This window comes from Nomascus leucogenys, chromosome 3, assembly GCF_006542625.1.
Source record: "Nomascus leucogenys isolate Asia chromosome 3, Asia_NLE_v1, whole genome shotgun sequence".
NCBI lineage: Eukaryota > Metazoa > Chordata > Mammalia > Primates > Hylobatidae > Nomascus > Nomascus leucogenys.
Genome location: NC_044383.1, coordinates 113,796,389 through 114,749,608, shown reverse-complemented (window position 1 = coordinate 114,749,608; position 953,220 = coordinate 113,796,389). Strand labels below are relative to the sequence as shown.

The 953,220-nt window shown below is 35.7% G+C and overlaps 3 protein-coding genes and 1 pseudogene across 15 annotated transcripts; 3 read left to right on the top strand and 1 right to left on the bottom strand.

Moving 5' to 3' along the window:
- Nucleotides 1-2,289: 2,289 nt before the first annotated feature.
- On the top strand, nucleotides 2,290-556,377 carry PTPRK (protein tyrosine phosphatase receptor type K). 10 transcript variants are annotated; one of them, XM_030809654.1, is made up of 35 exons: nucleotides 2,290-2,750; nucleotides 123,630-123,752; nucleotides 200,626-200,897; nucleotides 278,523-278,604; nucleotides 280,966-281,081; nucleotides 305,671-305,845; nucleotides 340,747-341,040; nucleotides 431,893-432,195; nucleotides 438,077-438,186; nucleotides 439,275-439,476; nucleotides 442,996-443,101; nucleotides 454,948-455,221; nucleotides 457,193-457,229; nucleotides 511,694-511,829; nucleotides 512,869-512,910; nucleotides 514,918-514,947; nucleotides 519,866-520,026; nucleotides 521,886-521,921; nucleotides 523,912-523,923; nucleotides 526,220-526,404; nucleotides 528,133-528,220; nucleotides 529,639-529,715; nucleotides 529,911-529,928; nucleotides 532,488-532,524; nucleotides 533,797-533,894; nucleotides 534,305-534,421; nucleotides 539,317-539,471; nucleotides 541,809-541,944; nucleotides 542,198-542,347; nucleotides 543,885-544,058; nucleotides 548,105-548,236; nucleotides 548,376-548,501; nucleotides 551,340-551,503; nucleotides 552,010-552,145; nucleotides 554,878-556,377. In XM_030809654.1, exons 1-35 carry the CDS (start codon nucleotides 2,651-2,653, stop codon nucleotides 554,929-554,931), a joined length of 4,458 nt encoding a protein of 1,485 aa, XP_030665514.1. In that variant the 5' UTR covers nucleotides 2,290-2,650; the 3' UTR covers nucleotides 554,932-556,377. The 10 variants fall into 10 exon arrangements, with proteins under 10 accessions (XP_030665514.1, XP_030665513.1, XP_030665515.1 ...); XM_030809653.1 differs by having other exon boundaries at nucleotides 511,691-511,829; XM_030809655.1 differs by lacking the exon at nucleotides 512,869-512,910 and having other exon boundaries at nucleotides 511,691-511,829.
- Nucleotides 81,641-82,435, top strand: LOC100595889 (annotated as a pseudogene).
- A 55,090-nt stretch (nucleotides 556,378-611,467) lies between the features above and the next one.
- Nucleotides 611,468-823,036, top strand: THEMIS (thymocyte selection associated). 4 transcript variants are annotated; one of them, XM_030803433.1, is made up of 7 exons: nucleotides 629,170-629,409; nucleotides 674,917-675,075; nucleotides 695,565-696,023; nucleotides 711,915-712,963; nucleotides 718,451-718,567; nucleotides 811,451-811,586; nucleotides 821,202-823,036. In XM_030803433.1, exons 1-7 carry the CDS (start codon nucleotides 629,319-629,321, stop codon nucleotides 821,231-821,233), a joined length of 2,043 nt encoding a protein of 680 aa, XP_030659293.1. In that variant the 5' UTR covers nucleotides 629,170-629,318; the 3' UTR covers nucleotides 821,234-823,036. The 4 variants fall into 4 exon arrangements, with proteins under 4 accessions (XP_003255740.2, XP_030659293.1, XP_003255738.2 ...); XM_012505917.2 differs by lacking the exons at nucleotides 629,170-629,409; nucleotides 718,451-718,567 and adding exons at nucleotides 678,081-678,205; nucleotides 682,837-683,017 and having other exon boundaries at nucleotides 821,202-823,030; XM_003255692.3 differs by lacking the exons at nucleotides 629,170-629,409; nucleotides 718,451-718,567 and adding an exon at nucleotides 611,468-611,667 and having other exon boundaries at nucleotides 821,202-823,030.
- A 70,524-nt stretch (nucleotides 823,037-893,560) lies between these two features.
- Nucleotides 893,561-910,543, bottom strand: C3H6orf58 (chromosome 3 C6orf58 homolog). Its single transcript, XM_003255689.3, has 6 exons — nucleotides 910,210-910,543; nucleotides 908,929-909,015; nucleotides 907,243-907,427; nucleotides 906,414-906,514; nucleotides 895,076-895,314; nucleotides 893,561-893,830 (listed from the first exon to the last, which is right to left on the bottom strand). The coding sequence occupies exons 1-6, from the start codon at nucleotides 910,508-910,510 to the stop codon at nucleotides 893,751-893,753; spliced, it is 993 nt and encodes a 330-aa protein (XP_003255737.1). The 5' UTR covers nucleotides 910,511-910,543; the 3' UTR covers nucleotides 893,561-893,750.
- Between the last annotated feature and the right edge of the window lie 42,677 nt (nucleotides 910,544-953,220).

Here is a 953,220-nt window from a genome sequence, read left to right as displayed (position 1 = left end):
TGAAGATTTTAGTGACTTTTAATGCAGGTTGGCAATTTTCTTTCCTAAAAGTTTAACCAAATTTACACTTCTATTGATTCATGTATTCATTTATTCTTTCAAACAAACAAAAATCTACTAATTCCTAATATTTGCCACACATTTAGCTATGTAGAAGATCCACCAGGTTTCTACTCAAGTGATTTCAATCCATACTGGTCAGCACTAGTTATGCACAAAAGGAATAAAGTACTCACCTAAAAGTATTATTGCATTCTTTTGATTTTTAGTGAGAAACTGTCTGTGATGTTTTGCTGATTTATTTTGAGAATTTCATTTTTTCTCTTTGCATTGCCTCCCCCACTTCTCACTTAAGTATGTGTCTTTGGGTAAGTTACTTAACCTATAACTTTGTTTCCTTATTTGTCAAATGGGAATGATTGTACCAAAGTCTTCACGGAATTGTTGTCTGAACTCAATGAAACACTGAAAATCTTGATGTCTCAATGTGACATTGTATACTCTAAGACAGTGCCTAGAACATTTGAAGAACTTTCTAAACATTACCTGCTATTATTATTACTTCCATGATAGAGAAAGTAATAAAGTTTCGTGAAATGAATCTTCTATCAGCTGTCCCCCAAAATGGGCAAGGTAAGAATTGTGTGCACTTTGTCCTGGCACTGTGTGAAAGTCTTTAAAGAAGTTTTTTGTTTGTGTATTTAAACAAACAAATTACCACGTCATGAACTTCTTTTACATTTCTTACAAGAGTAGAGCAGATGAATTAGTATGTAGACAGTAGGGTTTTGTTTGTTTTTACTGGGACAAATTGCTGCTAAATTTTAGGAAGTTCTGCTGTCCTCAAAAAGAAAAATACGTCCCTCAGTTTTTTGTTACCTGGGATCTAGGAATGTTCTCTAAGTAAAGAAATGGAATGGTGATGGTGTGTTGAAAGCTATAGGTTAATGAGTTAAAAAAAAAATCTACATTGTACCCTAAGGAAGGATGAACTTAACTACGCTGAACTGAATTGACAAGTGTTGGGCTAGTCAGTGTGCTAATGAGCAGGCTACTATTCTCACAGAATTTTTAAGTCTTTTCTGCCTGATATGTATGTATGTATAATATGTATTTATATCTGTATATATTTGTGTGTATATTTATTACATTTTTATTTCCACAGGCTCTGTCATAAGTCTGGTCATTAATAACATATATTTGATTAAAGGAATATGTGGCTTGGTAAATTATGTGAATGTTATATTAAAATGAATTTCACATTGTCTTGATTTACAAAGGCTAAGATGTCTGAGAAACTGAGAGATGTCAATCAACAGACTATTGTTTTAGCAGTCGTACATAACACATAAAAATTCTGAATCAAAGTTATTATGTTATTCAATTGTGATCATACCTATTTTTTGTGATATTTTACAAGAATGAATAAAGTATGCACAATACAGTCTTACCACAGAAGTAAGGCAGGGTGGCATATGGCGAAACCACTTCAAGCTGCTGAAGTAGTTAACAGTGAAATATTTTACTGTCATAATATAGCATTATTTTCTGCTAGACGAATCATTCCAAAGAAGCTGTTTTCATGGTCAGTGTAGAAGTCTTTTGTTAAATACTTACGTCTTAACTAGCTACTAGATACTAAAAAAAATAAAACCACACACACACCAGACCTAGGTGCAAAGAAGGGATAATAAGCCCTGATGCAGTTCTTAGGTGAGAAGTGGAAAGGGGCCGGAAGGTTCCAGAACAACAAGCAAAGTCAGTGAAGCAGAGTAAATCCAAATACTTGGCAAATGACAAATAAACCAGAAAGGAGACACGCCAGCTGTTCACGCTGGAAAGTTACCAATCGTTAATTCTGGTTCAAGTTTTATTTATTCTATGAATAAGGGACAAGTTTTCGATGGGGGTGGGGTGTCTTATTCCTTATTACAAGAATAAGGAACGGGGAGTTTTGAAGGCGGGCGGGTGTTTCCTCAGGGCGCTTCCACACTCCCCTTTCTATCAGCAACCGCTCGGGGGAACCTCCACCTTGGGGAGGGAACCCCAGGACGCCTCTCCTCGGACGGCGGGGGTTTCTCTGCGCGCGTCCTCGGTCGTCCGGTCGCACGGCTTACCGAACTCTCGCCTCTCAAACTCTGATTTCTGGAACAGGGCAGCGAGCTGCGCCGGGTCCCCTTTCCCGCTCGTTCCCCTGGAGCAGCGGCTGGCGGCGGGGCCCAGGCTGCGAACAAAGGCGGCGCGGGGCGCTGGGCGCGGGGCGCGCGGCCGGGGCTGGCGCGCGTCTCTCCGGCAGGAGGCGGCGGCGGCGCCGCGCCCGAGCCCGCATTCCTCAGAAGCGCCCGGAGCCCGCGGGGCGACGTCACTCCCGGCTCCGCCCCCGTCCCTCCTCGAGCAAAGTAACTCTTGACTAACAGGAGCAGCCTCCGCCGAGCATGGAGAGCTGCCGCCGCGGCCGGCCGGCGACGCTGGCGACGCTTTCGCCCGCGAGGTAGTTTGGCGACTGCGAAGAAGGAAAAAGTGCGGGCGGGCGGCTGTCCTCTCACCGTCCTCACCCCGTGAGGCCCAGCCCGCGCCTCCGTCGTGGATTTCGCGGCGTTCCCCCCGGCAGCTCTTTGCAAAGCTGCTTGAAACTTCTCCCAAACTCGGCATGGATACGGCGGCGGCGGCGGCGCTGCCTGCTTTTGTGGCGCTCTTGCTCCTCTCTCCTTGGCCTCTCCTGGGATCGGCCCAAGGCCAGTTCTCCGCAGGTGAGTGGCCGGGGGGCGTCCGCGACGAACGCCCGGAGTCCTGGGCTCACGAGGGGTGAGCCAGGTCCCCGCCAGGGCTGGGGACAAGGATCGTGGGGAGCTCTCGCGGTCCGGGGATGTGGGACACAGGGTAGAGGGAGGGCTGTCCCCAGAGTTCGTGCCAGGTGGGACGCGGGGCACCCATTGTTCCTCTCCTAAGCTTGCTCGGGGCGCAGGCTGGCACGGTCGAGCCGGAGAGTGTGGGGACCTGCTGGCTTCGGCGTCTCTCGTGGCCTGCGCCGGGCTAGTGGGGAAGAGAGAAAGAAAAAGTAGTTACGACTCCGGTGACGGCACTCTGTTGCTTGTGGTGCGGGCTCGTGGCTCTCTGCCACTTGGGTGTTTAAACAAATTCCCCCGGAAGCCATTGTCAGAAATGTGGAGATTCGAAGGGACTGACCTCGGCGCGCTTTGCCAGGTGCTTTTTGTCCCGGGAATAACCTCCCCTGACTATTGTCTAACTACTTCCCCGTCCCTCCCGGAGTCCCCTTTCTCCTCCCCCAGCGCTGGGTTGCTCCCGGGCTTGCCCTGTGCTCACGGGCACTGCTTGGAGCATGTTGTGTGTGTGTGTTGGCGGAGCCCTGTAAGATGCGTTGAAATGCGGTTCTAAGGACCCACTCTGAGCGTTCATGGGCATCGAGGTCTGGGCGCCTGGTGGAGGAAGGCTGACTCGCGCGTGGGAGCCCGCTCCTCGGGCAAAACCACCGCCAGGCTGGCCCCGCGCCCCCCGGATCCGGCCTGGGGCTGGAAGCGGACTGTAAATGACTGACTTCTGCCGGGGGAACCCAAAAGGAGACAAGTGGAGCGTCTCGCTGTAGCCCTGGGGGTTCTCGGTCAAGCCGCTCAGAGGAGTCCGTGAACCCCGGCTCTCCCGGTCCCGCCCTCTGTTCCCCTCCAGTTTTGTTATCCTTCGTGTAGGTTGGTTGCTTCTTTCGTTCTCTCCTCTGGGGACTCTGAAGTTTCACCAGGTGGACGCTGGGGAGCGGGCTCCCGAGCACTTGTCTACCTCCCGCCAGTCCTGACAACTTTTCTGGCCAACCTACCCAGCTTCGCTTGGCTGGCGAGCGCATCTGCTGCTGGGGTTCGCGGTGCAGATGGAGACGCAGAGGTGGCCAGAGGGTGATGGAGAAGACAGGAAAAGCGACAGCCACGCTCCTGGCTGAAGCCGCAGGACGCAAATAACTTATTTGTACCTGACAGTTTCTCACGTTGTTTTGGAGGCCCTGTTTCCTGAAAATAAACTCAAATTGTTGTTTTCTGGAATAATCGTTTATTTCCTTTCTATTGCCCTCCTACCCCCGCCCCCTTTAGAACTCTATAAAGGGAGTTAAACAACAGATTCAGGTGGCAGCATGTGTCGTACATTCAGAGAGAGATTATGAAATGGCAGCACGCAGAGGAAAAGCCCTGTATATAATTGATGTACGCAGAGGGTAACAGCTCTATGCAAAAAATGATCCGATGGTTTAATTGAATTCTTTCTGGAGTAAGCATTACTGCATGCATTTCTGACATATAATGCCCGTTAGCATTGAAACCGTGCTTGATGTAACTCATTATATGCAGGCAAGTTGGAGTGAGTATTGATATCTGCACAGCGTTTGTCACTGCACGGAAAGCCTACGCTTGAAAAGGCTTGTAGTTTGTTAATTGAAAGTTTGAACTCTACCAGTTGCATGATTAAACTTACATGTATTCAAGAGTTGCAACTATTAATGTCTCAACAGCTGATGGATATATTTTCAGCAGTAGAGAAACTTTTTTTTCTTCTCTTTTTAAATGTTATTTACCCTTTAATTAACAAGTAAATATTACATTTCCTCCAGCTGAATGTGAAAATGAGCTTTTCTGATACCTGGAGTTTAGATATGTACAATAAACAATTGTGTTCTTAGATATCTAGTTCTAAGTACTTTAACTAAATATGCCTGGCTTTTCTTTAGTGACAAAGCATAACATTTGACATGATGTTGTATATTTAATTAATATAATGTGCATTCCTAAAAAGTACAGTAATCACAGGATTGCATCTCAAGATTTTGCCCTTTAGGAATGTATGCCCAGAAATGCATGTCTTTTATTCTCAGAGTTTAAAGTCAGATTGCGGATTTGCCTTTCTCCACAAATTATAAGTTTGTTTTGTAAATACTTCCTTTTTTTCTGGCTACCATAAATCATTTGATATTTTATTGTCATAAAATTCTATGGCAGTCAGATTTGTTGCAGACAGATTAGAGATGTATTGAAGATTGGAGGTGTATTCTATATTGCTGGTTTTTCTTATATTTTACTTTAAATAGTGAACTTTTATTCCTTTTGAGAAATTTAAATAAACCCACTTTAAAAGTCCAAGACAAATTCATGTTGAGAATTTAAAAATATCTTAAGTATGTCTTTCAAATCATACTCATTAAGATCAGTTTACTTTCTGATATCATGTGGTTCCTAATGTAGTAAGCTTCAAAAGCAAATTTTGAAAGGCTGAGCATTGTTGGGACTTTGATGTGTCATATACTTATTCAGTTTTCTTTGTTTAAACTAAAAATGTAAGAGTGTTTTCATTATTGTGACTTTTTTTCTTAGCTTTTGCAGTTAAAGTGTAAAACTGCTGTACTGCGAGCATCTTTAAAACCAGAACTTTCTGTAAATCTCAACTCATATATTCTTTCAGTTTCACCTCTCACTTAAAATGACACCCATGTCATATCTGAGGAAACCGAGGCATAGAAGAATAAAGAAGTATTAAAGTTTATTCACTGGGTTGTATAGCTGTGATCTCTTGATATAATGTAAGAAAGTTTTCTGTAGAAGGACTTAGATGACTGATGAAACCAGATGCAGGTAAGGTGACTTGGAAACAGCTTTCTCATCTGTAAAATGGGGATAATAATACCCAACTTGACCTTTCCACATGGTTTTTATGATTAAATGAAGTAATTTATGGGAACTAGCACTGTAAATCGTAAAGCACTCTGCAGCTATCTGGGGTGTAATCATCATTAAGTGCCTTAGTTTCGGCTTTTTACTGCTTCCAAATTCTCTCTCCAGTAAGTGCAGGCTGTTCAGGATTTGTGTGTGAGTGTGTCTGTGCGCGCGCGTGTGTGTATACGTGTGTGTGTTTTCACTCAGCCAGTCTTTCATTTTAATTATTGTTAAACATAAACATACTAGATTGGCCAGACCATAATTTTGTCAGCACAATGATCGATTATCCTTAATTTTTTTAACTTAACTCGTATAAATCCTTACTTGAGTTAGACCCATGGAAGAGTCACTATTAACACTCCAGGTATTTCTAACTACAGAAAAAAATATTTTTAGCCAGTTTCTTTAGCTGTTTGTTTAACTGTTGGTTCAGCTTTTCAACTCTGTGTTGAGAATAATATGTAGCTTTTTAGATGCAGTCTTATCAATGACCTAGAGAGGGACTATTGTCTCTCTTGTATGATAGGAGCCTGGAAATACAGCTCGAGATCCTGCTTTGTCTATAGTTCCTGACGTGTTACCCTGTTGGTGTGCACTCACTTGATCCTTAGGGTCCTGTAACTCATCTAAGCAGCACCTGAGCAGTATCTGACTCCTTGTTGTCTCTTTATGTGAGATTAATTTCTCTTATACTTATTACCTGCTAGGAAGATATATTGGAGCCAGCTTGCTTTAAGGTTTGCCTGTTAGTTTTTTTGGTTTTGATTGGCTAAATATCCCTCGGCCCCTCAATTCATTAAAACTCCACGTTCTAATCACTAGCAATCATATGTAGCTGGACATTTCCAGGACTGTTTTTTCTCTCTCTAGTCCCCTTACATCTGACTCTTGATTTTCCTAGATCGTGAGATGTAGTTTTGTGTCTGGCCTACCCAGACGGAAAGAGAAGAGTCTGGCTGCTGTTTGGACATTGGCATGTGTGCTGCTGACAGCTCTTCTCTTTGTGCTCATAAAAGTGAATTTCAAAAATAAATCAACCCCTCTGCCACTCTGCCCCCCCACACTCCCTCCTCCTCTTCTCTAGCAAAAACAGAGCCCCACATAAATACACACAAGATCACAGCCCTTTTGTTTTTGCCAAATATATTTTAGTGCTGTACATGTCCTTAAGAACTGGAAATATGCCTCATCCACTAACCAAAGCTAATGCCAACATTCCCACCAAATCTCATATTTCTAGCAATGATGGTTTGTTACAGGTTTTTCTGGCCTTTAAGGTAATATTTAATTCATGTGATAAGATTCCATATAGAAAAAGTGTGTTGGCTACTAATATTTTTAAAGTGCAGTATACCAGGTCTACTTAAACTGGTATTAAAGACAGTGAACATCATGCTAAATAGGGATCTATGCTGCTCCCATTTCCCCTACTTGCTTTTCATGGAGTGCAGGAAGAGAGATGCTGGAAGATTGAGAGCAGGAAGCATCAAGAGAGTTTACAAATTGTTCTTAAAGACAAAACAAAGAACACAGGGATTCTGTGTGTGTGCACGTGAGTGTGTGCGTGTGTGTGTGTATGTGTCTTTGATCTTCTACTTAATTTTTAGAAGAGGAAAAAAGTCCTATTTTTGACTTGTTTATTGAAATCAGCCTTTGCCTTTGCCCAGACACATTTATTTCTAGTTCTGTCAATGTAAAAATTTCCCTGTCTATATTCCTCTCAGTCTTTACACTTTGATCATATGTATCTGGTCTGAGTTCCTTCTTCAAATGGTGTTTCTTTTTGCCTAAAAAGGTTGTAATTGCTTTTGAACATGACTTGCTTTTTTAATCAAAACTCATGCTGTTTGTCATAGTACTGAAAAAAAAAGTACAAGACACCAATTCATGATAGGTCTTAAAACAGTATTTGATAACAAAGGAAGTGAATAATACATTAATCAGGCTATTTTTTATTTCAATTGAAGCAAAAAGCAAACTTGCATATCCATGAACTAATCTTTTAATGTCACAGAACATTTATTTGTTGCTGTCTCTGAAGTCTTTAACTTCCCTTTTATAAATGCGGATAGACAATTTCAGAACCACATTGCTTGATATTTTGAGATAAGTTACATACAGCTATGCTTTGGAAAACTTAAAAAATGTTACGATGTTTGATATCAGTGTGAACTCTGAATAGTTTATAAACTTCACACTCCACATTAGTGCAAATGTATTTTGTGAAAATACTCCTGAAGAAACGTAGTTTCACATAAAATGTTTTTAAAGTTTCATGAAGATTCTGTTGTGGGAAATATGTTTATTTTCCTTTTGTATTCTTGTGGGAATTCTATTGATCTGTATTTAATATTTTAATAATGAAAACTAAGTGTATGTAATTTTAAAACTTAGTTTTGTGAGGTTTTTTTAGATTGTTGAGGTTCTGGGAAAACACTGGGCCTGGGATCTAAGGATCACATTGATCCTGTCGTGGAACATTGCCATTTCCCCACTTAACTCTGGTTGAATTTTTTGGCATTCTCGTTTGTGTGTTGATAATCCATAAAAATTACAAGTGGCTTATTTTGTCACTTACAGTTGTTTTAGGATCAGATTAAGTTGTCCTAAATGGAATAATCTGTGTTTCCACTTGATATGATTATTGAGCTCTGATAATGAAAATGATGAACAGGGCAGTGCCAGCTGAATCCTCCAACAGGCGTCATTCTAGGAATTGTTTTAATAAGGGGAATTCAGAAACAAGGCGAAATAAAATAGTGTATAGTGGAGTTATTGTTTGTATTTATTTTGTTGGGAAATGTGAAAGATGTAAGTACGTAGTCCTCTGTGTGAATACACAGACACACACACACACACACACATACACACACATCTTAACAATGCTAGGATTTAGTTGAAGAAACATTTAGGTTAGAAAGAAGGTAAGGGCATCTAGAGATGGTATCAAAACTCCATGCTTACATTTTTGGAAAGAGTAGTCAAAATAGATCATTATTTCATAGATGTAAAAACAAGCGGAAAATAAGCTGTATATAATCTATACTGTATACTATACTATACTGTTATACTTTTAAGAATAAAATAATAAATCCTTCTCCAGATTGGTATCTATTAATATAAACCCTTCCCAGTGCAGCCTGTTCGTTAACCAGCTGCTCACAGGCCAATTCTCCAAGCGCTGTTCAAGGCAGCAGCTGACCAGCCACAGAAATTCCCCTAATCCTTGTTGGATAGTGGAGGTGACCTAGCAGCTGTTTAAGTGGCAGACTGGCAACAGTTCTTTGATGTGATTTTTCTTAGGTCATTCAGTAAATTCAAGAGTAGAGAGGAAGGCTTTCTAGGGTCCTCACTACCCACCCAGGGATTGATGACTGATTGCTTCATGGTCATTGGATTCCTCACTGCAAGGTGTCCTGGGATTTTGTGGTTCATGGACCAATATAATTAGCATCATCTGGAAATTTGTGATGATCTGTGATCATCAGAGCCACCCCAGATCTACTGAATCAGAATCTGCATTTTGTTGAAATCCCCAGGTGATTTGATAGAACATTTAATTCTGAGAAACACTGCTCTAGGACAAAGAAAGCTCAGTTTAAAAAGATTGTCACATGAACTTTACCATAGAATTTCAAGAGTATTGCAAAAGGATTAATTATAACCTGAAATAATTTCCTTGGATTTATATTTCTTTTTCCTTCTTTCTTTTTTTTTTTTTTTTTTTTTTTTTTTTGTGGAGATGGAGTCTCGCCCTGTTACTCAAGCTGGAGTGCAGTGGCACGATGTCGTCTCACTGCAACTTCTGCCTCCTTGGTTCAAGAGATTCTCCTGCTTCAGACTTCCAAGTAGCTGGGATTATAGATGTGCCACCATGCCCAGCTAATTTTTGTATTTTTAGTAGAGATGGGGTTTTACCATGTTGCCCAGGCTGGTCACGAACTCCTGAGCTGAAGTGATATTCCTGTTTCAGCCTTCCAAAATGCTGGGATTACAGGTGTGAGCCATCTTGCCCGGCCCCTGGAGTTATATTTCTGATCAATATTTACTTGATTATTATTTAGTATTCCAGACACATCAAAACAACAGTACTATACAAGCTTTTTAAAAGAATGCTCAGACGATTTTGAAAAACAAATTTTCATAAGAGACTAAAAATAAGACTAGTTTTGGTTATGAATATTTTGTATAAGAATATTTAAAGATAAACATACTCTTTAAGGAACCAAACATGCTATATGCAAATCATTTTTAGCATAATGTTATGTTGATACAGGAAATACTATTCCCTCTGATATTACTAGTAGCAGTCTCTTTATAATTCTCTTTTTCATCTAAGTGTAATTTAAGATCTTTGTAATAAGGAGCTCATTTATAGGACAGTCAAATTTAATGAATGGGAGTTGGTAGGTAGAATGCTTTAAATATAACTGGTGTTCTTTTTATTATCTTTTGTGCTCATATTTAAGAACAGAGATTCTTGTCAGTTTTCTCAAGAGAAAAATTATGATGTAATAGACAGTGTACACTACTCATGTCAAAACACAATTTTACTTGCATTTTATAGCTTGCTTTAGCATTCTTTTAGAAAATGAATTTTCCCAGAAGACCTAATTGCCTTCTTATTAATGAGCCTGTAAGTGTTTTTTGTTATCCATTTACTATTCTAAATGTGTCTACTTGTGCTAGCTGTTTCAGCAGTGTTGTCTCTGATTAAATCATAACTGCTATATTTGTTTTTGCCATTCACTAGTGATTCAGAAAATACTGGCATAATGACATGGTTATGGCAGAGACTAATAAAAAACAAGAAGCAAAAATTAATGTTCACCCATTACAGTTGGCTGTATCATGAAATCAGAAGCTGGAGTTTGGGATAATAGCAACGTTCTCTATATTTTTGATACTGTAAATAAAAGTTTGCCTAACCTATATTGGCTTAAATATAAAATATATAATTTATTGAATTGATGAAATGTAAATCAGTATATTTCCATATGTACTTAATTTAGACACTAATGTTTAAAGAAAGATTTAATAGGAGACCAATCACTGTTAGAGGAGAAGTAGTGATGGAGAGACTCTGAGAGGGCACTTTCATATATCTTCAAGAACTTTACAGTTACTTTTTCTAATTTTACTGCAAATTCTGGAACTTGTCTTTTTTACTAGTCCTGCTTTTATTCTTATGAGCAATAATTAGGTTCATTTATTTTCTTATATGTTGGAGAAGAGAGCTTTTCCCAAAGCAATTGCAAAAATAACAATATGAGCTGCCATTTACTGAGAGCCCATGACCTGCTAGGGCCTGTGATCAGTGTTTTACATAATTTTAAATCCTCACAATATTCTTTAAGATGAGGATCATCTCCATTTTACAAACTAAGGCCTAGAGGGGTTAAGTAATAACTTGTCCCAAGTGGCTATATGAGTCACTGGTAGAGTCAAGATTCGTTAATGAATGTACACAAATGTTTAAAGATTAGACATTTCTTTGGTTGCATCTTGGCAGAAAATGTAACCCAGACTGGTTGCAACAAAAGGTGAATTTATTTCTCTCCTAACTACAATTCAGGTGGAGCTTGATTTAGAAGTTGACATAATTCCACTGAGACATGATGTTTCTCTGCCTGCTCAGTTTAGTTCTAGGGTATTCCAGGAGCTACTTAGGCTCCATATAGAGGCATGATGGCTGTGGCAGCTCCCACCGAACAAGATCCCAGGTTCAAGTCCCTTAAGGAAATGTGAATTATCTGCTGGTTGCACTTGATAAGGCTCCAAGGTTTACAGTTCTTGAATCCATTGATCTTGTTTCCAACCATTGAATCTAAGGCTCTGACTGAGGGGAAGTTAGTGTGCTGATTGGCTTAGCCCAGGGTTTATAATCTTTCTGATGGGGAAGAAAGAAGATGGGAGATGATGGGGAAGAGACAGTGGGATCAGATGGTTCTCTGTTGTGGACCACTAGGTGATCTCTAAGTGGGAAAGGGTGGAAGAGAAAGAGAGGAAAGAGGCAATTTGTGTCTGGCAGGCTTGTATACATTTACAGATCACCTGTTTTTAATCTGAGAGTGTTTATTTATTGGCTTTCCCTTTAAGGACTACTTTAAAGCATGAATTTATATTATTTCCATTATTTTATTTTCCTTGCCTCAGTTTTGAATTAGTCTAACATTAAAAATTTGTAGAATTTGGTGTTAAAAAAGACCTTAGAAATTAATGATCCCTTCATTTGAGATAACTTGCCCAAAGTCACACAGGTAGGAAGAACTTGAGCTCAAATTAAAGATTTTAATGTATAGGTTAGTGTTCTTACAATATATATATATCATATATTAATGTACACTATATATATATAATTTTCCTTGACAGTAATCTATATAATTATTATTTAAGATTAAAAAAATTTTGGTTTGTATTCCAAATTTCTGAAACAATATTTCCAAATATAAACCTGACTTAGTGATTGGATTTGATTAGAATAGCAATCTGAATATAAGGTGATAATATGTCTGTGAATGCAAGAGACCATCTTAGGTAACTGCTTGGTTTTCAGATATCATGACAGAATTTATACATGTATGCATGTATAGGTGTTTGCATGTATGCATTTATTTATTTTTAATAGAAAGCAAAGGGTAAAGTAAGCTATGGTAAATGATATTGACACAGACAAAACCTACTAACTACTATTTTTGAAAACCTCAAGAGATGATGGTGATTTTATTTTTAATTTTGATCCTCTAACCTCTGCTGCCTAACTTTATTATGTATATCTGAGCAACATGGGATATTAGGAAGAGTTGTTATAAGAAATATCTTGGGGTACTGAATAATGAATAAAATGTAGAGAAGTAGCAGCTGTTTGCCTAGCTACCTCTTCTCCTAATGAGAGATTTACCCAGGCTGTCTTAATCACATGTTAGTGCTAGTGGATTTGACTGAGGACCATGGCTGTGCCAGTTGAGGCCAGGGGATAGTCCCCAGGCACTTTAATGGTCCATAATGGACCTTCAATGGCCAGGGCAGTTAGCCTGGCACATAGGAGTGTAGACAGTGGTTGAGGAAGCATGAGTTCATCATGCTTCCCTCTGTCACTGGAGGCTTGTTTTCATACACTTTTGTCTATTGTCATAAATAACTTATGATAATAACTTATGACTTTTTTTCTGTCTTATTTATATCCTTATGTGATGGCTGTCAGTCCTAAATGATGAAGTTTGTAATAATTTGCCCTAACCACCTGGTCGGTTGGAGCAGATTGCTATCTGGTGTTGACTCATTATGCCCCTTTATCTAAACTAACACTTAAATGCTCAGGAAATCTATGAATAAGGTGAAGGGGCTGGCAGCAACCTACCTCAGAGCCAATGCCTTTGGAGATCTATGCAGGAGGCTGTTTAATGCACAGAGCACTGGCCTTGCTACAGGAGGACTTGTGTTCCAGTCTTAAGCTCTGTCACTTTCTGAGATTTGGGAGCAGTCCTTTCTGCTTGATCTCTCATTTCTTTATCACCAAAATGAGAATATTACAATGAAGAATGATTTTAATGTCTTGTCTAGTCTACTGAACCAGACACTTTTAAGGTGAAAATGAATAATATATGTGAAAGTAGTTTTATATTTGTAAACTACCATAAAAATGTAAATTTTGTTAGGAATAGAAACTTTGACGATAAGGAAAGTATTGCTGAAGGCACAAAAAGTGTATATGCTGAAGAAGGGAAGTGAAAACAATAAATGCTTCATATATTTGCATGTTTAAGTGATACATTGCCTCTCAATGTTGGGGAAAGTGGTATAATAAAGAAGAATGAGCATGGTTCTTGTGAATAATCGGTGATTCTGCATTCATGTATCATAAAGAGCAGTCCCCTCCAACTTTTTTCACATATATGTGTTTCCTATGTATGTATAAATAAACTTTAATGCTACCAGGTAGTTCAGTAGCCCTCCCATATCTCTGGGGGATACATTCCAAGGTGCCCGGTAGATGTCTGAAACTCGTATGGAACCCACCCTTAAATATACTGTACCATGTTGTTTCAATCTGATAATGGAAATGGCTACTGAGTGACTAACAGGCAAGTGGGCTGTACAATATGGACACACTAGACAAAGGGATGATTCATGTCCCGGGTAGGACGGAGTGAGACAGCATGTGATTTCATCACGCCACTCAGAAGGGTGTATAATTTAAAAGTTGTTTATTTATGAAATTTTTTCATTTTCTTTTCTTTTCTTTTTTCTCTTTTTTTTTTTTTTTTTTTTTTTTTGAGATGGAGTTTAGCTCTTATTGCTCAGGCTGGAGTGCAGTGGCAGGATCTTGGCTCACCGCAACCTCCGCCTCCTGGGTTCAAGCGATTCTCCTGCCTCAGCCTCCCAAGTAGCTGGGATTAAAGGCACCTGCCTCCGCCATGCCTGGCTAATTTTTGTGTTTTTAGTAGTGACGGGGTTTTGCCATGTTGGCCAGGCTGGTCTTGAACTCCTGACCTCAGGTGACCCGCCGCCTCAGCCTCCCAAAGTGAGGGATTACAGGTGTGAGCCACACAGCCCTGCTTGAAATTTTTCATTTAATATTTTTGGACCACAGTTGGCCAAGGGCAACTGAAACCACAGAAAGTGAAACTGTGGGTAAGGGAGTCCTACTGTATTTGTATTTCCTCCAGATACTCAATGTAGATTATGTGATTATAAAATAAGTTATTAAAGAAATGTTAATGTGTTTTAAATACTTACATATATCACATATAGAAAGTTATGTGTATACTTTTTTCCTTTTAAAAATTTTCATGATGAGCTAGAACATGCTCTTACCATCTGAGCTGTTCTGCCTGGTTTTTAAGAGCATGATTCTGATGAGGTTTATATCCTTTCATTTATTCTTTCACTTCACGTATCTTTGAGCACCTTACTATGTGCCCATGCTGTGCCAGGTTTTGGGTATGCTGGCAAGTAAGCCAGCAGTAACTTGTCCCAGTGCCTGTGCAGCATTTATAATGTTAATGACTATTAAGGCATGGTAATATTTGCATCTCTGCCCACATCTAGTGATTCACAAGTAAAGCTTGGGGCTTTTTTGGTCACTGACCATATATTTTGTAACTGACCATACTCCTGAGATGTGGCAAGTGTCAAAGTTCTGTCTGTCTCACAGTTTGCTGATTCACTTCAGAACTTGCCTAGGATAATTCCAGTCCATCAGTCGTCTTTCCACAGTCTTGAAACTACCCAAACAAAATCCTACCAAAAAAGAATTACAAAAACATTGCCACAATGATAGTAAAATTCCGCCAAGTGGAATTTCCCAAAAGTTGAGTAATCCAAAATGTAAACAAAGTCAGGCAGAGGAGAGAGCACATTTGTTTTCTGGAGGTTGGCTGTCACTAACTCTCCCTCTGGAAGCAGGATCAGGAAGATTGGTGGACAGCCTCTTAGACTACAGTGTATGTCAATGTGCATTTACAACCTGAACATTCACGTGCAGAATCCTTGGTTGTTTGGCTGCAGAATCCTATTTGCTCTGACCTGCAGCTGCTTATGAACTGCCTCTGTTGCCTGGACTTTGATCAGCCCTCTCTCTGCTATTGCTTCTGTAGCCCATTGCCCTGTGTAGTGGGCAGCCACAAGAGAGGGAGACCAGTGGCTGGCAGAGTCCTATCAGTCAGGAATGAGGGTGGGCTGTAACCATCACCTAATTGCCCTGGCACCTGCATCCCATAAGGCACTTTTTGGTCATTCATCATGAAGGGGACAACAGTAGTTATTTAAATACACTCACGGTCTTACCAGGAAATGGGGATTTTGAACTTCTGTCTTAAAGGAGGCCCACATGGCCTCTAGTGCATGAATTAAGGAGAGAAAAGCAATTTTGGAGAAGTGTAAATTTTTCCTAAGCCAAATTAAAATTACCAAATTACATATACCCAAGGTTCAAAAATAGAAGTTTAAGAAACTATTTTGTGTTAGTTGAGTCACTGATATTTTATGCCCGTTTTATGTTAAAGCAAAAGAATACTTATCAACTGCTGATCTCCACACATAGTATATAGCATAGTGTTTAAGAGTGCGGACACTGGAACTTGACTGCTTGAGTGAGAATATACATTCCAACATGTCATTACTACATGATCTGACCACTTTCCTTCAGTTTCCACATATTCAAAATGGGAAAGTACCCATTCCAGATGTAAGTTTTGAGAAATATTGAGTTACAGTGCTTAAATGAGTGCCTGGCACACTAATAAAATTTGTCCATTTTAGTTATTATTGTTAATGAAATTGCCAATGTTTGCAGAATATCTAATCTCATGCCATTATCTCTTAAAATCTCTAACTACATTATCTTTTACTTTAAAATAAAACCACCAGAGAATAAATAATAGGATGCCTGAAGTAAATCAACTCAATATGCTGATTAGCAAAGACCACAAGCATCACTTTATAGAATATAATCCAGTGTTTATGAAAACAAGAGACAAATTTATTCTTTTTTTATGTTAGAGGTTACAGTGACTTATAATAATCTTTTTTTTTTTTTTGGAGACAGAGTTTTACTCTGTCATTCAGGCTGGAATACAGTGGTGTGAACATAGCCCTCTGCGGCCTCAACCTCCTGGGCTCAAGCAAAACTCCTGCCTCAGCTTTCAGAGTTGCTGGGACCACAGGTGTGCGCCACCATACCTGGCTAATTTTTAAAAATTTTTTTTGTAGAGATCAGGGTCTTGCCATGTATCAAAACCTACCCAACATCTTTGGAAAATGTATTTAAAATTCTCTAGGTAGGTTGAGGGAGGTGGGAAGTTTTTGGCCTACAAAGAATTGCTTACCTTCTAGAACAATTTAATTTCAGATGATAAAATATGAAAATTCTAAATTGAGAATAAGGTTAAAATACGAATTGACCAGAAAGTGGAGGAATGAAATCTCTGCTACTCCAAGCAGTGTCCATCCTAGTAAGTATTATGTCCTATCTGGGAGTAGCACTCAGATTTAGAATGAGAGAATTAGAATTAATCAATGATAAGGGATCTCTTTAATGCCTAAGAATGTTGGTATATTGTTTCCCCAATGGTTATAGAATGAGAAAGGAATATCACTATTGTTTCTGTTTGCATTTGACACATATGCTAAACAAATGCACTGGCTTTTAGAACATGTGTTTATGAATTCTATATAACGTTTTTCTTTTTCTTTTTGAAGGTTGCCTAGCTATTTAATTTTCCTTAGTTCACAAAGCAATGAGGTAGTTTCAAATCTATTTGAACCCCAAGACTTTTTCAAGCTGCTGTCCTCTGGGTAAAGCCACTTAGTCCTGGCACATGGTGGAAAGGTCTGGCTAAAGTTTTGACAATTATTAGCTCATTTGCAGAGTTGCTCTTTGACCTGTCAACACAGAGGAAAGCTTTTCTAAACTTTGAGAAGGATTTTATGTTTGACTCGAGCTTTAGATTTCTTTTATTTTTCCAACTTTTTAACACTATCTTTTCTAGCTTTAATTGACACAAACTTCTCTTTTCCTTGTGTAACACTTGTGTGCTCCAGATATTAGAAATCCCTGTTAACTTTCTTACTGGAGAAGCTCTTTGCACTGCAGGCTTGAATCTCACTGAGATAATGTCCTTATAATATTTGCAACTTTGTGTTCTGACTGGATGCTCGTACTAATCTAGGTCTTCTTTGTGATTGTGGTGGCAGCAGCTGTCTTCATAAACTCATCTTCATTTATTTTTTATTTTATGTATGTATTTATTTATTTTTTGAGACAGAGTTTCGCTCTTGTTGCCTAGGCTGGAGTGCAATGGCACGATCTCGGCTCACTGCAACCTCCACCTCCCAGGTTCAAGTGATTCTCCTGTCTCAGCCTCCTGAGTAACTGGGATCGCAGGCATTTGCTACCATGCATGGCTAATTTTCTATTTTTAGTAGAGATGGGGTTTCTTCCTGTTGGTCAAGCCTGTAGTCCCAGCTACTCAAGAGGCTGAGGCAGGAGAATCGCATGAACCCGGGAGGCAGAAGTTGCAGTGAGCCGAGATTGCGCCACTGCACTCCAGCCTGGTGACACAGCGAGACTCTGTCTCAAAAAAAAAAAAAAAAAAAGTTAATTTCTTAAGTTATCATTTTGGTATACTGTTTGACCAGATTCAGTCTTAGTAAAAGGAGCATTAACAAAACTTCAAAACTTCTATGGCACATCTAAATTTAAATATGAAACAGTTCTAAAAGCAGGGATGTATACTTGCTTGTCCTGGACCCCAGAATTGTGACTCGCTTATTATTTGGAAGGCAGACTGCTACATATGTTTGTCACAATAATACCTAAAGGATACTGAATCAGAAAATGAGTAACTGAGAATGGGAGATCTCTATAATGAAAACACTAGATAGTAGTATACTTAAATATGATAATGTACATGAGAAACCATAAATTTTAACCAGTGTGATTCAGGCTCTGGCTTTCAATCTATTTGCACTAGGGTATCGGACAAACCCACAACCAGGAAAGGTGAGCGCAGATATTGCCAGAAGGACCCAGGTGCTCGGATTGCTTACTCCTTAGGCAACGTTTCAGATTTTGCAAGGTACATTGTGCCCTTTCCTGGCTAATTCTTATCAGGAATACAGATCCCAGATGAAGCCTGCTAATTGCTTTGAGGGCTGTTGTTTTTACCTTTAATTTAGGTTCAGGAGTCTGTAGGTCAATCCTTTGAATTTCTCAGTTACCTACTGTTCACTGAAGTACCCACTTGAGATCTTTCCTGGACTGTCTCTACAGTTTGTTCACAATTTGGCACACCATTGGCTGAAAGTACTCTATCCTTGCTCCTTGCTCATTGACAGTTATACTACAGGCTGCTTCCAGTTGCCAACACATTTTAGAAAAGCATATAATTTTGTTAAGAGTTTTTCCTGTTGCTTTCACATGTAGTCAAGTAAAGGGCAGGGGACAGAGAAGGGGCAGGATGTCATATCAGCATTTACCTTTCCAGAGGCTAATGCTTTGAAAGAATAAGAGGGGTCCTTTTAGGTCAAGACTCTTATTGTTCTTGTCACCTGATTTGTTGGCATTACAGTTACATCACATGTTGTCTTTTATGTGAGCAATGACAAAAAGGATATATCTATTCTGTACATTTTTGTCAAATATAATATCCTTCAAAGCTTGTTAAAACAGGTAATATCAGTCTGAGTTCTTAATATGGTCTTGTTGGCAACACCTTATTGGGGCGGGAACCATTGATTTGTGCATTTATAGGATTGATTACTATCCCTAATAAAGTTAGTCTGATAGGCAAAATAGCAATACCTTATCTCTACACACACACACACAAAATAATAACCAGGCATAGTGGTGCATGCTTTTAGTCCCAGCTGTTTTGGAGGCTGAGGCCAGAGGATTGCTTGAGCTCGGTAGTTAAAGGCTGCAGTGAGTGATGATTGGGCACTGCACTCTAGCCTGGGCAACGGAGCAAGACCTTGTCTCTAAAACAAAATACATAAAGTTAGGCTGGTGAGCTAGTGGTCGCTTCATTTAACAAGATATGTATGACAGAGTTTGTCTGATTTCTTTCATGTTAGTTTGGTTAAGTTAATCAAATAGTAAATGCATGTTCATTCTGTGCCAGGCAGTGTATATAGCACAGAAGGCAAAATGATTTAGTTGACTAAGTCCCTGCACTTAATGACCTTACAGACTATTTAGAAGATCTAGAAATAAGTAAGATATAATTAAGAGTGGGAGGTACAAAAAGTGCCATCAGGACCTGAAGAAAGTACAGTCACTCACTCCTGGGTGATTAGTTAGGTTTCTCGGATCAGGCCATCAACTGGCAAAATCCTTATGAATGGGCACAAAATGTACTTGGGAAAATGAGTGATGGTGGCAAATGTTTAATAATCAGTTCTCAAGCCAAAAAGTTCAGGTTTTATTTGTTTGTTTGTTTTGAGACGGAGTCTTGCTCTGTTGCCCAGGCTGAAGTGCAGTGTCGTGATCTCAGCTCACTGTAACCTCTGCTTCCTGGCTTCAAGTGAGTCTCCTGCCTCAGCCTCCTGAGTAGCTGAGATTACAGACATATGCCATTACGCCCAGCTAATTTTTGTATTTTTAGTAGAGACGGGGTTTCACCATGTTGGCCAGGCTGGTCTTGAACTCCTGACCTCGTGATCTGCCTGCCTCGGCCTCCCAAAGTGCTGAGGTTACAGACGTGAGCCACCATGCCCGGCCAAAGTTCAGGTTTTAGCACTTGCCAGTTTCCATGGTATAAATACTGCCACTGTGGCTGAATTCAAAGGACCAATGTGACATCACTGAACACAAAATTAGGAAGAGATGCATAGTAACACACCCTTATTTAGTACTTCCACCATACAGATACAAGAGAAGTAAATATACTGCAAATATAATTAATAATAAAATAATTAGAAAGTGATGTTTTGATTTATTACCTCTGTTTTTAATAAAACTCATTTAGCTGTGAGTTTATATAATTTAATTTTAAACAATGGTTGTGACTAATAACTGGCCCACAAAATTCCTGGACATTTTAGCAACTGACTTTCAGGAGCTGGTATAGGCTGTTTTCAGCCCACTACTCCATGGCTTATAATTTGGGACATGGATGTGACGAATCTAGTGAGATAATCCTCTTTAATTATGGGATCTTTCTATAACACTTTCCTAATTGAACAGTTTAGTGTAAGAAAACCCGGTCCATTTTGAAACTCCCTGGCGGGGGTTTAGTTATCAAGAAACTTTAGGTTCACTGATACAAAATGTTGATGTTAGAAGGCTTTGGTGCCTCCACTGCCTCAGGAATAAATTCCCATGAAGAAGACTGTTTTTCTGTTTAACTCAAGTTTCCCCACTGTACAGGATTGACGATCTTTGGTCTCAGGTGCTGATATGACTATTCAAGCTCTCTTTAAGGCCTGTTAACTTAGAGCACTGCTAGGACTATGTAAAAGATAAACTTTTCAATGTCTTTGGATTATGGACATGTTTCATGCTAAACACCATCTTTCCCAAATACTACACAGTAAGTAGTGGGTTTTCAGCAAATGTAGCTTCTAAATTACTACATAATCTTCGTACTAACAAACCTCCTGTGGCTCACAAGAGCACTCAATATTTAAGTTATTCAGAAATATTGGAAGGATCAACATGTCCGTAAAAGTAGGTAGATTTTCATCCAATTCTGCTATACACTGCCACTTTGATGGATTTTAATTTGGGGTATATGTATGTGAAATTGTTAACATCTACAAAATATACATTATTAAATATAAGGCATGTTTTTTCATCTTAGTACTGCATTTGGGCTTTTGATTTAATGGTCTTTTATCATGATTTTCTACTGAATTATCAGTTACTTTTAAGCAGTTATTACTATTTGTTAGCTAAAGTTACTTTTGATTATTTCACTTGAGTGTTAAAATTCTTTCATTATTTAATCTCTATCAGTGTTAGAAAAGTGGAATGTTGTTTTAACATATGCTTTTGTAATATTTGTTTATGTAGGACAAAAATATTTCATGTTCCAAAAAATGTCATGTAAGATTAATGTAGTGCTAAGTGGAAATTCCTATGCTCCACATGCGTTTGTTAGGCTCCGCCCACAAAAAACCTGGTGTCTAAAACTAAGATATTCACAATTTAAGGTATATTGTAAGAAAGTTCTTGAAATTGGCAGATTGCAAATATGTTGTATATGTATTTTTTTCCCTTTTAATAGGAGGGGTGTGTGTGTGTATGTTTGTGTCTGTGTGTGTGTGTGTGTGTGTGTGATTTCAGTTTAGTAACATATGACAAAGTGCTGACAGTCCCCAAGTGACTTATGACTTATTTTGGGAAAATGGATTTTCTCTGTATGATTTCTCTTTGTATATCTTATATAAAATCTTTTATCTTGTAGCTGGAAAAAAAATTTACTTTCCCTTGTATATGAACGATTTCAAGAATTTGGAAGCATTCCAAACTTTACAGTCTAAACATAGATTTCAGGCTGGGCATGGTGGCTCATGCCTGTAATCCCAGCACTTTGGGAGGCTGAGGCAGGTGGATCATTTGAGGTCAGGAGTTTGAGACCAGCCTGGCCAACGTGGTGAAACCCTGTCTCTATTAATAAATACAAAAATTAGCTGGGTGTGGTTGCACGCACCTGTAGTCCCAGCCTACCTGGGAGGCTGAGGCAGGAGGATTGCTTGAGCCCCAGAGGCAGAGGTTGCAGTGAGCTGAGATTATGCCACTGCACTTAGCCCGGGCTAGTCCCAGCCTACCTGGGAGGCTGAGGCAGGGGGATCGCTTGAGCCCAGAAGGTGGAGGTTGCAGTGAGCCGAGATTATGCCATTGCACTTAGCCCGGGCAACAGAGTATAGATTTCATAACAAAGATTCCTCAGACTGTGCAAAACAAAATGTAGATTTTTAACTCTTCTCAGTTAGTACTCTCTCTCCTTGAGGAAACCTAGTGGGAGAAGACATAGAGACAAATAATATTCAGAATTAATAAAGGGGTAGCACTAAGTTGATTGTTTCCTGTACTTAAATGGTTATATAATAGGAAAAAGACATATGTTCATATAAACTCTCAGGGATTTATTTTTAAAAAGCAAGCTCTTCTGTATGACCTGTGATCAGTAGACATTAAACTCAATCTCTTACCTTTATGCCTATAACACTTTAACAATTAATTGATATTCAGAGTGATGGCTGAATTAGCTAAGCATAATCAAAGATGTAATTATGCTAGGTAAATTGTAATTCATAAGGCTGGAAAGCTTACCAGTAGTGGCCACAGTGATTGAAATGAGACTCCCCTTTCTACATCCCCCCCAAATTTTCAGTTAATCACATGATTGTATTAACTAGGATGACCCATTTTAGAGCATCTGTTTTTGACAGACAACTTCTAATTTGTATTACTCTGTATTTCAACATTCTGTTTATTCAGCAGGAACTGATAAATATTTTTAGTTCATTTCTCACTATATTTAGCCACTCCTTCACTGCAGCCTGATGACATAATGACAACAGTACATGAGCATCAGGATTTTACCTGCCTCTGCATCAGAAACTGAAGCCATTGGTATATGTTTCTCTGGGCCGTTTACATGTCTTGCCTGAGTATTTCAGAGGTAAACATTATATCCCTTTGGAATGTTTTGAGTCCACCAACCTATAGGGACATAACTTTAAAAATTATTTTCAATAACTAACATTTTAGTGTTTACTGGTTCTAGCATTGAGCTAAGTATCAGCTCATTATTTTCAAATTGTATGTAACCACCCATTTGGTGGGTACTGAATTCAATTCAGTAGGTAGCAACCAGCTTAAAGCAAAAAACCAGACCAACCATGAAATAGAATATAACAAAAGCAATAACAAAGGTAATCATACATTTCGTAGAGGAAGAGAGAAGTATTGTTTCATGAAACTTTGGTTTTAATGGAATAGATTTATGTATCTTTATGTGTCTGTGTACTGAGTCACAATGCAAAAGAATTTCTAACCGTGGGTCTGGCCAAAAATATGGGAAAGCTACTATACTTCTTTCATACAATGTTCGCTATAAATCCTATTCACACAGCTTTATAAGCTCCAAGTTTATTCTCTTAACTATTATGTCGTGGCACTTCCTGGTACAGTGCAAAGAGCATACAGTTTGCGTAATTTGGTAAATGAGTAATTTAACTTATATAGTCTGTTTCCTTATCCTCAATTCATGTATAATTTCTAGATATTTACAGGGTTGTGAAAATCAAACTGGGTAACTTATGTTGGATATTGTTTTCTAAATTGAGCTACACATATGTAAGTTACTATGATTGTAATGCCTTTCCCTTTGGCTCTTAAAGTACTAATTGACTACTGGGTTTGACTTGGGAAGACTGGATTGTCTTTTAAAATATTTTTCAAATCTGAAGATTTACAATTCAATGTTTTCACTTGTAGAGATCAGTCCTGTTGAGTACTTTTTACACAGTCTTTTGTTTCTTCTTTATGACAGGATGTTGTGAATAAAGCTAAGGTTTTTTTTTTTTAATTTACTTTTCCTATTTTGGTATTACTCTTGACAAAAGCAACGGAAGGCAAATGTACTTTGGACATACCTGTATGAACTCATTGTTCACATTTGTCTTCAAATAAAGCTGCATTTTGATTTTAAAACAAAATAACACTATGTAAATAAAACTCGATTAAAATTTATGTTGAAATACCTATTGTGATACTCAATGGGACATTGAAATAATTTTGACCAATAAAAATATATCCAAGACTTAAAAACAGCAACAACAAAGAAACAAAAAAGATACACAAAACCTCCAATCAACTGTAAAACTTGTTTTGAAATAACTGAAAATATTGAAATATTTTCAATTATCTCAGTAATTGAAAATAGCTAGCAGAGTAGCTGTCCACTGCCTGTCTTCTCTCTCTCTGCCATTCATTCTATTTGTCTATATGTGGGTATCCAGCTGAATTTTTTTGTCAAGATATATGTTTTTATTCCATATTTATTCCGTGGCCTAATCCAGAATATAATCATAAAAATAAATATTTTACATTTTATGTATCAGTGTGGCATAACCTTATAATTCAGTATATATTCTGAAGACTTTGAGTTATGCACATTGTCATACTTAGACATATTTCTCAACCTTTAGAGGATCAGACAGTTATCTGGACAGAGGAGCATTGATGCCACTGTTCTCCAGCATTCCCTTAGCCTCATCTTGCTAAAAGCAGAGGAGGATATTGGGATGCAAATAAAGTAGAGGAAGGGCTCTTTGCCAAGTGCTGTTTATTGAACTGAGTAAATGTCTCCCCCATGGGTTGGAGGAAGCTGGTTCGTTTAAGTGGGCAAGAAAAGCCAGTATTCTTCCAAGTAATGAGGTTTCTTAAATAAATATTCCAAATGTAGATTCTCTGGGCTGCATCAATGAGGGGCAAGCCTGAAAAGTCCCCTCAGTAACCAGGAGCCCAGGTTGGGAAGGGTTCTGTTTTGAAACTGGAAACTGTCCTTAGTTTGGATGGGAGAATGCTTGGAATGGAAGCTAGGCTGTGATTTGTCTTTTTAACATTCTTGACAGAAAAAAGTGTTAAGGAAGCAGGATGACTACAGTTTCAGGGGATTTATTTATAGCTCCTAAGAAAATTGATTGTTGTTTTTTTGTTTTTGTTTTTGTTTTTTTGTTTTTTTACAACTCAGACATATTATGCTAATAGCAAAGTATCTAAATACACTCATGAGAAAAATTCGGTGGCTCACGCTTGTAATCCCAGCACTTTGGGAGGCCGAGGCGGGCGGATCACGAGGTCAGGAGATCGAGACCACGGTGAAACCCCGTCTCTACTAAAAATACAAAAAAATTACCCGGGCGTGGTGGCGGGCGCCTGTAGTCCCAGCTACTCGGAGAGGCTGAGGCAGGAGAATGGCGTGAACCCGGGAGGCGGAGCTTGCAGTGAGCCGAGATTGCGCCACTGCACTCCAGCCTGGACGACAGAGCGAGACTCCGTCTCAAAAAAAAAAAAAAAAGGATGCATATTAGTCAACCTGTTGTTAAAACTACTTATTGTTAAAAATACTTCATGATATACACAACATATTCTTTTAAAATGTTCTCTAATTCAGATTTTAAAGTGATTCGTAGTCATCTCACCCCACCTCCAGTTAATGAGATTTTACTGTTTATTTGTTAGCTACATCTAATAGAAAGGAAAAAAAAAACCAACATTTTTGATAGGTGATAATTACTTAAAAATTTGGATCCAAATTAAGAGAACAGAGCTCATCAAAATACGGATGTATTAACACTGGGATGTGTAATAATGGGAGAGAAGGTATAAGAATGACAGAGTGAGAAATTTTAAAAGAGGGGAAATAGGATGAATTCAATCGAAACAAGGAAGCCAAGGTGTTTAAATGGGTGACCCTCTCACTTTGATGTTTATCTGACTGAAATTTGACATTTTCTATTTACTCATTTCAAACCAAGATAAAAATCTCAAGTATTTACAGCAACCTATTTTCAGTCTAGTTTGTGTTCACATTATTATTATTATTAAAGACAGGGTCTCCCTATGTTGCCCAGGCTGGTCTCAAACTCCTGGGCTCAAGGGATCACCCTGCCTCAGCCTCCAGAGTAGCTGGTATTACAGGTGTGAACCATCGAGCTCAGCATAAAATGGTTATTTTTTAAGTATATATAGCCAGGCATAATTAAATTAAATATAGTTTAAAAGTGAGTTTAATGTTATTTTTTTCCTCCTCTTCCTGGGATCATAAAATGATTAATGTTAAAATTAGTGTTCTGCTACTGACTGGAACATACATTTTTATTATTTCCCTCTAATGTGAACACTTGCTGGTAGTATAGAATATAGTCATCTTCAATTCTGACAGTTGACATAAGGCAATTTTATAAGTGATTAATCACATACTATTGTGCATGTAGGAGGGTTTTGGCTTAGAGTTATTTTGGTGTACTTTTTGGATGTTACCATTTTTATTTTATAAGTAACCTTATGTTTGTTACCTGTAATGTTTTACTGTTTCCAGAACCACTTGGCCTTCTTTGGTTTATTGTAATGCCACACACAATTATATTTTGAGTAAGATTTTGTGAGAAAAATTATAGTCTTCTTGGTTTATAAATAATTGTGTTATGAGAGTAATTCTAAAAGCCACACCTGAAAATGTCACATTACAACATCGTTAGTTTATTATTACCTTGTGTAACACTTTTGCTTTTCATAAACCAAGAAGCAGTTAGAGTTGGCTTATACAATATTTGTTTGGAAGATAATAAATCTTACAGGATGCTAATAATATAAAAAGCTGCATATGTTTTTACTAATGATCAAACTGAAAGAAATTATATTATTTCAAACATGACTGTGTTTCTGATCATTCAGGACAGGACCATGTAAGGATAACATCTGGACCTGATCTCACATCTCAAGGTCTTAAAGTTGTCACTTCACTTTGGTTTAATATTTTATCTTAAAAATTGTTATTCATCAAATATTCATTAAATGCTAACCATATTTACAACATTCTGCGAGGAACCATAGGGTTACAAAGTATATGACAAATTCCTTAGATATAATATATAATAATCAGAGGTGGAATTTTACAATTAATATTCTCTATTCTCTACTACTGGACTGGGTTTTAGGACTAGCCCCTATCCCGGCTCTACTTTTCTGCCTTAAGATTTAGGGGAATGTTTTTTCTGATAATCACATTGCTGGAATCTAAGATGGACTTCCTCATCAAGTTTGCTTTTTTTCTCAAGATTTTGAAAGACACTCTCAGTCTTCAGCTGTATATTGAGCACCTTCACTGTGGCATGCTTTAGGGACTGAGGTCATAGTCCTTTTATTGTGGACTTTTCATCCTGGACTTTTACAGTCTGGGGTAGATGGATGTGAAACGTATACTTGTCAATATGTAATCCTAAGTTTGGAAAGTCCAGAAAAAAATATCGGGGGTTTAGAAGAATGTGTCTTACCCAAGGAGTGCATAGGAATTTTGACATTAGGAAAGCCAGGCAGGAGATACAAACAAAGAGTCCCACCTGTGTGAAGACACGGAGACTGGAGAGAATGCGGTGCACTGGAGAGAATGCGGTGCACTGGAGAGAATGCGGTGCATTGCAGCAACTGAGAGAAGCCCACCCACCATGGTTGGGGAAGAGGCTGTGAAGGAGAGTCTGGTGAGAGTGGCCAAAGCTTCAGGTAAAAGCCAGAGCATGCAGGACCTTATAAGTAATGGTGACGACGTTAAGGAAAAGACATGATCAAATTTTCATAAGTATCACCCTCAGCATAGTGTGATAAAGGGTTTGGAGGGGCCACGTGCATTTTGGTGAGACCAGTTAGGAGGACATTGTTGCAGTCTAAGTGATTGTAGGGTGAGAGAAGTGTACAGGTAAAGATATTTTGAAGGTGGGAGTGATGGAGCTTGCTAGTAGATTTGTGGGGACTTAGGGAGAGGGAAGGATGAGAGATGCTGCCTGAGTATTTGGTTTGAACTGTAACATTTAAGGAACATTTTTTTTTAGGCCCTTGCCTCCACGAGGATTTTAAAACAAATTTGCGTGTTACCTTTTCCTTACAGTTCACATAATTCCTTTTTTAGGCAACATGGCTATATATTCTTTTATTTTTTCCCTAAAATTACTTCTCTTTATATTACGATTTGAACTATGTGTCTATGTACATATGCATTTGTTTAAAATGTAGTCATTTAAAATTCAGTTCTAAACACCTGGGTCCTTACCCCAGGCACCTTTCTGTATTGAATCTCCTGTAACTTCCTTGAGTGATAAGCTTTGCTATTTTGGAAGTTCTTTGCCTATTCACTTTCTCTTCTTTAGACTGTGTATGAATAGATAGATACACACACTCACCCACACAGTTTGTTTTAAATTGCACAGAGTTGATGTATAATAACATATGAAGAAAGGAAGAAATATTTTTAAAATTCTTATATTTTCTTTAATGGTTTGTCTTAGAAAATGAACACATACCGGAGAGTTGAGAACTGAGATTTTTATTTATTTTTTTTATTTTTTTTTTTGTGAGAATAGCAAAGGCTTTACAATGCGACTGCTTACTAATGTCAGAAAAATAGCAATTCAGCTCTTACTTTCTCCCCTGTACTTTCAGGGCGTTATGACAGTTTTAATGTGAGTTGTAAAATGTAGGGAGGTATACTCTAATTCTCTTTCACACACATAAATCAAGTTTCAGGCTCTTTTGGAAATGTTTACTAGAAAAAACATCATGGGCAGATTTTAAAATGCTTTTGGATTGCATGACGGCGTGGTGCCACTTCCATTGAAGTCTTGTAATATTTTATTTTCCTTCCCAAAGAGTCAAGATAAATCCTGTAAACATTTTTTCTCCTTTTGTTGTTTTGGTTGTACTATTGTGTTTGGCTCTAGCCTTTTGCCCCCAGGGAAACAAAAGTGTTTTTTTTTAACTTCAGTGCTCCTGCTGAGTACTCCAGCTGTTGGGCAGCAGTTTCAAAGTTGTTCCCTATTTACGCACTGCAAGTCTGGCTGATCACAAAGCTTCCTACGTCTTATCTGAAACACAATATACTAATTTCAGGGATATATTTAGAAGGAAAATTCTTGTCAAAATTTACTATAATGTAGCTTATTTTATCTTTTAAATTTAAAATCTAATTTAGCTAAATCATTATATCCTTAAAAAATGGTGATGGTGAATGTCAGTATAACGTGTAATCTTATAGAAACTAAAGCAAATTTATCAATTAGCAGGTTCAAGTAACTACACCTTTTTTTTTTTTTTTTTTAAAGATACAGGGTCTTGCTACATTGCCCAGGCTGGAGTGCAGTGGCTATTCACAGTTGAGGTCATTGGCTCATTGCAGCCTCAAACTCCTGGGCTCAAGCGATCCTCCTGCCTCAGCCTCCCAAGTAGTTGGACCACAGACACCTGTTCTAGTAACTACTCTTTATATTTAACATTAACAAATGTGGTAAACCACTAGTGTGTACCAGGCACTATGTTAGGCTTTGTTTAGGTTTTGCCCTCTAGGAGCTTCAGTCTGTTTGGAGAAATGGACATGTAGATAAATGTTATAACTCACGTAGGAATGAAGTGCTTAGGGAAGACAGATGACAGAGTTACTGGCTGTATCTGGAGAAGCTGGATAAAGCATCATAGGTGAGGGGACAGTTACCTTTGGAGTTTCCAGATGAAGAGATGGAGGAAAAGTGCCTTGATGACACCAAGTCACCCATTGTGCTTGTTTACCACGTGGTTAAAATAAAGCATTTGCATTTGGTGATTTCTAAACTCTCTTCTAGTTCTATGAATTGACCACAGTATAAGTATAGTTGTGTGTGTGTGTGTGTGTGTGTAGGGGGCAGGGGGTACTTTTAACTAGGCTTGAGACGTTCGTATGTATTAAATTTTAAAAAATTGCAGTTTTAATTTCCAGTTTTTAGTGAAGTTTGGTCAATAGAATTTGCTTTTGGGAAAAAGTAAAGGAGGTGAATGCTGGCTTTCTTTTGCAATAGAAACAGCCAACTCACTCATTCATTTAACATATATTGTTGAGTGCCTACCATGTGCCAGATACTGTTAGAGAGCAATAAAAATATATATTCTGGCTTTTAAAATACTTACATTTGGCGGCACATGGGACACCACACTCTGAATTGGGGGAAAATTTGGGGTAAGGGTTGCCACAAAAATTAGCAAACATCAGTCTCTCCTGCCCTCTCCAAAAAGCACAAGGGGGCTATCCAAGAGAAGGGAGAAAGCAGGTCTAGGCTTGGAAAGGCTAGGTGGAAAGTGCGGCACTAGCAAGGGGTTTTTGGAAGGCAAGGGTTTCCATATGCAAAGATTGGGAAATGGGGCATTTCAGCTGAAGAGAAAACTTAAGACTATTTTTAGGCCAAACAGTCCAACTTGAAGAGTGGGTTATATTCAATAGATTAGTAGGAGATGAATTAGATACTGAGCATGAAAATAACAGCTATGAACTTGTCCTCATGCCAGGTGCTGCGGCAAGTGTATTTACTTATTAAATGCTTCAAAAATCCCGTAAAATAAATATTATTGTGTCTCCATGTTACAGCTTCTCTTGGGGCCACATGAGTAATAAAAGATGAGTAAGTTTCAAATTCAGGTCTGTCTAATACAGAAATACTTGATCTCAACCACCATAATATATTGGAATTTTCGTTTTTGGATAGTTAGGCTACAGGATTCTCTTGAAAATTTTGAGTAGGCAGTTGCTTAAATATGTACAATGTAACAGTATGATAAATCCCATAATAGTGTTAGATTTGGGATATTCTGGGAACATGCTGAAGAGGCAAACTACTCAGTTGGGGGTGGATGGATGGAATTTGCCAAGGAGGGGATATCAGCATTGAGACCAAAGACATACAGCAGTTATCAGAGCCAATGAGGAGGGTTTTCTTGGTAGAGAGGGCAGCATGTGAAGGGCCCAGACGTGCAGCACTAGGAACTGCTACTGGTGTCTTTGAAGATTCTGTAATAGAGATGAATGTGGCAATTTGTTGGGGCTAGGTCATGAAACCCTTGGGTGTTATGCAAGGGAATGATGACTATCTTGGAGGCAAACTGATGATATGGAAGAGTTTTAGGCAGATAGGCAGGGGAGTGATAGGATCAGACTTCCACAATTAGAAGATTATGTTAAATTCATTTAAACAAATGTGAACAGTAGTGAATCAATTCCCAGGGGAAGTTTCATTGCCAAGTATTCTTCCTGCCATGAAGATTAGCCTGTTAGTTACCAAGCCGCTTTCGTTTTTAGTGTCTGTGCTTGTGGTCGGTAACTTTTGCTGCTGTTGTTCTGCTGCTGTCTGCCATTCCATTCTCCATCTCTCATGCACACAGAACCCTGGCCAGGATCATGAAGGGCAATTGAAAAGGTAACAAGAGAAAAAAAATGATAGATTAATGTAAGCCTGATGTTTGTTTTAGTGGCGTATTTTGGTGTTCACATAAGTGCCTGAGCCTGTCTAAATTAATCTCATATTCTCACCACAGTCTTCTAGCTTGAGAATTGACCCCAGGTAAAAATAATTGGAAATTATTGGTGTAGCCGAAACTGCATTACAGCTGCCAAGTGTGGATACACGGGAGCCAGGCTGCTTTTGTCTGCTTCCTCATAAACATTCTTTCCGCATTCTTTATCAGCACATAATCCTGAGACACAAAAAGCCTTTGTGTCCCACTGGGAATGTGAGAAAATCAAAGCTATCTATTGGTTTTGCTCCTGGTTAGGAACCACTAACATTTCTATATATTAACTACCCACGTTTTGAATTGAGATAGATGTTATCAGCAAGATGTGTCCTCCATTTATCCCCAAAGATATCACTGTCCCAATACAAGAAATCTTAAAGACAGACTGCAAATGTCTGTTTTCATCCACTTGATGCTGTGATTTGTGGATACTTGTTAGACATGTAAATTTAATGGGGCTTTGCCTAATAGTAAGCATTTATACAGAACTTCCCATGTGCCTGGCACTTGATGTATATTAATACATCTAATCATCACCACAGTCATGTGAGGTAGCTATTATTGTTTTATACTGTGTGTTATACACTGAATTGTATTCCCCAAAATTCATATGTTGAAGCCCTAACCCCCAATGTGATTGTATTTGGAGATAGGGCCTTTAAAGAAGTCATTAAGGTTAAATGATGTGATAAGAGTGGGCCCTAATCTACTATAACTGATGTCCTTATAAAAAGAGGAAGAGACTCCAAGAATGTGTGTTCACAGAAATAAAGACAGAAGACCAGAAGGTGGCTATCCAGAAATCAAGGAGAGTTCTCAGGAGAACCAGCCTTATTGGTATCTTGATCTTGGACTTCCAGCCTCTGGAACTATGAGAAAATTAATTAGTTATTTAAGCCTTCAAGTCTGTGGTATTTTGCTATGTTGGCCCTACTATACTAATACATACACATTTTACTATGTGGGAAAATGAAGGCACAGAGAGGTTAAGTGACTGGCCCAAGGTCACACGGCTAGAAAATGACAGAATTAGGATTTACACGTGGGGAGTGTTATTGTCAAATCAATGCTATTAATCACCATGCTGTACTGCTTCTCATGAAAACAGAACTTCCCAGTATTGGGGCCTGGGCGGTATGACCATATACTGCCTCTGGCATTTTTCCTCCCCTTATTTTCTGTACCCAGCCCTCTGCGTTCTAGTGTATAATACTCATGGATTGTTCACCTTGGGCTATACTATGTAGGAATGATGCATCTGCAGAGTCCTTTACTCTCGTCGTGGTTGGCAGTTTGCTCTGGTTTGAGCAATTTCATGGCTCAGAATGAGTAGGGTTAGCAAGCACTGTTAACATTTTTCTTGTCACGAATTAACTTTTCAAATAACAGCAAAACTCAGCTTCGTTTTTTCCCCCAGCTTTAGTCTCATTGATTCAGTTAAAGAATGCTTTTGTAGTCTATTCTTGACTGTCATCTTTTGGAAAAGGTTTTTTTTGTGAAAGGACAGGAAGAAGAAAAGAGGAGAGAAGAGCAGTTGTTTGAATTAAAGTGACCATGTTAACACCTATGATTGGTCTGATGAATTGAGTACTTTTTAATTACTGAAATATGTTTAGTATGTTACATGTTTTAAAATAGTCCTTAAAATGTAGTAGCATTTTTTGGTAGACACTTAAGCTTCAGCATACCTGAAGAAATGATACATTTGTATAAATGCAGTACAATGACCATCGAGGGTGAGTAAGTATGGGAAGCTTCCTGAAAATGCAGATGCAGAATGTATTATACTGTATACATATCTACATTGGGGTTGATCTGGGAAATTATAATAAGTTTATTTCTGAGCTCATTAAACATTTCCTACAAATTTAAAATTGAGTTAGTTGTATAGGAAAACAAAACTTATAATGAATACATGGACTCTTTTCCTGATCCTCCTTTTAATAGGGTAATTAAATGAAGAGCAGACAATGTGTACATGGCCATGTGCCTTTCATATAGTGTAATTTAATACAGATACATGGCCACATATGAAAAGAATAAAATTAGATTTTATTGATTTTATATTTTCCTTAATTTTATATGACTAAGAGAGTTATATGACAAGTATTGTTTAATTTCTGAAACCATGTTACTATCACTTTAGTTATTATGATTCAGGCCTGAGCATATGCATCATTTCCAAGTGAAGTTTGTTCCAGCTCATGGATCAACCCATTATCTGCTCTGTGTGCAGGACTCTTACCAGGATAAGAAGAAACAGGAGAATGCATTGAGCTTTACTCTAAACTGTGAAAATAAACATAAACTGCCTTTGGAACAATTTATGCAGTTTTTTTCCATCTTGGAACCAATTTGTTATCTTTTTCTGCATATCAGTAAAAATATGTTCCATATTCAAAATAAAATATTTCTCTTTATATATTACTTTATTTAATACCTGAAGGTGCACTCCTCAACTTATGGCACTAATATTCATTGCTGTGGAAATATTTTCAGAACTCAAGTTTATGATTATGATTTGTGGAAAGTATACTAGAGAATCACATGAATTATTAATTATTTTTTAAAGTATGCTTTTTTCTCCTATTCATGGTAAAAATAAAGAAATGTAAATTATCAGAAAAAGAGATTATTTTAATATATGGTAGAGTTGTTTTCTTTCCATTAGAGATCAGTGGCTTTATAGCCTAGTGTAGTTTTTTTTTTTTTTTTTTTGTGAGTAAACTTATCCTACTTTTAAAACACTATTTGTTGGTACAAGCTGAAAAAATATTTATTGCGTTTTCTTCATAGTTGAAATTTATTTTAAGAATTCCCTTTAGATTTCAAAGAATTAAATGACATTTAAATTTATTTATTGCAAAACTTCAGTACCATTATGCCAACTTATATATGATGCTTTTCTTCTTGAACCATACGCCTTTTCTACCTACTGGCAAAAATGCTATGGAGGTTTTGCTCTGAGCACTCCAGTGAGCAATTTTAGTATATAATTATGCAGCATATTCAACAAGAAAAGTGAGGTGGAACTCTTATTTCAAAGAAAATTATCTGCATTTGTTTATGTTAGAAATCGCATATTCTATTGGTTCCTAGGGAGTAGGCATCTGGCTTGTGGATGCCCGGTATCTATTCTCCATTCTGATAACAGCATCCAGATTTTGCTTTGGGAATTTTGATGGTTAATATCTAGTGACAACTTGATCGGATTGAAGGATATGAAGTATTGTTCCTGGGTGTGTCTTTGAGGGTGTTGCCAAAGCATATTAACATTTGAGTCAGTGGACTGGGAGAGGCAGACCCTATATCTGGGTGGACACCATCTAATCAGCTGCCAGAGCAGCTAGAATAAAGCAGGCAGAAGAAAGTGGAATTAACAGAGTTGCTGAATTTTCTGGCCTTCATCTTTCTCCTGTGCTGAATGCTTCCTGCCCTTGAACATCAGACTCCAAGTTCTTCAGCTTTTGGACTCTTGGACCTACACCAGTGATTTGCCGGGGGCTCTCAGATCTGTGGCCACAGACTGAAGGCTGCATTGTCAGCTTCCCTACTCTTGAGGTTTTGGGACTTGGACTGGCTTCCTTACTTCTCAGCTTGTAGACGGCCTATTGTGGAACTTCACATTGTGACTGTGTGAGTCAATACTCCTTAGTAAATTCCTCTTCACGTATACAACTATCCTATTAGTTCTGTCCCTCTAGAGAACCCTGACTAATACAGGAATCTACACCTCATTGAATGCAGTTTTGGGGGCAGAAAGGTTTGATACCTTTTCTTACTGGTGATAAGGCTATCATCTGACCACTCCTATTACAAAAGACAGGTTAACAAGAGAAAAGCTTAGCAAATTTATTTAATCAAGTTTTAAATGACCTGAGAGTCTTCTGAAATGAAGACCCAAAGACCCAGGGAAAACTCTATTTTTATTCTTAGGATTGATGAAGAATGGACACTCCCCCATCACTCTGTTACTATTAGATCATTCCCTTTTGTGAACACCTGTCTGTTCATTCTTCTTGGCCTTTCTGTAGTATTGCTTTCTCTTGGGTATGCTGCTGGACCCGCCCTGGAATGAGGCTCTTTAGGGAAGGATGGAGAAGGGAGAGGGTGACCTTTCTGGGTTTTATGGCCTGTTTTGGAGGAGAGGAGTTGCCTTGGGGAAAACAAATTTTGTTTTCTATGACTTGCTTCAGAGGAGATAGAGGGATAGGAGACAGAAGGGTGGGAGATAGTCAGAACAAGGCTTTGCTTCTGAGGCTGTTTTTGAGGCCTTCCCAGTTTCCCAGCATGCCACAGTGCCATACTTCTGTGTCATTTTCCAAAGCCCAACACAGTCCTGGAGGGACTTAAAGTCAAGGTGTCCTGCCTTCCTTTATCCAGGAGGTGGGTTCCTGAGCTACACCAGGAAAAGATGAGTCCTGCTTCAGAAAGCCATCCTCTCACAGGTAGTGAACACTGTAAAATTTAAAATGTCAGTGCTCACAACATGCAGCTTTCCTGCCATGTGAAGCAAGCAGTAGAAGAGAATTAGGGAGAGGAACTGGAGGTACTTTGCCATGTTAAAATTACCTGGTTCAGTTGTTGAGAGCTAGCTTCTTTCTTGTGTATCCTGTGGTTTAACTATTCAACATTTCCTTTGATTCCACCAGTCAATACATTTTTTCTTTTTTCTGAGCTAGTTTGAGTTGAATTTCTGTCACAACCAAAGAGATATCTATGTCAATTAAATATTTTTTCTGTGTTCATTTTCATAAATCCTCCCTTCTTTCCTTCCTTCCTTCCTTCCTTTTTTCTTCCTTTTTCTTTCTTTCTTTCTTTCTTTCTTTCTTTCTTTCTTTCTTTCTTTCTTTCTCTCTCTCTCTCTCTCTCTCTCTCTCTCTCTCTCTTCCTTCCTTCCTTCCTTCCTTCCTGTCTTTCTTTCTTTCAACAGGATCTGGCTCTGTCACCCAGGCTGAAGTGCAGTGGCACGATCTCAGCTCACTGGCACCTCCACTTCGGCCTCCGCAGTAGCTGGATGCTACAGGCATATGCCTCCATGCCTGGCTAATTTTTGTATTTTTTTGTAGACAGGCTGGTCTTGAACTCTGAGCTCAAGCTCAGGACATGTTGAACATGTTGAACATGTTGCCCAGGCTGGACTTGAACTCCTGAGCTCAAGCAATCCTTCAGTCTTGGCCTCCCAAAGTCCTGGGATTACAGGCATGAACCACCTTGCCTGGCCATATTCATAAGTTATTTCAATAATTATAATCAGAGTATAGATATAATTTTGTTTTCTGCCCTTTTGAAGTAACATGATTTTTTTCCCTAAACTTTTTATGTTTGTCATAAAAACTATATAATATATTAATTGGTGTCATAGTTAGTTTACCACTTTACCCATGTTACTAATAAACACTTGGGATTTTGAAGCAGAAGAGGGATGTTGACAAGGTCCAAGAATAAACAGAATGGTGCTTCTGCTGGAACTATGTTATTAAGTAAGACATTAATAATAATCAGACAAGCATGCCCTTTTTATTAGTTTTTTAAGCTAGACTATCTAAAAAACTGTCACCCCTTTTTATTAGTTTTTTTTAAAAAAACAATTAAAAATAACAGAATTTTGTGCATTTTTAGTAGTATTCTTTGGGTTAATTTTTAACAGCTGGATTATTGAGAAAAGACGAAACTATTTAATGAACATATATTTTAGAATTCAACTAAAATTGAACATAAATGTAAACTCTGCCAGTCACTACTTAAGTGGCATTAATTAAACAATTGTTCGCTTCTTGATCAAAATGAGGATAGTTTGTCTTCTGACTTTCTTATAAAAATGAAAAGATGATATGTAGATTTTAAAAAGTGTATTTATCACTCAAGAAAGACGGCGATTATTCTGTTTCTACAATTATTTTTCGTAGAATAAGACATTGCTTGTCTGATTATTATTAATTTATTACTTAATAACGTATTTCCAGCAGAAGCACCATTCTGTTTATTCTTGGAACTTGTCACCATCCCTCTTCTGCTTTGAAATCCTTTCTTTGGTGATGATTACTTTCAATCTTGGTCCCCTTAGAAGAGCTACTTCTTCGTTCTTCCACAGGCTCTTCCTTCATTCACTAGCATTCCTCATGGGGACAGCAAATGTGCAAAATTGTCTTCTTTTATTTACTTCATTTTATTTATCATAGCAACACACATGAGACACATTATCTCTGTGTCTCTTCATGACTGGGAACTTGCCTTTGTAATAACAATGATTGTTATATATTAGGCATTATCTGTGTGTGTGTGTGCATGCATTTTCAATGAATGACTTTCTAGGTAAAACATTTTAATGATATAGATCTATGTAAGGTTACATTTGTGTGGGATGCCAGGAAATTTTTCCATTCACTCTGTTTTCTTCCCAGTGAAAGAAATGGTTGAAAATCTGATGGCAGCAGAACTACATGAAGACTAAATAGCACAATAGCTGGTTACTTACTTAGAACCTGATGATAAATTTGTGATGTGTACTAATAAAACCAATTGTTCTAAATTTAGAATGTCATTACTTAAGTGATTTTAAAAGTGATTATGGGTTGATTGCCACAAAGTCATAGGTTAACATTTTTATAGACAACTAGGTATTTCTGATAATTTTCCTAATCATACAGTTGAATTGTAATTATATAGCTTGTATTTATTTGTGGGTAGCATTAAAACTTCATATAATTTACATTTGGTATATGGACCTCATTCTTCCTTTTCATTGTGGGTTCAGAGACCTCAGTCTAATGCATTTGATCCCATGTGCCTCCTGTTGAGCCTGTCTGCTTGTTAAAATGGAAATTTAATTTTTATGATGTTTGTATGTGTTTTGAAGCAAATTAAAATGATAGTAGTTAGAGTTGTGGATTTGATTTGCATTTTCTGAAAGGAAAGGAAACTATTGAGCTTAAAAATGTGATTTGATTTGAACAAACTATGCTAATTAAATTTATTTTCGAGGACACTATTAGCAGAAAAAATATAAATTGGTGCAATTTTCCATTGCCTCATTTTGTATTTCAGAAGTATAATTCAACATTTTCTCAACACTTTGTTTTTAAAATAAAGCATTAACAAAATTTACAAGTGACTTATTTGTGTTTTAAAAGTTTACTTTATAAAAGATTAGTCAGGAAATAGTTTCTTCCCTAGTTTACTTGTAACCATGGGAACAAATATATGTAAGTATTATCACTTGATAACTGGCTCAACAACAATGAAATTAGCATCACAAACTCAGACTTATTCAAATTTGTTGAAGCTAGTTTAAAGCCTCTAGGTAGAAATTTGTTGAAGGTTAATAATTTACTTTAAAATTTAAGATTATAAACAGGATTGAAATTAACCTGTAGCAAGCATTATGTTTTCAAAATAGTTATAATTTTACTGTTAGGGGTTTAAAATCTTGCTAAGCATTTATCATTAAGGCTTCTAGAGAAGGAAGTAAAAAGAAGAGTTAGTGGTACTGAAACCTATATTTTTGAGAAAACATAGGTTTGCTAAAAGATCACTGTACTTTAGTCTGTCTTCAGCATAATTTAGGACCAAGGGTGACAAATAAGTCCATTAATACCAAATGAGAAAAAAATGCGGGATTTCTGTTTGTTTTATTTGATACACATGGTAACCATAAGGTGTCTATCTAGGATTTATCAGTTAATTATATTTGAAGGGCACTTTGGTAGGTAGGATATGTTTCTGAGGAATTAAGGGAAACCAGGGATGCATAACAGAACCACGAAGAGGGGAAAATACATGGGAAAGGAAATGACTGACCCTGGAAATTATTAGGACATCCTGCCCAGGATGTCATTACTAAATCTGTGCTCCATTATTTTTATAAAAAGATATCATCTATACACACCAGAGGACAATGGCAAGCAGACATAATTGGGCTGTGAACATTTCATATCACGTTAGCCTCGTACTTTTAATTAGAGTTTCAGTTTAATTATAGTATAATTCTAAACTAGTTGCAGGCACTGACTATCTGATGAGGGAGTGCAGAGATTTTATTTGGGACAGGTTGGTTCATCATATCAAGGGATAGCCGTGACTGGGTGCAAAATGACATTGAATGCATTGTGTAATGTCTGTGACCTGAGATTAGGGAAACGTGTGAGTTCCTTTAGTCACAGAGTTCCATTACTATGTTTTGTACCTTCCCTTGTTCACCTTAATTGATACATAGTTACTCAGAAAGAGAGTCAGGTTCAATATTACTACACTTAACCTATGCAGATTTATAATATCAGAGGGAGAAGAAGATGAAAAGGAAATGATTATTTTTGAATTAAATTATTTTATAAGAAACATGCTGCTTTTTGCTTTTAAACACACAAAGTAGCAGATGTAAATGAATTAATAGGATAAAACAAGTTGCTAGAAAAAAATACCTCTCATAGGAAGTAAAATCAGAATTATATTATTGAAGTATTTTAATGAAAGATATGCTGCTTTTTTGCTTTTAAACATTTGGAGTGGTAGAAACAAGATGTAAATGAATTTGTTGGATTACAAAAAGTAGAAAAAACACGACTTTTTAAGGCCTTGATAATGTAATAAGGTACTACTTTGCTCAAACTTTTGAAAATAAATAGATAAACTGCTGGGCCCAGTATTGGTGGCATTACTACACTGTTGAGCGCTTATGTCTAAATATTTAAGAGACATTCATATTAGTATAATTTTATTTTATTAAGAATCATGCAGCTAAGGAAGTTAGCCATTAGTTGGCCCAGCTAAGAAAAAAGGACAATGTTGGTGCATCAAGTGGTTTTATGAGAGGATACCACCTGGTTCCGTGCTCTGACTTCATTTGTTGTTGTCTGGAATAATGAGAACTCTTCATTGGCTTAATGCCTTTGCTTGTAAGAGACAGATGCTATCTGATCCCTCCTGTCAGAAGAATTCCCAGAATAAGCCATTCAACCAAGAACAATTGGTGTCTTGTTGATTGCAAACAGTAGAAGAGGGAATTCTCTGTATTTCCTAGCACCTTGCTATTTGGTTGGTGTGTGTTCATCCGTAGTAGAAACTGGTCACTGACCGACGAACTGAAGTGGTACATGGGTGGCTTTTGAGGCACTTTTCTGTGATTTGGCTGTTACTACTTTGAGTTAACTGCTCACTATCTAAGATGTCCACATTGCTAGTTTAATTTTAGCCTTTCCATTGAGTCTGTTTCCTAAAGTGTGTTTCTAGTCACCTCTTCTGGTGTATAAATTTTATTTTAAACAGGTCTCTGTTTCTAGTCCTTCTTTTCTGTCTCCACCCCTTTTCCTCCCATGTCTCATGACCACATTTCATTCACAGGCAGGGTTTTCTTTAAGGCTGCTCCCATTTCAGAGTAGCTTAAGCAATACATTGTAGCTAAGAACAAATATATTACAGTGCAATATGAACTATGAGAAAATGTAAACAGAGATGCAACTCTGAAATGTATTTCCAAATTCAGTGTAGGCTTGGGTGGATATTACAGCCCTGACTGTTTCACTTATACTTCACGTCTTAAAAGATCTGGGGAATGTTTTCCAACATCATTCAGCACAGTTCTAGGCCTCATTAGGGCCGGCAGAGTCAATTTTCTTGTTTGAACTGCTAGGGGCAAGTCCTAAAAACAAACAACAGCAAAGAAACAGTGTAAATTGCTAATTCGTGTTACTGCCTGAAATCCATGCAAGCAGGTTTCATTCATTAGTTCTTATTTATTTATTTTTGGGATAGCATATTTGGTTAGAACAAAATTCAGTTCTGAGAAGAAAATGTACAGTAGCCAAACAGTTCATTTTAGAACCCTCCTTCATTTAGTTAGCAAGCCTTTATAGTGTGCTTGTTTTCTGCAAAATGTTATCTATATAGTCCTGGAAAAGATAAAAGACCTATAAGACCCAATTCTTTGAAGTATGTAAGTCTTGTTGGATACTCTTAAAATGCATATTCACGAAAATTCTCGGTAGAGGATGAAGAATACCTATCAACGAGTCAACAATATTATAATTATAATTATAATATTTTCAATCAGAATATCTCCAAGGCAATTGAGGAATGATACTGAATCAGGTCAAGAAAGAGGGAGGTAGATTTACAACTAGAGGAGAAAAAGATGTGGAAGGGATTCTTAATAAAGGAGGTCTTGATACCGCAGTCTCTGCAATACAGTGTTACAGTATCACATGGGGAAACAGACATCATTGTGGTAGGAAAATAATGAATTAGCTGGTCACTTAAAGAGTGAGTTTCCATTCATTTATCTAATCTTTGTTCATCATCTTGAAATCTGCATTGGTTAGTCTATTGGGGAGTTTTGCAAGTTGTAAACATCCATCAATGTAAAGTAACTAAAATGCAGAGCATTTGGTATGCAAAATTGCAAATATGAAAAAAGATATAGAATTTCATATTCTACATCTTGGCAATGAGGTAAGGGAAGTGGCCAGTTAACAGTTGAACCTAAATAATTGGCTACGTATTTCATGTTAACAGCTGAATAAAATTAAAGACTATGTATGAATGAAGAAAATACATTTTCAAAATTACTTCAGAAGATAAGGTGTAATTTGAGCTTTTAGTTTTTTTTTTTTTCTCTCTGAATTTAGAATTGAAAATGCAAACCTATTTGACTCTTTATGGGTCTTACAGTTGTTCTCAGGGCTGTAATGTGTATAAAAGTAAAGGACTGTCCAGGGTATGGTATGTGTACCAATCTAGTAGTGGAGTTAAGTTATGTTGGTAAGAGTGTGACAAAGAGAATGACTTAGGGAAGCGGGATTATAGCACTGAGTAATGAGAAGTGAATTTGCAGAAGCAGTAAAGTATTTTTAATGGCTTGAATAGTACAGTGTAAGATTTTAGGTTTTGTTCCCTGTGATGTATGAAGACTCAGAGTGGGCCTTGGCCATGGGTGGCTGATGTGGTATTGGAAGCATTCTGATAAAGTGGGCAGAACACTGGACTGGAAGTCATGAACCCTGGGTTTTGTAGCCTTGGCTTCACATCCAACTATGTATGTGAACTTGTGGAAGTTAATTCACCTTTTTGAGCCTTAGCTTTTCATCAGGAAAATGAGGGTGTTAAACTGCTCTGTAAGATGCCTTACCTGTTCTGTGAGGTTATTCTGTCAATTCAGTACTGAGAAGAAACTGAAGGTGTGTGGATGAGCTAGGGATTAACTAATTCATATGTGAGGAATAAGGACATGAGCTGGAACCACATCTAAAATTGAAGAGAAATGGATAGAGCAGGGAGATATGGTGGAGGTGGAAATGGTAGTTTGTTAGACAGGGTGAATGTTGATAAAGAAGAGAAAGAGTCACAAATAACTTTAAATTTATGAGCCTAGGGGTTTGGGAGGACAAAAAGTAACACTGAAGGTTACAGGGAATTTAGGAACACTTGCTTATTGTTGGGGGAAGAAGAGCTCAGGTTTTCACATATCCAATTTTAGTTGACATGTGAGTGAGATGTCTTGCAGGCATCTGGAAGAACAAGCGTGAAAGGGGAATGAGAGAGGTCAAGCCTGGTAATGGCTCCTGGGTTTCAACCACAGTCAGGCTGTCATTAGAACAGAAAGCGAATGAGATCAATGAGCTTATTGAGGAAGAAATCAGAAAAAAGAACATTGGCCTAAGGTGTGATATTGGAGTGGGAGTGGGGGCAGCACTTTCGTGTAATTCAGAGCCAACACATATGGAAGTTGGAAGTCAAGGGCAAACAGAGAAATGGGAAAGGCAAAGGGCATCTGAGATGTTCAGAAAGCCACTGAGTTTGGTTATGGGATATAGTAAGTGGATTCTGGGCAACTGTCTTGAGCCTTGAGCTATTTCTTGAATAATGAAGTGAAAGAAATAATTTTGTGGAGGAAATGAAGATTATAAGAATAGAGTGCTCATTTTAGCCAAAAACCAGAATTTAGACATTCTAGCAAGTAGGAAAATAGTGTTAAGTAAAATTCAAGACACTTAATTTGTTTGCTGTGAGAAAAGAAAAGCTTTTTTCACCTTTTTAATTCTGCTTTCAATGAGCAATTGACTATCCCCTCTAATCATTTCTCTTTCAAATTCTGCCTGTACTGCTTTACCATCTATCCAAGTGAAGCATCTCTCTCTCCTAGGAAGGCAGAGAGTGAAAACCTATGTGTGAAACCTCCTCCTTAATACTCCTATTACAATTAGAAATGTACCCCCTCCCAACCTGTTTACTACAAAGAGGCCCTATGCCAGCTTGGTGTCATTACCACCATCTGTAAACACTATGTGTGAATTAAGATGGATTTTGTTACAGTGAAATTTGGACATTGACTGGGATTGAGCCAACACAGAATTTTATAACTCCGTTTAGTTCATATGGGCTTAAAGCAAGCTCGCAGTGATCTACATGAGGATGGCCAAAATTACTGGGTTCCCCTCCCCCTAATTTTTAGTGTCATAATCATTTCAGAAATAAAATGCAGATTTTTTTTCCACCTGAGACATTGAATTAGTTGCAATAACTTTGGACCAGAATCATACAGTTTCATTGATGCTGGGGAAGTAAAGCCCTGGGCCATTGAACTTACCATAAACTTTGTGGCAGGACAAGAAGTTTTCTGGGCTAGTCATTAAGCACCCTTTTTTCAACTGGAACAATACCAGCTACACTCTAGTAGAGTCAGTGTTTGCTGAGGCTTTATTCCAGCTTCAAATCTATCCCCCTGCCCACTGAGAACATTTGGCTTGCTTTATAGCTCTCTAGGGAGGAGTGGGAGCCCGGGTACACTGGCTGAGGAAGAGTCAGCCAGCTGGATGGCTAAGGTGAAGTTGGTATGGAGCTGTTGCTCAACTCACCTGTGAGTCCAGGAAGAGGAAGTACTATAAGGAATTTTGTATCTTAGGAATTTTATTTCCTAGCAATATATCTTAACCTATAACTGGAGACGCTTCTTTATTTGCCTGTAAATTAGCAAAACTTTAATATTGTCGTACCAATTTTATTTTTGTATCCATAATACTGCTTTTCTCTGATATGGGCAAGTGAAAAGGAAAGTAACTGAAAATGTTCTGCTGAGTAGCAAACACCCAAGGCATGGTCATCTTTACTTTTGCTAAAAAACAAACAGAAAACCTCCAAAACTCACATGTATTTGAAATCATCTCTTTCTGAGAGTGGCAGGTATCATAAAAATCCAAAATGGCCTGTGCCCATGGTCTTGTTTTGTAACATTATTTTGTTTGCATTTGTCAGCATGAAGGTCATGTTAGGGCTACCTGAATATCTGTATTGCGCTCTCCAGTGTGGAGAGAAGACCAAAGGTTAGAGCTGTTCCAGAACTAGCACATCAAATAAAAGTACCAAGCAGTACTTGAGGTGTGGTCAGCTGCAAACCTTTGCAGCCACCAATACTTAGGCACAGTGGTGGGTCCAGAATGGATCCAGTGAGAAGGCGAAAAAGGAAGGTCTCGTGTATTTGCTGGTATTCTATCAGAAAACAAGAGTTAGGAAGGAGAGTGTAAGTAATGCATGAAGGAGTCCGTGAGCCATAAGCAAAATCACATCAATTTTTAAACTCTTTGATCTTTGTTCTGCTTTTTTTCCCACTGAATGGTAGATATCAGAACACTATCTCCAAAGATTGTCTGAATTAATTAATTCCCAAGTAGGCAGGAATACCACACCCTGTCTTTCAATGAGTTTAAATGATGTTCCACACATTTGCCCTAAGTAAGGTGATACTTAAATTGTATCTTTACACATATTGTGCAGTTCCTATCCTAGGCCTCTTCATTTTGGTGGCAGTGGCAATGGCATATGGAGAGTGATGGCTGGAGGAGCTGTTAAATTATCCCCAAATGCCTCAGAATTGAACATTGTTTCTTATTTCTATCCTATGAAAAAAGATGGATTTTAATTATGATCTTTTTAAAATCAGGTTGGTTTTTTACTAGTGAAAAAAAAGTCAGTGTTTAAATTGTATATTTGAATGTTTTCTCTCTACATTTTTTTTTATCATAAATATCAGCTAACATGTTACACAGTTTTTCATTTCTTAGTCTTTTTGAATGAAATAAGTAGTCTTTTCTTTGGTGCTTTTAAATAGTATTAGTTGAAACATGGCGGTTATTCTTGAAGTTTAGCTTTTAGAATTTAATTTATTCTAAGGTGTACAGAAAAGAGATTGCAACTTTGTGGTAAATGTTGAACGCAACTATGAAAACAATGTTACCTTTTTTCAAGATCTCCTGCCTAGCTATAATACATCTGCTAGTTACTAAGTGTAACTGTTTATAGGGTACAGAAAAGAGATTGCAACTTTGTGGTAAATGTTGAATGCAACCATGAAAATAATGTTACCTTTTTTCAAGATCTCTTGCCTAGCTATAGTACATCTGCTAGTTACTAAGTGTAACTGTGTATATTTTCTTTAATAGAATTTGTTAGGTTCCTGAAATAAAATCAGCTTGCTTTATTTGCCACAAGTTTGTTACTTTTTCTAAAATTTAGTTCAGGGCAATTTCACACCAAAATGGGTAAACATTTTTATCCTTGGCTTTCATGATTGCTCTGACTTCCTCATAAAATTTGGAAATCACATTTTAACTTTTTATTGCCTCTGTATTAAGTGCTTGGAAAACACATGGAAGCCTTTTTATTTTACATACTGTGGTAACATCCTAGTAAGATTTTATTCTTTTTCACTCTCAAGATTGATTTTTCTTTTTAGAAAAGCAGTTTAGAAAGTACCCATACTTGTTGAAATTTGTCATCATCTAGACCTTAATATCACATATCCTAAGTTCCCCACTAATTATTTGCAGATTTCCTGGACTTAAATATGTGCTAAACCTGAAAACTATGAATGCATTTGCTGCATCAAACCAAAATGAAATTATTTTCTTAACTATGAATGAGACTAAATAATTTTAAAACACTACTCGGCCACAGTAAAAAGAGTGTTGAAATAAAACTAAATATATATATGGTATACACTTATTGAACTAAGCCTGCTTTATTAAAATGACTTTATGATTCTCCAGTGTATTGTTTATACACATTCTTTCTAAAGATTCATGCTTAGCTGATAATTCATACTGCTTACGTATTTTTGGATTGGTTGACCTCAGACAACAAGGATGGTTTCTAGCACCCAAGACATTCTGAACATATCATGAGCAAGATGCTACCCAAGATGTTTTGTTTGTTTTCTTAAATATTTAACCAACAAATAAAAGAATATATATTCAAGGTACTAATATGATGATTTGATATACATATACCTGTCTAATGATCTCCACAATCAAATCAATTAACATATCTATCTTCATCCAGAGTTACCATTTGTGTGTGTGTGTGTGTCCCAACATATTGTTGAGGGTCTGATTTTATGACCCCAGTAAAAATGATGGATATAGGCTCTTGATGTGAGGGGAAAAGTGCTGTAAACACAAAGACTGCCTCATGGGGTGAGGGTGTAGTTCTTGGGTGGCAGAAGTAAATCTGTACAGTGAATGTCCTCTTTGGAGAATTACAGAATGACATGATGGCTGAACTGTAATGGGAAACTTGTTTTGGTAAGATATCCTTTCTAAATTTTTTTTAAGAAAAAGAATTCTAAGTGCTGAGTTCAAAGACTTAGTAGAATGCTATTGATAGGAAGATTTTAGTGTCAGTATTAAATACCGCACAAATACTTGACACTGAACATCGTGTATAATGGATATGGCCATATACTGTCTTTTTAAAGGAAGTGCTTTGTGTTTTTTCTCCAAAATAAACAACATATTTTTCTCATTAGTGAAATGATGGCTCTCAAATAAATATCCCAGCCCAGTCCTCTGTGCTTCAGCCCAGCCTGTGCTTCAGATTTACCTAAGACCATAACCCACAGTGATGCCCAGGAGTACCTCAATCTCAGCATACTTAAAAGCAATTGTATTATTTGTGCCCAAGCTTGTTTGTTATGAATTTTGCAGAGTTTTAATTACCTAAACCTGAAACTTGCCAGTTGGCCTTGGTTCTTCCTACCTTCCTTACATCAAATCTTGCACTGTCTCCTTAAAATCTCTCATACCTATGCCTTCTGCATATTCCAATACTGCTGTAGTTAAGACCTTCAGAGTATCATTCCTAGACCGTGGCAGTAGTCTCCTGTCTTCCACTTTAGTTGCACAGATAACATCCCCTAACCAATCTATCTTTCGCTGTTCTCTCAAAGTCATCTATCTGAAATAAAAATCTAATCATGGGTGTCCTGTCTTAAATGTTCACTGCCTCCCTATTGCCAACAGAAAGTAGCTTTACCTCTTAAATGTTTTCTATGCACAAGGCACTCTTGAAAAATATATTGTATAATCCAAACAGCAACTAAATGATGTACTTACCTTTATTATCACCATTTTATAAATGAGGAAACAAATACAGAGAAAATAAGTACCTGGCCCAAGGTCACATAGCTGATAATAACAGGGCCAGGATTTGGCCCAAGCAGTCTGATGATAGATGCCCTGTGTGTAAATACTATGCAATGATACCTCTAATTTCTTAGCTTCCCACAAAGGCAGGGTTTGAATTTCAAAGTGAACCAAGAGAGGATGGGCCCATTTTATATCATCCTATACCAATGAATGCGGCCTGCCTTGCCACATTGTGTAAAGGAGATTGTTTCACATTTTATGGTATAAACTTCATGCTGAAAGGCTGTAGTTCTTATCCCCTGAGTTGGTACAAGTACTAATGGTTCTTAAGCTATTTATTACATTGTATGGCATCAGTTTTAGTTGAGACATTGGGTGTTTGTAAATGCATTCGCAACACTCATACATGATCTTTTCCTTTTAGCAGCATCTTTTCCTGCCCTTGTGTTGTTGACAGTTTGGGGCATACATTTTGCTGCAGAGAAAAAGATAATGACAGTGAGCATTGGTATGAAGTTATTTCCCTTCTTGCTTCTGCCTGAGGCAGTTGTGAGTTTTCAGTTGTTGCAGAAGTTCTGAAAACTTTTATATTTTGATGGACAGAGCCATTGAAAACTTTCTTTCTTAAAGTCAAGTTTGATTTGAGAAAAGGAGTTTACAGATATTTATATAGCCTTATGTTGCCAACTCCTTGCCATTTATTCAGTCCACAGCTTGTTCTAAGCGTTTATTTTATTTTCTGAGGTCATTGGTTTTTCTCCTAGGATCAGGTGAGTTAGGAAGATCATTTTTTTTTTCCATTGAAGAATGTAGTGTTTTCTAGGACACAGTTCAAACTTTTGTGAATGTCTTAAGTCAGTTTCTAATGTTTCTTTCATATGAGAACCCTTCATCTATTTGATGACAGCCCTCATGTCCTGTGATGTCACCTCTGCTTTAAATAAACATTCATGTTTCTCTTACAACATGACTTTCAGGGTTGGTTTATTTGTTTGTTTGTTTTTTTCCCCCACCATTCTGCTCTCCCTTTGAATTAGGAGACTCAAGGGTATAATTGAATATGGTTTAGTGTTACCTAGCAAAACACTGGCGGTGATCTTACAAAGAATTTAGTTATCAGTCCCTACACTTTGTTTTATTATTTCTCTAGCCTAAGACAGTGGTTATTGCATGATGATCTGTGGCCCTCTTGGGTTAAATGGAAAGGTGTGATTCATGAACAGACTAAAAATTCAGATTATACAAAATATGTCAGGTTTTGTTTTTGTTTGTCTTTAATGTTTGTTTTCTACTTTGTATTATAGAAATGGATGCTCATTCTAGAATGAAAATAATGGAGTTTCAAAAATGTAGCTTTTTAACCCAGTAGTAGCTTTACAAGATAGGTTTTGTATGCTGATCAGCAGGAGATTCTGGTTATCTGAGTCTTGAGAACATTCGTTCAGGCATTCTGTACTCTGAGAGACTTTAAGATCATGGAAACTAAGAGTTTTTAAAGTTCTCAAATTCTCTAAAGGCTCCTTGAAAAATAACTAGGAGGTGAGTCATTTAATATTTCTGAACATCTGATTTCTGATCGTAAAAATGAATTAGGAAAATTACCACTTTGCAGCCATAATAGTAAATATTGATTTGGGAAAGAATAATCATTGGATACTAAATTGGAATTAGTAGAAATTTGACAGAGGGCAGGATATTTGCATGGTCTTAAAGCACTTACCTACAGACATTTTGTTAATTGCAAGGCAAAAAAAAAAAATAGTGACCATATAGTGGAATGTCAAAATTAATATCACTGAGGGGAGGCAGATAGATATCATGTGCTTTCAGGTATGATACCATAAGAGCACGAAACCACTTTTGTAGCATTCTGACGAAGAATGCATTACCTGAATCTCATCATGAGGAAATATCAGACAAATGCAAATAGAGAAATTGTCTAAAAATATATCTGGCCTATATTCTTCAAGATGGCAGTGTCATGAAAGACAAAAAAGGCTGAAGAACTGTTTTGCATTAAAGGAGATTTAGAGATGTGAATTGAAACTAAATGCCATTCAAGATCCTGGGTTGAATCCTAGACTGGAAATTATACTTAAAAAGGACATTATGGAGAAAATTGGCAATTGAATATGGACTGTGAATTATATCAGGTGTATGAAAAATTTTAAAATAAAAGAACACATATTTTACAATTTGCAGGCAATACTGTTGTCTCATGCAACAACTACTCAATTCTGCTGTTGTTCACACTGTTGCCACAAATAATGCAGAAAAGAAGGGGCATGATTTTGTCCCAGTAAAACTGAATAGATGAAATCAGGTGGCAGACTAGATTTGGTTCACAGGTTTGCCAAACTCTGGATTATATAACTGTAGTGTATCAATGTTAAGTTTTCTTAACTTGGCATCAATATTGTGATTATATGAGAATATTGTTACGGTTTGGAAATATATATTATTGAGATATTGGAGTTAAAGAGCAAGTTGTATGCAACCACTCTCAAGTTGTTTTAAAAATACTAATATGTAGAATTATATATAATAAATGGTAAATAGATGTAAAGATGGGAAATACATAGTAGAAGATGTTGAATATTGGTGAACTTGGGTAAGGGATATTCAGGAGTTCTTTGTATTAGTCTTGCAACTTTTCTGTAAGTTTGAAATTATTTCAAAATAAAAACATAAAAACAAATTCAGGGAGTTCCCTAAGCTAAATGGGGGGGGGTATCAAAAATTCAGGGAGTTCCCTAAACTAAATTGGGGAGGGTGTCAAAAAACAAAACAAGCAACACACATGTGCACACACCCACTTGCTGCATGTAGCTCGGGTGCACCACCTGTGACATAAGGAACCATGTGAATAAACGGAAGCATCACAACCGGGCTTCTGAGGCACTATTCAAATAAAACACAGAATTCATGAGGAGAAAACCTCAGAGAAACAAAGAACAGAATTAGAAGCAAAAGCTCAGCAGAATCACCTGATTTCACTTGGCTTTATCCTCTCTGGAGGGAAGAAACAGCCTTGGAGAGACGGCAAGGTGTGGCTGTGTTGCTGTCAACTTCTACTTTGCCCTCTTGAACTGTCTCTTTCAAGCTCCCCATTCTCCACCTTCTCCTTCTCCCCCTCTCTTTCCCTCTCTCTCTCTCTCTTTTGTTTCTGCAACTGCCTCTTTTCAGTCTTCTTATTTTGTTCGGCTACATTTTATTGCCCGCTCATAAGCTGGTACACAGACTTATTTGCTTCTGCTATGTTCTTATTATACATTAGCTCAGTTAAAATAATTGAAGAGAAACCATAATCAGCATGACGATATTCAACTCATTTGAAACCCAGCCCAAAATACAGCGTGAAAATACCCATTGTTAACCTCATACACACCCTACGTACACCTGTTGGGCCACTAGTTTGTAGTTAAAAAGGAATGCATTTTATCAGTGAGTCCATTTGCCTGGTCCATTTCACAGCCAGGCCACATTCTCCTTATTGATTGACCTGCTTTTGTTGTGGGTTTTTTTTTTTTTTTTAGGTTGTTTTGTATCTAGTGAATGCATTTCTGATTTAAATTTTTCAGTAATTTATAATTGCTTTCCTTTAAGGCTTCTCTTTTCTCCTCTGTAATATTATCCCTCTCCATCTCTATTGCCCCAAACTCTTCTTGGGAAGTTTCTATCATTATTGATTTTTTTCTGGAACAGGATTGTCTCAGCCTTTTCTTCTTGTCTTCCCTAATAGCTAGAATCTTCTGCCCATTCACTTTCCCCCCATTCATTTCCTGCCTCAGTTTCTACTTCCAAATGTCTTGAAAAGTAAAATTTTATTTTGTTGAGTAAAATGTAAAAAGAATCTCACAGTACTTATATCAGAAAACTGGATGCCCTGTAAAATACCTTGACATGTGGCATATTTATAACAGTGGTTGGGAAAATGTTGAATATATGTATTCTCTGATCGTTTTCAACTATTGGCCATGACTATCATTTACTCCCAGGAACATTAAATTCATTTAAAGCCCAGAGAACATTGTTGCATAAAATTTGCTTTTAAATGATATCCTTCAGTGATATTTATTGAAGGCATTATCATATATTCTAAGAATATTTTGATTCTCTAACTTATAGAAGGCAACCTAACTCTTAATGTAATGTGATTTTAACTTTCCTTGTCTTGTTTATTTTCAGTTTGGTGACTTACTCTCTTCTTTAAAAAAAAAAAGAAAGAAATTCACTACATGGTTAAATGCAGTGAAAACGTGTACTATAGTTTCTCTTTTTTCCCTTTCTTTTTAACTGTAGTTGTTAAGCTGTGTAGCCCAGACTTGTAATAGTTTACAGGAAAGGCTTCTTAGCCATTAAAAAAAAAAATATATATATATATATATAGTTTCTTCTAGATAATGCCTCATTGAATCTGTAAAGTCTGTATGTTAAGAATTATTTAAAAGAAAAATTCTGCACAATATTGATTTCCTTTTTTGTCTTGCCTCTTCTGACATAGAAAAAAGCTGCAGGCAAGTATTAACTGAAACGTTCTCTAAGTTTCAACACCAAGTTCTCTTACTTGAACTTAGCGTTTTTGAAAGACGACAGTAGTGCTATAGTAAAGCAGAGACTTTGTTAGAGACCTAAAGTGAAAGGCACTAGGCTATTATGAATAATTTTGTGAACTTACATTGGATTGATTTTAACATGACTACTTTTGTTTAAAAAAAAAAAAACCATTAGAGGTTAAGAAAACGATTTCATAGAAAAAGTCAAAGCTCAAACAGCACTTCATAATTAGCATTCAGGACACAAAAACACTTGAGAACTCTAAAAAACCTTAGAACATTCCAATAAACTTGTATATATGTATATGAAAACTGAGACCCAAGGATGAATAACTAATTGTTTTAATGGGGTCTGAAATAGACCATGAGTTCCCCAAACTACAAGTTATATAAGATGGTTAGTTTATTATTCTGCTTAGGAATAACAGGATGTATAATGTTTTCATTGTTGTTAGTTTGTTGTTTTGTTAGTTGTTGAAGTATGTATTATACTAGTTTTCTATGGCTGCTGCAACAAATTGCAACAGAGTGGCGTAAAACAACACAAATTTATTCTCTTACATTTCTGGAGTTCAGAAGTCAGGAGTCTCACTGGGCCCATAAAATGGTCTGCAGGGCTAGGTTCCTTCTGGAGTCTCTAGGCGAAGATCCATTTCCTTGCCTTTTCTAGTTTCTAGAAGTCGCCAGTCTTCCTTGGCTCATGGCCCTTTTTCTCTCTCTTTAAAGCCCACACTGTCATCTCTTTTCTTTGCTGCCTCCCTCTTCCACATTTAAAGACACTTGTGATTGTATTGGGTACACCTTGGTAATCCAGGACACTCTCCCCATCTCAATGTCAGCTGATTATCAACCTTAATTCCTCTTTGCCAGATAACCTAACATATTCACAGTCTCAGTGATTACGATATAGACACTTGCGTGTGCTGGGGGGGCATTATTCAGCCTACCACAAGTCTAATCTAAATATTCACATTAAAATAAAAACATGACTTGGAGCAGCCAAAGTCTTATTTGTTTGGAAGCATAGATATCGAGTTAACTTGATTGTTTTACTCTTCTGTTTCTTCTCCTATCCTCAACCCTTGTGCTAGAATATCTCTTTAAAGCTACTCCAGGGTGTTAGTAAATAACAATAATATAAAAAATGGCCAGCATTTTGTTTCATTGGATTTGAAATGGATTTCTGTGTTGGAATATACATTATTTTGGAGGTATTTTTAGGTTATTGGAAGCTGAGTGCATCAAGCACTCTTTGTGTGCATTCTTACTTTATTAATTTGTAACAGCAGCTTCCCTTGGCATACATCTACAGCTAAGTACACAAGATAACCTTTTGTTTCTTGATAGATGGCTTATTATATGCTTTCTAGCTAGATAAAATAAATGGAGGAAAGCACTTCCTTATAGTAGTCATTTCTGTTTCTTCAAGGTTAGATACTTGTTTGCTTTGGCTCATCTCGCCATGGATATAGTGATCTTTTTTTCCTACAAATGTGAAAATTACATTTATCATTGCTATCACCTATATAATTTGTTTCAAAAAGTTGTGAGATTTCTTTATCAATGGGAACTTCTGTGGAAAAGAAACTTACCCCATGTTGGTGAAATTGAATACATTAAGATTTTTTTTTTTTTTTTGAAAAGGTGTTTAATGTGTATATTGAATTTCCCTGGCTTGGGGCAGTGTTTTCATTTGGTACAGAGATTTTAGGAAATTATTTCTGATTGAAACAGAAACATTGGAATTTGTCAAAGAGTTAGAGAAATCTCTGACTAAAGGAAAGTGCCAAATACTAGTTAGGTTAGAGATAATTTAGGAGAAAATAAAACAGAACCAGTAGAAATTTGCTTCTTGGGTGGGTGGACATGTCTAAATATGAATTACCAACACGGAGGTTTGGGTGTTGTCCACAGAAATCATGGAATTGCTGGAGGTTTTGGTGGGAAATTCTTTTCTGCAAATCTATTTTAGAAAAAGTTTTCTACTCATGAAAATTTATATCAAAGATAATATTTAACAGTAATATAAACTTGAGAACAGAAAAAGTCCAAACAGAGGCAAATTCCTTGAAAGTAAACATTACTGATAAGAAATGTTATTGTATTGTATTGTATTGTATTGTCAGGCTCTTAAATGAAGGCCCTAATAAACTTCCATTGAAGAGTTTAGTTAACTAAAAACTTGAAATTCAGGATTTGTGTGATGCTGCCAGACTGAAATTTGGTCTAAGATTGTGTGTGTTTATATGCATACATGTTTAGTAACATATGCATATCAGCCTGTTAATATTCCTACAAAATGTGAGCCTCAAATTCGTTTGTACTGGTGGCTCAATCAGCAGTTAAAGTGTTGCCCTCTCCATCATCAACTAAGATTTCTCTAATAAGAATAGTCTTTATTTATTTATTTGATAAGAATTTGTGTGTCCACTAATTGCCACACATATGCTAGATGTTAGATGCAGGATACTGAATATAAGCAAATGTGGTCCTTGACCTCATGGAGTTTATAGTGACACACAAGTCAAGAAATCAATTAGGTAGTTGGATATATAGGTGTAGAGGGCAAAGGATTATGTCTAGATTATGGAATTTTAATAATTTTAATGGGACAGTTACATTTGCTTGTAATTGAAGCTATTGATACTAAGGAAAAATTCCAACATTTAATGGTCAATGAGAGGACTGTGAATTTGCAAAGGAGACCTACGAGTGGCCAGAAAGATTGGAAGAAACTAGTAGGTTTACATAATAGAAGCCAAGAACATGAAGAGAAGTAAGTGATCACCGGTATTGAATTTTGCTGAAATATCAAGAAGAGTGAGGGCTGCAAACATGCATCGCGTTGGTGATATGAAAGTCATCAGTGACCTTAGACAAAGTGGTTTCAATGACACAGATCTGTAAGTTTTCTTATGGTTAGGATGTAGTTCTTCTGGGAGTGGATATCTAAACTCACTGGAAGTGAACATTTGCTATTTTGTAGGATTCTCATCTATGTGCAGGGTTTACTTTCTTCTTTTTGTATGTGATATTTATCTTACCCTCTCAACATCAAACTGACTGACATTAGCAAAATAGGATTTGCCATTGTTAACACTGCACTGGGCCAGTTCAATGGCTCCTGCTTATAATTTTAGCACTTTGGGTGGCTGAGGCAAGAAGTTTGAGACCAGCCTGGGCAATGTGGCAAAATACCGTCTATACAAAAAATACAAAAAAATTAGCCGGGTGTGGTGGTGCTCAGCTGTAGTCACAGCTACTTGGGAGACTGAGGTGGGAGGATCACCCTGGGATGTCAAGGCTCTGCAGTGATCTGTGACTGCGCCACTGCAGAGCCTGGAAGACAGAGTGAGACTCTGCCTCAAACAAACAAAATGCAGTTCACTGTCTGCCCTGATATGAGCATAATTTTCTTTAATCCTCATGTCCAAAATATAATAGTAAAAGCTTCTTTTGTTATTTTTAGTATCATTCAGTTTTAGTTGATTCTCAACTTGTCTCTCTGATATTTTTTAAGGATTTATTCATTTGTATATTATTCTTCTCTTACATTTCATTTGTAATTTATGTATATTAAATGCCTTAGCTGAAAAATATTGTGTGCTTTGCTTTGAAGTGTACTCTGCCTTTTCTGTTGATTCATTTTCATTGTATATTCAATTAAAATGAGCCATATTGTATATTGTGTGCAATATTGTATATTGTAAAATGAGTACTCACAAAATTAGTTTTTTTCATCCCAAATTAAAATAATTTATTTTTAAATGTCTAAATATCCGGCCATGCCTACTATCCCCCTTGCTAGTTATTAGGAACCTAATTGTCTTGAGTTTCTAGATTCTGACATTTCAAAGACCTGAAATGCATCTACTCACAGTTGTTACCCTGTGCCTGTAGGATGCTCTTGTACATTATGCATAGAAAGTGCCTCAACTATAATTGCTTTATTTTCTAGATTAAGAAAATCTATTTGTTAGAATATTCATCTTTGACATTCTTGCCTATGCTATTGTCTTATTTAAGCTTCAGAACTAATTTGCTTTGCACTTAGTATGGATTGTCTGACACTTGAATTAACAGATAAAATATTGTATATCCAGCGTGTTTTTTCTTCTATTAGATTTCTTTACCTGTAATTGTGACACTGACAAAGACTTGGCAGTAGATACTATGAAGACTGATTCAGCCAAGTAAACTGACAGTAGTTGTTGCAAGAAAACATTCAGGAAAAAAAATTTAATAATTTTTTCCCTTAGTCTGAGTAATAACTGTCAGGACTTGCTTCATAGGCAGGCAACCAGTGCAGGATCCCAAATTCAAAAGAGGGTCCACGGATGGGGTTTAATATCCTGTTATTGCTGTCTTGAAATTTTTATTAATTTCATCTTTGATTTTGGTTTTATAAATGAAGCCCCATGAGACAATGGGCCAAGAGCATGAGGTTTGGACCCTCTTGCTTACATATGGTCTGCCTCCCATGCCTCTTGCCTCCCATGCCTCTTGCCTTCCTGGGGTGGGTTCTTGGCTACCTACTCTCCTGCCCCCACCCAGCCCAGGGACTGTCTACCCTCTGCCCCTAGTGGGAGCTTGGGCACATATGTGGCGATGGTTGAGTTTGGTAAGTGTTTACTGAGTTATGATACAGGGCCCCAGGTACCTGTGAGGGTCTAAAATCACCTCATGGATAGTCCCATGCCCAAAAGAGCTTGTCATCCAATAGCAAATAAAAAATAATGTGACAAGTTGAGAGAGACACCTGGGAAGAAAGATAAAGAAATTCTTTTTCCTGATGTTTGAATAAAAGGCCTGCATTTTCATTTTGTTCTGGACAAGTGATAAAGTGGGCCCTGACAATTGTTAATAGTGAACTAGTGCCTGGAAACAAACTTCACCTTTGGAACGTATTGATTGGTTTCCATAATTTTTACATTTTTTTTTAACATGGTATATGAATAGATTTGGTTGTACTTAGAACCCTAAGGAATTCCCAAATATTTTATAATAAGAATTGTCTTTCCACAGATTAAATTGTTTCAAATTGAGCTATTTATAGCCTTATAGTAGTAACAAAAGGAATTTGAATTTAAAATATGGATTTGCAAAATTAATATCAAAGTTCTACAATTATTTTTACCCTGAAATTGTTGAAACAAAAGCAACTTGTTTAATTAAAATTCTTCATGATCTTTTAAAATTTTCATTTTATTTCATAATTTAGTATGTGAAGACTTTTTTTGCATAAAGCTTTTCTATATTTTCACTACCTTTCCCTGGGCCCCATGTTCATTTCAGCCTTGCCTTTACCCTCAATTGGTTTAACTTACCAAACTGCTCTTGTTGGAAATTATAAATTTTATTTGACTGCTTTATTTTAGGACATATTTGCTTTGCATGAGGACTTTTAATACATCAGAGTAGTGTAGGGAGGGTTGTCCTTGGCAAAATCCCAAACCTTTTTACAGAGCAAAAAACAAAGCCGAGAGAGAGAACAAATTGTCTTTAATCTTTCCATCCATAGCCTTTGTGACCTCTGTTACTCCCACTCCTGTAGACCTGCAGTGTTTTTGTTGTGTGTTATTGTCTTTTTTTTTAAATCTCAGTGATCTTATTTTCTTCAAAAAATAACATTGGTGTTATGGCTCGAATTTTCTCCTTTGTCACAAGTTGGAAGAGTTGGCTATGCTGGTGTTACAGGTACTCACTGGGGAGTGTGCTGGAGCTGTTGTGTGACCATCTGTTGCGTATATATTTTTTAAACTAAAATAAAGGCTTTAAAGGGCTCCTGGTGAAATATATAATAACATGTTAAAAATTCTTAATTTATTACTTTTGATGTAGGGTTCTATCCGCACAGCAGATTTCAGAGATCTGCTCTGTTGATTTTTTCCAAATTAACTATTTCCTTCCTTTTATATCTCCTAAGGCAGATCACACAAATGGATATTTTGGGTTGTTAATGCACTCTTTTCTTACTCAAAAGTCCTAGGGACCTTAAGTAATTTACTTTGCCTTCTGTGCCAGCTTTCATCTAGTTTATGTCTTCATATTTTCTTTCCATCTAGAGACTAGACTGCCTGTTTGACTTAATAGTTGAATTTATGACTTTTTACTTGACTTCAGTTGAAGCAACGGTTTAGCTATATAAAGAGATTTTTTTCTGTGTATTTTTAATAATTTGGCTCATTGCCTAAAATATTATGCAATAGTGAGTAGGTGCTTTGCATTCCAGGCATAATTTAGTTTTAGTATCTAAAAGTTTGTCATGTAATTCATGGAGGAATCATTTATTTAAAAGTAAAGTTTGGCTGGGTGTGGTGGCTCATGCCTGTAATCCTAGTATTTTGGGACGCTGAGGCAGGCGGATCACCTGAAGTCAGGAGTTCGAGACCAGCCTGGCCAACATGGTGAAACCCCGTCTCTACTAAAAAAATAAAAAAATTAGCCGAGTGTGGTGGCAGGCACCTGTAATCCCAGCTACTCAGGAGGCTGAGGCAGGAGAATTGCTTGAACCCTGGAGGCGGAGGTTGCAGAGAGCCAAGATTGTGTGACTGCACTCCAGCCTGGGTGACAAGAGCGAAACTCCATCTCAAAAAAAAAAAAAAAAAAGTAAAGATTGACTTTTATAGAGAAGGCTGAATTATTTTGCAGAAACTAAATAAAATTTGAATAAAATACTTCAATTTCTCACTTCCTAATAGCTATATTAATTTTATGTTGTTATCTGGAAAGGTGCATATGTTTAAAGTATAAACTTGTTTTATATAAAACTATTTAAGATAAAATACCAATGTTATAGAGCTAAATGCTGATGGGGGCCTTGAATGGTTGGTAAACGTTGGATAGATGTGGCATCAAGGTGCATTTCACAGGTAAATTGAAGCCTTTGTAGTTTGAAGAAATGAATGTACATCACAGGCATTCAACATGTGTAAGCAGAGACCCTCCAGTTCTAAACTGGTTATTAACACTGGGAATAGCACCTTGGAGGCTGCCAGGTGATCCAAACACTAGCATCAAACAGACTTAATTGTAACTGTTGTCAGAGAGACAATGGATTGTATAAACAAGCAGAGAGAATATAGGACAAACTTGGAAGGGCAGTGCTTGACTTTTCTAGTTGTGGATAAGTTCTGAACCTTTTCTTCCACAGTTTATCTGCATTTGTCATATAGGGGGCATCGCTTTCTAATGTACAGTTTTTTAAGTGTTTTACCTTTTGTGATGATATGTTTATTGAGGACAGGCATATATTGTTCCTTTCTTATAGTCCCCTTGATAACCCAATTAATTAATTTTCCAAGTGTCAAGCACGGTGTGATAGGTGTTCTAGGTGCAGCTAGATGTGGGACTAAAAAATATTTAATGTAGAAATTAACATTTACCTATTTTTGACTGGGCACAGTGGCTCCCACGTCTGTAATCCCAGCACTTTGGGAGGCCAAGGTGGGTGGATCACCCAAGGTCAGGAGTTCGACACCAGCCTGGCTGATAGGGTGAAACCCTGTCTGTACTAAAAATACAAAAATTAGCTGGGTGTGGTGGCAGGCGCCTGTAATCCCAGCTACTTGGGAGGCTGAGGCAGGAGAATCGCTTGAACCCTGGAGGTGGAGGTTGCAGTGAGCCAAGATCGTGCCATTGCATTCCAGCCTGGGCAACAAGAGCAAAACTCCATCTCAAATAAATAAATAAATAAATAAAATGTACCTATTTTTTTCCTGATAGCCTTCCATTTTCCACTCTTTTCACTTCATGTTCCTCATCCTTTCTAGCCATTCTTACCTTTCTCTGATGTCCCCCCACTCTCTAGATCTATTTTGAGCCATTAAAATGTGGGTAGTCTGAATTGAGATCTGTAATAAATGCTAAGTTACATCACGGGTATGATAAGAACAAAAGAGTGTTACTATCTCATTAATTTTTATATTATTTACATTTTGAAGATAATATTTTGGCTATACTGGATTACATAAGTATTAAAATAAACTACATGTGATTTTTCCTTTCTAAAATACAATTTACTAGCAAATTTAAAATTATGTATGTAGATTTAATTATATTTTTATTGGAGAATGCTGCTCTAGAGTCTTTTATTGATTTTTTTCTACTGACTCTCTTAAGACACCTTTTTGCCTAATCTCTTCTGCTCAAAAAATATTTTCATGGGGGCCTGAAATTAGAAGACTGACAAATCTAGCCAAGCACAGTGGCCCACACCTATAGCCTTGGCTACTTGGGAGGCTGAGGCAGGAGCATTGCTTGAGCACAGGAATTGGAGTATAGCCTGGGCAACATCGCAAGACCCTGTCTCTTAAAAAACAAAGAAAAGAAAAAAATACCAACAAGTCTTCTGAAACTTGTCTTTAAAAATGTTAGATGTAATATGAAAACGTTAGATGTAATATTATTCATCAATGATGCACTGATAAATGCAATCACTAACATTATGCCAAAATAAACAAGTCAAACTAGACCTTGTTCTATATAATTCCAGTGACATATGAAATGTGTAGAACAGGTAAATCTGTAGAAATGGGAAGTGGTTGCCTAGGAGAGCAGGGAGGAGGAAGTGAGGAATGACTGCTAGTAAGCACTAGGTTTCTTTTAGGAGAGAGAAAGGTAAAATCAGAGAGTGGTGATTGTTGCACAGCTCTGACTATGTTAAAAGCCTCTGAATTGTACGTTTTAAAAGGATGAATTTTGTGGTATGTGAATTATATCTTAACAGCAGTTAAAACAAATTTGCCTTATCCTTTATTAAAATCAACTTAACTTTCCTAGAATTTAAGTGTGTGTTTTTGTTAATGTCAATAGTGGCCAGGTGCTTTCATTTTAAAAAGTGAAAAAAAAAAACAGGTCAATGTGTGCTGGAACTTTTGTAAGCAGTTAATTCCTTTTTAAAATTGGTGTGTGTGCAAAATTTATTTTAATGCAGTTTTTCCCCCAGTGGGACTTAGGCAAATGTATTTAAGTGTCCTTTTCATGCATTTTATAGCTTCAGTTTATTCCTTTATACCACAGTGATGTTCCCACATCTGATGAATTGTGGCTTTTCTTTTTTTTTTTTTTTTTTTTTTTTGAGACGGAGTCTCGCTCCATCGCCCAGGCTGGAGTGCAGTGGCGCAATCTCGGCTCACTGCAAGCTCTGCCTCCCGGGTTCACGCCATTCTCCTGCCTCAGCCTCTCCGAGTAGCTGGGACTACAGGCGCCCGCCACCACGCCCGGCTAATTTTTTGTATTTTTTAGTAGAGACGGGGTTTCACCATGGTCTCGATCTCCTGACCTCGTGATCCGCCCGCCTCGGCCTCCCAAAGTGCTGGGATTACAAGCGTGAGCCACCGCGCCCGGCCGAATTGTGGCTTTTCATTAGGACATCTGGATTTCACACACACACACATACACACACACACAGACACACACACACACACACGAATAACAAAACATTTTTCACAAGGTGGTTATACGTATCTATACTACAAATGTATAAATATGTTTTTTTTTTCTAACATATCTTGACAATACAGAGTTTGGTGTGCTGAAGAGAAACACTTTGATTAAATTGGTCCATTATAAGAAATGAAAAAAGATGAATGTAAAGGAATATTTTAAAAAATAATTTCTTTCCAGCTTCATTTTTTTCTTTTACTGTTCTTCCTTAAAGATGGCTGTAAACTGGAATATCTTGTTAATATTATTTCTATATTTACACCTCTAAGTGTTCATTATTTTATATCTGTCCTTCATTTTGAGATGGCTAATTTTAACCTTCAAAATAAATATTTAAATAAACCAATGTAAAACTAATATAAACTTTGATCAGCTTGACCTTAACTAAGCAAATAGTGGAGAAATGAAAGTTTCTTACAGAAGTTTAACGTCTTAAAATGGGGAGAAGCTTTTTGCTTTCATCTGCTCCATCAGCTACACTGGGACAGCAGTTGTGTCTCCATTAAATTAGGTGTGCTTTGATTCTCCAAAGTAAAGAATTTTCTAGACACTTGACTTGTGTTAGTGACTTAATAGGGAAGGATCACCCCCAAATTGGCAACTCTATTTGTCTTTAATGATTACTTCTTTTGGAAGGAAAAGGGCATTCTTTTTTTTTTTAAAGACAGGTCTCACTTTGTTGCCTAGGCTGGAGTGTAGTGGTATGATTACAGCTGCTCACTGCAGCCTCAATCTCCTGGGCTCAAGCGATCCTCCCACCTCAGCCTCTTGAATAGCCGGGACTTCAGGCATGCACCACCATGCCCTGCTACTTTTGTATTTTTATTTTTAGTAGAGACGAGATCTCACTGTGTTGCTAGGCTGGTCTCCACTTCCTGAGCTCAAGCAATCCTCCCACCTTGACCTTCCAAAGTGCTGGGATTACAGGTGTGAGTCCCCATGCCCAGCTGGAAAAGGGCATTCTTGATGATTTTCAAACCACAGCTGGGACATGCAATGAATTTATAATCAATAATGTATTATTACTCTTCATTGTTGATATGGTTTTGATCAGTGTCCCCACCCAAATCTCATGTTCAAATGTAATCCCCAGTGCTGGAGGTGGGGCCTGGTGGGCAATGATTGGATCATGGGGGAGTTTTCTCATGAATGGTTTAGCACCATCCCCCTAGTGCTGTTCTGGTAGAGTTCTCATGAGATCTGATTGTTAAAATTGTGTGGTACCTCCCCACTTCTTTCTCTTGGTGCTGCTCCTGCCATGTGAGACGCTGTGCTCCCCCTTTGCCTTCTGCGTGATTGAAAACTCCCTGAGCCCTCTCCAGAAGCAGATGCTACCATGCTGCCTGTACAACTTGTGGAATCCTTAGCCAATTAAACCTCTTTTCTTTATAAATTACCCAGTTTCAAGTATTTCTTTATAGCAATGCAAGAGCAGACTAATATAACCTTTTTGAATCTTTTTCAATTAATTATAGACAACTGTTATCTTCAGTGTAATGTTATTATTCTGATAGATAAGTACTATGATTGCCTTGTTTATTAGAAATGGCAGCCCATGAAGGTTTCTTGCTTGGAGGAACTTAAAGAATGATAGCAACAGACTATGAGCATCTTGTTGCAGTCTATAGAGGACAGGGCCAGACTTCTGGCCTGTGCTATTTCACTGGTTCAAATGACTCCATTTGTGGTTGCTGTGGGTGTCTGTGTTTTATTAGCAGCTTTGGGTATAAAGCTGTCAAAGCCATCACTTCAGAATTCATAGGTGATCCACAGAGATCCAGGTGGTGGGAGAATTGCTTTCAAGGTGAAACTTGGTGAGGTGGAACAAGATTTCCTGGTGGTTGTGGGTTTCTTGCCTGTCTTCCTTTTTTCTTTTATCCCATTGTAAGTAGTGGGCATAAAAGCTATGGGCTATAATGAACTTTGCCAAGTTTTGGTGCCATGCCCTGACCATTATAGGAGCCTGGTAAATTAATTTAGTTTGATCATGTAACTATAAGAAGATGTTTTTGATTTATTGGATATTAAAACTTGAAGTAACATAGGGATAATGAAATTTATCCTACTCATTTTCCAAATGAGGAGCCTGCCAAAGATTCCCAACACACTTACCATTAATCTTTTTCTTCCTTTGCAATAGATTCCCGATACTTTTAACCTGTACTGCTCATATTTAAACATTCCAATTTTCAAGCCATGAGGATGGCTTTTTAAGTGTATATATAATTTTAATGTCAATGCATGTATTTCCAAACTTCTGTGAGCTTTAATAATAGAAGGAATATTTAAATGACCGTGAGAAATGTTAATCGTTTTGTGTGTGTGCCTTTTCATTGGTGACAGAGATGAGTGTAAGGAGAAGAGCATAATGGATTTCTTTCACATATGTAAGTAAACAAATACACTGAAAAATGCTCTGTGGTTCTTTCAAATGGTACGGTTTCTTTCTTATTCCTCTAGTTTTATTGAATTTTAATTGACCAATACAAATTGCATATAGTCAAGATGTACAACATCATGATTTAATGCATATATACATTGTGTAGTGATTTCTACAATCAAATTAATACACCGTTCACCACACAGTGTGTGTGTGTGCGAGTGTGTGCGAGTGTGTGCGTGTGCACATGCGCACATAAAAAGGACCCTTAAAATCTGCTTCAGATGGCATGGTTTCTTATTATAAGCAATTAAATGTGGCAAACATTTATTTCAAGTCATAGTATACAAATGTGTAGTTTATACTCATTCTGAGATTATATTTTAAATTTTTTAGTGTAGAGTTATCTTCCATATATTCTGGATTTACGGCTGCATACTCATATCTGTAAAGAGAGTGTCATCTTTTTATTAACTTATTTTATAATAAAGTGAATAAAACAGCTGGCTTAATCTTAAGAATAAGCAATCCCTGTCAGATGATTGACTCTTCATCTGCTCTCTGTGTCCTGGCCCTGTTTCCTTTTTTTGCCCAGAACATTTACATATTTCCTGATTTTTAGTTTGGATGGAGGTGGGGAGATCGATTTTCTTATTGCTATTCATCTTGACAGTTTGTACCACTAAAGTAAGAGATGGAGAGAAATTTTCTGAGTGCTCAAGTCCCTATGGAGACCATAGTGTTGACCCAGTAGAGACAGTTGAGAATACAAATTGGGAGACTGATTTTCTTGCCTTCTCTACTATTTGTATATTTGACAGTGTAAGGTGTTTGAGGGCAGTACATGTGGAAATGTTAAGGAGTTAACATTAATAGTACTGTGGTTAAACAGATGGTGTAATTAGCCCGCAATGGGGAAGAACAATGTTTTCGTGTTTGGATAAAAAGGGCACACTGTAGGTGGTAGAATAAGAGGTTCCAAATGACAGTACCTTATGAAGATCAGGCGAGTGACAGTTTTCATGATTTAGGCACATATCTGTGCATACGTGCACATATGTATAATCTCTAGACCTATTTTTATCTAAGTAAACAAACTTGTCATTTTTAGGAAAAAATTATCTGTATGTGAATTCATAAATGGCTATTAATTCAGCTTAGTCTGGGAGACGTGGCTAAGTATTGTGGAGGATGTGGAAAAGAATTTGGTTTTTGTATTCAAGTAGTCAGTTTTCTGGGACAAATTCATAAGCACAATGGCAAATATAGGACCTGGCAAAAATTTGTTGCATTAGCTATATGATTACTTAGCCAAGTCCAGTATTCTTCACAAGGGAAATATTTTTAGTAAGACAGAGAAAGGAGTTCATGGACTAAGTCTGTCTGTCTCTTCAACTTACTCAATACTGTTACCTACTTTTCTATGTGGAATGAGGTTTGCTTTTGTCAAATCTGATTTATACAGAACTTGATCATAGATGCAGCACAAAAAGTGATGCAACAAGCAAGAAAACATAATCAAGTGAATAAAAGAATATGGTAAACCTTCCTGTTTGTATACTTTGAAAGTATTTTCCATAGTAAATTTGGAAGTTGAAATTGGTTGTATTCTGTGCTATTTAGATAGATATGACTCAGATTTTTATAATAATGTAAGTTTTGAATATTACCTCATATTTTGGCTAATTATTAGAGAGATATTTGCAGATTTTCCCCCTTGTCAACCCATCTGCTCCTATGGTACAGTCATAATGCGGAAACATTGACATCTCAATTATTTCCATGGCAACAAATTGATGTCAGGATCCTACATTTGACTTCACTGCAGGACCAAATAGGATTTGGATTACAGGGGTGGGTTGGGAGTTGTTATTGAAACACAAGTCTTTAAGAAAGGGACATAGAAACATTTTGGGAAATGTATTTTTCAAATTTAGACTTACCTTTAAAGAGGAAATTATAAAACCACACATGAAGTGAATAAATGAATGCTCTTCTCTCTTTCTATATGTAAAAAGACAATGAAGGACATTTTCTTTCTCTGTGACAGTTGCAAGTAGAACTTTGAATCTCATCTAATGTTTGCTTAAAAACTGAAAAGACCCAGGCAGTTGTCTGTAGTCCAAGTTCAGAACTATCATACTTTTAGTTTAGTAATATATATAAATAAAAGTATATGGTACTTCAACCTTAAATTATGTAATCTCTGTGTCTTTTGTTTAGAATATGGTAATTATAGTTATCTTATCTTCCATACTTGAGGGACTGCATAACTTCAGAGTGTTTTGGTACTTTGCCTTCCTTTTTTTATGTCATTTTTGTGCTGCATTAAAGAGTATCTAGTATTTTATTAGTTACTCCTGATATGGTTTTACTCATTTTCTTTTTTTACTCAGGGTAAATAATTACATTTGATTCCTACTAACAAATTTTGTTGAATCTATAAATATTTCTGATACCTTTTTGTTCTGTAACCCTTGGTTTGTAACTTGTCATAATGCCGGTTTCATATTCAAGTGCATTTGGGCTTCTGCCTCCCTGGCTGGAATGTGAAGGCAGGAATTGTGTCTTTATTATACTCATAGTGCCTGGCACATGGTGGGTACTTTAAGTCTGTTTGTTGAAAAATAGTTATGATCTCATAACAAGAGTTTGTCAGGGCAGATTTTCAGAGTATCAATGATGTCACCCCATTCTACTGCTGGATCTTGAATTTTGCAGGGTTAACATTTTGATTTATCTGTTTAAGGAGCCTGATTCATGATAAAACAAACTGAAAAGAGACCGACTTATCATGAATAATTGTGATAATTCCCTGATTCTGTCTATTAACTTCTTTTGATGGCTGATTTCACGCTGGGGGATCACATTATAGATTATATGGGTCTTAGATGAACCAGCCCTGGATTAGGTGTTCCTAAATTAGGTGTTCAAAAGTATTGTGGTTGCTGTATAAATTGTCTCTGGACATATTTTCTATCCAGGTACCTGATAGCCATCTCTAGGAGGAAAGTGTTTTCTAACTCTTAACTGTGCTGGACAAATACCACCAAAAATTATGTTTCTCTCTCTTCTAAAATGACTTGTATATCTTCACCCTCCCATTAATTATTACTTAAGACATTAGAGTGTGAATATTACAAATGTATTTACGACTGTTGGTCTCCCTATTAAAACAAGAGGGAAGGAGAGGTAGAGAAATGTGCACTAACTTTCTTCAAATCACACTCTGAAATAAGTGGAGGAGCTGGGATTTGAATCTGATTCTGGAGTCAGGTCACTTGCTTCTGAGCTCATATATAGATTGATAGATCATTTTTGAAGTAGGATATGCTGCTTATGCTTTAATTTTAACTGTTTTCAGTATTAAAAGGGGAGCTTCTTTCCAAATTCAGAGAATATCTTACTGTAGCCCCTAAGTGGGAATGGTAGTTTTCTACCTGCAGTATACCTGCTTTCAAGGTCCAGAAAGCAGAGAATTAACATGAACTAAGAAGAAAATGAGTGTATTTAATGATAAGAATTTATAATGAGATTTCAAATCAGCAAATATACCCATTTTGGATCTATTTAATTTTTTTTCTGTGCAACTTAATAGCATTGCAGTAAAAACTTGCTAATTTAGATGACTTATGGGCAACACCTGTTTGAATTAACGGAAAGTCTGAATCACGTAATAATTTTATATAAAATAAGTTTTATTATTTTTCTGATATATAATTAACATCATTTAGGAGCTAGAAAAACTAAGCTTCTGAGTTACTTAGAATAGTTTGTTTTATATGCTATTAATTGCCTTTTAAAATATTTAATATTTTCTACTTAGAGACTGACTCTTTGCAAAAGGCTTTTATATACAGCCCTACATTTAATCCCCACAGGAATCCTTATTTTTCAGAGTAGTCAATTTGGAGTAAAAGGAGAACCGTAAAATAATTTCTTCAGTTACAGATGGCTGGTTATATAATTCTGTATGAAGTTAATATAGCTTTCAAAAAGTAAAGCAAAATAGCTGAGTAAACTTATCATGAGCAGACCCACATTACAAGAAATATTCAAGGATTTCCTTCAGGCAGAAGGTAAATGATACCAGGTGAAAGTATGAATCTACACAAAAGAATAGTGCTGAGATACCTCTATTAGTAAATATAACATTTTTTATTAGGTATATCTCTTTAAAGGATAATTAGTGACTCCTGACAGGTATGGGGTTCCTTCCAGAAAATGCTCTGGAGTTAGACAATAATGATGGTTGTAAATCCACTAAAGTCCACTGCATTGTACATTTGAAAATGATGAATTTTATGGTATGTAAATCATATTGCAATACAAATAAATAACAAATGTTTTTAAATAAGGTATTGATAAAGCAAAAAGATGGCTGGTTAGCATTATCCTGGCCTAAAGCCTGTGTATTTGAGATGTTTCATTATTACATCACAAATCTTTGCTATTTAGATAACTCTTTTTAAATCATCATCAAAGTTTGCCTAGCAGCATCTGAACTGTCTTGGTCTGCTCAGGTTGCTATAACAGAATACCAGAGGCTGGGTAGCTGATCAACAAAAGAAATGTATTTCTCACAGTTTTGGAGGCTGGGAGATCCAAAGTCAAGGTGCCAGTAGATTTGGCGTCTGGTGAGGGCCCTTTTTGTGGTTCATAGAAGCTGTCTTCTGGCTATGTCCTCACTTGGCTGAAGGGGCAAGGGACAGAGGTCTCTTAAAACTAAAGGTTTTGCCCTTCATTGAAGACCATTGCTGTTGCTTTATTCCATTAAGGGCTGCAAAATGAGGATTTTCTTATTATATATCCATATATTATTGTGTTTTGTGTCTTGTTTTTCCTTATCCTAGAGGATCTGGAATTATGTTCTATGGAAGAACTTTGCTTTACCTGCCAGGGCTATTTGATTACCTGGAACCACAGTTTATAATGGCAAGGTGGAACAATTTTCTTCCTTATGTATCAGTTTTCAGCATACTAAGTTGGTGCCCTGCATGCATCATAGTTTTCAGTTTCTCCATGTGATTCTTACATGCAGCTTGGGTAGAGTAGCACCAATATAGAGCTTGGATACATCCCAAATTCCAAAGTTTTATTACTTATTATAAAAGCACATTTACAAGGTGGCTATTTTGTTTTTGCCACATTATATATCCTCTTGCCAAACTTTATCAGAGTATATGGATTTCTTTCGAAGCATTTCTATAGGAGTGTTTTTGGAGGTGCTTCCTTAAATTTGTTCATCTACAAACTAAGGTAAATGAATTGTAGAAGAAACACTCCAAAGGCAACCAAAAATAATGTTAACATTTCTTCAGGATTTATTTTGTGCCAAGCTTTGAGCTTGGCCCTTTACAATCGTTAGCTTATTTACCCTCGTAACACCTCATGAGGTAGGTAATCTAATTCCTAAGGCAACACAAGCTAAAATTTATCTACTTGTCCAAAGTTATGGGTCCAGCAAAGGGTTGGGCTGGAGCTAAGGGGTGCAGATGTTGGGAGATCCAGAGCCTATGCAGTTGAGTCCCAATTCTCTGCTCTTCTCAGAGTAGGATATTTCACATGTCTCATCCCATCCCCCCTGTATATTTGTCTATTTCCATTCAGAAATGGAATGACTGTTTGTAATATTCAGATTCTGCCATAGGAAAATGGAAATATATACAGTTGTCTACAGTAGTGGTATTTTGATTAGACCAATATAGCTAGCATTTTCAAAGTGGTTATAAGGTGATTGACACAATGTTATTTACGTACCTTCATGATAGCATTTAATCACTAAATCTGCAGGTCAGCTGTTATTAACTCTGAGGAAATAGGCTTAAGGAAATTGAGTGCTCAATGTGACACAGTGAAGTTGGAACCAAAGTTCCTCTGACTATGTAGATCTTTATTCTTAATCACATTATGCTGACTAGGCAGAGGAAGAGTTAATAGGAATTAAGAGTGGTTGGAGAGTAGCCATTTCCGGAAGCCAATTTAAGGTTGTTTTCCATCCAAAACAGGAGACCTATATAGCAATAACAACACAAATTTTATAGAATATGGCCCAATTAATTACCTCAATATGAAAATATGGTCATATATCTATAGTGTGCTTGTTTTCATTTTTCAGTTCCTCCCTGGTGTTGGACAGTGAAGGAATAAGGTATTGACTAATCATGATCAGTTTGGAATTTTGCTGTGATTTTTCAGTAGGTGTTGCTCATTATTTGGAAATGAGCACTCAATTAAAGAGCTTGTTGTGTCTTGCATGGTTTGCCTCATTATACTTGTGGGATGTGAATTTAAGAAAAGTAAGCTTGGATTATTTTCCCCAGCGATTGAAGCTTAGGTTGTATAGGTATATAATTTTACCGTATCAAAATATTTGATTATTGAAAGCTTATAAAGAGAATGTAATGCATCCCTAAAAGCCTGTTTGGAAGTGAAGACACAGTCAACAACCAGCAACTTATTAACTGGGGAAAAAGTACCAAATGCTCTTGTGTATATTTTAAGTGAAAAGAAGAGAGGACTCGGATGACCATGTTTAGTTAAGGGGAAGGATGACCTGTTATATGCGAGTTGGGAAATACAGAGAAAGTGAAAGGGGACCAAAATGAAAACACATGAAATAAGATAAGCAGAGATGAAAGGTGGCACTAGAACTGTAAGAAGCATTTGAACAAGTAGAACAGTGCTGGAGACTGTAGGAGAGGGCCCAAGCTGCCACGTGGCCTGTCCTCAAATAGTTCTAGAATGACTAGCATATCTTTTTACAAAACTATAAGCAACTTGAGGGCAAAAATAAAGTATATTTATCTTGCATCCTGAAGAATAAACATGGTGCTTGGCATTTGGTAGGTTTTCTTTATGTGTATATATGAAAAGCATAGTTTCATCTTATTAGAGGATTGTGGTAAAAATTCTATTGAAAACCATGCTATAATGTAGATAGCTAGACCTAGTTCGGTGGTTTCCAAACTTTTTAGTCCAAGTACCCATTTATGCTCCTAAAATTATTACTGACAGTCTAAAATAACGTATGTTTATGTGGATTATGTCTATCAATATTTACCGTATAAGAAATTAAAACCGAGAGATTAGAAAACCAATAATTAAAAACCCATTACATGTTAGCATAAAATGTGTTTTTGCAGGAAATAAAACCCCTACATTTCCAAAATAAACAACAAACAAAAAAAAGTTACCGAGGCTTTTTTTAAACATATTTTGCAAATCTTCAGTTTCTAGCTTATTAGAAGACTAAATTTTTGTACCTCCTCTGCATTCAATCTCATAATATTTTGTTTTGTTTGAATGTATTAAAAAAACTCACCCCACACAGATATGTGGTTGGAAACAGGAGGTGTGTTTTATAGACTTTTCAAATAATTGTGTATATCCTTCTTTGATACTATACCAAAAGTCTGCAGATTATAGTTTCTTAAGAGTTTGAATCAGAATCTAAAACTTTATCAGTGAGCAATTTGTACTCTGTTTTGTTAAAATACATTGGTGTGTTTTGTAGTTTGGGTGGATCTTTTACCTATGCATGATTTAGTAACATCATGTATTGGTCAATTGGAAAATATCAAGTCGCTAAGTTATTTAGATGTTCCCCACGTTGGCATATTTCATTATGTATCAAACAATCAGATTTTTAATATCAAAGTATTTTAAGAGTTGGAAAGCTGTCAAGCTCAGGATGGTGGATTAAATTTTTTAGTATACCGTTTTGGCTTAAGAGCTCAAATTTTGTCATTGGCAACAGACATTGTCAGTTATTTTTCTTGAGGTGACAGGCTTACTCCTTTTCTCATTTTAAATGTTGGTCATGACCACTTGGGAAGAGTTTGTCTTCAGTGAATCAGTCAAGTAAAAATGGCGTTTCATGAAAAGAGTGGCTAGTTCAGCTCGTGTCTCAGTCTCATAAGTGCTTTCCTTGAGATAACCAACCCATCTTATTTTGATATGCAACAGAAATGCTTTATGTATATTTTCCTTCAACATACAGAATATTAAAATGACATGCTCAACAATTGTGATTTTAAAAATTAATTTTACATGTTTATCGAAGATATTGTCAAGTGAAACTGCATTCTATTTACTATGATTGCATGTCAGTGAAGAGTAAAATGACTGCCAGTAAAATTTGTTGCCCCTGCCTTGGTTCTTGCTAAAGGAATCAACAGTTTTACCAACCAAGAGTTTCATTGCACCATCAGTGGAAAAGGTAAGTAATGCCTTAATATGACATGGAAATAGTTTTGACCTCACAGACCCCAGGAGGGCCCTGAAAAACCCTCACTTTGAGTATCGTTGGTTTGGGGCAGGGAAGGTTATTGTGTACGATAAAGCAATTATACTTATATGTAAAAGTTCTTTTGGTATATATTTCTAAGAGGAGAATTTCTTTCATGCATTAGAACAAGCGGTTTTGTTTAATTGGTTCATTAACAGCTTGGATAAATTAAATTGCTATTACAGAGAAGAAGATAATTTGTTTTTAATTTTCAAATAAATTGAGTACAATAATGCTTCACAGCGAATTTCTTAATAGTGATCTTGCTCATTGTCATAACTGTGTGCACATCCTTAGACACAAATATGGTTTAAGCAGGTGGCATACTTTTCTCCACTGTCAAAGTATTAATATCATTTCTCTGCTTATACAGTTCTTTTTCTTTTGTTTTTTTTTTTTTTTTTTTTTTTTTTTGTTGAGATGCAGTCTTGCTTTGTCACCCAGGCTGGAGTGAAATGGCGTGATCTCAGCTCACTGCAACCTCCGCCCCCGCCCCCAACCTGGGTTCAAGTGATTCTGGTGCCTCAGCCTCCCGAATAGCTGAAATAACAGGCGTGTGCCATTATGCCTGGCAATTTTTTTTTTTTGCATTTTTATTAAAGATGGGGCTTCACCATGTTGGCCAGGCTGGTCTCAAACTCCTGGCCTCAAGTAATTCTTCTGCCTCGGCCTCCCAAAGTGCTGGAATTACAGGCATGAGCCACCACACCCAACCAGCTTGTAGAGTTCTCTGTCTGATTTTTGTACTACTATAGTTTTATCTCACAAAGTAAGCATATGGGCAAAAATAGCCTAAGTGTGAATGTGTTAGACTTTTCAGTTACTAAGTTAACATAGCACCTAATTCACATGCAAGTATTATATATTTATTCCTACCCTTGGTTAATAGTCAATTAAAAAAATTGCACCTTAGGAAAAAAAATCATTGTTTTTACCTAGAGAGCAGAGATGAGATTATTTTATTAGAATTTCTTCTAGGATTTTCTACTGTTTTTTCTCCTTCATTTTTTTATCCAGGTTTCCCTTCTGGAGAAAAAAGCAGCATTTAAGAATGAGGTAGAGCCCTGAAAAAAAGTGTCCTTCTAGATGTGTTAAGAATGGTTATAGAGGTTGATATCAGATACCATGAGTGAGCAAAATAGTAAATTCTCATAAAATAATACATGAGTATAGGTATTGAGCTCTTTTAAATAATATCAGGTGATACAGATGAAGGAAGAAAATGTTAAAAGGGTTTTAAATAAGTCTGTTTTTCAATGGTGTACAGTATGAGATTTGTGAAGCCCTTTCCAGATGCATGTGTGTTTGCTATGTTTAAAAAATCATTTGAGTGCAAACATTTAAACACATTTTATAGAACTGGCGGGTCGGGCACGGTGGCTCATGCCTGTAATCCCAGCACTTCGGGAGGCTGAGGTGGGTGGATCACAAGGTCAGGAGTTTGAGACCAGCCCGACCAACATGGTGAAACCCCCGTCTCTACTTGGAGGGGGGGAAAATTAGCCAGGCGTGGTGGTGGGTGCCTGTAGTCCCAGCTACTCAGGAGGCTGAGGCAGGAGAATTGCTTGAACCCAAGAGGCGGAGGTTGCAATGAGCCGAGATCACGCCATTGCACTCCAGCCTGGGTGACAAAGCGAGACTCCATCTCAAAAAAACAAAAACAAAAACAGACAAACAAACAAAACTGGCATGGCATTGGACAGTAACACATAAGAAGCTGATGTCATCTTTGCCACTTAGAGAAGGCAAAATATCTTGTTAGATAACCCCTCTTAAATGCTCTGCTTGGCTAGTACTTTTTGTGCTTGGTCAGTGTTTAGAGCTTAAGTTGTAAATGGTATTCATAATTTCTTGTCTGTGTCTCATCCCAAACAGATTAGAAAATCTTTGATACCCGTTGGTAAGGAGCTAGCATCTTATTAATACAAAGCCTTGTGCATAAATTATTTCCAGTAATTATTTAGTGCCTAATGTGGCATGCTTTGTGCTGAGTGCTGAGGATAAAAGAGGAATAAGGTAAGATCTTTATAGTTTAGCAGAGGAGGATGTGAGTGGGCAGAAAAATGTTATGAGTTCTATAATAGGAATATGTATAGGGGAACTTGGTTACAGCTCAGCTTAATTGAGAGAGGGTGTGAAATGGAAAGACCAAACATTCTTTGCAGAACAGCTAAACAGTTGGAATTATATACTCAGATGAGTTAATAATTATAAATAGCCATCATTTATTATCTCTCCAGAACTCCAGAACCAAGGTTATAAAAAATGAATAGTTCTTTATTTGGATCAGAAGCATTCGTGAAGTATCTATAGCATCTGTAACATGGCAGGCCCTAAGGACGCTGGCATGAATAGTGGGCCATCATCTACTGGGATAGTCAGTATAGCGTGTACATGCGTTAGAGGTGAAATGCATAAAGGGGCATCCAACATGGCTGGTGGCTGGCCATGTGAACAAGACATTTGTGTTTGCCACAGCATAAAGAAGGATATTTCTGAGTCATGGAGTATTTTATTATGTTTATTTGGCCCCAATGTTTCCAAATAAAAAGAGGCCTTTGCTTTTGTGCTACAGGCATTTCTTATCTTTAGGAGGCATGGGCCGGGCGTGGTGGCTCACACCTGTAATCCCAGCACTTTGGGAGGTCAAGGCAGGCGGATCACAAGGTGATGAGTTCGAGACCAGCCTGACCAATATGGTGAAACCCCATCCCTACTAAAAATACAAAAATTAGCTGGGCTTGGTGGTACACGCGTGTAGTCCCAGCTACTCAGGAGGCTGAGGCAGGAGAATTGCTTGAACCCAGTAGGCGGAGGTTACAGTGAGCCAAGATCACGCCATTGCACTCCAGCCTGGGTGACAGAGTGAGACTCCATCTAAAAAAAACAAAAAAGGCATGGTTTTGAATCTGCACACTCAAAAATGGCCACAGCTTTCCCGCTACTTTAAGCACTCATAATAGATTAAGCATGGGTCAGATCTCACCACTCATTAGTTATTGGGTCTGACCACTAATTATTTAGTGGATCTCTAGATCAGTTATGTAACATCTCTAAATCTTACTTTCTTCTACTGTAGGTTAGAGATAAAAAAAGGAGCCAACTCCTAGTGGTTTTGTGAGCATTTAATGAGATGATCTATGTAAAGTGCTCAGCATGGTGCCTGACATATGGTGGAGACTTGTTATATGTTAGCTATTATTATTTTCTCTTAAAGTACTTTAATAAACTGCATATAATTTAATCCTCAAAATAACTCCAAAATAGGATTTTTGTTATTTCACAGGTCAGGTAGAAATCTTGGCATTCTGGCAGGGCTCTTCACTACCAACCAAGATAACAGCTTGCTTATTCAAACCAGTAGCTGCTTTTAGTGTTGGTAATGATTTCATAGAGAGTGATGCTATCTTTTTTTTCATTAAAGTGGGATGATAAACATTTTCTTACCCCCTCACCATGTGCAAAGCACTGTGCTAAGTATTTTAGAAATAGGAAACTTGAAACTGGGATCATCCTTGTCCTTAAGAAGCTTACACTTTATTATGATAAATAAGATAAAAATTTAAGTAACTATGCAGTAGAATATACTGTATAGTTTTGAAAAGAAAAAGTATTACTTAACTTTGTCTTGTTTAAGCTTTAGATATTCTGAGGGGTAAAAATACAAGATTGCAGTTGTTAGAAAAGCTGTTTTGAGCATTTTTCCCCTACTGTTTTCCTTAGTTTTATTTGCAAGCTGGAGCAGGTATTAAAGATGAAGTGTTCGGTGGGAGCGGTAGCCCAGAGCGCTTGAAGCATTGCTAATTTCAAACCTTGTAATTTAGTTAAATTGAAACATAACTGCATTTAGATGAATGGGCTGCTAGTTTTCCTTCCCAAAGCAAACATGCCAACCTCTCATTACTTCTTGTCTGTGCTACGGCTTCTGTGCTATTCAGATCTGCTCGTTTACACATAATTGACATGTAACAGTGTCACAGACTTTTTATTTTGCAGAAAGAATTTTTAAAAAATTAGGAATGCTTTCCATAGCATGCCGTATCAATTATTCTACATTTTGAAGTGAGAATGAGAGAGTGATCCAGAAACTTGGTGTTTCTGTGGAAAGTGGTTTGTACAGTACTTGGCTCATGCTTTTACAGACCTGGGAGTAAGTGACACAGTAGGTCTGATTACAAATACAGTTTATCTTCATTTGGAATCCATGACTTCTATTAAATTTAATTACTTCCCCCATGGCTTCTATTAAATTTAATTAATTCCCCCTGCAGCTGGCATGGTAGAGGTGCTGCTGCTAAATGAAGGTGATTGCTAATTGAGGGAGTTTTCTGAAAGAGGTTTTACCCCTTCTCTTGTTTATCTGGAAATCGCTTATCCAGCCAGACATCTCAGAACATTAGTGAGAAGTGCAGGTTGCAAAGTCATAGGTGAGTTCATCACCATTACTTAGAGAATGGTAGATTTTTTTTTTCTTTTTCTCTTGGATCTGATTCTGCAGTTAACGTTCCTTTTGGTGGGAGGCCAGTGTAGGATTCTAAGTGAAAAAACCTGGCCCAGTCTTAACCTATACAAGATGGAACATGTTAGGCCTATACACATGGAATTTTCTAGCAACCCTATCGAGGTTAATTGTTGCTCAGTTTCAAAAACAAAAGAAAACAGGCGAAAGAATTCAGCATCGTGAGCAGTTTGTTACCCATCCAATAGTCATTATTTGGTGGACTCCACCAATGACAGTAAGCAGTCTTATTGTTAATATGGTTTATCTTGTCATACAGCTATAATGATAATGTAAATATCACTATACATTCCTAAGGCAAAAGAAGAAAACTCAAAACATTTTAAAAAATCAAATATATAATTGCCATTGCTTTGCTTCTAAAAGTTGGTCAAATATTAGGAAGAAAAATGTATACTGTAATTAGAACTACATGCATTTAATTCATTTTTATTCTCATCCTTTCATATATATGTGTAAGTATATATACACACACATATAAAGTATATGTGTGTGTATATATATATACTTTATATAAATTACCCAGTCTCAGGAAAGTTCTTTAGAGCAGTGTGAAAAGGGACTAATACAGTAGATGATGCCCGAAGCTGAAAAGTCACGAAGCAGCTATATAAGCATATTATACAAATATACTTCATATGTAAGTGTATATATACCTTCATATATATAAAAGAAAGGGTGAGAATAAATACTATTATATAGTATTTATATAATATACTATTATATATGTTATATATATAAATTATATATATATATATATATATAAATAAAATAGTAGAGATGGGGTCTTGCTATTTTGCCCAGCTGGTCTCCAACTCCTGGGCTCAAGCTTTCCTCCCACCAAAGTGCTGGGATTACGGGCATGAGCTACCGCACCTGGCCCTTTTATTCTATAATAGAAAGGAGCTCTCATTTTTTTGAGCATCAGTGTGTGCCAGAAATTATATATATACTCTACACACATACTTTATATGTAAGTATATTTATGGTATTGTATATAAATGTGGAATATATGTACATTAATTTTCCTAGCAGTCCAATGAATTATTTTATACATAAAGAGTTGAGACTCGAATTCTTATCTTTTCCCTCAATAATTTCACCTGCTCATGTAAATGGCGTGTGAAAATCCTGGCTTTGGAGGAAGATCTATTGTTCTTTGAATGGACAGTAAATACTCTTTTGGCAACAAGCTCCTTAGGAAACTACTTCCCTTTTCTTCATAATTTCATTTCTGTTTTTTCTTCTACTTTTCTGGACATTCTGCTTGGCTCAACCTGGGAAATCATTATCTCTTACTTACCGTCTATAAACTCATTCATTACTCTAAATTCGTTACTCCAGTCCTGACCTCTCTTTGAGCCTGTTAAAGAAAACCAGAGCTGGACAGTAGTTAAAGCAACAAAAAACAGATTTTATTCAGGAACTATTGTAATAGAGGGAAAGAGGGCTCAGCATATAACTGGGCTTACTTCTGAATACAGCATGGACAAGTGGGGATTTATAGCCACAGAAGCAGGGTTGGGGGTCAGTGAATGGAAAATTACTAAGAGGAAATCTCAGAGGAAAAAGGGGATTCTGGTTAGACAGACCCAACAGGATTCTTGCTAAAGGCAAGCCAGGGTGATGAGATATATCACCTGGGGATGGGAATCGAGGGAATGAGGAATTAGATCAGATATATAATAGGTTGGAGGATTCTCACTAAACTGATAGATAAGCAGGATTTTGCTAACATTGGGCTATTCAGATCTGGCATACTTGGGGCCTATTTGAGAAATGGGCTTAGAAGAGCCTGAATAAATTCTGGTCTAGGAAGGCCAGGAGTGCTGGCTCACGCCTGTAATCCCAGCACTTTGGGAGGCCGAGGCAGGTGGATCACAAGGTCAGGAGTTCAAGAACAGCCTGGCCAACATGGTGAAACCCTGTCTCTACAAAAAGTACTAAAATCAGCCGGGTGTGGTGGCATGTGCCTGTAGTCCCAGCTACTCGTGAGTCTGAGGCAGGAGAATTGCTTGAACCTGGGAGGCGGAGGTTGCAGTGAGCCAAGACTGTGCCATTGCACTCCAGCTTGGGCAACAGAGTGAGACTCCATCTCAAAAACCAAAGAAAAAAAAAATCTGGTCTAGGAGAGTGTCTCTGTCAAGCCCTAGAATCTTTCACTCTTTCCATATCTCTATTTGCTTATTTCCCAGGCATAGCAAACTGAAATCATTACATTCCTGTACAAATCTGTATTTTCTTCCTCCAGCCTTCCCTACTAGCTTTGACTCAGTTAGTGATTAATATCAGAAACCTGGGAGTCATAATTCCTTCCCTCTCTCTGCCTCACCTTCAAGTATTAAGGTCTATTTAGTTTAATAACAGATCTTTCTACTTTATTGCATTTCACCCCAACCTCACCGTTTTGGTCTATGCCACTTGGATGACTATACTTGCTCCCTAATCTAGTGTTCCCTCAAATCCAGGCTCCAGACAACTTGTACCTTTGGATTATAATTATGATAATTTTACTTTTCTTTTCCCAGTTCGTTTCTCCTCCTCTTTCCCCTTTCCTCTCTTCTTTCCTCCTCTATTTTTAGTCTCCGCATCCCTTATTCCCTCCTTCTTTTCTTCTTCTCAATTCACTTCCTCACCCCTCTTCCCTCATCTCCTTCTTACCTCTCCCTCCTCCAGGTACCTTGCAGACAGAATCATAAAGATGTGTGTTTCAGTAATCTGTGGTGTGGTGCTTATTACTGATTTAGACTGAGCATATTTAAAGATGGTGTACTGATAACCATGTGAAATTCCAAGAAAATTCTGTTTTTCAGAATGACCTCAATGTTCCTGTCTGCTACCATTTTAAATAATTAATCTTATTGTTTTTGGTATTTTTTTGTTGTGAAGTGTACTATGTTATCTTGTTATTTTAACTTGATTTGTCAGCTTTATTTTAAGATGGTAACCAGTTACTAAAGTTCTGAACTTTACAGTTCTGATAAAAGTACACATATGTTTGCGCTTCACCAGTGCTATACAAATTCAGATTCCTTTTACAATAAATCTTAGTTTTTCTTCTCAATTAGTCATTAAGTTTCCTGATTATTCTTTAACTGATACTATATTAATGTACTGGCTGTGTTAATTAGAGCCATGAAGATGCAGGGGTCCATCGACTGAATGAATTAGACTTTTTCCCTTAACCCTTTATATGCCTCTGACTATCCTCAGTTGTTCTGCTCAGGATATAGTAGAGGCTGAATAGTACAGATTGTACTACCATTTTTGCACAAGTTTAGTTTGAAGATACTTTTCATTATGTATGAGGACGCACTTTTATTCTTTGGAAGCTCACCACTGTGTGGGAGAAACGAGATAGGTGTTTGGTAGAGTACAAGTATACAGGGCCAGAAATAATTAGGTATATTTTATGGGCACTGGTGTCCAGTTTCCTATGTAGTAGGGCTTATGGGTGGCCATATAGTTGTAGATGGGAGGGCTGTGGACTTGTTTAGAAGCTGCATTTGATAACATGCAAATGTTTACCTATTTGAAAAATAGTTTACTTGAGGTGAGTATGGGGTCTAGGAGGAGGTTAGATGTTGGACTACAGATCCCTAGTCAATGCTGATCCCACCACCATTGAAGGAAAAGAAGGTGGACGGAGATAAAATGATGAAAGAGGGAGCTGCAAAAGGAGGTAGGCAATGTATTGAAAAATGAGGTGACTGTGGTCCCAAGGCTAGAAGGATTTAACCTGACAGAGTGGAGGGAATTCAGGGAGGAAAGTCTACCTGCTTTACTTCATTCCAGAACTATCTTTTGCATATTTAAACTTTAAATTTTGTAAAGAACATTGTGAAGTATTTTGAAGACATGTCTAGCAGTATTCATCTTCACTTGTCTTTTCTGATATTTATTCAAATATGGAGTTAACACTTGAGATCTGACTTTTGATGACTCCTAGATCGGTCTGAGTTTGGAAGTCAGAGATCTCTGGAGATTTAGTTTTTCTTGTTATTTACATGTTGGGCTTATAGCTACTGAGTGTTGGTGTCCACTGTGGTCTCTTCTGAACCATTTTTCTAAGCTTTCTTTTCTGATGGCTTCTCTTTAGAATGATAGTACAGACCATTTGTGCTTTGGTAATCTTTTGTTATTACTGCAGTAGTGACCAAAACCAGCTGTCTAGCTCTCTTTCATGTGTAAACCATTCTGTATATATCGTCTTAAATTACTAATCTTGTAGTTGACTCTTAGAAGTGAATCCCTCTTGTGAATCCTTGTTTGTGGACTGTGTTATACTTTTGTTAGTTTCATGGAAGAGAGATCTGACTCCCAAGCTTATGTATATTAGCCTTTTTCTACACTATCTAGAGGAGCGAGTAGCTGGGCAAGAATGAAAGGCCTTAATGTAAGGCCTAGGGGAGAGGGGACTTGAGGGCGGGCTCTGGTCCTTGACACGAAAACCAATGCTGTTTGCCAATTGTTTTAATTTTCTAATCTTTTTTTTTTTTTTGATTAATAAAAGAGCACTTCAAAGACATTTAGACAAGGCTAAACTATCTCTTTGTTGCTTACTTTTGCCCAGTAGAATGTTCTCCCCACAACTGCCTGAAGTTTCCATTTCACTTCATGTTTTTTCAAATAGCACCGTTTACAGACTAATTTGGGTGATTAAGTCTCCTTAGAAAACATGGAATGCTTTTCAGAGGTTTAAGTGGCTACCCAAAATTCATAGTGTTGGTAAGATATGAACCATTTACAGAAAAGGAAATATAAACCTTTAAGCACATTTTTAAAATGAGGCTCAATAATCCTTATAACAGAGAAATGCAAATTAAAATTATAAGAAATGTCATTTTTTTCACCTCTAAGATTGTCAAATATCCAGAAATTTGATGTGGCCCTATATTAGCATAGGTTTTGGAAACAGCAATTCTTATATGCTGTTGTTTGGTGTGTAAGTTGGAACACACAACGTAGGGGGTAATTTAGCAGCATCCATCAAATACAGATGGGTGTATCTAACAACACCTTCCCTGAGCATTTATTCAAAATATCTACGTACGCCTTTCGGCCGGAACCGCCATCTTCCAGTAATTCACCAAAATGACAAACACAAAGGGAAAGAGGAGAAGCACCCGATATATGTTCTCTAGGCCTTTTAGAAAACATGGAGTTGTTCCTTTGGCCACGTATATGCGAATCTATAAGAAAGGTGATATTGTAGACATCAAGGGAATGGGTACTGTTCAAAAAGGAATGCCCCACAAGTGTTACCATGGCAAAACTGGAAGAGTCTACAATGTTACCCAGCATGCTGTTGGCACTGTTGTAAACAAACAAGTTAAGGGCAAGATTCTTGCCAAGAGAATTAATGTGCATATTGAGCACATTAAGCACTCTAAGAGCCGAGATAGCTTCCTGAAACGCATGAAGGAAAATGATCAGAAAAAGAAAGAAGCCAAAGAGAAAGGTACCTGGGTTCAACTAAAGCGCCAGCCTGCTCCACCCAGAGAAGCACACTTTGTGAGAACCAACGGGAAGGAGCCTGAGCTGCTGGAACCTATTCCCTATGAATTCATGGCATAATACGTGTTAAAAAAAAAAAATAATGAAGGACCTCTGGGCTGTAAAAAACAAACAAACAACAACAACAAAAAAAACAAAATGTCTATGTACAAGATGTTCATTGTGGTATTTTTTTTTAATAGCAAAAGTTGAAAAGCCACCAAATGTCCATCAGCATGGAACTACTTAAATCAATTGTAGTCCATTTATACAGTTGAATACTCTCCAGCTGTTAAAAAAATTAAAATAATGAGGCAGTTCTTTCTTTATATACTGATATGGAAAGGTCAAGGCATTTTATTAAAGATAAAAAATAAAAGTGTCTGACAGCACATATAGTGTACTACCTTCTATTAAGAAGGAGAGAAATGATATATATTTCTTCTTGCTTGTATACATACATACATGCATACAGATATACATAGAAATTAAGGATGGATTCACAAGATACTAATGGCAGCAGTTACTTGCAGAATGGGAAAGTTTCACAATATTGCATTTAGTATGTTAAAACAATTTTTTGAAACATACAAATATATTTTTAAAATTAAATTTAAAAATCATACTTTAGCATGAGTTAATTACATTGTTTCCTTTCTAACACTCATCTGAAATCGGGGGAAAGAGTTTTGATTGAGAAAGAAAGAGGATCTAAGCAATTGCGTAGCATTGAATCCTTAGCTGAGGCAAGCTCTCATCCATAAGCTACCATGAAGACAATTTGGAACCCTTGAGAGATAAGAAATTAAGTAGCAGGAGCTTTGCAAGAAAATGGAGGTGAAAGGATGCCAAAGGCTAATTTATACCACAGTTGTCTCTGGGTAAATATGGGGATTTCTTCCAGAACCCCCTTGCCTATACCAAAATCCATGTATACTCAAGTCCTACAGTCGGCCCCATGAAATTCACATGTATGAACAGTTGGCCCTCTGGATATGCAGGTTTTGAGTCTCACAAATACTGTATTTTCTCTCTGGTTTGGTTGAAAAAACATCTACATATTTGGACCTGTGGAGTTCCAGCTCTGTTGTTCAAGGCTCAGTGGTACTTTGAATATTTTCTACAGGCAGCTAACTCAAAGAAAAGGAAAAGATAGGGTGGGATATTCTTCTTTCTTGTCTATTCTTCTGCTTCTAGTATGAGTCAGAATGTAAATCACAATCAGAATGTGAATGTAAAGTAGTAGCTTGGAATTAGCACATGGTTGAGGTCCATTACAGACCAAATATATTTAATTGTCTACTCTGGGAACCATTCAGATGTTTAGAAGTCTATCTATCTATTTGCAACTGCATTTTCACTTTCAGCAGATGAATTCTCAAACTTTCGGAAGACTAATTAGGGACAGCATATAATTATCCTCAAGGTCACAGATTGTCATTCATTGTAATCAGTAGGCTTTACTCCTTGGTGTTTGGACTGTTTTCGTGATACTTTCTCTTTACCCCAAAGCACAGGTTTTTGAATTCTTAAACCATAGCAGAAATCATGAATAAGGCATTTTGAAGGAGATTCTGTTATCTGAAACCTACTGTAATTTTTTCATGCTTGAATTAGTTCTATGTATTAAGGATTATTGTTTCAAATTACATTAAGGGAATAGTTTTCCATTTTTCTTAATGAATTATTTTATTAAAAAATATATTGGCCAGACTCTGTTTTTGTTGTTGTTTTTTTTTTTTTTTTTTTTTTTTTGAGACGGAGTCTCGCTCTGTCGCCCAGGCTGGAGTGCAGTGGCGCAATCTCGGCTCACTGCAAGCTCCGCCTCCCGGGTTCACGCCATTCTCCTGCCTCAGCCTCTCTGAGTAGCTGGGACTACAGGCGCCCGCCACCACGCCCGGCTAATTTTTTTGTATTTTTAGTAGAGACGGGGTTTCACCGTGGTCTCGATCTCCTGACCTCGTAATCCGCCCGCCTCGGCCTCCCAAAGTGCTGGGATTACAAGCGTGAGCCACCACGCCCGGCCAGACTCTGTTCTTGACTGGGGATTCAATGGTGAATCAAAGTTTCTGCACTCATTGTGTTATTTGTAGTCTTTTTGGATGCAGGTGTTATCTACTGTGCTCATTCATATCCCCCCACCCCACCAGTTTAGTAATTTCATTGTAAAATATGTGAAGCAGGAAGGGGAAGGGAAAATGCATAACTGTTCAATCAATTTTGCTCCTAAATGTTTAATTCCCATCTAAAAAAGAACTTACGACCATTTAGTGGAATCCTGATCTTCTAAGAAATTTTTCTGTTTTTTTAAAAACAATTCTTTGATCAATCCAAAGTACTTTCTAAGCAAATCTCAGTGTTTCCCTGGTATTATTCCACTGTTTAACGGAGAGAACGTAAGTTTGGAGTGCTGATTGGAATACTGATCCATCACTGAATAATTATATGGTCTTTTTTTTTTTTCTCTAAACTTCTGTTTCAATGGGAAAGCAAAACTACTTCCCAGAGTTGATGCAACTATTGGAAGTATCTTTTGTGTACCAGGAATCCTAGGAGCTCTCTGTAAATGCTGACCATTATTTGGTGATTAATTCAGAAGCAGCTGATCAGTAAGAGCTTAAGTAGTGGTACTGTATTCGGCAGTGTGTTCAGGTTTCAGTCTTGCAGCCTGAACTCCCTTGTCTTTAGGCTTTTCTCAGCCTAACTTGGCACCTGAGGCAGCCCTAGTTCACTGTTTGTATCTTTTTGTAAGTTGATACTCCATTGCATCTGAGGTGCATAACAGCTCTTTGATTCGATCCCCAAATCAAAAGAGGTAAGATGAAGGCAGATGAAGAGAGCTAGAAGTAGTTAGTTGGACAGAAGTAGAGAGATGAATGCTGACTGGCTCCTCTCTTCTCCATTTCCTGCCTGTGGCAAGCAGCCAGCTGTTTCCTTAATTCAAAATTCTGTGTGCCCTGGCAGTGATAGAGTAGATTCTTCTTACAGAATTCCCTGCTGGCGATTGCCATTTCAAAGAAGAAACTTACAGTAGAATTATTATGGTTTAGAGTGTTACTGCTGTTGTGACCAAGAGTGCCGAACCCCAGGGAAAGTAACCCAGCAGATTTGACTTTTTCCCACCTTTATTCAAGATGGAGTCACTCTGGTTAGGACGCCTCTGATGGTAGGAATACTTAACCATCATAAATTAAAAACACAAGATTTCCCTCTTAAAAAATTTCTAAGTGCACCATACAGTATCGTTAACTATAGGCACAACATTGTACAGCAGATCTCTGGGCCTTATTCATCCTGCGTAACTGAGGCTTTATACCCATTGAACAGCAACTCTTGTTTCCCCTTCTCTTCAGACCCTGGCAGTCACCATTCTATTTTCTGTTGCTATGAGTTTGACTAATTTAGATAACTCAAAGCAAAATCATATCAGTCACAGAAGGACAAATACTGCCTGGGTTTTAATCCCTTTCCTATCTGGTGATCTTGGCAAGTTACCTGGTACTCTGTGCCTTTGTTTCCTAAAAAATGGGAGGCTAAAATAAAATAATGCATGTGAAGTTCTCAGCATATCATTTTATATAAAAAAATCACTCAACAGTGATTGTTAGCTCTTATTATTTAGCTGCCACTGCACCTTTTTATTTAAGTCCCATAAATAATCTCAATTGATGAAATTAGTGTCAGTATATACTCAAAGCATGGAAAAGAAAAGTCGTTTTAGAGAAAGTAGCTTTACACCAATTTCTAAAGTAAGCAACAATGTCAAAAGTTGTCTTTAGAAACTGTATGTGTCTGAATATTCCTCCTCCACAAAACTTTCAAATCTGATTTTCTTTAAGCTCCAGTAGGTGAAATATATTGTAAAAGTTTCCTTCAGTTGGATTATTTTACTTGTTAGTATAGTTTTAATTGCTAATATGGTTAATTTATTATTTTCCAATCTTAATACAAATATTTAAAACTGTAATTTAAAATGAAATTTAAACTATCTACCAGTCTTTTGGGGACTATCTTGAGATTTTAAAACAGTGCTTTGGAAAAATGTTGGTTGAGACCCAAAGAGCAACAAATTATCTTTTTGGATTGAAAAAAGGGATTGATTTTTTTCATATCTTTTGTTGCTTTACCTGGGACTCTCACAAACTTTTAAGAGGTAAAATTGTTGCTATATATATATATATATTTTTTTTTTTTTTTTCCTCTTTCTCATTTTGGCCAGTTGACTGAATAATTTGGTCAATTAGTTGACTTATTTAATTAAACTACATCCTGTTTTAATGCCAAAATGTTTATTTCTAGTATGGTTTATTTGAGAACTCATTTTTTATTAGAACACTTTTGATGACTAGAAGGCACACAACAACTTACTTTCATTGTAATTTTTGAGTTGGGGCTTTTCTGAAATTTTTTGTCCAGCTTCACCCAGGGGCCAAGCTGTTACAGTCATGCCTTGCTCTCCCGCCCTTTATTCATCATCTCTTTGTGACTGGTCCCTTAAGAGAAGTCTCTAACAGTTCTTTGGGTTAGCATTTCTCTTTCAAGTAACAGATAAGGAACTGCTTTAAAACCATACACCAGAAGGTAGAAAACTATCACTTTCTTCTCCTTTCTTCAGCTGACCCACATTGTTCTGTGTGACTCTTGGTCTTTGCCCAGCCTCTTCCTCAGTGCTGTAGTAAATTCAAATGTAAATCACTGGCTAGTTATGTTGAGATGAATTCCATATCAATAAAAAAGTTTCTTTTTTAAATTAAAAAATTAATTCCACATTATATATGTCATCCTCAAAAGACCGACTAGTTTAGGGGAAGCCGTTTAATTACACATTCATTTGACTTACAATTTTAGACCTTGTCAGGATGTCCATTGCAAACTAAGATTTTGAAAATTATAAAGTTTGAAATTGTTTTAAAAAATTGTAGAACCTATTTGGGAGCATATCCAACATAGCATTTTCTTGATTTTTGTTATAAAGAGAGTACACTGGGGAGGCTCACATATGAGGAATATTTAAGCCAGCCTGCCTGCCTGCCTGCCTGCCTGCCTGCCTGCCTGCCTGCCTGCCTGCCTTCCTTCCTTCCTTCCTTCCTTCCTTCCTTCCTTCCTTCCTTCCTTCCTTCCTTCCATCCTGCCTTCCTTTTCTGCCTGCCTACCTGCCTGCCTGCAACCTTGACCTCCCGGGCTCAAGTGATCCTCCTCCCTCAGCCTCCTGAGTAGTGGGGACTACACGTATGTACTACCATGCTCAACTTTTTTTTTTTTTTTCTTATTTTTTTGTAGAGACAGGTTCTTGCAATTTTGCCAAAGCTGGTGTTGAACTCCTGGCCTCAAGTGATCCTCCCACCTTGCCCTTTCAAAGTGCTGGCATAAGCCACTGTACCCAGCTAAATTCCTTTCCTGAAGTGAAATAACTCTATTTATTCAAGTTTATTCTGGAATGGACCAGCATAAAAAAGATTCCAGTACTTTAATTTGGATGCTTAGTTTTTTTTAACTAATTATATTTATTGAGTTATTTGAGTGCCAGACACACTCCACATTTGTGGTCTCATTTAACACTTCAACAATAATATATGAGGTGAATTCTGTGACTGAGTCGTATAGTGAGTAAGTAAACTGAAATTTCAGGAGGGTAAGCGGTTTGTTCCAAGTCATATGGCTATTTAGTGTTGGGACCTGCTCTGCTATTGTTCACAGCTATATTCAGTTGTCCCAGGTGTTGTGTATCTTTCCAAAAACATTGAAAGGGAGGTTCAGAATTATTCAGTTATTTGTATTATGAGTCATTTTGAAACTGAATAGAAAGACTCATTTAGGAAAGTTCCATATGCCTTTTTGTCTGTCTATGGCTGGTTTGCTCAGGAGAAAAGTCCACAATTATACAATTGTACTCAGAGGTCATGTTATTTGTATATCTACCTGCCTCATCAGAGAGGTTGTGAATTGTCCCAGAGACAAGATAATCTTTTTGTTTCCATTCACCTGGGCTATTTTGGAGGCTAGTTTGTCATCTTCCTGCAGGAGTAATTTTATCCATGTAGTTTCTAGACTGTTGTCTAAATGGAATCAAGATGGGTTTGTCAGCCACCATTGCCTATTGATGGTTAAAGCCTAAAGGATAAGGTATCTTATCTCGTATTAGCCTAAGAAATCTCTGACTTGGGATTTGGGGTAATTTAATACAAAATCATTCAAAGATTTCTTTCTGTCTTTTCTTTATGGCTTTTGGACTGTGTACCTATGACTTTCTCTGCTGTGCTGAAGTATCTTCTTAGTATCTATAAGTAAAAGTTACTTATAAATGTCTGTTAAAAAAAAAAAAAAAAAACTCTTAGAGGCTGGGCATGGTAGCTCACCCCTGTAATCCCAGTACCTTGGGAGGCCGAGGCAGGAGGATTGTTTGAGCTCAGGGGTTCAAGACCAGCCTGGGCAACATGGCAAAACCCCGTCTCTATCAAAAATACAAAAAATTAACCGGGTGTGATGGTGTGCACCTGTGATCCCAGCTACTCGGGTGGCTGAGGTGGGAGGATCACTTGAGCCTGGGAGGCAGAGGTTGCCATGAGCTGAAATCTGAGATTGAGCCACTGCAGTCTAGCCTGGGTGACAGAGCAAAACCCTGCCTCAAAAACAAACAAACAAACAAAACACAAAAAACCTATTAGAAATGCCCTGGAATAAAAAGAATGAAATCCTGTCATTTGCAACAGCAGGGATGGACGTGGAGTTCACTATGGTAAGTGAAATATGCCAGGCACAGAAAGACAATATCACATGTTCTCATTCACATGGAGGAGTTTCAAAAGTTGATCTCATGGAATTAGAGAGTAGAATGATAATTACCAGAGGCTGGGAAGGATGTGTGTGGGTTGGGGGGTGGAGAGCGGGGATGAAGAGAGGTTGGTTGATGGGTACAAACATACAGTTAGATAGAAGGAATACGTTCTTCTGTTTGATAGCACAGTAGGGTGACTATAGTTAACAACAATATATTGTATATTTCAAAATAGGTAGAAGATTTGAAATCTTCCTAGCACAAATAAATGATAAATATTTGAGTACATATCCTAAATACTTTGATTTGATCAATACATATTGTATACATGTATCTAAATATCACATGTACCACATAAATATGTACAAACCTTATGTATTGATACAAATAGTTAAAGGAAATACGATGGAAATTGAATAATAAAGAATAAAGGATAAAATATTTAAAATAATATTAAAATCAGGGTAAAATAAACTATAGCTGCAAAATCATAAGACAGTTAAATGAATATACCTGGATTAAGGAAATAAAATTTAAAATAACAAAAATACTGAATAAAAATTAATAATAAAAATGTAAAAATAAAGTTGAATAAACTACATTGAGTTAGGGTGTGTGTGTGTGTATTTGTGAACACAGCATACCTATATGGTAGGGGTAACATTGGTTTACATTCATTTTGTACTTCATACCTGTATTCAAAAGACTCAGCTGAGCCCTTTGTGAGGATATTTTGACTTTGAAAATCTGGAATTGATGACTCACTTAAAATAGTTTTATCTTGGGACTGAAACAGAGACATAGGCATATTTTTGTATGATTCACATCAGAGCTGATAATCTTAATGGTTTGTAAAGGGCCTAAATGATTCTAGAGTTTTATATAAAGCATGTTAAATTATCAAGGCTCATTACTACATAACTATAAATGGACAGAGTTTTATAAAGAAAAATGTACATTTGTTTAGCCATTGTCTCCTAGGAAGTTCTCTCTATTATTACATTATTGCATTTGCAAAGGCACCAAAGGTGCAGTTTGGTTTATATACTGCAGTAGTAATTCCTAAAAGATTTAATTTATATCAGGTTTTTTAACTTAAAAATGGAATCTTATTTAAAATATATCCAAGTATTTGTACAATAAGAAGTTATCACAGTCTGCCTATTTTGTAAATGAGGAGCAGTGTTTATTTTTCATTGGGGTTTTTGATTTTCTGTTTTGAGCATTTAAAACAAAATCCTTTGAAAATAGTAGTTGGTGATCACAATGGTTTATGACAATTTTAACAAATTGTTTTAGAAAACTCTAAGGAGCTGTGTTTTCAACCGTGCTTTTTCTCTTCCTTCCTTCCTTTCTCTACCCTCCCTTTTTTTCTTCCTCTTCCATCCTTCCTTTCTTCCTTTTTGCACTGGGGTAAGAACATAAATAACATTACATCTTTCCACTATGTCTAAAAGAGTTGGAGGTGGAGAACAGTACATTTTCCATGAAAATGTCAGCCTGCCACATAGCTCTGCTTAGTAGGCAAACCGTTATTCATTTGGATTCTCTCTTGGCTTTACATCTGGAAACAGTTTTAGTATTAGGTACTTATGATTGAAAAGGAGATCTCATGTTGAGCTTTTATTGCGTTGGATGCGCTTAAAGGAGGTTTTGTAAAAGACCATTGCTTCATTAAGAAAGGAAGAAAGAAAAACAAACAATTAGATCCAGCGAAATGCTAGGATTTTTGAGTTTAACATGACCATGTCTTGAGCATTTTCAGTTCATAATGAGACTTGCCCTAACTAAAATGGCATTTCATTTCGGTTGATATACTCTTGACATTATTGGTGACATCTGCTAAATTCTAAACCATATATTTTTTTTAAATTGATTTCATTCCTACATCATCAGCTATGACCACCAGTTGAGCTGGGGAGATTGGAATCTGGTGTTTTATTTATTAAAAAAGACATTTTCAGACTGCTTAGCTCACAAAGGTATTTTGTATTCTTTTTCAAAATACACTTTATTTATCATGGATGCTTGTGTTTTTAAGGCTGCATATTTATTTAAAATTTATGGAGAACCCTGGAAAACATTCCCAACACAATACAAAGTCTGCACATTTGCACAATAATTAAGAATATTTGGCCTAGCACGATGGCTCGCTTATGCTTGTAATTCTAGCACTTTAGGAGGCCGAGGCGCGCGGATCACTTGAGGTCTGGAGTTAGAGACCAGACTGGCCAACATGGTGAAACCTCGTCTCTACTAAAAATACAAAAATTAGCCAGGCATGGTGGTGGGTGCCTGTAATCCCAGCTACTCGGGAGGCCGAGGCAAGACAATTGCTTGAACCTGAGAGGTAGAGGTTGCAATGAGCCGAGATCACATCATTGCACTCCAGCCTGGGTGACACAGCAAGACTCCATCTCAAAAAAAAAAAAAAAAAAAAAAAAGAAAAAAATTAAAAATCACACATTGACTAATAAAGATTTCTTTAAATGTTTGTGTGTGGGATGCGCTTGTTCTTTTTGGAAGACACTAGGTATGTTCACGTCTCCAGGTTTCTCCCCAGGGGTGCTTGGTGCCAGTTCAGAATCTAGCACGCAGTAGGCTTCCTAATCCAAATTTTCCTGAATTAATGTCTCATTTTTCCTTATGTGGCTTGTTTTTTGCTATGACAAATTCTTGCTTATGTTTCAACGTCAAATCTTAAAGTCACCCTTTTGTGACTTTTCTTGTTTATTATAGAATTAAATTTTTGTGTGTGTGTTTTATACACTCTCATGCAAGTGCATAAGCTGCTTCATTAGTTATCATGTCCTCTCTTTTCTGCTATTATTAAAGGTAGGTAATATATTTTAGTCTCATCATATCATTAGTACTTAATATACTCTCTGATATAGAATGAACACTTGATAAATGCTTGTTCAATCAAGTAAAGTCAAAGACTTCAAAAGATGACTTGGGAGGACCACTAGCATATATCGATTTTGTAAAATATGTTAATATCTTCATTAGTTACTTTAGAATTCAATGCCCATATAATCTTTTAAACAATCTTGGGAGAAAGAAGACACTATTTCTATTTACAGTCGAGGAAACTAAGGAGTTAAAAGTACAGAATTAAACTTTCTCCCTAGCTGTCTCCTGTCAAAGCTGTATTAAGCTGCTTCCTGAGAGTTTGAATTTCCATGGTTTTAGAGCCATTTCTTTCTTAACTCATTGCTAAGTGACTTGGTGGAGTGTACAATTTTCAAAACTAAGTTTCTTCCCTTACATTCCTCATATTATATAAACATACTCATTCAATACTCATCCATCAAGGTGATTCTATTATTCCCACAGGGAGCCTTTTCATCATCACAATTCCATGTAAAATCTCTTACAAACTACTGAAATTTTCATTCTGATCTTTTATAAATAAAATTTCATACCTAATAAGTGAATTCAAAAATGATAAAATGCCTATAGTTTAAAATTAACTTTATATTTTAGTTGTATATTTACATTTTAGTTATATATTTAGTTTTTAGTTGTAAGATTTTACTTTGCTATAACTTTGGAAGTGGAACTATTACCTTTGTTTTATTGTAGTCTAATTAGTAGGACGGGACGAGGAAGTATGAATCTTTATTTTTATCAAAAAACCAAGAAGGTTTTTATATTGGCCATTAGCTCAGTTGCTTGGAATAATGTATTAGTCACCTGGAGGTCATAGGCTTATCACCTGGTGGACCACAGCTTTAGTCCTTTCTGGAGCACATCTTTGACATAGCCCCTGTCAGCTCTTTCACCAGGAAGGTAGGGCAAGGCTATACTGGTGGAAGTACACATTAATTATCTACTTTGAAAAAGCAACTTGAAGTTTAGACTTCATGACCATAGAATTCTAAGAATTTCCAGTTGGAAGGTACCTTAGGGTCATGTGTTCCTGTCCCTCCTTTTAAGGATGATGAAATTGACATGCACAAAAGCTAAGTGACTTACCCTAGTTTACTAGTAGCATCGCTTGGATTTAAGGCCTTACATTTTCTTAGCAAATGTGCAGATACTTCTTGATTTACAAAGGGATTACATCCCGATAAACCTATCATAAATGAAAAATATTGTAGGTTGAAATACATTTAATACACCTAACCTAATGAAAATTACAACCTAGCTTAGTCCACCTTAAATATGTTCAGAACGTTTACATTAGCCTACAGTTGGGCAAAGTCATCTGACACAAAGCCTATTTATAATAAAGTGTTGAATATCTCATGCAGTGTATTGAATACTGTATTGAAAGTGAAAAACAGGATGGCTGTATGGGTACTCTAAGGACAGTTTATACTGAATGTATATGACCTTTGCACCATTGTTAAGCAGAAAAATTGCAAGTCAATCCATCATAGGTTGGGGACCCCCTCTGTACTTTAGTCAGCATAGGTAATTGAAATTCATTCTGAGTATTCAGTTGTTTGTAGGTTAGTTAACTTGTTGATGTAATTTGTACTTGCTGTTAGTTTGTCTGGAATGACTATTTACCACAGATCTTCACATTGACATCTTCCTTTCAGTCATCCTAGTTCCTCCTCAGGGAGGTATCCCCTCTAGCACTCTGTATGACGTTCCTAGATCTAACTGCCATTGCTTGTGGAACGTCGACTCCATGAACATCTCGTTGTCTTTGCTGATCTCAGTATGCTTAGAACAGTGTCTACATTTAATATATATTTACTGAACAAGTTGAAAGAATAGATAACGATAGGTTTTAGACCTTAGTAGTCTACTAATGATGTGCATCTTTAGATTGCTATAATTGCTTTCTCCTAAGCTGGAGTACAATGCTTAGCGATGGAAATCCTGCTATAATTCTGAGCAGCTAATTCTTCAGTTGAAGAATGGACTCGGTCTTATCGCTGAGTGAGTAACTCCATTGAATTCTTAGGAAGCAGATTTGTCATTTCACAGTGTCCACAGATTCTCATATGATTTCTCATTTCACTGTACATGGAAAGGATGATGCCAAACTTTTTTTTTTCTTTTTTTTTTGAGACAGAGTCTCTGTCACCAGGCTGGAGTGCAGTGGCATCATCTTGGCTCACTGCAATCTCTGCCTCCTGGGTTCAAGTGATTATCCTGCCTCAGCCTCCCAAGTAGCTGGGACTACAGGCACCCACCACCATGCCCGGCTAATTTTTTGTATTTTTTAGTAGAGACGAGGTTTCACCATGTTGGCCAGGATGGTCTCGATCTCCTGACCTCGTGATCTGCCTGCCTCGGCCTCCCATAGTGCTGGGATTACAGGCGTGAGCCACTGCGCCTGGCCCAAACATTTTGTTTTTTATTGTCTTGCTAGCTGATGGTTGTGGTTGGTCCTGGCTGTGTGGCGGCTATGTGGAGGGAGGGCTTAAGGAGAAGGGACTACTTCTGGTGTGGCAATCATCCAGGAATTGAAGACGATATCTAGCTTTACTTTGGGGAATACAGAAGTAATAAATTCATTAAATGTATTTAATGAATGGATTAATTGAATCATAAAAAAGTAAAAATCATGTTCATATGTTACATTGTCTTTCTCCAGGAGGACATACTTCATTTGTCTGGGAAGGAGCACAGACATTATTGCTTTCTGATATTGTGACATATCTTCTGATTGTCAGCAATGACACAAAGAAGTGTGCTTATTGATAGGGTTGATAGGAGTGGCTCTTCAGCCATGAATGTAACTGCACAGTAGTTCCTGTGTACCTAAATAGAAGGCAGGCAAGGGAGTGGTGTGGCTTAGCGTTTGGGCTCTGGAGTCAGACTGCCTGGATTAAAATCTTGGAACTATCATTACTGGCTGTGTGAACTTGGCTAAATTACATAACACCTCTTAAAGTATTCTTATTTGTGGAGGTAATAATAGTACTTTCTTTAAAGAATTGTGAGGGTTAAGAGATAATGCACACAAAGCACATAAGCACTCTCTGGTGCATAGAGTGGCACTGAGTGTTAGCTATTACTGTTATTAACAAATCAATGCTAGCTCTACACCTTTAACATGTGCCTATTCAGTACTAATGCACGTTAGAACACATGATGGAGAACTACATTAAAGGAAGATCATAATCTTTAAACTTATTCGTGTGTTATGTTTTGAAAAGATAACTTATGTCTCACCAGTTGCAGTGTTGGCTGTGTGGAAGATTCCATTATCAAAAGACTGAAATTGAGGAGTACCAGGAAAAGTCAAGGCCCTGAAATCTTAAGTCTTATCAGTTTATTTAACAAGTGTTCCTTGATAGTTTTTACTTGCAGTAGGGACATTATATATTTACTTTCAGGCAAATCAAGAAAAAAAACTTTATAAGTCGACCTTATGCAGAAACAAATGTTTTTGTTTCACTTTTCCCGCCAAAACATGGGTTTTAGAAAAGCCATTTTAATTACAAATGACAAGATAAGTGACCAGATGTTCAGTAAAATGTTAGAACTACAATGTTTTTCTTTGAAAATGTTACGTCTTGTTCCTATATGATTTTAAAGATTTTAAATGTTTCATTCATTGTTTTCAAAGCAAAGAGCAGTTGAAGGAGCTTGGTCCTGAGAGAGTTAAAAGAAGTTATAAGGATTAAGCTATATTTGAATTTTTCTGTTGGGTGCTGAGAAGAATACAATGATAAGGTCCAGATGATGCTTTCAAAGGGATTATAAGGATTGAATAAAACACTGTAAAAATAGCTTTAATAGAAAAGTAGAAAGTGTTAGATAATGAAAGAAAAAATAGAAACAGTGTTCTCTGGGAGATGTTAGTTGCAGCTAGAGACCTCAAGGGGAGCTTTAAAAGTGAACTGATATTTGAACTAGGCCTAGAAAAAAAGTGAAGTTGGTAAATACTGATACGCATTGGAGGCACATAAGGGAAAGGCATCCTCAACAAAGTGACTTGAATGTGCAAGGACTAGAAATCAGAGGAATAATTATGGGAAGAAATCAGAAGAATAATTATGGGAAGCAGAAAGTCTTAGTTTATTTCACCAAGAATACTAGTCCCAAGAGATAGCATGCACACAGAGGTTTCTATGGTGAAATTAGTTTTGAAAACATTGGGTACTATATCTGCCTCCTGGAAATTTTTCAAACATTACATATTAAAGATTCTGAGCAGTCTTCTTGTAAAAAAAGTATTTAATGTTATTTATGCTAGTTTATTTAATTATGAAACACTTTTTTAAGCAAAATACATAAAAATGCTATGAAACAATTTTTTGCCAATGTAAAAGTAGATGGAGTCAAGGTGGTAGAGTGCCTGAACGTCAGAGTGAAGAGTCAGTGGGTGGATCTATGGAAGCTTTCTCATGAAAGCTTCCCAGATACGTGGATGAGCCATGATCTGGAGACTGTATGTGAGATGGGATGGATCAGAGAACTGGAGGAGATTTGTAGGGATGCATCCAATAGTAAGGCTTTACTTCAGACTAAGCCTGAAGTAATGTTGGTCTAACCTGGGATAGTTGTGGTAGTAGTAGAAGAAAAGTTATGAAAGGAAAGGAGTAGATGGAATTGGGGACTATTGTTCTAAGTGAAGTAACTCAGGAATGGAAAACCAAACATCATATGTTCTGATTCATATGTGGGAGCTAAACTATTAGGATGCAAAGGCATAAGAATGATACATTAACCTTTGGGGACTCGGGGAAAAGGGTGAGGGTTTGTGAGGGATAAAAGACTACACACTGGGTCCAGGCACGCTGGCTCACCCCTGTAATCCCAGCACTTTGGGAGGCTGAGGCAGGCGGATCACCAGGTCAGGAGATCAAGACCATCCTGGCTAACATGGTGAAACCCCGCTCTACTAAAAATACAAATAATTAGCTGGGTGTGGTGACGCATGCCTATAGTCCCAGTTACTGAGGAGGCAGAGACAGGAGAATCGCTTGAACCCGGGAGGCGGAGGTTGCAGTGAGCCGAGATCACGCCACTGCACTCCAGTCTGGTGACAGAGCGAGACCCCCTCTCAAAAAAAAAAAAAAAAAAAAAAGACTACACATTGGGTACAGTATACACTGCTTAGGTGATGACTGCACCAGTCTCAGAAATCACCACTAAAGAACTTATTCATGTAATCAAACACCACCTATTCCCCAAAAACCTATTGAAATAAAAAAAAAAAGAAAAAAGGAAAGGAGTATAGCTGGCAGTTCTTTGATGTTAGTTGGACGTGGCTGATACATGGTTTTTAGATTCTTAAATGCATTTTTTTCACATTTTAACATATCTAAACTCAGGAAGGTTCTTAGCATTACTGACTGTCAGCGTCCTTCATTCTTAATGGTGCATAAAGTCAGATTTACTGAAATACTGTTGTTAAGGATGTTTTTGAGGTAAAGCAATACAGTAGCCTGAGAGTGACTTGGGGTTTAGCAGTTTCTAACAGTAAGCTCTCCCTTTTTCTGGAAGAGAAGTGACACTAGAAGAGTATCCTCCAGCCTTTGGGCCAAAGGAGATTCTGATTTGGATCAGAGAAAAAGGGTGAATGAACATAGAGCCAGAATTCCCTCATGACTTCTGCTGTTCTTCATAGGCTTTTTGACCTGTCAGTAAAGGAGAAGGAATCCTTCTGAACTTCCACATTGCACTTATTTACTTACTAGCCTGATTTTATATGGCTGTGAATAGTGTAATTTTAAGCAAAATCTTACTTTCTTGAGAGATGTGGGCTTCAGCCTTCATCTTCCAGATATTAACTTGACCAGATGAGCAAGCCTGAACTTCCTGTCTCAAAATGACTTTTCTGCAGCCACTATTCTTTCTCTGCACTATATCTTTGTCTGTAGCTGTAAAAATTAACCTTTAAAACTTTTATTTATTTATTAATGTTTTAAGAGAGAGGGTCTCACTCTGTCACCCAGTCTGGAGCATAGTGTTGTGATCATAGCTCACTGCAGCCTTGAACTCCAGGGCTCAAGTGATCCACCCACCTCAGCCTCCCAAGTAACTGGGACTACAGGCACCTGCCAGCATGCCTGGCTAATTTTTTTTTTTTTTTTTTTTTTTTACTTTTTGTAGGGACTAGATGTCTCTCTGTGTTGACCAGGCTGATCTTGAACTCCTGGCCTCAAGCAGTCTCCCTGCCTTGGTCTCCCAAAGTGCTGGGATTACAGGTGTAAGCCACCGCACCCAGCCATAATAAACCTTTTTTTGCACCACATATTATTTGCTATAGTTCTCTTAAGAGTCAATTAATCCATGTTATTTTTTATTTTTTACATATTGTATTTTATTTATTTCTTTTTTGAGACAGACTCTTGCTCTGTCACCCAGGCTGGAGTGCAGTGGCATGATCTTGGCTCACTGCAGCCTCCGCCTCCTGGGTTCAAGTGATTCTCCTGCCTCAGCCTCCCGAGTAGCTGGGATTACAGGCATGTGCCACCCCTCCTGGCTAAGTATTGTATTTTTAGTAGAGATGGGGTTTCACTATCTTGGTCAGGTTGGTCTCGAATTCCTGACCTTGTGATCCACCCACCTCTGCCTCCCAAAGTGCTGGGACTACAGGCATCAGCCACTGCACCTGGCCAATCTATGTTTGTTTTCAAAAAAGATTCAAATAAATTGAAATATGTGTTTACTATTATACGTTATGTTCTTATGGTCTAAAGAACCCAAGAAATAGTTTTAAAATCGAGAACACACACACACACTCACACTCACACATAGAACCTAAAACAAAACTCCCCAAAGCAAATATAGATTCAACAAAATACTATAAAAAGCCATAAAGCGTATTCAGTATATAATTCTTAAATTGTTCTGACATATATGTTGTTTGTATACCCGCACGAATGTTACTGTCATTAAACTAATGATCCTATTTTCTTCTTCTCAAAAAAAAGAAATCTGTTTGTGATGGCTTGATGAAGTTTAGTCACTTTATAAAAGGTTAAGCTTTTAAAAACTTTTCGTTTTTTATTTTTAGATTGCTAATGTGGCTAGGTCATGAGAAGACTCTGAAAATAGTTTTTATTTGTTGTTAATCGCAGCTGTTGCATTACTAACCAATGGTCAGGTCCTGCATTAAGAACAAGAGACTAAAATTACAAATAGTTCCTTCTTTTTAAATCAGAGATGCTGGACTTTCCAAATTTTTGTCAGGCAGATATATTCATGTGATTTTAGGTGCTTAGAAAAAGTTTATTCATGGCAAGAATTTATAATTGCTAGAGATAGCTGAACCTATTTTAAGATGACTGTATGCCCATTTTGAGTTTGAACCACATAGATTAGGGAATGAAGAGGAGTCATTTTGAAAATTTTAGTGTTAGCTCAGTATGTACCAGTAACTGACCAGGTTATTATGTTAGACATTTCAACCTCTTCTATTTTTTAATATTTCTAGACATCGGAAATGCTCAGGTTTTTTTTTTTATATCTGTGAAATGTTAAAAACTATTTTGAGTTCTTTGGGAAAAAAGCATTCTCCCATGCTGTAACAAATGGAACCAATAATGTGAACCTTTTGATTACAAACAAAGATCAGACTATTCGGAAGGGAAAAAGGAATATATTGGAAAGTACATGGGAATCTAATGAAGTCCAAAGATGAAGTGAATAATAAACAAGAAGCTATGGAGAGCTCAGGAATGCAGTCTGACCTCTGGAACAACTAGAAATGTGACACAGACCCCAATGATATCTTCATCTCACTTACCTATTTCTCTTTGTGTGTTGGCTTCATTTTTTTTCTTCTTTTTCTCCATGCAGTAGTATGACCATTGAGTTTCCCAGTGATTCAGCTTTCACAGTAGAGTTATATTTGTTGGGAGAAGGTGGGGGAGAGTGAGTTTTTACCGATTAAAGATAACGAAATCAATTTACATATACCCATGCATGTGCACACATGCAGAGACTAAAATATTAAATTCATTCCTGAAATAACAACAAAAATAACATACTAAAAATGTGTGCATGAGGAAAAATAATGCATCATGAAAAATTAAACATAACCTTTCAACAACACACTTTGAAAATACACAACACAAAAATACAGTTGTAGGCAGAGGGATCTCCCTGAAGAAATACAAAGCAGCTCTGTTGGGTCCTGGTTGCTGGCCAGGCCTCTTAGGTGGATGAGCCTTTGTATGTTGTTTAGCAATGTGTGTTTCTTACTTGAATGGGCCTAGCCTCATGAATCATGAATTGTTAGTTTATAAGAGTAAGGTGTTCTTATAAGCTGAACCAAAACATTAACGAAACCCAAACGCTTTTTACACCAGAAGGATTTTAAGAACACAATTTTAGCTTCTTTTAGATTGATTGCGGAGCTTGAAGAAATATTATTTCATGATAATTTCATCATTTATAATCAACTCCTCTCTGCTGTTTGTACGCTGATCCTTGTAATTCTGGGTAAAAGAGAACAGCAGTACATTTTGGGTGTATCATGTAAGGTGGGAAGTGGAGAGGTGCTCTCTTGTGTAGTTATTGAGTCCTTCCTTCCTGAAATGAATTGTAATTCTGGAAAAGTGAATACTCATGAAGAGTCGTCTTGAATGATTTGTAAAAAAACCTATTCTTATATTCAATGAGTTTCGAATCTTTGTTAGAGGAGTATTACCATTAGATTTAAAAAAAGGAAAATAGACAAATAATAAACACTTAAAAAAAATCTCCCCATTCTCTTATTCTCACTTTTAGGAAAAGAGACTGACAAATATCTTCTGCCACAAACACCAGTGTTCTTAAAAATATTTATGGGACTGCTTTTGGCAACCAGCCCTATTTTGTTTTCATATCCCTTTTTGCTCCCATCTTTCCAAACTCATAAACTCCCAAATTATATTTTCCAGTTTTATTCCACATGGTAAGATTTATTTTCCTCCAAAACTTTATTGCTTTATAATTTTAAGATAAAATATTCTAATACATTTCTTTACCAGTTGATGTAAATACAGTGAATTTTTACTTGTTTATAAATGACATTAGGAAAAATATATCTGTCAGATTGATCAATGTTGATTTTAAACAACAATATGGAAAAGAATGATTGTGTTTTTTATAAGCAGCTAGAAGCTAATGTAGGAAAGATGATATTGATATTTAAGACATGCTGGCAAACAATAACATATAAATATCAAGTAGGCTATTTTACCTGGGCACAGAAGGTCTCTTTCAAATACCAAAATTGAATTTCGTCATTTTATCCAGAGTTGAAATTTATTATACTGAGAATAACCACTTAATTTATGTCTTTATCTCTGCCACTGTTTTTTCGTTCAAATCTAAGCTACATGTTACACTGTTCTCCAGATACACTGTGTGGCTTTTTGTCTATATTGTCCCCACCACTAGAATGTCCTTCTTCAGCTTTAGTTGACAAAATCTTTCATGATTTATTCTTAGTGCTGTCATTTTCATAAGTTCTTCCTGACTGTAAATGGCAAATGTAAAATTCCTGCTGCTCTCTAAATGCTCACATCACTTTGCTGGTACTTTCTGTTGTATTAATAATTACCACGAGTTGCTTGGGTTGTCATTATTTGTTTCTATGCCCGGGCTTCTCCAGGGAGCTCTAAGCATTCTGAGGGCAATGGCAAAGTCTCATTCATCAAAGCATGTTCCATATACCTAAAGTAAGGTCTGGGATTTAGTGGGTAGTAATTAAACACTTGTTGATTAAAAAACAACAGTTGATTCACAGATAAAAGAAGGAAAAATAGATATTTTAGTTTTCTGCTTGCAAGAATTTCAGGCAAAATTGTGCAAATAATTCAGTTTAGAGCCTTGTGTTTATTTTATTGATTAATTTCCCTATGCATAGAAAAAAGGATCATTCCAAGAATTTTAACCTCATTGAGACAATTTATATTTTTTCTTTCAATTTGATTCCGTTATTTGGGATGACTATTTTTCTCAACACACTATCGACAAAGACAATGTTCCCATTCCTTTTTGGGGGAGAACAGGTAGCTACATTTTAAGCAAAGTGCAAGGTAGGCTGAATACACTCGAAAAAAATTTGGAAATGTAATGGTATAAACTCACAACATAGTAGATCTTATACACATTGAGTATTACTCATGATTATTCATTTGCTAGGTGCTAATTGGGCTTTAGTACTAGAGAGCTATTATGAAGGATTTCCTACCTAACTAAACCAACCCCATGATCTTCCCCAAGAAGAAAGAGTTGATCTTGGGAAGTTTGGAAGCACAGCTTTTGGATCCTTTGTTACCTTACTTTTTGGAGGGAAGACTTTAGAGGAACAGATACTCTTCTCACTATTATTGCTTAACAGTTTTTTTTGTTGGGAACATAAAGAGCATATGATCCTCTTCAACCCCAGAATCAGTCTTGCCCTGGCTCCACGACACTGGCAATGAGAGGTTCCCAGAACAGCAAGATTATTGGAAATTTAAGTTTTAAACACGTTCTCAGATTGGTTTCCTATTGAATTTCCAATCTCTGTCTTTTCTTTTATTTATTTATTTATTTATTTATTTATTTATTTATTTATTTATTTTTTGAGACGGAGTCTTGCTCTGTCACCCAGGCTGGAGTGCAGTGGCGCAATCTCTGTTCACTGCAAGCTCCGCCTCGCAGGTTAACGCCATTCTCCTGCCTCAGCCTCAGCTGGGACTACAGGTGCCCGCCACCATGCCCGGCTAATTTTTTGTATTTTTAGTAGAGATGGGGTTTCACCGTGTTAGCCAGGATGGTCTCGATCTCCTGACCTCGTGATCCGCCTGCCTTGGCCTCCCAAAGTGTTGGGATTACAGGCGTGAGCCACCGCGCCCGACCCCATTCTCTGTCTTTTCACTTTCTAATATTGAAAAGAGGCAGCTCAAGGCCACACTTACCCCTTTTAGTCTCCATTTTAATCTTTCCTTGGTCTGTAGTGCACAGATTTAGTAGACTCCAATATTTCAAATAATGGCCCCATGCCCCAAGTGTTTTCCTTACAGCTCTGTAGACATCATGTAGTAAAACAAAAACATTAAAAACATTCAGAAACCAAACAAAACAGAATAGCTTTGGTATTACCATTTATACTTCATTTGAATTACTGGATACTAGTTCTTTGTAGACATTTGGAGGTTTCTCCATAAAGTCCTGATAAGAATTTTCAGAAAAGGAAGGCATAGCTCTTAGGTGACTGAGTATATTGGGGAGTAGTGTGGATTGGTGACATAATAGAGTGCTTTACAGAGCTAGAGGGGATCATTACAGTGAAGTATTTCTGAGCAGGGATAGGCATCAAAAATAGGGATGGAACAAAAGAATGATATAGACAAGAAGGTGGTTGAGATAAAGTCAGAGACACCCTAAGCAACACTTAAAATTTGGCAGAGGTGTGATTTGTTCCTCAGTTTCCCCCTTGCTGCTTTTAGTAGCGTTCTGGTGCTGAGGAGGAGGCTCAGGATCTGGATACAGTGGACATATGCTTATGGTAGATGCTTTAGGACAGTGGTCCACAACCTTTCTGGCACCAGGAACTGGTTTCATGAAAGACAATTTTTTCCCCGGATGAGGGTGAGGGATTGGGGGGCTGGTATAGGGAGGACACCCTTCCACCTCAGGTCATCAGGCATTAGTTAGATTCTCATAAGGAGCTCGCAGTCTAGATCCCTCACATGTGCACTTCATAATAGGGTTCACACTTCTATCAGAATCTAATGCCTCAGCTGATCTGACACACGAGGCAGAGCTCAGGCAGTAATGCTCATTTGGCCAGTGCTCACCTCCTGCTGTGCAGCCCGGTTCCTAACAAGCCACAGACATGTATTGGTCCATGACCTTGGGGTTGGGGACCCCTGATTTAGGACATGCAGAACAAGTTTGTAATGAGAACTGGGACCTCTAGGTCAAACCACATTTTTCCTAAAGGTAACATTTTATTTGGAGTATTTGGAATTTTGAGGAGTGCGAGGGTGGGGGTGGTTTGAAGGAACTGTGATTATGTTAAAAATTAACACCTAATGGATTTTAGATGGTTAGACCTTTGTAATAAATGGAATTCATAAAGCCTAGCACTGGTAAAAATACATATCAATTTTTTTTGATGCGATACAGTGTCTAATAGAATGTTAGCGTCCATCTTTGCATCTAAAAATAATTTAAAAACAAATAAATTCACTTGCACCTAGACATTTTTACTTTTCTCTTTCATCTCTCTGTATATGGGTGGGAATTAATGTGATACATTGCCCAGAATGTCAAGAGTGTGAGAGGAACACACACAAAGTGGTTGCCAAGAATGTGTCTGGGAATTAGACACGAAAAGGACCACGTTCCTTTTTCTTCTCATACCATGTAAGTAAGATTCCCTGTGGAATTCTGCTTGTTCCTCAGGGAGGAAAAGCAAACCATGAGTTCCTGGCAATATTATTAGCTACGAGAAAATTAAGGAAGAGATACTGAGTGACAAAAATACCATGATGATCGAACAAATTTTCTTGTTATTAAGCAAATCAAAATGGAAGGCCCAGCTTTATTGCCTAATTATTACATGTTAGTGAAGTCAGAATGATTTATAATAGCGATAGACCCAGAAAGAACCTTTAATGATAAGCCAACACATTAGTTTTCTTGTATTAAAGTGATCTGTACCTGTTGACATTATTAAATGACTCCCATGCTTTCCATTCTAACATGATTGCTTTTGAATTTGCATTATTAACCATTATATTTTTTCTATATACAAATAGTGTATAAACTTCTCTTTGGAGGTGCTGATATTTAATGGCCTATTCTTGGGAAAGGTTGCAGGGAGAATATTATGATCCATAGAGCAATTTTGAAATTACAATTAGTACTCTATTGTCTTCCTAGGCATGACTTTCAGTGGCTTATCTTGTCCTGGTATTTTAACTTCTTGGCTGTCTTATTCCTCACACATACCGTGTATCTTTAATACTTGACCACTTGTTAAAACTAATGAGATTGTTTTGAAAATGTAAATGTTAGCTCAACAAAAAAAAGGAATTACTTTCCAAGGCATGTCAGAGTCCTATACAAAAAAAGGGGAAAACACAGATTTTAGATAAAATGTCCTACTTTACAGTATATATATATATATATATACATAAAATTATAATAATTATCTGAGATAACTATAATTATATGGTGATATTGCCTATATAATTATAATTATATAATTATTATATCTATGTAATTTTATTATATATAATTATTACATCCATAATTATGTGTATAGCACAACACCAACAGTAGATCTGGTTTTAAACCTGAGTTAGTTTAGATCTTCACCAACTCTTACCCAGACTATTGCTATCACATCTTCAAATTTTGTTTTTGTCTCTGTGGATGGGCTTGTACAATCTATCCTGTATACTATTGTTAATGTGTTAAAACACAGATCTCACTGATGTACCTCATTGCAAGGCAATACAGCATACTCAGCATGGAATAAAAGCCAGTTGTTATTGAGTATTGTTTACCTCTCCAGTTCTTTTTTCCAGCTCTTTCGCCCAGGCTGTACTGCAGTGGCACGATCTCTGCTCACTGCAAGCTCTGCCTCCCGGGTTCACACCATTCTCCTGCCTCAGCCTCCCGAGTAGTTGGGACTACAGGCACCAGCCACCACGCCCGGCTGATTTTTTTTTTTTTTTGTATTTTTAGTAGAGACCGGGTTTCACCGTGTTAGCCAGGATGGTCTCAATCTCCTGACCTCGTGATCCGCCCACCTCCGCCTCCCAAAGTGCTGGGATTACAGGCGTGAGCCACCGCGCCCGGCCACCTCTCCAGTTCTTATCTTAGTATTCCATCTTCAACTTGATCCCGCCCATCAACAAAGTTAATGCTGCATTAATCGTTAATCATGCTGCTTTTGTACTATTTTTTTTTTTTTTTTTGGTGGTCATCATTCTTCTTGCAAAAATTAGTTAATATGTCAGATCTTCTGTGAAGTATTTTTTGACCATCCACCCAAGTATAAGTACTTATTAACCATGTATCCAATTGCTGCCTGTATACATGGCACATATTTCTCATACTGTAATTATTTACTTATATTTCTGTAGTCCTGTTTTGGACAGGCACTTTTCATCTCTGTATTCCCCAAATTGAGTGTAGTACTGATACTTCACTACATGTTTATTGAATTAAATTCTTTACCGTTAACTAGATTTAGTGAGCTCTGATGTCACCTACAAATATATTATCAGCCCCAAACATTTAATCTCAACCATCAAAAATTTAGCAGAACCACCATTTTTATCATATATATAGGAATGGATTTTTTTTTTTTAATTTTCAGTTATTTTGAATAGTAATTTATTTAAGCCTTCCTATGTGTCATGGACCCTGCTGGTTTCAAACAGATTACTGTGATTGAGTGAATAAACATCAAGAATCTTTTATAGAGGGATTTAATATTATTGTAATCTTAACGCTGGTTGGATTAAGGTTTGTTTATCATGCCATTATCTTCAACAGGCTCATCTACTGCCTCTTGGGTTCAGGTGCTGCTCAGTGGCTCCAGCCTGTTCTCTCTGAAAAGAGGAGAACTTAACAAATGGACATTATCCTCAAGAGTCATCTCTGCCAGAGGGCTTTGTGGAAGTGATTTGTGACAATAATTTTTTTTTTCTTACTGCATATCTCAAATGGCATGTTTTACACCACTGAAAATAAGAAGACAGTTCTTTTGTGTTTATTAAAAATAATAGCTAACTTATTCATTAAAAGAAAAAGCATTCTTAATTGTGGCAACAGTTTTGTGGCCTTGGATATTAAGAACAAGTTAAATTTTTATATGATTCCTCATCCAGATTTCTCTCAAGATTAAAAACTAAGATTCCTAGAGAAAAACATTTTTTTCTTTCAATTTTCACATGGAATTCTTGCCGTTGGAGAATTCTGAGATCGTTGGGAGGAGCTTTGTACAGTGATCTGTAGACAATAGCTCTTGACTGTCTGTTTTCTGCCAGGTTGTGCCAAACCTTGAATCATATGAGCAAGTGAGTGCAAATTAAAGAAATTTTATCAAAGAAAAAACAAAATTACCTGATTTTGTAATATTTCCTTAGTCTAGACTGTATGCTTCTGAACAGTCCCTGCCATTTCTTCATTCCGCGATGTCATCAAGACGCCTGTTGCTTTTATTTGAAAAGTATACAAGCTTTGGAATCGGATAACACATTTCAGTTCACCAATTAATAGCTATCTGACCTTGGCCAAATCAATGAACTGTTCTTTAAAGCAGTTTTCTGAGGTGTAAAATGAGAACTTTTTCATTGACCTTGTTTGTAAATATTACATGAAATTGAATGTTTATAGTAAATAAAATGTCAACATTTTATATCAAGTGAAAAAATGGAAATTAATATTCATAAATATTAAATAATATAAAACTTAAATGAAACATTTGTAAATATTAAGTGAAAGTATCACCTACAGTCTGAACACATAATATGTGACTTAATAAAACCGTTTAGGTTACTTTATGAAGTAAGTGTTTGGTTTCACATATTCTGTGTATGACACTTAGTAAAGCTTAGAAATGGCATTGTTACATTAGATCAACTGGACAGAACAATAAAAGAACAAATCTCCTCCAGAAGATAAGGTTTTACAAATAAGTAGTGGCAAGGCAATCCAACTTCTCACCTATTTGATTTATTTTTTAAAAAATTAGGTGAATGTTATACAATAGCTTCTCTCTTTAAATTTTTTTCACTCTGAGGTTATTTCATTTGTGCATACTACCAAAAAATATTAAAAAAATCAAATCGGCTGACAGAGGCAACTTGAATAATTAAACATTGCAGGGTGGTGTGCAACAGGGAAAGAACTGCTGCACTAGGAAGAAGGGGTCCTGCGATGGAGACACTCATCATTTACTGTGAGTCTGAGAAACTTAGTTAACCTTAGAGAATCTGGGATGTGAAAGGAGGCTATGATACCTTTCCTACCTGGAGATAGGGAGCTGATTCAGGTAAAATCTTGACATTCCTTCTGGTTCTGAAACTCTAATACTAGGAGTTGGAGAAAATGTGGACTTTTTCTGTGAGTATCTATTTATTTACTATAATAATTATATTTAGGATGAATAGGATTGTGCCTTAGAGTTTGGGGAGCATCACAGGGAATTTGTTACTCTACTCAGTCCTTCTTAAGGGCTGAATGAATCTACTTTTATTTTTCTCCCAATTGTGACCCATGAGCTATCAGAATCCCAGTACTATAGTTTCTCTTTTCTTTTAGTGATTTATTAACTATGGTTAGTCTTTTGTTAATAGGGTTATTAAGGTCAACTAAATAGTAAAGAAAGAGAAAACTTAAGTAGACATTGGTTTGAGTAAGAAAAAGGCAACAGAAATAAAACCATGTTTTGAAAAGTTGGGTCAGTATAGGAAGGTAATCCTTACAAAGTGATCGTTCTAGGTAGGCATCACATATATACTCCCGTGGACTTCTTACTAAACTGACCTAGATTGTGGTGACCTGTGCTTAAATGATTCTTAAAGTCATTCTCAATTCCGATTTCCAGTGGTTATGTTACATTCAATAGGGTGTAGCCTTTGGAAAGATCTAATTTCTCAAATGTGCTGTGCCATTCCATCTGAATAGTCCAGTGATTTCAAAGACACCGCGGAGGAATACCATTGATATCACAGAAGTCCTGCCCTTTCTTAAGATGAAGAGTATGAAAAATATCCAAGCAGATGCAGAGAGGCCATCTGTCTTGAGACTGTAGAGGACATTCCTATACTGGGTGGAGAACTGTACTAAGTGGGCTTGGGAATCTTTCACAACTCCTCACATTTGATTTTTTTTTTTTCATTTTAAATAAATGATCATTTAGAATAAGTAGAGCTCTGCGTTTTCCTTGAAAACTAGGATGGAATTCATGAAAGGGACCAGCGAATATTTTCTTATGCCCTGGTCTGTGCAGTACTCTACGCAGACAGACACTTGACAGATACCCTTGATATTTCCTTTCTCTTCCTTTATGGGATTGCTTTGAACTCTGTAGGAGACAGTTTAGAATATCATTGCCTTGTCCTGCTTTAGGGATATGTAGGCGGGCTTAAATACAGATATCATTCTCAAATAGCTGGTTCTAGTAAACTAAATGCCCTTCCTGAGGAAATATATGGGTTGTAGATGCTGAAATAAACTAGGTTAAAAATATTTATTATACAAAAGAGATGCTAACTGAAAGAGGCACACATCCTTGTTCTCCCAACAGTTTCTCACTTGTAAATGGCATCTCTAAAGGGTTGTCCAAATTCCTAGTGTGGGCATGTAGAGTAGACAGCTGAGTCACAGCTGCTGAAATGAGACCATGCCTCCCTCCCGCTCATGAAGGGAAGAAATAGGGAGAAAGGAGTGAAAGAGAATTAGTGCCAACAGCTTACTTAAAATTCACTGGCTTGAGAAGTCTATGAGATTCCTGGGCCAACAGGAAGCCATTATTCTACCATGTGGAGTGTCTGAAGCATGAAATCTGCCTTTCCTTAGAGAACTCTTATCATTGGCCATAGTTTGTACAAAAATATATCTTCTTTCTCCAGAGATCTTTCCTGTATTGCAGGAATGCTAGTGTTCTCTGGCCTATCATATGAGGCTGCTGGCCTACCATTCTAGTTTGCATTTTTGACTTGGTGATACCTGGCTGGCTTGTTGGCTTTCTCCTGAAGTTTGATGTTTCTCTTCCCCTCATAGTACGTATTTGAAAAGAAGTTTGGAATTGCCAGCTTTGCTTGGATTTGAACTATGGCTTGGTGCCTTACTAGCAATGAGACCTTGAACAAATTACTCAAGCTCTCTCTACCTTAGTTTCCCCATCAATAAAATGGGAATGATAGTAATGCCCAACTTTTAGGTTGTTGTGGGGATTAAATAAATTGTTTCATACTAATGTACCCCTCACCAAGGTGTGGGGATTAAATGAATTGTTCAGATTGCTTAGAACATTGCCTGGCTTATCGCCACTCTGCCATAAATGGCTGCTGAATATCCTGTATTGGAAGTAGCATTGAAGATGATTGGAAAGAGGTATTAATTTACCAACAAATTAACACTCTGTCTCATAGGAAGAGCACTGATAAATTAAGATCTGCTCCATATCACCATTACTAGTATTGTTTTAGACATTTTTATGGATTTAAGTAATTTTACACACATACAGAGGAAAACAAAGAGTATTATTTAGACATTATGAATTTATACTTAGAAGGCCCAGTAGCATCAATTGTAAAATTACTAGATTTAGATCATTAGCAAAATGATTCGAGACTGCAAATTTTCAAAAAGAGGTGACTTTTCCAAATATCATCAATAAATTATAAGAAAGTATAATGTGGGAAAGGCTAGAAATAAATATAACCAAAATATTAGCACTTACTACTTCTGGTTTTTGGGAATATATGTGATCTTTTAAATAAATTTAAAAAGCCCTATTGTTTACTTAGTACTTACTGTGTGCTGTGAACTGTGTTAAATAATTTTTGTATTTTAAAAATAACTATTGGCTTTACACTTCATTTGTGTTCTGACCAAATATTTTCATTAATCCCCTTTGAGATCCATAAAGCCTTTCTGAGTTTTGTGAATGTAATGCAGCTAAAGATTATAATTGTAAAACTGCATTCCAAATGGCATGTATTGTAATTTGCTGCTACTTATGTCTGCTCGAAGCTGTCAATATGTAGAGAATAGATTTGATCATAGAACTGAAGTAAAACTGCTCTCAATTTAGGAGTGAAAAATTTTAAGGCCCCACCTACTTTCTCTGTGGGAAAAGATGTTTCTATTTTCTGTGTGTGTTTATATTTTCTGTATTTAATGTAGATAGTAATGTTGACTAGTTTACATCTAACTTTTCTTCCAGGTAACATTGAGATTTAGAAAAAGTACAATATGGCTGGCATCCTGAGTTTTTGGAGAGCTTAACTTTGTGTCCGAAATGCTTAAGAAGAGGAATGTGTTCATTTGCTGTGGTTGTGATTATGATTATAAACTTAAGGCTGGTAGGCTGGGTGTGGTGGTTCATGCCTGTAATTCCAGTACTTTGAGAGGCTGAGGTGAGTGGATCGCATGAGCTCAGAAGTTCGAGACTAGCCTGGGCAGCATGGCAGCACCCTGTCTCTACAAAAAAATACAAAAATTAGCCAGGCGTCATGGCATGCACCTATAGTCCCAGGTACTCAGGAGTCTGAGGCAGGAGGATCACTTGAGCTCCAGAGGTTGAGGCTGCAGTGAGCCAAGATCGTGCCACTGCACTTCAGTCTGGGCGACAGAACCAAGACCTCATCTCAAAAAGAAAATAAACAAACTTAAGGCTGGTAAGGAAGTTTTGCCACTGAAGGCCCAGCCTCAGCCAAGTTAGTGACTGGGCAGGAAGTCAGCTCTCACCCTCACTTACCCTGCAGTTCCCCTCCCCTGTGACTTCTACACCAGTATTTTATAGTACTATAAAGTTTTCTTTGACTCGCACAGTTCTCACTTCACCCTTGGAGATGCAGTTGATGCCGTTGAGTCAGATTCAGTAGACTTTCACTCACTGTGCTGTTAAGGTCTTTAAAGAAATCACAGATACTCCAATTTAGGACTGCCTGTTGTGGAGGTTACCACAGCCCGACGCAAGGCCACATGACAAATCATTCATAGTGATTTTTAATGTTTTGGTAGAAATAATATTTCTTGAAAACATGACTATGTTATTGCCAATATCTGCCCAGCAAAAAGTAGTTTTTGTCTCTTTTACAATATGCTCAGAATATATGAAAAACAAATCTTCATATGAAACATAGTCAATCCTTTTTATAGATTGTTAAAGGGGACTGAGGGTGAACTGCAGAATCCTATCAATTGGATGATTCTCGTTTTGCGGGTATATTTACTTGTTGACCTGATCGCAGCAGGGAGAGGGTGCACATATTTCCTTCTAGATACAGCAGTCCTTCACTGGTTGGAGGTTAAAAGCTGTTGAAGAATAACCTGAATGCATTTCATGAAAGAATCTTAGACAAATACAATTACTTGGAATATCAGCTAATTGCTTGCTCTATACCATAATTTTCATTTCTTACTTCCTCCAGCCTGACTTCCTCTATGTACCTTCTTGGTCTGAGTAAAATTTATGGTAATAACCAAATCGTAGACTAAAATTAATCATAATGGTGGGAGCTAAAAGGGGGGTTAAGAAAGGACTTGACCCTGGGTGGTATTTTCTTATTTTTCTTAGTACATTTAACATGTGTATTAGTCCATTTTCATGCTGCTGATAAAGACATACCTGAGACTGGGCAATTTACAAAAGAAAGAGGTTTAATGGACTTACAGTTGCACATGGCTGGGGAGGCCTCATAATCATGGCGTAAGGCAAGGAGGAGCAAGTCACATCTTACGTGGAATGGCAGCGGGCAAAAAGAGCTTGTGCAGGAAAATGCTCCCTTTTAATAATGACCAGATCACATGAGACTTACTCACTATCACTACAACAGCATGGGAAAATCCTGCCTCCATGATTCAATTACCTCCCATCGGCTCCCTCCCACAACACCTGGGAATTCAAGATGAGATTTGGTTGGGGACACAGCCAAACCATATCAACATGTAACTTTACAAGTTGATTGTATTGTAGACCACTAATTGAAAATGCTATTTCTAGGAACAGATTTTATTTTACTAATGCCAGGCTAAGAGTAAAAATGTTAAATTAAATAATGTTATGAGTAATAGTAGCTGGGTAGGTAGTCACCGTCATAGTTCAAGCATTTCATAATGAAAATATATATATTTACGTCTTCTGGCAAAGTTATAAACCCATCCCTTCCAGATAAAGCAGCATCAGAAATACTTATGAAGTGTCTACCTCTATTATACCTAATCTATTTTGCATTCTGATTTTATCTTCAGAAAAGGCCTGCAGTTACTGAAATGATAAGTGAAAAGGAGGTAAGTTATGTAATTAGATGTCAGGAGAATACTAGGAAGTTAAAGCCATTTTTTAGATAAGTTTATTGTTGGCTGACTTAAAATGCTATTGGTGTAATCAATCTTTTCTTGGATAGCTTATCATAAAATGTTGCTTCTCATAAGTAGTTTCCCTGTGTTTATTTTCTTAATCCACTAAATTGCTAGCTGAAACAGTTCGTGGCTAGGAAGGGATACTTTTGTGTCACAGATCTCCTATGACACTTTCTTCTTTCCATTTTTGTAATTGATTCAACATCTCTTTGCCTCTCTTACATATTTAGATCTTTTTATTCTGTCAGCATTTGGCCAAATAACTGCTAGATCCTATGTTGTTTCTTAAAATATGCTTTGTCTTAATCAATTGTTAATGTTGAATATTTAGATTCTCGACATGAATTGACTATCATGATATCTTTCTATTATTCATTAGTCCAAAGTTTGAGGGTATATTTATTTGCAAGCCATTTTGCTCTCAGTGCCTTTCAAGTCTGTTCTTTAAATTTTTCCCTCCAGCCATTGAGTTCATCTAAAAAGACCCATAGACATTTTGCTTTTGCTTCTTGCAGTATTGGTAGCCTTAGCTTGTATTTGTAGGACTCAGGACTAAACATATGCCAATATTTATGTAGGGTAGAAATGAAAATGCTGGATTATAGGCAAGTATATTAACAACTTTGGTAAATGAAACCAAGTTGCCCTCAAACAAAGTACCAGTTGTCCTTCTGTTGTTATCTCCTCTATGATCAATACTACATATTATCAATCCTTTGCTTTTTTTGCAAATGATACAGACAAACTCTTCATTTTTGTTGCAATTTGCCCTTACTCGAGTGGTGAAGTTGAGAGATTTTTCCTACATTTATTGGAACATTTATTAGGGGTAGTTTTTTTTGTTTGTTTAAGAGAGTCTTGCTCTGTCGCTCAGGCTGGAGTGCAATGGCACGATCTCGGCTCACTGCAACCTCCACCTCCTGGGTTCAAACTATTCTCCTGCCTCAGCCTCCTGAGTAGCTGGGATTACAGGTGCCCGCCACCATGCCCAGCTAATTCTTGTATTTTTAGTAGAGATGGGGTTTCACCATGTTGGCCAGGCTGGTCTTGAACTCCTGACCCCAGGTGATCCATCTGCCTCGGCCTCTCAAAGTGCTGGGATTACAGGCGTGAGCCACTGCGCCTGGCTGGGGCAGTTTTATTTTTAATAATTACTTGCCAGGATTTCCTTGTAAGAAGCACATTGTAATAATTTATTTTATCTGTTTTTAGTGACTTGAATATTTCAAAGTATAAGGTATGGCTTGAGATGAGAAGTAAGTCATGAAAGCTATAATACTACAGAGAAGATACCAGACTTCAAATGCTATCTTCATACTGCTAGTGCTTTAATCTATTATGCAAATCTTATTTGCGAGCTTTCCTCCCCCATACTCGAAATTTAAAAACTTCTTGGTTTTTATATTTTATTCTGAAGAACTGTGTTCACCTTTTTCAATAAACCTTATAATTTGATAGATTTAAACTTGGTCATTATGTTTTAGAGCAAGGGCTGGAGGGAAAATTGAAAGAATGTTGAATAAATGAGTTTTATAATACTTTAGTGAATCATTTTTTCTTTCTTCTTTTTTTTTTTTGGACAGGGTCTTGCTCTGTCAATTAGGCTGGAGTACAGTGGCACAATAGCTCACTGCAGTCTCAAATTCCTGGGCTCAAGAGATCTTCCTGCCTCAGCCTCCCAAGTAGCTGGGACTACAGGTGTATGCCACTTCTCCTGGCTAATTTTAAAAAATTTTTGTAGGCATAGAGATCTCACTTTGTTGCCCAGGCTGGTCTTGAACTCTTAGGCTCAAGAAATCTAACCCCTCTGTCTTCCCAAAATGCTGGGATTACTGGTGTGAGCCACTGTGCCTGGCCCCAATCATCTAACTCTGATGAGATCAGGATATTTCAAGTTTGGAGATGTTGTCATACGTACTGTTCTTAGGAACCATGAACTTCTGATATACTAGAGTTTGAAGCAAAAGAAGGTTAACTTCTTATCTCCATTAAATTATTGCCTGTGGGTTGGACAAGCTTGATCTAGATGTTTTCCTAACTAAAATACTAACTAATGATGACGTAAATGTACACAGCACTTAGCTTCTAATATCATAGGATATTGTGGAGAAATTTTCAAATTAATTGGCACACGTTTCTAAGTAGTAGTTGGAAGTAGAAATTGGAGGGTGAGTCCAAATAGTTTCTTTGTTGGTATAGAAATGAAAACACACACAAACCCGAATCTTGGTGAGACCCAGTGTAAAATTTTATTCACTATTCCCTCCTTTAACGCTGTCTTTGTTAGGTTAGAATGGCCATTGACTTACATGTCACTTAATGTCTGTGCAAAGCAGTGCTTTTTGCTGCTTGGGAAATCTTTATGTGGTGATTCCACAAAATGGTAACCATATGCACTCAACTGAGGGAGGAAATTTGAGGAGAAAGTTACTGTGATTCAGGTTTCAGCATTGATTTGGTCAGAAGTTGACACTTTTAAAGATTATCTTAAAAGTTTCACTAAAACTTCCCTTAAAGCCCAGAGTGCTGTCTTTATGAGAAAGGGAGCAAAGGCCCCCGACATCCAGGGTTCTGACGTCAGTCAACATTAACAAAACAATTTGCTTGTGTTTCTGTGAGTGGCTTGTTTGCTCTGGACCAGACAGAAGGCTAAACTGACATTAAATTATGCTTAGAATGAGAAGAACTGGTTAATGTATCCAATAGCAATAGTTAATATACTGGTAGTAATGAGGATGATATCCAATTATCTATTCTAACCGAAGAAAATGACAGAAAAAAAACATCATTCTTAAGAACTGTGTTTTAAGAAGTTTGAAAAACCCAAACATTGGCCCATATACCTTTTATGTTAACCTAGTCTAGAAACATTTTGATACACAAGGGTTTTAATATTAATGAAAAATATAGGAAGATAAAGTTATATATATGTATATATATAATTATTATTATTATTTTTGAGATGGGGTCTCACTCTGCCACCCAGGCTGGAGTGCAGTGGTGCGATCATGGCTTACTGCAGCCTTGACCTCCGAGGCTCAAGTAATCAGCCTCTTGGGTAGCTGAGACTAAAGTCTATAGCTAGACTTTTATAGCTTTTTCTAATAAAGACCCTTTCCTGTCAGTGATATCAGGGATGCCTGAGAGACTGTGACATATTATATGGTTCAAAGTTTACCACATGTTTATTCTCATAGGATGCAGCATCACCATGCTACCAAATGGGTGGAATGGGGAATACCTTCTCTTGAGGTCGTGCCCATTGGAGGCAGCTGTACTGGATAATTCTGAAAATGGCTAATCCTGCCTCACTTTCAGGAGACACTTAATGTAGTGTTTAAGGGTAAAGAACCCATAGTGCCTAGGTTCAGCCCCTGGCTCTGGTACTTTCTTGCTCTGTGACTTTTGACAAGTTTTATTTTTTTCTTCTTTGGGGTACTTTTCACTAACATGTTCCTTTTACATTTTCAAAACCTCTTTTCATCTGTGAAATCATTTCTATGGGTATTTGGCATGTAATTACTTACCCATTAGCTCCATAATGAGGTTGGATGAAGTCACATACTTATTGGCAGAGCTACCCAGGTCTCAGAGGCTTATTTTTGAATTCCAACTTGTACCTGAGACCTAAAAATTAGGTAAGATTTGGATTGATCACACTTCGGGATCCCCTGCTACAATGGACATGCGGTTACTTGTATTTAAAACAAAGGACTGCTGACCTTTTTCCTTTTAATAGCTGCTTCCTTGATTTACCTATTCTTCATTTTATTTCATTTATGGAAAGAGCACTGAACTAGTGAAGCATAGTAGGAGATAACTTGCACGCATGTATGCATGTATATGCTAGGGCATGAGGTATTTCCCATTGTGGTCTTACAAGCTTGAGGCATTTGGACTGGAGGCCCTTGAAAGTGTCTCTAGTTCTCACCTTTTCTAGTCTCACTTTATTACTCATACTGCTTGCCAGCCAGACAACTGATTTGGTTTCAGATGTAGCACTATCATTCTCCATTTCTGGTTCAGTTGCTTGGCTGTGGCTCACCACTACTCCTCTGAGAAAGAAAATATGGAGGTGATGCAGAAGCTAAAGGTTCTTGGTTTTAAGCTTTTAACCAGACTATGTTCTGCCTATGGTTTAAGATCAGAGTGATCTAAACCAGGGGTTGGTGAACTTTGGGCTAAATTCAGACTGTGGCCTGTTTTGTGAATAGAATTTTATTCAAGTACAGCCATAGCTATGCCCATTTGTTAGGTATTCTTTGTGGCTTCTTGATACTATGACAAGAGTTTTGTAGTTATGACAAAAATGGCATGGCCCACAAAACTGGAAACATTTACTAACTTGCTTTTTGTACATGAAGTTTGCTGACTCCTACGCTAAAGGAAAGTATTTCCTGACTGTTTGAAAGTATATATGATGAGTGTTCAGGTAAAACTGGTTTTGGCAATATGGTAATATTGCCTTTATATAAACTATCTTTAGTCTTTCTATGTATATTAGATGGAAACCATATTTCTCTTTTTGTTAAGGGCTTAGCTGTTAAATATGTGCATCTGTATAGCATATACAGAATAAACTGTGAAGAATAAAACATGATAAAATAAGGATGCTTTTTTAACCAAAAAAAAAACTGTTGGGTGTTAGGAGCTTGACATGCATTATGACTAATCCTAACACCACTGTGCTATAACTGTTATTATTTTGATCGTACTGGGGAGGAAACTGAAGCTAAAAGAGGTAAAATATGAAAGCTATGTGTGTATTTAGCCGTTACTCCAGGCTGTGTCTAGATATATTGTCTCTCTTCTATTACCTGCGTGGATGATGTATGGCCCATACTTAAAATTCTTAAGCTTTATTCATAGATGTATAAGGGATTTTAATGTTGTTTCTCTGTAAAGATGAAAGGGGTGGAACTGAACTTGTTATTCCATTCTGGTTAATTCAGTCTTATTGCAGATTGTTTATTTAGTTGGAGTGGAGCATCTGCTTTGAATAATGTACAATTTGAATAGAAGTCTTACTAGCTAAATAATCTTGGATTATATGAACATATATTCTTGGCTAGAGATGGAACTCTAGGGATGAACAATTAGATAAGTAACAATCGTGTCTGAAGTGAGTTCTTCTGTCATCATTAAGAGTTATTTCTACCTATCAATAAATGGGTTTGGATTTCCTGAAATGTGTCTCTAGTTCTTTTTCCTTAATGAAGGAGTTAGACCTAAATAATATTTTCACACCCTGATTAACTACAAGCAGGGCAAAGGATACTTTCAGGATCTCAAGTGATTATTATTTAAAGAACTCCTATTCATAAATTTTCTGTTTTCTTCTAGTAGATCCTCTTTGGTAATGAACCAGAGCAATATATTATGACCAGTGACTCATAAATATGCCCTTAAAACCATTTGTTATTTGTATCTACTTGGAATTTTTCCTATTTTAATATCAGTGCTTAAATTGGAAAACAAAAGTGTTGCTTATCATTAGAGCAGATATAAAGTACCTAAATATTTATTACAGTATGCCAGTTTTTATTTTGTACCTTCAGTATTCCCAGAAGTGTAGCGTTAAAAGGAAAAAAAATGATTCAGCTATCCCAGTATATTTCAGAGGAAATAGGAACTTTATTTAAAAGCATTAATTTCTGGCTGGGCACAGTGGCTCACGCCTGTAATCCCAGCACACTGGGAGGCCAAGAAGGGTGGATCACGAGGTCAAGAGATTGAGACCATCCTGGCCCCACATGGTGAAACCCCGTCTCTACTAAAAATACAAAAATTAGATGGGCATGGTGGCATGAGTCCCAGCTACTCAGGGGAGGCTGAGGCAGGAGGATTGCTTAAACCTGGAAGGCAGAGGTTCCCGTGAGCCGAGATCGCGCCACTGCACTCCAGCCTAGGTGACAGAGTGAGACTCCGTCTCAAAACAAAAACAAAAACAAACAAACAAATAAAACCATTAATTTCTATACTTCTGTAAGGTTTTTTTGGTAATAAACTGTATTACTCAGATTATCAATAGGACTGCATTTAAGATATTTAAGATATTTAGTAATTTTTGTTCTTTTTAATATTTCTGTGAAATATATTGGCTTTTTTGTAATGAATTTTGGAGATCATACCAACAAATTTATATGATGGTTTCTGATTAGCATAGATAGATGACAAAGTTAGTTTAACTCAGTATTGCATGTGTCCTAATGTGACATGTATTAATCTTTCTCTGTGTCCTAAAGGGAAGAAAGATCATTCCAAGTTGATAATCACTTACATGAGCAAAGTTATGTATCACAGCTTAATTCACAATTGGAGAAGGTTAATTTGTCCATTTTTGAGGATCATCAAGCAACTTTACTAAGGATACTGTATTTTCCAACATATTTTGTCTTGGACTTTCTTTTTACTTGAAAAAACTATATATATTCAAAAAATTTAAGAAAATGCTTCATATCTTCAGCTAAATAAACCTTATTCTTTACAAAGAGTAAAGAACCATGAAAGATAATTCTATTTTGTTTCTTGCTACTGTACTCAGTCAGAAAATTAAGAATTTAGAGGTGCCGTGGAGGGGAGAGTGTGGAAGATCCTTGGACAATAATCTTTTAAAAGAATGTCCTTCACAGCTCTCCAGTGATCTACTGACTTTTCATTTTTCTTCAGTTCAACTTGTTTAAATTAATGTGACCCCAGATTTTATTGAAAAGTTTGACTTTGGAAAGGACTTAAATTTAGTATTCTTTTTTTTCCTGATTCTACAGAAAATGTCTGTGGTTCCATGTTCTCTCATAGAGCTTTTACCCTCTGTTTAAATAAGCACTCAAGAATCTAAATGCTAGATATTTAGGCAATATAGTTTTGGGGTCAGGAGTACTTACTTTTCTTTCCTTTTTACGTTTAATCTTTTTGGTGTCTAATACTACTTAGTTCCACATTTTTCACCGAGCAGTTTAGGAATAAAGAGATATTCTGGCAAGTTCATATCAGCTTGATTTTTATTTTCAGATGAACAGGTTGCCAACCCCTTAAGTGGCTTGCTATCATAGAAGCAGACCATTTTGGTGATAGATCTGTCCCTTAGTTGATTGATTGGCGTAGAGGAATTAGCAATCTGTGAAATGCTCTTCAGAAGTAATTTTCCATCAGAGGTCAAGGAACTGTGGTCACCATTTCTCTGGCATGATTTGCAGCTACTCATTGTAGCCTTATCACCAGTAGCACATGCAGCAGCTGAAATGGAATGTTTCCTTGCTCATTTTTATTTCCCTCTGCCTAACTAAATTTTGAACACCAGTTTGGTATTACCTCTTTCTGTTCTGCCATCTGCCATCCAGCTCAGTGAAACTTTAAATTCATAAGGTATGTTTTAATTTATGAATTAGGACCTTGTTATGACATTTCTCTTTTTAAATAGATTTATGTAATAAATTATGTAATACTATACATAAAGCTGTCTTGAACTCAAGAACGTGTATCGAGGGCTGTGTATAATAGAGGACTTGGTGTTTAGGCCTTTCTAGTGAGTCCTAAATGGTCAATAGGAACTGTACATGATGGAATTAATTCAGGATATATTATGCGCTGTCTGTTACAAGGTTGAAACAAATTATTTTCCTCTGTTTCCCTCTATTCTTCTTTTAACTCTACATGGGTTATTACCATTTTTTTTAATGTGGCTTGAATTGCCTCATACTCTTGGATAAAATCTTTTAAAGATTTTAATACAGCTGTAGAACAAACTCTAAACTCCTTTTTCTGACATCTAAAACTTTTCGTATTTACTTTCATTTCTTCCTAGTTTCCTATGTATTCTGGATGCTCATTATACAGAATTATTTGAAATTTCACAACATATGATGTTCCCTTAGACTTATATGCCTTTGCTCTTGCTTTTCCTCTACTTTTATTCCCATTTCCATTCTGGCTTTGCTCTGTTTGGTATATCCTTCCTCATATTCACTACGAGTAACTCATTGAAACCTTCCCTAACCAACCCTGGTGTGGGTAGCCAATTCTTTTATGTTCTTTGGAGTTTTCATCATATTATTATCCCACATAACACATTGTATTTATTTTAATATATATGTCTCCCATAGTTTGTCTCATTTATCAGCCCAGTATTATTATTTTTGCATTTCCTATCATTACTCCAGTATACTGTATTTGCCCTTAACCTTGAAATACAAAATTCTTTACAAAAAGATTTGTAAAAGATTTATTAGTATGCTATATTTTATACCTCTTGGATTAGACCTTGTTGTAAATTAGAAATTAAAAATTATTTAAAAAGCTTTCTTATTACTCAAGTCAAGTAGACCAGTAACGATTTTCAAGACTCCTTTGACAAATTTCAGATAGGGAAAGGATGCGCAACAAATAGCAAGGGTTGACCCACTTATTTTGTACAGCTACTCCTAGTTGTTATTGCTAATCAGAATCCTGTAGTCTAAAATTAACAGTGGCTATGAAGGAGAGCAATTAAGGCCATTTGTCTTTCAAATGAGTCAATGTGGGTCCCACTGGTAGTTTAAATTTATATACAGAGGGCACTCACAGTATTATAAAGGGTAATGGGGGCCCTGAAGGCCTGTGTTACAAAGCAGTAAATTATTTTAGAGTTTGATAGCAAATTATATTTTGAGAAAAACATTCCTCTTCCTATGTGAAGATACATTTCCTAGCAACCTATTTTCATTGATTAATTTTGAATTAAAAAGTACATCTTTTTTAATGAGAGCATTTATAAAAGGTCTATTTTAAGCATATTTAAAAGACAGTATTAAGGTTTCGAGTCCTCGAGTTTGGTTGTTTTATAGGATTGCTGTAGTCATAAGAGTGATTCAAGAATACGCTCAACATATTCTCCTTTTGGAAAAGATTTTAGAGCTTATAGTGCTGCCATGACATCTCTGATGTCTCGTGCTTTGCCTGTGACACTGACCCCTCCCTGTCATTGGTAAGCAGTGTAACTTTCACTTATACTCCGATTGCCAAACTTTTCATGAGGAAAGTAAATTCCTTTTTTTACAGAGAAGAATTTATAGCACTGGAGTTTACTACTCCTTAGTCTGTTGCTTGGTTAGAGAATTCACTGAGATTCTTCACAGAGATCCCTATGGAAACTGAACAAATAAGCTATTTGAAAGGAGACAGGTTATTGGTTTTTCTCATTAAACCCACTGCTGGATTTTCATTAGTTCTAATGCATTTTCTTTCAAGATGAGACATATAGGCCAGTTCTTATTTTCATGATTTGAATAAACTAAATATGTTGAGTCGTGTGTGCCTGTACACATCAGCTAAGAAGCAAAAATAATCCTTCTACTTTTGCAATACGATTACCCCTGAAAATTATGCCAGAAAAACCATGACTGATGCGAAGGGGGAATGCTACCCCCATTTAAAAAGACGAAGTTATTAAATAAAGTAGGAGCGGTGAAAGTGATTATAGGCTAATCTGATTGGTTTTATGCTTGAGTCACCCCCAACCTTTTAAATCATAATTGTGTACGAAAGTAATCTAAATAAAGCATGAAAGATATCACAGACCTCAAACACTTTAGACCCTAAAAAGCTTTATGTTTCATTGGCTATTATGAGATTTCAAAGAGTTCTTTTAAAGCAAAGATGTTGGTAAAACTTAAATTATTTCACCTTCTTGAACTTGCATTGTAGAGGAAGACAACTTTCACTCTTATTCTTCCTCTACTTCTCACCACTGAAGTTACTAAAAACGATTTAGACTCTAGGTGGTTTGTGAGGCAGCAGAATAGGGTCTGGAGGCAGGGAACCTAAGGCTGATTCACCTGACGTCCTAGAACTAAATAGAAAGGAAAACCCCAACTTTCCAGGCCTTAGTAACAAAAGGACCACAGGCTACTCCCTTTGCAAACTTCCTCGTTTTCTGAGTGGTGATGGAAAATTGAAAGTACCTCTGATTGGTTGCAGAAAGTACTGTAAAGTGTTTATTGCAGGCCACCACTTCATTTACATGAGGTGAACACCAAGTGGCCAATCGGAAACCTCTAGGAAGGTATTTGGACCCCAGAAGATTCCGTATTGGGCCCTTGACCCGCTGCTCGCGCACTCCCACAGTGTGGAGTGTACTTTCCTTTTCAGTAAATCTCTGCTTTCGTTACTTCATTCTTTCCTCGTGTTGGTGTGGGTTTTGTCCAATTCTTCGTTCAAGACGCCAAGAACCTGGACAACTTGCAGTCAAGATCCTCTACCAGTAACACTTTGTATATTTCAAGAAAGCCTGACTTATGCATGTATCTTCTATTATTTTTAATAGTTCAAAATCCGTGCCTCAGTCTTCCTTCTGGGGCTCAAATGGGCTTCTTTTTCAAACAGAAAGTACTGATAGAAATTTATTTTTCTGTGAAAATTTAAAAAGAATAGTGATAAACAGGAGTACCATTTATTATTAAGATTGTGAGTAACATTATATATATATCAATATAACATTTCCTTCCCCAGAACTTTCGTTATGTTTGGAAAATCTGTTTAGAATGTAACAGTAGTCTTCTTTTCTCCTAGGTGGCTGTACTTTCGATGATGGTCCAGGGGCCTGTGATTACCACCAGGATCTGTATGATGACTTTGAATGGGTGCATGTTAGTGCTCAAGAGCCTCATTATCTACCACCCGAGATGCCCCAAGGTGAGAGTCACTCTGTTTAGTCAGTGTTGGGGGAATAGTTTTGCAGTAGCTCATGATTTTCTTATGTAAGGTGTAACAACAATAATTTAGTGGTTATAATAAACTAAATTATTGTGCTACTGGATCACATCTAAGAGCCTTAAAGTATTCTTTGCCTTTGCCTTAATAACTTTCTGTAATTCTGTATTCCTTGTTATTTGTCTTTGAAAAAAAAAAAAGATAAGTATTAGTATTTTTTTCTATTTAATAAAAACCCAAGTGACAAACCAAAAATCAAAAAATAAAAAAAAAACAGAATAAACAAAAAAAAATCCTTTCCAAAAAAAACTTAAATGTGGGATCCGCTCTTTTTGTAATTATTCAATTAAATTATATAGGATGGATCCAATCAGAATGAAGGGAAGGAATTTTATTACATTGTAGGGAGAGAGGTTGTGTCTTTCTCTCAGTGGTCATGAGCATGCCAGTGACTCTGAGTGGAGGCAGCGTGGAGACAAAAGTGTCAAATGGAGATCTTTTATGTGAGAATTGTAGAGAAATAGGGCCAAATCTGTTCTTTTGTTGTTGTTGTTGTTTTTTGATATGGAGTCTCACTCTGTCGCCCAGGCTAGAGTGCAGTGGCCTGATCTCAGTTCACTGCAATCTCTGCCTCCCAGGTTCAAGTGATTCCCTTGCCTCAGCCTCCTGAGTAGCTGGGACTACAGGTGTGCACCACCATGCCCAGCCATTTTTTGTATTTTTAGTAGAAGTGGGGTTTCACCATGTTGGTCAGGCTGGTCTCGAACTCCTGACCTCGTGGTCCGCCTGCCTCGGCCTCCCAAACTGCTGGGATTACAAGCGTGAGCCACCATGCCCAGCATCTTTTCGTTTTTTACCTTACTTTGTTATATCCTTTGATTTTGGGTTTTGTGAGATAATATAATTTATAATTGTTTAAACCAGTGTGCATTGTGTTTCATCTTACTTAGGAAAACACATTAACATAGGATGTCAATATTTACATACCATTCATACAATATTGGACTAATAGTTGTGCTTTCAATTCTGCATATTAATCTGGAGCAAATTCCAAGTTCTGTGCATATATGCTTAGCAAGAACATTAAATTGTAACATTGAAAATGTAAACAGGAATTTAAAAATACAACATGAAAGAGAACAAACTCTTTCCTTTCCAATATTTAGAAAGAAACAAAAATAGTACATAATTATATATAATATATAGCCATATACATATAATATATATCATTATGCTATTATAATATATAATATAATTAATGTACTGATTGCTTAGTACTAATAATTTAGGTTTCAAAGTATATTTTAGTATTTTTATTATGATTAAAAATGGTTTAGAATTAATTTTTCTACAAAATGAGTAAGTCCTTCTTGAGTGTGAATTTTAGATATGATAATTTTAGACATAGCCATTAGAAGTGAAAATGTCAATTCTGCTTATTGAAGTGAGAAAATTCTATCAGCAGCATCCCTGAACTTGCTGATTAATATGATTTAAAAAAACAAAAAGTGAAAACGTCAACAATAAACAATTTATCACAAGCACGCAAAGTAAATAAAACCTAAAAGTTACATTTCTAAATGTAATTTTCAGTTTGTAAATGAATATGGTAAATATTTCCTTGAAAAAATTTTATTGGTTCCCCGGTGATGTGTACTTTTATAATAGAATGAATTAAATTTGCTTTTTACTCTGAATTGTCACTTTCCGTGATTGAGTAGGCAAATGGTTATTTTTGAGGCTGAACTGAGCCATAATTTCCTTTGCAGAGGGAAAATTGGAACTGTGTGGTTGACACTTCTTGCTTCTTATATTTGACCCCTACTTTGTCAGCAGACTCATTTAATTTTGTGCATAGATTTGTATTTTTTCTTTCAAAGGTATGTAACCTTATTTTCCTGGTGCATTTTAATTAAACTACTGTAATTTTTCACCTGAATTTTCTCTGTGGTATATTTAGACTAAACTTTTCATATAAAATTAAAGGGGGTGGGTGGGCTGGGATGCACACATTTTGTATGTTTATCATCATAGAATAATAAGAAAGATGTTGATTTATGGAAATGTTACCATTGCTAATTACCATTGATGGTGGGTAATGAAGAGTTGAAGAATTACTGCTCAGATGACCTTGTTGGCTCACCTTTGATGAACAGCTTAATCGGTGGTTACAGTACAGGATGATATGCACAGAAAATGAAAGCATTTGAAATTCAGCCATATCTTCCAATTAATAGGACATTAAGTAATTAATCATGCAGAGGAGGGAAAAAGGTCACGGCCACTTTGCCGAGTGAAACTGTGTTTAGTCTTCAGAGAGGTGAGAGAAAGCACTCAGGTATATTATTCTTTTAGTCATCTCTTTTTATAATAGATACTATTGTTTTTCATTTTCCTTCTGATATTCCTTTAAGGTGCTGACTGAATATTCCTTGCTCATAAATTGGCGTAAAGGAGACATTTAGATTTTTCATACTAAAATGTTATGATCTTTTTATTGTCACATAAATTAGCAAGCATGCCTATTTTCTTTATGTACTTTAAAAACACACACAAATGAAAACAAAACAAAACAAACAAAAAACCCCAAATGTTTGGGAACTCTATAAAAGCTGGCTCTCCAAACCTAACTTGTTACTGAACTGTGTGATACTTGGTGCTGTTAACTGGCTTCTGTTTATTAACCTTTTTGGACTGAAAGCCAAGAGTGAGAGAAAAAAGGATGAATAAATAGATTAGAATGAAAGAAGACTGAAGATGGATAGTAGAGAATAATAGAAAAAAAGAAAATTGTTTCTATTCATGCAGAGATACAGTACCATCAATCATTGCTTAAAATGTTCTGCAGCAGTTCCTACTTACTACTTACTACACAGTTCCACATACTTACAATGATGATGACTGAAAGGTCTGCCAAATAGAATAAAAAACAGCATGCAAAAGAATGAGTACTTCATAAGACAGTTCTAATGTCCCCAAATCATATGAAATTATGAACACCTACTTAACTCAGTCATCAACGAAATGCATATTTAAAACACAGTGAGAAATTACTGTACAATCAGTGGAAAAATGAAAATTTTAATTCCAAGTGTTGGTAAAAATGTAGAGCAAGTAAAACCCTCTAATACTACTGTTGGAGCATAAATCTGTACAACCTTATGACCAGCAAATCCATTCGTGGGTATAAGCCCAGCAGGAGTGAGTATACATGTTTACCAAAAGACATGTGCAAGAATGTTGATAGCATCAGCATTCATAATAGTTCCAAGCTGAAAACAACCCAAATGTCTGTCAGCAGTGCAATGTATAAATAAATGGTGGCATATTCATAAAGTGGAATATTGTACTGCAAATAAATGAAAGAACCATTGCTTTATACAATAACATGAATGAATTTCACAAACACAATCTTAAGGGAAAGAAACCAGATGCAAGAGGGTATATATTATATACATTTATATAAATTATGTAAGTTTCAGAAACAGGCAAAACTAATCAATGATATTAGAAATCAGCATATTATTTACTTGAAGGAGGATGGGTAATGATGGTTAGTGCTTGTCAGGTGGCATGAAGGAGTCTTCCAGATGCTGGTGATAGTCTGTTTCTTAATCTGGATGGCGTTTTACAGTTTGAGGTATGCTGAAATCTGTAAAAAGTCATTGAGCTGTGCAATGATGAGTTGTGTACTTTACGTATCTGATATGTCAATGTAAATTGACAAAAAATAAATAAAACCAATGCACACAAGGCTGGGAAACTAAAATAATAAATAAAATGTCATGGATTAGAACAAAAGATATAAAATAGATATCCTCAAATGGGTCCAAACTTCTAGTTTTCTTACCATACTGGATTCTCTCCTCCCTACTAAAAAATACTGTGTTCGCTGATATCTTTGTATGGGCCTTGTATTGTTCTTTTCCCTCTGCTGAAATATTTCTTTGTCTACTTATCCATTCATCAATCTCTTACCCATTTTTACTGTGTCTTCTCACGTTCTACCTGCTTTGAGAAGATTTTCCTTACTGGCTTGAAACTCTATTTCTTCTATCCTCATATCAGAAGATGCGGCCCACTGTACTATGTACTACTTAAATTGTAGCTATTTTTATAGTATATTTCTTATCTGTCCTTCTGTCCATTAGACTATAATATGGTCCTTATGAACGGCCGGGCGTGGTGGCTCACGCCTGTAATCCCAGCACTTTGGGAGACCGAGGCGGGTGGATCACGAGGTTAGGAGTTCGAGACCAGCCGAAGCAACATGGTGAAACCCCGTCTCTACTAAAAATAGAAAAATTAGTCGGGCATGGTGGCAGGCGCCTGTAATCCCAGCTACTCAGGAGCCTGAGGCAGGAGAATTGCTTGAACCGGGAGGCGGAGGTTTCAGTGAGCCGAGATCAGGCCACTGCACTCCAGCCTGGGTGACAGAGCGAGACTCTGTCTTAAAAAAAAAAAAAAAAAGAAAGTCCTTTTGAACATAGACCATATTTTTTTGTCTTTTATTTCTCAAAAATAATGAGAAATGTTTTTCTTTTGTCTATTTTCTTAGACAAAAATGCCAACTTCTGTAATGTAAGTTTTAAAATATTTTTGTCAAGAATTAAACAAGAGGTTTTTCCTCTTGTTAGAAAATTAATTGAATTCAAAAACACCCCATTTACCAAACATTATATTGAGTTGAGATTTTTATGTGATTAGACCTTTACATAATTATTAAGATTTGACCTTTGTCTTTATAAATATTACCTATCTATATTGGATACACTTAAATGTTGTTAATTTTACCAAAAAAGTGTACTCTTTTCAGATTTCTTTCTCTCTTTTTCTTTTTGACTTTTGCTTGTCAAATTCCGATCTTCTGTTCCTCAAAAATCTATTGTATATATATTTTCAGAACCTATAGAGAATGAGAGCTGTTGCATGGAACTAGAAATCATTCTTTGATCTCAAAGACATGTGTGTTTTTGACATTCTTTGTCAATTTTTTTATGTTTATGACCTTATGAAACAAATTTATTGACCATTTTACTATATGTTCTGTCCTAGATCTGAGAGTAGGGATTGTGATTGACAACTCAATACATTTGTCTTTGACTGTAATTATAACTGCTTTTTAGTTTTAACAGGTTTTTGTAAAATGGCTAATTGAATTTTAGTTTAGAGTCTCTAGAGAACTTATTTGATAGTATTTAAAATTATGACTTAATTGTATCCCACCTTCAGTCTAGTGTTTTCACTGATAATAATGAAAATAACTGTACAGAGTTCTTTCACTGATAATAATGAAAATAATAATTTTCACTGATAATAATGAAAATAACTGTACAGAGTTCTTTATTTAAAATGCACACACTGTATATATAGTAAAAAACGAAAGCCCTTTGTCGTTAAGTAACTCTGAAGATTGAAGTAAGGAACCATTCCTCCTCCCTTATAAAACTTAGTGAGGTCTGATTCAGTAGTTTAAGGCCATATGTCTCCAAGTGTTTTTCAGAGAAGCCACCTTGATGGAGCCAGGTGGTATAGAGAAAGGGGTAGGGGTGAGAATGTAGGGGATTATAAAACAGATAATTCCAGGACCATTCTTCAATTATTCATTTGGAGAGATTTGGTGTGCTTTTTTATTCAGTGGGGAGCATGCATGGGTCACATGATTTTGTACCTGGCTTTCTTCTGATGGTGTGATGAAGTGAAAAATTAAATAAGACATTGGTGTCCATAATTTGATGCATACAATAAAAGATATAGGTAACATGATTTCAGCTAAGTTTCCTAAGTAATGATATGAGTCTCTTAGTTTTATAAGAGAAGATCTAGTAATAATTTAATTTAGTAATAATTTATTAAAATAATGTTATATATGCCATGGAACACATTTTAATACATCTGAGAAAAAATTTCAAGGAAGTTCTTATGTTAACTTATGCTTTCTTTCTCTCTGGGAACAGTGATCAGTTACTAAAAGTAGTCGATCACTTTGACTAATATTTTCATCCCCCTATTATAGATGATTAATAAAAAAGCATATTTTTTTACAAAATCGTAACTGCTAAAAATCGCACACAGTTGAATTAACAGAATTATTTGACAGTGTATCTTCCAGAGACAAAACATGGCAGAGAGTGGTAGAATACAGTTTTGTGCATATAGTATTGGCAATGAATATTGGCTTGCAATATTATGGCTAGTTTTGTATTAGAAGATGGAGAAAATCAGGCCAAAATGTTGGTTTGCTTTCTTTTTGTCATCTACTTAGCATTGTCTGTTAACACAACCAAAGAGAGTGTGTGTGTGAACATGTGCAGTTGTCCTAAGGGGAACTGAGAGATTTGGTGGTAGTGAGGAGAGGAAGGGCTTAACATGAGACCATTAACATAGATGGGAAAACCTCAAAAAGTACTGGATATAGGTGTTAGATTCTAAGGAGCGTGAAAACTTCAGAGGTTTAAAGCTGGAAGGTTATGCGTCATTCAATGATTTTCAGATTTTTTTTAAGTAATAGAATTCTTTTTTAAAAAAATAATATTTTCTATCACTTTAATATTTAAAATCAATGACAAGGAATGAATGGTCCTGGAACTTAATCTGTTTTATAATCCCCTACATTCTCACCATCTACCCCTTTGTCTCTACCACCCTGGCTCCATCAAGATGGCTTCTCTGAAAAACACCTAGAGACATATGGCTCCAAAGGGCAGTTTGAAAACAATGATGTTGCAAACTCAAGCACTTTTAGATAAGCATCTCTGAGATGAAAGTGCTTACTACTATTAGCTACCACTTACTGGTCACTTACTGAGTTTTACTACACTAGGGACGTGACATGTATCTTATAATCTTCACAAGAGCCTTATAAAATTGGTGATATTTCAGAGATAAGTGGAGTGAATATCTTAATAGCATATCTACCAGAGACAAAACATGGCAGAGAGTGATAGAATAATTGTCACCCAGGGACAGAATTGGAACTTAGATCTGCCTGTCTAATATAAAAGTTAACGCTTGTTCCAGTACCACCGTGCTTCATCATTGTAGTTGAGTTGACAAATTTCCTTGACTTGGGCATGGGCATTTATTTAAATCCACTATGTAATGAGCTATATAATTTATTTGATTTAATCCAGAATGATCTTCTACCACTTCATTTAAAATACTTCTTTCCACAATTTGAAAGCTCTAAATGACTGTTTCTTACCCTTTGTGGGAAATGGAATCTGAGACTCACTGTTGTTTGGAGTTGCTGCCAAACTTGCAGGATTTTCTCTATGATATTCTCATCTCTTGGGGAGACGCTTTGCCCTTCCTTTGATTTTCCTGTATGTTATTTTTAGTTATTTGATAAACACTTGCTGCAAGTCTGTTTAAGCAAACCTTTAGAAACATATATATTATCTGCTGTCTCATTAGAGCATGTATGGTAAAAGAAAAAATCGTGGATGAAAGGAATCAGACTAAAGTCTAGGGTTTGAAAATAATTTTAAGTCTTTGTTTGCAGTGAAGTATTTTAGGATGAGAATTATGGGCTTATTTCAATGTGCTCTTCCAAACCATGTTATCATCTGTCTATTGATGCTTTTGCCCTCTGCACAGAGAAGATAGTTTGCCACATTTGAGTTGCTTATTAAAAACAGTGGGAGTTGGAAGCAGTGCAAGGTGAGAGAGTGAAAGGCTGTAATGGACTACTTGAAGGGTGAGCCACTTAATGAAGGCTGGTTTTTAATGTAAGGACTATTACCCTTGGGGACATAAATGCAACATGAAAAATGTCTAAATTACAGTGGACAGAAATGGCATGCTGAGACTGGAATTTTTTCCTGATATTTCAGGTACATAATGCATCTAAGTTAGATATATCCTAATATATTTCAGGGGAAAAGAATAGCCTAGTATTAAAAAAAAAGGAAAAAGAATGAATATAGGTGTCAGTGCTAGAGAACTTCCAACCTCCTAGATGAATTAAGATAAGAATACACAGCAATTTCAAAGACTATATAGTCACCTTTAACATATACCTTAAAGTCAATACATAGTCCAAAGACTCAAAATTACTTTTCCTTTGTAGGAGTGTGACCGAAAATACAGTTATGACCTTATACTTCTCCTCTCCAAAAATAAACTTGACTCAAGATAGGTTAGGTACTATCTCAGTTTAAAAGCTTATTATCTTTCAAACACAAGAAGAATGCCAGGGAAATACATACGCGCGCACACACACACAGAAAAGAGCACACAAGAAAAGGTAAGTAACTAGGAATTATTAAAAATATATATGATATTAATTATCTCATATGGTTAATGTGAAAAATATGGAGTTATGATTATGTATTAGATTATCATTACATATAAAAAATGCTTTCAAATCTTGGAAGAATGTTAGTTTTCCAACCTAGTTTCTGCCAAGAGTACTATGGTATGTTGTAAAGACCTCTACTCCCTCCCCAAAGAGGAAATTATTGGCTGAGATATATTTTTCAATGAAAAGTGAACATTTTCTGAATTTAGAGCATATGACAACTTAGAAATGCTCACAGCATCATGAAATCTCCACCTAGCAATGCTGATTAAAAAGATGCTGGCTTACTTTTTCTAGGTTTATGAGAATAAAATTAAATAGGACAGTTTTACAAACTTCATCAAGCTGGTTATGTATTTCTGTATGTTCCTCCCACCTCAGTTATTTAAGAGTTGGAGATTAAATAGGAAAGTAGGGTGCCAATTTTGACTTTTCAAAAGTTATGTTTTGGGTGTGTGATTTTTATCCATGTTAGGTCAGACTTACTGGATACTTAAAAAATAATTCTCTGACTCCTTCTGGCTAATCCCAAGCATTTAAAATATGTCATTTCACTTAATTCTCCCAAAATGCCTTTGGAATATGTATTTACATCATTCTGTATATGAAGGAACTGAAGTCAGGCGAGCCTAAGTAAATTATCAAAGGTTTTATGTCTTGGGAAAGGCAAGGCTAGGAATCCAGGTATGTAGAGATATAGGATAAGGATTTAACCTTTGAACTTTATAAAACAAGTATATGTAGAAATCTTGCTTTAGAGACTGCAGCAAAAAGCTTCAGGGCTGACTTGGAGGTGTGGCAGAAGTTGTATCTCTTATGCTTTTTCCAGTGCAAGTAATGGGAAGCACAACTAGAAATGTGTTTAAACCATAAAGAAGGCTACTTTCACATAACGAAAAGTCCGGGGTTGGCTGATTCAGTGGCTCAGTGATTTCATCAAGAATTCAGATTTTTTCTTATCTCTTTGCTTCTCCATTCCAGTAGGTCATCTTTTTACCTCAGGCTATCTCTCTTTAAAGGTCTAAAATCTATGGCTATTCCAGGTACAAAATTCAGATACAATAGTATCCTGAAGAAAAAGAGGTTCTTAGTTGTCTCCTCCTTATGTCTTATATGTATCAATAAATAAACACAAAAAACTTTTCTAGGATACTCTTTGATACAGACATGGTAGTATAGATCTGTAGGTAGAATTTCAAAGCTATGGGATTTAGAAGAATGCACAAATAAAGCATTTATTAGAACAGCATTGTATTCTCTAATGCAAGCTTGTCTAACCTGTGGACCACATGCTGCCCAGGATGGCTTTGCATATGGCCCAACACAAATTTGTAAACTTTCTTCAAACATTATGAGATTTTTTTTTCTTTTTGTTAGCTCATCAGCTGTCGTTAGTGTTAGGGTATTCTTCTTCTTCCAGGGTGGCCCAGGCAAGCCAAAAGATTGGATGCCCCTGCTCTAATGCGTTGTTCAGCCTAGCATCAGGTTTCCCTTAATTTCATGCATATATTACATATGCAGTATCTTCCTACCCCTAGTAAGCTTACCTTACCTTTCTAACCTACCATTGTTACTCACAAGAATTTTTCTTTCTCTCTTATTTTCCTTATGATTTTTATGATGTGGAATAAATAAGGGAACATACTTTATTTAAAAAAAAACCCTCCAAAATGAAGAGTCAAGTGTTACACAGTGTGTATGTGAGTATATGCTAAAGATAGATTAATATATTATTGGGGGAACCAGCAGGATAGTAAGACTGGTTCAAAAGATTATAGGAATAAGGGAAACATTTATAATCAATGAAAGAAAGAATGGTGGAATACGATTCCTAAATTTTATACTAAATGTCCAATAAGACAATCAAAGTGAAACCATGAGGCTATCTTTACTAACAGACAAATCATTTTCCTCTGTACTAGGCAAAATTTGTTTGCATTATTATAATATGAGTATAATTTGCTATAAATGTTCTACAAGCTAAGTCTTTTCTCACAGAGTTGTAAAATATCTTAATCAGTAGTAATTAGTGACTCAGATGAAGCGACATACTTTTAAATAATTAGCTAATCCTTTGGTGAAGGATATACAGTCGTTCTTGTGCTGGGTCCCAAGTTTGAACATTTTTTCTTAAAACTTCCCCCTTAGGATCATAAATATTATCCAAGGATGATTCTTGTTAAAAACAACAAAAAGGTGGTCTCCTTTTGTTTTTGTCTGATTTATTTATTTATTTATTTATTTATTTATTTATTTATTTATTTAGAGTCTCGCTGTGTCACCCAGGCTGGAGTGCAGTGGTGCGATCTCGGCTCACTGCAACCTTCGCCTCCTGGGTTCAAGCAATTCTCCTGCCTCAGCCACCTGAGTAGCTAGGATTACAGGCATGCACCACCATGCCCAGCTAATTTTTGTATTTTTAGTAGAGATGGAGTTTAACCATGTTGGCCAGGCTGGTCTCAAACTCCTGATCTTATGTGATCTGCCTGCCTTGGCCTCCCAAAATGCTGGGATTACAGGCGTGAGCCACTGCACCCAGCCTGTTTCCTTTAGGTAGGTGCAGCAAGAAGTGTTTATTGACATGAGCCTTGTAGTAGGATTGAAAAATTCAGTGCCACACAATATTAAACAATTAGTAAGAGCGGAAAATTAACATTAATTGGAAGATTTCATTAGAAATCTAGAATTGTGTTTTCAGTAGCCTTTATTACTTCAGAGTATTTTAAAAAACAAATCTTGGTTTCTTCTTCTTTTCAAAAGCTTAGGAACCAACTCAAAATAACCATCTCCATTAGGAGTATTTCACTTGAAGTACTTATAAATATGGGTGAATTCCTTCCTCTTTTATGTCTCCCAAATGAGCTGAGCTTCCTTGCTTGCCAGGGATTAACTATTTCCTCTCAGGCCGGAACCCTATACACTCAGACTAGGTAACAGACCCTGTTACTGGGAGGGCTCTATAGGTATTCATTGCTTCCACATATGAAATATACAGCCTTTGTCTCTTTGGTGAGCTTACTGTATGTGTTTTAGTAAAAAAGTTCTTCTTAATCAAACAATTTGTACAGTTGATTTGTCAAACTATATTCTGGTTAAAAAAAAGGCCGATTCTTAGTTATTTATCCAGTTAACTGCCATTGGAAGTAAAGTAGAAAAAATGTATTACTGAATATCTTAGATGTCAGTTAGAAGCAGATATCAATTAAAGAACCTTTATTAAGTCAAGGATTAAAATTAAATCAAGATAAATAAAAAGCTTTATTATTATATATACCAATCAAAAAAACAGAACATTAAAAATATATTGAAAATCTCCCAAATTGATTCACCGCATGAGTTAAGTTATATTTAATTATTTATCTCTTGAATTAGGGGATTATAGTTTATTTCATGAAGTCATCAATCCCAGAAACTCTGGCTTAGTAACCTGGTATAGTCTGGCTGATGTGTAGGTGATATCAGCTCTGAAGCTTGTACCCTTGAGGCTGGTCCTTGAAGACATAACAGTTAGATGTACCTGATCTTTGACTTTCTATTGAGGCCAGTATTTGAGGACTTAATTTGTGGAGCCTATAGTTAATAGCAGAGCCTTCAGGCAAGTATGGGAGGAATGCAGAAACCACCTGCTGAATGACTGAATGCTTGTGATTAATTTATTATAGTAATCAACTGTATCACACTAGAAAAGAGAAAAATTCTCCATCAGGGTATAAGACTTACTATTTAATAAGTATTTGTTAACAGCTCCTCTGAAAGTAAGAATATATGGACAGTGACTGTATTAACAGCTTGCCATGTTCTTCCCGTAAATTGAATTATTTTGGACACATTTTTTATTACCTGAAAAAAAATAATGCACAGAAAGTTGAACTTCTCTGATTTGAAGCTCTTTTTTATGCAAGCCTTATAATGGTGTTGAACTAATTAAAAAATATGGAACATACCAAACAAATTTAATTATTTTTATTGTTCCTAATCTTACAAGGCAAGGAAGTGAATTCCTGCGGTTGTCCAAAGACCTATAGGAAATCACAAAGGCAGATCAGAAGAAAAGACCTCTTGAAATTTTTATTTTTTCTGAATTTATTGTTTTATCATGCAAGGAAGAATCAAAAGTGTTATCACAGGAGATTGGTCACTTGATTAAGACAGGTGCCTAAAAATAAGGAATAATACCAGTATTTTAAAATTATTAATATTAATATTTATGATAATATTAATTATATTAATATAGTAATTTTGATATTAAAAATAAAATAGAAGGTAACACAATGATAAGGAAACTCAGCTCTTCCAAGAAATAAGGTTGTAGTTTTTAATCATCAAAACCATAATAAAATAAGCTTAATGTGTATAATATTATCCTGGAGAGATACCCAATCTTTCCTCAGATTAAACAGAAATTAGGAATAATTTTTGTAACCTCTTTTTACGAGGAGACTGAAAATACTAAGATCAATTTGTTATTTTAACAGAGATAAAACCTAATTCCAGTCTGGCATTAATATAATACTTGACAGTGAAAGCTTTAAAAAAAATTAAAAATTTTTTCTGATCACCAAATAATTTATTTCACGATTGCCTTGTATTCAATGTATTTCTTTAAATTCATTATGTTCTGCACACATTCCATTTGTAGTCACTCTAAACTTTTCATTAATATCTATACTATTCTGATGTTTTACTAACTGTTGTATTTGAATGTAACTCACAACAAACTCTTTCCACTGGTAGTTTTATTTACATCAAGCTTGTCCCACCCATGGCCCACCAGCCACACGTGGCCCAGGATAGCTTTGAATGCGGCCTAACACCAGTGTGGCCTAGGGAAGCCAAAAGATTGGACACCCCTGATTTACATATTATATTGAGTTTTTGAGTCATAAGTAAAAATACTTTCTCAGGAAAAAAAAATAGAAGTATTGTCCAAAAATCTTTGTATTGAGAGATATCTCTATTAAGTTATATATTGAGAAATATCTCCATTAAATTTGGTTTTGAAACCAAGAAAAGGTTTCTATTGATAAAAATATGGACAAAGGCAACATTTTGTGGGCTATCGTGTGTGTGGAACATATCAACTAGAAGTCCACCTTCAACCAGTTGTCAAAGTGAGTCTTGAATGAGAAAGAATATTTATTAGGAAGGGAAAAGTTAATTTGAAATTGTATTTTTGATGTAATTGTTGGTAATGAGCAAGCCTAAAAGGGTAGGAATTTATTTCCTAAACTAGCAGCTAAAGCAACAAAAAGATTATCCTTCTCTGAAAAGTTAAAGAAATAAATTCAATAATAGCCGTATAAAGCATTTGGGTATTTAATTTTTCTCATGTTTCTAGTATATTGCTTTACTTTCTATGGGACTAAGAAATAATTTAACTTAATGTTTTATAGAAAATAAAAATGTGTTTAAACTGTCAAAATATTTTTTCTGAATGTAATCTACTAATGATTTTGACTTATTACTTTTGTGGCTACAGTGATAACTTAAAACAATGTTAAAGATATGCTATTGTTCATAAAACCACACTGTTCTTGACAATAGAATTAAGAAATTGATACTTAAAATGAAGAATAAGGTGAAACAATACCACCGTTCAGTGTTGTGCAGTTTAGCACTGTGTTTGGCACACAGACCTGTGATAAATAACTGTTTTATGAATAGCTCAAAAGCTTAAAAATATAAACATGCTTTTCTCAACTTTCTTCTGGAAAACATATCTTAACTATGTTGGAACTCAAGTTATTTTTGAATGAATACATAAATGGAATGATAAATTTACACAAAGGAAAAAGGGGACTATTTTAGAAAATGATTTGAATTTAACTGTTGTTAATGCACTATACTATTGCAAAATGGCCTTTTGAAGCTTTTTAATGTAGATGAATGAATGGGATGGATCTGGTCAAGAGGATTGTCTGAGTGGGTTTAATTCCAGCCCTGTACAACGCTATAATAATATTCTACTGATGGTGTTTATGTTTTTTTCTGCATGTTATATGAAATCTTTGGAAGTTTAGATCTTTGCCCCAGTATTGGAAGATTATATTTTTCATGTTATGTCTTATAGTTAAACTTTGCTATTAAGGATGTTATTGTGACAAGAACGTCTTGCTTTATGTAATAGGCACTGATTTTGATTTTTTAAACTGGATTATTCAGGTATATTCATTGCCATTGGAACCAAGAAACAGACTCTTCTTAGCTTAGTAGTGGTGACTATTTCTTCTGTTCTCTTTGACTCAAAATTGAAGTCAATGAAGAAAAGCCAGTGGGAAGAGCTGATTGTTGCCATATGTCACATTCCTTATGATAAAGTCTAAGTTTCTCCCTAGTAATACAATTTATATAAATCCTTTAAAAAATAGGATGACATTTATGTTACTTTCTTATTTTCGCAAGCTGAGCAGTTCTTTTACTGAACCAGTAGCAGTGGTACAGAAGTTGTTTTGAAATTTCAAATGCTCTACATCTATGTTTAGGAAGTGGATACCTATAGGTCCCAAGAAATCATTAGAGTGGAAGAAATAAAGAGAAATGGATGGTCAATAAATACAATTTATAATTTTTAGCTGGGTGTGGTGGCTAACACCTGTAATTCCAGCACTTTGGGAGGCTGAGGCGGGAGGATCACTTGAGGCTAGGAGTTCGAGACCAGCCTGGCCAACATAGTAAAACCCCATCTCTACTAAAAATACAAACAAAAACAACAAACAAACAAACAAAAAATTAGCCGGGCATGGTGGTGCGTGCCTGTAATCCCAGTTACTTGGGAGGCTGAGGCAGGAGAATCTCTTGAACCTGGGAGGCAGAGGTTGCAGTTAGCTGAGATCACACCACTGCACTCCAGCCTGGGTGACAGAGTGAGACTCCATTAAAAAAAAAAAAAAAAAGAATTTTCATATAGGTTTTCTTTATGCTGCTTTTAAATATTTATTGTCCATTTTTAAATGGACACATGATTACATATAGTTGAAAAGATAGTATTCTATAATAGAAGTCATAGTTCTTTGTGCTCAATTTTCCTAGTATTTTTACACACAAAATCTACAAACTCAGCATATCATATAAACCATTTTGGTACTAGCACCATTATAATACTTTCAACATTATTGAAACTGATTTTTTTTTCTTTTTTTTTTTTTGAGATAGAGTATTGCTCTGTTGCTCAGGCTTGAGTGCAGTGTCACAGTCATGGCAGTCCTCCCACCTCAGCCTTCCTAGCAGGTGGGACTACAGGTGTGTGCCACCACACCTGGCTAATTCTTGTATTTTTTTGTAGAGATGAGATTTTGCCATGTTGCCCAAGCTGGTCTCAAACTCCTGGGCTCAAGTGATCCACCTCAGCCTCCCAAGGTTCTGGGATTACAGGCATGAGCCACCATGCCTAGCCTGAAATTAATTTCTGTTAAATCTGAAAGAGACCCTAGAGATTATCTCTAGTCTAAACTTTGGTTTTACAGATAAAGAATTGTGTAGAAATAGGCAAACTGACACAGGAAGCTGAGTAACCTGAATTTAAATCTAGGTTTTATTGCTTGAGATTTGGTCATGACATATAACCTTTCTGAGCTTCCATTTTCCCATCAGTAATTTAGGAATAATAACATTTCTCTCTCTCTCTCTCTGTAAATGTTGTTGTACCAGTGAAATGAAATACAGTGTGCAGCATCTGGTAGTATCTGGGATGTAGCTGATGGTGAATGAATACCATTTGCCTCCTTCCCTCTGGCCCAAGGTGACATGGCCAGTTAGTAATCTCATTAATCTATAAGAAATTGGTTTGAATTTCTTTCACTTACTTTTTTTTTTAAAGCAAGGAATAAATTGCATTTTCTCATCACAATTTTTCAGTAGCTCATTAGGAATTATTTTATATCCAATTCTGAAAATTACCTTTGTTATATAATTGCCCACTGAATACAGTTGCTTTGCACTCTGACACATAATGGTATCTAGAAATGATTTTTATAACAAAGATAGAATAATGAGGTATGGAAATAGTTTGGGAAAAGGTTTATTATTTCTCAAGTCTTAAGACTGTTTTTATGTAGTTATTCCATGTGGGTTATTGAATTGCTTTGTGATCATTCTAATTAAAAAATTTTCTAGTGAAATACACCCTTTTACTTTGAATTTTGCTTAATGTTGACAGCAGCTGCAGTCTATAATGTCATAAGGCCGAGGAAGAAGTTATGCAACAACATTTAAAGCTGAGACACTGGAAAAATTGTTAAAAGTATCTCACACTGCAAAAACACAAGCAAGCACCAGCAAATATCTAGATTTGAAAAAAAAATGGGTTTAAAACTGTCTGATCGAGTTTATTGTCATATGTTTAAAAATCTGGATATTCTATTGCACAGATTTTGGTTTTATGGCTTACAGTAGAACTTGTAAGGATACTTACTTGGATTCTACATATTTGATTGATTTTTTAACCTGTTTTCAGATGTTTGGGCTGTGCCCAGATTGTTAGCTATGAAATCTTGTTCTAAAATGAGAAATCTGATAGGATGGCTGTCTTACCTATGCCTTGGTTACGTCTCTTGAAGAATGAGAGAAGGAAAAATTCTCTCTGCTCTTTGTAGGTCTCTTTTACATGATATGATAATTAATGCATTTTCAGTTACTTTTTATGTCAAATGCAGATTCCTTTAAACCTGCAGCTCCATAGATGTGTTTAGGGGGTTTATAAACCCTTTAAAATTGTAATATTGTATATATATATATATACACACACACACACACACATTTACACACACACATATATACACACACACACACATATGTGTGTGTATATGTCTGTGTGTAGGAAGGTATGTGATTTTCCAAGAATATATTAGACACAGAATATCAGAATAATCACACAGAATAGTAGCAGAATTCTATAGAGTACAACACTGAACAGGTCTTTAAGGCACAGCCCTTGGGGAAGATTGCATTTATAATGGGAAACAAAACTCCCACTTTGCTCATCTCCAAGTCTGGTATCTTGTGCTGATGCAATCAAAGTTGATACTTTTTTCTACAGAGTCTCCTTTGCACCCTTTTAATTTTATTTTCATCCTTTCAAGGAGAGTTAGCTATATCTAGAATTTAAAGGATGTAAAATTCTTTATTCTCAAAGAATTATTGTGTGAATTTTTTTTCCTTTCCTGAGACTAATATCTGTAGGTTTTTTCTGTTATTGATGAACACATCTTTTTTATGTCCCTTTTGCTATACTATTGGGATGAAAGCCCGTTTGCTAGGGTTTACATCCAGACTGAACAGGATTTGGAAAATCCCCTTCATCCTTTTTCTTCCATATACTTAACCTATTGTCCATGGGAATGCTTAGATAAATTACTCTGAGCATTGTGTTTTTCATTTCCTGCAATTTAATGTTGATTATTACAAGTAAAGCCATAAGTAAAAACAAACCAACGAGCACACAAATATTATTAAACAACAAAATATTAGATAGCAAATATTATGAAATAACAAAATAAACAGAGAGTTTGCCATGCATTCCTAAAGTGAATGCCCTGGAAGGTCAAGGCTTTTTCCCTCTGTCTAGCCAACTAGTGTTAGAAAGGAACATGTGACTTACCAAATGTTTCGTAAGAGTATGAGAATTTCTACAGCTGTAAAGGATTTGATATTTTCAGGAATATAAAAAATTGTTCCTTTTCTTCAATACCTTATGAAGTAAAAGAAAGCAAAAAAAAAAAAAAAAAAAAAAGAAAGCAACTGAGGCATTTCTGCCGAAGAACTTCTCATCTTGGAAGGCTGAGGCTAGACTCTAGCACTTACACCACATGACATGGACAGATGGTCCTCTCTTTCTTAAAGGTAAAATCAAGACTTTCCTATTTGTCCTTCTTTTCCCAGAAAGTAGTTGTAAGAACCAAAATAATACATGATTGTGAACATACTTTGAAAACAATTAAAGTATATTTTTATAATCTCACAAAGTAACAAGTGTATTGTGTTGGTAATGTAAATGGATTGATATTGGATCTTTAATTATTCCGTGTCATTTTACTAGTCAATACCTCAAAGAATGAGACTCAATCACATGGTTCATGGCAGTGCATCATATAGCATTTATTTGATTCATGGTATTTTATCCCATGACTATAGGTAGTAATGGCAGAGTATAGAGACAGAGAGAGTAGAAAGGAAGAACCGGTAAACTGGAGTATGTTCAAATAAAGTAGCTGAAATTGGAGTCACCAGTTTCCAAAAAGAACAGGGAGTAGAACAATTAGTCAGAAACTAGACAGACTAGTAGAAAGATATCAGGAAGATGAGGCAAGTGGCAAATAATCAGGTACTATATTATATTCTTTCTTTCTTCATAGTGCCTTGAATAGTACTTTACTGTGATAGACATAAAGTAATTAAAATAGCTTCTTAAAGTTTAATCTCTAAGGTCATTTTAACTATAGCAGGTAACTCATTACTCTGTTATTTTCAATCTTACTTGAACTTTGCACAGGGTAACAATTATATTGGAGTGGAGATAAAACTAGAAGATATTTATGCATAGGTGAAAAGAGCATTTATAAAAAGAAAATAGATGAAAGCAGGAAGTGACAAAATTCTGCTCTGTAAAATTTCTCCAAAAGTGAGATATGTATATATTTTCAGTTATATGGTGTATTTCACATGGTATTCTTTGGACTTCTTTGAACGATTATGCATATACATTAGCAGTAATTATTTTAGAATCTAATTTTTGTAGTCAGATTCCTGAAAGGTATTTTTCTCAAGACTATTTGTATTTTCAGTGGAAAATTTTTTCATGCTTATTTTCTTATTTTAACATTTGTACATGTATATGAATGAAATGAAAATGATTAGAAAACATGGAAATTACACATAAGTCTCATAACCAAGAGAAAATCACCATCAATCTTTTGATGTCATTTTTTGTTACCTCTAAGTCTATGTTTGTGTGCATTGTTGTTTGTTTGTACATCTCTGTGTGTGTCTGTGTATATTTACATACAAAATCATGACCAGATAGCATGTACATTTTTTGTTTTGCTTTCAAAATTAATGCTGCAACAAATATCCAAAAATTCTGTTATTTGTAATTGTTATCTTTGGGAAGATTGGTTCAATAGGAACTACTCAGTTTTGTCCAGAAGCAAGGCCTAACTTATGTTTTACTTAATTATATTTGTTTTCTAATTCATAAATGTAATAATTTCTTAATTACATATAGAGATGAAAGTAACTTATGGTTTATATTTACTGAAATATAACTTTCACCTTAATATTTGTGGTTAAATTCATTCTATTTTTGTAAAGATTTGTGAAACACAGCCTAAAAAGCAAACCATGATCACAGATTACTTCTGAAATATAATTCTTGACTATATTGGAGTTAAGCAGAGCAAAGAAACATGTGCTCTTTTTCAACATTAAGAAAGAAAGAATTTTAATGTGTTTAAAATCCAACCTAATTTATATGCTTGTAACAGTTTGGAAGTTGATTAAAGTCTGTAGAGTAAGTGAAAATTACATGTAGTTCTCATTTTAGTTGACCTTCCATGTTAATTAGGACATTTTATTTTTCATTTATTTTGTAGTTAAGAACATTTTCTTTATCTAGTAAACTTTGATTCTGGGTTTTTTTTTCTTTTTTTTTTTTGGTTGCTTCTTGCTTTAATGAAGTTGATCACTTTCATATCCCTTTTAACTTTTCTCAAGATGCTGAATATGATTTTGAAATACAAATCAAAGTACTATGATGAAGAAAATTTAGGCAGTTCCAATTGTCTAGTACTTACAAGTCAGTCATATATTCATTTAACAAATATATATTTAATGGTACATGATATGGTTTGGCTCTGTGTCCCCACCCAACTCTCATCTTGTAGCTCCCATAATTTTCATGTGTTGTGAGAGGGACCTGGTGGGAGATTATTGAATCAAGGGAGTAGGTCTTTCCCATGCTATTCTCGTGATAGTGAATGGGTCTTACAAGATCTGATGGTTTTAAAAAAGAGAGAGTTTCTCTGCATAAGTTCTCTTTGCCTGCTGCCATCCATGTAAGATGTGACTTGCTCCTCCTTGCCTTCCACCATGATTGTGAGGCCTCCCCAGCTACGTGGAACCGTAAGTCCATTAAACCCTTTTTCCTGCATAAATTACCCAACGTTGGGTATGTTACATCTTTATCAGCAGTGTGAAAATGGACTAATACAGTAAATTGGTACCAGGAGAGAGGTGCTGTGAAAAGATACCCAAAAATGTGGAAACGATTTGGAACTGGGTAACAGGCAGAGGTTGGAACAGTTTAGAGGGATCAGAAGAAGACAGGAAAATGTGGGAAAGTGTGGAACTCCCTAGAGACATGTTGACTTTGGCTTTGACATGTGGCTTTGACCAAAATGCTGATAATGATATCAACAATGAAATCCAGACTGAAGTGGTCTCAGATGGAGATGAGGAACTTGTTGGGAACTGGAGCAAAGGTGACTCTTGTTATGCATGAGCAAAAGATTGGTGGCATTATGCCCCTGCCCTAGAGATTTGTGGAAGTTTGAACTTGAGAGAGGTGATTTAGGTTATCTGGTGAAAGAAATTTCTGAGCAGCAAAGCATTCAAGAGTGACTTGGGTGCTGTTAAAGGTGTTCAGTTTAAAAAGGGAAACAGAGCATAAAAGTTTGGAAAATTTGCAGCCTGACAATGTGATAGAAAAGAAAATCCCATATTCTGAGTAGAAATTCAAGCCTGCTGCAGAAATTTGCATAAGTAATGAGGAGCCAAATGTTAGTCACCAAGACAATGGGGAAAATGTCTGAGGATATGTTAGATGTCTTCATGACAGCCCCTCCCATCACAGGCTCAGAGGGCTAGGAGAAAAAGATGGTTTTATGAGTTGGACCCAAGGCTTCCCTGCTCTGTGCAGCCTAGGGACCTGGTACCCTGTGTTTCAGTCATGCCAGCCATGGCTGAAAGGTAGCTCTGGCTGTTGCCTTAGAGGGTGGAAACCCCAAACGTTGGCATCTTCCACATGGTGTTGAGCCTGCAGGTACATGAAAGTCAAGAGTTAAAGTTTGGGAATCTCCGGTTAGATTTCAGAGGCTGTGTGGAAATGCCTGGTTACCCAAGAAGAAGTTTGCTGCCGGGGTGGGGCCCTCATGGAGAACCTCTGCTAGGGAAGTGTGGAAGGGAAATGTGGGGTTGGTGCCCCCACAATGAGTACCTTACTGGGGCACCACCTAGTGGAGCAGTGAGAAGAGGGCCACTGTCCTTCAGACACCAGAATGGTAGATCCACTGACAGCTTGCATTGTGTGCCTGGAAAAGCCACAGACACTCAATGCCAACCCATGAAAGCAGACAGGAGAGGGGCTATAGCATGTAAAGCCACAGAGGTGGAACTGCCCAAGACCATGGGAACCCATCTCTTGCATCAACATGACCTGGATGTGAGACATGAAGTCAAAAGAGCTCATTTTGGAATTTTAAGATTTGACTGCCCTGCTGGATTTTGGACTTTTATAGGTCCTGTAGTCCCTTTGTTTTGGCCAATTTCTCCTATTTGGAAGGGCTGTATTTACCAATGCCTGTACTCCCATTGTATCTAGGAAGTAACTAACTTGCTTTTGATTTTACAGGCTCATAGGTGGAAGGAACTTTCCTTGTCTCAGATGAGACTTTGGACTGTGGACTTTTGAGTTAATGCTGAAATGAGCTGAGACTTTGGGGGACTATTTGGGAGGCATGGTTGGCTTGGAATATGAAGTTATGAGATTTGGGAGGGGCCGGGGATGGAATGTTATGATCTGGCTGTGTCCCCACCAAAATCTCATCTTGTAGCTCCCATAGTTCCCACATGTTGTGGGAGGGACACAGTGGGAGATGATTGAAGCAGGGGGCAGGTCTTTCCCATGCTATTCTCATGATAGTGAATGGGTCTCACGAGATCTGATGATTTTTTTTTAAAAGGTTGTTTCCCTGCACAAGCTCTCTTTGCCTGCTGCCATCCATGTAAGACATGATTTGCTCCTCCTTGCCTTCTGCCATTATTATGAGGCCTCCCTAGCCACGTGGAACTGTATGTCCATTGAACCCCTTTTCCTGCATAATTTACCCAGCCTCAGGTATGTCTTTATCAGCAGCATGAAAACAAACTAATACAGTATGTGTGCCAGGTATTCTTCCAGGCACTTGGGCTAAATCCATGAACAAAATAGACAAAATTCTTTGCCCTGAAGAAGCTTATACCTTGATGGGGAAGAAGATGATAATAGTAATAAGAATGCAGTGTTTCTAAGTACCATGGAGAAAATTAAAGACCTAAAAGATGTGGAGGAATATCCATGCAGTTATCTAGGGGAAAAGCATTCCAGGCGTAGGGATCAGCAAGTGGAAAGTCCCTGAACTAGGAGCGTGCCTGACATTTGAGGAAGAATAAGATGACCAATTTGGTTTAAAGAAAGAGTGGAAGGCGTTGTTATGGGAGATAAAGTCAGAGTAGTAATAGGGGACTGATTGTATGTGACTATTATCAGTACTTCACAAAGTTCTAAATGGAGTGACATGATTTTATCTTGACAGGGTTATACCGAGTGCGGGATGTGGAGAGTAGACATTGGGATGGGGCAAGGGTGGAATCAGGGATACTAGCTATTAGGCAGTTGTGATAATCCAAGTCAGAGAAGATTATAACTTGGGGCCCAGGATATAATCAGAGATGATTATTAAATATTAGGGTAAATTGAATTTGCTGACGGATTGGATTTCTGGTGTGAGAGAAAGATAGGAGTCATGGATGAGTAAATATTGTTTTAGCCTGAGCACTTGGAAGGACACAATAGTCATGAACTGAGATGAGGATGAATGTGAGAGGGGCAGATGTTTGGGAAGAACAGGAGTTAGGTTTTAGAGATGTTAAGTTTGAAATACTTAATTGATATGCATGTCTGATTATCAGGGGAGAGGACTATGCTGGGTATACACACTTGGGAGTTTTTATCGTATAGATGGTCTTTGAAACCGTGAAACTGGGTGAAATCACAATGGTATAGGTACAAATAGAGAGCAGAAGAGTTGCAAGGACCGACACATGCATTACTCCAGTGTTTAGAGTTCAAAGATTTAGAGAAATATACAAAGGAAACTAAGCAGTAGTGGACTGTGCCATCAGAGGAATATGCACTATATTGACAAATACATCAATAAATTCTGAGAATGATTCTGGTGAACTTAGAGTAGAATGATTAAACATCTGTTTACCTTTCTATCTTTATCCATGAAAGAAGGAAAATAAATAACAAACAAGGTGTGAGATTAATGTTAAAATGTATACTGGAAAGGTACTGGAAAATCCGAGGATGGGGGCTACATCTGTATTTCTGAAGCCTTTTTACCCTTTCTTGTTTTATGGAGTAAGAAATGGAATACAATTAATTGCAATGTAAGATAAAATATAATCAAATATTAATAGAAACAATTTTGTTACTCAAGAGAATGATAACTACTGCTAGTACTGAGACTAAAGGGTATTCATGGGCAGGCAAAGATTTGTGTCATAAACAGAAATTTGGAGTGATCACTACCACAAGGGTGAATGAATGATGGAGAAGTCTGCATTCTAGACCACTGTGCATAGGTGCATATTGATCGTATAGTTACCTTTAGCACTTTGTAATGTTATCTGTTAGTATTAGCAGAGTGAAAAATCAGGATACTAGGCCTAGAAGAAAAGATAATTTCAAGCAACATCGAGGCAGTGTTGTAAAACAGTTATGAAACACTGGTTCTCGAAGCTGGCTGCATTTTAGAAAAACCAGACTTTCTTTATAAAGGATTAATGCCACACCCCCAGAAACTTCTGTATATTTGGTTTGAGTTAGGACTAGTATTTAAAGTCCCCTAGGTGATTTTAATGTACAACAAATGATAAACATCAATGTAATGGAAGCCAAGGCATTTTGTGTGAGGATGTGTGTGTTTTGTGTCTACCATTTGTAGCACTTTGTGTTGCAATAGGTTATCCTGATTTTGTTTGTAGATTATTCCATATGCATCTGTGCCTAATTGATATCTGTGTGCTGCACATCAAAATGTGAACTAACGCAGCTTTGCAAAGAGTCAAGTCCAAAGACTAAGCCTTGCTATTGTATTTAAATAGTATATAGAAAAATTCTAAAAAGAATATGTGACCACTAGGAATAATTCTAATTGGTTGGTTAGCAGTTTTAGCACAATATCTTTGATAGGCCTTTACATTTGCCACATAGACTTTGTGCTTTTACTGGGAAATGCTAACTAAAAAAATATATTGGAATGTTTCCAGTCTTAGGTCACCATTTTTTTTTTTAAATTACCTCCCTCATTAGTTCCCAACATTACAGTGTATGGTGCATTCACATATACACACACATACTCATGTATACCAGAGTAGTCTGTTCTGTTCATTTCCTCATTCCATTTTTCTCTTCAAAATTTGGCAGGCTATAGTGAAAAAACTCAGGACACTGACTTACCAGAAATGTGTTTGTGATGTGCCGAAAAGTTAGACACTTTTCTGAGAGCCAGGTAGGGGTCTTCTCCATGTATTATGGAGTAGCCATTCATGACTGTCAGAGTATCATGTGTGGGCACTTAAAATACAACATAATGAAAATCAGCTCTCCTTATTATCATTATCTGTCCTTAGTAACCTAAAATCAAGTATTAATAGGAAAGACCAACTACAGGTATAGACCTTATTTACCCTTAGGTTTCTGGCCTGCTTTTCAACTCTTTGGAAATTCTCTTTGAGGATTAAATGAACAGTGTATACAATGTGCCTAATGTACCTCTGTCACTTTATCTTTGGTTTCCTGTTACATTGAATGTTGGAATAAACTGAATCCTAATTTTTGACTTGATTCTTTTGTTCCTGAGTGTTCTTGTGGATGGACATGATTTTAATTACCACACCCAAAGCGTTAAAAAAACATTTCCTTTCTACAGATTCTCCCTGAATTCTGCTTCTTCACTTCTAATTTATTTTTATCACCATTTCCTGGTATTCTTGTGCCATGCTTTTGAAGTCCATTCCTTTGTTATGCTATAGGCAACTGCTAGCAGACCTATTTCTGAAAAACTCTATTTGACAATTTAAAATAAAAGTCTTATAGTTAGAACTTGGAAACAGAATGAGAATTTGGGGCTACAGCTAGGGGAATCACTAAGTTGATGTGAGAGAAAAAGCACTAACTGGAAAGGACCAAAATAATGGACAAATACAGGTCAACTAGGCAAATGTCATGTCATGCAGTTGTGTGCCTCAGAGGTCCTAATCTCTAATCAGCTTTTCTTGTAGTAAAATGCCATTGAGTTTATAGCTTAAGCAGAGTAATTAAAAAGCTGAGAAATTGGTGATGAAGAATGAAATCTGGAATGGCTTCTCTCTGTCTCTCTTTTTTTTTTTTTTTTTTTTGAGACAGGGTCTTACTCTGTCACCAGGGCTGGAGTGCAGTGGCATGATCTCGGATCACTGCAGCCTCGACCTCCTAGGTTTAAGCAATCCTCCTGCCTCTCCTTCCCCCAGTAGCTGGAACTACAGGTGTGCATCATGGTGCCTGGCTGCGTTTGGCCTTTCTTTCTTGAGATTATTGCACTTATTTCTTTTTCAGGAAAGATAAAGATGGTGATTGGTTGGGTGAGTTAGTAGTTAGGGTTCTTTCAGTATCTTAGAGTTGACTCCACAACCACAGTTGGAAGGAAGGAGGCTCTTTAACCAAGATATGAACTACAGTTGAAATATGCTGATGAAGTATGAGAATGACAGCAGCAGATTGTAATGGATTTTGAAGTGTTCCAGGTTTTAATAGTAACTAATAGTAGAACTATAGTTCAAATCTGTAATGACAACATTGGAACTGTAGTCAAAATACTAAATCTAGATTGCATTAAACCTTTTTATGAGAATACATAAAATTAACATATGCTGCTAACAAGCTATCAATTTGAGTTAGAAATGCTTGTCAATGAAAGTGTTGTTTCATTTGATTGATATTGAAGTAGCCGTTTGTTTTATACTAACTTCACATTATGGTACAGATAGAGTCCAAACTGATGAAACAGATGTAACTAATAAAATAAATCGACAGTATAATAATTGTAAGGGGAAAGAATCGAAGACAAAGAAAGTGTTTTTTGAGTTTTTTTGCGGATTGGGTGGTGAGAGTGGAAGAGCGTGGGAAAGCGTGGTATAATTCATAGACAAATCCTAGTATTTCTGTGTATTCAGTTTCATTTCACTGAGTTGTCTGATTGTAATTGAGTTGTTCATATTGTTCTCTTGAAATGTTTTGAGGCAAATGAAATCTTCTAAGAATTCAATTATAGTGAAACAATAGCCACAAGACATGGTAAACTTATTGCTGATGTTAACAAAGGACAAAAAGGGAAAACATGATTTGTATTTAGTAGTGTTGGTGCTATTGCTTGGAACCAAATATTTAAAATTATTTGCAAGGCAAACAGATTTCACTTTAATGATGAATTTTGGTAATAAATCATGAAGGGAATCTTTTAATCTTTGAAGTAATAAGCTAAGCGTGCTTTTTTGTGAGGTGAATTGACTTTAAAAAATGGTAATAACAAAAGTCTAAAACATATTTACAAATGATGATTTTTGATAGGACTTTTATATAAAAATTTGAATTATTGTGTGATAATCCTGAATTTAAAACCTAACAGTTTTACTGGTAGAAATTTTTTATGAGAAAAGTAATGCCCATTTAAGTAGATTTTAAAGTAAAAAAATGCTAAGATGATATGATGAATTATCTTGATGTTAAAAAGGCACTGCTTCATGAATAATATTACTATGAAAAAATATTTGAGACCCTAAAGGCCTATAAAGGAGAAATATTTTATTTAGGAAATGAAAAAATATGTATCAGGGGCAATAGCTTAGGGAACCCTGAGTTCTATTCCCTATTTTACTGTTTATTCTGTAGCTGTGAGCAACTAATTTAACCTTCCAAAATCTTTTCCTCATTTGAGTAAGGAATGACTCATACTTTCCAGCTACATCAATAACAGGGATGCCCTGGTGGATGATGATGTTTATAATTTAGTACATTAAGCTCTGTGGGTGGAAGGCAAGTACTACAATATGAACACAAGCTGTTATCATCAAACCACTTTTTGTTTTAATACTTATTTTAAAAATATTTATTTTGATTCTGTTTTGTGCAAGGGAACAAATGATATGTCCTTTCTGTAAACTCTAAGCCTCTGAAATGCAGCTTTCATTTCCTGCTCATTATTGTATCCTGTCCGTTCAAGCTTTGCTTTTAATCTTCTACATGGTAAAAAATTAACAAATGTTTATTTAGACCATAAATATTTTGAATGGTTTCAAGTTTTGAATGGTTTCAAAGTTTGAATGGTTTTTTTCTCTTACAAGACTATCCGCTTTAGGAGAAAGGAACTTCTGTTTGCTACTATCCTCTTACCTCCCATCATTGGAACAGTGCTCAGTTCTGGAATAGATTTCCTCACTAGCATAGCTACAAAATATTCTTCAGAAACATGGCATCCACATCTTTGTGGCATATGCCATAAGAGCATTTACTAAAATATGAGAGAAAGATTACAAATTAAATAAATTTCTAAAGCTTTTTAAAAAATTGCTAAACTTTCATAATCTATCCGGCTTCTCAATACATGTGAGTTTGGAAGACAGTAATTTCTATAAATTTATTAACATTTAACCTACTAAATATAATTCTTTGAACATGGAATACAGTTAAATTTCTTTAAATATTCTTTTGTATGTCAAGAATTTAAGAATAAAGAATAGTCATTTTTCACATGCAGTATTTTGTTTTACCAAATAAAAGCCTAACTTAAACTCCTATTTATCAGACCAGGATCTGATATATTTTGAATGTCTTGTAAAATATCTATATTGTTCTTGTAAAATGTCTATCTGTATTGTTCTTATATCTGAGGTTTTACCTAGGGTTTCCTGCCTTTAGAAATTATTTACATATGGAATATTTTCATTTTTCTCTTCAAAGCTCTTCAAAGTTAAACTGTACTTTGGAAAAGAGCTCACTCTCTATAATCATTACTGCACTTCTCAAAACTGCTGCCTTTTCTTCAGGAAGATAGAAGTGGGAAATGATTCAGTAAAACTTCAAGGAAAGAGTGATGGGACAGTAAGGGGGAAATATCAGTATATAAATGTACTTTCAGGATAACTTCTTTCCCTTGGTAAAATGTGTAGTATATCTTTTAAAGGCAGGAAACTTGACTTGTGAAGTGATGGTAGAATTTAAATTGCATTCAAAGCCAAGGCTCTTTAAAAGAACGTGAATTAAGTCAACTATGTAGTTTAGCTCTTGGGTGATTTTTTTGTTGTTATTGCTTTGTTTTTTTTTTTTTTTTTTTTTAAATAGAGTGAAGAATTTTATTCTTGTATAGCCTCTGAATAATGGAAAGACTTCCTGGTGCCTGAATTTTAAAGACCATTGTTGTAGTCTATAATTGTATTGTACTTTGGAACTAGAGAGTACTGTAGAAACCTAGTCCAAATGCCTTACTTTACAGACATGGAAACTTAGTTGCAGAGAAGTAGCAGTACTTGCTTGGTGAAGAGCACGTAGCTACTTGGAGTTAAGGTGACAATTGTCATGGCTCACCCCTCACTCTAGGTTTTGTGGTCCTAAAGAATTAAAGGAAAATAATTTCTGACTCAGATACTTCTCATTCCAGTTAGTAGCAATCTTGAGTTAGTAGCATTTATGTTTTGTTAAAAATAAATTGGAAGTGAGTTGACAGGAATGTTAAGCTTCATTGGGGGAAAATTAGGATTACTCAAAGGAAGCTCCAACTAGTCAGAGGAAGCAACCGGTAAAAGCAGGATCTTGGTCATTGGCCTTGTCACGGATTTGTCTGCACTTTGATGTTTTTTTCTTTTTCAACAGAATAGTTTATTGTTAAGACATCTCTCCTTTTATTAGAATTCCTCTTACATAAATTGATTTTGTTTTGTTTGTTTAAATAGAGTGAGTGCTGATCATGGCTCTATCCCTTTCTTTTCATCTTAGTTCCTCCTTCAGTTTATATTCTCTGCTCTCTGTCACCCTAAATTTATTCATTAAATTTAGTCTCTGCTTTCTGTTGTCCCTGTGTGTGAGCCTTTGCTTTTCATGTCTATATTTCAGTGAAATTGGGACCTGTTAATTTTCTGACACCTGTAGATTTAAATCCAGTGACTTACAAAATAAACTCAGCAATTTTGGAATGAGAGGACATCTGTGCATTTTGCATTATTTTTTATTGTGAACACGGGAAGGTTATGTATGCACATTAGAGAGTCAAATTTCAAAAATTAAGTACTGGATTTGCTTCATTTAATTGCTTTATAAAATTGAACTAACATTGTAAATCATTAAAGTCAGAATATTTTTTCCCGAAGGCTCTCTCAAACTCTCAAGAAGGATATTACTTTGTAATTTTTATAGTAGTTAATGGTTTCCATTTCAGTACTGCTATTATGTGCTAAGAAACCTGTGTTTGATGTGGGGACCTAGTATTAATGATGCCCAAGTTAGTGGTTTGATTCATATATGAAACAATTTAGAAGGAGAAATGCTATCACCATACTTAATATTATCTTTTATTGTAGTATTGACCTTGTGCCAACACTTGACTTGGAGATTAGTCAAAGGTCAGAGGTGATCATACTTGACGGTTTAGATTCTTTTGGAGGCTAAGAAAGCAAACTGTGCCATGCCTGCCGTGAGACCACTTAAATTTAAATGAGAGCCAGGGTATTGGTGTTTTTAAAAGTGCTGCAAGTTATGTCAGGTTGGATAATATTGGATACATTAGGTTAAGTCACTGAATTTGTCATTAATTGGTTTTGAGGCTTTTACTACTTTGGGCTCAAGTATTCTAATGGCTGGTTTTACATATTCCTTGGATTCTAGAATCCTGTGATATTGGAAATCTCTCTTTAAGTAAATGCTGACAAACTGGTTAGAATTAAATGGGGAGGGTTTGGGGTGGAGTCCTGGATAATTCAGGATCGCCAGTTGTCAGTGTTGGAAAACCAGCATGCAGAATATAGTAGAACTGCATTTAAATATAACCATACATCAACAGATATTTATTAAGGGCCTACCATATACCAGGCATGGGGTTAGAAAAGTCAACAGAGTAGTAGAATATTCTTCCCTTATGGAGTTTACATCCTTAAAGAAGGTGGCACATAGAGACCAAGGTACTATAATATAGTAGGTCCAACCCAGCTAGCTTCCCCGCGGCGCTGGGGCTGCTGAGCATGAAATGAGAAGTTTGCTTGGTGTTGGGAGCCTATTTCTATGAAGACATCTATCTTCTAACACTGGAGTAATCCTCTGAATCCAAAGAAGCTAATACTGTGAGAGGTAGGAGGGAAGTAACGTGATGAAGGGAATAGCAGATCTGTGTTTGCAATCTGACTTGCATGCTCATTAAGTCTAAAAGCAGGCAAAGTGTCACCATGATTTTAATTCACTCTCTTTTCTGTTTCATGAACCCACACAGTTGGTTTTCTATATGTTCAATGCACACTTGACATGCCTCCACATCCTCATTATGTGTTGTTAATACTGTAAATATGTAAGGCATTGTTGTCACAGTCTCTGGGCTCATAGACTTGATTCATTTCTCAACTCTGTATCCCGAGGTGGATAAATTACCTTAAACTTAAACGTTTATTTACTCAGCCATAAAATGGATACTGTGATATCCACTTTGTAGTAGTCTTTTGCATGTTTGAGATGTGTAACCCCTTTAGTCCAGTACTTGGTACAAATAGATGCTTAGTAAATGGAGATGTTTTTGTTAGTATAGGAAGAGCCACAATTTTTATTTAATACTTAAAATTGAGAAATAGGGAAATTATTAAAACTTTAACATACTACAATAGAAGAGATGTGAAACATATTTATGTACATTCTTTCATTTAGAGTTTAAAGGTTTTAATTACATCTGTTGTATTACTTGAAACTTTCTTGGATAACTACAGTGTTTTTCCATAAGTGATCCAAGTTTTCTGTTTTGCTCTTTTCCAAAAGTATCATCTAACACCTACAGTTTAGTACCTAAAGAGCTAGTTAGAGTGGCATAGTACTCCCAAAAGTATCTAAGGCTCGCTTCATTTTTGTGCTTACCTTGGGCTTCGTGTGACCCTTTACTGACAAGTTTTCCTAATGGTAAAGACTAGTTCATCAGGAATATTCTATGGAAAGGCTTATCTGTCTTCTACTAAAATAGTTCATTCCCTGTGACTGATGTGAATTTAGAGGAAATCTGGCTCAGTTGTCACCTAATGTTTGCAGAAAGATTCAGAGATTAGTAAAACATGAGTCTGTGTTGCTTGAGACTGTGTCACAAGTATTACATCCATAGCACTTCTGGGAGCATTTAATGAGAATAGTCAAGAATACCTTAGCATTTGGATATCAAACTTGATTAGGTTTTAAACCAATCTTATCAGGTTTTCCTTGTTACTGATTTAACTTCAACATTGCATAAGATCATTGGCTTGGAAACCATTCAACTCTCCAGCCAGGAGAGGTACCTGTTCTCTGTGTTCTAAAAGTACAAAGACAAGGCTAATATTGATAACAAATTACGTAACAAACTCATAAATACAGCTCAAAATGCTATCATTAGCTGAAGCTATGCACACCATGGCTGGTGGGCATTTAAGATTGAGGAACTTATGGCATGTTAGTATGAATGGTCACTTGACTAGAAAAAAAAATCCCACCTCCACTTCATATCAATTATAAAAGACTTTGGAAGGCCTTTTATAATCTAAGTTTTTATTCTCTGGAAATATTTTTATTTTACCACTTCATTTCTTTTCAGTTAAATATTACCTCAGCCTTTCTTTCTCTTATCTCTATTCAAATGATATCAAATCTCAAATGACATTTCAGGCACTTAAACTTTAAACTCAGAAATTACTTTTAAACTGACCAAATGACTTTGATTGTTTGTGACTATAAAGATATGCATAAGATTGCTAGGAAAATTGAATATACAGACAGTACCCCTAACAAGTCTGAATTTGGCCTATGATGTTTACAAGTTTACAAGTGTTTATTCACATCTACTTTGTGTTGTATATTGTGCTAGATTCTGTAGGACACTTCCAAGAAATCAGAAGAGGTTGAATCACAGTGCTCATTAGACATTCTTTGCCATTTTCAAAATATATCTATGCAGATATATGCAGATACAGTCTACTTTACAAACCTATTCTTAAATTTACCATGAATAATACAGAAATATAGCTTATCAAACTCATACCATAACTGGGAAAAAGATGAAGTCATTGATTCTATTACAGCACTGTTTATAGCAGCACTGTTTAATAAGCTCAGATTTAGATAGACAAGATGACAGGAAAAGGAAAGTGTTAAAAACATGATTCACAATATTAAAGACTTCATGGGCCTTTGGGTTACCCTAATAGGAAAACCAGTGTGCAGGACAAAGGTTGTGACTATTCATTACTATATTTTTCTTAAAAATGTACAAGTTTAGGCTGTGTTTATATTAGGCTGTGTGAGATTAATAAGTATCCATATACTTTAAAATACCCAATCATTGCTGCTTAGGAGGAGGTTATTTATTTATTAATTTGTCTGTTTAATTTGTTTGGAAGAAGTCAATCATCATTACTGATAATGAAGCTTACTTAACAATGCCTTATTAAGGCCTCTGCTTTCCTTTGTGAATGTTACCAAAAGCTTAGCAAGACTTGGGAGATATTCATGACAATAAACTGAAATGTTTGCATTCAGGTTTCAAATCAATTATATGTTTCTAAGTATGTTTTTATATGTAAAAAGTATTCAGTAAATGTAATGCAAACTTCTGTAACTAACTGGCAAGTTTAGGTAGGGATAATATGTCCCCCATAATAGGACAAGATAAAAAAATTGTTTGAATGCTGTTTGCTTTTAAGAAATATATTAAAATTTGAAACTTAAAGTTGAGAATGTATAAGAAAAATTATGCCTTGAAGAAACTCATCATGACTCAGAATCACAATTTTGTTAGAATTTTGTTATATATCACAGGGTTAAAAAAAGTTTTCATGTTGGGTAATTTTATAAAAATTGAATGATAAAATTTGAGTATGATCTATTTTTTTTTTGGATAAACAGCTATGTAATATAGAGTTTTAATAATAACACCCAAAAGTTCAGGTTCAGGTTTTGGCTCTGCTAATTACTAACTCTTGTAGTTTTGGTTCTCTCATCTATAAAAAAATGAGACAGTTAAATATCTATTCCTTCTACTTTTGAAATGTAGCATCGACTGATATGGTAACTAACTGTGAATGTACATATAGAAATGCCATTTGGAAGGCCGTCTTCTGTCAAAAGCAACAAGTAAAAAGAGAGTGCTGTAAATCTAAAGTCTGGGCCTGAAAGTAAAGACAGAAAATTCTCCACATAGATTTACAAAGGAGGACCTTCCTTTTTGATGGGTTTTAAAAAACTGTTTGAGTTGTTTTGATAATATTTTTACTTTGCTATGATTTGGTTAGTCATTAGTGGTAAACCTAGTAGATAGAAATGAGTGTTCAGCAAACTGATTCCCAGATGAAAGAGAAATGATGTTTATGTCTGTTTCCAGTGAGAATGCAGTTTATGAGCCAAGACAGGGGTATGAAGGAGGTTTCTAGACATGCAATAGGAATGGAAGCAGGTACTGTTTTATCAAGTAGTTTAGAACAGACCATTGATATGACCAACTCCTTGATTTTGAAAGGTATTCAAGTCAACTTAGATTATATTGTAGTTCCTAATTAGCCATGGCATTCAGGGACAATGGCAATTTATTTATTATTTATGTTATGTGCATAGCAAGTCATTGGGGGATTTGTACTGTGTACTCACCCACAACCTTATGCTGACGGAGGCTCTACATTTTGTGGTTGCACCATTTGGGACACAGAACTTTATTTTAGTGGCAAGAAAAGACAGTGACTGGAGAACCTTCATAGGTGTACTGAAGCCTTATTCAGGAAGTAACACATGTCACAGCCCATTGGTCACAAGTGACATTATACCATCTAACTGCAAGCAGGATGAGAAATGTGGGCAGCAGACGAGTGCTTGATGTGCATCATCATGTGTAACACAAAACAAATGTTGCAGAAGAGGGTTTCCTACCTCATTCTACCATTTTAAGTTTATAGAGTTAAGGTAATTAAAGCAAATATGACTTACATTACTGTATTCCCAGTGATTCTTTTTCTTCCTACCTTGGCTTCTCTGTTTTGGTAGAACTTCAGTTCATGAGGACCTATTTCATAATAGTCAAAAATACATCAAATTCTAATTTATACTGTGTCGTTGGCACATAGACATCTCTCTTTTGGGGAAAGTATTTGTACCGGGCTCTCTTTGTTGAGAAAATTTACACATATTTATATTTATATTCTGTAATTTTTTCTCTTTGGAATTTTGTTATTAAAGGTGATTTATGCCTCCATTCACCAATGCTATTTTATTTTATATGAGCCCTTTTCAAATTTTAATCTAACAATTAAATTTCATTTCAGCAAACTGGAAATTCAGGGGTCCCCATCTGTCTTTTTAAAGGTGAAAACTAGGATTTCTTTTGTCCTTTAGCAAAAAGCTGGACAGCCAATAATTCTCTTATTTGTTGGTAAATGAGGAATCAAGGGTTACATTTATAAATCACTTTAAGAGCATAATATAGATCCTTGTTTTGAAATCCTCTATAGAATAGTATATATGTAAAATGATCTTACTATGTCTGTGTGCCCATCATAGATTTAAAGACAAGTTGAGTACACAAATTGATATAATTTGGATATATATCCCTGCTAAACCTGTTGAATTGTAATCCCCAGTCTTGGTGATGGGAGCTGGGTGGGAGGTGATTGTTCATGGAGACAGATCTCTCATGAAGGGTTTAATACAATTCCCTTGGTGCTGTCCTCACAATTGTAAGAGAGTTTAAAAATATGTAGCTCCTTCCTCCCTTGCTCCCACTTTCATCATGTAAAATGCCCGCTCCCCCTTTACTTTCTGCCATGAGTAAAAGCTCTCTGAGGCCTCCCCAGAAGCCCAGCAGACATGCTCAGCACCATGCTTCCGGTATTGCTTGCAGTACTGTGAACCAGTTAAACCCCTTTTCTTTAAAAATTACCCAGATTCAGGTATTTCTTTATAGTAATGCAAGAATGGCCTAACACATAAAGTGTTCCTTTTTGTGCTCTAAGATATGAAAGACAAATTTATATCAGCGCAAATCTGGTTTGTATCATAACTCTGTTAACTTGTTGAGATAGTATATAATTGGGTGAGAATGAGCTGGAAACTATGGAATGTGCTATTTGCACAACATTTGATTGACAAAAATGCCTTTATTTAGATGAACTAAAGAACTTTTTATTGTTTAAATGTAGTCATTTGACACATAATGATGTTTCAGTCAATGATAGACTGCATATATACAATCCCGTAAGATTATACTACTATATTTTTATAGTACCTTTTCTATTTTTAGATATATTTAGATATAAAAATACCATTATAATGCAGCTGCCTAAAGTATTCAGTACAGCACCATGCTGTACAGGTTTATATTGTAGGAGCAATAGACTATATCATATGTAATAGACTATATCTATTGTATAGGTTTGTGTGAGTAACACTCTATGATGTTTATGTAATTAACACCCTATGATGTTTGCACAACTACAGGGACATTCTTAGAAGCTATCCTCATCATTAGGCAACTCAGGACATATATGCATTTATTTGTATTAACTGAAATTTATACATTTTATAATTTAAAGGATCATCCAGTGTGCTTGCATAGAGTCACACCTGTGCTATGAAAAATTATAAACAAAATAACAAAAAGTAACTGAATACTGTTTGTTTTTTAAATATAGAAAGGGAAGTTTAGTTACACTGAAGAAAACAGGTAACTATTCATGGGCACAAACTGAAAATGAGAACAGATTCTCTCATAGGTGAATATTTTTCTTTCCTGAGATAGTAGTTTTATATGTATGGTTTTGCCCAGGGACTACCCAAGTATAGAGTTTGTAAATGGAATGGTTGCAGTAATTTCTGGAATCCCCATAAACTATGCTAAATATGAAACATTCTAAATGGCTGGAAAGCTAGTCCTTATAAATTTAGATACTCAATACTTAGACAGATTTATTTCAAGTAGTTAATGATTCTTAATTTGCTCTGAATTCTTAAATGTAAGAAAGCTATAATGGGGCAGTGGGAGACCTATATCCCATTTTCAGTATTTCAAAAAATATATATAATTGAAATTATATTATTTCTGAATTATGACAGGTTATTTCATGTTACTCAGGAGCTCTGTTTGGTAGTATTTACAGAAGTGAAGCTAAAAGGAATTTTAATGCTAGCGGTGCAGTGTTGAAAACAAACTAAGGCTAGTTTTGGTTGTATAGGGCGTGGAATAACATTGCCACCCCACCCTTTTTAGTTTCCTAACTATTAATTTCATCAATGTTTATTTAAAAGCATATAAAAGTTTAATTGATGCTCATATCAACATGAAGGGAGTCACACATTGGGTCCTGGATTATGAACATTTTGCAGAATTAGTCTAGGAATTCTGCTATGGAAAGTAGAAGACATAGAAGAATGGGTTTGGAGGTGAATTACTGGCTTCATATTCACCATACTTATTAGGTTAATACTCTTTATATGTTTCTCAAATGCTAATTAGTGATTTACCTTGACATTATATAATAGCGGCTGTCATCACATCTCAATGTTTTGTGACGACTTTTTGGCTCCAGTTGATGAAATTTCAAAGAGATGGCATTGAGTAGGGAAAAGTGTTGGAAATCTGTGCCCCTTACTGGCCCATGATTTTAAAAACGTTAGTGTCTCCTCTGAAATACGAGATTAAATGAGGATTAAGCGAAATGATAGTGTGTCAAGGTTTTAGTACTCTGGCCTTATAAATATTAGGTCAGTTGTTACTTGTTTTTCTCACTTAAAGCGAACAGGTCCCGGGAAATAGGAGGAGTTAAAATTTCTTAAACTTTGATAAATTTTTGTTAGAATGTTGTGATTTTATGAAATGATCTCTTAAGCGCTATCATTCTCAGAAGATCATGAGTTGTGCTTTCTTCTGTTATAAAAGCTTGGTAAAATTCAACTCTGAGCAACAACAAATACAAAATTGCCTATAGAGATAACTAGTTTTTATTTTGAAATGGATGTTTATTGATGAAGAAGACCTTCTAAGTTGCACCACTCAAGAAGCAGTGAATTGAACTAATACAGTGGAAAATGCCTGTGAAAAAGACAAGAATTCCTTTGACTGTAGACTAAAGGATAATACTACCTGAGCAAGCTCCTGAATTACTGCCATGCAGTATATGGCTAATTCTTCACTTATTAATTGAGCTAGTAGGCAAACGCTCTTTCACAGATGTGTTATGGATTATTTTTATTTTATTTTATTGTTTTTTTTTTTTTTATTTTTGAGACTGAGTTTTGCTCTTGTTTCCCAGGCTGGAGTGCAACGGTGCGATCTCAGCTCACTGCAACCTCTGCCTCCCAGGTTCAAGTGATTCTCCTGTCTCAGCCTCCCAAGTAGCTGGGATTATAGGCGCTTGCCACCACACCTGGCTACTTTTTGTATTTTTAGTAGAGGCGGGGTTTCATCATATTGGTTAGGCTGGTCCCGAACTCCTGACCTTAGGTGATCCACCTGCCTCGGCCTCCCAAAGTGCTGAGATTACAGGCGTGAGCCACTGCGTCTGTCCCTGGACCTTTTTATTGAACTACAAAAACAAAAAGATGATTTTCATTTTTGGATTACTATTAAATGTTGTCAAACTTTATTCTTTAGGGAAAATGGAAGTATACCACTATACAGAGAATAACTTTATGTTATACTCAAAGACAGAAAATACTGCCTTGGCTGGATGTGGTGGCTCACGCCTGTAATCCCACATGGGGTTCTGCCATGTTGGCCAGGCTTGTCTTGAACTCCTGACCTCAGGTGATCCACCCACCTTGGCCTCCCAAAGTGCTGGGATTACAGGCGTGGGCCACCATGCCCGGTGGAAGTAATCCTTTGTAACAGTCAACCATTGGGTTGTATGGTTGCCCTCCAGTGAGATCCTATGCTACATTTGAGTGCCAGTATCCTGGAGGAGTCTGTATCTTAGTGAAAGCAAGGGCAAATAGAGTATTGTCTACAGTATGCATTCTATATAACTGGCTGTCATGATAGAAACCGGGAGCAATAAGTATCACATAAGTAAAAGCTGTTATCTCCATGTATATCATTCTCCCCACTTTTCTCCTTCTGCCTTCAAATCTGAGCAGTCTATTATAATTTTAGGAGCTGCTCTTCCTAACTGAAATATATTGCTGCTTTCCAGCTGCTGCCTGCAGATACTTAAAAATTGAAACAAGCCTTTCATTTCATATTATCTTTCTACCAATCCGTGTGCTGAGATAATGCACTGGATATTTTTGTCATTCAGCCGAGCAAGGGTTCTATTTGCATGATTTATCAAGATAATTATTTGCTTTGAGACAGCAGACTTAGAAAGACATCTCACTTCTAGGTATTCTGCTACTGAAGATGGCACTGCATTATTGAGTTATTGAACTGTACTGTCCAGTGAAAATTTCTGTTAGACAAAACCTCCCAGTATTTGGAAAATACCCAGAGCTCTGCTCAAGATTCTTCTTTTCATGTTTTTCTTCTTATTGTACCGTGTCTGAAACTTTGGGATGCATGACCCCATCTATTAAAATTTCACTGTGGTTGGAGCAGTGTTTTCATTCAGCTGCACACTGTTGAGTTACTCTGAATAGGTAGCAGGTATTGAACTCTTCAACTGCCACAAACCCCATGACCCATGGTGAACTGAAAGCAAGGGTCTTTATGCAGAAGGGAGTGCAGGAGCACTGCCACCCCTCACCACTGATGGTGTCTGAATGGGATTATAGAGCCTGGCCTGAATATGCCCTCTCCTTCAGGGCCAAGGACCATTATAGTAAATTGTGGTTATTATAAGTCAAATGGAATTGGGTCTCTAGTTTATCATAATTGTTTTGAATTTCATTTGGCTGTTCTGACCACTCTAACTTGTGAAGGAGGTAGCCAATTTTGATGTATTTTAGTATTAAAGTTATAATACTATATTGAATTTAACTCTGGGATAAGCTCACAGATCTGAAGTAAAATTGTCATTGATATGGCTTCGCTGAGTGGGCCTATCCTGGGTAGATGCTAACGTTTTTCATGGAAATTTGCTGTGTGAGTAGGGATGGCAAAATGGGTGATTGAATGATGTAATGTCTGTATAACATCACTACCACTTACTGTTAAAATACAGCAGCACATTATCTATTTACAAAGGTTGCACTGATAAAAGTAATGGTTACAGTTAATTTGGACAGAGATTTTATAAATAAATAGTTACAATATCAGCATAATCAGCAATAAGGTAATTGTAAGGTGCTAGGAATGGAAACACTGTAGCTTTCATATTTCTATCATTTTGAAAAACAAAGACAGTTGCTCTTGACTATGAATATTTATAATTATTTTGGTGGTGTTGATGTCTTCTGGCTACAAAGAGCTAACTAGTCTATAAATATAAATAGACTGAGGCTGGGAACAGCGTGTACAGTGACAGTGGCCAGAAATGCTGAATCCTTAAGACTTACAGTGGAGCTAGATGTCTAGGATCTGGGGTCCCCACCTAGGCCTGAAATGTAAGTCTCCTCCCCGTATCTCTCTCCTGCTCCTGCCTTTCTTACCCTCTCAGGGAAGTGACTATTTCCTACATCATGTTATAATCAGAGGTCTGTGATCTCTGTCTTTGTTTCTTTTCTGTGCTTAATATTGTGATATCATATGAAACTATTAAAATCTGAACTCTGATCCATAGCTGATTAAACAGTTACTGAGATATACCTACCGAGTGAGCTGACTTGAAACCTAGATTTAATATAAGCATAATAGTAGCTAAATTTCATTGCTTCATTAGGTAATTGAAAGTACAGGCAAAAGAAAATGTGAAAGAGAAAAATTTTATCTGTTTCTTGGTTTAGGAAGGATGGATCCCTGTGCCCTGTCTCATCTTAATGGACTTCCAGCCTCCATCCTCCTTCTTAAATTGTGTCTAGAAATTATCTTTTCTACCTCTCTTAAGCTTCTCCAGTATTCAAGCCCCAGCTCCACCATGGAGTTCTGCCTTTGTGTAAAGTTTTGGAATTTGTATTTCTTCTGCTACTTCTTTGAAACAGCATTGATACAATTGTAGAACTAGAGAAGCTATATGCTATGTTAGAAAAAGCATAGGACTAAAATTGGACTCAGGGGCATGGCTTACAATTTCAACTCTGATCCTGGTTGTCTGAGTGACATAGAATGAATAAAATAGTTCCAGACCCCTATTGTTCATACTAATTTGGAAAGCGATCTGAAGTAGAAATGTAAATTTATGCATCATCAGGATGAATTGATGGTGAAGCCATGGGGTGTGAAAAATTGTCCATGAAATATTGCAATTTATGATGTGAGAAAGAAAAGAAACCTAAATGAAAGCCATTACTTGAAGGATGGACAGAGAAAGAGACGTTAATAAGAAAATTGAAGAGGATCATCAGAGAAGTAGCAGGAAAAAGAACAATAGCTGTTTTGTGAAGGGCATGGGGGAAGGTTTCAAGAAGGCAGAAGAATTGCCAATAGATCTCTTTGCTTTGGAAAGATACAGTAGGATGAGAAATGAAAAATGCCTAATAGATTCATTAATTAAGGGCTCATTGGTGACTTTGGCGAAACTAGTTTCAGCTGCCAAAAGGGGCAAGAATAAAGTTGCAATGAAGTGAGCTCGCCATGCAAATGAGGAAGTCCGCTGATTATACCGTCAATAAGCTCGATTAAAGAAAGGAGACAGAGTAGATCTGGACTTGAATTGTTGTTGTTGCTGTTGTTGTTAAGATGGAGGAGATTCTATGCAGGGACCAGATTAGTCAAGGGGGTAGACTAAAGAAACAGGAGAAACGGGATAATTGATGTGGGGAGAGGGACTGGAAGAAGATAAAAGGAAATGAGACCTTGCAAATAGAAGGGTTAGCCCTGAACAGGACAAGCAACACCTGGGACCTAGACATTTCTCTGTTTAGCTAAGTTAAATATATTGTGTATAGACTGATTATCCATTTACTTACTTTTCCCAGAGCTATTTGCCTTTAGTTGTCTCACTGATTTTTAACAATTTCAGAGAAGGATGGGTTGAAAATGACAAAGGGAAAACTGCACTCAGCAGCATTCTTAAATTGTGAAATTCTAGTAGAAAATATGTTTATGTGTAGAAAAATTGGGAACTTTGGTAAAGAATATTTTAAAAAAATTTACTTGAATCTTCTTCGTTCCCCAGTTTTTAGAATTTTACAATGTCTATGATACGTGCACATATACCCACATGCATGTGTGTGTATATTATTATTCGGTAGAGAGGCTATTTTACACACAATAGGCCCTCTACAAATATGTATTGAATGTGTGTTAAAGGCACAAAAAATATTTTTTTCTCTGGGTAAGGAAGGAAAGGGAAATTAAAGGACTGACTTAATGTCAAATCTTAAGTATTTTTATTCTACTATTTTAAATTTCAAATAATTTAGATAGCATGGATAGAAATTTATTTTTTGGTAATCTTTGATAAAATGGTTTGCTAGGCAGCTTTACCCTTTATTCTCACTTTTGGACATTGCATAATTACTGAACTCAGTTGTTCTGCATATAGGTGTAAGAAAACTTTCATCTTCACATCAGAATATTTGGATTGTAAACAACATTTAAAGAATGTTTAAGTGCTGTAAAACAATGAAGTCAATATACCCTTAAGAATTTTAGAGTTAGCTGTTACCATAAGGGAAACCAGCTTTTTTGTTTCTGTGAACATAATTGTAACTCTCCAGTAAAGTGTTAACATTCATTAAAACTTTTACTAGTTGAGTTCTGATTTCTGTAAAATATTTGCTGATGGAATAATTTCCTTTAAAAACATGCTATAATTTGCATGTAATTAGTTCAGCCTGACCTTGAACAGATAAGGGCTGACCGTTGGAGGCTGAAAGCATGTGTGATTAAAAGTTAGTCTAGATGAAAGTGGCCTAGGCTTGAATGTGAGCTTCATCATGTGTTAGCTGTGTAATCTTAAGCAAGTTAGTTTAAATTCTAGGCTTCATAGTCCATGTAAAGCAGGAATACTAGTGCCCTCATACTGTCATAAGAATTGGATGAGTTAATACTTATAAAATGCTCAGCATATTGCTTTACTCTTTCTAATCATGTTAACCATTCTTATTGCCAGTTATGCTTATGTTAGGTGGTAAAAGAGACATGAATAAAAATACAACAATTTTAGAATGTGTTTTGTAAAGAAATGCAAGAATGAGTATTATAGGAATACAATTTTGTTTGTGGGGAAAAGAGTGTTTCCATATATAGAAAAAATAAATATGTTAAAATATAAACATTTTATCTCTGGGTGATGTGATTATGAGTGCTTTTAATTTTCTTATGGTATTTTTGCGTTTTTTGTATTTTCTATAAGGAATGCATATTACCCTTGTTAAACATATGTATCAAATGTTATAAAATGATACAGATCTTCCCACATATGAAATGTCTGGACACTAAAAGCAAAGTTAGAAGTATAGGACTTTTTACATTTCACATGCAATTCCCTTCTAAGAAACTGAAACAGTTTCTGGATTTAATCAATGAGCATAGTAATTAAATGGGCACTCTTAGCAGATTTTACATCCTGAGATACCATTCTTTTGCTATAACGTTTTTTGCCACCCTGCAATACAATTTTGAGATGGCTCATCCTGATATCTGTAGGTATCTGTTCAAGGAATGAAAGCCAGAATTTTGGCATGGAAATTGCTGAGTAAAGAAGAATAAAATAAAAAACATAAAAAAAACCACAGCATGTATAAATGAAATTATTTCAGGAGGGTTTTTTTTTTTCTTTGCTGTTCTTTTGTTATTAACCATAGATAGTCATGGAATGATTTTAAACTCCAGGATTTATTTGTATAGTGTTTTTTCACTATAGTTCAGTATTAACATGATTATTAATACCAGTGTGATTATGTTATTTTCAGGCTTATTTTTATATTTATTTATTTGTTTGTTTATTTATTTATTTATTTTGAGATGGAGTCTTGCTCTGTTGCCCAGGCTGGGGTGCAGTGGCGCGATTTCCGCTCTCTGCAAGCTCTGCCTCCCAGGTTCATGCCATTCTGACTCAGCCTCCCAAGTAGCTGGGACTACAGGTGCCCACCACCATACCCCACTAATTTTTTGTATTTTTAGTAGAGACAGGGTTTCACCGTGTTAGACAGGATGATCTGGATCTCCTGACCTCGTGATCTGCCCAGCTCGGCCTCCCAAAGTGCTAGGATTACAGGTGTGAGCCACCGTGCCTGGTTATGGGAGTGCAAATATATCACAAACACTCATCAAAGTCTCTCTAGATATTTACATAGGAGGAAATAGGTAGGGTGGGAAGAAGAACTTTTTCCTATGAATGTTGATATGTACTAATGTGTGATACCCCAGAAAATCAAGAGATCATACACTAGTCAGTATATGAAATAAGGACACACACGTGTTCTTCACTTGTACTGTTTCATTGAGTCATACCAGTCCCCTAACAACACAGTCCAAATTTTAGTTACCATGATATGTTAACTGTGAGTAATTGCATGAAGGACTACCTTATTGTTAGGTCTTCAGCCCAGAAATCACTACATAAATAATAGATGTACATCATGATCAGTGACTAATCATATAACTTCCTGAAGTCTGTTAGTGAGTGGTCACTGCTCATTTGTTGTTCGGGTCAGGCACAGACAGCAAACATTTACTTGTGTTGCCTCTATGTCTCTCAGTGTTAAGCTTACATGAAATTTTGTAAATATGGGTAATTTATAAAGGAATTGGTTGACAAAGATGAAAGTGAAGCAAAAAAACACAAGTGATAACTTTGGAGGTAAAATTTGAATCCAACATAAATGGAGTTACAGAATAATATGCTGACTGTGGAAATGTTGACTATCCTGCCGTTCAAGAGACTGTATGTATGTGGCCAGAGAAACTTAGTGAAGGTGAACTTAGTCACATAAAGAAGGAAAGTGGTTGTGACAAAAAAGGAAAAAAGATGTCCCAGAAGAAGCAGCACTAGTAAAATATTCAAATTAACCTGTGGAGATATTTCCTAACATTAAACATGTAATGGAGGCTGGGTGCAGTGGCTCTTGCCTGTAATCCCAGCACTTTGGGAGGCCGAGGTGGGCAGATCACCTCGTGGTCAGGAGATTGAGACCATCCTGGCTAACATGGTGAAACCCCATCTCTACTAAAAATATAAAAAATTAGCCGGGCGTGGTGGCAGACACCTGTAGTTCCAGCTACTTGGGAGGCTGAGGCAGGAGAATGGCATGAACCCGGGAGGCGGAGCTTGCAGTGAGCCAAGATGGTGGCACTGCACTCCAGCCTGGGTGACAGGGTGAGACTCCATCTCAAAAAAAAAAAAAAAATGTAAAGGATTAAATGCTAGAGGCTTATTCCAACTTAGTAAGGAATATGACAATTTTCTGAGGCATAAAATATATGCTGGCTTCCTTACGGTATATTTAACCAAGAAAACAAGGGTAGCATTATTCAAATTACTCTTAATTTTTAAATTCAATTTTTATTTCTGAGATAATTATAAATTCACATGCAGTTATAAGAAAGAATACAGGGAGTTTTTGTGTGCCTTTATCCATTTTCCCTCAAATATATTATTTTACATTTTGCATCAACTGTAGTACATTATCACAACTTGGAAATTGATATTGATAAAACCTGACCTTATTCAGAATTTACCAGTTTTATACGCAGTCATATGTGTATGTGTATGAGGTTATTTACAGTTTTATCATGTGTAGATTTATAGTAACTACCACCACGATCAAGATATATAATAGAATTTTTTTTGTCACCTAAAGGATCTCTTGGGCTACCTTTTCGTAGAGCCCCCTCCCCTTGTTCCTTCAGAACCATCATCATTACTTCTCTGTAATGTCACAATTTAAGATTTTTGTATAAATGGAATATGTGTGTATATGTACGTATGTACACCATATGTATGTACTATGTACCTTTTGGGTTCAGTTTTTTCAATCTAGATATTCCCTTAGGATCCATGCAAGTTGTTATGCATATTAATAGTTCCTTTATTCTGCTGAATAGTATTCCACTGTGTGCCATTATTTGTTTAATTGTTTTCTCATTGAGGGACATTTTTGTTGTTTTCTTTTTGGCTATTACAAATAAAGCTATGAACACTCATCTGCGTGTTTTTGTCTGAACATAAATTTTTATTTCTTTGCAATAAATGCACAAGAGTACAATTGCTATCTAGCATGGTAAATACATGTTTAGTTTCATAAAATACTGTCAAGCTATTTTTCATAGTGGCTGTACTATTTTACATTCCCATCAGCAATGTATGAGTAATCCATATTCTCGGCATCTTCACCAGCATTTGGTGCTAGCACTGTGTTTTATTTTAGCTGTTCCAATAGTTGTTTAGTGATCTCATTGAAATTTCAGTTTGCATTTCTCTAATGGCTAATAATATCAAATATGTTTTCATGTGCTTGCTAACCAACTGCAAAATGTCTTTAGTGAATTGTCTGCATTTGCTAAATAAATAGTTTTTTTTAACTGTTGAGTGTTCTTTTATTGATGGTTTTCAAGATTTTTAATGTTCTGTATTTAGTATGGTAAATAACTGTGAGTTTGACTATTTACCTCATTTCTGTATACATTTGTAAAAAGTGACAGTTTTTAGTGTTGTGACAAAAATTTTCAAAGGACATTGAACAATATTTCATTACTTATTACAAAGATTTATTTGCGCAGTTTCAACTAGCATATCATTTTCATATTCCTACACTACTGAACAAAGTGAAGACTGTTTGCAGTCATTATAAGATGTTATATGTGTTTTGTTAGGGGATACTACTGTGGAAACTCATAGCCTTTGAGAATTTTATGTCTCAGTTGGGATCTGTCTATGAATAAGAGTTCTCCAGGCAGAGACAGAGGGGAGAGTGGTCCTCCATGCAGAGGGAACTGCATATGCAAAGACCTGGAGGAATGAGAGTACGTGGCACTTTAGAGGAAATAAAAAAATTCAGTATGGCTGCAGCATAGACAAAGAAGGGCAGTAGATAAGCTTTGAAGATAGGAGGGGCAGGTCATAAAGACATAATCTATGTTAAATACCTTATCTTTATACTAGGGCCAAGGAAGAGGCAATCAAATCTGGACCGTACAGTGATCCCTCTAGCTGCAGAATGGAAAATAAATTATAGGATAGTGCAACTAAAGCACTTAATATTTTATAGTAGTGTTTTACATTTAAAGTTGTTTTAGTGTTTATGTTCGTTTTAGAGTTTCTGTGTTTTTTACTAATGGAATATTTCTTTTTTTTTTTTTTTTTTTTTTTTTTTTTTGAGATGGAGTCTCGCACTGTCACCCACGCTGGAGTGCAGTGGTGCAATCTCTGCTCACTGCAGCCTTCCCCTCCTGGGTTCAAGCAATTCTCCTGCCCAGCCTCCTTAGTAGCTGGGATTACAGGTGTGCGCCACCATGCCTGGCTAATTTTTGTATTTTTAGTAGAGACAGGTTTCACCATGTTGGCCAGGCTGGTCTCAAACTCCTGACCTCATGATCCACCTGCCTCTGCCTCCCAAAGTGCTGGGATTACAGAATTGAGCCACCACGCCAGGCCTACTAATGGAATATTTCAAATGATTATATACTAATCAGAAGGCCCAATACCAAAATGTAAAACTGACTGAAGTTGAGCTACATTGAAGAAAATTGAGATGGATGATCTGGACCCCAGAAATCTGATTCCCTCTTTCAACATCCAACCAGACCTTGACCCCATCTCTCTAAACCCCTACTACAGTGTTCCCGGCAGGCTGGAGTGGACTGCAAGGAGACCCTTTGTCATTTTGACTGTGACATTTAGCTTTTATTCGTTTCATGTAAGTTTCATTGCACGATTCATTTTTGAAAAGATTCTCCATGAACAAAATGTTTGAAAGTTTTTGCCCTTAGGGTTTTGGGAGTTCAGACTGGTAAATTCTAATTACAAGAAGGGGAATTTTAAACTCTGGGGTACATTTTTAGTAAGAACTAGGTGAAAAAATGAACTACCAGGAACATTCATTTAATCAATTTACTTGTGAAAATTATGTGAGAAGCTGATCTATACTTTATGATATTTTTTCTTTATTTTTGAAGTTGAAGTTCTTTAACCTTTTCAGTTATCTATCAAATGTTCCTTCAGATATTTAAGGAATTATAGTGATGATTTTCTCTCTCCTTTTTGTCTGAACATGTCCTGTTTAAATTCGCAGTTCATTTTGTACCACATAATACGTACTAACCTCTCTGCCTCTATAAAATAAGAATACTGTTGATGTGGATTTGCAGATGTCCTTTTCTTGTATTTATATCACCACCACTTATTTTGGCACAGTAATGCCACCTTTTATTTACTTAAAGTGCTAAGATTAGGTTTAAAAATCTCATTCATCAAGCCCTTGCACTTCAAAGAGTAGATGGTAGAAGTTATAACTCCAAGATTTAATGAGTCATGTTTCACCTGAGTCTTTGGGGCTGTCTTCTTTTAGATTCCTGGCTAATTTCAGGCTTTGCCTCACTGTTATGATTCATCCTCACCTAGCAAAGTATCAGACATACTTGTTTGTAGAGGTACTTAGAAACTGAAGAAGAGTTGAAGTAAACTTTTGTCACTCTTTTTTTTTTTTTTGCTTAGCTTCTTTTAGGTTAGAGGGCTAAGAGTATGACATTAAACTGGAGATAAAAGACTCATTTACTGGCTCTAAAGGAGTTAATATGGTTTGCACATTTAAAGATCTATTAGCTAACAGGTAATATAAGCTTGCTTGGTGATAACTTTTCATTTTAAGAGTAAATATTAAAGTGTGTTCAAATCCCACGTACTTTGGCCTCATGGAAGTATAGGCCCAGTGTTTGCATTACTTTAAGTTATTCTAGAGTAACTAGAAATGCCAATTGTTATGTTGAATTTTTCTTTAAAAACATTGGCTTAAATATTTACAAAGCACTGTGTATGTCAAACAAAACATTTCTGGGGACAGATTGCACCTTTCATCTATCTAGCATACTCATTACTGGATTCTATCAGTGGTTGTTGGATTGATGAATACCTTTCTGTGTACTGCCTCTACCTTCTGTTTTCTTTTCCCTTTTCCTTTAAGGGCATTTGTTGCTGTTGGTAAGTCTCTTGTTCTTGAATTTTAACAAAATTACCTTCCTCTACTTCTACTTTTGCACTCCAACATGTATAATACCTGCTGATTGCTTCTTACAAAACACTGAAGGCTTTAAAATTAAGAACACTTTTATATCTGACCCTGATTGCTACTTTAATACCTTCTACCTTGCTGTGAGCTAGCCCATGGGTGCCCTGTAAAAATCTAGTGTCTTTGATCCTCCAACTCCTTTTTCTGGCCTGTTATTTCCGGCTCCCATACTGTTATTTGGAGTTTTTGTTTCTCCCCTTCTGCCATCCCCGTCAAGTGAATGCAAGTATCAGTCCATAGACATGGACTTAGTACATAGTTTTGTTAGTACATGATTGCCTCTCAGTGCTGCTCCACATTCTAAAACTAGTGGGAGGATTGCCCATATGTGCTAATCTTCCTGGGACAGTAATGATTCATACCTGTAGCCTGGGAATATTTATTAATAGTACCCTATTTCTCTGTGCAAAAATCTGTGTTTTGCTTTGGAGGAAGACTTATGTGGTCACCTGACCCATGAGTCTTCTATAATCATTAAAGAGTTTCCACAGTCGGCAACCTTGCCCAAATCCCAATGCTTAAATAGACTTTAAATGCTTAAAATTTCCTTATTACCCAAGTAAATCAGAACAAATAGACTATAACGCCTATTCCCTTTCAACAGCACTTCTTTTCATCAAAATTTTTCATGTATTTTACAAATAAAGCCTATGACACAATGATTTTTTTATTCTTTTTTTTTTTTTTTTTTTTTTGAACAGTGTGAATATATTTCTGTCTTTCTCTCCCTTATAACAGAATCAGCTTCTGAGGATATGCTGGCTTGTTTTTTAACTAAAACAGCAGCAGCTCTTTACCTAAAATGTTGCAGTGGGCACCTGTCACCTCACATTTCATTTGTTCAATTATTTATATTTGGTACAATAAAAGAGAAGATAAGGCAGAGATCATGAAAGCATTAAACTACAATGAATTTCTGTATTTTCCTGTTGATATAATCTCTCATTCATCTGCAATTGTGTGTTCAATTATAAACCACTATCCAGGGAGATTTAGTTCTTGAAAAAAATCTACTAGGGAATATTTATGGGCAAATATATTTCAGTGTTTTATTTCCTGCTTACACTTGATTAAATGAATATGCAGAAGAGATGTGAGGAATAGTAACACTCCATGATTTTAGGTTTGCTATAGTTTATTTTCCATTGCTCTAGGTTGACAATGAAGTGTTGTTCATGTTTCTGGACTTCAGATTTGAGTTCTTTAGGTTTCTCTTGGGTATTTTGTCTTATGCCTTATTCATACTTCTTTTCATGATTTTACCTTCATTTCTTTTCTGGTAATTGCCTTCTTATGTGGAATAAGGGAGGGCAAGTATAGTATGGAAATCTCTGTTTGCAAAAGCCCTTAGCAATTACTAACATTCTTAGATAGGTGGATTTTTATTTGCTTTCTTATTTAACAAGGACACAGTCATTTCTATGCTGTGGTGCCTACATATTTTTATTCATCGGTAGCCAAATTAGTGATTATTTTTCTTATCAGTGTTCAACAGGAAGTTTGATTTACTCCACCTCCAATTTAGAAGTTAAACAAATTGTTATAGAGCTTTCAGGTTTTCATACATGTAATAGCTAAAAATACTTAATAAGTAACTGAAAAGTAATTCTCTTCAATTTGACCATTATATTGGATTATATTTCCAGTAAAACTTCTCAGAGAATGGAAATAGGGAAAAATGAAAATCGATCATACGTTTGTTAACAAATTAAAATATTTCAATTTACAAAAGGAAACTTGGATTGTCATTCTTACAGAATTTTTTTGTAAACTTATGGAGTTAATATTCACTATGAATAAAAAACAATAAACGTAGTTTTTAAGTACAAATATATTTTAAAGATTTGGGGAAGGGTTTTTGTTATGTTAATATAATGAAAAGAAATTATTTTAATATATCTAACAACCATTTTATTTGCAAGTGAAAGACACTTTTTATTGGACTAGAGATGGTAGATATTGAATTCAAAACTTCATCTAGTAGTCTCCATCTGGATTTGACTAAAATAGCTTATTTTTGGCAGAATTTTACATTTGGGGGCTTTGCTTAATCAGATTTGTTCCTTAATATTGCATTCTTTCATATACTGAATTGATTAATTGGAAAATTTACTTGTGTTTTATATAAATAAGTACATACTTGGAAATAATGTAGCCTCATTTCGTGTTTCTATAATAATAATGCTATAATGACTCTTGAATATTTTTATTCTTCACAGCTTTTTATAAAAGTATATGTGTTGTATCAAAGCTACAATAGATGATCTACACTTGAAAGCCATATCTTAACTTTTTTTGTCATATCCTTGGGGTATTTGACATAATCTAATTCCCATAGGTATTGTATTTCTGATAAAGCAAGATTTCAAGAACTTAGAATAAACTTTATGAACAAAAATAAAATCAACATCTTAATGTTGCTATTTTATGGAATATTATTATGGTTGTACTTTTAAATTTTAATTACAATGTAGACATTGGAGTGTTATAAACAAATAAAATGTGGGAAATTTTTAGATTTCTTAAAAAGTTTATTTCCTGATAATGTAACTTAGTAGCTCAGTTTGTAATGGGTCGGATATTAGTGTATTTCTCTCTTTTAAAACCATATTTTACATGAGGAAAAGAACAGTAAGTGAGCTTAAAAACGATCTGAGAGATGAGATTGCTTTACCTTGTATGTATCTACTGTCCCCTTCCCCTCATACACATACTCACACGGGGACTTTTACAGTTTAAATGAAAACCATAAAGGTCCCTGGTATAGGTTTGACTTTCCTGCTTCTTAAAAACATATAAACAAACAAATGAAAAAAAATCAACATATCACATTGACCCTTCTTCACGGTAAATTCATCTCCAGTTTCTGCAAGTTTAAGGACCCTAAGGTCCTGCAATTAATTTAGTCAGTTCTTTCATTTGCCTGAATTAGCAGGATTTTTGTGATGCCATATGATAAGAGAGAAGGTATAAATAGTCCTATGATGAAATCATTCTCATGGTCACAAAGGGATAGAAGTTTCCTGAGTCAGCATGTTTACATGCATGTTTACAGTATATTTACAGGCCCCTCTTCTCACCTCTCTTCCCCTTGTTCCCTCTGATCCCATCAAGCTTGCTGGTGAATCATACAGATTTCTTTTGCAGTCAGAGATCAAGGTTAAAATATAAATTTGTATTGTTGTTTCTAGTGAGATAACATTATATTATTCATTTATTGGGAGCTTTATTTACTGGTGTAGGATCTCAATCCAAAAACATTTTATACGCTATATGAAATAGAATGGTTTTCCTTTTCTTTTGCTGACAATACAATGCAGATTCCATGTATCTCAGTAAACAGGCAAATCTTAGTGTTTTTAGCATTTTAATCAGTTAAAGTATTGTCACTTAAGATGAGACTTTTGTTGCATGTAAATTAATGTTTTCATTTCTTTCCTATTTTTATAGGGATAGCAAGCATGAGATTGTCATTTGTTGTAGACTTCCTATGTGTCAAGCCTTATGTTTAGTGCTTTGCTGATGTTTTCCAATATATTCCTCATGGTAATCCTATGAGGCAGGCTGTATTATCTCTGTTTGACAGATGAAGGGGCTTTCTTTCAGAAAGGGGAAACAATTTGTTCAAGAGTGCACATTTGACAAGGAAGGTTCCAGTAATTAAACTGGTTTGGTCTTACTCCATTTGTATTGAAGGGAACATTTACAGGCTATATAAATGTTTTATCTTTCTTTAAGATCTGTCTGTTTACTGAGAGAAATAGAATTTTCACTGGATTGTTAGGCAACTAAAAAATAAAGCAATTCTATTTCATGTAATGTATAAAATATTTTTAGATTCGGACTTTATATCAGACTATTAGTAAAGTTTTATTATACTATAGAAAATTGGCTATATATTATACTATAGAAAAATTTTATCATACTATAGAAAAGTTCAACTTTTAAAAATGACAGGATTACTTAAGATCACACAAAAAAGACTGCTTCTCTGTTTTCATCTTTATCTGTTTCCTTCTTTAAATTTACCTTCTTTGAATATTAATATTTTTTCTACATGTCACTTAAATTCTATGATTTTCAGATTTTTAATCTATAAAATATATGGCACAATCAAATGATCTCCCAGGTCCCTAAAAATCATAGAATTCTATGAGATTGTGGCCACTCAGAGCATGGCAGGGAAGACATCAGTAATATAATATCCTTGTATCCTTCTTTTGTTTCCTGCTTCTGATTGTTATTCATTGGAAATTTTTTCAGAAAGCAACTGTATACCAAGGTGAGAGGAGTTTCTTTCTTGCAAGATAAATAAGACATTTACAGCCTGAAATATATACCTTTTAAAATATAACTTAAGAAATTGATTTAAGAGGTATTAAGAAAAAATACCTACCAGTTTCCTTCGTAGTTAAAGAAGATTGAGTGCTTCTATTTTGAGGATTAGACATATTTAATTTTAATGGAAATAAGGCTTATACATTTAGATTCATTATCTCACAGCCTTTGGTATAACAGGCAAGGTTTCATTAAACACCTTAATGGGAAACCAGATGTATCAGTGAGAAGGGATACAAATGCATGTAGTGTATATTCTCCTTGTGTGGTGATTAGCACGTATATTCTCTCTCCAGCCTGAGTTATTGTACTGAAGAGGAATTCTGGACTGCATTGGAGGAGAAATAAATTGAAAAACATTCTTGCTTCTCCTGAAGCTAAGCTTCGCATCATAACCTAATTATTTGTGTCTCAGATGTTGGGATTTTCTCAAATGTCAGTGATTCAATTAGCCGATACTTATTGATCCCTGACCCCATCTTTAGTACAATGCTAGATGCTGTGGTTTGAAGTGGTACAGGGTATTGCCATCAGCAAGATGACTTGTCTTCTTGAGGAGATCGTGAACATACTCAGAATAATTAAACAGATGACAGGATGAGAGCAGCTACTGTTTATTTGATACTTAGATTATGCCACTCTCAGAGATTTTGTTTAATATATGTAGTGGGAACAAAAGTGCATATTTTTGCCTGTATCTAAATGTGTAATTCTCTTTGGTGTCAAACCAAAAAAAGGATATATATTCCATATTAAAAAGTGCTTAAAATAGCATTCACTGAAGACTCCCTCAGATGTATGTGTATGAATTTATGTTTGAATGTATGTATGATATATAAGTGGAAAAACTTGCTTAAAAAAACTCTCTGACTTCTTAAAGTTTTACGCCACATAGTAGTTACTCTGATTTTTGTGCATCTCCTCCAAAAAAAAAAAAAAAACACCTGGCTTATATTGAGACCTACTTTTTCCCCCCATTCTCCTACATTCAGGATAATTTTCTTCTGTTCCTCAAGTAACTTTTTACCCTTTGTCATATAATCAAATTGTTTTCTCTAGATTAATTTAAAAAATTCCCACCATTTTTTCTTCTGTCTACAGAGGTACCAACAAAAGCTGAGCAGTGCAGACAAAAGTCCTCTTTAGAAGTGAGGGGTGGGCCAGGCACAGTGGCTTATGCCTGTAATCTCAGCACTTTGGGAGGCTGAGGCAGGCAGATGACTTTAGCCTAGGAGTTCCAAACCAGCCTGGGCAAATGACAAAACCCCATCTTTTCCAAAAATTCAAAAAAAAATTGTCAGTTTGATGGTGTGTGCCTGTAGTCCCAGCTACTTGGGAGACTGAGTTGGGACGATCACCTGAACCTGGGAGGTCAGGGCTGCAGTGAGCCATGATCACCATGATCTGCCAGGACAACAGAGGGAGACCTTTAAAAAAAAAATCATGAGGAGTGATTAGAGGGGGTGGATAGAAGACTGAATAATCATAGTCTAATTTTGTTGAATCAGGCTGCATACAGCCTACATTGTAGGGTATCATCTTATGTTTTACATTATTTTGATAAACACAGATCTCCAGTTGTTAGCGAATTCAGCATAAGAATCCTGATGTAATTTGAGTTGACCTTTGAAAGATGAGTGTGATTTCACTGACTAAATGGTGATGCGAGGGTTTCCGAGAGTGAGAGCAGTATTAGGTGGATGGTGAGAGGATGGCATAAGAAACATATTCACCTTGGTGCTGTTGATCAGGATATAGTCATTTACCCATTTAGAATAGAGAATCCGTGTGAGGAAGTTTAGCTTCATTTTGGGTGAGAAGACCAAGGCAGTATTGCTGAGATATTAGAAGCCAAAGCACATTCTATCAGATGTTTGGAACATCTGATAGAATAAACATGTTCTATGTATGGCCCCAACATTCCTATAAGGCAGATAGTATTATCTCTCTTTTACAAATAAAGAGCCCAAGTCTATAAAGAGGGAAGTGTTATGAAAATCACTTAACTTATAAGTTATGATGCCAGGATTTGAACCAAGGTTGATCTGACCCCAGAGTTCACTCTCTTAGCTATAGGCTTAGAAAAACATACAAAATTGCAGATGTTTCTTAGCTTAAGATCTGTCGTGTTTATTTCAGCTGGACTTGGGAGATATAAGGACTTTGGCTTTGTATATTTTGTCAAGCAGCTAAAAATGCAAACAACTCTGTTTCACGTAATTTATGAAATGTTTTTGGATAAAGCATTTAACAGCTGACTTTTTATTTAAATTCCTCATTCGAATGGAGTTAATAGAACTTTAACGGTGCTATAGAGTTAACCTTTATGAATTTTTTTTATTTAAATGCATTCATCTTCTAGTTCTTTATTTTATTTTTTGTCTTTAAATGCTAGAAAGCCTTGTGATACTCTTATTAATGGTAACAAACTATCTATTGATTCTTTTTTCTTTTCTTTTCTTTTCTTTCTTTTTTTTTTTTTTTTTTTTTTTTGAGATGGAGTTTCACTCTTGTTACCCAGGCTGGAGTGCAATGACGCGATCTTGGCTCACCGCAACCTCCACCTTCCGGGTTCAAGCGATTCTCCTGCCTCAGCCTCCAGAGTAGCTGGGATTACAGGCACCCACTGCCACGCCCGGCTAATTTTTGTATTTTTAGTAGAAACAGTGTCTCACCATGTTGGCCAGGCTGGTCTTGAACTCCTGACCTCGGGTGATCCACCTGCCTTGGCCTCCCAAAGTGCTGGGACAGGCGTGAGCCACCATGCCTGGCCGAATCTTTTTTATTCTCATATAGACGTATATATATCATCTGTCTTACTGTATTATGATATCCAGAACAACATTAAATAAAAAGATAGTAGACATCTTTTGTATGTTCTTGATTCTAAAAGAAATACTTGTGAATTTTCACCAATGAAAATGTTGACTAATACAGATTTTGGTAGCTGTACTTTTTCAGAATAAGAAGGATTTAATTCAGGCAGTCTCTACCCACCCCACCCAAAAAAGTTTCTTCTTTGAAAATTTTCTGTAATAAACCTGTTCTTTAATTTTTAAATTGTTTTTTTAAGAAATGAGGCCTTGCTATGTTGCCCAGGCTGGATTCAAACTCCTGGGCTCAAGTGATCCTCCTACCTCAGGCTCTTAAGTAGCTGAGACTACAGGTGTGTGCTACTATGCATGGCTTAAATCTGTTCTTTAAAAAAAAAATTGTAGATATTTCTTTTGAATTTATAATACTTTTTCCCTTGGCTCTACCATTTTAATTTTGTTCACAATTTAGATTTCTATTTTGTTTTAAAAGTGAGAATCAATTTACAATACACTTTTATATAATTTATGAAAACGTATTAGAGATCCAGCACACTGCTATTCAGGGTGGTGATGGGACAGAGGTATAACTACATAATGAGCCTTTTTTTTTTTTTTTTTTGTCATAACTGTGTTTAGTTTAAATACTTCAATACTGAGATAAATAACCAGTAGCTGGCTTTAATCCTCCTTGGATCTGGCTTAGTAGGCAATTACAGTTGACTGTCTCTATTCACAATTTTTTATAGAATTGGCTTTTGGGGCTTTGGTGAGGTAGAGTAGGCACTTATAGAAACCTTGGTCTTTGTAACAAGTAGAAGCTGCCTTCATGTTACTAATTATTATTTAATTTCTATAACTTAAAAAAATTTTTTTGGTGCTGAAACCTGGGATCTATTTTCTCTTCTCTTCTCTTTTTTGAGATGGGGTCTCACTCTGTCGCCCAGGCTTGAGTGCAGTGGTGAGATCTTGGCTCACTGCAACCTCTGCCTCCCGGGCTCAGACAATTCTTCTGCCTCAGCCTCCTAAGTAGCTGGGATTACCAGCGTGTGCCGCTACGCCCAGCTAATTTTTGTATTTTTAGTAGAGATGGGGTTTCACCATGTTGTCCAGGCTGGTCTCGAACTCCTGACCTCAGGTGATCCGCCAGCCTTGGCCTCTTAAAGTGCTGGGATTACAGGCGTGAGCTACTGCGCCTGGCCGTATATAGCTTCTTATGCCTTCCATTGTTATGCAAATAATTTGAAGTTACTTATCACTAAGATAATTGGCCACATAGCAAAGAGAAATAAGGAAAAATGACTGTTGAGCTGTAGGAATGCAAACAAAATTAAAAAATCAAGTCCATGACAAATAAACCTGTATTCTCCAGGCAGTAAGGCCTACGTTGCTGTTCTAGTTGAACCTTAAATGAGATACTAAGCTTCCTGGTAATCAACTTGAAAAGGAATCATATAATTAATTATTTAATTTTCACTTTACTTTTTTAAGGGCAGGAAAGCCTTTCCTAGCATCAAGTTCTAAAGCTGCAGGCAAAGACAAAGGCATAGAAAATAAAGTGATGGTTCTTTACATGTTTTAAGGGGGTGAATATCTTGAAGCATCTTTTTGAAAAAATGTTTTTCTTCAGAAAAATTAAAGAAAATTATGGATTTTCTTTCACAAAAATTAATCTAGGCCTGTGTAGACATGATTTTATTCCAATGTACCTTTTGGACTTAGTCTTTTCTTAATCTACAGTTATTGGTATTGTGTGTGACAAATTCTCTTTGAGTCTGAGTTTATTACTAAGTGAGTGAAGGAAATGCTTTTCAAACTACAGTGTGAATGCAGAATTATCTGAGTTATATGAGGCTTTTTGAAAAAATTACATATTTTTATCTTTCTGAGTCTAAAATTAATATACATATACTTAAGATAATTATTTCTTAATCATTGAGAAATAATTCAGAAGCATTATTTGCATTTGTGTTTATGTTACATCTGCTAAGTGAAAGGACGAATTGTATCACATTTTAGAGTACATATAGAAAAAAAAAACAAACGTGGCAAATAACACATACCATAAGCATGCAAAATTTATAATAAGCTGTGAAATACTAGTTGACATCATATTGATGTTTTTAAAGCACAGATATTGTGCAGTTCCTGATTTCGTACATATTAAATTGGAAAAGTTTACTAACAATAAATATAGTAAATATACAGAGAACTGTTTTTATTAAGCAGATTTAAACTTTTCCTGTTATTTTGGAATGTACTATTAAATTTATTCTATCAAAAGCATGGATCAGTGGCTAAAAGTTAATATTAAAGAAAAATAACAAAAATTATGATGACATTAACTCAAGTGATGTTTCATTATGATCAAAACCAAAAGAATCAAACCTAAAAGTGAAATGTAAAATATAAAACAAAGAGGTACCTATTTGCCACTCTTAAATCTATTTGCATTTTTGGTTCCACAAAACACCATTTTATATTAAATAACAAATGATGTTAATTTAAACTGTATTGATTTTATACATTTGTTTTATGAGTAAACTTATGGTATGTTAATACTCAGATATTTATCTGTGCAGAGTTCAACTTAACACTGAGGTCTGTGAGAAAGTTTTCTTTTTCAAAGCTTGGGATTTTACTCATGTTTGAGAAACATTGAATTAGGAGTTTACCCTTAAACTCTAAACTCTTTCATGCCCATAGGGAATTAACAGAGCGTGCTTTCTTGTACATTTAGAGGTTGTTAAAGCTTACCCAGTTGCTGGGTCTGCTAGAATGGGGGGATTCCATAAGGAAATCAGTTTACTGAGACTGGTGTCTGAAAGAAATCTTCCTCAACAGAGAAAGTCTTGAAGCCCTGTCTGGTTGCCATGTTTATGCTGTGGGCCATATGGTTATATTCTGAGAGTTTGAACCAGTGAACTCTTAGCTATTTTAAAAAATTTGATAGAGATCCAAGAAATGGTTTACACTTAGACAAAATGACTTATTTTAGGAGGCTGTTTTAGCCACTGGAGAACTCCAATGCTTCTTGAAGTTCTCAGTGAATCTTTTTAGTTTGTCTAAGAATCAGATTCCTTAGATTTCTGCATCTTCTTTTTGCTTAGCTCCTTAACAGCTTGACCCTCTTTCACCACCACTCTCTTTTACTGGTTTTATTTTGGATAGGGGTGGGGTGATGGTAGTAATTTTGACCTTTGGATTTTAGTCCAAATATTGATTCTGGGCAACTAGAACAGTGGCCAAAACTACCTCTCTTACTCACCCTAAGAAACTTGGTTGTGGGACTACTGCTACTTATAAAAGAAGAATCAGATGTCCTGTGGTATTATTGATGTCCCTTGTGGGACCTTTTCTAAGTCTAAATAAGTCCTTAGGGTCAAGCTGTTTCTGGAAGCCTGGCAGAAAGTTTATCTGCAGCAATTTGTCACCATGAACTTACTTGTTAGACACTCATTTATTTACTTATGTTCATTTTCTTAGGTACAGAAGGATATTTTTTTTCTGTGTTCCAGGAAGCAATTTTTGCCAAAGCTACTGTGGAGAGGAAAATTGTGATTGTGTTTCAATCACAATTAGTTCCAATTTTGCCTCTCCAGATACATATGTGTGTTGTAGCAGCTTGTCAGTTTTTTCTTCCCCAAAACACATTGTCTTTTAAGTTGAATGCTGATCAGGATAAATATACAACACACTCAAAGGGGAATTTTGGTCTTATATTTGGGAAAAATACATTAGTAGATGGCTACTCAGATTCAAGATGTGTTTAGTGAGGGTCAAGAGGTGAATATGCTTCAGATACCTGAATTAGTTACATGGGCTTGTTAGTGCAAGATTAAATGGCTTGAATTTAACTGCCAATAGAGTCTGTTGTGGGTTCCTGGAAGTCACCCAAATTGTTAATCACTATTGAAATAACATATTGGTAAAAAATAAGAAAATTTATAATTGTAAAAGTTAGCTGTGTAAGTTAGAAGTTTAGAATGAATTTCATTTCCCTTGTCCTCTGTAGTATTTTAGTGAAAAAAGGTTTGTAATCAGATTGCTACATTCCATGCTCCATAATAAAATACAGAGCAGCACTATTTTGATAAAGTAAGTTTACTCGGTTATATTTTATTTATAAAATATTTAAGATTTTTTTGAAAACTTTTCAAAAGCAAAAAACATAGTAGCATTATGGGATTTATATGTGTAAATGCATATGTAGATGATTTACAAGTATGTTTGTAGCATCTTTGCTGGGATGTCTCAACAAAATTAATGCCTTCCCTTCATTAGATAGTATTTGTTATTTTTGTTTATGGCAGTTTTTCCTATATTTGGTGAATCTCTTGCCTTATGAGTTTTTATGGCCCCAGAAAGAAGTAAAACACTCACCTTTTCAGCCATCCTTAACTAGGACATCAACAGGTGACCAAATCACAATTCAGAATACCTGTAAGAACATTGATTAGGAAGCTGTTGAGTAGGAGGAGGCATCATAAAGATTTCCTTCTGCAGAGAGGGGAAGCATAGACTTCTAGGGGCAGGAAAGCACAGGACCCAGCCTGAGTGTTGGGAGAATGTTGTCTGCACCCAGCAGTAGGTCTCCACTGGTGGATATACTTGTGTTATTATTCGGGCTTCCTAATGTTCTTTAATACTTTTTTCTGGTTGTTTTTGTTGAAAGTGATACTGTGGATTCTGCTCTTTACATTGAAGAAGTTGAACTGATCTTTCTCCCAGTCTTGATCTTCATCCAGTGTACCATGGCTCAGGGAATGGCACTGCTATATATTTGGGTATAGTAACAAGAAATATAGTTGTATATTCTGGATACCTGTCTCTTGTATATGCTATGCATCACCAATTTTGCTGTTTTTACCTCCTGTATAGGTCTTGATTGGCTGCTTCACATCACCTCCATCATCTATTACTATAATTAAAAACATTTTTCCTCTATTGACTGCCGCAGCTACTATCTTCCTGGTCTCCCATACCTATTTTGCTTACCACCCTATCACTCATATGTTTTATACATTGTGGCCAGAGTTATTTGCCAAAAAGAAAATCTGACATATGATAGCAACCTTCTTCTCATTCAGCTTAAATCTTTTCTGTGTTTAACTATAACATTTAAGATAAAGACAAAACTGTTTATCTTTGCCTGCAAGTCTTGCTTGGTCTGTTTACCTCTTTCATCTCCATTGTCATCTTCCCCATTTTCTCCTCTGCAGCCAAACTTTCAGTCTCTTTTATTTATTATACTTGGCCCTCTTCTAGGTCCTTTGCACAAGTGGTTTATTTTGCTTGAAATGATCTTCCTAATAACTCTCTTTCATTCTTCAGGTCACAGCTCAGACATCACTTTTTCAGAGAGACTTTCTCACCTTCCTGATGAGGTCATATCTCCCCATTACATGATTTCATAGCCAGACTGTCTTGTGTAGAGGTCATCACAGTTTCATTTGACACACATTTCGTTGATGCTTTGATTACTCGTGTGATGCTGCATCCATGCAGAAGAAGCCCCATGAAGGAAAAGTACTGAAATGGTATCTGTTAGAGTACTTCAGATTCATCCTCATGGGTTTTCAGTGCAATTTAAACAATATTTACATCACATGATCCTTTTGCCAATAAACTTCTTGTTCATTTTGATAGGTGGCATAATATAGGAGCTAAGGAAGATAAGTTTAATGTTAGATTCAAATTGAGATCTGAGCAGGTTACTTAACCCTTCTCCACTTCACGTTTTCCTGTACAATATTTAGCACTTTACATATTCAGTAACTTTCTCACTGGAGGATTGGGTGAATTAAATATTTTTACTGTCTTAAGCTATTCTTTTAATTATTTATATGCCAGTAAGTCACCACCAACACTTCCATTGATGGAGTATCAGCTTTCTGTAGATCACTACGCAGAAAGGCCTAATGAAAGGTAATAGCCCTTAAGAAGTTTACTGCCGAGCTTGGAAAATTCTACACATTCTAACAAATACAAAGTGGGCAATGTAAATTTGTTTATTAACTAAAAAGTTGTATAATCAGACAAAAGAGCTTATGAAGAAGGTAGGAATAAAGGTTCTTAGGGGAGAAAAGAGAATACAAGCTTTGCAAGAAGAAGGGGCACACCAGGCAAAAATGCTTATTTTATTATTATTATGAACCATGAACTGTTAATGAGCTATGAGTTCATGCTGGTGGTTCATGGCAAGTTAGCATGGCAAGGTTTTTATGGACCAAGTTTGGGAGGATTTTTGAGCGCCAGATGGAACGTATGATTCTTGCTTGTGCTTGAGCATGCAGTTAATTGCTTCAGCCAAGAGAATTGTGTTGTTACTGGTGAATGTGTGTCACCATCACTGAAGCAATCACTACTAGTTGATGGTGTTTGCAGAGTTTAATCGCTGCTTGTAGGATCATTGTAAAGGAAAAGAAGTTTTTGTTTATTTGTTTGTTTAGTTACAGAAACAGTTCTTAGGGAGATACTTGATAATATTGTAGTTAGAAGAAGAAAATGTTTGAGATATATTCTTGCGTATGGTTATTCTCAAGGGAGAGAAATTTGATCCTGTCTGTATGCTTGAGTTGCATCCATTTAGCTTATGAATGTTAATGAAAACCTGAAAGTATATCACAGCAGTAGATTGAACGATGTGGCAGTGAAATTTTTGAAACTATTGAGTTTCTTCTCTCCTGTAAGAGAAAAATTACCTCCCATTTTCCCAGTGCCTTGGGGTGGGGGAAGGACACCTGTGCTTGATTTTTGGTCTGAAATCTAACTGTTACTTGTTTTGGCTGAAGTTATTTTTTATTTTAGTTTCTACAGTACACCCCAGAGGGAAGCTTTAAAAAATTAGTGTGGGAACTAAAACTCTACAATTTCTCAATGTTTGTGTTTACCCATTGAGCCTTAAGTTAGCATTTATGAAAACATTAAAGTACAATTCTCAGCTGCTCTCAGGGCAAAAAAACACAAAAAACAAAAAACACACTGTTGGAATGGAGGTCACTTGCATCATGCAGCTTTTCTGGTTATGTTTAAAAGGAATGTTTTGTTGAAGGAATATCTTTGGGTGATTGTATTTGCTAAGACAAAGTTGAATTAATTATATGCTACAATCAGAGAAGTATTTGCTTGCTCTTCCTTTCCTCACCGTTGGTCAATGTGGCATTTCATAATTGACCACATGTGTTTTGGCTATTTTTTAAATTTTGTTTTTCAAAATAACTGCATTGCTAGCACTGGAAGTAGAATAGACTATCCCAGAGACCTGGGATATGATTTAATATTATACTTTGCTCAATTATTGGGGACCACTAATTCCATTAAAGCTGCCTTAAGTTAATATCGACTCTGGGGACTATACAAGGGTTTCAAGTTTTTTTTTTCCTTTAAGTATATATTTTATACCAAAACCTTGAGCTATAGTTGATGATCTTGTGACCAAAAGCAACAGTCTCAGAATTTGAGGAGATGACACCATTGGCTTTTACTTTTTTATATCCTAGGATCTCAGTTTCTTTTATTATATTTGTATGGTTTATGAAGCTACTGGTGAGATGAAAAATAAAATAACCCTATTTTCTCTACCACCCTGTTTTCCTCTCTTTTCTCTCATCTCCCCAGAACTTAACATTTTAAAGTGTAAGAACTTATTTCATCTTTTTTTCCTTCTACTACTTGAGCTCTTTTCTTCATTTTGCTATGCCCAGTCTCTCATTTTTTTTGTTGTTGTTATCATTCCCTTTTGCTTTTATTTTCCTTTTCTTGTCTTAGAACCTCTAAGGGAGAACTGTTTCAAACAAGCAGACCGATTTTTGGTTTAGGTGATAGTACTTTGTAAATAAAAAAAATGAAAAGATGTTTTTCCTTTGACAGTTCCCACTTCTGTAATCCTCTCAACAATCCTCTCAAACAGTGCTTTTATTATATCTAAGACATTTATCTGTTCCAGGCCTCAGATTTTCATCAGTAAAATAGTAGAGAGGAGACATGGTGGAAAGTGACAGAACGTGGCTGTTAATTTAGGCCTCTGACTTCAGAGCCTGAATTCTTAACCATTTCTTTTGTTTGTTTGTTTTCTGTTTTTGAGACAGTGTCTCACTCTGTCGCCCAGGCTGAAGTACAGTGGCATGGCTTTGGCTCACTGCAACCTCTGCCTCCCAGGTTCAAGCAATTCTCCTGCCTCAGCCTCCCGAGTAGCTGGGATTACAGGTGCCCGCCACCACGCCTGGCTAATTTTTGTATTTTTAGTAGAGACAGGGTTTCACCATGTTGGCCAGGCTGGTCTTGAACTCCTGACCTCGTGAACAGTCCTCCTCTGCCCCCAAAGTCCGGGAATTACAGGCGTGAGCCACCGCGCCCGGCCTTAACCATTTCATAAACAGGAATATGCTTTTATTTGGGTGATGGGAGATACTATATTTTTCCTTCCTTTTGAATATTTCATGAAGTGTCTTTTATTGTATTAAGAACTTTAGTGGACTTAAAGTTTAATAAAGGAAGAAACTTCTTTGGTGGCCAGTTGAATTGCCCCTGTGACCTGATTATCCTTGTTCCTGAGAACTGAGTTGAAAAACTTTGTTCAATCTGAATTCTTCTCTAATTGATCATTACTTGCCATTTACTTACTCAGGAGCAGTGACCATTGTTACAGTTATAAAACTGAATCCTTATAATTGTTATTAGTTTTGAGTCACAGTAAGGTCTAGTTGTTCTTCATGTACTTCTTGTACTAAAAGTACTTTAGTTTTTCTAGGTTATAGCTGTCTGAAAGGTGGGAACTTTCAGAATAATAGACTAGTTGAGTTGGAAGGAAACTTACATCATTCAGTACAGCTACAGGCATACCTTGTTTTATTGTGCTTTGCCTCATTGTACTTTGCAGATATTGCATGTTTTACAAATTGAACATTTTGGAAATTCTCACAGTATTTCATTTTGTGTAACAAAATATAACATTTTGGTAACTCTCACAGTATTTCATTTTGTGTAACAAAATGTAACATTTTGGTAATTCTCACAATATTTCATACTTTATTATTATTAATTATATCTGTTATGGTGATCTGTGATCAGTGATCTTTGATGTTACTGTTGTAATTTTTTCACGCACCACGAACAGCTCCCGTATAAGATGGTGAGCTTAATTGATAACTGTTGTATGTATTCTGACTGTTCCACCTACCGGCTGTTCCCATCTTTCTTCCTCTCCTCAGCCCTCCCTGTTCTCTGAGACACAACAGTATTGAAATTAAGCCAATTAATAACCCTACGGTGGCCCTTTAATGATCAACTTAAAGGAATAACTGCAGGTCTCTCACTTTAAATCAAAAGCTAAAAATGATTAAGCTTAGTGAGGAAGGCATATCAAAGCTGAGATAGGACAATATCTGGGCCTCTTGTGCCTGTTAGCCAGGTTTCGAATGCAGAGGAAAAGCTCTTGAAGGAAATTGGAAGTGCTACTCCAGTGAACACCCAAATGGTAAGAAAGTGAAACAGCCTTATTGCTGACATGGAGAAAGTTTTAGTAGTCTAGATAGGAGATTAAACCAGCCACAGCATTCCCTTAAGCCAAAGCCTAATCCAGAACAAGGCCCTCAACATTGAGGCAAGACCCTCTACTAGCAAAAAGATAACAACTTGCCGAAGGCTCAGATGATTGTTAGCATTTTTTTTTTTTAGCAATAAACGATTCTAAAATTAAGGTATATATTTTATATACCTTATATACCTTTTTTAGACATGATGCTATTGCACACTTAATAGACTACAGTATTGTATAAACACAACTTTAATATACAGTGGGAAACAAAAAATAAAAATTTGGTACCTTCAGATATAATGTGACTACCGAGTAGAATGTTTTGACTTTGAGAATATTCATTTACATGGAAATCATAGACGTGTTGTGCACTCATTCTCTTTAGACCTTCAGTTCTGGTCTTTAATGTTTAACAGTGTTGAAGTATATCCAGACAACAGGTGGGATGTTAGCATGATTTTTAGTCTTCAGGCAATTTCCAGGGAATACAGGCCACACTACCTTCTCTTACCTTTAATTGTTCATTTCAATCTTGGATCATTTGAAAGGGTGAGTGATGATTACAAAATTGACCACAAGACAAAAACTTTATTGCCTTTTGGGTCATGTAACTGATTATTTTCTCTTAAGTTGCTTTTCTTTTTAGCATCTACTTCTCAAAACTTTTCACTACTATGTAACATAAAAGCTATGCAGGTTGGATAGCTGTAGGAGAGTGCCATGATTTCAGAAATTGGAAAAATCTTAAAACAAGAGTTCTTAAACTTAGATCTATGAGTCCTTTGAAATTGTTGGTGAAGTAAGTGTGTGTGTTTCTTGGAGTGGGCGCTGAGGCAACAATACCTTAAATTTACTTCAGATTTCAAAGAAAGAGTGAGAGGGAGGGTTAAAGAGGAATAGGAAGGATAGGACTGAGAAAGAGGCCTGACTCACATTGGGATGAAAGGGAAAGGTAGAGTTGTGAAGGGAAGGGTTAAGAAAGGTTATGAAGGTTAAGTGCCATTAAGTTGGAAGTTTTTAAGTGTACCCCCCTTTAACATTGTCATCTCATTTTTAAACTTCGAAAGTATTCTCTTCATACATTTTCTAGTTTTATTTTCTTTACTGTTTGGTGGAAGAAGGAATGAGTATGTCCAAAGGAACAAGTATTGGGGACCCATCTATTCCTCTCGTCAGTGTGCCTTCGCACATCATGGAGGTAGTCTCATTTAGTCCGCACACCGGACCTCAGTGGGGTGGGCACTTCAAGATGAGGAAACAAGACAGAGAGGGGTTAAATTATTTGCCCAGGATAGACAAGTAAATAGATGTGTAGGAAGTAGGGAAAATTGGAGTCCTGGAAGGTACTGGAAAGGAAATCAAAACCTATTATAAAATTAGCCACTTTTAAATAGGAAACAGATGGTACTAATCCTTTTAACAATTTATGACATAGGTTTCCTATGTCATAAAGATGAAACTGGAAATTTTGTTCATCAAAGTAATGGCCAAGTACTTGCTTTTTGTCTCCTTAAGATGTAGTAGGGGAGGGGGATTGAACTATAGAACAATTCTTGGCCAGGTTTCTAAATCTTAATGTGTAGCATAGCAGGTAAATTCCATGAGGACACCCACTTCCTAAGAAGGAGAAATGTGCTACTTTCTACTGAAACTTTCATTTTAGTTTTTTTATGTTGCCTGAAGGTTTTTAGAAGCTATTATCTGAAATCCATACATTTTTCTATTTTCAAATGTAAACTGGCTACCTAGAACAAATACAAAGCACTTCCTCAGAGATCAAGAGAAATTTTATCCTTCGGACTGTGAAGGAAAAAGGTTTATATTTTTACAAGGCAATGGGAGGGACATGTTAGGGAGACTAAAGTTGTTGGAAGTAGACTCCTGCAAAGATGCAAATTCAGTTCATTTGTTTTGGAGTTTGGGGGACAAGTTTACTTTTTCTAACTTTTTCTGACATTTTGTAATATTTGCCTCATACTGTCTTAGAAACAAACTTTGTGATGTAGGGGATAGACTTCATTAGAAGAGAAACATCCATCTTAAGAAATAACAGAATGTAAAAGCTCGAGGAATTAAAAATAGATTGTACAAAAAGTGATGGCACTGATGTCCGTCTAACCAAATTAATGGAATATTTTAGGATTATTCTCAAGATTGAAAATTTTGCTTATTATTATTTCAAATTTTACTCTTTTTTTTCTCTTTGACTATCTTTGAAAAAAAAAATACTTAAAAAAATATTTTTGCTTACCTTCAGTGGAGCTTGCCAAGTTTACAGGTTACACAGTCCCTCTGTTAGGGGCTGGCGAGGCCAAAGAGGTTTCTAATCTTAAAAAGCTTGCAATAGGTTTTTGGGGATGCACAGACAGATATGGTATATTTTGTGCATAAAAGAGCATTATGTAAGTGCTATGGGAATGCAGGGCAGGAAGCACAAATAGATAGTTGTCCGACTTTTTTATAAAATATCCAACTTCAAACTGAATACTCCAGACCTTGTTCTACATTTTTGGATGAACAACATACATGAAATCCCAACATTTCATGGAGTTTTTCAATTAAGTAAACAAATAAATTCAGTAAGTGGAAAATGCTATAAAGGAAATAATAAAAAGTGATATGTTAGAAAGAACCCTGGAAGGAACTACTTTATTTAACAGACCTAGGAATGCTTCACCAATAGATGAATGATGAAAATCAGCCAGCTGAGGACAGAGCATTTCAAACAGAGGAAGGTCCAGTGCATGGAGACTGAGACAAGCATAAGCTTAGTTTTTTTTTTTTTTTTTTTCTTCAGAAAAAAGCCCATTGTATCTGAAATATCTTACGTAAGGGAAGAGAGGTGTAAGAAATAATGTTGGAGAGGAAGGCAGGCACCAGATCATATTGAAGCTGAGGGGTGGGGCTAAAGAGTTTGGATTTTATTCTCAATGCAATGTGAGTATGAGACAGATTTAAAAAAATTAACCTGGCTGCATATCAGAAACGATTGTAGGGCTGCTAGTGTGGAAATCATAAAACTTGCTAGGATTCCATTCTATTTGGACAAATTACCTGCAAGGTAATAGGAGTTTGGTAAAACTAGTGAATATGAAGAGACATGAATGGATTGAGGAGAGAACTTGAAAGTAGGAACAATGAGAATTGCTAGTTAATTAAAAGAGGGAAGTGAAGGAAGGGGAAAAATCAAACTGATTCCTAGTTTGATTACTGAGTCCTTAGTTTTAATAATTGGTTATATTTGTTGCCACTTAATCAGATGAAAAAATATGGTGGTGGGAGAAGAGGCTTGAAAAAAGGAAATGAAAAGATGAAAGATATGAAAAGGAGGGTAATGGCATTGCCTTCAGCACAAAGGTAATAGCAACAGAAATACTTAGAGAGATTAATTTTATAACAAAGAAAAAAAATACCCCAGATGGGCTGAGACCCAAATCATGATTTCACTTGTCACTCTTCTTTCTACTTAGAGATCCTGATTATTGCTTCTTAAGCTGTCTGGGCATGAAGCAATATTATTGTATAGTGTCTTTAGTTTTTTTACACCAACAGTTTCTGGCATGTTCTTTGTTACTACTGGGAAAATCTCACTCAGTGCCAAGAGCTAGCTGTTTGGCACAGTGCATTGGTGCTTTGGTAGCTATTCAAGATGGTCTTCAGAACACATAAAAATACTTTTCTTATGAGGATAGAATATTACTTAGTCCTCCGTACTCTTCTGCTCATACATAACAATCTGATTCTCTGATGGTGGGAGACTAGAGTGGAAGAAAACCCTTTGTGACGGTTAATTTTATGTGTCAATTAGACTCAGCGATAGGGTGCCCGGATATTAGGTTAAACATTATTTCTAGGTGTGTGTGTGTGTGTGTGTTTCTGGATGTGATTAACATTTGAAATGGTACACTGAATAAAGCAGATAGCCCTCCCCAATGTGGGTGGGCCTCATCCAATCGCTTGAAGTACTGAGTTGAATAAGGAGTAAGAATTCCCCCTGTGTCTGTTTACAAGCTGGGACATCAGTCTCCTGCCTTTGGACTTGGACTCAGATTGGAACTTACACCAATGGCTCTCCTGGTTATTGGACTCAGACTTGGACTTGAACTGGAATTTATACCATTGACTCTCCTGTTTCTCAGGCCTTTGGGCTCAGATTGGAATTATACCATCAGCTCTCCTGTCCTGAGTCTGGACTTCTCAGCTTCCACAATCATATGAGCCTATTCCTTATAATATTTTGTGTGTGTGTGTGTGTGTGTGTGTGTGTGTGTGTGTGTGTGTGTTTATCTATATATTCCTTTTTTCTGGAGAACCCTGACTAATATATCCTTTGTACTAGGGTAGAAAATTTCAACTTTTTTCATCTTCATTCTTCAGACATCCAACACTCTGGGTGAAGGATTTTGTTTTCTAACTGATTTTATAGAGTACATCTTTATACCCTGCAGAGACTGAATGAGTGAAGTAGACTCGACATAAATAAAAGCACTAATAATGTTCTCATTAGAGCAGAGCGATAAAAAGATTTATGTATATTAAAATATAGGGTTCTCTACATGTGATCCAAAGATCTCTGTAGACCCTCATACTCTTTCAGGTGATCCGTGAGGTCAAAATTGTTTATCAATAACACTGAGATATAGTTTTCCTTTTTTCTCTTTCATTTTCTCATGAATAAATAGAAGAATTTCTCAGAGGTTACATGATGTATGATAATACAACAGATTGAAAGATGAAGTAAAAATGAGAATCTAATTGTCTTCTATTGAGACAGGTACTAAAGAGATTTGTAAAAAGTAAAACAATGCTTATTACTTCTTACTGTCTTTTTGTTTATTTTGGGAAATGGTTATTTTTCATGAAAATATGATAGTAAATTATGAGATCATTGCCAATCTTAAATTATTATTTTTGAAATTTTTCCATTTTAATTTCTAATATGGCCAATATTGACATAATTCAGAAACAAAAGCTGCTTGATATCCTTAATATCACAAGTATAAAGGGGTCCTGAGACTAAAACATTTGAGAACCTTTGTTCTAATAGAAGGTTTCTTATCTATACCAGCGTGACTCTGACAAATACATTAAATATGTACTTCCAAACATTACACTCTTTCATTAAATCCTTATGTTTGGAAGCAGCATAAACTAGTTTCATTTGTTTTTCTTTTTGTTGTTGTTTTGACATTTTCTGGTAATTTATCTCACATATAGTTAGAGCTAGTGCTGCCTCAATTGTTCATGTTATTAACTAGTGTCTTTGTCTCCTCATTCAATTGGTAATCTAACTAATAAAGTAACAAGTATTTATTAGACTTCTACTGTATGCAAAGCCTTTGTTAGATAGGGTGCTAGTTATCAATTTATTGCCCCGGAGCTTAAAATTTGTCCTTCATTACCTGCTCTGTGATAGTAGCACTTGACCCTTTAAGCGGTTCTGCTTTACAGCTGGCACAGTGTTAAGCTTTGTCAGTAGAGGGCACTGGAGAGACACTTAAGAAAGAAGGATCATCTATTCTTGGTTGAATTGTGATCCTAAGTTTGTTTTTTCTTGGTGGTACTGCACAGTGGACAGAGATGTGTGCATGTAGCAGACGTAGTCCCTCAGTGAGCTTGTAGCACCAAACCTGGACTGGTGACTGCCTTGCTGTGGCACACACATACCCCAGGCCTCATGCCACTCTCCTGCAGGGAGAATGTGTCCTGTTTCCCTTGCTTCCCTAGAGCAGGACCGGCTCTGGCCTGAGTGATCCAGCAGACGACCATCCTGTGAGCAGCAACTGTACCTTCCTTAAGGAAATCTGATTCTCAGCAACCTCCCCTGTCTATGTTGGTTTCTTTCTTGGGTACTTTGATTATTCTTTAAGGTTTTCTTCACAGCTTTAAAGTTTCTACCTTCTTATAGGTAGTAATTCTTTATATTACATTTTCACTGTTAAATTTACTGTGTGGCTTCTCTCTTCTGGTTGGACTCTGAATAAGTCAGGTGCTTTCTAAGAGAACATAATTACCCTTCTGAGGTTGACAAATGATATCCCAGTAAATTAAAATTGGCACAAAAGCAGTGTATAACTGGGGGCCGGAATCAGACATTTAGAAACTGTGAGACAGTTTGAGGAAAGAAAACTGGCATGATGTGTTGAGAAAATAGTGAGGGGTCTGTCAGACTGGAGAAGGTGGTTTGTGAAGAGAAGTGGGAGGTAAAATGACCAGTTACTTTGGGATAAGATCATGGAAAGTTGTGAATGCTAAGCAAAGAAATTGAAATTTTGCTTTTAGTTTATAGGGCACATTCAACAGATTTTGAATAAGAACTGACAATACAAATATTATGTTAGTGTACTAAAGTATACCAACACATACATATATAAAGGAGTTTTAGAAGAAAGTATGGAAATCTATTTATCATTAATTATTTTCTTTGCTATTAATCCAGTTTCCCATGTAAATATCTTATTCATAGAAGTGTAGCTTAAAGATAAAAAATAATTAATGCATAAAATCCATAGGGCATTACATATTCATCTATACAGTAGATTATGTTATTTTCCTTGGCTATTCTTTTTAGTAAAAACCGTCATTTGTTTTAAGTCTTCTCTGCCTTTCTCTTTTTTAATGAATTGGAATAAGAAGTACTCAATTTTTGTATTGTGTTTTTTGAAATATTTAATTATTTATAGGATCCTATAAATACAAATAGGATTTATTTTTAAAAGATTAAAAAATCCCACTTTTGTTTATTTACTAAGTATTTATCATTATTCATTTGATTTTCCTCTAGTAAGATAGTATTCATGTAGTCTCTGTTTTAATAAAAAAGTGCAAATCTAGTGCCTATTCATTATAGAACTCTCAGAAACTGTACATATGCAAAAACTTTTTTGAAAACCTAGAAGACAATTATAGCCCACCAGATAATATACTGTTAAGATTTTGCTACATATTTTTCCAGTCATATGTACAAGTAAGTGTATGTGTGTGCATATGTGAATATACGCACATTTACAGAGATATAATTATTTAACACAAATGTGTATTTTTCATAAGTGGGTTTAATATTTTATAACCTGCATATTTTACTTAACATATTGTAAATATCTTCCATAAAATGTTTTAAAATAATATTATTCTTAATGACTGCATTATTGTTCATTAAATTGATTTGCCATAATTTTGCAAATTACTGATTATTGAATATTGAGAATACTTAATTTTTCTCCGTTTTAAATAGTGTAATGAGTTAGGCATCTTTTAAAGCTGTATCTTTTATACATACCTGATGGTTTATCTAGTATACATTTGTAGACATGGAATTCCCAGATCAGAAGGTATGTATCTCTTTTTTTTAAATATACTTTAAGTTCTGAGATACATATGCAGAATGTGCAGGTTTGTTACATAAGTATACATGTGTCATGGTGGTTTCCTGCACTCATCAACCCGTCATCTACATTAGGTATTTGTCCTTATGCTCTCCCTCCCCTTGCCTCCCAATAGGCCCTGGTGTGTGATGTTCCCGTCTCTGTGTCCATGTGTTCTCATTGTTCAATTCCCACTTATGAGTGAGAAAATGTGGTGTTTGGTTTTCTGTTCTTGTGATAGTTTGCTGAGAATTATGGTTTTCAACTTCATCCATGTCCCTGCAAAGGACATGAACTCATCCTTTTTTATGGCTGCACAGTATTCCATGGTGTATGTGCCACATTTTCTTTATCAGTCTACCATTGATGGGCATTTGGGTTGGTTCCAAGTCTTTGCTATTGTGAATAGTGCTGCAATAAACATACGTGTGCCTGTGTCTTTGTAGCAGAATGATTTATAATCTTTGGGTATATACGTAGTAATGGGATTGCCAGGTCAAATGGTATTTCCAGTTCTAGATCGTTTAGGAATCGCCACACTGTCTTCCACAATGGTTGAACTAATTTACACTCCCACCAACAGTGTAAAAACATTCCTATTTCTCCACATCCTCTCCAGCATCTGTTTTTTCTGGACTTTTTAATGATCATCATTCTAACTGGCGTGAGATGGTATCTCATTGTGGTTTTGATTTGCATTTCTCTAATGACCAGTGATGATGACCTTTTTTTCATGTTTGTTGGCTGCATAAATGTCTTCTTTTGAAAAGTGTCTGTTCATATCTTTCACCCACTGTTTAATGGGTTTGTTTTTTTCTTGTAAATTTGTTTAAGTTCCTTGTAGATTCTGAATATTAGTCCCTTGTCAAATGGATAGATTGTAAAAATTTTTTCCCATTCTGTAGGTTGCCTGTTCACTCTGATGGTAGTTTCTTTTGCTGTGCAGAGCTCTTTAGTTTAATTAGATCCCATTTGTCAATTTTGGGTTTTGTTGCAATTGCTTTTGGTGTTTTATTCATGAATATCTCTTAAAGGTCTTTGATGTCAAATTGCTGTCTACAAAGGTTGCACTTAAAACAAACAAACAAAAAGCTTATATAGTTTTCTCTGTCTTGATGATGTATTTGAGAACTCTATTGATCAAGAGACTGTAAGGAATATTTGTAAGGCCACTTTAAAGAAGTTTTAATTAAAAGCTATTACATTGTATGTGTGGGAACGTAGATGTTTTATTAAGCCTTGAGATAACTAAACTCTTGTTAGAAATCTGAGGAATTAGTTAGCTGGTAACAGAACAATCGTAAATAAGCTTAACTTATAAAGTATGAGAGGAGAGTACATATTTTATAATTTCCCAAGTGTAAGGATTGGGAGCCAGTTATCCTGGGAGACTACAGTAGTAATTTTTAGATGTTGATAAGAATAGCACAGTATCTTCCGTGTTTGGGATAATGGAAGGAATCTTGCTTCAGACAGGCAGCTCCCTCCCTAGTGCCTACTGGGTAAATTGCCATTATATCAAGTCAGTAGGCAGAAGGATTTAGATGGCTTTTTGGTGCTAGTGCTTGCTTCTTCCTTTCTGGAACTGTGCAATAAATGCATTATTATTCCAGAGCACTTGGAGAATGTGGCAGTAATCAGGCATTATTGAAAGAGGGCCATTTAGCAGAAACATTCTATAGAGACAAATTATCAACACTATTTTTCTTTATTATTTAACTTGCTTGAAATGCTGAAATAGTGTAGAAAAGCTTTTATTTTGTGACTTTTGTTTTCCTAGTGATCAAATTGATAATGCCTACAAATGAATATACTTTACCCATTCTGTTTCCTTAGTAAGAAAAATAATTATTGTAGCTTAAGAGTACAACTGACTGAAAATTCTTAAATGGTCTTTATAGTAAATATTATGCTATATAATTAAAATGTGACACAAAGCATATTTTTACTCCAAAGCTTATTTTATAATAGGAGAAAATGACTATTAGAAAGCCAATAAATCACTTAGAGATTACTACTTTAAAGTTGACATTCAGAAGCCATAATTGATACAGACCTCTAAAAATAATTTAAATGCACTACTGCCATAATATTCCACTGGGGGCGGGGGGTGGAACTGTTATAGTAGTGGAGAAATAGGCTACAGGTTTGTGAAGGTGCTGAGGCCCAGTAACAAACACTAAGTAACTTATCCAAGATCTCAGGGCTGGTCCTCGTTGAAAGGAATAATCGGTCTGCTATGCAGTGGCGAATCTGAAAGACACCTTGCCAAATCAACCATTGACTTCAGAATGTGAATATAATAAAGAATAGAAACATCCTGCTTCTATAAATTGGATATCCTGTTTAACAATAAAGACATAATTTCTCCAAAATACACACGGACAGTTTATTCTATTAATGTGCCATCTGTGAGACTCAGAAAGAAAGAAAGAGGAAAAAAAAAAAGAATCCTAGCTTATCAGAGAAGATGATAACTAGGAAAAAGAAGTGAACAATAATATCAGCCACTATCACTATGATCTGTTTATTCTGTACTTCGATTATACTGAAGTATTACAGAAATCTTCCCAAAATCTCTCAACCAGAGGGCACCTACCACTCAGTGGCAATTGGTTACATTTGAAATTTGGCTTCTCAAATAGTTGACACCATCCCCTCTGCCATGATTTGCATCTGTTGTTGAGGGTTAACTGAACAAGTTAGACTAGTAGTTATTGAGTGTTTAATGTGTCATGGGCACAAATTTTGGGGAGGGAATGCAGAAGATTGATTACTTTTACATGTTGTCAGGAAGAAAGGGTCAAGTGCAACTCTTATAACACTGAGTTCTGTAACACTACATCTGATATATTTTGGTTAAAATTGCATGCCAGCAAAGAAAAAAGATATTTTACAATAAAATTTGTGTTCCATCTTCTGTGTAATGAATAGGCATATTTGCATTTTTGTGATATGTGTCTTTGTTAAAATCCACAATGACATGAGAACAATTGGTTGTTTTACTGGAGAGTTTTCTGGGACTAAAAGCAGCAGCCCGTTGTTCAAGTCTCATTTTTGTACTTAGTCTCTGTGTGGCCTTTGTCTGCAATGGAGTCTATATGTGAGCTATGAGAGTGGGACTCTTGATGTCTTGTGCCTCTGCATGATAGATAACCACTGACACTTACTAAGTCAAAGGGAATGGAGTAGATTGGTGATTTTAAACTGGGTTTCTTGTAGCTCTATAAGAGTTTAGGGACTTTTACAGAACTGGGGCCAGTAGCAGTGGTGATTAGCTGACACCTTAGTGGGTGAGAGACTCCAACTGGGGAAATCTGCTGTGTCCTGATCCTCAGCTCTAGGCATTTTTAACTTTAGCCCTCATACTGACACTACAAAGTGTCCTCATTCCCTGAACTGAGGTTCAAAGTTAGTATGTTACAAATGATCACATAACTTGTATAAATGATGATCTTCCAATATGAAATTAGAAATGGTTCCATTGTTTGCACTCTAAGCACATCTCCCTGCAATAATATTCTGGATAGTGAAAAATAAAGGTGTACCCTTTATGTAAACCAGGCCAATGATGTATCGCTTTTGTGTGTGTGTGTGTGTGTGTGTGTGTATATATATATATAATAAGACTTGTGTCCAGTAATACTAGAGATTTAGAGTGAGATCTGGATTTGAACCCAGCTTTGAGTGTTACTAATTGTGCCTCAATTTCCTAATTTGTAAAATAGGATAATAACAGGTTGTTGTGGAGACTAAATGAATTAATACATAATGTGTACTTTGAACACTGTCTGTTACCTAGTAAAAATTCAGTTCATCTACGTATTTGATTGATGTATTTCTATGGCTGTGTTCTGGAAAACAGTCTTTTTAACTTAAATTTAATGTTCAGAATGGATTGGCATATTTTTCATTGTTGTATGTTCCCTTTGCTTATATATCTCTTTAGCGTTATTATTTGTAATGTCATTTCAGGTTCCTATATGATAGTGGACTCTTCAGATCACGACCCTGGAGAGAAAGCCAGACTTCAGCTGCCTACAATGAAGGAGAACGACACTCACTGCATTGATTTCAGTTACCTATTATATAGCCAGAAAGGACTGAATCCTGGCACTTTGAACATATTAGTTAGGGTGAATAAAGGACCTCTTGCCAATCCAATTTGGAATGTGACTGGATTCACGGGTAGAGATTGGCTTCGGGCTGAGCTAGCAGTGAGCACCTTTTGGCCCAATGAATATCAGGTAATCACCTGTGCTTTTCTGGTGTATGTTTTGATGTCATCAGATCTCACTATATGTGTAATACATAGATGTCAATATGCATCTCATGGTAATGAGAGATTGCCCTCTTGCCTCCCCCACCCCCATTGTTGGGGAAGTGTCATACATAGATATAAATATGCATCCCATGGTAATGAGAGATTGCCCCTCTTTCTTCCCCACCCTGTTGATGAGGAAGTGTTTGGAGACATTGGCACAAAACCTTCAAACTAGAGAAAATATTTCTACATGTTAAAAAAAATCAAGTTTAGGTCCGCAATTTGTTGGTGATTTGACAAAGAGCTACTTATGGACAGATTCTTTTCTACAGCTTTGTTCAGGAAGAAATAGCCTTTTTGAGTTTATTGTAATCTTCAGACTGGACTGATTTACCGACTTTTTGAAAGTAACATTTGGGAAATAAACGTGATATAGAGTTTCATGAACTATGTTAAGGGGGAGGCATTTTCATTAATTATTTTAATTTTGATTAATTAATTGAATAATTAAATTTTGTCAATTAAATGACATATAAAAATAAGCCAAAAAGGATAAGTTATTCACAAAGCTTTGGATGTTTATTTTAGAAAGATTCATTGAATTATGATTAAATCAGACAATCAATAGTGTCAGTACCTACTTTATGTTTCTATGACTGAGTTTATATGCTCTTAACAAAAAAAAGGTTCATTTACTAGTTTGGAGAGTTTGTTCAGTAACCCTCACTATGAGGTTCAGTCCCTGGATATTGTTATTTCTTTAAAAGGTCAATTTTGTGTTAGACCTTGAGATTTAAACTTTTAAAGGACTTGCTTATTTGTAGTTTATTATAAAGCCTAATGAGAATACATTTATGTAAAATTATATTTTATGATGGTCAGCAAGCAGTATATAAACTAATAGTTTTATTTCTGCCTTTTAAAAATGAATTATTTCTTTAAGTTAGGTTTTTCTTTATTCTTGAAAGGGAAAAAAGAAATGCTTTGCTTTAATTGCTTTGTCTTGAGTTGAGTTTTCTGTTTCATTAAAGCCTCCTACATTGTAGGCATGGTTCCACAGGTAAGATTTTCAGTTCAAGGTTATATGTTTATTGAGTTTTCAATGGATTTTCATTAGGTACTAGTTGATTCTATTATTCCAGAGCATAAGGATGTTTCTCTTCAGTCGGGGAGAGCCATCTGCTTTTTCAGGGTCCACAGCCCCAGGAGGGCTGCATCTATGATATGATAGGTAGGCGGATGGGAGTGTGTGAAACTAATGCTAGAGCACTTGTTGCAAGATCAGTGGGCTCAACTCTGACAAAAGTGGGTTGACGGCTGTCATCTGCCAGGTCACTCTCACAATGCATTATCGTTGTACTGATTTCATGCGAATCTGTCATAGGAGCTTAACGTAGCATTGGAAAGAAGTTCTGATTCAACAGTCAGCCTCCACAAAAAAATTAAAACCCCCAATAAAAATCAATCTAGCACACTCCTTAAAAATATGGGTTTTGAAGTCAGATTGCCTGTATTCAACCCTGTTCACAACTTGTTTCCTGTGTAGATAGTTCTTTAAGGAATCATCAGTTGTGCTTTAAAACAACAACAATAACAACATAGAAGTAACTGTTGATAAATCCAGCAAGTAATATATCTATGACATATTTCTTTTTCCTCGTAACTAAGAAATAACATACATGTAGTTATTTTTTCTAAGTTGTTAAAGATCTATCTTTGAATCATTGATGTTAATAACATTTTCTCATGGCACAGATTACTGTGATGTTAATTCTACTGTTAAGTTACAGTAATTTGAACTGGATTAGTAATTCTTTGTTCAGTCTCATTTTGTATGACAAAACTCCCTTCGTTATATGTGCTTGTGGTGTATTTAAGCAAGAAGTACAAAAAGTGCCTGGGTGAGTTTCAGCCTGGCCAGTGACATCATTTTGGAGATGTTTTGTCAGAGAAAATGATGACTAAATAAATATATGGAACCTATGGGTAAATGTCTCATTGTTGTAGATTAAAATTTGAGCCATAGATAATTTCTTAAGTGATTATTTTGCTCTCACATCTTTTTCCTTAACCTACAAAATTTAATCAATGACAGCAAACAACAGAGTACTTTTTATTCATGTGCTTAGTGCTCAGTAAATTACTTGATGTTTTCATCAATTTAATCATTTAGATTATTAGTTGTACCTGTACATTCGTTATTAGAAACAACCAACATAACATAAACTATATTTGTATGCTTTCTTTCTCTTGGAAAGTAACATGAAAAACATTAAATCTCCCATACATTTTGGTAGCTTTCGAAGTCGAATAAATACCTGTCAAGTGTTTGGTAAGTGCTGTTTTGCTGGCAAAACATGGTGGAATTTTTTGATGGATGTTTTAGGTGCTGATGTGTCTATATTTAAAGAGAAACTCAACTGCTTTAAATACCAGATATTGGAGGCCAGCTTTGAGATTCCATCAGGTTCTTAAAGAATATCCCCATTTTCTTTTATTTTGAAAGCGTGACATTCTTTTCAAGTTTTTTGTTTATTGTAACATCTACTATTAGACACATACTGTGAGGTCACATCATGCTAACTCCTGGGGATACACAGGCAAAGTCCCTTTTCTCATGAAGTTCGCAGTCTAGCTTTGCACTGTAGAAGATAAAAATGTGAATCAGATGTTTTCTCTGCTCTTAAGGAGGCTAGTCCAGATGGGAAATGTGAGATATACATAGATATAACTTGAAATACCATAGTGATGGTTAAATGACATAAGAGAGGTAAATATAAAATGCAGTGAGGAAAGCAAAAACAAAAGATGGTTTGGTTTCTAAAGTAATTTGAAGTAGAAATGAGACCAGAATTCTTTTCTGTCGATTCCTCTATTCCTAGATGCTTTCCACTGTACTGTGTATTTTTCTTAAATCACACTTACTTACAGCCAGCAAATGTAAATTTTGCTTTTTGACATAATCATTGCAGTGATCCACTAACATATAAGGAACAAACTGTTTTTCACCTATGTGTTCAGAACAATCAATGCCTTTTCAGCTTAGTATACTAATTATAGAAATTATCATATTAAATTTGTTTTATTTGCTATGGTTGAAAGATGCTATTCTATGTATTTTATAGGCCACAAATAAGTACTGTAGATTCTTAAATTGATTGCTAAATAGAAGTAAATAGGGAAAACCCTGCAAATCCTCAGGTGTCATCTCCATGCTAAATTTCAGCTGAAGATCAGCATCCCTCTAAAAGCGTAATTTTCTCCACTTGGAAATCTGACCTGTCTTGTATTCATAAAACTAAGTTCTGCTTTGGGATTAAATCCATTACTTTCTTACTGAACAGTGAGGTTGTTACTAAATGAGGCAGGCAGACGTATGTAACTTGCAAAACTATTAGTGGAAACCTAATCTGCTGTTTTCCATTAACTGGGTGCACATCATTAATCACAAAAATGATGCGTGATGAAAACTACAGGGGTTTGGCCAGAAATTGGAATGTGATAATATAGCAGAAAGTGCCTTTTTCTCCCCCAATACATGGAGAAACAAACACAATTTTTGCAATGCATTTTCTTCTTAACATTTTCCATTGGTTTGAAAAAAAATGTAAGAATTGACAGGCATGAGACTTTCTGTTTTTGTCTCCTTTTAAAAGGGTTATATTAATGTATATTATATTGATATTTTGGCAGTAGAAAGATTGTTATACTCCAGAGATTCCACTGGCTTTGGATCTGAAAAGATTGGGGCTTAAACCAAGTGACCGTCTTTACTTGAATAAAAAGCCTCTAAAAGATTGATCTTCAGGCACAGTGGACTGTGTAAGAAGAACATACTCATGAACCATCCAGGCAAAGAGTAAAAAGAGGAGATGTCCCTCCTCTGTCATAGCTCTCAGAACTCTTCCAATTTTTTTGCTGATCTGCATTCATCCATATAGAGACCCACTTTAGAAAGGCAAGCAGCAGGATTTTTTTTCTCTAGATATATCATATAGAGGTAACTTCCTGCATAAGCATTGTAAGTGACTCTGCTCATGATCTTGTATAGCAGTGTTGTGGATATTGTTTGTTGTCTATTTATTAGTTATTCTCCTAGCTGTCTTCCATAGTGGCAGGAGTTCCAACCAGCTTACTTGCTTTCCCAGCTTCTTTGTAGGTAAGGATGGCTATATGTGACACAGTTCTGGTCAATTAGTTAGGAAGGAGAGTCTGCCAGGAAACTTCTGGGAAAGATGTTCCTCCCTGATAATAAAGAGTGTTGCTGTATGAGAACATGGCTCTTGGTGCCATTGTGGTCATTTTGTAATTGCGAGGAAGGAAATAGCTGACAAACTGAGGGTGACAGAAGAAGGCATTCAAGGAGCCTGGGTCCTATTCTCAAAATAATAATAATAAAACTATTGTTTAAAGAATTTTTAGATGACTATTCTCCTGTGCAGCCAAAAGCATTGTTATACATCATGTTGTGTCTTAAGCTTTCAAGCAATACTACCTATGAGCACATACTATTTGTGGATAGCACATATAAGACATATGGCAGAATTTAAAAAATATATATCTACCAATGAATGAAGCAGTTTTTATTTTTCAATCTAGTTGGAGAGAGAAGACATAAACCGGGCTGTAAGACAGTGGATCACTGACTAAAGCGGCTAGACAGGAAGGAAGGAAAGATGATCTATTGGTTCTACTGTGTGTGGGATACTAGGCTGGATACTTTCATGTTTGTCATCTTTTATTTGTATTAATATTTGCACGTGTGCTAAGTAAATGTTTCTTACCTTCATGCAGAGTTGAAGTTGTTCTTATTTAGTGGTGGAGCAATATTATCTCCCATTTTTTGTCTTTAGTAAAATAGTATGATTTTTATGAGTTTGGTCTTTAGCTGTATCAGTGACTTCTGAAGTTAGCCACAACTAGATAGACTTATTTTAGTTACGGCAACAGGATTTACCTAACATGGTCATTGTGGCTTATTTTTACACTGGCAAAATACCTTTTATTTGATAGGCTATTAACAAAGCATCTTTGCTGCTGCTTTTTAATCTTCACGATTCTCTTTGTTGCAAACAGAGTACCCCAAATGTGTTGGAAAGGCCCTCATATTATTATAGTCAATTATTATTGTTTTCTTAAAGCTTAGAACCCTTGAAGGTGACTTCTCTCTGGTTCCTGATGGTGATTTGCTTTTAGTACAAAATGTCTGCTCTACTTTGACTTTAAATAGTTGTTGTTGATTCATTGATGAAACTTATGGTTGTGTAAATAAATTTTAACCGATGAACAAAAGAGTGCTGCTAGTTAACAGAACAATTAATGTAAACATGTGACAAGCCTCTTTTTATTCTGCTCAGTCATACCTGCTTTTATGTAGGGTGGTGGGAGCTGCCACAGTACCCTTCATTGTTTCTTTTGAGAAATACTTCCATAAATTAGTTCAATTTCCTTTCAGTAACTGATTGAAAAATAATGAGCGGTCAGGAGGAATAAGCATTGTTTGTTCAATGCATGATTTTTTCTTACTTCGGACTTTGTTTTATCTAAGGGGAATGAGGAAGACAGATGCTAAAAGGAGCAGTGGAAGAGATGCCAGTTCTTTGCTTATGTACTCAACTAGCACTCACTTTGGTTTGCTGAATCTGAAAAAATACATTTCTGATTTCTTGTTTTGCATACTTCTTTATTAATTATTTAGCGTACATTGAACAGACAGATAAATGTGAGAACCCTTTCCTTCTAATCAGTTTCATGATGTTTCTGACAAGGCTATACTGTTTCATATAATACATGACAAATAGATAACAATTTAAAATTATTTTTTTCTTCAATTATGTTGTCTGCAGACTTTGATAGTTAATTGGAATTGGTCTAGTTTTTAGGGCTTTCCAGTTTTTGAACAACTAGAATTTCTGTGTGAACTCTGTCCATTTTAATTTCAAAGACTGATTTTTCTTTACTTCAGTCGGTATATAATATGTGAACAAAATATTGGTGTTATAAGGGACAAACAAAAACGAATATGTTTTTTATCTAAAATTTAACTTTTGTGCTGTGGTGATTTCAATTTCAATTCCTAGAAAACAAATACGTTTTTCATTTGAGAGAATGTGGGAAGAAGGAAATATACAGCAAATGTCAGACATTTGTAGTCTTTTCAATTTTATTTATTCTTTACATAATATTACATAGAATCTAATTATTCTGTTGTTAGTGGGGTTGGAATATAGAGGAAAACAAACTTTGGACACTAAATTTTACTCATATGATCTAGTGGACAATTTATAGTTAATTTCAGCTGTCTTGATTTTCAAAAGGTTTTCTTAAAACTGTCATTATAAAACTAGCTACTACATGTTATTTCTGCATTTAGTTATAAATAATCATTGTACACACCACTGGAATTACCTTATGAGAATTAGATTCTTAATCTTTGAATGATCTGTTAAAAAATGATTCTTCTCAGCCCTCTAGAAGCAGCAAATCAATTCTCATTATATGTTTAAAAATAAGGTCTATAGTCAAATTTATACCAAGTAATAATTCAATGAAATAATAGAGTGAAAATTGTCTAGTACCTAGAGACAAAGTTTGGTTCAAGCTTAAATATCTTTTGATCCTGGCATTTTGCAACAACATTACAAATATAATAATTAGAAACAGATACCATGGTTCTCTGAGCTTATATTTATTAAAAGACACTTTTGGTTTGGTTGTAAACTTTGTCAAGATGAGATGGGTAGATTTCAGTTATATGAGCTTTGCAGTCTGAGGAAAGAATCCTAATGCTTTCAGATAATTTTTATCAAGGGACCCTATTTACTTATTCTTAGTCTCATCTTCTACGTGCTTCCCATTTATATTTTTCTTTAGTCTTTTTTACTGTTTACTCACAGCTCTGATTGTGTCTGGTCTTGATAATGGTAATTTCCTATTTTCTCTCACCTTGAAATCTATTATAAGTCAATTACTTGTTGGGGGATGCTAATTTGCTTATATTGAGCTCCTCAGATTTTGCCAGTGTTTCCTTTAAAGTCAAAACACTCAGCCTTTATTTGAGGTCCTTCATTATTTAGCCTGAGGCAACTACTCCAATCTTTCTATCATTCTTTTTTTTTAGGATGTAATATATGTATGTCCTGAAATGGCTTTGTTTCTTCCTTTTCCTTGTCCAAGTTCTGTTTGTCCTTTAAGACCCAACTTTATGTCCACTTCTATCATGTAGCCTTTGCTTAATACCTCCGCACTCAGTGGACACTCCCTTCTCCTTGGATGTGTGTTGCCTGCATTGCTCATTAGACATTTTGCTTGTTATATGTATTTCAGATATTTTTCCTCCAATAGTATTATAGGCCCTCTTTTAAAAAGGTCAGGGTGTCCCATAAAGGCAATATAACATTTAGGTGCTTTGTATTTCAGAAAGCAATTGTACAAATTTTAAAAAATCATTCTCACAATAGCATTATGGGGTCACTGGGAAAAGTACAACTATTTTTATTTTAGAGATAAGGGCTGAGAGAGGATAAGTGACTTGTTTTAGGTCTTGTTTCTAGTGAGAATAGAGCTAGCTCTCCTCTCTCCCGTGAAATTCTAGTCCCTCTCTCCTGTGCCAGGCTGTATATTGGAGATGATTTTCCAGTCTTGGTGTCAAAAGAAAATTGGCTTGCTGATTAAGTATTCAATGATGGTACAAGAGTAAAGTTAGAATTATTTTATACCCATACACTTTCTCAGGGGACTTATTCTTTAATATCATTTATTAATGTTTCTTTAAAAACACTGAAAAGTTTCATGGGTTGTGTATCCAAGAATTGATTGGTTGAAGCTGAATACTTCATGGAATGCTCAGAACTTTGGTGAACTGAAGTTCAATTCATTTCCACAACCAAGTGCTGAGTTTTTAGTACATGCTTAGCACTAGTCTGTGTTTAGGGACAAAACCAGCAAAAAAATTTGAAAACAATTTTATACTTTTCCTTAGAGAATGTAAAGTCCACTAAGACAATTGCGCATACATCCGTAATTTTTAATGGAAAATGATGGTTAAATGAGACTTGGTTATACTATTATCACTAACTCTATATATGTTTGAAAATGCCATAATTAAACAACGAGGGGAAGAAAGTCTTCTGAGAGAAATAAAACATCCACATTGGCAGCCTTGTATTTTGTTTCATTAAATGTCCAAAGAGTTGTTAGGGCTCAGAAAACCATCTCCAAAATGAAGGCCTCCGAAGCAGTTTCAGAAATAAAAGTTTCTCTCTGACCTTCTTCCCTCCTGTCTCTCACTTCTCCTACTCCCCCAAGGCTAGCCACTGAAACTACAGTTGGCTTCTACAGGAACCTCTTCCCCATGGCCGGGCATAGGTACTAGAACCTCTCTTTTTCTTCAAAGCCAGCCATAACACCTAAAAACAATTGCTCTAACTTTCCCCTGCGTTTCTGTGAAATAACTGGCCACGAATAAATTATCTTACCTATCTTGCTTGCATGTAGGTCAAAAGACCTAAATACTAGAAAGGGTCCTGCCCGGTACCCAGGAGGAAGAAATGCTGCACAAAGTGGCCAAGAAGAATTTGAACAGACAGGCCTTGCTGGGTTTCCCCACTTCAGTCTACTAACATTAATTAGATCATACTCTTTATGTGAAATCGTATTTCTACATAGGTGTCCATACATCATTCAACCTAAGCATAAAAATGGATTTTTTTTGCCATATCTTTGAGTCTTCCTTCTGAAGGCTCTTGTGTCGTGTAAACTATAATCAAATAAATTTGTTGTTTTTCTCCTGTTAACCTGTTTTTTGTGATAGGAGTGTTGGTCATGGCCCTTAAATGGGAAGGAAAAGGACCAAAATATTAGTGTTGTGAAGAAAACAGTACTAATAAAGGAGCTTCAAGAAGGAAGAAACACATAGGCTCTGGGGTCCGATAAAAATTGATCTGGTACTTGAGAGGCTTAGGCAGGAGGATCGCTTGAACCCAGGAGTTCTAATCCAGCCTGAGCAACAAACATAGCAAGACCCTGTCTCTTAAAAAATTGAGCTACTATGGTGGGCATAAATATGGTGGGTGTGTAAAGGCAGGAGTAAAAGGCACTTGAGTTTTCCCAATTATAAGGCATAGATAGCAGTCTCAGGTGGTCAGAAATGAGAATGATCATACTGTGTAAGGGGACAGCCTTACTGTTCTCTCTGGCCCACATGGAGGGTCTTGAAATGAGGAGGGAAGGAGTATGTTGAAAAAGTTGTACCTTATTGAGAAGTTTCCAAATCCAGGGTGGGAGATTTGTCTGTTTGACCCCTCGGTGCTTGGACCACTCGGAAGAGGCTAATCAGCATAACAATGTGATGACAGTGATGATTTTTACAAGTCAATCTTATGACTGAATTCAGCAGATCAAAGGGGCCCCATAACACAGCACTTACTGGACATCCACAGACTGTACAGTTCAAGCCGCATCTGTCCAAACTAGACTCATGAAGTTGCATTGTTCACATTTTTAGATGATGACCTGTGGAGGGCAAGGCATATTTTTGTTACTTAGTTCTCTTTCTCTTGGGTAGAGATTTATTTATTTGTTAGGAAAGGTAATCAGGTTTTTGGCTTACAAACTCATATTTTTTAAAAGTCTATTCAAATACTCTTTTGTCAACAGAATTGCTAAATTTTGTTCATTTAAGTTTGTTCTTTCTGCTGGGATCCCAGGGGAAATTTCCCTTATAATAAAGGCTGAAGGATGACCAGATTATGCTCTTCTCCTCCATCTGCCTGTTAAGTCCTTAATCTCCTACACCTGGATGTTCTAATCCTTTATTTGCTTTAAGTACCAAGTGGTTCCAAGTCAGACAAGTTCTGTGTCCAATATGACCAGTAAGATTCATTGTGCCGTAGAAGGGCATGCTACTCCCAAGATCTCCTGGAAAATAAAGTGGGTTGCTGTTCACAAATGGACCTGCTGGTTTTAATGCAGCCCAGTTAATAAGTGGCATTCACTCAGCATACAGCCAAGAGTACCCATTGATTGGCAGCAGGAAGCTCCTTGTTCATGTTGAGAGTTCCTTTTGCGGTGCCACTTGCCTCTGGGAATTGTCAGTGGGCTGCCTTCACAGTGCAGCAAAAGGTCCTTCTGCTTTTCATTGCCATTTGCTTCCCAGTTTGGAGCCAGTTGAGTTATTTAGTTATGGGCCTGAGTTGTGTAAGGTACAGCATTTTTAAACGAGTTTGTTTTTGTATCTTTCTGTTCAGAGTTTTTTTCTGGAAAGACATCAAGCAAAGGATACAGAAGGCAACGTTATCCTCTGCTTCTTAGTTATCACTGTGTTAACTGAAATTCAGTGGACTACCCTTGTCAAGAGGTTATGTCCTGTATTGAGTTTCAGCCTTGGGTCTCACTCTAGCTCAGAGAGAGCTCGTGTTCCAGACACAATCCTCTCACCTCAGCCAATAAATCCTTTTAACAAATCATCTCTACACCCAGTGAGACCATGTATCAGCTATCTTATGGAGTGACCAGAGATCAGAGAGAAAGAAGGCACAATCTACTTCCCCTGTTATCCAAGTAAAAGCTTGGTCATCTATAACTAACTTACTAAAGCATGTGCTTGTTGGGTGAAGACAGAGTAGCTCACTAAGCTTACAAAAGAAAGATAAGAGAAAGGCTGTTCATTGTCCAGTACCTTTGAATTTCTGATTAGCCTACATATAAGTGGATGACATTTTTTTTTTTAGGCACTGAGACTGGAACTTTCCATATTAGTTTTCAATCTTATTACCTCTACTAGAAAGACAGTGGATAAGGGAGATAACTTAAACCATTATTTGTGATCATATTGTTGGGGGGGAGTGAACTGGTACCAGTGAGAATTGGAAATTTTCTATAAAAATGGTGTTAATTTATTAACCATGAGAAGAAGGAGAAATAAAAAAATCAGAATATCTTAACTCAGAGGGAATGGTTTGGAAAATATGAATTAGAGTGACATTTGTACTTATTACAAGCTGGCCACACAACATTATTTAATTCTTAAGTGTTTGTAAGGTTCTCTCCTTCTATAATATAAAACAAAGAGGCTGATGAGAAGTTATTTCAGCTGCTGATGTAACAGACTTTGGCGGCAGTAACTCCAGTGTGGGGAGGTCAGCAAGCTGCTTTATGTAGCAGCTACTACACTTCAGCATGGCCATTGCGTTGTGTAGGGTCCGAACCTCGGTTGCAGACCAGGACTCCTGCGTCTGGTCTCTAATGATTCCCTACTGTCTAGATGATCTGAATTGATTTCTGATTACTCCTGGACTGTAGGCTCTCCCACCCCTCTCTGCCTTCAGCTTTGTTCCAGGAAGCCCCATTTACACCCTAACTTTCACTTCCCCCTCCTCTTCCAAGAGGAACCATGTCCTTATTAGGAAAAGATTTTGTCCTTGCACCAGGGATTAAGAGAATTGGAGAGTAGGAGAGGGGATGCCTGTATCATGTCCTTTAGTTGGTCTCAATTTTTAAAAAGGTCTAGTGAATGTTCAGTTGGATTAGACTGTGTGGTAAGTGAAAACAGAATGAGAAATATTAAATCTTTGAATTAAGAAGTTGTTCTCTAGCAGGGTTGTAATTGATAACCTATTGACTTGACTGTTGAGTGGTGAGACATTTAATATAGAGAATAGCAACCCTATCATTTTTTAGTGCCCAAGATTATAATATTATTTACTTAAAAGTGGCATGTAACCTTAACAATGATCTGCCTTCTCCTGAATCTTTGATTCTTTTCTCCAGGCCTACTCCGGTGTACACCACGTGCCCACTGATGCCTACCTGTCTCTCTGCAAATATGTAAAAGCTTCATTCAGCTGCAAAGCTTGGTGAAAGTTTATGAAACTTATGAAGAATTGATGTCCAGAAGGACAGTGAAAAACTTTGCCCTGTCTTTCTGGACATGTGTTCTTCATAGCTGGACTTCATAGGGTGGTTTTTACTTAATGCCTCTAGTTCCTTTCAAATTATTGTCTCATAACTTGTAACTTGGTTGCTATTCCTTTCATGCATCTGAAAATTACTGTCTTCTGATGAGATATCTCTGACTTTTCCCAAGTCCTTATTCCCCTTGACTTCCATGTAATATTTGAGATTATTGGACTCTCCTTCCTTCCTTAGATATAAAAGCCTATACTATCCTTTATTTTTTGGTAAACTTTTTTTGATCATTTTTTCTTTTTTCTCCTTTTCTTAAAAAAATTCCTCTAAATGCAAGCAGTTCATGTATTTAATTTTCTTTTATTAATATTTACTTTTGGTGAAATATTTTATACATGACTAATCAGGAAATATAAATAATAATAATATATTTATGTTGTATGAAAATCAACTTAATCTCACCAGAACTTCCTAAAAGTTTCTCTCCATTAAAACTTTCCTTCTATTCCAAGGAATGTAGTATTTTGAATTGTTTGTTCATCATTTTGTTTCTTTTTTCTTTAATTTACTTTAAACAAATATTTTGTTTTATACAGTTAACAAATGTTTTATAAATGGTATCATGATTTGTATATTTTTTGGCTACTCGATTTTTTTTCCCAGTCAATATCCAGGTTTATGTAGTGGTAATCATTTTTTTCAGTGTTGTATAGCATTCTATTTTTGAATAAGCTGAAATGGATTATTCAGTCACTTGTCTATGGATAGTTGGGTTGTTTTCTGGTTTTCTAGTAGTAATATTTTTATAAATGTTGTTATGAGCATTCATGTACATGTGTATGCTATTGCTAAGTAGTGATATTGCTAAGTCATGTGTTTTATGTATTCAACTTGATAAATTGACTCTAAGCTGTTCACCAAAATGATTGAACAATTGGCATTCCAGTTGGCACTATGCATTTCTATTGATGCATATGCTGAGCAACCCTTGGTATTTACTTGCACATTTTCAGATTATTTTTCCTATTAGGTAAAGATAATATTGTGGTCCAAATTTGAATTTTTCTGACTACCATTGAGGTTGAGCATGTTTTCAAATATTTGTTATTTTGTGTTTCTGTTCCTTTCATGTTTTCATTTGTGTCTTTTGCTCAGTTATCTGTTGGTTTATCTGTTTCTTATCAATTGGGAAGCCTTCTTTTCTAGTCTAGATAGTAATCATTTGACAGTAATACATGCTTGTCTTGGCATGGGTTTATTTTTTTCACTTATAGTTCTTTGGACAAAAAGCCTTAATTTTAATGTTGATTATTTTAATTGTTTTTTTTTCACTTTACAAATAAAAAAAGAATGACTTTGTTAAGAAGCTCTTCCTAGCACTGAGGTTATTTTATTCTATATTTCTTCTAAACATTTTGTGATTTGCCTTTCCAATTTAAATATTTGATGTCTTTGGGTTTGATTTTATATATAGCATAAAGTAGGATATTTATGATACTCTTCCTTAGTGCTGGATTCATGCACATACATTTTTTTCTGTGTCTTTTTCTTTGTTTCTCTGTGTTTGTCTTGTATGTGTGTCTATGTGTGCGTGTGTGTGTGTATGCATATATCCATATATATATATATTTTTTTTTCTTCTGAGCTCTGAGCCCTCTATCTGCCTGCTAGAAATTTCCATGTTGATGTACACCACCTTAAACTCATCATATCTAAAATGGAACCAGTTTCTCACACTTTCTTACTCCGCCTACGTCTAACTGGCATCTAGATCCTTTAAACATGTCCTTTGAAATGAGTTTTTATCTGACAGTTTTTATTCCTACTACCACCCTATTTCATGCCATGTGACCTGAACCTAAGACCTCTGAAACGTTTCAAGTATACCTCTTGAATCTCTGTTTTCCTCACACAGATCATGTGCAGCTGACACCATATTAGTATTAATTTTTGTATAAGGTGTAAGGAAGGGATCCAGTTTCAGCTTTCTACATATGGCTAGCCAGTTTTCCCAGCACCATTTATTAAATAGGGAATCCTTTCCCCGTTTCTTGTTTTTTTCAGGTTTGTCAAAGATCAGATAGTTGTAGATATGCGGCATTATTTCTGAGGGCTCTGTTCTGTTCCATTGATCTATGTCTCTGTTTTGGTACAAGTACCATGCTGTTTTGGTTACTGTAGCCTTGTAGTATAGTTTGAAGTCAGGTAGTGTGATGCCTCCAGCTTTGTTCTTTTGGTTTAGGATTGACTTGGCGATGCAGGCTCTTTTTTGGTGCCATATGAACTTTAAAGTAGTTTTTTCCAATTCTGTGAAGAAAGTCATTGGTAGCTTGATGGGGATGGCATTGAATCTATAAATTACCTTGGGCAGTATGGCCATTTTCACAATATTGATTCTTCCAACCCATGAGCATGGAATGTTCTTCCATTTGTTTGTATCCTGTTTTATTTCATTGAGCAGTGGTTTGTAGTTCTCCTTGAAGAGGTCCTTCACATCCCTTGTAAGTTGGATTCCTAGGTATTTTATTCTCTTTGAAGCAATTGTGCATGGGAATTCACTCATGATTTGGCTCTCTGTTTGTCTGTGATTGCTGTACAAGAATGCTTGTGATTTTTGTACATTGATTTTGTATCCTGAGACTTTGGCGATTCCTCAGGGATCTAGAACTAGAAATACCATTTGACTCAGCCATCCCATTACTGGGTATATACCCAAAGGACTATAAGTCATGCTGCTATAAAGACACATGCACATGTATGTTTATTGCGGCACTATTCACAATAGCAAAGAGTTGGAACCAACCTAAATGTCCAACAACGATAGACTGGATTAAGAAAATGTGGCACATATACACCATGGAATACTATGCAGCCATAAAAAATGATGAGTTCATGTCCTTTGTAGGGACATGGATGAAGCTGGAAACCATCATTCTCAGTAAACTATCGCAAGGACAAAATACCAAACACCACATGTTCTCACTCATAGGTGGGAACTGAACAATGAGAACTCATGGACACAGGAAGGGGAGCATCACACTCCGGGGACTGTTGTGGGGTGGGTGGAGGGGGGAGGGACAGCATTAGGAGATATACCTAATGCTAAATGATGAGTTAATGGGTGCAGCAAAACAACATGGCACATGGATACATATGTAACAAACCTGCACATTGTGCACATGTACCCTAAAACCTAAAGTATATTAATAAAAAAAAATAAAATAAAATAACTGTATACCAAAAAAAAATTTTTTTTCTAAAGTAAAATTTTGATTCTCTTAATTTTTTTCTTTTGAGACAAAGTATCACTCTGTTGCCCAGGCTGGAATGCAGTGCTGCAGTCATAGCTCACTTCAGTCTCTAACTCCTGAGCTCAAGTGATCCTCCCTGCCTCAGCCTCCCGAGTGGCTGGGACTACAGGCACATGCCACCACACCCGGCTAATTAAGAAAATTTTTTTGCAGAGATGGTGTCTGCCTATGTGGACCAGGCTAGCCTTGAACTCCTGGCCTCAAGCTATACTCTGGCTTCAGCCTCCCGAAGTGTTGGGGTTAAATGCATGAGCCACCACACCTGGCCGATTCTCTCGAATGAAAGTAACATTAACTCCTCTTTGTCGTAGTAAAGTGGCTGGTCCCTAAGGCTCTCTCTATTTCTTGTCTAGCCCCAGTTCTGTTTTATAACATCTGTCTTCTAACTTAGTTTCTCTTTAAATTATCTTGCGTTTTTGTTTTCACTTATTAGCTCATTCCATTGTATCCATTGCCCTACTTCGTGGCAAATAGAAATCCAATCCATTCTATCATTCTTTTGGCATTCATGATTCACTGAGTTGTAACCTTCTTGAATGTTTTTGTTGAAATAAAGGTACAGATTCTTGTATTTTCCTTTATTCCCTGATATAGTTAGGCTCTGTGTCACCACCCAATTCTCATCTTGAATTGTAATCCCCATAATCTCCACGTGCCCAGGGCAGAACAGGTGAAGATAACTGAATCATGGGGATGGTTTCCCCCACGCTGTTCTTGTGATAGTGAGTTCTCAGGAGATCTGATGGTTTTATAAGAGGCTTCCCCCTTCACTCTCTCCTGCCGCCCTGTGAAGAAGATATCTGCTTCGCCTTTGCCTTCTGCCATGATTGTAAATTACCCAGTCTCACGTATTTCTTCATAGCAGTGTGAGAACAAACTAATGCATTCGCTATAGTATCCATCATAATAGCTAGCATATAACAGATAATTAATAAATACTGAGGGATTGATTAGTAGAAGGATACTGGTCTTATTCTATGAAATTGTGTTTGGGTTCTTCTGGGTGAATTATTTTAATAACAATTCATTTGTGTAGTTAGAGTTTAAGAGATGCTATTAATTTTATTATGGCAAAAATGAAACATTTGAGTTTTACTTAGAATAATTGACAGATTCTATATTTTTCTGAAAGACCCAATTTTCAACCTGCATGGAGAGCCTTTCTTTCCTAAATTACTTGTTTTTTAAGTGTTAACTATAAATGTTTCATTTCTATTTGTTTTCTTGATTTCTTTTCTTTTTGTGTGTTTCTTGACTTTCTCAGCCAGAGAAAAGTATTGCTACCATAGCAATAATACATTTAGATTCTAGTAGACTTGTTTTCTTACATTTCTATTTTGTATAAACAAGGCGAGTCATAGTAAAAGTACCCAGACTAACTATTCAAGCCTGATATGTTTATGGGCTCTTTGTGGAAAAAAGGAAACTTTAAATCCTCTAAGCTACTAATGATGTAGAAGGATAATCCATTATTATTTGGTGATTCACGTAAAGAAGAAAAATAAAGGAAGGAGAAAAATCTGGTTGAAGCCACCTCTATTAGTCAACTTTATTTCAGATATTAATTAGTCTGCACTAAAATGACAGTGATAAACCAATGAAATGATGACTTTGAAAAGGGAATTCTTCAAAAATCTAGTAAAAAGCATATCAACTCTTTCTTGTCTTCTTTTTCAAACTTACTGTTTAGGTAATCTTTATAGCATTCAAGAAAAGAATACTTGAGTGGAATAAAGAGCTATTTTTATCTTCAGAAAAAAATTAAGAAATATGGAAGTAACAAAATAGGCATGGCAGAGAACTGCCATTTGCCACTGCTTTTTGAGCAGCACAGTGGTATATAATCCATTTCTTAAACTGCCATGGTGAGTTAGAGTGCCTTGTTTCTCACAAGTTTTATTAAAAAAATAGTTTCTTGTCTTCTTCTCTCTTCTAGGTTTTATCAGTCTGTTACTGTCTTCCTAGCAGGACTAGGGAGCATGTGCTGATTGTATGTGAAAATGAACTCTTTGGGAATTTAGCGTTCTACTGAATTCTCTTGAACAAATAAATCTGGAGATGCTTTTCTTTGTGCACAGTTGCATTTCTTTAAAGAGGTAATCATGGTTATTAAACTTAGCAATTGGTAGAGTTATATATGTTTTAATCTCAAGGGCTTTAGTGATTATTTTCTCCAACGACCGGATTTTAGAGACTCATAAGAAGCCACTTGATTTGCACATGTCACACACAGAAAGGGTTCTTAGTGAGCCTTTCCATTCAACTACTTTAAAAAAACTTAAATGTTGTATGCATTTTACAAATAACTTTTTCTCTTAAAGTCCAACCAAAGGGGTGTTTTGTATATTTTTATCATTTACATCCATCGAAATTACCTGTTCTGTATGATATAATGAAACATGGGTACTTATTTAAGCTAAAATATAGTTGGTAAAGTTGGGCCTCCCTGATGTTAATTGCTACCACCTTCAGTAGTGACATTAATTAAAGAAAACTTGTTAATTTGTGAGTTATTCTAAAATACTTTCTCTCATAAAGAAGTTGTGTTTCTCCTTCTAACTAGCATACTGAGGTTTTGCTTGGCAAGACTATGTGGAAAGAGGTCTTATGTCACCCCAGCTTAGCAGTGAAGAGCAGAAGGCACTGATGTGGCTCTCTTGGTCTTTTTAGGTAAACCACAGGCAAAATATGGTGCACATTTCAGAATAATGTTAATGCTCCAAAATTGCATAAGTCCTGGGCTCCAAAATTGCATAAGTCGTGGGGCTGTGACACAACCATCTTCTATGATTGTGTTTCAGTCTGACTGACTGCAGTGTTGCTTTTTCCTTTGTAGGGTAAACTCTGTTGTTTCAACAGGTATCTAGACTTAAATAATTGTTAAACGAGTGTTGTAATTGAAATAATCAGTGCTTGGAACTGCAATCATTGTGAAAATTGCATGCTCTTTAAATTCTATGTAAAAATAGATTAAGTGTTTTAAAGAAAAAAATTTCATTTTAAAAACAGAAATGTGCTTGAACAACTTATTTTAATGGAATAAAATTAAGCAACGAATCTTCATTCCACAGCTTTAACAAGTCTTCCAGCTTAAGATAATCAACTATAGCAGATACTATTTTAAGATATTGAGGTAGCAAAGAGTCCTATCTACCTAGAGAATGTATGATTTATAACAGAATACCATGCACTAATTGAACAGCATCAACCCATATGAAATCATTTTATTACAAATATAACCTAGGCAGTAGCATGGAAGAGAACTGATGAGAAATATAGTAGGACTAATACACTAACGGATATGATCTCCAAGTGTTTATTCTCTGTCTTGCTTCTCACCTATAGGGCCGCTTTCACTCGCTAAGGGCTTCTCATAGACCGACAGAGACCTCAACTCCTTAAAGCAATGCCAGTAATATGGATTCATAGGAAAACTTCCCAGCGAATCTAGGGGGTAGAGTTTAGTGGAACAAAAAGGGTGACCAGCTTTGGAAGCTGTAGTTAGGTATGGGGAGACAATAGGCAGAACTGGAGTTAACCTGCTGATTTAGCGACTATAGGTCAGAGATGGGGATGGAAGACCTGAAATACTGGTGATGTAGATTGAGTGAAGTCAATTGATTTCAGAAATGGCTTGGAGATGGAACTGATAGGAGTAGAAGGTTATTGGCATGTGAGTTTAGGGAAGGAAGGCAGAGATGTTGACTGGTTTTCTAATTGTACAAGTGTAGTGACTCATGATGCCATTTATTGATACATGAGTTATTTGAGAGGAGGCAGATTATGAGTGTGTATGTTTTGTGTGTGTGTTTGTGTGTGTGTATGTGTACACTGTGAGTTGTGGGGTTGAAGATGCTGGTTTAGGTGACTGTGGGCCAGCCATGTGCCATTGACTCAAAGTTTGAATATTTAAGGGTTAGGAGAAAGATCCTAACTAAGGAGCCATTAGCATAAAGATACTGATAGAAGTGAGAAGGAGCTAATATTGCCCAGGAAGAATAAACAGAGTATGAAAAGGGCTCATGAATACCAACATTTATGATAGTCTGTAGAAGAGCCAGAAAATTGGGCCTGTAAAAGGGGCCAGAGAAGCAAGATATAATGAGTTAAATACAAACCACAGTATTGAGTGACAGGAAATTTAAAAGAAGAGAATGTTTCAAGAAAGGAACAGGTAAGACTGACAAATCCTACAGAAATCTCAGAGAAGTTAAAATTAAAAAGATTTATTGACTTTAGCCTAGAAGACTGGTTTTAACTTCTTCCAAATGCATGTTTTGAGTAAATAAACAAAGCAATGGAAGTATGGATAGTTCTGACGCACATGATATTCTGTTTCTTTCCTGGCTTTTTTTTTTCTTTTGGAATTGGCATCTTCCTCTGTCGCCCAGCCTGGAGTACAGTGGTGCGATCTTGGCTCACTGCAAGCTCCACCTCCTGGGTTCACACCTTTCTTATGCCACAGCCTCCTGAGTAGCTGGGACTACAGGCGCCCGCCACCACACCCAGCTAATTTTGTTTCTGTATTTTTAGTAGAGACGAGGTTTCACCATCTTAGCCAGGATGGTCTCGATCTCCTGACCTCGTGATCCGCCCACCCCAGCCTCCCAAAGTGTTGAGATTACAGGCGTGAGCCACCTCACCGGGCCCCTTTCCTGGCTTTTTATGAAAATGATGTGTTCTTCTGGTTTGTCTTTGGTTAGCGTTTTTGCTTCTTTATTTGTAATTTACTCTCGGGAACTTACGATAAAGTTATCTGTATTATCTGCTATTCTTAACAGAAGGCTAGTTTTTGAATGTGCTACAAAATAATCTACCTAAAGCAGGCAAGACAATATAAATCATTTTGTTTTTGCTTATATAGATCCAGAACATAAATCACTGAGATAATATCCTCATCCTAAAAGGAAGAGTAAAGTAATATAGACTTCCAGCTTGGAAGAAAGGCAGTCTAGTTATCAAATAATATATCAGCAATGATGATCTCCAACTCTAAAGTAAACTCAAACAGTGTGTATATTCAGATGAATTAAAACCCTATATTCATTTAGTATATGTGATAATTAGATGTGCATTTATAGAATTACTTTCTTCTGAAAAGGCAAAAAGACTTTTTTTATAATGTAAATAAATTAATGTTATTTTAAAAATGAAGATACTATGTGCCTGAAGTTTTAATGTACTTTTAAAAATTGATTGGATCATAGTGTGAAATCAAATGTTAGTGATTAATATTATTATTATTATTGTAACTAATAATATCAATGCATATACTTAACAGTTCTCTCAGCTTCTTACATGTTATCTTATATTTTAAAGCAATTAACAAGTACAATTCAAAATTTACCAACACTCCAATGTGATACATACTTTTACCTATTATTTGTTTTAAAAATTAAGAGAGTATTGAAAAATTATCATTTTGGTTTAAGCATTTGAGCAAACAAAATAAAATTTCTGATTTTAAGATTTAAAATAGATAATGTATGAGTAAAAATGTTATTTGGGGAAAAATGAATTATATTAAAAGAAATGCTGAAATTTTTTACAGTTGGACAAATTGCTGTATTTTTGTGGCTTTATTAAAAATAGAAATAGTGATATCCACCCTCCATTAAGGGAAACATTCACTTATTTATTCAAGAAATATTTTTGAAGTGTCTTCTTCATGCCAGGCACTATTTTCAGTACTTAAAATATAACAATGGATCAAAGAAACAAGTCTTGACTCTGAAAAAGCTCTTCTGTTGGGGAAGGTGGTTACAAACAAAGAGCAGCTAACATTATAAGTAAGACTAGATGGTAGTATAGCTATGGGAAAGAAGATAGAGCAGTGTGGTGGGGGTGGGGTGTGTATGTTGAAATCTGGGAGGTAAGGACAGATTGTAATTTTAAACTGAGTAGTCTGAGTGGGCTTCATTGAGTTGATTCTTCAGCAAAGATGTGAAGAAGACAAGCGTATATTCTGAATAGATATCTACTAGAAGAGCCAGGGCAAAGGCCCTGTAGTGGAAGCATGCCTGTCGATGGGTTGCAAGGAATCACTGTGGCTAGATGGCAGTGAGCAAGAAGGGGAGAGGAGAAAGAGAAGAAGGAGGTTAAGTCAGGGAGGGAATTGAGCCAGGTCACTTTAGAAACTTGTTTTGCTTCGAAGGACTTGTCCTTGACTCAGAGGCCATGGAGAGTCATTAGAAGCTTTTGAGTAGAGAAACTTGCTAGGAACTTGATTTCAGTGATGTTAATCGTTTTTTATGTTCTTTAGAGCACACTCTGTAAGGATGTAAATCTAAACTTTTCTTTCTTAGCCTTTACAATGGTAAGCTATACATAACAGTTACAGTGTAGCCTACTGGCCATGAATAGAATTGCTATGTGACTTTATAGTGTCCTGAAGTTTAAGGTATATTAGCTCTGCATATGTCCTGTTTCCAGAATCTTAAAAATTTAATTTTGGAGAATCAAGGTTATTTAAAATAATCACCTTAATATGTAGATGTGGAAAACTAACTTGCCTAAGGTTATTGAACCGGATTTACCAGAGCTAGAATTAGGGTTTAGGTCTCCTGACTATAAATGAAAATGAGAAGCAAGAACCAAAAAGTATCAACCGTGATCAGATTTGTATTCGGTGCTTTACTTATTTTGTACCAATCTAGGCTCAGTTTCCCCCACTTAAATGACATTGCTGCATCTTTTACACATTTCTTTGGCCAGGTGTGAGTAGATCATTGCTTTTACTACTTAGTGTTACTTTTTAATTACTATGTAAAAAAGTCCATCCTCCTTTTCCTTCTTAGTACCAATTAAAAGAAAAAATCTTGCTTTGTACTCACCTGAGAAATACTCGTAATCCATTACCAGCCTACGCTTTTTCCGTATCCTGTAACAGAGTTTGGCAAATTACCACCAGCAGGCCAAATCTGTCTTGTGGCTTTTTTGTGTCCATCTCATGATCAAATAATGGTTTTTATACTTTTAAGTGGTTGGAAGGGTGGAAAAGAGAAGAATCATACTTCCTGACCCATTAAAATTATATAAAATCTAATTTTGGTGTTCATAAATAAGGTTTTATTGGCACATAGCCATGCTCATTCCTTTACCTATTGTTTGTGTTGTTTGTGGTGCTGTCGGGCTACAATGGCAGAACTTGGTATTTGTGACAGAGAGCATATGGCCTGAAAAGCCTTAACGATTTTCTATTAGGCTTCTTAGGAAAACGTTTGTCAACCACAATTGTCCTAGAGCAATGCTTCTCAAACTTTACTATGCATAGAATTGCCCAGGAGACGTGTTAAAACTCACATTCCTAGGCATCACTTCCAGATATTCTGATTTCATCAATATAGGATGGGGCCTGAGACACTGCATGCTACCAAACGTCGATTCACAGATGATGCAGATCCTACCTGATGCACACTGAGCACTGCCCTAACGTGGGCTTTCTGAAACTTCTTGTCTATCTTAGCTTATCGTGCCCCAACCTATTGTAATTCATTGATTTTGAAGGAAGAAGGTCAAAGGGGTTGTTGCTGAATGAACCTTACAGAAGTCTAGTCCAAGTAGTGAATCTAGTCCCAGCATATTGAATCTTAGAAATTTATTCTGATTATATATTATACTCAACATATATCTGAATGTATTTGAATATAAAAATATCCATTCTCCGTTTTCCAATCTTTCCTTCCTACATAAAATCTACTTTACGCTCTTGTTTATCCTGTGACTTAGGCGTCTTTGAAGAAACCTTCCTGTTTTATACAAACGATGGTTAGTCACATTAATAACATTTTACATTTTAATTTTCTGAGTGATCTCTTCCTTAGTCTAGGGAAGCTTTTTTTTTCCTTTTTAACAGAACAGCCCAGTACTATCAAGTTGTTTAAAAATTATTTTAAATTTGAAGGACAACAGTTTGAAAGTATTCATAGGTTGACACATAGTTTATTGCATAGCTTGTATTTCAAATGTAAATTAATCATATAGTTAAATTTTGAAAGAGAATCACATATTACTGACTTAAGGATTTCCAAACTGTATAATAGAATCACATGTACAATTATGTATCTGTTTATGTGGAAACAGATATGTTTATCTGTTTCCTGTTTCATAGTGTAATTCTAACCGTATGTCTTTCTTAATTACTCTGTCTTTGTTCCCAAAAGTCTATGGTTTCTTTTTGAGTTGGTCCGCCCTGTGTTCTTTACTCATATTTACAAATGTATCATTATGTCTACATTCATAAGCTATTTAATAAAACTTATTTGAATTTATGATAAAGCAGAAGTAGAATGTATATTATACACATATTATGGAAACTTTGCACTTAGCATGTCTTAAGCCATTATAGTGGATAAAAAAGCAAAAATTGGCTTCTTAGCCAATGTGAAATTTAGGTAAATCTTTAACTTTTGTTGGTTATTGCAGATACATTTTTAGTTACTATCAGATATACCCTCTACCAAAATGATAGAGATGAAATGCAATAAACTTTGTATCTTGTCCCAAAACTGTAATGTGGTAAATTAACTTAATAAAAATTTAGTATGCAAAATGCAAGTAAACATTTCCAGACTTCACTAATTATAAATGGAAACAAGATGCTAGAGTCTGTGAAACCCAAGAGGACTCTAAAGAAGACCAGCTTGGTAATTCAAGTGACAGAAGAGAAATAGACATTAAACAGCATTTCTACTTCAGGGTACACTGGAGAAAGAAAAAAGAAGGACTTCTTTATGCATCATTCCAAGAGAAATAGGGAGAAGAAAACTGTGTTTGGAGGAAAGGCTGTGATTTAATCAATAATGGATACCTTAGAAAGACTGATTCTTAGCAGGGTTAGGAATAACAAAATAATCTGCTCATAGAAGGCACAGCAAACATTGATTTCTTCTTTTTAAGAATATTTGTTTATATGATCAAATTTACTAAAATAAACCATAATTACAGTGTACATTTAAATAATGTACTTAGTTTACCAATGTATCAAACATAAACATTTTTAATTGTCCTTGTGGAAAAATATGTAATATGATGGAGATGGATGGGGAAGTATATAAAAAGCAAAGATTAAAAGAAAAAAGAATCATTTACAGCTATAAGCACAAAGGCTCCATCACAGGGATATCAAGCAGGTTTCCCTTAGATTCTGTCATATGCATTATTGTCTGCTTGAGTCCATCTGATCACAATGTATGTGCAAGGAAACAAGTCTATGATATGATTGTGTGTCTCGTTTGTGCTTTTTGCACCTGAGTCGTCTGTACTAGAGAGTTGCAAAACAAGTTTGGAATGAATTGTACCCCTTTTCCTCAGATAGTTTTATTGTTATTGTTATTTAAACCTAAGAACCTGTAATTCAGATAATTCCTGGAAAAGTATTTTGATTGGGCATATTGGTTTGGAATAAGTCTGAGCTTTGCATTCTCTAAAATTTTATTACATGCTTTACTTCTTTCATGAGATACCAGTAAGTGATGTTTGGTATTTCTGATAAGGTCTTAGAAATCCCGGTCCAATTAAACAATAAGGGAGTAAAGGTTTATGGAGGTCTGCAGTAGAGGATCACTAGTGCTATGGTTTGAATGTATCCTGTCCAAAATTTTAGTGTTGCCAATGTGATAGTATTAAGAGGGAGGACCTTTAAGAGATGATTAAGTCATGAGGGCACCTGCCTACACAAATGGGTTTAAAGCCCTTACAAAAGGTGTTAGCTTGTGGGGTTTTGTTTTGTTTTGCCATTCACCATGTGAAAACACAGCATTTCTCCTCTCTGAGGATGCAGCAACAAGTCACCATCTTGGAAGCAGAGAGCAGCCTTCACCAGACAACCAAATCTGCTAGTGCCTTGATTTTGGACTTTCCCAGCTTCTAGAACTGTGAGAAATAAATTTGTTTTAAATTACCCAGTCTCAGGTATTTTGTTGTAGCAGCATAAAATGAACTATGACAAAGCAATGGCTACCTCCACTTATTCTATACTGATATATTTATTGCATTATATATTTTGACTTTCATAACAATTGTATGAAGTGAAATATGTTCATTTTATAAAGAAAAAAACTAAAAGCCTTGGTGAAACTTTCTTAACCGGGGTCACAAAGCTAATAAACACCAGTTGGCTGTTGAACCCCACACCATTTCACTATTTGGCTATTCTTTGACCACAAAGACACTTTTTTTTCTTTAACAAAGGTTATGGAAGGTCTGTTTGCAAGATAGGCATTCATTTAGGTGTTGGAATAAAAATATAAATTACCCACAGCTGTTGCCCTTGTCTAGCTTCTGTCTTGTAGGGGGTGAAAATAATTATAAATAATTAGTCAATAAATAATTACATTAAAATTCAAATGCTATAATGGATATATGTCAATGTACTAGTTAACACAGAGTAGGATTATCTATTACCTGAGACTGGCAAAGAAAGAATTCATAGGACAGATGCCTTATGAACTGCATCCTGTTTTTAGGAAAAGAGGAAGAAGGTCACGACAGAGAAAATAACACATATAAATCCACCGAGTTGTGAAAGAAATGTTCTGGGAGTTATATTTCTTTGTGTCTGGTGCCTGGGGAAAATAAATGTAAAATAATATCTGAAATAGAAACCAGTATTTCCAAAGGGAAAATACGTTAAGTTCTAATTTATTCACATATTAATTTTTAGTTTTGATAAAATTGCAATTAGAATAGCAATGGGATTGTTATTTAATATATTTTAAAAATGTTCATCTAGGTCAGTATTCTTCAAAGTCTTTTTAAAAATGCATTTGGACTTTTCTAAATAAATACTGTGAGAAGATTTATGTTTACAATATATGGCATAATTTCCATGAGAAATGTGTGGAATACAATCAGGAAGTCAGCAATACAGAATTATCTAAAACTTATTCGTGTAAGTTTTACTGATATTTGTTTTATTTTTCTATGAGCAAAATAATTTTTCTTTGGGTATCATCAATTGCTTTTTACAAGTCCATGTGATATATAGTAATCTAACTTATTGAAACCTATGGATTTATTTAATTAAAATAGTTTTTTTAAGTTTTTTATTGGTTGCTGATGATACCTTCTGCAAAGAATGCCATATTTATCTTTTTATTTCTAACAGTGGCATATTTTATTTCTCTTTCATGATATATTGCATTAGCGTGAACTTCTAAAACTGTAGGTTTTTCTTCAAGTGGTTGAAGGAGTTAAAAGTTATGGTGAGAGAACTTTGCCCTTTTTCTGCAACAAGAGTAGTTAAAAACAAATGCCTACCAGGGCCACACTGTAGCATAAATATGTGAACAGGGATGACTGTAAGAACACAGAAAATGGCAGAGCAAGAGAAATTGAGAATGTATTGTGTCAAAACACCATGCCAAACAAACACAACATAAGCTTGCATCTGCAAGCTTGATGCAGGTAAAGGACTGATGGAGGCGATCCCAGTTGAGAAAGGGTATAGTACTCCGAAGAGATTGCTCATTATAACCACAGCAGTGGGAGAAATATCACTGTGCTGTAAGAGCTGCTAAATTATTTGGTATCAATGGGTATTGATAGCAAAACAACATGGACCAATGAAAGTACATGGATTTTGAATCTGAGTTCAAATTATAACTCAGTTCCTTACTAGTATTGTGATCTTGGACACGTAACTTATAGTATTAGTTTTCTAATTTATCCCATAACAAATTGCCAAAAACTTAGTGGCTTAAAATTACCACGTTTATAATCTTACAGTTCTAGGTCAGTAGCCTGACATGGGTCTCATTGGTCTAAAATCAAGGTGTTGGCAGGAATGTGTTCCCTTTTAGAGGCTCCAGGAAAGAATCTTGGCTTTTGTAGCCTCAGAAGGCCAACTACCCACCTTCCTTAGCTTATGGCCCCTTCCCCTTCTTTCTTCAAGACCAGCAACAGCAGGGTTCAGCCCTTCTCCCATTGAATCCCTCTGACCTCTTCTGTAGCTACATTGCTTCTGAGTCTCATTTTTCTCTTTTATTTTTAAAGACTCTTATGATTACATTGGACCCACCTGGGTAATCCAAGGTTATTGTCACATTTCAAGGTCACCTGATTGGTAACCTTAATTCCTCTTTGCCATGTAACAGCATTCCCACATTCTGGAGATTCATATGTAGGCATTTTTCAAGAAGCCATTTTGTCTACTACATTATCTTTTAATTTGTTTCCTTATTTATAAAATGAGACTGTTCTGAAGATTAACAGCAAAAAAAGGTAAAGTATATTAAATGCCTTGTTTAATACCTGGTATATAGTCAGAATTCAATAAGTATTATCTGATGTTGTTTCCTGCATTGCTTTTCCTATTACACCCTTAGTTTTTGGCTTATAGTTATCCTCTATTTTTAAAATCAATCTTCAGATATTTTTCAATAATTAAGAGTTTCATTCAGTATGTTGCTTTTACACTAATAAACATACAGGGTATAAGTTTAAGTAAGCTTAAAAAATTAAATTGCTAACATGTAGAATCCTTTAAAGCAGCTCCAGTTCTCTATCCTAGAGAACTGGCCCCTGTTCCCCTAATCTCTACACCAGGGTTTCCCAAGCCTGAGGAAGTATTCTGATGAATACCTGGAGTACTTGGTAAAGTGAAATCTCTGTGCCCCATACCAAGGATTTCTGACTTGGTAGGACTGGAGAAAGACCTGAGAATTTGCATTTTTAACAAGTCATCAGTGTATGTCATCAGTGGATACTGATGGCTTTGGTCTGTGACCACAGTTTGAGAACCAGTGCTATAGAAATAATGGGGTTAATTTGGCTTTCTTCACATGTGCAGTTAAGCGTATCTTTGTGTTTCTTTTTTTGGATGCTAACTCTCCAAATACAAAGTCTGCTTAGTGGTAGAAAATGTCAGTTTTAAGTGGTAATGCGTAAACATTTTTCTTTATCCCAGAATGCAAATCTACCCTCAAAAGCACTGTTATTTGAAGTGAAGCAAATTATAACCATAGAGCAGAAATCAAAACTTGTGTGCCTTTCTAGCCAAAGAAGCACATCTGAACAAGATTCATAGGGAGATTTTGGTTGTTTCCTATCGTTGTTCAGTCAGTTTAGCTGGCTATTTTTCAATTTTGAAAATTGTAAAAATGGAATGGTTTTCCATCTGATTGTGTTACTGCTTCACAAATCAAATGTCTTTTAATAATACTGTCTTGAAGTTACTAAACGTAGTGCCATTTTTTGCCACATGACGTTTATGCAGTGCAAAGATACTTATTGTTATATAAGGCATGAAAAATAAAGTGTTAAATTAATAATGTTGTTTGACACATCCTTGAAATTGTCCTTGAATTATGGTAGTATGAAATACCTAACAATTTGTGTCATGTTTAAACTCAGATTGCTTTGATATAGGAACCTAGAATAAGTTTCTGAAACTTATTTCATCTCCATAAACTATATTACGGTGGCAAAGGTCAAATTTTTCTGTATTTATCTATGCGTTAAGAGGCTAAGACTTTAAAAGGAGGAAAAAGAGCCCAGAGATGTTTCACTAAAACCTTCACGTATGTTATTTAAAAGGTATCCCACAGGATCAATTGCTCTTTATTAAAAATATGATTTTTTAAAGAGGTTTAATGTCATTGTATTGATTGAACAACAATAGAGAATCAAATACATTGTTAAAGAAATTTGACATTTAGGTCATTTAAACTGTAAGTCAGACATTCTATTTCAATACTTTGAACTAAGACTGTACTTAGATTTTATAAATTTGATTTGTGGCTCATTTTCTGGAAGAATAGCACATATAACAAATTGTATTTGGTGTAGTGTTAATAATGATTGAAATCTTAGTAAGACAATATAATTGGACATTTCTGAACCCTGAAATAGACACTGGTTCTAAAGCTTTGCTGTGAACAAGAATTTCAAGTCCATTCTAGTGGTTTATAATGTCAGAGTCTTTAAGAATCACCTGGTGTGCTTTTCAAACATGCAAGTCCGAGGGCCCTACCATTCAGAAATGATGACTTTCCATATCTTTAGTAGAACTAAGAAGTGTTAATTTATAATATATAATTTAGATGGGTCTAATGCAAGTAGTTCAGAGACTCCACTTCAAGAAGCACTGGTGCACACTATAGCCACAGTGACCATAGATTTGGTGGAAGTAAGAATGGATTGCTGAACGTGGGATTCAGATGGAAAATGGAAGAAAGCCAACACAGTAATAAGAAAGAAGAAAGGTCAAGAGCTTAAGGAAATGATTATACCAAGAGAAGGTATTTCATACTTTTAAATTTAAAAGTGCTAAAGTGGTATCTGCTAATTTTTAAGGGATTCTCAGTTTTCAAAGCTAGGTTCCACTAAATTATATAACATATACTTAACTGACTATAGAGTGTGAAGGGGGAGAGTATTTCAAGAATATGAAGATGAATAAACAGTTTTTTCCTAAAAGTATTTGTAATGGAATATAGTAGGTTTCAAATGTTCTGGTTTCATCATCTTTATTTGAGGAATATCTTACTTGTAATTCTAACATCAAAAGCAGAACCAGATGTCTAAAATCTTTGGTTTGATTTCTAATGGAGCTGAATCCCATGCCCTTTTATCCTGTTTCATGTATTCCACACTCTTCTAAAGTAGAGCATTCTTAAAGCATCACTATGGAAATTCTAGGATTCTTCAGCACACAAATTGAAAATAATTATTTTAGAAAGTTCTCAATACAAAATTGAATATGCAGATAGAGACATTTTCACATGAAATGGGGAAATAATCTAGATTAACTTTTGTATTATTATATCCAAGGCATATAGATGTAGACTTCAAAAATAAATCTGTCAATTAACTGATACAAAATTTAGTATTTAATGTGCTGAAAGGCATGTGTGTATGACAAGAAATGAATCTTGGATAGCATCCATATTTATGAAAGAAATACAAAGAACCCCCAAAATGAGAACAGCCAATGAGTATACAACGAAATAACTTTCAGTTTTGTGAAAGTTAGTGTAGTCAAGTGTCAAGAAGCAAGCTATCACAGAGCCAGAAATCTGAAGAATAATCTTTGTATTCAATTATACAGTCTGCTTCAATGAGAAAGCCTCCAGTAGAGATTTGAGTGAAGAAGCCGTATCTCAGTGGGAAGACAAGTCAGTTGGAGATGATAAAAAATAGAAACTAGGAAGGGAGTAGAAATTTGGATAAGAAGAGAATGTTTGGACAGTAGCTGCAGGATAATCATGATCAGAACGTTTTTTAAAAAATGAAGAGAAACTACTTGAGCATATTTATAAAAGGCTAATGGAAAGGAGTAAATAGAAAGGGGATGTTAAAGATACAGAAGAAATTGATGACAGATGGAATGAAATCCAGGAAAAGCAAATAGTCAAATGCATAGAGTTGGCCATGAACAACTAATGTCAGCTCATCTTCCAAGAATGACGGAAAGGAGGTAACAATAGAGAGGATGCACAGAAGTTTTTAGCTTGGTGACAAGAAGCTAAGGGCAGTGGTGTCTACTTTTGATGATTTGTCTTGATAAAGTTTGAAACAAGAAAGTGGCTATACTGTGGTTTGTGATGTTGAGTTTACAGGTAAGAGGAATTTAGATGATCAACTGTGGGGTTGAAGGTAGATAAAAGTTTGGAAGTCCCTCTGAGGTGAAAGAGCAGACAGTGAAAGGAGGTTTTGGATTATCACGCTTGGGAGAAACTCTGCTTTTGCTCATGAAAGATTAACTGCTGCAGTTGTCTTTCTGAGCAAGAGTTTTCGGATATGGTCTTCAGGAAAGACAGTACTGCTATTCCTGAGAGATGAGAAACAAATGAGGTGCCCCCTATGTTTATCCCAATTTACAGCCTTTTGGTAGTATCTGGGCCTGGCAGAGAGAGAGGAACCTAAATAGGATCTAACGCTTTCACTTGATGGGAGGAGACTGAGATCAGAGCTGGGGAAGCTGAGGCAGTGAGACATTGTAGGGCAAGGAACTGGAGAGAAGGAAGATGCACAGAAAGAAAGACCTCCAGAAATTAACAGAGGGGTCATTTCAAATTGGAATATATGTCAGGTAAAACTTTAAGGGGCAGGATAGAAATCCACTGAAAAGCAGTAGGACAAACAATTCTCAAAATTCACCCAGATCTGGAAACTAGTTGGCACTCCCATCAGCCAGGCTAGAAAACCTTCATAATACACAAAGTATTGGATAGAGTGTTCAAAAAGATATTGCCTTATATCTGCAATGACACTGCACTGTTGCCTGGGCAACAGAGCAGTATGCTGTCTCAAAAAAAAGTCTCCAGAAAAAAAAGAAGAAAGAAATGTCATAGGAAAGTTAGAAAGTTAGAAATACTGAGGTCATTCTTTATGACCTCAATCCTTAATCCTAGGCACCAGAAAGTTCTACTTAATCTTATGACTCCTTTCCCTGCCTTGTTCAAACCCTGATCCACATGCCCTCTGGAATTGGGACTAAATTGGCTTTACTCTGAAGGCCACACTAACAAAGCTTTAAATTAATCTTTGTGAGAATTACATTAATTTACACATAACAGTGTGCACCCTTCAAAAGCTTGATATTCTTTAAAGGAATACAACAATATCCAGCATCAAACAATATAAAATCTGCATGCGAAGAAGCAGAATAACATGAACTGTAACTAGTAGTGGGCAACAATCAATGGAAACATACCTGCGAAAGGTGGAGATGACCGGATTAGCAAAGGTGTTAAACAGCTATTAAAAATATGTGCCCTGTGCTCAAGAGAGAGGAAAATATGAACATAATAAGGAGAGAAATGGAAGGTACACAAATGAACAGAATGGAACTTCTAGAGATAGTTCCTATACAAGTCATAGCAATTGAAATTATTGAAAATGAAACACAAACAGAAAAAAAGGTGAAAAAAGATTAATATAATCTCAGTGCACTGTGGGGCAGTATCAAGTAATCTGACGTGTAATTAGGTTTCACAGCAAAACAGAAGGAGAACAAAAATATTTGGAAAAGTAATTGCCAAATATTTTCTAAATTTGATGAAAACTATAAACGCACAGATCGAAGAGCACAATGAACACCAGGCAGAGTAAATGTAAAGAAAACAACACCATGACATCACCTAGTAAAGTGGCTGAATACTGGTGTTAGGAGAAAATTTTAAAAGCAGTTAGAGAAAAAAGACAAGGGTCACCACTCACTGCTGTGGGGAGGGAAGGTGCATAATAGAGGCAGGGCAGGAGCCCAGTCTTTACCCTGCGTTTGGTTTACAGAGATAACAGCTTTTAAAAGTAGGTGACTCTGAGTCCCATATGGAAAAGGATGTAACAACAGTAGGATCTTCCAGAGGGCATGTGGATCAGGGTTTGAACAAGGCAGGGAAAGGAGTCATAAGATTAAGTAGAACTTTCTGGTGCCTAGGATTAAGGATTGAGGTCATAAAGAATGACCTCAGTATTTCTAACTTTCTAACTTTCCTATGACATTTCTTTCTTCTTTTTTTTCTGGAGACTTTTTTTTGAGACAGCATACTGCTCTGTTGCCCAGGCAACAGTGCAGTGTCACGATCTAGGCTCACTGTAAGCCTCCCGGGTTCAACAACTCTCCTATCTTAGCCTCCCAAGCAGCTGGGACGACAGGCACATGCCACCATGCTCAGCTAATTTTTGTATTTTTAGTAAAGATGGGGTTTCACCAAGCCAGGCTTGTCTCCACCTCCTGACCTTGTGATCCACCTGCCTTGGCCTCCCAAAGTGCTGGGATTGCAGGCATGAGCCACTGCGCCCAGCCTTTTTTTTTTTTTTTTTAGACAAAGTCTTGCTCTGTCACCCAGACTGGAGTGCAGTGGTGCAATCTCAGCTCACTGCAAACTCCACCTCCCAGGTTCAAGCGATTCTCCTGTTTCAGCCTCCCAAGTAGCTGGGATTACAAGCGCCCGTGACCATGCCTGGCTAATTTTTGTATTTTTAGTAGAGACAGGGTTTCACCATGTTGGCCAGGCTGGTCTCAAACTCCTGACCTCAGGTGATCCGCCCGCCTTGGCCTCCCAAAATGCTGGAATTACAGGCGCAGGCCACCACGCCTGGCCTCCTATGACATTTCAATATAACTGGCTCAGATTCTCAGATCATGACCAGCGTGGCCTGAGAACATTAGTATTTGCTACAACATTTGCACAGGGATGGCAAAAGTCAGTTTTTATCTGTTCTTGTGTAATTTGGGTAAGAAGACAACACTATTCCTCTTAGTATATTGTGTATGTATAGGAGACTATTGGAATGTAAACCAAGAAATAATAAGGTCTCCATTTGTTTCATTCAGCTTTATATTCTTTTTGTGTAACATAATGCCTAGCCCATAACTTGAGACTTAGGTATTTAATGAACTTCTGTATACTCAGTTTTAATTGGTAGCAGTTCTTTAATACCAGAAACAAATTGAAGTTTTTAAAGTTGACAACAGACCCCACATACTTCCCAGTCAAGCATAGTAAGAATGGCATGACGTTTTATTAAATAATTGTATAGTAGAGCCCTACAGAAATTTGCAGTCTAGTTTCCTTAGCTTTACAGGGAAGGTGATGCTTCTGACCTACTTCGTATGCATTATGAACATTAATTATAAAACATCATGTACTTTAAAAAATGTCCTATAAATGCATTTTTTCTGTAAATATCATGCAGATTTTAAAAAGGAGGTCATCTTGTTTTTGTCTTTCCAAACTCTAGTGAAATAGAGAATAACCTTTAGGAGTTTTGATGCAAAGTAGAAACATTCATTCTTGCACTGGACACTTTTCATTGAGTGAACATTTGAAGCAGGGTACCACATGAGATCGAGTTGTAGAAGAGAGAATTTCTGTCCTCTCAGAACAAACACACTGGGTCAGTATCTATAAACAAATCAGTATGTGAAAAGTATCATGTGATTAGTCCAGGATATGTGCCCTGATTGTGAAGGGTGGGTGGGGCCAGGGTGCTGAGCATGGAGGTGGAAATCAAATCTACATAATGTGGAAAAGATGGCCAGGATGAAAGGCATTTGAATTGTTAGTACTTACCCTGGTGACAGCAGGAGAGAGACATCATAGTCACAGGCATTGGCATTTAAAAGGTGCTTTGGGAATTGAGAGATGGGCATTTTCTGTGAATTACAGAAGTCCAAATTAAGTAGGAGTTGGGCTTTGTTTTGGAACAGAAATTGAGAACATAAGAGGCTGAATGGAGCCAGATTGTGAAGAGCTGTGAATGCCAGCCTAATAAGTTTGAGCTGTATCCAGTTTTTGAAAAAGAGAGAGAGAAACAGAGAGAACCTCAAATTTTAACCTGCAATAAATACCTTCAGAGTCTTGCTTCAGGGAAATTTAATTTTTTGCCATATGTAGGCCACATGGAGTCAGGCGGACTTATTAGTGGGTCATTGTGGTAGTCTAGGTATAGTGAACTAATGGCCTAAAAGTGAAATACAATGCCAAAGAAAAATGAAGAATAGATACCAGAAATAGTCTTAGGAACTGGTGATACCATACTACAAATTGAGTGGATATTTGGCTAAATTGCTGCTTTGTGGCTTCTTTCAAGGGCAGTTTATTTCTAACTACTAAACCTATTTTCTTAATATAATAAATGCTCTTGATTTTGATTTTAGTGTGAATGTGTGCATTGCTTCTATTTATATTATTTTTCAGTCTATATACTTGTATCTGAAAATGATAGTTTAGGAATGGTCATATTTTATAGATTGGGCCATTGAAAATTATTTAATTTACCAGACAATGTTTAGGAATTTATAGTGGTAATGACTTACCCATAAAAGTGCATGCTTTCTAAAAAGCCCTCTCTTTCCCCCAGCATTATTACTTCTGAGATATGAGATGGAAGAATTACTTTATATGTGGCTTTATAACTGAGAAATTCTTCTCATAAATAAAAAATGTACTAATTGTATTTTGAGCTCTCCTAAATCACTTTTGCTCCTTGGTTAATATATATTTCTGAGTCTTGTTTGTTGACTAGAATGGACTCTATTTCAGAGCTTCTGTTTTTTGTTTCTGTGTCACCTTGTCATTTTCTAAATTGATTGGGGCACCCTTGGAGGAAATGGTCTGTGAAGGACAAGTGTGCACCAAGGACTCTGTAGGCAGGGCAGGTAAGGAGTGAGCCTTGGGGGTGAGCACAAGTCAAACGCAAGCTGGGTTCTTCCTGTCCTCACCTTCTTGGAGAAATCAGGACACTTTGCTGCGGGAAAGCATGACCTGTTTTAACCCTTTGTGGTGGGGGTGTTTTGTTGCAATACTGCTGTGGGAAGGCACCACCCTTTCTTGTTTTCCACATAGGACTCATATATTCATACTTTTTATGCTTATTCTGCCCTCTAGTCTCTTTCCGCAGCCGTCTCATTCATTTTCATCCCAACTACCATTCAGTTTTTTACACTTACAGCTATATTATTGCCTCTTTCTTTATCTCACAAGTTGTGGTATGATAAATAAGTGATGTTTGTACACTGTTTTTGCAAAAAAGCTCACAGTGCTTTCTGGGGGTATCTACTAATTAATCTTTACAGAATCCCTATGAGATAGGTAGGGCTGGACAGGGTATTCAGCACACAATTCACTAGACCATGCTGTCTCTCTATTACGATAAAGGATTATTATTATGTTAAAATGTTTATACACTGAATACATAAATTTGTAGAGATTGATGTAAACCGAATCCCTTGGCAAAAATATGAACATGCCTGTAGCATAAAATTGGAATTGTAAAGCAGGTTTTATCAACTTCTGGTGTTTAAAGAATTATTCCAGATCTGCACATTAAACCTCTGTTGAATAGCTTGTTTTCGTTATCTTGCCTCTTGGGGAGTGACAGGGAGCAGTGAGCTACTGAACTTCTGGGATTTCAGCAAGTGACAAACTCAGATTCTTGATAGCATTATTTAAAAAGTATAGCAAGCTCCTCTGGCTTGTCTGTGACTCATCTACATGTATATAATAGCTTGATTGACTTATATAATTAGTATTTTTATGTTTATATACTGATAATATTTGTGGAAACCTAGTCAGGTATTTTATGCTTTTGCAGAGTTTGATGTGGATTAGCTGCATTACCTTTTCTACAAAAGCAAACACCCTGAAGAGTCGTCTCCTTTAGGGAGGGAGCTTCACTCTGTTCAGTCAGTCGACAGCCATGTATAGTCCTAAGATGCTTTAGTAGTGTTTCCCCCACTGTAGCATATGAACTCACTGGGGAAAAACACAAATAAACCAGGCAGCAGAAAAGAAAAGCTAGAGAATCAGTTCTTTGCTAATTTTATGCTATCACTTCCTTCTTTTTTTTTTTTTCTCTCAATGAGTCCATGTTGCTTTTCTCTCTTTACCTTCCCTTTAATTTCTTTTAGCTATTGAACATGTCGAAAACTGCAGCTGCTCATGGACTCCTATTTCAGCTAAATACTCAAAGATAGATTAATTCTGATAGGGATTCTTGGAAGTTGAAAGAAACTTGAGTTTGTGTATAAGTATATGGCCACTGGCCTGCACCTCTCTGCCTTCTATTAGGATTCCGAGAGGGGGATGTAGAGTGGGTTTGGAATTGGTGGGATGGTAAGTGCAGAGATAGGGGGTTTTCATTTCTAGGCATAGGGGCTCCAGGAAGATAGGAAGTTCTCTAATCACCCAAGTACAGTGCTGCTTCCAGGGAAGGACTTCTGGAAAGTAACAAAATATATATACAGTCCCTGATTCTAGACTACTGAAGTGCCAGGCATAGAGGTGTTCCTGGAGGTTTCCAAGACGGAGAATAGGGTGATAAAAGTGAAACAAAGGGAAAACTAACCTAACTTAAACTCCCTGGTTGGCTCCTGAACTCTCTTCCTTCAGCCTTTGCCCCTTTCACGTTCATTTGGAGGAATATTTGAGGAGAGAAAAAGGAGTGGGGGAAGAATAATTATATTCTTCATAAAATATGCCTAAGATACAGATCATTTTTGGATAAGGAAACCTAAAGATTGTTTTCTTTACCATTAGACCCTAAAGCTCAATCAGCACCTCCTGCCTTCGCTTTATTTGGAGAAGTCCACATCTGGCTGGCCCTGTTCTGAGATACTGGCCTTGCCTGCTTGGTCTTGGCCTGCCCTTTGATTCCTGACCAGCTCTGCAGGGTTCAGCAGAGTGGATCATGTTACGGGGGTCAGCAGGATATCAAACTGCCTTTCTGTACGGATGTAGAGAAATAGTTACTGTTTTGTGCTATAATATGACCCAATGTTTGCAAATACAGATTTCTTTTTCCTTCTATAATCTTCTTAAAGGGTCAAAATAAGAAATCACTATCACCTAGATTTTTTTTTCCTAAAAAGTTTGATTCAATTAACTGGGAAAGTATTTTTTAAAAATAATTACTCAAAGAATATGCTACAAAAAGTATAAAAATAGACTTTAAAAATATTTGAAGTCCCAAACATCTAATATAACTACAATTAATTTATTAGCATTTTCCAGACTTTTCTAAATATATGTTTCACATACTGTGTGTGCTCTAACGTATTCTGTTTGAAAATTTAAATGTTTTAATTGGATAATGTTTTCCTGCCTTATTTTGATATTGTTTTTGTGATCATAATTTTCAAAGCCTGGAACATATGCTTGAGAAATTATTATAGTTGACCAAGTTATTCTCCTAATGATTCCATATTTTTTCTCTTAAATTTTACATATATCTTTAAAAACACATTTTATATTATTTCCATAAACTTAATTTCCCAAAGGTGCATTTTGAACACAGAAAGTATGGCCAATGGGCTGTATTGTTAAGTTGCCTTCTGAAAGCATCATGCCACTACAAGTTATCTTTTAAGCTCCCGTGTTATTAGATAATAGTATTTTCTTTGATAAAATTTCCTGACATGATAGTCACAAGGAGGAGAAGGATGGTGATAATTTTCTTGCTACTGAAATCATATAGGAACAGTATTTTAAAATTTATTCACTGACCTTGAGAAGCTACTAGGAGCTCATTATTGTGTTAAGTGCCAGCCTCCCAGGGATGAGTATGCAGAACTCTGTCCCTAACTTTACAGGTCCTGAGGAGACTCTGGCATAGGATACCTGGTTACCAAGAAGCTTGCTAAGTGCTGTCCTGGAGTTTTGAGTTGAGAGCTGGAGGAGGAGATATTAAATTTGATAAGGAAATAGAGTAGTTTAACTCAAGCTGTGTTTTCAGGTTTAGGAGATGGGGAAGAGGTTAATTTTGTTTCTGTTGATATTATTCGTACATGCATGAATTTAAAAAATTGATGCTAATAAAGGAAAACATCAAAGACCCTTAACACAATTCATATACACATATGCATGTCCAATGGGTCTGTTCTAGTAAGTCAGTGATTAACAAAGACTTTACTGCCTGATGATGGGCTTTTCCAGGCTGATGGTAACTATTATTTATAAATATGCTGTCATTGAGATGGGAAATGGCTTGGGATGGAATGTGAGGAGTTGCTAATAATAAAGGCATTAGCTATGATCCACGAATACTTTCTTCCACTCCGTACATTAAAATTTTGGAGGTAAACATGTAGCAAAAATTGTATGGCCATTTTTGTCAAAATTAAAATAGATAATATTTTAATCTTCATTTTGGGGATGCATTTTTTGCATTCCCCATTATGCCTAGCTTTCTGAAATAATGCTTCAAAAGACACTTGGTAAGTATTTTCTTCCAGTGGCTTCAAGTTTAAAAAGGGAAAAAAGAATGGTTCTTTGGTTAACGTCTGGAGTATATGTCTACTTGGCTTCCAACTTCATTGATCCCTGTTGAAGTGGCTGTTGCCATAACAGATTTACCTGATAAGCAATTCTGCAGTTAGCTGAGGAAAGCCATTCATTGGGGAATGAGTCCAGTTTGTGTTTTTAATTAAAGGTATCTAAAGCTGGAGTGTCTGTTGTTTTTACATTTTCTTAAACATCACAAATCAATATTTTTTTAAACTTCTCTTAATCTAGGGGCTGACTTATGTTAATTTTTTGTTGTTAATTAGAATCAAGCTGTAACACATTCACAGAACAGGTATACATGCTAAACAATTTTTCCAGGCATCTTTTTTTTTTTTTCTAATTTACCCTCAGTAGAAATTTGGGGGACTTGTTCCCCCAGGGATTTGTATGATTTCCAGCTCTGTTATAGTCAACTTCTAATGGCTCACAGTCTGAGCCTCTACATAAGTGCTTAGGCTATATCTCAGAGTGATTAATGACTGAGTAGGAAAGCTAAACACACAGCACTTTGTGAACTAAAGACCAGATCAAACCAGTCTGGATTCTACCCCCATCCCTGGCCTCTTTGCTCAGGACCCCATCCTGGACTGTTTTTACTGATTAAAAGTCATCTCTCTTTTGATGTCTGAATATGCTGGAGTGTAACAAGAGCACTGACCTGAAATGAGGAGGTTGGTATTTGAACCGAACTTGAACATTGTCTCTCATACATTTTATCTTATTGGATATATCTCATTATCATAACCTGTTAAGAATTTTTTATACTAAGTTTTTCAGCCAGTGCATTCGATGTCTTTTATAGTCTTGTGTGTTTGAGAAGTATTAGTTAGTTTGTTCTCTTTCAAGTGTTTGATAATAATATTAAATAATAAGTAGACTAAATCTAAAGACCAAGCCCAGTGGCCTTGTGCAGGATGGCATCTTTCTGGTTGATAACAATGCATTAGTCAATTTTTTTCCAGTATAGAGGTTAGACTAGTCATAAAGTGACATTACTTTGTTATTATCCAGCTCTCATTTCTGCACCTTGCCCATAAGTGGAGGGTGAGCGATTCTTTCAAATGCTTTATTGAAATGTAGACATATTAAGACCTGGCCAGGTGCAGTAGCTCACTCCTGTAATCCCAGCACTTTGGGAGGCCAAGGCAGGCAGATCATGAAGTCAGGAGTTCAAGACCAGTCTGGCCAACATAGTGAAACCCTGTCTCTACTAAAAATACAAAAAATTAGCTGGGCGTGGTGGTGTGCACCTGTAATCCCAGCTACTTGGGAGGCTGAGGCAGGAGAATCACATGAACCCAGAAAGCAGAGGTTGCGGGAAGCTAAGATCATGCCATTGCACACCAGCCCAGGGTACAGTGCGAGACTTCGTCTCAAAAACAAAACAAAACAAAAAACCACAGAAACACCTGCATTGTTTCCTTTACCTATTATTATGGTACTACTAGCTTTTTTGGGAAAAGAGCCAGAAAGTATTCATTTAAAATGTCAATAGAATTTCACCGATAATTTGGAAACACTGATTTGTAGATTTTTTCTTTTAAAACCAATTCAATTTATTCCATTTAAAAAATATTGGGATTGTATTTGTTCTCATGTTCTCGTATCATGCCCATTTTTGTCAGTATTAGCAAATAGCAAATTAGGTTATTCAGCCCCTCATTCAACAAACAGTTTTAAGTACCTCAGATGGGCCAGGTACTTCTGCAAATTTTCTCCATACCTTAGGATATTCTTTGTTTGAACTAGAAGACTAGAATTAATTCAAGACAGCTACTAATTCAAACTTAAGCCATTCACTTAGGTCGATTCATAAATCATGTTAAAATGTTAGTCTAACCTCACATAAATTAATATGCGTCCTTTCCCCAACCTTCACTTCTTTGGCCAAGAGACCAAAGCTCAACATGGACTTCCCACCCCAGGTATTGATCTCCTTTCAGAATCTGCCTCTGTATTACTATTTCGAGAGTCAAGGTCAGCAGGAATATTGTTTTGAGAGAACAGGTCACATATTGCATTAGAGTAACATATGATTATTTTCTGACCTCTCTTCTCTTTAACTTAATTCTCGGTGTTTTGACAGAGCTCTTGCATGCCTGTTCCCTAATAGAGGACAAAAGACAATCATTTTCTTATGTCAGTTTCATATTTTATCTCAATCTAACAGCCGCATGAATTGACAACTACTTGTACAAGTAATGTTATTTTATTTGGTTCAATGTACTATGACAGACTTTTATTTAAAAGACCCGTTCTGCAAATTACCTTGGTTTTTACTTTATAGGTGGTTTTTATAAGCTTAGCTCCAAGTTAAACGTTCAATGTTTGTTTTATTGAATTACTTTCTATACGAACTTGAGTAGATAGCTGTTTTCACGTTAGTGAGACTTTTTTTTTTTTTCTTTCAGACTGACACTGTTGTGCCAAGCTATAAGGAGTAGACTCTTCAGGCAGAGGTCACTCATTGTCTTTCAGTTAGAGATTTAGAAAAACTTTTCTAAGCTAGTGCCCCTGTGGTATTGCATGCTACAAAGTGGGGAGGCCCTTTGGGACATGGTCAAGTCTTTTTAAAGATCAAATCCTCAATTTTTTAAAGAGTATATGTATCTCATGTTCACAGTTACTTAAAATTTAGGGTTTGTTGAGACACATGGAAAAAATTTAAATGCCACTGTTGAGTAATTTTATGCTGTATACTTTTTCAGGGAATAGTCTTGAACTCATCGATGCCCACAACTTACAGAAATAATATTTGGGGAAGATTATTTGAAAGATATGCAACTCCTTCTATGTTTCTTCATTATCTAAAAATCTATCCCCAAATCAAGCCAGATCTGCAGAGACTGGCACAAGGAAGACATCAGTTTACCTCCCAATGGAATTGTTTTGCTGAATCACATTACACTGGGAGCTGCTTGCTGCATTTATTGCCAGAAAGCTTAAAGCCAGTTTATGGCTCTCTAATAAGAAGTATATAAATGTTTATGGTAAACATGTTTGAGCTTTATTTCTGGCTCTAATTGATGACTTTATTCCCATTTTTCTTTCTTCTTTCTGTCCAGTTTTACACTTCTGGAATTTTCTTGTGGTTAATATATCCTTTCAGCTTCCTTTAGTCTTTTCTAGAATGGAGGCAGAATTTAAATAAACAAATACAAAACATCTGTAGTAGAAAAGGATAATGAGAAAAAAATGATTTTTTCTTTGAACTTTTGTTCTGTGGTCAAAGACAATATGTCTGCTTTCTTAAATAAAATGGCCTGGTAAATGCTATTAGTAGACAAATAAAGAAATTTGTATTTAAATTACTTACAGATACCATAAAACTTTATATATGTTGCCTCAAGTAGAATCTTATGCTCTTGTTGTTGAATAATTTAGTATATTGGCATTTATAGTTAAGACATCCTATTTTAACATGATTTTAATAGTGAATCACTTAATATTTAATTAAATAGTTAATGTTACCTTATGTGCATACTTAAATTTTTTTTAAAGTTTACATATATCATCATACTGATGGGAAAATTCTATAAAGTAGGCAAGGTTTATATATTACACCCATTTAAAAGGCGTGGTTGGGTTATGACTTGCCAAAAAACAAAAGGCAAAAAATATATCATGTGGCAAAGAAAAATAAGACATTAAATTTTGAAAGAACATTACGAGGCAGACATAATTCATCAAGTACAGTTTGCCCTTTAGTTTTATGAAATATTAATACTGAAAGGGACCTTAGAAAGTATTTTGTCCAGCCTTCTGATTTTATGAGTGAAAACAACCAATTTTAGGACATTCAAACAAATATTAGAATCCCTACTCAATGAAACCATATTTATCCCCTGTATAACTTCAAATAGAGATGAGTAGTCTAATGTATATTCCCAAATACTACCATTAAGAACTTTAACACCTGCTTCAGTGTTTTGACCCTTTTAACCTCTCATTACTGTAACCATTATTAAAACTAAACTGTACTGTCTTCAGTTAGCAATTGATTAGCTCTTTTTTCTTTGCAGCCAAATAGACACCAAATGAAAATCTTGGCACAGGCCCTTGAACTCTTTCTTTTACTCTTTTCATGTAACATTATGGAGTTTGCCCGTTGGTTATAAATAGATAAATAAATAAATACAGAACCAAACAAATAAATGTAAATAGATTAACATATCAGGGCTCTGAACACTCAGCTTCACATAGAAAAAGGTAAACAAACATAGATAAGTAATATTTGCAGCATTGTGTATAACATAAGAGCTTGAGTCAGAATCCTTTGAGTTCAAATCCTCATTCTCTGTCATTTCCTGTAAGCTTGGTCAAGTGAGTCAGTAACTGTAGCTTTGTGTCTTTATCTGTAAAATAGGGATGATACCTATATCATAAGTGTTTTGTTATGATTAAAATGAAAGTGTGTGTTGTACGGTGCTAGTGAAGTATAAGGAAATATGCATGATAAGTGTTCATTCTAGCATTTGGTGTATTGCAATCGCACAGATTTATTTTCTTCTCTTTGGAAACAGGAACATAACTTGCTTATCCTATAATTGAATTATATTATTATAAGGTGTTTTCAAACAGGATTCTATCGAATGATTTTAGTTATCAGACCTCACCAGCACCAAAAAGGCCATTTTAATTTATATTGTTTTTTTTGGTTAGCTGAGGCCAGAAATTTGTCTTCTGAATTTTTTCTTGATAATCTAAAATGGTTCAAACAGACATTAATTTTAGCCAGATTTTCGCCATTTCAGTTTATACTCTCCTGTAATCTGGCCTACAAATTTAATATTGAGACAACATACTTGTCACTTTTTGGAGGCATTTCTAAACCATTTGTTTGGATACAGAGTAAAAATACTTTTTTTTTTTTTTTTTTTTTTTTTTTTTTTGAGATGGAGTCTCGCTCTGTCGCCCAGGCTGGAGTGCAGTGGCGCAATCTTGGCTCACTGTAAGCTCCGCCTCCCGGGGTTCACGCCATTCTCCTGCCTCAGCCTCTCCGAGTAGCAAAAATACTTTTAAGTTTATTTATATACTGATCAATGGAACAACCTCAGTTTTTAAATCTAGGTGTGAATGCTGATGATTACTTCCGTAGATCATTTGCTCAAGGAGCTGTGATATAATTTTAAATTTAATTCATGAAATTGTAGATCCCAGGAAGTAGTTTATTATGAGATGCATAGTAAATTTTAAAATGCCCTCAATAGTATTTTCACAGTATGTTTTTAATAATTACTAAGTTGTCTTCATAGGCCCATAATAGACTTAGCAAAACACTGGTTTATAGTCGTAGTTTTCTGAATTTTAGAGAATGTGAGGGTTTTTAAGTACTGGAAAATGGAATTTAGTTTGTCAGGGAAAAATTCTAGGCAGAGCAAGTAAACCCTGTATTCTGTGTTGTAGGAATGCAGTTCTTCCAGGAAAATTTAAGGCAGTAACAACAAAACAACAGCAATTTAGTGTTATAATTTTAAAACCTATTGTTTATTTGAAGTGGTGGTTCATTATTTAGACTTGCTATTCTATTGGCGAATATTCATTTTAATCATATTGTAAAGGTATAATTTAAATATTTTGAAGAGGAAAAATCTGTACCTTGCATAACAGAGTCTTGATCCGTTAGGACTGTTAGTCTAGTAGATTCTGTTGTTTTCACCCTTACCATATTAGTAAATTCAATGAAATATGTTCATTAATAATAAAAAGGCACATCGCTTATCTCTATATGTATGTATTTGGTGAAAAGGGGGAGTATAACTTTATGAGAGTTTTTATTTTGCTTGCTGAACAACTGTTTGATTTTGATAGTGAGGAGAAAGCATGTAAAATTCATACTATTCAGGTGCTTTTGAGACATTATAATGATAAATTGCGACTTATGCATTGACTAATTTTCCGTGTGTCCTTTACTGGAATGTTTCTTATTAGGAAGTCCATGAGTGTACTCAATGGAGATAACCCTAGACATTTCATTCCTGAATCTCAAATGGAAGGACTCTTGGCCCAGTACACTTAGACATGTTTTGGTCTGGAGTTCAATCTTGAGGTGATTGTAGCAGAAGATGTTGCATCTTAGACTGTATGTCTGATGGAATTTTAGAGATTCGGGTTCATAATGTGGGGACAATGGATCTCAGTAGTTTGTTTAGTTTTGAGCTTCAAAGGCTTGTAAACTCAATTTTACATAGGAAGGAGGATAGATGCTTTTCACAGAATGGGTATAGGACTTTGCAAAGATTAAGTGTCACTGCTTTCTGTAAACAGTTGATAGTTATACAAAATAAAGTCCATCTTTTTTTTTCTTTTTTTACTATACTTTAAGTTCTAGGGTACATGTGCACAAAGTGCAGATTTGTTACATATATATACATGTGCCATATTGGTGTGCTGCACCCATTAACTCGTCATTTACATTAGGTATTTCTCCTAATGCTATCCCTCCCCACTCCCCCCACCCCACGACAGGACAGACCCTGGTGTGTGCTGTTCCCCACCCTGTGTCTAAGTGTTCTCATTGTTCAATTCCCACCTATGAGTGAGAACATGCAGTGTTTGGTTTTCTTTCCTTGTGATAGTCAGAATGATGGTTTCTAGCTTCATCCATGTCCCTGCAAAGGACATGAACTCATCCTTTTTTATGGCTGCATAGTATTCCATGGTGTATATGTGCCACATTTTCTTAATCCAGTCTATCACTGATAGATATTTGGGTTGGTTCCAAGTCTTTGCTATTGTGAATAGTGCCACAATAAACATACGTGTCCGTATGTCTTTATAGCAGCATGATTTATAATCCTTTGGGTATATGCTCAGTAATGGGATAGCTGGGTCAAATGGTATTTCTAGTTCTAGATCCTTGAGGATCGCCACACTGTTTCCACAATGGTTGAACTAGTTTACACTCCCACCAACAGTGTAAAAGCATTCCTATTTCTCTACATCCTCTCCAGCACCTGTTGTTTCCTGACTTTTTAATGATTGCCATTCTAACTGGTGTGAGATGGTATCTCACTGAGGTTTTGATTTGCATTTCTCTGATGGCCGGTGATGATGAGCATTTTTTCATATGTCTGTTGGCTGCATAAATGTCTTCTTTTGAGAAGTGTCTGTTCATATCCTTTGCCCACTTTTTGATGAGATTGTTTGATTTTTTTTCTTGTAAATTTGTTTAAGTTCTTTGTGGATTCTGGATATTAGCCCTTTGTCAGATGGGTAGATTGTAAAAATTTTTCCCATTCTGTAGGTTGCCTGTTCACGTTGATGGTAGTTTCTTTTGCTGTGCAGAAGCTCTTTAGTTTAATTAGATCCCATTTGTCTATTTTGGCTTTTGTTGCCATTGCTTTTGGTGTTTTAGTCATGAGGTCCTTGCCCATGCCTATGTCCTGAATGGTATTGCCTAGGTTTTCTTCTAGGGTTTTTATGGTTTTAGGTCTAACATGTAAGTCTTTAATCCATCTTGAATTAATTTTTGTATAAGGTGTAAGGAAGGGATCCAGTTTCAGCTTTCTCCATATGGCTAGCCAGTTTTCCCAGCACCATTTATTAAATAGGGAATCCTTTCCCCATGTCTTGTTTTTGTCAGGTTTGTCAAAGATCAGGTGGTTGTATTGATTTTAACCTATATTTTAATGACTAATGCATATGTGGATAAATCCATTACAATCACTCGTGCAAAACTTCATTATAGTTAACACTAAGATCTTTGCTTTAGGAAATTGAATTATTACTATATTAATGAGTACTATTAATATGATAATTCTTTTGATTTTCTTGATAAACTACACATTAAACATTTCAGTTCAATGTTAATTTTAAATCTACTTGTTCCAACTCTTCGAAGTAAAGTAAATAAACCAGTCAAATGTGCTAAAGGCACAAGCAGAAGCATTGGCCAGAGATTATGCATCTATAGTCTTGGAGGACAACCAAAGATACTATAATCACAATTTGCCAAGTCTGACTAATGACTCCTTCAAAGTTGAGAACACCAGTTTGCTGCTAGGGTTTTGTGAATGCTTTAAACTTTGATTGAGAAGGGGGTCTTCTGAGCTTAGGCCAGGCTGCCAGTAGGGATTTGCACCTGATCCCACCTTTCTTTTTTTTGAGTACTTAATAGCTGCTTCTGCCAGAAAACCAGATCAAAGAATAGCGGGGGAGATTAGTACGTTGGTTTTATCAGCCGTTTTCCAGCTTCAGCTCTTATAAAGCTGATAACAGGATAGGGGTGAATCAAATCATCTGCTTCAACCTCCCTGCAGTGCTTTCATCTTGATTTAAGAACCAAGGAGGACCATGTCTACAGTGGACACCTGGTCGCTCCCCTCTCCATCCCTGTCAGAGTTTAAAGCACTTAACTAGTAATCACTGCTCTGACTCTGGAGTAGTCAGCTACCATGTTTCCTTTGCTTTTGACTTGGCAACTTCTGTGGCTCCTTCAGCACCTGGTCCTCTGCCAACCATCTCAGTTACCTTGGATTGACTACAGAAGATTTTTTTGAGGTTTGTATTTCTCCCACTGTTATGAAGGCAAACGGTTGCAGCCTCTATCCCCTCCCTAGGTAGATGACAGAACACATATAGCCTTTTGTCTATCCTTCTTTTTTTAATACCTTCAAGGCTACTCTTGATGTTAAGGACCTAAATAAAACAAATCTTACTTGCCCAAAGTGGACAGTTGAAGTAGTCAGAGTCATAGCTTTTTTTTTTAAGACCTTAGCTATCCAGTACTGCCCTCTCCTTTTATACAGCATATGTGCAGCTAAAAAACAAAGCACTGGTCTCTTAATGCCTGATTGGTACACTGATTTCTCCATAACCAAATGGTATGCTTGGTATATTTAAACAGAATGATTCCTGGGATGGTTTTGGCTGAGAAATAAATTAAAATTTTCTGAATAGCATTTTGAAGAAATGTGTACTATCTGAAACATTTGCAAAAATACATTCTAAAAGTTAAGACTACTGTGTGCTGCGTATTGTACATTCTCTAAAGATGCATATATAATTGATGTTTCTGACATTGCTAGTATCTGTATTGTATATGGAAAATGCTTGGAATTGAATATGGTGGAATTGCAGTTTTAATGGAATATGCTTACTTTGTAATACATTGACTCTCCTTTTATATTCAATGTGTACTAACTATTTATGGTCACTGTATGTGTCTTTGTAATGTTAGGGGTTGAAGTATAATAGATTGTAAAATACCTTGACCTTTGAACCAGTAGAACTCAGTTAAATTTTTATTTGTCTCTAATTTAATGAAGCATTCGGAATTCTATTTAAGCTACATGTGTCACTTTTCTCATCCCAGAAAATATGTTGATCCATTTTAGATACTTTCTAAGGTTTCCTCAGTAGGAAAATCCTAGGAGAGGACTTAGAATATAATCTTACTGCTCAAAATGATTATATTTATGCTGATTACCTATTTACATTTTTCTTTTATTTTAATAATACATGGTTGATATTGTTGTAATTTATTGATGTCAAAAACTCTACCAAAATTATAATATAACTATGAGAAAGTATAATCTCCTTTACAGCTGTCTTGTTTTATGAAGTGGTTTCCAGGAAACGATCTTAGCCCAAAAGCCAGAACTGCCTATTATGGGATAAGGATAATCGACTAACAGGTACAATCAGCAGAAAGGAAAGTGAATTTACTTGGTTTAAAGACTTTCTCGCAGTCACAGAAAATGCTAAATTGATTTTGTTTTTCTCTATAGAAAAACTGCAGCACGTTATATAAGAGGAGTTGCTTTGGGAGACTATAATACCTTTTACAGACTAACCAGTGATTTTAGGAAACGTTGTTGTTGGAATTAGCTGGAAACTTTGTAATTGGAATTGACTCAACTTTCGTCACAATCTCTCTCTCCTCCTTTTTTTCATGTTAAAATCAGTTGATGAATTACATTGTCTTTGTAATGTGTTTCATATCCAGTAACCTTCTCTATTTCCACCAGCATATGGATTTCTATATGGCATTCTCACCATTAAGTGCCCTCCCCTGTCATCGACATCCAAATGTAGGGCACCCTGCAAGCTGACATTAAATGCATTTTCTTTATACACTTTAACTGACTTTGGAGAATCAAAATCTTTTGCCTGATTTTAAAGCCTCTCTAATTATACCTTTTTTTTTTTAAATTTATTGTTTTAACCATCCTGTTAGTTAAGATACCACCCTCTTTTGGGCCTCTCCAGCTTCACCTGACAGTCTCCCCTCTGTGTTTCAGCAGATTTATGTAGGTATCTCTGTCATAGATCATATGATGTCCTCTTGTAACTACCTTTATTTTCTCTAGTCTCTGGCTTTTTGGCTGCTGGAATTGTCTTTATTTTAGCTTTGTAACCCATTGCCCTGCAGCAGTGCCTGACATATTACAGATGCTTTCTAAGAGAATTTATCTTCTCTTGATGACAGGATCCATGTATTCTACTCTATCCTGCCTTCTACACACTGCCTTGCACAGTATTGGGCATAAAATTTGGTGCTAAAGTTAAGAATTGCCCCTTAAACCCTTATCATAATTTAAGTACTTAGGTATTCTTGATTTATGCTATGTGTTGTTTTTTGTTTCATGAATATTTACCTGTTTAATTATCAGTATTATTGCTTAAAATATCCTATAACCATTTCTTGTAAATGTAATTGCGAAAACTTAGTATTTCTTCATGTTTTTCACTGACAGATTTACAGCATTTACTTGTAGTTTTTGGTGTACAATTAGGCAATTTAATCCCTATTCTAATAATAGAAGCATTAATAAATATAATGATTGAAATAGTTATATTTTTTGCAGGACATATAGATAGTAACTTTTTTCATATAAGATTGATAAACTCTGGAGTTTTAGAGATTAATTTTAGAAACCATTTCATTAAACTGTCTTTATTTTATTGAAGAGAATAAATTCCTGCTCTCTGGGACTTTGCTAGAACTAATTAGCCCTAAGCATGTGAGATATGAGACACTTATTACCAGGTTGTTCTCTCCTGATTTTTACTTGACAAGGATATTACTGATTGATGTGATTTCCCTTTCTGTATGTGACATCAGGGTGATAGCTTATTGCACATTATTTCACCTGGATCGTTTCTTTTGACGGGAGTAATAGTACAGGAAATGATTGAATAAAATCACATAATAGATGAACAGTCACAAGTCATCTTCATTAAGAGTTCATATTTACAATATTGGTGGAAAGACAATGATAAGACTAATAATTATTCCCTTCAGGAATGTTAACCATACAGTTTCTGATTTCCTACCAAGGTAAGAAAAAAGCTTGAAAAGTATCTCTCAATTGAATATTTAAATCCTATGTGTTTGTTGCTAAACTCATCAAGAAACATTTTAGTTATCTCAGTTTATCTTAAGAGAATATATAGCTAGCAAAGAGTAAAATCGTAAGAATGGATTCAATATATTGAAAGTATTTTACTTTAGATGGCTATATTTAAAGGGGACTTAGTACTCCAGATAAAGGACTGATTTAAAGGTAGGTGATCAGGTGACTGTACAGTAATTTTACTAGAGCCATTCTGTTTTAGAGATTGTAAAACAAATGAATTGTTAAAAATAATTTTACTGCTCACTGGGGCACAATGATTATTACAGAATAATGACTTTTTGTTGGCAAGGCAGTTGGGCAAATATAAGTAAACCGTTTTACATTTTTCGTCTGTCTTTGATGCTTTGTCTTTCTGAATATGGACCCCATTCCCAAGAAAGGCTGAAATCATAAGCCTTTCTAATAGCTCTGTCTTCTTTCATATAAAGTTTAATTAATGGTTCTCTCACTTTTTCTGCATTTTATGTTTCATCTCACATAGAAAATATGTCTTTCTGTGTTCAATAATTGATGACCCTTGGAGTTTAGTGACAAATGTGGGTTAATTTAAGTCATCACCATCAATTTAACAAGCACCTCTGGTAATACGTTTTTCACTTTTAAAAAATTGTATCATGAAGCAAAATGTGTTTCTCTGGAAAACAGCAATGATTATAAGATAATCACACACCTCTAGGGCATGAGAATGGCAAAAGTTCAGGTAAATGTATCTATTCATTTGACATAATGATTATTTCATAATAACTGAATGCTTCCATTTCAGCCTTCCCCACCACCACTATCCCATTCCTCCCTATTCTGTTAGTCTGGGAGAGGAATAATATAATTTTTCTTGTGTGCTGAAATATGATGCTGGTAGTTTTATGATGGTTCCGTATATATTTTAGCTGAACTGTACCTTTTCTTATAATCACTAGAAAATAAGAATGATCTCTTAGCCCCAGTAGTTGATGTAATAGTGAAAAGAGATATATCTTGAAGTCTTTTGCTCATGCCTTTCCCAATAAAACTTATCAGATCTCCTTTTTCCAGAAGTCTCCAATTTAAACTCATATTCTGCTGCTACTTACAATTTTGATGTACATTCATGTGTTTGTAGGTTTTTACTATTTTTGAATATTTAAGCTAATAGTTAACATTGTACTCAATATTTCAAGTACTGTTACATAGCCACAGTTCCAAGATTGGAGACAAGGGATTGTATATGTTGTTATAGTGAACTGTGGTGTCTTGTGGCTTGTTTAGTCAATTACTCAATATAAACTTTTTTGAGGAAGGTTTTTGGGAATTATTGGTAATAGCCAACTATTGGAGAAGGAGTTACACAGTTTTAAAGAGCATTGGCTTTAGGATCAAATCCAGTTAAAATAAAATCCCAGTGGAATCACTTGCCATCTCTTTCCTTGTACAGCTTATTTATTGTTTCTGGGACTCAACTTTGTTCAAAAGTGCCTAAGGTCATGTCTGGCAGATAAGTGCTCAATAAATAGTAGTAGTTTGTTTTTTCATTCTCATGTTTGCCATTGTGTTCTTAAATTTTGTTGGAGTATGTGTGTTGGGTGGATGGGTGAAGTAGAGGCGGTTATTAATATCTTTCTATAAGAAATAGGAATAAGGACACCCAGGCTTTGCTTCTAAATTCTCGGAATAATAGGAGCGACTAAAATTTCCTTAGCTAGGTCAGTATAAGTGTTTCTTTTCAATAGACTGAAAGTCTTTGAGAGCTGTCATGTGTAGGAACCCTTACTAAAGATATGACCTTCGTAACAGGGACTTCGTAGATAAGAATTTATTGTATGACTACTCCATGATAGAACAGATCACTTGTTACCACATGACCTCCTCTGAATAGCCCTGTGTTTCAGAGAATGAAGACGGGCTGTAGGAGGCCTAAGCAGTGTTCTTAGAGTCATACATTAAGTGAAGACCCCGGGTCTCAGCCCAAGTGGGTCAAGGATGAATGATAAACTAAGTAAGAAACCCAGTCTTCCTTTACAAAGTCAACTTTAATCATGTTAGAAGATAATATCATGTTTACCAAGTTATATAATTGGGGCTATTTTTGGTTAGTATATTTTACATATATGTGTCCACATGTTTTTATTCTCTATTTTTATTATGGCTATAAGGTACAAAAATAAAAGAGAGATATTTCCCCCCATGGAATACGTAGGTTTTAAATGATACAGCAGTCAATAGGTTTTGGTGAAATAATAAATAAGACAGAAGAAATAAGAGAAGACATAAAATAATTCATATTTTGTTGACTCATCTAGTGATTTCTCTTCTTGGTAAATTGGTTGAAAAAATGAGTTACATTTTCGCCTGTTCAAAGATGCACTTATGGCAGGTAGATAAATCACAGACTTTATCCTTTTTTCCATTTACGTTATACTGACTCATCCCTGATGCACACCCAGAAAAATAACAAATCAGCATTAATATGTGAGCCTTTTTGTTTCTGCTTATTTGCGAAAAACTTAAATATCGAATTAGCATTGAATTAGCTATGTGATTTCATAAGATTTTTATGAGATTAATAACAATGTTCAGTATAATAAATGTTTCCTTACAGTTGGTGATTTCTAGAATAAAGTGAGATATAATTTTCACTCAGATTGTTTAGAATTTTTGTTTTTCAGAAATTACTCTTTGCTATATTCCTCCTTCACATCCCACTTCAGTTTTGGTCTTCACTTCCATGCCCAAGCCCCGCTGGTTAGGCTAGCTTGAAAACATTGTTTTCAGGAAGCACACAAAAGCTTCTGAGTTGAAAGCTGGTTCAGCACAAGTTTGTTTTATTTCTGACTCCCTGTGAGCTTTGCTTGGATTCTTCCCTTTGGCATTGTGTGTGCTTAGATGTGTATTCAGTATCCTGCACTTTTGGACATGTTGCTTTCCATGTTGGTGTTATAGTCTCGTGATTCTATTCTAGGAAAGACCTTAGATTTTGTGGTCCAAGGATAAAAATTCATAGAAGAAGGAATTGTGGTCTGGAGAGAGTAAGTAGCATAATCAAGATTCAAACTCAGGCTTGACCTCTAAATTCAGTGTTCCTTAGCAAATTGCATGTAACCTTACTCTTTTAAAACTGCGTAATCCAGTGGTTTTCAGACTTTTTCCACATTGGTATACTGAGCCTCATTAACCCATCTCTCTGGGTCCCCAATTACTGCCAGACCACTGGAAAGTGAAGGGAAACATACATTTGGTAGACATTTGCTATGTGCCACTGTGCAACGTTTAGTGATATTGTCAAAAATTCAAACAATAGCACTTACTTCTGTGTCCTTTCCCAGCCTCAAGACCGTTTGCTCTTCTAGTAGCTTTAGCCTTGTTTGATTCTTGCTCTGTATCCACAACCTACTGCTGTCCTTTCTGCAAGAAAATGTGTGTGCTAGCTTAGTCACTTCAGTCTGCTATAACAAAATGCCATAAACTGGATGGCTTATAAACTATAGAAATTGATTTCTCACTGTCCTGGAGGATGGGGAGTCCAAAATCAAGGCACCAACAGACTTGGTGTCTAATGAGGGTCCATTTTCTCCTTCATAGACAGTGCCTTCTCACTGTGTTCTCACAGTGCAGAAGAGGCAAGGGTCTCTCATGAATAAGGGCACTAATCCCATTCACGAAGGTGGAGCCCTCATGACCCGATCACCTCCCAGAAACCTCATTTCCTAATACCATCGTTTTGGGGATTCGAATTTCAATGTAAGAATTTTGGAGTGACACAGATATTGGACGATGACATGTATGAATTTTTAAATTTTTAATGTCTCTAAAATACACAAAAAATTAATTAATTAAATGTTGTACCACCTTAGAGATTCAAGTACTTTCAAATTTAAATTTGTAGTTCAGGGCAAAATTTTGAAAGGTAATTCCATTTGATGAGTTCACTTATGTATCACACTGCATAGTAAGCAAAGTGCAAGAACTGTGGCACCAGACTATCTGGGTTAGAATCTGGTGCTGCCACTGAATAGCTGTGTGACCTTGGGAGAGATACTTACCTTTCTTTGCTTCTGTGTCTTCATCAGTAATATTGGCCCCTACCTCACAGGGTTGTTATGAGAACCAAATGAATTAATATTTAAAGCACTTGGAAGAGCTTCTAGTACATGAGCAGTATTATCTATGTGTTTGTTAGTAAATGACTAATTAAAAAGTTATTTATATTTATAGTAAATTTTCTTTACATTGAAAGATGAGTCTAAGTTTCAAAAATTAATTGTTTATCTTAGCAGAATATATGTATATTTGCCACCTCATTTAATAACAATCAAATCAGTCCTAAATCATGTAGTTTTTGTGGTGATATGATGATATACAGAGTAGGACAAAGTATATCGGGTAATTGTGTAGATCTTTGAGTGTATTCAAAGTTTGGCTTTTAAGTGAACTTGTCACTTCGTTTCTTTCAGCTCCATTTTTAGTGTCTATAAGATGTGACTATTAAAAGTTGTTCTACACACATGTATTAGTCTGTTTTCACACTGCTGACAAAGACACACCTGAGACTGGGCAATTTACAAAAGAAAATGCTTTAATGGACTTACAGTTCCAATTGGCTGGAGAAATCTCACAATCATGGCAGAAGGCAAGGAGGAACAAGTCACATCTTACATGGACAGCAGCAGGCAAAGAGAGAGCTTGTGCAGGGAAATTTCCGTTTTTAAAATCATCAGATCTCATGCGACTTATTCACTATCACAAGAACAGCACCAGTAATACCTGCCCCCATGATTCAATTATCTCCCATCAGGTTCCTCCCAGGACACATGGGAATTGTGGGAGTTACAACTCAAGATGAGATTTGGGTGAGGACACAACCAAACCATATTAACACCTAGCAAGTGTTTTATGGGGATCAAATGAAGTAATGTTCACGAATATACTCTGTGAGCCAGGTATGGTGGTGCATGCCTGTAGTCCCAGTTATTCACTGAAGTGGGAGGATTACTTGAGCCTAGGAGTTTAAGTTTGTAGTGCACTATGATCATGCCTGTGAACAGCCACTGCACTCCAGCCTGGACAACATAGCAAGACCCTGTCTCTAAAAAACTAGGAAAAATAAAAATACTTTATAAACTATAAAGACCTATCCAAAGTAAATATATTCTTAATAATGATGATTTATGTATTTAAAGCACTGTACATACAGTTCTTTGCATTTGCTGTAAATCTATGATGGGAAAATGCTTACATAGATGTAACAGAACTACATGTATCACTCTTTAGCTGATATCAATATTTAAAAGAGCGGACTGTTTTTCTTTAAAGAAAAACTTATCTTTGCTTATTTTTAATTTCCTCGTCAGCAGTGGGTGCTTAGTACAATACTCCAAATAATATCACTCCTGAGTTTGGAACAGACATAAAGGAGGCAGGTATCTTCTTCCTTAAGTGGACATACATTAGATGTGGGGAGGACCCCCGGTCTCCCTTTGGCTTTTCTTCTTTTGTGATGTTTTAGCTTTGCTGCAAATCTCCATGATGGGTATGGTTTTTTTCTTATTGTTGGCAGGATAGTTTGCTTGATGTAGTAGTCTGCTTCATACCAACCTCCTCTATCCTCAAGGACCTCCTTGGAAAGAAACAGCTGTGCTTCTTCCAGAGCAAAGTGATTCACTCCTCTGGCCTTTCCAGCGGTGGTGGTCTCTCACTTAGATGCTGCCTGGGAAGCCGTTAGGGTCCCAGTGCCACCTCCACAATGTGCTCCTTCATGTGAAGACAGGAGAACCTCTTCTGTGTCCTCATGAGAGCAGAAAAACTCCCATCCACTTATCAGCCACACCAGTGGTGTGCAAGAGCAGCTTGTATGGACTCTCAAATGCTAACTGTTAAGTTTTTAGGAAGTTGTGATCTTGTTGTTAACACAATCATTACTAATTATATTATGTAAGTGATTAAACAAATAGATTATTTCAGAAACTGTACTAAATATTTAAAAATCACTTTATTATTTTGTTGCATTTTGTAATTACCTGTGCTCTTGATATTGCTTTATATCTGCTGTATTTTTATGGTAGATAATACTGTACAATGGTGTGCTACTACACATCTCTCCCCACTCCACATTCTTTAACTTCACACTAGTAGCTTGAAACTGGCCACGGTGAGAGCATTTCTACCTCTGAAATCAACAAGTGCCACAAACCATGATCTATCCTTCCCTGCCATTTGTTAAACATTTACCAGCAGACCACTGGGCTCGCTGTATTCTGGTCTCTTTTGGTTCTACTGCTACAGGCTACAACAGCAAGTGTTCCCTCATTAATAGTCTCTATAATGAGAAAGAAATTGCTTCTTCCTTCTTAGGACTTTTTACCAAGTTCTCCCAAGAACTCTGTCATGAAGCATTTATCCAAGTCAGTTGGCAGCCTCCTCTTCTCATAGGCACCCTAGTCTTGACTGATTCCTCTAGAGTTTTCGTTGTGTTTGGCCCAGGGAACGTTCCTGTGGGGTGAGCACTCGCTTCTCTTACTTCATGGAGGCAAGGAAGCTCATCACTATCAATACTGGACTTCTCTGCCTGGTTCTCAGGGCTCAGTTCAGATCAGCTGCGTGTTTGAAGGTGAAAGACTATGGTAGGCCTGGGTCTGCCACCTCCCAGCAAACACTCAAGGAAGATTGGCCCTGTTTTTTTATGAATTATCTAGAATGTAAAGCACTTAGACTTGTGTGTGTGTCTGTGTGTGTCTGTGTGTGTGTGTGTGTGTGTCATTGGTTTTGGACCCACCTAAAAATTCTTGGGGGTAAAAAAAAGAAGTACCATTTAACTTTGTATTTTTTTTTTTTTTTGAGACGGAGTCTTGCTCTGTCACCCAGGCTGGAGTGCAGTGGCGCTATCTCGGCTCACTGCAAGCTCTGCCTCCCGGGTTCACGCCATTCTCCTGCCTCAGCCTCTCCGAGTAGCTGGGGCTACAGGCGCCCGCCACCACGCCCGGCTAATTTTTTGTATTTTTAGTAGAAACGGGGTTTCACTGTGGTCTCGATCTCCTGACCTCGTGATCTGCCCGCCTCGGCCTCCCAAAATGCTGGGATTACAAGCGTGAGCCACCGCACCCGGCCTTTAACTTTGTATTATAAAAAAGACTGAAAGGGTATTTCATTTACAAAATTTATTTCACAAAACAGACTTTTCGTATAAATGCATCATATTAAACAGAAAGGTAGGAATTCCTGATGTCTAAGTCTCTAGTACTAAACTGATTTTCCAAAGCAACTGAGAGTTTAGTTAGTTTTGGAGACAGTGTCTGTCATTCTCTCCCTCTCCCTCCTTCTTTGCCTTGCCCCCTCCATAGGTCTGTAGTTGGGTCTAGTTTACAGTTTACCTATATGAAATATAAATTAAGTAAACACTCTGTTCTTTTCTTTGGGAAGTTAGTGTTGTTTTAGAATGTGGGGAGTCTAACACTCTTTAAAATAACTCATTTCTAGAAAGCAAAAAGGCCAAAAATGTAGGATAACAGATATTGATGATCAATGATTACATATTAAGTCTCTCAGTGTAATTCTCTTGAGATAGAAAATCCTTTTTTAAGAGAGTTCATAATATATTTTCACTTCCATGAACTTATTTGGTTTCAATAATTTAATGTTGAGGCTGTCTCACATTTTAAACCTAGGGAGAAAACAGGTTGGAAACTACATAAAATTGGTGTATCAACAGTTTTGAGTTGCAGTTTAACTTTCACTATGCTGCTTAATTTGTCATCCATAAAATTGGGATGAATCCAAACCTGGAAAGTAATATTTGACTGTAATACCAAGCCATACAGCATTGCCTGATCCACATAAAGCACACTTAATCAGTTTTGTCATTTGCACATGTGGAGAGAGTTTTCTCAGGCTGAGTAACTCCTGGTATTGGATTCTAGGCATAATCATGTCATTCTTGCTTGTTGGTGCCATGAAATAATTAGCCCACCATGTAAGGGCCCAACTTGACGCTGTGCTTTAGAGTAGAGCCTATATTCTTGATTCTTGTGGAATTTATGTCTTATATGAAAGTTTGCTTGACCCACCAGTTGCTTCTTTTTGCTTTTGATTTAACTGTTAATATATCTCCAAAAGCTATTGCCCAAATTTGTCAAAATTCATATTTAAAATTTCTGCTGTTCAATGAGCTAGTCACTAGCCAGATGCAATTATTTAAATTTAAATTTAAAATGTATTTATTCATTTGCACTATCCACATTTCAAGTGCTTGATGCCTGCAGGTAGCTGGTTAGTGGCTACCATATAGACAGATACAGAACATTTTTCTTGTGGCAGACAGTTTTTCTCTAGACAGAAGCTCTGCACACAGTACTTCCCCTGTAATAACTATAGACAGCTGGCTAGTTTTTACTGTGTTACAAACATTTTGCTAATTCAAATTTAGAGACAATGGAGTTCATAAAGAGATTATAATAAAATATACCTGTCAATGTACAATGTAGTGTTTCGCCCTATTATGTAATAAAATATCTTAAGTGCTAGCTTGGGAAATGTGCTGTTTTTTGTTACAGTGTTTTTAACATCTTTTGCCCTCTAGAACATTATTCTCAAATTTTAAATCCATATAACTATTGAAAAATCTGTACGAGTATTGATTTCTGCTTTTACGTCTTTAATCATATGAGCCAAAAGAAATACAACAATGAATCATCTAATATGTTTGAACAAAAATTGAAGGGTTTTTCTTTTTTGAAAGTTTTATTTGGAGCACTGAGCTTGGAATATAAAATAAATAAAGACAACATGGAATTTAAATTTGGATGGGTAAAATAGAAAATGAAGTTTAGAGGCTTGACAGATTGACAGATCAAGAGGGCTTAAAAAAGAAACTATTGCTATATAAGCTCAGGATGAAATACTAAGTAGAGACCTCAGCCTATACCTAAAAAGAGATGGAAAAACTAAGAAAATGCAAATTAGTTTTGCAATTTAAATTTTTATTTTCAGATCTTAGAGGACAACTATATCACTAAATGTTAAGCTTACTAAAGCAGTATATTTTAGCTGTCTTTAAAGTAACTTACTACAACTTCATATATTTTTGCAGCATCTTCTAATGTACGTGAAAGTTCAGTGAATGTACATGAAAGTTCAGTGACCACATGCTTTGATACTGGAGTTGAACTGAGAACTAAGTTTGTTTTGAAATAATTTTTGTTGTCCCTGCTTCCAAATTTCTTGTGGTAGTGGTTATATGAGTCTTTAATTTATTAGGAGATTAGGGAACTGCTTTTATAAATGGACATTATACAAGCATCTTCAAGAAAAATGTTTCGCTTTCCAGCTCCAATTAGAAAAGCAGTAATCTCCATCCCAGCCTTCTGGATGGCTGGCCTCTCTTCCTAACTTTCTTACTCGAATACCTCTTTATAGGAGGCTTACTACATGCCATTTGCTATGCTAGATTTTGTGGGTAGCAATGATAAAGCCCATTTTCTCCATTTTATTTTTGGGCATCCCCATGGTTAATGCCATCATCATTTCCTTCAACAACTGCAGTGGTCTCCTTAACATTGTCTCTGCTTCTGGATCTTGCTCTCCCACAAACCACTTCTCACAGTCATCAAAACAAACTTCTTCAGATCATAATTCAGATTATGTCACTCCTCTGCCATAAGCCTGTTCTATTACATTTAGAATGAAATCCAATCTTTTAAAAAATAGAATTAAAAAATATATATTTTAGGAAGCCATGTCATCAGAAGTGTAATCCAGAGAATAATATACTCTCTAGGTCTAAAAAAAAGATTTTTTAAATTATGCAACTATATTTTGATAAATACTTATAAATATTCAAATACAGACATCAGTAAAATGAAAAGTGAAACTTATTTCACCCATTTCATTCAATTTCTCCCCCAGGATGACTACTGTTAATTGGTTCTATATAGTTTAAGGCCTTTCCTATGAAATTACATCCATGTTGTACGTTTGCTTTACATATGTTACGGACTGGAAAATGAAAGCAATTGTGTGGAGGGGTTCTTATCTTACAGAAGGAAGTCACTTTTTTAAGTTTCCTTTTAACTTTCTTTAAATGAAAAGGAAAGAATGTTTTAAGTTATATTTCAACTGCTAGAAAAGTAGTATACTTAGAATTTTTATGGCCCTTTCCTAGGGATTTATGATTTTCACATAAAAGAATGAAACTTGAACACACACTGAATTATACTTCTAAAACATACTTGAAATTTTTTGCCTTTCTCTATTCATGTTACTAAACCAGTGCAAACTTACTATAAGTAATGAAATCATTGAAGAAATACACAGAAAATGAAAATAATCCATAATCTCACCCTCTGCTTTTTAGAGATGACTCCTAATATTTTGACAGGTGGAACATACATATGCATGTATGTATGTGCATATATGTACATGCATGTATGTGTGTGTGCATGTGCATATTAAACTTGATATTCAATGGAATCATAATACATAACGTTTTGGTTTCTTTAATTAGCTTATTGTGAAGAGCTTTCCTCTTCATATTCTATTTTTAAGCAACCTGTCCCAATCTGACCACTTCTCACTCTTAGTTTAGTGGTTTTGAGCAGCTGTGGCATACTGGTGTTCCCTGACGGTGGTATTGCAGGTGTTGAAAAATTTGTAGTGTGATAACCTAGCTTATAGGGTGGAGTCTGGAACTATGAACAGTTGTCTGCCTACTTCAAGGTGCCACACAGATGTGGTCATTTCCTGTTTGTTTTTCATAATATAAAAGCATGTGGGAAGCACTGCTAAAAATCCATGCTTTCCCAGTCTCCCTCCTCAAACATGGACTTCCCCACACTTTTCCCAGCTTCCCTTACTACCTCTCTGAGGCTCTTTTCCTCACAGCAGACTAATCTTTTAAAAACACATGTCAGATATCAGGCACTTAGGAATTCTACCCCATATCCTCCACTGGCTTCTCAATGGAGTCAATAAAATCCAAATCCAATTATTGGCTAGCTCCATGTTAAATTGTCTTCTGCTCTCTGCCTCCCTCATTCAGCTTTCTGATTGTGGAATGCTCCAAGATCGTTCGTGTCTCAAAGTCTTTGTGCCTGTCATTCCCTCCGCCTGGAATGGCATTACCTCCATCTTCCCATTCTGGCCTCTACTCATATTTTACCTTCTCAGAGGCTGACCTAATTACCCCATCTCTACCCGTCTGTTTGTTAACTCCTTTGCCTCCTTGCCTTAGCACTTTGGTCACTGTTCCATATGCTTGTTTAGTGTTTTTCTTCCATACTAGCCTGTTCTCCATTAAGGCATCAACTTTGTTTTATGTTGTTCATCTCTTGTACATATCAGGTGCTCGAGAAATAGTTATCTAAGGAAAAAGTACATATACAATGAAAAAAGTATGTAGTGAAACTAACATTTTTATTCCGTATTTGTTTCCTTTATTTCATTTTCCCAGTGCCTTGGATTTTTCTGGTCAATTATCTCTAGTGTTAGCATGAGCACTTCAGGAAGAGGTAAGGGAGAGATATTAGCCAGTTAAACCATGCATGATTACTCTGTCATATCAGGGAGTATGTAACATATTTTGATCTTTTTAACATAGTCAAGTGGATTTGTAATACTTGCTTGATTTAACATTATATTATGGTCTTTATTATAGAAATTTTAGGGAATTTCACATAACCACTATTTTCTTATAGAAGAATATAGGGACATGCAGAATGGTGATTTTCTTAAAGGCCTTATTTCATAAAAAGAATAAAATTTAGTTTATGTATAAAGAAAATGATTTTATTCTCACTTTCCTCCCCATGTGCGTCCCCTCAAATTATCACATTTAAATAATTATCAGTGGTCCTAATTGATTTCTGAATAAAATATATTCTGGCCATTTTTCTTCCTCCCAGGCTTTATTATGAGCCATGACAATAAAGTTTAGGTCTATTTACAAATCAGAGAACCTTCATATTTTTGAGAACTGGAACTTTGAACTAGATTAGTTGAATATGTCATGTTGGTTTTTTTGGTGACACGCAGTATAGAGAAAATTAAAAATGAATTTCCATCACTACTATCTGTGAAAACTGAATTTAGCTTAAATTGAAAGGGGTGAAAAGTTAGCATTTTATTACATCATTTCGCTTATAAATCTTAGAGTGAAGACAATGTTTATGACATTATTTTAAGTCTGAAATTAAATTTAAGTGAAGCCTGAGACTTTTATTTATTTTAAACACTTGTTTTGTTATTGCATTTTGGATTAAAAAATTACATACACACATTTGTTTTCCTGAATATATAATGTGTTTGATCTCTCCATAAATATGTATGTTAATATAGCACTAAAATCTAAATCTTTCCACATTATTGTACAAGTAGGTATGCAATAAATATTTCTTGATTGGTTGACTAATATCCAAGCATATTTAGGCATACTATTACATGTTTAGGTCTTTCTGATGAGATTCCAATTCTTGGATCTGGTTGTTGCAACCACACTGAACTTTTTAAGGCGCAAATCACATTATCCCTCATGTAGAACCCTTTAAAGGCATTACAACACCTTCAAAAAATAAAAAAGAAAAAGAAAAAGGCAGACTCTTTTTTGTGGCATAGAAGTCCATGCAAGATAAGGTCCCAGCTTCCTATCTCCCAGGTGTCTTTTTTTTTATTTTTTATTTTTTTGGATGGAGTTTCTCTCTGTCTCCCAGGCTGGAGCGCAATGGTGTGATCTGGGCTCACCACAACCTCCACCTCCCAGGTTCAAGCAATTCTCCTGCCTCAGCCTCCCGACTAGCTGGGATTACAGGCATGTGCCACCACGCCTGGCTAATTTTGTATTTTTAGTAGAGACAGGGTTTCTCCTTGTTGGTCAGTCTGGTCTCGAACTCCTGACCTCATGTGATCCTCCCGCCTCGGCCTCCCAAAGTGCTGGGATTACAGACATGAGCCACTCCATCTCCCAGGTTTTATCTCTTCTGTTCTGTTCTTCCTAACTAGATGTTCTACAAAATTGCTTGTGCCAATAGCTCATTATGTTTTCTCTTGTCAATCTTTTGCAAATACACCTTATTTGGTCTGTAATGCCCTCTTTTTTTGCAGTGTTTTAAAACTGCTTGGAATAATTTTTTTTTTTGAATCATTGTCTGCTTTCCCAGATAGAAAATAGTTTGCCTACAGCCGGGCACAGTTGCTCATGCCTGTAATCCCAGCACTTTGGGAGGCCGAGGCGGGCGGATCATGAGGTCAGGAGATCGAGACCATCCTGGCCAACACGGTGAAACCCCGTCTCTACTAAAAATACAAAAGTTAGCCGGGTGTGGTGGCATGCACCTGTAATTCCAGCTACTCGGAAGGCTGAGGCAGAAGTGCTTGAACCCGGGATTCGGAGGTTGCAGTGAGCCAAGATCGCCACTGCACTCCAACCTGGCAATAGAACGAGACTCCATCTCAAAAAAAAAAAAAAAAAAAAAAAACATAGTTTGCCTACTCTTTCTCTTGTTCTTCATTATTGCTCTACATATATCATAGAGGTTTACCTTCTAAAAGGTGTGGCTCTGCCTTTTGTCCATCTTCGTATCCCTAGCGGCTAGAATATTTAGCGTGTGCTCACTAAGTGCTGGGTGAATGAAGGATGTTTCAAAGGTCGCTTTCTCTGAAGTCTTGCTGTTTTCCCAGGTGGAGTAATTTTCTCTCTCCCCTGAACTCTCTTAGCGTTCTAACTCTGCTTTATCACAAATAACTGTGCTATAGTTATTTCCTACCATGTTTATCTCTTCTGCCACATTGTGACTCTCTTGAGGACAGGGACCAAAAATTAGGTATTTCTTCTGTCAGATATTAGTCCAGGAAATATTAGACACTCAATAAATTTCTTTTTGTTGAATAAACACATGGCTAAATATTCAAATTTTTAAAAATTGGTATTTTATACAGGCTTATATTTTTGTTTTAGCTGCCTATCTGATAGAGAAAACCTCTGAATCTACTTACAGAGTTTTTTTCTTGAAAAGGAAAAAGTTCTGAAGTAAGAAAACCTATAGGATGGAAACCGTCATGTAACTTTTAGCTCAGCTTGGAGATCAGCCTAGATGAGTGGTTCTCACATTTTAGCCTGCATCAGTATCTGCTACAGGAGCTGTGAAACCATGGATCGGTGGGCCCCATCCACAGAGTTTCTAAGAAGTTTCCAGGTGTTGTTGATGCTTTTGGTGCCAGGACCATGTTTTGATAACTTTGGACCTGATCTGTCTTACCAGTATTTTTCAGCCTTCAGCATCTTGATAATTTGTTCATACTTTAATGCCAATATGTGGAGTCAGTGCAAAGGTTTAAACAGGTTAAATATCTCCTGATGTCTTTGGCAAAGGCCTTCTGTTTTCATAGACAACATCTAAAATCATTTGAGTGGCTCTTTCAGGCCTCCTAAATCACTTTATGTTAGTTTCTATTCTATACACTCTTTATTAAAGGAGGCACTTGGTCATTATAATGTCTAGTGCTTTCCCTCACTTATGACTAAATGCAGCCAATAAAATTAATGCTTTCCCTCGTCTTTTTCACCATCTCCCATATTGTGTTCTCAATGAAGATGAGTTCATCTCTCTCCATCTATCCTTAAAACCTGATTTAGGGCCCGGCGTGGTGGCTCACGCCTGTAATCCCAGCACTTTGGGAGGCTGAGGCAGGTGGATCATGAGGTCAGGAGATCGAGCCCATCCTGGCCAACATGGTGAAACCCCGTCTCTACTAAAAGTACAAAAATTGGCTGGGCATGGTGGCAGGCACCTGTAGTCCCAGCTACTCAGGAGGCTGAGGCAGGAGAATCACTTGAACCTGGGAGGTGGAGGTTGTGGTGAGCTGAGATCGCGTCACTGCACTCCAGCCTGGGCTATAGAGCAAGACACCAGCTCAAGAAAAACAAAACAAAACCCTGATTTTATTCCACTTATTTTGTTTTATATGGGTAACAACATTGGTCTATGAATCAGGCCCATTTTAAAAGTAGAGTTTCAAGCCTTTATAATTGTACAAAAAGTTCCAAGGATTTATTTCTCCCTAGTATTTAATTTCTCTGCTTCAACCCATTTTTATTGATTGTCGGACACCCAGAGAGGTCATAGGTATTCTTCAAAAATTTTGTGATATGAAAAGGATGTCATTTCTTTTTTTTTTGACTAACTTCTGAATAATCTGAGTATTCTAGATAAAAATATTTTGCCTTAAAATTTTTAGCAACATTCTTAAAGTCTTATGACTTCATCTTTTGCTGATTTATGACACATGAATATTTTCTTAAGCATGTCGTCAAAAATTTGAGTTCATCTTCTGCAAAGAATCAAGTGAACCATATAGTTTTAATGTCTTCATTTTAAATATATGTTTTAAGAAAAAAGTCAAGACAAATATAGATATGCATATTTTTGTGTTTGCACCCATTATTTTTAGTCATTCTGGGATATCTTCTAAAGTTCCCTATTATTTTCTCCTGTTGAACCTGACCGTCAAATGTATTGTTACATCTCTTCGTAAATATTTTTCAATTTCAGCTGGGCTTTTACTAGCTAAAAGCACTAACATCATAAATTATATAATAATATGTAATTATATTTGTGCTATTTAAACGTTATATAGCTAACGATATCACTGTTCTTGACTATTTGTCTTATAAAATAAAACAGAAAATAAAAGTTCACAGGCTTTCTATCCCTAAATTCAACTAACAGTACACAAACTAGTTACTCTTACAAACTTTATGTCAAAACCTTTCCCCTCTCCCCTCCAACCATAACTATTTTTTTTCAATAGGGAAAGTTCACTGTACTTTTGAAATTACTTAATTCTTAAATCAATATTATGTAAGTAGAGAATTCTTTTTACAAGAGGTTTAAACAAAACAATTACTTATTAATATATCTGAATTTGTGATGTGAAAACTCAAGTTTAGCATCTGGCTGAACTTTGCCTGTATGTAGGCTCATCCATTTATCTCTTCACTCAAAATTAATCATCTGGTTTACTTAAAGGTTGCTTTTCTTTGTAAGTGCATACTGTCATCAGATTTCCTCTGTTAATAGATATTTAGTATGATGGTACATGTAGGCTGAACTACTGATTTTAATTTTCTTGAGTTTCATAAGTATAAATTAAAGCTATTGAGAGTTGTTTAAATTTGTTAAGAACAGACTTACTGTGTTAGTTTGAAAGCATTATTTTTCAAATATAGTTGTGCAGGTGAAGTGATCTGCTTCTGCTATGTGTAAGATTGGACTGTTGGTGCTGAAATTTAAAAGGTTCTGCTTGTGGATTGTAGGAAGACAAATGGCACATCTCTAGAAGCGAGGAGAAATAGTACTGTAATTCAGTGTCATGTTGATAGAAATAGAAACCTTAACCAGTCATCTTTTATTTTTGTACCAGACAACTAACTATAAAATATAACCCAGATGGTGGAGCTATGATAGTAAAGATACAGAAATGACATTTTGCTGATGAATTTTCTGCTACTCTTTGCTTCCCCACTTTCAGTTTTATACCAGATCTTTTATGGTGTAGGTTGCTTGCTTATGTATCTAAGGACAGATCCATAGGATGAAAAATGTGTTTAAGGGCATTTTTAGATCTTGGATTATTTCAGTAAACTTTTATTTTCCTCTTTTAATTGCCTTTTTGGTTTTTCCTCTCTTTTTGCTAAACTCATATTTTCATATAAATTAGACTAAGCCATGAATAGTGGGTCCTATTTCAATTTTATTTCTGAGTTTCATGTTTAAGGCATTTGGGATGTATTATTATGCTCTGCCTGTCTGTCTGCCTATATTGGAATTGGGAAGCCTCGGAAGAGAGCAAGGGGTTGGCATACTTTATACTGTGGTCTCTAGTCTCAGGCAGCTTCACCACACTTAGGCCCTGAACTGAACTGTAAAAGGAATCACGGAAAGGGGCTTTAGTGATAGGGGTGTCAGACATTAGGAATGAGCAAGGTAGTGAGTTTGTGGTGCTGTTTTTGTAGCACAGAAGAGCTAAAAGGTGTACCTACGATGGCAAAGGTCAGGAAAGGGGCTAACGTTTATGAGAAACCTCCTAATTTGTGTATAATATCTTTTAATCTTTACAATGGCCTCATGTGGTCGGAACTTGGACCTGAGTTGAGATCTGGGGCTCAGAGTTGGGGCTCTGCTGGGAACTCTGGTGTGCACTATGTTGAGTGGGTGTGCTTGTGTGTGTCTCTGTCTTACCTTGAGGGTCTATGTCAAAACCTTTTTGAGAAAGCAAGTATATAATCCCTTCTACCCCCAGAGCCATTTTAATGATACAGAGAATATCTAGAGAACACAAGAACTTTTTGTGGGTTTATTTTGTTAAAGTTGTTCATTCTCAGTTCAGGTTTTGGGTTTGTTTTCAGAAATGAGAAGTCTGTCTTAGTCACTTTAAGACTAAGAAGTCATGTGTTTTTGATACATATAAACCTGCATCAACATCTATTCTAATTAAAAACACTACTGATAATCATTTACAAGTGCAAGATTTCAGGAATGCAGAATTAATTTAAATAACTAGTGGACTATTATTATAACTTCAACATACTAGCATATGCTCTGAAATGATTATTGTTCATTCATTTATTTAGATTTTCTAGATACTTTTAGTGATTGCATTAGGGATAGCCAACTCCCTGGGCTAATTTGAAACATAGGAATGTAGTATGCTTGCATATTCATTTCAGTATGGAACCTTGTGAAAATCTCCTTCTTTGGGCTTTTCTTTTACACAGCCTACTTTGGTATGAAGTCTGTTAGGTTTTATTTTCTCCTTCTGATCTGTGGTCCTGACTTTTTACAGTTACCTGGACAGTGCCATGTGCTTTGACTGATGTTCTGTTGTTTTTTAGGCAAAACACAGTATCGTTCTTGAAAGGGTTGCAGTTGGTGGATGCTCTAGCTGCTTTTCATGCAACTGCACTCTAGTTATACCTGATGTCATCCCTGTTAGATAATGTGGTAGTCCTTCTCATCATGTAGGCAATTGGTAATGCTAAACCTCAGGATATTTTTGTAATCAAAGCCCTTGTAATTGGATACATTGATGTTTTATTAAAGAATACCTGGTAACATTATAAATAGTATTAACTTTCTAAAATTAACTTGTCACTGCAATATTAATTACATTGATATATGGATACATAGAATTATGTGGGCACGTGTACATATATATATGTGCGTATATATATGAAAGTGAAAGAACATTTAAACCTATACTGTAGCTTCTGCTAAGTGGCAGATGCTGTAACTATGCAAAAGTCCTGTGTGTATTCAGGTAAGAGAATGTTGGTTATTAGACTCTCTGGAGCCCTAATTACTCCCTGTAGACAGTAAAATCCTGATGTGAAGTCTTGATAGTACTAGTCTTTCTAAGGAACCAGCCATTTTTAATCTCAGGACATCTTAAGGAAAATTATGCATCTATGAGTCGTGGAAGTGCTAAGGATAGCTAAAATCTGAAATTTCTTAGGGGTTAGATGAAGAATCGATTTGGGCTTGATTATGTGTCTTAATTGCCTTCCATATTTAGTTGGCATATAATTAGAACCCCCTCATTACTTTCTCAAGCAACTCGAAAATCAAAGAGTTTACAAATAGTCAAATAGTTGACTGTAGCAACTCTAAAGCAAAGATTATACAAATATTTCCCTTGTTTACATATTTTATCTATGTATCTTTTTGTGATTGCAGGTATATATCTCCTTCAGGAACTAAATAAACAAGTAAACAACCAATAGGAAATGGTTGATAAGAATTCATCAGTTTCAGATTCTCAAGGCCTTGACTAAAGGCCTTTTCACACTTTAGACTCTTAGAAGTGGACTGTTACATGAGTCCATAGGCAAACCAGCCTGTCTTGCAGGGATCTGACGAAGAGAAGCTCCTTTTCTCCAATATTTGCTGCTGATTCTTAGTTGAGAAACCACAATTCCAAATTGACAGTGTCTATGAGAGGAGCTACAGTGAGTGACAGTAACTGCTAGTTGTACATTGCACTTTTGGTATCACCTGTCAGTTATGTGTATCTTCATCTTTATGTATGGATGAAAATAGAATATTCACATTTGATTCTAGAATTTTAAGTTTTCATGTAGATACTGGACTTACTCTGTAGAAAATCTTCTGGGGCCTATCAGCAGAAATTTATGCCTTATAGCATTATTTAGCTGTTCAGGGGAGGTTTATGTTTTCATGATTTCTAATGTAGCTTGGGAAAATTATCTAGAACTTTCTCAAATGAGTGTCGTTGTATTATTTCAACACAATTTTGTAAGTTCAGTAAAAATGAGCTAAATGTCTATTCCCGTATTTCCCTCTTAGGCAAAACAGTTAATCCACTGATACTGCATTGTTGTTTTCTGTGACATATTGGGACTCTTTGAGCCCTGACTGTCAACAGGATTCATGTGGTTCAATGATGTTGTAAGGAACATGACAAGCCATTGCCCTCAATGAGTTTATATTTTAGTAGAGGAGATAAACATCAAATGTTTACTTAGAGTTAGAGTTAATTATGTAATTATAATAATCATCTGTTCATGGCTATAGCCTACAGACACTTTTTCCCAAATATTCTCTAAGAGAGAAGACATTAATTCCCAAGTAACTTAGGTCAATGGGTGGTGTATTAGTTCATTTTCACACTGCTGATAAAGACATACCTGAGACTGGGAAGAAAAATAGGTTTGATAGATTCACAGTTACATGTAGCTAAAGGCCTCATAATCATGGTGGAAGGTGAAAGGCACTTCTTATGTGCCTTGGCAAGACAGAATGAGAATCAAGCGAGAATGGAAACCTCAAATCTCCTGAAAACCATCAGATCTCCTGAGACTTATTCACTGCCATGAGAGCAGGATGGGGGAAACTGCCTTCATGATTCAGTTACCTTTCACTGCGTCCCTCCCACAACATGTGGGAATTACGGGAGCTACAATGCAAGATGAGATTTGGGTGGGGGCGCAGCCAAACCATATCATGTGGGAAACGTCTTTGCACCTTTGAGTTTTTTTTTTCTTTCAACCATGTCATCATCCTTATTATTACCTTCCACTGGACCTGAAATCATTTTGTTCTACTCATCATGAACTTGGGTACCAGCATAATTTAGAGTTGCTCTCTCCACTTTCAAGGCTCATCGTCTTCCTGAGGACATTGGTATATGTGTGGAAAGTGCCTGGATAGTTTTTTCACCTCAACACTTCCAAAGATCACCCCTCTGTTTACTACTCTGGTTACATGGATGTTGTAATATCTCACAACTGTTCTAACTTTATGTATATGTATCATACTTCCCAAGCATAAACCTATCTTCTTCTACTATACTCATTTTGCTTAGATCATCCAGTAACTTCATGGAGAGCTCCAATCCATCAAACCATTTGTCTTTAGCTAGTTCATCAACTTGCTTATCATCAAATCAAAATTTGATTTCATTGTGATAACTTTTATTATACAATTGCTGTTTCCATAAACTCTTTACTGACTTTCATTCTATCCACTTTTTCTGGGCTTAAATTAGAAAAAACAAAAAAAAAAACTTTTTTTTTTTTTTTAAATCACACCACATGATAGATTTTGATCACTAGAAATTCAGGGTTATCAGTTTCAGCTGGGTCCAAATATAACTGGAAATTCTACTACTATATTTTTCTGTTCAGTTCTCTTTGTTCTTCTACTCTGTATTTCAGCTCCTTTCAATTTTCTCCAGACTTCAACCACTCCTTCTTTTCACCAGCCTATTACTTATAGCTAAGAAAATTGTAGCCGTATAATGGAAACTTCTTTGGCTATCAGTCCTAGAAATTACATTTTTATGCATCTTCTCATTTCCTCTTACTATAAAAAAGGCAGAGAGAGCCTGTCTTACAGCCCGTGATTTGGATTTTATCCTGTTTCACACTAACAGTTATCACTTCTTTCATGTGTATACGCAAATATTCACTACCAAATTGAATTATCCTCATCAATATTTAAGCAAGTTTAAGTGTTTCTTCTTACCTTAAAAGTAATAAGAAAAATTTTTTAAAAATTGAACCTTTCCTTGATCCCATCTCTTCTTCTATCGTTAGTCAAATTTTTCTTCATCCATTCTGACAAACTTCCTGTAAGCATTCTTAACCTTGGTGTCTCTGTGCCTTCACTGTGTTCTTCATTGCCCAGTATGGTTTCCACTTCCATTCTTCATACAGACCGCTCTTTCTTTGGGCACTTCTGATCTCAATGGCACAAATAAGGGGCATTTCCAATAACCATTTTATGTAGCATTTGGCCAGTATTGGGTTCCTGACATCTCTTCCCCTTTAGATACTCTTTTATTAGCTTTTGTGATGCCATGTACTTCTATTTTTCTTTTGTAGTTCTATATACTTAAATGCATTTTTTTCGTTTCCCTCTGTCCTCATTGTAGCCTCATCTTCCTCAATCTTATCAGAGTTGAAAATATAAGGCAAAGAAAGTGAAAGACTGAGGACACATCTTGTGGAACTATAGTGTTTAAGGTTCACGTGGTAGAATTCAATTTTATGTCATGATGTTTTATATATATGCACATCTATGTAATGTGTATACACACACACACATATATACACACACACGTATATAGTCTTGTTATCATTTGTTGAATGTCTGCTTTGTGATAGACAGTATTTGAGCTTTGAGGACACAAAGTTAACTACAGTTCCTAAGTTGGAGGTCACACTTTGTCATGAGAGATGAAGATACATGTGCTTTACTGGTACTCATAGAGTTGGATCTGCAGTGTTATTCTATCTTTGTGTGTGTTACAGATGCCTATTTTATTCGTTACTGAAATTTGGGCATAAATATTTAGAAATAGGTTTTGATTTGGGCACATTTGTTCTTTGAAGGCAGATGTGTGATTTATTCCGAATGTTAGCAAAATTTAATGTTTACATATTAAAATAAAAAACATGAATTTGAGGAGGTTTATAGGAACCAAATACTAGTTTATTCATGTTTTTCCAAACTGGGATTGGGGGGTTAGGTTTTTAGTGGAGGGAGAAGGGAATGGAAGAAATACAATTTTAGTACGTGTGTCTTTTATAGCTATTTTCTGCTCATAAGAGTGGTGCCACTTAACATAGCATGGTTACTGTGTGGCAGGAGATGTGCTAAATGTTTTATGTGCATTATCTCATTTAATCTTCCCTATAAACTTTCCTTTATAGAAGAAGAAATTGAAGTTTTCATTTTACATAAGTTAAAGTTACAGTTAAAGGGTATGAACTAGGCCAGGTGTGGTAGCTCATGCCTGTAATCCCAGCACTTTGGGAGGCTGAGGCAGGCAGATCACTTGAGGCTAGGAGTTCGAGACCAGCCTAGCCAACATGTTGAAACCCCGTCTCTACAAAAATACAAAAATTAGCCAGGCATGGTGGCATGTGCCTATAATTCCAACTACTGGGGAGGCTGAAGCACAAGAATTGTTTGAACCTGGGAGGCAGAGGTTAGGGTGAGCCCAGATCATGCCACTGCACTCCAGCCTGTGTGACAGACCAAGAATCTGTCTCATTAAAAAAAAGAAAAAGGATATGAGTTAAATATATATCTGACTTTGGAGCCTGGGCTCTTAACACTATGATATATTGAAAGAATATTAAGGGGAAATTTTTTTCAGATTTTTCTAGTATCTGTAATATCTTGTATTACATATTTCATATATTATTTAATCATTTCACATATACCATTCAGTCTTCACAAGAAACCCGTGATATAGGGAAAGGCAGTATTGTCAAGATGAGACTACAAAGACCCGAGTTAAATATTAATAACTTGCTTGGGTTACACGTGATAGTAGACCAACAACCAGATCCCAGGCTTCCAGACACCCAGTTCAGCTTTCCATTATAGGAGACACTTCCTGTGGATTCATTCAGTTTGCTAGAGGAAAAAGTTGTCCTTGTTCTTTAGGGTTTCCCATCCTCCCCAAGTTTAATTCAACTTTATTTCACTTATTTAGTTAATAATCCAGGACTGTTGCTGGAGTAGCAAAAATTTGATTAGAATCATCATCATCAGTGTTTCAGGTAATGGAATGGAGTAAAAATGGCTTAGAAAGCAGAGCCTGTTCATTCTCCTCCCAGGCTGGCCTCCTGGAAGGTTTAAAGTTGACATCTGGTATGGCTTTCATTGCTCTCTTCTTCTGGGAAGCCTGGTTGACTACTTGACATCAAGCATTAGATCTGACCTGAGCATTAGCCCAAGCACGCTTTGCGTAATTAAGCTACTGAGATTTGTTTCCCCTGACTGGACAGAAGAGTCCTACAAGGTGAGGGCTCTGTTGAAGTGATAAAGCTGATTAGATCTTTAACAGTAAAGGAATCTGATCTTAGAAATTTCTTCTAGCTCTCGTTAATGAGGCAAAGACAACATTTAGCAGGGAAAATGAGGTCACTAAAAAGAGGAACTTTTTTTTTAAATAAAGAACCAATTATTTTGCCTCCTTTTAAATCAAGGCCTCAATTTATTGTCCTGAGTAAAGCTCAGTTTAAATGAACACATATGAAACTTTTCTCAGGGGTGTAGTAATCTTGTTTAAAGTACAAGAAGTTAAACAATTCAAGAAAGTGAAGCTAAGATAGACCTAGAAGTTAAAATAATTTAATAAATACTGACAACAAAACTGAAATAAACAATGATGTGTATTTATTCATTAGAATGTAACTATTTCCAAAAAATAATTTTTAAAAACTTTTTTTTCTGTAACTTCTCTTTCCTTAAACCACAATCAAGCAAATAAAACTTATTTTCCTAGGATACATTTGTACAGACTTCAGGTATTAACACTGTTGACAATCACACCTTTTAGTTTAGATAGCACCTTTCTATATGCTACTATTTAATCCTTTGAAAACTTTTTTTGAAAGCTGTATTATATTCATATTATGGGGTTAAGACTTAGCTCTAAAAGTTTCAAATCTCAAATTTATGTGAATCCTCAAGAATTTGTAAACAGGAGGGCTTGGAGTATAATACAGGTTTTTTTTCACCCCTGAGAACGTGGTCTGTACCAGAGTTGTCTCAAGTTATACATTATTTAAAGTTTTTTATCCTATTTTCTATTTCTTGCTAAGCCCTTGTTCTAGTATTTAGAAAATGACATGAGAATTATAGTCCCACCAAATACATTTATGTGAAATGTAAATCATATGCACGCACCTATTGCGCACCCTCCTGTGTTCATAGATGGCCACCCTTCCATCATGAAGCATTCTGCTTACCACAAAGACCCCATCCTCCATCTCACTTTCAGCTTATTCCAGTAAAATCAATTGTCACAAAGGGCAAACTTGGAGTAGAAAAGAAGTAATGCAGGTGGTTTATGACTGGGACAGATGGAAGGCAGATGAGCCATCCATTCCAGCGGCTTACCTTATCTCATTGTTATTGACTTTGGGGTGGTTGTAGTGTGAGAATGGAAAGGGTTTAATGGAACCATACTGCTATCTTGTCAATATAATGTCTAGTCAGTGTGCTAGTTAAAATGTAATTCATTTTTTAAATTTAAAATTTACTTAACATTTTACACTTTTAAAGGAAATTTAAACTCTAAAGTCTACTTAAATTAAATACTCTGTGTCTTCTTCTTTTTCTTGAGAGGCAATGTAGTAAAGTTTTCAAAAGCAACCTAGAGGCGGGATGGCTCAGGCCATTCCCAGCTTCACCACTTGTTAGCTTTTATGCCTTGGTTCAATTACTTTTCTTTCAGATGAGCATGAAAAGAATACCTACCTTGTATGATTGTAATGAGGATTAAATCAATTTATGTGTGTGTATGTGTGTGATTGTGTATAGCTTGGGATAGTCTACTTTATATAGTAAGTGCTTGACAAATGTTACTTATTATCAGCCCAGTCAATCAAGCTTTTCCTCCTCCACCAGAGTAAAAATGTCCTGGCAGAGTTTACCAAATACCTAAGAGCTAACCCCAAGTGATGCTTATTAGTTTCAGTTTCTCTTGACCTCTTTCTTATGTTAGATATTATTTGCCTTTACCTATGTCTTTTTGGAAAAGTCAGCCTCCCAGATTTTCAAGTTGTTGTTCTATTTCTGCACAACTGCACCAAGCTTTCATCACAGTTTTCACCTCCTCCTAATAGAGGTTTTCACCTCCTCCTACTAGAGGTTTTCAGTGTGTACTAAGCTAGAACCATAGCCTGATCTCAGAATTGGCAGATACTCCCACAGGAAAGAATAAAATGGCTGGAGATTATTAGATAACATCAGAGAGGCTCTCACCTCCTAAAATGTGTGTGCATCTAGATGCCACTGTTTACACACATATCTGAAATCTTTAAATTATTGTTATTGTAATATGCCTGGCCTTTTCTAATCTTTTTATTAGGAGTGTTGACCTGCTTGAAACCTCCTGGTACCACCCTTCTTTCTTAACCATTCGATGTTGGCTTTATATCTGCTGGTGGCCTTTTCAGTCTTGACCTTTCATTTCCAGTAGTTTTCTTCTCTTATTTATCTTCTTATGCCATCTTACTCACCAATCACTTTAACTTTCAAATTAGTCGCTTATTCCCTTCCATGGAGTTATCTGATATCCTTCGTCAGATAACTTTGAAATTTATACCTTTATTTTACCCTGATAATCTTCTCTTCCAAATCTATCTATCTAGTTATTACTTAAGCATTTTCCCCTATGTGTATCATAGGCAAATCAAATTTGAAATGTTCAAAACATACTTCATTATTTTCTCCCTCAATTTGTTTCCTTTTCTGTATCACTAGTCCTGACAAGGAATCCTGACAACATCATTCACCTAGTAGTCTAAGCCAGAAATCATTGAGTTGTCCTATATTTCACAACTGAGTCAGTAAGTTCTACCTTCTCTGCTTCCTTAGTATTATTTTTATCTTTCCTTTTTCTTTTCATCTCACCATTCCCACTACTTCTAGCATATTGACTTATTTTTTCTCTCCAGATCATCCTTCACTTTATAGCCAAATATGTTTCTATTAGACCCATTTGATTATATTCTATTCTTACTTTAAACATCAATTTTCATTACATTTTTAAAAATGCTTTGCAAATACTCCAAAATAATGTATGTATGCCCATGAATAAAGGAATCAAATACAACATTGAAGTGCTGAATGCTAAATCTGTTTTCTCTTGAAAGTCACAGCACACATTATTATTGTTATGTTTTTTTTAGAGTCAGGGTCTTACTCTGTTGCTCAGGCTGGAGTGCAGTGGTGTCATCCTAGCTCACTGTAGCCTTGAACTCCTGGGTTCAAGCAATTCTCCCACCTTAGTCTCTTAGTTTCTGAAGTAACTGATACTATAGGCATGTGCCACCACACCCAGCTAATCTTTTTTTTTTTTTTTTTTTTTTTTTTTTTTTAAAGAGACGGTCTCTCACTGTGTTCCCCAGGCTGGTCTTGAACTTCTGGGCTCAAGTGCTCCTCCTGCCTCAGCCTCCCAAAGTGTTAGGATTATAGGTGTGAGTTGCTGCACCCAGCCACAGCACACATTAAAAGAAAGGCCATATGAAGCTTTGCTATTGACTATAACTGCAAAACTGTAAAATGAGCTTATATTTAAATATAGAAACTTTTTTTTTCTTAACATTCTTGGATATAAAACTATTGAGTGCTGTACTCCTGACCTCACCCTCATGGTATTTAAGGCCTTCCATGCCTATGTCTCTAATCTCATCTCTTCCCTTTTGAGCCTTTGTAGTCATAGTCATTATATTTATTTAGTTTTCCAAACATGCCATCCCAATCTTTTTCATTGTATTTGTTCCTTTGGCCTGGAACACCAATAATCTATCGGTTGACACCCATCCTTGAAAATTCAGCTGTTTAAAACTCAGATTATCTTATTAATGTGTTCAGTGGTTCACATACTGCTTGGCACATAGTAGGTGCTCCACGTATGTTAAGTAAACAACAAAATCGGAAAAAATCAATAGGCGAAAGTTTACCTTTAAAGAGATTTTCTATGTCTGCCTATATATTGCCTATTCGGGATATATAACAATACTTGGTAATAACTGCTTAAAAAATTTAGGCTGCTTAACCTCTGTAACTTAAAAAATGTAAGCTGCTTAACCTCTGTAATTGTTCTTCAAATTTTGTTTTTTGATTTGTTTACTGGTACAAGAGTTAGGAAATTACTTACATTATAAGGTTAAATTTTTAATTCTTACTGAACAAAAATTAGACTTACTTTTGCATATATTTAGCTATTCCCCTCTACTGTAGACATTCCTTGAAAATGATTGTTGTAAATATTTTCTGTTTCTTTTTGACAGGTAATATTTGAAGCTGAAGTCTCAGGAGGGAGAACTGGTTATATTGCCATTGATGACATCCAAGTACTGAGTTATCCTTGTGGTAGGTTGTGATTAAGAATTGTATTTTTCTATGTCCTTTCAACACTTGCCTTATATTGGCAGTGACTATTGATTGTTTATCACTTGGTTATTGCTGTCTCTCTTGTTATTGTTAGTCCTAGCCTTCTACTGAGTTTTAAAAGAGAACTGATATATTTCTAGAGTTTTTGAATCAAATATTTTTCAACTTGTAACTAATTGTATACCTATCAGGAGATTCTTTTAAATTATTTCATTACTGAGAACAAAATATACATGCAAAGGCAGCTGTCAGTGGCACTTGTTCATTTTTTTGGCATTATTAAATTGTCTAGAAAAACAGAAGAACAGCAAATCAGAGTTCAACAGAAAGGAAAATATAAAGAAGCCTCATGCAGTTATTTATCTGCTGAGTTGAGGGCTGGGGTGAAATGAAGAGAAATAATTAGTTCACCTTATTCCAAATTTAGGACTCCTTTTTTTTTTTCCTCTGTCATAATAAATATCTGGCTAACTCATGAGGTCAGGAGTTTGAGACCAGTCTGGCCAAAATGGTGAAACCCCATCTCTACTAAAAAAAAAAAAAAAAAAAAAATTAGCCAGGCGTGGTGGTGCACACCTGTAATCCCAGCTACTCAGGAGGCTGAGGCAGGAAAATCACTTGAACCTGGGAGGTGGAGGTTGCTGTGAGCTGAGACTGCACCACTGCACTCTAGCCTGGGCAACCAGAGCAAGACTCCATCTCAAAAAAAAAAAAAAAAAAAGCAAACAAGAAACTCAGTTTATTAATACACAGTTTTGTTATGCCCTTAGATGCACATTGATTGGTTTTCAGATCGTGTACCTAAATTTGTGTATACATCACAGTCCATGAAAAACAATTACTGCATGCATTCAGTAGAGCCAGGCAAAAAACAGTTGGCATAAATTCAGACTTTGCCTATATTTCCCAAAAGCAGCATTTTATAGGGCCCGTGAATTCTGGGTTATCTGTTCAGCAATCCTCCCTGAGAAGCATCTCTAACACATTGTAAGCAGCAGGCTGGGGCCTCTTGTGAGGGCCAAGACCTGTGCTCCTGCTGAGTGGTTGTCAAACTCGAGTGTGCTTCAGAATTACCTACAGCTGTGGTAAATCACAGATTGCTTGGCTCTTCCCCTGGTTCTGATTGAATAGGTCTGGGGTGGGGCCTGACAATTTGCATCTCTGATTCCAGTGCAGCTGATCTTGCTGGTCTAGAGTTCCTAAATTGAGAACTGCTGCTTTAGCTCATGTTCTAACTCAAGAATTCCTTATTTTAAATCTCTTCCTGAGAGGTAAGGCACTAGAGAAAGATGTAGCCAGTAAGGGTCAGATTATGGGATATACACCATGTGGTGGTTGGTAAATTCTAAGAAAAGAGAGAACAAAATCATCTCATTTAAAATTCAAGCTGGCTTACTAAGTTCTTTCAATCTGTAGTTTAAGAGAACTGTGTTTTTATCTACTGTTTATTTTTCACTTCTTGAATGATAGGTGTTAAGGAAAGGCTTTCGTAAGTACATAGAAAATGGTGGATTGAGCACAACAGCAGTTTTAGGGTGATATGGCCCTCCATGAACTTTTCTTTTTACTCATGAGCCTTAGCTTTTGCTGTTTATATAAATTTCCTTTCAATGGGGAAACATGGATGAGGCTTCAGTTTTAAAAGGTAGTTTCAGAGAATACTTGTCAGTCATAAATCTTATATTTTGACTGCAGTCATTATTTTTGTTAGTCTAATATGAGTATTTATTTTGGATTACTATACTATGGTTATAATGGAATAGGAAAGAAGTTTACCAGTTTAGTTGGTGTTCTTTTTGTGAGAAGCAAAAATATTCCCTTGTTCTTTGAAGTGCTATAGAGGATTATAACTATTGATGTTTTTTTAAAAAAGATCTAACTGCTTAAAATGTGGCCTAATAAGTTCAATGGCTGTGTCACTGTCAGTAGTTTAGAAATCATTATATGTTTTCATTATATCTTTATATTAGGCTCTGATTTCGTGTCAATTTCATCTCTTTTGGTTGCTTTGACTTTGTAAGTTTGTAACTGTTTTATTATCATCCATATGCAACATGCTATGGCAGCAGTTCAGCAGCAATTGTTGAGTGCTCACTCTGTAGAGAACAATACTCCAGCAATTATGGAACAGTAAGTAATAGAGCTATTGAGAAAAAGAGAACTATGAGAGTCACAGGGGAAATGGTGTCTTCCCGCACAAAAAAGCCCCTCAGTTTTCTTCTTTCTGATGTTAGTCTTGCCCGAAGGTAAAAACACTAACGATAATATTCAGCTGGAGAAAAGTAACGTGGCATATTTTCTTCATGTGAAAACAAATACATTTTTTTTCTCCCTTCACAGATAAATCTCCTCATTTCCTCCGTCTAGGGGATGTAGAGGTGAATGCAGGGCAAAATGCTACATTTCAGTGCATTGCCACAGGGAGAGATGCTGTGCATAACAAGTTATGGCTCCAGGTAAGGCCAAGTTGGCAGCTGAGCTAAAGAGTATACTTTATGTTTTAAAAAAATTGCAACAGGACTGTTTGTTGTCTCATCCTTTTGAGTGTGTGTCTGTGTGTGTGGGTGTGTGCACGCGCATGTAGTGGGACAGGCTGTCTGCGTGAGTTTAATTGCAGATTCATGTTAGAGATTTCCTTTTCTGAAATAAAATACATGGGCAAATAATAAGTATTTTTGTTAGGATCTAGTGAAACACAATAATTCTCTCTGTTATATTCAAACTGCAAAAAATTCTGTAGATCCATTTGAAATATGAATGAGATTTTTTCTTATTTAATAATATTTTTAAAACTGAATTTATAAGAGTTAAGTAGGAGCTGTCATACTCTGATAAATTTTTTAAAGTATTTTAAGAAACCCTTCGGAATATTTCAGGAAATATGAATTGGAAGAGAGCCAATTAAATTTTTGAGTTTGAAGTTTAATCACAGATCTGAGGTGAAGACATTTGCCTTGCACATATTAATTCCTTAATACATTTGTATTTAATTATGATTTAACGTACATGTTGGGGAACTGTAAATGGCGCATATAAACAGATTTAAAAGAATCTGAGAGAAAACTATAGACTAAGAAATATGCCTTGCCTTCAGAGAATTTATAGAAAGTCTATCTGTCAGTGCTAGGGTGCTGGGGGCTGGGAGGAGCTGAAAGAAGCTCTAAAGCCAGGAAGCTGGACCTAAAACAGATGGCTATTGAGCGAAATATTTGAAGCTAGATGATGTGTAAGTAATAATATTTTCTGAGCACCTCTATTATTATTTTTTAGGTTCTCTGCATCAGAATGAGGAAAGAGATTTAACAAGTTGTGAATTTTAAATTCATGAGAATGCCAATAGAGACCAAAAAAAAAAAAAAAAAAAAAAAAAAACGAAACAAGATGAGTTTAGTTTCTTCAACATAGGCATCATGATTTTTTTTTACTACATCCTTTATATAGGTGAGGGTAGTGTTGGGGATAACTATTAGTTTGCAGGTGGTTGTAATAAAGGTTATAATAAATGAATATTGAAATAACACCTTGTATAATGACTGATATGCTGGGTGTTATATTTGTGTTATTTCATCAAGTTCTTCCAGCATTCCAATTGGAGGTTACAACAGGTGTACTTCATATTAATCTAATTATTACTACTTTTATAGCTTATTTGATTTTCAAGTGTCAGGATACCATATTTTGTGTCCAAATATGAAAAGGAAATGAGGGTCATTTTTTTCTATGATTATGGTAATTTCTCCTACAAAGATTAAAAAATAGGATAATTTTTCCTGGAAAGCATGTTGTGTAATGTGCAACCTGTTTTATCAAATAAATGTCAAGTCGGTTTTCTTATTTCTCTTCCTATGCCTAAATAATAGTTTAAAAATAATTTTAGATATATGTTCTAATTGTTTTGCTAGTGGCTTTTTCATTTCGATGGGAACGTTAGCTGGCATTTGGCTTTAGTTGTGAGCTATATAGTCTTTTCTTGGAGCTCTAGAGGCTCTGTAGGTCTGCCCTTGGTTTTATGCCTCAGGATTTAATGTGACATTGAAATAAAAAGGGTTTTGTATCCTCAGTCACCAGCTGCCTTGTGGCAACAAAGACTTTCTGGACCCTGCTGGTCTGAGTGGGTGGTAGTCCAAATACTGCTCATTTTTTTTGTTGTTGTTTGCTTTCTATTTTGTAGATAGTCCATTTCATGATGGTTTTAAAAAATTTTCCTCCTGCCATTTTTGTAACAAAGATGAGAGGTAAAATATTCTAGGAAACTTCTATGTTGCTTTCTCCTCTACCTCACCTCTCTCCTTCTTTTTTTTTTTCTTTTGGCGTTTGCTACAGAATGGTGAATTTGTGTATTTCTCTTCCACTTTGACATGGACATTGCCTCTTTCTTCAGTAGTGTACATATTCACCTTAATTTATTCAAAAGCTATTTTACCTTTTTCAGTAACACCACATCGATTAACTTATTCGCTTACATCACTCTTCTCCATGTACAAGAAGTATTGAAATCTATTAATTACTTAAGGTGTTTTCAAATTAAAGTGAAAACGTTTTATTATGAAATTGTGTAAAAATGCACCAGATAAGATTGATCATTATCTATATATCAGTCATTTAGAAGGTGGCAGTGACTTAAAAAACTTGCCCACCTTTTGCCGAAAGTAGAAAAACATAATAAAGCAGGAAGAATTCTGGTTCCAAAGTGAATCTACCAGCTAACTCATGCAAAGAGATGTCAGATTATTTTCATTTCATGTAGAATAACAGCCTAGAGTTCAGGAAGCCCAGTTCTGAATTCTAACTTTTACTCTAACCCTCCTAAACCTTTTAACCCAGTTAATTGCAGTGGCCTTAGAGATTTCATTTATGTGTTCTGGGCCTCAATTTGCTTATTTATAAAAGGAGATTCTGAATAGACACTAAAATCCCTTCCAGCTGTAAGATGCTAAACTAGGTCTTTATGTTATTTTTGGTGGCTTGAAACATGGCCTTGATAACCTTTTTGTGTGGAAGAATGAAAAAGTCTTGTTATTCGTTTTGCATGGGGAAAAAATGGTACCTTAAATTAAGTATCATTGTGAGAACAAATGCTCAAAATATCTGCTGCTAGTACTGAGAATGAACGTACTTGAAGCACTCAATGAAAGGTCACTGCAGTCTATCATAGAGGTAATGGAATAATACAACAGTTGTTATACCTGCCATGGTCAGGTAAAATACCAAATGGCAATCAACTTTGTATGTCCTCCAAATAACTTACATTATGTAGTATTGAGCTTCAACTGGCAAAATGTTGTCTAAATATGGGCTAAAGTAACAAAGACTAGAAAAACAGCCAATTTTCTATTTCAAAGGAAAAATGATACAGTATAACTCTGTGAAAGGTACACAGAACATAATGCTTGATCATATTTGATATTTTAAATAATTTGTTATGGAAAAACTGAATAATTTCTCTCATTTCTGTATTCTTTCTAGGTTATAATTAATATATCAGTCGTTTTTATTGTCTAAAATGATATACAAATTGAGTAAATTGAAAAATGCAGGGAAAAACGCAAACAATGAGTTGCCTGAGTTAATCTAGGATAATTTCATAATTCATATCATGGTAGTTCTGAAAGTATCTACAGGGAATGATCTTTCTTGTAAGAATTGGATTATATAATTACAGAGTATTCGAAGTAGATCAACCTTCTTGTACATGCTAAATGAACTAATGATACATAAAACAACATTGAATGTTTTTATAAGTCTGAGTGTCAGTAGACTAAAAACATGGTGAAATCATGAGGTTTTCTGGAAAGTAGTTTTTAAAAATATGTCATGTAGTACATTTATGCACTAAAAGAAATTTAGGGTCTGGCGCAGTGGCTCACGCCTGTAATCCCAGCACTTTGGGAGGCCAAGGTAGGTGGACCATGAGGTCAGGAGTTGGAGACCAGCCTGGCCAATATAGTGAAACCCTGTCTCTACTAAAAATACAAAAATTAGCCGGGTGTGGTGGTGCACGCATCTAGTCCCAGCTACTGGGCAGGCTGAGGCAGAAGAATCGCTTGAACCTGGGAGGCGGAGGTTGCAGTGAGCCGAGATCACACCATTGCACTCCAGCCTAGGTAACAGAGCGAGAATGTGTCTCAAAAAAAAAAAAAAAAAAAAAAAAAAAAGGAAAAAAAAAGAAATTTAGAATAAAGTCTTTAGTCACACTGAGAGAACTTCCAGATTATTTTTCAATTGAGAGCTCAGTGAAGTAGCATGTATTCTGGATATAAACACATTATTTGGTTAATGATTTGTGAATTTTTTCCACATGAACAGACATTTTTTAAATCTTCTAAGTTTTAGAACTAAGCCATTTTCATTTTGTAATAGTGTTCTCCTATCCTTGGGGGATACATTCCAAAAAGCCCAGTGGATGCCTGAAACCACACAGTACCAAACCCCACATATACTGTTTTTTTTCCTACATATACATACCTATGATCAAGTTTAATTAATAAATTAGACACAGTAAGAGATTAACAACAATAACTAATAAAATAGAGCAATTATAACAATATACTGTAATAAAAGTTATATGAATGTGATCTCTCATAGCGTATCTTTGTACTTTACTCACCCTTCTTAGGATGACGTGAAATGATAAAATAACTCACATAATGAGAATAAGGTGAATGACATAGGCAGTGTGATGTAGCATTAGGCTACTACTGACCTTCTGACAATATGTCAGAAGGAGGTTCAACTGCTTGGGGCTATCCTAGATCATTGAGCCATGACGATTTTGATGGTTGGGATGTCAGAAACACACAATGTCGATGACTAACAAGTGAGGGATGGCACAAGATTTCATTACGCCACTCAGAGTGGAGTGCAACTTAAAACCTATGAATGGTTTATTTCTGAAATTTTTCATTTAAGATTTTCAGACTGTGATTGACAGAAGGTAACTGCAACTGCCCAAAGTGCGACCTTGGATAAGGAAGGATTTCTGTATTCCTGAGGAACTTTCAATGACACAGAATTTGTGATTCATAACCTGAAGCTATGATAAAGCTCTACTTATGGGAAATAAGATCAAAAGTGAAATTGTAACATATAATTTATACTGAAATGAAATAACTAAAGCATTTGGTTATATTCTTGAGAAGTGCCAAATAATTTTCTTACAGGAAAAATAAAAATTAGATTGTACACTTTTATAGGTTAGAAATGTTGGTTATTTATTTTTAAATTTTGAATTTTTTGAATTATTTATTTTCAATATTGAAAATATTTAAAATTCAAAACTTTAAAAAATATTCAAATATTTCAGTATTTGAATATTCTTAATATTCTTGAATTTTATTTTTAATATCAAATTATTATCAATACATACTAGTTGTACATATTTATGGGGTACATGTGATATTTTTGGAACAAGCATATAATGTGTAATGATCCAATTAGGGTAACTGAGATATCCGTGACCTTGAGTATTTATGATTTCTTTGTGTTAAGGACATTCCAATTCCACTTTTTAAGTTATTTTGAAATATACAGTAAAATGTTAACTATAGTCACCCTATGGTGCTACTGAACACTAGATTGTAACTCTTACTATTATGAACACTGGATAAAGTGATTGCAGGAAAAAGTGAATATATAAGCAACAAATGAACAGATGGTGTAGCAGTTCCATTCCTAAGTATTTACCCAAGAGAAATTAAGACATGTGCCCACAAAAAGACTTGTACAAGGATGCCTATAACAGCTTTATTCATAATAAGTGATAATTAGAAAAAACCTAAATGTCCATGAACAGGATAATAAACAATTTGTGGCTCATTCAAACAATGGAATACTGCTTAGCAATAAAAGAATGAACTGCTGATAATGCAATAGCATGAATGGATCTCAGCAACATTAGATTTTGGAAAGAGGACAAACACAAAAAGCTTATATCCTTTATGATTTCATTTACATTAAGTTTCATAAGAAACAAAACTAACCTATGGTGATAGAAATCAGAACACTTGTTGCCTGTGGGGAATAAGGATTAATTGGATGTGGGCAGGGGGAAATTCTCTAGGGTAATGTTAATGTCATATATATTGACTGTGGTCTTGATCAATGAGTGTACATACATTTGTCAAAGATTAAGATCTGTCCAATTTAATATATATATATATATATATATATATATATATATATAGTTTTTACCTGAATAAGACACGAATGAGGAAAAAGTGAATAAGTGACACATTTTATCAAATAACGAACTTACTGGCAGTGCTAATCAAGCCATAGATGATAATAGCCTACAGGCATTACTTGCGTTTTTGTCCATCTTGTCCATTTCAAGTGATTTGATTACATTCAAAGGTAATTTGTAATCATTAGTCTAACTTGAAATAAACATGTTCTGAGTTTCTGCTTTAAGAACACCTTATAACTTGAGGATATGAAAGGGTTGTAACTGGGGTTGGACTGAAAGTTATGCATTAGTATTCTGTTATGAAGGTCCAGTATAAGTAGACACCTACATGGTAAATCAAATAGAGCCTCTTGCTGCAACATCTGTCAGACCATATGCTTTGGCTTCAGGTTCAGTGTAGAAACTAAAATACTAATGACTCCATCCATCATTACAGTGCTTGGCAGGCATGCATCACTGAATTGGGCAGAGAAATTCAACAGTGGAGTTATTGAAAGTAGGGAATTGTGTGGGTAGATTTGGTGGCACCATTTGTTTTGGTGAATTGAAATGAGGCTGTTTAATGTGTGACTGGTAATCCTATGCAGATTGCCATCAAAGCTGTGGCAATTGGGCCAAACTGTCATTAATCGCCGCAGGTGCTGGCACTGTGCCTCCTCCGTGGGCCTGCCAAAACAGGAGAGTCAGCCGCTGCTTCGCCCTTGGTGAGGCTCATCATTGCTAGAATAGTGTGATACAGCTAGTTGCTCAGCCAAAGGAAATGTCATTCCTTATGGAGCAACACATAATTTAAGCAATGGCTTGAGAGTACTAATTGGAGAGTGAAATCAGTAAAATGAGATGCAAATTGCTCTCAAAAACAACCAGAGAGAGGCTGACCCCCTACTGTACCAACCATTGTCAGTGAAAGTGGTTGGTCTAAAACTTCTGACCACATAGTGCGTTACCTGTCTGGGCAAATTCCAAAGCCTTGTTCCTGTACTGCATGCAAACATCACCACATAGTAGTGGGAACCTAAAGCATGATTTCTAAACAATTGAGTTAATTGGGAAGCACAAAAATTTTAGCTGATGAAAACATAGCACTACACCATTTCAGAGGCCTAGTAGTTATGGCTCACAGTGCTCTTTCTGATGCCTCCAGGCTATAGCAGTTTTCTGTGCTTATTTATATTGCCATTTGGCAAGCCCAGATGTTTGTAGCATATTTAATTTCTGCAAGAGACTTTACTATCCTGACACTATTTATTTTAAGAAAAAAATGATAATTTTCCACTTATTATAATGAAGGTAAGCTTCCTGAAGAAATTATTGCATGCTTAGGAACTGCAGTTTACAGTGGGCAATTCTTCGGAAACTAATTTGAGAGGAGGTTTTTAAAGTCAACTTGATTGAATACATAATATATGATCAGCTCACGCTAGGTAACTTGCATAAAGAAAAAACAATGCAATGCAATATAGTAAAAGTTGCTCTAATGTCTGGACGTAGTCAAAGTTCTGACATTTTCTAGGTAAAAGACTTTAAGAATGGCTGACACACTTCTGAAATATTAAAATAACAAAGGGTAGCATATAATTACCAAGACAGTGAGTAAACTTGAAGAATGATGTCAGAATTGCTAAAGGCACATGGCACAAATATATCTTGAGATTTGTAGAAGACTAGGTAAGTGACTTATTTACTACCTTGTAATGTAAGGAATATACAAATGGATTTAATTTCCTCCTTATAGATCCTAAAGTATAATAATGACATGATTTGAAGCTTATGGTGAGAGCTATAAGCTGATTATAAGGGAGAACTTTGTAATTGTAGGGCTGTTGAAAACTACAATGAGCTGCTCCAGGAGGTAGTAAAATTACAATTAGTCCAAGTATCCAAGCATAATCTGGATAAGCACATGCTAGAGATGTAGAAGACATTCAAGCCTGAGGTTAACTACTTTTTAAGATACTTTTTGCCCTGACACGTGATTCTATAACTGTGTATGGGAAGTCTGTATAGAATCTAAGGACTGTACTACTTCAGAGATGAGCGTGAGCAATGCAGACTGGAGTGTTTGGTGAAATCATTAGAGAAGACTTGATTGAAACCTTGAAGTGTACATAGTATTTGAATAAGCAAAAGTGGGCATGGTTACTACTGCAGATTCAGAAGGCACAAAGCATGTCATGTGTATGTGTGGGGACGTGGGATAGGAACCGAAGGAGAAGGAACTTACTGAAGTGGAAGGTTCACCATGAGGAGTGGAGGTAAATAGAATTTATGGAAAAGTTGGTACCAGACCACGGTGGAGACTGCTGGAAGAGGAAGAGGCTTCTGTTCTCACTACAGTCGTCAGGGAACGAGGGCCTGATTCTGGACAGTGCCACTGGCATTGGAAAATCCATGAGTAGCAAAGGAGAGGACAAATTAAGAAACAAAACGGTTTTGGGCCTGGTTTGCACCATTTTATAAAATTTGGGAAGATGTGAAAGTGAAATAATATAGACAGCTTTGTACGTTTTCTCAGAGTTTATTTTTAAAAGATAGTCAATGAGTTTGTTTTTTCAATTTCTAGTTTTGGAGCTCATTTCTCTATTAGAACCATTGTTTTACTTTATACCTCTTTCTACCTTCATAATTTCATGTAAGTGTTCCTCAGTAGGAGTGAAAAATGAGGAGACATTTCAATTCCTTTTGACTCTTTCTAACTTTAATAAAAGTTTACCAAGACAATTTGAAGCTTGTGGCTAACTTAAACCTCTGAGTGGCCCAGGTGTCACTGAGGAGAATTAATCTATGGGAAAACTGTTGGTGCCTTCAGCCTTGGCTGCTTCCGTAACTTCTGGTTCGCAAGACAGGAGTGTGAGGAGTGCAAACCACGTCCCTTGTGCTTTCCTAGTTTCTTGTCACCTGCTGTAAACTGTAGCTGACAGATGAATACTAGCTTGCTATTTAATTCTAATTTTCTCTGCTTTTGTCTAAGCAGTAGTGATTTTGCCATGTATATACTGGTTTACAGTTAATTCTGATCCACTTAAGAGACCATGTTCTCTTTCGTAGCTAAGAGCCAACACTCTTGGCAGTCCTACTTTTCATTGGGCCATTGGTATATTCTAATTCACAGCATTATCTTCTTTCTGCATAGCTTTATATAAATAATTCTGCTTATAGGTCTTGAGATAAAGTCACTGATCTCATATCATGGATTATGAGGTTTTTCTTCCGCTTTCTGGCATTTTGGATATGTAACGATGAGCATCAGAAAGTTTAATCATATTTAATTTTTAGGATTGTTAAATATTCCTGAGGTCATTTTGGTTGATTTTATGTGCCTTCCTACCATAAAGAGATCAATGCCTTGCAGATATAAAGCTTTCTTTTCCTTCTTTAATAATTTATAAACTCTGAATTTAACGTTTACAGATTACATAATTGATCATAAATGCATAATGTGTATAATATTCTTTACCTTCCTTATCTATTCTTGGAACAGGACTATACAAGCCTGACAGTCATAGAAGTTCAAGGATTGCTTTTTATCGGTATCTAGAAATAATTTATTTCTCTTTCTGTGCAAGAACAATATGCTCTCCTACTGTATGCAGAGCTGCCCCTTCAGTGTGTTTCTAGGTATGTCACGTCAAGCACTTTGCAACTTTCCCATTGAGCTCCTGGGATCAGTATTACAACATGGAGCATTGGCAGGCCTGGTTTCTTCTTTATGAAAAGTAGTCTGCTAGAAAGATCTAAAATTTACAAAATTATTTTATTGTAAAATAAAATGTAGGTATAGAAAACCACACAAAAATAAAGACTATTATGACTCAATATCGGGTAAACATCACACAGGACAAGAAAGAGAGCTTGCCAGCCATCCCAGAGGCGCCTTCCATGTGCTCTGTGCCAGGCATAACAGAGCTGTCTCCCTGCCTCTACAAATAACCACTCTCATGGATTTTAAACCCTTGTAGTTTTTTTGCAGTTATGTATGCATCCCTAGACACCATAGTCTTACCAATTTTTAAAATTAGACATCTTTTTAAGTCACTTTTAATCTGTAGGTTTGTCCTTTATTGCTTTCCTCACAATTTATCTGTTGAGCCTAGAATGTTTGACTTCTAGCTTCCGCTGTCCACATTTTGCTGATTGCATACTAATGCCCTCTTCAGTTCCACATGTCCCTCTTTCCTCTCTATTTCCTGCAAATTGGCAGCCAGATCCAGGGTCAAGTTTGATCCTTTGGCAACGCCATAGGTGGTGTTTGGTATAATAACAGGAGGAACAAAATGTGTCATCTTTCTTTTTGTGATCTTGGCAGTCTCTGAAGATTAATGCCTATATTTATTCCTGGGGGTAGAAAACTGTGATATTCTATCATTTTTTTTTGTTTCTTATTTCTTTTGTATTTGTTTAGTTGATGAAAAGATACATACTCCCCATAATCTACTGTTTGGTTACCCAATAACACAATTCATTAAGGAAAGGGAAAATACATGTTCCAATCTGTGCTATATTTACTAGTTTAAAATGAGTTGGTTCCCTATCATCCTGCAAAGATGACTTATTCTTTTTTCTTTTAATATCATTATAAACTCATGGATTTAAACATATTTAATGGAGTTTAATTTGTTGCAATTATTATTTCTATTAAATCTTAAATTGCCCTGTTTAGTTTTAGTAAGAAATCATATTTCCAGATAATGATGCGGGTTCTGAGAGATACTTATTTCTAGATCATTTCAGTGAATAGAGCTAAAAAATACATACACATATATTTAATGATAAAATACCTAATGAGTTCATAGGGATATTTCAAGTTGAAGCCTAAAGGTTTTTACTCAACGTTTATCCTATTACAACTTTTTAGTTACATTTTATTTCCACACCGATATTCTTGGTTGTCAGTGACACAAGGAAGATGGATTTAGAATATATCATAATTATACATTGGTTTTATCTCATTTTATTTTGAAACTTGTACTAAAGCTCCATTGTCAGCATATAGCTATTGCATGGATAATATACTGTCTTCTACTTAGCTCTTATTTAGTCTTACTTCTAAATGTAACTATGTTTATAATATTCAATATTAGCCCACCTATCATATCTACCAATTTCGTATGTCAGAAACACCTTTTTTGCATTTCAAATTCCTTAGGAACTGCTCATGGGAATAGTATTCCCTGAGTTCTTAGATGTTGATAATAGTTTTTTTGTGCCCTTGATTCTTAAGTCAGTTTTACAGTATATGAAATCTTTCATTCACATTTTCTTTTATTAACTTAAATAATGTTACTTCATTTTCTTTCACAGACAGAATAGGTACAGTCAGTCACTCTAAAGCCTTGGTGACTGTCTGTACCTATTTTTTCTAGATACGCAAATAATTTTTGTTTCTAATTAATCTTACCAGAATATGTATCACAGTAGGTCACTCTGAGATATTATCATCAGGTATGTGGTATTTTCTTTCATTATGTAGTTTATAAACTTTTTCTTTTATTTTAGAAGTTGTTTTTGTTGTTGTTGTTGTTGTTTTTGGTTTTTTCGCTTTTTTTTTTTTTTTTTTTTTTTTGAGACGGAGTCTCACTCTGTCACCCAGGCTGGAGTGTAGTGGCGCGATCTCTGCTCACTGCAAGCTCCACCTCCTGGGTTCACGCCATTCTCCTGCCTCAGCCTCCTGAGTAGCTGGGACTACAGGCGCCCGCCATCATGCCCGGCTAATTTTTGTGTGTGTGTGTATTTTTAGTAGAGACGGGGTTTCACCGTGTTCGCCAGGATGGTCTCGATCTCCTGACCTCGTGATCCACCCGCCTCGGCCTCCCAAAGTGCTGGGATTACAGGCGTGAACCACTGAACCCAGAAATTTTTTTAAAAATTATAATTTGTAGTACTTTATCTGTACCCTTGATCCTGTAGAGACTTCTGTTTTCTCTGTGTTTGATCTTTGCCTGTCATCATTGATCACTTTCAAATATTTTTATTCTCCTTATTGTAAGCATTAAAAATTACCCCTTTTTCACTCATTATTCAGGAATCATCTGTTGACTTTATTGTAGTTACTTATAATTTCTTTTTTTCCCTCTCTATTTCTTTTTTTTTTTTTAATTATACTTTAAGTTCAGGGGTACATGTGCAGAACATGCAGGTTTGTTACATAGATATACATGTGCCATGGTGGTTTGCTGCACTCATCAACCCATCACCTACATTAGGTATTTCTCCTAATGTTCTCTCTTTCTCTCTCCCCTAGCCCCCTACCCCCTGACAGGCCCCAGTGTGTGATGTTCCCTTCCCTATGTCCACCTGTTCTCATTGTTCATCTCCCACTTATGAGTGAGAACTCATAATTTCTAATAATTAATAATGATATTTCTTTAATTTCTAATTTTCATGAATTGTCATTTCATTTCTGAGTTTTATTGTTTAAGTTTATATCGTTTCATCTCATGAATCATTTCCTTAATATGTTTTAGCTTATCTTGAAATATTATGTTGTGGTTTTGATCTATTTTACGGACATATTTTTCTGACTGACTTTCATTGACACTAAGGATTATACTATTTTCCTTATTTTCTTTTAATCTTACAAAATCTGTATGTGGGGTTTGATCTTGATACTTTTAAGTTATTCATTTTTATGTGAAATAAGTTCTCCTGAAGTTTTAAAATGAGGTGGGGTTCAGGAAACTTTACCTGATTTTACAGATTTCCGTCTTCTGTTGCTTTGAGTTATGTTTTAAAATACGTCAGCTTGCCTTTTGGGATTTCTGGGATTTCCCCACTTTTGTCTAGTCCTTCTATTTCTGTACTCTCTTATTAGTCTGTCTGTTTTTATGTGGCAGGTTCAGAAAGATTAAAAAACCATGCTACTGCCATCAGCTTCCCAGAATCCCTCAGATCTGATGGTTTCATTGCATTCGTCTTCTGACTTCACCCATCTTCCCTCTCACTCTAAATTGCATGGTTTTATAGTTGTGGACTCATACGCATCACATTTCTGCTTTCTACAGTGCAGTTTGAAGCAACCAGCCAATCTCATTATGTTTCTTTGTTTGTTGTTTGTTTGACTAAAATGTTCTAAGGTAGCAAATACATGGTTACCAAAACTTTGCCTTCCATAGATACTTGATTTGGAGTATATCTAATAGTGACATTTTACATGCCTCTACTGCTGCATCATGTCATGGACTAGTAGTGTCTTCTTTGCCACTGAGAGGTTATAGGTACCTTTAAATCTAATCAGATTGAAAAATAAATTTCAGTAAACCCAGAATCAGAACCAAATCAGAAAGTTCATCCATAACAATCTGATTCTCTAGAAGCTTCTGGTCCTAAAATCATCTCTATCCCTCAGGCTTTAAGAAAGTAAAGCAGAACCAGTAGGAGATAGATATGATTTTATTGAAATATATATATATATATATATGTCTATATAATTATAAGATTACATATAGCAGGATTTTATTTACAAAATTGAAGAGGTTTACTGCAAGGAATTGGTTTATGTGCTTGTGCAGATTGGCCAGGCAAGTCTGAAGTCTGTAGGGCAAGCCCTTGGGGAGGGCAGGCTAAAACATGCATGCACAGACTGAAGCTGTTGTTCACTAGTGGAATTTCTTCTACTTCGGAGAAGCCTCACCCCTGGTCTTAAAGCCTTTCAACTGATTCAATCCAGTCCACTCAGATTATCTAGGGTAATCTTATTTACTAGATTATGGATTTTAAGTCCATTCACAAAATGCCTTCACAGGGTCACCTAGTTTAGTGTTTAATGAAATAACTGCAGATTGTAGCATAGGCAAGATCACACATCAAAAGACTGACGCAGTTATCAAACAGATTATTTGCTTAGATATTGTTTGGATTATCATCTTCGTAATATTGTGATGATCAGAATTTGCTATGAATACTTTTGCACAGTAATCTCACAGAGTATTCTCATCATCTCTGTTGAATAAGCAGGTACAAATACATATATCTGATGTTAGATGAAAAGGTAGAGATTTGAGAAGTGATGAGAAATTGTTCAGCTCACAAATAGTTGCTTCAGGGCTAGAAGCTGGGTATCATCCCCAGCAGACATGGTTCTGTCACTTTGACCTGCTCTGTCTGTGTGGCTCCTCTTATTGGTCACCTTTTCTCTCCATTGCAAAGATACTCATGCTTCCTAGGGTGAAACTCCTTTTCTTGTTGAATAGCTGACTTTATATTTTGTTACACTTGATTAATCTGATTCTAGTATTTGCTATCTCCAGCACATCTTTACCCTGCTTTATTTCAGAATTATAATATTCACCACCTCTTTCTCTGTCAAATACCATTTACCTTCTTCTATCCTTCCATTGCCAGATAGTCAATACTTTGAATTTATTGTCATTTCAGCATATTTTTTTCTAGGAGAACACTATTTACTTACTCTAATGAAATAAGTATATTAAGTTCTATGGCCGTAAATGAGAAAAAGTGCTTCTCTCAAAATAATAACATAGTATTTTTTAATTTTAGAAATTTCTAAATTTAAGTTTTCTGTGAAATCCTTTCATGTCTTTAAAATTGTCTTTAAAATGATTTCATGTTTTTAGAATTATAGAATTATTTTGTTCTTCAAATAATAGTGATTGTGATGATGATAATATCTTTATCATCCTGTGAGACTGAAAAAATTTCATACAAATCTTATAGAGCAGACAAGCTCTAGTAAGGAACTCTCAGTTCCTTGGGATTAATTTGGCTGGAATGTTGTAAATTTCACATCAGCCTCACTTGGTCGTAGTTGTGCAAATTCACTTTGGAATTCATTTTGACAACTCATATGCAGTCTTCTTGATGCTGTTCACAGGGACCTAAATATCAAACATAAGAAAATAGGCTCTTTCTAAGTCCTACAATTTTAAGAAGATGAGAGAATCATATATATGTTCTGAGGAAAGTCAATGAAGAAATAAATATATAAATAAATGTAATTTGATTATTTTCAAGTCAGTAGGCTTGAAATAATCTCGACACGTATTGTCAGTGTGGCTCTTTTTAGTCTGAAATGAAACTGGATTGATTTCATTCCTCAAACTTTGAAAAGAGACTCTGAAGTAAAGTGTAATATATTTTAATTATACTGTATTTCTTTTAGGATACTTTCAAGCTGAAAGTAATAGAAAACCAAATGTATTATTTCATTTAACAAAAAGTCCAAAGAGAAGTGGGCTCTAGTAATTGCTGGTGTCATTTCAGAGATTTGGTCAGTAATTTCCTCTGTCTCTCTAGCTGATATGCCATCCTGAGTGCATCAGCATTTCCCTTAGATTGGACTGCCTTATGGTGATGAATCAGCTCTTCCAGGTTTAGGCATGACAGTAAGAAAAAGCAAAGGGAACCCATTTTCTTATGTCTCCTTAGAAGTGAGGAAATCTTTTTAGAAATAACTTGACCAATTCCTATGATATCTCCTTGGCCAGAATATGGACCCACACCCCATTTTTAAAACATGTCACTGTTAATGGAAAGAAGACTCACGTTAACCTAGTGTTAATGGCCTAGTGTGTCTCCACATGTAATATCTTGATGCATAACCTAGGGATCTTGTTAAAGTGCAGATGTTGATACAGTATATCTAAAGTGATCTCTTGACTCTGCATTTGTAACAGTCTGCCAGTTGATGCTGATACTACTGGTCTGTAGACCACATGGCAAGGTGTTTGGTTAATAGCCTGGCTGGTTGAAATCGATGTTGGAGAATCAACCATTATTACCACTGTATTCCACTAGGAATGGAACTTCTCAAATGAACACTGCATGCACTGTGCATGATGAAGCTTACTTAGTATAGTAGAGGAGAGGAGTGATAACACTGAGGATTACAGTGACTTGCCCAGGGTTACTTAGTAAGTGACAAGTTTTATCCAGCAACTTGTATTGGAGACAAAATAAATACAAAAGCCTGAGATGGATTGGGGGGTGGGGTGGGAAGCAGGGAAAAAAAGTAGTGCTAGGTTATAATCCCTCGGATCACATATTTGTGTGATTCATTTTTTCAGTACTTCTCAGAGGTGGGTATACATTTGCAATGGAGAAATCATACGTAAAAACTCAAAGCAGAATAAAGAGCCTATAACTGAAAAACATAACAAAGGCAGAGAACTATATGCAAACGTTGCTTCATAAGAGAGAAATTACCATTACTTCTTACATCATCCTTCACTGGCATTGCCTAGTCTGATAAATTGATGGTGTGTAATCAGGTAAAGACCTATTATTTTTGATTTTAAAAAGAAAATTTATTATTTTTGACTTCTAGAATTTACATGTTTTAAATTGTTACCTTTAGCTCTGATGAATCATTGGAAGCCAAGTAAAGAAAGCAATGTCTCAATTTCAGAACCTGTTATTGGTCTATTCAGAGATTCAACTTCTTCCTGGTTTAGTCTTGGGAGGGTGTATTTGTCGAGGAATTTATCCATTTCTTCTAGATTTTCTAGTTTATTTGCATAGAGGTGTTTGTAGTATTCTCTGATGGTAGATTGTATTTCTGTGGGATCGGTGGTGATATCCCCTTTTTCGTTTTTTATTGCATCTATTTGATTCTTCTCTCTTTTCTTCTTTATTAGTCTTGCTAGCGGTCCATCAATTTTGTTGATCTTTTCAAAAAACCAGCTCCTGGATTCATTAATTTTTTGAAGGGTTTTTTGTGTCTCTATTTCCTTCAGTTCTGCTCTGATTTTAGTTATTTCTAGCCTTCTGCTAGCTTTTGAATGTGTTTGCTCTTGCTTTTCTAGTTCTTTTAATTGTGATGTTAGGGTGTCAATTTTGGATCTTTCCTGCTTTCTCTTGTGGGCATTTAGTGCTATAAATTTCCCTCTACACACTGCTTTGAATGTGTCCCAGAGATTCTGGTATGTTGTGTCTTTGTTCTCGTTGGTTTCAAAGAACATCTTTATTTCTGCCTTCATTTCATTATGTACCCAATAGTCATTCAGGAGCAGGTTGTTCAGTTTCCATGTAGTAGAGCGGTTTTGAGTGAGTTTGTACAAGGAGGAACTGGTACCATTCCTTCTGAAACTATTCCAATCGATAGAAAAAGAGGGAATCCTCCCTAACACATTTTATGAAGCCAGCATCGTCCTGATACCAAAACCTGGCAGAGACATAACCAAAAAAGAGAATTTCAGACCAATATCCTTGATGAACATTGATGCAAAAATCCTCAATAAAATACTGGCAAACCGAATCCAGCAACACATCAAAAAGCTTATCCACCATGATCAAGTGGGCTTCATCCCTGGGATGCAAGGCTGGTTCAACATACGCAAATCAATAAATGTAATCCAGCATATAAACAGAACCAAAGACAAAAACCACATGATTATCTCAATAGATGCAGAAAAGGCCTTTGACAAAATTCAACAACCCTTCATGCTAAAAACTCTCAATAAATTAGGTATTGATGGGACGTATCTCAAAATAATAAGAGCTATCTACGACAAACCCACAGCCAATATCATACTGAATGGGCAAAAACTGGAAGCATTCCCTCTGAAAACTGGCACAAGACAGGGATGCCCTCTCTCACCGCTCCTATTCAACATAGTGCTGGAAGTTCTGGCCAGAGCAATCAGGCAGGAGAAGGAAATAAAAGGTATTCAATTAGGAAAAGAGGAAGTCAAATTGTCCCTGTTTGCAGATGACATGATTGTATATCTAGAAAACCCCATTGTCTCAGCCCAAAACCTCCTTAAGCTGATTAGCAACTTCAGCGAAGTCTCAGGATACAAAATTAACGTACAAAAATCACAAGCATTCTTGTACACCAATAACAGACAAACAGAGAGCCAAATCATGAGTGAACTCCCATTCACAATTGCTTCAAAGAGAATAAAATACCTAGGAATCCAACTTACAAGGGATGTGAAGGACCTCTTCAAGGAGAACTACAAACCACTGCTCAATGAAATAAAAGAGGATACAAACAAATGGAAGAACATTCCATGCTCATGGGTTGGAAGAATCAATATTGTGAAAATGGCCATACTGCCCAAGGTAATTTATAGATTCAATGCCATCCCCATCAAGCTACCAATGACTTTCTTCACAGAATTGGAAAAAACTACTTTAAAGTTCATATGGAACCAAAAAAGAGCCCGCATCGCCAAGTCAATCCTAAGCCAAAAGAACAAAGCTGGAGGCATCACGCTACCTGACTTTAAACTATACTACAAGGCTACAGTAACCAAAACAGCATGGTACTGGTACCACAACAGAGACATAGATCAATGGAACAGAACAGAGCCCTCAGAAATGATGCCGCATAGCTACAACTATCTGATCTTTGACAAACCTGACAAAAACAAGAAATGGGGAAAGGATTCCCTATTTAATAAATGGTGCTGGGAAAACTGGCTAGCCATATGTAGAAAGCTGCAACTGGATCCCTTCCTTACACCTTATACAAAAATTAATTCAAGATGGATTAAAGACTTATATGTTAGACCTAAAACCATTAAAATCCTACAAGAAAACCTAGGCGATACCATTCAGGACATAGGCGTGGGCAAGGACTTCATGTCTAAAACACCAAAAGCAATGGCAACAAAAGCCAAAATCGACAAATGGGATCTCATTAAACTAAAGAGCTTCTGCACAGCAAAAGAAACTATCATCAGAATGAACAGGCAACCTACAGAATGGGAGAAAATTTTTGCAACCTACTCATCTGACAAAGGGCTAATATCCAGAATCTACAATGAACTCAAACAAATTTACAAGAAAAAAACAAACAACCCCATCAAAAAGTGGGCAGAGGACATGAACGACACTTCTCAAAAGAAGACATTTATGCAGCCAGAAAACACATGAAGAAATGCTCATCATCACTGGCCATCAGAGAAATGCAAATCAAAACCACAGTGAGATACCATCTCACACCAGTTAGAATGGCCATCATTAAAAAATCGGGAAACAACAGGTGCTGGAGAGGATGTGGAGAAATAGGAACACTTTTACACTGTTGGTGGGACTGTAAACTAGTTCAACCATTGTGGAAGTCAGTGTGGCGATTCCTCAGGGATCTCGAACTAGAAATACCATTTGACCCAGCCATCCCATTACTGGGTATATACCCAAAGGACTATAAATCATGCTGCTATAAAGACACATGCACACGTATGTTTATTGCGGCACTATTCACAATAGCAAAGAGTTGGAACCAACCCAAATGTCCAACAACGATAGACTGGATTAAGAAAATGTGGCATATATACACCATGGAATACTATGCAGCCATAAAAAATGATGAATTCGTGTCCTTTGTAGGGACATGGATGAAACTGGAGAACATCATTCTCAGTAAACTATCGCAAGGACAAAAAACCAAACACCGCATGTTCTCTCTCATAGGTGGGAATTGAACAATGAGAACTCATGGACACAGGAAGGGGAACATCACAATCCGGGGACTGTTGTGGGGTGGGGGGAGGGGGGAGGGACAGCAATGGGAGATACACCTATTGCTAAATGACGAGTTAATGGGTGCAGGAAATCAACATGGCACATGGATACATATGTAACAAACCTGCACATTGTGCACATGTACCCTAAAACCCTAAAGTATAATAATAAAAAAAAAATAAATAAATAAATAAAATAAATAAATAAATAAATAAATTAAAAAAAAGAAAGCAATGTCTAATATAGATTGTATTAGCCCATTGGAACGATGCCTTGATTAAACCTCAATACCAAATAATCAATTTGTTGGATAGGAACTGTAACCAAAATGAACATAACAGCTTTGGTTTAGTTTAATGGAAAGTCTGCTGGATTTTAGGTCATCAAACCTAGTTTTGAATTTTAGTCCTGCTAACAGGCTGTGCATCACATTTCTAATCTTTCTGAACTTTAATTGGATATGACTGTATCACAAAAGTTCATAAGAGAGAGAAGCCACAGAACCAGTAACAGCTAACATAATATAAGGTTCATGGAGGTGCTTATTAAATGATTATTGAAGATAAACCTGAATATTATGACTGTTAATTTTGTTTTTTTATTTTGAGAAATAAATATCACATGTCTTTTGTACTCATTAATTATATAATATACATTCTATCTAATCATATGTATTTATAGTTATATTAGTATATTAATACACACACATAAGCATCATGTAATATATCAGCTTGGTGATATCTTGACTGGATGAGCTTAAGTATACCCCTCAGCCTCTCTGAGTTGTGGTATAATTACTTCTGAAATAGCTTGGTGTCAGTGATCTCTTGGTGTCTTTGAAATTCAATATTTTTGTAACCTCCCTTTATTATTAATTTGGATTGATGATTAATATGTATTTTATTATAACTTATAAAAGCCTAAGGAGGATTTATGTGACTCTTGTCTCTAAAATGTTCAGTGAATTTAATTCATTTTAACAAAGTACTTGAGCCACCCACTAAAGATAATATATATTAAATATTATGGAGGAAAAAATATATATAAATGAGACATGAAACCCTACCTTCAGAGTGATTTCAGTATACAAACAGATGAAAAGACATTTATGAATATATCATAGTAGAAAAGATTTAAGATAGAAAAGCCAGTTAATAAGTTTTTATAATCTTTTATAGAGTTTTTGAGGCAGTATCCATGACCCTGTCAGCAGGAGTAGAAAGGAAAGAGTATATATGAGCTGATGGAATGTGAACTTGAGGCAGAGGGGAAGGAGCTAGATACCATAGATCAGGTCACTGTGGAAATCAGGTAGGAATGTCTGCAAGTTTTTAATCTCCATTTTTGGATAACACAGACATTTTTCATAAGAACAAATGACCGATTTCTGCAAATGTCAGTAGTTTTAGAATAGTTGATAAGATAGTGCAAATTCAATATTGGCAATGCATAAACAATAGAAAGTTGAAAGAATATGGAGCCCTTTCAGGCTAGGGAATGTCTCTTTGAAATGGCTCCTGTAAAGATAAGGGTCACAAAATGAGGTCTCACTGCCAATGTAGAGGATTGAAGGAGTGAGAGACTGAATTGCACGGGCCGTTGTGATTCAAGAGGAAACTATCACAGCACAGGAACTTGGATGTTGTAAGGTGGTAAAGGAGGCTGTTGGGTATCACTGAGGCCAAAGTGAGTTTGAGGATCAATGGCAATATTCACAGGACTGGGTTAGGGAGGATAATTTGGTCTGTGAATATTCCCAGTAATGGGAATGATATGTGGGCACGCTGGGAATTCCAAAAGTTGAGAGGTGATTGAGTGGGAAAGTGGAAGAGTTGTCTTCAAGTTAGGAACCAGGAAAATGGTAGCTGTCCCTGAAAGAGGGTGTAAGGTACCATAAAATGTACCCTCCTTTGAGATAGTAGTGTTGTGAGAGGAATGCCAATTAAGGTGAAAAGATGGAATAATGATTATTGAGAAGGAAATATTAAGGATACTCAGAATCTCTTCACAAGAGAAGGATTTTGAAAGGCATAGTGTGAAAAGACTTGAGTGGGTGTGGACATGTGCAAGAGAATTTAGAAGTCAGTACAGGCAGTGGGAATTGGCTAGTCGTGCAGAAGAACTGAGAAATACACATGGCAGGGAGCAAGGAGACAGTTTGAGAATACACCTGGAAAGATAAGCTAGAGGAAGCCCAGATGAGGTTGTATAACAAAAGTAAGGAGCAGGGAGTCATGGTGGGCTCCAACAAGAAACATAAAACGCCATCTTGTAGTATTTGTCCATTTTTGCGGTGTAAATACTCCACTATAGCAACTTCAGTTTATCAGTGTGATATCATTCAAAGTTCCTGAAAACTTAACAAATTTCTGGCACTCATTGGTTCCAGCATTCCACTGATTAGTACTACATGTATGCATGTTTAAATGTTAATTTAAAAATTCCTTGAGAATAAGATGACATGAGACAATAATATAAACTGTTAACTTCTATTAAATTAGGGTGATGGTACATTAATGGCTATTTTATTGTTTTCTATGATTTTTTGTACATTTGCAATTATTTATTGTATGTAAATGATGTGCTAATTAAAAAAAAACGCAGTCTGAGGTTTGCATGTATAATGATTTTTTTTTGGTTTGTGTGGTTTGTAGGGAAAGAGTTTTGGCTGATTTTATGGATGTATATTTTTGGATATAAGCTGCTTTTTCAGTTCCTTATTATCCAAGGGAATGAGTGGGGGATCTTGCTGCAAAAATCATGAAATAGGTTGGTAAACAGAGAAAAATTAACAAAAGCAATGAATAAAAAATAGCAAAATCCTGATTTGGATTTGATGTCCTCAGGTATTTTTGTATGCATATGCAGAAACATATATGTATTTACTACATAATATGCATATACATGATTTAAGATATGGAGAAAGGTATTTAAAGATACAATGTATTTAGGATTTAGAAAATAATTATAATTATTATTATTATTATTATTTTGAGATGGAGTCTTGCTCTATTGCCCAGGCTGGAGTGCAGTGGCGTGATCTCGGCTCACTGCAAACTCCGCCTCCTGCATTCACGCCATTCTCCTGCTTCAGCCTCCCAAGTAGCTGGGACTACAGGCACCTGCCACTGCGCCCAGCTAATTTTTTGTATTTTTAGTAGAGACAGGGTTTCACCATGTTAGCCAGGATGGTCTTGATCTCCTGACCTCGTGACCCACCTGCCTTGCCCTCCCAAAGTGCTGGGATTACAGGTGTGAGCCACCGGCCTGGCCAGGATTTAGAAAATTATTAAAGCAATAGAGTATCCTCTTTATTATTTACTCTAAAAATATAAATAATTGCAAATGTACAAAAAATCATAGAAAACAATAAAATAGCCATTAATGTACCATCACCCTAATTTAATAGAAGTTAACAGTTTATATTATTGTCTCATGTCGTCTTATTCTTAAGGAATTTTTAAATTAACATTTAAACATGCATACATGTAGTACTAATCAGTGGAATGCTGGAACCAATGAGTGCCAGAAATTTGTTAAGTTTTCAGGAACTTTGAATGATATCACACTGATAAACTGAAGTTGCTATAGCGGAGTATTTACACCGCAAAAATGGACAAATACTACAAGATGGCGTTTTATGTTTCTTGTTGGAGAACTAACAGTTCCAAATTTTACGAATACATTGCTGGTTTTTCTTTGCCTAGTTTAACTGTCCCATCGTATTTTACTGAATGAATAAAATTCAGTTTATTTATTTGCTACTCAGGAATATTTGGATATTTTCCATATTTCACAATAACAGATAATTTAGAGTTCAACATCTTGTGCATATCTCCTTGATCTCATATACACCAGTGGTTCAAATGTGGAAACTTAGAAGTAGAATTGCCGGGTCCTGAGGTTTATGCATCCTCAACTTTACTAGATAGTAACAAATCATTTTCTAAAGTCACTCTAGCAGTTTACACTTCCAACAGGAATGTTATCATTTTTGTTTCCCATATATAGCCCTATGAAATGATATTTCAAGTAGTATGAAAGATACCAGGGGTAGTTAGAATTTCACCAACAAGAAGTGAGGTTGTGGATCATGACCAATTCTTTCTCAGGGTTATGGGTTTTCTTTGTCCTTTTTGCTGTCTTTGACATATAGAAGTTTTAAAATTTAGATGGGCAATCTCATTTCCTGGTTGTTAGATGTATACATTTTCTCTTTTTGATACCCTGTTCACTTTTGATTATCTTTTTTCTAATTGCATATAGAAGATCTTTACGTATTCTGGCTATTTATTCCTTGATGGGTATTTCCTTGACAAATAACTTATCACTATTTGTGACTTTTTTTTCCCCTTTATATGTGATATATCTGAACATACAGAAGTTATAAATTTTTTATAGTTGAATTTTTTCAGTCATTTCCTATTAGTTTATGCTTATTACTCTTGTCTGGGAAATGCTGATATCATAAATGTGGCTTCCAATATTCCATTTTGAAATTTGACAGGTATGCTTTTAAAGTTTAGGCTCTTTTGACTAATTCTCTAAAATGTATAAATTGGCTGTCATTAATGCCAAAGAGAGAGTTGTTTGCAAAGAGTACAGATTTTGGTTTGACTCTAAATTATTCATCATTAGTTTATTATCATTCTGTGGCCAGCACATGCTACACATTTGGAATACAGAGATGCACAGGCAATGCTCTTACTCTTCTGGTGGGGACAAACATACCACAGCACAGGCAGTACAGCATAAGGGCTAAAAGAAGCTTGTATATATTACTCTGAGAGCATGGGGGCAATGAATCATTTGCCTTGGACCCATTAACTGTCCTGTTAATTCATTTACTCTGGCGTAGTAGCAATTTATGGAGAACTGAGATTACTACCATAGTGTCTCAGCCCTACACCTTTTAGAGCAGGGGTCCCCAACCCCTGGGCTGCAAACTGGTACTGGTCTGTGGCCTGTCAGGAATAGGGCCACACAGCAGGAGGTGAGCAGTGGGTGAGCAAGCATTGCCACCTGAGTTCTGCCTCCTATCAGATCAGCTGTGGCATTAGATTCTCATAGGAGCGTGAACTCTACTGTGAACTGTGAATGCAAGGGATCTAGGCTGTGGGCGCCTTGTGAGAATCTAATGCCTGATGATTTGAGGTGGAACAGTTTCATCCCGAAATAATCCCCTCACTGTTCCGTAGAAAAATTGTCTTCCAGGAAACTGGTCCTTTGTGCCAAAAAGGTTGAGGACCACTGCTTTTGAGGATACTTTTGATGTATTTACTTACATCCTTTTCCTGATTGAATGACAATGGAAAAAATTTGTGGATCTTTTGCAACAAGAATAATTTATCACAGATATTGCTTGCTAAGATGTTTTATAGATTTATGAAAAGGGTAAGAACCTGTTTTTAAAGATTGGTTTCTGTTTGCAGAGACGAAATGGAGAAGATATACCAGTAGCCCAGACTAAGAACATCAATCATAGAAGGTTTGCCGCTTCCTTCAGATTGCAAGAAGTGACAAAAACTGACCAGGATTTGTATCGCTGTGTAACTCAGTCAGAACGAGGTTCTGGTGTGTCCAATTTTGCTCAACTTATTGTGAGAGGTAAGGTAAAATTGTTTTCACTTCACAAAATTGCATGACTTTATTAGAACAAAAGCAACTCCGTAGATATTTTGATTGATTTTTAAACTATGGTGTTTCTGATGTCAAGTCACTATAAAAATATATCATTATACAATTTCCCAGAATGTGTGAAGGTGAAATTAAGACTGTAGTTTGTAAAGTTTTTGAAGTTTCTAGTAAGTGTTTGCCATTGAAAGAAATCTATTTTATAATGCTCTAAGTGGACTAAATATATCAAATACCTTACTCCACATTGTCATCACCTCGTTTGTATTTTAACTTTAGATCTAGTTCTTCCCGTTTAAAACAGTTCTGCGGATACTACTTTTCTTTGAAGCATTGTGGCAATGAAGTCAAGGTCCAAGTTTCTATTTCCATGTAGTCCTACAAATTTTACTGATATCAAAACCCAATAGTGAATCTTCACTGATGCATATCTCTTATAGAATCTTAGAAAGTTAGAACTACCAAACAGTCCTCACTAATATTCTTGGATACTAAAGTTACTAGAAGAATGTCAGGGATTATGACATATCAGTACATATTTGTAGTGAATACTGGAAAAATACAAGTGCAAAACACATATTCATTTAAGATGTATAGAGTCCCTCTTATATTGTAAGCACTGTCTAGGTTGTAGATATTAGAGATACAATTGTAAATGTAATACAATGTCCCTACCCACATGGAGCATCATATTGAGTTATGTTAGGCAGACTATATAGACAGGTGTTAAAAACGTAGTATCAAGTCATGGTATGTGCTATGAAGGAAAAATAGACACAAAACGGTGGAAATTGATATTTTAGTTAAGATGTTCTGGATAGCCACTCTGAGAAGGTAACAATTGAGCTGAAAGCTTAAAAATAAAAATAGAGACTTCAGCCATATGAAAATATAGAGGTAAAGCAGCTCCGTTGAGTAGGATATCAAGCATCAATCAATATTGACACAAATGAAAATAATCGTAACCTGTTTAAGTCTCTTCAAGGAGAAGTGTGAGAGACTTTAGCAAAATTATCTAAACTGGGGCTGAGACTGTAAACGTATAATGGAAGGCATTTGCAAGTGAGTTTTCTTTGAGTGAGGATCTGAAGGTTGAGAGAAAGTTGCCCAAGTAGGCGTATGGATGTAGGGTCAGGGGCAAGAGAAAGAAACACCAGCAAGCAGAGAACACAGCACATGCCGAGGCCTATGGGCTGGAAGGAGAATATGAGATATGTCCATATTTTATAATGCTTGGCATCAAATATCTTTACATATATTATTCAATATTGTCTTGTTTTTAATACTTTAACCTTTGATATTTTTAACAAAAAGAAATTTGAAATTCAGACTTTATGATAATTTACCCAGAGCAAATTAAATCTAATGATTGACAGCCAGAATAGAACCCATTGTTTCTTGATTCTTAATGGTGAGCTCATTCTTTTCCACTACAGTTTTCCCTCGCATTACCATTATTGGATGGTGCTATCAACCTCTTGTAAACTTTAGTCTTGGAAGACTCTATGGCTCATTTTTTAAAAAAACTTCATAGATTAAATATGACTATTTTCAGTGTAACTTCTCTGATGTCTCTATAGTCAGCTCATATCACCTGCACAAGTTCATGAGATCACGGTTTCAATTAAGAAAATATGATAGTATTTGACTTCCGTATTTAGGCAGAGAAACGGTTTATCACATGTTCATGCATGCATCTTTGTTAAGTCCCATTCCAGCATCTCTCTCACCTGAGCCTAATTTTGAAAGCCTGAAGGTGTCCTTGGGTAATATTCAGGGTGATTAATATGCTATGGATACAGGAATGTAGGTGTGCTATTGAATTATCACGCTCACTGGATCTTCTTTACCATATATGCATTCACAATTTGCAACCAGTGAAGGAGATGGTATCTTAATAGTGTACCTAGAATGCTTTTGAATAACAGTGATGTATAGTACATAGTTATGTATGTTCTATATGGTTATCTATACATTTTTTCCCAGAAAAGTCACTCTTGATGTATTTCTCAAAAGACTGTAGAAGACCTGTTGATGCTTTTATCCAGGTGCTCCCTTTACATGTGTAGTTCCTTCTTTCGTGCGAACATTTTCTGCCTGTTTATTTTAAAAGAGAATCATTTTGTCATTACTAGATCTCTTTTGTTTCTCTTAATTGATAAGTAGATTTTATTATTTTATCAAAGCCTAGTTTTCTTTACCTGGAGACAACTACATTACAAGCTGTTCCAGCAGTATTACTTGTTACGTTAATAATTATTTCAATAAAATTTATAAGAAAGAGGATCCTTAAATTTCATTGAAAAATTTGACCTTTTTTTTTGAGACAATCTCGCTCTGTCACCCAGGCTGCAATGCGGTGGCACGATCTCGGCTTACTGCCCCCTCTGCCTCCCGGGTTCAAGAGATTCTCGTGCCTCAACCTCCCAAGTAGCTGAGACTGCAGGTGCGTGCCACCACACCCAGCTAATTTTTGTATTTTTAGTAGAGAGGGGGTTTCTCCATGTTGGCCAGACTGGTCTTGAACTCCTGACTTGGTGATCCATCCATCTCAGCCTCCCAAAGTGCTGGGATTACAGGCATGAGCCACCACTCCTGGCCTTATTTTTCCTTTTTTTAAAGAAAGTCCTGCCATAAGTTTTGTGATTTTTATGTTGGAAAGGTTGAGTTGAAAGATGATGGCATTTTGAATTTGTTATCCAGAGTCTGCTATCATTTTAGAAATATATTTTGATAGTTTTGGCAATTTTATTTTTCTTTCAACACATTTTAGGTTGTTCTATATTTAATACTTACAGGTGATACTTTGCTTGCAGTTTTATTTGAAAACCAATACAGAGGAATAAGTTTTCTTGTTTGTAGAGATAACCACCAAATAAATATTACTAACCAAAAACATACCCTCGGGGGTCAGCTGTCCTGGTGTTGAAACAGTGCTGAGAATTAACTGTGCTGACAGGTCCTATCTCTCATTGGCACTTTTAAAGCTGACATCCTGTTACATGGATACAAAAGATGGTAATTTTAAAGGAAATTTTTGGGGCAGTGATATGAATAGTCTTTAATAAGAGCTGGCATGGTATTGCCTGTTGTCAAAGATGACCCAAGGGTAAGAGTTTATTAGTGCATTTTCTCCTAAACTGAAAGTGACAGGGCATGCTTAAGGCTTTTTTGTTGCTGTTTGTTACAAATGAAAATTTCACTGCAAAATTTTCATGCTGAAGAGTATTGATCTATGTTTTCCCACAGCCAGACGAATAAAAAAAAGTACAGAGAAACAGAATTTACTTTGCTATGACTTTAGAATTGCTTCCTGATCATTTTGAATAATGATAATGTATTCAGCTTATGGAGACCAATCTTTATTGACTAAGAAGTTTTTATAGAGATGAGATGAAGAGCAGATACTTTTGCTCAGTGTTTTACAAAATTGAAGTGTAAAAAATTTGAAATGCAAGTTGAAGTAGCGTTTATAAGCTTCAGACTGAAAGCACCAAGCTTCAAACTGAAAAGCACCAACTTTGTAATCTAATTATGCTACAGATTATTTTGCCATTCCTCACCTCAGCTGTGATCTCCTCAGTCTGTTTCCGTCTGTCTAAACCGGAGACCCACTTACATCTTGAACCAGCTGACGAGAGTAAACTTCTATAAAATTCTCTGATTCCTACACCTCACACTCAATTTCTATTCCAAATTGTTATATTTTTATATCTATCATTTTTACCTGTGAAATTACAATTACATTTTAAGTACTTCAGTTTGAAAGCACAGTTTTTGGTTTGTCATTGTTAATGGCTTGAGTTTTAAATTTTAGTGTCAATTACTAGTCATTATCAAAATGCTCCGGACACAAAAGTATTTAGTTAATATTTTAGTCTGTTCCTAATGAATAATAGTGACCTCTAGCTATAAATGGGGGTTAGTATCAATCACTTTACCTAACCTTACTCAGGGTAGTTACCCAACCTTATTCAGAGTTGTTGTTTAACATCATAAGAAATTCAGACAGTTGTCATTACTTTCTGTTGTAAGACAATATAAACTAGCTTATACATAAGAACATTTACTAACTTTTGTGACTGGGTAGTACAGGATAGGCTTCAGGATTTGTTGATCAAGTCATTAAAGATCCGCGTTCTTTCCAATTCTTCACTTTGTAGTCTATGATTTTTGCTTCTATCCTAAGCCAGGCCCACCTCCTAGTCTTAGGAGAGAAATTTGACTACATGCTTCCTTGGTCTTATCCAGTTAGGGATAAAGAGGGCAGTACCTACCACAACTATCAAAATAATAATAATAATAATGCATCACTGGTTATTGGATAAACAACTAGTATGTCCAGCAGAGAGCTTTTGTACAGAGGACTCCAGAGCATAAACAGTGTTACTCAGGGTTAGTTCTTTATTTTATTCAGATAAGATAGTAACTGAGGAAATAATGTCAAGAGAAGGTACAACTTAATCTTGAGGGACATACAGAGTTTGGAATATGGTACTATTGGAGAAGGGTGTTACCATACTAAGTCAAGTAACAGTATGAGTCATAGGTAATCAGTAGGATCATAGCTTATTTGGTCAATGGTGAACTGTTCATGGAATCACTTGCTTTATGTCAGTTATTTACTATGCATATGAAGAAGAAAAGCATTCAAAACCTATTAGAGCTTTTCAGATTTTGCTTTTACTATAATTGTAGTTTATGTCCTATCAGAGCCTGTCTTGTTCATCTTTGTTTGCTTCAGCACCTAGCACAATATTTACATGAAGAAATTCAGTACTTTTCTCAAAATCAACAAATAAAATTGTTTAGTTGAAATCAGAGGAGTGGGACTGACCCTGGCATATGTAGGGGATGAGCGATGAACCACATATTTCTTCTCAGCTACAGATGGAGTCAAGTTTGCTGGCATAAAGGAAGTGATGATGACAATTGTAGTGTCTAAACCATACTCTTTCCTTTCTCAAGTGGACTATTAAGGGTGACTTTTCAGTTTAGTGTAAATATTTTTCACTTGAAAAATAATATTGATTTGACCAGTATTCTATTCCAGTACTCTAATCTTTTTGTACATAAAATTAAATCTGAATTTTTTTGGTGTTTTTATATAGGAAGCAAGGTCATTTGGGAAATGGAAAATATTTTATGAGTACTTTTGCTAGTTGGTGACTAAAGGCCATGGAATTTCTAGCTTGAGACCTTTAGCAAGCTGTTTAATACCATGCAGTATTGATTTTTAACTAGTTTTCCTAGCACAGCTTTCAGGCTCATGAATTCATATAAAGATCCTTTTTCTTAATGGTGACTTGAGATCCCTTTTCTTCTCTTGTGAAAACTGGTCATCTTGACAGGAAGTTTGGAATTATCTTGGAGAATGTAATTTAAACAACTATGTTTTCTAAAAACTGAAATATAATGAACATTTCAGAACACACTGAATCACATACTAATTTTAGCCCCCAAAACCCCTAAATATTTAAAAAAGCCCGTGCAGCCAGTGGATACCAAATGTGTCAAATTTGGAGGAGTCTCCAAATCTCTCATATTTAAAAATTTTACTTTGATCCCCTTGAGTATGATAAAAGAAACATTTGGAGTCTCCTCTCATTCATATTACCTACTTGTAATTCAGGTGATTTCGTGTTCAAGATGTCTGGTACATATTTAAATTCTAAATGAGCAAAAGAGTGCTAGATGTTCTTATTTCAGATAGTATATTGTGGTACAACCAGAAACTGGATACTCATTTGAATTGTTCATATAGTCCATTAAACATACATTTTCAAAGCTGAAAAGCATAAAAAAAAGATAGTATCTATGTTTATTTAAGAGTAGTAGAAAAGTTATGGCTTTTAAATCTAATATGAATATTGACTGGGACTTCATATAATTACTGAAACTCTACTTGATCCACTTCTGTACACCATTATGCCAAATACTTTTTTCTATTAATTTTCTCCTTTTCTGAGTTTCCTTATAGCTACTCCATAAGGATGGTAAAGTGCAGCAGTTGTTCTTGTCAGAGTGATTTTTTTCATTTTATTTATTTTCTTTCAGTTTGTTTTTAAAATAAAAATGCGATGAGAGTTCTTTCCCTAAAGGTTTCTCAGTTTATTTTCCTAGGCAATTCATGGGTTGAGTGGGTAGGGTACTGGTCACTGCTCTTTGGAGTAAATATTGGGGGTTTGCTTTTGATGAAGCTTTCATCTTAAGAATTTGAAAAGGATCAAAGAGGAAGCAGAATCATTTGCATAGTTAATAATTATTTCTGCTGAACTCAAGGGAATTTTATTTCAGATTGTTGACGGTAGGCCTGTACATGTTTTCTAAGTTTCAATTCTCTTCTCTGGGAGTTTGTGATAAATGTAATTTGGACCCATTTCTGTCTACCAAGGGACTCCTATCTACTACATGGCCTGAGTGTCTTCGTAGTTTATATTCCCCTATCTGTTAATCATTTTTCTTTCTCTTACCCCAAACCAAAAATAAAGCAACAGTGTCCATTTGAACTAAGATTTTTTTAGTCTTTCTGGGTTTATCTGCAACTTCATTGAAAAATCAGCTAGCAGCCTTTATTGAGTTCTTAATGAGGTAATAGGCAAGTGCTTATTATGATGTTAAGTATTCAGTAAAGACAAATGCCAAAGAAATCGCATACATAGTCTCAGTGCTTAAGAATCTCATAATTTAATTCTATAGGAAATGTAGAATTATTGAGTGTCATGGCACAGAATTTTGACTTAGGTTTTGATTTTAAACTCTGTAAGAATAAAAAATGTTTCCTAACAAATAAAAAATAGTCTACCTGTTTTCTAACTGCAGTGAAATAGCAACTATTTCACTGAAACCCCTTATTAAGCACTAATTTGGCTTTAAAAAGTTACACTGGGGGAGTCTTATAGAATGTTAATTGAACAGAAGCTCTATAGTTGACAAATTGAAATCAATCAGTGAGGGCAGGGAGATAAATCAGAGTGTTTAGTGGTATAATGAGTAAGGATGGCAATAGAAGTGTTGTAGTGTGAGATTACTTCATTAGTTTAAGTTCTTGAGTCTCTCCCACTCTCCCCTCCACTTCATCTTCAAGAGAGTCATTAATAGCAGGGTTCTCTACCAGTATATGACTTACAGGTGAGTTTTTGTGTTTAGCTTTGCAGTTAGCATAAATTATTTGCCACTTAAGCAGTGCATCTTTTAAAAAGCTAGCTAATATACATTCTGCTGACCAGTAAAGCATGATCAGGAACGTGACTGTTACTAAGAATACAAACATGGAAATATATAGAAAACAAAAAAAATGCATAAAATGTTATGTGGAAGCCTTGCAAATAAAACAAATAATAATATGTAATTATTTATTAATGTGTCGATCAAAACCGGCTTGTTCAAAGTTTATGATAGTACCACAGAAATTGCTTGCCCTCCCATTTGGGTTAAGATAAATGATGTTTTCCCTCTTTCTAGGAAATAATCTGACAAGAATTAAAACCAAGTATAAGGTCAACACAAATGAATACAGATAAATAATACTTTGTCACTCCTCAGCATGGATTGTGTTTAGTTCATGATTATTAATTTTTAGAAAAAAAAGGAAATATTGTAACATTTCAGTATTAAAAGTGAGAATTTGGGGACAGAGAGCTGGACAGAAATTAAATAATATGGCAGAAAATATGGCGGCTTTCCTTAAATATAAATATACAACCGTCTCTTCTTGTACAGGCTTTACTTTAGCTCTGATATTTGTTTTTTGAGAAATTATGGCCTATAGATGTGTTCTCATCTCTTACAAGCTATATAAATACAGTGACTTTTACAATTTAGGATATAATTTATCCTAGTTATAGGCATATAACTTTCTTTTGCTCCCCAGTTTCTGTTTTCTGAGCCCTAAATTGAGAAAATATTTTGTTGTTTTTCTTTGTTGTTGCTTGATTTGGAGTCATAGATTTAGCTATGATGACACAGAATTTGTCCTTGTATTAAACAACAAAACAACAAATGGGTAATTACTTGTACCTTTGTTAGGAAGAAATTTTACCCATTGGTTATTTACATATTGCTGATTGCCCCTGGATTTTCATTAGTCTTTTTTATACATATGGAGGTACCATGGCTACTCTCATGTTGCCATGCTACCTCCTCCAGCAGCTTCCCTTCACATTGGGGGGGGGTGGTGAATCACAGTCCTTTCCTGTTCTAAGTGGCCTTAAATGAAATATCCCCTGGCTGCCACTCCAAATTTGTTCTTTATCACTCACCTCCTTCCTTGATCCACAGCAGGCAAAGCCAGCTCTTCCGAGTATACTTCTGTCTCTGGGCTTTACACTTCCTCCTCTTTCCACCTTCGTGTGTTTTTTCTTGAATAGATGCATGCTTTTACATTCTTATTCCTTTCAGCTTTCTTCTCATTCCCCACCCCGCCCCCTCCCCAAAAAGAGCTAAAGGCCAAATGGCAATTATTTTCTAGTACAGAAGAGAATTCATTGATTTTGTTTTACCGTTTTTTTTTTCCTCCAGAGTTATTTAAGTCAAAGTTTTTGAAAGATCTTTATGTAATGACTACTATCGTTAAGTATATGCAGAACAAGACAACGGTCTCAAAGATTTTTGTGCTGTTGGAAATGCAGTGAATAGAAATCTGTATGCCTGAAATTTGTTGGTAATATTTATATAGAAAGATTCCTTTATTCATATTTTATTGCACAGCCTTTGAGTGCCCAGCACTTTTCTTTATTCTCACTGCCATCACTTGTCTCTGTCACCATCTTCTGTTTCATGTACTTCTATAAAAAACCTCCTTATTGATCTCCCTCCATGAGCCCTTACCTTCTCCAAGGCGGTCTTCACACAGAAGCCAGAGTGACTGTATGACACAGTAAGTCAGAATATGCTCCCCCTGGCACCAGCAGCTTCCTGTTCATGCGCTATAAATTCCAGCTGCCTCATCACAGCTCCAAGGCCCTGCTTGCTCCTAGGCTTTTAGCTGTGCTCACCCCCTTCAGTCCTTCATAAGACTCTCCTTTGCTCACCAAACTCTAGCAACACTGGTTTTCTTTCACTTGCTTGAGCATACCATGATCTCTCGTGCCTTAGGGTCTTGGCTTTTTCTAATTGCCCTGCTCCTTCAAAATATAACTGCATTCATAACATCTGTCTCCTCCATGAGACTGATGTACTTAGGGACCCTTTCCTTTTGCTCGCTCATGACTGGATCTCTGTAGCCAATACCATGATCAAAGTCTAGCAGATCTCATCAAATATTGTCAAAAAAACAAAAATAGATATAAAGTGCCATATGAATGACATGAATTTAATGTGTAGAATGAGGAGGGCAGCCTCATGGCTGCCTTTTAATGGTCAGGGGATGTGCTGAGAAGGATGAGAAGTTCCATCGGATTCTTGTTGGGTGGGTAGCATTTGGATAGTAGAAGATAAGTAAAGGGCATTCTGGGCAGAGGGACTGGCACTGGAAAGCATGTTCTTGTGGACTATCGGTAAATATTGACTGTAACACAGTGTTTTCCACTGAAAACATCTGAGATGATCCTGAAATTGTACTTTGAGTTCTTACTGTGGAACAATTTGAGTGCCAGACTAAGAAATATAAAGGCATTGTGTTATTTAATTTGGGAACATTTAGGAGTTTTGAAGTAGGTTACTTACATGTTATCTGTCTCAGAAAACCAGGATAGCAGATGATGTGGAAAATGGTGCGTTTTTAGGGATTAAGTTAAGGGGTCTCTTACAATTTTAAAAACTTGAGATGATAAGTGGTAAGTGTTCCTGGGGGGGTGGTGGTTATGGTAGAAAGAATGAGTCAAGGATGACAGATTAGGCAGCAATGTTGTTAAAGCATTGTGGAATGACAGGAGGAGGAGGAGTCAAAGGAGACTTCTAGATTTTTGTTTGGGATATTGGATAAAATGTGGTATTATGGTCAGAGATTTGGAAGCCTTATAGAGGAACTCATTTGAGAGCATAGATGATAAGTTTAATTGTAAACTTTCGAATTGGGGTGCTAGGAACATATCCAGTTTTAAAATCTTTAGGAATGTGAGTAAGCCTTAAACTAATCATAGGGCATTAAGTAAAGACTCAATACATGATGAATTGAACAATAGGTGCTTAGTGCATAGAAATTGTTTATATTTCCTAGGCTTCTATTTCATATCCTTTAGCCTATATTATTGGAATTTTTCATGTTGTTAAACTTTGGATGAAAGCAGAGGTTTTTAACTAAATGGAAAATTTAGAAAGAGAAACCGGACAGTTAAATATGATGTCATTTTTATTGCTGATATTATCTGCATGTAAAAACACATGTAAGATATATCATGTGTAAATATTTCCCCCACTGCTTCATGTAGATTCCTGACTGTATTTGTGGTTGTCGGTTAAGTGGAAATCTTTTTCCTCTTCTTTGTAAAACTTTTTACTTCATAGAAATAAAGCAAACTCTCTACAGGCTTCTCTACTTTCTCTTCAGAATTTTATTGCTCCTGATAATAATGCTCCTAGACCTTTTTCCTACAACAATGTTTTAAAGAGTTGGGGAGAGGGAATTTTTTTTTTTTTTTTAGGGGGTAGGACTTTTGGCTAACAGCATTTCTCATTCTCAAAGAATGTCATTCACTGTAGTGGGTGGTTTGAAAATATTTACTTAAGGGTAGATGAAGAGTTCCCACCTGACATAATCTTCCTGTGTTAAAATCCCCACTCAGTTTGGCATTTCTGTGTACTGTGCAGGATTGCTAAAAAGCAGTTACCATGACCAGACTGGTTGATGCATGGTAATGATGTAAAGCAGGGTGTTTGGAATTCAACATGGATGGTAGAAATGCGAGATGTCAGAGAAGCCATATATTAAAGAAAATTTGAATTGGAAACTGAATCCCAATCTGCCACCGAGAACATTTTGATCATTTTGATTTATTAAACTTTTACAACAGCATTCAGATGGAGCTGAATTAAAACCTTTAGTATTGGATAGTTTATGGGACACCAACCACTGTGTTACTGGTATCATTTTGAAGGTTCTCTTAGCATCAGTGAAAAGAGGAAAAAATGAGTGGGTAAGATACTTATTTTAAAAGGAAGTTTTCACTTATATTCTTGCATTTAACTTTAAATCCCTCTTTTGTTTGCATTGTGTCACTGTTAAACATATTTTATAATTTTAACATATTAGATACCTTAAAGTTTTGAATTTTACTCTGAAACATTTTTGAAATTCTGATTAATAATTTTCAGATTGAAACACTGCTTTTGTATATATGGTACAGGCTATCTTTTCTTTTTGTGTATATCTGTACACTCAGAGGCATCTGTATCTGTCTTTGTCTATGTTTGTGCTGCTGAGGTTTATAGATAAATATTCAAATAGAAATACTAATGCAATTTTGAAGCCTAACTTGCATGTAAAAGAGTGCATTTTCCTACAACTATTGAAATTCTGTACATCTGGTTTTTTAAAAATCAACCATCAGCAATCATGGATAGTCTTTTCTGACTAGTAAGTCAATCACTATCAGAGAAGCACTGTAGGTGAAAGGCACTATAGTTCACACTTGGTTTTGTAGCAGGGAGAGGGTACTTAGCTGTGAATCAGGAATGATGCAAAAGATGGATGAGACAGAGTTCAAGGAGCAGTAATGTGAGAGTCCAGGGCAATCATTTCAAGCTGTCTCAGCAGTAATGATGGATGGCTTGGTGGCAAGAAGTAAGAATACCAGATAATGAAAGATGCATCTCAGCACCTTGAGCCCGAGCACACCGTCTACCTTTTGGGGTTCTGGGGCGTAATGATTCCTGGTTTGCAACCAAAGGGTTTTGCTGCACTTAGCAACCCAGATTTTTGGCAGCTGTGAAGGAAGCAAGTGGCATATCAAACCCTCCTGCACATTGTAAATTTAATTACCTCATATTTATGCATAGTAGTTGTTGACAGGAACTTGTAAGCTATGCTAATATGGAAGGTAATTTGTTACCTCCAGAAATCACTTTCCATGTGTCTTCTGATCATTATCATGAAACATGATAAATGATCTAGCCCATGAGGTATAAATGAAAATGAAATGGATAATTGGATTCTATGTCTACATTGTGGCTGGAATAGTCACAGCAATTATAATTGAATTTATCTCATAAAAATGAGTTGGCAATACATCAGTGACCTTTCATCATTTTGAGCCTATGGTATTATATGAAGCTACTTTTGAGATGATCACAGAAAATGTATCATAATTCTTTTTAAAGAGTAATCTCTAACACTTAAATTTTCTATTTTCTTGCCTTATCTGCCTATATATTTTGAAGTATCTAGTTTATCTACAACAAGTTTTAACAATTAATACTGATAATCCTTTTTTTATACTGAGAATAAAGTGTTTTGTTGTTACCAATGCCTTGACTGAATGGCTTAGGAACAGTGTAAGACACTTTGAATTTTTTATTTTATTTTATTTTATGAACACCATTTATTATTAGCAGCATATATCTTTCTGCTGGGTGATGGCAGTGTGCCTTCTTCCTGAATGTGTGTGTTCTCTTTGATTCTTATGTTTCTGATATACCAAAATGAAAGAGTTTGTTTTAAATATCACCAGACTTTTTTCTCTTTACCTTCTCTTTAAGTCACTTTAAATAATATTATTTTATTATAAGCATAAAAACCCTATATATTCATTGATTTGATTAACATATTTGAGGATCACCATGCATTAATTATTGGGTTTGTTGCTAATAAAATGACTAAGATACACACTCTTTAGGGGGTTATAGTGCCATATGTAACTATGGTAATATCTAGTTTTAAAATTATAACATAATTTCTTTTTTCTCCACCAGGCTCTTTTCATGAGGGTCCAAGTAGCAAATAAAGCTTCTGTTCATGTTTTTGTATTTCTAACTAAGAAAGTCTATTCCAGATTCAGTTACTAACAACTATATGGAAAATAAGAAGTTATCTGGAAATGTGACTTCTCTTTTGAATGAAATATGTCAATAAGTAGGACATGTCATGTCCCTAGGGACATTTTTCCCCCTCTTATTTTTTAACTTGAAATTTCTTTCTTTTTTTTTTTTTTTTTTCTGTGACACAGAGTCTCACTCTGTTGCCCAGGCTAGAGTGCAGTGGCACAATCTCGACTCACTGCAATGTCTGCCTCCCAGGTTCAAGCAATTCTCCTGCCTCCACCTCTCAAGTAGCTGGGATTACAGGTGCCCCCCCACCACTCCTGGCTAATTTTTGTATATTTTTAATAGAGATGGGGTTTTGCCATGTTGGCCATGGCTGGTCTCAAACTCCTGACCTCAGGTGATCGACCTGTCTTGGCCTCCCAAAATGCTGGGATTACAGGTGTAAGCCACCACGCCTGGCCTTTGCTTGAAATTTCTTCACTTTCTTTCCTTTTGTTTTTCTTCAACTTTTAAGTTCAAGGGTACATGTGCAGGATGTGCAGGTTTGTTACATACATAAATGTGTACCATGGTGGTTTGCTGCACAGACTGTCCCATCAACCTAGGTATAAAGCCCAGAATCCATTAGCTATTCTTCCTGATGCTCTCCCTCCCCCACATACCTCCGTCCAACAGGCCCCAGTGTGTGTTGTTCCCCTCCATGTATCCATGTGTTCTCATTATTCAGCTCTCACTTTTAAGTGAGGAATGTGGTGTTTGGTTTTCTGTTCTTGCATTAGTTTGCTGAGGATAATCGCTTCCAAGTCTCTCCATGTCCCTGCAAAGGACATGATCCAATTCCTTCGTATGGTTGCATAGTATTCCATGGTACATATGTATCACGTTTTCTTTATCCAGTGGGTCATTTGTGGGCATCTAGGTTGATTGCATGTCTTTGCTATTGTGAATAGTGCTGCAATGAATACACACATGCATGTATCTTTATAAAAGAATGATTCCATTCTTTTGGGTATATACCCAGTAGAGGGATTTCTGGGTCAGATGGTATTTCTGCCTCTAGGTCTCTGAGGAATTGCCACACTGTCTTCCACAAGGGTTGAGCTAATTTACATTCCAACAGTTTATAAGCATTCCTTTTTCTCCACAACCTTGCCAGCATCTGTTGTTTTTGACTTTTCGATAATCACCATTCTGACTGATGTGAGATGGTATCTCTTTGTGGTTTTGATTTGCATTACTCTAATGATCAGTGATGTTGATCTTTTTTTTTTTTTTCATGTTTGCTGGCTGCATATATGTCTTCTTTTGAGAAATGTCTGTTCATGTCCTTTGCCTACTTTTTAATGGGGTTGTTTTCTTCTTGTAAATTCGCTCAAGTTCCTTATAAACTCTGGATATTAGACTTTTGTCAGATGGATAGATTGCAAACATTTTCTCCCATTTTGTAGGTTGTTTGTTCACTCTGATAATTTCTTTTGCTGTGCAGAAGTTCTTTCATTAGATCCCATTTGTCAATTTTTGCTTTTGTTGAGATTTCTTTTGGTGTCTTCATCATGAAATCTTTGTCCATGCCTATGTCCTGAATGGTATTGCCTAGATTTCCTTCCAGGCTTTTTATAGTTTTGAGTTTTACATTTTAAGTCTTTAATCATCTTGAGTTAATTTTTGTATATGTTGTAAGGAAGGGGTCCAGTTTCAATTTTCTGCATTTGGCTAGCCAGTTCCCCCAGCACCATTTATTAAATAGGGAATCCTCTCCCTATTGCTTGTTTTTTCAGGTTTATCAAAGATCAGATGGTTATAGGTGGATAGTCTTATTTTTGAATTCTCTATTCTGTTCCACTGGTCTATGTGTTTGTTCTTGTATCAATACTATGCTGTTTTGGTTACTGTAGCCTTATACCATAGTTAGAAATTGGGTAGTATGATGCCTCCAGCTTTGTTCATTTTGCTTTGGATTGTCTTGACTATTTAGGATCTTTTTTGGTTCCATATGAATTTTAAAATAGTTTTTTTTTCTAATTTTGTGAGGAACATCAATAGTAGTCTAATGGTAATACTATTGAATCTATAAATTACTTTAGGCAGGGTGGCCATTTTCATGACATTGATTCTTCCTGTCCGTGAGCATGGAATGTTTCCCATTTGTTTGTGTCCTCTGTGATTTCTTGGAGGAGTGGTTTATAGTTTTCCTTGAAGAGGTCTTTCACTTCCCTTGTTAGCTGTATTTCTAGGCATTTTATTCTCTTTGTAGCAATTGTGAATAGGAGTTTAATCAGAATTTGGCTCTGTGTTTACCTGTTGTTGGGGTATAGGAATGCTAGCAGTTTTTTCACATTGATTATCCTGAGACATTGCTGAAGTTGCTTGTCAGCTTATGAAGCTTTTAGGCTGAGATGATGGGGTTTTCTAGGTACAGGATCATGTCATCTGCAAATAGAGATAATTTGACTTCTTCTCTTCATATTCAAATACTCTTTATTTCTTTGTCTTGCCTGATTGCCCTGGCCAGAACTTTCAATATTATGTTGAATAGGAGTGGTGAGAGATGGCGTCCTTGTCTTGTACTGGTTTTCAACGGGAATGCTTCCAGCTTTTGCCCAATCAGCATGATATTGCCGATTTTGCCTGTGGGTTTGTCATATATGGCTCTTACTATTTTGAAGTCTTTTCCATTAGTTTATTGAGAGTTTTTAACCTGAAGAGATATTGAATTCCATTGAAGTCCTTTTCTGCATCTATTGCAATAATTATGTGTTTTTGTTTTTGTTTTTGTTTTCTTTAGTTCTGTTTATGTGATGAATCACATTTATTTATTTGTGTATGTTGAACCAACCTTGCATCCCAGGGAAGAAGCCAACTTGATCATGGTGGATAAGCTTTTCGATATGCTGCTGGATTCGGTTTAACAGCATTTTGTTGAGGATTTTTGCATTGATGTTCATTAAGGATGTTGGCCTGAAGTTTTCTTTTGTCTGTTGTATCTCTGTCAAGTTTTGGTATTTAGGATGATGCTGGCTTTATAGAAAGAGGTAGGGAAGAATCTCTCCTTTTCAATTTTTTGGATTATTTTCCGTAGAAATGGTACCAGCTCTTCTTTGTACCTCTGGTAGAATTCAGCTGTCAATCCGTCTGATCCTGGGCTTTATTTTGGTTGGTAGGCTATTTATTACTGCCTCAATTTCAGAATTTGTTATTGGTCTATCCAGGGATTCTATTTCAAATTCAAATTGAGTTGACTGAACCACAGAGATGGCAACCACCCCTTCCCTGGGGAACTCCGTCCATCTTAGGTGGACTCCAGCCTGTCAGCACTGTCTGGCTGGAATTTCAAGCCAGTTGGTCTTAACTTGTGAAGTGCCCTGGAAGTGGGGCCTGCAGAACAACACTGCATGGCTCCCTGTATTCAGCCCCGCTCCTAGGAGTATGTAGTGAACCTCCCTGGGAATCCTGGATCCAGAGTATACAAAACTCCTGAGTCTCTTTGTGTACTTAAGTGGCTGCTCTGCTGGGACATCAGACAGCTCTGTGTATTGGACCCAAGGCCCTAGTGGCCTGAACTTACAAGGGAATCTCCTGATCTGGGGGTTGCAAATATTTACGGGAGAAGCGTGGTTTCCCGGGCAGGGTTACATAATTCCTCACCACTTCCCCTGGCTGGGAGTGGGGCTTCCTTTGGCTTCATGTCTCCCCCAAGTGGGTCATCGCCCCACCCTGCTTTTCTTCATTCTCCGTGGGTTGAGCTGTTTGCCTAGTCAGTCCCAGTGTGAGAACCTGGATATTTCAGTGGAAGGTGCTGAATTCGCTCTCTGCCTTCGTTCCTCTCCTTAAGTGCCACAGATGGCATCTGCTTTCATTCGTCCATTTTCCAGGGCCTATATATCAATTTCTTCACTTTCCATACTCATTGGTAGTGATACTCCAACTAATAAGATTATTATTAATTTTATTAATACTAGTCTTGCTACTTGAAGCAAGTTTTATATAAATATGAATAAGAAACAGGTTTGTGAGATTTACCCCTTAAATTTCAATGATTCTTACTACTGTGTTACTGGGATCATTATCTTGTCTCTTTAGAAACAGTGCATTTACTTTAAGTTGCTTGGCTGCTATTTTTAACTGATTCTGGCCCCGACAAGTTGCATGATAGTTATTACCTACCATTTTATTTAATATTTTTAATTTTTAAAATTTAATTTAGTAAAATATATATATATATTTTTAATAGAGACAAGTCTCGCTATGTTTCCCAAGCTATTCTTGAAATCCTGGCTTCAAGCAATCCTCCCATCTCAGCCTCCCAAAGTGCTGAGATTACAGGCATGAGCAGTCATGCCTGGCCAAACCTATAATTTTATAGCAGATTCTCAATACAGGAACAGGAGACGTGTGTTCCTTTCTAAATCAAATGTAGTTTATATTTGAAACTATTTAGGACTACCACACATGTCCTTTTTTTAGATTCTGATGTACTACTATAAACATGTGCACACACTCATGCACACCTACGTGTGCATGGATGTGCACTCAACCTTGATTTCAGCATGGCTTTGTTAGAATCTAGGCAGAGCCTGGCATAAGTGTAGTTTATGAAAAGTTAAGAAATTATTCTGCTATTCCTCTTGCATTTTTCTTCTCCTCTTCCCTGAACATTTTTCTTAGATTTTATGTCAAGAATTATGAATTGCGTTTGTAGCTCTAAGAAAATTTTGGAAGTATTTTCAATGTCTTTAATAATATCATGAGATTCTTTGAGTTTCAGCACTTCCCTGTTTGTAGAAATTTAATAGCCTAGAACATAGAATTTAATAGCCTATCCTCTTTTAAAGTCAGTGTTTAGTAATCAAAGAAAGTCCATAAGCACCTATTTTTAATTTAATATGAAAATTAAAAGCACCTTCCAGGGTAGGCTCAGTAAGGTAGGATCTTTTAATGTCCCAATCATCTCTGATTAAGTCCAGTGAAAATTTTGGACTCTCTGTCCCTTCCCTTCCCCTCCCTCCCTCTCTTCCTTCCTCCCTTCCTCCTCCTCCCCCCCCTCCTCCTCCTTTCTTCTTCTTCTTCTTCTTCTTCTTCTTCTTCTTCATCTTCGTCTTCGTCTTCGTCTTCGTCTTCGTCTTCTTTGTCTTCTTCGTCTCTTCTTCTTCGTCTTCGTCTTCTTCTTCTTCTTTCTTCTTCTTTCTCCTTCTTCTTCTTCTTTCTCTCTCTTTCTTTCTTTTTTCTTTTTCAGACCACTCTATTGACTTCTCATTTTCAGCTTGATAAAATAGCATTAGAAAACTTTTATTAATTAATTAATTTATTTATTTATTTTTGACAGGGTCTCTGTCACCTAGACTAGTTCACTACAGCCTCAGCCTCCCAGATACAAGCAATCTCACCTTAGCCTCCCAAGTAGCTAAGACTATAGCTGAGCACCACCACACTGGCTATTTTTAATTTTATCTTTATATTTCGTAGAGTCAGGAGTCTTGCTGTGTTCCCAAGGCTGGTCTTGATGGCCTTAAGTGATCCTCCTGCCTCAGACTCTCAAATTGCTATGTTTATAGGCATGAGCCCTCTGCCTGGCCTAGAAACCTTTAAATGTATGCTGTAGAGGAAGTTTACTCTATTTTTGTATCTTAAGTAGGGATGTAATCTAAATATCTCTTCATGATAAAAGTCAAATCATGAGTTAAATCCCCTTTTCAAATGACTCATTTGCAGAGTAGCTCCATTTCTACATTTGCTTACCTTACCTAGAGAGATGTTATTAGATGAGTTCAGAATTTTTCTCTGAACTAACAGTGGCAATGCAATCAGAGTACAAATAATACCAAGACATTAAAGACCTAACTTGGCATGATTTCAGTATAATGTTACATAAAGGAAATATATTCTCATAATAGATGCTCTGGGAAATATATGAACTATCATATATAGACGAATTCAAATAAGTAATTCTAGAGAACTTGTAGTTAGAAAGCAGAAAAAAGTTTACTTGATGCCTTTATGTAGTATAATCACATCACAATATATGTAACATACAAAGGTGGCTGTAGAACTCCACTGCTCCTTCTAACCTATACTTGATCCATCTTATAGGCAGAAACATTTGAATGCCTAAACTTTTGCCGATGGCTATTCTTCATGTTTCTTTTGATTTTGGGGATTCTCTTGCTTTAGAAGTCAAAAGATCTGGTGCATTGAAGCATTTAAGGAAAAACATAGATGCCCATGTTTGTGATTGATTTAGGAATTTTCAAGAGAAATTTTGAAGGAATTAGATTTTTCCATACATACTGAGTTTAAATGTTAAATCTCAGGATGAGATTCCACTTGTACTTAGTGGCCCTTGTGGGGGTTGGCCCTTGTGGGGGTTGGTGGAGTTTCTGGTTAAGAGTTTAGTTTGTTTCCTCCCTTTCCCTACCCTTTCCCTCCCTCCCTCCCTCCCTCCCTCCCTCCCTCCCTCCCTCCCTCCCTTCCCTTCCTTCCTTCCTTCCTTCCTTCCTTCCTTCCTTCCTTCCTTCCTTCCTTCCTTGGTATATTGTAGGCATATGGAAAAGTGTATATTAAACATACAGTTTGATAAATATATAGCTTGTTGAATATTACCAGCACCCCAGAAGTGCTACCTCATTCCATTCTAGTTAATAACCTCTTCCCCCAGAGTAACCACTGTTCTTGGCTTATAACATTAATAAGTAACAGGTATATGGCATCTTACATATGAATAGTTTATACTTTTATCTGGTTTCTCTCATTCAGCATTAAGTTTGTGAAATCCGTATTGCTGCATGTAGCTATGCATCATAGAACTTCATTGTTATGAAATCTGTTATGTGACTATGCCACAATTTATTCATTTTTCTGATGATAGACATTTGGTTCTTTTTCACCTTGAGCTATTTACAATAGCAGTATTTGAATATGCTAGTATATGACTTTTCAGGAACAGATGGGCTCATTTTGGGGTAGCATGTACCTGAAAGCAGAATTGCTAGGTCATAGGGTATGCTGATTTTCAGCTCAAGGAGGTACTGGCAAAAAATTTTCTCAATTTCTCATACAATTTATACTCCACCTTGCAAGCATAAAGTTTTACATCTTCACCAACAGTTGACATTATCCTACTTTCATTTCTAATTATCTCCTTATGTTACTTCTTTTATTTATTCATAAGTGCATTCATTCAACAAATGTTGATTGCACTGAAGACATAAATGTAATTCAAAGGCAAACAATATACAGTCCTTGCCTTCAAGAAAGTCAGTAAGTGAAAAGAGAGGCAAAAAATATAGGTAAATCTCTCACCAGAAAAAGTGCATTTATTTCAGGCTGAAGAGAGTGTGGTGAGAAAGGTTTTCAGAGGCAGTAATAACTGAACTGAGATTTGAAGATAGATAATTTTGCTAAGTGTATATATGGAAAAAAAGACACTCTAGGAAGTATAGGGTAAAGGTGGGATGATTTTTTTACGATTATTATACTTTAAGATCTGGGGTACTTGTGCAGAATGTGCAGTTTTGTTACATAGGTATACACGTGCCATGGTGGTTTGCTGCACCCATCAACCCATCACCTACATTAGGTATTTTTCCTAATGCTATCCCTCTCCTATCCCCCTACCCCCACAACAGGCCCCAGTGTGTGATGTTCCCCTCCCTGTGTCCATGTGTTCTCATTGTTCAACTCAAGGTGGGATGATTTTAAGAGAGGAATTTCCCATGAAAAACACAAGTTGTTAAATATAAACATATAATTGGACTTGAAGAGTGCTAACACATGAGGCTGGACAGATGAGCAGGGGACAGATCATGAAAGGGCAGTGCATTTTATTTTAGGAAGTTTGCATTTTTCTTGGAAGTTTACCTTCAGCTGTCTTAATAAGACATAGAGTTCCATTTATCACCTGCTGCATGATAAAACACCATAAAACGTAGTGGCATAAAACAATAACCATTTTATAATGCTCACAGCTTCTGTGGGCTATAAATTTGGGTGATATGTGTATATCACTCCAGTAAGATATTTGGGTCCCGAGCTGAGAAGTCTCAAATCGAACAGCTAAAGGTGATTTAAACTCCTGGAGGCTAGAATCGTCTGGCACAAGTCTGGCACTTGAATTGGGATAATGCCACTGGCTAATTGAAAATTGGAAATGGTGGCACCTAGAACAAGTGTTCTAAGTTCCAGTGAACAAAGGGAAAGTTACATGTTTTTTTTGACTAGCCTCAGAGGTCTCATTACATCACTTCCTCTGCACTCTACTTGTTGAGGCAGGCGTGAGGTCTCTCTGGATTGAAGGGGATCCAGCCTCTCAATGCGAGTGCTATCAGAGAATTTGTAGCAAATTTTCAGTGTATTGCAGTGACTAATCTTATTTTGTGCCTTTATTTCATGTTCTTTTTATTATTTATTGTAATAGTCACAAAAATCTTTCTAATATAGTTTGATTGTCCCCCCTCCTCAGCCATTCTGACTGTAATTTGAATATCACCTAGGGGACACCTTGGTTTAGAGAGCACAGTCTTAACCATTGATCTATTTTTCGTCACATAATTGACATTGGTTTTATAAAGAAGAAAATATACAACGAGTATATTTATATCTCTCTTTAACATAGTTTGCATTTATATATTAAAATAAAATAACTTTTGAAAGTAGATTTTAAAATATCCAGGTACAAATTAGTGCCTTTATAGTTTAAGCAAATTATTATGCCATATAGTAATGATGCATCTGGTAAACTTCTCTGATTAATTTCCAAGTTTAGTGTCTTGACATTTGTTCAATGTCAGACTTTTAATTTAAAACCTGGACATAGACATTTAATGATAGTTAATGCATGAAGGGCTTAAAACCCAGATGACAGGTTGATAGGTGCAGCAAACCACCATGGCACATGTATACCTTTGTAACAAACCTGCACGTTCTGCACATGTATCCTGAACTTAAAGTAAATTTTTTTAAGCAAAAAAAAAAAAAAAAAAAGATTTAAAAATGTAATTGTATGGCGCTGGAGCAGGAATTGATACCCTTCAATTACAATATGGAGATCTCTCAGCTATCAACTTACATTAGTGCATCATTTTACAAAATTTCATACCAAAGAAACATGGTACCTTCTTCTTTTTTCTACAATATTTACAATAGTAGCCTTCCTTTCTCAATTCTTTGTTCATCTTACATCCAGTGATTGAGGTAATATTTTCAAGAATCTTCAATATCTATGAAAATATTGGTGCCATTTTATGTCTTATGGTTCTTTTTTCCAGCAAATTTTCAGCTGATCTGGCTGAGTGTGGAGAAGGATAGGGAATTTGAAATTCACAGAAAAGAATATATGAATAGTCTGGATTGGTAGCCATTTTGTGTCCTTATTTTTTAAAGGCATGGTATTCATCAAAGTAGACTAGGAAGCTCTCTTGTTACTTAGGAACAGGAGCTGTGAAGGAAGATCCCAACTCCTTAGCTGTGTAATTGCATTACTCATGCTCTAGAAACTATTTTACTAGTCTAGAAACTTTCTCTTGCTGTGCAAGATGGATTATAGAACTAGGACTGCCTTCCAGTATTTCATATCTTGGATGATATGACTTATTTTGATATTATGAATGTCGGATGCCCCATTAAGGTGTGAAAGTGAGTGTGTTCAAGGGGAGCTGAAATAAAAGGTCTTTTGCTGGCTCAGCTGTCACACTGGTGTAAAATTAATTTACATGGTTAAGCATCTTAAAAATATTATTAACTTGTTATTTCATCAGATGAGTCTATAATTATTGCCTACCTTCAGCTTCTATCTATTTATAAAACTAGGTGTGGTGATTTTGATAGCACTGTGACTATTGAGGACAGGTATTTTGGCCCCTAAAGAAAAGCTAATGGAATTAGATGATTAAAATATTTTTTCAGAAGTCTTTATAGTAACCATATTGATAGATCTGCTTTTACTGCATTCTCTTTTTTTCCCCATCATTAAGCCTATATAATCTCCAATTGCCCATGAAAACCTGCCTTTCTTAGTTGAAAGACTTATTAGAAGTACATAATAACCTGTCCTCGGGTTCCCAGGTCAAGTCTACTTGACTTTTTTATATCATTGACATCAGGATAGCTTACCTAAAGTCAGTGACTCCATGTAGTGAACTCATTTTTCCTTAAAAGTTCTCTATCTGTTATTCCAATAAGACGTATGATTGTTTTTTGCTTAATTCCAAAATTGAGGCTATTTTCGACAATTGCTAATTTATATCATTTGTTGTCCCTGAATAAATATATATTGGGAATTTTTAGGTTATAAAACTTAGTTGGATATATATAACCTAATGACAAATTTTCTTTGCTATGAAGATCTTTAAATAAGTCTCTGAAGATTTATATTTTTTTGCTCCAAAGAGAGGCTTCTAATTATGACTGCTCTGAAGTTAGTAGTACATACATCAATCCTGTTATCTAGTGGAATTGTATATGTGACTGAGGTCTTGTTCCATTAGTTTTACTATGTCATCACAATTCCTTTTTCATAAAAAAGTAAATATATTAGTAGTACATACAGGGATATGCTTGGACAAATCATCATGTCTCTGTACCCTACATAGAAATGTATAAATAATAGGTAAATAATAATTCCCCTGATTAACTTAGGGTAAATAAAGTCTTGCATTTTACCTGACTGGAAACCAGGGTCATTGAGTGGAGGATGCAAGTAATGTCTCCTGATTTATTGCAGGTCTGAGTAATTACATTTTAAAATGGTCATCAGTTGTTGGTTTCATGTACTTAATATTGACTTTGTTATTTGGTATTGACTTGAAATGATTACAAAGTATGTATTTATAATGAACATATGCTTGTACGTTGTATGTTACAAAGACTCATCACAATGGAGTGTTTAGACCTGGGGAGTAAGTTGACAAACTTAGATTATGTTTCGTTACAACTCAGTGTCACAAAAATCTTCTAATTACATAGTTTTAAAATTTCTTAAAATTTGGAATTTAGGCTGGTGACATTTTACAAATGTATTTATATTCTAGATGTGGAAGATTCAGGATATTTTAAATAATAATTTTTAAATTATATATACATATCACATATATTTATATATGTGTCTGTATATATGTATACTACACACACACATCTATAAATAGAGATTATATTCTCATTATAGAGATTTTGCAGTAGATTTTTTAAAAATTATATCTCCTTGTTTACTGGATTCAGCCATTGTGTCTTAATATGTATTAACATAAAATGAATGTGAATAGTGTTATTGTACTCCAAGTCCTTTTGCCTATAATCTAGAATGTAGTAATAGCCAGTACTATATAATGTAGGCATATTCAACAAGTAACTGGGACATATATTGCCATTGACAAACACAGTTCCCTTCCTTTCTCCAACCGTATATTTTTTAAAAAGTCTCCTAGCTCTTAAAGGTGACTGATGATATGGTGAGGTGATCACCTGTTTATGGCCCTAGACTTCAGTGAACTGAACAGAGTTAAAGGCTTTCCTAGGTTTATTGCTGACTTGATTGTTATTCCTGCAATCAACTGAATGTTGTTTTCTTGAAATACTATGAACAGTTTGAGCTCTGACAAAGCTGAAATGAGGTATTAAATGACCATGAGAAAAATCTTCTGTATTTATTAGCTTATGAGTCATTCATAGGAATTCATAGCTTTCATCATAACATGGTTTGCCACCATGTTGACTGTAGTACTGAGAGAGGCTTTTGTAAAGTTGTTAAAATTATTGTGGTAATTGGCCGGGTGCGGTGGCTCACGCCTGTAATCCCAGCAATTTGGGAGGCTGAGGTGGGTGGATCACGAGGTCAGGAGATCAAGACCATCCTGGCTAACACAGTGAAACCCCGTCTCTACTAAAAATACAGAAAAATTAGCCGGGCGTGGTGGCACACGCCTATAATCCCAGCTACTCGGGAGGCTGAGGCAGGAGAATGGCATGAACCCGGGAGGTGGAGCTTGCAGTGAGCCGAGATTGCGCCACTGCACGCTAGCCTGGGCGACAGAGCAAAACTCAGTTTCCAAAAAATAATTATATATATATATATATATATATATATATATATATATATATATATATAATTGCGATAATTTATCATTCTAAACCAATTCACTGCATGGATATTAATGAAGAGAGTAGTTTTGGACAAAATGAGACACTATTTTTTAGTTTCCCTATAGTTTGATTATGAGCTAAAGGACACATAAACTTCACTTTTTAAAATTCTATCACCTTTTCATCCACCCTAAATATGAACCTAACCTTGTTTTAGTTTCTGCTGACATCTAAAACAGTATGCTGCAGTTGTGCCTTATTTCAAGCAGGTAATAAAGTTATTGCAGCAATGTTTTTAAATCAAGGTGAATAAAATGCCATGGTAATGCATAGGATATAAAATTCAGTATGCAAAATTTGCAGTTTCATTGCTGAAATGATTCTTCTTATTTCGGCACTTTAGGCAGCAGGAAAGAGCCATGTCATAGACATTAAATACTGTAATTCTAAAGATCTTGCACTTCAAAAACTGAATACATATCACACAGTGACTTGAGAGACAAAATCATTGTTGAATATGAAGAGCAGCATATTTAGCATCAGAATTTTCTCCCACCCTGAATTAAATTTTTGTTCAAGGGACACACACACACACACACACGCACACACAAGTATTAGTACAATTATATACAATTTCTTATTGATCTTGTATATTCAAATTAGTTTTAAAATATATAAATCGGAGTGTTTTCTTCACATGGAAAATACTTAAAACATTTTAATTGGTGTGATTTGTCAAAAAGGCAAAAAAAAATTAATGCTAGAATTGTAGCTGTGCCTTTTTTTTTTTACAAGCTGGATAAATCATTTGATTCCACTAGGTCACTAAGCAGTTGCTTAGAATGTGTTCTTTTGTTCTGGTCAACTAACTCTTTTAATTAAAGAGTAACAATTTGTAGGTGCTATGTATCAGTGTCAGGGCATTTGGCTTGCTACATTGTTCAGAGCGTGAGATGTTAAATCTTACTTTTTAAGGGCTTAATGTTAACACCTGAAAATTAAATAAGTAAATAAATAAAGTTTGGGTATTGTGTTCTCCAAGTGTCGATTCTTACATTGAAGTGTACATTTTAAAATATGGAATAGGTAGAATTTACGTAGTTTTTTTCCTTCCTTCCTTCCCTCCTTCCCCCTCTCCCTTCTTCCCTTCCTCCCTTCTTCCCTTCCTCTCTTCCTCCCTTCTTCCCTTCTTCCCTTCCTCCCTTCCTCCCTTCTTCCCTTCCTCTCTTCCTCCCTTCTTCCCTTCCTCCCTTCCTCCCTTCCTCCCTTCCTGCCTTCTTCCCTTCCTCCCTTCCTCCCTCCCCTCCCCTCCCCTCCCCGCTTCCTCCCTGCCCTCCCCTCCCCTTCACTCCCCTTCCCTTCCCTTCCCTTTTTCTGATATAGGGTCTCATTCTGTTGCCCACGCTGGAGTGCAGTAGCATGATCCTGGTTCACTGCAGCCTCAACTTTCCCAGGCTCAGGTGATCTTCCCATCTCAGCCTCCCGAGTAGCTGGGACCACAGCTGCCACCACACCTGGCTAATTTCTCTATTTTTTGTGGAGATGGGATTTCACCATGTTGCGCAGCCTGGTCTCAAACTCCTGGGCTCAAGCGATTTGCCCTCCTCAGCCTCCTAAAATGCTAGGATTACAGGCATGAGCCACTACTCCCAGCTGATAAGTTTTTCTTACGGTGGCATGGGTAACTTTTTTTCTTTGGGGCATTGTTAAGGCAATCATTCATTCTATAATAATAGTATTGAACTTTGTCAGGTGCTGAAAGCAACACTGGGAATGTAATGATGAGAATGTTTTGTGAGCACATAACAAATTGTATTGAAAAACAAGGATAAAAGAAAAAGCTAAGTCACTCATGGTCCTGGAGTTCCCTGGTCACTGCTATTAACTTTTTGGTATATTTTCTTCTGTTTTTGGTGGTTGCTGATTTTGTTTTTTCAGGGATATGCTTTTTACTTTTGAAAGTGAAAACTAATAATCTTTATAACTTGTGTTCTGTTGAGAAGTTACACCATGATTTACCTCCCATTTTCCCATCATTGATTATTTTGATCAAATTTTTACTTTACTTTTAAGCAAAGACTGAAAGTATCTCCTTGTGATAAATTTCCCAAAGTGTTGTTACTTTACACATATTTATTTCTTGATGCATAAATTATTTTCCAAAAGTATTGTTATCAGTTCACTTGCCTATGAGCAATTCGTGTACTCACGTGCCCATTTCCCTGTGTTTCCCTGGCCACAGTCAAGCCGGTGTGAATAAATGATCACTGCCACAGCCACAGAGCTTGCACTCTCCTCCTCAAAATTCTGCTCCATTGCCCTTTTGAAAAATGGAAATATAAGGGATACAGTTTTAGGTAGGGATAAGTGGTGAATTTATTGTTTTCAGCATTGTTAAAATTATTTTCTACATTGTTGAGCTGTTCCAGAGGAACCTATTATTGTTTTGGACTAGAGATTTTTTTTCCTTTTCAGACTTATTAAGTTATAATTAACAAATAAAATTGAATATATTTAAGTTGTACAATGTGGTCTTTTGGTATATGTATACAATTTGAAATAATTATCAAGCTAATTAACATATATTTATCATCTCACCATTTATTTGTGGTGAGAATATTTAATATCTACTCTCGTAGAAATGTTGAAGTATATAATACATTATTATTAATTATACTTATCTATATTATAGTTATAGTAGATCTCCAAAACTAATTTGAAATAATTATCAAGCTAATTAACATATATTTATCATCTCACCATTTATTTGTGGTGAGAATATTTAATATCTACTCTCGTAGAAATGTTGAAGTATATAATACATTATTATTAATTATACTTATCTATATTATAGTTATAGTAGATCTCCAAAACTTATTTGTCTGAACAAACTCCATACACTTTGAATGTCTCTCCATTTCCCTACAAACTCCCCGCCCTGCCCTGCCCTGCCCTGGTGCCCCTGGTAACCACCATTCTACTCTCTGCTTCTATGAGTTCAAGTTTTTTAGATTTCACATATAAGTGAGATCATGTAGTATTTGTCTTTCTATGCCTGGCTTTTGAATAATTGCCCCCAGTAGGGAGCCACTGGGAGAGAGTGAAGAAACTCTGTTTAGCTGAATATAATTAACAGTAATAAAAATATAGTATAAACAAACATATAATATCCCATTAAATAGACACTTTATTATTTGTAATTCTTTTTTCCCCTTTTATCTAAAGTTTTCTACCTACTTACCACTGTGAAATCATGTGTGCTTATTTCATGGTTCTCAGAAGTTACTCGTGTGTGAAATATTGTAAGCATAGGCAGTGGGGCACAGTACATACTCTTTCTTTAGTTCATCATAGCTATAGGCAGACACCTATTGAATTTTCATAGAGATGATAATAGATAGTGGTAGCTCCTTCTGATTGTTACCTACATAGGTACTGACATAGGGGCTTCAGGTCAGCCAACACCCAAACTTTGTGGTGTCTTAGCATTAACTTTATTTAACCAGTAAAGCTCATGAGCCACCTGAGTAATATGATTTGAAAAAGGTCTCCAGGCCAGGCCTGGTGGCTCACAACTGTAATCCCAGCACTCTGGGAGGCCGAGGTGGGCAGATCACCTGCGGTCAGGAGTTTCAGACCAGCCTGGCCCATCTCTACTAAAAATACAAAAATTAGCCAGGCATGGTGGCATGTATCTGTAATCCCAGCTACTTGGGAGGCTGAGGCAGGAGAATTGCTTGACTCTGGGAGGCCAAGGTTGTGGTGAGCCAAGATCACACCACTGCACTCCAGCCTGGATAACAGAGCGAGACTCTGTGGAAAAAAAAAAAAAAAAGATATCTGTCACTTGAATTGATGGGCTTAATAATATATTTTAACATAATAAAAACAAATTTAACTCAATTCTATCAGTGTACAAAGTAAATAAAACTTAATAGTAATTTAGATTAAAAAATTTATAGAATTTGCTGACTACATTGTGAGCTAAAATATGAGCTAAATTTATGATGAGTTGTTTGGCTGCCTAAGGAACTTGTGAGAACTGAAAATTTGAAGTATCAGAAAAATAACAGTGTGAAATCATGAAAGAATTCTCATAAATATATCTGGGTTGCAGTTTTTAAACTGGCAGTGTAGGAGAAACCTTATTAAATCTAAAATTTTCAAATGTACACTTCTTATTTTAACATCTAAGGAAAAGTTAAATTGTGTTATACATATGATATTAAATATCCAAATAAATTGCTTCTAAATATGAATAACCTGCTTTCCGTTTGTTATGGGAGCAAAGGTCATCTTTTTATTCATCAGTAATATTAAGTTTCTTGAAATGCTCAAGAATTTATTAAATTATGTTACCAACTTGTTGACATAATTTAAAATCATTTAAAAATTACTGTAGAGTAGCTGATAAAGGCCTGAATTAGATGGTCCAATGATGTCGTTCTTCTTCCCCTTAGCCTCCTTCATGTCCATTTACTTGCACTTCTAGTAGGTGATGGGGAAGAAAATTAAACAATGAGAAGCATTGTGAATTTGTTGTCTAACAGGAACCAGAACTGGATAAAAATTTTAGTGAGGGAGGCCGGGCGCGGTGGCTCACGCTTGTAATCCCAGCACTTTGGGAGATCGAGACCATGGTGAAACCCCATCTCTACTAAAAAATACAAAAAAGTAGCCGGGCGTGGTGGCGGATGCCTGTAGTCCCAGCTACTCGGAGAGGCTGAGGCAGGAGAATGGCGTGAACCCGGGAGGCGGAGCTTGCAGTGAGCCGAGATTGTGCCACTGCACTCCAGCCTGGGCGACAGAGCGAGACTCCATCTCAAAAAAAAAAAAAAAAAAAAAAAAAAAAAATTTAGTGAGAGAAATTATAAAGAAACAGAGTAAAACTGACTTCAAAGTGATTCTTTCATTTAAGTAAACAAATGGTAACAAATAAAAAAATTCCGTCTGCAAGGCAGACATTCTAATGTTGAATGTGTTAATAGAGCAGTGGACTCCTGTAAAACATAATTTTCATCATCTCTGTTTATCCCTTTTACAATAAATAGTAAAAAGAAAAATATGGGCCGGGTATGGTGGCTCACACCTGTAATCCCAGCACTTTGGGAGGCCGAGGTGGGCGGGTCACGAGGTCAGGAGTTTGAGACCTGCCTGGCCAATATAGTGAAACCCCGTCTCTACTAAAAAATACAAAAATTAGCCGGGTGTGGTGGCATGCACCTGTAGTCCCAGCTATTTGGGAGGCTGAGGCAGGAGAATAGCTTTAACCCAGGAGGCGGAGGTTGCAGTGAGCCGAGACCGCTCCATTGCACTCCAGCCTGGGTAACAGATGAGACCCTGTCTCAAAAAAAAAAAAAAAAAAAAAAGAGAAAAATATGATATATATAAATTCTTAACTTTTAAATACTCTGCTACTCTGGATCCAGCTCAGAAACTTTTGTAGGTGAAGTGTTTTCTGCTCACAAGCTTCCTACCAACTGGAGAAAAAGTGGAGTTGAAATATCTGGCAGGAGGAAGGATGAGATCATAGTCCATGTCTGTGGTAGGCTGAAAAATGCCCCCGAAATAGATTCTAATCCTTGGAACCTGTAATGTTCCTTATATGGAAAAATGATGTTTGCAGGTGTGATTAAGTTAAGGATGTTGAAATGGTGAGAAGATCCTGGATTATACATATGGGCCCTAACTGCAATCACAAGCATCCATATCCATATGGAAGGCAGAGGGAGACTTGACTACAGACAGGAGGGAGAAGGCAATGTGAACAAATGAAAGGAATTTGGAGGGATGTGGCCACAAGAGAGGAATACCAGCGCCACCAGAAGTTAGAAGACTCAATCAACTGATTTTTTCCTAGAGGCTTTATAGGAAGTACGGCCTTCTGACAGCTAGATTTTGACCGAGTGGTACTGATTTCAGATTTGTGGCTTCCAGGACTTGGAGAGAATTTCTGTTGTTTTAAGCCACCAAGTCTGTAGTAATTTGTTGCAGCAGCCATAGGAGAATAATGTAGTATCATTGCCTCCTTCTATAGTGGTAGGACTAATCCTAGGATACTTTATGTCAAGGCCCCATTGACAAATAAAACCCTTAGAAAGGAGGTAGGATTGAGAGGTATTTAATTTATCTAATTGGGAAATTAAATATAGAAGTATTTTTTGCCTTGACATTTACTTTGTTGCTGACTTTTCCTGGATTTGTGGCTTCTATTTCTTATTCTGCATTTTATTAGTTAACTGAATTTTGCTAAGTGACACATGTGTTTGTAAAATAGCATTATAATAGGAATAACTGAATGGGAGTATTTTTTCCATAATGATTTGCTTGATTTCAAGACACTTTTAAAAATTATTTGAAATAAAAACAAAACAATTTGAATATATAATTGGGGTTTTATCATAGGTGCAGTTCTAGAATAATGAATGTAAGTCATTAATTGAAAGTTAATTGGTAGCATCGGCAAAGTTTATCTTATATTTTGGGGATTGCATGCTTCAGTTGATACCTCCTGTACAACTGGGGTTTATTCACACCTCACTTCTGGGTCTGGTTGTGTACTGTTATGAAGAATATTAATATTGCTGCAGAACAATTATTTGTTCATTTGTGAACTGATTAAAATTCATGCATAATTTCTTGAAATGAATAGAGATTTTCTAAATAAGCCCCATCGTTCTCAAGGGCCTGAAAACAAAATACATATGCGAATATAAAGCTACTTTTTACCTCCAAAATAAAAATTTAATATGTAGTGGTATATTAGCCTCAATGCTAGATTTTACATCTTAAAATCTTGCTGTTAATCAATATATATGCTTTTAAGCCTCTTTTAACATTGCCACATTTCCAAATTTGAGCAATTGCTTTGATGCTGGACTGCCCCCATTTTTGGCCTGACCATGGCAAGTGAGATGTAAAACTGGCCAGGGTGAACTACTACCCTTCTGACCAAGTCTTGACTGATTACATCAAACTCATTTCTTCATATACAAACAACACCAGTGTTGAATATTAATTTTCAGTGTTAAAATGTATATGCTATATGGCAAAACAGAACAAAGCAACCTAGCATCACACAGGGCTTGTTGGTGTGTTTAGGAGTTGAGTCTTCAAAACTTCTTCAAATAATGCCTAGTGCACGAATGAAGAAATTAAAATATGAAAAAGTTGAATAACATATTTAAGATTACACAGCTATTAACGTGTAAGCATTTTTTTCATATTAGGTTTCCAGACTACAAATTTTTGTTTTCTTTTATATGTCACTTCCTTCAAGATAGAAATGTTGGAATTAATGTTATCCTGTACTTTTTCACTTATTTCTCTTCTTTCTTTCACTTGTTTCTTATGTTGTGGTATGGCTATTTTTTTCTTTCCTTCCTCTCTCATCTTCTGCTCTCCTCTTAGGTTTTCTCCTTATTTTCCATAGCAAGAGTGTGCAGAGATTTGATTGGTGAGATTTAACATTTGATATACACACATAAGTTCAGGTTTCAGAATATCTATAAATTTATGATTAACCAAGGTTTGTTATATATAATTCACTTGGCATATTTTTCCTGTTTATTCTATCCCTACACTGGGGTAGAACCCCAGTGAGCTGTGAATTTAACATTCTTTCCTACTTAAATTAGTTAGTATATGAGCCATCTGGAATGAAAACAAACATTGCACATATGAGGCAACTCAGTTTATTCACAAAATACAGACTGCTTCTTAAAATATGTGCAGCATTTAGGTAATCTCGGAAGACATTTACATTTTTTCTATTATGTTCATTTCTCGATTCAGTTTTATTTTAGTTTAGGGTTTGAGAATATATCAACTTTCTCCCTGTCTACAAAAACTTTTTAAAACTCTGAGTATAAAAGTTGTTAGAGCAGTTGGTAAAATTTCATGTTATGAAATGCCTAGCTCTATCTTTCGTAGTTGATAAATGAAAATTCTAAACTGTGTTTATTTTATTCAAACTTTTTTCTTCTGTGAATAACTTCTCCGTTGAATTCAGTCATGAAATTGGGAAGAGTTCACCTACTGTGCAATTTTGACTACATATTGTTGAAACAATTTGCAAATTGTCAGGAATGGACGTTGTAGTTAAAGTTTATAAATCGTGTGTTAACCACTTTTGTATAGAAATTATAAATGTTTACACTTCATACAGCATATGTTATCATCTTTGATCTTAGTTTTGTTTTTGTTTTAAACATGAGCCCAGTGAATCCCAAGGTCATGTGGTTCTACCAATAATTAGTTTAAAAGTTATTGCCATAATGAGCCATGAATACGTGCGAAGAGTTACTTATGTCCTTCAAGTGATTTTGGACAGAAAAATATTGATATTACATTCATTATTTATCAGAGTCTTCTTTTCGTTTCCCATATAAATTTCAGTTTAAAATAATGAATTCATTGATTTCTTTTTATTATGTCTCCCCTACAATGTTATATGGATACCCAATGTGTAGGACAGCCTAACAATTAATAGCTACTCAATTAATATTTATCATATGAATTTTGAAAGAATCTTCTTGAAAATTACTTTAGCATGTGTAGCTGTACAGACCAGGTAATCTTATTCCTAATTTTAAGGTTGTTTGTAATTCAGAGGCTTTTAAGCTAGAAACTATACTTTTATACAGTTAGGGTTAAAAAGAAAATTCTGGTCTGCACCTGAACATTCTTGTTTCATTTAAACCTGCATAAGAAAGTAAAACCTATCTACAGGCCTTGTTTGCATTGTATTTTTTTCATGCAATGCATTGCTATTGAAATAAAAAAAAAAACTAGAAATATATTGATTATGTGCTCATGACTTCCTTCTATTTGTGCCTTCTTCAGTCCACCCCATACCTGTAGTGGGTTGGGGTGAGGGAGCATTTTGTGGTTGTGTTTAATAGTTTATGTGATTCGCTCCAACTCTTAAAAAAAACTTTTAAATCAATTTTTGAGCAATTACTACTTTATTAAGATTAACACTTTCTTTAGGTCTTTTGACTTTCCTGAGAAAAGTGAGAAGTGTTCCAGGAATTCAAAGAACTTCATGAGTTATCCCTTGTGGAAAGACCATATGAACAGAGCTATAGCTGTTGAGTCCTTCATGAAGTTCGGTGTCTCATTTCAGTGACATTGTTCTAATGAAAGAAAAAAAAAGTGCCTTAATATATCATTCATCATTTCTGTAAATCCAAACATTGAAATAATGTTTTCCAAAGTTTCAAGCAAAATATCTTAAGATATCCAAGATTAAATTATAGTGCACCTTTGACATTTGAGTTTAATAGTTGGTGAATTGCCTTACCTTATGCTGCTCCCAAAGAGCAGTGATGTTTAGTGATTTGTGACTGTGCCTAGGTGTAAATTTAAATTTGTCACACTGTGAGGCAGGTTTATAGAAGCAAGTTAGCACCTGGCATCAGTTTCTGAGTTCAGTTATGTTATTCTTTCTTCCTTTACTCATCTGTAGAAACTGTGAAGAAGTAACAAGGAAAGCAAAAAGAAAAATACCTCTTGGGCATAGTTTGTGAATGAAATAAATTGTCAAAGATCAACTCTACTCTCTTAGTAGCTCATTAGAGCTATCCATATCTAAATATTTTCTTTTTTATTTCCTTTGTATACTGTGACTTTTCAAGGTGATCTCCTGAAAAAATGTGTTTTCAATACAGGAAAAATTATATTAAAATGGTCATATGCACCTGCAAAATGATATATTCTTTAAAAGTACAGTTGTCAGATCATGCATCTTCTAGTTTTCTTTAAAGTATTTATTATGCATATCTAATAAATGATCCATTAAGCACTTAGGCCTTATTAGACACTAATACACCTATGTATTATTTTAAATCTTACTAATTGAAGTGCACACTCATCTCTCCTAGAACCGCCAAGACCCATTGCTCCTCCTCAGCTGCTTGGTGTTGGTCCTACATATTTGCTGATCCAACTAAATGCCAACTCAATCATTGGCGATGGTCCTATCATCCTAAAAGAAGTAGAGTACCGAATGACATCAGGATCCTGGACAGAAACCCACGCAGTCAATGCTCCAACTTACAAATTATGGCATTTAGATCCAGATACCGAATATGAGATCCGAGTTCTACTTACAAGACCTGGTGAAGGTGGAACAGGGCTCCCAGGACCTCCACTAATCACCAGAACAAAATGCGCAGGTAAGACTGGGTAGCAGGCCATTCTACTTTGTGAAGGAATCTAGCATAAGACACATTAATACATGCAGTGTTGAAGGTTCTTATTATTTGATATATGATATAGTCGCACTATTAAGAGTTCCAATGAATTAGGTAAATCATCACCTAATGTCATAATTTGACTGATTTGAGGACATGGGAGTGCTTCTCTATTCTCAATCCATTATTATTATGAATCTAGAGTCCTTTTTTGGCATGGTAATTTTGGTGAGCCTGCTACATATTCAGTCCAAAGATTTCTGATAGCTGTAATTGAAAGTAGTATTGAGAGAAAAGATCATTTTAGTTCAAGCAAATACCGAATAATTTTTTACCACGTGGAAATTCTCTCCCTCAGTAATTTTGTTACAGTCAGTGTAAAGGCCACATCTTACAATATGGATAAGAAAAGTTACTCTGGACAATGCCTCGGTGAGATAACTATTTTCTTCAGAATGTGCTGTTGTTGAGGATTACCTCAGGAGCTTGACACCCAGCTGCAGAACACAGAGAGATTTTCCTTACATTTTAAGCCTTTCTATTGCCTTCCTCATGACTAAAACTGAGTAGTGAAAATAATAGCATATGGAGAAAACACAAAAAATAAAAAGTCAAAAATTATATATAACCAGACATCCTGGTTCTTGACCATGTTATAATGGGAGGAATTGTTAGCTATTAATTAAAAGCCAATGAAAAGTTTAAATATCTAAGTTACTTGAGTACATTTTTAGTGTAGTGTTTATTTTGTCTTTTGTTTCATGAGCATCTGTTTATCATTGACAGTATTGTTGGGCTACCCACCAGGAGTACTGAGCTACAATCCAAGCAAAACCCATTCAGTTACCTGATGTATTGCAACACATATTTTTAAATCCAGCATAATATTTATATATCAAAAGTTCCTGCTGAAAGATGTTCACTAATAGGACATTTAACTTCTCAACTATTAGCCTGAGACTTAGATGATAGAGAGTCCAATAATTTGCTGATTGCCGTGGACATTTATCTGGTGGTTGAAAAGGAGCTTAAGCTAGAAGATGTTGGGTAAATTTCCATGGCCCAGCCTAAATCATACAATTTGCTTTTCAAATATTCTCTATGTCTATGAAAGGGTCACGTGACAAATTGTTTCTGTGATAGAAGATAAACTTTCTGAGGGAGAGGCAAGTTGACCCCATAATCTCAACTAGTCAGAGAAATCATTTAAAGAGGAAGCAATTTGGAAACTAAAAGTTAGTTCACTCTCTATTCCAAAATTAATATCCCATGCTAATGTGAAAAATAACTATGGAGTCCATTTTACTAAGAATATTGCATACATATGTTTTCTAATAAAATTACACTTTTCTACATGTACATACATTTATAATGTATATATAAATTGTAACAATTTTGACAATTGGATATTCCAGTGATTTCCCTCTTGACTTCCTGCGCCCAAACTACTTTAAGTATCTCACCTGCTTTATTTGTTTATTTTCGTCAAAATAGGTCTTTAAAAAATTAGCATTACCACATTAGGAATTATTTGAAATTGGTTCCAGATGTGAAAGCCATGGAGCTTGCATGTAAATACTATTGTGTTTTAAAGCCAGTTATACTGTGTTAAGTGGATAAAAACATGTTAATGAATAGTGATTTATCCCCATGCTTATGTTCTGAGTGGACTTTGGACTGTTTAAGTAAAAATATTACTATAAAGTGCTTTGAAGTGTTTTATTCTGAGAATAGCCTTATCTATGTGAGAGGGGATAAGGACAGTTAACTTACACTCGTAGCTGCTTTCTGGTCTTGCTCTATTGTCCAGGCTAGAGTGCAGTGGCGCGATCTTGGCTCACTGCAACCTCTGCCTCCTGCGTTCAAGCATTTCTCCTGTCTCAACTTCCCTAGTAACTGGGATTACAGGCATGCGTTACCATGGCCAGCTAATTTTTGTATTTTTGTAGAGATGGGTTTCACCATGTTGGCCGAGCTGGTCTCGAACTCCTGACCTCAAGTGATCTGCCCGCCTCGGCCTACCAAAGTGCTTGAATTACAGCCATGAGCTACCGTGCCTGGCCCATAGCTGCTTTCTAACTTAAAAATGTCTTGATATTTTGGAATTATACTATCTTTTTATCTGACTCTTTTTCTGAGAAACATTTAATTTGTGTATTCTTTGTAGCATAAAATGCTTTCAGGCTCAATCCCTTGTACTTTTACTCCCAACAGTATTAAGTTTATTTGTTTTTAAAACTATCTTTCACATGTAATGAATCTTTATCACACATGTTTATTATAGCTAATTAATGTCCTCATAAGGTATGTCTGCAAGATTTTTGGGGAGGGAAGTACCTATAGACTAGATTTTCAGGTAGACTGCAAATTTGAGAGAAACCATGGTTACTATTTCATCAGGAATGTCTACTAATCTTGCTCTGTTATTAGAAAAGAAAGCTTATGGAAGCATATATTGTATTAATTTTTAAACAGTCTATAAAAAGAAATGGAACATAATTGATATATAGTATAATTAAATACAGAGTCAGTGTTAGTTAGAATTATGATGTATGTCCATCCACTTCCCTTCTTTAAGATCCATTTACCTTTCCCCAAATTTCAGGTCCCCCAGACTTGAAATTACCAATACCACTACTGGCCTCAGCCCAGAAGTTCATATCAACAAAATAGAACACAGTTTATGTTAACTATGATATTAACTGAATTTTAGTACAGAGTGCAATAACTTATAAATGCTTCATAATCTTGGGAAATACCTTTGAGACTCCAAGAATAACCTTTGGAGGAAGTTACCATCTAATTCTGTTAAATTCTGCATGCCTAAATACTGGTTCTATAAGAGGAACTGAATACTAGATTTATAAACCATTCTTTTTTAATTAGGACTGGGACTATTCCATGTTACAGTTGTAGAATTTGCCATTAATATGATCTGATTGGATAAATGTTGATAATTTTGAAGTAGCTATTTTAATAGTCCCTGCATATTAGACTAGGTGGCTTTAAAAATAAGTACCAATCAAAAAGTAAGTTACTTACAATTTACTGTTTTTAAAATTCCGTTTTAAGGTATTTGAGGCATTGACCTTTTATTTCTGATAATAGTAAATGTTGTTTATTTGATGGAAATCTGTCAAATTATTATTTAAATCTGTCAAATTATTATTTAATTTGAAAAATTATTTAATTTTCCAGCAAGTCAATACAAAGGTTTTTCCCTATTTATATTAATAAATAAATTTTACATTTCCAAATGAAAATGTAGGTTTTTTTGTGGCCAAGTATGGATTAATGCTACTGTAGAATCAACATATGAAGTGAATGTATCATGGTATTTTATTTTCACACCAATCCTGTGAGATATATTGTTTTCTCACTTATTAGTTGGTGAATTTAAGACTCAAGAAACAAAAACAAAACAGTGACTTGTCCAATATCAGACAGATGGACCTCAACTCCTTTTCTCAGACTTTAACGGCCTTAATACTTATTCCTCTTATTCCTATCATAGGTGATTTTTCTTCCTCTTATAATAGTATAGCATGAGTAAATAAAAGCACAAGTAAAATCTGGAAGAGATGTACATTTTAAAAAATAGAGTCTGCGTGGCTAACTTATTCTCTGAGAAAACATAGGTTAATATTTGCAACTTCACATTTATTGAAAGCCCAATTGATTAGTGCTTAACTCTCCAATATATGCTGTGTTTTAAATACTTTAAACAGTTGAAGTGTAAAAGTATTTTATTTTATCCTTTTCTGAAAATGTCCTGTCTGGTTGCCAAAACTTTTTCTTTGTTTGTTTGTTTTCCTTCCAAAGTGCATTATAATCATTTGGTAACTGCAATTAGTTGCTTCAGGTCTCTGACTTAGGAGAGGTGGTAATTACAGCCTACGGTGGCTGAAGCCACTGAGGCCTACCTCATGCTTCTCTAGGAACCTGAGGGGTATGATTATTTCACTGTTACTTTATACTCTGACCTATGCTATTGTTTACATAATGTTTCTTCAGGTACTTCATAAATTTTTAATTTGTCTTAAAAGGAAAGTAATTCAGAAACTCCAGTGAACAATCAGAGAAAGTATGCTTGCTTTTTTTTTTCTGTGTGTCTATTTCCTCTGGGTATACCATCTGGTATAGAAGCTAGGCAAATACAGTTTCTCTTTCTCTTATTAAATGGAAATAAAATATGCCATCATCAGAAATTGTCTGTGTTGCATGCTTTGGCAATTGCATGTTAAAATTGCTCTTTTAAATTGCCTTCTGCTTCTGGGTAACCCATTGTGGAACTGCTTTATGATTAACTGACATTTTAGCAGCATCTCTCTCATAGGGAAGGTCAATAGTTCAGAGTGTCCAGAACATAATACATTTATGCAGTTGGGAAAACTACTCTCTACTCTTATATTGAAGTTCAATGCTCTTGGCAATTTTCAGTGAAACAGTTAGATCTGTGAAGCAGTGAAAAGGAGATTGTCTTATTTTAAAAGTAAGCATTTACTAAAAATGGATTTTTTTCTTGTCCCAAATCCAAAATGGAAGGAAAAACAAAACAAAATAATACTCAGGCATATACCAGAAACCACAAAGTGAAAAGTTAAATTTTAGCCTTTAGTCTGTAGCATCATCAGCAAAATGGTACCATATATTGATTTTTACTATGGTTTCAGATAGTTATCAGTCACAAAGACTAGTAACCGTTAACACTCAGCCTAGAGGTTAAAACAAAATAAACAACTCTTCTAAGAATTGGTTCGGTTTCACAATATAAGGATGACTTACTATTTGATTTAAATTGTTGGCTTATATCAATGCTTGCTTTAAATTTTTTTGAAATGTATGAGCTTCTTATATATGATTTTTACATGGCTTTGTATTGTTTTTGAGCAAGAAATTTAAAAGGCAATGCTATTATTATCATTGAAATAAAAAAAAACTAAAGGTAAAAAGCCATAAGAAAAGTAATAGAAGCAGTTCTTCAATTTTCTTGGGAATCTAAGAATAAAATTTCATTTTAGATTTCCTTTTTGTGAGTAATAACCTAATTTTTGGTTTTTAGATTCTATAGAGAATACTTCTGTTTGAAAAATATTTATTCAGAAAAAAACTTCTGTTGGCTTCTTTCTTTGTTAACAGTGCTGTGTTAATTAATAGGTCTTCAAAGTTATACAACCAATGTCTCACACTTCAGCTCCTAGAAGTCACTAGGGACCAGACCTATAAAAAGAATAAATGCAAAATGAAATGAATAAAATGAGAGCAAACTGCATGTTTTTACCTCCTTGTAAACATTGATGATATTTTTGGGTTTCTGAAAATAGATGGGTTCAGGTGGATCACTGACTAACTCTGGGCTTTCGGTAGAACTGAGGCTGGCAGGTGAGCTGCAGCTAAGTCTAACATGATCCACCTCTAATGGATAATGTATAGGTGATCAACACCTATACATTCTGCTAATTTTCAGGTAGACTGCAAATTTGAGAGAAACCGTGGTTACTATTTCATCAGGAATGTCTACTAATCTTGCTCTGTTATTAGAAAAGAAAGAGAATATATTATGGATAATAACATAATCTAACATGATTACCTAGTTGTTTGTATGATACAGACTGACATTACTAGATTTGTTTGTAAAAGGATCATCCCATCTCTGGAAGCTAAGGAAGGACTAGAAGCAGAGACATCATGAAAACATGCAGATAGATAGATAGATAGATAGATAGATAGATAGATAGATAGATAGATAGATAGATAGATAATTGATGTCTTCTCTACAGCTAGCTAACTAGCTAGCTAGCTAGATAGATAGTTGTCTTCTCTACAGCATCTTTCTCATTTCAAATCGGCAATAGGAAATCCATAAATTCCTGGAAAATATCATCATTCATAATAATCAGGAAGGTCGCTTTTATAAGGGGATTTTAAAGATATGTTATAAGTGAATAACTTTATTGTTTGAATTACTTTTCTTTTTCAAATATGTGCATTGTCCAATATTAATACACACGAAAAAAATGGTATAATACATTGTATTAGAGGGGAAAATCATGAGAGATTGGAGACAAATTCAAGAGCTACTGTGTATTTGATGAGATGTTTAATTATTTCACAAATTTTACTGAGCGCCCAAGTTGTACTCATTGCCACACGCAGGACTGCAGAAGATAAAACATTGAGAAGACAACATTCCTACTCTTAAGGAATTGACAGGCTAGTGTTATAACCATAATAAAAATATAACAAACGATATAATAAAAATATAACCTACTTCAGTAATCCAAAGAAGAGAGGGATAATATCTGACCAAAAATAATTTTTCCCAAACACTATTAATTTTTCTAAACAGAGTTGGTTTAATGCTTCCATTGAACAAAGCCATGGCCTTATCCATAATTCCTTACTTGTGAAATAATGCATAAAACAATGTCTAGCCAGTAGTCACCATAAAGGTGGTTTGCCTTCCCTCTTTCCTTTCTACTCAGATATAGGAAATCTATATGGACAGATGGAGGTATTAAAATGAAAGATATAGTTCATATTTTAATATATATCATCAAAGTTGTTTGTGGTTTTTTAAACCTCTGGGGTTCATGGGAATATAGAAATGTTATTCTAAATTTCTATGGAAATGGAGAGACAGAGACAGACTGACTTATAAGGTAATCAACATCTATACATTCTGCTAATGGTTTATTATGTTAGGAGTTCCCAGCATAAGAGTCATGAAAGTTGAACAAATATGAAATAGCCTTGCCCAGTACCTTTTGGGTTTTACCTCAGGAGCAGGTTGTACAGTTAATCATACATCCCAATTCATGGCACATTTCCTTATAGGTGGTATCATCAGTAGCAATGTAATTAACTTTTCTAATAGAGTTGGGTTGTTTCCAGCTTAAAATTGTGTCATCTGACTGACTTGTTGGTGAAAGGCATTTTATTTATTTATTCATAGTACTTTACCACATGTTGAGTCTGTTAACTGTATCATTAAGTACTCTTTTTATTGGCTTCATTTGTTTTTATTGAATTTTGCATAACTACAATAAATCTTCAGGTAGAAATGATTTGAATAACAGCATCAGTCTCATGAAATGTTCTTTCCCCTCAAGTCCTAGGTTTTTTATTTGATATCAGGAAGTAGAAATGGCTTTAAAAGTAAAATGGTGTATTTATAATGTCTTAAATGATGATAACATCAGGAGGATATGATGAAGAAAATGACCTAGATAGAATTTTAAAGATATAGATCCAGGCATCAAACTCTAAGGGATGTGTTAGTCACAAAGACAGGTTCAAGAGATCTAGCATGTGAGTTTGAGACTTTTCTTTGATGGTGCTATTGGGGTCACTATGAGGTATAGACTTGCTCTTGATTATCTTTCTCTTTACCTAGAGAATTTACTTCTGTCTTCAATTCTCACTCCCTATTCATATCTTTTGTTGAATTGTGATTTCTTTTCTTTGTTTTGAAATATGAAAGAAATCTCTACATCAGGTTCTGACAGAAATAAAATGCAGTCACATTTTCTTGGTAGAGGTTGTTGGGGGAGGAGGACAGCTTCTTAATTACTTTTTGGTCTTACTTATCCATACCCATCCTAGGTATAATTAGCATTTTGAGGGAGTGTTGGTCATTCTGTTCAATTTCTTGATGGAAAAAAATGACATATGGATGAATGTCATTATTTTCATCATTTAATTTGACTCATTACTACATGGACTCATCAGCTTAGGATCTCACTTTCTGGTCTTCATTGTCTTCCTGCAAGGTATGGCCTTATCATAGCTAATAATTGCTGGAGGATAACTCTTCAATTCTCTTTCCTTTCCACCAACCTGAATGTAAACTGCAGAGGGAAAAAAAACATATTCAAAGGAAAAAGCAAATGAGTGAATTCTAATCTCAAGTCTTCTAATTTATAGTAAACTTTGTGAACCCGGTAAAAAATGAACTTCAAAGTGCAGAAATTAATGTCTTTTATGTCACCCTAAGCAAGATCTGTGCAAATTCAGCTGTCACTACATATGATATGGCCTAGAAATCATTGAGTGATGTCCATTTTAATTGTCTCAGCAAAATCATCTCAGTGAAGTTAAGTTTAAAGAACTCATCTTTCATTCTTTGGCTATGTTATTATTTCCCACTTCTACATAGTCCCTCACTACAACAAAATAATAATAAGCAATCATGAAACCGTTTATTATTACCTGTTAATTAAATTATTTTAAGCAGTTGCTATATTCTGTCTTGTTATTCAACCTACCCAAAATTTACTAAAAATCATATTTTTGTTACATATGAACCTATAATATATTTTGCTAATACAAGGAATATACACACACATATGCATATATATATATATATATATATGTACACACTCTCCTTTTAAGAGTAATTAATTTTAAAAATTTAGATACCACCTTAAAAATTATATTAGTGAAGAATATTAAAGCAGAGTCATTGTTCCCAGAGTCCTCTTTCTTGCTTCTCCATCTCTCTCCTCCAGCTAATTTTGCATTTCATGCATGTGTGTGCATTGTGCGTGTTTGGATGTTGTGCTTTTATTTGGGGTGGGGGGCAGATACTGATTTAGAGTTTTCTTTCTACAACAGCCAACTCCTTTCTGTTTAGGTGGAGAAAATGTGACATGGGTGAACTAGCTATCCTTAAGCTTGATCTCTTTGGAGGGCCCTTGCTGGAAGTCCCATATTCTGTAAAGACTGCATAGAGCTTATGTACCCAAATTATTTTTTTAAATTATGTATATATTAAAACAACACATCAAATGTTGCAACTAGAATTTAGAAAACAACTCATTATTTTAGAATGTTTACAAAACTACTGTCATTTTTGTCAATGCACTATTATTTTTATCTGTGCCTGGGAGTATTTTAGTTGTAAAGTACAAAGTATATACAGTTCTATATTCTGCTTATTGTAATTGCCATCATTCCAACCCATTTCCTTTGTTTCTACAGAACATTATCACGATCACTTTAAATGACTGCTTAATATTCTGTTGGATATATATATAAAGAATGTATGTAACCATTCTTATGTTACTGAAAGTTTGGACTAACTCCCATGATTGGCCATTGTAAACACCGCAGTGAAGATCATGAATGTACCTTTTTTCCACATAACTGAAAAGTTCTTGACAAATACTATTGAACTACTTTTTGAAAGTATTGTATCAATGTGCTTTACTGACACCATCAAGGCCAATCACATGGTTTTAGTGCAACAAAGTGCTTTATAATTAATCAAGTCCAACTCCTTTATTAATCACCACTCTGGGCATTTAGTCTCAACAGGGAAGTGATTTGATCAATATCAAACAGCTATTGTAGGAGAAAAACCAAGACTTTTTAAGCTTTTCTTTTACATGAGTATCTCCTGCATTCCAGACTCTGTCTAAATTACTGGATATTCTAAGATAAAAACTCTGTTCTCTAGCTACTCAAAGTCTAGAGAATTATGATTACAGTAGCTCACAAGTACTGAGTACTTGCTATGTGTCAGGCACTAGTGTAAACTCATAAATGCAAACTGAGGCTGCCTGAATGCATTTCTGTGTTGAGCTGCCCAGAATGGTTAGAAGGTAGACATGCAGGTTAATAATTAAACCAATAAGCTGTATAATAGATGTGCTTTTAGGCTCTGCGAGTGCACAAAACATCTCTAAAATGTGAGTATAATTTCATCAAGCAGCCAATCAGTAAAATAGGTGGTTATCTTAAGGTTTGAGAGCCAGTAAAGTCTAGGTTCAAATCTTGCTGTAATCCTTACTAATGTGCAAGTAATTTAATGTAATGTTTCACTTCTTCATCTATAAAATAAAAATCAATAACTGAACCTGCCCAATTTGATATTTTTGAGCTATTTGGGCATGTACTAAAGCTAACAATCAATTTATTAAATTTGCAGGAATTTTGCCAGCTGGTTGTGAAATGATTATTTTGAAATAAATTTATATATATTTACAAGTATATTTTAAACAAAGGAACATGCACTTAAACCTCCTAGTTATTTTAATATATTATACTATTATTTCTATTCTTGAGGTTATTTATGTTTATTTTATCTGTATGTTGGAAATACTATATAATGATCCTCTAATGCTCACCTCTTCCTAGTTTTTACCATAGTGGCAACATTACAGCACTGAAATTTTGAGTGCTACAAATGAGGGTTTATTTTTCCCTCCCCACTCCCTCTTCTTTCTGGATAGCCACATACATGTTTACAATATTAAACATTTTTCCTTCACATCAATGGAGATGACTCCTGCAGAGTGCTTACTTATGACACATAAGAAGTCCCTAGTAAATATTAGCCATTACTACATTAAAAGTCATTTCATTAAAGATATTTTTCCTCTAATATTTTAAAAACTACAAACATGCAGAAACCTGAAGGAATTATACAGTGAACACTCATATGCCCACCACTATAATTTACCTTTGCTGTATTTGCTATATCACATGTTGATCTACCTTTACATCTTTTTATTCATCCATCAGTTCATCTTAATTCTTAATTAATACATTAAAATATTTTATGTAAGGGAATACATTTTTTAGAGAATAAATTGTTTGAATGTTTATTAAAATGCTTAGAATAATTTGTGTTTTCTAAGGATTTCTCTAATGATAGTTTAAGAAAAGGACTGAAAGGAGATTTCAGAGAGATTAGAAGGCTGCCACTTCAGTCTAAGCAAAAATTGATCAGTGCTTGAACTGAAGCAGAGGAGATAAGAATTCCAATGAGGAGACAGGTGTTGAAAGAGATTTGATAGGTAGAATCAGTAGAACTTGGTGACACATTGGAAGGGAATTCTGGCTTGGAACATTAAGGTATAGTGACAGGTTTTAACTTGAAGGGCTCAAACATTGGGGAAAGTTTTAGAAGGCAAATCTGTGCTTATTTTTAGAAATGAGGCATTGGGTTAGGCAGTTATTTTTCTGGGTTTATGGTTCATAGAGAGGGCAGAGAGCAGGATATACAGATTTAAGTGTCATCACCATTTAATTCCTCTTCTGAAAGTCATGAGTATACTATAATTTCCTTGAGTTGGAAATTGAAGTAAGTTTCTTTCAGCCACATTTTTAGAAATTATACTCTTGTAGGAAAAATTACACTGTATATGTTAGTATCTTATTGCATGAACTATTCTGATTACTCAAGCCTCCCTGCTCAAGGGCAGAAACTGGTAATTATTTTACATGGAGATAACTTAAAAATATGTGGCAGATTGTTTTGTGTTCACAAGTATTTAAATTTGTTCAATATGTGATTTACGAAGTGTGATCAGTTTGTTGAATTGTGATTTCTGTAGCTGCATTTTAATTGTTCCCCAGAATGGGTAGCTCAGAGCATTATGCTAAGGGCAGAATCAAATGTAGTTTACTGTTGGTTTTCATCAGTAAATCCCAGGCATACTTGAAAGTAAGCTAATGTGTGTTGAGCATATTTCTATATTCTTCCCTTTATTGCTCTCTTACTTCTCATTGTCCCTCACCCCAGTGGTTCCTGGTGCTCATATGCTGTATATGCACCCTTCAGATGCCTCCACAGGATGACAGGAGAAGGACCTGAGCATATGGCCCAATGATTAGCAGTGCTGGTGTGCCCATTCTTTGGAATATATTGATATACCTATAGTGTGTGTGTGTGTGTGTGAATATATATATATGTATATATGCTAGATATAGAATATATGTCATATACACACATATGTACCCACATATAGGTACATGTCACATACATGTACATATGTGCATATGTATGTGCATATCATATACATACATATATATCTAGTATACATTGATATGCATATATCTATAGTGTGTATATATATACACACACTATATATATATATTTACATATCAGTATTACCTTGATATCTTACTACAACATCCAATTAGAACAACTTATTTTTAAACTTTTTTTAACAAGTTCTACACTTGAGTGTTTTGGCAATGAGCAAAAATAATTACCCTGATTTTTTAAACCCTCGAGTCAGATGCCTTTGTAGGACAAACTTAAATATTTAGACTTTCAAGGATTTTCAGTAGCACAGGGGAGATAAAGCACCTATCTCTCTTTCAGTGAAGAGAAGAAAATAAATGTTTCTACCCTTTCAGATTTTACTGGAATGTTATTATAAACTAAAAAGTAGGTCAGCAAGACTGAGTTGTTTTATTAAGAACAGCAGTACAAATATCATCTGAAGAAGATGACTGTACAATTGCCTATTATTAAAACAAAGGTAGGGAGAATTGTTAGTGATTCATTCCCTAAGCTGTTCCAGTCCTTAAGTATGATGCTAATTATCCTGGGTAGTTAATTTGATTTCTACTCTTTTAGCTGATCTCCTTTTATCTCAGTGATAACATTTTTATAATTATAATTTTGTAAATAACCAGTAAGCCCATTTTTAAAGCTCTGCTTAGTCAAATCAGTTATTAGTTGTGTAGTGAAAAGATTTTCAAAACATACTCCAGAGTTGGTTGATCAATCCCTTATTTTTTAAGAAGATGAGTTAGAAGTGCCTCAATTATGAAAATGGCTCTAAGAGAGTCAAATTTGGAAATCTAAGCTTTTAGAAGCATATTTTTGACAGAAACGTGTATACATATAATAAAGTTAAATAATAAAGTAATAATAAAGTTAAAATGGGGTAAATGTTACCTTTATCTTAAATTTAACATCAAGAATTGATCTAATGAAGAAATTCATCCAGAATTAAAAATGTTCTTCTATAAAACAATAGGGCATTCTTACAGCCCTTTAATACACAAATCATCAGAAGTCTCTAGATAATAGAGAAATCAATGTCTACTTCATGCAGCACAACAGCAAAACAGAGCTGCTCCCTTATTACAAACAGTACATGATAGTTTAATTTTCATGGGACTAGTAACGCATTTGTTATATTGTGGTTTTTAGTGAGGAATATTGTATATGTCTTCAGTTAAAAATATATGCTCAGCTAAGAATTTGGAGTGAGAAATGGTTTGGCAGGATAACAAGGCATATTACAAGTGCCTGCCTTGAAAGGGAAGAAAGAGAGTTAGACATTTTCCATTACTACCTACTGTTAAGGTGCTCACATTATCCCCTAAACAACCTCATGCTTGTGGCAATAATCATGCACTGTCGGTTTTTTGTACTAACATGAAAGTGCAGTTCAATCTTTTTGACAAATACTGCATCATTTCTGGCTTGGCCAATTTTTGTCACTCAAACCTAGTTGATGTGTAAGTAGGTGGTGACATGCTGGCTGAAATGACTTTGGATCCACTGTATTGAAGAAAGTAAAATTTTACTTGAAGTGTTTCTTCTTTCCATTTCTCACTCTTCTCTCTACTCCACCTAGACCTCGCTCCTTCCCTGAGTTTAGATTCATCCTACTTCCTTTGTAAGGTACATCATTATACATTATATGGGAGAAATGTCTTATAGTGAAACTGAAGGAAGCTTTTCATGGAAATGTGTAATTCTTTTATTATTTTCTCAACTGTGTATTTGCATGTGTATCCATATGCATCACTGCACAATCTAAGTGTTAACAGTTTTTTTTTTTGCTTTCTTACTAGGGCTTATGTCTAAAAATGCTAGTTTGCAATATCTATAACCCTAGCATTTTAAAGTCATTCATAATCTGTCGATTGATGTGAAACATAAACAGTCTGCCTTTTTACTTTCATTATTTTAGTGATAAATTTTGTGCTGCTTAAATGTTCTCTGCAATTCTGTGTGGTTTGGAAGGAATTGTCGTTTTCATTTCTTCTTCTTCAGTGACAACGTATGCATCTATTATGGAAAAAAATGAAAGGTAACAACAATTGTTAATTTAAGAGATGACCATGAATTCTCAGTGCTAGCTCCCAAGGTGGCACTCTTAAGAAAGAGGTCATTTCTCAAGTAAATAATATGCCAGGTGAGATCTGTTTGCATTTTAAATAAAGTGATTGATTTAGGAAATATTACCTTTAGAAAGTGCAGGTTCAAATCAATAGTTTTTTTTAACCCCCCAAATAAGATTATAAAGGAATTACCCATGTCATGAGTTTTTCGTTATTCTTGTTGTTTTAATCATTCTCTCCTAGTAAAGCAGGCTTTGCTGAGTAAAAACAAAGAAATAGACTTATCTATTGATGGATAAGTATAATGGATAGGTATAAATTAAGCGCAGATGTAGAGACAAAGATGTAGCTATCATCCCAGTCACTTATTTGTGGCCTGCAGGGGAGTTTTAACTCATCCCCAACACTCAGGCTCCTACAGGCAGTATTCAGGATCTGCCTTGGTCTGTTTTGTGGTGTTTGTTGCATGAAGTTTCTTATTAGGCTTTGTGTTATACAAAATTAAAATTTTACATGTGATAGTCCAACTAATAATTTAGGAAATCATATTGCCATTATTAAAACTTGCTCACAGTCTAAATAAAATTTGAGTAAAAGCAAAAAGGAAGATGCCTACTATAATTTGAAGATATTCATTCACTAACATTTCAACATTTATTTTGTCACCATTAATTCATTTTGTTTTTCAAATAAAAAGTAAAATGTATTATCCCATGTTGTTCCGGAAAGTGCCTGGTGTTTATCATAAAATTATATATATTATTTGTCTCCATTGTAATAGTGGCCTTAAAATAATACACACACACACACACGCACACACACACACACACACATTTTTAAAAATAACATATTTAAGTGGGAATTGGAAAGAAATGCTTAACAATAATGAGATGGTTTTATAAATTATGTTATGTCTATGTATTAAGCATTTTTTAGCCATTAAAGTTATTTGTGTAACGTCTTAATCCAATAATGAACATAATACAATGTTAAATAAGAGAATCAAGGTATGATGAAATAACAATAAAAAATACCCTATGTGATACTTGTGGAGATCAGGAAATAATTGTATGGATAATTTTCTCACCTATTAACTTTATTTCAAGTCATTTCATTGGTAAAAATAAATACTTTTAAAGGAGAAAATTTACCAGAAAGAAAATAAAGAGATTGATCTATAGCAATAAGCATGAATTTAACTAACACATGGCTTACTTAAGCTTTCTTTGTTTTTTTCTTTTAAAGATAGGTTTTTCTAACTTAGGCTTGGGGCTGTTTATTTTTTATTGTATATGTTAAAATATACAATGTGTTTTGACATACGTGTAGATGCTGAAATAATTACTATAGTTAAGCAAATTTACATATAGATCACCTTCCATAGTTATCCTTTTGTAGGGTGTCAGAGCACCTGAAATCTACTCTTTTTGCAGTGCTTTCAGTTTACAATAGGATATTATTAGCTATAGTCTTCATGCTATACATTTTTGTCTCTCCACTTAATGTTCCTACCTAACTGCAAATGTATAGCCTGTAACCGATTTCTCCAGATTCTCTCCCCCTCCCTACTCTCTGTTTCTGTTTTTTTGACTTCAAGAAAAAAATATTCCACATTTAAGTGAGGTCACAGTGTTTTCTGCCTGTGTCTAGCTTATTTCACTTAGCATAGTGTCCTCCAGGTTTACCCACGATGTCACAAATGGCAGGATTGCCTTTTTTAGGGAAGAATTATATAGATATATGTCACAATTTCTTTATCCATTTGCCCACTGATGGACATTTAGCTTGTTTTCGTATCTTGGCTACTGTGAATAATGCTGTAGTGCAGCGGTCCCCAACCTTATTGGCACCAGGGACCAGTTTCATGGAAGAAAGTATTTCCATGGACTGAGGAGGTGGTGTGGGATGGTTTCAGGGTGCGACGCTTCTACCTCAGATCATCAGGCATTAGTTAGATTCTCATAAGGAGCACACAGCCTGTTTGAAACATTATGCACAGTTCACAATAGGGTTTACGCTCCTATGAGAATCTAATGCCGCCGCTTATCTGGCAGGAGCTGGTGCTCAAGTGGTGATTCTCCCTTGCCTTCCGCTCACCTCCTGCTGTGCAACCCAGTTTCTAACAGGCTGTGGTCCAGTACCAGTCTGTCACTAGGGGTTTGGGGACCTCTGCTGTAGTGAACGTGGGAGTACAGATATCTCCACAAGGTGCCAATTGCTGAGTCATATGATAGTTATACTTTTCATTTTTTGTAGCACATCCATGCTGTTTTTATAATGGTTGTATCAATTTACATTTCCACCTCCAAAAGAGAACAAGGGTTCCTTTTCTCTCCCACCTCACCAACACTTAGGGCTGTTTATATTTTGAGCAAAATCCTTTTTCACTTTCATTTCAATCAAAATGCGTGAAATAATTAAGTTGAGCTGCTGCTTATTTGGGAGATGTCACAAGATTTACTTCCTAAGAGTTTGTGAGAAGAACACATTTTCTGGCATTTGCTGTTGATCCAGAAGCATTTTCATTCCAGTGACTTCATTTGGAGATTTTAACTTTTGAGTAGTACTCTTATTTTGCTCTGCTTTTAGGATAATGTTTTAAATAAGATTTTTAAAGTTTCTCAAAACTGAAAACATTTTACCTCAGACTAGAACTCAGTTAAATTTTTATTTAAAAGTAGGTTTTTAGTAATAGTAAATGTTTTGACAAGTTTTTACTTAATGGTTAATAAAATGCTACTAGGTCAGGTGCAGGAGGTAAAATTGGTCCTAAATTGAATTTGAGGAAGGCATATAAGTAAAAGTAATATTAAGAAGGTGAATCATCAGTTATATGATAGAACTATTACTAGTAAATACAACATGTGGTAATTGCAAGAATTGAGTTCATGAAATGTCTATTCAACTTTACAATCTTGCCCTACTAGAGTACTTAGTTGTAGGGAACCTTACTGTGGTTGGACTCTGCCTGGTAATGCAGTTTAACTTAAAATTATCTAGGAATTATTTTTATAGGAAATTTTGCTATAATCCACCTAGTTATATGAACTATATTATTTGTGAGTGGCAACCAAGTAATTCAAACTGTAATTTAACCCTGTTAATGGAGGGAAGTAGTATGGAAATACTAAAATTGACATTTCACAAAGTTTATCCCAATATATCTCAGATGAAAAAAACTAGAATAATGTATAAGAAAACAATTTTATACATTCTTTATGTTCAATTTAGAAATAAGTCATTACACATATCTTGCATGGCAAATGTTAATGCAATTAACCTTTTTAACTTCTGAGATTATTTTTAATTTAAACTTGTATGTTTAAGATTTATTTTGTTTGTTTAGAGTGCTTGCCAGCAAACGCTGTGTTAATGTAATCTTAACTATTAAAATTGGATTTTTTTTTTCTGGCTGTGTACATATTTCTGTCATTTTGCTTTCTCATCAACTAGTTAAAATATTTTTTTCTGTTCATGTCAGTTTTTCATTTATATTTATGTATAAGTCATAGCACAGACTGTGTTTCAAGTAAAACATTGGACTGATTTTAAGGAGGTTTATTTTTATTTCTATCATTTTTAATCTTTTTGAGGGAAGTTGAATATTTTTCCAGAAGTGCTATACTTTATTACTAATACTTTCCAGATGATATTGATAACTCCAGGAACCCTAGGTAACAGAAAACAAAGTATCAATGTTAATTTTATAGAATATAAAATGTTATTCAACTAGCCTTTATTTTATTTACATATTTGCATAGGGATATATGTGTAATTTATATCCTTCCTAATTTCAAGAATAATTCTAAGTTATTTACTACAACACAAAAAGATTTAACAGAAGAATACTAAGTTGATAAGTAATTTTGGGAAAAAAGTGATCTTAAAGGTAAAATAAATGAACTTGGGGGATAATGAGAGTAAACAAAAATTTATGTTTTTAGAGTTTTGTTACTAGAGGAGAGTCTTATGTTATTAGAAGACACCAGAGATTTGATGCTAAATTTACTAGTAATAAAAGCAAAATCTGTATCAGTTACTACAGTATTTATTATTTATAATATAACAGCTAATGCTTACCAGCCACTCATAACATTTTAAAAATTTTGCCCAGCATTTGATATGATTATCTTATTTAATTATTGCAAAGACGCTGAGAAGTCCTGATGTTGTTATATTTTACATTTGCAGAAACAGAATCTCAAAGAAGTTAAGTGCCTTTCCTGAGATCACACAGCTATTAGCTGGTTGAGCTAGGAAGTCTGAGTCCAAAATCTATGCTCTTATTCACAGAATAAAAAATTTTAAGGGGATAAAATATTAATAAATCAGAAAAGCATACCTTGTCTTAATTCTAAGGATAAGAAAAAAAAAATTTCTGTGGGGATTATGCTTGGTTCAAGGATAAAATGGAGCCTATCTAGGGGAATGTCCGTAATGCATAACCTTCAGACAATCCTTGTGAATATCTCTTTGCTCTTTGTCGTTACCAAATTATTTGTCTTAAGGCTATGAGCAAATTGACTTTCTAAAAGCTGTGTCTCCGATGAACAGTTAATACTAAAGCCAAGGGGAAGACTTACTGTTCAGAATTATAGTAACTTTATCCTTACATATATCTAGAAGAAATACTCTTGTAACTGAGATCTAAATCTAGAAATTCTTCTGTCATGCAGAATTTTTATAAAGTCCAATGCTATTTTTAGTTTTAAATGTTTTTTACGTATATGTTTTACTTTTGTATCATCTTTCACTGAACTATTGAACTACAATTGTTCTGTGATATAAACTCTTACAAACAATATAGATTTGGCTTTAGTTTCGTTAATTTTTCATAAATGCTTGAGTATTCATACTACCTTATGAATTTATGATAAATTTATTACAGATTTATTCAGGAAGAGACATATTTGAAAATTTGTAATGAGGAAAAAAATCATCTTATGAACAGCTCCGTAATTTTACTTTCCTAATTGTGTGTACCTTTGGGTCTACTTTATATTTATTTATGTTTATATTGGTATTTATATATTCATATGAATACCTATTATATATTTGTATAGGAATAATGCGAAGCCATGGTTAACTTCATAATCCAGGGACACAGGCTTACCAAAAGACTGAGATCTCATCATAGGATAGAATGATTTTCCTCCTCCCCATATAAAAAGTAAAGGAAAATAAATTAACCAAAATCTCTCTCATGCAAAAAAAAAAAAATTATTAACTTTTGGTGAAATTCATATATCTCTTCCTGTGTGCGTACTGTATGTAAAGAGGAAAAAGGGGAAGAATTAATGGTTGGATAAAATAAATGTACACAATATACTTTATATGTACTACTTCCTGATAAAAATTACTTCTTTTTTATATTACAAAATTGGAAACTAAGGTAAAACTGAAATAATTACTGTTGATTAGGTAAAACTTTCCCATCACATGTGTTTCTGTCATTTCTTTTGTTTCTCCCTTGATTTACGTTTTTTTTTAATGCTGTAGGCCAAAGTCTTGGGTGATTTGGTAGTAGTTTTAGCATAATTTGCACACATAGAATTCACAGGAGATATAATTTCATGCAAACATATAAACTTTGAACTGTAAAATTTGTATGAAGGACTGTTCAATATTTGCTATAATATGGGGAGACCACTTTAGTCAATGAGGTCTTTGTACTTCCATTGTGATAATTTAGATAGCTTTTATTTTCTGAAATGTGTTTGAAAATGTGGAAAATATTTGACTATTTCCCTGTTTTCTTTTAAGCTAATTTCATGACATTCTAATGTGTATTACATTCCATATAATGTATATTTTCTGCAATTTTTCAAATGTTCTTTTCCTCTGGCCTTTCTTCTACCCTCCAATAATTAATTAAATGTTTTTAATCTCCCCCCCGACCTGTAATTTAATTTTGTGCATTTTAAAGCAGTATTGGTTATATGCACTTCAGCAAACCAGTTTATGCCAGCTAAAGATTGAAAAGGAGAAATTAATTTAAGATTTGGTTCTGTATTTTTTAAAACCTTTTTAAAGATGAAGATATTAATCTTGTATTACTAGTATTGAAGCAAACTCATATTGTTTGTTCCTTATCTTAAGTTAGAGGCGTTGGAGGGTTAAAGTTTTACCAAAGTAAATCATAATAGAACCGGACAATTTAATAATAATGTCATATACAATAGGTCAATTAATAATCCTATACAACCAGTAGGTAAAGATTTTATTTTTTTTAATAAAGCATCTGAAAATGAGCATAGGGTCATAAATTTTAAGAACTAGGATTATAGGGTAATGCTTTATTCATGAATAGTAGACATGCTTTCTCTGTAGTGAGCTAAGCTATACTTCTGAACTTGAATGATATGAATTACCTTTATCACAGATTCATCATTCATATTCCTTTTGAAATATCTTTATCTTTGTATAGATATTTATGTGTAAACACAATAGTTGCTATGTAATAGTTTCCATTTAGCCATTAATTGGAGATATGTAATTAGAGTTGGTGATGGGGTATCTTCTAGAAGAAAATGAGGAGTGAGGGATTTGGGTGTGTCAAAGGAAGATAATGGAGAGGGCTTGAAAGAATTCTTCTAAAATGAGAATTCTTAACATGCATGTCCATGAATTGTATTTAGGCCATAGGAGAACTTGTACAAGAAAATAAAATATATCCCATTTCACTACTCTGTAATTTAGCATTTCCTTTAATTGCAAAGAGTCCACAAACTACAATAGTGTTAGTAGCAACAATGACTTCATCTCCAACAAACATTGCAGATATTCTTATATCACATTACAGATGTTTCAGATAGCTTGGAATTTGATTTATTGTTCACTACTTTGAAATTACAATATTTATTAGACTTTCCTCTAATGCATTGGTAAAGTAATACAGTTATGTATTATAGTTTCTGTTGGAATTCTCTGCATTTTATTTTAAGCATTTTTTAACCTTATTCTCACAAAGGGACTAAGCTTCAGTAGACTGCCAAAGGGATCCATGGCATAAAAAATATAAAACCCTAGCTGTAAGAAGTAAGCTAATTCAGCTTTTTATTAACCTTTATTCTATTCCAAATGTGACATTTCTCCATTTTATCTGCCGTCATGCATTAAGTTATAAGGGAAGTTGCAAAATATTTTTCTACCAAGCTGTTTAATCATGCATTTGTATTTTTATAGAATAAATCTACCCAACAGAATGGGAAAAATGAAAAATTGTTAACTAATTTAAGCCCATCCCAGTCCAAAACCAGTTGAAACATCTCAATGAAGTAAAGGTAGAATGATAACTGCATTTACAAGTATTTCTTGGTAGGAAAAAAAGTATTTTATTCTAATAAATAGAAACATGTTAATGTTATTATAATAATAATGTTATTCATTTTAATAATGAATATTAAACATATTAACATTAAGTATTATATATAAAACATTAACATATTAAACATAATAAATAAGTAGAAAGTTAGGTTTCATTTTGATCTTAATAATTTGAGAGTAACAACTGGCACAGTGTTCAAATAATAAGTAGCACCTAGAATTGTGCTAATCACATAGAAAAACGGAAAACCAGAAGGCACAAAAGCCTGTCAGTGTTGATGTCCACATTGCTGTTTTCCAAGGATTTGACTAGCATCTCTGAGCAATATTCTGTACAGATCTTATCAATATTTGTAGCTTCCTGCAATTTGTTTTACTACTCAAAGTTCACAATTAATGGACCTCTCCCTAATAGATTTAACTAAATATGTCTGCTCTTTGTTTCATTAATTGATCACATGAAGTATGTGACTCATTCTTAAGTTGAAATACTGCCTTCAGCAAGGATTTGATAATCAATTCAATCAATTTTTTCTAAATATATTTGGATTTATTGCTTTCACCTCAGGCTCTTTCTGTATATATGAAAAGTATTAAGACAGTTTTAAGGAGTGCACGAGCTATACCCACATTCTGGCTTTCCCAACACATAGATATGGGAAGGCCCAAAAAGAGGTCAGGGTCCTCTCATTTTCTCTTTCATGCACAAATGTATAAACACATGCAAAGACACAGAGGACAAAACAAGATAAAATGGAGTAAATTTAGATTTTAAAAAATGTAAGATTCAGTTCACTGGTAGCTGTATTATATATCATACATTTTTAGCCACACATGTAAGATTTATGTCTTGAATAATATTAAAAAAAGTTCATCTGCTTGTAAAACATAAGTCTTACAGTTCAACATAATAGATAAATATCAAAATTAGTATCCTCATTAGGTTCTATAATGGTATATTGGCACTTACTGTTATTTAAATGTCATCCCCATTTCCTTTTTGTAGTGCTGATGTTAACCTTGTAAGCTCTAAATTGTCTGGAAGTTAATGGTCTGTTATATGAGTTTAATAGTTCTTAGTGAAAGAATATTAGATTATATTATGCAGTTTGAAATGTAACTTGATCTCCACCTCATAATCATAAGTAATGACATAGTCTTGATTGAAATTAGGGACTTTTGGTTTTTTTCTGCTGATGCTGTCCATAGTATAAATGATAATTTTTATTTTTTTGTTTTAAATTGACAAATATGTTTATTTGCCCACTCATTACACCCAAGTTTATGAGGGTTAGAAAAGAGAACAAATATAAGAATATAAGCGTACAGTGTACTTCTTGAAAATCAAACTTTGAAATTTATCTTTTTAAAGTTGGTAAATTCAGAAGCATTATATTCTGTCAGGACCCACATATACTCTTGTCTGGCTTTGAGAGAGTTTTATTTTTTTAATTTTATAAGAGTTAAATTTGAGTTGGAGCTAATGTAACTGACAAGAGGGAAATAGAAGCAATTGGCTTGCACTAAACAAGTTTGAATGGTTGTTAATGTGAATGACTTTCAGGCAGTGAATGTCAGAGAACAGTAGATTACTTTCTTTACCTCAGGCATTTTAAACCATTTCCTGTGGTAGGATTGACATAATTTCTCTCTCTCTGTTTCTTGAATCTAGGAAGCAAAGTAATTGGAGTCTGGTAATTTTGGCCTGTGGGTGATGAAGATAAATCATAACGAGCTATGGAATACACACTGACAATTCACATAGGGCTACTAAAACATGAACTTTCAGTAATGCATTAATCAAATATTGTTTCTTTCTGATTTATATTCAAGAAAGCCACAGAACTGTTAATTATGAATGCAGTTCTCATTTGTTATTTTTGACTAAATGCACATGCAAAACAAATTGTTTCAAAGTATAAGCTATTGTTTTCTTAAACATGGGCTAAGAAGTTTTATCTTTTCTGTTATATGATTTTGAGTGAGCATATTTGTTTAACCGAAATTATCTGAGGTTTTAAAATAACAGAGGTGGAAGAGAATACAAGACCATCTGGTCTAGCCCCTCTCCTTAAGGCTTATAAATGTATAAATCATCTTGAGCAGATGGAGGTGTACTCACCTAAAATTTTATAAAAATGTAGGTTCTACAGCTTCATTCAATATCTTATTCTTGAATTTGGTCATTAAAGCATTAAAAGATCCTATTTTATATTCAGATTATTTTAGTATTAAGTTCATCTTGTAACATGTTTTAGGCTTTGGAAGATTAGCCTTAATGTGTTTGTCGAGATAAATTTATATTAAAATACATATTAATACTTATTTCTAACATATTATTTATTATTTTCAGTGCACTATGCTAAGGATTCACCTCCATTATTGCATTCAATTCAACAACCTCATGGGCTTAGGTTTTGTTGTCTCCATTACAGATTTAGGAAAGCAAGAGTAAGGAAAGTTAAGTAATGTGGCCAAGCACATGGCTAATGAAAAGAGTTGCTATAACTTAAATTTCTGGACTAAACTTTTTCCTACTGATCTACCTCCTCAGTGTTAGAGTACAAACTCCTTCTCTCTTAGGGCAAAATTTCCGTCGCTTTGTTGTTCATCCACTTTGTATCATCTTATAGTCCTCTTTCTCAGCTAATGGGAGTATATCTCATGTTTTTGAAACTTTTGTTCATTATCATCCATACCAACCATTTTAGAATTTGTTTCCTAATCTCTTCTGATGAAATTTTTAATACCACATATATGCTGTGTATCTGTTTATGTATGTGTGTAAAAACAGTAATATTTTTTGTCCCCTCTAAGAATCAGTTACCCCATTGGTACTGATATTGCTCCCTTTTAGAATGAATGTAGTGTATCACTATTACTGTACCTTTTTGATTGCATAAGTACACAGTTAGTTTTACTTAATATGAAATGTTAATTTGTTAGTGTATGAAAATATTAAAATATCAACAGTAATTGTCCTCTTTTTAAGTTACGTGAGCTTTCCAATGCCCTGAAATGAGAATAATTTTGGAGAAGTTTATAGATATCAAGATATAAATGAAGTTTAATTCTTTTATAACAATATATAATTTGTGCTACTAAAAAAACCTCAGGATGTAAGTAAATATAATCCTGCCCATTTTACCTGTTTTTAGACCATTTGCTAATTTTTTTGTTTATCCAAAGATATCCCATCTTACTATAAATCTGTATTCCTCTCTGTTTTGACATCACAATCTATTGCCATGGAAGTGATTGATAGCTTACATTTATCTTCATGTCTTCAGAGCAGGTTCATAAAGAGACTGTCTGGAAGAAACAGACTTTATTGGTACCAGCACCAGCAGACTTTTAAAGACCCTGTACAAGTTTACATCCATCTTTATTTTTTTTAAATACAAGAGTTGCAAATTTGTACTTTAGAAAGTGTGAAGACTTGCTTCTCATTCTGTAATTTCCATTCAAAAACCATATTTGATTATGATTCTTTCTAAAATATTCAAATAATGGGTTTTCCACAACTTTCATACTTTAAATATAAAATAAGTTTACAACCCGTGAGTAGGAACTGTGGTAATGGAACATATTCAGCTTTGTCATGTTATGCAAAAATACAGCAGTTAGAAATGAAACCTCATTGATAGGTTCTTCTACTGGGAAAGAAACCAGAAGATGATGAAAATCACTTGGCACTTTTATATGTAGTTTGTAGAAAGTTCCTAGTCTGGGGCTTTGATCTACTTCGTTGGATCAAAAACATGATAAATTGAATCTTGAAACTTGCTATATCCTTTTGGAATTACACCTAATATTGAATTATTCACGTAGATGAAACTGATCATTTAGGTTTCAGAATTTCTTTTTTTCTGTAATGGTTCCAGTTCTTTTTTTCATGAAGTTTTGTGTTGTTGTTTTATACTGAATTTTACAACCCTTCAGATATAAAAGAGGCATTTCTGTACTAATATTCAGGTTTCTTTAATCACTAAAGTGCTGTATGAGAATGGGAGAGGAGAGAAAGGACTTACAGAGTAAGGAGACTTAAAAGGCTTGTCAACCAAAACACAATGTATGGACATTATTCAGATGCAAATTTGAACAAATCAACTAATACAGTTAATGAATATAGGTACGTGTGGGTTTGTTACATTCTTCTATCTACTTTTCTGTATGTTTAACATTTTCCAAAATAAACATAAAAATGGAATATAGCTTTGTACCTCTACCTGTGTTTTCATCTTTCATCACTATGTAAGTAACAAATTATGAGAATTTATAACAGCTGGAAATTGGGTTATCATTTTCATTATTTTTGAAATTGTCTGTAATTGCATTTTATTTCCTCCTTGATGAAGTAATTCCTTAGGTGAGCCGTTAAGAAAAATCTCCCATTGGTTTTGATTGTTGTATTACATGTGATCAGAAAATGAGGTAGTGTAATTTGTGCGTTTTTGAAAATTTTTAATCCTCACTAACCAGGTTAATGTTGATTTTGTTGTTGTTGTTTACAAAGATATATAGACCATTAAAGAAGAAATTTTTATCTAAAATATGGTTGTTTATCATCATTAAACCTTCTTTGTCATTATATTGCTAAAGTCAGCGAGATCATTTTAGGTTGCACTGATTTTTTTAGAGATACTAATGGCTGACATCAATAAAACTGAATTTTGCTCAATTTTTTTCCTAATATTTTTTGCTATTGACATTCTGATGCTATATGCTTCAGTAGAGATTTATATTTGTTATGCCTTCATTATGAATTGGATTTTCTCTCTTGTCAATATACAAATTCTCAATTTTAATTATTTATATATCAATTATTTATTAACAAATAGATAAGATGTGACATGCAACTGAGATCACTACATTATTCATAGCAATTATGACTCTTAATGTAAAGTCTTAGGAAATAAACTTGTCTTAGCTTTTTCTATCCTTCTTTAATTTTTCTGTCGCAATCATGGCCTGCTCTACTCATAAATCAATTCTTAGCTAAAGAATACATGCTTCTGAATTCCTAAGCTTCCATCATTATTATTGACAGTATTTGTGGACTTTTACTTTTTTCTTGGGACCATGGAGAGCGAAGCACATTTTGATAAATGGAGGTCCGAACTATACTTTTATATACTGGATAATATAAAAGCCTTTTTAGCTATTTTAATATTTCAGGGGAAAAGACCATTTTGTCTTGGGAAAATTGAATGAATAAATTTCCATAAAATGAAATGATTAACAAAATCTTGCCGAATTTCATGTTTTTTATTTAGCAGGTATTGTATCTAAAACGTTGTCATTGTCTGTCAGAACAGTGTTATAATGCCTTTATCTTAAATTCTTTATAAACTAGCTGATTCTTGAAGGGGACAGTATATTTGCTTACATTCATTGTTAATTTGAAAGATGGATTTCAAACTGTAGAGCTGCCATGATAAATATAATGCTAATTGTACTTTGAAAAGCCCAGACACCTTCTGATAGTACAGTTTTACACCCAAGTAATTTAAATCAAATTCTGGAAAACACTTTTTTTTTCTTTTGATAGCATATATGTAATATGCCTTAATAGGAAAATCCACATGCTGGAGAATGATGAACATGATCAAATAGATTAAATTACTTTTCTTATACTATGCATTAATAGCTTTCTCAACCATGTCCCAGCGGCTGCAGCACATTGTGCTATACCTTACTGAGGAAATTGCCTGTTTTTTTGTTGTTTTGTTTTGTTTTTAATCAGTCTTCACTATCTTGCCATTTTTTACCATTATCATTCTAACTTAGTGAAATCCTGGTTTTCTCATGTGTCTAGTCTTTCTTTGATTTTGATTTCACATATCATACACATCAGTTATTTATATTTTATCTTGTTAATAAACTAATTTCTTCACATATTTTATTTTTCTTCCCAAACATATTTTTGTTCAACTTGAAGGCAAAAAGTGTCCTAGGTTCTGGATCATTTTCCTCATGGTTCTCAGTTGTAGAGAGATGGAAGACACGTGACAAATTCCAGTTTAACTGAATTCTGTAATTTAAAAAAAGAGGTGTTACAGAGTCAGTCCTACAGATGTTTTGCGTTCCAGACCCTTCCAGGCAGGTCACCAGGTACTGCCTCTAGACTTAGATGATGTCCCCTGATAATTCTGTCACTCTTCTTCCACAAATTGCTCCCCCTTTGTGAGTCACGTCATATAAATGATATTATTTTAATACTTTCTCTGTCACGATCTGTCCACTCTAAGCAGACCTTTTTTATTTTTAATCACCCTTTTGCCACGTGGGTCTGCTTTTTCTCATTACTTTTCACTTTATCACCGTCTTAGCAGACTTAAGTAGCCAAATGGATAACCCATTTCCTTGTTTTTCTGTTTCCATGAGCACCCACACACTGCTCAGACCCTTTGATTTCTAGCATTAAACTTAACAATTCAACCTCTTCCTCCTCACTACATTGATTTTTTTTTTTTTTTCCCTACCCGGCCTCATTGCAAAACCCAATTCCTTAGTCTCTCTAAGTTTTTCTCCTTTCCCCCCCCTGTCAGGATCTGTTCTTGGACTATTTCACCAGTGTACTCACTCCAGCTAGGGTGCCTCTCCCATGATATCCCTCCTTTTGTCAGACTTCATTGAATAAATCCCACAATCAATGTGATCTGAAGTCCTGTCACTGTGCTGATTGGTTCTAGTAGACATCTAGTTTACCATCAGTGCTTTGATTCGTCTCTTTCCACTTCTTATTTCTGAGAGCAGCTGGTGGCTCTGACAATGTCCCATTCTTTAAAACATCTAACCATTCTCTTAACTCTCAGCTACAAATCTTCCCTTTGATTTTAATGAGAAAAACAAAGGCATTTAATGTCAACTCCACAATAACTGTTTCTTTCCTCAACAAAACATTTTTTAGAATGTCCTCCCTTCTGCCTTCTTCCTGACCTTGTGGCACTTACATCCTATGCCTTTTCAGAGATAATAGCCCCTTCCTAGGTCTCCTTAATCTTTGGTACTGTGGTCTCTGCAGGGACCTTTTCCATCAAACAATTCATCTTAGATATTTCTCTTCATTAAAGCAGCCACAAATATTCATATTCTTAAATCTCATCAAGGGAAAAAAAAAAACCTTTAATTTGACCCCAGTTTTCCCTGATTATACTCTATTTTATTTTTTCTTCATTAATGCAAGTTTCAAAGAATTGCCTTTTTATCATTCTTGCCTCTATAGTATTTACTCATTAATCATCTGTTATTCTGTTTCCTTGATCGCTTCATTCAAACTTCTTTTTTAGAAGTTTGTAATAACCTTCTAGTAGTCAAATCTAATTTTTCTAAGATATCACCTTCTCTACAGTGGAAACCTTTGTGTAACGTAAAAGAAACATAGATTTATAGAATCTAATTTATTTGAATGTTGCTTATATTTATGCTACCTTCTGACAAATAGGCGTGTTTATGTGTGTGCGCGTGCCTTTTTTTTAAAAGAACTATCTGATCTGCAGTTTTCATCTATGAAGAATTTATGGTCTTTCCTACTACGTCTTACAGTTGTATGTTTAACTATGTATGGGATCTCTTACCATTTATATTGCCTCATATTTAGTAATAATCTACTAAAGAGATTTAAAGCTATATAGATAAAGATTAAGGACTGTCTTTAAGAATGCCTTAATTTTTCTCCCCCTTTCTCTCCTACCCATGACTTAATTTCTTGTGGCTATATGCATTCATAAAGTAAAATCTGATAGAACAATCATATAGGATTTTAAAATATAGTTCCAAGTACATTACTAATGGACTAAAGGAAGGCTGAAATCCATAAAATGGGGTAAAAAAAACTCCTCCTCCCTTTTTTGAATTTTTAAATTTTTTATTTATCTTGAAATTCTGGTTTAATTTGCAATAGATCTAGAAATTCAAGTCAATTTAACAAACATTGGTTGAATTCAGTAAGGCTTCACAGCCTGACATCTCAATCAAAATTACTTTTTTACCTTATATTCCTTTAATATTTTGTTTTTGTCCTACAATCCCCTTGTAACATGATATGCTATATTTGAGTTATTGTCAATAATAACAACTGTCATTTTAAACCATAATTGTCTTTGCCAAATACTATGCATGCAAATCACCTTACATACTTTGACTAATCTTTTATAAAAGCATAAAACCCAAAAAAGAACATTTTCATCCTCCTATAATGATGAGTAAACACAGAAAGTGTAAATAAATTTCCCCAGGTCTGTAGATAGAGCCAGGATTTGACATTAAATCTGTCTTTTTCATAGCGTTGCCCTTCCCTTCTTCAGTAGTTTTATACTTAGACACTTGGGACTCCTCAACGAAAATGCGATATCTGGGAGGAAAAGGATAAACAGATGTTTATATAATATTATAACAGGGCACATTTTCAAAGCATGAATAGCAGTCAGCTGTTTGAAAGTGTCAAGGAACCAGAGAAGTCTTGACAGAAGGCGTAACATTTGGAATGCCTCTAGAAAGATGAGCAGGGAAGGCCGGGGAGGGAAAAGGTGGCATATTCCCGAGTGAGGGAACAGTGATTTCAAAGTGTGGGCCCTTCAGGGTCTGCTGAGGCTAGAATGTAGGACATATACCAATTTATTAGGTTTTACTTGTTTGCTTCGTAAACAATGGTAGAGTTATATAGCTCCTCTCTTGAATCCAGTTTTGTTGGAACTGTTCATTTATTTAGCCTATTGCCTACTATGTATTTGTGTAAGTCAAAAGGAATAAAATCAGAAATGATTTTATGTGATATTAAAAGCTTTAAAAAGCAACACTAAGCCCAATGCAGTAATTATAGATCTGTGACCCCACCCCCACTCTTACCCCTGGAGTTTTGACTCTTTGGCTTACTGCTGTATTGATTGTAGCTAAAATCACAGCCAAATCCACTAAACTTCTTGGCATTCCTTTTAACCCAAATTGATACTAATGAATGTCTTAAGACTACATTGTGCTTCCAGCTCATGAGCAAACGTTATGTCTGTTTCATCATCCAGTAGAATAAGATTTACTTAGGGTTATTGAGGAAGATTCCATAATTGTAATGAAATCCTGGCATGTTATAACTCCCAGAATGCTATTCCCCATAGTGAACATCTACAATTAGTTGGAAGTAATCTCAGTTCTAAAGGCCTTCAGCAACGACTGCCTCTTTTCTTACCTATCATTTACATGCACATAAATCCAATGCTGATTTAGTTTGGCAGGAACAAGGAGGAAGAGAGGAGTGATGAGAGCAATATGAATGGGCTTCCATATATCAAAATAGAAAGTTATATTACAAACATTATATACAGCTTCCATTTATTGAGACCTTACCAAGTGCTAGCCTCTTTACCAAGTACTCTGCATGCAGACCTTATCTATTTTAATTCTCACAACTACCCTGTGATGTATGTATTATTAAGCCCATTGAAAATAAATGAAGAAATAACCTTAGCAAGATTAGGTGTCACACAGTGACTACTAGATTAGAACTGGACTATATGCCTATCTAATTCCAAAGCTGTCTACTGCATGTTAGCAACATTACATTGTGACTGCAGTATAACAACTATTCAAAAGTTAAAATATTTTTATGTCAGACAAATCTAAAACACCATTTTAGTATATTTCAGGTTTAATATATTTATTCTGCTTTAGAATTATTATCAATATTATTATTATTTCATTAACCATGATATGCCATAAAGATTTTCATTTTTATTATTATTATTATACTTTAAGTTCTAGGGTACATGTGCACAATGTGCAGATTTGTTACATATGTATACATGTGCCATGTTGGTGTGCTGCACCTGTTAACTGGTCATTTACATTAGGGCTCTCCCTTCCCCCTCCCCCCACCCCATGACAGGCCCTGGTGTGTGATGTTCACCACCCTGTGTCCAAGTGTTCTCATAAAGATTTTCTTACTCAGTGACAGTCCACACCATTATATCAAGCAGACTGATTTTGTTCATGGTTCTCTTTGATTAAAATGTATCAGTCATTTATGTAAGATATGGTCGATGGAGTCCCCTTGAAATCATGGAAGCAGGTAATTAAATTCTATCATTTTCCCAAACTTTGGCTTTGTTCTTTTCCTGGAAAGGCATAATATTATCCTAGCGTAAACCAAGTCTCATTCCTCCAAAGCTAATTAACATGCAAATAAATTTTCTATACACTAGTGATTGTTTTTACTAAGTAAATCATTGTAGCTGGACATATCATTTTTAAGCAGAACTTTTTTTTTATTTTTGTATTTTGATAACTCTAAAATGTTTTAAAAGTTTGCAAAGGTAAGAAACGAAAGGCTAATGTATTCTTTTTGTGCAATCAGCCAATCCTTGGTTTCTGCTCTGATTGGTATATTGAAGAAATGCTAATAGTATATCTGTAACCTGTTAAGGAATGTCAAATCTCTTCAGGAAAGGAATAATAAAATGCTAATGATAAGCATTAACCATTTGAATTGGAAAGGATTATAGAGGAACATTTCTGTCCTTTCCCTGTCAAAAGAGGATCACTTTCTACAGTAATCCCAACACAGCCATTAATTATACCTTCCAAATTCATGCCGTAGTAGACATTCTTTGAAGGAAGAAGTATGTATTATTATTATTACTACTGGAATTTCATAACGCTTTGCATAGCATTTTACATAATCTATGCTAAAGACATTTTTCAATCACTATTTTAAAATTCCAATAATCAGGAATTCTCTACCTCACAAAGCAACCCTTTTTATTTTTAGGCAGCATCTACCTACTTATGTAAAATGTATTCTCCTCATCCTTCTGGTACCAAATAGCAAAACTCTGATTCTTCTACCATGATGGCCCAGCACATACTCATCATTCAAATAAGTTCATCAGTGCCCCTCTTAATATATGACATGGACAAGTGAACTTCACATTCTGTGGTTTTCACCTCCCTTTATCTGGTCACTAAGATTATATTCTTGGCAGCCTTATCTTAGCTCAAGTTTAGCAGTCAACTCAAATTCTTCTGTTTTTTTTTTTTTTTATTCATCACATTACTATCATACAAATTTACCTTTTAACCTTCTCCACAATAAGAAAGAATCTGTACATTTTAAGATTACTGAAACGGGAGAAAATAGAGCAGGCAGAAAAGCCTTTGCTTTATTGGTTGGAGAGAAGGAAAAGAGACACTTGTAAACTTATATTAATCATTTTTGGTCCATCAGATATTTTATTTTGCAGAGCACTTCCTCACTTCTCAGTTTTTATTGTTTTGTTTTATCCTGTGTTGTTTTCGTATGATCTATTGTTGAGCCAGGGTATCCTCATATGTACTTGTATGATAGAGTTTTGAAAACATTTGCAGCAATCCGTGGCCAACCCTCACATCAAGGACATGCTGCTGATAGGAAGAAGGCTCTGTATGAGTATTGAAAACATTGAGATTTACTTATTGAATTCATTTTATTTACATGATTTGATTCTTATTTTTAATGTTTTTTTCTGTTTTACAATTTTAAGGGTAAAAAATATATAAATATTTGGAAATAGCTACATCCATGGAAGAGAGACACTGATGAATGAGTTTGAATATGAATATCTGATGGTCTATCCTGAAAGAAGAATTAAAGTTTTGCTATTTAGTACCAAAGGATGATGAATAGTTTTTCTGAAACCATAAAATGCTCCTGGTTTCTTCTAATTCCAAGTAAAAAATACTCTGTAAAATGTTATTGTAGCTATTTAGCTTTAAGCAGATTATTATTTTACCAGAATATTTAAGCATTTCTAAATATTGTCATCTTTATTCATAAATGTTTCCAATATCTGTTCATATAATCTCTGTATAAATTTCACATACTATACAGCATGTATTTATATATGGTAACTAATAATATTTACTACTTAGAACACAGTTAGAAATGAATGCAATATTCATTTTATACAAAGACAATATCTCAGAAGATAACAGGAGAGCAAACTGAGGTAGAAGAATGAGCTAATTAGATTGGAATAAGAGAAATGTTCTCACTTTAGTTCTCCAGTGCCTGTTTTACAGGCTATTCATTTGTATTAAAATATGTTTCTAAGTGAAGCAATTATATGATACTTATAGATTTTGCAAACAAGATGTGAAATTGTTGAGTATTATACGCTGCTCCACAGAATGATTTTAAAGTATTAATTTTGTACCTTGGCATGGTGTCTTATGTGATATTTGCAGATTAGAATGCAAACAATACAGTTTTGCCAAATTGGTATGTATATATATATAAAAGTTTTAAAACAGTATCATAGGCTGGTCACAGTGGCTCACGCCTGTAATCCCAGCACTTTGGGAGGTTGATGTGGGCGGATCACGAGGTCAGGAGATCAAGACCATCCTGGCCAACATGGTGAAACCCCATCTCTACTAAAACTACAAAAATTAGCTGGGCGTGGTAGTGTGTGCCTGTAATCCCAGCTACTCGGGAGGCTGAGGCAGGAGAATCGCTTGAACCCAGGAGGCAGAGGTTGCAGTGAGCCAAGATCATGCCACAGCACTCCAGCCTGGCGACAGAGCGAGACTCCATCACAAAACACACACACACACAAACACACACACAAACAGTGTGGTAAAATACAATACCAACAAGCAACAAATTAGGTAAAGAAGTACATTGGAGTTTTGAATTTTAAAATCAGGTTTATTGAAATATATTGAGTAAAATTGATCATGTTAGTGTATAAATGAGTTTTCATAAATACAGAACATTTTCATTACCCCAAAAAATATTCCTTCATGTCCCTTTGTAGTCAAATATCAATGTCACTAGCCTTTTTCTCTCCCATTCTGCAGTGCCACTGCCAGAAAGGGATTGAAGCACTAACCCTGGATCTGCTGGAAGGCCCTGATTTGGCTGATCTAAGGAAAGGGCTGCTTCTAGACCCTTCAACCTCACTTAGCTGGCTAGGGTACCACACCTGACCCAGCTGCAAGTGAGATTGCATTTGTACAGAGAAAGATGGAGCTGCCATCAAACCAAATGGAGGAAGAAGCATTTTCCAGAATATAGCTGCTATTCCCTAAGCAGAGACTTGGAGTGCTGGGAAAATGAAGTAATGGGTGCCCACATTATAGTAATTTGATAAAAATCAGTTAATAACTTTCAGTGAGATAGTTAAAAATCATTTTTTAAGATAGAAACGACTTCTTAATATGCTAACTGTAAGATACGTATGTTGTAAGATAATAGAATACACATTATACCTAATGTAATAGAAAATATTCAAGGCATAAATATAATCTTAAAAAGCTTACAGTTAATTTTTTTAATAAGGGTAATCTTTTTTGATCATTTTTAACTCCTCAAAACAATACACTTTGCACTCTGGTTTTTTTTAAATCTCAGGAATAAGAACTCAATTATTTCTTCAATTTGTTTTCTTCATATTCTGAATTTCACCTATATATATTTATTTTTTAATGGGGGAGTACACAATAATTCAGTTTTAAACTAAATTAAAATAAACTCAGATCCCTTTGTAAATGAAGGAGCATTAACGTTTTTATTAAACCACATTATTGAGGCAAGATTGACATGTAAAAGCTGTACATTTTTAATATACACAACTTTATGATTTTGGACATAAGAATATACTCATGTACTCATCACCACAGTCTATACCATAAATCTCTCCATCAGCTCCACAAGTTTTCTCTTACCATCCACATTATTATTATTATTATTATTATTATTATTATTACGTGTGTGTGTGTGTGTGTGTGTGTGTGTGATAGGAACGTAAGAACTACCCTGTTTTTTTTTTTTTTTTTTTTTTTTTTTTTTGAGATGGAGTTTTGCTCTTGTTGCCCAGGCTGGAGTGCAATGGCACAATCTCGGCTCACCACAACCTCCACCTCCCGGGTTCAAGTGATTCTCCTGCCTCAGCCCCCTGAGAAGCTGGGATTACAGGCACGCACCACCACGCCCAGCTAATTTTGTATTTTTAGTAGAGATGAGGTTTCTCCATGTTAGTCAGGCTGGTCTCGAACTCCCAACCTCAGGTGATCCGCCCACCTTGGCCTCCCAAAGTGCTGGGATTACAGCTGTGAGCCACTGCGCCCGGCCTCATAAGAACTACCCTCTTAACAAATTTTTAAGGAACAGTAATATTACAAATTCACCTCTAGCTTTCTTGAAAGGCAGTGCCTTTTAATTGTTTATGCCTTCAGTTCATTAGGAGTTTCTTCTGTCTAAAAGCTTATTCTGATTGATTTTCCCCTAAGCAGCCTAAAACAATTGAAAAATCTTGTTATTGTGTAGCTGTTGGGAAGTCAACTTTATTTTAAACAGCACATCTGGCAGTTAAAATTTAGCCCCTACCACCACAGTATTGCCCTTCCTGAGAGAGATTTGTTGTTGATTTCCCCCCTAATTTTGGGACACATGCTAGAGAAGCATTGAACATATGTTATTGTGACAAAATCCACACATGGATATTTATGAAACTATAGAAACCTTTTGCAGTTCTCCAGAAACCTGTGATAATAACATTCTAGTTATCTTTGGTTATGTTTTTGGTGCAATATATGCATTTATTCAGTACTATTAAATACCTACTTTGTGGCAAGTATAATTTAAATACTGAGAACTCAATAGTAAACAAAGTCCTTGTCTTCATAGAATTGTATATTGGAGAACAAGCACTACACAATAATTATATAAGAATGCCATGTGAATTTTAAGTGCTATTGAGAAAAATAGTGCTAGGTGAGGGAATGGAAAATGATGGCAAGATCTTGTTTTGAGAAAGAAGATAAAGTGGTCCGAAAAATCAGTCCTCTCTGAGGTGATTACTGAAGTGAAAAAGATAAGAAAGAAGCCATGTGACTCTCTGGGGGAGGAATGTTCCAGCAGAGTAAACGACATGCATTAGATCTGCCATGGGCAATATTTGATGCAGTAAGGCAAGGCTACTCGAAGTGTGCTCACCATGTTGATCATTTATTACAAATATACAACAAGATTTAAAGCAATGTAATGTAATATTTGAATACATTGAACTGGCAATTGATATGAGTTGCATGTCTTACTTTTTTATTTCATTATTTGGTAAGTTATTTTTATTGTATTTTACAAAAGTTTAGGCTCACACTCAATTCAGGGAGGGGGCTTGTCCTTCACTATAGATAATCTGAGAAGCATCATGTTTGAGGAAGAGAAGAGGGCCACCTGGGTGAGTTAGGAAAGAGAAGACCTTGGTTCACTTAGCTGTGGTGGGACAATGAGGATATTCTCTTCTGAATGCAAAAAGAATCAAGCTGGGCTGCTAAGAGTGAGAATGGGATGAAAAATAATTAAGAGAGGAGATATAGAGTAAATAGTTCAAGGAAGTAGAGTTTCCTGACTGTGGGGAGCACCCACCTCAGGTTTGTAGTCAAAAATTGAATGTGAACTAGTCATTATAGTTACACGTTTGTCATTGTTGTTAAATCCAGCCACTTTCAGCTGTTTTACTACAAGTGCAGAGTAGGCAGAGGATAAAATTTAACTCAGATTCGGGATTCTCTAGCAAAATATTAAGAGGGAAAAAATAGCTGAGAGTTTATAAAAGGATGTGATTAGAATGATTCGCTTGGAATCTAAGCTGGGTAAAGAGTGAAGTGAGGACAGGGGATGACCAATGAAAGGCCAGCAGACTAGAAGTGCCAGGGAGACCAGTGAATCCCTGAATGGGAGCACTAGAGCCCATGAACTGAAAGGTAAGGGCAATAACTCTGTGAAAGGGATGCCCAAATTGGTGTTTGGAAATGGTACAATTATTGATAATGACTGGGATGGAAAAGAAGTCATCTCGTGGTAATATTCTAAAACACTAATAGAAAGCCTCATTTTCAGACTCATGCAGGTCAGAGTAGTAGTATTATAGTACCACGTTTTAGATGAAATCAGTTACCACCAGAAATAAAACATTCATGTATTATGATATTTAGCATTTCAAATCAGTTAATACAAAGGTTTTCAAGTGTTTTTCTTAAGTGAATGTATAGTTCCCTTCCTTGTCTGTATATGGTGAGAGGTGAACTTATTTGGAGAGGAATATATGGAGATGAGTCAAAGTACTGGGAGAATGGAAAGGGTGGCAAGTTGCTGAGTTATTATATTAGTGTCTGCTGTCTTATAGTTCAATGTCAATTTCTTGCTGTTGCCCTTAGCCTCTCTTCTGCCTGGCAGGTGAAAAGAAGGCATTTATGGAGAGATCTACATTATAGAAGAGAAAGGGGAGAAGTGTAATAAGTTTCAGGACCAATCAACTTTAGACAAACTGTTGAATATTTCAATTCCTTTAACGTGGATGAATTTTTAAAAGTATTTGAGAAATAAGTCAATATTTTCGATCAAAGACCATAAATATCTTAGTTATATTACCATAATTTGAAATTATGTGAAGAAACAATGTACCAAATTGTCTCTACTTGGTTTTGGTTTAAAATATAGCATGCCCTATATATGATAGTACCAAAGCTTTCTTTTGTGTTTAGAAATGCATTTTATATGCATGACACCAGGATACTTAGATGATAGGACATTGCATGAATAGAAGGACAGTCACTCCTTATTAAAATTAATCTTTATTTTTGTTGAATGTAAGACTTGTATTTTTTTCTTTACACAGTCTAATTTTCTTGAGTCCACTACTTTATTTAAAAAACTTCAAATTTTTGCTTTAAATTTTTATCTGTAAGAAATATGTTTGCATTTGGAGGAGACACGTGTGTGTGTATATATATATATTATATATATTTTATATATACACATATATTTTATACACACACACACACATACACACACACATGGGAGTATTTGTTTTCTTAACTTCCAATGGAATGCTATAGGGTACTTCCAGTGTTTGACTTGTCTAGCTGAAAGCTATGATGGATTTCTTCATCCTAGATGATATGTATTCCCTTTACTTCATTACACTTAATCTATCTGTGCAAGATCTTATGGCCTGTGGTAGACTTTGTACTCTACCAGACAGCTTGTCAGTTTCTTTGCAGGCCTCTCAATTTGAATTTTAAGTAAAAATGAATAAATTTGTGTTGCTTGTTGAGACTTTGTTCTGAAAGACTTCTGTTCTCTGATTCTAGGGTGATAACTAGAGAAAGCAAGGTCATAGATTGTCATTTACAATAGCTGTATTGTGTCTATGTGGTCTATGCATATATACACATATATATGCATATACTTTACATATACATATGCATATATGTATATATATGCACATAGTGAATATATAACTAAATGCACATATACATTAATGTATAATATGTGTTTAAGGAGTAAGAGAGGAAAGCTGGTTGTTGATTATCAGAAATAATTTGATGTTTGGAAGGAAGAAAGATTTATCTTAATTTAGATGGGGCAATATTTGTACCATCTGCTATAAAATGAACAGTCTTATAAAATTGAAAGCAAAACCAGAAAATAATTTAAATATTCTTCTGGCTTCTATATGATGTGAGGATTGAACACATTGCTGAATTCATCCCAATGGGTCAAAAAGGGCAGTTTGAGAAACCCAAGCCCAAGAGGAAATGGAACAATTTTATAAACAAAGGAAATAAATATAAAATGCTCTTGCTATCAAAATTGAGTTAATACATCTCTAGCTGCTCAAAACAGTTGCTTTAACACATAGTGAAGCTGTTTAAAAGATAGTCAAAATGCTATACCTCAGGTTTGCACTCAGACCATTTTTTTTTAATATTGCTTTTGCTGTTGGAGGACTCCATACTCCAAATCTCAACAAGATTTTAGGTGAGGAGTTTTGTTTTGTTTATGCTTTTATTTTTCTTTCCGTTATATGTGAATGACTAAAGTATTCTAAAATCTCCTCACATATTTATGTCTTTTAGAAGAGCTTATTTCACAATGTTCTTTGTAACTTTTATGAAGGTAAAGATATAATGATTCATTCCGTGTCAATCTATATTTTTTCTAGTGTTTGTTAAAATATATTTGTCAATAATTTGTACTGAAATTTTATGTTTATTGGTCAAGACTGTTCCCCTGACCTTTAAGGAAATTTGTATTACTATAACAGAATACATTTTTAGTTATACATTTTCAAGGTTTCATTTACAGTACAATAATTTTGAACACTATTTAATAAAATATAAAGCAAAATAAAATAATCTAGATCTTCCTCTGTACTTTAGTTCCATCAAGAATCAACTCTTCCTGTGCATAAATTTTTCTCACCAATCAAGAAATCAAGTTGTGTTTAATAGGTAGTCAAAATTCATTATGTATAAAGGTGCAAGTTATTAGGTTTGCTAGAAGAAAAGAGAGACACAGAGATAGTCTTGAAGCCATAGAAATAATTCTGCCTTATACGTGGTACTGAACAAAGTCTTCCGCTTTTGCATAAAAGCAAAATACTGTAGTCCTCCTTCATCTTTGGATAACGAATCCTCCACATTTAAGGGATATTAGATCATTCCTGCCAACAAAAAACTATTTATTTAAAATGAAAACTAAGCCTTTGTGTGAATTTAAAAGTATTGTCTAGTGTGAAAACTGAGGAAAAATTAAGTCTGAAAAGTCAACTGCTTCTATCTACCTTATTTATTTTGATCTGGCCTTTTCTTCTGAAAATGTTTATCTGTAAAATGGGCATCCTGATGACAACAATGATAATGATGATAATTCTGAGCATAAATCCAGTAGCTCAAATAATTCACTCTTTCTTGAAAAAAAATATTTTTCTATAAATTTTTAGGAAATTACCTACGTATAAATCGGTGGTCAACGTATTCAAATCAATTTTGTTGCAAGAATCAGGAAACTAAAGACACTATAACAGTTCAAGCTAAGGATGGACCTGGTAAAGTAGAGGTGTTGTAGACAAGCTCCTGACATTTATTATGAGATATTTGACTACTAAAAAGCATACTTTGAGGTATTTATTTGAAAGGTAATGCTTCAGATTAAAGGGAAAAATTATTGTTTATGTATTTTTTAATGTTCAAAGGCCACTTGTACAAATTCTCTTTTACCCCTATAGGATTTTAAATATATTCTCCTCAATTTGTTGATCTGACTGTAAATAATGCCTTATGCTTAGGGTTATTCTTCAGAGTAACGTAAAATAACATGTTTAGCTGTCATAAATGTTATTCATGTAGGTTGCCAGGTATAGAATGAATTCTAAACAATGAGTGCTAAGGAGTCTGGAAGCAATGTTGCAACTTGTGTATCTGGATGCAAGATAGGGGTGCAATAGCATTTTATACAGGAGGTGGGAAAACATCTTTCTCCATTGCAGAGGAGGAGATGGAATGACAGTGTCTGAGTAGTCCAAGAGTGTTCCCAGCATTTGTTGGCGCCCTGCTTTCTGGTGTCTCAATTTGCTTTTTAATTAATCAGTGCCAGTGATTTGGATTTAAAAAAATGTTGCTAGCGAAATAAAAACAAAACCTTGGCACTGTTAAGTATAGAATTGAAACCAAGTTATTAGTATCTGACACCATTTAGATTTGGAGAAGTAGAACAGAGTCTATTCTCATGGACTCTTCAGTACTGCATGGTTTACTCAGAGCTCCTGGATGTTGATTCTGAAGTCCAGATGACTCATCAGAAACTGGCAATGAAGGGCAACCTGGATTTAGATATGTTTGTACATTCAGATTAGTGTTAGAAAGAGAGAGGCAGAGATTGATGGAGAGAAAAGGGGAAAGGAGAGAAGAGATTTATTGACTTCATTGACTGTAATTAAAAGGAACTCTGATCATTCAAAAGACCTTCCTCAAAGTTTCACACTTCTTTGTTCGTGTTAAAACCTGTTTTTGTATGTAGGTTCTCAGTGGGGTACCTTTAAGCAAAAAGAAGAGAGGAGCCCTTTAAACTATAGTTTCATGAAATTTCACTCATTTTATATTAGTGACTTTGTGTGTGTGATATTTTATTCTTAAAATGTCTGAGATAGCTTTTAGCTATTGGGCTCTCATCACTTCACAGATGGACTATTGCAGCTACGTTTTTAATACTGTTTTTAACATTCTTGATTCCTGTACTCAGAACCTGCAAAGGTTTACCACTGCTTGCAGGAAGTTCAAATTCTTCACCCAATGTTTAAGATTCTCCATAATGTTGTTGTTCTCTGTCCATCTAATTTTGCCTCCCATTGTTTTCTGACCAGATCATAAACTCCTGCTAGACATATTCTCTTTGATTCCTCACTGTCCTCTGACTTCATGCTACTTTTCTCTAGGCTGCTTTAGTTCACATTATTCCCACCTTCTCTGAACTTTGACTGATAGATTCCACTGTGTGTATTCCTTTATTGCCTATACACCATACCTCATTTTATTCACCCCTCTTGGGGGGTGCATAGGCCTTGTCATTTTCCTTTGTATGTCCCATGTGACTTGTATGATGAGGAGTGCTGTCTGCAGAGAGAGCACTCAAGTGATTATAGAACATGTCCATTAAGTTTCCCAAACAGAAGACTCTTTATCTCCTATTCTGCCACTCTGAAAACTAAACAGAGGCTGTGAAAGGCTCAGTATTGCTGATGCTATAAAGACAGGACACCTAGTTGCTTGAAGTCCCAGATAATTGATAGAAATAGTTTTTGTATAAAAAAGTGAAATTGATTAGCAAATTAAATAGAAATAAAGACAAGTGAGGGTGATTTAACTTAATTGAAGAAGAGATTAGAAAAATCAGACCTGTTTTTTAAAAATAAGAATAAAAAATCGATGTGGTGAACAGACCAAGGAGACTTTCAGAGGAAGGTTTAGATAAGTCCACAGGACAATAATCTTTAAGGTGTAGCAGAAACATTGAACCTTCTTGAATAAGGAATGAAATTATGGAATTGTCACACACATAAATCAGAGTTCATGAGGATTACCCCATCCTTGTTGATCAATGCTCAGTAAGCCAGGTTGCACATCTATTTTTTCCCATTGTGAGACAGGAAATAATTAATAATTAAAAAGAGAAATAATCAGATTTGTAACTTAATAATATGGTTTGTAAAACTATTTTATATTCATCTGGGGCTGGCCAGAAAGCCATCTCTACTAGGCATGATGAAATTATTCTGACCATTGTCCAGTATTTATAGTGAAAATACATGTTCAGTATCTCTTTTGTTTCATAATATCTAAACAAGAACACGTGGATTAGTTCCATCTTTAATTTGGGGACCAGGTATATATTAGCTTTTTTAAGGAAATGTCATTTGGCACAGGTCCAAATACACATCCTTCCTTGATAATAATGTCTTTATTTTTATAAAGCTGTATATTTTGTAAGTCAAATATCTGTGTCTTTCTAAATATGTGTCTGGTGTTTACATTTCAAATGGCAAAGAAAAATACCTGTTGTGGGATATACCAGTTTTGTGGGGTGATCTTCATTTATTCATTTGTATTATTACTTGCCATTATTTGAAATAATTCATAAGAGCTATATAAGCTCTACCTTTACTGCTTGGAGTGTTTCATATGACCTACTAAATTTTGCATTACTATATTATTTTAGCTAGTGGGAACATTTAGTATAATTACTTTGGCTATTCTTTATTAGATTATGAGCCTCCCATTACTTCTAAAAGACTATCTTGGATGCTGTTTGGGTTCAGTAAATAACTATGTATTACTGCGAAGGTATACTGAGATTTCTATTTTAAGTGGTGTCTGGCTAGCAGCCCTGGACACAGCCTTCCAAAAATTTCCAGTAAATTGACTATGAAGACACACAAAGAGATATCTGTTCATAGTATGGAAAATATAGACTGATTGTCGCTTACTGCTAGAATTTGGGAGGAATTCTGGAATTGTTTTCCTATATTTAGTTACATAAAATTTCAAAACTATAGCAATTAAGATCATCTTGTAGTGGACACTTGTGTACCCACCTCCTGTATGTTACTATTACCATTTTATTCTACATGCTTATCCCCCACTCCATTGATGGAACTAGATTTTCAAGTGCAATTGGTGGCTTACCTATGTACACTTTTGGAAACAGAACTAAGTTTGCCCTAAGGCAATAAGTAAAAAGCTGCATGGCTCAAAATAAAAGGTTTCTTTAAACTGGGAACTGGAAGCTACTCATATATTGTATAAATTTTGCCTTTCAAAGCAAACCCCTTCTGCAAGTACATATCTGTTTTAGTATGTATTCAGAAAGTAATTAAATGAGAAATAGGGAGGAGGGGATATGGTTATATTTTGTCCCCTGCAGAGTATAGCTCTCACAAGTGGAACCCTACAAGCAAAACAGATAGGAAGAGGCTAGGTAGTGGTTTATGCAGCAGTGTCTAGTTTTGTACACATTCCAGCAGTTCTGAACATTAGTGCACTGGGCTATTGGAGAACAATAAGGTCCACTTCAGAACTGTGGAAGATCCCTAGAGGATAGATTCTGGGGTTTGGATAGAAACCATGTACGTGGACTAGCCATTCAGCTCTGAGCAGTGGATTCGGCCATTACAGATGGGCATATGAAGTGGGCCAAAGAGCGAAGAATGCATTTTCTTTGTTGGCTATCACCCAAGTTAAGTATAGCTCCACCCTTTTCCAGAAATACATAAACAGAAAGAAATAAGATAGGCGTTTTAAAAAAATGAAAATACTTCAGAATTACGCTACAACAGTAAAATCCTAATGAAAATATAACTGCATCTACAGTGTTTTGCAGACAGGTACCTAGCCAAGAATTTTATACCAGATTAAATAAGTCTTCACATGAGAAGGCAACAAAAAGGCATTTTTTAAAAAGCTAAAGTTGAGGAAATATACCCTTATACAACTTCATAAAAAAATACTTGAATCAAAAGTAAGAGCCTAAGGATGCCATTTTATTAAACGAATTATGCATCTTCCCTTACACATTCCAATCCTAGATCACAAAAACTTAGATGGGATGTGTGTTTGATCAGTAAATAGTGCAGCTCAGGGAAGCACCTTAATCCCTATATGTAATGCTTTTCTCAGATGTTTTATTTCTTCATTTTTTGATGCTATATGTATTTGTCTGCCTAGGATGCCATAACAAAATAGTACAAACTGGGTGGCTTGAACACCATGGTTCTGGAGGCTGGAAGTCTGAAATCAAAGTGTCAGCAGGTTTGGTTCCTCTTAGGCCTCTCTCCTTGGCTTACAGATGGCCACTTTATCACTGTGTCCTCACAGTGTTCTTTCCTAAGCGTATTCACATCCCAGATATCTCTTTCTCTTCTTATGGGACACCAGAGATACTGGAATAGGACCCCACCCTAAAAACCTCATTTAACTTTAATATCTCCAAATGAAGTCACATCCGGAGGTACTAGGAGTTAGGTTACAGCTTCAACTTATGAATTTTTGGGAGACAGTTCAACTCATAACATCATATTCATTGGTATATCTGATGACTTCTTAAAACTCTACCAGATGCTATTTTTTTTTTTTTTCTTGGAGTACTTGATCACAGTGGCCAGCCTCTAAATGTAAACGTGATTGTGGCACTCAAGGTAAACCCAGTGCATATCTCATAGACTTAGTTTCACTGTTATAAATCAACAGCATTTGGAATTAGCAGCATTTTGAGGCTCAGAGGACATAGGGATATCCTAGTGCAGGATTTAGCTAAGACGGCCTTGTTTCTAAAACAGAGTGAATGGAGCAAAGTGCATGAGAATGCAGTGGAGCAGGCTGGCTATACACTTTTCAGGCTCACTCCCTAGGCTGAATCTCCACCACATTGAAAAACAGTTCTGGGAATCCCCAAGTTTCATATACCTGTGATAACAAGCCAAAAGTGAACAGACATTTCTGTTGTACAGGCAGCATAAAGTTGCTTAGACACAGCAACTCCTTATATCTAAGGGAGCCAAAGTGAAAGGTGGACCATGGCACAGTGGCTTTACCAAACCACGAGGGAAGAGCACCACTGCTCTTGGGTCCAGCCCTCTCCTTCAACCAGTCCCCCAGCTGGTCAAGAAACAGAGTTCAACAGTAGTTCAAGGAACAGTGAGAGTGGAAAAAAGGAAACCCACATATTTTTTGTGAACACACATCAATCATGGTTAGACCTTGCCTTATCTGAGACTAAATAGAGAAGAAAACAAAATGTGGTGATATATTAGGGTCCTCCAGAGAAATAGAACTAAATTATTAGGAGTGTGTGTGTGTGTGTGTGTGTGTGATTGAATGATTAATTTTAAATTGGTTCACAAGATTGTGAAAGCTGGTAAGTCTGAAATCTGCAGGGCGTGCCGGAAATTCTTGGCAATAGTGGATGTTGCCATCTTGAGTCTGAAGGCAGTCTAGAGGCAGATTTCTTCCTCTACTGGGGGCGTTCATCTTTTCTCTTAAGGCCTTCAACTTATTGGATGAGGTTCACCCACATTATGGAGGGAAATCTGTTAACTCAAATCTACTGACTAAGTGATTGATTTGTTTATTTGTTGGTTGGTTTTAAGATAGGGTCTTACTCTGTCACCCAGGCTGGAGTGCAGTGGTACAATCACGGCTCACTGTGGCCTTGACCTCTTGGGCTCAAGCACTCCACCCACTTCAGCCTCTCGAATAGCTGGGACTAGAGGTGTGTACCACCATGCCTGGCTAATGTTGGTATTTTTTGTAGAGATGGGATTTTGTCACATTGCCCAGGCTGGTCTTGAACCCCTGAGCTCAAGTGGTCAGCCTGCCTCGGCCTCCGTAAGTACTGGGATTACAGACATGATGAGCCACTGTGCCTGTCCCTGCTTAAGTGTTAATCACATCTGCGAAATACTTTCACTGCACACCCAGTCTAATGTTTGACCAAACCCTGGGCACCATAGCCTAGCCAAGTTGACACATAAAACCATCACAGGTGACTATAAAATGTTCTGAAATTTAAGTTTTGAAAAATATAGTTATCACAAGGCAGAGTAGAACAAGATGTTTAACAAATCTCTCTAGAAAAGATCATTTTTATATCATCAGTAGAATTCAAAAAATATAGGCTCTGAGACAAGAGATAAGACAGACCAAGGAGCAGTTCAAACTCAGGAATAATTTTTAAATATACGCATGTCCTAAGAAAAGCTATAAATATACAAGTATGTTTGTTTTGTATTATATAGTTGCATTTGACTATGGAAATGGAAATATATCCTTCCTCACAAATATAGTTTATTGGTGATTATTGGTAAATATATTTATTTGATATTGCAATAATAGTATTATTAGACTCACTTAGGGCCAATAAAAAAAAGCTCATAGGTTGTCAAAACTGTTTTGTCACTTTGGTTGCAAGGGGCAGAATTTGAATCTTAAAATTTTGGAATTTTATATTGTTCTTATTATAAATTTGGTGGGAATAAAAGATAAGGCGTTACCATAAATATGTGAGGGCCCACAACATCAATGTATTTCTTGTCGTTTAAAATCTTTCTTTAGGTAGGTGTGGTGGCTGATGCCTATAATCCTAGCACTTTGGAAAGCAAGACGAGATCACTTGAGCCCAAGAGTTCGAGACCAGCCTGAGCAACAAAGCCTCTCTTTAGTTATTATTTCATTCAGATAGTTATGAAAGTATTTTTGGTTTTTGCTTGCTTGTAGCTTTTCTGTTTTCTACCACACAAAAAATCCAATTTTAATTTTGGCTTTGTGAAATGTGTTTAATCAAAATATAAGTCTCGTGTTTCTCATCTCCCAAAAAATTTAAAAATATTAGCTCAGATGTAATTTTGATCGTAAATGATTAACACATAAACTTAAGTTGAATGTAACCACTTCATATGTATATTTCAAGGTAAAAAATGAAATCTAAAATATCTGCACACTACTTTTAAAATTTTGTCCATAAAAATGAGAAATACCAAGATTCCTTATATTCTCAAATTTATTTCATCATTTATGTATGTCATATATGAAAATGTGTTCTTTTTGATATTTACTTTAGATATCAAAATAATACAAATTTTAAACTTGAAATAAACCTTAGAGATACGTTGTCAGGATTATATCTTATAAGTCACATCATTCTATTCATCTTGTCTAAACTAATATTGTTATATAGCATCGCCCAAGGAAAAATATCAAACTATAAATTAAATGTCAAAGTTCTGTTTTTCAACATACAATTTTAAATAGATGTTATTAATCTCTTTCTGTATAAATACCCTGAGCAGAAATTGTCAGCATGCACGCATCTTTTTTATGGTGGAATTTTTGACTAATGAGTTTTTGTTAGAAATGTATCAGTTCTACTTCATTTTGTAGTTGAGGTGTTCATGTGAGTCAGTCTCAGTAATTTTTGAGTGTCTTTCTGTAGAAAGTTGTTCTCTTACTAGAATGGAAGATGCTGACACCTAGATGTTCAAATGGGGCTGATGGAAAAAAATCAGGACAATTTTGTATTTTATATGGGCAATAAGGCATTATAAAAGGACATGAAGGATGGCTTGTCATATCCATTAGTTTTTGCCATTTTATCTGTTGGACTTGCAGTAGCATATGTAGAACACAGGTTGTGTATGGTGGGAATAATTTTGTGGAGGATATTATGAGTATGATAGTCACATGCTGAATGAAAGTCAAGTATGCCATAAATTTAACTAATGTCACTTATGTTTTGTTCACATAGTAGTGGTGTCATCAGTGTAATACAGGAAAGATTTACAGTACAGCCCAACATGACTATTGTTCTCTAGTGTGGGCCCCGGTTGGGGAAAGGGAGAATCAGAGGAAGAGACTATTACTGATGGCACTAGTTTTCATTTTTAAAACACACAGCCTGGGCTGGGCGCACTGGCTCACGCCTGTAATTCCAGCACTTTGGGAGGCTGAGGCGGGTGGATCACGAGGTCAGGAGATCAAGGCCATCCTGGCTAATGGTGAAACCCCATCTGTACTAAAAATACAAAAAAATTAGCCAGGCGAGGTGGCGGGTGCCTGTAGTCCCAGCTACTCGGGAGGCTGAGGCAGGAGAATGGCATGAACCCGCAGGCGCAGTTTGCAGTGAGCCAAGATCGTGCCACTGCACTCCAGCCTGGGTGACAGAGTGAGACTCCGTCTCAAAAAATAAAAATTAAACTTAAAATTAAAAAATAAAACACACAGCCTGCAACTATTTGACCTTTTGTCTTATATAGTATTTTAGTGTGCTTTTATTTCCTTTTATTTCATTTTACTGAGCATTTTATTTCGTAGCTTTAGGTACAAATGTGGAAATTTTAGGAGCAAAGCGGTTTGTAATTATTTGTCTGAAAAAATTGATTTGACCTTTAAAGACATAGTTTTTGTGCATCAATGGGACTAATTTTTTAAATAGTTTATAAACAAACTATTAGCCAGTATGACATTTTTCTTTAAGAGATCAGAGCCAAGAACTATAACAAAAAAGTGATGACGCATTTTTCAACTTTCAATTTATGTTTCAAAACACTATCACAGCATTCATTGGCTCTAATTTGACATTAAATAAACACAGTGAAAAAACAATCTTTGAAAAGTTATTCATGCTTTCTTATTAACAGAGAGATGGTGGTTTGGAGATACCCCTTTTAAAACTGAGCCTCGTTAATTTAAAACAAGCACCATGATACAACTGTACTTGACTCGAAGGAGGGCATATTGTTCTGCAGGCATCCTAATTTTACTTCTGGTCAGAGGGACACTGGAAGATTTTCAGCCAGAACTGCAGTGAGAGATGAATTTTTATTATATGCTGAGATGCTCAGATGCCTGGAAACAGAAAAGAGCTAATTTTACTGTTGAAAAGTAGTTAATAGGCTACCTATTTCCAAATATGCATGTGCCATCCCCCACCACTACCACCCCAAGTAGATGCAGACTAGAGCATTCATAGTGGTCGCTCATCCGATGTGGCTCTGCATAGATTTTTATTAAGTCAGGCATGGTTTGTGTAGCCCTCCCCACCCCTGGAACTGATCACCCACGTTTAGCTACCAGAGAAGTAGTTTTTCAAGCAACACACAGCTTGTATTTGGAAGATTTCCAAAGTCACAATTGCTTCTTTATCTTCCAGTGACTTTGAAAGAAAGCCATGGCATGAATAGAATGCTCAAAGCTCTGTCTCTGCACAATCTGTAGTCCTTTATTTCAGCTATACTTTTTACTGCTTCTTGGGAATTGATTTTTCTTTTCAATGTACCACACCCCTTTCAATTCTCTCTCCTTAAAATGGAAAAGAGAAAGAATATGGTGCGCAAGGTGTCTGAAAAGCACAGCAAAAAGTAGACATGTAAATCCATAAGGATATGAAATGGATGGAAGATATAAGACACAAGACAAACATTACTCATTCATGCAACAATAAATTATGTAATTCTGTAGTGGAGGAGCTAGCCCAGAACTTTGCAGAATTCAGACCAAATTCCTTAGACTATAATTCACTTATTCAATTTTTTTTTAATATCGGTACTTCCTTATTCCTTAATGTGTCTTGTTTTCAGAGTCTTGGGTATCTAAATCAGAGGTGAAATCTCTCCATTTCTATGCCAACACTATTCCATTTTCTGGTCAAATAATCCCTGAGTGTTTAATGTAATTGCCAAATGAATTTTCAAAATGTAACTTGGAGAGTTACAATAAAACTTGTTCAAGTCTCCCAAGTCTTACGGTGATCAGGATTAAATTGTTTAACCAGCGTTTCCTAAATAAAACCCTTTTATTCCATGATACCTATTTTTATCTCACTACCTTGGATTAATGTGTAGATAGAGGATTGTACAGATTCAAAAGGTAAAGGAAAAAAATTGTAGGACTTGGTAAGAGAGGCATATAGGGTTAGGTGAACAAGGCTTCTAGATTTCTAGGTCGTAACTCAGTGGGACCATTCACTGAAATGAGACACTGGAGTATTTTTTTAGGACTTTCATATATGCCCTGGCAACAAAGTATGTCTCGTATTCTTGATTTGAAGAAAGGCAGGCTTTCTGTTCATTGCAAGATTTATTATTGAGAGCCTGCCCTTTGAGAAAATATGTTTGCAGAAATAGATTTGATATTCTAGCTATGTAAAGAAATGAAACTTTAAAATGTGAGATAGAAAAATTATAACCAGAATAATTAGAACAAATTACATTCCATATCAAGACACCTTACTGTTTAGACTTAAGCAATTATTTAATGTCTGCAATATTGTCATCTGAAAACATTCTATGACTTAGAGAAAATATACCATATCATAACTCTAACTGTATTCTTATATCTTTTTGCCAAGCAATACAAGCAGAGTAGTACATTCAGAACTGGCAAGATGATTGTCTGAATGTGACATTATCTGATGACACTCAGAAAGCCTTTAAACATAAAAGATATAGAGAAATGCTTCATTGCTTTCCTTGGATGGTATTTTTTCCTTTCAGCCTAAGCAAGATTAATGTTCTCAACTGACATGATGACACATCTAGCCGTGAAATGTCAATAAAGTATATACAAAATGGGAGTAGGGGCATGCCTAATAAAATGCAATACCTTAATTTTTTTCTAAATACTATTAGTCTGAGATTGTTATGAAGGTAATGATGTTCAACTTGTAAATGTGTTGCATATGCCATTATGTTTATACATTCGTCTGTATACACTGTTTTTATTAGGAGTGATATATCACCTCACTTTTGCTTGACTCTTGTATCTCAGAAAAGTGATGGCATTTCTTATTCTCTTCAGTTCTATTTAGCAGACGTTTACTGAGTATTTTGTTGTTGTTGAAGGTAGTGTGCAATATGTTTCTAATATGAATATAACAAAAAGAACCAGAGAACATCAATGAAATTTAAGTGAATACATAATTCCTGGTGATCAAGGCTAATTGGTGATCTAATGAAAAAAAGTCTAGCACTATCATGGAATAACAGTAGAATCTGGTGCAGTAAGGTAAGACATAATTTTATTTTTCAGACAAGCCACATTATTAATGAAAACATGCACCATACATGAATAACATTGGACTATTACCTCTTTCTTGAATAGCAGTGATGAGATGGCTTACTCTGAGAGGTACAGAAAAATCAGTTGAGAAGATTATTGAACTTAAGTGTGTAATAATCAGAATGAAAAGAAATAAATACATGTAGTCAGAATTACAAGCCAACTTAAACAGATAATTGATAAGTCGAGGCAAATTGTATAATATTCAAAGCAAGAAAGAAGTCCTAGAATACATCAAGATCTCTATCTGTACAAATCGTGGTTCACATAAGCAGTATGTGCAATTAGTGGATATATGTCCTGATGAAATCAATAGGCCCGTTTTGGCCTTACTTTTCAAAATGGGCACTAGTAACATCTTTGATAGAAAGAATTCTTGTTGCAGTACATTGAAGTATTGGTTCATGTCATTTCTGTGCAGCACTCATTTATCATCTGTTTCAAATGCATCTTTTTGGTACTTCATATTAGCTTGTGAACGTACAAAAGTCTCCTCATCAAGTAACTCTAGCATTAGAAAAGAATGACTGCCTCTGGAGAGTTGTGTATATAGCTTGATTTCTTCATCTGCAACAGAAAAATTCCTTCAAAAGTTTTTACTCTATCTTAAAATTTTGTTCGAATTCTGTATTCTTTCTTCTGGCATCTCATTGTGATTTCTACCTTAACTCTTTAGAATCCAGAAGAGGTTCACCAAAGTTTTCTTGTGGTTTCTCCTTTCTCCTGTGAATACACAAGTGCTCTCTTTTGAGAAGCACAGTATTGTGCAGATTTTGCTCTCAATGAATTTGCCATGATGTGCCAAAATGATGTTCACTCAAAGTGTTCTGGGAATCAAGGGAAGAGAATTGATAGCTGTACCTGTGTCCATTTAAAGGGCAATTTGGATAGGAGTGGTTTTGGTAAACCAAGGAGGAAAAAGAGGAGGGTCTTCCAAGCTCAAGCACAGTACCTATGCTTGTATAAGCAGTGAGGCTGGAGGGTGGGATGAGATTCTAAAGAAGAAGATGGAAAGATGACTCAAGATCACCTTGTCTGACTTGCTATGCAAACTACAGATTTTGATCCTCATGTATTACATTACTGATTCTTTAACATTGAAAGCTACTTTAAAAAATGAAATTAGTGTGAAAGTTCAATAAATACTTTATAAAGATATAATTATCTTAAAACGTTATAAAATTTCCTTATAAGCCAGTGAGTGAAAGAGTATTTTGATAAAAGCAAAAACTAAACTTCATTGGTTTTAGATGACAGCAGCCATCATATATTGGCCTCAACTTCTCATTAATTTCTACATTTTGTTTTGGTTTCATGGTGTCTGGAAAATCCTTATTAGTATAAATAATACACATCATTTTAAAAGGGTATATTAATAGTTTATTTTGAAATCACAGGACAGTCTCTTAGTAAGCTGATCCACAGGCTTGAAAGAGGAATAATTGGAAATTATTTTAATGCTGAGTCATTAAGAAAGTTTAACTGCTGCTTACTGTGCTTACCAGGCAAAGAGTTTAATTTAGATGGAGTACACCAATCATTATTGAAAGATAATATATTGAAGTAATCTCAGATATGTCAATATTCTGCTCAGTCAGACATTCAGAGTTTGTAAATAGCCATTTCTCCTTTAGTTTGCATACTGAGTCTAAAATGCAAGTTCTAGTTTCATCAAAGACACTCTCCCTACAGGTAACATTGTGACCTTACATCAAGAAAGTGAGCTTGTTCAGCTACATAAAATCCTAGGTCATAAGCAGGCCAAGACATTGCATCCGTGTTGTAGTTGTGTAGGTATAAAGCTAATACAGTGCATATAGGGTCTGTATTGGGAAAACTATAAAACACTGATGAAAGAAATAAAAACACAAATAAATGAAGAAGAGATATTCTATGTTCATGGAATAGAAGATTCAATATTGTTAAGATGTCAGTTCTTCCTAACTTGATCTTAAGATTCAACAAAATCTCAATCTAAGTCCCAGTGTCTATTTTGTAGATAATCAATAAATTGATTCTAAAGTTTATGTAGAAAGGCAAAAGACCTATAATAGCCAACATAGTAGGACTGAAGAAGGAAAACAAAAAGTTGGAGTACTACAGTTAGCCAATTTCAGGAATAACTGTTAAGCTACAGTAGTCAAGATAATGTGGTATTGGAGAAATACTAGACATATAGATCAATGAAATGTATCAGAAAACCCAGAATAGACATATACAAATATAGTTTACTGCTCTGTAACAAAGACACAAAGATGATCCAATGAAGAAAGTAGTGTCTTTTCAACATTGCAAATTAGCAAAACATCATACCACTCTAAACCTATTAGAATGACTAATATCCACCAAAAAAAAATGAAAGTACCAGTTGCTAACATGGGTGTGACACAAACAGGAATTTTCATTTATTGCTAGTGGCAACACAAGTTGGTACAGTTACTTTGACATTTCTTACAAAATTAAACATAGTCTTCAGATACTATCCAGCAATCACATTCTTACCTAATTGATTCAAAATCTTATTTCTGGGCTGAGTGCCATAGGTCACCCCTATAACCTCAGCACTTTGGGAGGCCAAGATGGGAGCATTGCTTGAGCCCAGAAGTTTGAGACCAGCTTGGGCAATATAATGAGACACTGACTCTCCAGATTTTTTTATTTAATTAGCCAAGTGTGGAGCTGCACACATGTGGTTCCAGCTACTTGGGAGGCTGAGGTGGGAGGATTGCTTGAACCCGGGCAGTTGAGGCTGCAGTGAGCCATGATCATGCCATTGCACTCTAGCCTAGGCCACAGAGGGAGACTCCATATCAAGAAAAATAAAAACAAAAACACTTATTTCTGCAGAAAAACCTGCATACAAATATGTATAAGCAGCTTTATATAAAATCACCAAAAACTGGAAGCAACCCAAATGCCCTTTGGTAGGCAAATGAATAAAGAAATGGTATATGCACACAGTGGAATACTATTCAATAATAAAAAGGAATAAAAAGAAATGAGCTGTCGCTTGTCTCACTCATAAATGAACAATGAAAACATATGGACACAGGGCGGGGAACATCATACGCTGGGGCCTGTCAGAGAGTGGGGGGCAAAGAGAGGGAGAGCATTAGGACAAATACCTCATGCGTGCAGGGCTTAAAACCTAGATGACAGGTTGATAGGTGCAGCCAACCACCATGGCACATGTATACCTATGTAACAAACCTACATGTTCTGCACATGTATCCCAGAACTTAAAGTAAAAAAAAAAAGCCTTAAAATAGGAAAAAAAGAAATGACTATCACGCTATACATAAACATGCTTGAGTCTTAAATATATATTGTTCGGTGAAAGGAGTCAGTCAGAAAATGCTAAATATTGTATGATTCAAATTATATAACTATTTTTTAAAACCCCAAAGGCGGCTGGGCACAGTGGCTCAGGCCTGTAATCCCAGCACTTTGGGAGGCCTAAGTGGGTGGATCACGAGGTCAGGAGTTGGAGACCAGCCTGGCCAGCATGGTGAAACCCTGTCTCTACTAAAAATACAAAAATTAGCCAGGCATGGTGGTGCATCCCTGTAATCACAGCTACTGAGGAGGCTGAGGCAGAAGAATCGCTTGAAGCTGGGAGGCGGAGATTGCAGTGAGCCAAGATTGAGCCACTGCACTCCAGCCTAAGGGACACAGCAAGACTTCATCAAAAAAAATAAAAATAAAAAAAAAAGCCCAAAGGCAAATGTATTAGTCTATTAGTCTGTTCTGGCACTGCTATAAAGAAATACTCGAGACTGGGTAATTTATAACAGAAAAAAAAGGTTTAATTGGCTCACAGTTCCACAGGCTGTACTGGAAGTATAGTGGCTTCTGCTTTTGGGGAGGCCTCAGGAAGTTTCCAATCATGGCAGAAGGCAGAGGGGAGGCAGGCGTCTTACATGGCAGGAGCAGGAGCAGGTTGGGGGAAGGTGCTATACACTTTTAAACAACCAGATCTCATGAGAACTCACTATCATGAGGACAGTATCACAGGGTATGGTGCTAAACTATTCCTGAGAAACCACCACCATGATCCAGTCCCCTCCCACCAAGTCCCACCTCCAACATAGGGGATTACCATTTAACATGAAATTTGGGTAGGGACACAGATTCAAGCTATATCACCAAGTCTGAAGAATTATGTGACATTTTTTAAAAGGCAAAACTATAGGGACAATGTATGAGTTAGAATTGTACAGAAAATTTGAAACAATAGAATGTGTCTATTTGTGGAAAGGGATTAATTATAGAAAGCAGCTCATGAAATTATGTCTGCTGGTAAATCCAAAATCTGCAGTTTAGCAGGTTTGAGAACCAGGAGAGTCAATGGTGGTTCTAGTTAGAAGGCTGGCAGCCTGGAGACCCAGGAGAGCTGATGGTGCAGTTTCAGTTCAAAGGCCAGCAGGCTCATGACTCATGGAGGAGCCAGTGTTGCAAATGAATTTTTAAGGGCAAATGTTGCAGATAAAATCTGAAGGCAGTCTGCTGGAGAATTTCTTTTTTGCTCCCGGAGGCTGGTCTTTTTGTTCTATTCAGGTCTCCAGCGGATTGGATAAGGCCTACCCACATTATGGAGGGCAAAATGATTACTTAAGCATATTTCAAATGTTAATATCATCCACAAACAACTTTTAAGTTGACAGAAAAAAAAATAATAACCATCCCAGAAGATAAACGGATCAGTGGTTGCCTGAGGTTTGTGGGGGAGAAGAGGTTTGAATAGGTGAGGCACTGAGAGTTTTTTAAGGGCCATGAAACAATGATACTGTAATTGTGGTGTAGTGGATTGACTGATGACCCCCCAAAAGAATGTGTCCACATCCTAATTCCTAGATAATGTGATTACGTTACATGGCAGAAATGTGAATATCACCTTATGTAATATCTAATGTGTTAAACAGATATGTTTATATGATTAAGGACTAAGGACAGATGTGATTAAGAATTAATGAATAGGGCCTGGCATGGTGGCTCACACCTGTAATCCCAGCACTTTGGGAGGCCATGGTGGGTGGATCATCTGAGGTAGATCAGGTGTTTGAGACCAGCCTGGTCAACATGGCAAAACCCTGTCTCTACTAAAAATACAAAAATTAGCTTGGTGTGGTGGTGCATGCCTGTAATCCCAGCTACTGAGGAAGCTGAGACAGGAGAATTGCTGAACCTGGGAGGCGGAGGTTGCAGTGAGCTGTGATGGTGCCACTGAACTTCAGCCTGGGCAACAGAGTGAGATTCTGTCTCAAGGAAAAAAAAAAGTTTTAATGAAGGGATTATTTGGAACTATCTAGGTGGGCTCTAAAAGACTACTTCAGCCAGGTAATGAAGGTCAGCATCCACAGTGATAAGTCATGTTGTTAGTATATGCTCTTCCTATGGTATGATGAAAATGGCACTTTACCTCTCTGGTTTCCTTCCCCAAAACTCATAGACTCAGTTTATAATCATGAAAAAAAATTCAGACAAATTCCAATAGAGGGACATTCTGCAGAATACCTAATGACTATTTCTTATCAAAACTGTTAAGGTCCTATAAACACGGAAAGTCTGGTAAACTCACAGAACTGAGAAGATGGGGGAGATATGATGTAATTAATTTTCTTGGTTGGGAACCTGGAACAGAAAAAGGACATTAAGTAAAAACTAAGTAAATCTAAATAAGTCTGAGCAAAATGAGGAGTTTAGTTAGTAATAATGTACCAATATTGGTTCATTGATTTTGACAAAGATACCATGTTAATGTAAAATGCTAGTAAGAGGAAATGCTATATGGATATATGGGACCTTTGTACTATCTTTGGAAATTTCCTGTAAATGCTAAAAATTTATTTTTACAAGAGCAATGTTATTGTTATGTACGTGCAGGCCTGACCTTTAAAAGAAAAAAAAAGTACAAATTTCCTGCTATGTTGTGTATTAGTTTCCTACAACTGTTCATCAAAGTACCACAAACTGGGTGAATTGAAACAACCTAAGCTTGTTCTCTCACAGTTCTAGAGACCAGAAGCTCAAAAATCAATGTGTCTGCAGTGCCATGCTCTCTCTGAAGGTTCTAGGGACAATGCTTCCTTGCCTTTTTCAGCCTCTGATGACTCCTGGCTTTCCTTGGCATTTTTGGGCTTCCAGATGCAGCTCTCCAATCTCTGCTTTCATCTTCTCATGTTCATCTTTCCTGTGTTCCTGTTTTCTCCTTTTCAGATTCTTAAAAGGATATTCATCATTGAATTTAGGGCCCACCCAAATCTAGTATGATCTTAAAATCCTTAATTACCTCTGCAAAGAGGCTTATTCCAAATAAAGTCCCATTTTGAAGTTCCAGGTGTTGACATCTGTTTCGGGACCCATTCTTCCACCCACTTACACCATGCCATATCCATAAAGTGTTCAACCATCTGCATGAACTGGGCAAAAGAAGCCTGCAGAAAAATAATCTACAGTACAATTGAGTATATTATTAGTCTGCCAAGTGTTAGAATTTTCTTAATGATTATAATAATAGGTAATAATTATTGAACTCTTACTATATGGTATACACTGATAAGCATGCTCTACATATATTCTCTTTTAATTTTCATGCTGCAGTTATCCTTCATTTGTAGGTGATAAAACCAAAGCACTGAGTAGTGAAGAAACTTGCCTAAGGTCATATAGCTGGTAAATTTCCTCCCAGTGTTAACAGCATTTATTGCCATTAAAACTGCAAATAAAATGTATATCAAACATTTGCAGAAATTCTGAATCCTTCTATGGAACCTGAGGGTTCTACTTTAAGGTTTAAAGTCATGAGAGAGAGGTTTACATTGAAAGATTTTTCAGCTTCTTGGTATGAAGTTTTATCAGTCTCTTTTGCTGAAGGGTTCTTGTGATAGAACTCAATAGTGCTTTTTCAATTTATAGGATTTCAGGTAAGATTCCACCTCCGTTATCCAGCTATCTTCTAATATACTCTTATCTTCTCTATTAAATGTTTCTCTCTGAAAATGATTTACCTTCTTATTCAGGCTTCCTCCTCAGTAAAATAACCCCAAACTCTACCCCACCCCTATACATGCACACACGTGCTATTTTATCCGTTTAACTTGTGTCTTCCCCCAAAGACTTAAAAATTCCTTCTTAAAAATGTAAAAACTTATGAACTCTGCTACAAGCAGATGTAACATTTCTCGAGGCTATTAAAAATATGTAGATGTCAGGTAAATGTATATGATGAAGTAAGTGATTCAAATAGAACAATTAACAGATGGCAGCAACAATTATATATTCATATTCCTGGCCAACAGCATTTGGTATATAATTACCTTACAGGTGTTAACTGCCCTTTATGGAATGAGACATCTCTGAACACTAGAGAAACATGGTTAAATGACTGATGGTCACAAATTAGTAAAAATTCTATATTAACTCATTTTTTAGACAAGAATCAGAAAGCTAAATTCAGTTTTTGGAGTATAGTGCTAAGTTCAGAAAAAGTGAAACTTAAACAGGAGAGCAGGTGTGGTGTAATCTTCAAGTTGATTGCTGGGATGGGGAAAAAAAAAACAAACCGCACATTAAAAGACGTTTAAAATTCACTCAACATTTGGAAGGTACAAAGTCCAAAAAGGCAATCATTTAGAGAGAAGGAAGCAGCTGTTATGACTTATTCCTTTGAGTTTCTTTAAATTACCTTAGTTTCATATGCAAAATAGTATTAACATGCTTTTTTCAAAAAAAAGTTTTCTGTGCAGATAAGTTTGTACTTATGTTTCTTTATAGCCTTTAGATTATTATACTAGAATGAGGATAAAATATAATTTTAATGTTACTGTTTCTAATGTTTCAATCATTTGATCAGAAATATTTGAAAACCTGGGTAGCCTCCCACACACACACACACACACACACAAACATTATGTCATTCAAGTGTTGTCATTTTACTTTTATTTTCTCCTGTGAACAGTAAATATTTGTCACTTCCATTTAACATTTCTATCACTTGCAGCTATCTGTCTAGGGAAATATTAAATGATTATCAGTCCCTACTGGGAGTGATATTGTCTGATTAAAACTGTAAATTTCCTCCCTTCTGTTCTACATTGGAGTCATCTCTAAATCTCTGAATTTGAGCTATACTCAGCACTACAATTTAAGGCTAATTTATGTTACCTTTATTTTTTAAGTTATGTTTTCGAAGTTTTTGATTTTATTGTTTTACATAGTAATGGTTTTACAACTATTTTGTAAAGTTCTTGAAGATAAGCATGCCTCTTCTCAAATATCTTATTTATTGCTGAATAATAGTTATTACTCAATAAATATTTTGATTAATAAAAACCTATTTCAAATAACTATTTTCTAAATTTTTTTCTCTTCCAATTCTGAAGGAAAAAAAGATAATATACAGAAGCAGATTGTTATGGGGAAACATGTTTATTGTGCTATAGTCCTCTTTTCCCCTGTAATGAAAAGTTAGGTTTTTAGTAGTAGAAATGTCATTTTAGTGAAATATGCCATAATTTTCCTTTAGCATTATATTCCCTATAACAATTGAAATTAAGTACATGTTGAAATACTTTCTTAAAAAAATTTAAACTGGAGTTTAAGTTTTGACTTCTTTGTCTAAGATATTCTCCAACAAACCCGATGTTTCATTTTCTTCTTTTTCTTGTGCAGTTAAGAATATTATACCTTTCTGCCTTTATCATGATTAATATTCAATAAGTAAAGAAATTTTTCCATAAGCAATACATACATAAAATACAACCATCAGGAAACACTTTTAATCTTCCCTGGTTTCTGGCTTATGAGTTTGGTAATTCCTTAGCATTTAACGTTTGTCACAAATTGCCATGTGGCAGTGTGTATGCTGTCTTTTTGATAGATTTCCAGTAGTGGGATTACTATATTCAAAATAAAGAGCCTCAAATAGAGATAAACATTTATGTTTCATGATACTCTCATTTTAGATTGGAAACATTCGGAAGTTTCTGAGGTGGGAATTGGTAAAAGAAGAAAGTTGTCCTACATAGAATACCTTTAAGAATACAATTTTTATGTATTATTTGAAACACCAAAATTATTATTAGTAATATAGTATCAATTCTAACCATGTCTATAAGAATAGATTTGCATAGGAAAAACTAGAATTGACATGCAAAAAATTAATATTAGTCATGCTTGAAAGTAGGATTAAGTGTAAAATTATATAATGATAACAAAATATTATCAAATTGAAAAGTTACAGGGAAATTAGTTAACAGCATCTCTTTCAGTTAACTTTTTTTCAGATTTCATTGGATTACAATGGAATACTGAAGAATCGGACTTCTTCCTGAAACACTGAGACTGGAAAAAACATTTAACCTTATTTTTAATACAAAGAGAAGGATAGGAACTATTTTTGTGTGGTTGTTGTAGGAACCAAAGAAAATGACACATAAAGCACCTAAATAATTGCTGGTATATAGCTGTTGCTGAATACATCCAAATTTTCCTTAATTTTTAAAATATGTCCATTGGTTCATTTGAAAAAAGAGAATATCTAGCATAAATATTCTTGAAGCTGTTCTCATAAGCATTGCAGTTACTGGTTTTCCATTATACTTAACCTTGTCATGATATCCTGGAGTTAATGTGAAAGGAGAAGTAACCATGACTGGGAAACCTATATACAGCAGAAGTCTTCCTCTTTTGGGACAAAGTCAATTTGGTCCTTGAGTAAATTTATTTTTTTAGTTATTATTTTATCAGAGACAACTTTAGCTTATTCCTGGAAATAACTGCCAAGGTCAGCAGCACTATTAGAAATAAATCCTTTGAGAAAATATTTTCAAGCTTCTATTATATAATTTTGAATTTTTCATTACACCTAAAGAAGTTTGTGAAATATATTTTAGCAAGAATGTTAATATTCAAAACCTTTTATATTTTAGGAGATGTTTGCATTCTTCATTGGAGAGTAAAATTGGAACTTAAGTAACAATATCTAAAAATTCATTTTGATCTTTGAAATTTAATGTAAAGAAACAGGAATCAAAGGAATGTAAGTTTAAAAAAAAAAAACACATCCATGGCTTGTGTTGTTTGTTACTTGTTTAGTTATGTTTAAGTTTTTTTTTTTACTTATGTTTTTAAGTATGTTTTTATTACTGGAGAGAATCAAGACCCTGTAAATATACTTTACTAGCTTAGATTCCATTTAATTACTAGATGATATGTTATTTAGCCGATAGGTGAAATTTAAATTTACGCATGTCACTTACTATCTTCACCTGGCTTTTCAGAACCAGCTAATTTATGCTATGAGAGTATTTAAATACTGTTTCTGACTGTTCTTTTCATGACTAAATGGAACCTCAGCTGAGAGAAATGCAGTAAATGAAGTCAATTGGCAGATGTTCTATGGGAAAGAAAATGCTATTGCAGTTTAGACTTCCAGTGTTCAGAACTTCCGAAAAAGTTTTTTACAAGATAAAGCTAAGAAAAGCCAATGACCAAGGATTAAGAGGAAAATTTTCTTCTCAGATTAAAACCATAGAATAAATAGGAAGCAGCTGAGAAATGTGTGGCAGATTTCTCAAGTGGAAAAAGGTTAATGTTGGGGTTGCCCTCAGGATCAATTTTAATACTGGTAGCATGAAATCTATTAATGAGTCAGAAGGCAAGCTGGAGATATTTTGCTGATGTCATCATTTTGTCTCGCATACCAATAACAAGGATAGATTAAGAACATGGCTAAAAGAAAAACCACATTTTTTTTTAAATTCAGAGGTCATTATAAACATCAAACTCAAAACAGTCCTTTCCAAACAGGTGGCTTTCCTGTGTTCATGGTTCAAAGGAAATTGATAAGGGAAAACTTCTTTAGTTTTATTGTTAATATAAAAAGTGGTGTGTAAAATTCAGCATTCTTCCTGCTTTTCTGAATTCTATGTCCTGTATTTGTCAGCAGAAGTGACCATATTAGAGAAAAAAATATGTGCATGCATAGTTTCTTCCAAAATTGGGATTGGATGGCTAGGGCAGGTGCCAGGGTATTTGTGCAATACAGACAGGCCACCATGTAAGTCCACGGTGACCTAGCTTTGTTCCCATTAGGTGCAAATCAGGCTATAGATCCCTTTACCAAAAACTCTGATGGATAGAAGAGCAAATGAAGTTATTTGAATCATAGTCACTATGACTATTATGTATTGATATTACTGTTGTTTGCCTATGAGCATTTCATAATCAAAGAATCTTTGCATGATGAGTGGGTTTCTTGTGTTTTCCATAATAAGGATGACTTCTTGTCGAGTTTGTGCATTTATTGGTTCTTGGATCATGTTTACCCCGTCACAAATGAATAAATTATAAAATACAAGAATTTTTAACACAATATGGTCCAGGCACAGTGGCTCAAGCCTGTAATCCCAATACTTTGGCCGACATGGGTGGATCGCCTGAGGTCGGGAGTTCGAGACCAGCCTGGCCAACATGGTAAAACCCCATCTCTACTAAAAATTCAAAACTTAGCTGGGCATGGTGGCGGGCGCCTGTAATCCTAGCTACTTGGGAGGCTGAGGCAGGAGAATCACTTGAACCCAGAAGGCAGAGGTTGCAGTGAGCCAAGATCATGCCACTGCACTCCAGTCTGGGTGGTGACAGAGTAAGACTCCATCTCATAAATACATAAATAATATGAATATTTATATCCTGAAAACTAGATTGCATAAAACAAAAGCTGTGCAAATCTTAATTGATAAAAATTAGTTAAGCTGGAGACTAAAAAATACAGAAAACTGCATCATTTAAATATAGCAGATTATAAAATGCTATATTAGGGGAACAACTATTTCTGTTGCCAATGGATTCAAACTTACTAATTTCAGATTCTTCTAAAGTTTATGTCGTGCGATTATAAATGTTATACTCCTTGTGGAATCATTACCTAATCAATTTGATTTGCCCCATTGTTATTGAAGATATATTGGTTAGCATTCCAAATTACAATCTCTCTAACACTAACATAGGAAAATGCTTTTCAGACTGGGTTTTACAGAACTTGTTTCCTCCTAGAGGAGCTTTAGGGGATATTGAATGCTGTAATCCATAAATCTGGAATTGACATATCCTTGTTCATCAACATAGCTTTGCTATTCCCATTAATTAGTTTTTTTAAAATTATTTATTTATTTATTTATTTATTTATTTATTTTTGACGATGTCTTGCTCTGTCTCCCAGGCTGGAGTGCAGTGGCATGATCTCAGCTCACTGCAACCTCCACCTCCTGGGTTCATGCCATTCTCCTGCCTCAGCCTTCCGAGCAGCTAGGACTACAGGCGCCCGCCACCATGCCCTGCTAATTTTTTGTATTTTTAATAGAGACAGGGTTTCACCATATTAGCCAGGATGGTCTTGATCTCCTGACCTCGTGATCCGCCTGCCTCAGCCTCCCAAAGTGCTGGGATTACAGGCATAAGCCACCGTGCCCAGCCTATTAGTTTATATATTAATGGGAATATTTTGAAATTAGGTTTCAGTAATGACAATTTAGTCTCTTCATAAATGATTGCTCAACACAAGATCTTTTCTCTACCTGCATTTTACAGATAAATGAATTGAGGCTTAGAAAGATTACATATCTTGCCAGTGTTCACCTGGTTATTCGTGGATACAGATTGGAATCTAACAAATTCCACAACTCTCCTCTTATCCATTGCACCATATTGTTGATTGCTGGTATAGGTATAGAGATGTGGATTTCCTTAGAAAGAATAAATTATTTTTACCCAAGCTTTGGATTCTTGCCTCTTTGGTTGCACCATATCTTATCTGCCAAATCTTATCTGTCCCTCTTTGGTTGTGACACGTCTTATCTGTTTAAAAGATTTTGTGAAGACATCTGATTTTTCCAGAAATACATAGCTATCAATATAATCACATGTATCTGTAGCACGACGTTTTCATAATCCAAGAATAAATCAAATGGCCTGATATTTCAAATAAGGGTCAGATTATATCTGTACTACATTTCAAAGATTAAGTATAGTTAAAACTAATTAATTCTAAATTAAATAAAGATAAAAAGCATAGAAAATTCGTTTCTAAGAGGTTGTAGGTCCTAAATCTAAATTTAGATAATACTGTGTCCCTGTTAACCTTAATCCACCCCTGACCAGAACTGATATTGTAAATAAAAGACAGATTAGACCATCAAGTATAGAAGATATAATTAGGAGTATCAAGTGTAACAGAAGTAGAAGAAATCTTGTAAAATGTAACAAATGATTGAGACAAGCTGTGATTTTCACATATATTAGCAATAGTCTGTGATTAGTTTTGGGGAGGAATGTTAAGGAGGGCTTTAGTGAGGATTCAGGGTGAAGTGGAGAGGGTGTTTACTTGTGAATGTATACTGCTCTGTGTGTTGATTTTGCAGATAAAAAACACATTTTCAAGTTAGTGACTAGTATGCATTAAATATGGGAGAGTAAAAGAAGGATGTATTTAATAGGAAATTCACTTATTTTCCATCTGTATCTGACTATCTTGAAATAAGACTTGTTCACTGTAATACCATGTGAACATTAACATTCAGATTTTAATTATAAGTTATAAACTAATAATAAAATGTATATCATATATTACTTTTTGAAATCCCTTTTATATCTGTTATTCTAAGTCATTTTAACCTTGAAAGCTTGTAATATAGGGATTAGCATTCCCATTTTAATGATGGAAAAAAGTATCTATAAAACTTTTGTGTGAAATTTATCTCTTCACTCCCTTAATTATTCTTATATGGCTTTTATTATATACCAGGTGCTTCCTAATTTTATTTTTATGATCAGCTTTTTAAAATAAAATCATTACTCTTGTGGCTGTATTCCTGTCTATATGTTTTTGGCATTCTGTACATTTTTACGTAAGTGTCTGTTTCGGTTGTGCCAAGGAGACGTGTGGGAAAGTGGAGAAAGGGTGAGCACTTCCAATTTTATATGTGACTATAGAAGGTACATTTCCTAGAACACTTGCTACAAGAAGTGGGACATTGGTTCTGAATGTCCTACATGTATGAGCCAGAGGATCCTAGGGGACAGGTGTGTTTGACTTAGAAACCAAGAGTAAATGACTGTGTCCAATCTGGGACGCTGAGCTGTTCAGGCTGGCTGGAGACCTGTGTGATTGTGGGGTATGGTGCTGGGTGCAGTCCAGTAGCTGGAAGTTGGCCAGAATGCCAAGTGCTTGATATATGTCCTGGGATGATTGACATTATCTTGAATGTGACAGAGAGTAGAGGAGTGACATAATGGGATTGCATTTTAGGAATATCTCTCTGGGGGACTGTGTTTTGGTTTAATTTTTTTTTAATCACAAAATAAAACACATGTATAAACAGAGGAATGACTGAAGAAAAACAAAGTCTGTGATACTTACATATATAGCACAAGTTGACATAAATGCCACTTATACCTGCCTTTCTTTTTGCTCCTGGCATGCCTTTATTTCAGTGGCCCCTCTGGGTCTGCTCTGCCTCTGGGTCTTTACTCTGAGCTGTATACCTGTAATATGTTTTGCTCTGTGTCCCCACCCAAATCTCATCTTGAATCGTAATCTGAATATGTTGAGGGAGGGACCTGGTGGGAGGTGATTAGTTCATGGGGGTGGTTTCCTCCAGGCTGTTCTTGTGATAGTGAGTGAGTTCTTGCTAGAGCTTTTTTTTTTTTTTGAGACTGAGTCTTACTCTGTCACCCAGGCTGGAGTGCAGTGGCGCGACCTTGGCTCATTGCAACCTCCACCTCTTCCCTGGTTCAAGCAATTCTCTTGCCTCATTCTTCCAAGTAGCTGGGATTACAAGTGCACGCCAACATGTCTGGCTAATTGTTTTGTATTTTTACTAGAGACAGGATTTCACCATGTTGGTTAGGCTGGTTTTGAACTCCTGACCTTAGGTGATCCACCCACCTCGGCCTCCGAAAGTGCTGAGATTACAGGCATGAGCCACCACGCCTGGCCAAGCTGATGGTTTTAAAGTGTGGCACTTCTCCCATCACTTGCTCTCTCTCTCCTGCTGCCATGTAATACACGCCTTGCCTCCCCTTTACCTTCTGCCATAATTGTAAGTTTCCTGAGGCCTTCCCACCCATGCAGCACTGTGAGTCAGTTAAACCTTTTTTCTTCATAAACTACCTAGTCTAAGGTAGTTCTTTATAGCTGTGTGAAAAAGTACTAATACAACCTGGAACACACCCCACAAACCTCTAAGTAATCAACTCCTGCCTCTTAGCCTTCAAAATGCAACTCAAATGGTCTTTCTTCAAGGAAGCCTTACTTGATGCCTTATTATAAATCAAGGCTTTCTTGTTATATGTTGTCATAGTTCCTTACAGTTTTCTTTTATAACATTAATCACAGTTTTACTCAAACACTGTCGGATACCATAAAGGTACATTCTGTTATTAAGGATAGTATATATATGTGTGTGCACTTATGTATACATGTGTCCGTGTGTGTATACTTTGTATGTATTTAGGGGACTGTGACTTCTTCCCTGTGAGGTATTTTTTAAGTACACAGAAGCATTTGTTTACTGGGATTTGAAAATGATCTTGCCAAGGCAGGAGAATTAGTATTTATATTTACAACTGTCTTTCAATACACACAAGGAATTAGTTCTAGGACCCCCATGGATAACAAAATCTGCAGATGCTCAAGTCTCTTACACAAAATGGTGTAATATTTTCATATAACCTGAGCATATCTTCCTATATACTTTAAATTTTCTCTACATTATTTATAATACTTATAAAATGTAAATGCTATGTAAATAGTTGTTATACTGTATTTTTATTTGTATTTTTTAATTTTGTTCCAAATATTTTCAACCCATGGTTGGTTGAATCTGTAGATGCAGAACCTGCAGATATTAAGAGCTGACTATATATATGTTATTTTATATATATAATTTCTTATATATATATTTATGTAATTTATAATACATGCTTATATTAGAAATTATGTATGTGCACAAAGCAACAACTAACATTGTTAACACTGGTGTAATTCTTTCAAGATTTTTCTTCTGTCTGTGTACATATGTGTATTCTATCTGTATATAGTTACTTGGCTTAATACCATAGATACATTTTGTGTCCATCTTTGTATAACTAATATACTGAGAGTTTTCTGGTGTAATTAGAAACAAAGGGAAGGCTGATAGAACTGGAGGCGAAGAGATTAGTTAGGAGGCTATGTCATTCCTCTTGATGAGGTCTCAGAATCGTGAGGATGGATGATTTTGGAGTAACAAATGGCAAGATTTGGAGTTTCATTTGATATAAGTGTATGGAATAGGGGAACAACTAGCGTATGCAGGATGACTCTCAGGTTTGAGTAAGTGAGTAGATGACTGTAGAAGGAAGAATCCTTTGGAAAAAGAGATGGGAAAGATGAATTCAGTTACCGACATGAGTTTGAGTTGCCTGTAAGAAATCAAACTGCATTTACCCAGTTACCCAGGCTATTCTAATTCACCAACGAAGTGAAAGCAAAAGAATATGGCCTCTGAACTCTATGTGCTAAACTATATTTAGCTTCCATGTTCGGAAGGCTTAGTGAATTATTAAGGGGGATTATGACTCCTCTTCCCCTGGAGATATTTTGTAAGTACACACAAGCATTTGTCTGCTGTGTTTTGAAAATGAACTTGCCAAGGCAGGGCAATTGCCAGCCCAGATAACCTGTCAAGAGCTCTTCCAGAGCTCTGAACCTGTGATCCACTTAGATTTATGTTTCCTCTGTCACATGCTTTTATTGTACCACAGTTTTCATAAGTGTTTTCCCTTTGCTGAGCAAATAAGAATTCATTGTAATTTACTAAATTGTGTTCTCTCCATCTTAAAATCAAATGCTGAGATCTGATATTAACATAAAAAGTACTAATGATTCAATACCTCATTTTTATTTTTAATGTCTTTCCATCCAAGAAAGTTATAATATACACTTAAAGAAACTATATCATATGTACTAGCCATGCATGCAGTTTTTACATATTTTTACCTGTATTTCCATTGTCTTTACTAAATTTCTCTTCAGTGTGAGTCAAACTAATTGCTGAAGTAAATACTTAGTGTCATTAAAATAAAATACACATTAAGAATACTATAGTAAAAAGTTTGGATACTAAGTAAAAGTCAATTTCTAAAATTAACATATTTGTTGAGCAAATCTGTACCTAGCCCTCACAACCAGCTCTCTGTCTTATCAAGATTTACTTCGCTGTTCATGCTCAGACATGGATAGTAAGAGTGGTAATAACATTAGAAGAATAAATTCATGAAAGCTGTAAAACCTTTTTCAGCACCCTCTCCTCCATCTTCACAGGTAAAATTGAGCATTCGTTCAATCATAAGTCATTCACAGATACACCTGTTATGTGTTAGATATCATGCTAGGTACTGGAAATATAAAAATAGAAAAGAAATGAGAAGTGCCCTCACTCCAGTAGTAGAGACAAGCATATAAACTGATCATCTAAAACTGCAAGATCCATACCCATATCACAAAGCATTATAAAGGCATCTAACTGAGCATGGAGAAGATATGGAATCAAATAAAGAATCCTGGAGAGCACCTGAGCTGAGTGATATTAAAGGATAATTAAGAAGAGTTAGCCAGATGGGGTAGTTGGGTGAGAGAGAGAGACTCTCATGGAGGGAGGTGTGTTCCTATAACTTAGAAAACCTAGTTATAGGGACATTTTAAGTAAACATAAAACTATATTTCAACATAAAAATGATATTTGTTTCATATCAGAAAAATGATGTAAAATAGCAACTTTTACTGTCATCTGTATGCAGATTTAAGAGGAATATTCTGAGATACACTTTAAGTTCTACAGCTAGTCTGTTTTTTCTCGTATTCTTTATTTCCTCTAACTTAGTAAATACTTCCATAATTACAGGTCAATAAGAATGATCTCTAGCAGCTATTTAGTTACTGGCAGTTCTGGATGTTTGGATCTAGGGTTAAACCAGAAATAGTGAGGAGATGTTTTACTGGAAAGTATTTTTGGCAAACTGTCAGCGTCTAAGTTGGCAAGCATGTCTGACTCAAAAGCTAGAGGGTTAAATGTATTAACTTAGGATATAACAATAAATAGATTTTTACATGGTCTTTGGTTGCATTCAGGAGTTGAAATTTTTTTCATATTTGGTTATAGCAGTGGATGCATTTTTAAATATGCCTAGCAATAGGACATCACTTGCTTTCTCAAAAATATAGAAAACTATTGTGATGTTCTTGTAGATTAGAGTTAAACTTGCAACAATTGTGTCATTTGAACTGCCGATCCTCACATCAAATGTGGTGATATATAGGTCCTGACATTCAGTAAATTGAAAAGATTGCTGAATTGGACTATTTGGGCACACCACCTGAAATAATTCAAATGGTCTTAAATAGCATTTGTGTCAGCAAGAAATGTGTTAATCTCAACCTTCATTTTGAAAACCCATGTGAGCTTGTTTCCCCTTGAGAGTCAACATACTTCAGTTTGGCAAGGCAGTCTTGCATTCATTGCTCATTTTTTCATTCAATACACTGAAAATATATGGTTATATTCACTGTCTTTGATCATTTCCTTCAACACTGAATCAAGATCAGATAGTACTCTGCTTGACTCTTGGCTCTTCTCAAATGAATGAAATATCTGTATTGACATTTTTTTTTTTACTTAATTCTATCTTCAAAGTGCCAACTTTCCCTTCTGCATAAGTATCTGTGCTCCTCTGGTGTTGAATCCACCTGCATATGTAGTCCTAGTTCTATGGGATGACTGGTACCAAAAAATATGGAGCCTTTTGCCCTGATGCTGATTCTGCACATCTATCAAGAGCATATTCTCTGCATATCAGTGGCTTGTTCAACTGTTAAATGAAATGTCGACTACTACTTCCAAAAGACAGGGATTGATTACTTTTCCACATTGTATGGCTCCTCCACCTTGACATTAGACAATGTCTAGCATTGTTCATTGATGTAGACATTTTGTCAATAACATGTCCTGATTCTTTGAGTGCATAACATTTATCATTAATTTTATCAGGGGCCAACTCAAAAGTAGTGTTGATAGGTTGGGCATGGTGGCTCACACCTGTAATCCTAGCATTTTTGGAAGCCAAGGTGGGAGGATTGCTCGAGGCCAGAAGTTTAAGACCAGTCTGGACAAGATAGTGAGACCCTGTTTCCACAAAAATAAAAATAAGTAGCCCAAAAAAATAAAACAAATTGGCATGGTGGTGCATACCTGTAGTATTAGACACTCCCGAGGCTGAGGCAGGAGGATTGCTTAAGCCCAGTAGTTCTAGATTAAGGTGAGCTATGATTGAGCCACTGATTTCCAGCTAGGGCAACAGAGCAAGAACCTGTCTCTCAAAAAAAAAAAAAAAAAAAAAAAAAAAGAGTGTGTATACACTTGCTTTACTTATGAGAGAATCAATTGAAGTCTCTGTTTTTCATCCTTTCTCCTTTTGGGGGAATAAAATTATCAATTATATCATGGAAAATATTTTGTTCTTGTTCTATAAACAGTTGTTTGCTTTACTACAGAGGTTACTGGGCTTGTTTTGAAAATGGTGAAAAAGTCAATAGATTTAACCCACTATTTCAAAATATTTTATTACAAACAGTTCACTGAGCTCTAGGTATGAATGGATCACCAGTATAAGAAAATCCAAGTTTTCAAGTGTTTAAGTTGTGCTTCCTTCCTTGTGTTTCTATCACTGCTTGTTCTAGCACAAAGAAATTCACATTATATTTTGACACTGGACTCTGTCGTTGTGGTAAGGAGCTAGCTTATGTTCATTACCATTGTTAGTCTCAATGAACCAATTCTGAGACATTGATACCTTTTTAAATTCTCGTCATATAGCAAGAAAAGAGTATTAAGTTTAAAAACACGTTTAACATATGTAAATAATAAATACAACTTAAAAATAAGGTAGATAAGACAACTGGACCAGAACAACCCTTGTGCAGGTGTGAGCCATTAATAATGTATGTGGGTTACATTGAAAATCATAATTAATCTTACATTTCAAACTTTTGAATTTGTAAAAGAGCAAGTATGACAAGCATGGGACTCATTTAGAAGGCTGATGAGGCTGTTCATTGCATTTTGTTACTCTAATATTGTTTTAAAAGCTATTGTTTTAACAATATAAATTAAATATAATCATTGACACATAGTAGTTGTTTTTTTTAAATGTTCTTGGAAATTATCATTCTGTTCTGTGTATTATGAGCTAAATGTTTGTGTTCCCCCAAAATCCATATGTTGAAGCCCTCTACTCCATTGAGATGGCATTAGGTCAGAGTTTGGGGAAGCAATTAGGTTTAAATGTAGTATAAGGATGCAGCACCTGTGATATTAGTGTCCTTATCAGAGAAAGAGATGTGAACTAGCTCATTCTCTGTCGTGTAAGGACAAAAATAGAAGGCAGCTGTCTGTAACCTGGAAGAGGTACCTCATCAGAACCTGCCCTTGCTATCACCCCAATCTCAGATTCCCAGCCTCCAGAACTGTGAGAAATACATTTCTGCTCTGGAAACCACCCAGACTATGATAGTTTATGGAAGCCCAGGCAGACTAAGACACTGGAAAATTCTTTATATATCATTACTTACATTTTCCAGGTTTTTAAATGTAAACTCTGTACAATATTAAAGAGAATATTGTTTTTGCATCTGTCAAAACTGCATTTGAATTCTGGCCAGGTGAAGACAGGTTATGGCAAGGTACCTCACCAGAGGTACTATCAAGATATTATTCAATCCCCTATCAGTAAGTTATTCAACTTCCTCTTTTGTAAAATTTAGCAAGGGAAATCTGCCATTTAGAGTTCTTATGGGCATTAAATGAAATAATATATATATATATGGCTTTTTCCATGGCACATAGTACATACCTTGTTGCCTTTACTCTTTTTCTGCACTAGGTGCAATCAAAAGTCAAATTTTTTCTTCTTTTGTTATTTTATTGCATTTTCATTGACAGTGTCTTAGCTATTTTTTATTCACTAAAATGACTGTATTAGCTTGTTATTTTAGCTTCATATGAGGGAAACCCTAAACAGTACAATTTTTAAAAAGTCAACACAGACAGTAAAACAATGTTGGCACTTAAAGAATGTGCTTTAGGAATAACTAATTCTGAGTGAAATTTGTGTGTGTGTGTGTGTGTGTGTGTGTGTGTGTGTGTGTGTGTTTGCTATTTAGGGATTTGGTTTGTTTTTTGGCATGGCCTGGGACATAATCAAATGGTTGAGAGATCACTTTCTGATCCATGTAAAATTAAAAGCAAATTGCAATGATGAGATGGTTGACAAATGAAAAGAAATATGATTATGTCAAGGAGAAAATCGAGGCCTCTCGTGACACAGTCCTTGGCATGTGCCCATGTAGGGGACTGCTGTCTTGCTCATCAGGAGGTGCCATCTCAATTATGCCTCTCCATGTGAATCCTTGTCCAATGATGCAGATCCACACTGAGAGAGTCAGGTTTTCTATTAGAGACACTTGAAAATCCTCATCTCTCAAATTGTCACAAGTATTATGATTTAATACAGATATTTTTGTTACATTTTTAAAAGAAGTTTGATGACATAGTATGTAAGTATTAAGGCAAATTGATATACGAACACTTTTTCTTTATTTTAACTTTGATGAAATAACTGATCATTCTTTTACCTAAAATTATATATTTTTTACTCGAGTACAAATAATTTTAAAGACCTTGAAGAAATACAATTTATTTCTCCATCACTTTTTACATTATACAGCTTTGGGCTAGAGGAATTAATACATTATTCTGCTTTAGGGGAAGTATTTCAAAATATTTTTAATATATATATTTCTGGTATACATTATTCCTTGGTGAATCAGAGAATTGAATTATAGTTTTCCTTAGAAAATGTATACAAAAAATGTATTATCAAAGCATGTAAAAGAAGAAAAGGAAAAGAGATGAAACTGTCATACTGTAATTGCTGAGTACTACATTTTCATGATTTTCTTAAGGCCCTCCATTTATGCTATAAATTTTTTCTAAAAACAGACTATTTATATACTTATATATTATATAATACTATATGAGATAAACATATACTAGCAAGTTATGAGTAGTCTCAATTGTTGAAGTATAATTACATGGATTGCTTAATTTTGGTTATTTATCAGAATGTATTAGTAAATGTCTAGTTATGTTGTCCCGTATTTAAGACAAATCATTATAATTTCAGAACAATCCAAAAATTAGCCATGTGGCTACTTCTTTAAACCCAGTTTTGAAGAATTTATAGTAAAGTACCTCTGTTAGGCCCTCAGATCATTTATACTTACCAAATTCTTTTTTATTTACCTTTACAAAAAATACTAAAATATTCCAAGAAAGAATTAAAGTATATTGGAATGTTATGAACAGCTACAGTTTGATCATGACATTTGGGTGCTAGAAATGTGCTTGAGCTCTCATTTATATTGAAGATAAATAAACAGCTAAACTTTTTAAGCAATTCTCCCCATAGTTTTACATTCAAAAGAATTATTGAAATATTCAGTACTAATGTTTAATGATATATTGAGAATTTCACTTGTAGATAAAAAGACAGTTTGCATTCATGTATAATAATGAGTGGGTAGGCCCAAGGGATTTGGTTTAGAGGAAAAGCTTTGTGTTTAGCAGCATTGTCTGTTCTTTTGTATAGTTTTCTATATGTCAGACTTCTATTAGATTTTAGTGCTGTTTTTTTTTCAAGTTAGATGTTTTTCCTAGCACCTTACACACACATTTTTCAAGCACCTGAAAATGGACAAAGTAATCCAGAAATCATGCTTTTTTCCCAAAATTATTCAGCTTGACATTTTGAAAATTAAAGCTCAATGCTTTTATTTCCTACAGAGGGAGTAGAAGATGGGTAAGTAGCCAGACACTTAACTGGGTTTGGGGAAAGAAAAAGAAACAACAACAAAACTAAACAATTCTTTCCAAAACTCTCAAGGGTTTTATTTTTATAAGTGATAATGCTAGTGGACCACTAATATACAGCTACAACAAAGTTAATAAGCACATTTTATTCATAAAGTTTGCCAGGTAATTTTCTATGTACTCTATATTGTAGCATCTTATTTTATCCTTAATTCAACTCTATAAGGTAGATACTAGTTTTTTGTTTTTCTCATTTCATAGATTTGGGAAGGACGTCTGTGGATGTTAAGTAACTTGCACTAAGTTACCTGTAGTCTGATTCCACAGCCTATTCACGAAGGCATTTCATATACATGTATGACCTTTTCAGCAATGGAGGAAAACACATAGAAGCCAGGAAATACTCTTGTGAAACTTATTCTAGGCTATTATCATAATCAGGTTGGTAAAATTAAAAACAGTGTACAATGGGACTTGATCTCCAGAATCATAGAACATAAGTGGCATTAAACTTAAGGTAAATGGTAATGATGCAGGCTCTAAAGAACTAACTCCTTAGGTCTCCATGTGAATGAAAAAGATGTTTAATATACATTTAATGGCAGTATCTGTTCTACAGTGTAACCTGAAACAAAATCAGTTGTTTATGAATTAAACTTAATTTGTGCAGGACATCTAATTTTTAAATGGGAATATCAAGTAATCTAAGACACCAAAGATCTGTTCTTCCTATGCTATGAAAGTAACATCCATTGATTTCAATAATTTTCTTTCTCTGTCTTCATGAGTTTTATTTTGATATTTTACGCTCAAAGCCCTTAGATTTCATAACACCTCCTTTAGGGTAAAATTGTTTAAAGTTAATATAGTCATCGCTTTCTTACTCTACACTTAGCACTGAATAAGAAACAAGTGAGGTAAGGCCGGGCGCGGTGGCTCACGCCTGTAATGCCAGCACTTTGGGAGGCTGAGGTGGGCGGATCACGAGGTCAGGAAATCAAGACCATCCTGGCTAACATGGTGAAACCCGGTCTCTACTAAAAATACAAAAAATTAGCAGGGCATGGTGGCGGGCACCTGTAGTCCCAGCTACTCCGGAGGCTGAGGCAGGAGAATGGCGTGAACCCAGGAGGCGGAGCTTGCAGTGAGCCGAGATTGCACCACTGCACTCCAGCCTGGGCGACAGAGCGAGACTCCGTCTCAAAAAAAAAAAAGAAATAAGTGAGGTAATATGTTTCTTGCCCTAGAGAAACTTGCTCTCTAGTTGAGAAAAGAAGAAACGTATTTGAAAGATCAAGAAACAATAAAAGGCAATTAAAAATGAATATCATTAAACTAGTTTGATATTCATGATAGATAAAATGTTTTAAGTACTCTTCAAATTTTCATCTTTATGGTTTTTTTTTGTTTTTTTTTTTGTTTTTTTTTTTTTTTTTTTTTGAGACGGAGTCTTGCCCTGTCTCCCAGGCTGGAGTGCAGTGGCACGATCTAGGCTCACTGCAAGCTCCACCCCCGGGTTCACGCCTTTCTCCTGTCTCAGCCTCCCGAGTAGCTGGGACTACAGGGCCCACACCATGCCCGGCTAATTTTTTGTATTTTTAGTAGAGACGGGGTTTCACCATGTTAGCCAGGATGGTCTCGATCTCCTGACCTTGTGATCCGTCCGCCTCAGCCTTCCAAAGTGCTGGGATTACAGGCGTGAACCACCGCACCCGGCCATCTTTATGTTTATACTTTCTTCTGTCCAAGATTTTTCACCTTTGGAACATTTCAGTTTCACAGTGACCTTTTCCTCTCCTCTCAGTTGATTTCACCAAGTAATTTGACATTTTTGTTATTCTAATTAATATTTTTACTTTGCTTCTTTAGCATTAAACCATGTTAAGGCTTTTTCTAGAGTATTACCCTGATCAGTTGTTTAAATCTCATTTTATAACGACATTCAGACATAAGCTTTTATTGATGGCTTTTCTGTTACCGAAGAGTAACCTTCAATCAGTAAAAATGTGTAGGTCACTTATGTGCCAGGAACTTACTGACTGAAGAATACACAATGATCCATTCTATTTATTCAGTCAGTTATTTATCAGCCCAAATATATGTTGAGCAATGATTATGTACCAAGTATTTTAGTATGGAAAGACAGAATATAGGCCAGGCGTGGTGGCTTACGCCTGTAATCCCAGCACTTTGGGAGGCCGAGGCAGGCGGATCACGAGGTTAGGAGTTCGAGACCATCCTGGCTAACACGGTGAAACCCCTTCTCTACTTAAAATACAAAAAGCCAGGCGCAGTGGCCGGCGCCTGTAGTCCCAGCTTACTCGGGAGGCTGAGGCAGGAGAATGGCGTGAACCTGGGAGGCGGAGCTTGCAGTGAGCCGAGATCGCGCCACTGCACTCCAGCCTGGGTGACAGAGTGAGACTCCGTCTTAAAAAAAGAAAAGGAAAGACAGAATATAATGAAGTTAAATAAAATATAAATGATTTTAGATGGCAATAATTGCTTGGGAGAAAAATGGAGAAGTAAATGGATATCAAGGAAAGCTTCATTAAGAAGGTGACATTTGAATAAAGCCTTACAGGAGGCGAGGAAAGGAGACACATGAATATCTGGTAGAATAACATTCTAGGCAGAGAGAAAAGCAGGTACAAAGGCCCTGCTTGGGGCAGGAAGTATAGCTGGCATGTTTGAATGGAGCAAGCAAGGCTGAGTAGTAGGTGCTGAGGTCAGTGAAGGTGAGATGGGGTGGGGAGACACAATCTGCAGGACCTGGCCTTCCACTCCTACTGTGATTCAGATGGGAAGTCACTGGGGGCTTTTTCAGGATCCCTGTAACAAACTGTGGTAAGACAGGTCAAAGAGGAAGCAGGGTTCATTTGATATGGTGTGGAGAGTTTCACTGATTGCAGTCCCAGATGATAATGGCTAAGATGAAATAAATAGCATTGGTGAAAGTCATGATCAAGTGGACAGATTCTAATCTAAACATCATGCAGGGGGAAAAAAAGAACTGACTGATGAAAAGGATATGATGTGTCAGATTGAAATGGGAGAGTTCTCTGACACCTATCTCAGGATGTTCAATAGGGGTGCGGCTCAGCTGTTCAGCTGAAACCCCTTACTGGAGGGGGAACATGCAGATGGGCAGGTGCAGGAACCAGGGCGAGCACTTTTGGGCTCCAGCCCCACAGTAGCAACTAGGGGTGGGTGACTGTGACTCCTGAAGCCCCAGTGGGTATGTTACAGTGCTCCTTTAGCTCTGCCATCTGCAGACGGCTTAAGTGTTAATCAGCTCAGTGCCTTCTTGGTACCCGGGTCTTTGTCTGGTGTCCAGGAAGAATCAGGTCACACAAGGACTTGAAGGATGGTGAATGAGGGGGTTTTATTGAGTGGTAGTGGCTCTCAGCGTGATGTATGGGGAGCTGGAAAGGGGGTGGAGTGGGAGGATTATCTTCCCCTGGAGTTTGGCTGTTTCACGGCTGATCTCCTCTCCAGCCTTCCCCAGCCAAACTCCTCAACATTTAGACACTCCTTGTCTTCTCTCCTTCTCTGCCGCTCCACTCTTCTGTTCCTCTGTTCTTCTGCTCATCTGTTCATCTGCTCATCTGCTCAAGGAACCTGGGGTTTGGTGTTAATATGGGAACAGGATAGGGCGGCATGGCAGGCCAAAAGGCAACATTTGGGTGCAAAAACAGGAATATGTGTTTCCATTTAGGGCCACGTGTTTCCAGGCTTGAGCGTGAGGTCTTTGCTGGGGAACTGCCCTCTTCTACCCAGTATTTCCCTGCCTCTTGTCTATATCAAGATGAAGGAAGGCCTTTGGATGATTCTCAGGTTTTTGAACTGAACTGGAGTGATTTTACTGAGATAGGAAAGCCTGGCCAGGGAACATGCTATGGAATCACATTAGCTCGGATTTGGAGATTTTGTTTGAGATACCATTAGAAAATTAAGTTGAAATATTTGGTAGGTAATTGAATACATGAGTCTGGAGTTCAAGAAGAGGTTTAGCTGGAGATAAACCTTCAAAAGTATTTTCCTTCCCCATGCACACTTTCTTCCACTTGGGATGAATGAATATAGTAGTAAATAAATACGGCAATTTGAATAGAAGTTCTTTCCTGTCTAAAATGGCAAGGAGGATTTCCTGCAACCCTATTATTTCTGAAGGTCCTTCATACCCCCTCACTTTACAATGAAAGCATGTAGTCATGTTTTGGAAAAGAGCACATTTGTAACTCCTGTGGGGAAATGCCCTATTTTTCCTGTCTTAAGACTTTTAAAATTTTATTTACCTCTTTTTTCCAACAGTGCTTTGACTTTATTACATTAAAATACAATTTACCTGCCTGTGGGCCTTCACTTTTATCACATAGTGAGTTATATAAGAAAAGGAGTCATGTCTTATTCATCTTTGAATTCTAAGCAAGTGATCTGGCCTCTGTAATTTCTGCTAATTATTCGATAAAGATACTTGTTCTTGACATTTAAATGGCTACTAGGCAACTGATCTTGGAGTTTATTCTCTATTTTTAAAATCTATATGTTGCAAACATATTAGTTGCTTGTTTTAACATTTACTGAGCTCTATTTCTTCAAGACTCAGTTTACATCAACGATTTATCTCTAGAGAGGGCATACATGTTAATATAGGAAGCCCAAACACCCAAATGAATGGCAGACATGATGCATTAAATGCTTTAATAGATGTACAGATTAAAACATTGTTTATCACATTGTTACTTTGTCAGACTTCCTGACCAAGCTTTCACTGAAAGAACTGTATATTCCAACTGTACATTGAAGTGTTTCAATAGGGAGATCAATAGTGGGGAATGTATTCTGATTAGATGGAATGAAATAGATAATGGTACGTATGTTGGACAGTGCTACATTAGTTTTGGTAGCAGATGAATACATTGGCAGGAGTATAGGGCATTGGGAGAACACATGAGATAAAGTGGCACTGTGTGTTAGAAGATCTTTGGGCTCTAGGGCAAAGGCATTCTACTGTATTTTGTTCATCCTAGGAAGTCTCTAACAATTATTTGGATGTGAACAGGTTATGTAATTAGAACTGTACTTTCAAAGGTCTAGATGAAAAATACACTACAAATATCGGTGGTAGCAAGATTTCCTAATAGTTCAGGTGAGAGAAAGTTAGGACCTGAATTAACGAAAAAGACATAGAATTGCTAGCTATTATATTAAATGATGTATTAAGTAGATTTGGTAACAGATGAGGGACTATGTGGGAAACAGAAGAGCCAATGATGTCTTTAAGGTTTTAATCTGGAAACTAACATCCTTAATAGAAGCAGGAAGGTTAGAATGAGGTGCTTGTGAAACATGATGATGAATCTTGTTTTAAACATTATATTGGCATCCAGATGGAAATCCAAAGGCAATTTGAAATTCATAGCCAGAATTCAAGAGCTAGGTTGGAACTGGTAATTTAGATTTGGATGTAGAAAAAAATGTGAATACTAAGTTAGTATATTCACAGAACAAACATTGAAATAATCCCCCAGTTCTTTTACACTTTTACACACTTCTTTGTTTACTATTCTTCTGTGAATATTTATACAGATTAGAACCTTCTACATAATACTTCAAAATGTAGCCCTACCAGGACATAGTTAAGGAAACAAAGGAAACCAGTCTTCTAGGTTGTCATTTCTATATGTTGTTAACATTTTATGATTTCCTGTGGAATGGAACCCTTTGAAGATAGTAGTAGATTTTAATAGAAAATATCTTCATTAAATACCTTGCATAAAGTATTTGACACATAAATTACTTTTTTACTTATACAATTTAAGGAGATTTTATTTTCTTTTAAGGCCTATATAAAACACACTGGAACATTTAACTGACCGTATAGACTGGCTCAAGCCAGTTCATGCTCTAACACTTATTTTTGAATACATTTTCAAAAGTCAATAAATGAATTATCTAGGTATATATCAAGAGGAATTTCCTTTAATTTATTTATATTTTGTATGTCTTCATATATAGGAGTTATTCAGCTCAGAGATATAATTAATTAGAATAATGAAAGATTTCATAAGGAACAAAGGTCAACTAATGTTCAAAAAATTACAAACATGAAAAGGGAAAGGTGAGATTTTGACACTGGAAAATATTAGGCTCCCCTAATGTTTCAGTGTACGGATGTTTATTAAAATTTTTCTGGACAACCTCAGACCTTAAAATTATTAGACATAAAATATATAGCAGTACTGTAAAAGCTTTTAAAGTGAGAATATTCATAAGGCTGAGTTTGCTATGATTTTAATAGTCCCTAAGTTATTTGCTAACTTTCAAATGACCATATTTATTCTAGTAATTTAAAAAATTCGTCTTCATTCCATTATCTCAAAAGAGATCATGAATCTTCCATTTTAATATGTGCCCAGATTTTCCAGGTAGAAGTTAAGGAGTTCATTATTCTTATCTCTGTCAATTTCCTAATTTACAAATGAGCTGAAGCAATTAATCCTTGCAAGTCACCTGTATTAATTATAGTCTAAGGCAGGTTTATTTGCAGTTTTGTAATTCTTTTTGTCACATTTTCACTGTGTTTACTATCTCAGCTTGATGCTTGTTGACATGCTGATTCATGTTTTAGTGCACTAGATAGGTTTTATTCATCTAGAGGAATGAGTATAAAGAGGTCACACCTTATAATCACACTAGCATTTCTAGTATGTGCAGGCCATATATCTCCTTTTAATTTAATCTCTGAAAAATGTACAGGGATTTCTGCAGCTAAGCTGTACAAATCAATAAAATTTATAATCAAGGCTGTCTAATCTCTAAACCTAATATAAGACTTCACAACTATTGATTATATGTGAATGATCTGCAAGCTGTTAATCATGCATGAAGGCATAAAATAAATGGTGGCTTCAGAAAAGGAAATGGACAAATAATCATCAACCCTGCAGTCCTTATCTGTCTCTGTATTCCCTGAAGCAAGCATGTTACCAGACACTTACATTTTATAAAATCAAATGAGGTGTCAAAGTGTGTATCAATAGTCATGCTGACTTTTGTATACTATATCCTGTTTCTATTATAATTTAGAATTGTTCTCTTTATCTTCCAGATGTGTGATCAAAAGCAAATTAGTCTCTTTAATAAGTTTGTAGAAGGAAAGAAGGACCTAAGTTGATGTATTAAAATCATAATCTTTCTAAGGAACAAAATGAGAAGTACATACTTGGAATATCATTATAATGTAATTGTAATGGTTTATTTGGGGGCGGGGAGAGGAGCTCCATGTCATGAGATAGTCTCACTTAAAACTGGGCCCCTTAGGCGACAGAGCGAGACTCCGTCTCAAAAAAAAAAAAAAAAAAAAAAAAACAAAAAACTGGGCCCCTTAGCATTTTATTAACTAGTATATTTCATGATGTTATTCCTGGACTGAATTGACTGACCAATTCAAGGGGAGATATAAAATATTTGCAAGGGAGTTATGTAGTTGAGAAAAACATGTACTATTTATGCACCTAAGCAGTATTAGAGGGATTTGGGTAAAAAAAAAAAATATATATATATATATATATATATAAATGTGTTATTTTCTGTCAGTCCTATTCATTCAAGAGTAAAGAAATTCCAACTAACAGATTCTCTTATACATACCTACAAAATCATATTGACATAAAAAATTAAATTTAATCAATGTTATGTTGCAGTGCTGGAGGGGTAAGTTACTGGTAACCTACTACAGTTTGTAATAAAGTATTGATATGTCTGATTATTTATAGAATTATTATTATTCCAATATTTGGTTTATTATTCTCTGTGGGAGCATAGTGAAGAAATTAACCCCTCCTCAAACAGCATACAGCAAGCGAAGACAAAAATATATCCATTAAAAGTTGTTTTAAGGCATATACCATACTACCATGGTATCTGGGACATTTAAGCACTTAATAAGTATTTTCTATTATTAAAAACAGGATACTATTTAAGTTCAGCACAACCCATTAGTAGAGAAATGCAATTCTTAAGTTACTGTACAATTTTATTGTTGATATCACTGATAGAATCTTCACATAAATATTAAGGTAACTTACCAAATGAAGATATTAGAAATAATGCCTGTTTCAAAATGCTGAATAACAATTAACCACAAACTCTCGTCAGTGGCACAGAGCAGACACGTATTAATTATACTTATGGGATGATTGACTAGTAGTCTCTTATGATCTTGGCTGGCTTACATATCCACTGATGGACTGGCTGTTGGCTGATATAGGTTGGCTTCTGCTGGTATGACTCGGGTAACTTGGCTCTGTTCCACATGTATCTCATATTCTAGAAGAGGTATGAGCAAGCAGGAGAACAGAGGACTTTTTGAGATGTAGGCTGACAACTAGCACACCCACACTTTTGCCTTATTCTGCTGATCAAAACAAGTCACACAGCAAGGCCAAAATCAAAGCATGGGGAAGCAGACCCCATTTGGTGTGAGCAATTGCAAAGTCACATGGCAAACAGTGTGACAAGAAGAAGAAATGAATAATTGGAGTTATTTCAACTGCCACTGAGAACTGGGTTTTTAGGTTTCATTTTCATTAGCTTTTAAGCTTGAAACATATTGAAACTACCTGCTTTATGGTTCAAAAAATAAAAATTTCCAACTATATACTATGGATCAACCACTGTATTTGGCATGCAAAATATTACCTCATTTTTCAGAACAACCTAAGAGGTAGGTAATTTATCTTCTTTTAGGGATAAAGGAGGCATTGAAAATCCCCCTTAGAATTTTGTCATTGCTATGTACAGCTCCTCTAAAGTCACCTTACTTTTTACACTGTATATTATGAAGCAGTGTTTTCAATATTACACTTTTTTAGGGTTGTACACAAATCACTCTACCTTCTTGTGTCTATGATTTATACTATTGCTAAAAAATTTTATGAAAAATAAAGCTTGATCCTACAGAAGTAGACTATTCTCTTATTTTCTTCTATAAATTAAGAAAACATAGTTTTTCCAAGTACAGTTACCTATTTTTAAGTTTTATTTAAATAACATATGAATATGTGATGTGCAATATCAGAGATGAATCAAACTGGATTCATTGATTGTAGTTACATATTTTTCAACAGTCTAATAACATTACCAAAAAATGTTAAGTGAAAAACATTAAAGGGTCTCCAAATTTTCAGTCACCCTCATTTTGGGAATTAGGTCTGATGATAAGACATTTAGTGGGCTTTATCTATCTATTGGTAAAATAGTTATCTTTGCCTTTTTTTCCATGTCACTTGGGTAGTGCTGTCCTTTAAAATCAAACAATTTCCTTGGCATTAATGCAGAGAGGATCCAAGTGTTAATTTTATTAGAATTATCTGATAAACTTCAGTAAGAATGTTGAGAGCAGTGGTGACAACTTGTTTTGTTTTAAACTGATGATGTGCTTAGTGTGGTTCTGATGGCATTGGGTAAATATTGCTGTGATTCTGCAGGAGAGCTGAGTGAGCCATCCACCCTCTGTCACTTTATATCCCTCGAGTCCAAGCATGTCATTTCAGCAACACAGCCAGAAAGCCTAAAGAGCTGACAGTTGGCTTGTGATTATTCCTGGACCTGAGGCTCCCTCATGTTACAGTACTAATCAAGTCATCTCACCGACTTATCATTAACTCAATTTGACCCATGGGAGCAGAGATGAAATCTTTTTGGCAAGACTAATGATGCTGTAACATTGAAAAGATGTGAAATGTAAAACCTTGATTATCCTCAACCCTTACCGTGAGGAAAAGAATAAAGATTACAAAGCACCTAAAGGTAAGAGTAAAAGACAATGTCTTTCAAAGACCTTAAGTTTTCCTTCCCCAAGGTGCAGCACTGTTTTCTTTGCTTTTATTTTTATTTTTGTATTTCACCTTTGTCCAGAAATTTCATCTCAATTCTTTTTTATTTACACTAACAAATATTTTCTCTGGCAGTCAGAAAATTCACTTTTCTTGTATTTGTTTTGATAAATGGAATGAAAGTTCTGTTTTGCAGTCAGCTTCTAAGATTTCTAATGAAAAGGCAGCCAGGAGCACGAAGCTCCTGTCATGCTTCAGCGTTCTTAGTTTGTGTACATCTTTGACAAGAACTTTCTTTTTTTTTTTTTTTCCTTGGCATGAGCTTTGGGACATCTTCTATTTTTCTCTGACTGACAGCTGCATAATAAGTTTTATCATTAAAAACTGATTCTAGGGAAATATGATCCCTGCCTTCCATTCTCTTATAGATGCTAAAGCTTTTGTTTTCACAACCCTTTCAGGATAACTAGAAATTATCGCTACAAAAAGACAGGGATATTGACATGTCATGTCCTGAGTTGTTTAGCAAGTGCCAAAAACAAAATTAAATTCCCTTTTATCTGTTATCTAGATCCATGTGTTAAATCATCTTGCTCTTGAGAGGTGACTCAAAGTCAACAGGTTCTGTTTGTTCATGTTGTCTTTACTTTTGTTAACCTTTAGAGAATTATTAAGTAGTTCTTCATTTTAGCCTATGAAGTTGGGTTAAACATGTAACATATAAATTATTACAGGCATAAATACCATACTTGATCTATTTAGAATTTAAGTGGGGGCAGTGATATGTTACTTCTTTATTTACCTACTAAGTATGTAATACTGAAGATTTAATATATAAATTTTCTGCCATTTCTTTATATTTCATCCTGATTTCATGTAGGCTTTCTCACTGTAACAATTAAGAATTAGGTGCACAATAAAAGGCAAAAAAAGAAGTGGGAAAAGTTAGTAAACCTTGCTGATCAACGTTTGGCAGGGAAGATAAAGAAAACCAGGTAATGTTGACAGTTCCTATTGAATATATGTATTTTTAATTTAATAGTTAACTGTTTTCCTTGGACTTACTGGAAATGAAATAATGGAAGAGAGCTTTATGCCTTTGTTTATAGGTAAGAGCGTATAATAAAATAAGTCAAGATTCATCGGCTAAAGAGTAGAATGGGAAGAGCACTGGATTTTACTTCTAGTTCCAGTCCTTTTACCAGCTTCTTAATGTTCTATCTGCGCTTCCCATAGCCCCTGACTTTGTTCTTCAAGTATATGAAAACACACAGGACCTTCAGCCTTCTTAATTCCTCTGCTCAGTCCTGTGTCATAGCTTTTTCCTAGCCTGAACTCCCTGATTGATGGGGTGTCCAAGGGAAATAAACAGTCATGTCATAGGTTCTTAGTTTCTGTTTCTGGTTGGGCCAATGAACCCCTTCCTCTTCCCTCTTTTCCACTTATCACTAGAAACAGAAACTAAGAAACTATGGCTTCAGGCTGCCAAAAGCCTAAAGCAAAACAATAGAACAACAACAAAATGGGGTAGGTTGGACAAGCTTGAGTACACTGAACACAAATTTCAAAAAAGAAAAGTAGAATGACCTGAGAAAGTGACATCATGGTGTTTCTAAAGTTATAAGTTGATAATTTATAAATGTATAAATGTATGGGATACAAAGTGTGTTATAATTTGTGAATACAACAGGGAATAGTGAAGTGAAGCTACTTATCCATCACCTCAAACACTTAATATTTTGTGTGGTGAGATCTGGTTTCTCTACTTTTGACTTAGTGGGTCTTTTTAGAAAAGTCAGCTTTCTTTCATTCCAATTCTTTTTTTTATATCTGAAAAATGGGGCAGACACTAGATTTTATGCAATTCTCTTTGGCCTCTCTTATGAATGAATTTGTAAATATGTGCTTAACACCACCTTCCCTTCAAGCTCACCTGCCCCCTGTCATGCTCACTAACACATGCTCATCTCTGTTTCTGTTCTGTTTCCCTCTTTCTCCCTCTCAGAGCATCCTCTTCTCTCCATTTCTCCTTTGCCCTCTCCTTTTTCTTCTCTCTTTTCTCTCACCCTATCCTTATCTATTACCTTCTCTCTTGTTCTTTCTCTTATCTCTGAAAGGATGGGAGTACCCCAACTCCTGACTTAGGTAGACTGATGCCTCCACTTAGACCTCTTTCTCTTCTTAATGCTCTCCAATTATCTAAAACACAGAAATCAGTTCAAATATTGCTTGTATGCCTTGCTTCCCAGCTAGGGATATTGTCAAATTGATCTTTGCCTCCTTAGTTTCTAATATACTTTTTGGCCAACAGAAAGCAATAAATAAGCAGTAAGAAATTATTGGATCATTTTACCCCCCCAATCTGTCTCTTCTTGAACTTTCTCTGTTCATTTAAGAGCACCTTAATTTTCTTTGTCATTTGGTATGAACACATTAGCTATATTGTATCCATTCACATAACTCAAATCCAAGTAACCACCAAGTTTTTCAGTTGTCCTTCCACATCAGTAGCCCCTATCCTGCGTGTTCTTGCTGTCTCCCTCCTTACTTAGCCCCAATCTCTCTGCTAACACATCACATTCTTTTGATTTCTCTACATTCAGTGTCTCCACAATTGACACAGCCTCCAAATTAATCTTATTAATGTTATTTTACTATGTTAACTTCCTGCTCAGAAACCCTCAGTGACTTCTCATGGCCTGTTAGGTAAGTTCAGCCTCTTACCATGACATCTAAAGTTTGCTCCATCTTTTCCCAACCAACCTTTCCTGCATTATCTCCTATATGATACTTGTACAGCAACCAAGTGGGATTACAAATTTTCTCCAACTGTGTTCTACGTTTTTATTCATCTCGTTTCTTCCATTTTTTGTATTATTTAGCTAAATGAGGTCTAAAGATCTTGCTTCTATCCATTAAGACCTAACACAAATGTCTACTCCATTTGAAAGGTGGAAGTTATTTCTCCCTCTTGAATTCCTATAGCATTTTATTGTATTTATATGCCACTTATAAATATATTGTTTATCTTTTTTCTTAGCTTATCATCTTTAATAAACAAATGGAAGCTCCTTGAGGTCTAATATTATGCTTTATTCACTTTAGTACCTTCTAGAATACTTAGGGTAGTACACTGTACTTATCCATAAAGAAAATAAAATTTCTTTATGTTTCATTATAGATGGATGACTTGATCTAAACATTTAAATATAACCACTCATTGCATGAAGATCACTCGATTGCTGTGTTTCTTTTTTCCTTTTTTTTTTTTTTTTTTTTTTTTTTTGAGAGAGAGAGTCTCTTGCTCTGTCACCCAGGCTGGAGTGCAGTGGTGCAATCTTGGCTCACTGCAAACTCTGCCTCCAGGGTTCAAGTGATTCTTCTGCCCCAGCCTCCCAAGTAACCAGGACTACAGGCATCCACCACTACACCTGGCTAATTTTTTGTATTTTTGGTAGAGATGGGGTTTCACCATGTTGCTCAGGCTGGTCTCAAACTCCTGAGCTCAGGCCATCTGCCCACCTTGGCCTCCCAAACTGCTAGGATTACGGGGGTGAGCCACCACGCCCAGCATTACTTTGTTTCCTTCCAAGTTTCTGATAAAATTTTTGACTACAGCATTTTCCAATTCTTTCTTTTTACTAGAAATGCAAAAAAAAAAAAACAGAAATGTTATATAAAATTACAATATATGGAATACTCAATAAAGATTTGAAAAAAAGAAAGTCAAAAAATTGAGGAGGAGAAAGAACATATAGCATATTCCAAAACGATTGACAGATAATGAATTCACGAATGTGCTCTCCATTGTTTCACCACCATTATGGTTTTTTATTTGTTATAACTACGATTTACTATCGTACCTCTATGAGTGACTGACCCTGTAGGTCATATCTTGAAGTTATTTAATACTTATAGTAGCTCTTATGGCCAGCTCATAAATATCAATGGTTTCCAAACAATATCATTTTGCTTTCAGTTATTCTATGGCAATTCAAGTAATTATTTTGATTTTAAATGTTAAATTTTTATTGATGTAGTTATACCTCAGAAATACAATTCAGTTAGTTGTTGGTTAGGTATCAGAAATAATGGATTAAGGTCAATAATTTAGGCTACTTTATTGTTGGATTCTTTGAGAAAAATTTCTTTGAATGGATTTTATAGTAGTAGAACCATCTCAAATCACTGCTGTTTATAAATATTCTAATATAAAAATGCATGTGCATATAGATATCAGCCCATGTCTAAGTGAATAGTATTCAGAGAAGTTTGTATGCTATAGCACCTTTCACATGTATGTGTATATACACACATATAGATGTACATGTATGTACTGAATATGTGTATATATATATATGTGTGTATCCATACACACAACCCTGAGAAAGTTCCCACCTCAATAAAAACTGAAAAAATTTAAGGTGCATGCCAATTAAGAAAAAAATACAGTTATACAGTAACTCCCTCTGAGTTATTAATTCCACGCAGCTCAAAACAATCAAGTTTTGATTTTTAGTCTCTCTGTGTGTGTGTGTGTATGTGTGTTTACTTTGATTGTTTATATGTTTCTGAGTACTATCCTAAAGTGAGTGCAAAATTATGTCTAAGTCACTATTTTATCAACACCAGGGCCCTTTAAAGCATACATTGAAACTGTGGGAAAAAATGTCAATTTCAAATAACATTGACTTTGTCAATTCTTAGAAAGCTATTTCTTTCCACAACTCTTTGTTTTTCCATATCAGTTAATAAAGTATTGGTCACTGAAATTATGATTGCTCTTTATATACATTGTGTAGGGCTAATAAAGCTACTCTATCCCAATTTTAAATGAATTTTTAATACAATGAGTGCCAAAGTAAGCAGCATTTAAAGACGCCAAAATAAAATTCTCACTTAAACCCTATCCATTTTCTGCGTAACAGATAAAAAATAAATCATTTGCCCACTCTTAGATATGTAAGAATTGAGGATGCAGAGCTACTCTGTCTTCTTTGCAGTATGTAAGATGTCTAGGTATGCTTTCAAAATGGTATTAAAATGCAGAGTAAGTGCAGACTAAATAGACAAAATAAAAAGAACTGGCGTGAGAGAGTGATGACTTAGAAATAGAGAAATTTATACAAGGGGAAAATGTCAGATTTAAAATGAGGGGTGTGTTAAAAGAAGTGTATAAATGCTAGACCTAAAAAAAATAAAAAATTAAAGAATTAGCGGGTTAAATATTTGTGGTGTTTCTCTCATTGCTGTATAGGCATTGTTTGTTCATATACTTTAGGTATTTTCATGGGAAACCTTACTTTCTCATTCTGTATAATTTTAGAACAAGATATGGCTGAATCTTGCCATGGCTACGAAATAGTATCTAGTTGCTACCTAGGGGGCAGCAAAATCACAGTTTATCTGGGAATTTTTAGGGTGATCCTAGTTCTCATTGCTTGGTTAGCTGGTGGGCAGTCATAGCAAAGACTGTGTTTTCAGTCTAACTAGACTAAATTGAAAGTATCATCACTTTACTCTTGTGTCTGGTGGGGAAAATCTTAGCATAGAACTAAACATATAAAACGATTTTTAAAATAATTAGAAAGCAGTGTCTTTCTTCCAGCCTGTGGACTTCAGGTAACGTCTGAAATGAAAGTGGTAAAGTTGGGAGGCTGGATACTGTGAATAGTCATAACACTGGCAAATAACATTTAAAACCTAAGCATTAGATTCTACGGAAGATTAATTTGCATATATGTAGATTTTTGTAATCTAAGATTTTAAATTAAATGGCCACCAGAGTTCATTTCAGATTGCACATTAAATATATTGAACTAGAATCCCAGTTTGGGCTTGCCATCTGTTTAGCATGCTGATTGTTTTTACAGAACTGTGATTTCAATCTCAAAAACAAAAATTTATGAAAGCCCCCAAGTCAGACTTTTTGTATTATTTTCCCTACTGATTTCCATTTAGCAAGAATTTGACTATCTTTAATGAGTTAAGAGAGGCATCGGAAATGCCTTCACTTTTTTCTTTTTATCAAATCAGTGAATTAAAGTTTTTGTTGTATATTAGTTTCTTTACTGTGTAGATGTTGCCATGGCCATGAGTTTCATAGAGTAATTATGTTGATTAAGTTAGATGATTCAGGTTAGTCTTGAATGAGGAAAGAATACACTTGGGAAGCAGTGAAGAATGGATTCTAGTCTTTGGAGTGTTTAGTTCTGCCAGTATTTTCCAGCTGAATGGAAAATTCATCTCCCAGTTTGGTTTGGGTGATGGATTGTTAGACCTGAATGTTTTCTAGAAAAAGACAGAAAGAGATCAGCAAGGAAAGAAGACAGTGTGAATATCTACATATGTTCTTGTAATTTTTCTCCATTGTTTTTTGCTTTGATGAACAACATCATTATGGACACAATTAATGTTAATTAATATCTGTGTCATTTCTTGTAAATGGTAGTATATTATTGTTACTATTAGAATAATTAGTATACAGCATAGCTTAGTGACATGATAAATCACAGAGTAGAATATGTTGACTCTTATCCATTTTGATATATTAGCTAATTCACTTGCTCAATAAAGACAAAAGAAAGGCAGAGAGTTGGGCAGTAACAACAGCAACAACTATAAATGCATGGTGGCTACATTTTCAGGTTTTTATTTTTCTGCCAAGTTCCTGAGTACTGTGGGTTGTTGACATTTTATATTTCTTTTCTTTTCCTGTTGTTTAATCTTAGTCCCTGATTGAAACCTTCAAGAATAGGATCATGAATAAATAAAGCAAATGAAAATAAAACATGACTTCCACATTTTCTAGATTTGCATATGCTATAGTATACTTGGTGTTTTTTTTTTCCAAGATTATTCATGATATAACTGACAGCTGTCTACAACTCTGATTTATTTTTCAGAACCTATGCGAACCCCAAAGACATTAAAGATTGCTGAAATACAGGCAAGACGGATAGCTGTGGACTGGGAATCCTTGGGTTACAACATTACACGTTGCCACACTTTTAATGTCACTATCTGCTACCATTACTTCCGTGGTCACAACGAGAGCAAGGCAGACTGTTTGGACATGGACCCCAAAGCCCCTCAGCATGTTGTGAACCATCTGCCACCTTATACAAATGTCAGCCTCAAGATGATCCTAACCAATCCAGAGGGAAGGAAGGAGAGTGAAGAGACAATTATTCAAACTGATGAAGATGGTATGCTCATACATTGCTGTTTAAAAGGGGGGAATTCTCTAACAAGAAAAATGTGATTGCTTTACACTTTTCCTAAGATTGTCCAATGCTGAATTGGATTCTGAAATCATCTAAATGTTATTAATGAGGTTAACTTTGGAAAAAAAATGCCTTTTACAAAACCTAATATTCTTCAGACAAGCATCCAAATACTAAATGAAATGTGCTTCTGTTGTCCTCTCTTCTTATACAGAAATGGCAACTACACTAAAAACGTAAATGAAGGGGTTTTTAAATCAAATGTTCAAAAATAATTTTTACTATCCATGGCACTATATCAATTGCCTATTGGTAAAATGCACTTAATAAAAAACTTAGGGTTTTTGTATTTTATAAAACAATAATAGCTGTTTTTATTTTTCTCACATTTGAAAACAACACTGTTGGGCTGGGTGTAGTAGCTCATGCCTGTAATCCCAGCACTTTGGGAGGCCGAGGCAGGTGGATCACCTGAGGTCAAGAGTTCAAGACCAGCCTGGCCAACATGATCAAACCCCGTTTCTATTAAAAATACAAACAAATTACCTGGGTGTGGTGGTGGGTACCTGCCAATCCCAGCTACTCAGGAGGTCAAGGCAGGAGAATCACCTGAACCCGGGGGCAGAGGTTACAGAGAGCTGAGATCCCACCATTGCACTGCAGCCTGGGCAACAAGAGCAAAACTCCATCTCAAAGAAAAAAAGAAAACAACACTGTTCATACTGTTTACTCTTTCTATTCATTTTAGATGGTTTTATGTGAGTCTAAATATAAAAGAAAGCAACAGTTCATATCTGTAAGTCTACTATAATGGCCTTTATTAGACATTAGCAAACTGTTCTTTATATATCTTGTTGCCATCCAAGTAACTAAACTGTACTTTGTCTAATTTCTGTGTGTTACTTCTTAATAAATATGAACAGATATTTATATTAGTATTTTAATGTTCACATACCTGTTATAGCACTATAGTATAATTTGAATGAGAATATATTTCCTAATTTAGCAAAAACATATAAAAATGTCTGCAAATGATAATGTAATAACAATAAGTCACTCTTTGGATGTAAGATATTTCCTTTCACAATTTCCTTTTATGAATTAAGGTGTGTAGAAAAAAAAGTGTGCCATATGGTGAACTGACGCAAAGCTAAATTAGGAGTCAGTTCTCATTTTTAAATGAAGGGCTTAAATTAAGTGATCTCTGAGGTTCCACCCCCTTCTAAACTTCTCCTTAAGTAGCTTGACAGTAGGGCTACATTTTTTTCTTTTATTTATTTATTTATTTTTTGAGACAGTCTTACTCTGTCATCCAGGCTGGAGTGCAGTGGCTCGACTCAGCTCACTGCAACCTCCACCTCCCAGGTTCAAGCAATTCTCCTGCTTCAGCCTTCCAAGTAGCTGGGATTACAGGCACCCGCCACCATGCCCTGCTAACTTTTGTATTTTTAGTAGAGATGGGGTTTCGCCATCTTGGACAGGCTGGTCTTAAACTCCTGACCTCAAGTGATCCACCCGCCTCGGCCTCCCAAAGTGCTGGGATTACAGGCATGAGCCACCATGCCCAGCTGGGCTACATTTTTATTTGAGTTTCATAAAATAGGATGTATTTTATAACCACATATTCCCAAGTTCCCTCAAGTTCTGAATTTTAGATCAGGTGTGTCTTTTGGTGCCTACCTACTATTAGCTTGCCATAAAATAGGTTATTATGCCATAGTTTTTACAAATACTTATAATTTCAAACTCTCCCACTCTGAAAGTGGAAATGACCATCATTTCATTTGCCTTGAAGTTTTTGTTGTAATCAGAGAAGTGAGAGCCCTTTAACCACATTTAGCTCAAAATTTGAAGGAAACAATATAGTTCGGAAACCATACATGGAGTTACTCATGTTCCTAAAATTTCTGAGAATAAACCTAAGACTTATTTATGATGAATGTACTTTTGTCATGTTTGAGGTAACCAAAATGATTACTTTAGCTATCATGTTTGAACTGGCACCTAATTGAAGCAGCAACAACATTTAAACAACACCCCCTTTCCTAATTAATAAACACACAAACATCCTTATATCTTACCCCTGCCACACGCACACAACTCAATGCATATTTCTGCAAGAAAGAATGATTAGGGGTAATTGTTTCATAGGCACATGATAAAAATGAGAAGTCTACATACAGAATCAAAAAGCTCCAAAAAATCTCTATCTTTTCTTTTAAAATGGGATAAATGTTACAAGGTCTGTGTCACACTAGGCACTTTGTAGCCCATGTTTTCACTTGTTAAAGTATATTCACATGTTTTATTGCCTACCCTTAAAAAAAAATCATGTCCTAATTGGTAATGGTAGACTCAGTTACATAGTTTTGTGCTGCTTTAGCCAGTCACTCTGTAGTAATACAATTCATTTTGATGGTATTTTTGGATATGGTTTGTTAGTTTGCCCTTCTTTCCCACAAACAAAAGAATGCAGCCAGGCTTATATAATCTTTTTCATATTGCATTAAATTTTTAAATGTATTTTTCAGTATACGTATGACTAGACTAATAATCAAGGAATGAGTTGCTTTGGAATTTTAAATTATGCCCTACATTGATCAAACTCATGACTGTACTGTTTATTTTATCTAAAATAGTTTTGTAAAAATACAATGACATTAACTATTTTTCAAAAAATTTTAAATTCTAATTTTAATATCATTTTCAATCCTAGTTTTATTTTAATCTCTTCTTAAATAATTTTTATCAATTTTAATGATATTAAGTTTCATATTATTTCATAGTATTGTCACAAACTAATTCCTTCTACTATAAGCGTAATTTTTTCTTTTTGTTTTATATATAATATTTAATGACTGATATGTAAACTCTTCCATGAAGTATTTGCAAGTAACTCTGTCTTCAAATCAGCATGTGAGCTTCACTTTCTACATAGAATACTTGATGTGTCTTAATGTTCCTGAACAGGGAAAGAATACCTAAATCATAGTCTGTTTTTGCAAAGATCGATGAATTATGATGATCTGATTAAGTCAGTGTTACTAAATTATTGCTGCCCTATATACATATAAATAGAATAAATTATCAACCACCTAATAAAAGGACATAATTTTATAAAAAGAATTCTGGGGACATCCATAAATCATGAGAACAAAGGTAGAACCATTTCCCACCAGAACCCTAAGGTAGAATTTATATTTAATTTATTGCATACATTTTTTTAATGCATGAACAGAATTTTCTGTATGAGGTTTTGTTTTCATTTTTTATTCCAGCATTCATAAAAATCAATATTATGAAGTTAGCTCAGCAGAAAAGCCTTGTTTGGGGACATTTTTTTGAGACTACAAAGCTATTTTTAAAAGTACATTTACTACATTTTAAAGGCTATAATGCTTTTCCAATATAATGTTGCCCCACCCATATTTTATTTCCACTCTCTTTTCCATTTTGAGAGTTACATTATAAAGGACTTTCAAAGAAAGTAGCTGAAATAGCTGTCATATAAATCTCAGGCAGGGGAACAAAAGTCAGCATTCTGTTTCCATTAAAAGTTGTTGATGTGGAAATGTGAAGTGACATTCCCTGCAATCAGTAGACTGCCGTGATAATGATTTTAGTAACTTCATATAGTATTTACACAAATCATAGGTACAGAGAGACATTTTCTGTCTATAATTGTACACATGATCTTCCTTCAAATGTAGAAAGTTATCGAATCTAATTTGTTTGTGCTTCCACCTCACCTCTCCTGTTTATGTGTGTCTTTTAGTTCATCTAAGTGTAATTCCTTCTCTCATCCACTGTAATCATCCAAGTACATGACAAGTAGTATGACACTCTCTTGTCCACAACTTTCCCACAAACTTTTCTCTTTACAAATGCAACCTATAGGTTTTCTCTTTACAAATGCAACCTATAGGTACTTGTAGTGAATTCTATTGTCAAAACAGAAAAAGTGTAAGAGCATAGAAATACAAAACTTTTAGGGAAGGTACTTTCCAATTCTACCCCTTTTTCAATGTAGAATTATACAAATATTTTAAACCATCCCTATTATTGAATGATGTTCGATAAAATAAATCCATGCCATTTTATAGTATTTGTAGGCTAAATTGTATTAGGTAAACATAGGCAGTTATTATCATTACAATGCCATCAAATCAACATTTACTCATTAATTGGATATTTTGCTCCCTTCCCCCCCCACCATTAGCCACCTTCTATGAGAGATATGTAAGGATGAAGAAATATCTTTTCCTTCAATATAATCATAAGTATATGTCATTTGCATACAATGGAAACAACAGGTACTCTTGCAAGACAAACCAATGCCCATGGCAGCCTTAGCAGTAGCCACAGATGTGCAGAGAGGCTCTCACTGGCCCTCTGTCTGGATCGGCTGCACAGACTTGCTGATACTGTGGAGCAGGGAGGGAGCGGGTGCCTTCAGTTAACTTCTCTCTGAGTCTTCAGCTGACAATAGCTTGAACATATCTTCTGAAGTTTAGTGCTGGCATCTTTTCTGTTTACTGTGGGTTTCTTTCTTCAATGTATCAAATTATGTTGCCTGTCTCAGAGGTCATAATATCATTCATAGTCTCCTTGTAGATGGAAATAAATCCTGCTCTCGTGACATATCATTCAGAATTTCTTGATGCTCCTAGCCACAATGCAATGTATTTCCCTTGATCCAGTGATTTTTAATTTATTTCAATCCTCACAAAATTGCTATATACTTTGGAACTACATTTCTAGATAATGTCATGTGTGAAGTTCACTGAAACGTTAGATTAAGGGAAAATATTAATTAAAAACTATGCTTGCCCAATATTCAGTTGATATTTTCGAAAAGAAACACATTTTTGAGCCAAGTAGGATAGATAGTATATATTTTAAAATATTATCAGAACTAGAAATTGGATATTCATGTGAATAAGTAGCAGCTAAGTATTTAAAGAAAATATATAAAAGGAAAATACACAATAACGAAAGAGTTTTTTATCTGGTATTTCGTCAATAGAAGCTGGTGCGTCATTCCGTGTTGCCATTGTGTATGACCAGTTATATGACGTTTGCAAATAAGGACTGAAGCAAAGGCTCTTCAAATATGGTCATAGCTGAGGACACTTCCAAAGTAGTTGTGCAGATCGCTGAGTTCTAAACAAGTCTGACATTATAAACTAGTTTGATTCTTAGCTTTGAAAAAGTGAATTTCCTTTAAAAGGCTGAAGCAGTGACATTTGAACCTATCCATCTGTAATAACCCTTTAAATATGGTAATAATCAACACTGCCTTTTTAAAATTACAGAACATTTAATAAGTATAGCTATAAAAGTAAGGTTGGCTATTAATGGACATTTCAATTCATTGCTATGTGATTCGGCTTTCCAGACCAAAGAGTGTTAATTATTATCGTAATTTATTATTTTATCAACTTTGTTTATGGAGACTCTTTGGGGGATTTGCATAATCTTCAAAAAAATCTTTCGGGGAAATACAGCTCTGTTCTTGAAACAAATTACAAATAAGATCCTCATGTTATTAGCGGTATACAACAGAGAAAACTAGACTACATAATTTATGCATCTCTCTAAGGTGACAGAATATTCTTTTGAATAAAAATAACTTTGCATTTCTACATTTTCTGCATCAGAACCTTATAGACTTGCTTTAAATTCCCATATATCAAAGTAAAATCAGAGAACTAGTCATATAGTTTATTTTGTTTTTAAGGACACATTTTTTATTTATTTTTCTTTATATTTATTTTTAATCCTGTTTATCTAGCTTATCTGATTTACTTTTTCTGTTTCTAATGTAAGCATTTTCATAACAAAAAATTCATGTGTTTTGTAGTGCCTGGTCCCGTACCAGTAAAATCTCTTCAAGGAACATCCTTTGAAAATAAGATCTTCTTGAACTGGAAAGAACCTTTGGATCCAAATGGAATCATCACTCAATATGAGGTACTGGGAGAACAAGGAATTTAATTGAAATGTGGATTGAAGGAATAAAAGGGAGAAGAAAGGAAAAGTTAGAGGGAAATATGGAAAAGACATAAATGAGGATTAGGGGATTAAAATCATTATTCTCCTTTGTTTTAATTTACAGATTCTTTGATTCCAAAATTAAGCATCAAAATAAATATTTTGTATGGCATCTAGAATTTTCAAATTCTTAAAAAATGCATGTTTTTTGTTGCTGTTTTGTTGATTTAGGGAAGCAGGATAGTCATTATCAGACTTACGATGGTTATAGTAATAAATAATCACCTGTTAAAAAACCCTCATTTTCCTTTTTATAAAATTAAGAAACTCCTATCATACTGTGATTTAGGAGAAGCCATTGAATTTCAGTTGTTTCAGAGTAAGGAATAATACTCGAAAAGCAAAACAGATTATAAAGCTGACTTTTCCAGAGCTTCATTTCAACTTTGAATATAAATCATTATCTTTTCAAATATGAGAAACTAAAAAAGAAGAAATAAAAGAATCATTTAAATTACACAAATGTGTAGTTCTCTTCCTACATAGCGTTGATTAGATCATAAATGCTTAAATTTCTAATGGCTACAGAGTGAATTATGGAAATGAAAATCACTAGTACAATGTTATATTTTGAAACTGTGTTCGCGTATTTGAATACTATTTACATGAAATTTGTTATATAACTTGAACAAAGTATAGAATATGTTAATAATAATAATAATTTGTTGAAACACTTTCTGTGTTTCATATGCATTAAAGTATATAGCTATAAGATTTTTTATATATGCATAATTTATTGTGGTTTTCTTTTGATGGAAGAAAATAGATGTATATTGGTTTGGTCAGATATAACTCCAGGTGTATCTGTAGAGGTAGATGATTGATTGACATATAGATAGAACTTCAGAATGACAAAAATAACAATATCAACATGAGAAAGAAAAGAAGAAAAAAATTACCATTGACTCCACATAGATGCCCTTGCATACTACCTTATTTATAAAGAGTTTATTTAAAATTTCTTATGACGGATACCAGATATGTAATAAATGTATTTCTTAAAACAGATCAGCTATAGCAGTATAAGATCGTTTGATCCTGCAGTTCCAGTGGCTGGACCTCCCCAGACTGTATCAAATTTATGGAACAGTACACACCATGTCTTTATGCATCTCCACCCTGGAACCACGTACCAGTTTTTCATAAGAGCCAGCACAGTCAAAGGCTTTGGTCCAGCCACAGCCATCAATGTCACCACCAATATCTCAGGTATGCAAATGAATGAATTACAAATAGGATTGATTATGCCATTGGTTTGTAATGGCATATCCTGGAGAATCACATATAAACCAAGTGTAGTTCATCTTGCTTGTTGAACCTTTAGTATAGTTATGCATAAATGAAAACACTTTAAAGAATTATTTGAATATGAATTATATGTCCAAACCAAAACACATCTGAAATAGTCACTTTTGATTGACAGTGGTCTTTAAAAAAGTATACTAAATCTTTATTAAAAATCTTTCAAAATTTATTATAAATCCTAATAGATCTATGATACTTTTGAAGAGTCGATAATTATTATGGTGTCAGACCTTTACTCTAAATGAATGTTATCATAAAAATGGTAGAAGATCCTTTCTCTAGTATTATAGTACTACATAGCTTGTTTCTGTTTCATTTTCCCTGACATTATGATAATTTTAAACAAATATGGGCTTTTCTTTCACACTTAAAAATCTTACATAAATACATATAAGTTTTAGAATGGGAACATACAGGAGAATTTTAGGGTGATAAAGAAATTAAACTTTACATTCTATTGCATTCACAGTTGCATAGTTTGTATTTGACTAGATTGTTTACAGAGCTTATTTCTCCTTCAGTCAGATCATCAGTTAAACCTGATTAAATTCTTGCAAGAAGTTAGCTTTGTAGTATGCCCTAAATCTACTAAAGTTTATATAATGTTTTTTCTTATTTAAGGTTACTAAAATAAATACATATTGTATATGTAAATGAAGAGTTAAATTTGAAAAATAAATTATTTAAAGGTCAACCACACAATGTAGTAAAACACAGATTTTGACTTTGTAAATTCTTTTTGTTCATTTGTGTTCATTTTTATTATAGTTCTACATGGCAAATATTAGTGATACATCATTAATACCCATAAAATATGTCCTTCTTTTTTTAAACTATACCATTTGCATTAAAAGGAAGACATGTACTTTCCAAATTATTTTGAGTGTAAAATGTTACTTGCAAACGTGTTAAATATAATACAAACTTTAAAAATTTGTATCATGAATAAAATTAGCTATTCCATTATGAGCTATAATTCCTTGGAAGAGCATTTGATTTATCTTAATATTCCAATAAAAAATTAAAATATCATCCATTATATTATAAAATAATAACGTTTTAAAATTGCAGTTTTCTTTCCTGAGAACAATTACAAATCATGAATTTAAAATATGTATTGAATCACTTTACCAGAAAATAAGACTTGGTGATGTTACGATGCACTGAGATAGGTTTTCTACCCTCTGGAATTAGCAGTAGTGCTATAATTGAGTAAGATCTATCAAGAGAGACAGCTACAAAATTTATATAAACTTACAAAACTGAGAACATTGAACAAATGTAAATTTTTGAGAGCCATAAATGTGTTTGTGTGTGTGCGTGTGTATGTCTCTCAAGGCTCAGATACTGTGTTTGTGTTGAACATAAAGTTTATAAAAAGGACCAGAACATCCATCTGGTTTTTTCTTTTAATTATTCAACTTCACTTTTACTTGTATTAACCTAAGTGCAATGAGTACTTGATTGTACTTTAAAAACTTGGTTGCAATCACTTTATGTTGAGAACAATTATTAATCACATCTAAGATTAATAAATTTATGGTTAGTGTGGTTCTCAGCATTACTTGAACTTTTCAGATAATTTATTGTCAAATTTATTCCCTGAGTCCAGTAATTACATTTCTTAGCATTTAAAAAAAATAATTTAAATAACAGTGAAATCAAGTTATTGGAGGCATAACCATTGGGGGAATTATTTATACACACACATGCATTCACATACACGTATATACACACATACATACTACATATTGTGCATGTATTAAATTAATATTTGTTGTTTCTGCTTCCTAAAAAACTCTCAGATAACAATTAGTCTCCTAATGTCACTGCTCCTTTTCTTCCATCTAGACAGTATTTTAAACAGATTATTGAAATATCTTTCTAAGTGGTATCCCTACCTTCAGACTTACCCAGCTTCACTGTATTTCTCTATCTATCTTTAATCCATAAATATTTCCTTCTTAAATATTTTCACAGTCTTGTGTCTTGTAATCAGCAGGATGAAGTCTAAAGATCCACTTGTTGTTGGCATTCAGGGTCCTTCTTTGCGTGACTCCTCCCATCCTCCACTTCTCTCCGTGAACCCAAAGTTCCTGGCACAGCCAACGGCTTATAGCTGTGAAAATGTACCATGCCCTTTCATATTTTGTTATCTTCAGATATTCTGTTTCCTTTCTCAGAATTTTAGTTCATCCTTTCTCTTCCTGATGAGTTTTTACTCTTTTTTTAATATTTGGCTTAAACATCATTAGACACCCTGAGCCTTCTGGTTTCATCATCCCACTGCCAATGCTAATGAAAAAAGTGTGATCCCCACCCCCAGATCATCATCATCAACATCACCTGGGAACTGTCTAGAAATAAACATTGTCAGGTCCCTCCCCAGAAATACTGAATCAGAAACTCTAGGGTAGAGGGGCTATAATCTGTGTGTTAGGAAGCCCTCCAGGTGATTCTGATCTTACAAGTTTGAGAACCACTGTTTTGGCAAATGGTCTTCCACTTTTGGCCACTAACATTTTAATATAATTTTTTGTTTATAAGACTCTTACTTTTCATAAAATGTGAATTCCTACTTTTAATTCTATAAATATCAGAGACCACGCTTTGTCTTTATATTCATAGCATTTCTCATAAAACTTGGCACATAGTATATATTCAGTAAATGTTCAATGAATGGATAGAGATAATGCACACATTTCATTGAGTATATACTCCTTAAACAGCTTTCTACATGGAAGTCACCCAAAGCTATTTGAGGTAACTCTTTCTCCCCCTCAAGATCCTAGTCCCCAATTAAGCATTATCAAATATTTAAAAAATTTATAAATTTATTCTTTTTAAGAATCTGGCAACTAATGTCCCTGATGAACAAAATCTAAGATTTCCATTATCATTCACCACACTTCTTGATATGTTTCTCTTGTGACCAGAGTTGTGAAAAACATTAGGATAAGAATATTGTGTCTTTCTACACTATAAGATCAGAAACTACACTGTTTCACCAGGCAGCCCTTGACCTCAGCTCTTCCTATTCATAGCTCCTCATCTCCATATGTGACTCCATAAGCACTACTGCCCGGTCTTCTCAATTACTACCTTCCCTTCCTCCCATCATTACTCACTTGAAGGTCTCAGGAAACTAAAAGGAAAGCATGTTCACAAAATATTTGAAATGTGTGTCATAAATTGCCAGATGATTATTTAAATTTCCACAGAAAATCTTGGTTTTCTAGCTTTTGATATTTTAAGTTCCCAGTGTTGAAATTCATTTGGAGATGTTACGCTATAAAACAAAATACGTTGTAGATAATTAGGTGAATTCTTTTTCCTAACTTAAGATCATCTATTCATTCTGACCTATGATATATTACTGTAAATTAATTGAACCTTTTTTTTATCTCATCAATCACTCATCAGCTCCAACTTTACCTGACTATGAAGGAGTTGATGCCTCTCTCAATGAAACTGCCACCACAATAACTGTATTGTTGAGACCAGCACAAGCCAAAGGTGCTCCTATCAGGTAAGAGGAGAAAACTACAATAGTTCTGCCTTATCCACAGGTATGTACATCCCAAGATGCCCAAGTATGCCTAAAACCAGAGAAACTAACAAACCCTATACAGACTGTACTATGTTTTTTTCTATATATGCAAACCTATGATAAAGTTTAACTTATAAGTTAGGCACAGTAAGAGATTCACAACAATCAATAACTAATAATAAAATAGAACAACTGTATATTTTAATAAAAGGTGATTATGTTCTCTCTCAAAATACCTTATTATACTGTGCTTACCTATTTTTGGATGAGTTTGACGGTGGGTAATTGAAACATGGGTAACTGAAACTGAGATATAAGAAACTAGGTAGGCAGGGTTGGGGGGTACTTTTTCTTTTACTGTAGGAGTTAAAGAAAAAGGAGCCAGAAGGTTGCTTAGCAGCTAATAAAGTGGTTCATTTCAAAGAGACATTCATTGGAGAATTTCTGTCAGGAAAGTTTTATTTTTGTTTAGTTTAGTTTGGTTTTCTTTGGTTTGTTAGTTTTTCATTTGGACAAAGCCTGCAGACAGACTTGTAGTTAGGAGCAAAATTCTAAGGGCATTTTTGAGATATTCATGCACTGAACCATTCACCTCTCTGTGCGGTTTGACTTAAGAGCATTGGCCTTTTTCCCCCGCCAGTCCCATTTCATTTCACTTCCTCTCTTGGTATCTATGTTATAAAAGCTTTGAAGATATTTGTCAGAAATAGGATGAGAAAATAACTCCTGTCCAATACAGTAAATCAGTTATGAATAATTTCATATGAATGATTGAAAAATAAGAAGCTTTGAGGAAATAAAAGCAGAATAGTTATAACACATGAAGCCTATTTGACCTTTTAATTCCCGAATTGTTCCTTATCAAGTATTCCATAGTAAATTGAATATTCAGTTTGCCATTTTCTTTATCTTTTTAACAGTGAAGTCTCATATTATCTAACATCCCCATCTTTCAGAAAATTGTGAGCTGTGTGATTGTTAGGAACTGAGTCAAATTGTTACAACCATTTTAATTTCCGCACATTTGTAATTAGATGAATATCCAAAACTTAAACAAGTTTCCATTTGAAACGTGATTTTGTGGACATTTTGTTATCAAACTTCTAATGAGAAATAAATGAAGGCACAGAAATCCATGTAGGCACTTCATAGTTGGTTTATATCAAGTCATTTACATATTCAGCTAAAAATAAAACTAATGTTTGTTGTTTGTGTAAAAGGAATACATTTGACTTCATGAGCACATATTAGCCATCCAAATAACCAAAAATAATCCTATATCACTGGAAATGAAGAAATATTTTTTCTTAATTTAAAAAATGTATTGATAAAAGAATACAAATCGTAAAGGAAACTCTTGAGTCTTGTCTGGCTAAAAATCATGAGAACACTATACCAGAGAAAAAGAGATGGCTGAGGGTGTACTTGTAATATAAACACTTATGAAACACTGGCTACTTGAAAATTCAAAGTAAGTATATAGTGCTGTTCATGAATCAATGATCTGTGAGTGAATCTGATTGCTGATCCAAAGTAGAAAGAGAAAATGCCTGCACTCAACATCTTTTCCTATTGACAAGTAATCAAGGTCATTCACATGTTCCTACCTGTGATAAAATTTACTTTTTAGGTGTTCATTTCTGTTACTGGTGCTTAAATCAGCTACCAGCTACTTGCATTTGTCTTTTAAGAGTTAGATATTTGGGTGAAATCAACTTTATTTTACGTAAGTTGCAAACACAGCATATTTTTATTATTTTTGCATAACTGTACTATATAATGCAACTTACATTAACTCTTTATTCACTTAATCAATTTTTTCCACAAACATTGATTGATCATTTATTATGCCAGTCACTGTGCAAGGTGTTGTAAATCAAAGATAAAATGACCACAACAAAACATAGAATCTTTGCCCAGGTTTGTCATAGACCATCAGAGGTGCCTGCAGCCTTGTAAATCCTTTGCTCATAGCTGGTGTTCAGGAATTTTGTTAACTCAGTATGTTATTTATATACATTTTTAAATTTAAAGTCTTTTACTTTATTACCTTTATATAATTTCTAATGACCAATTAGAAATACTCATCTTTGTATTTGTTGGCAAGATTTTTGACCTTTTCTAGAATTGAGCCAGAGGCTGAGAACTTCAAATTATACATTGTTGGAGATTAGTGCTCAGAAAAATAAATTTAAATCCTGGACTATTACAAGAAGAAGTAATTTAATAATTAATATAAACAACAGATTTTTTTGAAGTGAATGTTACTACCAGGAAAATAAAATCTGCTTTCTAACTGATATGCTAATCCCACCAAGTCCATCTTTAGTTTTTGTAATGACTTACCCAGTTCACCTACAGGTAGGTGCCAGGTGGTGGGACCAGACTGGTCTAGTCAAGTAATCTGGCTTCAGATGAGCCCTGCCTCCTTTACCCTCTGAATCCTTTGTGCTGTCTTTCTTTCCTCTGACCACATTCCTACTTTCAGTCTCCCTATCAGCAACTGTAGGCTTATCGTGAGGCTTATCTGATCCAGTGCCTTAATTTTTTGAAAATGAAGATTCAATTTAATGTAATCATTTTTCCTTACCATTGAGTTTATGGTCTGGTATCTCAAATCTTTAATTGGATTCCCATCACTCACTTCAAAGGTACTTGAAGAAATTTTACTTTCCACTCAATTTTTTCTTTGTTTATGTCAGTCTATCAAAATCTCTTCTCTGCTAATGCTTGATGCTATTCTACTCTGTGACCCTTCCCCCTGCCACCCCTGTCACCTTCCCAAATAAACCAGAACTACATATTACCCAACTAAATCTTCTGAGAGCATCCAGGAGTTAGCTTGCTGGCTGTCATAGACCCTAAATACTGGGTTCTGTCCTTCCCTAATTATGGCATTACTAGCCTTTGCCATTTTGCATTTCAACATCTGTTCATCCCACCTCCAGTGGAAATATGTATTCTTTCTGCCTGGTCTTCCTAATATCAAACAAACTCCAGTTCTACAATCCTCTGTCGTAACAACTAGGAAATCTTGTTATATAGAGTTTTCGTGTTTAGTTTTATTAAGAAAGCTAAAATCGCCAATGGATTCTATAAATTTGTTGACTCAATAACATTCTATATGTGCCAAGAGCTGAGCTGCATACTTGAAATAGAAATCTACTTAAGGCGATTAGTATGTGCACCCATGTGAGTGGTAGACTCCTAAATTAATGACTGGTAACAATGCCGTGTGATAAGTGCAATAATAACAGCTAGAAAATGTGGTGCTAGAGCTGAATTTGTGAGGAGAGGTAGAAATGAGCATGAACAAAGGTCACGATGCATTTACGAATTGCAAACAGCCTAGGTCATTGAGAGTGAAGGGTCTGTGGGAGAAGTAACAGCAGCTGAAGCTGGAGAGAAAACAGGGAGCAAAGGGAGAGGCTGTTTAGTGCCAGCCCCAAAACTGAAGGTGGGCACAAAAGAACTGTAAGCAGAAGTTACCATGGGCAGTTTTACATTTTTAGAAAGATCACTCTGATAGAAACATAGAGAATGGACTGGGGAAAATCCAGAAGGCTGGAGTAGTCTGTGTGAGAAGTGCTAATGGGCTGTATTAAGAAAGTAGCAATAGAAATGCAGGCAAGGCTGTGTCTCCTACATAAGGTTTTAGATCAGTAGGATGTGTAAAGCTTCGTGGGAAGGGAGTTTGAGTGGAGACTTTAGGTGAGAGAAGATGGTAGCTTTTATATTTGAAGTGGTAGCAGAGCAAAAAGACATCTCAGAATTCAAGGTTTTGTTTTTTGAGGTTATTAAGTGATAAATATTTTTAGTATTGCTACCCCAAATCAAAAAACTAATGCTCTCTCTATGAAAAGAGGAGTTATTTTGTATATTTTGCCTACCTTACAAATATTTTCACCGAGTTTTAATCTCTAAGACATCATGGTGTTGTGTTTACATAAGAAGTAATGACCACGGTGAAAAATCCCATTCTGCATAATGCAGCACTAAGTTTCACCAACCACATTGTCCTTCTGTTACCCATTACTGCTTCCCTATGCTAATGTAGAACATGTGCGATGCAGTGCTGGCAAGTGTGGCTCTTTGACGAAATTAATTTTTGATTTTACAATCATTCTAAAAACTGAACATTGTTGCCTGACTTAAGTAGAACTTTGAATCTCCTTACCAACTTTTTAAGATCTATCCTTACAACTGTCATCACTTGACAATCATTACTGTATTCAAAATGAATATTGTCTACATTTAGAATCAATTCCTTAGAATACATAATTCCTTTTCTTTTCTTTCTAAAAGGTTTCTTCATAAATGAATTAAAACTCTAACCTGGGAATATATGATTACAAATTATAATGCATAGAATGTCCCATTTATTAAAAGGTTGACCCAATGTAGCTGTGTTTTCAAAGAATGAAAATAACAGCAGCATGTTGTAAAAACACAAAATAGTTTCTCTGTGGTGAGACTGTTTATTGTAAAGTTAATAAATGAATATGTATTTTATTTCAACATTTTCCAAATAGAAACTCTACCCATTTTGTGCTGCAGGAAGCTACCCATTCTAAGGTTACTTTGTTTTGTGGAGAACATCTAATTTGCATTTCATAACATTAAGCACCACCTATTTAGTTTGATAATAAAAATATAGTCATGAAATAAAGTCGAAACCACCATTTCTTCCACAGTTAAATTAGGAAAAGAAATTGTCTGATGTTCTAAGTTCACTGATAGCTTAACAGACAAATGTACGTTAGGGTTATATGTCTTTCTTGGGTCACATAGCTTTAAAATTTGGGGCTATCCTCATGCACCTGCAGAATAGTCTGTTTCATTACATAAATTTAAAGATATCAAATAGTTCTAATTTTCCTAACCACTATCCTGACCTAGAGCTTACTTGAATTCCAAATAAAACCATCTTGAAATTTAACTAGAGATGGAAATAATCTTTTTGCCCTATTTTATGGGCATAAAGGTCATGTGGTCCAATTAGATCAAATAGATGTTATTTTAATTTTATGCTTATTCTCTAGAATCATAGTAGGTAGAATCGTTATAATTTTTCTAACCAAAAATAGGAGGAAGTATGCCCTTCTTGTTAAATCTTCCTTCCGGCCTCTAGAATACCATAGTCCCAGCCCACAGCTTGCTTATGACCTTATGAGAAGCCCTGAGCCAGACCCGTCTTAGCTTAGCAACTCTCGAATTCCTGACCCACTGAAGCTGTGAGATAATGTTTGTTGCTTTGAGCTACAGAATTTTAGGGTAATATGTTATGCAGGAAGAGATTATACATGTACCCAAGTAGTATAAGTCTTCTCTTTCTTCAGATTTCTGCCCAACGGATACTTTTATCACATAGGGATTTCTTGACCAACCCATATAAAATAGCACTCTGTATTCCCATCATTCCCTCTTTCCCTTAGCCTGCTTTATCTTTCTCTAGAGCACTTATCCCTTCTTAATATGTATTGGTTTTCTGAATTAATTTTTTTTTTGTATCTCCCCACTAGAATGTAAACTGCATGAGAACAGACTTTTGCTACTATCTTCATTATTTTAACCTCAGTACTTAAAATAATGCATGACATGTAACAGATACTCAATAAATATTGGTGAACAAATGAGCTGGAGCTAAAAATATAACAGCCACATTCTGTAGTAAGCTTATCATCTGCTAAAGAAAAGACATATACCTAAAAAACTATTTTTAACAGTATAATATCAAATCATATTTGTAATGTATCATGTTGGTGCATGTAATGTGCCATGGCCACATGCTGATGTATCATATAAGCAATAAATATTATAAGACAGCAATGCTAGGTCTTTTGTTTTATCCACCCTAGAGTTTTTGAGAATACCATTTACGGTTCTGATCAATGAATCTTTGGCATTATAATTGTTGTCAGTGGGTTAGGAACTAGATTAAACATGCATCCATGTGATTATGACTTCTACCCCCATGTCATCCTTCAATCATCCTCACCTTAAAAATTACTCCATTGCCTTTAGAAGACAGAGTACTGAGGAACGAAGATAGTTCAAGAAGGCTTCATGGCAGAAGTAGAAAAACTAGACAAGAAGGCAGAAATTCTTGACTGTATGTTTAGTATATTTGGGTAACAATGGTCTTACCAGCTTCAAATGGAAAATAAATATCAGGAGATAAAACAAGAATGGAGATATAAGGTAAGGAATGTGGTAATTTATCAACCCCAGTGTAAAAAGTACAGAGTTTGACTTATGAAGGAGTGGAAGAAATGAGGATAGAGTGAAACAGTATTTTAAAAGACATTATTAAGAAAAATTACAGGGAGATAGAACTTGGTTAAAGATAGGAATTATTAAAGTTAATGCCAGGATTTTGAGCTGTGTTTATTTGGTAACTGTTAGTTTCTTTTATAGGGAGATTAGTCAGGAGAGAAGTAGCTTATGTGTTTCAGGTGTGTAAAGGTAAAGAACAGGGATTGGAGAGATAACCAGGGATGATAGTTAAATCTTTACCCCCTGGAGCACTAAAATATTGGCAGTATGAGCAACCACAGCTTTGGGACATTGGGAAGACTGTTTATAAGAGAAATAGTAAAATATTGGAGTGAGATAATTTCTCCTAAAGCCTTAAGCAGACATTTTAAATTAAATTTGAGGTTGTTTATATACCACTGTATAACTTGTTATTTTGCTATCACCAAGAGGTTGTGCAAGCTAAAAGTATAACCATGTTCAGAGTATTTACTTAGTAATGGGCTTTTAAAGGAATCTATGGCAGGCCATTATAGGTAATTTTGGGTTCAGCCCCAAACTTTGTAAGCATTAAATTAACAATACTATCTACCATATGTATCACATAGTCTCTTTTTAAGTAAATGGCAAAATCCCCTTATGCATTTTCTTTCTTAGTCTTACAAGGGGAAATTATATGATGAGAAGTCATTATTTGGCTTCTCTAAAACCAAAAAAATGACTACATACCAATGTTTAATCAAATTAGATTACAAATGCTCCTCAACTTTTGATGGTTCAATCTATTATTTATCTTTAAAATGATGGTGCAAAACCATTGAAATTTGAATGTGCTTCAAATTTTAATGTTGCTATTATCCTGGACTAGCGATATGTAATACATGAGATATTAAACAGTTTATTATAAAACAGGTTTTGTATTAGCTGATTTTGCCAACTATAAGCTAATGTAAATGTTCTGAGCACATTTAAGATAGGCTAGGCTAAGCTAGATGTTCAATAGGTTAGGTGTATTATATTCATTTCAATTTATGGTATTTTCAACTTGTAATGGGTTTATTGGGACATAACCCCATCATAAGTTGAGAAACATCCATATAATGTAGTAAAATATGTCATTTTAATTTTTTAAAAAATAAGGAAGTCACATTTTGTGTATTGAATGAAGATTAATGATACCAGTATATTGATTTAACCTAATTACAGAAATATTTTTGGAAGTTTATTAAAAGGAATGGGGAATATATGAACTATGGGTAGAGTGATTAAAAATATTATGAAGACTTTGGAATATTTTTAATTGCTAAAATACTGAGCTCACATAATATTTAGGTCTAGCTAGAGTTTAGTACCATTAGGTAATTAGACAACCAGAAGAATGAAGAAGCACAAGCCCATTTCGTGTAATTAGTCAACTCACTTCTAATGCGATTTCTCATTTCTTATTTCGTCTTTTAATTAATTTGTATTGATAAATAAGAAAATACCAAGGGCAGAAACAGATTTAAAAATTGGAAATGTGGCTAGAGAACAGCCTCTCAGATTGAACAATGAAGGAAAGATAATTTCTTTTAAACATGGACTATTGTGACTTTTTGTTATTTTTATAGCTGTTTTTCACTAAATGGAAATACTTCTTAAAGACTCACCATGATTACAATTGACCTCTGTGTGAGTTATAAAAATGCCTCTTCAATGGGGATGAAAAAGGTAGAAATAGATGTACAAAGTGATGCATCCAGAAAGACACTGACTAAAGACTGAGCCCAACTAAGGAGAGTAAAATGCCACTAGAGGATTTTGAAGGATACTGGTACAAGGAAAGATACTTTTCATATTTTCAGTATCTTCAAAATGTAGCATGCTGAGGAGGTCCAGAACAGAAAGATAGCAGTACAGCAGACAGGTGTATATCAAGATTTTAAACTGAAAGGGGTATTTCTGGGTGATGTTATAGAAAAGTAGTACAATTTCAGTTTCGTTTGGGTGTAAAAGCAAAAGGGAGTATGAGAGATGACTTTAAAAGACTCTGAAGATCTACTTCTGGGTAGCTGTCTCAGTCATTTTAAATGCTTACCATGGACAGTCACACATTCCTAAGTGGATAGAGTTTAAAAGAAAGTATATGTTTTAGTTTTGTTGTTGTTTTAAACTGTATCAAACTTGAGAGGGGCAGAAAGCATTCTAAAGATGGTAGAACACTAGAAATTTCAATAAATAAAAGTGAATATAAGGTCCGTGAAAGCCAGGGTTTTTTTTTAACCTCTCTATCCTCAGAGCCTGCGTGATAGCTGTTAAATATATAACTGTCGAATGAAAATGAATTAATGGATACAATGTCACAGGAAGAAAGGTAAATGAGAAAATTCTTACTCTTCAAATAATGTTCAGGATTTTTCAGATGAAAAATGTACTTTCATGGAGAAAGAAAAAGAGTATCTTGGATATGTCCTAAGCAAAAATATCAACAGAAAAGGCAAAAGCAATGTATTCATTTCACAAATACTTAAACATCCGTTATCCTATTTGAAACCACATATTCCAGTGTGGTTTCAAATAGGATAATGGGCGTTTAAGTAAGTATAATATGTGAAAATGTAATGGCTATTGTATCAGCTTTTGGAGTTAAACATATTTGGGGTTAAAAAATATCTAGAAACTGAGGTGAATGTTGTATCATGAAGACGTTTCTCCTGGTATGAGTGGTGGTAGAGTGGGAGGGTTATAGAGTGTGGTGACCAGGTTATCTCCAACTAGCTTTCCATCTAATGTCACTCATTGCACAAAGAATGTTTTAGAAAATATGCTTGGAAGCCAGTTCTCAGGAGTCTTTTTGTATGTATGTGTCTTAGTCTGCTCAGGCTGCTATTACAAAATACTAGGTGGCTTAAACAAGAAATATTTCTCACAGTTCTGGAGGCTGGGAAGTCCAGGATCCAGGTGCTCTCGGATTTGATTCTTGGTGAGGGCCCCTCTTCTAAACCTAATTAGTTTCCAAAGGCCCCATCACCAAACACTATCACTTTGAGAATTAGGGTTTTAACATGAATTTTGGGGGCGGGGCACAAATATTCAGTTGGTAACACTATAGTATAAAGTAGAGAATGAACAAAGTGAGGCTTCTGGTTTAAGTTTTAAGGGGAGCTCAATTTTTCTGCCTCTGTTTCAGTAGTAACAAAAATATACTTCATTTCTGTAATGACCATTCAAAGAATAAATGAATAATATTGGTAGAGAAAAGATATATAAGATTAAAGTGCATGGCATTGTAATTTATATTTGTATATAAATTATGTGGAAATCATTTTCTTAATTCTTTATGAAACAAGCATGTCACTTGTATTTTAGAACTTATAAAATTGAAATAATTTATCTTTCACTTAATTGAGAGTAGGGCCAACTCTGAAAGTTCAACCCAAGGCGTTGATTTTTATTTTCTATGGGACCATACTGAAGGCTCTTTCCAAAGGAGCCTATTGCACCTTTTCTTCCTTTACTCTTCTCCAACACTGGCAATTTACTTTGCTCCTCATAGATCTAGATAGACAAGCTGTCTTGCATGAAGTATGCTTAATTTGTAATGTAGAATCTCTGTCAATGTAATAGAATTAGTTAAGATTGAATGTTCACTAGATTTTCTGTTTTTTTTTTTTCTAGAGGTGTGGGATAATTAATGAGGAATCTGTTTTTAAGGATTAGATTAATGATTAACAAGGATAGGTAATTATTATTATTCTTTAGGGCAAGAATATAAGGTTACATTTGTTTGGAGAGCATGTATGAGGGAGTTTATATGCATATGTGGATGTATCCACAGAACATGCAAATGTATAATATACAAATATGAATTATAAATTTAAAATAAAACATAGCATATGTCAGCTGTGATCATTCTCGTCTTTCTCCAGGGCTATACGTATGTATTTTCTATATCTTAAAATTGACAAGTGCCTGCTCCATGGATGCCTCAGAGACCATGCATCTTGTCAGTAGCATTCTTAGAAGCTTAGCAACCCAACTTGGCAGAGGTATAGGGAATGATGCAGCACATATAATTTGAAATAACATAGACTTCTGCCTTGCTTGCTCAAATCACAATTTCTGACATTAATACAAGTTCTGTTATCTTTTAAGAGGAAATGAGATGGATACCAACCTACTGATTTATTAGCAATATTTTAATGGAAAATGGGAGCTTGAATAATTAGGAAGAAAAGAAAATCTGTAATTTATCAATTAAATTATGATTTAACTCTCTCTTCTGATGTCCTTTTGTTTAATCTATGAAGATCTTTTATTTGTAGGTATAAGAGTTTATATTAAATTAGAATTTTATACCAGAGTCTAAACTGTTTTAATTTTCATAGATGCATGTTCAGTGTATCTCTCTCTCTCTCTCTCCTTCTCTCTCTCTCTTTCTCCCTCCCCCTCTCCTCCACTCTCCCCTCTACTTACCCACCTCTTTCTTTTTCATGGAAGTCTTTTAAAGAATGTATTCTATTCCTCCTGGAGATCCATTGAATATCAATATGCAGCCCTACATACAATTTATGTTCAACTTACATAAGATACCACATATATTTTTCCAGAATTTTTAGGAATTTTAAAACATTTTAAAATATATTATAATAATAATGTCAACTTTCATGGTAATATTTTACCTGAAAAAATTTTAACGTAAAGAATTTTCTACTAAAAAAGAATATTGTTAATATACCAGTTTCAGAGTTGTTAAAAAATATTGTTAGCCATCAGGGGGATCTTTATTTAAATTTGCCTTGTTTTTTTGTTTTTTTTTTTTTCTCTCCTTTGTAAAGTAATTGCAATTATAGAAAAGTTTTAAGACTTAAAGATATCAGAAGGTTTAGGTTAGACCTTTAATAGGCCAAATGCCATCTGTTTCTACAATTTGTAACATTTTATTATTAACAACTCCAGAAGAAGGAGGCGGTCTATTTCGGTTGTGAGGACAGATTTCTGTCCATCTGTGCCCGTGTTGCCGCATGTCACTTGTATTTTAGATCTACATAGCTCTGAGCCAATGTAGATGCTGTGGCAAGGTCAAGAGGTGGAGAAGCCTGTCAGTACATTCTGTCTCTGAGGCTGTGACAACTACAAATGGGTGCTTCTAGCACCGCCCTGAGGCAGTCATTCTGTTAGACCTTGGAGCTGGACTTTCTGTAATAACATTTCAAGGGAAAATGTTAACTTTAAACATTTAAAAATATCAGACAAAGAACTGAATCTATGATGTGTCTCTGGTTAATGTCAGAATCCTTATTAGGATGGTTCATTCCTCAACATTTAAAAATGTTGAAAGTCCTAAGGTGATTGTTCTTCTTATCAGTTTCTTTGTAACTATGGTGATGTTAGGGACAGCAGCATCTATGTGGATTTTTCATTTTATTGCGAAATAGCTGAAAAGAGTGTACCAGGTTAAGACTAACTTTAAATACTTTGAAATGTGGTGTGTTAATAGTCAACCCCTTAAAAAAAAATCTTAGTATCTCAAATCTCTAAATATGTCTTATATATATGTGTGTGTGTTTTTTTTTTTCTTTTCCCCAAAGTGCTTATCAGATTGTTGTGGAAGAACTGCACCCACACCGAACCAAGAGAGAAGCCGGAGCCATGGAATGCTACCAGGTTCCTGTCACATACCAAAATGCCATGAGTGGGGGTGCACCCTATTACTTTGCTGCAGAACTCCCCCCGGGAAACCTACCTGAGCCTGCCCCATTCACTGTGGGTGACAATCGGACCTACCAAGGCTTTTGGAACCCTCCTTTGGCTCCGCGCAAAGGATACAACATCTATTTCCAGGCGATGAGCAGTGTGGAGAAGGTGAGCTTCCTCCAGGATTTGCTTTTTCCCTGCTTTGAAGAAAAGCTGAAGTCAAATTTTATAAATACTCAGTAGCATCTGTCAAGGAAAAAAAGAAAAAGAAAAAGAAAATTTGCATGTAGGGGGTTCTGTTCTCAACAGTGTGCGCAGTTTTGGGGCTACAGTAGGGCTGAGGCCGCACGCCAGTTCCCTTTCACAGGGTTCCTGTTTCCTAGTAACTGCTTCTACTCGAGCCTTCCTCAGGAAAGCCCACAATAGCAATTGAGAGTAAAATGATTTGAAAAGGTGGGTGTGCTGCTGCCGGGACTCCACCCTCAGTAACGATCAGGCATTGTTCTGTCTTCCTTGCTCAGTGGTGGCACACTTCGAGAGATTAAATTTACTGCAGGATAAACAGAATGTGTGTTCCACAGCAGGCTAATAAAACCTTATAAACTTTTCAGGGTTTTCAAGCCAAATAGTAAATAACATGTAACAATCCTCTGATGACAATGTAATAGGGCGCCTGTGGTATATCTGACTGAACCTAGACAAAAGGCAGCCTGGCGATGACTGGCTGCTGAGCCATTACAGAAGGCTGCTCTCTGTTTCCCTGGTTGCCCCTCCTTTTCCCATTTTGGACACAGTAGTTTTTGAACACTGCCGCTGATCCCAAATGAATATTGAAGAGGAAAACACAACAGGACATTAGAAACGACTGGCAGTTCCATATGTGAGAAAACAACCTGGCCTTTCATGCCTCATGCTGTTCTCTTTGGAAGATTTTCTTTCCTAAAACTTATTTTTATTTATTTATTTATTTATTTATTGGCAGACAGAGATAGGAGGGAAGACAAATGTTGAGGATAGAAATTTTCACAATTTGAAATCCAATAGAATGATGACATTTTAATGGACTCAAAGCCGTATAGGAAATTGCTGGGTTTATGCAATTGAGTCCCTAAGGTGAGCACCTGGGAGTGATACGTGATATACAATTGCATCAGTCATATTATATCTTAGAAGAGTTTAATTGGAAGACATAACAATCCTTTTGCATTTCTGCAGGGGCCGTGAGAGCTTTGGGCATTGATTAGCTGCTTTTGAATCAAAGCTTTGTTGTTTGCTTGCCTATATGGTTGGCTTGTAGGTAGCAAATAAAAAGGCCACAGCATCTTCTAAGATGTACTCCAAAGTCAGAGGCTGCCCATGGTTGAAGATGCTCTTCTCGTTTACCTTTAAAGATTGTGTATTCAGGGATGTACACTGACTCAATTAAGTCTTAGAGGAGGAAGAGTGGGGCCAAAAGTAGCTGGCCAGGGACATGTGTCTCCTACTGCCACCTGACAGCATTAAAAATAACCATATTTTTTTCTTGTCCTTTCCTACTGCTTCTACTTTGTATACCCGCTCTGTCTAGCAAGAGGAGGAAAATTATCTATGCTGAGAAACATTTAACTCCTAATAGCTAAATTAAAAGAAAGAAAGAACAGATAAATTACACCGCAACTATGATGTAATGTTTTGATGATCTTTCTAACTGCTATCATTTAGCCTTTTAGTCATGCTAGGATCCAAATGAAAGTATGTAATGTTCAGCTTTGGTCTGAGTCTGCAGTTCTCAGATGAAAATTAAATTTATATTTGGACCTGATTTTTATTAGCTTTGCAAATACATTTTTCTGATAGTTTACAAAGTACTGTGCATGAAAATAGAATGCTATGCTACTTGTCACAAACTAACCTGTTTCATTGCAAGGTAAAAACAAATATTTACATCTCTATAAAAACTAAAATATTTTTCAAAGTTCTTATTTTAGATTTTTAAGTATCCCTAGGGAGGCATATTTTTTAAAGTTCTCTTAATATTAAAATTCTGTTGTTTATAATCCCTTTTTATGACCCCAGATGGATCTTCATAATAATTATAGTTTATGAAACAGGAAAGATTATCTGTACATTGACTCTTTTTTTTCATTTTTACTCTATCAGGAAACTAAAACCCAGTGTGTACGCATCGCTACAAAAGGTAAGAGGTTTGCTTTTTTTGCTTGTTTTAAGTACACTCAACCCCTTTCTAAAATGGAAGGACTTTGTTCCCTGCTTCAGGGCTAAATATGACATTTCTGTTATAGTTAGTTCTGTGACTCACTTGGGTGTCTTTAACAAGTAATGGGGTGCTACTTCCCATCCTCTAGTACTTGACTGAAGGAATCTTGTAATGATAATAGGAAAGATCTAGAAAACCCTAGAAGGACTTATTTCTGACATTTAGTGTCTGAAAGGTCTTGTGCTGCTGATCAACCAATATCTTAGGAAAAGGTCAGCAATAGCAGATGAAAATAGCAAGTTGCTTGTTTAAAAACCTCTATTACTTTCCATCGTAGACAATCAAACATAAAAAGAACCAAGCTAATTCATGTTTATGTAAGTTTATAGGGATAGAGATTGGTCCATATCTTCATCAGTAGTGCAGTTAGATTGAAGATCATTTACTTTTTTAAAAACTTATTCTGAGAAATCAGATCTGTGATGACTAGCTAAGAGCCAGGGCAATTCCTGCTGACCTGGCATATTATGGCTTAGGTGCCTAGTTTCTTTGACAAGAGAAAACATTTGCATCTTTGAATGAATATTTAGAGTTCCAAGTGGGGGAAAGTCTCCTACATTCTCTGTGTTTTTAATTCGTTATTTAAGAGTTACTTGACTGTGCCAACAAAGGAGAAATTGCTACTTGGTGTATTCTAGCAAGAGAAACATGAAAAAGCTGTCTGCATGCAGACGTGGGCCTCCTTAAAGGGTTGGTTCTTTGGGTGGTTTGCTGCCGGAATTAGTAGCAGACCTACATTTGTGTCCAGTAGTTGATTCATTTGGGGTAAAAATGAATGGCCATATTCTGTTTGTACTGGCATCTTTCCTTACATCAGTTTTCTCCATCTAATAATCAGTCTGCCCAATCAGCATTTGTGCTTTACTCCTGATTTGTAAGGCAATAAAGAAAGACTTTCTCCTTGACTCTTGTGAATAATAAAGAAGCTTTATGCAAGAGAAAAAAATATACTTTTTCAATTCACATATGAAGATTCCCTTTGATAGTTTTTATTTAAAAAAGCAATTGTTAAAGAGAAAATATGCACAGATACATATGATGTATAAGGATTTTATTTTAAAAATTTAGCTTATGGATCAGGAATGAGAGTTGAAATTTTTAAAAGATAATAGAAGAAGGCATTTAGGTCTATATCACCTGTGTTTTTCCAGATTTAAAGTAGAACCAAAATTGTAAAAGGGTCCCACATTGACCTCTGAAGTTCTTTAGACATGTCATGCTATGCTTCTGTAACTGAGAAATGATAGCTATATATTATCCTAACTTTTTTTATTCAGTTATTTCATTATTTGCTCTTGCCTGAGATGTTTGTGTCCTTTTATCTCTCTCTCGAAACAAATTTTAAAAATGACAAATATCACACGATATTTAAACTATAGGAGGATTGAGATCCTGGAAACAGTCTTACCATGTGGCATAGAATAATTGACAGAAACTTTGAAGTGGTAAAAAATAGTCCATTATTTGTCTAATAATCTAGCTCTGCTACACTTCTGGATCTCAGGAATGCAGTGTAGTGTGGTGTAGTGAGTAAGAGAAAGGACTCTGGCCTTATACTATCTGAGTTCAAATATTGACTGTGTCCCTTAGGAATTTTTTAGAATTGAGAAAATTATGTAAACCCTCATTCCAAAAATTAAATAATAGAGTACTTACACCTTCTTATTGTTGTGAGGATTAAAATATATATAGGCCAGACACGGTGGCTCCTGGCACTTTGCAATGCCAAAGTGGGAGGATGGCTTGAGGCCAAGAGTTTGATATCAGCTTGGGTAAAATAGCAAGACCCTGTTTCTACTGAAAATTTAAAAAAAAAAAAAAAAAAAAAAAAAAAAAAAAAAAAAAAAAAATTAGCCACGCTTGATGCAGCTCGCCTGTGGTCCCAGGTACTTGGGAGGCTGAACCGAGAGCATCGCTTAAGCCCAGAAGTTCCAGTTTACGGTGAGCTATGATCGTGCCACTGTACTCCAACCTGGGTGACAGAGTGAGACCCTGTCTCTAAAATAATAAAATAAAATATATATGAAGTGCTTAAATAGTGCTTAACATATTATAAACAGTACATGTGTTAACTATCTTATCATTATACTAATAATTTTGTACTTAAGAGGGACATAATTTATGTCACACAGTTATGAATGAAATATATATAAAAACAAAACTAAATTTTCGGGATCAAGATTGCTAGGACAGGGGAGAAACTAAGGGTTTTTTGTTTGCTTGTTTTTTAATGTTTCTGCCCAGGTCTAATATATTTTCTTCTCTGAACATTTAGCATTTTTTCCACATAGGAAAAGCTAGCCCTGTTTCTACAAAAACTAAAAAAAAATTAGCCAGGCGTGGTGACATGTGCCTGTAGCTCCAGCTACTTGGAAGACGGGAAGATTGCTTCAGCCTAGGAATTTGAGGCTGCAGTGAGCTATGATTGTACCACTGCACTCCAGCCTGGGTGACAGAGTGAGACTCTGTCTCAAAAAAAAAAAAAAGAAAAGAAATGAAATGAAAAAGAAAAACTACCACATTTATTAAAGTAACATCAACTTATTGCCTGACTACATTTTAAACTAACATGCAAGTATGGTCAGCTTTGGTGTGAAATTTTTCAATATGAAAATAAAAAGTTTTCTGACAGGGCATTTTGAAGAAACATTTAATAGTCAAAATGGCATAATCATATGACTGGGAAGAGGCATGAAGGAACCTTCTGGTGAAGGAGTGGTTCAGTATTTCACAGGTGCATATGTAGGTAAAAATCTGTCGAACTGTACATTTAAAATGTGTGTACTTTACTCTTATAAATTTCTGTGTGGATATGTAGGTAGATAGGTAAAGTATTTCCCAATATAAAAAAATGAATTATACATTAAAAATTGCATGACCAGAGGTAGAAATAGCACTGAGTATATTATAGAGGAGTCTCTGGAGTTCGAAAGGCTCCCCTTGCTATCTTCAGTAAAGGTTTCCTTCTATCGGACGAGGTGCATTTTCAGTACATAAGCCACTTTCAGTGAGAAGGACAACCCTGACCAGGAATCCCTGGGCTGAATGAAAAGGGTCTAGAAGGACTTTTCTTAGTCCTGGATGACTCCTATGGGCAAGTCTTGTGTTCCACCTGTCCCACAGCCAGACCCTCCACTGTCCCCCTACCCCCATCCCCTTTCCAGTGTCAGTTGTGAGTACTGAAGAGCTAGAACCTTGCTTTCCTAATATCCTTTGTATTTAGATCAATTTTGCTGAAAAGAACTTAGTTCTCTGGAAAACCTGGTGTCCCTCCATAAGACATTCCAGTTTGTAGTGTGACCTTTTACCACACAAATTTTCTGTTCAGGCCATATGCAAGAGTCTGTTGTTTTTTTTCTCATTTTTTTGAAAACTTTAAACATTCCAAATGTAGTCTTGGACAAAGTACCTTGAACAAAGTGTGTGTTTCTCTCACTCACTCTCTCTCTGGAAATTGTTTTTCCATCCCCTTTATTTTAGAAAAAGTTGTATTTTGTATGGAGAAGCCAGAGTTCATTGTTACATGTTAGTATCATATTTAAATAGAAAATAAAACATTTTACTAAAACAAAAAAAAAACGTATTTAGCCAAGTTTGAAACTCTGATTTAATAGTCTTATACATCACTGTATGCCAGGGACAAGTACAGAGTGAGAGTCATATTAGATACAATAAATATTTGTTGAGTTGGTAATTGAATTTGAACAAAACGTAAGGTAGATGCTTCAGCTTTCATGTTTAATCAAACAAGTTACAGTACTGCCTGCAATCTTGAAAACTATCAGAGCAATATGTGAGTTAAGACAAATTTATTAAATAACTAGAGTTGTTTTTATTTCTTTAACCGTGCATTTATATTGTAATATATACTTCATATTCTAATATAGAATACTTTTGCCAAAGCTAAGACTTTATTTTAGTAACAAAGCAGTCAGTTAAAAATATAATCTATAAACTAATGTGAATTAAATTAAATTTAATCCTAGTCTGTGTCTATATCAGTTTTATTCAAATTAGTTTGCTTCAGCTGAATTCTGTGATAGGAAGACAGTTTAGCTCAAATTGTCTTTTCATTGTAATCACTGCTATTCTTATGACCATATTCTATAGCTTCTTTGCTTTCCTGGTACTCACATTTCAATGTGAAGGACCTATTCAAGTGAATTAACCAGAATGAATGAGTTGATATATTAGAGCACAGAGTCCAAAGAGAATCTAGCTATTATTACCTCTTATTACTTAAATTCGGGATGCAGGACATTATGATGAGAGATTAAAATTCTATCAAGTGTCATAAGGATGGACATAACTAAGTGGCATAAGAATGTACCATGTTTTGCTAATGAGAAACTCTGACTTCATTGGTGGATGTCTGTAAATTTTACAGTCAAAGTAGAAATAATAGTTCTGAATATTTTTATAGTTCTCAAGCATAAGATCAGAACTAGAAATTAAAAAGGAGTAACACATACAATTTTCAACATTCGTCTTTTCCCAATATCTTGAATTATTCTTAAAGTTGATGACAGTTCACCCATTACTGCTGTATATCTGGAATACCCTGTGTCTAACTGTTTTCATCTTAATTCGCTTCAAATTGGATCCCGGAACCCCTCTTTCTGCTCTCGTTGCTAATATAAGTAGACTCTTCTCCACCATGTTCCTAGAGAAATAGCCAAGTCACCGAAACAGAAAAGATATGAGTTGAGGACCTTCGAAGTTGCATGATCACTGTTTTCATCCCAACCCCGAGTTAGATGGAAGTTAAATATTTCTTTGCTTTAAAAGTAACAAACTATTATTGTTTGCATATGGAGTATTACTAGTCTAATAATTTTTGACAGAATGATAACTGGGATGCTAGGATATAGAGAGAAATGGAAAAAAACAGAACCAACCTGAAGATGATTCAAGCATTTTGCTTTTATGGAAATTAAACTGTTTTATGAGAAGATTTCTGACCTATTACCCTCTCTTTCCTGAGAAGCCTGTTGCAGGTACCTTACATTTATGGCCACGTCTACAGGAGAGAAGTGATAACATTCATTCATAAACTGATCAAACTGTCACTGTTAACTGTGGAAAGGATAGAGTTTCTAACCTAATTTATAATGCTGTAATCACATACTTAAAAGAGATTGGAAAAACATAAATTGGTACAACCTAAGGGAACTAACTTATAATCCATTTCAGAAAAAAATTCATGAAGCTAGGTGGTTATATCATCAATATTCAAAAATCAATAGCGTAGCAGCAACAAAACAGTATTTTAAGATGATGTCATTTATAATGTATCTTTAAAAATTAGAGTAGGAATATATCTGGCGAAAGATAGATTACACCTCTACACTGAACACTACAAAATCTTATTGAGAGAAATTAAACAATACCTAAATTAATGGGAAGACACACCATGTTCATGGATTAGAAGATTCAATATTGGTAAAATGTCAGTGCTCCTACATTAATGTGTAGATTTAAAGCAATCAAAATCCCAATTTTGTTTAAAAAATTAACAATCTGATTCTAAAGACAAAATGGAAATGCAAAAGAATAAGAATATGCAAGGCTACTCTTAAAATACAGTTCCTGGATGTTATCGAGGCCAATATAAAGTTATAGTGATGAAGACAGTGTGGTAATAGCACAAGAATAAAAATTCTGACCAGTGAAAGAGAAACTCCAGTAATAGATGCACACACACACATTCACCATTTTTTATGACAAAGGTAAAACTGTAGGGAAGAGGGGAAAGGATACTGTTTTCAATAAATGATAGTTTTTCCATATCTATACATTATATCTTGACCCCAACTCACACTATATAAAAAATATACAGCTACATATAAGAGTTATAACAATATAGTTTTTAGTTATATAGAACATATTTTATGATGTTACAATAGTCAAAGATTGACCCCACCATCCTCCACCAGAAAAAAAAAATAAAAATTTAAACAATTTTTTCAAAAAATAATAGGCAAGGATTTCTTAGACAGGAGATAGAAATATGCTAAACAAAAAGGAATAAATGATAAATTCTACTTAAAACCTCTTTCCTGTCAAAAGATGCTATTATGATAGTAAAATAGAATTTACAGAGGAGAAAAGATACTTGTAATACATATATCTGAAATAGGGCATATCAGAAACATATTTAAAAACTATTAAAACTAGTAAGGAGACAAGAGACAATCCACTAGAAAATGGAGAAAACACTTGAGCAGACACTTAAGAGAAAAGGAAATACAAAATGATCAATTAACCTGTGAAATGGTGCTCAACAGGAAAATACAAATTGAAACCACAATGTGATTCCACTACACCTATACTAAAATTAGTAAAATGAAAAAGTGTAGAAAATACAAGTCTTAAGAAGGGTGTAAAATAACTGGAAATCTACCATCCTGCTGGTGGGGGCATAAATTTGCGCAACCACTTTGGAAAACTGTCTAGCAACACGGACTGAAAGTAAACCTACGTCCCAACAATTCCATTCCTGGGATACTCACCAAAGAAATATGTATGTTAATACACCCAAAAACATGTATTACAAAATTTATAGCAGCACTATTTATAAAAGCAACAAACTGGAAATAACCCAGCAACAACCAGGAGTAGATTGGATAAGTAAGTTGGGTATATTCACATAATGCCATGCTCTAAAGCAAAGAATGCAAACTATGACTACACAAAGTAATATACATAAGTGTAACAAACATTATTTGAGTGAAAGCCAGACAACAAAGAATATACACTGTATTGTTTAATTTGTAAAAAAGAGATAAAATAACTAATAAAAGTTAAAAGGTATATGCAGTACCTATATAGATGTATTATGATTTAGATATTATATTATCTGGATATGTATCTGTCTGAGGGGTTCCCGAGACTACCCTCAGATTTGGTGATTCACAAGGAGGACTCAGTCATCCTGTGAGTTGTCCTATTCTCATGGCTGTGACTTATTACAGTGAAAGGATACAAAGCAGAATAAGGACAGGGAGAAGTCACATGGACAAAATTCAGAGGAAGCCAGGTGCAAGCTTCCAAGAGCCTCTTCCTATGGAATCACACAGGACATGCTTAATTTCTCCAGGACAGAATTGGGACAGCACATGTGAAATGTTGTGTATCAAGGAAGCTTATTAGAGACTCAGTTCCTAAGGTTTTTAGTGGGAACTGGTCACATGGACCCCTTCTTGCTAGCATCTGCCAAGATTCCCTACTCCCAGAAGGAAACTAGACTTTTAGCATAAAGCACATTATTTGTACAATTGAGGCACAATGAACCACTCTTCTCAGGGTGGATGGGAACCCTCCCAAATCCGAGTTCCCGGACATCAGTCCAAGGTCAACTTTGCAAGCAGCCCATTCCAATAATTTCAGTCTTAGTCCTGCTACGTTAACTCTTTTCTGTACAATAACTATATCAAGTGTCTAAAGGGCTAGTTACAAGAATATTTGAAGAAATTAGAGAAAATCCCAAAAATTATACATAACAATTAAGAAGGTAGAAAATTGGATGTATGAAAAATAATTAGAAAATTAATCATTATTGACACTAAGAGAGAAATCTGAGGAATGATTTAAGGACCTCCTTTAGATAAAGAGTTATGACATAGGATAAAGTCACCCATAGCATGTATCTCCCCCAAATCCTTCTCTAAGTAGAGAATATGGGCTTACTTTATTTGAAACACTTCTGAAAAGTATTTCTTGAAAACACTCTTTAGAACCTTCTAAGAAATGACAGCTCATTTAGTCATTTGCCATTCAGATTGTATACCAGCTTATATAATACCTTGATTCATTAATTATTTGCTGAACAATCCTAAAAATTATGTTTATCCATTACCCATTCATACTTTTACTATCTTTCTACACCCAGTATGTATGCAGTTCAGATTTTCAAACTCTTACTTGAGTAAATAAGAACAGGTATTTAAAAGCATATTTCTGGCTAGGTGCCGTGGCTCACACCTGTAATCCCAGCACTTTGGGAGGCCGAGGCAGGCGGCTCACAAGTTCAGGAGTTCGAGACCAGCCTGGCCAACATAGTGAAACCCTGTCTCTAATAAAAATACAAAAAATTAGCCGGGTGTGGTGGTGGGCACCTGTAATCCCAGCTACTTGGGAGGCTGAGACAGGAGAAGAGCTTGAACCTGGGAGGCGGAAGTTGCAGTGAGCCAAGATCATGCCACTGCACTCCAGCCCGGGCGATAGTGTGAGACTCCATCTAAAAAAAAAAAAAAAAAAAAAAAAGCATATTTCAGGTATGTTCAGGTATGGATAAAGAAAACAACAGAAAGATTAAGGAATAAAAATACATGATGACATAAAGTCTGTGAATTGTGGTGATAAGTAGATATAGCATTGAACAGAAGTTTAAGAAAGTACAGAAATCTGACCTTGGGCTCCTTAAAAACCTGACCTTAGGCCCCTCTCATTGACTACTCCTTAACCATTAGCTATGTGCTGAATAAAAGCTGGGAAACCAGAGAAATTAAAGAGGAAAGAGGGAGGGGAAAACAAAGTGGAAGCTTCACAGAGGTATCCACAGGTCATTCCAAAACCATAGTATTATGCTCACTATTAGCAACAATCTAAATGAAGAAAAGGAGAAGAAAGGAAAAGAAAGGCCACATTGCCGGTGCTTACACAAGTCTAATTCCAAGATTAAAAAAAAAAAGGTGGGGGGGTTTATTTCCTGAATAATGGACACTTCTGGTAAAGGAGCCAGAAAAAATTTAAAGACACTTTAAGCATGGCCAGACATGGTGGCTCATGCCTGTAATCCCAGTGCTTTGGGAAGCCGAGGCAAGAGATCCCTTCAGGCCAGGAGTTTGAGATCAATCTGTGCAACACAGTGAGACCCAGTCTCTACAAAATAACTTTTAAAATTAGCTGGGCATGGTGGCACACATCTATGGTAACAACTACTTGGGAGGCTGAAGCAGGATGATCATTTGAGCCCGGGAGTTCGAGGCAGCAGTGAGCCATGATCACTCCACTGCACTCCAGCTTGGGCAACAGAGCAAGACCCTGTCTGTAAAACAAAACAAAACAAAACAAAACAAAAAACAATAATCAATGCAGGAAATGTTTAGGCAACAATCATGGCAAATACAAAGACGTTAAGAAAATGAAGAGGAGATAGGAAAAAAAATGTATAAATGGAAAAGGACACTGCTAAGGAATTTAGTAACCCCAAATTCATGAATGGTTATAATCCAATAGAAAAAATATATCCAACTCTACACCATTACTTAGGTCTTAAGCCATATTTAAATTATAAATATGAAACCAAGTATCACAGGGCCAGTTCATTTATATATATTGGTTGTAGATCATTTTCAGTTTAAACTACCCCTTTTTAATTTTTGCTATTATTTTAGTATGTTTTTCTTATTCTTTGAGTCCTTTAGAAAGTGCTTTGAGGGCTGTTTACTGGAAAAAGTGAATTCAAATTGCTCTTTGCCAAAATAAACTTTGTAACTTTTCAGTTCTCTAAAGATAATGATCAAATTTGACGTTTTAATGAAATAGTTTCTTAAAATTGAAAGTGCCAAAAAACTTTCGAATGTATGGAAAGAGAAAGATGGATGTGATAGGACATTTTTTTACTCTCATGTTTAAAGTTATTTATTTCTTTGTTAAATCAAACAACTCAGGGGTTTAATTTGGATAGAAATAAAAGTCATACAGTCTCACCACCACAGCCTTTTAGAAACATGGAATCCTAGGATCAGGGAAGTTAAGTGTCTGTTTAAAGTATCATTTCATATCCTCATGACCTGTGGCAAAGCAGGATTATAAGCTGGTCCTCCTGACCCCTAGTCCATGATTCATTCTTCTCTGTGCTAAATGTTCTCCATGGTCAAGGCTCTCTGATGGTAGGGATATGAAATTGAACACAAATGAATCTGTCTTCAAAGAGTTTTTATTATTTTAAGTAATATGTGAAACTTAAGTAAAGTATGATACAAATGTGCTATGTTCAAAAGAAAAAAGACAAAGTGGCTGGAAAAGTGTAGGGAGCAATTCTTGTGTCCCACTGCAAATGGCATTAGCCGTGGATTCAGACTAGATTCTAGATTCAAATCCCCCCTCTGCTATTTATTGGCTATTAGGATTTGAACAAGTCATCTGAACTCTCTGTGCTGATGTTTTCTTATTGTATATAAAATGGAATTGGAGTTGAAAATTATTAATTTTCAGAACTAACAGAAGAGCAGAGATAATAGATGTGAAATTTCTAGTAAAGTACATGTGAGACATTTTTAATACATACTTATAATTCATTGCTATTATTACTATTATTCATAATTGCTTATGGTGGAGAAGCTAAGAGAAGAATTTTATGGAGGAAGTAACATTAAATCTTACTTTTCAAGATGGACATTATTTTGACAGTTGGAAATGAAAGGGAAGATGATCCAATTAGAAGTAATTAGGTAGAACAAAAGCTATAGGACTGGAAAACATGCTTTACATCTAAAGAATAAAAGTTTTCTGTCTCATTCATATCAATGCAGGGAAATAAAAGCTGGAAAGTTTATGTTCATATTGGACAGCTCCTTGAATTCAAACTGCATTGCAAAGGCAACAGCAAATCACTGAAAGTTTTTGAAGTGAAAGCAACTTAATCCAAGCTATATGTAACATTTTGGGTTAAACAAAATCTCAATAGCATATATGTTAGATTGATGCAGTAAAATAGTGGAGGTGAAGAAACAAGCTGAAAGCCTGGTGTAGCTCTTTGTTCTCAGCCTTTTCTCTTTTCTTCCCTTTTTTCCTTAACAATTCATCTCACAACAATTGGGGTGGGGCAGAGCATGGTAGGACCCACACCAGTGGGAGAGGAAAGAAGCAGCAGTGGCCCCCACAGACCTTGTCATAGCCTGAGCCGGATGGAAGAGGCAGTCTCACAGAGTATCAGCCTAGTGTGGCATTTCAGAAGTCAGTCAGATTCAGAAGCTTGTCTTCATGGGGACGGTGGGTGGCACAACCCCGTGTGGGAAGTCAGAGCTTGAGCAGGGAGGAGAGTGTCCACATGTGGAGGTGAACTGCTGGGGTTTTGGAGCCCAACTAGGGTGAGTACAATGTCAACACAGTAGGCAATCCACCTTGGGAAATGAGAGCCCAAGTGTGGTGAAAAGGGGACCTGTCAGGGACGCATAGCATGGTGTGAGGTGTCAGAGTCCAAACCAGATGAAAAGCTTGAGGGTGGGGAGTCAGACTCTGAGGGAGGTTAAGAGGGTGTCCATGCAAGAGGGTGGCCCATGCAGTGTGTCAGAGCCTTATCAGGTGCGTGAACTTCCAGGCAGAGGTTGGTCATGTGCAGGGTGCCTGAGTCTGCATGGAGTGAGGAGCACAGCCACACAGGGAAGGAGGTGACAGCAGAGATGGCAGAGATTACATGTGTGGCGGGGTGGGGGTGGGGGGAGAAAGTTAAAGAAAAAACACAGGTGAAACTGTGTGTATAGGTGTCTGTGTGTGTTCCATACACATAGTCCACTGAGAGGGCCTGGGAGCAACAACATACTGATGGAAAATATGCCTAATATCCAGATGTTGGTGTCTAAATACCATTATCCAATAAAAGTACCTGGGGCTCTTTGGATAAATGGCTTATTCCAGGGCTAGAACAAGGAAAGTACAACATGAAGCTAGATTATTATTAGTATTATTGTTATTATTATTATTATTTGCCAGAAAGCACTAAAAAAATAATGAGGGCATAGCAAGAGGACACAATTGCCAACCTCAAGGGGGCCCCTCATTGGCTGAACTAGAGGCCTATTACTTGAGAATGAAAATAAAGATGGTGATTGATTATAACACTGAATAAAATAGGAAAGCACAAGTCCTTACTGATATAAATAAATATAGAGAGAAAGATGGATGAGAAACCAGGTATTTACATAGTTTCAAAGTAGCTCCCAAAAACTTAATAATTATAAAAGGGTACAGATTAACCTCACATTGGAAGAGCCTAGCAGATGCTTTGACCAAATGATGAAGGTGAACAGTATCCATGTTGGGAAAGACATTGTGGTTTCCCACTAGGATGCAAGAAAAGCACAGCATCACTTTTGTGATATTCCAACCAAAGATGTATATCCTTAATCTAAACATTTAAAAAATGAGACAAATCCAAATTCAGGACATTCTACAACATAACTGAGCTATAATTTTCAAAACTTTAAGGCCTTGAAAGTGAAGGGAAGGCTGAACTGTGCAGGCTGAAGGGGACCAAAGAGATATAGCAACTAAATATAGTACATGATTCTGATTAGATCATTTAGATACGAAGAACATCATTAGGACAATTGCAAATTTTGAATGGGATCCGAAGTTTAGACAGTAGTTAATTTTCTTAAGTTTGAACTTCATTTTGTGATCTGTAGGAAAATGTCCTTGCTTATGGGAAATACTAAAGTATTCTGGATAATGGAGGCATTAGGGCAGTAACGTACTCTTCATGCTTAGTAAAGCGAAAACAAGGGAGTAGTGTATTTGCAAATTTTTTGTAAGTTTGTGTGTTTTTCCAACATACAAGTGAATTTTAAAGCTGTTGTACTAAAATATGGGGAGCAGATGAGTGATTACATTAAAGAATAAGAAATAAGGATATGGAGGATATGATGGTGGAGTACAAGTTAACATGTCTTGGTGTGTATCAGCTGGGAACAAGGAAGCTGAAGACTTAAATATGATGCTGAACTTCTGTCCTGAGCCAACCACACTAGGAAGATGTGATGTCAGTCACAGAGACAGAAAAGTCTGGAAACAAAGGCTGAGATTAAAAAAAAATGATTTATTCCATTTTGGAAAAGCCAGGTGTAGGGTACCAAAAAATACCTAACATAAATGTAATTGGAAAAACTATAAATAAAAGTGTGGAGAATGTCTGGAACTAGAGAACTTAGAACTTGGGAGTGGTAAAAACATATGAACAAGATAATATAGAAAGACGAGGAGAGCTCCTTGCAGGATACCCATGTTGAGACAGTAGGAGGAAGAAAGTGAGGTAGGAGAGAAGCTAGAATAGAAGCAACTGGATTGAAAGGTGCATAACCAGTGGAGTTCCTTGTCACAACACTGAGGAAAGGAAGATATACCAAGAAGGGGCTTATAAACAGTAGTTAGTATTTTAAGCAGCATAGAAAGCTCAAATAAAACAGGAGGAGAAGAGGCAACTGGGTTTGCAAACCGGGATGTCTATGGTTGAGTTTAGAAAAGGGAGCACTCAATTGGAGTGACTGGGCAAAAAGATAGCGAATAGAAGCAAGACTTTAGCATGAACAGGAGCTGAGAAAATAAAGTGGTTGGGGAGACTTTCTTTTCCAGAAATGCATTACTGATAAAAAGGAGATTACTAGGACTTTAATTTAGGAAAGAATTATTAAGCATGGTAGAGACTTGAGCATATTTTATTTATCAGAGGAAATCTACCAATGGAGCAAAAAATATTGAATATATATAAGAAAGAATACATTTCTAGAGGAAGTAGGCAGTGATATAATTGAACAAATGCAGAAACATATCTTTTAAAACAATAGGGAATAATTGAACCTGTGAGGGCAAATGGACAAGTGACACCAACAGAAAAAATTGAGAAGTGTATTAGATTATCCATTTAAACAAATTAAATGAAGTCCTGTGCAGAGAGTACAAGTATCAGATGTGGAACAAGAGACCAGGAAATTTTTAAAAGTTTGAAAATTCTTGAAGGACAACGTGAAAGAATTTAAATCTAAGAACAATTAGCATACATACTGAAATAACATCATTTTGAAAATTTTTCAGCGTGTGAGAATCATTCTAAAAAATTCCCAGTATAGGCTGTATGCCATGACTCGGGCCTGTAATCCCAACACTTTGGGAGGCAGAGGAAGGAGGGTTGCTTGAGCCCAGGAGTTCAAGACCAGCCTGGGCAATATAACACGACCTATTTCTATAAAAACTTAAATTAAAAATGCTTCGTTTAATAGTTTGTTTCCTGCCTTATATCTCTGGTGGCAGCCAGCACATAAAGAGAATAAAGACATTGGCTTGACTATTAAACATATGAATTAAATAATCAGCATCATAGTGTTTAAAATAAACAGTCATGGGGTTCCATATTATGATGCAAGAGAAGAGATATCCTGGGAGTTATATTCATTGCAGTTGAGGCAAATGGTTCTCCTATTGACTCCTTGAGGCAAGAAGTCACTGAGAAGTTATGCTTCATGAATGGAGTGGAAGAGTTTATCTAAACTGTACTAGAAATCGAGAAAGCCTTTCCATTTATAAAATAGCCTATTCAAAACCACAATTGTTCTAACATATGAAAGGGAATTTGGTTAGCTGTATATTTGAAAGCAAAAAGGAGAATACGTCTCAAGAAAGGTGTTTGTGATACATTAAGAACATGGAGCAACACTAGAGAGTCACTTGTACAATGAGACAGGATCATTGTGCAACTTGCATGCTCTTTGTCTTTAGGTTCAGTTCTCTCTACTGAAAAAATACTGTTTGAGATTGTTTGATATTGATTTGCTCTATTTTTTTTTTCTTGAGACGGAATTTCACTGTTGTTGCCCAGGCTGGAGTACAATGGCATGATCTTGGCTCACCACAACCTCCACCTCCTGGGTTCAAGCAATTCTCCTGCCTCAGCCTCTGAAGTAGCTGGGAATTACAGGCATGTGCCACCACGCCCGACTAATTTTGTATTTTTAGTAGAGATGGGGTTTCTCCAGGTTGGTCAGGCTGGTCTTGAACTCACGACCTCAGGTGATCCACCCGCTTTGGCCTCCCAAAGTGCTGGGATTACAGGCATGAGCCACCACACCTGGCCTATCTTTGTATATGTAATTTATAAAGTGCCCTAATTCATTATACACTCATGCACACACACAAGTATTTGTAAATTAGCAGCTAAGAATTTTGTGTCATGATGCCATCAAGAATTTATACTGTGATTATTTTTTTCTTAAGGAAACTATCTTAACAAGTAACATTTTTATGGTTAGATTTAAATGTGCTGAATCATGCAAATATATAAATTATATTAAAATTTACTTAAAGGATCTTTAAAAGTATTTCACTAGAAATATGCTTTATCCATATCAAACTAACAAAAGAGGCATTTCAATTGAATTTTTATTTTATGTTATTTAATAATATTTAGCATATTATGTCATTTAAAATTTTCTCAATATATAAATAGTTACTTGTAGAACCATGTACTTATTTACATAAAATTATTCTTAAAGTAAAGCAAGCGAGCATTGATAAGAAATCAAGATGCTGAATAATCCTTAAACTAAAACTAAGAAAGAAAACCAATGGCATGGGAAATTGCAAGTATTGTAATCTGTTTATGTAAGTAGTTTATATTTTGAAACTACTTTGGTTGTATCTAACTTTCCCATCCTGTGAATTTCTGGATTTTTTAGAACAAACCTTGTTACTTGGCATTTATTTTGGCAGAAGTTTGTATGTTAGTCAAATCTATTTCTTAAAAAACCTGACATTTCCATAGATAAAAGCTATGAAATCTGATAGAATGGAAAAATTTCTAATACAGATAAATTTATTTGAACATAGTATTTATGGTGGAAAGAGGTTTTTTTTTTTAATTCAATAATGTTGCTTGTCTATTCATGAACCATTTTTTGATTTCTAATTTCATTTGGATATCAATATTTCTATAGCAAATATTTATGTCCATAGTATACCAGACAATGTTGTAGGCCCTGGGGATAGAAAAGTGAATAAATAGAGTAAAGCCTTTGCTTTTATGGAACTTAAATTCTAGTTGAAAGAAATAGACCAAACACAAACAAATAAGTACAGTCATTCCTTAGTATGCAAGGAGGACTGGTTCTGGGACCCTGAGGATACCAAAATCAGGGATGCTCAAGTCCCTGATATGAAAAGGCATAGTGTTTGCCTATAACCTATGTACATCCTTCTGTAGACTTAATCTCTAGATTACTTATAATACCAAATACAATGTGAGTCTGTGGTTGTTTGACTCTTTGGATGCAGAACCCATGAATGCAGAGGGCTGACTGTATGTGGCATGGCAAATGGTGATAAATCCTTTGAAGAAAAATAAAGGGTCAGGGGATAGGAAATACTGGAAGAATGTGTCTAGGGCATGACTACTTTATATACAGTTATCAGAGAAAGTCTCGTTGGTGAGGTAATGTTTGAGCAGAAACCTGAAGGGAATGAGGGCATCACCCATGTAGGGGAGGAGCATTGGAGGCAGAGGGAACATATGCGGAACCTTGAGGAGAATTTTTCCTTATCTGCTCAGAGAAGGTGGGTCAAATCCAGGGGACGAGCTAGAATGTTCTAAATCAGCTCTTCTTAAAGTTAAGCTTAAGTCAGAATCACTTGGGGGCTTGTTAAGCAAATTGCTGGGCCTCAACTCCACAGTTTCTAAACCACTGGGCCTGGGAAGAGGCCCAAGAATTTGCATTTCTAACAAGTTTACCCCTGACACTGCTGGTCAGGTCAACAACTGGCCTAAGCAAGTCCCATTCACCCTCCGCCAGTGATTGGTTTAGCGTTGTAGATGTAATCCTGCCTTGGCATGAGAGATCTAAGGCTACATCTTCTTAGAATGTAGGCCTTCAAAAAATGTTTTCCTTCCTGATTTATAAACAGAGAGGTGGTAAGAACAGCCCCCAACTCGTCCCTTTTACCTAGGGGCATTGTTTTATCAGGATATGGTGTTCAGAAAGTTGAGCCATATTGTCTAAACAAATTAGCCAACTCAGAGCCCTAACAACCATGAGGTTCTGAGATATCCATTGCTGGACTTCCTTAATTTTAGATATCTGTATTTGAAAAAAAAAAGTCATTATGGAAATCACTACTAGTATGTAATCTGTTATTTGCACCATATAATGTCTGAACTGATATTAGGTTTTTATTTTCCCTTAGGAATTTTAATAAAAATAGTGGCTAGTTTCCGATATGAAGTGTAAAGTTTCAGGTATTTCACAAATGATTGCAAGAAAGCACTTAAAGTTCATGTAACCTAATCATTACCATGATATTTTTTAAATAGTGAATCTCCTTCTTGGTGTCAGTCTAGAATACCAGAAACACTTTGGCTGCCTTGCCATAGGTACTTTGGTGGAACTTATCTTCACTGGCACCAGATATAGCTGGAAATCAGTAACACAGACAGTACCCCGAGAAGCCATGGAAAGAAAAAAATTCCAAAAGCTAAGGCATACATATGTGCATTCATTTTTCATTTGTTTGAGAAACCTAAAGTGGATGTATAATTACTAAAGATTCATATACTCTGGAGTTTACCTCTTCATTTTGTATATTTATATCCGGGGAATGTCTAAGTCAGATTATTATTTACTCAGAATATTACTTATGGTAAGCAATGATGATATAAGTCCTTCCTCACTCCCTCTAAAAATCTTTGACTTCAGTGCTAGCTTGCACTTTAAACATGTATTCCAATATTAAGAAACAATCACTTGTTACAAAAGAGTAGAAGTACATGCAAGATTTTATCCAAAATCCAAATACATAAGACATACCAGCACTGATCATGTTTTGTCTAATTTCTTCATTCTTCTTTCTTTTGTGGTCTATTCACTAATTACTTGATGAAGAATTTGTTTTTTTAAAAGCATTTTCTTCATAATCTTAATTTTGTCTGATGCTGCCTTTGTCAAATCTTTCATTGGTGCCCTTTTCTCTGTGCAGATGGATGAAATGCTTTTATAAGTGACAGACATTCAAAAATAACAAACATGAGAAGAAAAAGAACAGTTTATCTGTCAAGAAGTTACAGTAAAACTGTGGAAGCTGCATTTGGTTGTACTCCATGTGTTTAGAAACTGTTTGACTGAATTCATTTCCATCAAAGTCACCACTGGTGAACTTGAACAACTCCACAGTCTCCACTCTTAAATTGCACTCTTGTGTTTCATCCCTCACAGAATTTACAAAAGTGGAGGGTGGTTTAAATTAAGAGTTAAAAAAAATCTATATTTAAATGGGCTTCAGGGCCTGAAATCCTAGTCTTAATTTCTTAAATTGTACTAAGATGCTTTATTTTTAGTCTGCTGGACGTTGAAGGAAATAGGAAAGCATTAGCAATAAATTTTCAGATACTTTTTTTACCACTTTTTTTTAAAGGGAAGGAAGTTAGGATCAGCTGTGGTAGATTTCGCCTAGCCATTCAGAAACTTTGGGCAGGGATGTGGCTTTTCTTGGTCCCTAGGATGGAATTAGCCTGGGGAAAGCTGCTAGCCCTTCTGAAAACTTGTAATCAGTGAGCAGAATTTTGTAGTTTTTCCTCTGAGTGCCTAAGCACTCTTGCTGATAATCACACTCTTTTCTCCTGCAAGGGAACAAGTGTGTATCATTCTTCCTGCCTGTTGGATCTATGCGCAAGTTGTCAAAAACTAATCTGATTTAAGGTTTTTCTTTTCCTAAACTCAGAAGGGAGGAAATTACAGAAAAGTATATTAGTAATAGAGTAATAGACTACAGCCTGGGGGAAATGAAAGCATATCTAAGTGAAGCCAAGCCACGAACAAGTACAATTTTAATGAAATTTAAATCAATGGTTCATGACTTAGAACTGACTTTTGTTAGGCACTAATATTTCTTGCTTTTCTGTCAACATCCTTATCATTATAAATTCTTTTTCGTTTAAATATAAAGGTACTAAAAAATTAACAGCTAATAGATTATTTTCAACCTGTTTGCAAGGCTGAAGTCTCTCTTTGCCTTTGAAAAACTCAAGTAGAATATAAATGTTATATTACCACAGTGGATTTAAAGGCTAACGAGTGGTCAAATTGTTAATTATTCAGAAATTTCTTATTGAAATGAAGAACTGTCTGGATGGACTGTAAAGTTCATGAGGGTATGGGTATCAGCCTCCTTATAATTGTCGGTGCCTGATATTTAAAAGATATGTATTAATCTCTTTGGAATTAATGGCTGAATTAATTAATATTGTTATTCAGAATATTATTTAGTACAATAATTCATAATTATTCTTTTCAATGCCCTGAAGATGTATCAGTGTTTTTTTTCTGCTATATTTTAATTTTATTGACATAATTTAGAAACAATGTGGAGTGGTCATTTTTCTTTTAATCTAATACAGAATAAGAGAAGTGTTTATAAATAGAAGTTCTGCCTTTGCTTTTGCTTCTGTCCCCACATACACTCTTAGAATGGACAAAATACAGGAAGAAAACTTTTACCTGAGTTCTTAATTTTATTACATCTTATATTAATTTTCACCTTTTTGTGAGAAAAATAGGTTTAAAAAGTAGTTCATTTTTTACCTTGCCTCCACCTACTAGATGGAGAGTATTGTCATTACTGTAAATAGAGGAAAGAAATGACATAGAAGCCCATGACTTCAAGAAATTTGTGGTCCAACTCATGACACATAAACAGATCTGAAAAAAAGTAAAGTCTAGATAAAACACCTCAAAAATGTGTGTGTGTAATATAAGTATATATACTATATGTAAGTATTCTACTAAAGAGATAGGAAGTTTTCAAGAACAGCAATGATGACCTGTGGAAAATTTCTGAGAAGTCATTAATTCTCATCTGCATCTTAAGAAGTCAGTTGAACTTTCAACTGGGACTGGGTATAAGCAGAAGCAGAAAAGTTGTGACAGACAAGCTATATGAGGATTTTCCCCAACAAATTTATTCATTTATTCAACAAAAAATATTTAAACACTCCCTGTGTACCAGGCATGATTCTAGATGACAGCATTAAAATGGTAAACAAGACATATCACTTCAAGGAGCTTATTTTTCAGATGGGGAAACCAACTATATGTATACTATATATATATATATACACACACACATATATACAAATTAAGTAATCAAGATAGTTTTGAAGTTTTGATACATAATTCAGTGAAGAAAAAAAGAGCAGTATAATGTGATTTTGAGTGAGTTTCCTGAGTAAAACTAATTTTGAAAGGATTTCGGATAAATCCTCACTAAGTTGATGTTTCAGCTGAGACTTAAATGAAAAAAAAAAAATTAGCCTGTCTTACAAGTTGCCAGAAGAGCTTACCAAGGAGAAGGAACAGCAGATGCAAAGGCCTTGATGTAGGAACAAACTTTGGATATTCAAGGAATAGAAAGGATCATGAAGGCCTGGTAAACCATGGTAGAGAATTTGTGTTTTAAGTGTGAAGGAGAGCGCTGGAGCATATACACAGGGAATCATGATTTGTTTTGTGCTTTTAAGGATCACTCTGGATACTCCATGGAGAAGAGACTGTAAGCTGATCAGAGTGTGTTTAGAGCACATACTGCTACAATGGTAGCTAGGACTAAGGGAGTGGCAGTGGCATGAGAGAGAAATGGGCGTATTTAATACTTTTAGATACAGATACATAGTACTTGTTGGTAGATTAAATGTAATATAGGAAGGAAAATAAAATGAAGAACGATAGGTTTTTGGCATGTGCGACTAAGTGGATGAGTTTGCTGTTTTATTTGGGTTTGTGACATTGTGCAAAAAATAAGCTCTTTGAAATCTAAGTAAGTTGAAATCTATTCTTTCTCAGATAGGATGAGGATTGGAAATGTTGGATTTGATATAGTAGAAAAATCTATTGTCATTGGAAAATAGAATTATCGAATTTTCCAATTTGAGTTACTTAGCATTATATATTCCAAATATTTTCCTAGTTTCTTTTGTAGGCATTTTAGGGATTTCAAGAGCATTTGCCCTACTTTTGTAATAAACTATTTTTAAAATTGAAAAACAGTTCTTAAATACACAAATCTGTCATATACAGAATACTAAAAAATATGGTCCCTTAAATTTTGCCATAAAGTTTCTTTATGCCTGAACACATGTAAAAAAAAAAGTTTTCTTCTAACTCTTTTATATGTATAACTTGAAATTGCAATGTTAGTTACTGAGATGATAGTATGTAATAACATTCAGATTCCATATATTGATAACATGCAAACAAATAGAATATTAAATAGTTTCTATAATATGACATCTATCTTTCTCTTTTTTTTTGCCCCTTCAAGAAACAAAATGTGTTATTTTTAACCCTATGCAACCATCTTTCTTAACCCTTGGTTTCAAATTTAGAACACTTCTTTTCACTGATTGGCTTTATAGTAGGAAATGCAAATGATATTGGTCATAAGTGAATTTAAACTTACAAACTTATTAATAAAATAGTTATACTCCATGTCATATTTCTTTTTCAAAATGATTTCATACTAAAAAGTTTGGAATCCTTGACCTAAGTCAATGCCCTCTTCCTATGGATGAGAAGACTGATGTTCATTGATGATTTGATTTTCTGAGGCAGGACAGACAGTTGAAAGTGTGGGAACAGAAATCAATTCCCTCTACTTTTTTCAATGCACCACATTTATTTCACACTGTCCATGTAGAATCATCAGTTAAAATGATCATATATGTTCAATCCCTATTTTCATGTCAACAAGAATAATATGAGTATATAATTACCAGAGGTCTATCATAATAATTTCTCTAATGTGATTAAAGAACAAGCCAGAGATTTTTATCTGATAGAGTATACTGATAGCATCAAACTGAGGATGCCATTTGTTTATTAGGGAGAATTTTATAATTTAGAGTTTTTTTCAAATAATATCAACAGTAAAGTCTAAATTACTTATTGCCTTTAATTCTAGGAATGTCGCATTAAGTGACTAATGAAACGGAAATAACTATTGCCCATGTAACACCTTCATAGACATTTATGTCACAGCAAAGATGGCAAAATACGTGATAATGAGATTATCCCCCCCACACAACCTTTATTTTAATGCTGTTGATCAAAACTGGGCCAGTTACCATTTCTGGAGAATCATATTTTATCAAATAGATAAGTTATTTGTAATCATGATAATTCTTGGTTGGGGCCTCTGCAATAGGCTGAATAATGTCCCCCCACAAAGATGTCTACATCTAATCCCCAGATGCTGTAAAGATGTTAATTTCCATGGAAAAAGAGAATTTGTTATTGTCCTTAAGTTAAGGATCTTGAGATGGAAAAGTTATTCTGCAGTTTCCAGGTAGATCGAGTGTAATCACAAGAGTGCTGGTACATGTGAGGTAGCAGAATCAAAGGCAGAGAAGAGATGTGATGACAGAAGCAAAAGTGGGAATGACCTGCTTTGAAGAAGACTGGGGCCATGAGCCAAGGAATGCAGGCAGCCTCTAGAAACTGGAAAAATCAAGAAAACAGATTCTCTCCCTTCAGTCTGTAGAAAAAGAAAGCCTTGCCAACACTTTGATTTTAGTCCCATAAGACTCATTTATGACTTCTGATCTCTCAGATATATAAAATATAAATTTGTGTTGTTTTAACTCACAAATTTGCTGTAACTTGTTATAGCACTTATGCCTAATGAATACAAATTCTGGCACCTGCAAGTGTGGTCTTTCTGTAATTGATATCTAAAAACATGAAAATGACTTTGGAATCAGACAGTAGGCAGAAGCTTGGAAGAATTTTGAGGCATATGATACATGGCCTAGGTTGCCTTCAACAGACTGTTAGAAATACGAATGTTAAAGTCTGTGTGGCAAAGGTGCAGAAGAAAATAAAGAACATATTGGAAACTGGAGGAGAGGGGATTCTTCTTAGGTGGCAGAAATTTAGCTGAATTGTGCAGTTCTGGGGAAAGCCAAATTATAAATTATGAATTTGGATATGAGGTAAGGCGATTTCCAAGCAATGTTGAAGGTGTAGCCTTTCCAGACACACATACAAATGTATATTATATATACACACTTTTGTAAAACTATATATATAGCTGTGTATACACAGACATTAACACACAAATGTGTATTACATATATATACACCTTTGTAAAACTATAGATATGTAAAACTGTATATATACACATACATATTCACACATATACACACATATACACATATATATAATACATAGTTTGTTGATATTATCATCTTTATGTAGTGGCAGTTCAACCTTCACTTTGATTATGGAGTAGCAAATGCTACAGAAAAGTCTGAAGTATTTTTATACTTAGCAATTAAAAACAGGCCTTTATATTGAATCTCTACATGAAAAGGATTACATTAGTTTCATTGCAGTATTATGGTAACATGATTTCTGCCTCTCTTTTTTCTGTATTTATCCAATTGCAGGGAAAAAGTATTAAAATCCAGTTTGGCCACATTGAAGCACATTTGCAGACTGTTATAGAGCATTGATTTATGATTATTGCCCTATTATAGACAAACAAAGTATTCTTTATCCTTTATCAGTGTAGTGACGGAAATTATGAATTCCATTCAGTTTTTAATGAAATGTGGATTACTTCAAAGATTATCTATCTGATTTAATAAATGCATTAGAGTAGAAAGTTAATTGGATCTTTCTTGAATGAATGGTGACCACTATGTGTGATTGATAGGAGGGAAAGATAGAATATGATATTCTTTGAGTTTGTTTTATGTATTTAAAACTTCTAGGTTAGAAAATTAATTTTTGTGTGATCAGTTTTCTCAAATAAATTATGTAACCCCTATTGAACTTACAAAAATCATGGAGAAATTTTAATTCATTTTAAAATAAAAATATCTTAAATTTTGTAAAAATGGGTTATAAAAAATGCCACATACTGGAACACATGTGTAGTTTATTGCGTTTTTAGTTTGCAGGCAGAGAAAATGAATTTTACCCCAAACATCTGCATAGTTCTAGATTTGCCACCTTCTGTTTTTGACACAGATCTCAACTAAGCTTCTAATTTTGGAATCTTGTTCCAGTTCTTATATTTCCTATTCTGTATTCAAGAGCTCATTCTATATTAACTGGTAAAGAGGTTATCATTTCTGCTTGGTTTATGTAGACACTCTATATTCTTCATTGTTTAACAAAATGTAGAAATCCAGGTGCTTGCAAATATGATGGTAGAGGTGACAAAGTGATCCTCATCACATTTTGTATATCGTTAGTAGTGGCAGGAAGAGGTTTATAGTATGAGTATTACTAAACCTTATGTACAAATACAGATTATCTTTTAGTTAACAATGTTACTCTTCCTGAGAGATGTTCATGTGTGCAGGTGTGCCTTCCATATTTTCAATTCAAGCAAGCTTGTAATTGCTTGAATATAGCTTTGTTAGTTGCTTAATTTGCTACACATAACTCTTCCACCAGGTGCTAAATATTGGGACTATTGGCCATCCATTCAGAAAGTATTATGTGCTTCCTGTCTGTAATGCACTAAATCAGATATTGTGCTCCAAAGAAGAGGGTTGTAGGAGGGAAGGCATCACACCTGTGTGCAGTTACTATGCAGAGCAGGCTTGGGATAAAAATAGACATTGGCCACATCTGTGTTCAATCATGAGCTGTGACCCTTCTCATGACAGTTCCCCAGCTCTGCCAAGATACGTTCTTTGGAAGAAGTTGCTTCACTTTTCATTTGGGTAGAATATTTACAGTCCAAGTAATAGATATCCTATAATTTAGAATTTACTAACACTTCCTTTAAACAAGTATATGATTATCCAAAATGTATATAGGCTTTTTTGATTCCAGTTTTTTAAAACAAATCGCTAATCCAATGTTGTGTTTTAAATAGAAACTTTTCTGTATGTAATTTCAGTTGGCATTCATTATATATTTACTTAATGTGGGCATCTCTTTTCAGACTTATTTATGGTCGTAGACCCTATCTATATTTCTACATCTACCTGAATATAGAAAAATACACTGTTTTTTAAATTGTTATCCTAAAATAGTGGTCTGAAGCTTGCATTTTTGAACTTAAAATAGTGTCTTGGACTTATTTTCAAGTAAGAAAATATAAGTATTCCATAGCATGAGTGTATGTTTAATCCTTCCTATATTGATGAACGTTTAGTTTATTCAAATTTCTTGGGATTACATGCAATGATGCAATAAACATCCTTGGCTAAGATCTTTAAATTCTCTGTTACAGGATAAATTCCTAGAAGCAATATTGTCAGGTCATATAATATGTATATATTTTAAATAATTACAGCCAAATCACCCTCAGAATAATTATACAAATTTACATTCCAAACAATATGTTAGAATACTTATTTCTCCATATCCTTATCACTACTAATTAGTGCCAGTCTTTAAAAGTTTTGCTTATGTGATGGGCAGATATGGGTAACATTTTGTGATGTTTCATCATAACATGATTCAGTTAATGATAACACTGCTTGTTGTAAAATTGTTGCCTGAAGAATGAAGAGATCGTTGTAAAATTGTTGCATGAAGAATGAAGAGACAAATGCAGTTAACTATTCAACTTGTGTGGTGCATTTTGTTGCACTTTGAAAAATGAAAAAAGTCAAACATTTAAAGTTTTTTTATTGATGGCTGCTCCTTAAGAAAAGCCTGGAAATATTTTAGTTTGCTTTGGAATGTCTTTAAGTGCATAGTGGTCCTGTCGCATTTCCTGAGCTGCAGTAGATTTTAAATCATCTTGATTTAAGATAGGCTTTTTTGTAATCACTGACAGTCTCTGATTTCAGAATTCTGCAGACATTGTCATTAAGTGGAGCAGTATCTCTAGAAGTTATAAGAATTGTACTTTTTGCTCTTAATAAAAAGTAAAGTGTGTCAAAATAATCAAAGTGGAAGAAAGCATAAGTAGCCATACAAAATAAATTGAGATTCATTAGATAAGCTAGTTGGTAGAGGCAAATGTGAAGAATATTTTTAAATTCACTACTTAGATAATTTTTTTAAAAAATGTTAACTTAAAGTTGCTATTTTTAAAATTTGCATAATGCTTTGAAGAATGACACTAAGACAAATGTCATCACAATCATAAAAAATGTATATAAAGTACATTAGTATTTTAAATTTCTCCTAGAAAAAAAATTGCTACATCTCTTCCAAGATATATAACCAAGTTAGAAAAAAAAAGTTAGATAAATATGCATATTACCAGTTGAGTTCAGTTTGACTTCTGCTTACCAGATGTTTTGATAGAAGTCTTTTTCAGTGTTCACTGTGATGCCTGTTTCTCACACTGCTGTGAAACATCAGCTATATATCCTGTTTTTTGATAAATAACATATGGTTTTGAAAATCAGTGTTAAAACCACATGAAAATTTTTAAAGCAAAAAATTCAGTTTTACTCTCAATATAATAATTGTTTTTAAAATCTTTAAAAAATAATGTTAAATTTCACGATGATATGTACAGCTAAGGAGTTTATTACAGAGACAAATAAAAGAATGTTATACATTGCTCAACTCAGGATTACTTCCTTTTTTTAGTTGTAGAAGAATTCAGTTTTAGATTTAACCAAATAACCAGTAATGTATACATCTCTCTGATCTGTTGTCATGAGCACGAAATTTATTTACTGACATGATGCTAAGAGGTTTTCTACAGATACTCCAAATCTGACTGGGTTTCGCTCCATTTTTCTTTTGCTAATCAAGACTTCAGTGAAATAAATACATAGTAAAATTCTAATAATGCTAGACTTATTTCCCAAATGTCTTATGTTAAGTGAATAATAAACTCCAAATCTGATTTTGTAAATATTATTTTAAGATATGAATTCTTAAATCTTAATAGGCAGATGTTCTAGGAGGCTCCAAGAGAGCTCACTTGGGTAATTCTCTCAGAGGACTGACCTGCTCCATATTTGCATATATTTGCATCATGCTTTTGTTTGGTTTCATTCACAGGCACAGTTGCCCATCATGCAGGGTAATATTAAATGACCTAAATTAACTTTTCTGCAGGAAGTAGAGGAATCTCAGGATAGGAGAATCCAGTTTTAAATTCCCCCTGAGACTTAAATTGATTCAGTCTTAATCTGGGATGACTTAAATGACTTAGTATATAATGTCTCTTGTTTCTCTAAAAGAGAGTCTCTCAGTGACAGAGGCCTAAGTCCAGAGATCAAGTATATAGTCCTGTTGACTGAGAAGAGGCAGAAAAATCTGATTAATCCAAAGGAGAAAGGCGAGGGAGGTGGCAGCACAGTGAACAGATTTGCACCCAAGCACAACTAAAAGGATGAGTTAGGGAGGGCTGGGTGCAGCGGCTCATGGCTGTAATCCCAGTACTTTGGGAGGCCAAGGCAGGCAGATCACCTGAGGTCAGGAGTTGAAGAGCATTCTGGCCAATGTGGTGAAACCCCGTCTGTACTAAAGATACAAAAATTAGCCGGGCATGGTGGTGCGTGCTAGTAATCCCAGCTACTCGAGAGACTGAGGCAGGAAAATCGATTCAACCCGGGAGGTGGAGGTTGCAGCCGAGACTGCGCCATTGCACTCCAGCCTGGGCGACAAGAGTGAAACTCCATCTTAAAAAAAATAAATAAAAAAAAAAAATAAAAAAATAAAAAAATAAAAAAAGGAGGGAGGAGACAGAAAGAAATCAGTTCATTTATTTCCAAAATGCTCAAGGATGAGTGGTAGGTTCCTTTACGATTTTTGATGTATCTATTTTTTTATCAACTCTTTATTTTCTTTATTTCAGTATTTTAGTTTATTAAGTACTTGCAATGTTATTAAACATAGACTGAAGAATAGAAATATGAGTAAGATATGTGTATTAATTTTAGGACACTCACATCATAGTACTTGTCCATGTTCCTTTTTTTACCTTTTTCCATTGATGAAGGTTATCTTCTCTCTTGCTCATGGCTAATAATTATCACTTTTTCTCTTAACAAATTATTTTATTGTTGTTGTTATCATTTCTTACCTACAAAGTTACTATTCTCTGTACAGCTCTGTTGCTAGCAACCGTCTTACAATTTGGTTATCCATAAGATCAAATTTTGTCTCTAAAACATCTCCTGGGTATAGCTGCTCCCATGAAGATGATATAGCTACAATGGAATATGAATCCATATAAAACTCAATAGTCTTATTGGGCTCATTCTCTCACAGCCCTGGGAGAGGCCTTGGTTGCCTGTGTCTCTTTCTCGTATTTTGACGCATGCTTATGGAACAGAGGTTTCCCAACCCTATCAGACCCCAAATATAACAACTGTTTGTAAGACCCTCTGTACTATGAAAAAGCAAAAATCCATTCCATTCCATTTACCAACATACATAATTTCAAAAGATAACCAAATTTACCTAACTTTAATATTAAAAAGAGCTAAAGGAAATAAAATATATGCTTATTGCCTAAACTGTTGAACGCAACCACATTAGAAGACATAAAGAATACTCTGATGTTTGCCACTATTCTGAGAATCACCAAATGCAACTACTAATTATGCAGACTGTCCTGCAGATCTCAGGATGTCTATCAGCCCTGCCCTTTCCCACTAAATATTATAGAGCCTTAATTTAAGTGGGAGACCCAAGTATCCCTACACATTTCCTAGATGCCTCCAGAAGGCACTATCTGCTATACTGAGAACCATTGCTAGAGAACTTTACCTTCGATACCACTTCTTATTTGCAACATCTGTCCCTGGTGGCTCTGAAGAAGATTTTGCTCTCGATCTTCCATGAGCACACAGAAACTTGGAATATTTTTTTCTGTTTCCTAAAATAGAACACAGATATGTCCACACTTGGGAATATGATATATTTTTATGAGTATATCTTCAAATGGCAGATCATAATGTGAAATCCCAACTTGCCTTATATTGTATCATTACCATGTTGTCGTTTTCTGTACAGATGACATTGGCAGTAAGCAGCGAAGGATTCAGTAATGTTTTGATAAAAAGAGCATTAATGTAATTATTTATTTATTTATTTATTTATTTATTTTGAGACAGAGTTTCATTCTTGTCACCCAGGCTGGAGTGCAATGGCGCAATCTCAGCTCACTGCAATCTCTGCCTCCCAGTTTCAAGTGATTCTCCCGCCTCAGCCTCCTGAGTAGCTGGGATTACAGGCACACACTACCACGCCCGAATAATTTTGTATTTTTTGTAGAGCCGGGATTTCAACATGTTGGCCATGCTGGTCTTGAACTCCTGACCTCAAGTGATCTGCTCGCCTCAACCTCTCAAAGGGCTGCCAGGCATGAGCCACCGTGCCCAGCCAATGTAATTGTTTTTAATACACAACATCTTTTGAATAGAAAGACATTTTAAACATCAGAAAATGACCACTGTCTAAATTTTCTTTAACCAGCATAAATGGATGTAAACTAAGTAGTTTGCAAATTTTCATGTCTGTTTCACTTTTATCTTTCTCCTTGCTAATATGTTTTCTGATATTGCTGTGAAACATTTAATATTACTTAAAATGTGTATCTTTAACAGATTTTTCACTTTTCAGTTTAAACATTTCACACAATCCACAAGTATTTATTAAGGACTTACATACTTGACATAACACCAATTGTTGTTTCAGTCATCAAATCTTGAACACCTACTTCTGATTGACTAACCCTTCTTTTTCAAATTAACAACAAAACAAACGAAAACGACTGTCTCATACAACTACTCCATTCTCCAAAGAGAAGTTGTAAATTATAAAACTTTAACAGTCTTGTTTTTTCCTTGATGGCCTACTTAATAAATCTAAAGGGACTATAGGTTTACAGCCTTGGAGTGCTTGCTTTTGATTTTTTTTCCCCTGTATCAGTCCCTAAACCAAAACATTTACAGTACTGCATATATTTAATAATTTTGCACTGACTGCATGAAGATATAAATGTGTGAATGAATACAGCTTTTAAACATGCAAGTATATTTCTTCAAAGAAGAGTTTACGGATTCTTTTTCCTTAGCAAAGGGAAGCTGTATTAAACATTATGATGGTTGAAATGCTGCTAATCAAAAATTGGTCATCGATTTGAATACATCTTATAGCTTTTCAATCATGTTGTTGGTTTATTTCTGAAAACACAAGGAGAAGTTGATTGGGCTGCCTTAGCTGCCTTTTTCTATAGTGAGAGGCATTTAGACTTTAATCCCTCTAACTGTGCACATAGATGTTTCTGGTGAAAAGAATGTACTGCCCTTTGTATAAAAAGCATAATAATGATAATAATGTAAGTTTGAGAATGGTTTAGTCTACACAGTTATTGACAAGAGGTACAGCTTTTACTGGAGGACCAGTTTGGATTCAAGAAGATGGTCTTAAGTGTACAGAAGTATATCTTTTCATATGAAGATATAAAGAATAGAAATATGAGTGGTATCTGAGGTGTCCACATCCTCTTTGGCCCTCAGAGGACTCTAATCAAACCCAATGTTGTGTACTAAACTCTTCCTGACTTGTGAAATTCATCTTTTATCCCCTACTTTAACTTTTTTTTTTTTTTTTTTTTTTGAGACAAGGTCTCATTCTGTTACCCAGGCTAGAGGGCAGTGGCACTGTTATAGCTAACTACAGCTTCTACCTGGGCTCAAGCAATACTCCCCCCTCAGTCTCTCAGGTAGCTGGAACCACAGACACAAGCCACCACACTCAGCTAATTAAATAATTTTATTTTTTGTAGAAACTAGATCTCTCCATGTAGCCCAGGCTGATCTCAAACTCCCGGTGTCAAGCAATCCTCTCACCCTGGCCTCTCAAAGTGCTGGGATCACAGGCGTGTGCCACTGTGCTCAGCTACCCCAATTTTACCTTTTAAACACAAAAGCTTTCATTAACTGTAAAGCCACTGTTTCATTTGACTTCCAAATCCGTGTATCAGTAAAATAAAACAAAAATTTATTTGAATGCAATAATAGCAGACATATGCTGTTCTAAAATCCTCAGAAATCTGGCAGTGGAAACTGTGAAGATAGTTATGATCTCATGAAGTTTGAATATAGTCCTAAACTCTTTGGAATGAGAGATTTGTCAGCTGGATTTTCATGCTCTAAATCTGACTTGAACAACTTTCACTTTCTGCCAAGATGTATCCATTATACCTCAGTATCTCCTGATGTTCCCCAACAAAATCCACTGTCAAAAGCTTAGTTCTGTCATTTGTGCCAGACCCCAAGTGCTACCCTTATATTCCAAAATCAGTAGTGCTTTTTCCAAGTTATTACTCAGGGAGTATAACCAACTGGAAAAAAATTTAGAAATACTACAAGCATGTTCTCCTAGATTTCCTACATCTATCCCTACCAACTTTCCAAAGAGCCCTGTATCTTCACCTACCTTCCTATCAGCTATTCAGACATAAAAACAACTGCTTTCTTCCTGGGAAGATTACATAATTTAGAACTGGCTTGGGGTATACCTCTGGGTTACCAAAAATGATTTTTTAAAAATATCTGTCGTTCAAGAAAATAAGATCTGGCGTCAGGTCCAGGCAGTATTGTCCTGAAGGTGCTTTTCTTCTTCATGTGGCTGATATTCCCGCAGTAACGTATGATATAATATGCACTAAGCTGATACTGCTTCAGTAACCATGTCTAAGTCTGTGACAGGTGCTACTGACTCCTTTCTTCATGTTATTGATCTAAAATATTTTTTTAAACGTAGAATCTAGAAAACCTTGGAGGCCTTTCATCCTTGGAAGCTGGAATTATTGCATCTTTTCATTCTTCTTAAAGAGGGGAATGTTTTCACTCTTACAGTTAAGTTGGCTGTTCATATGCGATGTTTACTTGACTTTTTATATCTAGTTACAATAAATGTATAGGCTGTTAACACATAATAAATAATGACTCATATATTTGATTAAAAATTTCCTGGATTATCTATAATCAGAATTTAGAATTACTCTCCTAGAAGTGTGGCGAGCTGAAGCTATTAGAGCTGTGGCCTTTCCAATCCTTTAACAGAATAACCCATCTCCTGTTGCTGATCTGAACCACGTAACTGGCTAAACTAGTGCAGGCAGCATGATTCTTCACACAGAACCAGATGCCAGAAAGAAGAAAACCACAAAGGGGCTGAAAAACACAGCATAGAGCCCAGAAGTAAGAGGGTAAGGTGGGGCAGAAACCAACCAGCAGTGATTGGAAGGGAAGATTAAGTCAGGAGGCAGGGCTCAGAGGGCGTCTGAAGGTGAGAGGCGGCAGCCTGAGGACTCCACAGGAGTCTGCATTGTACAAGAAGCTGGACATTAGAGATAGGTCGCAGGTCAAAATCAGATAGAATTTTGCAATCAGAGCAGACACAGCAAACTAGAAGCACTTGAACTGTTCAAATAGCACCTTCCTTCCACAGCAGGTCCTTGCTGTTGTGACTGCGAATACACTGGTCCACTGAAGCCTGTGACGCTTGCAGTTTGGGAGCTTATCACAGCCGGAGGACCCTGACACCGGGTGAGGGTGCAGGAAAGACAGGACATGAGATTGAGGATGCTGACTCAGACAGGTCACTGGACCATTCCAATGTTTTTCTTACAGGGAAAGAGTGTAGGAGGCAGTGCATCTCTTTGTCTTTGTCACTTAACTTTTAGTGTTCTTTAAACTGTTCTAAATTAGTTCAAGATCTACAAATTGAAAACTAAAGAAGGGAGGATAAATAAAGCCCAGCTCAAGCAGTTTTGATTGTAGAAACATTTGGAAGTATTTGGGTTGTTAGGGGAAAGGAGCGTAGTTGATTTTTTAAAATGGATTTGGAGTTTGGTTATTTGTCATTTACTCATTAGTTACTTTCCTCCCCAACAATAACAATAAAAGATAATTATCATAGTCTGTTCTTACATGAAACACTGAGAAATTTTATGTAGACATTGAAATTACTTCATCAGTTTCTTCTGTGAATGATTCATTTCACATTTCCCAGTCTTATGTAAATTAGTCTGCAGCATTTATATAGCATTAGTGTCATGCAATTTCTATCATTATTGAACATTTATTTTCTTTTCAAACAAAGTGCAAAGTGCCAGAGGACAGGAAGTATATCTTTAGCTGCAGTTTGAAAGAAAATGTACCAAGCTTGGTGTTGGATGACCTGGGTTCTACAAAGCAGTTGTGTACCCTTAGCCAAATCACCTGTTCAAATCTAGGTTGCCCAAACTATAAATGCACTTGAATGAGTGATTTTCCAAGAATGTGGGGCAAAATGAAGTCAGAGCATTCAAGGCTGTGGTATCTTATTTCTGTTTCAGCTACTGTGTCTGTGCTTTCAGTGTTTCATATATTGGGTCCCTACGTATGATTTTACTTTTTAAATTTCTACTGCTAATAAAAGTTTCACAGATGTGATGGTGTCCAGTATTTCTTTCAAACCTGAAGTTTCATTTGATTTAATCATTTTATCTATCATGTCATTTAGTGTATTTTTTGAACCTAGTTAGTGTCTAATAAATATTTGTTGGGGAAAAAAATGAATGCTATGGTTCAATCATGCAATATTCAGATGTTCGTAACCATTGCCATGTGAAAAGTTTAGTATAGGCTGTAGAGAATGATATTTTAGACTTTTGAGGGGAATTATTTTTATGTCAGCTTGAAATTCTTCTTGAACTTGATTTCTGACTTGGGGGAAAAAAAGCAAGCCTGATGTGCACAAGCTTTATACAGGGAATCAACTGCTTTTAAAAGAATAATCCAGCTGCTATCTGATCGGCCAGGTAGGACTTGTTCTGTGGAAATGAAGAAGCCCTCCATTTTCAGTCACAGTCACGCATATAAAGGCTTTGATAAGATTAAAATAATCCAAGAATGCAATTTCAAGATGCACAGCTAGAAACAGGAGCTAAGAAATATTCATATCTTACAGGACATAGCTAAGGGAAGAATCAGGTTTTAAGAACCATCTATAGATAATGTCAGGATGTACAGATAAATATGAGCAACTGCTGATTGAGCTAGAAACACTGCTGGTTAAGTTATAAATCTTATTATTTTTACCCTTCAAAATGCCTCTTTCCTTGCTGCTTTATGTTTTTTTTAAAGAGCCAAGTATGTTGTCACTTGGAGGTTGTGCTTTCCTGTGACTTTAGTCACCTTTGGTGCCCTGGCCAGATCCCGTTTACCAAGGCTGTAAAATGCCCAGTTTCCATCAGTGTTAGCTGCTAATGGCTCACAGCCCCCACTTCTCTTCAGAATCACTTGTAGCTGAAAAACATTTACTTTGCCCAAACCTTATGCACCCACCTCCCAGCACTATCAGCTCATATCTGATGACTAACTGACATGGGGAATACAAAAGGCCAGTGCCCTCACTTCATGATTAGGTCAACTCTGGGGCAATTCATGCTCTACAGCTCCCCATGACATCAGGCTGAAGTTAGACTTACACTAATACCACATTCTCACTTAACTGCTTTCCCTTTTCTACCCTACTTTCCTCTCCCCTTTTCATCTGACAACACTCCCTTAATAAATCATGTGCATCCAAATCCTTATCTTAGGCTCTGCTTCTAGGGAACCTAACCTAAGACAGTGATATTTTTGAGAGCATAGATTCTTCATTCTTTTATCTTTCATCCTCAATCTCCAGCACATCTGGATCATGATGCTTTACAAGTATTTTGAAGAGTAAGCAAAGTAAGAAATTTGGCCTTCATTTGGTGTGTTAGTTTGTCCTTGCATTGCTATAAATTAATATGTGAGGCTGGATAATTATTATTATTATTATTTTTGAGATGGAATCTCACTCTGTCACCCAGGCTGGAGTGCAGTGGCACTACAACCTCTGCTTCTTAGGTTCAAGTGATTTTTCTGCCTCGCCTCCCCAGTAGCTGGGATTACAGGTGCCCGCCACCACGCCCAGCTAATTTTTGTATTTTTAGTAGAGATCAGGTTTCACCATGTTAGCCAAGCTAGTCTTGAACTCCTGACCTCAAGTGATCCACCTGCCTCGGCCTCCCAGAGTGCTGGGATTACAGGTGTGAGCCACTGCACGCAGTCAGAGACTGGGTAATTTATAAAGAAAAGAGGTTTAAATGGTTCATCGTTCTGCAGGCTGTAGAGGAAGTGTAGTGCTGGCATCTGCTTCTAGTGAGGGCCTCAGGGAGCTTACAATCATGGCAGAAGGTGAAGGGGAGCCATGTATCACATGGCAAGAGAGGGAGACAAGAGAGGGAAGGTCCACACTCTTTAAACAACCAGATCTCACAAGAACACTCATTACTGTGAGGATGGCACCAAGGCATTCATGAGAGAGCCAACCCCCAAAACCAAAAACCTCCCACCAAGTCCCATCTCCAGCATCAGGGAATACATCTCAGCGTGAGATTTGGAGGGGACAAACGCCCAAACTATATCAGTTGATCACGAACTGACCATAGAAGACGGACAGTTGAAGTCACAAGCAGTCCAGCACAATTCTAACCTTACCATGAATCTGAATTCTTAGCTCACTAAAGATTTAGGAACAGAATTGGGGAGTAGAATTATGGTCATGTAAAAATAGAGTCCATTTAACATCCTAACCTTAAATCAGAAACCATCAAAGCATCATATCAAATAAAAAAATTGTTTTCACTTATGAAAAATATGAATATTAACACAATTTTGTTGCACACTTACTCTCTGCCATATGTCCTACGCTAGGCATTGAGAAAATACTAAAAATATGTAGGATATGTTCCATGCTCTCAAGAAGTTGTGGATTGTGAAAGAGCCTGATAGATGAAGTAATAATTTCATGCAGTGTACCTAAACATGAAATAGAATTCCATACAAAGTGACATTTTAAATGGGTAGAAAAACCAGAGACCATATCCACACTGGTAACAGCATGGGCAGAGGTTTGCAGTTAGACATGAAAGTTAATGCAATGTTCAAGAATATACTGAGGAGTTAGTAAGAAATTAGGCTAAAATGTATGTTGATACAGATATGAGAAAGGGCTGTAAGACTCAAGATTCACTTTATCTTGAGAGCAGGGTGGCAGCTATCAACAGTGCTAAAGCACTTTCTCTTCTACTTTAAAAATTAAAACAGTGTAGTAACCTTAAAAGGTGTTCTGAAACAATATTCTAAGCAACTGTTATCACTTTTGCTTTTTCCTTTCTTTTATCAAGTGCTTACTTAAACATTTCTCATAATTGCAAAGATTGTGACTTGTAATTATTTGTAGTTACTATTTTACCATGAGCTTTACCCACATTTTTGTGTGTTTTAATTTTAAGTGGCTAAATATTATTATAGATAGTGTGTGCACTATAATTTGTATTCCTCATTTTCATTTTCCCTGAAATCCTTGTAGGCTATTAAGCAGAAACAATGATACGATCATATTTAAGTTTTAGAAAAATGACACCTTAAAAGCTGCAGGTAGATTAGGATGAGTAGAACTTGGAGTCAGAAACTTTAATAAGGGAACAGCTGAAATATAGACTAGGAAAGAGGTGATACCAACCTGTCAGTGTCCTCATCTGTAAAAGAAGATACAGCTGGGTGGGGTGGCTTATGCCTGTAATCCCAGCACTCTGGGAGGCCAAGGTGAGCGGATCACTTGAGGCCAGGAGTACTACACCAGCTTGGCCAACAGAGTGAAACCCCATCTCTACTAAAAACAAAAATTAGGCACAGTGGCACACGCCTGTAGTCCCAGCTACTTGGGTGGTCGAGGTAGGAGAATTGCTTGAACCCAGGAGAAGTTTGCAGTAACCTGAGATCGCTCCACTGCACTCCAGACTCAGTGACAGAGGGAGACTCTGTCTCAAAGAAAAAAAAAAAAAAACTTACAACAAGCCTCATAGGTGCTTGTGAAAGCTAATTGAAATAATATATTAAAAGAGTTTGGCATTTACAAAGCTCTGAAATCATCATTCATTTAACAGAGGAAGCGATGAACATGTTTTTTTTAAAGGTCAGTTTGACTTTTAGGCACCTGATTTCCTGAAGGACTCTGTGAACTCTTTGAATGTGGGTACTGTTTTATGCATTTTCGTGTGATAGCTAAACTGCCTGGTTTACATTCTTGCCCAATATACATATTTCTTCAAATAATGAACTAATGAATTCCCAGACAATAAATACCTTTTGGTTAAATGGACAAACAATTCTGTTCAGTGGGAAACATGCTAGTAGAGTCTGCTTTTAAAGGAATTGCTATATGCAGTATTCTAAGAAATAATAAGGAAGTAAAAATACTTTAATCATAAGATGGTGATAGGTATTTTCTTCTCTTGCCAGTGAAAGTGTGTGTTAGGTATGTACACTATGGGGCCAAACTAGTGATTGTTGCTAATTAGGAGATATGTGGTGCGTTCTATCAAGAATCCCAATTTTCTGGCACTGTGAGCTATAAGTCAAGTCATTAAAAGGAGTGAATTGTCTTTTTCATATATAGCATTGAAATTGACTGGAGTTAATTATTTATTTAATGCCTACCTCCCCTACTAGACTACAGGCTGTATCACACTTACACCTCCCTCAGCATCTAGCACAGCAAGTGGATTTATTAATATTTATTGAGTAGAGTAAGAAATACAGAGTGAATAAAATAGAACACTGGTTGGAGTGTTGGGTCAACCACAATTTCGGTGGGATATATTCTACATATCACAGTGAGAAGGAAAATGATATAAAATGAATAATAGCCTCCTTAAAGTACTATACAAAAAGAATGCTTCTTATATTTTTTCAAGATGATGTAATCTTGTCAAATATATAATATGTTGCATACCAGTACTTTCTTAATCCCTAATAGTCATGCCAGTAATTGTATATTAGGTTCCTGCTATGTGTCAAATACTTCTAGGTACTTTAAACATATATTCAGTAATCTTCAGAACAAGCCTAGAGAGCAGAATTTAGTTATTTCATTGTAAAGATGAGAAAAGTGGGTCTCAAAAAAAGCAGATAACTTGTCCCAGATCACACAGTAGTTTTTCTTGGTACCTGGAGTGATTTTAATCCCTCTTTCAAGTACAACCCTTCGGCCATTGGGAAGTAGCTATTACAACTGTATTTTTTCTTTAACTTGATGTAAGGGAAAGACCACTTTACACATATACAAATAGGAGAAAGTTGCCAGACCTTCTGCAGCTAGTATTTACATGAGTGAGTAGAGAATTATAAGAGGTTCTGGTAGCAGTAAAAACAAATAACAAACAACAGAACATGAAGAGAAGATGTTGTCTACCAACATCTGTCAAATATGGCAGATGATCTTCTTTGTCTTATTTTGTTCAAAACCACTCAATATCATCACTTAGGCCTCTCTCTCTTACCATTTAGATCTCTTGGGATTCTCTTAATTTTTTAAAGCCTATACCTTGAAAAATTCTGTTTAAAAATACATTGGAAAGCATATAGATTTTAGTAGGCTGAATAATGGCTACTGGAAGATACCAGGTCCTAATCCCAATAAGCTGTAAATGTTATCTTTTAGGGAAAAGCGGTCTTTGCAAATGTGATTAAGTAAAGGATCTTGACAAGGTAGATTATACTAGATTAACAGTGTGGGCCCTAAATCCAGTTACATGTATTCTTATAAGAGCAAAGCAGAGGAAGATTTGACACACAGAGAAGTCAATGTGACCACAGAGGCAGAGACTGGAGTCATGTAACCCCAAGTCAAGGAAGGCCAGCAGCACTGGTAGCTGGAAAAGGCAAGGAATGAGTTCTCTTCTAGAGCCTCAGCAGCGAGGGTGACCCTACTGACACCTTGATTTTGGCCCAGTGATACTGCTTTGGGGCCCTCTAGTTCCCAGAACTGTAAGAGAGTAAATATGTGTGGTTTTTAGCCCTCAAGTGTGTGGCAGTTTTCTGCAGTGGCCTTGAGAAACTAATACAGACGTAGAAAATTATTTTAAGACGTTTTCTTTTAGATGCAGTTGTTAAGTCAGCATTTGATCTTATTTGAGCTAGATAGAACCAGAGTTTTCTAATCTACAAACTGTTGATTTTCATCTTGATTTAAATGTGTTTACTTATTCTTCCTCTATAAAGTAGGACAATTTTGCAAAAGATGTATAAGAATGTGTGTCTCCTTTCAGGTTCAGCTGAAATAATCTTGATATAACAAAAGTTAGAGAAAACAATCTGAGCCGGAGACTTTGGAATATGAATTCATACAAACTAATGAAGGAATACAAAACTTGGCCTCACAGGGAGAGAGTGGAGTGTCTTATGCAAATCTTTGTTGTCAGCTACATTCCTACATGCAGAATGCAAAAACCATGTTTCAGTTTGTTGAGGATTTGGAAATAGCTTGAGATAATCTTAATTTAAAAGGACTGGCAAATTCTTTCAGCTTTGTGGAATTTATTCCACATATGTCAAAGACAAACTTGTTGTACTGCAAAATAAACTAGTACTGTGTGATCTTAGTTGAAAAGGTAAATATTACAATTTACATTCTATTCTCTCATATTCATTCTTTTGGTACATGTTAATAAATTGTAAAACTATATTGCTGATCCTGAAAAATCTAATGATAAATTCTAGCGTTTATCAGTGATTAAAATATAGGCCTGGTTTGTTGTTGTTGTTGTTTTTGAGAAGGAATCTTGCTCTGTCGCTCAGGCTGGAGTGCAGTGGCACGATCTCGGCTCACTGCAACCTCTGCCTCCCGGGAGGTTGCAATTCTCCTGTCTCAGCCTCCCAGGTAGCTGGGATTATAGGTGCCTGCCACCATGCCCAGCTAATTTTTTGTATTTTTAGTAGAGATGGGGTTTCACCATGTTGGCCAGGCTGGTCTTGAACTCCTGACCTCAAGTGATCTGCCTGCCTCAGCCTCTCAAAGTGCTGGGATTACAGGCATGAGCCACCATGCCTGTCCATAGGTCTGATTTTGTACACTAAGAAAATGTCAAATTACTAGTGTTCATACTTAGTTCTAAATTTACATTTATCATAAATGTAAACATGTAATAGAGAACCAGTAATTTTTTATTTTCCTTAAAAATGATCCTGGTAAATAAGAGAATTGATTCGTAAGATCATGGTTTGTTGATGCCATAGCAACATAATCTTATATTGAGAACATCATCTGTTACAATGCAAGTAGTTGTGGCCATGTGCTTAGAATAGACTTAGTTATTAAAGTACATTGTGATATTATAGAATAAGATTTGTCCAGATGTTTACAAAGCTCTTAGAAGGAATTATTTTAGTCTGTTTCTAAATTATTTTAGTGTGTTCATCTGGGTTGAAATGTTATGTGCTTAAAGGATTGAGTTACTGTGATGACTTGGAATATTTAAGTAGTTTTGAATTGTGCTGGTATGTTAAATGCCTGTTTGGGAAAGAAAAATAATATGAGTGAACAGAGATTAAAATATGTGAATTATCTGATTACCCTAGAGATGTCTCTATTTGAGTTAAAAATAAGAGACTGGCTGGGTGTGGTGGCTCATGCCTATTAAATCCCAGCACTTTGGGAGGCCAAGGCAGGCGGATTGCTTGAACCCAGGAGTTCAAGACCAACCTGGACAACATGGAGGCACCTCATCTCTACCAAAAAAAAAAAAGAAAGAAAAGAAAACATTAGCCAGGCATAGTGGCATGTCCCTATAGTCCCAGCTACCCCAGAGGCTAAGCTGGGAGGATTGCTTGAGCCCAGGTGGGTGAGGCTGCACTGAGCCAAGATAGCTCCATTGCACCATTGCACTCTAGCCCGGGAGACAGAGTGAGACCCTGTCTCAAAAAAATAAAATAAAATAAGAGATCGAATAGTTCTGTTTTAAAATCGTGTAGGTGAAAAATGATAGTTTGTGGTTTTTGTTTTAATCATATTGTTTAAAAGAATACTTCCCAGTAGAGTTTTACTGGGAAACCATACCAAAATAAGGAACATGCTGGGGGCAAATTCAGTGGTGAAGATAATCTGAATATTAAGAAGAAAAAGGAGGCAACACTAGCTCCAGGGCAGAAGGAGAGCTGAGAAAGTTAGGAGGGGCTGACACTGCCAATCTAGCATCCAGAGAGGTTTGATGAAGAAAATTTGACTTTAGGGAGTTGTGAATTTAAGATGAAAAGTGAGTTATGCATAGAAAAGGATTTTACATCTTAAAAACAGAGGAGTGGTGTCTGAGGTCTGCTGCCCTTTAAAAAAGGGTGCTGGTTACCACATCTCGTTTAGGTCACCCAAATTCCCAAGAGACTGGTAACCACTGTAACCACTGATCTCAGATAGAGGAGCTTTGCCTTCTTTCCATTCCTAAATTGGAACACGAACATGGCTAGGCACCCATTTTGCTCTTGCCCAGAACTGGGTCTTTTCACTCAGCTGTGCTGAATGAGCAAAAAACTTTTATTACTTCTGAGGCGTGTTGCCTAGAAGACTAATCTTTATGCTTTCAAATCTGAAGGAATTATTATCTTGCAAAAAACTAATAAGAAAAACAGAGTAAGGTCTGTCGTTTCACCTGATTCTTGTAACTTCAGCTTGAAGTTTCCAATTTCAAGAAAATTAGAAATCACTCTTCAGCTAAGATTTGGGGAAAACTGTTAATAGTCACATGTGATGTTATTAACAATTTATTGGATAGCTTTATGGATCCTGTTTCTCAAATTATACTTGGTTTTACAGATTTTAGCCCTTGGTTTGACTCTTCTTTTGCCCCATTTTTCTTGGCTGCTCCAGCTCCACTGCTGAGTTCACTACAGGTCAGAGAACTGTTCAATATTTTTAAAGCAGAAAATGCGGTGAGGATGGGATTTTGTAATTTAAGTTTTTAATCTCTGTATCTGAGCATTTTGGTTCATGCAGGGATCCCAAGTAGCTGAGATGAGGCAGGCTCCAGTATCTTAACCTACTAAGTGTGTGTAAACTTGATAGAGAACACAATTTTCCTTTAAATATCTTAGCTCTCTAGTCTCCCAAATTGTGAAAACATACTGGGGGCAGATTGTGAAAGAAATACGTTCATAAAATATAAATTCAGTGATATCCATGGAAAGAGCAAACTCAGAGTGAGGCAGATGGAAGAGGAATAACTTGGATCATCCAGGTGGGTTAGGTGTTCCAGGAAATACTGAGGACCCCCAGCCAGCTGTTTGATCTGGCAATACTGGAGGACGGTGCCTCAGCGATCCCTTCAAAATCAATGAAGATTTTTCCTTTACTCCGTAAGCTAGGGGTCATTGACAGTAGTTGGACTCATTTGGAGTGAGGTGAATAGAAACTGGCTTTTAGGAATTCAAAACTCTACATGGAATATATGAACCACTTGGATTCAGTGGATTTGAAAATAATCGAAAAAGTAAATATACTAAAGGTCAAGAAAAAATGAAGTCACTTGCTTAAAGGCTGCTGAGTATTAGATTTTAAGAGAAGAAACATAAGGGACCAAAAGTTTTCATGGCAAAAAGACAAAACAAGCACCCCTCTGTCCCCCGACCTTCCAGCCCCGCTACCAACACACGCAGTGTTTTATAAAGTGGTCGCAGGAGAATCTGAAGCAGCCATAAAGAAGAAAGGAGTATGAGAGATCCAACTGTGCCACTAACAGGCACTTAATTTCTTCTGAGAACTAATTTATACCAACTACTCTGGCTTTTGAAATAGCAAGCAAAAGCCAATTTGCATTTACATTGCAAAACTCTGTTTTCCAAACAGTGGCGTACAGAATGTTGGTGGTCAAATCTCTAATGTAAGCGAGGGATTTGGGGATCAAATATTTCCTGAATTCTTACTCTTTGCTAGAGAGTCAAGATAGGTGCTGGTATGTACCCTCCAAGAAGAAATAAATGGAAAACACACACAGGAAACAAACCGTTATAAGCTTTCTTCAATATTATCTCATATAATCCTTAGAATATATATAAAAGAATATTACTACTACACTTTATAGACAAACTGAGATTCAAGTTATGTAACTTCCCCAAGTCTATACATTGGTGAATGGTCACTTCAGAAAGCTTTGCTCCTTCTAAAACTCCAGCCTACCTCTATTAGGCTGTGATTTAAAGTTCAAATGAGAAACACAGCCAACAAGTGCAGAGAAATTCTGAAGACCCTTGGTGGATTGAGGGCTGGAAAAGGCTTTGTGGAAGAGATGAAACTTTCTTTCTTTTTTTTTTTTTTGAGGCGGAGTCTCGCTCTGATACCCAGGCTGGAGTGCGGTGGCACAATCTCTGCTCACTGCAAGCTCCGCCTCCCGGGTTCACGCCATTCTCCTGCCTCAGCCTCCCGAGTAGCTGGGACTACAGGCGGCCGCCACCACGCCCGGCTAATTTTTTGTATTTTTAGTAGAGACGGGGTTTCACCGTGTTAGCCAGGATGGTCTCAATCTCCTGACCTCGTGATCCACCCGCCTCGGCCTCTCAAAGTGCTGGGATTACAGGCGTGAGCCACTGCTCCCGGCCGAAGAGATGAAACTTTCTTACTGAAAGGGTCCAATTTAGACAAGGGAAGATGTTGAGTATAAAAAGGTTGATTATCTAGAATTGGACAATCTATAGCCCATTGAAGTATTTTGGATGTAAGTGTTAGATACTTTGAGAATTAGAAATTGTGAAATGTAGTTATTAGATAATTTCAGACAGCCAAGAACCATTTAAAAATAAGGCTCCCATCTTTTTATTCACTGAAGGCCAAAAAATATTTTAGGATTAAAAACCAATCTCAAACTCTAAAATATTTATTAATAATTTAGACTTTATACTAAATTATCTTGGAAAAGCTAGAGCTCAACTAAAATCATTTTTAAAATCTGGTTCATCTGTTTAATATTAAGGCAGTCTCTAATTTAGTAAATAAACACCTCTGAAAATTGCAGTGCAACCTCTATTAATATGATTTAAACCATGTTGTGTGTTCTCCTGAGATATGCCAGATTAAGGAATTATCGAAGCCTGGGTGGAAAATGACCTGCTCAAAATGAAAATGGGATTCATAACTAAAAGCATCCCAAAAAACAGCTAGTCTTAACCCTTCATTTCATAAATAAGAACAGTGGGAACAGGTTAAAAGGTAGACCATCTTTACTATTTTAGATCACATCACATTCTTAAAATTTGAGCACTAGTAAAGGTTTTATTTGTTTTATATTTCTTTCTCTAATATTCAAATGTGATTTTGTTCCTGTATGTGCTTTGAATGGCATGTTTGGATGACTGGCCCAGATCTGGCATTCTGAGATTGTGCCATTAAAAATGTCAAGTGCATTTGCCTTTTAATTACATACAGTGCCTGGATTTTAATATTTTAGATTTTTCCCTGAAGAAGAGACTTTTCTGGTCCTGTAGTTTGTGGGAGGGAAAAAAATATCACTGACATTATCATGAAGCTTTTTCCCCCTAACATCTCCATATATCCACATTTATCATTTCAGAACAATTTCATTTTGGGTCAGGTTTAGTTGTTCTGTAGCCTATTTTGCTATAAACACTATGTTTAGATATATAATTCCGCACTGTTTGTTTGAACTTCTTTCTCTTATTTCCCATTAATGTTCAGCTCAGCTTGTTTTACTCTTCATAGGCCATTACTACTTGAATGTCACACATGTAATAATCAGTATGTGGAAGGTGTAGTTTCTTGTGATTTACACTCCTTTCCTTCCTTTACCGTTGGCATAAATGTGAACCAGCTCATTACTTTCCAGGGTATTTCTTTTTTTACTTCCCCAAATTAAATTTTAATTTCATCCTATTGTTATTCTCTGATTTTTATTGTTTCAGGTGGGCAAAAAAGTCTTATTTGTCAATTAAACAACTCCATAATCACTGAACTCCCTTTTGCACCTACTACATAGACAAGGCACTTAAAGCATTTTTGCTTTTGAGATGATACAGTTCCTCAACTTATTAAAAAAATCCACACCATCTACCTCCATGTCTTCTTCAGAAAGGTCTTCTCTCAGCTCCAAATGTAACACAGTCACCAAGGCACTCCACCTTGTCCTTCTATTTTAATTCTCAGTATAGAAGTCCTCACTATCAGGTGATCCTTGTTTACTTCTCTATCGTTTACTAGACAACACAGGGATGTAAACTGCACGAGAGTGGAGATATTCTCTGTTTTGTTCAGCGATGATTCTTCAGACCCTAGAAGTGTGCCAGGCACATGCCAGGGACAGCAAATAATTTATTTAATTAATGAAACGAAGGAAACGAAAAAGTAAATGTTTTCTTTGTGGGTTTAAGATGGGACATGGAACATGCATTTTTTTTTCTTTTTGCTTCTAAGGCTTCCTCTCAGAACCCTCCCAGATTCCATTCATTTGTCTGTCCATTTAAGTCTGCTTTTATTTCTCCCCAGAAGGATTTGATGTGACTGACTGCCAATTTATGTGTATTTATATCTCCCCAACTTTTCCTTTCTTTTTGTTAGGTGGTAGTTGAGGTTGACACCTCTATTGTATCCCTCACCTCACCCCCGTGTTTTGAAAAGGCAATGTTAAACATCACTCCTAATATAGGCGGCTAATCACATTTCTTCCAAGTGAAAGTGCCAGATGGGAGTCAGGAAGCATGGGCTGTATTTTTAATTATGTCAGAAGTTAATACTAGAACTATAAAAAAGCCACTTTCCTCTCCTGAGCTTGTCTTTCTTTATTTGAAAACCAAAGTTGGGGCCGGGCGTGGTGGCTCACGCCTCTAATCCCAGCACTTTGGGAGGCCGAGGCGGGCGGATCACGAGGTCAGGAGATCGAGACCATCCTGGCTAACACAGTGAAACCCCGTCTCTACTAAAAATACAAAAAATTAGCCGGGCGTGGTGGCAGGCGCCTGTAGTCCCAGCTACTCGGGAGGCTGAGGCAGGAGAATGGCGTGAACCCCAGGGGGCGGAGCCTGCAGTGAGCCGAGATCGTTGCCACTGCACTCCAGCCTGGGCGACAGCGAGACTCTGTCTCAAAAAAAAAAAAAAGAAAAGAAAAGAAATCCAGAGTTGGACTTTTTTTGTTGAATGATTCTAAGAAATGTTTTAGGATGTCAAGAAATCAGATACAAATTCATCCGCCTGTGGGGGAGCCTTATCTGTGCCTCTTCTGTAATACCAGTAGCCATGGTATGTATTGCAGTATGCTGCTAATAAGTACAGTCATTTGAGTACTTACCATATTCTTCTTCTAGTTTATACACTCTCTAAAGGTAGAACACTTTTTCATCTTTCTGGTTTTTTAGCCTAGTACAGTGTTTTGTACCCATCAGATATTCAACAAATACCTACTAAATGATAAACAATAAAAGATTTTTATCTCTGTTTTTTTTAGAAAATAGACTTCCCTCCATCTAATGCTGCTTCTGTGATGCGATAATATTTATGGTGCAGAAATCTAGATTTAGAAAGAGAACTTTATTCGAATCTGTTTATACATTCCCTAATACTTACTGAGGCGTTATGAAGTACCAGATATTGTCCTTAGCACTTTACGTGTTTAAATACATTTAATCTTTGAGTCAATCTAGAAGGTAGACTCAATCTCTATTTTACCAATAAGAAGTGAGGAGCAGTGGTTAACTTACCTAAGGTCAACTTGTGGCAAAGCTGGAATTCAAACTCTGATTAATGGGTTTTTTTAATCAAAAAAAAATTAAGGCCACCTGACGAGAATGTTCACTGTTAGGGTTTTTCCAGATATGTTGAAGATCTTTACCAATTGGTGCTATGAAAAGCAGAATTTTTCTCTTAAAGAATGTTTTAGATTTTATAAATTAGTTCAGTTAACCCTAGCATTAATGTATTTGTTTCAAAAAAAGTTTAAAACTTTAAACAGTATATTATAGTTGATAAATGCTCTTATATAAGTAGCACACCTTGACAAATTATGAGCATTTTTAATATGTTACCTATTCATTGGGCAAATATATATTAAAAGTTTATAATGTGTTGGTAACTATGTAAAAATCATTAACCATAAAGACATGAATGAGATTATATCTTTGCCCTCGATTCGCTCCAGACCTAGTGTGAGTTGTAGACTTGCTGAGAAATATATGCAATACAATTTTTATTTGGGTTATGGGAAAATGATTAACTGGTGTTTAGAGGTGAGAGGGTAGTTAAGGGAAAGGTGTTAGGAACACTAAAGAACATAAAAGCCCATGATCCCACTTCCCATTTTGGAAGCCTGGCAAATTAGGTTCTCAGAGGACCTCTGCAGAACAGTCCTACCCTGGCTAGGACACACCTGTGGATACATTGCTGGACTTACAGTGGCTGGTGGAGATATCTCAGGACCCACTATTCTGCCAAATATTTATATATACACATGTATTTATTTATATATGTATATATATTTATTTATATATGTATATATACATTTATATTATCTATATATAGAGAGAGAGAGAGAAGGAGAGAGAGAGAGAGTGAGAGCGAGCTGAAAACAGTGAGCAACAGGCAGAAAGAGAGGTTGGTAATCCCTGAAGGGGGATGCTAAAACTATATTGCCCTTGAGACTTTTATCTTCAGACTGGTAATAAGAGTGTTGCCTAGCCTGGGACTCCCATATGGAGCTGGCAGAGGTGGTCTGAGGTCTGAGACACCTCATAGCTACTGGTAGGAGATGTAAATTATCTTTGAGATGAAAGCATGATCAATTTAGGCCTGCAGGGTTCCCACAGACTAACATAAAGCAATTAACTCACAATCAAAGGTCACCAAGGATTCTTGAAAGTAACTCACTGTGAGAGTTAGCAGAAACAACAGATGTAAATCCTCAAAAAAAACTGCAGGTGTTGGGATTGTCAAATACAAATAGCCTTGTACAAAACCTCTAAAGAAATAAAGTGCAAATCATAAAGATTAACAAGATGCTATCAGGAATAACTACACAAAGATCCATTTACCAAGAACCAAATGGAACTTGTAGGAAGGGAAAGCATAATTGTTCAAATTTAAAAATAACTCTTTGGATGGACTTAGTAGCAGATTTGACAAAATAAAGAGATAATTTATGAGCTAGAGTTTAAATCTGAAGAAGTTACCCAGAACAAAACATAAAAAGCACTAAGATGCTCAAGAAGAGAACGAGGCCTGGGAATATCTCCATCATATATACAATGTGTTACAGAACTATAGTAGTTGAAATCATGTACTGTCAGCACAGAATAATATGTTTCCTCTAAGAATAAAATGGAAAATCCAGAAAGTGACTCATGTACTTATGTAATTTTGATATAGGACAGAAGTGGCTGTGTAGATCATTGGATCAATTCAAAAGTTATGCATAGGTAAATGGATATATATGTGGGAAGGGAGGAGGACCTGAAACAACTTTCTACTATACATCTTGGACTCTTTTAAAACTTTCGAATAAAAAAGAGGATTTTTTAAAAACTCAGGTTTGAAGGAGGCTTCTTAAACAATAGGCCCTAACCGTAAAAAAAAGATTGATATATTTGACTTCATTAAAATTAATAACTGTTATTCATACCGTAAGTAAAGTAAGAAGAAAAGCAACTGATGGCTTTCAGGACACGTTATCCCAAAATATGGCACCTTGGCATACTGAATATTTTAACCTGAAAAAAATTTGAAAAAGTGACAAAAACAGGAAGATCTCTCTGACCTTCCCTTGAAGCAGATCATAAGACCCTCATATGAGAAGTGTCCTCCTTATAGCTAGGGGGGGGAAAATAAAAAAGCACGCTTCTTTCCGAAGATAAGGGACACAGAGAAGAATCTGAACAAACAGGCCTTGCTAAGCTTTCTGCAGTTCACTATACTTAGCTCATATTCTTTGCCCTATCATAGTCCTTTATAACATCACCCTTCATCAAACCTGCTATAAAAACACTGTTTTAACTGTTGCATTAGTTCTTCATTTCCTTATGAAGTCTACCGTGTCTTGTAAAACTTATATTAATAAATTTGTATTTTTCTCTTCTTAATCTGTCTTTTGTAATAAGGGTCCTAGCCATGAACTTTTAACATCTTGAAAGGATGGTTTTCATCCCTTATACAGTCTGATATGAGAAGATATTTGTAATACAAATTTCAATCAAAGCTATATACTGAGCATTTCATAGGAAAAAACAGGTAGAGATATTTCAGGTATTTCAAAAGGTCATTTTAGTAGTAATCAAATATGTATTACATATCATTTTCTACTGCTCAAGTGACAAAAATCAAGAAGGCTGATAATACAAAGTGGTAAGATATAATTTAAATGGGGTTGGCATACACTGCTGGTGGGTATGTAAATCGGTAATAGTTTGGTATTATCTTGTAAAGCTGAATATTTACAATCTTTGTTTTATCAAAATGGGCTGGATACAACTCAAGGACCACAGTTTGCCAACTCCTAAAATAAAGAGTATTTGAGAAATGGTGAAAGGATTTTAATGATAAGAGTATATGAATGGAAGTGTCTCAGAAGATGAGGTTCAAAATGTTGATTGGCACCTGCTTGTGAAAGGCCGTATGTGTCATAACTTTTGCCTTTTCCTCTTGAATGTAAAGCAATGAAGTCATTTCTTCACATTTACCTTTTAGAAAACTCATCCAACTAGCAATATATAGGATAAATCTGACGTAGCCAACATGGGAAGCAGGAGGACTAGTGAAAAAACAAGATTGGGTCTTGAAGGCAGTCGAAGGTGGGGTGGAGAATTCAGAACTAATTTCAGAGAGAACTAAGCAGATAGAATCAACTGTGTTTAAGAAGTAAGACAGTACACTAATGCTCTATTTTACCTAATTGAATGAATTTAGTGGGAAGCTTGATGAAAAATTAATATGCAAATTAAAACATTTCTTCTTCATTACTGTGAAACAAAATAATATTTTACTTTTTTTACCATTATATACATTCCTAAAACGTACTTATTTATTGCTTTCTTAAAAAGTATTTCTGTCACTTCAGAATTTGGTACAGCGTTTTGAGCTGTGTTTTTAAAACCAAAACAAATTTAGAGACTCTAAGACTAGAAGGAGATGCCTTAAGCAGTGTAAAATTAATGTTCAATATCTGCAATATTAATCTGTAATTTTATTTCTTAGTTGTTCAAAGTCTTCATAGACTTTTGCATTATTTTCCACATCAGAAATCTTTGGATCACACCCATATCATTATTAAAGGAGAATAAATTATTTTCCAACTACTGTTAAAGCACGTGGCATTTAGCTGCTCTCTTTTCTCACCAGTAAAATCTCTGGTAGACCCTGTCTTAGTCAGTGATCTAATACTGGGCAAGTTTCATAAGATCACATGCAATGAGGAAGCCAAATTACTTCAAAAGATCATTGAGTTAAATAATACATACTTCAAGACGCCCATAAGGTTTAGGCGTCCAGCGTGGCAGCCTGTGTAATAAATAACATGTGCTTTACAAAACCTGTCATTGTATATTTATATAATAGGCAGCTAAGATTTTTTAAAAGCTGTTTTTCAGTAATTTCATTTTTCCTATTCATAGTTTTTCATTTCTATGTAATGGACCCAAAGAACTGACATCTAGATTATCTCTACCTAGAGCAGCAGCATTTACTACTATTTCTACTATCCCATGTGTTTTAGTTTACAAAAACCTTTCACACCATTATGTTACTTGGTATTCCTAAAAGCTACACAAGATGGGTAATGTTATTAATTTTATTTTATAGATGAAAGCATTCACTCTAAAAGATTCTCACTTGCTCATTGTCACACAACAGATAAGAGAACAAGCTAAGTGTCAAAACAGGGTCTTGCTGATCCAATCCCTTGTGCTTTCGGTGACACTGGACTTTTCTTGCACATTGGTTTGGTGATAGGTGGTGACAGATGGTGGAAACGGTTAGCTCTATAAAGGAATGTAACAAAGGGGCTTGAAATTTCCAGAGACAACTCAGAAATGTTTGTATCAAGTTCATCCTATGTTAATATCCACAACAGTAAGAGATATGTCTGATCAGAGACATCTTTGTGTTTTTTAAGGAGATAACTGATTTTCTATATGCCAATGCAACCTAGCTTAGGCAGGCTTAGTGGCGTTCTTTCATTTATTCAAGTAATATTTTCTGTTGTGTTGCTCCTTTTTAGGTCCTACTAGAAATTCAATGGTGAGCAAAATAAATATGGTTTCTGCTTTCATGGGCTTTACCTTAACAGCAATGGGAAGCTATTGGAGGGCTCTAATCAGCGGAGTGATATGATACGGTTGAAATCCTAGAAAATACCGTGTGCTACAATGTGGGTTTTGAGGTGGAACAGGCAGACAGTACATTCAGAGATTTAACATAGGTGGCTGCTGTGTGATCTGGCTGAGATGATACTGATCTGAATGAAGGTAATAGCAGTGGGGATGAGAAAAGTGATGACAAAGAATATTTAGGAAGTAGTAATTTAGTTTTTTTTCTCACGGTACAAAGAATTATGCTGCTCTTGGCTTCTGAACACTGGGGATTCCTTATATGTTCTTTGGCAGATAAAAAAAATAGTAAAGATTTATGGCCAAGGAAAGCATTTCTGAAAAAGGTGCTCCACACTGACTTTGTGTATGTGCATAAATTATAAACAGAACTCAAGGGTACCACCACTATAATAGCTTTTTGCTCTCTTTGAAGAAAATGGAAAATGCTCACTTAAGGGCTACTGCTTGTATTTCCTTTAATGAATCTTCTAAGCTTGAATGATTTTAAATAGGATATTTATGTTCCTCGGTTATAACAGGCCAAGAACTTAAAAAGATACATGTGATTAAAATATCCAAACTAATAAATCTATACAGACATATTTAGTAAAATCTACTGTTCATAGTAGTAATAGTAATGCTAATAATAAATGCCACAGCTAAAGACTTTGAGGAGAATTCACAGTCAAGGAAAACAACCACCAAATCACATGTATTTGGAGAATTTGATTAGACTTCTATACTTAATTTTAATAATTATGTTGAAGATTAGTGAACAACTCTTGGGACAAGAATTGTCATGCCAGACAGGTAGCCTTACCCAACTCAAATAAATAACTTAATGGGCTTTTTTTTTCTTTATTAACCACTTGGTAAATGTGAATTGAAGTCCAGTCTTTAACAAAGACATATCGACTATGACTTTAATATCTCTGATTTACATAATAGATTATGAAAGTCTCAATGCTTTGTACTCTTGATACACCTGCAAGCGTTTTAGTTTCTATCTATGTTAAAAAAAATTACTTTCAGATTTGGCTTTTTATTTCTGGAAATATGTTTACATGAATTCATTAACCTATCTATATTACTTGTAAGATCTTAAAAATTTCTTCATCCCCTGAGTTTGAAATTGTTTTACCTATCACCCTCACATCAGTTCTGTTATTTTATTACTAAACCTAGGTAACAGTATTAAAGCTGCTGTTCTTACTTCATGATGATAGTTTATATTTGCACCTACATACATTATATATATTATATTTGTACCTGTATACGTTATCTGCTTCTGGTGGGGATTAGCGGCTCTGAAGATTTTTGTAAAATGTAGCATATGCGACTCATAGTATAATATATTTAGAAAATTATACCATAATAGCATGTATTTTATTTAATTAAACTGTTATGAAAAATACTGATCTCATTAAGCAAGAACTGCTCTTCCAGAGAATTTTCAGAAATATTTGATTCTATAACTCAGATGTGTCAGAAAATCACTAAGGGATCATTATCGTTAGCCTCTACAAGCCCAGTGTCTCATAGAACCTGAAGAAAGTAGTCTTTAATTAGTGAATAATGATGATTTGTTGCACGGACTAAAGCTTTTTTTCTAGGGATTTCTACATCAAACTTCTGTTTCTCTTCCTATTTGAAGTAGTATCTGTGCCAAACCAATGTAATTTGAGTTACAAGCAATGACTATGTTCCTTTTAGGTTTTTTCATTCAACTTTGTAATATATTCCACCTGTTTTCAATATCTACATATATAGAGATATAGATATATGTATATATTTCTAATGTCGCCCTGGAAAGGAAAAGATCTCTAACATATTTACTACATGTTTTGGTAAATTCAACCATAAAATAATTTGAAAGCCTTGAGGTATCTCTGTTCATAATTATGAGGTTAGAAATTCCCTACAGCCGGAATATATGGAAAGTGTCAAGTCAGAAAGGGAATCTCCCTTAGTTTCCCAAAATACACCAGGCAAGGGCTTGCTTTTTCTGCTTGAGAATAATAGTTACTGAAACTAGTCTATGGAGAAGTTTTTATGCAATTGAAATAAGGTAAATTAAGACAGTTATAGTGAATTGTTTTACAGAGTTAACTGTTCTGACGCTTTTATTTGAACTATGTCTTTCTCACAGGTTTAGCTTTAAATTACCATTTTATATAATGATATCTACATTAGATATATTTATTCTTCCAGGTTTCTTACTTTGAGAAATTAATAATTAACCTCAACAGTCTCCTTTTGGCAGAATCTGTGGCTGTTGGGAAAAGTGGAGCACATACTTGGATGTATAGAACTATGGGTTGCGGGGAGCAGGGTAGAGAAGCCAAGAGAAGAAGGTAAAGAAGAAATGATCAGAATGTAGACAAATGATTCATTTTTAACAGCTAATTAACAAATTGTCCACTGGAAAGATATGACGTTAGGTTTAGAGATTTCTTTTTGTATATGTTCGTGTGGACACCATCTCTTGACTCCAAGCTTCAAGGCAATTTCCCAAATGTGTCTAATCCTGAGAATCACCTGGACTCTTGTTACACCAATTTTTAGCAGTAGGAGCCATGGATCTGGAGACATTGAGAAATTTTGTGTTAAAAGACAGAAGATATAGTAGATTTTTTCTTTGCTCTTGAGCAATTTATAAACTATCCTTATCTTTCTAAGCCTCAGTTCCTTTATCGATAAAGTGTAGGTAATAATACTTTCCTTGTCAATTTTCAAGGTAAATGAGGTAAAAGGAAAATGTCCTTAGAGAGTTACTGGGGCTTGTGAAGGAGGTAAAGTTTATAATTTTAGTTGATTGTGTGTATGATGAGCAGTCAGATGGTTTTGAGAAAGAAAGGAAGTTAGGGCATACAAAGAAGTTTTTAAAAATAATCATCTTCTCAAAGTTGTTTCCCAAGTTTATTATCCAGGTTTTATTTAATAAAAGAATTTGAAATATTCCTTGATGTGTCTGTTCTTCTTTGCCTATTCTTCTCTTGTGCCAACTCAACTATTCATCTCAAATTATATGTATTAAATCATGGACACATGCTTCTAGCAGTTGTATTAGGCATTTATTTAACCTAACCCCTTCTGTCCAGACAAGTACCATTAATACTGCCTTAAAGCACCAAGCATACCACCTGGCATTTGAGTCAAGAAGCATTTGCTGAATTGACTGATAAACCTCTAAATCTGACCCCATCTCTTTCCAATGTACTAGTTGCTAGAAAACCTTATGTTCTGACTTTCAAGGACACTTGGGGAAAACTAGTTCATCATTCTCTTTGATACTTATTTTGGAGGTTTGTTTTAATTTTGTGTTAACAAAACTTCTTGTCAGAAAGATTTCCTTACCTCGACCCTAAATCTCGTATTGTATTGTAGCATGCTTCTGTATTTACGTTGTGGGATTATTTTTATTAATATACAATAAACAAGTTGTGTTTATTGGAGGTAATTACTGGGAATAATTTTTTTCTGTGATTATTAGCTTTTTTCAGTAACTGATTTTTTTTTTTTATTCATTTAGCAGCAGCAACAGAAGAACCAGAAGTGATCCCAGATCCCGCCAAGCAGACAGACAGAGTGGTGAAAATAGCAGGAATTAGTGCTGGAATTTTGGTGTTCATCCTCCTTCTCCTAGTTGTCATATTAATTGTAAAAAAGAGGTAAGGCCTAATATTGTCCTATCCCGCTCACTTACCATTTATGTCACTGGTTTTAAAAACCTATTTTTCTCAAGATCCTTTAAATTAGAACAAACAACAGGAAGAAAATTTTAATGTTAACAGTGTTGTCAGCATCTGAGTCTATTGGACATGCTTTCTAATAAATTCTTATTTGGTTATTTGCAGTTTAATTCTGGATATAAACATATGCTTTTTGTTAAGTTGACCTAGAAATTAATGTCTGAATTTAAATGTCTCAAATGCAAAGGTACTTGAGATATTTATCTTATATTTGAAGTGTTATTATTAACAATGGCAAAATATGGATTTATTGTGATACTTGGGTTGTGGTCTAGGAATTATTTTGTGCTCTTTTTCTGTATTTTTCTACTTCTTGGCTACAAATAAGATATGGGAAGAATATAAACATTATTTAGTAAAATTGTACATTAAATATTCATTGACTAAAAATTTTAGCCTTTTAAAATAGAGAGTAAATTGTTTTAATTGAACATTAATTTTTTATACTATATCAACTAACATCACCATCTTCTGAAGTTACTTGATGATACTAAGACCTACTGAAATTTAAACTGAGCTTTGCTCTCGAGACCAAAGTACATTCCTGATGAAAAGCATTTCAAAGTACACAGTTTTTATAATTTGAGCTTTTGTACTTTATATAAAATGCCATAAATCTGTAAGGCATTGTCTTGGAAACTAATATAGCACTCTAATCCTTCCCATCATGTATTTGGGATAATGCTGCAATTTGGAAGGAATTTAAAAAAAATTTTATAAGCAAAAGTACAGTCCTAAAATAGTTTGGTGTATAGAAGTGGTTGTGATCAGTGAATTCTATTGAAAATTATAATAAATGATGTTGCTTATATTACATTAAATTATCTAGTTTACTATTATAGTTATTTTATACTTGAAATAAAGCATTAACATTATAGATAAGACTCATACTACATGTTTTAATGATTCCATCAGAGTTTATTTTAATATATTGCCTCTTTACGATTATCCCCTGGAGATATATATGTTGGAGAAGACACATCTGCATTAGAAACATTAGGTATGCATTATAGTGTTTTGTGTTAAATTAGCTACATACGTGCTTTCCCCAAGTAGTGCTTTCTCTTGCTGTTGTCTCCCTCTGTGGTTGGAAAATACATCATATGCGAGGCAAAAGTTTTAAGTATTTTAGCAATAAAAATTTGCCAGTAAAGATCAATAAAAATCACCAAATGTAACCTTCAGACGTTATGTCTCTGTTTAGTTTAAATTTGTATTTGGAGACTTAAGTAAACAGTTTAGAGAGTAAAGTTAACTAAACATTGCTTCACAATGTTCTGGTCACTTCAGATTGGATATAAACATGAAAGTGGCTTCTGATTATGTCCTCATTCAGCTAGAATTGGGCTAAACTATTCAGTTTTATTTGTTATTTATTTGAAAACATTCATTTGTCTTGATAACTCTCCCTATCCAGGCCTCTGATTTAGCAATAATAAAAAAAAATTGAATAATTAACTTCCTAAAGTATGCTAAAACCATCACTAAGCAAGATTTTGGGGGAAGGTAAAATGCTCTGACAGCTCTCTAAAATTGTGCAATATGACAACTTGATTTTCTGGTTCATATATTAAATGGTTAAGTTAATGAGCCTCTCTATTAAAATATTTAACATTTGAGCTTTCATAATTATGCTTTGATTGTCTTTTGATAGAAAGTATGCTAGGGCTTTTGCTTCTGTTCCTCACCATCACCTTTATATCCAGGAAAAGCTGCACTTTTATAGATAGATCAGGTTTCATTATTTAGATATGTTACCTTCTAATATATAGTATTTAGATCTACATTACTTGAATTTCTTACTTACCAAAGCAATTTTGTAATGACTTTTACTCATATGTAGTGTGTGTCACACATGTACCCTGTAGGCTTTAATGACAAGTATGTTTATCATACATATAAAAAAGTATAGATATAGCAGCATTGCATTGGATATTATCATCAAATATAGCTTAAAACTATTAATATAAAATGTTTCCCTTTTAATATATAAATTTATAATAAAAATAATGGAAAAGGAAATTACTTTAGCCTCTTATCTACATTTTAGTGGGAAATTGTTAAGTTTGACTTTATCCCTCACTGGGATGAATACATGTAGATACATTTCTTATGTGGAAAACAGTTCCATGTCTTTTTGGTTGTTTTGCAAAAGAATGGTGTGAAATTCAATTGAGTAAAGTTTTACAGCTAAGGATATGTATAAAGTAAGTTTTTAGGCTAAGAAAAGGGATATTGCATCTTTCAAAACGCAATGTCATTTTTTAATTTAATCGCTATTCAATTATTTCCAAATGTATGCCATTTTTTCATTGGTTGTGTATTATATTTTACATGCACAGCATGAACACATTAATAACTCAAACATAAATTTGAAATTATGTTTCAATACAGTAAATGTTTGTGTATGATATGTTCACATGCATCTACTGTAGAAGTATCTTTGTGTATATATAGTATATGGTATATATGTATATTCACATAACATATGTATATACCTATGTACCATTAAGATATGATAACTTGTTTGTAGAAATTTAGGTGTTATTCTGTATATATGATATATTAACATAATAGATCTTTATGTTTTGTATCTAAAGAAAAATAATCTATATAGTACACAAGTTCTATGCCCAGCTGTTCCATCTGTCATATTTAGATGGTAATGGATGATATTATGCTTAACTGCATGTTGAAAATACACAATCCATTTAATTTTTCAATTTTTTGGCAATAAGAAATATCAGCATGTTATTTTTTCCAAATTATGTATTTTAAATTTTATTTTTATATTGCATATCTGTCTGTTTAATTGCATGGCAAAAAAAAACTAACAATGCATGAGCAAATTGAAATGCAAGGCAAAAAAAACATGAATTTTATTTTATTTTATTTTATTTTATTTTATTTTTTAACGCACATTTTTCTGCTTTATTGAATGTGACAGAGTCACGCTTTTCATTCACCATTGCTTCTCTTTTTCCACTGTCTGTGATTTGCTTGCCAGGAGGAGCTACTATTCTTACTCCTACTACCTGTAAGTAGAAAATGGGTGATGTACAACTTTACATGTGTTAAGGATGCAGTATCCCTTTTCAAAAACAAAACAGAATGCTTGCAATTTTGGTGACATTTCAAAAAAAAAGTTTTTTCAGACTCTAAAACTTAAACTTTATCTATTACCTATTTTGCCAATCTTTTTAAAAAGGGATATTGTATTTCTGTATGTCCAGCTACTTTTAATTTAGTTATAATTTTCCATAAGTAGCTTTAGTCTAGAGCCAAAAACATAATTTATTTACTAAAGTTAAACCTGTACCTTATCTTAGCAATATGGAACTTCACTCATCTGGTAAAGAAGAGATAGTGGTTGTAACTCACAGATCACTATCTTTGTGTAGCATCCTTATGTCTGACAAAATGAGACAAGTGGTGTATTTATGGAACACTCAAAATGCCTTTATAGGATGCAAATTAGTTCAGGTCTGCATGTGATAACATCTTTCTCCGTATTTCTAGGAATCCAGGATGGGTTATAACTTCAGAACATCTTTGGTCCGGCCATTAAGGCAATCATTGTGCTTTTGTTAAAGAAAAAAAAGTAGAAAAATCATGGTGTTGCAGCAACGAAGAAATAAAAATTCTTTTTAGAGGAAAAAATGAGTTTATTGTAACTTAAGTAGGACAAATGTTTTCTAAAACTACAGCCAAGAAAACCTTCATCAACTAGGAACAGATATAGGCATCACATGCTCCTTTTCTCTTCCAGAGTCTGTAACTCTTCCGAAACTCAAGCATGGTATGTTCATGATGGTCCATTCTATTTCCTGAGTCATTTTTCAGCTTATCACCTTCTATGCCAGAGTAGTTTTTCATCCAAATCGAAGGAACGTTACAGCAAAGCATTCTTGGACTTTGCTTGACCAGTATTTGATCCACCACCTCTGAAGGTTTAAAGATTGAAATTAAGTATGTTTGGGGCACATATCCCACAGCATTTAAATCACTAGGTAAATTCAAGCTAGCTTTACAACAAAACCTTTATAAGAGTCTCCATTCTCCATGACTATAACACAATTCTGCCAACATTTTAAATATTATAAACGTTTTGCTTCCTAAAATCTGCTAAACCAAGCAGCTGTACACTAACAGTGCTCCTAACTTATTGTGATGGATCATAATATCCTTGTTAAATTATGTTTGATGAAGCCAGAGATAATCAACTGTACCATTTCATACAATGATGGAGCACTTTCCCCCTTTATGGCCCACCCATACATCCACCTGCAGAAGTTTGTGCTGTTGGCTGCTTTGATAATGAAAGTCATTTGCACATCTGTCAAACTCAAAGTAGTTGCAAAATGAATTGCTTAACTGTTCTGAAGTGCACATTATGTATGCTAGTTGCTCAGGAGGAGGCAAAGCATCAAACATACTGGAATCGCTAAGTATTTAATTATGAGACTGTCAATAAGCTTAACATTAACCATTGATGTAGCTCTGATGTTAAAATGGGATTCCCGTTTTTGGTGGATAGACAACGTTTCTGTGTTCCAGACAATGTAACAGGTTATACTAATATTATTATAGTACATAGGGCTACTGGTAATTTTAATCATAACTACAGAGATTATCACAGAGATATGCTTTTAAAGGCTGCTCAACCATACCTAGTGATGCTTATCTGGATTAGAGGGATTTTTAAAAATAAAAATAGATATAAATTACAGAAGAGCTTAAAAGAAAACCAGATGTGATCTTTGAGCTAATATTCATTGTCATTGTCATAGTAACTATCTGTTTTTGATCAAAACACTTAACACTGATGTCAATTTTTCTTTGTTTTAGAAGCACTTGAATGAAAGCCTACCTCACAGGGTTGTTGTGAGGATTGAGGTATAAAAACCAAGCTGATAATTCATGGCTGGCAAATATTAACAAAGGTCATATTTCCCCATAATTTGTCAACTAATCTAGGTTTGTGAATCTGCAAAGTTAAAGTCCTTCATTGCATGAAAATTTTAACCCGTCATGCATTTGACAAATTCATTGCTTCTTTTTTTTTTCTCCAATCATGAACTACATATAAATTACACATATTTTAAAGTAAACCCTCAGGGTTTAAATTTGTCTTTTCTATTGGCTTTGAACTGCTCATCTTCAAAATTTTAACATTGTTCTGAATCCAAATTTCAGTTTGTGCTATTTTTATTCAATTCAGTCTCTCATATTTTTTGAGAAATGAATTTATTCTTCTTATCCCAGAAACAAAGATTGAAAGTTATTTCCTAAAGCAATTTTTGCTGTTTTAAAATTTACAAATGGCAAAATATTTATTCTATATATTTTGCCGAAATTTATAACGACTAGTGTTCAACTGCTAGAGTAAATACTGGTGTATATTAACTAGTGTTCAACTACTAGAGTAAGTAGTGCCACTTTGAAATGTGTCAATTTAAAAAGTGTAAGCAACCACATATAGTGTAAGAGCTTAGCCTTTAGAACCAGGTCATTCTTCATTGCTTATTAGGTAAATAACCTTGAGCAAGTTATTTAACTCCCCTGAGCCTCATTGAACTTATCTATACAATTAGAATCCTTGTGCCTTTTTCAGCAGACTGATCTGAGAATTGAGTTAACAAATGAAAAGTGCCAAGTATATAACAGGCCTAATTCATCTATTCAACAAGTATTTATTGAAACCTGCTATGTGCCAGACACTGCATCAAGTGCCAAGGCTATGCAGATTATCCTTCTCTTTGTGGAGCACATAGTGGGGAAAACAATTGAAAGATATTTGCACCTATCAATCAATAACACTCATTACAGGGGAAGAATGTGGTAGTATAGAAAATACCTAGCCTAACTTGAGAAAGGTTGCTTTGGAGTCAGTCATATAAAGCCTCCCTGATGAAGTGTCTATTACAATGAGACAGAACAGATAGATTTTAGCCAGATATTACAGGCAAAAAAATGTTGCAGGTTAAAGAACAAACATCTTGTATGATGGCCTAGTGAGAAGTTTGGAAAGTGAAAGTCCATAGGCTAAATGTGACCTTATGATGTTTCATGTGGCCCATACACTGTTTCAAAAAATAAAACCACTTGAAAAAATCAAGAAAATTAACATCAATCAGATTCATGGCTTGTCTTTAAAAAAAAAAAAATTAAGCCAGAAAAAAGTTCAACACTGGGATCAAATGCCAGTAGTCACTTAGGCAAGTTGCCCCTAAACTGCTTTCCAGTTCTTCACAGCCATTACCCTTCCTTATGGTATCTTGCCACTGACAGCAGCACTCATTTATATTACCTGTCTGAAACCTACATATTCATAAAGGATTTTTACCCTCAAGCCTAGAAAAAGATTAATAGCTCTTTGAATGTATAGCGCAAATGATGCTAATAAATGATGGTGGTGATGGTGTAGTGGTAGTTATGTTGGTGGTGGTAATAGTTCTTGTTACACTTTGTCATTGTTTTCTTATTACTAATACTGTGATTCTGTGATTATCATTATTTATTATTTCTAAAATAGCCATCTCTATCCTCGAATCTTAGCTTATGACCATCTTAAACAACATAGTGTCAGATCTGCTGTGTACATGTGTCGTGTGTGTTGTGTATGTACCGCCCTGAGGCCAAGTACTGTAATTCTCAGAGAAAAAATATCCTACACTGGAGCAGTCCTCCAACTGCTAGATTAAGGTTGTAAAGGAAAAGCCTTTATACATAAACTCAATCTTTTAAATGAGCCTTTGTAGTATTTGTAGTACATTTACTCTGGTTTGGATATTAATGAGGATCAAAAGAGAATGGCTTAGCTTATAATCTAGTGGAGGAATGGTGTTCTTAAAACAACTAAAGAATATTTCCAAGGCAATATAAATTGCTGCCATAAACTTAGTAACATAATTTGCCTATTACAGGCTTTTAGAGGGCCTTTATTTATATATAGATTTTCTTGTTAGTGTGATTTAAATATTTTATGTGCCTTTAATAGCCCTTTTTCTTGGATGTTTCATGTGTAACATTCACAAAGAACTAAAATATATTTTACATCCATGATATGTAAGATAAACATGCCAATATTTGAATAGTTCATAATTCTAATGCTGTTAATAGCCAATCCCTTAAATCATATGCCTTTCTGCATTTATAAAGCATTGCTGTAGTTAGTTGATAGTATGCCATGTGGTTCTAATTAGAAAGCACATTTTTAATATTTGACCATGTGAATATTCCAAGATGATGATTTTCATGTCTTTCCATACCATATTTTATTTTAAAACTTTTCTCAGTACTTTTCTTACACAGTATATGATTTAATCCCATACATTCATGTGTACTTGAAATTTTCTAGCAGTGGCTTATTCTGAAAGTCCTCAAATTAGCTTCTGATTAATGTTATAAATATATTGCTAAATACGTTAATGCTACACATTGCATTTTTACTTAATAATAGCACAGAGAATGAAGAATGGGACATGTCTTTGTCTGTTTTAATTTGGTGGCTACAGTAAAACAGACTTGAAAAGTTAGTCATGTTATTTCTAAAAGGAACTAAAAGTTGATCAAAAGAATTAATTACCCAGGAGGAATATAAAAACTTGGCTTTAGCTTGAATATTTATTGAATTACTCTAGTAAGGAGGTATTTATTTTGCTTTTAATAAATACAATTATATTTTACAATATTTAAGGGAACAGGAAATGATGAGAGATTTGGGTTGACAGCTTGAATATTGAAATATGCATCTGACAAAATACTTTTATAGCAAGGAACAAATATAATTGTTTGAATGTCAAACTTAATTCCTGAAATTGTGACCAGTGCTTGGGGTTTCTAAACCATGTTCGTAACATTATCCTTGGGCTCACCTGAACTACTTATTGCTGGTGTTAACTCTCCTGCAAGCCTCAAACACTAAGGATTCCCTTTTGTATTTGCCTTGGCAGCAAACTTGCTAAAAAACGCAAAGATGCCATGGGGAATACCCGGCAGGAGATGACTCACATGGTGAATGCAATGGATCGAAGTTATGCTGATCAGAGCACTCTGCATGCAGAAGATCCTCTTTCCATCACCTTCATGGACCAACATAACTTTAGTCCAAGATGTAAGTTTTTCATTAAAATTTTAATAAATGATGTTACGACTCATTTCACTTTGAATTCTACACGTTACCTTTTGAATAATGAGAGAGAGTAGGAAAGTGAGGGGAGAAGCAGCTAGAAAGAAGAGAAAGAGATGGAGGATATTATGGAATTTACAAGAAGGATTCTCATCAGGATTGATACTAGATTTAGTTTAACTTCAAACTCTATGAATTTTATTACTGTATCACAAGGGATATTCCAAACATATACCACTTAGTCCATAGCACATGTCATTGCTTCAAGTGGAAATACACGATTGCCTACAAAAAGTTAGTTCATGTCAGAATTTATAATTCTTTTTCCATTTGCATCTTCCTTTGTGTAAGATGAAAGTCTCTTTTGCTATAAGAGGAAACAGTAATTCTTTCTGGGAATTACTGACATAGGTAAAATCATTCCATTAAAGTAGTATATTGTAGACTCCTGGAGAATTGCAATACCAAAAACTCAACTCAGGGAAACATTAGTCTACATGCTTTTAAGTATCTGGTGTGAAGTCCAAAAGGATACTTGAATTGGGGGATTTGCAAGGAACAGTGAAATTCATCCATCCATCTGTCTTGAAAATTCCTAATGTTGGTCTATGAAGGCAAGGCTTTTCAAATATTTCCACTAAAGTACCATTTAAAGGCAGATGATTTTAATAATTACCCCAGAATCAATATTACTGTTTATTTTCAAATTTCATAGGAATGTTATGTTCTGTTCTATAGTGCATCTGTTTAAGTTAATTAAATTTAAGTGAAATTGCCTAACTTTGTTTCTTCAAATCCTCAAGTAAAACTGATGCTTGAGGCAGGCAAATCAGGTATATCTCTTGAGTATACTGGCCTTGTGTAACTTGGGTCTTATGGCATTTGGCTCAGATCCCAGAGATATGCTCACCCCGGTTTGGAAAACATGGGTATAAGCAAAGAAACAATATAAGTATTATCTCCTGTAGAAACTATGAACATATGTAATAGTAAGATTGAAAACAAAGTATTTGTAGGTTGTATGCTTATATGTCTTTTCTGAGAGGGAAGTTTTTTTCTGAATTGTTCAGCTTGGAGAAATTTTTCAGTAACTATTGGATCTAAAATGAAGCCCATAATTTTCTATGTATATATGTATACCAAATTAGTAGTTAGGAATGCTATACATGAGTCATTTTGGAATTTAGTTATAATCATGACAGGGCCTTTCAGATCTATTTTATTTTTATTTCACTATAGATAAATGATGGAGAAAAACATAAAATACTATTACTGTTGAAAGTAAGTTTTGCGGAAAATAAAGATGTATCATCTCTTTAACTACTTAATTTAATATTTAATCAATTAAGGGTTTCAAAGCATTCATGCCTCCCAAACTTGTCTATCTATTGCCTATGTTAGGACCTTATTTGAAAGTTTGAATTCGGCAGTGTAACTATAAATATCCACTTATGAACTTAGAGAAAGGATTAAATCTATTTCCCACAGATAACTGAAAAAAAAATTATTTGGAATGAATATGAGATAATTATTTCTTTAAATACCTTACACTTGATAGATCTAAGATACATGGGTTTTTTTTTCTTAATTTTTTTAATGTCAAGTTGAATCTTCTGGCTTCTTAAATTAAACAGAGTTCTGAACTATAATTATAGATACACCTCTCTTGATGTTTAGACATAACCCAAGCTGAGAGAGAAAATTTTACATTTGCAGAATACAGTAATCTGAGAAAGTTTAATAATTATATTTCTTAAGAAAGCATAAATCTATTTTAAAGAAAAAAGATTTTAAAAAACAATTTTAGAGCAATATATTCCTTCATGAGCTTTGTTTTCCTGCAGTGCCCAATGATCCACTTGTACCGACTGCTGTGTTAGGTGAGGCCCTAAATCTTTATCATCTTTTCATTGCATGGATCACACCTCCTTGCATGGGTTTGCCCACATAGAGATTATTTACAGTGCAGGAGGCAGCTTGATTTTGAAAATAGACAGACATGGTATTATCAAAGAGAGCAACTGTGTTCAACCCAATATCAGATCTAGTGGATTTCAAATTAGCAAGGCATGCTATTTAATGTATTCTTCAATTCTTGGTTGTTAGATTTGGAGCAAAAGTACAATGGCCCTGAATGTCTGACTAATATTAATGTGTCAAAATTAGTAGAATGAAGCCAAATGCATACATCTCAGGGTGCAGTGTTGCCTGAGTAACTAGTTTATATGTAAAAGTCTACCTAATGGAAAGGGATGTTTCTAAATCCTCCTAATTTATAACCACAAAAGAAATTTACAAGTGAACATTAAGATTATGTGCATTTGCTTTAGCTTTTGTCTTTATTAAGAATGTTTTAATGTAGGTAAAGTTGCTAAAATCTTGATGTGGGGTTTGACATTCTACATGAACCTTACCTGATAAGTAGTGTTATCTTTCAAGAAATTTAGAACAAGCTACTTGGGTTACCACTATATAACATCTAAGACAATGCCATTGCTAATGACAAGGCTTTTACAGATGTAAAATTATATTAATTTTTAAACCTACCTGTATACTTAAGAATGGAATGGGTTTCATTTCACTTTGTACCCTATTCCTTGACTAATTATACACCAATGATTAGTAATCAGCTTGCCTGTATGTTCACAGGTTCCATATCAATTTTACCAGTGTTTCTAGTTAAGCTTTAACCAAAGAAATATGGAAATTATCAAATAAATATATCTTGTAAATTCCCAAATGTCACGTTTGTTATTTATATTTAATATTTCTTGTGAACATGAAGGTTTAACTTATATTTTATGCTTGTATTTTTGTTATACATACAATCAATGTTCAATTGCATTTTTAAAATATTTTGGAACAACACAACTAACTCAGTTATGTAAAATATATCTCTTATTTACTAAAATAAATATTTAAAATTATAATTATATATTCTAAAATAATCTGAAAAGTCAATGTTCTTCATCTCTACTTGCAGTCTCCCTTTAATGTCCACCAATAATGGTTAGGAAGTGAACTGGGGACTTGCCCCAGGGAGTGGTCTGATCACACAGGGAGGAGCCATAAATCATGATCACTGGGGATCATTAAGGAGACATCAGATGCCTCTGAAAATGTCATCTTCTGCTAAGCACTGTAGAATGCTGTCAGTATAAAGTTAATAAATAAATTTCAATTAAAATATTGATAACTAATTGGAAAAAAATTAGTTGCCTAAATGTTAAAAGTTTCATTACAATAATTTTTTACACATATGTAAAGTCCAAGTCTCAGTCCTCCTGTGGATTTACAATATGAACTCATAAAAATACCTTACATCTTTGTTTTCCCATCTGTAAAACAGTATAATAATTCCTACCATACCTTTTTCATGGGGTTTTATTATAAAGAGAAAATTAGATGATGTGTATGAGTTTTATAAACTGTAATAATTATCATAGTAATTTTCCCTGTGAAAAAGGATATTCATGTTTAAGGAAAGCTAGATTTAACACAGTAGAGTCATAAAGTCTAGTTATATAAACATTCATTACACATTTTATTTAATTTTGAAAGTCAAGCTGGTTTTAGAAACATATTGTCATTCTTTAAAAGCTAAATATCTCATTAATCATATTTGATGTAGAAATGATTTGTTGTATTTTTCATCATTCTTAGGATTGTGGTCTTCAGAGTTTTGCATCCAATCGTTTTTGTATTTATAATGCAGTTTCTGAAATCACTTCAAATATTGCTTAATGCTAATACTTACTGATTTAAAAAATACTTACTGATTTATTAAATGCTAATACTTACTGATTTAGAAACTTTTCATATTGATTCGTATTTTTGGTTTTTGTGTTTTACTGCTTCATTGGGTTTAAGTTCCTATAACAGGTAAGTGTATTGCAAAGAACTCTAGAAAACCTTTCAATCAAGGATGTATTTCAAGTTATTATTCTTAAATGTATAATTAGGATAATGATTAGTACATGTACCCTCACTACTAGTCACATTATTAGGTGGTTTAATGAGGTGGAAATGTATTGAGATTAATAATGCATATGTGATTATTTTAAAGACCTTACTGCTCATTGTACTACTGTATTAAAGCTTAATGCAAAACAAAAGGCACTGTCTATTTTATATTAGGACACAATCATCTGTAAGATTTGGAATATGGGTGAATTCTGTGTTTCTCACTGAGCCTTTTTCAATTGTAAATATTCTGCTACTCCAGCAGGTAAAAGTGAGCTCTGGGGCTGCTCCACTGAGCCCTGGCTACCTTCTTCCAGCTTGAGTGATTGCATTTTGTCTCTCTGACGTTATCTGTTCTCTTTACTTCTCATCCTTAACTGTATATTCTGCGGCAGTGCCCAGATCAATTGCTTCTGAATTTAATTTTTCTGGGGAGATGTATTTGTTCTTTATGTCGGTCTGTTGATTGTAATATTTTAGTAGAAGTAGATCCATTGACTTTGGTCTTATAGTGAGAACAGGAAACTCTCATGAATCATGTTTGCTAGCCAATGTTTTTGTGTAGAGGGGTGGGCAAAATCTGAGTAAAAGACATGAATTCACTTGAGTGGTTAGGTCACAACAGAATTTATCAGGGATTTTTTGATTCAATGTGGTATTTTTAGGAATGAATGCAAAAAAAAATAGCATTCAGCTTAATAAGAGGGAGTAAAGATAAATGCAATCAAGCTAAATTACAGAGGCACACAAATCTGATTGTAGGGTTCTTTTTTTTTTTTCCCCTTCTCCAGGAAGAAAAAATGTTTATCATGGGGACAACAATTCATTTTTTGCCATATCCTATTTGTAGAGTTGGTGATAGAACAGGCAAATGTACTAGCACTTCAAATATGTTTAACTGTTAATTAAATATCGTTCTCTACAGTATGCATTATCATTAAAAAAAAAAAGTTCCCCTAAGACTGTATTTTCTCTTCTGTTAATGAGTATGATGGTATAATGCTTTTCAAAGTAACACCCCTTAAAACATGTTTTTTTTTTTTTAAGTGGTAAGTTTAAATGTGATAAATATGAGCATGCTTCTCGTTGTAATGTTTAGTACTTCGGTCATTAAAATACTGTTTATTCTTCATAGGCAAAAATGTTCTTGTTCTTTTCCTCCTTCTTATGACAGAAAAATAATTTAAAGTTTGTTTTCTTTTTAAGCTAATAACACAATTGGGAAGGGACTTACGCTTAATTGTGGGTGGTCAGGGATTCAGTTGACTTTTTAATTCATTCATTGGAATATTTATTGAGTGACTGTTATGCATCAGGCACTAGGAATAGAAAGAAAAATATTCTGTCTCTGTACTCTGTGTTTGGAATTTAGTGAGGAAAATAGCCAAGTAAATAAATGATTAAAATATAGAGCAAATGAAATGACATGTAAAAATGAATAAGAGGTCGTGGGAACATAAAGAAGGAGCTTTGTAACTCAACCTGGAGGGGCCAGAAAAGACTTCCAGGGGAGGAACCCACATTTTGCTCCAGAAGCACACCCTGATTTCTCTCGCAGCATGGCCAGGAGACTCAAAATACATTTGCAATAAAAACAATAATAGTAATAAGTCAAGGTGGCAGAGGTTGAATATAAATGCACATGTAGTCTGGCTAGCAGACAGAGTGACATCAGGGGGTGATCATGTGGAATGCCCATGTTTCCCAGTGCAGACCGTGTTGTGGTAAAAAGCCCCAGAGAATAGGGCCACAAGAACAAGAAGAGCAGCCCTTTGGGGATGGGTCACCTAGATCGGGTATCTCTGAGGGAGGTTGGGATATGGGTGGAAAGGAGTGTGGTCAACTTAATAGACCATGAAAACACCTCCACTTGACAGCTGGGTCCTCTGGTCCCACTCTATACTGCTATGACTGCAGATGCAAGAAAAACAACTCAGCAAATTTCCCACTTAAGCTTTTAAAAGGTCTATCAGATGTCTCCCTGCATCTCACAGCATCTGTTGTCTTGCTGATACACACATAATATACTCTCACCTGAAACCTTGAGTTTTGTCTTTGGGGATACTGCCTAGGCCTATACTGTATATTTCTTTCCCAGAATTCCTCTTGTTATCAGAAAGATCTTAAGGTCTTAAAATCTTCATTGCATAGATACATATATTAAACAAGATAACTTTGTCTGTTTTTTAATCTTCTGAAATCTGAAAAATGCCAGATGAGAACCACAGTGCTACAGCAGAGTCCAGTCGCCTTCTAGACGTACCTCGCTACCTCTGTGAGGGGACAGAATCCCCTTACCAGACAGGACAGCTGCATCCAGCCATCAGGGTAGCTGATTTACTGCAGCACATTAATCTCATGAAGACATCAGACAGCTATGGGTTCAAAGAGGAATATGAGGTGAATAAGTTTCGATATTGTATTGAATCTGATTTTGAACTATGATACTCAGTGGAATTTAACATTTTTCCCTCTCTTTAACACAACAAGGAGGGGATTGCTCTGTAGGCTCTCTAATCTAGTGTTTATGAGTGTACAACCAAGTGTGTGTACATGGGAATGGGAAGGGAATGGGGAAAAAAGAACTTCCCAGAGATATATCTGAGTCTAACTTTATTACAAGAATCTTTAATGTTGGATTCCATAATTTATTTTACCATGGTGTTAAAAAACACTTTGTGTATCTCCCCATGAAAAAATCAAGTAGCAATACACTTTGGGTCCCATTGTTCCATTACAGATTCTATCATTTGAATGAATCAAGTAGCAGGTACTTCTCTGCCCCTTTTTTTGTTGACCTTATGATTGAGAAATCAGATGAAGCTTTGTGCTCTAAATGTACTACTTGCCACTCTCAGTTTAATTTTATGGATTATTGGTTGAGGGTGGCTGAGAAAAAAATAGAGCACTGCAAATCTAGTAAACAACACTGAGAAGCCAAAAGAAGACAGTGGGAAATTATTCTTCCAACCTTATTTCCCCTTCCTACTCAAACCAAAATACCAGGACTTATCTCACAAAGGCAATGATTTAAAACCAAACATTCCAAACAAACATAATGTAGCAAAAGGGAAATAGTTCCTTTGCCACCCTTCACTTACTGAGAAATACCAATCTGGGGCATGGAAGGAAGCCAGTCCACTACCCATGAACACATCACAGTACGCACACATTTAAAGTGAAAGAATCCAAGTAATATTTTGCTTTGAAAAGACCATCCAAAATACATCCAATTTCATGAAGAATCTTTTAAACTCCATATTTTATCTATGGATTACTTGTATACCTTAAATTAGGCGTGTTAATTATCTCTGAATTTTGAAAGTTGATTTTAGATATATGCCAGAAACACCATGCCGTGGTAACAAAATAAGTACAAGGAATTAGACTATTCTGCCAGAGCTGGTTCTTTTTGTTCATTTCATGTGTATTCCTGTGTACCTTCCTTCAAAGACCACTGGCTCTTTGAAGACCCCATTTCCTGTGTTGAGCAAAGTTTAAGTTCTTTTGCAAAATGAAATTTACACCCGTTTTAAATTGCTGCATATAGTAATTAAACTAGTCAACAAATTCATCTGTTCCCAGATTCTTGAAGAAGGGGACTCTATTTTAATTTTTTTATGGTCCCTTGTTGTAAAGACTCACTCTTTTTCATGATCTTCAAAGAAACTCAAATGTGATGTATTGCACACAATTTAATGAATAATTGTGGAGGGAAGCAGGTTTTCTTTCTACTGTTATAAATGCTAAATTATGCACATTTGAAAGATACTCATTAAAAGTTTTTTTGCAGTTTTGATGCATTATCGTTCAATACGTTTTGAAAAGAATGATACTTTTCTACTTCTACCTCCGTTATAGTGATCTTAAATTTAAAATACTTTCAAGGTCCATTTTTTTTCTCTAAAGTTATTTTTTTGTCTTTAATTTGACCTGAATCCAATTTAAGATGAACAAGTATGAATCCAACAAAGCGGCTTTGAGGTCTGAGAATGAAACTTGGTTACTACTGTAGGACTCCTTTCCTCTCTGAGAAAGTGGTTTTTACTATTTGGGGCTTCAGAACAGATAAACCTGATTTTTAAAAAGGAATTAAATTCAGTCTGCTTATTCATTTTGTTTTCCCAGAGCTTTTTTGAAGGACAGTCAGCATCTTGGGATGTAGCTAAAAAAGATCAAAATAGAGCAAAAAACCGATATGGAAACATTATAGCATGTAAGTTCCCATACAATTCTTGGTGAATGTAAATATTATATGCTTATATGGTTCTAAACTTTAAGAAAAATCCCAGAGAATGGTGTGTCTGTTTATGAAGTAATCTATTTAATATTAAAACAGCATTTACAATCAGGCTTGGGGGCTCACGCATGTAATCCCAGCACTGTGGGAGGCCAAGGCAGGCGGATCACCTGAGGTCAGGAGGTTGAAACCAGCCTGGCCAACATGGCAAAACCCTATTTCTACTAAAAATACAAAAATTAGCTGGCTTGGTGGCACGCACCTGTAATCCTGGCTAATCAAGATGCTAAGGAAAAAGAATTGAATTGCTTGAACCCGGGAGGTGGAGGTAGCAGTGAGCAGAGACTGTGTTACAGCACTCCAGCCTGGGCGACAAAGCGAGACTCCGTCTCAAAAAACAACAAACCTGCACATTGTGCACATGTACCCTAAAACTTAAAGTATAATTATAATTTTAAAAAAATCTTAAAAAAAAAACATTGGCTATTAGCAGTGATTCTAAAATTGTCATCATCCTCATTAATTAAATTGACTCAGCCATTTCACCCTGTGGAGATAACTTGCTGTTTGATTTCATGTTTCTACATAAATGCATGGGGTGTTACTGAACAGCTAAGACTATCAGGATAATGAAAAAGTAAGATCTTTTCAGTTATAAATTGTTTTAACACTCCCATCAAACATATTCAAAATTGGGGTGTTATTCTTTCCACATGCCTTTAATTCTTACTTGGAGCCACTGTCTAAACTCCAGTTGTTCGATATTATTTATCATTAGGGACTTCCTCCTGAGTACGTCCTCAAGATATACACGGGATAATAAAGTCATTATCAGACAAAACCAAAGGATCAGTAAAGAAAGTAGCAGATAGTTTAACTTGTAACTAGCTGCTGATTTACCTAGACCACTCTATTCTGAATTTAAATTATTTTAAAGTATCTTATGAATAGCTCAAAATCTAACCTTGATTCTCAGGGAGTAAGAAACTGAGAGCGGGAATTCAAAATTCACTTTTTAATTCTGTGGCTTATTTGCTGTAAAGTGCAGAAGAAAAGGATCCAGCCCATTTAAAGTCATGACTAAAAAGCAAAATTAGAAGTTACGTCTAGTTCAGTTATGTAGACAATTCTATGACTCAAATGATTACATACCAGACAATTTCCTGTCTCCTAAACACTAACTATGAAGGTTCAAGTCAGTGAAACTTAAGTCACACAATATTGTAATAGCAAGGCTCACTAACATTCTTATATTTCTTCAAAGGACTGATTTGGTAGTAGTATACCATGGACAGACTATGGGCAACCACTGAATTTTTTAGTCTCTACCAATGACATTGCCTCAGAACAGGGGGAAAATTTAACAGCTTATATTTATTATTTAAAAATTTTAGATGATCACTCCAGAGTAATTTTGCAACCTGTAGAGGATGATCCTTCCTCAGATTATATTAATGCCAACTATATTGACGTAAGTATTTCTATAGTTAAGTATGTCTACTTTATTGGCTTATATATATGAACCTTTTTGCTTATTACCTATAAAGTGATTGCTAGCTTTTTAAAATATAAAAGTACAAACTGTACACTTTTCCTTGTTCTGCGTCCTAGTACTTACTGACGTTGTTGTGCTTTCTTTCACACCTGACTTTGGTTTGGGCTGTAGATTTGGCTGTACAGGGATGTAAGTACCACTATATGTAAATAACAGCACCCTATTATAAATACAAACATTCTTAATTACAGTTACTACTAATGCTCTCTTACTACTAGTTATTTCTGCATGCTTCACCTAATTAGCTTCATACAATATATCTCTGTTCGTTTTTTTGTAATTCTTTCACATGCGTAAAGATCTATTTTATCTCCTTCCCTTTTCTTGTGTAGAAAAACAGGACCATTTTTAGCTTTGACAGTTTATTATGTACTCGAGTTTTATTTGTTGATGATTTCTGTTTCTGGCTTTTATTCTTACCCTTCCCTAAACATATGTGAGAAGCTGGATAGTATGATGTGTATTAGTGTTACTGAAATTTTACTTTTTACATTTGACTTCTGACGTTAAAATGAGTAGGGAGACTATTTTGTGATGTGTTGTATTGGCTTTTAAAGTAATAAAATTACTCAGGCAAAATAATTACTAAATTTCAATTGTAAAATACACTTATCACACATATATATCGAATCACAGAAATGAAAAAGTTTGCTTCGATCATATATTTCACTGTTAAATTTTGATTACTTACATATCTACATGGAAATTCTTTATTTAAAGGAAATAATTATCAAACAAAATATAATATACTCTTAAAGGGCAATATATTACATTACCTATAAGGAGGACAGGCTCTTTGTGATACCACCTGGTTCATAATCACCCTGGAGATCTTGGGAATGTTACTTCTGTCTCTGTACCTCAGTTTCCTTATCTTTGCAGTGGGGATAATAATAATAGTACTAATCTCATCACTTTGCTGTGAGAATTCAATGAAGTAATGCATGTTGAGCATTTTGCCCAATGCCTAGCACATATTTAGCACTCATTAAACTCCAACTATTTTTTTACAGTTAAAATCTAGGTGTGCTGTAATTAAATTGATTCATAATATGTGTAATTATAAGACAAAAGGTGGAGGTATTAAGTATGGCAGCATATGTATACTTTTATAGACATAAAAGATATGAAACCTAGGACCCAACATTTTATAATTTCCATAAATAGGAAATGATTTTCATTACATTTATTAAGTTCACATTTTAGAGTTATGAATTGTAATTATGTATTTAGTTGAACTAATATGTTTTATAAAGCATAGTATATGAGTATGTGGGTTCAATTTCTAATCATAATCTTACTCTTATTCATTATATAAATTTATCAAACGTCATTATGTAAAACTAAGCTAATGGTCTAATTTTTAGAATAAAAAGATCAACAGTTCTATGACAAATTTGTAATTGTTCTTACCTATTTAGTTTAACCTGGGTTTTCTGCCAGGACATGTACACTGGAGCCTTGTTATAAAACTATTTCATGGTTCATGTGGTAGAACTGTATTTTAAATAAGACTCGTTATCCAGTCTTTCTGTTAAGACCCCGGTGTATTTTGGTCTATTTCTAGACAATTTCATAATTTTCCCTCTCCCATTAGTTCATTATATGTAAAAGATATAAGTACATACTTCTGCAATTGGTATTTTTTTTAAGAAGTGGAAATGAAATACTTATAAAGCTTGGAAAAAAATGTTTCCATAAAACATTGTGCTATTTTCTATAAAACAATGTGGTATATTACAAATTTGAAATCTTCCAAATTTGCAACAATGTAATACTCATGCTATTAAATTTTAGGTTGGAGATCTCAGTTCACATGTATTTATATGTGTATTGAGTTGCCCACACCAGTATGTGGACAAATTGTACCATAGACTTTTACTAAGGCTCATTGGTAAATATGCAACAAATTCAGAACTTAGGATCGTATCATCAACATTTTTACAATTTATGCTCTGTTGTTATTCAAACCAATTGAGAGCAACTAAAAATCTATTCCTCCTCAACAGAACTTTTAGCACATTGAAAAAAAAAATACTAAATTTTTACTCAAGATAAGATGCATTTTTAAAAACTCTTCTTTTCCCTATATATATGTGTGTATCTATAATTATGTGTGTGTAAATTAACATTGTGAGCACGCACAAAATAGTTTTTGCATATCCCTGAATGTATTATAGAACAGGAATATTCTCTAAAAATCTCAGCAGGACTTTGATTGGATGCACACATGCATTGTCCAGCTCTAACATTGGAATGTTCTGTTATTTTTTTTATGGTTCTAATATGTCCTCGTCCATTTGTAATGCAGTGTGTTGTACTTTTGGATGATAAAATGAGAATTAATATTTTTAAACACTATTTTACCAGGAATGAATGACTAAACATTAACATGAAGGCATAAACATTTTAGTGAAACCAAACAAAATCTATGAGGTTATTCCATGGCAAACAAAAATTAATTATACTATATATTCTAATCAGAGCCTTTAAAATACTTCATTTTTGTTTTATGTTTACCTTTCAGATAATGTAGGTTTGAGAAGTGAACTATGTGTTCACTACTCATTTCTGGACTTTTTATTATAACTTAATCTTAACAGGTGGTTATCTTCATCTTTTTATGCCTTCATTCATTTATTTCTGATATTGATGTAAAATGATAACTAATTTGTTCTCTTATTTTAGGGCTACCAGAGACCAAGTCATTACATTGCAACCCAAGGTAAAACTTTGCCTTGTTAAATGTTATAGAAAAAACAAACTTGCTTATTCATCTATATGGTGGTTTTTATTATTTTTTGTCTTAGTAACAAAAAAATCAGCCCTTCTGATTAGCACTGCTCCTTACTCATTTGTATAGTACAAATTTATTGTGTGCGTAAAGCTTCTATAAATTTAAGCTTGATTTACTTTTAATTAAAAGTAAAAGAAAAGCTGGTAGTGGTTATTAGGATTTGATCCTTGTAATACAGATAGGTCAGAGCACTAGTCAATAGTGCCAGCCAGAGGAATTACTCATTTTTGAGGAAAGGAAAAAGAAGTCTCATGTAAGAGGCCTGTCTTCTTGCAGCAAGTTTGTTAATAGCACCCAAGACCAATATTGTTATAATGAGTTGTTATACTGAGCAACGTTTTGACAAGTCAAGACTGAGACAAAACAAAGAGATGGAACTTAGTCAAGTTAATTCTTCATGGAAAATAATAAGAAAGTAGAGAGATCTTGTTATAGTGGTACACTGGGGAGTAAAAGTATCCAAATAACAACGACAACAAAAAAGCATCTGCAGTTATCTCTCTAAATTGACTACTGGCCCTCAGAAGAGAAACCTGTACATCTTTTTTATGTAGAAGAAAGTAAAACAAAAGCTAGGTTTACTCTTTTGACAGGGGTCATTTTTCTGTGTTTTCACATACCTTTGGAGTAATTGAGTTCAGCTGTATACTCTTTAAAGTTAGAAAGATCAACCATAGTGGTGAACAATATTCAGTTTTATGGTATTCAGGAGAGAATAGCCCAGCACATGCTTTTGCATTTGGAGATATTATGATAAGATTAGGATATGTCCTTACGTGTAAGGATATGTTTTTATTGATCCCTAAACATGCACTATTTATAAATAGTGGGCACTTATTTAATTGGTAATATATGCTGTCTGGTTGATGGTGGCATAAGAGTTCTATGTTTTGCATATATTTGAAGATGCATTAAAGTGACTTAGTGACAAATATAAAATACCCAAGAAACTAGTGATAGTTTCTTCTAAATTGGGAAGTGTAGAGGGCAAATTGAAAAAAAAAAAAAAACTTACATATGCCTGTGTTTTTGCCTATTGTGGGAATTTAGATGTGCACTGAATTTAAGTATTTTCAGTGACATTTTGTGTTAGACCTTTTTTGGAATTACTTAGTTTACCCTGCTTCTTATCTTAGCTAAACTTCTTACTAACTACAAAATTCCTTTGATAACATAATATTCAAATTAATTTCTTTGTAGGTCCCGTTCATGAAACAGTATATGATTTCTGGAGGATGATTTGGCAAGAACAATCTGCTTGCATTGTGATGGTTACAAATTTAGTTGAGGTTGGCCGGGTAAGAGGAAGAAAAAGAATTTTTTTGTCATAAAAATGAATATAGTTGAGAAGCAACATATAAGACACTCAAAATAGAATATCATCCAATTGTTTAAAAAAATTTATAAGCACAGCATTTTAACTGAGTACTTCTAAGTAGACCCTGAATGGCTGAAAAATTATTTGATTTCTCATTGAGTAACAAAATAAGCTTTAATTTTGTACTAGAATCTAACTGCATTATCAGGCTTGTATATTTTTTGTGAGACTATATAAACTCTGTTTATTGTATAATAGATTTTTTTCTTATTTATAGATTTTTAAACTGAGTTTTAATTCTGACCTAAAGAGTTATTGCTGGAATTAAATCACCTTGGCTAATTAGTATTATATATTCAGGTCTGTTTATATATTCTTTTTGTCACTTAGGTTAAATGCTATAAATATTGGCCTGATGATACTGAAGTTTATGGTGACTTCAAAGTAACTTGTGTAGAAATGGAACCACTTGCTGAATATGTAGTTAGGACATTCACCCTGGAAAGGGTAAGTACTCTAAAATTCTATTTTAAAAAGTTATATCAAAACTGCTTTTTCTCTTAAAACCTTTGCCAAGTTCTGTTTTGATGATGCTATAAAATCCATTCCTTCATGCATTCACTCCACGAATGTTTATTTGAGAGTTTACTATGTGCCAGACATGTTTCTAAACCTGGGACACAGGTTAAAATCTCCTCGTGGGGATCTTATAGCCGATTGAATTAAGACAGCAATAAAAATAAATAAATCAACTAATATATCATACACCATGACAAGTGCTATAGAGAAAAATAATGTTGGGGAAGGAAGTAGGGAATATTATTGAGGCAGGGGAAGAAATGGTTTACAATTCTGAAAGGATGATCAAAGAAAAACTCATTGTTGAGAAAGTAATGAGTAGAGACCTGAAGTAAGTGAGGGAGTGATGGGTTATGTCCAGGGCAATAATGTTTCTGACAGAGGGGAGAGTCATTTCAGAAGCCTGGAGGCATGTGTAAAGCTGTTAGAATGCCAGACAGTCAGCAGGCCAAGATGTGCAGAGATCCCTAAGTGAAGGGGAAAGAAATACAAAATGAAGGCAGAGAAATCACAAAATTGGATAAGTGGTGCCTTGTAGGCCATGATGATTTTAGTTCATACTAAGATTGAGTTAGGCTGCCATTGTAGGGTTTGTGAGCCCAGGGGTAACATGATCTGAATTTTATTTTTAAAAGGATCACTCCAAGTGTTACATTGCAAAGAATAATGTAAGGTGGCTGGTGTAGTAGACTAAAGTGGAATATAGTAACAGTGAAATACATTTTGTGGTAAAGCTTGGTAGATTTGACCACACAAAATTGTGAAATTACCTGTGGCACAAAAAATATCAGAGGTACATACACACAAAAGAACCTTGTGATTATTTATTAATGTCCTTAATTTATAATGTTAATACCAGTAGAAGAAAAAAAAAAAAAAAACACTAGAATCTCTGAAGAAACACAATTGTTAACATGCCTATTAAAAATGTTTAACCTAGTGTACTTATATACCATTTTGTCCTTTCAAATCAGCAAGAACTTTAAAAAAGAATAATCCTCATTGATTGTTAGAGTATGTTGAAACATATTTTTATACATTACTGATCATAGTTAAATCACTAAAAACCTTCTTTAAATCAGTAAAACAGTATATCTCCAGAGCTTTAAAATATTTTTGTCCTTTGAGAAGTTAACTTTCATGAATCTTTCCTAAGGAATTTATTTAAAATATAATGACTTCATTTATAGTATTAAAAACTTATAGATAACCATACATCTCCAACAATAGAGAAATGATTGAATAGTATTTTATAAAAATATTTGTGAGTTATCCTACCAACATGAAAAAACTAGGCAAAATATTAAGTTGAAAATAGCATTATACAGAACAAAATAATCATGATTATTATAACTGTAAAATACGTATGAAAATTTCTTAGACAAATCAAGTAGAATAAAATAACCAATTGATATGGGAGATTTCAGAAAGAACCATTAAGCTTGATTTAATGAATAACTAGCTCATATTATTAAAAAGGAAATGTGGAATATGCAGTCTCTTAAGTTCATACAAGTCTTCTAAAAATCAATGATGAACTTAGTAATAAGGAAAACCTGAATACATAACAAAAAGTTGAGATATTGCCAAAATCCAATAGAAAGCGATAACAAACCGCTGACCAATGACCCCAGAAATTAGCCTATTAGAAGTCACCAAATCCTCTGCTGAATAATCCTTGAATGATTTCCTCAAAACTAAGATTATATTGTATAGACCAACAGTTTTACATCAAAATTTACCTCATTATTCTATAAGAAAAATTTATACTCACAAGTGATTTCTGTTTTGAAATGTGCTCTGAAATCATGTGAAAAATTATAACGTTGGAAAATCAGAAAAAGTAGACTAGAACAAAGGAAAAATTAAATATAAAAAGGAAACAAACGAGAAAAAAGAAAAAGCTTGTTTATTGAAAAGATCAATAAAGTAATTAAACCACTATTAATTCCAAATGAGGTACAATGAAAACAAAATATACAATATTAGGAAACACAGAGGGACATAGCCATTATACTTGCTATTAGAAAAGCTATAGAAAATATTATGTATAAACTTAAAAATATAACTTTTAGTCTAGGACACGGATTTTCTGGCAAATGCTAATTCTCAAAAATTAGGTCACGAAGAGTTAGAAGCATGAATAGATGGTAGAAGAAAATAGAATGATTGTTAAACTTTATCATTAAAATTGCACTATGGTTTTAAAGTTAAAGTTCCTTTATACTTTAAGGAATAGCTAATGTCTATGTTTTAAAAGTTAACAAATGTACTTGGAAGGCTGAGGCGAGAGAATCATTTGAGCCCAGAAGGCAGAGGTTGCAGTGAGCCAAGATGGCACCACTGCACTCCAGCCTGGGCGACAGAGGGAGACACTGTCTCAAAAAAAAAAAAAAAAAAAAAAGGTTAGTATAATGATGATAACAGAATCAGATAAAGATAGCATTCTCTGGAGCTCTCATTCCCTCTTTCATGATCTCTTTCTTCTCTCTCTTCCTCTCTTCCCCATGCACACACATATTGCAGACCAATTTCATTCAAGAACATGAAAAAATTCAAAATAAAATATTGAAAATTTGGATCTAATAGTGAATTAAGAAAATTTCACTACATGACCTATTATTTTTTCCCTAAGAATGCAGGAATATTTCAACTGTAGTGGGAAATCTAACAGGATATTTCATTATGTCAGACATTAAAGTACCAAAACTGTATGACTTTATTAATAGCTTAATGCATTTAATTTTATTTTCAAAATATTTATAGTAATACTCTAATTAGGGAAATTAAGAGGCATCCTAAACATGATAAAGGTGATTCAACAATACTTAGTAGCAGCCATGTTAAGGAATGAAGAACTAAGGACTATTCATTTATCATAAAAAACTAGTATAAAGATTATATTACTGCTTCTACAATCAGGAATGTTATGTGGATAATCAGTTTCACTAATATTTAAACATTTTTGGAAGTTTTAGCAAATGAAATAAGGCAGCAAGAGGAATAAACTGTGTAACTACTAGAAAAGACAAATTATTTTCAGATTAAAGGATTTATACCAAGAAAAGTATGGATAATATTTTTAAATGGGATGTATAAACATTTATTTAAATGACTAAATCTGCATAAATATTCATAAGTTATAGCTTTTCTTTATATTAGTGATAAACAGAAATAAGAAAATATTACTAAATAATCTTTAAAAATACGAAGTGCCAAAATATCTCAGAATATATTTAATAAGAATGATATAGTTCCTGATTGAATAAAAACACAAAAGTATACTTATGGATACACATAATATGTGAATGAGTGGAGACATGCACCATGTTCCAGAATATGGGAGTACTTGATATTAATATCACTGTATGGATTTAATACAATCCTATTTGGAAAGTCATTGGATTTTTTTTCTTGTTATTTAAAACAAGAAAATTGGGAGTGGGGGTTGTTTTTTTAACCACGTATTTGAAAATCATTCAGAAAAATGTTTAAAAAAATCCAGGGAATAGGTGCTGACATATGAAAATGTACTAAAAAGAGCAAATCCTATACATGTAATAGAAAGATAAAGGGAGCAAGGCCTATTCAGCAACTCTAATAAAAGAATTAATATAGAAGGAGTAAAGTAATTACCTAAAATCAGGCCTTGAAACAATTTTTGACCTTCCTCACTAGAGTTAAAAAGTAGCAAAAGGTGATTTTCCACTGGGGTGATTCCATGGTGATGCTTATCATTGTGATTGTTAGAATTATTTATTGATCCCTGCTTTGTATAGGGTATCGTGCTAGGAATTGGAATTGGAATTAAGAAAACCTTTAAGAAATGATCACAACTTCCAAGGTTTTGGTGGTATTGGTCTGTATAAGACTGAATCTAAAGATAAACTGTTTTTCTCAATTTTGTTTATTTCATGTAATGTGTCTACCTCTTCTGATTGAACAAGTGAGATTGAGAGTTCACAGATAGTTCACAGTAGAATTTAAATTATATAGATTATAGTGGGATTTTTTTCCTTTTGCTACAAATGTGAGTTCTTAAAAATAAATTCTGCAATATTTCATCTGTACCTTCCAAGCTGTGCTACCTCAATCTACAGACTTCTTCTAAAGAAAGGAAGGAAAAAGCTTTGAAATGTGCGTTTATAGGGTTCTCTTAAATTAACCCAATAGAAGAGCAGCACAACAGCAGATGCTTCACTTCTTTCATTTTGTATTTTTGTTACTATAAATAATACTGTGCTGAATTATTTCACAGAGCTAAGAAAAATAGTTTGCCCAAAGAACAGTTTAGCTGCCTGTATATTTTCACAAGCCAATCTAGAGCAGCATTGTCCTGGAAAATCTCTACATGCTATGCTTCAAAACCATTTTCAACATGATTAAGCAAGGCATTAAAATCTCTTTGTGGGGTGAGAAGCTGGAAAGTTGCTTTTATACACTACTTGAGAACTCAGTGCATTGGGTCAATAGGGCAGCATTTTAGCTTTCCCATTTCCTTCTTTTCCCCTAATAATTTAATGTGTTGTCACTCCCAGCAAGAAACAAGCTGTCAAAGTAAATAAAATTTACCCAGACTTTTAGAACCGAGCAAGAACTTATAATTTTCTTTCTTTGGCAGTTGTCTGACAATAAAGGTAAGCTCCTAGTCCATGTTAGGCCTTCATTTTATTTTATTTTATTTTTTTAAGAAAAGGCATAGTCTTTGGTAAAGGTTTTATTGTTATCATTGTCAGTTGGGTCTGTACCCATAATTGTGTTTAATGGCTTTATTTTGGCCATTAAAATGGCTTTTGAAAACATTTCTTTCCATCTTTGCACAGAGGGGATACAATGAAATCCGTGAAGTTAAACAGTTCCATTTCACGGGCTGGCCTGACCATGGAGTGCCCTACCATGCTACAGGGCTGCTTTCCTTTATCCGGCGAGTCAAGTTATCCAACCCTCCCAGTGCCGGCCCCATCGTTGTACATTGCAGGTAAGTGGTGGTCCAAATGGTGTTGACTGTATGCAATCAGCTTTTTTTAGAGTATCAAGACAAGGCTTATGAGCACAAAAACTAATGTGTGCTTACAAAGTTCCAGCTTGCTTGTATTATAGATAAAGTAAAACAGCAATAAAATAAAAGTTGGCTATAAGTAGTCTATAAAACAGGAACTTAAGAAATGCATACATTCATCCTAATGTGTGTAGTGTTATCCACCATTAAAAGTATAGAAACTCTGCCTTTTAGTGGCAACATCTGTGTTTTGTTTTTATCACTTTTGCAAATCCCATATTGTATAGAATGCTAGGTTGAAATAGACATTTCTTGCCAATCTAGAAAATTCCCAATAGAATTCCAGCTTTAAAACTAAATTTCAGACATACAGAGTTACTAAATGGCCTAAATTGCAAGGATTTGTGCTGCAAAACAGCTATTTAAAAAAATTTTTTAGAGACTTCACATTAGAGAACCTTGAAAACTGCATCAGTGACATTCAGCAAATACATGCCAAAAAACACGAGCATTATATCCAGACTTCCTTCTGATTAGAAACTTCTCTAAAACAAGCATTTAGGATACTAAAAGCAAATTACATGGCCTCATTTTGAGGTGTGACCAGAAAAATAAGTACTGAATCTGAAAAGCATTTCCTAAATGATGCTGCACACCATTCTCATACGCTCTTCCCTCCAAGCTACATAATAGGTTGTACCTAAGCATTTTTTGCTTTCTGAAAATCCAACCTATTCAGGATTTAAATAACCATGTATAAAAGAGGGGAAAAAAAGCAAAGAATGAAATAAAGGTAAAATATCCCATAGGATCATATACTATGTACCCTGAAAACAAAAATTTTCCTTTCAGTCCTCCTCATGAAATCTGATGTACTCTTAAATTACATTCCTGTCTCCAACTCTGGGAACAGTGATTGAGAAGATGGTAGGGGACAAAAATAAATAGAGATAGCCACAATATCTTTTGCTTAAATTTCTAAAAGGACAGTGAGCTTAAGAGAAGTGACCAAATCTGGATAACAAGGAAATAATGTTACTAGCCTATCTAAGCACTTAGAAAATGAGATAAATAGGTTTTCAACTTAAGGATTTCTTGATTTATCAGAGAGGTTTACTTTCTTATGAATTGCTTGCTTCAAAAGTGCTCCAAGATTCTCAGATACTCTCTTGAAACAGAAGTGTCATTTTCCACTTAACACTGAAGCATCTCTGGACTACAAAGTGAATTCCCCACTCCCCCCAAAAAATCCTTATTTTGTTTTCCCCAATGACTTCTATATATAAAATTGGAGAAACATTCCGCAGGGGCAAAATAATCACAGTGTATTATAATTAAAGGATACAAAATATGGTGAGATAGAGGAATACATTTTAGTGTTCTATACCTCTGTAGGATGAGTCTAGTAAATGATAATGTTTAGTTTGAGAGGGCTAGAAGGAAGATACTGAATGTTCACAACATAAATGATACATGTTTGAGAGGATGCATATGCCAATCACCCTTTTCTGATCACTCTACATTATATGTATTAAAATATCACTATGTACCCAAGAATATATACATTATTATTTGCCAATTAAAGACTAAAATATAATTTTTTAAAGTATTTTTAAAAATTAACTTTAGAATTAAATATAGTAAGATAGTGGCTAGCCTTGTGGCTTGCTGGGAATCATATTCTACACCTAATAATTCCTTTATCTTTCTCTTCAGATCATGATTCTAATAGTCTTTACACTGTTACTCTCCTCCCCTTTGATAACCATCATTCTCTTGCCCACCCCTAACATTTGCATTTCCTGTGAAGTGTGGCTCCTCAGATTTCCCATTTAAAGTTTTGGGAATTAATTTTCTTTTGCCTTGGTATTTACAAGAGGTGAAGACAGTGAGTGAGCCAATATTCTCACATTGTTGCCAGAGGACACACAACTAGATGAATCTAAAAATATTCAATCTGCAGTTAAATTTTGAAGCGTGAATCTGCCACTTGATCAATTCTATGAACTTGAAATTATGTGTATTAAATTTACATAAAATGAAAATTGTGAGAGAGGTATGGAACTTAAACAGCGTTATTTTCAATTTGAAAATAATTTAGAACTCTTGTTCCAGTCTTTAGTTTATACCAAAGCAGATACTCTGCATGAAGCTATTTGTACATTAATAAGCTTTTACACAGCAGGGACAAGTGTTGTGCTTTGCAGTTTGTTAAATCAATTTGATTCTACCTATCTGACAGTGGAAAAAGTCCTTATTTAAGGTTATGAAGACTAACATGCTTCTTACAATTCATTAAATTTAATTGTTCTTCAGTGCTGGTGCTGGACGAACTGGCTGCTACATTGTGATTGACATCATGCTGGACATGGCTGAAAGAGAGGGTGTTGTTGATATCTACAATTGTGTCAAAGCCTTAAGATCTCGACGTATTAATATGGTCCAGACAGAGGTATGTAGATTTACCTGTAGTAGACTTTTTTTTTTTTTGCAAACGAAGTGTAGATGTCTCTCATATACACTCTACTCAACCGAAAGAGTAGATGTTTTTCATGTGTAATCAATATTAGTTGAATCATATAGAAAAATATTGGTGTTTTAATTCATATTTCCATATAGAGAAAATTTTCTGTATTCCCTAACATGGATGACAGAAAAGTGATACTAAAACTAGTACAAAATTTTCTTTTTCATTCTTTTGGTAGGAACAATACATTTTTATTCATGATGCCATTTTAGAAGCCTGCTTATGTGGAGAAACTGCCATACCTGTCTGTGAATTTAAAGCTGCATATTTTGATATGATTAGAATAGACTCCCAGACTAACTCTTCGCATCTCAAGGATGAATTTCAGGTATTAACTATTTCTAAAACCTCTTTCATGACTTACTACCATTTGTTCTGGGCACTAGGAATCCTTTCAAGGAAGGTCTTTCAAGTCAAATTTACAACGTTTGATCCTGTTTTAAATACAATACGTATCTCTTTCATTATACATATTATATAGTCACTTTTCTATTGATGAATTTGTATCTACTATAACCAAAATGACAAATGAGTTAGACTTAGGGAAGAGCAAAGGGGAAAGGTATCATAAAAGTCAAAAATTAGGCCAGGCGCAGTGGCTCACGCCTGTAATCCCAGCACTTTGGGAGGCCCAGGCGGGTGGATCACGAGGTCAGGAGATCGAGACCATCCTGGCTAACATGGTGAAACCCCATCTGTACTAAAAATACAAAAAAAATTAGCCAGGCCTGGTGGCGGGTGCCTGTAGTCCCAGCTACTTGGGAGGCTGAGGCAGGAGAATGGTGTGACCCTGGGAGGCGGAGCTTTCAGTGAGCCGAGATCGCGCCACTGCACTCCAGCCTGGGCAACAGATCGAGACTCTGTCTGAAAAAAAAGTCAAAATTAGTGGTGATTTGCGTGTATTTAGTGTGTATTGGTGGCCTTTTTTTCATGCAGTCATACAGATTTTGACCTGGGTCACTCACAATGTGATGAGATCAAGCACATTAGTTATAACTGAGTCTGGGTTCAGTGGTGGCTCACACCTATAATCCTAGCACTTTGGGATGCCAAGGCAGGCAGATCTTGAGGTCAGCAGTTCAAGACCAGCCTGGCCAACATGGCAAAACCTCATCTCTACAAAAAATATAAAAAATAGCCGGGCGTGGTGATGCATGCTTGTAGTCCCAGCTACTCAGGAGGTTGAGATGGGAGGGTTGCTTGACCCTGGAAGACTGCTTGACCCTGGAAGACTGCTTAACCCTGGAAGGCTGTGGTGAGCCAAGATATCACCACTGCACTCCAACCTGGGCAACAGAGCAAGACGCTGTCTCAAAATAATAATAATAATAATAATAAATGAAGTTTGTAGTACATATTATTTCAAAATAGCCCTAAATGTTTTCACTGCCCTTAAAACATCCCTGAAGGTGGGTGAAAATAAAATCAAGGGCAGAGACCAAATTATTTGATTGTTGATCGAGTGCTCTTTCCAACATGCCACAGCTTATCTTCAAATATGGCAAGCCCAGATGTTAGTACAAATGATACCGTTTCCCACTGTGATGAAGGGTCATCATCATAATGGACTGCCCAATTGTATTTTCTTTGGTTAAGGCAATGCATTTTGCAGGTAGCAGTGTTGTTTAGCGTACCTTTTCCTTTTAAGAAGAGGAGCCCTGAACCATGTGGGTCTTGTTTCTTTGTCACTTCTCAGGCTTCATTAGCTTTAACTACAAAGTCTATCAGCCTGTCATAGTAGCAAATGCCATTGCCTCGCACAAATCCTTCACTTTCTACTTGGCCTTCTAAATTCCTGATGGATCTGTGTTATACTGTTAAATGGGTCACACTGTCTTCTAACCTGGGTTCTCTTTTCTTTTTAGACTCTGAATTCAGTCACCCCTCGACTACAAGCTGAGGACTGCAGTATAGCGTGCCTGCCAAGGAACCATGACAAGAACCGTTTCATGGACATGCTGCCACCTGACAGATGTCTGCCTTTTTTAATTACAATTGATGGGGAGAGCAGTAACTACATCAATGCTGCTCTTATGGATGTAAGAGACTGCCCTCTTTGTTAGTGTAGAGTGCTGTGAAAAGCTACATAATGCAACTGAACACTGGCTAGTTTTCTTTTCGAGGAAATTAAAATAACCTAAAAAGGAAAAGTGGAAACTTTTACTGAAACACATTTTTTTGGAAAATGATTTTAGATTTTCCCTATAGAGATTCTTAAGAACTGTCATTTTTATAGCTTTATTGTAGATTTGGAGCTTGATTGTCAGTTATTATATTCATGTAGTAAATATTGCAAGTTATAAATTTCATCTTAATTATTTTCAGAAAAGAAAATCATGCCTTATCTATTTTGAATATAATTAGAAATGAATTTTTTAAATCACAGAATGCCAAATCCTACAAAAATTGTGTTAATTTGGGAAATTTTTATTTCTGACATTTAATGTTTCAATAATTTACAATTAATTTGTTGGCCATTAATCAATAAAGACTATTATAAGTAACTAGAGAAGGGATGGATGGTATTATGTTAACACATCCATCATAATGAAAGAACAATCTTGCCCCATTCTAAAATCTTAAATTGCAGGGTGTTATATAGCCCATAGACAGAACAATATGGAAAGAAAGTTTTCTGTTTTAGTTTTTGTTTTTTTTTTTTTTTGGACAGAGTCTCGCTCTGTTGCCCAGGCTGGAGTGCAGTGGCATAATCTCAGCTCACTGCAACCTCCGCCTCCCAGGTTCAAGCAATTCTCCTGCCTCAGACTCTCGAGTAACTTGGAATACAGGAGCGTGCTACCACACCCAGCTTATTTTGTTTGTTTGATATTGTTGTTGTTTTTGAGACAGAGTTCGTTCTTGTTGCCCAGGCTGGAGTGCAATGGCACGATCTCGGCTCACTGCAACCTCCACTTCCCAGGTTCAAATGATTCTCCTGCCTTTGCCTGGGACTACAGGCATGCACTACTGTGCACGGCTAATTTTTTGTATTTAGTAGAGACGGGGTTTCACCATGTTGGTCAGTTTGGTATCGTACTCCTGACCTCAGGTGATCCACCTACCTCGGCCCCCCAAAGTACTGGGATTACAGGCGTAAGCCACCGTGCCGGTCCTTTTTTGTATTTTTAGTAGAGATGAGATTTCACCACATTGGCCAGGCTGGTCTCAAACTCCTGACCTCATGATCCGCCCATCTTGGCCTCCCAAGGAAAGAAAGTTTTAAATTATGACTTTGGCCACTTTACTTTGATTACCTTAGAAAGAAGCAAGAAAGCTATCAAGGTTTAGAATCTTTTTAAACAGTTTACTGCCTTCGTTTCTAGCTTTTGCCCTTTCTCCTATGAAACCATAGCGAGGAGAAATTAGAAGCCACGGTTCATTTCTTTCTGACTATAATCAGGCTTTCTAAGTTATTGTTCCTATTAAGCCCACATTCTGTTTCTATGAGTAGTCTTTAGTTACGTTACTCTTTTTGGTGCTGCAAAGCAGAATGGTCTAAAGGCAGGCTCTCATCCTTGCTGTGGTCGCTTTTGCCTGTGAAAAGCTCTCATCCTTGCTGTGATCGGAGTCTTGCCTGGCCATTAATCACATCCACTGAAATCACATTAAATCCTAATTATACCTTTTCTTTTTATATTAGGTGTCTGAAAAGGCAAATATACTAAATACAGAGATGGCATACAATACTTTTTCATTTCTGCATCTAAATATGGAATGAAAAAAGTATGCGTGAACAAGAAAAGGACAAAATAATAATATTTAGAAAAGCATTGATGCCTTTGAATTTTTTGCCATTGGCATCTTTGTCAAATTTTTCTCAATGTCCAGATTGTCTCCTTTTCTTTTCTTCTTTTTTTTTTTCTTTTTGAGACAAGGTCTCACTCTGTAGCACAGGCTGGAGTGTCGTGCATGATCACAGATGACTGCAGCCTCAATCTCCTGGGCTCAAGTGATCCTCCCACCTCAGCCTACCAAGTAGCTAAAACTAAGATGTATGCTACCATGCCCAGCTAATTTTTTTATTATTATTTTTTGTAAAGATGGGGTCTTGCTTTCTTGTCCAAGCTTGTCTTCTTTTGTGTATGAAGGTTGAACCTTGTAATCCACCTGCTCTTACTGTCTACTTAATCCCCTATGATTCAAAAAAAGACATTTCATAGTTAAAGCTGTTCTGGGGATTTAGTAGTGCAAATGAACCTTTGGAGAAGTAAAGCTGGTTTGATTTACAAGAAGAGGGTTTATTGTTCACCTCTTTCTCCCTACCCTTTATCCCCATCATTAGTGTGATACCCTTTTGCCAGGTCTATGAGGGATTAGGAGCTAAGGCCAAGGATTCTGTAATTTCAAAGCCTTACATATGTTCCTACATTTAGAGGGAAAAAGAATAGGAAATCTTCAGTCTTCTTCTCTCTTATCAGCTCCTCCTCATGCATATCCCCTCCCTTGTGGCTCAAAAAATGAGTAGATAGCCATCAGTCTGCTTTGACTTACCTTTGCATGGAGCAGACATTTGATTGGAAAAAGAGCTTACTTTCTTCTAACTTTTCTCATTGTATTAGTTCATTCTCACACTGCTAATAAAAATGTACCTGAGACTGGGTAATTTATAAAGGAAAGAGGTTTAATTGACTTACAGTTCCACAGGGCTGGAGAGGCCTCAGGATCCCTGCAATTATGGCAGAAAGGGAAGCAAACCCGTCCTTCTTCTCATGGTGGCAGGAAGGGGAAGGAGTGCCAAGCAAAGGGGAAAGCCCCTTATAAAACCATCAGATCTCATGAGAACTCACTCACTATCTGGAGAACAGCATGGGGGAAACTGCCCCCATGATTCAATTATCTCCACCTGGTCCCACCCTTGACATGTGGGGATTATCACAATTCTAGGTGAGATTTGGGTGGGGACACAGAGCCAAACAATATTACTCATGAACCTTCGTGCCTTTCTTAGGAGACACTCATCCCAGCTGCACATGTAACTTGGTAAGGTTTTGAGGTCATTTGGAAGTAGCCAGGTAAATTATTATTGTTATCTACTCAGATTTATCCTGCAGTCTTCAGCCAATGCTGAATGCCATGGTTAGCAGCATTTCCCAAATGGTGGTAGCATCACTGTAGTCCAAGAACCAGTTCCTGTGCTGATGTTAAGATTCTTGAAGGGCTTAAATAGTAGTATGATACAAATGAGTTACAAGATCATTGAAAATTTTTGTCAGCATTAGGGAACTCTATAATCTACTAATTATTATTATTATTGCAAACAATTAGTTTAAATCAAATGGCAATCGTCCAGTCCAGATAAATGTTGTTTTTACTACTCTCTTTGGAAAGAGATAATATCTTGTGTTCTAATCAAGGAGGACTTGGTAAACAAGGAGCTATCTCCCCACTTATGTGGGGACAGGAAGTATATTGCTGTTACTCTTTGGTGCTTCAGGATCTTAAATGGTTGAGACTGTCATTACGACCTTTGATATATGTTAGAAATGCCCAGGAAGCTGTGGAAGGTGGGTTGTCTGCAGGATGTGCAGAATATCCTGATAGTGTCCACATAATGTAAAAGCACAAGTGTTTGAGCTACTTGTGGTTTTTCTTATTTGGAGTAGAGAAGAATAAAACAATCTTACTTGCACACACACACACTATACACATACCCAGATGATTGATAGACATGCCAGGGGTTTTGTGCTTACTTTGCCTTCAGCCTCTCAGAGACTGATTACGTTTGGAAAATTGAAATAGCCCAACAGGTACCTTACAGAGGATGTTAACCTCAGAAGCTCTTTAGTTTCTTCTTTTGTATTTGTCCTGTATTTACATCTTTCAGTAAAGTAAAAATTCAGTTATTGACTTGAATTGCTTTGGAGGCATTGAAATCTTCCACCAAATTGATTCATTACTGTACTAATTCAGTTCATTCCAGTGGTCTGAATCTCTTATTCCATGGTTTAAGCATCACTCTGGCTCCCTCTGCATGTGAAGCTATTGCATCTTACTGGTCCTACATTGAAGTGTATTGTATCTGTTTGTACAACTGATCATGCGTTTTAAGTTTTTATGTTTCTCCATCTACCTTGTTTCTTCACAGAGCTACAGGCAACCAGCTGCTTTCATCGTCACACAATACCCTCTGCCAAACACTGTAAAAGACTTCTGGAGATTAGTGTATGATTATGGCTGTACCTCCATTGTGATGTTAAACGAAGTCGACTTGTCCCAGGTTAATGGCTATGGGTTGCTTTTGTGTACTTATGTACAACTTAATAGAGTAGTAATGAAATGCTAAAATCTGCTTTATACTATCCTAACTAGAAAAAATAATACTCTTTTTTTTTTCTTTCAAAACGTTCATCGTTTAGGGCTGCCCTCAGTACTGGCCAGAGGAAGGGATGCTACGATATGGCCCCATCCAAGTGGAATGTATGTCTTGTTCAATGGATTGTGATGTGATCAACCGGATTTTTAGGATATGCAATCTAACAAGAGTAAGTCACTATCGGATCCTTTGAGCTGATCTAGAATAGGTCAGTCATAACCAAGATGTGGTATAACTTTATTCAGACAACAGGGAGACTAGAATTAATAAGCACTATATCATCCACCTCAAAGCTAGTAACCATCTTATGCCTTAGTACTAGAATAAAAATACAGGAAAGCAGAAACGCTGGAAGCTAGGTTTTTTGGTCAGTCACTAGACTAACATATTTCCTCAGGAAATACAGATGCACTGGCTCAGTCAAGTTGAACAGCCTAGGCCTGGCCTCTGAGTATATGTAGACTTATCTTAAGGATGACTGCATGTTTTATTAGTATTGACATCCAGCCCAGAAATGGCATGTGATAAAAAAATAAGAACATTGCAATAACAATATGACAGAGAAGCTGTACTGCAGGAGGAAAGAGACATGTTGAATCAACCATTATAGAAGGGTTCCATGTCACTGTTCCAAGTTCATTATTGATTATCCTACCTGCAATTTCATCTTCCTAAATGTCTCAACCTATGGCTCTACCCAGATCTAAAGGTAGAACCAGTGCTGCTACCACCATGCCTTTTCCCAGCAGCAAAGTAGTAACTGTATCGTCTTTCTCTGACTCCTCATCTGCTTTCCACTACATGACAAATTCAGTATGGGTGGGGAAGATCTTCAAAAAACAAAAAGTGCTAATAAAGACCGGGCACAGTGCCTCACGCCTGTAATCCCAGCACTTTGGGAGGCCAAGGCGGGCAGATCATAAGGTCAGGAGTTCAAGACCAGCCTGGCCAATGTGGTGAAACCCCATCTCTACTAAAAATACAAAAATTAGCTGGGTGTGGTGGCGGCATGCCTGTAGTCCCAGCTACTGGGGAGGCTGAGGCAGCAGAATCGTTTGAACCCAGGAGGCAGAGGTTGTAGTGAACCGAGATCACGCCACTGTACCCCAGCCTGTATAGAGTGAGACTTCGTCCCAAAAAAAAAAGGTATTAATAAAAGCGATTTAGATTATGTAACCAAATAACAAGCAGAATTGGAAAAGAAAATATTAGTAACTTTCATGGAATTAAGCTCTTTTTAGAGAGAAACATTACTCTGTTTTTTAAAGCACCAGCTCTGTGGCTGTGTATTTTAAGTGTGTGATTAGGATTCTCATGTTTCAGTGTCTCTCATATCGAAATGACTACGTGTGTGTCTGGTTAATAAGTCTATATGTATATAACTATGAGCAGGGACTGGAATCATATCGACTCCTATTGCTCATTTCAGTGGAGAAAAAAGGGTAACTTCAATCATCTCATAATATTCATGCATATCTTAGATGTTAATTTAAATGGAATCTCATTATGTCTGCACATCTGTTACATTATAGTTCTAGTAATATTTTAGTTGGAAAAAACCAGAACTGCTGAAGACAGTAAGGCTTGTCTGTTAATTGAGCAGTTTATGTGAAAAATATTCTAGGAACAGGAGCTGAAATGTTACATTTTTGTCAGCATATTTATTTATTTGTTTGCTTACTTATTGAACTGCCTCTGTATTTGGTATTCTGGTCCTTATTAGTACATGATTTTTTTTCTGTTCTCACTCTCATCATTTAATATATTTAATATATTTCACTGCATCAAATATTTAACATGTACCAACAACAAGTTTGTAGAGTACTAAGTAGGGCTTGTAAACTACCAAAAGATGCATGGGCTCTTGCCAATCTGTTATGATTTACTCATATATTACGTATTCTTCCCGATATTTGTATTTCAAGGTTTAAGGTTTTGATTCATTCTTTCAACAGTACTACTTTTGGGGAAGTATTACGCTAAGTTCTACTGATAAAGAGTGTAGGAATAAAAGATTTCCGTGTACTTAAGGAATCTTTATTTTTTTTCAGGAAGAAAAGCATTACATGAAAATTGCATAATCCTTTTTGTATAAAAGTGATGCGTTTTACAGTGAAAGAGTAAAGAATGTAGAGTGTTTAACTGGGTGATCTGGCATAACTGTGTGATCAGAGATGACTTCTTTGAGATAGTAGTATTTAAGCCAAAATTTAATGAATCAATAGAAATTAGTTGGGGGTTGAGGTAACCCACCATCCTGGTTTGCCCAGGGCAGGAGCTTTCCCAAGACACACAGGCTGCTGTGCTAAGACCAGAGAAGCCCCAGGCCAACCTGGAACAAGTTGGTCATTCTGTTTGGGATTGAGAAGAGCAGGCAAGAAAGAAATATTCAAGGCAAAGGGTACATACAGTATATGCCAAGTCCCCAAGGCAAGAAGTGACTTGATAAATGGATTAAAAGAAGACAAAGAGGAAGTTGAAGAAGGGGGTGGAGCCAGATCACATAAGTTTTTTTAAGCCATGACAACAATTTGGATTTTATGCTAAGATCATTTGAAAATCATTAAAGCAGGAAATGACAAGATTGCATTTGCAGTTCAAAATAATCACGATGCCTATAGTAAGAATGGACTGGAAGGAGATCAAAGTTTAGTCAGGGAGATCAGCTAGGAGGTAATTATCAGAACCTGTGACTGGTAGTAGTGTATTGATGTCAGTGGTGATAAAGAGAAGGCAATGAATCTGAAAGTTATTTAGGAAATGTAATCATAGTAATGAATTACTGGATACATAGTGCAAGGGAGAAACAGGTATAAAGGATGATTGACATGTTTCCTGCTGTTGTCACTTAGAATGTTTTTTTACTAGCATGTACATATTGAGGATTTATACCAGCTAGACTCAATCCAGTGTAGATGCCATTTGTATTGTAAATTATATGCACCTTTTACTTTTTAGTAAAAATTGTAGTCCCAGCTTATTTACATAAAAACACTTCCCTCTACAGCCACAGGAAGGTTATCTGATGGTGCAACAGTTTCAGTACCTAGGATGGGCTTCTCATCGAGAAGTGCCTGGATCCAAAAGGTCATTCTTGAAACTGATACTGCAGGTGGAAAAGTGGCAAGAGGAATGCGAGGAAGGGGAAGGCCGGACGATTATCCACTGCCTGTGAGTGGGGCAGCTCAGCCTGTCATTCATGGGGACTTGGTGCTTATTTTCTCATTTTCAATGTTAAAGACTATCTGGCTTGCATCTTATGGCCCTCCCATGGATGTTATTTTTAAACCGTCTTCCTGTCTCATGAGTCTATAACTAACTACTAAGTTTATTTTGTATATTTTCTAAATATTGATTATTACATAGCTATATTATTTAAACTCTTTGGAACACTACTCGTAACAACTTCTGATTTACACAGTTTACAAATATATCAGAATCTCAAAGTCTAGATTGCAGCAATCTATGCCTATAGCATTTTCCTAAGTATAAGCTACTGATCTAATTTCATCCTCAAGTTTCCTCCTCTCTGTCTTGTACACATATAAAGCAAAATTAAGACACAAATGGAAAACAATTAAAACTACAATGTCTTATTTTCCCAAACATATATGATGGTGTGACCTGTGGTCACTTGCTGCTGCTATCTAAAATGCCTTTGCTTTCTTTGTTTTCAGAAATGGTGGCGGGCGAAGTGGCATGTTCTGTGCTATAGGCATCGTTGTTGAAATGGTGAAACGGCAAAATGTTGTCGATGTTTTCCATGCGGTAAAGACACTAAGGAACAGCAAGCCAAACATGGTGGAAGCCCCGGTGAGTCACAGAATCTTAGACTTGGAAGGCATCTTAGAGATTAGTTAGTCATATACCTACTTATTGATTTGACTTCATACACACATAGGGAATCAGATGTGAAAATGAGACGTTGTGGGGACTTTCCTGCCTAATTAATACATTGCTGAGCATCCCCCTCTACCCACAGACACTTAATCACATATCACATAAACTGCTAATCATGAAACTATTTTCATTTAATTTGGGAAATTTGTAGGATTTTTTTCTGTTATAGCCAAAAAATATTTGCTGTAGTAATCTTTGGCAAATGGTCCTATAAGAAGAATAAATCCTGTATCAAGGCTGTATGTCTAAGGGATATAGGTTTCATCGGTACCTCAAACACCCGGTATTTTTAAAGGGCAACTGAAATTTAGTTTTGTCATTATCTATAATTATTCATTTTCTGATCAAATTATAAATGGTTAAACTCTCATGGTTAAATTTTCAGCTTTTACCAGCTGTAGAGGGCAGTTCATATCATGCTACTTGAGCTTGTCAAGGCTCATAAAGTCAGAACATAGCTTACAAAATAAGAGCTGATAGGTGTGTGTGTGTGACAGTTCATCTAGGTGAAGCTGTATGCAGAGTAAGAAAGAAAGGGACACTTATCTAACACATTTTACTTCTAACGAGAGATATCTGTGGGTTACACGTATGTATGTGCATGGTGGGATCAGGTTGGGAGCAGCTGTGTAGTGTATGCTCACAGAAAAGTAAACCAGAAAAACCAAGGCATCATTGTTGCTTGCCCTACATTTATCAAGATGATCAGATAACTAGAATGAGCAATTCAATAAACCTTTAAAGTATTTCACCACTTCCTGCTCATGGATTGCTCGCACAAGAGTTGCGTTGCTTCCTGAGACAAAATCTGAAGACTTAGGTTTGTACTGTTTCACTTTTACAAGCGGTACCAGACTTCCACCGTTTCTACAGGTGCCCTCAAACTCCTCTACGCCACCTCATTTCCCTGGGTTGTTGCAGCTGTCTACACGAGGTTACATTGGTTTTGATTGGGGTGCTGGCTGTGGAGATGAGAAAGGGGGGATGAATCGGAGGGATTTTTGAGGAGGAACTCTCAGATCGTCTTAGCGACTAAATGAATAGTGGTTATGTCTCTAAACTCTTTGCCATTTGAAGATGCCTTGATGTAAACTCTGCCTCCATTTTTCAGGACAAGTCTTAAAATCATCAGTGGGATCACTTCTGACTTCAGAATTCAACTTTTACCTTCAAAGTTAACTGATTTCCCACATTTTTTAACTAAAAAAATCTATGGTTAAACTCTGCCATTCTGGAACCTTCCAAAAAGTTACTATTTTCCTTTATATTCATGTCCCATGAATCCTGAACACCCTGCCCTCTGATTTGTGTTTAATCAGTGTTGATGATTAGTTTAGTGAGCTGTGGAGTTGAGCTGACGAGTTTGGTGAGGAGATTTAGAGTGAAGGCAAAATTGCTGGAGACTGCTTAAAGAGACATAACTATTTCTAGGCATATTTTGGTTCCTTGAATGCACTCGCCACAGTGGTAGGTGAATTTGAATCATACCTACTTGGCGAATAGTGTTGGAATGATAAAGACCTCTTAAGGAAAGTTTTATTACCCTAGTTTATTGCTGGAGACACCTCGAACTTCTCTTCCAAAATAATATGTATTTTAGACTGTTCTCCAGCCTGAATTTTACCCACTTGAATGAACTGAGTTGGGAATTTATAAATGAATTGCATATTATAAGTAATAGTTTATGATATGGTCTCTGAATTTTCCTAAATTCTTATTATGGAGCAAGTCCATAGATGGGCTTAGAGGAAAGGCAGTTTTAACTCAAAAATTTTATTGCCAATATGTCGTCTTAAACATATAAAGACAGCAGAAATAAATCTTCAGGTAAAAGTAGGCTCAAAATTTAAGGATCACTAACCATTCTTGAAAAATTTGCTTAAATACTCTGATGGATAAAAGCAGTGTCAAAAATTAAGAACTTGAAATTACATAAATGGCTATTTAAAATGGCTGGCTTTTTTTTCTCAAGGAAATCATCGGAAATATATGGAGAAAAACATTTGCAGTTTATCATTGTAGCATTATAAAATAGAGAAAAAAATAAAAGCAACTTAATAGTCAAACAATACTTATGTTTGATTTTTATGTGGTATTAAAATATGTTAAATAACATGGAAAAAGAATTGTAACAACGTTAAATTTTAAAAGTTACATTTAAAATTATATTTTGAAATATACATAGTTATATTTATTCTAAGATAATTATTTCAGCCATGCACAAAAAGAACTGAGGCAAACTAAGGTGATATTTTAACAATTTCTTCTGATGATAGAATTATAGCTCTTTTTCTCATTCTTTATATTTGTTCAGAATTTGTATATTCTTTATATTTGTACAGAATTGTTCTGTAATGATCAAGTATGACTATTATAAACAGATAAAAAATTCTAGACATTTAAAACATTGATAGAAAATATGCAGCAAGGATAAAATGTCTTTTTAAGATAAATTTCCTTTTTCTTCAATGGATCATTAGACTCAAGTATAAAATATGTATGCCTAGATATTAATCTCATACATAGAAAAAATAAATTGTAATCCTTGAGTAATCTAAATTGGTTGTCAAGTTTCATTTGGTAACTTATTCAACATTAGTCTCTTTCTTAAGTTTTCTCACTCTTTGTGTTTTGACATCTTTCAGGAGCAATACCGTTTCTGCTATGATGTAGCTTTGGAGTACCTGGAATCATCTTAGTTGGGTGAGACTCTTTAAAGTGCATCCATGAAGAAACCTGTTCATCTATTGAGCCAGCAGCTGTTGTACCTGTTACACTTGTGCAGAAAGATTTTAATGTGGGGGGTGGGAGACTTTTACATTTGAGAGGTAAAAGTATTTTTCTTATGAAGTTGTGTATCCTAAGAAAAAGGACTGAATTAGTTTTTATTACTATATTAAAGCATCAACATTTCATGCCACATAAATGATATTTAATAAGAACCAGATTGAAATGAGACCGTATTGGTGTTTGTGCAGTGAACATGCCACCTTTTTTCTCATGGTTTCAGTAGAGCAGCTACCACATGTTGCATGAGTTCATACTTTCTATGTGGCATTTTTCTCCCTTTCTAAAATGAAAGCTGATGAATCTTAAAAGGAAGAAGAAAGGAAAAACTGTGCAAATCATAGTAAAGTTCATTTTTAATATGTTTCCAGTGTAGCAGATCTCTATATAAATATATAAATATATATAACTGGCTTATTTTCTTTTAATGTGCAATGATGGCTGGATCATTTAAAGTTCTTTTTAGAAAATAACATAAGCCAAAGACTCAAGTGTAAATATGTCTATATGGAGAAAGCACATTATATTTATTGGTTACTTACATTCCTTTTTTGATGGCTAAAATACTACCACCACACAATCATCTTTTTTTTCCTGAAGAAAGCTTTTCTTTAGCTAAAATCAATTGTAAACGATTTTTGTAGATTATTTTTTGTATGTTTTAGTGTAAGTAGAGGATAAACTTTTTATTCATAAACCAGGAAGCAATGTTCTTTATAGTGATTCTCTTGTGTACATGCTTGTGGATTAAATTTGTGTAAAATCCCTTGGCAATTGGGTCTTTTAATATAGGACCAAATTAAAACATTTTGCTGAAAATGTATAGTTTTTCACAATTTCATTAGATAAATAATGGTTTGGTGATCATACATGAGAAATGTACACATTAAAAGGCCTTGTTGACAGCTTGCACAATGTTGAACGTAGCCTTTAAGCATCATTTAAATTTTAAAGGAATTGAGTTTTTCAGCCTGTGGCCCAGCACTGGTCAAGAAAACAAGATGGCAACATATATGCTTTCAGGGTCAAATTTTAGCAAACTGTAAACTGTCAGGGTGATAAAATGTTTCTCTTGATGTTTACATGCACAAGCTTTGGGTTCTGACTATATAAAGTGTGAACAAATCAATGCCAGATTCCTGTTTTGAGCATTGTCATGGGATTCTTAAGTGAACCTTTCTAAATGTGGTCTTGTTCACATGCTCCACGTAGCTGTAACTTCACATCATCAGCTTGCAGGTTGTAATTGACTAAAGCATTCCAGTATCCTCTTTCTAGATTGCCAGCTCATGACATGGTGCTTATAAAGATTTAATTAAAGTAAGAATGAAATAAAGTTTTTATAATTATAACAGTTATTGTTTGCACATCATTTTTTCCTCTTAATGTTCATGCATTCACTACTAAATGAGTAGCTTACTCCTATACTTGTTGATACAAGTAGGCCACAAACAACTCTGTTCAAAGTAAAACTAATTTCCAACCTCTAGTTTCTTTTTTCTTTCTATGAGTTTAATTTTTTTTTTTTTTTATACTTTAGGTTTTAGGGTACATGTGCACAATGTGCAGGTTTGTTACATATGTATCCATGTGCTGTGTTGGTTTGCTGCACCCATTAACTCGTCATTTAGCATTAGGTATATCTCCTAATGCTGTCCCTCCCCCCTCCCCCCAACCCACAACGGTCCCCAGAGTGTGATGTTCCCCTTCCTGTGTCCATGAGTTCTCATTGTTCAATTCCCACCTATGAGTGAGAACATGCAGTGTTTGGTTTTTTGTCCTTGCGATAGTTTACTGAGAATGATGTTTTCCAGTTTCATCAATGTCCCTACAAAGGACATGAACTCATCATTTTTTATGGCTGCATAGTATTCCATGGTGTATATGTGCCACATTTTCTTAATCCAGTCTATCGTTGTTGGACATTTGGATTGGTTCCAAGTCTTTGCTATTGTGAATAGTGCTGCAACAAACATACGTGTGCATGTGTCTTTATAGCAGCATGATTTATAGTCATTTGGGTATATACCCAGTAATGGGATGGCTGGGTCAAATGGTATTTCTAGTTCTAGATCCCTGAGGAATCGCCACACTGACTTCCACAATGGTTGAACTAGTTTACAGTCCCACCAACAGTGCAAAAGTGTTCCTATTTCTCCACATCCTCTCCAGCACCTGTTGTTTCCTGACTTTTTAATGATCGTCATTCTAACTGGTGTGAGATGGTATCTCATTGTGGTTTTGATTTGCATTTCTCTGATGGCCAGTGATGATGAGCATTTTTTCATGTGTTTTTCGGCTGCATAAATGTCTTCTTTTGAGAAGTGTCTGTTCATGTCCTTTGCCCACTTTTTGATGGGGTTGTTTTTTTCTTGTAAATTTGTTTGAGTTCATTGTAGATTCTGGATACTAGCTGTTTGTCAGATGAATAGGTTGCAAAAATTTTCTCCCATTCTGTAGGTTGCCTGTTCACTCTGATGGTAGTTTCTTTTGCTGTGCAGAAGCTCTTTAGTTTAATTAGATCCCATTTGTCAATTTTGGCTTTTGTTGCCATTGCTTTTGGTGTTTTAGACATGAAGTCCTTGCCCACGCCTATGTCCTGAATGGTATTGCCTAGGCTTTCTTCTAGGGTTTTTATGGTTTTAGGTCTGACATGTAAGTCTTTAATCCATCTTGAATTAATTTTTGTATAAGGGGTAAGGAAGGGATCCAGTTTCAGCTTTCTCCATATGGCTAGCCAGTTTTCCCAGCACCATTTATTAAATAGGGAATCCTTTCCCCATTGCTTGTTTTTGTCAGGTTTGTCAAAGATCAGGTAGTTGTAGATACGCAGCATTATTTCTGAGGGCTCTGTTCTGTTCCATTGATCTATGTCTCTGTTGTGGTACCAGTACCATGCTGTTTTGGTTACTGTAGGCTTGTAGTATAGTTTGAAGTCAGGTAGCGTGATGCCTCCAGCTTTGTTCTTTTGGCTTAGGATTGACTTGGCGATGCGGGCTCTTTTTTGGTTCCATATGAACTTTAAAGTAGTTTTTTCCAATTCTGTGAAGAAAGTCATTGGTAGCTTGATGGGGATGGCATTGAATCTATAAATTACCTTGGGCAGTATGGCCATTTTCACGATATTGATTCTTCCAACCCATGAGCATGGAATGTTCTTCCATTTGTTTGTATCCTCTTTTATTTCCTTGAGCAGTGGTTTGTAGTTCTCCTTGAAGAGGTCCTTCACATCCCTTGTAAGTTGGATTCCTAGGTATTTTATTCTCTTTGAAGCAAATTGTGCATGGGAGCTCACTCATGATTTGGCTTTCTGTTTGTCTGTGATTGGTGTACAAGAATGCTTGTGATTTTTGTACATTGATTTTGTATCCTGAGACTTTGCTGAAGTTGCTAATCAGCTTAAGGAGATTTCGGGCTGAGACGATGGGGTTTTCTAGATATACAATCATGTCATCTGCAAACAGGGACAATTTGACTTCCTCTTTTCCTAATTGAATACCCTTTATTTCCTTCTCCTGCCTGATTGCCCTGGCCAGAACTTCCAGCACTATGTTGAATAGGAGTGGTGAGAGAGGGCATCCCTGTCTTGTGCCAGTTTTCAAAGAGAATGCTTCCAGTTTTTGCCCATTCAGTATGATATTGGCTGTGGGTTTGTCATAGATAGCTCTTATTATTTTGAGATATGTCCCATCGATACCTAATTTATTGAGAGTTTTTAGCATGAAGGGTTGTTGAATTTTGTCAAAGGCCTTTTCTGCATCTATTGAGATAATCATGTGGTTTTTGTCTTTGGTTCTGTTTATATGCTGGATTACATTTATTGATTTGCGTATGTTGAACCAGCCTTGCATCCCAGGGATGAAGCCCACTTGATCATGGTGGATAAGCTTTTTGATGTGCTGCTGGATTCGTCCAACCTCTAGTTTCTTTTATTTTTATTTTCTTAATTGAATGCCAAAATGTCCAGTAGGTGGAGATGGAAAAGGCCAGGAGATTGACATCATTTTTTGTTTGTTGGTTTCTATATTTATCCATGTATGTAATACACATTTTCCATTTATGTATGTCACTATCCATTTATGTAATACATATCTTACTTTTTTCTTCTAACCAACATGACAAATGGTACTTATTATCTCTATTTTACAGATGATGAAATGGAAGCTAATGAGAAGGTACATGATTTGTCAACAGATTCATTCTTACTTAGCAGCTATGTCTTACCACTAAACACATTGTTTCCCAAATGTCACAAAGATAGACAAAAAAATTTAGAATTTCATTTCTATTGTTCCTCATTAATCAATTTTCTCTTAAAGTATTATTATCATCGTGGACATCTTCAATCTCCCATTTGCTTTGTACTTTATTAGAAAATGTGTGACTTTTAAAAAAATTCAGATAAAGCAACCTTTTCCTAGGAAAGCTGATTTTCATTTAAACATGGAGGCATTTAACAAAAAAATCCAGAAACTCGCCCAATATTTTTTTTACCCAGTAATGTTTATTATGTTATCCTATAGAAGATTCTGTTTCACTGTGTGACCCTGACTTCATGTCTGCTCATAATTGCACCACACACCAGCAAAATTATCATGAGCACAACTGTCCACAAAACTCCGAGGTCTGTGCGGCCTCTGAAATTCAAAGAACAAGAGTTCTCTTTCTTTGTCACAGGAAATTGAACTATCATGCTTGCTTTGTTTGGGCACCACAGAAGCCACTTTATCAGGAGACAATGGGAGAGGGGTTGCCTGTTGCTCTCAAAACTCATATTCAAAAGCTCGTATCTTATACCCTTAAGGGCTCCCTAAGTAGCCTTGTACATGACTATGTTCTCCGACACCCTCAGCGGTGTCCCTCTGGGCAGATGTCATGGTGCTGGCTGGGGGTAGGGTCCTCTTCCACTGGCAGAGCTCTACATGCTTTTCATAGTTCAGGGCTTCCTATTCCTAATTGAGTTATTCCTTAAATGGCTGTCATGTCGTTGAATTTTACAGACCCCCTTTCTATAACTATCACTAAGGAGATGTTGGAAGTGTGTGGGCCAGAGACACACCAGCAACTGGGAATTTTTGAGTTTTAAAACCATTCTTGGAAATAAGTGTTATCTCTCTTAGAGCTGTCTCCTAGCCTTTTCTAATACTTAAGCTTTGGAGTCTGTATTAGTCAGGATTCTCTAGAGAGACAGAACTAATAGGATAAATATATAAAGGAGTTTATTAAGTATTAACTTACATGATCACAAGGTCCCACAATAGGCTGTCTGCAAGCTTGAGGAGCAGGAGAGCCAGTCTGAGTCTCAAAACAGAAGAACTTGGAGTCTGATGTTCAAGGGCAGGAAGCATCCAGCACAGGCGAAAGATGTAGGCAGGGAGATTAGGCCAGTCTTGTCTTTTCACGTTTTTCTGCCTGCTTTATATTTGCTGGCAGCTGATGAGATTGTCCCCACCAGATTAAGGGTGGATCTGCCTTCCCCAGCCCACTGATTCAAATGTTAATCTCTTTTGGCATACACACATAGACACACCCAGGATTAATACTTTGTATCCTTCAATCCAATCTAGTTGACACTCAGTATTAACCATCAGAGTCTTTAGATAAAGGTGTTGCTGTGTTGCAGCCAAATGATCTCTGACATTGAAAGATAAACAAAAGGGGAGATATTTTTTGCCTGGACATGGAGAGGCCACATGTTTATCTCCACACTGATGTGCTGATGTGCTCATTCAGTATTCATCTTACCACAAGAATCTCTTGAGTTCCAGGCATTCATGTCGTAAACTTGGAAGTCAGACACCAACGGCTGCTCCTTCTCATATCTACTCTCTTCCCAGAAAATGGTGTAAAGGAAGAGGTTCTTGGGCATCTGAACTTAATAGATACCAGTAAATACTAAAATGCAGAAGAGCAGGGGCTGGTTGTAGCTCAATTGAAAATATGAGGTGGGCAGTCTACTAGCTTTGGAAGACCACCTTTGAGATTTGCCTTTTTTTTTTTTTTTTTTGAGATGGAGTTTCTCTCTTGTTGCCCAGGCTGGAGTGCAATGGTCCAATCTTGGCTCACTGCAACCTCCACCTCCCAGGTTCAGGCAATTCTCCTGCCCCAACCTCCCAAGTAGCTGGGATTACAGGCACCTGCCACCGCGCCCCACTAATTTTTGTATTTTTAGCAGAGACGGGGGTTTGCCATGTTGGCCAGGCTGGTCTTGAACTCCTGACATCAGGGGATCCACCCGTCTCGGCCTCCCAAAGTGCTGGGATTACAGGTGTAAGCCACCATGCCCAGAGATTTGCCTAACTTTCACAGGGAAGTGACAATTGAGCATTTATATTTAATTTCTGTGCACTTTGGCAAGCATTCTTTTTAATAACAAAATAGCCAGAAATCAATAATCCATCATGTACCCAGGGTATAATATGTAATATTTACCCTATAAAATGTTTCCATAGGCAGAGACTCCACATCCTTCCTAGACTTATTTCAGTGTTTTAGTAAACACCCCTATTTAGTGTAGAGTCTGTGTGCCATTTCATTCAACACTAAGTGAAGGTAGAAGGCAGCTGGCTGTGCCTCCCTTAATCATTTCTACTTACATATTATTTCGTAGTCTCACAGCTTAGAGAGGTTTGGAGTAGAAGAGATACCTGAATTTGCTCACAACTCCAGTCTATTCAAGCAGTCTGCAGAGTATTCGAGTATTATTATATCTCTCTGAAACTAAAAGGAAAAACTCTGTCTTGGGATCTACTTTAAGTAGCTATAAGTGGCTTTTGGAATATAAATTGGCCAAAAGTCAATGGAAATGTGGTAGATATATATGACACTTCTGAACTTCCAGCTTCCTCAAAAGTGAATTGAAATGCTAACCTGGAAGATAACGAACAACACAGAGACCCTGTTGTTATCAAATCCGGAAAGACACCAACGGAGAGTTCCTAAACCATTGAAGCAAATGTAGGTCGCTATGGAATATCTGAAAGCTGCCCCTTTAATGTTTAGACTATGTTGAAACTAATCAACTACATCAGAATAAATCAGCACTCAATTTTTTGTGTTAGATGTTAAGTATTGTCGATCATTTAATACAATTGGCAAGTCCATCATCATGAGATGTTATCTGTCATAAAACACCTTCCTTCTCACGTTCTCTGGGCAGATTTGATTAGTCTTAGGATATATTAGTCTTGATTCAGTCAGGAATATGTAGCACTGAGGCCATAAGAATCCAACTCTCAGTACTTACATATAATCTACGCAGTCTATTCAGATATAGAATATGAAGAACAGGAATGTCTAAATTGAGTCACCAATGACTTCTTTTCTTATTTTTATATTTATTTTATTTTATTATTTTATTTTATTTTATTTTATTTTATTTTATTTTATTTTATTTTATTTTATTTCTTGAGACAAAGTCTCACTCCATCTCCCAGGCTGGAGTGCAGTGGCATGATCTCGGCTCACTGCAACCTCTGCCTCCTGAGTTCAAGTGATTCTCCTGCCTCAGCCTCCCAAGTAGCTGGGATCACAGGTGCACGCCACCAAACCTGGCTAATTTTTGTATTTTTAGTAGAGACGGGGTTTCACCTTGTTGGCCAGGCTGGTCTCAAACTCCTGACCTCGTGATCTGCCCGCCTCGGCCTCCCAAAGTGCTGGGATTACATGCATGAGCCACCATGCCTAGCCTCTTTTCTTAAATAGAAATTAGAATGTACAGATAGGCAAAGTCCATGCATTTAGACTGTGCTGCATGGTTGGGGAGACAAAATCTAACTGAGAAAGTAGAGAAAAATATGAATGTCATGGCATCCACCTACTATTTGTTGAGAAAGGAGTCAGAAATTCATGCCTGCAAGACCAGCAGAGACCATGCATGTGGGAAGTGAGCCATGTATATTTAAGAATGTTCACTCAGGTCATATTATTACAACGAATGTCCTTAGCTTGTGTGTTTCCTAATAGGAATATTTTTCATCTCTACAAAAAAATTCTGCCTCCTAGTTTTATTAAAACACATGTTCCTATTGATTAATCTTGCATTTTCCCACTGTTGATTCAAAAATGGATACTAGATATTCTGCCATATTCAGCTGTACTGTAAGAAACACACAAAAAAGTGAGTGATAATAAATGGTGCCTGCTGTTTGACATGGGGACAAAAGGGAGCAATGTGGGGAGGGCTGCCCCCACTGGGACTCAAAAGCACATTCAACACCTGCAGCGGCACTACCTTCCAGCAGCCTTTGCTGCACAGGAATATGGACCTAAGCGTGGCCCATTTCCCAAGAGAATGTAGAAATCAAAATGTTTAGATTAATTTAGAAATTTTTCGAATGTTGGTAACCAATTAAGTTTAGAAATATAGACGAAAACAAACCTCTGGCCCAATTCTGTGCAGAACAAACAAACCCTGTCTGAAGGCTACACTTGCTGTGGTTGTGTAAGAGCTTCAGGCTCCCAGTCTGTGACCTCTATTATGGAATAACTGGTTTTACTGTTTTAACCTTTTTAAATCATTTAAAAGAAATATGAGTTTTAGCTGTCTTAAAACAGCCATCATAACTGTTTTCCATACATGTTCTTTTTTCCTATTTGCCTTGTTTCCTCACATATTTTTCTGTTTTAAAAATACATGTAGATGAATCTTGACTCCTAAGATAAAAACAAAACAATAACAAAAACAAGATCAGCTTCTCTTTCTGCTCCTTTGTACCTGGACTAACTTCAGAAGAGCATGTTTCAGAAAATAATTCACACATTTTACCTAGTAAGCACTCCCCAAAATGATGAGTAGGAGATAATTCTTCTGGAAATAATAATACTGAGAACTCAAAAGGGGAGCAGTTGTTCTGTGAGCCGTGGGATGGCCAGAACCATTTTAGTCACAAGTACAGAATAGCATCTGTGGAAGCATCGCATTTCCAGATTGTGATGATGCCTGCTGACTTCCATGGCAGGTGTAAAGCAGTGTGGGCTCTTGCCAGCTCACGATGGGAACCTGAACTCTAGTTCTATACATCGAATTACCTGAAGCACAGTCAGCAGACCGAAATTGATTTCTCTTCACCTTCATGTTATATTCTTGGAGTGATAAAGTATGTATTCATTAATTACTTATTTTTCAATGTCAAGATTTTTATTGCCTGTGATCAAATGTGATCATTGAGGAAAAAGAATCTCATTTTCTCATAAGAAATTAGAGGATTGATATTTTTCTCATGAAATTATAGAATGTTAGAGGGACGTTAGAAATTATCTAATCCCATGCCCTTGTTGTTAAGGTTAAGAAATTAAAACCTAGTGAAGTCATATGTCTGTCTGAAGAGGGCCATCCCGTAAATAGTTTAAGCTTTGCAGGCTATTGGCTTATGTTACCTTGTTGCCAGGAGACTTTCCCTTGAAGATTTGCTGAAGAAGGTCTTCAAACAGGAAGTAAATGATAGAAGAAGGAATTTTCAAGTACCAGGAAAGGAGAAAGAACAATGGATAGTAGAATTATGGGTACCTACAAAAAACATTATTTACATGTATTTGTCTCATAGGTCATTTTTGATGATTGAAACAAAAAAATTCCAACACCATCTGAAACTCAATAAAATGATAGTTAAAAGTGGGAAAGGAAAGACATCTAAGGAGAAGTAAGATTTTTTTTTCTTTTTTTTTCTTTTTTTTATTTTTAGTATTATACTTTAGGTTTTAGGGTACATGTGCACAATGTGCAGGTTTGTTACATATGTATCCATGTGCTATGTTGATTTCCTGCACCCGTTAACTCGTCATTTAGCATTAGGTATATCTCCTAATGCTGTCCCTCCCCCCTCCCCCAACCCCACAACAGTCCCCGGAGTGTGATGTTCCCCTTCCTGTGTCCATGAGTTCTCATTGTTCAATTCCCACCTATGAGTGAGAGCATGCGGTGTTTGGTTTTTTGTCCTTGCAATAGTTTACTGAGAATGATGTTTTCCAATTTCATCCATGTCCCTACAAAGGACATGAACTCATCATTTTTTATGGCTGCATAGTATTCCATGGTGTATATGTGCCACATTTTCTTAATCCAGGCTATCATTGTTGGACATTTGGGTTGGTTCCAACTCTTTGCTATTGTGAATAGTGCCGCAATAAACATACGTGTGCATGTGTCTTTATAGCAGCATGATTTATAGTCCTTTGGGTATATACCCAGTAATGGGATGGCTGGGTCAAATGGTATTTCTAGTTCTAGATCCCTGAGGAATCGCCACACTGACTTCCACAATGGTTGAACTAGTTTACAGTCCCACCAACAGTGTAAAAGTGTTCCTATTTCTCCACATCCTCTCCAGCACCTGTTGTTTCCTGATTTTTTAATGATGGCCATTTTAATGGTGTGAGATGGTATCTCACTGTGGTTTTGATTTGCATTTCTCTGATGGCCAGTGATGATGAGCATTTCTTCATGTGTTTTTTGGCTGCATAAATGTCTTCTTTTGAGAAGTGTCTGTTCATGTCCTTTGCCTACTTTTTGATGGGGTTGTTTGTTCTTTTCTTGTAAATTTGTTTGAGTTCATTGTAGATTCTGGATATCAGCCCTTTGTCAGATGAGTATGTTGCAAAAATTTTCTCCCATTCTGAAGGTTGCCTGTTCACTCTGATGGTAGTTTCTTTTGCTGTGCAGAAGCTCTTTAGTAAGATTTTTATACTTCACTGGATGTGGTAAAATATTGATACCACTATATTGTAATACATCATATGTTACAGTATAATCACCAAAGAAACTACTGAGAAAAGTATATGAAAAATATGCTCAAATGCACTATAAATGAATGAAGATGGAATCCTAAAACATGTTCACATAACCCATAAGAAGGTAAGGAAAGAGAAACAGATGAATAAGAACCAGAGAAAATAAACGGAAAACAAATAAATGACAATTGCTAAACTATCTAATTACTTTAAAAGTTTTTTTAAAAAGCCAATAAAACATATAATTTTACAGATTGCATAAAAGCCAACTACAAAGAACATGACCCACCATACAATATGTAGAAGAATATCAGTTCATATTCAATGAAATGGGTAAGTTGAGAGTAAAGGGAAGGAAAATGGTGTATACCATGCAAACAGTGAATTGAAAAAATCATGAGTAGCTACAGTAATATCTGCTAAAGTAGACTCATGCAAAAATAAAATTACTGCAGACATAGAGGGTGATTAACTAATGATAAAATGATCAATCCACAAAGACATAATAGTGCTAACTATACATACCAAAACATGGAGTCCCCAAATGCGTGAATCAAAAACTGATAGAGATGAAATTAGAGAAATCTACAATTATGGTTGGAAACTTCAAATGCCCCCTTTCTGCAACTGGTAGAATTACTAGACAGAAAATCAACAAAGATATAGAAATCTACAATACAATCAGTCACCAGATCTAATTGATGAAATATAGAATACTGATCAACAGCAGAATATACTTTATTCAAGTTCCTATGGAACATTTACCAAGATAAATTATATCATGGACCATAACACAAACCTCAACAAAACATATTTAAAATAATTCTGTAGAGTATGGTCTAAAGATATCAAATGAGAATTAAATAACAGAAAGACAGTAGAAAGTCTCTAAACACATGGTAATTAAGCTATACTCTACCAAGTATTTCACGAGTCAAGGAAAAAGTTTCAAAGAAAACTTTTTAAGAACAGAACTGGAAGAACTGTAGTATCAAAATTTCTGAGAGACAGCTGAAGTAGTCCTGAGCAGGAAATTTATAGCATTAAATGCTTACGTTTGAAGTGATGGAAGCTCTCAAATCAATTACCTAAGAACCTATCTCAAGAAAGCACAAAAAGAAGAAGGAAAACAAAAGCAAACAGAAGGAAGGAAATAATAAAGATAAGAGCAGAAATCAATGACAATGAAAATAATAAGACATTAGAGAATATCAATAAAAAATTCCAAAAATATTAATAAAATTGATAAATCTCTGACAAGACAGACAAAAATTAAAAGAAAAAAAATATCAAGATTGAAACAGAACATCATTATAGATACTGCACATATTAAAAGGATAGTTGAGCCAGCAATCCCATTATGCCCAAAAGAACATAAATCATTCTGCCGAAAAGACACATGCACTTGTATGTTCATCCTTATACTATTCACAATAGCAAAGACATGGAATCAACCCAGGGGTCCATCAATGATAGCTTAGATAAAGAAAATGTGGTACATACACATGATGGAATACCATGCAGCCACAAAAAAAGGATGAAATTATGTCCTTTGCAGCAAAATGAATGGAGCTGAAGGCCATAATTCTAAGCAAATTAAGGCAGGAACAGAAGACCAAATACCGCATGTTCTCACTCGTAAATGGGAGCTAAACATAGAGTACACATGGACATAAATACAGGAACAATAGACACTGTGGAGTACTAGAGAATGGGGGGCGGGGCGTTACAAAACTATCAGGTACTATGCTCGCTTTTCGGGTGACAGGATCTGTACTCCAAACTTCAGCACCACACAATATTCCCATTTAACAAACCTGCACATACACCTACTGTATCTAAAGTAGAAGTCGAAATTTTAAAAAAGATAGAGAATACTGCAAAAAAACTTTATATTAAAAAATTGGACAATTTACAAAAAAAGGGCAAATTTCTGAAACACTACTAACTGTTAAAACTCAACTAAGATAAAATTGATATTCTGGAAAAATATGGAAAATAAAAGCAACCCAATAAAAGCAGTACCATTAAAGAAATTGAATTTATAATTATAAAATCTCAAAAAAGAAATATCTGAGCTTAGATTGTTTCATTGGAAATTTCTAATAAACATGTGAAGAATTAGCACTGATTCTACACAATCTTTTCCAAGAAAATAGAAGAGGAGGAAACACTTTTGGACTTCCAAGATCTGGACAGGAAAGCACATAGATTGCAGCTTTGCAGAGGACCCAGCTAAGGCATGCCTAGACTTCCTATCCACAGAAAGTGTGAGATCATATATGTATATTGTTTTTTAAGTCTCTGAAAGTGAAAGTGGAGAAAATATAATTAATGTATATAAAAATATACACTACAAACAATGAAGAAAATACACATGGCTCCTACAATCCTCATTTCTGTAACGGGCCATGAGACCACGGTTAGTATTTATGGTTCCCCTTTTATGGGATACAGGCCCATTGCCCCATTGCCCTCAACTAGCACCTGAGAGTGAGGTAGCCCAAATCTTAATATCTGAAGCATCTAGAACCACTTTTATTGGGCTGCTTTTATTTCCTGTTAACCATTAGTACTGGACATGAAAATACAGAGAGGTTTCTTCAGTTTCCTGTGGCTACTATAACAAGTTACCACTAACTTGGTGGCTTCAAACAATGAAACTTGATCCTCTCACAGTTCTGGAGATCAGAAATCAGACATCACGGTATTGGCATAGTTGTTTCCTTTTTGAAGCTCCTAGGGAAAATCTGTCCCATGGTTCTCTCCAAGACTCTTTGGCTGCCGGTGACCTTTGGCATTCCTTGGATCTTTAACATTCTTGACTGGTAGACATATCACCCTAATCTATGCCTCCACCTTCTCATGGACTACTCCTCTGCATTTCTCCTCTTCTGATCCATGTCTTCTTCAAGGACATCTGTCATCAGATTTAGGGCTCACCCTGATAATTTGGGATGATCTCATTTCAAGATCCTTATTTTAATTAAAAGTGCAAAAAAAAAAACCCTTTTTCCAAATAATATTACATTCACAGGTCTAGATAGCTGTATCTTTTCGGGGTTAGGGGTGGGGAGCACCATTCAAGCCACAACAGAGGTGCTCCAGAAAAGCCCTTGAATTCTAAAGAGTTATCCTGGCCCCAGCAACCATATATTTGACAATCAGTACCAATCACCCAATCAGTACAGAAACCCGACACCCCTGTCCACTCCCATGTCTATTGTTTAACTCAAAAGGAGCCTTGAAACCCAGGCAGCAGAGTCAACATCCAGCTCAATGAAGCCATTACTGGGTCTTCTGAGAAATAAAATTCCAAGATCGATAAAGCCAAAATGTCAGAGATGGAAAGCAGAAAACTGTAATTGCTTCATTGGCTGTAATATTAAGAAGAACTTCTCCTACTTTCATTCCTTGTTTCAGCTGCCTGTATCACTGGTCCAGTCAACCAGGGCCAGGAAGCACAGGTGCAGCCATATGAGGGACCCATCTGGATCCAGGAAGCCACCATTTCTAGGAAGCCAGGGATACACATGCACATGTATTTGTATGTTTGGGTACATGCTTCTAACATATTTCCAAAGATACGCCCCACTGCATGTATGACCTACCAGATCATCCAACGATATTCAATATAAAATTATAAAATTTTTGAACCACCTTCCAGTGGTAGATGATCCAAATAAATAAATCCCATGTATTGAATCTAGAGAAAAAAATATTATGTAACCTTTAACCCCTGAGTCCATAATCTCTTTTTCAAATGGAGAAAGTACCCTTTTGCAGTATAGTCCTTTTCTTACTATTGGGGTATTAGCTTAGTGCAAAAGTAATTGTGGTTTTGGACCATGAATTTTAAATCATTATAACTAGGCTCAAATACATCCTTATTAATCAAAATCAGAACCATTATAATCAACACATTTCTGCCAATGATAAATAAGTTTGTTTATTCTGGTAGTATAAAAATCTGTAGTGGAAAGCATTTTCTGCCTCCTGCTGGTTGTGGAAGTGTTTTCCCTGCATAAAGTTGTTGAGATGTTTGAAGAAGAGGTAGTCAGTTGGCAAGAGGTCAGATGAATATGGCGGATGAGGCAAAACTTCGTAGTCCAATTCATTCAACTTTTGAAGCACTGGTTGTGTGATGTGCGGTTGGGCATTATCATGAGAATTTGGCCTTTTCTGTTGACCAATGTCGGCTGCAGGCATTGCAGTTTTCGGTGCTTTTAATTGATTTACTGAGCATACTTCTTAGATGTAATGGTTTTGCTGGGATTCCGAAAGCTATAGTGGATCAGACTGGCAGCAGGCCACCAAACGGTGCCCATGATCTTTTTTTGGTGCAAGAAGCTTTGGAGTTTCTTTTTGGTCCAATCACTGAGCTGGTCTTCTCCGGTTGTCATATACAATCCACTTTTTATCGCATGTCACAATCCGATCAAGAAATGGTTCATTGTTGTTGCATAGAATAAGAGAAGATGACACTTCAAAATGATGATTTTTTTTATTTTCACTCAGCTCATGAGGCACCCACTTATTGAGCTTTTTCACCTTTCCAATTTGCTTCAAATGCCAAACGACCGTAGAATGGCCAACATGGAGTTCTTCAGCAACTTCCCATGCAGTTGTAAAAGGATCTGCTTCAACGATTGCTCTCAATTGGTGGATGTCAACTTCCAATGGCCAGCTACTACACTCCTCATCTTCAAGGCTTCCTTCTCCTTGGCAAAACTTCTTGAACACCCACTGTGCTGTACATTCATTAGCAGTGCCTGAACCAAATGCGTTGTGGATGTTGCAAGTTGTCTCCACTGCCTTATGACCAGTATTGAACTCAAATATGAAAATCGCTCAGATTTGCTTTTTGTCTAACATCACTTCCATAGTCTAAAATAAACAGCAAGTAACAAGTCATTAGCAAAAAAAGAAAAAAACATAAAGCCAGAAATGCCCATTAAAATGATGTATGACATAACCACATTTATTTAAGAATGTATTCCAATATCAAATGGCAAATTCTAATGATGCAAAAACCTCAATTACATTTGCACCAACCTAACAGAAGTATGCAAAGGAAAGGGAATATGAAACAGTGTTTAAATCAAAATCTTGTGCTGTCTAAAACAATGCCCATGGAAATAAAACCAGAGAAGGAAAGTAGAAAGACCACCAAAATATATACTTTAAATAAACAAGACAAATGTTTGATAGTGATATGTGCTAAGCAGAGTGATTTCAAAAAGGGTGATGTTTCGACAAGTGACCTGGATCTCCTAGAAGAATAAGGGAAAGGATCCTTTCAATCCACAGCCCGAAAATAGTAAGAGGTTGGAGGTGTACAAGAAAGAGCAAGTGGCTAGTAAGGCTGGAGCACACTGACCGTGGTACATGAGGTCAGTGAAAGTGGTCCACAGTGCCCGGAGCTTTGCAAGCCAGAGACAGAATTTTGAATATATTATTCATCACTCTCTTCCATTCTCTACATCCTCGCACTGCATAATCCAGAGCTTAATGCATTGCATTGCACATGGTAAGTTTCAATAAATGTTTATTAGATATAGTTTAAGCCAGGCCTAGAATCCATGCTTCCTTCTTCTCCTGTGTTTTCCCCACTACATCATACAGTGTTTCTGCTTCTAAAAAAGCAGACAAATAAATGAAACCCCAAGGCGTCAGCTCCTGGGAACTTTCCAGGATTATCCTTTGAGTACACTGGATAGCTCATTCCTCTAACTACTTTGGCACTTCATTTACAGTATTTCTGAATTCAATGAGCTCTTTAGTAAGTAAATTGACTCAGGACAATGAGAAACGAAAAATAAATCTGGGCCTAAGGAGACTATGGCATGCATCCAGTTCAATATCACGGATTGAACATAAACAAAATCTCCTTCCATTCCAGTCCAAACTCATAAATGATAGCAACATACAAACATATTTTATAAATATAGAGCCTACTGTGAAAACTAGAAAGATAAATCTCATAAATCAGAAATAGAGAGGCTTTTCCAAAAAGAAAAATGGAGAAAGCCATAGCAGTGAGCGGGGGCTGAAACTGTGTGACCTGGGGGGTGCCAGAGAAGATGGGAGAGAATAGAGCCAAACTGTGTCTGCACAGCTGGGGCCTGAAGCACACCAGCCAGGAAACAAATAGATGCCCTTGACTGAAAGATCAAGATGGACTGAGTCATCCATCTGTACCCGTCAGAGCTGGATAGCCTCGAAGCATGTCACTCATCTTGGGTTAAGAGCCCTGAGAATGTACTAGACTTCCAGCACTGCCATTACAATGTATTGCAGACTGGGTGGCTTAAAGCAACAGAAATTTATTTTTTCAGTTCTTAGAAGCTAGAAGTTTGAAATCAAGGTATTGGCAAGGCCATTTTCCCTCTGAAACCTGTAGGGGGAGAATCTTTCCTTGTCTCTTCCTAGCTTCCAATCCTTGGCATTCCTGGTTTGTAGCCACGTCATTCCAATCTCTGCCCCCATCTTCACATCCTGTTCTCCCAATGTCTCTTCTCTTCTTATGATATTAGTCATACTGCATACTGATATAAGTCATACATAGTATCACCTCGTTTTAACTTAACTAGTAGTATATGGAATGACTCTGTTTCCAAATTAGGTCACCTTCTAAGGTACTGAGGATTCAGACAACATATATTTTTGGAGACACAGCCCAACCCACAACATACAGCAATATAAAACACACCCAGCCAAATTATTCAAGTTGTGAGGGTAGAATGGGGATATTTTCAGACATATTCAACCCACAACACTAATGTATACAGAACTGCATTCCCATCTGCAAGAACATCTTTTTCCTCCATATTTATATATCCATAAAATATGGTTTTACTGGATTTTAAATGTTACGTAAATGTTAGACTTTGGGTACCCTGCTGCTGCTTACTGTTTTTCTCTTAATATGTGTTTGAGATTTATTTACATTGGATATCTAGTTCATTTTAAAAATTACTGTATGATATTTGATTGTAGAGATATAACCTGTTTTATCAAAAACTTTCTCTTATGGATGAATGACTGTTATTCTCTATTTGCATCTTAAGCATCAGTCTCTGCCCTTCTCTACTTGGCTCTCTGTCATGGGAAGCTAACCTCTTGGATCTGCATCGCCTAGGGTCCCTTGCTCTCTGCCTTAGAGTTGGTTTGACCAAGGCAAGGTACCAAAAAAAGAACAGCTGGTGAGAGGAAAGGGAGGTGGTACATTCCCCATACTGGTCCACATTTTTTATAATGGCTGCAATTCTTCTATCAATGTCCTGGGAGGCAGGCATTTGCCCCATAGCTTCAGCTCTCCAGGTTCCAGTAACACTGCTTTATTCTTGTCTCCATTCAGGCCCAGGGATGATAATAACTTACAGCTTTGTTACTTCCTGGGTGCTTTACCAACCCTTATTGGTACTATTGTAAATAGTCTTTTAAAAAAAATAAACATATCCCTCAATTAACTATTTGAGTATGCCATCAATTTCCTGCTGAACTCTTGACTTATACTGTAATTGGTTCCAGAAGTTCCCCTAAAACACAGCTCATCAAATCATATATGGAGTTGAGTCACTTATACATTTGATGAGTTGCATAGACAGACTTTTTGCCCTGGGTAAATTGAAACCTGGAAATCTGAGGCAAGAAATGGCTGGTACCTTTACTAAAACACATCAGCCCCTGGAATGCAATATGAACCTACTGACCTAGCAAATGCTTTCTTTTTAGTTTCCATCAGTAACTATAACCTACAACACCTCATCTTTGCCCAGAGGGTCAGCAGTACAACTTTGCTGTCTTTTACCAAGACAATATCTGATCTCTGTCATGTTGAGGTCTAGACTAGGGCAGTGATCCTCAAAGTGTCATCTGTGAACTGGTTTCTGGTCCATGTTTCTTATTTATCCCCAATGAATTAGGAAGTTTGCACCAGAATGTGAACTATACCACTAAGCACACCGTTTGGCTCAGCTGACAATTTTTTTCTCAGAAGACTTTTTTGATGAAGGAGTAGTGCATTGATTTATTTTCTGGTGGAAGCTCCTTACCTCACTGTTGCAGGCACGTACTTTGAATAGCTGCTTCCTTGTCTACAGGGAGCTTTATTGTCTTGATACCCAGTAGAATGCCATGTTGGAGCATGTTAATTTTACCATGTCATCAGGAAGAAACTAACAACCTGATACTTTAGGAAGACAAACACATGACCAAGGAAGGGAGAAAAACCATGTGAAAGTTTGTAGACTTGTGATCATATGAGGTTTCTAGTGTGACAATGCTGTGAAAATGGCAGAATATTCCTTTTCAAATTAGAGACAAGTTGTCTCACTTTGCACAGCCCACAGAAGAAAGAGCTCTAGCATTCAGTATGTCTCATTGAAACTGAGACACAACAAATTCCATATTCGGATATACTACTCTGGCCCATCCACCAGGTAACCTATATGGCTACCTGTTCCAAGGGATATTTAGAGCAAGGTGGGGTTATGCAGCAGGTCCAGGCTTCTGCGCAAGCTGACCAATCACTTAGACCTGTGACCCAGCAAAATGAATTGTACTTGAAGTATTTGTGGCAGAAAGGGATAAAATCTGTTGCCAGCAACAATGACATCACCAGACCGCTGAGGTTTTAGAGTAAGGCTAATTCCTCTTCTTCAAACTACTATCCTGCATTGGTAAGGCTGCTTTTAGTTTGCTACTTGGCCCTAGTAGAAAAGAAGCAGCTAATGGTGGTATGGAACACCAGTGATATAGGAATGGAGCTACCATTAAGAACTGAGTGCTATCTGACCCATAGAATTACGAAGTGGGATGTGCGCAGCAGTTTCTCGTGATTAAATGTAATTGATATATACGAATGTAAGACTGAATTTGAAAAGGTCAAGAAACCACAAGTATATTTCAGGAGTTGTGGCTCAGAATCCTCTAGCATCTGTCCTGCTCTTCACCTCCTCTTCCTGAACTCACATCTATGACACCACTGAGATGCTAAAACAATTGTAGTTTTGTTAGTTAGGTACAAGACCGTTCTTGTTTTGCAGGGTCTAGACCAAGGGTTGGCAAACAACTGCCTATGGACCAAATCTAACCTGCCACCTGTTTGTCCTGCTCACAAATTAAGAATAATTTTTACATTTTAAAATGGTTTAGCGGGGCCAGGCGCAGTGGCTCAGACCTGTAATCCCAGTACTTTGGGAGGCCAAGGCGGGTGGATTGCCTGAGGTCACGAGTTCAAGACCAGTCTGGCCAACATGGTGAAACCCCATCTCTACTAAAAACACAAAAAAATTAGCCAGACGTGGTTGCAGGCACCTGTAATCCCAGCTACTCGGGAGGCTGAGACAGGAGAATTGCTTGGAACCTGGGAGGTGGAAGTTGCAGTGAGCCGAGATCATGCCACTGCACTCCAGCCTGGGCAACAGAGAAAGACTTCATCTCAAAAAAAGAAAAAGGTTTTGGGGAAGAATCAAATGAAAACTAGGAGTTTGTCATGTGTAATCATTATCCCAAACTCAAATTTTAGTTTGGGTGCAATCTATATTACAATAGGTAAAGCCTAAAATATTGACTATCTGGCTTTTTATAGAAATGTTTGTCAAACCTGTTCTAGAAGCCGCCAAACTACATTGCCTAAAATGCTTACCAGCAGATTAGATTCTGGTAATGAGAGAGGTTTGCAAGAGATTTAGAAGGAGGAAAAGAAGCAGAAGGTAGTAATCTCCTACGGCGTGTAAGAGAACTGCATGGGCTTTGGCAGATGGCTCATAGGAGGTTTTGCCAGCAGCTTTTAGGCCTTAGCTTGCAAATTCACCACAGAGGCTCCGCCCAGATCACAAGTGACTCCTGCACTTTATAGGCTCCTGAAATCTGATGTCAGTTTCCTCCCAGGCTTTGCTCTTCCTCCTTTCCAAAGTCTTGTGTAAGCCTTACATTCCTATATTTAGTCCCTTCCTCCTCAACATACCTAAAGTGCGTATGTCTTTTTTTTTTTTTTCAGATGGACTCTTGCTCTGTTGCCAGGCTAGAGTGCAGTGGCGAGATCTCGGCTCACTGCAACCTCCGCTTCCTGGGTTCAAGCGATTCCCTTGCCTCAGCCTCCCAAGTAGCTGAGACTACCAGCCCATGTCACCACACCCAGTTAATTTTTTGTATTTTAGTAGAGACAGGGTTTCACCATGTTGGCCAGGATGGGCTCGATCTGCTGACCTCGTGATCCGCCCGCCTCGGCCTCCCAAAGTGCTGGGATTACAGGTGTCAGCCACCACGCCTGGCCTAAAGTGGGTATGTCTTATTTATTTATTTATTTATTTTTGAGATATGGTCTCACTCTCTTGTCCAGGCTGGAGTGCAGTGGCATGAACATGGCTCACTGCAGCACTGACCTCCTGTGCTAAACAATCCTCCCACCTCAGCCTCCTGAGTAGCTGGGACCACAGGCACAGGCCACCATGCCCCACTATTTTTTTGTATTATTTGTAGAGATGGGGTTTTGCTGTGTTGCCCAGGTTGGTCTCACACTCCTGGGTTCAAGTGATCCACCTGCCTCGGCCTCCTAAAGTGCTGGGATTACAGATGTGAGCCACCATGCCTGGCCTAAAGTGCCTATTTCTGATTTTCTACCCAAACCTTGACTAAGTTAATAAGAAAAGCACTAAATAAGAAATACAGGGTAACTAGTACATAGCTACAGCTATGAGCAGAATTATGTGTTCTATGAAAGCACGTAATGGAATTCTTACCTATTCTGGGAAATAAGGTAAAGTTTCCCTGAGGAAATGAAAACTGATATTAGATCTGAAAGAATATGAGGAAGCTCTTGCAAAAGACTAGAGCTTCCAGGACAGAGGCAATGTTAGAAGTATGAGGAAAGGCATCCAAATAACCCTTTGGCAGGAAGAATGTCAGTGCTACAAAGAGAAAAATGTGAATGGGACTGAAACTCAGAAAGCAATGTGCCAGAGAAAGCTGGAGTTGGACAGAGGAGCTGTCCCATATAGGACCTTCCAAGCTGTGGGAGGGATTATGGTCTTTCTCCCATAAGCAATGGGGGCCCACCACTCTGTTTTTCTCTCTGTTGGTCATACAAAACTTCATCACAGATGACATAAGAGTTGGGGCTTGACTAATAGGTGGAAGAGCTGTGAGAGAGGAGAGTACTACAAAAAATGGACAAGATATAAATTGTATACCAATCAGTTTAGCAGGATCAGAGTGGAGATTCATTTAAAGATAAAGCACGAAGGACCTAACATTGACAGGAATTTGGACTTCATTTTATTGTCAATGAAAAGTTATCCAGGCAACCAAAAAGGGCACTTTTCTGGAGACTTTTTTCTGTGATAGAACTTACACTGAAACATCAAACTTGAATTAAGATTGAGAAATACTGTTGACATTTGTTAATGATTCTGTTTTGTGGTTCTTGAAGTGAGACAAAGGCTTAAAAGTACAGGAAACTGGTGGCTTTGGTAAAGTAAAAACTGAGTTGTTTCATATTAAAAGGGGCCATTGCAAGGTTTGTCTTTATGCCATTGCTGTAGCAATAGAGGAACTAGATCATGGCGCTTTTGAACAGTAGATGAGAAAATGCCAGGTCTCCTCAGCTGTGCCTGCAGGTACCCAAGTCTGGCAATCTTAGGAAAAAGGCAAAGGAAAGAAGGTTCGGTGGAATTTGACAGCAGGCCTTCAGGAGACATGAAAGAATCATTTAAACATAAGTTTAAAAGTACTATTTATGGTCCGAGAAAGAATAACATCACGTATACATTTATAATGACTAGGTAAGAAAAAAAGGAAGTATTAGTCTACCAGAGTCAGCAAATGTTGCAGGTTAGCTTCCCCAAAAAGAGACCCAGAAATGGAGATTAGCATGCAGGTGGTGTGTTGGGTAGTGTTCCTGAGAACTACTCACGTGCCGGTTGAGGGAAGCAGGATTGAGCAGAAGGAGTTTAACCACCAGGCAGTTCTAACAGGGCTCGGATGCCTCTTCAGGGTTGCTTCCGTTGAGGCAGAGGCCAGGCCTTTGTATTGCTCCATGAACTGGTCATTGGCTGCAGCCTTCCCAGAGGCAAAGGACAGAACCTTAAATGAGGAAGCTTCCACCAACCATGGGTGATATCTGGAGGGGCATTCAGCTAAGTGCTGTCAATAGTCAACAATTCCTGCAGCTGGATGATGGGTGCATGGCCTTAAAGAAAGTTCTGTGTGTAACGCTATAGCATTCACTACAGTTCACTCCTGTGTGTCTCTGGATCTTTCACTTCATATAATGTAGTGAATTCACCCTGTCTGGAGGCAGCTCCTACAAGATTATGGTTGGTCTCTACCACCAGGGAAACATACAAGAGGAAGATTAACAGTACAAACTACAAACTCCGGTGCTGTGGCTGATTTCAAGGATATTTATCATTTTAAATTTGCTTCACCCTTAACTAGCTCCTCGGCTTGTCTTGATGGCTCACATGGTTGAGTGATGCAGACCTTCATCCACGGGGAGTGAGAGCTCCTAATCCCCATGTATTTCTCAAGTGCAGCTGCTATACTTGACTATTTCCTGTTAATAGTGGGCACCAACAGATACTCCAGTGCATCACTTGGATGCCAAATGAATCCTTCCCTGCCCACATTGTATACCATCAGCCTTGTCTCTCCCTGAAGATCAGGATCAATTATACCTGCAAGGATGTTGTTGACATTGTTCTTTTCCCACTGAGCTCTGGGTGTAAAGAGACTAAAGTGACCAGAGGTCAACTTTGACTTAACGTTTAATGGGACTCTCACTTTGTCCCTTGGTGGGAGGGAGTGTTCCTAAATCTCTAAAGCCAAAAGAGCCTAGAGTTAAAGGTACAGAATACAAACTTCCAAGTAAGTCACTCAGCTTGATGATCATTGAGGCCACTCTTACTTGCACCCCTTGGTTCCTGTTGCAGTGTATTTACATATTGGGAGCACAACACAATATAATGAATATCAACGTGTTAAGTGTCTCATCAGGAAAGATAGTGCCGTATTATCCAAGCTGGTGCCTCATCTTTACATCCAAACTGGTGCTGCATCTGTACTTTTGATTAGCTACTCTATCACTCCATCATGTGATGGTTTCTGTGTAGTATAGAAGGTAAGAGGACCAGTGAATCCCACGACCATGAGCTTACTGATGAACTTCCTTTGCTTTAAAATGGTTCCTTTGGTTTTATTTACTGTTACATGGGATCTGTACTGGTGGAGCAAAGCTCTATAAACCTTTGGAGAATGGTACTGGTTAAAGCCCTTCAAGCAGAAAAGGTAACCCATACCCAGAATAACTGTTGATTCCAATCAACATAAATCACTGGTTATTCTAGCATAGATGAAATCCAATGTACTGAACTTGCAACCACCTGTCAGTGTCTGTTACCCCAGCCATTTGGCAGTGGCTAAGAACAGAAGCTGTGTAAACATCAATTAGCTATATAATTCTGTCCACTTGGTTTCGGTGGATATTCTGTAGTATTAATATGCAATATGCTTTCTCTGATAATTCTACCCACATATATCTTCCCCAAATCTCCTTGTCTGCAATCTTACAATTTTTTTTTTCATTCCAGGGCCCCAAACAAAGATCCAAGCCACTGGTCATTATCCATGAATCCATGCATATATGGCTACTTATATTTTCCTGTGAAGTACATGACCAGAGGCACTGCCCAAAACTTTACTGAGTGCTGTAATTTCCTCTAGCCACTGTCTTTCGAGGCCACCACTAAGTGGACCTGCAGTAGAATAGCAATCTATTGTCAACGTGCACCCATGTGCTGAACTAACCAATTTATGAACTTTGCTTGGCTCTCTGCCTCCTGTGTCAGCTGGCCATAAGAGACTTCTCATTTACTATAGCTGTTTGATGAGAGAAGGGTACTGGTGCAACAGTAGTGGATGGCACAGACTTCTGAACTATTTGATTGTGCAGTTGACTTCACTACCATTGCTTGCTCCAAGTGATACCAATTCCATTTTACAATGGATTGATTACTGCTAGGTCTGCTTGACCCTATGACTTGGTGGGTCTGAGATAACCCAACTCAAGGTGGGTAGTTCTGTCACTGTGCATCCAGGTTCAGATGCTCTATTTCTACCAGGATGCAGTCAAAAACCAACATCTATTTTTAGAATGATGCTCAATCATCTAAACATCAGACAATATGGAGATGTTTAGAACCCATACTGTTGCTCCAGAACCCATACTGTTATTCTTTTATTTGGTGGTACCCTAAATGCCATATGGCATCTTTCCCAACACAGATAACTTTAACATAAGAGGGTCTGCCAGATCTTAGGGCCTAAGCAGCAGGAATGCTTGTATGCACTGCAGCTTGGAACTGTTGCAGTGCCCTTTCCTGCTCTGGACCCCGTTTAAAGTCAGCAACCTTCCTTATCAGTAAATGGGATGATATAGTTTTCCCAAGTATGGCATATATACTGCCTCCAGAATTGGGAGAGTTCTGCTAGGCATTACACATCCTTCTACTTTAGTGACTCAAAATGCAATTCTTAGTTCTCTAATTTGGACAGTTCTTTGTTCTTTATATTTGTATGTCTCAGTCTGACCCACCGCTAAACTCTTTTTTTCTTCAAAATGATGGTCATGACAGGATACCAACCAATCCCTACCTCTTTTTTTTTTTTTTTTTTTTTTTTTTGAGACAGAGTCTGGCTCCATTGCCAGGCTGGAGTGCAGTGGTGCAGTCTTGGCTCACTGCAACCTCCACCTCCCCTGTTCAAGTGATTCTCCTGCCTCAGCCTCCCAAGTAGCTGGGAATACAGGCACCTGCCACCACGCCTGGCTAATTTTTGTATTTTTAGTAGAGACAGTGTTTCGCCATGTTGGCCAGGATGGTCTCGATCTCTTGACCTCGTGATCCACCCGCCTCGGCCTCTCAAATTGCTGGGATTACAGGCGGGAGCCACTGCACCCGGCCTGCCTCTTAAACTCTTAAAATCTTTACTGATGTGGCATGTCACTGATTCTTTGTAGAGTTTCTCTGCTGCCATCAGAAGTGATTGTTTCTTACCAAAGCCTACGATGTATTTGCCATTTCTTGTTCATCAGGTCTAATTAGCATTTTTTCATCGAATTGAATGAATTAATTTTTTTTTTGGAATGTCCAACTGTGCAGGTTTCTTACAGCTATATTACAACAGAGTGTCAGAAATACTGCAGCTCCAGGGCAAGATCACAAATATATGCTGTTGCTTATCTCATGTGAATGTGAACTACTTTAGGTCCTCTTCCCTGATAGAAATGAAAAGAACAAATTTGCTAGGTCAATGGCTATATACCATGTTCCCAAGTCCATGTTAATTTGTGCTAGTAAAGATAATATATCTGAAATGCCAATTTTAATTGGAGTTGCTGCTTAATTAGTTTGCAGTAACCACTGTTACCAAGAGGATGTATCTGGTTTCTCTAGGTGCCGGATTGGTAAATGAAATAGAGATATGATAAGGTGCATTTTCTAGGTGTCTAAAGGTAACATTACTGTATGCCATTTCCCAAATTGCAATTTTAAACATTTTAATGAGATATAATTAACCTATCATACTATTCACCTATTTAAACTGCATAATTCAATGTGTTTTAGTACACTCATTGAGTTGGGCAATATTAGTCTTGACTTACTCTCTTGATTTCCCCCACTACACACAGTTCTCATCTCACAGATCAAGAAACTAATGTGGAGCTTTTTCCAGCCACCAAGATATCCATTGAATCAGACATTTGGAGACTAGAGAAATGACTACAGGATGTGTCCATGGAATAAGTGATCTCACTGTGAGTTGGATCCAGGACAGGACTACACTTAACATCTTACTCCCATACCCATCAATCTAATGAGGTTAGGGAATGTGGATACTTCCTACAGTCCTCTAATATTTTGAGTATTCTTGTTTTTCTGATGTACAAGTACTTGAGCAAATGGTAGTGGTTCCCTTTGGAGAGGGACTGGGGAAACTATTATCTATATACCTGCCAAGGTGCTGCAGGTTCCTTTCTCATGGTCAATCAGCCTCTCCTTCAGTCGGTGACTTCAGATCTAAGAACTAGATTAGGTCTGGAAACTGAGTAGTGAATTGTGACTTGTTATCAGGGTTGACTATGAACTCTAACGTGGTATTTTTTAGCTCTTTAATTCTTTCCTTCACCATTCATTCTGACAGTTTCCACTTCACTCAGTATGAGTCATCACTTTTTCCAAGCATCCTAGGGCCAATCTAGCAGTATAACAGTACCATCTTCCAGGGTTCCTGCCAGTGTATTAAATCTTATGTCGGAGAGTGATCACATACGATAAACACATCCTTGCCCAGTTTTGCATTCCATTCCTCTTGTTATAGCACTCTCAAGATTCAGGCTCATATGTAATCTTGCAACTACAACCCATACATGTTGCCTAGGTCCTTTGGTGCATTTGGTATGTAATGACTTTCTTCCTTTAGAAGGCCCTGCACTTTCTTGGCCTGGTTATGGCTAGGGATTATGGATTGGGTTATAACCCAATCCCAGTTATTTTTCTAGCAGTCAGTAGAGAAAGTGGTGTTATATCTTGAGTAGAGAAACTGGTGTCTTTCAATCAAAAATCTATACATTGTCTTCAAAATAAGGGGAGAGTGATTGTTATTAAGGGTGAGAAGTGAGACATTTCTGCAGTCTATGGGTTCCGAGGATTATTGAAATTCAGGATCCTTTAGTACATTGTCCCAGGAGTTCCCATTCCAAGTTTCAGGGTCCCCCTGTTTCTCAATCAGTGCTTTGACCTTGGCATATCAGACCTGACAGGGTTGAGAATACAGCCTACTCTGGAGCAGGTTCTCTTATAATTAATTCCTGGGTCTCATGCTCAGCCTTTTGTACTCTGTAGCTGAGGGAAATGACAGCCTCTATGTGATGTCAAGGAAACTCTTGGGCTTTACCATTTTACCTTATGTTGGTGATTAATCACCTTCATCTTTCCACTGTCTTTTTCCAGTATGTCATTTGTCTCATCAGTAAATATCTGATCCTATCATTCTTATAATTATTACTTCCCCCAAGTATCCAAAAATCCTAATATATTACACCTGCCAGTGCATCACGTTTCATAAGTATCTCATCCCCATTCATCACTGGTATAAGTTTTACTCGTACTGCAAATACGTGCCAGGGGCTGTGAGTGCTTCATCTACCTCCAGTGATGGTGTCCTTATTACCATATGACCCACAGCGAATCTAGCTCTAAAATCACAATTATGGGGTTTGCTTCCTATGAACATTCCCAGAACCAACTCTCTTATGTTGGATTCCCCAGAAAACAGACTCCAGGACTCTGGGATTTAGGTGCAGATTTATTTTCAGTGCATTTACTGGAGACCAACACCAGTAAGGGATGAGGGAGGCAAGATTGGGCAGAAGATAAAATTGAACTGCAATGAATTGCACCAGAGGCTTCAACTGATCCTGTGGAGCTTCCTGTAACTGAGATAGCCCTTCATGATTGTCTCTATTAAGTCAGGGGATCAAGATCTTTGTACCACAACTCTGACTACTCATTAAATTCAAGCAGCCTTCAAGGAAGTGTCTTAATCTTGACTGAGACAACTTCTTTCAACCAAGGACAATTCCTAGAGATAAACTCAACTGGAAGCCATTGGCAGTAATAGTCCTAGCAGCTTAGGGAGCTAATGCATTAGTTCTGAACACTTAACATTTATATCAACTGGTGTGTTACTAAAGTAATAATCAAAAACATGACAGAATATGTATTCAAGCTTTTGGATAAGAAAAATATGCAGAAATATGTATTCTTGTAAAATTAGTATTACAAGAAGTAAGTGTAAAGATAAAAGAACAGAAACACCAAATCTTTGGGGCCAGTCCAACTTTAATGATTGATATTTTCCCTCCAGCTAAATTTGACTTTAAAGGAATCCCTGCCCACCATACTGTGTTTGAAAACCCAGAAGAGACAGGCATTGAGAATTTTATAATAATGTTATAATCAACTTTGGACAGAGGAAATTTTCAAAACTGACACCTCTGGCATTAGGAGTCTTGGGCTCTTAAGGAAACACAAGGGAGTAACTCTCTTATAATTTCATCTCAACTTTTGAACAATTTGGGCTAGTTTTGTTTTGCCACTTAAGACATCTCATTTACATACATATAAGAGGAAGTGTAGAGTAAATCCTGTCTGCCACCTACTAGCTGATAACAATTTTCTTAATGTCTTCATGCCTCAGTTTCCTCTTCGTAAAATAGGAATAATAATGAACCTACCTCATGAGTTTGTTGTGAGAATTAAAAAGCAAAACGCAATACTTTTTAGTAGACTGGCATAGCTCAGTCAATGATAGTGGTCATCATTTCACATTTATGGAGATGTTTTACTGTACCTTCATATACAATCTTGGTGATCTTACGGCCTCTTAGCAGACACATATGATATTAAGTGTGTCTTAAGTTGTTCTTTGCTGTATATTTCAGATTTCACATATAACTATTGAAGCAGATGCAAAATTGAGATTAAGTGTGGAGTCTGCGTCCAAAATAGTTCATTTGTGCCAGGACTGACACCAGAAATGTAGATCCTTGATATCAAGCTAGAAAACTGACTTCCCAGCTCAGATTTTAAGATATATTAGTGTTTTTAAAGATCATGGTGCTGGGAAAACTGGCTAGCCATATGTAGAAAGCTGAAACTGGATCCCTTCCTTACACCTTATACAAAAATTAATTCAAGATGGATTAAAGACTTACATGTTAGACCTAAAACCATAAAAACCCTAGAAGAAAACCTAGGCAATACCATTCAGGACATAGGCATGGGAAGGACTTCATGTCTAAAACACCAAAAGCAATGGCAACAAAAGCCAAAATTGACAAACGGGATCTAATTAAACTAAAGAGCTTCTGCACAGCAAAAGAAACTACCATCAGAGTGAACAGGCAACCTACAAAATGGGAGAAAATTTTTGCAACCTACTCATCTGACAAAGGGCTAATGTCCAGAATCTACAATGAACTCAAACAAATTTACAAGAAAAAAACAAATAACCCCATCAAAAAGTGGGCAAAGGATATGAACAGACACTTCTCAAAAGAAGACATTTATGCAGCCAAAAAACACAAGAAAAAATGCTCATCATCACTGGCCATCAGAGAAATGCAAATCAAAACCACAATGAGATACCATCTCACGCCAGTTAGAATGGTGATCATTAAAAAGTCAATAAACAACAGGTGCTGGAGAGGATGTGGAGAAATAGGAACACTTTTACACTGTTGGTGGGACTGTAAACTAGTTTAACCATTGTGGAAGTCAGTGTGGCGATTCCTCAGGGATCTAGAACTAGAAATACCATTTGACCCAGCCATCCCATTACCGGGTATATACCCAAAGGATTATAAATCATGCTGCTATAAAGACACATGCACACGTATGTTTATTGTGGCACTATTCACAATAGCAAAGACTTGGAACCAACCCAAATGTCCAACAATGATAGACTGGATTAAGAAAATGTGGCACATATACACCATGGAATACTATGCAGCCATAAAAAATGATGAGTTCATGTCCTTTGTAGGGACATGGATGAAACTGGAAACCATCATTCTCAGCAAACTATCGCAAGGACAAAAAACCAAACACTGCATGTTCTCACTCATAGGTGGGAATTGAACAATGAGAACACATGGACACAGGAAGGGGAACATCACACTCCGGGAATTGTTGTGGGGTGGGGGGAGGGGGGAGGGATAGCATTAGGAGCTAAATGACAAGTTAATGGGTGCAGCATAGCAACATGGCACATGGATACATATGTAACAAACTTGCACATTGTGCACATGTACCCTAAAACTTAAAGTATAATAATAATAAAATAAAAATAATAAAATAAAGATCATGAGGATTATTTTATATTCCTTTGTAATTATTTATTTTATAATGCATTAAAGTATATATAGTATGAGCATCATCGTTATAACTCGTTTATAGAGTAATTTAATCTTAGGGTAAAAGTGAGAAAAATTTTTCCGCCTGCTTTTAACATGTTTGTTTTGATCTTGCCTTCTTCATCCCTTGATTATGTAATATCTGGAACAGACAGCTTAGATTTCTGATAACTTTCAATTAAAAGAAATTTTTAAAAGAGCTGTATACCTTTCACAAGAGACTGCAACAAATTGATTTAAATATTAATCTAGTTAAAAGCAACTATCTTCTCTATCCCACCTCATGCTGACTGTGGAGCTTGTGGCCTTGCATTGGTGGAAGGTCCATTCATTTATCCTCCCTCCTTCCTACCTGACTTAAAGGAAATCTGAGGCAGCATAATAGAGAGAAGAGATTAGAAACAAGATTGTAAATTTTTAAATTATTTTTACTTCTTTGGTCTTGCTATTTTATTTTGCCTTGGCTACCAACAGCCGATAGGCTGTCAATGTCTGCTTTGGCACATTTAGATCCTTGGAGGACTTGTGGGGACTTCTGCACAGCACGGTTTTCTGATATTGATGATGTCTTCTCTGGCTGACTTCTGGTCATGCCTAACTCAGATCCAGCCCCTGGGAGTTTTTCCCGTGGTCTCTACCTGCTGACCTTCCATTGACCCAGCAGTCTACCTTAATAAACAGAGGCCTTCAAAATGGATTAATCCTGGCTCTGTCATGGCAAATTGTTGAAAGTGGTAGCCAAGTATAGCTCCCTGTCTTCAAGTTCTGCCATCAGGGGCCGCTTCAGCTATCAGTTTAACTCTAGCATTATGCAGTGGGAGGCAGATGTCTCGTTCTATGGTCATGCATGCTCCCAAACTTCAGAGGACACCAGTGAAGCTACTGAGAATTCTCTCACTGCACTTCATCTTGGTGCAGTGAGCTAGAGCTTGTCTGTGAGTTTCTGAAGCTCAGCAAGTATAGAGAAAGATGGGTCATCTCTGGATTGTTCTTTTGGGCAGCATAATCCTTGGAAGGGAGTTGGGAGAAGGAACAGGGAAGATGAGAAAAGGCAAAAGCCACATTCCTCTTTACCAATCTACTAATGACTACCTGGAAAGACAACACAGCTCTTTACTTTCCAAATTTCTAGTCTTCCCTTTATATACTTTGGATGTAGGTATTTGTTTTATGATGGTGATATGGTTTGGCTGTGTCCCCACCCAAATCTCATCTTGAATTCCCACTTGTTATGGGAGGGGCCAGGTGGAAGGTAATTGAATCATAGGGTCAAGTCTTTTCCATGCTGTTCTTGTGATAGTGATGAGTCTCACGAGATCTGATAGTTTTAAAAAGGGGAGTTTCCCTGCACAAGCTCTCTCTCTTTGCCTGTTTCCATCCATGTAAGATGTGACTTTTGCTCCTCCTTGCCTTCCACCATGATCATGAGGCCTCCCCAGCCAGGTGGAACTGTAAGTCCATTAACCCTCTTTCTTTTGTAAATTTCCCAGTCTAGGGTATGTCTTTATCAGCAGCGTGGAAATGGACTAATAAAGATGGTAAGACTGATATACCTTCCAAAAAGTTTTACAGAGATGTGTATATTGGCCCTGCTTTAGAATGAGAGGGTTCCTACCATTTACAGTTTATAACTTTGATAATTGTATTGGTAATTTAGCCAAAATTATGAGAAATCAAGAAAGGTCCAGTTTATCTGTGGAGGACATTGGATAATTTAATCTTTTTCTTTAATTTTCTCAGTTTTTAAAAAAGGAACAGTAGTAGTACCTATGGTTGTTGTGAAGCTTAAACAAAGTAATCCATGCAAAACCCATAGCTGTTTAGCACAGTTTTTACGACATAGTAAGAATTCAATCAGTGTTAGCTACCATTATATAATATGGTATATTTATTTAACCAAACATAACTTTTGATAAATATACATATATATTAATTCATCTAGTTAACATAGATTTACAAAACACTTAACTGTTGTAACAACTTTGGGAGGAGTAATGAATTTAAAGAGATAGTTCCTTGAAGCTTGCATTTTAGAGGAGTCAACTAATAAACCATAATGTAAGAATATAATATATCAGACAAAGACACATGCTATGGAGAAAAATAAAGCAGGGAGGGTAGGTTAAAAGTTTGGAGATGTGCTGCTATTTTAAGTGATGGAAGAACTCACTGATGAGGTGATATTTGAGCAGAGATGGGAGGTAGATAATATTATTCAGCGTGTCAGCAGAAAACATGTTCATTAAATTCAGTAGTACAGCCTCCGAAAGTTAAGTACTATTTATAACTTAAACAGGTAACTAAGCCTTATACCAAATGAAGAAAAATTATCTTAAGTTGGTTAAATTAATTCAGTTTTTCAGGACATGGTTTATACTACATACATAAGTTAACACATAACATAACAATACATAACATAATTTTCTTGCTTCTTAGCATGCTGAGTGATATCTTGTTGAAAGTCAAATATGAAGTAATAGAAACTGAGGGAAATAGGACTTTAATGTGAGGCTCTGTGTTAATCTGGCTAGGAGTCGAGCTGTGTTTAATGTTTGCTATAGTTGCAGGTGCCACACCTTTAGATTCCTCCTGTGTCCTTGTTTTTATATTTCTGTTGTTTCTGAGCCTTCCTAAGAATGCTTCCTTAGATAGGAGCTGCACATTGCAGCTCTTTCTGCTGTAATCTGTTGTGACCAAACTGAAGTTCTGTTGGTGTGGCAGTAAGGTGTGAGCGAGGGGAGGTGGACTATAATCTTATGATTAAATCTCAGTTTTTCAAACTGTGTCCCTGGGCTTTGACCTTCACAAATGTTTCCTGGCTTTCTTCTTTTCCACTGACATGGAACAAGAAGACTAGAAGGAGCTAGAGTCAGATAAATTCCCTTTCTCTTAGCTGGGATAAGGCTCTGGGAAAGTCTTTCCCCTTGGTGGGGAGTATGTCTTTGTTAAAAAGAATACCCTAAGTGTATTTCTAATGGTTACATTTCTTCCTCCCCATATCAGAACCAGGATGGGATATTTTTGGGCTCTTCACTGTAGAAACCCCATAAAGTTTCTGGAGGTAAAACCCATTAAACTATAGGGGCAAGATCTTAGTTGTAAAGTAATTATTAATTAAAGTATAGTTTACATACAGATATTTAGAAATGGTAAATGTATAGCTCAATACATTTTCATGAAGAGAAAAAAAAAACATGTAATGAGCAACCTGATGAAAAAGTAGAATGTTGACAACATCCCAGATCTTCATTCATGAGCATTTCTAGTCATTACCCTCTCCAAGGTAACTATTATCCTAATTTCTAACAGCATAGCTTACTTTTGCCTGTTTTGAGCTTTATATAAATAAAATCAAACAGGAAACATTCCTTTTTTGCTGGCTTCTTTCAATCAACATAATGTTGGTGAAGGTAAGCTGTGCTATTGCATCTTGCAGTAGTTCATTCCTCCTCATTACTGCACAGGATTTCATTGGATAAAGACAATGTAATTTGTCCATTCTATTGTGATGAACATTTGGATCATTTCTTGTTTTTTGTCTATTAAGAATAGTATTGCTCAAAAAATTAGCCAGGTGTGGTGGCGGGCGCCTGTAGTCCCAGCTACTCCGGAGGCTGAGGCAGGAGAATGGCATGAACCCAGGAGGTGGAGCTTGCAGTGAGCTGAGATCACACCACTGCACTCCAGCCTGGGCGACAGAGTAAGACTCCGCCTCAAAAAAAAAAAAAAAAAAAAGAATAATATGCTATGCACTAGAGTACACGTCTTTTCATAAGCATATGTAGTCGTTTCTGCCAAGGGTTATGCTGAGTATATACCTAGGTGTGGAATATACATGTTTGCCATTAGTAAATAATGAAGGCCAGATTTGCAAAGTGGCGGTAATACTTCAAACACCCCTGAGCAGCATATGAGTTTCAGTCACCCTGCGCACTCACCAATACTTGGTATTGTGTCTTTTTCAGTTTAGCCATTGTGGTGTGGAAAAAGCAGTCAATACAATTAAAAACTTACCTGTTTTTAAGAAGAAAATAAACAGCTGTAAATGTGCTTTAACTAGGAGGCTATGGGGTTAAAAAAAAAAAAAAGCAAAACCCAAAAAACATGAGTTAGTTGCCTTAGGATCACAACACTCACAGAAATAGAGAGTCAGCAAAATGAAAACTGTTAATTGTAAGTGTTAGTTCTGGGCAGTCCTGAACTCCAAATTTTGTTTCTCTAGCACTTTGATCTTTTCAAAAATGTTTTAGGTTCTCTGCCCCCTCCCAGTTGGCCTCTCATTGTGCTCTCAAATTTGGCAAATGCCCCGAAAGAAATATCTGTTTTCCTTCTTTTCAGTATCTCAGATCCTCGAGTTCTAAGCGTCTTAGTAGTTCTCCAGAGCCTTCAAAAAATATTTTACATATTTATTTAATCCAGACGATTCTAGTTGTTCTCAGTGGAAGAACTTGTTTGCCCTAAGCTGAGCTGTCACACAGCTTGTGTATGTGACAGAAGTGAACACGGAAGTCTTATTTGATGAGCTTTTATTTATTTGTTCCTAGGAAAACTTACAATGGCTTTTCTGTAAGAAAGAGGTTACTATGATCTTGTTTGCTTTGTTTTTTAGACAGAAAATTCTAGCCATAACAATCTCCAAAGATTATACTTCCTCTAAAGTAGAATCAATATAGAATTAAGGTATTCTGAGATGTGTAGATTTCCCACTGTAAATAAAGTACGATGAATTCATACTTATAGCTTTTGGTATAACCCATTCTCAGAAGAGTTAAGGACCACACTTATAATCCACAGTATACATCAAACACTCCGAGTCCATCTACAATTTAGTAGAAAGGCAGATGGATAAATGCGTTGACATTGTTTTGCCATCGACAAACATATCACTAAATGTATTTCCGAAAGTGTTGAAAAGAGCAGAACACACTGTGATTTTATGAATTGTAACTACTGTATTTGTGTTGAGAGCTGATGGGGGAAAAGAAGAAAATAAACAGCTGTAAATGTGCTTTAACCAGGAGGCTGTGGGGTTAAAAAAAAAAAAAAAGCAAACCCAAAAAACATGAGAGTTAGTTGCCTTAGGATCACAACACTCACAGAAATAGTGAGTCAGCAAAATGAAAACAAGATGACTCATCAGGAGGAATGAAATAATGAACAGATATAGGATATTTTTTGTTTTTCTAGTTTTACATTTTTCCAAATACTTCGGAATTTAAACAAATAAAATCTACTCAAAGGGCAAAGATATCGTCTATATTTCTGAAAAAAATCAAATGTCACACATTGCTATTCTATTATTAAGTTCCTGTCTCTAACCATAATTAGGAGTTGCTGAAAATTTAAAACATGCTATACTAAAACATAAAATAATCTATAGGTTTCACAATTTAGGGGAAAAAAAGGATCTGGTACTGCAAAAGAACTTGTAGGGGTTTTGTCCTTTTTTCCTTGATCAAAATGTTACATATAGGAGACAGTCATTATCAGTGGTCCATAGGAAAATTATATATTGTTTTCCTCTCTTGACCTTGGCAATTCTCCTCTTTTTGCCCTTTATAAAAAAGTACCTCTGCTTTGGAACTCTCTTTGTGTGCCCAGGAATCTTTGTGTGTAGCCATCCCGTGCACCCCCAGATCTTAGAGCTGGTACTAACACCCAAGTGCATATTCTGAAGTTGGGGAATGACCTGCACCCACCACATTGTCAGTTTCTGAGGCGCTCTGGCACTTTCTAGGTCACTAGGCCTGAGAATTGGTGTCAGAAACAGAGGGAAGGCTTTCCTCCTACAGCCCAGGAGAGATCGGTCTTCAAAGAGAGAAATCCCCTCCCACTTCCTCAGTATGGAATCAGGGAAGTTCAAGGCCAAAACTGTTTTAGGCTCAAAAGGCTAAAGCATTTTTAAAATTATAATACTAAATCACTGTCATTGCCTGATATGTTATGTACAGTGAAAAATAGGTGATAGTAACAGTGAGTATTTGAGTACCTTAGCTTGTGCAACAGACATGACACAGGAGTCATTATTAACCCCATTTTACAGATGAGAAAATAGGGACACAGAGATGCTAAGTAAATTGTGTAAGAACATAGAAGGCAGAAAAATTGCTCATAGTAAATAATTAGCATTGCTAATGGTCAAGTTCAGAGAGTCCGGTTGGATTAATCAATTTCCGCTATTCTGATGGCTGCTAGTGCAGATATTTCCAGCATCACAAGAAGGGATAAGCCCACCCCTCCAGAGACAGTCTGTCAAAGAACTCCATGCAAAAACTGGCCAGGGCTGTGAGGGGTACAGCTCTTTAGGTGCATTTACTCTCCCAGAACGTGAGTCTGTTCTTGGTCAGCTCTTGTTCCAGTTTTTCCAGTTCACAGATCAAAAACTATTTTCTTTTCCTCCAAGCCAAACCACTGCTTCTGTTTCTTGTGATAATTTTATTTTAGAGACTTGATTGCCCTTCCCTGAGACAAAACCTTAAGCAGGGCTTCCTTTGCCTTTTCCAAAAGGTTTTCTCATTTTATAATTTTCTCACTGAATGGAATTCAAAAGATGATGCAGTGAGCAACTAGGTGTAACATGATACTGATGATGATGATGATGGTGGTGGTGGTGGTGATGTTGATGATGATTTCTGCTACAATAGAGTTTTGGACCAATTCATAGTATTTAACATTCCAGATATAATAGTATCAGTCTTTTCTCTCTGTTTTGAGCTGTAACGCAGTAAAATAGTAGTAAACGTAATTACACGGGGCTTGGATAGATGAATTTGAAGTTTATTCTGGTTGTAGAAGAAAGAAAAGTGTTAACTTCTAAGTTGCCAAAGAGCTACACAAAGCTCTTGTTGCTTCATATTTGCTGCACACACCATGTGCTAAATGTTTTCTTGCCACACAAATCTTCCCTGCTCAAGTACTCCTAAGAACACTCGACGGCTGTTTTCATTCCATGGGCATTTTTTGGGTGCCCGTATATGTTATATATAGTGTTGGGAGACACAAACATGAATAAAGCAGAGTCTCCAAGGAGCACTTTTGACCTGTCTGGGTATTAGTCTGTGAGTCTATGGGTGGGAGATGTCTAGTAAAGAACAAGATCCCTCCTTTAACTAAATTTCATCTAACAAATGAAGACATACATACCGAAAAGTGAGATCCCTGATTTTCAGTAGTTAGCAAAAAAGCATCTAGGTTTAACAGCTAAAAATATTTTGAGATGTAGAGTTGCCAAATAAATACAAGATATATAGTTAAATTTGAATTTCGTATAAACAATGAACGATTTTTATTTTACTTTGTTTAATTTTGCTTTTGAGATAGAGTCTCGCTCTGTTGCCCAGGCTGGAGTGCAATGGCACGGTGTTGGCTCACTGCAAACTCCACCTCCTGGGTTCAAGCCATTCTCCTGCCTCAGCTTCCCAAGTAACTGGGACTACAGGCATGCGCCACCATGTCCAGCTGTTTTGTATTTTTAATAGAAATGGTGTTTCACCAAATTGGCCAGGCTGGTCTTGAACTCCTGACCTCAAGTGATCCACCTGCCTTGGCCTCCCAAAATGCTGGGATTACAGACGTGAGCCACTGCACCCAGACAACAATTTTTATTTTTACTTACCAAATTTGCCCACCCTAATAAGGTGAATATGTGTGCTTTTTCCTGTTTATGTTAAATTGTATTGTTTTTGAAGAAGCAATGACATAGTAGAAAGGGAATGAGGTTTGGAATGAACCAGATATGAGTTAAATCTGACTTTATCAGTTATTTGCCAGGTGGCAATGGAAAAGTAATTTGACTCTCTGAAGCTCAATTTTTTTTCTAGAAATGGTAACTACTACACTTGAGGGTGGTTTAAATGGCTTATTAATAATATATAAAAATGACTAGCATGTTACCTGAACTGTATGACTTCTACTGGCCACTGGTAATAATCATTAATAATGACTAGCATTTATTTAACACTGCATCTTAAGGAGTGTAAATGTATTATCCATTTCATTCTCAGTGTGACTTCTTAAGTTAGATAAATATTTTATTTATTGAAGATGGGATAGGATTTGAACCCACTCGTAATGTCTCCCCTCTACATACTATTTAGAAACATAATCTACATATTATAGACCATATAACTATAGTCATAGTCTAGATATTATAATATAAAATATATAAAGTAAAATATGTATAAGTAATAAGCAGACATGAGCTAGGGCCTTGCTTTTCAGACCAATACATTGGAATAGAGCTCTCTAGAAAAATTTGATAGACATAATGGCCTTTGGGTCAAATTAGCATATTCTTGTTAGCTGTTTTCATCCAAATATTTATTCTCCACTCAACAGTGGAGAAAAGTTTAAGTTAATTTTTAATTTTTTCCTTTCCCTAAATGCTTAAAGTGATTGTAGTCTTTGGCTTCCATTTTATTTTTCGGACATCTACATCGTAGGTAGAATGATCCCATTATTTTTCCTCATAGCCATCATAACCAGAACAAATTTCCCTGAATTCTGATATCTTCATCAATGCTTCCATCTCAGACTCTCACTTGTCCCTATCCCAGAGAAATTGCTTTTTAAACATCACACAAATTATTTAAACCTTCTCACTGCTTCCTAGTGAGGAGTGGAGGGAAATTTGGGACATGAACAGGGGCATAATGAGAGCGTAGAAACCACCAGGACTTTAAATGTTAAAATCAACAAAATATGCAAAATGCCTTGAGGCAATGTAATATCACTGTCTCACAGAAGGCACAAAATTACTAAGAGAAATTTAAATGATGTGCTGGAGAATGTCAACTACATTTGGAATGGAGCTTTGGATTTTTATAGGAATTGAATACACATTTCAGTCATTAAAATGAAACACTCTGAAATTGTTTCAGATTGAACTTTACACAGGCTGAGGAAGAAATTACAATTAAATATATAATGCCAAGTTTATAATTTATGAAATGAGCCATGGGGCTTTCTGAGAAAGGAAGTAAAATACAAAGTTTGTCTCTAGAACCCCTTCCATTCCTAGGGTATCAGAGTTTTGGACCACAGTTGCCCCTCCATAGCCACCCCTTTAAAATCTTATGGGGATGATGTGGGGATGATCTTCACAGGCTTCTAGAAGGTGAAGTATAACCGAAAGCAAACAGATACTAACTCTTTGCCGGGATCTGGTTTTGGGTGTTCTTCCTTATTTGCCCAGAAACAAAAATCATGATCCCTCTGCTTCACCACACCCTCACTGCTGGGGTTACCTGGAGCTTCACTTGGTTACCACATTCTGCTTTTCTACTTCTGATCTTACTGTGTTTCTCTTTTGCTGATTATACTTCCCTTCAGATAGAGGTATCTTGTTCCTAACTTAAGCTCATTGCTTTGCTTCTTTAAGTGATGATTTGAGTGTGGCATTCTTGACCTTGGTTGAACCACGCAAACAGTTAGCAAGAGGGGCCTAGACCCTTTCTGGGGAGTCTCACAAGACATCCACTCATGAACTGGGCCTCTGTAGCTCCTGTTTAGAGATGCATAATATCTCAAAGATAAGCAAACAAACAGGAGGGCTCATCACCTCCTTTTGCTCTGCAGATAGTAAGGGCTTCAAGCCTGACAAACAAGAATAATTCAGCAAACCCCATTTGCTACCTCCAAATTAGAATCTCTAGATTTTGATCTTCATGTTTTTTCATATCATGTTTAATAATACAACAGACAACAATTAGAGTTTTTCTTTAACTGTGGAAAGTGACTACTTCTTTCAGTTTAAAAAAAAACGTACCTTAGTCATAATTATGACATTAGAATCTGGGTAAATGAGACAATGGCCTTGCTTCTGAAAAAACTTAGTTTTTTCTATGCCTCTTCCTTTTTTTCAGTCCTGCCATTCACTTCTCACACCTCTGAGACTCAGTATATTCATTTATCATTGCTTTGCTCTAACAGGGAGAATTAGAATATTCTATCAAAGTAGTTTAACAACATAGGAATTCACATGATGCAAGAAGTACAGCGACAGGCAACCCAGGATTGGTACAGCAACTCTATGATGTCAACAGGACTGAGTTCCTTCCATAATTGCTTTTCTTTTAAATACATTTTTAATTTTAGAATAGTTTTAGTTTTGCAGAAAAATTTCAAAGATAATACAGAGGATGCTCATATACTTCACATCCAATTCCTCCTGTTGTTAATGTATTACGTTAGTATGCACATTTGTCACAACTAAAAAAGATTGATACATTATTATTATTATTATATTGTATTTGGATTATCTTAGTTGTTTCCTCATGTCCTATTAGAGTTCCAGGATACCATATTACACTCACTTTGTCATGTTTTTTTAGATTTACAATATTTTTGATGATCTTGAAAGTTTTGAGGAGCACTGGTCCGGAATTTTGTAGATTGTTCCTCAATTGTGATTTGTCTGATGTTCTCCTCATTATTAGACTGGAGTTATGGAATTTTGGGAGGAAGACTACAGAGGTAAAGTGCTATTCACATCATATCATAGTCATAGTGGCAGGAGGCAGACAAATGTGTAGGCAGATAGGGGTGGGTCCCCAGTGAATCTTGACCTTCAAGCTGAAGACAGTTTAAAGCCTGAAAACCAAGCCATGAGTCAAATCCACAGACCAGATAGAGAAACTCTCTTCCCATTCGGCTTGCTTTCCTCTGATTGATCTTCACCCTTCACCTATTTTACATATACCTACCTTTCCCTAATTAGTTTTTTACACTGCCATGGCCACTTTTGAATGGCGCCTTTGTTTTAGCCTTTTTTGCGTACTCACAAACCAATCAGCATGCACTTCCCATTCTGAGCCCATAAAAGCCCTGGCCCAGGCACAAGGAGAGTGAGACCACCCAACCTCAGGTTGGGGCGCACCCTTGTGTCCTCTCTCCACTGAGAGCTGTTTTGCTGCTCAATAAAACTATTCTCCACCTTCCTCACCCTTTAATTGCTAGTGTAACCTTATTCTTCTTGGACATGGGACAAGAACTTGGGACCCATCAAATGCAGGGGGCTGAGTGTGCAGTTGCAGTGGCCACGGGATTTGCATTAGAGTGCAAGCCAGGTGCAGCCCGGCGGCCTGAGTAGACTGGGCATCTCCAGCAATGAAACTGGGCCCGAGGAGGGCCTGGGCAGAGGTGTTGCCAGCTGGAGGTCTCCAGAAGGGAAAGTGACCAAGAAAAATCCTGTGTCAATATTAATGGTACATGCTATCCACATGACTTATCACTTTTTGATGTTGACTTTGATTACCTGATTAAGGTAGTGTTTGCTAAGCTTCTCAACTGGAAAGCTAAATTTTTCCCACCTTTCCATACTGTACCCTTTGGAAGGAAGTCATTATGCACATGTCACACGTAAAGTGTGAGGAATTATGGTCCATCTCTTTGAAGGGGTCAATATCTATATAAAATATTTGGAATTCTTCTGCCTATTTGTCTATTTTCCCTTATTTATTTATTCAATCATTTCTTTACCTCAGTATGGACTCATTAATATTTTGTGTTGTTTATTTTTTTTATCATACTTTAAGTTCTAGGGTACATGTGCACAATGTGCAGGTTTGTTATTTATGTATACATGCACCATGTTGGTGTGCTGCACCCATTAACTTGTCATTTACATTAGGTATATCTCCTAATGCTATCACTCCCCCCTCCACCCACCCCACAACAGGCCCTGGTGTGTGATGTTCCCCTTCCTGTATCCAGGTGTTCTCATTGTTCAATTCCCACCTATAAGAGAGAACATGTGGTGTTTGGTTTTTTGTCCTTGCTATAGTTTGCTGAGAATGATGGTTTCCAGTTTCATCCATGTCCCTACAAAGGACATGAACTCATCATTTTTTATGGCTGCATAGTATTCCATGGTGTATATGTGCCACATTTTCTTCTTCTTTTTTTTTTTTTTTAATTATACTTTAAGTTTTAGGGTACATGTGCACAACGTGCAGGTTTGTTACATATGTATAATGTGCCATGTTGGTGTGCTGCACCCATTAACTTGTCATTTAACATTAGGTATATCTCCTAATGCTATCACTTCCCCCTACCCCCACCCCACAACAGGCCCCAGTGTGTGATGTTCCCCTTCCTGTGTCCATGTGTTCTCATTGTTCAATTCCCACCTATGAGTGTGAACATGCGGTGTTTGGTTTTTTGTCCTTGCTATAGTTTGCTGAGAATTATGGTTTCCAGCTTCATCCATGTCCCTACAAAGGACATGAACTCACCATTTTTTATGGCTGCATAGTATTCCATGGTGTATATGTGTCACATTTTCTTAATCCAGTCTATCATTGTTGGACATTTGGGTTGGTTCCAACTCTTTGCTATTGTGAATAGTGCTGCAATAAACATACGTGTGCATGTGTCTTTATAGCAGCATGATTTATAGTCCTTTGGGTATATACCCAGTAATGGGATGGCTGGGTCAAATGGTATTTCTAGTTCTAGATCCCTGAGGAATGGCCACACTGTCTTCCACAGTGGTTGAACTAGTTTACAGTCCCATCAACAGTGTAAAAGTGTTCCTATTTCTCCACATCCTCTCCAGCACCTGTTGTTTCCTGACTTTTTAATGATCACCATTCTAACTGGTGTGAGATGGTATCTCACTGTGGTTTTGATTTCGCATTTCTCTGATGGCCAGGGATGATGAGCATTTTTTCATGTGTCTGTTGGCTGCATAAATGTCTTCTTTTGAGAAGTGTCTGTTCATATCCTTTGCCCAATTTTTGATGGGGTTATTTGATTTTTTCTTGTAAATTGGTTTGAGCTCTTTGTAGATTCTGGATATTAGCCCTTTGTCAGATGAGTAGGTTGCAAAAATTTTCTCCCATTTTGTGGGTTGCCTGTTCACTCTGATGGTAGTTTCTTTTGCTGTGCAGAAGCTCTTTAGTTTAATTAGATCCCGTTTGTCAATTTTGGCTTTTGTTGCCATTGCTTTTGGTGTTTTAGAAATGAAGTCCTTGCCCATGCCTATGTCCTCAATGGTGTTCCCTAGGTTTTCTTGTATGGTTTTTATGGTTTTAGGTCTAACATGTAAGTCTTTAATCCATCTTGAATTAATTTTTGTATAAGGTGTAAGGAAGGGATCCAATTTCAGCTTTCTACATATGGCTAGCCAGTTTTCCCAGCACCATTTGTTAAATAGGGAATCCTTTCCCCATTTCTTGTTTTTGTCAGGTTTGTCAAAGATCAGATAGTTGTAGATGTGTGGTATTATTTCTGAGGGCTCTGTTCTGTTCCATTGGTCTATATCTCTGTTTTGGTACCAGTACCATGCTGTTTTGGTTACTGTAGCCTTGTAGTATAGTTTGCAATCAGGTAGCGTGATTCCTCCAGCTTTGTTCTTTTGGCTTAGGATTGACTTGGTGATGCGGGCTCTTTTTTGGTTCCATATGAACTTTAAAGTAGTTTTTTCCAATTCTGTGAAGAAAGTCATTGGTAGCTTGATAGGGATGGCATTGAATCTATAAATTACCTTGGGCAGTATGGCCATTTTCGCGATATTGATTCTTCCTATCCATGAGCATGGAATGTTCTTCTATTTGTTTGTGTCCTCTCTTATTTCCTTGAGCAATGGTTTGTAGTTCTCCTTGAAGATGTCCTTCACATCCCTTGTAAGTTGGATTCCTAGGTATTTTATTCTCTTTGAAGCAATTGTGAATAGGAGTTCACTCATGATTTGGCTCTCTGTCTGTTTTTGGTGTATAAGAATGCTTGTGATTTTTGCACATTGATTTTGTATCCTGAGACTTTGCTGAAGTTGCTTATCAGCTTAAGGAGATTTTGGGCTGAGACAATGGGGTTTTCTAGATATACAATCATGTCATCTGCAAACAGGGACAATTTGACTTCCTCTTTTCCTAATTGAATACCCTTTATTTCCTTCTCCTGCCTGATTGCCCTGGCCAGAACTTCCAACACTGTGTTGAATAGGAGTGGTGAGAGAGGGCACCCCTGTCTTGTGCCAGTTTTCAAAGGGAATACTTCCAGTTTTTGCCCATTTGGTATGATATTGGCTGTGGGTTTGTCATAATAATAGGAGACTTTAACACCCCACCATCAACATTACACAGATCAATGAGACAGAAAGTCAATATTATTGACTTTATTAATAATTATTAATATTAATAAAATAACATTATCATTATTTTGAGATAAGTCCTATCAATACCTAATTTATTGAGAGTTTTTAGCGTGAAGTTCTGTTGAATTTTGTCAAAGGCCTTTTCTGCATCTATTGAGATAATCATGTGGTTTTTGTCTTTGGTTCTGTTTATATGCTGGATTACATTTATTCATTTGCGTGTATTGAACCAGCCTTGCATCCCAGGGATGAAACCCACTTGATCATAGTGGATAAGCTTTTTGATGTGCTGCTGGATTCGGTTTGCCAGTATTTTATTGAGGATTTTTGCATCAATGTTCATCAGGGATATTGGTCTAAAATTCTCTTTTTTGGTTGTGTCTCTGCCAGGCTTTGGTATCAGGATGATGCTGGCCTCATAAAATGAGTTAGGGAGGATTTCCTCTTTTTCTATTGATTGGAATAGTTTCAGAAGGAATGGTACCAGCTCCTCTTTGTACCTCTGGTAGAATTTGGCTGTGAATCCATCTGGTCTTGGACTTTTTTTGGTTGGTAGGCTGTTAATTATTGCCTGAATTTCAGAGCCTGTTATTGATCTATTCAGAGGTTCAACTTCTTCCTGGTTTAGTCTTGGGAGGGTGTTTGTGTCGAGGAATTTATCCATTTCTTCTAGATTTTCTAGCTTATTTGCGTAGAGGTGTTTATACTATTCTCTGATGGTAGTTTGTATTTCTGTGGGATCGGTGGTGATATCCCCTTTATCATTTTTTATTGCGTCTATTAGATTCTTCTCTCTTTTCTTCTTTATTAGTTTTTCTAGCAGTCTATCAGTTTTGTTGATCTTTTCAAAAAACCAGCTCCTGGATTCATTGACTTTTTGAAGGGTTTTTTTGTGTCTCTATTTCCTTCAGTTCTGCTCTGATCTTAGTTATTTCTTGCCTTCTGCTAGCTTTTGAGTGTGTTTGCTCTTGCTTCTGTAGTTCTCTTAATTGGGGTGTTAGGGTGTCAATTCAGATCTTTCTTGCTTTCTCCTGTGGGCATTTAGTGCTGTAAATTTCCCTTTACACACTGCTTTAAATGTGTCCCAGAGATTCTGGCATGTTGTGTCTTTGTTCTCATTGGTTTCAAAAAACATCTTTATTTCTGCCTTCATTTCGTTATGTACCCAGTAGTCATTCAGGAGCAGGTTGTTCAGTTTCCATGTAGTTGAGCAGTTATGAGTGAGTTTCTTAATCCTGAGTTCTAGTTTGATTGCACTGTGGTCTGAGAGACAGTTTGTTATAATTTCTGTTCTTTTACATTTGCTGAGGAGTGCTTTACTTCCAACTATGTGGTCAATTTTGGAATAAGTGTTGTGTGGTGCTGAGATGAATGTATATTCTGTTGATTTGGGGTGGAGAGTTCTGTAGATGTCTATTAGGTCTGCTTGGTGCAGAGCTGAGTTCAATTCCTGGATATCCTTATTGACTTTCTGTCTCGTTGATCTGTGTAATGTTGATGGTGGGGTGTTAAAGTCTCCTATTATTATTGTATGGGAGTGTAAGTCTCTTTGTAACTCTCTAAGGACTTGCTTTATGAATCTGGGTGCTCCTGTATTGGGTGCATATATATTTAGGATAGTTAGCTCTTCTTGCTGAATTGATCCCTTTACCATTCTGTAACGGCCTTCTTTGTCTCCTTTGATCTTTGTTGGTTTAAAGTCTGTTTTATCAGAGACTAGGATTGCAACCCCTGCCTTTTTTTGTTTTCCATTTGCTTGGTAGATCTTCCTCCATCCCTTTATTTTGAGCCCATGTGTGTCTCTGCATGTCAGATGGGTTTCCTGAACCTAGCACACTGATGGGTCTTGACTCTTTATCCAATTTGCCAGTCTGTTTCTTTTAATTGGAGCATTTAGTCCATTTACTTTTAAGGTTAATACTGTTATGCGTGAATTTGATCCTGTCATTTTGATGTTAGCTGGTTATTTTGCTTGTTAGTTGATGCAGTTTCTTCCTAGCCTTGATGGTCTTTACAACTTGGCATCTTTTTGCAGTGGCTGGTACCATTTGTTCCTTTTCATTTTCCATGTTTAGTGCTTCCTTCAGGAGCTCTTTTAGGGCAGGCCTGGTGGTGACAAAATCTCCCAGCATTTGCTTGTCTGTAAAGTACTTTATTTCTCCTTCGCTTATGAAGCTTAGTTTGGCTGGATGTGAAATTCTGGGTTGAAGATTCTTTTCTTTAAGAATGTTGAATATTGGCCCCCACTCTCTTCTGGCTTGTAGAGTTTCTGCCAAGAGATCCGCTGTTAGTCTGATGGGCTTCCCTTTGTGGGTAACCCAACCTCTCTCTCTGGCTGCACTTAACATTTTTTCCTTCGTTTCAACTTTGGTGAATCTGACAATTATGTGTCTTGGAGTTGCTCTCCTCGAGGAGTATCTTTGTGGCATTCTCTGTGTTTCCTGAATTTGAATGTTGGCCTGCCTTGCTAGGTTGGGGAAGTTCTCCTGGATAATATCCTGCAGAGTGTTTTCCAACTTGATTCCATTCTTCCCGTCACTTTCAGGTACACCAATCGACACAGATTTGGTCTTTTCACATAGTCCCATATTTCTTGGAGGCTTTGTTCATTTCTTTTTATTCTTTTTTCTCTAAACTTCTCTTCTCACTTCATTTCATTCATTTGATCTTCAATCACTGATACTTTCTTCCAGGGGATCAAATTGGCTACTGAAGCTTGTGCATTCATCATGTAGTTCTTGTGCCATTGTTTTCAGCTCTATCAGATCATTTAAGGACTTCTCTACATTGGTTGTTCTAGTTAGCCATTTGTCTAACCTTTTTTCAAGGTTTTTTAACTTCTTTGCGATAGGTTTGAACTTCCTCCTTTAGCTCAGAGAAGTTTGATTGTCTGAAGCCTTCTTCTCTCCACTCATCAGAGTCATTCTCTGTCCAGCTTTGCTCCATTGCTGGTGAGGAGCTGTGTTCCTTTGGAGGAGGAGAGGAGCTCTGATTTTTAGAATTTTCAGTTTTTCTGCTTTGTTTTTTCCCCATCTTTGTGGTTTTGTCTACCTTTGGTCTTTGATGATGGTGATATACAGGTGGGGTTTTGGAGTGGATGTCCTTTCTGTTGTTAGTTTTCCTTCTAACAGTCAGGACCCTCAGCTGCAGGTCTGTTGGAGTTTGCTGGAGGTCTACTCCAGACCCTGTTTGCCTGGGTATCAGCAGTGGAGGCTGCAGAACAGCGAATATTGCTGAACAGCAATATTGCTGCCTGATTGTTCCTCTGGAAGTTTCATCTCAGAGGGGTACCTGGCCGTGTGAGGTGTCAGTCTTCCCCTACTAGGGGGTGCCTCCCAGTTAGGCTACTTGGGGGTCAGGGACCCACTTGAGAAGGCAGTCTGTCCATTCTCAGATCTCAAACTCTGTGCTAGGAGAACCACTACTCTCTTCAAAGCTGTCTGACAGGGACATTTAAGTCTGCAGAGGTTTCTGCTGTCTTTTGTTTGGCTATGTCCTGCCCCCAGAGGTGGAGTCTACTGAGGCAGGCAGGCCTCCTTGAGCTGTGGTGGGCTCCACCCAGTTCAAGCTTGCTGGCCACTTTGTTTACCTACTCAAGCCTCAGCAATGGTGGGCGCCCCTTCCCCAGCCTCGCTGCCACCTTGCAGTTCGATCTCAGACTGCTGTGCTAGCAATGAGCGAGGCTCCGTGGGAGTGGGACCCTCCGAGCCAGGCACGGGATATAATCTCCTGGTGTGCCGTTTGCTAAGACCATTGGAAAAGTGCAGTATTAGGGTGGGAGTTACCCGATTTTCCAGGTGCTGTCTGTCACAGCTTTGCTTGGCTAGGAAAGGGAATTCCCTGACCCCTTCTGCTTCCTGAGTGAGGCGATGCCTTGCCCTGCTTCAGCTCATGCTCTGTGCACTGCACCTACTGTCCTGCATCCACTGTCTGATAAGCCCCAGTGAGATGAACCCAGTACCTTAGTTGGAAATGCAGAAATCACCCATCTTCTGCATTGCTCACGCTGAGAGCTGTAGACTGGAGCTGTTCCTATTCAGCCATCTTGGAACCACCCCCGGATTCATGAATATTTTGTACATAGGGTTATAATCTGATACTATGTTATTAAGTTTTTGCTCCAAATGTTTCCAGATTTGGTCACTGAGACTCTTTCAGTTGGGTCCTATGTACTGTTGACATACCCCATCAATGTTTGTGTGTGCTTTGTTTTGTTTGTTTTTTCAAATATTTCCTTTCTGGCATTACAGAATACTCCAGGCTTCTTGTACATTTTTTATCCTAGTCCTAAAAGCAACCATTTCTCCAAGGAACCCTTGTTCTTTTGGAGAGTGGTGTTAGTAACCAAGATCTGAAGCCTAGATGTACTCATTGCTACTGGGGTGTTCTTGCTTGTAGGCCTTTTCAGATGTCAGGGCAAAAAATAATATATGCATATATAGCATCCCATATGCACACACACATTTATACATATTTTTATGTGTATCTGCATATATTAAGCTAAACATGAGTCTGTAAGGATATTACCAAATGAATCATTATAGTTTCCTCCCTTTGCTTATCTCTAGCTTCCTACTCCAACATTGAGAAACCTGGTTCCTACCATCTGCCATCTATTTACTTAATTGTTCAATACCAGTATACATGTGTAACAATAACAGATTTGTTAAGCAACACCTCTATGAGAAACAACTTTACCTTCAAAAGTATAGTGCTTATATGCAGTTCCTTTTGCTTTTAATCTTACAGAATCCACTCATTTCCGAAGTTATTTAGGTCAGTACATTTGCCCCCTTCAGTGAGGGTTGTTTTATATCATTATTCATTTTTGCCATCCTTAGCACGTGGGTTTGTATTTATGGCTGCAGGATGGTTGTTCCATTTCCTGGTCTTACATTACTTATTCTTGTCAAGAACAAGAAGGAGTGAAAAACTAGAAAGTTTTTGTCAAAGAAATTTTATCCTTAAAAAAGTTTTCTAAGAATTGCCATGTGGTATTATCCACTTACCTCACATTGTCTAGAGTTTGGTCACGTGGCTACCTGCAGAGCAATCATTGAGAAATAGGCAGGAAGTAAGATTTTGTTAATCGGTTTAGGGTCAGCCAATTAGCAGTGTCTGCTACAGTTACTCTAAAAGAGTGGAGGTCATGGGAATAACATTCACTCCTTCCTTCACTTAACAAATAATGTGTCTCAGCTATATGTTAGGCAATATTCTAAATGGTAGGTAGAAGAGAAAATATTCTTTCATGACACATATAATCTAATTTAGGAGGAGACCAAAAATGAAGTGAATAAATTAATAATTTCAAATTGTCAAGCACACTATGAAGAAAATAAAATGCAGTAATGAAACAGTGACTGAGGTGGATGTGAGATATGAGCAGACGGCATTAAAGAGCAGTCAGAGAAAGTCTTTTTAAGAAGATATACTTTGAATTTAGTACTGAATGATAAGGAGAAGTCAACAACAGGAGAATCTACATGAAGATATTTCCATTCCAAAGGGAAAATGAATGAAAACCCCTAAGCTAGGGAAGCACTTGGTTTGTTCAAAAAACACAAACTAGTTGAGTAAAGCTAGATAAGCATGAACAAGGAAGAGAGCCACATAAGATGGGGTTACAATGTGACTCACAGCCAGATCATGTAACACCTTTAGACCAGAAAAAGAATTAAGATTTTATTTCAACTGCAAGGCAAAAACTTGGAAGGTTTTAAGCAGGAAGGTGAGTGACATAACTTACATTCTAAATGATTACTCTGTGGGCTGTATGAAGAATAGATTTTATGGAAGCAAGTATGGAAGCTGGGAGAATAGATAGGAGTTTGCCAGAGATAAGATCATAGTGATGTGGACTAAGGAAGTAGGAGAGAAAATGAGAAGTATTAGGCTTCAGTTTATATTTTAGAAGTTGAATGGGCTGTATTTTCTAATGCTTTGCATATGGAGTAAGAAGAAAACTTGGTTGGTAATGTTGTTGAGATAAGGAAGGCTGGGTAGTCAGGTATCTGTTGCTATAAAAAGTGTGTCTTTCACCTACTACTTTATTATCTCACATTGTTTCTGTGGGACAGAAATTCATGAAGGGCTTGAAGGGGATGTCCTGGCTCAGGGTTTCATGTGGTTGCATGTGGTTGCATGCAGTCAAATGGTGGCTACAGCTAAAGCAGTTGAGACTAACTAGCTCTCTCTCTCTCTTTCCATAAGGCCTTAGGAATTCTCCATGTGATATCTCTGTGTGGGCTAGTTTGGACTTCCTCCCAGTACGGCAACCTTAGTATAGTCAACCTGCTTTGTAGAACAGTTTATGCCTTCAATGAGCAGGATTGAAGCTGAAAATCTTGTATCACCTACACTCAGAAGTCACTTGATGTCATTTCTACATCATTCTATTGGTTTTAAGTGAGTTTGTGAGTTACAAGCCCACCTAGATTCACAAGAAGGGAAATCAGACCTCTCCTCTTGATGAAAGAGTGGTAGGATTGTATAAGAGCAAATGGAATGAAATATATCCTTGCAGTCATCTTTGAAAAGTATAGTCTGCCACAGAGTGACCTCTGACCTCTATTTACATCTCTCCTACATGCAAAATACACTCATCCTACCTCCCAAGACCTACCAAAATTCTCATCCCATTACAGCATCAAGTTTGGCTCAAAAGTCAGGATCTCTTCATTTAAATCAGGTCCACTGGCAATTAAAGGTTGTCAGGTGTTTGGATTTGGTCCTTAAATACTGCTCTCTGCGTGAAAACCTATGAGCCAGAGAGGTCTTCTCTTCCCCACATAGACCCAATGTACAGTGGTGGAACAGGTGTACAAGAGCTGCAGTGGACACTCCCACTCAAAGAGGGGGCAAAAGGGAGGCACACAGCTGTCACTGATCCGTGGCAATTCTGGAATCTAGCCAGACACACAATTACAGCTCTTCAATTAGATTTTATTTCTACTTCCTGTGAGTTGTTCTCTATGTGACTTGGTCCTCTACCTAGGCTCCTGTTTCTATCTTTGGAGTCATCTTTCCTCATCTAATTAAAGTCTCTTGTGTTTGCTGTTGATTAGTTTTCTCTTCCTGCTTTCTGCCTTTAGAAGTTTCAGAGTCCAATGGCCTCTTTTAATTTTGAATTTTCTCTAATACAATTCTTAAAATTGTGTACGTTTGCTGTGCATTAATTTACGATTTGCCTCATTTGACAAAAGCCATACCCACATATCTCTTTCAGATACACCGTTTTCTATTTTGGGTTTACCTGTGAGGCTGCTGAGGGGCAATGCTTTTATGGTTCTTAAAAACCCTTTTGTTTAATTGAAAAGATCCATGAGGCATGCCCTTAAGGCCCTTTGGATCCTTTTTGTCTGTCTGAAAAGTGTTTTGAGGGTCTGCTTTAACTCTTTCTGATAATCTCACAGTCACATTTTGGATTTGATTTTTGGCCTGAGACATTCTTATTTTGGAAAATTTTGTGAGCTGAAAAGACTACTTTTGGGATCTTTGCAAATGCTTCAAATTCAATTCAAACTCTGAATAATTTGCTTTTTGGTTCATATCTTTCTTTTCATTTTATCGTAGGTGGCTGGAAGAACCTAGGCAGCCATCTCAACATTGCCTGGAAATCTCCTTAGATAGATCACCCAGTTCATTAGATACATTTTCTATTTTCCATGTTACCTCAGATGACAGCTGTGCTTAGGTTTCTCTCACCACATGAAAGGATCTCTTTTCCTTAACCTTCTGATAATGTTCTCACTTTCCTCCAGGTTTTGACTGACAGCCTCCTTGAGACCTTTTAAAATTCTGCTTAGTTTTTCTCCAGGCCCTTTAGGCTTTCGTTAATAGTTCACAGGGTTCTTCCAGCTTTTGCCTGATCCCAAACCCAAAGTCATGTATTTTTGATATATATTATGGCATTCCACTTTCAGTTCCAGTTATCTATATTTGCATAACAATTTATGCATCAAAAATGATAACAATTATTTTATTACCTCATGGTTTCAGCCAGTCTGGAATTGGGGAAGGATTTGACTATGTAGTTCGACCTGTGGGTTTTATAAGTTGCAGTCAGATGGCAACGGAAGCTGGAACAGAGGGCTGCACCTCTCTCTGGCTCTTCATGTAGTCTTAGTGTTTCTCCATTGGTCTCCTTGTGTGCTTTAGTCTGGGCTTTCTTGCAGCATGGTGGCTTCAGGGCAGTTGAACTGCTGCAATTGCAGTTCAGAGATCCAATGTGGGAGTTCAAGCAAGTGAGAAAGAAGATGAATTAATTGCTTGTGATCATTGAGCCTCAGAAGTTGTCCAGCATCATATCTGCTACATTTGATTGGTGTCAAGAGTGTCATAAGTCTACATAGATTCAAGGAGAGGAAAATTATTTCATCCCTTGACAGAGAAGGGAAAGGGCAGAAAGGGACAATTTCATTTGGTCTATCTGTGATTAGCACAGGAAGTCTTTGTTGGCCAGGCGTGGTGGCTCATGCCTGTAATCCCGGCACTTTGGGAGGCTGAGGCGGGTGGATCACCTGAGGTCAGGAGTTCGAGACAAGCCTGGCCAACATGTCGAAACCGCATCTCTACTAAAAATACAAAAATTAGCTGGGTGTGTTGGCATGTGCCTGTAATCTCAGCTACTCGGGAAGCTGAGGCAGGAGAGTTGCCTGAACCTGGGAGGCAGAGGTTACAGTGAGCTGAGATCATGCCACTGCCCTTCAGCCTGGGCGATAGAGCAAGACTGCATCTCAAAACAAACAAACAAACAAACAAAAAACAAGCCTTTGTTAGCTCGCAAAGATACAGCGGTGGTGGACCTGCTGAAAAAGGCAGCTCAGAGTCCTCTGAGAAGACAACCTCTCTGCTACCTGGGAATAAACATTAGAGATAATTTCTGTAGTAAAATACACATAGCATAAACTTTCCCATTTAAATGCACAATTCAGTGGTATTTTATATTCACAATGTTGTCCAACCACCACCACTGTCCAACAGATAATTATTTTGGGGGGAGGACAAGGTTCAGGAAGAGCTGAACCATGTTCAACCACAGAAAGAAACCACAGCTCCCAAAGAGAAACTGCAATAAGATGGGGAAACTATTTGGGGCTGGGGGCCTGCCCTTACTGCAGGGTTTGGGAGGGCTTGTTCTGGCCATTATGCATTGCTAAGCAACCCTGCCCTTAGCAGCCACAATGGCACAATGACGCCAGGCCATCCCTGTGCAGTGGGAAAGCATTGATTGCTGGGATCAGGACCAATTTTTCACAGTGACGCTTTGCAGCAGAGGCCAAAGCAATGAAGATCATGGGCTGTTTAAACTTCTCAGTTCTCTTTTAGTACAAAGGTTGACCTTCCTATGCTTAAGTAAACAGTTTTGTTGCTGAGAGTAAATCATGTGAAACAAAATGGTCTTCTCTCTAATCAGGTGATAATCAGTTGAAAAAATGAAGTGAATATTACCATATTTTCTCTAATGTTGTATAACTAATCATACTGGATGCTTGTAGTTAGGAATGAGTATACTGATTTTCAAAAACTAGAGAAATTTGGCTTTGAATTTACCTTTAGATTTAACATATTCGAATAACTGTATTACTGGGATGGGGTTATTACATTTCTGACTCCCAGTAACTCAGACATTAGAAGAGATAAGGAAAGTGACAAACCCGTTTTTATTCTAATATTATTATAATTCTTCACTGTCAGGAAAGCCAGGCTGTTTTGCTTCCTTTCTGTAAGAAATTGTCAGTTGATAGGCAAAACTTCAAGAATAATTAAAGAAATAGGATAGGTACATTCCCTTGGGAAAATCAATCTTCTGCAAATGTATTCAAATGAATTCAGTATCCTTTCCTTTTAATAGTGCTTATCTAGGTGAAAACATTTATTTTAGATTTTGTTATGGCACCCAGAAAACTATGATGCCTCTTTAAAAATAAATTATAGGGTAAAAGTCGCAGAAGAGGATGATTGAAAAGAAAAAGTCTCAGGAACATTCCCTGTGTGTCTCCCTCTGTCTTCTGTGCACTCAAAGCATGGCAAATCAATCTCAGAACACTTCCTGTTACCTGAGACGCTCTTGAAGTGTCTTCGTAAATGTTTAATGCATCCCTATCTCTTATTCAGTATACCAGGAGGAGAGAGATTTGTTTTTGGCAGGGGTTGGCTTTGGTAAATGCCACAGGTTAATTCAGCAGGTGCTGTTGCATCTGTGTAAATTGGGAAGATTTGACAGCTGCCCCCAAAATACCGGCCGTTCTCTTTGGGAAGCCAGACTGGGACACTTGGATTAAGGCAAAATGAATGTCAATTTGTCTGTTTACCTCAACTCCTCCTCCACAAAAGCACTAGAAGATTGTTTTTATCAATATAAAGATTCCTGCTTTGAGAATCCTCAAAGGCGTAGCGTATGCGTTTTGAACTGGAGATGGGATGGCAGAGTTGTTTAGAGGACTGACACGAGACTAGTGATACTGATAGCTACTACCTTGCAAAGGTTTACCATGGGCTGGTGCACTATGGATGTATGCTATCTTATTTAACTCTCACAGCATTCATAAGCATTTGTAAATGTTCATTCATAAATTGTATCTCCCCTGGGGGACAACAATTATTATCTTTTGTTTTTTAAAAGAGGAGAAAGCCGAGACTTGAGAGTTTATTAGTATTATTTTATTCTTTGTAAAAACAGCTTTATTGAGACATAATTCATGTATCACACAATTCATCCATCTAAAGTGTATAATCAATGATTCTTCTTATGTTCACAGAGCTGTGCAAGCATCACCACAATCAATTTGAGAATATTTTCATCACAGGAAAAAGAAACACCATAACCATTAGTAGTGATCACTCCCTCCCCATCTATCCTCTTCTCCCTATCCCATCCCACACGCTCACCCCAGATTAACGTCTTTAGATTCCACATATAAATGAGATCATGCAGTGTTTGTTTTTCTGTGCCTGGCTTATTTCTCTTAGCACAATGTTCTGACTTGGAGAGTTTAAATGACTTGCTGAGGGTCTGCCTAGTGAGGTGCAGAGCTGGGACTATATGGCTTCATCGTCTAGGACTCTACCTACTACAACATACCATGTTGTAAAACAAGCAGACAGGAGGGAAAATGGAATTAGTGAGCTTTTGTGCAGCTACTCATCAACATCATTTAGTACCGATTTATTTGGAGCAATTTACCATTTAGTAAAACATGGAAGGAGTTAGATTTGCATAGCTGATTTTATATAGTTGCCCTCAAGGTGGAAAGTAAAGGAAAGTAGCAATTGCTCAACACTAAAGTCAAAAGGTTTGGATTTCAGTTTCAGCTCTATTACAAACTAGCTGAGTGAATGTGGGTGAGCTACCTAGGCTCTTTCATGACATACAGAGAAAACAAAAAAGAAAGATAGAGAAAACACACTTCAAGTTCCAGAAGGCTTTCAATTTGTGGTTCCAGTTTTTACCTGATCCACAACAGCATGCTTGCCTTTAAACAATTCTGAACTCTTGTAATAATTTTAATCTTTAGGTTAAGTAACTGGAATTGGTTGCCGTTATTTCCAGCTAGCACAGCAGGAAATACTGAATCTGGTACAACATGGGTTTAACCACATCAAAATTTAGAATCCCCACCCATTTTGTAGGCACAACAGGTTCACAAAGTGTTCTGCAGACTCAAGGTTTATACTTACAATTACGAGATTTATATTTGCATTAGTCTCTTTGGCTGGTGGGTAGGGGTGAGAGGCTCTTCCTGGATCCCTTATTTTCTACAGGACAGGAGGAAAACACCTAGGATGCTCCAGTGCTCTTACGCAGATAATGATCATTAATATCAGCCTCTCTGATCAAAGGTACAGCTCTTTGTGGGATAATACCTCTTGCATAAGATTTTATGGGCCAGGGTTATCTCTAATTACGTATATACTCTCAGGGTTTTCTTGCTTTAAATGGTCAGTTACAAAGACTTGGTCTAGAAGAAAATTTCTCTGAAAAATATTAGTTACCAGCAGGGTCAAGGTGATAATCCTTAAATTATCTTTCTTTAGGATTATAATGCTAATTACAGGCATGCGTTATGCCTGGGTTTGTTTATTTTTAATGTTGCAAGTCTGTGTTGCAACATTAACAAGTAGTGTTGGAGCCTTCAGTGTTTAGTTATTAATGGGCCACTCTCTATGCTGGGATTAGGACCTATCCAAGAATATAGCTAAAGAAGAATGGCTTCCAAATTTACTCTAATTGTACATGATTCTTAAAAATCAATACTTATCCTTGCAATGAGGACTTTCACTCGAGTGTATTGATTAGGGCTCTCTCAGATAAGAGTGAAATAAGCTGACATCTGCAAATGTAAGTAGACAGGATAAATTTATTAGAAACCTATTATAATATCTCATGGAATCCAAGGAAATGCTGAACCACTAGACTCTTAGAATGAGGAGGTCAGGGAAAGTAACAGCTTCCTCAGAAGCAGGAATTTGTGGCTAGTTCTTCAGAAGTTTTATCTTTAATGACACAATTTCTGATTTCCAGTATATCTTTTAGTTCAAATTTTAAATTTCTGGGGAAGAGAATGTGATTGGCCCTGCTTGTTTCAGGTGTTGGTCTCCTTTCAACTAACCATGGTCTTGAAAGTGATCAGATGATATAACTGTGGCTGAAAGGGACATCCCTGCTGATTACTCCAAGAGAAGGAGAATTCTCATGACTAGGAGCTGGGCAGATAGATTAAAAGTACCTAAAACAATGGTCATCAAGAGGAACTTTGACACAGGGAAGCACTTCTCACTACTGATTTTGGAGTTAATGTGAAAGGCTAGTTTCAGTACTCACACATTCCAGATTCTACTGCCCCAGTTCCTGTCCTGTTTTCAGCATCCTATCAATTCTATATATCTTATTCATCCAATAAATTCCCCATATTTCTTTAGTTATTGTTGGTTTATGTTGCTTGCAACCAAAGGATCCTAATTGATACAGAAGTTGTTACTAGAAGCACCTATTCCTGCCTACAGACCCAAAATGTAACTGGGGGACTGACTCTGTTCTGCTGTCTTTGACTTCCACCTACATCTCAGATAGTGTTGGGGACCAACCCATTTTGTAATCTTTCTCCTATAGTTTGTGAGACTTGGGAAAATCTTAGCAACTGAATAATCCAGTACTTTGTCAAGGTTAGTTTTCTGTGGAAATACAACTCTTAACAAGCTTTTTTGTTTTGTTTTTCTCCATTCCCTTTTCCTAGACCCTATAGACTAAATTTTAATATCAATGCTTTTGCAGAAGCAAACTCTTTGATTCTAGTCCTTGTTGCTTATCAGTGGATTTGAGCCTAAGTGTACTGTCCATTAACATAACAGCTTCTATTAGGTAGGTGCAAAGGTAATTGCAGTTTTGCCATTACTTTTAATGTGTTTTAAAAACTACAACAACTTTTGCACCAGCCTAATAGCTTGTCCTGTGACTCAAAGCAATCAGAAATAATTCCCTGGTAGTATATTATTTGAGGTCCTTGGCTGTGAGCAACAGAAACCGACTCTGGCTTAAGCAAAAAGGAAATTTATTTTATGGATATTAGAGAGTTCACTGGCTCTGCCAGAATGTGGAGGTATGAGATTTAGAATCTAACCACACAGCAAGCAGTAATTCACTATTTTGTCTGAACATCGTCAGCCATTGAAATGAATAAATTCTATCCATTTTATTTTTCTTACTCTCTTTGTCTTACTGTACTCAACATTTACGTTTTCCACAGAGAGGATATGGTTCTAGCTTTGATCACTCCCCTCTTAAGCCAAGTGGAAGGACCTCTGTGTCAACCATTGCAGTGAACAGAGGTTGGGATAGGAAGGCACCATTACTCATCTTCACCTTATCCCAGGCAGAATTCCAGTTGCCTCTCTGCCATGACAGGATGAACCACAAACAAAAATTGGGGTTTGATGGAGGACAGTGGTGGAGACTGGGTGGGCAGTGATTTTTTATTGTAATATAGCCATAATTGTTTTCAATAAAAGTATTTTATTATAAACATATATGTGCATATATACATATACATACATATTTGTATAATTATTTCTAACTCATTCCCTAGGTTTATTTTTTTCATAAAAGTATTTAATTATAATATTAAAAAATTAAACTTTTTCTAACTCTTTCTCTAGGTTTCATAATATAAAATCATATTTTTAGTTAAACAAATATAGGGCTAATTTTGTAACTTTGGGCAGACTTACATTGCCCAAAAAATAGAAAGTTCTGATGTCTAGTTTTAGGGGGAAAAAACAAATTTGCTCATTCTTTTTTCTTTTATTATTATTTTTGAGACAGAGTGTTGCTCTGTCACCCAGGCTGGATTGCAGTGGCACAATCTTGGCTCACTTCAGCCTCTGCCTCCTGAGTTCAAACGATTCTCCTGCCTCAGCCTCCCAAGTAGCTGGGATTACAGGCGTGTGCCACCATGCCCAGCTAATTTTTGTATTTTTAGTAGAGACGAGGTTTCACCATGTTGGGCAGGCTGGTCTCAAACTTCTGACCTCTGGTGATCCACACAGCTTGGCCTCCCAAAGTGCTGGGATTACAGGCATGAGCCACCACATCCAGCTGCTCATTCTTTTTTCTCATGTGCTTCTACCTGAGAAGTTTCTTTACTGGCACGATTGGTATAAGGGTTTATGTGTAGCTCAAGTTCTCTCTCTCCCTCTTTCTCTCTGACCTTCTCTCTCTCCACCCCTAGCCCCCTCCTGCCCCAAGCAGAGTACAGAGCCCATCATCTTTATTTGCCCTGCCTTTACTTAGTAAGCATGACCAAATCAGGGCCCAATAGCAATAGGCCCGAACAAGGCCTGTGAAGTCTGTGAATGTTCCTAAGTGTAGAATCTGGAAATTCAGCTCTTTCAGCTGCCAATACTAAGCCACAAACTTAGGGGATAGTGGTTGGAAGCTCCAATTTTAGCCCATGATTACATATATGATCTTTAGCGCATGATTATATGCATGTTCTTTAGCCTAGTTGTACCAAAACAAACAAACAAACAACAACAAAATGGTACTATACTGTCATCATTTTGCTTCTATGTCTGTTTTCAATTTTGTTTTTTTTCCAAAGGGGAAGTGTGATAAACCTCCTTCCACATCCCAATAAGAGCTTCAAAAGTGTTTTCTGTGGTTCTTCTAAAAGTAAATTTCCTAAAAATAGGACAAAAATGGATCCATCAATGAAGAACTGTTACAATGGGACCTCAATCTGTGTAAGATTAAAATTATATAAACTTGATTCTAAAAATGGTTCAATATCAATAATTAGCAGCTTTTCAGATTCACTAGTAATATGTAAAATCAGATCAAAGTGTGTTTCCAGTCAATTACTGTTGTGATAACCATAGCATGTACACATAAAATATTTTACTTGGCACTTTATCTGTAATATTACTTTGTTTCAAACAAAACAGAACTTTATGAAGATTATATAGTTACCTCCTGGCTCTACTGTAGAAAAGCATGTAACTTTACTATAAAGTGGGAACAAAGGTGGCAAATGGTATTTACGTACATTTGAAAGTTCCTTTCATTCCTTATATTAATGTTTGGTCAACAATGGACTACAGATGTGATGGTAGTCCCTTAAGATTATAATGCCATGTTTACACTGTGCCTTTTTCTATGTTTAGATAGGTCTAGACACAAAAATACCACTGTGTTACAGTTGCCTACATCATTCAGACACTAACATGCTATAGAGGTTTGTAGCCTAGGAGCAATAGGCTATACCTGATGGCCTGGGTGTGCAGTAAAAGTACACAACTAGGTTTGTGTAAGCACACTCTATGATTCATGCAACAATGAAATTGCCTGAGGATGCATTTCTCAGAACATATCTCATCGTTAAGTGACACATGACTATGTTTCATAATGAAATCGTCCCTTAGGAATTTACAAAGTGGCAAGAAAAAAAATCTTTGTCTTTCTTAGTATCTTCTCAGACATGCGTTTCCAGGAGAGCAATACAGGTTGAGCATTTCTGATCTGGAAATCCAAAAATCCAAAATGCTTCAAAATCTGAAACTTTTTGAGCACCAACATGACAACACAGTGGAAAATTACACGTCTAACCTCACGTTGAAGTCAAAACTCAGTCAAAACTGTGTTTCATTCACAAAATTATTAAAAATATTGTATAAAATTACATTCAAGTTATGCATATAAGGTGTCTATAAAACATAAATAAACTTTGTATTTAAACTTGGGCCCCATCCCCAAGATATTTCATTATGTATATGGAACTATTCCAAAATCTTAAAAGAATTTGAAACATTTTTTGTCCCAAGCATATCAGATAAATTCTCAACCTGTATAAGACCTGGCCTCCACCATTTTATGTGCTGTTTGCTAAGGAGTTTAGGAGCAATATTTTCTCCCAATTAAGTTCTAGCAAGCACACAATCCTTGATCATCATTTCCAATCAATACTGGTGTTCTAAAATAGAGTACTTGTGATTGAATTCTAATGCATGAACTATAAAATGTTATACAAGAGAAAAATATTCAGTTTCTTTATGAGGTCGATATTTACTTCAAATACAGATTAAATAATGCTTTGGTGATCAAAAGCCTGAATTTACAGTTTACTTCAACGGAGAAATCTCTCAGTGAGACAAACAGTCTAGCATTGGCCTGGGTCCAGCTCTCGTCATGACTCTATTCTGTCATCTTGGGGAGGAGAAGGTAAGAATGTAGGTAGAATTTAACCTGGTTTAGTTTCAGATTATTCAATTAAATACAACAAATATGTGAAGTCCATTCATTTGTTTGTTTGTTTGTTTGTTTTGAAAACATTTCTTAGCATAGTGCTGGTGAAGGTATTTGGAACTACTGAGTGCATCCAACCAAAGTAGACCCAAATCTCCTTTCCCTAAATGCAGAATTCAGGAACAGAGGAAAAAGCATACAAATGGACACATAATAAATATTCAGCGAATGGAAACTCTGAAAAGGAAGAGAGAATTTTGAAAATAATTTAAAGGTTAGAAAAGGCTTCATGGAGGTAAAGGAACTAGAACTAGAACTTAAATGATGAGTGTAAGAGACTTTTTCTTCCATCCAGTATCTATTTCCCCTTTTATGAGGGATTACTTGATGCTCCGCTCCGTGTCCAAGCATTTCATGTCCAATGTCATAATGGTCTTGTGACCTAATCTGGCCAGCAGAGCATTACGTTCACTTGGCCACTGATGTCATTCAGGCATGGAAAAATATCCTAGTCAGACCCCTGAGAAAAGTAATTCATAACAATCTTTTCTCACTGCATTAGGGATACAGATCTGGAAGAGCAAGTCATCCACTTTGCTTAGACAAGAAGATTCATGGTAGAAGCACTGGAATTCAGGCTAAGATCTGGAGGTTTTAACTTCAACATTAAAGCAGTTGGACTTTGTAAAGCAAAACAAACAGCATTTGGCCTACAGGCACTATTATAAAATACAAACAGGTATATGAAATTTGTCATATTTTCAGGAAGATTATAGATTTTCCTCTTACATTTGCTTAACATCTTTAAACTTTTTTCAGTTGTGTATTATGTGTATTAATAATTTAAGTTAGGCCATAGAAGTAGGTCATATTCCAGATTAAGAGGTTTGAGAATTCTCAAAGACAGGTTTGGGTTTCTTGTGGCACTTCTCAGACCAATTCTGGATACAAGGCATCCCTGGGTCTAAGATAATATGAAAGCTTGGAAATAACAAGGTAACTTACACAGCTCTTCAATGATCTCAGCCTACATATGTGACTCAGAACTTGAGTAAGATGCAGATTGACTTCCAAATTTCCTCCCAAAGTTAACTCAGCCTACTCCCAGGAATGAACAAGGACAGATTGGAGGTTAGAAGCAAGATGGAGTTAGCCAAGTCTCTTTCACTGTCTCAGTTACAATTTTGCAATAGCAGTTTCAGCCTCATCTGAAACAAGGCAAGTTCCCTCCACTTATGAGCCTGTAAAATCAAAAGCAATTTAGTTACTTCCTAGATACTATGGGGGTAGAAACATTGAGTAAATACACCTATCTTAAATGGGAGTAATTGGCCAAAACAAAGGGATTACAGGTCTCATGCAAGTCTGAAATCCAATAGGGCAGTCATTAAACCTTAAAGTTCCAAAATGATTTCCTTTGACACCATGTCTCACATCCAGGTCATGCTGATGCAAGAGGTGGGTTCCTATAGCCTTGGGTAGCTCTGCCCCATGACTTTGCAGGGTACTTCCCATCTTCTGGCTGCTTTCACCAGCTGCAAACCCATAACCCAAGGCGAACCATGAGAAAAACATCAGCCAAACTGAAATTGAGGCACATTCTACAAAATGTCTGTGGCTTTCCTGGGTGTGTGGCGCAAGCTGTTGATGGATCTACAATTCTGGGGTCTGAAGGATAATGGCCCCCTTCTTATAGCTCCACTAGGCAGTGTCCCAGTGGGGACTCTCTGTAGGGTCTCCGTCCCCACATTTCCCTTCTGCACTGCCCTAGCAAAGTTTCTCCATAAGGCTTCTGCCTCCATGGTAAACTTCTGCCTGGACATCCTGGCATTTCCATACATCTTTTGAAATGTAGGCAGAGGTTCCCAAACCCCACAACTGGAGTGGAAAGATAGAAATAAGCCAAGGAGGAAGGCTAGAATGAACCACATAGTATTGGATTACAGTAGGCAATATCAGTATGAACTTATGTTTACATTCTTATATAAATATGGATGAATACATGTAGGAATATTTATATGTGGTGTATACAGTGATCAAAGCTGAAACAATTTGGGCACAAAATAAGTTTTAAAAGTAGTATTAGATTATAACTTAAAGTATAAAATATATATCCATGGATATATATAAAATATTCACGGATATATATAAAATATATATCCATAAACCCATGCTGATATAAATAAACTCATGATTAAATAAATAAATAAATGAAGGAGAAGACAGAAATATCTCATGCAAAATTCTCCAAATTACTTATGTAGATATTCCTCCCTCAAGTAGCTACAGTGTAAGTTCCTCCCTTTAAGTGTAGGCTACACTTAATGACTTGTTTTCATGGAGAACAGTGTGAAAAGAGGGGAAAGGTAACAATACTGTGGAGAAACTTGGCAAACACTACCTTAGTCAAATAAAGTTAACATTATCAGTGATAAATTATGTTGATAGCCTATAACTTTGATATGACAGAATGAGAACTGTAATTTACCTCTGTGGTCTTCCTTCCCAAACCCATAACCCAAGGTGAACCATGAGAAAAACATTAGACAAACTGAAATTGAGGCACATTCTACAAAATGCCTGACCAGTATCCCTCAAATTGTCAAGGTCATCAGAAACAAGGAATGTCTGAGAAACTGCCACAGTCCCCAGGAGCCTAGGGAGACATAATGGCCAAAGGCAATGGGGTATCCTGAATGGGATCCTAGAAAGGAAAAATGACGTTAGCAAAATCTAATAAAATTTTAATGAAGTATGAAGTTTAGCTAATAATAATAATATCTCAATATTGGCTTCTATGTTGTGACAAATGCACCATCATAATGTAAATTGTTAAAATAAAGGAAACAGGTGTTTGTATGGGTATTCAGGAAATCTCTATACTATCTCTGCAACTTTTCTATGATTCTATAACCTATCCTCAAATTAAATAATTATTTAAAAAAAATGACGAGTTAATGGGTGCAGGAAATCAACATGGCACATGGATACATATGTAACAAACCTGCACATTGTGCACACGTACCCTAAAACCTAAAGTATAATAATAAAAATAAAAACAAAAACAAAAACGAAACAAAACAAAAAGAATATTCTACTAAAAATTAAAAAAAAATTATGGTTGCTGTATTTTATAAACTCCATTTCAAATGTACAGTCATCTAATTATCTTCCCTAAGGCATGGTGATAGTAGAAACAGATTCTCCATTTCCTGGCTCTATTCAGAGAGCTTTATTCTGGAAATAACATTGTGAGAATGGATAAAAATATTCAATTACTTTTGAATACTTGCTATCAGAAAACAATACCTATGTAATGAGATTGTAACTGTTTATAGCAAGAATTTTCTTCCCTAATAACAAATTCTTGAAGATAAATATGTAATTCCTGAGAATGAAATAAATACATCTTCTAAGACAATGAGCTTACAATATGATGAGGGTTGTTGCAATGCTCTCAGAGTTTAATCGGAAAACAGAGACACTGAGAAGGTAGTCTGAACTATGACTATAATTCTTTATAAAAAAATCATCATCTATAACAAGACTTTTACTTAATTTAGTCTTAGCTAGTTTATATATTTAAAAAGGAAATTAGATGCACTAGAAAGTAATGAAAGCTAAAGCTATTATTTTTCTGTAAAGTGAATCTATAAATCTCTTCTGTTGCTACCTTTTCAATCCCTTTGAGATTTTTTTTTACTGAGAGTTTCTCAAGAGATTAAATTTTGTGGGTAAGTGTAACAGTTCCTGCCTAGGTTTTTCTGTTACTGGATCTATGACTTTTCCAACTTTGAAAATTATCTCAGGCAAATCGTGTATCATTATCTTAGTTTGTAAAATAGAAGCACTTTTGAGAAACAAAATGTCCTCAACCATGTATTGCTGATGTATCCAGTAAACAAAGTAGGTTCTTCAGGTTTTTAAAACACTTTGGAAATAAGAATCCAGACCAACCTGCATCCATCACCATTCTCCCTTGTGTGTGTATAGTTGTTGTTTTATGTTTGTGTGTTTGTTTTTGTTGCCATCTCTATTACTTTTCCCAGTAATCCATTTGACTGGGACTGTTAAATATGCTGTTAATATTACAAAGCTTTGGTTACCAAGTATATTAGTCTGTTCTCATGCTGCTATAAGGATACCCAAGACTAGGTAACTTATAAAGGAAAGAGGTTTAATTGATTCACATTTCCACAGGGCTGGGGAAGCCTCAGGAAACTTACAATCATGGTGGAAGGCAAAGCAAACATGTCCTTCTTCACGTGGCAGCATGAAGGAGAATGAGTGCCAAGTGAAGGGGGAAGCCCCTTATAAAACCATCAGATCTCGTGAGAACTTACTCACTATCATGAGAACAGCATGATGAAACTGCCCCCATGATTCAATTGTCTCTACCTGGTCCCACCCTTGACATGTGGGTATTATTTCAATTCAAGGTGAGACTTAGGTGGGGACACAGAATCAAACCATATCACCAAGTAACTTCCCTGACTCAGTGTAGTGGCACCGGGTGAAAAAAAGTTATTTGTAACTCACAGTTTCATGTATACATTTGTCAGGTTAAGCAAATGGTCTGTTGCCCAATAAACTAACTTGGGTTAAATAAATACATATCCTAAGTTGAATTTACTAAATTTGTATTTAATGCATATTTTAATATTTTATTTTTGTAATATATATACTTAATACATTATTTAATTTTTAGGTCTGAAATCTAAAAGGAAAACTTGATTTTTTTGTAAGCATGTGGCAACTTATCAGTGCTTAATTTGTAATAGATAACTATTTTAAATGTTTTAGGCTCTATTTTTAATAATGCAGGACTGAATTGTTTCTATGAGGCTCTAAAATGTTAGCACATCAAAACGCAAATGGCATCTTTGAGTTTCTCTCAGTTATAAGAGATAACAAATGTGCAACAAAAAAAAAAGAGAAAAGAGAAAAGAGCTGTAAAAGTGGGCATACCCTTTCTACAGGCATATTGCAGTTAAGCTTTTCACAAACGCTATATAAAAGTCAGAGGAAAATGTTAGAGTTACATCACAGGACCTCCACCATTTAAAGAGAAAAACTGGAAAATCTCTTATGAATATAAGGGCTTCATTTTTTATTTCATGGTTCTGAGGAAAGGTTGAGTCCTACAGCAAGGGAAAATGTCAGGGCAGAATTACACGGTAACACCAACATTCACATTGCACTTTGCAAGACATTTCAACCTGTGCTCCTGTTCTGTGGCACGGGGCAATAGGCAGAACTGAGTGTAAAAAAATATGCAGATCGACTCAGTTGAGTCAAGTCTCCTCATGGTGAGCAGGCTCATCTACCTGACTGCTTTTTACCCTTTAAGATTAATCTGAGGAACACTCTTCCTGGGGAGACCCCTTCCTAATTCTTGAAATTCCTGAACTGTATACATTGGATTGTGATTCTTAACTTGTGGGCACGGTCGGCTAAACTGTAATGTCTCTAAGGGCTTATATTCTCAGTGCCTTGTATAATGACAAGCATAGGGGAAGAGTTCAGTGGTTTGCTGAAAGGACAATTAAACATTAATTTAGAAAAAAGGATGATCAAAAAAAGAAACCTACATGGGAAGAAACATGAATCCTACATTGAGTTTCATTCAAAAGGAAACTAAAAGTGCTGGGAGGCAGGAGCTTCTTTGAAAACCAGGTAGTTATGAATGAACACACTCATAGGCTGTTGCATTTTGCGTGTTGCATTTTGACAAAACAAATTGTTGTGTATAGTAGGATTTTATTTTCTTTCAAGGTTATTAAAATCATTCATATTCATTCTTATAAATTAAGAATGAAACCCCGTCTTTACTAAAAATATAAAAAATTAGCCGGGTGCTGCAACAGAGCAAGGCTCCATCTCAAAAAAATAAAATAAAATAAAATAAAATAAAACAAAATAAAATAAAATAAAATAAAAAGAAGAAGAATGTACATATGGTTGGAGACAGAAGAGAATGGTGATCAAGGTATTTCAAATGGAAGCCATTTATGGCACTGGGAACATTTATGGTGGGTGTACTATGATTTTGTTTATCACACACCATTCCTTCTCTTTTGGGTAATTAGCTCACTTATTTCCCTTTGAGATATCTCCTCTTCCAACACTTTTTGTGATTTAGCTGAGACAACTGCCTAATAAAATCCAAAGTAGAGCCCATGAACCTGAAATTATGGGAAATTAGCATATTACATTTTCTAGTCATAATGATTAGCTGAGACATATACATGTGAGCCAAGTTGGATTAATCAGAGCTTATTCTGGGACTTTTCCCGATATAACTAGGAGAAGGTAGTCTCTTCCATTGCACTTGAATTTATGAGATACAAATCTTGAGCTGCCAGGTGTCACACAACAGCAGGATATCCCTGAAATGTTGCTCATGCAAAAAAAAAAAAAAAAAAAAAAAAAAAGCCGAGCCTAATGCCCTAATGATATTGTATGATTCCCCAGAGCAAGCTTATTTTGTAGGTAGAAATGCTGTAAACCTTTCAATGATCAACCAATAAATGGCACATTTTGGCTAATCCAAAATCACAGAAGTGATTCCTATAAGCCTAATTTTTTCTTCTTTAGAAATAAACAATGAAAAGAAAGTTTCAGAGCATGAATGATTTAGATACCAGTCAGAATAATCTCTAAGATTTCTTCTTCTTTTTTTTTTCCGATACTATCTACTTGGAGATAAGGGTTTATTCTTTACTCAAAGAAATATTACATTGCACTGAAATATTATAATATAGATTTAAGCCTCTACTGTTGAAGTTTATTTCTCTGCTTGCGAATTTTTTTTTTTTTTTTTTAACATTCAGCCAGTTCTGCTTACTTTTTAGGAAAGCAGCTACAGAGAATTTAGCAAACGAATTGGTATCTTATGTAAAGTTTGCATTGAGCCATTTTTCTTTTCTTTTTCTTTTCAACAATACTTCTCTTGGGATAGAAATCACTGGCAATAATGATACTAACTACAATTTAATCATCATTTCATAGCCAAGTCCATCTCTGTTCTTTAGCGGAAATTTTAAGAAGATGTATTAAGTAGTAGCAAGCCTGGTGTGAGGACAAGATTTTTTTTCAACAGGAACTTCCCTGTTTGAATTATTAGGGTAATGTGAAATGCATTTTCTTTTCTTTTCTCCTCCTTTTTTTGGTCATTAAAGTAATAAATGCTTCAGTTGATGGTATAAATAAATCTTTGTGTGTATCTGATTATATCTAAATGTGAAATTGCTACATCAAATTGATTTCAAAATAGATCACAACAGTTTGTAATATATATGAGTGACTAAATATTGCACCGCTAACAGTATGAATTTTATGAATTAAATATTTGGTTTTTCTGTCAGGTTGGTTTTTAGTCTGATTCCATTCATTTGGTTAATTTTGCTTTAGATATTTTGAAGCTATATTATTGAAAGCTGTGAATTTTCTTCAAGAATTGGTCACCCTTTCATTATTAAACAAATAACCTTATTATCTTTTATAATCCTTCTTGTCTTTAAATCTAATTGATGTAATATTGATGTAGTTTCATGAGCTTTCTTTTGCTTAATGTCTTATGGTATATATTTTCCCATTTTTTCATCTTTAGACTTTCTATAAACTTATAATTAAATTATATATTTTTAAGTAAATTTATGTGTTTAAATGTTATCTGCCAACATTAGTTTATTACTTGAACTATTAAACCATTTAATTTTTATTTGTATATTATTTCATTTAAATTATTTTAAGAGTATAATTGAGTTTATGTGTACCATCATACTATTTGCTAGCAATTTTGAGGTTCTTTTTCTTTTCTTTCTCGTCTTTTTTGGATTAATTAATTTTATCATCCATTTACTATTTTTAGTGGCTTTCCTAGAAATTATATGTGTTTTTATTCATTTAACTCTGATATTAAACATCACTTTTGCAACTTCTCTAGAAGCCTAGTGCTTTAGAACATGTTAACTTCATTATCAGTTTTGCTTTTGCATTACTGCTATATTTTACAATATATTGCATGAACTATATATAGTGCAAATATATTCAAAACTCCACAAGCCATTAGTTATTGTTTTGGGAACTCAATATATTAAATTCACTGACATATTCACCCTCTTCATTCCTTCCTGTGGTCTTGACTTTCTGTCTGAGATCATTTTACCTTCGCCTGAAGAACACCCTTTATAGTATTTCTTTTAGTGAGAGTTTACTGGTGATGAATTTTCTTAGTTTTTGTTTGTCCGAAAATGTCTTTATTTTGCTGTTGCTTTCATGCTTCTCTGGATTTAGAATATCAAGTTGGTAGTTATTTTCTTTCAGCATTTTAATGATGCTATTCCATTGTGTTCTACCCTTATTGGTTTTTGTTAGTAAGTCAGCTATCATCTTATTGGTGATCCTTTGAAAGTGACGATTTCTTTTCTTCAGAGTGCATTTAAGATATTCTCTTTGACTTTGGCTTTTTAACATTTTAGTATGATGTTCCTTAGTGTGCCTTCTTTTGCATTTATCCTCGTTGGTGGTGTTGGCAAGGCTTGAATCTATGGATTGATGCCTTTTTCAGCTTTGGAAAATCTTCAGCTATTATCTCTTAAAATATTTCTTCTCCCACTATTATTTCTCCTCTCACATTGGGACTCAGTTTACATATAAGATCTTTCCACTATGGCTGAAATATCTCTCTGGAGAGAGACAGAGATAGAGAGAGCGAGAGAGAGAGAGAGAGAGCGAGAGAGAGAGAGAGCAGATCTTTCCTATGCTCCCATTTCCAGTTCAACAATCCTCTCTTACTGTATGTCCCATTTGCTGTTAAAACCAATTATTGAATTTTTAATCTCAGTTACTGTATTTTTTAACTCTAGAATTTTCATCCGATACTTTCTATAGATTGCAGTTCTTTTCTCCCTCTTGTCTTCTAGTTTTGAACATGTTTATCAAAATTATCTTAAATTGCAGGACCAATAATTCCAATATCAGAATCACCCCATGAGTTTGTTTCTGTGGTCTCCCTTCTCTCTGACTTTCTCTGTCCTGTCTTCTGACATTCCTATTCATTTCATACTTAATTATAGATGTCGTATTTTTAAATATTATAGAACTTCTGACTGCTTTTCCTCAACAGGAGGATTTACATTTGCCTCTATCTGGCAGCAAGAACAGGGGCAGACCACTTTAATCCAATGAGGGATTGAGCTAATTTTAGTCTAAGCTTCAGTTTTTGTAAAGCTAGTTCTGTTTATAGGCAACCCTTTCTCTTAGGAAGCAGCCTTCAGGAGCCCCAACTGAGAACACAGGCATTTGTTGGGACTCCTGCTCCCTCCTTGGCTGGCCCTGGCTTTCCATTTCTGCAAGACTGCTGAAAGCACTCCTTGGCTTCTTCAGCTTCATACCAATCATGCTCTTGTTTGTGTCTCATACAATCAACCCTGTAGTGCTTTCAACGAGCAAAACATTTTTAAGGGGAAAGAGTGTTGCTGAGCAACACGTTTCTCTGACGTTGCCTGGAGGACTTGCTACATCCCAAAGTCCAATTTATTTTGGTCTCTTTTGCTATGTGAAACTGCCAAAAACTCAACTCAGGTTCTCTCCTCCTGAGCCACCAGTTTTTGCTCTGCTTCTCAGACTCTCTCTTGCTGCCAGTTACTAACCCATAAAAGCCTTGAGGGAAAAGAAGTGCAGAATATGGAGTTCCTCTAGTGGTTCTGCTCTGCTTTACGGGATCTTGGCCTCTCATGTTCTGCGCCCTGACAGCTCTCTTGTTTCCTAAAACAGCTTTTTTAAAAAGTATACCGCTCTTCTAGGTGCCTTTGGTAGGAAATGTGGTCAGATACAAGCTCATAGCCAGAAAAAGAAGTCTTTGAATATTTTTATTTTGCATATTGACTAATAAGTGGCCTTTACACACCTAAACCATTGTTTATTTGAAGGATGTGCTTTTTTTTTTCTATTTCGTTCAAACTCCTTTTTGATTTACAGGAGTATTTCATAAGTTAGTTGTCATATATTATTAGTTTTTTCCTTTAAGACTTCAATTACTACTCAGAAACAGTTATTTTCTTACCCTTTTCCAGACATTTTCCTATTTTTCCCGTCTGGTTTATTTTTATTAAAATTTAATTTTAAAATGTATCTAACTTTAATTTTATTGCATGGAAAGTTAGAGAAATTCTCTACCCAATTATTTAACAACCATTTGTTGAATAAAACATTCTTTCCCACTGCCTTGGAATTTCACCTTTTTCAAATAGTAAATTATTATATACAGTCTAGTTTTTTTTTAATTCTCGTTAATCTATTATTACACCTATAACGTGCTGTTCTAATGACCAAACTCCAATAATTTATTTTACTACCTGATGGTTCAAGTACCTTCTCATTGCTCTTTTTTGTCAATTTTATCTTGGCTGCTTACATCAGGATTTGTTTGCCTGCGTGTCAGAAGTGATTAAGATCTGTCCTAAAGCAGTAGCAGTGGGGATATAGTGAAAAGACAGAGTGAGTGGTACCGAATTTTGCCATCTATAGGGCCTGATGGATTTAATGGCTAGAGAAAAAAATGGCATCTCACATGATTCTAAGCCTTCCAGCTTGGGAAACTAAGAGAATAGTAGTGTCATTAATTAAGATTGAGAATACAAAGAAGAAGATTATCACAGAGGGAGCATCATCTGTCGCGAGAGCAGAAGCAGATGGAGCCTAGGTAATTGTAAGAGATTGGTGATACGAAATGGCTGTTTGGCTAGTAGGATAGAAATTTGACTTGGGAATATTAAAAAAAATAAGTGAAATCCAGCTTGCATTAGATATCACATGAAATTTATCGTGGCATCAATTCTAACGGATTCATAATTTTTAAGGAGCAGTCCACAGAAGCCTCTTTCATATATTCATCCACATGAAATACACTACTAGGCTGTAAACTTTGGGGAGGGGTATGGAAGGCAGACAGATTAAGGGTAGGAACTTTTTGGACAAAAAAGTTGCAAGTGAGGAATTTGAATCGAATGATAGTAAACCTGTTGATGTGGTCAATCGTAAATTCTACTTTTATAAAGAAAGAAATGAAGCTTGACTGATCATTGAAAATGTCAAATAGGATTACAAAGAGTTGAAACAGTTTTATAAGCTCCATATCAAAACTAGGCAGTATTTATCTTTTAGGTCATTTACATGATGGCCATGGTAGAACTGAGATGTCCCCTGACCCTCTGTATCTGGCTATGCTCTCTGCAGCCTAAGGCCAAAACAGTTAATAGATAAGCACCTGGAGTTTGGTTACTAAAGAAAACGTGTAGATTCCTGTCATCTTTCAAGTGTATACATACCAACCAGTATTCTTTTTTTTTTTTTTTTTTTTTTTGAGACAGGGTCTTTCTCTGTCATTCAGCCTGGAATGCAGTGGCATGTTCATAACTCACTGTAGCCTCAAACTCCTGGGCTCAAGTGATCCTCCTTCCTCAGCCCCCTCATAGCTGGGACTACAGGCATCGCCACCATGCCTGGCTTAATTTTTTTGTAGAGACAAAGTCTCACTATGTTGCCCAGGCTTGTTTTGAACTCTTGGGCTCAAGCAATTCTCCTACTTCAGCCTCCTAAAGTGCTGGGACTACAGGTATGAGCCATCGTACCCAGCCTCAACCAATATTCTTTTACTTTACCTTGAAGAGACTTAGGAACTACCATCTTTAATTGTATATATTTTAAATATTGTTTCAGTTACATGCAAAAAAATAGAGAGGGGCAGGATTTTGAAGAGATCAATGTTCATGAGGTTTCTCCTGCTTCCTTTGACGCTGATCACTTCCCCTCCTAAATTTCGACAACAAGATCAGAATTGTGGAATTGTGAACTTGAAAGAAATTATAAAATTTATTGGACTTTTCTACTTCATCTCCATTTAGTAAATAAAACAAATGAAAATCAGAGAAGACAAGGCTGACGTTAGCTTTGTCAATCAAAAGCACAACTAAACCCAGAAAACCCAGGTTTCCTGACAAGTAATTTTAGTACTTTCTACTATAGTGTAGAGATTAGAAAACTCATTTTAATGTACTTTGTTAATTTACTGTATCATTTTGCATATTCTATCCCTACCCTACCCTCCTTTAAGATTCAGCAACATTTTTAATGTGGAAGAATAAAAAGTGGTTTCAATACTCTCTCCAGAGTATAGTATCAGAATTCTAAAAAGAGCTGACACAAAGCACTTTTATTACCAATTTTAACGTAAAGGCACTGACAGTATGCAAATAAGGCACAAAGCCAAGCTTTAGAAATGAACTAGAGAGAGAATGAATTCACACGGTGCCATTTTTAAGATTAGACTTTAGTCCTAGGTTCCTGTTCTTTGTTGGTGGGCAAGCCACAAGCAACTCTGACCTCAGTTTTTCTACCATAGTAGATGCACACCTGGATTAACAAAGGACAGAATGCGCTACTTAGCACGTCTCATTTTTTGGGCAGTGTCTGTTCACCCCACCCCCATCCTGTTCAACTTCAATGTCAGAAGGAAATGAAGCCACAATGTGAACAAAAAGAGCTATAACATTTTTTGTCTCCTGCTTCCTTCCTCCCTCTTCACTGTCCTCCCCACATAGAGCTACTCCACCCCACTCTGGCTGTAGTGTGACATTCCTGCCTGCCTGAGGAAGAAATGGTGAGCAGGAGCTGCAATTGCAGACAAGTGTCACCCAGAAGCCACAAGTTTCTGTGAGCACCAGGTCTACAAACTACCCAAGGCATAGCAATGGCATTATCACTGGAAGAATTCGTCCACTCTCTTGACCTTAGGACCCTACCCAGGGTTCTAGAAATCCAGGCAGGCATCTATTTTGAAGGTAAGCACTCTCCAATACCTTTACTGGCTAGAACATTCTTGTAAAGTATACATTTTTGAAAATTGGAAGGGGGGAATTTTAACAGCGAATATGTGAGTTCTGGTAAAGGAAAGGTGACCACAAAAGAGAGAAAGTAATGAACCGACCAATGAATGCTCAAAAGCCAATGGTGTTGGAAAGGGGAGAAACTAGACAGGACTCTGGAACAGACAGAAATAAGGAATTGAGTGAAGCTTCTTGAGCTTTCTGTAGGCCTTGAATGGTGAGCTATTTCTGCCTTTGCTTTGAAATTGGTTGTAATCAAGAATAATAAATTTAGTTATCAATATTTATGTTTCTACAATATAAAAAATAAAATTTAGCTTGCTAAAACAAAAGCAACTATCAAAGGCACAGTGTTTAGAAAGAAGTATTTCCAAATATTTCCCAAAACTTTTAGCTTCTAAATGTTGCCTATACCAATGTTTTTCTCACTCTGTAGTGGCCTAACTCTGAATTCCTTAAATAATGAAAATTTTAATCTGAAGGCATAGAAATTATTGCTACAAGATAATTTTTAAAAAATTGATGTTGAAAACTCAGAGTTCAATTAAACTTATTGAATAATAAGATAGTGAGTTTTGGTGTAACTCACTATATTAATTCAGGTAAAAGAACATTAAAACCTCCAATATACAACCTAGAATCTTTACGTGGTTAGTTTGAATACATAGAATACAATGAATAATTTTGTAGGTGTATTTCTGGCCTCAAGAATGGTAGAAGTGAAGCAGTTGTAGAATCAAGACAAAACTACCAGGAAAATAACTTAAGTGTTGGTAGGCAGGCCTTTCTTGTTCATAGACAAAATAATGTATTATATATTATGTTGCAAAGTAAAAGAAAGATTAACACGTCAGCTCCAGTTTATATATATATATATATATATCTACACACACACATACTTGCAGGTCAGGTGATTAATTGATATGGGCTGTTATCAGCTTAGTGTACGTTTTATTTAACTAATTTGTAAGTTGATTTTTGGAATCAGACTATGTTCTGCCATGTATAATCATATTATCAATGTCTCTGTTTCTAAGCCAGCCCCAAATCATTTTTTGCCTCATGGTTTGTGTTTTTTAGGCCTTATGTAAAAAGTCTTTCTTTATGTCTACTTTAAAAAGATATTTTCCTATGTTGTTTTTATCAACTTTACAGTTTCATATTTTGCATTTAGTTTTTAGTCTATTTGGAGGACAATGTTATGAATTGTACAGGGATCCAATTTTAGTTTTCTCTATACAGTTCACCTGATTTCCAGGTACCATTTGCTAAGCTGACAATCTTTCTGCCATTGATTTTTGTTGCCTCCTTTAAATCATATTGTATGTTCACCTCTGTATCTGTCTGTCCCTAAAATATCTCTTCTATTCCACTAGTTTATTTTTTTCTTAATTGCCCCCAAACAGACTATTTTTGTAACTATGGCCTTGGAATACGTGTTAATATAGAAATGATATATAGACCAATCCCTTGTTTTCAATCTTTTTTCCTAAATTGGCTTGGATATTCATAGACTTTGAAAATACTTTTATAGATACATAATATATATACATATTTATGGGATACATGTGATATTTTGATACAGTGTGTAATGATTAAGTCAGAGTAATGGAGATATTATTCATCACCTCAAACTTTTACCATTTCTTCATGTTAGGAACATTCCAATTCCACTACTCTAGTTATTTTTAAATATACAGTAAATTAGTTTTAGCTATAGTCACCCTATTGTACTACCAAACACTAGATCTTATTCCTTTTAACTGTGTTTTTGTACCCATTAATCAACCAACGCCTCTCTATCCCCCTCCCACTACCCTTCCCAGCACCTGGTAGCCATCATTCTACTCTCTATCTCCACAGTATCAATTTTTTTTTAGCTCCCACAAATGAGTGAGAACATGTGATATTTGTCTTTCTGTGCCTGGCTTATTTCACTTAACCTAGTGTCCTTCAGTTCTATCCATGTTGTTGCAAATGACAGGATTTCATTCTTTTTTATGGCTGAATAATATTCCACATTTTGTCTATTCATCTGTTGATGGACATTTAAGTTGATTTCATATTTTGGCTATTGTAAAAACATGTGAATGCAGATATCTCTAATATACTGATATCTTTTCTTTTGAATATATATCCAGCAGTGGGATTACTAGGTTGTATGTAGTTCTATTTTTTTTTGTGTGTGTGAAAACTTCACACCGTTTCTCACAGTGACTGTACTGATTTACATTCCCATCATTGAGTATAAACGTTCCCTTTTCTCCACATCCTCTCCAACATCCATTATTTTTTATCTTTTTGATAAAAACTATTTTAACTGAAGTGAGATAATATCTCATGACTTTGTAAATGAATTTTTATTGAATCAATTGATTCTATAAGAAATCTAACTGGGATTTTTATTGGATTTATTGATTTGGGAGATTAAGTTGGAAAGAATTGACATTTTATATTGTTTTAAGAAAGAACTTAGTATGTTCCTCTATGTGTCCAGACCATCTTCTTCATACCTTATTATTTTACTACTATGTTGTACTTCAATTAAGAGGGAAAAAAAACTAAATACCTTGATCATTTTCACAATATAAACACATTCATGTAACTGCCACCCTGGTCCAGAAATAGAAAATTCCAAGTATTCCAGAAGCCCTATCCTGTGCTCTTTCTCAGTCATTTTCTACTATCTCCCTCAAGTGTAACCACTATCATGACTTTTGTCCATTTATGACCCTTGCATAAATGGAAAATTACAGTATGTATTCTTTTCTGGTTGGTATATCTGTTTAACATTATATTTGTGAAACTAATCCATGCTGTTTTATATTGTTCATTCGTTTTCAGTGTATGTTATTCCATTGGATGAATATACTACAATTTATATATTAATTCTACTGCTAATAGGCATTTGGATTATTTCTGGCTTGGAGTTTCCAGTAATCTTGTCATGAAAATTCTTGTACATGTGTGCCTACATGTATATGCATTAAGTAGGGCATAAAAGTAAGTGGGATTGCTATGTCATATTGTATGTGTACATTCAGCCTTGGAAGGTAATGAAAAACAAGTTTCTTAAGTAATCCAATTTACTTTCCTACAAGCAGTATATGTGTGTTCCAATTAACTCATATGCTTAGTAACACGATATTATCAGTCTTCTTAATTTTAGTCATTCTGGCAAGAGTATAGTGGTAGCTCATGGTTTTAGTTTTCATCTCCCTGATGACTAATAAGATTGAGCAACTTTTCATGTATTTCTTGGATTTTTGGATATACTCTTTTTTGCAGAGATGGTTTATATTTCTTGCTCATTTTTCTGTTGAATTTTATACACTTTTGTTATTGATTTGATGGAGTTTATGTGTATGTATATTTGGGATATTTACTCTTTGTCAGTTTTCTGTGTTGCAAATTACTTTCTTAGTCTATAGCTTCAAATTTTATTTTCAAAATTGTGTATTTTAATGGATGAAAGTTTTCCACTTTAGTGATAGTGTAGCCAATTTGTATTTTCCTTTTCTGTATTGTCAACAATTTTTTTCTTTACCCTAAGTTCATGAAAATATCTATTATCTTCTAGAAATCCTATTGTTTACCCTCACCTTTAGATCTGCAGTCTACCTGGGTTTATGTTTTTGTTTATGGTTTGAAGTTGAGAGCAATATTTATTTTTCTCTTCTATAGAGTCAATTGGTACAGTGACATTTATTGAAAAGCTGCCTTTTCTCTATCGTCTTACTCTGTTAACCTTACTTAGAAATAGTGTCCATACATGCCTGGGTCTTTTCCCTTTTATGCTGTTCTATTCATCTACTTGCTATCCTTACATCAATTTTTCCTGTCTTAAATAATGTGGATATGCAATATCTAATATATACTTTCTATTGGATTATATATAATAATATGCTACAGAGCCATGGTTCTCAAACTTGGTTGTGCATTAAAAATACCTGGATTGATTTTAAAATATAAATGCCTAGGTTTCGCCTCAAGAGGTAAAGATTCAATTATGTAAAAGGTAAGGCATCACCATCAGGTTTTTGAAAATCTTCCTGATGATTATAACACACAGCCAAATTTGATAACTACTACTTTAGAACAGGTTCTCTCAATTTATTATTCCTCTTTAAGTTTAGCACTTTGAATTTTCACATACATTTTAGAATTAACTTATCAACTTCCTCAAAAGTCCTCCTGGAATTTTGATTAGCTGTGCGTTGGTTTGGAGAAAATCGGCATCATTTTAAATTAAGTCTTCTGACCACTGATCTGGTATAGCTCTCTAGTTATTTAAGTCTATTTTATTTCTGTCAATAACATTTTATGTTTTTTTGTACAGATCTTGTATTTTTTCGGATTCATTTTTAGTTATTTGATTTTTTATGCCATTTTAAATGATACCTTTAAAATCATTTTCTCTTTGTTGTACTTATTGAATTTTAAGAATATATCTTTAACTTATTTTGGATATGTTATGTGTACATTTGCGTTGTCTGTGAATATTGATGGATTTTGCTTCTACTATAATACTGAATAGAGGTAATGATAAAAAAAGATCTCTGTATTTCGTTCATGACCACTGAGAGCAATTTTCAGTAATTCACCATTCATTATGTTTGTTTTAGGTTAAATTAGTTCTAGTTTTCTAATAGGTTTTAAAAACTTGAATATATGTTTGACATTTATCAAATATTCTTTTTGTAACTTTTATGATAATTACATGTTTTTTTTTACATTAAAAAAGTGTTAAACATGCTTTTAATTGTGGAATACAACCAATGGGGTCGTATTTCACTGAATTTGGCTTACTATTTTTTTTTGTTGTTAGAATGTTTGTATCTCTTTTAGGGAATGATATTGGCTTATAGTTTTTATTTTTTTGTAATATCCTAGCCAGGCTTTATTATCAAGTTAGTTGAACTTATGGAACTTCTTGGTTAGAATCTTTTGTTATTTTCCTAAAGATTTTATGTAACTTTCGTGTTATTGCTTATTTAAATATTTAGTAGAATTTTCAGTGGAGGCCTTCTGAGCTGAGATTTCTCATATAGAAATGTTTTAAATTATGACTTCAATTTTTTAATAGTAAAGTCTTTGCATCCATGAGCATAGTTTATCTCTCATTTAAACAAGAGAATAAAATATCTTCTACATAATTTATCACAGTTTAAAAAAGTGTCTCTATAGAGTTCTTATGTATCCTAGGCTAGTTCCTAGAATGCACACACACATACTTACATCGTGTATATATATATATATATATATATATATATATAGCTATATATATATATATATAGAGCTATACTGAGATCATATTTTGTCTGTTTTCCCATTGGTTGTCTCTAAAGTGAAGAAATGCAGTTAAATATGATTAGTAATATTTATAAATTCCCTTCTTAATTCTAATAGTTTATATTTTTTATTTCACTGGTTTTCTTAAATAGATATTAATGTCAGAAACATCAAGTTGTGTCTCTTTCTTACCACAAATATTTTTTCTTACCTTTTTATTATAGGCTAGAGCCTTCAGTATTATATCAAGCAATAGTGGAAATCCTTGTCTTATTCCTAGTCATAAAGAAAATCATTTAAAGTTCCTTGTTAATATATTGTGTACCAAATTTCGGTGTTTAACCTTTACTCAGCGAAGGAAGTTCCCAACTATTCTTTGCTTTCTAGGTGTTTTCATAATAAAGAGGTATTGAACTTAATCAATGCTATTCCATCATTGATTAAGATAATAATGTGATTTACTTTCTTTAGTGTGTTTATGTGAGTTAACTTTAAGGATTTTTCAAATGTTGGAGGATCCTTTCATATAAATACATATTATATATAAATATATATATTTTCATATAAATATATGTATTTTAAAAATATATATACTTTTTGAAATACAATGTAGGAATTTGATATTACATTTAGGATTTTTACATTTAATCATAATTAAAATGAGCCAATAGACTTATTCATTTTAGATTTCAGATAACATTAGCTTCTGAAAATGAGTTACATAAATTTTGCTATTTCTGTTTTCTGAGATAATTTTCTAAAAACAGGTTTAACAATCTTCTTAAAAATTTGTTAGAGTGCTCCTGGATGACCTACTAAACATGGAATTTTTTTGGAAAGAAGCTAGAATTTGGTTTTGTTAATATTCTCTATGTTTTGTTTCTTTTATTATTTCTGATTCAGTCTCATTTATTTTCTTGTTTGTCTGTTTTCTCTCTTGCTCCTTCTCCAGCCTCCTATGTTGAATCGGCAGCCATGTTTAATACTTTGTTTGCTTCTTGATAAATGTGTTTAAAACTGTAATTTTTCTTTAAGTATTTTTTAACTGTTTCCTATAACTTTTGCCATGTAGCATTTTCATTATTCTTCAGATCTAATTATAATGTATTTCTTTTTAAATCCAATAGCTATTAATTTTGTTTTTTTTTTGTGATCATATAAGATTTTGTTTGCTATCCTTTTGCTTTTAATTAATAATTTTATTGTATTTTGTTGGAGATTGATAGTCTTTCTTTGGTATTGATTGTGGTTTCCTTTACTTTGTGGTATGAAACATGTTCTACTTTGGAAATGCTTCCTGTGTGCTCAAAAAAAGTATGCTTTGTTTTTTGGTATAACACCTCTCTTTATATGCCAAATAGCTTGAGTTTTTATTTGTTTTGTCCAGATTATTTCTCTCACTGCTTATTTTTCATATGCTTAATCTGTCATTTACTTTATCAGTTGTACATCTATCTGGTTCACTCTTCATTTCTGTCTTTTAGTTCATCAAAATTTTTTTGAGGTTCAGTTGCTCCATGCGCCTGTGTTAGAGTTACACCTTTTTACTGTATTATCATCCTTTTTCCTTGATGATTTTTTTTTCTTTAGGTTCTATTTTGTTAGACAATGTTACTACTCCAGCTTTCTTTTGGTATATCATTTTCTAAGCATTTGTTTCCAATATTTTGGGGTTCTATTTTTTGTTTTATGTGCAAGGAAACATATTCTTTGTACTCTTTCTGCCTTTTGTCTCAGTTCAGGCAGTGGAGCCAGGTTCCACCCGTCCTGTGGTGATGATGACTCTGTGACAAATTTTGGGGGATGAGAGGTTTAAGGGAATTTGAAAAAGTCTGATGTCAAATCATGTGAGGTTCTGTGGTATTGGATTGAATACTCCCCGTTGACAACCACAGTGGTAATAGAGAGAATGTTCTTCACAAGAACATGTTGCTCAAGCATTTATTATTTTAGGAGCCCTATTGATGTGAAGCGTTTATGCCCTATTGAAGTGAAGCACAGGATTGTGGGTTATAAACTCAGGTCTCTGCCTCCTGGATAAGTTATAAATGAGAGGTGATTCCATGGTCAAGTTAAAACATTGAACATTTGTCCTCTGTTACAAAAAATAGGTTTTATCATAACCCTGAGGTATGATGTGAAGATTAATTGAGCTATGGCATATAAAGAATTTAGCAAAATGACTGGCCGAGAGTAATCTTTCAGTAAATCATAACTATTATTATTATTATTACCTTAATGCTGGTATATTGTAAAGAAACTGGTCAATTATTTCAAAAATTAAAACAAAACTGATTTGAATTTGTCTACTGTTACATACACCAACATAAATTGAATATGAAGAAAAATAGTAAGAGGTAAAACATTAACAATAAAACCATTTAAATAAACCACATAAAAATGTGAAACTGAAACTTTACAAAGTGAAAAAATTAAATTTATAAAATAAAAAGCTTCCTTATTCCCAAAAAAACCCAAACTACATAAATGTGGAAGAAAGACTAACTCTATACTAGGGGAATATTTACATAATATAGAGCAGACAGACTATAAATATCCTGAATGTATAAGGAATTACTAAATAACAATAAACAAAAGTGAATATAAAGATGTAAAAGGCAGTTCACATACCATACTAATATTAAAAAATTCAAATCTACTATCAAAAATGCTAATGAAACAATAAATCATTATTTCTCTTTCAGGTCACAGGTATTAAAAGATTCACAAAAGTTATTGTAGGCATGAATGTGTGGAAAGGAGCTGAGGCACACTTGGTAATGTGTAAATGGTTACAGACTTTCTAGGTTGCAACTGGGTACTATTTATCTACAGAGAAAAATGTTTACAAACATCCAATCACTAGAAATTAATTTTAAAATACAATTACAAAAAGCAAAATAATGATTATATTTGAATGCTCATAGAAACATGTTTTATAGAAAAACGTTAAGCAAGCCTAGAATGGAATAGCTTACATACATCCTAATAATGCATTATCAGGCATTGTCAAAGGGTCCAGAATTACAGTTGGGAAAAAAAGTAAAGCCCTCCCCCCTTGGAGCTTGTATTCTAGTAAATGGGACAAATGACAAACCTAGATTTAGAATATATACAAGTGTCATGAAGCACTGACTGGAGAGTAAAGCAAGGTGAGGTGAAAGGTGATCTTTTGATAGGGTGACCAGGGCAGATTATCTCTGATGAAATTTGAGCAGGGACCTGAATAAACTGAGGAAATAAGCCTTGCCCACATCTGGAAGAACATCCCTGCTGAGGACAGAACAAGTGCAAACTACTGAAGAGCTTGTTTTGTCTGGATAAGAAACAGGGAGCAGCCCAGTGGTGCTGAAGGCAAAAAACTGGGGGAAGGCTGGTGGGAGAAAGACTGGGGCTTGGGCAGGCCCAGACCTTGTAGGCCTTGAAGGCCAGAGTGACACTAAATGTGGTACAGAGTGGGGCTGGGAAACCCGTAGGACCTGTAAGATAATGTGGTCAGGAAAGGCCACTCTGAAGAAATGATTTTGGAGCAGAGACTTGAATATTGAGAAGGAATCAGCCAAGGAAAGATCTAGGTTCTGGAGTGTTCCAGAGTGAACAGACAGTGCAGACATCTGGTGACCAAAAGGAGCTTTGTCTGTTTGAGGAAGAGAAAACATATCCCTGTACTTTGAGCATGTATAAAGCAGGGAGAAGATCATATGAGAAGAGGTTTAAGGAATGGGCAAGAGCATTTCAAGGAGTTTGGGTTTTATGAGACGCCAATGACCAGTTTGAGCAGCAGACTGACAAGACCTCATTGCCATTTGAGGAAGATCACTGGCTACTTTGGGGAGAACAGGCAATAGGGAGGCAAAAGTGGAATGATATATTAGGAGACTGCAATAATCTAGAGGAAAGGTGATGGTGCCTTGATTTAGTGTGAAGAGAAAGGAACAGTTCAAGAAATGCTTTGGAGGTAGAAATGTCAGGACTTTCTTTTTCTCTCTTTCTTCTTCTTCTTCTTTTTTTTTTTTTTTTTTTTTTTTGAGGTGGAGTCTCTTTCTGTCACCCAGACTGGAGTGTAGTGGCGCAATCTTGGCTCACTGCAACCTCCACCTCCTGGATTCAAGCAATTCTTCTGTCTCAGTCTCGTGAGTAGCTGGGACTACAGGTGCTCGCCACCAGGCCTGGTTAATTACTTTTTTGCATTTTTAGTAGGGACGGGGTTTCACCATATTGATCAGGCTGGTCTTGATTTCCTGACCTCAGGAGATCCATCTGCCTTGGCCTCCCAAACTGCTGGGATTACAGGTGTGAGCCACCACGCCTGGCCAAAATGTCAGGACTTTCTAATGGTTTTGAAATTGAGGTGAGAAAATGAAAAGACTAAAGGATGAATTCAAGATTTTGGCCTAAACCACTGGGTAAATGTTTGGTATTTGACAGAGTCATGAAGCCCAGGGGAAGATGAGGTTTTAGTGAGAAAAACAAAAGTTCTGTTTTGGACATATTAAATATAAATATCTACTACTCAGCCAAGTGGATATTTCAAGTTAGGCAATTAAAAATCCAGCTTGGGCACAGAGGACGCTTGTGGTTGGAATGCCCTATCCATTACCTAATTGATTAGGACTTTATTTGATCAAAAACCTCATCAATTTAAAAAAAAAGGATGCCGCTTTCCATACGTGTATTTCTCTATTGATATTTATATTCCTTCCAAAGCATACATAATAATAAAATTATAAAAAAGAAAGATAAAATTGATAATATCTTATACAATTTTAATTTTTGTTAATAATATCCACTATTTTTCTCACAAAAGCTGTTAACTCTATTGTAACAACTAGTTTTTAAATTAATATATAATAATTGTACATATTTATGGGGTACATGTAATATTTTGATTCATGCATACAGCGTGATCAAGTTAGAGTAATTAGGATACCTTTCACATCAAACATTGATCATTTCTTTGTTTTGGGACTATTCCAAATTTTTTCTTCCAGTTATTTTGAAATAGACAATAAGTTATTATTCACTATGGTCACCCTACTGTGCTATTGAACACTAGGCTTTAATTCCTTCTACCTAACTGTATTTCTGTATCCATTAACCAACCTCACTTCACCCCCTTCTCCCCTCTACCCTTTCTAGCCTCTGGTAACCACCATTCTACTCTCTTCCCTCCATGAGATCAATATTTTTAGCTACCACATATGAATGAGAATAAAACATATTAACTATTAATCTATTTTTAGCAGAAGTCATATTACTGAAAATTATTGAAAATATTACATATTTTGATTACTGAATACTGTTTTGGAAAATGCTGATTATCATGTGACCCAGTGATTCGAATGGTTCTAATTAATTTATTTTAGTACTTGTTTTGAATGACAGCTATTGAAGATACCTCATCAAGGTCCAATACACATTATATGTAATCTACTCATACAGCAGGTTTATCATTAATATTTGTGGCTATCACTCTCTATGTGAAATAATCTTCATAAATTTCATGTTATGAAATAATCTTCCAAATCTGATTTTGGCAGTTTCATTAGATAGCAGTTGTACGCAGACAATGACAAGATTGTGCTAATAGAAGACGTGTCACTCTGTCATTTTCTTCTTGATAGGGCCTGCAGTCTTTAATTCTCAAATGTCTGTGTTGGCATCTTGTGACGTTATGTCTATTTTGTGAGAGTGAGTATAGACAAAATTAGATTATAAAATTCTTACATTTTTTGAAATTCCCAATCTGTCTTAGTATATGACTTACCATATATGTCATATGACTATTTGATGCAGAGATAAATTGGGATTTTTAATATTAAATACTAGCAACTTTGAAATTAAATAATAGTAACTGTTTCTGTTAAATATTAGTATAGTTTAGTTTTCTTATTTGTTTTATGTGGAAATGAATACGAAGTTCTAATATTTTCCACTTTAACCTCATATCTTGTAATACTCTATGGAATATGTGGCCCAATTTAGAGATCCCTGCAAGGAGCTAACACAATTGCTGTTATGAGTCCCTCTCAGATTAAAGCTCTGGATAGTTATGTATGACATATGCCATAGATAAATTGGCTTGTGCTATCTTGTCCTCTTCAGTTCTGTAAGTGAGCAGTTTATAACCAAAGAACAAATTTGAGGAAAAAAATGGTGTTCATTTATTCCACTTTTCCACCTCTTTTGAGTACCTGGTATGCTTGTACTTCCCAACCCTTCTGTGGTCACAAGATTACGTGACTTGTATTGGTGAATGTACTGAGAACAAAAATAATGTGTATAATTTGGTACAGATGCTTTAAGAACCAGTTCATAATTAAACATATTTCATCATGGTAGACTATGTCGAAATGAAATCCTCAACAGTCTATGTTGCTAAGTGACTACAATTAGCAGAGACTATGTCCTCACCCACCTGTACTGGACATGTAGTGAAATAAGAAATATACTTTATTGTTTAATCTCTGAGATTTTGAGGCTGTTATCTTAATATAAGCTACACTTCTCTCACTGATACAATAAATTATTTTTATTATGACTGGAAGTGAAGTTATTATCAACTTCAAAAAATTCAAAACCAGGCATATTCTAAAGAGAGTCATATAATGTCAGGGAAGTTACTTGGGTAATAATGCTACCACAAGTTCATAAGAAAGTGATTTTATCACTCTATTCAGGAAGCATCTGTTGCTTCTTTAACTACTCTTGATATTGCTAACATTACCGTTTACCCCTGTTGACTTTGTACATGTAGCCATTTTGGTGTTGATTAAAAAATTTGGCAAAAAACAAAATTGGTTTGCATTATGATCTTTTTTGAAGAGCTGGATATTAATTTTTTTTTTTTGCTTTAGAAAAACACATGTGCATGGTTGGTAATTTTATAAATGCAGAAACGCAAAATTACCCATAATGCCACCAAACAGAGAGAAATATGGTTAATATTTTGATGTATTCTCTTGTAATTTTTATAAAAATATGAATTAACTTTCAAGAAAAGAAAATTGATGCCCAAATTCCTTTTCCTCATGCTTTATAGGGAACCTCATCATTTCCCACAGCTTCCACTTATCCCCTTAGTTCAAGCCATCAAAATTTACTGCTGGGATTGTCAAAATCTCCTAAATGCTCTTCCTTCTTTCATTTCTAAAATCTATTCTCAACATAGCATCTAGAATCATGGATGTCAGATTATGTCACTCCTCTGTTAAAAGCCCTCTATTTTTTCTCAAAATAAAAACCTTATATCGGTAATAAGTCCCCACATTGTCTCCATGTTGCATTATTTATCTGAGTTTATTGCTTATTAATCTGCTTCTCCTCCTAGCCATACTAGCCATTTCACTGTTCCTCAAATTTGGGGATATTCTCCTGCCTTAAAGCTTTGTTCACACTTTTCACCTGGAGAACTCTTCTTCAGGACATCGACTTGACTAACTCTCTTCTCTATGAGGTTTACCCCAGCTACCTCTTTATTCCTGCAATTTTTCTACTCCCCTTTCCCTGGATTCCATGTCTTCCATATTCTGGTCTTCATTTTCCTCTGTACTGAAGCACCTAGCTCTTTCTTATGTGTAAGTTAGGTATAGCATATTTTTATGTCCTCTCTTACTAGATTTTTCTTATAGTTTTATCAAGGTATAATTTATATACCATAAAATTCAACCACTATAAGTATACAACTGAATGGTTTTAAGTAAATTGATAGAGTTGTATAATCTATCAATTTAAGACCATTTTCATCATCTTAAAGAATTAGCCTGGGTTCTTTGCCATTAATCTCTATGGGCATTTCCAGCCCTAGGCAACCACTGATCTGCTTTCTGTCTATAAATTTGCCTTCTGTAGACATTTTATATAAAGTAAGTCATACAATATGCAGTCTTTTTTATCTGGCTTCTCTCACTTAGTATGTGTTTGTGGTTCATCTGTATTGTAGCATACATCAGTATTTTGTTCCTTTTTATTGGTAAATAGTATTTTATTGTATGGATATACCGCATTTTGTTTATCTAACACCAGTTGATGGACACTCAGATTGTTTCGTGATTGGAAGTATTATGAATAATATGTCATTTTACATTTCTACCATTAATGTAGAAGGATCCCAGTTTCTTAACATCCACACTAAGACTTGGTGTTTTCTCGTTTTATAGCCAGTGGTATCTCATTGTAGTTTTAATTTGCATTTCCTTAATGACAACTAATGTTGAGCACTTTTTCTTACGCCTATTAGCAGTTTATTTGTCCTCTTTGATCACATGTCTCTTCAAATCATTCAACCATTTTTAATTGCATTGTCTTCCTTTTATTGAGTCATAAGAATTCTTTTTGTATTCTGGATATTTGATTTACAAATATAGTAGATATACAATTTGCACATATTTTCTTTCCTTTGTGGCTTGTGGTTTCATTTTGTTTATGTTGCCTTTTGAAGCAAAAAGTTTTACATTTTGATGAAATCCAATGTATTTTTTGGGGGAGCAGGCGAGGGAGGGCTCATGCTTTTGGTATCATGTTACCTAACCTGAGAGCACAAAACTTTTCTCCTCTGTTTTTCTGTTGGGGGTCCCCAAGATGACTCTCACTAATTCTCTAGAAGGACTCGAACTACATAAGCTATTATACTCATGGTTACGATTTATTCCAGGGAAAAGATAGTCAGCAAAGGAAAACAGCAGCATAGGGCAGAGTTCAGGAGAAACCAAACATGAGCTGTCAGTTATCCTCTCCCAGTGGAGACATGTGGACAGTGCTTAAATCTCTTAACAATGATGCGTGACAACATGTACAAAGTAGTTTCAACCAGAGAAGTTCATCTATACTTTCATGTCCAAGGTTTTTTTGTGTGGAAATCCTCATAAACATGGAGTGCCCATGGGACTGACCTCAGCTGCTCAGTCTCCAGCCCCTACAAAGGTCAGACTTATACAGTGTGGTCCAGGACCCCAAGTGAACAAAAACAGGAATTTACCAGAAGTCATGTTGTTAGCATAAACTTTCTGATGTGGCCCAATGTTCCAGATACACAAAAACACTTTTATGCTCCACGGACTGTCAAGAGCTAATTCTTTCTTTGGAATATATGGGGGTTGAGTACTCCAAGTCCATGGAATTAACCCTTTATTGCATGGTTTTATTTTGGGAGAGTTTTGTCTCTTATCTTTGGGTCTGTAATCCATTTTGAGTTAGCCTGAATTTTCTTGATCTGTAAATCCAACTAATGGAAAAACTAAACCCAATTATGTATCCATTTACAAAGCATGCTGGGAATGACTCAGGTAGAAAAGGCTGTCTCTACTTGGGAGAAGTGAGGGAGTTAACCAAAGAAATATCTGGGTGAATGGTGTTTCAAGTTGAGGGAAACCTCTTTAGCAAAACATTATGGTAGGAAGGTGTTGCGATGTTATAGGAAAAGTGAGAAACCAATGAGCCTGGAAGGAGGGGGAGAGTGATCAGAAATGATATGAGAGACAAAATGATGGAGAACCACATATGGCTCTTTTGGACATTGCAATGTCCAATGGGGAAACTGTAGATACCAAAGTAAATCAGCCAAAACCACCTAATCTAGTGGTAGAACATTTTTCTTAACTATGAATTTAGAGAGCATGAGCCACTAATTTTTACTGTTTATCAAAAAGAAAAATGTTGATGAAGCCACACACACATTTGTAAGAGTCAAAGCATAGTTGTGTTTAACTCAGCCCAAAAGTATGATGCTCAAAAGTGTTTCTTGTAACGATTTGTAAATGCCAAGAAGTTGTCATTCCCTTCTTCAGAGTTAAGATTTTTAAGTACTGTATTTTGGATGTATTAAATGTTATACTATTTCTTGTTCCTGCAAAAAATATGTTAAAATCATGGAAATTATTCCCTAATATTGTTTATCTATCTCCCTTCATTTCTTCCTTCTTTTCTTTCTTCTTCTTTCCCTCTTTAGTTTCTTCTAGAAAACGAATAAAGCATGATCTTTACCCTTAAAACTTCCAAAGACTAGTAAAAGTAGATAGTTATTTTTATTTTTTATCAGTATTTATAATACAATATGAGAGGTGCTCTGTCATAAACTGTTTGAGAACACTGGAGAGAGTATAACTCACCACTCAGAAAAGTCAGAGAAAGCTTAACAAGAAGTAGTAATAATTTTGCTAGGACTTGAAGCCCAAATAGAAGATAACCTGGTAACTAAGAAACTTTCAGAATGAGAGAAAATTGTTTAGAAGGTTATGCAAGTTTTAAAGCTCAAAAGGGGATTCAAAAACTTCTCAGGGAATAGTAGAAAATCAGGTCATTTGTGGTCATATTTTAAATGGCTTTTGAATAATAATGAGGATTTTGAATTTCTAATCAATAGGCAACTACAAAAATACATTATTTTTATAATATGTGTTATGGACTGAATGTATTCTCCCCCACTCCAATTTATATGTTGAAACCCTAGTGTGACTACATTAGGAGATGGGGCCTCTAAGGAAGTGATTAGTTTAAAGGAGGTAACACAGGTGAGGCCCTGATCTGATAGGATTAGTGTCCTTATAAGAAGAGACACAGAAAGCTCTCTGTAAACATGCACATATGTGTGTGCACAGACACACACAATGAGGAAAGGCCATGTGAGGCCAGGTGAGCACAGACAGAAGGCGTCAGTATGCATGCCAGGAAGAGAGGCCTCACCAGAAGCTGAATCAACCAGAACCTTGATCTTGAACTTCTGTTCTACAGAATTATGAGAATATAAATTCCTATTATTTAAACTACCTAGTCTATGGTATTTTCTTATGGCAGTATGAGCCAAAAAGTCATCTCAGATGAGTGTATTAGACATCCATTGTAGTAGACGTTTACTAGAAGCGTATGAGAAAGAGATAACAGCAAGGGGTTAATAGCAGCTGTGGAGACAGAAGCCATGTTCCTTTTGGGTAAAATATTCTGAACTTGACAGCTTATGAAAGGCAGTGAGCAAGAGGGGGAGTTGAAGAGTCTAGACTAGTAGTATGGTAGATGGTAAAAACATTAATTGAAAGAGTAACTAAAAGAGGGGGTGCATAATTCAGTTATATTCCAATGAGTTTGAGGCCTTTACAGGACATTCACATGCAAAAGAACATTAGATAGCTGAGAATGCACATCTAAAGCAAAAGAAATGGTAGAGTTGTCAGGGCTGACATTATGGATTTGTAAATGAGTGAAAGAAGTCTTGTGGTTTTACGAATTGTCCTATTGTCCATGTGCCACATCAGAAGAAATACTTGGGTCCCAAAGAACACTAACATGGGAGGTATGGACAAAGTGCAGCCTGTAAAGCAAAACAAACAAACAGAACAACCAGTCTCCGTGTTGGAAGAGAGGCAGCAGAGAGTAGGGTAGTTTGTTGATGAAAAGAAATGGCATAGAGCACCAGATTGAGAGAATGTCAGGAATAAATGTTTGGTTTTACCAGGTGATTTGTAGTAGGGTATTAATGATTATTAAAGCTGTATACATTGAAGGCATACTATGGACCGGGCAGTGTGCCATGTTCTTTTTTTATATAAATTTGGGTGTGTAAGCACATATAATATATATATAAAACACAGATGCTCCTCAATTTATGATGATATGTCCTGTAACTGTAAACTGAAAATATCATAAATCAAAACTGCATTTAACACACCTAACCTACTAAACATTGTAACGTAGCCTAGCCTACCTTAAATGTGTTCAGAACCCTCACATTAGCCTACAGTTGGGCAAAATAATTGAGCACAAATCTTATTTTATAATAAAATGTTGAATATCTCATGTAACACATTGATACTGTACTGAAAATGAAAAACAGAATGGCTGTATTGGGTACTTGAAGTATGGTTTCTACTGAGTAGGTACTACTTTCACATCATCATAAAGTCAAAAAATTGCTAAGTCAAACCAAGTATGAGAGTGTCTGTATATATATTTTATATGTGTATGTCTATACATAAATATATATATCTATATAATGCAACATATGTAATTAAATAATTTGTATGTTAAGCTACATGTAAATTTAATGTTCATATGTATATAGGTAGACATATATATTTACTTTTATTTAAATTAGTTAATTAATTTTATTTATAAAGCTATTTAGCCCTTGAAGATCTCTTGTGAGATTATTAATATTATTTGCATTTTTTTAGGGTCTCCTGTTTGTCATATCACCTACCTCTGCCATAGGGATAAAACTTACAGTAAACTTTATTATTGTTCTGCTGTACTGAAGAGTTTAAATGAGAAATCATATAGGAAATGCTATCATCATAGAACCAACAATGTCTTGTAAGATATTTTATGACAATTTATTGGCGGCAATTTGGCTACACAAATTTAGTTGTTGAAATAAACATGCATAAGAAATAACTAGTAGTAACTACGTCTGTCTTGTCTTTTAATAACTTATTACTAATTGCAATTTGATAAATATGACATTGAAAAATTAACTCTACAACTGATTAAATAAGTGTATTGAATAATGATACTTAGTGAATTATGTATTATATGAACATGACTCTTATGGATCTGATGCATCTGAGAGTTCATACAGCAAAAATCATGCCTACTTTAATGCCCATATAATTATTTTATGGCTAAATGAATTTAATTTTTTTGGGCTCAATTAAACCAAGCAGTGATGTGGTAGTAAAATCAGGGCAAATTGGAAAATCACAGTATTGTATTCTACTCGCATGTATTCATACTTCACAGGTTTTAAATACTTAGACAAAACAAAAGCTTTTTTTAAGTTCTTAAAATCCACAATATTGATATTGTTTCATATAGACTCAAGTGGAATGAAATTAAAGTCTAATGAAATATGGCCTATCACATTTAAAAAAATAATTTCAACTAAATGAAAAGAGGGCATCAGTATTTTTCTACATGAGCTTGTATTTGTAAAGATTCATTGAAGACAAACATTACGTTTCTAAAGTAGAATTTTTTTACATGTTTGCATGTAGATAGGCAGGACTACCTAAACTCACACATGTTGGAAACTGTAAACTTTTTATATCTAAGCTTGTAACATATGTAAAATTTATTATATCCTGAAACTTATAACACTTAAATAAGTTTAAATTTGCTCTATTTGTGTCAATTTTGTATGGTTGGACACTAAAATGACTGTCAGAATAGAATTTGGAAACCTTAAATGTTCAATTTCAGTTACATGCAAAGATAGTAATTTTAGCTACTTACTTAAAAAGATAATCTTGTTTGAAGAGATTTTTTTTTCTTTAAAAACTTTGAGACTATTTTTTTTTTGCTGTATAAGACGACACTTCAGCTACTATATAACTTCTCTACTGGAATGCCTTCAAGCAATATACAGTAGAAGTCAATAAAAAGTTAACCTGTTAGTGTAGCCATTATATTTTTAAAAATAAAAATAAAAATGTGAAGTTTAAGAATGTAAATTTGAAGTTTAAAAGTTTAGTGCATTTTTGTTTATGTGCTTGAATGGAACATACTTCTCCCTAAAATTTAGCTTAAGCTTAAGCAGGCCTTATTGTAGCAAAAAGCCCTAAAACAGGTGCATTAAAAACAAGCAAATAAACTTAGATAAAAGCAATTCCAGTTGTATTATTTTCAAAAGCTGTAGAGGAAAATAACTGCCAGAATACTCTGTGTTATTTACTTAAGTGAAGATGTGCCACAATGTGGACATTTTTGTACAATGGAGTATATGATTTACATTTATAATAGAGTGTTCATACTTAAAGATACCTAAGTTCTTTGTTGTTAAGTACCAATTTTGACCATGCTATACAAAGTTACAAAATGCAGTACTGGCAAATATTTTTTCCTGTAATCCTATAAATATAGATTATATATGTGCTTCCTTCATTTTGTAATTATAAACAAATAATGAGCAAGAGATTAAGTAAAATTTTATTTTTTATTATCTGCTAGATTTTCAAATTCTGTGAAATGAAAATTTTGGTTAAAGATATTTATTGGCTAAATTCATTTTTAACAAGTACAAATTATTGGTCAATTATTTAACATTAAAACATTCACTAAAAAAATAAAAAGCAAGGCTTGCTTTAAGATTAGTAGTTTTATGGTTTTGTATATTATACTGGTAGATTTTGTTAGGCACTGCTAAATGACTAGTGAATAAGTGTTGAGATGGGAAAGAAAGTGACTTCAAGTTAGTGTGCAAAAAAAATGATAAAACTTGGATTTTAGAAATGTCTGCTTTAATGCAATATTCAAGCTCTTGAATTTAAAAACTTGACATTTTAGTTGGAACATCTAATTTATTTCACACTCAATAAATACTTGGAATCATCGCATCTTTTAAAACAAAGATTTTAACAAAAGTTGTGAAATGAAATGTCTTTAAATGAAAGACTTTTTCACAGGAAATAAAACTTTTTACATGGAAATGGTCAGTCATTACTTAAAAATACTTTTTTGTTGTTATTTTTAAAAATAACTTCTTAGGACAAGTTTTTTGGGAGGCAATTTTCAACTACTCTACATAAACAGGTTAGCTGTCCGATTTTCTAGTTCTTACAAAAAATAGATAGGACTCATGAGGTTTTTTGTCTACATTAGAAGGGTTGGTTTTAGTGATTCAGCATTTATGTCAGTTAAGGAAAGAACACCTGCCCCATAAACAATGTGTGAATTCTAACCTTCTAACCACAGACCAAAGTGCTTTTTTTTTTTTTTAACTTGTCTTTTGGCATCAGGAAAAGCTCAAAACATATTCAAAAAAGTTTTTTTTTTTTCTCAGGACTCCTGAAATCAAATCATGTGAGTTCAGAAATAACCGTTCATTAGCAGAAACCACCCTGATTTTTAAAATTACTAACAGTTGTCCTAACCCATCTATCTAAACACAGCATATATATTTATTCCAGTAATTAAATAAAGATCAGCAACTATTTGGCTTGCTCAAAGCGTTTATGGAATTTTGAAATAAAGGTAATTTGAACTAATCTTAGATGAGATACAGGCTTGCCTTCCATTTCTCCCTCCCTTCCATCCTCCTTTTTACTTTAGACAAATGAGATTGGATAATTTTAATGTACTCTTTGACGCAAATTTACTTTGAGCACCTGTTGTATGCTGTGGTGAAACATGATACATGGAAAAGGGGAACATATAAAATAAAACCCCCAGCCATCAAATTTTTCATTCAAAGAAAAGACACATAATATAATTAGAGGATAATAATAGATATGGCACCTAAAAAATGGCAGATCAACTGTACATGCATTGCATGCCTTAAAAATTGAGGAAAACAGGGTGGCTGTAACCCGCGTGACTGGGCTACACCTGGTGGAGGAGTCTGGGCAGGGTGGGCTTCGCATCTGGGAGGAAATCAGGTGCCAGAGGTGGGGGTGCATTTCCTGGAGCTGGTAGGGAAAATGCCAAACTGTGGAAGTGACCTAGGCAGGCCGGGTTGTAAATAGTTGAAGACCAGCTCAGTAAAACCTCGGGTTAGGAGCCAGTCCAGCAGCTCCAGCTCACGGAAGGCCAGAAGCAGCTTCTCCACCCTTCTTTCCCAACTGCACTAAGTCCTTGTTTTCTTTTTCTTTCTTTTTCTACACCCTGCCCGCAAATAATTTGCTCATTTTTTTTGAAGTAATGTTCTACATTTCTAGTAAATCTGCTCTTTTTTTTTTTCCAGAGTGACACAGCATTCTAGATCACTGAAACTAATCTCATTTTACAGAGGCATTTACACACATTTTTAGAAAACTATTTCATTCAGCCATTATCAATAAAGAGAAGAATAAAACTTTCTTTTCATATTAACAGGATCAACAATTATCTTTCTTCATGATACTTAAATATAAGGAAACAGATAATCAATGAGTAAATGAATGTCCAAGAATATTCATTTATCCAGCTGACACTCTTTGAGTGGCTACCTAATACCTGTCAAGATGCTGAATTTGGGGCAATAAAGATCACACAATCATCATGGCCCTAACTATCAGAAAAGTCCAAGCCTCCATTGTAGAGTTAGACATAAGAGTTATAAAGGCATTTTAAGATATGCTATTTGTTAACATATGTTCAACAGGTTAGAGGATCATTCCTGGATTGATATTGTTTCTGTCAACAATAATTAGATCACCTAAATTTTCATGTAATATACATCAGAGATCATTTTCCTCCGTGCATTAGAAATAGCATTCTTTTGAAAAAGATTTTTTTTCCTAAGTTGACATCTAGCAAATTACTTCTTATTGTAACAGAAGCCTTACCGTTTAAATGAGCATTTTAATCCACAAAGATATAAACAAGAACGCAATTTTTAATTTCTGCTGTTAAGAATTTTCTGTTCTTACCAGGAACAATAAGCAATTTCTTAAAAACCTGACAGTGGAAATTAGCTACTGATAGATGCCATTCATCTGACAAGTGACCTATAGCATTTTATTTTTACTGTTGGGCTTCATGCTAGTTGCTTTTCTAATTCAGATCCCTTTGAAAGAAGAAGCAGAATTATTCAAGAAAACATCACGTTTTTAGAAAACCACAGGCTCGCTGCTCAGTAATATTCAGAAATTTCTATTTATTAAAGTAATTTATTGAGGAGTATTAACCTCATCTTATTTATTAAGAGTCACTAGAAAAAAATTCATGCCAACCTTTCTGGAGAAAATGACTTTTGGTCCCAACTGACCAGAATCCATTTTGTCATTCACCCTAATTTGGTTATTTTTGGTCGATACTCACAGCCTTCAGTTCTTGAAAGTAGATGATAGCTATCAGTCTCTTACTCCATAAACCTGAAGGCCTAGTACAACCAAAAAAAGTCGAACATCAACTTTTGCCAAATGTAAAAAGCATTTTTTTTTTTTTTGCAAATAGACATAACAGCTATAGGGCCACGTGTCAGCTTGATGTAGTCCCAGCTGTCTTTTGAAGCTCTCTGACAGTACCTTGCCTGAAAAGTTCATTAGAGACTTCCGCAACTGTGTTTCAGCAGCAGGATTCAGCTACTCTTCTAGTTAGAATCAGGTAACAAAACTGTTTTGAATCAGCTGCTGAGCTGGAACTGTAGAGCATAGGGCCCATTTTGGGTTCACAAGATTCTTACATCACTTTGCAAGAACAGGAATGCCTATATTTGCAACTAATGAACACATTTTGAACACCACTGATTTCACCCATGAAGCAGCCTTACTAAAAATCATTATTCTAATTAACAAAGCCTGTATTAATAGGAAACAAAAGCATGTGATATCTGTGGTAGTTGTTTTAAGAGCGTGGACCTCTGATTAGTCTTTGAATGTTGTGTAGCCACCCTGGGTTTTATTTCTGATTGTTCAAATGTGAACTAACATTTTCCTGATCCTTTTCCTGTGGTTAAAACTCTTGAACAGATACATACAGGCATACTTCATTTCTTCTGTGCTTCACAAATAAATATTGCTTTTTTTTTTTTTTAACAAATTGAAGGATTGTGGCTCACCTGTATCAAGCAATTCTATTGGCACCATTTTCCAACAATGTGTTCTCCCTTTGTGTCTCTGTGTCACATTTTGGTAATTCTTGCAGTATTTCAAACTTTTTCATTATTATATTCATTGTAATCACCTGCAATCAATGATCTTTGATGTTGCTATTGTTACTGTTTTGGGGCACCACAAACCGTGAGCATATAAGATGGAGAATTTAATAAATGTTGTGTGTCCAACTGCTCCCTCAACCAGGCATTTCTTCCCCATCTCTTCCTCTCCTTTTGTCTGCCTATTCCCTGAGACAAAACAATATCGAAATTAGGCAAATTAATCCCTACACTGGCCTCTTAAATGTGTGTTCAAGTGAAAGGAAGAGTCATACTCTCTCACTTTCAATCAAAAGCTAGAAATGATTAAGCTTAGTGTGGAAGGAACGTCGAAAGCCAATATAGGCTGAAGGCTAGGCTTCTTGTGCCAAGCAGTTAGTCAGGCTGTTATTGTAAAGGAAAAGTTCTTAAAGGAAATTAAATGTACTACTCCAGTGAATACATGAATGATAAGAAAGAAAAACAGCCTTATTGCTGATATGAAGAATGTTTTAGTGGTGTGAATAGAAGATCACATCAGCCACAACATTCTGTTAGCCAAACCCTAATTCAGATGAAGGCCGTCAACGTCAAGGCAAGACCCTCTACCAGCAAAAAGATTACGACTCTCTGAAGACTCAGAGGATTGTTAGCAGTTTTTAGCAACACATTGTTTTTAAATTAAGGTATATACATTATTTTTTAGACATAATTCTACTGGATACTTAATAGACTACAGTATACTGTAAATATAATTTTTATATGCACGGAGAAACCAAAAAATTTGTGTGACTTGCCTTATTGTAATATTCATTTATTACAGTGGTCTTGAACCAAATCTGCAATATCTCTGAGATATGCCTGGAGGTATTTCATTATCTAGCTGAAGTATTTTAAGTAAATTGTAAGGGTATTATAATAATCTTAAACATTTATTTCCACCATGTCCAAGATGCTCTATTGTCACTCTGAGTGGAGGCAGATCTAGCCATAGTTAGTTGCTTTCGTTTCGTTTTGTTTTCACACTATGGCTTTAACTAACTCCTAAATCCGTACGCTATTCCAAGTTGATTTATGTTGTCTCCTGCCTTTCCTTTACCTGCTTAATATGCTACAATATTTGCAAACCTAACCAAACTTTGCAATTTACTAAGGAACTTTAAAATACTACATATTTGTGGGTTTCACTATGGAGAATCTGGTTGAGAATTTTGGAAGATAACCCAAGAATCTGTGTTTTAAAACTTTCCCCAATTGCTTCTAAGGCAGTCTGTATGCAAACAATTGTTGAAAAGGAACTAGACAGGACCATCTCTGTTTAAGGATGACCATTTGATATAAGAAACAATATACCAAGAAATGAACTCTTTGCTTCCTTCCCTATTTTTCTGCATCAATGAATCTTAGTGCCCTATCATTCTCCTAATACCCCAGCACCTCAATCTGGAAGTCAGTTTGATCTTAGTTTTTTCACTTGAAATTCACCAGTGCCAGTGCCTGGTGGTGGATCATTTTGATATTTGCAGCTGTCATCTTATTTAGACACTTAAGCGTGCCTAGTTACTTTGTAACACATCTCATTGCCTCTAGTGTCTCTTGCCACTCTGTGACAACGCAAGAAAAATTTCTTACAATAATAATGCTATATTGCCTGCATTTCCAATATATTCTTCTTGAGTTTTCTCCAACCACTGAATTTTTATTTTGTAATCAGATCATGTAGGAAAACATTGGATGTCAGATAATCGTTTAACACATTAATTTGTTTAAATCTTAAAAGTGGTATTTTTACTTTCTGGAATGCCCTTTCTATCAATATTAATAACCAGACATCCAGACTGACCTCATTTAGCTATAATCACATGTCAACTATGTAGAGGATTATACTTCGATTTGTTTGTTGCTAACTTCATAGGCATGAGAGGACAATCAAGGTGACACATGACACATAGATGACCAAATTACCAAAGCTCTGAAACAATCTACCAATGGCAAAACTGCAGCTCTCATTTTTATTTTTAATCTTTTTATAGCACTATGCTGTTCAATACAGCAGTCACTAGTCATACGTGGCTGTTTAAGTTTAAATTAAGTAAAAGTAAATGCATTTAAAACTTGAGTTCCTCCATTACATTAGTTACATTTAAGTGCTCAAGAGCCTCACGTGGCTATTAGTTGCAGTATTGGGCAGCTCGGATTATATTTCCAACATCACAGACAGTTTTACTGGACAGTTCCACTGTGGAGTCCCTCTAGAAGTCTCAAGGTGGGAAGAGACTCACATTTCCAATATCAACAAAACCTACTTGCCTTTCTCTCTGCTATGTTGACTTCCCTAATGGCTTTCTGCAATTTGAGGGTTTCTACACTGCGCTGAGGCTTCTTGTACTACTTCACCTTGTATGCACATGCTTCTGCGTTTGACAAAGAATTTCTCTGTCACTAGTGTCAAAAGTTGCACATACACACATATTTATTTAAGTTAATTTAAACAAATAAAATAAACTATTTTGAGATGAATGCAGATTCATATGCAGTTGTAAGAAATAATACAAAGAGATCCCATGTATCTTTTACTCCAGTGGTTCCCAAATTTTTGGCGCCAGGGACTGGTTTCATGGAAGACAATTTTTCCATTGATTGCAGGGGCAGAGGTTTTTGGGATGTTTCAAGTACGCACTACATTTATCATCAGATTATTAGATTCTCATAAGGAGCACGCAACCTAGATCCCCTGCATGCACAGTTCACAATAGGGTTTCTGCTCCTAGGAGAATCTAATGCCCACTGATCTGACAAAAGGTGAAGCTCAGCTTTGCTGGCTCTTCAGCTGCTCACCTCCTGCTGTGCAGCCAGCACCAGTCTGTGGCCCACGGGTTGCAGACCCCTGCTTTACTCAACTTCCCTCAATGGTAAGGTCTTACAAAACTATAATACAATATCACAACCAGGATATTGACATTGTTACAGTCAAGGGACAAAATATTTATATCATCACATCACTCACGTTGCTTTTTTATAGCCATACCTTCTTCTTAACTCCTTTCAAATTTAAGTTCATAACCCATTTTGAGTCAATATTTGTGTGTGTATAATGTGAAGTTTAGTACACTTGACTCTTGAAAAAATAGGTTTGAATTTTGTGGGTCCACTTATATACAGATTTTTAAAAATAAATATATTGGAGATTTTTTTGGAGATTTGAAACAATTTGGAAAAACTCACGACGTAGCCTAGAAATAGTTAAGATAAAAAACTAAGAAAATTAGGTATGTCATGAATCCATACAATGTATATAGCTACCAATCTATTTTATCATATAACTACCATAAAATTTACACAAATCTATTATAAAAAGTTAACATTTTTCAAAACTTGCACATGCCTTTACAGACTGTTTATGGTGCTAGTCACAGTTGAGAGAAAGGTAAACACATGTAACAGATGCAGTGTTAAATCACAACTACATAAAATTAACTATAGTAATATTGTTCTACCATAATAATTTTGTAGCCCTGTTCTGTTGCTATTGTGGTGAACTCAAGTGTTGGAAGTATCCGATTAAAACACCCTGTTACACTAATCATCTCCTTTTGAGCACTCATCCTCTCCTACAGATTGTGAACTGTAGTAAAAAGTGAGCTCATTTTCGTGTACGTTCCATCATAGTGCTATACCGTAAACCTTGAAAACAGCATGAGACCTACAAAGTGCTACTAGTGATGCTACTGGTACTCTCAAAAAGTAAAGAAAAGTCATAACATTGCAAGAAAAAGTTGAATTCCTTGATATGTACCATAGATTGAGGTCTGCAGCCATGGCTGCCCACCATTTCAAACAGATCTTATAAACAAATGATGTAAACTTATGGTATCAATAAATGCAATACTATGAATGCATTTTCTATTCCTTATGATTTTCTTAGTGACATTTTCTTTTCGCTAGCTTATTTTATTGTAAAAATACAGTATGTAATACATGTAACACACAAAATATGTGTTAACTGACTTTATGTTATTGGGAATGCTTCCAGTCAACAGTAGCTTACTAGTAGTTAAGTTTTGGGAAAGTCAGATGTTGTAACATGGATTTTTGACTACACAAGGCCAGTGCCCTTAACCCCTACATTGCTTAAGGGTAACCTGTACTAGGTTAATTATTTTAATTTTATGGATATCCAATTTTTCCAGTACTTTTTTGTTGTTCTTTAAAAAGCTTGCTTTTGAATTGCTTTTGCAACTTTGTCAAAAATCAGATGGGCTTATTTCTGTGGCTCTGTTTTTGGGGAGAACATTTTGTTCCTTTAATACATCTATCTATTCCTCTGCCACTAACTATACAGTTCTGGTTACTGTAGTTAAATAATAAGTCTTGACTTGGGTAGTTGAATTCCTACCTCCTTTGGTCTTCTTTTACAAAATTGTTTTAGCTTGTCTAGTTCCTTTGTCTTCCCGTATGCAATTCAGAATGATCTCGTCTATATCTACAAAAAATTTACAAAAGTGTTGATAGGAATTGCATTAACCTGTCTATCAATTTGAGGAAAATTGACATCTTTACATTGTTGAGACTTTCAGCAAATGAAAACAGTATGTCTCTCCATTTGTTAAGATCGTTAATTTCTCACATCAACATTTTTTAGTTTTCAGCATACAAGTTCTGCACATGTTTTATTACATCAACGACTAAGTATTTCATTTTTTGAGCAGTAACAAATATTTTATTTTGAATTTCATTGTTCACATGTTCATAGCTAGTTTTAGAAATAAAACTGATTTTTATTAATTAATAATTAATTAATAATAAATATTATTCTAGTATCCTACAACTTTGGTGAACTCACTTAATAGTTCTAATAGTGTTTTGTTTTGTTTTGTTTTTGGATTACTTTGGATTTTCTGTGTAGATAATTATGTCATTTAGAAATAGGAAATGTTTTATTTTTTCCTTTCCAAGGTGTATGATTTTTATTTTTTTTTCTTACTTTATCACACTAGCTGAAATTTCTAGGACTATTTGCATAAGAGTGCTTAGAGCGGATAGCCTGGACTTGTTTCTGATCTTAGGGAGGAAACATTCAGGTTTTGACCACCAAGTATAATTTTATCTGTAAAGTTTTTGTTTTTGTTTTGCTTTTTTGTTGTATAGATTCTTGTTACCAATTTGAGCAATTTCTCTGTACTCCTAGTTTTTCTGAGAGTTTTTCTTTTTTTCTTTTTTTTTTTTTTTTGAGACACAGTCTCACTCTGTCACCCAGGCTGGAGTGCAGTGGCGCAATCTCGGCTCACTGCAACCTCTGCTTCCTGGGTTTCCTGCCTCAGCCTCCTGAGTAACTGGGATTACAGGTGCCTGCCACCATGCTCAGCTAATTTTTGTCTTTTTAGTAGAGATGGAGTTTCACCATGTTGGCCAGGCTGGTCTCAAACTCCTGGCTTCAAGTGATCCACCCGCTTTGGTCTCCCAAAGTGCTGGGATTACAGGTGTGAGCCACCACTCCTGGCGTGAGAGTTTTGTTTTTTAAATAAATAGGTGTAAAATTTTGTCAAATGATTTTTCTGCATCAACTGAAATGATCATTTGCACCCCCCTGCCATGCCTTTTTTAGCCTGTTAGTATAGTAGATTACATTGATTGCTTTGTTGATATTGAGCCAGGCTTGTATTCCTGGCATTAACCACCCTTGGTCATGGTGTATAATTCTTTTTATATATTGCTAGATTCTATTTGCTAAATTTCTGTGAAGGATTTTTGTCTATATTAATGAATTGTTTTATTTATTTATTTTATTTTATTTTTTTGATGTGTGCTGTCTGTCTGGTTGGGGTATAATGGCAATACTAGCTTCACTAGCTAAATTGGTGAGTATTCCCCCTTCTATGTTCTGAAAGAGATTATCTAGAATTGTTGAAAATATTTCCTTAGAAGTTTGGCAGATGGTTTCCAGTGGAACAATCAGGGCCTGCAGATTTCTTTTTTGGGAGTTTTATAATATGAATTAAATTTCCTTAATAGTTATTGGACTGAACAAGTTATTTCATAGTGGATGAGAAGTAGTATATTTTGTTGGGTTTTTTTTTTTTGGAGGAACTGGTTTATTTCAACTAAATTGTCAAATTATGTAGTAAAGTTGATTCCCTTATTATGTTTTTGATGTCTGTGTCTGAAGGTTCTGTAGTGATATCCTCTTATTGATAACTTGTGTCTTTTCTCATTTTTTTCTTTTTCGGAGTTGCTAGTATTTTGTCGATTTTATTGATATTTTCAAAGAATCTTCTCTTTGCTTCATATGTTTTCTTTATTTTTTTCTGTTTATTTTTCCATATTCTTGAATTATGAGCTTAGATTGCTGATTTGAGGCTATTGCTCTTTTCTATTATAACCATTCAGTGCTAAAAATTATCCTCTCAATACTGCCTTAGCTATGTTCTACAATTTTGATATGTTGTATTTTCAATTTTATTAAGTTCAGTGTCTGTGTATATAAATATATGTATGTATGTGCATGTATATGCATATAGATATAAATATGAATTATATGCACATATAAAAATTTTTTTCAAGTTTATTTTTGCCTCATGGATTATTTGGAGGTGTTGTGTTTCATTTTGAAGTGTTTGCGGAATTTCTTGGTATCTTTCTGTTACTGATTTTTAGTTTAATTCATTGTGGTCATAGAATATTATGATTCAATTATTTTAAATTTGTTGAGATTTGTTTTATGGCACAGGATATCTCAGTATACGTTATTGTGGGTACTTGAAACCAATGTGTATTTTGCTGTTGTTAGGTAAAGTGTTCTATAAATGAAGATTCGATTCTGTTGTTTGATGATGTTGTGGAGTTCTTCTATATCCTTACAGGTAATCTGTCTAGTTCTTCTATCAGTTGTTGAAAGAGGGGTGTTGAAGACTCCAGCTGCAATTGTGGATTTGTCTATTTCTCCTTTTAGTTAGAACAGTTTCTGTTTTACATATTTTTCAGCCTAGTTCTTTTGTTGATGTTTACATATTTGGGATTCCTTATCTTCCTGGTAGATTGACACTTTTATCATATGTAATGTTTTTCTCTGCCTCTAGTAATTTCATTTGCTCTAATTTTTACTTTATTTGGTATTAATATTGCTGCTTCTGCTTTCTGTTGATAAATATTCACATGATATATCATTTTCTATCCATCTTCTTTCAATGTGCCTATTTCATTTGAAGTGAGTCATAACATGTCTTTGGGTTATGTTTTTTAATCCACTCTACCAATCTCTGTTTTTAAAAAAACGTATTTAAATCATGTACATTTAATGTAACTATTGATATGGCAAGGCTTACCTCTCCTGTTTTATTTTTAGTTTTCTGTTTGTTCTCTGTTTTTTGTTTCTTTGACACTGCTACAGCAGGAAGCAGTGTCTCATTATTGCCAAGTGGGGTAGAAATCCCAGGTTTCTCTTTCAGGCTCTGTGACACTTTAGGAAGTGAGGATCCTTATTATTGTGTGAATGGGAGTACTGACCCCTCACTATGACTTCATTGACACTACCCATGTTGGGAGGGATACGAGCATTGCCTTATTACTGGCCTCACTTGGCCCAGTAATTACATCATGCAGCTGGGAAGTGCCTGATTGTGCTGGGCACAGGCCCTGATTTTTCAGTAGACATCCTCTGACATCACCTCAGTGGGAGGGAGAAAGGACATATCAGTGCTTCTGAATGGGAATGGAAGTCCAGGCTCTCCTCCTGGTTTCCCTGACAGGGGTTGGGGAATTGTTATTGCCTTGAAAAGATGTAAGACCCAGCTCTTTACTCTGCCTTTTCTGACACCACCCAAACAAAAAATGGGGGAGTGCCTTGTTACAGCCTGGCAAAGAACGAAGCCTAAGTTCTCTATTCAGCCTTTACTGATGTGGGTGGGCATAGAGACAATGGTGTTTTGTTTTGTTTTGTTTTTCTGTGATGTTTGGCTAGATTAGAATGATTATTGCTTAACAGGTTTTCTGTTGTTGTTGTATAGGATGTTCCTTTCCTAGCCCTTTGGCTAAAGAGAACAGGCTTTTGTTGAGGGTTTTCTTGGTCTGTGTCCACTGGCATTTCCAGGTTATCAGCTTTTTCAGCTTCAAATCTGGAACATATGATGGTAGGAGAATGTACATCTACTCCATCTTCCCAGAAATGAAAGTCCTAGCTGAAGCCTTTGAATAAAACTTTACTGTAAGTTTGAGATTAATATGCCTGGAACTCCGCAAATACAGACAGCCCCCAACTTAGTAGTTTGATTTACGATGGTGCAAAAGCAGAATGCATTTAGTAGAAAATGTACTTTTAATTTTGGTCTTTTCCTGCTCCCACAATATGTAGTATGATACTCTCTTTGGATGTCGGGCAGTGGCAGTGAGCTGCCACTCCCAGTCAGCTACATGATCATGAAGGCAAACAACTGATACTCTATAGTGCACTGTGTTGCTAGATGATTTTACCCAACTGTGGGGTGCTTTACGCGTTCTGAGCATGTCTAAGGTAGTTTAGGCTAAGCTATGATGTTCAATAGGTTATATCTATTAAGTGCATTTTCAACTTAAGATATTTTTAACTTATGATGGGTTTATTGGGATGTAACCCTATGGTAAGTTGAGGAACATCAGTACTTGTTGACTAGCTTAATAAATATCAATACTTGTTGAGTAGCTTAATAAATATCATACATATATACTTCAGAACCCAGAAGCTTAGACCCTTTCTTTTAGTGTCTTGCAATGTTCATTCATAGTTACTATCACTTTGCAATCTTGTATTTGTATAATTATTTGATTAATATATTTTCTTCTAACACATTAAAATTTCATAAAGCTTCAGAAAACATCATTTTCTCACCAATATATCAGTAGTACATAGCACTGTTATTCTGTTTGGCATATATCATATATTTAATTAATTAGTTGCAAAGATTTTTAAAAGTCAACACATAAACAAACGAAGTTTATGTATTTTTCATGGGTCCTCTCTGAAAAGCTAGATTCTACCCTTGCCTGGTATAATAGTTACTTCTCAGCCAACCACTGTATGAAAAACAACAGCTTGTCGTCTCCATTAGGAGTGCTCCTGAACCATTCCTCTCAACCCTTTAAATTATCACAGATATATCTATACACAATATGAATATTTGTTTGGCACACTGGGAATAAATAGACAAGGCAGCCTGTAGCCAGATATCACCAGCCAAAGCTACCAGTCATCCCAGACCCACCTGAGCTGGTCACTTTAAGCAATGAGAAGTTCAATATGTTGGCACATCTATAACCAATTTGTGGTACACCAGAGTTCATTCGTGGAAGGTTGGGAAACATTGATCTTGAAGGTGTCTTTATCCCTAATCTAAGTCCATCTTCTCCATTCCTTTTTTCTTTCGCTCAGAATTATTGGCAAAGAAAATACCAATTTTTATTAAGGGAAGGCAAATCCCCATCCATAGGAGGACACTGCCCTACATCTTGATCAAGACAATCCCACCAGTATATGATAGTATCATATGATACTGGATTATTCAGTCTTAAACATCATGTAAAATAATAATGGTAAAATAATAATAGTTGATATTTATTAAGCCCTAAATAGATGCCAGGGGCTGGGCTATGCACTTAAAATAATTTTATTTAATCCTCAAAAAAGCCATTTGAGGTAATATTATTTTTCTTATGTTAAAGACAACGAAGTTGAGGCACTATCTTTACGTTATAGGTGAAGAAATTACCTGAGGTCACAAATCTATTAAATGGAGATTCTGGATTTGAACTTGACTCTAAAGAAGGCATTCTCATCTGTGACTTTTAACTAGTTAAATGTCTAGGAACGACTGAAGAAAGAAAATTGTGTGTGTGTGTGTGTGTGTGTGTGTGTTTAATAGTAATTCGTTCAGTGGAGATAAACATCAGTCTTGAAATTTCATTCTGCGGCCTCAGACTCAGCAACAGACCTCTTAACTTTGGTGTTTCAAATAAAACTATAGATTTTTCCTCGATAAAACAATGTAAAATTTACAGGCATAGCATAGTCTAATTTAAATAATGAAATATACATGCCTTTCCCTCACCTTTTAGGTTAGGCACTGTTAGCTGTTCCCTAACTATATCTGTTCTCCGTTTCTTCTGTAATATCAGAGTTTCAGCTAAAGATGATATTGTGTAGCTTTCTTGAACCTAAATGTGGCCACTTGATCAAGTTTGGGCCAATGGGTTGTGAGGTGTTTGATGTGTCAAATATCTATTGCAGCTACTAAAATGAATGGAATGTTTTCTCTTCTCCATTTCTCTTTCTCACTAGCTGAAATTCAGACATGATGGTAGGAGATAGAGCAGCCATCTTAGAACATAAGATGGGAGATCTGTTGAAGAGAGCAACATAAAAAGTCCTAGATCCTATGATAATTCCATATAAACCTTGACTATTTCTCACTAGGTTGCTGGTTGAGAGAGAGAAATAAGCATTTTCTTTTGTTGTTTAAGCAACTGTTTGGGGATTTATTTTAGCAGTGGAGCTAGGTTTTTCTTTGGTGGTGGTGAGTTCATAAGCAACTCTTCTATCTACTACTTTGTATCCCAAATAATCAAACGTATCAGTTGATATTATAGAGAAATTGCTTGCCTAAGTACAGCTGCATTCAAATCAATTGTCTCAAAGTTTTCCCAAGAATACAATGGCTTATATAACTAGAAGAATTCTTTAGGATTTTCCCCCTAGAAGAAAGAAAGGAACAGTCTTTAGAAAAGAGTACCTACATCCCCTTTTCTATAGCACAGAAAACTTTTTTTTTCTTTCTTGGCTACTGAGTTCTATCAAAAGTAAAATAAATAAATAAATAAATAAACAAACAAATAATAAATAAATTAAATAAAAATAAAAACCTTAGTAGCCTTAGCCAAAGCTCTTTGTGCCTGGCATTAGTGTCTACTAGCTTATTAGTTTTTGTTCTTTATATATTTGTGTGTGCCTTCTGTCTCCAGCTACGTAGAATGTAAGTTTCTCAAGAAAAGGGATCTTTTGGCTTTTATTGGTTATTTATTTGTGTGTATATCTTTTGATAATATCTGGTTTTGTGCTCTGAATTGGATGATATTAGATCCTCAGTAGATGATAGAAATTGTTCAATAAGAGTGATTATTGAGTATTTTTAAATATTATATCTCTCTGTTCAATTTGTTATGAAACTTTATGCATTGGTTTCAAACATACAGAAATATGGGGAGAATGAGCTCATCCACCAAAGGGCAATTTAATTTTTTAGAATCTTTAGAATTTATTTATTTTAAAATTTCTCAGTGACCCTTTTGAGCATGAAGTTTTAAAATATTTGTCATTCTTCAAAGTAAATGATAATGAAATTCTATCTGTTTTGGACTTGATCTGCTAAGAAAAGCATTCAAAGAGAAAATTTGACTGCAAAAATAAACTATTAAGCAGCATAACTATACAATGATGTTCGTCAGTATTTGTTTTAGAATTTTTAGTTATTGAATAAAACTATAGACACTATATGTAGCTAGCTTATAGTGAATAGTGCACTTTATAAATGAATATGATAAAATTTAATGTATTTTAAGAACAAACTAAATCATTAATCTATCTTTATTCTTTCAATTAAAGACTTCAATAAATCAAAAAACGAAGGAAGAAAAAGCAAAGCTAAAAAAGATATAAGGAAGAAAATCTAAAGTATAAATCAAGTACAATATTTTACAAATATAAGGAGTGTGAGTTACAACACTGCATTTACACTCAAATGTAAATATTGGAGATTTTCCTTATATTATCAATGCATTTCTGGGACTCCAGGATTCCATTCTGTTACAAACGACTAAACTTATTGAAAAGAACATTCAAATGCTGTGCAACTAATATGAGACTGATACAATTTTTTCACTTAAGTAAAAACCTCACTGCCAAATACACATGCAATGAATGTGCAGATGATTTTTAGCTCATTAAGTGAGGGAATCATTGAGGTGTTAAATCCAGTTCAAACACACATACATACACACAAGCATAAGTAAAATCAGAAATGCCAGAATGAATTACACTATAGTCAAACCTGATTATCAACCTCAAACATGTAATGTTAGTGTATCTTTTCTACAAGGCATAGATCAATTACATATCTACTGTAAAAAATCATTTTATTACAGTGGAAAATAATTGTTTATATTACTATGGATAATAGTAATTTACATTTCTATTAATTTTCTACAAGGCAGTATGAGATGTATACCTCTGTAGAATCAGATAATTCCCAAAAGTTCTGCTAGACAATATCTAGCTCTCCACTGAGAGGATATGTAGTAATCTTTTTTGTACTTTTCAAGTCTTGGACAACTTTTTTCCTGACAAGCTTTAACAAAGTCTTGAAACATGATATTTAGTAAAGGGTTAACTCAGCAGGCTTTGGGTGTTCAAGCTTTATGTACATTCCAAAGAAAGGACTGCTCTTACTGGCTCCTTAGAGATACCTTATAAAACCTTGGATCACCCTGCCGGATGAGTGTTTTGTATACTTTGGACCTTTGGCCACTCTAATATCTGTTAGCATGGATAGCTCATGCTAACAAGGTGATTTTTGGTGGATATCTGTTTTTTTAGTTTTGTTTGTTTTGTTTTTCACCTGAGGTCCTTGGCCACACTGTATGAGTTTGATCTCTGAGGGGGTGCTGCATATTTAGCAGTTAAGGTCAGTTGTGTTTGCACTCCATGCCTTTGTGATCAACCTCCAGTAAAATCCCAGGACCCCAAGGCTCAGGTAAACTTTCCTTATTAGCAACAGTTTGTACATGTTGTCACTCATGATTGCTGGGAGAATGATGCTCTGTCCATGTGACTCCACTGGGAGAGGACAATTGGAAACCTGTGCCTGGTTTCTCTTGGGCTCTGCCTTGTGCACCTTTTTCATTGGCTCATTTTAATCTGTATTCTTTCTCTGAGTAAACTGTAACCATGGGTATAACAGCTTTTCTGACTTCTATGAGTCCTAATCAATCATTAACCTGAGGGTGGATATGCGGACCTTTGATACATATGGATAAACATAATTTTGCTGGACGTTCAGGTAAGTGTTGATGGAGGCCTTCAACAAACAGAACTGAGAGGCTGAGACACTGATCTTGTATCTTCAAGTTGATTTAGTTTTGTTAGGATGGTCATTTTTCATAATCTGCAGTGACTGCTTCCTGAATCTGATCACAGGGGATGCTGAGTAGGCTATTTATAGAAATCTCTGGACTTCTGCACATGATGTCTTCAAATCAGGCCCAACTCATCTTCTCCAAGATGCCTCTCTATTGAACTCACCTCTCTGCTTCCCTGGCACTCTCCCAGAAGATAGTCTAAGGTTCTTTTATTCCCTTTCAAACTAACTGCAAAGCATAAATTCTATGACCTTCCTCAAGACCTGGCTTTTACTTCTCTCAATAAGAAACAGCTCTTGTAAATCAAAAGCTTTGATTTTAAAACTTTTTTTTCTGATCTGGCACAGAGTAGATTTTGGAAGTAAAACGTAGTATTCTTTATTTTTTCTCTTTGTACTAAAAAAAGTCCCAATTTTTTTCAGCAGGGTGGTAAATTCCTTTATGTCATGCACTGTGCCCCCTTGGTCTATAATCTACTATAGATCATCTTTCATTATTCAACTCTTATATTCATGTGAAAAGATTTTGACAATTGTGGAAAATATTGTTCAATTTTAGTAAAGCCTATCTTGTCAAGACAATTATCTCCCTAAGTATTCAAAATGTCTTTGAGTCTCAGAGCTAAACAATGACTAAAACTTCCTTTCTTCCCTGGGGAAATAATCCTTACGTCTTGGCTTTAATGGTAGAAAGGACACAGGGGAAGAATCCAGCTATTGATGAGATATTATTTCCCTACATTTGCTGCTCAGATTTAAGACATTTGTACTTTTTCTACTGTAGGTATTACTTTGACCACTGGTTGGCAAAGACAAATGTTGATAGCATGAAATGGCTGGTTATTCCTCACACAAAGATTTTTAGTTTTCTGGCAGGAAACTTTCTTTAGACATCTCTGACAGCTACTATTTAGTCTTTCCTGGAACACTTAAATACACATGTTTTTGAGAAGCAGGATTCCATGTTCCACAACTCCAAGGATGCCATGTAAGTTATGGTTCAAGTAGTTTTATAATGGGCAACCTATGCAGTAAGCAGTGGCCCTGAATATACTCCAATTGTTTGACAGCTTTGTTTGTTAGAAAGAACAGCTGTCTTCAAATATGTTAAGGCTTCTACAGAGAAGAGTTAAAATAATTGTTTTCTGTACAATTTCAAAGGCTAAAAAACTGTTCTAGTGTGTATATCCCAGATAAGCACAGATAAAGGTTAATAAAATGAAGAAATTTTTAACAGTAAGAGCTGCTCAAAAGTAAAGCAGATCACCTTAAAGTAAATGGAATTCCATCACTGAAGATGTTCAAATAAAATTTGGACACCTGCTTGCTACAGATACTGTATGGGGACTCAGTTATCATAATACATTAATAGGATAAAAGAGTATTTAGATTTTCCTGTCTGAGATGCAATGATTCGAGAGATCATTAAAGTTTCTAGCACTTAGAGATGTAAGTGAAATTTAAACTCATTCTACAACTGCCACTGGGTTATATACAATTGTGATTACTATCAAGTTAGAGTTTTATGCCTCGATTCAGACAGCTGACTTGGAATAAATGATTGAATGAGGGGTTCTGGTTCTGTATTCTTCTGCCAGATTTCATTTGACTAAGCCTTTGGGAGTAAATTAGCCCAATTTGAGGATTAAAATCTTTAAAAATATTAGCCAAGGAGGCTTAAAGAAAGCAAGGTAAGTCATAGTGAAAGACTGGGCTGGACATAATCAATACCTGGCATGCCATTTTCAACTGATGGATAGTCACCTAGAACTTGATGTTGAGGATTATTAGGTCATATCTGGATTCAATTCAAAATATACCTTGGATGATTGGTGATGAGAGGGACAAATGGTAGAATATACTGCACATATTTGCTGTCTCTCTCATGGAGACTACTTGGCATGTTATTTAGGTAGAATGCATAGAATTCATCTCCTGGGGCTGGGTGGGGTGGCTGACACCTGTAATCCCAGCACTTTGGGAGGCCGAGGTGGGTGGATCACTTGAAGTCAGAAGTTCAAGACTAGTCTGGCCAACAAGGTGAAACCCTATCTCTACTAAAAATACAAAAATTATCTGGGCGTGGTGGTGAGTGCCTGTAATCCCACCTACTTGGCAGGGTGAAGTAGGAGAATCACTTGAATATAGGAGGTGGAGGTTGCAATGAGCTGAGATTGCACCACTGCACTTCAGCCTGGGCAACAGAGAAAAAAAAAAATTACTTCCTAGGAGATTTCACCTGCTTATGGCTTTGGAACTGAGCTGTGTAGGTCCAGCAACTCCAAGCATCCATGGTCAATTAGGATCAGCATTAACTCATACAACTCAGAAGAATATAAGGTAGAAATCAGAATGCCAGTACAATAACTTGCAATTATAATTATTACTGTCAAGTTGATTAAAATTCCTGTGTCTTTTAGCTAGGGCACTCAGGCTGCTGTGTCATTGAGATAGATGAGTTAATAATACTGATTAAGACTTTGTGTATTAGGTTATAACTTTCCTTTTTCAGGATGTTTAAATTTTACCCTAACTTTCTAACTCCTTGAGACTACATCCTCGTTCCCTGCCTTGACTGTGGTCATATGTTTGCACTTAATTCCTTCTGGAAGTGCTTCCAAAACTATCTGTGGTGAAGAGTTAATTTATTTTCCTTTTCTGATCCATCATGAATTAGTGCTTTGATAAAATACAATAAAAATGAGTTATAAAAATAAAATTAAAAATGCACAATATAAGCACAATTTCAATGAATGACCTCCAAAATTTTATTAAAAATTTTAAGCCTTTACTCTCAATTTCCTTTATTTCTTTCTCTCTTTCTTTCTTTCTTTCTCTCTTTCTTTCTTTCTTTCTCTCTTTTTTCTTTTTATTCTTTTTCTTTTTTTTTTTTTTTTTTGAGATGGAGTCTTACTGTGTCCCCCAGGCTGGAGTGCAGTGGTACAATCTCAGCTCACTGCAACCTTCACCTCCTGGGTTCAAGTGATTCTCCTGCCTCAGCCTCCCCAGGTAGCTGGTATTACAGGCACCCACCACCATGCCCGGCTCATTTTTGTATTTTTAGTAGAGACGGGTTTCACTATGTTGACCAGGCTGGTCTTGAACCCCTAAACTCAGGTGATCCACCTACCTCGGCCTCCCAAAGTGCTGGGCTTACAGGCGTGAGCCACTGTGCCCAGTCTTTACTCTCAATTTCTAAACTATAATTCACAAGCAGAATAGCTAATGGAGTGTTTAATTAATGCTAACAAAGTTAGGGAAATAGATAATAGCATGAAGCTTTATTTTGTATGTATTGTGGAAACACACTATAATCCATTAGGGTCTCTGTGTAATCAATGCAATCAGTACATTTGTATTCATTAAATGAAAATAGAGAACAAGTTTATGATTTTAAATGGCTCTAGATGTCTATATTAAATTTATTTAACATTTAAGATATAAAATGTAGGCAGATGTTGATGTGTATAAAATGTGCTTGAAACCAAGTCCTTCCTAAAACAATAAGCCAACTCCCAATGCAACATTGTTTATACATGAAATTATGATATTATTTATGTCATTTTGAGGGTTAAAATTTGGGTGAAATATGGGAAATATTTGATCAATAATAGTATCAGAAGATGCACAAGCACTGATTTGTTCCACAATCATAGAGAAATGTTTTGTGGATACACAGGAGGGATATTTATTTCATACATGCACCCTCAAATCCCTTTGCTCTGATAATGTTTACTCAATGAACCACAATGATGACTTCTATCATGACAACCACTTGTAAGCCCTCTTAGTACAATTTTATTTAATCTGTTAAATTAATAAATTTACCATTAAACAAACACGTTTTTAGCTAATGCATGAAACAGTGGTTTATTCTTCTATCACTGAAACTTAGTCACTTGAATTTCTTGCACATCACTCAGGGTGATTGAAATGTGCTTTTCTGGGTTTTGGCCCTAGTACTTATTTAATCTGATTTTATTTATTTATTTATTTATTTTTGGCTCTCAGGCCCCAGCATTTTCAATCTGTAGGAACTTTTATTGCTTCCCCATGTTCAGATATTTTAAGTAAGACTCACCAACATTTCCTAGAGTCTTTTGCATATTTCAGTCTTTAGGCTTGACTTCCTGGATAATACTTAAACCCCCAATTCACAAGAAAAATCCTATATTCTTAGAGGTTAGAGAGATTTTACCTTAGTTCTTAGCACAGCCATAACTTTTCTTATTATGTAATCGCAATGTTTTGCCTTCTTAATACTGATATTTTGGGGATGAGAGAGTCTCTATGGCCTGGAAAGATCATTTCCTAGCATTTCTCTGATGTGCCTCTTAGTGCTGTATCTAGTGTCCAACTGGGAGAATCCACCCTTAGTAAAGCTGAAAGCTTGCTTTTTCATGTCTACTTATATGTGCCCTGCATTAAAATATCATGCTCACTTATTTTTAGGCACATTCTTCATAGAGTGGGAATGACATTGTCTCTGCCTTACAGGAAATGTAGACCATCTCTTTATGGAAGACTGGCCATATAAATGTCTATTGCAACCATGGCCTCTTTTGAACTTCATTCCTGTGGTTGCCTATCTAGAGGTTCATTTGGAAAATTGAATTTATCACTATAATGGTCTCAATGCCACATCAACTGCCATGTCTAGGTACACAATTGCCGATAAAATAGTTTTACACTTAAACATTTCCTCTAGAGGGATGCTCCTTCTTGATAATTTGTGCTATCCTGAAGCAAAAAATAATCACGCCTATTTATAATGAGCAAAGATGCATCTCCACTGGCAACCCCAGTGGATATGGTTCTATCAGACACTATCAGCCATACTTTGCAGATATAATTTCCTAACTTATAAAAATATATCTCAGATGATCACATGAGCTCACTCTTTATGCAAATTTAACAAGTAGAGATTCATATTATAGAACTACTACCCTCATTACTCCTTGTCTAGAGAATTCACAACGTGGCCAGCTTGTATATACTTCACTTTTGTATTTGATATTAAACATACCAAATAAAGACATAACCCATGCAAAAACCTTTGACTTGACCATGCTTTAAACTGCTTATGTAGAAGGACCACTATTATATTCACAACAATTAATTGTCATTTTACAATGAAACAAAATTATAACAACATTCACTAATCATCTAATAAGTGATAAAAAACTGTTTTACTAGCTGTGGGGGAGGTATACATATAGTTAAGATAATGTCTCTTCTCTAGGAAAGCATAATAAATTCCAAAATATACATAACACTCCAATGGAAGCAGTGATAATAATCACATAAGGCTATAATGGAGATACACATGAAGTGCTATCAGAGCATAGAGGAGAGAATTAATTCTTACTTAGGTGTAGGGATCAAGGAAGGCTTTGAAGAAAATGATGAATATGGGCTGAAGCTTTGGAATTGGTTGGACTTTGACAAGTTGATAAGGATGTAAAGGGATGGGTGGCCTGGTATAGTGTCAGGGGATGGGAGGGCAGGCAGTAATGGAGGGAGAGTGCATTCGAGTAAAGGGGAGAAACATCCAATGTAGTTTCCTCTTTGCTGATTGTCACACGTTTTTAACTTTGTAGGGAAGATGGAAGAAAATCTATTGAACCAATTGTTTTGGCTGTTCTGATGTGATCACAGTATTGCTTATATGGATTGTCAAACAAGGGATGAGCTCATAAAAGGATATTAATGTGTCGTTTTTATTGAGCAAAGTAGCATTACAGAAAAGGTGATTTCAAAGGCACATGGCTCTTTCATTACAGCCTTCAGGGGCAATGTTTGATCACTGAAAACAGGCTGCTTTGTTCCAGCTTTCTCTGATGTTTGGCATTATCCTGAATACATATGCTTTGACTTGGATAGAATCAGTCTGTAAAGATTTAATAGATTTGAGATTTGCATATTCAAAATACATGTTTTATGGTTAAAATGAAATGAAAACCATTTTAATATGCATGTCTATATATACACAGATACATTTCAGACACATATCTCAGCAATTTTTTTAAAAGCAATTACACATATTATGTGTTTGTTTTGAGATAATGAAAGTTGGCTATTTTTAAAATTCACCATTTTAACTTATCAAGAAGGAAAAACGTATTTTAAGACACATTATATTGGTGATAACAAAATACAAGAAGATTTCCAGTTTTAGCGACTTGAGCTTTGCTGTATGTCCCTGTTACCTATCATAGACATAACTTTCTAGTGCTAGATGTCGCTGAACACTTTCTTTATTAAAAATGAGTTAACAGCTTTCTTGGTTGAAGAAAATTGGAAGTCACAAAATATTAAAGAGAAATTATAAAAGATTAGCATTTACATGATATTCTTTTCCTTATGTGACTGAAAGAAGTGAGCTTTTTTCTTCCAAAAGGAAAAACTTGCTTGGAAAAAGACCTGAAGAGTCAAAAGCTTTTCTTGTGGTGACCAAGACTCATGAAATTTGTTTTTATAGAATTCTCTGGCTTCTATTCCATGTGAATTGATATGAAATCTCACACAAATTTGTCTTTTTATTTTGAATTCCAGTTGAATCTTTAAAAGAAAGATGACATTCCAACTCAGCATATTTGATATACATTACATTTACAATTAGATAACCATTGCACTGAAATTAAGCCCGACAGACTTCAGCTGAAATGGGCCAGGTTAAATTATGTTCCATTTAATGTGACAAAGAAAAATTTTACTATTTGCTTCTTTACTTAAAATCCTTCCCTTTCCCTCTCTCCACTTATAACATCCTCTAACTCAATGATGCCCAGTACTTTCTCTGCTTAACACATTCTCCCCTCTCTGTTAGTTTTGCAACAATTTCAAAACAGAGACTATATTGTTATCCACTTGTTGCCTAGGCCAATGTTTGCAAACCTTAATGTACTTATAAATCATCTAGGGATCTTGTTAAAAACACAGGTTCTGATTCAGCAGGTGTGGGGTCTAAGATTCTAACAAGCTCTCAGGTGATGTGCTGGACCAAGGTTTGTATGGCAAACACAGTACAAATGACCTGTCCTTAGATGTGTTTTTGGACCATGATAACTTGAAATGTAGATTCTCTGACTTTGAGGTTGCTTCATACTTTAAATTGCTTTTTTATTTATTGATAATAAATCAATAATGAATGCTCTGAACCATCTGGACTCCCTCTACTTCTCTAGTTTCTGTTTTTACCACTTCCTCTTTCTTACATACATTTTAGACATAACAAAGTACTTGAAGTTTCCAGAATGTATCAGGCTCTTTCACATCTCAGTGCCTTTTCAAATACTATTTTCTCTGCCTGTCCTGGTGTCCTGTGACTCTTCCTTTAAAACTCAAATCTGCTGTCATCTCCTCCAGGAATCCTTCTCTAATCTCTTTTTCATGTAATTGCATAATTAAATGCCTTCAGTATACTCCCACAATGCCCTGTATTTCCTTTATTACACCTTTCTCATAATCTGTTGCAATTATCTGCTTAATTTTTCTTTCTCTTCAAGACAATGCTTCTGGGGGGAAGGAATAATGCATTTTGTCTCTGGTTCCTATTGCCAATCACCAACATGGTAGGTTTTTTTTTTTTAATCAAAGTTTGCTGAATGAATGAAGAGGGGAAGTTGATGTGTTGTAGTCATACAAGAATGTAATGCAATATTTCTTCTCATGAAGTTTAAAATTGAACTGGGAGTCGTACAAACTAAAACTCATAAAAAATTAAGTACAGGGTGAGATAATACTAAAGATACAAAATGTTAGTATGTGATTAATTGCCAAATGAGGATCATAGCAAATAACCATTCAGAGTCAACTGGAGGAAAAATGTCACTGTGGATTTATTAGTATTTTTAATACCTCAATTTGTTCCACAAAGGACTTGAGCCTGCTGATAACACTATGCATTAAAATTAATGAAAATATGAGCACATATGTAGTTAAGGGAATAGTATGAGACAAGGAGAGGGTTATGGAAATATGTACCAGAAGCTTGAGGAATGGATAGACTATCCTTAAGACGTATTCCTTAGACGTATTCTTCTTGTCTGCAAAAATGCTTCTTGCTCAGATATGGACAGCAATGTGGGTGTGCTGGATTTTTATACCCACTCTGCCTGGGAAGCTGACTTCTGTGGGAACATTAGCAGCTCGCTTGTCCTCTGGCTTCTGGCAGAATTTGGCTAATGGGATGCCTATGGAGAAGAGTGAGGTCAGGACATTTATTTTCTTTGGTTGCCTAGAACTGGCTGTGCCTCTTTTTAAACATGGCCCCTATGATAAACCTCCTGAAATTATTCTAATTTGAGTGTGCCCTGTCACCTATTGGGACTCTGATACGACCTCAGTTGTTGTTTAGAGCTAGATTGGATGCCAGGCTTAATAACTTTTCTGACAAACATTAATGCCATAAAAATATTCTAGATGCATGCTATATATCAGGAACAATTCTATGAGGAGGTGGTTCAATACAGAAAAATTCAGAAAACAAACAAGCAAATCTATAACTCTGTGCTCATATACTTTACATTTAGTATGGCAAAGGCAACGTAAACCATCTTGGAGGTCAGGAAAAATTGATATATATAAAAGCTCACAGCGCTATAATGTTTATTTATATCAGCCTTAAGTTTAGTGTTGAATTGTAAAGCAATAATATGCCGGAGATATAGTTTTTGGGTTGTTTCCTTTTCACTGGGGGTAGATTATCCAGAATTTTTGCCTCTGCTCTTGCCTGTTGCTCATCTTCTGGTTATTTTACTCCTCACTGTCCTTCCATCAGGGAATATAAAAGGAAAATAAGTGAACGAAAACTTAGCTGTAGCATCTATGATAAAAGGTTTGTCAAGAAGAGACTGAAATCCTGACTAAAATGAAGCTTTTCAGTTTATCTGGGTTGGTCTGCCCCCTATCGCCACAAAGATATTCAGAATTGTTTCTAGCTTGTCAAAAACCAAGAGATAAAAACGGGCAAAAAGATTTACTTTCATGCTAATGAAGAGAACCAGATCTAATAAATAAATATGATCCTCTTAATATGAAGCCCTGGTGTGCAGACCCTCTTTTTCATGCCCAATTGTATGACAACCTTGTTTGCAGTCATTGTTTAGATCATTGTTGCATCATATAAGCTTAATTTTGTGACCCAGCAAAAACAGATCATAAATCTCAGTAGTGGAAGATACGTTTGTAGTTTGACCATGGTAAGATGAGCTAAGGGTGCTGAAGAAATCATAAATTCAATTTACAAAAATAAAGAAAATAAGATTTATTTATACTTGGCCCAGTGGATAAAGTGAAAATCTAATATTTTTCTGGTCTATGCTGTACATTTTTCCAAGCTTGATTAAATTCCTGTTTAGCAGGTAGCTAAGAGAGGAACTGAATTAAAACACTTTATATTAAGCTTTTGAGTCTACTTTGTTCTTACTGTTTTCTTTTTAAAAAGCTGTTTTAACTTTTCTTTCCTTTTAGGCTCTATTTATGAAATGTTTGGAAATGAATGCTGTTTTTCAACAGGAGAAGTGATTAAAATTACTGGTCTCAAAATTAAGAAGATCATAGCTGAAATTTGTGAGCAGATTGAAGGTTGTGAGTCTCTACAGCCATTTGAACTGCCTATGAATTTTCCAGGTACAGCGCATTGCAACCACTTATCATTTCTACAACTATATTGTTAATAATATGTATATATACACAACCAAAAACAAGAAAAAAATGGTCTTTTTTTCACTCTAGGATAATGGGGGGGAAAAATCCAGAATTGTTATAGTTTGATCATTTTAAGAACGAATGGAAGGCAACTATTTTCTCCTTTTTTAAAGTGAAAGATATTTATCTTGTACTTAAGAATTAATCTTTTTGGTTAACAAACATTTAGTGAAGTTCCAACTATATACACACCACCAGTGTGCTAAATAATGAGAACCAAGAAATCAAAGATATAATTTCATAAATTCTGTAGAACTAAGTAACATCATTTAAGCCTATCTACTCTCTTTGCTATTCCTACTGTCATTACTCTAGCTCCTTGGATCACCGTTGACCTTGCCTGTCTAATATTACTGAAAAGTCGGCCTGGTCTTTTTTATCTAATTGACTCTACTCAGCCCTCCAAAACTAGCTCAAATATCATGTCATCTAGAAGACTTTTGCTGACCTTCTAACCTAATCTAGATTTCTCTTTTATGTTCCCATAGTATCTTGGGCCTCATAGCATACACCTCATTGGATAGTCATTGATGACTTTCTCGTTTGCCATATTTTTTACACTAGGGGTTGGCAAACTTTTTCTATAAAAAGCCAAATAGTAAATCTTTTAGGCTTTGTGGCCAGAGGGTCTCTGTCACACCTATTTCTCTATGCTATTTATGTGGTAGCACGAAAGCAGCTCTGGATAATACATAAACCAATGAGCATGGCTATGGCTCAATAAAACTTTATTTACAAAAACAGGTGACAAAAACAGGTGACTCATCAACTGTAGTTTGCTGACCTCTGCTCTAGACTAAAACTCCTGGACATGAAATATGAACATGTGACTTTGTATTTCTGATACCAAGCACAATTTCTGGCACGGAGTGTGTGCTCAATAATTGTTAACTGAATGAATGAATGAATGACTAGTGGAAGAGAAAAATCTCATAAATCTTTACAATATAATGTGTTTCATGGTTTGATGGAAGTATACTTGTGTTCTTTGTGGGGCTTGAAAAGGAATATCAGACTATAGTTGGTTGTGTTTCAGAAGAGGGATTCTGCAGCCATTGTACTTGAATCCCAACTCTGCCACTTCTTAGCTGGATAACTTTGACAAGTTATCCTCCTTTCATGTAAAATGGGAATAATGATACTATCTATCTCCTAGTGTTATTGGGAGGGCTACGTATTGAAATATATTTAGTGTTTAGAATGGTGCATGGCATATAGCAAGGTGCATTAAAAAGTGTCAGCTTTTATTACCATTATTAAGATATTATTACCATCATTGGAGGAGTCAGGAAAAGCTCTTTAGGGAATGTTTTAATTGAGCTGAAGTTGGAAGAATGAAAAGATGTTAGCTATATTGAAGTGAGGATTTTTTCAAGTGCTCTAGTATCCAGTCCCCTTTCAAATGAAACTTTACACATTGTTCAATTCTATTTCTTTCTTACTCGTCTTTTATAACAATGATTCTCAAATTTGGCTGCATATTAGAATCACCTAGGGAGCTTTAAAAAGTTCTGATGTTCAGGCCACTTACATGAGATATTCTGATTTGTTTGCTCTGTGGCAAAGTCCGGTCCTCAAGGTTTCTTAAAGCTCCCAGCATGATACTAATGAGCAGCCAGTGTTGAGAACCATTACTTTATAAGATGCCTCTCTTAAGTACTCTAATTAGATGTAACAATTCCGTTTTTAAATCACTATAGTTTTTTGTGCCTTAATCATTGTATTTATCACATTTTGCATGTAATTGAGGTTATTTGTGTACTTGTCTGACTACCACCATCTGTCTAATAGATCACAAGGTTGCTGAGGGCAGAATCTGAATCTTATTTATTACAATAATCCCCATGGTATTTAGAAAAAGATGCACATAATAAATATTTAGTAAGTTAAAATGACTAGAATCTTTTGGTAGTAGGAATTTTTCTTATTAGAATAGTGAAAACACTTAGTTTTTGGCTAACAGTTTAATTTGAGGAGTTGCTATTTAGAATATTCTTTTGAACTCCCAATTGGCATGATAATCTTGCATCTATTAAGTAACAATTTGAAAATGATGTTTATAAAACAGATTTATTGTAAAGAACAGAGTGAAAATGGAAAGGTAAAGTGATTGGCACTGGTCAGGGTATAGTTTCTTTTTTCAAAGAGAACTCCTAGATATTGATGAAAGGGATCCAGATACAAAGATAATTCTTCTACATCAGCACTAGGGAGAAAGAGAGAAATCAAGGACACTAATGTTATTCAAAAATTTTAATAGCAGCATCTCTTTATTTATACTACATTTAAAACTATTTAAGTTCCCAATTAGATTTTCAACTTAAAAAGTCAAATGGTATTTTAAAACATTCTTCCTCATTTGTAAATTTCCCAAACTTCCTTTTGCTATTGATTTCTAATTTTATTCTATTATGGTCAGATGACATACTTCGTATGACTCAATCCTTTTAAATTTTTTGAGACTTGTTTTTTTGGACTAATATATGATCTAGAGAATGTTCTGTATTCACTTGAGAAGAATGTATTTTCTATTTTTGTTGGGTAAGTGTTCTACAGATGTCTGTTGGTTTATGTGTATTGTTCAAGTCTTCTATTTCTTTGTGTATCTTCTATCTAGTTTCAGTCATTATTGAAAGTGAAGTGTTGACGTTTCCAGCTACTATTGTTGAATTGTTTATTTTCCCTTCAATTCTGTCAGCTTTTGCTTCATGCATTTGCAGGCTCTGATGGTAGGAGTGTATGTATTTGTAATTGTTATCTCTTCTTGATGGAGTGACCCTTTTATCATTATATAGTATTCTTTGACTCTAGAAGCAATTGTTGTTTTAAAGTCTATTTTGTCTGGTATTAGTGTAGTCACTCCAGTTTTCTTTCAGTTAATATTTGCAAGGTCTCTCATCTTTTATTCTTTTACTTTCAAACTACAGACAGTCCCCGATGTATGATGACATGATTATAATTTTTCAACTTTACTATGATGCAAAAGCAATATGCGTTCCATAGAAAGCATACATCAAATTTTGAATTTTGCTTTTACTAACGGCAGGCTAATGTAAGTGTTCTGAGCGCATTTAAGGTAGGTTTTGTTTTCAACTCCTTTGGGTAAATACCAAGGAGTGTGATTACTGGACTCTATAGTAAGAGTATGTTTAGTTTAAAGAAACTGCCAAACTATATTCCAAAGTAGCTGTACAATTTTTCATTCCCCAAAAAAATAAATGAGAGTTTCTTTTTTTCCACACCCTCACCAGCATTTGGCTTTGTCAGTATTTTGGATTTTGGACATTTTATAAGTAGACGCCTATGGTATATCGTTGTTTTAATTTGCAATGCCCTGATGGCATGTATTCAGGATATGCTTTTCATATGCTTATTTGCTATCAGTACATCTTCTTTGGTGAAGTGACTGTTCAAGTCTTTTGCTCATTTTTTTAAAAATTGAGTTCTTGTTCTTCTTGTTATGTTTTAAGAGTTCTTTACATATTTTGGGTAACAGTCTTTATCAGATTTGACTCTTGCAAATATTTTCTCCCATTCTGTGGCTTGTCTTCTTATTCTTTTGAGAGTATCATTAGCAGAGATGTTTTTAGTTTTAATGAAGTCTAGGTTATCAATTCTTTCTTTCATGGATTGTGCCTTTGGCGTTTTATCTAAAAGTCACCACTAAATCCAAGGTAGTCTAGGTTTTCTCCTATGTTATTGTATAAGAATTCTGCATTTTACATTTAGGACTGTGATTCATTTTGAGTTAATTTTTATTAAGGGCATAAGATAGGTGCCTGGATTCATTTCTTTTCATATGGGTATCCACTTATTCCAGCATCATCTGTTCAAAATAGTATCTTTACTTCTATTATATTTCCTTTTCCTTTGTCATGAATCAGTTAACCATATTTGCATGAGACTATTCCTGGGCTCTCTATTCTGTTGCATTGATCTATTTGTTTATTCTTTCACCAATACCATCCTGTCTTGATCACTGTTGCTTAGTAGTAAGTCTTGACATCAGGTAGTGCCAGTCCTTTAAATTTGTTTTTCTCCTTCTAAATGGTGTTGGCTATTCTGCGTCTTTTGCCTCTCCATATACATTAGGTAATCTGTTAATATCCACAAAATAATTTGCTGGGATTTTTATTGGGATTGTATTTAATCTATAAATCTAGTTTGGAATAACTAACATCTTGACAATGTTGAGTCTTTCTATTGATTAACATAAAATATCTCTTCATTATTTCAGTTTTTGATGTTTCTCATCAGAATGTTATAGTCTTCCTCATGTTGAGCTTGTACATGTTTTGTTAGATTTATGTCTAAGTATTTTATTGGGGGGGGTGATAATGATAATGTAAATGGTATTACATTTTTTTTTTTTTTTGAGACAGAGCCTCACTCTGTTGCCCAGGCTGGAATGCAGTGGTGCAATCTTGGCTCACTGCAACCTCCACCTCCTGGGTTCAAGCAATTCTCCTGCCTCAGCCTCCTAAGTAGCTGGGACTACAGGCGCCTGCCACCACGACCAGCTAATTTTTGTATTTTTAGTAGAGATGAGGTTTGTTGATGATCACCTGACTGTTAGTATGTGGCTTCAGCAAATGCAAGCTCAAGAAAAAGTCAAGAAGGTAAAGGTTTGCAGAGTTTGACAAGCACACTTTCAGGGTACATACTGGAGCCTTTTTTTTTTTTTAACTAAAATTTGAATGGGGAACTAAACTCCAAATATATACACCACTGGTTGCATCCTATATTAGTATTTTATTTCCATATGTCTCTTTTGTCACCTCAAAAATGTTCAATTATTTTAAAAGAAATAATAAGCAATCTTTTCAGCAATAAATGAAACAAAACATACTGCTTTAGAAGCACAATTTGTTTTTTTAGAAAACACTCCTTCTAGCCGAATCATTTTATGAGCTAGAAAACATGCCAATCTTGCCAAATACAACAAAAATATATCCTATTCGGTAGTTGATTGCATTGTCTCCATAGATTGGTAAATCATGTCATGTGTGGTTTATAGTGAAGTTCCAAATTTCTGGATTACCTCCTGGAAAGATTTGTCCCTCTTTCAGTGTTATGAAGCATGAATAATGAATATATTCTCTTAGTCATGAGAAATAGCCTGAGAGTGTTTCAATACCATTTTTATGATGAACGTTGATTTTTTTTTTCCCAAACAGCAAGTTCACATTGTCTCTAAATGATATGGTGAAGGAAGACTGTAGTTGCATCTATAAAACCACCCTTAAAATTATAAGACCAGATAAAGACATTTTTCTGTTTTAATATTTAGACTATATGAATTTTGTTTTTGTGTAGGAATTTTGTTTCAGGAGGTAGCAGACATGAAGGAAATGTTTGAGATGGAACATCCTCTACTACCCTTTACCCTATCCTGTCCATAACACACACCCAAATGAAGATACCAGTGATGTACCAGACATTGTTCTTAATATTTTTACATATAAAACTTTTCTAAACACTTTTATGTGTATATAAATTACTAATTGAATTCAACTTCACAGATGAGAAAACAGAATCACCAAGTAATTTGCCCCAAATCACATAGCAAGTGGTTACGCTGAGTCTGCCCTAGCACTGTCCAATAAAAATATAATATGAACCTCATATGTGATTTTAAATGTTCAATATCCACATTTCCTACTTATATATATCTGCATAATAAGTCGTGTCTAAATTCGGCAACTTAAAACAATGAACATTTCTCACATAATTTATGAGGTTGAGGAATCAGGAGTGCTTTAGATGCTATAGTTCTGCCTTAGGGTCTTTTATGGAGTTGCATTGAAGCCGTAGCCAGGGAATGCAGTCTCTGAAGATTTGACTGTGATTTGGAGATCCACTTCCAAGTTCATTCACATGGCTGTTCTGGGAGGCTTCAGTTCTTTACCACATGGTCCTCTCCATAGGGCTATCACTGACTTAGTGATCTGAGAGTGAGAGCAAGCCCAAGACTGAAACCAGTCTTCTATGGCCTAATCTCAGAAGTGACATACCATCACTTCTACCATACTCTTTTGATCATACAGATCAATGCTAGTGCAATCTGGGAGGGGACTGAACAAGGGTGTGACCACCAGGAGGGAGAAATAACTGGGTACCATCTTGGAGGCTACCTGGCACACATATCTTTCTTTAAAAATTAAAAAAGAAAGGTGACATTAATTTTAGTATGTTTTATTTAAAAATGTGTATCTAGGATATTATACTTTCAACAACTTATTAATATAAAATTATCGAGATATTTTACATTCTTTTCATGCTAACCCTTTAAAATCTGATATATGTTTTCCACTTATAGTACATCTCCATTTAGACTGTCCAAATTCAAGTAGCCACATTTCAAATGCTCAGCACAATGGCTACGTTAATGGTACTCTATTGGAAATAACAGATCTGAACAGTATGTATAAGTCCAGATTTGCGTTCTGAAGCACTTCTTGCTTAATCATAGAAAAAAAAAAGGTGATATTTTTGTCAATCAACATTAATGCCATAATAAGGAATTTTTCTACTATATGCCGTAGCATTGTAATGTTAAAAAGATTTGAACTAATATCACTCCTAGAACAAGAGGAAACAGAAATTTTTAGATGAATGTTAGAAAATTTACTAAATTCACTAAATAGAAAATTTCTTTCATATGTTTCATGGATTTAAACCATGTATTAAAAACAAGCTTTGGGCCATGCTTCCTACTTAAATTAATTTCTACCGGATAAGAGGATTTCATCTATCAAGTTGTCAAGAAACTCTTAAGTAGCCAGGTAGCTACTAGGCTGATACCACCCTTCCATGAATTACATCACTAAGGAGACAGTGAGCCCAAGTTGCACAGCAGGCAGCATAAGCTTCATGTCTCAGAGGTTGTCTTTGACCCCCAAGACCCCCAGGGTGACATAGGGGGTTGCTGAACACATAATTGGGGAACCCTGGGCTTACAAACTCCAAACATATAAGGGGTTGCTGGCGAACTGCCAACCTTTGCCCTCCATGAAAAATTATATTTATTACCCTGGAATGTAAAATAATTCCTTTGAGGTGAGGAGAAAGACTTTACTATCCTAGAATGTCTCTGGGGAGGGAGACATTCTCTTATCATTTTTATACTAGTTGAAAAGAAACCTGCTGCCTCTAGCTCCCGAGGCATATAGAAATGCCACGGAGAATTCTCAGAATTCCAACATGATTATATCCCTTAAGCCATAAGACTTTTAAAAAAATCATTTTTATTATACATGTGAAAACTTCAGAAAAGTATTAAAATAACTGATGACAGAAATTGAATTAATAGAATTGTTTCTATAAGAAATTAATTAAGACTAAATGGCTAAAATTTATAAAATCTGCTCCTTTATGCCTGGGTACCAAATATGTAATACACTAACATTGCTAATTCTAATACATTAACAATGACTATTGTTTGATTTGGAGAATTATATACTCCACTAACAGAAAATATGTATTACATTCAATTGTCATTCATTGTATTTTCATCTACTATTGCAATGATCTATCTTTCATCCTTAACTACTTTATGATTGTAGCTGATTTTTTTATTTGACTAAAATATAAGTTTCTAAAGGACCTGATAGGAAAATTATTATGCAAAAAATAGTATACATTTGCTAGCTTTAAATAACCTTTCAATTTTCTGTTTTTTAGGGACTTTTGTTAAAAGAAGCAAAGAATGTAAGTCAGAAGTTGCTACTGTTTTTCCATCTGGATGTTATGATAAAACATGACTCAGAGCAGCCGTAAATAGAGCTCCCTGCCTTTTAGCTAATTCACTATCCAAGGAATCAGGGGCTATTTTTCCAAATTTTCTGGGTCAACTTCTCTTAAGGTACCTATTTCCCACTGTGCTCACTTAAGCAAAGTAAACTCAGCTGTGTCTACCTTACAACATCTTTTCCTTGACAAAAAGGGGTATTTTGTATAAACTATGCAAGAAAATGTGAATTAGTCAGTGTGCAAAAGAAATTCAGGCTTTTAAAGTAATTTTAAGATCTATTTCTTGGCCTATTTTTGTTTTCTTGCTTTTTAGTACATGATCAGATTTTTCTCTGCATCCTTGGTCTTTCGATAACTACCATGTATATTAGCCAAAAGACAAACAGATTTTACAGTTCTAGGTTAAAATGATTCTGTTACTCACCTATGTGCATTTTAATATCAGATCAGAATTCTGTCAGAAAGATCATTTTAAAGGAGGCTGTTCCACAGCTGGTGCTGTTCTATAAGTTTTCCTAGTATTAATGTTTTATCTCCATCTTCTAAAATCTATCTCATCAATCCTGATTCTTACCATCCCTCTTTCTTACAGGCACAATTCTAAAAGCTTTTTATGATGTTACCTTAACAGTACCAGCAGGGAAGGACTCTCATGAGAGGAACTAGATTGCCTTTAAACAGTTGGATCTTCTGTTTCTTGCATCTTAGCTGAACATTGGTAGAGCACATTTCTATAATTATACACAATTACATTTTAGGATTTAAAGGTTCTACCGTTGGAATGCAAGCAGAGTTTCCCTATACTTCCTGACCCCCAACACACCATATATGGCAGCCTTCCCCACCATCAACATACAACACTAGGGTGGTACATTTGTTGCAAGTAGTGAACCTTCATTGTCACATCATCTTCACTCAAAGTTCATCGTTTATATTTGGGTTCACTTTTGGTGTTGTACATTCTATGGGTTTTGATAAATGTAGAATGACACGTATCCACTTTGATATATCATACAGAATAGTTTCACCACCCTAAAAATCCCTTGTGCTCCGCCTTCTCATTCCCCTCTCTCCTCTAATCCCTGGTAACCACTGATCCTTTTCCTGTCTCCATATTTTGCCTTTTTCAGAGCGTCATATAGTTGGAATCATATAGTATGTAGACTTTAAAGATTGACTTCTTTCACTTACTGATATGTATTTAAGGTTCTTACATGGCTTTTCATGATGTGATAAGTCATTTCTTTTTAGTGCCGAGTAATATTTCATTGTCTGGATGTGCCACAGTTTATCCATTCACCTACTGAAGGGCATCGTTACTACTTCCAAGCCTTGGCAATTATGAATAAGGCTGCTATAAACATTCATATGCAGGATTTTGTGTGAAGATAAAGAACCCGAGTTTTTAAAGCTATAAGATGTATTTATTTTTCTGTTTTTCGAGTAACACATGCACATTGTAGAAAATTAGAAAATGGGAGAAAATGCAGGGAAGTAAATAAAACTCACTATAATATCATCACCAGAGTCATCTAGCATTAACATTACATATATTTATTTCTGCTGTTTTCCAGTACATTGTACACATGCATACATATAGACACATGTTTTAGCATAAGGGGAAAAATTCTTATTCTGAGGACTTGCCTGTGTCATTAAATATTCTTCAAAGCATAATTTGTATTTTCTAGATAATAGTCCCTCACATGCATATTCCATAATGTATTCAATCCATCCTGAACATGGCCATTTATACAATTTGTACTGTGATGAACAGCCTTTTAAACTAAAATTTTGTCTGCATTTCTGATTATTATAATAATCTTATATACATAGAAGTAAAAATGTTTTTAAAGATCTGATACATATTGTCAATCACATTTCATAAAGGCTCTACTAATCTGCATTCCAACCAGGAACTTTTAAGAAGGCCAATCTAACTGCTTTTTTTTTTTTTTTGAGAAGGAGGCTGGAGTGCAGTGGCGCGATCTCGGCTCACTGCAAGCTCCGCCTCCCGGGTTCGCGCCATTCTCCTGCCTCAGCCTCTCCGAGTACCTGGGACTACAGGCGCCCGCGACAACGCCCTGCTAATTTTTTTTGTATATTTAGTAGAGACGGGGTTTCACCGTGGTCTCGATATCCTGACCTCGTGATCCGCCTGCCTCGGCCTCCCAAAGTGCTGGGATTACAAGCGTGAGCCACCGCGCCCGGCCTCGAACTGCTTTTTTAAGGGTGTGACTTAACTTGTCCTTCCCATCTCATTTTTTGAGTTAATAGCATTATAACAATTTCCACATAACAACATTCACCTGTTTAAAATATACAGTTAAATGGCTTTTAGTATCCCTGTCTCCATTTTTTTGGAAACATGAAATTTTAAATCTTCAGCATCCTTGAAAATGGCAGCGCCTGACAAACCTGGCAGAGGGTCACACTGTCAATGATGCCCTGTAGTCAGGTAGGGGAACCAAGATGTGCAGTGCTTAGGTGAGTCATGCAAGGGAAGAGTTGTTCTTGTAAGGGTGTTTGTTTTGACCTATTTAACTTCTTTCTAGAATTGTGAGTAAGTAAACATGGCCAGAAATGAATGAAATAAAAAATTTTTAGAAATGAGTTGTTAATTGGCTGGGCATAGTGGCTCATGCCTGTGATCTCAGCTCTTTGAAAGGCTTAGGTGGGAGGATGGCATGAACCCAGGAGTTCCAGGCTGCAGTGATCTGTGACTCCACCACTACACTCCAGCCTGGGTGAAAGCAAGACTCCATCTCAAACAAATTGAAAATTAAAAAAAGAGATGATAATCATTATTTGCAAATAGTAACATTACCCTGAAAAACAGAGTATCAAATGAGACAAAATATTGAAACTTGGTAAGACGACAAGATGAACAAATATGTAAAACAACTGTATGTCCATAAAGGAATATATTCTTACATATAAGAATACATATAGCTATAATTTTCCATTTATAAACACTTAGAATATATAGGGGTAACATATTTTATAACTTTAACTCATTTATTTACTTAAAAAGTATTATACAAGTTTACTTATTTATTAAAAATAAACAGACTTATGTGCTTGAATCAGAAAACTGAATATTATAAATATATCAATTACATATGAATTAATTTATATTCAACATAATGCAGAATAAAATTTCCATATTATAATCGTAATTATTACTATGTTGCCTCTTGAGACAGTAATTGTAAAAATCACTTGGGAGAATAAACAAGTGAACATATTCAAGCAAATATTTTAAAAATAGGACAATGAGGGAGTACTTGTCCTGCCAACATTAATGCCTGATACAAACTTATAATAAATGGTACTATATGTTGCTTACAGAAAATAAAAAACTGCATCAATAAATTACTTTAACAATAGTGGTACTAGTTGTTATAGAAGCGTCACAGCAATGTTTTTAATTTGACTCTAGTGCCATGCACTTAAGCATTTGTTTATAGCTCAGAAACAGACTTTAATGTAGAGTATTATTTTCTGTTTGTTAAAGTTTTTACTGCACATCTGGGTTTAAGGGAAGAATTATTTAGTAAATTGTTCTAGTATAGTTAATAATGTAGCAAACAATAGATCAGATTGGATCATCAACATTGTACCACATAGCAAAAGAAATTTGAAATAGATGAAAACACTACATTTTAAGGAAAACTATCTTATGTCTATATTTGAAACAACTTTCAAGTTGCAAATGTAATAGACAACCATAAGGAAACAATATATTTGAATACATAAAATGAAACTTTCTGTCATAAAGTAAAAAATTGAAGAAATGTTTAATAGCAAAGGAAAATAACTCAATTTTTAAAAGACTAAATGTCACTGAAATGAAAAACAGAAAAATCAATAAAAATTCTAGTAGAACACTAATAGGAAAATGGACAAAGCTTAGAAGAAATTCAAATGGTTTATAATTGTGTAGAAATTAGTTTGTACTAACACAATAACAACTTTTCCACCTATATAGCTATCTAAGCTTTTGCATTTATGAAGTTGGGAAAAATATTGTCAAAGGGTTACCCTTAAACCTAACTGAGGAGTGTATCCTTCCTGAAAATAAATTTTATAATAGATTGAGTAGCTTCTTTGAAAATACATGTAATATATTTTGAATTCCATCTACATCTTATGCATGTACAGAGATAATTATTGATGACACAGGTACATTTAGTCTTGGTTCTGCCATCCTGGAACTAGTACTCTGCTGAGAAAAGAGCCTTTATAATGTTTAAAGCTTTAACTCAGTGCTTCCACTTGTCGAATCAACTCCAAAGAAATAATCGTTTTAGAATTATTTGTAAGAGGAAAATAATAGAATCAACTTAAATGCCCAACAGTGAGGAATCGGGTAAGTTATGATACATTCGTTACAACATATTATTCATCTATTAACAACTATATTTGTGAAAAATATTGTAAAGCATGGGGTTTATTCATGGTTCAGTATTAAATGAGATAAGTAGGATTCAAATGAAGTGTCTATAATAGAGTTTCAACATTGTTTAAAACATTTTTATCTCTCTATATATATCAAGTTGAAAAATGTCAGTAAAAGCAGCTGTTTCAGTCCGGTGAGAATGAGTGATTTTAATTTTATTTTAAATTTGTTAGATTTTTTTTTGAGAATATATATATATGCATACATATATACACATACTACACACACATACAGAGAAACACAAACACACAAATAAAAATTTAGGCTGGGTTCCTTGGTGTGTTTTAGTGCTTTGATTTAACAATTTCCTCATATATAAAGTAGGGAAAACATTAATAGCGTTTATCTTACAAAATTCTTCAGAGGATCAAATAAATTAAATGGGGAGATTAGCCTACGACAGATCATGGCACATAACATGTACCCAATAACAGTGTCAATATTGTTTTTCTCATTATTATTATCTTTTAAAAATTTGGAGGGGCAGGCCGGGCGCGGTGGCTCACGCTTGTAATCCCAGCCCTTTGGGAGGCCGAGGCAGGCGGATCACAAGGTCAGGAGATCGAGACCACAGTGAAACCCCGTCTCTACTAAAAATACAAAAAAAAAAATTAGCCGGGCGTGGTGGCGAGCGCCTGTAGTCCCAGCTACTCGGAGAGGCTGAGGCAGGCGAATGGCGTGAACCCAGGAGGCGGAGCTTGCAGTGAGCCGAGATCGCGCCACTGCACTCCAGCCTGGGCGACAGAGCGAGACTCCGTCTCAAAAAAAAAAAAAAAAAAAAAAAAAAAAAAAAAAAATTTGGAGGGGCTCCTCTGTTTCATGAGCCCCAGCATGGGTAGGCCTTGAATTTTCTCATTGCAGCTCTATTCTTCTTCTTATGAAGTAACTTCCTTCTGGCTTTTTGCAGTAGCTGGTCTATTATTCTTAGTTTTTGATGATGTGGTAAGTTTTCATCATTTTCTATCATTTTCTGTGTCTTTTTGTGTATACCTTATATTAGAAGGTCAGGGACGGCCATGTCCAGGGCTGCCAGACAGCCAGCATTTAAACCCCTCTTAATCAAACACAAACCTTGGAAAACCCCAATTTGTTTATCTGCAGTGTCTAAAGTGATCAACAATAGCAGTTCCAAATGCTGTGCTCTTTCCTGGAAGTGACTGTCTGGGCCAATCTCTGAATAGTTTTGAGGCAGTTCCATAGGAGTTACTTGCACGAGATCCCCCAGTGCTCTGAAGAAATTCATCTCAGAGCTGCTCAGGTGTTCGCGCTGACCAGGTACCAGGTCAAAGCTTCCAGAGAGGACTGTCAGGGGCCAGTAAGCTCCTGTCCAAGTCAAATCCACTGGGAGAATTGTGAGTTAGCCAGTTCATGAGCTCAGTGCTGATTTTAGGCAGGATTTTCAAATTCATGCTATTGAAGTTAGTTTTATTGCCTAGTGATATGGAACCAAAAGAATGTGCTTAGAGAGAAAATGTTCCTTTTTATATACTGGTGAATTTAGAAAAACAAAAGTTCGGTTTTCTTTATTGTGCAAATCAAAATCTATTTAAATCCTAAGCCCTAACGTTAATTTAATACTTATGGTTACATTGGGAAATTATACCTCTTTCTAATTTAAATTTAATGTAAACTGATTTTTAATTGTTTTGTATAACCACGGGTAACAGATTTTTTTGAACACTGCACGATAAAAATCAGCAAGTATGTCAGACAAAGCACAATGTTACAAGGAAACACCACAGCATATGTTGACAGTTATAGAAGGGTTGCTGCTGTTTTCACCCTTCACACCAGAATAATTTTTTCAATATTTACCTCCCATGTGTAGAGAGAGAAACATATGGGGCTTTACATAATCATAAGCATAAACAGGTGGCTACTTAGGTACATTTAATTTGCAGGCAACATCGATACTGAACAACACAATCAGCTCCACATGGCTCCCGAACTCTTTCTACTAACATTCCATTAACAAAATTAAGATCATTAAAATAGAGGGAGAGTATAGTCCTCCCTCAACTGGCTTCAGCTACCTTTCAGAGTCATGAATAAAACACTTTTTCAAAAATGCCTTGGCATTTTGCTGTTTCCTTTGTTCAAGGGAACTTCAGTAACTGTGTATAATGTATGCCTTGTGAATAACAATGAGCAGCATAATATTTGCATTTAACATGTGCTTACATCTTTTATTCTCCCTATAATCTGCTCATTATGGGCATAAAATTATGATGGTTAAATTCTAAGTAATTTATCAAAGCATGGGGTCGGACTAGCTCCTCAAAATAACCCGGAAATATTTCTCCAAAGGCAGTCCACCTAAAGAGGTCACCTGAGGCTCATTTCCATATTCAAACATGCTGGTGAAATCTGTGGAAATTATCAATGCTGGAAATTTTTGCTCAATCTGTGCCAGATGCTGAGCTGTAGATTCCATATATTTTGTTATCTCGATTTTGATCCAGCCTAGAATATCTAGCTTGTCCTCGTTGGCACTGAACTTACATAGGTACTAATTTTTCTGACCTTAGAACCATCCTACAGTGGCTTAGAATCCCAGAGTAAAGGCAAATGAGGAGATTTAATAACCACTATGTTTTTAATCATTTGGTGCTTACTAGGTGTTAAGTACTATCTAATCATGTTACCTGTATTAGCTTATTTAATCACCACAATGACTTTATGTGGTAGGTGATAGAATTTTTCTCATTTTATGAAAAATGAAATTGTAGCCGTGAGACTTTAAATTCTGAAGTATACACATTAAGGAAGGGGCCGAGGCCAGAATTAAAACCCAGGCTAATAGGAATTGTCAAGCCATAATCTTAACCACCCCACTCTATTTGTGTTCCCTTTATCCTGAAAGTTCTACTGCCCCAAATCACCTAGGGACCGGGAGTCCTGAAAATTCTACCTAAAATCACCTAGGGCTAGGAACAGCAAATATGTGGTATTGTGGAGATCCTCTTAACAATGCTTTGTGAGAGGTTTGGGGGTGCCTAAGGTCTGTGGAGGTTCTTTCTAGCCCCGATACCTTATGTGTCTTCTCAAAACACGAGGAGCAGTGCTCTGCAGAACTAATGAGCATCTAGGGAACTGTGTTGACAGCAACGTTATGAAAATAACAATTTCTCACATTCTCTCGCCTCATCGTAGGTCTATTACTCACTCTCGCTGCCCGGGAGAGAGAAAGTTTTAACATGAACAAGTGTATGGCACATTTATTAATAAGCTGCGATTACAATAAAGCTTTAGGCCTAGATATCAGATTATATCATTTGATCTTAAGAGCTAACATCATTAATATGTAATTTGTTAAGCATCCCAAATGTGTTAGGTTTTGCAGTCACTCCTTTCAAGGAGTTTAAATGTTACTGGGAAAGTTTGTTTGTTTTCCCCATGCAATGGTTGAACCAAAGAGGTAAAAGTGAATTGAAAGATTTTATCATATATTCTTTTACCTCTGCAGGTTAAAGAAATATGAAAAACTATTAATAGCTACTGCAGACAGTTTCAATTCAAGTATTATTATTATTACTATTATTGTTTTGTGATGGAGTCTCACTCTGTTGCCCAGGCTGGAGTGCAGTGACATGATCTTGGCTCACTGCAACCTTCGTCTCCTAGGTTCAAGCAATTCTCGTGCCTCAGCCTCCCTAGCAGCTGGGACTACAGGCGTGCACCACCATGCCCAGCTATTTTTTTTTTTTTTTTGTATTTTTAGTCAAGACGGGGTTTCATCATGTTGGCCAGGCTGGCCTCGAACTCCTGACCTCAAATGATTTGTCCCCCCCTTGGCCTCCCAAAGTACTGGGATTACAGGCGTGACTCACCACGCCTGGCCCCAAGTCAATTATTAATGTAAAGACATTTGAACATAGGCATTCTATAGTTTCACTTAGTTTCCCTCAACATTTTAATAAACTTCCTCACCATCTTTGACATATGTTCTGCCCTCCCAAATACTCAGTTAAATTACTGTGTATCGTTTCTTTATCACACACTTTAACTTCCCCCACATTGCTTATTTCTGCTCTTGAAGACTCTTCTTTGGAGATTGTTGGAGTCACTCATTAGTTGATGATGTTCAATGATCTATAATTGACACCAAAATCTGGAGACTCTTCTCGGTTCAGACTATTATTATTTTATAGTCCAATACTTTGAGGATTTTGAACTTTTTTCTTTGATAGATTTATAGAATATACCGACTTAAACATCCTCGTTATTATATATTTGTCATATATATTTCTCATTTCACATGTTTCTTGTGGCTTTTCTGTCACTGTGTTACATTCCCAAGACAAGTTTCAGGTTGGTATATTCTACAAATGTATCTTTTTCAAGACTACCCCAAATCCAGTGTTTCCATTAGAAGTTCTAGCTCATCTCTATTCATCTTTAGATTGAAATGGTGTGCATGAAATAACTTATCAAAGCCTTCAAAGTAGGACCAGAGATTATTATTGTTCTTCTCACACCGTGGCATCTGGGGAAGGCCGATCCATGTAAAGAGAGGGCTGGCTAGTGAGACCCATAAACATGTTATTCTCATGAGCAATGTCCTTGTAAGTCATACACGCAACAGGGAGGCAAGACTGGCTTGGTGGCAGGATGCAAAACTTGGATGTCAAAGCTCAGATTGAGATTCCAGAGCTACGACTACCAGTTGTAAAAATTGTAACTATTTTCATATCCCCCTATAGTAATAATATTTCTTTCATTGTCCTCAGAAGATTATTGTAAGGATAAATGATGCATATGAAAAAGTTTTCAAACTTGTAAATTTCTAAACAAATTTCAGTTGTTGCAATTACTGTTAATAACAACTGCAAATCATTAAGAATGGGTTAAAAATATGAACTCACTCAAAACCTAAGATTCAAGGAAAAGACTTGAAAGACTACATTCATTTGTTAATTAATTTTTAACAGCTCGATCTATTGCATTTCCCATGATTTTTGTTAGTTAAGTGACGTGTTTTTTTAATGAACAATGTCTCCTAATTCAAAAATAACAATAAAATTCCTTTTGAGAACTAACATGCCAGGTGTGATGGCTCACACCTGTAATCCCAGCACTTTGGAAGGCTGAGGCAGGCAGATCACCTGAGGTCAGGAGTTCAAGACCAGTCTGGCCAACATGGCGAAACCCTGTCTCTATTAAAAATACAAAAATTAACTGGGTATGGTGGTGCACACCTGTAATCCCAGCTACTCGGGAGGCTGAGGCAGGAGAATCGCTTGAACCTGGGAGTCAGAGGTTGCAGTGAGCCGAAATCGTACCACTGCACTCCAGCCTGGGAGACAGAGCAAGACTCCATCTTAAAAAAACAAACAAACAAAAAGACAAAAAGAGATCTGACAATCCTAGGTGGAAATAGACATCTATTTTCATCTGTTAACTTCTTTTATAAAGGTTGCATATTGGCTTATTTTAATAACTTGATTACTCAAGTCTTGGAATGTGTCTTGTCTTTCTTTGGAAGAATAACAAAGCATATTTATCCCAGTATAAAACTATTGTACACTTTGAGAAAAAGATGAAAAAAAAGTTGGTCACATTTAGATTTAATCAGTCCCAGTGGTGCTTTAGTTTATATTTAACTTTCTTCATTGTGAAACTGAAATTCCAATATGGCATCATATTAAAACAACAACTACAACATGTCCTAGTTTTTATGGCTTCCAATGGCTGTTTTTAAAAAGGAATGATTTGGATTGGCTGCAATAGTATATGAAGAGATAAGTTAATCAAATATTTTTCCTATATTGTGCCAGTTTAGTATGCTAAACTGTGTACTTCATCATCTTTTCAGGAAAAGCACACAGATTCACAGACACATTATTCTTGCAGTAGAGACATCCAGCAAGACAGCTCTGAATAGTGTGATTAACTGAAATAATGATGGCCCTTGTGGTTTTAGCCTTTTCCTACTTCATAATATTTTAGGTCTGTTATTACCTTAGGTGAGCTCTATTCCCCAAGAAAGATGATGCCAAATTAATTCTTCTGTGACTTATGTCATCGATATAGCTAGGATAAAAATAAAACTATGTGTCTCTACCTTTTATGAGATTTTAGGTAGGTATTTTAAAAAAAACTTATTTCACAAAAACTGCTGAATTTTCTATACCCTGATAATGATTGTGGACTCTTAGAAATAAGTCTTCACACACAGACAAATGAGATTAAACACACACAGGCACGCACACACACACAAATTCATTTACTGTGGTGCATTCAAGAACACTATTTTATTGAATTCTCCCTGATACAGGATATAATAAAATGAGAAATTCCTTCAAAGTAAATGTGTCTTTCCCTTATTTTAGTCAAGCACACCGTACAGTGAGTGAACACTATTCCATTTCTGAAAGTTTTTAGGATAGGTTGCATTTGCTGCCTTACTCATTCCTGCCGAGATTGCATCAGTCAGTTTTTCAGGAAGTTTATATCTAAAAATCACCAAAATTCCTTTTGTTTGTATGAGTAAAAATGACTTCAAAAATAACTGATTAAAATAATCTTTGAACAGTAACCAAAAATATACAAAAATGACACTATAATTGGCTAAAAATGATTTGATATATAGATGAATTTCATTGGAATACACTTGTTGACAAAATAATAAATGACTTTTTGAAGCTATATAATTTTACTAAGTTTTTAAAAATACACTATCTTCTTAGAGCATGCTAGTATATAATATTATTAATCACTTTTGGGTTAAGAAAGCAATTAATTAATTTCTTCTTTGTCCTCATTTTCTCTGGAATTTATTAAAATTTATTCAATAAATGCATTTCTGAAAGTGATACAAAGCAGATGCGCCCATAAAATAAGAATAAAATAAATCAAACAGAACCACTTAGACATACAATGTATAAACAGCTATATCTTAAGTAGTAAAATTTTATTGTAGTTGTTGGTTATCCTGATAGAGAAAACATTTCAAATACTGAAATTAGTGAAATAGATATCAATGAAATAGTGAAAATAGTGCAATTTTCTAATGGAAAAATTAGAGAAGTAATGACAGAAAATGAGAAGAACAATTGACATATAGTCAAGAGCAGTCAGTCCAGAACAACTACAGAACCTGGTATTTTCAAGGAGGGTTATGTGATATATTATGTTGTGATTTATTAATGTGTGCTTTCCACAAGGGTTTTATAATCAAAGAAATTTGGGAAATTCTGCATCTCATATTCTTCTCTTGAGAGTCACAGTGTATTTGAAGTTTCTGAGAAGTCTTACATTATTTGGACCTATGCAGATACTTTTTCATTGTGGTAAAATACACATAACATTAACTTTACCATTTTAAAGTGTACAGTTTGGTAGCTTTAAGTACATTTGGAATATTGTGCAACCATCAATGCTATCTATCTAGTCCAAGCTATATAGCTTTTTTTTTTTTTTTTTTTTTTTTTTTTTTTTTGTGGAGAGACAGAGTCTCACTCTGTTGCCCAGGCTGGAGTGCAGTGGAGCAATCGTGGCTCACTACAACCTCTACCTCCTGAGCTCAATCAATCCTGTCACCTCAGCCTCCCAAGTAGCTGGGACTGAAGGTGCATGCCAATATACCCAGCTAATTTTTGTATTCTTTGTATAGATGGGGTTTCGCCACATTGCCCAGGTTGGTCTCAAACTCCTGGCCTCAAGTGATCCTCCCACCTCAGCCTCCCAAAGTTCTGGGATTACAGGCCCAGCTATATAGCTTGTTAATCATGAATGTGACTACAAATCAGTTCCCTTTGGGAATATCTTTTAATTTTAGTGCATCTAGAGAATATACTCATAAAAAAGCTGACCAAATCCAATCTTCTCATTTTAAAAATAAAAATTTAAAATGTGACTGAGAAGAAAGATGCCTTGCTTGAGATCACAAAGTAGTTGGAACAGAGCCAGTGTCATCCAGATTTCCCATTTCCGAGAACAGGTTCTTTTCTATTTCAAGGTATTTTCCTCTTGTCTCCATTTGTATTGTCTGGTCTTATGATCTAGTGATCTCTAAGCAATACTTCATAATTTTACCTAGAAGAACTCTGGATTAAAACAAGCATCTCTAATCTTTAAAAAGATATCACTTTAAAAATGTACACAGTACTTGTGTTGTAACTCTCTCCTTGTGATTTTCTTGTGAGAACTTTCATTGTAAGAACTCTCTTTTTAATTCACGTAATTCTGTTCTTAGGTCTTTTTAAGATTGTGGCTGATAAAACTCCATACCTTACTATGGAAGAAATCACAAGGACCAGTCACATTGGACCAAGTAGACTAGGGCATCCTTGCTTCTATCATCAGAAGGATATAAAACTAGAGAACCTCATCATAAAGCAGGGTGAGCAAATCATGCTCAACTCGGTTGAAGAGATTGATGGAGAAATAATGGTGAGCTGTGCAGTAGTAAGGAATCATCAAAATCACTCATTTAATTTGCCTTTGTCACAAGAAGGAGAATTCTACGAGTGTGAAGATGAACGTATTTATACTCTAAAGGAGATTGTTGAATGGAAGATTCCTAAGAACAGAACAAGAACTGTAAAACTTACAGATTTTTCAAATAAGTGGGACTCAATGAATCCATTTCCTAAAGACTTTTCTGGTACCCTGATTCTCAAGCCTGTTTATGAAATTCAAGGTGTGATGAAATGTGAGTATCCACTGAGAATGATGTTCTATGAGCATGAGCATTGTGGGGTTTGGGAAAGAAAGGTTTTAGAGCCTGAAGAATGGGAGTCTGTCTTTATTTCAACTATTGAGCCTCTGAGAGTTAGATTCCTCATCAATCAATAAGCAAACCATATATTTGTTCCAAAGATCAAATTGAATAATGAATATACAAGTATGTTGTAAATTGTATGGTGCTATTCACATGTGAGGTGCTATAAATATCAGGAACAGACAGATCAAACTACAAATTTATTTTTATTACTGCCAGTTAAATATGACTAGAAAAGAGCTACTTTTAAAAAATAGAACATATTTAGTTAGAATGAGGCTTTCTTGTATGGAGGTGGTCAACAAAAGAGGTAAATATGCAGAGTTTCCTTAATGTGTCCCTTACTTCTATTTTTCTGACAGTCTATTTCTTTTTCCAGCCATCCATTATTGGCTATAAATCTCTACTATCCCAGAGCCCCTCTGTCTTAAAGGAAAATGATATGATAAATTAATTCACACATAGGCGTGGTGTTTTTGTTTGTTTTTTTTTGTTTTGAGATGGAGTCTTGCTCTGTTGCCAGGCTAGAGTGCAGTGAGTCTCCTGCCTCAGCCTCCCAAGTAGCTGGGACTACAGGCACCTGCCACCACATTCAGCTAATTTTTTTGTATTTTTAGTAGAGACGGGGTTTCACCATGTTGGCCAGGATGGTCTCGATCTCTTGACCTCATGATCGGCCCACCTCGCCTCCCAAAGTGCTGGGATTACAGGCGTGAGCCACCGCGCCCGGCCCGACGTGTTTTAATATGCAATCTTCATAGAATTATTTGCATTTTTAAATAGGAATATCTGGAGAGAGCATTGTTACTTCGAAGGTGTTAATACCTTGAATTTTCAGGATTATGACAGGAGTAGGATGGGTAGTAAAGAGTTCTGAACTTGGAGTCCTAGATTCTAACTCTGGGTCAATAACTTAATAGGTGTTGGTTTTCAGTGCACCATTTAAACTCCCTGTTTATGCAAAGAAAATGATGATATTCTTTTGCCTACCTTTTAAAGTAGTTTTGAGTTTTTAGTATTACAAAATATTGAGGCAATGGTAAATTGTAGACCCCACATTAATGTTCTGTTAGTGATCCCTAAATGTGCAGTTGAGATGAGTAATTGAGATTTCTTTGATTTTTATAAATAATAGTATTTTCTCATTTTAAAATTTGTTATTTTCTAAAACTATTGGCATCTCCTGCCTATCGCATAGTTACAAATGAGGGTAAACCCAGAACCTAAGCACATGGATAAAGTGGTTACAACATTTAATAAATTAGGAAGCAAGAAAGACTACTCCAAGGAAATGGCATTTAAATGGAAGGCTCAAAGGATGCATAGGAGGTAATCAGGCAAAGAAGAAAGGAACAAGGTTGGGGAAGGCAGGAGTGGTATGGGGGCAGCAGGTGAGCAAGGGATGGGAGCTCTAGTGTAGTTGGTGTGAGAAAAAAACGGAGAGAGCAGGTTGAAACAAATATGAACACATGCAATGGGGAGTGGAATCAATCATGGAGGGTCTTGAAGTGTATACTAAGAGGCTAAAATGTGTCATAAGGGCAAATCAGTAAAGGGCTTTAAGCAGGGAGAGAAGAACAGAGGATAGTAGTGAGGCCAGTTGAGTGCCAGGGTACAGGAAATTTATACAGTAGAGACATCAATGGGAAAGACAGAGAATCATAGTTGGGCTTTATGGGTATTTAAGAAGTACAGAGAGCAAACTGAGGATCTATTGGAAGGGGAAAGAAGTCAAACTTGTTCCCAGCCTCGTGGCTTGATCTACTGAATGGAATCTACAGTCTATTGATCTACAGTCTATTGAATGTAATCATCAGAAGATCAGGGGATATTAACATATTTGTTTAGGTAGGACTTAACTGTGAATTTATGTTAACCAAGACCCAGAAGAAAGCCCTTGGTTGAAATAATACCGTTTACAAAATGTTTTAGTCTAATTCCCATTCTTTAATGCTATTTAAATTAAATTCCCATTTTAATTATACTGGAACATTAATTTCATAGGGATTATTTTAAACATAGTTCTTATTGTATAGAAATTTCAGGACAGATACTGCATGAGACTGGATTGCATGTGTATTGACTGCAGAATATTCCTTGGAAATAGAGGATGAGTGTCTTGTCACAAATACCTAATTTAAAGTATTTTTATTGTTGTAGGCATTTTTGCCCTGAATATGAAATGTAGACCATGTTTTGAATCCATTGTGGTTTTGTTTTACATGATTCTTTCTTAAATTGAAGATTCAAATTTGACTTGATGTCAAGAAATGTTACTAAATTGCTTTCCACAGGCCTTGAGTGTCAAGCACAGTCCAAATCCTTCGTGGCTAGAATGCTTCCTTTCCAAAGTGACAAGAAAAAGAGTAGTTCTGAGCAGGGAATTGGAAGTTTTATAGAAACCTTAGGGGAAACAGCAAGATGAAAAATACTGAGAACTATAGGGAGCCATGAAATATTGATTTGCTGAAAGAGAACATAACCAATTAATAGAGATAAGAGAATATAAGATATTCTACTCCTATTACTAGTTTTTAATTATTAATGTGAAAATTTGGGCTCCATAAAAAATGAAAGTGTTTAAGTAAAGTATTCGTTTCTGGAAACTTGGCCAAAATCTCTGTAATAGGTCTGAACCCCCCTAACCTTCATCACACATTTAATGATTTAGAAAAAATTATCCCTGTTTGGAAAATAGATACACAGAACAGTGCAAACTTCAAACTACTAGTCTTATATAAGTCACTTCATGATGTTTATTGTGCCTTTCTCAGGAAGATAAAATTCATATTAGCATAGTAAATGGAATACATAATATTTGCAAATGAAAAAATTGAGTGAGCTATTTAAATTTGCCTCTGAAAGAGGTCTTGACCATTAAAACTTTTAAAATAGTGTCATGTTTTGACATCTAGATTGATAATTATTTCTTCCCTAAGTGAAAACATCAGAGTTGTGTAACTCTCTTTCTTTTTTGAAAAAACCTCAATGCCTCTCAAATTTTGAGGGTATGGTTTTAGCCCAGATATGTAAAAAAATTAATTCACTTTATAAGCAGAGGGCTGAAATCACACAAGTGAAAAGTGGTATCAGAAAGTTTGTATCTGCATACTGTATAATCAGTGATACATGAATAGCAGAAAAATAACACTTTGGTCTTTAGAATACTGAGACTTCCTCTTTCTCTCATTTAATTTTTAAAAATAATTTTGATATTTATCAAAGTCCAAAAAGTCAAATAGTAAAAAGAATTATAACAATGTTATCAGCAAACCTTTATGCCCTTGACACGAGGGCCAAATTTTCCTCATATTCTGCTCTTCTGAAGTAATGCCTTTAAATATTTTTCCCCTACTTTCTGGCACATTTTAAATAATAAAGGAATATTGCTCTTTTTCAAGTCATCAACTTTAAGATAGTAACTATTGACTTTCACATATGACAATGAAGACTTAATTATCTTATATTCCTACTTCCCCTTCCCTATATTCTCAGTATATTATGTTATATTGTGACAATTCACTGCTCAACCAAGTGGTGTATAATGAGTAGAATTCCATTTCTCCATAACTGTTTTTCTGCGATGATGACCTTATTGTTTTCTTTGCTTGATTTTCTTCAATTTTATCCCAAGTCTTAGAGCATTCTTCAACTCTATAAAAAAAGGCCACTCAGCGTAATTTTTCAAAGAACCCAAACTGTCAGGAAGGCTACCTTTTCTAATAATTTATTTTCCTGAATGTACTCCTTTGTAACTCTTCATTCTCATGTTCCAATTGGAATTGCTTATTCTTGAGACCAACTGCATAGGTGCTGCCCTGGGAATTCCATTTAACATCATCCTGGTGATTCCCTGTTGACTTGTGTCTGTGTTGACTAGCTATTTCTGAAATCAAATAACTAACTCCCTCTGTCTTGACTTTCTTCCAATTTTTATGCAGGGCTTCCTGAGAACGGTGCATGGAATATCAAGTACTTAGCCTGAATGTTTGAAAAATATTCTATACACATAAAAGATTGATAGTTTGGCTACTTACAGAATTCCAGGTTGAGAATAAATTCCCCTCAGAATTTTGAAAACGTTACTCCCTTATCTTCCACCATCCTGTATTGTCTTGGAGATATTGTATGTGGTATTCTGAAGTTTCACAGTAATGTGACTTGGAGTGGGTCTGTTCTTTCTTTGTGATGACAGTTTTCAATCTGAATATTTAGGTGCTTCATATTTGGAACAATTTCTCTGATAATGTCCACTCAATTATATTTTCTCTTCTCTCTGTCTTTAATTTCAAATCTCATACTGAAATTCCCATATTGATCTTCTAGGGCCTTTTTTCTTTTCTATTTTGTGTGTTTTGGTCTTTTATCTCCAGGGAAAATTTTCGTAACTACATTTCCAACTGTTTTAATGAATTTTTAATTTTAGTTATCATATTTTTAATTTCCAAGAGTTATTTCTTACATCATTTTATATATTTTACACTGTTCTTGTTTTAAAATACAACATCTTATCTCTCTGAGAATATTTTAGATAGTTTTCTGTTTTTTTGTTTGTTTGTTTGAGATGGAGTCTCCCTCTGTTGCCCAGGCTGGAGTGTGGTGGCGCGATCTCGGCTCACTGCAAGCTCCGCCTCCTGGGTTCACGCCATTCTCCTGCCTCAGCCTCTCAAGTAGCTGGGACCACAAGCACCTGCCAGCCGGTGGCTCACGCCTGTAATCCCAGCACTTTGGGAGGCCAAGGCAGGCGGATCACAAGGTCAGGAGATAGAGACCATCCTGGCTAACACGGTGAAACTCCGTCTCTACCAAAAATATCTTAGATATTTTTTTAAGTTTTCAAGAGTTCACTGCAAAATATCTCCCTCTTTTTGGGCTCTTTTTTTTTTAAGTTTTGGTGTATCATTTCTTGTTAAATTTTTTTATCAAATGCTTTGTGATTACTTGTAATATGTTCATATTTACAGGGGTCAGTTTAAACAAAAATGTACAAGTAAGGCACTGTTTCTATATAAGCTCTGTGTTTATGAATTTTAGATATTATCATACCAGCTTTTTCACTGCAGCACTCCTCAAATTTAGGTTTTGTGAGACTTTCCTTTTTGAGTTCAGTTTCACCTGAGAAGAATCTTTGTGGTATCTTCTGGGGATTATGAGACTATTGGAGCTAAGTGGGAACGGAGCTGAAGATCTCCTCACTTCCACTTACAGATTTATAATTAACTCCTTCACTTTCAGTCCCACGCTTCCCTCCTGCTCACCTATGCCTGGTTTCGGAGGTTCTGAGATCCTGTATATACTGTTTCCTGCAGAGGGAGAGGTGGAAGAGGTGGTCACCTATCTTCCCTAGATTAGAGTGGAGACCTGGGTTTAACCATTCTTCAGACATTTGAATAATCCCAGTATTTTTAGCCCCCTGGCTTCACCTTGCTTTCCAGGGGCCTTATGTCTCCAAATTCTGTCTTTGGAGGTCTTATGGGCCAGCAACAGTTCACTTTTCTTTGGATTTTGCCTCCTCAGGCACATAGGCGTTCCTTTTTCTATTCTGTCAAGTAATTTATCATTCTTCCCTCTGATTTCTGTCTTCATTTAGATTAAGGATTGCAGATACCTTTTAGACTCATTGAACCTTTTTTAAAAAACTTTCTTTTTTGACTTTTTACTCCTGTGGTAAATTTGATGGGAGAAAAGATTGAAAAGGTATAATTTTAGCCCTAAACCTCACTACCTAATTAAATTATTTCTAGCCCAGAGTTTTGCCTGGATCTGTTATAATCTCTCAAAGGACTGGTTGCTACTCCTGCTAAGTGATAATAAGTATAACTTATAAATTTAATATATTTAGTAAAACACAATTTTCAGTAATATAAATTACTGATTTTTATTATAAAAATCACATTAATTTCTTACGTATGTATTTGTATCTTCTCAATACTTGAGATAGAGTAAATGTTCCATAAGCATTCAATAAATCAAGTACATGAAAGAATGAATAAAGCAAGTAACACATTGTTTATGCGTGTATATTTATGTTTCACAGTACAAAGCTCCTCTTTAGGTAACAAGGGGGTTTTCTCACTCACCATATCCAGATTTGATTTATTATGATGACATATTTATGAGTTCAATAGCTAAGGAAAATATGAACTCCATGGTATCAAAGTTTATATCATTTATATTCATATAACAGGTTCAATTTTTGTTAGTGATGCTTTTCGTAATGTGTTCATGAAAATACTTTGACAACATGATATTTAGAACCAGTGGATACTCTAGTCAGCTCCCATTTCATTTTGTTCCTTTAGGCTGCAGTCCTATTGCTAATAGAAATATCATGCAACAGCCGGGCACGGTAGCTCACGCCTGTAATCCCAGCACTTTGGGAGGCCGAGGCGGGAGGATCACGAGGTCAGGAGATCGAGACCATCCTGGCTAACATGGTGAAACCCCATCTCCACTAAAAATACAAAAAATTAGCCAGGCATGGTGGCGAGCACCTGTAGTCCCAGCTACTGGGGAGGCTGAGGCAGGAGAATGGCGAGAACCCGGGAGGCAGAGCATGCAGTGAGCCAAGATTGCGCCACAATCTCGGAGACAGCGAGACTCCATCTCAAAAAAAAAAAAAAAAAAGAAATATGCAGCTAGCAGAGGAAGGTACCTATTTTGTATTATGTATATATTTATTTTTACATTACCAACTATTAATGCCTTATTAGGATTTTCCAGAGAAACAGAATATATATGTGTGCTAAATATACCTAATTATACATTAATATATACAGTGTTATTTGTTTATTTTAAGGAATTGGCTCATGCAAGTATGGGAGTTGAAAAGATCTAAATCTGTAGGACAGGCTGCACAGGCTCAAAACTCAGGCATAAGTTAATGCTGCAGTTTTGAGGGAGAATTTCCTTTTCTCTGGGAATTCTCAGTTTTTGCTCTGAAGACCACCAACTGATTAGATGAGGCCCACCTAAATCATGGAAGGTAACATCCTTTACTTAAAGTCAACTGATTGTAGATGACAGCTACATGAACGAAATACCTTCACAGCATCACCTAGGTTAGTGTTTGATTAAATAACTAGGTAATATAGCCTAAGCAAGTTGATATGTAAAACTAACCATTACAAACATCAATGGAATACATGTTAAAAGTGTCTAAAAAAGTGTTTATTTGCTTTTCTTAGATTTTATGGACTAAATTAAAATGTAAAAGGCAAAGTAGTGTTACAAATAAACTCATATCAAATGCAAGTGTATTCATTTTAAATAACTCTCAATTTCTCAGTGAGGGTTATGATGATTTTTTCTAATACAAAAGTTACAGAGCCATTCAAAAGGCTCTCTTTATTTAGAAATATGGACAACAGATGAACCAGAGGAGAACCAGCTAAGAAAATAGAAATTCACAGTGTAACTTTTCTTAAGTTGAAATGAAGTTAAATAAATTTAAAAAAATAATTCACAGAATATCCATAAAGAAAATTGAGATCAAATGAATGAACTGTAAAGCAAATTTTAATTTAAAAGTCTGGAACAAGGCAGAGCTCAGAAATCATTAGTAAACCTAATGACTGCCCTATAATAGTGATTGTAATGCAACGCAAATATGTAACTAAACAATTCATTGAGTGGGTGAGAGATGAAGATGAAGTTCCTACTTTTGAGAAAAATAACTGTAGTCTTAGAAAGTAAATGGCAAAGGTTAAACAGTAAAAATGTCTAACAAATATATGGATTATTATTATTAAATAATAATGTAGGAGGAACTAGAAGTTGGGAGAAATTGTAGCACTAGAGTTTATAACATTTCTTTGGAGAAAAATATGTAGAAACAATCATCTTGTCTTCAAGTCTTGAATAAGAGTGTCTCAGCGGATTTCCATCCCTGTACTAATTTAGGTCCAATCGCAAAGGATTGATTCTCACTTAGTGAGTTGAGACCAAGAGTGTTCTAGAATTGAATATTAAATATCCAGGGAAACATATGTTGCCCATCACCAACCAAGCTTAAAGGTAACTCTTTATTTTCTCTTTAAAGACAATTTTAGTGGTGTCCCCTAAATTCAAACTTAGTTGAGGGTTGTTACAGTGGCAAATATAGGAAAGCACCACATTATGATTAGCATTCACCCTGTGAAGGGACTTTCCCCGAAAGAACTTAGTGAAACAACTCAGCAGCATAAAGAAGTAACCCGTTACCCTTTCAGATAAAATGGAATGGAAATTGTTTTTCACAGGAGCTCTCTTTGGATAACGAGAAAACACACCCAGCAAGGATAATTCATGTTCACTCACAAAGAAATTCTGGGAAGTCTAAACTAAAGTTTGATAAGTACACAGTGTTTTTACTTTGGTTTAGTTTGGAGCAGAAAAACTTGTAATACAAACTTCCAGGAATGTTTCTCAGTCTCATGCTCTCAGGTGTTGCCTTCATATCTAACATTTTAGAGTCAAAAAGAACTTTTTTGGAAAAATGACATTTTCTAATTTAGCTTGTACTCTTTGGTCTTTTTTGGGGGAGGAAATTCCATTTTCCCAATTGTAAAATAACAAATGCTTGTTTAAAAAATTGATCTCTCTCTCTCTCACACACACACAGACACACACACACACAGACACACACACACACGATTAGAGCTATATATACCACAACATAAGCAACGGTAATCTAAAATTTTATAAATCTATAAAAGATTCTAATTGTTTTTCCTCTCTTATATTTTAAAATATTTCTATAAAAGCAGGGAAAGTTTTGTTTTATAAGAAAAACAACACTATAAGTGTTGGTGTCTTTATCTTTCTCTAGGAGAGATTCTTAGATATAATATTTGCCATAAAAATTAATGAAACCCATTTCAGTTTAAAAACTTGAGGACGTCATTGCCAAATTGTAGGTAACCTTAAGCAAATAATGAGTTTTTATTTTAACTTTTGACTATGGAAAACTTAAAACACATACAAAAATCAACAGAATAGTATAAAAAAGTTTCCATTTTAATGTATTAACAGACATGAGAGAATAATATAAAAATTCAAAGTTCATGCAAAAGTAATGAGGCAGATTGGGTTGCCAGTAAATTGGATGTCTGTGGGCTTCATGGCACTTAGTATAGAAAGAAAGGTAGACTCCCTGATTTCAATCTCTCCTCCCATTGCGTTATCAGATGATCTGCCAAATTCCTAATTGTAATTTGGTCTTTCTTAATCTGAAATATTTTGGATTTCCTCCTGAAGTAGTTATACATTCCTTAGCCTGGCATTCAAAGTGTCAATTCATTTCCATAGTGTTTCTTTCAGTGAGTTTCCTGTCTGGTCCCTGTGCTTTAATTTAAAATCCTGAGATGCTGGATTTCTTTTTAATTACTGACAATTCTCAATTTCCCTTCTTATCATTGATCACGGTGTCCTTGCCGTCTGGATTATACCCTCTCCTATTCTATCTTAGCCTGTAATTTCTTTTCATTCTTAAAGTCTCATGTTGTGGCCATGCCTTTCATAAAATGTCCTTATCCTCATCATCAAATTAAATGTACTACTTTTCCCCTTCTTTTTCTGCCTACTGTAATTTTAATTGAGGCTTTTATATGATTCCACTTCTCTTTTCTCTTAGCATAACAATTATACTGTAAAAAAACATTTTTAGTTGTTACCATAGTTTGTAATATATATTTACAACTAATATACGTCACTTTCAAATAGCACAAATAAAGTCATGAGTACTGCAGTTACCTTATAAGAAAGTATTCCCCATTCTTCCTTCCTGTCTCTTAAAAGAGTACTGTCATTCATTTCACTTATCTGTGAGCTATAATCATCCAAAATATTGCTACAATTATTATTTTTAACAGACTGTTTTCTGTTAGATCAATTAAGAATAAGAAAAATAAAACGTTTTATTCTGCCTTCATTTATTTCTTCTCCAACACTCTTCCTTTCTGTGTGTACATCTGAGTTTCCTACCTTTATCATTTTTCTTTTCTCTGAAGAATTTTTTTAAAAATATTTCTTGCAAGGTAGGTGAACTGGTGACAAATTCCCTGAATTGTTACTCATATAAGTAAGTCTTTATTTCTCCTTTACTTTTGAAGGATGATTTCACTGGATGCAGAATTCTAGGTTGGTGGGTTTTTTCCAACTCTTTAAATTTGTCACTCCATTCTCTTCTTGCTTGCATGGTTTCCAAAGAAAAGTCCACTGTAAATGTTGTGCTTTTTCCTCTATAGGTAAGGTGTTTTTACTCCTCTGGTTCAAGTTTTTGCTTTGTCTTTGATTTGAAGAAGTCTGAATATGATACTCTTCAATGTAAATTATTTTTGGTATTTTTCCTGCTTAATGTTTTGCAGCTGCATTTATTTTGGAAAATTCTCAGTCTTGTTACTGCAAATGTTTCTTTTACCACTGTATCCTCCTTCTGGTATATCCAGGACATACATGTTACATCTTTTGCAGTTGTCTCACATTTCTCGGATATTATATTATGTTCTATTTTTTTCTTTTTCTTTTTTGGTTTGGGAAATTTTTAATTGACATATCTTCAAGTGCGTTGATTCTTTCCTCAGCAGTGCCCAGTATAATAAGAAACCCACCAAAGACTTTATTTTGTTTCTGTGTTTTTAATTTCTTTGTTTTTTTTTAGACAGAGTCTCGCTCCGTCACCCAGGCTGGAGTGCAGTGGCGTGATCCTGGATCACTGCAATCTCCAGCTCCCGGGTTCAGACGATTCTCCTGCCTCAGCCTCCATAGTACCTGGGACCATGCCATCATGCACCTGGCTAATTTTTGTATTTTTATTAGAGATGGGGTTGCACTGTGTTAGCCAGGATGGTCTCGATCTCCTGACCTCATGATCCACCTGCCTCAGCCTCCCAAAGTCTTGGGATTACAGGCGTGAGCCACCATGCCTGGTCCTGTGTCTTTAATTTCTATCATTGCCTTTCAGTTTTCCCCTAGAGTTTCCATCTCTCTGTTTACATCACCCATCTTTCCCTACATGTTGTCCCCTTTTTCCATTATACTCCTTAGCATTATTATTAAATTTTAAGTTCCTGATCTGATAATTCCCAAATATGTGCTATATGTGAATCTGGCTTTGATGCTTGATTTGTCTCTTCGGAGTGTGCTTTTTTGCCTTATAATATATGTTGTAGTTTTGTGTTTTTTTTTTTGTTTTTTTTTTTTTTTGGAAAGCCAGACATGATATTTCAGGTAAAAGAAACTGTGATAAATTCTCTTTTAACTTGATATTTTATGTTTATCTATCTAGAAGTTAGGCTGTGTCTATAGTTTACTATAATGATAGGTGTCAGAGGCTACATTTTCATGTAGTGCTCTTTCTTCTGTCTGCCCTGTTGACTTTAGTCTCTAGAGACTTCTTAGATACAGTCTTAAATGCCATTCTTTGAGTTGTAGTTTCCTGTTATTATACAGGAGCACTGTTGATGTGGTCTTATGGTATGGAGGAGGGATTTATATAATTTTATGATTAGGTTTCAGTTATTAGTGAGCCTGTGTCTCTAGGCTGTGACCTTCACAAGTGTTTCTCAGCTTTTTTGTCCCCTTTGGGAGAGACAGAATGGCTAGTGGATGCTTGAGTTGGGTGTTCCCTTTCCTTTATGTAGAAGTACAGAGAAGGTTGGAGTTGGGTATTGCTTTTTCCCCACATAGAATATTAGAGGTGGCTTGGTTGGGTAATTCCCTTTCCCCATGATAGTTAGGCTCTGGTAAAGCACAAGTTGGTTAAGCTGTGCTAAAATAGTTTTCCTTGAGGACAGGCATTTTTTAAGGAGAACAGAATGCTCTGGGTATATTTCAGAATGGTTGCTTCTTCTCTCACCCTGCCAGAAGCACAAGGAAATTTTTCTCATTTTCACCCTGAGAACCTCGATGGGCCCCTAAAAGTAAGACTCAGAAAAGTGTGGGAGGTCCTCCTAAACACGCTCCCCAACCCTGGGAGTTTTATCTCTTTAACGATTCTACCTTTAGTCCCCAGTTACCCTTGTATTCTTCCAGGTGCTGGCTCCAGCAGTGGTTTTGCCCCCAGTGAGCTATGACTGTTTATATTTGCCTACCTGTCTAGTTTTTGGGGTGGTGGTTTGCCCTGTGACCTCAATTCTCTGGTGAATCTAAGAAGATTTGTTGATTTTCACTGCATGTGCTATTTCCTTGTATTGAATCTTCTCTTTAGGCATCTATATCATGATTTTGCCTAATCTTTTTTATTAAAAAACTTGGATGAAAATATTTTACTTTGCTCATATATTTATACCTTAATCTCTCTATTATGTTGAAGACATTAAATACAAGTATTTATTGCACTGAACAGGCCATTGATTAAATTAAACTGCAACCTTAAGAGACGTGTCTTAAAATATACAATAGCTACTATGAATAGTAACAGGAATTTTAACATAGAAAACTTTTTTTTCCAGTGAAATTTTATGTAGAATATATTTACTGAATTGCTTCCTTTAGTGCTCACTCATGGACTTTGTTCTGGCAGTTATTTTTTATGCATTAATTCATTTATTGAGCATCTACTATGTGCCAGGTGCCATTCTAGACATTCTAGACATTGATGAAGAAAACAATGAAAGCCTTCCACCTCTGGGAAGGCATATGTTTCAGTTTAGGGAAACAAAAATAGAAAATGATCATAATATAAATTAGCAAGTTATGTGGAATGATAGAAAGTGAAGGGTGACATGAAATAGAGAAACAGAAAAGGACAAATAGAAGAGAAGCTTGCAATTTTAAATAGAGCATTTAGAGTAGGTCTCACTGCCAAGATGATATTTAAGCAGACTTGAAGAAGAAGAGGAGCTGGCTGTGAATATATCTGGCTGAAGTATGTAACAGGCAGAGGAAACAGGCTGTGCAAAGATCTGACTGACAACGAGGAGGTCCGGGAGACAGTGGGGAGTTAGAGTGAGACAAAGGACTAGCAGATGAGACCCAGGTGGTTCCAGGGGCCAGGTAAGGACTTTGGCTTTTATACTAAGTGAAAGGACTGACACTGTAACCTTATAAACAGAAGACAGACATGATTTATTTAGAATTTTAAAAATAATATTTGCTTTCCCTATTGAGACTTGACTGCAAGGATACCGGTAAGAAAGCCACTGCAACAAGCCAGGAAAGAGACAATGTGGCTTAGATCAGGATAGTCCTGATGTAAGATATTTCAGGTGTTAAGAAAGAGAAAAGCTAAGGATGTCTCTGAGATTTATGGACTGAACTGAAAGAAGAGAGTTTCCAATAGCTGAGTTTGGGAAGACAGCATATAGTTTAGGTTTTGGGGGAAGATTAGATTTCAGTTTAAGCATGTTAATTTTGAGACATCTATTAGATGTCCAAGTGGAGATCTGAAGTAGACATACTGCCTTCAGGAAAATGTTTTGGCTGGAGCTATACTTTGGGTAGTCATCAGCATAAAGATGATATTTAAAGACATGAGACCACTTAAGATCAGTGTAGGCGTGGGTGTAGATAGAGGGAAAAAGAGAACCAAGACACCCTAAAAGGTGTGTGTGAGGGGTGGGTGGTGAATAGCGAGAAGAAACCAGCAAAACTGAGAAGAATCACAAGTGACGTAAGAGGAAAATAAGTGAGAAAAATGTACCAAAGAGGAGGGAATCTAATCTACTTTGTCAAATGCTGCTGAGATCTTAACTAAAATAAGATAGGCTAGCATCATTTCAGTGGATTTAGGCACAGAAGTATTGAAGATAGGTCAGTAATTGAATACAAAAAATTTAAGAGTTTGGATAACACGGCCTGTAGGCTTTCTCCAGCAGCAATAAAGTCCTCCAATGCATTAAAGCTATTCCTAGCCCACAGCACCCACCATGTACAAAGAAAGATTGGGATCTAGCTTGCATTGAAACTGATGTTCTGGTGGATCAATTCTGAGTTCTCAGGAAGTCCTTGATGGCATCTATTCTACTAATCTCTAGCTCTTCCCTAGACTTGAGGAATAGCATGAGCCTATCTAGAGCTGGCTCTAGAATTCTTAAACCTAGCTCATTTTGATTCAAACAACCAGAATTTTAGTTTCTAAACTTACCTTGAGGTGCAGGGAAGCCAGTAGGTATAATGTCAAAAGTTAGTGTATGCTAAACTTTATAAAATAACTTATTAATGTGAGAAGTGCTATTTAAACCCTCCTTTTTTTTCTAAAAATTAAAAATCTTTACAATTTTGCAGACTTTTAACCTATAGGCAACCACTGATTTTTTTTTACAAGAAAATAATACTTTTTCATTGCTGTATCTTCAGAAACTCTATAATTACACAGGACATATAAGTAATATTACATAAATCACACAGGTTTTTTGATGCTGCATAAACAGTTAATCATATTAAAAGTAATATATATGTAATGTTTTATAAGAGGGTATTCTGTCTTCTAAATCTTCCAAATTGTTCGTTTTTAAAAGCATGGAAGGAAGAAAAAGATGATGGAAGGGTGGCTGCGGATATTGAAAATCAATGCCATATCATGAAAATGCTATAAAATTTATGTTAGTAAATTATCAAGAAAATATGGACTATTATAATACCCTGTTAATATTAACACATAACTTTAGTATCTTTTTTTATTTTTATGTTTTGAGACAGGGTCTCTGTCACCCAAGCTGAAATGCAGTGGGTATGATCATGGCTCACTGCAACCTTTGCTTCTCAGGCTCAAGCGATCTTCCCACCTCAGTCTCCTGAGTAGCTGGGACATGCCACCAGGTTCAGCTAATTTTTTCTAATTTTTCTACAGAGACAAGGTCTCACTATATTGCCGAGGCTAGTCTCGAACTGCTGGGCTGAAGCAGTCCTCCCAGCTTAGCCTCCCAAAATGCTGGGATTATAGGCATGAGACACAGTGCCTGGCTAATACATAAGTTTATTAATTCAGGACCATTTATAATGATACTATGTTGGGTAGTATATGAGGAACAGTTAAATGAATGCAGGACAATATTTTAAGCATCTCTGTAGTCTCAAAGGAAGACTCGTGAGACAGTGGATGGTTGGAAAAAATACAGCTATCCATTAACCCCAGTGACGCATGAGGCAATGAATACATTGGTGAGCACTCACCAGCATACCTAGGGCTCTTTGATGGCTCCCCTGATTGTGACCCACTCTGCACCACTCCTTTGGTAGGCAGGTATAATATAACACCAGTGGAGAAAGAAAGAACTTTGACATTAGAAAAATATTGCATCTTGGTATTTATTTTCTTATATTAATCTCGAGTAGCTTGTATCTCATGATTTTGCAATATTGTTTCATCTCATAGGATATGATTTGGTATAAAGGTATGTTTTGGGTCAAAACTTTCTTCTATGATAATTTGATATATAAAGTCTGGCCCTCAAGAATATGACTTAAAATGACCTAATAATTTATAAACCTTCATATAAAACTTATGAACATATTTACATATTCACACACATATCTATATTCATGTATGTTATGGATGATAAAAGTATAAATGTAAGCACAGGAATATTTAACATGAGAATCAGGACAGTGATTGTACGTCAGTAGAAGTGAGGATATGATTTTGAGTAGGTTCCCTAGAGCTCCAAGGTACTGGCTAATGTCTGTTTCTTAAACTGAGTATGGGCTTATGGGTGTAGATTTTATATTCAATCTCTTTTATCTTAAAATTTGAAAAAAGGAAAATCACACATAAGAAATGATATATGATGATCATCTGAGTTCTTTACTTTGTAAAAGAAATTTATTTATGGCATCAGGAGAGTATCTCACAGCAAACATTTTGAAGAACAAAGTATCATAGTGATTTTCTTTTCTTTTCAGTTCGTAAAGATATAATCCGCATCCTCCCCAGTCTAGATGTCGAAGTCAAAGACATCACTGATTCTTACGATGCTAACTGGTTTCTTCAGCTGTTATCAACAGAAGATCTTTTTGAAATGACTAGTAAAGAGTTCCCCATAGTGACTGAAGTCATAGAAGCACCTCAAGGAAATCACCTGCCCCAAAGCATTTTACAGCCTGGGAAAACCATTGTGATCCACAAAAAGTACCAGGCATCAAGAATCTTAGCTTCAGAAATTAGAAGCAATTTTCCTAAAAGACACTTCTTGATCCCCACTAGCTATAAAGGCAAGTTCAAGCGGCGACCAAGGGAGTTCCCAACAGCCTATGACCTAGAGATCGCTAAGAGTGAAAAGGAGCCTCTTCACGTGGTGGCCACCAAAGCCTTTCATTCCCCTCATGACAAGCTGTCATCCGTATCTGTTGGGGACCAGTTTCTGGTACATCAGTCAGAGACCACTGAAGTCCTCTGTGAGGGAATTAAAAAAGTGGTGAATGTTCTGGCCTGTGAAAAAATCCTCAAAAAGTCCTATGAGGCAGCGCTGCTCCCTTTGTACATGGAAGGAGGTTTTGTAGAGGTGATTCATGATAAGAAACAGTACCCGATTTCTGAGCTCTGTAAGCAGTTCCGCTTGCCCTTCAATGTGAAGGTGTCTGTCAGGGATCTTTCCATTGAAGAGGACGTGTTGGCTGCCACACCAGGACTGCAGTTGGAGGAGGACATCACAGACTCTTACCTACTCATAAGTGACTTTGCCAACCCCACGGAGTGCTGGGAAATTCCTGTGGGCCGCTTGAATATGACTGTTCAGTTAGTTAGTAATTTCTCTAGGGATGCAGGACCATTTCTAGTCAGGACTCTGGTAGAAGAGATCACTGAAGAGCAATATTACATGATGCGGAGATATGAAAGCTCAGCCTCACATCCCCCACCTCGCCCTCCCAAACACCCCTCAGTAGAGGAAACAAAGTTAACCCTGCTAACCTTAGCAGAAGAAAGGACGGTGGACCTGCCCAAGTCCCCCAAGGTAAGGCTATGTTTTGCAATCTTTCCTCTGGAGTGTGTTCCTTGAGGCAATTTGTTTCAAGTCTTTTCTGAGTGTGTTTTGCTTACTTTTCTTTCTTTCATGCCATATTTGCAATGAGCTTTTCTGATGTGCAGTAGATGAATGAACATCGAAAGTGTGTAAGCTGTTGCAGCGTTTTATATTTTGATGTGGCATGAAGTTTAATATTGAATTGGAAATAGCAGAGATGACATTTGGATATGATGACCCAAATTGCCTTTTCAGTGGGTTTTGGTAATTAAGAATATTTTATAAAGTGCCTTAGAAGCAAACCTCTTTTATTTTAGAAGTTCTGTTAATTTTTTTCTAAGTAAAATTTAATACCTCATCCAGGAAATTAACATACAGTAAACTCCCTTCTTCTGGGGATGGGGGGTTACTGGTAGTATGCATCTATAGCACATGTCTTCATTTTGTTTTATGTGCAGAAAAATGTAAAAATATCTTGGCAGAACAGTGTGTGAGAATGTGAGCATCTGCCCACATTCTGCTTATCTTAGAATCGTAATCTTTAACAGTTCTATTGAAAAACAAAATCAATAAAATTGCAGACAGTAAGAAATCATTACAGAATCAACAACTCCATAACCACTCTAAAGATTTTGGAGGGTGATTCAGCTTCATTTCCACCTGAGGTCTTTGCCTCTTGAAAACTGCCCTCTGGCTGCCTGCAAAGCGCTTGCCCTTACACCATGATGCGTAGGTCCTTTATCCAGCCGTGGTTCTGTGGTGTGTGGAAGGAGTGCATTCTGGTCTGGCAGATGTTGTACTTGCAGCTTAGGGAAACAAAGCAATTAGTAAAACAAAGAGATGCTGTGTTTACTCTCTATGCTTAGACATAATAACAGCCTTAGGCTTCAAGTATATGGATATGGAAATACTTTTATTTCTACATCTCAGATATTGCATTCTGATTGTAGCTAGGGAAATCCATTAAGGATATCCAAAAGCATCTTTAGAAAAAGATAAAACCAGCAGAAATTTTCTTCCCAGACAAACAGTTTGGAAAGAGTCATTTGATATAATACGATGATTTCCAAATAATGTTGATTAACGTGTTGCTATTATTTCGAAGGGTATCTTTGGCTTCTCCCATTTAACATATTTTTATTACTGAACTAAATAGTGAGAAATGAAATGCCTTCTTTGTTTTTTAGTGGTAGGCAGAATAATTTCCCCCTCACTCAAATATTTATATGCCTAAATTCCCAGAACCTATGAATATGTTACTTTGCATGGCAAAAGAGACTTTTCACCTGTGCTTAAAATTAAGGACATCAAGATGAGAGTATCTTGGATTATCCAGGTGGGTCCAATTTAATCACAAGAGTCCTTACAAGAACCTTCCCAGAAAAGACCAGGGTTGGAGGGACTGTAACTACGTAAGAACCGTCAGAGATCCAACATTGCTGCATTTGAAGATGGAGGAAAGGAATCCTGAACTAAGTAACACAAATGGCCTCTAGAAGCCAGAGAAGACAAGGAATCAGATTCTTTCCCAGAGTCTCCAGGAAGGAGTGCAGCAGACAACACTGGTTTTAGCTAGTGGGACCCACGTCAGCTACTAACCTATAGGACTATAAAATAATAAATTTGTATTATTTAAGCCACTAAGTTGATAGTAATTTATTATAGTAACAATAGAAAGATAATATAAAACATCAAGTTGAGAAGGAGGAATACTTAAAAACCATAGACAGTCAAATCTATATGCAAGTCACTACCTGTTTTGCTGGAAACGTGGTTTTTTGTTGTTGTTGTTGTTGTTGGTTTTTTTGTTGTTGTTTGTTCGTTTTTGCTTTAAATGAATTTATTAGCACACGTACCTATAGAGCACTTAAGGGTACAGCTAAGCTTCAGGAATAATTGGAACCAGGATCTTGAAAACAGCCTAAGTTGTTTTTACTTTTCGTTACATATTGGCTTTCTTTTCCCAGGCAAACTTTCTCAGTTTTTTTTTTCCAACCTACTGCTAAGAGTTCCTGCATCTTACATCTCATTTTTTCATCCCTAGAGAAGAAGATAATCTCTTTGGCTCAAAATTTAAAAATGAAAGGGCCTTGAATGGATTAATGCCCATCTCCTGACTCAACCAATTTTTTGCTTACTCCAACTAGATGCACGATTGGAGGGTAACTGTTTGTGCTATTATAACATAATATCACAGACTCAGTAATTCATAAATAACAGAAATTTATTGTTTTAGAGTTCTGGAAGCTGGAAAGTCCAAGATCAAAATGCCAGCAGGCTCCATCTCTGGTTCCGAGATGGCCTCTTATTGTTCCATTTATTGGAGAGAAGGAATGTTGTGTTGTCACACAGCAGAAGTGGGGGAACTCTTTCCCCAAACCCTTTTCTTAGCAACATTAATCCATTAATGAGGGCTCTGCCCACATAATAAAAACACATCTCATTAGGACCCACCTTCCAACAATGTTGTTGTTGGTGATTAAGTTTCCAGCATATGAATTTTGGAGGGAATAAAACATTTAAACCATAGCAGTTGGGAGGAGAATGAGGTGTGGTTGCCTCTAGTATCTAGCAATACAGAATTGCAGGATGTGAAGATATGGAGATACAAATAGTAGATGTCCAGGACCATCAGAAAGAAAGCACTCATAGGGAAAAAAAAGGTTAAAATTTTTAAAAATTGTTCTTTGCCAGGCATTAGATGAAAATGATCTAAGTGTTTTATTAGGAGAGAAACTCACAGAACAATATTACGCCTAGATTACTAAACTGAAGTGAATGCAATCTTTGACTAAACCCGTACATGTGGGATTCCAGATACTTAATAATTACTGTTTTTTTACTGGTCAGACCCCACATGGAGTCTTGGTGTTCAATCCTGAGTCCCACTCTAGAGACTATTAACTGGAGTATGTAAAGAGCTGTTAAAGAGGTTAAGAGGTTCTGGAGCCATTTTCATTTGAGGAATAGTTGAAAACATTGAGTGATAATCTAAAATTGGAAGACTTGATACTAGATGATATTAGTTATTTTATACATTTAAATACTTGCTTTGTGGCAGAGTGCAGACTTATATTCCATTACAACATCTTCAACACTGGGTGAAAGTTAAAGGGAGGACAAATTTGGTGTAATATGTTGGAACAGGTTTCTTCTCCCCAAAATGTTTATAGTAGAAGATAGGAAATCATGTCAGTGCTTTGGTTGAGAATTTATCAGACAGTTGAGAAGAGTCTACAATTCTGTTTATGGATAGTTCCTTTAATTCTAGTGTGATAGATAAAGCATTATATTTTCTCTGAAAACACTTTAAAATGTCAGAGGATGCTATAATTCACCTGTATTTAGACCTACTAACCTCCTTATTTTCAGCAATTATTTTTTACCATGAAGGCAGGAATCTGCTTAACACATTGTTTATAGAATGTAAACAGAAGCTCTTTCAGTTTCTTCATAATCTACTCCAAAAATTTTGCAACTATTTCTTATTCTCACAAAGTCATCCTTTCATATATTCCTTTTATGTTTCTTTTGATATTTACATGAAGTCTCTTCTATCATGTGTGCTTTTGAAGAACATTTTTTATACTTCATAGGTAGGAATCAGCCATTAAAAAACAGCCTCTAAGATTATGGCTTATATATGGAATATTGCTTTAAATTTGGATAACAAATAGTAAGGGTTATTCAGAGTTTAAATATTCAAACTCATTTAGCTCATTAAAATGCAGTTTTACATGCACAAAGAAGAGTACTAGACGCTTAATTATATGAATTTACTTTTGCCTTCCCAATGGACTGTTAACTTTACTAAATCATTTCTTGCATTAAGTAACAGACAGATGTATGGGCAATTTAAGAGTAAGAATCTAAAATTCACTCTGCATTAGCCAAATTAACCTATAGCAGGTATCTGCTGTTGGTTATGAACACTACAAGCTCATCTAAAATGTTTGGAAATTAAGAATATATGAGGACAGGTTACAGGAACTAGGAGAAATAGAAAGAATTGTTTTCCAAGGTAAGATTGGCAACTGTTCTCCAGCTTTAGCAATACGTTAAAAGAAAAAAAAAATAGATTGGTGTAGAAACTTTAGAATTATAATTTCAGTTTGGGCAGGCACACGAGTGGGGGGATGGTTACCAACAGGATTATAGCCTACTTCAAGGCCTATGAGATTTTATGTGAAATAATATTATAGTTGTTCTTTAAATGTGTTACTTAACTGTTTATAAGAATAATGTATGGAATCTAAACAAAGGAGTGAGAATAGGCCAGGGGAATCCTCAAAATTTCCTTTAGGTTTATGACATAATGCAGAAATAATGTCTTTAGGATCTGTGTATCTGAATTTTTAATCTGATGGAAGCAATATTATAAATTGACTAAATAAATGAAGCTGGGCCTGAAATTGTGTTCTAAATAGAAATGTTGTCAGGTAGATTCTCCTTCCTTGAAGGTTGGTTTCTATGTTAGAAGTGGTTTCAGATAATTCAGAAGAACATATACTCACTGGGGTTTTTGCCTGTCGTGAATATATATAGCTATGACTCCTGAGTGCCACACAGGAGAAATGCAACTTCTGTATTCTGATGAAAGGGCCTATAACCAGACAGAAAAACAAACCTTTGGTTGAAAGACGAGATATTCCATGCCTTCAGAGACTACAGCTGGGACCAGAAATCTTGTATTTCACTAACTCTGTTTGACCATTTCATGCCCAAGTGTCCACTTTGCTGCCTGAATTTCTAGATTTCTGTCGGACAAGAACACCCATAGGAGACATTAAGGCAAAGAGCAAGGGAAGCAGTAATGGCAAGGTACCGTGAAATGAGCAGAAAAAAATCCTGCACCAGAATTAGAGTGAGGGCTGAAAAGGGCAGAAGGAAAGCAATGGTTCCTGGGGAGTGCAGAGAGAACACTTCAGCAGCTGCTGCTGGTGCTAAATTGTCACTTCTGATCTGGTGTGACAGTTACAGTGGCTGAAATGTGTTAGAGAAACCCACGTTACTGGGCTAAATCTAGATCATTAGAGAGTAGTATTATACCCACTTGTTTGTTATCGATAGGGTTTGGTCAGAAACAATGTGACTTGTTTTTGTTTTTGTTAACCTGATGTAATATAAATACATTAAGAGTGTTTGAATGTGTAGCTGACTCTGAGCTTCTGAACACTCACACCTTTCTACTCACTGTAGGTCCTTTTCGTGTAACATAGAAGTTGTAGTACTGATTTCCCTCTGAATAGGGAAGATTACTGTTAGAGAGTTTTTCAAAGACCCAACACAATGAAGATGGAATACGGACATATTTAAATATTGGGTTTTTGAATCTGAAAATAAGAAAAATAAAGGAAACTTTTGAACTTCCTTTAAAAAATTGACAAAATTTGACTGTGAGATACAATTGTAGCTGTTTTGACTGTGAGATACAATTTTAGCTTTTTTTTTTTAATGACGTCTCACTCTGTTGCCCAGGCTGGAGTGCAATGGCACCATCTTGGCTCACTGCAACCTCTGCCTCCCAGGTTCAAGCAATTCTCTGTCTCAGCCTCCCAAGTAGCTGGGATTACAGGCACCCGCCACCACGTCCGGGTAATTTTTGTATTTTTAGTAGAGATGGGGTTTCACCATCTTGGCCAGGCCAGTCTTGAACTCCTGACCTTGTGATCCACTCACCTGGGCCTCCCAAAGTGCTGGGATTACAGGCATGAGCCACTGCACCCAGCCAATGTTAGCATTTTTTTGGTAGCTATTTGAGCTTTCCTTAGAGTAAGACATGTACAGATTAATAAATCATGGTTTTTGAGTTGCCTGAGGTCTGTTGTCTAGTAAATGGCATGGGCTATAAACAGACAACTAAGCAAGTGAAAAAGACGGGAGAAGAGGGCAAAGGATGAATAAAGGAAGTGCTGGGTTGAAAGTTAGCCAAACTTGAGTTATAGCTGAAACCTTGAAGGTACAAATCTGTGCCCAATGGCATGTACGGAATATTTACAAGCTCTTTTTGTGCTTCTGGAATGGGAGAGGAGTGATCTGAATTTTAGTTTTGCTCTAGGCATGACATGTACTGTGTTGATACTTCTATCTGGATAGCTGAATTGGTATAATTGAGTTTTAAATGAAAAAGAATTGGTTAAGCTAAAATATTCGCAAATATCACCTGATTTTAGGGAAATTTCAAGAAACAATGAACAAATCTTCATACTAATAATAAAATATTGACTTTCTCTGGATAATTTATGGCTAAAGAACATGGTTTTCATTATGGCATGATTGAAGTACACTTTCAATTGGAAATATTTGAATAAACTAAGATTTTCGCCCTCTCTGAACTTTTTAACAACTGAGAATGTTCTCACCTGGGGGGCGATGATGAAAAACATTAGCTAATACTGACCCCCACTCCTTATCTATAGTGTCAAGAACAAAAATGCCACCAAATATGTGATGTCATATTTTCGGTGTTACTATTACTTTTTTAGCAGAAAAAAAAATGTGAATTTATAAAATTTATTTATTTTCTCAATAGATTAGCAAAAGGCTTGAGCAAAATTTGGACTAAATTATTTTGCATTAGATTTCTGGCCTTTAAGAAAATTAAATAGTTTTCATTTACTTAAATGTCCACTACATGGAAATTCCTGTTTGAAATGATAGCAATAATGGAAAAATGATCAGTTCATTGCACAGTATGTATTAAGTGAGAGCATTTGAATTGCCAACTTCCTATAATCTCTATATAAATTTTAGTGCCTGTAATCACTAAGTTGAGTGTGGGCCCACTAGATATTTATGTTCCTTTCTTTGAGCTTATTACCTTCAGTTTTTCTTTAAAAAAAAAAATCAAAAGAGCAGTTGAAGAAAAGTAGAGGAGATAAGTTCCAGTTGGCTATGCAGTTTTGAAACAGATTTATCTGAATTTTCCATTACTATATTTGTCAGTTGTGAATTTATTTTAGAATAAAAACCTTGCCTAAAAATAAATTGATAAGACATAAGCTATATATTTGAGCAAATAAGTTTTGCTACAATTCCCCAGTTTCTTGCAAGTTAACCATTACTTTTAATCTTCGGTGATGTTTTCATTGATATCAGACCTACATCAATAAATATATTTATGCTTTGCTTCCCAAACCAAATTTTCCTGGATAAATATTAGGACAGAAAATGAGCACAAGATGGCTATGAAAGAATGCATAAAAATAGGCTTCCAAAAATCAGTATTTTTCCCAAATTTTGAAAAGTAAAAAACGTAAGAAGAAAAAGATTTGTCTTAGAAATAGAAGAGAGTAGAAAGTGAAAATGAACTTTAAATTTAAGAGACGAGAGGGCCCATAAATACTCTAAAAATTCATAGACAAAGAAAAGATTCATGTATGCGTTATTTAAGGAAAAACTCTCAGCAAACCTTTTATAGCCGTAAACTTTTTCATATACTTTGTCCAGAATCTAACTTCAGTATAATCATGATGTCTTAGAAATTTTCTAAGCAATACTTAATTAAGATACACTTCTAATAGGACAAGTTGCTTTTAGCCTCTTTGTAAGAGGCTGAAATATCTCTAATGCTCTCATTTGAGATATTTACCATTGGTCTCCTTTGAGATATTTACCATGAGCCAATTAGACAATTCTAGATCTCATGAGAGCAAAATAAGAGGGAATTCTATAAAATCAGAAGGCTATTGACTACAAAAATTAGCCAAACAAGAATCAAATTGTACATTAAAGACCACAAGAAATGTATAATAAATCCACTATTATTTATGAAGGTGCACACAAAATCAAAAAATTATAAAATTGTGAAGTCACACAATATATAAAAGGAATAAATATTTTTTTTTAGTGTAACTGAAAAGATACCAATATTATTCTGACTTGTGACATTATGCTCATTCAGATCATTAACTTTACATACCATTTGTCCTTACTAAAAGTTTGTTGTTGTTATCAAATGCTTTTAAAAATTGTAATTAAAGTCTTAAAAGTATGCAATTACCAGTTGTGAAATAGGATAAAACACAAAGTCGTGTAAGACGTGTTTTCTCAATTGTTATCCAAGGCTGAGAACCACCCTATCCGAGCTATTGTTCTCTTCATTGGTTCTGATTTCAGCTTTTCTCCTGAGGTAAAATCATTTCTGTATTTTCCATTCATACTAGACTCTGCTCCAACCAAATTCTCACAAGGTTGTCAGACATCCTGTGTTCAGTAATAAAATATCCAAAGGTCTGTGATCCAGACTGATCTCAATCTTCTGTAATAAAAACACCAGCTGCTCATTACTGAGCTGGCACTATACCAGGTGCTTACATGTATTAATCTCTTATTTAATCTTCCACATTGCTCCATGAGATGGATGCTGTGATCATCTCTATTTTGCAGATAAGGTAATTTAGGCTAAGGGGTATATAAGGTGTGTCATGGTTACCAATGATGCTCAGGTTGCCAGATTTTATGGTCAATCCTCAGTCCTCATATTATTTGAATACTAGGTAGTATGTGGCACAGTTAAACACTACCAACTTTTTAAAACCCTTTCTTAGAATTCTGGAATATTATGCCTTCCTGATTTCTTTATACTGTAGTGGTTGTATTTTTCTCTCATCTTTTTTGGTGGCTCTTCTCCGATCTCCCTTAACTCTTAATGTTCAAGTGCCCTTGAGCTCAGTCTTTGGTCTCCTTTCTATCTATGCCTACTTTTAAAATTCCTATCCACGCTCACAAATTTCTTATTTTATGCATATAAAATGGCTGTCAGTAGAATTATTCATGTATATGGATTCATTAAGGAAAGCAACCAGAAATGGTGTCATATTTTTCTGTTAAAATCTGCTTAAATATGTGTAAATGTCATTTTTTAAGGAGAGTTCAGCTCTTGGGAGATGCTAGCTGTATCACTATGTCTGTTCTGTAGCAGTTACAGTTTTCGACTATACCTCTGGAAGAGATCAAAGGTCAGGGAAAGTGATCAGGTAAGGAAAGAGCCTTCCTACCGACATGCTATTCTTATGAATGTAGGCTTATCATGCTTAGGACTTTTCTTTCCTGATCCAGTGATGAGAAGAAAGTTGAGAATATCTTGAACTCTCTATGAGACATTACAATTTTAGCTGATGAACTTTGGCATCAGCAAAAACTCTTTAGTAACAATTCAGGATTTAGCTGAAATAAGTTTCAGGAAGTAGAACTAAGAATAGGAGTAGAACTTAGGACTATTAATTTGAATACCATATTGAGTAGGTGATAATATAAGATCCAGAGAGAATATGCAGTCTTCTCTTCTTAAGGTAGATAGGGATGTATAACAGGAAAAGATTAATAAAGGGTTAATGTGTTCAGGAGCACAGAATAATGAACACTTTAATAATAAGCAAAGAAAGATTTAGAAAAAAAAGAAAGCAGATCAGTGTTTTCCTAGAGAGACAAGTAGGCATAACACTGCCTACTGAATGACAAACAAGAGGAACGTTTTTGGGTGATGAAAAGGTTCTAAAACTGGATTATGATAATGGTTGCACAGATCTATAAATGTATTAAAATCATAGCATTGTACACTTAAAATCATCAATCATACCTGAATACAGCTATTAAAATATTCTAATTATAGCATAGATAATCAATTCAAACAGAGGCAGGGAGACCAGTTAGGAAGCTAAAACAATAATATAAGAGGATGCCTGCCTCTGTGAATGGAAGACACATATTCAAGAGAATTTTAGCATACGGTAGGTGTAGCTTGTATGGTTGATAAATTGTAGAAAATAAGAAAGGTACAAGATAATGAAAGTATCCAGATTTCTAACATAAGCATCAGAATGGATGGTGGTGAAATTGATTAAAACACATTCAGAAAATTCATTAAAATAAAAAACACAGAACATAGGTAGAAGAATAGCATATTATTCAGGGTTCTCTAGAGGGACAGAACATTTCCCTTTCCACAATGCACAGTTACCCTGGTAAAAGGCTAGAGGTCTCCTTGGGGAAGGATGGGAGAAAGATTCACTGCATGAATTGTCGGTAATGTAGTGGGGTCCTTCCTCAAGGAGTGCTGGCCTCCCCTTCATTCAAGGGGTTCTGGGTCTGTAAACTGGCTCAAGTCTGGAAATTGATTGAGGGGCCATGATTCTCTATTTTTTATAATTCAAATTAGTCTTTTGCCCATTGGACCTAGAAGTTTTCTGTTTGTATAATTTAAGTAGGAATACAGTAGGCTTCCTATCAATTTCACTTCTAGGAACACTGTGATTAATTAGCCAGTGCCAGAGCTCTACACATGTCAGATTATTCTGATTGCCACTTTGCCTCTGCTGTCCATTATGGTAGCTACGCCCACCTTTGCTTTGATGGTGAGTGCTGCCACTTGGCCCCTGCCACCTCAGGATCCGATTATTCCCACTACATTTAAATTTTGTAGTTGAGTGATGGTGGTTCCCTCGTTAGATCTGACATACAGAAAAGAGCAATTACAGGGCTCTTCAAAGATGCAGGTGCTGCCCTCATAAATCTATTTTGCAAGGCATTGGTCAAGAGTATATCTTCTGGACCCTCCCAGCTGGGATGAGTAGGTCTAAAGTGACTAATCCACTCCACCATCCCAATCTCCCTAAGCCTTTGGATCCTTTCCTTTACATTAAACCAAGGGAGATCAGGCATTTCCAACTTGCTCACAGTGGGCCATCTTTTAATCCATATTTCACCTAACCAAGCAAATAAACTCTTAGAACCTTTTTTAACTCCCCGAGCTGCAACATTAAATGCAAAGTTCCTACTTAGTGGGCCCAAATCAACAAATTCAGGCTGATCCAACTGTATATTCCTTCCACCATTATCCCACACCCTTAATATCCATTCCCATCCCTGTTCTCCAGATTTCTCTTTATATAAATTAGAGAACTCAAGCAGTTCTTTTCCAGTGTAGTGCATCTCCTCATGGGTCACACTCCCAACCTCACCTCTAGGGGCCCACCAGGACTTTAGTCTAGTTGTAGGTCTAGAAGCAAACAGGGGTGTTGGGGGTGGCTCCTGAGGAGAATCAACATTATCTTGCCTGGCAACTGCCTCAGGGGAGGCCATCACTGTTGCCTCAGGCAGTGCAGGGTTTATCTCCTCAGACAAAGGTGGAAAGGCTGATGGCAGCATGGGTTGAGGAGGGGATGTTGTCACTACTGGGGATGGGGAAGCTGTTTCTTCTGGCAAAAAAGCAAAAAAGGTTCATGACAGTTTACAAACTCAGTGTCTCCAGCTTCTTCAGGGTCTTCCCACTCGTCCTCATTCTAAGTTGCAGGGTCCCATTCTTTTCCAATCAATATCCTCACTTTAACAGTAGACACCCGGCAAGGCTGTGCATGTACCTTTCGTTGTAGGTCAGCCACTCACATGATAAGAGCTTGTGTCTGTTTTTCCACAATTTCAGCTCTTTCTGTACAGGAGACTCAGGGCAATCTTAGCAGATTTGAGGCTTGGTATCTACTTCTGAAGCCGGGAGATAGAATCCTAGATTTCATTCGTCATTTTGCCCACTGAACTTAGGAGCAACCAAGGAGCTTCATTATATTCTCCACGTATGGTTAAAGGTTCCTTGGTTCTCCACATATGGTCAAAGATATTATGTATAGAGTCACTAAACTCCTTGCCTCTTATGAGCATGTATCAGGAATGTCAAATGCATTTATTTTGCATAACTCTCTAAACAGTTCATGCCAAGGACTATCAGTGTTCTCCACACTATTAGAAGTAGAGTCCTTAGCATTTTTGGATCTAATCATATTATGCAGCCAACTCCAGAAACCCCAAAACCAACTAAAGAACTCCATCCTTAATATTCTGTTCCTTTTCCTCTAGAATCACTCCTGTTACCAAAATCTGTATTAGTCAGGGTTCTCTAGAGGGACAGAACTAATGGAATATAGGTCCCACAATAGGCCATCTTCAGGCTGAGGAGCAAGGAGAGCCAGTCCAATTCCAAAACTGAAGAACTTGGAGTCCGATGTTCAAGGGCAGGAAGCATCCAGCACAGGAGAAAGATGTAGGCTGGGAGGCTAGATCAGTCTCCCCTTTCCCATTTTTCTGCCTTCTTGTATTCTGCTGCACTCTAAGCTGATTCGATTGTGCCCACTCAGATTAAGGGTCTGCCCACTGGCTCAAACGTTAATCTCCTTTGGCAACACCCTCACAGACACACCCAAAATCAATACTTTGTGTCCTTCAATCCAGTCAAGTTAACACTCGGTATTAACCATCGCAAATGGTTTTACAGAAGCAAGGTTACAGTTTAGTTTGGTTGAAATTTCTGAGTTGAGATGCCTAGTATGATGTTTACCATGGGTCTGTACTTTAGGAAAGAAATCTAAGCTAAGGACGACGATTCAAGTGTCAACAAATATGTGATAAATAATGTCCTTTGAGAAGGTGAGATGAAGCTAGAGTGGGTAGCCCATGAGAGAAGAAGATGGAATTTTTTTTCTGAGGAAGTCCAAAATATAAGGAACAAAGGAAATATATTAAAAAATCTGAAATATAAGAACCAGAGGGCTTTATTAGCTGAGTGCCAACAATGAATCAGTCACTATTCTGTTTTCTATATGCATCAACTCATTTAGTCCTCATACAAAACTAGTGAAATTAATTCCATAATTATTATTATCCCAATTTTACAGATGAGAAAAAGCTCATCAACAATAGATAACTTTCCAAGACCACATGTATGGATTATTGCTTTTCAGGTATAAATAATGAACAACATTTTAAGGGACTCAGTACTATGAAGAACGTTTGTGATTTTAGAATCAAAATTCAAGCCATGGCTAATTGATGCTTTTTTTCCCCTAATAAAAATTGTGAACATCATTATGACTAAATTGGTCACTTAAGATTTCATGGATCTATAAATTGTCAAAGAAAAATTTTCTGAAATACATCATCCTCAATTGGCTCCTTCTTCTGGAATATGGCTTGTTATCATGGTATGGGTAGAGGATGGTAGAAAATCAAGAATTACAAATAATGCACAAATGTGAGATCTCTATCTCTATCAATTGCACTTATTTAATTGGCGAGAGAAAATCATAGTCCATGTGTGTGTTCGAGTGTGAAAGTGTAACCTTCCCTTAAGCCTGAAAGTAGAAGGAAACTGGGTACTAGTGAACGATATAAAAACTATTACACAGTCCAGCAAGAAAGAAGGAAGGAAGGAAAGAAAGAAAGAAAAAGAAAGAAAGAAAGAAAGAAAGAAAGAAAGAAAGGAAGGAAGAAAGAAGAGAAGAGAGAGAGAAAGAAAGAAAGAAAGAAAGAAAGAAAGAAAGAAAGAAAGAAAGAAAGAAAGGGAGAGAAAAGGAAGGAAGGAAGGAGAAAGAAAGAAAAAAAGAAAGAAAGAAAAGAAAGAGAAAAGAAGGAAGAAGAAAAGAAAGAAAAAGAAAGAAAGAAAGAAAGAAAAAAGAAAGAAAGAAAGAAAGAAAGAAAAAAAGAAAGAAAGGATTACCAATGGGATGGTAATTTTCCTTCTCTTATTTCTTATCTTTGCAAACGCCACCACCATCTACTGACTTGCCTAAACCAAATACGTAGGAACAGTCCTTCCTTTTTTATTCCTGTTTCCATTTTCTCAATCATCAAATCCTGTAGATTCCATTTCTTTGACATCTCTTGAATATATATACCTCCTTACTTCAGGTCTTCATCATTTCTTATCTGGATTATTGAGATCATCTCTTAACTAGTCTTTTTGGTTTTGATCACCACACTTAAATTTATTATCCACATTACTGACAATTTGATCATTCTAAAAAGAAAATCTTACCATGTATCTCTCTTGCTGAGAACCTGTTGTGGCTTTCTTTTCAATAGTTTATCATCTGTCGATTATTTATTTCTCAAGCCTTTCTACCTCCATACCTTGCCTCACATTTATATATTTAGTATTTGGCTATATTAAACATTTGCAGCCTACAAATACTTTATTCTCTTCTGAGTCTTTAATTTTTCAATTGGAATTTTGTTACTTTTTTAAACAACCATTTATTGGGAGCTCACTAACATTTAAGTAACTAAATAGTTCTCATTCAATTCTTTCCATATCCCTATGAGTGTTATTAATATTCCCAAGACATGAACACTGAAGCTCAGAGAATAATTATGAATCTTATTTTAAATGTGTGATCATAGTTCATGAAAGATCTGAGGAAAGAGAACTACTACTCAGAGTGTGAGCTAGAATTTGAAACCATCCTTTATTTAGACCACTCTTTGTTGTTACTTGTTCTAGGAAATTTCCCAGGTGCTCTTCTGCCTCTCAACCCACAGCTTGCTAGTCTGATTTTGGTGTTCTTAATGTGGGTTTCCATTCCAGGCCTTACAAATTACTACCATAGCTCTTACTATAAAGTGTTATAATGGGCTATTCAAAACAGTCACGCATTGCTTAACGATGGGAATACCTCAGAGATATGCATATTTAGGTGTTATTTGAACATTATAGAGTGTAGCACACTTACAAAAACCTCGATGGTATAACCTGTACTACACCTAGGCTATAGGTTATAGCGTGTGGCTTATAGGCTACAAACCTGTACAGCATGTTCCTCTACTGAATACTGTTACATGGTACAATCGTAGGCAATCGTAACACAATAGTAGTACTTGTGTATCTAAAAATAGAAAACATACAGTAAAAATACACACCTGTATAGGGCACTTACCATGAATGGAGCTGGCAGGACTGGAAGTTGCTCTGGGTGAGTCAGTGAGTGAGTGGTGAGTGAAGGTGAAGGCCTAGGACATTACTGTATGCTACTGTAGACTTTATAAATACTATCCTCTTAGCCTACACTCAATTTATAAAAACCTTGTTCTTTCTTCAATAATAACTTGACCTTTGTTTACTGTAACATTTTTACTTTATAAACTTTTTAATTTTTTAAGCTTTTTGATGCTTTTGATAATAGTTAGCTTAAAACAAACCCTTGTACAGATATAAATAAAAATTGTTTTAATTCTATAAATTTTTTTCTAAGGTTTTTTTAAAATTTTTTACTTTTTAAGCTAAAAACTAAGACACAAACACACACACACTAGCCTAAGCCTACACAGGGTCAAGATCATCAATATCACTGTCTTCCACCTCCATGTCTTGTCCCACTGGAAGGTTTTCAGGGGCAAAATCACTATGATGTTGTCATCTCCTGTGATAACAATGCCTTCTTCTGGAATACATTCTCAAGGACCTGCCTGAGACTGTTTTACAGTTAACTTCTTTTTTTTTCAATAAGTAGAAGTACACTTAAATGTGATTAAAAAGTATAGTAGAGTAAACACATAAACCAATAACGGTCATTTATTATCCTGATCAAACATTATACATACTTGTATGTGCTATACTTTTATATGACTGGCAGCACAGTAGGTTCGTTTACACCAGCATCACCACAAAACAGTGAGTAATGCGTTAGTTCCATGACATTATGACAGCTATGACATCATTAAGTTACAGGAATTTTTCAGCTTCTTTATAACCTTATGGGACCACAGTGGTATATGTGGTCTTGTCCTTGATGGAAATGTCATGAAGCACATGGCTGCATTTGCTTCCTTAGCGTTTTGTAAAGTTTCTGGTACATAGCAGACACTCAGTAAATGTTTGTAGGAAGAAGAAATAACGTTATAATTTCTTTTATTTTTTTTCCAATTCAATTATTTCACAGACCATATATTAAAAAGAGTCTGAAGATTTGTCACATTTTGGGATATTTCCAGAAAACTTGATCTTTTCCACTTAGGCACATGGAAGTATTAAATTTATGTGCAACTTTTCACTTGTGCTTGCTTCTAAATTGCTTTTAAACTTATCTTCATTCCAGCGAATAACATGTGCATCACATACATTTATTTCTAGTTTTTAAATAATTTATCTATATATGCACACACATATATATACATGCAGACACATAGGCGTACGCATACATATATACACATTCATGTAGAGCATGTGGGTATGTATATGTGTGTACTTGTGTGTATGTATTATACACTGTTGAACTCATCTGATATTTATGAAAGTGATTCCAAAATATCTCAGTATCACTTATTAAATGATTCTTCTCAATTTTCTGATGCTTTTTTAATCACATGAAAAATTTCTTTATATAAAAGTCTGTTTCTTAACTACTTAGTCATTTTCAGTGATCTTTTTTTTTTGAACTAATGTCACAACTTTAAAATAAGATCCACTGTTATGTGTTTGCATATAAATATACACTTGTGGTTTTAAGAGTAAGGCATGCTATTTTAGAAAAGAGAAAAAAATGAAAGAGGAAAATAAAATCAGGAGCAATTTCATCGTATTAATATTTTGTGCTGTCAATATTATATTTCCATTATTCATACACATATAGACTCAGGCACACATACATGCATGATTCTGTATTCATCTGTGTCTATGATAAAGTGACATATGAACACATTTGCATATGTACACATGTGTGTAGTCTAACAGATTGTTTCATTGACTCTGGGACTCTGAGACTCTGGGAACCCAAAGCCTGAGAACAAAATGCCTGTGAACCCCCACATTTTAAAGTGAGCTGCAGAACTGTGTATGCAGGACTTGGAAGGTGAAGGTCCTATAATTGATGCCAGCAGTACTAGCTAGTCTCCCATCTTGGAAGCAAGGAGTGTGTGTTCTTTAAGTGTTTTTTTGTCACCTCAGATAAATTAGAGAAACATTGAAAAGTTAGCATAATAAAGAAAGAAGATTGTTTTACAGATGGTTGTTAACCATAGCCTGTGAATTTTTAGTCCCTGGCATTATGGGTAAGAGAAGTTGGGTTCTTCTCCCTCACTTCAAGTTATGTGATGGGATCTTCAAGTGATCCATTTCTTCTACAGCCAACTCCCATGGGCTGTAGGAGTTGGAAGAAAATAGGAGCTGGCCTTTGACCCATATCTGCAAAATCTAAAGGTAAGAGGCTGTGACTAGAGCTTCCCTTTGCCTGGGGTAAGTTATTTTGAAAGAAAACTGCACTTCTGTCAATAGCAGAATGAAGGTGTGGGTTCTCTGAAGACAAGGTGTGAACTTGAGAGATGGAAAGGGACCTTGACTAGTGCATATATTTCCTGAAGTAGAAGCACTGAGGGTGGTAGTGGTACATTCTTAGCCTTAGTCAAAGAAATTTGTGTGGTTCTCAATGGGATGGTTTCCCATTAATCTGAAGAAGTGACCTATGAAAAACAGCGTTAGTTTTTGACTACTGCCATTTCAACATTATAAAGATGTTAGTGATTCAAGAGTGTATATACTTTCTTCTTATTCCACTTTCTCCCAAGGCCCTAAGCTGGAGAAGTCAAAAAAGAAAATTTAGTGCACGGATGCAGGAGTTGAAGAGAGCACATCATTAAGCAGCCAAACATACTTGCTTCTCTTCTATAGACTTAAAAAACTCAAGTGAGATTAAGCTACAGCAGGAAGAAGCCTTGACTTAGAGAAAGATTCTGAGCTTTGTTAGTATGCTAAACTGAGCTGGAGTCAAATGGATTTTTATGAACCATGTACTCACTAAAGACGATGGGATTTCTCCATGATTTTATGCAGTTACAATAACCACTAATTCACAGAGATTTGAAGGGATATAAAACAGTGAGAATCAAGGTGGCTCTTGTATAGACACTGTCAAGTTCAGCTTACTCAATAAATTGCTGATGAGTATGCATGTATATGTGTTCTGCATATCGAACATGGGTATATACTGTATATACCCATGTATTTATGTGTGTGTCTATACATATTAGTGTTTCTGTGTACGTATGTGCAATGCAATTATCTCCAGTCATTCTTTGAATGTCAAATTTTGCTTTAATATCTAAATAACATCAAATAAGCTCTCAATTTCATACAATTTTGGCAATCCTTCCTCCATTATTTCCAAAAAGTTATGTGGGATCTTTATGTTTTCTCCTTTTGTCTCCTTTGCTTTCTTGCTCTTCACTCTTCTTTAGTTTTCAATCACCTTGGATCACTTCAATACAGGCATTCCAACTGCATAAGGTTGCTCTGGCCTTTAGTGCCTCAAACTATCGATTAAATTTGTCCTTTCTTATTTTTTAAGGAACCACTAAAAACGCACTTGTAGGTGAACATAAATTTGGTGAAGGTTTGGTGATAATAGCTAGGAACAGGAAGTAAAAGTTCTAATCCCTAATGTCTGATGGCCCTTAACTCTACACCTTAACCCTCTTCAAGGTTTTCCATCTCACAAAATCAATGCTTTTCCACCCAGGATCAACCCACATTGGTTTTTTGCTTAATAATGTTCATAATAATAATATATCAAATGCATTAAAATGCTCATTCTCATATTTAGTTCTATACTTTTAATCTTAGTAAGGCTTACTTGCCTTGAAATCAGATCCACTATAATGTATTCTAAATTTTTATGTTCTTATTTAACTTTTTAATCTGTGAAAAAATTTATTTTGCATATAGTATGAGGTGAGGATCAAACTGTTTTCACAAATGGTTAATGTATTTCCCCAGTACCACATATTGACTAAACAATCCTTTACCTGTCTTTTCTGGTAGCAGTTTCTCAACTTTTTACTCTGTGTCTTTGATTTACCTAATTATCTTAAACCAGTATCAGTTACTTACAATGTAGGACTTTCTAGTTCATCCTGATACAGATATGTATTAGGTTGGCGCAAAAGCAATTTCAATGTCAAGAACTGCAATTACTTTTGCACCAACTTAATTTTTTTCTTCTTCTCTTTGGTATTCATCTTTTTCTTATCAGTAATTACTTAGATTCTCAGCTTCCTGTTCTTTCAAATGAGCCTGTAAAACACTTTATTAACTTCTAAAAAAAATCTGGTGGCTGGATGCGGTGGCTCACACCTGTAATCCCAGCACTTTGGGAGGCCGAGGCGGGCGGATCATGAGATCAGGAGATCGAGACCATCCTGGATAACAGGGTGAAACCCCATCTCTACTAAAAATACAAAAAATTAGCCAGGTGTGGTGGCAGGCGCCTGTAGTCTCAGTGACTCAGGAGGCTGAGGCAGAAGAATGGCGTGAACCCATGAGGCAGAGCTTGCAGTGAGCCGAGATCACACCACTGTACTCCAGCCTGGGTGAGACAGCGAGACTCCGTCTCAAATGATAATAATAATAATACAAATCTGGCGAGATTTTTTATTGCAATTATATTAAGCATATTAATTTGGGAGAATTTGAATTTTTATGATATTCAGTTTTCCAATCTTGGCAAATGGTTTTGTATTCTATTTAGCTAAATCTTCTCATGAAAGCCATGTGTATGTTTCTAACAATTTCTGGTGTACTTCTGACATATCTATAAACTCGTGGGAGATATCAGGTCATTTCCTTGAGCATTAGGAACTTTCAGTGCTGTGGAACTGTCTATGGTACAGAATTTATATTCTCACATCTGAATAAAACCAGAGATTATGTATTTTAACATGATGAGCATCTGCTTTCAGTCAAGTCTTTCTTTCTGCAAATATCTGTTGGTTATTATATTTTATATATTTTTTTGTGTTACATTGTCATCAGTAACAAAACACCTCAGTAAATGGTTTGATACGCCTCTTAATGTTTACATTGTCTTGGAAGTAAATGATACAGCTAAATGATCAGTTAAATGTTAGCGCATTAAGAGTGCTATAAAAATAGAGCAAGAGGAGAAGGACTAAGAGTTTGAGGGGTGTAGAATAATTTTTGAAAGAATGTCAAGGTGTACCTTACTGGGAAGATGACATTTGTACACAGACATGAATGGGTAAGATGAGATATGCATAGTGAGAGAAAATGTTCCAGACAGAGGAAAGAGATAATAAACACATTAAGGCAGGACTGTGTCTAATGTGTTCAAGACAGGCAGAGCCAGGCATAGTGGCACAGTCCCAGCTACTCAGGATGCTGAAGTAGAAGACCAGTGTGGACAACATACTAAGACCCTGTATTAAATAAAAATGATTCAGCCAGCAGGTCAGAAGGCTGAAATATTGTGACTGAAATGGATAAAAGGAGATGACATCAGAGAGTAAATTGGGGGAGCAGATTGTGTAGGTCCTTGAGGTTGTTGTAGTAATCTTGGCTTGATTTTTCATGAAAGATGAAACAATTAGAGAATTGAGTGGAGAAATGACATAAACTGACTTACATCTTAAAGGGCTCATTTTGGCTTTTGTGTTGAGGTTAAACACTAGTGGAGCAAGAATGGAAACAGAAAGGCCAGTTAGAAGAACATTGCCATCTTGATACTGCCATGGGCTAGGAGGATAGTAATGGAGATAATAAGAAATGGTTAATTCTACATCTGCTTTGAGTGCAAAGCCAAAAGTGTTTCTTTCTGGTTGCATTTTCCCTCTTACTCTCATTAAGTAATCTTCATTTTTTAACTTCTCCAATTCTGACTTAAAATTTAGCTTATTTCGACCTGGGTTCTATTATTAACAGAATGATTTTCTTTTAGGCTTTAAATATGATGCTTTTTTTGGGGGGAAAATGTTGAATGTTTAATCTGGAGTTAGATAACTATAGTGGGAAAGCCAACAACAACTTTACCTGGAAATTTGGAGAATATGGTTCTCGTCCTGGCTCTGTAAATAGTTTGCTCTGTGGTCTGGGATCATCTTAGTGTCCTTGCTTATAAAATGAGGTTAGGGTAAATGATCAGTACTATTTCTTCTAGCTAAATATTCTACCAATCTGTGATTCTGTACTTATGCACCGGCCAGTTAAGAGTTGAATAATAAATTTTAAACAAAAAATTTCAGTTGAGTTCCTTGAAATATCAACAGGTTGCTTTGTTATAGCTGAAAAATTTCAAAGACAGGAAACAGGAAAGACCCCAAGTGAGCCCGCGGTATTTTGAGGGATGGTAGTCTTCTTGGTGATATTCCCTGTAAGTTTCTTTGTCCTTGTCACCCAAACAGGAGTCCTTGTCGGTAATGCTTGATTTCATGGGGCCTGCTTTCTCTTCTTAATCCTGCATGTAGTAGAAACTTGGTTCCTGTTTTCATCTTTTCTTACCTTCTCTGGGAGGATTTTCTCAGGAACTGCCTCTGTTCAGTATCACAACTCCTCCACTTCAGTCCTGCACTTCCAAAACCTGATTTATTGTGGTTGTGTCATTCCATTAGATATGCACATGGAGGTTCCCCACTAGCTTTTTAATCCATTTGATCTTAAGTTTTTCCCTTATTTGTCACTCTTGTTGAGATTCCTCTTCATGGCTGCCAAATCCATCCCAATGTTTCCTCAACTGGGACCCATTGTCTGCATGTAGCTTGTCCCTGTTCTCTCCAGGATCACACAATGCTTTTGATTCTGTGCAATAGTGCAGACTACTCCTTCCTGAAACTAACTCAATTTGTTTTTGAACAAATATCACAATATTGTTTCCCCTGTTTCAAAGGGTTACATTTATGACTCTATTTGCCATTGAGAAATGAGAATATAGATGTTGGGAAGCTGTGGAATGAAAGGTGGAAATGGCTTGTTTTTGCAAATGGAAAGAAATCTACCCCCATTTAGCTAAAAGCGCAAGACTTTTCTAATTAAGCATTTGACATCATGACCAGGCTAGGGAAAAAGTATACCTGTTCACTTATAATTGGTTCTGCTCACAGAAGTGCTTTCTCATTGTCTGTGCAGCTACAGGAAATATGGTTAGTAAAAGCACATGTCAGCCTGATTGAAGCTGTTCTTTAAAGCCCTGCCAGACCATGCTGCAAAACTGTTATTTCCTATTATGAAAACTAAATCTCAAATCATGGTTAAAAGGCAGTCAGTTTTGTGGAGAGTGGCCTGTATAGGCAGGCAGTAATTCAGATTTGATTGGCAACATGAGTTTTTCAGGGAATGGTTAAAAATGAGGAGCATTTTGAAGGCCAGAAATACAATCCCAAATGACGATTCTCAGAATTTTCCTAACATCAGGTTATTGGTAAACCATATTACAAAATTTTAGAAACATGTCTTTCCCAGAAACTATAATAAAAAAAACATAATGGTTTTGTGTATTTCTTATTTGACCCATGTAACAGAACCCTGTGAGATGGGTATCATTATCACCATTTTATAGCTGAGAAAACTCACCCAAACTTCCAAGGTTTACAATGTCTTGGCCATCCTGTCTCTCTGGTCTCTTGCCAACAGAACATGGGTACTTATGGTCCCATGATGCCTGCTGTAAAAGCTGTTTAAGAGTGTCTTTTTCAACTTCACTGTGCTTTTTTTCCTTACGTGAACACCATGTTTACTGTTTCTATCATTGACAGAGCAATACTGATGGCAGCGGTGGCCCACCTTGAGTGGCCGCTGCATGACACTGGCTACAATGGGGGAGGCACAGCCAGGGCTGAGTGCTCCAGAGAACTGGTGGGAGCTGGCAACAGGTGGAAGACATGCCCCCTTCCAAGTTGGAGGAGCTGGAGCCCTGCCCTCCCAGGGGCAGCTGTAGCAGAGCAGCCAGCTGTGGACCCAGGCATCTGTGCACTCTCAGGGCTCCAGGAAACACCATTGCCTCTTCAGGCTCAAAAGTGCCTGCTCTTGCTGCCTGGCCTCTGCCCACTCCCAGTGCCCACTCCAATTTCAGAGCAAAGTTGTGGCCAAGCCTGGGGGCTCTCACGACCTGGCCGGGTGTGTGCCATGCTTGGGGCAGCACTGAAACACCAGCACCCTATCACCTCAGCCCCCTCCAGATTTTGGGTGCCCACAAACATGGGAGGGAGGGTGAGGTGGGGGCTAAGGGTGGCTTGGTGCAGTCTTGCAGGCACTGCTTGGCACAAAGAGCCAGGGCACCATAGGCACCATGGACAGCAGGTTAATGGTGGTAGGACGCGAACAGGCTCCTGGGCAGAAAGGAGCGGGTCCCCAGTAAAGCCCCATCTTCAGGCCAGGGGTGGCCTGAAGCCTGCGGGAGGACTGCCATGGAGTGAGAACTTAACGGAGCTTGCTCTGGGGCCTCCCATCACTGCTCATGGGCCGATCAGCACCTACTTTCTCCCCTCTTAAGCCCATAAAAACCTTGGACTCAGCCAGACTTGGGCAGATGATGGGATGACCTGCCTACAGAAAGGAACTACCCATTGTGGGTCTCCTCTCTCCTGAGAGCTGAGTGGACAATGGGACAATCAGCCTATGGAAAGGAGCTACCCACTGTGGGTCTCCTTTCTGCTGAGAGCTGAACAGATATTGGGATGACCTGCCTACTGAGAGGAGCTAGCCACTGTGGGTCTCCTCTGAGCTGTTCTGTTGCTCAATAAAGCATCTCTTCACCTTGCTCACCCTCTACTTGTTTGCATACCTCATTCTTCCTGGATGCAGGACAAGAACTTGGGACCTGCCGAATGGTGGGGCTGAAAGAGCTGTAACACAAACAGGGCTGAAATACACCCCCTGCTTGCCATGTTGCAGGCAACAAGAAAAAAATAAGAAAGAAGGAGAGAAGAGCTTCAGCCCTTCAGACAACCCAGACCTGGGAGCAACCTGAGCCAGGGCTGTGACACCCTTTTTGGGGTTCTGTGGTTCCTGGCATCTCCAAGTTTCTGGGTGCCACCACATTCCCTGTGGTGCCAGCCATGGAAGCTACTTGCAGTATGACTCATCCAGCCACAGTCTTGTAGGGAGCTGGTGCCTGGTGCTGCCTGCCCTGCTGCAGCCAGAGTGCCTGGCTGTGGGCAGTGGCTGGACCCCATGCTTGCTCACTCACACAACCCTCACCGCTCTGTGCCTGGCTCACCCTTGGCAGGCATGGGATCCAGGTTTGTCGTGCAAGCTGAGTGCAGGCTGCCAGGCTGAGTGGGCACATCAAGTACAGTGGGCCAAAGCAAAATTCAGACAAAGACACCACCGGCCACAGAGGTTTCTGGACAGAAAAGCGACACCTGAAGGATCCTATGAGAAGAGCATCTACCTTACAGAATGCTTGTAAAGACAAAATTGGCAGAAATAATATATGTCAAAAAATATACATCAAAAGAAAATTAAGATGACCTCACATAAAAGATAATTTAATTTTTGTGTTTCATATGTATATGTCATGATTTAAAATGAAGTTGTTTCTTCTAAGTGAAAGGAATTGTGATCAGGTACATCAATAAAAAGTTTAGAAACAAGTGCATTTTTATTTTCATTCAAAAATTGTGTTGCTGAAACTGTTGGAGAGACAGAGGTTTATACCAGTTTCCTAGCTGTCTGTATAGTTCTGTGTGCTAACCAGCTAAACCAAGGCTGTGCATTAAGCAAGTACATCTGGATTCTATGTTGACATTACTATCAACTTGTTTTTTAATTTCATAAAATTAACATAACTCATATCTTCCCTATCTTCCTCTAAGCAGATTTAGGTTTCTGCATATTCCTTATTTTACTCATGAGAATTTTCCTGTTTAGATCAAGTGATCTTGACCACCATTGGATGGAATTTGTTAGCATTTAATTATTTCTTTTGATGCTTTATTTGGTATATTAATAATTATGTTCATGTCGTATCTCCTTGCTAGACTGGGATATTCTGTACACCTAATACTATGTTTTCAATGCATGCCTGACTATCCTCAAAGGATACTCAATAAGTCTTTGTCTACTGTTGAACAAGATAACAAATTTTCACACTTGACAAATATCCCAGTGAAAACATTTGAATTATATACAGAATTCATCCAGTTTCACTGCAAAGCTAGAAAGCTTTAAGACTTACTTCTAAGCTGCATGCTAATCATACTCAATTGTTTACCAAATGATCTTTCAGTTGGTTGGAATATGTAGACGTAATAAAACAAAACAAACAAAAACACCAATTGTTACCCAGGACATGTAAGCCATGTAGGATATTATGGGACACTGAAAGGACTCTGATTTTTTTCTAGACTGATTCGGAAAGCCATCAAAGGGCTTGGGGCAGAAATGTGACATGATATGATTTATATTTTAAAAGCATCACTATGGCTCCAAAAGGGTCCTAAAGGACTAATATCCATGTTGGTTACGATACTGAAGCTTTGTTTCTACAATGTGATCTAAATATTAGGGCCATTTTGTTTTGATTTTGAAATCTGTTTGAAAAATATATATATATATACATTTTTATTATACTTTAAGTTCTGGGATACATGTGCAGAACGTGCAGGTTTGTTACATAGGTATACACCTGCCATGGTGGTTTGCTGCACCCATCAACCCATCATCTACATTAGGTATTTCTCCTAATGCTATCCCTCCCCTTACCTCCCCACCCCCCAACAGGTCCCAGTGTGTGATGTTCCCTTCCCTGTGTCCATGTGTTCTCATTGCTCAACTCCCATTTATGAGTGAGAACATGCATTGTTTGGTTTTCTGTTCCTGTGTTAGTTTGCAGAGAATGATGGTTTCCAGCTTCATCCGTGTCCTTGTAAAGCACATGAACTCATCCTTTTTATGGCTGCATAGTGTTCCATGGTGTATATGTGCCACATTTTCTTTATCCAGCTTATCATTGATGGGCATTTGGGTTGGTTCCTCGTTTTTGCTATTGCGAACAGTGCTCCGACAAACATATATGTGCATGTGTCTTTATAGTAGAATGATTTATAATCCTTTGGGTATATACCCAGTAATGGGATTGCTGGGTCAAATGGCATTTCAGGTTCTAGATCCTTGAGGAATCGCCACACTGTCTTCCACAATGGTTGAACTAATTTACACTCCCACCAGCAGTGTAAAAGTGTTCCTATTTCTCCACATTCTCTCCAGTATCTGTTGTTTCCTGACTTTTTAATGATCACCATTCTCACCGGCGTGAGATGGTATGTCATTGTGGTGTTGATTTGCATTTCTCTAATGACCAGTGATGATGAGCTTTTGTTCATGCATTTGTTGGCCTCATGTCTTCTTTTGAGAAGTACCTGTTCATATCCTATACCCACTTTTTGATGGGGTTGTTTTTTTCTTGTAAATTTGTTTAAGGTCATTGTAGATTCTGGATATTAGCCCTTTGTCAGATGGATAGATTGCAACACTTTTTTCCCATTCTGTAGGTTGCCTGTTCACTCTAATGATAGTTTCTTTGGCTGTGCAGAAGCTCTTTAGTTTAATTAGATCTCATTTGTCAATTTTGGCTTTTGTTGCCATTGCTTTTTGTGTTTTAGTCATGAAGTCTTTGCCCATGCTTATGTCCTCAATGGTGTTGCCTAGGTTTTCTTCTTGGGTTTTTATGGTTTTAGGTCTAACATTTAAGATTTTAATCCATCTTGAGTTAATTTTTATATAGGGTGTAAGGAAGGGGTCCAGTTTCAGTTTGCTGCATATGGCTAGCCAGTTTTCCCAATACCATTTATTAAATAGGGAATCTTTTCACCATTGCTTGTTTTTGTCAGACTTATCACAGATCAGATGGCTGTAGATGTGTGGTGTTATTCCTGAGGCCTCTGTTCTGTTCCATTGGTCTATATATCTGTTTTGGTACTAGTACCATGCTGTTTTGGTTACTGTAGCCTGGTAGTATACTTTGAAGTCAGGTAAGCCTCTAGCTTTGTTCTTTTTGCTTAGTATTGTCTTGGTTATATGGGCTCTTTTTTGGTTCTGCATGAAATTTAAAATTGTTTTTTCTAATTCTGTGAGGAAAGTCACAAGTAGCTTTATGGGGATAGCATTGAATCTATAAATCACTTTGGGCAGTACGGCCATTTTCATGATACTGATTCTTCCTATCCATGAACATGTAATGTTTTTCCATTTGTTTGTGTCCTCTCTTATTTCCTTGAGCAGTGGGTTGTAGTTCTCCTTGAAAAGGACCTTCACATCACTTGTAAGTTGTATTCCTAGGTATTTTATTCTCTTTGTAGCAATTATGAATGGGAATTCACTCATGATTTGACTATTTGTCTATAATTGGTATATAGGAATGCTTGTGATTTTTGCACATTGATTTTGTATCCTAGGACTTTGCTGAAGTTGCTTATCGGCTTCAAGGGGTTTTGGGCTGAGACGATCGGGTTTTCTAAATATACAATCATGTCATCTGCAATCAGAGACAATTTGACTTCCTCTCTTCCTATTTAAATACTTTTATTTCTTTCTCTTGCCCAATTGCCTTGGCCAGAACTTCCAATACTGTGTTGGATAGGAGTGGTGAGAGAGGGCATCCTTGTCCTGTGCTGGTTTTCAAAGGGAATGCTTCCAGATTTTGCCTATGCAATATGATATTGGCTGTGGGTTTGTCATAAATGGCTCTTTTTATTTTGAGATATGTTCCATCAATACCTAGTTTATTGAGAGTTTTTAGCATGAAGGGGTGTTGAGTTATATCGAGGGCCTTTTTTGCATCTACTGAGATAATCATGTGTTTTTTGTCATTGGTTCTGTTTATGTGATGGATTACATTTATTGATTTGCATATGGTGAACCAGCCTTGCATCCCAGGGATGAAGCTGACTTGATCATGGTGGATAAGCTTTTTGATATGCTGCTGGATTTGGTTTGCCAGTATTATGTTGAGGATTTTTGCATTGATGTTCATCAGGAATATTGGCCTGAAATTTTCTTTTTTTGTTGTTTCTCTGCCAGGTTTTGGTATCAGGATGATGCTGGTCTCTGAAAATGAGTTAGGAAGGAGTCCCTCTTTTTCTATTGTTTGGAATAGTTTCAGAAAGAATGGTACCAGCTCTTCTTTGTACCTCTAGTAGAATTCAGCTGTGAATCCGTCTGGTTGTAGGCTTTTTTTGATTGGTAAGCTGTTAATTACTGCCTTAATTTCAGAATCTGTTATCGATCTATTCAGGGATTCAACTTCTTCCTGGTTTAGTCTTGGGAGGGTGTATGTGTCCAGGAATTTATCCATTTCTTCTAGATTTTCTAGTTTATTTGCATAGAGATGTTTATAGTATTCTCTGATGGTAGTTTGTATTTTTATGGGATAAGTGAAGATATCCCCTTTATCATTTTTTATTGTGTCTATTTGATTCTTCTCTCTTTTCTTCTTTATTAGTCTGGCTAGCGGCCCATCTATTTTGTTAATCTTTCAAAAAATCAGCTCCTGTATTCACTGATTTTTTGAAAGGTTTTTCATGTCTCTATCTCCTTCAGTTCTGCTCTGATCTTAGTTATTTCTTGTCTTATGCTAGCTTTTGAACTTGTTTGCTCGTGCTTCTCTAGTTCTTTTAATTGTGATGTTACGGTGTTGATTTCACATCTTTCTTGCTTTCTCCTGTGGGCATTTAGTGCTATAAATTTCACTCTAAACACTACTTTAGCTGTGTCCCAGAGATTATGGTATGCTTTGACTATATTAAGGTAAATAAAGTTCATTGTATTTATGTAATATTTTGTCTTCCTGGAGAGTAGGGAGGGGTTAGTGAGGATTAAGTGAAATAGCCTTGTCTGAGTAGAATTTATACACTGTAATAATGTATTGCCTCTCTAATGGTGAAAGAAATAATTTCTGCTGATGTGATCATTTTTGTTGTGCCTTTTTAAGAAAATATATGGGGCTAAAATGTTAAAATAACTTATTTTCAAATAGAGTACTATAATCTGAAAATATAATTGAGTACCTTCTTACTGTCAGTAAATGAATACTCTCAAAAGTTCTGGTAGTTTGAATTAAGGTAATAATTATGAATGTCATTCATTTGTTTAATGAAAATGTCAATGTTGACAAATAAAGCATTTTAATTTTTTCCTGTGGGATAAGAAGCTTCCTTTGTGTTCATCCCTCAACCTTTCATTATTCAATACCAAAAGCTGTAGAGTAAATCAGGGAAAGTCACTAGCCTGGTGTCAGTCCCTGGATTTGATTGTTGAGAGGCAATTCTCCATGAAATATTTTCAGATTACCACATAGTCCAATCTTTTTGAGGAAAGACCACTGGCAAACTTGGTTAAAGTGTGGTTGAATAGCAAATGTATCTTGGAAAATAGAAATAGTAGGTTGCTTCAGAGAGGTTTAGAGACATCTCCCCTGTAAACATTTGCTAACATCGCAGAATAAAAGACTCTCCCTCACCTGAGGAAAGGGTGGGTCAATGTGCCAGCCAAACTCCAAGTGTCATAGTTTTGTGAGTCCATGGTGGTATACTTACTCTGTCTGTGCAGGATAACATTAGGCTCTCATAGCCTCCTCAGTGCTAAGATGCTCTGTGAATATTCAACTATCTGTTTTCTAATCTAGAGACTTTGTGTTTGTTACCAGAATAGCATCTATCTATCTATCTATCTATCTATCTATCTATCTATCTATCATCTATCATCTATCTATCTATCATCTATCTATCATCTATCTATCTATCTAATCTATCATCTATCTATCTATATCTATATCTATCATCTATCTATCTATCTAATCTATCATCTATCTATCTATATCTATATCTATCTATCTATCTGTCTGTCTGTCTATCTATCTATCTATCTACCTATCTACCTATCTATCACTGTGGCAGGCTGATGTTTTAGCTTATAAATATAGTTGGTAGACTTAATTTTAGATAATACAGATGTCATTCCTTTATTAACCACATGCCATGCTGATGCTTGTAATGATGAGAAACGAGAATCATTTTATGGTATCGATTGTCAAGACATTGTGTATATCATGTGTTCTCTATGATACATTCAAAAAACAGATCCCAGTAATAATATGTTTACAGTATGGAGTTCTTTACACACACATACTTGCAGGACAGTTGAGATAGAGAGATAAAAGCATTTCCCTGGTGCCAGTGGCAGGTTTGAATTTCTTTGAAACATATCAAGATAAGGTGATGCCATGCAAAGAATGTGGCGACATGGGTAAAGCAGAGTGTCAGCTAGGAGCAGACTAGATTCATCTTGGCAGACCTAATGGACTAGTGATATCTGAGGCCTTTTATGTGCGTGAGTAGATCTATGCAAGTTTTCCGGCTAAAGGAAGAAGGTGGTGTGTGCATGTGTTTGTGTATGTGTGTGTGTGTGTGCGTGCACACATGTGCATGCTAGGGTGCAGGAAAGAGACAAAGATAAACAGGAAAGTTGGGAAAATTTAGAATACATTTTAAAAACCTATATCTTGCTTCCTGTTTGCCACAATTAGTATCACAGCCTCTGGAAGATGCAATGGTTAATAATTGCTGCTGATTCTTTGATATGGCTTTTCCTGGGGACAATAGGGAGTCAGCTCTAGTAAAGACAAGTCCTAGAAAGGGTGCTTTTTCAGGGAGATTCCTAACAGCTAACATAGTGGCAATGCTCTTGGAATTGAGTTTTTTTAGGAGCTCCAAACTCAGTGTCTCCTCTTCAGTGGTTGCAAAGTTGCTTTTTCTCACAGCTACTGTGATTGCAAGGCTGCTGGTTTTCAAGGCTGTCATGCAGCTGAGAAGAATTACTATTGGACAATTCAAAATGTCACAAAGCTCACATTCTTATCAAGATTTAGTCACTTTTCTTTAAAAAAAGATTTCCTTTTAGTTAATTTCTAGAGCTCTGCAAAAGTTGATTCTGACAAATTTTGCTAGTGGTCATTGCTTTTATGCTGAAATAGATTTTCAGAAGTCCTTAGCCTGCCATTTCTAACTGTTGGTCTTGGGCAAATTATTTAATCTCCCTTTTTCTCAATTTTCTAATTCATAAAACAAGCATAGTAACATGCCTCAGAGAATTATTGTGAGGCTTAAGAAAGCTCATTCAAGAAAAGCACTTAGAATAGTACTTGGTACGTAATGAATACTCAACCAACACTGGCTGTCAGTATCAGTATATTCATTTTAAATACTTAAATTTAGATATAAACAAACCTACCCTTTATTTTTCCCAAATTTTGGTTTTATACTCACTTTTTATTTTTCTGAATTGGTTCATCTGGCTACAAAGTTTTACAGATTCTATTCCACAACATTTCAGACCATAGCAGTTGATAATGTTTTACATTCCATTACACAGACTATTCCCTGAAGCTTTTTGGAACAATAACAGATGGCCAAGCTGTTGAAGATATTATGATTCTACTTACTGTTCAAATATGTAGGCTAGAACAGGGTAATTTTGCTTTCTGTTAACCTGAGAAAAATAAGAATGCCACATTTATTTATGTACTTTTATCCATATGGTTTATAAAATTTCACTTTTTGAGAGGATTGTCCCAGGATGCAAATAGTGCAAAATATCTTATTGAATACCTAGAGCTATCAAAGTCATTAATGTTTTATAAAATATTTAAACTTTTAATAATAAATAAAGCTGCTTCCTAAAAAGATCTCCTACTAAGAGAGAGTACATATGAGAAGATGAGGTACTTTCAGTGCCTTAAATGTCAGCAAACTTGAGCCTGTCAGAAAAAAGTTCATAAATTGGTATAATATGTAATTACAATGGCTAATTCAAAATATTTAACAATAATTAATTATGAAAAATAAGTAGTCTTTTGCCCTCTTTTCTAAATGCTATTAATATTATTTATGATAATATTAAGCATAGCACTTATATAATGAGTCACTTCATTAAAGATACTCTTAGGTTGTTTTGTCTATATTTGTAGTATTCTTAAGGCTCTGATTTTTGAATAAGCAGGAAAAGATGGCTAACCTGGTTCACCAGTTGTTCTTTAACTTTAAAAGTGAACTGAGATATTTTAACGATTATATTTTTATAATCCTTTTATATGGTAAAGATTAAACCAAATAAGATCTAAAGAAGAGAAATATAGTCCACACAAAACTCTCTAGTTAAATGTATCAATCTGGAGAAAGTATTGTTTCTTTTTTTTAAATTTTATTATTATTATACTTTAAGTTTTAGGGTACACGTGCACAACGTGCACAACGTGCAGGTTTGTTACATATGTATACATGTGCCATGTTGGTGTGCTGCAGAAAGTATTGCTTCTTAAGGATCAAAATTTCAATTCAGTTTTATGCAATTGTTCCTGTATACCATGGATATCAGATAGATAGAAAGACAGACAGATAGATAGATGACAGGTAGATAGGTGATAAGTAGATAGATGATAGATAGATGATAGATAGATAGATAGATAGATGATAGATAGATAGATAGATAGATAGATGATAGATAGATAGATAGATAGATAGATAGATAGATGATAGATAGATAGACAGACAGATAGATAGATAGATAGATAGAGTGACTGGGTTTGCTATCTGAAAATTTGGAATTAGAATGCCTGTATAGATAAACCTTATGAAAGTTAAGCCTCTTTCAGTTGTTAGAAATAGAAATCTCCTCTCAAACAGGCCTAAGTTTTTTTAAAAAGTACCCATGTGTACATATAATCTGAGAAGTCCAGGGGATGAGCTCTTTCAGAAGTGCTGGATTAAAGAGCTCATCACAGACTCCATCTCAGCTCTACCTCATCTGGGTAGTTCCATTCACAGTTCCATTACAGTGCTCAGTATCTTCAGAGCCATGACACTAAAAAACAAAAGAAACATTTCTGCTTCAGTAGTGACTCAGAAGCCAAAGAACTGAGTTTTGTTTCCCCTGATTGGCCTGCTTTGTGTCATGTATGAATCCCTGAATTGTGTGTGTGTGAGAGGATTTAATGTGCTGATGGACCAGTCAAGATTACATATTTGTTCTGGAGATAGGTATGTACTTCATTCAGTTCAGGTGGACTGAGAAGCAAGAGAGATATAGCCTAAATGAGAGTCTGGACTTTGCTGGAAAAAAGGGAAATGGAATTTGGGGAAATAAATTTTTTTTACATATACTTTAAGTTCTGGGATACATCTGCAGAACATGCAGGTTTGTTACATAGATATACACATGCCATGGTGGTCTGCTGCACCCATCAGCCCATCATCTACATTAGGTATTCTCCTAATGCTATCCCTCCCCTAGCCCTCCACTCACCAACAGGCCCCGGTGTGTGATGTTCCCCTCTGTCTGTCCGTGTGTTCTCATTGTTCAACTCCCACTTATGAGTGACAATATGTGGTGTTTGGTTTTCTTTTCCTGTGTTAGTTTGCTGAGAATGATGGTTTCCAGCTTCATCCATGTCCCTGCAAAGGACATGAACTCATCCTTTTATATGTCTACATAGTATTCCATGGTGTATATGTGCCACATTTTCTTCATCCAGTCTACCATCAATGGGCATTTGGGTTGGTTCCAAGTCTTTGCTATTCTGAACAGTGCTGCAATAAACATACGTGTGCATGTGCCTTTATAATAGAATGATTTATAATCCTTTGGGTATATACCCAGTAATGGGATTGCTGGGTCAAATGGTATTTCAGGTTCTAGATCCTTGAGGAATCGCCACACTGTCTTCCACAATGGTTGAACTAATTTACATTCCCAACAAAAGTATAACAGTGTTCGTATTTCTCCACATCCTCTCCAGCATCTGCTGTTTCCTGACTTTTTAATGATCGCCATTCTAACTGGCGTGAGATGGTATCTCATTGTGGTTTTGATGTGCATTTCTCTAATGACCAGTCATGATGAGCTTTTGTTCATATGTTTTTCTGGCCACATAAATGTCTTCTTTTGAGAAGTATCTGTTCATATCCTTTACCCACTTTTTGATGGGGTTGTTTGATTTTTCTTGTAAATTTGTTTAAGTTCCTTGTAGATTCTGGATATTAGCTCTTTGTCAGATGGATTGCAATAACTTTCTCCCATTCTGTAAGTTGCCTATTGACTCTAATGATAGTTTCTTTTGCTGTGCAGAAGCTCTTTGGTTTAATTAGATCCCATTTGTCAATTTTGGCTTTTGTTGCCATTGCTTTTGGTGTTTTAGTCATGAAGACTTTGCCCATGCCTATGTCCTCAATGGTATTGCCTGGCTTTTCTTCTAGCATTTTTATGGTTTTAGGTCTAATATTTAAGTCTTTAATCTATGTCGAGTTAATTTTTGTATGAAGTGTAAGGAAGGGGTCCAGTTTCAATTTTCTGCATATGGCTAGCCAGTTTTCCCAACACCATTTATTAAATAGAGAATCCTTTCTCCATTGCTTATTTTTGTCAGGTTTGTCAAAGATCAGGTGGTTGTAGATGGGTGGCATTATTTCTGAGGCCTCTGTTCTGTTCCATTGATCTATATCTCTGTTTTGGTCCTAGTACTATGCTGTTTTGGTTACTATAGCCTTGTAGTATACTTTGAAGTCAGGTAGCATCAAACCTCCAGTTTTGCTCTTTTTGCTTAGGATTGTTTTGGCTATGTAGGTTCTCTTTTGGTTCCATATGAAATTTAAAGTAGTTTTTTCTAATTCTGTGAAGAAAGTCCATGGTAGCTTGATGGGAGTAGCAATGAGTCTATAAATCACTTTGGGCAGTATGGCCATTTTTACGATATTGATTCTTCCTATCCATGAGCATGGAAGAGGAGGTGGAGTGTGGCCAAATAGGAACAGCTCAAGTCTGCAGCTCCCAGCAAGATCAATGCAGAAGGTGGGTGATTTCTGCATTTCCAACTGAGGTACCCCACTCGTCTCATTGGGGCTGGTTAGACAGTGGGTGCAGCCCATGGAGAGCAAGCTAAAGCAGGGCAGGGCATCACCTCACCAGGGAAGTGCAAGGGGTCAGGGAACTCCCTCCCCTAGCCAAGGGAAGCCGTGAGGGACTGTGTCATGAGGAATGGTGCATTCTGGCCCAGATACTATGCTTTTCCCACGGTCTTTGCAACCCACAGACTAGGATATTCCCTTGGGTGCCTACACCACTAGGGCCCTGGGTTTCAAGCACAAAACTGGGCAGCTGTTTGGGCAGACACCAAGCTAGCTGCAGGAGTTTCTTTTTTGTACCACAGTGGCACCTGGAATGCCAGTGGGACAGAACTGTTCGCTCCCCTGGAATGAGGGCTGAAGCCAGGGAGCCGAGTGGTCTAGCTCAGTGGATCCCACCCCCATGGAGCCCAGCAAGGTAACATCCACTGGCTTGAAATTCTCACTACCAGCACAGCAGTCCAAAGTTGACTTGGGATGCTTGTGCTTGGTGCAGGGAGAGTTGTCCACCATTACCAAGGCTTGAGTAGGTGGTTTTCCCCTCACAGTGTAAACAAAGCCACCAGGAAGTTCAAATTGGGTGGAGTACACTGCAGCTTGGGAAAGCTGCCATAGCCAGACTGCCTCTATAGATTGCTTCTCTTCGAGCAGAGCTTCAGCAGACTTAAACATTCCTGCCTGCTGGCTCTGAAGAGAGCAGCAAATCTCCCCGCACAGCACTTGAGCTCTGCTAAGGGACAGACTGCCTCGTCAAGTGGATCCCTGATCCCGGTGCCACCTGACTGGGAGACACCTCCCAGGAGGGGTCGACAGACACCTCATACAGGAGAGCTCCAGCTGGCATCTGGTGGGTGCCCCTCTGGGACAAAGCTTCCAGAGGAAGGAACAGGCAGCAATACTTGCTGTTCTGCAGCCTCCACTGGTGATACCCAGGCAAACTCCAGCAGACCTGCAGCAGTGGGACCTGACTGTTAGAAGGAAAAATAATAAACAGAAAGGAATAGCATCAACATCAAGAAAAAGGATGTCCAGACACAGAAACCCCATCTGAAGGTCACCAACATCAAAGACAAAAGATAGATAAATCCACAAAGATGGGGAGAAATCAGCACAAAAAGGCTGAAAATTCCAAAAACCAGAACACTTCTTCTTCTCCAAAAAATCACAACTCCTCACCAGCAAGGGAGAACAAAACTGGATGGAGAATGACTTTGACAGATTGACAGAAGTAGGCTTCGGAAGGTGGGTAATAACAAACTCCTCCAAGCTAAAGGAGCATGTTTTAACCCCATGCAAAGAAGCTAAGAACCTTGAAAAAAGGTTAGATGAAATGCTAATTAGAATAACCAGTTTAGAGAAGAACATGATGACCTGATGGAGCTGAAACACCAGCACAAGAACTTTGTGAAGCATACACAAGTATCAATAACCAAATCGATCAAGCGGAATAAAGGATATCAGAGATTGAAGATTAACTTAATGAAATAAGCTTGAAGATAAGATTAGAGAGAAAAGAATGAAAAGCAACAAACAAAGCCTCCAAGAAATATAGGACTATGTGAAAAGACTAAACAAAGGACGGGAAGAATGGAACCAAGTTGGAAAACACACTTCAGGATATTATTCAGGAGAACTTCCCCAACCTAGCAAGACAGGCCAACATTCAAATTCAGGAAATACAGAGAACACCACAAAGATACTCCTCGAGAAGAGCAACCCCAAGACACATAATTGTCAGATTCACCAAGGTTGAAATGAAGGAAAAAATGTGAAGCAACCAGAAAGAAAGGTTGTGTTACCCACAAAGAGAAGCCTATCAGACTAACAGTGGATTTCTCTGCAGAAACCCTACAAGCCAGAAGAGAGTAGGGGCCAATATTCAACATTCTTAAAGAAAAGAATTTTCAACCCAGAATTTCACATCCAGCCAAACTAAGCTTCATAAGTGAAGGAGAAATAAAATCCTTTACAGAAAAGCAAATGCTGAGAGATTTTGTCACCACCAGGCCTGCCTTACAAGAGCTCCTGAAGGAAGCACTAAATACGGGAAGGAAAAACTGGTACCAGCCACTGCAAAAGCATACCAAATTGTAAAGACCATCAACACTATGAAGAAACTGCATCAACTAATGGGCAAAATAACTAGCTGGCATCATAATTACAGGATCAAATTTGCACATAACAATATTAACCTTAAATATAAATGGGCTAAATACCCCAAATAAAAGACACAGACTGGCAAATTGGGTAGAGTAAAGACCCAACGGTGTGCTGTATTCAGGAGACCCATCTCATGTGCAAAGACAGATAGGCTCAAAAAAAAAGGATGGAGGAATATTTACCAAGCAAAGAGAAACAAACAAACAAACAAAAAAGCAAGGGCTGCAAACATAGTCTCTGATAAAACAGACTTTAAACCAACAAAGATCAAAAAAGACAAAGAAAGGCATTACATAATGGTAAAGCAATCAATGAAACAAAAAGAGCTACTATCCTAAATATATATGCACCCAATACAGGATCACCCAGATTCATAAAGCAAGTTCTCAGAGACCTACAAAGAGACTTAGACTCCCACACAATAATATTGGGAGACTTTAACACTCTGCTGTCAATATTAGACAGATCAACAAGACAGAAAATTAACAAGGATATGCAGGGGAGATAAATTTTTGAAAGAAAAAGTTATGGAAGAAATATACCTTTAGAGCTGTTCTTTATGAAACAGAAATTTTTGAACTATTAGGAAAATTGAAGCCATATAAAACAGTATAATTAGAACATTAAGCTTTACAGGTGGTCTCTTCTAAATGTCTCTTACTGGTGGAGCAACTAAAGGCCAAGAGAAGTTATGAAATTTTTCCTATATTTCACAGCTTTAACTCATTTGATTTGCAGATTGACAAGCTCCACTATTTTTGATAAAAATGAATTTTGAGCTTCAATTCATACTCATATTATAGCACTTCCTACACCACATTAGAAATACTATTTTTCATTGGCGCTCTTCAATTCAGAGACAGTGTTTTATTCTGTGCAATATAGTATATTTTTCAGTGACTTAAAATTTTATTTGGTAAATGAATGAGCAAAATAAAATGAGGGAAGTAATGAGTGATGATTAACTCTATATGATTGGCAAATCCAGAAGACTATGTTAATCTAACTATCTCTTCTCCAATATTGACTTGAAAAACCTACTTGTATGTCTCTGTCTCTGGAAAATAATGCATAAATTCAAACTCGATGTTAACTCACTGACAGATTTGAGGAGGGTGTGATGTTAAAGGGGAGGTATCTGAAGTTAAACTCTATTTAAAGATATATTTTATCATTGTTTAATGCCTAAAGAAGGATCAGTCAGGGAGAAGGGCTTTTAATTCCTTCTGAAAGATGATAAAATCAAAAGTAAGTGAGATCAGGGACTTAGAGGAATACATTGAACCCCGAATGTGCTCAGTAACTGCCTTTTTGACAGATTGACTGATCATCACATGTAGGCAGTCTGTAGTTTCAGTTTTCTGCAGAAATTTTCTTTCGTGGAATCTTTGCCTATGTTTCTCAGGAGAGAGAGAATGTTGTAATAACTAAGTATGTACATCCTGCAGATATAACACATGAAGTTGCTCCTGAATTAGATGAATCTGCTTCTGTGCAGTATAATAAAGTTAGTATCATAAAATGAAAACCTGGGTTCAAGCAACCCAATAGGTATTATTTCTTTATTCTCCAATTCCTTCCATTTTTTTTAGCAAAAAAAAAAAAAATTCCACTTGAGTGACTTTTAGGACTAGACTTTAATAAACACTTCAATGTAGTCGAACTGGATGAAGTACTGTCATATATAACTTACTAAAAATAAAATACAAAACTGCACACATAAGGAAAATGAAACATTATGCCCTGAGAACTTCCTTTTAATGAACACATGGCTTATATATGACAAAAAAGATCAGATCACTGTCGTGGTATACCTTAGGATGTTTGCCTGATCTAAATGGGCTGGCAAATTTAAAAGAGTTAAACATGAGAAATGTTCAAATTTATCCAATAAGTAGATTCCCTGAAAGAGGCGGTGTCTATAATCACATTAAATGTAAATGGGTAAGCACTTCAATAAAAGGCAGAAATTGTTAGACTGAATAAAAGGAATTAAGACCCAACTACATGTTGTCTACAGATAATGTATTTTAATTATAAAAACACATGTTGATAGTAAAAGAATGGAAACAGATGTTCGTTGATTATATATAAATCTACCATTGAGAAGGAGGAAAACTAGCTCATTTAAAAAATCCAATTCAGTTCCAAATTCATTTCCTATATTCTGTGCTATAGGGAAGATTGTCAGAAGGCATCTTTCTTTTTATATTTGCTTCTGTTTGTTAGATAGTACTGACTGATTTGCTACTTCTGAGCATTGGTTTTGAAATATACATACACACACATATAATTCCTCCAGCATTTGCTCAAAAATTCCTTCAGCACTGAGACTGCATTGAGATTTCTACACTCAGTTTAGGTATATCCTCAATTAACCAAATTCTGGAAACCAACCCAGTAGTGTTTTTGCATTTGTACATTTGTCAAGGTCCAGGCTTTGTAATAGTAAGTAGAATAGCATTCCTACACTCTTGATTGTGCAAAGAGTAGATTCTTGTGATTCATATATTGGGGAACCTAGTCACCCCTCTGGAAACAATTATAGAACTCTGGATGTCTATGGCCTTTCCACATGTACTCTAATCTTTTAGCAAATCATTCTATTCAGAGAACCCAAATGGTGTTTTAAAAATAATAAACAAATAACCACTCTTTTTATCATATAAATAATTATTAATTGAATATGGAAGCCTGGAAGAATGTAAAGATAACCGAGCACAGTGGTGTTTGTCCATTATCTGGTAAGCAGCCCTTGCTTTCCAGCTCTCAGTCCAGCACTAAAAATAATTTTCATAGTCTAAAAGAGTAATTAGCATGCTATTCCCAGATAGCCAAAATTGTCTTTTTAATTAACAATATAATTGTTTGAATAAAGACTTAGTCCTTATTAGGCTATGTATTCATATGACAAATCTTTTCTCTGTCTTGTATTTTCAGCCCTGGAAATTTTCATTGAAAAATGTGCTTTCCTGAATGTAATGTCTCAGATATTATTATGAAGAATGGCCTATATATCAAAGTGGCATAATATTATTTGAAACATCTGTGCCACAAATTACAAATCAATATTGTAAACCTAAAGCAACCTCTAAAAGTAGATAAATGAGGTAACACTAATAAGAAATTGTGTAGATAAAACAAAATCTGAAAATATTTGCAATTAATGTAAGGCAGGAAATAAGCAAAAATGTAAAAATGAAACAAACAGAAAAAAAACCCCAAGGTGTTAAATTTAAACTCAAACACATCAATAACCACTTTAATGTAAATGGGTAAATACTCCAATTTAAAAGCAGAAATTTTCAACGTAAATAAAAATACTCAACTGTATGCTGTCTACAGAAAATGTATTGTAAATGTAAAAATGCGGAAAAGTTAAAAGTAAAAGAATGGGAAAATATATATATAATTGTAACATTGTTCAAAAGAAAGCTGGAGAGGCCATATAAAATGGACTTTAGGGCAAGGAATATTACCAGATATAAAGGTGGAAATTTTATAACAATAATGATCAATTCATCAAGAAGATACCACATTTCTTATATGTGTAGGCAGCTAATAAGAGAATGTTATGATACATGAAATAAAAACCTATTAATGTAAACAAATAAACAGGGAAATTCACAATTACAGTTGAAAATTTCAACATTACAACAGTAATTGACAGAAAAAGAAAGTAAAAAAAAACAGAAGTTAGCATATAGAATAATTGAACAAACTTTTATCTGAATTGACCTAATTGATTTTATGGAACAATGCACTCAAAAAGAATGAAAAATACACATTCCTTACAAGTAACAGAACATTCACCAAGAAGTATAACCAATATCTATGTTAGTTATCTATTGTTTCATAACAAATTTTACCAAAACTTAATAAGTATAAACAACAAACATTCATTATTGCACAGTTTCTGTGAGTCAAGAATCTGGGAGCAGCTTAGCTGGGTGGTTCTAGCTATGGGTCTTTTATGATGCTACCGCAGTCAATGTGTCAGCTGGGGCTACATTCATCAAAATTGCTGACTCAGAGGGGTTCTGCTTTCAAAATAATTCACCCGCCTTGGAGCAGGCCCCAGATGCTCTGATCCAGGTCAGTCACATGAGCCTCTGCACAGAACTGTCTCTCAAAATGGCAGCCGGCTTCCCCCCAGAATGAGAGGTCCAAGAAAGAGTATCTAAGACAGAAGATGTAGTCATTTTATAACCTAATTTCAGAGGTGAGATTCCATCACATCTGCCTTATTCTATTTCCTAGGAGCTAGTCGCTAAATCCGCCTACAATCAAAGTCCGGGGTTACACAAGGACCTAAATGCAGGAGCCAGTGATTACAGGTGGAACATCTTAAAAGCTGCCTACCACAGAATATATCCTGGAGCATAAAAAAAAGTCTTGACAAATTTAGAAGCGTAGACAAATTATGGAGGTACATTCATTGATGAATGAATTGATTAGAAATAAATAACAAAAAGTTATACGGAAAAAAATCCCCCGTTATTTGGCATTTGTTCAGTATACTTTTAAAGAATACATGGGTCAAAGACAAAAATCACAAGGAAAATTAGAAAACAATTTAAACCAATTGAAAAGAAAACACAACATTCTATTGAAAATGAAAACAAAAGTGCCAATCTGAGAGAAAATATTAGAGATACATATATCTGGCAAAGTGCTTGTATTTGTAATACACCAAAAAACCCTTGACAGCTTGACAATAAGACAAATAAACGATTAAAAAGAGAGAGAAAGGTTTGAACTACCATTTTACAAAAAAGCATAAATGACTCTCAAAAGCATTATGCTTAGCCAAAGAAGCCAGATATTAAAGAGTAAATACTGTATCATTTCATTTATATTAAATTATAGAAAGGCAAAACAAAAGATCATTTTTTGCCAGGGGTGGGGAACATTCACTGCAAAAAAAAAAAGCATGAAATAATTTTTGGTGGTTATGCGAAAAAATTCAGGGAATGAGGTCAAACCCAGAGTGCTGCCAGTAAAATCTGTGGCCTCAGGCTCACGATCAAACCAAAGCTATGGTTGTAATTTGGTTGAGATTTCAGGAAATTGTGGAAGAGTGTCTCATTTTCCTCTCAGTAGAAATTGCTTCTAAGAATTTTAAGGACAAGACTCTTTGACCCTCTCTGCTGTGAGGGTCTTCACAAGTAACCCCAAATAGAGAAAGACTCCACTCAGAGAAATAGGTGGATGTCAATTTTGTCTAATGAATTCGATTATAATTTGTACACAAGTTCACATATTTTAAAAGGAATTATAATAGCCTGGACTGAAAGGAACAGATACTGCTCAAAACATAACAACACTTGCGTCCCCAACTTCTTATGGGCAGAAAGCAGGCTAAGAACACTATGCAGCTGCAAACATATGTCATTGAAGAGCTCATGGTGTGCGGCCAGGCGTCAAGAAGAACCACCCCAGGGAACATATATGGGTCCTAATCAACATATGCCCTGCCTCTTGAGCAAGGTGAAATGGTAGCTTGTTCCTACTGGATCTCAGAATTTTCTCATCCCAGTGACTGCAATGTCACTCACATTGTCCTGCCTCTTTTTAAGTGGAGGTATGTATTGTGGTTCTCTTGATCATGTCTCCTCATTGAAAGGTGGAAATGTGGGGGCATATAGCTGGTTTCTTTATGTGATGGTCTTCTGATCAAGAGGAAGTTCCACCCTCACCCTACTAGCCTCGATCTATTTGTTTTAGAAGCCAGTTGCTAAATACAGCAGCTTGACTTGATTTACATGATGAGGTTCTGAACTTAAAGTATAATACTGATGGTGATGAGATTTGGGGGTTTAGGGAGATTGGTAAGTGTTATTTTGAAAGTGAAAGGAAAATGCATCATCCTTGGCTAGAGGACTAAGTGTGGTAGCTACTCACCAAAAATGGCCCCAATGAACCAGCTGTCCCAGTCTAAGTTCTACCATAGTACATATGTGCTATCTCTGTGATTTGCTTTAAGCAATTAGATGTAGTACAAGTGTTTCTGGGCCAGTTTCTGGTGTAAGCCATAAGAAGGCCTGGTAGGTTCAGGCCAGGCGCAGTGGCTCACACCTGTAATCCCAGCACTTTGGGAGGCCGAGACATGCGAATCACGAGGTCAGGAGATCGAGACCATCCTGCCTAACACGGTGAAACCCCGTCTCTACTTAAAATACAAAAAATTAGCCGGGCATGGTGGCGGGTGCCTGTAGTCCCAGCTACTCGGGAGGCTAAGGCAGGAGAATGGTGTGAACCCGGGAGGCTGAGCTTGCAGTGAGCCGAGATGGCACCACTGCAATCCAGCCTGGGCGACAGAGCGACACTCCATCTCAGAAAAAATAATAATAAAAATTAAAAAATTAAGAAGGCCTGGTAGGTTCTGCTTTGCTTTTAGGATAGCTCCATGCTGCCATGTAAAAATGTTGGCTATTTTGTTGGAGAGTGGATTTGGAGATGCAGTTGTCACAGCATCCCAACAGCTGAGCTGAGATACTCAGCTTTCTTCACCAAAGTGCCAGGCGTGTAGTGAGCCATCCTGGATATAGCAGACCCAGTTGGCATCACATGGAGCTGGGCCTAGTTGATTCACAGAATGGTGGAGATAATAAAATGATGTCGTTTTAAGCTACTAAGTTTTGTGGTGATTTGTTATTCAGCAATAGATAACTGGGCCTCTAATATAAGCCATTAACTGTATGAGACCATAAGATTATACTAAATACAAATGAATAAATTTGCTAATTTTTATTTTCTTACTTTGAATTTTAGTTAACCTTAAATTTTTTTCTCTGACATAAATTTATTTTCAGTAGCCACCAATATTAGAGCTTTGTACAGTTGTTGCTATATTGATTATTATACTTTAGGTTTTTTGGCTTCTTTATTAAGGTTGCTTTTTTCAAAGTTAAGTGACAGTTTAAGCCATTTATAGATCTTGGCGGCAAAGAAGATACCAGATGTCACATATGTGATGAAAATATCCACAATCTTCTCGTTGTCATGAAAATATATTTTTAAAATCCTTTAGCAGAAGTTTAGATATGTAGTGGCTTATCAGTCATAGGAAAACAGATAATTTTTTAAATACATAAAGTATTTTTTAGATTTCTAAACATTTTTAACAGCGTTCTAATTTTAATGGTAAAAATTGGATAAAAAGGTTCAAATACTCTCTAAAAATATAAATTCTTCTTTTGGAAGTTTCTAGCATTAGAATTTGGCAGATTAGCCATGCTGTAATATATCTGGAGTCTTTGTGATGATCAAAATGGTGATTCTTTAATAAGCTGGTACACTAAAAACTTTCTGATAGGTCTCAATGCTTCCATATCAGTTTAATTATATGAGACTGTTACAAAGAGCTACGTTCTTTGTCTTACTCCCCAAGGAAGTACATTCCAGGGCATAATTCTATTCTCTTATCAGCAAAATCTTGGGATTATTTCTAGCTTCTTAATTATTTTTCTATCCTCAAAATCATGCAAAAAGTTACTTAGAAGCTTTAGGTACTTAGTTTGAGTCAGCATATCTTTATATGCATACAGACATTGCATTCTGGAACTTATCCAGTGCTATCAAGTTGATTTAACATAACTTCATTTTTATGCTAAGTAGATCATGACTGGCAGAGCCAAGAGAAGTCTAATAAACAAATGTTTACTTTCTATAGAGTAAGAATTCTTTTAAGACTGAGCTGCCCCCCAAACGCCCTCAAAATGAAAAGAATAAACCTCTAAATTATCCACCAGAATTTCTTACATTTTCAGACTTCTCTGGAAGTATAAACATCATAATATTATCGGATTTGAGAGATATTACTTTTCTTTTAAGGGAAGACCCATCAGAATTAGAATCTGTTGGCAAGCATGCCTACTAAATAGGTTGAATGTGTAGTCTTTGGCAAGACAGAAACAAGAAGATATGTGAGTGATTCTGGCTGCACAAAAATGAAGCATCACATCCAAATTCTTTCTAGAGGATAACACCAAGACCTTGATTTTTAAGCAATTAAATTTGAAAGGCAATGCTTTTTTAGCTCAGATACTAGAACTTTTCCTTAAAAATGAAGATTCTGAAAAGTGGACAAATGATCCTGTTTTGCCATTGTATGTTGAGGAGAAACATACAATAAATAGAAAATTTATAGAAATCTAAATGTCCAATAAATACACAAAGGCCTACCTAATCTCACTAAAATTCAAGAATATTCAAAATTTAAAGTAAGATATTTTAATTCACCAGGGGCAAAAATGAAAAAAAATTTTAATTAAGCAGAGAGTGTGAGAAAAAAATTATCTTGTGCCTTGTATGTGTACTTTTTGACCTAGCAATTCCACTTAACATTATCTGTCTTATTAAAAAAAAAACCATATGTGCACTCATGAGAATAATCATTGTTGCACTATCTCACATAATTAACACATGGAAGAAATCTAGATATCTATTAATAGGAGGATGATTAAATAAATCAGAAAAACTCATACTATAAAGCATTTTAGAAGAATGCAGCAGAGACAGATTTAAATATACTGAAATAGAGGTGCCCAAGATATATTATTAAGTAAAAAAGCAAGTTACAAAACAAAATACAGTCTTCCATTTTTTAAAAACATAAAACTAAATCATACATTTCCATATGATCATATATGCCTTATGATATATGTATATGGTGTGATGTACATGTACCATACTGATTGCAGTAACCCTTGGGGAAGGAAGAGGAAGATATAGTAGGGTAAGGGCTATGCATATAATAACTTTGTAATTATGGAGAAGTAAAAAGGATGGGGGAAAATTCGTGGTGTAACTTGAAATAATCCCATCTTTGGTTTTAAATAATCCATGCTTAAGTGAATTGTAATTAATGATTTTCACAGTTCTAACTTCCAACTTGACATTGGTGTTTGCTATAGAATATAAAGGTAATTTTTCAAATATCGGAATGTTGTAGATGTGTGGTGTTATTTCTGAGGCCTCTGTCCTGTTCCATTGGTCTATATCTCTGTTTTGGTTACTGTAGCCTTGTAGTATAGTTTGAAGTCAGGTAGCGTGATGCCTCCAGCTTTCTTCTTTTTGCTTACGATTACCTTGGCAATGTGGGCTCTTTTTTGGTTCCATATGAACTTTAAAGTAGTTTTTTCCAGTTCTGTGAAGAAAATCATTGGTAGCTTGATGGGGATGGCATTGAATCTATAAATTACCTTGAGCAGTATGGCCATTTTCATGATACTGATTCTTCCTATCCATGAGTGTGGAATGTTCTTCCACTTGTTTGTGTCCTCTTTTATTTCGTTGAGCAGTGGTTTGTAGTTCTCCTTGAAGAGGTCCTTCACATCCCTTGTAAGTTGGATTCCCAGGTATTTTATTCTTTTTGTAGCAGTTGTGAATGGGAGTTCACTCATGATTTGGCTCTCTGTTTGTCTGTTATTGGAGTACAGGAATGCGTGTGATTTTTGCACAGTGATTTTGTATCCTGAGACTTTGCTGAAGTTGCTTATCAGCATAAGGAGATTTTGGGCTGAGACGATGGGGTTTTCTAAATATACAATCATGTCATCTACAAACAGGGACAATTTGACTTCCTCTTTTCCTAACTGAATACGCTTTATTTTTTTCTCTTGCCTGATTGACCTGACCTTTGACAAACCTGACAAAAACAAGCAAAAGCGAAAGGATTCCCTATTTAATAAATGGTTCTGGGAAAACTGGCTAGCCATACGTAGAAAGCTGAAACTAGATCCCTTCCTTATACCTTATACAAAAATTAATTCAAGATGGATTAAAGACTTACATGTTAGACCTAAAACCATAAAAACCATAGAAGAAAACCTAGGCAATACCATTCAGGACATAGGCATGGGCAAGGATTTCATGAGTAAAACACCAAAAGCAATGGCAACAGAAGCCAAAATTGATAAATGGGATCTAATTAAAGAGCTTCTGCACAGCAAAAGAAACTATCATTAGAGTGAACAGGCAACCTACAGAATGAGAGAAAATTTTTGCAATCTACCCATGTGACAAAGGGCTAATATCCAGAATCTACAAAGAACTTAAACAAATTTACAAGAAAAAATCAAACAACCCCATCAAAAAGGGGTCAAAGGATATGAACAGACACTTCTCAAAAGAAGACATTTATGCAGCCAACAGACACATGAAAAAATGCTCATCATCACTGGTCGTTAGAAAAATGCAAAGCAACACCACAATGAGATACCATCTCACACCAGTTAGAATGGTGATCATTAAAAAGTCAGGAAACAATAGGTGCTGGAGACAACGTGGAGAAATAGGAATGCTTTCACACTGTTGGTGGGAGTGTAAACTAGTTCAACCATTGTGGAAGACAGTGTGGAAATTCCTCAAGGATCTGGAACTAGAAATACAATTTGACCCAGCAATCCCATTACTGGGTATATACCCAAAGGATTATAAATCATGTTGTTATAAAGACACATGCACATGTATGTTTACTGTGGCACTATTCACAATAGCAACAACTTGGAGCCAACCCAAATGTCCAACAATGATAGACTGGATTAAGAAAATGTGGCAAATATGCACCATGGAATACTATGTAGCCATAAAAAAGGGTGAGTTCATGTCCTTTGTAGGGACATGGATGAAGCTGGAAACCATCATTCTGAGCAAACTATCGCAAGGACAGAAAACCAAACACCACATGTTCTCACTCATAGGTGGGAATCAAACATTGAGAACACTTGGACACAGGGCGGGGAACATCACACACTGTCATGGGGTGGGAGGATGGGGGAGGGGTAGCATCAGGAGAAATACCTAATGCAAATGACAGGTTAATGGATGCAGCAAACCAACATGGCACATGTATACATATGTAACAAACCTGCACGTTGTGCACATGTACCCTAGAATTTAAAGTATAAATATATATATATATATGTGTGTGTGTATATATATATGTAAGCATATAAAGGTAATTTTTAAGGGCCTTTGTCTAATGGAGCAGAAATAAAATTTTCATAATCCAGAACAACAAGCATGACTGGCTGTAGAGAACAATGCCTGACTGCATAAGCTTTGTGACTTTTACCATGTTGCTTCATCTGTGCCACTCTCTTCACTTGTAAAATGAGGGATGAAAGGTATTTAGTAAGTTCCTGGGAAAAAGCAAAGAACATATTGTAGGACAACACTTAATACACTGCCAAGCAAGATACAAAAAAAAAACTGGTCTATTTCCATTTGTTCACAATAAATACAACAATCTTAGAAGTTTAAAGCAACTCCTTCAATGACTGACTAGAACAATGTGAACAATGTGAAGAAAACCAAGGAGAACCAATTCAAATGACTTACACAATTAAATGGCATCCTAAAAATGTTTGATTGAAGTCTGTGTCTTCTTCACGTCTTTCATTAGAAGTGTGGATTTAAGAAATCAAAAAAATGGACCCAAGTATAATTAATGTTTCATATTCCTGCAGAGTCCAAAGTTGACCAGAATCCAGCCAGCCAGCTAGCAAAGGAAGTTTGCAAAGTAAATAGGAAATGAATATTGTCTTTTGGTGATGTGTTTGAAACACTGCAACATTTGCATTTTAGATTAAGCTCAACATTATATTGTCTCAGGTTGTAAGACCGTCAGTGTTGATCTTCAGGATAAACAAGAAAGATTGATTATGTGCACTAAAAGCTAAGAACAGGGATGCCAAAAGGATTAGAACCTGTTAATAGAAAGCAAAGCCAATATTTAAAAGGTGATACTTTTGCATACATCATCCAGCTACATCGAGGTAACTGGGAACAAATGATGAGAGTAACTTGGGAACTTTTGTTTACAAACATTTTAATTTTTGCAAAATATTAAATACCTGATCTAAATAACTGTCTGAAATGCATAAGTAATTCAGTTAATTGTGCTGTCTGATTTCAATAACTTGAGTTTTAAAAATACAATTAATAATATTTGAAGGTCTGTTTCACATGTTGCCTTTATTCTTTTATAAAAGAAATTTTCCTTTTTTATTTTTGGAGGAAAAGGCATACATATTTTAAAAGGAAGCCTTGATTAGCATCTCTATTCTATTGTTTTTGTTGCGAAGTACTGTTTCTTTTTAGGTGAGCCAACTCTCCCTTCAGACTAGAAAACTGATGATGAAGCAAAAATATTTACACTTTGAAGTCAGAAGGAACAGCTTGCAGGGTTGACAGAGGCAAGGGGAGGGAAATGTGCTTGGAGTTGTTAACGAATCCAGAAACACAGCGTGGCATTTAAGTTAGTTAGAAGGGAGGGAAGCTGAATCCCTGAAATACAAATAAGGTTAGTTAACATTTATTTTACTCTGAAAGTACACTTCTTCAATTAAAGAAGTATCATGTTGTTCATTAATTTATAATCTGTGTGAATTAAAAATTATTAAATATCTAGGCTCAGAAGTAGAGTAAATTGTGTGTGTGCATGTGGGTGTATAGTTCAGAGAAAGTGATTGTAAGAAGAAAGGGGAACATGTACTAATGAATATTTTGGAGGGCCTCTATCATAAATCATCAATAGCTACTCACGAAAGATTGTATCAGACCCACTGAACAAATGGTCAACATGCCCCATAAGGACTTCAGATCAACTATGGACCACATACATACAGTGGTCTCATAAGATTATAATGAAGCTGAAAAACTTGTATCACCTAGTGAGGTTGTAGCTGTCAAAACTTTGCAGTGCAACACATTACTCACTTGTTGTGGTGGTGCTGGTGTAAATAAACCTACTGCATTGATGGTTGTATAAAAGTATAGTACATATAATTATGTAGTATATAAAACTTGATAATGATAAGAAATGACAATATCAATGGTTTATAATACACATTTTATCATTACTCTAGAGTGTATTCCTTCTACTTATTAAAAAAAGTTTACTGTAAAACAATCTCAGGTAGGTCCTTTTGGAAGTATTCCAGACAAAGGTATTGTTACCAAAGGAGTTGACAACTTCATATGAACTACCCCTGAAGCCCTTCCAGTGGGACGAGATGTGGAGGTCGAAGACAGTGATACTGATGACCATGACCCTGTGTAGGCCTATGTTTATGTGTGCTCTTGTGTCTTAGTTAAATAGGAAAAGTAAAAATAAAAATAAAAATTTTAAACATTGGAAAAAAAGCTTATAGAACAAGGATATAAAGAAAATATTTGGCCTGGTGTGGTGGCTCAGGTCTGTAATCCCAGCACTTTGGGAGGCTGAGGCTGGCAGATCACTCGAGGTCAGGGGTTTGAGACCAGACTGGCCAACATGGTGAAACAGTGTCTTTACTAAAATACAAAAAATTAGCCGAGTGTGGTTGTGCACACTTGTAATCCCAGCTACTTGGGAGGTTGAGGCAGGAGAATCACTTGAACCTGGGAGGTGGAGCTTGCAGTGAGTCAAGATCGTGCCACTGCACTCCAGCCTGGGTGACAGAGTGATACTCCATCTCCAAAAAAAAAGAAAGAAAGAAAATATTTTTGTACGTCTGTACAGCATATTTGCATTTTAAGTTATGTTATTAACAAAAGAGTCAAAAAATTAAAACATTTATAAAGTAATAAAGTTACAGTAAGCTAAGTTTAATTTATTATTGAAGAAAGAAATTTTTTTAATACACTGAATGTAGCCAAAGTTTACAGTGTTTATAAAGCCTACAGTAGAATACGGTAATGTCCCAGGCCTTCATAGTCACTCACACTATTCACTCACTGACTCATCCAAAGCAACTTCCAGTCCTTCAAGTTTCATTCATAGTAAGTGCCTCATACTGATGTACAACTTTTAATCTTTTATATCATATTTTTACTGTATCTTTTCCGTGTTTATATATGTTTAACTACAAAAATACTTACCATTGTGTTACCACTGCCTACAGTATTCGGTACAGGAACATACTATACATACAGGTTTATAGCCCAGGAACAATAGGCTATCCCATTTAGCCTAGATGTGTAGTAGGCTGTACCATCTATGTTTCCGTAAGTGTACTCTGCGGTGCTTGCACAATGACAAAATTGACTAGCGATGCATTTCTCAGAAAGTATTCCTGTCATTCAGTGATGTGTGACTGTATTTTACATTTTTACTTATGTGAGGAAGAAAATTGTGTTATATAGAAGTAGAATACAAAGGAAGCTAACTCTGGTAACTCATTATTTGTATCAAAAGTATCATCATATTAAACATGTTTAAAAAACAAAGATTTTCAAATGCTACTTAATAGTTCATGCTTCATGTTTCATTCAGCAAAACTGTTGGTTACAACATCAACCAGACAAAAAGGATACATGGAATGTGTGAAATTCACTTTGGGGATTTCTGGTATGCATTAAAAAGATGTAAAGATATAAGCAGCTATTAAAGGAGGTAAGACTGCAATATAATGGACCTGACTGATAATGATTGAGAGTTTGTTAGAATTGTGATATTAAGGCACCATGGACAGAGAATATTAGACAGCGATTTCAAATATATACTGTCAATTGAAAGTCAGGAGTGCAGATGCTTTGAATTTGGGGTGCTAAATTTTGATCTGTTTGCTTCTACATTAGCCACTAGCCACTCAATAAAGTATTGCTCTAGGTTGAGAATCAATAAAAATTTAAGAATAATTGAACATTTTTTCCAAGGAATGTTGTATTGATCAACTAGCATTCAAACACATCTAGGCACCGATTATTGACTATGATATGTTCTGAGAAATGCATCATTAGGCAATTTCATTGCGTAAATATTATAGAGTGTACTTAAGCAAACTTAAGATGGTATAGCCTACTACACATCTAGGCTATATGGTATGACCTATTGCTTCTAAGCTACAAACCTGTACATTATGTTATTGTACTGAATGCTGGAGGCAATTGTAACACAGTGTTAAGTATTGTGTATCTAAACTTATCTAAACATAAAAAGCACATTAAAAATACAGTGTTATAATCTTATGGAATCACCATTGTATATGTGGTTCTTTGAAATGTAATGTGGCACATGACTGTATACCCGATCAGTTCAATTTTGATTAAATAGCTCGAGTAGTAGTTCCTTACATTTGGCATTACAAATTTCTTTTCATTATTTACAAACAATCTTCATTTGCAATAACTGGTAATAATTCATAATTTACCACAACTGCAATTGAATCTCCATGCTCCATGGTGTCAGCTTCCTCATCCATTTTTTCTAGTTGAAAATTCATCCCAATTTGGGCTTTTATTCTCTCTTTATCATCTTCCATGCAGCTACATTCACGACATGATGAAAACTTTGTTACATTGTGAAATACTTCCCAGACAGTAGTCAACCAATACAGTTGGTGAGCAATAAAGAGGTGGAAGAAAAATAGCAATTCTTATCTCTCAAATGGCTTTATACACGATTTTGGCTTTGTGTTTTTAGAACCATTGAGAGTCGGAAGAGACCTCTTATATATTTTTTTATTCTGCATTACTGAATTTTTAAGAAAGAAATTATGTGCTATAATAGTGTTCTTGACTTTGAGAATTCTTGAAAGTCTCAAGGGGTATCCCTGGAGAATGTAAGGGTCTCCTGTAACAAGATTAGATTTATGAGACACTTGTAGTTTATATGAAGCTTTCAAATTCACAGTTAATGAGGTTTCCCTGGTGGTGGCTCATACAAATGAAGATGTCAGAACAAAATGAAGCATAAACTCCTACTGTAATTGGGGGGGTCTAATTTCATGATAATGTGGAAAGAGAGAGAGAGAGAGAGCAAAACATATAACAATATTTATGTTAATCTTCAGGAAAAGCAGAGTTAAAATAACTTCTAGATATTTTAAGTAATAGATAAGAAAATAAAGATACTCAAAAATCTAATGATAGATAGGAAAATGTAATGGGAGGACAATACACAAACTGTTCTTCAGCCACAGTCTGATTATCAATGACTGCCAGTGCTTTAGGGTAATGCCAGCATGCAACACCTGTCTTGGATCAATGTTATTACCAACTGCATTATTTTAGGAAATAAGGCCTGAAATAGTCAAGGAGCGGATAAGGAGAGGTGTTTGTGGCCTAGTGTCCCATTTAGGCTTTCTCTGCAGCTATGATATCTCTGTATAAACTTAAGAAACATTTTCTTTTATATTTTATTCTTATTGATTATAGGAGTCTGCTGCAGACATGCATTTCATAACCACTTTTTTAATGTTTTAATGTTTCTTTAGTATTAATTCTATACCAAAATTAAATGGATGTTACTAGAGTAAAAAAAAAAAACCTCAAGATTATATAGTTCAACCAAATGAAAGAGAAAGAGAAGCTCAATTTTGACAAAAGACTGTGGACAAAAAATACAGAAAATGGGTTTCACCTTATTTAGTCTCTACCTCATAGGGGTTTTATAAGTATTAAATGGGATAAAGTATGTGCAATGCCAGGTACCTAGTAAACACTCAGTAAATATTACCAATCATAAAGCCTTCTATTACCAATTTTCTGATATAAAATATATTGCACACTTTCCTGTGTCTTTCTTTCTAAACTTGGGATAAATTTCATGATACTCTCATTTGTTTCTTCCTTAATTACATCTAATTAAACCAGATTTTAGGAATCTATAAGTTATATGGCATCTCTGAATGATCTCTTCAGTAGTAATATAATGTGAGCCACAATTTTGAGTCATATATGTAATTAAAATTTTCCTAGTAACTGTATCAAAAAAGCAAAAAAAAAACAGGGAAAAACTTCTTTGAGTGATATACTTTAGCATGATATTTACAAAATATCATCAGTTTCATTGATTTACATGTAATCAATGTAAAATTATTAGACAAAATTTACTTTTACATTTTAAAAATCTAGTACTTATATTATACACATCTCAGTTCAGACTATCCACATTTCGATAATTCAACAGCTACCTGGTCAGTGTAGTTTTATATGAAGAGAAAATGAAGTTTACAATAAAGAAAATTATCTCTAGTTACGTATTTTCAATCATTTGCAAGTGGATAAGGTAACTTTTTTCGTGGATCATGATAAGTAAGGAGAGTAGCAAAGCTAGGACAAAGACCTTTCTTTTGGTTTGTTTTTGTTTTAAATCACTTCTACTTATAACCTACTTTATTATGCAGAAGTCTAGAGTTGGGCAGAAACACCTGTCTCAAACAGCCGTCAATTCTTTGGAGTATTCAAAATTAACTTGTGTTTAGGATGATGTTAGTTAATTAATCTAGTCATAGCCACAACACGAATCTTGATTTTTGATGGTTCAATGAGATAATATACACAAAAGCATTCTGTAAGTTATAAAGCACTACAAATGCATAGTGAGGATCAAGACTATTTTAATCACATAGAGAATTCATTGGTGAGTGCACCTAAATTAAAATATAATGCTTTCCCTTTCCTTTCTAAATTGACTTTCCCTATACAAGTTATTCATGGAAATCAGACACATTCTTTTCTTTCTTAAACTCTTAGGTCTCAAGTTAATAGGTAAGAGAATAAACCCTGGTTGGGATTAGTTTTTCAAAGGGAATACTTAAAAGCATTCCCTTTGTCTTCCCTGTTATTTCCCCAATCCAATTATTTCACACTTATATAATGGTTCTATGGGTCTCCAATTAGCTATCTTTTTTTCAGTGCAGATAAACAGCTGATTAAATCTTTCTTTGGTTTTTATGAAATTTAGTAACTTGGTAGACAACACTGAATGTATTACTTCTGTGTACATAGCCTAGAAATACTTAGAACAATGGCAGCAAAAACAGGTAATACATGGGAGATGATAGAAATGAGAAATTAAAGCAAGGTCAAGGCCAATTCCATAGGCTAATTATAGTTTTCAGTGCATTATGAGTATTGAAAACTGTTTAGATTGAGTAGAGGAAATAATGGGGATGGTGACAGTTATTTTAATTAATTAGAGTGGCCAGGGAATGAAGTGAGCAAGACAATCATGTCTACTTCTGAGAGAAGAACCTTTCCAGGTGGAGGGGACTGACAATGCAAAGGCCTTGAGGTAATAACTTTCTTGTCATGGCTGGAATAGAGATGAGTGGTAGTATATTTTATCTGAGAGCTGGCAGAGAGCCAGAGTGCATAAGGAATGATAAGCGCTTTAGATTTCTTTTCTGAGTAAGACAGGATGCTAATAGAGGATTCATTTTTGTATTTGTTATTGTTTCAGTTCTGGTAAGAAGACATGAGATCTACCATTGTAACAAATTTTTACCTATACAATGTAATATTGTTGAATATAGATACAATATTATATAGAATATCTTTAGAGCTTATTCATCTTCCTTGACTGAAACTTAATTTGTCACTCCTCATTTCACTGTCTTCCCACCTGACAACCACCATCCCTTTCTTGGAGTCTATGAATTTGCCTAGTTTTAGATACGTCATATGATAGAATCATGATATATTTATCTTTCTATAACTGGCATATTTCAATTAGCATAATGTCTTCCAATTCATACATGTTGTCACATATTGCAGAATTTCCTTCTTTTTTAAAAAATCTGGCCGCGCGGTGGCTCACGCTTGTAATCCCAGCACTTTGGGAGGCCGAGGCGGGCGGATCACGAGGTCAGGAGATCGAGACCACAGTGAAACCCCATCTCTACTAAAAATACAAAAAATTAGCCGGGCGTGGTGGCGGGCGCCTGTAGTCCCAGCTACTTGGAGAGGCTGAGGCAGGAGAATGGCGTGAACCCGGGAGGCGGAGCTTGCAGTGAGCCAAGATCGCACCACTGCACTCCAGCCTAGGGGACAGAGCAAGACTCCATCTCAAAAAAAAAAAAAAAAAAAAAAAAAAAAAAAAAAAAATCTGAATAGTGTCCCCTTGTATATATAGAGTACATTTTCTTTATCCATTCATTAACCAGTAGACGTTTAGGGTGTTTCCACATCCTGATTATTGTGAATACAACTGCAATGAACATAGAAGTGCTCCTATCAGTTTGAGATACTGATTTCAGTTCTTTTGGATAAAAAACTCAGAAGTAAGATTGCTGGATCATATGGTAGTTCTATTTTTAATTTTTTGAGAGTCTCCATACTGTTTTCCATAATGGCTGTGCTATTGGCACTCTGGGTTCTTGTAATCTCCCAGGATAGAAATAAAGAGAGATCACTAGACACAGCAGCAAAGAGAAAGAGAAAGATTTATTTCACTTGTGCACAAGGAAGTCAGCACTACAAAAAGAAAAGGGTGGGCTGCTCCCTGAGAGTAGTATGTGCATTAGTTTTATAGGTCCTTTCTATAGGGAAGGGTTTCATCAGGTCCTGTATAGCAGGGGTTTCTCTAGTGTTTGTTCAGTGGCCTTATGTACTTCTTAATACATTGCATGGAACATATGCAGTTTGAATCTCCACCCCTGGGTATGATTTTTAGCATCAAAATGAGGAAGGGGTAACTGCGAGTTGAAGTTCAAGTCTGTCTTCACATGTGGAGTCCCAGGGAAGTCCCTAGCCCCCTAAAGCAGGAACCCGTAATTAATAGCTTCTTGGGTCTTTATTTGATGATTGGCTAGAAGTTAGGTCAGCTATAGCTTGAGTGAGAGGCATTTTTTCTTTTTCTCTAAACTACATCAAAATCAAGCCTGCGAGCTTGCCTGTCTCAGCTGTACTTTTGCATTTCCACCAAGAGTGTGCCAATGTTCTCTTTTCTTCACATCCTTGCCAACACTTGTCTTTTGATTTTTTGGTAATAACCATCCTGCCAGGTGTGAGATGTTATCTCATTGTGGTTATAATTTGCATTTCCTTGTATGTTTTCTTGGGAGAAATGTCTCCTTAAGTCCTTACTCCATTTTTAATCAGTGTTTTTTTGGATATTAATCCTTATCAGTATATGGTTTGCAAACATTTTCTCCCATTCTATAGGTTGTCTTATTATTTTGTCAATTGTTTCCTTTGTTTTGCAGAAGCTTTTTTAGTTTGACGTAGACTCAATTTATTTCTGTTTTGCTGCCTGTACTTTTGGTGTCATATACATGAAATAATTGCTAAGACCAATGTCAATAAGCTTTTCTAATATGTTTTATTCTAGGAGTTTTATGGCTTCAGGTCTTACATTTATGTCTAGAAGAATTTTCTTTTTTTTTCTCCCTCTCTTTTAAGAGACAGGGTCTCACTCTGTTATACAGCATGCAGTGCAGTGTCATGATCATAGTTCACTGCAACCTTTAACTCCTGGGCCCAAATGATCCTCCGGGCCTCAGCCACTCGAGTACCTAGGACTATAGGGATACACCACCATGCCTGGCTAGTTTTTAATTTTTTGTAGAGATAGAGTATTGCTATGTTTCCCTGGCTGTTCTTGAACTCCTAGCCTCAAGTAATCCTCCCAACCAAGCCTCCCAAAGTGCTGAGATTTCAGGTGGAGCCACCTGAGCTTGGAAGATTTTAAATTGTTAAAATATTCACACTACCCAAAATGAAATACAGATTTAATGTAATACCTATCAAAATTTCAATGGGAGTTTGTACAGAAATAGAAAAAATAATTCCAAAAGTCATATGAAACCATGAAGGCCATTAATAGTCAAATCACTATTGAGAAAGAATAAAGCTGGAGGCAACATATTTCCTGATTTCAAAATATATTACAAAACTACAATAATCAAAACAGTATGGTCCTGTCATAAAGGCAGATATATAGCCCAATGGAACAGAATACAAAGCCCAAAAGTAAATCTGCACATATATGGTCAATATATCTTCGATAAGGATGACAAGAATACACAATAAGGAAGAATTATCTGTTCAACAAATAGTGTTGAGAAAGCTAGAAATCCACATGCAAAAAAAAAAAGAGATTCGATTCTTAGCTTATACTATACATCAGTATTGGCTCAAAATGAATGAGAAACTTAGACATAAGACTTAACACTAAAAATCATAGGGTTTTCAGTTGGGAAGCTACATAATCTAATTTACATTTCGAAATGATCCCTTTGGTTACCCTATGAACAAGAGATTATAAAGGGATCAAGAGAAAGAAAGAAAGAAAGAAAAAGAAAGGAAAGAAAGAAAGAAAGAAAGAAAGAAAGAAAGAAAGAAAGAAAGAAAGAAAGAAAGAGAAAGAGAAAAAGGAAGGAAGGAAAGAGGGAAGGAGGGAAGGAATGAGGAAAGGAAGGAAGGAAAGGAGGGAAGGAATGAGGAAGGAGGGAAGGAAGGAAGGAAGGAAGGAAGGAAGGAAGGAAGGAAGGAAGGAAGGAAGGGAAAAGAAACAACATATGAAAAACCTTTTAAATAATCCTGTGAATAGGGAGTGGTGCTTGGATCAAGGATGTAGGGATAGATGTGATGAGATGTGGTTACGTGCTGGATGTGTTTGAAGACAGAGTCAACATAATTCAATGACGAACATATGTGAGATAAAGTGTTAAGGTTGACTCCAAGTTTATTAACATGTGCAGCTGGAAGAACAAATTTTCCACTTACTGCAATGGGGAAGACTGGTATGGAAATATGTTTGAGGAGAAGTGAATAATTAAGTTTTGGAAATATTAAATTTGAAATTAAACGTTCATACCCTTTGAACACCCAACTTCACCCCTTGGAGGGTAGTTGAATATATTCAATTTATATGAGTCCAGTGATTAGGGAAGAGGTTACAGTCAGAGATGTAGATTTTGGTGTCATCAGCCTACATATTTGTGAATATGGACTGAGCAAACCTCAAAATTTACCTATAAGTGTTATTCATTGATTAATTTGCTTAACATTTTGAAAACAAAATGCTGTGTTCTAAAAGTTTAGTATATGAAATTTTCTTATAATCAAGCATCTTTATTTAAAAATATTACTTCATTCTCCTGTATAAATTTATGCTTAAATGGCAAACTCCTCTTCTTTACTAATTAAAATAAAGGTACTCTTCTTGAGTTCTGAAAACACAACCAATTTCTGTATGTAATACACAGCCATTTCAAAATAGAATATCTAATATGACTGTCTTGTAATATAATTCTTTCCAGACTTCTTCACATGTCTAGCATTGAGTTATGTTGGTTAACTATTTTGTAAGTTCATAAATTGTACATAATACTGCACCAATTACTTAAGTAACTGGCTTAAATTACACAATTTTGGACTCAAAAGTCTTGTAAACTTTTATTATAATTCTGATTGTGTTACTTGCCCAACAAAGAAACAGTTTCTTTTTCACAAAATGATCCAATAATTCTTTCTTTCTTTCATAAGTGATTACCTGTATCACCTGTAGTTCATTCATTCTTCTATATACTCTAAACATTTTTGTATTAAATCACACAATTAGAAATCTTGATATGCATACACATATTTATATAGTTGCCTTCTTGTAAAAGATCTTTTACTTTTTTCAACTTTAATGTTACACCTTTAGCTTACATTAAGTCACTTTTTTATCTTTCTGCTATAGGGAATTTGACATTTCTGCCTTTCTTTTTCCATTCAAGACATATTTCATTCAAAAAATATGTATTGGGCACCTATGAGGCATTAGGGCTATTCTTTTACTGTGGTATTAAATATTTATAATATATATTATATATGTTACATATATAATATATATTATATATGTTACATATATATAATATATATTTATTATAAGGTAATTGTTAAGGAATGGGTTTTTCATTATTACTAGGTATTTTCATAAATTCTTCCAGTTAAGCCATGTTTCTCTAAAAAATTGATCTGTTTGTGGGTTATGATTAATATAAGTGTAGAAATTGATTATGTATTTCCTCTTTTGGGAAATACTAGGAAGTTCAGAACCCAATGTACAATCCAACTCTATCAATCATAAAAGATCTTATGATTTGATATTTGTATACTCCCTCCTTTTAAATTACATCTTATTTTTATTTTATTCTTAATTCTTTATTTTTGTAATCTGTTAATTTTACGTACAATTTTTAACCAGTTCAAATCTCTTTTGTTATGAACATGTATAAGTATATAAATATATATTGTTATACACATATATGTGTATTTATATATAACATATATCTATGTGTGTGGGTGTGTGTACATATACATATTTGTAGGTGAATATAATTTATCTATCTATATTTATGTATGTATGTACCTATCAATCTATAGAGAATAATTATTGTCTAAATATTTACTGCCCTTTATTACCTGATCACTCTCTACCAGGTAATTCCTGAAGATAATATTCTTAGCTATACTGATATTAGACTTGTCTATATGACTTCACTTGGCCAATAAAATGTGATATATGGGCAGGGCGCGGTGGCTCACACCTGTAATCCCAGCACTTTGGGAGGCCGAGGCAGGCCAATCACGAGGTCAGGAGATCAAGACCATCCTGGCTAACACGGTGAAACCCTGTCTCTACTAAAAAATATGAAAAATTAGCTGGGCATGGTGGTGGGTGCCTGTAGTCCCAGCTAATCAGGAGGCTGAGGCAGGAGAATGCTGTGAACCCGGGAGGCAGAGCTTGCAGTGAGCCGAGATAGCACCACTGCACTCCAGCCTGGGCAACAGAGTGAGATTCTGTCTCAAAAAAAAAAAAAAGTGACATGTGTGACATATGTCACTTTCACTTACATATTTATATATGTAAATATATTTCTACGACTATAGCTATCTGCCACTTATCTATGCATGGGTGAATTAAATTCTTTTCACATACAAAGTACTTAAACATATTAGTATCTCTAGAGATTATCACATTTTTAGTACATTTTTGTCTATTCAAGAAAAAATTTGTATATTTACCCAAGGCTTAGATACATTGTCAGTACTTCAACAATACTTGCAGAAATCCGTGGCATAATACGCTGTAGATTATGACTAATATGACCACTAGCCACTTGGGTCTTTTAACATTTAAATTAGCTAAAATTAAAATTTTATTTATTTATTTGAACTAGTTACATTTCAAGAGTTTAATGACCACATGTGGCTAGTGTAATGGAGAACACAGATATAGAACATTTTTATCATCAGAGAAAGTTGTATTGAAAAACTTTATTATGGAATAAAAGAATTTTTTTTTACCTGAAGTACAGATATTTTTGATTTTCTACTTTTTTTAAATAAGGTTATTTTTTATTATGTACAATACTAATTTATTATTTTTGCCACAAAATCACAAATTGACAGAAATGTTCTAATGAGAAAATATATGAATTGAAAAGTCATAGGCCGGGCACAGTGGCTCACGCCTGTAATCCCAGCACTTTGGGAGGCCGAGGGGGGCAGATCACGAGGTCACGAGATCGAGACCATCCTGGCTAACATGGTGAAACCCTGTCTCTACTAAAAATACAAAAAATTAGCCGGGCGAGATGGCGGGCGCCTGTAGCCCCAGCTACTCGGGAGGCTGAGGCAGGAGAATGGCGTGAACCCCAGGGGGCGGAGCCTGCAGTGAGCCGAGATTGCGCCACTGCACTCCAGCCTGGGTGAAAGAGCGAGACTCCGTCTCAAAAAAAAAAAAACAAACAAACAAAAAAAAAGTCATAAGTTGTCCATTTATCAGAAAAACAATCCCAGATTAATTGTGGTAGCATTTTTTATTAGGATATAAATAATTGGTTGGCAAACTAGTTGCATTTTGGAGTTCAAATTGACGTTACTGCAGCCTCATAAAAGCTAAGCAATGAACCACTCTGATGAAACTCACTTTTGGAATTAATTTGACCTGCATATTAAAATACTAGAAAGGCGTAATCCCTCTAGGCTGTATTTCTTCAGCTATGTACAGTAGCTGTCATATTCGTAAACAGCTAGTAATTAGTGAAAAGTAATAGATGATGCAGCTGAGTGACAGAGGACTTTGAGGAAAAAAACAAAAGCTTCAGTTCAAAGTACCAAAATGGTTTCTGTAATGGTTTTTTACATTGATCATTTTCATCACATTATGTTTATTATTATCCTATCAAAAGTAGCGTTTAGAGGAAATATGTATACAGCCACCTTGAATAAAATTGAATTTGGTCATGGAAGCATTCTGTTAGAGACTATCATACAAACTATTGTTTCCATCTTTTGTGCTGCTGCAAAAAAGTGAAATTGATTAGAAATGACATTAGGTATAGTAAAATTGGCCCATGATTTTATAGTTGCATTTGTGGCATTGATCTACAGATTAAGGAGATGTTTGTGTCCTACCGTTTTTACCTGACAGCCTTGTATAATTATACTTGTAACATAATGCAAATGAGTACTTACTTGCATACCAATACTTTTACATATAGATTTTTAGAAAATTAAACAGTGTTAAAATAAAATTTCTGGGTTTTTTGGTTTTGGGTTTTTTGTTTTGTTTTGTTTTGTTTTGTTTTGTTTTGAGATGGAGTCTCTGTGGCCCAGGCTGGAGTGCGGTGGTGTGATCTCAGCTGACTGCAATTTCCGCCTCCTCGGTTCAAGCAATTCTTCTTTCTCAGTCTCCTGAGTAGCTGAGAGTACAGCCATGCACCACCATGCTGGGCTAATTTTTGTATTTTTAGTAGAGACAGGGTTTCTCCATTTTGGCCAGGCTGGTCTTGAACTCCTGATCTCAAGTGATCTGCCCACCTCCCAAAGTGCTGGTATCACAAGTGTGAGCCACTGCGTTGAATTGAAATTCCTAATTTTTTAAAGACCATGATGATAAACCCTTTTTTATAAAAACAAAAAGTTACTAAATGACACACTTTGATTACATGGATCCTCTTCTGTGCTTGAATGGGTTAGAGTTGAATATTAATTGCTAAAGGATGGAGAATGAGAATGTTGCTATTTTCTACTGTTACTTTAATTGTGCAAAATGTTTATACAACACAGAATTAAAACTTATAGTAAATTGATAGCAAAATAAAAAAAAATCTTTAAAAATGATGCCTTGATATGCCAGATGGTTACTTCAAGCATTCTGTAGGGTAATTTAAAAAAATGCATATTTTGGATCAAAATGTGAAATGTTAAGCATTTTATTGGAAGCTTCACAATTCTTGTTCATTGACTCTTCTGTTGTTTTCTCAGTGGAAATCCAAAGCTTCTTTAGGCTGGGAAGCCAAACTAACCAATCCCTAACAAGAACTTTTAATTTAAAAGTATTTAAGTATTTTTTAAATTCAGGGATTCAATGCCTAACATGGGCTGTAGCCACCAATTTTGTCTTCAAATCTAATCTATGATAATGACACTAAAGCTAGATATAGTGCAAGAGCATGATATTATTTTGGAACACATGTTCTGTAGATGCTGGTGTTTTTCGAAAAAAGATGCCTTGCATGCAGCAGACCAAGATTTTTATTTAAAGAATTTACCCTAATAATAAGCTGCCAAATAGTTTTTAAAGGAGGGTTTAAAAAAAAAAAAATGAGTGTGACGGAGCTTTATGCTAATTCTTGTCTGATTTCTTGGGAAAGTTCTCCAATGCGTTGCAATAATTTCTAGAAATGCAACCTACCGTACATATTTTGTGTGAATATTATGAATATCTATTAAATGATCAATAGATAATTTATAGACAGTTTACTAATTGAACCGTTGCCACCATTCACCCTTTGCTCATCTGTTTTTATTGTCTCCACTGCTGTCCCCTAATCTCTTTGTAGTCTGATACCCAGAATACATTGCTGTCCCCCTTTTTCCTTACATTAACTCCTCTTTTTTATACCTCTATCATGACTCTTAGGGTTATTTTCTCATTAATTTAAGGCAATTCCCCAGCAACTACTATTAGTTTGAAGATGAGCACATGATCCAAGTTTGCCCTGTGAGACCAAATGGAGGAAATTATATTAATTCATCGAGGGAGAGTTTCCCTGTGTTCCAGTGTATATGATCAAAGAAGCATTTTGCTGAGCTGTTTCTGGTAGCAATCTTGTGACTATGAGAGGAAATGACCAATGGACAAAACTGGTATGCCAAGAATGGCAGAGTGGTGAGAGAGTAAGAATCTGGGTCCATCACAGCATCATTAGGCCACAGCAGCCTGAGTTTCAACTGTATACATATTTCACAATTTTACCATAAGAATTATGTACTAAATATGAGTTTGTTTGAAAATATTATTTGTGTTAAAGCTCAGCTACATTAAAGCAACTGTTGTGGAAGAGGCTGGAAACCTAGACACATGGTTGAGAATGCTTTGTAGAAAAAGTATCCAGAAGCCCTTTATCCAAATGTAGAAATACAACCCTTTTGTAAGTTGTGACTACTTGTATAATATATGTTTTGTAAAGCATTTAAAAAATGCGAAATAAATATTAAGCAACTTCTTTAAGATAATTTATTGAGGTATGATTGACATGTAAAAATCTGCACATATTCAATGTATACAGCTCAATGAGTTGAGGATAAGTATAAACCCATAAACCCATCACCATCATTAAGGCCATAGATATATATTTGTCACTTCCCAAAGTTTCTTCTGGCCTCTGTATTATTATTATCATCATCATCATCATCATTTATTGTTGTTATTATTATTATAAGATCTATCCTCTTAGAAATTTTTAAATATAAGAATACAGTGTTGTTAGCTATAGGCACTATGTTGTACAGTAGACCTTCAGAACACAACCTTTGACCACCACCTCCCCACTTCACCCTCCCATCAGCCCCTGGCAATCAACATTCTATTATAGTCTATATTCTATTATATTCCAAAACATATATGTTAAAATGTTTTGTTAGCAGCTTTGTTTTTCTTTTTCAAGATTGATTTAGCTTTTCAGGGTCATTTGTGCTTCCAGATAAATTTTAGGATTGCTTTTTTTCTATTTCTGTGAAAACTTTCTATTTCTTCTAATACATGAATGTACGTATCATTTAATTTATTTTTGCCTTCGTCAATTTCTTTCAATAATGCTTTATAGATTTTAGTGTACAGATGTTTCACATACTTGGTTAATTTTATTAAGTATTTTTATAATTTTTGATGCTATTGTAGGAGGGATTGTTTTATTAATTTCTATTTCAGAAAGCTCATTGCTAGTGTATAGAAATGAGATTGATTTTTGTTTATTGATTTTGTATCCACATATTTACTGAATTTATTTACTAGTTCTAACAGTGTTTTAGTGGAGTCTTTACAGTCCCTGTTCTTGATCTTAGAAGAAAAGCTTTCAGCTTTTTACTCTTGAGTGTGATGTTGGCTGTGGGCTTGTCATATGTGATCTGTATTATATTGAGGTATGTTCCTTTTACACCTAATTAATGAGTTTTTTAAATCATGATGGGATGTTAGATTTTGGCAAATGCTTTTCTGAATCTGTGGAGATGATTATGTGATTTTTTAATCATCATTCCATTAATGTGGTGTATCATATTTATTGATTTGCATATGTTGAAGCATCCTTGCATGCCAGGGGAAAATCTTGCTCATAGTGAATGATTTTAAAAATATGTTATTGAATTCAGTTTGCTAATATTTTGTTGAGAATTTCTGCATTCATCAGGTATATTGGCCTGTGGTTTTCTATTTTTTGGGTCCTTTTCTGACTTTGGTAACAGAGTAATACTGGTCTTGTAAAATAAGTTTGAAAATATTTCTTTCTCTTTAATTTTTTAGAAGAGTTTGAGAAGAATTGATGTTAATTTTTCTTTAAATGTTTGGTAGAATTCACCAGTAAAGCCATCAGGTCCTAGACTTTTCTTTGTTGAGAGGTTTTGATTACTAATTCAATCTTCTTACTCATAATTGTTTGGCTCAAGTTTTCTATTTTCTCCATGATTGGGTCTTGGTAGTTTGTATGTTTCTAGGAGGGCAAACATTCACTTGATGTTTCTAGGAATAAATCTCTTTCTTCTTGGTTTACCAATATGTTGGTGTATATTTGTTCATTATAGTCCATTGTGATCTTCTGTATTTTTGTGATATCACTTGTAATGCTCTCTTTTTAATTTATATTTATTTTTATTTCAGTCTTCTTTTTTCTTAGTTATTCTAGCTAAAGATTTGCTAATTTTATTTTTCCAAAAAAATAAACTCTTAGTTTCATTACTCTTTCCTACTTTTTTAGTCTCCATTTTATTTATTTCTGTTCTAATTCATTTCCTCCCCTCTGTTAACTTTGGGCTTATCTTATTCTTCTTTTCTAGTTCCTCTAGGTGTAAATTTAGGTTGTATACTCAAATCTTTCTCTTTTTTAAATGTAAGTATTTACTGTGATAACTTTTCTTTTTAGAATGGCTTTTGCTGCATCCTATAAGTTTGGATATGTTGTGTTTTCATTTTTGTTTGTCCCAAGACACGTTTTGATATCCCTTTTGATTTCTTTTCTGACCTATTGGCTATTCAATAGTGGTCCATTTAATCTTCTTCTTGTTTCTAATTTCATACCTTTGTGATTAAAGAAGATAACTGATATAATGTCAATCTTCTTAAATGTATTAAGACTTGTTTTGTGGTCTAATATATGACCTGTTTTGGAGAATGAGACATGTGTGATTGTGAAAAATACATATTCTGCTACTGTTGGATGGAAGGTTCTGAGTATTACTGTTAGATCCTTTTGGTCTATAGTTGTTTCAGTTCACGATTCTTTTACTGATTTTCTGTCTGGATAATAAATCCATTGTTGAAAGTGTAGTATTGGAGTCCCCTAACATTAGTGTATTGCTGTCTATTTATCCCTTCAGTTCTGTTAGTATTTGTTTTATATAGTTAGGTGCTCAGATGTTGGGTGCATATATATTTACAATTGTTATAATCTCTCAATAAATTTACACTTATTTTTTATTGATGGTCTTCTTTGTCTCCTGTGATAATTTTTGACTTAAAGTCTATTTTGTCTCATATAAAGTATTGCCATAACTTCTATATTCTTTTGGTTACTGTTTGCATGGAATACCTTTCTTTGATTACTTCACTTTGTCCTTAAAGCTGAAGTGAGTTCTTCTATTCCTTTGATCTGTCTTTCTTTGTGATTGATTATTTTTATAGTGAGATGCTTTCTTTCCTTTCTCTTTATTTTTGTGTATCTGCTAAAGGATTTTCTTTGTTATTACTATGAGACTTACATAAAACATGTTGTAGTTATAACAGTCTATTTTAAGCTGATAACAATGAACTTTGATCACAAAGAAAAACTCTACATTTTTACTTCTTCCCCGACACACATTTTATGTTATTGATGTCACTATTTATTACTTTCATTCTATGTTTCTATTAATAATTTATTATAGCTATAGTTACTTTTAATACTTTTGTTTTTTAACTTTTATACAAGAGTTAAAAATTGTTTATGTACCTGCACTGTAACATAAGTATTTTAGATTTGACTATACCCTTACCTTTACCGGTGAGTTTCATACTGTCATATTTTCATGTTGCTAATTAGCATTCTTTCATTTCACCTTGAATACTTCCCTTCAGTATGTCTTGTAAGGTCGAGAGATGATAAGATCTCTCAACTTTTGTTTGCCTGGGAAAGTATTTCTTTTTTTTCCTGAAGGGCATCTTTGCCTAGTGAAGTATTCTTGGCCGACAATGTTTTCAGCACTTTGAATATATAATCTTATTCTCCTGGCCTGTAGGGTTTCTGCTAAGAAATGCAGTGATAGTCATATGAATGTTCTTTCATATGTCACAAGGATTTTCCCTTGTTTAAGCAGCTTCTTTATTCTACTTTAATGTTCTCATAAACTTTAATTATTTAAAATTGCATCAGCAATTATGTAGTCAATGTTAGAACAAGCAGATTTTTGCTGTCTTAAATCAGGTAAAAACATCTACTTTGACTATGTTTTGTGCCATTGTTATGGAAATCCAAATACATACCTTTACTAAAAACATAGCTCTTGTATTAATAATGCATTGACTTCCTGGCTTCAAATTTATGATCAGGCGTGGATTAAACTGTGCCTATAATTAGTGAGTTGGTTCGTGTTTTCTTTTTCAAACTGATCATACAAAATATTATGTGAGGTATGTATAAAAATAAATAAAATCAGTGCTTATAATGTCTACATGAGGGGACACTTTACTTATAGGCCAAGACTATGAAGAAAAAAAAAAAACCCATGCCTGACTCAATAAAATGAAATGCAAACCATATCATTTTCTTGGTTTTTTTTTTCACACTCAAGGGAAAATATCTTTTCTCAGCCACAGGTGACCAGAATATGTTACTAATTAGAGTAGAAATATCAGTAATTTTTCTCACTTCTGTAAGGACAGCCTTCTTATTACAACCCAGGTCCAATTGATTGAGACCTGGACAGAGATGTGATAATAACTCCGTAATAACAATGATTATAACAAATCCATTAACATTTAATTTGTTAGAGTATGTCTGACAAGCCTTTCTAATTGATCTAGTATGCAATGTCCCCATTCTATACAGAAATGAGCAGTGGTTAGGAATGACTTTTTATTAATGCCTGAGAGAAGATCTAGCAAAGTGCCTGTCCATTAATACCTTGTTCTACTCAAAACTCCTAATCTACTCCTATATTCTATAAAACTCATGACATGGTGTTTTTGTGGTCAATGGAGCTAGCAGTAATTCTGTAGGATGTATTTTGCTCTAATAAACTTTCAGTTCAGCTATATGTCCAGGGGATAAGGCCTGTTTTACGGCTTAAACTTCATCTTCAATCTAGTAAGGTCCAGAAACACTTAACCCTATGGCCCAGTAATGCTTTGTCAGGGTCTTATAGAATAAGATTATTTAACTGGGGTCTTCACCACCTTTCACAAATTCTCTAAAAAGTCACTGGCCCTGTCATAGCATCTATTTCAGACTTACCTGTAGTTTTACTGTTACATTAGGGACGCCACATCCTATGAAGGCATATAGCACACACAGCAAAAATTGTAAGGGAGAAATGAAAATGTGATAGAACATTTTAAAAAATAAATATGACCATTCTTTTCTGCTCCAAATTTTCTTTCAAAATAAGCTGCTGATGTGCAATACTTCGTATCTGCTTTCATGAAGACTTTCCTTCCCCGCTAATGCAACATAGAAAGCATCAATCATAGGGTTTTAATAAATACTGAGCTCAGTTTCTTTGCTTACAGTCAGTTTATAATCACCACGTATCTTTATGCTCTTGTCAGATTTGAAAAATGTATACAAAGGAAGTTATACTCTGAAGGGCATAGCCATAACAATAAGGGGCTTTTTTGGATAAAAGAAAAATAGCTTTCACCATAAAGAGAGCTCTAGATCCAAAAGGCATAATATCCTCATGGCTGAATCAAGTTTTACTATGAGATTTTTGCCAAAGTCAATATTCTGGCATACAAAATTGTTATAGAGGCCATTCATGAAGAATTGTGGAATGTTAAACTGAATGAGACCTTAAAGTTCATCTTATCCCACTCCCTCATTTATAGATACACTGTGAGTTCCTGACACTGTCTAATCTAATATCAATAAAAGTTCAGAATAGAACTGAGATGGGTGCTTACATCTTCTGGCTTTCAACCAGGGCTGCTTTCACTATTAAATAATTTGAGGTATGAATAACGAATTTTAACTCAATAAAGCATCTAAATAGTATATAATTATATTATTATAGGTTAACCTGGAAATTGAGTTTCTGAGGGATTGTGACTTTCTCAAGGTTCTGTAGTAGTGGTAACAGAACTGAGATTAAAAACTTTAAAGTCTTGTTTTTTGATTCCCATTTTGCTGCAGTATCCATGATACCTCCATTTGGCTATCAGATCTTGAGTATGTGTGTTGGTAAAGCAGAGCCTTTGTTACAATTTAACTGTCTCCTCCAGTATTCATGTGTTGGAAATTTCATCTCTGGTGTGATGGTATTAGGAGGTGGAGACTTTAAGAGGTGATTAGGTCATTAAGAGGAATTAATACTGCTCTTGCAGGACTGGGTTATTTTCCTTAAGAGTGAGTGAGTTCTTGCTCTCATGGGACTGGATTAGTTACTGTGAGAGTGGGTTGTTATAAAGTGAGAATACCCCTGGTGTGTTGCCCCTTTTCACACGTGCCCACTTCTCCCTTTCCACTTCTTCTCCATGTTTTGCCACAGCATGAAGCCATCACCAGAAGCTGACCAGATGCAGCCACTCATTCTTAGACTTCCCAGACTCCTGAACCATGAGCCAGAATAAAACTCTCTCCTTTCTAAATTATCCAGTCTCAGGTACTGTTATAGCAACAGAAAATGGCATTCTTCAAGTGAATAAACTCAAATGGATGTAACCCACCTAACAGAGGCACACTATTGTCCTAACAGCAGCAGATTCTGCCAGCCATTAGCTCCACTTCAGCATCATTGCTAATTGCAAAAAACGAAGTGGAAAAATTGAGTGTCTTCTTGTATGTGCTATCTGCATAACATGTAACATTTTTTGAGACCACTTTCATTTTCAACAGTTGTTACGGTTTCCGTGGAAGTTTATTCTCTTTATTCCTTTCTTCATTTACAGTTAACTTGCTTTTCGTGCAAAAGTGTATGTGTGTGTTGTAAGGACGTTTCAGAAAAAAGAAGTGTCTAAAAGAGAATGGGAGAAAATCAGGGAAACACACACAATAAATGAAAGTAAGATACAGATTTATTATGTCAGTTAAGTATCCTTTGGCTGGCCTCTGAAAAATATTTAGTGTGAATTATGAACACTATCTTCTTTTGATGCTAACATTACATATTATCCCAATATATTTTTAAAAATAACTTTATCATATGAGTAGTCTTTTGTGCAAAAATGATTATCATGGGAAAAGATTTTTTAAAAAGAGATAAACAAACATGAACATAAACTTCCCTGTAATTCAATAGATGGTTAATTACCTTAATAATTTTGATGAATCTTCTTTCAGTTTCTTTCCTTCTGCTCAATCTGATTTGTAATTCACTCTTTTTGATTACTTTAATATAAATTTAACATTGTCTAGGCATAATAAATTTTATAGATATGTTGTAAATATATCTATAATTTATATCTACATCTATAATATATGATAAATCTATATCTATAATATAAAATATAATATATATCTATAATTGTATCTATATATTATATAGATATAGATATTTATAATTATATACCATTAACAGATAGATATCTCTATATGTAATATAGAGATAGCTATAATTATAGATAGCTATAAATGCATATAATGTGCATCTAATATAATATGCAGATATGATAGGTATCTGTAATTGTAGATATCTATATATAATTATATCTAATATAATTATAGATATCTACAATATAAAATAAAATACATTATATGTATAATAAATCTATAATATATTTAATATATATAATCAATCTTGTTCATCATTTAGTTTCTAATTTAATTTTTTAGTATTAAAAACAATAACTTAATATATAGTGTACCCTTGTTAAATCTTTTAGCATATCGTTGATTTGTTACTTGATATAAATAACTAGATCATATTACCAAATTTGTGATTGAATAATCTTAACTCAGTTGAATTAAATTTTAAAGGTAATATTAATCAAATATTTCTTGTGCAATTATTTTGTGCAAAGCACTGTGCTAGATACTATAGGAAGACAGTAAAGAGCAGTGTCTGTGTGGCGGATTGCTAATAGTTTCCTAATTGTTCTTTGCTTCCTCCTTAGTAGTATAGAATCCCTGATTTTTAGGGTATGGCTTCTAGCATAAATACTATCTTTCACAGCATCCCTTGCAGCCTACCCCAGACAGCTTACCTCTATTCTATTTTTCAGTGAAACAGAAATTGAGTATCTTCATTAAGCCATTAATATTTTGGGTTTTCTTTCAAACTTAATGATATTTAATAGATAATTATTCCTTGGAAGTAGAACAAGTCAAAGAAATACTTGGGAAGACGGAGAAATAGCTGGGTATAAACTGAGTTGGAAACAAATAGTTACAATGTTCTAAACATGCGTGTTAATATCAAACAATTTATGCCTCTAAAGCTTATTCTAATAGTATGAATAATCTTTGAGAATTCTACTCATATCTATAAATCAAGGAGAATAGGTTTAAACAATAAGTTAAAAACTTTTCCCTTTAAGTAAACATAATGTGTTAAATTCTTCAAAGCAAGAGAATTCACAGGTATGATTCTCACCTTAATAGAAACCAAGCAGGTCTTTTGTGAGTGCACATATTCTGTAGAGTAACCAAATTTTTGAACATGTATAGCAATTAGCTAATTATCTATGTTCCACAACTATAGAACTAAAACAAAAACAAAAATAAAGACTAACGATAGAAGATTGAACTGGTGTGGATGTTATTTCACTCATCTTTCTGTCAGGAGACAACCTGTAGTCTCACTAATTTTTTTCCATAGCACTAAAGAGAACATAGTTGAATATGTTGAAATAGAACTGGACCCCAAGTTCACCCACAGGGCATGATACCAATATATTACGTTGACAGCAACAGACCAGTACTTGTGGTTTGATATCGTAGTACAGGTACATTGTAATGCCATATCCATACTGTTATTTGCTCTTTCCATGTAAAATTATAGCATAAAGATATTTATAAACATCATATGTCATCTTTTTTGATGACTTTAAGTGTCTACCTTATGAATTCACCACAATTTCCCTAGTTATTCTGCATTATTTGGGCATTTTGATTGTCAGTCGAATGATTGTTTCTAATTTTTCTCTATAAAGCATTTCAGATTTAAGATTAATTGCTTAGGCGTATTTTCCACCAGTAGAATTATTGATCAAGGGTTCAGTCATATTTAAAGTCCTTGAAACACATTTTTAAAATGCTTTCTATAAGGGTTGGGAAATAATTTAAGATCCTCAAACTTAGATTAGTATCAACTTGGCAGATTGTTTTGTGGCATTAAAGAGAGTATTGTTTAAATAGCTCTAAGCTCAGGAGCCATGTTGACATAAGTTCCATTGTTTCATTTCTCTTTTCTTTTGGCAGCCTTTTTGAGACATAATTGATATACGATAAAACTGTACATATTTAAGGTATACAATTTGAAGAGTCTGGATATACATAAGTAAACACCTTTGATATTATAATTATACCTCAAGGTGATAAACATATTCATCACCTCCAAAAGTCTCCTTGAATCTTTTTGCTTGTGTGTGTGTGTGTGTGTGTAAGTACACTTGACATGGGATCTACCCTTTTAAATCTATAAATGCACAGGATTGTATTGTTAACCATAGGCACTATATTGTGCAGCATATATCTAGAATTTACCCGTCTTGCGTGACTGTAACTTTATATTCATTGAACAAGAACACCTCATGTCTCCTCTTATCCCCTTGCAATCGGTATTTTTTTTCCTGTTTTCACAAGTTTGACCATTTTAGATACCTCATATAAGTGGAATCATGCAGTATTTGTCTTTCTGTGACTGACTTATTTCATTAAGTATGATGCCTTCCAGGTCCATCCATGTTGTCACAAATGATAAGGTTTCCTTCTTTTTAAAGGCTGAATAATATTTCATTGTATGAATATGTCCCATTTTCTTTCTTAATTCTTCTGTCGATGGATATATGGATTGTCCCCCAGTCTGGCTATTGTGAATAATGCTGCAATGAACATGGAAGTGCAGATGTCACTGTTAGTCTTCACTCTCATTATTTTCAATTGTACATTTCTTGGAGGTGATGCAGTATGAAGAGCCTGGGGGTAACATAAGTATATTAAGAGAGGCTGAGGAATTGACAGAGACAAAATGATCAAGAAGAGACTATAAAAGACACATGCTGTTTCCACCAAAAATTTCCAAAGAATAAACCCCTCTTTAACATCCTGAACAAAGTGACCAGACTCTGTTAAACCCAATAAAGACACTTGAAGCTTCTGCAACTCATTGGAGAATAATTTCCTGGTGCAGTCAATAAACAGTCTGTCCCAGGGTCAACACTGATCCTTGTACCTGATATCAGATGTTGAAAAGTTGGTCAACATTTATTCAATATTTAATAAAAGTCTTATTTCCAGATTTCAGTTTTTTGTCTTTACTATCTACTTTTTCTGGACCAAAAGCATTTTAAAGGATAATATATTTTATTGCTCAAAGTAAAATTAGTGAGTCGCTCTTTAACCTAGGGAAATACCTGTAGTCATAATATAGAAATGACTAGAAAAATGTAGAAAAACAGACTTGCTTTTTACTATTTATATATTGTATTCAACAGAAATAATTCCTAATAAATGATTTGCATTTATGATGCATTGTGTACCTCAGGAATTTGGGATAAGATTTACAAAAGAATTTGTTTTAATCATCATCCTTTTCATCATCACACATATGTGAAGCAGCCTGGGCACAATAAGATGTCTATAGTTTTGTTTGAATTCAGCATCTGCCTGCAAAGCTAATACCATAGCAAATAAAAAAACACTTGTACATTTTTCTTAAAAGACTCTATCCTAAGAAACCCTTTATACTCCCATTACATTTAAGGACTGAATGGTATATCCTCTGAACATCACCATTCTGTCTTACTCTTTTTCCAGAGATCTCATTCTCTTACTCCCATTAAACACCAGTCATATTTCTAAATGAACTTCTTCCCTTGATTTCATTCACATCTATAAATTTCTAAATGTCGAGCAGACTTTTTCATTTAACTTGGCTTTGGGTGGGAGAAAAATTGCGGGTGATGGCATTTTCCTAGGCTTAGGCGTCGTATCTGGCATGTTTTATGCCCAGAAGAGTAGCAGTCAAGTGATAAAATTAAGGGGCTCTAATGCAAAACCATCACTGGATCTGAGATATCATTATTTTAACCTGGAAAAGACAGTCACCTAGTGATGTTTTTGCCTTTTAGTCTTCTTTGGACCAATTACTTATTAGGTTGCTTGCCCTCCTCAGGAGAATAGCCCATTTTCTCTCTCACCTTTCTTTAATGAATCACCTTTTATGTGCTATATATTATTTCTAAAATAATTTGTTCTTCTATATGTTGGTCTTTTTAATAAATGATTTTTGCAAAATCCAAGAAGGAGTCTTCTTCATATTCTTTTTTATTCATGGTAAAATATACATAATACAAATTTTTACCATTTTAACAATGCTTAAAGGTATACAGTTTCAGTGTATTAAGGGCATTCACATTGTTATGGAACCATCACCATCATCTCCATCTGCAGAACATTTTTATCTTCCCAAACTAAAATCTGTACCCCTTAAATAATAACTTTTCATTTCTCCCCCACCCCCAACCCCTGACAACCACCATTCTACTTTCCATCTCTATGAATTTGACTACTCTAGGTATCTCATGTAAGTGACATCATAACAATCTTTGACCTTTTGTGTCTGGTGTATTTCACTTACTATAATGTCTTTAGGGTTCATTCATGTTGTAGCATGTGTTAGAATTACCTTCCTTTTTAAGTCTGAATAATATTCCATTGTATCTGTGTAAAATATTTTGTTTATCCATTCATCCGTGAATGGTCATTTGGGTTGCTTCCACATTTTAACTGTTGTGAATAATACTACTGTGAACATTAGTTACAAATATCTGTTAGAGTCTCTGCTTTCAGGTTTTTTTTTAATATACATAAGCAGAAGCAGAGTTACTGCATCATTTGGTGATTCTTTGTTTTGTTTTGGGTGGGTTCTTTTTTTTTTTTTTTTGAAACAGAGTCTCACTCTGTCACTCAGGCTGGAGCGCAGTGGCGTGATCTCGGCTCACTGCAACCTCTGCCTCCTGGGTTCAAGTGATTCTCTTGCCTCAGCCTCCCAAGTAGCTGGGACTACAGGCACACACCACCATGCCCAGCTAATCTTTTTGCATTTTTTTGATAGAGACGGGGTTTCACCATGTTGGCCAGGCTGTCCTCAAACTCCTGACATCAGGTGATCTGCCCACCTCAACCTCTCAAATTGCTGGGATTACAGGTGTGAGCCACCATACTCAGCCTGGTGATTCTGTGTTTAATTTCTTGACAGACCTTCATACTGTTTTCCACAATGGCTCATATCCTCCTTGCCCAATCTCCCTGTATTTCATGTGATCCTCTTGACTGTCCCATCTAGAACATGTTTAAATTGTTTTCACTTGTTCTGTAGCAACATCTTTTATCATTTTTGCTACTGCCAGTTGCTTGGGACCAACTGTCACCTAATGGGTTTTAATCGTTCCTTCTCTTATATCTAGCCTGAGCAGCCTCATGTAACCTTGACCCATTATTTTGGCCAGCCAGTAGCTGTTACTCTTATATTGCAGATTACGAAATTAATTTGATCTCTGTTATGAGAATGAGCTGTTGCAGCAAATTAACTGAAAGGCAGTGTAACCATAAGTGACTTCCACAGGTCACTTAGATAACTGAAGAAATCAAAGTTTCTAAATACCTAGTTGAACACTTTCTGCTGTGCATCTGGATTTTTGTGTGCTTCAAATCTTAATTCATTCTGAAGCTGTCATATATCCTTAGTTGGTTTATTCTCCTCCTTCGGTTTATTTTTGCATCTTTATTTTGTTATGGAGTGAGGCACATAATATATCTAGCGATTTTTTCCTCCTATGATTCTAAGTCTATAATATTGCAAATAAAATTTGATAAGCAACATCAAACAATGCTGTTCTGTCAGCTATTTTCAAGATCAGAAGAGACATCAAGAAAAATAAAAATAATTATTTAATTTTAAATGATGTACACACCATTATTTGACCCTTAAAAGGTATTGAAAATGCACCAGAAAACTTAACAGCAAGTTTAAAGGAAATAGTAAGCTTACTCATAGGTTTATAACTTATGGGTTGTGAACTGCTAGCTTTTGCTGCTTCTGTGCCTATAAACCACCTATTTGCTGAGAAATAGTAAAGTTGGATACTATGTTTGCAGATTTAAAACAGAATTTCCTACAGAGCTACAGTATTTGTAGGGTTTTACTGGGTTCTAATAGATGTTATCTATAAAATTTAAGTACTTTTCAGGCGTGGGGAAGCAAATGTGCAAACATTTCTCTGTATATGATGGAGGGTAAGAGAGAAGTAGAAATATTTTCAAACATTATTACAAAAGCAAAATTTTTAAAAAGCTTTTTGAATTTTAGAGCACTTGCTGGTAATATAAAAAATATATGTCACAAAATGTCCCCTAAATTTTTATTTCTTTGTATTTAAGAAAAGAAAAGATAGTAGTAAGTGGTTTATAGTTTATATAGTGGAGTTCTAGTAACTCATAAATGCTCTCTGGAGGTATAATGCTATGTTCATCACAGATTGCTTCAATATATAAATTCTCTTCTTCTCTACAGCTATTTGTAAGCACATACTAGCTTTATTTTCGGATAGGTAAAGAAAAATATGGCTGTTATTTATGTTCTCATGTAGTCCAAAGCATGGCAGCAAAACAAGCCTGGACTTACATATGGTCACCCTTTTTGATGACATTGGGAAGTTTCAGGCCAGTTAAGAACCACTTTCAGGAAAACCAGTTGGATTGACTATGCAGTTGAGTTCGATTAAATCACGTTTGTTGCATGTTAAAAATAATCACTGGGATATAACTATGGACAGTTTGAATTTTACATCCAATAAAGATTTTTTTTAGCAACACTCAAATCCACTAGAGGCTATCTACCAGGGGTCACAAACTGGTGACTTCAGCCATAGAATCAGTCACAAATATGATCCTTACTTTTTTCTCCATTCTCTGTCTTGAGTCCTGCTTCATGGGCTCTGAAGGTGTTTGAGTTTCCAGCACTTAATTTCACAGGGATTTTAAATGATTTTAAATGTCCTTTGTTCCCACCTGCCCAGAAAAGACCTACAAAGCAGGAAAAAAAAATCAATTAGGTTCCTGTTGCCACAGCTCTAATTAATTTCCTACTTCTTTCCCTGGAGGAATCAGGGAAGAATTATTTCTACCTCAAGGTCCAGGGCTTTCTTCTCCAATGGCTCTTTTCCAACCCTGTCCTTACATGCCCCTGGATACAGCCGGAGATGATTCTGGAGAAAACTGACATAGGCACTGGCCAATCAGAGCCCATGTTATTGAGAATGGATGCATGTCTGCTCTGCAACAGTGCACACCAGCGAATGTCAGCCCTGCAGTTAATGGTATTAAGAACCACCCTGTGTTTTTGACTGTTCATATAGTGGAACCTTAGACAGGAATATCAGAAAAGTAGCAAATTGCTGATTCATACCAAATCTCATTTAAGTGACATGCTTGCCACGATTTGTTATGGTACAGCATTAAATAGGCCACCTAGGCCACCTCTGTTTTCACATGATCACCTCCTTCTCCCAACTGGCTAGTTCTTCATTTATTCTGAGCTCTCAAAGGCAGCTGGAAATAATTTCTTTCTTTTTTCTTTTTTTTTTTTTTATGAGGCAGAGTCTCGCTCTCTCGCCCAGGCTAGAGTGCAGTGGTACTATCTCGGCTCACTGCAAGCTCCGCCTCCCAGGTTCACGCCATTCTCTTGCCTCAGCCTCCCGAGCAGCTGTGACTACAGGCGCCCACTACCACGCCTGGCTAATTTTTGTATTTTTAGTAGGGATGGTCTACTTTACCCAGGATGGTCTCAATCTCCTGACCTCGTTATCTGCCTGGCTTGGCCTCCCAAAGTGCTAGGATTACAGGCGTGAGCCACCGCGCCCGGCCTGGAAATAATTTCTTCTTTTTTTCCCATAATTTGTTCACTCTTGCTCTCTGTCTCTCTCTCAACTCTTTTGTTCCTTGGAATTGAAATTCATTTTTTATCTTGAGCTTCTTATTCACTTTCTGACCTAGTTCCCAAATGCTTCTCTTTTGACTCTTCTTGAATATTCTTTTATATGGCAAAACATGTGATGAAGGATCCTGAGAAGGGGTGTTTGTCATGGAGTGGTGGGTGGACTGTGAATGCCATCACAGTGTTCTTAGAAGAGAGAGGCTGAGGGAGTTTAGACACACACGAGCACAGAAAAGTCGATGTGAAGATGAAGACAGGGCTTGCAATGGTGCAGCCATGAGCAAAGGAATATCAAACTTCCGACCTCCAGAACTTTTAGAGAATATATATATTTTTAATTAGGCCACCTTGTTTGTGGTAATTGGCTATAACAGCCCTAGGAAACTAATATAATACACAGGACTTACCAAGGAATTAGCTTGGAATTATCAGCTATGAACATAGCGGTTCATATCAATACGAATATTTATATATATTCCAGGCATTTTGAAATTGTACAGAAATGTCCTAGACAGAAAACCTCTCATGAGTTACTTAACTGATTAATTCACCACATATGTATCAAGGGCTCAACGGAAATTTCCAAGGTGAACAAGTAGAAAGACTTCCAAGAGCACACCATCTAGCAGGACAGACTTGAAAATAAGCAAAGTCAGGGCTTACTTAGGCAATTACAAAGCAAAGCATAGAAGGAGAGGGGTGAAATAGGGTTGCAGAGTAATCGTCAAGGTCGTAGGTAGTAGTCTGGAATTTACAGTGTGGGCAATAGAATTGGAGTTATAGAAGAGTTAGAGAAGTTAAATTGACAACTCTAATTGTATATGAAAAACCCTGTAACTCTTTGCTGTTGAAATAAGATAGAACTTCCTCAGTTTCAACTGCCCTAAACCACACTAAGGCCTTTCCATGTTGCTTTGTTTGCCTAAATAATTTGGCCTCAAATTCTCCAGCCATAGAAAATTTTCCTTTTCTATTGCATGGTTGTATCCATATATGCCACATTATTTGGCGATTGGATTACAGTCTGATTCTCTGTGGATCACAGTGAATTTTGCTCTGGGTAAAGAGTATTTTTTACTTAAATTTATACTGAATTCTTGCTTTATATTATGCATATTAAAATGGCTTATATCCTCTAGAATTACAGCATACTATATTATTGAGTGGGAGTGAGGGGAAAGAATGAGACCTTAGGCCAGGGTAGGATTTACCCATAGCTTTGTTCAATAGCTTATGCTTCTATTAGTTGTAAGTAGAACAAAACCAAGGTGAGAAGGATAGAGGCCCACTTCAGATGTATCTGTCTGAGTCACCATCATGCCCTTCTTTGAAGTCTCTTTCCCTAAAGCCCCACCGTTTTCCCTGCACAAGCACCTTGTATAAAGTATAAACAGTATCTAAGATTATGTGAATTCCCGTCTTGAAAAAGCCATCCACTAATACTGATCCATGTCAGGGGTATGAATTTATTAGAGGTACAAATTAAAAATAAGTAAGTTAAAAAACACTTTAAGGTTCTCTCTAGTAGTAAAGAGGGAGTTGATTAATTCTCAGTTGTTTATGACTCCTGAATGCAAATGTCACTCATCATTGTGATAAGACTTTTATTCTTGAAATAGTTTATGATATATTTGTGCCCATGTAGTTAGTGAGTAAAATCCTCAAATCTAACACTTTAGGCAAGATCTCAGGGAAATATGTATTAAAAAAGGTAAAATTAAATGTATTTACATAGCTCTTTGCCAAGAAAATGAAAATGTTTTAAGTAAATATTCCAGGAGCTAAGATTAGATGAGAATACTTGAGATATGGGTGGCATTTGAATACTTACTTGGCTCTGCTTTAAGAAACACAATACTCTGAAACATTCACTAGCGCATTTACCAGCCTCTTGGAGTCCTGAACATCAAGAAAAGGTGCCAACTGTGATCTTGAGAGGCTCAACTTAAGCCTGGAGTTTATGTGAATAGCCTTTGTCCTGAAGATATATGTATGACTTGAAAAAATAAAAACCTTTGCCCATGGAAGTCTCTTTTCAAGTGACAGACATTTAATCCTAAAGCCATGAATTCCTGGCAGATTTCCCATATTCAAACTAAGTGCATAGATACAGTGACACTGCTTCCTCAGCGAGGAATAGCTACACTCTGAAAGGTAGTTGCCAAGAGCCAGGGAAGACTGCCATCTGGTGGGAATATATAATTACTACCAAAACACAAGTCACAATCTCCTGGTTGCTTTATTAAGGTATTTGTTTACAGTCTAACTTTGAAGGCAAGAGTGAAATGAAAATTTAAACCAAACACTGCAGGCATCAAATGAACAACATTTTAACTCATAACTAATAGTTATTATTGTTTTAGAAGTTTTATCCTATTATTTTGTTATTTTACCTTTTCTATGACATGTCAAGGAGAAGCTGACAAGTATTTTTTTCTTTTTTTTTTGATCATTTGGTTTTCCTTTACTTACGTCATAGTTTTCAAAACTGGGATAATCCCTCTTGTTACAAAAAGGGCAATATGGTGCACAACTCAGACTACATTAGGAGATAGAAGAATATAGAGAAATTAATTAAACGGCAAATAATGAAAGGAATAAAAACATAGATCTGAAAATGATGAGTCTTTAGCCTAGACTCCAGTTTGATTTGCATTTGAGGATATTGTTTAATCCTTTTGTACTTGATAGATTTATAGTTCCTCTGTCAGCTGGATGTCACCTTGGCAAATGATAATGCTAGATCACATACTTGCATAGAGATTTTAATGTACTTAAAGTGCCTATGTGATCCGGGGGCTAGATCTGGGTGTTAGAAAACCATATCAACAAATACTCAGCTCTTAAATATCCCCTATTATCAATTTTATTCCCTACTTTACTAAATTTCACTCCCTTCAAAGTGAATGTGGGAGTGGGTTGAAACATTTTCTGCAGAGTTTCAGATGCTGTATATGTGTTTGTGTTTGTCTGTGTGTGGGAGAGAGACAACTATACTTCATACTAAATATTTTCTCAGTATAAATTTGTCTCTCCACTGAATTTATAAATTATATATAATAAAAACAATTTTCTCTCAATTTTCATTGATACAATTTTAAACATGTATCAAAGAAACCCCAAAAGAGAAATGAAATGTCTTAATGTTTTGTTCTTGACTAAGTGAGAATTTCAGATATAGGTAAAAAAGACAACTGGGCCAAACATCCTTCTCTCTTTCACTCCCTATAATTCACCAAGCACAAAATCCATGATGGATGGTAAACTTGGCCACACTGAAACATGTGGTCAGTGTTAGTGCCCACCAGCAAATCCTTCCAGATTCATATGACCGGATTTACTTATAATGATTTGCTTAACAAAAATAATTTATGTAGTTTCATGAATGCTTTCAGGATTTGGAGCTGAAAATCCTCAAAAAGAGCATATGCTAGCTGATTTCCCTGATGTTCCTTGGAAGAATCATTGATCATTATTAAATAAATATACCTGTTCCAACATCTTGTAGCAGGTGGCACAGAGTTGACCATGTGTGAAAAAAATTCATCATCCACTAATGCTGACCTGCAAATTCAGAAGAACTGCCCTGGCAACTGTCATTCCAGGGCTTTCTGAAGTTGTAAACATACATGGCAGATTGTTCCTGGTCTGTAGTACCTGGGCTTTTTGATCGCAGTGTCAGCTGCTTCAGAAGTTGTTCTTCCAGGTTCCTCTCATGATCCACAATGTTGACTTTGAAAACACCATGTATCCTCTATTTAAAGGCTAAAAATCCCAAACATATAACCCCAATATGCAATCAATATTAAATAAAAATCACGTGCATCCAAATCATGTGCTAACTATGGATTATCTTTTCACTGAAAGCCATTGCTCCCTTCAGATACAGTATGAAGTTCAGGAAAGCTGAAGTTGCTACAAAAGATACAGACTAATGCTTTCTCTCAACACACACACACACACACACAGATACACACACACGCACACATGCCCCATTTGTGACAGATTTAGTCTTTAACGATCCAGATGTTTCTGAGAGCAAGTTACAAAGGTTAAACGCCCCGCATTCATTGGCTCAGTCTCTTGTTAGATTGCCACCTTAGTCCCTGTCTATTCCTTGCAATAATGTCTAAACTCTAGCTTCTGTTTTAGCTTCCAGAGTAGTACAGAATCAAGTCTCTAAAATTTTCGTCTGCTGAGACTATAGATCTAACAATATCATCCTAATCTAGTAATGATCTTCAATTTTGACTTTAGAAGGGAGAGATTATTTAAGAAACAATATCTTAATTCCTGAACTCCAGTATATATATATATATATATATATATATATATATATACACACACACACACATACATACACACACACACACACACACACACATATATATATATATATATATATATATATTTTTTTTTTTTTTTTTTTTTTTGAGACAGAGTCTTGCTCTGTCGCCCAGGCTGGAATGCAATGGTGCAATCTCGGCTCATTGCAACCTCAGCCTCTCAGGTTCAAGTGATTCTCCTGCCTCAGTCTCCTGAGTAGCTGGGACTACAGGTGTGTGCCACCACACCCGGCTAATTTTTTGTATTTTTAGTAGAAAGGGGGTTTCACCGTGTTAGCCAGGATGGTCTTGATCTCCGGGCTTCGTGATCAGCCTGCCTAGGCCTCCAAAAGTGCTAGGATTACAGGCGTGAGCTACAGCGCTCAGCCTCCATTTTTTATGCACCCTCACGTCTTACACAAGCAAATTACTGTCTTGATTTCAAGCCTTAGACCAAAAGTTTTCTTACAAAAAATTTCAAGAATACACAAAAAGCAAGAGAATAGCATAATGAACCTCCAGGTAGTCATTACCTGACTTCATCAACCGTTAACTCAGGACCAATTTTGCTTCATCCATGTTCCTCATTCTTCGCCCCCATTGGATTTTTTGGAAAACAAAACAAAACAAATACCATTTCACATAATTTAATCAGCAAATTCTTCAGCAAATCCCTACTCTAAAATGTAGGGATTATTTAAAACAATATAGTGTCACACCTGAAAACTTACCAAGTAAAGATTCAAATTTGAGTGGTTGTCTCATAAATGTTTTCTTACAGTCTCAATCAGGATCTACATAAGGTGCATATGTTGCAATTGTTGATCTTTTAAAATCTTCTTTAATCTATTGGTTTCCTCCTATTTTTTTTCTCAATTTGTTGGAGAAACTGTATTTGTTTTATAGAGTTTACCACAGCATGAATGTTGCAGATTGTATTCCTACGGACACAGGTGAACAGGAGTAGAAATGACTTTCCTTTTGCCAGTTACATACAGCCACTCGTGCAGAAACTAGAATTAACTGGTGATATTTTAATGCCTTTTGTTGTTTTCCAAATATCTCCTATTACTAGATTCCTTACACTTTACAGGATTTTCTTATTTATCCGTCTATTTTCTGTTTACTACATGTCATATATACTAGATATAGTCTTTTCTAGACATCATGTGTTCTAGGATTGTTTTGTCTGTGAGCGGTCTTCCTCCCAAAATGTTCTTCTGTCTTATTTTCCTGAGAATTGACAGTTAAATCTTGAGGCTTGATAGGTTCAGATTTGATATTTTAGGAAGATTACTCCATAGAGAGTGTGATGTATTTTCATCAGGAATTACATAAAGTCTGGTTGTTTCTTTCTTTCTCGTAAAGCTGGTAGCTGTTTATAATCATTGTTAACTCAAAGTTAATGGGCAGTTGTGGCTACTGGATCTTGTTTTTAGTTTCCAGAGACTGAGTGTCTCTGAGGCTGGAACCCCCACCTAGGAGTGCACAGTGGCACCCTTGATGTCAGGGAATTGTTAGGCTGCAGATTCAATGAACATGGTTAATTTCTTTGAACATTGTATTAACTAGCTTAAACAAAACCAAATCTCACAAGATGGACAAGCAATTTTTAGAATTACTGAAAGCCTGCGGATTAAAGATTACTGGAGACAACATTAAGGAAGTGAAAATGCAAGCTACAAAGCAGAGGAAGCTATTTGCAAAATAGATAAGGGATACCAAAAAAAATTTGTATTCAGAATATATAAAGAAATGTTATCAGTCAATACAAAAATACAAATAGCACAATAAATAAAGTGGGCAAAAACTCAAATAGTTACTTCACAAATTAGGTATTTCACAATAAGTGCTTCCAATGAGCAATATAACATTGAAAAGTTGTTTAATCTCATCAGTCATCTGGGAAATGCAAATTAAACCAATGAGGAGATAACACGAACACCACCAAATCCACTAGAATGGTTAAATAGGCTGAAAGTACCAAGTCTTAGCAAGAATATGGAGAAACTGCTACTTCACGTACCCGTGTAGAGAGTGTATTACTCTGGGAAACTGTTTGCAGGCTCTATTAAAGCTGTCATGTGACCCAGCACTGACATGTCTACAGCAACGTATTCATATGTGCACCGAATAGAAATGTGTGACATGTGCACAAAAAGACATGAACAGGAATATTCACAACAGCATTATTTGTAACAGCTAATACTTGGAAATTACTCAAATATTCTTCAGTAGTAGAGTAAGTAAATGCATTTTGGTTTTTCCATACGATGGAATGATGCTATGGATATAAAGAAGGAAGCCAGACACAAAATAATATATTATATGATTCAAAGCATATAAAGTTCCCAAACAGGGGAGAAAATTAAACTACGATACTAGGTGTCAGGATGAGGATTAGCTTTGGGGGAAAGGCACTGGAAATGTGGCTAGGTTGAGGCATGAAGGAGCTGCTGGGGTTACTAATATTCTATTTCAAGATCTGGGTAATGGTTGCATGGTACATTCGATTTATATCAAGTCATTGAGCTGTGTCCTTATTATTTGTGCATTTCATGGAAGTATTATATACTATTGTAAATAAAATATTGTACTTATAAGTAAAAGAGAACCGTTTAAAAAACCTGACAGTTTTCACACTTCTGGTATTCGGAGGAAAAAAAAAAAAACAGATGAACGAACCATACCCATCAAAATGTAAGGCAAAAATTTGAAATCATAAAAATGATTGAAATGAAAATTTACAAACACTCATAGTGACAAAAAACTTCGCCATGTTATGTGATATTAGCCACTGGGAAAATGAAACCATAATGATTAACAATATATTTTAAAACTAAGCAATGAGAATATGAAGATACTTGTCTATAGTTTTTCAGCACTGTATAAAATTATGGTATACTCAACCCAATACTGAGTAACATTTAAGATTCACCAAAATTAATGTTAACTCTTACGAGTTTAAAAAAAAAATGGCCGGGCGAGGTGGCTCACGCTTGTAATCCCAGCACTTTGGGAGGCTGAGGCGGGCAGATCATGAGGTCGGGAGATCGAGACCACCCTGGCTAACAGGTGAAACCCCATCTCTACTAAAAAAAAAAAAAAAAAAAAAAAATTAGCCGAGCATGGTGGCATGCACCTGTAATCCCAGCTACTCGGGAACCTGAGGCAGGAGAATTGCTTGAACCTGGCAAGCAGAGGTTGCAGTGAGCCAAGATAGCGCCGCTGCACTCTAGCCTGGGCAACAGAGCGAGACTCCATCTCAAAAAAAAAAAAAAGTAGCAATAAAGAAAAAGCTACATATTATGGAAGTACACTGGTTGTTCCAAAATATGGTGAAAATCACATAACAATATGGTGACAAATTAGAACTTTTTTTTTCTGAAAATGCCCTTGACAAATGCTTAGAAAAAAAAATGCCACAGATTTCAATATGCTAATACATGTAACAGCTTAGAATAATGCGTGACACTTATTAAGCACAAAATAAATGTTAGCTGTTATTATAGTTTGCATGAACAAATGACTCAGTTGAGGGAGATTTTTCTATAAGTTGCATGAGAGTTCTGTTTTTTTTTCCCTGACATATCTGTTTATTATATTTATGTGACTGTGTTTCAATAATGAAATACACAAAGAAGCATTTTTTATGCATTGGAGAAGCCATTATTCTATCCCTTAATGACTTCTTTAGTGAAAGCATTTCTTTATGGATAAGTTAAGTAAGTACAACCACTGATACAGTAGCTGCATTGTCCAGAATTTTTAAAGTGTTTCTTGAAAAAGCCTGGAGAAATAAATTCACATATGAAATCCCCAGTGTCATTATAGACATGTTATTGCAGCAAAGAAATTATAACCAGAGGTTTACCAAATTCTGCAGGATGTACTAAATATGCTTAATTTATAGAAGTAAAGTTTTAAAAATACGGTGGCACCCTCATGATACTCTGTGAGAAGGGGAATGACTATGGCATTGTTTTGCATCATCTAAAAATTTGCTAATAATCTCATGAAAGAACACTTTTTATAAAATTAGGGATGTATTAGTATTAAGTTTTATTTTACAAAATGGTGAGCATTCAAATTTGCCTACCTCATCCAGGATAAGTGCCTGTTAGTAGCCAGGAACACACACATACACACTTCAGCTGGCCCTTTAGTTAAAAGATAAAAACATAACTTTAATAAAATAATCATTCTATGGAGAATATTTTGAAAATGGATTGTTTTGGAATATTTTTGATGTTATATGCTTTCATTGCTGAAAACAGTGTGCAACCTATGAAGCTTCTCATGTTGTAAACCTTAAAAACATGGAAGCAAAATTTCTAAATTTTGATAAAATCTTCCAAAGAATTGCAGTGAATTTTAAACTCAATAATAAAAATATTAAATGATTAAATATATTATCTCAAATCTTCCTTCCTTCCTGCCTTCTTTCGTTCCTTCCTTCCTTCCTCCCTTCCACCCTCCCTCCTTCCTTTTTCTTCATATCTTTTTCTCTTTCATTCTTTCTTTCTTTCTCTCTCTTTCTTTCTTTTCTTTCTTCTTTCTCTCTCTTTCTTTCTTTCTTTCGTTCTCTTCCTCCCTCCCTCCCTCCCTCCATCCTTCCCTTCTTTCCTTCCTTCCTTTTCTTTCTTTCTCTTTCTCTTCTCTTCTCTTTCTTTTCTTTTCTTTTCTTTTCTTTTCTTTTTTTTCTTTCTTTCCTATAGAGACAGCGTCTCTCTCTGTTGCCCAGGCCTGGAGTGCAGTGGCACAATCATAGCTCACTACAGCCTTGAACTCCTAGACTAAAGCGATCCTCTGGCCTCAGCTTCCTGAGTAGCTGGGACTACAGGCACCCACCACCACTCCTGGCTTTTTATTTATTTATTAGAAACAGGGGCTCACTCTATCGCTCAGGCTTGTCTCAAACTCCCGGCCTGAAGTGATTCTCCTGCCTCAACTTACCAAAGCGCAGGGATTACAGACATGAGCCGCCATGCTCAGCCAGTTTATCTTTTAAAAGTAATTTGACATCAAGGTAGATAAAAACGTACCAGCCATTTTTAACAAATCTGTGCAAAATTGGTAGATATTTTTGAAACATATGCATCATGACTTAGAGTGATTAACAATATACTTTTCCTGTTTGGATCCATATATCTCTGTGGCATTTCATTTTCAGTGGTGACAGCCATGAAAACTCAGTACACAAATGAACTTAATTATAAAGCAAACAATTGAATTGCTGTATCATAAAGTGTTAAATCAAAACTTAAAAAAGTATTAAAACCATTTCATCATTTTCTCAATATATTATTAATAAATGAAATGAATTTTTGCCTTAAATATTTTTAAATAAATATTTGCATTAAAAAAATATTTTGTTTCAACTTTACCTCTCAGAAATTTCTACTTTGAGTTTGTTTTATAATACACATGCTATATTAGTAAAGCAAATGGATACAACTACATATATGTTAGATAAATACATGTGTATAACTTTATGTTTATATGCATGTATCATATTTATGTTTTACACTTAAAATTTTTATTAATAACATGCAATCGGAACGGTTTAGAGATCACTAATTTAGAAGCTGTTAGGGAAGAAAGAGAAAAGATAGTAAGAGGGATGAATGCATAAGGATCCCAGAGACAGAATACTGGAGACTGAGGGGAAAATGTCTAAAAAATGGTGAGGTGGTTAACAGAGTTATATGCAGTAGAAAACTTAGGAACCACAAGGTCTGAAAAGGCACTTTGGGATTTATGACTAGAAAGTTGTTAGTGAAAGTATTGTTGGTCAAGTTGTGGGAACAGAAACCAGATTCTACTCTGTAAATACCCAGATAAGTGAGTGAGAGGGAACAAAAGGAGCAGTAAGCGGATTGCTCTTGTTAAAGTTTGGCAGAAAAATGAATGAGGCAATGGAGGAGGAGAGTCAGAGAATACATGAGAGGCTGGAAGAATGATTCATTAAGTATGTCATGGGAAGAGTGGAGGAGAAAGGGTCATATTCCAAGGGGGAGGCACTCACATTGGAAAAAGGACTGGACATTTTGTGAGTCAGTAAGAAACAGAATAAATCAAGTGTTGTTTCTAAGGGAAGAGAAGGAGAGCTATGGGAATTGATTTCAGATGGCCACCATCTCAATGAATTAACTGATTGAGTAACATTCTAAAATGAGGAATGCTGGATTTCCATTGTGAGCTTTGATAAAAGAGAAAAAGGCTTGAAATATCTTCCATAGACCCCTCGAAAGGAAGACAAGCAGAGATCCTTGGAAAAACTGAGCAACACTGAGGAACCACATGTCACCAGGTAACATGAATGTATGTCAGAAACAAATAGAAAATTTCAAGGTTTTTTTTCTTTTAAACCAGCAATGAGCTTGCTACCTCTGGGGATGAGTGAAGAGAGAGAGAGTGAGAGAGATCGAGAGAGAGAGAGAGAGAAGAAATTGGCAAAGGGAGTAGAATGGAAATTGAGGATCTGCTTTCTGATAGCACAGTAAGAAAGTTGTTAATATGCAGGTTTTAAAGCCTCTTGGGTAGGGAAACAAGTGAGGCAAGGAAGAAGCCAATAGGTAAAAATAAATGAAAAAGTGAGAGGGGCTTCAAGTGTATTTGAAGATACAAATATAATCAAATAAAAAGATGTTTTTAATTCAGATCTTTGCTCAAATATAATGAAAAATCTTCTCATTCAAATCTTTGCTCAAATGTCTATCTAAAATTGCAACCTTCTTGCCCTACTCTATCTTGTCTATCCACTTCTCTGTTTCATTTTTTCCCATTGAACTCATTCTGTATATTTTCCTGATGTATTTGTTATTGGTTCTTCCTCCCTGCCACCTCACCCCCAATCCCAACTCACACATACAGGGTGTAAATGCAAGGAGGGCAGGGAATTCTTTGCCTCTTCTTTCTTAGTACCATATCCCCAATACCTTTACCTTTGCATAGTTGTTGGTCATTGTATACTTGCTGAATGAATGAATTATCATACAACAATGGAAAGGGAATGAGTTGGTATAAATTAACTAAATCTTTATCTTTTATGTTAATATTTGAAAGCTAGTAATTTAAGCTGATAAGTCACGATGTGCAAAGTGTTACAGATGTAGCCTCCAGGAAAACTAAAAAGCAGAAATAGTAAGAAAGAAGTTGCTTTGGGGGATTGGAAATGTTGGGAGAAGAGGCTTTTGCTTTCCCTTCTAAGTCTTCTGCACTGTTTGATTTATTACAACGTGAATGTATTGCTTTGATGAAAAATAAAACCAAAACAATGCCCCCAAAAAATAAGACCTACAGGGAAGAGCAGTGTTAGTAGCAGCAAGTGAGAGCACAGAGGAGAGTGTTAGAATCCAAGATCGTGAGGATGGAGAAATTCTGACGAACAATGAGGTCCATGTTCTGATTGTACTTTCAAGAGGCTAAAAAAGACTAAAAAGAAGTTCAACAGTTGTGTGAACATTAAGATCTGTTGATGTCATGTTTGGAGAGCGGAAGCAAACAAGAGAACATGAGCTAGAGGCCATTCTGAGCAAAATGGAGAAGGATCCTGAAGACGAAGGGCCATGCCTGGGTCTATAGAAATTTCGAAAAGGTGTTGGTTGGTGGTGCCAGACAATGCCTTAAAAGGGGGATCAGAAATAGGGCTTGTGAATTACAGGAGGTCAGAAGAGCAGCCTTTATGGGAAGGGGCTTCAAAGAAATGTTGCCAGGCTTAAGTTGAGCTGAGGAGATAGAAAGCAGGCTCCAAGGACCACATCCTATGTGGAGCACCTATTCACAACACAGCATGCATTTTATATTTTAGCAACACTTTGGTAGCAAGAATGCCATTTGATAATTTATATACAGTAATTTGAAGGCTTGAAGAAATAGTGAGATGAGTCATATTCATCAAAATCATTTCTAGCTCAAATAATAATACAGAAATGTTTTAAATCAGATTGCCAGGACATAATACCTTTTAAAGACTCATGTGAAAGCCTGTATTTTAATACCCAGAAGGCTAAAATGATTTCAAAGGTAATTTTTAAGAAATGAATTGAAAATAATTTTCCTAGATACAGACAGACCTATTATAAAGTACACCACAGTTCCCATCTGTCATCTGCAGCAACTGTCGCCCTGCTGGACACTGTTCAAATGCTATTCATATGTCCACTAATTCAAAACTAATTTCACCAAAAGCTCATCTAACAAAAAATGTGTCACATAGTTGATTCCACTGTAATTTCTGTTTTCACAATTTAAAATAAGATTAATTTTCCTGCCCTTTGGCCACAGATTACACTTACAGACTCTAAGAGTTATGATTTCCCATTAAAATAGGAGCTATGAAAGTTATGACAATAATCATGCAAATTAATTACTTCCAAATTTTCAAGAAGACAAAATAAGGAAGAAGATTTATCTCTACACAAAGAGCTACTCCAGTGTGCATTACATCAGCATTTTGAGTAAGCCAACGTTGGCATTTTGAAGAGGAGGCACTTGCCATAGCGTCTCTAAAATCGCAAATTATTTTGCATGCATGATTGTCCAATATCTGGAGTGACAAGGCTAACATCTTTGAGGGTAGAAGGAATTTTTGTTTATCTCCTTAAGAATAATAATTGTACAGATTAGCTGTCTATTCAGTTCTCATTTTAAAGTCAGAAGTGTTGGCTAAGCATTGCTTCAAATCTTCATTTCATCTTTGGCTAAATTCACAGAACATTAGAGCAGCAAGAAGCACATTGATTTGAGCTTGATGGAAGTATGTGAAGAGGTTCTCCACCTAAGTATTGTAGATGAAAATTCTTCAACTCATTCAATCAAAGTGTGTGATTATATTGGGTTCTTCCCGCATCCATGAACTAGGATTTGATTTTTTCCAAGAGAGTGATTAAATCAACATAAATCAAGATGGTGGGACTTCTAGATATCAAATTACCTAGATCCCAGTTTTCATCAGGGAAAATAGAGGAAGATGCAAGTGAAATCTATATCTCAAATATGAGTACTGTTAATCTCTTTCTTTAATGCTTGATATATTCTTGAAACATAACTTGAAAGTGAAGTATAAAATAATCTTAATAGTAATGAAGAATTTCTTTCCCACAGGACACAGTAAGATCTTTGATATATGATATGTGAGACGATTTCTAATCAGTTAGAGCAAGGGTGGTTTTTCTTGGGTCTGGTCCCAGCCAGTCCAGGAAGAAGAAGAGGTCTTTGTAGGATTGAGATGGGGTGCTGTCTTCTCTTATTAGAGCAACTAGGGAAATAGATTCAGGCATCTTTCTTTTCCGTAGGCCTACTCTCTGTCCTCTGACCCAAGAAAAGTTCAAGGTAGATACCAACTATTTTAAATGTCTGACTTTCTGGAGGTACTCGGAATAAGCACAGAAGAAAGATTCTGTCCCTCTTGTTAACCACTATTGGGCCCAAGAATGTCTTAGTGTTAAGCCACATGCAAACACCTGTGACTGCTGGTGAAGTTCCTGATCAACTGCCAGCCCAGACCAAGCCAGCAAGGTCACATTTGAATAAGAGAGTGTGAATGGTCCAGGGAGGAGGAGCACTAGCCAAGGAGGATAAGTGATGCCAGCAAGGACTCTCACCTGGGAAGGTCACAGCCTAAAGGTCCAGGAGGAGCAGGAAAGGGGAAGTGAGCTTCTGATGAGCTGATGAACCAAGGCCTGCCAAACACAGACTTGAGCAAACCCTCTGTAAACAACATAAGGCTGCAAGGGAGAGGAAAGGGTCAAAAGATAGCATGTCTTTGGGATAGGGCTGAACAAGCTCAGAAGCATCTTTTTGAATTGGTATAAAGAAGACATTCTGTGCAGAAAAGGCAGTTTGAGTATGTATGGATCATTGTAGGAAACCTCAGAATATTGCCCAAAAGAGATGACTGTCTTTATGGATGATCAGTTTTAGATTATTTTTCACAGTTTATATTCTTGCTTTTAAAAAAAATATTTGCCTCTATTATATTATGGACCTTTATAATGCACAATGATGAATTAATTAGTTTTTATAAAAAACACTTGACCATCTTCTAAATTATTTATGGTGATTCAACTATATAACAAACAGAAGAGAACACACTCACAGACACACACACAAACAGTAGGAGACAGATTACATACAGAATGCTTTTCTAGAATGATAGTTTGCATATCCCCAGCAAGCCTGTATTTGATGTGATTTGATTTTTATTCTCTTTTATTTATGTATAGTCTCTGAATTATTGTCATTGTTCTTGTTTTAAGTAGAATTTAATTCTCTGGAAAAAAGTTAGTAAATGAGAGATTTCTTCTCAAATATCACTTGAAATTTCTTCACTTAAGTGTACTTTCTGAAGTGAAAAAGTATAGGCAGTGGAAAGTAGCAGTGTTTATATAAGCAGAGAGGGAGGTTGCTTTTTTTAGTCAGGAGAGGATTGATTTTTTTACAAAATAAAAAGTAAAGTACATTATCTAGGATACTTCATGTTGCTTTAAATATGAGTGATGTTTAGTCCCTGGCTAAGAGAGGTCCTTTGTAGCTCTCTAAGGAAAAACAAACCCATTTGCCCTTGGGGAGAAGGGGCATAAATAAATACAATCATGAACTAGGAATCTCAATAAATTGAAAAAGTATGATTTTACTCAACAGCCTGGCCTTAGGTATGAGATGAAAGATAGATATGAAGAGCTCTTTCCAATTTATTTTGTGGACATCTTGGTTAGATTTTTGGTAATATTTATTTGCTCCTTTCTTTGTTTGTGAGACAAATATTCAGTACATTATAATTGCATCATTACCTTTAGCAGGAACATTAAAAACAACATGCAAAATACAAGCCAAGAATAACATAAAAATAATTTAATAGTCATTTCAAATTAGCAGACAGGATTGTAATGATTCTTTTCTAATAACAAGTTAAATGAAAATTACATAGAATAAACAGAATCTTATTTTTAAAGTACAACTACAGCGTGGTCACAGAGGCCTGATGCATGGCAGTTCAAATTTGTCTATGTTCCTCTCCATTCTTTGCAAACATTTTAATGTTCCCATTTTCCTCTGGACCCAACCTTCAGGTTGAAGACATGACATCACAGAAGCAGGACCTGACAGAGGATTTTATTTCTCCAGCTGTTGTCAGGCCACATTCTCATGCCTAGGGTAATAGGGGCCACTGTGTTTAGAAACTTCGTTCTCAATTCTCACTTTCTCTAACGTAAGAATTCTCAGATTTATAACTTCCATAGACAGTTGACCGATGTAATTTGATTCAGAGCTATATGGGATACTGTATGACTACAGTTCCGCATGATTTCAGTAATGAGTTTATTTAAAAGCATAGGATTTGAATTATGTGTTTTTTATGGATAAAACAAGATAAAATTTAATTGCATTTTATCTACCTATATAATGATAAGCAGTACTGTTAGGAGTGATGATACACACAAACTTGCTTATGCATGTGAGTGTGACTATACAGTGGCCATTGATAACTGGCTAAAGAAAAAGTCATAAAAATTAAGTCATGTTTTATTCATGAATTTTCCTATTTATTTAATATGTAGTTTTTTAATGCCTACTATATTTAAAACCCTGAGATAAGAGCTCAAGACAGTGAACAGGGCATGCATAGTTTTTACTTTCAGGGAGTTTTATTTTAGCCAGGGAGATAGACATTAAACATGAAAACAGCTATTATTTGATTGTAATTATAAAGATTGCATTACAGTAGAAGTACAAGATGCGCAAAGACTAGAAAATAGGGCACTGGCTAAGGTTTATATAGTGAGTGACACTTGCAGGAACCCAAGACTTCATAATATTAAGGCAGAAATTTTACTAAGAATGTCCTAGGCAAACAGAATAGACAAGCCTTCAGATAGGAAGGAAGAGTGATGAGATTGTGGATCTGAAAGGACATTAGAATTAGAGTCCAGAGTGCTTACTAAGGCATGCAAGCTCCTGCCTCTCTACACCTCATCTCATTTCATAAATCTCTACCTCCCCGCTGGAGTCATAAACATACAGGTGGTAGATCAAGCCACATGATTGCTGAAATTATCTAGGAATGGAAAAAGAAAACTGGGAGAATAACAGAAACTTGAGACCTCTTGACACTCAATGTTTGGGTAAAGAAGGATACTCCAGCAAAGCAGACTAAGAATAAGCACTCAGAGTGGAAGGAGGAACATCAGAAGCCGAAAGAAGGAAGTGACCAGACATGTCAGATGCTGCTGAGAGGTAAAACAAGTTGAAGTCTGGCAGGTTATTGGCCAGATTGAAGTTTCTGAGCAGAAATGGATGCTGGATAGAGAAGAAAGGAAAAAAAGCAAGGGGGTGATGGATATAGAGAAAGTAGAGGGATCAGTGGATCTCAGATCCCAGTGAGGTCCACAAATAGCCTTGGCAGAAACTGGAAAAAGCAGTCTTGGAGATTTGGCTGGAGTGGAGAGAATAAACTTGAGGATAGGAGATGAAGTGAAAGAGGAACATACTTAATATTAGAGGTGGAAACATTTCAGCTTATGATAGACTTCAGATGTGATCTTGGGACTGAAAGCATGAAGTAGAAAAAATGAGAAGTTCATTTGTAATAAGGAGATCCAGGGATGAATAAGATAGAATGTTTATGTAGATACGGATATTGTCCAAGATCATGGTGATGCTGAGGCTAGAAAAGACAACAGTCCAGGTGTCAAAGCCTTTTTATGAAAAACGCATGGATATTAGTAGATAGATGATACCAACAAGAAGGGAAATGGCACATAGCTAGACGATAGGAATATCAAAGTAGCAGACATGTTTTGCAAGGAGGTAAGGTTGCAACGGACAACACTCAAGGAAGGGGATAGTCCACTTAAGGGTAACAGGGATGAGGAAGAATAAGCAGCCAGTATCATTCACAGAAGAGGAGGTGTCTTCAAAGAAGAATGAGATTTTAGTCAGGGTAAGAAGGTAGAGACAATATTCAGAAAAGAAGTTGAACAGGTAGTGAAGTTTGCAAACCATAAAGCAAAGTCATCAAGGCACAGTGGAAGAATTTGAGAGGTAGGAAAGGGGAGACGGAAGAGAGAGAATTGAGGGTTAGTGGAGGGCAGTTGGGCAATTAAGAATGAAACACTGTAGGAATTTTATTGTAGCAGAAAAGAGATGCCAGGGTATAATGTGCAGACCCAGGGAACTAGAAGGAGGGGCTAAGTAAACAAGGAATAGGGAGTGTGGCAGGGTCAGTAACTTAAGAGACACCTACCTCCCTTTATGTTAGGACCTGGGAACCGCAGCCTGGCTATAATATGTAACGTAAAAGAGAAGTTGGAAAATCTGACAGGGCTTGCTTAAGAAGAGACTCCACTGTGGGAACAGTTTTCAGGAAAATGAGGCTCTTAATTACTGAAACACTAATATGTTTATAAAATGCCCAGTGTGCCAGAGGTTTGCACCAGGAAGCACAGGACCTTTATAATACAGAACCTATTCTGATCAAGGGGCTCTTTTCTCTCTCAGGCTTTCACAACAATCCTTTCCTGAGTAAATAAACTCAGCATTTCTTTTATTTTCAGTCTGGAATATATTAGAATATACATAACTTGCATGAATTCTTGACTTTCCCTCAATGTTTTAATATTTTCAATTGAATTTGGTATGAACAAACATGAAGCTTATTCCTTCTTTAATCTATTGCATTGCTCAGTTCTGAGAAACTATGATTTAATACTCATGTCATAACTTGAAATAATAATATACTTTTCAAAGGTATGTAATTCAGAATCAGGAAAGTAGTTGGATGCTGAAATCTGCTTCTTTCCAAAAACTACATGATAATAGAGGCCTGACAATAAATTTTAAAAATTACAGTGATGGGCTTATATTTTTGTGGGCTGTGGAGGAGCTAAAAATAAACAAGCAGGGTGGTTTAGTTCTAGTTAATACCAACATCCAAACTGATCTTTTGAGCTGTCTTTTGTAGTATTGCTAGGATCCCTTCCTTTTCCATTAGAAAAGGAATTTGAGAAATATCTACAAATGACTTACCACACTCTATTTTAATTATCTGCATAAACAATGTAAGAAATTGTGTCTGAATAATTTGGAGTCTGAGAGAATGTCATGTTATATTTGTATTCTCACACCACATCCATTATCTGGGATACTATAGATAGATGGTGGTTGAATGTACCAGTTATCTGTCAGCATACAATGCTGCATAACCACTGGAAAAACATAATGGCATACAACCAAAATCACATTGATTTTGCTCATGAAGCTGTGGAATTCAGCTGACTTGAGCTGGTCTCAGATGATCTAGACTGGTTTCACCCAAACGTCTGGGGCTCCTCTGGCTGTTGGTTGCTTCAGCTTGGACAACTGGGGTGACCTAACTCTGCCCATCTCATGTTCAATCTGCGGCCAGCTAGTCTAGGCATAGCCTCATGGCATAGTGGAAGTTAAGGAATGAGCAAAAACAATTGTGCAAGCCTCTTTCAAGCCTCTGTGTCAATATCCTATTGGGCCAGAAGAAGCTACATTGATAGGCCAAAAGTCAGAGTAGGAGGGCACTGCAAAATTCTATAGAAAGGACATGGATACGGAGAGGGGTGAAGAGTGAGGGCTATCCATACATCCAGTCCACCACATTAAAAATCTTAAGAAATCAAGTATGAAGAACACTGTCCAAGGTTCAGGTTTCATAAGGCTCAGCACTGTTCATTTTGTTAACACAAGTGAATTATTTAATCATTCTAAAGCCTAATTTCCTTATTGGCCTTTCTCAAGCTTTAAAAGTGGTTGATTTTATAAATTCAAGCTTTTAATGAATTTCATGCAATATATGGTCTACAGGAGAAATTTTACAGGAAAGTTGTCCATTATACTATCCTTTAGTGAGCCAACGTGGCTAGTCCGAATGGCCATAATTGATTAGCTAATATTGACTAATTTATTTTTTTTTTTTTTTTTTTTTTTTTTGAGACGGAGTCTCTCTCTGTCACCCAGGCTGGAGTGCAGTAGCGCAATCTCGGCTCACTGCAAGCTCCGCCTCCCAGGTTCACGCCATTCTCCTGCCTCAGCCTCTCCGAGTAGCTGGGACTACAGGCTCCCACCACCACGCCCGGCTAATTTTTTGTATTTTTAGTAGAGACGGGGTTTCATCGTGGTCTCGATCTCCTGACCTCGTGATCCGCCCGCGTCGGCCTCCCAAAGGGCTGGGATTACAAGCGTGAACCACCGCGCCCGGCCATATTCTGTAATCTTATTCAAATTGACAAACTTCTAGTCTGGACTTGGGTATGAATTAATTAAGTGCTGGAACTTTAATCTCCAGTTGAAGTCTTCACTTTTTGTTCCCATCTGATGATTCTTTTGAAGCATACAGTGTGTCAGTATAATGTCAAATGCTGTGACATCTCTTACATGTGAGATGAGTTACAGGGACCATTGATGCTGTGCCTTAATAATTCATTGTTATAATGAATTATTACTCTGAAATTGACTAAAGGAGCTTTGTCAAATTTGCATAATGCTGATAAAAAATGTGGTTTAATTTATAGTAGATGTTATGATTTGTTTTATATAGAGAGTACAGATGATACAGAAATGAAATCTGCTTTTGATTATATAATATGTAATTATGTAATATATAATGAAGTGCTGGATTAGTTAACTGTAAGAATAAAAACTAAGTAAAAATGTTCTAAATGAAAAATATTTTATAAGCTTCACAAGAAGAAAGTAATATACACAAATGGTCTTTGAAGATGGTTTTCTATGCCTAAAATGACTTCTTATTCTAGTTACTTAGATTGCTTCAAAAATTGTACACCTCAGTTTCCAAAATATATTGATGAACGTATAATTTGTAGCTTGCTTTGACATGTCAAATGTTCTGTTTCAGACATACAGAAATGAATTGTCATGTGATAAATCTTTCATATCTCTGCGGAGCATTTATTTTGGACTGATAATTTACTTGTGAAATCAATCACTCTGACCCATGTCATTTCAGCGTCATCATGTAGACATAACCAAGAAACCTCACCCAAATCAAGCTGGCCTGGATTCAAAAGTACTGGTTGGTAGTCAGAATGATTTGGTGGATGAAGAGAAAGAAAGGAACAACCGTGGGGCCACAGCAGTAGCAGGTACTTATGTGACTATAGGTCAGTTAAACCACGGTGGTTTAACTGTCCACATGACAAAGGTGCAATGGACAGATTCTTACTATTATTTTATTTGGAATATATGACTCAGCCCAAGTGATCACCCTGCTCTGCCAATCACATTGAAATGAAGTTTTATGTGAAGCATGATATTAAACACTCACAATAATAATAGTAATGTTTATTGTTTTCCATTATTAGATTTTTCACCTCATTTATGGTTTTCATGGCAATGAAATATTTCAAGATTGCTTGTATTGTTGTGATAATAATATTTTAATATTTTTCCTAGAACAATGAACAAGAACAATTACTATCTTGAAAAGAGGTTAAAATAATTGAGATGTTTTAAATTTAAAGAAGTGTCAGATAAGTCACTGAATGCTAGCTTGAATTATGATGGTTTAGTTTGTAGAGATTGTGATCTGATATTTTTCATCTCTACTGAGTGCAAAACAAAAGCAAACGGACTTGTGGAGGAGTTGATAGCATTCAATTAAGCTACCCAGACTAACTTCCATATGGCAGAAATTTGGGATGAGCTAGCAAGGGAAATAAGAAGTCTGTTTCTTGCCAATATTTTAGACACACCAAACCCCCTCAATTTCTATTACACTTTATCTTTGAAACTTCACATTTAGTTCATACAAAAATTGAAACTGTAATTATTCTTAAGCATTCGGTTTGCTCCTTTCTCCTCCTTATTTGGTTTTGTAGCTAGCACACTTTCTTCTCCAAGGACATATAAAAGTCAAAATACTAGATAAAGTCTCTGAAGTGTTTCTGCTCCAAACGCTGTCTGCACAATCTGGGTTCTTTCATGTAGTTAGCTTACTGGCTTCTGACACTCCTATAAAAACGTCCCATAGAGCTTTCCTTATTACCTTTTCATTGACTCTCTCCGAGTGAGAAAAATGAAATTCTGTAAAGGGCTTTGAAAATCGTGCATATTGCAATTCCTCCAAATTTCTAATACTAATCAAGTATGATTATAAAAGAAACAACCACTGCAGTGAAAATTGCTGCAGCGCATTGAGTCTCAAGCCATTATTAATTCATTGGAACTTGTTGTTTTTTTTTTCTTTCTTTAAGATTGTGGATTCTAAAAAGTAACAGAGAACACAATTCCTGAGATCAAAGTTTTTGTTTCAATCAGAGGGAAACGTTATCTAATCTTCTCTTGTATGTGAATCTTTCTGGGATGGTACAACAGTAGTTCCAGCTTTGTGCCTTGAGTGAGTAGTACAGTGTATGTTACAGACCAGAGCAGCACCTGCTTTGAACATATTACTTGTAAGTGATGATTTTAGGGACAAAGATGACCTGGAATTAAAGCAGTGATTCTAGGCAAGTGAGACCCCCTAACTTCATTCAAGAGAGTAAAATGGAATCTCCTTTCTTAGATCAATTTGATTTTAACATGCATTTATTTAGAAATTACCCAGTATGAACATCTTGGCAATATTTTTATTTGCTTTCCCATTTGTAAATGCAATAATTACAGTCTTTCTTCCTTATGGATTGTAATTGTGTGATAATTCTATATATAAAAATACAAAAGTAGAGTAGAGCAAAAATATAATTTTTCAAACTTAATTTTCATCTTATATGATATAGTATATGTTCTTCATTTCCAAAAAAAAGACTCATTGGAGCCCTACTTAACATTTACCATACTTCACATGGATAGCTCATGGAATATGTAGTAGCCTTCTTTGAGTTCAGGATGAGTAGAGTAGGCCTTTTCTGAGCTTTCTCCTCTTTCTAATGCTTAGACATAAGTCAGTCATTTCCTAAATTCTCTTTGACGAGAGTAACAGTTGGAGAGACTTTGTAGCATATCACCGACTTAAAAAAAAAAAAAAAAGCCTAACTAAGATGGGGTGCTGCTTTGCTTTTCTAATGTTGCTCTTTCAGGATACCCAGTTAAATGGGGTGAAACCTTTTCAAATATGTATCTAATAATTGTACTAAGGAAATTAGTTATCTTGGTATTCAATGTCAACAACTGAAATTTTGCTGTGAAAGACTGAACACGAATTGTGTAATAAGACTCTATTCCGGCCAAGAGTACAGCAAACCCTCACTCAGGATCAGTGCTGCCAGCCACTGATGTCTTCACTAAGAAACTGATGAAAACATTTCACCAGATTCTAGATGACCTTCTTCTGTGGGTCCTTGATTCACTCTTGTTGCTTAGTGATGCCCATGCCTTATTTTAAGAACATTATTATTAATTCTACATGTTATTTTATCCATAAATTACTAAAAAAAAGTTATCTGAAAGTAGGATGATTAAGTGATAGAATGATAAAGTGCAGACCTTCAGAGGCTACACTGAGATTTCTGGGTTTACATTTTGGTTCCCCCATTAGGTAGCTATGTACCATGAGTGATTTGTTATTTAAGACTATTCCTTTTTTTGTAAAATTGAGTTACTGGTAGTGCTATACCATGGGCTTTTTATTTTTGAAGATTATATTAGATCAAATAGGTAAAAGTATAGTACATAGTAAACTACAATGAAGTCAAGCTATAATAATTAACTACTGAATCTTTATGAATTGATTGCTAAGGAAAACTGTTTTCCTACGATATGCTCTGTAAATTGCTGGCTGTGACCACTTGATGTTATGGATCTTTCAGTCTCTGAGTTTCTGTCTGTATTTTTTGCCTTTGAGAGCAGTATGCTCTTGGAAATGTTATAGCCTTTGTGAATGCTGTGAGCATTGGAGGGGATGAGAAACCCTCTTTGGTAATGTCACTGATTCCTCAGAGTAAAAGAAGCACTCCAATTTTGTAGAGACACGGATGCCCTGACGCTCTCTAATGGACTTTTTCCCCATCTTACCTCAGCAGCAATAGCTAAGGAGGAGCACAGGGCTTCAATGTTTATTCAGCTTAAGGTCTATTTTTAGTAATAACATGTGTTAAGTGGAAATGTTTTCATTGAACTATTTGTTGCATCCAGTTCCCTGGGTTGATTTACATGTGCAAAGTCGATTGGGAAGTGCTCTCAGGAACAGCACTTGAGGCAGAGTCCCAGAAGCAGGTCTGGGCAGAGGGAAAAATTGAATCACGATACAGTCACAACAAAGACCTCAACTGATCCCGTAGGGAGCTCTGGAGCTGGCATGGTTCTTTAGGGTTGTCCTGAATTAGGGGGTGGGAAACAGACTTTATACCCCCTGCATCAAACAATCATTGGATGCAGCTGTCCCTGAGAAGGGTCTGTGGTTATGGGCAATGCGGCTTTTTTCAGCCAAGGGCACAGCCATTTGGTACAAGAGGATGATTATTTAGTTCTGAGGAGGATCTGATTATTATGTGGGTCACTCATTAATTGCTGCCATTGCTTCCGGTTATCTTCCTGGCTAAACAGGGGGCCATTTTCCTTTTTCTTCCTTATGTCTCTCTAGAAACTCAAATCATTGCCAGGAAGGATGACCTTTTAAATATGCTTATTCGTTTTTGTCCTACGTAAACATAAATGTTTTCTAATGAGCAAATGTTATACTCGCCTGATCCATATTTTCTAATGTAATTTTCTTCCTATTGTAGCTTTGTCTATGTTCTTTGAATTTTCCCTACAACTTTACACTAAATCTGTGTCACTGCTTGTCCTTCATAAATTAGACTAGTCAAGTAGTAAGACAACCCTGGGCTAGAAAATGAAACCCAAGGCACTCCAAGTTTGAGTCCCAGTTCTGCCACAACCTGGATGCATAGCCTTTCAGAAGCCATTTCATTTCTCTGAGCTTGACTTTCTCCATCAAAATAGTGGGTATACCAGATAATCTGTATGCCCTGTCAGTTCTGAAAGCCTGTGATCCTATGGCTTACTCTGAGTTAGAGCATTGAAATTGTTGGACTCAAACGGTCTTATTTCTAAGTGAGACTCACATACAGGTGATTCACCCCATCTAAGATCCTACTTAATTTGGGAATTTAAACAGGTCAGAAAAAAAACTCCCCAAGAAAGCTCTCCTCTTAGGCCAAGGTGGAAGCTAGAGAATAAAGAATGATTCTGTAGCTTTAGTTTAATCTAGATGTTTAGTGTAAACTTCAGATCCTATTTGTATCGTGGAAAATAAAACATAAGTAGTTTCCTATCAGGACCATTTTGAGGATTAGAGAAGTCAGAGGTTCTATATTAAAGACCTTAATTGAAAGGCTGATTATATGGGATCAAGAGGTAGGTAGTTTAGATCATAAAACACATTGTTGTTTCTTAATTTTAATGAAGAAACACCTCAATAATTCAATGTTATCCTAAGTAGTGTTCTAAGTGCAAAAATTACTTTTATTCCAAAGTCTAGAAAACCTGTTATTTAAAATATTGTATAATGTTCAACTGATGATTTAAAAACCTGTCCTTTCATCTTTATATTTAACATCAATGCAGATTTCTTATAATATAAACAAAATAATGATATTAGTAGAATTTATTTTACACTTCTAGATAAGGCTATTTTAGTTTGGAAATACTGACACCCTAAAGAAAAATGTTATAAGATTGCTCTTCATTTTATAGCAACCTATCTCCCTCTTCTCAGAAGATGTAAATGTTTAAGAATGTGCTGCAAGGAGAACCCACAGTCATTTCATTCTTTGAACAATTCTGAAATATCATTTCCTATTAGGAAGTTGTGTGAGCACTGACAACCTGGCCCCTCTTCTTCCCTAGAGATTAATTTATTTCCTGCAGTGCTTGCTCTTCATGGAAATCTTACTCGTAAGCGTTCACCAATGGGAGATCTCATCAGCAGAATGCTAATTATGAAAGCAAACCCGTGTACCATATTGAGAGGGAAAAACAGTTCTCTAGGCAAAGCAACCTTTTTCTTGTCTTTTTACTCTGCTCTCTGCTCCATCTATGGTTGAACAGAAATATTAACCCCTGGGAAACTATTCCATGAGGTGCTGGGGGATGGTAGAAAGTGCAAGTTTTGCAATGAGACAGACCGAAGACTAAGCTCTAATTCAAAGAATGTCACATTTGTTTGTGATTTTGTTTTCTTATCTTTAAAATTAGAATAAAAATACTTATCTTACAAGAAAGTTCTTGTGCTTTAAAATATCGCTTAATGTGTATGTTAAAAATACATATTCTTGGGATCTATTCTCTAGAGCAGAGTTGGAAAACAATCATGGCCTATGGGTAAAATATTAATAGGTCCCATTGCCTGATTTTTTATGGCTGGGGAGCCGGGAATGTTTGATTTTTCATTTTCAAATGTTAAAGAATATTTAAAAATAGTATTTTTAACATGTGAAAATTTTATAAAATTCAAATTGTAATGTCCATGAATAAAGTTTTATTGGAACACATCTACACTTATTTAAACATTGTCTATGACTGCTTTAGCGTTCTATCAGGACAGTCAAGTAATGGTAGCAGATATTTACTGTGTAGCCCTTTAGGGAAAAAGTATGATTCAGGTATACCACGGGGATGTGTTTCAATGTATCTCAGGTGAGTCTGCTGTAGGGGTTCTGTGGATCACACTTTGAAAAATAATGCACTGGAAGAATTGTGAACAACCTTTCGCTTCTTCTCACTTATCACACCCACTCTACCAGAAAGTCTGATTGGCTTTCTGGAATACGCCCATTTTTTCTTTCCATGGCTACTGCTACCAACCAAGTCTAAGCTATCTGCTGCTATCAACCACTGTCTGTCATCCAGATTCTTGCACTTGCTTTCTCACTAGTCTGTTTGCTCCTACACGTGGCCCATAGTGTCCATTCCCAACACAACAGCCAGAGTAAGTGTATAATAATCTTAAGTCAGATTGTGTAACTCCTCTCCTCAATATCCTCCAGTGGCCTCTCTACTTCTCCTTTCTCACTACTCTGGATATGTTGGCCTCATAGCTGTTTCTCAAAAACCCTAGGAGAGCTCCATCCTCAAGGCTGGCACAGACTATTTTATCTAAATTCCATAATCTTTCCCCAGAGATCCAAGTGGCTTCCAGATTCACTTCCTTTAGGTCTTCATTCAATGGTTACCTTCTTAGTGATCACCTTATTTTAAAATTATAACCCTTCTGTCTGGCACTATCTGCCTCCTTTGTGCTCTCTAACATATTTTGCAGTGTCCTTTTTATTTTGATTATTGGTCATCTACTCCACATAATGTCACTACGAAGGCAGGGATTTTTATCAGTTTGCTCTATCCTTAGGTTATAGGAAAGTGTCTGGTTCATAAAAGGTTCACAGTAAGTATTTCTTGAATACAAAAATGAACCTCAGACTCCTATCTTGTGCTTGACAGATTACGTGTGGATTCTATCAAACATTTTCTGTATGCAAAAACAGTTGCTGGAGTACAAATAGAAGACTCATCTCTGAAACGTGATACAATACTCACTTAATCACTTCAAATGAGAGGGAAATAAAGCAGCTATTAACTTGTATTATTTGTTTGTTCAGTCTCAGCCAACAATTTGATGACAAAAGATACAAAGGAAAGGGAATTAATGATGGGTACACATATGAAAACATGAATGAAAATCCAGTTGAAACTGTTCAGAAGAGACTCCAAGAAACCACAATTAAGTTGCATCCTAAAAGAGGTAGATGGTTCATGGCAGGTTTGAGTGTTCACCATCACATTGAGCAATTTCAGGGGACTGGCACTCAAAGTTTCGGAAACATTAGGTTTATAAGAGAATGTAAATTACTTTTAGACATACTTCAGCTTGATTCCTCCAAAATATGAGGAAACTGAAATTTTCTCTCACTTTAACCTTCTTATTCTAATAATTACCCATGTAATTTTACACTTAAAACTCCATTTTGTAAGTTATTGTTAAAAAGATGTAATTCTGACCATTGAAGGACACTTCTTTAGCCTGTATTTTTGAGAAAGAAAAGCAAAATGAAACTCCATCCTATGTCTACTCTTCTATGAATGAAATAGTTTACTTGATCTCCAAGGAAACTTGTCTACATGATTCCAAATACCTCAGTTAATCTGGTCAACTGAGTAATTGGTTCGGTGAATATCCATTTCAACATGAGAATCATCACGTCTTTATTGAACTTGTGACATTTCCAAAAGGAATAGGTGAATGCCAAAAAGATAAAGACTTTAAATCAATTTGGATTTTAAAACCTAAATTATTGTCAGAAAAAACAGTTCTTGCACATTTTGAGATTCCTTAAAGGTAGTATGCAAGAAACACAGTTTCTATTCAATGTGGAATCTCCTGCTCTGTCAACTAGAGCTTGCCACCAGAGCATAGATGTAATTTAGAGGACCACTGCACTGGGTGAAGATTGGGTTAGATCAGGCAGGGTGAGCTGACGTATAAGGTCTCTTCTAAAACTAAGATTGTTTAAATCCCAGTTTTTTATTTGAAAATAATCTAATTATTTTAATTATCTCAACTCCCATTTTTCTGCTTAACTGTGTACTATCTTAAATCAGCTTATTGGCAAGTGAGAGTTAGACTAATAACTGTCAAGATGACAGATTGAACTTTCAAACTGCATGCTTATAATAGTTTTATGTGACTCTGAGATGGCAATGGCAAGCAATATTTCTGTAGCACTTTACATTTTACAAAGTAATTGCAAGCTCATTATTTCATCTGATATTTCCTCAACTCTCTATGATTCAGTTATTATAATGAAAACTTATCCACTGATAAGGAAATGGAATTCAGAGATTCCTCAAAATACACAGCCAGTTAAGTTGTAGACTCAGGAATCAGACTTAGGTCTTCAGATTCCAATTCTCTGTACTACAATTCATTTATTTCATTTTCCTTCATCCCATCCCCCTGCTCCCTAAGAAAAGCAGCACTGTAAGGAAGAAATATTGCTGTTATTCCTTTTTATAGATAAAGTCACAAAGATAGTAAATGATAGAGGTGGGAATTAAATCTGGGCATACTGCCTAAAAATCTTGTGTTCTTATATCTAAAATGTATATTCTACAGTGTGTGGTTTTATTACTGTTTGTCAAATAAGGAAGATCTAAAAAGCTAAAGGCAGCCTTTGAGGACAGTGGATCATGAGGAGAGGGAAGGAAATCTAGGCGAGTATGCAGTCCAGGTTCTCTTCACCATCAACCCACTGACCACTCCAGCTCCCAGTCCCAGTTAACATTGATGGAAATGTTGACAGACGAAAGTAAATTCAGACGACTAGGGGAATTAACATGGTATGTGGAGAAATCTCTCTTCTTTCTCCTTTGACATTACCTTTCTTCTTTCTCAATTAGTCTGTGACCTCCTCAGGAGCCATGAAACTGCATATTTTGTTTCTGTGTTTCACACACATCATGAAAATCACTGAGATAGTGAGATAATTTTAGTCTTTTTACATTTATTGACATATTCTATCTTTGCAACTATTCCATTCAATATGCATTATTCTCCTCCTTCTCCTTCTCCTTTAAAAAAAATGAGAAAATGAGGCATATAAAGGTTAGTAACCTAAAGTAAATTACTTTAGGTTATACAGCTAGTGTGACAGAAAAATAATTCAAACAAGAAGGAAGCAGGAAGAAAAAAAGAAGAAAGTGAGGGAAAGTGGGAGAGGGGAAGAAGGGGAGGAAAACAAATGGAAGGAAGGAGGAAGGAAGGAAGGAAGGAAGGAAGGAAGGAAGGAAGGAAGGAAGGAAGGAAGGAAAGAAAGAAGGGAGGGAGGGAGGAAAGGAGGGAGGGAGGGAGGCAGGCAGTTATAGGCTATTGAGTGCTCAGAAGGAAGACCAACAGAGACTTTCTCTCCAGGTCCTGGCAGCTAGCACTTAACTAACCTCTAGTACAATAGAGGCAGGGGAGGGTCAGAGAGATTTCTGGTTTTCTGTTCCTCTTGACCACTTGTAGTGCTTACTTTTAGGGCTTCTTTTAATTACCCATCCATCGCACTCCATAAGGCCATAGTAGAAAGGAATAAAGTGTCTTGCCTGGAGATAGGCACCATTCCTATTCGTAGCGTAGCTTGCTTTATGTGAGAGTCTGACGTGATGTTGTGTTAATGCCAGGACTGTGTATATGTTAACTAGGAGCTTTAGATAGTACAGCTGATGCTGGAGGCCTGTTGATTTTTCCTCAATTTAACAATTATTAGGTACCTTTTTCCTCCTCTGTAGTTCTTAGAACACCAATAGGCTTGCATTCTATTCAGTAGGCATAGTGCCACAGCCAAAGACTGTTGAGTCTGGAAACAGACATTTTTAGACACAATCAGCTTCATCTTCTTACTAGCTATGTGACTGCTGGGCAGGTCTCAACTTCATTGAGGCCTCAGTTTTCTACCGTACATTACCCATATGATAGAGTTGTTATAAGGATGAACTGAAACACAAAGAAAAGCATTTCGTCCATGGAAAAACACTTTATACATGTAAGCTATTATCTCCTACCTCATACAAGTATCTACCTTGTTTCTGAAGAGTGAAGAGCTTGCTTTCTTCTGTTTCTTTCTTTTTTTTTTTTTTTTGTTGGCTCTTTCTGCTTTGCTTCCAACCGTTTCTCAAAAACCATATGCATGTGAGTGTCGACAGTATTTGAAAGCAGGGAGTTTCCTTTCTGGTTATTTTCAATACTTATTTCTGATAAACCCTTCTTTTTTTATTTATAGAAACATTCAAAAATGAAAAACATCAAAAATAACAAGATGTGACAGAAGCCACTTAGGCAGCAAACATATATGTTGCAGTGAAAAAAGAAGCTAGCCTTCTAGCTGAAAAACAAGTATTCCCCAATGGACTCCAGAAGAAACTTGACTCATCGCTGCAAAGGAGAGAACAACCTTAAAACTTTTAACAGATAAAACTTACAGAAACCTATGCTATAGAATTCATATAGTCTATTATGTTGTGTCTAAATCTGTAGGTATTGTTTTGTTGTTCTTTAGGACGTATTTATTTAACTTGCACATTTTTTCAGGTTCTTATTTCTACTACCAGCAACTAAGTAATTGAGAAATAATTCTGTATTTCAGTTTCTGAGTAAAACCAGTCTGAAATAGGATAAAAGCCCACCAAATACTTTCTTTTTTTTCCAGAATTTGTTTTGCCATATTTTAGTGCTATCATCATTCCTAAGAAGACTAACTTACAGAAAAATAATTATATCTGAGTGATTTAAAATGTCCAGGTTTCTTATCCAAATCCCTTGGAACTATGGAAAAGAGTCTGACTTCACATTCACAGTGTATTTACAAAATACGCTGTGTCATAAATATGTTTGAATTCCAACAGCCAAGGCCATTGAGAGTCATAGGAGTTTTCCACAACCTTCTCTTCTATGACCCAACAACAAGTTCATGACAGAAATTTCACCAGATTTCTGAGACAATGCCTTAATATTCTATGTACTATATACCAGATAATTCTTTAGATGAATGTTTCTTAGGATTGTAGGAAAATTATCTAGTTAATCATAATATTTGATGGAAAGAAAAAGACAATAAAATTGTAATGAGATATAATAAATTTGGCTGACAGTAAACCAAAGTGATTCTTAATTAGTATACATTAGAATGATGCTCTTATAGTTGTACCATCTATCAAAATTACTTTAAGGGCTCTCACATTTTAATAATTTATCTTATTATGTATTAAGTATACAGGAACAATATTATTTTTCCTCTAACAAAATGAAGAGACAGGCTATCTGGTTAATGTTACATAGGAATTTAATAGTAACACTTGAACTTCATCCATAGATCATACTCTGTACAAAATCTGTTAGCTAACATCCTATCTCATAATTATTTTATGTTATGTGGAGAAATTTGTTGATTTTGTACCAAAGTGTTTCTGAAGACAATAAATTGTGAGTCAACTTTAGAACAAAAAAAATTACAGTTAGAGTTTTTTCAATGTTTATATTCTGATTAAGCTTACTTTACCTTACATTTTTTCTAAGTAACAATGAATCCTGATTTCTAATGTGATAAAAATTGCTTAGTGATTTGATTGTGGTAATATCATTTCTTATCTACAATGTCTAAAATTTTATGGGACAGTTTTTCTTTTATTTATTTTGCCTGTTTGTGCAGATAAGAACAGAAACTTTTCTAAGACCCACATTTGGTTATTGAAGGCCGCAGCGAATCTTAACCTAACAACCTTGGCAAACTGCTCTGTAGGTGTTTTTAGACTCGTATAATTTGTTATTTTTCAAATAATAATGAATAATTAATATTTTTGTTTGGAATTTGAGAACAATTAAATTTGTACTTTCAGTAAGTACCATTCTTTGATTAGAAAATTAAGAGAATGCATATCTTACTTTGGTTGTAAATCATCAAGGGCTTTCTAATAGAAATCATATATAACATTTCTAAATATAAGTCCTTTCACATACTGCATTTCCAGTTGTCTTGATATTGAAAAGTGTAATAAATTTCATGCTCACCTATTGGAGATTTGGGAAGGTTGAAAATAAACTTCCTAATTTTTATTTGTATGTGTTCTCTACTATGTTTAATTCTAGAATTACTATCTTCCTGTAATGATTAAGTTAAAATATTCTTTAACTAGAATTGAAATAAATTGTTCACTAAGGAGGGGGCCACTTGTGCTAAAAAAGCCATGAGGAGAGAGATTGTCCTCCCTGCCCTCTCCATCCCTTATGGACTTACAGTGCTGAGCTCAATCATAATGACCAAATTTCACAGCATGGCCAAGCTGCATAGATAGGTGCCAAAACTACCAATTATTAATACTGGCCTCTTCCTAATTGAATCAGTCAAGCAGTTTTGGAAAAGGCTGTCAGAAAGGAGTGAGAAATGGAAAGAGGAAAATGTGATTGTTGAGATGGGCTAGCTCAACTCTTACATCCAGGATTTTAATATAAAAAGTGTTTAAGATTAGAGTCAACATGTAATGAGACTTTTAGGTGTTTAACCAATGGTTCTTGGTTCAAGTTGCCTCTAAAAGGAAGATAACATGTAAAACACTGGGGAGAGTCAGAATTAGGATCTAATTATAACCCCGGTAGGCTGGAATACTAAAAATGAAATCCAATAGAATAAAAATATTCTTTTAATTTTACCATGAAAATATTTCCACAATTGTGACATTTCTGACTGCTTCTACTTCTACTGCTGTGGTCCAAGCTTCAGTCATCTCTGTTGGATTATTGCAAAAACCCTGTAACAATTCTTCCTGTTCCTGCCCTTGCTACCTATCAATCTATTCTGATTGTGAGAACCAGAATGATCTCATTAAAATATGTGCTATTATTACACACCACAGTCATGTCCTACCTCATTCAGAGTAAAAGCCAAAATTCCTAAAATGATCTAGAAAGGTGTGCACAATATATTCCCATTCTCTCTCTGGACTCTTCCTATTCATTTTGCTCAAGTCATGGTGACCTTCCCATTTGATATGGTTTGGCTGTGTCCCCATCTAACTCTGGTCTTGAATTGTAGTTCCCATAATCCCCACGTGTCATGGGAGGGACCTGGTGGGAGGTAATTGAGTCATGGGGGCAGTTTCCCTCATGCTGTTCTCCTGATAGTGAGTGAGTTCTCATGAGATCTGACAGCTTTTATAATGGCTTTTTCCACTTTTGCTTGGCACTTCTTGCTGCCACCATGTGAAGAAGGACATGTTTGCTTCCCCTTCTGCCATGATTATAAATTTCCTGAGGCCTCCCCAGCCATGCTGAACTGTGAGTCAATTAAACGTATTTCCTTTACAAATTACCCAGTCTTGGGTATATCTTTATTAGCAGTGTGAGAATGGATTAATACATCATTATTCATCAACCGTGCCAGGGCTAGTCCTACCCTGAGGCCTTTGCATTTGCTGTTCTCCCTGCCTGGAACACTTTTTGTTCTCCTCTCCACACAGGTCCCTCCCTTACTTCCTTCAGGCTTTATCCACATATTACCTCTCAATGTGGCCTGCTCTGGCCACTCTATCTCAAACTGTAACCTCAACTCTTATTGGTCTTTCTATCTCCTTCCCTGCCTTAATTTTCTCCACAATAGTTTATTCTATCTAACAAGTTATGTCTTTTACATATCTTGTTTCTTTTCTGTCTCCTTTACACTAGACTGTAAACCCCCTGAAGGCAGGATTTCTTATTGGTTTCTGCACTACACCTAGACACTTAGAATAGTGTCTGGCATATATCTGGCACTCAATATATGTTTGCTGAATAAACTGATTAAAGTTAGGAATATGAGAACTCAGGCCAGACTGCCCAGGTCTGAATACTGACTCCCTGTTTACTGGGTTGCCTTGGATAAGTTTGTGAGCCTCCTTCTGCTTCAAATTCCCACATATATGTAAAATAGGGACTAAAATAGACTCTACATTGTAGAGTTGTTGTGATAATTTAATGAATGTACATATGTAAAGTGCTTGGAGCTTTGTCTGGCAAAAAATAAGTCCTCAATACATTTATGTGTTGTTATTTTATAATATATATATATATATGTCCTAAATTAGATGTAAAATATTACATCAAGACTTTTTAGTTTTGGAGCCTTGCATCTTTTCTTCTTTGAGTTTTCTTTCTTTCCCACGTCCACTCTTATGTGCCATGACAAATACTCACCTAGTCCTTGTTATCTTAGCTCAGGTTCCCTAGAAGCACAGGTTAAGGGGGAAGATACTCGTTCAGTGGTTTATTGGAGTGTTCTTAGGAGGAATCTGTATGGAAGTGGAAGAAGTGAGCAGGATAGGAGAAGGATCTACATAAATACATGATTTCATAAGAACTCCAACCTAATCTTTCCAGCCTGATCCTAAGGGTACCCTGGAGCATGGATTATACTACTGTGCTGATCCCTCAGCTGAAACTTTGAAAATTTGTTCCAAATCCAAGAGGCAAGCAAGATCCAAATTGTGTACCATATGATAGGACAAATGAGTCCCATAGGTATATCCCACTGTTGCGTCTCCCTTGGGACAAATTGTGTCACTGGGTCTGAGATGATATTACACAGGATATCATGTTGGGAGAACAGAAATTCTGTGACCCCTCTGTGGCAGTGCTGGCTGAGGCATTGTGGAAAGGAAAAGTAAACTGATACCTGGAGTATATTTCCATTTCAGTTATGAGAAAGTATAGATTCTTCTTGGATGAAAGGGATTCAATGTAATAAAATTCTTACCAACTGACTAGGTTGTTTCTTCAACAGATGGTAACTTATCAGGGAGAGGGCCAAACACCATTGGTCTTTGTGACAGGCAAATTGAAGCTTCAACAGTAACAGTAACTAGATCAGCCTTTGTGAGAAACAGTTCATGCTGTTCGCCCATGACTTACAGTAATATCTGCCATCATGGTTACTCCACTCATGAGTCCATTGTGCAAGTACTGGGGTGAATAAGGACAGAGACTACTTGATATTTACTGATTGAGTCAACCTGTCTAATTGATTTTATAGTACAGATGTTCTCTGATGAACACCAATTTGCTATATAAAATTTTCACACCTTTTCCCCATTTTCATAGGTGTAGTCATCCTCTTCTGCAGATATTTTTATCCATCATATTCAACTCTATCTGAATCCAAGTATTTAACTAACCAGCTAAGTCATTTGCTATTAAAGCCACTTGCCAAGGAGTTTATGTTTATCCTGATTGCGGGCCATTGTTCCCTTTACACACAAAGTGGACAACCAGATGCATGCAACTCTGTCCACTGGGAGGATTTCACTTCACCATTGTCTTTCAGACCCACTCCTAAGTGAGGCTCTAGTGCAACAGTAATCCATTTGGGCCTCGGCTAATACACCAAGTTGACCCATACATGAATGGATCCACTTCATTTTATTAGTTGTTTACAGAGAAACTCACCATGAGCTCTGGAAGTGCAAGCCAAATAAAAAGTGCAGGTACAACAATGGTGGGTGAGTGACTTGTGGGCCTCATCAGTCACTCATTGGCACAGCTCATTTGTATCATCTGGACCTGCTCCACCCCGGTCTTGTATGTGCTGCTTCTATCTTGCAAAGTGCTGCTGCTGGGCTTACTTGATCTTATGGATTCCTGTGTCTGATAGCAACCAGCTCAACAGGGCAGTTTCAGTTATATGATTATACAATGTTCTATTGTCATATATCAGTCTCCTACTTGGTAAAGTAGCATGGTGACAGCAGCTTTTCAAATGTTGTATAGTTCTGTGATAAAATGTCATGGCCATGTTCCAAGGATTGCACAGTAATTCTCCTATTGGAGCTTGCCAGAGATTTTATACACTATCTTTGTCTATTAGATACCCATCAGCTATATATCTAGATACCCATAGTACCACAGATCTTTCAAGTAACATGGCAGAGGTGCAAGTCTGCTGTAACCACAGACTTGACCTCCTATATCAGCCCTCCTTCCTCTGGGCCCCATACAAAACTGTCAGTCATTTGTGTTACCTCATACATGATTCAGAGCAGTACACTCAATTGTGGCATATGCTGCCTATCCAACCCCAAAAGCCGTACTAAATGCTGTCTTAGTGGAAAGAGGTGTAAAGGACATGCCATGGTCTAAATGTCGGTGTCTTCCAAAATTCATATGTTGGAAACCAATACCCAATGTTATAATATTAAAAGATGGGGCTTTTAAGAAGTAATTAAGTCATGATGGCTCTACTCTCAGGAACAGGATTGGTTCTTTTACAAAAGAGAGAGTTTTTGTAAGGGAGTGTCCTTTCTCCCTCCTGCCATGTAAGGATGCAGCAAAAGGTACCATCTTTGAAACAAAGCAAGCCCTGACCAGACCTCAAATCTTCTGGTACCTTGATCTTAGACTTTTTAGCCTCCATAATGGTGAGCAATAAATTTCTATTCTTTATAAATTACCCAGTCTAAGGTATTTTGTTGCAGCAGCCCAGAACAAATAAAGATAGTGCAATAACCTGTTCTTTGTCTGAGAAGATATCCTAGCTTCCTTTGCTCACTGGAATCTTAAAATTTTTATCCATATGGCCACATCTTGTATTTTTGCAAGGTTTAGTTTATTATTTATTCTGTTATTAATGTGCCAAAGTGTTAATGAAGAATGGGAGCTAGATACATACCCTTTTAGGTGACTATCAAGCTATTTAAGCTATGGGTCCCTAGTCCCTGTGGTTTGTGTTTGCTGATGTGACCCTCATTCAACATATTCTTGTCATTTCTTGAGAACAGTGCAATGACTGGGTACATAGGAAGCTGCAGCTTGGTGTCTGAGCCCTCCAGGATTTTCTTGCCCCACATAGTACTTGCTATCTGCTTCATACCCTTATTAAAGCTAAGTAAACTTAGTGTTTGGTGTACTTATTGTTTCTTGTATCTTTGATTGACAATGTGAAATTAAAACTCATTCTAAAGGTCTTGTTTTTTCAACATTACAAAATAAAGTGCTAGAAATGATGAATATGGTTTGACTGTGTCCCTACCCAAATCTCATCTTGAATTCCCACGTGTTATGTGTGTTCAATCATGGGGGCAGGTCTTTCCCATGCTGTTCTTGTGAGAGTGAATAAGCCTCACAAGATCTGATGGTTTTAAAAAGTGGAGTTTCCCTGCACAAACTCTCTTCTCTTGTCTGCCACCATGTGAGATGTGCCTTTCACCTTCTGCCATGATTGTGAAGCCTCCCCAGCCACATGGAACTGTAAATCCAATAAACCAGTTTCTTTTGTAACTTGCCCAGTCTCGGGTATGTCTTTATCAGCAGAGTGAAAATGGACTAATACAATGATGAATATGACAGCTAAAAAGAAAAAAACAAATCCAGGTTAGACACAACAGAAGAGAAAGTTGCTGAGATGGTAGACCTTAATTAATTATCCAGAATGCAGCAAGAAAAGACAAGACAGTGGAAAAGAGGTGTTAAAAAACACTGAGAAGAGTTTAAGAAGGCAGAATATTTACTTAATTGGAGTAAGAGCACGAGAAATTCAGAGAGTGATGCAAGGCAGAAGTGAAGTAATATTCAAAGAGATGGTGTCTGAGACCTTTCCAGGAATAACAAATAATACAAAATTTCAGATTTAGGAAATACAGCAGCATATTTCAAGAAGAATAAAGAAGTAATTTCCTTACAACTCATAGTGAAATTTCAGAAGGAGGATACAAAATAGGACTGGGATATCAATTGGACAGTTGACTTTTCTAAGCCTAATACAACAGCTGGAAGATGGGGTGCCAAGGGGAAAAGCTCTATAGTGAGAACTGTTAATGCAGTTAAAAGATTTTCAAAAATAAGAATAAAATACTTCTTATAGATAAACAAAAACAGAGGGGCTTACAGTCAATTAAATTCTTGGTAAAAGGATATCCAAAGGGCATACTCTAAGAAAGAAAATAAGTCCAGAAAAAAAAAATCTGAGAATCAAGAATGAGTAGGATATTAAAAAATAATTACAGACTGGAAGATATTTACAATATATATGTCTAATAAAAAATGGTATCCAGAATGTATAAAAGGCTGCTTCAAATCATTAAGTAAAATGCAGACAAGCTAATTTTAAGAAAGGGTAAAGAACTTAAGCAGACACTTCATAAAAGAGGATATTCAAAAGGATAATGAACATAAAAATCTGCTCAAAATCACAGCAATCTTTAGGCAAATGCAAATTAAAACTACAGCAAGATATATCATTATAAACCTACCAGATGGCTAAAAGTTTTTTTTCAAAAAATGAGCAGGTTTTGAAGAAACTATGGAGCAGCCAGGACTCTCACGTATTACTGGTGGGAGTTCAAATTGATAAATCTATTTGGAAAACTGTTTGGCACTGTCTCCTAAAGCTAAACATACACCTACCCTATGACCCAGAATGTCTATTTGTGTAAATCCAACAAAACTAAATGTAAACTAATTTAGCTACCAATAAGACATGCACAATGATGTTCCTAATAACTTTATTCAAAGTAGTTTCAAACTGGAAACAACCCATACCCAGGAGTAGTAGACTAGGCAAACACATTGTAGTGTAACCGTGCAATGGAAACTGATGTAGCAATGAAAAAGGATAAAGTACACAAAAATGCAAGAGCATGGATGTTTTTTAAAAACCAGAATCATAAAAATTAGACACAAAATAGTATTTACTGTATGAATCATCAAAATTAGACACAAAATAGTATTTACCATATGAATCATCAAAATTAGACACAAAATAGTATTTACTATATGATTCTGTTTATATAAATATTAAGAAAAGGCAACAGTGCTCTATGGTAATAGAAAGAAGTATGATGTTTGCATTTGGTTTGGCTATGACTGGCTGGGTAGGCACAAAAGCGGTCTCTGGGGTGATGAGAATGTTCCATATATTAATCTGTGTTACGGTTATATCAAAATATACATAGGTTTTAATTAATGAAGGTTTGCACTGTAGAATTAAGCGCTTCACTGCCTTTGTGTAATAAAGCAACAGAACGGTAAGCACAAGTTTGAAAATAGTACTTACCCTGGGGTAAAGGTTGAGGAGAGATTAGGGATGAGAGCCTAAGGGACTTAAAGTGCATTGCCAATGTTATATTTCTAATTGTATATGTAGTATATGTTTTGTACATATAAATGTTTTATATGTACAAAAATAAATGGAGGAAAAATGACATAAGGGAAACATTGCTATTCGATCTAGCCAACAAAGAATGCAGATATTCAGCAAACCTCCCATAAAATACGTATTAGAATCCCCTGTGTGCAGTTTATTTCATCAAATGTAATGTTGTTAGGCACATACTTTGGCTCTGCTATCTTGCTAGAATGCATTTTTTCCATTGGGTTGATCTCATAAATATTTTCTTATATTTATCTCACATGCTAATAAAAGATAAGAAGTACATTTTCTTCAGCATGTTCCTTAAAATGTCCCAAATCATTTTGTTAAAAATAAATGTTTTCTACATTGTATGTCAAGTTCTTATCTTTTGCAGTATTCAAAGCAAAATCTGAACTCTTTAGTCCGTTTTACCGAAGTACTTGAGGTACTTAATGCATATGATATTTATACTTTTTTAGACATAACCCTGACATTTAATTTTTTTTTTTGCTTTTGTGCATTCTGAGGAAATCTCAAGCTGGGCTGAATATTTCCAATTCATGGAAAGGTACATGAAGAGCTCTTATTTCTAAGTTAGAGATTAGTAGTGAAATACTAGCAAAAATATTTATTTATAGTGCTCATAGGCTAATTAGACTAAATAGCACACTATTAGAGGAAGACTACTTTAATGTTTTCCTTCTCCCATTACATGAAAATAATTAACTTTGTCTAAATAATTCTCATTTAGAATAGGTTTTCATTTTTATTATGATTGAAACTTGAGTCATAAATATGTATGTAAATATTAAATACAAGTTCTTCATCAGAAATGTGATTTGCAAATATTTTTACTTGATCAGTGGTTTATCTTTTCATTTTCTTAAAATAGTCTGTTAAAACACAGTTCTTAATTTTAATGGAATTTGACTTATAATTTTATTTTATGGATCATGTTTGTGTGTCATATTTAAAAAAATATTTGCCTAACACAAGTCATGAAGAGTTTCTATTGTATTTTCTTCTAAAATTTTTAGATTTTACATTTAGGTATGTGATCTGTTTGAGTTAATATTTATATATGGTATGAGGAGGCATGGTTGTAAAGATGCCTTTTTTCTTCTTCCTTCCTGAATTTATTTTTTCCTTCCTTTTCTCCCCCAAATAGATATTTAAGCTTTCCATCACTATTCATTAAACAGACTTCTTTTTTCTATTGAATGGCTTTTGCAAGTTGATTGACATCCAATTAATCATGTACAGTTGGGTTTATTTCTGCTATCTCTGTTCTATCAATCTCTTTTCTAGCAATATGGTGGCACTTTTTAGACTTAAGAAGAGTGAAGAGAGTGGGGAATGTTTAGTGGAAGAACGTCCTGTGAAATTCAGGAGCCACATCATCTAGTACGTACAATGGACTTTTCACCCTAGCTTTTAATTATTTACTTTCGTCAAAAACTTTCAATGAAGTGTATTGAAATATTACATCTGAGATGTTACTTAATTAAATAATGTATGGGAGAAAAACAGCCTACACTTGGTGAGAAGTTATACAAACATAGACACCACACACAGCCAAAAAAGATGGTTATGACACTACAAAATGTGACCAGTAGAAGACCTGAAGTAGTAGACAGATTTACTGTGATAAGAAATAAATTAGATAAATTTGTGGATGACATAGGCACTTTTTAGGACACCCCCTCCTCCCAAAGACTTGGGGAGGGAGACCTTGATAGAGACTAGATTTCCTATTGATCCTGTGAGAAGAGAAGTCTCTTTTTTACTGGATTATAATAAGGAAGGAATAACCTAGAAATATGAAGAGAGTGGAGATACTAGGTTTGTACCAAACTTTGGCTTTTAAAAAAAAATGTATCAGCTGCAAAACTTAAGGCTGTGGAATTTCTAGACTCTAGAATTATCTCCTTAAATTTTAATTAACTCTCCAGATAAAAGTGAAAAATTAACAACAGTATAGCAACTAGTCAAAATACTTTTAAAATTATCTGGTGTGATTTTTTTAAGCCATACAATTTAGGAACTCACAAAATGAAGAAATACTTTTCCGAATTAATAACTTAGTAGAGAAATTTCTTTCTATTTTCTGGGCCTGGGTGGGGAGTTCTACCCATTAGGAATTTTGTTGTATCTTTTCAGTCAATATGTAGTATATAGCTTCTAGGAAATATGTCAAACCACACCCACAACAGCAGAATAGGCCCTGCATGATTGTTTCATCTGAGTGAATATGCTGTTGCTTGTTCATTGTCAATTGAATTAAGGATAGACATAACAGGAGGAGAAAACTCACAGATTTTTTTCAGCCAGAAAGAGTAACCTTCCTTATAGACTTCTGTAATATACTACAATTTTAATATGGCCTCTGAGACAATGGATATTAATGAAAGAGGGCATATTCTCCTATTGTCCTTACATTCTTCCTAAAAGACAGCAAACCTGGCCTTGACCTCACAGCTGTATGGACCAACATTCTTATCTTGTCCATAATGTAGTTCAAAGATTATATGCACTAATGTTATAAAAGTCTGGTGAGTCAGGTGGTGTACTCTATTTTCCATATCAAGATTAAAAGTTTTCAAAACCTAAACATTGTTAAAAAATCATCTGAACACTATTTTAAAAGGTTTTGCCTATTCACAATAGGTTGTCAAAGACTATCATTAAAAATTTCATAAGATCAAGTTGTCAATAACAACCATAAATGATTCAATTAAGTTGAATGGCTATTTTTAATTTTTCTCAGAAATTTATAATTATCTCACAAAATCTACGTAATTACCAATTATGAAAGCAAAATCATTAATTGGCAAGTTGTATAGAGCAACATTAATTGAAATTGTAAAAGGTCAGATAATAGCATTCTACCAAACATGCATAAGCCCAGGATACTAAACATGGAGGAATAACTTGATTTTGACAAAATTAGTTTTAAATCTACTGTTTCTTGATAACTTATAAAATAAGTTATCAAATATATAGTAGAATGGATATTGATAATTTTTAAGGAGAAACATTAATACAAGAAAGGGGCTCTAGAAGTGGCAGTGCTAATCAGATATGCAGTAAAAGCCTTAAAGAAAATGAACATTTCAATAAAATCCTGAGAAAGTGATCACACTAGTCATATGAACATCTGGAGAGAGAGTACTAAGGCACTGAGATTAACAAGTGCAAAAGACTTGAAGTCAAACACATGACATGTTCAGTGGGACCAAGGGGTTCTTGAATTGGAGAATAGCTAGGGAAAAAAGTAAGAAAAGTAAAGAAAACCAGAAAATAGAGAGCTTTGGAGGTAACATTAAGGAATTTAGCTTTTCATTGAATGAGACAGGAGTCACTGGAGGGTTTTGAGAAAGTGATGATTTCTTATTTTCCTAGAACTGTTATGGCTATTGCTTGAGGGTACAATATATGTGAGGAAGAGCAGAAGCAGTAGTATCAGTGAAGGGGCTAATGCAACAATCCTCCAGAGATGACAGTTGCTGGAATTCAGGTGGTAAGAATGAGAATCAAATTTTGTACGTATTTTGGAAAGGTAGAGCTATTAGAATTTGTCGAAGGCATGGATACAGTTGTGGGAAATAGAGAGGAGTCAAGGATGATCTGAAGATTTTTGGCCCATTCAAATGGTGTTACCATTGACTATAATAAGGAATAGTGCAGGAAGTGCTGATTTGGGAATGATTCTCAGAGGCTCAGTTTTGGACACATTAATTTTTGTATGCCTTTTAGCCCTCACACAATTTCATATATGAGTCGGGAGAGGGGTCTAGGCTGTAGACACAAATTTTATAGTAGTATACGTATACACGTACATGTATGTGTGTGTGTGTGCATGTGTTATCATATATTTTGAGTTGAATTGTGCCTGTCCAAAATCATATATTGAAGCCTTGACACCCAGTGCCTCAGAATGTGACTGTATTTGGGATAGATATAATTAAGGTAAAAAGGGTAAGATGGGCCCAATCCAGTAGATTGGTGTCTTTATAAGAAGAGGAAATTTGGACATTAGACATACACATGCACAGAGGAAAGACTATGTAAAGACAGAGAGAAAGCTATCTACAATCTATGGAGGGCAGTCTAAAAAAATAAAAAATAAAAACCAAAACAAAACAAATCACAAAACTCTGCTGACACTGTGATCTCAGACTCCTTGCCTCCAGAACTCTTAGAAAATAAATTTCTGTTATTCAAACCCTCCAGTAAATGGTATTTTGTTTTTTGTTATGATAGCCCTAGCAATCTAATACAGATTTTGATACTGAGAGTGGGATGCCAACTGTAAAAATAACAATAAATGTGGAAGCGGCTTTGGAAATGGGTAACGAGTAGAGGCTGGAAGACTGATGAGGCCATGTTAGAAAAAGCTTAGCTTGCCTTAAAGAAACTGTTGGTGGAAATATGGACATTAAAACTGCTACTGTGGGGCCGGGTGCAGTGGCTCACACCTGTAATCCCAGAGGCCAAGGTGGGCAGTTCTCTTGAGGTCAAGAGTTCAAGACCAGACTGGCCAACAAGGCAAAACCCTATTTCTACTAAAAATACAAAAATTAGCTGGGCATGGTGGTACATGCCTGTAATTCCAGCTACTCGGGAGTTTGAGGCAGGATAATTGCTTGAACCAGGAGGTAGAAGTTGCAGTGAGCCGAGATCACACCACTGCACTCCAGCCTGGGGAACACAGCAAGGCTCTGTCTCAAAAAAAAAAAATTTAAAAAGTGCTACTGTGAAACCTTAGATGGAAATCAGAAATACGTTTTGGACACTGGAGCAAAGGCAATACCTATTATACAGTGGCAAAGAACATGACTGAATTGTGCTCTAGTGTTTTATGAAAGGTAGAACTTGTGATTAACCCAGGTCTTTAGCTGAGGTGATTTCTAAGCAAACGTTTGAAAGTGTGGCCAGGTTTCTTTTTGATGCTTATGGTAAAATGCAAGAGAAGAGAGATACATCAAAGGATCATTAAGAAAAAGGAGTCAGAACTTGAGATTTAGAAAATTATCAGTTTATTTATATGGCCAAACAATGAGAAAGCTTGCTCTGAACAGAAGACAAGGGTGTGACTGGTCATTCATTTCATAAAGAAATTATGAATGTGACACATGGATTGAATCAACGATCTCAGCAGAAGGCAAGAATAGAGATATGATTATCCAGGAAAGATCTATGGAGGGCACTCTTGTCTGATGGCTTGGATCCCTATAAGTCAACAAGGTTATTTTTGAGAATTTTATATCGGCAGAAAAACTGCCAGCTTAGAGTAAAAGGGACAGCGATGAGAAAGAGTGAAGGAAAGCCACCAGACTTCTGAGATTCCACAGGATGGGCCAATTGGGGTATCTGGCTGAAAATCTGTGCTATTCTTCAAGAAAAGAGAAAAATAACTCCAAAGGTGGGACTGCCACTATTACCATGGGCTCAGAGTCTCAGGCCTGGGTGGCAGGGCTGTCTCTTCTCCAGTTTCAGAGGGTGGGGCCACCGCCTTGGTTTCAGCAGGCCAGGCTGCCATTATCCACGGCCAAGGGAGCAAAACAGACACCCCAGATGCCCTGGGGGGCAGGGTCACCTCCCTAGTGGGTCCTGAAGACAAAGAATTAAAATAAGAAGGATTATCCTTGAGCCTTAAAATATACTGGAATTTGCCCTGGTAGGTTTTGGACTTGTCTGAGACCTCTGACCCCTTTCTTCTTTCTGATTTATCCCTTTTGGAAATGGGATGTTTATTGTATGCCAGCCCTACCATTGCATGTAGTAAGTTGATAACTTTTGAGTTCTATAGATTCAGGCTGTATGCATGTGTGTACGGATAGTCCTTCCTTGCACAGTTCCAATATGTACAGATTTCAATTACCATGATTTAATTAAATAATACCAAATAATAATAATTCCCCAACAACACAGTTCAAATTTTAGTTTTTGCAGTATATTAACGGAGTAACAAAGTACAAATGTTGCTGCTAGCTCTTCAGACCATAAATCCCTATGTAAATAACATGGATACATTGTGACCAGTGGCCAATGATGTCACTTCTTTTAAAGTTTGTTAGTGAATGTTCATTGCACATCTGTAATTCAGTTCCAACAGACAGCAAAGCATTTTGTTATGTTGCTTCCTGGTCTCCTACTGATAAACCCACCTGACATTTTATAAAAATGAATAATCCAAAGAGGGAATTAAAGAAGTCAACATACATAAAAGTGCAGCAAAAAAACAAATGTTGTAACACCAGCAGGGAAATGTGAATCAAACATGAATGGAGTTATGGGAAAATAGCTGCTATTGAGAGACTCTAATTACACAGCCAGAGGAACTTAGTGAAGTTCCCACTTAATGACTTGCATAAGGAAAGTGGTTCTGACAAAAAGGACAAAGATGTTGAAGACAAGATGGTGGTAACAGCACAAATACGTCACTTGAAAGAAACTCTCTCAGATATTTCACATCATTGGAACATACAATGTTGGCATCTGATACAAACTTAGAAAGGAGTATGACAATTCTTCCTCTGTATTGTAAGATACATGATGTAGATATGCAAATATATAGTCATACATATATATGAATGATGGCTAAAATTTAAACTACATAGTCAAGTTTTAAAATATTTTTAAACAAATTAAATTTAATTAAAATAAAAAGTTAATATTTATACATAGGACTTAATGTAGATAAGGGTTTTGAAATTAAAACTGTTTTATACTTTCAATTTCAAAGCACACATATACAACAATGTGAGAAACAAAAATAATAAAATAAAAAATGGGTAAAGTACACAAACTCATAAGTGAATCAAATTGACATTTAAGTATCATATTTCATCTATCATAGAAGCACAGATTTAAAGCTTTCCTAAACTGAGTGTGGGTGTGCAGAAACAGGAACTTAATGTGTTTTTTGGCGAGAATATAAAGTAAAACAAAATGGTTGAGTGCAATTTGACAATATCGATTAAAAATTATTTATCTTTTAACTCAGCAATTTCATTTCCAGGAATTTATTCTAGGGTATCATCACAAATTAGGCCATGAAAAATAAACACAGATGGGCACTGTTTTAAATAGTGCAAAATTGCAAACAATCTAAATAACGATTGATATGTGGTACTATCAGACACACAAACAGACAGATGGATAAATGAGGGACAGTGGAGTTGTGAGTAGTATGTTCTCATTTATTAAGTGTGTGTGTGTGAGTGCCTGTGTTTGTGTGTGTATGTGGGTGTGTGCATGACTTTATGTACCAAAAAGTATAAAAGTGCCCTTTCTTGTTGCGGGCCTAAAGTATGGAGGTATATATAGTTTAACTTTTTGACAATAAATATACTTTCAAAAAGAACTAAGGACCAATGTTATAACTATATTAAACAGTATTACCAAAATAGGAAATGAATAATTATTGACCATTTGAGAAGGATTCAAGGAAAGGGAACCTGTCAGTTTAGACCAGTTAGTGTGCCAGACACAGCCAACAGCTTCTTCTCCTTACTTACTTGGAAGGATGTATTATTCTATCATCATGAGGAGTCATTACCTTTAATGTATTATTGCCTTTAAATATATCTGAAATTCATCTTCTTCTCTCCATCTCTTTCTTGCATTTATGCGGACTCCTCTGTCATTATCTTCTGTTCCACCTTAATCTGGATAGTAACCAACAGAGTTTGAACATCTCCTTTGTGAACTCTGCAAGTTTCATCAAAGCAGACACCATCATTCCTTCTTCTCCTCTACCACTATAGTACATATTGTACACTAGCGTATCTTCAGTATTGTGAATAATGGTTTGCATATATTTTTACTGAGTTCTTGGTGTTTAGGCTGTTTGTATCATCTGTTTGATATCAACAGCACCACATCGTAGGTGCACAATGTATGATTTTTGAATGAATAAATCTCTAATGCTATATACATTTATTTTGTAATACCACTTCTAACTTAGATTTTTATCTTAAGCCCTATCTTTAATTGCGGAGGTTTCAAAACATTTCCAAGCATTGTGTATTTGCTCCTTTCATGTTTAGCACAGCTGTATTACCTTTGAAGCCTGTTACACCTTTCCCAACTAGACCATAAGATCCATGAAAGCAATGTCCTACCTGTTTTGTTCTCCATTCCTACAAGTACCTGAGAGAATAGTTGAATAAATGTGTAAAACGAAAAGGTTTATTCACTGATGAGTAAGAGTCATGCTTGACCAGTGGAGCATCTTTCAAGATAACAGATGACACTTGTAGGGAGCCAGAGGTCACCTCCAACCCCCCTTTTAACTCTTAACAGGTTCTTCAGCTGGATGCAGAAACCAGATTGACACCAGGCAGGTTGATAAGAGAAAAGCATAAAAATTTTATTAGTTTTACATGCACATGGGGTTCTTCACAAGAGAGCGAAGTCAAAAGAAGTGGCCAAAGCAAGATGCCTTGATACTTTTTAGACATAGAGTGATAGATTTGAGAAGAAATGATAGGACAAAGAAAATCTGGCTACAGTGGTAAGTTTTCCAGGGGAGTCACTAGGAAATACATGGGAAAGTGTAAAACAGGTGAAGGATGAGAATTACTTCATGAATAATGTTTATTTAGGTCCACTGTAGCCTTCAATTCCAAGTCTCTGGTGATAAGGGCTATTTTCTCACCCTGATATGGAGAGAGTACCCCTTCCAGAGGAATCTTTATCATTTGCTGCAGGTGGAAAGAGATAGGTCAGCTCAGCCTTTCTGAAATTATTTCTCTAATGTTTTTAACTCAGAATAATCAACATACCAATTAGGCATATTTGGGGATGGCACATTGTTCACTCCTTTACTCTGAGTTATGTTTTTTCAGGGCTTGCAAAACAATGACAGGACTAAAAAAATGCTGATATTTTAAAAAGACTTTTTTCCCAGACTATATATTTTGTGTATATAATAAGTTGATAAACTCTGAGAACATCAATTTTGTAGTCAGATTTGGTCAAAATCAAATTTACCTTGGTCACTTACTACTTGTGTGATCACAGGAACAGGACTCCATTCCATTATCTATTAAATGGGGGACAAATACACCTGCCTGTAGAATTGTCATGGAGATGAAGGATAATGATGGATTCACATGAAGCACAACCCAGTGCCTGGCACTTGAAAGGTGCATAAACATCATTAGTCTCTGTCTTCCATTTCCCCTCCTGCCTTTTTGCTTATAATCCTTGTGTTTTTAGTATCCATATAACATACTATCAGCCTGTGAAATAGATAATTTTTAGAGCATTTGAATTATGTTAGTAGAAATCAACCATTTCCTGACAGTTTTTAATCTGTATTCAACTTTTGATTATTTATTTGCAGATTGGTCATAAGAATCATAAAAACTCCTGGCTACCTTTCTTTTGCCACCAAGTAATTATTACCTATTATCATTTTTTAACCATGTGTATAAACCTCACTGTCATGTGCTTTCAAGGATGGAAAACTGTTGTGCTTATAACTCAATTTCAAACAAATGAATAAAATAAATAATTGTTCAAAATCCATGCCAATATTATCAGTTAAAATAATACAGATTTCCATAATAGTTCCAAAATATCAACTGAAAATTTAATATTAAAATTGATAAAATTAAGTCCAGTCCCCTGAATGTGGCAAAATCACAACCCTTCTTAAGACAAATAAAGCAGCTGAACACTGTCTAGATAAGTTTTATTCAATGTATTAAATTTCATCAGAAATTGAGCACAATTATAAACAACAGTATATGTGTTGTATGTTTACAACACATATACATTGAAAACTGATGTTTAGTTTAAGTTTTTTGTTTTTTTTCACATGTAGTTTTTACTTAATTCAAAATATCTGCCAAGCCTTGGAATGCAAGTTAATTCCAAGCAACAATGAAAATGAAGACAGGGGTTGATCATGAGCATGACCACTAGATGCTGCTAGTTGTCTAGTTTATAAATCTAAGCAGTTGCATTTCTCAAAAGCTTGCTTCTCCCTTTTTTTCACCAGTGTTTTTTAAACACAATATAGAATTCAATTCTAAGGTTCAGTTAAGTTGGAGCATATAGAAAGTTAACATTTGTAGTATTCAAGTTTAAAAAAATTGCTTCTAACTTCACTCAGTCTCTTTTTCTTTACATCCTAAAAGGTAGTAACATCCAAGTCTAAAATATAGTTATGTCACAAAAAAAACCAAATCTCCTTGTAATTACATTATTGTTATGATAAGCTGTCATCAGATTTTTTAATAATGGGCAATTTAACTCTTTTCATTCATGGACAGTTAACTGTTTTACTTTGATTCTTCTCTGAAAGTGTTTGTAATCAGCTACAGTTTAAAATTGCCTTATCGTCAAGGACATTCATGAAAAAGACTCTGACAGGTACTCCGAAATACAGATTGCTGCTGATAACTTTGTGATCTTATCATTGGACTGGGTAAGAATTTTTAAAACTCTAATGAAAAACCTAATGGCTTCATGCAACAGCTATAACAAGATCAAGCAAAACAAGAATTGCATGATGTTCATTCTGCTGAGGATAATGTTTTTTGACTTTCTATTCAAAATTTTGGAGGTTCTTAAATGTTTTATTTTCCTGAACTAAGGAAATTTTAAATTTTTTCTCTTAAGCTATCTATAGCATGTTGCTAACATACACTTTTGTAAACAGAATTAAAATGTTTACCTTTTCTCCCTACCTGATTCTTCCAGAATTCACAAAGCTACTTGTTGATTTTCTTATTTCTTAGCAATATAGTGAATTGCGAAAGTTCAATACGACTCTATTTTCTTTATAACAGGACACAATCGGAAATACTGGTTATATTACTAAGACTCTGACTGGGATACTATATTTGAGAAGATACAAAGAACATCTAGCTTCAAAGATTCTCAGCCTCATAGTGGCTCTCACTTCCTGGCAGGCCCAGGAACCTCAGGATATTTTGGAGAGTGCAAGACAAGAGGAATTCACTAAAATCTATAGGTATTGCAGGCAAAGTTTGATGATGAGTCCTTGGCTTGACATTATAGCCTTGAGAGGCTTTTAAAAGCCAAATCTGATATTTCTTATAAAAAGGTTTAGCAAAGCAACCTTAAAGGGGCCAAGAACAGCCAAGCTGAGAGGTAAATCAGGAAGGCAATCCCATTCACAATTGCCACTAAAAGAGTAAAATACCTAGGAATACAGGTAACCAGGAAGGTAAAAGATCTCTACAATGAGAATTACAAAACATGGCTCAAAGAATCAGAAAAGACAAATAAATAGAAAAGCATCCCATGCTCATGGATAGGATGAATCAATGTTATCAAAACTGCATACTGCTCAAAGCAATTTATATATTCAGTGCTATTCCTATCAAACTATCAATGACATTCTTCATAGAACCAGGAAAAACTATTTTAAAATTCATATGGAACCAAAAAAGAGCCTGAATAGTCAAGGCAATCATAAACAAAAAGAACAAAGCTGGAGTCATCATGTTACCTGACTTCAAACCATACTACAGGTAACAGAATTTGAACCCAGAATTTCATATCCAGCCAAACTAAGCTTCATAAGTGAAAGAGAAATAAAATTATTTGCAGACAAGCAAATGCTGAGAGATTTTGTCACCACCAGGCCTGCCCTAAAAGAACTCCTGAAGGAAACACTAAACATGGAAAGGAAAAACTGGTACCAGCCACTGCAAAAACATGCCAAATTGTAAAGACCATCAAGGCTAGGAAGAAACTGCATCAGCTAACGAGCAAAATAACCAGCTAACATCATAATGACAGGATCAAATTCACACATAACACTATTAACCTTAAGTGTAAATGGGCTAAATGCTCCAATTAAAAGGCACAGACTGGCAAATTGGATAAAGACTCAAGACCCATCAGTGTGCTGTATTCAGGAAACCCATCTCACGTGCAGAGACACACATAGGCTAAAAATAAAGGGATGGAGGAAGATCTATCAAGCAAATGGAAAACAAAAAAAGGCAGGGGTTGCAATCCTAGTCTCTGATAAAACAGACTTTAAACCAACAAAGATCAAAAGAGACAAAGAAGGCCATTACATAATGGTAAAGGGATCAATTCAACAAGAAGAGCTAACTATCCTAAATAGATATGCACCCAATACAGGAGCATCCAGATTCATAAAGCAAGACCTGAGTGACCTACAAAGAGACTTAGACTCCCACACAATAATAATGGGAAACTTTAACACCCCAATGTCAACATTAGACAGATCAACAAGACAGAAAGTTAACAAGGATATCCAGGAATTGAACTCAGCTCTGCACCAAGTGAACCTAATAGACATCTACAGAAGTCTCCACCCCAAATCAACAGAATATACATTCTTCTCAGCACCACATCACACTTATTCCAAAATTGACCACATAGTTGGAAGTAAAGCACTCCTCAGCAAATGTAAAAGAACAGAAATTATAACAAACTGTCTCTCAGACCACAGTGCAATCAAATTAGAACTCAGAATTAAGAAACTCACTCAAAACCGCTCAACTACATGGAAACTGAACAACCTGCTCCTGAATGACTACTGGGTATATAACGAAATGAAGGCAGAAATAAAGATGTTCTTTGAAACCAACGAGAACAAAGACACAACACACCAGAATCTCTGGGACCCATTCAAAGCAGTGTGTAGAGGGAAATTTATAGCACTAAATGCCCACAAGAGAAAGCAGGAAAGATCTAAAATTGACACCCTAACATCACAAGTAAAAGAACTAGAGGAAGGCCGGGCGCGGTGGCTCACGCCTGTAATCCCAGCACTTTGGGAGGCCGAGGCGGGCAGATCACAAGGTCAGGAGATCGAGACCATCCTGGCTAACACAGTGAAACCCCGTCTCTACTAAAAATACAAAAAATTAGCCGAGCGAGATGGCGGGTGCCTGTAGTCCCAGCTACTTGGGAGGCTGAGGCAGGAGAATGGCGTGAACCCCGGGGGGCGGAGCCTGCAGTGAGCGGAGATCGCGCCACTGCACTCCAGCCTGGGTGACAGCGAGACTCTGTCTCAAAAAAAAAAAAAAAAAAAGAACTGGAGAAGCAACAGCAAACACATTCAAAAGCTAGCAGAAGGCAAGGAATAACTAAGATCAGAGCAGAACCGAAGGAAATAGTGACACAAAAAACCCTTCGAAAAATCAATGAATCCAGGAGCTGGTTTTTTGAAAAGATCAACAAAATTGACAGACCGCTAGCAAGACTAATAAAGAAGAAAAGAGGGAAAAATCAAATAGACGCAATGAAAAATGACAAAGGGGTTATCACCACCGATCCCACAGAAATACAAACTGTCATCAGAGAATACTATAAACACCTCTATGCTAATAAACTAGAAAATCTAGAAGAAATGGATAAATTCCTCGACACATACACCCTCCCAAGACTAAACCAGGATGAAGTTGAATCTCTGAATAGACCAATAACAAGCTCTGAAATTCAGGCAATCATTAATAGCTTACCCACCAAAAAAAGTCCAGGACCAGATGGATTCACAGCCGAATTCTACCAGAGGTACAAGGAGGAGCTAGTACCATTCCTTCTGAAACTATTCCAATCAATAGAAAAAGAGAGAATCCTCCCTAACTCATTTTATGAGGCCAGCATCATCCTGATACCAAAGCCTGGCAGAGACACAACAAAAAAAGAGAATTTTAGACCAATATCCCTGATGAACATCGATGCGAAAATCCTCAATAAAATACTGGCAAAACGAATCCAGCAGCACATCAGAAAGCTTATCCACCATGATCAAGTGGGCTTCATCCCTGGGATGCAAGGCTGGTTCAACATATAAAAATCAATAACTGTAATCCAGCATATAAGCAGAACCAACGACAAATTCCATATGATTATCTCAATAGATGCAGAAAAGGCCTTTGACAAAATTCAACAACCCTTCATGCTAAAAACTCTCAATAAATTAGGTATTGATGGGACATATCTCAAAATAATAAGAGCTATCTATGACAAATCCCCAGCAAATATCATACTGAATGGGCAAAAACTGGAAGTATTCCCTTTGAAAACTGGCACAAGACAGGGATGCCCTCTCTCACCACTCCTATTCAACATAGTGTTGGAAGTTCTGGCCAGGGCAATCAGGCAGGAGAAGGAAACAAAGGGTACTCAATCAGGAAAAGAGGAAGTCAAATTGTCCCTGTTTGCAGATGACATGATTGTATATCTAGAAAACCCCATCGTCTCAGCCCAAAATCTCCTTAAGCTGATTAGCAACTTCAGCAAAGTCTGAGGATACAAAATCAATGTGCAAAAATCACAAGCATTCTTATACACCAATAACAGACAAACAGAGAGCCAAATCATGAGTGAACTCCCATTCACAATTGCTTCAAAGAGAATAAAATACCTAGGAATCCAACTTACAAGGGATGTGAAGGACCTCTTCAAGGAGAACTACAAACCACTGCTCAATGAAATAAAAGAGGACACAAACAAATGGAAGAACATTCCATGCTCATGTGTAGGAAGAATCAATATCGTGAAAATGGCCATACTGCCCAAGGTAATTTATAGATTCAATGCCATCCCCATCAGGCTACCAATGACTTTCTTCACAGCATTGGAAACAACTACTTTAAAGTTCATACGGAACCAAAAAAGAGCCCGCATTGCCAAGTCAATCCTGAGCCAAAAGAACAAAGCTGGAGGCATCACGCTACCTGACTTCAAACTATACTACAAGGCTACAGTAACCAAAATAGCATGGTACTGATACCAAAACAGAGATATAGACCAATGGAACAGAACAGAACCCTCAGAAATAATACCGCCTATCTACAACTATCTGTTCTTTGACAAACCTGACAAATACAAGAAATGGGGAAACGATTCCCTATTTAATAAATGGTGCTGGGAAAACTGGCTAGCCATATGGAGAAAGCTGAAACTGCATCCCTTCCTTACACCTTATACAAAAATTAATTCAAGATGGATTAAAGACTTAAATGTTAGACCTGAAACCATAAAAACCCTAGAAGAAAACCTAGGCAACACTATTGAGGACATAGGCATGGGCAAGGACTTCAAGTCTAAAACACCAAAAGCAACTGGTTTAGTTGTTTGTAAGAGGGATTCAAAATAACAATGTTTTAAACAAGATAGAAGATTTTTTCTCCCTCAGATAAAACTCATATGTAGAAAATCAGCCATCACTCTTGGCTCCACAACCTTCTGGGAGCCATGCAACCTCCAGCTGTCCTCTCTGCCAGTCCCAAAATGATGGCCTTTTCATTAGGGTAAAGAGAGAGTTTCAATCATCACACCCACAGTCTAAGACGTCACTCTGATAGGCTGCCTTTGTCCAGTATAAGCAGAAACCAATCATTGTTTTAATATTACTTATATTCCTAAAGAATCTTCTGTCACTACACCAATTGTCTCATTTTCTTTTTTTTTTTTTGTATCAGAACTGTTTATTTTTTTATTATACTTTAATTTCTAGGGTACATGTGCACAACGTGCAGGCTTGTTACATAGGTATACATGTGCCATGTTGGTTTGCTGCACCCGTCAACTCGTCATTTACATTAGGTATTTCTCCTATGGTATCCCTGCCTCATACCCCCCAGCCCCTGAGAGGCCCTGGTGTGTGATGTTCCCCGCCCTGTGTCCATGCATTCTCGTTGTTCAACTCCTGCCTATGAGTGAGAACGTCCAGTGTTTGGTTTTCTGTCTTTGGGATAGATTGCTTAGAATGATGGTTTCCAGCTTCATCCACGTCCCTGCAAAGGACATGAACTTATCCTTTTTTATGGCCGCATAGTATTCCATGGTGTATATGTGCCACATTTTCCTAATTGATGAACATTTGGGTTGGTTCCAAGTCTTTGCTAATGTGAATCGTGCCTCAATAAACCTACATGTGCATGTGTCTTTATAGTAGCATGATTTATAATCCTTTGGGTATATACTGAGTAATGGGATCACTGGGTCACAAGACAGACCTATTAAAACATTCCAGGGACATACGAATGAAGTAAATGCTATCAAATGGGACCCAACTGGCAATCTCCTGGCCTCTTGTTCTGGTGACATGACTTTAAAGATACGGAGTATGAAACAAGACAATTGTGTCCATGATTTGCAAGCACGTAGTAAAGAAACTTATACTATCAAATGGAGTCCAACAGGACTTCATCCATGTCCCTGCAAAGGACATGAACTTATCCTTGTCCTGCTTTATTAGGAGGGATTTCAACATCCCCATCCGCTTCCATCGTATCAGTATGATTATTTGCTATAATATGTGCTCCATTCTCCTCCCCATTTGCTGTGTTTTCTCCTTTTCTTTTTTTGCAGATCCTTGTTTGTTGGCTGCGGCTGCGGCAGCTGCTGCCTGTTGCTGTTTAAGCTTATCGCTATAAGCTTGTTGTCTTGTTTGTACTACATCAGGCATTAAGGCATCTATCAGGGATAGACTCTATTGGTCGACCATCAAACAAGGTACCATCCTCATTAATACTAACTTGTGCTTCTACATACTGTAGACCTTTCTGGATGATAGAAATCAATGCAGCAGGTGGGACGAGGGCACCATTTATATTGGACTGACTGATAACGGCTTTCTATACTGAAGGTAAATGCTGAATGAGAGCCTGTGTACAGGGTAGCTTTCAGTCCTGATGGCCGGTATCTGGCCAGCAGTTCTTTTGACAAATGTGTACACATCTGGAACACACAGACAGGTGCTCTAGTTCACACTATAGGGGAACAGATGGAATTTTTGAAGTTTGCTGGAATGCAGCAGGAGACAAAGTTGGAGCCAGTGCATCAGATGGTTCAGTTTGTGTATTAGACTTTCAGAAATAGCGCTGCTAGTTGGAAGCCATGGACCAACTATGAATGTGTACATAGCCAAAATGACTGTCCCTGACCCACATACTGCTATAGTCCCACTTGAACCATGGCCAGTCGACTACAGCCAAATCTAAAAGAAATATAGGCTGGGCGCGGAGGTTCACTCTTGTAATCCCAGCACTTTGGGAGACCGAGGCAGGCGGATCAAGGGTCAGGAGTTCGAGACCAGCCTGGCCAATATGGTGAAACCCTGTCTCTTCTAAAAATACAAAAATTAGCCGGGCATGGTGGTGCGTGCCTGTAGTCCCAGCTACTTGGGAGGCTGAGGCAGGAGAACCGCTTGAACCAGGGAGGCGGAGGTTGCAGTGAGCAGAGATTGTGCCACTGCACTCCAGACTAGGCAACAGAGCGAGACTCCTTCTCAAAAAAAAAAAAAAAAAAAAGAAAAGAAAAGAAAAGAAAAACAGAAAGAAAGAAATATATACATGCAATGTATATAAACAAAATTGCACCCTGAAGATGACAGTTTTGTCACAGCTTGTGAATTCTGTTCACCAAGTGCTGGAAGCTAATCTACTGTGCCCCTAATATAGCATTTAGAAGTTTTGGATATGAAAAACAGAAGAGAGAAAAATACACATTATAAAAGCAGAACATACATGTACCAGTTTTTGGATACTACATGACAGCCTCGTTTCTCCCCTTTGAATCCACAGACACCAAGGATTATATTCTTTTTTCCCTTCAGTAGTGAGCAGTTTGTATGTACAGAGAAAATGGACACAAAAACTTGCAGTGGTAGTTTGTTCTCGCTTTAAAACTTTGTTTTTGGTTTAGATTACGGATGCATGAAGTAAGGGAATGAATCAGTTTCTGTTTATATTTTTTCACATTTTAAACAACAAAAAATTCTTTAAAATATTTTAATGCATTCTTTTGAAGAGGTAGATGTTTGGTCCATTTTATGGCTCCCAGAGCATATATTCAATTGGTGCATGTTGTGGAAGGGGAAATTGGAAATTAAATGAAAACATGACTTTGGTCATGTCAGTCTGTAAGACACATCAGTTAAAGGTGTATTATGTTCTGTTGGTTTTGGTTTTTGGTTTGTTTTTTGTTTTTTGGTGATGTGGCATAAATGCAATAGTTTCTTTTTGGGGACATATTTCTACCAGTTAAAGACTAGAAGGGCACAAAATGTTGTTGTTGTTGTTTTTAATTACCATAGAGAAAATACATTTTAAAAAAATTGGCTGGACACAGTGGCTCATACCTGTAATCCCAGCACTTTGGGAGGCCGAGGCGGGTGGATCACCTGAGGTCAGGAGTTCTTGACCAGCCTGGCCAAGATGGTGAAACACTATCTCTACCAAAAATACAAAAATTAGCCAGGTGCAGTGGCAGGCGCCTGTAATCTCAGCTACTCAGGAGGCTGAGGCAGGATAATCGCTTGAACCCGGGAGGCAGACTTTGCAGTGAGCCAAGATTGTGCCACTGCACTCCAGCCTGGATGACAGAGCGAGACTCCATCTCAAAAAAAAAAAAAAAATCTTCTGATGTTTTGTAGCCATAAATAAATTATGGTAAAAATGTGCACTATTGTGAAAAGGAGCAAAGTAGTTTTGGTTTCATATATTGAGAAATATATTGAATTGGTCAATAAATATTAGCCAGTCCTTCCAAAGCCAATATCTTTACCCAATACAAGTGCCAAGGAAATAAAGTTTTATTTTAAGAATTGTGGAACTGGTGTATAACAAGGAGACCTAATGAACATAAAGGGCTATTTTGGAAAGTCTGAATGTAGCCATTTCTATAAAACAATTAACTTAGAACTGAAAATTGCAGTTTAGGTAACATTCATTAAATATACAAGGTTGTATAAGATTAGCTTACATATCTACAGTTCTAAATGTGATTAGATAATTATGTAGATAGGAATGATACAAGAGAAAAAAAAACCTCTGTGGGGGAACATTTCTTTCAAGTCTTCTCTTCTTGAAAATAGTGTCTACACTTAAGAATTAGTAGAGATTTGTCTTGGAACAAAAACATCATAAATCTAAAGCTAAAAATGGCATTCATGAAATAAGGGACTTTCACCACCACCCCCTAGAAAACAGTATCGGAAGCAAGAAACCGATGATGAAATGAGTTCTGTTGTGGAAAAGATAGAGGAGGAGATCCTGTGAGGACACCTGAGCTGTCATTGCATCTGGGCCTGTCAAGGGAATGCTCTGACACCCAGTATAATTCCCATTTGTAGGCTGTCTTGGCATGAAGAAGAGGAATATTTGAAGTTCTTAGATATGATTCCGGAGAAGCCCAAACATAAGGTCCACTTTGAACAATAAATAACTCCCCTAAAGAGGACACTTGCCCACTCCTAGGAGAGTTTTTGACCCTGGGCCCAGGGGTGAGCAAATGGGAAGGTGGAATGTTAGTTTGGACATTTTCAAAATTTCATTATCATTCAACAGCACAATACATGGGCTTCCCTTTTTTAAGTGGTTGATTTTACTTCATATTTAACTGAGTTGAGCTCTATGGCATAAACAGAAAATCAAAACAGCATTAAAAATTATGAAAATCATCCACAAAAATATTTTTCAACACTGTGTTAAGACTCAAAGACAAGATAAAGACCGTAAGTACAAAGATAGCTGAGAAAAAAGAGTGACAACCATAGGCTGAGATAGTGGTGGAAGGGAGTGGGGCCAAAGAGCTTGCTGGGGGCATTGCTAGAACAATATTTACAAAGATGGCGATAGCAACAGGGTATATTGGCAACAAGTTGCCAGGTTGGCAGGAGAATTAAAATGTGAAAGAGTAATGAATGGTGAATTTGAAAAAAATCATTTAGGGCCAGTTTAAGAGATATCTTCAAAGTTAGACTGAGGAGTTTTGACTGGGTGCTTAGGCAATATGGTTTGGTTTAGCAGCAAGGGCCTGCAGCTTGTACAGTACTTAAGCAACTTAAATGTTTGCTTCTTGCCTCCTTAGAAGAGGTTTTTTTTAAGCTTTATTAATGTGTCATAAACATATAATAAACTGCACATTTTAAAACGTATTATTTGGTACGTTTTAATTATATATATGGCCTGGAACACATCACCTCAGTAACAACCATATACACATTAAAAATTTTTTCTCTTCCTCTTTGTATTCTTTTTCTGTTTATATTCTCATCTTCAGGAACTTCCCTACCTCCTCTGTCTATTTTCCCCTGTCCCCACCATTCCCACACTGCTCCGACCACTCACCACACCCTACTTCCTAGCTTCACAGGCAACCATATGTCTGCTTTTTAATCACTGCAAATTAGACTGCATTAACTAGAATTTTCATATCAACAGCTGTGTGCTCTTTTTTTCTGGTGCATTTCAGTAGCCATAATTATTTTGAGATTCATCCATCCGATTGCATAAGTCAATAGTTCATTCCCTTTTATTGCTTAGCAGAAAAGTTTTTTAAAATAAAAGCAACCCATAAAGAAATAAACAGAATGAACTAAAGGGAAGAGTTTGAAACTAAGAAGGCATGTGTGAGAGAAAAAGACAGGAAGAGAGAAAGAAATGCTGGGGGTATGGGTCACACGTAACTTATGCCAGAGAATAATATAATTAAAAAATAAGTTAAACTCAAGGCAAGAATTTAGGCTTTAATAGCAATAAATATAGCATAAATTATGTTCTTGACAAAAATAGTAGGACAAAATACAGCTTTTGATACAGCTTATTGAGATAGATGTATTGTTTTCCATGGGAAGACAAGAAAATACCTTCTGAGAATAAGACAACAGAAGGTAGGTTCATGTTAGCTGTAAAGGAGAAGTGCGGAAGATATCAAAAAGAGTAATAAAACCCTTTCGCCAAAGAAACAAGAAAAGAAAAGACAGCAGAAAGTGTATAAAGCAGCTTTGCTTGGCTATCAATATCAAGAGCTCAGTCTCAGGTATGCTCAGTTGGAGATGGCTTGGAATCACCAATAGAAGAGCTCTGTGGGAATTTAACAAAAATGGAACTGGAGCACAGTGAGGACTCAAGGCATTAGACATGGAAGTCAGCAACATACAGCAGTTCTTAGATGAGTATAATGGGTGAACATTCTCAGAGCATGAGTGGCTTTAAAAGGAGAGAGTCTCAGAAGCAGATACAAAACACTCCCAGTGAAACAAAACCTAAGAACTAAAAGAGGGATGCTTTACATAACTGAATATGATGACAGCTTTAAAAAGGAATATTGATTTTGGGAAATGTAAATCTTTTAACAGACTTCTCCATATCTTTACTGTTGGCCACCAAGAAATTACCAAGTGAGAAATTCAAGTAAGAAAGTAAAAGGGAAGCAAAACAGAATTATGAGGAACAGACAGGTGGACTGGTGAAAAGAAAGGAAACATCGAGTGTGAGGGAGGGGAATGAGAAGGAAGAAAGCTTGAATATTGCAGAAAAAGGTGGTTTGGAGAAAAGAAGGGAATGTCCCCAGACAGTGTGTAAGGACTAGACAGGAGAGGCTGGAGGGGCAAAGGAAGAGTCAAAACATTACAGGGAGCTGGAGAAAAGAGGAGGGTAGCAAGAGCAGAGAGAATATGCCAGGTACGAAAATGGTTGACAGAGAGAGAGAGAGAGAGATGGGCACAGGGTCATAAGATAGCTGAAGGGACATACTATGTGGGAAGTATACATAGAAGGTACCAGAGTTATATATGGAATGAACCAGGAAAGGAAGTTTTGAAACTAGGAGATAAGAGAGAATTTCAGAAGGAAAGGGGGATAAGATAGAATAATGACTAATATTTATGGAGTATGTGTTCACTGCACTGACCACTTTCCATGTTTATCATCATTTAACACTTCCCGATCTTCCATGAGGTAATTATTTTTAGTATTCCTTGTACATAGATTAAAAAATTGAAGCTTAACAGAAGTTACTTATCCAGCATCACACAATAGATAAGTAATGAATAGGGATTTGATTTTAGGCAAAGTATAGATCCTGTTTAACATGCATGAATATTGACTCCTAACTCTGAGTCAATGAAGAGAGGAAGAGTTAGTGAACAGAAAACCAAACACCGCATGTTCTTACTCATAAGTGGGAGTTGAACAATGATAACACATGAACACAGGGAGGGGAACATCACACACCACGGCCTGTTAGGGAGTGGGGGGCTAGGGGAGGAATAGCATGAGGAGAAATACCTAATGTAGGTGACGGGTTGATGGGTGCAGCAAACCACCATGGCACGTGTATACCTACATAACAAAACTACACGTTCTGCACATGTACCCCAGAACTTAAAGTATAATAATAAAAAAAAGGAGAGAACAGCTACAGAGGTTAAGCAAATTGAGGCTGAGCAGAGGGAGTAGAGAGTAGGAATGTTATAGAAAATGAAAGAATAAGAATTGCAGATGGGAAGCCAAAGTCATGAAGGAAAGAAAGTGATGAGAAATAACAATTTTTCAGAGAATACGAATTTTCTTATTTTTGAAAAAAAACATCTACTTAAGTTTTTGTGTATTCAGGTTAGAAATGGCCTAATAACTATGACTCTGCATGTTCTCTCTACTAGGCAGATTAGCTGGTCCCACCCAAACGACAGATGGTGGCCATGACTCTGGGGATCATCTGTGCATCTCCGTGAACAGTTGGTGGGCTGGTGAGTTTAATGCTTTAATAATAAACCTTGAATTGATTATCTTTTCACAAATGACTAAATCAGTCTAAAATGCCATTTTTCAAAACAAAAACAAAAACCGGAATTAGTGCTTTTACAAAAGCAATCTGTTTGACCTAAATCTTCTGACCCTAAAGCCTAAATGTTTTGAAATGTTATTAGATACATATTTTTAAAATCTACTTATCAGTGTATCCAATTATTGAAATGCCATTTGAAAGAAACTAGTAACCTCAAACCTTGCTTTAGATGCTTAAGACAGAAGTAGAAATTTATCTCATGTTATAAAATAAAACTTTGTTTACAAGAAAAGCATCTAGATAAATAGTAGAAATATTTTAAAGACATATCAGACTTTCAAATTTAGAAAAAATACCTTCTGATAAAAGAAAAGTATAGCACTCTATAGAGTTATTAATTTTTTTTTCCTTTTTACATTTTGTGCTTTGGAATTTAATTAGTATTTAAATTTTCAGTGTAGTTATTATCTATGTTTTAAAATAATATATCTACAACATAAATCAATTTTGCTTTATGAAAGTTGGGTTTTTAAGAGAAGCATATTTGAGTTCCAAATGATCCTCAAGGAAATTTCTAACAAAATCTTTTTTTTAACTTTTATTTCACCTTAAGGGTACAAGTGCAGGTTTGTTACATAGGTGAGCTTGTGTCATGGGAATTTGGTGTACAGACAATTTCATCACCCAGGTATCAAGCCTAGCATCCATTAATTACTTTTCCCAATCTTCTCCCTCCTCCCCTCCCACCCTCTGAAAGGCCTCAGGGTGTGTTGTTTTGTTCCTCTCTGTGTGTCCATGTGTTCTCATCATTTAGGTCCCACTTATAAGTGAGGACATGTGGTATTTGGTTTTCTGTTCCTGTGTTAATTTGTTAAGGATAAGTGCCCAGAGCTATTGCTTAAGTTTTACTACCTGTTTCTAAATCTGTGGGGTTTACTTTTGTGATAGATTTCTTTACTTCAAAAACAACCTCTTTTCTATAGTAATAATATTAATAATAACTTTGTTTATACAGACTTTATTATCTTTCTGCTGTGTCTTGCTGTGATCGACTCTGGCATAACGGGGATATCATCAGACAATGTCATCCTTCTACCACCATCTAAGGATCAGATCAATTTTTGTTATAATGTTTCTAGCTGTCATTCATCCTTTCCAGAAACAATACAAATGTGGCATGAATTTTACCAAGTTTTTCTCTAATATTTTTATTAATAACCTTTGAAGGTAGCCAGATAATTTTGTATAATACTTCATGTATAATTTTAAAGCATTGAACAATATGTTCCCAATAAATAATTCCTAATATGAAAATGTGTATTATGATGCTAGCAGTATTAATATGAGTAGATTGCCACATGATGTCCTATCTCATTAGCACCTTTGTTTCCAATATGTATTGAAGCAGTCCTATGCACTCCTCTCACATCAAATAAATTATACACAGACATGTGAACACAGAGAAATAATGGCTTAATGGTGTAGAAAATGTTCTGGTTAATCCTAACTTTGGGTCAATGGATTAATAACTTATATAGAAATATAATTATAGAATAGATTGTGATGAATTTGATCAATTTATTTCAACTGTCTTCATAGGCAATTACATATGAGTTGCTTGAAATGATCATTTGACAATCAGAATCAAATATTGATGTTCAAAGTCAAATGTCATGGGTGGAAGAGTAAATGACCAAAGATAAAGTTTCCCTTTAGAGAATTTACTCATTATATTGCATATGGTTAGATCAAATTTTGTTACTTTTCCCACTCCTCTTCTGTCCCCATTTCTGACTCTTACTGCTTTATAGAAAGCTCATTTCATGACAGGAGAAAAACAAATAAACAAATGGAATACTAAAGCTCTGGTTCTGAACAATATAAAATTACGAGTATTTCAAAAACAAAAAATTACTTGGTTTATTCCTTTCTAATGCATTCAGTGTTACTTGTAATTAGTATAACTAATATTAAGCTCTCCAGGAAGCATTAGGCATTATATTCTTCACATCCTAACTCTTCCGATTTTCTCCTCTCATTTAGAATGTTGAAAAATTTATATTTATAAATGCAATTGATTTTCAAGAAGAGAGATGGTAATAATTGTTTAATATTAATAACATTTTCCTTCTTGGATAGCATGTGAAGTCACCATCTAGCAGCTCTGATGACCTGTTGAAGTACTTATGGACTGCACATGTCTCATCCCTGAAGGCTGCTCATAAAATTTTTCACAATAGGTAAGAATAAATCCAAAGTTATTTTGTTTTAATGTGGTAACAATCTTTCCATCATATACTATGTTTTTTATTGAAATCTTTTTCAATTTACCTATTTACCAAGATGTCAACCATGGGCAGTACTATGATAAAAGGAAAACTGACAAGAAAACGTTTTACTGGATAAAGTTCAAAACATATTTTGTAAGTAGGCGGGTAAAAATGTGAAGAAAAATAGGCTTGTACCATAAAGTATAGCAAAATTAAAAACAATCAAACAAAATTTAACCGAAAGAACAAGGAGAGGGTTTTTTTAAAGAGATATTTTAACATGAACTGGCATGTCTGTAAACCAAAAGGATGTAGTGACAAGTAATACAGGATCTCTGCACCATTTTTATCAAAGAATATGGTTTGTTTACCACATATTTGGAAGAAAATATTTAGGACACATCTTTTTTATTATGCCAGATAGATAAAAATAATGTCAAAATACTCTGTGTTTTATAATAAATGTAAATGCAACTCTGCCATCCAGAGTGAGACATGGGGTAGAAAGAAAGAAAGAATGGGTGACTGGTTTTAAAACATATATAAACACAGGCCTATATTTTTGAAGAGTTCTTGTTAAATATCTGCTGTTATATTTCCCTCTGACCTCATATCCAATTGAGATGAATAAATCAGAGACGGGAGACACATTGCCTTGCATGTGTTCTCTCTTTATGTTGCTTCAAGGCCCGATATTTTTATGAGATGATGGAAGAGTTCATCCCCTTGGTATATCTGTCCGATAAATTAGGATCATAACCATCATAACAACTTATTGGTAGAGTGAGAATTGTCAACATCAAGATGGAAACTGAGAGCAAGTCATTAGAATCATAGAAAATAGTTTCAAAAATACTATTTTTTCATTTGTGGATTTTCCAAGTCATATGCAAAACTAAACTGCTTTAGAAAATAGCAGCTTTTCCATAATAAAACTGTTTTAGTTTTATAAAATAAAAAGTCAACACTGAATTTATTGCTTCCTACCAAAAGAGTCAGAGACAGTCTCTTTGAGCTCCAAAGTCTGAAATATTGTGCATGTTGATCAAAATGTTTGGGTAAAATTTTTATCTTTCTCAAATATTGTAAGGTGCTTTTTTCCACAAAGTTTCGTAAATTTCAAGCAGTTGTGACTTACTATGTTATTTTTCATTCATTTTGTGGAGCACATAGTCTATCTAAAACTCCATTATCTCTGTTTCATTATTGGAATTCCTATTATTTCTATGTTGAATCTCCTACACAAGAGATCTAATTTTAATGATTTTTATTTCTCTTATGTTCCACATTTTTGCTTTTTGCACTTCCTATCTAATTTCCTCAACTTTGTCTTCTAATCTCTTTGCTGATGGTTACTTACTATACTATTTCTATGATTTCATTAAGATCAACGAAGTTGATCTTCAATGAATCCTCTTATTGTATCTTCTTACTGCTTTTTCTTTGCAATACATTTTCTCACCTCTCTGTGAATATTAGCATTTTTTTTGAGACAGAGTCTCGCTCTGTCACCCATGCTGGAGTGCAGTGTAATTTTTGTATTTTTAGTAGAGACGGGGTTTCACCATCTTGGCCAGGCTTGTCTTGAACTCCTGACCTCGTGATCCACCCACCTCGGCCTCCCAAAGTGCTGGGATTACAGGCATGAGCCATTGCACACGGCCAGTATTAGAATATTAAATGCAGTTGCTTATCCTACAGTATATTCTAAGTGGCTTTTTCATTTGTTTTGTGTAATTTTTCTTATTCATGGTATCTCTTATTCAAGATACCATTCTTAACTACCTTGTAATCTTTGTCATATATAGGTATTTAAAATTGGGGCAGTAAGGAGCTAATTTGAAACTCTGTGGGTATGACTAATGCTTGCTTACCGCTGTACAGCAGAGCACGTGACTGGGCAATTTAATTGGTTAATTCCTGTTTTATTAAGTGTATGCCTATCTTCACTAGCTGGTTGAATTTACCAGAAATTTTCCATGTTATGCTTCAAGAGAGAAGGCATGGCTTGCAGCATTTTCAGAGTCTAGTGAGAGAAGAATATTGGAGGTCTGAGTATCCAGTATGCAGGTCTTCACTTAAGATCTCTGTTTTCAGCATGGTGTACTGTTGCCTTCATTTTCACTCAGTTTACTAGAGTTCAGAAACTCTCTCTTTTGCCTTGTCGATAATTAACTCATCACTGTGTGGAGGATCAGAGGTAGTCTTTGAATCTGCCTATTTCTTTATCAGCCTTTCAAGCAACAGTTCCCGTTTTCAGGAATACACCTTTCACCCCAATTTCCAGAAGTGCTTGTAACCAAACACACAATTGTTGGGAGAATTCTACACAGTATATAGTGTTAGCTTTCCCCATTGCTAGTTTAGGATTCAGACTTCTTGGATCTGCTAAATCGTTTGCTACTCATCCATTTGATTTCCAAAATGTTGTAGCTACCTCTCCAAATGTACTCACAGTAATTATTGCTTCTGATATGGTAAGGGTGAAAAAAGAAGTGCATGTATTCAAATCCCCAGCTTTACATGAAAGATCCTCTGTCATTTTTATACTTAAGAATATATATTAAAATTTATTTAATAGTAATATTTTTGAAACATGAATAAGTGTATGAAGTTATTTAGTATTAGTTTTGTTTAAAATATCACCAGAATTTTACCTCACAGAAAAACAGTTGTCCTGACAAGGAGAATCCTTCAAAACACATCCCTTAATTGCATGTTAATACTATAAAAATATCAAAATCCTGATAATGAGTATAGTGGTTTATAATCTTAGAAGGCCTCATATTGATATTTATTAAAATATTAATCATTCTTTGATATAAAATAATTTTATAGAATTTAAAATTATTTCCATTAAGGGTCAGGCAAATCTGCATAATGAATCTTGAATTATCAGACATGTGAAATCTCTTATTAGTTTTCCACTTGTAAAATGGGAATAATAGCAGCACCTAACTTTTAAGGTTGTTTTGAGCAATATATATATAGCATTTATAACATAACACCTACAATATAATAAGAAATCAATACAAAATAGCTTCTATTATTTTAAGAGGAAATAAAGTAGCAGTTAAGTATAAGACTCTGGAACCAGAACATCTAGTCTTAGATCCTGGATTGGCATATTATAGAAAATTGAATAATTGTTTCTCGTGATTCCATTTCTTCATCTATTAATATATATTTTTTAATTTGGTTGGTGCTTCCATAATAGCAGAGTGGGGATATCCCTAAATTCACTCTTCCATAAAAGCAACAAAGCACTAACAAAAATGATCAAAATAAACATTTTAAGAATTATTGGAATTAGTCAATGGTTTATATCAATCAAAAACTGTCAACAACATTTATTCAAAGAAATGATGAATGTAGGTAAGAACAGGGTCTGTGGTATTTTAAGTTGGCTTATCTCATTCCACTTTACCCAGCTCTGCAATAGCGTTGAAAACCAGCTCCTTGCAACTCCCGTGGCTTTGCAGCCACTAAAAGGGCATATTTGTGTTTGGAGCTTCTTTAAAAGCCCTATCTGTACAGCACTTTAGAGTCAATTTTTAACCTGTCTTACAGCTACCTGGAAAAATTTCCTTCTCAGGGTGTGGTAGTTATTTGAGCTACTCATTCTGTGGGAAAACTCTTATACCCAAGGTATTTGTAAAAAGATACAATTAGCATCAATTTTTTTTTTTTAAAACCTCAGCTACCTGAGACTGCCATAGCAGCTGGGGGAAACAAGAGCTGAGCTAAAAGCTTAAAAGGGCGATCTGTGATATAATATGTCCAAAGAGAACTTGGAAAGCTCTGAAATATTCCTGGGGATCTATAAGGCCACTCACATGAGCAGGACTGTGGACAAAGCTAGGCAAGAACTGAGAAAGCTCAAATCTCCCACCTCTGGCTGACCTTGAGGCCCTGAACAAGTGAAAAGTAAAGGCTAAGGCAAAGATGCAGAAGGCCTTGAAGATGTGTTCAAGGAACTTAAGGAAATCTTTAAGCAATCATTAGCTGACCACTAAGCTCACTGGGCAGGGACTTCAATGATGACTCACTACAGAGAATATACAGTGAATATGTAGAAGTAGTCCAGGCAAGTTACTAAATTACTAAGCAAACAATGACAAATGAACCGAGCAACAAACCCTGGTGAGAGTATCTGATTTTCAGAGTTGCTACTTTATATTTTCTGAAATGAAATGAAATGGGAAGTGTTGGGAAAAAGATAAAAGAAACGTGAAGAACTGGAAAACTATTTTGCACACTTGTATGTGTGCGTGCACACACACACACACGCTAGTCCATTGAAAGTTTTCCTGAGTGGGACCAGATGATGGACTTACTAGACAACTTTTTAAATTTGCTATTATGAACATACATATAGAAATAGCTCGGGTGTAATAGGTCATGCCTGTAATCCCTGCCTCAGGAGCCTGAGGCAGGAGAATCACATAAGCCTAGGAGTTTGAGGCCAACCTGGGCAATATAACAAGATACCATGTCTAAAAAATTTAAAAAAAAAAAAGAAAGAAAAGAAACCACGTCTAAGGAATTAAAAAAAAAAAACATGAAAACTTACAACAATGTCTTACCAGAAAGAGAATATGATTAAACAGATATAATCTATAGAAAAAAATAGAAATTCGGAAATTGTAAAGTGTAATAGCTAAATGAATAATCCAAGGGGGTGATATGCAAAAGCAGATTTAAGCTAGCAGGAGAAAAGAATCACTGAACTTGAATAAAGGTAAATTGAGATTATACAGTTTGAGAAACAGAAAGAAAAAAAGAATGATGAAAAATAAACAGAGCTTCACAGATCCATAAGAAATCATCAAGCATATGAGATATATATGATGGGATTCCCAGAAGTAAGGGTAGAGAAAAAAGGGAAGAAATAATATTTGAAAAAAAATAGCAAGAAACTTTTCAAACTTAATTTAGAAACATTAATCTATATATCCAAGAAGCTCAGTGAACTCTAAATAAGATAAACTCAACAAGAGCCACACTTAGACAAATTGTAGTCAAAGTGTCCAAAGACAAAGAGTGAATGTGATAAGCAGAAAGAGAAAAATGACCCTCATGTACAAGGAATCCTCAGTAAGTTTAGGAGTTGATTTCTCATCAGAAACCATGGAAGCCAGGAGACCTATTGGAAGAGCTGTAAGGAAAAGACTGTCAATGAAGAATTATATATCCTGTAAAACCATTCTTTAAAAATGGAGAAATTAAGGTATTTCCAGATGAAAAATACTGAAAGAATTTATTAGCAGACATACTTTCAAGAAATAATAAAAGATGTTTTTCAGGCTGAAATGAAAGAACGGTAAATGGTTAACTCAAATTCACATGATGAAATAAACAGTACTAACGAAGGAGTTACATAGATAAATCTAAAATAGATTATAAATATATAGTATCATGTCACTTTTCTTCTCTATTTTATTTGAAATACAACTGCATAAAGCAATAATTGTAAAATTGTTCTGATGGGTTTATAATGTAGAACGATGTAATTAGCATGACAATAATAGCACAAGAGAGAGAAACAGGAGTGGTACTATATTGCAGCAAGGTTTATGTAAACTACTGAAAGAAGTTGGTATTAATCTGAAATACATTGTTTCAAGTTGAGGTGGTAATTGTAATCCCATCAGGTAAGAGCAATAGCAAAGTAGACTAAAAATGTATATAGTAAAATAAACCACAAGGTAATTAAAAACTTACACTAGAAAGTATTTGTTTACCACAAAAGAAGGCAGTAACAAAGGAAAATAGAAGCAAAGACATAAGACACAAGAACAAATAGCAAAATGGTAATATTATACCAAATATCGTATCAAAATAAGACAAAGCCATCACAAGAAAAAAAAATCTACAGACCTACATTTCTTGTGAATATAGATGTAAAAACTCTCAACACAATATTGGTAAACAGAATCAAACCATATATAAAAATGATTATAAACCATCACCAATAGGATTCATTCCAAGAATGCATGTTGGTTTAGCATCTGATAATCAATCTGTATAGTATACATATTAAAAGAATAAAGCACGAAAACCACATGATCATCATGATCATCACATAGACACGGCAAAAGCCTTTGACAAAACCCAACTCATTTTTATGATTAAAAAACAAAAACACTCAAAAATGTAGGAATAGAGCAGTGTCTCACCTTGATGAAGGGCATGTAGAAAGCCCCAGCTAATATGATAAGGGTGCAACACTGAATTTTTCCCCTGTAAGATGAGAAACAAGACAAGATTCTCCACTGTAGAAACTCAGCATTGTACTGAAGGGTCTACTGAGTGAGATTAGGTAAGAAAAGATATAAAAAGCATCCACATTGGAAAAGATAAAATAATACTCTCTCTATTTCTCAAAGAAATCCACTAAAAAACTACTGGAGTTAATAAATGAGTTCATTGACCCAGCAGAATGAAAGATCAACATACAGAAATCAATTGTATTTCTATACACTACAATGAAAAAAACTCTAAAATAAAACTAAGAAAACAGATACATTTATAACAGTATCAAGAGGAAAAGAATCACAGGAATAAATTTAACAGAAAGAAATTCAAAACTTAGATACCCTGAAAAAATACGAGATATTGTTGAAAGAAATTACAGATCCATTTAAAGTGGAAGACTTCCTGTGTTCATGGATTGGAAGACTTAATATTGTTAAGTTGGAAATTCTTCCTAAATTGATCCACAGATTCTATGCAATCCCTATTAATCTCTTAGTACAAAACTACAGTAATCAAGACATACAAGTAACCAAGTGTGGTAAGGGCATAATAATAGAGACATAGATGAATGGAATAAAATTGAGAGACCAGATATAAACCCTTCGATTTGTGGTCACTTGATTTTTAACAAGGGGGCGAGACAATTCAGTGGGTGAGATTAGTCTTCAATGGAAATGGATTAGTCTTCTAAAAATCCATATGCTAATGAATGAAGTTTGTCTTCTACGACACAACAAAATTAACTTAAAATGCATTATAAACCTAAATGTTAGAGCTAGAACTACAAAACTTTTAGAATAAATTTTTTGACTTAGGGTTAGACATGTTTTTTTCTAAGATGTGACACTAAAAGCACAAAGGACAAAAAAAGAATAGAACTTCATAAAGTGTTTAAAAAATTGGTGCTGCAAATGTTACTATTGAAAAAGTTAACGATAGTACACAGGATGGGAGAAAATATTTACAAATCATATATCTGATAAGGGACTTGTATTTAAAATATATTTTAAAACTCTTACAACTCAGTGATATAAAAAAAATTTAAATAGGAAAAGGAGATTTGAACAGATATTTCTCCAAAGAAGATATGCAAATGGCTAGTAAGTACATAGATATTCAAAATCATTGGTCGAAATCATTAATCATTAAGGACATATAAATCAAAACCACAATGAGCTACTACTTTACAACCACTAGAATGGCTAAAGTTTAAAAGACAGACAGTAACAACTGTTTTTACTTTTTATATTTTGTTCCTCAAATCTTCTCTTTCTTAAACCTAAGAATTGGTTAGATGCTTTGATAAGAGCGTGAAGTTCTAACCAATTTTTCTGTAATCCAGGACAGGCTTCATAATTTCATACTCTATGGTCCCATAACTCCATGGGAACCACATATATACAGGTGTGTTTCTTTCACAGTGTTGACAAGAGGATATGTTCTAATTGTTTTTTGAATCCATAACAACTGGCCCCCTATGTCTGTAATACGTAGAGTAATACCAAGGGAAGTCTAACAAACCATATAATTTCCATAATAGGCCTTGAAGGACATAGGACATAATGAGCAAAATGAGACGTGGAAATCATTTTGGAGGGAACAAGCATGCTGCAAAACAGCAAGCTGTTTACATGCTCAGAAGATTGATTGGAACAGGTGGTGCAGATTGTATAGATGTAAAACTATTCACTACAAACATAAAATTAAAATTTATTCCTCAGTAAGATGAGAGGAGTTTGCTTTCTAGCATAATTCATGAGGAAAAAAATACCAAACTATCTAAAAATCAAGAAAAGCTATCTTAATTTCATCTTCAGTGGTCACCTAACATAAAAATCATCTGTTCTTCAAGAGATGTCCAAATCCAGCAGAAGTTTTGCCTCATCACTTTTGATCTTCATCTCCACATTTTAAAATAATATTTGGTCACATTTCAGAATATGTGCAAGGATAACACGCTTGAAAAGGGAAAAACATTTGGCTAAAAATTACAAAATTTCTGGGATGGTACTTTCCAAGTTTAAAATTCTAGTAATGTCTCCACATTTTCAAATCTAGGGGCTAAAATCAACAGCAAGTTTATACAATTTGTATTCTAAAAAGTAGAATAAGGTAGCTTTTGGACAGATTATCCGTTTCGAAAATTGAATTGGCAAAACTCTGAGTAGACTAATTTTAAATGCATACTTTTACCCTACATTTCTATTAGGTTAAAATATTATTTTAAGCAAGAAGCAGATTGTGAAAGAAACTGGGTTTTATCTGTGGATTATTTAGCTCCAACACGCTTTCCTACAACTTTGATTAGAATGAATGAATTCCAGAAGGACCTGCCACCACGAATACTTGTTAGTGGGGATAAAGCCCACTTCATCGGTGACTTTTCCAACTTTCAGAACATAGTCTTGCTTGCTGTAAATTTCCTATACAAAATGCATAAGCATACAGGTAAGAGACAGGGATAATTTATGTTTTGTAAATTCTATATGTTGTGTTGATATCTTAGCTGACGGGACAGACTTGGAATCAGAATTATAAATTGTTACGATAGGCTGTCTAAAGAAGGAAATGTTAAGTTCCTATAGGTATCTGTTTCAAGGTTTTAACAATAATTCTTGCGGGTTTAAGATAGGTTTCATATAATGGGCTTGTATTATGGACCCTTCCTGACTTGGCATGTACTTTTCTGCAGGGTTCTTGTGCAAATACAGCTGATCAATATCACAGCATGTTAATTTGGCAAAGAGATAATGGGAATTTTTACTTCTTTCTTGGACAAGTTTTATTTTATTTTATTCTACTTCATTCCCTATTTTTAAATGAAAAATATAATAAGCAAAACAATGACACTCCCCACGACTAACAGAACCACACAATAAGTTCTGTTATGTGACTTTCCTCATCCAGTTCTCCTGATTGCACACATAAAAACAAAAATAAAAAACCCTCAAAATTCTGGTCTTAGAAAAGGTTACATTTCTCCAAAATTTACAAATTGTTTGTAGAAAACACAAAAGAAAGAACATAATAATAAACTTGAAAGTTACTTTCATTAGATTCTCCAGATATCATTCACCCCTTTCACCATCGAGGGAATAAAATATGTGTGTGTATGTGGTCTGTGTGCATGTGTATAATTTCTATTCCCTAAAGCAAAATTTAGAAATAAGGTATGAGTCAAAATTAAAATGAATATATTGTACATTAAATTTAACAGTTGTGTTTATTACTTAGGGCAAAATTTGCTGTTTTAATAAATAAACCTTCAAATGTTAATGGCATAACTCATTAGGATTCTATTTCTGGCTCACACAATTATTCACGATGTTTACCCAGTTGGCAGGAGACTTTCTTCCATGGTAATTTTGGGACCTGGGACCCTTGTATTTGTTGTTCCATCAGTATTCACAGCTTCACTATTGCATGCCGCCTGCAAAACGTAAATGGAGTTAGAGAGGTTAAAGAAGGGAGCCCATCTTTTAAAGGCCCAGGACCAGAAGTGCTCAAGAATTCTGTAACTTTCCTTCTTACAGATTGACTGATCAATCCACCCTCACTTCTTCTACTCAAAATTCATACCATTACTGAATACTTTTCCCCATATTTTAATAACATTTCATTTTGTGACTATAAGTTTACTTATTTCAAAAATATATTCTATATATGTTACCACAAATTTAATTGCTACAGAAAATTATTAAATGCAAATAAAACTTACCATCTCCGTCATCACCTCCTAACCTTCATACGTTGATTCTTGACTAATATATATTTTTTATGTTTGGGGCTCACTTGTATTAAAAATCTTATATGCATTAATGAATGTAAATAAGAGAATAAATAATTTGACAAAAACTTCTGTGCTTGCATAAAATAAATTATATATATGGCACTGCTCTGTGCTATAATTTTTTCATTAACCATGCATCTTTGGGATATTAGTAAGCTGGCAAATATTTACACATATTCTCATAAATGATACATAACTTTCTATTGAATGGACTTATGTTTTTCCACTTTGAGGCAATGGAAATTGTCATTTAATGTGTACATTTATTAGCTTAACTTGTTGGAATAATTACACAGTAAAATACTAAAAATGAGTTCATGGGTCAGGTATTGCCAAGTGGCAACTAAAGACTATGCTATAGTTTATGTTCTTGACAAAACAAAAACAAATGACAAAACAATGCAAACTGCTTATTAAGATTTATACTTCTATATAGATATCAAAAGTTAGTATTAGCAAACTAATTTGCACACAGTTATCTTAATTTGCAACAATCTAAAATGTGAAAAAAGGCATTTCATTTTTTACAGGTTTTCTTTTATTTAATCATCACTGTATTTATCATCTTTTATTCCTTTTAGTTGTGTGAATCTTATCAATTTGAATTTTAAGGTATAATATATAATTTAAAAGAGCAAACGTTTTATGTTTTATTACAGAATGAATATGAATATATATTAATTTGATACTAATTACATTGAATTTTGTTGTAAACAATTTCAACATTTGGGATCAAAATAGAAATTTTTCCTACAACATTTAAATAAATTTACCATTTTTCTAGGAACATTGTTTCTCACCTATGGAAAACTTTAATGGAGTTAACAGTTGCAAGAAAACATTTTCTAGCAATTTTGGAATTTATCCTTCACTTTTTAAACTAAACACTTTTAGAAATCTATAATGAAATAAAACTCCACAAAGGTAATTTATTGAGGAACAATACTCACAAAAATTTGTCCTTGGCTTTTCATGTCTAGGTAATTTTGTCATTATTTATGCCTGTATTTTAAAATTAAAACTGATGTTGCTGTTAATTTGCAAAATTAATAATTATTGGGTTAACATCAATAATAAATAAAATGCTTACTATCCAATGTTGATTCAATTGGATAACTCACAAGTGCTGATAAATTACTAAAGTCATAAAATCTAATTGGGCCTTGGGGTGTTATCCTGCCTAAATTAATTTCATGAAATTTGGAGGAATAGATTTTATGGTCATGAATCAAAAGGCACATTTTAAATAAAAATTTGGATGATGAACTTGGATTCTAAAACACTTAAAAATGAACTGTTAGTTTAGAATACACTACTGATTTATCAATATTTTGAGAGATGGTCAGTGATACAGGAGTTTTTTGCACCTTAGTTCAGCTAAAATCTGGGTTCTTGTCACCCGATCTATCACTATTTTGTGAGTTTGTCAGTGATGCAGGGTTTTTTGCTCTTTAGTCCAGCTAAAACCTGGGTTCTTGTCTCATGACCAGGAAGAGTTAGGCATGCAGACACATTGAAGGGTTAGGAGAGTGGATTTATTAGGCTAAAAGAAAACTCTCAAAAAAGAGAGGGGTCCTGCACGCAGGTTTTCCACCTCACAAAACTGAATACCAGAACACCACACACAAGCTGAAAAGGCCCAGCTCCTCCCCAGCATAAAGCAGGAAGTCCTGGTGGCTCCACCTATTCTCCCAGTGCATATGCAGGCCGTTAGTCTAAGCCACTCCACATTGATTTATTTCCCTTACTGAGCATAAGTTAAGGGATGGAATTTTTCACCATGGGTATGTTAGGCGGGTCCCTTGTGCACAATGACCTGGGCAGCGTTTGGCTGTCTTCTGCCTGTATCATCAGTTATCTCAAAGTTCCAAAAATTATGTTATGAATATCCGCTTTTTAACACATATTTTTTGGAGTACTTCATAGTCACAGAGGGCAAAATTTCTCTCCATTAAGAAGAGACAGTGTCCACTGACAAAAAGGTAGCTCTTCCTCTTGCTTGTCTTCTTGGTAACTTTCTTTCAATAGCTATTACAAAGCTTGCTTACACAGGTTTGCAGAGAGCCCTAAGCAGAAGCAAAATATACTAACAAACTATTTGGAAAAAATAAAAGGGTAAATTGAGCCTGAGGGTAAATAGTGTAGTAAAATAATACAAGTGTTGATGTCAGAAAGACGAGTTTGCATTAATGTTCTGCCATTTTCCACCTGGTGTCAGCTGGTTAAACTTAAGCAACTTATAAAATTTGCCTGTTCAACATACTTATTGAAAAAATTAACATTATTGAAGAGTCCACAAGATTTTGATTATAAAAAATTACTAGTTCAATAATCAGAAGGTAGTGAGCATCCAATGTAACACATACTATATAGTAATTGTTACACAGAGTACACGTTTGATAAACAAGATACCAATAAGATAACTGTGTTGAATCAAAAATCAGTTATTACTATAGCGTTCAACTCTAGGAATCAAAGAACATGAAACATATTCATATCAAATTATAGCAACTTCACTATTAATAGAAGCCTGATGACTTTTAAACATTTGTATTAGTTTCCTTTCACTGCTATAACAACTTAACACTCACTTGGAGGCTTAAAACAACACACATTCAATATATTACAGTTTTGGAGATCCCAAGTCTGAAATGGGTTCACTGGATGAAAATCAAAAAGTTGATGAGGTTAAGATGCTTCTGGAGGCTTGAGAGGAGAATCAATTCTCTTGCTTTCTGTGGCCTCTAGAGGCCATGCTCATTCTTTGGCTTATGATCCCTTTCCTCAAAGCCAGTAGAAAACATCTTCAGATTTTTCTCTAATTCTGACTTTATTGCCTCTCATTTTTCACTTATAAGGACTACCATGATTGTAATTTGCCAACCCAAATTATCCAGGATGATCTCCCACTACAATATTTAACTTAATCACATCTGCAAAGTTTCTTTTGCTATGTAAGTTAACGTATCATGTGTTCTGGGTATTTAGGCATGGATATCTTTAGGGGACCATTATTGCTGCTGCCAAACCATTCGTAAGATTACCTCTGCTTGGTATATGTTCAAGGATAGATATAAGAAAATGTACTTTAGTACTTGCACTGTAATAAAATACATATGATAAATTTCTGAGTGTCTCATTACAAAGGAATATTCAGTTGACTCTTAAACAACACAAGTTTGAGCTGCATGGGTTCACTTGTATGCAGATTTTCTTCCACCTTAGTCATACCTGAGACAGAAAGACTAACCCCTCTTCTTCCTCTTTCTCCTCAACCTACTCAACATGAAGACGATGAGGAAAAAGACCTTAATGATGATCCACTTCCACTTAATGAATAGCAAATATATTTTCTCTTCTTTGTGATTTTCTTAATAACATTTTTTCTTCAGCTTACTTTATTATAAAAATACAACATATAAAACATATACATATAAGATACAAAATATGTGTTCATATTTATCATGTTATTGATAAGGCTTCTGGTCAACAATAGGCTATAGTAGTTAAGTTTGGGGGAGTCAAAAGTTATACATAGGTTTTGACTGCAGGGGATCTAGCAACCTTGACCCCGTGTTGTTCAAGGTCAACAGTATGTGTTTTCTACTTATGGCTTTAAGACAATAGGAATTGTTCTTTTTGTACTGGAAATGGCAGCTGGCAGTGTCTAAATTAGTAATTAAATTAAATTAAAGATTACAGTAATTTAGTTTCATGAAGTGAATAAGTAAAGCAAATTCGGAAACAAAAGGAGAGAATTTATGCGAAGATTACAATAATATTACATGGAAATAACAGGATGAAAGAGCAAACAGTTTTCACTGAATATTATAACCAAAAGCTGAAAAATCATCGGAACCAAAATAAAATACTCTTTATATTTCTCGAGCTTCATGAAAATTCATTTTCACTTCTCTCTGTGCGTTGTGTTTATTCTTTCCCTGATATATATATAGATTGCCTTCCTTTGCTCTATGTGCATGTGATTCATCATTTCTGCCCAAAGTTCTAGAGTCCACATCAGTTTATAAGTTATGGGCTCACAGCCCAAAACTGACTCATCTTTTTCAAAACACAGATTCCCTGGAGATACATTTGGTCTGGTAGAATGTAGCCTCTGAATTAGTTTCCCTATGTTTGGTGTGCACACTGGCTCCAATGAGCTATGGAGAAGAACTAACACTCATACAGTCACAGACTAGAAAAATCGACCGTAATGCCCCACTTTATTCAGAGAATCTATGGACTGTTTTCTGGAGGAATATGAAAACTGAATAATTATGTCCAAACTGTTCACAGATGCCCAACCATACCTGAGGTTCAAATCAAGTAATGAAAAATTATGAAGTGAATTATTTGTTTGGACAAATTATTTTTTAAACTTTATAATGAGAGTTACGTTTATAGGATATATAGCCTAAAAGTCCATGAAAGATGAGTTTAAAAATGCTTTTTATGTGTGTTGTGTTCTCATATTTGAACTATTAGTTTCAGAAAATTAAATTTCTAAGTAGAAAATTTTAGAGACTGGAATTCTCACAAAATTAATCTCCTAATTATCCTGTCTTTATGTTTATAGCTATCTTATGCTTACAGTATATAATTGAGTCTTAATTTTTTTATCCAAACAATCACAGACTTTAACTTGTATGTTTAAGTCATTTATATTTAATCTAATTTTATATGTTTAGATTGAATCTAACAACAACAAAGAGGTATGTCCCTTTATTGTCGCCTTCTCTCTTTTTGCCTTGTTCTGCAATGAGTACTTTTTATTATTTCCTTTTATCTAAATAGCTTGCTGTCATTCAGGTCACTTTAAAAACACATATTGGTTGTCTATGGATTGCAGCATTTTACTTTTATATATGGAACATTTTACTTTTACTTTTGCATAGGAAATAAACATATTGCTATCATATTTGCTTTACATAGTCAACGGCCTTTAAAATTATAAGTATGTGAGCTTTATATTTACTTTGCTTTTTATTATATCTAGCATTCTTCAGCTTTTTCAGTTTTTGTCTGGTACTAAATTTCTTCTTCCTGAAGAAATTCTAACATTTTCTTGTAATATGTTTATGCAAGAAGCAAATTATTTGTTTTGTTTTTGATATTGATGATGTTCATGGTAGCAGTTGTGGTAGTGTTTGCATTGTTTTTTCACTGAAAAAGTATTTCTCATTAAATTTTTCTTTCTTCTTTTTTTAGTACATAGATTTTACTCTATAGTCTAGTCCTGTCTATAGTTTCTGATGAGATATCTGTTGAAACACTATCACTTATTTTGTGTAACTTGTCTTTTGTTAACCTTTAATGCTTTCTTTTTATCTTCAGATGATGTCAGTTTGAGTATGATATACCTAGCTATGTTGGGAGAAGATATTTATCCTGATGGGTGTTCTCCAAGATTCCTAGCTCTGGGGGATTAGAATCTTTCCTTATTTTTAGAAAAGTATCTTTATCCATTTTTCTTAATATTTCTGCCCTATTTTATCTCCTTTCTTCTTCTGAGATTTAAATTATACAAATGTTAAATTGTTTGATATTATCTTACAGATCCTTTGTTCTCTGTTCTGGTTTTGTACTATTTTTTCCTCTTTGGTTTTATTTTGAATAATTTCTATTGACCTATCTTTGAGTTCACTGATCTTTCCTCAGCTATGTAGAGTCTGCTGATGAGCTCATTAAAGACATTTTTCACCTCTATTACTGTTTTAGAGTCTTACTATTAATTTCTGACGTTTCTTTGTGATTCTTTCTGATAGTTTTTATATCTCTGTTGAAATTTTCCATTTATTCATGCTGCTATCTACCTTTTCCACTAAAACCTTTAATATTTTAATCATAGCTAATTTCAATTCCCTGCCAGACAGTTTCAACATCTGGGTCATATATGACTTTGGTTCTGCTATTTTTTTTTTGTCTCCTGACAGTAGGTTATTAATTTTTTAACATTTTTATATGACACATAATGTTTGGTTGAAAGCCAATCAACACATGTAGAACAGTAAAAACCATGGTAAAGAACATTTATGCTTGTAAGGGGCAGGTGTCTTATTCTGATGGGCTTTTAGTTTGGAAGGGGTGAGAAAATCGTGTGGAGATTGAAGCTGGCTTTGTGTTTTGCTGCTATTATTACTCTCAGTGCATCACTAGCTTAATCTGTCTCTTGTGTTCTTTGATACTTAGGGTGAAATCTAGCTTGCTGGAGGATTGTTCTAACGCTCATTTTCCACCCTCAGCTTCAAGTATTTTCTGCATCAGCCTATGCCTCAGTGAGGGTCTCTCTCCATGGTGTTTGCTCTTCTCCCAGTGTTAGAAGGTTATTACTTGTTATTTGATGCTTGCTGGCCTGGAGTAGGTAGTCAGGGCCATCCTCTGTTTTCTTGTTCATCTTCAGTTCTATTACTTCATCCTCAGTTCTATTACTTCATCCTCAGTCATAGTCAGGCTCTATATATCACTAGTTCTCCAACCCAGGACTTTATCAGTGACTCTGTTCCCTTCTGGAGGTACAGGATTTCTAATTATCTGAATTCTGTTTGGCTTCCTGCCCCTCCACCAGGGTTAGGATTTTTCTTTTCCTGTACCCTTTTCCCAGATGAAGTAGGGCAACTGGACTTGCTACCTTATTATGAGCAGCTTAAATACTTTGTACCATCGAGGAGATGTGGGGAGAATTATCTAGGTGGGGTGCACCATTTCAGCTTTTTTCTCTTCCTCCACATATACACCAAGAAGGAAGCTTTTTTAGTTCCCCACATGTCCATGAACTTTCCAGCAAATACCCAGTAAGGTCCATGGAGAAGAACATTCTACTATTATTTTAAGAAGTGATTTTCTGTGTGTGGCTCTGTCGTGCTGTTTCCTCATGCTAGCTCACACTCAGCAGTATTCCCTCCAGAGCTCCCTGCTGAGTTGGCTAAGGCCTTGTAGGGCTGCACCACAGTTCAACTTGTGCCTTTGTCCAATTATACTTCTTTCCCCCTCTTCCTTCCAGGGTGTCAATCTCTATAAATACATCATGCCCCGAACTCCATCTCAGTATATAAATCCAAAATACTCAACTCAAAATGTTTTCAGAATTTAAATTTTAAATTTTTAACTTATTTTCTATTTTTAATATGGCTGAATAAAAACATATTTGCCTATTCTATTTCATAACCAAAATGAACCGGACTAAAAAAATTAATAGAATTTATAAATCAAATTACTTAGCACAGATGCTTCTTGAGGGGTTATGTCCCAAGAAATCCATTATAAGTTGAAAATATTGTAAGTCAAAAATGCATTTAACCTAACTTACCTGACAACATAGCTTAGCCTAGCCTACCTTAAACATGCTCAGAACACTTACATTAGCATACAGCTGGGCAAAATCATCTAACACAAAGTTTATTTGATAATAAAGTATTGAATACTATACACAGATGGGCATTTTCTAGACATTATGGGATGCAAAAACAGAACACAATATTTAATAAACTGAATACTGGTAACATAGTACATGGTAGAATGTCAGCTGTTTACCCTTGTGATTGTGTGACTGACTGGGAACTGAGGCTTGCTGCCACTGACCCCCATCAGGCGAGACTATAGCACCATATATCACTAGCCAAGAAAATATCAAAATTCAAAGTATGGTTTCTATTGAACATGTATCTCTTTTGCATGATCGTAAAGTTGAAAAATCTTAAATCAAGCCATCATAAGTTGAAGACAATCTATCTAAGAAAGGGATCTAAGGGAGTGAAAATTAAATAAGGCAGAGAGAAAGTAATTAAAAAAGAAGCAAGGAAGAAAGAAGTAAGGAAGGAAGCAAAAAGAATGATTTATTTTTTGTATCAATGAAATTATTATTAACTGTCAATTGCAGGAAAAATCTCTGGACACTCACTGATACCACATGTATCAGGGAGGTAAGAACTAAATAAGAAAACACAGCTAGGCAACCTTATTAAATGTTACAGAATTCAGACTTGCCTTTCATTAAGTCATTAATTCAGGAAGTTATTAATTGATCAATTAAAATAAATATTCATTGAATGCTACAATGTGACTCTAATGACAATGGTTTTGTGGGGAAATCAAATGAATAATGCATGATCCCTTGGTTTATAGTTTAATAAAGAAGGGAGATAAGACAGAAAGCTGTTTTTAATATTTTGAATATATTTTACACATAAGAAACTTTATCCCATTTAATCTGGAAAACATTCTTTATTCAGTAAATACTAATTTGTAGTTCCTTTGTGAGACACACTGTCTTAGGCCCTAGTTATACTGTAGCAGGAAAAAAAAAAAAAGATAGAAATCTGTGACCTCATTGAGGTTATACTCTCATGAAAGACTTAGTAAATACACGATGCTAAGGGAAAAACAATTTAAAGAAAAGCAACAAGAAATACTAGAAGATATTGAACACCTTCAATTTTAAAAGGTTTGTTAGTGAGGTCTTGCTAGGGATATTTATTTCAGCAGAGATGTGAAGGAAGAGAGGGAAGGAGCCAGGAAGATAACTGGAGTAAGATTATTTGAGGCAAAGAGGAAGAGGAAGCACAGCAGTTGGAAATTAGGATTTGGTCTGGCTTCTTCAGCAAGATCATTAAACAAGGCAAAAATAAATAGGAGATGTAGTTAGAGCAATAGGTTTGGGTAGGCCCTTGTAATCCATTGTAAGAACATTTTTTTCAAACTTGGAATAGAATGGAGAACATAGAGAAGGCTTTTGAGCAGAAGAGTGACCAAATCTAGCTTCTCTGTTGAGAGTGAACTATAGAGGTAATGGCAGGACAATATTTTAACTACAGTTATACTGTATGTTTTATTTATATCTGTATTAATATTGTATATTATTATTTGTTGTTATTGCTTATGTCCCATATTTGTTACTCGTATTTGTTATATTTCTTTATATTTAATGTTTATATGTTATACATGTATTGTTATACTCTATATCTTATGTACATGTATTATAGATGTACTTGCATGTGTATTTATACATTATATAGCATAAATATATATTGTAAATGTATATGTGGAAGATACTTTGAATCTATCCTGTTTCTCATCAAAATTTAAAACATTCATTTATTTATTTATATCTCTCTATTCATGTTTTTCATTTTATTCAGTGGATGTCCATGCTTTATTATTTATTTTGATACTCCATTGTTTCAGTCTTGGCCAGTGGAAGCTCCCTTTGGCAATATATCCATCTATGTTTGAACACTTTATTGCTTTCTGGCACAAGAATGTATCTTAAGCTTATTATATCCTTTACCTGTCTTATCCCTAGAATTATCCATTTCTCTAAGGCACTTTTGTTTCATTTATTGAAAAATAATATTTTGAAGAAGTCAAGGTCTGAGTGGTAGATTTGTTTATGACTTTTGGAATATTCCTGCTCATATTCATGCATCGCTCTCAGTGGATGCATATATTCACCTCTATATCCATCTATCTATGTGTCTACCTTTTATCTATTTAGAATCCATCATCTATCTAATCTACATATATTGCAAATTATGAGTTCACACCAATATTGCTAATTCCAATACAATAGCACAGCAATTACTTTAGTTATCACACTTTTCAATGTTTGAATCTTTCTTCTTTAACAGTGAAAGAATGTGGCTTCCAGTTGCTTTAAATATGCACATGTTTAATTTTTCTGTATATAAATCCATGCATCATCTGTGCCATAACCTCCTCATCCGTATGGATGCCTTCTCACCCTGTTTGGGCTCCAATATCTTATACTTCATGGCCTCTATCGCTGAATTTCCTCTTCACTCTGCTTGCCCTCTGACTCCCCATGCTGGGCCTCCCCTCTCTGGCAATGCCTTCCTATCCAGGTTTATACTCTGTTTTCCTACATGGCCTCCCCTTTTGTGAGCACAACTTCTTCACCCTGCTTAGGCTCTGGATCTCCATGTTTTGTCACCATGACTCCCTTCCCACAATTTTTTACTTTTGTCTACCAAATAGATTTTTCACTGAATTGTTCAGAAAAAGAAGTGAAGAAGTGGGAAGTGGGAAGTGAAGAAAAAGAATTATAATGGAATCACTTATAACATCCTTCTTCCTTTTATACCCTATACCTGATCCATAAAGAAACTATGTTGGTACTACATTCAAATATCCAGAATACAACCACTCATCACCATTTCTTCTATGGTGAAAGATAACACCATATTTGTCCTGGATTCCATAGATATTCCTTTAGAAAACTTGGAAATGCTGAACCACTCTCAGAAAGGGAGAAGTTGATAGGTCAAAGCTCATTTAGGAGAGATAACATTGTTGTGTATGAGGATTTAAGTGGGCACCTGTGATTTATTGATAGGTTTTTATTTGTGCTTTTTAATTATTTTGGAACCACAATACTCTATTACAATGATTTAGAGAAGGGTGAATGAACTCAAACTTTGTACTTTCATAAAAGATTCATAACCTCCTGGCAGCTATGATTGCATCCCTTGAAATGTTGAAAAGGAAATGAAGTCTCATATATTGCCCAATTGACCATAGAGTTTGGACAATCTGTCTGCTATCTATTCCCATCAGCCCTCTGTCTTCTTACAGAATTTCTTCATAATGTACAAAAATTATTTCATACTTATGTATGCATATATATGTAATTTCAAGTATCATTGTTTCATATATATGTAATTTCTAGCAGGAAAGAAGATGCCTCTGGATCAGGGAACAGATCATTCATTACTGACAGATTGCCTTAGCATCAGTTACTCATTCTTCAGTTTTCATGGGGTAATGCAATAAATGACAGATGTTCACTCTCGCATGCAGTAGCATTGCATCACAGGAGATGAACCCTAAAGCAAGACTTGGAACATATATGGAGCAGCTGGTGTATCATTCTATTCTGCATGTGTGCATGCGAGAGACAAAGGTGGGAGAGAGAGAGAAACAAAATGAGAGACATCTCATCCTTCTTACCTTTACTCTAGAGGGTGGGGTGAGTGATCGCTACTCTGTACTGTAAACAAGTGATTCCAGAAGGGATAAGAGTTGAACTACTCTCTGGAGCAGTATGCTACCTAACATCCAAGTCATGTTTGTCTTTAATTCATCCTTTAATAGATACACCAACTGCCTCTGGACTGTGAAGAAACAAAAATATTCCTGGAGAATTATTTTCTAAGCACTTCTTTACTCAATAAAAATACCACACAAATTAACTTTTATTTTAGGTATGTAAAACTCTGAAATGTGAAACTTAAATAGGAAAAATAAAATGAATGAGCTCAAAGGACAATAAGAAGAGCTGGAAGTAGTTGTTCTCGGTGGAACAATTACTTTACAGCCTCTGACTGTGTCTATTGCTTCAGTTGTCTTCCTTCAATACATTTCCAAGTGCGTCTTGAATACCAGTATTTGGCATAGAACAAGTTACATGGAAAGACCAGCTGTGTGTATAAATAAAAAATGTGCTCCAACCTTTATGCCACATCCTTCATAAAATCTTCCCTTAATTCTGCTGCTTGCCAAACCTAGAGATATCACTGTCTTATCTGAACTTTAATAATTTGTAACTTATACTTTTCTTAAGGAAATATCCCTAAGAATATTAAGATATTTTCTAAAAATATCTGCCTAAAAATGAAAATGTTTATTCATGATAATTACATAAGTTTTATGCTTAATAGATATTCAGTAAAGTTTTTTTAAAAAATGAAAAGTTATACAATGTATCATTTCCAAGAGCAGTGAACAATAAAATGAAACTTTCTGTTGAATTTAGAATGATAGGATAACGTGTTCTTAGATAGGCCAAGCTGAGTTCTAAATATCAGTGTTGTCAGTATTGTCTAAAAGACTTCAAAGGCACAAGTCAGCAAGCTATGGGCCTAATCTTGTCCATGTTGTAAATAAAGTTTTACTGGAACTTGGCCACATCCATAAGTTTACATCTTGTCTATTTCTGGTTTTGGGATACAATAATAGAGTTGCCCACCAAAAGTAGAATATTTACTATCTGGTCCTTTACAAAAAAGGTTTGCCACTTCTGCTGTAAGTCAGTATTAGTAAAAATGTGATAACTGATGATAAAAACAACAAATTTTTCACTGCCCTGCTAATACAACATAACCCTCCTTATGCCAGTGACAGGGTTTACTGACATTAAAATAGTGTATTCTTCTTTAGTGGTTTCTAGCATTGCTTATGTGTTTGGTTCTTCTCTATGTAATTATTTTTAAAATTACAATAAGAAGTCAACTTGAGGACAAAATTCTTCTATTAAATATTCAAATTACTTGCTTTCATTAGAGATTAAATTTTTATAGTCATCCTTTGTTAAACATCTCAAAGACAGAGATCTTTTCCACCTTGTTCATCATCGTAGGCCAGTACTGATACAGCACCAGGAATGAGGTCACTGCTCAAAAAATATCTGTTGAATTAAGTGTGAGGCTTGGACAGAGTTTTCTGAAAACTCATTGTGACTAGAACAAAAACAAAGCACAGGCATCCAGGGAAGGGCTGGGCCCACAAATCAGGTTGTAGTGCAGAGGTTCTGAATTAACCATCTCCTGTGCATCAAGCCTAAATCCTCTGGGCCTCACTGTGCTATGACTAATTTAAACAGGCTTTTGGCCTGCTTCCTGCAGGTGCAACTTGACAGTTTAATTTCAGTCACTCGTTGTACCTCTTACCTACTTCCCTGGGTATGTATACCTCTGTCGCTATGTCGGGCATCTGCTAGAATCTGTTTGGTATTCAGGCTTGTCCAACCAGAATGGCTGGATAGGTTCTACACAGACATCTCTGACCTGAAATTACACCTAGTATTTAATTTATGGAGGTATATCTGTGTGATGATACAGAAAGTCCAGTTGCACTAGAAGAATAATTTATTACTTACATTTCCTGAGAGAACGGATCATGCCACACCTGAGAGAAGGGAACAGGGCGACAAAGGAAATGTGAGGATGGTCAAGAGGCAGATGACAGGAGCAAGGAGAAGGCAAAGGCCAGAGTCTTTATGTGGGATTTCCACAGAAAAGGCAGAGTGAACAGTGTAGGACTGGCCAGTTTGAACAATTCTGGCAAGCTCAGGACTATAAGGATGTTCTCTAGTTGCCTAGTACCTGGCCTTAGAAGGATTTAGGGCCAGGAAAACATTGGCTTGGTGCTTGGGAGTCACATCAGAACATAAGTGGGGATGGCCTTGAAATGGCCTGTCTGCATTTGAAAGCCACATTTCAGGCTAGCTGTCTAACACTCTCAGAAATTCGCTAGCCCTGGAAGGTGCAGTTACTTCCCAGGTCTGGAAGGCTCCCAAGAGATTTATTATAAAAGTGTTCTTCCCTTTTTAGATCTATCAACTATCTATTAACTATCCATCAACTGTCTATGCATCATCACCTACTTATCTATAATTTATTTCATTTTAAAAATGGTTGTATAAAGCTCCATCGTATAAATATGTCATTATTTAACCATTAATTCATTAATGAACATTCAGTAAAGTTGCTGCAAAATATCTTTCCTGTGTAAGCTGTAATATACGATGGGTCTTTTTACATCTTTAAATGATATTATTAAAAGTGGAATGACTGAATACAGTTTGTGAAATTTATTTTGGTATGAAGTTGAGAAAAAGATACACCTTTTTTTCCTAATATTTCGTCAATGAACCCAATTACATAAATGTAATAATCCTTTCCCCCCATTGTTCCAAAGTACATTTATCATATAGCATTTTTAAAAAACAAAACATCTATCTCTAGATTATTTTTTCGTTCAGAAATTCTGTTTTTTAAATTCTGCTCCAATGAGCTAGTAATCTGTCCATCTTGTGCATCACTCAGTGCTCGCATGTCTAAAGATTGTGGCTATATGACACATTTCAGTATGTGTTTAGAGAAGCCCCATCCTGATTTGGGGTGGTTTTTAAGAAAAAAATTTCCTGGGTTTTTGTACAGGCTTATTAATCTACATTGGGGAGCATCCAACTTTTTGTAATATTTAAGCAAAATTACAAGTAGTAATGTTTTAAGTTTTGTAGCCCATTAGGTCTCTATCAACTAATCTACCCAGCTTTTGTAGGGCAAAAAGCAACAGACAATATGTAAGTAAATGGGCATGGTATGGTTCAGTAAAATTTTATTTTTGAGAACAGGTGGTGGAGTGGATTTGGCCCAGGGCCATAGATTGCCGTCCCCTGATCTAGATAAAATTTACAATATATTGGCCAAGTATAACATATACTTTTATTGGCTCATATCAGCCCCATCATTAAAACTCTTACTCTTTTTCCCTTTTCCTCATCAAGTTATATGTCAGCTTTCATGATCTGGTTAACAACCACCTTAACAGTCTTATTTATAACAATTTCTGCACATAGACTTAGACATGTCAAAATACTTCTTATAATTTATTATCTTTTGCACACACTTTTGCACAAATTATTTTCTCTTCAAAAATGCTATTTCTGGCTGGCAGGCAAAGCAAAATGGCAGAGTAGATCTCTCCATCCATCTTACTCCCACAGGAACTTCAATTTGAACCACTATCCACAAGAACCTTCACAAGAGCTAAGGGAACCTGAACATGTGAGTGAGATTATGAAGCCCCCTGGACTGCAAAGATGAATAAAATTGTGGTGGGATAGTAAACTGGTTCTCTGTGATGGTGATGCTTGTCCCCCGCAAGCCATTACGGAAACACATGCAGAAAATCCCCCTGGACTCACAGTTTCTACAGTGAAAAAGTGAGCTGGATGGAGGTGAACACTAGGCTTCCTCACTATCCTGGGTTCCTCAGTGAGAGATTCACTCTGCATCAGCCCACAGGGACAATCACAAGTACAGATGCAGGGCCGAACCACCAGAAGTCCGTTCGAGTCAAAGGGAGGGGTGGGGCTAGGGGCAGCCAGCAGTGGAACTTGGCAGTGGCTCACCATCCCTGCCAGAGGAGACCCCACACCAGAGAGGCTGTTTATGGGTGCCACACTGTAGGAAGCACAGTCCACAAATGCTCTGGAATCTAGAGCCTGACTGGCTCTCCCACATGGCCCTGAGGGCCCTCCATAAATCTATCAGCCCATCCAGCTGGAACAGCTTTAGTGGTGGAGTCATTGTGAGATTTGTTTCTAACCTAGTCATCAGGTGCCCTCTAGTGCTTAAATAGAATACAATAGCCAGTTTGCTCAGAATTTCTCAACAAGCCCACTGAAATAGAAAGGTCACAAATTCAGACATTGAAAACTAGATGAAGAAAAAGTGCTGACAAAACACACGCAAAACATACATACACACACAAAACATACAACCAAGAATACTGTGCTTAGCAAAAGTATATTTCAGAAAAGTAAGAGAAATAAAAAAAATTCCCAAACAAGCTGAGGAAATTTATTGCAACCAGGCCTGCCTTATAAGAAATACTAAATGAAGTTCTTCACACTGAAGCCAAAAAATGCTAATGTTTAGCACAATAACATCTGAAGATATAAAGCAAATTCAGAATATTCTAACAAAACAATTGTGGAACATAAACCATTTACATCCATCACAGGAGGGTAAAAAGACAAAACAAATGAAAATAATAATTACAAAACTTTGCTAAGAGATAAGCAATATAAAAAGATATAAATTAAGACATCAAAAATGCAAAATGTGAGGAGGCAATTGAACTAAAAAGTAAAGTGGATTTCTTCTTATGATCAAAATTAAATTGCTATCAATTCAAAATAACCTGTTACAGCCATAAGATGTCTTTAGTAAGCCTTGCATTAATCAAAAAACAAAAACATTTAATAGATACACTAAAAATAGAAAGCCAGATCAAAACATACTAATAGAGAAAATCACTTAATCACAAAGGAAGACAGTAAGAGAAAAAGAAAGAAACAAAGATTCTACAAAACAACCAGAAAACAACATAACAAAAGCAAGCCGTCACCCATCAATAATGACCCTTAATGTAAATGAATTAAATTATCCAATTAAGAGACATATAATTGCTCAATGGATTAAAAAATAAGACCCAACTTCATGCTGCCTACAGAGATGCACTTTACCTGTAAGTGAATGCACAGACTGAAAATGAAAGGATGGAGAAAAATATTCCATGCAAATGGAAATCAAAAGAAAGCAGGAGTAGCTATACCTATATCAGATAAAATAGACCTCAAGTCAAAACTACAAGAAGAGACAAACAAGTCCATTACATAGTTATAAAGGGGTCAATACAAATAAGAAGATATAACAATCATAACTATATATGCACTTAACATTGGGGCACCTAAATATATAAAGCAAACATTAATAGATCTAAAGAGGGAGACAGCAATACAGTAACAGTAGGGAACTTCAATACCCAACTTTTAGCAGTAAACAGATCATCTAGACAGATAATCAGCAAAGGAATATCAGATTCAAACTGCACTCAAGATCAAATGGACCTAACAGACATTTACAGAACATCCAAAAGCTATAGAAATTCACATTCTTCTCAGTTGCAAATGGAATATTCTCTAGGATAGATCACATGTTATGCCATGGTAAAACAAGTTTTAACAAATTCAAAAAATAATCAGAATCATATCAATTATCTTTTCTGACAACAGTGGTATAAAACTAGAAATTAACAACAGGAACTTCTTTGAAAACTGTACAAATACAAGGAAATTAAACATGCTCCTAAAAAACAATAGGTCAATGAAGAAATTAAAGGAGAATTCTAAAATATTCTTGAGATAAATGAAAATGGACACAGTATACTAAAACTTAAGGGAAATAGCAAAATTAGTTTTTAGAGGGAAAATTATAGCAATAAACATCTACATCCAAAAAGAAGAAATGTCTCAAATAAACTAACAGAACACCTCAAGGAACTAAAAAAGCAAGAACAAACTAAGCCCAAATTTAGTAGAGGAAAAAAAACAAAGATCAAAGCACAGGCCAGGCGAGGTGGCTCCCGGCTATGATCCCAGCACTTTGGGAGGCTGAGGCAGGTGGATCACGAGATCAGGAGATCGAGACCATCCTGGCTAACACAGTGAAACCCCGTCTCTACTAAAAATACAAAAAATTAGCCATGGTGGCGGGTGCCTGTAGTCCCAGCTAGTCGGGAAGCTGAGGCAGGAGAATGATGTGAACTCGGTAGGCGGAGCTTGCAGTGAGCCGAGATTGCGCCACTGCTCTCCAGCCTGGGTGACAGAGCGAGACTCCGTCTCAAAAAAAAAAAAAAAAAAAAAGATCAAAGCACAGATAAGTAAAATAGAGACAAATAGTATAAAATATCAATAAAACAAAGATTTGTTTTTTTGAAAAGATAAAATCAACAAATCTTTAGCCAGTCTAAGAAAAAATGAAAGAAGTCTCAAATAGATAAAATTAGAGATGAAAAAGAAAGTATTACAACTGATACCACAAAAATACAAAAGATCATAAGAAATTACTATGAAGAATTATACATCAGAAATTTGAAAAAACTAGAAAAAAGGAATAAATTCCTGGACACATAAAACCTATCAAGACTGAATCAAAAAGAAATAGAAAATCTGAACGGACAAACAGGAAGTTGCAAGATTGAAGCAATAATTAGAAAGTCTCCCCATCAAAGAAAAGTTCAGGATGTGATGGCTTCATTGTTGAATTCTACAAAATGTTTAAGAAGAACGAATATCAATACTTCAGCAATGATTCCAAAATAAGTGAAAAAGAGAAAACTCTCCTAACTCATTCTAAGGGGCCAGTATGGCCCTAATTCCAAAACTAGACCAGGACACAACAAAAAAATTAAACTACAGACCAATATTCCTGATGAACATAGCTGCAAAAAATCCTTGAAAAAATACTAGAAATCAGGATTCAACTGCACATTAAAAAGATGATTTACCATGATCAAGTGGGATTCATCCAAGAAATACATGGATGCTTTAATATACACAAGTCAATAAATGTGATATATTACATTAACGGAACAAAGGATTCAAAACACATAATCATCTCAAAAGATGCAGAAAAAGCATTTGACAAAAGTCAGTATCTCTTCATTATAAAAATCTCTTAACAAATTAGGTATAAAAGAAACATACCCCAACATAATAAAGGCTGTATTTGATCAACCCACAGCCCACATTATACTGAATGGGGGATTAGATACCTTCTCCTTTAAGATCTGAAACAAGAATGCCCACTTTCACAACTATTTAACATAGTACTGGAAGTCCTAACCAGAGCAGTTAGACAAGAGAAAGAAAGAAAAGGCATCCATATTGGAAAGAAGAAAGCCAAATTTTCCCTGTTTGGAGACAACATGATCTTATATAGAGAAAAAAACTAGACTCCACCAAAAAGCTGTTAGAACTAATAAACAAATTCAGTAAAGTTGCAGGGAACAAAATCAACATACAAAAATCAGTAGCATTTCTAAACCTTAAGAGTGAACTATCTAAGAAAGAAATTGAGAAAGCAATCCCATTTACAGGAGCCACAAAAAATACTTGGAAATAAATCTGACCAAGATATGTGAAAGGTTTGTGCAATAAAAAGTATGAAACATTGTTGAAAGAAGGGTGAAGAGGATACAAATAGATGGAAATATATTCCACATTCATGATTGGAAAAATTAATATTATTAAAATGTCCATGCTACACAAAGAAATGTACAAATTCAATCCAATCTTTATCAAAATTTCAAAGTCATTCTTCACAGAAATGAAAAAACAATCCTAAAATTCACATGAAAACACAAAAGACTCCAAATAGCCAAAGTAATATATAGCAAAAAGAAGAAAGCTGGAGGCATCACACTATCTTATTTTTAAATAGACTCTAAAACTGTAATAATCAAAACATCATGGTATTGGCATAAAAACAGACACATAAACCAATGGAACACATCAGAAAGCCCAGAAATAAATTCAGACATTTAGAGCCATGTGATTGTCGATAAAGTTGCCAAGCACAAAATGAGGAAAAGACAAACTCTTCAATAAATGGCGCTGGGAAAATCAGATATCAACATGCAGAATAATAAAATAAAATAAAATAAAATAAAATAAAATAAAATGTAACCCTTATCTCTCACCATATTAAAAAAAATCAAGTAAAAATGGATTAAATACTTTATTGTAAAACCCAAAATTATGAAATAACTAGAAGAAAACATAGGAGAAATGCTACACGACATCAGTCTGGGCAAGAAGTTTTCAGACAAAACATCAAAAGCAGGAGTGACAAAAGCAAAAACAAACACACGGGGCTACATCAAACTAAAAAGCTTCTGCACAGCAAGGGAAACAATCAATAAAGAAACAACCTACAGAATAGGAGAAAATATTTGCAAATCATACATCTGACAAGGGATTAATATCCAGAATTTATAAAGAACTCACACAACTCAATAGCAATAATAATTACTATCATTATTATTATCTAATTAAAATAATGGGCAAAAGACATGAATAGTCTTTTCTCTAAAGAAGAAATACAAATGGCCAACAGGTATATATATACATACACATACACACACACATTTATAAAGGTGTGTATATATATACATACATATATATATATGTATATATATATACACATAAAGAAAAAGAGGTTTAATGGACTCACAGTTCCACATGGCTGGGGAGGCCTCACAATCATGGCAGAAAGTGAAGGAGGAGCAAAGGCACGTCTTACATGGTGGTAGGCAAGAAACTATGTGCAGGGTAACTGCCCTTTATAAAAACCATCAGATCTCATGAGACTTATTCGCTATCATGAGAACAGCATGGGAAAAACCTGTCCCCATGATTCAGTTACCTCCCAACGGGTCCCTCCCATGACACATGGGGATTACGGGAGCTACAATTCAAGATGAAATTTGGGTGGGGACACAGGCAAACCATATCAGATGGAATTTCTTGTAGGACTTGAAACCTGGGGAACACGTGATAGTGTGATGGATTTCTATCTCCATAGTGGTCTTTGTTTTTTACCTAGGTTGGTTCTAGGTAGGTTCTGGGCTGGACTGGCAAGGGATATCCTGATTCTTCTCAGTGCCACATGGCACTTATTCTAAAATCAACCACATAATTGGAAATACAACACTCCTCAGCAAATGCAAAAGAATGGAAATCATAACAAATGGTCTCTCAGATCATGGTGCAATCAAATTAGAATTCAGGATTAAGAAACTCACTCAAAACCACACAACTACATGGACATTGAAAACCTGCTCCTGAATGACTCTTGGGTAAATAATGAAATTAAGGCAGAAATCAAGAAGTTCTTTGAAACCAATGAGAACAAAACACAACGTACCAGAATCTCTGGCATGCAGCTAAAGCAGTGTTAAGAGGGAAATTTATATCACTAAATGCTTACATCAGAAAGCTAGAAAGATCTCAAGTAGATACCCTAACAGCACAATTAAAAGAGCTAGAGAGCAAAGCGAAAAGCTAGCGGAAGACAAGAAATAACTAAGATCAGGACAGAATTGAAGGAGATAGACACATGAAAAACCCTTCAAAAAAATCGATGAATCAAAAAGGTTGCTTTTTTAAAAAAATTAACAAAATAGACTGCTAGCTAGACTAATAAAGAAGAAAACAGAGAAGAATCAAACAGACACAGTAAAAATGATAAAGGGGACATCACCACTAACCCCACAGAAATACAAACTACAATCAAAGAATAGTATAAACACTTCTACTCAAATAAACTAGAAAATCTAGAAGAAATGGATTAATTCCTGGACACATACACCCTCCCAAGACTAAATAAACCAGGAAGAAGTCAAATCCCTGAATAGACAACAAGTTCTGAAATTGAGGCAGTAATTAATAGCCTACCAACCAAAAAAAGCCCAGGACCAGATGAATTCACAGCCAAATTCTACCAACAGGTATATTAAAAAGTGCTCAACATCACTAACCATCAAGGAAATACAGATCAAAACCACATTGGACTATGAAGTACCATAAATATATTAAATATTATAACTTTATCTAGATAAATACACTATTGTTCTTTCAGGAAAAGGAAAGGAGGTTGTTTTGATGGCTATTTTTTCAAGAGAGAAAATCCAGCCTGCCTTTCCATGGTAGAGTTGCCTTTAAGATGGTCTGGTGGAGCTTAGATGTTTCTATTGTATGCGTCATTGAGCTAGATTTTGCTCTGTGAGTCAATTTAATAAACTTTCTTCATTTTATGGTGGGTCAAGTCTCTTAACATTCATTGATATGCCTATATGTTTGTTTTTAACTTTGTAATATTTTTTATCTTGTAATCTTACTCTCTCTCTCTCTCCCCACTTCCTCCCTCCCCCTGCAACCACTCCAACTTTCCATCCCACATCTTTCTCATCTCCTTATGTCTATCTTTTGGTATTTAATCTTATCTATCTTATGTTCTAGTGGTTACATTTATAAAACACCCTTTAATACCTTTGGTAAACTCTTTTCCAACTTAACTTTCTCATACTTGGTTTAACAGGTTTAAATGACATCATTTAACTCCCAATTATGTGATGATCAATGAGGATTTTCTAATTTCCCCTTCAGGTTTGCTTCTCCTTCATTAGTTGCATTAAAGATTATATATCAGAATATATATCATTTAAAAATTATTCTTCATACTTGTTCTTGATTATTTTCCTACATAATTCAATAAATGTAATGTTCACTATAAGTCATTCTGCCAGTTCTACCAGTATTCTTTATTGGAAGAGGTTAGTACTGCAGTATATTCCTCAGAAACTGCTAGTGAAAGATGAAACTGGATATCTTTCAGTCTATACTATCTGATAGATGTCAGAGTCTGACATCTGCCCACTCTGCACAACAGTGGCCTCTAAGCAAAGTTATGTAGCTAATTGGATAAGGGATGCCAATTGATATAGGAGAGCAATTTCATAGTTTTCTTCCAGATCAACTAATTCTATCACGTAAATTAGATTTTGACATAGGTAGGTTACTCATGTGGGCTACATTCTTGTAGACATATGACCTTATATATAATATGAATTCCTCAGTTTAGAATACATTTTGAAAGCAGTGATGATGAGCCAGGTGTAACTACAGCACGAATGACAGACCAGAGATAGCCAAAGATGAACAAAGAAAATAGTCAAAGAGAAACACAGAGAAGCTGGCATGTGGTCCCAGGTATAATAACTTATTAACTAAAATTATCCATTTTTGACAAGAATACAACAGAAAAGCTGTGTGTCCTTCTCAGTGCACCATTAAGAGGTTCTTAATGTCAATGTGTTTTTACTGAAGATATTTAGCTTGGTCATTATTTAAGGTGATTATTTTCTTTTTTACTGAAGTGCTTTTTTTCTCAACTGGAAATAATCCCATAATAGTTCATAGCAATCTTCATCATTCTTTTTCACAGATGCATAATACTCCCTTTTTTAATGCAACCACTTTTCTATCAATATTTTGCAATTACAAGTAATGGTATGACACATAAATTTATATCTTTCTATTTTGTTATTGATGTAGGTGTATCTTCAAGATCGATACCTAGAAATATGATTGCTGTGTCAAATGAAAAGTGCATGTTTGGTTTTGCTAGGTCTTGTCAACTTTCCTTACTGAAGGGTTGTACCAAATTACATTCCCACCAGCAATGTATCATAAGACCTGGTTCCCCACAGCTTCACCAATGGCATGGTTATCACATATTCTAATTTTTATCAGACTGATAGCTTAGAAATAGTATCTCAACATTTTAATTTATATTTCTAAAATTATGAGTGATTTTAAACATTCATATGAGGGCTTCTTTTTTAAAATCTTTTTTGAATTTCTTTTATATCATTGTTGTATCTTGTTGGTGAATGCCTGTTCGTATCTTTTCCCGGTTTTTCTATCAGGTTTTTAGCATTTGTTCTTCAAGTTTTGTTTGTTTGTTTCTGGGTTGGTTTTGTTTTTCTTTTTTGAGACAGGTTCTTACTCTGTTACCCAGGCTGGAGTACAGTGCCACGATCACAGCTCACCTGCAGCCTCTACCCCTGAACTCATGTGATCCTTCTACCTCAGTCTCCTGAGTAGCTGGGACCACAGGTACATGCCACTGCACCTGTCTAACTATTGTGTACTTTTTATAGAGATGGGGTTTCGCCATGTTGTCCAGGCTGGTCTCAGACTCCCAGGCTCAAGCAATCTACCCACTCTGGTCTCCCAAAGTGCTAAGATTACTGGCATGAGCCACTGCTCCCAGCCTTATTCTTCAAGCTTTCAGAGTTCTTTATATATTAGAGATATTTGCCATTTAAACATGGTCTGTGTTTGGAATATTCTGAATATTTTATCCCAGATAAATTAGCCATTTAAACATGGTCTGTGTTTGGAATATTCTGAATATTTTATCCCAGATAAATTATATTCTGTCTTTGTTTATGCTGTTTTTGTGATGCAAAGTTTTTCATTGTTATGTGATCAAATCAATTATTTTTTATTGCCTATAGGTTTTGACTTAACCTCAGAAGGCCTGTGCTCCAACAAAAGTTAAAGAGGAATTCACCCATACTTTCTCCAAGTACTTTTATATTGTGCTTTTTGTTTTTTGTTTTGTACACTTACATCCCTTCCTTTTTGCCTTTCTCCTCTCATAGAAGTTATGCTTTTGGAAAACTGTCACTTGAAATTGCCTTTCCCTTTAAATAAAACTTGTGCCTTTAAATAAAGTTCCTCCCTTTAAGTCACAGGTCTGGCCCTTTAAGATGCTCTACTTTGAAATCTGTCTTCTACAATTGTGCTCTGATGTGCTCTGATCTGCCTATTATATGTTAGTATGTTTAGAATGGATTTCTGGTGGTTTAGAAATAATCTTTCTGGTGGATTTAATCTTTCAGTCCGTCCCACACTCAGACCCCTTTGCAAGTGTCTCTCTCTCCTGAGTCCTCATCTGCAGTTTTTCTCAGTCTCCGCTTGCTTGCTAAGATGAAGTGAAAGCCAATGGGACTGGGGCACTGGTATTTGTTGATTTTTCTCCTTTTAATCCAAGTTATTTGCTGCTTCAGCATTGTCTGTCTTCAAGTAATAATGAAGGTTTAGTTGTGTATAGCCATTTCACATGGGTTGGGAACATTTGGAGAGTGTTTGTTACACTGCCTCTATTATCTACAGCTAATAGAAAATCATCTGTGTGTTTGTGAATTCAACGAAATTTATTCATGGTCCTGGCTCATCAGAGATACTTTTCCTGCTCCACCAACAGAACAGGTATCCATATCTAAACACAATTATTATGACAATTTCTGCTTTTTGTGGATGCCTACTACATGTGGGAAAAATCAATAGTGATAGAGACAGGAGGCAGCTAAGGATCCCCCGATGAAACCCCACCCTCAAGCCTAAAACAGCCTGAAGGCTGAAAAAAACTGACTGTCGGTCCCAGAGAATCATAACATTGTGCTTTAAATCTCTAATATATTTAACAGGCTTCCCAAAATGAAACTTCGGTTTCAAAATTGTCTTTCCTGATGCCTGGCTTTTGGAGGCTTCAGAGCAGCCCTGGAGTATTCAAAGGGAGGTACATATATAGGTAAATGGGATTGCCAAAATGGTGTTCAATCTTCTTTTTTTGTGAATAATACTAATATATGTTCCAAAATTGCAAAAATTCTAATGTCTAAAATATATGCTATCCATCATAATTAAGGTGGTTATGTTAAATTATTGTAAATCACAGAGATAACCAAACTTCATTGTCAAATGTGTTTCTAACTGTAACTACCTTAGACATTTTGTTATTCACAGACAATTGTTGCCTTATTTTAATCCTTTTTAAAAGATGGTTTATAACAACCTATAGAAATTTGACAGGCGCTCTCAAATATAGGTTTCTGATAACTTTGGAAATTGTGACATTGGAATAAAGGAAAGATGTACAGGACTCATGAAGAGCTAAAATGTTCATGAACATCAAGCAAAACAAGCTAACTGAATGGACTGAACGTAGAAAACTGAAGCAATCTTTTTGACATTTGCTTGTAATAGTGCTGATCCTTGTTTTGTTTTTCAGAGTCCAGTATACATTCCTGTGAACAAAACTTGGAGCATGTTTGTTTCTCTCTGCCTTTTTCCTCTATAATCTGCAAACTAGTTGTGAATATTCTTAACTCATAGCAATATAGTTGTTTGCATCAGTGCAATAAGAATTCATTTTCTTTTGCAACAGGATGCAATTGGAAAAACTGGTTGTTTTACTAAGGTTTTGACTGGAAGGGTATGCTTCCCTTTAAAGAGTCAAGCTGATAAAAGCCCCTTGGGAAAAACTGGCCTCATACTCTTCTTTACACCGTCCTTGTATAGGGTTCCTGACCTGAGGTCAGTAAAGAATGTCACTTTCTAACAGACCCAGGAGTTCCAGGTTTATCTTGGGACTTTAAGGGAAGAGGATCACCCAAATCACAGGTATTTGAAGATACAAATCCATGTCTGTGCTTCACTTTAAAAGGTTTTATGTGACATTCCTTGTGGAACAGAGTCCCATCAAAGCCAATCTAAAATGCCTATTTAGAGATAATTATTCTTGCTGCACTTTGTACAAATAGTCAGGTGAAGTATAAGACTAAAGACTATTTTGCAAACAACTCAGTCCTTTCATGATTTTTTTTAACAAAAATGAGGACTGGGGAGAGAGAAATTATGTTTCAAAACTTATCATATATTTGTCATTAAATTCTGAACTTATTATCTCATTAATTTTTTTAAGTTTTTGCCTACATTTTAGACTAACCCTGCTTGTTCTTGTGAGCCAACCAGTGATCTCCAGCTGCAGCTCAGAAGAAACAAAAGGGAATGGGTAATATAAAAATCTGGATCAATATTCTAGTTATGAGCAATTATCCTGCAAATCCTGCCAGGTGATGGGAATGAATAGGGTGCCCATAACCCAGAGGATTCCTTTTTGGGAAAGTAAGACAAAGGGAGCTAATCAAAGCCAAGCACAATGCACTGAAATCTTAGCAAGCATAACTGTAGCCACCAGTTATCTGGGCATGTCACAAGATATCCTTTTCTCTCCCTTGCTGGAGGAAGACTCAATTCCACAGCTTCACTTTAGCATTTGGCTTATGATAATGAGTCCTTGCAACCCCCACAAGACACATTTTTGTCCCAAACTCAATTCCAAGCTTTGGATCAAAGCCCTAAAATAGAAAACTGGATCTAAGGGATCCAGAAACAGATGATCACAGAGGTTAAAAGGCACAACACTGGTGAGCGTGACTGATTCCCGCCAATTAAGCCTAGCTTCTCATTCCATGGATAAAGGTCACGCTAATATCCATGGCATAAATGAGATCTAGGGAATTCAAGGCTACTGACAGCAGGGATGATAGGGCATATGTGGGTAAGAGCAGATACTCCCATCCCCTGGGCCCCCCTGTTAACATGGTTGAAAGCCACTTTAACACCCATGGGTGGCACCTTGTTGTGGTCACCAAGACTCGGTAGCACAAGGACAGAGGAAAGAAAGAGGAATGCCACATTTTCCCTCTTCATGTGCCCTGGGTATTTGCTAGGAAGAGAAAGGAACCAGGGACACCTGCTCCCCTCTTTCTAGACAGTAGTCATTCATCTTGAGTCTGTACCCCTTTTGGATGCATCCTGAACCCCTGGGACTCCTCTGAAAAAATTCCTTCTTCTTTCCTTTATTTTTTTCTATCCCTTTCACTGATAGATAATTGTGTCTCCAAACTACAGGACACTCCCCTCAGATGCATCCTCCAAAATGGGAAGAGTTAATTTCCCAAACCTTAAACTGGTTGGCTTAGAATTCAGCTCCGGGGAAGGGAACCCAGAAGCCTAACATGCTGACAAAAGGGTAAAAGTTTTTTTTACCGGTCAGGCTTTTGGCACCCCTCTCCTTGTGTAAACTGGTAGAAGGCCTCAGGATTTTTGAACTGTCCTTACCCCTCCCTTATTCCATTTCTATATATGTTTTCTAATAACCCAGTTTGTCTCTTCTCACCTTCAGGCCATCAAACTCCAAACCATCATGCAACCAAAGCCTTTGTCTATGGCTCCTTTTGCCAGGAACCCTTAGATAGGTCTCTGAGGGAGCTCTGACTGCTATTTCCCTAAAATAGCGCCCCCGTCAGCAGGAAGCAGTGAAGATCTGTCTTTATCCTTATCCTTATCCTTATCCTTATCCTTATCCTTATCCTTATCCTTATCCTTATTCTAAGGGCAGTTAGACGTACTTCTTTAGAGGGGGGAATGATAGAGACGGAAGCACCCAAGGGTTTCCCTGGTGAAGCCCCACCCTCAAGCCTAAAACAGCTCAAAGGCTGAAAAACCAGACTGCTGGTCCTGGAGAATCTCCAATTGGCCTGAGCTCTAGGGGGATGGGGTAGAGCCTTGGGAAGTTCATGCTGTTTGCAGGGGGTAGGAGCCTGGCCTCTCCTTTTCCTGTGTGGTAACCTGGGATTCAATGTGTGAGATGGGGGTCTGTTAACAGGAACCCCTCTGTTTTGCTGAGTTTTTTCCTTTTCACCCAGTAAATTCCATTCCCCCTCCCCCTTCAAAGTGTCTGCAAGCTTAATCTTTCCTGGTCATGTGACAGGAACCCAGTTTTTTTCTACAACTTGAGCCATTGTTGTATTTATGTTTTTATTGACTCCCCAAAATAATCTAGCAACGTAGGTTTTATAATCTTAATTCTAACAATAAGTAAACGGAAGCACAGACAGTGCTAGAAAAATGGCCCAAGGTCAACTCAACTGGCAAACCAGAGTTGAGTTTTTTGTTTGTTTGTTTGTTTTTGAGACAGAGTCACTCTGTTGCCCAGGCTGGAGTGCAGTGGCGCTATCTTGGCTCACTGCAACCTCTGCCTCCAGGGCTCAAGGGATTCTTCTCCCTCAGCCTCCCAAGTAGCCAGGATTACAGGCACACACCACCATGCCCAGCTAATTTTTGTATTTTTAGTGGAGATGGAATTTCACCATGTTGGCCAGGCTGGTTTCAAACTCCTGACCTCAAGTGATCTGCCCGCCTTAGCCTCCCAAAGTGCTGGGATTACATGCATGAACCAGCATGCCCAGCCATTGCTGAGATTTAAACTACATCTTTCCCAATCCAGTACCTGTATATTCAAACCAATTTGTCCAATTTCATTTTCCAACAGTTAGTGGGTAGATTTAGTCTGTGAATGAGGCCCAGGGAAAACCTTTATATGAAAGCTTCATGTCAGCTCTAGAAATCACCACCTCCTGGCCAGTGTATTTTCACTTATTAATTTTATATTTTATATATAATGAATTCATTATCAAGTGTGGGTGAAAGGAGGGGAACTCTATCGTATAATTGCGGTAAACTTGTGGTCAGCAAAAACACACAGAAAACTGACACATGAGTTAGTGTATTCTATTTTCCATTTCAGTTTTATGAATTTTAAAAATTTAAACTGCCTGTCAGTATTTTATTTCAAAATGATCTGGATTTTGGTTATAAATCAGCAATATATATTAGGCTAAATGTCATGAAATTTGATGATAGGATAACAACAAAAGAGCTACACAAGTTTAATATGTTTGTTAATTTCTCAGTTATTTTTTGGTAGCATAATTAAATATCCTTTTATCTTAAATATTTTAATTATTAATGAATTTTAAAATCATGAGCAAAATAATTATTTTAATTTGAATGCATTTAAGTTTTTAATACATGTACAAGATCTTAACAAATAAGCATAAATCAAAAACATCAGAAATAATAAACTACATGGTCATGATGGCATTAATTTTTTGAAATTACTGATTGTCAAGTTCGAGTTTTTCATTTTTAATTCATTAATCATTTCCTGAAGTTTCAAGTTAAATGTTTCAGGAATTATTTCCATAACTTCCAGAGCTAGATTCCGAATGACCTCTATATACATTAGATTTTTCTGTGCAAAGATAACCTGTAAAAGATACAAAATGATTACATGTAAACTCTTGCAAATTTTTTAAACTACCTTTTGGCAATATATGGCCCATAATTTTATTTCATTTCCTTTCTACTAATTTAGTGGTAAAATAATAAATTATACAAAGAAAAGTAAACATGGTATGTCATTCATTGCATTATTGGCAATACCATTTGGCAATATCTGACTTATCAACTTTACTTCATGTTCTTTCTATGAATTTGGTGGTAAAATAATAAATTATGCAAGAAAAAATATATATAAAATGTCACTGTTATGTTATTGGCAATAACTAATAATAACACTATACATCTATTAAACAGAATAAGTTGGATCAACTGATTTTTGGGAAAAAGCTCCAAGAAAAATTTTCATAGAATAAAGAAGACTTGGTCTGCTACTCATTGTGTGAAGGGAAGCTGCCTACTGACAGAGAATGCTGCACTAGAACCAAAGGAAAAACTTCAATTGTATGAAGTCTATAAAGTGTTTGGATGTTTTTGTTACTCTAACTGATGCAGAGGTTTTTTTAAAACATAGGTTTAATTTATTCATGTTTAATTTACTCCATTTTTATCTTCAGACGTGATGTTTTGCTTTGAAAAACATTAATAATATAATTATGTTTTAAGTTTGGCTCAATGCTTCAGTGCATGTATGGCAAATCGGAATGATATAGTCACTTTCAAACTGGTAGATAAAGAATTCTCTGGTTTTTTTTTTTACCTCACTAGAAGATCCAGCATTTGAAGGGCTAGAATAAAACCCTTCTTGCATGACTAATAGTATTGGATCAAGAGAACTGAAGTAAGCAAAACTGCTAGTAATTTCATTAATCATGGCAGGTTTTCTTTTGAAATGTCTTCATTTTCTTTAAATTTAAGAGCAAAGTAGAAAGTTTTTTAAAAAAAAAATGATCTGATGTGCAAAATAAGGAATATATATCAGTATGTAGAACAAAACAAAAAAGTGTTTCAGTTGGTTTGCCAACTTCAAGTTTCAACATGGTCTCCAGATGAAAGGACAGGCCGTGAGTAAGAAGATTAAAATGTGTGCTCATTAAATGGTTCTATATATCAAGAGTGATTATTGCTAAAGGAATAGAATGGATACCCACAGGAAATCTTAACTTTATTTTTGGAGTGCTGTAATGTTTATATCACTGATTTAATTATTATTTCTTCCTCTATTTGTTCAACATAATACTGATTTTTAAAAGTATCCTTTTAAGGTTCTTACCTATAGATTTATCCACATTGCCAAGCATATTTAGAAGAACCAGGACTACATTCTGAAAAGCAGTAAAGTCACTGATGAAAGGGGCTACATCAGTATTAAGAAGAATTCGCGGTGGCATGCCCTTCTGGAACTTATATGATATAATCAAGGTTGTAGGAAAGAGGACTGCAGCTAAATGATCCACAGCCAGTACCCAATTTCTCTCAAAATGCGCTTCTGCTTTAGAATAATAATCATATCTAAAAGAAAAACAGAAAAGTATTTAATTATAATTAGTCACCTCAGAATTTCAAGCTCATTGCCTTCAGAAAATATTGGTTCTTGCCAACAAACTAAATTCATAATTTTATAATTTAGAAAATAGGTTTGATATTGTGATGACTTTATTCCATCCCTCAGGAGATGTGAAGATGGCTCATTAAAATTCTAAATCTAGGAAGAATCATCTCACTAATTGTTTACATTTTACATTGCATTTTATCTTCTTTAGTTCAGCACATTATACTTGAATACCACCTAATAACCAAAAGTAAGGCATTTTTAAATCATACTCTTTGCTAATGTACAGATAAATATCAAAAGTCTAAAGCAAAATTTTTGCTAGACTCAAATATCCTTTGTGAAACTGTTGATTTCTTAAAGCCAGGGGATCCCAGAAACACTGGATTTCTAGAAAAATAGATGTCTGATTTTTACTATCTAAATTGTAAATAATTGGCATTTTTCTACCACAGGAAGCCTCGGGTAGAAAAAAATCCTCTGTGGTTGTTAGAAAAGACTCTGTAATTATTAGAAAAGCCTCTGTAACTATTTGTCCCCATAATAGGTGAGAAAGTTTAGTTTCTCCTAAGAAATGGGGACAAATAATTACAATGGAAAGATTAAAGTTATATTCAGTAGTTTTAGAACTATAAAAGTCACATCTTCTGTTTCTATGAGCTGTCTAAGCATGCTGAACAACTTGTAGTTTTGCAAACAGACTTGTTCTCCCTGAGACATTGTGTAATCACTATGTGGTTCACCAGGTATGTTCTGTTTCAAGTCTCATCACAGATATTACCTTTTTCACAAAGGTGAAGGGCATTCCAGCCCACCTGAGGTGGAATCTACCACTTTCTTCTCTTCTATATTACCATAACACCATATCATCCACATATTTGAAGATTTTTTTCTGTAGTTATATTCTATTATAATGTCTAGAAATTCGATTATCTGATTTTATTTTGACAGCAACATAGAAAAGATACATTAAACAGAAGGTACTTGCATTATGCTTGTTGAGATTAAACTATAACAAACTATAACATAACCCAGATAATACCTGTTGTCTGTTTGACTCCTATACACAGCATGTAATAGATTGCAACCATGGCCCCAGTTCTTCACGAGTCCCTACAATTCTGTCTTCTGCTGTGTAATTTTCATTACCAGTTCTTCCTACATTAGGTGATAGGCAGAAATTCCCACTCCTGACTCAGTCATGTAACTTGACTTAAAAAATACAATATTAACTATTTTGACATAGCATAAACTTGAAATGCATTTTCACAATTTGGTTATTCTTTCTTGCAATTCTGCAAGCACTATGGAAAACAACCAGGCTTGTCTGATGTAGAATGAGACGGGGAACAGAGCTGAGCTTCCCCAGTTACCCCTGCTGGAGCCAATCAAAATCGGCCAACATGAGAGTGAACCCAGGAAAGATCAGCAGAGCTGCGTATCTAAACCCCAGACAACTGAGCAATAAACACAGTTGTACAACACTGAGGTTTAGTGATTGTTGATTGGACTGCTTTCTTTCAAACAAAGCTAACTTAACTCAGGGCCACACACATAGTAAATTGCAGGGCCCTGTTTTAAACCCTGTCAATCTGCCTTTAAAACTCATGTTCTTTACTACTGCCTTTTGTCATGGTGATAATAGTTACTTTATATTGACTATTTCTCATATGCCAGCAGTACGTTAAGCATAACTTATGGATTTCTTAATTAATCCTCAAAATTGCCCTATGTGGCATGTACTATTGTTACTGCTATTTTAAAAATAAGAAAATTGAGTTTCTCCTTGTTTGAACTCCTAGGTCAAATGAGCCAGGATTTAAAACTCAGGTCTGTGGAACTTCAAAGCAAAACATCTTAATTTGTACATTATTACTTCATTTCAAGGAACAATCATTAGCCTTGAATCTTGTAATACGAATTCATAGACCTTGACAAACCAGAGACCTCATAAACAGGTAGATTAACAAATCAGAGCACATAAGCAGGCATTTGAAATCTTCCATAATAATCACATTAAAAGATTAACCTTTCGCCAGTATAAGGCTTTGAAAATATTCAAATTGCCTGAGGAACTATTATTAAACTTTCAGTGAGGTGAATTAATAGAAAACATGTATCTTTAGCTTTCTTAATAGTGCGTCTGTTTATAAATTTATCCATAACACAATATTTTATTATATTCTGAACTGATCCCAATTAAAGAGACAATAGAAGGGAATTTTTAGGTAAAAGAGTTTTTTAGTAAAAATGCTGTTTTTAACAAATACTTGTACTTTTGCAACCTACCAAATCTCCATAAAAATGACAGAAGAAATAAAATCAGAACACGCGAAGAACAACAAGATTTTGGAAGCTGAAAATTGAAAAGAACTAATTGAAAAGATTTAATAGAATCAAGAAAACTAAATTCTAAGTAAACAGAGACGAAAATAGAAAAATAATGCTGATATACTTTGTAGAATTATCCTCGATTTAAGTCTGAGTAATATCTTCTGGGTAAAAGGAGATTGCTAAAATCAGGGAGATTAAAAGACTTTAAAGAAGCAATCATATACAAAGATTTCCTTCCAGATTTCAAATAGTAGGTAACTGCCACTCCTCACCCTGGAAAGGGTACAACAGAGGGTCCTTGAACTGTGTGAACTAAACATGGTTGAAGGTAGGAACACCACCTTGGAAACAGGATATAAGTGTAAATGATATACTGAATGCAAAGACACTCTCCCCTTGCTTCTTCCTCCTCTCTTGACTTCAATAATACTAACAGCCAGGACTTCACTTCTGAAGCAGGTGACTGAAAGTGTCTCTTCTGGAAACTGGGTGAGCTCAAGAGAAAAGACTTGAAGTTATTGGAACCATAGTGTTGAGACAGCCAAATGCCAAGGCAGATAACAAGGGGAGCCCAGAGATCCTCCAACCTGCCCCACAAGTGTTTACATCAGATGCTTTTGTGCAGATGAGGAAACCTGCCCAGGGCCTTGTCTAAGCATGCCCGCTCGCTCACTGGCAGCATGGAGTGGAGCCACAGGGAATTTGCACCTTACACAGGGGAGGAGCCTGTTCTTTTCAGCTCGAGTGGTGGCCTGGTGTTCAAACTGTGAAGTAGGAAACCTGCTAGCAGGACTCTCTCTTGGTTTGCTGAGAATTATTTTTCCTTTTTCCTTTTTGCCCCATAAATTCCATTCCCCTCACCCTTCGAAGCGTCTGTGTGCCTGACTTTTCCTGGTCGTGTGACAAAAAACCATTTTTTTTTCTACAACAGTGTCAATAGTTAAAAGATTACCTAAACAACCCAGCAAGATTACTCTAGAGGTATGTTCTTAGTAGAAAACTTCCACTCACTCAGTCAGAACTTCTAAGTGCTTCTTTTTAAATTTGAGTAGACAGTCAAGTATTACCAGATACCAGAGGAAAGCCTTTAACATGAATTTGAGACACCGAAACAAAATACACCTCCAGCAACCCCCAGAAGCACCAAGTGACCAAGCAAAGGTCCTTTCTAGGGCTCACTGTGCACATTCATCTCTTACAGCAACTGGGATGTGCGTGTGTTCTTTCTTAGACTCAAGCTCCATGAACATGCGTTTTAAGCTCTTTGAATTCATTTGAGCATTTTTTTCATCTGGACCATATTTAAAAGTCATGACAGAAACAGGAGTGGGTCCTATAGGGAAGCCTCAGGTGTCTGACTGGGTCGGACAGAAACTGGACTGCGTTCAGTAGGTAGGTCTGGTTACCAAAACATAGGAAATCAATGAGTTCATCTGGATCCAAAGATTCCGGAACTCCTCCATCTGGAACTTCAGCAATTTAATGTTTAAAAAAAAAAAAAGAACTATGGATCCAGAAGCTATGCTTTTCTAGAGAAATGGGTGAATCTTCCCAAAGGTAACTTACAATTACAGTGGCCACAGTGAGGAAACTCCTTACAAAATGCAAACAGGTGCTTGTCTTCATAGTTACAACAGCTCCAGGGACAAAAAAGACTTATTCATACCTATTTTGAAACTCAAACCAAGGGAGGCCCAAACTAAAGAAACTTGTGAATTTGGATGTCTGCTTTTATTGTAAACAGCCAAGCCATTGGAGAAAAAAAATTGTCTATTTTTACACCAGCCATCTGATGAATCCACTCCCTTTGTCTGTACTGTTTCCCCACCAGAAGAAACCACAAAGGCTTCACTTTTGGCATAATAATCAACCATTCCCTCAGAAAGAAAATCTATGAATGGTGGATTTGGGGGGAGGAGGGGGTTCATATCAAATCTGAAAAGTCCCTGTGTTCAATCCTGTCTAATTGACACTTTGACCATTTTCAGAAAAACATTTGTAAGAATTAGCCCTCTCTGTTTTTTCAGTTTGACCTTGCTTCTCCCATGGTGGCTTCTCAGTGAACTGAAACCTTGCTTCTAAAACCCCTGCTCATTACACGCGCTGCCAATTCTGTTTACCTCTTTCTTGCTGTCATAATCTTTGCTATACCCCAAAAACTCTTGGAAAAACAACAACTACTTATTGGTCTGTCATTCAATTGTGAAAACACACTAACCTAAAAGATTAATTAATCTGTGACTATAAGATTAGAAGTTTCTGTGCTGAGTACAGGCATAAAAAAATTCTTGTCTAATAAGAAAAAATTACATCTATAAGGAAAATCTCAATTTGTAAGACTGTCTCCTTTTCTACACTGGGAACAAAAGGAGGACTAGGTCACTAGAAACTGTTACAATGAAAAAGGCCTTGGTTTAAATCTACATAACAAGCCTTGCCTTTGTTTAAGTTACTTTTCCTGGCCATTGTATCTTAACTGGGACTTTACCTATACCCTTATTTCTCTGTTGAGGCAAATGATGTTATTTAAACTTGAAGTCTAAGCTCTTTACCTCTGAAATGTAAATTTTCTACCTGACCTTAAGTGAGAGACATTCCTTTGGAAATGCAAATTTAGAGAGAGCTAAGGGAAAAAAAAAGGAACTATTTGGAAATTTGTAAGTGAACATTTCTAAAAGTTTTATCTTTTTCTTCTCTCTCTCTCTCACACACACACACACACACATACACACACACATAAAGGAGGGTTTTGGCCATATGGGCAGATAGTCTTGCTTCATTGGCCAGAAAAAGACAATTTTGGATCCAGATATTCTTTAATAAATTAATGAGCTTGTATTACTGTACCTGGCACATGTCTAAAACTTTTAGAATAAAATCATAATGATATGAACAGCAGGCAGGGAAATACTGGATAGAAGAGGGCAGTTCCCCAGCAAAGTCCCCACCAGTAAGCCTGGGCCCATGGCCCTAAATGAGAACTTCACATCTCTGTTTTCCTACCCAAATGTTGCTTTTTCCAAAACTACTCTGGCCCTGCATGTCCCCCATCCCATACCCATAAAAACCCCAAACTCCAGTGGCAGAGGAGCAGAGTGGTGTGGCAGAGACCACATATTGTAACAAGAAAATATGAGACAGGAATGAGACATCAATCAAATACCTTTGAGAAATACATTTGTTTGGTCCAGAAAGGCGGGAGGATTCGAAACACGGGGGTGGGGGTGGATCCAGGCTATAGGAAAATTTAAACATTTTCTGGTCGGCAATTGTTTGAGTTTGTCTAAAGACCTGGGATTAATGAAAATGTTCAGGTTAAGATAGAAGAGTGTGGTGACTACGGTACTTTTGAAGTCTCATAGAGGCTGCTTTAGAGAAAATAGATGACAAATATTTCCCATTCAGACCTTTAAAAAGTGCTAGACTCTCAGTTAATCTCTTCAGGATTGGGAGGGCCTGGAAGAAAAAGATCTAGCTATGTTAACAGAGATTCTTTACAAACACAAATTTCCCCCAAGAAGGACAGCTTTGCAAGGCCATTTCAAAATATGGCAAAGAAACATGTTTTGGGGCAAAATATTTTGATTTTCTTCTTTGTCACATATGCCATAGTCAGGTTGGAAAGTAAGTAATGATATATAGGGTTAAATAAAACCCATCTGATGAGAATTTATGGTTTGTAGGGCATGACTCCCCAGACCCCTTAGGTAGGAATTTGGGCAAGATTTAAAAAATTAAAGCTTAGTCTTCAATAGAGATAATATTTTGCCTCTTCTACAGTTTTTTATTGCAGAGGGACCAAAGGTATTTGGAGCTGTTAATAAACATATTTTGTGCCACACTGACAAATTCACCATGAGAAAACACATGCTTCTAGAAAGTATAATTCATAGATTTATCAGTCTACAGATTACTGGTACAACAGTTCACAATTGCTTGTTTCCTAGTGTTCACTGGAAATTAAGGTTAATAAGAGTTAAGATTCTTAATTATATATAATTGAAATCACTAGAAATAAGGAAAACAAAGCTATATGCAAGTAGGCAGGTAAAATGTGCTTTTGGTAAGAAAAGCTATAATATATGAGGATGTTTTGTTTTGTTCAAGAAAAAGAAGAGCAAATTTTATCCTGGTATAGAATGACCAGTTGTTCCAAAATGAGAAGAGAAGAAGTATAGGACAAAAACTGAATGTATAAGAAAGTTATAAAAGGTGTATGAAAGATAAATCTTGTGAAAAAAAATTTTGTGTTGATCAAGTTGGCTAAAATTAGAAGAGAATTATTTATACGTTTTCTAAAAATTGAGCATTAATATCAAAGGTACACTGATGCAAAACTAGAATTTGTTTCCCTGTGTTAAGGCAAGGTTTTCTTGGAGTATTAGTCTGTTTTTAGTAGGACATTGTGAAAAGTTTTTCTTTACCCTTGAAGTAATTGTCCTAGAAAACAAAGATTCCGCATTTTACTAAGATAATTTCCTATGCTTCATGTTGTCTTCATTAGGTTTTTTGATCGTTTAAACAACTGAGTCCTCTCTATAAAAGATCGAAGGTTTTTCTATAACTATGTAATTTTTCTGTATTTGCCTTTAAAGTCTTTAAATTATCACTCTGATTAAAATGAATGACTATTATTTCCAACTGATCTGTGATCCTATTTTGATCAAGTATTTTAAACCTTTTATATTTTTGGCAAGCTTCCAAAAAATCAAATTCTAAATCAAGTATTTTTATTGACCTTAAATTAATTTTGGGGCTTTGCAGATGGTCCTTTGGAACATCTCAAAAGGATATCCGTCCTTATAAAAAGAGAGATGTTAAAGTAATTGGGCCTATTTGATAAATAATATGGAAAGCCTTGTCAAATAATAAGTAATGTTAAACCTTCTTTAAGTTGTATTTGTATGGATGTGTTATTAATATGTGTTCCAGAAATTTTATGAAATTCCTAGAAATCTGACCATCCCATTGGACCAAATGAGAATTCCCAGAACTGTTATGAAGAGACTGATTGATTCATAAAACATCTAACCCAACGTCAAGTAGAAGAAGAATTAATTGGTTACTAAGAAAATGCTTTGGCAGATTTTCATGCTATGTCAGCCAGAACTGAAATTGTTTAGATAAGCAGTTTGAACAAATATCATGAGATTGACTCAAGTCAAATTACCTATGATAACCTATTTAATAAGCAAGCTATTAACCTGATTTGGAAACACAAAACTGATTTTTTTTTTTTTTTTTTTGGAGATGGAGTCTCAGTCTGTCACCCAGTCCCCAGTCTCTGGAGTGCAGTGGCACAATCTCAGCTCACTGCAACCTCTGCCTCCCGGGTTCAAGCAATTCTTCTGCCTCAGCCTCCCAAGTAGCTGGTACTACAGGCCCGCACCACCACGCCTGGCTAATTTCTGTATTTTTAGTAGAGATGGGGTTTCCCATATTGGCCAGGCTGGTCTCGAACTCCTGACCTTGTGATCTGCCTGCGCTGGCATCCCAAAGTGCTGGGTGTGCCAGCCAAAACTGACATTCAAAAAAATATAAATTCAGTGTTAAATATGGACTCATGGAAAGCACAGATGGCCTCCTAGTCCTTGCTGGGTCCTAAAAGCTTCCATTATTAAAAGCTCTATACTCATCATGGAAGAGATAAAATAATCCAAATTATGAGGAAAATATTGGTGGAGTGACTATTCTGAAATGCCTTATCACTAATATTTGGTTTGTTAAACTGATAATGCTGGTAAGGCAATAAAAACCTCAAGTGATACATTTTTGGCACATGCTGGATCATTTGAACACCTACAGACGTATTTAATTCAATTGCCACCTTCAGTGCATATTTCCTGGTTTTATAAGTGCTTTTCTATGTGGGAAGGCCAATGCTACAACAATAGTGAAAAGGTTATTAGAAAATGTCCTTATAGGGCATTCCTGGAAACATCTCTAGCAATATAGGCACTCATTTTACCAGAAAAGTTATAAAACAGTTTAAAAAGGTATTACAAACACAGTGGCATTAGACAAAGTTAATAGAATTTGTTGGATTGCGTTGGTCAAAGGTCCTACTGATTGATAGCAATCAAATCCACTCCTATAGGAAAAGACAGATTTCATAAAAAGACTCTTTATAAAATAGTTTTTGGAAGGCCTATATCTCTAATAATAAAATCTCATATATCTCATGTTCTTCTAAACTCTGATATGACTCAAAATTGTGAGGCTTCAGTGCATTTTGCCAAAGCATATTTTCACCAGATAAAAGAAGCCCTTTGCGGCCCACCAGCTGATAACAATCAGATCTTCCATGATCTAGAACCTAGAGATCAGTTCTTTCGGAAACGACACCAAAGAAAGACTGCCCTTGAACTCCGTCAGAAGGGATGGATGCAGCACAACTTCAGGGATTTGAGTCTTGGATCCACATTTCTCAACTCGAGAGAGCCCCTTCAGACCCCTGGGACTGTACATCCATTGGAGACCTCCAGGTAAAGCTTACTAGGAACGTTTTTTTTCCCCAGAAGAAGATGGCATCCTTGATCTAGACAGCTTTCCCAAGATCATGAATAAAGTCTTTTCTCCTCTGTCAACATGAAGTCCTTTCTCCTTTTCCTTTTTGGCCCATGTTTCTTTTCTGTTTATACATGGCAATATAATGTGGTAATGAAGATTTCATACTCAGTTACTTCTACATGGAACTTAACTGAGTATTGCATATGTCATGTTAAACCTAAATCCTCACATGATCTTAGAGATACTCTGCTCTGGTTCACCCCATAACAAATTTCATTGATATTCCATGTGCAACATCTAGTTCTTTCTAAACAGCTAGACTTTTAGACTCAAATATTCAGATTGCCTGTTTAAATCCAACAGTAGGCAAAACCTATAATGAGAGTTTGGTAGTTAAATTAAGCCAGAATTGAATTTGAAAAACAAAAGGAAGATAATTTGACGTTTCTAGGCAAATTTATAACCCTAATCCTTTAGTTGTTAGTATCTTCTAACCATACAATGATTAAAAAATGAGGCCTTAGACAAATATTACTAATGCTGACTCATAATGCTGACTCATAATGCACAAGGCATCTCACACAGCAGACTATCTGTAGGGTTCTTCCAGAATATATTTTTATTTGTGGAGGATTTAACAACCAACCATATATATGGGCAAATCCATGTCTCAATAATTACAAAATAAGGAGCCACTGGCAATTAAGAGATTCCAAGAGTACTCCTGTCACTCCATAACTAATTGGAAACTGTATATTGGTCTGCAACTCTTAATTTGAAGTACGGAATAAAGAGGAATTTACCAGCAGATATGAATTCTTCTTAATGGGTATTGTTGGGTAGAAAATTCCTCCCCTGGCTTTGTATAAATGTAAAGGAGGTTGTGCTTAGAAATATGTCTCATACATTAGTTACTACAGCTGACTCTACTGCAAAGGCTATAATTGTCCAGCAAACTTCTTTAGATTTTCTTGCTAAAGGTATATTAGGTAACTGGATTGCTTTGACTACCTTTAGGGAGGAATATGTGCGCTAGCTAACACTCCCTGCTGTACTTAAGTAAATTCATGTAGGGTAGAAGCTCAATTGTAAGAAATCAACAAACAAGCTAATTGGTTAAAACAAGTAGATTTTTCTTCTGGCTTATTATTTATATATTTGATTTATGTTGGTTCAGTTCATGGAGGTTCCTTCAGTTTCTTAGTATCAGCCTCCTGACAGCCATCATAATAGTCTCCCTGGTGCACCTTAACCTCCCCAGAGTCTTAAATCCTCTTATGCAGCTATTCATTCTATGTCAAATGGTCTCTTTAAAATTAGAATAATGAAAACATAAAGACAACGTAAATAACCAGTCAACTGTCCTGATTTGTGAACTGTGAATTCCATACTGATACCAATGATGAAAGTGACAGAGAGTGGTGTCAATGCCCAAAGTTTTGGTCAACCTCTCAAAATTGAGAGGCAGACCAAAAGGTGGGGAATTGTTAAATTAAGTTGGCCTAAAATTGCCACGATATGTAGCAAACTGCAACTTAATGTAGTTTGTAAACAAACTGCAACCGAGTATTTTCTTGTAACAAATATGAGTCTCAGCCAATCACAGCAGCTGAGCTTCAGCCAATCGCAGGCTGCCAACTGATCAAACCGTGCCTATATAAGGCAAATTTCTCATCACACTATGTCCAAATAAGGCAAATCTGAGCTGTAACCAATCAGGGTGTTTCTATATGTCACTTTCTTTTTCTGTCTATAAATACTGCCTGCCCACATCACTGGGTGAAGCTCTCTGAACCTCTACTGGTTCAGGATGATGCTGATTTATGAATCATTCATTGCTTAAGTGAATTCCGCTACATTTATCTTATCTATAGTTTGTCTTGTAACAGTGTCTATGATTAAATAATAAAAGTCATCTACATATTTATATTTTATTTTGTTTTCTGCAATTAGGAAAATGTGTTGCCTGTTGCTTGTTTGTTTGTTTTTTCATGAAAGGCTTTTTTTTCTCAAAATTTTCCCCTTCTTCATAAAACACTTTTTTAAGCCTGATCATGTTAAAATATTTACACATCCTCACTATAATCTCCAATGGTTAGGCTTATTATTTAATATAAAGATTGAAAAACACTCTAGAAGAAGAAGAAAAATATATAAATAATGCCCAAAATTATTTATCATATCAAATAAAGATACTTTAAAGATTCATTCTTACCTGTCTTCAAAACTTTTGATATTATCTGCCAAGGTTGAAGTGTGTGCAGCCCATAAGTACTTCAACAGATCATCAAACTTACTAAAAGGTGACTGCAAATACTAAGGTAAAGAGGTCAAATTTATTAATATTTGAGCAACTATACAACCCTTCTCCCTGAAATTTAGTCATGTTCAGATATATTTTAGCAATATTGTACATAAAAGAAGAATTTTATTTCTAAGAAAAAGTATATATATGGCCTTAATGCCTAACACTCTTTAAAGAACACAAAAATATTCATTAGTTTTAATAATAGCATATGCATCTATAAGGATTGAACTTCAAGTATTTTCAGAGTTTATATTTTATACTGATCAGGTCTTTATTTTTCCCTATTAACACTGTTAAAAGTACCATAAAATCATGAGTAAAATTTTTTCTTAAAATGTTTCATTACATCTAAACTAATGCAATAATCTACTAACGTACTAGTAAATTTATCTTTTCTTCATTGATTTTAGTCAAATTTCTTCCAATATCCTAGTGGACATGAAGATTCAATTAATCAGAATAGCCTATTAACCATTCAGCAAAATATCCTGTATGCTCACCATTTTTGTATAATGTATTTGAGGCAAGAAGAATGGATAGATTTATGTTAATGCTGTATTGAGGCAGTAGGTGTTAATGACTCATAACACTCTACAATATATTATTAATATATCATGCATAGCAATTTACATTTGCATACTAAGGAAAATATTATGCAATGCACAAAAATATCCTGGACGAAATTATATGACAAAATAAACTCTCTTCCTATCTCCTAAGAGTATAAAGAAGGAACCTGGTAAAAGGCGTTCCACTTGTTCATTGTCTCAGGGAAGGATGAACGACAGCTAGAAACATCATAACAAAACTTCCTCTCATTCTTGGGTGGGGGCAAAAGCCTGACTTGGTCTGATGATATCCCCATTATACCAGAATCAACCGCAGCAAGAAAGGGTAATGAAGACAGAAAATAATTCAAATCTGTAAGAACAAAAGATTTATTATTACTACAAGCACTAACAAATTTCAAAGAGGATATTTTTAAGGAAGGCATAAGTCATAAAAAATTTCACAGACCCAAAAACATGATAAAAGCTAAACTTCAGGAAAAAAAAATTGAACAAAAATCCTCCTAAGGGTCAAATATATAACTTTGATTGCATTTCTGTTAATAACCCTATAGTCATAAATATATAACATATTGGCTAAAGTAGTCGACTATATTTTAAAACAAAAAGTAATTTTAATGGATATCATAATATTAATTTTTCAAAGCATTAAGTAAAAATGGAAGAAAGCTATCAACTTTTCCACAAAATGGTACAAAACCTCTCATTATGGTTTTATTGTGAATTGTACTTGTATTTTTATCTAAAATATTTTAACATGATTATAGCTTTGGTAAATGAATGTTTTCTATTTTATACACGTAAGTTTAATTTGTAACCATGATATCACTAAATTTTTATCTTATTTTATCCTTTAAAGCACAAATTTTGGGTAAGTTTTGACAATAGATCATTGGATAATTGGACTGACAATCAAACAAGACTATTTTCACATTTTAAAAAATTTTACCTATATATAACCTATTCCAGCAGACTCAGACATTTTCATTAGTTGGATATTAGGCTTATACTGATTTCCACTAGAAATCAGTGATGTAGAATATTTCATCCTAGACAGGCATTTGTGAATGGAATCCTATGCCGCAGTGTAGCAGGCTAATCCTCCAAACTACTAAACCAATCTAAGAATAACAAACTCTGAATTCTAGATCTGTGGCCACTACTATTTGTGAATCTTTTAAAAGAACAACTAGGGGTAGTAAGAGGAAAATGCTTAAGGATACATATGATGTGTGTTGCTCTGAAAAAGTGAAATTTAATGTGGCCATGTTTCTAACTACTGGGAAATACCTCTAAGGATTTGTGGTATAAATTGTTTTCATTACTAAAGCATAAAATTAAATGAAAGAATTAGAAAATACCTTCTGGTTATTTTAGCATTAAGTATATGATTAAAGCCTGAGATTACTGATTGGTATAATGAATTGCAGTAGGCATTAATCTCTGGCATGTTTATGGGTTTCAATATTAACCACATCTGGTCTGAGCAAAATGAAAAACATCATTTGTCTTGGTGTGTCACTTCTCATCGTTACTTATTCTGGAGATTCTTTGTCATCAGTTGGACCTCCCACCTAACTACCAGAGCTGGCCCCTCAGAGGCCACTGCTTTTGCAGAACCTTGTTTTCCTCCTTCTGTGAAAAGCTGGATATGTCCTAAGGAATCATTATTGACATTGTGGCTGTTAAATCCCTTAATGTGACCTAAAGGCCATAAGGTACACGGTGAAATAGATTCCTTTTTAAAATAGGAACAGGATTGTTTTAGTTCTGTCTCTGTCCCTAAGATTTTAGGTTTGAATGCTTTCTTTCGGGAAAGGTTAATATCTGTTTTGCCACTTAAACGAACATACCAGCCCACCAACTGTCCACAGAGATGCACATATGATCTCCAGATTCGTAGCCACAGTTTGTCCTTCGGGTTGGATCAGCTAATCTGCCTGGAGGAGAGAGGATGCACAGTTGTATTTCTTATACACATTTTGAAACTGGCTGTAACTATTGCTTAACCACATAGATTTTGCTTGTAGATACAAAAGCATTTATTTCTGAATGATATGTGTTTGTATTCCCATCATTCTTTATCTTTTACTTTTTAGTTTCTAATAAATTTCTTTTCTTTTCCTTAACAACAACACAGTTTTCTACTTTTGAATTATAGGTCCTAAGTATTATTTGCTTTTGTAAGGATTCTCTCTTCTATTTCCTCCTCTACCTTCTAATCGAAACTATGAAGCAATATGCATACAGATGAAAAGAGATGGTCGAGAGTCAAAACAAACCCCTGCTCCACCGCTTACTAGCTTGACTTTATCTAAATAACCTCTAATGCCTTAGTTTTCTCATCTATGACATGGGGATAATAATATTAACTACATTATAAGGTTGTGATGTGAGGTAAGAAAAAGCACCAAAAGTGTTTCACCTGTAATATGCATTATGTAAATATTAGAAAATAATCATCGTTTTTCTTCCAAATGAAATTGCTCTTTTCTTACCCTCTCTCTCACACACAATAGTTTCTTTATTGGCTGTGTTATCAGTTGGGAGTGGGCAACAGGCACCACTCTTTCTCATGAGCTTCTATCAACCAGAACAAAAGTATCTTTCAATTCATGCATATTTTATCCCAAAATGTAACTTCTGTCTATACACTATAAGGTACCTTATTTCCAAGAGGAAGCAAACATTTTACAGAGAAAGATCTTCATGAACAATGTGACGCTTCTTTATAACCTCATATCATAATTAGAACTTTAAGAAATTCAAACTAATTTGACATCACTTTGTATATCCCCTTGACTGTTTTGTTCATCTCATTGCTTAGAAAGGAGTGTGGCACTTAGTAGAATTTCAACAAATATTTGTGAAATGCTCAATAGATGAGATGTGATGTCTTTTCATAGTTGATAACTATGTCTTATGCCTCATTGAAGTTTCTAATAATAACACACAACCCACAAAAGAAGGATTTGTGGATAAGGAGAAGGATGGGTAGAAAAACAATGATTATAAGGGAAAAGAGAACAAGATAAAGAATCAATTTTTAAAAACATAGTAGGATATATACAGAGTCCAAATACTTCATAGGTCTATTGGTAGATCATTACAATGAAAACAAGAGTCATTCTTACCTGTCCTGTATTGCCAGCCATACTGCAGAGGCAATCCCCATAAAATATTTTGTTCATTTTCTGGTGCAAATTTTGCAAAATACCTGGCTGTCTGGTTCAATATGATTTTATACATCCCCATTCTCTCAAGGTATACCCAGGGATTAATAATGTACATGCTGTTCTCCACCCTGTAGTCACCGAGCTGACCAGGACTCTCCTTCCACAGAGGGGGCTCTATATCTGAGAGATTGGAGATCCCTGCTAAGGAAGCAGAAAAGGAACCAACTAGTACACAAACCCAGGAAGGAAAAAAAGCCATTGTGCCAGAGCTGGGGATTGAGATTGTAGCAGGGCTTTTATTGGAGAATGGAAGAGGAAGTCATGATATTTGCTTACCTCACGCTTATCAACGCTTTGCTTTTTTGTTTTCCTGGATAGGGTGAAAATGTAGAAGAAATTGATGTATTAGCTAACATTCAGGACAATTAAATTTTCCAGCCTCTCCAGTGTCAGAATACTGTGTCAGAACCTAAATACAAGGTTAGGCTCATTTATAACGTATTAGATAAAACTATTTATCAACAAAAACCTTCCAGAAGTTTCCCAGGCTACATTGTGGTTACAAAATACATCACAAATGGCTTTAGAATGCTTCCCTCTCATAAAAATACTTTAACATATTTCATGGAAAATAATAAATAGCTGAAGATGGAAATACTAGGATTTATAATAATCTGCAAATGTGTACTAAAAAATATATGTGATCCAGTTGTAATACAACTTTCTGCTTCAAGAAAGAAGCTTAAAGAATATCCAATTATCTCAATTCAATAATGAAAGTCAGCCTGCTGGAAAAAAACCTGCTAGTTAATTCTTAATATCTATTTTTCATTCTTTATTAGTAAAAGAATCATAGAATTTTAGCTGGGAATATGGTCTCCCAGAATTAAGGCTAAATTTCCAATTTGCTTTGCACAAGCAACCATGTGACTAAGTGTGGACCACAGAGACATAAACAGAAATAGTGTCCACAATTTCTGGAACATGTCCTAAAATGAAGGGCACATGTCAATTCCTCTTCCCTTCCTCCATATTGTGGCTTGGATTATTGATGTGATGATTGAAATTCAATTCTGACCCCTAAACGCAAGGCGCTATCTTAGGGATGACAGAATGCAAAGCTGGAGGTGGCTTGAGTCCCAGAGGGCTGTGGAGTCAGGAGATGTGCTTGAATTCCTATATCTGAGTTTTACCTGAGCAAGAAACACCCTGGTCTCTTGTTTCAACCACTGTTATTGAAGTTTTATTCACACATAATCAAAATTCTTGCCTTATTAATAGGTAATGCATCTGAAAATCTCAATTATTCACACAATTAGATCCCTATGCTTCACAGTAGGTCAATGATACTGCTTGTTCCTGGCATGGTCCACATTAAACATCCTACAGCACGATTCCACTCTTTTTTCCTGTCATATCATTTACCAATAGCCATTTGATAATTAATAAATTTTCCAGATATATTAATATAAAAGGGAATGGTAGGAATTGCTATTATAGATCAAGAACACAATCGTTCTGGAAATTTTAAAATATATTAAATGTTTGTAAGAATAAATACATGAATATGTACTGTAAGATGTGTTACTCTAAAACCAAATGCCAGATTGTTCTCAAAGGAGAAATCTTAAGAGCACTCCCTTTAAGGTCAGAAATAAAATAAAAATGACCACCAGCATTATAATCATTTAACTTTTCTTTGAGGATACCAAACAATAAAGTTAGTAAAGATAAATAAATTAGAGGTATAAAATTGAGAATGAAGACGTGCTAGTACTTTTTTTTATAGATGATATGACAGTGTTCAGAAAACATAAGAGAATAAACTAGAAGGGCAACTACAAAGAAAAAATTTACTAAAGTGGTTAAGAACTAAATTACTATATATAAATCAATAGCTTTTATATATAAAAGCAATTGGGAAATATAATAGGTGAAAATGGAAGAAAAGTCCTCATTTTAATGTCAACAAAAGGGCCAACATATAAATGTATAATTATGGTAGATCTGTTTGGAAAAATCTCTAAGACTACAAAAAAAGTTGAACAGTTTTAAAGTCATACAATGTTTCTCAATAGACTCAACATTATCAACATGTTAATTTATAAATTTGTACAATAAATGAGAAATATTAACAGGATTTTTAGATGTACTTTCTGGAAAGATTTTTAGAACTGAGGCTAAAATTTGCCTAAAAAATAAATTATGAAGAAAATAGAAAAACTCTAATAATAATGGATAATAGTGAAAGGAAACTTTCCATAACAGATACTAGAAGATTATTATAAGCCCCCAAAAATTAAAGTAACACACCACAGTCATTGATGTAATAGTGTGACCAGTTACACATTAAATAAAACAAAAATATTGAACTATATTAGAGAAAGATTTTAAACGAAGACCAAAATACAAATGAGAATTTAAAGAGGAGCTATACTGGAACAAGATCTAGACCGCTTCTATATCCACTGGTGGGGTAGTTATTGGAATCCCATATACAGTGGGAAAAAAGTAAGAGTACATCTTGATGGAAAGATATTTGTTAAGGATATAAAAGAAATAATGTCAATAGTAGAATCTGGATCTCCTCATGCAAAAATTATTAATAGAAGAGGAAATAAGTTAGACGCTTAAAAATAAACCACAAATGAACAGCAAACATATCACAGCATGCACTGATAGTTACATAACGTGATATTCACTCTTCTCTTATTTCTTTGTAAGAACACCCTTAATCCTTAGCACAACAGAGTCTTCCTGGAATAGAGATTATATTATTTAGTCTCACTGCTAGATGTAGCTACGTGATAAAGCTGTGGCCAAATTGTTAAGTTGAAGCTTTCAAGGAATCTCCTTTATACCTTGTCCTTTATTCTTTGTTATTTCTTCCTCTCCTGGCTGGAATGTAAATGTATCTAGAGACTGATGCTGTCTTAGATTATGAAGGAGCAAGAAAAGGTAGGAGAACAATAAAATAGAAGACTTTTGGTTTCTAGTCTCTACAGCTCTAGATTGTCTACTTCTGGTTGCTGTCTCTATGAAAGAAATACAATTTTAACTTAAGGCATTTTTTTTTTATGGATTTTTACTGGTTGGAGAACCTAATCTGAACAGACATTCTAATTTTGTTTTTTAACATTTCTGTGCCTCATTTTTTCTTAACTATAAAGTAGAAATAGTTTTACATGCTCCTAAATCCACTAATTATAACTTATTTTCAAGGTAAGTTTGTGATATTTGAAAAGATAATTAGTATTAGATATTGCATAGACAATTATATGTTTGAGTCACACACATACAATTACTCAAACTTGAAAAGATCAATGTGAAATAAATATTAATATCCTAATTTACCAATAATAAAACTAAGACTTATCAGGGTCAAGAACTTACCCAAAATCACATACAGGTCCCAGATGAGAAAGCCTAACTTCGATCCCAGGCCTGCCTGATGTCAAAGCCAGGGCACTTGTAGGCTATGTTGTATTGTGCCACAAGATAATGATGCAAATAATATTATAGGGAAATTTTAACTTAATTAAGAGAAGAAATTGTGTTTAAAAAAATCTGCATTTTATGGCACTCGAAGATATTTTATTCATTTTCCTAGAATGCTGATTGCAAGTGTATATTTAGACGGCCTTGTTGAGGCAACTGTCAGGAGATTGAAGACAGGGGATCTGTAATGTCAACTTAAGCTTGTTACTAGCAATGTGAATTTGAGGACTCTAAATTTGCTCCTCTACGAAAAGAGAATAGTAAAACCATTCTTTCTTATTACACAGAGGAATGGAAAAACCTAAATAAGAAGATGTAGGCAAAAGGAGTAAAAGAGTGTAAAACTATGTAAACATTTTTAAAGGCTTTCATTAAAATTAAACAACCATTCTGGAATACGTTTGATCCATTTCTATATTCTTTTAAATATGCACCTTGACTTATCGACGATTTGGTTATATTATTGAATTAGTTCAGTGCAGTCATCATCCTCTTCCGTTTCCCATCCTCAATAACAGTAGAAAAGCTTAGATTCTTTTGTTTGCAAAACACACAGCTCATGGCCACACATGTAGAGTGGTAAGAATCAAAAACTTTTAAAAAAATTGACAAAAAGAAAAGCTATGGTTAACTTTCCTAACATAAAAAAAATTCTTGGCAAATATTCCAAAATACTTAACTGGCTGACACTTAAGAAACAGTATTATCTTACAGTTCATTTGGGGAGTTATATTACCTGTATTTATACAAACATTTTAGTATATTAGAGTAATTATATTTTTCCTGATTAAATATCCTATGGGTATACTTTTTTCTCTGAAAGTGGTTCCTATTTACTCCAGTGTAAAAGGATTTTCACGCTTTTCCTTATGATGAAATATTGAGAATGAAAGCAAAAAAGAAACCACCAAGATGACATCTTCCTTGGAACAAGGATGTGAATATATTTGAAAATCACAGGCTATGAAGCATATTTATCAAATAATATAAAATATACTACACATGAAGACAAAGATATTTACTGAATTCCTTGATGTAATACAGGTTATGCATTACCTTTTTGTCAGGTCTAGAGTCACAACATGGAATATAACTAGATAAGTGATTTTAAAACATCATACTAGAGATATGATTTAAAATCTTCATTGAAAGATAAATCAGGCCAACATGTGACTCTGATTATCTGTAATTTTTCCCCTTTGAGAGAGGACACTGTCAGATGTGCAACTTGGTAAAAAAGGGAAAAGAAGGGGAAGTCACCAGATAATACAACTAAGAGCTGATGAGATGAGGGGTTTTTCTGTGTGCTGCCCCAAACACCTGGATCCTGATAATTACCCAGACAAAATTCAAAATATAACGATTCAGATAGTTAAGGAGAGACAAGATTGTGGAAAAAAAAGACAGATTTGATAGAGATTTATTAGGGCAACTGTGTTTATATCAACGCTGTAGGCTTTACTAGTTCATTCTTCCTCTGTCCTTTCTTCAGATATTCCTAAACTGACCCCATTCAAGATAACCATAATCTTAGCAAGCAACGATACGTCATAACAGAAATTGGAAAATACATACAAATAAAATGAAAAAATATCCCTAAAAGATATTTTGGGGGAAAATGGGGAAATAAGACAATCAAAATATAAACAACTTATATCACAAGAGAAACTGTACTAGAAGACAGAAAAAGAGCTCAGACACAATGAGATCACAGGGGCACAGGGAGGAGAACATCACACACCAGGGCCTGTCGGTGGGTAGAGGGCTAGGGAAGGGGTAGCATTAGGAGAAATACCTAATGTAGACGACGGGCTGATGGGTGCAGCAAACCACCATGGCACATGTATACCTATGTAACAAACCTGCACATTCTGCACAGAATGTATCCCAGAACTTAAAGTATAACAAAAAATAAATAATAAATAAAAATTAATAAAAAAGAAAAAGAGTTCAGACAATAATTACCTATCATCTCAGAAATTATGGACAATAAAGATCACTAAGATGAAGTGTTCCAAAACAGTGATATAAGCTCTTGAAAAAATTGACACTATCAGAAAAGATGATAAATAGACTTGAAGGGCTCTAGAGATGAACAGAATATAAAATAGTTACAGGAAACAACAAAAGTGGCAATTATAAATGATATAAATAATGTCAGGTACTTAATATGCTATCCTGAAGAAATCACTCAAAATGAAATAGAAAAGGATAAATATTGGAAAAAGACATGACAATTATTTAAAAGTTTATATATACAGGGAAAGAAAAGGACCAATACACATAATTTTTCTTTCCTACCTGAAGAAGAGAGTAAGAAAAAAGTTGAATAAAAAAATGCAAGGAAGATTTCCTGAAATAAAGAATGTCTTGAATTGGCAACAAAAATAAAATAAAAAAAGACACTGAATAACCTGCACTGAACCATATCCTGGTGACATTACTGAACATAATAGATGAAGAGAGAGTGAATGGAATCCAGGCAAAGTAAACAAGTCACATCCAAAGACAAAATAAACAGGGTCATTCATATTTTGCCACAGCAATAACTCAATACTAAAAGATAGAGTAATTTCTGCAGAGACCATTGAGAAAACAAGTATCTCCTATGAGTTTTATTATAATAGCAATCCCCAAAATTTCCCTGGAAAATTATGTCATGTTGAAAGGATTATGAGTAAGAAATCCACTGAACTCTTCAGATAAAGCACTGGGAGGTAGAAGAAAATGAAGTAATACTTACAAAATCCTGAGGAGCTAGAACTAGCTAGCTAGAACTAGAATTGAATATCCAGCCGAACTGCCAGGTGTGGGGATAAAATGTAAATATTTCTGATATGCAAGATCTCAAAAAATGTTCTTCCTCTGAAACTTTCACAGGAAACTCCTGGAATATAAGTTCTACCAAATAAACAGGCGAACCAAGAAAGGGGAAAACATTGAGTTTGAGAAACAGGACATGTGAAACAGAAGAGAGGGGAATTCCCGTGATGTTAATGAAGGGAAGATTGAGATGGAGAGAGCAATCATATTTTGGATCATGAGGATGGGGGATTCCAGAAAGAGTACTTTCAAAAATATTAAATAAAACATACATTACCTGATGACTTTGATGATATTGGAAAAAGTTTTAGAGCTCTATAAAAGTTAGTGATTTGTGTTCAGTACAGAGAAAACTAAAAAAAAGAGAAATTAAGCAATTATTAACTTAAGGAGGAAGAAAAAGTTTGCATAAGAAAGAAATAGGATTATGCTGTGTAGGTCAGGTGCCAATAATATTTACATAACCATAATAATTAAACAATAGATATTTATTTCACCACAAATTTTAGTTAACAATTCTAGGAATATAGGATAAAAAGTAATGTGTGTGTGTGTAGTGTGTAGTGAAAGAGTGTTAAATCTTTCATAGTATGAAATTCAGAGATAGCATCTAAAGAACAAATATAAAAAATTGGTATAAGAAAACCATTAATAAGTGTATATGTTTATGTGTATGTATATACATACACACTTATGCATATATCTATATTACTTAAACTGAAAATATAATTAATTTAATAAAAAATTTGGCTCTGACAATGAGACAAACAAGAAAGTAGCTGCTAGGGATATAGGATGAAGAATTTGTTCACATTTTAATTAAGGCATTTAAAAATATTTAAATATTTTTTAAAATAAGCCAATACCCTACATTTTTTCACATCCTCAGTAAAACTACAAACATGCCAATGTCTTAAACATTCAACTTTAAAAATAAGAAATTCTCTCTTACATATACTTAAACCTAGAGCTGTTTACTCTGTGTCCTTGCCCTCCAAATGTGTTTTACTGCTCCACTTTGGAGCAAAATTTCTGAAAAAAAGTTGTATACACTTGTTGTCTCTAAATATTCCTGATGCCATTTTTCCTTAAAGCCTAATCCTTTCAGGCTCTAACCTCCACCCACAGATGTATGAATGTCAACAAATGTATACACAAGTACTTGATTATAATTATTGCCCTTGGAATTAAGTGTAAATTCATTCAGCAGAGAAAGAAAGATGTGAGAGATGGTGAGGGAAATAAATCAGTAGGTGGTTCCTATTATGTTAAGTCCTTGCAAGACTGGACTATAAGCAAGAATGGTCTATAAAGAGAGGAGATGGGCCAGGCGCGGTGGCTCACGCCTGTAATCCCAGCACTTTGGGAGGCCTATGTAGGCGGATCACGAGGTCAGGAGATCTAGACCATCCTGGCTAACACGGTGAAACCCAGTCTCTACTAAAAATACAAAAAAATTAGCCGGGCGTGGTGGCCAGCCCCTATACTCCCAGCTACTCGGGAGGCTGAGGCAGGAGAATGGCGTGAACCTGGGAGGCAGAGCTTGCAGTGAGCCGAGATCGCGCCACTGCACTCCAGCCTGGGTGACAGAGTGAGTATCGGTCTCCAAAAAAAAAAAAAAAAAAAAAAGTTACTTGTGGTACTTGTATTGAGTAGTGTTACTTAATAATGGTTACCAAATGCTAGCCATCTCTAATCCACATAGGATGTTAATATACCTAGAATTAAATTAATTGAAATCTTTTTAATTTTCGTAATTATATTTTTTATTGTTTGACTCTCAATAGCTATTTAAACAATTTTCTGCTACAATTTTATTTGTTTTGTCTTCTATTGAATTCATTATATCTTCTATCCCTCAATCTATCATAATTTTCTTAAATTTACCTCAGGAAAAAAAGATGCTTTTTTTTTTACAAGTATGCAACAATTATACCATAGAATTCTGCTGACACTGAAATAGAAGTGGCCTAGGGATTATTTAAAAGCATTGCTATAATCTTTTCGTACATCAGTTGGTTTACTACATCTTAGACTGAAGCCTTAAAAGAGAGTCTCATATTAATTATAATCTGCACCATAGAGTTGAATAATTTAAGAAAAAAATCCCATAGTGATGCAATCTTTCAACAAAGCGCAATATTTTAGCCAGGTAAAATCCACTGTAAATATATCTTTTATGCAAAAATCGATTATTGTTAATATATTTTGACCACCACCCTCTAGTCTTAGTTTCAGGCCTACCTCTCTCACCACTACTGCCTTAAACCCCCACCTCATCCACAACATTCCTTGAAATACTTTCTCCTCTAGGCATTTCTCTTAACTTTATTTTTTCATTTTCCAGTGCTTTTTATTTCTTTGTGTAGATTAGGTTTCTGCCTGGTATCGTATTTCTCCCACTTGAAGAATTACCTTTAATATTTCTTTTACTGTAGATCTGCTGGCAATGAATTCACTCAGTACTTGTTTGCCTGAAAAAAATATGTCCCCTTAATTTTTATTACAGGTATCTTCTCTAGATACAGAATTCTGAGATTGATAGGATTTTGTTCATTTTCTTCGCCGTTTCAGCATTTTAATGATGTCATTTCATGGTCTTCTAGATTTCATAGTTTCTGGTGAGAAGTCCGCTATACTCTTTACCTTCCTTCCACTGTAGGTAATGTGTCTTTTTTTCCTTCTCTCTATTTTTTTTTTTTGTTTGTTTTCAGACGGAGTCTTGCTCTGTCACCCAGGCTGGAGTGCAGTGGCGCAGTCTCGGCTTACTGCAAGCTCCGCCTCCCGGCTTCATGCCGGGTTCACGCCATTCTTCTGCCTCAGCCTCCCGAGTAGCTGAGACTGCAGGTGCCCGCCACCATGCCTGGCTAATTTTTTGTATTTTTAGTAGCAACGGGGTTTCACCATGTTAGCCAGGATGGTCTTGATCTCCTGACCTCATGATCCACCTGCCTCAGCCTCCCAAAGTGCTGGGTTTACAGGCGTGAGCCACTGGGCCTGACCCCTTCTCTCTACTTTTAGGATTTTCCCTGTCCTTTGCTTTCAGCAGCTTGAATATAATAACCATATCATCTTTATATATACATCTTGTTTAGTGTTCTCTGAGCTTCAGGACTTGTGATTTCATATCTGTCATTAATTTTGGAAAATTCTTAGCCATTATTTCTTCCAAAATTCTCCTGCCCCATTCTTTTATCTCTGTTATGTTTTTTATTTCTACTGTTAAAAGAAAAACTTTTGACAAATTAAATTTAGCAGAATTTATTTGAGCAAAGTATGAACCAGGCAGCACTTAGAACCAGGAGAGGTTCAGAGAGCTTCACTCAGCAACTTGGGCAGGTAATACTTACAGACAGAGAAAGGATGTGACGTACAGAAACAGCTTGATTGATTCCAGCTCAGCATTTGCCTTATTTAGGCATGGTCTGATCAGTTGACAGCCTATAGTTGGCTGAATTTTGGCTGTGATGATTGGCTGAGACTCAGCTACTTGTTAAAAGAATATATTCAAATTATGTTGCAGTTTGTATATACTGAGTTAGGTTGCAGTTTACTACAGAGTAATTCAAAGTACAGAGGTAACTTTAGAAGAAATCCATTTAGTTTAATACTACTCTTTATTTATCTTTGTATTTCATATTTGGTAATTTCTAGTGAACTATTTTTAAGTTCAATGACATTTTTGCCTCATCTGTGTTGAGTTTATGGATGAGCCAGTCATAGGCATTTTTTGTCTCTGTTACTGTGCTTTAGATTGCTAGCATTTCTATTTGATTTCTTATAATTTCTCTCACTTTGCTGAAACTACCTGTATGATCTTGTATGTTGACCTCCTTTTCAAGTGGAGCCTTTAGCATAATAAATTTAAATTCTTATGTCATATTTTGAGTCTAGTGCTAATTCATTTGTGTCTTGGGAATGTTTGTTTCCTAGGCTTTTCATATATCTCCTAATTTTTTGTTGAATATCGACACCTTGTGTAGACAATAGAAATGAGATAAATAGATTTTTGCTTGGATACAGGCATATCTTTCTTTCTGTTTGATCTTTCTTTAGCACAAGGGTTTTGTGTTAATCTAACTGAGCTGGATATGAGGATTTTTGTTTCTGTGGTTATACTCTGTGAACCACAGGCCTTAAATTCCTCTCCTGGAGCTGGTTTACCAGAGAATTTTTCTTAATATCTTCTCTTTGTTCAGGCTTAGACTTTCCCACTGTGATGAAATTCAGAAATTACATCTCTTGTAGCTTGCCAGTACTATTTCATGTTTACCTTTACTGGACACTTGTTAGCCTGCTGAAGTGGAATATAGGGGTCATAGTACAGAACTCCATTAGGACCCTTTATCTCCTATTCTCAACAACTCTACAGGTTAAGCCTTTTTCGCTCACAGTGGGAAAAGGGCAGGACTTCTCTCTGTCGACCAGGCTGGAGTGCAGTGGTGCGATCTCAGCTCACTGGAACCTCCACTTCCCAGGCTCAAGCAATCCTCTTGCCTCAGCCTCCCAAGTAGGGAGGGACTACAGGCATGCCACCATGCCTGGCTAATATTTGGGCTTGTTTGTTTGTTTGTTTGTAGGGCAGGGTTTCACCATGTTGCCCAGCTGGTCGCAAACTCCTAGGCTCAAGACATCCACCCAATGCCTCGGCCTTCCACAGTGCTGGGATTACAGGTAGCACGAGCAACACACATGGCCCCAGTATTTTTCACTAGTGAAGTTCATGTGAGGTGAAAGGAAAGAGGAAACAGGAAGATTGGTCCCTGGTGTTTGGATTGGCATAAGATTTACATGATGTCAATTTAATTTCCACATTCACTATATATGCCTAATGGTAGGGGTGAGGTATAACTCTTCCTTGATTTGCCTTTCAGTGGCAGCTATCTACCCCTTTCCTTTTGAACTTATGTCTTTTGATAGCTTCAGTGTTTTCTTTCCTCAGAATTCAATACAACCTGTCTTTGTCCAAAGGTAGGTTAATATTTATTGTTCCTTTTCATGTGTTGTTGGTTCTAAGTTTCCAGTTCATTTAGTTGATTTCTTGAGAAACGCATACAATGATATCTTGCCTGCCCTTTATTGTTCAAACAAAAATTGTTTCCAAAGTCCTCATGTTCTTTTCCTGAATCATAATCAACAGCTAGAGGCATACCATTCTGTCAGCAAAAATGATTTTTTTTCCAAATTTTCAATAAAATGGTAATATCAAACATTCTCAATCACATATGACTTCTTTGAAATATCTGAACTTGGAGTCCCTTAGACTCAGCTTTTCTTTGCTACACTGAAAATTTGTTGAGCTTCTTCCATTATGTCCTGTGCTCCATTTTAAATAATAGACAAATACAGTCCTCATTGTCTTCGCAGATATTTTATCTATTTATGTCTCTTTGACTTAACTCACAGTTATTATACATTTTCCTTGACGCACTGCCTTCCCCAGTAGGTAGCTCCTGGGCATGTTCATTCACTTATGGCTCATAAATCACGGGGCAGATTTAACAAGATGCAAGCTACTCCCATTAAATGCCCTATTCACACCATGTTATATCGCCATCACGCTATCGACTTTCACTCTACTCTTCTGGTGATTGCCAGGGATTTGTAATAATACTTTCCCTAGATTAAGTAAACTATTTGATACCTCACTCTCTGGTTTTTATTCATATCTTCTACAACTAATTATATTAAGAGAATCAAAACTAGTTCTCAAAATTACTCAGGTAGCAATAGGAACATTTTCCGTGATGGTTTTGACATTTGCTCTCCACTGATAATGTGGATCCATAATCTTGTATGAGTAAGATCACTGTGGTAGGTGCAAAGTAGCCACAAATTGTTTGCAGCTCCACTCATGATAAATAACACTCATTTCTCTGCTTCTTCAGTTATAATAATTTGTGATTTGCTTTCATCAATAAAATGTGGTAAAAGTGATGTTGAGTAACTTTCAAGCCTAAGATTGAGAGGCCTTACAGTTTCTGCTCTCGCCCTCTTAGAATACAGACACCAAGTGAACAAACTCCAGTTTGTTGAGGAAGCATTACTAGAAAACCAACTGACAGCCAGACAACCAGAAGACATGAGACCATCCTAGGCCATCCAGTTTCAGTCTAGTCATCACGTGACTAAAGCTACATGAGTGAGCCCAGATGTAACCAATAAACCTGTCCATCTGAGTCCAATCCAAATTGCTGACCCACAGACTGCAAGCTCGTAAATGTGTTTACAAGACACAAAATTTGGGGGTAGTTTGTAACAGCGGTAAATAACTCACACAAACCGCAAGGGAGTTTGAAAATCAGAAGTTTTTTAGATTTTAAAAATGTAATATAAGCATTATGTAACCCCCTGAGCAGAGGCTGAAATAGGATCCTGTAATCAAACACATGAAAGTTTCTGCAATGAAATGTATGAACAGTAACACTTAAGGAGCTAAAGACTATAAATCATTGTGGTTTGTTTATGTAATACTGAGCTGATAAAAAAAAGTAATAGTCTTTTTAACTTCATTTCATGAAGAATAAAATTTGAAATTTGAAATAATCAATTAGGTCTATAGTTTATCTGAAATACATTTTGTTATCCATCATAAAAATTACATACAAATCTCCCTTTACAACATTCACTAATTCACAAGGTGTTAATGTGTATTACTCTATTGTAATGGTGACAGCTGAGTAGACACTATGATTTTTATAAAACAGTCAATAGAAACTTAAGAAATTTTATTTGCTATATCACAGATCTTTAGAGCTTATTTATTTTGCATACCTGAAACTTTGTCCACTTTTACTATTATCTTCCCATTTCCCTTTTCCCTCAAACACCATTCTACCCTCTGCTTCTACATTATAAGATTCCATATTAAGTGAGATCATACAGTATTTGTCTTTCCGTGTCTGGCTTGTTTTACTTAGCATAAAGTCCTCCAGGTTCTTTCGTGTTGTTGCAAATGGCAGGATTTTCCTCAGTTTTTAAGGCTGAATAATATTCACATGTATGTGAATGTATTTATACATGTGGTATGTGTCTGTGCACACACATATACATACCACGTTTTCTTTATTCATTTATCTGCTAGTGGACATTTAGATTATTTCCATATCTTGACTATTATTAATAATGCTGCAGTGAACATAGAATTGCAGATCTACCGTACAGTATAGTGCCTATAGCTAAAAATACTGATCATACAATTAAAATTTGCTAAGAAAATTGATTTTGGTTAAGTGTTCCTACCACACATGAACAAATATAATGATAATAATTATAAATGGGGCAGGAGAAAACTTTCACTATTCACAATAGCAAAGACTTAGAACCAACCCAAATGTCCATCAATGATAGACTGGATTAAGAAAATGTGGCACACATACACCATGGAATACTATGCAGCCATAAAAAAGGATGAGTTCATGTCCTTTGCAGGGACATGGATGAAGCTGGAAACCATCATTCTTAGCAAACTATTACAAGGACAGAAAACCAAACACCGCATGTTCTCAGTCATAGGTGGGAATTGAACAATGAAATCACTTGGACATAGGGAGGGGAATCATCACACACCGGGGCCTGTCAGGGGGTGGGGGGCTGGGGCAGGATAGCATGAGGGGAAATACCTAATATAAATGACTAGTTGATAGGTGCAGCAAATCAACATGGCACATGTATACCTACGTATCAAATCTGCACGTTGTGCACATGTACCCTAGAACTTAAAGTATAAAAAAAAGAAAAGAAAAAGAAATTAATCCTAGACAAAGAAAAAAAAAACTGAATGTCTTTAACAGAACCCAAGTCACCTCTTGAATGCTTTGCTGCTTATAAATTTCTTCTGCCAGATACCTTAAATCATTTCTCTCAAGTTCAAAATTCCACAAATCTCTAGGGCAGGGGCAAAATGTCACCAGCCTCTTTGCTAAAACATAACAAGAGTCACCTTTGCTCCAGTTCCCAACAAGTTTCTCATCTCCATCTGAGACCACCTCATCCTGGATTTCATTGTCCATATCTTTACCACAATTTTGGTCAAAGCCATTAAACCAGTCTCTAGGGAGTGCCAAGCTTTCCCACATTTTCCTGTCTTCTTCTCAGCCCTACAAATTGTTCCAATCTCTGCCTGCTACCCAGTTCCAAAGTTGCTTCCACATTTTCGAGTATCTCTTCAGCAATACCCCACTGTACTGGTCCCAATTTACTGTATTAGTCCATTTTCACACTATTGATAAAGACATACCTGAGACCGGGCAATTTACAAAAGAAAGAAGTTTAATGGACTTACAGTTCCACGTGGCTGGGGAAGCCTCACAACCATTGCAGAAGGGAAGGAGGAACAAGTCATATCTTACACGGGTGGCAGCAGGCAAAGAGAGATAGCTTGTGCAGGGGAACTCCTCTTCATAAAACTCTGAGATCTTGAGAGACTTATTCACTATCACAAGAACAGCACAGGAAAGACCTGCCCCCATGAGTCAATAACCTCCCACTGGGTCCTTCCTACAACATGTGGGAACTCAAGATGAGATTTGGGTGGGGACACAGCCATGCCATATCATCATTCAAGGAATTTGACCTTAATTCTACAAGTAATGGGAAATAATTTTGGCATTACAATTATTATTATTTTTAGTGATAAATTATAATTGCATACATTTGTTGATGCAGTGTGATGTTTTGATATATGTATGCAATGTGGAATGGGTAGGTCAAGCTAATTAAGATACCCATCACCTTGCTTCCCAGTCATTTTTTATGGTGAGACACTTGAGATTTACTCTGTTAGTTATTTTTGAAATATATAACACATTATTATCAAGTATAGTCACCCTGCCTTGTAATATATCTCAAAACCTACTCCTCTTGTTTCTCTGAAACTTTGTATCCTTTGATCAATAACTCCCTATTCCCTCCCTCCCCACCACCCGCAACCTCTGCTAACCATCCTTCTACTCTCTACTTGTATGAGTTCAACATTTTTAGATTCCACCTATAAGTGAAATCATGTTCTTTCATCTGTCTTTCCATGCCTTATTTAATTAACTTACCATGATGTCCTACAGTTTTATCCATGTTGTCACAAATGATAGAATTTCCCTGTTTTTTAAGGCAGAATAGCATTTCATTGTATATATATGCCACATTTTCCTTTTCCATTCATTTGCTGGTAGACAGGTGGATTCTATATTCTGGCTGGTATGACTAATGCTACAATGAACATGGGATTGCAGATATGCCTTCAAAATATTGATTTCAGTTACTTTGGATATATACCCAGAACTGGGGTTACTAAATCTCATGGTAGGTTCTATTTTTAGTTTTTTGAGGAAACTCTATATTGTTTTCCATGATGGCTATAGTCATTTACATTTCCACTAACAGTATACAAAGGTTCCCTTTTCTCCACATCCTCTCCAACACTTGTTTTATCATTTTTATAAAGACCATTCTAACAGATGTGATATTTCATTGTGGTTTTAATTTGCATTTTCCTCACGATTTGTAATGCTGAGCATTTTTTCACGTACCTGTTGGCCATTTGTATATCTGAATAATGATTGTCAATGTCATTTGTTATTTTTAATTGGGTTGTTTCTTTTCTTGCTATTGAGTTATTTGAGGTCCTTATACATTTTGGATATTAACCTTTAATCACTTGTATAGTTTGCAAGTATTTTCTCCCATTCTGTGGTTGTCTCTGCACTTTGTTAATGGTTTTCTTTGCTGTGCACAAGTTTTTTAGTTTGCTGCTGTTTGATTTGTCTGTTTTTGCTTTGTGGTTTATGCTTTATGTGTCATATCCCAAATATTGTTGCCCAGACCAGTGGCATTGAGATTTCCTCTATATCTTCTACCAGTAGTTTTACATCTTCAGGTCTTATATTTGTCTTTAATCCATTTTGAGTTGGTTGCTGTATATGCAATAAGACAAGGATCTAGTTTCATTCTTCTGCAAATGGATATCTAATCTTCTCAACATCATTTATTTGAGGCTATCCTTTTCTCATTGTGTATTCATAGCACTATTATCAAAAATCAATTGACCAGGAATTCATGAGTTCATTTCTGGATTTTCTAATAGTACCATGCTGTTTTAATTACCATAGCTTTACAAATATGCTTTAAAATTAGGGAGTGTGATGACTCCAGCTTTGTTCTTTTTGTTCAAGATTGTTTTGTTTGGTGTCATTTGTGGCTGCATACACATTTAAGGGTTGTTTTTTATATTTCTGTGAAAAATTGTTGTGGAATTTTTTTTTTGAGACAGAGTCTCGCTCTGCCCCCCAGACTGGAGTGCAGTGACATGCAATCTTGGCTCATTGCAAATTCCATCTCCTGGGTTCAAGCGATTCTCCTCAGCCTTCCGAGTAACTGGGACTACAGGCACGTCCCACCCCACTAATTTTTGTATTTTTAGTAGAGATGGGGTTTCACCATGTTGGTTAGGCTGGTCTCAAAAGCCTGACCTCGTGATCCACCTGCCTCAGCCTCCCAACGTGCTGGGATTACAGGCGTGAGCCACTGTGCTTGGCCTTGTGGAATTTTCATAGGATTGAATCTATAGATGTCTTTGGGTAGTATAAACATATTCACAATATTAATTCTTCCAGTCCATGAACATGGATATATTTCCATTAATTTGTGTTTGCTTCAATTTTTTTCCATCAGTGTTTTGTAGTTTTCAGTATACGGGTCTTTTACTTGTTTGGTTAAATTTACACCTAATTATTTAATTATTTTGCCCTTATTGTAAATGTGATTTTAAAATTTGTTTTAGATGGCTCATTATTAGTATATGAAAATGCAAGTAATTTTTGTATGTTGATTTTGTATGCTTCAACTTTAGTGAATTTGTCAGTTCTAACAGTTTCTTGGTGGAATCTTTAGGGTTTTCTATACACAAGACCTTGTCATCAGCAAATACAGGCAGTTGGAAAGAACGAACTTCTTTCTTTCCAATTAGGATGCCTTTTATTACTTTTGCTTGCCTAATTACTCTGGCTAAAATTTCCAGTACTATATTAAAAAAGAAGTAGTGAGAGTGGGCATTCTTATCTAGTCTCTAATCTTAGTGGGAAAGCTTTCAATTTTTCACCATCAGGAATGATACTAGCTACAGGTTTGTCATATATGGCTTTAAATATGTGGAAGTACATTTCCTGTATACCTAATTTGTTGAGAATTTTGATCATAAAAGCATGTTGAGTTTTGTCAAATATTTATTCTGCATCTATTGAAATGATCATATAATTTTTATTTTTCATTTTTTAACCTGGTGTTATTGATTTGCATGTATTGAACTACCCTTGCATCCTGAATCCTGTCTTGTAGTAGTATACTCTGTTTCTACCTCCTAGTCATTTAATAATTGCTTTATGAATTTAGGTGCTCTAATGTTGAGGGCATACATATACAATTGTTATTTCCTATTGGTGAATTAACCTCTTTTATCATCATGTAATGATCTTTTTTGTCTATTTTTATAGTTTTTGATTTAAAGTTAATTTTTTTATATAAATATAGGTGCCTTTGCTTTATTTTGATTTCCATTTTCATGGAATATCTTTTTCCATCCCTTTATTCATAGTCTACGTGTGCCCTTAATAGAAAAAGGGGTCTCTTGTAGGCAGCATACAGGTGTATTTTTTTAATGTATTCAGTCATTCTGTATTTTTATTGGATAATTTAATCCATTTATATTCAAGGTAATTATTGATAGGTTAGAGCTTGTGTATTAATCTGTTCTCATGCTGCTTATAAAGACATACCCGAGACTTGGTAACTTATAAAGGAAAGAGGTTAAATTGACTCACAATTCCACACTGCTGGTAGGCCTCAGGAAACACAATCATGGAGGAAGGGGAAGCAAACCTGTCCTTCTTCACATTGTGGCAGCAAGGAGAAGTGCTGAGCAAAAGGAGGAAAAGCCCCTTATAAAACCATCAGATCTCATGAGAACTCACTCACTATCATAAGAACAGCAACATGGGGGTAACCGCCCCCATAGTTCAATTTCCTTTCACTGGGTCCCTCCCATGATACATGGGGATTAAAGGAGCTACAATTCAAGATGAGATTTGGATGGGGACACAACCAAACCATATCATTATGCCCCTGGCCCCTCCCAAATCTTATGTCCTAATATTTCAGAACACAATCATGCCCTTCTAAAAGTATACCAAAGTCTTAATTCATTCCAGCATTAACTCAAAAGTCCAAGTACAAAGTCTCATCTGAGACAAGGAAGTTCCTTCCACCTATGAGCCTGTAAAATCACAAGCAAGTTAGGTACCTCCTAGATACAACAGGGTATAGGAAGTGGGTGAATACACCCTCTCCAAATGGGAGAAATTGCCCAAAACATAGGGGCAACAGACCCCATGCAAGTCCAAAACCCAATGGGGTAGTCATTAAACCTTAAAGTTTCACAACGATCTCCTTTGACTCACTGTCTCACATCCAGGTCACACTGAAGCAAGAGGTGGGCTCTCATGACCTTGGGAAGCTCCACCCCTGTGGCTTTGCAGTGTACTGCCCCCATGGACTGGTGATGAGTGTCTGCAGCTTTTCCAGTGTACTACACCTGTGGACTGGTGATGAGTGTCTGCAGCTTTTCCAGGTGCATGGAGCAAGCTGTCAGTGAATCTATCATTCTGGGGTCTGGAGGACAGTGACCCTTTTTTCACAGCTTCACTAGGTAATGCCCCAGTGGGGACTCCATATGGGAGCTCTGACCCCACATTTTCCTTCCACACTATCCTAACAGAGGTTCTCCATGAGTGCTCCACCCCTGCAGAAAACTTCTTCCTGGACATCCAGGCATTTCCATACATCCTTGGAAACCTAGACAGAGGTTACCAAACCGCAATTCTTGACTTATGTGCACCCAAAGGCTCAACACCACATGGATGCCACCAAGGCTTGGCATCTGTGCCATCTGAAGCCATGGGCTGAGCTGTACTTTGGCCCATTTTAGCCAGACTGGAGCAGCTGGAAGGCAGGGCACTAAGTCCCTAGGCTGCCCACAGCAGGAAAAAATCTGAAATCTGCTGAAAGCTTTGAATGTGATCTGTTTCTTATCTTTTGCTATTGTTAGTATTCTTTCTTTGTCTAAATTTTCACAATTTGATTATAATGTGTCTTGGTGAACTTCTCTTTGGGTTGAATTTTACTGGCAGTCTCTGAGCTTCTATATCTGAATGTTATCATCTTTCCCTAGATTTGGAGATTTTTCAGCCACTATTTTCTTAAATATGCCTTCTAGGCCTTTATATCTCTCTTCTCCTTCTGAAACTCCTATTATGTGGTGGATAGTTTTTGCTTGATGGTGTCCCATAATTTATGTAGGTCTTATTTATTCTTTTTCATTCTTTTTTTCTTTTTATTTCTCTGATTGGATAATTTCAAATGTCCTGTCTTTGAGATCATTACCCTTTCTTCTGCTGGATCAAGTCTGCTATTTAAACTACCTATTGGATTTTTCTCAATTGTTATATTCTTTATCTCTAGGATTTTTATTTTTTATTTTTTACATTTCTTTGTTAAACTTCTAATTTTGTTGATGCATTGCTTTCCAAATTTTATTTATGTTTCTATTTAAATTTTCTTACAGCTTTCTGAATTTCTTTATAGGTTGATTCTGTGGAATTATTTTTTGGTCATTTTATAGATCTCCATTTCTTCCAGGTCTATTATTGGAGCTTTATTAGTTGTTTTTTTTTTTGGTGGTATCATATATTTTCCTGATTTTTCATAATCTTTGTGTCCTTATATTGATACCTGTGTGTTTTAGCAGACAGCCACCTCTTCCAGCCCTTGCAGGTGTTCTTTGTTGGTGATAGACCTTTACTATATAGTCTAGCCTGGGATTCTGGAGGAATCAGCTAACAGCAACCTCAGACAGGCTAACGGTGGTTCAGGTGTCCTAGTTGGGCTGGGTCACTTCCTGTGCTCTGAGGTCTAATGGTACTGCTGGTTGTACTCTGTGGTTTGGTGAGACCACTAACTGGACTCTACTGTCAAATGGGGCTTCTGGCTGGACTCTATGCTTGTCTCTGAATGGGCAGGGTTGTAGATTTTCTTCCTTGGCTGGATGATTCTGTTGCTCAGAATCTGTAGTTGTGCAGGACTATATGCTGGGCTCTGAGACTGGATGAAGTGGCTGGGGTAGCTGCTCAACCACATAAGATGAGCAGGGACAGAGGCCATGTTTCATAGATATGCATGTAGTCTTGCCTCCTGGACTATGGTGGGCTTAAGCAGAGCACCAAGGCTTTTTGGAGTCACTGCTCTACAGTTTAGGTTGAGTGGGGCCACATGCTATCTCTGTGAGTATCAAGGCTGTATGGAGTAGCTGGCTAGGGACTCAATCCTGCAAACTTATGGACTGTGTTCCTGTAGCACTATGCTGTTGGCTAGTCATGATGTAATCCTGCTGGTACTCCCAATGTTTCCCATAGGCTGACAGGAGTGAAATTTCTATGAAGGTCCCAGAATTGTATGGAAACTGAATGTCTACCTCCAACTCATTTTTCTCACTGTAGAAACCATGGGTCCATGGGAATCCTCTGTGTGTGGCACTGTACTGTCTTGGGGTATGTGTGGTGCAGTCAAAGAGAACCATTCCTCTGATCCCCTGAACATGGTTTTTCTCGCTTTGTGGTCCAAGTGGATCTCTCAGCCTCACTCCTGAGTTCTGGGATTTCCCACAGTTATTCTTGTCTGTGGGCAGTTGCTAGTTGGATTTCCGTGGGGAGAGAGTAGAGGTGGAGAACTTCAATTCTGCCATCTTGCTGATGTCACTCCAATTTTGGAATTTTTGACTGACTTGTTCATATTTTACTTTAGAAGCATATTTAATGACTGATGAATGTAATTCAATCCCAACAAATCCAAAAGTTATGATTTGGAAACTTGGCCAGAGAGTCTAAAATTCATGATAGAAAACAATCATGGCCAAAAATTTCTAAAATATCAAAGTTACACACCAAAAAAATTGTTTTTCAGTTTCCACTGGTGAAGCTTTTCAAATATATTTTTAGAACACAAGCTAGAAATATCTCTGCAGTAACAAAAATCATAGGCCAGAATGAGGCTGAGTATTGACAATGATCCATTCCATCCACCGGAGAAAAGTTAATACACATGCATACACACACACACACACACACACAAACGTACACACACACACACACATACACACACACAAATGCGTTCATACAGTAAGCCATGCCTATAATTGGAGATGAATCCCTATGCAAAGTCTATCCCATTTACCATTGCTACACTGTGTTGCTCTAATCCAGAAATTTCCCACTTCCAGAAGTATACTCCGTAATCACAATAAACTAGAGCATTCTCTATAAAACTCAGTATGTTCCAGGCCCTATGCTAAGTGCTTTACATACATTATCATATTGAATCTTCCCAAATAGTGAATATTCCTAAGACAACAGACGTATTTTCATCCTCACTTTATGGATTAGGAAGCAGAACTTTAGAGAGTTTAAGTCTTCGTGCAAGATTTAGGTGAGTATGTGCTTAAATATGGATTTGGAATAGCTAAACAGAAGATATACTTTCTTAATTTATAATAGAATTGCTGATAGTTGACAATAATTTTTTATTGACGTTATATGAACATTTCAGTATCTCACTCAATGTTTTTGCTATGAACCACAAATTTTAAAGGTGATTATTAAAAACTGCTTACCAAACCACACTCACACACTGCAAGAAAAGCAATGTAAAAGTCTTAAAGATGTTTTGTTAACATTCATGTTAAATATTTGTGCTCCAGATATTTTAAAAATGCAAATCCATAAAATTATATTTTATGAACAAATTTTAGTATTATTTTATGATGATATTAACCAGAACAGCAGCTCCAAGAAACTAATCATCAGGTGGTGAGTTAGACCATCATTTATTTATTCATGTCAGACAAAGTGTTAGGTTCCAAGAGAATGGTGAATATGAAAACTATGTGAAAATTATGTACCATCCTGCCAATGAGCACATTCACATGGTGACAATCTAATTTCCTAAAACTGAAATGGACTGCTTTAAAATGGCTCTTCACCATTCTCCAGAAAACACATTAAACATGTTTTACTTTTCTTTTAATAAGACAAGCAGGAGTAATTTAAGACTCAGAATTACTAAGTGTCCTTTTCAAGAGTGTAAGTAAACAAATATGTGATTAATTGTGAAAAGCACTACTAGCACTAATACTAATTCTCAAGTTATTTAATTTATATTAAGGTCTTTTTAAAAATTAAAACATTCTAAAATATGTATAATTTTCATACATGGCAATCAAAGGTAGATATTATTTTCTTCTTTGATGTATTTTCATACAAAGGCACTGTGGAGCCTGTTGATATGGTCTCAGCATAGAGGTCTTATTTAGCCATGCCTATCTAAGCACATCATACCAACCCTGGTTTTGGCTAATCAGGGCACATGCCCAGCAGGCAATGAGTAACAGTGTTCAAATGCTGCCACCATTCGGCTAAAGAAAATAGGCACCAGGTCCCAGGTAAAAGGCAGAGAGGAGAAACATAAAGAGGCTGACATAATTTTATGTTTTGAGGGAGTTTTTTTCATTTTAGGTTTGCTTCATTGTAAAAACCATTGAAATAAATTACAAGAATTTTTATATGCTAGGGTCTTTCCATTAATAGTTTTCATTAATGAAGTTTTCTGCTCGTGCTACTGGGGAAAAACACGTAAAGAATAAAACAATTTAAAAATTAGGTAGTTAAATGTTTGATGATCTAACCTTGATTAGTTTACTTCCTTATTCATTTATTTATTGACTTAGGCAAGTGGCCCTAATGATTCAAAACAAAATCAACAATTGAACAATTTAGTGGTAAAATTTTGGTAGACAACCTTCTGTATTCTCTCTATGCATATTTAAATTTCTTTTACCAGAAAGGAAATATATCATGCAGTTTGTCAACATTTATTTACATATAATTTAATCCTTTAAGTTTTATCCAGAGATATTGATAAATTTTTTAAAATGCCAGTTCTTACAGACTTACTTTGTTTTTCAACGTTGACACAATACTATACTGTAAGTTCGTATAACCAACCTCTTAGCATGGAAATTTTAATTGGTTGCAAATTGCGGTCAATATTATTTGCCATTTTATTCCCGGTATCTCACATAGTGCCTGGCACATAAAAGGTGACCAAGAATGTTTACTTAAGAAAACGTGTGCATCTACAGTAGGAAAACTTTCTTTGGGTTAAAATACATATCACTTGAAATTAAATTTTGAGAGACTTTATCACATGGAATTCTAAGAAGGATATATTAATTTATACTACCTCTCTTACGAAATAAATTTGCACATCTCACTAACTCTCAACAATTATATTATAAATCAGTGTAATGTTTGCCTATCTGATAAAATAAAATTTTAATTGTTTTCTTTTGTATTCTTCCTTTAGTGAGATCAACAGTCTTTACAAACTATTTTTAGCCAGTTTTTTCTCTCAGATTAATTGACTGTTCACTCTGTTTAGCTATTTTTCTAAGTTATTTCTTTTTCTTAATGACTTATGAAACCTATTTACATAACATGGTCTGGATATTAAAATTTTCTCTGTAATATGAGACAAATATTTCAACTTGGATTGTGTTGACTTTACAAGGATTATTAAATTTTTCTGATGCAATTATGTCTTCATTAAATCTAACATGTAAATTTATTATATAAATAGTTTCTCAGAGAATTAAGATGGTCAAAAATAAAAGAATAATTGTTATTTTAAAATATTAGACAAATTAAATGAATCAACCCATTTTATAAGGATATTGGGTACTATAATTTAATTTGCTTGAACAGCTGTTGGCATGTTCATAATTGTAAAATTCTGCCAAATTAATGTTAGCCCATCTGTCTAGGCATTCCATAGTAAGTAAATTCATGCCTTGCATAAACTATACTATTATTTTAACATTATGTTTCTTGTGCTACCCTTTATGTTAATATTATATTGAAACTATGATAAAATAAAGAAGATATTAACCCTGTCTAATGTCTAAGTATTTACCAAATTTTAGGATATTTCTTGAACTTTTGTTACATTTATATGCCACCTACTAAAATTTTTAAATTGTTGTAAAGCCCTCCAGTTCTGTTAGCAGGTCTTTTTTTCTAGTGTGACATGAACTCATACATAGTAACATTGTAAGCATGGCCATTAACTTGACTCAAAGTTAAAGTCTATTTGTAAGATAAACTTTAGCAAAACAGTTTTTTCGTAAGGAATTGACATATTTTAATAATATAGAATTACATTTTCTCTAGAAATCCTTCAGTTTCCCCTTTTCAAAATGATATCAGCAATATATTAGTAATTATAAACCAATAAGCATAGAAGTTAGCATTATAATGAATATACGATTAGAAACTAGGATTCCCTTCAGATTGTTCACTCTTTTGAGCTCAGAAGCCCCGTGTTTATCATAGGATTCAGAGGAAAGTAAACCAAATATGACAAAGATAATGTGCAAGGAATGACACAGAGCAAATTTCCACCTGAGTTTTGGCCCATATTTTGGCCAATGAAGGTCTGCGTATGGGTTAAAGAAGTTGGGAAAAGACATAAAGGACAGGTAGATGAGGTACAGATTGAGTGAAGATCCAATTAACTATGTATTCCAAATCTTGACAACAAATACTTCTCATTTTCTGTAGAAATGTAGTGGACAAACAGACCACAAACAATGAATGGGAGCTCAATTAACCAGCTCTGGGCACAACATAGTGGTGTTGTGTACCACTCACAGAAGACTGCTGGCTACAGTACAAACCAAACTAAGTGAGGACAGTAAAAACTCTGTCATCGTTGAGTTACTGACCACTGGAAACAGTAGACCCCAGGAACATAAACTCAAGAGGGCCGCTCATGACCTTCAAGTCCCTTGTTAATCTAAACAACAGATTCTCAACTAGTGATAATTTTGCCTACCAGAGGACATTTGGCAATGTCTGGAAACATTTTCTATTGTCACAACTGTAAGGGAAGGTGCTACTGATGTTTAGAAGACAGAGGCCAGGGATGAGGCTAATTATCCTACAACGCACATAACAGCAGCCCCACCCTCAACAAAGAATTATGTAGCCTGAAACATCAATAGTGCCAAGGTTGAGAAACTTCAATCTAGATGAAGGAAAGCTAACAGGTTCATTCAGTAGGATGTCTTTTTTAAAAGAATGTCAAAGACATTCCTTCAATAATATAAACACTGAGTTTCCTTGCTTGCTCAGGCAAAACAAAGTAGCCCAGTGAAGAACTTCCCTGAGTGGCCCTCTGACGGATAGAAGAATTTATGTGATAGAAAGGCAATGTTTATTGTAGTTAGGCTCATTAAAAAATTGAAATTTGTAACCTGCAAAGGGGAGGATTAGTGTTGCACATAACTGGGTAAAACACATCCTATTGTTCATTGACCTGTAGCTTTCTTTTTTTGACGTGTCTTAGTCTGGTTTTAGTATCAGGGTGATACTGGCCTCACAGAGTGAGTTTGGAAGTGTTCCCACCTCCTCTATTTTTTGGAATGGTTGGAGTAGAATTGGTATTAGTTCTTCTTTAAAAGTTTGGTAGGATTCACAGTGAAGCCATTTGGTCCTGGACTTTTCTTTGATAGGAAGCTTTTTATTACAGCTTCAGTCTCATTACTTATTATTGGAACATGACATCACTCTTGATGTTAACTGTGATCACCTGGCTGAGATCGTGTTTGTCAGATTTCTCCAGTGTAAAATTATTATTTCTCCCCTTCCCTATTGCTCTCTGTGGAAGTTACTGTGCACAGCCTACACCGATGGTGTGGGAAGTTAGTTATTCAATCATTTATTTATATCTGTGTGGAATCATGGATATTTGTTTTATACTTTGCATTTACTCCAACACCATGCTATTTTGCTGCTCCGATTATTCCAGCTTTGGCCATAGAGAGCTCTTTTGGTGGGCTTTCATGCCTCATGGACATACCCCATTGTAGTGTTTTATGTTTTATGAGAGGTTTTTTGTTTTTGTTTGTTTGTGTGTGTGTGTGTGCATTTGTTTGATATTTTGTTTTCAGCACTTTCTTGTTTTCTGGCACCACACAATGCTCCAGGCTCATCTCCTATGCTTGTGCCCTGGTCTTACAATCAGCCATTTCCTAAAGAGCCCTGATTCTTTGTATTGGAAAATGGTGTTGGATACAAAGATCTGAGTACTGGGTGTGTTCATTACTACTGGGGAATCATTGTTTCTAGACCTTCTCAAATAGTATCTATACTAACCTATGTTTTTATAAATATTCCTATAAATGGCCATCTATACCTATATTAAGCTGAACATGAGTTCACGCTGATGTCTCCAATTCTAATCTATTGCAACATAAACCATTCTAGCCTTCTTTTTTTGGCTGTCTGTAACCTCCCACTCCATAAATGAGAAATCTGACTCATGATCTACCATCTAGTTACTTAATTATTCCAGTAGAGTGAGTTCAGTTTGTTGATATTTTGTTAAGAATTCTTGTGTCTATATTCACAAGAAATATTGGCCTGTAGGTTATTTTCTCTAGCAATGTCTTTATCTTGTTTTGGTATTAGAGTGATTCTGGCATCATAAAATGAGTTAGGAAGTATTTACTACTATTTTGGGAAGAAATTCAAAATAATTATTATTTCTTCATTAATTGCTGGATAGAATTCACCTAAAAATCATCTTGCCCTGGTGCTTTCTTTCTTGAAAGATTTTTTAATTACTGATTTAATTTCTTTAATATATATACTGAGAGATTAAGGTTATTATTTTTCCCTTTGAGTGAATGTTGCTAGTGTGTGTCTCTCAAAAAATCAGTCCATTTCATCATTTCATCTACTTATCAAATTTGTGGGCACACATTTATTCATAGTATTCCCTCTTTCCCCTTTGAGTGTCCATGAAATCAGTTGTAATGATCCTTCTTTCATTTGTGAAATGGTAATTCCTGTCTTCTCCCTACATTTTTGTGTGTTGGTAAGCCTTGCTGGAGGCTTACCTATTTTACTCATCTTTTCAAATAACTACCTTTGGTGTTAGATATTTTCTATATTGTTTTTTCATTTTCTTTTCTTTTCTATTTTTTTTTTTTTTGAGACAGGATCTTGCTCTATCAACCAGGCATGGTTATGATTCACTGTAACCTCAAATTCCTAGGCTCAAGCAATCCTCCCACTTCAGCCTTCTGAGTAGCTGGAACTACAGGTACCTGCCACCACACCTGAATTATTTTTTATTTTTTGTAGAAATTGGGTCTTGCTATGTTGCTCAGGCTGGCATCAAATTTCTAGCCTCAAGCAGTCACCTTTCTGTGGCATCCTGAAATTCTGCGATTACAGGTGTGAACCACCCAACCCATCCTGTTTCCTCATTTTCATAAAATTGAAACTTTATGATCCTGGCCTAAATTTAAGCTGTTGGCTTCCAAATAAAATTGATCTAACAAAAGTGGCCTAACAGTATTAGAAGAACTCAAAGAAGAAGACTCTGAGTAATAGCAAAGATTCCTACTTCACTCTTTTATCCTCATCCATAATAAAAAGCCTAAGCACAACTATTATAACAAAGCGTTTTGCACTTCAGAATTCTGAGTAGCACATCTGTTTCCTGGGACCTTATTTTATGCCACTGCCTTTTTCCAAAATTTCACCTAGGCTCCTGAACTTCCCAGCGGCTGGATAACTAGCCTACCTGTTCAGTGGCCCACAGGGGCAGCCTGAACAAATGAGAAGAAGTGGCAAAAAACAGAAACTCCACTCAGCTGTTCAAACGGGGTGTGTTCCAGACAATTGGGTATTATAGTTCCCTTCTGCATACACCTTCCAGGATTTAAAAATGAATAAATAAATTTTGCCCTGCCTGTCAACTTTAAACAGATGACTCTTATTCTCTCATGCTGTCTCTGATTTTGTCAGGGATTAGTTGCCTTCAAATCTCATTACTCAAAGTAACTGTAAAAAACCAAGGCACACAAAAAGTTCTTAGTCATTTGAGGCATAAAGGTCTTCAAAGCAGCTTCTAGAAACAACCTTTTAAAAATTCTTTTTCTGCCTTTCTGGTAACTCCAGCCCTTGTGATTATCATGCAGGGTGGATACAGGAGGATTTTCAGCCATCATCTTGAACCTGATGTTAAAAAACATGGCCTACATATATACATCGTGTATCATTTCCCCAAGAAAACATCATTTGGGTGTGATAAATAAAATCCCTTTTCTCTCCAAGTATGAGTTGCTATTTGAAATTTTAACCACTAGGTGGGGATGAGTTACATGGAGAAAAATAAAATGCATACTTGGGCCAGGACTTAATTTCCTAGAAACCTTGAGTTTCAGATACCCCAATTGCCTCATTACTTCTCTCAACAGCCAATAGGCCAGGACAGCAAGTCATAGACAAACAGAAAGGTAACCTTGAGATGAATGAGGGTTTTAAATTTTAGAACAGGAAATGTCATTAAACATCATATAATCCAAAACACTCATTTTACTTCCTAGAATACTGAGGTCCAGCCTAGAGACAATGATTTGCCCAGAATCACATATTGGATCAGGAATAGAACCAGACCTAGAACGTAGATTGCACAGTTCTTTCATCTGGCACTTTTATTTGCAAGGGTAGTGCCCTGTATGTAAAAGAATGCATCAGCCAGGTGCTGGGGCACATACCTATAGTCCCAGGTACTCGGAAGGCTAAGACGGGAGGATCACCTCAGCCCAGGAGTTTGAGTCCAGGCTGAGCAACACAGCAAAGCCCCCTACCCTCTGCCACAGTCCAGTCTTAAAAAATATAAATAAATAAATAAATAGCTTCATCAGTGTACCAACTAGGAGGGTGAGCAGAGGATTGTTCTGGCCATATAGAAGAAGAAACAGTTCTAGGGAACACGTGGGCCTTTCCACTAGTGGAGTGGCTGCACCAGTGAGGCCACCAACCCACCAGCAGGAGGTGCACAGCTGACTTCTTGAAAAAAATTTCAGTCAGCCCATGAAGTTACTGGGTTGGTAAATCTTAGTATCCACGGTGTGTGTCATTGAAGACTATCTGTTCTGAGGCTTTGCAGAATTCTGAGATAACTTTCTTGAATTTGACAGCTATAGAAGAAGGACATTTTCAGACATTAAAAATATATTTAATAACACGTTACTTATATAACATCTTCAGTATGATTGAAAGTAGGGGAGTCAGGGTAATTGGCCAGGCTGTCCAGGGCAGAGTCATGTTAAACCAAGTATCCAGTTCCTGAAAAATAATGTAACCCTTTATACTATCACATCTTTAACACCGAGTCATAATAATGAGTTGATGTGAGAGTATAGCATAGAGAAAAAGACTATGGACAGATTCAGAATTGGTCTGACAGATCAGCCAGCTTTTACCTTGGAAATCAGGGAAGTGGGTCAGGGAAATCAGAGGACTAGTTGAGTCAAACGATGAAAATAAGAAAAACTCCAAGCATGAGGTGCTGACAAAACCGATCTGGGTTAGGGACCAAAGTGCTAATTGATGTCCGTTGAAGAAATAAAATGAGAATATAAGATGTCTGGGAAAGGAAGAAAAAAGAACAAAGATGAGGTGCAGTGGTGTAGATTGGAGGCAGCATTCAAATTCATTTTGAATTTGGAACTTAGTCTAAAAGCATGTTAACAACTGAAAAAAGAGCTTCTTACAGCTTTGCTGTAAGAAACTAATTTAGTTCAAACAAGCGTTACAGATTTTGTCAAATGCCCTTGTTACACACAGGGGCAAATTTCCCACGCCAAAACAAAAATTCATGAATAAGCTTTATAGATAAGATTTGTCTCCCTCCTCTCTCAGGCTCCTATGATTCCCCCAAAATGAAAAAGAACACCATCCTGCCAAAAATGTGATTCAAACAATGACGATATTTCACTGTGGAGGACATGAGGAAATCTACTACTGCAAAACATACATCAGAGTGGTAAATCTTTGAAAAATAAGTCATTAACATGCGCAAACGTACAGTGATCCAACTGGAAAAATACTTGTTATTCAGAGAGAATAATAAGGGTGCTTTTTTTTCCTAATTAGTATTCAGCATTGACACAAAATTCAACATTGTTTCTTAGCAAGGTTCTTTGTCAATATCAAAAAAGGAAAATAATTCATCGATTAATTTGAATAAGAAGCACTTTTTCAGTATACTTGTTAGTTTTCAGTTCTTTTGTAAAAGAACAGTTTATTTATATTCATATTTTCATTTTGAAACCAATTAATCCAATGCAGAATAACATTTTTAAGTGAGTTACCATTGCAGATATGTGATAGGAGCTGAGTTTTTAATATAGTATTTCCATCTGCCATTATTACTTAAGGGAGGATTCATTTATATTTTAACACTTGAGAATTAAAAATGATAATTTTTATTTTTAAAGGAACTATTTCAAGTTGGTTGGCTGAGCTGATTTTTTTTTTTTTTTACTTAGTTCTCATTGAATTTCAGAAGAACTACCAAAAAGTTAAGGGAAATCAGAGAAGAGTGACTTCAAGCAATTTCTGGAAGACATGATACTGATGAGATTAAACTTAATGAATGGCGAACCACCCAGGAGTTTATTAGCCCACCTGGAAAGCCAATGGACAGTTTTCAGAAAGATCTGAAAACACAGTGAAGTTCTGCTTGGCAAGGAATACAGACAAGCCTAGCCTAAAGAAGGGGATGATGGGTGAGAAGGGGAAAGGGAATTCTCAATCTTAACCTTACACTCATCTTACGAAAGTGCATGGAGGCTTGTTCACAGGCTATCATCCTATCCTGCACTTGGCCCAAATAGTATATTAGTAATCAATCCAATAGCAACTATTATGTTTGATTGAAAAACAAAAGCAAAGCCAAACCCCACTATTTCCATTAGAGTCATGAAGAATGTGATATAAATGACACTGCACCATTACCTACTCTTTTTCAGCATTGTTTAGAAAGCTTTAACCTAGAGAAAGAGAGAGACGGAGAGAAAGAGAAAAAAAGAAACAGGGATAGAAGGAAGGGTGGGGAGGGAAGAATGGAAGGAGAAAGGAAATCAATAGAGTATAATTATGAAAAAAGAGTGGGTCGGGTGTGGTGGCTCACACCTGTAATGCCAGCACTTTGGGAGGCCGAGGTGGGCGGATCACAAGGTCAGGAGATCGAGACCAACCTGGCCAACATGGTGAAACCCCGTCTCTACTAAAAATACAAGAAAATTAGCTGGGCATGGTGGCGTGCGCCTATAGTCCCAGCTATTCAGGAGACTGAGGAAGGAGAATTGCTTGAACCCGGGAGGCAGAGACTCCAGTGAGCCAAGATCATGCCACTGCACTCCAGCCTGGTGACAGAGTGAGACTCCATCAAAAAAAAAAAAAGAGGCAAATTTATTATTATTTACAAGTAATAAGATTATTTATCTAGAAAATCCAAGATAATCAAATAAAGAACTGTCAGTGCCTATGAGAGAGTTTAGAAATGCAAAGTGTTTCTGGAAACAAATAGAAAATTAAAGACTTTTCTATATTTGAGAAGAATAAAGAAAGAGGAGCCAGGTGTGGTGGCTCATGCCTGCAATCCCAGATACTTGCGAGGCCAAGGCAGGAGGATCACTTGAGACCAGGAGTTCGAGACTGCAGTGAACTATAATCATGCCACTGCACTCCAGCCTGAGTGGCAGAGTGAGAGCCTGTCTCCCTAAACAAACAAACAAAAAAAAGGAAAGAAACTAGAAAAGTAAACAAGACGTTTGTCAATAGTTTAAAAACAAACCGATAAATAGAAAAAGAAAAAAAGACAAGAAATTGACCCAAGCATTTGAAATAATTTGCTATATGATAGAAGTATAATTTTAAATCAGTTTGACTTTCGAATAATGCATTAGGCTAAATGACTAAACATCAAGGTGGACCACTACCTCAGAGAAATATATTCTACATCATAGCAAAAAATTGAAAGGTTTTTATAAAGAAAAGAAAAATCCATATTAATGAGTTAATGAAAACATGTAAATATAAAAATGCTAGAATAAAATATTGATGAATAATCCCAAATTGGGAGAAAACTATCCAGTTATGTAACCAAACGCAGAAACCAATAATTAATTTGTAAAGAAGATTCTTTTTCATTAAAAAAATTATTTGTTTTTGTTTTGTTTTGTTTTGTTTTGGTTTTGGTTTGAGATGGTTTCGCTCTGCCACCCAGGCTGGAGTGCAGTGGCACGATCTCGCCTCACTGCAACCTCCGCCTCCTGGGTTCAAGCAATTCTCCTGCCTCAGCCTCCCGAGTAGCTGAGACTACAGGCGTGTGCCACCATGCCTGGCTAATTTTCATATTTTTAGTAGAGACAGGGTTTCACTATGGTGGCCAGGCTGGTCTTGAACTCCTGACCGCAGGTGATCCGCCCTCCTCGGCCTCCTAAAGTGCTAGGATTACAGGCGTGGGCCACCTTGCTCAGCCAAATATATATATGTATATATGTATAGGAAGTGAAGGTGGGAAAATGGGATAGGGAAACCCACTGAAATCTAGAATTTATTGGATGTCCTTAATGTTGGGACCCTTCCCATTCAGACTAAATGATGAAACCTGGTATTCTGCAGGTGACCTTAGCAAATGAAACACTTCCAGGGAATTCTACTACAGGCCTCCAGATACAGGTTTCTTAGCTTTGGAACAAATATGGTACTGCTATAATCAGTCCAAAAATACTTGGACCTGAGACCATACAAAACAGATTAGTGGAATATACTATGTAGGTAACTAATGATACTGGCTGTTTCACAAGGTTGTGCAGATTCTAGTATCTCAGTTGTCAGAAGAAACCAGAATATAAAAGACATAAGTAGAAATTTGTGTTGTTCAGGAATCTCTGAAAATGTGTTTCTCTTCACTTATTTCTCAGATATTTATGTCCCCCAAAGCTCTGGCTTTGTGGCCATCAGGGCTAGGAAAGGACGCGTAAATGTTAGTGGTGGTCTCCCATGGCCATGCATAAAGGCTAAAGAAAACATGTTGGAAATGTAGTTATCCAATTTTCTTCTTCATGACATGCACTGGAGGAGTCCCAGAGGAGACTGATGGCATGTGATTGATACGGTGTTGCATAGAGGTAGACATATAACCTGGGACTATGCACTGTAGAAAGGAGGGTAATGGAGTTCCGTACTGAACCTCTTTCCTCATCACACTCACTAGGAGGCCAGAAGAATTTGTAAAACAATAATATGATTTAGGTTAAATTACATCTTCTAACCTATACTAAAGTATCAGAAATACTTTTTCCTGCCATATATGAATCACGTCCAAATAATCAAGGGGTCCAGGGCCTCTCAGCTAAGGCCTTAGGGCCACTACCTACCCACCCTGTGACTAGTAGGCCCCTACCCTGTGACTAGTAGGCAATAAGCAAATGTTCCCTCTTGGCCCACTATCTTTTCTCTCCTCTGCTCTCAACTTAATGTGTCTCTGGATTCCTCTTGCTCCTGCCACAGGTTTATGCCTCTTCTCTTCAGTGTGCCCTGCTTCAGATTGTCAAGTGTTCTGATATCATCCATCTCCAAGGTCCTGGAGATAGGAGTGAAGCTGTGAGTAGAAAGTGAGGACCTAAGAGGGCCTCTTCCTCTCACATCTCCTGGGGTTACTAAGCTAAAGTTGTCTCTGCCTCTTCCTGTGATTTATGTTGTATTTCCAAAAACTGGCTTTTTATCCAAGATTTGTCTTAAACTTAGCCCCAGAAAGAAGGGTGGATACAGGAAACATGGTCATCAAGGGTTGCAAAAATCCCAATCTCAGGCTCAGGGATTGGAAACAGCAGTTTAATAAAGAGGCTTGTCTCTCCACTGGCAACATTCCCCAGGTGAGGAAGAGGTTTGGTGGGTTCACTTCTTGGTAAATGACACATTTAGAAAGGAATCCAGATGCCAAATAAGGGGAAAGAGAGAGAAGAGGTGTAATAGAGTGGACTAGAAATCTGTGGTCCTGCAGAAAGCTTGGATAGGTGTGTGCAAATGTATAGCGGCAAGTTCTCCAGCGGGTGTTGGTTCTGTGTGTTTTCAGCAGGAAACTGATGACTGAAGAAAATGTGGGAAATGTATGTAGAGAACATGGCAGTTTGGAGTTGATTCTCATGCGAAGTCCACAGGGTGAGGGTGGGGGATTTTGTCTGTATTAGAGGCTCCATCAGAAGGCATCCATTTGAAAAGTTCACACATTGGGATGGCCCTCCATCGGGGGGGATAAAAAACTACCTGGAACCAAAGGTTTCGTCCATAAAATGGATTAAAGCACATCTTCTCCACCCCACTTCCCCTCTTTAAATTACTCTAGACAGGCTCTGTGAAACAAGACTGCTCTGGTTTTATCTGATTTTCATTATAAACCCAAGTCTGCTAAGGGTCAGGGTCATGTGGGCATCGGAGATTCATCTCTCCTTTCATAGGTTACCCCTGACGTAGAAGTTTCATGGAGGCTGTTGTGCTTCCAAATAAACAAGCCCAGCCACAGCTTTCCCAGGCTGACCTGGGGAAGATGATTCCACTGCATTAGATCTTGGGGGTGGAGGACCCTTTACAGTATGGCAAAGATGAGCAGACATACCTTTGCCTTAAGTATATCTGCTTGAATAATGCTCTAACAATACTTAAGCTGATTTATCTCCTAGCATCTCTGAATAATTTGCAAAGCTATTCCTGGTTACTGCCAAGAACAGTGTAAGTTATGTCTTGCCATGAAGAATTGGTGAATAATAGTGTTCATTCGGTTGTAATATGCAAGCCCATGGAAATATGCCTACAGGAGACCCAGGAATCCTGCATCCTGCTTGGATGCAGGAAAACCCACCAGTACGCTTTCCTCAATCAGGGGACTATGACCAAATGCCACTCTTTTAGGCTCCCCAAGATCTTGAGCCTGGCGTGTGTGAATGTTGATTCTTGCTGAATCTCAGGAGATTTCTCGGACACCTACGGATTACTCTGGAAGGAAGGAATGAGATGGAGGGGAGCAATATTGCTTTCTATATTCCAATGAAACATTCTTAGAATTTTCATTAATGTGGTACATTTTTAAATGACTGCTAAGAAGCCAGATGATTTCAATAAATATTCCAGATTATTTAAAATATATCACCCACACATCTATACTAAAGAAAATATGTTAATGACTACACGTATACATTTTATATTTTAAGACTCCATTTAAAAAAAACCTTTTACCTCAGTAAAAATGTGATTTATATTCAAAATATATCTGATTTTAAATCTTACCACTTAATGGATTGCACTCATCAGCCCTTAGTTTACAATGTGACTAAAAACTGCTCCCATGGTGGCATTTGATACAGAAAGGGGAAATTAAACTAATTTTTAACAAGCTGGAGTAGCAGCTCTTTCTCACCTGAGGACGGATAGAATATTTCCACACACCAGGAAATATTGGTACGTCAAGGGAAGAAAATATGTTCAAATTACCTCTTTTCTCATGACTTTTTCCCTTGTTGATCATATCAAAATTTGAAAAACTTCATCAAATAACTGAGGATTTGTAAATATTAGCCAGATCCCGGGCATATGGGTCATGATATGATGAATTTTCTAAAGATATGTAAAAGACTTTGGTACATGTCTAGTGCTCCCAGTACAAGTTTATTGATAACATACACTATGAAATATTATATCTTCAAAGTCAATGTCAGTTTATACTAAATATCATCAAATAATGTTGGACTAAGTATAGTCTTTATTCATGGTTGAGTGCTCAATTGTTTAATATATAAGCCTGTCAGGAATCCCTCACATTAAAACTATGCTGTGCTATGTAGACCTGATAAATGCTAGAATCCCGCTGTTGTAAATCACACATTTGTAAAAGAAAGGGGAACATGGCTACATTGTATTAAAATATTTGGTGGGTACAGAGTGAACATGTGGATTCAGAACCAGGCTGACTGCCAGCTTAGAGCGCTGTGACTCCCTATTTCCTATCCTAGTACCAAAGTGGCACAGCAGCTCTCAGGGCTGGCCCTGGAGTAAGCAAGAATGCCCTCCAGATGGTAGGCTAATGAGACCACTTATTTAACTATGTTTTGCCTCATTCTCAAGAGCACCTATTTGTCTCCTAGGAAGAAGGCTCACATACCAGGCTATCTGTTGCAAACCTTGACATCTGGTTCATTTCATCCCATAATATGAGAGCAAATGAATATTTTATGCAAGATAATTTATCCCAAATTTTCTAAATAAAGTTATTGTGACATCCACCTTAAAAAGGTGGGTTTTGAAAACATTAATTGAAATGATCCTTTAAATGGCTGCTATTCTCTTACTGGGCCCATAAAATATGTAAATATGTGGTTATATATTTATTGCCAATTTATGATACATTTGTAAAGATTACATCAAGAAAAATAAAACTTCAAATATTAAATACATAATGTATAATGCTGAAATTCTCTAGATGATCACTAGATGGTAGTATATAACATTAAATATAGTCTATTCCCCCGATTGTGCTGTTCTCTGCTTCAAGCTCTTTCCAAATGGCTTTTTAATGATCACAGATTTAATTATAACTAATATTTAATATCTTCCCTAGACACTGATCAAATAATATTACAGTAACTGAGTGATCTTGGACAAGTCGCTTATCTCTGTGCCTCAGTTTCCTCATCTATGAATTGTAGTGCACAATCCCCCATGTAGCCTCTTGATGTCGCCTGAATATACCAAAGGTAAGCCTGTAATCTAAAAAGTGACTCAGAATCTTTCCCCAGGGTTTTTCAAACTGTACTTAGGAGTAGCTAGTACATCTCTCGTAGTGGGAGCAGCAAAATGTAAAATGCAGATGCTGGAGGAAGCAGGGCAGGAAGCTGCCCTTGAGTAGGGAAAAAAAATAAAAAAAGAAACTGAAAAGCAGAGAGGAGCACAAACAGTATACCAAGGTAGAGAGTGGGGGGTTCGGTGGGAGAGATTCCTGATCATGTTGATGTCCCTGGTTCCAGCTATTCCTGGAAGCCATGATTTCGTGCTTCCAGGAATTGATTATTCATTCATCTTTTCTTTCTTTCTTTCTTTCTTTCTTTCTTTCTTTCTTTCTTTCTTTCTTTCTTTTTCGTTTTTCTTTCTTTTTCTTTTCTTTTCCTTTTTTCTTTCTTTCCTTTTTTTTTTTTTTTTTTGGAGTCTCACTCTGTCACCCAGGCTGGAGTGCAATGGTACAATCTCGGCTCACTACAAACCTCTGCCTCCTGGGCTCAAGTGATTCTCCTGCCTCAGACTCCTGAGTAGCTGGGATTACAGCCACGTGCCACCACACCCAGCTAATTTTTGTATTTTTAGTAGAGACATGGTTTCACCATGTTGACCAGGCTAGACTTGAACTCCTGACCTCAGGTGAGCCACCTGCCTTGGCCTCTCAAAGTGCTGGGATTACAGGCATGAGCCACTGTGCCCGGCCACATTCATGTACTTCCTTAATCAAACTTGATAATAAGGCGTTTCTCCAATAAATATTCACTTTTGCCCCAGCTACTTTGACTAGGCTTAGTTACTTTAACCAATGCAATTCTTACCAATTCTTCCCCAGGTGAGAGGCGTTTCTCCAATAAATATTCACTTTTGCCCCAGCTACTTTGACTAGGCTTAGTTACTTTAACCAATGCAATTCTTACCAATTCTTCCCCAGGTGAGAAAGAGATGCTACTCTAGCTCTTAAAAATTAGTTTAGTTTCCCATTCCTGTATCAAATGCCAGCATGAGGAGCAGTTTTATTCACGTTGGTAAACTAAGGGCTGACTGAAGCTGCTCACTCATTCTGTCCATTGAGGAATAGTGGAGCTGTGTAAGTCCTTACCCACGTGGTCTATCTCAAGTTTAACTCCCAGCTATACATTTAACACCAAAAGAGGAAAAATGCAAAGAAGGGAGAAGACAAAATAAGGAGAAGTTCAAAGCTTTGGCTCATTAGAACTAATCAGAATCTTTTTTTTTTTTTTTAAAGACAGAGTCTTGCTCTGTCGCCCAGGCTAGAGTGCAGTGGCAAGCTCTCAGTTCACTACAGCCTCTGATTCCTGGGCGCAATCAATTCTGCTGCCTCAGCCAACTGAGTAGTTGGGATTACAGAGTCCCCACCACCACACCCGGCTAATTTTTGTATTTTTAGTAGAGATGGGGTTTCGCCATGTTGGCCAGGTAGTCTCCAACTCCTGACCTCAGGTGATCCGCATGCTTTGGCCTCCCAAAGTGCTGGGATTACAGGAGCGAGAATCTTAAAGAGATACACAGGCCAGGTGCAGTGGCTCACACCTGTAATCCCAGCACTTTGGGAGGCCAAGGCGGGTGGATCACCTGAGATCAGGAGTTGGAGACTAGCTTGGCCAACATGGTGAAACCCCGTCTCTACTAAAAACACAAAAATTAGCCGGGCGTGGTGGCACATGCCTATAATCCCAGCTACTCGGGAGTCTGAGGCAAGAGAATCGCTTGAACCCAGGAGGCAGAGGTTGCAGTGAGCCGAGATGGCGCCATTGCACTCTAGGCGACAAGGGCGGAACTCTCTCTCAAAAAGAGAGAGAGAGAGAGAGAGATACACCTGCCCAAAAAACTCAAGCACTTTGCAAATGGGTATTGCCTTTTAAAACCACAACTTCAATCCTAAAGATCTAGATACTTAAGTCCTCCCAGACATTTTCCTAGTGGGAATTTTAATAGTTTTGGAGGGTAAGTGAGTGGTATAACTTTATTCTATTAACTTATAGAGGTCCTAATTTGATTATTATAAACTGATGGTGTTGGCTGGGTGCAGTGGCTCACACTTGTAATCCCAGCAATTTGAGAGGCTAGGGCAGGCAGATCACTTGAGGCCAGGAGTTCAAGACCAGCCTGGCCAACATGGCAAGACCCTGTCTCTACTAAAAATACAAAAATTAGCTTGGCATGGTGGCATGCGCCTGTGGTCCCAGCTACTTGGGAGGCTGAGGCATGAGAATCACTTAAACCTGGGAGGCAGAGTTTACACTGAGCCAAGATCATGCCATTGCACTCTAGCCTGGGCAACACATCTGGAGTGCAGTGGCATGAGATTCTGTCTCAAAAAATAATAATAATAAAAATAAAAATATGTTAATTAAACGTGTTTAAAAAATACAATAAACTGATAGTGTTAACATATATTTCCCCGGTAGCTAAATTTTCAGAAATCCAAGACTAAAGTACATAGCAGAAATTACCAGGGGTTCTAATCCAGTACAGAACCTCAAAGCAATAAGCCAATTTGGAGATATTCCTACCTCTCTCTCAATATGTCTTCTTTCTCCCTCTCTTTCTCTCTCTTTTCCTCTACCCCCCTCTCTGTCTTCTCTCTCCCTTCCTCCCTCTACCTCTTTCTCTTTCTCAATGTTTCTATCTCTCTGTCTTTTCTCTCTCTCTCTGGAAAAATGTTGGATTTTGGAGTCCACTATGGCAATGAGCTGCTTATGAAAGCCGAATCCTAAAATGGGGACACAGCTAGCAGGGTAGGGCCACAGAGAACCTCAGGATCTATTTGTTGGTTTTATGACTCCTTTAGACCCAGCAGAAACATACCCTAAGCTAATTTGTATCTGTATAGAGCCATTCCTCTGCTAGCTAGTATACAGATCAAATGGCAGCTGCCTGATATGTGGAGGAGAAATTTGAAGTATAAAAAGTAAGAACGTGGCTTAAAAGGGACAGTCTTTTAACAGTGTGTCCATTCACCCTTCACTAAGTCATTGCAATAAAGAATACTGTGGGTTCGAAATGATTAAAGAAAAAATTATCAATAAGCCGTGGCTGCCCACCCCACTCCAGTTCACAACAGTGACATCTTCCCCCAAACAAACGGAACTTTCCAAGTTCTCCTTGTTGTGAGTGGACCCACATTTTCCAGTTCTCAAAGGTCTCAGTATTGGGAATGTCTATGAAATACCATTTTCATCCACCCACTATAGTTAATCTGGCCAATTCACATTTTCTCCCACACGAAAATTATAACATTTTCTTCATTTCCATAACTATTTATGTAAACCTGATCTCAGTTTGGATTATAGCAGTCCCTTCTTTACTCTTTCTTGTCTTCCTTAGATTTATCTAGCTTTTTGACTGAAGATAATCTCTATTCCCTTCCTCAGGTATCTGCAGTGTGTTCTTGCTGATTTTCACACCAAAACAAAACTCCATTTGGAATTTGAAATCTCCATCAATGCTTTTTGTTTATTCATGCATTTATGTTTTACCCATGCATGCATTCGTTTATTCAAATAAGTTAAAACTTTTTTAGTGTTTACTAAGATCCTCCGTCCTGAGTCTTAGGGATACAGCAGTGAAAAAAACAAAGCTCCACCATCGTGGAGCTCCCACTGTAAGGTGAGGAAGCAGACAAGTAAGAGTATATCAGATGCGGAATACTGCTATGAGAAAAAAAATAAAGCAATGTAAGAAGGGTAGAGATTATTGAATGGGTGGAAATTTATGTAAAGAATTAAGATTATATTCTGACAATCAGAGAAGGTGACATTTGAAACAAGACCATAAGGAAGTGTGAAGATGAAGCAAGCAATTATTTGGGGAGAGAGAATTCTTATCAAATGGAAAACGATGCTTCAAAAATCATGAGTCATGAGTGTGCATCTAGTATTTGAGGAACAGTAAGGAGGTCAGTGTGAAAGAAGACCAGAGAAGGTCAGAGAGAGTGTAGGAGCCAGAATTGGTAGAGCTTCATGAGCAATATATATACCAATGTGGAGCGCTTCATGAGGAATATATATATATATATACACACATACATTGGGTTTGCTAAGGGAGAGATCCCAAGCCATTGTACAGGTTGATCTAGGAGCAACATGATCTGACTAACCTTTGAAAAGATGACTCTGGTCACCATGTAAGCTTTACTTACATGAGAAAGAGAGCAAAGTTAGAAGCGGGGAGATTCTTACAGGCACCATAAGATTCTCCCTTGGATTGTGGTGGTAACAGTGAAAGTGGTGCCAAAAGGGTCTCTTCTATTAGAGAATTATTTTGCATATAGGGCTGACAAGATTTCTTGAATAACTGAAGTAGGGTATGAAAAGAAAGAGAGAAGCCAAAGATTTTTAATTGAATAATTAGAAAGATGGCGTTTTCACTAACTGACATTGGAGAACTACAGAAGATATCCAAGTACTCCTTAATAAAAAGATTCTATGTGTTTCAGTTTGGCCTTCTTCCTGGACTTACTCTACATCTCTCATTTCCTTTGCTAAAATTCATCTGCCCACCCACAACACTCTTATTCAATCAAGAACATTTATAAGCCACTCATAATTTGCAAAGCCCTGCATTAGAAACTGAGAGGGACATCAAAATATGTTATGTGACTCCACAAGTTTCTAAGAATCTATGTGAGAAAAATAATGTTTACCTGTAATAATATAAAAATATAATTCAAATATGCAAAATTATCTGGATAAATAACCTTAGCAAAAAAATAGTGAATAGCCACAGACATACAGTAGGGATATAACTATGAACAAGAAATGACTGCTCTTAGGAAGTTTGTAACATATGCTGAAAGTTCAATAAGTGATATCCATGTTTCCTGGTTGGAATGTAACAGTTTTTCAAAATGCATTAAATGAAAAAATGAAACACCAGAACTAAAGTGGGAAGAGGTCATTGTCAGCCAGGGGAATTAAATAAATAGGTCAAACCTGCAGTTCCTGCAGTACCAGCTTGCATTTTACTGTTTCATGACGCTTTCTCTAACTAAATGCTTCTCCAGCAAGTTTCCTCTATACTCACATACAATCAGCACTAGTCTGATTTTCACTTATGTTTATGTTTGCTTAGAAGTATACATTAGTTATGCTCTAGAATATCAATTTGATAGCAGGAGCTTCATCTTATTTAATTTCCCTTGAGCTTTATAGATGCTAAATAAATATTGTGAAAAAGTTACAGCATATACTTGAATATTACAAAATGTTTTACATTACTTAAAATCATTTTTGGAAAAGGCGGAGAGGGTAGGGAGCCTTTCCAAAAGCCCAGAAAACTACCTTCTTTGGGAGTATATATCCTTTGCAGCCCAAGATAGGAATCCACTCAATGTTCAAGAGAATCCATCAAGTACTTGTTCCCTAATTTTAGTTGTCAGATTTTAAGCCAGGAAGTGGTACTATTTCCACATATTGTGTACAGTTTCAATCAATCATGAGATGTGTGATGTAAAGATCCCTTTTATCAGGAACTGCACGTTATTTTAATTTCTTCTAAAATATTTCTAATTTAAATTCCCACTGAAGACTGATTTTTCTAACCTCTTCAGTGGGAGTGAAAACTACACTTGATGTGCAGTCAGATCTATATTTTGTTCCAACTCTGCGGCTCATTCATCTGCATGCCTGGTTAACTCAGACTAGTAGATTTTCTCTCTCATCGATAACACAGAGCAACTAAACCCTGCCTATGTCACACAGCACTAGATGGTGATGAAAATTTTAAAAATAATAATAACCATGTATGGAAACACTATCAGTCGTGAAGCATTCTACTAAAGTAGAATATTTTTGTTTACCAGTAAAACCTGCTAATATGCCAGTTCTGTCTTCCG

Bases quoted from the DNA above. Each gene is read 5' to 3' on its own strand.
- PTPRK (XM_030809653.1), top strand. From the start codon at position 2,651: ATGGATACGGCGGCGGCGGCGGCGCTGCCTGCTTTTGTGGCGCTCTTG. The intron at 526,405-528,132 runs GTGAATAAGTTT...TTGTTTTCCCAG, and splicing joins GGTTCAAAGAGGAATATGAG to AGCTTTTTTGAAGGACAGTC. The intron at 548,237-548,375 runs GTTAATGGCTAT...TTCATCGTTTAG, and splicing joins ACGAAGTCGACTTGTCCCAG to GGCTGCCCTCAGTACTGGCC.
- THEMIS (XM_030803433.1), top strand. From the start codon at position 629,319: ATGGCATTATCACTGGAAGAATTCGTCCACTCTCTTGACCTTAGGACC. The intron at 675,076-695,564 runs GTACAGCGCATT...TTCTGTTCTTAG, and splicing joins ACTGCCTATGAATTTTCCAG to GTCTTTTTAAGATTGTGGCT. The intron at 811,587-821,201 runs GTACTTATGTGA...TTTTATTTATAG, and splicing joins TGGGGCCACAGCAGTAGCAG to AAACATTCAAAAATGAAAAA.
- C3H6orf58 (XM_003255689.3), bottom strand. From the start codon at position 910,510: ATGGCTTTTTTTCCTTCCTGGGTTTGTGTACTAGTTGGTTCCTTTTCT. The intron at 907,428-908,928 runs GTATGTTCGTTT...TTGTTCTTACAG, and splicing joins TGTGGACAGTTGGTGGGCTG to ATTTGAATTATTTTCTGTCT. The intron at 893,831-895,075 runs GTAAGAACCTTA...TATCTTTTACAG, and splicing joins CAATGTGGATAAATCTATAG to GTTATCTTTGCACAGAAAAA.